Raw genomic sequence first — 1,153,433 nt, forward strand, 5'->3', positions numbered from 1 at the left:
CAAGTAAACTAGTACTTGCTGAATGACATGAGCTTTTCAGAGACATCTGTTTCTTTTTTTTTCTCACGATAGCACATATCCTCCCAAATGTCCATCACCCAGCCATTCCATCTCTTCCACCCCATACCCTCCAGCAGCCCTCAGTTTGTTTCCTGAGATTAAGAGTCTCTTATGGTTTGACACCCTTTCTGGTTTCATCTTGTTTCATTTTTCCCTCCCTTTCCCTATGATCCTCTGTCTTGTTTCTCAAATTCCTCATAGCAGTGAGATCACATGATAATTGTCTTTCTCTAATTGACTTAAAGAAATGTTTCTTTGTATAAAGGCTTCCATGTTTTGTTTTTTTTTTTTAATTATTTTTTTTTCCCAATTTATTTATTTTCAGAAAAACAGTATTCATTATTTTTTTCACCACACCCAGTGCTCCATGCAAGCTGTGCCCTCTATAATACCCACCACCTGGTACCCCAACCTCCCACCCCCCCGCCACTTCAAACCCCTCAGACTGTTTTTCAGAGTCCATAGTCTCTCATGGTTCACCTCCCCTTCCAATTTACCCAAATTCCCTACTACTCTCTAACGCCCCTTGTCCTCCATGCTATTGGTTATGCTCCACAAATGAGTGAAACCATATGGTAATTGACTCTCTCTGCTTGACTGATTTCACTCAGCATAATCTCTTCCATGTTTTTTCCTTTTCTTCTTCCACATATCTGAACCAAAATGTGATTCTTTAAGAATATAAATATCAGCACTACTATTGGGTAAAATGGATTCCAGTTTACATTCAAAGGCCGGTGTTTCTTGATTGGATGAATTCAAGAGTTTTAAATTTAAATACTAAAATAGGGATGCTAACATTCAAAGAAAATGAAACAATTTTAGAAATTCCAGATTATTCAGACAGAACAAACTTTTTTTCACTTGGAGGCCACTTAAAATAGCAAAGATAATAAGCAATTACAGTGTTTATATTACACTTGTAAATCTCAACACAATATTGTACAATCTTAGCATCACTGGGCAGAAACAATTCTCAAAGGATTCCCCAACTCATTCTTCCCAACTCATCCCTTTGCCTTGAGGCAGTATGTGGACTTTCCTATTTTTAAGGCCACATAAAGCCCACAGCTCCTGGTTATAATAATTTTACAGACTAATTCCTTTCCTTCTAAGATTTATGTTTAAAGACATGTCATTCTGTATCCCATTTTCTAGATACAGAAGTTAAGTACTTGATTTTCTAATTTAGAGACATTGTTACAGTGAAGAACCATTCTCTTCCTTCTTGTCTTCACCCTGAATCACAGAGAAGAGAATGCTAGCTGTGTCTTCTACCCTTGAGGGATGAAGTTTCAGTACTTATCTCTAGCTTGCTATGGATTGAATGTTTGTAGTTCCCCTACCCTACTTGTCCCAAAATTCATATGTTAAATCTTATCAACCAGTGTGATAGTATTTGAGGGTGAGACCTTTGGAAAGTGATTAGGTCTGAAGGTGGAGCCTTATTACTGGGATTAGTGCCCTTACAAAAGAGACTCTCTAGAGAATGTCACTGCACTCTCCAAAATGTAAAGACAGAGAATTTGAAGGAGAGAATATGAGACAGAGAACACAGCATCTATGAACCAGGAAACAGATCTTCATCAGACACCAAGTAGGTCAGCATCTTGATCTTGGACTTCCTCAGCCTCTAGTACTGGAAACAAATTTTTATTGTTTCTAAGCCACCAAGTTTATGTTATCATGTCAAACTGCTGAAGAGATTAAAACACACCTCTGAACTCTTTTTACCAAGGAGAAAGTAGCTATGAAGGCTGGATCTCCTATTAGACTTGTCCCATGAATTAGAGGTAAGGTTACTCTGTTTCAAGAGAGGTCAACAAGTTCCATTATTTTGCCCTTGCTCCACTCAGCAATTTTACTAAGACTTTAAGATAAAAAGGCCATGAAGCAAATGACCTTGCAAGACCAGCCAAATCTCTGCCCTCACTCTTGCAACATCTTTACCTGCCACTATGTTTGTGAGTCACTTGAATCCTCTGCAGAAGTGTTCGTTGTCTTCAAAGTAGTAGGATGCCTTAAAAATGTTGACCTCAAGTCTTAGACTTCTCAATTACAAATATGGAGATAATAACTCCTCAGATAAGTTGTAAAGAATAAAGGAGATAATATAAAGTGCTATGTAAACAATAAAGCACATGTCACCAAGATTAATTTCCTTCATCTATAAAATAATGGTGTTGCCCAGTGCCGCAAAATGTGATCTTATTTGGAAACAGGGTAATTGCAGATGTGATTAGGTAAGATAAGGTCATGCTAGAGTACGGTGGGTCCTTAATCCAATATGACTGGTAACTTTATAAGAGGAGAAAGATGCAGACAGGGTTGTACCAAGAAAATATAAAAACCCAAAGGGAGAAAACAGCCATGTAAAGACAGTGGCAGGGATTGGAGTTTGCTGCTACAAGCCAAGGAATTCCCTGGGACACCAGAAGGTGGTAAAGGCAAAAAATCGTACTTGTCTCCAGGTTTTAGAGGGAGCATGGCCCTGGTGACACCCTGATTTTAGACTGTAGCCTACAGAACTGTAAAATAATAAATGTCTTTTGATTTAAGCCAAAATAAATAAATAAAAATTAAAATGGGGATGGACAAAAGTATTTCTAAGGATCCATTAAATTCTAACATTATTTCCAGGCCAGATCTATCTTTTGAATCTCAGACCCTTAATCCAACTGCCTCATCATGGACACACATTAGGTAAGTATATAACAGGTAAGTATTAAACAGTCACTTGTTTATTTCATAGGTCCAAATTCAGTATATCCAAAAATAAACTCATTATCTTTCCTTTTTTTCTTTTTTTTGCCAGTTTTCCCTATTTTGGTGAAGTATCATCTAACCTACCCAACGACAAAACACAGAAACCAGGAAATTATCCTTGATTCTTATCTCGTGCTCAAAAATCCAATTAATCACAAGATTTTGATAATTCTTTCTCCTAAAGATCTTTGAAACTGATCCTCAGATCTCCCACATACATTGCCATCAGCCAGTACAAGTCGCTATCATCTCTCAGCTTGACCTCACTTCCCAATTAGATGCCATGAGTCATTGTTTCCCTTCTCTAGATCCTTCACCTCACTGAAGACAGAGTGAACACTTCAAATTACGAATCTCTTTCTGTCAATCTGCTTAAAAGCACACAATATCCTGTTACTGCTAATACACAGTTCAATTCCTCAACACACCTAAGGAAGCCTCTGTTTCATCCAACGCTTCTCTCCTTCTGCAGCCTCTCCTCCTACCCTCCCAATGCGTGATTTCTGTTCTCCCATCCTTCTGCCATCCTGATTCCTTGCATGTCCCGTGTCCACTTCCCTTGCTTACTTACCTTGATAGGTCATACTCAGTCTTACATTCTCAACTGCCATGTTACTTTCTCATAGGAGACTTCTTTTATTATCTCAACCCTCTTTTTTTATGTGGAATCCCTCATACTATGTTCTCTTAGTACTATGTAATTCTGTACAGTACATATCACATGTAATTAGTCAATTACTGGGTTATTTTCTTAATGATAAACTCAGTCTTTGCAGGCAGAAAATGGGTTTGCCTCAAAATGGCTGTATCCCAATCATCCTGTGCTTGCCTGGCATGCTTAAATGGAAGGAAGGAAATTTTGCACCTACTGCTGAATATGAACAAATACATACAATCCAGACACAACAACAACAGTGTAGATACCAGTATGTTTCTCATGGTGTTTGAGGGTTTTTTCTGTTTAGGAGTCAATGTGCATAATAAAAATAAAGACTTATGACCTTTTTTTCTATATAATTTTAAAGTCCCATTACATGTCAAGGATTTCCTGATTTTTATGGTCACCTACTAATAAAAGTCCCTACTAATAGTAACTGTTTTTGTCAATGCTATAAAGCCCTTCATAAATTCGTTTAGAGAGAGGGGAGTGGCAGTGGGAGAGGGAGAGAGTCTAGTGGGTCTCAGCCTCACAACCCTGAGCTCATGAACTGAGCCAAAATCAGGAGCTGGATGCTTGGCTGACTGAGCCACCCAGACATCTTTATTTTTTTAAGTATGATATCTTTTCCAGGCTATGTATAGTTTTGATTGGATTCAAAATAGCATTATAGGGGCACCTGGGTGGCTCAGTGGGTTAAAACCTCTGCCTTTGGCTCAGGTCATGATCTCGGGGTCCTGGGATTGAGCCCCACATCAGCTCTCTGCTCAGCGGGGAGCCTGTTTCCCCCACTCTCTCTGCCTGCCTCTCCGCCTGCCTCTCTGCCTACTTGTGATCTCTCTCTCTCTCTCTCTCTATCAAATAAATAAAATCTTTTTAAAAATAGAAATAGCATTAGAGGAAATTTTTTTTTTTCTGAGCAGCAAGGACTTTCACGTAAACAGCAATGTAGATCTGTGACTCCATAGATCCAAAATGTGGTTTATAAGGTCACTGGGCTGAGCTGTGCCAAGATGATAAAAGAAGAGATTGGAGGATTGTGTCAGAGTTCCACAGTAAAACCTGGAAATGGAGCTTGTCACTTCTACTCTCATGACAATGGATAGATCTCCAATGCTCAGGCTACACTTGAGTGTGAGGGAAACTGGGAAATGGGGATTAACTGTATAGTAAAGAAAAGGAAGTATGGTTTGGTTAATAGATCATCAGTCTCCAGCGTATTACTACCTCTCCAGTAAGAGTCCTCATTGGTCTGCTCTCTATCCATTTCCTTTAACTCATTTTTCCTCAAAGGTTAGTCTTATAAACTGACAATTCTGACCAATAATAGAAGATTTAAAGTATAATAACATAATTATTATGTTCTGCATGCTATCTCAACATTACAATACTTGTATAGTAATTTTTCCCTTAACAATAATTTCATGCAAATGAACGCACATCCTTCCCATTGTTAACTCTCTACTTATAATTCTTCCTTTCTAAAAAATAGGAAAGGGAAATAATCTTCATAGGTATATTTATAAAGAAATGTAAAAACAAAGTTAGTAAGAGAATGACTTTAGCTTAAGAACTATTCATTTTATAACAATTGTATAAAGAAACTTGAACAACACGACTTAATTTATGCACATGCTAAATCTGAATAATGAAATTAGCATTCAGTGACTGTCAGCTACACTTATCTGTATAGTAATACTCATTTGCATGAATTGAGAATCATTCTTCATTATTGATAGGAGAAAAAAGTGAAACAAAAAAGGAAGATAAAGAGATTAATAAGTCTGTCAGAGTGACTATAATGGAGGAAACACAGATATTCAAGAAAGGCTTGATGCATCCACCTTACTTTTAAGTCAGTTCTGATTGTACTGAACACTTAAACTTGCTTCAAGGAAACTATCAAAACCATTGTTTGTGACCCTCATCAATCTCCCTTTTTCACATAGCCTAAACAAAACCCAGAAACACTTCCAAAGTCCTGAAATATTTGGAGGCACCTTGAAATGTGATGTCTATGATAGGTTCATGAACAATTTGGTCCTAAGTCCTTGGCTAACATAATACTGATCCTAAGGAATGGATGTACTCTCTATGTCTAACAATAGCACATTTCTAATGCTAAAGAGCAAGTTTAAAAAAAAAAAACAAATTGTGATTCACACAAACACAGTAAATTTCATCTTAACATCATCAGGACAGCCTGTCAGTCATGTGATCCATATCATTTCTCAATTACTGGCTTTCATTTAAATTACAACAGTGTTTGGGACTTGTGAGGCAACACACAACTATAACCAATGAGCTGCGTCCCCAAACACATAAATTCAACAATAATAGAAGTATAAAATTTCTGATCTATACCTCCATTTTGATAGAGTGAGTTCAGATTAAATTTGTAATAAGGTTTATTTTCCATGTTCTCCTTGCTGCCTGTTGATTAGTCCTTCTCTCTGGTCCCATATATATGCCTATTTTTGGTGGGGCCCTGAAATAAGTCTTTCTTTACAAAATGACTTGTACAAATTTCAAAAATGGTTGTTTTGTTTGTTTATTTTAAAGGGAGAGAGAGAGATAATCACAAGAAGACTCCACATCCAGCATGGAGCTCAGTGTAAGGCTAGATTCCAGGACTCTGAGATGATGACCTGAGCTAACGTCAGAAACAAAGTCAAGAACACAGCAGGGATGTCTACTATTACTGCTGTTGTACAACATAGTCCTGGAAGTCCCAGCCACAGCAATCAGACAACAAATAGAAATAAAAGTAATCCAAATTGACAAAGAAGAAGTCAAGCTCTCACTCTTTGCAGATGATGTATTTTATGTGGAAAATCCAAAAGACTCTACTCTGAAACTGCTAGAACTCATACAGGAATTCATTAAAGTGTCAGGATAAAAATCAATGCACAGAAATCAGTTGCATTTCTATATACCAACAGCAAGACAGAACAAAGAGAAATTAAGGAGATGATCCCATTTACAATTGTACCCAAAACAAGATACTAGGAATAAATCTAACCAGAAGCAGAGTATCTGCACACAGAAAGCTATAGAATATGCATGAAAGAAATTGAGGAAGACACAAAGAAAAGGAAAAACATTCCATTCCATGCTCATGGGTTGAAAGAACAAATATTGTGAAAATGTCTATGCTACCTAGAGCACTCTACATTCAATGCAATCCCTATCAAAATACCATCAACTTTTTTCACAGAAATGAAAAAAAATTATCCGAAAATTGGTATGAAAACAGGAAAGACCCTGAAGAGCCAGAGCTATGCTGAAAGAGAAAACCAAAGCTGGTGGCATCATAATTCCGGATTTCAAGCTCTATTACAACACTGCAATCATCAAGACAGTATGGTATTGGCACAAAAACAGACACATAGATTAATGGAACAGAATAGAGAGCCCAGAAATGGACTGTCAACTCTATGGTCAATTAATCTTCAACAAAGCAGAAAAGAATATCCAATGGAAAAAACACAGTCTCTTTAACAAATGGTGTTCGGGAAACTGGACAGCCACATGCAGAAGAATGAAACTGAACCATTTCCTTACATTACACATAAAAATAGCCTCAAAACAGATGAAAGACCTCAATGTGAGACAGGAATCAATCAAAATCCTTGAGGAGAACACAAGCAGCAACCTCTTCAACTTCAACAAAAGCAACTTCTTCCTAGACACATTGCCAAAGGCAAGGGAAACAAAGGCAAAAATGAACTATTGAGACTTCATCAGGATAAAAAGCTTTCGTACAGCAAAGGAAACAGTCAACAAAACCAAAAGACAGTGGACAGAAGATATTTGCAAAAGACAGTGGACAGAATGGGAGAAGATATTTCCAAGATATTTGATATATCAGATAAAGAGCTAGTATCCAAAATCTATAAAGAACTTACCTATAAAGAACTCAATACCAAAAAAACAAATAATCCAGTCAAGAAATGGGCAGAAGACATGAACAGACATTACTCCAAAGAAGACACCCAAATGGCCAACAGACACATGAAAAAATGCTCAACAACTCTTGGCATCTGGGAAATCCAAATCAAAACCACAATAAGATAATGACCTCACCAGTCAGAATGTCTAAAACCAACAAGTCAGAAAACAACAGATGTTGGTGAAGTTACGGAGAAAGTGTAGGAGGGTTCCTCCTACACTGCTGATGGGAATGCAAGCTGGTACAGCCACTCTAGAAAACAGTATGGAGTTTCCTCAAAAAATCGAAAATAGAACTGTGATATGGCCCAGCAATTGCACTACTGGGTATTTATTTGAAAGCTGTTTTCAAAGATAAAGAATATTCAGTCCTGGGAAAAAAAATACCACCCAACCAGTCCAGTGAAATTTCTTAGGAACTGATAATCAAATAGAGAAGACAATCACATAAACACATGATTACACTACAAAAAGAGATCTGAAAAAGCACTAGGGAGCTAGCCACTAGCTATGGGACAAACATCTAGACTTGGAGTTCAAAGATAGCATCCTGGAAGAACCAATGCCTCTGATGAGTCCTGAAGTGAGATGACAATTATCTCAAAACACTCAAGCAGAAAAAAGGAAGAATGAGCTCTCTCACAACTTAACTTTCATTGGTTAGTTAACTTCATAGTATTATTAAAAGAAGTTTTTAAAAAGATTTTATTTAGGGTTCATGGGTGGTTCAATTGGTTGCTTGTCTGCTTTTGGCTAGGCCATGATCCTAGGGTCCCATTCTAAAAGAAATTTTTAAACATATCTGCTCCACAATAGTTTCTGCTAATAAGAAATGTTCAAATACATCTGTCCTTTTCATATATATACTTATTTTCTTTTCTCTTTTCACACTTCAATTGTAAGTGTTTTTGCTTTATAGAGAAGGTATCCATGATAATGCACAAGGTATATGAAAATATAACAGAAAAGTGTTAGTATCTATTGAACTTAGCAGCAGCAAATCAATGATACATTTAGGCATACTCAGGGAGACATCTGAGGCCATCTTTAGGGGTTACCTAATGAGAATATCTTCGGTAAAGATCACTGGGGAAATTCTTTCTGAATTTCTGAAAAGACCAGGAACTTCAACTTCTGTTTACCTGGTCATTCCTGACATATCTGAGCACAAAATCCATTAGTTCCCAAGGGCTACCATGATAAAGTACCACAAACTGGGTAGCTTAAAATAAGAAAAAATTACTATTTCTGGGTTATGGAGTCTAGAAGTTTAAAAGTATCAGCAAGGCTAGTCTCCCTCTGAAGACACTAGGGAAGAATCCTTCTTTGCCTCTTCCTGCTTCTGGCAGTTTCCAGGAATCCTTGGCATTCCTTTGCTTATAGATACTTCCCTACAATCTCTACCACCATCTTCACAGGACCTTCTTTTCTATGTGTATATGTGTGTCTATGTCTTCACATGGTAATTTTATGAGAATGCCAGTCACGGGACTTTGGGTCCATCCTAATTCAGTATGACCCCATCTTAGCTACTTACACATGCAATGACCAGACTCTATCTCCAAACAAGATCACATTCTGAGATTCTTGATGGACATGAATTTGGAGGAACACCATTCACCCCAACACAGGTCACCCCTGGCCGCCCCAAATTCATGTCTATCCTATAAGCAAAATACACTCACCCCATCTTGACATCCTCTAAAGTCTTAAACCATAAATCAAAACATCTCATCTAAATATCAAAACAAAGAACTCCACATCTGTTCATCTGTATCATCTGAGTTAGTTATGGGTGAGACTCTGGTAATTGACCATTCTGAAGCAAAATTTCTCTTCATTTATGAACCTGTGAAATATAAAAACCAAGCTATCCTCTTCCAAAATACAGTGGTGAAACAAGCCTAGGATAGATATTCCTATTCCAAAAAGGAGAAACTGGAAGACACAAAGTGGTCACAGCTCCCAAAGAAGTCCTCAATTCAGCAGAGAAATTTGATTCAGCTTTAAGGCCTGAGAGTAATTCTCTGTTTTGATGCTATGTCCTCTGGGCCCTCCCGGAAAACCCTGCCTTTTTCATCATTAACTTGGAAGTCATTTTTCAATCACAGATAAAGATGACCAAATAGATAAAAATTTAAAAATCTAGAAAATAGGACTTCATTTGCATAAAATAAATATCTGATTTACCTGACCAAATTCAGATCAATGCAATGTAACCTTTATCTCTATAAAATTTTTGTTATTGAACAAGAGAAGAAAATTATAAAAACACTTGGGAAGTTGAATTTTCTACCCTAATACACAGATTTCTCCTTTTTTTTTTTTTCACTAGGACTACAAAGAACTTGAAAAAGCTCAAATCTTCTTAATCTAAGCATCTGGTATCTCTTTTCTAAACACACTTAATAAATTGCAAAAATGCAACAAAATTTTGCTGTCACCTTTGAATACCCTGGGGTTAGAAATCTAATTCTGTCACATAGCACTAAAACAGGAGAACCTTAGATTGTTAAGGACACATTTAATGAATTGCAGCATTAATATAAAATAGCACCTAAAATTATGGCATCAAATGAAATGGAAAATAACTTATTTATAGTGCTGCTTGGAAAAACTTAAGTCATAAATAAATAAACATTGATACACTATATATATCCCTCTAAAGCATACCTTAATAATAATATTAGTGCACATACTTAAGATGAAAACATTAAATATAGTATTTGACTCATTGTTTAAAAGTTTTATACTGCAAAGAAATCAACCTAAGGACTGACAGCATGGCACAACTAGAGGGCTAGAAGAGGTCACATTGATGGACACAACCCAGATCCTCGCCAATGTGAGTGGGGTCCTGTCGGATCCTGTGAGAAAACTCCAGGAGATGGAGGGGGAGAGTCTTCCTGGGCCACGCCGGAGAGTCTTCCTGGGCCACGCCGGAATAAACATGGGAGGATCCCCAGAGTGCCTTCAGGTCCTCCTTTAGATGGATCTGATAAGTGTGGAGAATCCTTAACTTGTTCTTGTCATTTAAAGCTAAAAAAGATAATTGTTGTTGTTCATTTGTCCCACTTGATTGTCTGCATTTGGCCCATGTCCTGCACAGAGTTCACATTACACATCCAGTTCACATCCTGCACGTAAATGTATACCCTGTTTGAAGCCAGATCTTGTGTAAAGTATAAAAGAAGTGACTGTAAGAAACAAAGTAATCATTAGTCGGTAGTCCCACCATCATTTTGTCTCCTATCACCAGGATCCCCATCTCGCAAAAGTGACACCACATGAAAAAAGGTAGGAAGTAAAGAGATATGGTTTGGGGGACAAATGGATCAAGAATGCTGCAGAGGATTTTTCAAAGTGCTGGAACAATCCTAAAATTTGTATGGAACCAGAAAAGACCCTGAATTGCTAAGGAAATTTGAAAAAGAAAAACAAAACTGGGGGCATCACGTTGCCTAATTTTAAGCTTTACTACAAAGCTGTGATCACCAAGATAACATGGTACTAACACAAAAACAGACATAAAGACCAGTGGAACAGAGTAGAGAGCACAGATATGGAGCCACAATTCTATGGTAAAATAATCTTCGACAAAGCAGGAAAATATATCCAGTGGAAAAAAGACAGTCTCTTCAATAAATGGTCCTGGGAAAATTGGACAGATATGTATGGAAAAATGAAACTTGACCATTCTCTTACACTGTTCACAAAGGTAAACTCAAAATGGATAAAAGACCTCAATGTAAGCCAGGAATCTATCAAAATCCTTAAGAAGAACTCAGGTAGTAACCTCTTCAACATCAACCACAGCAAATTCTTTCAAGACATGTCTCCAAAGGCAGAGGAAACAAAAGCAAAAATGAACTTTTGGGACTTCATCAAAGAACTTGGGAAAGTTTGTGCAACTTCTGCACAGCAAAGGAAATTGTCAACAAAACAAAGAGGCAACCCACAGAATGGGAGAAGATATTCACAAATGACACTACAGACAAAGGGCTGATATCCAAGATCTATAAGAAACTCCTCAAACTCAACACTCAAAAAAACAGATAATCACATCAAAAAAATGGGCAGAAAACCTAAACGCACACTTTTCCAAAGAAAACATGCATAGGGCTAACAGACACATGAAAAGATGTTCATCATCCCTAGCCATTAGGGAGATTCAATCAAAACCACATTGAGAAACCACCTTACACCAGTTAGAATGGCAAAAATTAACAAGACAGTAAACAAGTGTTGAAGAGGATGTAGAGAAAGGGGAACCCTCTTACACTGTTGGTGGGGATGCAAGTTGGTATAGCCACTTTGGAAAACAGTGTGGAGTTCCCTTAAGAAATTAAAAATAGAACTACCCTATGACTCTGCAATTGCACTACAGATATTTACCCCAAAAATACAGAGGTAGTGAAAAGAAGGGCCATCTGTACCCCAATGTTCATAGCAGCAATGGCCACAATTGCCAAACTGTGGAAAGAGCCAAGTTGCCCTTCAACAAATGAATGGATAAAGATATGGTCCATATATACATTGGAATATAATGCCTCCATCAGAAAGGATGAATACCCAAATTTGTATCAACATGGAGGGGACTGGAGGAGATTATGCTGAGTGAAATAAGTCAAGCACAGAAAGTCAATTATCATATGGTTTCAGTGACTTGTGGAGCATAAGGATATCACAGAGGACATTGGGAGAAAGAGAAGAGAAGGGTGTTGGGGGAAATCAGAGGGGGAGATGAAACATGAGAGACTGCGGATGCTGAGAAACAAACTGAAGGTTCTGGAGAGGAGGCAGGAGGGGGTTGGGTGAGCCTGGTGGTGGGTATTAAGAAGGGCACATATTGCATGAAGTACTGGATGTGATACATAAACAATGAATCTTGGAACACTGAAAAAATAAAATAAAATTTTTAAAAATTCTCAATAAAATACTAACTAATCAAATCCAGTAGTACATTTTAAAAAATCATACACCAGGGGCACCTGGGTGGCTCAGTGGGTTAAGCCTCTGCTTTCGGCTCAGGTCATGATCTCAGGGTCCTGGGATCGAGCCCCACATCGGGCTCTCTGCTCAGCGGGGAGCCTGTTTCCCCCTCTCTCTGTGCCTGCCTCTCTTCCTACCTGTGATCTCTCTCTCTCTGTCAAATAAATCTTAAAAAAAAAATCATTCACCATAATCAAGTGGAATTTAACCCTGGGTTGCAAGAGTGTCTCAGTATTTGCAAATCAAACAATATGATACACCACATTAATAAAAGAAAGGATAAGAACCATCTGATCCTTTCAATAGATGCAGAAAAAGCATTTGACAAAGTATAACATCCATCCTTGATTTAAAAAAAAAAAAAAACCCTTAACAAAGTGGGAAGAGAGGGAACATACCTCAAACTAATGAAGGCAATATATGAAAAGCCCACAGATAATATCCTCCTTAATGTGGAAAAACTGAGAGCTTTTCCTCTATAGTCAGGAACAAGATGGGAATATCCATTGTCACCACTTCTATCCAACATGGTACTATAAGTTCTAGCCTCAGCAATCAGACAACAAAGAGAAATAAAAGACATCTGAATCAGCAAGAAATAAGTCAAACTTTCACTATTTGCTGAGAACATGAACTCTATATAGAAAATCCGAAACAGTCAACCAAAAAATTTCTAGAACTGATATACAAATTCAGTAGAGTTGCAGGATATAAAATCAACATACAGGAATCTGTTGCATTTCACCAAATTTCACCAAAAACAGTAAGATACCTAAGAATAAACTAACCAAAGATAAAATGTCTGTGCTGTGAAAACTATAAGACAATGATGAAAGAATTGAAGAAGACACAAAGAAATGGGAAAATATTCCATGCTCATGGATAAGAATATTGTTAAAATGTCTATACTACCCAAAGCAATCTACACATTTAATGGAATCCTTATCAAAACAGCACCAGCACTTTTCACAGAGCTGGAACAATCAATCTTGAAATTTGTATGGCAACACAAAAGACCCCAAAATAGCCAATGTGATCTTGAAAGAAAAGCAAAGTTGAAGCTACCACAATTCCAGACTTCAAGTTACATTACAAAGCTGTAGTTATCAAGACAGTATGGTTCTGGCACAAAAATGGACATACTGATCGATGGAACAAAACAGAAAACCCAAAAATGGACCCACAACTATATGACCAATTGATCTTCAACAAAGCAAGAAAGAGCATCCAATGGACACAAGACAGTGTCTTCAACAAATCGTGTTGGGAAAACTGGACAGTGACATAGAGAAGAATGAAACTGGATGACTTTCTTACCATGTACAAAAATAAATATGAAATGGATGAAACACTTAAATGTGAGACAGGAAACCATCAAAATCCTAGAGGAAAACATAGACAGCAACCTCTTTGATAATGATTATAGCAATTTCCTACTAGGTATGTCTCCCGAGGCAAGGGAAACAAAGCAAAAACAAACTATTGGGACTTCATCAACATCAAAGTCTCTTCACAGCAAAGGAAACAATCAACAAAAGTACCAGGTAATCTACGGACTAGGAGAAAATATTTTCTAATGACATACCCAAAAAAGGGTTAGTATCCAAAATATATAAGGAACCTACAAAACTTAACACCCAAAAAACCACAAATGATCCAATTAAATCGGCAAAAGACATGAACAGACATTTTCCAAAGAAGACATCCAGATGACTAACAGACACATGAAAACATGCTCAACATCACCCATCACCAAGGAACTACAAATCAAAACTACAATCAGATATCCCCTCACTGTCAGAGTAGCTAAAATTAACAACACAGGGAACAGCAGTTTTGAGGTAGGCAAGGATGCAGAGGAAGGGGAAACCTCTTACACTGTTGGTGGGAATAATACTGGTGCAGCCACTCTGGAAAGCTCTGGAAAAAGTATGGAGGTTGCTCAAAAATTAAAAATAGAATTACCCTATGACCCAACAATTGCACTACTAGGTATTTGCCCAAAGGATAGAAAAATACTGATTCAAAGGAACACATGCACCCTGATGATAACAGCATTATCAACAACAGCCAAATTATGAAAAGAGTCCAAATGTCTATTAACTGAGGAATAAATAAAGAAGAGGGGACGCCTGGGTGGCTCAGTTGGTTGGACGACTGCCTTCGGCTCAGGGCGTGATCCTGGAGTCCCTGGATCGAGTCCCGCATCAGGCTCCCAGCTCCATGGGGAGTCTGCTTCGCTCTCTGACCTTCTCCTCGCTCGTGCTCTCTCTCACTGTCTCTCTCTCTCAAATAAATAAATAAAATCTTTAAAAAAAAAAAAAAAAAAAAAAAGAGGTGGTCTTTGTTGGGATGAGCACTGGGTGTTGTATTTAAGTGATTAATCACTGAATTCTACTCCAGAAACCAATATCACATTGTATGTTAAATAAGTAAAATTTAAATTAAAAAAAAGAAATATATATATGTATATATATACATATATATACATATGTATATATGTATAACATATGTGTGTGTGCGTGTGTATATATATATATATTTCTTTGGTGGTATATGCATGCACACGCAGACACAGAGTAGAATATTACTCAGTCACAAGAAGATGAAATCTTGACATTTGCAACGATGTCGATGGAGCTAGAAGGTATTATACTAAGTGAAATAAGTCAGTCAGAGAAAGACAAATACCACTTGATTTCATTCATATGTGGAATTTAAGAAACAACACATATGGACATAGGGGAAAAACAAGAGAAGCAAGCCATAAAACAGACTTTTTAGCCCTAGAGAACACCCTGAGGGTTGCTGGAGGGGAGGTTAAGTAGGGGCATGAGTCAGGTGGGTGATGGGTATTAAGGAAGGCACTCAGTAATGAGCACTGGGTGGTGTATGTAAGTGATGAATCACTACATTCTATACCTGAAACTAATTATACTGTATGTTAACTAACTGGAATTTAAATAGAAACTTGAAAAAGTTTTATATTGCTTTTATAAGAATAGATTTACTTCATAAATTAACTTTACAGCTACAAAGGAATCATTGCAACTGAGATAGAATATTTTAATGCTTATTTTTTTCTCCAAAGCCTTGTTTTACTTCAGTAATACAATATCTGTAGCTCAGTACTTGAGATCTATTCCTATCTATGAAAGTTGACTAGCAGAAGCTTAGAATTTCCTAACACTATGCTATACAACACTACCATTTAGAGCATTCATTAACTAGTTAGTTCTAGTTATTCCTACCTAACTGGTACACTGGCTTAATAAATGTCATAACATAATGGTTAATTTTATATGTCAATCTGACCAGGCCACAAGGTACCCAGATATTTGGTCAAACATTATTCTGAGTGTTTCTATGAGGGTATTTTTGATGATATTATCTAAAATAGACTTAGTAAACTAGATTGCTCTCCCTAAAGTGCGGGGCCTCATCCAGTCAGCTGAAGGCCTGAATATAAAAAGGGATTGACTTTATTCTCTAAGTAAGACAGAGTTTTTCTTGCCTGGCTGCCTTCAAACTGTGACATGGGTTTCTTCCATCTGAAATATCATCTCTTTCTGGGTTGCAAGCCTGCTGGACTTCAGACATCATCAGCTCTCTTGGTTATTGTGCCTTTGAATTCAAAATAGAACGACACCATCAGCTCCTCTGCATCTCCATTTTGCAGAATAATCTTGCAAATCTTGGGACCTGCCAACCCCCATAATTGTGTGAGCCAATTCAACATCATATATCATTATCATATATCATAATGGTGCACAAATATATATGAAATTGGTTCATATAACACACATACACACACATCCCATTAGTTCTGCTTTTCTATTTCTGATTCTATTTCTCTGGAGAACCCTGACTAATACACATAGACTCCAGCTCACATCCTTTTCACCTAACCTCTGCATTCTGAGCTAAAGAAAAGGAAACTACTGAGAGCTTTGTTCATTTTGTGCTGCCAGTGTCTACAGTAGGTACTATGCTTTTCCCCCAGTGTCTGGATGATACAGGAACTTTCTATGGTCATGGCAACTTGAGACATGGAAGTGTGGAGAAGTTAAGAACCTTGTGAGTAATCTACACCAATGGAGGACATGTGCTAATGGATAAATGAATTCACCTCTGGTCTGGGAAACATTCTGTGTGCTTTTGTGGAGGTCCTGGTACAGCCAAGCCTCCATTGTTCATAGCAATGACATGATTAACACACCCTGATATTGGCTTGGCCTCATTCTCATTCCTTAGGCTCCTTCACTTCTGTTCCCCAGAATTACCTTCCAAATAGACTATCTGTATACAAGTCTTCATCTCATGCTGTTTCCAGCGAAACCCAAGCTAAAACAGTTTTAATACAGAACACTATAACAAAATAAACAAAAGGTGAGATGTTAAAATGATTTACCCTAAGTGTTACAGTGACATCGGTAAAAAGAACAAGTATAGACCTCTGAAAATTCCTCCATAAAAGCAATAAAAATACTGGCAACGATTGTCAGATTTAACTTTTTGGGAACTCTGAACATAACCGAAGACTTGTAGCAATCTGGGGAGCATTTATTAACAAATGAAAAGAGAAAGAAAAACAGCTGACTTAGTAAGAGCAGTGACCTTTGTGACATCTTAATTTGCTTTGTTCTCATTCCTTCCTCTGCAGGTCCACAGTATTCTTAAAAATCCAAAATCTGCATTCATGATGGTTTTATCAGCCTAGCAGCCACTGCAAAGAGCAAAACATGGCTGCAATGCTTTCAAAGTTCCATTCCTAGACAACCAAGAGTTTTAGATCTAACAAAACTATCATTCAAAAACATAGAAGAAATTAAGATATTCCCAGATAAATAAAATTTGAGAGTATTTGTTACCTGTCAACCTAACCTACAAGAAAAAGAGAGAGAGAGAGAGAGTCCTTCAAGCTGTAATTAAAGGACACAATACAGTAACTCAAATTTGCATGAAGAAATAAAGAACGATGGTAAAGCTAACCACATAAATATTTTTAATAGAGTATAGATGTATTTTTCATTTATAAGTCTAGTTTTTTCCTTTATGATTTAAAAGCACAAAGCAGTGATTATAAATCTATATTCCTGAGCATATAATTTATGAAGATAAAATATGCATGATAAAAACAATACAAAAGGAGAGAGAATGGAGCCACTAGAGTGAATGTCTCATACTATTTTAATTAAATTTGTATTAATTTGAGTTAGATTGTAAAAGTGAAGATGTTAATGGTAACCCCAGCTACTGAAAAAAAAAAGAAAGAAAACTCACAAATATGGTACAAGAAACAAGGATATTTAAATGGTACAGTAGAAAATGTCTATTTAATAAAAAATAAGGGAGTAATGGAAGAATAGAGGAACTAACAAAACCTAAGACATGTAAAACAAATAGCAAAATGGCAAATGTGACCTGATAATTACATTAAAGATGAATAGTTTAAATTCTGCAATTAAAAGGCAGAAATGGGCAGAATAAACTTTTAAAAATAATTCAATAATGCTTTCTATACACTTCAGATTTACAAACACAAAGAGGCTGAAAATGAAATAATAGAAAAAGATACACCAGAGAAACAACAACCAAAAAAGAACTAAGATGGCTACATTGATTTCAAACAAAACAGATCTTACCAGGAAAGTTGTTACTAGAGACAAAGAAGAACCTGTTATAATGATAGAATATCAATGAATCAAGAAGTACACCCATTACAAACATACATGCACCTAAAAACAGAACAGGTACATGAAGCAAAAACTGACAGATTGATACCTAACACACAGCTATACAACATGACACAAAAATAGCAGACATGACACAAAACACAAAAATAGCATATTCAAGTGTCCATGAAATATTCTACATTATAGATCATATAATGGCCATAAAACAAGCTTCAGAAAATTTAAAAGTATTAAAGACAAAAAAGTAGATTTCTCTGACAGTGTGAAATAAAATGAGAACTCAATAACAGAAGAAAATTTGGGAAATCCATAAATATGTGGAAATGTTTTTGTTGTTGTTTGGGGGGGGCAGAGGGAGAGAGAGAGAATCTTTTTTTTTTTTTTTACTGTTATGTTAGTAGCCATACAGTACACATCATTCGTTTTTGATATAGTGTTCCAAGATTCCTTGTTTACCCCACTGCTCCATGCAATATCCATCACCAGGCCAAACCATCCCCCACTCCACCCCCTCTAAAACCCTGTTTTTTTTCTCAGTGTCCACAGTCTCTCATGCTTCATCTCCCCTTCCAATGCCCCTGCCCCGGCTTTTTTCCCTTCCTTCTCCTAATGTCTACCATGATGCTCCTTATGTTCCACAAGTAAGTGAAACCATATGATAATTTACTTTCTTTGCTTGACTCATTTCACTCAGCAAAATCCCCTCCAGTCCCACCTATGCTGATGCAAAAGTTGGATATTCATCCTTTCTGATGGTTGAGTAATACTCCACTGTATATATGGACCATATCTTCTTTATCCATTTGTCTGTTGAAGGGCATCTTATCTCTTTCCACAGTTTGGCAATTGTGGCCATTGCTCCTATGAACATTGCAGTATGTATGGCCTTTCTTTTCACTACATCTATATTTTGGGGGTAAGTACCCAGTAGTGCAATTGCAGGGTCATAGGGTAACTCTATTTTTAATTACTTAAGGGATCTCCACACTGTTTTCCAAAGTGACTATACCAACTTGCATCCCCACCAACAGTGTAAGAGGGTTCCCCTTTTCCACATCCTCTCCAACACTTGTTGCTTGCTGTCTTGTTAATTTTTGCCATTCTAGCTGGTATAAGGTGGTATCTCAATGTGGTTTTAATTTGAACTTCCCTGATGGCTAATGATGGTCACTTTTTTTTTCATGTGTCTGTTAGCCATTTGTATGTCTTCATTGGAGAAGTGTCTATTCATTTCTTCTGCCCATTTCTTCACTTACCTGTTTTTTGGGTGTTGAATTTAAGACGTTCTTTATAGATCTTGGATATCAGCCCTTTGTCTGTAGTGTCATTTGTGAATATCTTCTCCCAATCTGTGGATTGCCACTTTGTTTTGTTGACGGTTTCCTTTGCTGTGTAGAAGTTTTGATTTTGATGAAGTCCCATAAGTTCATTTTCGCTTTTGTTTCCTCTGCCTTTGGAGACATGTCTTGAAAGAGTTTGTTGTGATTGATGTTGAAGAGGTTACTACCTGAGTTCTTCTCAAGGATTTTGATAGATTCCTGCCTCACATTGAGGTCTTTTATCCATTTTGAGTTTACCTTTGTGTACAGTGTAAGAGAATGGTCAAGTTTCATTCTTCCATACATATCTGTCTAATTTTCCCAGGACCATTTATTGAAGAGACTGTCTTTTTTCCACTGGATATTTTTTCCTGATTTGTCAAAGATTATTTGACCATAGAGTTGTGGATCCATATCTGTGCTCTCTACTCTATTCCATTAATCTATGTGTCATGCCATACCATGTTATCTTGGTGATCACAGCTTTGTAGTAAGGCTTGATCAGGCAACATGATGTCCCCAGTTTTGTTTTTCTTTTTCAACATTTCCTTGGTCATTTGGGGTCTTTTCTGATTCCACACAAAATTTAGGATTGTTTGTTCCAGCACTTTGAAAAATTCCAATGGTATTGTGATCATGGAGTTGAAAGTATACATTGCTCTGGACAGCACAGACATTTTAACACCATTTATTCTTCTGATATTTGAACATGGAATGCTTTTTCCATCTTTTTTTGTCTCCTTCAATTTCTTTCATGAGTGTTCTGTAGTTCCTCAAGTATAGATCATTTACCTCTTTGGTTAGGTTTATTCCAAGGTATCTTATGGGCTTTGATCCTATAACTGGAATTGATTCTCTAATTTCCCTTTCTACAGTTTCACTGTTAGTGTATAAGAAAGCAATTGATTTCTGTGCACTGATTTTTATCCTGCCACATTCCTGAATTTCTGTATGAGTTGTAGTAATTTGGGGGTGGAGTCTTTTGGGTTTTCCACATAAAGTATCATGTCAGCTGCGAAGAGAGAGAGTTTGACTTTTTCTTTGCCCATATGAATACATTTTCTTTCTTTTTATTGTCTGATTGCTCTTGCTAGGACTTCTATAAATATGTTGAACAATAGTAGTGAGAGTGGGCATCCTTGTTGTATTCCTGATCTCAGTAGGAAGGCTCTCAGCTTTCCCCATTGGAATGATATTCGCTGTGGGTTTTTCATAGATGGATTTTATGAAGTCTTACACTGTAAGACTATACTTTCAGGGATCATTTCTATAGTTTGTTATTCCTATACACTGAAGAGTTTTAATTAGAAAAGGATGCTGTATTTTGTCAAATACTTTTTCTGCATCAATTGAGAGAACCATGTGATTCTTCTCTCTTCTCTTACTAATTTGTTCTATCACATTGATTTGCAAATGAACCACCTTTGCAGCTCAGGAATAAATCCCACCTGGTCATGGTGGATAATTTTTTTAATGTACTGTTGGATCCTATTAGCTAGGATCTTGTTGAGAATCTTGGCATTCATATTCATCAGGGATATTGGTCTGAAATCCCCCCCCTTTTTTTTCAAGATTTTATTTGTTATTTGACAGGCAGAGATCACAAGTAGGCAGCGAGGCAGGCAGAGAGAGGAGAGGAAGCAGGCTCCCCGCGGAGCAGAGAGCCCCATGTGGGCTCGATCCCAGGATCCTGGGATCACGACCTGAGCTGAAGGCAGAGGCTTAACCCACGGAGCCACCCAGGTGCCCCTGAAATTCCCCTATTTGATATGGTCTTTGCCTGATTTGGGGAACAAGGTAATGCTGGCTTCAGAGAAAGAGCTGGAAGTTTTCCTTCTGTTTCTATTTTTTAAAACAGCTTAAGGAGAATAGGTATTATTTCTTCTTTGAATATTTGGTAGAATTTTCCAGAGAATCCATCAGGTCCTGGACTCTTTTTCTGGGGGAGGTTTTCAATCACTGCTTCAATATCCTTACTAGTTATTGATCTTTTCAGGTTGTCAATTTCTTCCTGTTTCAGTCTTTCAGTCTTGGAAGTTCATAGGTTTCCAGGACTATCCATTTATTCTAGGTTTCTTAACTTATTGGCATATAGCTACTGATAATTTCTGATGATTGTTTCTATTTCCTTGGTGTTAGTCATGATCTCTCCCCTTTCACTCATAATTTTATTAATTTGGGTCCTTTCTCTTTCCTTTTGGATTAGTTTGGCAAGTGGTTTATCTATTTTATTCATTCTTTCAAAGAACCAGCTTCTAGTTTTATTAATGTGTTCTACTGTATCTCTGGTTCCAACTCATTGATCTCTGCTCTAATCTTCATTATTTTCTTCCTTGTGCATGGGGTAGGCTTAATTTGTTGTTGACTCTGCAGTTCTTTAAGGTGTAAGGAAAGTTTATGTATTGGGGATTTTTCTATTTTTTTGAATGAGGTTTGGATGGCTATGTATTCCCCCTTAAGACTGCTTTGCCAAATCCTATAGGTTTTGGACCAATGTATCTTCATTTTCACTGGTTTCCATGAATTGTTTAAGTTCTTCTTTGATTTCCTACTTGATCCAAACATTCTTGAGCAGAATGGTCTTTAGCTTCTAAGTGTCTAAATTTCTTCTAAACTTTTTCTTGTGATTGAGCTCCAGTTTCAAAGCACTGAGGTCAGGGAATATGCAGGGAATAATCTCAACCCTTTGGTGTTGGTTGAGACCTGATTTGACCCAATATGTGGTCTATTCTAGAGAAAGTTCCATGTGTACTCGAGAAGAGTGAGTATCCTTTTGTTTTAGGGTGGAATATTCTGTATATATCTATGGGGTCCATCTGGTCCAGTGTGTCATCCAAAGCTCTTGTTTCTTTGTTGATATTCTGCTTAGATGATCTGTTACTGAGAGGGGCATCTTAAGATCCCCTACAATTAATGTTGGGGGCATAGATATTTACAACTGTTAGATCTTCTTATTGGATAGACCACTTAAGAATGATGTAGTGTCCTTCTGCATCTCTGACTACAGTCTTTTTTTTTTAAGATCTTATTTATTTGTTTGACATACAGAGATTACAAGTAGGCAGAGAGGCAGGCAGAGAGAGAGTGGAGGAAGCAGGCTCCCTGCTGAACAGAGAGTCTGATGTGGGGCTCGATCCCAGGACCCTGGGACTATGACCTGAGCCAAAGGCAGAGGCTTTAACCCACTGAGACACCCAGGTGCCCCTCTGACTACAGTCTTTAGCTTAAAATCTAATTTGTCTGATATGAGAATCACTACCTCAGCTCTCTTTTGAGGTCCATTGGCATGAAAAATTGTTCTCCACAGCATCACTTTCAGTCTGGATGTATCTTTAGGTTCAAAATGAGTCTCTTGTAGACAGCATATGGATGGTCCTGTATTTTTATCCAATCTGCAACCCTGTGCCATTTTATGGGAGCATTTAGGCCATTCACATAAGAGTGATTATTGAAAGATATGTATTTATTGTCATTATGTTGCTTGCAATGTCCTTGTTTCTATAGATTGTCTCTGTAAGTTTCTGTTCTATATCACTCTTGGGGTCTTTCTTCTTTTATAAAACCCCCCTCAGTATTTCTTGCAGGGTCATCTGGTGGTCACATATTCTTTCAGTCTTTGCTAGTCTTGGAAGCTCTTTATCTCTCCATCCATCCTAAATGACAGCCTTGCTGGATAAAGTATTCTTGGCTGCATGTTCTTCTCTTTTACTGCCCTGAATATGTCTTGCCATCCCCTTCTGGCTTGCCAGGTTTCTGTGGACAGGTCTGACATTATTCTGATGTTCCTCCCTCTGTGCGTAAGGAATCTCTTCCCCCTATCTGCCCCTAAGATATTTTCTCTGGATTTAAGATTCATGAGTTTCACTATCACAAGCCTGGAGTTTGCTCTACCCTCATTGATCTTGGGGGGTGTTCTCTCTGCCTCTAGGACATGAACACTTGTTTCATTCCCCAGATTAGGGAAATTCTTAGCTGGGATTTGCTCAACTTCAACTCTATCTTCTAGTTCTCCCTCTCCAACCCCTCAGGGATCCCAATAATTCTGACACTGGAACATTTCATGGCATCTTTTTTTTTTTTTCTCTAATCCTGTTTTCATGGAGTCTAAGCTGTTTGTTCCAGGCCTTCCCTGATCCTTCTTTTCTATCAGTTTGTCTTCTAGATCACTAATTCAATCTATCTCAATTACCTTAGGTGTTAGAGAACTAGATGACATTGGATCTCATTGATAGCATTTTTAAGTTCTGCCAGATCAGCTCCCACTTCTTCCCTTAGAGAATCTATGTAGCCACTAATGGTTTTCTCCAACCTAGAAGTTGTCTGCACAGCTGTAACACTGAATTCTATTTCTGACATCTTGCTTATGTCTATATCCATTAGTTCTGTGGCAAAGGTCACCGTCTCTGAATTTTTCCTCTGTTGGGGGTTCCTCCTCCTAATCATTCTGGTGATAGGTGGTTGAGAGGATGTATAGCTATCATAATCCAAGCTAGGTACACCCTGGAAAATTTTGGAGCAATTGGAAGTCACCAACAAAAAGAAAGAAAAAAAATAGCCAAAATAAGCCTGAAGAGTAAGATTTATAAAGTACCAAAACAAAGAAGAAAAAAAAGAATATCTATGAGGTCCATCACATAGAAGAAAAAGAAAAAAGAAAAAAAGAAATAAAAACACAAAATAAAAAGGAGGGGTGATTGAAAGGCGGTTATAATCCCTCAATGTGGGCAAAGAAGAGTATTTCAGTTCTTCCTGGATGTATCTTATTATCTTTGTTAGAGGACTCAACTTTCCAGTGATACAGGGAAATTAAAATGTATACATATAAAGGTAGTATTGAATAGGGGAAAGCACTACATTGAAATATATATATATATATATATATATATATATATATATATAAAAGTGTATGTATGAAAAAGTTCAAGTTAAAAAGTTACTATGGAATATGTTGTATTAAACATCTAGTTGAAATGGTAAATAGGCAAAAATAAACAAATAAATAAATAAAAGAACAAGAATCATGAAAAAGAATTTTTTAAAAAGAGAGAGAGAAAAAATTGAATCTAAGAAATATACAGGCTGTGAGGCAATACTGGAAGCTCAATATACTGTTTTCCCCTAGTGTTGGGGTTTTACAGTTATATGGGGACCCTATGGTTGTTGTTCTCTTGTTCTTTCAGTTTGTCTTCTGGGGGAGGGGCCTACTGTGTTGGTTTTTAGTTGATCCTGTTTGGGTCGAGTTGCCCTGCCCCATATCAAGGGATTGGGCTCAGTGGAAACTGGTTTTTCAGGCTTTTGTTCTCTGGCCACTTTTTGCTCCTTTTTGGAGGGTCTGAGCAAAGTAAACTGTCCACACCCAGACCTCCGCCTCAGAAAGAAGCCACAGTCTGCTTTTCTCTGAACCCTCCAAAACACACAGACTCCCCCTCTGCCAACCGCCTCGAATACCACAGCCTCCCACAGATGGTGTGCACCCCCAGCCACCATCCCAGTGATTGCCCAAGGCCCCCACTTGTCTCTGCACCCCCATGCCACCAAGACCCTGAGTGATACAGGTCCTGGTGAGCCTGGTCCCAGTGGCTGTAATTCCCAGGACCGCTGACTCAAGAACGCACCTGCTCCTCTCAGCTGCGACAGAGGTAGCAGCATCTGTGGTAGTGCTGGCAGCCACCAGCCCCAGGGACCACTGACTCCAGCCCACAACTGGTGCCCTCGGCCTCCACTGGTGGAGGAGGCAGCAGAGGCAGCTGTGGTGGCCAAGGAAGCCACCAGCCCCAGGGACTGCTAACTCGAGTCCAAGTCCACCCAGGGTCCTCTTAGGCACAGGCAGGCGGCTGCAGTGGCCATCCTGTGACCATAGGCTTAGGTCCATGCCTGCGGCCACCCAGTCCCAACACCTATCCCTTAAGTCCCTTTGTTCCGTTTGAGTGCTGTTATGAGTCCCTTCCTGTCTCACAGCCACCAGTCTCTAAGCTATTGCTCATCCCCAAGTGCAGGGCACTTTCACATTGGGGTATTACTTTCCAGTGGCTTGCTTCTGGTGGATATCTCCCCTTTTTGTTTATCCTCCGATATCTGTCCACACACTCCCTAATCCTTTGTACTTCTCTACTGATGATCCTATGCCCCCATAGAGATCCAAAAGTGTAGAATCTTACACCTCAGGCTGATTTCATGGGTGTTCACAGTACTCTGGTAAATATCTAGCTCAATTCAGGGGACCAGTTGAAATAGAGTCTCCTTCCCCTCTGCCATTTTCCTCCCCTCCAGAGAGAGAGAGAGAAAGAGAGAATCTTAAGCAGGTTCCATGCCTACAAAAGGGCTGGGTCTCACAACCCTGAGATCATGACCTAAATTGAAATCAAGAGTCAGATGCCCAAGTGACTGAGCCACCCAGGTTTCCCAGAACTTACTGTTTTGTTTTGTTTTTTTAAGAGAAAGAGAGGGAGCACTTGCGTCTCTGTTGCATCACCATGAGATTATGACCTGAGCTGAAAATCAAGGCTGAAGGTTTAACTGACTGAACCACACAGGTGCCCCTAAATATGTGGAAACTGAAGAACACATTCCTATAATAATCAAGGAGTCAAAGAAGAAATCATAGGAGAAATCAGAAAATACTTTGAGATTAATAAAAATGAAAACACATAAAAAATGAAAACACAACATGCCAAACATTATGCTCTGAATAAGATAAAGCAGTGAATATAGAAACATTTATGGCTCTATGCACTTGTATTAATAAAAAAGAAAAATCTCAAATCAGTAACCAAAGCTTCCACCATAAGAAACTCGAAAAAGAGCAACCTGAGCCCAGAACAAATAATTTAAAAGATAATAAAGATTAGACAGGGAAATAAGTAGAGAATAGAAAAAAATAAGAGAATCAATAAAACCTAAAGTTGGTTCTTTCAAAGATTGTTTTTAATTGTTAGCCCTATAGCTAGACTAACCAAGAAAAAAATTGAGGTTTTTAAGTTAATAAAATTGGAATAAAAGATACAACCACCAAAATTTTATCAAGAAGCAATGGAAAATCTGAATATACCTAAGACAAGTAAAGAGACTGAATTAATAATTAAAAAAAAACTTCCTACCAAGAAAATCTCAGGACAAAATATCTTCATTGTGATTCTACCAAACGTCTAAAGAAAAATTAACCAATAACCATTCCTTCACAAATTTTTTCCCAAAAAATAAAATTTAAAAATATAAGAGGAGAGAACACTTCTGAAGTCATTCTATCAGGCCAGAATTACTCTGATATGAAAAACAAAGACATTGTAAGAAAGAGAAAACTACAGAATATCCTTCACAAATATAAGAATCAAAATCCTCAACAAAATACTATCAAATCAAATCTGGCAACTTATAAAAGGATTAAATAATATTATCCAGTAGGATCTACTTATTTTGTATTTTTTAATTTATGAAAATTAATATACTATAACACAGTTATAGATTAAGGGACAAAAAGTGATCATTTCAGAAAAATATCACCTGTCATGATAAAAACAGTCAAGAATCCAGGACTGAAATAGAAATTCCTCTGTCATTGTCTACTAAAAAAAATTTTAAAAGTCCATAGGTAACTTAATGGTTCATGGCAAAAAAGTGAACACTTTGCTCCTAAGATCACAAAGAAGACAAGGACTTAAGTCACTTCTATGGAGTGAGACTGTACGGAGGTTCTAACCAAGGTAACCAGGCAAGAGAAATAAATAAACAACATAAGAAGAAAATAAACTATATTTGCAGATGGTATGACCCAACATATAAAAAATCATAACATATTCACTAAAAATCTACTAGAGGTAGTAACTTCAGCAATGTTTCAGGATACAAAGTCAGTACACCACAATCAACTAAATTTCTATATGCTAGCAATAAAGAATCTGAAAATTTAATTATGAAAACAATGCCATTTTACACAGGATTAAAAAAAACAGGAATAAATTTAACAAAAGTGCATGATATGCACTATAAATACTAAACACTATGAAAAAAATTAAAGATTTAAATAAATGGAAATATATATTGGGTCTGAGTCACTCCCCAAATAGATCTACAGATTTAATGAAATCTCTATCAAATTCCCATCTGGCTTTTTTACAGAAATTGGCAAGCTGATCCTAAAGTTCATATGGAAATACAAGGGATCCTGTATAGAAGGAAAAAAAGGTAAATTAGACTTCATCAAAATTTAAAACTTTTATGCATCAGAAGATATTATCTTCTTCTTTATCCATTCATCTGTTCAAGGCATTTTGGCTCTTTCCACAGCTTGGCAATTGTGGCCATTGCTGCTATGAACATTGGGGTACAGATGGCCCTTCTTTTCACTACATCTGTATCTTTGGGGTAAATACCCAGTAGTGCAATTGCAGGGTCACAGAGTAGGTCTATTTTTAATTTCTTGAGGAATCTCCACACTGTTTTCCATAGTGGCTATACCAACTCGCATTCCCACCAACAGTGTAGGAGGGTTCCCCTTTTTCCACATCCTCTCCAACACTTGTTGCTTACTGTCTTGTTAATTTTTGCCATTCTAACTGGTGTAAGGTGGTATCCAATGTGGTTTTGATTTGAATCTCCCTGATGACTAATGATGATGAATATTTTTTCATATGTGGCACTGGAGGAGATTTATGCTAAGTGAAATAAGTCAAGCAGAGAAAGTCAATTATCATATGGTTTCACTTGTGGAGCATAAGGAATAACATGGAGGACATTAGGAGAAGAAAAGGAAAAGTAAATCGGAGGGGAAGATGAAGCATGAGAAACTATGGACTCTGAGAAACAAACTGAGGGTTTTGGAAGGGAGGGGGGCCAGAGGAAGGATTAGCCTGATGGTGGGCATTAAGGAGGGCACGTATTGCATGGATCACTGGTTGTGATGCATAAATAATGAATCTTGGAACAGTGAAAAAAATAAAATAAAAATAAATAAATAAATAAAATCACTAACCCACAGAAAATTTTTTTTAAAAAAAGAAGATATTATCACGACAACCCATAGAATGGATGAAATAGTTGCAAACCACGTATATGGATTTAGTATCCAAAGTATATATAAAAACTCTTTCAAATTGGCAATAAATTGACAATGTAATTTTATTTTTTTTCAAACAGTTCTGAAAATCACTTTTTTTTTCTCCTTTTTTTTCCAATTTATTTATTTTCAGAAAAACATTATTCATTATTTTTTCACCACACCCAGTGCTCCATGCAAGCCGTGTCCTCTATGACAATGTAATTTTAAAATGGGCAAAGGACTTGAATAAAAATTTCTCCAAAAAAAAAAAATTACAAATAGCCAACATGCCCATGAAAAGATGCTCAACATCATCATTAGAGACATGCAAATAAAAACCACAATGAGATACCACTTCATACACATAAAAATGGCTATAATCAAAAAACAAGTGTTTGAGACACCTGGGTGGCTCCTTGGCTAAGTATCTCCCTTTGCCTCAGGTCATGATGACAGGGTCCTAGGATTGAGTTCCACATCAGGCCTCTTGCTCAGCAGGGAGCTTGCTTCTCCCTCTGCCTGCTGCTCCCCCTACTTGTGCTCTCGCTCTCTCTCTTTCTCTTTCCCTCTCTCTCTTACAAATAAATAAATAAAACCTTAAAAAAATAAAGTGTGGACAAAGATATGGAGAAACTCTCAAACATTGTTGGTAAGAATGTAAAATGAAGTAGCCAGGTTGGAAAACAGTTTTGACAGTTCCTCAAAAAAGCTGAACATGCAACTCCCACATGACCAAACAATTCTGCTCCTAGCTAAATACCCAAGATAATTGGAAATATATGCCCACACAAGAACTTGTATAGGTTTGTCTCTAATAGCCAATAGGTGAAAACAATCCTAATGTCTATCAATAGATGAATAGACAATATATCCATATAGTGGAATATTTTTTTTTTAAGATTTTGTTTATTTGACAGACAGAGATCACAAGTAGACAGAGAGGCAGGCAGAGAGAGAGAGAGGGAAGCAGGGCCCCCGCTGAGCAGAGAGCCCCATGTGGGACTCGATCCCAGGACCCCGGGATCACAACCCGAGCTGAAGGCAGCGGCCTAACCCACTGAGCCACCCAGGCACCCCCATATAGTGGAATATTATTCAACCATCAAAAAGAATCTAGTATTTATTCTTACTACAACATGGAAGAACACTGAAATCATTGTTATGTGAAAGAAGACAGACAAAAAAGGCCATATATTCTATGGACATTTGTATGAAATGTCCAAAATAGTCACATTCATAAAAACAGAAGACAGATTAGGAGTTGACAAGGTTGGGGTAGAGGTGTAGAAAAATGAGAATGCCCACAATGGCATGATGAAAACATTCTGGAAATAGATAACAGTGATGTTTGTAGAATTTTGTGAATAATACTGAAAAACACTTGATTTCCTACTTAAAAGGAAAAATTTTATGGTGTGTAATTTTTATCTCAATAAAAGGAATTGAAAGCAAAAATTCTGATTTATTGATGTACCCAACACTGTGCACTCTACTGGTTTGTCTAGGTTATCCAGTGAGTTCTCTGACCCAGTCCGCAATTGTCCAAATTATATACCCTTCCTCAGTATATGTTTACAGTATATATTTTTTGCCTTCAAAAGCAGAGACTTGAGTATGTTTGGAAAATTCAAGAATTGTTACCAAATATCCTTGAAATCAGTAAGTCAAGCTTCTGCGAGCCCTTCATAAACTAGTTGTCTGCGAGCTCTTGATAGTCCAATGTTCAATCAGTCTGAGTTTGCAATGCATCTCCTTCCAGGTGGTACATGCAAGATTCCTTCCTCCAAACTTCCGTCAGCTATTTTCCAAGATCTAATTGTGCTTCCAAATACCTAACTCTGAGAATCACCACCACACTCGCTCCTGCCACACATCACCTTCTCAGGGCCCCCACATGTATTACTGCCTCTGTCTAGAATGCTCTTCCCAATGATACTCCTAAGGCTAGCATCCTTACTTCAAACTTCTCAACTGTCAATCTCCAACTTCTTGACCATCCCTTTTGAAAACAGTACTCCCATTATATTCTGTCCCCTTTTGGTTTTGTTGTATTTTCCTAGCTCTTATCTAAGTGACTGAGAACACACGTATACCCACATATTTTTTTTACTTGCTTACTGTAAGTGATAGAGGGCAAAGTCCCTAGTCCTTAGTTTTATTTTTTTTTAAAGATTTTTATTTATTTACTTGATAGATCACAAGTAGGCAGAGGTAGGCAGAGAGAGAGGAGGAAGCAGGTTCCCCACTAAGCAGAGAGCCCAATGCGGGGCTCAATCCCAGGACCCTGGGATCATGACCTGAGCCGAAGGCAGAGGCCCTAACCCACTAAGCCACCCAGGTACCCCCCTAGTCCTTAGTTTAAGCATCTAGAACTGTGCCTGGCATGTAACAGATGCTCAAAAAATAGTTGTTGAGGGGCGCCTGGGTGGCTCAGTGGGTTAAGCCGCTGCCTTCGGCTCAGGTTATGATCTCAGGATCCTGGGATCGAGTCCCGCATCAGGCTCTCTGCTCAGCGGGGAGCCTGCTTCCTCCTCTCTCTCTGCCTGCCTCTCTGCCTACTTGTGATCTCTCTCTGTCAAATAAATAAATAAAATTTAAAAAAAAAATAGTTGTTGAATGAATGACTGAAAAGCTGTCTTAAAACAATATAGAAAATCATTTTTATCACCTATCCATTAATATATTAAGAATTCTTTGGATAGACTTCCTTGTCCTTCTGAAAAGACATAAGCTAGTAATTAGTTTTAGACTTCCTATCTTTCAACCCACTCTCTCCCTTCCTTTAAATGAAGAGTTTGGGAGTTTTGCCTCTCTAACAACAACTTTCCTAATCAAATTATTGGAGGAAAAAAACTTAATAAAGCAACTGCAGGATTTCTAATATAGTGTTCCCTAAATATATTTATTGAAAAAGGACCAAACATAAGCACAAAGCTTGATAAGCCAGAACAGCGTATCTTTGGAGAGAATATCTTTTCCAATAATCTTTCCAAATATGTATGTAAAAGATTAGTAAAGCAAACTACTAGTTTTGTTAACCACATGACAATGTTCCCAAAAGTGCATCTCTAAAAAATGGGAGACAGACTTTCTTAAAAGAAACATGAGCATTTTCCACTAATATTTTAAACATGGATCTCCCCATATAAGATGAATTCCCAGTTTATTAGGGAATTGGATACAAACACATACATTAAAGGAAGCAGATTAAAATGCACCACTGTATATATAGATTTCTAATCAGAAGAGAGGAGTCTCTTATCTTTCAGCAGGAAATGTGTGAGATGAATTTCTCACTTAGCCAATTAATTTACACTTTAGTCACCAGTGCTGGAAGGTAGTTTGGCCGACTCAGTGGTCTACAGCTAAAATGAGTAATAATAATTCACATTTATAAAGGGCTTCAGAATATTAATTATTTAATCCACACTATATTGCTGCATGATAATTCAGAATTATTGCTTGTGCTTTTTAGGCTAGAGAAACTGATCTAAATCAATTAAAATCCATGCTAAAAGCAGAGTTCCTGGCCTTCAAGTTGGTGCTCAGTCCATTTTGCCTTGCCACTCAGCCCTTTGGACTCTATGATGGGTTAATTAACCTCTCTTGCTTTGAATTTGTCCATAAAATGGTGATAATAAGGCTACCCTTACAGTAGTATATTGTGCAAATTAATTGATTTTTGAAAAGCACTTCCAGATCTATGGAAGGGAAAGTATTAGTTGTAAATATCTCAATTGATTTTAAATGATAAATGATCATTTTTCATATCATTTATCAACAGTGATAGTGACAGAGATATTGAATAATATATAAAATGATGAAAAATTCTTTCCTTCACTCAAAGAAAGAGAGCTTAAAACTCCCACCTCTATTCAGCCACCCATGACTCACTGGAAGAGAGGCTATGATTCATTCCTTCCACCACTACCCAGGCTAACGTGCATTTCCCAGTACAAAGAGAGTATTGTCTGTTCCTGACAATGTGGTCTCTCATTTATTGTTGTATTTTAAATATGTGTACGATATCCCAACTTGCTATGCACTTCCTTCCAAGCAGTTTGGAGTGTAAGTTGTCTAAGAAAAGGACACAATTTATTTGATTTATATTTTTAGTGCCCTGACCAGAGCTACAAAACATTTGTTTTAGCGCTCCTATCTTATTAAGTGTTACTATAAACTAGCTTACTTGTAAATAAGCATTTTACGGCTTCAATGAAAATGCTATCAACATTATAGATCTCAAAGAATTCTTTCTTTTGTTTTTACTTCCTTAAATGAGTTTTTCTACATAATACTTCTATTAAAAAGTATTGAACTTCATTTTGAAAAAAATATATAACTAAGTTCTTTCATCTTAAAACTACAAACAAATAATTTAAGTACTTTTATTTCAGACAAGAACCCAAAGTTGAAGCTCCAAAGCCACATAACCTAGAATTATACGGTGATAAAATGTTGGTGTTTAGTACAAGAAATGAAATACTAAACCTTAAAATGTGTCTAACAGATGGTTTGTAGCCATCTTCAATCAAAACTCGATACCCATTGATTTTTTTTTTCCCAAAATGGGAAGCCCAGTTCCCCTCTTAGTGGTGTCTCTAAGACAGAAGTCTATCCCCAACAGCCAGTCTACACATTTTCACCAGCCAGAAGTATAGGCTTATAACAGCACAATCCTTAATAAGACACAAATTCCATTCAAATCCTGGCTTGAAAATGAAAAAGCCATAATTAGAATGTGCCAAACAGATTCTATCTGTCTGTTAGCCTAGCCTCAAAATGCCAGTGCATCCTCAATTGAAAACAAACCCTAAAATCCAAGGTCAACTTGAGTATCCCAGGTTTTGATACCTATGATGATCCCATGTAATCTACCCATATCTCCTTTACAATAGCCTCCTGATTACAGAGGTGTGTGCATGTGGGGTGTGTGTGTGTGTGTGTCCTATTTCAACCTACTTAGCCAACACACACCATCCTACCTGAATAACAACAGAAATGCCCTGAATTATATGCCATAGTTTTTCATCTCTTACATAAATTTATAAAATTTATTACTACCCTTAATTTTGTACACTAAGATAAAACTACTTATCTGTTTAAACTGTCATAAATGGTTAAACATCATTTATCCATGCTTTTTTGGCATCACCTTGAAGTAAAGGAACTTCTCTACTCAGAGTCAAGGAGATTAACCCAATCACTGAATATAATGGAATGATTCAAGGGAAGATTATTCTAAATTATCAACTTTCTGACAGTTTGCATAAAATTAGTAAATAAAAAATTTCATTTTCATATGATTACTCAAAGTGTCTATTGAACTTAAAAATCTCAAGGTTAGCACCCATTAGAATGGTTATTATTTTTAAATGGGAGGGGGGTTGAGGGGGGAGGGAAGAAATATCATGTGTTGGCAAGGATGTGGAAAAACAGAACCCTCCTGCATTGCTAGTAGAAATATAAAATGGCACAGTCACTGTGAAAAACAATTTGCTCCTCAAAAAGTTAAACATAGAATTAATATATGATCAGCAGTTCTAATCTTAGCTAATCAAAAGATTCAAAGCAGGGTATCAGATATATGTGCACAATGTTCACAGTAGCATTGTTCCCAGTGGCCAGAAAATCTCAATGCCCATGTCAGTATCAACAGGAGAATGAATAAATAAAATGTATATTTTTGTATATAAACAAAAAGTATTATTCAGTCATAAAAGGAAATACAATTCTAATATATGGATGAAACCTAAAAATATGTTAAGTGAAAAATTACACTAAATGAAATAAACCAGACACAAAATGGCAAAAATTGTGTCATTCTACATATATGAGGTCTATAGAACAGGCAGATCCTTAGAGACAGAAAGCAGAATGGAGGTTTTATCAGGAGCTAGGCTAAGGGGGGATGGGAAATTATTATTTAATGGCTACAAGTTCTCTGCTTAGGAAGATGAAAGGATTCTAGAAATAGTGATGATGGATGCACAACACTGTCGGTGTACTTAATGTCACTGAATTGAACATTTAAAAATGACTGAAACAAATTTTACATCTATTTTACCACCCACAGGAAAAAAAAAAAAAGAAAAAACCCTCAAAGCTCATTAGGAATCATTTTGGTATATTTTTACAGAATAATTTGTTGTTGCTTGGCCAATTACATTTTTCATAGATATTAGGAGTCTTAGTTTATCCCCAGTACACGTAATAGAAATGTGTGTGTGTGTGTGTGTGTGTGTGTACGCACGTGCACCTATATAAAATAGAGTTTCAGAAAATGGTAAAAGGTATATGCAGCATTATGATTTATGAGATGAGGGAGTAAACATAAAATTTACCTTTGTAATTTTGCCAAAGTTTACTGCAAAATATCCTTCTTGAGGTTTATTAAACTCTAATCATTTTCTTGAAAGATTAGCAGCAATTACCATTAAGGTTTAAGCATTTAACTGTGACTACTGCAATAAATCTTATTAAAATAACTGAAACATACTTTTTTCGCATGTGGCAACCTGTCTCTGAATCACAACCATCTGTAAGTGGTGATTGCCTGGTGCACACAGATGGGAGTAAAACAACGATCAGGCTATACCATTCTTTCATCATCGCTTGGTACCAAACAAACTGAAATCTGAGTCAGACTATTTGCATTTGAAAGATTCTATGATCGCTGTAATTAACAAATACTCTTTGGCTTCCCGATATAAAATGTGTGATAGGTACCTGACTTAAAATAACACTTGAACTGTGCAGCCTCTCTTTCTAATCTCTGACAGCCTATAAAAAAAAAAAAAATCAGACGTTAACAATAGAGGAGCAGGTTTCAAGTTTTTATAGCACACAATTCCTTTACAGATTTAAGATGACAGAAGAAGGGAACAGCCTAATTTATTCTTCCTGGCTTGCGGCACAGAATCATGAAGGCTCTTGGTCCATAACTTTAGGTCTACGCTAAATTCCTGTCAGCCTACATCAGTTACAAAGGTGAGCATCTGCCCCACCTGGCTTTCCCTTCAAGGCAGGAAAAGACAGACCCATGTTATCACAAAACCCGAATCATTCAATCAGAAAAAAAAAAGAAGAAGAAGAAGAAGCCAAAATTCAAGAAGTTTAATATCTTTTGAGGTGTCACAACATTTTGGCTAATAACACTGGCTCCAAATGTATTGATAATAAGAAAAGGGAAAGAGATTTCAGGGTTGAGAAATGACACAAAAAGGAGTTTGGATTCCTTTGAAGAAGCCCTGCCTTCAAGCATGTGCTAATTATGAAACATTGACTTAGGCCAAGTGACTTTGATAGCCTCAGCTCCCTCATTGGTAAATTAGACAAAATAAGATACTCCCACTCTCTCTCTCTCACACACACACACACACACGCACACGCACAGAGTTCCCAGTACACACACACACACACACACGCACACACACACAGAATTCCCAGTACACATACACGCACACATGTACACGCACACAGAGTTCCCAGTACACACACACACACACACACACACACGCACACACAGAGTTCCCAGTGGCCAGAAAGATGAGTGAGGGAATCTAAAATGGTGCTTCACACATTGTCATGGGAACACTCCACACTCCTTTGTTAAATGAATAAATACTGTGTCAAGGGGTGTAAGATCTAAGTAAATAATTCTGTCAGTGAGGTCTTTTTCAAACTCAACTTCAGATTACTTCTCACTTTGCCAAGAGTCCATTTCATAATTTTTTTTAAAGAGTTTATTTATTTATTTGACAGACAGAGATCACAAGTAGGCAGAGAGGGAGAGAGAGGAGGAAGCAGGCTCCCTGCCCAGCAGAGGCAGAGAGTGAGAGGGAAGCAGGCTCCCCGCTGAGCAGAGAGCCTGATGCGGGGCTCGATTCCAGGACCCTGAGATCACGACCTGAGCCAAAGGAAGGGGCTTACCCCAGTGAGCCACCCCGGTACCCCAACCATTTCATAATTAAAACCACGGCGCTCAACTGAGTCAGACTGTCAAAGCCCAAATCCTGCTTCTTCCACTTAACTGCATAACTCAGGTGAGTAACTTGACTTCTCTGTGCTTCACCTTACTCACCTACAAAATAGGTATAATAATCCATTCGAAGTTGTGTTGGAAAGATTAAATGGGTTAACATATTTAAGTAGTTTAGAACCAGGACAGGCATCAATCACCATCAAAAAATATCGGTTAGCCTCTATTTATATGTGAGCGTGTTCTCAGGTATATAATAAAGGACAGACATAGTCCTTGACCTCATGGAACTTACAGACTACTAAAAAGAGAGGCATTAAAAAAAAATATATATATATATATATGGGTTCCTGGGTGGCACAATCAGTTAAGCCTTGGACTCTTGATTTTTGGCTTAGGTCATGATCTCAGGATCATGATATCAAGCCCCATGTCTATTCCACAGTGGGTGTGGAGCCTGCTTAAGATCCTCTTCCTCTTCTTCTGCCCCTCTCCCCTATAAGCGCTCTCTCAAAAACTCAATGCACACACATATACATACGTACATACAACAGTACATAACTGCAGGTTGAAAGAAAGAAAGAGAGGATCTGAGTATCATTAGGGCAGATCTCATAATATTTGAGCTACTTATTTCAGGACAGGTTCTTCATCTGAAAGATCTCGAACTATTAACTACATGGTAGCTATTAAGCATCATAATGTAAAGGCCTAGTAAAAGGAAAACCATGATACATGTCAGTTTCTTTCTTCCCCTTTCTCCATGATATCTGATCATTTAGATAAGTACTTGCCTTTTTCACTGTTTGTCTGAAGATTATTATTATTATTATTATTATTTCAGGGAAAAGTTTCTTAACCTCAAATGACCTCATCCTTTGAGACACCAGATGCTGAAGAATATTAAAATTATATTTAAGACAGTGTTACATTCAAATTAAGATGTATTTTCTGCTAGATTACATTTTTAAAAGACAGTCATCACATATTATATACACTTAGATATCAAATGACTGCATTTACATTTGAACCAAAATAAAAGATGAAAGTGGTTAATGAAGTTCTAATTCATTGCCTTGAATGTTTTTAGCCTACTACATCCAAATTATTTTTTTAAATAACTACCACTAGAAAGGCTAATGCAGTGCAGATGACTCCCCAAATATTTGCAATAGGTCACGTGAACGCCGCCGCGGCATCTCAACAATTGACTATAATAGATTTAAGGGAGAATGATAGGCTGCCTTGACATTTAAATAGATAATATTTTCTATTAAATCTCTTTTAAAAAACCTTGATTAACACCAGAAATATTTCTCACTTTACCAAAAGAAACCCTCATTAAGGAAATTTTCACTGAGTTACATACAATATGCTCATCTGTGCACCATGAACTTGTTTTTACTCTATATTCAAAGCTGTATGTTTATTTCTCTGTTCTAGTTCAGTTCTAAAAGCCAAAAATATGAAACAGATGTGGTGACTTTCTGTGTACTGTGAAGCACAATTATGCCTCTTTGAATTGCTTAGGCTAAACAGTTGCCCTCCCTAGAGCATATCGAAACTGCTTGAGATTCTTTACAGCCAAGAATCCAGCTTGCTACCTGTCAGGAACTAGAATTGGCAGGCCACAGCTGGTTGCCTGCCGTGGCTGCTCCCTTACTGTCCTCCCCAACCAAAGTCTGTGAAACATAAAAAATATATAGGAAAACTGCAGCTAAATGGCTATGCTGTCTTATCCTTAAGAAAAGATGGAGCTGTCTGAAAGTGCATAGCAAGGTCCACTTTATGTGGACCATTAAACAGCATTCAAAAAACAGTTTCGTTTGTCCTGCCTCTGAGTTCACAGACAGCGTGGGCAATAGCCAGGAGCAAATAAAGAAAGATCTTCCCAATTATTTGTCACAGCAATGATGCCTTTAAACCTGTATCTGCTAGATTAGCCTATGCATCAAAAGTGCAAATGTTGATTTTTCTTTTGCTGAGAATAGTTTAAAAACATGTGGAAATTGCTATAATTGAAGAGAAAGCTTGAAACAAATGGTAATTTTGTTCTTAAAAAGGAAACTTTCTTCAGGCTGTGGGAGGTGAGGAAAGGAAGTCTCCTTTTCTTCTAAAATGAGTGAATGCTGAAAATAATGGCATTCATACAATCTTGCATTGATCTTGTCAGTATACAACCTCAAAAAGGTTTTAAAACAAAAGTTAGCAACAGACATATTCATATAGGAATATTTATAGAGTGCCATGCTCATGGGGGTCATAAGTTTGATTATGAATAAGCAGATCAGCAATCTCATAAAATGTCTGCTTTTCATCAAAGGGCACCGTGCATCCCCATTCACACATTCAGCACTCCTTTATTCAATGGAGACCTGGGCTTACTCTACATGCTAAGGATACTGAAATGCAAAGACATATGTGCTACAAGATGCTCATATGGAGAAGGGGGAGAGATATTTAAAAGACATGTAACAGAGACACCTGGCTGGCTCAGCCAGTTAAGGATCCGACTTCAGCTCAGGGCTTGATATCAGGGTCCTAGAGAGAGCCCTCCTCGGGGCTCCATACTCAGCCGGCGAGTCTGCTTATCCCTCTGCCCCTTCCCCCACATGTGTACTTGTGCTGTCTTTCTCTGTAGTAAACCTTTTAAAAAATGTTTAAAAACACACACACACAAAAAAAAATATTTTTAATAATAACAAAAGACATGTAACAACTATGTCATGTTTTTGCTACTAATGAGGACTCCTTTCTCCCAATATTCAGCCCTCTGGATCTTGGGATAATAGAAATGAAAATATGGAAGGCAGAATCATTTGGCCTGCATCATCTTGGGACATTTTTATTATCTTCTATACCTCGGGATCAGGCCAGTTTCAGACTAATTAGCAAGTTCCCATGACTTCTCTTACCAGTTCCATCATTCCCTGAAAGTACTGTTCATGTAAAGCCAAGAAAAGTAAGAGGAAACATCATCAAGAGGACATGCCACCACTGCCCTTTATTCTGAGATATATCTGGTCATTTTCAGTTTTATTAACATGATTATTTTCACCATCAAGAAAAACTGAGGGGAAAAACTGGTGTTTTCCCTCCTTCAACATTTTTGCTATGATCCAGCACTGTGCAGGCTCTGGACTCTGTACCCCAGACCCACTACTGAGATTTTCTAGTGTCCTGGGTCACTTACGAGAGATAATGTCCATATTTACGTATGTCCATATTTAACTCAAGGAGGGTCAGGCACCTCTAGAGAATAACAAACAGTAAGTCACACTGCAGTGGCTGCCTCCCATAGCCAAGCATGACCTACCTCAATAAGACGGACAAGTGTCATAATTCCTCGGAACTGGTTTTACGCTGCTATTAATTCGAGCAAAGAATGGATTCATTTGAGTATTGGCTCTGTACAATCTCAGCAATTAGCTTTAGTGGGGCTGGGTACTTTGGGGTATAGCCCCAAAATACCAGTTCTGGAGCCTACCACCACGCATGCCATTTAGAGTTTCTCTGTCTTAAATCTAAACCAATGCTTTGAACTGAGATATAGGTAATTTAATGCATGTGTCCTGTGGTTCCACATCAAGGGATAAAGTAGAATAAAGTAGAATTCCTGGATGCAAAGTCCTTGAAGTATATGTAAATCAATCATTAAGTGGTCAATAGATCCAAATCAGTAAAACTATAATTGAATACTTGTCTGAGATGAGTTCTATGAAAGAGTTCTAGTTTTGGAAGTATGCTCATTGCACAAAGTATTCTATTTCCACCAGTTGTGAGCAAAGAACCTATGACTCTTAAATCAAAACCACCCCAACTGAACATTCCACAAAACAAAGCTAGACAAAGTTTGCCTCAGTTCTTAGTCCACTGTGTTAATATTACATCTCAACAAATACAAATCTTATCATTGCTGTGATAATAGTGTATAAAGAGTGCATGGGGATCGAAGAGGAAAAGATTACTTAGAGTAGTCAATAAAGTCCTTATCTAAGTCACTACACTTACATGGAGATTTGAGTTTGCCAGGGACAAAAGCAGGCAGGGAGCACTGCAGATTGAGACAACAGCCTGTGCTAAAGCCCAGCAGTCGGAAACCACATGAGAGCCTGGGACACGTGAGTGGGACTGGAATCAGGGAATGCAGGAGGTAAAGCATGTCAGCATGCAAGGGTGCGGGGACTTATCTCTCAGACATGGAGCAGCATTTCATACTTTTAAGCAGTGCTGTAATGTGATCAGACAGTGAGCAGGGGTCGGAAGCATCATTTTCATTCACAAGTGCCATCACAAATACTGCTCTGTGTGTATAAATATATAATCCTGTATGTGCATAATTTGCATCACAAGCTGTTAGGTGCATTTCTCACAGAGAAGTTTGGAAACAGTAACTCATCAATTGAACAGACAAGGTAGAGAGACCATGGAAATATGCTGAATAGTTTCTACAGAAATCTCCAATTACAATGAACTTTAATTATTCAGGAATAAAATATGTTATCTGAATTCCGGGGATCTGAATGGTAGAACTTTCAATGTCACGGCCACATAAGCTGTAAAGGGTAGTGTTTTTAAAACAGAAAGGGAACAAAGTCTTTCAAATTGTAAAAATGATAATTATTTAACATAATGTTTGCCACCCCCATAATAGTTTCTCCTAAAGTGTGTGGAATAATTTATATATAAATATGTAGATGTATACAAACTGAAATGCCAAACATTGAAAAGAAACTCAAATGAGTGGGTATTTACATATGGAATAGAGCTCATAAGAAACCGTGTTTTTGTGATAATGAGATGTTTTCCAAGCTCTCCTTCATTCTGGAAATTTACTCAGAGACAAGCCCATATATTCATAAGACAACAAAGAAATTAAAAAGGCAGACTTAGAGGTCTGAAAAGATAAGATCTGACATAAGAAATGGCCACCGTGCCATCTCAAGTTCATTGATGGGTCAAAGAGTGAAATGAAAAGTCTCAAGCCACAAAAAGGGGAAAATTGTTCAGCTAACCATCTCTGTAACTGACGGAGGGCATAAGCTGCTCCAAGGCCAGTGAAACTTTAAATGCATTTTATCACGTTTCCCCTGTTTGGGTATATTTTGTTATCAGTGTACAATCACAGGAAATCAACAGGAAAAAAAGAAGATTTTTTCCTAATATTTAGAAAATAGGTGCTGGGATCAATGACCCGAACAGAAAACAAGGTAATGAATTTGTCTTCAAATTTGTCCAAGAACTGCTTTGTGTAAAAAATTCAACATGGTGTAATCAAACACCTTGTTAGCAAGATACTATCTTCTCAGAGGAACATCACATTATGTAAGGAAAACAAGAAAAATGTCTTTAAAGCTGTATGTTATTTCCAACAAGGAAAATAAGCATATCAGTTACAAAACTATTACACTTCTCATCTAAAAGTTATATTCAAATTACTGACTTAATTACTCAAGCTTCTTTCAGTTACAGACGATAAAAACCCAATTCAAACCAGCTTAAAACAAAAAGGGACTCTATCACCTAACATGACAAAAGCTGTGCCCAATACTGTTGCTCTAGTAAATTCATCAGAGCATTGTCTCTCTGTCTTAACTCCATCTCCCCCTATGTTGGCTTTATTGTCAAATATGCTTTTCCCAGGCAGTGGGTAAGCATGACTGCTAATAGCTCCAGGAGGACTTTCTATCAGTTTAGTAACCCAAATAGAAAGGGAGTGTCTCTCTTTCAATAGTTTCCGCTAAAGTCTCAAACTAACTCGGATTGAACTTGAGTAACATGCCCACTTCTCACTTGTTTGTTCTATCCAAGTATGTGATACTGACTGGTAAGACATGGCCTTCTCTTAGAGCCATGGTGAGCTCACTCCTTCTGGGTTATACTGACCAAGACTTGAGAATGAATAATCTCCACAAAGACCTACTGAGTGGAAAAATGCATATTTTTCATTTCACAGATAAAATATCACCATGGATTTCTGAGCTGTTTTGTACATTTATTTTTAATGAAGCAACATTTCATAGTTTCAGTAAATTGCACTCTTTTTAAGGAGAGGCACTGTACCATGTTTGCGCCCTGGCCAATGCTCTAAAGCCAATGGGTAATAGGGCAAATTTCATATTGCTGGCAAAATCAGCAGTATTTCCTTTCTGATGGGGTCTTTGCCTAGTTTGGGAATCAAGGTAATAATGGTCTCATAGAATGAATTTGGAAGTTTTCCTTCCATTTCTATTTTTTTTTTTTTTGAAACAGCTTCAGAAGAACAGATATTAATTATTTCAATGTTTGGTAGAATTCCACTGGGAAGCCATCTGGTCCTGGACTCTTGTTTGTTGGGAGATTTCTTTTTTTTTTTTTTTTAAGATTTTATTTATTTATTTGACAGAGAGAAATCACAAGTAGATGGAGAGGCAGGCAGAGAGAGAGAGAGGGAAGCAGGCTCCCTGCTGAGCAGAGAGCCCGATGCGGGACTCCATCCCAGGACCCTGAGATCATGAACTGAGCCGAAGGCAGCAGCTTAACCCACTGAGCCACCCAGGCGCCCCTGTTGGGAGATTTCTGATTACTGCTTCAATTTCTTTGCTGATTATAGGTCTGTTCAGGTTCTCTATTTCTTCCTTTTTCAGTTTTGGTACTTTATATGTTTCTAGGAATGCATCCTTTTCTTCCAGATTCACTAATTTATCGGCATATAGTTGCTCATAATATGTTCTTATAATTGTATTTCTTCAGCATTGGTTTTGATCTATCCTCTTTCATTCATGATTTTATTTACTTGGGTCCTTTCTCTTTTCCTTTTGGTAAGTCAGGCTTGGGGTTTATCGATCTTACTAACTCTTTCAAAGAACCAGCTCCTAATTTCATCAATCCATTTTACTCTTCTTTTGGTTTCTATTTCACTGATTTCTGCTCTGACCTTTATTATTTATCTTCTATTACTGGATTTAGGCTATATTTGCTGTTCTTTCTCCAGCTCCTTTAGGGGTAAGACTAGGTTGTGTACTTGAGACTTCTCTTGTTTCTTGAAAAAAAAGCTTGTATTGCTATATACTACCCTCCTAAGGCTACCTTTACTGCATCCCAAAGGTTCTGTAGAATTGTATTTTCATTTGTTTCCATGAATTTTTTGTTTAGATTTTATTTATTTATTTGACAGATATCACAAGTAGGCAGAGAGGCAGGCGGTGGGGGAGAGGAAGCAGACTCCCTGCTGAGCAGAGAACCCAATGCGGGGCTTGATCCCAGAACCCTGGGATCATGACCTGAACTGAAGGCAGAGGCTTTAACCCACTGAGCCACCCAGGCACCCCTCTTTCCATGAATTGTTTATATTCTTCTTTAATTTCCTGGTTGACCCATTCATTCTTTAGACTATATCCAAAAATAAACTCAAAATGGATGCAAGACCTAATGTGAGACAAGGATTCATCAGAATCCTAAAAGAGAACACAGGCAGCAACCTCTTTGACCTTGATCACAGCAACTTCATACTAAACACGTCTCCAAAGACAAGGGAAACAAAGGCAAAAATACACTATTGAGACTTCATCAAGATAAAAAGGTTTTGCACAGCAAAGGAAACAGTCGACAAAACCAAAACATAACCAACAGAATTGGAGGAGATATTTTCAAATATCTTATCGTATAAAAGGCTAGTATCCAAAATCTATAAAGAATTTATCAAACACCCAAAAAGCAAATAATCCAGTCAAGACATGGGCAAGAGACATGAACAGACATTTCTCCAAAGAAAACACACAAATGGCCAACAGGCACGTGAAAAAAATGCTCCATCTCTCTCAGCATCAGGGAAATACAAATCAAAACCACAATGAGATATCACCTCACATCAGTCAGAATGGCTAAACTTAACAAGTCAGGAAATGACAGATGTTGGTGAGGATGTGGAGAAAGGGGAACCTTCTTACATTGCTGGTAGGAATGCAAGCTGGTGCAGCCACTCTGGAAAACTGTATGGAAGTTCCTCAAAAAGTTAAAAATGGAGCTACTCTATGAGCCAGCAATTGCCCTATTAGGTATTTACTCAAAGGATAAAACATAGTGATCCAAAGGGACACCTGCACCCCAACGTTTATAGCAGCAATGTCCACAATAGCCAGACTATGAAAAAACTCCAAATGTCCATAGACAGATGAATGGATAAAGAGAATGTGGTGTATATATATATATATATATAAAATGGAATATTACTCAGCCTTCAAAAAAATGAAATATTACCATATGCAATGACGTGGATAGAATTAGAGGGTTTTATACTAAGCAAAATAAGTCAATCAGATAAGGACAATTATCATATGATTACACTCATATGAGGAATTTAAGAAACAAAACAGAGGATCACAGGGGAAGGGAGGGAAAATAAAATAAGATAAAATCAGAGAGGGAGACAAACCACAAGAGACTCTTGACTATAGGAAACAAACTGAAGGTTGCTGGAAGGGAGGTGGTGGGTAGGGAGATGGGGTAACTGGGTGATGGGCATTAAGGAAGGCACTTGGTATAATGAGCACTGGGTGTTACACACAACTGATGAATCACTGACCTCTACTTCTGAAACTAATAATACACTATATTTTAAATAACTGAATTTAAATTTTTAAAAAATCAAGAGTGTTCTTGGACAGAGAATGATTTCAGGTACTTCCTTTCTTGCCTTTTATTTAGATCCAATTAGCTTAAAAATTATTTTCAAGACAGTCTACTGCAGATGGGTGCAGAAGGGAGTGACCTATAGGTGACTACTAGAGGTATCCTAAATTTTCAGGATACCCATAAGCATAAGAGGCCAGGGATAAAGCCCAATAAGCAAAAAACTAAATTGATAACAAAAGTCTCAGGAAGTTAATACAGTCAGGAGGGTAGGACGAGAAAAACAGGGTCTAGAATCTGGAAAATCAGAAGTTTAATAACCACAGTAAAAAGGAAAAATTGTGGTTCTAAGAAACAAGATGGTTTTTGCAGTCTTTTAAAATGGCTGCTTTAAGTTGAGTATTGAAAGACAAGTTCTCACCAACTAGAAGTGTATTTAAGTTCCAAACTAACAAAAGGGTTCCTCCTAAGTTCTCATCCTACTTCATCCAATCTGAAGAAAAGGAAGAAGGCTAGGGCTTTGTAAGCTTCAAACAGATGAGACCAATTGAACTTCAAAAGTCAGTCTTAAAAAAAAAAAAAAAAGTCAGTCTTAACTATGAACAATCATGAGATCATTGCCTCAAATTTTAAAAAATCTTTTAACATATTCCTATTTCTAGTATACAGAAAGATGTGGCTGAAAGCCACATTGATTGATACTGCTTAAATCATAGGGAATGTAGCATGGTCAGGTTACTGGCAGACCCCCAACTGGCTCAACTGTGGATCTTTTCAGTAATCATCCTCTCTAGATCATCAGGTGATTTTGGCCTGAGTCACAGTTTTACTCTTTAGCACCAAATATTGTTCATTCATATATCATAAATTAGGTGGGAGAAGTGACCAAAGCTATAGTATTAAAAACTGAGAATTCTGTTTAATTCTCTGTCTGGAAGCCTTGGGATAGCTGTGCAAGAACTACTAATGATGAGTTAATGCCAATTTAAGCTAACTGCTGAGTTCTGCAAACTTTCACTATAATGTTCCAGGCACTGTGCTAAATGTTAACAGGATACATATTAACAAATAAATTTCCGAATAAGGTGATCAGTGTTATTCACAAATTCATAAAGGTGACATGGCTCATAGGAGAACATAGGAGAAAAAGTGCTACCATCTGAACTAGATATAAGGATGTGCACTGCTGGCAGAACAACATTCATAAAGACACAAAGGCATGATATATTTGGTAAATAGAGTTCAGTGTCACTAGAGCACAAGTTGAAGTAATAGGTGAGTGGCAATCTGACCTTGATCAGCATCTACAAGGAGCAATGTATACTAAAATAATTTCATTTGAATTTTAAACTTAGCGAGTCATGAAGTCTTTCCTTTAAAAAAAGCAAAGATGATCTCTTGACATTTAATTTTGGTTTAATATAACTGTTTCACCAGGATGGAAGGAGGACCAAGGTGAACAGGAAATAGGTAGGAAGCAACTGGCCACACAAGGAATAATGAGATCGCAGTAGAATGGAAAGAAACTGAAATAAAGAGACAGAATTAGTGGAATTTTGAAACTAAAAAAAAAAGGCAAAACCATTAACTAGAGTTTTTAAAAAGTGGAGCACTGAGTCTGAGACTAGTAACTCCACCAAACCCATGCTTTCCTTCTACCTAAGCATGTGGGTGGGCTACACTTCCCAAATCTCTTTGCAGTTAGTTGGATCCTAAAACGAGCAGATCTTTTTGAAGTACCTATCATAAATTAAGGCCGTTAAATATGGACTTAAAAAACTTAGAGCTCAATCACAGACCCGTACCCCTGGGGCAAATAATACATTATATGTTAATAAAAATAATTTTTAAAAAATTTAGAGCTCAGGAGAAATGCCGTGTTTGGAGATAAGACTGAAGATCATCAATATATGACTCAAACCATGAGAATGAGTGGAGAATTCCCTTTAGACCACCACACCAGACCTAATCCTTGATAAGTCACCAGTTATTACTTATTTGATATTATTCCTATAACATTATATATAAGATTAAGAGACCTTGAAAATATAGCTGAATACCTAATATTGAAAAACAATGTCAAGGAAAATCTAATACTATTGTCTCTCTCTAGTCTGTGATCAGATGCAGGAGATACAAAGGGCTAGACAGGAAGTAGCTAATGTTATTTTATTCCACCCTACAATCATGTAATGTAGCACATATCTACAGCTGATTTTCCCCACTATCAATACCCAATAAATATAAAACTCAAGTACTGTTATACTGAGCTGTGCATGGAAGGCAGAGGCGTGCCGGCCCCCGAGGAGGAGAAGACGCGGCAGGGCTGGCAGCGGTACTACTTCAAGGGCATCAAACAGACCTTCTGCTATGGCACGCGCTTGTTTTAGGCCTGGCGACCGGGGAGAGGGAGAGGGGGGCCTGTCCGCCCCCTCAGCCCAGCCCTCTCCTGACTAGGGCGTGGGACTCCCAGGATTGCACCATCCCAACCACTAACTTGGGGCTGGGGCCCCTTCCCTGGGGGTTGTGCATGTTTTCTGCTGGGTGGGATCAGAGGGCGATTTCTCTTTAATGTGTACATACACTAAATAAACGTAATTTTAAAAACATGAAAAAAAAAAAAAACAGAAACAACTTGAGTCATCCTAAATACTACATTCTGCAACAGATAAAAAATTTACCCAACTGTTAAAGAGCTATATGTGTACCTTTGTATAAATATACATGTAAATAGTACATAATTTACTATACTTTTACATTTAAAATGTTTAGAACATATATATTAACCTACTCCTTTACTCATTTGAGACTTGTGAACAGAGTAAGGGAAAAATGGAAAAATATCAATTTCTGGAAAAAATGCCATTCTATTAACATCAAGAAATGCTTCCATTAACTTCTAGGAGGAATCATTAATTATAAGAATTAAAAATTCCTATCTTGTCAAACTATAAAGATTAAATAGTCTGTGTGTAATCAGGATTATTCTGTAGTATTACTTTGATCTAAGAACTGAAAAGCCCCACCTGAAAAACTACTACTCCCGGGAAAACAGTATTAACACTGTATCAGAAATTGCTCCATGAAAATTATAATATAGGAAGAAAAATACTGATACTTTAGCCATCCCTTGCTTCATTCTTTATTTAACTATTTTCCATTTAACTACTGACCGAGTTTGCTTTCACTTAGTTTCAGAGAGCCTGCAGGCAAAAATTATAAGGTGTCTGAATTATTTATTTTTAAAACTTTAAAGGCATCTGAGGTATCTCCTATATTTTATAGACTTGAAATGGATCAGTGTCAACTACTAGAAATGTAGGCTCAATGATCCTATAAGCCCAAATGGCCATTCTGTACCCAAATGAAAAATGTCACGTGAGCCCTTTGGCCTTGGAGAATCCAACCCAGAACTGGCTTATTTATGGGAATTATATGCTTTAGTCAGTAATAAATCTTACAGCCATAATCTATGAAGAAACAGATTTTCTTTATATTAAGTTATGGAAGTCAGTGATGGCTGTGAGGTGAGCTGCTTAGAAAGTAGTCTGTAAATCCAACTCTATTAGGTAAGCCTTTTAAGAACATTTTCCTCTTAGCAACAGAAGGAACGGTACTTTGGTTTAGATTTTATTTCCTTATGGAACATATTCTAGTGGTAAAAATGACTGAATATTTTGTGACTCTGAAATGCATTAATTAAAACATAATCTGTTCCTTAAGAACTCTAAATGTTTCTAAATTTGAGATGTACAACTGGGATATCCCAAACTAAATTGAGACAGCTTAAAGAGTAACTCCAAACCTTTCTGCAAAATTGACACATGTACCTGCAGGATCTGTAGGACATGTGAAGATAACCTGAACATAATACCTACCTGCAGGCTCAAGCCATTTATATCTTAAAATGGAGGTGCATTTAAACCCCCAAGAAAAGCATTAACTTTGTGGAAGATACAATTTGTGTGTTAACATCTTTTTAAAAGTTCGGATTTCTAGTACAAGATGGCAGAATGCATACATTCACTTCCCTACCTTCCTAATTATAATACTAGAAATGAACAAGAGGGGTGAGGCTGAGAGAAGCAACACATGTGAAGAGAAGCCAGATCTTTTGAAAGTAGAGAACTCCTTACTATTGATAGATTTTTAATTCCCAGGGAGTCTTTTTCATAGAGTTCACTATTATTTGTGCTTTGTTTAGTGTTTAGTTTATTAAAAATCATCTCTAACATAAAACACTTGGCAAGCCAATATTTCTTGAGGATTTTGACATCAGATACAAATTTAATTAATTAAATTTAAACTGCAATTACAAATGTAATATGACTAAATCTTTTAAACATTTCAAATCCCTTAAACAAAGACAAACTTGCATAAACACAGTAATTATAAAACATACACCTTTACATTAAAAACAGTTACAAAACACCAATGCCATTAGATGTAACTGCTTCCCTCTCCTTATACCTCTCTGGGTTTCATTGATTCTGTAAGATCTTGTTTATTTTATTTTTTTTTAATATTTTATTTATTTATTTGACATACAGAGAGATCACAAGTAGGCAGAGAGACAGGCAGAGAAAGAGCAAGGGAAGCAGGCTCCCAGCTGAGCAGAGAGCCCAATGCAGGGCTTGATCCCAGGACCCTGGGATCATGACCTGAACCAAAGACAGAGGCTTAACCCACTGAGCCACCCAGGTGCCCCAATCTTGCTTATTTTAATTCCTAGCCTTTTAATCATTTTTAAACCAAGAAGTATAGGGATATAATCTTATGAAAACCAAATTGTAGACCTAGGTTGTCAATAGTTGATGCTGGTGGTAGAACATAGTGTCTGATAACACAGTTCAAAAAAGCATACCCAAGTCATTGATCATGTGTTTGAACTCCTTTTCTCCACAAAGTTTTTAAGATATTTTGCCTTTCCCAGAAATAGTGTTCTTGAAGAATGAAATAACCTACTATATCTGACCAATTTTCCTACAATTATGATCTACAGATCCTGGTTATTGGTGTTTTTAAAAATGCCTGTATCTCTTATCAGTATTTTATTATAATTATCAGAGGCCATTAAAAACTAAAAGCTTTTTTTTTCCAGAGATAGAGAATAAGTTCTGCTTATTTCATCATTTCTAAGACATTCCCTTTTCTTCCCCACATTTAACACATTTGAGATTTGGGTACATCTTACAGTGAAAGGTATCATTTAGTCCCGGTCAACCAGGAGCAGGTGTGACTGTTGTCTCTGCTTGCTCTTGAACTTAACTTGGTTGTTAGCCCAGAAATATGACTAAACAAGAGCAAGGCTTTGATATTTCAGACAACAAAATGTTTAAGGAAACTTTAAGAAAGAATTATGAGGCTTGGTTATTGACTGAAAATCTTCCACTGATACCTGCTATTAAAACACGAAAACAGACATTGGGGAGGGTATGTGCTTTGGAGTAAATTGGAAGGAGAGGTGAACCATGAGAGAATATGGACTCTGAAAAACAATCTGAGGGGTTTGAAGTGGTGGGGGGGTGGGAGGTTGGGGTACCAGGTGGTGGGTATTATAGAGGGCACAGCTTGCATGGAGCACTGGGTGTGGTGAAAAAATAATGAATACTGTTTTCTGAAAATAAATAAATTGGAAAAAAAAGTTAAAAAAAATTAAGTTCTAATTAAGCATGAGAGTTCTCTACAAAAAAAAAAAAAAAAAAAAAAAAACACGAAAACATCAGTAACAAAACTTGCCAAAAGTATGTCACTGGTTTGAAAGAAAATCCCAGAGTGAGTGTAGCATGTTTCTAGAAAATTCTGTGTCACCAATGCTCTGAATATTAAACGTAGTGAATTATGTAGAAAAACACAAACACTAATAATTTTGAGCCAATAAGTGGTTCAGAAGACTCAGAAATGTAAAAAAGTTTTAGTTATACCTTAACCAATTATTTTGTTTATGTTCTCCTTTTTAGGTATGCATAGTTTAAATTTATATCTAACCAGGTCCAATTATTCTAAATATTAAGAAAGACCTTTCTTAGGATATAACTGGCAGTGGTTTTTTTTCCTTAGTGGTACAAAAAATGATGCATCTTATACTCAAATTCACCCTAGATTTGGTGACATAGAGCTGTCATTTCAAGAAAATTTGGCTATTTTAATCATTCCTAAATCACACTGTTGGGCTCTCTTTACAAATGACTAACATGTTTGACATCTATAATTAATAAACCAAGCCCCTGGTCTACACAGTTATTCTTATCTCTCCTAAAGTCTTTGTTATGCTCTGACTACAGTAACATTCTGCACCCCCCATTAATTGTGTGGCTCCCTCACCAATTTGATTCTTTCCTGATTACAGATAGAAACAACTACATATGATGTTTTATAAACAAACATATGCTTAAAAGAAAAACAAAACATCCATAATTTCCTACTTACTAAAATCAATAAAAAGTATAACTTAGTATGTTCATCCTTCTCTTATATTTTACCTGAATTACATAGCCATCTAATCTTTTATTCCTAAATATGAATGGATAATAATATACCATTTCAGAAAAACTGACACCAAAAAAGAGAGGGATCAAGTTGAACAAATAAAAATAAATAAATAAATAAGACCCATGGTTGAAGAGAGATAACTCCAGAAGAGAAGATTATAACAAAAATTATAATTGCTTTTATCAGAATATTTGAGGTAGCTACTATATCCACAAAGCAAGAATAAGCTGCTGTGGGCAAAAGGAGAAATCAAAGAGAAGAATCCTTATAAATTTAAAAATAAAAATGAAGATAAAATGAATTTAAAAAGAAGAAAATATAAATGATGAAATGAAAAAATGAATAGAAGTGTTAAGTGATAGGCAACCATGAAAAAAAGCAAATGAATGATCTGGAAGAAAAGCTCAAAGAAAATCTTTGAATATAGAAATAAAAGACAAAAATAGAAAATATGAGAGAAAAGTTGAGATAGAATAAAAGCATAAGATCTAATATCCATCATAAGAATCTGAGAGAGAGAGAAACCAAAAAATCATAAGATAAAGATATTCTCAAGAAGATATATTTGAGCTGAGGAAAGAAATGAATCTTTAGGCTGATGGACCCTGACAGGGTGAATTTAAAATTTATATATAAATAAAATTTAAAAACTTCATTCAGGCATATGTCAGGGAAATTTCAGAACTTTAAGGAAAAAAACAAAGTTTACAGTCTTTCCAAGAAAAAAGGTTACCTAAAGCAAAACCAATATTGGAGTTGCATTGTATTACTTTTTCATTGTGAAATCTAGGCTAAATGAAAAAAAAAAAGCTTCAAATCTTTTACAAAACTAATCAAACAACAATGAAAATAGGAGTCTTTTTCAGACATGCAAGGAGTCTAAAGATTAACTTCACATGTAGCCTCTTAAAGACCATGCTTAAAAGATTGGCAAATACTGTGAAATATACAGATTCACCATCCATTCTCTTCCTTATTAACAAGTATCTATTTTATTTAGGGTGTCTTAAGGAAGTCTACTTATAGGTAGAAGCGCAATGAAATGTTAACATCAGGTGACGCTAAGAAAGTTCCTTAAAGATGGAGAGGCTTAGCCATATGGAGCCTTTTTTTACCCCTCCCTCCTGTGACTTCACCCAGCCTAGTATGTGGACAGTATGGAGCTTCAGTATACAGCTTGACCGCAAAAAATGTGCCTTATGGATGGTGGAATATGAAGTTAGAATCTCTTTGTGTTCCTAATTATGATGGATATATCAGAAATAATATCAGAAATAATCATATCAGAAATAATCTACCTATATCTAATATTCATCTTTTAATTGTGAAATATATAGATAAGAAAATGTATGTAAAGTGTATATACATTTAAATGAAAAATAATGAAATGGTAATCCATGTGCTTACTCACCATCCAGTGTAAGAATTAGCAAGTTACCATTAGGAATATCTGTATGATGCTCTCTGATCACAACGTATTTTTTCCCTTCACAGAAATATTCTCCATTCTGAATTTGTCAACTATTTAGTTTTCCCTATAGCTTTATCACTTATATGTATTCTTAAAATATATTTAGTCTTTTCTTTTTTTCCCATTGTAGTGTACACTCTCTTGTGACTTACTTTCAGTTGACTGACATATTCCCTTTTTTTTTTTTTAAAGATTTTATTTATTTGACAGACAAGATCACAAGTAGGCAGAGGCAGGCAGAGAGAGAGGAAGGGAAGCAGGCCCCCAGCTGAGCAGAGAGCCTGATGCTGGGCTCGATTCCAGGACTCGGGGACCATGACCTGAGCCAAAGGCTTTAACCCACTGAGCCACTGAGGTGCCCCTGACTGACATATTCTTGAGAACATGTTGATACATGCAGGCTGTAGGTAATTTATTTTTTACTGCTTTATAGGATTCCATTGTATAAATGTTCTCCGTTTTACCCATTTTCCTATTGATATCAAGACTTGGGTCATGTCAAGTTATTTTGTTGTCATCGTTGCTGCTGCCTGTTTTGCTGTTATAAACAATAGGGCTTTGAATATTCTTGCACATTCTGTTGCTGATTTGTAAGATAGCCTCATATATACCTACAGGTGGAACTGCTGAGTCAAAGTATATGCACATACTCCTCCCTATTAATAATGCTCTTTTCCAAACTGATTGCACCCATTTATATCCACTTTAGCAGTATATGAGGGTACTTAGTGCTCCACATCCTCTTCAAAATTTGTATTCTCCAATCTTAATTTGCCTGTCTAGTGATTATAAAGTCATACCTCATTCTAGTTTCACTTTGCATTTCCTTGATTTTAATGAGATTGCTAAATATTTCATATTTTCATGATTTATTTCTCTTTTATTCTTCTACATTCTGAAAACTACTTTTGTCAGCTACATAGGTTTCAAATACCTTTTCACAATTTGTAGCTTATCTTTTGACTCCATAATGTCTTTTGATGATGAAGTAATCTTACTAATATAGCTGAATATAGCAAATCCAAGAAGTCAAGGAACCTTAAATTTAAATTTTTGTCTTGCAGGTAATTTTGGAGGGGTAATCATTTAAAGTGTGAGAATGGAATGCATTATTAGCTTAAGTAATAATTTTTAAATATTTAGAAATACTACACATGGTCCTCAGTTCAAACTCTCACCCTAAGCCCTGCACATGTTTGGAGTGTTTGCCTTCTAGGATGGACTTTGCAGCTCTTCCACACTGCCTTTAGCTTCTACTTCTTCTCCTCCTCAACCAGTTTTAGTAGGTGACAAAGCCATTAGGCACCTGGAAAATCTTAAAAAGATGAGTTTCACATAGAATAGCTCTAGTATGAACCCGAGATTGTCTACTTTTCCAAAGTTTGCATTTATACTCTGTGAGGTGCTTTCTATACCTAGATTTCTAACCATAGTATGAAAATAGACACACAGCAGCCAGACGAATTCTCTTAAACATAAGAGATGACAAAAATCTCTTGCTGAAAAACTTCGAATGGTTTCCTGTCACACCAAACAAATCAAAAGTTCTCTCCCTGACATCTAAACCCCATTTATTTTATCCCCTGATCACATTTCTGGTCTCTCACTTGAAATCCTAGTGTTTTTCCCTGGATTCACTCCACTTTAGGATTCTGGACTTTGTGAAATTCCCTCAAAAACACTATCTTTCTGCTGAAGAAACTTTAACTTCACATTTTCTCCTGCTGGAGTGCTTTTCCTCCTGAGGGCTCAGTTACTAATTTCATTTTGGTTTCTTTTCAAATGTATTTTTCTGATAAAGGCCTTCCCTGACACTCTATCCAAAATATATCCTGCTGTATATTATAGTTTTATGGAATTTATCACTATTTCACTCTTTATTATATATTTCTTCTTGTTTAATGACAATATGCCCTATTAAACTATAAGCTGTATCACACAGGTACTTTGTTTGGTTCATATTTATATGCCCTAAACCTAGAACTTGCCTTTCTAAGGCTTCATGTAACAGATGTTCAATAAATATTTGTTGAATGAACATTTTATCCACTTACTTCTTAGTCACAGATGTGCCCTCGAGCAGAAAGATCTGGGTTACCCTTTGTCATCTGCATCCCTTACCATAGGTACATCTTCAGCTGTGACTGTCAAGACCCCAGACACATTCTGTTGAAAAATCCCAGCATAAGGCTAAGGGTCAAATACCTTGACGTCATAAGGCCCTATTGTTAGAGAATAGAGAATCTCTCTTGATTTAATCAAATTCAACTTCCATAAAATAAAAAGAATTCACTTCTGGTGTTGGGGTTGAGGGAGGTTAAAACACACACACACACACACACACACACTTTAAAAAGTATCTTTTAGAGTAAGATTGATCATGATCACAGTGGCAGGTCAGAGGATAATATCATTCTGGACTATTTGAATTATTTTATCCATGTATATAAATCACTGTTGAAATTTTAAAAATAGTTTACCATAAAATAAAATGTTTTCAATAAACTCGGGGGGAAAATGCTTATTAAATTTGCTAAAACCTACTCCTGTCCCCCAAGTTCCCTCTTACATGTAAAAATAGTATCTTGTATCTTTACCAAAAGGGCTCTAACTCTCCTGAAATACCAGGGTTCGTTTTTAGTTCACTAAATCTCCCAAGGAAGTTAGAGATTTCTTGTTATGTATCCTTCTTTCTTCTCACTGCAAAATCAAATACTGTATATTTATGTACCCGCCTCTACTTTCATACTATGCCTTCACAGATAATCTAATCAGAGAGTGCAAATATATCTTCATTGTTGATTACAAAGGGAAAAGTTTGAACCAATAATATCTTCCAAGTATTTGATATTTGATACCATGGAACATAAGATTACAAGATTTACCATTAAGGAAGGACTACTACAAATTCACACTAGGTAATTAACCCAAAAGAAAACAGAATGAGTTAATAATGATTATGAAAATAAAAATCTCTTCATGTGAGAGAGTATTCATCCTATATTTCTAATAAATTTAATTTTTTAAAAGTACTTTATCCCATTTTTGCAAAAAAGATATATATATGCATGTGTATGTTTACGTGCAAATGAAAAGAAAGGATAAAAACAATGCTCACAAAATTGTTGACAGTGTTGCCCCTCAGGAGGAAAATGGAGGTGAAGAGAATAATAAAACAAAGTCTCTATATCTTCCTGACTACAAAAATAGAGATTTTAACAGTGAGATCTAAATTTTGTGTAACCCGTGTGAATGGTTGTGTGTGTCCATATGAAACCAATAACTACTATTTTTAGGTTTTAGAGTCATTAAATCTAAAATTTCCAAAAAAAGTAAAAGAAATTATTTCAAGGCATTGAGAGTCTGGTATTAAAACAAATACCATGGAAAATACATTCAATATTTGAAAATGAAACATTCCTTAAAATGAATCAATAATGAGCATGGAAGAGGGCATGTGATGCAATGAATACTGGGAATTATACACAAATGATGAATCACTGAACACTGCATCTGAAACTGATGATGTATTCTATGTTGGCTAATTGAATTTAAATTTAAAAAAGGAAAAAATGAATTAACAATCTTATAATTTTTGTCTTTACACCTGTATTTCTATATTGATATAGGCTATCCTTGAAGTGCAATACATCCCTATTTCATTGTAACAACAAACATAATAAAAACAAATCTGATTTCTATAATCTTATCATATTATAAATCTTAATCTATACTTACTCAAGGAAGTGAGTGGGTGGGTGTAAGAGGAGGTAAATAAATTTATGTACTTTTTACCTATTTTTAACATACTCATTTTTTTAGGAAAAAAGGGTATTTAATTATCTCTTTTACCTTTTTAAATGGTGGAGAACTTTAAGAAAAACTATAAAAGTTTTGTGATTGGTTGCTTCCTTCTAAATCCACGACCTACTTCCTGAAACCCCGCTGATGGGTTCTCATGTGAAACATTTCCCATCAGCAGTTTAAATTACCTTTCAGAACCTCCAACATGTCTCAGAATCTTAGGATGAATAATTAATGCAACTGCACTCACAGACCTTTGTAATGAGCACATATTTTATAAGTAAATAACTAATGTCCAATACCAAATGAATACCAATGGAAGAGAGATTTCTGGGAAGCAGGCTGGGTGTTTTGTGTGAAACCTGAAATTGACACTGATAGACCAATATTCACAAACTTCCACTTCTATTAGTTGGTTTTTAGACCCACTTACTCAGTGTGTCAGCTTAATTCTCATATTGGCAAATGAATGTTGTTTGTGGCTCATGAAAGAAAATGAAATTAGCTATATCATTTAACCACAGGAAGCCACAAATAATGTTAACTGATCAGCTAGCCATAAATTTATTCTTTTTAACTGTTGAATTATGCATTCAATTCTCTGCACCTGAAAGCAGTTTTCTTCTCCTTTCCTCTATTTGTGTCACTCTTTTCTACATTGTGAATCATCTCCACATTCATAGATTATATTATGTGAATCAAAAGCTTGCACATTATATATATACATATATATATGTAATAGTTCAGCCTCATATGCCAGCATGAATTTGAAATATTTTTCCATTTAATATTTTCTTAAAAGCCACACTTTGTAAAATCTAATTTAAATGCTCTGCATTGCATTAGCACACAGAACTAAGAGTATCTGCGGAACTGACCACTTTCTCTAATACCAAAAAACTATACTTCCTGAATTATGTTTGTTTTCACAAGTTTAGTTTTCCTGAATCTATAGACTTTTTTCAAGCAAAACTATTTCAAATGATTGTGAGGAGATTAAATTTTTTCTGGTCACTTAAGACACAGTTATGTCTCATTTTCTGTTTGCTTTGAGAGAGTCTCAAGTGAAAAGATGGAACACTGACTTGTGTGATAATATTCTATAGTATTTTTATAGAAAATATTCGTGAGGTGTATTGGCCTAAGGTGAAAGAAGGCTATTGATTAATGTGGAAATTCTACCAGAAGGCCCAAGCTATCTAAAAGTAGCATGTTGGGGCCACCCAGGTCTGAGCTCAGTGCTGCACAGTTACTGGGACAGCATAGAGAAATAACTTGACCTCTCTGTAAGGCTTTTTCATGTGTAATGGGAATAATTATTTCTCTCTCTTACAGCTATTCTCAAAACTAAATAATACATTTTGAGTACATGACAGTAAGGCTCAATAAACATCAGCTCCCTCCATACCCTTGCCCCATCCCTTGTCCAGTTAAAATTATCACATCTAAAACCCCCAGGTACCATCTATCAGAAAGGATTGGGATGAATTCTACTGTACAAAATCTGACTATGAAGGCAACCATGTTCCGGTCACCACCTTTTCATATCTGTACCTTCTGCTAAGCTGTGACTCCATGAGGACCATGACCAACTGTCTCCCATCCCTGCAACCTCAGAACCAAGCACAGGAACCAGTGTTTAAAGTGTACCAACTGGGGGCACCTGGGTGGCTCAGTGGGTTAAAGCCTCTGCCTTCGGCTCAGGACATGATCCCAGGGTTGTGGGATTGAGCCTCACATCGGGCTCTCTGCTCGGTGGGGAGCCTGCTTCTCCCTCTCTTTCTGCCTGCCTCTCTGCCTACTTGTGATCTCTGTCTATCAAGTAAATACATTAAAAATCTTTTTAAAAATAAATAAATAAATAAAGTGTACCAACTGAATGAACAAAGTCCCTAGTCTTTCTCCAAGAGCAACCGCCTTTTCACCTGAATCACGGATGGTCACTAAAGGCACATTTCATCATGGAAAACAATTAAAAAGAAAACTTCCAAGACAAAAAAATCCCATGTGAATTTTTTTCCATGTGAATTTTTACCAACACATAAAGTTGAACGTTTCCATGTATTCCAGATAGAATGTGTTCCAATGGCTTATTGTATTACACAGTATTTTTGGTCACTTCTCAAAAATATACTGATACTACTTCTATTATTCTACAGCTATGCATGCGTGTAGGTTTTGCCAAAAAGATCAATTGGCAATGATCTTTCTGTAAGAGAAACATAAACATCATTCCTTGATTTGCTGCTGGAGCAGTTGTTTGCAGAGCCCAAACCTGCTTAAGACTTTACTTTAACCTCAAGTTTTACCTGAAACCTTTACTAAGTAAGGTGGGGAGAGGGGAGATACTTGTTTTCCATTCTGTGAGTTGTCTGCCATGGTCATTACTTATATTAAACCAATTTTAATCCATTAAAAATAAATTATTTCAAAAGTGAATAAGACTTTCTAAAAAAGAAATCAGAAAACAAGTAAAACAAATTCCACAGGGCCCACAGCAATGTGCATTTTGTTTTTAATGCATTTTAAGTGAAAATTCTAAAACTGTCAAAGAAACTTGGTAGTAAGGTAGGTATGGACCAAACAGTTTGGCAGACTTCGGATACATAAAAAGGAATGACATGGAAAGATGTTTATTGGAACAGCAATGGTGAAAACTGTTCAGTAAAGGGAATTCACAGCAGCGAGGCTTGCCAGAACTAACTGAAGGATGTGAACACTCATGATTGGGTTAATCTTTACTATTCCTTAAAGTCTTTTATTTATTAGGTATTTACATTGTGTCAGACATTTTGTTAAGCACTTTTTTTTTCAATCTATAATGTATGAATAATTATGCTTATTCTGTAGGGCACGTGGGTGGCTCAATTGGTTAAGCATCTGCCTTTGGCTCAGGTCATGATCCTAAAGTCCTGGGATCAAGTCCCACATTGGGCTCCCTGCTTAGTGGAGAGTCTGCTTCTTCCTCTGCCCTTCACCCTATTTGTGCTCTCTCTTGCTCGCTCGCTCTCTCTCTCTCCCTCTCAAATAAACAAATCTTTAAAAATATATATTTATTCTGTAAATCAAGAAATGGAGACCCTGTTAACAAGTAAAATTAGGACCTTGAATGCATCTCTTTCCAAAATTTCTGGTTCTTAATCGTTATGCTATGCTGACTACACAATCCTATGGGTTAGACAACCCCAAACTGCAAATCATTTCAATGGGAAAACAGTTGCAAAAGTACAAGTTCAAAAACTTCTGCTTACAAATCAAGCAAATCTGTAATTTAAAATCTGAGCACAGGGAATCCGGCAATCTTGACAAATAGCCCTGACACATCTGCTTTCTACAGACCTACCAGGTAACTCAGTAACCCCTGTAAGCATGCTGGCAAAGACTAACAGAGGTCTCTGAAGTCCCAAGTTCTACTGGTCTCCAAGGAGACTCTGACCAAGGCTTCTTTCTCCTAGAAGCAAATGAAAGCCGAAGGGGAAAAAAATCACAAAGATAAAGAACGGTTTCTCTTCAAGGCCCAAGACACCACAAATTTTTTGGCTCTCCAAAGGGTTACAGCTAGCAAAAGTCAATTGATTATTGAACAATAAGAGAAAGTTTCTCCTGGGCACTTGCTACATGGAATCCTTTGGCCAGCAGCACAATCCCACTTACCCCAATTATCTTGGAAGATATCTAGCCACAAGAAAAAAACTAAATACTTTGCAGCCTCTGTAACAAGAGGACTGTTCTTACACCTTAAAAAAATCAGAGCAGAGGGGACATCAGTTGAGCAACCAATACTTTGTTCCAGCTCAGGTCACGATCTCAGGGTTGTGGGATGGAGTCCTGTACTGAGTTCCATGGTCTGTACAGAGTCTGTTGAGATTTTCTCTCCCTCTGCCCCTCTTGCTCATTCTCTCTCTCTCTCTCTCTCTCTCTGGCCCCAAAATAAATAAATATATTTTTTAAAAAAAATCTTAGAGCAGAGAATATTTTTTCTAGTAAATCAGAGGACTGAGAATTGGCCAACCAGTTCATTAATAACCTAGAAGAGTGGAAAGTGCTCCTACAGCCTGGTAAAAGATAAAGAGCCAACATCAAACTGGGAGAACTTAGGAAGCATATCCAAACTGTGAACAAACAAATGGTGTATGCTCTTACCAATATTCAGGGAAATTAAAATTAAAACAAATGTAAGATGCCAAATATTCCTAAAATCAGAAATCTCACTTTGAGAAATATATTAGACAGTAATAAAACTATCAGAACACAGGGATTTATGGGATATATGTACATGGACTTTTTGTAATAAAAAAATTGAAATAACTTTCAGTTTCATTTACAGGAAGATTATTAAACATACTATGCAATATATATGCATAAACATACTATGCAATATAACTAACATACTAAACACACTATGCAATATACACCAGTCAGTGAAAAGAATGTTCTCTATTAATCTGAAGGTCTATTTTAAAAAAGCAAATTCTAAAACATCATGTATAGTAATATCTTCTTATTCAAAAACCTGTTTCTGTATATATATGCTTTATATCCTTTTATGAATGTGAAGAAAGGTGCAGAATGTCTTGCCCTGTGATATAAGGGTAAGTGAAAATAGAAAGACATAGGGAATCATTCACTTTTCCTTTATAGATCTTTAGATTGTTGTATCTAACAGTAAGATACTGTTGTAGAAATTTTTTTAAAAAAACTAAAAGGAAAAAAGTATTATATAAAATTATCTTAATTATAGCAAAGATTTGACCTTATGTAAACTTAAACAATTATTCAATACTAAATACCCAAAATGACTGAATTCATAAATACCACATGCACTACTACAATGTATTTCTATCAGGATGATAAAAGACAATAATCATGCCCACAGACGTAATTTCTAGCCACAAACTTTATTAAATAAAAGCCAGTGTTTAAGCTCTATTTTCTCATTGCCATTTTTAATCATTTTAACTTTAAAAAGAAAAACTTCAGTAATTAAAAGCCAACTGAACAAACAGAAAAATAAACCTATGTTAAAACCAGAAGATGTTTGTCTCCTCTGAATTCTCTTACATTACGTTTTTCCTATCTTTAGGAGAAACTGAATTAACTATGAAAATAAAGTGTTCCTGCACTCCCTTTTTTACCAAAAGATTTTCTATTTTCTCCTGAACACTCTGTCTAAGAAAAAGCACAGGGTTTCAATTGTTGGAAGGAATTTTTGGATCAATGTTAAGCTTTTGGAGCTAATACTGTTTTGAGTTCTTTTGAGAAAGCTGAAATTGGAGAGAAATCCTGGCTATCAGACCAGACACCAGTGTGGACCCTACAGGTAGAGAACAGTAAGCTCTCTGCATTATGCAACCTCTGTGCTTCCACGTATGCAGGGTTCCTGGGTCAGAGGACCTCAGAATATGTGCAAACATACACAAGGGAATCATATCCAGTAAGTCTAGAAAAATAAGAAAATAAACATTCAGCATATCTCAGGCTTCACTCATTCCACCCTCCCACCAGCTTCAATTTACTTTGACCCACTGATCCTTTTTTTTTTTAATTTTATTAAGTTTTTTATTTTGATTCCAGTACAGTTAATATTTAGTGTTATATTAGTTTCAGGTGTACAATTTAGTGATTCAACATGTCTATCCATTATTCTGTGCTCATCATGATAATTAATCCCACCACCTATTTCACCCATTCCCCACCCACCTTCCCTTTAGTAAGCACCTATTTGTTCTTTTAGATAGGAATTGGTTTCTTCATTCATCTCTCTTATTTTTTCCCTTTGCTTCTTTGTTTCTTAAATTCCACATATTGTAGGTCTTTATCTGACTGCCTTATTTTACTTAGCATTATACTCTCTAGCTCTATCCACATCATTGAAAATAACAAGATTCCATTCTTTTTCTGGCTGAATAATATTCCATTGTATATATACACAACCTCATCTTTATTCATTAATCTATCCAAAGACACTTAGGCTGCTTCCATAATGTAACTATTGTAGATATTGTAGATATTGCAATAAATACAAGGGTGCATAAAGCCCTTCAAATTATTATTTCTAGATAAGTTCCTGGAAGATGGCAGTAGAGTAGCAGACTGAGAGGACATCAGGTCGAGGGAGTTCAGCTAGATACTTATCAAACCATTCTGAACCCCTACAAACCAAAAGGAGATCAAAGAGAAGAAGAGCAGCAATTCTAGAAACAGAAAACTGACCACCTTCTGAAAGGTAGGATGTGTGGAGAAGTGAATCCGAAGCGACAGGAAGATAGACTGTGGGGGGAGGGGCCAGCTCTCTGCAAGTGGTGGAGCAACGGAACACAAAATCTGAACTTTTAGAAGTCTGCTCCACTGAGAGACATCACTCCAGAGGCTAAGCAGGGCTGTGTGCCAGAGACAGGAACCCTTGGTCACAGGCCAGGTGAGCACAGAGTGCAGCCAGAGACTAGGGAGATGGGAGTGATTGACTACTTTTCTATGAGGGTGCACTGAGGAGTGGGGCCCCGAGCTCTTGGCTCCTCTGGGCCACAGATTGGGAGGCCACCATTTTCATTCCCATCCTCCAAAGCTTTACAGAAAGCATTCAGGAAACAAAAGCTCCAGAGAGTGAACCTGAGCAGTTTACTTAGTCCAGCCCCTGGCAAGGGAGGCACAATTACGCCTCAGGCAAAGACATTTGAGAATCATTACAACAGGCCCCTCCTGCAGAAGATCAGCAAGAATATCCAGCCAAGACCAAGCTCACTGATCAAGGAGAACAGCAGAATTCCGGAGGAGGGGAAAGCAAAGCATCAAATTCATGGCTTTCTCCCCACAATTCTTTAGTCTTGCAGTTAACTAAATTTTCTTAAATTTACTTTTTTTCTTATTCTAAGTTTTTAACTTTTCATCTTTCCTCTTTTAATGTTTTTTAACTAGTTTATCTGAACAATATTTTTCTTAAAAAACACTTTTTAAACCTTCATTATTATAGTCATATTTTATCCGTCACTGTCTCTAACTTTATTTTTTGTATAGATATATATAAGGTTTTTTCTTTTGAAAACTTTTGGGATACAATTTCTTCTAATAGATCAAAATATACCCTAAATCTAGCACAGGACTTTGTTTGAGTCTCCAGTCTGAGAAAATTCTCTCCACTTTCTTTTTCTTTCTTTTTCTAAACAACTTTAGAATTTTTTCTTAATTTTCATCTTTACAGTCATATTCCATACCTTCATCATGTTTACTCTTGTTTTTGTATATATATAAGTTTTTCTTTCTTTAAAATTTTGGGAGGTAGATTCTTCTAAGGGACCAAAATACACCCAAAATCAAGAAGTGGGTGGCTCTGTTCTATTTACCAGTCTAATATATATTTTTTAATTTATTTTAAATTTTTTAAATTTCTTTTGACCCCCTTACTTCTCCTCTCAATTTGGGGTCTCTTCTGATTTGGTTAGTGTACATTTTTCTGGGGTCTTCGCTACCCTTTTAGTATTTTATTCTGTCGTTCATATATTCTTATCTGGATAAAATGACAAGGCAGAAAAACTTACCACAAAAAAAGAACAAGACGCAGTACCAAAGGCTAGGGACCTAATCAATACAGACATTGGTAAAATGTCAGATCTAGAGTTCAGAATGACAATTCCCAGGGTACTAGCTGGGCTCAAAAAAGGCATGGAAGATATTAGAGAAACCCTTCTGGAAAAATAAAAGCCTTTCTGGAGAAATAAAAGAACTAAAATCTAATGAACCTGAAATCAAAAAAGCTATTAATGAGGTCCAATAAAAAATGGTGGCTCTTAATGCTAGGATAAATGAGGCAGAAGAGAGAATAAGTGATACAGAAGACCAAATGACAGAGAATAAAGAAGCTGAGCAAAAGAGAGACAAACAACTACTGGACCATGAGGGAAAAATTCAAGAGATAAGAGATACCATAAGACAAAACAATATTAGAATAAAATTATATATATATATATATATATATATATATATATATATATTAGAATAATTGGGATACCAGAAGAAGAAGAAAGAGAGAAAGGAGGCAGAAGGTATATTAGGGCAAATTATAGTAGAGAATTTCCCTAATATGGCAAAGGGAACAAGCATCAAAATTAGGATGTAAAAATCAATGCACAGAAATCAGTTGCATTTCTCTACACCAACATTAAGACAGAAGAAAGAGAAATTAAGGAATCGATCCTATTTACAATTGCACCCAAAACCATAAGATAACTAGGAATAAACCTAACCACAGAGGCAAAGAATTTGTACTCAGAAAACTATAAAGTACTCATGAAAGAAAATGAGGAAGACACAAAGAAACGGAAAAATGTTGCATGCTCATGGATTGGAAGAACAAATATTGTGAAAATGTCTATGCTACCTAAAGCAATATACACATTTAATGCAATCCCTATCAAAATGCCATCCATTTTTTCAAAGAAATGGAACAAATAATCCTAAAATTTATATGGAACCAGAAAAGACCTCGAATAGCCAGAGGAATGTTGAAAAAGAAAGCTGAAGTTGGGGGTATCACAATTCCAGACTTCAAGCTCTATTACAAAGCTGTCATCATCAAAACAGTATGGTCCTGGCACAAAAACAGACACATAGATCAATGGAACAAAATAGAGAGCCCAGAAATAGACCCTCAACTCTATGGTCAACTAATCTTTGACAAAGCAGGAAAGAATGTCCGGTGGAATACAGACAGTCTCTTCAACAAATGGTGTTGGGAAAACTGGACAGCCACATGCAGAAGAATGAAACTGTACCATTTCCTTACACCACACACAAAAAATAGACTCCGGATGGATGAAAGACCTCAATGTGAGACAGGAATCTATCCAAATCCTTGAGGAGAACACAGGCAGCAACCTCTTTGACCTCAGCCACAGCAACTTCTCTCTAAAAACATCGCCAAAGGCAAGGGAAGTGAGGGCAAAAATGAACTATTGGGACTTCATCAACATTGAAAGCTTTTGCACAGCAAAGGAAACAGTCAACAAAACCAAAAGACAACTGAGACTGAATGGGAGAAGATATTCGCAAATGACATATCAGATAAAGGGCTAGTATCCAAAATCTATAGTGAACTTATCAAACTCAACACCCAAAGATCATATAATCCAATCAAGAAATGGGCAGAGGACATGAACAGACATTTCTCCAAAGAAGACATCCAGATGGCCAACAGACACATGAAAAAGTGCTCCACATCACTCGGCATCAGGGAAATACAAATCAAAACCACAATAAGACACCACCTCACACCAGTCAGAATGGCTTAAATTAACAAGTCAGGAAACCACAGATGCTGGTGAGGATGTGGGGAAGGGGGAACCCTCCTACACTGTTGGTGGGAATGCAAGCTGGTGCAGCCACTCTGGAAAACAGTATGGAGGTTCCTCAAAAAGTTGAAAATAGAGCTACCCTATGACCCAGCAATCACACTACTGGGTATTTACCCTAAAAATACAAATGTAGTGATCCAAAGGGGCACATGCACCCGAGTGTTTATAGCAGCAATGTCCACAATAGCCAAACTATGGAAAGAACCCAGATGTCCATCAACAGATGAATGGATAAAGAAGAAGTGGTGTATATATATACAATGGAATACTATGCAGCCATCCAAAGAAATGAAATCTTGCCATTTGCAACAATATGGATGGAACTAGAGGGTATTATGATGAGCAAAATAAGTTGATCAGAGAAAGACAATTATATGATCTCCCTGATATAAGGAATCTAAGAAGCAGAGTGGCGGGTTTGGGGGGTAGAGAAGGAAAAAATGAAAGAAGATGGGATCGAGAGGTAGACAAACCATAAGAGACTCTTAATCTCACAAAACAAACTGAGGGTTGCTGGGGGGAGGGGGTTATGGAGAGGGTGGTAGGGTTATGGACATTGGGGAGGGTATGTGCCATGGTGAGTGATGCGAAGTGTATAAGCCTGATGATTCATAGACCTGTACCCCTGGGGCAAATAACACATTATATGTTAGACAAAACACACACACACACACACACACACACATTCGATTAAGTGCACATTCAATTAAGTACAGACTTGGTCAGTCAGAGCTTGGTGGTGGCAGTGCTAGTGAGCAAGGAGCTGAAGTGGCCATGAGGGGCAGCTAGAGAGGAGAAAAACCCAAAAATGTGCTCAAGAAACTGTTCTTACAAAAGTTACAGGAATATTCTTTATAATGCCATTGTTTTACATGATCAAAGTTAAGGGCTTTATTATTATGTGTATTTGAGGTAGTCCTATTTTTAAATAATAATAGTGATTAGAGAACCAGAGAAAATAACAATTGAAATAGTTCTGTCTTTTTGAAGTACCCATCATTACACCCAGGCTTTGGCAGGAGTTTGAGGGTGATCCTTTCAAGGCAGGGCTTTCAGATTAAAGCCTAATCAACAGATGTTCTCATTTGAATTAAAAATTATTACTATGGATAGAAGTGTTATTGGCATGTCTGTGTGTGTGTGAGGGATAGACTTGCATGATGGAGACACATATGATTAGACAGAGCTATCAGATATAGAACAGTCCCTTTGCATGGGTGACAAAGACAGGCTAGATACTGTTTCTGAAATTAATGAGCCTGACTTGTGTTCTCAGCTGAGCAGAAGGGTATTAAAATTTTTGTGAAAGTGGGCCTAAAGAGATATCTATAAAAAGAGTTAGGACTTCAAAGCAGGGAAATTATTTTGTATTATCCAGGTGGCTCCAAGTAATCATAAGGGGTCCTTTAGAATCAAAGAAAAGAGCTGTCAGAGTGATGGGATCACTGGTTGTAAAGTGGGAGGGAGAGGCCATGGGTAAAGAAAGGCCGACAGCCCAAGAAGCTGGAGAAGCCAAAGGACTGGCCCCTGGAACTTCCAGAAGAAACATATCCCACATAACTCTATTTTAGGCCCGTGAAACCTATTGGGACTTCTGATTTCCAGATTAAAGGTAATAAATTTGTCGGGCCTTTTTAACCACCAAGTTTGTGATCATTTGTTTGCAGGAGCTGCAGGAAACTAATCTAATGGAAAAATATAATGGAAAAAAATCTAATGGAAAAATATACATGAAATGTTAGTTAAATAGTGGACACATTGAAATACTCAGTCAATGTTGTTAGCCTTGTAATGGAGGACAATAATGCCTACTTTTTTCTGAGAGTAATTCCCATAAATTTTGACTATTTGTTTGAATTGTGTGAAATTGCCAATATTTGGTCATATCTGACCTATAAAAATGATTATTTCATATGGTCCAACCTAACATTTGTACTCATTGGAATTTTTAAAAAGCCTTTAAAAATATGATGCTTATCTCCTCAAAGTTCATTCCCTCTTCAATTATAGCAGCCTTGAAAGACTATTATAAGGATGAAATAATGTATGTAAAGTGGTAACAAGAGTACTAACAGTAAGCCTAAATACACAGTAGCCATTATTATGCTTTTTTTTTAAGATTTATTTATTTATTTATTTGACAGACAGAGATCACAAGTAGGCAGAGAGGCAGGCAGAGAGAGAGGAGGAAGCAGGCTCCCTGCTGAGCAGAGCGCCCGATGTGGGGCTCGATCCCAAGACCCTGGGATCATGACCTGAGCCGAAGGCAGTGGCTTAACCCACTGAGCCACCCAGGCGCCCCCATTATTATGCTTTTTAAGCTAAGTTCCAGGAGAGCAGGGACTTTGTTTTATTCACTGCTATAACATCTGCTCACACACTTTGTGTGAGCAGATGTTATAGCATTTTTATATAAACTATCTATTAAACTATTTTTATATAAACTATCTATTAAAAATTTTTATGCCATTCCTTATAGTACCTGTCCATTATGCCTTTTTATTAGCATTATCATGCTTTTAAAAATTGGGGTCTCACTTGGTCAAGTATTCTGTTCTCTTTTGTATGACCATTTTTCTCCTTCTGCATCTTACACATCATTTGTACTTTTTTTCGTAGTGCCTAACCACAGCTGCTTAAGAAAAATTGTTTTCATTGTGTGGCTGATACAAATAACAATGCATTTTAACAAAGGGGTCTTCCTTCTGCCTCCCTCCTGGATAAATGAAACAGAGTAACCCACATCTGCTTCATTCACGCCAAGCAGTGTGGAAATGAACCAGAAATTTAAAGGTACAAAAATAAGGCAGGCATATTATTATCTACAGTATACAAGTGCTCTCTCACACTTCCCTGCTCCCCTGTTATTACATAGTTACATGATCCATGGTTAGCCCATGGTCTCTGCAAGGAAATGGTATAGGCACCTGCTGGACCAAAGCATTTCCAAGTCCATTCAGGGCCCTTCAATTCTCAACCTTTGTTAAAGAAGTCCCGTGTTTCAGACAGTGCAGCTACAAGAAGCAGAGCCTCCTTTAGCCTATGATCCTTTGTGATTGTGAGGAGAAAAGCCCCCACACACACTCACACATTAGACTAGTAGTATAAGCAAGAAATAAGTTTCATGCGTGGTAAGGTCATTGAGATTTTAAAATTGTTTGCTACCATGGCTCAGCCACTCTTACCTCAATAAAAAGAAAAGAAAAATATATATTTTATATATATATATTTAATAATGGCATATAATTTAATATAATTTAATAATGGCATGATCCTGATTATAAATAAATTAGTAATTAGGCATCCTTACCCTTAGAAAGATAATTATTTTCCAAAATAACTTTAAGGAAATTTGGAGAGAAGATTGAGGACATATTGAAAGAGCAGGAAACAAACAAAGAAGCACTGGATAGAATAAGAGAAATAACATCCAATTGAAATAAAGTCAGTCAAAAATAGAAATTTATGTCACTGGCTCATAACACATATAAAAAGAAAAGCAATATTCGAGCTTTCAAATAGCAGAGAACACATACCCTTGTTCAACAGTAATGGATACTATATGCTATGCACAATTATTTTTTGGCACTATTATTGCTTGTATTAGAATTGTAGACAGATGTTCACCAGCTGACAACATAACTTTTGAGAATGCCAAATAGAGACCATCTGAGATATTAGGCTGTGAAAATGACACTCTTTATCCGTGGTTCTCAAACTTGAAGGTGAATAAGAATAACCTAGGGATCTGGTGAAAAATACAGATTCCCGACCACTGTCTCCAGCTATTTGTATACACGGTGTCTAGAGAAATTCCACCCAAATAGCAATTGTAGCAAGAATCCCAGATGATTCTGATGTAAGCGGTCCATGTACGGTAACTTGGAAAAAAGTATCCTTTACTAGAGCCCATCAGTAACTGGCTCCAACATAAATGTCAAACATACTCTCCTCACACACCCCAGAGCTTGCCTTTCCTTTAAATATTGTTTTATCAGAGTTAATTTTAATATTATAGAGGAGATTCTTCACTCTCCTTACATGTTTATATACATTTCCTTACACTTAAACTGGTACCTACATAATTCTTCCAGTAACTTGAATGTTTGATTAAAACAAAAATATTTCTCTAACAAGGATACATCTGTAAGGATGGGTTTTCATTTTTACTACTGGTGATGGCATATTTTAAAGAGTTTTATTATCTGTTCAATGAGAACAGTCTCTGAGGATTGTTAAAAGGATTAAATGAGGTATCATATTTAAAAGAATGAGAAGTCTGTTTAGAATATCCCAAGCCTGAAGCCTGAATAACACTAGATATTATCATTCGCTAGACTCTAAGTCTCATGAGAGTAGAGACTTCTATGTTTTACTCATTTCTTTACCTTCTGCTCTAAGACACAGAGGATACTTGATAAGTATCTGCTGGGTGAACAGACAGAGGGATGGATCAACAGGACTAGAAAACTGTGATTACTATCACCTCCTTGGGGGGACACCATTCAAAAGTTCAAGGGCTAAAACCTCACGACTGGTGATACTTTTAGGTTTTTTCACCATCTGTCTTTTCTTCCTGGCTCTCTCACCCTCCTCCTCACATTCTCACCACCCCAGCCTAGACACACGGTACTCTCTGTGCTCAGTTCTCACAGGATGGCATTTCAAATTGCCTCCATCTAGACTTCCCTGAAGTGGAGAGACTATTGCTTGGACCCAAGACATCGCTCAGCATTCCAGAATCCACACGCATGAGTTGAAGAACTAGGGGGTCCAATTCTGCAGCCTCAGGTGTGCAAGGAATCCATGGGGCCATCCAGCCCCTGAGTGGAATTTTAAACAGTGTCTGGTAGTAGACACACAGTTGTAAACTTGGAAGTTGGGACACACCGGCGGCTCCTGAGACCGTGAGCATACATCAGCCTGGCAGAATACGGGCCGTCACAGCCAAACCCGAGACCAGAGAGTGTCAACTTTATCTCTGTGCTGGTGAGCACAAAGAACAAAGTTGTGCAGAAGAGAAAACATTAGCTTAAATCTTTTCCAGTCTTCTACAGATGCCAGGCAGCTGGACTAAAAGAGAGTTTGATTAAAAAACATGTATAAGCCCTTCCAAAAATCCGTATCAAATGCTTATTATCAAACACCGAAACACATCGTCTAAAGAAATTTTGACTTGCAGCACAAGTTACAACACATCTGCTAGTAATTATTACAATGATTTTATTCCCTAATTTTGAATAATGGCTGTGCTCTTGCCTTTTAAACCACACAGATATACATTGTACATGACATTAATGTTACATTTGTTTCTCATTATACATGTTTCTCATTAACAACTAATTAGTCTTGATTTTTCCCCTTAAATTATGTAGTATTAAAAGAAATAGACCTTAAAAAATGTCAACAGCAGTCAGAGCTAAGTCAATATTAAAGAAACAAACAGTGCTGACCTATAGTTAACCTTGCAAGCAAGAGTAAAAATTGACCAAATTGCATGTTTAAATTAACCAAAAAAAGAGTGTGGAAAAAAAAAAAAGAAAAACATGTTTCACACTACATTTTCCTTTGTGGAGAAAAAAAAAGATTAAAAATGCTACATTTGGGATGAAACTGGATAACATTAAATTTGAACCACCAAAATGCTTTTATCCCTCTTTCCTGACTTCAAGATCTGAAAAGTGCAAGTTTCTTCAACAAAAAAGCAAAAGAATTGCTTTCAATAAATTATGCCACATTAAAAAAATTTAATACATGTTATTTTATCTTTTTAATTCAAGTACAACTACATAGTTTTATATTAGTTTCAGGTGTACAATTGATTTCATAATTCTATGCATTTATGGTATGTGTTTTAAGTGCTTTTTTAAAAGATTTTATTTATTTATTTATTTATTTGAGAGAGAGAGCGAGCACAAGCAGGGAGGGGCAGACTCCCCCACCACTGAGCTGGGAGCCCAACATGGGACTCCATCCCAGGACCCTGAGCTCCTGACCTGTGCCAAAGGCAGACACTTAACCAACTGAGCCACCTGGGTGCCCCAAAAATGTAATTTTTAAACTCTGAAACATCAAAAGCCAAACTTAAACATCCTAATCAACTTAGACAATTCTAAACGTGTAGGTATGTTAAAACTAGAGAAAAAAAATTTCTATTTTTCTGTTATAAATTCTACAATGTTATGTATTACCTGTTAAAAATATAGGTCATAATATTCATCCCATCTTTCATCCCTATGTCTGACTACACTAAATTTTAAAATATCAGGTGAGCCCAATGATGCTATGCTTAGCTCACTAATAATTTTAAATAAATTTTAAAATTGTCCTAATTATTTGACTGGAAGCAGAATAGTTCTAATCACTTACCCAGCCAACTAAACGGCATCATGGGAAGAGATGTCCGTAGTTTTACGGCTTCCTGCAGTGTGGCACAGTTCAAACTCCGCACATCCCAGATTTACCCTCTCCGTAAAGGGTTTATGATAAAACAGTCCTGACATTGATGTCTCAAAGACCCAACAGCTGAAACCACATTAACAAGGTATTAACACTGCAACATGCTCCATAAACTGTTACCAGCTGGAACAGGGGGCGAGAGCGGTGAGGTCTGGGAGCAAGAGGCTTCACAGTTGGAAGGGACAGAAAACACAATAAGAACTTAAGGAATATTAATTTAGAGGGGGGTTTTTGTATCATTGTTTATTTGGTGAACAAAGTCTTATACAGAATAATGTCCAAGTAATACAACAGCCAGTCAAACCACTTGGTGCTATTTTCTGTTTTCCCTTCAAATGAATTGCAATTTGGAATTGGGAAAAGTTCAAGTTTTTCCCTTTGTTGTTGTTGTTGTTGTCTCAAACAATTTTTGAGACTTCTTTCTTTAACCATATTCTCCCTAATGTTTTATGAAAATAAGGAAAAAGACGGAAGAAGAAGAGAAAGAAAGGGAAGGACTCCAGCATTCAAAACTTGATGCATCTGAATGAAACAGATAAAGTAATTTATCTGTTACTTTAATTCTTAATTCTAACCATGACCCACAGCAGTGTTTCTGAAACCATCATGCGCAGGAGAATCACCTGGAGGTCCTCCTAAGCAGCAACTTCTGATTTAGTAGATCTAGAATGGAGTCTGAGAGTCTTTTTCTCAAGGGACCTCACTGACTCTGATGCTGCTGTTCTGTGGGCCACACTTTGAGCAACAATGACCTAGATTTCCCCCATGTTGACAAGAGTTTCTACTAGATGGATTCATTCAAACAAAAAATTGTAATTGGTCTGTTTTGCTCTAAGGTGTCTAAAGAAGACTTAATAACTGGTTTTACTTTGTGCCTTTTTTTTTTAAAGATTTTATTTATTTATTTGAGAGAGAGAGACAGTGAGAGAGAGCACGAGCGAGGAGAAGGTCAGAGAGCGAAGCAGACTCCCCATGGAGCTGGGAGCCTGATGTGGGACTCGATCCCGGGACTCCAGGATCATGCCCTGAGCCGAAGGCAGTCGTCCAACCAACTGAGCCACCCAGGCGTCCCTACTTTGTGCCTTTTTAATTATTTCTCTTTAGTATACTATCAGTCATATCTTTCATGTTTCCTAGCTGCATTCCACAGAACCATGGAGTATTTGATTATTGCTTTCCTTGTGTTCCATATACTCTGCATACTGGTTATTTGATTATTGATAAAACATTCAAAACCTATTTCCTACTGTAGAAAGAAGCAGGCGGTTTCAGGCTGAGTAACAGATAATCAAGTAGCAGGTTCACTAACAAGCCAGCATTGGCCACCCATAAGAAAAGCAGGATGCCAGCCCAGATGAGGTCTCCAGGACTAAGAAAAACAGTGTATCCTTATGTTGCAGAAATCAGATTTGGGGTGATGATTCTTGTTCCTGCTAAATAATTCCGCAGTTTAAAAAAAAAAAAAAAAAGAACTCCACCAACTCTGTTGGCAGCCAAATGCCAACATTCATTTACTGTGTCCTTAATAAAGAGAAATGGCATAATTCATGTGTCATCTCTATAGAACTTTTGTATATAGAATATATGGAGGAAAAATTTTTAAAGTACAAGATTTTTAATGTACAAAGATTTTAATGTGCATTTTTAATGCACAAAGTGAAGTTTTCAAAAAAGAGGAAAGGAATTAACCTATATCTAAATCTCAGGCATACGGTCTTCCTCCTATGTCTGCTTGCAAAATAGAAAATGCTGTTTAATAGCAGACTTGAAAAACTACCCTGAGAGGTGGCTGGGTGGATCCATGAGTTAAGCAGCCAACTCTGGGTTTTGCCTCAAGGCAGGTCATGATCTCAAGATCCTAGGATCAAGTCCCACGAAAGGCTCCAAGCTCAGCATGCAATCTGCTTGAGATTCTCTCTCTCCCTCTAACCCTTCCCCTGCTCTCTTGCTCTCTCTAAAAAAGGAATAAAACAAATCTTTAAATTTAAAAAAAAAAAACCTTGATGAGAAACCTTGTTCTCATCATCTTGTGTCTTTGTGTAATCCCTAAAATTCAGAACCATAAGGTAGAAACTCCCCTCAAGGCAGTAGGAAATAGCTGGATGAAACAACAAGTGGGTAGTAACAGTAAAAAATTGGGAAACTGTAGGAAAAGGCTAATTCCACATGATCCAAATATGCAGTCTTTTCACCGGGAATAAGTATCAATCCAAGGAAGTGATCAGAAGTTGTAAAAACTAGCAACTGGTTATCTCACATTGTCAGCCAGTTACTTTGGTGTCACATAATCACAAATATGACATGCAAGTTAAATGGGGGAAGTCAACTATTGCAATTTTTATCAGTTCTTTATTGTCATCAAAGGTTAATGACAGATGCTATGAAAGAAAACTCGTAAGACAAGGATAAGACTACATGACAAACTAAATTTAGAAGAGTGACTAAGGAGAAGGAAGCACTCACATCAGTGAGCATGGCCAGTCTGGATACAGCAGAGAGGCCATTGTGATGGAGTTGTTCTGCCAGCCACCAGAGAGGTGGCGAGCAAAGAATCCAGGCAAAGGAAGGAGAGAAGGGATTCCTAAATCTGAGAAGGGATGAAATATAATAAAACCAGTACCATGAAGGAAATGATGGCAGAAAATATTAAGACTCTGAAATATGAAAAAGTGAAATCAGAAATCCAAAATGCTGAATATTTTATCCTTAACAAAATCTATGTGTTAATGCAAGGCCTATGACAGAGAAGGGAGGGAAATAAAGTTGCATTCCTAATGAAAAATTTTTATCATGTAATTTAGGCAATGAAATTCTGTGAAATTTAACAAAGCAAGATACCTTTGAATAAAATGGCATTCATAAAGGCAGCTGAGCTACTTTCTTTTAAACTCACTGAGACTGCAAAATCAAAAGAACATCTCACCAACACCTTATCACTCTGGAGATACAGTGTTTTCACAAATGTGGATAGCAGTAGTCACAGGACACTGTCTAATGTCTGCTTTCTTGTCATTAAAACCACAATTTAAAATACCATCTCAAACGAGCACACCAAAGTGTATGTCTAAAACTACAATCCTACTCTTGGGTGAATGAATACATTTTCAAACCAAAATTAATTTGAAATGTTAGCCCTAAATAGATACTTACCAGGAGTTACTTTTCCTGTGATATAATTTTGTTTTCCAAAAGTAATGTGGTAGAATAAAATATATATAAAAGATAAAATCATTCACTTTTTAACAGCACCCCCCCTTAAATGTATCCCTTCTTAATACTTTTTAATCCACTTATTCCCTGAAAAATAAACGGGTGGAGGGTGCCGTAGGGCAGTGCCAAGTCAAGGCATTGAATTTTAGTCTTACAGTGACATCTAGTGGTGAATACTAGCTAATATAGTTGAATTAGGGGTAAAAATAGAAATTGTGTTGAAAATGAGAGGTTATTTCAACAAATAGATCCCACTTCTGGGTAAAGGCACAAAGCCCTTACCTGACTCTGCTTCTACCACCCTGTGTGTTCTCTAAGAGACTTAATTTTGTACTGTGTTTAGCAGCTGATTACTGGCTTGTCTCTCTTACATGAGACAAAAAAATACAAGCTAAAGCCTTGTGTTTGCTGTAATCATGTTCTTTATCCATACCTTATGCTATGAATGTACAGTGAGGGTGATTCAAAATAAATATTCAATGTGTGGGCAAATTTTTTTCAAAACATGTGCACAAAACCTCTTTTTGCATTCTCCCTCCTCACGAGCAACTGAGCAAACCTAAAGACAGATTCCTTAGCCTGTCTCTACCCAGCCTTCCTATCCTTGGCTTCACCACATTGCAAAAGCTGAGAGCATGAAAACTGAAGTCAAGTAGATCTTCATGCTATTCCTGGGTATTGAATATTATCTATGTGATCAGGAAACATTGCTTAACCTCTACAAGTTTCAGCTTCTTCATTGAAGAAATGAGCTAGTCCCTACTGTGCCAGGATTCAATCAAATGATACATGAAAAGCTCCACAAAGTTTGGTTCACAAGAAGTGCTTAATGTGTTTGGTAATTTGCCTGGCTAACTTTCTTCCACTAGGTTCACAACCAGTCAAATGTCCTATCAGTTCCCAAACATTCTGTGTCTATTCCAAGCTGTGTAACTTGACTCATGCTGCTCTCTTTGCTTGGAATCCTCTTTCAAGGGCTAACGCAAGTGAATCACCCCCTCATGAAGACTCCCTCAGTACTGCCTCTTCTGCTTTAATTTCTCCTTTCTTAGGTTCAGAGCAGTGAATGAGCTCTTGACATGATTCATCTAGTTTCACAAATACCCACTCTGCACTGGATTTTAAGATACTTTGGGAGAAGATTCCATACCAGAGTTAAACACTGAATAATTTCATATAATAGGCACTTAGTAGTCACCAGCTTTTTATAACCTTGACAATAGATAGGAAGTGGATAAGTTCAGTTGTGTAGCATTTCTGGAAGCAAGAGTATAAATGCCAGCCTTCATCCAGAGTCAAGCCACAGACCCAATTTTATTTGATGAAAATCGGACTTTCAAATGTTGTAAGTAAATAAAGACTATGTGCTTTCAAGTCATTATTAGTGGAAACTTTTCTCCCTGACTCCTTCTTGTTTTCAGGCAGAGATCTCTGGTAGTATGCCTCACCCCTTGCCCCATTTTCTTTCTACAAATTAGGAGTAACTGACTTGCCTAGTGGGTGGTGGCAATTTATGAAGTTCTATAAAGAATGAAGATCAGGGATTTTCTTTCCTGATGCCCTGAACCAATGCAAACCAGGGATCCAGGCAAATGGAACTCATCTAAACACCACAACTTCCTGCCCTTGAAGTGTGCTGTCCCAAGGGTTATCATCCAATGGGAGAGGGGCAGATGTGGAAAAGTGTCAATGAATCATTTCTAAACCACTTTCCCCAAAAGCTTCATGGGGTGGGGGGAGAGCAATGACTTTAAATCTTTCAATCTGTATCTCCCTAACCATGTTGAGCTCTCAACCAAATTCAGACGGAGGAAAAGAGTATCAAATTAACATTTTTAAACCCTAACAAGTTGCATCTATGACTTTTACATCTTCTATATCCTCTTCGCCCCCAGAGACTTCTGAACAAAGGACCACAATTTTTAAAAAGACAGGATCTAACCCTGGATTTGCATGACCCTGCCTTCCTCCTAATCCTAATTGCAGCCCTTCTAAATTATAAGCCTTCTTCTCAGGGTGCTTCCGAATAATACGTAAGTGAAAGGCTCAAGAAAGCACGAGCCAAAACTACCAAACTATAGTGCCCCATCACTCTGGTAAGAGAAGGGTTTTTTATGCCAGCACTTAAGCACAGGATGTGATGAAGACCAGAGGCCTTTTTTAGAGCTGGACTGGCAGAGAGGGTTCTTACTAAGCTGGGATTGCTAAGTCTGGAAGGTAGGACTCGGGGGAAGTCACCAGGCATCTTCTCCATGATTTGAAAAGGGCTTGTATGTAGAACAAAGCCTAACAGAGACCAGAGACCTAACAGAGACCTAGCAGAGATAAAAGTTCACTAGAATAAGAGAGTCCAGAAGTACGAAGACCCTTTCCAGGATGTGAGGTTCTAGTTCTTTCAGCAGCAATTCCTTCAGGCATGTGAGCTATTGTAGCGATAAGAGCCATCACATTTCCTTTCTGCTCCAGGTAATTTGAATTGAACATTCTTCACATGTCCAAAAGAATCTTCATCAATTTTAGGATTTCATCATTAAATGTTGGGGGCGCCTGGATGGCTCAGTGAGTTAAGTGTCTGCCTTCAGCTCAGGTCATGATCCCAGGGTCCTGCAAAGAGTCTGCTTCACCCTTTCCTTCTCCCTCTGCCCCTTCCCGCACTCAAACTCTTTCTCTCTCATGTAGTTAAGTAAAATCTTTAAAAAAATAAATAAATAAAAGTTCTTTAAGGTATCACTTAAAAAAAAAAAAAAAGGCATTTTCTTTTCCTGAACTCTTTTAGCTGGTCTAATGCCTAGAACCTTCAGTTCCAAGATGGCAGATGCTCCTACAAAGAGAGTTAACTATTGTCCCATGACAAATGGAAAAATATTTAATAGCTTGACATATGTCCAGTGATCGAAGACACCTGAGGAACTACTATAAACTATTACAAGTTTCCATTTAAAAACAGCACCAAGTGAAGTTAGGAACCAGATGAAGTTCGTCATTAGTGTCCTAAAACTTCTTTCCAAATTCTTCTATGTACTTCCAATCAAACCTCATAGACTCTGTGTCTCAAAACTTTCCTTAATATGCCTGGTTTTAGGAGAAGCTATGGAATAATAAAATGACTACAGGATATGTAGAATTCTTCCCCCAAAGTGTCCAGGAAGCTTAATAAAGCTAGTAGCAGAGAAATCCTACTTTACATGAACCCTATCGAGAAAATTTGTCTCATAAAATGTCAGACACCTATTTCTTCAGGGAAGCTAGAACTCAGAGATAATGCGGTTACAGAGAAACTCTTCCTCCAAGGGTTCTTGGCTATGCCTGGGTTCTCTCAGTAAGGTGATTCTGTAGGCCTACACAGATAATGGGGCACTCAGCCTAGATGCATCACAGAAGATGAAGCCTCATTTATTTTTTAATGACCATAAAGTAAGATTGCTTATAATGACTTTTCTTTTAAAACAATAAGATTAATTTATTTCAGTAAGAGAGAGAGAGAGAGTGCACAGTAGGGAGGGGCCGAGGAAGAGGGAGAAAGAAACCCAAACAGACTCCCACAGGGGTTTGATCTCAAGACAGTGAGATCAGACCTGAGCCAAAAGCAAGAGTGGGAGGGACACTTAACTGACTATACCACCCAGGCAACCCCCAACTTTTTACCATAACAGTATTTAACATAACTTGAGAAAAATATTTTCAACATGTGTTATTCTTTCTCTAAGTAATTTTGAAGTTTGGAGAATTTTATGTCACCTAAAAAGTGTTCTAGGGGCGCCTGAGTGGCTCAGTGGGTTAAAGCCTCTGCCTTCAGCTCAGGTCATGATCCTAGGGTCCTGGCATCGAGCCCTGTATCGGGCTCTCTGCTCAGCAGGGAACCTGCTTCCCTCTCTCTCTCTGCCTACCTCTCTGCCTACTTGTGATCTCTGTCTCTCAAATAAATAAAATCTTAAAAAAAAAAAAAAAAGATGGGGCGCCTGGGTGGCTCAGTGGGTTAAAGCCTCTGCCTTTGGCTCAGGGCATGATCCCAGGGTTCTGGGATCGAGCCCCGCATCGGGCTCTCTGCTCAGCAGGGAGCCTGCTTCCTCCTCTCTCTCTCTGCTGCCTCTCTGCCTACTTGTGATCTCTGTCTTTCAAATAAATAAATAAGATCTTTTAAAAAAAAAAGATAAAAAATGTTCTAATAATTAAAAGTGTTCTAATCTCTTTGGAAATACTCCATTCCTGATTAGCCTGAAAATTTGAGACTTAAATGGATCAATTAACATTTTCATCATTCACTGAACCAATATTTATTGAGCACCTACAATACACTAGGTCCCATGCTAGTTGCTGCATGAGATTAAAGGTACATAAACTATCATCTCCCTAGCCATTTAGATAGAAAATGTTGCTTGTAATGACTTTAAGTGGTCTTAGATAGCTAGAAATCTGTAAATTTTTATTTAAAAATGCTTAAATTTTGTTTAAAGAGAGAATGTAGTTTCGCACTGCCACCCATAGATCTCAGCAGAACAGGGTGGAATTCTAGCTCATTGCTAGAGTAAGTCCTAGGGAACTTCATAAGACACAGGTCTTCCTGGTAGCTCCAACTGTGGGGCAAACAAAGGATTAGGGCTTAAAGGCTGGAATCATGGGACTCAGTCTCTAGAAACTGCAAGTGACAAAGGAGGGCTGTTGTGTAGGCTGTGCCCTGGTGAGATGGTGCTGAAATCTGTCATTTAACTTCTAACCAACCTGGGTATCCTGGCACCACTTTCTAATTATCCACCCAGTGGAGGATCCCTTTCACAACTTGTCCAGGAAAAAAACGGGATATACTAGATGCCCTAGAAAATGACAGACCCAGGGTTTGAAGTTTCTGCTCTCAAAAACACAAGCAAAGTTGAAGATGAAAGTAATTTGCTGATCAGCTGACCTTAAAATAGGGAGAGCCTCCTGGACTATCACAAAGATCCTTTCAGAAGAGACTTGGTGAAAAAGAACCCTATAGTTAAAAAGGCAAGGGAATGGGGCACCTGGGTGTCTCAGTGGTCTTCAGCTCAGGTCATGATCCCAGGGGCTGGGACCGAGGCCCGCATCCGGCTCTCTGCTCAGCAGGGAACCTGCTTCCTCCTCTCTCTCTGCCTGCCTCTCTGCCTACTTGTGATCTCTGTCTGTCAAATAAATAAATCAAATTAAAAAAAAAAAAAAGGCAAGGGGAAAAGGGGGAAATTAAGTTAGGTAAGTATAAGTAAGGTCATTAAAAACTTAAACCTAGAAAATCCCAATTATCATAATATTTTTAATAAAAAGAAATTAGAAAAGCATATGTATTTTCTAACTTGTAAAAACTTCATAGGCATGTGGCTTTTCCCTGTGATTAAAATTATATATATACACATATGTGTATATGTGTGTGTATGTATAATCACATGTATAATTAGAGTATATATAATTATATGTATAATTATATATAATATGATACATATCTCAGATCGTGCCATATGTTAGCCAATTTCTATGGTTAAGTAAAATAGTCAACTAATAAATCAGGTTTTGTTTTTACCATTTATAGAGGATTAGCGTATATTCAATGAAGTACAAAATATATGCTAAACATGAGTGGAAGAAATCTAAAGTATATGAACTAAACTTATAGAACTGTACTGATATTTTCTACTCATACAGCCACTAATGTCTTCAATAAAGCTTATTGATTTAGAGAAAACACTTGACACCATTATACTACATTATGCTTAGCCTCTTCTAACACATTTTGTGTAGGGGAGAGCTTCGTCTATAAACTGTGTCACAGTAGTGTAATGTGGACACATTCCTACCTATCCTGAAGTAATTACGGTAATGCACTGAGGGCTCTGAATTCATTCAGAACAGTTGCTTCCTCCTCCCAACCCCAGCCAAGCCCTGGCCTGCTATACTACGATGAAAATAATATTTCTATACCCACCTCAGGCTCTTGTTTCAGAGAAGGACAATGTGGTATAGGAGAACTAAGAGACTGAAATCATTAAAGATGGGAGGGGGGCGCGCCTTGGTGGCTCAGTGGGTTAAGTGTCTGACTCTTCTGCTCAGGTTATGATCTCTCTTGGGTCGTGAGACCCAAGCCCCACAGTGGGCTCCTTGCTCAATGGGAAGTCTATTTGACTTCCCTCTGCCGTTCCCCCCACTCATGCTCTCTCTTCTTTTTCTCTCTCTCAAATAAATAAATAAAACTTTTGTAGCAACATGGATGGGACTGGAAGAGATTATGCTGAGTGAAGTAAGTCAAGCAGAGAGAGTCAATTATCATATGGTTTCACTTATTTGTGGAGCATAACAAATAGCATGGTGGACATTGGGAGTTAGGAGAAGGGAGTTGGGGGAAATTGGAAGGGGAGATGAACCATGAGAGACTATGGACTCTGCAAAACAATCTGAGGGATTTTAAGTGATGGGGGGGTGGGAGGTTGGGGTACCAGGTGGTGGGTATTATAGAGGGCATGGATTGCATGGAGCACTGGGTGTGGTACAAAAACAATGAATACTGTTATGCTGAAAATAAATAAAAAATAAATTAAAAAAAAAAAAAAACTTTTTAAAAAATTGGGGCACCTGAGTGGCTCAGTGGGTTAAAGCCTCTGCCTTCAGCCGGGGTCATGATCTCAGGGTCCTGGGATCGAGCCCCGCATCGGGCTCTCTGCTCAGCGGGGAGACTGCTTCCCTTCCTCTCTCTCTGCCTACTTGTGATGTCTCTCTGTCAAATGAATAAATAAATTAAATATTAAAAAAAAAAAATTTTTTTTAAATCATTAAAGATGGGAGTGTAGGGGTGCCTGGGTGGCTCAGTGGGCTAAGGCCTCTGCTTTCAGCTCAGGTCATGGTGTCAGGGTCCTGGGATCGAGCCCCACATCGGGCTCTCTGCTCAGCAGGGAGCCTGCTTCCTCCTCTCTTTCTGCCTGCCTCTCTGCCTACTTGTGATCTCTGTCAGATAAATAAATAAAATCTTTAAAAAAAAAAAAAGATGAGAGTGTACAATGATACTTAGAAAAGTATCATTTGCTTTGACTTCGGAAAATGTTTATAAAACTAAATGTGTACCTTTGCTATGAACAGACATTCCACTCTAAATTATAAATGCAAGAGAAACAAAAACATATAGCCACACAAGGACTCGTAGTGGTTTAATTCATAATGGTCAAAACCAGGAAACAGGCATCCATCAACAAAAGATAAACAAATGAGAGTCATTACATTTGAGGTAGTACTCAACAGTGAAAATACATGAGCTACTGATATGGTATCATGCTCAAAAACATGCTCAGTGAATATCTTACAAAGAGTGTCGATATGAATGATGCCATTTGCAGGAAATTCTAGAACAGCAAAACTAATCATGAAAAAAATCAGAACAGTGGGGTGCAACTAGGGATTGACTGGGAAAGGGCCCAAAGGAAATTTCTGGGTGATGGGAACTGGTTTGGGTCACACAGCACTATGCATTTGCCAAAAAAGTTCAGAAGAGAATTTCACTACCTATAATTTTACCTCAAAAAATCATATACTGAAATCTAGTGTCTGTTTTGTTGAAGTATTCAGTAGGTAAGGAGTGTTGATTGGTATCTGTACCAGGAAATTTAATTTTAAAATGCATCAAAAAATATGGGATGGATTGATGGATGGATACAGCCTCAATTTTTAAAAGCAACAATTAATGGGTATCAAACAACTACAATGAAATAACGAATCAAAGGAGCAATTTTTAGTTAGAATCTAAGTATTCACCAATCCTATTTGCCTTTGTACTGCTGATTGTTGGAACTGCGGCCATTCTCAAATCGTAGCCCACCTGCTGAGTGGATACCAACATCCACTCAAGGAGCTTTATACCTTGAGTATCAATCAGCCCCCCAACACTCAAGAATCACCGCAGGTCAAGGAGGAAGAATTACTCAGCTAATGGAGAATGAGAATTTACCAAACTAGAAGGAACCACTCTCAAATTTCAAACTTCTTTTAAGTTAGGATAAGATAGTCCCCGAGTCCTTTAGAACTGATTCTTAAAACAAAGGCCTGGCTCATAAAAAATTATGCGATATTAAGACGATCTTATTTATCTCCTTGAGAGAGCTTAGGACTTCCCCCTTGAATGCTTGTCATCCTGAGTCCTGAGAGGACATTGTTAAGATCTCCTTTACCATATGCATCTCAACATTTGAATTTTTTTTTTTTACACAGCACATGATACAAACTTCACCTAGTTATAGAAAATTCATCTAACCTTTTTCTTTCTTTCTTTCATTTCACACAAATTAGGACTGCAAACTTCTATGACTTTGCCTCCTTTAGGATTTATTTTATTCCAGAATGTAGAGAATGACTACTTGTGTCATGCAGAATCCAAACAACCCCATTTGGGACAATGAGTAAAATAATTATATGAATGATTAGAATTTGTTCTTGCATATGCCCTTTACCTTAAGTATTTCTTGCTTCTCCGAGGTAGAGTAGGACAGAAACTGCTGGGGTTTTCTCTTTCCACAACCCAATTCCTTAATAATGTCTCATAATCATCACAATTCTCAGTAGTCCTTTCGTAGGAAATAGAGACTACAAAACCTTCTTGTCAAAAGGAACCCAATCCTCCAATATAATCCCACAATTCAGAGTTTGTCCAAAACTAAGGATCTATTTTTATAACTCCTAAAATGAACCCATGATGAAGATTAGAAATACAATTGTTTCTTTGCCTTATGCTATTTTGAAGAATTATTTTTTTTTTTGTCTCTAAGGATTTATCTCAAGGGCAAACAAAACTGAAAGTTAAAATAAAGTGGCACAATGAAATATCACCTCACGCCAGTCACAATAGCTAAAATTAACAACTTAGGAAACAACAGGTGTTGGCAAGGATGCAGAGAAAGGGGGACCCTCTCGTGCTGTTGGGGAGAACACAAGCTGGTATAGCCACTCTGGAAAACAGTACGGAGGTTCCTTAAAAAGTTGAAAATGGAGCTACCCTATGATCCAGCAATTACACTACTGGGTATCTACCCCAAGGATACAAACGTTGTGATCCAAAAGAGCACCTGCACGCCAGTGTTTATAGTAGCAATGTCCACAAGAGCCAAACTATGGAAAAAGCCCAGATGTCCATGGACAGACGAGCAGATGAAGAAGATGTCATATACCTACATGCGATGAAATATTACTCAGCTGTAAAAAGAATGAAATCCTGCCATTTGCAGCAACGTGGATGGAACTAGAGTTTGTGCTAAGCAAAATAATTAGAATTTGTTCAAAGCAAAATAAGCCAGAGAAAGACAAATCACATGATTTCATTCATATGTGGAATTTAAGAAACAAAACAGATGAACATAGGGGGAAGAGAAAAAAAAATAAAATAAGATAAAAATAGAGGGTAGCAAACCATAAAAGACTCTTTACCACAGACAACAAACTGAGGGTTGCTGGAGGGGAGGGGGGTGGGGGGATGGGCAACTGGGTGATGGCCATAAAGGAGGGCACTTGAAGTAATGAACACTGGGTATTATATGCAATTGATGAATCACTAAACTCTGCCCCAGAAACTAAAAATGCACTATATGTTAGCTAAATTGAATTTAAATTAATTTAAAAAAAAAACAGCAATAACAACAAAGTGGTAGATACAAATTTGATAGCTCTTACTGTTCTTCAGAGGTGGCTAAAATTAAAGAATCGTCCCTGAATTCAACTAGCTGTTTTCCTTCTATAAAACAGCCTGCTCAACAGATGTGTAACATTTCCCAGAAACTTCTTTTAAGATTTGATTTATTCAAAATACGCTTTAGCCTCAGATATTCAAGAAAATGACACTGATACTGAAAGCTCCATGTAAATTATCAGAGGGTCAGAGAACCTAGCTTCATGCTAACCTTCCTTATCCTTGAATCAGAAAATGTTCCAAACATAAAACCTTTTCCACTTTTAATCCATGAATCTAAGCAAATGTGCTGACTGAACTGTAAATTAGTTGGATGCTGTCAGTGCCCCATTGGCCATGCAATTTTGAACCCCAAATGCTAGCCGTGTGCAATGAATTTTCCAGAGCCAATATGATGGATACAAACCTCTTTACCAGCTTACAGGGCTAATAACTCCTTTATTTGAGGACAAGTATGAGAGTGTTATGTGTGGTGTGCAGAAGAGAAAATGTTAACAAAATAGATTACTGGGAGTTAAACACATCTTACTTCTTCTTCTTTTTTTTTTTTAACCATACCCTTTATTTTAACTGTTTAGAACTAACCAACCCTGCAAGCAAACCTAAACTCAAATGCCAGAAGACTTCACTGGCTCATTATTCAAAAAGCATTTATTGAGGTCCTATTTTGTACCAGGACCAGAAGAAACAACTACTGAAGATATATTTGCAGCCCTACAAATTAATGATCACAGTGTATGATCAGCTGGTAGAGCACAGCAAGGACTTTAATATTTATCCTCTCTTGCATTGAAATTCTTCATGGTAAAAATCAACAGAAAAACATTTTGGTAAGACATCTCTAAATTCTCTTACAAAGCTGAAATTCTGTGATCTTATATATTTATTATATTTTCTCAACTGTACTAGATTTTTTGAAATTGGAGGAAGAGTGAGAAGCCCAGTTTAATATAGCTGAAGTTCATTTGCTGTATGAATTGAAGAATAACAAGAAAATAAATCTCAACACCTTTACCGTAGCAACCCAGCCCACATGTAGTCTTCAGAAATGTCAAGTTTTAATTTCCTTTAATTTCCTAATGGCTCCACTACTTTCTATTTCAGCTTCCATAAAATCTACTGCCCCTGCTACTGCTCTGTGACTTTGCTTTCTTTCAATGGCTTTTGCATGTGGTGGTCTTGGCAACCCTATGGGGTCTACTAATTGCTTTCATTTTGTGAGTCTCTGTGCTTCTGAGTTGTTTACCATTTGTGTGTCTCACCTTTGAATGCTTTAAGGAGATCTTCCAGGTCCAGTCTCCTCTCTCTGATGCAGAACATTCTGTTTCCTGAGGTTCTCACATCATGCCAAGTCAGCCACAGATCACTGGTTGGGACAGTGCTGCCCTTCTCTGGTGCAGGTGCTAATCCATGGTCCAGTCAACTGTGCTCCCAAACAGAGTACAGGAGTACAGCCAGGATAAGAAACCACTATGCCTGTGTCCTTTGGAAACAAAACATGGAGGTAGTTGGTATTAAAACAATTATCTAATGGATCTGGACACCATAAGTTTCTCAGACTGTATCTAGACCATCATCAATGTAAATCTCATCTGGTATATATATAAGTATAAAATTCAGAAAAACTGGCTGGGCCATCTCTATAGTAATGACAAACTAAGGAAGTCTTCATCTCTAAGTTAGAACACTACCTGGAAAATGTTCCATGTAAAAGCATAAGTTAAAAGAAAAAATTTTAAGACTCACATTTTGCTTTTTCAAATTATGAACTCAAAGTTTCTAATAAAAACATAGACATAGTTTCTGATGAAAAATCTAAATGTTAAAAAAAAATCTAGCCACAAAGATCAGAAACATTTATCAGAGGGGCTTATGTTTCTGATAAATATTTAAGTGTGTAAGGCAGAACCACCGAGAACAATAAATACTTTACAGCTGGCACTTTGTCAAACCTATAAGTGGCTCTGCCTTAGAATTTTACATCATCACTGAATTTACAGTCACTTGATAAGTGGAACAGGACAAGAATTACTTCTTTCTAAATCTAAACCAGGTAATAAATCTAACATCAGGATTCTTCTTATTGTCTGTTATCATCTGATGACAATGCCTTTTACCTTCATTGTCCTGGCAGAAATATGCTATGTAAAATTATAATGTCATATCACTCATAGTGATTTAACACTATCCAGCCCATACCATTTTAATCAATCAAAATTGTCGCTTTTTAGTGTAATGATTTCGTGGTGAATTCCCTGTGTTTAATATGATATATAGTCCTATCTACCCATTGATTTACTATTCTCTTCCAAAGTCTAATAGCTCGGGAAGCTGTTCTTGCTTTTGGACATCTTTGGAATTAGCAAACAAGAATAATTTGTAGTAATAAAAATGCTAATTTCCATGGCACAATGAAAGCTGAAAAAATATCTCAAGTGATAGTAGCTGCACTACTTTTAAGTGCAAATAAAGGATGGTTTTGTGAACTAAAATCACAGAAGACCTGGTGCTTTCCTCTCTGTGTCCACATACGATCAAGGTATCTGTAATACTATAACCACATACCTCAATACCTGATTGTTCCCTTATACCATCAAGAAAACTCAGGAACACAGAAAGAATTCTCCTTTGTTAAATGCAGGCATCCATGGCACAAATTTGTTCTTCAAAAAAAAAAAAATTGCAAGATAGTTTAAAGTGATTTTATTAATATTTTTAAACCTTTTCAACTAGAGATAAGCTAATAAAAATCAACCCAAGCTCCTATTCCTCAACGATATTATGCATTTAGGATTGGCTACAAAGCAGTAACAATCAACCACCAAATCTCAGTGGCCCAAACTATAATTTCTGGCTCATGCTATGTACCCCAAACAGATCCACAGATAGTCATTTAGGGACTCCATGGCTCAGGGACCCACCCTACAGACTCCACATAGGTCACCAGAGAGTGACTGAGGGAGCCCGGTTTACGGAGGCTCTACCATCTTATGTCTGCACCATCTGGAATATGTAACCTCCTGAGACACCATAGAAAGGAAAGAGAGAGCTGCGGGTCCTGAGCCAGTGATTACATGACTGAATTACAAGTCTCTTGTGCTCGTAGCCTATTGGCCAGAACGAGTTACATGGCTCTTCCCAACTGCAAGGATGAGAGAAAACATCATCCTTCTGTGTGCCTGGAAGGACAAAATAGGATAGGGATGAGCTTAAGAAATCTCAAACTTACAGATTTTTAAAGAATGAAAAATTTCCAAGTTTATTATAGGCAACTCTCCTTGATTCTCCTCCTTGTAGAAGCTTGAATACCACATACTTCCTCTAGAATTTATAATGTTATGCATTTTCAGACAAAGTTACCTGTATGACAATAAATAAATGAACAACTGATTCCATTATTTAAGTTGTCATATATATTTAAAAGAGAAAGCAAATATTTTGCCTATAGTTTAAGCTAATGAAAGTGCTTATCTTTAAATTTTATAAACCTTACTCCAACTGCCAAAGCAACTAAAGTAATTTAAAATACAATTTTTCACTCTGATGCCAGTCATTCCAATTCTGGCTTGTTGAAGCACAAACATGGATTTTAAGCACAAAAAATATTAATAGAAATCTAAGATTCCAACATACTTCATTTAATAGCAGCAGTGAGCTGAACTTTTTCAAACTTGTTAAAGCTCCCTACTGTTATTGCTTCCCCCAGCCAGGCCAGGTGCTGTCACTGCAGTTCCCAGTGGGCAGAATCAAGAGATCCTGGGTTGAGCTGGTTTTCCAAGGCCCACCCTATGCTGATGGGGGAGAAGATTATGAGAGTTCATTTATTCATTCAACAAAAAAATTGTTAAATACCTATGATGCAACAAGCATCTGCCATACTCTGAGAATACAGTGATAATTGAAATAAACTATACCACCCCAAATAAAAAAAAATTCTTCTTGGACTTCACATGCTAGTAAGAGGGAAGCACAATCAAGATTAAAGGGAGCCATAGAACAAGCAAGCAAATAAATGAGGAGGAAAATTCCAAGTAATGGTTAATGCTATAAAAATAAATTCAAATGAAAGGATAGAGACAGGAGTAGAGTTTGGAGCTACTTTGGAGTGGATGGCCAGAAAAGATCTCTGGGGATGTGACACTTGAGCTGAGAGAAGGAGGGTATGGAGGAGCCAAGACAGAGAATTTGGGGTTGGAAAAAACCTAGAGGCAAAAGTCCTAAGGCGAGGAAAAAGCTTGACATAAGACAGAAAAACTACACCAGGGCCACAGTGGTAGGAAATGAAGAAAAGTGGTAGATGGGTGAAATCAAGACAGGATCAGAGAAAAATAAGAACACAGTCCCCAGATTTTCAAACCATTAATGTGGTATAGAACAGAAAATTTCATGTAGCGATTAATAGTTGTTACTAAGCAAGTTCAGGAGGATTGACAGGACAACAGAGAACATAAAAATTCATCCTCCAATTCCAAAAAGCATTCTATAAGAGGTTTAAGTAGTTAAAATTACTGAGTGATCAGAATAAACTGGAGGGCTGTGAAGGAAGGAATAAGAGATTGAATCTGTCTTGAGAAATCCACAACTGAATGCAAAAAGCAGAGGATAAGTTACTCGAGAATGAATCAAGGACTTATTTAAAAAATTTAACTAAGTACAAATTAACATGAGACAAATTATATTTCAAGTACAAAGGAGTCAGAAACAAGTGACATACTCAGGAAAAAGAGTTAACTTTAGAGTTTTCAAGTAGAGGCCAGATGTAAGATTTACTTCTGGAATGCTAAAAAGTATTAAAGCAAGGCATTCCATGTGGAGGGAAAGAAGAGTGCTAAGTGTGCAAAAATGATCCGTGTTTTGCTACATAACAAAGCACCATAAAGTCCAGTGGCTTAAGGCAATTTATTGTACTCTCTCACAGTTCAGTGGATTGACTGAACTCTGCTGGGTGGTGCTTACTTGGGTTCTCCAAAGCGATTAATACAATGGCTAAGGCTCAGCTGAGCAGCTTATCCAAGATGGCGAGTGATTCCAGGTCTTGGAGGGAGCTCAGCTGGAGTGTTTACCTGGAATGCCTACAAGTGCCCTTTCCACATTGCCCAGGCTTCTCATAGCAGCAGCTAATTTCTGAGACAGGACGTCTCTTAAGCAAGCATTACAATAGAACAAAGCAGAAGTCCCATATAATCTAGCCTCAGAAGTCCCATATAATCCCATATAATCATTTTCACTGCATTCTATTAGTCAAGCAAGTCACAAAGATCAACCCAAATTTAAGGGGAAGGAAACAAAACTGTATCCTTTGACAGGAGCATGTATACTTGTGTAAAGAAAAACAGAATTCAAAAGGACCATGTTTTACCGTCTATCACAGTCTAATCTTGGGCCACCAAATTCATGCCTCTCTCACTCACTCAACACTCCCAACATTTTTGTCCCACTATATCATCAGTCTCAGCCTCCAAGATCTTGTCATTTCAGTCAGGTCCAGGTGCAGATGTGCTACGTTTCCTTGAGTTTAGTTCCTCAAGTATGGTTCCTACCAATCTGAAGACTGTTAACTGACGAGACTAATTATCTGCCATATACACACCCCACATACTGATGAGAAAACTCAGAATAACTGAAGTAGATACTGCTTTTCACAAAAAGACAAAATGGGAAACAAACAGCAGATCCATAAGCAGTTCTGAAATCCATTTGGGTATATGTTGCCAGTTTCTTGATAATGGCACAGTCATGCTTCTTGGGAATGATTTACTGGAATTTTGGCTGCTCCTTCTGAGATGTTAGTTCTGCTCTCTGAGTCATCCTATCCCCATGAGAAAGAATAGACATCCCTGTAATATGTAGTTTTGTTCAGCCTGCCTCCTCCAGGTTAAGGAAACAACACCTTTTCATTTTATACTATCTCATCCTTTGCATACCAAGCTTACATAATTCCTTTAAAAGTTTTGTGTACTTCCTATGTGCCAAATCATAATCCACTATATTCAACAAAAGTTATACCTCTACTTCTTCCCAAAAAATACATGCCCTAAACACCAAGGTTCCATAGGACAATAACCTTAAGATAGGTTGAAGCCCTGGGACCCTAGGTGGCTCAGTTAGTTAAGTGTCCAACTCTGGATTTCAACTCAGGTCATTACCTCAGGGCTGTGAGAGCAAACCCCACATCAGTCTCCACGGTGGGTATGGAGCCTGGTTAAAATTTTTTCTCTCCCTTTGACCCTCCCCACCTCTAAAAAAAAAAAAATACTTTGAAGTCTTGTCTCATTGAAAATATCTAAAACTTGGGCATCTAGGTGGCTCAGTTAGTTAAGCAACTGCCTTCAGCTCAGGTCATGATCCTGGAGTCCCAGGATTGAGTTCCGCATTGGGCTCCCTGCCCAGTGGGGGGGTCTGCTTCTCCCTCTGACCCTCCCCCTCTTGTGCCTTCTCTCACTCTCTCTCTTTCTCAAATAAAATAAAATCTTAAGGAAGGAAGGGAGGAAAGGAAAGGAATGGAATAGGAAGGAAAGGAGGGAGTAAATATCTAAGTAAATATCTAAGAGTCAGGGTAAAATCCTTCAGGGTCTTTATTTTCTAGCAGAGAAAGCATACCAGGATATTCTTAGAAGCCTGCTAAGCACACTGTTAATTTTTCCTCAGGTCACAACAAAGGGTCACACAGGCATACTCTAGAAATCTGCATTTGTACCATCGTAGATTTGATCTTTGCTCAGATGTCACCACTGACTGAGAATCTTGTGTTGGGAGACTCTAAAGGTGAGAAACTTTTTTTTTTTTAATACAGAATACCATGACTGCTGTTTATTTCAACTTTCATTAAATCCATTCCTTAAGTCTTAACATTCTATTCAAAACAGTTTCTTCTTGAATTCATATCTCTCTTCTCATTTTGCTTTATCACCAGCAAACACACATACACACAAAAACCTATTTGGCAATATCTAAATATATTCAGCCAGATTCCTAAGTTCATTAGGTACATATATCAGAACATAATATCTGCTGCTTCACTGTTGTCCCCAAATCTCATTTACATTTCTCTTTTGGCAACCCTAACCCAAAACCACACAGGGAAAAGAACACTGGAAAAGCAGCCAAGCTTAGTTTACACAATACAAAAAACCATAATAGTTATAGAAGTCGCAAACATTATTTCCCCCTTTTGTTATAAGCTTATCCCTCTTTTTCTACAAACACTGTGAAAATTAAAATCTTCATATTCCATAACTAATTGTGATTTTTTAACAAGTCAGTAATTTTAAGAAAATTAGGAAAAACTATGAACATTTGCTGCAATATGTAATCACTTAGTATCTTCCTGCGCACCTGTAAGACCCTTCCATTTCCCTCTTCTCATTTCTCAGGTCTGACTGCTCGTCATTCAGAAATCCTTCAGCAGTTTTTGCTCTGCTTATGTAATTATAAATGTTCTTTGTAAATGAAATTTAATCAATATAGAAAAGCAAATGAAGCAAAAATGAAGCAAAAAGCATTAGAAATTCCACAACACTGCAACATCCACTATCAACACTTTCAGCATCAACTGCCCATAGTTCTTTTAATGCACGTGTGTGCACACGCACACACACACACACACACACACACACTCTCTTACCTCTTTCAGCGTAATTTTTATTGTAAACAACTCTTATTAACTCTTTCTTTATCTGTGTGTTTGTTTTTCTTGTCTTCTCTCTACCTATCTATAAATCATTATATCTCCATCAAGGTAATCAACATTAGAAACCTAGAATATAGTTTTCTGTGACTTTCACTGTGCATGTGTATATGTGTGCATGGTTTACTGTGATTTATCTTTACTTTTTGAAAATTCTCTCCAACTCAGTTTCTCAAAAAGTTAAAAATAGAACTACCCCAAGATCCAGCAATCGCACTACTAAGTATTTACCAAAAAAAAAAAAAAAAAAAAAAACAAAAATACTAATTCAAAGAGATACATGCACCCCAATGTTGACAGCTGCAATATCTACCATAGTCAAATTAAGGTAATAAGCTGTGTCTATCAACTGATGAATAAATAAAGATGTCTCTCATATTATTTTTTTTACTCAATCATATAAAAGAATAAAAAGAATGAAATCTTGCTATTTACAATGACACGGATGGAGCTAGAAAGTATTATGCTAAGTGAAATAAGTCAGTCAGAGAAAGACAAACACGATATGATTTCACTCATACATGGAATTTAAGAAATAAAACAAAGGAGGAAAGGTGGAAAGAAGAGAGGGTGCCAAACCAAGAAACAGAATCTTAACTACAGAGAACAAACTGATGGTTACCAGAGGGGAGGTGGGTGGGAGATAGGTGAAACAGGTGATGGGGATTAAGGAGGGCACTTGTGGTGAGCACAGGCTGATGTATGGAAGTGTTGAATTACTATATTTGTACACCTGAAACTAATATTACACTCTGTGCTAACTGGAATTTAAATAAAAACTTGAAAGAAGGAAAGGAAGAAAGGAAGGAACGAATGAACGAATGAAGGAATGTAGGAGGAGAGGAGAGGAAAGGAAAGGAAAGGAGAAGAAGAAGAAAGAAAGAAAGAAAGAAAGAAAGAAAGAAAGAAAGAAAGAAAGAAAGAAAGAAAGAAAGAAAGAAGGAAGGAAGGAAGGAAGAAAAAGAAAAAGAAAATAAGTCTCTCCAACTCGACTTGTAGAAGGTAGAGAGTCAACTTACCTCAATGAATTAATAATATATAAATCTTTACTCCTATTCAGTTTTATCTTGTATATGAAAAAAGGAATAAAGAGCCCATTTTACTTTCCCCCAAATGAATAACCAATTGTATTCACACTGATTACATAGAAAAAAGTTCTTTCCATAAAATTTCCATATATTAAATCCCTTGTATACTAACTTGAACTCTCTATTTTATTCTTCTAGTATATATATATTTTTTTAATTTATGGTAATATACTAATATGCTATTGTTTGTTAAATATAGATTAATATTTCAATACCTATCAAGACATAGTTAATCTCACTGCTCATTTTGGCCAACCTTATGTTCATTCTTTTACATTTAAATGGTATCATTTTGTCCAAAGTGTTTTAAAAATATTGAGATTGTAGTTGGAGTTATATTAAATGTATGTATGAATCTGGTATTACTGACATTCTAATATTATTGAGTCTTCCCAGCCAAAAGCATGGTATCTTCCAGACTGGTTAATGTACTTAGGTAGATTTTATAGTTTTCTTCATATAGGTATAGTTTCCTTCTTTATAAGTTTATCTCTAACATTTATAGTTTTCTTAATGTGGTAGTGAAGAGCAAACAAGCCTAAGTTATAAACTTCATTTTTTTTAGCTCTTGAATAAGCAGTATGAGCCATGACCAAGTTCTTAACCAGAATTTTATTAAAGACCTGAGCTAGTGCGATCCCTGCATTAACAAAGACAATTGTCTCAGTTGTTGACCAGTTACATCAGGCCAGCAAAAAGCATGAGTGAACCAGAGCAAATACATGGTCACTAACAGATACATACACACACAAAGAGCACAATATTTACTCCATGGATTTGATAGGAACATTTTACAAGGAGCCAATTTTTTTTTAAAAATTATATATATATATATATATATTATTTTTTTAATGATTTAAAATAAAATGCTGACTGGAGGCGAGGGCAAAAAAACCCAATCTGCAAATTTACAGATTTACATTTCACACAAACTGTCTCTTCAGCAAACTGCCTCTATCTTAATTGGAAATCACATTAATAACAATAGTAACATTAATAGTAACATTAATAATGAGTAATTAATGAGTAATTAATAGTAACATTAATAATGAGTAATGAAAGAAAATGTTGGTTCTCTACCTCAGATATCAAGTTCATAATTTTTTTAAAAATCTCATTCTGAAAAGTCAGAAATTCAATCATTTTCATTTGGAAGATTCTATAATCAAGGACTAACACTTATCTTTTGAGAGACAGTACAAACAAAAAGAACAGTGCATGAAATTTACTGCCTCTTTTTTCTGGCATTAATCTGTAGCTACAACCATTGTATCCTAATTTCAAGACACATACAAAAAAAAAAAAAACAGATCAATTGGTTAGCTGAATAGTTTCAATCACGATGTTTCTGTGTACCCCTGACTACCAACTTATTTTTTGATATTTTATTATAGTATTCTAGGGTGGGGATGAACTTAAGAGTCCTGAATCCCAGACATTTAAGCTCCACTTGATTTTATTATCTATCTTTCCAATAAAAACATGAAATCAAGCCAAAGTTGTATTAAGGGGCAGGTAGGGTGGAGAGTCAGAATGCCAGGCTGTAACGGACACCAAAAATTCTTTAAATAAATTTAAAATATAGTCTCTCATGGTTCACCTCCATGAGAGACTATATTTTAAATTTATTTAAAGAATTTTTGGAGACTATGGACTCTGAAAAACAATCTGAGGGGTTGGAAGTGGCGGGGGGGTGGGAGGTTGGGGTACCAGGTGGTGGGTATTATAGAGGGCACAGCTTGCATGGAGCACTGGGTGTGGTGAAAAAATAATGAATAATGTTTTTCTGAAAATAAATAAATTGGAATAAATAAATAAATAAATAAATAAATTTAAAATATAGCACTAGTCAACAGAAGTTTTATATATGACTCCTTATATAACTAGCTGTCATATTGTAAGTGAATCCTTCCATTTAGTTCCTGGTTTTAAACACATATTTTTTTTTTCTGGAATATATATGTTCAAAATATTGTTTCTGTATACATCTATTCAGAAAAATATATACATTATTCATAACCCCTACTGCCTTTTATGGATAATGGACCCTTTCAATTGACAGATCATTCAATAGTTCTGTTAAAAAAAAAAAAAAAGAAAGAAAGAAAGAGAGGGGAAAAAAGCTCTCTCATTATAATGGCCTCTGACACACTTGAGGAGAATCTTATGTGGCAGACAGAGGCAGTGGTGAAATTCAAAATGTTTACTAACCAGTATAGCAAAGATACAAGATAACCAAAGGGGGAAAATGTAAAGAGGACTAACACATCTATCTATGCCTTTCTCTCTCTAGACTAAACGCTCTCATGACTTCCAGAACTGACTTCATTATCATGATTTCAAATCCTCTCCCAGTGCTCGTTATTCTCTCTCTCTCCCCAAAGACAGCCCTTATTGGTGAAGATAATCATCCATACGTGTTCCCACCGACAGGAAATACGGTACCACTACCACCTCTTCTTTCTTTATACCATGATTTTTAAATAGTTAAAAATTATGCTTTCTTTGGCAGCCTCATCATCCTATGCCTTATGAGTTACCTTTCTATAAATAATCTTTTAATATTATCTTATTACGTTCAAAGTTTGTTTCAAAATACTTAATTAGAAAAACAGACACCAATAAATTGAAAAAATTAAAAAAAAAAAAAGAAATACAAATAAATAAATAAATAAATAAATAAATGAAAAACAGACACCTATTGGCTGACTCGAAGATGGAACCTGCAATGTCATTTGTCCTCTTTTTCCAAAATACATGACTCAGAATACCCTTATGTGTAATATATTTATTCTAACTCCTTAAATTAAAAATTGCTCATAACAAGTGTTTTTATACTTGCCAATTTAATTAACATTTCCATGACTGTGAGAAGCATCTTTTATACCAATGTTTAATTCACAGATCAGTAAGCACTAATGATAAGTGTATTACCACATCAACTTCTAGCAGTTAGGTATGTTAGTGATAGGCATTAAAAAATTAGATAACTAATATTCAAAAGAGACTTCAATGAAAAATATTGTGGTAATTACCAACGTCTAAAGTGAAGAGTTTTAATCAAATCATTTTCTTGGGTGACCATATTTCCATTTAAATATGAGTTTGAGGGCGCCTGGGTGGCTGCGTGGGTTAAGCCGCTGCCTTTGGCTCAGGTCATGATCTCAGGGTCCTGGGATTGAGTCCCGCATCGGGCTCTCTGCTCAGCAGGGAGCCTGCTTCCTCCTCTCTCTCTGCCTGCCTCTCTGCCTACTTGTGATCTGTCTGTCAAATAAATAAATAAAATCTTTAAAAAAAAAATTTAAAAAATAAATAAAAAATAAATATGAGTTTGAGAAATCACAGAGAAGGTTGCTGCTTTCAACACCAAACGCAAGTCTAATTAGTGCCTTTTTCCTGCAATTAATAACATTATACTCAGCATTCTTTAAATCAGCATAAATAAGTTCTCTCTGGCTTTTCTCTCTCCATCTAACCCCATTATGTTTCTCACTAATGTTTGGTAATAGAGAAGAGTGTTGATTTCGCTTGAAAAAAAGAGTTACCATTCCTACTGTCCCAGAGATTTCCATATGACTAGGCAGAGTAGATATTTGAAGAGACTTGCAATCCCTCTATTGCTGATGTAGCTTTTAACAATTTCTGAAAGATGCCATCAGTTTTATAAGATAGTGTATCCTAGTGTAAGCTCATCAAAATCTTGCTTCCCATCAGTACTCTATTTATTTGAAAATATAAATTTCCTTTTGTCCTCCTATTGAAACTGAGACTTCCAGAAACAAATAATTTTCTTTAATAGTATGTCATAAGTTTCTGTCTACATTTATATCCTCTGGTATTTGTAAGATGTGGTAATTATGAGCATTAAATCAACATGTACTAATTCATGGAATTAACCAAGATGATAAAGAACTTTATTCATCCCCTGATACCATAAAATAGTATAATAAAAAGTATAATAGTAAAATAAAAGAGCAATGGACTGGAAATCAGAAGGCTTGAACTGGAATCATGATACCCCCACTTATTTTACTATCTGTGGAACCATGTACACATTACTTAAATTCTCTAAGCCTCCTTTTCATTATTTACAAAATGGTGGTGAGTGTCAGCAAAATTGGATGTAGCATGTGAGAGAAAACAGGAGGTGAAGGATGATTAAGCAAATTAAAAGATGATTTTGCTATTTACTGGGATAAGGAAGATGGTAGGAAAATAAGGAAAAACTGGAGTTATTTTGGTGTGTTCAATTTCAAATATCTATAATATATCCAAACCAAGCTAGCAAGTAGGCAGTCAAGGAAAATATCTGACTGAAAATACAAATATTACTCAGATATTAATAATAATTACCTTCACCCACTACACACCAAACAATGCAATGGATGCTGGAGGTAAGTTATTTAGCCCTCAAGACAAATTTTTGTGTTCATAATGAGTATTATCATCATTATTATTATTTTCTAACACTTAACACAGGGTCTGGTTACATAAAGCTACCAAAATTGTTGAGTGAATCTTCACCTTACAAACAAGGAAGTCAAGACTCAGAAGCTTAACCATATCTAGTAAGAGCAGAACCAGAATTCAAAATTAAACTTGTCTTGGGCCACCTGGATCGTTCAATCCATTGAGCCTCTGTCTTCAGCTCATGTCATGAATCTCCCAGGGTCATACTATCGAGTCCCACCTCTGGCTCCCGGCAGCTTCTCCCTCTCCCTCTGCCTCTCTCCTCAGCTTGTTCTCTCTCTCAAATAAATAAATAAAATCTTTTTTTAAAAGATTTTATTTGACAGAGAGACACAGCGAGAGAGGGAACACAAGCAGTGGGAGAGTGAGGGAGAGAAGCAGGCTTCCCAAAGAGGAGGGAACCCGACGCGGGGCTCCATCCCAGGACCCTGGGATCATGACCTGAGCTGAAGTCAGACGCCTAACCAACTGAGCCACCCAGGTGCCCCAATAAATAATATCTTTTAAAAATAAATGAAGGAAGGAAGGAAGGGAGGAAGAGAGGGAGGGAGAGAGGAAGAAAGTTAGTTGTGTTGAGAGCGGAACATCAGGCTTGAGAGTGGACACTTTCATCTCAAACACAATTCACACACAATGACAGAGTGACTTTAAAATGGGCGATGTTGAGAAGGCAAGTAGATTTTTGTTCAGAAGTGTGCCCAGTGCCATACTGTGGAAAAGGGAAACAAGAAGACTGGGCCAGTTCTCCATGGTGTATTTGAGCAAAAGACAGGTCAGGCCCCTGGACTTTCTTATACCGATGCCAACAAGAAACAAAAGCATCACCTGGAGAGAGGAGACATGAATGGAGTATTTGGAGAATCCCAAGAAGTACGTTTCCTGGAACAAAAGTGGTCTTCACGGGCATTAAGGCAGGGGAAAGGGCAGACTTGATAGCTTATCCCAAAAAAGTTAAGACCACAGGGGAAGGAAGGGAAAAAGAGAATAAGGTGAAATCAGAGAGGGAGACAGACCGTAAGAGACGCTTACCTATAGGAGATAAACTGAGAGTTGCTGGAGAGGAGGTGGGTGGGAGAATGGGGTAACTAGATGACAGGCATTAAGGAGGGCATGTGATGTAATGAGCACTGGGTATTACATGAACTAATGGATCACTGAACTCTACCTCTGAAATTGATGATACACTACATCATAATTAATTTAAATAAAATTGAATTTTTTTTAAAAGCCCCCAAGGAGTTATAGTTGGCGACTGCCTTATTCATTACAAAACAAAAATGTCTCATTTTGTGTATACCATATTTAAATTGATTTCATACACTAGAATTCAGACCATGAATGGCTGACAGACTATTACTTTTAGACAGTCCTGATATAAGTAAGATCGGCTTGTGGTGAAATGAATATGATCAGCTTTTGGAACTTTGGTAGTAATTCTGGTTCAGCAAGTGCTGCCACTGTTTTCCCCTTCAAGAGACATGATTGGAATCGATTAGTAATGCTCGGCTTTTCATAGAGATGGCAAATGCCAGCTCTAAACCTGTAGGATATTGGTTTTATATTTAAATCTGTATGTAACTTGTTATATTAATACATTTAAATACTGAGGAAATCCCTTCACTGACCACAGTACAGCAAGACTTAGCTGTGCTCAAGTCATGTTCGTTAGCCTGTTAAAGGCAAGGACTGATGATAAGCTGGCAATGTCCATTTTATCTTTTTGGTCTTAACTATGCCAGCTTAACTAAAATTCCCTGCATCTAAAATATTGCCTTTTTTGCTTTATGAAAGGCATTTTAGTTTGGTTTATGTATAATATTAAGTAAATATTTAACACTTCTCACATTTTATAGATGATCTATAAGGTCAGATGCTTTTAAAATTCAGTATGACAATATATAGTAGCAAAAATGGCTTATAAATCCTTTACTAAGTCAGACAAAGTAATAATTCAGGATTGTCTTCTAATAGCTATTCAAAAACACAACTGTATAATTACCATATATGTATGATTGGTAATGGTGCTTCTGCCAGCTCATTAGAAGGATTAAAGTAGAAGAGATATATCCTCAGCACAAATTTGTAAATCATGTGATAAGGCCTAAAATAATTAAAAACAAAATCACAGATCATTAAAAAAATTGTTTTAAATTACAAATGATTATTCTTATCTTTACTGCAGAGTCCCATCAGCTACAAGGCAACTTCAACTTCATATCCATTGGTTTATTTAATCTACACAATAACCATTCCAGGTAGAAGCAGATGAGAGACTAACACTCAGAGAAGCTGAGTGGTTTAACATCATTATGCCATCTGTTCACTATGCTAGGACTCTCTATCACCCATAGCTAAAGAAGATCACATGAGCTAACCATGCAAAACCTTCTCATGGAAAGATACTTTCGTACACTACCTATAGAAAACCTTCTACTCTGGGCCTTTTTGAAGACTAGTTTTGCATCTTTCCTAAACTATTGTCAATCAGACTTCAAAACATTTTTATCACACATAATATAGCAAGATAATCTATTACAATATTGTTTGTGCTTTCTTCTTGCTTCTTTGAAGACCGAAAAGAATGAGAGAGATGTTGTTCTCTTCCACCTACTAGATAGCAAATGTATCTTGAAGTCCTAGAGGTCTGGAAACTCATTTGTCAAAGAGTAAAGTTAACAGGGCTCCATTTGGAAATGCTTCTGCTTATGGAGGCCCTAGACTTTGGTGAGGGACATAGGGTTGATGGCCCTACCTGAGAGCAAGAGGATAACTTTTCTGAGCCTTGAGAAATAAAAGGTATTCAGGATGTATGAGGGGTGGAGACTCTTCCTTTTTTGTACACAGTGCCCTGGATGAGGGGGAAGGTTTTGGAGTGGGCTTTGGGAGGTAAGTCAGGGCTCCTCACTCTGCCTAGAATGTTCTTCCCCCAAATACTCACATGGCTGGTTCCACACTTCATCCAGGACTCTGATCACATGTCATGAGCTTCTGAAATCCTTCCCAGTCACTCAAAAATAACTACTTCTGACACCCCACCATCACCTTCTCTCTTCATTCTTTGTCTTTTATTACTTTCTAATTCTGATCTCAACCTGAAATTATAAAATATATATATTGTACCTATGTATTTATATATTTATTTATGTAGAGCCTTAGTGTTCTTCTCCCCCACCAAAATTTATGCCCTTTGAAGGCAGGGATTTGGGTTTTTTCAACATTACATAACCAATATACAGTAAGAAATCAATAAATATTTGTTATGTGATAAGTTTCCTGTATCCTTTGAAAGGACATGAAACCTACAAATGGAATGTAGGGACCCCAAATTTAACTTTTTGGAATTTTCAAAATTTTTGTTAAATGTTTTGTGTATGTGTGTGTGCATGTGTGTGTGTGTGTGTGTATAATATAATATACTTATCTAGTGTTTGGCTGTATGGTGTTCAAGTTGTCCCCAATTTTTTGTTATAAGGGACAACAGGGCTATGAAACAGGTGGATATAACATATTTGTAACATGTTCAAAAGTTGCTCTAATCTATATGCCATAGAGATGAATTTGGGGGTCACAGGGAGTTTGCGTATTGAACTTGACAACACCAAGTTATCTTTCAAAGTGGGTTATGCAGAGCTATGGTTCAGCTGGTACACACAGGTATAGAGTCACTGGTTTTTAAAATATTGAAATAATTCCACATTTAAGAAATAACTACTCCCCTGAGTTGCTTGAGGATCCCTGTATATTTTCTATGTTCCTAGGATGACTAAACTATCCTGGTTTGCCTGAAGCTCAGAGAGTTTCTGGGACAAAGGATGTTCAGTTTTAAACCAGAAAAGTTCCCAGCAAAGCAGGACAAAATGGTCACCCTACCCTGCAGCCTCCCAGCCATCAAAGAACCTCTCTCAATTCAGAGGACTGTCTGACCCTGATTAAATAATGACTACTGTTTGCTCTTGTACCTGCTTGTACCCCCAGTGACAGATTATGTGTCTCATTTCACCCTCCCTTCACCACCACTTGTTATAGTCCTAATGTTTCATTTTTATTATCCAGGGGTGTAAAATGTATTTTCATTACAATATTTTCCCTTTTCTCATGTGATCGATCATGTTTTTATAGGATAATTGGCTATTTAGGTATCTTTATGAAAGTGTTTCTCCATGCCAGAGAGGGGAAGATATGATCGGGCTACATAAAATGGCTCCAGGCTGTTCAAAAATTTCATTTTCCAATAGTCTTTTAAAAACCAGAGCTTTGGAAAAATTCTCTGTTCCACCTTTACTTAGACTGAGTGGGGCTCTGCACGTCCAAACTGGCCATCAAAGTTTATACCATCAGCATCAATCCCAATGGCAAAAAAAGCAAACTGATAACCAATAGCTCTTTCCTTTTTTTTTTTTCAAATCGTGTAGGCCACCTGAGCATCCTGTACCATAGCAAAAAAGAAGAGACTAACAAGTGAATTATGACTAATATTGCATATTAGCCAAACTAAGATGGATAATTAATACATGGACTTTATTTTACTAAGAAACATGTAGCAATATGATACAGTTGCACGTTCATCTCGTGGCCCATTTATACTTCCTGTGCCAGACTCCTCAGACCACCAAACTGAACACAGTATAATCTGCTCTATATGTGTAATCCATACAAATTACTATGCGTCCAAAATCAGGACAATAGCCTTGAAATAAAAAAGCAAAATCTAAAAGTAGTCAGAGACTGAAAATGAAGTACCATAGTTGGTCCTCTTGTTTTTTTAAGTGTTTTAATTATGTCGTGGGGAAAGAGTTAGGCACAATGAAGGTAACTGACAAAAGGCTTCATATAACTGCAGCAGTCCATGTGTGATCTCTAAAAACAGTGACATTTCGTAGTGCCTGGGTGGCTCAGTCTGTTAAGCATCTGCCTTCGGCCCAGGTCATGATCCCAGGGTCCTAGGATCAAGCCCTGCATGGGGCTACCTGCCCCTTGGAAAACCTGCTTCTCCCTCTCCCACTCCCCCTGCTTGTGTTCCCTCTCTCACTGTGTCTCTCTCTGTGTCAAATAAATAAAATCTTTTTAAAAATAAAAATAAAATAAAAATAAAAACAGAGGCATTTCCTGTTTTGAAAAGTTTTTACCTAAGTTCCTTGGCTGAGAGGAATAAAGCATGATTTTAACCCTGCTAAACAATATTTCTGTAGCTTTTACATTCAAATCATACATTCATGATCTTCTACAACATTAGTGTATGATAAGAAGTTTTTTGATTGTTTCCATGATGTAATGGGTAAAAGAAAAAGAATTTCTTCAGCAATGTTTATGGTGCATTCTTCACTGTATTGGGGTATGCAGACAGGGAAGGCGATGCAGGAGGAGAGCTGCAGAAAGAGACTAAGTGTCTCACAAACTGCTGAGAATAAACTTACTCTCAAGGAACATAATTTAAGAGGTTTGGAAAAGAACCATCCAGTCCCAAAATATCTCCTAACTCCTTGTTTCAATGTCTGACATTCCATCATCCGACCCTAATTATTAGGCCTTGAAATCTCTTGACAGGAGCACCCTACGTATTTCTTTTTAAAGGCAAATACTTTCAGAACATGTGACTCGAAAATAACATAGTGGACGAGAAGGAAAGGGCAGAGAAAACTGCATCAACCAACACGAAGTAGAGTTCTTGTGATTCCTGTAAATGTTCTTCATGCCCCTCCTCAACTGACCGAAGAAGCATGAAGAAATCAAAGACAAGGCCTGTCCTCTTTATAGGCCACCGTGATCAATACCACTAATGAGTCATTTCCCCCCAAACCCCCCCGCCGTCAGCCCCTCAGCCACTTTTCATAGCCAAGTGATGATCTGTTCTTCACTCCTGCCTCTTAAGATCCCCAGGGGAGCCCAATCAGCACCTGACCATTCATTTACCAAGCCATGAGGATGGAGTATCTGGTCTGCTTCTTTTAGTTTGTAGGAAACTTACACTGCTTCACTTACTAAATACAACAAATGAGGTTTTTTTAACATTATTATTTTTAAAATATAAATAATCTATCAGCAAAAATGAAATATAAGGAAACAGTTATGAATTAGAAAACTACTTTGTGGCTAATCTGAATTACTATTCATGCTGAACATCTAAGGGATTTTAATGACTACTATGCAGATCATGTATTTTTCTGTCATTTTCACATGCCGTGTCTTTTCATTTGAAGAGCTAAATCCAAAGTCACTTAAAGCAATAAGAAAAGTGCAATAAATTTCTACAAACATGGAAACATATAAACCCATGCCTGGAAAGGAAACTCCTTTTCTCTTTAGAGGGGCCTTAGATGGGCTGATATTTGGAGGTGGGGGCCTCTGGGAGGTTTAGATGAGGTTTAGATGAGGTCATGAGGGTAGTACTCTCACAATAGAACTAATGGTCACAGAAGAGAAAGGGCTCCGTGTGTCTTTCCATGTGCACCCACGAAGGAAAAGCCACATAAGATCATAACCAGAAGACAGTCATCTACAGACTGGAAAGAGGGCTCTTACCAGATACTGCTTTGACTGGCCCCCTGATCTTGGATTTCTCAGCCTCTAGAACTGTGAGAAATAATGCTTGTCATCTCAGCCACCCAATCTATGATACCCTGTTACAGCTGCCCAAGGTGCCTAAGACATCATGTTATACAAAAGTAGGAGAAATATGCAGTTATTAATATATGTGGTTATATACACAGAGACACCTACCCACACATAGGAAAATACATGTCCCCTCTATTTAAAAGGAAGAGATAAATCAAGCATTTTATATTTTTTTTAAATTGTAAGAATCAACAAAATCATATACATGGATGAACACTGGGGGAAAACAAGGATTTGACATAAATCTAATTAGTCATATCAGCAGAGAGAGGTGAGGTTGGTTTTAGTAAACACAGGGTGGTTTTTGAGTGCAGAGTAAATAAGTGCACTGAGGTACGGTACTAATCACATTTGTTCTAACATTGACCTTATAATAATTAAAAATTGATGCTTGCAACATAATACAGCTGTGCAATCATATTTAAACCTAATCATTTCATAGAGAGAGAAAAGTTGTACAAAAAGGTCAAAAACACTTTAATTTCATGACAGCAAATTTACTCTTTATTCCCAAAGTGAAAATGTCTAATTTCTAAAAGAGCAAACCAATAATTACTTATTATAAAGCTATTTTAGTCAATACTTAATTTCTCTATATTGATTAGTGTTTAGACATTTAAAATGTACCCTACAGCAAGAATATGTGTTTACAATACTATTCTCTCCACTGATGTTTGTAAGTATTACAGGTATCGATTTAAGACATCTCAAAAATGCCAGACTTAATAGAATCATATGAAACGGGGTTTGACTCTTTTAAAACTGGAATTTAATTTTTAAATGTTTGAATAATAGTGTCCTTAAAGGTCTCTGTATCATGATCACTATTTCTGCCATTACATATTTTAATGAGTGCTCGATTAAACTGTGCATTATAAATTCCACCCCTCTCCCAAAAGTAATAGAGAAAGAAAATATAAAAATAATCAACTCTAGCACTCACAACTGGAACAAAATGTTTTCTCTTTATTTTATGCACTTCTGATTATAAAATAAGGACTGGGATATTATTCCCCCCTTAACTTGCATTCTGTGTAACTTCGAGCTCTTTGCAATAAAACGAAATGATGCTTCATCAGGATGTTACTGGGAGTACCAAGGCAATTTACAAACTTTCTATCATTAAGTCTGAGAACATCACTGTGAGGCAGGTATTAATATAACACTTCTCTCCTGAGGAATTCAATGCACTTTACATAACTTTACTTTATTAACTCTTCCTTGAGCTGGGCAAAAGGCTACACAAGATACCTTGCCAAAGCACCTCATATCCAATGATTACATAAAAATAGAAAAGACTCTATCCAGCCACAAACTTTAAGTTCACTTTTACTTCTAATCTGAAGTTATGACTAAAGGCAAGGTCGATAGACTTCACTCAATATATCTGGCTTTTGTTAATACTGATTTTTTAACAGATTTCAATTTCATAAATGTGAAGTCAGAATTAAACACCTAAAAGAGGACTGATCCTATTAATTCTTAAGCAGTATTTGATTCTGAAGATGGAAGAAATTCAAGGGTAACAATCAACTTTTCTCTCTATTAAAACACACTAGAAATGACGAAAGCATAATATGATCTTGAAGACAGGCATCACAACACCTTTAAGTAAATCTATGCCTTTCTTAGCAAAAGTGCGACAATGCAGAAATGGAGACAGCCAGAAGAGAGATACAAAGTGAAAGGCATAGAAACACTAATAACATTTAACAGTGATTACCAAGTGTCAACCGCTACTTTAAGGAACCCACGTGTATTAACTCATTGCATTCTCATAACAACTCCCTAACACAGGTCATATTACGATAGGTAATACTATGATAGATAAGGAACTGAGGCTCAGAGAGCTGTGCCTGCCCCAGGTCACAAAGCTACTAAGTAGCAGAGCTGGGCTACAACCCAGAAAATATGACTCCAGAGCCCAGGTTCTTAGCCAGTTTTCTAGAAAGGAAGAAAGCTGTTCCTAGAGGCCTCAATCCATGATACACCCTGTCCTAGAGTTCCAAGCCCATGAGCTCTTTCCATCCAGCTGCAGCATTTCCTGCCTCGCAGTCAATCTCGCAATCAACAGAGAACTACTGTTCAAGTTTGTGTATTGTGATTTCAACACATGACACTAGTATTTAGAAGAGGGTCACAAGGAGGCAGTATAGTATAATCAACAGTATGGTACTTTAACAGGCTGCCAGTAGGCAAGTTACTTCCATCCAGGCTTCATAAAATAGAGATAATGAACTTACTACCTGATGCTGTAGTCAGAATTAAACTGGTTAATATTAAGTGTTTAACACAGGTGGTCACGTGTAGTAAGCTCTCAATAAGTGGTTCCTATTATAGTAAGTTAATACAAAATTAAGTGTGCCATTCTCAAAACTCTGAAATTCAGAATTAATAGTGAATTTAGCACATCATGATACTGGTGACAAAACTAAATGTAATTGATTCCTTTACCAAATATATCTTCTGGGCATTACACATGATCTTATTTAATCCTCAGAATCAACCTAGAATTGAAGTTATGTCTACTTTTAGATAGGAAAATACGCTTAGAGATTTTACTTGCCCACTATGTTGCCAATAGCAAAATCATGTGATCGATCAATGAACTAGATGTTTCCCACAAAGCAGGATGAAAACCAGTAAGCAGGGAGATTATGTGAAAAACTCTTCTCTCTCAAAAATATAATGAATCTGAAAAAATTCCTGAACAAAAGCTCACTCTGTTTAATTTTCCTATAATTAGAGTAAAGCTGCACTCAGAGAATAGTTAAAACAGAGATGACAAAGAGGAAAATACTGCCCCAAAATATATTTCTCATGCCCAGCACATACCAGGTGCTTCTGCTCCTTCCATCAGAGCCACCAAGGTAAACAGTGGGGGCCAATGTTTAGGTAGGAGCTTTCTGGGGGGACAGTGTTAGAGGGAGGCAGGCAAGAACTCTGCACTCAGGGGCTGGAGCCCTAGCCAAAGGGAAGTAAACTGTGATACTGTGAAGCAGATTTGCCTCGAATTACCCTCACCTGCACCCAGACATCCTGTAGAGGTCTGCTTTTGGTCTATTCATAGAAATCTGCAGAAAAAGAGAAAATACTTTACATTAATCTTTCTCTGACCTCCCTGAACCTTAACCTACACTTATTCCCTAAATTGGAAATGCCTTAGTTATGCAAAACAAAAATACCTCCTGCTGAATTAGGACACTATTTCCTCTTTTTCTCTTAATGCAAATAAAAAGATTTTGTCATTTCCATAATATCTACTGTGGATAGAAAGAAAATTACTTATCATTCTCACTTAAAAAATATGATTCAGAACTGATTAAAATATATACTTTCCCTTATCCATTATCAGGCAGCATGAAACCTAACCATTTCTTCCATGTTGAGAATATATGAGCTCTCTCGATAACTCATTCAAACATTTAATAATCGTCATAGGAAAGGAAACCTTTTCTTACCTAACTCCAATCACTCATTATGACATGACTGAAACACCTAGCATGATGCTGACCACACACAGGGTACTCCATAAACCCTCGTTGATGGTATGGTGATTTCAGTCTATTTCCCTTTTCTCTGCCCCCAGTGGAGACAGGAGAAATCTTAGAAACACTGGCAAATGGTTAGATATGAGAGGAAGTTGACGAGGGACAAATGCAGAGAAGTGAGGAAAACAATATGGAATGACTCACTGTGCCCTGGTACAGTATGATCTATTTTGGGAGACACAGCCAGCCACCAACAAAATATGCGCTGCAAAACAAAACTTGCTAACGCATGCGCTCAGAAAATCAACTGCTTCACTGCTTTCCCACTTGATTCCATGGACATCTCTTTCTAACCCTGACCTCTCCCAGAATTCCTGTTCCACTGGAGTGGTAAGATGGGATACTCTTTCTCCATGATGCACTTTGTCTTTCCTCCGTGGCTTTGCTGCTAAAATGAAAGGCATCTTTAGTGAGACCTAGTGAAGAGAATCATTGTGGGTTGCCATAGTGACCCACCGACCTTTTAGTAGGAGTGGTAATAAAAATTAACAAGGAAAAATGTTTACTTGTCTTACAGATTCTTCAGTCTCTTGAATCTAACAATATATGGAAAAGACCTGACAACGCCCAGGCTAGAAGTTAGAGAATCCTGAGGGCGGAGTTAGAGGGATCAATGGAAAAAGTCAAGTAGGCGATTGGTTAACAACAGCAGGACTGTGGTAATGGAATGAACTTGCCTGTTATCTCCTGCCATAAAAGATCCGACAAAGGGATTAAATTTGGATACCCTGAAAGCACCTCAAACTTAAAATTTCTAAAATTAAACTTCCCCAAGAACCAGTTTCTGCTGACTTCCTTGTTTGTTAAGGGTACACTTGTTCTCTCAGGCTCCAAACATGAGTCATCCTGCCTCATTCCTCACCCACCCCCAACATATCTAATTAAACACCACTTGGTCTGTTTTTCTCCTCAGCACTTTTTTGCAACTTTCTGCTGTTTCTTTTCCCACTGCTTCATCTCTAATTTGGTTTTGACCTCACATCTGGCTCCCTATCTGGCTCACCTACCAGATAGATTGTTACCAGACAATCTATCTGGTAGGTGGCTTCAGCTTTGAGTTTGTGCTCTGCCTTCATCGGGTCACTATTCTTTTTTTTTTTTTTTTTAAGCTTTGACAGTTTTATTTTTTTTTCTATGCACCCCCTTGTTTATTGCAGCATTATTTTTCAATATCTTAATTTTATTTTTTTCATGTTCCAAGATTCATTGTTTATGCACCACACCCAGTGCGCCAGGCAAGACGTGCCCTCCTTAATACCCACCACCTGGCTTACCCATCCCCCCCACCTCCCTCCCCTCCATAACCCTCAGTTTGTTTCTCAGAATCCTCAGCCTCTCATCTTTCCTCTCCCCCTCCAATTTCCCCCAATTCACTTTTCCTTTCCTTCTCCTAATGTCCTCCATGTCACTATTCTTTTTATTTTTAAGATTTTATTTATTTATTTGACAGAGAGAGATCACAAGTAGGCAGAGAAGCAGGCAGAGAGAGGAGGAAGCAGGCTCCCCGCTGAGCAGAGAACCCAATGTGGGGCTTGATCCCAGGGTGCTGGGATCATGATGTGGGCTGAAGGCAGGGGCTTTAACCCACAGAGCCACCCAGGCGCCCCTCCATGTCACTATTCTTAACAGAAATATTCTGGATTCCCTCTTGTCTGCTATACACATACTCCAAGCTACTTCCAAATCCACCCCAAACTGCCTTTCTGTCTTACTCCTGGCTTCCTGGGCACCAGCCATGCTGGCTAGAATCCCGCTCTCAACTGCATTCTCCTGCACCAACGTCCCACCATTCCTTTTTCTTTAATACAGTCTCCCCAGCCCCAGTGCATTCCAACCACTTGCACGCACACACAATCTTGTTTTGGTGTCAGCTCAGATGTCCTCTACTCCTGTAAGTCTTGCTTCACCTCCTCATAGATCCTCCATCAGAAGGTTTTTCCTGCTGTTCTAGAGCCTGCAGTTACCTTCATTTTACAGCAAAACATATTGCTTCATATCATACTTACTGTTTTTATTTAAGGATCTTACTTTCCCCATGAGGTTCTCTGACCTTGCAATAAAGAACCATGTCTTACTTCTTATATCCCTTAGCACATGGCATGCTTCCCCTAGCACACTGAGTATTCAGGAGCTATTTTTTTTTAAGATTTTGTTTATTTATTTGACAGACAAAGATCACAAGTAGGCAGAGAGGCAGGCAGAGAGAGAGGAGGATGCAGGCTCCCCGCTGTACAGAGAGTCCAACGTGGGACTCGATCCCAGGACCCTGAGATCATGACCTGAGCCGAAGGCAGAGGCTTTAACCCACTGAGCCACCCAAGCACCCCTTCAGGAGCTATTTTATGTGAACAAATGCAGAAACAAAATGAATCTTCCAGATATTGTTTTCAAAGAGTGCTTTTCAAGCTTTAGAGTCCTACAGAAATACTTGTGATGTTTATTCAGATATCCTGATTCAAAAGATCTGATCTGAGAACCAAGAATATATATTTTAAGTGCTTTTTAAAATAAAATACCATTAGTTTCTATGGAAAAAAAGTGCTACCTATATAATCCATAGTCTGAGTTGTTGAGATAGATCCCACAATACCATTCTTAAAAAAAAAACAAAAAACAAAAAAACTTTTAAAAACTGCACACCTCAAATTAGCAGAAGAATTGATGTTCAATAATAATAAACACCGATATCATTTGGAGTTAATTTATTTTTATTTTAAGGATCATTTATTAGGTCCAATAAATTGAGCAGGATAATATTTCAGTTGATAGTTTCTACAGAAAAAAAATCCATTCCAAGCAAAAAACTGTTTCAAAATAGTTCCTATAATACACTATCTAAAAGTGCACAAAATTAACAATCTCTTTCCTTACAGAAAGGGTTTTGGTTTTACTATAGAAGTTTTGTTGTTTCCCCAAAAATTTTTTTTAAAAAAGTGACTTTAAGATTATACAACAGTAGGGGCTCCTGGGTGACTCAGTCATTTAAGCATTTGCCTTCAGCTCAGGTCATGATCCCAGAGTCCTGGGATGGAGCCCCATGTTGGGCTCCCTATTCAGTGGGCAGCCTGTTTCTCCCTCTCACCTTTGTTCATGCTCTCTCTCTCTCTCACTATTTCTCTCTCTCTCTCTCTCTCTCAAATAAATAAAATCTTTTTTAAAAAGATTGTACAATGGTAGATGATAGAAAAAAAATGATTTTCCCTCTCTTTATAATAGAACAAAACAGAGCCTTTACTTTTTCTATCCATAGTCTGGCCTCATCTTGCTTTTCTGCAACCATTTCCCATCTGTGTCAAGTTTACTTGCACCTTGGAACTCAAAGTCTGTGAACTCCGTGTGCTTGAGCCTAGTTTGAGTTCGTAAAGAATTCATAGGTTCTTAGGGAAGACACATGGACACTTGTCCATGCAAGGAGAGTAAGTAAAAATAGGGAAAAATGGAATTTATCCTTAAGAAGTCCATGAATCCAGAGAAAACTATATTTGCCATAGAATTTAGAGATGGACAATATGAATTATATTAAATTAAAAATTCTAACAGTTTACGTTATATTACAAAAATATTTTTACAATTAATATGAAAAAAGAATATTTACCTTTAAAGCATTAACTCTAGTTCTAAAAAGACAGCCAAGCGGTGCCTGAGTGGCTTAGTCAGTTAAGAGTCTTCCTTCCCCTCAGGTCATAACCCTGGGGCCCTGGGATAGAGCCCCATGCCTGCCTGATGCAGGCTCCCTGCTCATCAGGGAGTCTGCTTCTCCCTCTCCCTCAGCCCATCCCTCCCCCAAACTTGTGCTCTCTCTCAAATAAATAAAATCTTTGAGATATATTTATAGAGAGCCAAAGTAAATCATGCATGTAAAAAAAATTGGTGTATAAGATTTAGTTACATTATTTTTAACAGCAAGTTAACTATAAACTAAGTGTCTAACAATTTAAAATTGATTAAATCTACTATAATTTATTAATAAATTGAAATAGTATATAATCACTAAAATGCTGCTATATAAATCTGTTCAATAAAATAACACTTAAAACTTTAAGAAGTTGATTACAAAAGACTATACAAAATATTATAACATTTTACAAGACACATCCAATCATAGAAAATAAACATTAGAAAGATATTTACCAAAATGTCAGTCATGATTGTTTCTGGCTTTGGAGGTTACTGTTTTATTATTCTGTTCTTAACAGTTTCTCTATTTTATACATTATAATAAATGTAATATTTTTGTAACCAGTACACAAAGAAGGAAAAGTCTGGATTGTAGTGAGAGCTGGGTCACCTTGAACAAATTGCTTAAGCTTGTTCAGCCAGTTAGTCACTTCATCTAAAAAAGTGGGCCAGTGATTGTCCTAACTTTACAGAGCTGGGTAATAATTAAAATAAATGATATGGGGGCACCTGGATGGCTTAGTTTGTTAAGTGTTTGCCTGTGGCTCAGGTCATGATTTTGGGGTCCTGAGATCAAACCTGGCATGGGGCTCCTTGCTCAGCAAGAAGTTGCTTCTCCCTTTACCTTTGGCCCTCTCCATGCTCATGCTCTCTCCCTGTCTCACAAATAAATAAATAAAATCTTTAACAAAATTTATAAAATAAAGAATATATATAATACAAGTAAAACACTTAGCACTGGCACATGAATAAATAGGAGTTTGAAAAGACCAGCTAAAGGGGTTATATTGGTATTTCAAGTTTCCCCTCTTTTTTACTCTTAATCATTTTAACCATCAAGCCAGTCTTCCCTTGAGTCCAAACTCGTCTAAATCAAGTGTTTCACTAACGTGTGGGGGCTTGTTGATCCAAAGAACATAACTATGGCTCTGGCCCAACATGATATTTTCCACTAGCTGCATTGTACATTGGTGGTTTCAATAAATGGCCATTATAGCCAACAGGGGAAAGAAATGATTATTTTTCAAATCCATGCTCTTCGGGAATTCTACAAAAAAAACCACACATAATTGCTAGAATTTGGCTGGTGTATTGAACCTGGTGTGTTAAGAAAAGTCATGGGATTTCTAATGGTAGAAAATGGTCCAGACCTCAGGTTTGTATGTCGTCAAATAAAAATAAATCTTTAAAGTAAAGTACTCTAATGAAGCCATGTTTTACTTCTGGGTACACTTTTGTCATTTTAACTGGAAAAATATATTGTTATTTTGCATAATTATACTTTTATTTTTCTTGGTTGTATGTATCACTGTTAATCAGGTAATAATCTGACTGAAAACATTCATAAGTACAGGGATATACTCCTTCCTTCATTCATTCATTCACCCAACAACTATTTATTGGTTACTTAGTATATACCATTCACAATGTAGATACTAAAAATACAAGAAAGGTCTCTTCTAGCGGAGCAAAGCATAAGCGATACAGAACCAGGTGCAGAGTACAGGGCGTGGAATTAGAAGCATCAAGCAAGCTGATAAGATGCTGATAATTCTCTACCATGTAAAGAGGTTTTTCTCTCACCCTTCCCCTCCATCCTCACCTCTCACTCTGTGTGTGCGTGTGTGTGTGTGTGTGTGTGTGTGTGTGTGTGTTGTTTCCTGAATGTCCACCATGGACTATCTGTACCCATGCTTTTAACTTTCTAAGGTGAAAATGTTAGGGGTGCTTATTAGTTTGCTAGAGCTGTCATAGTAAAATACCACAGACTGGGTACCTCAAACAACAGATTTTTGTTTTACAGTTCCAGAATGCTGAAAGTCCAAGATCAAGGTGCCAGCAGGATTGGTTTGCTCTGAGTCCTCTCTCTTGGCTTGCAGATGGGCAATCTCTTCCTGCCTCTTCACATTGTTTTCCCTTTGTGCCTGCCACCCCTCATGTCACTGCTGCTCTTCATGAGGACACTGGTCAGGTTAGATTAGGGCCCCACCCAAACAGCCTCCTTTTAACTTGATCGCCACTTTGGAAAACTTGTTTCTCAAAAGCAAAAATGAACTTTTGAGACTTCATCAAGATAAAAAGCTTCTGCACAGCAAAGGAAACAGCCAACAAAACGGGCAATCCATGGAATCAATGAAGATATTTGCAAATGACACTACAGACAAAGGGCTGATACCCAAGATCTATAAAGAACTTCTCAAACTCAACACCCAAAAAACAGATAATCATGTCCAAAAAATGGGCAGAAGACATGAACAAACACTTATCCAAAGAAGACATACAAATGGCTAGCAGACACATGAAAAAATGTTCATCATCAGTAGCCATCAGGGAAATTCAAATCAAAACCACATTGAGATACCAACTTACACCAGTTAGAATGGCACAGATTAACAAGGCAGGAAACAACAAATGTTAGAGAGAATGTGGAGGAAGGGGAACCCTCTTAGGTTGAGCCTCTGCCTTCAGCTCAGGTCATGATCTCAGGGTCCTGGGGTCAAGTCCCACATCGGGCTCTCTGCTCAGCGGGGAGCCTGCTTCCCCCCTCTCACTCTGCCTGCTGCTCTGCCTACTTGTAATCTCTCTCTCTCTCTCTCTCTGTCAAATAAATAAATAAAATCTTAAAAAAAAAAAAAAGAGCTACTCTATGACCCAGCAATTGCACTACTGGGTATTTTACCCAAAGATGTAGATGTAGTGAAAAGAAAGACTACATGTACCCCAAAGTTCATAGCAGCAATGTCCACAATCACCAAGCCATGGGAAGAGCCGACATGCCCTTCAAGAGAGGAATGGATAAAGAAGATGTGGTCAATATATACAATGGAATATTACTCAGCCATCAGAAAGGATGAATACCCAACTTTTGCATCAATATGGATAGGACTGGAGGAGATTATGCTGAGTGAAATAAGTCAAGCAGAGAAAGTCCATTATCATATGGTTTCGCTTATTTGTGGAACAAAGGAAAACATGGAGGACATTAGGAGAAGGAAAGGAAAAGTGAATCGGGGGAAATTGGGAGGGGGAGATGAACCATGAGAGACTGTGGACTCTGAGAAACAAACTGTGGGTTTTAGAGGGGAGAGGGTGAGAGGATGGTTGAGGCTGGCAGTGGATATTAAGGAGGGCATGTATTACATGGATCACTGGGTATTATACATAAACAATGAATCTTGGAACACTGCACCAAAAACTAATGGTGTATTGCATGGTGACTAACATAACACAATAAAAAAAAAAAAAAAGAAGAAGAAGAAGAAGAAGAAACCTTGTTTCTAAACATCATTATATTCTGAGACACTACAAGTTGGGATGTCAAAATATGAATTTTGCAGGGACATGATTCAGCCCATAACAGGGTATCAGGGGACAGAGTGGCCACATACAGGAGGAACAGTTATGCTCTACACAACTCCAGGATGCATCGTCCACATCACAATTATCAATTTTTCTCATTTTTTTATGGAAAATTTTCTTGTAGAAAGGTTTTTAATTGAAAACTTCCTGGAGAAAGACTGATCTTTTTCTGGCTTTCACGAAGGACCTCTTGGGCTAGCACTGTTGCTCTGTGGCAAGAAACCCTTCCTGGACCTCATTTGTCCCTCCCTCTACTCCTTCCTTGAAGAGTGATTTGTTTTGGATAATTGATATAGGAGAAGCTCCAAGAAGGTCCCATGTCTACACTACCATAATAAGGGCAATGTGGGGCAGCATTAAATAGGCAACTTCTTAAGTAACATGACCTAGGCTTCAAGTCCAGTCCTACCACCTTGTGACCCTAGGCCTTGTTAATGCATGTGTGCTTAAGATTCCTCCTGCACAAAATAAAAGTGCTAAATGTACCTACTTTTTAGGGTTAATGTAAGAATCCAATAAGACTACACCTATTTATTAAATGCTTTTTGTTTAAGTAAATATGCAATAAAAGCTGATGATGATTTCAATGTAGTTTCAAGAGGACTATGACTACACTCCAGTATGTACCAAATACCTCATGGAACTCCTGGCATGGAGAAGATATTCCAGACTCATTATATGAATGAGATTCCTAAAGGAATCAGGTCCAGACTGCAAAGTTCCTATCTACAATGGGGAGAGGGACTCTCATCTCATGAGTCCATACATCCTCTGATAGGCCTAGTATGGGATCTTGTGTCCAGGAGGTTCCAAAATGTTTACTAGGTTGCCACCAAATTAAGAAAACATAAAATATATTAACAAAATTTTTATCATTGCTCTTTTTCTGGGTGAATTTTCCTTATGAGACAAAGAGCTCCTTGATTTAGGTGCTACATGATTACAAATGCCTGTGTTGGAGTTCTGGAGAGAGCGGCAATGGTTGCACAACAGTGTGACTGTACTTAATGCCACCAAACTGTACCCTTCAAAACCAGTCAGAATGGTAACTTTTATGTTATGTATATTTTACCACAACATTTTTTTAATGTCCACTGTGTTTGCATGATGAGAAAAAAGGGAAATTTTGCTACTGAAATATAAAGTTGTTTTGAGGATCAAGTAAGAAGACATCACAGTGCCCAGCACATGGCAGAAGCTTGATAAAAGTTAGTTTCCCTTAACTATAGGAAACAAACTGAGGGTTGTTGGAGGGGAGGAGGTGGGGGAATGAGGGAATGAGGTTATGGACATTAAGGAGAGCACGTGATGTGATAAGCACTGGATGTTATACACAACTGATGAATTACTGAACACTACATCTGAAACTAATGATGTACCATATGTTGGCTAATTGACTTTAAATTTTTAAAAAAGTCTGTTCCCGTCACCATTAGTTCTAGATCACAACTGCCCTAGATGGAGACAGTCACCCAGAATGCTCTCTGTGGTTCCTACTGCCAGATAAAAAGTTTCCTCTGAGGGGAAGGAAAAAAATCTCCAACCCTTGTAATGTTTCATATCCTGATACTGTCGATGGTGGCAACCACCCCTCTGGAAGATTGGTCTCTGTTATAGTCAACTCCAATACTATAAATTATAAAGTGTCATAGGACGTGCTTGACACTATTAAAAGAAGACGTGCCATTTACTGTCCATTTCGGATAGGCATCTGTAACATTTGTTTCAAAGTAACACCAATTTTTTTCAACTACAGTTTCAGTGAATTTATGTGCCTCTTCAGAAAGTAATTCTGTAGGAAAGGAGGGATTAGAGAGTAGAGTCATTAACTCTTTCTTCAGAGAAAACCTACAAGAACCTACAAAGAAGGAATGAAAGATATAAATGAGAATTTCCTATTTAATACAGAGACAACAGCTTGTTTTAAAAGATATATTCCTATTCACCTACTAATCATTCTCCTTGAATTTGACTATTTTTTTAAAATCAACATTCTTGATTGCCTGAGTTTAAATAAATCATGGTAGGATCCTGAGAACTTGGCAAGAACATCAATGACTTTACATCTGGTATCACACACCAGCTGCATGTCGAGGGAATGAAAAGCTTTTCTATTTCTTTACCTTGCTTCATTAGTGAGTATGTGGTGATGCATGCATTACCGCGTATGTGCAGGCTCAGCTCCCCATATGGAGAGGCAACCAGCAATGTCACAAAATTCATGCATCCTTTGCTATGATGCTGAATTTTCAAAAATAGGAAGATGATATTTTTACTGAAATCTTTTTATCTATGAATGGACATATGTTTTTATTGGTAGGGCTATATACTTAATGTATATTGAGAGGACCTGTTGCAAAGATCTCTAATGGAGAAATAACTTCAGCTGTCACAGTTGAACATACGTACAGTATGGTGCCCATCTTCAAATCATCATACAGTAAAAAACAATAATTTCCTTGCCAAATCTATGTCCAACACATTTTCTACTTAGTTCTTGACAAATGTACTTCTTACTGGAAAAATATCTGCACTGTGAGCTTTGTGGTTATCTAATTAAAGAAATCTTTATGTATCCTCATTCTCATCCCAGTTACTTGCCTTATGTTTGCATATTGTAAGTTTAACAAACACCTCTTCTTATTAGTTATCTATTGCTGAGTGAAAAATTACCCCAAATTTTAATGGCTTAAAACAACAATAAAAATTTATTGTTTTGAGCTTTCTTTGGGTCGGGAAGTTAAGAGTGGTCTGGCTGGACAGTTACGGCTCAGAATTCTTCATGAGGTTGCAACTGAGGTGCCGGAGCTGCATTTCTCTTAAGGTTTGACTGTGGCTGAAGGATCCACTTCCAAGATGGCTCACTCAGGTGACTGGCAAGTTGTTGTTGACTCTTATGGCAAGAACCTATCCATCTTTTTACTGTGGAACTCTCTAAAGGCTCCTTAAATGTCCTTATGACATGACAGCTGAATTCGTCGAGTGACTAATCCAAGAGAACAAGGCAGAAGAGGCACAGTCCTTTACAACCTGGATGTGAAAGTCAACCTGGCACAATACAGAAGGGGACTACATAAGGCCCTAAATATCAAAGGTAAAAATCGTCGAGGACCATCATGAAGGCTGGCTACCATAGTCCTAAGTAGGGTTTTTTTTTTTTTCAAATTTATAAGTTTTCATTGTACATACACTCCTATTTGGTTGAAATCAGATTTTGCACACGCTCACTTTTCTATCTTGGCAGAACATTAAAATACCAGCATGAAAGTCAAAATAGAGTTCTCAAGCATAATAATTTAATCAATCTAAAAATTATAAGCCCATATTTAAATAAAGAAAAACAATTTTCTGATCTAACAGCAAAGCTGTTTATAATCTATTGAAAGAACTTACCTAATAAAACAAATATCACTTTAAATCACTGGTTAAAATTATTTAGACCAGGAAACTAATTATTGGAAGAGATTTTGCTTTTCATCTTATTCAATATTCTGAGGTAATTCCAATTATTGGTAATTGTTAATCATTGGTAATACCAATCATTAATCTCAAATTCAAGTATTTTTTTAAATAAAATAAAACTTCTGCATATATCTGATCTTCTGAAAGCTTTTAACGAATGATACCTTAAAGGAAAAGAATTATTTTTTTTTATAGATTCTCCTGCTCTGATGACTGTGCCCTACTCTTTTTCATCCTTCAACCAGTGCAACACTGTCATTACCTTCTACTGGCTTTTTGGTTCACATTTTCTGAGTCTGGTATTCCTGACATTCCATCAGTACTATAATTCACACACTATACTTTCAATAAGTTCTATGTGCTGTAATTAACCAGAGAGGGTTTCTATAAAAGATTTAAAATTTTAGCTACTATGATACAGCTATTGTGTCAGGTTGCATTTTCCAACATTACCACAAAAATAGCCTAAACTGAGGTCTTAGCCCTACCCACCACCTGAATGCCACCAAAAGACTAATCTCTACCGAGAACTGCCTAGTTGAGCCCAGTCCACCTCAGAACCATTAAAGGTAATAATGTTTTCTTAAGCGATCATACCTTGGAGAATTTTTTTTTTTAAAGCCATCATGCCTTGGAATGGTTTGTTTCAGAACAGTAAGTACTGAGGAGAGATTCTGATACCCAGAAGTGGGCTACCACCATAACAAAATCCTATAACATGCAGCATTATCTATAGGACCAGGTTGTGAGCAGAAAGTGGGAGACTGTTAAGGAAACTGTGAGCGGAAACCTAAAGAGCCTCCATGTAAGTGTTACAGAAGCCTAGAGGGCTTCAAGGGGCCTGTCAGCGAGGGCTCAGGCAAAATAAGGGAAATGTCATTAGAGGCTATAGGAAAGGGCTCCCTTGTTATGTAGAGGGTCAAGTATGGCAGCACTATTGCCTATGGTCATGTGGGAAATAGGAAATGTACCTAATGAACTCCAAGATCTAGCTAATGGAGATTTCAGTCAGAATATTGAAATTGTCACCTTCCTTCTTCTCACTACCTAGGATAAAATACAAAAGACAGAGAAAAGCTAAAGAATGAACTGTGTTTAGCAGGAGCCAAGACTTGCTGGGCTTGAAAATAAAACTATTTCATATTCTCAGCCTCTCTAGATAGCAAATGATTCTAAAATTAAAAATACTTTCTGGGCAGAGATGAAATCCAGTACACTATCAGGAAAACAGAGTTGAAAAATAAAATTGAGGGCATGGTGGTAAGTTCTTTATTAAGATTTTAGAAAGATCTAAGGTGGTACCTCATAGAACCTTCCAATCAGACCAAAAGCTTTTCAAGGATTGTGGGAGTATTCTCTGCACATCCTCTCAGTAAAATATTGGGCCTTTAAGAACTGTAAAGGATATCATCCCACAGCAATGCCATACTGGACCCAAGGTGAAGAAGTTCCTAACTTGAAGAAATGGCATTGTAAAGGGATACATTTAAACACACACAAACACACAATGCTTTTAAGAGAATTATTCTGGTGGAACCACAGCCACGCTGGACTAGAAAGGACAAACACTAAATACTAAATAAAAAGAGGACTTTGAACCTGTACTCTTTCGCAGGCAAGAAGCAGGCTGAGAAGGCTAGCCCACTGCAAACTCAGGATATCTTATTGGGAAAAAGAAAAGGAAGGCTTTGAGGGCAGAACCAAAGGCCCAGAGGTTAGGACCAATGGCTACGACAAATACCTACCAGGCAAATGGACTGAGCCCTAATCCAAGCTCTGGAAATATGCTGAAAATCATTAACTGCTTAACCTCTCATTTTACCCTAGAGAAACTCTCCCACAGCTGTATGTGGGGTGTGGGAGGAAGATAGGTCTCTTTAGTTCTTAGGAGTTCAAATTGAGAGGAAAGGGACACAAGAAGGTATACCCCCAGCAACCACATTTAAGAAGCCTCACCTGCCCATGGGCCTGATTTTGATAACAAGATCCAGGACTTCGAGCAAATGCCATAATGGAATAAGACTCAATGGAAGGGGAAGGGATAAGTGTATTGAGCACACGGGAGGGATATAAATAGCTATGGCCAAAGGGTAGACTGTGACTCATAGTACCTTCAACATGACCACAAAACCTCCCACTCCAGATGCTCTTCTTACACTATGACTCTGAGAGATCATACCTCTCACTGAGAGAGTATATGTCTCCTCCTCCTTTAATCTGGGCTGGCCTATGGTTATGGCAGAAATGATGTGACTTCAAAAGAGAAGTTATAAGAGATAATACAGTTTCTACCAGAGCCCCTTGGGATACTTCCTCTTGGAACTAGTCACCATGTCCTAAGGAAGAGGGAAGACCTCACTGAGAACCATGCGAAGGTGTTCTAGCCAACAGCCCCAGCTGAGGTCACAGCCAAGAGCCAGCATCAACCTCAAGACTAGTGAGCAAGTGAGCCTAGGGATAATCCAGGCCCAGCCACTATCAGACTATACCACTGAATGTTGATCCTAAGTACAAACTACTTAGCTGAATCCAATTAACCCAGAATAATAAGAAAAAAGTATAAAATAAGTCCTATTGCTTTAAGCCACTAAGTTTTAGAACAATTCATTGTGTAGTAATAGGTAGTTAGAACAGTTATCTATTAAAGAAATTATTTACTTTAATCCTTAACAATGTCAAAAGAATTAATATTAGAAACTAGGTTTTGTTTCTACAAGTACTTTTTAAAGTAATGTTTTGCTCTTACATAAAAGTTTTCTTTTTCTTCTTTTATATAAAAGTATGTGAAGTCTTGGGGGTGCCTGGGTGGCTCAGTCAGTTAAGCATCTGCCTTTGGCTCAGGCACGATCCCAAAGTCCGGGGATCTAGTCCCACATTGGGCTCCCTGTTCAGCAAGGAGCTTGCTTCTCCTTCTACCCCTACCCCCTGCTCATGATCTCGCTCTCTCTCTCTCTCTCTCTCTCTTTCTCACACTCTTCCTTTCTCTCAAATAAATAAAATATTTAAAAAGAAAGAAAACAGTTAACAAAATCAAAAGACAACTGACAGAATGGGAGAAGATATTTGCAAACGACATATCAGATAAAGGGCTAGTATCCAAAATCTATAAAGAATTTAGCAAACTCAACACCCAAAGAACAAATAATCCAATCAAGAAATCAGCAGAGGACATGAACAGACATTTCTGCAAAGAAGACATCAGATGGCCAGCAGACACATGAAAAAATGCTCCACATCACTCGGCATCAGGAAAATACAAACCAAAACCACAATGAGATACCACCTCAGACCAGTCAGAATGGCTAAAATTAACAAGCCAAGAAATGACAGATGCTGGCTAGGATGTGGAGAGAGGGGAACCCTCCTACACTGTTGGTGGGAATGCAAGCTGGTGCAACTACTCTGGAAAACCGTGTGGAGTTTCCTCTAAAAACTGAAAATAGAGCTTCCCTATGACCAGCGATTGCACTACTGCGTATATATCCTAAAGATACAAACGTGGTGTTCCAAAGGGGCACGTACACCCAAATGTTTATAGCAGCAATGTCCATAATAACCAAATTATGGAAAGAACCTAGATGTCCATCAACAGATGAATGGATAAAGAAGATGTGGTATATATACACAATGGAATACTATGCAGCCATCAAAAGAAATGAAATCTTGCCATTTGCAACAACGTGGATGGAACTAGAGGGTATTATGCTTAGCGAATTAAGTCAATCGGAGAAAGACAACTATCATATGATCTCCCTGATATGAAGAAGTGGAGATGCAATGTTGGGGGGGGAAGTAGGAAAAGAAAAAATGAAAGAAGGTGGGATCAGGAGGAAGACAAACCATAAAAGACTCAATCTCAAAAAACAGACTGAGGGTTGCTGGGGGTGGGGGATGGGAGAGGGTGGTGGGGATATGGACATTGGGGAGGGTATGTGCTATGATGAGTGCTGTGAAATGTGTAAACCTGGCGATTCACAGACCTGTACCCCTGGGGATAAAAATACATTATAGGTTTATTTAAAAAATAAATAAATTTAAAAAGAAAGAAAGAAAGCCTCTTAAAAAAAAAAAAAGTATATGAAGTCTCTTGTAGTCAATGTATGTTGTTTGTTGTCTGCATACCCTACCTCCAGTTGCGGTTGTTCCATGAATGGTTCCCATTATTCAGAGAATGCCGTGTGGCCCACTATAGTAAGACAGTCTATCTATAGAATGAGCTAATGAGGTATAAGTTAAATTGCTGTAACAAAGAATCTCCAAAATATAGTTAGAGAAACTAAGAAGATTATTCACTCTCATTTAAGAGTCCAGAAGTAAGCATTTCAGGGCCAGCAAAGGGGCTCTGCTTACAAGTTTATCCAAGGAGGCAGTCTTTTCCTGCTTCTTGTCTTGCAGAAACCTCCGAGGGTTACTTATCTTCACCTGCAGGATCAATACCACTCCCTAGCACCATATTTACATTGCCATTTGCAGGAAGGGAAAGACAGAGCAGAATGGATGACAAAAAAACTTCTTTATTAAAATAGATTCCAGAACTTCCACTATCATTATTTCTGTTGTCCTTCCATTGGCCAAAACTTAGAGCCACCCAGCTACCAGGAAGGCTAGGAAGCGTAAACTGCACTTAAACAGCTAAATACTTAGTTTTGGTGCAAAGATTCTTAAAAAAAAAGTCCTATTATCCCTACTTCTTGCTATTCACACCCTTGAATAATCTCCTTACCTTGAGTGTGAGTGGGACCTGTGACTCGTTTCTAACCAGTAGAATATGGTAAAGATAATGGGATGCACGTGATTACATTACTTAAGACTACGGCGTCCATTTTGATAGGACATTCTTTCCCTGGCTGCCTTCCAAGATGCAAGCTCCCATTTTGTGGGTCACATATAGAAAGGGCCATATAGAGAAGGCCACACAACAAGGAAGTGAGGGCAGTGCCTGTCCAACAACCAACATGGAAGTGAATGCTACCAAAGACCATGAAATCCAATAGGTCAGAAGACAGAGAGTGGTTCCATCCTTCAACAAGAAAGCAATAACAACACTGGTACCAGAGGGCAAACTTAAGGAGTAAGTGAGAGGAAACAATCACAGGGAACCAACCACTTGGTGGGCTGGGCCAGCCCAAGTCATAGAGGTCAAATTACAATTAACAGGTGTGCATCCAATCAATACAAAAAATTGTAGAATGAATCAGATGCTAAAGAATGCCACAGCAACTTAGTGTAATGTGACTATTGCACAGTAGGGACAAACAAATCCACAAATCTGACTCCCCAGAACAATGACTGAATGAACAATGTTAACATTTTTTTCCAGGGACTCTCTATTGTGGAGTAAGCCGACCAACCCCTTTTGACTGACACATTGTTTTCTGTATATTCTTGCAATCTGAATGTGCCAGGTAAAACAACCATGCATTTATATAGACTGCTTGGATTATACAGTGTAGAGTGACTACATATAACCTGTCAACATTGACTTTCATGTGGATTTTACATATTTGTGTATTTATTATGAAATTTATCTGAACAGATGGAAGTCATGTGTTTTGAGGAAAGGATACCTTTTGTAGTAATTCCATAGAACTTTATAGATGGTTTGAGCAGTTGACTGAGGAGAACATTTTCTAAAACGCATTCAAAATTTACAAATAGACATACTCTATCTGACAAAAAGTGTACTTAAAACATGAAGAGAGGGGAGTGAAGAAATGCCTTTTGGGAGGTTTCCCATTTGGTCATTATCTTATTTTCTCTCAATCATATACTTTCTCATCAACCCTCACCCTCAGCTTAGGACCCCACTCTGGTCCAGAGTCTCAAATACTCTCCTGAAGATTTTCCCCCATCCCCAAATATGAGAAGTCCCATACCACTGTCCTTTTCTGTGCCTTTTGAACTTTGATGCTTCCAGTTTCAACCCGATTTTAAGGCTCGTTTTTCTTTGCTCCAGCTCTGCCTTCCCTAAAAAGAAGAATGATGAACTTTGGCCCCATGAGCACAAGGAAGAAAGTAGGTGCCATGATTCCATATCAAACTTTCTACAAATAATAGCTGCAATACATCTCCTCTTGAATTATCTAAAGGCAAACACACCACCTCTGATTCCAAGTGTATTAGTTCCCTAGGGTTTCCATAATAAATTACCACAAACTTGGAGGGCTTTAAAAAACATAACTTTATTGTCTCACATTTCTGGAGGATAAAAGAAATTAAGATGTCACCAAAACCATGCTCCCTCTGAAAGTTCTAGGGAGGGTGCTTTCTTGCCTCTTCCTAGAGCTCACTCAGATTTCTGCCTCTATCATCACATGGCATTCTTTTGAGTCTGTGTTCTAGTTCCCTACCTTTCAAATGACTTTGGTCATTTGATTAGGTCCCACTGTGAGTAGTTTGCCCCAAAGGTGTTTATTCATATAATCAATAGTACTATAGATTAAAGAGTGCATAGTGACCAGCATATAGTAATTCCTCAATAGCTGAAGCAAGGATAGAGAGAAGGTTCATCTGAGGTCTCATGAGATTCTGTAATTTTAGGTGTCCATTTAGAAGACAGTCATTGAGGGGCGCCTGGGTGGCTCAGTGGGTTAAAGCCTCTGCATTCGGCTTGGGTCGTGATCCCGGGGTCCTGGGATCGAGCCCCGCATCGGGCTCTGTGCACAGTGGGGAGCCTGCTTCCTCCTCTCTCTCTCTCTGCCTGCCTCTCTGCCTACTTGTGATCTCTCTGTCAAGTGAATAAATGAAATCTTGGAAAAAAAAAAAAAGAAGACGGTCATTGAGTAGTCCTAACATTTTAGGACTGTAGTATTTTTACAAATATTATTATTACTACCAACAATAATAGCTGCCAACAGTAGTTCTGAGGTTTTATACTAAGTGTCTTACTGTTGTCCCAAGTAAATACCTCTATGAGGTAACTATTATCATTCCCAATTTACAAGTGAGGAAACGGAAGACTCCGCCAGGTTACTTGATGTATGCAAGGTCATACAGCTAATAAAATATAAAACCAAGATTCAATCCAAACTATCTGGCTCTAAAGTTGTATTTACCACTCATTACATTATTTCAAAAAGATGATGACCCTTCAGAGACATAATGCCAAATGGATAATAATTTTCAAGCAAGGTAGAAACCCAAATGTCCTCAAAGATAGATATTTACATTTTTCACTTAATCAAGGAGATACTATTGCTTTTCCTTGATGAGGTCTCATGAAAGAAAAACACCACATGGTTAGATCAGAAGGGCATTTTACCTTTGCTGAGCTCCATCCTTGGGAACAAAACCCAAGAAAAAACTACACTAAGGCTTCCAGCCAACACTTCAAAGAGAGTTTGGAAATATGGACTAGAGATAACTCCTAGGAGAATTTGCAAACTTTGGAACTTTCTCCAGTGTATTTACCTCATTAAACTCTTTTTTTCCAAATGATTACCTGAAATTCATAAAGAGAAAAGGACTTGAGTTCTTATCTTCAGGTATAATAAAGAAAAGGAGATACTTTTTTTTTTTTAAACCAACCACACCGCATGGAGAAAATAAAAAAGACCTTTCATGACACAGTTGGCAATGGGAATGGAAAGTCTAAAAGAAAGAAACACCTAAGTTAAGTGCCTAAGCTTGTAGCAAAATAGAAAGAATTTGGGTGACCTGGAGCTGGTTCGATTCTGTCTCAACAAACAGTAGAACGTTTCACTGTCTCCCCTGAGACATAAAGATGACTGACCCCAAGGGACAGGCATTCAGAGTTGCACAACAGGAGTGGTTCTCAAAGTGTGGTTCCCAGGCCAAAATATTACCATCACCTCTGAACCCATGTGATACACAAATTGTGCAGCCCTATTCCTAACCTACCAGATCAAAACCTCTGGGGATGAGGCCCAGCCGTCTGTATTTTAACAAGCCTCCAGATGATTCTGATAGACGCTAAAGTTTGCAAACCACTGCACCAGGAGAGAAGATTTGGCTCATTATAGAATTTCACCTCAGGAGGTACTGCTCCCCGGATGCAAGGTTAAAACAAAAACAAGTTGATTAGAAAGTAGCTGTGCTGAAAAAGCTAGAGAAAATGATTCATTTCTTCAATATTCACCAACAGAAAGTATCACCAAAGAAGCAAGGCAGATAATCCATTGAATGATCATGAGTCATCACTCTCCATAGCATCTATCCTCTCTGAATACTGCTGCACAATCCACATTTGTTTGCTGACAGTTTTACTTGTTAACCAAAACCAAGAATACTTACTATAAATGATATAAAAATAGGACTTAAAATTAGTGAAACTTACCATACCAGTTAGCAATGAATTTGGCTGAAAACAACATATGCCTAAGATAAACACATATTATTCATTCCAGTCAGGCACATTAAAGAGAAAAAAATGAAAATTTAAAAAAAAAAATCCAAACTCTAGTTATCAGTGGAATATCAAGCACTGATCTCCTAAAAGGAAAGGTTCATTACTCATATATACTCATGAACTTGTTTAAAATGTGACAAATCCTACTGCTCAATACACTGGGAAATGTTTGTACATTCTAATGAGTTGGAAAAATGAAGAAAAAACAGTATACAAGATCACACCCAAGCCCATCTGAAGCCATGATGTTTTGCTTCCTAAATTTCAATACATGAATTTTTAAATTTATATTTCTCATAATAACCAATGTCCTTATTATTATATCACATAGAACCCATTTTCAACCTTTTTATTCAGAGACAGAGTACATCAAAAAAGGAAGAAATATTTTTAAATAAACCTTTTTATTGAAGAAAAAGAAATCCAAGGCCTCTTACCATGAGGATAAATCATGAGGCTGCATAAAGAAAGGTAGCTAAGCCATAGATAAAAGCAAACTCCCAGCTGCAAAACATTACACTAATGTCAATGATGCTGGACTGATGCCAAAACTCCTCAATGAGAGGGACTGAGAACAGGAGTCACAGAGGTTTACGCAGTGAGGGACGAGGAAGCCGTCCAAGAATTCTATCTGCCATAACTATAGTAGGTAACAGCAGACAGTCCTCATCTTCAAGTGCTTAAAATTTTTCTTTACTACAACAATGATAACCCAGAGAAGATACTGATGTGGATGGGGAAGGTGGGGGATGACATGAGAGCCGCAAATTGTTTCAGTTTAGTTCAGACAGTTCCTCCTTCCAACCTTACTGTATTCAGAGACACCTAATTACATCACCATATGTTTTGAAAAGAACATTTTTTCACTGCATCTAAAACAAACATATGGTGAAATATTTTTTCAGTGTTATCTTTTAAATAAAGTGAAGAACTGACATAGTATATAATACTTCGAATATATAAGAAGTTTGAAGACCTTGGAGATCTAACATCAGAATAGATGGATTAATAATTTTCTTGACATATTTTTGCATGTTTGATTAATTAATTGGTGTCTTGAGACTATGTCATTTTATATCAAGAATTTGAATGTACATGGGTTAATTTAGTAATGGATATCATTTTAATTGGATTCAAAATTGGGGTATATGTCTCTGAGGATCTTAACTGGTCAGGGTAGTCAAAAATATTAATTAATGCACTTCAGAAAATTAACTTATTTTCTGAATGCCTTATGGTCTTCCTGAGTTCATAAAGTTTTCCTCTCAGCACAAATTCATGCCCATACATTTGGGTGTTATAAAAAATTAGTCAAATGTAAAATTACAAAAGAAAAGCAAAAAAATTATCATAGGCCTTCTGTTACTGATTTTTAAATTAGTTTACTAAAAATGCACTTGCAGTATCTAGAAAAAATTCCACTGTGTGCTTTTTGGACGCCTATATCTACTTTCCATCAAACAGCAATGCATCAGCCAGTATCATCAAATCAAGATGTTGAAACAATAATTTTCATCAACCTTTTTGAAAATATATGTGTTACAATAATGGCAAGTAGTTTGGTGGTCAGAAAACAAGTAGTTGTGGCTCTTCCAATCACTATTTTTGCAACCCTGGCCAGGTTACATTTCTTTCCATATCCGGTGCCCCTATTTGTTAAATGCTGCTCACTCTCACACTGCCGTGGTTCATTGGAGTCTGGGTCTGTGAAGACTGCAGAGAAAAGGGATTGGGGCTATTTGCTAACTCTGTCATACTCACTAAGATCCCCACCAAACACTTATGGACACCAAATACAAGGTATTGCATATCTGCAGTTTGCAGATGTGAGGTTTGGAGAAATTTAGTATTAATATTCCACCCAAAAGAGCAAATTTTTTTTAGATGAAGAGAGAAAAGCTTGAAAACAGTATCTTTAATTTTGTTTCTGTCAAAATTAATATATCCCCAAATTCTTTGCATGTTCTTAGATAACTATGGTAATGATATTTTAAAAGGTCAAAAAGGATGCAAACTAAACTCTAATCATGCCTGGCCATTCAAGGGGAGAATGGGATGGAAAAAGTTAGAGGGAGGAAAATGTGAAGAGAGATGTTGACTTTTTCCTCTGTATAGTACTGTATATTGTTAAATTTTTACAATGAGCATATATTCATATACTATGTGTGTTTCAAAAGATAAGGTTTACTAGCTTTTAATACACAGAAAACTAACTTGTTGCATGTCAAAAATCTAAGAAACAACAACTCTCATACACAAAGGATTTCCTTCAGCAAATGTGTGGTCTTCCCTAAAACACACCCTCCATATCCATCCCCACCCCAAAAAAACTTCAAGAACTACGAGAATTTGTTTAAAAAAAAGAAGTCACTATAAGAAAGTAATAAAAGATACAACACAAAATAATTCCTATTTTAAATTTTACTCTTGGTTTGCTTGACTTGCTATCACCTCTGGCTGGGCCTTTCCTGGAACTAGAGTATCAAACAATAGCTATTTTGAGTGATGGATGAAGGATTATGAATTCTCCAAAAACAAAAGGGAGGCTATAGTTCACCCAAGCAGAAAATGATGTTTGTCTTCTGAACCGAGGGCATATTAGCACCAAGTGTTACATGTCTCATATATATATATATATATATTTCCCATATATAGCCATAGAGCATGCAAAAATACATATGTATGTTAATACAATTCATACAAAATGATGACCTGACACCTTAGCACCAACACAAATGTTCTTAACTAGGTAAGAATATTTAGCTACTATCAATTGAATGCTGTGCTGGCCACTTAAATACATTGTCATTTATAACTTAAAACTTACTAGGTAAGTATTATAGCCTGAACTATATTCTCCCCAAATTTTTATGTTGAAGTCCTAACCCCCAATACCTCAGAATGTGACTCTATTTGAAGCCAGGGTCTAAAGTGGAATTAAGGTAAAAATGAGTGGGTGGCCCCTAATCCAATATGACTAATGTCCTTATAAAGAGAAGAGATTAGGACACAGTCACATAGAAGCAACAGCTTGTGAAGACACTGTAGGACAATAATCTATAGGACAACCATCTAGGACAACCCAAGAAGAAAGCCTTACTTGGATTTTCAGGCTCAGAATTGTAAGGAAAACCAATTTCTGTTCTTTAAGCAACCAGTCTATGATATTTTGTTATGGTAGCTTTAGCAAACTAACACAGTAGGTTAGTTAATTTATCCTACTACCTGATTCTTTTGAGATTTATTCAAGTCCAGGCCATGTGCCCCAAAGAACTTGTAATGGATATCTGTTTTGGTCACAGTACCCTATTCTTTCTAAGGGTTTCTATCCCATGGAGTTCTGATATGTCTGTTACAACAAAGGGTGAGCACATGATCAAGACTATGATATCCAGAGATTCCTTCCCACTGCATCTGGGCCAAGGGGAGTTTCTGGCCCAAACTCTCAATCAGCTTTTCTCTCTTAGTATCTAAAACTTGAGTAGAGTCGCACAGGGTAGAAGGAATTTGTCAAGCCCTAAATAGACCCTCCATCAGTTACCATAGAGACCCTTGGGGCCACCCTGGTTGTTGATCTTCCCAAAGTCTTAGATTTTCAGCCTTTTCTCTGCTTCTGAGTCAAGTCATTTCTTTTGCCCTAAGCTCACTAGAGATAGTCTTTGTTCCTTGAAGCTAAAAACAGCTCAGTGATACACATATTATTTTGTACAATTGAGTCTCTCGTATGATAGTCTCTTAATAAATGAGTTAATTGTATATTCCCAGGTCTCTTAAGGGAAAATTTTTTGAAAATGTCTCACAAAATAGAACTCTTCATCACACCTATCCAGTGTAGGTAGGTGACAATGCCATTTCATGGATGAAAAGGGGTCAAAGAACAGATACTAACATACAAACAGACCTTTGCAACATATCAAACAGAACTTACTAAGAAAAGTAGGGGCAAGAAGAAACAGTACATGGAATTCTGCATTGAACTGCAGAAGTATCGAATTTGCTCATTGACCAGGTTGGAGTTTGTACCTGCAGCACGCTAGGACACAGCTAACCGGGAGCTGGAGAGTGAATGAGTGCCAGCGTTTTGCAATGATACTTTGCCCTACTGAACTCTCACCCACCAAAACTTGATGGTTTCCACAAAGAATCCACTTCATTACCAACGCAACTTAATGTCGTGATTTGGTAATAAAATTCTTAAAATCATTTTCAATTGTAGTGATATCCCTACACAAGTGATCGGCGAAAAAGTTCCATTTGCCAACAGTGATTTACCACAGTGAAAACTACTTATTCTGCACTTATTATTTGTATCATTTGCATTTTGTTGGCACAAAGTTGATTAAAAAAATACATAATCTCCCAATCCCCTATCATTTATAATTTTAAAATGGCCTAGATCCATATAATACAATTAAATCCCTGAATTAGCATAACCTTTTTCTGCTTAAATTTTCAAACATCAATATAGCTTTTATTTGCTTTTCCATCCCCCTTCAATATTAGAAATTAAATTTCACTAACTGGCTTTTTTTTTTTAATACCTGGGATATTTTTACTTGAGGTCTCTGATTCTCCTCACCCAAACAACTACTACAATAGTTTTCAAAATGTTTATAAGCCACAATTTAAACTGATTTGATCATTCATGAAACCGGTATCATGCACACTGCCAGCTTGCTACCTTAATTAGTAAGTATGAGGAATGGCCTTTTACACTCCACTGGGTTAAATCACCTCCTGAGATAGGTTAATGAATGGAATCAGCAGTAGTCTTACTATCATATCCTACACCTAAGGAAGTCTGCAGATGTCCCCATTATTAGCCACAGAGCTAATATTTATTTGCCCAGCTACAAATCTACACATCAGAATCTCTCCTCTCTCCTCCTTTCCTGCATCCTTCCCTCCTCTCTCCCCTCTAATAGCCTCACCCCTGCTTTATTTTCTGAATGTTTCATTTCAGTACTCTGGATCATTTCAGTATTCTGGATCAGTCAATCCCAACTCAACAATTTATCTTCCAAAGAGAGACAAACATAGGAAAAGAAAACCGTTATGACTTACAAGGTGCTAAAAGCCTCCATGGTGCTTTTTCCTTTATGTAACAGTTAACATTGTCCCCTAATTTCCACACTAATAACCACAGGAGACGTTCAAGGCCTGATCTCTCCAGATCAATGCTGTTAAAAGAGACAACTGCAGTGCTAAGTTAGCACATGAATAGCACAGTAACATGGTAGAGGGCCCTGTGCTAGGGAAGAAACCCAAACAGTAAGTAGTATAGACCCAGACATTTAAGCCCTGACATGATTTAGTCAGCAGAAGAACCACAGATTTAAAGATAGGAGTGGGGGTGCCATGTGGCTCAGTCCATTAAGCATCAGCCTTTGGATCAGGTCATGATCCCGGGATCCTGGGATGGAGCATGGGGACTCCTGATTCAGCAGAGAGTCTGCTTCTTCCTCTCCCTCAGCCCCTCCCGCCCTTCTTATGCTCTCTCTCCCTGCTTCTTGTGTGCGCGCTCTGTCTCTCTCTCAAATAAATAAAATCTTAAAATCTTAAAAAAAAAAAAAAGGCAGGAGTGAAGAAATGAGATAGTATAAGTTATGATCTATAAGGAGATAAGGAAGTCTGCACAGTATAGTAAACTGTCTCAATGAAAATGAAAGGGGCAAATTCACATTTGTGTGGTCCATGGAGTGAAAACTTTTTTTAAAATAGCACAGAAGTGAGTATTTATTTAGAATGAGAGAAGAAAAAAAATTTACTCATTTTTAAAAGCTGACAAATATGACAGACTAATAATACTGTATTTCAACATTTTTAACCTGCATACTCATTGACCACTTCTTCAAAAGACAACAATTAGGCCATATTTTTCTATAAGGAGAATAGAAAAGTAATTCAATCTTCTAGTACGGCTGGCAGATTTTTCATCTTTTTTAATTAATGATAAATTCTAAAAGTTTCTTTTAATTTCATAATACTTGCTTCTTTTCAAATTCAACAAAGCTTCTCATTAAGTCTTTTTCATATATGATTAGTTTCTGGTTCAATACATTTCAAACATTGTTTCTCACCACTGCCTACATACTTTCGGTGCCAAGAACATGTTCACATGGCAACATGCTCCCAGATCTTGCACCTTCAAATCCAGCTGCCACTGTCAGAAGCAAGTTTCTACAAGGGGACAGTGGCTTTGTTTATGAACCCACATGTTAAAAGTAGAACACACATCAACAGAATTTTTCTTGTTACAAAATTTCTCTGTAACCAAGTCATGAGATACGGAATCATTTAGAGTATCAGGCAAATCTACACCCACTTTCAATTGTATGTTAAATGGAGTAAATCACATGAATTTGCCGATAATTTCCTCCTCACCAGAACAGTTGCTTCTTGTGTGATCTGGCTTTCTTCCAACCTTTTTAGATAGCAATGCTGACCAAATTATCCTGTTATTCAGAAAACTCAATGAAACATTAGATCATATTTATTTTCAATAATTAAATTCATACCCAGCTGCCGAACAAGAAAAGCATTCTTTCTAATGCAAACCAAAATCAGTTTTAAAAAGACATTTCTCACAAAGTGTGCATGTAATGACCCAGAACATCCTACATTTACAGCTACACATAGCCGTGTAGACAACTATGGATGCATTAATTTGCAGGCAGTAAGGGGAAGTCCTAGTCACATTATTTCATTTTTATAAAATGTAATGTTCTATCATAAACTAAACAGTTAACTAAAGATTTGATAATCATTCCCAAAATGCCTAATATAAAATCTAGATTTAAAGACCACAAAATAAAAACAGTATTTCCATAGACTTAATTGAAAGCATCTAGTCACACTATTAGGATGACTGTGAAATTTCTGATTTATGTCACAATGACTTCGTAATAAAATTAAAACTATACCGGTTTTTTACTCTAAATTTAATAATTTGCTAAAATGTGGAAATCTAACAAAACTTCTTTATCACTCATTTGGTCCTCTAGGAAATTCCCACAGAAAATAAAGGTGAGAAGTTCAAGACAAAATAAGTAGATTTTAAAACTTTCTTTAATTATTAACAATAGTAAAATGTTATTTAAAGGCAGCTGTTCTCAATCATGGATGCATATTAGAATCACCTGGGGAGCTTTTAAAACTCCTACTGACCAGATCACACCCCAGATAAATTAAATAGAAATTCCTGCATATAAGACACAGATATCAGTATTTTTCAAAGTGCCAAGTGATTCTGGTATGTATATAAGAACAATTGCTTTATAGTATATTCATAATCAGCTGGCAGGCAAGAACAGACAAGAACACATTAAAGAATATTTGCTATGATTTAATTCAGAGGGAAAGCTGTACAAAGTACCAATGTCATTTGGTACCCAGCTTTTCCAGATGGCAAGCGATCCACAAAGCAGGAATAAGAAGGGGAAAGATTACTTCAATGTGGCTATAAGATTTTTTGTTAAGACTTCAGAAAAATTATCCCTCTCCACTGGACAAGCAGCCTTTTATCACTAATATGGGCTTTGTCTCAAAAACCTTAATGGTCAACCAGGCCAGAGACAGACATGTCTGGCAGAGATTTGTAGGTGTGGCTCTTACCTAATGGTGTAAACTCCAAAAAGATTTATAGAAACTTTTAGAAAAACTGTACCTAACAAAAGCCCACCAGCTTAAACAAAAGGGGACAGGCAAAAGAGGCCCTAGTGCCACCACTGTTCTACAGAGAGTAAAAAGTCAGCTTAATCTGACCACTAACACATGGGACACAGATGAGGAGGGATGACACGGAAGGCAGGACCAGCGAGCTGGTGCCCAAAAAGAGTTCAGAATTGCTATTGGTCAGAGGACTCGTCAGGAGTACCGGTCAGATGACTCGTTTCTTAGCAGTACCATAAAAAAATTACCACAAATTTGGTGAACAAACACAAATGTATCATCTTACAGTTCTCTAGATCAGAAATCTAGTATGAGCTTTACCAAAATAAAACCAAGGTTTGGGCAGGGCTTGAAGAGAGAATCTGTTTCCTGCTCATTAGAATCTAGTACCCTAAGTTTATAAGAATGAATTCCCTATTTTCTTGCTGGCTATAAATGGAAGGAAGTTTCCAACTTTTAAAGGCCATGATATTCCGTGGCTTATGACCTCATTCTTCATCTTAAAAGCTGGCAGCAGCCTCTGTCTGGCTCACTTTTCTGCCTTCCTCTTCCACTTTTAAGTGCTTGGGTAACTAGATTAGGCCCACCTGGACAATCAGAATGATCTCTCCATCTCATGCCCTTAACCTTAACACATGTGCAGAGTCCCTTTTGCCATGTAAGGTAACATGCTCACAGGTTCTGGGAATTAGGACATGATCTTTGGGGGCCTTTTTTCCATGTACATTGATCACCAAGTGCTATAAACCTTCTGTTCTCCTGCTTTTAATGGAAATGTCTACTTTGGTGATCCTATCTCTGTCCTACAAGGGTACAGTTAAGGGTGGAGACAGGGAGGGCTGACAGCAGCAAAGAGGGACAGAAAACCATTCTTTTTAATGCAAAGTCTTCAGAGCAACTGGATCTGAACTCAAGGAGCTCTACCCAAGCAACCACCCATGAGGAACCTCAGCCACATCTGGATCTGATTCAGATGAAGAGCTCTTCAATTTTGAGCTGACGCTGTAGCAGAAGGTATTTTGTAGGACCTTAGAACATTTTGCGTGAGAGAGGTATATAAATAATCTGCAACCAGAAGGCAGCCTGTGGTGGACTGAAGATGACGCGCCACTGAGGAGGAGGAGGAGGCTGCATCCCCTCCCCTTGAATCTTGTGACTACTTTGACCGACAGAGTATGGCAGAAGTAATGCAACATGACTTCCTCAGCCCATTATTGTGCCTGTCAGTAACAATGCTCAAAAAACAGGTGTCGAGTGGGTGGATAAATAAAAAGCCTACTCTTTGCAGAAGTCAGGGAAGAAAAGCCCCTTAAATATTAACCATAGTTTATGGTCACATAAGCACTTATTGGAGACTACTACATGCCAGGCAGTATTCTATGTGCTTTAATCCATGTATTATAATTGTATTATCTGTACTTTATAGATGAGCGTGGAGAGATAAAGCAATATGAAAATAATCACATGGTTAGGAAACAACTTCACAGATATTCACACCTGGGTTCCTCTAATGCCAGTAGCCTCCTTCCTTTCTTCCTTCCTTCTTTCTTTTCTTTCTAAGTTCCTCTTTCTTTTCTTTCTAAGTTCCTTTTAAGTTATTCACATAAATGGCAAAGAAAACCATAAACAGTGCAAAAGAGTGTATAGTTAAAATGGAATACTATGCAGCCATCAGAAGAACTAAAATCTTACCATTTGCAACGACGTGAATAGAACTAGAGGCTATTGTGCTGAGCGAAATAAGTCAATCAGAGAAAGACAATTATCATGAAATTACTCTGATACAAGGAATTTAAGAGGCAGGGCAGGGGACTTGGGGGATAGGGAAAGAAAAAATGAAACAAGATGGGATCAGGAGGGAGATAGAGACTCTTAATCTCATGAAATAAACTGAGGGTTGCTGGGGGGTGGGAGGGTAGGGATAGGGTGGTGAGGTTATGGACATTGGAGAGGGTATGTGCTATGGTGAGTGCTATGAAACGTGTAAGCCTGATGATTCACAGACCTGTGCCCCTGGGGCAAATAATACATTATATGCTAATAAAAATAATACAGTATTTAAAAAAGTATATAGTTGAAAGTATATCTCCTCTCGCCACAGATCCTAGACTGTTTCCCTCCACAAAGAAAAGCACCACTACTAGTGTCCTGTGTATCATCCTAAATATATCTTGGGCATTTTTTTTTACACAAATGGTAACATTTTAAACATAGTAATTCAGCTTTTTTTATATAACCATGTCTCCAAAATCCTTAAACTATATACTGCATACATACACACACATATACATATATACAATGGGAAATCTCAAAGTAATTTGAGGCGGTCTATTTGTTTAAACTATAAAATAGTTATGTGGCCCAAACAAATCAAATATTTTGTTCCTCCAGTTTTGGGGTTTTTTTTTCCAGTTAAATCTCTTAAACATCTATTCCATACTTTATAATAGTTTAGGGGCATCAACTATTATGTTCATAAAGCAAATTTTTAAAACGTGACATAATTTAAGTAGTAATATTAAAGTTTTATTCAAGATATAAAGTTTTATTCAAGTCTATAGACACCTATAGAATCTTGAACAAAGGAAAAATGGAAGAGGTTTAGGTCTGACACTACTGATTTTTACTAATCACTAGGGAAATAATATGAGACATATACAAGGAAAACACATGAGCATTTTCCACAGAGTTAAGAAATATTTATTCTTAAACATACTGAACCTATAGCTAATTATCATATGGAAAAAAATTCTCTGGGCTACTTCTTATGCTGTGTTTGTTTCCACGTATTATTGATGCAAAATACAATTTGAGTGGAAATTTTCTAAAGATATAGTAAAAAGTTTTATTAGTAAAAAAGAAAAAATATAAATTTTACAAAGGATGAAAGGAAGATTTTACAATATGAAAAATTAATTCAATACTTCAAGAATAACTCTCCTGGAATAAGAATTTATGTTCAAAAATATGAGAAAATTATCAAACTGCATGTTTCAGGATAAGTTTGGCCAATAAATGTCACATGGAATAAAACTATCAATTAATAAAAACCTGTCTTGCCTTTAGTAGTAAGAAAAAAATGGCCCAAATGTTTGTTTATAAATTTTTCATCACACCTGGGTAGCTTATACATCAAAGTGACACCCTAAATAATAATAATATATATATACACAAATAATTCACATTTGTCTTAGTATGGATGTCCCCCAGAAGCACACTCTGCAACAGGGATTCTAGTACAAGCAGCTCATTTGAGAGGTGGTCCCAGGAAAAACTGGTGGGGTGGGAAGTCAGAAAGTGGTGTTTTGTCAAGACAGTTATCTCTATGGCCAACCAGACTTGATACCCCATAAAAAAAATCTTTTGGTGCTGAACATGCTTAATCTATGGATATTTGTCTACTATCATTTGTTGAGGGCTGCTGATAAGTGGACACTTTGACCTGCAGAGAACACAGGCAAGGGTGCTCATACCTAAAGACCTAGACAGTGACAAGGCATTTGCAATACAGGGGTGGAACCTGAGGGAATATGGGCAGTCTTGGCTATAGTACTCTAAACCAGGGGTAGGCAAATGTTTTCTGGAAAGGTTCAGAAAGTAAATATTTCAGATTTTGCAAGCCATTTGCAGCTGCTTGACTGTGCACCTGTAGTACAAAAGCAGCCAAAGGTAACACACAGACAAAGGAGCATAGCTATGTCTTAATAAAACTTTATTTATAAGCACTGAAATGTTACACTGCCCATAGTTTGCCAACTCTTGTTTCAGACTGTAAAAATATTTACTAAACATTTATAAACTCCTAGGGGAGATAACATTCAATCTGCAAGAATATCATAATATTTAATAACCAACCTAATACAAAAACTGCCCTAATGTTTTGAAAATAGTTTATTTCCACTTTAGTTTGCTGATCTACAATGAAGTTACCAATGAGTTATTAAATAAAGTGAAGATATTTGTGAAAATCCAAGTGACATAAATTATCTTCTATTTGTTTAAAAGTTGATAGAGTTTAACCTCATTCTTTTAAGTCAGAATAATCTTGTATCTGATGACTACAAACATATATATATATTTATACTTATGTTTGTTTATATTTATATATAAATTATCAGATCAGAGAGATTTTCATCAGTCTTAAGTACACAATGCTAATCTGCATATTTAAATTAACTGTGAAATATATATAACATAATCTAAGTAAGCAAGTACAGAATGTCATTTTATAGAAGGAACTTGGGTGAACTGCTTGGAAGGCAGGGCTAGTCTTGGGCTATGTTTGTATACAAAGCTGTTACTTTTCTTTAGTTCACATTGGAATTGAATTATAGGATAGAGGGACAAAATAGTGTAGATTACAGAAAGGTATATTACTCAGCCATCGAAAAAATGAATACTCAGCTTCTGCATCAACATGGTTGGGACTGGAGGAGATTATGCTAAGTGAAATAAGTCAAGCAGAGAAAGTCAATTACGATATGGTTTCACTTATTTGTGGAACAAAGCAATAAGGAATAGCATGAAGGACATTAGGAGAAGGAAGAAAAAATGAAAGGTGGGGAATCAGAGGGGAAACGAACCATAAGAAACTATGGACTCCAAGAAACAAAAGTGAGGGTTTTAGAGGGGAGGAGTATGGGGGGATGGGTTAGCCAAGTGATGTGTATTGAGGAAATGTTTTACTTGGAACACTGGGTGTTATGCACGAACAATGTATCATGGAACACTACATCAAAAACTAATGATGGAAGGAGTCAAGATGGCAGAGGAATAGCAGACTGAGATGACATCAGGTCACAGAAGTTCAGCTAGATAGTTATCAAACCATTACGAACACCTACAAACCCAAAAGGAGATCGAAGAGGAGCAGCAATTCTAGAAACAAAAAATCGACCACTTTCTGAAAGGTAGGATGTGAGGAGAAGTGAATCTGAAGCGACAGGAAGATGGATGGGGGGGTGGGGCAGCTCCCGGCAAGCCTTGGAGCAGTGGAGCACAAAATCTGAACTTTCAGAAGTCTGCTCCACTGAGAGACATCGCTCCAGAGGCTAAGCAGGGGTTGAGCCCTCGTGGGACAATGTGGTCTCAATTCCTTCAGGGTCACAAAAGGATTGGGGGTGTCTGGTGTAGCAGAACTTGCGGTTATTAGAGAGGGGAAGCTGACTACAGAGACAAAGCCAAGGAGTGAGCTCTCAGCTTCAGGTTACCTTAAACTGATCCATGGCACAATCAGACCACTGCTCTTTGAGCAGGGACCCAACAAGTCGCAGATCCTGGGAGACCTTCCTGAAGAGCGGCACTGATCTGCTGGGTTTGGAGACTCTAGGCGGGGCTGTGTGCCAGAGACAGAGACACTCAGTCATAGGCTGGGTGAGCTCACACGCAGCCAGATGCCAGGGAGATGGGTATGATTGACCACCTTTCTCCAAGGGCATACTGAGAAGGTGGGGCCTCGAGCTTTTGGCTCCTCCATGCCAGAGATTGGGAGGCCGCCATTTTAATTCCCACCCTCCAGAGCTCTACAGAAAGTGTTCAGGGAACAAAAGCTCCCAAGAGCAAACCCAAGCAGATTGCTTAGCCCAGCCCCTGGTGAGGCCAGCGCAATACCACCTTGGGCAAAGGCATTTGAGAATCACTGCAACAGGCCTCTCCCCAAGAAGATCAGCAAGAAATTCCAGCCAAGACCAAGCTCACCAAGGAGAAGAGCAGAATTCCAGAGGAGGGGAAAGCAAAGCATGGAATTCATGGCTTTCTCCCCATGATTCTTTAGTCTTGCAAAGTTAATTAAATTTTTTTTTAACTTTAATTTTTTCTTATTCTAAGCTTTTTAAACTTTTCCTCTTTCCTCTTTTAGTGTTTTTAAACTAGTTTATCTTAACAATACCTTTTTTTTAAAAAAAAGTTTATTTAAACCTTCATTATTATAGTCATATTTTATCCTTCATTGTATCTAACTTTATTTTTTGTATACATATAGGGTTTTTCCTTTTTTTATTTATTTACTTGTATTTTTATTTATTTATTTATTTTTATTTATTCATTTGACAAATAGAGATCACAAGTAGGCAGAGAGAGAGGAGGAAGCAGGCTCCCAGCAGAGCAGAGAGTCTGATGCGGGGCTCAATCTCCGGACCCTGGAATCATGACCTGAGCTGAAGGCAGAGGCTTTAACCCACTGAGGCACCCAGGCGCCCCAGGGTTTTTTCTTATAAACAATTTTGGGATACAATTACTTCCAATACATCAAAATATACCCTTAATCTATCACAGGGCTTTGTTCTAGTCTCCAGCCTGAGCAAATTCTCTCAACTTTCTTTTTCTTTCTTGTTCCAACCAATTTATCAACTCCTTTTTTAGAATTTTTTTAAAGGATTTTATTTATTTATTTGACAGAGAGAGATCACAAGTAGGCAGAGAGGCAGGCAGAGAGAGAGAGGAGGAAGTAGGCTCCCCGCTAAGCAGAGAGCCAGATGCGGGACTCAATCCCAGGACCCTGCGATCATGACCTGAGCCGAAGGCAGCAGCTTAACCCACTGAGCCACCCAGGCGCCCTAGAATTTTTTTTTTATTTTCATCTTTACAGTCATAGTCCATCCCTTCATCATGTTCACTTGTATTTTGGTATATATAACTTTTCCTTTCTTTAAATTTTGGGAGGTAGTTTCTTCTCAGAGACCAAAATACACCCAAAATCGAGAAGTGGGTAGCTCTGTTTATTCACCAGTCTAATACATACATATATTTTTTTAATTTCTTTTTATCCCCTTTCTTCTCCTCCTGATTTAGGGTCTCTTCTGATTTGGTTACTGTACATTTTCCTGGGGTCTTTGCCACCCTTTCAGTACTTTATTCTCTCGTTCACCTATTCTTATCAGGATAAAATGACAAGGCAGAAAAACTTATCACAAAAAAAAAAAAAAACAGGAGGCAGTACCAAAGGCTAGGGACCTAATCAATATGGACATTGGTAAAATGTCAGATCTAGAGTTCAGAATGATGATTCTCAAGGTGCTAGCTGGGCTCGAAAAAGGCATGGAAGATATTAGATAAACCCTGTCTGGAAAAATAAAAGCCCTTTCTGGAGAAATAAAAGAACAAAAATCTAACCAACCTGAAATCAAAAAAAGCTATTAATGAGATGCAATAAAAAATGGAGGCTCTTACTGCAGGATAAATGAGGCAGAAGAGAGAATTAGTGATATAGAAGACCAAATGATGGAGAATAAAGAAGCTGAGCAAAGGAGAGACAAACAACTATTGGAACACGAGGGAAGAATTCAAGAGATAAGTGATTCTATAAGATGAATTGGGATTCCAGAAGAAGAAAGGGGGAGGGCCAGAAGGTATATTGAAGTGAATTATAGTAGAGAATTTCCCTAATATGGCAAAGGGAACAAGCATCAAAATCCAGGAGGCACAGAGAACCCCCCTCAAAATCAATAAAAATAGGCCCACACCCTGTCATCTAATAGTAAAAGTTGCAAGTCTTAGTGACAAAGAGAAAATCCTGAAAGCAACCCAGCACAAGAAGTCTGTAAAATACAATGGTAGAAATATTAGATTGACAGCAGACCTACCCACAGAGATCTGGCAGGCCAGAAAGAACTGGCATGATATATTCAGAGCACTAAATAAGAAAAACATGCAGCCAAGAATACTATATCCAGCTAAGCTATCATTGAAAATAGAGGGTGAGATAAAAATCTTCCAGGACAAACAAAAACTAAAAGAATTTGTAAACACCAAACCAGCCCTAAAGGAAATATTCAAAGAGGTCCTCTAAGCAAAGAGAAAGCCTAAAAGTAGTAGACCAGAAATGAACAGAGACAATATAGAATGACAGTCACCTTACAGGCAATACAATGGCACTAAACTCATATCTTTCAATAGTTACCCTGAATGTTAATGGGCTAAATGCCCCAATCAAAAGACACAGGGTATCAGAATGGATTTTTTTTTAAACCCATCAATATGCTGTCTACAAGAAACTCATTTTAGACCGAAGACACCTCCAGATTTAAAGGGAGGCATTGGAAAACAATTTACCATGCTAATGGACATCAAAAGAAAGCTGAGTTGGCAATCCTTCTATCAGATAAATTAGATTTTAAGCCAAAGACTATAATAAGAGATGATGAAGGACACTATATCACACTCAAAGCATCTGTCCAACAAGGAGATCTAACAATTTTAAATATCTATGCCCCTAACATGGGAGCAGCCAACTATATAAACCAATTAATAACAAAATAAAATAAACTCATCAATAATAATACAATAATAGTGGGGGACTTCCACACCCCCCTTCACTGAAATGGACAGATCATCCAAGCAAAAGATCAACAAGGAAATAAAGGCCTTAAAGGACACACTGAACCAGATGGACACCACAGATATATTCAGAACATTCTATCCCAAAGCAACAGAATACACATTCTTCTCTAGTGCACATGGAACATTAACCAGAATAGATCACATTCTGGGTCACAAATCAGGTCTCAACCAGTACCAAAAGATTGGGATCATTCCCAGCATATTTTCAGACCACAACGCTCTGAAGCTAGAACTCAATCACAAGAGGAAAGTTGGAAAGAACTCAAAAACATGGAGGCTAAAGAGTATTCTACTAAAGAATGAATGGGTTAACCAGGAAATTAAAGAAGAATTGAAAAAAATCCATGGAAACAAATGATAATGAAAACACAACCTTTCAAAATCTGTGGGACACAGCAAAGGCAGTCCTGAGAGGAAAGTATATAGCGATAAAAGCCTTTCTCAATAAACAGGAAAGGTCTCAAGTACACAACCTAACTCTACACCTAAAGGAGCTGGAGAAAGAAAAACAAAGAAAGCCTAAACCCAGCAGGAGAAGAGAAATCATGAAGACCAGAGCAGAATCAATGAAATAGAAACAAACAAAAAAACAAAACAAACAAAAAAAAAAAACGAACAAACAAAGGTAGAACAAATCAACAAACTAGGAGCTGTTTCTTTGAGAGAATTAATAAGATTGATAAACCCCTGGCCAGGTTTATCAAAAAGAAAAGAGAAAGGATCCAAATAAATAAAATCATGAGTGAAAGAGGAGAGATCACAACCAACACCAAAGAAATACAAAAAATTATAAGAACATATTATAAGTATCTATAGACCAGCAAATTTGACAATCTGGAAGAAATGGATGTATTCCTAGAGACATATAAATTACCAAAAAACTACCAATACCAAACAAGGAAGAAATAGAAAACCTGAACAGATCCATAATCAGTAAGGATATTGGAGTAGTCATCAAAAATCTCCCAACAAACAAGAGCCCAGGGCCAGACGGTTTCTCAGGGGAATTCTACCAAACATTAAAGAAGAATTAATACCTATTCTCTTGAAACTGTTCCAAAAAATAATAATGGAAAGAAAACTTCCAAACTCATTTTAGGAAGCCAGGATGACCTTGATCCCAAAACCAGACAAAGATCCCATCAAAAAAGACCAATATCCTTGATGAGCATGGATGCAAAAATTCTCACCAAAATACTAGCCAATAGGATCCAGCAGTACATTAAAAGGATTATTCACCATGACCAAGTGGGATTTATTCATTGGCTGCAAGGTTGGTTCAACATCCGCAAATCAATCGAAGTGATACAATACATTAATAAAATAAAGAACAAGAACCATATGATACTCTCAACAGATGCTAAAAAAGCATATGACAAAGTAGAGCATCCTTTCTTGATCATAACTGTACAAAGTGTAGGAATAGAGGATACATACCTCAATATCATCAAAACCATCTATGAAAAACCCACAGCAAATATAATTCTCAATGGGGAAAAACTGAGAGCTTTTCTGCTAAGGTCAGGAACACAGCAGGGCTGTCCACTATCACCAGTGCTATTCAACATAGTACTAGAAGTCCTAGCCTCAGCAATCAGAAAACAGAAAAAAATTAAATGCATCCAAATCATCAAAGAAGTCAAACTATCACTCTTTGCAGATGAAATGATACTTTATGTGGAAAACCCAAAAGATTCCATTCCAAATCTGCTAGAATTTGTACAGGAATTCAGTAAAGTGTCAGGATATAAAATCAATGCGTAGAAATCAGTTGCATTTCTATACACCAAGAACAAGAGAGAAAAAAGAGAAATTAATCAGTTGATCCCATTTACGACTGCACCAAAAAACCATAAGACATCTAGGAATAAACCTAACCAAAGAGGCAAAGAATCTGTACTCAGAAAACTATAAAGTACTCATGAAATAAATTGAGGAAGACACAAAGAAATGGAAAAATATTCCATGCTCATGGATTGGAAGATTAAATATTGTGAAAATGTCTACACTACCTAAAGCAATCTACATGTTTAATGCAATCCCTATCAAAATACCATCAATTTTGTTTCAAAGAAATGGAACAAATAATCCTAAAATTTATAAGGAACCAGAAATGACCTTGAATAGCCAGAGGGATGTTGAAAAAGAAAGCCAAAGTTGGGGGCATCACAATTCCAGACTTCAAGCTCTATTACAAAGCTGTCATCATCAAGACAGTATGGTACTGGCACAAAAGCAGACATATAGATCAATGGAACAGAATAGAGAGCCCAGAAATAGACCCTCAACCCTATGGTCAACTAACCTTTGCCAAAGCAGGAAAGAGTGTCCACTGGAATAAAGACAGTGTCTTCAACAAATGGTGTTGGGAAAATTGGACAGCCACATGCAGAAAAATGAAACTAGACCATTTCCTTACACCACACACAAAAATAGACTCCAAATGGATGAAAGACCTCAATGTGAGAAAGGAATCCATCAAAATCCTTGAGGAGAACACAGGCAGCAATCTTTTCGACTTCAGCCGCAGCAACGTCTTCCTAGAAACATCGCCAAAGGCAAGGGAAGTGAGGGCAAAAATGAACTATTAGGACTTCATCAACATCAAAAGCTTTTGCACAGCAAAGGAAACAGTCAACAAAACCAAAAGACAACTGAGACTGAATGGGAGAAGATATTTACAAGTGGCATATCAGATAAAGGGCTAGTATCCAAAATTTATAGAGAACTTATCAAATTCAAAACCCAAAGAACAAATAATCCAATCAAGAAATGGGAAGAGGACATGAACAGACATTTCTCCAAAGAAGACATTCGGATGGCCAAAAGACTCATGAAAAAGTGCTCCACATCACTTGGCATCAGGGAAATACAAATCAAAACCACAATGAGATATCACCTCACACCAGTCAGAATGGCTAAAATTAACAAGTCAGGAAACAACAGATGTTGGCAAGGATGTGGAGAAAGAGGAGGCCTCTTACATTGTTGGTGAGAATGCAAGCTAGTGCCACCACTATGAAAAACAGTATGGAAGTTCCTTAAATTGTTGAAAATAGAGTTACCCTATGACCCAGCAATCACACTACTGGATATTTACCCTAAAGATACAAATGTAATGGTCTGAAGAGGCACATGCACCCGAATGTTTATAGCAGTAATGTCCACAATAGCCAAACTATGGAAAGAACCTGGATGTCCATCAACAGATGAATGGATAAAGAAGAAGTGGTATATATATACAATGGAATACTATGCAGCCATCAAAAGAAATGTAATCTTGCCATTCACAACAACGTGGGTGGAACTAGAGGGTATTATGCTGAGCGAAATAAGTAAATCAGAGAAAGACAATTATCATATGCTCTCCCTGATATAAGAAATTGGAGAGGTAAAGTGAGGGGCTTGGGGAATAGGGAAGGAAAAAATGAAACAATGGGATCGGGAGGGAGACAAACCATAAGAGACTCTTTTCCTTTTTTTTTTTTTTTAAGAGATTTTATTTATTTATTTGACAAAGATCATGAATAGGCAGAGTGGCAGGCGGGGGGTGGGGGAAGCAGGCTCCCTGCTGAGCAGATAGCCCACTGTGGGGCTCAATCCCAGTGTCCTGGGATCATGACCAGAGCTGAAAGCAGAGGCTTTAACCCACTGAGCCACCCAGGCGCCCCCCCATAAGAGACTCTTAATCTCACAAAACAAACTGAGGGTTGCTGGGGGAGAGGGGTAGGGAGAGGGTGGTTGGGTTATGGACATTGGGGAGGGTATGTGCTATGGTGAGTGCTGTGAAGTGTGTAAGCCTGACGATTCACAGACCTGTATCCCCAGGGCAAATAATACATTATATGTTAATTTTAAAAATTAAGAAAAAAAACCTAATGATAACTGTATAGTGACTAATGTAACATAATAAAAAATAAAAATAAAGTTGACAGGGACCTCAAATCGTGTTTCATCCAATCCCCATGTTTTAGAGATGAAGAAACCCAAAAAACCAGTCCAAAATAGAGGCTGCCAGGAAGCAGAAGCGAAAACCAAGTTCCCTGAATTCCATTATATTGCTCTGTTACTTAATGAATATTTGATGAATATGGAATAAATGCAGATATATATGTAAAAAAAAAATATCCTCCTGAAAGTGCCCCTTTGTGCCAACACTGCAGCAGGCAAAAGAGTCAGAAAACCTGAAGTTCAAACCTTTCACACAAGACCTATTACCTTGAGGAACCCATCTGACCTCTCTGATCACTTATTTTGAAAATAGTCATTAAACTCCAACTACAATGCAAAAAAGCACCATCATTAATGCTGGAGTTGGTCAGCTGGAGTATGATAAGGAATCAGACTGAGAGACTATCTGGGCTAAAGTGGGCTGGACTTCACTGATTGGTTGTGGGATGAAACAGAGCAGTAGTCCATGAGGTCTCAAACTGTTAGCAGATTTGGTGAACTAGGTGAATTGTGTTGACTCTGATCTAGATATATTATACAGAAAGAAAAGAAATTTGTAGTTTAGCTTTGAAAGAAGTATTTCAGTTGCTTGCATTATACCCAGAACACTCACAGTAATCAAAGCCTAAAATTAAAGAAATGTCTGAGCTAAAAGGTTAGGTTTAGGAGTCTCTAATCCATGGCGAGCTGTAAGAGAAAAAAGAAGAGGCTGAAGACAAAATTTTGATAGACACAGAAAAAGCCCTTGTTTGCAAAATGGACATAATTATAGGCCTCAGAACAAGCATTCTGAATGCACAGGCATACTTTAAGAGGTTCTGCTGAACATTGTTTGTGGATTTAGCCAGTACCTATCGTGTTTCTTCTCAGTACCAAGCCCAGTGCTAAGTCATCACAGGTTCGCAGCAATGAACCAAAAAGACAAATTCAATGAGTCAAGGAATTTAGTCTTTGTGAAAGACACATTTAATAAGTAAACAAAGAAGTAAAATAAGTCCAGACTGTTCCAAGTAACAGGAAGAAAATGAACGAGCACTATGATATAGAGAAGAACAAGGAAACTACTTAAATTTTTTTTTTTAATTACAGTTTGTCAAGACCAAATATCTGTGAGGAAGTTTCGTTTAAGCTGAGACCTGAGAGAAACAATGGAGGAATCATTAAGATGATATCAAGTACAAAATATTTTGTAAGGAAGAATTTCATCTGTTCTCAAAACTGCCAGAATGCCTGCATGACTAGCAAATGGGAAGCAAGGCTGGTAGAGATGGAGACAGGGTATGGATCTTATAAAGCCAGGTAAAGCAAGAGGATAAGATTTGAGAGTAAAAAAAATAAAGGAGTTGGGCGCCTGGGTGGCTCAGTGGGTTAAAGCCTCTGCCTTTGGCTCAGGTCATGATCCCAGGGTCATGGGATTGAGCCCCATATCAGGTTCTCTGCTCAGCAGGGAGCCTGCTTCCTCCTCTCCCTGACTGCCTCTCTGCCTACTTGTGATCTCTGTCTGTCAAATAAATAAATAAATAAATAAATAAAAATCTTTTTTAAAAAATAAAATAAAAATTAAAAAATAAAAATAAAGGAGTTAAGGATGATTCCCAGCTTTCTGATTTTATTAGCTATATGGATAGTTGTGTAATTTTCAGATAAAATAAAGACCCAGAAAAAGACACATTTGGGGCTAAAATCTAGGATTTTATTTTTACATATTAGGTTGAAGTATGTACAGGCTGCCAAGTGGGAATGTCAAAAAGGCATGTGGGTATACATGTCTAGAGTTCAGAGGACAGGTTTTGACTAAAAAATACTTTGGTGCTACATGTGATATTGTAAGGTAAGAGAAGAAATGAGACTCTCTCAAAAGAGTGATACATCAATCAGTAAATGATTGCTAAATGAGTGAGTGAAAACCCCATTAAACATATAAGCCTTAAAAGACAGATACAGACTTAAATCTTGACTGTACCACCTGTGAGTTTTGTGACATTGGATAAGCAATGTAACTACGCTGAGCACAATTTTCTCATCTGTAAAAATGGAAACACTAATAAACATCTCACTTGATAGGTTTTAGGACTAAAGAAGTTACAGGTGTAAACTGCCTAACAATGCAAGTCATAGAGCAAATTCTGATCAATGTCAACTCTCCCCCATCCCACTTCCCCAACACTGCAATGTCATAGGTGAAAGTCACTCTATCTTTATCAAAGATTTTTATGTGACAAGCAGCAAATTATCTCATATCCATCCCTTCCCATATCCATCCCTTCTTCCCTTTTTTCCCCCTTCCTTCCCCTCTCTCTTTCTATCCCCTTTCTTTCTCTTTTCTTTCTTTCTGTTAAAACCCATTGAGTGCCTACTTGATATTTAATGTTTCATTTGGTTACTGAAAGGACAGTAATGAGAAAAAGTGTAATAGGAAACAACACAAACAACTCTGTGCCTTTCATTATCCCCAAAATAGATTTAAACAAAATACCTACATATTATAACAATGATAAAAATCAGTCACTACAAAAGAAAAAGACTGGGGAAAAAACCTGCTAACTCAGTTTTCTGTGATAGCTTAATAAATGAGCAATTGCAATCATTCTATTAAACTTGATTTTCTCCCAAAACATTCACATTTGTATCCTTAACCTCTTAGACTTAATTCTTGAACAGTAAAACTGAGTTCACACTGCATAATATGAAGGGTGATTGTAGGGCTAAGGGAGACCATCTACTTAAAAGATCCTGCACAATGCTGAGTTCAAAGCAGACACTTATTAAAGTTATTTCCAGCTCCATTCCCCTTCTTCTTCATTTAAAAAAGAATTTCTGATATTACACACACACACACACACAGACCCCTACATCAATCTTTTCTAGAAATAAGAAAAATTAATTTAAATTTTAATGAACATAGAAAAATCTGACTTTTTTGGAAACTATCTTTTATATTAAGAAAACGGTGGCAGTTTTAACTGTGCAAGGCTCTCAAAAATAATTCAAGTATAAATACAAAACACTCAGGATCGAAACTCTGTCATATAACTATTGTTTGTACTGTACATAAATATGTCTTCGTTCTTAAAAATTCTTGAAATCAGCATTTGAAATATTTTTATTTATTGACTTAACACTATTTACTAGAAAGTGTAAAGTAATTCATAGTATTTCTTGAAGAAAAGGTCACAAAAGGGAATCGGAAAAGCTAATACTTGGCCAGCAGATGGCACCATGATCCCAAATATCTTTGCGCTAGGCAAACAAAAGAGCGTTCAAAAGTTAATCTAGAGCTATAAGGTTAGTCAATTGCTTCTGTTGTGCTTTTGTGGTATACGCACAACCATCTTGAAGAATCATGGAAAATTATTTCCTACGGATCAAGAATCCTTTATGGGATCCTATCAGATCACTGCTTTAGCTGTTCATTCTTTAATCCATCCAGTTTTCAAGATACTGCCAAATCTTTACCAGATAAACTCAGTGAAAAATTTATTCATTGAATGTTAGGCCATGAATGAAGAAAGAATTAAGTAAAATCACTTACAGATGTCAAATTTTAGTTACTTTAAATCCAAAGTAACATGGTAGAAACTGAGTCAAATCAGCTTTTTCAAGATTAAGATTTGTGGTAGGAGGCAGAATTTCAGATGCATTAATGAAACTTGGAAATTCCATTCTTGAGAACTACATAGCTGCTTCTTTTCGAAGGAGTTAAATCTTCATATGTTTTAGTTTTCAACTTGCCAATTTCAGTATCAGGTGTGTTTTTCAAATCTGTCCTACATATTTCTGCATGTTGCTATGAGACTTTGAGTCTTTATTGTTGATCTCACTAAAAAGATTCAGGTTTGGATTTTAATTCCACTATAACTAACATACAATGTTATATTCACTTCAGGTGTACAATATAATAATTCAACAACTCTATATTATTCAGTGCTCATAGAGATAAGGGTACTCTTAATCTCCTTTATCTATTTCACCTGTTCCCTTCCCCTACCTCCCTTCTTTTTTTTTAAATTTATTTATTTTTAGAAAAACAGTATTCATTATTTTTTCACCACACCCAGTGCTCCATGCAAGCCGTGCCCTCTATAATACCCACCAACTGGTACCCCAACCTCCCACCCCCCCGCCACTTCCAACCCCTCAGATTGTTTTTCAGAGTCCATAGTCTCTCGTGGTTCACCTCCCCATCCAATTTACCCCAACTCCCTTCTCCTCTCTAACACCCCTTGTCCTCCATGCTATTTGTTATGCTCCACAAATAAGTGAAACCATATGACAATTGACTCTCTCTGCTTGACTTATTTCACTCAGCATAATCTCTTCCAGTCCCGTCCATGTTGCTACAAAAGTTGGGTATTCATCCTTTCTGATGGAGGCATAATACTCCATAGTGTATATGGACCACATCTTCCTTATCCATTCGTCCATTGAAGGGCATCTTGGTTCTTTCCATAGTTTGGCGACCGTGGCCATTGCTGCTATAAACATTGGGGTACAGATGGCCCTTCTTTTCACATCTGTATCTTTGGGGTAAATACCGAGGAGTGCAATGGCAGGGTCATAGGGAAGTTCTATTTTTAATTTCTTGAGGAATCTCCACACAGTTCTCCAAAGAGGCTGCACCAACTTGCATCCCCTACCTCCCTTCTAGTAACCATCTGTTCTCTATGGTTGGGAATCTGTTCTTTTGGTCTTTTTTTTTTTCCTTTGTCCATTTGTTTTGTTTCTTAAATTTCATATATGAGTGACATCATACAGTATTTGTCCTTCTCCGGCTTACCTCGCTTAGTGTTACATTCTCTAGTTCCATCTATGTTGTTGCAAATGGCAAGATTCCATTCTTTCTATGACTGCATAACATTCCATTGCTACCCACACATACACAAACACAGAACACCCCTTCTTTGTTCATTCATCTATCAATGGACACTTGGCTGCTTCCCTACTTTGGCTAATGTAAATAACGCTGCAATATACATAGGGATGCATATATACCTTTGAATTAGTGTTTTCATATTCTTTGGGTAAATACCCAGTGGAGCAATTCCTGGACCATAGGGTAGCTCTATTTTTAATTTTTTGAGGAATCTCCATACTGTTTTCCACAGTATGCACCAATCTTCATTCCCACCAACAGTGCACAAAAGTTCCTATTTCTCCATATTCTTGTCAACACTTGTTTCTTCTGTTTTTGATTTTAGACATTCTGACAGGTGTGAGGTGATATCTCATTATAGCTTTGACTTGCAATTCCCTGATGATAAGTGATGTTGAGATTGTTTTCACATGTCTTGTCAGCCATCTATATTTCTTCTTTGGAAAAAGTCTGTGTTTTCTGCCCATTTTGTGATTGGATTATTTGTTTTTTAGGTGTTGAGTTGTATAAGTTCTTTATATATTTTGGATAATAACTCTTCATCAGATTGGTCATTTGCAAATATCTTCTCCTAGTGGTTAGGTTTTTTAGTTTTTTTGATTGGTTTATCTTGATGTGCAAAAGATGTTCGTTTTGATGTAATCCCAACAGTTTATTTTTGCTTTTATTTTCCTTGACTCAGGATACATATCTAGAAAGATACTGTTATGGCTGATGTCAGAGAAATAAATACCTGTGTTCTCTTCCAGGCTTTTAATGGTTTCAGATCTATTTAGATCTTTAATCCATTTTGAGCTCATTTTTGTGTATGGTGTAAGAAAGTGGTCCAAGTTCATTCTTTTGCATGTAGCTGTCCAATTTTCACAACACTCTTTGTTGAAGAGACTGCCATTTTCCCATCACAGAGTCTTGCCTTCTTTGTTGAAGATTAACTGACCAAATAATTGTAGGTTTGTTTTGGGGGTTTCTATCAAGTTCCATTGATCTCTGTGTCTAATTCTATGCCAGTACCATACTGTTTTGATGACTATATCTTGAAATCTAGGATCGTGATACCTCCAGTTTAGTTGTTGTTCAATATTGCTTTGGCTATTCAGAGTCTTTTGTGGTTCCATACAAATTTTAAAATTGTTCTATTTCTGTAAAAAATGCTATAGGTATTTTGATAGGGATTGCTTGGGTAGTATGAACATTTTAACAATATTCATTCTTCCAAAACATGAGCAGTCCATGTCTTTCCATTTCTCTGTGTCATCTTTAATTTCTTTAATCAGTGTTTATAATTTTCAGAGTACAGATCTTTTACCACTTTGGTTAAGTTTATTCCTAGGTATTTCATTATTTTTGGTGCAATTGCAAATAGGATTGTTTTCTTAATTTTTCTTTCTGCTGCTTCATTATTAATGTATAGAAATGCAATGGACTTCTGTTTATTGATTTTGTATCCTATGACTCTACTGAATCCATTTATCAATTCTAGTAATTTTTTGGTGGAGTTTATAGGGTTTCTACATGTAGTATCAGGTAATCTACAAATACTGAAGATTTTACTTCTTACTATTTGGATGTCTTTTATTTTGTTGTTGTTGTTGTCTGATTGTTGTGTCTGAAGTCCTAACTTCCACTATTGTGTTGAATGAAAATAGGAAGAGTGGATATTCTTGTCTTGCTCCTGACCTTGGAGGAAAAGTTCTCAGTTTTCCCCATTGGGAATGTTATTAGATGTGAGGTGAAAAGATTCAGGTTTAAATCTTCTACTCCTTATTTTTATGCAAGAAATAGCATTTACTGAAAGTTGATGTATTTGAAATTTTAAATGAATTACATTATAAATTTAATAAGGAAATAAAATTAGAGATTCTATTTTTTAAAAAATTATGATTCATACACATACCAATAGATTATGTTATGCTGCTGTAATCTACAATCTTCAAAATCACAGTAGACTAAGAGTCAAAGGTTTATTTCTCACACACACTACAAGTTCATTGCTGGTTGTTTGGGGCTCTCTTTCACATTACACTCACTCTAGGACCCAAGCTCGAGATCATTCACCAACTGGAATATTCCTGGTCTCTCTGCATAGGAAGGCAGTAAATCTACATTGGCTCAAAAGGTCTGGAATTAACACATCATTTTTATTCACATTTCATTGGCCAAAACCAGTCACATGCATATACCTAACACCAGGAGATCTAGAAAGCAGAAAGCTGGAAATGTATAGTAAAGAGTCACTATAATTCATAAATATTCAATCACTCTCTCTCTATATATATACATATGTAAAATATCTTCAGGATTACTGTAACATAAAACACTATATATGAATTTTATGTCCTTACCACCAAATCCTCTATTAAGGAAATGCAAATGTTCTTTCTTTTACAGGCATTAAGACTAGCTAGAGAGAAAAAAATGTATTAGAAAACAAAATTACTATGCAACTAATACCAGAGGTTTTAACAGATATTCTCATAAGTGCAAAGGAAGATGAGTGAGGAAGTACAGGTGTCACATAAAGAAGACTGACTAGAGGAGAGGAGATTTGATCTTGGCATTATAGGAAATGTAGAATTTGTACTGAAGTAGCAGGAAGACATTAAACACAATAGGAACGACTATGAGAAAAGACAGAGAAGTGGGGGAAAAATATGATTACTGAGAATGAATTATGTAAAACAACTGAAATCATTAAGTTTTCCTGACCTGCAAAATGTTTAGAGTGTGTGTGTGTGTGTGTTTCTGCAGTAGGGAGAAGTGGAGAGGTAGGGAAGTAGGAAAAAGGCAGCCATGAAAGTTACCAACTTGTACTTTTCCCAAGAAAAATCTTTTTTTAGAGATCTATCATCAACTATCACTATTTTATAAAGAAAAGAATTTTATCAGGAGAAATATGTTAGCTAATTGAATTTAAATTAAAAAAAAAAAAAACAGGGGCACCTGGTGGCTTAGTTGTTAAGCATCTGCCTTCAGCTCAGGTCATGATCCCAGGTTCCTGTGATCAAGCCCTCTGCTCAGTGGGAAGCCTGCTTCCTCTTCTCCCACTCCCCCTGCTTCTGTTCCTTCTCTCACTGTGTCTCTCTGTGTTAAATAAATAAAATCTTTAAAAAAAAAAAACAGAAAAAGCAGGAAAAAATCTAAAAAGTTCACATTTGAATACACACAACTCTAGCCATACACAACTCTAGTCATACACAACTCTAGCCATACACAACTCTAACCACATTAGCCATATTTTTATCATTTTACTGTGGGCTGGTGAAAACTTCTGTTACAAACTAGCTTCTGTGAATATAGGCGTAAAAAAAATGGACAGCCCAAATTGAGATTAATGAGAAAATCAGCATACCTTCAAAATGAAACTGAGTAATTTCATCTGGTTGGCAAAACTAAAGACAGCTTACAGAATGGGAGGTGATATTTGTAAATTACATATCTGATAAAGGGTTAGTATCCAAATTTTATAAAGAATTTACCAAACTCAATATACAAAACATATAATTCCATTAAGAAATGGGCAGAAGACATGAATAGAAATTTTTCCAAAGAAGACATCCCGATGGCTAACAGACTTATGAAAAGATGCTCTACATCACTCATCATCAAGGAAATACAAATCAAAACCACAGTAAGATACCACCTTCCACCTGTCAGAATGGCTAAAATTAACAACACAGGAAACAACAGATGTTGGTGAGGGTGAGGAGAAAGGGCAACCCTCTTAATCTGTTGGTGGGAATGCAGACTTGTACAGCCACTCTGGTAAACAGAAGGAAGGTTCTTCAAAAAACTAGAACTACCCTATGATCCAGCAATTGGATAACTAGATATTTACCAAAAAAATAAAAAATACAGATTGGGGTGGGTATATATACCTCACTGTGTATAGCAGCATTATCGGCAATAGTCAAACTGTGGAAAGAGATCAAATGTTCATCGAATGATGAATGGATAAAGAAGAGGTGGAATATGTATACAATGGAATATTACTCAGCCATCAAAAAGAATGAAATCGTGCCCTTTGCAATGAAGTGGCTGGAACTAGAGGGTATTACGCTAAGTGAAATAAGTCAGTCAGAGAAAGAGAAATACCATATGATTTCACTCATGTGGAATTCAAAAAATAAAACCGATGAGCGCTCATCAGTGGGTGGCTCAGTTGATTAAATGACTGCCTTTGGCTCAGGTTATGATCCTGTAGTCCCAAGATCGAGTACTGTATCAGGCTCCCAGCTCCATGGGGAGACTGCTTCTCCCTCCGACCTTCTCCGCTCTCATGCTCTCACTCTCTCCCTCTCAAACAAATAAATAAAATCTTAAAAAAAAAAAGAGATGAACATAAGGGAAGAAAGAGAGAGAAGGAAGCCAACTATAAGAGACTCTTAATGATAGAGAACAAACTGAGGATTGATGGAGGGAGGTGGGTAAAGTTTGGGCTAAGTGGGTAGTGGGTATTAAGTGAGACACTTGTTATGACAAGCACTGGGTATTATATGTAAGTGATGAATCACTAAATTCTACTCCTGAAACCAATATTACAATGTATGTTAACTAAGTAGAATTTCAATAAATTTTTTTTTAATTTCATCTGGTTGGCAACCAGTAATTACTATTTTTCTTTAAGTAGAAGACTAATTAAATTGGGGAGTGGAGTTGGAAAGAGAAGCCTAGAAGACAGAACTTCACAAATGATCTATGGTAACCCATAAAGTTACAGGGACCTGGATTACGATGCAAATATGGGGAAAGAAGAGGCAACATAAATGAGAAACCAAGAAAAAAAAAAAAACCTGAAGAATAAGCTTCTTCCCCCTAACCCCCCTACCCAGAAAAGTTTCGTTTGGGGTTTTTTTTCGTGATTTCTGTAACAGAGTCAAATGTTTAATATGTCAAAATGTTCCATAGATCTTGAAAAAAATGCTATATAAACAAAACTATAACTAGCCATGAGAAGGAAGCGTATTTTAACATTCCTCCACTGGTGACACCTTTCACTGAAACCTTCCTCTAGCAAACAGCCCCAATCTTGTTTATGTAAAAGCTCTTCTCACTTTCCTTTTACTTTCATTGTGAACAATTCAACCACACAGTTACATGAAAATGGTATTACTTAAATACTAAATAATTAGTTACTTGTACCTGTCTAGCACTGAAGAAAGTATTAGATTAGACTACAAGTTTTTTTTTTTAAGATTTTATATATTTATTTGACAGACAGAGATCACAAGTAGGCAGAGAGGCAGGCAGAGAGAGAGAGGAGGAAGCAGGCTCCCCGCTGAGCAGAGAGCCGGATGCGGGACTCGATCCCGGGACCCCGAGATCATGACCTGAGCCGAAGGCAGCGGCTTAACCCACTGAGCCACCCAGGCGCCCATAGACTACAAGTTTTTATCAAAAGAAACTAAGAGCACTTTCCGTCTTTAACTAGTTTTTTTTTTTAATTTTATTTATTTATTTGACAGAGATCACATGCAGGCAGAGAGAGAGGGAGAAGCAGGCTCCCCACTGAGCAGAGAGCCCGATGTGGGGCTCCATCCCAGGACCCCGGGATCATGACCTGAGTTGAAGGCAGAGGCTTTAAATCACTGAGCCACCCAGGTGCCCCATCTTTAACTAGTTTTAACCTAACTCTAAATCAGTGTTTTTCTTTGAAGTAAAATAATACTCATTTTTTTTGAGGGGGGGCCTTTTTTGCATTAACTTCTTAAAAAATGTTTCTTTTACACAAACTTTTATTTTTTATTTTTTTTTAAGATTTTATTTATTTTTTTGACAGAGATGACAAGTAGGCAGAGAGGCAGGCCGAGTGAGAGGGAGTAAGCCCACTCGCTGCTGAACAGGGAGCCCAATGTGGGGCTTGATCCCAGGACCCTGGGATCATGACCTGAGCCGAAGGCAGAGGCTTTAACCAACTGAGCCACCCAGGGGCCCCAATCCCAACACTTATCTTTTGAGGTTGGTATTATCATGATCCCATTATATAGATGTGATAGTAAGATTCAGAGTGTTTAAAAACTTGCTTGAATTTATACAACCAATATGTAAATAGACGTGCCTAGACTCAAGCTTGGGTTTTCTCATTCTAAATTTTTTTTTCCATTAAAACTGTTTATTTCTTTTTTTTTTAGATTTATTTATTTATTTTAATTTATAATTTTTAATTTTTTATAAACATATATTTTTATCACCAGGGGTACAGGTCTGTGAATCGCCAGGTTTACACACTCCACAGCATTCACCAAAGCACATACCCTCCCTAATGTCCATAACCCCACCCCCCTTCTCCTAACACCCCTCCCCCCAGCAACCCTCAGTTTGTTTTGTGAGATTAAGAGTTACTTATGGTTTGTCTCCCTCCCAATCCCATCTTGTTTCATTTATTCTTCACCTATGCCCTTAAGCCCCCATGTTGCATCACCACTTCCTCATATCAGGGAGATCATATGATAGTTGTCTTTCTCCGCTTGACTTATTTCGCTAAGCATGATACCCTCTAGTTCCATCCACTTCATCGCAAATGGCAAGATTTCATTTTTTTTCATGGCTGCATAGTATTCCATTGTGTATATATACCACTTCTTCTTTTTCCATTCATCTGTTGATGGATATCTAGGTTCTTTCCATAGTTTGGCTATTGTGGACATTGCTGCTATAAACATTCAGGTGCACGTGCCCCTTCAGATCACTACTTTTGTATCTTTAGGGTAAATACCCAGTAGTGCAATTGCTGGGTCATAGGGCAGTTCTATTTTCAACATTTTGAGGAACCTCCATGCTGTTTTCCAGAGTGGTTGCCCCAGCTTGCATTCCCACCAACAGTGTAGGAGGGTTCCCCTTTCTCCGCATCCTTGCCAGCATCTGTCATTTCCTGACTTGTTAATTTTAGCCATTCTGACTGGTGTGAGGTGATATCTCATTGTGGTTTTGATTTGTATTTCCCTGATGCCGAGTGATATGGAGCACTTTTTCATGTGTCTATTGGCCATCTGGATGTCTTCTTTACAGAAATGTCTGTTCATGTCCTCTGCCCATTTCTTGATTGGATTATTTGTTCTTTGGGTGTTGAGTTTGCTAAGTTCTTTATAGATTTTGGACACTAGTCCTTTATCTGATATGTCGTTTGCAAAAATCTTCTCCTATGCTGTCAGTTGTCTTTTGGTTTTGTTAACTGTTTCCTTTGCTGTGCAAAAGCTTTTGATCTTGATGAAATCCCAATAGTTCATTTTTGCCCTTGCTTCCCTTGCCTTTGGCGATGTTCCTAGGAAGATGTTGCTGTGGCTGAGGTCGAAGAGATTGCTGCCTGTGTTCGCCTCAAGGATTTTGATGGATTCCTTTCTCACATTGAGGTCCTTCATCCATTTTGAGTCTATTTTTGTGTGTGGTGTAAGGAAATGGTCCAATTTCATTTTTCTGCATGTGGCTGTCCAATTTTCCCAACACCATTTATTGAAGAGGCTGTCTTTTTTCCATTGGACATTCTTTCCTGCTTGGTCAAAGATTAGTTGACCATAGAGTTGAGGGTCTATTTCTGGGCTCTCTATTCTGTTCCATTGATCTATGTGTCTGTTTTTGTGCCAGTACCATGCTGTCTTGATGATGACAGCTTTGTAATAGAGCTTGAAGTCTGGAATTGCGATGCCACCAACCTTGGCTTTCTTTTTCAATATTCCTTTGGCTATTTGAGGTCTTTTCTGGTTCCATATAAATTTTAGGATTATTTGTTCCATTTCTTTGAAAAAATGGATGGTACTTTGATAGGAATTGCATTAAATGTGTAGATTGCTTTAGGTAGCATAGACATTTTCACAATATTTATTCGTCCAATCCAGGACCATGGACCATGGATTTCTTTGTGTCTTCCTCAATTTCTTTCATGAGTTTTCTGAGTATAGATTCTGTGCCTCTTTGGTTAGGTTTATTCCTAGGTATCTTACGGTTTGGGGTGCAATTGTAAATGGGATTGACTCCTTAATTTCTCTTTCTTCTGTCTTGTTGGTGTAGAGAAATGCAACTGATTTCTGTGCATTGATTTTATATCCTGACACTTTACTGAATTCCTGTACAAGTTCTAACAGTTTTGGAGTGGAGTCTTTTGGGTTTTCCACATATAGTATATCATCTGCAAAGAGTGATAGTTTGACTTCTTCTTTGCCGATTTGGATGCCTTTAATTTCCTTTTGTTTTCTGATTGCTGAGGCTAGGATTTCTAGTACTATGTTGAATAGCAGTAGTGATAATGGACATCGCTGCCGTGTTCCTGACCTTAGCAGAAAAGCTTTCAGTTTTTCTCCATTGAGAATGATATTTGCGGTGGGTTTTTCATAAATGGCTTTGATAATATTGAGGTATGTGCCCTCTATCCCTACACTTTGAAGAGTTATGATCAGGAAGGGATGCTGTACTTTGTCAAGTGCTTTTTCAGCATCTATTGAGAGTATCATATGGTTCTTGTTCTTTCTTTTATTGATGTGTTGTATCACATTGATTGATTTGCAGATGTTGAACCAATCTTGCAGCCCTGGAATAAATTCCACTTGGTCGTGGTGAATAATGCTTTTAATGTACTGTTGAATCCTATTGGCTAGTATTTTGGTGAGAATTTTCGCATCTGTGTTCATCAAAGATATTGGTCTATAGCTCTCTTTTTTGATGGGATCCCTGTCTGGTTTTGGGATCAAGGTGATACTGGCCTCATAAAATGAGTTTGTAAGTTTTCCTTCCATTTCTATTTTTTGGAACAGTTTCACGAGAATAGGAATTAGTTCTTCCTTAAATGTTTGGTAGAATTCCCCTGGGAAGCTGTCAGGCCCTGGGCTTTTGTTTGTTTGGAGATTTTTAATGACTGTTTCAATCTCCTTACTGGTTATGGGTCTGTTCAGGCTTTCTATTTCTTCCTGGTTCAGTTGGGGTAGTTTATATGTTTCTAGGAATGCATCCATTTCTTCCAGATTGTCAAATTTGTTGGCGTAGAATTGCTCATAGTATGTTCTTATAATAGTTTGTATTTCTTTGGTGTTAGTTGTGATCTCTCCTCTTTCATTCATGATTTTATTTATTTGGGTCCTTTCTCTTTTCTTTTTGATAAGTCTGGCCAGGGGTTTATCAATCTTATTAATTAATTTTTTCAAAGAACCAGCTCCTAGTTTCATTGATTTGTTCTATTGTTTTTTTTTGGTTTCTATTTCATAGATTTCTGCTCTGATCTTTATGACTTCTCTTCTCCTGCTGGGCTTAGGGTTTCTTTCTTGTTCTTTCTCCAGCTCCTTTAGGTGTAGGGTTAGGTTGTGTACCTGAGACCTTTCTTGTTTCTTGAGAAAGGCTTGTACCACTATATATTTTCCTCTCAGGACTGCCTTTGTTGTGTCCCACAGATTTTGAACTGTTGTGTTTTCATTATCATTTGTTTCCATGAATTTTTTTCAATTCTTCTTTAATTTCCTGGTTGACCCATTCATTCTTTAGAAGGATGCTGTTTAGTCTCCATGTATTTGGTTTCTTTCCAAACTTCCTCTTGTGGTTGAGTTCTAGCTTCAGAGCATTGTGGTCTGAAAATATTCAGGGAATGATCTCATTTGGTCCTGATTTAGGACTGAGGATGTGATCTATTCTGGAGAATGTTCCATGTGCACTAGAGAAGAATGTGTATTCTGTTGCTTTGGGATGAAATGTTCTGAATATATCTGTGATGTCCATCTGGTTCAGTGTGTCCTTTAAGGCCTTTATTTCCTTGTTGATCTTTTGCTTGGATGATCTGTCCATTTCAGTGAGGGGAGTGTTAAAGTCCCCTACTATTATTGTATTATTGTTGATGTGTTTCTTTGATTTTGTTATTAATTGGTTTATATAGTTAACTGCTCCCATGTTAGAGGCATAGATATTAAAAATGTTAGATCTTCTTGTTGGACAGACCCTCTGAGTATGATATAGTGTCCTTCCTCCTCTCTTATTATAGCCTTTGGCTTAAAATCTAATTGATCTGATATAATGATTGCCACTCCTGCTTTCTTCTGATGTCCATTAGCATGGTAACTTCTTTTCCACCCCCTCACTTTAAATCTGGAGGTGTCTTCGGGTTTAAAATAAGTTTCTTGTAGGCAACATATAGATGGATTTTGTTTTTTTATCCATTCTGATACCCTGTGTCTTTTGATTGGGACATTTAGCCCATTAACTTTCAGGGTAACTATTGAGAGATATGAATTTAGTGCCATTGTATTGCCTGTAAGGTGACTGTTACTATATATGGTCTCTGTTCCTTTCTGATCTACCACTTGTAGGCTCTCTTTGCTTAGAGGACCCCTTTCAATATTCCCTGTAGAGCTGGTTTGGTGTTTGCAATTTCTTTCAGTTTTTGTTTGTCCTGGAAGCTTTTAATCTCTCCTTCTATTTTCAATGATAGCCTAGCTGGATATAGTATTCTTGGCTGCATGTTTTTCTCATTTAGTGCTCTGAATATATCATGCCAGCTCTTTCTGGCCTGCCATGTCTCTGTGGATAAGTCTGCTGCCAATCTAATATTTTTACCATTGTATGTTACAGACTTCTTTTCCCGGGCTGCTTTCAGGATTTTCTCTTTGTCACTAAGACTTGTAAATTTTACTATTAGGTGACGGGGTGTGGGCCTATTCTTATTGATTTTGAGGGGCATCCTCTGCACCTCCTAAATTTTGATGCTTGTTCCCTTTGCCATATTGGGGAAATTCTCCCCAATAATTCTTTCCAGTATACCTTCTGCTCCCGTCTCTCTTTCTTCTTCTGGAATCCCAATTATTCTAATGTTGTTTTGTCTTATGTTGTCACTTATCTCTAGAAGTCTCCCCTCATGGTCCAGTAGCTGTTTGTCCCTCTTTTGCTCAGCTTCTTTATTCTCTGTCATTTGGTCTTCTATATTGCTAATTCTTTCTTCTGCCTCATTTATCCTAGCAGTGAGAGCCTCCATTTTTTATTGCACCTCATTAATAGCTTTTTTGATTTCAACTTGGTTAGATTTTAGTTCTTTTATTTCTCCAGAAAGGGCTTTTATATCTCCAGAGAGGGTTTCTCTAATATCTTCCATGCCTTTTTCGAGCCTGGCTAGAACCTTGAGAATTGTCATTCTGAACTCTAGATCTGACATATTACCAATGTCTGTATTGATTTGGTCCCTAGCCTTCAGTACTGCCTCTTGGTTTTTTGTTTTTTTTTTTTTTTTTTTTTTTTTTTGTGGTGAATTTTTCCGCCTTGTCATTTTGTCCAGATAAGAGTATATGAAGGAGCAAGTAAAATACTAAAATGGTGGCAACAACCCCAGGAAAATATCCTTTAACCAAATCAGAAGAGATCCCAAATCGTGAGGGGGGAGAAAGCGGATTAAAAAGAGGTTCAGAAAGAAAGAAAGAAAAAACAAAACAAGACAAAAACAAAACAAAAAGAAAAGAATTAAAAAAAGAAAACAAATAAAGAAAAGTATAAAAAAGAAAAAATATATATATATTAGATAAACTAGTTAAAAAACGTTAAAAAAGAAAAGGGTAAAAGTTAAAAAAAATTTAGTGGAAGAAAAGAAAAAAAAATGAAAAAGGAAAAAAAATTTAATTAACTGCAAGAGTAAAGAATCATAGGGAGAAAGCCATGAGTTCCTTGCTTTGCTTTCTCCTCCTCTGGAATTCTGCTGCTCTCCTTGGTATTGAAATTGCACTCCTTGGTAGGTGAACTTGGTCCTGGCTGGATTTCTTGTTGATCTTCTGGGGGAGGGACCTGTTGTAGTGATTCTCAAGTGTCTTTGCCCTAGGCGGAATTGCACCGCCCTTACCAGGGGCCGGGCTGAGTAATCCGTTCCCTGAGTGCTCTCCGTAGAGTTCCGGAGGACGGGAAACAAATGGCGGACTCCTGGTCTCCGGCCTGGAGGAACCGAGAGCCCAGGGCCCCACTCCTCAGTGCGCCCACAGAGAATAGCGCCCAGTAACACCTGTCTGACTGACCTCTGTCCGTGCTCCAAGCTCACCAAGCCTGTGACCCGTTCAAGGTAACCCCAAGCTGCAAGCTTACTGCCGGCTCTGTCTCTGAAGCCGGCTTCCTCGTTCTAATACCTGTAAGCTCTGCGACACTCAGACACCCCCGATCCTTCTGTGACCCTGTGGGACCTGAGGCCACGCTTACCCCATGTGGGCTTCACCCCGGTTTAGCCTCTGGAGCAATGTCCCTCAGCAGAACAGACTTTTAAAAGTCCTGATTTTGTGCTCCATTGCTCTGCCGCTTGCCGGGAGCCAGCCCCTCCCCCAGGGGTCTATCTTCCCGTCGCTTTGGATTCACTTCTCCGCCAGTCCTACCTTTCAGAAAGTGGTTGTTTTTCTGTTTCTAGAATTGCTGTTCTTCTTCTCTTCAATCTGCCGATGGATTTGTAGGTGTTTGCTATCTTTAGATTAGCTATCTAGCTAATCTCCTGCTAGCTGAAGTAGTCTCAGCCTGCTACTTCTCCGCCATCTTGACTCCTCCCCAAAACTTTTTTTTTTTAAGATTTTTTTATTTGGAGGGGGAGGGGCAGAGGGAAAGGGAGAGAGAGAGACAGTCCTCAAGCAGACTCTCCACTGAGCCCAGAACTTGATCCCAGGACCCTGAAATCACAACCTGAGCCAAAATCAAGAGTTGGATGCCCAACCAAATAAGCCACCCCCCTGCCCCTTGCATTATATTTTAAAAACATATTTCTTTATATGGGGCTTTCTTTTCCACTCAAATATATCAAAAGATGGCTTAATTTTTTTTTTATTGGAGTACAGTTGACAATGTTACATTAGTATTAGGTGTGCAATGGTACAACATAGTGGTTAGGCATTTCTATATTACGTAATCAATAACAGATGGCTTAATTTTTTTAAGATGAATAAAAATCCAAAATCCAATCAAATTGATTATAAAGCTTAGATATTATATATATAATTTCCTAAAAATAAAATCTTTATATTAGATGAAATTTGGGTAAATGCCTAGTGCCACATGTTTTTAAAAATTAACAATAGTTGGGGTGCCGGGTGGCTTGGTTCATTGTGCATCAAAAACTCTTGATTTCAGCTGGGGCCATGATCTTGGGGTCATGGGACTGAGCACTACGTGGGGCTCCACACTTAGTGAAGAGCCTTCTTGTCCTTCTCTCTCCCCACTCCCTTGTGCTTTTTCTCTCTCTAAAACCTTTTATTTTTTTTTTATTTTATTTGACAGAAAGAAACAGAGGGAGCACAAGCAGGGGGAGTGGGAGAGAAAGCAGGCTCCCAGGTGAGCAGGGAGCCCAATGCAGGGCCCCATCCCAGGACCCTGGGATCACGACCAGAGTGGAAGACAGATGTTTAAAAACTGAGCCATCCAGGCATCCCCAAATGAAACCTTTAAAAAAAAAATTGGGGACGCCTGGGTGGCGCAGTTGGTTGGACGACTGCCTTCGGCTCAGGGCGTGATCCTGGAGTCCCAGGATCGAGTCCCACATCAGGCTCCCAGCTCCATGTGGAGTCTGCTTCGCTCTCTGACCTTCTCCTCGCTCGTGCTCTCTCTCACTGTCTCTCTCTCTCAAATAAATAAATAAAATCTTTAAAAAAAAAAAAAAAGTTTAAAAAATAAATAAATAAAAAAAAATAAAAAAAAATTGGAGGGGAGGCATCTGGGTGGTTCAGTGGGTTAAAACCTCTGCCTTTGGCTCAGATCATGATCCCAGGGTCCTGGGATCAAGCCCCACATCGGCTCTCTGCTCAGCAGGGAGCCTTCTTCCCCTCTCTCTCTGCCCGCCTCTCTGCCTACTTGTGATCTCTGTCAAATAAATAAATAAAATCGTTTTTTTTTTAAAATTTTTTTTAAATAACAATTGTGTGGGGCACCTGACTGGCTCAATCAGTGGTGCATGCACCCCCCACCTTTTTTTTAGGATTTTATTTATTTATTTATTTGACAGAAAGTGAGAACAAGTAAAGGAAGCGGCAGAGGGAGCAGGAAAGAAGGCACCCCACTGAGCAGGGAGCTTCACGGGGGGCTTGACCTGGAGCTCTATACGGGCCTCATCTCAGGAGCCGGAGACCATGACCTGAGCCACAACAGACACTTAACCGACTGAGTCACCCAGGTGCCCCTGGTATGTGCAAGTCTTGATCTTGGGGTTGTGAGTTCAAGTCCCACATTGGGTGCAGAGATCGAAAAATAAAATCTTTAAAAAAATAACAATCATAAATTTTTTTGTTTTATTTGTAGAATAATTCAGAGCTATTAAAACATACAAAAAGTGACAGTAGAAATATCTAAGTATCACCCTCCATGAGCTTAAAACATAAAACAGAATAAAATTTGCTAATCTGCTAATTTGTGCTAAATCCATCCTCTTTTTTCTCATTGCAGTAATAAACACTATCTCAATTTGATGTTTCTCATTATGATACTACACACAGTTGCTATATCTTTATTACATATGTAAGCATCTGCAAAAAATGTACAATATTGTTTAGTACATTTAAAAACTTTATTCACATGGTATTCTATGTATATAACCTTCTCCATTTTGCTACTCAGCTTCATGTTGGAATTTAGCCACAAGCTGAAACACGTATCTATAGGTCATTCATACTTTCCATCACATACTGTTTGTTTCTCCATTTTACTGTTGGACAATTAGATATATTTCCATACTTACATTATAAACATCAATCTTCTTGTCCCATTCTTCTCATATACATATGACTTTCTCTAACCTCTATATCTTGATGTACACCCTCTCACCAGTAGTATTAGTTCTTTTAGCTTCTCCGCCTCACCTAAATTTCCATGAAATTTTCTGGTTTTATGCAAATCGGATGGGTGTGAAATGGTGTTGCACTGAGGTTTTAATTTTCTTTTCCCTGATCACAAATGAGATTGAGCATCTTTTTTGTATTAATGGACATCCCATTTTTCTCAGGTGTGAAATGCCTCATCAGAACGTTGCCTATGTCTCTACGGGGTTGCTGATCTCTTTATTATTGATTGTGTAAGATTCTTTGTATATTGGAATATCAGTTGAAAGTCAGTAATAAGCATTACAAATATCTTCTTTCAATTTTCAGCTCATATTTTTATTTTTTAATTTTTTTTCTAATGAACATAAATAGTAGAAATATCTACCATGCAGTTTCATCTCTTTTGCTTTATGGTTGTGTCTTTTATATCCTATTTTGTTATATCTTTTGTTTGTTGTGTTTTTTATATATTGTTTCCTCTTTAAAATAACAATCACTGTTCTGAAGGTATAAAGGTATTTCATGTTTTCTTCTAGAAATTTTAAAGACTTTCTTTCACATTAAAGACTTTAATGCATCTAAAATATATTTTTGAATATGATGTTAGGTAAGAATCTAATTTTATTTTTCCACATGAGTAAAGAACTGTCTTGGTATTATTTATTGAATAGTGCATTCTTTTCTCCGTGATTTTTTTTTAAAATATCTCTGTCATATACTAAATTTCTACATATGTAAGGATCTGTTTCTGAGCTTTCTATTATTTTTAAGCAGCAGGAAACTTTCAAAGATCAAAGCTTTATCTAACTCTTATCACTTTCTATCTGAATTTTTTCTCCATAGGTGAATACAAATTTTAAGACACTTTACAACTATGTCTTTAAAAAGGGTGAGAAATCAACTTCATTAAAAAGTCTATACTTTATCTTCACCAACTTAGCAGCACAAATTTTAATACAAGACTTGGTCTTGTATTAAAATCAATCTAAAAAATATTTCGCATTCTTACACTCATTTCAAGTCAAAACAATCAATTCAAGATTTTCCCTTTCCCCGTTCACCTGAGATGGCAGTCAATATAAGGAACCATTGTCAGAAATGGTACAATTTACTGAGAAAGAGAGAAGGAAGGAGGGTGGGAAAGAGAGAAAATGAAAGAGAGGTTGGGGAAAAGCTCACACACACACACACACACACACACACACATCCATATACACGCACACACACACCACAGTTCAGTGCTCACCTTGTTTCTTCTCTCTCTGGTTCATCTATTGTTTATTTAGACTCTTTTCCCCACATGTCTTCTCAAATACAATATTCCACCTGAAACTCAACTGGTATCATGTTAAAGTGTGGTGGCTCTGTAGCTAGACCACTTTTGTGGAGTCCTGGCTCTGTCACTTTCTAGCTATGACACCTTGGACTTATGATTTAAACCCCATGTATCTCAGTTTCCTCACTGGTAAAAATGTAGATAAAAATGACTCCTACCTTATAGGATTGGTGTGAAGAATAAAGGCATGTAATTAATATTTCTAAGTCACTTAAGAAGTATCTTAAGTACAATTTTTCCTCCTTGTAGGGTTTTGTTCTTTTGGCCTAAACTCTTCCACCATTTTCTATTAATGATTAGAGAGAATGACCTCTGTTGGGACATTCTAACTATTTTTTTTTTCTTATCTACAAAACCTATAATTTGGCGAGATATTAGAATCTACAAGCTGATCTCTTTCTTCAGTGAAGAGAAAGTAACTTCCATATTTGTTTAAGTACTTCCTGACTTCCTTTTTTTTACTCATCTCTCCTCTGGAAACCATCAGTTTGTTCTCTATACCTAAGAGTCTGTTCCTTGATTCTCTCTCTTTTTCCTTTTGCTCATTTGTTTTGTTTCTTAAATTCCACCTATGAGTGAGATCATATGGTATTTTCTCTGACTGACTTATTTCACTTAGCATAATACCCTCTAGTTCCATCCACATCATTGTAAATGGCAAGATCCCATGCTTTTTGTGGCTGAATAACATTCTATTACATATATATATACACATTACATCTTCTTTATCCACTTATTGATGGACACTTGGGCTGTTTCCATAATTTGGCTACTGTGAGCAATGGCTCACTTTCATAATTTACCAATGAAAATTTTCTATTTCAATAGGTGAAATAATATATTGAAAAAATGTCTAACCAAAGAGATATTAACCTTTATATATCCTAACTTTGAATTTGTTCTTTTCTTTTTTTTTTTTAAGATTATTTATTTATTTATTTGACAGACAGAGATCACAAGTAGGCAGAGAAGCAGGCAGAGAGACAGAAGGAGGAGGCAGGATCCCTGTCGAGCAGAGAGCCTGATGTGGGGCTCGATCCCAGGACCCTGGGATCATGACCTGAGCCGAATGCAGAGGCTTTAACCCACTAAGCCACCTAGGTGCCCCAGAATTTGTTCTTTTCAAAAAAAAAACAAAAAAAAACAAAAAAAAAACACAACTCCAGAAGCATGATTGAAAAATTCAAATAGTACAAAAAGGTACACACTGAAAATTAGACTCCTGTCACACCCAGAAGCTCCCATCTCCCTCCCAAGTATTAACAGTTTGGAGTGTCACTTCTCAAAAATGTATATACTCATACAAGCATATATGCAATTAACTATCCTTTTTAAAAAGAGAAACATACAGTACATACTGTCCTGCACCTTGCTTTTTTTCAAGCAACAATATCTTTTGGAGATCATTCCATATTTTTAATTTTCCATACCCAGTCATTAACTGGGTTTTGCATGTTGCTGATCGTCCATAAAAATAACTTTTTAAAAAAATAATAAGAGTTAAGGGGCGCCTGGGTGGCACAGTCAGTTAAGTGTCCAACTCTTGATTTCAGCTCAGGTCATGATCTCAGGGTTGTGAGATCAAGGCTCCATCGGGCTCCATGATGGGTATGAAGCCTGCTTAAGATTCTCTTTCCCCCTCTCCCTCTACCTCCTTTCCTCTCTAAAAAAATAAATAAATAAAATAAAAAAATAACAAGAGTTAATATTTTCAAAACACTATATATCAAATACCTTTTTCTAAAAGATTTTATGTATTTATTTGACAGAGAAAGAGACACAGCAAGAGAGGGAATACAAGCAGGGGGACTGGGAGAGGAAGAAGCAGGCCTCCCACTAAGCAGGGAGCCTGATGTGGGGCTAGATCCCAGGACCCCAGGATCATGATCAGAGCTTTAGGCAGATGCCCAGTGACTGAGCCATCCAGGTGCCCCATATCAAACATCTTCTATAAAATATGAATTATCTCCATTTTATTGATTAAGAACTGGGGTCCAGGTTTCACAGGAGAGTCAGGATTCAGAAAAGATTTTATACATGAAAATATTCTATCCTAATTTCAGTTTTATACTTCAAAATGTATTTTTTAAGCTTTATTTATTTTAGAGAGAGTGCACACAAGCAGGGGGAGGGGCAGAGGGAGATGGAGAAAGGAGAGGCAAAGGGAGAGGGAGAGAAGCAGACACCCCACTGAGCATACAGCACGACCCTGACTGAGATTATGACCTGAGCCAAAATCAAGAGTCAGACACTCAACCAGGGATGCTTGGGTGGCTCAGTCACTAAGCATCTGCCTTTGGCTCAGGTCATGACCCCAGGGTCCTGGGATAGAGCCCCACACCGGGCTCCCTGCTCCTCAGGAAGTTCTCCTACTCCCCTTGCTTGTGTTTCTACTCTGTCTGTTTCTCTGTCAGATAAATAAAATTAAAAAAAAAAAAAAAGAAAAAAATATAGATGCTCAACCCAACTGAGCTACCCAGGCACCCCGCAAAATATATTTAGTCTCTATTATGCTCCTGTATAGAAAAAGATACCAAAAAATGGTTCTTATTTCAGCAACTGCTACGATTTCTGCATGATTTGGATTCCCAACACAGAATTCTCTTGCACTTGTGCATGTCCTATCTTGCCTGATCTGTAATCAGCAGGGACTGGTACTGGCCTGCAGAGGACTGAACTGTGGAAGCTGAGGCTAATAGTACCTCCATTTCCCAGCCCAGCTCCTCACATGAAATCTTGATTTCATTTTCTCCAGCTCCAGAAACTCTTCCATCTCTGTCCTTTTAACATAAGGTTAAAACACGAAGCCCTTCTTACAGAGTGGTAGGTACTAGTCTTTACCAATACAGCATTCTTGGCAGGCACTCCAAGTGACTACCAATGAGATTACACAATATCCCAGGTTTATGCTAAATCACAGATGAAGCAAATTATATTCTTCTACAGTGACATTTCTTTCTCATTATACATAAAGTGGTTCAAATATTTTGTTCTTATTCTCCTGTTTGTTTTCTGAACTTGATTATTTTTTTAAGGTTTTATTTATTTATTTGAGAGAGAGCATGAGAGTGGAGAGGTCAGAGGGAGAAGCAGACTCCCCGTGGAACTAGGAGCCCGATGCAGGACTCGATCCCAGGACACCGGGATCATGACCTGAGCCAAAGGCAGTTGCCTAACCAACTGAGCCACCCAGGCACCCTGAACTTGAGTTTTGATAAGTAAAGTATTATTATTTTATTTCATTTGGACCCCAGTCATAGGCAATTTGTCTTTTTAATAATTGGATACTTTTAAGTCTAATATTATCTATGACAACAGTTTAGTTACTCAGTTCTATAATTAATTCAAATAAATCTATTTAAGTTGTCTATGATCAGGGCTTTGCTGAAATGACTGGCTGAATTCATCCGTGATCTCACTGGTAAAATTCAGTTCAGAAATGCACATTTGCAGGAATACCAAGTGGTAGCTACACTTACTATGAAACAATATTGTGTGTTTTTATATCTAGCAAGGCTATAAACATTTTTGTTTATTATAACTATATAAAAAACCATCTAATATACCTGGATTCTGGACATTATTGGATAATGTCTGAGCCTTAAAAGGTGAATAAAAATCAGTTTATATTTCATTGTAATGGAAATGGAAACATGTCCATATGATTGAAGAATATTTATCAAGTTTTAGCAAAAGGACCATGGCTTACAGAATCCTGGCTCATAAAAGGCCCAAGTTTACCTTATAAGGGCATTGCCTCAAATAAGGCAAATAAATTTGCCTTAAATAAGAGGACAAAGTCTAACCCTGGGCAACAGCAGAAAGAGCTGGGCTTTGGAATTAATCACTGCTCAGTGTCTTACTAGCTAAGACAAGTTATTAATCCTTAAGTACTTCAGTTTCCTCATCTGTAAGATGGAACTAATATCTCAGAACTTGCAAGGATGAAGTTATATAGATTAGAAATAGGTTTTAAAAAAAACTTAAGATAAAACTTTATCAGTTACTTACAAAGTTTTCATTTCTGATGTCTTTGGTAGAAATGAAGCTGTGAAGATGGTATGACATAGGCCTGCCACTGAGAAGAGGCCCCAGAGTTAATAGCAAGAGGACCATAGAGAACGGTGGCCCACCTCTCCAGCTGGGATCCCTGACTCAAGCTCTCAGTCCCAGCAATTGGCTTGTTCCTTCCAGGGAGAGACATGACTCCCCAGATGCTGACCCTTGGAATGAATACACCAAATATTTCTTTCCATTCTATCTCTGTGTCCGTGGAGGCTGCTCAGCACCTTCAAGTGCAAATGCTGCCTCTGTACTTTATTCTCTTTGTAGCTTTTTCACTATTGAGATTACATTCTAAGCATCTAAGCTAAATTGCTCATTATTTGATCCTACCATTAAAAATACAACTTCCAGAAAGGAAGGCAATTTTTCTCTTTTTTCTTACCACTAGATCCTCAGTGCCTAGAACAGTGCCTGAACATACAGTGAACTCAGTAAATAAGTGTGAAATGAATAAATTATTTAAATAATGTATTCAATCGTATGGCTGAATAAAGAACTCAGCTCTGATTCAAGAACTACTAAATAATTAACTCACAAAAAAATATTGGGCAATGATGATTTTACTGAAGATTTTATATGGGAAATGAAGAAAGGATTTGTATCAGTGCTCTTCACTAAAATTGCTCAACCTCTTAGGAATGCAAGCTGGTGCAACCACTCTGGAAAACAGCATGGAGGTTCCTCAAAATGTTGAAAATAGAACTACCCTATGACCCAGCAATAGCACTACTGGGTACTTACCCTAAAGATACAAACGTAATGATCCGAAGGGGCACGTGCACCCAAATGTTTATAGCAGCAATGTCTACAATAGCCAAACTATGGAAAGAACCTAGATGTCCATCAACAGATGAATGGATAAAGAAGAGGTGGTATATAAACACAATGGAATACTATGCAGCCATCAAAAGAAATGAAATCTTGCCATTTGCGATGACGTGGATGGAACTAGAGGGTATCATGCTTAGCGAAATAAGTCAAGCGGAGAAAGACAACTATCATATGATCTCCCTGATATGAGGAAGTGGAGATGCAACATGGGGGCTTAAGGGGGTAGGAGAAGAATAAATGAAACAAGATGGGATTGGGAGGGAGACAAACCATAAGTGACTCTTAATCTCACAAAACAAACTGAGGGTTGCTGGGGGAAGGGGGGTTGGCAGAAGGGGGTGGGGTTATGGACATTGGGGAGGGTATGTGCTATGGTGAGTGCTGTGAAGTGTGTAAACCTGGCGGTTCACAGACCTGTACCCCTGGGGATAAAAATATATGTTTATTAAAAAAATTAAATTAAAAAAATTGCTCAACCTCCCTCATTAAAAAAAAAAATGCCAATTAAAACTTCACCAAAAAACCTGACTTGTTTGAGCCGAAGAAGAGTGAAGAGAACTTCTGCAGGAAATGGAGGGAGGGAGGCAGGGAAAGGGAAGTATCTGGCACAAAGCCCAAGAAGATTGAGGAAAGTATTAATGCAGGAGAGAAGCAGTGAAGGGAGATGTATTACATATAGGGGAAATCATTAAATAAGTAAATATTTAAGGATAATGTGAAATAAGTTTCTCACTGTCATAGAAGGGAATTTAAAAATATGGAAAGGGAGGTAACTAAAATGAATCATGCGGTATTAGAAAAGAACTGAAGTTATTAACTAAAATGAATTAGATAAGAATTGAAGTTGAAGTGGCGGGGGGGGTGGGAGGTTGGGGTACCAGGTGGTGAGTATTATAGAGGGCACGGCTTGCATGGAGCACTGGGTGTGGTGAAAAAATAATGAATACTGTTTTTCTGAAAATAAATAAATTGGAAAAAAAAGAATTGAAGTTAGAGTATCAACCTATAGTTTTTAATAGAGATGAAGAAGAAAGGAAGGAAGGGAAGGAGGGAGGGAGGGAGGGATGAAGGAAGGAAGGAAGGAAGGAAGGAAGGAAGGAAGGAAAAAGTACTTGTTTATTGAGACAGTCCAGGAAGAGAGACACCCTGATAGCAAGGAACACACCTAGCACCCATATCTTGGTGTCTGAATACCACTCTTCGCTAAAAGTTTCCTTGAAGAAATGGATGACTCCAGATCTGGGACAAGCAAAGTACAAGATGAGCCTGGAACATTTCTTTGGATCAGAAAGAAAGGAAGTGCTCACAGATGATGGAGATAAGTCAAAAGGACAAAGGAGCCAGCTTGAGGAAACTCCTTCGGACCACATCTAGGACAATTTGACCATGAAAATAATGATAGTCACAGATTATGACCTATTAAATATAATAGAAACCATGTGTCCACAGTGATATTACTAAAGGAAACAAATTGTTACACTGAAATTTTAACACTGAAGCTATATACATAATTTCAAAGTACTTTATAATAAACACTTAATTACTAAAGGAAAAGACCACATTTACAGTGGAGAATCTTGGCAGCCAACAATTTAGTGAAATGATCAATCAGTAATACAAGAAATCAAAATTGTGAGTCACCTGATAGTTGCAATGAAAAAAAAATACATCATTTCTGCCATATTCCTGCCAAATATATATAATCTGAATTGAGTCCCCCAAATATGTCAGACAAACCCAAATTAAGAAGCACTTTATAAAATATCTGGTCTATAATTTTCAAAAGTATCAAGATCATAAAAGTGAAAGAAAGTAGAAGGAACCATTTCAAATCAATTTCTATTACTAAAGAGGCCCAGCAGCTAGGCACCACACATGATCATGGACTATATACTTTTGCTGTAAAGGCCATACTTAGGATAATGGGAAAAACATGAATGGAATCTGAGAATTAGATGATATTAATATATCAAAACTAATGCTCTGATATCAATGGTTTTATTTTGGTTATGCAGAAGAATGCCCTTGCTTGTAACACATACACCCTACAGTATTAGGGACATAGGGACATGATACTGCCAACTTATTCCTAAGTAGTTCAGGGAAGAAACATTCTCTATACTTGCAACTTTTCCCTACACTTGAGATAGTCTGCATATTTTTAAAAATTGAACTTAAACAACAACAACAAAAAACAATAAAACTAGAGACCAAGATGCTATTTGTCTCCTCTCAGGTTTGGGTAAATGTAAAAGTCTGACAATACACTGTGTGGGCAAAGCTTTGAGAAAAGGGGTACTTATCTCTGTTGGGAGTATAAAATAGTACAACTACTTAGGAGGGAAATGCAGTAATGTTTATCAAAATAACAACTGCATATATCTTGTCCAACAATACCACTACTGGGAATTCATTCTGTTGGTAAGCATACACTAATGCAAAATAAAATCGGTATGAGTTTACTTGTTGCAATATTATTGTAAATGCAAACAATCAGAAACAATCTGATGTCCATGGATAGGTTAAATTAATTATTGTCCTATACTTTAATTTTTTTTCTCTGTTCCATATATTTTAGATATCTTCCTATCACTACATAGGGAGCTTTCTAATTCTTTTTCATTGTTCCACTGTATTCCACTTTATCTATGCACTGTAACTACCTTAACCTATTTATGGACACTGGGTCCCACAGAATAAGTTCTCAGTACTGGTATTGTTGGGTAAGATATGTGCAGTTGTAAGAAAAAAGAGAGAGAGAGAGAAAGAGAGAGATGTGCAGTTGTAGTTTTTTCTTTTTTCTTTCTCTTCTTTTTAAAAAATATTTTATTTATTTATTTATTTATTTATTTGAGAGAGAGCAAGCACATGAGTGGGAGCAAGGGGCAAAGTGGGAAGAGTCAGAGAAAAAAGGACAAGCAGACTCCCCCTTGGTGTGGGGCTCAATTCCAGGACCCTGAGATCATGACTTACGCTGAAGGCAGACACTTAACCAACAGACTCACCCAGGCATCCTTGTTACCTCCTTTTTTTCAAGTTTTATTTTAATTCCAGTTTGTTAACATACAGTGTTACTTTAGTTTCAGGTGTACAATATATTAATCCAATATTTTTGTATATCACCATGTGCTTATCACAACAAGTGCATTTATTAGACTCTTGCTTTTTTTTTTCTTTGCTTATTTGTTTCTCAAATTCCACATATGAGTGAAGTCAGGTGGTATTTGTTTTTCTCTGACTTATTTCGCTTAGCATTGTACTCTCTAGCTCCATCCACGTCACTGCAAATGGCAGGATTTCATACACACACACGTACACACACACACATCTTCGTTATTCATCAAGTGATAGATACTTGGGTTGCTTCCATATCTTGGCTCTTTTAAATAATGCTACTGTAAATAGAGGGATTCGTGTATCCCTATGAATTAGAGTTGTTGTATTCTTTGGGTTAATACCCAGTAAATTCATCACTGGATCATAGGGCAGTTCTATTTTTAACTTTCTGAGGAACGTCCATACTGTTTTCCCGAGTGGCTGCCCCAGTCTGCATTCCCACCAACAGCGTGAGAAGGTTCCTTTATCTCCACATCCTTGCCAAAACCTATTGTTTCTTATGTTGTTGATTTTAGCCATTCTGACAGGTGTGAGGTGATACCTCATTGTAGTTTTGATTTGCATTTCCCTGATGACAGTGATGATGAGCATCTTTTCATGTGTCTGCTGGCCATCTGGATGTCTGTTTTGGATATGCGATTGTAATTTCAATAAACATTGCTACGTTTCCCTCCTAAGGAGTTGAATCAATTTATACTCAAAACAGAAATAAGTGACAGCCCCTATTTTGTCAAAGCTTTACCAACACAGTGTATTGTCAAACTACATCCAAGTAGTTTATCAAATTGTCTTTTCTATATATATACATTCTTTGCCCAAGAGAAACTCTGATGAATGGGATTACCTCCACTTCATGAGGTACTCACTGACTTATTAGTGGCACCCCTCTTCCCATACAAGTACCATTTTTTACCCTTGTGACCTTCTCCTGCTCTTAATTTTGGTGGGTTCTGATATGCATGGGCCTCTACCCATCTTATCTAATGCTGGACAAAGCAGCATCTATCTCTAAATAGGCAAAAGGCTCTGCCCAAATTTGGAGAAACATTTAAAACTAGTCAAAACGGAGGATTTTTGGCTCAAACTCAAGATGAGAATAAACAAACCCTCCCAAATGGAATCTAGTTCTGATATATTTTCCTGCCTTTCTAATTAAAGCCAAATGTTCAAATATTTCCTAAATTACCTCTGAAATTCATTGCATTATTTTGCCTTTTAAAAGCAGACAAACTTATACATACATTGTTAATAGATGTATTTTAACACATGCTCATTTTTCAGTTTGTCATGGGGTATCATGAATCTCCACTGTGGCCAGCCTGACAAGCTCTATTATTGGATGGACTGATTGATAAATCTGCCACCTAGGCTACACATTTACCAAAGAATTATGGGAGCTACAAGTGGTCAGAATACCCTCTCACACAACTTTTTGCCACCATTTTGCCCTTTGATAATGATACAAGGGAGCCGGGGAAAGGATCCAGGATATCAGTCATCAGTTAACATCAAGAATACAAGAAGTGAAATCTTCTGAATTGACCATATTTTAAAATAATACAACCCAAACATTATAGCATTATATTTCAGAACCCACTATAGGTGTTATCCCCTTTGATTTCTACAATTTGAAGTGAATATAACTATTCCCATTCTTAAAGTCAGGAAATGAAAACTCCGAGATGATAACCGAATTTCCCCCAGATCACACCGCGAGCAAGAAACAGGCCTACAAAGTACCTGAATTAGTCTAATCTTCAATGATCTCAGAGTAAATCTCTATGATTATTAAGTTTAATAATTCTATCAGTAATGGATATTTCTAAATTCAAATGAGTTTAAAATTTTATGAGGCTATCTAATGCCTCGAGAACAGTGTCTATGGAGGCTGGGAATTCCAGAAAATAGGAGCTAAAAAGGTTAATTTATTCTGACAGAAGGATGATTAATACAAGGTAAGATTACCTATCTCTAATTAACCTAGTCCATTATTGAGTTCTTAACAAGAAGGATATGGATAGCAGAAATGTCACTCAGAAAGATTTCAGCTGAGAAAGTTTGAAGACAGTACTGCTCTGGGAATGATAATCATTATATTTGTTCGCCATTGGGAATGCTTAAAATCATCTTCATATTTAAGCCAGAACCTAAAATACTTCTTTATTCAAACCTCTGTTACGGGGACTATGAGGCATAAGATTAACAAGTACATTTCAACATCTATTTAAATTTTAAAAACTTCTTTCAAAGGTCTTAAAGGGAAATCTGTTTCTTGGGTTTTTTTGTTTTTTGGGTTTTTTTTTTTAAGATTTTATTTATTTATTTATTTGACAGGAAGAGATCACAAGCAGGCAGAGAGGCAGGCAGAAAGAGAGAGAGAGAGGGAAGCAGGCTCCCCGCTGAGCAGAGAACCCCATGCAGGACTCGATCCCAGGACCCCGAGATCATGACCTGAGCCAAAGGCAGTGGCTTAACCCACTGAGCCACTCAGGTGCCAGGGAAATCTGTTTTTTAAATAGTTTTTAAATCAATGCCAATTCTGCTTATTATATTCAAAGCCTACTAATAGAGACAGTTAAAGCTAAACATTATTACTGAGTTATATTCTTGACTAATCAATGATTTAATAATAGGCCTAACTCCTCTCCCTTATTCTGACACCCATCTTACATCTGACATATTCCAAAAGGAAATCAGACAAAACAACTATAATGTCATTCACTAATAGCACTTCTGATGACCTTGGAAAATCAGTGCTGCTCTAAACACCTAACTTAAAATCTTGGGCACTGAAAAAATTTGGTTTGTCATATCCTGTGGGTTACTTTGTGTATTTTTTTTCTTTTCATTGTGTAAGGCAAAGTCAAGTAAGAATTAAATATATCATTTACTTTAGTTTTGTGTTCTAATAACAGAATGTTGAATGGGATTTTTCTTGTTGTCTTGGAATTGGTTATTCTGACTGAAAAATGATGACAAAGTAGTATAAGGATTCCATACCTTTAAAGGCCTCTCCGGGTGCATGGGTGGCTCAGTTGGCTAAGCATCTTTTGGGTCAGGTCATGATCCCAGGGTCCTGGGATCAAGCCCTGCACTGGGCATCCTGGTCAGTAGGGAGCCTACTTCTCCCTCTCCCTCTGCCTGCAGCTCCCCCGGCTTGTGCCTGCATGTACTCTCTTTCTGTCATATAAATAAAATCTTAAAAAATAATAATAAACAAAGGTCTCTCCACCCAGGAGCCAAAAGCCTTCCTGAGGATTTAGAGGCATAGGAACCACGTCTCCTATTCCCAATCAACATGTCAGCCTTGGGGTGCCTGGGTGGTTCAGGGGGTTAAGCATCTGCCTTTAGCTCAAGTCATGATCCCAGAGTCCTGGGATTGAGCCCATGTCTGTCTCTCTGCTCTGCCTCTCCCTCTGCCTGCTGCTCCTCCTGATTATACTCTCTCTGTGTATCAAATAAATAAATAAAATCTTAAAAAAAAAAAAGCTCTAAGTGGGCAAAAAAGTACATCCCCTCAACCACCAGAAGCCAAATGAAGAGGGAGTTCCAGTGAAATACACAATGTGAGTGCTGGCAAGGCAGAAAGACTGACAGCCCACTACTTAGCTAAATATTTATAGTAGGGACCTAGAGACCAATTTGAAGCTGTCTTCAAAGTGTAGTGAGCCCTCTGAGAGAATCTGGCAGAGAACCTGACCTATGTCTTTTGGAATTTAAGAGCATATCTGAACACCAAGAACTGTGCCTCGTTTTTTTCTGGAGATTTTGAAGTAGAAGGATGTGCTGACTAAACCCAGGAGAAAGGGACAAAATAAGACCATGTCATAGGGAATTTAAGAAAAACATGGAAGAAACTTCCAACTTATTCCCAGTTTCCTGAGCTATCAGAAGGTGCAGCAGAGGACCTCCATGTTTGACTCAATACAAAGGAATACAGAGTAGAGAGAGGAAGTTACCTAGAGTTACCTGAAAGCTTTCTTCTTACGGGGGTAGAATGTGGACCAAAGGCAGGATTAAAGGAAGACATGGGTGCCTCCTCTGCCATATCTTCAGAGAGGTGCCATATCCTCCAAGGTGAAACTACACAGTGCAAAAAATTGCACAAAGTTATGAGGAGACTACAACATCCTCAGTGACCACCAACAGCAACAGAGTCATGCACTTTTTGTGGGTAGCAGTACTTCCTCATCTCCAGTAAGCAACCCCTGGCATCGCTCATATTTCTCCTCCCCAACAAAGGAGTGAGATGCTAGTAGAGGGAACTGAAAGGATTATATTTGAATCACATTTAGACTGAACTTTTATGCTGGAGTGAAATTAGTTTGGTATAGCTTTTTTTTTTTTTTTTTTTAACAACTGAAAGTGATGAGAAAGATGTGGAATATGCTAAAGAAATTGTCTTGGGAGATTTCTACAAAGCACTACTGGGGATTGTGATTGGAGAAAAATAAAAACATTATTGTGTTAATATTCACCAAGTAGAGCCGACTCAATAAAACTGTTTACATTAAAATGCTGATTTTCTAAAGCAGGCTGGGAGGGGTTTTGGGGAGGTAGAAATGAAAGGAGCCACACATTGCCTTAAAAATAGTAGACATTGAAAACAAAAATAAGGGGCGCCTAGGTGGCTCAGTGGGTTAAGCCACTGCCTTCGGCTCAGGTCATGATCTCAGGGTCCTGGGATCGAGTCCCGCATCGGGCTCTCTGCTCAGCAGAGAGCCTGCTTCCCTTCCTCTCTCTCTGCCTGCCTCTCCCATCTACTTGTGATTTCTCTCTGTCAAATAAATAAATAAATAAATCTTTAAAAAATAATAATAATTTAAAAGGTCAATTCTTTTTTTTTTTTTAAGATTTTATTTATTTGTTAGAGAGAGAGAGAGAGAGAGACAGAGCACAAGAACAGGCAGACAGAGTGGCAGGCTAGAGGCAGGGGGAGAAGCAGGCTCCCTGCCAAGCAAGGAGCCTGATGTAGGACTCGATCCCAGGACGCTGGGATCATGACCTGAGCCGAAGGCAGCCGCTTAACCAACTGAGCCACCCAGGCGTCCAAAACAAGTCAATTCTTAAATGTAGGAATTAGGAAAGGAAATTTTAAAAGAACAAAAAAATTATTCAGATTTGATTTTATTATATAAATTGAAGACACAAACTTATTTACCTATATCTTTGTTAAAAGGAGACATTTTTAGGGGTACCTGGGTGGCTCAGGCAGTTGAGCGTCTCAGTCTTGGTTTCGGCTTGGGCCGTGATCTCAGAGTCATGATCTCGGGATTGTGAGACTGAGCCCCAGGTATAGCTCTGTGCGCCACCTGAAGTCTGGTTGAGATTCTTTCCCCTTCCCTCTCCTTCTGCTCCTCCCCTGCTACCCCCAAAATAAATAAATAAATAAATAAATATCCTTTAAAAAGTGAGAGACCTTATTAGTAAAACAAACCTTGGATTTGTATTGAGACCTTGAGGTTTTCAGTGTCCTGTTTTGAATTATACCTTACAAGCAAAAGACCGAACTCTCATATCCACTGTGTACACAACAGATCTGAACCGTAGAAAATGTTCAAATCATGACTTTCAAATAATTCTGATGAAGGATAGTTGGAAGAAAGGCTGGAAGGACAATGGACCCCGCATTCCCCCTCACCCTAAGAGGAAACCACCCTTAAAAGAATTTTACACCCATCTTGGAAGGAGCCCTCCACCCTTTCCCATGTGACAGATGACAAAAACCTGACTGGATGACAGGCTCTTGGAGAGTTAATCAGATTAAAACAGCCCGCCAAAAAGCCCATAAAAATTCCTAGACTTAGAAATTCTGGTAGCAACCCTCTCAGGTCCCTTCCTTCTTTGGGAACTTTATACTATCACTTTAATGTCATTCAACAGACTTTCCTTTGCTACCCATCACTCTGTCTGGTCTACCTCTTCATTCTTCAAAGCGGCGTGACCAAGTACCGTGGCACGGAAGGAAAAAAGATCTGATAATAATTCTATCACCTTTTACCCACTTCTCCCTTTTACTCTCTTATCTTCACATTCATTGAAGATATGGGGAAGGGGAATTATTTTAATTATTTTTACAAGATACATGTATTATTTTTGTAATTAAAGAATAAAGTAAAAAATATGATTAGCTTTCTATCCATCTTTCTCTCCATATGAAATTGTGCTTTATCCTACATAAATTCAGCACCACACATGCAATCTGCCAATGCTAAACATCTCTTGTTCTTGGCACCAAAAGCATCCATCTCCTTCTTCTCTTTTGTTTTCCTTTAGAAACTACTTCTATCCCATTTCATGCCTTCTTGTTAGAACCCTTAATCTCCTGGCCAAGGAGGTGAGTACAAGTCCAAAGCCATTTAAACTAAGTTTTCTTCTTGGTATCCGAATTCTGAGCAGTAACACAAGAACAGATGATAGTAGAGTTGATTCATTTCAGTTTGATCACCTGAAGAGGTTTCGTACTACCTGCAACACCAAAGCCACATGCTTCCTTTATTTCTAAGTCATGATTGTTCAGCCAGACTTTTAATTCTCTGAGCTACCCAATATATTCATAACAAATCCTTCCCCTCCCTACCCCTATACAAATACCTTTAGGTTAAAATTGGTTTCTGATTTCTTGGGACCATGTCACACAAGGACCTTGAGATAGGCCATCGACCCATCTACTATCTCTCTTCCAGACCCCACTTCTCTTCCTTTATTTTCTTAATAACTATTCATTTCAACATTTCAATAGGCAACATTCATTTCCTTCACATCACCCTCTCTCTACCCAATATCTTCAACTTACTTGTGATAAAAACTGCCTTCTCCACTCCTAGTGCTGGCACTTGCTAGAGAAAACCCTACAACCATTCAGGTGGGTGTCTCAACTCATTTTCAGTTTTAATTCTTAGATTTTCCATAATACTCAGAAATCTGTGTTTGTGTTGTTTTTGCTCGTTTCACTTTCTCATTCTCTACAGTGATTTCAAAACTCTACTTTCCTCAAAACTCCAACTAAATCACTCCTTCTCAGCAATCTCTGCCCAGAGAAACTAAAAGCTGTAAGACAGAAAGCTGAAATTCCTCTTCCAGCTAGGAAATTCCTCAAACCAACCCGTATTGAAGTCATTCTCTACTCCCATTCTATTGAAGTGGGAACTTGGTTCTTTCTCACACCTGAAACTAATCCTGTCTCTTCTAGATCTTTAAATTTGCCCTCAGATTGGCATCTTATCAAAACCAAGTCTTTCCTGCATGAGTGCCATTTTAGCTACTGCCCTATATTTTTTCATTCACAACTAAACTGAATTAATTGCGTATCTGCCCTGCTTGTGGATGGAGTTGGGAGAAAGTGGCGAGCCCACCTTATACTGGGTAAAGATGTCTCCACACAAAGATCGGTACAGTGCAGAGAGGCCAAGCCTGAGTAGGGGAAGGATTTATTCATAAAGAATGGCAGTCTGGTATGGATGACAGAGCCTGCACAGGGGAATAGTGCACCTACGGAGGAGAGGGGATGGCAGCGGAAAGGAGAGATTGATTACACACAGAAGAACTGGGAAAATAAGTGATCCAATTAGGCCAATGGGAGCCAGGTTTTTCAGCCACAAGGAAGGGGTTACATATATGGAAAGGGACAAAATTAGAATAAACCCTGAGGTGCTAAATTAAAACTAATGCTATCAGTATACATTCATGGTTTGAAAGATAGATCACAGAAAGATGAAATGCAAATGTCTGGACATATACTCATATATACAGGCATATATACCTTAGCTCTTTCCCCTGGAAAACTTTGAAGCACCACACTCCAAAAGCATACCTAGTGCCCAGACTTTGTCTTCTAAATGTTATTCTCCATTTAATGTTATTCAGGGCTGAAACGGCAAATTCCAGGGTGAGGGTAGGCAAAGTACAAGATGACCTTTTTCATATCTTTTGCCAGAAAGAAAGAAGTCAAAAAGTAATGGAGGGGCACCTTGGTGGCTAAGTGGGTTATGAATCTGCTTGGGTCATGATCCCAGGGTCCTGGATCGGGCCCCACGCTGGGCTCTCTGCTCAGTGCAGCGGGGAGCCTGCTTCCCCTGCCTCCCCCTGCTTGTGCTGTCAATTAAATAAATAAAATCTAAAAAAAAAAAAAAAAAAAGTAATGGAAATGTGCCAAGAGAAAACATAAACCACCTGCAAGGGGCTTCCACTAGCTAAATATGGAACAATTTGAACACAAAAATAAATGACAGTGAAGAACTAAGACCCATATTAATCACTAATACTATAAATAAATGAGTAAATTGAAAGTTTAACGAGAAATGGGCTATTTGCACAGTCTTAGAGAACTTCACTACAAAATGCTTACTAGTTACTAAGTAATTAATAATAAATTTTGTTACTTAAAAAAAAAACTAAAGAAAAAAAAACACAAAATAGTTGAGAATCCTAAGAGACACATCCTTAATCAAGTGAATATTAGTAATGGGACAAATCAAAACTCCGTGTCATCTGATAGGATTCAATGAGGAGAAAAGAGCAACACTTTTGAGGTATTCCTCTCAAAATCTATTAATTCAGTCCTTTTCAAATGAATGAAAGAACACAGTGACCATTTTCACAACTCTCTCAAGAATAGTACATAATTAACACCATTCCAGGGGTACTGAAAGAAGTTAATTTTTTCATAAAACGGATGCCCTAAGATGTTAGAGTCTAACTCTCTGTAGTTGGAAAAAGCCCAGAGATACATTCTATAAAATAACTGGTCTGTAATCATCAATATGTCAAGGTCACCAAAGACTAGAAAAGATTTTATTGCTGCTCCCAAGTGAAAGAGACTAAAAAGATATTACAACTATATGCAACAGGTGACTCTTAACTATATCGTTCTGCTTTAAAGGACAGGATTTAGACAAGTGGCAAACTTAACTGGGATTTGAGATTAGACGGCAGTAAGGTATAACATCAACGACTTGATTTTTATGGTTGTATTATAGTTGTGTAGGCAAATGTCCCTATTGGTAGGAAATAGAGAGTAAAGTATTAGGGAGTAGTGAAGCATCATACTGGCAAGTTACTTTCAAATGGTTTTGTGGGGGGGGGGATGGTCTGTGTACTGTGCCTGCAAACTTTCTACACATTTTTCATTGTTTCAAAATTTTAAAAATCAATAAAATTAAAAATCATCAAATATAAAACTGAACAAGAGTAAATTCATCATTATCCTCACTGCTCCCCATATTCTTCATCTCAGTGAATGGCTCCGCTATTCACTCAAGTTGTTAATCCAGAAATCCAGTGTCACCCTTGACTTTCCTTCCCTCCACTATAATATACATCCAATTACTATGCCTCCCTCTGTACCTATAGCCAACTATACACCAAGTGCTATTGATTCTACATGCTAAATATCTCTTGAACTTAAGTCATTTCCTTTTAGTTTACTATCTAACTCTGGCCACCATCATCACTCTCCTCTGTTACTGAAACAGCCTCCCAAAATAATCTACAAGTTTCCTCCATTTTCCAGTACCAGTCTCAGTTATTCCAAAACATAAATCTGTTTCATGTTATTCCTTATAAAAGTCCATCAGTGTTCTTGATGACTTAAGGAATGAAGACCAAATTCTTTATACTGCCACACACTCTAGTTTGCCCAGGATGGTTGTTTATATCTGTTGTACAAGTATGTTTTTGGCCTCCCTTTCAGACTCAGTAGTGTCCCAACTAGGACAATGAGTCATATGTTCCATTTACTTCACTAGATTGATCCTGACTTCCCTCTCATCTCTAATGAATCTTAACTCTTCTGGGAAAGCTCTGCCTGAGCACTGGATCAGGCTTTGATACCTCTGCTAGATGCTTCCTAACACTATACTCGTCCTATTAGTAATACGTATCTATCACACACATGTCTTTATTTTAACAATTTGCTTATATTCCCCCTTAAACAGTAAATTCTGTAAAGGTAACTTTACCACATGGGGTGTGACCTTGACCAACCTATAAGACCTAAGCCTCAGTTTTCACATCTGTAAAAGAAGATAATTGCTTTATTGTTATGATTAAATGATATAAAGCAAGTAAAGGCTTAGCCCACCATATTCATCATTTTATGTTTTAAGAATTTTGTAAATAGCTGAAAGCATTTTTTTCTCCTAGACCACCTTAGAACTGTCTTCTTTTCATCGTCAATCTTTTGATTTTTTTTATATACCTTACTTATCAAGCAGAGATAAAGACTGCTTCTTCTTAACACAAATATAACAAGTCTCTTCACAATAGTTATTTTTCACTTTATTATTTATTTTCTTTAAAAAAGAAAACAAATGTTCTAACATAAAGTTATCTTCCTAGAATGAGATAATACTAGAAACTATTAGCACTGCTCAGGCATGGAATATTTCTTTCCTCTCTGTCCTAATGAGTAAACACATATCAGTCCCCACAGCAAATTCTACACATATACTGTATGGTAAATATAGTATTTTTATAAGAAAATATGCTTTTAAAATATATATAAAATATTTTAAAATATTATAAAACAATGAGGGCCAAATACATATATTTGTATAAAACAATGTCTCTATCATTTACATAGATGTTTATTAGTAACTAAACATTGTTTGGGGGGAGAAAAGCCCTATTATAAATAAGAATAACAATTCAACTAATTAATGGGCTCTACAATGACAGATTGGACATTATTTACAATGCACTTTAAGCTCTTTTGAATCCCATAACTGTGAAGAAACATTTATGGGTATTTTCCAGCTCTCTTAAATTATATTTCTTTTATAAATTTTAAACTAAAGATTCTGGCTGCCAGAAGTAAAAATCTACAATTACATGATTGTACATTTCTACTCATTGACCACACTCTTCCTCTAAATTTAACTATCTTATTTTACTTTTGTTAATTGTATCTTTTTATCACTGAGTTCCTTTATTTAGGAAAATATGTAAGATAATACATTAAATAGATCCCTAGAAGAAAAATTAATTAACCAGTTCAGAACTTAAATGTATACAAATTTAATCCACAGCAACTTAAGAAATAAACAAGCAAAGGGGAAAGAGAGAGAGAGACAGACCAAGAAACGGACTCTAAACTGTAGAAAACAAACTGATGGTTACCGAAGGGGAGGTGGGTCGTGGGGATGGTTGAAATAGGTGATGGGGACTAAGGATTTAGTGCACCTGTCCTCATGAGCACCAGGTGATATATGAAAGTGATGAATCACTTTATTGTACATCTGGAACTAATATAGCCCTGTATGTTAACTAACTGGAATTTAAATAAAAACTTTCAAAAGTTTTTCTCCTAGACCACCTTATCCACAGCTTTTGGCTTTCTTGCAAGAATCCAGAACATTTTATCACATTTTCATCCATAAATCCACAAAATTTTGTTTCTCCACAACAAATTCTATAGTATTTTCCATCTAATTATTTCACTGTTTTTAAAAATAAAAGTATGTTTGAGAATATATACAAATCATTTTAAATAATATAAACTTTTAGTGACCAGTTTTTCACATACCCAACCATCAAATTAACCAAATTTAGGAAGAAGTGTTTGTCTTCAGAAATGTTTTTAGTGATTTTAATATCTATGACAGACATCACCTGTATATAATCTCAATATATATATAGCAAATAAAATATTACAAAATCAAGATCTTTGAAATAAACCTTTCTATGACCTACCTGCAATTCTGTTCTGAATACTTCTATTAAATGTTAGCTGTGTCAGGGTGCCTAGGTGGCTCAGTCAGTTAAGTGTCTGCCTTCGGCTCAGCTCATGATCCCAGTGTCTGGGATTGAGCCCTACGTCCAGTAGGGAGCCTGCTTCTTCCTCTCCCTCTGCCATTCCCTCTGCTTGTGCTCTCTCTCTCTCTCTCTCTGTCAAATAAATAAATAAAATCTTAAAAATAAATAAAGTCAGCTGTGAAACTATGTTAAAAATATAGAAAATAATATTGCAAGTTTCATTTAACTTTCCCAAATTCTTACAGTTATGTATTTTGCTCTCTGCTGTGGCACACAACAGCATTTTTCCTAAGCAATCAAAATTTGTTCATTAGTTGTAAACAATGTACCAAGTACAAAAATGCTGAAAGATAACTATGTATTTTTTATATGATTATTACTTTAAATCCACAAAAATTTACTTTAGCAAATGCAGTAATCTCTATTTATTTCAACAAGGTTTGGACAATCATCAGGATGATGACCTTGTGGCAATCAGAACACATTTATAAAATGATGGTTTGAACTTATATTTTATCTTTAATTCATCAGCCTCATGTGCCTTCATGTTGGTATCTGGAAAAATTTCCCTTAAGAGTCTACAATCTTGGGGCACCTGGGTGGCTCAGTGGGTTAAAGCCTCTGCTTTTGGCTCGGGTCATGATCCCAGGGTCCTGGGATCGAGCCCCACATAGGGCTCTCTGTTCAGTGGGGAGCCTGCTTCCCTTTCTCTCTCTCTGCCTGCCATTCTGCCTACTTGTGATCTGTTTGTTAAATAAATAAATAATATCTTAAAAAAAAAGAAATGGATAATTGTTTAAAGATCACATTCCTCTATCAATTCATCGCATATTAGTAAACATTCACTGAGTGTGTATTATGTGCCAAGCACTATGCTAAGTCCTGGAGATATAAAAGTGATTAACACTTGAGCCCTAGATAAGACATGAAGAGTGCCCCTGAGAAGTTTGGAATATTATGGAAGAGACAGTAAAACAAACCAAATTAAATATTGTTAAGAAATAGGGTTTTCAAAAGGTGCTGTGAACAAGGAAGAGAAGCATATAATCCAAACTAGGGAAGGAAAGGATGGTTACAGAAGCTTTCTTGGAGGCTTATTGATAAATAAGCCTACTGCCTTGCTTTCAGCATGGCCTCCTGATTAAGAGCATAGGTTCAAATACCAGTATCATCTGTTACTAGGTGTATGAGTTTGGGCAAGTTATTTCATCTTTCCAAGTGTGTTTCCTTGTTTATAAGATGGATATGATTGTATTTACCTCCCAGTGCTATGAAGAGGACCAAGTAAGATAATGAGTAGAAAGCACAATAGCTGCCATAAAATATGCTAGTCTTCTGCTTGTTAAAAAGATGACTTCTCTTTCTCTCACAGACCCACCCACCCCACTTAGCATACAATCTGGTGGTTTCTGGACTTCTTGGACAATGTACGTATGACCTATATACCTGTTAAAGAAAAAACCTTCATCTTACCAAGCCTGCCCACCTTCATTTTCTGTTATCAGTCAGGCTTTCTGATCACCTGAAAAGTCTCCTTGACTAGCTTTTCATTATCAGACATGCCTATGCCATGTCCACTCTCTGAATGTGGGCCTGACCACTGAGAAATCTCCGGACTGTCTACCAGACCTCTCCTGTCACTCTTCTCTGTCCCCATATCCATCAGGAGACAAATCTCTTGCCCTTCACCCTCACACTATCTCTGATGCGTCCTTCCTACCAGTGTTTTGGTGATTTTTCCATAGTTCACTTAACTGGCTTTGTCCTCTAACAACTGGCCACCACTGTTTCTCACCCAGCAGCCAACACTTCCTTTCACTTCATTTCATTTGGCGTGAACATCACTGCAGAGACAGACTGAAGTATAGTATAATATAATATAAAAGTATAGTATAATAACTATATGTGGTTAGAACACAAAATCAGGGATGCCTGGGTGGCTCAGGGGATGAAGCCCCTGCCTTCAGCTCAGGTCATGGTCTCATGGTCCTGGGATGGAGCCCTGCATCAGGTTCTCTGCTCAGCAGGGAGCCTGCTTCCTCCTCTCTCTCTTCCTGCCTCTCTGCCTACTTGTGATCTCTCTCTGTGTGTCAAATAAATAAACAAAATCTTAAAAAAAAAAAAAAAGAACACAAAATCATTGAGGTTCCTAAAGATGAGAAAAGTTAGCACTAGAAGCAAAAAGAGTATGGTCTTTTGTTCTTTCCTCTTTAGGATCATGACTCCATTTTGCAATCATTCTTTCCCTTCAGCAATCTCCCATTGGCCACTTATCTATTAAGTGACTCTCTCTAAAAGGTTCTCTTCTTCCTCATCATTTGCAGAAAGATCTAAGAGGTGGCCACGTTCAGTTCAGTTTCTTCTTATACATTCACCTTTCTTAGGACTTCTCCCAGGTTTCACCAAAACAGATCCAAATGAGAGCAAAAGATAACAATAAATGAAAAATTAAAGTGTAAAGGCTTCTCCCTATTGACGGGGCCCTCTGGTAGAAATAGAGTGTTCCTTATTTGTAAACGTGTAAAAATTTTTATTTGAATATTAAAATTATTACACAAAATGCAATCTACTCTGTCTTCCAAATTTTGCCTTTAACCCATAACTTACAAAATTATTTTGGCTTTACCAAAGCATTACTCCTACTTTCTAAAGACCAAGGCAGATGATATTATTTCAATTTGTAAATTATTAATAACTTAATTGTTCCTCACTTCAGACAATTTGCTTTCTGCATCTTTAAAATAACATGTATACCTCATGTCTATAAAACTCATCATAGGCTTCAAAGTCCAAAATATTAAAGCAGTCAGATTCTCCACAGCAAAATAATTTCAAATTCATACATGACTACAAAAATCAATTCTCAATGGATTATATCAATTACATATCAATTTAGAGCAGAAAATTTCAGCTACCTCATATTTCCACTGAAATGTATTGATTTAAGTAGTTTATACATGAACTAAAAAAAAAAAAAATTCATGTTGCAAAAACAAAATATATAAAACCAACTGCTGATTAGCCACATGTGAATTTACTAAATCACAGATTAAATGTATGATTTCAAAGTTTAGCTATCATCTAACCTGTTTCCTGACCCTGACACAAAAAGTCATTTGAAACACTTAGAATTCTGGAGGCAGTGAGTTCCCAGCAAAATTCTAAACTTAAATTGCCCCTCCTCCTTACAGATTTTCCCAAGAAACACTTCCTTCATCATAGCTACTTCTTCAAAGCGGTAGCAAGTAAAATTCCTCAACAACAGGAAAAATAGTAACATGAAAACTGAGCTCCTTCAGATGAATGACAAGTAATAATTCTCTCTTACAGTTTTTAAGTTATGATAGCAGAAGTATAATAACAACAATAAATAAAACTAACAGTACATAGCAGACCCTTGGAATATGCTTCCATTAAACAGTATTGAAAAAATAGTGACAGTAAACAAGTTTGGGGGTTTGTTTTTTCGAGAGGTAAGGAGAGAGGAGAAGTAGGGAGGAGGGGCAGAGAGAGAGAGGGAGACAGAGTCTTTTTTTTTTTTAAAGATTTTATTTGTTTATTTGACAGAGAGCGAGAGAGACCACAAGTAGGCAGAGAGAGAGGAGGAAGCAGGCTCCCTGCTGAGCAGAGCCCCCAATGTGGGGCTCGATCCCAGGACCCTGGGATCATGACCCTGGGATCATGACCTGAGCCAAAGGCAGAGGCTTTAACCCACTGAGCCACCCAGGGGCCCTGGGAGACCGAGAATCTTAAGGAGGCACCACATCCAGCACAGAGCTGGATGCCGGGCTCAAATTCACAACACTGAACCAAAACCAAGAGTTGGACACTTAACCGACTGAGCCACCCAGGCACCCCAAGTTTTCGGTTTTAAAAATCACAATAGTGATCCTCTTCATCAAGAAGAATGTAGATAACTGGAAAAGCAACATTCTCTAAGTAAGATATCAAATATGAAATTCCAGTTAGCAAAATATGAATTTGAGGTTAAAAAAAAAAAAACTGAGAATGGGTTGCATTCATTTATAATTTTGCTACTAAAATTCAATACCTGTCAGAAAATGTTTGTTATTATAATTAGGGTTTTTTTTTTGTTGTTGTTGTTTTTACCCTCATTACATAAAGCTGTGCCTGGTCAAAAGTCATAAAGTAGTTCAGAAAAGAAACTTAGCATTGGAGCACCTGGGTGGCTCAGTCAGTTAAATGTCTGCTTTCAGCTTAGGTCATGACCCCAAAATCCTGGGATCAAGTCCCATGTCGGGCTCCCTGCTCAGCGGGGAGTCTGCTTCTCCCACTGCCCCTTCCCGCTGCTTGTGTGCTCTCTCTAATAAACAAATAAAATCTTAAGGAAAAAAAAAAAAAGGAACTTAGCATTTCTGATCCTTCCCATAGGCCCAGTGCCACTCAGGGCTAGATAAATAAACTTTACAAAATCATCTAACCTAGCAGGACCTACGTGTTATAAATTCATTCAAGAGATTTTCCCTTTAAGCCTCTAATCAAACCTGTTGTCAAAAATGTTCTAATGAGGGGCGCCTGGGTGGCTCAGTGGGTTAAGCCGCTGCCTTCGGCTCAGGTCATGATCTCGGGGTATTAGGATCAAGTCCCACATTAGGCTCTCTGCTCAGCAGGGAGCCTGCTTCCTCCTCTCTCTCCCTCTCTGCCTGCCTCTCTCTGCCTACTTGTGATCTCTGTCTGTCAAATAAATAAATAAAATCTTTAAAAAATAAAATGTTCTAATGATATGAGAATCATTGTTTTTGCTTCACAGGCAATGCTTTTCTCTACTAGTTGTAAACCTAGATGGAAATGTAACAAAATGTTAATAGTGGTATCTCTGGGTGATCAAATTATGGATGACTTTATTTTAAATCAAGAAATCAAAAATAAAAGATTAACTGCATTCACACAATACATATCACACTGTATCTTAATGTGGGAGAAGAGAAACAAAAATTTGGTACTGAATTTTATGATGAAATTCACCACACATTTAAATGTTCATTAAGTATGAAAAATATAACAAGCATACCATATAATTATCAAATATTTTAAAAACCTCACTCATTTTACTAATAATATAGCAAATCTTGCCTCCAGTCTCCACACCAAAGTCATTGTTGCATTTTGAAGACATTAGAGTTAAGCCAGAGGCACCTGAGTGGCTCAGTTGGTTAAGCATCTGCCATCGGTTCCAGGCCTAGGATCTCTGAGTCCTGGGTTCAGGCTCCATACCCAGCGGAAAGTGGGCTTCTCCCTCTTCCTTTGCCTCTCTCCCGCTCATGGTTTTTTTTGTTTGTTTGTTTTTCTGTCTCTCTCTCTCTCTCAAATAAGTAAAAAAAAAAAATCTTAAAAAAAATAATAAAGCCAGAGTTACAAAATCTTGAAATACACAATTAAGACCAAAAAAACAAAACAACAACAACAAAAACAAAAACAGAATGCCCCTAGTTCTACAGTATTTAGGCCTATCAAGTGTTAGCTGAAATAAGGATTAACCATGGATTTAAAAAAAAACTGCTGGTATGGTTTTTCTTACTACTATAATCAAACTTTCAGTTGAGATGGCTTGCCTTTTTTTTTTTTCAATAATAATATTGAGCATTTTGATATGTGAAAAATTCCAGATTTGGCAGTATTTCTACATACCACATCAATATTAAATATCTTAATAGTGATTATCATTTGTCAGTTTTAGACAAGTTCTTGAGATTGAGTTCAAACCTTTGTACAGTAAGGTGCAACAGACATTGAATTTAAAACACAAGAAACAAATACCATAAAGACAGATTTCTATTTTAGTTCTGACACAGCTATAAAAAGGGAAGGGGGTGCTAGTTACTCTACCTGAAATTTTATTCAATTGTGCCAGCTGAGTCTAGTAGAGGGGTTAGAAGATGGAAAAGGAGATAACAGCAGTGGGATGCTGTTCTGGGCACAAAAAGCAGGATGTAACTTCACATTGGCAACAGCGAGACAGCCTAACAAAGGGGACAGAAGATGTACTTGACAGGAGTATAGAAAGTTAGCAGATGAGTAGGAGGAGATGGCATATGAGACGTAGGCAGGGGTGCAATAGGAAAGAGCCTTGGTGGTAAAGATGAATAGCTTAAACTTAATGCAAAATACAATAAGAGCCTAGTGAGACAAGTCCAGAAGACCAAGATAAGAGCTACAGTACAACATTTCAACTTAACTAAAGGGCAGATTTTTAGACAAGGAGTTTTGAAAAAGGAAGGTCACAAAAATCAGGAAAGAAAACATTTAGTCCAAAATTTAGTCCAAGTGGGTTTTTTTAAATTATTATTATTTTTTCTTTTAGACCAGAAAGCATAGGGGCACCTGGCTGCTCCAGTCAGAAGGGCATGTGACTCTTGACCTCAGGATTATGAGTTTGAACCCCACGTTGAGTGTAGAGATTACTTGAATAAACTTTAAAAACAAAAACATAAACAGGAATTTAAAGGTGCCAGAGTTGTTTGTTCATTGTTTGCTGTTTCTGGTGGTTCCATAGTTGGAATGAATAGGGGATAAACAAAATGAAGCACGTAAACTCAAGTTTAGACACTTAGAAACAGTTATATGATTAAAACCAAGTGAAGAAAGGTGATAATTAGGTTAAGTGAGTAGGATCTTAAGTAAAAATGACAGGTAATAAAAATTTCCTGGCAATTTGTTGGTTACCTAAGTGTTTAGGAAAACATAGTACAAAAAAAAAAAAAAGAGAGAGAGAGAGAGAAATGGCAAAATAAATAATAAATGCAATAACTTATAATATCCTATCATAGCCAATAACTTATAATATCCTAAAAATAACATCCTAAAGTAACCTATAATATCCCAAAAGCTTCAAAGAGAAGGAACAATGCATTATAGTCACAGAAATTAATTATTTAATATGGGAAAACAACTTTCCAAACTACAAGTAAATCTCTTAGGGTTCTTTCTGGTTAAATGCAATTCTAGTTCATTTAAAACGCTGATTTTTAATTTTCAGAAATAAGTTATATCCCAACTAGAAAATTTTACTAAAAATTCTGAAGAATCCAACTGTTGTTCATTAGCCCTTAATAACTTAAAGCAAATTTATTAATGAATGCCTCATAGTTTACTGCACTTTCATATCCGTTTCTTGTCCAATGTCATTGAATGCTTAATAAATGATTCGACCTTAACGCTGAGAAGCGGAATTTTAGCAAATTCACGTTTTACCACTAGGTGGCGAAAAAACCAAAGCAGTATCTGTTAACCAAAGCTAGTACAAGATTCCAAGCACTTGAACAGCTAGAATTTCCACCAGGTGTCAACCAAGAGAAAAAAAGACTTTTTTCCCCCTTAAATACACATATTCAGGGTTTTAAACATAACCATCTAAAGTCTATTAGAGATAAATGGTCTGTCCATTAACTCTCCAGTTTGTATATTTATATACAATGCTGAATCTAATTGCCTTGTCAGCTAAAATCCAACTAAATAAAATTGTTTCTTCCCCCAAAAGCAAGGAAACGTCAAGACCAATGAGTATAGTCAAAAGATCTGTCAAAGTGTATTTGTTTATGAAAATAGTTGCAGATTCATAATTTTTCCTTCTACATTCCCCTCTTAGAAACAGTTCTGTTGATTGAAATATCTAGAAAAGTGTAAGTTGTTACACCTTGAGTTCCAGTGTGATTTTATGAAAACACTGCCATTTGTTACCAAAATGTTCACAAAAAAGAGAGAACTGTACTTGTCTTTAAGATGTATTATGAGAATTACTATGTTGAAGAGTCTTGGGCTATTGGTCTGGTAAAAATTAATATTAGAACTTTACAAAACTAAGCTCTACTTATACACGAAATCATGCTTTTTAAAAAACCATCTTACAGGTTCACTAATTTCTAACTAATTTTCTATTGTGCTGTGGATGTGATGTCATCTAAAACACTGTGTCATGCTGCTTCTTAATAAGGTGGTACTTTTTTAGGCTGAACTCTATTTTTAATCCTCTGGACACAGGAGTTGCAATCATGTCATAAACTGCACATCTAGCTGTAGGTGGTGTCTTTAAAAAGTCTCTTTTCTTCCTTCTAGGAAGTGGTCAGGCCTTTTTCCCCCTGGTGTCATCATGCAAACAATTTGGTTGCTTTTCGTTGCTCTCTGATTAAGAGATGGAAGAGAAAACAGTTGGCGGCGGGTTGGCGGGGGGGGGGGGAACCTATTGATTAAACTATAGTTGCTTCTCTCTCTTACTCCTTTATTCTCTTTGGCCTCTCTCAGATTCCTTTGGCCTCGGCTGAGTTCATTTCCACACTGCCTACAACGCACTGGTCTTTTAAAAAATCCAAACCAAGAATGCCCTTGTCTACGAACATTATTTCTTGTCTGGGTTTTATTACTTTTTTTTTTTTAATTCGCTAGATCATGCTCAGCAACCAGTCGCTCGCCCAACCGGTTCCTTTCTCCCCTTCCCCCATCTCTCTTCATACACCACTTCTTCCACCTCCCATCCAAGCAATGGCCAAAAGCCTGCAGTGCCGGTAACGCACGCTTCGGGTTGGTCACTCAGCAGTTTATCCTTACGTGGCTTTGCAAACAGCTTCCCACCCAGCCCTTGTCCCCGTGCCCCCACTCTTTGATTCTCTAGGAGAGTGTGCTCGGTAAGAAGGGGCTCCAGATAGCACGTCGAGGGTTTACGGTAGCCTGCCTACCAATAAGAGCCCAGAATGAAGAGAAGTCAGGTTCAGCCTCCCGACAGCCCCAGTGTCTTCTTCCCTTAGCTGTACACCTACTGTACCCGCGAGCGAGCGAGCGAGGGAGCGAGCCAGGCGCGGGAGGGGACGCGCAGAGAGGGCGGACAGCAGCCGCGGCGTGCGCATGCGCAGTGGGGTTGTTTTTCACAAAGCTGCTCTTAAAGTGAGCTGGCAGCCTCCAGCCGCCCGTCTTTGTAAGGAGACCACTGAGACTAGCGGGATCGCGGAGCAGCAGCCTCTCTGCTGCCCTGACTTTTTAAGAAATCTCAATGAACTATTTGTAAAGAATCACTGATCTTGCCTGCAAGCTTTTTGCACGGCAAAGACATCGATCAGTGTTAGGTGAAGATCACGTTTTATATGTGATCTCGACTTTTTTGTCTTACATTATATTTTTATAGATTTTGTTACAAACATGGTGCTGGGAAAGGTGAAGAGTTTGACAATAAGCTTTGACTGTCTTAATGACAGCAATGTCCCTGTGTATTCTAGTGGGGATACAGTCTCAGGAAGGGTGAATTTAGAAGTTACCGGGGAAATCAGAGTGAAATCTCTTAAAATTCATGCAAGAGGACATGCGAAAGTACGCTGGACCGAATCAAGAAACGCCGGCTCCAATACTGCCTATACACAGAATTACACTGAAGAAGTAGAATATTTCAACCATAAAGACATCTTAATTGGACACGAAAGAGGTAAGTTTTTATATTATTCAGAAGTCATTAGACCTTTTTTTCCTTTGGGAAAGTACCTTTTCAGTTTTTCTGAAATTAATGTAATTCAGCTCCTGGCATAACACATAGCAGTTAAAGATTAGCAAAGTTGGAAGATTTGGGTTCTCCTTGACATTCATCGTGTCTTAAACCGTAATGCATGCAGGCATCTGCAAAGTGACTGCAAACTGCACTTAATTCAACTACCTCTATATACCCGGCTTGGTTTGTTCCATACGCACTTGCAATACCTTTCTACCTTATTTGTAAATTCTACTTAAATCCAATTCAGTGATTTTATTAATAAGTTTTCAAATGAAATGCTAAAATCTGCAGTCCAGTATTCGATTTTTTTCCTTGCAGTGTGCAACCGTAGATTTTAAAAACTAAGCTTCAGTGAAGAAATGGAATAACATTTAAGTGGGTTAATAGATGCTTTTCATTTTTAATATTGACACGCAAAATACTATAAGGAATTCATCATTGTTCTTTGATAAAGGATTTCTGTGGCTTATTTTGACATATGGTATCAACACCCCACGTGTTTTTTCCCTATTCTCTCCAGATCCTTTTATAAATTTACATCAAGCATTCTCTATCTTAAAGGACAGTATCTATCATTATGATAGGTTTCAAATCAGTTTTAGAAACCATTTCGGGTCAGTAATTTTCTTTTCCGAGTATGATGCCTAACTTTGGAACGTGCATTCAATGAAACCCGTGCCAGTCAAATGGAATTGAAAAGTATTCGGCACATTGGATTTGATTTTTGGTTGGAAAAGGGAGATAAATGGTTGTCAAGGCGAGAAGAGGTCCTGAGATTTCCAATCTATTGTTTAAATGGTTACATTGTGGAAATATAGGAGACTCTAAGCTTGTTTTTCTAAGTTTCCACCCTTTGTTAGAAGCGGTTCAATCCTGTTTCGGACCAGTTCTGGGGGGTGGTGAGGAGGGGCGCTTGTTCTGCTCTCAGCAGATTGGTTACACGCGTCAGGTGGTGGCGATGACTTAATTCCTAGCCCAAGAAGAATATAATGTTAAAACTGGTTATGTAATTTTATGCTTCTCCTTTTTAATGCAGTATTTAGTTCAAATGTTAATGATTTTTCATAAAGTACAGCACGTCTTTAACCTTTTTTATATTAAAAAAAAAATACACATCCCTGAGGAAGTGCAAATGGAACTAAGACAAGTGTCGAAATGAAGGATGCTTTGAGTTACCGCATGTAATCATTTTTTTAAATATTAAGATGAAATCACTTCTTCAGTTGGGATTTCACAGTTACACAGATAATCTGCATCCTGAAATAATTTTTAGTTAGTATTTACAAGCAGTAACACTGGTAAGATGCAAATGCCGAATGACAGCCTTGGTATTTTTTGGAAAGCAGACACGAGTTTGTCTTTGAACCTTTCTGGACATTGCAGCTTTTTATAAAATGGGTAAGAAACAAAGGTTTTGAGGGAGTTGAGGCTTGCAATGGAGTAAAGGTAGAATAATGACTTACGGGGACAAACACAATTTCATTAGTTGTTCCATGATTTCTTCGTAAACAAAACTATGTACCCCCTACCCCAAGAGATGCCCTGCAACCCCTGCAAAGCGTGGACAAGCTCTTAGCTGGAATAGTTTCAATGACTTAAAAAGTGGGACCTCTCAAACTAGCCTGGTAACTGAGACCCCGCCCCGGGCGCCCGGCGATAGGCGGAGCCGCGTTTGTTAGCCTGTTGCTAAGGCGATGCCAGGCTCTGATTGGATTGGGCGCGGGCGGGTGGGGAGAGTGGGCTCGCGCCGGTTGGGGCGAGGCTTGGAACCGGCGTGCGCCGGTAAAGGTCCCTCCAGAGTGGCTGCCCCCGCCCCTAATCGCGTCCCTCCCGCAGCTTCTGGGGGCGTCGTGGCTCGTGTCACCGAATGTTGTCGCTCGTCACCTCCCTGCTTGGCGCCCCGAAAAAAAGCGATTTCGGGTTTCCGCAGAGTAGATGGGGAGAAGCTCCTGCTCGCCTCGCAGGTGCCGAATAGCCCCTGGGCGTAACTTTAACTGACAAATCTATTCAGAAGGAACTTGGGTACGCGGGGTTAGTGGGACCCCATTTCCCTGTTTTTCGGTCAGGTGGCTTCTGTAGGCGTTCACTGCCTCTTAGTTGAAAGAAAGCGTGTTTCCCGACTTGTGTAGTCACCAGACCCGCTACCTTGATTTGACCTGGGAACAGACCGTCAAGGCTGGCGCGGAGGGGGAGGAAAAGTGATACTGACACTGAAAGCTGGTGGGGAGGCCGCGGCGAGTATCCTCTGACCCCTCCCCATTGTTTCCCAGAGACTGTGCAGCCCTGGCCTTCCTCCACCCCCCTTCCCGCCCCAGTTTCCCTCGCCGCAACTGTAAAGGTGTCAGGGTGGCCCGAGCCAGATCGAACCGGTCACCGGCTGGGGCGTGTAAAGCGGAAGCGCCGCGGGGCCGTCGCCCCGCCCCCAGTCCAGCAGGCTAGGCTGCGCGAGCGCGAGCGCGAGCGCCGCGCAACGTATGCCGTATGTATAGCGGAGCGCGCGGGCGGCGGCGCGCGGGCGGGCCGGCTGGGATCTGCTCGCGCCGGTTTAGGCCGGTCCTCTCCTGCTCCGGTCTAGTTCTTGATTGACAGCCCGGCACTTGTTTACCACGGCGCGGCCGCCGCCGCCGCCGCCGCTCGCCTCAATGAGAGTGCTGAGCTGGCACAAAAAGGGAGCGAGAAGGGACGGAAAGGAGAGGGAGGCAAACTTCGGGCGCCTTCGAGGGGAGCGAATTTAAATAGCCCCCAACTCACCGGTTTTCGGTGCTGAAATTCGTTCAGAGGATTTGCACAAGGGGCGAGGAAAAACAGTATTGAGATAAAAAGGAATCATCATGGTTTCTGAATAAAAGTACCCGCAGATACACGCTTTTTTCCCCTTTTTCTCTTTTGATGTAACGGAGGCATCACGTTGTGTCCCTTCAATACTTTGGTGAGAGAAAGTTAAATGATAATACCAATTTCATCTACGCTCACGGCTACTGTTGGCTTCTACACTGAAAGACTACATCAGTAAAGACGTGTCTGTAATCACACTACTCAGCTAAACTAAAAGTCAGTTTAAGAATTCAGAATCCTCTCCCACATTTTCGTTAAATATGTATATATTTTGGAGAAATTTTAAAAATATTTGGCCTAAAGAAAATGGGTTATAAAATGAAAGGTCATTCTAGCAATTGGGAACAGCCTAATTAGAGTTCATTTTTCAACGATGTGGAACAGTGTTGTTTCCCAGTAAGCAGGAACCTTTTAAATTCTAAGATATATTTTTATGTGCAGATTTTTAGCTGTTGCTAGGACAAACTTAGTGTGAACATTTTAGGTTCAATAAAGAATTTTTATTTTTAGCTCTGAAACTGACATTTAAATATCACTTCCTTTTTTTTTTTTAACTTAAGCACTTGAAGTTTTCTAATGGTTTTAAATTGTAACATTCATGTCATCTGCATCAAAACTGACAGACTAAAGGTTTGCACAAATTTTAATTTATATATAGTCTTATGATAAATTTTTAAGTAAACCATTGGAGACAAAGATAACCTCTTTGAGACTTGAGCTCTGACTCTGGTTGAGCATCTAATCTACTATGTTAGACACAAATGCTTTACAGTTCGGGTAGTTTACCAAAAAAAAAAAACCTGCCTTTAAGGGCATAAGTATTGATTATCCCCATCTTACAGATGAGGCAACAGAAAAGTTGAAATTTGTAATAACTCTCCCAGAGGAAGTGACAGAAGTTAGAATTAAGATCACTCAAACTCCAAAGCTTGTGGCCTTAATTAATTATTATAGGAGTACCTTTAGAGTACTGCCACCAGGGAGAGTGTGTAAAGGTTTAATATCAAGTCCTTTGTTTTCTCTTTGTTTGTTTTAGATGATGATAATTCAGAAGAAGGTTTCAACACTATTCATTCAGGAAGGCATGAATATGCATTCAGCTTCGAGCTTCCACAGACGTAAGTATTATGAGTAACAGGCATTTTTCATAAACCTCCATTATTTTAAAGTTAAAATTATTCTAAATTTAAATATTTTTAGTTTTTTAAAAAAACCCTTTTCATCACTGAATATTGCTAGAGGAAAACAATACACTGAAAAAGAAGCTGCTTTTTAATATAGCCTGGCAAAATTAAAGAAAGCAAAGCTCAATTCTTAGTACTCTGTCTCAAAATCTGTGAGATCTTTAAAACTTAAATAGTATTTCATCTACCCCGAGTGAATTGGAAGGTGCTAATCAGAATGTAAGCACCTTCTATTTTATCATCAGTTGACATTAGTGGAAATTTAGAACTTATCAAAACTCTTAACTCAGTAATTTATGAAAATCCAGTGTTTTATCTTTTCTGCTAATGCTAACCCACAGCAGTAATGTAAAAAGATAAACATAATTAGGAATAATTTAACTTTATAATGATCTTTTGATAATGAAATTAATAGCTTCTGTGCAAAGACCTATTATAAAAGTCATACAACTGATTCTGTGACCTGGATTTAAAAGGAAACTCCTATCAGATAATTGAATATAAGGCATGGATTATAGTAAGGAAAAAGGAAAGTGGTTTGTTCTTGATGTAAAAATAGGTCTTCAAAGCGATTATTCCCTCCCTGCCAAATTTTCTTAGTATCTCTGTTAATTGTAGTACTTGAATTGTTACTATGCGGATAAATTCATAAATGATATTTTTCAGAGTATTCTATTTACCGTATTATTTAATGTCATTCTAAACGTAGTGCCCTAATCTGCTTTAAGAGAAATACTGTAAGTCTATGAATATATTGCTAATATTGGGTCTGACTAGTTTATCAACCAAAGTCATTTAAAACAGACTCTGGAAGACTAACATAAATACTACATTTCATTTTTCCATGCTATACACGTTAATGCAGGAGTCTAAAATGAAAAAAAGGGGGGGGGTAAAAATCCCACAACTTCATGCTAATCTAAGCTAGCACTTTACCTTGTAAATAACTGAACACTGGGCATTTTGCTAGTGAAATTATGAAAGAGACTAAACTCACTGCAGTAAAACCTTCCACAATTAATGAAATCTGGGAGAGGTGAAAACCAGTTCTGATTCCCTTGATAGAGATTATCAGAATTGTTTCTTTCTCTTATTAAGCCAGTACAGTTAAAAAACATGGCCAAAAAAGAGTTAGAACATGAGAAAACTAGGAAATGGAAACACAGCTTTTTTAGATTTTTAGTAGACTTTGTAAAAGGTGAAATTTTTGAAATTATAACAACTCTTCTAGATATTCTCTAGGTCTTCTTACTTACTATAAAAAAAGAGAATTCTTAAGCCAGTGTGTAAACTTTCTCAATAGAAATATTAAAACCGGGGCGCCTGGGTGGCTCAGTGGGTTAAGCCTCTGCCTTCGGCTCAGGTCATGATCCCAGAGTCCTGGGATCAAGCCCCACATCGGGCTCTCTGCTCGGCAGGGAGCCTGCTTCCCCCTCTCTCTGCCTACTTGTGATCTCTGTCTAATAAATAAATAAAATCTGTGCTCGCTTCAGCAGCACATATACTAAAATTGGAATAAATAAATAAAATCTTTTAAAAGAAGGAAAAAATATTAAAACCATTCTTAACTTTGTTTTTAAATTATATTTTTGATTTCAAGAATTGATTTCCAGACTTTCATAATTTTGCCACCAGCGTTAAAAGCAGCCTCTTCTTAGTTGAAAGGGATTGTATTCTTCTGGCTTTTTAAAGCAAAATTTCTATAATACTTTTGTGTTAGCTATTGTTTTTGGAAAACAGAAGATTTTTTTTCCCCAATGACTTATCCCTTTAGAAATAAAAATTGTTTTCTACCTCATTGATATAAAAGCAGTGGAATATAGTAACACTTCTATGCTGACCAACTGTGTAATTATTAAAAAGAGGTATAAAATTAATATATTGAATTTATATTCTGCACAGACCACTTGCTACCTCATTCGAAGGCCGACATGGCAGTGTGCGCTATTGGGTGAAAGCCGAATTGCACAGGCCTTGGCTTCTACCAGTAAAATTAAAGAAGGAATTTACAGTCTTTGAGCATATAGATATCAACACTCCTTCATTACTGGTAAGAACTGACTGAATTCTTCATTCTTCGTTTTTGGCATATAAATACTAAAGAATAATCACCTAAACTCTGCAGTCTCTATACTTCCACAAGAGTGATTTTAAATTCCATAAATACTATTTTTTAAAAACAGAGTCAAGAGCACACAAATTAGTGAAGAATATGCTCATATTTTCTGATATTATAATAACTTTAAGAAAACTTTAAAAGTAAAAACAGCATATAGTACAAAATAATTCTCACTCGGAAGTTAAAAGAACAACAAAAAATAGATTTGTTCCCTGGATAATTTCAGTGGAAGAGGAACAGTAGTATCAATTATTATTGTAAGACAGTATCACTTAACATTGAAAGATCATAATCTAAACCTTGGACTGCATTGCATATTCCAATATAGGGATAGTTGTCAAGTGATGGGGAGATTGTCACTTTCATGAAAAATCAATCATTTTAAAAGAAATCCTTTTTAATTGCATTTTTTCACAATATTCAAATTTGACTTTAAAAACTTTATTTGGTTTAAACAAATGATAACATCTTTAAGCAAATAAGAATCTTAAAAATGAGAGTTTTCCTTTTTTCACATAACTGATTTTATATTCTCAAAGAAAGATGTTAACATTTGGGATAGTAACCAAGTTGCTTTCCAAGCTGCCTTTTTTTTTTAAGGCAGTTGAAGTGGAATGTGGAAAGGGTTTTTTTGTTTGTTTGATTGGTTGGTTGGTTTGGTTTTAATTACTTTATTTGTAAATAGTGTGAGCTAAAACTGTGTTTATGGAATATACTGTTAAGCCCTCTACCCCTTTTTTTAATTGGATGGAGAATATACATAAGATGAAAATAATTGTATAATTCAGAAGCCATTGATTAGTTTTTTTTAAGTATATCTGAATACACCTGGAAAAAAACGACACTGTTTTTAATTTTTATTCTTCAAAAATTTAGGGTTTTATTTTAAAACATTGTGTTATACTGTCTTAATTTGTGCATTGACCTTTTTCTCTAATTTATTTCTTACAGTCACCCCAAGCAGGCACAAAAGAAAAGACTCTCTGTTGCTGGTTCTGTACCTCAGGCCCAATATCCTTAAGTGCCAAAATCGAAAGGAAGGGCTATACCCCAGGTATGTATGAGATGGACTCCCACAGAAAATGATACTTCTTCACTCAACTTTTGTGTATTAAGTATTTAGTATTTCTACTAAATGCACATATAATATGATATTCTTGGTAAGAAATAACCCAGTTTTCTTTCATAAATGTGAATGTAATGTCCATTCTTAACAGCTACTAAACATGAGTAGTTCATTTTTATAATTCTAAGATTCTTGCCACTTTGGGGACTGTTTTTCCACTGACCTTTCAGACTTTGGCTTAAGAATTTACATTTTTAGAGGTTTGGTTGTTTCTGTTTAACAGTAGATACATATTTTTTCCCTCTAGGTGAATCAATTCAGATATTTGCTGAGATTGAGAACTGCTCTTCCCGAATGGTAGTGCCAAAGGCAGCCATTTACCAAACACAGGCCTTCTATGCCAAAGGGAAAATGAAGGAAGTAAAACAGCTTGTGGCTAATTTACGTGGGGACTCCTTATCATCTGGAAAGACAGATACATGGAATGGAAAGTTGCTGAAAATTCCACCAGTTTCTCCTTCTATCCTCGACTGTAGCATAATTCGTGTGGAATATTCACTAATGGTAGGTACAGATTTAAGGGTTTGTTCGTATTAAAGTCCTGAGGATATGTCTTACTCCAGGATTTGGTTTCTGTATTCTATAGATCATATATACAAATACATGTAAACCTTTAATTTGAATTACAATTACTAATTTTACCTCACATGTAAACTACTTCATGTAGTACTACACGTAGTGATGGAACTTTTTTTTTATATTCTATGTATATGTAAGTAAATGAAGGCCCAAGATAACATTAAAGTTGGGTTATTAGTTTTTAAAGAAAGAAATAATGCTTGTAATACTAAACCTACCATCTCCTTTCAATGTTTAGGTATATGTGGATATTCCTGGAGCTATGGATTTATTTCTTAATTTGCCACTTGTCATTGGTACCATTCCTCTACATCCATTTGGTAGCAGAACCTCAAGTGTAAGCAGTCAGTGTAGCATGAATATGAACTGGCTTGGTTTATCTCTACGTGAAAGACCTGAAGGTAATTTGATAATGCATGTTTAAGCCTATTCTCTTATTATTATTTTGAAGAACATAATTTTGCCTTTAATATCTTATGATTAAACTTTTGTCTATACATGTAGAAAGTAGATGTGTCCCTAATATTAGATTTAAAACATATATCCCCCTAGTTTTAATCACAAAACAATTATTATTTTTATCTTGACATTCCTTTTTAATACCTACTATTCTGTGTATTTTGACATGCATAAGAACATGGTGTTCGAATTGCGTGTATCTTTTTCCTTCAGCACCACCCAGCTATGCAGAAGTGGTAACAGAGGAACAAAGGCGGAACAATCTTGCACCTGTGAGTGCTTGTGATGACTTTGAGAGAGCCCTTCAAGGACCACTGTTTGCATATATCCAGGAGTTTCGGTTCTTGCCTCCACCTCTTTATTCAGAGGTAAGCACTAGCTCAAGTCTGAAATGGGCTGACTCTCCTGGGAAACAGCATTACAGACTTTTTAAAAAATACAGTTAGGTTTTGATTATCATTATATTAACAGAAAAAGAAAATGTAGAACAACAGGATTAAACATTAGATTAAATTTAGTAAGTAGGATTCTTACATCATTGGGGAAGTAGGGATAATGATTTAATATCATGCTTACAAAATGCCTGTTAAAGGAATAATTCATATTTTAAAGCATCAATAGGAGTGGCTTTTACATGCATGAACTACTTAAGTAGCTAGAATTTCTCTTATTTATCATCCTTTTCCAATTTAATTCTTGCATATTTTAACATTCCCAGTCATAGGGGAAGATAACATATTTGCAAAACAGGTTATACAAACATTTCTACACTGATTATTTTATTCATCTCATGTTGATGACCACTGAGCATTACGTGAATAAAACATGGCTCTTCTTGCGAGAAGCTCACAGACTGATGCGAATAACAAATTTAGAAGAAAAATACTCCATAACGTTAGAAATGCACACAGTTCATTTGAAGAGTAGTTCATTAGGCCCTGGAAATCAGGAAAGGCTTCCCTGGGAAGGTGATTGAAGTTCTTCAGAATACATCTTAATATATGTTGTGCAGGGCTTGAAAGTTGGCATTGATACCAATATAATGCTAAGTAATTTTGTAAATAACTAGAATCAGCCTTACCCTTTTGGTTATCACAGATTAGCTATTTAACAGTGAAATATTACTCCCAAATAAGACCTAAGTGGGATTGCTTCACTCTGCAAGAAATTGTTGCTTTTCCCCCTTAAGATCATGGCTAGAAGAGTTCCTTTTCCTCTAGATGTGTTTAAATAGAAGATCACTTTAATTGTTGATTATAGGATATTAAGAATTTGTTCTTGCAAATTCTTAATTAGCCATAATTTTTCTATCCCACTGTTCTGTTTCATGGAATTTGTCCTTACGTGCTAAAAGTTCTCCCACTTAACTACAGATTTTGTTAAATTTTTATACTGATATTTCTATCTTAAGTCAGTAATTTCTGATTTGATCTGAGACTTTCTGCCTTTACAACAGGCACTTTAAAAGAACTACAATCTCCGTTATCCACTTTAAAGCAAATTTGTGGCAAAATTCTACTACCACCTTTTAAAGTGAACTAAAGATAACTAAGAGAATTAAAAATTTCTAAAATCCTAAATTGGTTCAGAATATGATTCAGTTAATAGTCACATAGAAGGGAAGAAGTTCTGGCCTGCATTAAAGTGTTTTTCTCTTAAGTCATTAAAAGTAAAGTTTCTTGCTTTTTTCCCCTTCAGAAACATGTTTTACCTAAAGTTCTGTGAGGCACTTTGGATTATGCTACATTTAAATGCAAATAAAAATGAGTCTTACCCAAAAGATGTTTCAGTAAAAGAAATGTTTTAAAGCCAACCAGTTGCCTTCCTGTGCTCATTCTCTACCTGAGAATCAACTGAAATATATTAATTTTGCTTAAATGTATGTGCATATTAAAGTCTCTCTAGTCATAGAGAAGGTGGGCAGACTCTAGAGCATTCTGGTTTAGGATTGCTATTTTTTGATACACAGTTTTCTTAGGCCTTCTCTAGTGTTTAACACTCATAGGTTATTACTTCAGATAATCACCAAGAACACTGTTCACACAACTGCCTTCTTCCCAAAGCCTAGAAAAGAGTTGACTTTTTTTGTAGAAGGATGAAAAGGGACAAAAGGAGATCATTACTATGAAATTTTTCTCCACTCTCTATTTTGAGTCTTAAGTACTACTGAATGCTGAGTAAAACACCATAAGGGCATACCTTTAAAAATTTTACTAATTTCAGAGGCACCTGGGTGGCTCAGTGGGTTAAGCCCCTCTGCCTTTGGCTCAGGTCATGATCTCAGGGTTCTGGGATTGAGCCCCATTTTGGGCCCTCTGCTCAGCAGGGAGCCCACTTCCTCCTCTCTCTCTGCCTGCCTCTCTGCCTACTTGTGATCTCTATCTGTCAAATAAATAAATAAAAATCTTTTAAAAAATTTTATTAATTTTGTAATTAAATATCAGGCACTTTATAGATAATATTTTCTCGTTTCCCCTACATGCTGTGTATGTTCTGACTCAATTCTTCAGTAGTACTTACAATGTTAGTCATTGCTGCATTTTTACTAGACTTGATCAGGTAACGTTGTAATTTTTTTTAACTCTTCTTTTTAGATTGATCCAAATCCTGATCAGTCAGCAGATGATAGACCATCCTGCCCCTCTCGTTGAAGGAATACTTGGTTAAATCAGGTTGATGTGGGTTCCGAACTGTATCTCTTCCCAGCTGAGGACAGAGAAGTATCTTGGAGACACGTTTTCAGAGGAAGTGGAATTGCTTTTGCCCAGAAAAATGGCAAACACATGAAACAACCAGTGATCATGCTTTAGAAGCCTACAGCAACATTCTGGGACTGCTCCAACATGCTTGAAGATCTAAGCTTTTCTCCTTTAAAACAGGCACATACTTAAGAGCAGTCTTCTTAGCCTATGGTCATACGTGTCAAGACACCACGTTGTAAAGAGGGATGATTTCCTTCTTTTGATTTGAAAATTTGCACATGCTCAATGCTTACATTGTGCAGTTCCGATGTCACTACAGCTTTTTTTTTTTTTTTTTTTTTTTTTCCATTTATGCCAGACTCTTGATACTGTTTTAAAAACTTGTTTGCGGTCAGCACAACAAGGAACAAAAGAAAGCTTTGAAAAAACTTTAACATGAAAAAAAAACGCACTGACTTTTTTTTTTTTTTTTTTAATTTAATATAGCCTGGACTTTACCTGCGTATGCACATGCTCAGAAATGTCCTACTAGGCTGACCATGTATCACCTCTTCAGCTTGGATCCTATTGTGGATTTATTTACAAACATCAAATGCCTTCAAGCCAATCCTTCTTGCTGTATGTTTTGCAGCCTACTGTAGTAGATACGCAACAGATAATGTGGGAAAAGAGATAAGAGGAGGAAGCTAATAAGAGACTTTGTCAAGATTGTATACCTTCTTGGTTTCTTTTAAGAATTTGTTGCCTTTCTACTATTACAGCAAAGCAGCATTTTGTTACTGACTGCCTAAAATCACTTAATCTCAGGTGAACGCATCACTTGCCAAACTGTTGGAATGCTATTTGTGTTTCGTTGCACTGTTGAGTTACTTTTTTTTTGTTTGGTTGGTTGGTTGGTTGGTTGGCTTTTTAGAGAGGGAAATTTGGAAAAGGGACATACACAAAAGTGATAACCCACCCACATTCCCTTTTTATCATTACATAAAAGAAGAAACTAGCAGAGCTAAGAATGGAGTAAAGAAAGGCAGTATGGCAGGCACCAGCAAAGAGTTAAGGGCTTGTTGCTCTTAAAAATTATTATTTTTATTATTTTAAGAGTACGGAAATTTTCCAGTCACTGGAGGGGGAGAAAGTGCATTTATTTTTATAACAGAGTTACTTAATTACCTCCAATACACATATGTTGGAAATCATTTTGCTGGTGCAGTGTTTTCTGAGCAGGAATATATATATATATATTCAGGTTGTGATTAGAGAGCTTACTTTATACATTTCCTATCCCGCTCCAACTTCTCAGAGCTCGAAAACCCAAGTTTAGTCTGAAAGTGTATAACTTCAAAATTACAAATACTAGAACGTGTGCTGGAATGAGAACTGTTTTCTATTTTTGTGGGGTTTTTTTAGTGACAGTATTTTTTCCATTATCTAAAGAACATTTTGCTAAACATGAGAAACCACTCACTTTGAGTATATATAGGTAAGAGCAACTACATCAGTAAATTATAGTTTGTATTAAAGATAATTTACAGTTGGCTCATAACAAATATACCAGCATTCATGGTGACACTTAAAAACCATTTTCCAAGGTACCAAGTGTACTAATGGTCTTATTTTAGAAGGAATTCAGATCTGATGTTTTTAATGAAAATCAGCATCTGTGATGTTGCAACATACGTGTGAAATGGATGTTACATCTATCTGCCATTTAACCCCACATTTAATAAAGTGGCTGAAAATAATAGTAACTCTGGCTTGGTGCTTGACCTGGTTAAATACTGTCTTAAAGCTTCATACAAAACAAATAGGCTTTTCCATAAGTGGCCTTTAAGAAAACATGGAAGACAATTCATGTTTGAAAAATGCTGACAGGGTGAAGAAAGCCCAGCGTAAAAATGAATCACGTTTTAAGTGATTCAGTAAAGGGTTTGGGCTCCCGTAGCAAACTAATACTAGATAATAAGGAAATGGGGGTGAAATATTTTTTTATTGTTGTTAAATCATTTTGTGAATGTCCCCCTCAAAAGAAGCTAATGGAATATTTGGCATAAAGGGCATTTGGTGGTTTTATTTTTGTTGGGGGGGAGGTTGTCTGAAAATCCCTTTTCTTTTCTCTCTTATGTCTAACTGACTAGGGAACAATTGTTGATATGCATAGCATTGGAATACTTATCACCGTATACTCTTATAAATAACACATGAAGTGAGAATGACCAATATTCTGATAATTGGCACTGGGTCACAAAATGTGATTAAATTTTAAATATATATAAAACTTTATCAAATAAAGTTTTATTTACCCCATTAAAGTATTTGTTTACTTTTCTTATTTAGAGGCATTACTTTACTCTTTTCCAAATATTGGTCAATTCCTGACCTAAGATGTGAGGTTCACAGTTGTATTCCAGTATTCAAGATAGAGTCCTGATTTTGCAATTAGGAAAAGTAAAATCCAAAACATTAGCAAAACAAAGTGCAATATTAAATGTTTGCTTTATAGATTATATTCTATGGCTGTTTGTAATTTCTCTTTTTTTCCTGTTTTATTTGGTGCTGAATATGTCCTTGTAGGCTCTGTTTTAAGAAAACAATATGTGGGAAATGATTTAATTTTTCCTATTGCTCTTCCTTGTGGAAAATAAAGTGTTTTGTTTTTTTTCTTTTTTGTAAAATTGTTTGGAGACTTAATTGAATCTTGATCGGGTTAGTAACTCATCATACATGCAAACATTGTTAGGACTACAGTTAAACTATATTTTTAAGCCAATCTGGGTAGGAATTGCTTCAAGCGACCAAAGGGAATTACTGAAGCCTTAAAGGAATTTTTAATACTAATTATCATGGCATAATAATTCATCAAATTTTAGATGCCTGCTTTTTTTTTTTTTTTTAATAAAACCTATAAGTTCATTCTATAAATGCCAGTCCTCTGTATGAACCAAACTTAACCAGGTAAAATAGTTTCACCTTCAGGTACCAGTTCCCTCTTGCAGTGATGTGTCCAAGTTTCTAGTATTTAAGAGCACATAACTTTAAAAGTTGTATTAACTAAACTTACAAAAATACTTTTTTCCAAATATTTAAACAATGTAATATTTTTTCAAAGAATGTGTGGATTTGGCATTAATTTATAACAGAATCACTAATCACATTTAGAAAATGTGGGATCACATTTAGGAAATAGCCTTATTTCAATATTTATATATCCATAGACCAGCTCTCAGGTTGTGTATGTGCCTTACTATATCATTCTCCCATATTTTCAAATGTGTATACACATACAAAGTGTGTTAGAAACACTTAGACAATGTATTTATAATCAATCTTATGGAAATTAAGAGCTAGCAATCTACACAATATCTTTATACAATAAGGAGTAAAAATGACTGGGGGAAGAATTACACCCTGAGAAAGGGAGACACAGGTTTTGGGTTCTGTAACTTTAGATGTAGCCTTAAACAAGATGTGTGAATTTGGATGCCTTCATCTACAAAGTGGAAAAGTAGGTATCCAAATTCCCCTTCGTCAGTGAAGGCAAAGGTTGTAATAATAAAGAAGTAGTTCTCTACATTGGGAATGGAACTGCTTCTAAATTTGTATTAGAATACTTTTAAACTGACTTATGTACATATTTCAAGTTACATACAACTGACAGTTACCTGGCCCTGCTTTTGTATTGTCATCTATACTTAACCAAACTCTTTATGACCAATTAGGATTTAATGAATGCCCAAGCTTACCTATATTTTTCAGGTTTATAATGTAACAGGGAGAAACTCAGAGTAGCTTAAGTAAAAAACTGTATTAACCAGTAATTCCATGGATGATGTATATAAAGTACATTCGGATCCAGAAATCCAAATATGCTCTGAGGACACACTCGTCTCTCATCTCTCTTCACTTGCCCTTTTTCATATTAGCCTTATTCTTTCATATTTGTTGGGTCGCGAAAGATGACCCCAGCCTCTATAGCTCCTGGAAGAAAGCTATTTTGACTCCAAATCACTTGTTAGGGGAGATTCTGACTGGCCAATTCTGGGTCATGTCTCATGCCACATAGAATGGGTTTCCCAATAGAAAAGAAGGGAGAAAAGAGGTTACTAGATATTCTTGCTATTTCAAGTGTTGTCCAAACCAGCAGAAATAGCATCCACTTAAGTACATTGGAAATGCAGAATATCGGGACGCCTGGGTGGCTCAGTTGGTTAAGCAGCTGCCTTTGGCTCAGGTCATGATCCCAGCGTCCTGGGATCGAGTCCCACGTTGGCCTCCTTGCCCAGCAGGGAGCCTGACTCTGCCTGCCACTCTGCCTGTGCGCGCACGCTCTCTCTCTGACAAAATCTTAAAAGAAAAAAAAAGAAAAAGAAAAAGAAATGCAAAATATCAAGATCTATCCCAGAATACTGACCCAATATCTGTTTACATGATTCCCAGTTAATTTATAACCACAGTAAAATTTAAGAAGCTCTGCAGCACACCAAAGAAAAGCAAGAGATGGAGACACAACAGGCAACTCTGTTTTCATGAGTCCCAAACTCTAACTGAGCTGAGGATTTGGGGTACTTAATAAATGAAAAATAATCATGCCATTAATTTTTTTTTAAGATTTTATTATTCATTTTAGAGAGAGAGCATGCGTACGTGGGGTGGGGGAAGGCAGAGGGAGGGAGAGAAGCAGGCTCTCCACTGAGAGCCCTACACAGGACTCAATTCCAAGACCCTGGGATCATAACCTCAGCAGAAGGCAGCTGCTTAACCTACTGAGCCCCCGAGATGCCCCGCCCCAATCATGCCATTTTAAATCCCGAAGCCGGATTACAGCTTGGTATTTCTGAGATACAACTTTGTAACTACTATAATAATAACTATTATACCTTCAGAATTCCTATATCAACAATCAGCATTTCTCAAAACAACCATGACTGAATGATGAAATATTCTGCCTTTTTATTTCTTGATTTCAAAATCAACAGGAGATACACTTTTCAATTCAGGAGAGAAATATTTATTGATATAAGAAAATTAATTTGACTCTTTGAGGAATGTAGTCTACAATTCTTTTTTAGAAAAAAAATTTAGGAAAATGTGGGAAATACACGAATATGTAAATCTGATACATGAATATGTCAAATCCAAGACAACCCGTAGTTTAAAAATCCAAATGCACAATCCTAACTGGAAATAGAACCAGTATCACTGTCTTTGTTGAACAGCACGAAGGTAAACATATAAGTAAGAAAATATATTTTTTCAAACCAGCTTCACAGACACCAACTTAGGTAAATGAAGTCCAGATATATTATAGACCCAAAAAGCAAAGTTGCTTTAGAATAGGTCTAGTATAGGGGGGAGGAGTCAAGATGGCGGAGAAGTAGCAGGCTGAGACTACTTCAGCTAGCAGGAGATCAGCTAGAGAGCTTATCTAAAGATTGCAAACACCTGCAAATCCATCGGCAGATCGAAGAGAAGAAGAACAGCAGTTCTAGAAACAGAAAAACAACCACTTTCTGAAAGGTAGGACTGGCGGAGAAGTGAATCCAAAGCGACGGGAAAATAGACCCCGGGGGGAGGGGCCGGCTCCCAGCAAGCGGCGGAGCAACGGAGCACAAAATCGGGACTTTTAAAAGTCTGTTCCACTGAGGGACATCGCTCCAGAGGCTAAACCGGGGTGAAGCCCACGCGGGGTCAGCGGGGCCTCAGGTCCCGCAGGGTCACAGAAGGATCAGGGGTGTCTGAGTGTTGCAGAGCTTGCGGATATTGGAACAGGAAAGCCGGCTGCAGACAGAGCCGACAGTAAGCTCGCAGCTCGGTGTTGCCTTGAACCGGCCGCAGGCTTGGTGAGCTCGGAGTGAGGCCGGAGGTCAGGCAGACGGGAATTACTAGGAGCTGTTCGCTGAGGGCGCACTGGGGAGCGGGGCCCCGGGCTCTCGGCTCCTCTGGGCCGGAGACCAGGAGGCCGCCATTTGTATTCCCATCCTCCGGAACTCTATGGAAAGCGCTCAGGGAACAAAAGCTCCTGAGAGCAAACCCGAGCTGATTACTCAGCCCGGCCCCTGGTAAGGGCGGTGTAAATCACTACACCAGGCCCCTCCCCCAGAAGATCAACAAGAAATCCAGCCAAGACCAAGTTCACCTACCAAGGAGGGCAGTTTCAATACCAAGGAGAGCAGCAGAATTCCAGAGGAGGAGAAAACAAACCACGGAACTCATGGCTTTCCCCCTGTGATTTTTTAGTCTTGCAGTTAATTTAATTTTTTTTTCTCTTCTTCTGCTAAAATTTTTTTTAACTTTTACCCTTTTCTTTTTTAACGTTTTTAAACTAGTTTATCTAATATATATATATATATATATATATATATATATATTCTTTTTTACACTTTTCTTTATTCGTTTTCTTTTTTTAATTCTTTTTTTTTCTTTCTTTATTTTTGAACCTCTTTTTATCCCCAAATCAGAAGAGATCCCAATCTCTTCAATCTCTTTTTAAATTCTTTTTTTAATTCTTGATTGAATTTTTAATTCAATCTCTTTTTTTAATTCTTTTTTTTTCTTTTTTTCCCTTTCTTTCTTTTTGAACCTCTTTTTATCCCCAAATCAGAAGAGATCCCAATCAGAGGAGATCCCAATCAGAGGAGATCCCTCACCCACATGAGATCCCTCACGATTTGGGATCTCTTCTGATTTGGTTACAGCATATTTTCCTGGGATTGTTGCCACCCTTTTAGTATTTTACTTGCTCCTTCATATACTCTTAGCTGGACAAAATGACAAGGCGGAAAAATTCACAACAAAAAAAAGAACAAGAGGCAGTACCGAAGGCTAGGGACCTAATCAATACAGACATTGGTAATATGTCAGATCTAGAGTTCAGAATGACAATTCTCAAGGTTCTAGCCGGGCTTGAAAAAGGCGTGGAAAATATTAGAGAAACCCTCTCCAGAGATATAAAAGCCCTTTCTGGAGAAATAAAAGAACTAAAATTTAACCAAGTTGAAATAAAAAAAGCTATTAATGAGGTGCAATCAAAAATGGAGGCTCTCACTGCTAGGATAAATGAGGGAGAAGAAAGAATTAGCGATATAGAAGACCAAATGACAGAGAATAAAGAAGCTGAGCAAAAGAGGGACAAACAGCTACTGGACCATGAGGGGAGAATTCAAGATATAAGTGACACCATAAGACGAAACAACATTAGAATAATTGGGATTCCAGAAGAAGAAGAGAGAGGGGAGCAGAAGGTATACTGGAGAGAAATATTGGGGAGAATTTCCCCAATATGGCAAAGGGAATGAGCATCAAAATTCAGGAGGTTCAATGATGTTTATGAAAGACTCACCAACCTGCAGGAAGGGATTATCCCAAAGAAAAAAGCGGCAACTGATGATGATCTACACCGAATAAATGAACTGATACAGGGAAATATGCAACGGTGTAAACTTGTGATGGACCAGATCAGTGAGGCCAGAGATTCCATGCTTAAAGTTTTAGATCATAAAGACCGTGTTCTGAAGCTTCTAAATAAGAATGGGACTGTCAAGAAGGTGTCAAAATTGAAGCGAAAGGAAAAAGTCTAGACTCGGAAGAATCAGGACTTTGGAAACAGAATTTATGAAGAATGATGGTGGGGGTGGGGGGAGGCTTTTGGTTATTTTCAAAGTGGAACATTGAAATAAAGGAAGTGTTCCTTAATTCACACAAGAAAGCAGAGGGGACCCATGGTACCCAGTGGCACCAACGGATCAGAGCTATTCTGACACAGTGAACTCCATTCTCTCTTTCAGGTGTATCCCTCTTAAACTCGCTGTGTCATAAATGACTCCTGATGCATCAGTGTCTGCCAGTTAGAATCAGTGACACGAATGAATGGCTAGCAGTTTTCAGCCTTCTGGTTTATAAACTGTATTTATCTGATGGATTCCTGCAGGACCTATACTGAGCCTGGACTGAAAGTGTCCACTTGGACCATCTGTTATCTCTCTACACTGAAAATCAAACCTCTTCCCCTCATCCTAGCCAGTTCTTACTTAGACCTTCAAATGCCTGAGCTGGCCTTTTACAGCAGTGCCATGGCACCGAGAGACTTGCCACATCTCACACTCTAAAGGGTTTGAACTATTAATTCCTGTCATTTTTTTTTTAAAGAACCATTTCAAAGTGAAATTGTATATTGTCTGTCCCACGTGTGTCAGAGTTGGGTTTTTGTGGAGGTTCAGAGCAGGCAACATCTGAAGTTGCTCTGAGATCCTTGTTCTGAAGTACGTTCTCGGTTATTTGTACTTCTGTAGCTGGTGTGATGCTGTTAATTGTATGTACCGCACATCTCCAGATGTTAATAAAGGACTCAAAGAGGTTTTTGTACATGAAAAAAAAAAAATTCAGGAGGTTCAGAGAACGCCCCTCAAAGTCAATAAGAATAGGCCCACACCCCGTCACCTAATAGTAAAATTTACAAGCCTTAGTGACAAAGAGAAAATCCTGAAAGCAGCCCGGGAAAAGAAGTCTGTAACATACAATGGTAAAAGTATTAGATTGGCAGCTGACTTATCCACAGAGACCTAGCAGGCCAAAAAAGAGCTGGCATGATATTTTCAGAGTACTAAACGAGAAAAACATGCAGCCAAGAATACTATATCCAGCTAGGCTATCATTGAAAATAGAAGGAGAGATTAAAAGCTTCCAGGACAAACAAAAACTGAAAGAATTTGCAAACACCAAACCAGCTCTACAGGAAATACTGAAAGGGGTCCTCTAAGCAAAGAGAGAGCCTACAAGTGTTAGATCAGAAAGGAACAGAGACCATATACAGTAACAGTCACCTTACAGGCAATACAATGGCACTAAATTCATATCTCTCAATAGTTACCCTGAATGTTAATGGGCTAAATGCCCCCAAAAAAAGACACAGGGTATCAGAATGGATAAAAAAACAAAACCCATCTATATGTTGCCTCCAAGAAACTCATTTTAAGCCCGAAGACACCTCCAGATTTAAAGTGAGGGGGTGGAAAAGAAGTTACCATGCTAATGGACATCAGAAAAAAGCAGGAGTGGCAATCCTTATATCAGATCAATTAGATTTTAAGCCAAAGACTATAAGAGATGAGGAAGGACACTATATCATACTCAAAGGGTCTGTCCAACAAGAAGATCTAACAATTTTAAATATCTATGCCCCCAACGTGGGAGCAGCCAACTATATAAACCAATTAATAACAAAATCAAAGAAACACATCAATAATAATACAATAATAGTAGGGGACTTTAACACTCCCCTCACTGAAATGGACAGATCATCCAAGCAAAAGATCAACAAGGAAATAAAGGCCTTAAAGGACACACTGAACCAGATGGACATCACAGATATATTCAGAATATTTCATCCCAAAGCAACAGAATACACATTCTTCTCTAGTGCACATGGAACATTCTCCAGAATAGATCACATCCTCGGTCCTAAATCAGGACTCAACCAGTATCAAAAGATTGGGATCATTCCCTGCAAATTTTCAGACCACAATGCTCTGAAGCTAGAACTCAATCACAAGAGGAAGTTTGGAAAGAACCCAAATACATGGAGACTAAACAGCATCTTTCTGAAAAATGAATGGGTCAACTGGGAAATTAAAGAAGAATTGAAAAAAATCATGGAAACAAATGATAATGAAAATACAACGGTTCAAAATCTGTGGGACACAACAAAGGCAGTCCTGAGAGGAAAATATATAGCGGTACAAGCTTTTCTCAAGAAACAAGAAAGGTCTTAGGTACACAACCTAACCCTACACCTAAAGGAGCTGGAGAAAGAACAAGAAAGAAACCCTAAGCCCAGCAGGAGAAGAGAAATCATAAAGATCAGAGCAGAAATCAATGAAATAGAAACCAAAAAAACAATAGAACAAATCAACGAAACTAGGAGCTAGTTCTTTGAAAGAATTAATAAAATTGATAAACCCCTGGCCAGACTTATCAAAAAGAAAAGAGAAAGGACCCAAATAAATAAAATCGTGAATGAAAGAGGAGAGATCACAACTAACACCAAAGAAATACAAACTATTATAAGAACATATTATGAGCAACTCTACGCCAACAAATTTGACAATCTGGAAGAAATGGATGCATTCCTAGAAACATATAAACTACCAAAATTGAACCAGGAAGAAATAGAAAGCCTGAACAGACCCATAACCAGTAAGGAGATTGAAACAGTCATTAAAAATCTCCAAACAAACAAAAGCCCAGGGCCAGACGGCTTCCCGGGGGGAATTCTACCAAACATTTAAAGAAGAACTAATTCCTATTCTCCTGAAACTGTTCGAAAAAATAGAAATGGAAGGAAAACTTCCAAACTCATTTTATGAGGCCAGCATCACCTTGATCCCAAAACCAGACAAGGATCCCATCAAAAAAGAGAACTATAGACCAATATCCTTGATGAACACAGATGCGAAAATTCTCACCAAAAGACTAGCCAATAGGATTCAACAGTACATTAAAAGGATTATTCACCACGACCAAGTGGGATTTATCCCAGGGCTGCAAGGTTGGTTCAACATCCGCAAATCAGTCAATGTGATACAACACATCAATAAAAGAAAGAACAAGAACCATATGATACTCTCAATAGATGCTGAAAAAGCATTTGACAAAGTACAGCATCCCTTCCTGATCAAAACTCTTCAAAGTGTAGGGATAGAGGGCACATACCTCAATATCATCAAAGCCATCTATGAAAAACCCACCGCAAATATCATTCTCAATGGAGAAAAAATGAAAGCTTTTCCACTAAGGTCAGGAACACGGCAGGGATGTCCATTATCACCACTGCTATTCAACATAGTACTAGAAGTCCTAGCCTCAGCAATCAGACAACAAAAGGAAATTAAAGGCATCCAAATCGGCAAAGAAGAAGTCAAATTATCACTCTTCGCAGATGATATGATACTACATGTGGAAAACCCAGAAGACTACACTCCAAAACTGCTAGAACTTGTACAGGAATTCAGTAAAGTGTCAGGATATAAAATCAATGCACAGAAATCAGTTGCATTTCTCTACACCAACAACAAGACAGAAGAAAGAGAAATTAAGGAGTCAATCCCATTTACAATTGCACCCCAAACCATAAGATACCTAGGAATAAACCTAACCAAAGAGGCTAAGAATCTATACTCAGAAAACTATAAAGTACTCATGAAAGAAATTGAGGAAGACACAAAGAAATGGAAAAATGTTCCATGCTCCTGGATTGGAAGAATAAATATTGTGAAAATGTCTATGCTACCTAAAGCAATCTACACATTTAATGCAATTCCTATCAAAGTACCATCCATCTTTTTCAAAGAAACGGAACAAATAATTTTAAAATTTATATGGAACCAGAAAAGACCTCGAATAGCCAAAGGAATATTGAAAAAGAAAGCCAAAGTTGGTGGCATCACAATTCCGGACTTCAAGCTCTATTACAAAGCTGTCATCATCAAGACAGCATGGTACTGGCACAAAAACAGACACATAGATCAATGGAACAGAATAGAGAGCCCAGAAATAGACCCTCAACTCTATGGTCAACTAATCTTTGACCAAGCAGGAAAGAATGTCCAATGGAAAAAAGACAGCCTCTTCAATAAATGGTGTTGGGAAAATTGGACAGCCACGTGCAGAAAAATGAAATTGGACCATTTCCTTACACCACACACAAAAATAGACTCAAAATGGATGAAGGACCTCAATGTGAGAAAGGAATCCATCAAAATCCTTGAGGAGAACACAGGCAGCAACCTCTTTGACCTCAGCTGCAGCAACATCTTCCTAGGAACATCGCCAAAGGCAAGGGAAGCAAAGGCAAAAATGAACTATTGGGATTTCATCAAGATCAAAAGCTTTTGCACAGCCAAGGAAACAGTTACCAAAATCAAAAGACAACTGACAGAATGGGAGAAGATATTTGTAAACGACATATCAGATAAAGGACTAGTGTCCAAAATCTATAAAGAATTTAGCAAACTCAACACCCAAAGAACAAATAATCCAATCAAGAAAGGGGCAGAGGACATGAACAGACGTTTCTGCAAAGAAGACATCTAGATGGCCAACAGACACATGAAAAAGTGCTCCATATCACTCGGCATCAGGGAAATACAAATCAAAACCACAATGAGATATCACCTCACACCAGTCAGAATGGCTAAAATCAACAAGTCAGGAAATGACAGATGCTGGCGAGGATGCGGAGAAAGGGGAACCCTCCTACACTGTTGGTGGGAATGGAAGCTGGTGCAACCACTCTGGAAAACAGCATGGAGGTTCCTCAAAATGTTGAAAATAGAACTGCCCTATGACCCAGCAATTGCACTACTGGGTATTTACCCTAAAGATACAAACGTAGTGATCCGAAGGGGCACGTGCACCTGAATGTTTATAGCAGCAATGTCCACAATAGCCAAACTATGGAAAGAACCTAGATGTCCATTAACAGATGAATGGATCAAGAAGATGTGGTATATATACACAATGGAATACTATGCAGCCATCAAAAGAAATGAAATCTTGCCATTTGCGACAATGTGGATGGAACTAGAGGGTATCATGCTTAGCGAAATAAGTCAAGCGGAGAAAGACAACTATCATATGATCTCCCTGATATGAGGAAGTGGTGATGCAACATGGGGGCTTAAGTGGGTAGGAGAAGAATCCATGAAACAAGATGGGATAGGGAGGGAGACAAACCATAAGTGACTTTTAATCTCACGAAACAAACTGTGGGTTGCTGGGGGGAGGGGGGTTGGGAGAGGCGGGTAGGGTTATGGACATTGGGGAGGGTATGTGCTTTTGGGTAAATTGGAAGGGGAGGTGAACCATGAGAGACTATGGACTCTGAAAAACAATCTGAGGGGTTTGAAGTGGCGGGGGGGTGGGAGGTTGGGGTACCAGGTGGTGGGTATTATAGGGGGCACGGCTTGCATGGGGCACTGGGTGTGGTGAAAAAAATAATGAATACTGTTTTTCTGAAAATAAATAAATTGGGAAAAAAAAAGAATAGGTCTAGTATTTATATACTATTATGTAATATTTACATGCATATAAAAGAATATATAGCCTAATGTGATCCAAGAAAATACGTGTTTATGACATTGGGAATTTCTTTTTCTTTTTTTAGATTTTATTTATTTGACACAGAGAGAGAGAGGGAACACAAGCAGGGGGAGTGGGGGAGGGAGAAGTAAGCTTCCTGCTGAGCAGGGAGCGTGATGCAGGGCTCAATCCCAGTGCCTGGGATGGTGACCCCGAGCCAAAGGCAGACACTTAACGACGGAGCCACCCAGATGCCTGACATTAGGAATTTCTGATACATTTTAGTTAATTCTAACTGGAAATGGATTTTTGCTACTTCTAACTTAAAGACTTACATAAGTTCTCAACATCAATTTCCAATCTAAACAAAAAGATTATTACCTCTGGCATTGATAGGTTACTGGGAACATTAATAAAGTTAAAATAGTGAGTTAAAACATCTTTGTATAATTTAGAGATCTATTTACTAGTTACACAAAACAGTCTTACTGTAAACAGAAGGATTTGAAAGATTATATATATTGTGCTAACGTAAGTCTGACAATGATGATACAACACATGAAAGCAAATTATTGCACTGTTATTACTTTAAATGACATGAACTTTTGCCAAAAGGGGAAGGTATCCGATACTTACTGAATACAGGAAATTTGTACTTATTAGGTAATTTTTCTCTAATGAATTAATAGAGTAAATAATGATAGAAATGCAAAAAAAAATTGCTAGAATGAGCAGCCAGTTTCTGCTTTGCTTTTTTTATTTTAAGGAAATCAACATTTCTACCTTCAAATGCAAGACACACTTCAATAACCTGCACCTCTAAACAGATATGAATCCCGAAAGGTAGTCTCAAGATGTTTAGAACAATAGGAAAATAACAGGAAACTAAGATACAGCATACATATCACACAGAAAAACAGGATGCTGGCAGCCTAGAAAGGCATACCCGGAACCCACAATAACAAAATCACACATGCATTCTCTTCCAAAAATATTGATTCCAAAATTATAAAAGCAAAGGAGAAAATACTTTCCCCTTACTATTCCTCTTTCAATTTGGAGAGTCAACTTTAGGGAACCCTTGTGAAGCAACAGCCATAGGAGTGCATGCTGTGTAAAGAAGCAGTGGACAAGTGCCTCCAGTGGTGAGATTTTATGAGTGCCTTGAGCAAACTGACCAGGAAAAGCCCAATGAATTCCCTCATTACATTGTCCTTGGTATTAGTTTCCTATTGACTGCCTCAACAAAATACTTCAAACCAGCAGACTTAAAACAACTGAAATTTATTCTCTCACAGTTTTGGGGGCTAGAAGTACAAAATCATGGCGTGTTCCTTCTGAATTCTGTAGAGGCCGACCTTTCCTTCTTGCCTCTTCTTGCTTCTGATGGCAGGTGGCAATCTTTGGCAGTCCTACTGCATCACTGGATTATCTCCCTTTTTTTTTATCTAATGGCCCTCTTCTCCCAGTATTATCTGTCTCTTCCTATGGATTTCTCCTCTGAGATTCTCATCTTATATAGACATAGACATGCAGATTAAGGGCCCACCCTACTCCAGCATGACTTTATACTAACTAATTACATCTGCAGTGACCCTGTTCCAAATAAACTAATATTCTGAGACTGGGGATTAGAGCTTCAATCTATCTTTTTGGGAGACACAATTCAACATAATAACTTCTCTTCCTCCAAAAAACAAAACATGGTAACAACACTATGTAGTGCCTATAAGGAAAAGCTACCTATTTAGAGGAAATACAATTGGCTACTCCTCACTTCAGATAAGAGATTTAGTCTTAAACTATAAAATCACTATAGATCAAAGGAAACATTCCTTCCCCACTACCCCCTTTTTTCCTGATGTGAAAACTGTGGGAGGTGAGCACTCATCTGAGAGACAAGAAACTTAAGCTCTAATCCACAGACACTAAGTGGCTGAATGAACTTGAACAAGTCCTCTGACTTTTCTGATGTTCCATTTCCTACACTCCCTTTTTTAAAAATTTAAATAAAATTCATTAACATATAATTTTTACTAGTTTCAGAGGTAGAGGTCAGTGATTCATCAGTCTCATATAATATCCAGTGCTCATTACATCACATGCCCTCCTTGATGTCCATCACGCAGTTGCCCATCCCCCACCCCTTTCCCCTCCAACAACCCTCAATTTGTTCTTATGGTTAAGAGTCTCTTATGATTTGTCTCCCTCTCTGATTTCATCTCCTTTTATTTTTTCCTTTCCTCCCCTATGATCCTCTGTTTTGTTTCTTAAATTCTACATGAGTGAGATCATACGATAATTGTCTTTCTCAAATTGACCTATTTTGCTTAGCATAATACACCTAGTTCTATCCACATCATTGCAAATGCCAAGATTTCATTTTTTTGATGGCTGAGTAGTATTCTGTTGTATATATACACCATATATACATTATCTTTATCCATTCATCTGTCAATGGACATCTGGGCTCTTTCCATAATTAGCTATCGTGGACATTGCTGCTATAAACATTGGGGTGCACTTGCCTCTCTGAATCACTTTTTATATCCTTTGGATAAATACCTAGTAGTACAATTGCTGGGTTGTAGTTCTATTTTTAACTTTTTGAGGAACGTCCATACTATTTTCCATAATAACTGCACCAGCCTGCATTCCCACCAACAGTATAAAAGAGTTCCCCTTTCTCTGAATCCTCATCAATATCTGTCATTTCCTGACTTGTTAACTTGAGCCATTTCTGACTGGTATGAGGTGGTATCTCACTGTGGTTTTGATTTGGATTTTCCTGATGCCAAGTGATATTGAGGATTTTTTTTCACGTGTCTGTTGGCCATTTGGAGAAACGTCTGTTCATGTCTTCTATTTCTTGACTGGAGTATTTGCTTTTTGGGTGTTGAGTTTGATAAATTCTTTATAGATTTTGGATACTAGCCCTTTATCTGATAAGACATTTGCCAGTATCTTCTCCCATTTTGTTGGCTGTCTTTTGGTTTTGTTGACTGTTTTTGTTTTGGTTTTCTGTGCAAAAGCTTTTTATCTTGATGAAGTCCCAATAGTTCATTTTTGCCTTTGTTTCCCTTGACTCTGGAGATGTGTATAACAAGAAGTTGCTGTGGCCAAGGTCACAGAGGTTGCTGCGTGTGTTCTCCTCAAGGATTTTGATGGATTCCTGTCTCACATTTAAGTCTTTCATCCGTTTTGAGTCCATTTTTGTGTATGGTATAAGGAAATGGTCCAGTTTCATTCTTCTGCATGTGGCTGTCCAATTCTCCTGACACCATTTGTTGAAGAGACTGTCTTTTTTCCACTGGGTATTCCTTCCTGCTTTGTCAATAATAGTTGACTGCAGAGCTGAGGGTCCATTTCTGGGTTCTCAATTCTGTTCCATTAATCTATGTGTCTGTTTTTGTGCCAGTACCATACTGTCTTGATGTTGACGGCTTTGTAATAGAGCTTGAAGTCTGGACTTGTGATGTCTCCAGCTTTGGTTTTCTTTTTCAACATTCCTTCAGGTATTTGGGGTCTTTTCTGGTTCCATACAAATTTTAGGATTATTTGTTCCAGTCCTGCGAAAACAGTTGATGGTGTTTTGATAGGGGCTGCACTGAATGTATAGATTGCTCTGGGCAACAGAGATATTTTAACAATATTTGTTCTTCCAATCCATGAGCATGGAATGTTTTTCCATTTCTTTGTGTCTTCCTCAATTTCTTTCACAAATATTCTACAGTTCTCAGAGTATAGATCCTTTGCCTCTTTGGTTAGGTTTATTCTTAGGTATCTTATGGCTTCTGGTGCACTTGTAAATGGGATGACTCCTTAATTCCTCCTCTCATTGTTAGTGTATAGAAATGCAACTGATTTCTATGCATTGATTTTATATCCTGCCACGTTGCTGGACTCCTATATATATTCTAGCAATTTAGGGTTTTCCACATAAAGTATCGTATCATCTACAAAGAATGAGAGTTTGACTTCTTCTTTGCTGATTCGGATGCCTTTTATTTCTTTTCATTGTCTCATTGCTGAAGCTAGGACTTCTGGTACTATGTTGAACAACAGTAGTGATAGTGGTCATCTGTGTTGTGTTCCTGACCTTAGGAGAACACGGGCTTTTAGCAACTCGTAATCTTTCGGCTGGTAGGGGGTCGATGGCTACTGCCTGATCAGGGTGGTGGTTGCTGAGGACTGGAGTGGTTATTGTAGTTTGTTTCTTTCTTTCTTTCTTTTCTTTTCTTTTCTTTCTTCCTTCCTTCCTTCCTTCCTTCCTTCCTTCCTTTCTTTCTTTCTTTCTTTCTTTTTTTTTAATGTAAACTATGTGTCCAAAACAGGGCTCAAACTCAGAACTCTGAGATCAAGAGTCACATGTTCTACCAACTGAGCAGCCAGGTACCCTTGGTTTTGATAATTTCTTAAAATAAGACAACAGTGAAGTTTGCCACATTATTTGATTCTTCCTTCATGATTTCTCTGTAGCATGTGAGGCTGTTTGACAGTATTTTACCTATGGCAGATCGAAATTGAAATCAATCCTCTCAAGCCCTGCTGCTATCTTATAAGCTAAGTTTACATAATATTCTAAATCTCTTATTGTCATTCCAACAGTCTTCATAGCATCTTCCTCAGGAGCAGATTCTAGCTCATGAAACTACTTTCTTTGATCATCCCTATGAAGCAACTCTTCATCTGTTCAAGTTCTTTCATGATGTTGCAGCAATTCAGTCCTATCTTCAGAATCCAATTCTAATTCTAGTTCTCTTGCTCTTCCCACCACATCTGCAGTTACTTCCTCCACTGAAGTTTAAACCCCTCAATGTCAACCATGAGGGTTGGGTAACTTCTTTAAAACTCCTATTCATGTTGGTACTTTTACCTCTTTTCATGAATCACAGATTTTCCTAATGGCATCTAAAATGACAAATTCTTTCCAGAAGGTTTTCAACTGACTTCCCAGATCCATCAGAGGAATCACTCTCTATGGCAGCTATAGTCTTACAAAATATAGTTCTTAAATAATTAACACTTAAAAGTTGAGGCAGCTGGTTGACTCAAGTCAATAAAGCATGAGACTCTTGATCTTGAGGTTGTATAAAAGTTCAGGCCCCACGCTGGGTGTAGAGATTATTCAAAAATAAAATATTTTTTAAAAGGTACATACATGCATACCCACTTGGAGGTCAAAATTACTGCTTAGTCCATGGACTGCAGAATGGATGTATAGTACTAGCAAGCATGAAAACAACACGCATCTCATTGTCCATTTCCATCAGAGCTCTTGAGTGACCAAGCACATTGTCAATGAGCAGTGAGATTTTGAAAGGAATTTTTTTTTCTGAGCAGCAGATCTCAACAGTGGGCTTAAAATATTCATCAAACCATGTTGTAAACATATGTACTGTCATCAGGCTTCATTGCTCCGTTCATAGAGCACAAGCAGAGTAGATTTAGCATAACTCTTTGGGTCCCTGGGATTTTCAGAATGGTAAATGAGCATCGGTGTCAACTTAAAGTCACCAGCTGCATTAGCTCCTAATGAGAGTCACCCTATCTTATGAAGCTTTGAAGCAAGGCCTTCACTTCTCCTCTCCATCTATGAAAGTCCTAGATGGCCTCTTCTTCCAGTGTAAAGCTGTTGCATCTATACTGAAAATCTGCAGGTTAGTGTCACCACTTTCATGAAGTATCATAGCTAAACCTTCTAGATAATTTGCTATAGCTTCTCCATCAGCACTTGCTGCTACACCTTGCACTTTTTTTGTTACTGAGACAGCTTCTTTCCTTAAACCTCATGCACCAACCTCTGCTGGCTTCCAACTTTTCTTCTGCAGTTTCCTTACCTCTCTCAGCCTTCACAGAATTAAAGGGAGTGAGGCTTTCTCTGGATTAGGCTTTGACTTAAGGGAATGTTGTGGCTAGACTGGTCTTACACTCAACCACTAAAATTTTCTCCATATCAGCAACAGGCTATTTCACTTTCTTATCATTCACATGTTCACTGGAGTGGCACTTTTAATTTCCTTCAAGAACCTTTTCTTTGCATTCATAACTTGAATAACTGTTTAGCATGAGAGGCCAATCTTTTGGCCTATCTCAGCTTTTGACATGCCCTCCTCCTCACTAAGCTTATTTATTTCTAGCTTTTGATTTAAAGTAAGAGACATGTGACTCTTCCTTTTCCCTGAACATTAAGATGTCATTGTGGGGTTGTTAACTGGCTTTACTTCAATATTGTTGTGTCTCAGGGAATAGGGAGGCCGGAGGAGAGAGAGAGAGAGAGAGATGGCTCATCAGTGAAGCAGTCAGAACACACACATTCATCACTTAAATTCATGGTCTTACAGGGGTGTGGTTGATGCTGTCCCAAAACAATTTTAATAGCAACTTCAAAAATCACTGACCAGAGATCACCATTACAAATATAGTAATAATGAAAAAGTTTGAAATACTGGGAGAATTACCAAAATGTGCAATAGGGACATAAGTGAGCAAATGCTATTGGAAAAACGGCCCCAACTGATTTGCTTGACACAAGGTTGCCATCAACCTTCAGTCTGAAGGAAGGAAGGAAGGAAGGAAGGAAGGATCCACAAAGTGCAATTAAGCACAGTGCAATAAAATGAGGTATGCCTAGGTGCAGTTTGGGATTGGTTTGGTTATTTAGGCATAAGTCTCTTTCTTCCTTAATGAATCTTCCCAATTCTAGCATGAAGATGTGTATTTTTTACTTACAGCATTTAACAGTTTTAATATATACTCCTAATGCTAAGATATAGATATAAAACATTTCAGGTCATGATTAGTAAATTAGGAATATATTTGGTTTCTTAAACTTATGACAACAAACATTAATTCATAGAGTAATTGAGTCTTGGTTGGTTTAAGAGTCAGAAGAGAGTAAAACTTCTAAAAAGGTCTGGCTGTTATTCAAGAGCAGCTGCAAAGTCACCTGCCTGCTTATTTATGGGAAAGATACCAGTGACTGGCTTACCTAAATAAAGGGAGGAAGATGATAGGCAAGTCGAAATGTTTCTTCGAAGGGAAGCTGAATATTTCTCTGTTCTCCTTAATGCTCTTTACTTCAAAGATAATTTCCAATTTAGTGTTAACACCAGATTCTCTCAAGAGTAAAAAGTGAACCTGGGACATTTCCATTTGGGACAACGCTACTAGGGTACACAACAGAAAAACCTGGAGAAAAACAAAGTATAAAGTTCAAGCTACAATCCCCTCTTATTACACAGTGAAATTTTCTTCCAAAATACCTTTGGCTCAGCTCTAATGGAATACAACATAATAGGGTTTTGTTACCTTAGGGTATTATCTACACCGTTCTATGGTTCTTTGACAGTTAGCTTTCTTGATTCAATAAAGGAGCAGAAAATTGCTCCAATTTAAGGAAAATCTATTAACTTGTTTAGTTCTCTAAGGTACTATTCTTCAGGATGCTGAAGCACTAGCTAACAAAACAACATCATAGAAATCGAAAAGCTCTGACCAGGTAGAACCTGGAGTATATATTCCTAAATTAGGGGAAAGCCTGCATGTCTGTCTGCCTTAATCTTCTTCCTCATAAGCCCATGTAGAGTGAACTGTGAAGTGCAGAAATGGCACACCTGTATCTTGCTTTGGCGTGTCATATAAAATACCATCCTATGAAGCTCCTACAATATGCCAGGTACCGTGCAAGGTCTCTTGATGTCCATTTACCTTAGTTATCCTTATAGACAATTTCAAAGATAGCTGTTACACTTATCCTTTAGTTGGGGAAACTGTTTTCAAGAAGGGTTGGGCAGCTGTCTCAAATCACACACCTGTCAACCTAAAGCCCAATGACTTACATCCAAGGTTGTGTGGATTTTAAGTCCTAGAATTCTCTTGTAACACCACATATATTATTAACTCCTTATCTGAACCAAGGCTTTGTCTTCAGAAAGCCCTAAGGTAGCATAAAATTCATTCTTCCACACCAGGACTCACAAGAACTAGACACTGGAATGGCAAATATTGCTAGTAGAAAAGAAGAGGTTCGAGGACCTAAAATATCGGGTTCAGTTGTGAGCAGCTCTGAGATCCAAAGGGAGGAGTAGGAAATTCAAAGGCAGACTACTACACATTGTCTTCACAGAGACCCAATCAGCAGCAGCACCTGCTCATACAGGGAGAAAGGTCAATGAGAGCAGAACTGCCGAGGGAAGGCTGAGGTAGGCCCAGAAGAAAGGACCTGGTTCAAGGGGAAAACTAGGTCACAACACAGTGCTCTTCCAGGATCCCCACCCACTGGGAATGCCTCAGTGAAGGCACTTGGACTAGTATGACATCAGATGACTCCTCTAAAAACTGAGCTAATTAACCCCTTCATGTGATGGGAGGAACATTTTAGCTCATCATTTCTTCAGCTTGTAAGTCATAAATAATGATCAAAACAATCAATTAAATGGAAGTGGGAAAGCTGCCTGATCTTAAAATAGCTCTGATGCACAGGAGGCATTTTGGATTTTAAACTTCTAACACTCATCCATTCAGTCATCAAACTGGCCAACAATTGTTCATTTTACATAATATTAAGTACTGTGTATACTGAGAAAATCAGAACTAAATCCGTTAAATTTGTATAGTCATACACCATTATGCCATGTGCTGTTGCTAGATCCTTCGGGGTCATGATGATGATTCAGCTCTTTTCTTTCCATACCCTCTCTACATGCTTACTCAAGATCATTCATTTCCTTAGCTTCGATGATCAACCTATGATAATGATATAAATACCTATTATCTCCAGTCCTACTTTTTCTCATCTCCTTGCCCTTATTCTCAAAGACATCACAGATATTTTACTTGATAAATTCTCCAGCTTCTAAAAACTGTTATTTCTGAAATGAAGTCCTCATTTTTCCCCAGGTACCTCACCCTCATAACTTCCTTCTGGAATTTCTGATTTCTCTTTAAAGAACCACTCACCTCACCCATTCACTCCTTGCCTCAGTTATTAAGTCCTCTCCATGCCAGTCAATTATAAATTATATATTATTATATATATAAAGTTTTCTCAGTCTTTTCTGTAAGACCTCTCTGGTACCTGGCACTTTCCCTTCATCCCTATTGGGATCCCCATCCCTAGTCTAGATTTTTACCCTGTCGCACAGTTCTTACTTCCTTTCATGGATTCCAAAATCCTGGCTTAGGCCTCAACTCCTCCATAAAGTTTTTGGGCCATTCCACTCTTCATTGATCCCTGCCACTCTGGAGTTTCTTCAGCATTTATTCTATCTCACAGCATTTGTTCTAGTTTATGACTGCCTCCTCAGTGATTATTTCATCCCATCCCACTGCACTCCCAACAATCACAATCCCTGGTCCAGCCTAAGTACAGAACAGATGCTCAAAAAATACTTGGGGATGATTAACATTTGGGGACTGATATATACTGAGTCTGTGCCCCCTCTAATTAATATGGTGAAGCCCTAACACCCAAAAGGACTATCTGAAGACAGGATCATTAGAAGTGAATTTAGGGTAAATAAAGCCAAAAGAGTGGTGCCCTAATCTGGTAGGATTAGGGCCTTAGAAGAAGAGGATGAGAGATTTCTCCCTCTGCCTCTCTCTTTCTCCCTCTCCCTCCCATTCTCTCTCCCTCTCTCTCTCTGCCATGTGAGAACACACCAAAAAGGTGGCCATCTGCAAGCCAGTAAGACTTCTCACCGGAACCCAACAACTGGCATCCTGATCTTCAACTTGCCAGCCTCTAGAACTGTGAGAAAATAATATCTATTGTTCAAGCTTCCCTGTCTACAGTATTATGCTATGGCAGCCTGCTGGTATAACCAGTACTTATACTTTTATAATTAAAGTTTCATCCTCATGAAAGAAAAGAAGGGCTACCATATAAAGAACTTTTTTCAGTATGTGAGGTAGCAACTGAGAGGATGGTCATAATTAAATGAAGCTTCCTCCTGGCTGTATAACTTCTAAAGAAGGTATCTCCATCCAGCTTTCTATCTCACCTTCACTGTAATAGCTTTCCCTACCCAACCCATTCAGCCATGAAGTATGGATGAGCTAATACAGAGTAAGCCCTGATTAGCTCTGGCTGGTTACGTTGGTACACTGAATCATTCAAAGACGGCCAAATGACCCAGTGCTGACCAGGGATGGACATAAAAAGATTTTTATGAGGATTTGTGGGAAATTTCCTTATTCTTACCAACTGCTCAGGAAAGATATTCTCTTGGCCACAGGAAGTTGTTGTATGTGGAACTATTTTAGCTGTTTATTTACTGTATAGGAAGCAAGGCTAAAAATGAAGCAGACACTGAGAGGGGCAGAGGTGACAGACTCAAAAGAGAAGCAGAACTAGAGCCTTGATCTGATTATGCCTGAAGCCTGATCTACCACTGCACTTTTTAACTCTGCGAGCCAGTAAATTTCCTTCACTGCCAGTTTGAATCTGGTCTTCAATTACACACAACCAGAAACATCTTTTGTACAGAAAGGAAAGCTAAGCTAAACCTGTTACAATGAGGAAATTATTATTCACCAGAGGGAATTCAGAACTTTTCATTCTTTGTGTCTCAGTCTGACCTAATTCATACCCCAAATGCTTTCTAAGGACATTTGTAACTACTCTCCAATACTGTATATCTATCAGTGCTGGTCCATTCCATAGCCTGAGGCACTCTGAGTACACTAAATTGACATTACATTAACTTGTCCCCTCAGAACAACAAACTAGTCTCTGATCGAATAAATAAAACAAGAGGATAACATCTGAAGAGGCATAGCAATGATATCTATTTAGGAAAACTAAAACCCCACTAGGAAGAATCGAGGACCAACCAACCACACGACAACTGAAAAAAAGCCTGAGTCCCACTTTCTTAGAAGCAGAATCAGAGTCAGCAGTATGAAAACCGTGGAACACAGTTAAGCAGCAGGTGGTCCAGAGCCATATATTTTTGCCACAGTTGAGATAATACACTTTTGCTAAATTCTGTTGCTGGTGCAGAACCTATTTTTGTTTTTTAATCATTCTCAGTAGGAAAGTCCAAAGAATATCTAATGACCACAGATTAAGATCTACGAAGAACAATTTAAAATCAGGATAATAGGGGCACCTGGGTGGCTCAGTGGGTTGAAGCCTCTGCCTTTGCCCTAGGCCATGATCCCAGGGTCCTAGGATCGAGCCCCACATTGGGCTCTCTGCTTAGCAGGGAGCCTGCTTCCTCCTCTCTCTCTGCCTGCCTCTCTGCTTGTGATCTCTGTCAGATAAATAAATAAATAAATATCTTAAAAAATTAAAAAAAAATAAAAAATAAAAAAATAAATTAAAATAAAATCAGGATAATATATACAGCACAGGGATCACAAAATCAAATGCTTTCAGTGACCAAGCGGGAACTATGTTTGAGAAGACTATGTGTGGTGGGGAGTGGAGAGGACTGAGGATCGGTGCTCTGTCCACAGGGCATAGACAGTACTCAACTCCAGCTGACTGCTGCCTTACAGAAATGTTAGACTCACATTGTCAGATTTTCCAGTTTTTTTTAAGAGAAACTGGAAATGTGTGCGTATAGAGTATGTGTAAAATCAGCTAATCAGAAAAAAAAAAAAAGAAAAAATCACCATTCAGTCCAAAAAGAGAAAAAGAAAAAAAAAAAAAACACCTCAGTGACTAGTTTCTCTGAGTTATTCCATAGGGAAGGCAACTTAAAGGAACCTGGGAGCAGATCATTTGAGCACAGCTTTCCAACTACATTCACTTCTCCTCTCCCCCTACACCCTGAGACTATGCTGTGCAGGACACGTGTAATTAGGCAGAACATAGCCAGCATCATAGCAGGGCTTCTTTACCTTCAGTGGCCACACAAGAAATACCTGGATATCTTGTTACAATGCAGATTCCCAGGCAGCAAGTCCTAGGGTGGAGTTGGAGTTGGTATTTCTAATGGGGCTCCCAGAGGTTGTGAGGCTGCTTGTTCACTCTTTGAGTAGCAAGAGTTTATGGCAGGTTTTTCTGGCTTTTTCTGACCACGACCTAAAATAAAAATACATTTTACTTGGCAACCTAGAACAAATAAGCAATATAAACATGTAACTGAAATGGAGACAAAAGTTACTCTAAGGGGTACACTTGATGCTTTTTATTTGATTCCATCACTTTATCTTATCCTATTGTATTAGATTTTGTCTTTTTAAATGCTGGTTGTGACTCAAATAGATTTTTATGACCCACTAATAGGCTATGATATAAAGTTTAGAAAACACTTCTATTCAATTTTTTTCCAAACCCCTTCTATACATTTTTAAAATGCATTTTTCTGTCTCTTCAACGAACAAGACAAGATGACAAAAATGTGCAAATGTTGCCTGAGGAAGGTTAGGTCAGCACAGATGACAGTCATAGCTCACGGCGGTTGAACACTTACCATTTAACAGGAGCACGGTTAACCCCATGTGCTCCAGACCACACAACAGGATTCTAATCCCAACACAGCCACCTACAAGCTGTGAAACCTTAGTCAAGTTACTTAACCACTCTGTGCCCAGTTTCCACATCTGTAAAAAGGAGGTAGCAATTACACAAATGCCTCATGAGGCTTTTGTGATGATTACTGTATGTTTACAGCACTACACGGATAGGACAACGTAGCGCACACAGCAAGTATCATAGAAGATTTTGCCATTGCCATCATTATTACCAAGTACTTCATAAAAGTTCTATCACTTAGATTTCCAATAATCCTAAGGAAGAGTATAACAGAACTACTTAGTGGGCCAGTGTGCAGCCATTTCCACCTACTCCTCTGTTGACAGAATCCCTCCTTATTCAGAGTATCCATCCCTCACAGGTCACTCAGGAGGGAATCCTAGTTGGAAAGTGATGACCATAAACCCTCTCCACTTGCCAGTGATGGGTTAAGAAAGATCCTGTCACTTAATTCTAGCCAATGAACCACAAGGCATTTGGGAAATAGTTCTTCTCCCTTAAAGGAGAATGGAAGGAAAAAAAACATCCTATCTTCTTCCACTGAATGTTATGTCTAGAAGTGACCCCAGAAACAGCCTCATACATCCAGCAACCATGAAGATGGCCAGGAGAGGACCAAGTGAACAGAATGCTCATGCGTACAAGCAAGCACAATTACCACCCCCATTATGGGTGGGGAAGGTGAGGGGATAAAACTGGTACAGGAAGATCTCAAAAATCACACTCTGCAAGTTGCCGCTCTTTATCCACTATGCTACAATAGCCCCATCTTAAAGAACATGATTCTTTTTTTAAACACCCTGAAGACATGACTTGGTAGATACCAAAAGTATTTCCAGAATCAGGTGTCCATCTCAAGACCTTTAAGGTCAGTTAACATTGTCATTTGCTGGGGGTAGATAGGATGGGATCCTGATAACATACATAGCATTGATATATTTCTTTTATGCCACACTCTGCTACTTTGTACGTGTTTATCACTGTGCAACTAGTCTCTTCTCATTACATATCTATAGATATAGTTTCTGTCTTATCTAGACTGTTGATTCTAAAATTATTCTGATAAACAACCTTAAGGTAAGGTGTTATTGACTAATAATAGATAACACACCTCTGCTTCTAGACTATGTTTTTAGCATGCATCTTCCCAAAACGAATTTCGGAGAATTTCAGAGACTGACAGGGATGTAAGACATAGTAAGGAGGAAAGAAGACCACTCTGACCCCTGAAAATAACACCCCTTGAGGAGCTGCCTTGCTTGGCCTCTGAGTCTGACGTTTTTCTTCTAAAACCTAGCAGACATAATACTCTTCATGGCAACCTCTCTTATTATTCCAGTGAACACAGGAATGCCAAAATTTGTAAGTCCTACATAGGCATGATTTTTAAAATGTACTAAGCCATTTTAAAAAGTCACAACAACCTCATTTGCTTTTGTGAATCAATACTTTAACTCTAAGAAACATACTTTTTTTTCACATTTTAACATCTGTGAACTGGTTAGTATCTTGCTTCCTTGCCGGCCAGGCAGGAATCATGATGCACTTGCCATTGACAGTGCACAAACTTGTAGTTATTTCTGGTGGCAACACTTAAAACTCTAAACTCATGTCATTTCAGGACCAGCTGAGTTGCAGCTCTTGTCCAGAAGCCTTCTGATGACACCTTTGGGTAAGATGAAAAAAGCCACAGCTTCAAGACTTGTAAACAGTGTTAGAAGCTTGGGGGGGGAAATGTATAATAATTATAGTAAGGCTGCTTTTTGTTTTTTGTTTTTTGTTTTTTTTAAAAGCTGCATTAACATCCAATATCCAAAGACATTAATAAGTGGGATTCGAAAGTAAATCTGAAAAGATGCACTCCAAGGAGAATTTCAGAATACCTTAATTAATTATTTGGTTTCTATTTTCCTTTTCTCTATACAAGAGTAAAGCACTGGGTCACCTGGGTGGTATAGTCAGTTAAGCATAGGACTCTTGGTTTCAGCTCAGGTTGTGCTCTCAGGGTTGTGAGACCAAGCCCTGGGTAGGGCTCCATGCTCAGTGCAGAGTCTGCTTGGGTTTCTCTCTTCCTCTCCCTCTGCCCCTTCTCACCCCTCTTTCTCTCTCCCCCTAAAATAAAAAGAGAATTTTAAAAAGAGTAAAGTATGACAAAAATTTAAAGGAAGTTGGGGGAAATTGGAAGGGGAGGTGAACCATGAGAGACTATGGACTCTGAAAAACAATCTGAGGGTTTTGAAGTGGCGGGGGGTGGGAGGTTGGGGTACCAGGTGGTGGGTATTATGGAGGGCATGGATTGCATGGAGCACTGGGTGTGGTGAAAAAATAATGAATACTGTTTTTCTGAAAATAAAAAGTAAATTAAAAAAAAATAAAAAGAACTTTTCAAATATTAAAAGTAGATTCCAGGTCATAAGTTCAAGTTTCACATTGGGCATACAGCTTACTCAAGTTAAAAAAAGCTAACTTAAAAAACACAAATATCAAACATAAGCAATAATTCTAAGCAATAAAAAGAATTATGTCATACTTTAACTGGCACTTTTTTCTTTTTCTCTTTTTCTTTTATTTTTTGAGTTAAGGGTCATGTTTATTTCTTCCATATAGAAATCCACATATTCCAGGACCATTTAAAAAAAAAAGAAAGAAAAAAAGCTATCCTGTATTGAATTACCTTCCTGGCTTTGTAAACAAATGAAATCAGTTGATGTTTTGAATGTGGGTCTATTTCTGGACTCCTGATCTTATACATTGACCTAGCTGTCTACATCTATTTTTTTTTTACATTTTTATTTTAATCACCGGGTGCTTATCACCACAAGTGCACTCCTTAATCCCCATTACCTATTTCACCCATCCCCTCACCCACCATTTTGTTTGTTTGTTTCTTAATGATGCCTAAAGTAATGGCTCATCTTCAAGTCAAAGACATCTTCAAGTGTATGAATACGATGTTATTCACAGACGAGCTATCAGGATCAGAAAGGCTAAATGACTTATACGCACATCCATGTGTACACACACACACACACACACACACACAATTTCCAGAGGACTAGAAGACAGGTCTTTTCTACGTACTGCAATATTCTGTCTCTCTTTTGATGAGTATCTGGGCATGAACCAGTTTCCTATGGCTCCCTCTAATCCAAAAATTCAATTTGGAGACCGTATTTGCCACCCATCGACTTGTTATGTATATTGTTTTTCTAAGACATAGAGTGTATGAAATAAAAAATGACACTGCAGGGGTACTGTTTGCTCTTAAGATACATCACTCTGAAGGAAGAATTTGTTGCCCAGACTGTAGGCTAGGACTGCGATCTGGGAGACACAGCTTGTGTATGTTAAAGGAAAAGCCACACTGAGCACACGTGCTCCGTCTGCTGTGACACATATGCTCCATCGGGGCCCAGCGGCCCCTGGAGAAGGTCGTGTGCTTTTGCTAGGCTGACGTGCAAAACACACAGTGCAAAATGTTCTGACGATCTGACGATGATGTTTTGGAGTTTAGCTTCAGTGATCACTTGTGTAAAGGAAAAGATCAAAATCTTCCCAGAGTTTAAAATGTGAAAGTGCCTAAAGGGAATTCTAGTGTGATCCCACAGTATTTGTTAGCTCAGACTCTTACAAGCTTCTGCTGGACTTGCAAGTAAATATTTCTCTGAAAGAAAAATATCCTGGGGGAAAAGCTGGAAACAATATTAAGAGATCCTGCACTGTGGGATGGTGCTGAAGTGCTTGGAGTTTAAGAAATGGGCCTAGCAAAGACTGTATTTTGTAGTCTACATTCAGAATGCAATGCTTTAAATTAAAAACAATAAATCTTTCTAAACTCCAGTTTTCTGCCAATAATGATTTGGAAACTGAAGCACAGATCAATCAGTTGAACAGATCTATGAAAGGGGGAGGACAAACATGATCCAAGGGAATTTTTCCTGCCATGAAGACTTTGGGAGCCGTCTGCCAAAAGGACAGTTTATGGTTACACTGACTGAGGGAAGCTGGGAGGTCCTGAGGAGGTGGAGGCAGAGACAAGTGAAAGCCTTATGGACTACAAAGAGACTAATAGATCCACTCTCAATCAGAGACCTTATTCTAATTTGATTTTACTTTCTTTGAAGCAAGTTATAAACTACTTAACAAACTAACTTAGGGCTAGTTTTTTGTCTGCCTGTGATTGCAAACAGCTAGTTAAATTCAGAAGTTTTTGGTTTTTTTTTAAAGATTTTATTTATTTATTTGACAGAGATCACAAGTAGGCAGAGGGGCGGGCAGAGAGAGAGGGGGAAGCAGGCTCCCCGCTGAGCAAAGAGCCCCATGTGATGAGGGGCTTGATCCCAGGACCCCAGAATCATGACCTGACCTGAAGGCAGAGGCTTTAACCACTGAACCACCCAGCTGCCCCCAAAGTTTTTTTTTTTAAGATTTTAAGTAATCTCTATACTCGATTGGGGGCTCGAACCCACAACCCCAAGATCAAGAGTCACACATTCCACCGAGTCAGCCAGGTACCCCAAACTTAGAGATTTTTAGATGGTAATTTACTTAACACAATTTTTTGCTAGTCCTCAATTATAAAGCATTTAGCGGAGTCTCTAAGAGCCTTAAACATGAATTATTTTTTGTGTGAATCTAAAATATCCAGGCCCTATACCAAAACATCAACTTAAGTTCTTTCATTTGTACCCTTCCTTCAAATAAAGTAATTCGGTATCTTCCCCCAAATAAATAAAATTTCAAAAATAAATAAAGTAAAATAAATTCAGGACCTATGTGCAAGAAGAGGAAAGAAATAATCATCAGCCAAAATGTTTCTAAGTTATTGTCAGTATTTGTTTGCAATCTGCCTGCTTCCTCTTAAGGAAATGTGTAAACAATCAGGAGCATATCTCACTTGTTCTGGGAGTTTGTGTCAGAGTTAAAAGAAGAAAACCTTGAGAAATATCTTTTCAAAAAGCTTAGGCAAAAAAGGTTTTAGGGGGGTGGTGCCTGGTGGCTCAGTCAGTAGAGCACACTACTCTGGACCTCGGGGTTATGGTCTGAAACCCCATGTTAGGTGTAGAGATTACTTAAACATAAAATCTCTCTTTTTTTTTTAAAGGTTTTTCATTGTATTTTCTTTCCTATAGTGATAGGCGGCTTTTAAAAAACTTAGTTTAAAATATTGAAACATAATATTGATAATGGACAAAAACCCCTTTCCCAAATCAGTGTCTTTTTTTTTTCCTTATTACCCACACAACTTGAAATTTCAATGTTCCGAAAACATTCAGTTTTGTCGTGCTTTTCATCTCAATTATTTTCAGAGAAGGCAGTCTCGACATTTTGAACATTCCTCAGATAATTTCAAACAAATGAGTATCTATGTTTCATACAGGCCAGTTTTCAACTGGGGTGATTCTGCATCTCCCCTACCCTTGCCAAATTCCAGGGGACATTTGGCAATGTCTGGACAGTATTGGTTGTCATTACCAGGGGGAGAGGGGGAGGTGCTATGGGCACCTAGTGGGTAGAGGTCAGCGAGGCTGCTAGCCATCCTATAATACACAGCACAGCCCCTCTAACAAAGAATGGTTCCATCCAAAATGTTCATAGTGCTGAAACTGAGCAACCTTGAAACAGACATATCTTTGTTTCTCTTTTTTTGAAGAAGGGGATGTGCCACAGGTCCCATGGGGTGCAATTTAGCACACACACACACACACACACAGAGCAATTTGACACACACCCTTCCTACCATGTGCACTGTTGGCCCCTTAGACTTTTCCACCATAAATTCCTGCTTGGACTTTTCCAAGAGGCTCCTCACTGGCTTCCTGTTTCTACTTCTGCTCTTTCTATTTCATTCCGTCCCGGAACAGCCAGAGTGCCTTAAGTGAGAGGTGGTTTCCCTTACTATAGACCACAATCAGGTCAATATTTTCTGAGACCTTGAGGATCCATCCACCTTCTGCCTCACTCTCTTCCCTAAAACACACTGGTCTTCTAGTTGCTCATTTTGTTCTCAGCCTTCAAGTTTTGCTTCCTTTATTCCTTCTTATCCTTCAGATCTCATCTCAGTTGCTGAAGTCTTCTTTACCCATCTGCACTAGATGAGCTCAATCTGCTAGGAACCCTCCCAGCTCCCCGTACTTTTCTGTTAACACTCTTCATAATTTGCAGTACATGCTTGTGTAAATTTCCTTTAAATATCATCTACCTACACCAGCTGACCATAAGTTTGTGTGGGCGAAGTCACTACCTAATTTGCTTGCTGTCACCTCACCTAGGCCCAGCCCAGTACCTGACATAGGAGTTCAACTAACATTACTGAATGAATAAATCCCAGGTTTTGCCTTTGAGGACAGTTGGCTGACACAACAGATGGGGTTGGAATAAATGTCTCTTATGTTTACCAACATACTATGATGCTTGCTGTGGAAGGGGAAACTCTGAAAGACATAGTTTACAAGGCAAAAGTTGACCTCAAGTTTAAACTGCTCTGCAAGATAAAAGAATTTACAAGGCTTGGAAACACAGACCACTTGGGAGAGAAGAGAACTGAGGCCTCAAAAATTTAACTAGAAGCAACATGCTGAGGAGACACAGAAAGTCTCTATGATAGGAATTAACTGCTAGACTGTAGGAGAGTGACAATAATGATTTTGAAGTTGTTTCCTGCACTGTGCAGCTCTGTAACCCTTTACTGTTAATACAGATTCCACTAAGAATAGAGCCTTTGTGCACTTGACCTTGTATCAGTGAAGTTTTGTGAAATGGGAGTAAACCAGGCTGTGTCCAATGCTGGGAACAGGATGGAAAAAACGCACCAGAGAGGGGCGGAGTCTGAGATCTCAAGAGAGAACCACAAATTGGAAAAGAATGAAAAGAAATGTAGTAAGCCCCTCAAGGGGGAACTGAAGATATTGAGGTAGACACTGAGTTTTTCCCGTATTTATAAAAAGGGCTTGAGTTGATCTTCTGTCTATATTAGAGGTTGAGTTGCTCCTGAGCAGGCGACACCTGGAAACTGTCATCTGGGTTACATAACAATGTGGACTGAAGACAGACAGGGTTAAATTAGATCATATCTAAGGTCTCTTTTTTGAACATTTCCCCTCCTTATTCTAACAGATTTAAAGGCTGAAGCATAAATCTGAGAATAATTGCTTTTAATGTTAATATTTGAATGTGTGTGTGTTTCCTCTGGCATGTCCAAGTATTACTTCTTTTGTTCCTCTAACACTCATCTGACAAACAGGCAAATGAAAATCACACTTAACCTTTATTCTGGAGTTCCCAGAAAGGTTTACAACTTCCTAACTACAAGTCACCAAGTGACTCACTATGGCCAGAAATGGGAAAAAGAGTCACAATTTCTTCACATCTAGCATAGTGATCACACACAAGCATGGGGAGCAGCAGGCAGAGGGAGAAGCAGGCTCCCTGTAAAGCAAGCCCCATGCAGGCTTTGATCGCAGGACCCCGAGATCATGACCTGAGCAAAGGTAGACACATAACCAACTGCGTCACCCAGGCGTCCCCTGATTGGTTTTGAAAGTGATACAGTGCTAGGTGAAACACAGGATGACATCTTAGTTAATGCCACCTCTGTCCTTTGTTTGCTCAATCCAGAGACACATCCTTGAAATCTTTCTCTTATATTCCGTGTCTAATTTATTGGGAAATTTCCATGGCTCTGCCTTCAGACTATATCCATACTGCACCTGCTTCTCCTCCTCTTCACTGCTACTGATTGCCCTGGTCTACCTGAACTTCGGGACCTCCTCACTGTTATACAGTGCTGAACTCCCAAACATTTTCCCTGCTTTCAGCCCTGCCTCCAGTAAGATCCTCTCAACACCAAAGCCAGAGTGCTCTTTTCACAAACAAAAGTGAGATCAAATCACTTCTCTGCTCAAAGCCAGTTAATGTTTCCCTATCTCGTTCACAGTGAAAGCCAAAGTCGTGACAGTGGTGGATGAGGCTCCGCAGTCTCTGGCCATCACGGCGACTTCCTTCTCCCGGACCAGAGCCATCTGGCCGCATTTCATCACTTACTCTTCCTCTCCATGAATATTCCACACAGCCTCTGTGCCTTAGGGCTTCTGCCCTGGCCAGTCCCTCTGCCTGGAATCCTGCATGGTCATCTGCCTCATTTTCTTCAAGTTTTTATTCAAATGACAGGCCTACTGTGAAACCCGGTGTAAAATTAAAAATGGCTACTGCCCTGGTCCTGCGGAATCCCATCTCTCTCTCTGTCTACTTTCCCATGTATGTCTTCCCGTGGGACTTAACACTTTCTGATATAATACATAATTTACTATTTATTTATTTATTGTACTTGCTGTTTGTCTGTCTTCTCTACTGGAACATAAGCTTATCAGCACAAAATGTACTTTAAATGCCATACTGAATTGTTGATGAAACAAATTTGATGATGAAATGAAAGAAAATGTGGTCCTAGTAACCCCAAGGAATGAGTGCAACTAGTTTTTAATGTCAGGAAGTTGTCCACAGAAGTATATAAAATGTACTATGGCACATTTTATTGGCACATCCATTTTTTGGCATGTAGATTTAAGTGTTTAAAATTTTAAGAAGCTTAATTTTCCTTCCCATGAATCACCAACATTAAAGCATAAATTGAAAAGCAATGAATATTATCACTTTAATTGCAGAATTCCTCATGTTAGCATAATACCCACATATCCTCTTTCCACTGGCCTTTGAGGCCCCCAAAGGAACAGGAACAGTTATAGAAACATTATAGAGAGGCAAATTTTTTCAGAACCCATCATCCTCCCTGTCTGCTCACCACCTCCTTGAAAATTTTCTTCTCCCAGAGAATCACTCCACTGAAGCCTTATATCCTTGGGATAACGCAGAGAAACGTATTCAGGTGAGTGGCAGGAAGGATTCTATGAGCCGGCACCCCAACTCCTCCACGGGGGGGTGGGGTGGGGGTTACGCATACCATCAGCACCTAAACCTTAAGCCAGGACACTATGCATCAGGATTCCTGGCACTCCAGCTATTCCAACTCAGAATCCCTGGCAGTTTTCATTTTAGCTTTTTCTAGTATATTTCTTAAATCACTCTGATTTAAGAAACGTTGTTTTAGTCTAGACTTTTCCTGATCTTTATCCCGGGTTCAGATTTGCCCTTCCCAATTCTCACTTCCTTATGTCTGATTCTCTGCAAGGCTAATCTTCTGAGAGATGTTTAGGTGATAATTATGGGTAATATTTTAATGTGTTAACTCCCAAGATCCCCTTCTCCATAACTATATCCAAAACCTTTCCACAAACTTGAAAACTCACTAACTTGGTAACCAAAGCCAGGGGCTGTCCTCTGGCAGCCTCACAGGGGAGCGGATTTTTGACAACCTCTCTCCCACTCAAGGTAATTTCTTGTTCTTTCATGTCCTGCTCTGGGTGTGTGATTAAGGGGAAGGATGCTTAAGAGAAATGGTTCTTCTTTCCAATGTTTTCTCACTTATGTCATGTATTTAGAAATAAAAGCTATGCTCCTGTATATCCTGTTTATGTTTTATTTTACCACCTACCAGTTTTGATTGAGACTGAACCGGAAAACCTTAGTGCAGCATAAATTAAATTTGACCTTGACCCTTAATTATATCAAATACTGACATAGGTAAGTACTTCTGGTATTTCTTAGAATAAAGTGATTCTGAGAATTCCAATAGTCTTGTTTATGTAGCATTCCACTAAGTAGCAGGCGTTTTTAAAGCAAGGCTCCAATACAAATACTGTTGATTTCATTATTCAGGGTAGCTATGTTCTATGAAGTTGCCATGAACACTGAATTAGTGAACAGTGAAGCACTGCTTCTAGGGAAAATACAAGGTTAGGATCCTGCAAGTCTCTGGTCACAGTATTTTTGTCAGCTGATCAATACGTAACTTTATTTACATATTTTTCTTTTAAAGACGACTTATTTAATAATGTCATGGCTGCCCACACTAGAATTCATGCCTCCTTGACAGGTAACACAGAAGGCACATGCCAGCCTTCTTGCACTTGAGACCAGCACTTCAGGACTACACTTGGGGGCTGTTTGAAACAATGAAATCGCAAAAAAAAAAAAAAGGCACAAAAATGAGAAAAACATGACACTAAATGGACCACAGAAAGGGCATTTTACACTACAAGAATTAAAATAAGGCATAGTGTCTCCTTGTTTGATTGCAGTTAGAAACATGTCCTTCAGATAACTCAATTTTTCACTATTCTGGACATACCGTGTCTGCAAACGACTGTGGAAGTGCCACAGGTATTGATTTTAGCATTATAAGTAAACTGTAGGAGTAGGCAAATTTGTAAATGTGGAATCCATGAATAATAAGAATTGACTGTATTTCAAGAATACAACGATAATAATAACAATACAGCTACCACTGACTGAGGGCTTATGTTGTGCCAAGGACACTTATTAACTTAATCAATTCTTCAAACACCCAAATTTACACCTGCAGAAACTGGAATTTAGTGAGATTATCTTTTTCAAGATCACCGCACTCTAAATATCAAAGCAGAATTCAAGATTTCATTTAAGACCGGGCACCCAACTGGCTCAGTGGATATAGCACACAACTCTTGATCTCAGACTGAATTTGAGCCCCACATTGGGTATAGAGATTACTTAAAAAAAAAAAAAAAAAAAAAAAAAAAAATATATATATATATATATATATATATATATAAATTCTATTTTTTAAATTTTTTTATGATTTTTATTTATTTGTCAGAGAGAGACAGAGTAAGCACAGTCAGGGGCAGTGGCAGGCAGAGGGAGAAGCAGGCTCCCCGATAAACAAAGAACCTGATGTGTAACTCGATCCCAGGACCCTAGGATCATGACCTGAGCCAAAGTTAGATGTTTAACCAACTCAGCCACTCAGGTGTCCCTAAATAAAAAAATTTTAAATAATAATAAAATAGAGAAATAAATAATTTTTTTAAAAAAGATTTACTTTAAGACAACTTAAATATTCTAAGACATGAAACAAAAGGAAGGGAAGGAAGGAAGGAAGGAAGGAAGGAAGGAAGGATTGATTATTCCAAGACGTACAAAGTTTTGTTTGGTATTTTTTTCATATTTAAAACCTAAATTCAAACATTATTAGTCTTTTTTTTTTTAAGATTTTATTTATTTATTCGAAAGAGAGATAGAGAGCACAAGTAGACAGAGTGGCAGACAGAAGAAGAGGGAGAAGCAGGTTTCCCTGCTGAGCAGGGAGCCCGATGTAGGGCTCGATCCCAGGACCCTGGGATCATGACCTGAGCCAAAGGCAGGCGCTTAACAAACTTGAGCCATCCAGGTGCCCCCAAACATTATTAGTCTTAAGTTAATAGAAGGAATTTTTTGATACCACTTTATATCAGTGGGAAAATCAAAGCACAAAGACACTTAATTACTAACCAGGCTCACAAATTCAATTTGTAAGAACAGGAATTTCAACATCCAGTGACAGAGCCAGGGCATAATAACAATCATACTCTGTATACACAAACAAATAGAACTTCTACTAAAATAAGTGGCAGGGCATCTGGCTAGCTCAGTCGGTTGATTTTGGTGAAGGTCATGATCTTGGGGTCCTGGGGCAGGCTCCACGCTCACTGGCGAGTTTGCTTGAGGACTCTCTCTCTCCCTCCCCTCTCTCCCCACTTGCACGTGCTCTCTCTCTCTCTCGCTATAAATAAATAAATGGCATATGAGTTAATTTGAATTTGCCAAACTATTCAAAGATCTTACTAGAGTGGTAACACTTTCCTGAGGATATCTGAAGGATCACTGTAATCATAGCAGAACATAAACTTCACGATTTAGCACTTTTACTATATCAAAGTATTACATAACAGATATTGTTAGTGTAATAGCAAATCTGAAGTTTCACTAATTCCTCTGTTACTCCCATAGCACTTTTGCACCAATCTCTATTTTACCATATACTACATGGGACCATAATTATAGTCTCACATGTCCTACTGTCCCTCAAAAGGGGTGCCTCAATGGCTAGGAGCCCATGTTACTCACTTTTGCATTGTCTAGTACAGTGCCTGACTCGTAGGAGGTGCTCAGTGAAAGTAGAATGGATTTGTAAACGGATGGCTGGATATATGGATTAATGACTGACTGAATGAGGTTTATCTACCATTATATATGCAGTCTCAAAGAGTGAGAGTGGGCTGAATGTTTCTTATTTCTACTCTGTTCGTATATTTAACACATATTTCCTGAGCACTGCTACATGCCAGCCACTGCACTGGACACAGGAGATAACAGTGCAAAAGATTTAAAAAAAAAAAAGTCCCTGTCATATGAAAATTAACATTTTTAATATCCTTAGTGGAGGAGAGGACACTAAGTAAACACATAAATGACTTCAAATAGTAAACAGTGCAATGGAGGGAAAAACCCAACAAGGTCATGTGGGCAGGGTGACTGGGCTGGGGTGAGGGGGCTCCCTGAGTCGGTGACATTTGAACCAAGACCTGAATGGTGATGGACAAATGTGTCTTGCAAAAGTCAGAGGGTCCACCAACTCAGCCCAAAACTAACAGATCTCACTTATGCTCACATCATGGCTAGTACAACACGTGGCCTCCACTGACTACAAATGTGTTGCATAGTAGTAGTCTCCTCTATGGCCAAAAACAAAGGGAAGATAGATCACGGTGAACCAGCTAGGTCTACCCAGTGGCTCAAAGGGAATGGCTAACCTATGGCTTTGCTCTCCGAAGATAATCAATATTGAGTATTTTGTATGGCTAAAGGAACACTGGTCCAGGCAGAGGGATCAACAAGCAGTTGTACATTAAAGGAATGGAAAAGACTTGCACAGCTGGGACAGGATGACTGAAATGCAGTGTGGTAGGGTATGTGGAGGACATAAAGCACAAAGCAGGCCAAGTCAGGGAGTATGGCTTTCCCTCTAAATGCAGTGTGATGCTGTTACAAGGTTTTAAGAAGGGGAGACAGGTAATCTGATTAAAATTTTTAAAGTATCTCTTTGGCTGTTATGTGCAGAATAGATTTCAAGGAGGAGAAGCATAAGGGGGGACAGTCAGGGGGTTCTGCACTAGACCAGATGACAGAGGGCGGTCACCAGGCCTGGCTCAGGAGGGCACCAAATAGGATGAAAGATTGTTAATGAAGAACAGATAGAACTTTGTGGTAAACTGGATGTGAGTGGGTAGATATAGATAATGTTCATTCACAGACAGTGCTGGCCCCCTGCTTTTCTTCCCATTCTTACTTTCATCCATAAAGATGTCAGAATATATGCAATACTATGCTCTTCATGGTTAAGTTTTATGAATTGTATGAAATAAAGTAGATGAGACATGATGAGGCAGCAGCAAACAATTTTAAGCTTCAAAGTGAAATAGCTAGCTAGTCCTGGCCAAGCCAACTGTTATCTTTAAAGAATACAGCATATTCTTGAGTTGGGATTTAAAAATATCCCTTATGATTCAGGATGCACAACTGCAGAGCATGAGTTGGTATTGAGAGTTTTCTAGAAATTACTTTATGATCGCCTGATGTAGTTCAAGTATTAGAGTAGCAATTAAATTTTACCAAACCTCTGCATTCACTGGCAATGCCAATTACATGCTACAAATGCAATTTCCTCATTCACTACAATCACTGGTGGCTTTGTAATTACATTTTAAGAGCAACATTGCTAACCTTATTTTTAGAAATGCTAACCACAGTCTTCTATCCTTTTACATTTTGTATAGAAACATTGGTTATTTTTGCATAACATTTTTTAAATGTTCAAAGCTTTTAGTGAATGGAGATGTAGGCCAAAAAAAAAAAAAATTAGATGTATGCATTGGCTCTTAAGATATACTGAGGTTTGCGTTTGTGTTACGTCCTAGGCAAGAATCAGGTGCAACAGGACTGGCTATTTGCAGTATGAGCCACAAATATATGAGGCTGAACTGAAGCAGAGCTACTGAAATATCTGTTTTGTAGTGCAATGTGACTAGAATTATTTAATATGCAAAAGAAGCTGAGTCATGTCTTCCATGAGGTCGAGCACCAGGGCTAAGCAGCTGTATGGTGTGATCACAAGACTCACAGTAAGTGGCTGCTTGTGATAGTTTGCCTGTTCTTCCCTACTTTAAACAAGGATTCCTCCAGTTCTAGATCTATCTATATACATTTTTCTGATGCATATTAAGCGCAATTTGCAGAAACCACTCCAGGAACATAGAGATGGTCCCAGACTGATCCAGAGACCCGCTAACCTTAACCTGTCTTGCTCTTTGCTTGCGAGACTGGCTAATTCTTCAAGTGAGCAGGAATCATTCCATTAAAAGAACATATTACTGCTTTAGTTGCCTGGATGGTACTGGTTAAGACTAGGCTGCTTGCAGTAACACTGCCTGTGAGAGGAAACCTTTTTCTTTTTTTTTCCTTTAAATATATAATGAGGATCTAAAGGGCTTTACCAAGATAAGAGATACAGTGGCTAGAGAAATGGAATGGCCAACAATGAAGAGGAAAAGAAAATTAGGGAAAGGGGACATTCCAAGCTTGGAGGACTTTGTTTTGGTTCTTTTAAGAAATTATTTTGCAACTTTGGGTTGGGGGGATTTTATATCTTCCTCTTTTTTAGATTTGGAATGTGTCTCTATGAGGTAAGGACTTACTGTAAATGCATACATCCATTTTCCTCTTTTTGCTAAGAAAATTCCCATTAAACGTGCTGCTGCTGCTCCCTTATTTTGCACCAAGTAAATGTTTAAATATTTTAAAATAAACATGTTTCAGCTGACTGCTGGGTGAGATTCATTACAGCCAGGAGGAACTGAGTGGAACTGTTCAAGGAGATCTGGTTAATATCCCCATGATTTATGCTTGTGGTGGAAATTGCACTAATATTTACATGAAGGGCATGGTTTGGGGGCCAATGGCAAGGCCCGATTGAAGTGGGAATTTGCACAGTCAATGCCCACTAATGAAAATAGCTACAGTTCAGTGCCTTTTCCAAAAGCATAATTAAGCCCTTCAAATGACATGTTATTTTCACATTTTTACTCTTATGCTGCAAACTTTTTCTTGCCATCCAATGTCTGCATTATTACTTTCCAAAACAAATTAAGCAAAATAATACTAAACTACTAAGCAAGTTTTAAAGAATGTGTCTTGGTTTTTCTTTCTTAAGCTTTACCAATGAGGGAAAAGTCCTATTTTCTTGATATATATATATATATATATTTTTTTAAATGGTCTATGAATTACCTGCATAGTGTCTGAGTAACATTGTAGAACTGCATTTCTTGGTATTATAACACATGAACGACTTCCATATGGGTGGAGGAGAAACGACACATTAAAAATTACACTGAAAATACAGTGGTGCTAAGGTTCTTGTGGATGTCCTCATCTAAGTGATGAGTGATCCAGTGGGAAATCTCTGACACTGAGTTTGCTAGGTTTCTACTTGTTCTTTGTTCTTGCTCTCCAAGTTCAAAAGTTCTCTCGTTTGGGAAGCAGAACATCCTGGAAGTCAAGGTACTCTTCATGCCACATGATAAAACACAGCTATATTTATTCCAATCCAAAAAACTCAATTTAGTACAAAAAGACTTCTGTATGTATCTGTATCTAGATACAGATAGCCAAATAGATACATAATTATTTGTGTTGTTTATTTTATGTATTTTTCAAGAATATTCAGTGTTAGTGTTATAAGTCATACTCCCTGGATCTTATAAATAAAACAAAGCTGCTTCCTGGTTTCCAGTTAAGACTGTTTCCATCTTTTCCTGTTAGTATTTGTTTGCTACTTGTTTGCTCACTTTTGTCCTAGCAGAGAAGATGCAAATGTTGACGTCCTAAGAAAAATTCATGAGCGAAAAATCCAAAATTTCAGATTCTATCCACTTATTTAAGATTTTTTCTGAGAGCTGAGAAAATTCCTTTTTTTTTCTGAGAAAATTCCATTCCACTTTGACTCCAACTCAGAGTCCAGCAATAACAGATCAGAGCAAAGCCTGAGAACTATTCTCCTAATCTGCAATTGAAAACCCACTACAGTATCTAAGTACTGCTCAGAAGATAGAGAGTACTATCATAGGTGACAGGTAACTGCAAGGCAGCTTCCTTTTTTAAAAAATCTTTGTGAGCTCTAACTATGTGCCAGGCATGAATTGAAGCCCTTCGCTCATACTAATATTTTTAATCCTCAAAACTCAAGAAGCAGATAATATCATTTATTTATTTATCAGTACTTTCATACTAGGCACTATGCTATTCCCTGGGGACAGAATGTGAACAAAACAAAGTCCCTGTTCTTGAGCAGAAGTACTATTTTTTTTTTTTTAAGATTGTATTCATTTATTCGTCAGAGAGAGACCATAAACTGGGGGAACAGCAGGCAGAGGGAGAAGCGGCTCCTTGCTGACAGGGGACCAATTCTATGCTTAAACCTCTGCCCATACTTTTACAAGTTCTGTGACCTTGGGTAGATTACATAACTTCTCTGTGCCTCAGCCTCTTTATCTGTAAAGTGTAGATGATAACAGTTCCCACTTTGGGAAGCTGATATGAAGTGATATGATATGAAACTACTGAGTTATTAGTTGTAAAGCTCTTAGAACAGTGCCTGGCAGATAGTAAGCATTATGTCGTACATGTTCAATGTCAGGATCATTGTCATCACAAAGTGCTTCCTCTGTGTCAGTCACTTTTTAAAACATGGAACACATCCACGTAGTGGTAATAAGTGATATGAAGAAAAACTACGTAAAAGAAATAAAGACTAAAAACAGAAGTTGGGAGGGGATTCATTTTATATAGGTAGATGGAAGAAGCCTCACGGTGACAGTGACATTTGAACAGACACCTGACAGAAATGAGAGATCAGATCATGGGGACCATGGAGGGGAGGAGTGGTCTGGCTGCAGGGAACTGCATATACAACAGACAGAAGCAGGAGCGTGTATCACACATTTAAAGAAAGCGAGGAAGGGGCACCTGGGTGGCTCAGTCAGTTAAGTGTCTGCCTTCAGCTCTGGTCATGATCCCAAAGTCCCAGGATTGTGCTGGCATCACACTGGGCTCCCTGCTCAGCAGGGGGTCTGCTTCTCCCTCCTGTCTCCCTCTGCCTCCTCCACCCTGCTCTTTGTCTCTCTCACATAAATACATAAAACATTTTTTAAAAGCCAACGAAATGGAGAAAAAGAGTGTGATGGGAGAGGAGGACAGAAAGAGCAAAGATCATGCCATCACCAGCAAGACAGAAAGATGTTAAGTCTATCAGTTTTACTTCTTAGAAACTACCTAGTAAATTTCTGGAACTGGAAAAGAAACAAACTCCTCCTGGCCCAGACAAATTAGAGCATGACCACCAGGGCATTAGAATGTTAGGGTCCCTGCCCTGGGAGAGGTGCGAGCTTCAGTAATGTGACATACAGTGCGTGTACAGGCAGGTTGTCTAAGGGCACACGTGCAAACCTCTGCTTGCCTTTTACACACAATGACAAAACTCTCTCTCTGAATATTTTCCACAAACCCCAAATAAAAGGAACCCCTTTATCCCTGCTCAGGGAACCGTGGCTTTAGAAATTACTCCCCATGATCTCCTTATTTGCCGCAAAGAAAGTCACCTTTGTGTAACAACTCCATCTAGTGTAGTCCGTATCTGAAGCTAAAGAGCGAGCACACATTAGTTTCGTCACAGTATCGGGAAGAGCCTTGTATGAGATCTTTCTGTTTTAATCAGAACTTGACTCTGAATCAAGCTATGAGCCTTGGAACAGATTCCCAGTAACTTGTACCCATCTTCCCGATGCAGGTTTTAAGTAACTGGGTGAAAAAAAAGCAAGACATTTTTATCTGTTTTCCCCCTTCTCCCTCTCTCTCATGAATCCTGAGTAGGGGAACAGTAACAGGTACAGAGCATTCTCCCAAAAAATATGTGATGAATGAATAAAGTAAGAAATTCTGTTCTAAAGTAAAGACGGAAGCCAACACACCAGCTTCATTACCTAGTGAGGCAGTTGGTAGCTGCTGCTTTGGGTTCACCTAGTGGACTTGCTAACGTTGAACCCCAGCAGCAGGCAGAAAGCAGCTGATCAGAGCATCCATCAGCAGGGCCAAGACAGCCTGAGAAAAGACTGACATGATGACAGAGCAGGAGAGAGCGCCTGCTTTCTGCCGGCTGTCACCCCCTGGGGGGTGAAGCGCCACACATGGTTTCCTGTCCCACACTTGTCAATCCGTCTTCCCAGGAGCAGAGTATATAGAGACAGAGAGAAACTTGGATCCTATTTAGGAATTACTCCCCCCATTTGGAAACTAAGAGGAGAAAAAATGTATCCCACTAATGAAGGAGACAGGCATACATTCCAGGGTCTAGAGTGGGTAGGACATTGTCTGATTTACATTTTTAAAGGATTCCTTTGATTTGCCCTCCAGATTCACTCTTTGCCCTCCTCAGGCTCAGTGCTCCGAGGTGGACAGGACTAGCGGAAAGGAGGGTATCAAAGAGCTCACGTAGTCTTATGGGGCGGGAGTCTTCTAGGGTTATAGGAGTGGAGTGAAAGGAGGAGAAGGAGAGTTTAAAACTAGACCAGTAAGGAGTTGGTTGCGAGAATTCAAGTAGATGGTGGTACACTGCACCCCGGAGCCGACAACAGAGATAGTGAGACATGGCTGGAGTCAGGATTTCATGTAAAGAAAGAGCCCATAGGATTGGCTGATGCAGTGGATCTGGGCTCTAAGAGGAAAGAAGTGTCAGAAAAGACTCCTCCTTTTGCAACTATGAAGTAGAATGGTGCTGTTTAGATGCCAGACAGAGAATTGGCTGCGGTGTTTTCAGAGGTGGGAGGATATGCTCCAAGAATCTGCAAGATTACATTAGCAAGTTTTTTCCTCTTAGTATTTTCCTCTCAGAACTGTGATTGCTAGAGCCTGTCCTGTGGCCTTCTGTGGCTTCTCCAGTGATCTCTAGCCTGTTGCAGATTTTTCTGCCATAGGGAATGAATTTTTACCCACTTTAATGAAAAAACCAAACCTGTACATATACCATGAAGCTTTTTTAAGAAAAAGAGGGAAAGGAAGTATTTTAAGCCAAACTGCCAATGGTTGTTGCAATTGCAAAACTCTTGATAACTACTGACCCACGGAATAAAACCCAGAGTTTCTGAGCACTGTATCTTCCCAGTGGACCCACTGGCCATACAAACTTCTGACTATTAGTGTCTTCATATGCTGAGCAAATATGTATATATAGTACACTCAGCAATACCTTAGTAATATACAGATGCACATGCATGCTTATGTGATTGTGTGTGATGAAACCAAAACCAAAAAGATAGGAGCCAAATTGCTAGAACTACAGGTCACTTTTTATTTTCTCCTTGTACTTGAACACATTCAGAGTTTTCTAAAACAATCAGGTATCAGTTTAAGAAACTTTTTCTATTTTGATATTAAATCTTTATATCGGGCTTTGCCTGACCATCTGCCTAAAAATAGTGATACATTTTCCCCACCCTACTCTCACACAAATGCATACACACACTGCTTTATTCTTCTTCATAGCATATATCCCAGCCTGAAATGATATTATATCTGCTTGTTCATTCAACAATAAAATTTAAGCTGAGAAGGTCTCTGCCCACCTCATCACTCTTTCAGTACCCAGAGCAGCGTGTGGCACGTAGGATGGTGATCCGTAAACATTAATTCACAGACAGACAGACACACACATGTTTATTTTAAAGGTATTTTGCAGCAGAGACTGTCATGGTGATTCTAAAAAATCTACACCCCTATAGGAGTATAAATTGATACAAATTTTCTAAGGTAAATTTTACCACATACTAAAAAAAAAAGAAATCTAAGAAAAATCATGACCTCAATTCAGAGACACTACTTGTAGGGCTTAACAAGAGATTCAGACAAACATTTATTTACGAAAGTGTATCTGGAGCATTTGTGTAATAATGAGAAGTGTAAGGAAGCTTAAATATATTATGAAAAAGCCATAAAAAAATTCATTATAGCAATTAAATTGCTGTAGAAGGAGGTACATCAACTATTATTAAATTTTATTTTATTTTTTAATTTATTTTACAGGCAGATCACAAGTAGGCAGAGAGGCAGGCAGAGAGAGAGAGAGGAGGAAGCAGGCTCCCCACTGAGCAGAGAGCCCAATGGAAGGCTTGATCCCAGGACCCTGGAATCATGACCTGAGCCAAAAGCAGAGGCCTCAACCACTGAGTCACCCAGGCACCCCACTATTATTAAATTTTTTAAAAAAGGTAACAAAGTAACATGTTCAGCAGAACTCCTTAGACATGGAAATACTCGAAAATATTAATTGTGGTCATTTTTGCGTTGGGAGACTATAGAAGTTGCAGAGTTTCTTCTGTCTGCTTACCTACACATTTTTAAACATCTATAATAAACTCATGAAATAAAGTGTTGTTTTTATTTCATTTTTCAATAATGTTAAAAATCATAAGCAATCCAAAATGGATTTCCTAAGGACTCATAACTATAGCATAGCTCAAAGTGGAAAAAGTAAAATTTGGAAGTGAATTAGAATCACAAATTTTTCTGAAAATTTTCTGTTACCCATTTATCTCAAGTGGAATGACATTTCTCTGGACTCCAAAGGGGACTTGTAGAGTTACCACCGTCTGACAACAGAAATTATTATTGTGAATAATAATTAGGGTAACAATAAAAACCCTGGAGGATAAATACAGAAACCACAATTCACCATTATTCTTGAATACAATCTACAGAGAGGATAGAAACAGGTGGTGTGGTCCTCTCTCAAATTCAAATTGAATGAACAGTAGTAAGCGCCACTACCTCTTCTGGACCCACTGAGCCAAGCTCTGAGGAAATAGAATGTGTGAGCACATTGCTCACCAGGAACTCTATAAACTGATGCAGTGGAGAGAATCCTCATTGGACAAGCTGTCTGGGGTGCGGGCAGAAGGTGGCCTCAGAGGCGAAGAGTGGCATTATGGACAGTATGGGTTACTTCCTTCATCTGAGCCGTGGGTTGCAAAAATGGGATCTGAAGGTTGGTATCAGTCCCGCAGACATGTAAGCACTTAAAAGAGCGGAAAAATAAAGTTTAAAATCTTATTTCATTCTTTTCAGGCAGAACACTTTGCAGCTGGTCCAATTCACAGATTTTCATTCATGGCCTCCTGCAATTTTTGATTCTTGTATGTGAGCTATTCTCGGATTCCTACTTGTAAGGTGATCAGCATTTGTCAAACAAAAAATCCAGAGAACACTGTTAGTTCATGACCAACATGCCATTAAATTTTAATAATGGTAACTTCCCACAGTTCTCAGGAAACAGCACTAGATGGGATTTCCTCTGAGGGCTCTTTCTTAAAGCTTAGCTTTAAACCTGCTGCCGTTTATCTGCTAGGGATGACAACAAAGAAACAAGAAGTAGCCAGCCAGCGTTAAGGAAAACAAGAAACAAAGCATAGTTAAGGTCTACGGGGCCAGGAGAGCAGGTATAGATGAGTTTCTGCAGGACTTCAGCGGCCAGGATATCAAAATTTGACTTTATTCTGACATTAATCAGACGTCCTTGATGGAGAGATAGAATAAAATTGTACAAGCAGCCTCTACATTTCAGAAATGGAGTCCATTGATAAGAGTCCATTTTAAGGAGACGTCTCCAGGCTTGGGGCATGAGATCATGCCTGTCAAATAATTTGTCAGTCTCCAGATTAGTAATGGGTGACTTGGCACCCTGGCTGATGAGCTGGCAAGAGAGGAGCTATCGTGTGTCATATCAGAGACCGCCACAGACACCCAGGGCAATGTGATTTGTCACTTGAAGGAGGAGACAGGCTGAGAGCGCCCCATCCTCCGGCTGCTGAGTCACCCCGCTCCGGTAGTTATTTAAACAGAAGCCTCCGGCGCACACACGATCAACACTCCACTGAGACAATGGCCAGACCTCCAGAAGTCATGTCTAGCTTGGACTGCCCACAAGTGCAGTTTTCAAAAATGCTTCTGGCCTCTTTTCCCCATATTCTCACACTGGGGTTCAGATATCTGGCTCTTTTCCTCAAAACTGGCCTATCCAGCCAGTCGTCCTGTGAGACTTCGGGCCCCAGAGTCCATCAACTCCTACTGGAAGTTTTCTTGTGGTCCTTCGGATCAGACTTTCTTGTATTTCTTTGATGTCAACAAATATTGGTTGAGCATCTGTTATGGGTTAGGGATGGAGCTACAGGTAAGGGCTGGTTCAAAAACGAGACACACTGCTTGTCTTTCAGGAGCTCACAGTCCAGGGGAAGGGACAGCCTGGGAATCAGGGAACCAGGCAACCACCATATATATACAAAGGGATGGCTCTAAGGTGAGTACAAAATGATCTTTTTTTTTTTTTAAATATTTTATTAATTTATTTGACAGAGAGAGATTACAAGTAGGCAGAGAGGCAGGCAGAGAGAGAGAGAGGAGGAAGCAGGCTCCCTGCTGAGCAGAGAGCCGGATGCGGGACTCCATCCCGGGACACGAGATCATGACCTGAGCTGAAGGCAGCGGCTTAACCCACTGAGCCACCCAGGTGCCCCCAAAATGATCTTTTGACCTTAACTCTGGGGGGGGGGGTACCACTCCTCTTCTCTAAAAGCCATCACCCTCTCCGTATGGCTGTGTGGGAGGAACTGAAGGGATACGAAAGGATGGCTGTTTCAGAAGGGCGTTTCAAATCCAACAGTGTATTCGCATATCCACCTGTCTGCCAGCCTTTGCCCTGTTTGACCTGGGCCTGGCGGCAGCTTTGCCTGGCCATGAGTGCCGCCCACAGTTCTTTTCCCTGCCCATCCTCTAGGTGCTCTCTTCTGTGTCAGATGAGGACTCCCTTCACATTTGGCTGTCATCTATCAGCCACAACCGTCCTGTCCCAAAGAGCTGGCTTTGGCTTTAAAGCCTGCTTCCTGGCTGGGCTTCTCCACCACTCCATTAAGGATACCGTTTGAGATCACATGTGCTACAGGTGCTGTTGATGGAAGTGCTAAAGGAGCTGGACGGGACTGACGTCTTTGGGAAGGGTAAGACCCAGCGTGCGCATGCAGCTGTCCGGTCCAAGTGCTCTTCTTCCCTCCCTATGGAAAGGTATTGTAAATAAAGAGAAAGGGCACTAGCTTATTTTAAACACCAAATATGAGCTAGGAGCTGTTCTCGGCACCATGTAAAAGCTTTATTTAGTTCTCACAGTAATGTTGTTCAGAGAGGTTAAGAGACTTCCCTAAGGTCACAGAGCTGTGCAATTTTTTTGTTGAGCTTGAATCTGAACACAGGTCTATGTGATTTTGAATCTTGTGTTCTTGAAACAACTGGAAGAGTTCACAGAAGCAGCTGCAGAATACTAACATGGCAATATCGTTTCAAGATTTTATTTTGTTTATTTTAGAGAGATAATGAGCGTGCATGCGCACATGAACTGAGTAGAGGGAGAGAGAGAATTCCAAATATACTCTGAGCAGAGCGAGGAGTGTGGAGCCCAATGCAGGGCTTGATCTCACAACCCGGAGATCACGACCTGAGCTGAAACCAAATGGGTTGCTTAACCAACTGTGCCACCCAGGTGCTCCCATGGCAGTTAGATTTTTATTCCAGTCTGATTATCAATCTTCCAAGAGTGATATAAACAGGACATATAGCATAAGTTTCTGAATCTTTGTTTTGAGACATGAAGCCAATCAGAAAGAAGCAACAAAGATACAATAATACCAAGCTTATCTGATGAAAATATGGATAATAATGTTTACATTCCCATAACTATAAATATTGAAAAATAAAAGACACACTGAGAAAATATGTCTGTTTTTATGACTTGTTGATATCCAGGGGGTTTTTCCTTAAGCCTCAAAACAATTTACAGCATTGCCAGCAGCATTCAGTACATTCAGAACAGGATCATTTCACCCACAGCTGAACGAGGGCCATGCTTGGGACAACACCAGCAGAGCCTTCCAGCAGACAGGCCAGGGAGGAAGCCAGGGTCAGCGAGTGAAGAGGAGAGCAGCGCCATTTAAAGCAACACGATTTATGTAAGTGTGATCTAATTGCTTCCACTGGAAATGGGTCAGATTCGAGTCGAGAGAACCAGGGGCCTTGATGACCCCAGTGAAATCAGATTATGGCTTTCTTTCAATCTCCTTGGAGAATATGGCCCTCTGGTCAAAGAATGATGCTTGGATTCATTTCCATCTGCTGTGTTTCCCAGTCTCTTCTTGCCTCCTTGTAGTTGATTTGCATTTTTTTTCTTTTCTGGTGAAACACGTTAAACTAAACAGGATATGTCATATGATAGACTGTGATAAATTTACTATTGGGAATAGAGAAAAAAGTATGGGATAAAGAAATAGGTCCTTTTTGTCTCTCACGGCCATGATTCAGTTCTGACTCAAAAGGAAGTGTGCCACCTACTGAATCACGGAAACCACTTCCTGTAGCTGTTTGGTTTATTCTGGAGGGGCATTAGGCCAAGTACTGCCCTGCCCTGACCCTGACGGGCTCTTCAGAGCCAAAGCGTTCAGGACTTGAGGTGGTTTGGCCTCGGACTCTGAGACCATTACATATTAAATTACAAGTGTTTCGTTTCCTAGCAAAGAGTCTTTAGCAACATGAAAACGAACATGTGGTATTTGCAAACTGAGTGTCTCATTACTCAAGCTGCATATCCTTACTTTTTCGTAAGGTATGTATTCCAGATGACCACTCTCAGGATCCAAGTTCACGCTGCTTCTGGTTTTCTTGAGGGCAGTTTGGGCAGTCTGTAGGGTGCCATTAACCAGATGACGTTTCAAGTGTACCCTTTCATTAGTGAGGCAATACTAGACTTGTATTCATTCATGCAATGTATTTTTTGAGCATGTGCTTACTGCCATGTCCTGGTCAACGTAGAGGATACATGGCAAACTAGACATACGGCTCCTGACCTCATGCTGCTTATGATCTGCACTGGATGGAAATTCAGTTCTCCTCTCCAGAGGCAAAGACTGTGCTTTCTACACAATTAAAAGGAACATCAGCTAAAGGAACACTTGTTTCCTCTTTGCCCACAGGACATTTCTGACACCAGATGTGTGGGTTTCTCCACACCAAGGAATTCTCCAATTCTCAGAAGTTACTGGCTATCCTACAATTTAACTCAATTCTGATAGTCATTGGCCAGAATTAGTCCCTGATAACCACAGTTTAAGGGATCAGTCCCACAATACTCCACTTCAGACCTCGATAGTTAAGACCCAGGTTGTCACCTGTACTTCTGATCAACTGCATATAAACTGAACTCTTCTACCATTTCCTGCTTGGGTTTGAAAATTAGACAGAAGAGCTCAAACAATTCAGAAAATTACTCCATTGACATTACCAGTTTATAATAAAGGCTAGAACTCAGCCAGACGGAAGAGATACATAAAGAAAGCTATGGGTAGACGGGGGTGTGCTGCTCCCATCCCCTCCCTGGATATACCACCCTCCCAGCACCTGGATGTGTTCATGGATGTGGACCCTCTTGGAACTCCATAACTTAAGGTTTTTAATGGAGATTCCACTGTGTAGACATGATTGACTAAATCCTTGACCCTTGGTGATTAAGTCATTGTCCAGTCTCTCTCCTCCCTGGAGGGAAGTTCCAACCCTTAAATCACCTGATTGGAGCCTGTGGCAACCAGCCTCCTCCTTCCAAGAGTCATCTCATTACCATAAACTCAAGTATGGTTGAAAGGGGCTTATTATGAATAACAAAAGATGCTCCTGTCACCAGTATTACTCAAGGAATTCCAATGTTTTTAGTTTTAGGGGCTCTGTGCCAGGAACCAGGGAAGAAGACCAAAATATGTATTTCTCATTAGACCACAATCATGCTGCCCCAGTGTCTAGCACTTGGCCTGGCATAAAGGAACCCCTCAACATTTGTTGGAGTATCAGATATGTGAAAGTAAGAACAAAAAACAAAAAGACAAAAAGAAGGGAGGAAAGATGGAAGGAGATAGGAAAGGGAGGGAATTAAAGAAGTCACCTCACAATTATTTCTTATTGTATTTTCAAGGGAAGATGAAAATAGCCAGCTATTTGTTTTCTTCCATAGTGTCAATTCCAAATGGACTAAAGGTTTGGGGCCCTCAGTGCATCAGGAAGTCAGTAGTGCTTCAGGATACATACTGGCTCTTCATCAGGGAAGTTCTAGAACCAAGGAGGCCTATTCTGATAGCAGGGCAACATCAGAAGTCCTAAGAACCCCCTCTGAGAGTAAAAGGCTCTTTGTTGTCCACCAAAGAATAGGCCAGAATCCTGTATGATAGACTGTTTTATTTCCCTGGAGTCCATACCCAAAAGGTGTGTCAAAAATGACTACAAATCTGACTAACACTGAGCAAGTAATTTACCCACCTCATAGAAGAGTCGTGAGAAATCAATGAAACAAGGGGCAACTGGGTGGTGCATCTGACTTTTGATCATGGCTCAGGTGTCGATCTCAGGGTCCTAAGTTCCAGCTCCACCTTGGACGCCATGCTGAACGTGGAACCTACTTAAAAGAAAAAAAAAAAAAAATTCAATGAGACAATGTCTAGAATGGTCCTTGGCACACAGGAGGCTCCTTATAAATAGAAGCTATCACTACTACAACTTCTCTTAATCTCATTACTGTTACTACTTCAACTACTATTACTTAGGTGATATCCCATAAGGCCAGTAGTGTTTCCAGGGTCTGACCAGAGCCTTTATGTGTAAGGCCAAAAGTGTTTCCAGGGTCTGACCAGTGGCTTTATGTTTAATGATGGAATTCTATGGTTTGGTGTCACAGCCTTTCCAAATCAATGCTCTCCTTGTACATTGTAAAAATTTTAAATTGACCTCCAGTTGAAATTCCCTGTCAAGAAGAGACTGTTTAGGTTACTTTCTTATGTCTAATTTATGAGACTAATATTTCTTCCCCAAATGTAAAATTATATTATGTTGAATGTTTTAACAAATGGTATGTAACCCAAATATAACTAGCATTATAAGATAGAGGCATATTACAAATTTTAGGAGTTTATTTGAGCAGAAATTCCATCAAATTGGCCAGGGCCAGACCAGAAGTGGTCAGGAGGACTCTACGGACAAGAGCTAAGAGAAAAACTTTTCTAGAAAAGAGGTGGAAAAGCAAGAGAACTATTTGATTGTCTATAGTTTAAGTGTTTGCCTTGTTTGGGGAAAGCCTGACTATGATTGGTTGTTCTTTGTTTCAATTTCTTAACCTTGAGGCATTAGAGGCTTAGGTTTTGGTTTGCTAATGCAGGCTGCTAAGGCATCAGAATCACCCCAACCACTCCAGAGTTTCTGGGTGGCTCAGGTGGTTAAGCAACTGCCTTTGGCTCAGGTTATGATACCAGGGTGCTGAGAATTAAGTCCCACATGGGGCTCTTCCTGCTCTGTAGGAGTCTGTTTCTCCCTCTCCTTCTATTTGCCACTCACCTTGCTTGTTTTCTCTCTCCCTCCTCTCTCTAAATCTTAAAAAAAAAAAAAAGGTACTCACACCACAAAGATAATTCATCATTCAAACCTTGACCAGTTTCCCTCCGAGTTCCCCTTTGTACAGAAATCCAACAACTCCCTTCACATAGAGTCTTCCTTACCCAGATGATACTTTCCTTCTGTTTCCTCCAAGTTACCCCAGAGTCTGCCCCTGTTTAACCTCTTCTGGGCTTCCCAAGCCCACCCCCCCATCCCACCCCTGCCATTGTTATCATTTGGCTCAACAAAGAATGGGAAGTTAGACCCTAACTGAAGTTTTCAAAAACAAGGCATTATAAAAAGCTATTTAGCCAAGAATCATGGTAACAATTTCAGCAAACAAATAAATTAGCTCACAGGACTCAGAAGCACAACAAAATTTTAAACCCTCGGGGCACCTGGGTGGCTCAGTGGGTTAAAGCCTCTGCCTTCAGCTTGGGTCATGGTCCCAGGGTCCTGGGATTGAGCCCCACATCGGGCTCTCTGCTCAGCTGGGAGGCTGCTTCCTCCTCTCTCTCTGCCTGCTTGTAATCTCTATCTGTCAAATAAATGAAATCTTAAAAAAAAAATTTAAACCCTCAACTCCATGTACAGTTTTGTTATCATTTTTGGTCTGTTCATTGATATATCCCAAGTGGTTATAATAGTACCTGGCAAAAATATTAATTGAATAAATAAATTAGCTTAAGAGTTAACATTTCAAATAAAACAAAATGCCATCAGATGATCCTTTCTGCTTTTTCCTCTTAAATATTCTATGTGAGACCAATAGTCACACATGCATCCATATGAAAGAATACTCTTTTCTGTCATTAATTTTATTATGTCACTTAAGGTCAAATGTCACAAAAAATTATACTGAACTCTTGACCAATCTGTCTATTTTTTCCATTGAAATATTGGCCCAACTAAGAAATAACATCAAGGAAAAATTATTTGTTGGCAGAAAAATATCCTCTCTAAATTCTTGTGTGTTTTGTTTTGATTTTTCCTTAGTGACTAGAGGTCAGTTTCAATCCACTGAAGCACAGATTCCAAATTTTCAATCTGGTTTTCTTGAGTACTGACAAAGTGCCAACAATGAGGCAATGACACAAAATCACACACACACACACATACCACACACGAGTCTGGGGCATGTTCTGGTGACTTGGAAGCTTCTTCCCCTCTAAAATGTACCCTCAAATTCATACTTTTTTGAAATGGATCTACTCCATCTCCCCCAAGCAAATTCTTACAATTTTGGGGGGGGGTCTAATACACTGGCAGGGTATTCCAGATCCTAGAATTATGATATAATAGAATCATCTATTGACCAAAGGTTATGTGTTCTCTACTATCCTTTCTTGCTTCCTTTTAAAACTTGAATTTTCGGCGCGCCTGAGTGGCTCAGTCCATTAAGCATCGGCCTTTGGCTCAGGTCATGATTCCAGGGCCCTGGGATGGAGTTGTACACGGGGCTCCCGGCTCTGTGGGGAGCCTGCTTTTCCCTCTCCCTCTGCTGCTCTTTCTCACTCTCTCTCAAATAAATATTTTTTTAAATGTGAATTTTAATATGCTTGGGGTGGGTCAATGACTATAAATGTAATTATTAAATAACCATAATTTTATTTTGGCCTAATAATAACGGAAACTACATGATATTTGGCAGCCCCAAAGGAATCACATGTCTGATGCAGTGGAAGGACAGTGCCCTAAAAGAAAGGGTGGCATGCTGGACAGCCAAAAGAACAAACGTCCACTACACGTAATGTGAGCACCAGGTTTGGATGTGATCCATCTCTGTACAAGACTGGCGGCAATTCACGTCGAGTAGGTTTTTTTAAGCTATGATTAGAGATAGCAATACGTATCCATCCCCTCATTTTGTCAATCTCTTTACTAAAATTAACCTGTTTTTCTGTGATTCTATAAATCTCAGAATAATCTTGTCCTGTTACAGCCAAGTTCTCTATCATGGTCAAAAATACTCACCTGGTTATTTTGGCTTCTCTAATCCTGCTGGTGAAAACACCTCCAAGGAAGCTTTTGGTCAGGAGCTGACAAGGGCATTTAAGGCCACTTGCGCTTTTGATAAAGAAGAATTTGAAAGACCAATAATATGTAATATCAATATGTATGTATTTTTTTTTTACTTGGACCTAGTCACTTCCCTGATAAGGATATTTAATTCATACCTGTTACATCCTAATTAATGCCAAGGCCTTTTTATGCATTATGTCATTTAATTCTTACAGGAGATAGGTTATCAGCTAGGGTGTTTGACTCTAAGTTACAGGGGAAAAATATATCTAACTGACTAAAACAATACAGGCACTTGCTGGCTCACATAACTGGTAGTCTAGACAGAGAGCAGCTTCTGAACTGGTTGACAAATCTAGTGGCTTCATACTGTCACCAGGTTCCTATGTCCCATAGCTGCCCTAACAACCAGTGCTGGTTTCCTAACACCAATTTTCCGCTGTAGCATGGCCATTAGCAGAAAACATGCTTCTTCTTACTGAGATCTAGCAAAGATGAAAGAGTACTCCACCAACAATGAAAAAAATGAAGGAAAAAACTGTCTTCTCCTTATGATCCACCTTTAGTCTGATGCTTATCTCTTAAACAGTAGCTATTGGGGGTAGAGCTGGGGGTGGAGGGGAGTACTATGGTATGATTAACTCATCTTGTGATCCAGAGAATTAAGATTATCTTGATTGATTTAGATGAGTTATAATTTACTCCTGGTGCTGGGGCAATTTTCTGCACCACAATGCCTACTACATAGTGAAAAAAGAACAGATTGAATATGGGAGAGTTAACTATAATGTGAACTACAGGAAAATATTGCTAATTCCCAATTTACAGATGAGAAAACTGACACACACAGAAGGAAGGGTAAATTAACTTGCTCAAGATGATAACTGAACCTGGGCGGTTTATCTCCATTCTAATAGCAATTATCTCTTGCATGCATTTCTTTTCTTTTTTTTCTTTTATAAAGTAATCTCTATAGCCAAGGTGAGGCTTGAATTCACAGCCCTGAGATGAAGAGTAGCTTGCTTCATGGTCAGGTACCCTTTCTGCAGGCATTTCTTCTGATGCATACAAGGAATTCCAAGATAAGGAGAAAATCTTTAAAAAAAAAAAAAAAAAAAAAAGGGTGTGTAAAGGAAAGACCACAGTACTAGGCATCAAGAGATGAGGCTCCAGTCTTTTCTTGCTCACTGACTGTGTGACTTCTGTGAAAATGAGAATAAAAAAAAACCTACATACTAGAGTAGCAGCAAATACTCAAATAGGAACCCAACAGAAGAGTGGCATCATTTGGGAACTTGCTTGAAATGGAAATTTTCCATCTCACCCCAGACTCACTTAATCAGAAGCGGGGCTGGCGGGGACAGCAATAAATACTTTAATAAGCACTCCAACTATTTCTGATGCTTGCTAAAATCTGAGAACCACTGGGCTCGAACATCGCCTGGTGCACAAACTTTTATTTGTTCTTATGTCTTGAAGATAATGAGCATGTTGACTTCTATCTCCAAGAGCTCACAAAGCAGGGAAACAAAAAGTCCCACATTAAATTCTTTAATACAGGACCATACTGAGCGCTAAGTGATCGAATACAAGCTGAATATGCTTTGAAAGCTTATAAGGGGTTGAATTTATTTCTAACAAGGTGAATCTCAGAAGGCTTTATAGATAAAAAATGCTAAAAAGGGTAAAATAGCTATAAACTGTAAAGTAACGCAGGTAATTAAACTTCTAGGGATTACTGAAAAGTTGTATCTACAAGGTTAACTTAAAATATACTCCTGGGTGGCTCAGTTGGTTAAGCATCTGACTCTTAATCTCAGCTCAGGCCTTGCTCTCAGGATCATGAGTTCAAGCCTTGAGTTAAAAAATAATAATTAGGGGCGCCTGGGTGGCTCAGTGGGTTAAAGCCTCTGCCTTCGGCTCAGGTCATGATCTCAGGGTCCTGGGATCAAGCCCCGCATTGGGCTCTCTGCCTGTTCCTCTGCCTACTTGTGATCTCTGTCAAATAAATAAAATCTTTAAAAAATAATAATTATATATATATATTAAACTAACAGATTAGATACCTCATATTGTTTATAAATAAAAACCCATCAGAAGTCAGAAAAGGTTGGTCTGGAACCCTGGTTCTTAATCAAGGGAAAAATAAGGTGGGCCCAAGGCATATGTAGACTCAAAGCTTCCACAGGGGAGTGTGGGCACAGCCTGGTTAAAAAGCACTGTACTAAATTATCTCTAATCTCTGACTGTAGATTATCAAATGTAAAGTTAAAGCATTAAGGAAGCATGTAAACATTATTTTAAATCTGTAAACCAATCTCTGCTTTTGTCTTCTCTTTCTCTTTTTTCTTTTTCTTTGCTTAACATCTCTGAAAGTGCTCTAGTACCTGAACACCGAATTAATCAAAGGGAAACATTTGTAATATGTAGCAACTAAAATATCACCTTCCTTGTGTGGATCACAAAGTCCTTGGCAATCACCTCCATACCAGACTAGTGAGTATTGTTGTTCTCATTTTCCAGATGGATAAACAGAGGATAAAGGCCTTGTTCAGTGTCACACACTTCTGTCACCAACTGAGACACAATGGATGTCAGTCTTCTCATTCCTTCAACAATAAAGAGCTTTCAAGCGCTTACAGTCAACAAGAACTTGGAAAGATTACACTGACTGAAAGGCATATACATGGAGGACATCCACAAATAGGAGGAAATTAACTTGAAGCTGAGTGTCTAACTTCACTGACTCTCAGTGGCAGAGATAGAAGAAAAGTAAAGTTTTAGCAAGGAAGGGCTGAAAGAAAATAAATTAAATATAGCTAACTATCGAGTACTGTTTTTATATAGTAAGACAAGTGAAAAATACTCCTTTTTAGGTGCTAATTCCTATCTCTTAACAGAATCATCCATTCATTCAATAAATACTTACTGATTGCCTTTTATGTGCCAAGTCCTCATTTCTGTAGTGGAAATGTAACAATGAGCAGAGCAGATAATAAAGTAATAACAATAATAGCTATTATGGCAGGGACCAATAATATATTAATAATTGATAACCGGTGAATAAAATGTCAAAACTCAGTGTGCACTAGCATTCTCTTTGGGGGTTCATCCACTAACTATAACACAGCTAATCTACTTTGAAATTCTCCAGCTCTCGGGCTCTCTATCGAAAAAGCTGCTGTTGCTGAACCTGCCTCTTATGGATCTATCCACCATGAGCATGGACTGATTCACTGTCCTGGGAAAGGCAACCAGAATTGAGAACACTATGACTTCTTCACTGTGATTTTTAAATTACTAGAACCAGTTCTTCTAACTCTACTTCTTTGTTTCCTACAACTCAAATACTGAAAGAGATCACAAAATAAATGCCATCTAGGGGCACCTGGGTGGCTCAGTCAGTTAAGCATCTGCCATCATGATCTCAGGGTCCTGGGATCAAGCCGAGTCAGGCTCCCTGCTCAGCCGGTCGTCTGCTTCTCCCTCTCCCGCTGCCCCTCCCCCTGGCTCGTATGCTCTATCTCAAAACGAATAAATAAAATCTTTAAAAACAAACAAACTAAAACTCTCAAATCACTTGGCTTTAAAAAAAATGCCATTTTAGTACTGTTTTAACACAAAACAGGTGTTCTTTCCAGTTGTGTTTGCAATGGAATAAAACACAAGCATATATTAAGTTAATTTCCAGTGGTCAATTCATTGCACTTAAGATTTGTAAAAGTAAATGCTTTGGAGAACTCTAAAAAAAACACCTCTTCATCTTTTTAAATGTCAGTGCCCTCACAGTGATGGTGCTCTCAGTTGTTAGGAAATCTTTTGAGACAAGTGGGAGGGGAATGTGGGGGGGGAGGGGGTAGAGTGATGCAAGATTTCTGAGTGTCATGTGATTTCACAATTTGTTTTTCAATCTGTTTGGACTTCCAAAAAGAAAGACTCTCACATATCAACAGGCACATAAACTGAAGCTTAAAACACTAAAAACAAAAACACAGAGTTTCAAATATATGACATGTATATATTCCTATTATTTGATGGGATGCTCCTGAGAAACGTGAATTTTTCTCTGACAGATTTACTAGCTTGCTTCATCTGAACATTTGAACCATAAACGATACCTAATGAGAAAACTTTCTGTCTTCTCCAAGGTCAAAGTTGGAACAAGTGTAGGGAATTCGGTTTTCCTTACTCGACAGTATTCATCATTCTTGTGCTCAGTATGCTCAAGAAAAATGCAAGCCTCTTATAGTTAGCACAAAGACACAGCAAATTTTTAGGGCTAAAATATAAACTCATGAAACCAGGAGGCTGTAAATATATAGTTAACAACCTCTTATAGTCCCAGATTTAAAGATGAAACTCTGTATTCTTCATTGTGAAGAAAAAGTCAATGTAATTGTAAGCAAGAAAACCGATCCTTGTTCTCCCCTGTTCCACTCTTTTGAGCACCTGTGAGAACTTCGGCTGTTATTTAGCCATTAACCTACTCATACTTTCCAAGTTTCTGTGTTTTTCCACTTTCTGTTGAGCATTTCTGGACAGTACAGATTGCTCAGCGATAATAGGTACGTGAGGAAGGAAAAAAAATTCAAGTTCCAAAATGGGATTTAGAATAGCAACAATAAAACATAATTGTCTGGAAAGGACAGCCTTGGAGGCAGGTGTATCAAATAAAATGCGTGCTTGGTTTGGATCTGGAGATGTTTCAAATTTGTCTCTATTAAGCATTTATTTGGTAAGTAATAAGCCAGCTAACTTTTCTGTGACTCTTGATTTTTTAAAAAGGTTAAAAGCAAATGAGGACATGAGTTTGTTTGTTTTTGTAATCTCTACATCCAACGTGGAGCTCTTAACCGCGACTACAAGATCAAGAGTCAAATTCTCTTCCAACTGAGCCAGCCCAGTGACCTGACATGAGTCTATTTTTTAAAGGAAATTTGGCAATTAAATATAAAGTGGCATTTATAAATTATATGGCAATAAAATGCAAATGTTTTGTTGCCAGATCCAGAAGCCTGAGACAAATCTTCACTATCGTAACTGTAATCTGTCACTACATATTCTTCCAATACTCTCAGATTTTTCTGTCCTTTACTAAACCACATTGTATTCATGGGTACCACACACACATTTATTTCATTCAAGTCCTAGTCAACTTTTCCGTATAGGTTAAGAATTACTCTCCCATTCAGCTGTGGCCTTCTCACAGCATTGTAAGTCCTATGCATTTAACACTTCCGTACAGAAAAAGAACACACCACATTGGAATTGTGATGATGATATGATGAATCACATGTCAGTAGCAAGTTATTATATAAAGTTTGAAGCTTGTCAGAGCAGAAATGGTACCAAAAATAAAATCCCACCCCATCCCCCAAAACTCTTCTAATGCCCAGGGCCATCATTTTTAAATAAATCTTGCATGTCTTTCTTCCGTGTCTCGCTAGTAGAAGAGTATTAACATTTGCAAAGTGTGCAGCTCATGACCAGGTAGTAACTCAAGCAAAGGAAGACGTCTGGCTGGATCAGTGATTTGTCAGCAAGGCTTGAATCACAGGAGGTTGGTCTCTGGTGTATCCTCTTTGTCCAAAAAGTAGGAGGTGGTGGTCCACTGAGCCAGGAACTGCCTGGCAGGATCAACACCCTGGCTGGAGTTCAGGGTAGGTTGCAGTTTTTGGCTTTTGCTCTTGAACTAAAAGTTCAAGTGTGAAAACTGGGACTGAAGCCTCTTCTCTGCTGGAACCAGGATACCCCCAGTTCAGCCAGAAGTTAGTTTGAGGGTGTAGTGGCCCGGCATTCCAGGAGTGGCACATGGCAGAAGGAGGAGTGCCAGGGCTGGGTCCCAGCTGCAGAGCAGGGCTGGCCACACAGCCTCCACTTCATTAATATCCTGGATTTCTGGGCGCCCAGGCAGAGACGCTATTGGGACAGAACCAAAATGTGACTTCCGTGCTGAGTCTATTATCTCTGCCGGGGTAGGCATGGATTTGAGAAGTCAGGCTGTGGCCTGTAGACTGCAGACCTCCTTCTCCACAGCGCCCCGGATCCTTTTTCCTTTATGTCTTGTTGCATCCTTCTTAAGAGTAAAGAGCTCCTGTTTCTCCCTTGTTCCTTTTGCATAACCGAACACTTCTCCAACAGTGCTTTCCAAAGCTGACTTCATCAGAAGGAAGCTGCGCGTTCCAACCTGTGCTTCTGAACCTGTCCCCTTAGAAGATTAACTTTGATGTTTACCTTCACGCAAATCGTGTTTTTAAATTTACAATGCAGACAATAATTAAGGGGAAAAAATCAGGACAGGACAGAGTTGTATAAATTGAAGGTAGAAGTCTACCTCAATGCCCTCTGCTAACCCCCGTCTCTGAAGGTAATAATCAACGGTAATAATTTGATGTGCTTTGATGGACCTTTCTCTAAATACATGCAAACATGTATATATGTGTTTCCAAGAATTTGTGCTTTTTTTTTTTTTTTTTTGTTTTGGTTTGTTTTTACAAAAATAGTTTCTCAATGTTCTCTTTCTTCATTAAAAATGAGTGTGTGGATGGCAGTAGGGGGTGTAAATGAAACATGCCCTTCTCTCCCCCACCCCCTTCACTGCATGGGCTGACTCTGTGTGATCTCATAGCAGGAGAGAGCTTTCTGGTGTGGAATCCAGGACCTAGGGCATGCTGCAGAGGTGCTGGCCACAGACACATACAACATCTGGTTTTCCGATACAAGTCATGCAGCCAAGACTCAGGTCCTTGTGTCTTGGGGGCTAACACAGTCCAGGATCAGGCTGATTTTAACCAGCTATGAGGAAATATGTGAATAAGTTTGTGATACATTATTTAGCTGAAAATGTCAGTGATTTAAATGCAACAGAATTGGTATGAAATGTGCCAGTAGCTAAAATTTTGTGGTTCAATCCTGCACTGCTATTAGCACAAAAAGCAGTTATGATGTATGTACAAAATGGTAGCCTGATCAGTTGTTCACATACACACAAAACATAGTGCTTTCCACACATCCTAATTGCTTCTCTGTTAAGGAAAGTATAACTGCAAATCCTAAAAGTATAGTATCCCCTTGTGTGATAGTTCCATTTCATTATCAGGTAATATATGAAGAATATTGTTGCGAAGTGACTAAAAGAAAGTGACTTAAAGTGACTAAAACTTTCCCTATTTATAGGGAAAGTTAAGGTTAAGACACCACTTTCACAGAAGACAACTGCAAAGACTTAGAGTTCATACTCCTGCATCTCTGTATGTAAATGAGTTACTATTTTAAGATAATGATTGTTTTTTTTTTTTTAAAGATTTTACTTATTTATTTGAGAGAGAGAATGAGAGAGAGCCTGAGGAGAGAAGGTCAGAGGGAGAAGCAGACTCCCTGTGGAGCTGAGAGCCCAATGCGGGAGTTGATCCCAGGACTCCAGGATCATGACCTGAGCCACCCAGGCGCCCCTGTTTTTCTTTCTTGCATTTCTCATTTGCCCACATCAACTTGTAGGTTAGAGGAAGGGAATGCCTCTGAGTAGGAAGGATACAGACTGAAGAAGTAAACGGTAGTAAAGAAGTACTCAATAACTTTTCAGAAGGTTAAGGTAGACAAAATTGTCTTGAAAGCAGATACTACAAGAGAAGAAAGGATGATTTAAACTTCTTAAGACTTAGAGGCTGAAGGAACCACAGCACCACAGAGTTTCTTTTTTAAGCCACAGAGTGGATAAAATGGCTACTATTTCCCCAGGTTGAAGAAGGGAGAGATTCAAAGGGAGACCTGGTTACCTGAGTGAGGGTAAGAGAAACCCCCTAAAACTTAGGAGGACTGGAGAGGAAGACTATGGGGAGTTTTGCCTCTATTCTCAGAGGATAGACAGCCTGGACTCTAAGCTTTTCACAGTTCACATCTAGCACAGCACACCAGGGAGGAGCTGGGTGTATGGACCTGAGGGGAACCTCCGCCCCCATGGAGGGAAGGAGAGTGCCCACTGTTCTCAACCCACACTTCTCGAGAGGAGCACTGACTTGCGGAGCCGAGAATAGCCAGAGGGCTCAAAGGGCCTGGGGTAGGATGAGGAGGATAAACACATGAGCATGACACCTACACATTATGAACCAGGAGCATCAGCAGCAGAGGCCAGCAGGCCCAGTGGGGGTTCTACCTCAAGGCCAACAAGGGCAGAGGATGAAAGAAGACTAAGTGTTCCGTTCCCACCTGATGTCAGGGTGATACACATTCCTCACTCTTTCTCCCTTCACTACCTCAGCACGAAAAGAGAGGAGAGGAGAAGACAGAGAAAGAGCAATTCTGCATTAAGTGAGAATTACTAAAAAATAAGACGAGATCTGAATGCGCAAAATGCAGTTTTTCATGGGCAAGGCTCATGTGCCAGGCTAAGATCAGAGAGAAACAAAGCTACATATGGGCATATCTGATCCATGTCTGGAATTTTCACACCCACTATCTAGTCACACAGACATCCAGGCACCACTAAACAAGCATTTGTGTCTGTCTTTTTTTTAATAATAACATAGACCCTGGAGGCAAAAAGACCTGGGACTGAATCCTGTCTTGTCCACTTAATAGCTAGATGACTGAACAAATTTCCTGATCCAAGATTTTGCTGCAGTAAACCAGGAAAAATAGTGTCTTGTAGGCTTGTTGTAAGGATTAAATGAGATACAAAGGTCACCCTAAGACCCGGCATATGGTAAGCCCTGAATAAATATATGAAGCCCTGAAAAAAATAAATGATCATGATAACAACAATAATTATTATGCATGTGCTCCTTTTGATCTAAGTCTGCACTTCTGCTTGGCAAGATTTAGTTACCTGTTGTATACAAAGTATAGCACACCCAGCTACTAATACTATAAATGCTTAGAGACTAAGGGGACATTCACGTACAGGTCTTTAATGACACTATTTAAGGTAAACCCCCTTTTACACGTCTATTCATGTTTATTTAATTTCCACTTTGTTCTCTGGGAGGGATATATGCTTCGAGGTTTGGGGAAATCTGAGGTAAAATCCCTTTTAAGCCAAGATAGAAGTCTAAACTTTAGATTTGGGGGAAACATCTATTCCCTAGCCCCCTATCCTTCTCCTCCTTCACTCTGGTGGGAGTATCATGGCCCAAAGGTTCATCTTTGGTTTTCTCTTTTCCAAGCTCATCGGAGACACAGCACTCCTCAGCCTCACCGCAACACCCACTAAAGAGCATTACCTTGTACATGGCAGCCAGAGTCCCTCTCAAATATTCAGCCTTGTAGTGGTTTTATTAATGCAACAGCCCTCATATTGCAACCAGGTATTTCCTGTACTTCAACACCTAGTGAGGTGGTTGGCAGTGGTACCTTCAGCATTGTCTCTGAGGCTTCCTTCTGATCTGAGAGACTGCACTAGACAAAGCAACCAAGATGCCTCACCACAGTTCTGGCCTAAGCATCCCACACCTGTCACTCAAGGGCGAGTGGACAATCCTAATTCTATCCAGTAAAGCTATTAAAGTGCAAAGCCCGAAGAAAATGCCATCCCCAGTAATAAAGCAACACCTGGGAAAAAAACAGCACAGCCACATGGGCACAAGCAGCAGTTGTGCTGTGCGGTACTCAGCAGAAGAGGCAGCAGAAGTCTTCGCCTGTTCCTTGGGTGGCCTCAAATAAAGCATCTAATTGCTTAACTCAGTTAACTTATCTTTAAGAGGAGGTTAATGATGTTGTGCCAGTTCGCCTCAAAGGGGTATTATCTAAAGCTAAAGACTGCACTATTGAAGAACCCAGTACTATGTAAATGCTGTGATTATCAGTAACCAGCACTGGTTTCACTCAGATGGTGAATCAGTTTGTTTACTGTCACCATTACCTATATTAATACACACAGTGGAGAAGAGCATTTTCACCACCAGCCTCTAGATTTTAAGGTAAGGCAGACCTCTCATTCGTTCACTTTGGTCTCTGAGTCTTTCTCCTAGATCCTGAAATGAACCTTTTCCAACAGAGAGGAGCTTCTAACCTACCAAGTGTACAGTTTAGAGACTTGGCGAGATAAAAGCAGGCAAATTTAAGTTGGCCTGATGTCAGCTTCATTACTGGGCCTCCCCCCTCCCACAGATGTTTTACTTCATCTAATTATATTGTGGAAGAGTCATACATATGTATCAAACATTTGGCAAATACTTTATTACAGAACTGTGGTTTCTTATAATTATTAAGAATAAATGTCCCTTGGCATAGGAGCACATCATCAGAGTATCTAGAAGTTCCTGTGTGACTCATTCTCCAGTCACACTAAGGAAAACATACATTGTATATACTTGTGGAATAGATACATACAAAGTTGCAAGTTGTCACTTTTAACTCTAAAGGCAACTCATTGACATTTGAAGCCACGGTAAAGATTGTTTTTTGCCAATTCCTCAAGTTTCCTCAGGGTCAATGGAACTGCTGAGGAGACTTCAAAGCAAGTCCTGGTCTCCTGGGAAAAGAGCCAGCTTTGGCTCTCATCTGGCTGTGGAAAATCCCAGAGTAGATCTAGGAATATCCTGGTTTAGGGCGGGTGTTGAGATAATCACCATCATCATCCAGCTGTGTAGATCCTGCCCTTCTGTGTTGTTCCTTTCTCACTGAGGACTCTCGGGAAGGCCTTTATTGTGTTAATGCTGGCCTCACTGACTGTAGACCTGGGAGATAAGAAGGCTGAGTGGGTTCCACATGTGGCCTCACAGTGCACCCAGCAATATCATTTCATGGGGCGTATTCAAGGGACAGAGGATAGTCAAAGCCCTAGAATTCCTCTCCTTTGTGTCCCAAAGTACCTTGCAAACTCCTTCAAGTAGAGGTCCATGGCTACTCCCATGTGTATTTTGTGGGCTATGCTTTAGAGATTCTCCCTGCCTGAAGAAAAGCAGATTGGTTCTGAGGTGATTCAAATCACAATTTGAATTAGAGCAGGGTGGCATGTTATGGAAATAGAAATGAAGTGAACTATGTCATATTTCCATGTTGTCCGTCTGGTTGAGAAGGAATATACTTTATATTCTTCTACTTTTCTCAGTAAACTGCCTACAAAGACTGGTTCATTCTAACAACTGCCACCTCTCGTACCCAGGTGTATTTCCACAATTATGTTACTGGAATTTTTATCAGGTACTTGTCCTCCCCCGCTTTTTTTGGCCATTTGATTGTGAAACTAACTGTGGTCTCCTAAACTGTAGACTACTGGTCTTAAATACTGACAAAGTTCAGGACACACTATCCCAAAACAGGACACTGAAGCATGTTGAATTTGAAAAACAGCACATGTAGGAAGGACTCTCTGACCTTCCCCTAAGGCAGGTCATAAAACCCTTCTGTGAAGGATGACCTCCTCATCCCCAGAGGAAAGATCTTTATCTTCAAGATGGTGAGAGGAATCCCAATGAACAGGTCTTGCTGTTTCCCCCAATTTACCACACAAAGCTCATGTTCCTTTTTGTCCTATCCCATTTTCCCATGACCTTCCATCCTTTGTCAAACCTAACCTAAAATCACCCAGGTCTGATGTCTTCAGGCCTGATCATTTCCTTATGAAGGCTCCCAAGTCACATGAAGCTTATAATAAATAAATGTGTATGGTTTTCTCTTCTTCGTCACTCTTTTGTTACAGGGTCCCCAGCTGAGAACTTAGAAGTGAAGTAAAAGCTATTTTTCCTCCTTACATCAACAAAGCGGTAGGCAGGTAACAAGTTGTGAACAGCAGCCAAGAATGGGGTAATTTCTGGAGGATGAGAACCGTAGGCAACACTAGGTTAAGTATTAATTGTCAAGGAGTTCAGAGCAGAGAGATGGACAGGACTACTCTCAGAAGTAAAACCTCTTCCACCTCAAAAGTCTCCCAGCAGTTGCTCTTACACATTAGAATTGGCCCCATGGTGTTTATTGTTTCTCCTATATTGTTTCTCCATAGTTTCACCAATATATGTGGAGGTACTGGCGTATTATAGCTAGAAAGTTTTTAATAATCAGTGAGTAATAAGTAAGGTTTAATGAAGCCTTGTATCATCACATTACTAATCACAATGGCAGAGGTTTCCACGTTCTTGTTAGGTTTAATCTTTCTGTATTCAACTTTTATTTATTTTTTTGAGATTTACTTTTTAACAGAGAGAGAGAGAGATAGCTAGAGAGGGAACACAGCAGGGAGTGGGAGAGAGAAGCAGGCTTCCCATCTAGCAGGGAGCCTGATGTGGAGCTCCATCCCAGGACCCTAGGATCGTGACCCGATGACCCGTTAAGGAAGATGCTTAATGACCGAGCCAACCAGGTGCCCCTGTATCCAACTTTTAAAGATGAATATTTTTTTTAAGAGGAAAAAAATTTCAAAGTCTGTTACTCTGTGGACTATCACAGATCTCTGAATCAGAGCACTATCTATTAGGAAATGTTCTCTCTATCCCCACATTCATGGGTAATCTCATGCGAACTGTTAGCTTGGTAAAATAAGGAAGCCATCTGTGGTGTGTATGTTGTTGTTGTTGTTGTTTTAGACATAGCTGACATATAGTGTTTATATTAGTTTCAGATGTACAGCATAATGATTCTGTTTGTTGGTACCTGCCTTTTCACTGATTTCTGCTTAAAGCTGATGAAGCACAGAAGGCAAGACTTTTCCAAACAAGAAGATAAACTCGTTTCTTTATTAAGCAAACACAACCGACTATATTCATTACTGAATTCTTTCCAGTACTGTACACTCATTGAAATAAGCTAGAACAACCCCATCCTGAATATTCTTTGATAAAATAGACACTTATAGCATTATCATAAGGGAAGGAGAGCTGGTATTGGAATCCAGACCTACCTCTACCAATTCCTAGATATCAAGTTCTGGGCAAAATATCTAAATAACTTTCCTCATTCATGGCCTCTCTGTACAAATGAAGGGTGTAGAAATGAGGCAGAGTAGCGATGTGATTAAGATCTCAGGCTTTGCAGGACAGGCCTGCATTCCAATCCAGTTCTATTCTGGGGCTTGTTAGTTGAGTACCCTTGGGCAAGTTACTTCAACTTCTTGTATCTTAGTTTCCTTATCTATGAAAGAGGAATAATACTACCTCACCTCATGAAGTTGTTGCTACAAAAATTAAATAAAAGGATGTCAACAGTGCTTACTTATTAATTCAGTAACTGGTTCTTAACAATACTCAGTAACTCTGGTTTTAAAAAAGAAACGGTGCAAGAACTTTTGGGATCATGAGGCATAAAGCTCTTCATTTTTTACTTGAGAAATGGAGATCCAGACATCAAGGATCTTGTCCAAGGTCACTGAACCCACATGCTTGTGATACATATTTCCAAAGCTTTTATGAGTTCTGTGCTGTAGTCAGAGTCTATCTCTTTGTGACTAATCTCCTATTTACTAAATATACGGACTATTAAACTAGGTGATCAAGTTACTGTCCGTGTAAAATCACCAGTAATTACACTGCTGTTTGTTGAGGCCCTTCTGTGTTCAGGGCATGCTGCCGGAGAGCGTGGGTGTTATAATGGGCATATGAGAATCTGTCTCTGGTCTCAAAAGCGTTTACAGTTGAGTTGGAGAGACATTTATGAGACATGTAAACTACTAGGATAGCCACAAGTGTTCTAAGAGTTGGACATGGGCCGTGAACACACATTATAAGGTCCTACAGACAGTGAGCTCCATTTTGACCTGGCTGTCAGTGGTTGGCTTCACAGAGAAAATGGCACTTTTCCTCTATGTTAAGATTAAACTGGATTGGAATACACAGAGAGGAGAGGGAAGGACATCACGTTTCTTGCAAAGCCTGTAAAGTACAGAGGTAGAAAAGGGCACCCTTAAGTGCGGGGGCATTCAGCGAAATGCCCTCACTCAATCATTTCTTATTCTGACCTTGTCTTCTCAGTGTTTTCTATTTCTACAAATGGCAGTGGGTGTTTTCACGTGTGTGTGTGTGTGTGTGTGTGTGTGTGTACACACGTTAACACATGAGTCTTGAACTCCTGACTTTAAATACTGGCCAGGAAAGCACCGAGTACTTCTGACTCCCCGAAGTTCAACAGCCAAAAAGGCAGAGATGTCATCTTTGAGCTTGCATGCTCTTGACTCTAACTCCAATCTATCAGCTCATTCTGGCTCTTCTACCTCCAGCGTATTTCTCAGATTCCTCCCCTTTCTCTTTTTTTCCACAGATAGTCACTCATCCCAATATCAGCCTTCATTACCCATTGTTGTACCTATGCTACAGGTGCCCCCATTCCATTCCTGTCCCCTGCGACACACTCTCCACACAGCAGTTTTCTAGCAATGCAAATCTTACCATGGAAGCCCCAGCTGAAAACCTGTCAGTGACCACCAATTTTACTAAGCATATAATCCAAACTGTTTGTTTCAGCCTTCAAGGCTCTGCAGGATGTGGCTTCCTTATTCTTTGGACTTCACATCATGCGACCCATCCCCTCCTTGGCTTGAAACAGCCAAGGTGCTTCCCAACTCAAGGTCTCTGTGCTTGCTCTGCCCTTTGCTTGAAACATTTGCTTGAAAACTCCCCCATTTTGTGCAACCTGCTTACCTTTCACACTTCAGCTTAAATGTTATCTAGGTAGAGAGGCTTTCTTTGATCTAACTATGTAAACAAATCCCCTCTGCTATTCTCTCAGATTGCACCTTAGGAGTTTTCTTTTCTAGCACTTACCATTTCTTTAGAAATACACAGCAAAATTTTCTCGTTGCTTAACTTTTTAAATGTTTGTTTTCCCTACCAGAACATAACCTCCATGATCAGGCTTCGTCTGCCTTGTTCATTTTTCAGCCTCCAGAAACTCCTACTGAAAATTTCAGAGATTAGTGAATGGATTTACAAAAGGAAATAAATGGAAAGCCATTATAGCAAGTAAGTCTCACAGAAGGCAGCTGCTTTAGTGATAGCATTCACCCTGGAGTCTGTAAACAGGAGACTACAGGTGTTTACAAAGCAGTTGCTGTATTTGGGGGGCAATTCTAAAAGAAATATACCATTATTGCAAGAGAATGACTATTACTACCTTTTATGAGGAGGGGACTCAGAGGTGCTTGGAAAGGCTGATGGGAGACTGGTCACTAACCGCTAAGCTCATTGGCTTCACATCTGGAAAGAAACAAATTTCTGTTTTCAGAAACTAACAAATTGGGGCACCTGGGTGGCTCAGTGGGTTAAGCCTCTGCCTTCAGCTCAGGTCCTGATCTCAGGGTCCTGGAATGGAGCCCTGCCCCGCCCCGTATCAGGCTCTCGCTCAATGGGGACTCTGCTTCCCTCTCTCTCTCTGCCTGCCTCTCTGCCTACTTGTTATCTCTCTCTGTGTGTCAAATAAATAAATAAAATCTTTTAAAAAATAACTAACATATTACTACATAGCGAGGGAATTTCTCTATATAGTAAAGGACAAATATTATATTCTCTCCATCTAGTGACTGCTATCCTCTTGTTAACTTGCTCTCTCTGATGACAGAAGAAAAGAGCTCTTGCCTAGCTACTTTACATCACTTACCATTTATCTGGCCAACTGATGATTACAGGCATTCCCTTGATTTCAACTTCTCTTATTTCTCTTCCAGCTTTCCTCTCATAATCAAAGGCCATTAAATACTTGCCCAGAAGTTTTACAATCTTACCAAACGCTCTTGCCCAAGGTCAGTGAACCAATGTGTCTGTAATACATATTCCCAAAGCTTTTATTAGTGCTGTGATCTGGACAAAATACTATATCCTTGTGACCTAATCAATCAAGTTCAATAACAAGTGACAACAGGATACAATATTTCATTTACTGAGGGATTTTTTTCAAATGTACCTGGCATTACGCTAAACCTTTTACAGGCATCATCTCTTCTAATCCTGCCTGCATGGATTTAGTAATTATAATAATTATAATCTCCTTTTCACAGAGGAGGAAACTGAGGCCTAGTGAAGCTAAGAAACTAGCCCAAGTTCACACTATTATAAAGGAACCTGGTTTTCAAACTCAACTTTGAACCTGTAAAGTGCCAAAGCAGTATCAATATGCATCAGCTAATAAAGCAAATCAGAATCAAGCATATTTTTTAACATCAAGTGATGTACACAATTAGCTAAGCTTTTAAATATTTTATACAGGAATATTCTGCCATATCCATTTCTTAAAGGGTTGCATATAAGCATGTTTCTGGTTATCAACAGTTCAAGTGTATTAGGTTCCATTTCTGCTCTATAGAACTCATTTTGCTTTTCTGGCCTCTCAGCAACTATTTTCATGTTTCCTTATTTTATTTGATTGGTTGTTTTTCCCTTCTTACAAAAAATAGGGCAGCCATGCTTCTCTGAACTTTGGTGGGTCAGTGCAACCTCTAATTCCTTCAGCCTCCTCCTCTCCAAGAAAAGCTGTCAAAATACTGGAACTCTCAAATGTCTTGCATCATCTCACACAAACACAGGGATGAAGAGGGATGTAATTCTCCTGAAGAAGCAGAACAACTGGCAACAGCTGGCACAACTCTAAAGACGCCATCTGACTCGGTCTTGAAAGTCAGCCTCAAAATCAGAATTACCCCACCTATACCAGGACCATCTCACTAACTAGCCACACTTCATGACATAACACCTGCTATCGCTGTTCAGCAAAGATAGGAGCCTTACCCTTAATATTTTGTAAGTAAGACCAACAAAGTATCCTTTGTACCTCAGGACAACTGGGTATTCGTTAAGGTACAAGGCCCACAAAGACGTGGCTCCCCTATTCTTTGGTAACCCACAACTCATGATTATAGAACATGTTTCCAGTGTTTAGAATAATTGTAAGGAAAGGTGACTGGACACAACAGCAAGAATCTGGAGGTTTGCTTTGTATTGTTAACTAACAACAGGCAAATCAGAACAGAGTTAATACAACTCCCCCACCCCCAGTTACCCAGCATTCAAAGCTACAACTAGAACCACATTATAATAATTTTAGACCCCAAAGCAGTGTGATGACTTGATGCATAATTTTCAACACATGGTTTATTAATCCATTCTTCCTGTGCTTCGTTTCAAATACTGGAAACTATAAAAAGATCTGTGTGTCACTCCCCTACCAGGGGGGTAAAAAAGGAAAGAAAGAAACGAAAAGCCTAACAAACACGGAAAAAAAATCAAAGCAACTGGAAGCTCAGTTTTGAGGAAACACATGGGATTGAAGCATCCGACGCAACTCTGTAACCAACTCTCACATGTGACACCCCCCCTCCCCCGCCCCGCACAATCCTGGTTGCCACCAGTCTGAGGAGAGGAGACCGTGCTCCCAGGCAAGTGTGCAGCGGCTGGGGCCCTGCGGGGCGGGGGAGCTGACGCCACTCACGGAGCGGGGAGGGTCTTCCAGGAAGCCGCAGGCTCGGCTGACGGCCGGGCTGCGGGTCGGGACCCGGGCCGCGCCGCCTGGGCCGGCACGTAGCGCCCAGCGTGACTCAGCGCTGACTCACCGCGCTCGCTGCCAGTGGATTTCCCCGTCAGCGGCTCCCGCTTGCCTGTCCTCGCCGCCGCCTGCTCCGCGAGCCCTTTCCTGCACGCCAGGCCAGTCCCTGCGATTTCGGCAGAGCAGCGGGGCCGACTTCACCGCCTTTGAATCCCGACCAAAGCAGGGAAGTGACTGGCTTTGTTTTTTTTGACTTTAAGAGCTCAATGGCCCACTAATCAAATTCTTTCATCAAAGGCCTGTTGGAGCATATCCCTAACATAGATCGTCCTTCCTCGGTGACTTAAAGATGACCTCTGCTCAGAGTTTGCTCCTGTCGTCCTAAGCCTGCATCTTATTTTTATCCCACATTTTCTTAGGTTATCTTTTCAATATGTTTGGTAACTAGTCTTGGCACAAACCCACAAGGGCAGTGACGCAAATCAGGTTGGAACTTGGCATGATGTGTGGGCTTGAGTGACTTACTGTAAAAACCAGGGAATGCTTCATAAAGACGTTACTATGGGCCATTTCAGCTGCTGCTTAGATGCCCTGCTCAGTTTCAGTCTGTCACTACCATCTCTGCAAGGTACCAGGACAGACTGTTAAAAATGCAGACTCTTGAGCAGTCATACTTACTCTTCCTCTCCAGGATTCCACAAGGAAAGCAGCAGTACGGCAGGATTTCTCCAACTGCAGCTCTTGGACCTCGGCATGGAGAGTGGCTGGGGGGATGTGGCCACAGTGCAGGTTCTTAGACCCCTGCTCCAAACTACAGACTGGAAACCATTTGTTTGTTTGAGGGTTATTTGGTAAGATTTTTATTCATTTATTTGTGAAAAAGTGAGAGAGAAAGTGTGAGCACAAGCAGGGGGAGTGGCAGGCAGAGGGAGAAGCAGGCTCCAAGCAGGCTTTGCACTGGGCAAGGAGCCTGATGGGAGGATGGGATCCCAGAACCCTGGGATCATGACCTGAGCCTAAGGCAGATGTTTAAGCAATTGAGCCACCCAGGTGTCCCTGGAAATCGATCTCAATGAGCAGCCCATCAGAGATGCCTATGTATGCTGAAGTTCAAAAACTACTAGCCAGAGGATGACAGTGTGAGACATTATCCTGTGAAGATGCTAGGAAACATTCTCACAGTGGAGAACACCTTGTTCTAAAGTTGATTTTGAAGTTCTGATACTAGGCAACCCAATTTCTAAAACTGGTTTTACATACAATTTTGCTTAACTGTATATTAATACAGATACATTCTTTTTCTTTTTAATTAGACATTTGGCTATGCAATGAAATGTAGTATCTACAGAGTAAATTTTATTAGAGACCTGTTATTTCCTAAACCTGACTCTGCATCAGAATTAGCTACAGAGCCCTTTAACACTAATTCCTGGACCACACCTCATGCCTAAAGAAACATCATCTCTGAAGATGAGACCTAAGAACTGGCAATTTGAAAAACTCTGAAAGTTAGGTCTCTGGACCTTAGCAAATGACCACTCTTCCCAAGTACAAGAGAAACTTCATTAATTTCATGATAATTGGCTTGTATTGTTCTTTTATGGTGCCCACTCATCTCTGCCTGCACTGTTTCCTTTTGAAATCACAACTGAAAAAATAAAATGAAAAGTGACTACATAAGATACCAACTTAGTATTATACTGCTAAATGTATGTCTTTAGAAACTGAATTTGAAACCTTTGTTTTCTATTTTTTTGTTTGTTTGTTTTTGGACAGGAGCTATTGGGAGATTGGAGAATAATCTAGGAATCTATTTTGAAACTTTCCCTATTCTTCTTCCCTGGGATATTTTACTTGTTTACCATTTTCTTTTCATCTCATTGGGTAAGTTTCCCCCACTTTATCCCTGTTAGTTTTGTGGCAGAAAACCTAAATGTGACACATATCTGACAAGAGACCTCTCCTTGCTGACTCTTCTCCAAGTATGGTCTTTGAACCAGAAACATGGACATCACCAGGAAACTTCTAAAAAATGCAGACTCTCAGGCTCCACCAGAACTACCATATTAGAATCAACAATTTAGCAAGATCTCCCAGGTGATTTTGTGTATATAAAATAATATTGGAACTACTGGTTTGTAGTAATGGTAACAATCTGAGGCTGATGGAATTTAAAAAAGAGGAAACAGGAAGTGGGTGTGAGTTAGTTTCCTGGGGCTGCCAGAGCAGAGGTCCACCAACTAGGTGACTTACAACAGAAATTTTCTTCCACAAGTTCTGGAGGCTAGTAGTCCACCAAAATCAAGATAGATAGAACCATTTGTTCTATCAATGGTACTGGTTAAGACAAAATTCTACCATGATATTACCATAAAAGTAAGCCCTAAAATTTAAAAAAAAAAAAAATTAGAGCTTAAACTATAACCACAATGAGAGACAAACTGATATCATCTTGGGATCAGGGTAAGAAAATGAAGGGAATCCTTAAAACATCAGGAAGAGATAAGAATAGGACCAGAGAGGCAGCTCCAAGCTAGTAATGTCTTTTTAAAAGCTCTTGACTGTAGCAGACATTTGTTTCTGTTAGCCCAGCATCGGTTCTCCCTCTTTCCTCTAAAGAGAACTCTCATCATACTCACTAGCATTTTAGTGCAGGACATCAACCAGTTTCCCTTCCCCCTTCCTCCCAAGGGTGAAACACATGACTCTTTAATTTCTGTCCTGCACATCTAAATCTGGGTGAGTCCCAAAAATGCAGAGAGTGGCTGAAGCAGTCATTTCAGTCGTCATGCTGGAAGACACTAACCAGATGTGTCAGTCTGTCCACTGAGAATATCACAGTAACCCTAGCTGCTGTCCTCCCCAAGTCCCACTTGTTTAACTTCTTTTGTTCTCAGAGCTACCCAGTGTCTTTCCAAATGGTTTTCATTAGTTTCAAAGTCTAACATTTTTAATGTTTATTTTTAACTTACCATTTTAGACTATTTCTTATTATTTATTATAATTTAGTGTTAGTTATTTTAATGGAGCCAAGAGTTTGCCCCAGTTGGTTTCTATTGCTTATAACAAAGGAGCCTGACTGTTACGAAATTATTGATGGGGAGAACACATACTGCCCACAGCCACCCCACTAAAACAACCTGACTATAATCTGCATCCATGACAAACAGGACTCTTGAAATATAGCAAAGGCCTTTTCAGTTTGTTTTTTCAATTGATTTTACCAGCTATCATTACTGCCCTGTACTTCAAACTGAGTCATTCTTCCCTTCTGAGCCACCCAAATTGCCAGGGGGCACATAAGAGAGAATTACTTTTGTTATGCTGCTTGTGGTCACCAATAATCATCTTTATGTTGCCTCCAATTCCTCATTGTGGTTTTCATGATATTTCCAATATTAAGGAGATTAAAGGAAAGTACTCCAAAGTTTCTCATTGGAGCTATTTTACCAGGGGGCTAATTGGCAAAAACAAAGTCCCTATGATGCCAGACTAAGTGTAATTTTTTTCTTTTCAAGCAAAGATTAGCCTAAAGCCTTCATCCTGGCCAACACGAAAATGTTGTCTTTTGAACTCCACTGATAAAATTTAATGTGATCAAGATATATCAAAATCCATACTCCCTATTCTCCTCAATCTCCCTTCACATTAATTTCCTTAATTTTATCTTCTGCCAGTGGTTGCATGGTAGATATGGTTTCATTTGGCTGGAGTAGGAAGCATATAAGGAAGAATAAACCCAAAAAAGTGGTTGTTTTGAAATTATAGTGAATCATGAATGTCATAGTGAGGACTTTCTACTTAAATTTTTTTTTTTAAAGATTTACTTATTTCAGAGAGACAGAGAGAGAAAGAGCAGGCCCACCCACATAGACTCCTGACTGAGCGTCTGAGCCAGAAGGGGAGCTCCATCCTGTAACCATCAGATCATGACCTGAGCCTAAATCAAGAGTCAAACCCTTAACCTAATGAGACACCCAGGTGCCCCTTAAATATAATTCTTTAATTTTTTTTTTAAGATTTATTTATTTGAGAGAGAGAGAGGGCTTGCCCAGGTGAGCACGGGGCGAAGGCTGCAGGGAGAGGCAGAAAAAGTCTTAAGTAGACTCCATGCTGAACATGAGCCTTACTGGGGACTCAGTCTCACAACCCTGAGATCAGAACCTGAGCCAAAACCAAGAGTCCGACACTTAACCAACTGCACTGCCCAGGTGCCCCTCTTGAATGTTTCTGATCAAGATAAAGAAGTGACACTTATCAACTGCATATTACACACCTGGAGCTATATTATCCATTGATAGGTGAAGATTTAGCCTTCTGAAATGCACCTAAGAATTTAAGTAAAATATTTAAGCCTCAGGAGATTTTTTTTTTTTAAATAGAGGACTTTTTAAAAAGATTTTATTTATTTATTTGACAGAGACACAGTGAGAGAGGGAACACAAGCAGTGGGAGTGGGAGACGGAGAAGCAGGCTTCCCACTGATCAGGGAGCCCAATGTGGGGCTCGACCCCAGGACCTCTCAACAACTGAGCCACCCAGGTGCCCCAGATATTTTTTAAATCAGTGACAGACAATATGAATATCTACTTTGTTAAAAGAGGATATATGCTCCCTGTCATTCTCCTCACTTTCTTTCTTTCTCTTTGTATCTGTCAAATTCTGTCCTCTGAGTATTACCCTTTTAAACCTTACTGGGATTGATAATATTCATATATATCTCAACTGTTCTGGAGTTTGTCTACAGGTTTAACACTGAAATAAAAAAAATAAACAACTGGTATTACTAAGACTATATGAATATTCTTCATGGCAGAATGTAGTATAGTCATGACTACATGTCTTTTTCTATACTCTGTTTTTCATAAAGTTTTTAACTGTCCTTCTCTCTCTTTTTTTTTTTTTTTCATTATCTCCCATAATTTCTTCCAAAATTCTCATACTACCTGGTCAATGAAGACTTCTTTTTCTAGGAGATCTCCAGTCCCTGCTACCCTCCAGCCTCTGAACCAACTGCACTCCAGGCCTGTGGAGCAGCTATCGCTGAGACTGCCTGCACTGCAATACTAGGTGAGAGACTGTTTCTCAATCTCTTTGTCACTAACATATTCCCTCATGCTCCAGCATCTTTTAAAGACAGAATACCTGGGAAATAAATGCACTAATTCTTATATTCCTGGAAATGTTTTTATTCTGCTTTTACATTTATTTGATATTTAAGCTGGGTATAGAATTCTTGGTTGAAAATCACTTTCTTTCAAAAGGTCTGACAGTATTCCTCCATTGTCTTCTGCCAGTAGTGAAGAAGAAAAATGAGGTAAAAGCCTGAATCTCAATCTTTTATTTCCTTTTTCACTCATCTTGAATTTCTTCTATTCTAAGCTTTCTATATTTTGACGGTGTTGTTCCTAGATATAGGCATTTTCTCATTTATTCTACTTATCACTTAGCAGAAAACTTTCTGAGAACTCAAGGCTTCCTTACGCTCTCTATTTTTTCTGTATTTCCTTTCTCCATTTTCTCTGACTTCTTCTGGAAATGTGGGTAATCAGATCTTGGATATCTAGGACAACTGTTTTTCTCATAGCTCTTCTACCTTGTTTTTTTGATTCTTTGCACTATATTTTGAGCAACTTCCTTAATTTTAACTTCTCATCCTTCTATATACATTTTCATATTGGGAAGTATGTATTTAGTTTCTGAGGATTCTTACTTAGTATCTGATTATTCTTTTATTATAACTAATCCTATCTGCTTGAATTTCTCTGACAAACTTATTAGGACTTCTCGTTTGTTTAAGAATTCTTTGTTCCAGGGCACCTGGGTGGCTCAGTGGGTTAAGCCTCTGCCTTCGGCTCAGGTCATGATCTCAGGCTCCTCGGATCGAGCCCCGCATCTGGCTCTCTGCTCAGCATGGAGCCTGCTTCCCCCTCTCTCTGCCTACTTGTGATCTCTGCCTATCAAATAAATAAATAAAATCTTAAAAAAAAATTCTTTGTTCTTTGAATTATTTGTATTTCCTTATTCCATGCTTATATCTATTTCCTGATGCATTTAAAGTGTCTAGGTTGTGTTTTTATATTTATAAAGAGGCTGCCTTCCAGGTCAGGTCATGATCCCAGACTCCTGGGATTGAGTCAAACTCCCTGCTCAGCAGGGAGTCTGCTTCTCCTTCTGCCACTTACCCACTTGTGCGTTCTTGTGCTCTCTCTCTCAAATAAATAAAATCTTTAAAAACAATTATTAAAAAAAAAAAAAAAAGCACAGATGCCTGGATTCTACCTAGGGATTATGATTGAGCACCTCTAGGATGGACCTAGATATCTCTATTTTTTTTTCTGATACCTTCCCCAGCTTTTGTACACAACCAGTACTGAGTACCACCAAGTTACTAGGGCTTAGGGAAGAGGTAACTTTACAAGATAAAGCAGAGGTAGGATCCTCATGACCTGGCAAACGCCTGGTTATGGGGAGAAGAAAAAGAATGGAATCAAAAACAACTGCCAGTTTTTAACCTTGAGTGACTTCAAAAGTGACAGTGAAATTACCATAAGTGGGGAAGTGATAAGTAGTACTTCCTTCTTGATTTCTCCTTAACAGATACTGTACTAAATGCCACCCCTATGAATATACATATATATATATATTTTTAAAGATTTTATTTATTTATTTGACAGAGAGAGAGATCACAAGTAGGCAGAGGCAGGTAGAGATGGGTAGGGGAAGCAGGCTCCCTGCTGAGCAGAGAGCCCGATGTGGGGCTCGATCCCACGACCCTGGGATCATGACCTGAGCCGAAGGCAGAGGCTTTAAACCACTGAGCCACCCAGGCAACCCCCAGCCCTGTGAATATTACCAAGGAGCTCCTTATGTGGAAAAATCACTAATAGGGATGTTAGATTACAATAAAATAATGAATAAATAGATGTGTAAATATATTCTCAGGCTGGAGAACTAGTATTTATATGTACAACATAAACAATCTATCCACTTTTGACCATTTATGAAGTTATTAAAAGATTTGCATAGAGCATTCCAAACTGAATGTGAGTTATCTACTAGTAGAGAATTCCTGGTTTTCTTTCAACCAAGTGTCTTAACTTCTCAAATGTAAAAGAGCAAAATTCAAATATATAATACCTCTTGTGCTTAATGTATCTGAACACAAAAGTGCAAAAAAACCTCAATATCTACAGCTCTTCATAGGGCTTATATTCTTATAAAATGTTGTTCACATAAGTTCACTTTCTATTAATAGTACAGCATGATGACTCATTTTGTACATTTAGAGTCTATTGAGGATTTTTAAATCTGTAATACCTGTGGTAACCAATAGCTCCTTCACATTACAACACCTATTTGGGGGACAAAGTTCTTCAAAAATACTGATTTTTTTTTCTTTTTAAAGATAAAGGTATAATTTATATGCAGTAATTTTAGTCTTTTCAATGCAAAATTCTGTAAATTTTGACAAACATATACTCATATAACCAAAATCAAATAAAAGTAATTCACCACTCCTCAAATTCCCTCTATATTCATTTGAAGTCAGATCCTAATGTCCCAAACCTCTGGCAACAACTGATCTGTTTCCTCTTTATTTTTCCCCTCTCCAGATTGCCATATAAATGTTATAGGAGTATATAGCCCTTTACATTTGGTTTCTTTCATTTAGCATAATGCATGTAAGATTCATCCATTTTCTTCCATGTACCATGAGTTTGTTACTTTCATTGCTCATAATATTCTATTATATAGATGCACCACAGTTAATTTATCCAAATAATGATATTTAACCACTGACCAATAACTTTATTTGGTTGAAGAAATGGTTTCATGACTATTAAATTATGCTATTTATCACAAAAAGGGAAAAATTAGATAAATCCCCTTTTGCCTTGAATTCTTTAGTATTTGACTGTATGTTAGGTATAGCTATTTCAACCAAATTTTTTATATAACTGAAAAAAACCCAGACATTTATTATATCTTTAATTGTGGGTATACATTTGAAGCAGGTGTTATAATTTAAGGGTTTTATCTTTTTTTATTTGATAAATAAAAATATATTTATTACTATAAACTTCCAGATATACCAGTTTGGCCACTGTTTATAAGTTTTGTTATTAGCAGAGTTTTTGTTAATTTACAAATCATTTGTATTAGCCATTTTTCTTTTTCTTCTATTTATGTTTATTAACATAATATATTATTTGCCCCAAGGGTACAGTTCTGTGAATCATCAGGCTTACACATTTCACAGCACTCACCATAGCACATACCCTCACCAATGTCCATATTGAAGGGTTTTCTTTTCCTAGAATGGAAATGACAACATATACTATTACTATTGCTGATAACACCAGAGAATGTTTTGCTTAAACTTCTGAAGGCAAATAATACATGAAGGCCCTAATCAACCCAGATCTCTGAAATGGCTCACTTCCCACTGCAACCCTGTTAATCTTTTAGCCCATGGAGGCAACAGGTGGGTTAGCAAACAGCTAATAGAAGGACAACTGCTGTCCTTCAGGATCAGTGCCAATGGAAAAAAAGTGACCTGAAATACAGATCTCAGGCCTGACATGATGAAAATCTAATGCCACAGCTGCTGTCTCTCACAACTGTCACTCATCATGGTTTTTTTTTAATGTTTTTTAATTGAAATATAATTGGCATACACCATTAGTTTCAGAGGTACAGCATAATGATTCAATATTTGTATGTATTGTAAAATGATCACTGCAGTAAGTCTAGTTACCATCTGTCACCATAGTTACACAGGTTTTGTTTTTTTCTCTATGAGAACTTTCTAGAACCATTCAGCAACTTTCAAGTATGCAATACATTAATGACTATGGTCACAATGCTGTACATTACACCCCCATGGCTTACTAACTGGAAGTTGGTACCTCATGATCCCCTTACCCATTTCACTCATACCCTTCCCAATCTGTTCTCTGTATCAGTGAAGTTTGTTTTGGTTTTTCGTTTTATGTTCCACATATAGTTAAATCATATGGTACTGGTCTTTCATTTTGTTTCACTAAGCATGATACACTCAAGGTCCATCGAGGTTGTCACAAACAGCAAAATTACATTCTTTTTTTATGACTGGGTAGTATTCCACTATATATATGTATACCACAACCTCTTTATCCATTCATCCATTGACAGACACTTGGGTTGTTTCTATATATTGGCTACTGCAAATAATGTTACCACAAACATAGGGGTGCATATATTTTATTGGATTGGTGTTTTGGGGTTTTGTTTTGTTGTTTTCTTTTGGATAAATACCCAGAAGTGGAATTACTTGATCATATGATAGCTCTATTTTAATTATTTCAAGGCACCTCCATATTGTATTCCATAGCAACTGCAACAGTTTACATTCTCATCAAGAGTGCACAAGGGTGGGATGCCTGGGTGGCTCAGTGGGTTAAGCCGCTGCCTTGGCTCAGGTCATGATCCAAGGGTCCTGGGATGAGTCCCGCATCGGGCTCCTTGCTCAGTGGGGAGCCTGCTTCTCTCTCTGCCTCTGCCTGCCTCTCTGCCTGCTTGTGTGTACTCACTTGCTCGCTCTCTCTGGCAAATAAAAGAAAAATCTTTAAAAAAAAAAGTGCACATTTGGCACATCCTTGCCAATACTTATTATTTCTTGTCTTCTCAATAACAGCCGTTCTGACAGGTATAATGTATATCTCATTATTGTTGATTTGCACTTCTCTGATGATGAGTGATGTTAAGCATCTTTTTTTTTTTTAAAGATTTTATTTATTTATTTGACAGAGACAGATCACAAGTAGGCAGAGAGGCAGGCAGAGAGAGAGAGGAGGAAGCAGGCTCCCTGCTGAGCAGAGAGCCCGATGCGGGACTCGATCCCAGGACCCTGAGATCATGACCTGAGCTGAAGGCAGCGGCTTAACCCACTGAGCCACCCAGGCGCCCTAAGCATCTTTTCATATGCTTGTCAGCCATCTGTAGGTCTTCTTCAGAAAAATGTCTACTCAGATCCTCTACCCATTTTTTAATCAGTCTGTTTTTTGGTAATATTAATCCTGTATTGGATATATAATTTGCAAGTATCTCTCACTTAGTACATAGCCTTTCATTTTGCTGATAGTTCCCCTAGCTGTGCAGAAGCTTTTTAGTTTGATGTACCGCCATTTGTTTCTTTTGCCTTTAGCGTCAGGTCCCAAAAATCATCAACAAGACCAATGTCAAGGAGATTACCCCCTATGTTTCTTCTAGGATTCTCATGGTTTCCGGTCTCACATTTAAGTCTTTGATCTATTTTGAATTATTTTTTATGTATGGTGTAAGTTAGTGATCCAGTTTTATTCTTTTGCATGTGGCTGTCCAGTTTTCCCAACACTATTTATTGAAGAAAGCATCCTTTCCCATGTCCTTTCTCATTGCCTTCTTTGTTATAAATTTACTACATATGCATGGGTTTATTTGGGGGCTCTTTATTCTGTTCCACTGATGCATGTGTCTGTTTTTATGCCAATAATACCATGCTATTTTGATTATTACAGCTTTATAACATAATCTGAAATCAGGGTCTGTGATGCCTTGTTATTTTTGTCAAGATTGCTTTGACTATTTGCAATCTTTTGTGTTTCCATACAAGTTTAGAATTTAGTATTTTTTTTTGTTCTAGCTCTGTCAAAAGTGATGTATTTTGATAGGGATTTCATTCAAACTGCAGATTGCTTTGAGTAATATGGATATTTCAGTAATATTAATTTTCCAATCCATGAGCATGAAATATGTTTGCATTTATTTGTCTTTTTTAATTTCTTTCATCAATATTTTGGTATTCAGTGTATAGGTCTTTCACCTCCTTGATTAAATTTATTCCTATGTATTTTATTCTTGCTTAATGTAATTATAAATGGGATTATTTCTTAGTTTCTCTTTCTTAAAATTTACTTATTTCTATTTAAATTCAATTAACATGATGAATTATTGATAGAGGTCAGTGATTCATCAGTCTTAAATAATTCCCACTGCTCAATATATCCTATGCCCTCCTTAATGCACATTACCCAGTTATACGATTCCCCACCCTTTTCCACTCCAGCAACCCTCAATTTGTTTCCTATGCTTAAGAGTCTCTTATGGCGGATGCCTGGGTGGCTCAGTCAGTTAAGCATCTGCCTTGCTGAGGTCATGATCCCAGGGTCCTGGTCAAGTCCCACATCTGGCTCCAGGCTCACTGGGGAACATGCTTCTCCCTCTGTCTGCCACTCCTACCGCTTGTATATACTCTCTTTCTCTCTCTGACAAATAAATAAAATCTTTTTTTAAAAAGTCTCTTATGGTTTGTCTCCCTCTCTGATTTTGTCTTGTTTTATTTTTTCCTCTCATTCCCTATGATCCTGTTTTGTTTCTTAAATCTTATCAGCAAGACTTAATTTCTCTGATAGTTTGTTAGTACATAAAAATGCAACAGGTTTTGCATATTGATTTTTTAGCCTGAACTTTACTGAACTGATTTATTGGTTTTAACCAGTTTTGGTGGAGTCTGTAAGGTTTTCAATATGTAAAATCATGTTGTTCATGACAGTGACAGTTTTACTTTTTCCTTTCCAATTTGGACGTCTTTTATTTCTTTTCCTCCTTAACTACTCTGGTTAGGACTTCCAGTATATGGTAAATAAAAGTGGTGATAGTACACAACCTTGTCTTCTTCCTGTTCTTAAAAGAAAAGCTTTTAGGGGCACCTTAGTGGCTCAGTTAAGTTTCTGACTCTTGATTTTGACTCAGGGCATGATCTTGGGGTGCTGGGATTGAGCCCCACACTGGGCTCTGCAATGAGCACAGAGCCTGCTTATCTTTCACCTTCCCCCAACTTGTGCTCTCTCTCTAAAATAAATAAATAAAATCTTGAAAGAAGGAAGAAAAAAAGAAAAAAGAAAAGAAAGCAGGCTTTTAACTTTCCACTCTTGAGCAGTGTTAGCTGTGGTCTCCTCATATATGGCCTTTACTGTGCTGAGGTATGCTTCATCTAAACAAACTCTGTGAACATTTTTTTTTAATCTAAAAGTATGCTAAATTTTGTCAACTACTTTTTCTGCATCTCTTGAGATCATTTTTATTCGTTCACATTTTTAATGTGGTATATCATAGTTATTGATTTGTGGATTGTGAAACATCCTATCATCCCAGAAATAAATCACACTCAATCATGGTGAATGCTTCTTTTAATGTATTGTTGAATTCAGTTTGCTTGTATTTTGTTGAGGGTATTTTTCATCTATGTTCATCAGGAACACCGGTCTGTGGTCTTCTTTTTTACAGTGTCTTTGACCAGTTTTGGCATGGAGTATTGCTGGCCTTTGAAAATGAGTTCAGAAGTGTGCCTTCCTCTTCAAGTTTTTGGAAGAGTCTGAGAATTGGTATTAAAATCTTCAAATGTTTGGTGAAATTCATGAGTGAAGCTCTCTCCTCCTGGACTTTTGTTTTTTGGGAGGTTTTTGTTTACTGATTCAATCTTGTGGCTGTTTTGTAATTCTTCTTTATTCCTTTCTTCCCTTGTGCCTTGATGACTTTATGTAATATTCTGCTCAGATTCCTTTCTTATCTTTTATGTATCTACTATAGGTTTTCTTTTTATGGCATCACAAGGCTCACACATAATGACCTATTTGTATAACCAACTATTTTAAGATGATAGCAAGTTATGCTCCACAAATAAGTGAAACCATATGATAACTGACTCTCTCTGCTTGACTTATTTCACTCAGCATAATCTCTTCCAGTCCTGTCCATGTTGGGTACTCATGGGGAGATGGAGCGGAGAAGGGAGTTGAGGGAAATTGGAAGGGGGAGGTGAACCATGAGAGACTATGGACTCTGAAAAACCACCTGAGGGTCTTGAAGGGGTGGGAGGTGGGAGGTTGGGGGAACAAGGTGGTGGGTATTAGGGAGGGCACGTATTGCATGGAGCACTGGGTGTGGTGCAAAAACAATGAATACTGTTATGCTGAAGAGAAATAAATTTTTTTTTAAAAAGACAACATAAATAAGACCAAAAAAATTTTTAAAAAAAGATGGTAGCAAAAAAAAAAAAAAAAAGATGGTAGCAAGTTAAGTCTGAACACATTTTTAAAAATCTGCATTTTTACAGCCCCACTCCCAATTTTATGTTTGATGTCACATTTTACATCTTTTTATTTTGTATGTCCCTTAACCAATTACTGTAGTTGTAGTTATTTTTACTATTTTCTTTTAAACTTCACACTAGCGTTATAAATGATTAACCCACTATCTTTTCTATAGATTGACATTTACCACTGAGTTTTTTACTTTTGTATGTTTTCTTGTTGCAAGTTAGTGCTCTTTTCTTTCGGCTTAAACAATTCCCTTTAGTATTTCTTGGATAAGGCTGGTTAAGTAGTGCCAAACTCCTTTAGCTTTTGCTTGTCTGGGAAACTCTCTCTCCCCTTCAGTTCTGAATGATAACCTTGCTGGGTAAAGTATTCTTGGTTGGAATTCTTTCCTTTCAGCACCTGAAAGTATCATGCTGTTCCCTTTGGGGCCTTAAAAAGTTTCTGCTGAGAAATTTGTTGGCAGCCTTGTGGAGGGAGGAAGTTCCCTTGTATATAACAAGTTGTTTTTCTTTTGCTGCTTTTAATCACTCATCATGTTTTAATTTCATAGTTTTGATTTAATCTTTTCTAAATACAGCACTGGATTAATACAGAACAAGAGAACAAGAGTCCCCAGCAAAGGAGCCAGATTGGTATTAGCACCACCCCCCTTTCACCACCTCCCCAGCCCTTTGAGTTTTATTTTTTGGGGATGATGGCATCTCTAAGACACCACTTTATGTTCATGAAGGCCAGAGCTTTGGAAGTAGCTCATAAGCCCAACAGAAATCACAGAGTTTTTATTTCATGGTGACTTCTTAACCTTTCTTACCCTGCTAATGAGGGTGCTTTTACCAGACATTCTGAGCTGTAACACATAGTGGAGTTAGGTCTACAGAAAAATGTCATATTTTTCAATGGTGTGCCCTAAGATTTCACCCTTCTCTAAGATTTTTACTTTAAAAAACTATCTTCAGCCATGGGTTACATTCTTTTACTTACGAAGCCATCTTTTAAAAAAATAAACCCTAGGCGTGCCTGGATGGCTGAGTCGGTTAAGTGTCCCTCTTGGTTGCAGCTCAGGTCATGATCTCAGGGTCATGGGATCAAACCCCTCATCAGGGTCAGCACAGAGTCTGCTTGATATTCTTTCCCCCTCCCTCTGTCCCTTCCTCCACTCATGCTCTCTAAAATAAATAAATAAAATCTTTGAAAACCCCTATATTGAATTATAGCTTTGTATATAATAAAATGTACCCATTCTAAGTGTACAGTTTTAACAAATGTATATACTTAGTGAGTATTCCAACACCCTCCCCACAACCAAAACCTCCCTAATGCCCTTTTTAGTCAGTTCTCTCTCTACACTCAGCCTTAGCCAACTGCTCTGCTTTCTATCATGATAAATTAGTTTTACTTTTTCAAGAATATTCTGTGAACAGTATGTATTCTTTTGGGGTCTGGATTTTTTACTTAGTATAAACCTTTTGAGGTTCATCAATGTTGTTGTATGCATGTATAACCAGTTCTTTTGTTCCTGAGTAGTATCCCGTTTTATGGATAGAACACCATTTGTTGATCCTTTCGCCTGCTAATTGGATGATGTCCCTATAGGGACTGTTATGAGTAAAGCTGCCATGGATATTTGTGAATAAGTTTCTGTGCAGTATTAATTTCTCCTAAAAAATATCTAAAAGCAAATGCCTGTGTTACATAATTAAGTATGTGTTTAGCTTTTAAGAAACTACAAGCTACTTTCCAGAATGGTTGTATCATTTTGAACTGCCATGAGTAATAGAGCTGACCCTGGAACAATGTGGTTGTTAAAAGCCCAAACCCCAAATGCCCAGTTGAAAATCTGAGTATAACTTTTGATCCCCCAAAACCTCACTTCTAATTGCCTATGGTTAACCAGAATCCTTACCAATAAAATAAACAGTCAACCAATACATATGTTTATATGGATTATATACTGTATTCTTATAATAAACTAAAGATTAAGAAAATATATTTATAGTACTATACTATACTTACTGAAAAAAATCCACATATGAGTGGACTAGCATAGTTCAAACCCATGTTGTTCAAGGGTCAACTGTATAATACATTCACAGAGCATTAAGTGCTACAGAGAAAAGTAAATTAAAAAAAAATACATATATATATATATGGCAAGTAGGTGTTATGTTGCTATTTATAGAAGATGGTAAGAAAAGGTTTCCTAGAGAAGAAGACATCTGAGCCAAAGCCTGAAGGAAGTAAAGGAGAATGCCATGAAAACATCTGGAGAAACAACATTCCGAAGGCAAAAAGAACAGCACAGGCAGAAAGGTATTCCTTGCTGTGTTTAAGGAATATTAAAGAGACCAAGGGATCTGCAACAGAGCAAGAGAGAAGGAAAATAGGAAAAGAGGTCAGAAAGGTAGGGAGCTCAGCTCACATAGGGCCTTATAGGCCAATGAACTTTGGAATGAATGAAATGGGAAGTCACTAGATGATTTTGAGCATTAAAGGGACACAATTTATCTTATATTTTAGAAGGATCACTTTGATGTGGGAAATAGACTACAGCAAGCAAGCATGAAAGTAGATAGACCAGCAAGAATGTTACTATAATTGCCCAGACAGAAGACTAGACTAGCAGATAGTGAACCTGGAGAAAAGTGGTGGAATCCTGGACATGTTCTAAAGATAGAGCTGGCAATATTACCAATGAATGGAAAGAGTCCTGGTGAAAGGAGTCAAACTGAATCAGGTCAATCCAATTCCAACTCCATACTTCCTTTAAGAACAGGAAAAAGAAAAAGGGAGGTAAAAAATACAGTCTGTGTTGTTAACAACTAGCAACTAAGTTGAAACTCATGGTCACTGGCAAAGCCAAACTGTTTTAATCACCCAAAATATCCTCAATCTAAATAGCTCAATGTGTCTGCCTGAAATAAGTTTAATGTTATGAAAAAAAATGTAATATACCAATTATAATACCAATTTATGAACATTGCAGAATTTGGGGCATATAAAAATACTTCTCTCAAGGTTTGGAAATAATAAAGTAAAACAAGAATCACAGCAATCCTATGAAATATGAGATGAACAACTATTAACCCTACTATTCCATAGGTTACAAATTTTAAGTCCAGATAAATATATGGGTCCTTTGGGCCAAATTCTAATGTACTGAGATGTAGGATCAGTCTGCTGACTCTAAGTCTGGCCCAGATGCACTCCTTGATCAATTTCTATGCCTAGTTAAGACTGCCAATCTTTTCTGCCTGTTTTAAAGACATCAAATACCAATACCTTTAATACCCAAGATATACATCCTGAAACACAAATAGACAACTGTAAGATATTCTACAAGGCATTAGCAGATTTCAGAGAGCCCACCAAATGATAGCTCAACAAATCATAAAGAACTTAGAATTTGATGATCTTTATCAGCCACCCTAAGTATTCTGAAACATCTCATGCGCTTTAGCCGTATGGATTTCCTTTTTGTGTATTTTTCAATAGCAAAATCTGTTCAAATACATGTGTGTATTACAGGTGGCGGGTTGAAAGGGATGGTTTCCAAATTCACAAGAAAGAATATCTGTAAACACATTTAAACAAATTATGTTTGGGAACTGTACTTTTTACTTCTCTGATGGTGACCATATGATAATTACATTCCCCCTAAAATAAAAAATAAAAACAAAAAAGAGAGGGCTATAGAATTAAATCTACCAAACATTTGGGTTGTGTGGATTCTTTTATTACACTGTAAATATTTTGCATATGTCTGGAGCAAGCACCAGTAATTAGGCCATAATGGCAACTTGTCACTCTTAAACACAACAGCTGTGTGTATTTGGAAAGATTAAGAACTAGATTGTTCAGTAATTCTGGGAGCCTTGTTTACCAAGCTAAGATGGCTAGCAAGAGTCTTACTGTTTACTTGGTATGATTTACTTGTTATTTTATTAAATATTTAAGACTGCATGGTTTAAAATTTTATACAGAAAGCTTTTTTCCTAATTTGGAAGAGAATAAAGCTATAATTTAATTTAATTCTTTACAGTGACCCCAAAACATGCCACATACAATTTGATATGTGATCATTTCTTTTTGTAATCAATTATGACCCATTACATCTACACACACACATATTTTAGTATTAAAATTTATTTTCTTGGTTATTCCTTATAATTGTTCAGGAGGTAGTATTTCTGTTTTATACACAAAGGTATAAATATTCAAGTACGATGCACAAGCTAAAAATCACATGAGAGTAGAATGAGTAGCAGAACATGATTAATTTTGTATTTACAGATCATTGAGCCCCAAACATCTTTGTTTCTAGGCTGTTTTTCTGGTGAGCTGTTTGCTGTGTTTCCTGATGGAGAGACTCCAAATGCACATTTTATACAAATATAAGTTCAGAGCAGAATAAATTGTTAGTGAGAATGAGCACCCCTTCCAAATAAAATCCAGGATTCAAAAACAAACATAGCTGAGATTAACTGAAGATTTTGGAACATCAGGATAGACAGAGTAAACTGATAAAATAATAAAGTTTGTTAGTGACTTTTCTGATTTCTGTGGTTCAAGTGTACATCATGTTCATTTTGCTAAAAAAAAAAAAAAAAAACTCTGGAAAACTTACTAACCAGCAGAAATGTAAATTATAGATCTTAGTCATTGAAGTAACATAACTTAACATTACCTAGGTAGTAAATTTTTTAAAAACCCATTTTAAATTGGAACAGAGAAGCCCATTTGGAAACTGCTGTCAGTTATTCAACTAGCAAAGGCACTGAACATCTATTCTATGTCCATCAGTGGTGTAGGCTGATGAAGAGATATGAGAGAGTACATAAAACGTTCTCTGCTTTCAAATGATTTATAATCTAGTTCTTAGTGACAATTCTGTTTCACAATGGTAGATAAAAGCTTTAGATGTTCCTTGATATTCTTAAGAGAACCAAAATCTGTCAGAATCACATGACTTTTCTGTGAAATACCGTGTACAAACTGAAAACATCTGTTGTAAACAGCTTCCTTATTATATTGTATTCAGTGAATAAAGATTCCATATACCTGTTCGAAACACCTCACTGTGGAAGAAGCCTTGACCAACTAGGTGAGAACTACTCCACCCTCAGAAAAGAAAAATATTTGTTCTGCCTCCTGGTGCTGGCAAGGAACACATGAGATAATGAATATGCAAGTGCACACTGAAGATTTCCAGTCTATTTCTAAACAGACTGCTAAGCATCAAAGAGCCAAGCATATAATTGAAGCAATTAAGCTTTAGGAAAACAACTTAAAAATAAAATTTGACTAAAAAAATTAAATTTGAGTAATTATTCAACCTTGTTGGACACTCTGCCCAATCATCTCTCCTATTTTCTACCCAGTCTAACTGCTTTCTCTTTATCTTTTTCTTTTATTAAGATTTTATTTTGGAGGCACCTGGTGGCTCAGTGGGTTAAGCCTCTGCCTTCAGCTCTGGTCATGATCTCAGGGTCCTGGGATGCAGCCTGGCATCAGGCTCTCTGCTCAGCAGGGAACCTGCTTCTCTCTCTCTCTCTCTTCCTGCCCACTTGCAATTTCTCTCTCAAATAGATAAATAAAATCTTTAAAAAAATTTTTATTTTTAAGTAATCTCTACACCCAATGAGCCGAAGGCAGACACTTAACTAAGCTTCTAACTAACCAAGCGTCTAACTAATTAAGTGTCTAACTGACTAAGCCACCCCAGGCATCTCTTAGCAGAGACAATTTCATAAAGTCTATAAAGTTGAATTTACGTTATTGTGATGTACTTGAAAGTTGCCCTTTGAACAAGTAACTGTCAAGGTAAATGAACTAATATTTTTATCATCAAAAACAGAATGTGATCTATAAGAAAAATACAGTTTTTAAAGCTTGTTCATTGTTTATATGCCATGAAAAAGCAATTTTTGAAACACAGAGAAAAAACATTTTAGTCAAAATAGATGTAAAAATAAAGTAGACTACATTAGTGAAACAATCTATTGAATTCAAAACTATGAATTCAATTTACTGAATTCAAAAACTGTGCAAAATAATAGGAGCTTTCTAGGGAGGAGAGCTTTTTCTCAGTCTGTTTAAAAATCGCATAAACTTCTATAAAAGTTAATAACAGCTGAGTAAAATTATGAGAGCCAAACAGGAGTTACTGTGGTTTGCCTAAATCTGCTCAATCTTAACCATTTTAAAAGATATCTATCTTCGATATTTCATAAAAACCCAATAACTATAGCTTTAGAGTACTTGCTGTAATAGCTAAAATAATGACAAAGATTAGACTTCTAAGTAAAAACAAAAGGTCAAGGGATGCCTGGGTGGCTCAGTCGATTAAGCATCTTCCTTCAGCTCAGGTCATGAGCCCAGATTCCTGGGATCAAGTACTGCATCTAGCTCCCTGCTCATTGGGGAGTCGGCCGCGCCCTCTGCCCCTCCCCCAACTTGTGCTACTATGTGCGCGCACACGCTTGTGCGATCTCAAAAGTTCAAAATACGGTACTCATGTTTGCTTGACATTCTATAATCTCATCAAAATGAACGAAAAGTGATTTAAAAAGAATTCATAATAACAAAGAGGGCAGAAGAGAAGTCAATACAAGAAAATTTTAAGAAAGTGAAAAGCAGACACGGGAGCATGAACTACCTATTAATACTTTAGAAAGCAACCGTTGGAAAAGTCAAGAAACTAAGTTACATTTCACATTTCCTAAAGCCTCTAAATTGTTGGCAATGGGTACTTTTTTTTTTTTTTTTAAAGATTTTATTTATTTATTTGAGAGAGAGACAGTGAGAGAGAGCATGAGCGAGGAGAAGGTCAGAGAGCGAAGCAGACTCCCCATGGAGCTGGGAGCCTGATGCGGGACTCGATCCCCGGACTCCAGGATCATGACCTGAGCCGAAGGCAGTCGTCCAACCAACTGAGCCACCCAGGTGTCCCGGCAATGGGTACTTTTGAACTGTGAGGCTACCAGCAGGAGAATGAGGAGAAAGCGTTTATAGGAAGCAATTTGACATCTCCCCACCCCAGAGCTCTTCCCCTACTCTGTATGATGGATCTACTGTGCAAGTGGATATATAATGGCAGGTTTATTCTAGAGGGGATCTGTGAAACCGAGGATACTGACAAAATCAAAGCTAGATGTGCCATGCTAAAGACTGTGGAATTCAGTGAACTTTAATATATGGAATCCTAAGTGCAGCTATCTTGTCTTCCTGCACTTGGTTCCTGTAATGCCTGCTTCCAGCCTCTACCTTCTAGGCCTAGGAATGTGAAGTCATGTCTGGGGAGTCTGATCCAAGAAAACCTAGAAATCCTGACAATCAGGGTTCCGTCAGTGAAGAAGACCACCCAAATCAACAACCAAGGGCCAAGCCCCCATCACCATACTACACCTATGCCTAGAGGTGCCTAGAGGTACCCAGAGCTTCCCAGAGCCATCTAATCCCCCAGTCTTAGAAAACCAGAAGTCATTGGGTATCTGAGGACAGCCTCTGTGTGAAAGACAAAGATGGAAATAAGCAGAGAGAGGCAATCCTGAAGAGATGAACATAGGAGAGAGGAAAAAATGGAAACACTACCTTCCATATCCCAGAGACCAGAGAGTGTGGTATCCACAGCATTAGAACAGCATGATTATCTACCACCTATCTAAAGAGAACAAAAAAGAAAAAAAAAAAAAGAGAGAACAAAAAAGAGATCCTAAAAATTCAAAATATGAGAGTAGAAATTTTTTGAAAAAAACAAAAAACAATAAAAGGGCTTTAAGATAAATAGTTAAGTTGAGGGGTGCCTGGGTAGCTCAGTTGGTTAAGCACTCGACTTTTGGTTTTGGCTGGGGCCGTGTCAGGCTCCATGTTCAGCATGGAGTCTGCTCAAGATTCTGTTTCCCACTCCCTCTGCCTCTGTCCCAACCCCCTTTTTGTGCATGCATGCTTTCTCTCTAAAATAAATAAACACATCTTTAAAAAAATACTTAAGCTGAGGAAATCTCTCTGAAAGTAGAGCAAAAAGATAATGAGAAGATAACAATACAGAAAAGATTCAGAAGTCAATGGACTAAGAGGATCAGTCCAAGAGGCCTCATATCTGAGTAATTGTAGAAAGGGAGATAAGCAGAAATGGAAAGAAGAAAATAATCAAATAAGTAAATCAAGAACATTTGCCATTAAAAGATAAGAGTTTCTACATTAAAAGGGACTGCACCAAGTGCCCAGAGCAAAGATTTCTAAATATTTCAGTGCTTTTGGGAGGGCAGGAAGGAAGGGCAATTTTGGGCCATATTTCTGGATAATACATTTATATTGCTGCTTCTTGATTTTGCAGAATTAGACATTACCTACGGACTTCCAAACATGGTAGATGTAGATTTAGTATTGCTTTGCCATTACCCCTCCGTATGTCTCTCTCTTATTATCCTCACACATCCACCTCATATAGTTATACCGCAATTTTGGTTAAATCAGTTTTCAATATTTACATTGTTATGACAATGTACAACTATTCACAGTGGAGCCATGTAATATTTAATGACTTTTTTCCCCTTCTGCACGGTCTTTTGTTTCCTTAATCTTTGTTTCTTTACTTGCGAAACTGCAAAGTTCACTCTGACCCATTTCAGATAGAGAGATTCAAACAGTCATGAAGAAACAGTCCTGAATAGTCAGGACTGAACTCACAACCCTGAGATCAAAACCTGGGGTGAGATCAAGAGTTGGATGCTTAACCTACTGAGCCACCCAGGTGCCCCACAAACATGTTTTTACTCAGTTCAGCTGATTTTGTAAATGTTATTTAATATTATGTATTATTTAGTATTATTTATTGATATTATATATTATATTAATATAAATATTAATTACTTAATATTATTTTTATGAGTCTTGTGAATCTACACAACCTATTAAGTGAGGCAACCAGTGACTATATGAATTAGTGTTTAGGTTATTCTATCACTATGTGAGACTTTATCCAAACAATTTTGGTCTCTCTCTCTTTTTTTTCCCTTTTGGGGCAGAGGGAGATGAAGAGGAAGAATCTTAAGCAGGCTCCAGGCCCAGTGCAAGGCCTGACCTGGGCTTACTCTCATGACCCTGAGAGCATGACTTGAGCCGAAATCAAGAGTCGACACTTAACCGACTGAGCTATCCAGGTGCCCCACAAACAATTTTGGTTTCTAAGGAGCCAAGACATCTTCATTTTCCCTTCTTTTTTGGTAATATACATCTTTTAGCAAATTAAAAGTTCTTAGCTGTACATCAAATTTTTTGCACTATAATAGGATCAAGAGTGTTAACTGAAGAAAAAAAAAAAGTACCAGCAGAATTTCAAAAGTAATGAACAGGTGCTTGCTTCAGCACCACAGATACTAAAATTGGAACAATACAGAGAAGATTAGCATGGCCCCTGCACAAGGATGACACAAAAATTCATGAAATGTTCTCTGTAAAAATAAAAATATATATAAATAAAATGAACAGCTCCACAGTTCAGATACCCTCTTAATAGTGTTTTCCACCAATCCTTAGTGTTACCATATTTATATTTGTTTTATGATTCTTTTATTGGTCTCTCTGCAGTGTGGCTATATTTATCTAAGCTTACAACTAAAAATGTTCATGATGCATTTATCTATCAGTCTTATGAGGACTATGATGACCACTTTTAGTTTATGAAAATACAACCTTGCCATTTGCAAATAATGATGATGACAATAGTTAACAGTAAGTCTCAAAAAGCTTTACGAGTTAGACACTATGATTATTACCAGTATACTGATGAGGACACTGAAAAAGAAGATTTAGAAACTTACTTAAGGCAATACTATTAGGTAAGAAGCCAGCTGGTCTGAACCCAAAGTCTACACAAGGTAATAAACTGTAAGACAGCATCGGTAGGGGTGTGACAGCCTGTCTACTTCTAATAATACCTGAAAAATAAGGACACCAAGATGCACTTGGTACAGCGTATAGAACAAGCCAAGAGGTCTACAATTTGACAGAAAAGGTCATGTTGTGGTGATTTGTCAGTGAAAGAGGCAACTTGAGTCCACCTGCTTAGTACTGTAAGTATGATAAACTATAAGTAAGTTGGTAGGGATCGGAGCCCCCCCACCCCATGGAGAACACTTCTTACAAATCTGGAGGAAGAGACTGTTCTATTAGTGTGCTGTCACTCATTCTCTTCTGCCCTACCACCTGCCCTCCCTACTTTTACTGTTTAAAAAAAGTTTTCTTAAAATATTTTATCATAATACGCATGAAGTATGCAAAAGATACAGAGAATAACAAAACATGCATGTACCCATTGTTCAACTCCTAAGTTCTAACATTTTGCCCTATTGGCAACTTTTTGGGGTCATTTAAATTCTGTGACAGGTTGGAGTTTAAAGAGTATATAGAACATAACTGTATGGCTGAAAGAATAATAACATGCATACTTAGATACCTTCCAGCAAACCTGAAAAATAAAGCATTACTCCTACCTTAACAGCCCCTCTTTGTTTGCCTCTCAAATGCTGACAGTTTGAGCAAATATAATTCCAAGTTGAAATAACTTTACCACAGAATTTGAAGGCACTATTCCATTCCCGTTTGGTGTCCAAGGTTGCTGTTCAGACATCTTATGCCATTCTGCTTCTCTGGCCTTTGTGTCTTAACCTGCTTTTCACCCTCTATAGAAGCTCTTCACCCTTGGTGCTTTGAAATTTTACAATGATGTATCTTGTTGTGAGTTTATTTTTATCTGTGTGTTGAGCATGCTATGAGGTTTTCAATCTGGAAATTCCTGAAATTCTGCTCTATGAAATACTATTTTATTACCTTTTTGCTGTTTGTCTACATTCCCTACTCTTACTTAAATTTTGGATATGGTGGGCTGGTGTCTTAAGTTCCTTTTATTTTCTCTTATTTTTTTATCTCTTTGCCTTTTTGCTCTACTTTCTAGAATTAGGGTTTTTATTAATTCTACCTTTAAGTCCTTCTAATTTCTGTTATGTTTATAATTTTCAGTGGCTTCTGTGAGATAATATATGGTCTCTGTCCCTGGTTCCTGGCACAGAACTGCTTAGGAAACTGATAAGGGCACCAGGAGCATCTTTTGTTCTAATGAGGTGACTCTAGGGGGGGCTGCTGGATGCCAAGCCTAGATCAGAAGTTTGAAATTTTCAGTCCTACCCCCACGTTCCAAGAGATGGGAGGAAAGCTGGAAATGGAGTTAATAACTGATCATGTCTACATGAAGAAGCCTCCATAAAATCCCAGTAATATGGGGGTACAGAACACTTACAGGTTGCTGAATATATCCATACCAGGAAAGTGATGTACCCCAAAATTACACAGGGAAAGAAGCTCTTGCTTGCAAAACCCTCCCAGAACTACTACTACGTATCTCTTTATCTATATCCTCTATCATATCCTTTAACAAACCTATAAACATGTCTCCCTGAGTTCCGGAAGCTGCTCTAGCAAAATAACCAAACCTGAGGGAAGGTCATGGGAACCACTGATTTGTAGCCAAATCTGACCAAAACTGTAGGTAAACTGGGGACCCACTACTTGTGATTAGCATCTGAAAGCAGGGTGGGGGTCAGTCCTGTGGGACTGAGCCTGTTACCTGTGGAATCTGATACTCTCTCCATGTAGATAGTATCAGAATGGAGTTAAAACTACAGGACACCCAATTGGTGTAATGGAGAATTGTTCGGTTTGGGGGGAATCAGCACACATCTAGCGACCAGAAGTCTCAAAAGTGACACAAAAGAAGTGCTCTGTGTGAGTGGTAAAGGAGAACGGCTCAGAAGGGGAAAACTGGGTTCTTTTTCTTACACAGCTCCTTTTTCCTGTCCTTTAAATAAAGGATCATATCCTTTTACGGCTGCACTTATTTATTGCTCTGATTGTATAAAATGACCTAAAAACGTATTTTTCTCCTTTTGTGTGGTCTGGTTTCTTGAGAATGCTTTTTTCTGTTTCTTTGTTTTAGGTCTGTTTCTGATATTCCTCAAAACCTCATAGTGATCCCTGGCTGCTAGCTCTCATTTAACAATGACATGTTAAAAAGACATTTGGAGTTCCACATCCATGCATGGGCTTACTGACCACAAGCTTACTTCAAGGTGTTTTCGTTAAACCATTTCATGGGGGAACTGCTAGTATCTGTGCCTACGGATGCTTGTGAGTAAATGGAAGATCCCCCAGGGAGAGAGTCTTCCTTTCTCCTTCCTTGCCAGTAAAACCTGATTGCTAACGTTTCACAGCCAGGAGGCTGATGGAGGAACCGTGGTATCTCCACAGCCAGTATGTACACATTTCATTTAACTGGTTCTGTTTTCACTGCGGTAGCTAGCTCGGCTCTCAACTATGCCCTGAGACCTCCAGCCAAGAAACACTGTGTTCCGCCCTTCTGAGGGCTACACCTCCAGTGCTCTGCTGAAGGAGAAAAATGGCAATCCCCTGGCAATATGAGTTACAGGCTTTGGGTATCTAATTCTTCAACACTGAGTCAATTCTCCTTTTTTAGGTCCAACTTTATTCCCATTTCCAAAATTCTCAGATACTGACACGGCCAAGCTTTTGGTGGGATCTGAGGTATATACTGGGTTGTTTTTTCTACTTTCTCTACTGTCGTTTTAGAGTAGGAAGCTTCTTGAGTTCTGCTAAGTCCATCTAGTTTCAGATTCCTTGTCAGACTTCTCATTCTTTTTGTTTTTGTTAACAAACCTTTGTTTTTGTTCTTGATCTACAGTTTAACTATGACAAGTTTAGGGATGGATTTCACTTATCTTGCTTATGTATCTGACTGTGAAGATTTGTATCTTTTATAGTACTAGCAAATACTTTCAGCTGTAAATATTTGTATCTACTACTAGCAGTTTTAATGTACATATCACTGTGCAGAATTCTGGAAAATTTTCTTCAATCATCCAGCCTACTCATTCATTCTTCAGCTGTGTCTATAAACTGCTTTTAAATTGTAGGTAGAGTTTCTAATTTTTAATTATTCTATATCTTATTTCTAGAATTTCTATTTAGTTCCTTAAAAATAATTTATTTATTTATAAATAAATTTAAATTTATTTAAACATATTAAACATGCTTATTATCATATACTCCATAGCCTATAATTTCAGTATCTATGGCCTTTCATTTTTGTGGTGAGGATACTCTGTTTTCTTGTTTTTGTTTCTCCTACTCATAGTGGCTTGTTTTGTACTATGTTTTGAGATTTTTCATTCTGTATTCCTATTCCTTGGAAATGTATTTGTGAGAATTCTTTGAGACTTGGATTTAAAACACCTGCATTTTTCTATCCATTCTACCAAGGAATACTGCCAATCCATTTCCACATTAATGTAAAATGTTTAGTTTGGGCATATACAGAGTATCAATTCTGACCCTAAACTATCCTGAGGTTAAATATCATCAAGACTTCCTACCCTCACCCAGAGTTAATGCAAAGGGAGCCAGGTTTCTTTACTATTTCCTTTTTTCTTAGTTATCCCATTGAGAGACTTTTGCTGTTGTTGAGGGAAGGTCTTAAGAATTTCTATACTGAATGGTCCTCAAGTTTATCTTTTACCACTTACAGTAAGCTATTAAATCTGAAACTGTTGACCCGCTAGAATTAGATCATGATCTGCCATGCACTTCCCCACAGAGGGGAGGAAATTAACTGCCTTGTTCCGTAACATGGCCCTCTTCCGTAGTTCACATTATCATGAATCCGATCACCTGAGTTGTAAGCAAATCAGAGATGATCTCTAACCTTAAAAAGCTTTATGTCAAAGACATATAAAATATTTAAAAACACACAAAAATACACAAAGAAATTACAGGAACTATGGCAGTGTACCCAGCCTGGCTGTCCTCGTTTACCCCTCAGCTGCACGCTGACGAAACATTCACTCCCTGCTTGGCAGCTGGAGCATTTTTAGCAGCCACAGAGTCCAGACATGCACACATTTAGCTCCTCAATGCTGCTCCTGATTGACAGCCCCCAAAATGGAAATCTCTGGAAATTTGGTCATTTAGAGTCTAAAGCAAAGTATATTGTTCCCTTTTCAGCCAATGTTAGTCAAGTGCATTCCTCTACCACACAGCCTGAAAATTGCATGGTGCTATAAGCATGGATTTTTCCACTGAAAGAGGAAATCCTACCTCTAATGTTAGTCTCTTTCTCAATGATCCCAAGTGCTAGGGAACAGGACTGCCATCTTTGGAAACACAGTACCATAGTGAGCTGCTACAGAAAACAACCTTACAAAGGAGCTGAACTTCTTAGAGGAAAGGGGGGCATCAATTTTTTGTTTTTCTTCCCTTTCTTGATACAACTTAGCAGAGAAACACAAATTTGTCGGTGTGGATCTCTTGGCCAATGTGGTTATATATACACCACAAAATCACCCAAACTCTCTCCCTCTTCTCTTTCCCTGGAACAATTTTGCACCTCCAATTCTAATGGGAATTCAATTCCCATTCTAATGGGAATTCAATCTTCCAGCAACAACAACATCATCCATACAACAACATCCAAGTTGTATATACAACTTGATAAGGTGAGTTTATCATTTACATGAAAATGCAAAAGGCCAACTGTAAGACACAGATGGAGAAAAGATAATAGTTCTACTAGAAATCAACTATAATGTAAGAAGTGGGAACCTTCAAAACATCAACATTCATGAAACACATAAAAAGAGAACATTCAATGGACATTTCATACTATACTCTAAATATGGGGGAAGGCTCTAGAAAACAGAATCTGAAATATATGTGGTTTTCCAGCAGATGCTTACAAACTGCTTTGAATTTATAGTATTTAAAAAAAAAAAAAATCTGCGTTTCAGTTCTAACTAGTCACATGTCCCAAGCTTGCTTTCTTTCCCTGTGTAAGATGGGGATCATTCCAATAAGCCTAGAATCACTAAACATCTTTAAAATGAAAAGTATTATTATTACTATTAAGCTCAGATCCTTTGAGATAAGACCAATAAGAGTTTTAAACTAGCGACTTTGATACAAAAAAAAAAAAAATTCTTGCTAATCTGTGAGAAAAATCATCTAAAAATCTGGGGGGTGATGGGCCAATATAATTAAATGAAGACCTTTTTCCCACTTTTCAGATAATTTTAGGGGAGATCTATAGATGGAAATAATGAAATATATTAATGCCTGTCTAAAAATCTGATGAAACACCACAGATATTCAGTTTTGGCCTACCTCTGATTCATAGTTCAAATAATTAATAGTTTAAATGAAAGTTATCTTGTAAATTTCTGTTAAAGTATGATAATGGCTTATCAAACGTTTTCTGACTAGTTTCTTCATTGCCAGCTCAGCATATGCAACATTCTGTCTGCGCTGTCTGCATGCTGCTATCAGTGATGCTTACTCAAAGGCCACAGTCAAGCATTTCTTCTCTGCCAAGCATGTACAGGGGCTACAACCTGAAAGTCACACATATCTGTGCAATGACAGAAAACTGTGTGATTTCATGTGTAATTTATAAAATGAACTTTAATGTATTATGTAATATTTTGGAAGTTTAAAATGTTGCTATTTCTGTTAACACTTGTTACTGGGGATTTTGTATTAAATTTCAAAATAGCTCAGTTCGAGTTATGTTCAAGACAAACAGACTTTGTCCTTCAACAATGAAAACAACCCAATGTCGTTATAATTAAATATTGCTATGTTTATAATACTTTTGATGTTAATCATGTGCTGGCCAGCTGACAGTCAACTGGCTATTATATCCGTGCAGGGATGCCAAGAACAAAATTTCATAAAGCCTTTACCTCTCAATGAAAAGTAATAGCTTTTTGTTGTTGTTGTTGTTTTTTAAAGATTAATTAAGAAAGGATGGGGGAGTAGAATGTAAACACCAGGAATCTGTTGTTCAAATAAACATTTCTTCTTTTCTTTGAGGTGTAAAATTATCATTAATAACCATTACTGTTGATACTAAGGAAGACTGCGTCTTGGGACTGTCTTGTTTAGAAACTAGGTCCCAGATTCATTTATCTTATGTCCAGTATTCTCAATGATAACCTAAAAAGCTGTGAAACAGTTAAACAAGAGTTTTAACAGGTCAAATTTGATGTGCCTTCCTGTGGATAGAGGTCTGTTTTGTCAGTGGATGCCAGACGCGGCACAACCTGATTCATGAGAACCAACCACAAGCATGTGTTCGTAACTCCACCGTCAATGATGTCACGGTGATAGTTCAAAATCGGCTACAGTAGGACTACTTATACCACAAAAATGGGACTACGCTGTAAGTCAGGTCTTTTTACTCTAAAAAGCCAGCTATAAAACCTTTTCCAGCATATCACTATTTAGGCCAATGGGTAAGGAAGGGGCGCGGGGTGGGGGGGGGGAGTGGGAAGGAAATATGATTTACAGAAAGGCAATGGAATTTGGAAGGGGAGTTCAGAGTTTGCTAGTCAGAGTTAGAATTGGAAAATATTCTTCAAAGTGTCATGTATGTGAAGAGTATTTTCATCTTTTGTGAGATCAATTAGTTTTGGAAAATTTGGAAGCAGCCTACTAGGAATTTTAAGTTATAGGAAGTCTGGCAACATCTAGTGCATTTATAAAAGGGATATGTAATAAAATCAAATGAGTAGCTGATCAAGTATCTTGGTTCTAGCCTGCTCCAGGTTATCCTAATTTGAAACAGAAAGAGTCTTCCCTAGAACCTCAGCCAAGCCTGGATATGAAGGGTCAAAAGACCTTCAAATGTAGGACATGAGTTGGAAAGTAAACGCATATACACAGGCAAGGACCAGGTTATTATATTCTTTACTTTGCAGAGCCAATTTAAGCCAGTTTCCAGTTAAAAGCAACAAAAACAAAGTTCTAAGATGTTATAAATTGACCCAGTTGACGTCCACAGTGGAACTTTACAAAGAAAAATTTGCTGTTATTATAGTTCATCTTCAGTATGTAATTTGATGGATGATATACAAAATATAGAAAGTTATTCTGAATATTATATGAGCCCATAGGGCATCTTACCTACTATAATTATCTACAATAAACAGATATATACTCAAATATATGAGCCCACTATGATATCCAGATGAGAAGGGGGCCTATTCTTAGAACTACCAATTTGTTATTGATCAATACGCTGTGTATCATCTTCCTTGGGTTATTTTTTTTTCCATGTACTCCATATTAACACTATGTATTTTTTTCACTGTTCTTATACTATCTATATCCATCCACTGTGATGTGTGGGCCTATGAGGGCAAGGGCCTTTTCTGTCTGTTCATGACTTTATCTCCACTGCTATGTCCTATCTCTGACCAGCACATGATAGATAATGAATATTTGCTGAATAAATGAATGAACTGATTGGCAGAGAAGGTGCAATGACTGAAAGTTTTCAGGATTCTACTTGAGATTTCACTGTAACCAAATGTGTTATTAAAAAAAAAAGTTTGGGGGTGCCTGGGTGGCTCAGTGGGTTAAGGCCTCTGCCTTCGGCTCGGGTCATGATCCCAGGGTCCTGGGATTGAGCCCCGCATCACATCGGGCTCTCTGCTCAGTAGGGAGCCTGCTTCTCTTCCTCTCTCTGCCTGCCTCTCTGCCTACTTGTGATCTCTGTCAAATAAATAAATAAAATCTTAAAAAAAAAAGTTTGTAACTCATTTAGTAAGCATTAAAAGAGTGTTTCAGATATGTTATAACTTAGTATAAATAATTAAGAAAACATCCTGCTAGCAGTTTAGCTAATAAAAAACGGTAACTTCCTTCAGAGTCAAATGAGGTTGCCATTAACCAACCTGACTTTAAGGAGTAACTCAGGCATGCCTAAAAGTCCCAGAGAAGAGACCTTTCAACAGTGCAATGAACTAAGATGGTTTTTTTCCCTGTTTTAGAAATCCACATTCTTTTTGAGAATTTGTTTTAGAATATTTAAAAGTGGTCACGGGGAATTTATCTTCCCATACAGGTATACTTTTATTTTCAACTTTTCATATTTATTTATTTCTATATTATAAATGGAATGCAAGAAATCTTTTTTTTTTTAATTTATTTTGAAGATGTATTTATTTGACAGAGAGGGAGAGTGCAAGCTGGGGCACAGAGAGAGAATCCCAAGCAGACTCCCTGCTGAGCGTGAAGCCCAATGTGGGGCTCAATCCCAGGGCCCTGAGATCATGACCTGAACCAAAATCAAAAGTTTGATACCTAACAACTGAGCCACCCAGGTGCCCCCAAGAAATCATTTTAGATCCACTGTAGAAATAAGAGAAAATCAACTACCTACACAGCAGATACAGGCTGAACAGCCAACTCAGAAGAATTCAATAATCCAAATTTACAGTATATGATTCTAAAAGCCATTAGAAAATTGTCTGGTTTTTTTCTTTGGTTTCAATTAAATAAAGCTACACTTCTTTTTCTCATATGATGTTTTAAAAATTGAATTACCTTGGAGGAGGGAGGTGGTAAGTTGCTGAATTATTAACAAAAAGTCTCTTTCTGATAGTCTGCTAGTGAGTTCCTTGGAGGGCAATGGCTTTGTTGTCCATAACATCTAACATGAATCTGAGATCATAATCAGTTCTCAATAAATATTTATGCAATGAACACTGCATAACTGATTTAATAATGAATCGCCTTTTCAACTAAGGCTATAAGCTTTAAATTCAGAGCTAGACTACTTATTTTGGTCCCTAAAATTCATTTTCTTTATTGATCACCCTTTATTCTCTGTTAACTCTGAGAGAAATTCAGTATCTGGAGCCAACAAAGGAAACAGAAATGCACAAAATAGTATTTTTAATACATGAGTCCATGTGACCTTTAAGAAGAATCCAAACTCAATTGGCTGAAAAGTTTTCTGTGGGCAAAGCATTTTCCCAAGGTCAGAAGAGTTCAAAGAACACAGCAAACTTTAAGGAACACGCCAGTGCATTTTGTGAAAGTTGTTTTTGTGTGTGTGCAAAGACAATGTTTGGCTGGTCATTCTGGTCTCCAGATGGTCACAGGATGCAGCCAGTAATGACCACGGAACATCCTGAAACAGATTGTTAGTTTAATGGAGCAACATAGTCTCTCATCTGTCTGCTAGTTAGAGAGAACTGGTTAAAAATGCTGACTGTTCTCTATCATTCCTAGTACCATCCCAGGTTAAGTGACTATTGTTTTTCAGCTGCATTACTGTAATGACTTTCTAACTAGTTGCCTCTTCAATAATCTTGCTTCCCTAAAATCTATTTATACTGCAGCCTTGGAGATCCCTTTAAATTTAGATCTTGCTACTTCCAGCCTTAGAGAAATTCTTGGCTTCCCATGGTAGTGTTTTGGCTTTTTTTGTTTTTGTTTTTGTTTTTTTTAACGTAGCCCTCAAGGTCCTGCCTGATTAAGACTTTACCTTCTTGCACTGTTTTTTTTTAATGCCACTGTCCCTGTGACTTCGTGCTCTACTACACTGAGCCCTCATGGTCCCTCAAAGGCCCCATGTTCCTTTCTTATGTTAGGGCTTTCTTCCCCTGTGTTCTTCCCTCTCCCTGAAACATGCTTCTTACCAATTCAGTACTACACATACTATTCTAGACATTTCTTTAAGTGTTAGGAGGCAGCTGTAAGTGGTTACGATTTCTAGGCCAGGCTGGTAATGCTTCACAACAGAGGCAATTCTCAAATTTGAAGATGGGTTAAGTATTCCTAGGCAGAAAGTACAACAAAAGTGTAATCTCAAAAGAGGGAAGAGAATAAAAATATAGAGGCAAGAAACCATTTGGCAAATAAGCAGCAATGACATTTATTAAGGAAAGAGAGACTGGGGATGAAGTTTTGAGAGAAGGGATCTCTGCTTAGGACACATTGAGCTTGCTTGATCTGGGGCTGCAGGATGGAGACAACAGGAAGAAGCAACTGGCTATGTAGTGAAGAAAACAGGCTACAGATGTAAAAGGCAGGGAAGGACATACATGCCTGGGGATTAGGCACACATACTCTTTTCTAGGAAAATACTGGACAGTAATAAAAAAAAAGAAATAACCAGCATTTAAACAGCAGGCACCCATAAAGAAGACTAAGAAAGAATGGTCAGGGAAATCTTCTGGCAACAAGGGACATGAGAGTGAAGACAGAGTGTCCATGGCAGAAGCACAACAGATAATTTAAGTAAGGTGAGAACTAGAAAGACCAAGGGATATGGAAATAGGAAAGTCTTTGATAAGTTCACCAGAGAAGGGTAAGAAACTGAGCTGAAAGTAAAGAAGAGAAAATGGGATATAAAGAAAAGTGAACAGATACTGAAGCCCATTCTTTTGTAGAGCTCAGCTATGAACGCGAGAGAGGGGTAGAGAAACAGGGAAGCCAGCTCGGAAGGGAGTGTGAAGCTGAGGAAAAGTATTTTAATTATATTTTTTAGAGTAGTGAGATAAAATGTATTTTAAAGGGGGAAGAAGAGTTATACTGAAACCATCAATGACACCAAATATTGTAAGAGAGATGAGGGAACCCGCTTTTGAAGCAGAAAAAAAAACAAAAAACAACTTTCAGTGAAGGGGCAAACTCTTGAGGTAGAAATGATGAACCGTGAGCTGGTTAAATACTTATTTACTGCAATTCTCTGTGAAGCAGGAGACACCGTCACTGCTAAGAGGCCAGAGGATGTGAAAAGTAGCAATTTAATCTCAGTCACTTTACCGATGTATCTGATGGTGGATACTGTAGTGGTTTTACATGACAAGGGCTCCTAGTTAGGAGGTCTTGCCCCCACATGAAACACTCAAGGCTGTGACATTTCTTCAGTTAAGTGCACAGAGTCTGGTCTAGTCTCTCCTGGACCAGAAAAAGGGCTGCAAGACTAGAAGAGGTCTGAAAGCCAAGGATGTGCAAAAAGCTGGGACAGCAGGTGACACCATCTCCGAGGTGAAAGGTGCTCATAGTGATAGGTTCTTTTTTGATGTAGACCTTGACATTGTCTTCTTTTCGCCATCAGAGTACATTTTAGGAATCACTAGAATTCTAGGCACTATCTGGTAATGCTTGACTGTACCTCACAGAACTTTTAAGCATCTTCAAATAACTGTCTGATTTCAAAAAGATGAGGACAGTTAGGGGAGGGGTGACATACAGAATTTAACATCATGAAACTGCCAAGCTGTCCCTACAGTTCTCACTGGGAAATAACAGTTAAAAGTTTTAAGAAACATATTTATCCAGGGGCGCCTGGGTGGCTCAGTGGATTAAGCATTTGCCTTCAGCTTAGGTCATGATCTCAGGGTTCTGGAATGGAGTCCCACATCAGGCTCTCTGCTCGGCAGGGAGCCTGCTTCCTCCTCTCTCTCTCTCTCTGCTTGCCTGTCTACTTGAGATCTCTCTCTGTCAAATGAATAAAAAATCTAAAAAAAAAAAAAAAGAAAAGAAACATAATTATTCAGTGTATTTAGCCTATATTTAATATACACATTTGGTTTAAATCAATAATTACAGCTACAGGCGATTCCTTACCTCACCTATCTGTAAACCTATGCTTATCTCCTACCTTTAATGGTATGCAAACTTTCTTCAATGTAATAAATCTTCTTAAATCTCACATTTTGTTACTTTTCCCTTCTTGTCCCCCTTGCCTCAAACTTTCTGCCTTTGCCTGTGTTATCCTGCTGAGTTAACAGTGTTCTGGACACAAAGTCAGCACTGGATAAATACGTGCTGATTGACTGACCCAAATCCCAAAGCAAGATGCTTCAGTCATGGAGTCAAATCAGAATGATGTTGCTTGTCTTCCTGATTGCTTGAAGCCACCCACTTGGGGCTGAACTGTGTGTGTGAGCAAAACGCCTCACAGCTTTGCTCACAGCAGCTGTGCTACAGCTCTGAGGGTTGCAGGAGGGAGAATTTACTAAAGTACAGGAATCTCTAGCTGGGGTGTGCTTTGTCTCCAGCTGCTAATCTTATTACACTGTCAACCTAAAGACATCATGGGTGCACACCATTTCTTTTCTTTACAACTGCTTCATTACAGAAACAAAAATTCCTGGGACAAGGCCAAAGGGTTAAAGCTGTAATGGCAGGATAAGCTGGTCAAGGCAACTATATTTAAACATCTGGTTTTTTAATAGTCCATTAAAGAAGAGTTTTTTAGGTGTTTCTGTCATAAATAGTAAGCTGAGGTCGTTCCCTTTCTATGTATTCCTGGCAAAGGCATGCTATATATTACTCAGCAGTGTTATTTTTAGCAAACCATTTGACTTTAAATGTTATTGATTTTTCCTAGAAAGTTATTATTTTGTTTAGTATACAGTTTTTAAACTTTGCCTACTGTTTCATGTGCAAACTTTTTTTTTTTTCAAACTGTATATGGCTTTTTTAAAAAACAACACTTCAGGGGGCACCTGGGTGGTTCAGTTGGTTAAACATCTGCCTTCCCCTCAGGTCATGATCCCAGGGTCCTGGGATTGAGTCCCGCCTCTGGATCCTTGTGCAGCAGGGGATCTGCTTCTCTCTCTCCCTCTGTCCCTCCCCGCTCTCCTGATCTCTCTCACTTACTCTCTGAAATAAATAAGTAAAATGTTTAAGGGGCGCCTGGGTGGCTCAGTGGGTTAAAGCCTCTGCCTTTGGCTCAGGTCATGGTCCCAGGGTCCTGGGATAGAGCCCCGCATCCGGCTCTCTGCTCAGTGGGGAGCCTGCTTCCTCCTCTCTCTCTCTCTGCCTGCCTCTCTGCCTACTTGTGATCTCTGTCTGTCAAATAAATAAATAAAATCTTTAAAAAAAAAAGTTTAAAAAATGTTTGGAAGACTAGAATTTTCAGTAAGAATGTGCCTAGACTGTGGCCATTGCTGCTATAAACATTGGGGTACAGATGGCCCTTCTTTTCATGACATCTGTATCTTTGGGGTAAATACCCAGGAGTGCAAACTATGGAAAGAACCAAGATGCCCTTCAACGGATGAATGGATAAGGAAGATGTGGTCCATATACACTATGGAGTATTATGCCTCCATCAGAAAGGATGAATACCCAACTTTTGTAGCAACATGGACGGGACTGGAAGAGATTATGCTGAGTGAAATAAGTCAAGCAGAGAGAGTCAATTATCATATGGTTTCACTTATTTGTGGAGCATAACAAATAGCATGGAGGACAAGGGGCGTTAGAGAGAAGTAGGGAATTTGGGTAAATTGGAAGGGGAGGTGAACCATGAGAGACTATGGACTCTGAAAAACAGTCTGAGGGGTTTGAAGTGGCGGGGGGGTGGGAGGTTGGGGTACCAGGTGGTGGGTATTATAGAGGGCACGGCTTGCATGGAGCACTGGGTGTGGTGAAAAAATAATGAATACTGTTTTTCTGAAAATAAATAAATTGGGAAAAAAAAAAAAAGAATGTGCCTAGAACACAATGATACACAAGACATATATTCTTGCCCACATGGAGTTCATCTATCAGTGGGAAAGTTTGTTTTTAATTTATATTTTTAAAATTTGTCTCCAGTGTTCCAGAACTCATTGTTTATGCACCATGTTTTGTGGGGGTTTTTTAAAGATTTTATTTACTTATTTGACACAGGGAGAGAGAGGCAGAAAGAGCAAGCACAAGACGCTTAACCAACTGAGCCACCCAGATACCCTGGGGGAAAGATACTTTAGAAAAACAAGTAAAATGACAAATACGTGATTTTAGGCAGGGATAAGCATTAGGAAGAAAGCTGTGTGAGGATAATGCGATGGGACATGAGTGAAAGGGGCTTAGAGGGTGTTAGAGATCCAAATGAAGCAAGGGGCTGAGGCGTGAGGCCTGGGGAAACTGACTCAAGCAGAGGGAAAGCAAGTGCGCAGCCCTTGAAAGGGGAAGGAACTGTGCACCGCATGTTTAGAGAACCCCAAGAGAGCCAGCGTACCTGGTGCTAAGAGCATGTGGAAGAAGCTGGGGACAGGCAAGTTAGGATAACGTTGGGCTTTTTAAGTAATAGTTAAGAATTCTGGATTCGTTCCATATGTCTGAGTGGGGAGTTGTAGGAGTCAGCTCAAGCTCCCCTAACAAAACATATAGACACTATAGACAGTGTGGCTTCAACAACAGAAACTTAGTTTCTCACAGCTGAGGGCTGGCAGTTCCAAGTCAGGGTGCCAGTGTGGCCATTTTCTGGGGAGGTCTCTCTTCCTGGCTTGCAGATAGCCACCTTCTCACTACGTGGTCACAGACCTTTTCATCTGTTTGTGCTTAACAAAGGGGAAAGAGCGAGAGAGCAAGCAAAGGAGCACATGCAAGTGCAAGCCAGTTCCGGTACGCTTTTTTTTTTTTTTTTCTCCAGCTTTGAGAATATAACTGACATATGATACTGTATGAGTTTAACGTATACAACATGATAATCCGACATACTTCCATACTGCAAAATTATTACCAAAATAGAGGTGTTAATTAACACCTCTGTTATTTCATATAATTACCACTTGTGAGTGTGTGGTGAGAACATTTAAGATCTATTCCCGTAGTAATTTTCAAATACATAATACAGTGCTGTTAACCACAGTCTCTCCGCTATATGTTAGATCCCCAGAACTTATTTGTCTTCTAACTAGTAGTCTGTACCCTTTGACTGACAGCTTCCCACTTTTTACACACCCCAGCCCCTGGCAACTACCATTCTACTCTGTTTCTATGCATTCAGCTTTTTAGATTCCACATATAAATGAGATCATATAGTATTTGTCTTTCTCTGACTTACCTCACTTAGTATAATGCCCTCAAGATCCATCCATGTTGTCACAAATGGCAGGATTTCTTTCCTTCCTGTGGCTGAATACTATTTCATAGTGCACATATATGTGTCTGTGTATGTACCTGCACACCCACACATCTTCGTCCGATCATCCAAGCACACACTTAGGTTGTTCCTAGATCTTGGCTAATGTGAATAATGCTGCAGTGAACATGAGGGTGCAGCCATCTCTTTGAGATCCTATTTTCATTTCCTCTGTATATACACTCAGAAGTGGAATTATTGGATCACATAATTCTTTTCTTTTTTTTTTTTAAAAGATTTTATTTATTTATTTGACAGAGAGAGATCACAAGTAGGCATAGAGGCAGGCAGAGAGAGAGAGAGAGGAGGAAGCAGGCTCCCTGCTGAGCAGAGTGCCCGATGCGGGACTCGATCCCAGGACCCTGAGATCATGACCTGAGGCGAAGGCAGCGGCTTAACCCACTGAGCCACCCAGGTGGCCCACATAATTCTTTTCTTAATCTCCTGAGGAACCTCCATCCTGTTTTCCAATGGCTGTACCAATTTACATTCCCACCAAGCGTGTATAAGTGTTTCTTTTTCTCTAAAACCTCACCAACATCTGTTATTTCTTGTCTTTTCAAAAACAGCCATTCTAGAGGTATGAGGCAGTATCTCATTGTGTTTTTTATTTGCACTTCCCTGATGATCAGTGATGCTGAGCACCTTTTCATGTATCTCTTGGCCATTTGTATGTCTTCCTTAGAAAAGCATCTATTCAGATCTTCTATTCGTTTTTTATTTGGATTGGTTTTTTTTGCTGTTGCATTATATGACTTCCTTACATACTTTGGATATTAATCCCTTATCAAATTATGATTTACAAATATCTTCTCTCACTCTGTAGGTAGCCTTTTCACTTCATGATACCTTTTGCTTTGTAGAAGCTTTTTATAGTTTGATGTAGTCCCACTTGTTCAGTTTTGTTTTTGTTGCTTGTGCTTCTGGTATCATATCCAAAAAATCATTGCCAAGACAAATGGAAAGAAGCTTTTTCCTGGGGTACCTCAGTCAGTTCAGCGTCTCCCTTTGGTTGATGACATAATCCCAGGATCCTGGGATCCAGCCTGGAGGTTGGCTCCCTGCTCAGTGGGTGCTTCTCCCTCTCCCTCTGCCCATTTCCCTTGCTTATGCTCTCGCTTGCTCTCTCTCTCTCTCTCAAATAAACTCTTCCAAAAAAAAAAAAAGCAGCTTTTTCATTGTTTTATGCTATGAGTTTTCAGCTTCAGGTCCTATAGTTAAGTCTTTAATGCATTTTAAGGTAATTTTTGTGACTGGTATTAACATCAGGTCAAATTTCATTCTTTCATGTGATTGTCTAGTTCATTGAAAAGACTATCAGCATTCATTGAAAAGACTATCTTCTCCCCACTGAGTATTCTTGGTTCCTTTGTAAAAACATTTGTTGACTATATATGCAAGGGTTTATTTCTGGGTCCTTGAGCCTGTTATATTGGTTTATGTATCTATTTTTATAACAGTACCATATTTTTCTGATTACTATAGCTTTCTAACATACTTTGGAATCAGAAATTATGATGCCTCCAACTTTGTTCTCACAGGATTGCTTCGGCTATTTGGGGACTTTTGTAGTTCCATATGGATTTTAGAATTTTCTATTTCTGTGAAAAAGGCCATTGGAATTTTGACAGGAATTGTATTAAATCTATAGATGGCTTTAGGCAGCATGGACATTTTAACAGCATTAATTGTTTCAATCCATGAACACAGGATCGTTTTCCATTAGTTTGTGTCCTCCTAAATTTTTCATTAAAATCTTTTTTTATATATATTTTATTTTTTTCTTTTTACAAACCCTTGTGTCGAGGGACTTTCATTAAAATCTTAAAGGGTTTTAGTGTACAGACCTTACACCCCCAGGTTAAACATTTCCTAATTATTTTATTATTTTTTATGCTATTTTATCGTCTTTTAAAAGATTATTTATTTATTAATTTGACAGAGAGAGACAGAGACAGTGAGAGAAGGAATATGAGGAGGGGAAGTGGGAGAAGGAGAAGCAGGCTTCCCACTGAAAGGCAGCCCAGTGTAGGGCTCGATCCCAGGACCCTGGGATCATGACCTGAGCTGAAGGCAGATGCTTAATGACTGAGCCACCCAGGCGCCCCTTTGATGCTATTTTTTTTTTCCTTTGATGCTATTTTAAATGGGATTGTTTTATTTCTTTTTCAGGTATTTTGTTGTTAATGGTATCTCTATAAAAATACTTATCACATCAGATCACAGCCCCATTCTTAGGACTACATTTAAACTTAATTACTCCTCAGAGAGACCCATCTTCAGATATAGCCATATGGGATTTCAAAACTTCAACATACAAATTTTGGGGTGTGTGGGGAATGGGATGTACACAAACATTCAAACCATAACAGGAAGTGATATGGTCTGACCTGAATTTTTTAAACATCACTTTGGCTGCTGTGTACTGAATAGACCATATGGGGAAAGAGTACAAACAGAGAAACTAGTTATAGGTCTAAGGCAATGGTCCAGGTAAGAGACAACGAAGGCTCTGATGAGGTGGAAATTGGGGTGATATGTCGACTCAAGTCAAATTCTGAGAGCAAAGCTGTAAGGACTTGCTAGATGTGGCTCTATAAATGATGAGAGAAGTTAAGGGAAAAAAGACTATGGTTTTGGGTCTGTTTTGGGCAACAGGGCACATGGTGGCATCCGAAAATAACAAAGATGGGACTTGGTGAGGAAATGTGGAAAAATCAAGAGTTAGATTTTGGACATGTTAAGAGTCAGATGCCTATCAGATAGCTATTTGTTGCTTTGTAGTAAACAATTAGGTGAGTATTTAATTTGTGGAATGTTGATTCATAACCACCTTGCATAAAAGCATCTATTTCAAGGCTACTTATTAGTTATAAGCACTTAAAATAATGCTGATTGAATTAGACAGTACAGCACCATATAGGGTAGATCACAGAATCATTGGGAGAGCTGAAGAACCAGAATTCACCTTAAGTACCAGGGAAATCTTCCCAAAACACCCAAACTAGAACTGACTCGGAGAAACAAAACAAAAGAAAACAAAATCACTAAATACATTTTAGTCTAATGCTTCCCCCACCCACAGGCAGGCTTGAACCAGCAATAGTTTCTATACTGTCTGAAGATCAGCCAGCCTCTTGGTGGCCTGTTGATTATACAGGACTCCTTCTGTAATAGAGAGTGCAATTATTTAGGGATAATGATAAATATTAATTATTAGATGACTATTCTGTATTTGTGTTTGCCTACCATGTTTCTGCCAGAATTACCATTTATAGATAAGATATATGAAATACATTCTCTATAGGAAGTATGACACAACATTTTTCTTTTTCTTTTTCTTTTTCTTTCTTTCTTTTTTTTTTTTTAAGATTTTTGAGGGAGAGACAGCAAGTAGGGTGGGGGAAGAGGGAGAGGGAGAGTGTCTCAAGCAGACTCTATGCTGAGCGCAGAGCCCGAGGCAAGGCTCAGTCTCACAACCCTGAGATCATGACCTGAGCCAAAACCAGGAGTCAGACACTTAACTGACTGTACAACCCAGGTGCCCCAACACAACACAACTTCTTTTTTTTTCTTTTTTAAGATTTTATTTATTTTTTGACAGAAAGAGACACAGCAAGAGAGGGAACATAAGCAGGGGGAGTGAGAGAGGGAGAAGCAGGCTTCCTGCAAAGCCGGGAGCCCGATGTGGAGCTGGATCCCAGAACCCTGTAATCATGACCTGAGTCAAAGGCAGATACTTAATGACTGAGCCACGCAGGTGCCCCCACAATACAACTTCTGATCAAGAAACTTTTTTATGATAAAAGAAGAAAATGGATTCACGTTTATGGACTCACTGGCTTTACCACACTTTCCCATTATCCAGAAGCAGCTGACCTTACAAAATTTTGGAAGGTCAGTTTGGAGACAACACTCCATGAAGCTGGGGTGCTAATCTGAGACATGGTGTGTGCTCTGAACCACCACAGCTCCATAACCATTAATGGTTCTGACAATTCCACAGCCAGAATGTGTGAATCTGGTAAGCAAGGAGCAGAAATGGGAGTGATACCTCACACAAGTTCAACCGATGTCTCACTTATCAAAATGTTGCATCCTACTCCAGTCCTTTAGGCTTCACTGGCATAGGGGCTCTTAGTAAGCAAGGGAGGGCTACTTCCACAGGGCATCAAGTAAAGACTTGTTCAAATGAACTGAAAGTTGAGATCGCCACTTCTTTATTTTCCATTCTGAAGCCACAGATCAGCAGTCAAAAACAGGATTATAGTATGACAGGAATGTTTGATGTTAGCTATGATGGGGAAATAGCGCTGCTACTGCACAATGAGATTAAAAATGTGTTAATGCAAGTCTAGTGGTCTTCTGAGGTACTCTTACTACTGCTAGTTCCAGTGTTAAAAGTTAAAGGAAATCCACAACCAATACAGGAAATATAGGCAAGGGGTCAGCTTTCTCAGGGATGAAGAGGGCAAAAGAAAGGTGAAACTGACGGAGGAGGCAAGCCAACAACACAAATAGAGCACAAAGATGAGCTGTAAAAATATGAAATGTAGCATCTATCCATATTTTCTTTCACATGTGTATTTATATATTCTATCAAGTTTTCCTATACTTTCCTCCATTACTCCAAAGATTTATGTAGAGTATTTTAGTGGTGGTTAGCTTTTAAATATTAGTGCATAGTTCACAGAATATTGAGACAAGACTATGGAACAACTCCAGGAGAATTGGACATTTTCCAGAAAGCCTGGACTGCAATCTGGAAAAGACTTCAGCTCTTCCCTTTATATGGGGACGGAAAAGTTACTTTAGGTTAAGAGCAAGCATTGTTTTTCTGGAACTTTAAGTATGAAGAGAAGCTTGTAAGTTGATGTTGATCTGCCAAAGGCTTGGCTTATAGTGGACATCTGTGATTCATTCTGGCTACATAGCAACCAAGCCCCTTTCTATATTTGGGAAATTCTCCACTTAGAAGTCTTAATGTGGGGCAGAGAGCCTATTGTTACAAAGACAGAGAACACTAGGTACTTAGCAGCTTCCCTTGAAGACAGAACTATTTCATCAGACTTAGGTTCAGTGCTAGACTTTGGACAAGGAGTCAATGACTTAAGAAACTGAGAAACGGCGTGTGTGTGTGTGTGTGTGTGAGAGAGAGAGAGAGAGAGAGAGAGAGAGACAGAGAGAGAGAGAGAGAAAGAGAGTGAGAGAAGACCAACTGCCCATGACAGTGACAATAATCAGTTCCTTGTGAAAACCAAGGCTAACACTTAGTTTGGAGCTAATCCTTTGGATTCTTAGCCTAAAATTGGGCTCTCCAGCCGCCCCAGTGTGTCTGTAAACTATCCAACACCCCTTCAATAAACTTCTTTTCTGTTTAACTCTAGCTAGGGTTGTTAGAAAATCAAGAATCCCACCTAATACAGCATCTCTCGAGCTAGTTTCCAATAATTTGCCAATGTTGTGGATTCTTTTTAAAAAATGCTTTTCAAATGATCCCTTTTTTTAAAAAATTTTATTGAGGATACGGTTCACATACTGCAGAATTTACCCATTTACAATGTTCAAGCCTGTGGTTTTCTTTTTTTTTTTCTTTTTTACACTGTGTTATGTTAATCATCATAAAATATATCATCAGTTTTTGATGCAGTGTTCCAAGATTCATTGTTTATGTACAACACCCAGTGCTCCATGCAATACATGCCCTCCTTAATAGCCATCACCAGGCTCACCCATCTCCCCACCCCCTCCTGTCTAAAACCTTTTATTTCTCGAAGTCCAAAGACTGCTGGTTCATGTCCCCCTCTAATTTCCCCCAATTCACTTTTCCTTTCCTTCTCCAGATATGGACCCTCAACTATATGGTCAAATGACCTCCACAAAGCAGGAAAAAATATCTAGTGGAAAAAAGACAATCTCTTCAATAAATGGTGCTGGGAAAATTGGACAGCTATGTATAGAAGAATGAAACTCAACCACTCTGTTATACCATACACAAAGATAAACTCAAAATGAATGAAAGACTTCAATGTGAGACAGGAATCCATCAAAATCCTAGAGGAGAACATAGGCAGTAACCTCTTCGACTTCTGCCACAGCAACTTCTTTCAAGAAATGTCTCCAAAGGCAAAGGAAACAAAAGCAAAAATGAACTTTTGGGACTTCATCAAGATAAATACCTTCTGCACAGCAAAGGAAATAGTCAACAAAACAAAGAGGAAACCCACGAATGGGAGAAGATATTTGCAAATGACACCACAAAGGGCTGATATCCAAGATCTATAAAGAACTTTTCAAACTCAACACACACAAAACAGATAATCATGTCAAAAAGTGGGCAGAAGACATGAAAAGACACTTCTCCAATGAAGACATATGAATGGCCAGCAGACACATGAGAAAATGTTCATCATCATTAGCCATCAGGGAAATTCAAATCAAAACCACACTGAGATACCACCTTACACCAGTTAGAATGGCACAGATTAACAAGGCAGGAAACAACAAATGTTAGAGAGGATGTGGAGAAAGGGGACCCCTCTTACACTGTTGGTGGGAATGCAAGATGGTGTAGCCACTTTGGAAAACAGTGTGGAGAGTCCTCAGAAAATTAAAAATAGAGCTCCCCTATGACCCAGCAATTGCACTACTGGATATTGACCCAAGATACAGATATAGTGAAAAGAAGGGCCTTATACACCCCAATGTTCATAGCAGCAATGTCCACAAAAGCCAAACTGTGAAAAGAGCCAAGATGCCCTTCAACAGACAAATGGATACAGAAGATATGGTCCATATATACAATGGAATACCACTTAGCCATCAGAAAGGATAAAGACCCAACTTTTGCATCAACATGGATGGGACTGGAGGAGATTATGCTGAGCAAATGATCCCTTTTTTAAAAAATATATTTTTAAAAGCCAGTCATGGACCTCTATTAACTATATAACTATTATATATAATATATATTAACTACATATAACTATTACATTATTTTAATATTAAGCAAAATGTAATTATTAAGTCTGTACAACTTTAGCTTGGGTAAAGTTATACTATTCATCAATTTTAAAACACTGAAAATAATATATGATTTCATCAATACTTTTATGAGCTCCAGGCTGAGGATCACCAAATTGAACTAAAGTACACAATGTGGAACAAAACCTCTGAATTCAGTAAAAAGTACAGTAAAGGGAATACAGTCAATGGTATTGTAATGGTGTTGAATGGTGACAGATGGTAGCTACACTTGTGTGAGCATGAGGTAAGGTAGAGACTCGTCAAATCACTGTGTTGTACACCTGAAACTAAGTAACATTGTATGTCAACTACATTTCAATTAAAAAAGTCTCATGAATTCAAATGAAATAGAGAAAACTGTCTAAATCAATATAAAATATAATTTTTAAAGCAATGAGTTTTCATAATTTCCAAGTATGTATAGTAACTATATCTGAACCAACAGAGCATTACTAGAAATGCTAGGAAACTACTAGAAATTACTAGAAATTTTCCAGGCTAGATTTATGGAGTACATGATCATGCACTCAAGTTTTACTGGAACAGACCCTATATCATTCAGGATTCTTTCTGTTTCAAATAATAGGAACTCAATTCAACTGGCTTAAATTTTAAAAAGGGAATGTGTTGGCACACAGAATTGAAAAATCCAGTTGGTCTGGTTTTAGGCATTACTAGATGTAGGGGTCCAAAAAGCACAAGGACCCAATTTCCCTTTCTCCATTCTTGGCTATACTTTCCCCTGCACCAGGTTCCATTCTCAGGCAAGCCCTCACCTACTGCTAGCAAGATGACTGCCACAAGTTCTGGGGCCACATCTTATCCTTCTGCAATCCTGTCAAAAAAAAGAATTGTTCCCAACAGTTTCTTAAAAAACCTATTAGGACTGAGGGCACCTGAATAGCTCAGTTGCTTAAGCATCTGACTCTCGATCTCAGTCCAGGTTTTGATCTCAGGGTCTTGAGTTCAAGTCCCTCCTTGTGCTCCATGCTGAGTGTGGAGCCTACTTTAAAAAACAAAACACAACAAAAACAAACTAAAAACCCTACTAGGACTGATTCAGATTTGCCTAGCATGACCCATGTGCCATTCTTGGCCAAGAACATGAAAGACACTGAACGTCTCTATCAGAACTACATTCTCCTGTCCAGAGCCTGAGGACCACATTAGCTCTATCAGACATCAAACCTCAGAGAAATGGAAAAGAACCAGTTCAACAAAGAATGTTGGCAGGCTATCACCAAAATGAAGGATGGGAAGCTGGCCTGGCAGAATAACAGCCACTTGACCAGAGGACCTTGCATTTAGCTCCTCTCTGACACCAGACCTATGCAACTTTGATTTGCATGCTGCTCACGTCAGTATGTTTTCTTTTTCATTTGGCAATCTGTTCTCTGCCAGTAGTGTTCAAATCCTTCCTTGAATTAATATTTGCTTCCTTGGATTTTAAAAAACATGAATCTGTCTATGCTCTCCTCTACATACAGCATATTTTCCCATTCCTACTTAAAAAGGATGCTCTTTCAAGTACTTGAGGTTGACCATCATGCAAATCATGGTTCTTATCCAGTATTCTGGTTTCCTCAGCCATTTGTCAAGAGGCATTTTCCACAATCTTCACTGTCTTGGACACTTCCTGACGACATTTTCTCACTCACCTTTGTTTTGGTTTTTGTTTTTGTTTTTTTTTTACTAGTATATCATAAAAATGTGCTTCTATAGAAGAATGTTTGGGGGGCAGTAAATAAAACAAAGAAACACGATTATACCATGTAGTATAGCCTATCATTTTGTTAACTGTGACCCATCTTTTTTTTTTTTTTTTTTTTTTAAGATTTACTTACTCATTTGAGAGAGAGACAGAGACAGAGAGAGTGTACATCAGTAGAGGTAGGGGCAGAGGGAGAGAAGCAGATTCTCCACTGGGCAGGGAGTCTGACACTGGTTTCGAACCCACGATCCCGAGATCACAACCTAAGCCAAAACCAAGAGTCAGACACTTAAGCAACTGAGTCACCCAGGTGCCCCAACTGTGGCCCTTCGTTCTGTAAGCAGTCCAATGTGGTTAGAATACCAATCTTTGGATAGGGAGGTAACTGGATGTAATAGGCCACTTTATATTTTGTCCTGAATAGAGTGACCACAGATTTCATTTCATTCAGGTCCCAAATTATATGCCTTTTGGGCTAGTGTAAGTATTAATGATGTCCTTTTTCACTTTCAAAATCTCATTTGGTCACCATTGTCTTGAACTACTACCTATGGTACAGGAATGTTAAGCTGTGAACTACTTGAGAGACTATGTTTTATCTGACTTGATATTCTGAGAACTTAACTCAGTTCCAGCTACACAGTGGATATTTAATACACACTTACTGAAAAATGGGATGCATAAATCCAATCACTGTCTAAGCTTAAACACAAAACTTTGCATTTGTCATTAGAAAGTACACTTGTTATTGGCAGATGCAAGCTTTCGAACAAGTGATGTTCAAGTGCTTAAAAGAGCTCTCTGTGGGGTGCCTGGGTGCTCAGTCTGTGATATGACCTGAGCTGAAGTCAAGACTCTGATGTTAAGCATCTGTTAAGCATCAGAGTCTTGACTTCAGCTCAGGTCATATCACAGGGTGGTGAGATCAAGCCCCACATCACGATCTGTGCTAGGCATGGAGCCTGCCCGAGATTCTCTCTCTCCCTCTCCTTCTGTCTCACCCTACCCCTGTCTCTCCAATCTCTCTCTCAATAAAAAAAATATACATTAAAATAGCTCTCTATGTATTTTCCAAAAGCCCTACAATTTCATAGATAATGCCACAGTGAAGAGCCAAATTAATGACGTGTAACTGTAAAACTTTAATAGAGCATCCACATGATACAGTTATATAGATGGTAAATATTAAATAAATATTGGCAGAATGAAGGTTAGCTTAAAAATATTTATCAAAACAGACATGAAAGCAGATATTGAATAAAGTAAATTCAACAGATTTGGTCCTAGGTATTAATAAGCTTAGCTTAATACAGACAGTGTAAGTATATAATCAGCAAAATGCTGATTAAATAAAATGCTTAGAGAAAGTAGCAATCTAAAATCATAAAACTTCATGGGGTGCTTAGGTGGCTCAATCATTAAGCATCTGCCTTTGGCTCAGGTCATGATCCCAGGATCTTGGGAATGAACCCCACATCCAGCTCCCTGCTCGGTGGGAAACCTGCTTCTCCCTCTCCCACTCTGTTTGTGTCCCTCTCTCCCTATCTCTGTCAAGTAAATAAATTAAATCTTTTTAAAAAAATAAATAACAAAATAAAATCAAATCACAGAACTGCCACTCAAAATCTGGATGACAGAGACTGCTTAGCTCAATCCACTCTTTTTTTTTTTTTTTGCAAAGGAGAAAAACCTGGATCAGGATAGACTTTGTTCAAGGCTGCAGGGTTAGGTACTGTCAGGAGCTATAAACACAGGTTTTAGAGCAGAAAACGCAATGACTTTTGTTTAATAGGATTTTCTGTGTTAATGGAGTTAATCAGAAAAACATGTTACCAATCTTTGTTATTTTGCTTTTACAGAAGAAAAAGTTGATCAACTGACTGATATCTCAATGACTATTTTCCTGAACAGCTATTCTAAATATAAAGGGATCCCCCATTCCAATCCTTAGGTTTCCCTGTAGTAGCTTATTTTTTTTCTCATAAGATTTTATTTACTTATTTGACACAGAGAGGAAGAGAGGGAATACAAGCAGGGGGAGTGGGAGAAGGAGAAGCAGGCTTCCCACAGAGCAAGGAGCCCGATGCGGGGCTTGATCCCAGGACTCTGGGATCATGACCTGAGCTGAAGGCAGACGCTTAACCAACTAAGCCACCCAGGCACCCCTCCTGTAGTAGTTTAGAGGGAGCTCTATGTAGAGTGCCCAGATTATTTCTCACCCAACCTGAAACATTTTTGAGAAAGAGGGTTCTCTTAATTATTATGCTGGAACAACAGGAGTGACCCAGGATTGTCCCAGGCAAACCTGTGGGCAAGCATCTTGATAATGGAAGTTGAGGGTAGCGGCTTTGTTGTATGTGCTGTATTCATGATGTACCTTAAATGATAAATGAGTTACAGGATTTGGGTTTAGCCCAAACAAAATGCACATCTAGAATGAACACATCCAAAAATTATACATAAGCGATAATCACTGGGGGGCATCAGGGTTAGTAACTGTAACATGAATCAGGTCTCAGAAAGGCTGGGAAAAGTACAAGTTGTTTTGAGACACCTCAAATCCTCTCCAATCCCATTACTAGTCATGAAAGCAATGCAAATGTTTTTGTTTTCTTCTTGACTTGGGTCACATTCCATTGTGGGATGATGTAAGAGTTTTAACCAAGCATAGAATAGTAATGAGCAATTTGGGAGATCCAGTTCTAAAACCTTGCCTTTGGTCATACATAACTAGCACTTAGAATCTAAGGACACGGAACCATTTGATTTGCAAAGTTAATTGTACACCTGTTTACTTTTGGCATATTTTCTAAGAGGTTAAACTGGAAAAGCTAAGAGTAGGTTATGGTCCACTTGTCCAAGAAAAAGTCTACAGGCCAAGAGTCTTCTAGTATTTTTCCTATCACAGTGCAATATGGAAGCTTGACCACCATGGCTGTCCCCTGCAAAGAGCTGACGCCTCTTGACCTTTGCTTGTAGCCAGTAGTTTTCAGCGTGGCAATATATTAGAATTACTTGGAAGGTTTTTTAGAAATTCTGATGCACAGGCCATACTTCAGATCAACTAAATTATCACTGTCTGGTGGCGGAACCCAGGCGTATTTTTAACACTATAAAGATAATTCCAACATGCAGGCAGCACTGAGAACCACTAATACAGACTCAGCTCCATTCCCGACCCTGGAATCATCTCTGGGCCAACAACAGGAGTACTAGTCCAGTGCTCAGAGGAGTCCAAACAAAGTCACAAAGCTAGAATAACTTACTAGTTCCAGTAACTGATCTTCTAGACTTGTGGACCAAAGTAAGAAAAAGAAGAATCAGTTTGGGACTTAGGTAGGCTTTAAGCCCCACATGCGGCTTGAACTCATGACCCCAAGATCAAGACCTGAGCTGAGATCAACAGTCTGCTGCTTAAATAACTGACACACTCAGGCAGCCCAGGTAGGGTTTATTTTTTTAAACCCAGATGGGGGACTTACATTAGTTATATGGCAATGGGCATTTTATTCTCACTAGGTCTCATCTTGTTCATCCCTAAGATGGACCAACAACACGTGTTGCTGAGCTGCTACTATTGCTTGCTTTGTTAATGAAACCAAACCTTCTCTCCCATGGACCCCAGTTTTGGAAGCTTCTGTTTTTAAAAATGCCTAAAGTCCAACCTTGATAACCTTATATTCTAGAGCTTAGCCTCTGCCTTGCTCGGTGGATGCCTTCTCATTGACAATAATCTTTCCCTGACACCAGCCCAATGTTGGTGATCTGCTACCCACTGAAAGACTGTCCTGATCTCATTTTTCTATGCACATATACTGTGTGCTACCCCTTCTAGATTTCTATTTTCTTGGCCGCCACCACCAGCACATTCCAGAACTGCTTCCTGCATATCACTGATAGTTGTCCCCTCTAAGGACACGTACTGGGCACCAAGTTTCAGAAACCTCTTAGTACCTCCAATTAGGCTATCACCCCAAATTCCATCTCAAGCCTAGGGAATGCACTGGGTTTATTCATTAAACCAATATTTGTGGGGCATTTACCAAATCTAACAAGCACTCTGACTCTGCACTCACAAGCTTTTTAAAGAATAGTAGGGGGAAGACTGACAACAAAAGGTATAAGGGACAATTCCAGGCCTTGACCACCCCTATATCCTCTTTTCTCATTAGAATCTAACACTTTTACATTTATTTTTGTGACAAAACAGGGTCACTGTTAAGCTTTTTTTGATTTGGGGTGAGGGGATGGTGAGGAAAACGGTTACTGGCTATATAAGTTATGTTGGATCCTCACATTTTGCTCTACATATTGGATTTGGATTATTAATTTGTTTTCCTAATTTTTCAAAGTTCATTTCCTTGGCATAGTGCAAGTGCACACTCAATTCTAGTTTGGGATCATCTCTGTGAGTCTGAGGTAAACTCCACACTTAGAAGCAATTTAGTATACTCTATGGATAAGGTATCCTCTGACTCTCTAAAAACTAATCTAGCTTCAGCTGTCAATTTCTATAAAGACCTTACCCATACGTGAGCAAACAAGTCACAAAGAGAGAATAAATTTGCTGGTCTTTCTAGCAATCTATATTATGGAGCAATCAGCGAGGATGTTATCTACAACTGCCCTTGTAGCTGCTCATCAGTCCTGATTCCCATCTGGGCCTTTCTAATGATCTTTATGCCTTCTATGGCTGCCAGCAACTTCCTATTACCTACAAGAGGAATGAACATGACTGATTCCACCGGAGGCAACTGAGAAGTTACATGTGGCCCATAAGAGTGCTTGGTGGTGGTGGTGGTGGTGATGATGATGATGATGATGAAGATGACTGTTACTGTTTTAGCACTGTACAGAATCCAGAAGTAATTTGCTGCCTCCTGAAGAGGCTACTGATGACCAGAACACTCTGAAATTGTCTGACTGGCTCTGTCACGGTCAAGGCTACCTCAGAAAAACTATAAGGGAGGAAAAGGTTAGGTTTAGTAAATCTGTCTCCACTATTACCTGTCTAGTTTCCCTGTACTGGTTTCCTAGGGTGCCCTCTGCTGGGCTCCAACCAGGTCTGCTGATTCTGGACAATAGCCCATGACACCCATGCCTCGTCTCATTAAAAACTTACCATTTTATGTCATTATGTCAACAGAATCCCAGTACTTGTTTTCCAAGCTGACAATTAATCCAGGTAAATTAACCTACATCAATGTGTAAACGCATATTATTGTATAAATGGGAGGAAATGCCCCTCCCAGATCACTTAAGTGTACATTTTCACAGTGACTTCACAAAGAAAACTGTTCTACGTAGTGTCTAATTCATGGGTGACAAATGGTGAGAATGGAGGCCAGGCATATGGGGAAGGCTATGTTCTGAGAAACCAAAGGGGAAAATATTTTCCAACAGTCAGAATCTTATGGCTTCACTCAAATTAAACTGCGTGGGCATCTGTCTCCTCCAGCTATCTATATGGTCAACCCCCACAGAGGTAATTTTCATTCTGCCAGCAGGAAAAGAATGAACAACACTGTTTACTTTTAAGTTTTTATGAAGAATGCCTTGTGCTCTTCTGAGGGTATTATCTAAATCCTGGTAACGAGTATGTGGCAGTGGATTAGCCTGTTCATAAAGATGTGTATAGGGTATACATTCATTGGCATGACCTCTATTGCCCTCTGTACTTTCTTGTCTACTGAAATCAGTTGGGCAATCCCTGTCTGTAAGCACATTTCCCAAGAACTGGTTAGAGCCAGTCTTCATAAGAGGAACCTATTATGAAACCAGCTCCAGAGGATATTTACTTTGTTCAAGTTCTACTGAAAGATACACTTACTTGAAAATGAAAATGCTTTCTTTCGGCTTCCACCTAACCCCCTGAAAACCCAGAGACCCTTGGAGCTCAGTAAGAATTAGAGAGGGGAGACTGATCTTCATCTTTTTAAGCTTTCTCATTGTTGAGGCTGATATTTTCATAGCTGTTGAATGTGTTTCAGGATCAGCTAAATTAAAATACTATCCAGGTAAATACATGCCCCAAATTGGGAAGTGGGGAACACAGCACAAATTTTTTGAAGGCTCACCTTTGTTCTTAAAATTTAATGTGTTTTCTTTTTTGTCTGTGACATATCCAGGTTTAAGACAAAATTAATATTTTAGGTTGCTTTCAAGTTATTAAATCTTCAGTTAAATAAACATTTCAGTAAGAAACACTACCTTTATCTTATAGCTCCTCATCTAAGATGTTGTATCTCCAGGGATCTACATATTCAAATTTGAAAACAGAAGCTCACAGAACAGGAAAGGAGAGGATCTAGTCTAAGAAGAATATGTATTAATGATCAGTCAGTCCACAAGGATTAGCCCAAGTTTTGTCACGAATGACTGTCACAGGGGAACAGTGGATTTGATGATTAGATCTAGTGTGTAATGAGATAGGGATGTTAGGAGTATCTGGATAGCACTGGAGCTGCAGAGAAAAAAAATCCAAATTACGGAGTCATCAAGATGGATGTGGAAGAGGCAGAGATGTGACTGAACTAATGTAGATTGCCTGGGTTCCTTAAAGACCTACCGTTACTGCAGATACACTTAGTAAACACTATGGCAAATAAAGAAGAAAATTCTGCATATTAACTTTTGCATCATAGTATCTTCCCCTTCCTTTCTGAAATTTTAAAGTGAATATCCTTTAAATGTTCAAAGTGATATATATTTTTATCAATAGTATTTTACATTTATTATTTGCAATGTATTTATTCCGGAAGTTAATGTGTCTATGTGTTAGTGAAATACATAGCATGTTTTCTAACAGAGGGTGTCTTATTAGCAGTGAGTTTTTCCTGCCCACTTCCAAAGAATATATGACACACAAGGTATCTGAAATAGGTAAGGGATAAGGGTTAAGAGTCTGCGGTTTTTTTTTTTGTTTGTTTTGGTTTTTTTTGGTGTTGCTAACACATTTGATACAAATTATCTAAACACTGTGAGAAATTCTATTACAGGAGGTTGAAGACTCTTGTGATTAGAGCAAGAGACTGAGGGACACTGGCTGAAAACTCAGAACCAGGTTGCAAGGGAATATATACGTATATTAAGCCGGCTACTTAGCCCACAGTTCTCCCTCTCTACCATCTGGCAGCTCATCACACAGCCAACAAGAATAGTTACTTTGGCAATTGTGCCCAAACTGATGGAACCATGGAAGGACACCTGACCTAAGCTAAGCCAACCAGGTATTTTAACTTGGGAGTTTGCAACTGGGGACAGAAGGGTTTATCTGAAAGGAAGAGATTTCCAGGGGTTCTGGAGAACTAGTCATGTCACGAGAATGTTTAAGCAGAGGGCCGACATGCACAGAAAAAGAATGAAGAACACAAGGAGCAGAGATGAGGAACTGTGTGCTAGGGGGAGGGATGGAGGGCCAGAAAAAGTAAAAGAGGGAGGGAGAAGTAGCAAAACAAGAAAACCAGATGAGAGAATTTTTCTTGGAGCCTGTCAGTTTGCTACTGTAAATGCCGATCCTTCCTATGATCTCAACTGTGTTTTGTATCAGATATTTTTTGTGTCCTTCCAATAAATTCCTGCTTTTCACTTATGCTAATGTGGATGTATTTCTAAGTGAGAAGACAACCAAACTTTGGGGGGGGGAATAAAAGACATGAGATTTATCTTATTCTCTCTGCAGCCTCCTGCTTCCCATCTCCATCCATTCTGCCCTTCCTCTTTCTCCAATTCCTTGATCCTTCAGATACTCTTCCTTTTCTCTTTTTAACATACTTTTGTCTTTCCTTCTAAAGAGGAAAAGGACTTCCATTTCCTTTTCCCACCCCTGTTCCTGTCCAAGTCTTGATGATTTCTGCCCTAAACAGAGATACCCGGGCAGCATGCTGAGGCAGAGAGCAGAGGGCATTCCTTGGGTACAGACACGACAGTAACTACTAATACTAAATGTAATAGGTGGAGTATGTTTATTTTAAGCACACTAAATTTTAAGCAGCAGCTTCAAGCTGGCGGGACAGTATTTACATGTAACATAAAAATGCTTATTACTGGGGTGCCTGCGTGGCTCAGTTGTTAAGCATCTGCCTTCGGCTCAGGTCGTGATCCCAGGGTCCTGGGCCGGAGCCCTTCATCACACTCCCTGCTCAGTGGGGAGCCTGCTTCTCCCTCTCCCTGCTGCTTCCCCTGCTTGTGATTTCTCTATCAAATAAATAAATAAACTCTTAAAAAAAAAAAAAGAAAAAAGAAAAAGAAATTCCTTTAAAAAGTGCTTATTACTCCTCTGAAATTTAAGCTTATGTAACGTTGATGAAACACTTCTGTGGTTCGATCAGCTTCAGTTGCACTATAACTCGGCCTTGAAAAATTAGATGCTCCTCACTGAACTGAGAAAGCACCATAAATGAGGAATAAAGGGCTAGGTTTGTTATGAATTTAATAGACAATACATAAAAGTTACAACTGTCTATCATCAAAGTCCTCACTACCCTATGAGGGTTGAACAAAAAATGCTCCAACTTAGGTTGGGGTTATTTTTATGAACCCCTGGGCTAAACTGCTGTAAGCTCACCTGAGCAAGGCAGACGTATTTGAGTTAAAAGGAAGTTGGCAGATTTCCCCTCTCTGCTATTGTATGAGAACAGGAGAGATGTAGCTTAATGTGAACTGACAGAGAAAACAACTTTGATTCGACCTCCGCTCTGCTGCTCACTAGCTAGCTAGAGGAATCAGAGTAGTCACCCTTTTCCTTTTCTCGCATTTAGAAAATGTGAAATCCCTTCTTCAAACAAAGCCACAAAAAAGAGACTTTTAAGTACATTAGTGGCCTAAGTGCTCTAAAAACAAAAACAACAACGGTAGTAAAATATAATAAATATCCTTTAGAATCCAGAGCTCATTTCACTGGAAAATAAGAGAAATTTCCAGGATTCAGAAGGAAACTGTGAGTCCATCCTCTCTTTTCTATGGCCCTTGCATGCCCCTGTCAAGCCTCCACCATCATTCACTATGGACCAGCATAAAAGGGCGTGTCTCCCCAGCAACTTGCCCTCCCAATTACCTTCTCTGTTCAAATCCCTTCTATGATCAGCCATTGCTATTAGAAGCTATTAGAATAAAGCCCAAAATCTTATCATGGACCCTGCCTACCTCTCAAAGCTCATTTCTAGCGGTACCAGTTTTATCTGGGTCTCTAAACAAAGAAATTTCTCTGCTGGACACATACCTCACTTTGCTCCCCACCCCAGCCCCACCTTTCTCTTAGCTAATTCCAACTCATCCTTCAGAGCTCTGCCCAATGGTACTTCATTGAAAGATGTTCCCTGATGCCCCCAAACCAAGACAGTCTCCCTTGATCATACTCTTACTGCTTTTTTGTGTATCTTCCTAGCATGTGGCACAATTCCAACCACACAAGGATTTAGTTGTTTCATCTAGGTCTCTCCTGCTACAATTTAAGGTCCATGAAGGGAGGGGCTATACTATCTTGTTCTCTGTGATACAAATAACATTCTATAAATATCCTGTATTAGTCAATACAACATAACAGAATCCCCATACCAAGCACAGTATCTTCCATGGGTGATTGAAAATATGATGAGCGAATGATCTATGCGTACATGAGGCTAGAACAGATATTCATTTCTCTCCACCTCAACCCTTATATTCTGCCCACTACTTTATAATTATAAGGTAAGAATCTCTTTAGAGTAAACATTTTAAGAATAACACTAGCCTGTTACAAGATTTTTTTTCTTTTTTAAGATTTTATTTTATTTATTTGACAGAGACCACAAGTAGGCAGAGAGGCAGGCAGAGAGAGAGAGAGGAGGAAGCAGGCTCCCCGCTGAGCAGAGAGCCCGATGCGGGACTCGATCCCAGCACCCTGGGATCATGACCTGCGCCGAAGGCAGAGGCTTTAACCCACTGAGCCATCCAGGCACCCCACGAGATTTTTTTTTTTTTAAGCCCTTCTTATGATACATATATAAAGAAGTTTTACACTATATTCCCTGACAAACTTTTATCACTCTTCTGCAATTTGAAGTAAATACCCACGGCAATACTTCATATACTTCTAATTGTTGCAAAGTACCTATTATTTTAAACTCTTATTGTAAAACATAATGACTGAGGATATCAGTTGAAACATGTAAGTAAATTTAATTATTTAGGTACATCCCTGGCCAGTGGTTGTGACTGATAAAACTGACTTTACCTTATACCTGAAGCATTTGGTTATAATTGAAATATTTAATTTCTGCATTATTAGCAAATCACATGTATGTGAACAGCTCCCCAGTCTAGCATAGCCTGATTTACTAAGGCTTTTCCTTGTCTATAATCTTCTTATTTTATAAATTCAGATACAAGATCTGAGATCTTTAAAATTGGAGACAATGAAAGAAACAATTGTATACTAACAGAAGAAATTTCTGAATGTATGTAAAGTTAGTTTGGGACAAAATAAGCCATTCTCATGTTTAGCAATTCTAATTAGTGTTTATAACCATGATACTTTAAGATTCAGTTTTATATTTGTTAGGATGATATTGCTTGTGCCAGGACTGGGAGCACTCAGAAGTCCTGATTCCCATCCCAACATTCTTCCCAGTATCCGTACCATGCTACTTCCAATTACACAGCTTATTCACATATATTTTACTTGTGACAGAAACTGAAGCAGGATTACTGGGCTTTAAGTTTAAAGAAGGAAATACATACGGGAAATTTCAAAAAATAATTTGAGTTAAAGCGCAAGGTCTTTCTCTTACATATTTGTCATTAACGTAATTAACATGAGGCTGATTTTTTAAAGTACTTCTTTCTAAAACCCTGACCATTATATTAAAAAAGACTTTTTCAGGGCGCCTGTGTGGCTCAGTGGCTTAAGCTTGGCTCAGGTCATGATCTCAGCGTCCTGGGATGGAGTCCTGCATTGGGCTCTCTGCTCTGCAGGGAGCCTGCTTCCTCCTCTCTCTCTCTCTCTCTCTGCCTGCCTCTCTGCCTACTTGTGATCTCTGTCTGTCAAATAAATAAATAAAATCTTTAAAAAAAAAAAAAAAAGACATTTTCTGGGACCAAAACCTCTTCTCCTCAGAATCTTAGACCAACTAAGATATCAAGCACTCTCTTCATTTTTTTTCCCCTCTAACTCTAGCCTGAGAGAGAGCTGCTAGAGAGAATCACATGGAAATTCTACCCTAGTTCATTATGCCAAACTTTTCTCATCTTTTAAGGCACACAGTAAAAGTAAAAATTAACATTATTTAGCATCAAGAGGGTAAGCTATTTCAGATTTTATTTTTTAATCTGAAAAGCTAATTTTTTTTAAGATTTTATTTATTTACTTGACAGAGACAAAGAGATCACAAGTAGTCAGAGAGGCAGGCAGAGAGAGAGGAGGAAGCAGGCTCCCCGCTGAGCAGAGAGTCCAATGCAGGGCTCGATCCCAGGACCCTGAGATCATGACCTGAGCTGAAGGCAGAGGCTTTAACCCACTGAGCCACCCAGGTACCCCTGAAAAGCAAACTTTTTCCCCACAATTCAAACAAAATAAAGATAAATATCTCCCACTGTCCCAGCATTTGCAAAGATCCACAGACAAGGTGTTTCTTAACATTTATATATCATGGGGCACCTGGATGGCACAGTTAGTTAGGCATCCAATTCTTGGTTTTGGCTTAGGTGGTGATCTAGGGTTGTGAGATCGAGCCCCACATCCTGGGCTCCAGGCCCTGAACTCAGTGCAGTCCACTTAGGACCCTTCTCTTTCTGCCCCCACCTTAAATCAATCAATCAATCTTTTTTTTTTTTCTTTTTAGGTTTTTATTTATTTATTTATTTGACAGAGATCACAGGTAGACAAAGAGGCAGCAGAGAGAGAGGAAGGGAAGCAGGCTCCCTGCTGAGCAGAAAGCCCAATGCGATGCAGGGCTCCATCCCAGGACCCTGGGATCGTGACCTGAGCCGAAGGCAGATGCTTTAACCCATTTAGCCACCCAGGCACCCCCAATCAATCAATCTTTTTAAAAAATGGATTTAAAAAATAGATTTATATATCATGAGTAAGTGATGTTACTTTAGCAGTATCATTTAGCAAATCTCATAAAATCTATAAATTTTTTAAAAATCACTATAGGCACTGTTTCTCATAAAGAACTCTAGTTATACCCCTGGAAACCCTTTACCAACCAACCAACAAAGTATAGTGGTGGAACAAACAAAATATCAGAAGTACTTTTATTACACTTTGATAACTTCTGAAAGTATGATGAATTTTTTCCTTAGGCTATTTTATTTCATGAAGAACAATCCAGAACTTTTCACTGTTCCATTGGGACCTTATTTCCAATTCCCTAAGAATCTCTTATGGTCCTTTTCTGAATCTCTCTAGATTCCCTAGTGGCTATTTTACGGATTATTGGAATAATATGCTCAGTGCTGAGAATTTTAAAATCTATTATCTTTCATTTACTCATTTATGCCACAATGACAGGTCAGGACTATGATCGGCACTGGGGATATATAAAAAGCAGTGTCCAGCTCTAGCAGAGACTAGACAACTGCTCACCAAGTCATCTGCTCTTCTTCCTAGACACTGCTCCACGACTTTTCCGAGACTCTCTATTTAGGTGTGGCCAGGCCTCTGAACTTCATACCTTATCGGCCTAAGTCCTGTGTGACAGTAGCAGGCCCCACCCACAGTACTTCCTTCCCTTTTTTCAAAGTAAACATGTATTGAAACTGGATGAGCCCCCAGATGGAACCTGAGACCCCAACTCATGCTTAAGTTACAGTCCCCTGACAGAAACCTCTCATTTGGACTTCTTTGGGGCAAGAAATAGACCTCTACTAAATCTAGCTACTTAGATGTAGGAGTTTATCTCCTACAATAACTAGTAGTGCCCTAATTAATACACTGCAGTAAAAATCAAATAGAAACTATATTTAATATTTTTTGTGGGGGTGGGTGCTGTGAGTAGAAGCAGATCCAGAAAAGGCACTCAAGATCAGTAGGAAGGGGGGACCGGAAAGCCTCAGAGTCCTAAGGATTCCCAGATGTCTCTGAGAACTCCGATGTTCCCCTAGAACAGTGTGGCCCTGGCCTTCATCCAGCTGCTGTCCAGTCCCTTCTCGTCCCTGCTGCTGCCCTGGCTCCCTGTCCCCCAAGGCTGCACTCTGCAACTCTGAAGTGCCTGCCTCTTCCCCAGCCTTGCTAACACCTCCCGCCCTGAGCCACTGGCAAAGGCGTGGTGTGGCCACCCCTGTCATCTTTGCAGCAACCAATAAGGAACTGCTTAACTCCCCGTGTTGCAACCACCCGCCCCCCACCCCCACCTGGGCCGTGCTGCCCAGAGCCTACCCAGTGTCTGTCCTGGGCCCTTCAACATGCCCTTCCCTCATCCACAGCGCCCCCTAATGCCCTAGGGGAGGTGGCTGAGGAAAGCTGCCCCTCACCCTTTCCCAGGAAGATAAGGGATGGGACAAAGGTGTCCTGTCAAGGAGGGGACTGCTGTCTGGAAGACACTGGAATTTATATCCCAAATCTGTCGAAAATCAAAAGGGTTACAAACACACACCCCCAGTCCTCTTTTCACAATCCTCTCCCCCAATATTACCTTCTACCTTCCTTTCCCCAACCCCACCTGAGAGTCCTCTCTTTTGGGGTATGTTGTTGCCAGCATTCTTTTGGAATTTTTTAAGATTTTATTTATTTATTTGACAGAGAGAAATCACAAGCAGGCAGAGAGGCAGGCCGGGGCGGGGGGGCGGCGGTGGCAAGCAGGCTCCCCGCCAAGCAGAGAGCCCAATGCGGGGCTCCACCCCAGGACCCCGAGATCATGACCTGAGCCGAAGGCAGAAGCCCAACCCACTTTGCCACCCAGGTGCCCCTCTTTTGGAATTTAGAATGGGCCACCTCACAGTGCTTTGATAGTGGTAAAATATGCTATCATCGAAGCTCAGAGGACAGCTTGGCAGTCAGGCATAGAGAAGGTGATATATGAACTTAATTCTGAAAGCTAAGTGTCAAGCAAACTAAATTCTATTCAAGGCAGAATTGCATGTACAGGGATGCCTGGGTGGCTTGATGCCTGGGTGGCTCAGTCATTAAGTGTCTCCCTTCAGCTCAGGTCATGATCCCAGAGTCCTGGGACTGAGTCAGGCATCAGGCTCCTGGCTCTGCAGGGAGCCTACTTCTTCCTCCGCCAGCCGCTCCCCCTGCTTGTGCTCACTCTAACAAATAAATTTTTTAAAAAATATTAAAAAAAAAAAAAGAATTGCATGTACAAAGGCCAATAAGCAGGGAAGAGTAATTTCAAAGGATTAGAAGTAGTTTGGGAAGGGCTCACTTTAAAGAGAATGTTAGAGACATGAGCCTAAGAGGTAGAGTGGAGCGAATTAATGAGGAATAGACACCTGACAAGAACAGAACAGGTAGGCAGAAGGCACTCTGGGCAGGAAAACAATGTGCAAAGCACAGAGTTATTAAAGAACATAGTGATCTCTGCAAGTTAAACACAAATTATCAGAAAAATAAGAAAGGTGGGAAGATGAGAAAGGAATAGAAGGTAAGGCCCTTGTTCTCCTTAACCTTGGGTCTGAAGACAATATAGCACTAAGGAGTCTTTAGCAGGGAAGTAGTGAAACATATTTTCACTTTACAAATATTCCTCTGGCCAGAAGTCATGTGGGAAACAGATGAGATTTTATGTAGTCTTTTTTTCCCCAATTTTTATTTTTTTATTTAAATTTAATTAACATATAATTTATAATTAGTTTCAGAGGTAGAAGTCAGGGATTCATCAGTTTTATACAATACCCAATGCTCATTACATCACATGTCCTCCTTAATGTCTACCATCCAGTTCCCCTTCCCCACCCCTCCCAGGTTTATGTAGTCTTTTTAACCTACTGCTGGTTTTTTTCCTACCAAAAATGTCATTGTGGTAAGTTTTCCCATTAAATTCTACCTTAACATTTGATGAGAGATAATAGTTTTGATGTTTATGGATCAATCAGGGTGTGCTGATTAGAAGGACTGGAAGGTGAGGGGCATGTCAGGAGGCTCTCAGTTATCCAGGACACTGATGGTTAAGAGTCTGAGCTAGAGCCCAGTCAGAGGAGAAAAAGAAGAGGGCAAGGATTTGAGAAACAGATTAAATAACTTAAAGGGGTTCTTAGGTAGAAGCAAACATCAGAGATGACTTCAGTTATCTTAGGTGAATAGGGTAATGGTAATGCTAGTCACCCAAGAGGGGCAGGACATAGAAGAAAATGGAAAGGAAGGAAAAATTTGGTTTTGGGAATGCTGACCCAGAGGTAACCAAGGTACATGCAAGTGGAAATGGTGAGCCTTCATTTGGAAAGAAATAGAGGCCCCGGCTGGCAAAGATCAGAAAAGTGGGGATAAACTTCGAAGTGTCATCAGTGTATAGAGATCCCAGTAGAAGCCTGAATGAAAGCAACAGAGGCTGGGACCCAGGGTGGCGCAGTCGGTTAAGCATCTGACTCTCGATGTCGATTGACTTGATGTCTGATCATGATCTCAGGTTCTCAAGGCTCGTGGGATTGAGTTCTGCAACTGGCTTCAAACTCAGCACAGAGTCTGCTTATCCCTCTCCCTCTGATCCCCGTTCCCCAGCTTGTGCACCCTCTCTCATTCTCTAATAAATAAAATATTTTTTTTTAAAAAAGCAAAGTAACAGACTGAGCAGGGAGAACAAAGAGGAGGGCCAGGTATGGAAGCTTAGGGGCCATTTACATTTCAGCACCCAAGAAACTAATAAAAGGGGCTGAAGAGGTGCCAGGGTGGCACAGTTGGTTGAATGTCCAACTCTTGGTTTCGGCTCAGGTCATGATCTCAAGGTCTCAAGAGTGAGCCCCATGTTGGGCTCCAAGATCAGCGCAGAGTCCGTTTGAGATTCTCTCTCCTTCTCCCTCTGGCCCTCCCCACCATGCTCTCACTATCTCTCTAAATCTCTCTAAATAAATAAAAACTTTTTTTTTTTAATTTCTATTCTTTTTGACAAACCCTTGTTTCGAGGGCTGACTTTCAATAGATCGCTAAATAAAAACTTTTAATGTGATGCCCAGATAGCTCAGTCGGTTAAGCATCTACCTTTGGCTCAGGACATGATCCTGGGGGCCTGGGATCAAGTCCAATGTCAAGCTCCCTGCTCAGCAGGAAGCCTCTTTTTCCCTCTGCCTGCCTCTCCCCCTGCTTGTGCTCACTTGCACTCTCTCTCTCTCTGGCAAATAAATGGATAAAACCTTCAAAAAAATAAATTAAATAAATAAAATCTTTTAAAACAAAAATAAAAATATAAAAAGGGACTGAGTGTAGGATGAAAGCACTTCTGAGCAAGACCCCAAGTCCAGGACAGTACAATCATAGCATGCAACCAATCATGTTAAATGCTGCAAAAATAAGGCCAGAGGCTTCCATACTTGCTGATACACAAGTCTTTGCAGACATCTTAAGGAAAAGGTGGAATGGAGGCAAGAATGAAAACCAAATTATGGTGAAGAAGAAGAAGACACAGATGTAAGACCATCAAATGTCTCTTTTGTTTTTAGAATTTTTGCAAAACGGCCATAAACTGAAAGAAAAGAAGGACAGAGCAAAGAGTCTCTTAGGACAAAGATCTGAAAATGTCCATAAGGACTGGCCATGGTTCCAACGAAGGGAAAGGCACTGAAGATGAAAAAGCTTAGGGAAAACAATGATAGATATGCTGGTGGTGAGCAACGCATGGCCCAGACACTCCTCAAATCACTAGGTTGTATGCTTAGAACTCATGGAACACCATGTATCAACTTACTTCAAAAGCAACTCAATCCTGGGGCAGGAGGGAGCCTAGGGATAAGGGGCAAACTCTTAGAGGAGTGATGAGGTACACGTGAGGCCTCTTTTTCCACCATTCGGAAATGTGGCAGCTTCTAGTACTTTGGCTCTGAAATGAAATCATTTCTAACTAAGGGCTCCACAAAGAAAGTCCCTTCTGCACTAACTTTTTTAATCTTTGGAACCAACAGGATCCCTAGTATAAAAAGAGGGGAAACACCAGAAAGAGGGATGTACACACAAGAGAGATATTAAGATTGATTTACTGGGTACATCTGACTCATCTGAAAACCAACACAATTTCAGACTATCTGTGATTACATGTTGTTTTGGTCCTGCATTCCAACCAGTCCTCTTAAAAATTTCACTGTAATTCAAAATTTAAATGAATTATTTTGTATCTCAATGCCAGTTTGTATCATTTCAAGTCAATAAATTTTTTCTATTTTGTCTCTACTTGTCTATGTTTAAAATAGGTTCTCTGCACTTATCTGCTTTGCTCAAGTAGACACTTAATAGCTATTAGTGCTTCCTAGAACAAAAGGTGACAAGGGATCTAGAGTTAGAATACTAGTTGAAGTCCGAGCTTTATCTTAAACTAAATGTAAAGAGATTCACTATTTGCATCACCGGAGTAATAAACTTCCTTATCCAGGTGCCTGGGTGGTTCAAATCTTTCAGCGTCTGCCTTTAGCTCAGGTCACAATCTCAGGGTCCTGGGATGGAGGCCCATATCTGGCTCCCTGCTCTGGAGGAAGCCTGCTTTTCCCTCTCTCTCTACAGCTCCCCCTGCTTGTGTTCCCTCTCTCGCTATGTCTCTCTCTGTCAAATAAATTAAAATCTTTAAAGAAATACAAAAAAATAAACTTCCTCACCGAACTACTGTGAGATATCTGTGGAAAAAGGTCTATACAAATACAGACTTCCACAGTTCTAAAGAAAAGTAATGTGATAATAACCGTAATGAACAAAGCAGCTTCACTTCTAGAGATAATATATATTTCATTTGGAAAATCACAAAAAATCAACCAGCAAAGGGAGTTTCAAAAAAACTTCCTCTGAAGTTCTCCAAATGCATTACTGATTTCTGAGAACATGTAAGGAAGGTATGATTTGGACAATTAGCCTGTATCCATCAGAGTGAAATACTGAAAATAAGGACTTAAAGCATAAAGATTAAAAAATGGGGGACGTCTGGGTGGCTCAGTTGGTTAAGCAGCTGCCTTCGGCTCGGGTTATGGTCCCAGGGTCCTGGGATCGAGTCCCACATCGGGCTCTTTGCTCAGCAGGGAGCCTGCTTCCCCCTCTGCCTCTGCCTGCCATTCTGTCTGCCTGTGCTCCGTCTCTCTCCCTCTCTCTCTCTCATAAATAAATAAAATCTTAAAAAAAAAACAAAACAAAAAAAAAAAAAACAACTCTATCTTTAAAAAAAAAAAAAAAAAAATGGACACACTGGTCCAAAGAAATTAAGCATCTTTGAGGCTTGACTTTTTTTTTTTACATGAAGAAAATTTTAACTTCCAGATTGCCTTTATTCCTTATTTTAGTGGCCATATAAACCTAACACTTGACTCTATTACATCTGTTGTCCTAGTGCTCATTTAAGTTTTGATCTTTAAACAGTGTATATGTTTATAATCTCATTTATTATCTCATCTGTTTCTTCCTTCACAGCCTGGAATCTGCAACATCTGTATCATAAGTAATTTCGTATGTATTATAGAGCCTTAATAAATACCTCTCGATCAATTTATTTACTCACTTACGTAATTCGACAGACACACAGCAAGAGAGGGAACACAAGCAGGGGGAGTGGGAGAGGGAGAAGCATGCCTCCCACTGAGCAGGGAGCCTAATGTGGGGCTCAATCCCAAGACCCCAAGATCAAGGCCCAAGCTGAAGGGAGACACCCAACAACTGAGCCACCCAGACTCCCCTGATCAATTTTATTTGCTCTGTCAGGAATGTTTACATGTAAAAAAAAAAAAAAAGAAAGAAATGTTTACAAGTATGACTCAAATAATGATTCTGATTATTATAAAATTAGAACAGTACATAGGACATCTCTCCAGGTTTCTATGTTTAAGGACAATCTTTTCTTAAACTTAAATGAGCTCATACTGACACACACTTCCAATACCAGGCTTTCCTACACTTATTCTAGGATGTATTTATTCTTTTTATTTTTATTTTCTTTAAAAATAGGTCTTTACCTATTCCAAAAATTTGCTCAAGTTTCCCAGGAAACTGTTGATCTTTACTAAAGCAATAATTAGTGTATGTCATCTTTTCTAATCCACAATACACATTATACTCCTATTCATCTCGAGTTGGCCTGTTATCTTTTCCAAAAGGGTTTCTCATATAGTTGATTTTTATTTCCCAATTTACTGTTAGTATTTTACTCTTTCTGATTTGCCCTTTTTACATGCTGTATGCTGTTTGTATATTAATATCTTTGAGAAGTTGTGGCATAAAGTAAGGGCTCTTTATAATTTTTTTAAAATAATTTCCATACCCAATGTAGGGCTCACAACCCTGAGGTCAAAAGCTGGATGCTCTTTCAACTCATCAGGTGCCTCTAAAGTAAGGATTTTTGATGAGAGGGTAGGCTCTTGATTTTTAGAATTATAATCCATTCTAAAGCCTGAGGATATATGGAGAAAACAAGCCCTATGTTTATCAGCTTTTAAGTGTTAACACCCTATATGAGCAGATCCCAAGAGAAAAATCTTTAGAATCACTTAACCATTTACTGGTTTTGTTTTCCTTAGGGCTATACCTTTGACTACACCTAAATATTCTTCATGTAAGTCCAACCCACTCTGGTCTTCCTATATTTTGTAAAAACTTTGTAAAAACTACTATTGTTTAACTGCTTCATCTATTAACCATTTTACCTTTGACTCTCAAATAGCCTCCTTTAAATGTCACTTATACCTTTTTGGTGTTTCCCACCGTTTTCAGCCCACTGCTTTGTATGTATAGTCAATAAAAAATAATGCATTTAACTGCAAGCCTTTTTTTTTTTTAAGATTTTATTTATTTGACAGAGAGAGAGATCACAAATAGGCAGAGAGGCAGGCAGAGAGGGGGAAGCAGGCTCCCTGCTGAGCAGAGAGCCAGATGTGGGGCTCCATCCCAGGACCCTGAGATCATGACTGAGCCGAAGGCAGCGGCTTAACCCACTGAGCCACCCAGGCGTCCCTAACTGCAAGCCTTTTTTAAAAAGATTTTATTCATTCATTTGACACAGAGAGAGTGCAAGCTGGAGGAGTAGCAGAAGCAGAGGGAGAAGCAGACTCCCCGTGGAGCAGGGAGCCCTAATTGGGGCTTAATCCCTGGGATCATGACTAAACTGAAGGCAGAGACTTTAAACAATGGAGCCACCCAGGGACCCCTAACAGCAAGCATTTAACTGAGTTTTCCTGTCCACTAGTCAAAGCCTGAATGTTACTAGTACTTGAATATGCTTACAATACTACTTGATCAGTTGGTCCAATACCAAGGTACAAAGCCTGAATACCATCATGAGGCAGCAAGAAGACAGTCTACAGTAGTCAGGATTACCAGTGCTGCCAGGTACATCACAGAGATTCCAAAAATCTCAGTGGTTTAATATAACAAAGATATATACTTCTCCCTTACATTCTGGTCTGATACAGACCTGGTAGTTTCTACCATCTTGCTGTTATACAATTGTATGTGCCTCCAACAAAAAGACTGGGGGAGCTGGATGGATGGAGTATCTTACGGAGTCAGGCCTGGAAGTGACCAAGTTCCTCTGCCCTCATCCTATGTGCAGAGCTAATCACATGGCCCAAATTTGTCAGGAAGGCTGGGGAATGAGCAAAGTATATAGACATATGTTAAGCACTATCACCTCTGGTCATCTAGTCTGAACCTCACCTTTTGTTTTATAACCATAATTGAGAAAAACCGTAGCACCATTCTCATTGTCATTCCTTTAAGGTTGAGCAGCATTCAGAAAGTTCCCTTGCCATCTCAGTGGGTTCCACGAGCAGACAGTGTGAGAAGTAACAGAGACAGAGTAACATGAGGGTACAATCTTGACTTCACGATAGTGTAGCCTGCAACTGGGGCCCTACATTTTAGGGCTCCTTCAGGTTTTGTGGAGACTTCACTAGGAAAGCAAAAGCTGGGACAGAATCTTGTATTTGGGGCTACATGTCAGCTTCTCAGTTCTCCTTGATCATGATCCCTAGGTTTAGTTATTTGCCAACAAATATATGTTGCAAGTGTGATAATCTCCCCTCTCCGGGTCAAAAGGGCCGCTTTGACTCAGCCCTGGGAAAGTAATTAGAAATTGGTTGTGATTCACTTAATATGGCAGGGGTAGGGTGCGTTTCTTCAGTGAGCAGGGTGAGAAATAAAACCAGATGGGTTCAAACATTCAACAAAAAATGAGGTGTTTTTTTTTTTTTTTCAGGGCTCTGCATTCCTCGGCAGGAAAAACAGACACTGAACACACTGCTGTGCAACAGGTATCCTAGGAATAATCTGGAAGCATAACCTATCTGTGTCTCACTGTAGCGTCACTGAAGCCTGTTCCCCCAAAGTACGTATGGTCAGAAAACTTAAGCAGGACAAATCTACTTGCAATTTTTTTTTTAAAGATTTTTTTTTTTTTTTTAATTTGACAGAGAGAGATCACTAGTAGACAGAGAGGCAGGCAGAGAGAGAGGTAGAGGGAAGCAGGTTCCCTGCTGAGCAAAGAGCCCGATGCAGGACTCGATCCCAGGACCCTGAGATCATGACCCGAGCCGAAGGCAGCGGCTTAACCCACTGAGCCACCCAGGCGCCCCTCTACTTGCAATTTTGCTTCATTGGGACATTTAAATAATTTAAAGTTAACGGATTTGACTTTCAGTTTGACTGAGACCCACTGTTATTCCACAGTCCAGCACAGGGACAGACAGTCGGCATCTCTCCAGAAAGTACTAACTGTCAAAGTGTCACCTCACAGCAGGTATCTCCGAGGAGCTCCAGCACCAGAATTCTATTTGACCAGTGGAAATACAACGCTTTAATGTGCTCAACGCAATGAGAACCAACTGCAACATAACCGTGATGATGGGTGAGCATTGACGACCTTGCACTATGGCTGCAATGGCATATCGTCGGCTACCAGTCATCAATCGATTTTTCTGGCTCAGAGTGCTCTTTTTAAGATTTTATTTACCAGAGAGAGAGAGAGAGAGAGAGAGCGCACGCAGGGGGAGCAGCAGGCAGAGGCGGCTTTCCACTGAGTGGGGAGCCCAATGCGGGGCTTGATTCCAGGACCCTGGGCTCACCATCTGAGCCAAAGACAGACACTTAACTGACTGAGCCACCCTCAGAGCAATCTAATCAATAGTGGCAGATGGAACTGTGAGTGTCCTTGGAGAACTGACTAATCCTACAACCTGCCGATGAGCTCTCTTTACATTGATAGCTTGGCCTTTGACAGAGACAGTAATTGAATATGATAAGGAAACTGGCAGAAGGGAAATAGGTTGCCAGAATTTAGAAGCTGTTCTCCTGTCTGCATCATTCAAGAGCTGAATCTTAGTCAAAGTCATAGTAATTCCTAGCTCTTGCCAGGCAAACTCACTACTTTTGTTCACACTGGAAATCAGAACCCTGCCCACATTAGCTAGCTCAGCAAGTGATCAGCCCTTACCAGCCCCCACAGATCATTTTTTGCTTTCTGATTCTATGAGCCTGCTCAGGTTGCCATAACAAATACCATAGACTGGTCAGCGTAAAGAGCAGGAATTTATTTTTTCACAGTGCTAGAAGCTGAAGTCTAAGATCAGACTGCCAGTATGATCAGGTTTTTGGTGACGACCCTGTTCCTGGCTTGCAGACTGCTGTGTTCAGGCTGTGTCCTCACATAACAGAGAGAGACAAACAGCAAGCTCTCTGGTGTTGATTCTTGTGAGGGCGCTAAATCCTCATTCTTTTAGGTGCCCCACCCTTATTACCTCATTTGAACCTAATTATTCCACAAACTCCCATCTCCAAAGTGCATCACATTGGGGGCTAGGACTTCAACGTAGGAATTCTGCATAGGACATAACTCAGCCCCTAGGACTAAACTATGAAGAGGAGGACTCTAGCAGTTTCCTGATGGATCTCCCTGATCCTCACCACATCCTATGATAAATTCTGAAAAGAGGTTTTTTAAAAATAGAAATCAGATAATGTCCTTCCCTGTTCAAACTCCCCTAATGACCTCCCATCACACTTGGAGAAACTATTCCATGGACTCTACAGTTCCATATGATTCAGCCTTTTAGTTCCTTCTTTGTTGACTTCACTCCTGCCACACCAAGTCTCTCAATATTCCTCAGGCACAGCACGCTCGCTTCTCCTTCAGGGACTCTGCAGTTGCTTCTCCTTGGCTGGGAGCACACTCTTCCAGATCCTTGAATGGCTTGTTCTCGGTCTTAATTTTCACCGCCTTAATTCTCACCTTCTTGAGGCACTCTACTTTCTCCAATTCTCTTGAACTATATGTACTGGTTAATGTAAGTACCATTATCTCCTTCAAAGGACTTCATTTATGAAACTTCACCTTGTTTCTATTTATAGTCTTATCACTAGAGCAATTCCTGGCATACGGTAGGCAGTAAGTAAGCATTTATCACAAAAAATAATTACGACACACAAGCCAACAACTTCCACATACACACTGTTATCCTTTTTTGATTTCCAGCCCTGTATACCTAACTGCCTCCTTGGTGTCCCACCCTGACAATTTCCTAGACATCTCAAATTAAAAGTTTTCAAAACTGATTAATCTTCCCTTGAAGCCTGTACCTTCTACCATGTTCCTCTTCACATACTGATTTCCTGCAAAAGCTGGGAGTCATCTTTAATTTTTACCTCCTCTCTTCCATATATCCAGTCAATAACCAATCCTACTATTCATCTCTAAAACACATCATAACTCCGTCCTCTTCGTCCATCTCTACCACTGCCACTCCTGTCCAAAATGCCACCGTCTCTTGCTGGGAGTACAGCATCTTCCAACGGGTCTTCCCCGTTTCATTGTTGGCATCCCTCTGACCCTGTCTATTTTCTAACCAGCAGCCAGAGTTATGCTGAGTATTTATTTTAATACCAACAGTTAGGGGCACCGGGGTGGCTCAGTCGGTTAAGCATCCAACTCTTGATTTCAGCTCAGGTCCTGATCTCTGTAGAATCCACCCCCATGTCAGACTCCAAGCTACACGTGAAACCTGCTTGGGATTCTCCCTCTCTCTCTGCCCCCACCCCACCCTCACTCAGGACTCTTTCTCAAAAAACCAAAAAGAATAGTTAATATTCTACTACATGCTACTCTATTGGTATTTGAAAACAAACCAAACCAAATACGAGTTTTGGCCCTCCTAAAGATTAAAAAATGCAAATCTGTTCACATAACTACTCTATATAAAAATTTTACAAATCTGCTCTCATTAACCTCAGAATAAAAGCCAATGTCCTCACCCTGTCTACTTCTCTGCCCTCAGCTGATGAAGCTCTTCTATTCCTCTCAATTCTGGCTGCGATGGCCTCACTGCCCTCAGACACTGTTCCCTGCTTTTCTCCCTTCACAGTTTTCACACATTATCTTCCCTGCTTGGGAAGCCATCTCACCCACTCTTGTCCTGAGTAACCTCTGCTTCTTCTAGACCTCGACTGAAATGCCCCTCAACAATGCCTCCAGTGAAACACTGAATCAAATTGGGGTCCCTCCTGTTAAATTCGCTTCACAGCTCTTACACCTGGTTTTAACACAGCTGTAATTACTGATTGATCTGTAACTGCCATTAGACTAGGAACTCCAGGAGTTGAGAAGTCATGGTCTGTTTTTTGAACTACCACATTTTCAAAAGCTGAGCTTAGGGCCAAGACAGAGTGACCATTCAGTATTTATTACTGTAGCCAAAATAAGTGGAACACTCTCCCCCACCCCTGCAAAAAGGACCCAACAACCTTTTATCTCTAGCCCCTGAGGGGCCTAAAACAAAATGCATCAACAGGTTACTACACCATACTATATGCCACGTAACAAGGAAGTAGTGCCTACCCCATGGCTTTCATTGAAATAGTTTAGTTTTCTGGTCAAGAACTAAGTTTTCTGCAAATAATATGAAACAATCATGTAATCATGTTTCTTCTGGTAAGGAACTTACACTTAGCAATTATCTGTCTTCAATTGTTTAAGGCATACCTTTAAATCTATTTTTCATGATCAAACTATCAATTTATTAATAAAAGTGTTGGGAGTTCATTATCTAAGTGAAATTCTGCTACACAAATAAGATAGAACATGTGTTCTATCCAGTGAATCAGTTATTCTTAGCTAAAATTAGCTTGCCATATTTAACGTGGAATTTGACATTGATTTTTTCTCCTCGAGTTTAATCTAAGTCATCTCTACACCCAAAATGAGGTTCTAACTCACCACCTCAAGATCGAGAGTCACATGCTCTTGTGAGCAACCCAGCCAGGGGCCTCACTAACATAGATTTTTAAAGCCCTGAATATTATTTTGTTTTCACAATAACAATTATTATTAACAACCACAAAAGGCCTCCTCTCTAAATTCAGGTGTTTTTAATGAAAATACAGAGTGAAGTAGCCACTCATAATGGGGGACTATTTAGGGATCAAGCCCAAAGCAATTGGTTATAAGTGATTAAATCAGGTTGAAGGCCAAAACTAAGACATCTCAGTCACGGTTAGCAATCCAGACAGGGCCCATGGACTAAGAACAATTTTATGTATTTAAATGTCTCAAAAGTAACCAACAAAAAATATTTCATGACAACTAAAAATTGAATTAAATACAAAGTTCACACAACCAGGCTTACTTCCTTACATCGTGTCTGTCTAGGTCTACTTTCACATGGTGATGGCAGAGTTTGGTAGCTGCAACACAGACTCACAGACTTCTCACATTTTTTTTACTGTAATCTCAGTAATCTATTTTACATTGAGAGCTGTGTGTCTATACACAGAGCCAAAAAGTTTCACAAAACAATATTCACACAATGACAATGTGTTCTACTGTGTTCTGCTCAATTCTACTTCATTTAAAAACCATATTTATAATGTTACTTCTGATTCTGACCCACTAATGACTGCTACTCACAGTTCGAAAAAATTAATTTGGATGGGTTTTCTCAATCTTGGTTACATAATAAATCACTTAGGAAGCTCTTAAAAACACTAGGATCTATTTATACCAATCAAATCGAAATCTCTGGGCACCCAGGTATTACTCTTCAAAAACAGCAAGCAAACCAATGGTCACTCCAGTTCATCTTATTGTGAAGTCTGGGCCAAGAACTAATCCCCTTGCTATTTAAAGCAGGGGTCTTTAGAGTGGCAGCATCAACATTTGTGAGTTTGTTAGAAATGTCAAATCCTAGGTCCCAACCCAGACCCACTGAATCGGATTCTGTTACTTAACAAGACCCCCAGGTAATTTACATGCCTGTTAAAGTATGAGAAGCTCAGATCTAAACCAAGAAAACAGGTCAATTCACCACTGCAGCATTGGATTATGTTCTTCTCTTTGGGAAAGGAAAATCAACATATTTGCCTCCGGTTAGTATTGAATTTGGACCTGCAAGGTTAGTATTGAATTTGGACCTGCAAGGGGAAACATGAAATGCAAAAATAAAACACATCCAAAGAGAAAAGCTGTTTTCCATGTGGGAGTTTCTACCTGCAGGAGGAACCCCACTCCAAAAAAGGGGGCTGGAGCTGGAATCCAAGAATGTAACACGAGTGACTTTGATGTACCAAACCCAACTAGACATCTAAGCAGGGTCCATGCTGATTGCAACCCTGCCCATCCCCTCTCCCACGGCCGCAGTCAGACCCATTACACAGCTTTCTCTCAACCAACCTCTGCACCTGGGCCAGAACCAGACTGGCTTCTAGGAATCGGAGTATAGGCTCTGCTACTGTCCATTTGATCAGAAACATCCGTGTTTCAGAAAGCAAAGCTCTCTGCTGCATTTCATCCCAGTGAGATCAAAAACGGAGTTTCTGAGTTTCCTCCGACTGCTGAATCTGAGGCTTCCCAGGGACACAGTGAGTCACAGAGGAGCCACGGAGGGGTGAGGTCTCCAGCAACCTACACAAACTCCGTGGCAACTGGAACCGAGGATGGAAAGTTTTCCCTCTGTAATTTCCTCAGGCCTCTTCCACAGTTTAAACTATTTGTGTTCTCACAGCATTTCCAAATGCTGGTTTTACCCTTCACTGACCTGAGCAACTCTATTTGGCACTGTTAACGTTTTAAGTGCTGGTAAGAGATCGCAACATTTAGTTTAGATTTTGCTCTGTTCTGGTTTTGGCGGAGAGGACGTAAAGTGGAGGTCCTAGATTTAGAAGCATTATCAACAGAAATTTAATCAAATAACATGAGATCTAGACATGAGTATCAGAAGCCATCTCTCTTTCTTCACAGCTCCCTTCCAAAACAAATACAAACAATAAGAAAACAAACCAAGAACAGACCTCATTTAAGTTGACCGCATGTTCACCTCTCTAGAGGAGTATTCACAACTTCTCTTAAATGTTAATGCTCTCAGTCCCCCCGGTAAGAGAGAACTCTTCTTATTGTGGTTCTCAAAGTGTGGTACCAAAAGAATCCACTTCACCCAGGAAGCTGATGGAAATGCACATTCCCGGGCCTCACCCCCAACCAAACCTAGTAACTCAAAAGCTGTGGGGTTGAGGCTCAGCCCTCCAAGTGGTTCTGAGGCATGCTAAAATTTGAGGACCTCTATTCTAGGGAATAATTAAATTCACACCAGCTATAATTTAAACTGGTCTCAAAGACATCTTGACCATGTTTCAGAAAAAAGCTAGTTCTAACTCACACTACCTTTTTAAAAAAGTTGAGTTTACGAAATAGGGCTCTGAGCATAGAAAGATTAAAATCGACTTTTTATGGCCACTACAGCACTTTCCCAGTAAGTGCTTAAAAAGCTGTATAAACATTACCAAGCCTTGTTAGTCCTCAGTTACCTATGGGTGGGTCATCTTTTGTTGACGATGTACTCCAATGGACATGAATCTGTCAGAAGGAAGAGAACACACTGTTCTCACTGTGCCATTGGATTAGAATTTCCAGTCAATAAACTAGATAAATTAATGTCTACATAGACTTAAAATGCCTCCAAACAAGGCCAAGTTGACTTAACACGATTCTCTTAGCAAGAACAAACCTCTGTTCCCCAACTAGTGCTTTAAAAGCTAAAAGGTAAGTTAACATGCATACAAATGCAAAGACACATGCAGTGCTAAGATGTTTGCCCAATGAACCATCAACTATGGTTTATCAGGGATTTCTGAACAAAGAGCAGACTGAAAGTCATTGCCCAATCCTCTGGGACAGCCCACTGGAACTCAAGTCCAACATCTACAAAGACTTGACATAGAAATATCTTGATAACACTCATGTATATTAAAGATGGCTAAATAACAACAACAAAGAGATTAAAGGCAAATGATTTTTCATTCACGATGTTAAAAAAGAAAAAGGGTAAATCTGGGGTAATATTTTAAAACAACCCACATGGTTTACTGGAAAGGCAGAAAAAGAAAATTCCAGGTGGAGAGGAATTTCTTTCTGCTTGAAATGTACATACCATACATTTATTCATTCGTTAGTCTGTTAACTTGGTCTTCCCTCTCTCTTCACACTTTGAGCTCTCCTTGCCTAAGGGATCAAGAGTCATCACTGATGATGAGTATTCTGACTTATAATTATTGATCACCAAGGAAACAGAGAAGTTTTGGTTATTTACAAGCCGTGCGATCTTGAATTATTTAAGTGCTCAAGAGCCTATTATCAAAAAAAAAAAAAAGAGCCTATTATCATTTCTGCAACAAAATTATAGTACTTTTTATATGGTTCTTGATAGGAGACATCCTATACATTCTACCAAATGGATTTCATCTTAATAAGAGGGAACATAGTGGAGAAACACAGCAAACATTAATATGAGTATTTTATTTTGCTTTGCAAACTAAATATCAACATGCCAAATTTGTTTACTTTAGATGTCCTTTCACCTCAAAATGTCCAAAGAGAAGTTATTCCCCCAGGCAACAAAGTCTCTCTTTTTTCATTAGTGTTTACCAGCCATATTATTCCTTTTAATTAAGTTGATCACATCTATTACCTTCTTTACAATCTAACAAATCCAGAGAACATCACAGAACTCCCATCTCTTCCTTTGTAACCTCTCCCTTACCCTTCCTTTCCCCTTGCCTCATTCTCTTGTGTCTGGACTATTACAATAATCTTTCATGTAGTTTTCCGGCTTGCAATGTCTTTTCCTAGTCAGTCTTCAGAGTGTAGTACATGATTAGAAAACCCTTAGAACTATACTGCACAGGGTCTGACTCCTAGCTCCACCCTTTCACAGTTATATGAACTCAGGCAACTTATTTCAACACTAGTAACTCCCATTTTTTCACCTGGAGAATGGAGATCATAAAATTACCTTACTTTTTTAAAAATTAAGCGATACAATCAGTATAAAATACAGTACTCTATTCAGAGTGAGCACTATATAAATGTTAGCTTATTCTTTTAGTCACTGACCAATTAATCTTACTAAATCAGTTCTGATCATGTCATTGCCCACTCAGAAAAAATTCCAGATAACTTCCCAATGCCAGAAAGCTAGATTCTGGGGCGCCTGGGTGGCTCAGTGGGTTAAGCCGCTGCCTTTGGCTCAGGTCATGATCTCAGGGTCCTGGGATCGAGTCCCGCATCGGGCTCTCTGCTCAGCAGGGAGCCTGCTTCCTCCTCTCTCTCTCTCTGCCTGCCTCTCTGCCTACTTGTGATCTCTCTCTGTCAAATAAATAAATAAAATCTTTAAAAAAAAAAAAAAAAAAAGAAAGAAAGCTAGATTCTAGGAGCACCTGTCAGTCAGTAGACCATGGCTTGGGGTTTTAAGTTCAAGCCCCACACTGGATGTAGACATTACTTAAAAATAAAACCTTAGGGGGAAAAAGTTAGATACTAGAGCAGAATATTCATAAGTGACTGATAATTTTATTGGAGAACAAGTATTCTACATATTCCTTAAAATAATGCCCTTACCTCAAAGAACTATGTGAAGTAACACAGAAAGGACAGCTAGTATTTGGATGCTAATACAGGGGAGAAAAATAGGTATTTCATTGGTAATGCCTCATAATTCAACCTGGAGGGCCCATGTACAAGACAGGCTCTCCACTTCTGAGAGATGCTGTGTCATCTTTTCCCCTAAACCTCTATTGCTTCAACTTCTGCCTGTCTCAATTCTAAACACCCTAGTTTCTTCCCCAATGACAACCTTATAGGTGGGTGGCTGTACTTCACCTAGTTCCAAAGAATCTGAGAACACTTCAAAAAATGTTTACAGGGGGAAAAAAAAAAAAAGTGTTTACAGTAGGAAATGAAAATACGTAATACCCTGTTAAATAGAACTGAAATTTTAAAATGTAGCCAAATGACCCCTCACAAGATTTGGAGTATTCAAACCAATCTTCCCTGTAACTGTTTGAGTTAGGCCCAATAAAATGCATCTATCTATATTTCTACATTTATTTATCTGTCCATGAGGCAAGCAACTAACACATCGGGTGGACGCTGGAGTTAAGTTGGTTTATGTAATAACAAACACTGAATTGATGACGTATTCAGGTACTCAAGTTCTTCTAAAAGGCGAATCCACTGAGCGACTAAAAATTGGGAACTGAGGGGAAAAGCTGACACTTTACCTGCAAAATAAATCTTGAGGTTATTCAAAATAAAACTAAATGTCTCTGAATAAATGCTGAAATAGTGGGAAAGAATGTAACTTATTTTAAAATAATCTCTGGGTGGGGGATGTGTGAAAAATCTACATCTCAGTTTTAAAGAAATAAAATACAGGATGAGGCTCAAAACAGATTAGCTGAAACTTAGAATGCAGGATTTTTCCAGAAAGTGGAACAAATTTACTTCTCAATGTAAGAAAGAAAGTGAACAATATCCTTGCCACACTTTGATATAATAAAAATATTATGAGGAACAGAGAAAAACTGTTTCAAATATTCACTTATGAGGGAGTTGACCACATGTCCTGTTTTGCCCTAGGCAGGCTTTTTATCTGCTGCCTGGTGTGATGGTCTGTAGTGCCCCCTTTAGTTCTTAAAAGTGTCTTGGTTTAGGTAAATTTTAGGTTCACCCTATATATGTAAAGTTGGATGAACAACATTTTACATGTTGACTGATTAAAATGCTTATTTGAAAATCTTAAAAAAAAAAAAAAAAAGTTCTAAAAAAAAAAGGGTGCCTGGGTGGCTCAGTGGGTTAAGCGTCTGCCTTCAGCTCAGGTCATGGTCTCAGAGTCCTGGGATTGAGGACCGTATCTCTCTGTTCAGCGGGGAGCCTGCTTCCCCCTCTCTCTCTGCCTCCCTCTCTGCCTACTTGTAATGTCTCTCTGTCAAATAAATAAATAAAATCTTTAAAAAAAAGTTCTAAAATGTTTATTTGCCTGATTTGCAAAAGTAGAGCTCTAACTCCAACTACCTCCTTCAGAAGGAAACAAACCAATGTAACTTTCTAAACAGGTATTGCTTCAAAGATGTGAGGGCTGCCCAACTTTGTTTTACATATTATGGCAATAATTCTGTAAATTCCAGTATCTGGTAGGAATCACCATTTAGTTCTTGCTATTTGACAAATCACATGTATAAGACCACTAGGAAGGGCATGGACTGCTTTAAGTGTGAGGCTAGACAGAAGTACCCTTGAGGTAGGGATTAAGGGAGTGTATAATCTCATACAAGTTCCCTTTACAAATCCTAGAAAGATCTATTTATTCATAGGTTACATGACAAATGTAAAGATTAGTTAAACTCTCAGGTAATTTCTCTAAACCAATTCCCCCAATTTTCCATAAAAATGTCTTTCTAAGTCCTTGTGACTTGAAGATTTTCCCATTCATGACTTGTCTAGAAAAGCACAGGATACTTCTAGGTTACAGGGAGAGGTCTTACATGGAGCCAGAAGACTCAGGTATTTCACTGGAATACTGCCGACTTACAAATACTGAAGGAATCTACCCATGGTTCTTTTTTTTTTTTTTTTTTAATTTATTATTTATTTGACAGAGAGATCACCAGTAGGCAGAGAGGCAGGCAGAGAGAGAGAGAGAGAGGGAAGCAGGCTCCCTGCCGAGCAGAGAGCCCGATGCGGAGCTCGATCCCAGAACCCTGAGATCATAATCTGAGCCAAAGGCAGAGCCTTAATGCACTGAGCCACCCGGGTGCCCCCCATGGTTCTTTAGATGGATGTCTCCAGAGGTAGCTCCGGTCTGTGCCAACTCCTTTCTGTTTCATGATATCCCATTAGAAAACTGTTAAAATGGGGGTGCCTGGGTGGTTCAGATGGTTCAGCGTCTGCCTTGGGTTCAGGTCATGATACCTGCATTGAGCTCCCTGCTCAGCGGGAGACCTGCACCCCGCCCCCACGACCCCCACTCCTGCCTGCCACTCTACCTACTTGTGATCTCTCTCCCTGTCAAATAAATAAATGAAATCTTTAAAAAAGAAGAAAACTATGAAAACGGACAACAGTGATAAGATTTTTTTTAACCACAGTCTCAAGCTAATTTAGGGAAACACCATCCTCACCTTCTCTCAAACTTCACATAGCCTTTAATGAATCATGTATCGATTACAGGAGATGACATGTGAGAACATTCTTTGTAAAGAGGCTATACAAATGGAAGGCATTATAATGGTTAAAATTTCACAGGTCTGAATCCTCCAGATTTCTTAGGGTGCTTGGCCCCATGACTGTACAGTGTGGGTAGTCGAACTGAAACTAGATCACTAGAGGTGATGTTTACCATCCTGTTCTCCTTATAAGTGGGTAGGAGGTGTGGCAGATACTGTTGCAAGGCTGGTGTGTTTACTTCTCTCTCCTCAAACTTGTTTTGGCAGTCCGGTGAGCTAGCCAACTTCTTCTGAAGAGGTACAGTGGGGGTAGGGTTTGGTTAGGAGTAAATGCTTGTCCTACTGACCCGGCTCTTTGCACAGCAATTTCACACTGACTAGGGGTGTACTTGTTTTTTCTTATTTGAGTTCAACATTTATGCTTCAAAGATTCTGTACTTCTTGCTTCTGAAGCCCAGAGAGGCAAATGAGAGGGTAATCAAAAAGAGAAAAACAAAGAGAGAGAGAGAGAAATGAAGATGGAACAGAAACCAAGCTAGAAAAGCAAGAGAACAGAGAGGAAGAGATTGAGGTGGAAATTTCTATTGGGTAAAGACCCTCTTTGTTCTGGGTTTCAGTTTCCTCTTCCATAACACAAGGATAATCAAATAAATACCTTTGAAATAAGCTGGGAGGATTTTATAAGCTAAAGTATATAAAGGACATGAAGTAGTGCCTGACATATTGCTGGCGACTAAATATTTGCACCAATCTATTTTTAGGTAAAGATGATCCTTCTTTATTATTATTTTTCTTTTTTTTCTTGAGAAACCATAATCCTTCCCTTCCTGAAATGTATGGTAGAGGTGATCTGATCCTTGCTTCTGGTAACCATTCCTGGTGCCCATGACCCATGTATGCAGGGACTATGTACAGATCTGCTTCTCTGGACCCTAATTATGAACCTATGATTCTTTTTTTTTTTTTTAAAGATTTTATTTATTTATTTGACAGAGAGAGATCACAGTAGACAGAGAGGCAGGCAGAGAGAGAGGAAGGGAAGCAGGCCCCCTACTGAGCAGAGAGCCCGTTGCGGAACTCGATCCCAGGACCCTGAGATCATGACCTGAGCCGAAGGCAGTGGCTTAACCCACTGAGCCACCCAGGCGCCCATGAACCTATGATTCTTGTGTGTGTGACCATGGTTCTTTTAACACCCTTGGTTTGCATTTCAATAAAAATGACATGATTCATCAAATAACTCAGGGCCTTTTGCAATGGAAATAATTAGAAAGTAGTCAGAGATGCCTCATGGGTTGCGCCTAAGCTCACTGAAGAGTCATACCCTGAGTCCCAAGGGTTACTTGATGCCAAGCCTGAACAGCGGCCACCTGGGTTCTGGAGCCAGCTGGTTTGACTTTGGGTGGTGTAAGAGGCAACAGAAAAAGACAGATCACAAAAGGCCTTCCAAAATCCTTTTCAATTACAGGTGTGGTGTTTTCAAAATTACCCTGTTTTCAGTGAGCTCAGCATCACCCAGAGGAGAGAAGTCTGTATGTAGCCAGCCAAAGAGAAATGACTTTGTTAAAGCTCTGCAATATAAAAATACAGACGGAAGGTGGGGAAGGAAGCTGAGGCCTCTATCTTTACCCTCCAGCGTCTTGTTTATACGAAGGAGGAAATCACGTAGTTACAAGCTCAGCCAGCAAATTCCCATTAAGGTGTATCTAAGGCAAAACAACCAGGTCCTGCTTTATGGCGAATCTCTGAGACATCTTCAGTGGTCTCTTGAATTCCTGCTACTACCTTAGTTGAGAGAAATTCTATGCCTCATTTAGTTATCATCTTAGACATAATCCAGCAACTGAAATAGATTCAAGCAGTATTCAGGGCATTCTGTCAAAGAAAATAATTAGCAATTGAGAATATAATTTTCATATAACCAAATATCTAAAAACACACTATGTGCCAGGAGGTCGAGAAACACCTATTATCTTTTTTTGTACTGTCTTTTGGAAGTCCTTGGGTACTCTACAGATCCATCCTTGCAAGGGTCTTGCATGAGGGAACAGCTGTAATGCCACAAGACTATTACAGAAGAGAATAGGGTGCCTGGGTGGCTCAGTGGGTTAAAGCCTCTGCCTTCGGCTCAGGTCATGATCCCAGGATCCTGGGATCGAGGCCCGCATCATCATCATCATTGAGCTTTCTGCTCAGCAGGGAGCCTGCTTCCCTTCCTCTCTCTCTGCCTGCCTCTCTGCCTACTTGTGATCTCTGTCTATCAAATAAATAAATAAATAATCTTAAAAAAAAAAGAATAAATCACAGAAAGTTGGAACTGAAAATGATATCCAAAATTATCTAGTTCAGTGGTTCTTGTTGCTAGCTGTATATTAGAATCACCTGAGGAATTTGCACACTACCAGTACGAAGCCCTACTCTCCAACAAATTCTGATTTAATTGTCCTGGGGTTATCAAAGAAAAGGATAAATGTATTAAGTGTTTAAAATTAACACACTGAATGAATTAATGCCTTAACAAGTAATAAACATAAACACATTTCTAAGAAAGCTGGAAACAAAAGCAACTATTCGGAGATGCGATCTCCTTTTGGTGTTCCAAGCACCCAATTTCCAACGTGTTGAGGGGCGTTGTCCGCACCACCCGTTATCTGGGTATATCAGCTGGGGGGTCTTACAATTCAACTCGGTTCTGACACTGTACCCACAAGTAGGGTCGGGGTCCACCGATCAAGGATTCAGTTCCACAGGCCCATGTCCCTCTCCCACCCCACTTCCGACACCAGTAGCAAGCCCAGACCGGACCAGCTGCAGAGCAGAGGTTCCCACAACTCTCTCCTTCCTTTCAATTCATTGGTTAGAGCGGCTCTTAGAATTCAGAGAAGTGGGGCACCTGGGTGGCTCAGCGGGTTAAAGCCTCTGCCTTCGGCTCAGGTCATGATCCCAGGGTCCTGGGATCGAGTCCCACATGGGGCTCTCTGCTCAGCAGGGACCCTGCTTCCTCCTCTCTCTCTGCCTGCCTCTCTGCCTACTTGTGATCTTTGTCTGTCAAATAAATAAAATCTTTAAAAAAAAAAAAAAAAAAAAGAATTCAGAGAAGTGTTTGACTTACCACAACAGGATATACGTCAGGAACAGCCAGACGGAAGAGACGCAGAGCATGACGGGAGGAAAGAGCTGCGAGCGGCCACGCGGCCTGAGGGGGTTACTTTCCCCGCCTCTCCACACGTTCCCCGGCCAGAAAGCTCTCTGAAATCGGACCTTTTCGGGATTTCTCCAGGGACCTCCCTACATAGATAAAACCGACTAAATCCCAGGCCTCGGGCCCGCTCACTCAACACCCGGGCGCTCTCTCTTCCGGGGAGGTCCAGGGGTGGGACTGAACGCGCCGACCCTCGCATCATGTGATTCCTTCTCCTAGCAACCAGCCCCCACCTTTAGGTGTGGTCAAAAAGTCACTTCATTAACGTAACAAGAGACATCTTCTTCGCTTTCATCACTTAGGAAATTCCAAGGGCTCTTGAGCCCTGTGCAAGAAACAGAAGGCCGAATGTATATTTCTGATTAAAAATCACGTCACTCTTCTATACCTCACTTTGGTGAATTGTACATGCAATTAAAAAAAAATAAGTAAAAATTGAGTAGTGGCTCAAAGGTAAACTCTGATGATGCCATTAAAAAAATTATAAATTAAAAATTAATGGTGGTTTTAAAAACTATATCCCCGGAGAGGCCTGGCTGGCTCAGTCAGTAGAGCTTCCAACTCTTGATATCAGGGTTGTAAATTCATGCCCTGTGTTTAGCATAGAAAGTACTTAAAAATAAAATCTTTAAAATAATAAATAAAAATTAAAATATGTTCCCCAACTTTTTAATATTCTTACCTTCAAGAAGTAGATCCCCAACTTTTTAATATTCTTACCTTCAAGAAGTAGAAATTTCTGCAGCGGCAGGATCTAAGCCAACGAGGTTTAAGCGAGACACAATTATTGCTAAAGGAGGTGGAGCCCAATTTCCCTCTCCTTTAGCGTGGGCTGGATATAGTGATTTGCTTCTAACCAATAAAACGAAGCAGAAGTTGTGTGACTTCAGAGACTTTGTCATTAAAAAGCCACTGTTGCCCTTTCTCTCTCATCGCTTGCTCTGGGGAAAACAGCTGATGTACCAGGAGGACTCTCAGTGACCCTGTGAAGCCCGCATCAAGATGAACTGAGGCCTTCTGCCACCAGCAATCTCCGCGAGCCATCTAGGAAGTAGATCCTCTCTAGCTCTGGTCAAGCAATCAGATAACTTCTCGTGAGATTGTAGCCCTGGCTGACGGCTTGACCCTAACCTCCCGAGATCCCTTCATCTAAGAGCTTGGAACCAAGCCCCTTCTAAATTTCCTGAACCTAAATTGTGTGAGGTAATGTGTGTGGTTTTAAGACGAGAAGCTTTTGTACAACACAGCAATAGCGAACTAATACAGTGATACGGGATCCTTGGCTCCCCCAAGTGTGCAGTCAGCTGAAGAAGTAGGTTATAGCTCTGAAACCATAATGCACTATGAAAGGTCTTCAAGTTTCTACCATAAGAGGAGGATTGCTGTGTAGTAGCCACATGATGGTCTTTGTGAATTGGGTGCACTGAAGCTTAACAATTCAGAGCCTGTGTGGGCAGTCTAGATTAGGTAGATAGGTATGGAGATAGGTAGTTAGACTGAGAGACAGATGGGTAGAATATTATGCTTTGGGAATCCTCCTCACAGAGTTGCGAGATGTCTGAGGAAGACAGTGATGGAACTAGTACGTCAACCTTGACCTTTAAGTAGCTTATTATTTATTTATTTTTTTAATCTTCTGGGGTTTTTAAAAAGATTTTTATTTATTTGACAGACAGCGATCACAAGTAGGCAGAGAGGCAGGCAGAGAGAGAGAGGGGAGGAAGCAGGCTCCTTGCTGAGCAGAGGGCCCTGGTGTGGGGCTTGATCCCAGGACCTTGGGATCATGACCAGAGCGGAAGGCAGAGGCTTTAACCCACTGAGCCACCCAGGTGCCCCTTAAGTAGCTTATTGAGGTTACATGGAACATGGTACTAAATCAGACATTAGTCAGTTAGATTAATAAGAAAATTTAGAGTAAGGTAGTTAGTTGACTAATTGTGCTGTCGGGGACCGCCTCCGGCCGGGAAAGTCCCCACCATTACACGATGGTGCTTGGCTCACTGCCAGCAAAATATGCTGCAAGTGAACACTGAACTTTCTGGTGAAGCCCACCTAAAGGAGGACATAGTCATTGGCTGTTTCAAATTTAATCGGCATAGTAACAGGACTCTCATTGGCTCTCCCCATTGTTTGGCCCCTTATTGGTCACCCTGACACATATAAGCTAAGAAAGTTGTCGAAATAAAGAGACGAAGCATTAACACCATGCCAGGCTGGTTGTCGTTCTTGCGGGCCGAGGGCGACATTGTGCAGGCTTACTTTTCCAGGTGTTAATACTCTGTTCTCATCATTGTTGATTATGCTATCTTGCATTTTTCTTAAACTACCAGCCTCCTGCCTTCAATCTCCGTATCTATAAAATGACTCAGCTACTGCCAAGTTGACTGGATTAGAGGTTGATAACCTGATTCAAACTAGAACTTGAGATACATTTGCAGGAATTAAGAATTGAGACTTGGTTGAGGTACTCTCTTACATGGAGGATATGTTGGTATCCACTGTCAACCCAGGAAGCACAGAAACCTAGGCTGGAGAGAGAGAGAGAGAAAGAAAGAAACAGAAATAGAGAAGAGAGTTCTCTACTATAACCTGTAATTTTGTAATAAATTATCAATTTCCACTTAGGTTACCGGTGGAGCTTTCCTGCAACCAAAAGATTCCAACTCTCACACTCTTCATATTTTACAGTTTAGACTATTAACATTAAAAATGATTTGAACTTTGTCTATTGCATATCGTAATAAGGTCCCAATGGCAAGACATCTATTCTTTTAAACTTTAAATGATTTTCTTTTTTCTAAATTGAGAAACTTCCCAGAGAAATGGTACAAGTAAAAGAATTTATAAACAACATCTGTCTTGCTCATGTTATTGGTTATTTGTGTAAAAATTTGTCTCATTACTCACACAATGTCCCCCCCCCCCAGCTTTGGAAAAGAATAATCTATGATTTCCTGTAAGTAGAAGAGCCAGGGAATTTTTTTTAAAAATTCTGGTCTAAGTTGTTTCTTCACTTTTCATTACAATACCTACTATTGCCCCATTCTGCCAAGAAAAATCTGACCTGAGATGAAGGTGTAGAATAATTTTGATTTAAAAAAAGAGTTTCAACGGCAACAGATAGGTCAATTTAAGTAAAAAGGACCCAGCATTCTCCCATAAGTCACTGAAGAGATACAATGAAGTTGGTCTGATAAACCTAAAAAATGTTTGAAAAACATAACATGCCCTTTAAAAAAAAAAGTATCATTATTATCGTAATTCAGTCAAACAGGAACACCTTTATTTTACTGTATATGATTAATTGGCTGGATAACAAAGACTAAGAAATGCAACGATCCCTCTCTCTATGTCTTTTTCCAACAGTATTTGGATGATTTTGAATTCCAGAAGAGCGGTGAGATCTATTCATCATGGGCCTTTTTTCTTTTGTTTCTGGGGAAGAAAAATATCTGGTTTAGTAGTGAGGTCTAGTGTAAGAGACTGTTTTTCAGAATATTTCAGCTCTTCTTTGGGGCATTGACCTCAGGTCTGAAAATTGCAAGACATTTCCTCATGCAGCCTGTTCTTTGGAGGACTCTTTCATAACTCTGGTATCTACCTCCAGGCTATCTGTTCTGGCACAGAGGATTTATCTTTTTATCTCAGGGAATTTTCAAGGATTGTAAACATGTATGAGAGTATCAGAATTTCTGTGTTCATTTTCTGAAAAACTGTAAGTTCTTATTTCAGCTTCTATCTTCTCCAGAATTGTCGCCATAGCCATTTTTACTGCTTCTTACACTTGGTATTGATGCTTCCTTGTGGTGGCTGGTGTTGACTCCATTCGCTCATTTCTCCCTCATTTTTTATTTCCTTATATATGTTGAAGGGACCAAAAAAATTCGAAGCAAGAATATTATCAAGAATATTAGCTTCGAAAGAACATTTGATTCCTACCTGGACCCTCAGGTAGAGTGTGGTAAGAGTTAGCATGAAGTCATTCATGTACTGGGATTGTGGTAGCCTTGTGGATAAACGGTAGCACCAGAAAGGTAAGACATAGGGCAACAGGATAGCTGAGATGGCAAGAGCAGTGTGTGCATGATATTATTGCCCAGGTAAGGGTTGGTCATCTGAGATGGTGGGACAGTGGAGCCACTCTCCATGTGGTAGAGTCTGTTGGGTCCTGTATCTGTTCCTTCATGGCACATAGCTTTACAGGTAGGGCCACCTGACTGAGTTCTGGCCAATGAACTTCCAGTTCTAATCACAGCGTGTCCCATGAAAGCTTCTGCTCTCTCTTTCCCAGGCTACCTGCTAAGAATGAAGGGTTCTGAGGGTCTAAAAGATGACGCTACCACAAGACAGAATCAGCCAGGACTCCTGAGTCATTGCTTGGAGGAGAGTTATATTGGACTTAGCCTCACAAGAAATAAAACTAGATTAAGCCACTGAAAGTTGGTATTTATTTATTACAATAGCTAGTACTAATTATCCTTGTATAATATATCTTTGGTTCTGATGTTGGGTTTGATATTGTCACAGTAAGAGAATAAAGAAAAGAATAAATAAGCAGAAAAGTATTACTCAGAGAAGGATGTTGGGTTGGGGGGTAGCAAAGGGCAGGAGAAAAGAGATGACATTGGGCATAAAGGCCTCCTGAGATAGAAAACATTTCATAGATATACTGATCTAATTTTGGAACTGAGCAGGTCACCTCTAAATGGACCTCCAATTGTGTAAAAGTAAATGGACATATTCTGACAACTTTCATTTAAAAGAATATATATATTATGCAACTATACATGAAGCATAATTAAATTTACTTGAAAATATTGAGTAGGAAAAATCAGAGATCAAATATCAAGTTCTTAAGTACATTAAAAAGGAGATTTTCGAAATGAGGTATGCTACGTGTATTTCAAAATGCCAGAGGGAGAAACAGGCCAAAAGCCCCGAGCTTGCTGCGTGGAGGGTGCTGTGAGGAAGGGCACTGTGTGTGGAGATGTTTGGACTGTCTGCAATTAAATATGAAGCCTGCTGGGCTTGGGAGTCAGAGAAAGTGGCAAGAGAGAACGAGTTTTTCCCTTTGCTTTTTAGTACTTAAATATAGTAGCTTAAAAGTCAGTTTCTATGCAACAAAAGAAATATTTAGTGGTCAGATCTGGAGCAGTTATTTGAAATTTCCAAACATCTGAAGGGAAAAAGTTTAAAACTAAAATTTCCTTTGAAATATAGCATAGTTTGGGGGCTTTTTCTGAAACATGGAATAAATCCAAAGTCTGAAATAACACCCCTAATGTTCATTCTTCAGTGAATTATTCATTTGTGACCATCAAATATATGTTATTATCTTTAAAATATGCTAACATTGTGGCACCCATTGATTGGTATAAAAGCACTCCTTTGTTCCTTCTGTAAACTTCTAGTGACAGACCTTTGCTGGGACTTGGAGCTTCCTTTCTTCCCCCTTTTCCAAGCCCAAATTAGAGATTTCCATAGGCTAGGAGGGAAGTCTAAGAGTTTATGAATAGAGATCCCAAGGACACTTGTACCCACAGCTCCACTGGTCCTGAGGCTCATGGTGGCCACAGTGAGTCAGTCATTGCTATCACCTAATATCATCTGTGAGGCACATTATAAAAGTGCATCAAAGAGTATCAGTCACTTACTTCCACCAGAAACAATACCTAAGTTTCTCAGAGTGAGAAGCTCATCAGCCAGGGGTGGGTGAAAAATAATCAGGCAAAGCACAAAGGATTTTTTCAGCAGTGAAAATACTCTGTATGATTTAATAATGATGGATTATGTCATCACAGATTTGTCCAAACCCATAGAATTTACAACAATGAGAGTGAACTATAAGGTAACTTGCAACATTGGGTTATTATGAGGTATCAATAGAGGTTCATCAGTTGTATAAACGTACTATTCTGGTGACTAATGTTGATAATAGTGGTGCTAATACTGTTGATAATAATAATAAGGCTATGTGTGTACGGAAGAAGAGGGTATGTGAGAAATCTCTACCTGATTCTGTTTTTTTGTAAACTTCAATCTTCTCTAAAAAAAATGTAAAAAAATTTTTAACAGCTATAATTGTTTCACTAGAAGTTAACACCACCTGTGCTAAACTCAGGGCTTAAATAATTTCCAGTGAAGTGTATATTTTTTTCTGATTTCAAAGATAACACATGTTCTTTGTAGAAAACTTGAAAAGTACAGAAAAGCCAAAGAAGAAATTGAGAACCTCTGAACACTATTAATGACTAGTTAAGTACATGTGTGTATGTGTATAGGTGCGTATTTATGTAAAGACAAGTGTGTATAAATATGTATTTATATAATTATAATGTATAAGCTATATATGTATATACATATGGTATACAAATACATGCTTTTTGAATTTATATTACATACGTACATATATATAAATACATGGAATTTTATTATATATATTTTTGTTAGCTATGAACTTTGGGTTTTATTATAAAAGTTGTTTGTGGGTGCCTGGGTGGCTCACTTGGTTAAGTGTCTGCCTTCAGCACAGGTGATGGTCTCTGGGTCTGGGATAGGTCTGCCTCGGGCTCCCTGCTTGGAGGGGCTTATGTCTCTCCCTCTGCCCCTCCCCCCTCCATTCTCTCTCTCTCAAATAAATAAATAAAATCCTTTTTTAAAAAAGTCTCATGTAATCATTAAAATTTTTTAAGTAGGCTCTACACAGAATGTGGGGCTTGAACTCATGACCCCAAGATCAAGAGTCACATGTTCTACTGACTGAGCCAGTAAGGCGTCCCTATTCATTAATATTTTTAACACACTCTAAAAATATTCTCTCTTAAACGACTTCACAAGAACTTTCTTCCTACATTTATTTCATTCTTCAAAAAATGTGTACTGTAGAAGAGCATGTATACTGTGTAAACTTCTAATCTTACCACTGTTACTTTTTTTTTTTTAAAGTAGGTTCTACACCCAACATAGGACTTGAACTCATAACCCCAGGATCAAGAGGTCCATGTTGTACCAGTTGAGCTGGGCAGGCACCCCACGTTTTTCTTAAAAACAAATGGACTCTCATCTTTGAAATGAAACATTAGAGTTATTAGGTGGATCTGTGAGCCATAACTCCTCAGCATCATCAAAGGGAGGCTTATTAAGTCTTTTATCGTGTATATTTTTACAGATCATGAGCACACATACTGTCATGCAGGGGTCATCGAAGAAGCCAGGTTTTAAAAAGTCTATCTATTTGGTAATGAATTAAAGAGTTTGGGCCATCGTCTACGATTCCTCTATAGTCAGGAAGGCTCAGTGACTGCCTTAGGGGAATCAGTGGTCTCTCTCTGTTTTTCCCACAATAAAAATGATAAACAATTTTAATGGTTTCCTATTTCATTGGAAACCTTGGCACCCTCAAAATCCATTTATAAAGAAGGCTCTCATAAGTCACTTGTAAGTATGTGATGACATGCTGAGCTTAATTTTTACTTTGCCTTGAAGCGGGCAGAGTGTGAGCCAGTCCTTTCTGTTCTATGTTACAGTTTATTCCTAAAACAGAAAGCAACTATTGTTTATTCCAAGAGCCATACAGAGCCTTGGGTTCTGCCAATTATCCCACATGACAACTGAAATCCAGTTGATGAAATGCATGAAATTTATTATATTTCCAATGGGCACTTTCTACTCTAAAGGTCTAAGTCCGTAGCAACCAGTCTTAGGAGAAAGTATAGATGCAAAGAGAAGTACAAAGCACTGAAGTTAAAAGGCTTGTCATTTTTACAGAGTTTCTGCTTTGTGGCCCACAATCTAAATCCTGTGAAAAATGGTTGTTCTCCAAGAACACAACTTTTCAAATAGTTCAAATTCTGGAAAGTGAAGGACTTTTAAAATTCCAAATGGACAACCTTGTATTCTAGAGATAGTATTTTTGAGCAAATACAAAATCCACTGAATTTTGCCTATAGATTTCTACTGACTAGATGAGAAAGAAGCCTGTAATCTCTAGTACCAATAAACCAAGATAAGTACATAGTTGCATGTGTTAATAGAAAATATAAGCTACTCACCTGTGGCAATGAAGCAGCATTTGAGTTTTCTTATACGGAATCATAGGATGCTAAATCTAATGGAGTTTTAGAAAATATTGGATTTTTGCAAAGGAAGTTTTCCAGAGTAATCATTTCGTGAATAATTCTATTTCTTAGTAAAATCAGCTTTAAGTAAAATGGGCTGGACTCTAGATTTTATTTTTCCAGTCTTTTAGTGAATTTTTTGTGTTCCAAATTTCTCAAGTATTTTAAAGTGCTTGTGTCCTTTACTCTTTGACTTAGATATTTGTATTACAAAAGAAATCCAATTCATCTGATTTTTTAGAGGTGGGCAGAGGGACAGAAAAAGCCTAGAATTTTAAGCTCCACACCAGCAGGGAGCCCCACATGCGGCTCCACCTTACAACCCTGAGATCATGCCTTGAGCCAAAGCTGAGTCAGATGCTAAACAGACTTGAGACACCGAGGCGCCCCCAATTCATCTGTTAAGGTGTATTCAATTCCTACTTTATTCAAAAAACTCCATCTACTTGTGACCCTTCAAAAAATAATTACTCCACCTGAATGGATTTTTTTTTTTTTTTTTTTTTTAAGGAGAGAACGAGCGAGCAGGGATGGGTAGGGGCATAGAGAAATAGAGAATTTTAAGCAGGCTCCGCTCCTGACGTGGGGCTTGTCTCACAATCCTGAAGTCATGACCTGAGCAAAAATCAAGAGTCAGATATTTAATTGACTCAGGCAACCAGTCACCCATAGATTTCATTTTATTTGCTCTTAATATTAAGTCTGTTATGAAAATCCAGTGTATATCCTATACATTTTTCTTTAGTTATAGCACCCAGAATCGGTCATATTTATTTGGATAAGTTCTTTTGTTTTATATCCAGGAAAGTAATTTCCTTTATAGGGTTTCCTAGCTATCAGCAGGCAGAGTCTACCAGTCTGAAAGTCAAAGGGAACTGATCACTGTGCAAATAAGATAAACTATCCTGGAACCTACCAGGATAGGGAGGTAAGTAGTTCAGTTTGAACTTGAAGTTGTTAACCCCTAACAACTACTTCAGTCTACTTACAGTTTTTAGGTTTTGTGTTTATTCCAAAGATGGAGAAGGAGAGGGAGTAGGGGAGCAAGAGGGAGAGGCAGAGAGAATGAAACACAAAATCCTCCTGAGTTGAGAAGAGAGGAAAAAGGTTCATTCCATCTTGCTTCCGGCCCCTATCTTATATCAAAATAAGTCACCCACATACAGAACAAACTTTTCCCTGCTTTTGCCACAAAAACAAACTGCACTGAGAAACTTGAGTGATGAGTCCCTTTCTGCCTCCTCCATGTGGAAACGTATTTACGTTGTCAGTGAAAATACTAGAAGGCAGAAAATACAACTGCTCTCTACTTCTTCTGATTTGGTATTATTCAGTGATTTATTGGTATTTATTCAATGATTTTCTGAAAATCAAGTACTGAATATTTATTTAATACCTATTTCAACACGACGGGAAAGAGGTGGGAATCACGTGAGGAAAAAATAAGTATTTTCAGCTACGAAGTGGAAGGAATGTGTGTAAAAAACACCTCTGTGAGGTGAGAAGAATATGCTGGCCATTTTGATACTTTACTGAAGTTCTGACCAGCATCAGCTCCCAGAAGTGGGGCTTCCCCTGCTCAGAAATATCTCCTAGCGCTGGATGCACTCTGGAGGGCGCAGCCCTGGGTGCGGGGCTGAAGCTGGCACAGGGCAGGTTCTCTTTCGCTGGGGATCTTACTCTCCAGGAATAACTTAGAGTGACTGAATGTTCTAACAGCACCTCCATTCCTGTGACTATTCCAATCACCGTGTCAACACCTCCGGGTTAAGGAGTAACTAAAACATTTTAGACTTGCTATCAATCTTAAACAAACTCTGGTAATAAGATAAAAACACAAAAAGGAACACATTTTTCATCGCTCCACTTGCCCCGTCTGGCTCTGTGTAGCCTCTAATCCATGCCTTTGCACATCAGCCTACACATTCATCTCCACCAGCTAAATCATTATCAGGTAATGACTTAGGCCCTGAGGAGAACTGACAAAACACCATCTTTATTTATTTATTTATTTAGATGGCACTTTTTTCCTTTTGATGAGCAGACAGATGCACTTAGTAGTTAATCTTTTATAAGCATTCCTTATTTGAAATCAGATTTTCCTGCTGAGTTTAAAAAAAATGATCTGCTTTTTTAAAACATATGATTTTAATGTGATTTTCTTTTAATTTTAAAGGTTTTATTTATTTATTTATTTGGCAGCGGGAAAGAGAGATCACAAGTAGACAGAGAGGCAGACAGAGAGAGAGGGGGAAACGGGCTCCTCCCCGAGCAGTGAGCCTGATGCGGGACTCGATCCCAGGACCCTGAGATCATGACCTGAGCTGAAGGCAGCGGCTTAACCCACTGAAGTATGACTTGTATGAAGAAAGGGGAAAGGGGAAGTAAGACAAAGGGTAAAGATTCAAAACATTCTGTGTTATATGAGCAGTCTTACATAGTAAGATGAAAAGAGATTATGTAGAATTAAGCAAATACGTTTTTTCTTTCTTTCAAAATATTCTAAACTGTTCTAGTTTATAGCATTTTAAAATACCTGGACCAAACATAAATCCAAATAAAATCTGTTCATCTTTTTGCTCATCTTCCATTCTAGCAATTTGTGATTTAGAGCAATTTATCAAAATTCTTTTTTTCCCCCTGACTTTAAAACGTTTATCCCTTAAAAAGTCTTACCTTTTCAGACTTTTTTTTTTTCCTTTACCAGAAACAAAGTCTACTTTCCACAGTCCAGCCTGTATCTTGGAAACTGGCAAAAAGCAATGACTTTTGATTCACAGTCCTTTGGGCTGTCTTGAGAAATCACATTGTGGCTGGATATGAAGTCTTGACTCTTATCAGTAATTAGTTCCTAACAGCATGGAATAGAGGCGTTGCTCTGTTATGAAGATGGTAGTGTGTTCTTTGGAATCTTGGACATTTACAATTAATCTGGTAGACACTGATTTCTTAACTTCAGAGTACAATTAGTCTTATGCTCTTGGCTCACTAAGATTAGAAATTACATGTTATCTATGTTTGAGCATTACAATGCAGACTGTTATTTCAAATGTATTTAGTACAGGCATAATGAATCAACCATGAATGACACAATACACACTTCTTTGACTTCCTACTGTGGAACCAGATAAATACAAGAGAGATTGCAGATTATAACCCCTTGGTTACAAAATATTCATGCATATCTAATTTTCCACACAAAACCCTTATGACTAACAAGTCATGGATAATAATGAGATATGAAGAGCAAATTTGCCTCTTGTCTATTTACTCTGTCTGGCCTCCCTTCTCCCCCTACCAAGGAATCAAAAAACTATCCTACTTTGAAACCTATTATATAAGATACTGCCAAATGAAATCAAGTTTTCCAAAAGACTTCAGTGGTTTTCAAGACTCCTTGAATAACTAGGCAGCAGAATGAATTAGTTACAATTCAACAAATTACAACTTTGAAAATGAAAGATGTTTGGTAACAGGATGATATGACATCTAATTCGTTCAATAATTGCTATCTATTTGGGTTTTTAAAGACAAAACATCTATAATTAAATATGTAAATGATCAAGAAAGATTATGCTCTCATCTAGTTATTAGAATAAAAATGATTTCTTTTCTTAGTTCAACATGTATTTCTTGGGCATCAATTTTGTTCCAGGCATTGTGCTAGGTGCTTAAGACACCAAAATAAATAAGGTGGATTTCCCACTCTTCATGAGCTTACAGTCTACTGTGGGTTTCTCAGTTGAGGCTCTGCAGGTGTCATCAGGGATTCTGGGAAGGGTTACTAAGAGTTCCAGAGGGATTAAATAACTTTTTAAAAATTATTTGAACTTTCTTCTCCATTCAACCCCAGTACAGTGATTAAGCAGCACTGTAAGCAAATAAAAAAACAACAAAAAAACCCTTTTATTTTATCACGATAAGAACACATAACAGATCCACCCTCTTAACAAAATTAACAAATTTTAAATGTTCTGTAAAGTATTTTGACTACAGGTACAATATTTTACAGCAGATCTCTAGGGTTTATTCACCTTGCTTAATTAAACTTTATGCCTATTGGTTAGTAACTCCCCATTTCACCCTTCCTTCAGCCCTAGGAAATTACCATCCTATTCTTTGATTCTATGAATTTGACTATCTTCGATGGTTGATATAAACTGAATCATGCAATATTTCTCTTTCTGTCACTGGCTTATTTCACTTATCAAAAGAGTGAAAAGGCAACCTACAGAATGGAAGAAAATATTTACAAACCATATATTTGAGAAGAGGTTAATCTCCAAAATATAAGGAACTCCTATAACTCAATAGCAAAAAAACTTATGATCTAATTAAGAAATGGGCAGAAATAGGCATTTCTCCAAAGAAGACATACAAATGAAACAGACATATGAAATGGCCAACAGACATATGAAAAAATGCTCAGTCACTAGTCCCCAGAAAAAATGCAAATCAGAATCACAAGATACCACCTTACACCTGTCAAGATAGTTGTTATAAAACAGCAAAAGACCAGCACTGGTGAGAATGTGAAGAAATTGCAGCCTTTGTACACTGTTGGTGGGAATTGAAAACAGCACAGCCACAATGGCAAACAGTATGGAGGTTCCTCAAAACAAAACAAAACAAAATTAAAAATAGAACTCTCATATGATCCAGCAATCTCACTTCTTGGTATTTATCCAAAAGAACTAAAGTCAGTATCTTGAAGATATTCCATGTTCACTGCAGTATTATTCACAATAGCCAAGATATGGAAACAATCTAAATGTCCATCTATAAATGAACAGCTAAAGAACGTGTGATATATCCATACAATGGAATATTATCCAGCCTTTTAAAAAAGAAGGAAATTCTGCAATATATGACCGCATGGATGAACTTGGAAGATAATCTTTTAAAAAAAAGAACAAACTATTTACTACATACTACTTGAGCATTATATGATGGAATATTCTAGAAAGGAACCATAATGCTCACGATAGCTCTTGAGCACCTTTCTAATCTGTTTTAGTGTTCTCATCTACTCTTTCCAGTATTTTATTGAATGATTACTATGTCCAGGGCACCTGGGTGGCTCAGTTGGTTAAGGGTCTGACTCTTGATTTTTGCTCAGGTCATGATCTCAGGGTGGTGAGATCGAGTCCTGGCATCCAGCTCCATGCTGAGTGTGGAGTCTGTTTAAGATTCTCTCTCTCGCTTGCTCTCTGCCCCTTTCCCCTTCCCACACCCTACCCCTGGTTGCACACACTCTCTTTAAAATAATAAATAAATAAAAGTAAAATCTACGATTACTACATTCCCCCTGTAATGTGGCAAAAGTCTCCAAAATGATTTTGATGGATGTGCAGAGTAAGAATATATGCTATGGGCCAGGATGATGGACAGTTTCGTACACTTCATTAATCAGATTTTCAAGATCTTTTAAAATCATGTCTTTTAAACTGTAATGGAAATTGTTATCCTCATGATCTCCTTGCTTTTCTTGCTCTGATTTCCCAGAATTCTTTTTCAATCTCTCTCTCACATGCACATACACATATATATCTTTAACTTTAAAATAAGTATAATCATATTCATAATCAAACCCAAAATAAGTGCTGTTGAAATGATTTGCATTGTCCCTTCATTAATGTTGTGGAACAATTGTTAGCTCATTCCTATATTTTTAAAAAGTTAAATCTGTGATTTTGCTCTATACTCTTAAAAGCAAAGAGTATGGTTTTACCTTCTTTAAGTTGGAATATTTTAATTTTATTTATTTATTTGAGAGAGAGAGAGGAAGAGAATGATAGAAAGCATGAGCTGGGAGAGGGAGGAGAAAACTCCCCACCAAGCAGGAGCCCAACACCAGCTTGATCCCAGGACCTGGGGATCATGACCTGAGCCAAAGCAGACACTTAACTGACTGGTCACCACAGGTTCCCCTGAAATCTTTTATCTATTAGAAAACAGTGATTATCTATGTTTTCTCACAAGTCTAAAATACTATTTCAGTTCTTTAAGTGCTAACAATTTCCTTGAGCTGAGTCATTTTTGGGATTTCAGTTCTAACATTTGTGCTCGTAGGACAGAGCTGCTAGACCCAGATGTTGAGTCCCCAGCAGAAGCCATGCTGGGAATTGAAGCGAAGCATCCTATAATACTCCAGAGATTCGTGGCAAAAGTGCTTGATAACTGCACCCCATTGTCATAGAGGTTGTTCTCCATTTGCTTCTTCTCCCGCAATCATGTAATCTAGTTAAGTAAATCGAGCTTATTGACCATAAATTAATGATCCTGAAGCACTAGCGAATATCTTGGTTGCTTTAAATATATTCCTTGTTAAACTCTTTTTTTTTCTTTTATGATTTTATTTATTTGAGAGAGAGAGAGAGCACGCGCACGAGAGAGCACAAGCAGTAGAGAGGGAAGAGCAGGCTGGCCATTGAGCAGGGAGCTCGATACAGGACTCAACCCCAGGACCTGGGATCATGACCTGAGCTGAAGGTGGCCGCTTAACTGAGCCACTCAGGAATCCCCTTGTTAAACTCTTTTATCTCCAGTGTGGTAAATTCTTAATTAGGAGGCTGCCATACTTGTCAAAGTGATTTGAATAGTAACAGACAGAAGTAAAAATGAATGTTTACTTTTTTCCCCTCAGGAATATTGTGCATATATTATTGTATGTGCGAGCTAGCACGTGTTACAATTTAAAAAAGCATCTGGAGTTTCCTAGAGTTTTGTAAAAGTGAGTTCAGTTTTCTAATATAGTTTGAAATTATTTTTATGAGATAAAAACGTGGGTTGCTAAAAAGAGACACCTGGCTGGCTCAGTTGGAAAAGCATGCAACCCTTGACCTTGGGGTCATGAGTTTGAGCCTCATGTTGGGTGTAGAGGTACCTTAAATAAATAAACCTAAAAAAAACTTTGGGTAGGTGAGATGTATTGGATAAGAATAACATCACCCAACTAACTATATCTTATCAGAAAGAATATCACTCATCTGTCTTACTTATTTTATTAGTCAGATTCAAGAGAATAGAAGAGTTCCTAGATTTAATCACTTGGTTCATTCTTTAAATGCCACATATGGACAGTGTGGTTCTTTCACTTACATCCTGCCAGAGAAGCACTGGGGAGACTAGGTCAATGCCATCAGCGATTAAAAGGCCATATAAAACATATGAATGCCCTGTTGTTTTCTCTGTTCCTAGCAAGATCAGGCTGTCTGAGGAAATCCACTCTGGCATCCAGCTGCTCTGAGAAGGTCAACACCACTTAACTTATCTGATTGAGACCTAAGCTCAGACAAATCTATCCAGAGGCCTTAAGGCTAAACTCAAGAAACATCTTAAGTGCTGGTAAACACAAGGTGAAACTGCTTAGGACTTGTGTTACAGAAAAGCATTTTCTTTTCCCAGTCATACCCCAATTATGTGTTTCAACTTCTCTGATCAGATTTGGGAGACATTTATATATTGATTAAACCCTAAGATATCATGGGACACCAGGCTGGCTCAGTGGGTGGAGCGTGTGACTCTTGCTCTTGGGGTAGTGAGTCTGAGCCCCATCTTGGGTGTAGAGTTTACTTAAAAAGAAGAAGAAGAAGAAGAAGAAGCAGCCTAAGACAGCTCAAGAAATGGAATACCAACTCAAAGGTAAAGTTCCAGAGTGAGGGTAGCTAGGTGGCTCAGTTGGATAGGTATCTGCCTTCAGCTCAAGTCATGATTCCAGGTTGCTGGGATGGAGTCCCACATCGGGCGCTTCACCCAATCTCTCTGCCCCGCCCTCTGCTTATGCTCTCTCGCTCTCTCTCTGTCAAATAAATAAAATCTTAAAGAAAAGGGAAAAAAACCCTAAAACAAAAAGAAAAATGAATTTAAAAATCATAAAAACACAGAAGCAGAGATATTTCCTAAGGAAATGTTAGCTGTCTGTTTAGAGAGGATAGAAAATATTACAGAGAAGAGAAATACAGAGCTTCTAAGGTGATGAAAACAGTTTTTGAAAATAGAGGGGATAGTTGCATAGCATTGTAAATGTAATTAAGGCCACTGAAGATAAAAATCACATTTTAAAATGGTTAAAATGGCAAATTTTGTGTTACATATATTTTTTTAAAGATTTTATTCATTTATTTGACAGACAGAGATCACAAGTAGGCAGAGAGGCAGGCAGAGTTGGGTTGTGGGGGGGAGCAGGCGCTGAGCAGAGATCCCGATGTGGGGCTCCATCCCAGGACCTTGAGATCATGACCTGAGCTGAAGGCAGAGGCTTAACCCACTGAGCCACCCAGGCACCCTTGTGTTACATATATTTTACAATTAAAAAACGCCAGTAATCGAATACACCAGATACTACTGAATTGCGCTTTAAGTGGGTGAGTTGAATGAAATGTGAATATCTTTTTTTTTTTTTTTTTTAAGATTTTATTTTATTTATTTGAGAGAGAGAGACAGTGAGAGAGAGCATGAGCGAGGAGAAGGTCAGAGGGAGAAGCAGACTCCCCATGGAGCTGGGAGCCTGATGTGGGACTCGATCCTAGGACTCCAGGCCGGAGGCAGTCGTTTAACCAACTGCACCACCCAGGCGTCCCGAAATGTGAATATCTTGATAAAAAAAAATGTCATGAAGAAAAAGAGAATCGAACTCCCTGAGAGAAAAAGACCACAATGTATAATAGTCCTCGCCTTCTAGTTTTCATTTTTTAGGAATTTGATTTGATTTGCTTCTTCCTACATAGTACTATACTTTCCTGGCAAGTGTCCCATTTTAATCTACATTGGGAGGAAACAGGATGGCAAAATATTGCTGCTGTTGGAATATGAAGCTTATTTATTTTAGCACTGTGGCTTCTAGAAATCTTGTTTTTTTCCTTCCAATATTTTTTTAAAAAGATTTTATTTAGTTATTTGACAGAGAGAGACACAGCAAGAGAGGGAACACAGCAGAGGAGTGGGAGAGAAAGAAGCAGGCCTCCCACTGAGCAGGGAGCCCGATGTGGGGGTTGATGCAGGGGTCCATCCCAGGACCCTGGGATCATGACGTGAGCCTAAGGCAAATGCTTAACAACTGAGCCACCCAGGCACCCCTTCCTTCCAATATTTAGAAGAATCATGTGGAACACTAGCGGGTGGTCTTTTTGTTGTCTTATCAAGATGGCGTTTTGGACAGCAATAGAAATCCAGTCACCTGAAGGAAAAAAGTTAACCCTGATTCGTTGTGCTTTGGGTCAGTTTTTCCCCAAACTCTGACAACATGAAAGTAGCTATTGGCAATTGACTTTGTAGAGAATTCCTCATTGGTAAAGTTACAGTCTTTTCAGGAGCTTTAAGGACGGTGGTCCTGAGACTGAATTTGCCCTAGGTGACAAATCAGAATCTAGCTCTCTGGGGAAAATGCCACAGTGATTATGACTCGTAGATTCTATTCAGTGACACCCCAAATTTCTATAATCCCCCAATTCATTAAAATCCATTATCAATTTTAATGTTTGTCAATTTAAAAATTTTCATCTTAAATTTTATATATCATATCCAGTTTCATCAATTGTTTCCACCCTATCATGAAACAGACTACATACAGAGCAACGCTGCCAGGTGAGAAAACAACTTATCTGTCACGTAAGGTAAATGTAATATTTTTACCACCATTTCTCAAGTTCCTAAGAAGGATTAAAACTCCACCAAGGATAGAGCTTTGTTTGTTCTACTGTTTGATTTTGCTGTGCAGCTTTTGTTTTCTATCTAGGACAATTCACCCATGAACACTCCATATGAGAGAAAGGAGGCAGGCGTAGAGGAGGATGAACAGGAAGAGAAGAGTCATTTAATAATTTATCAAGATAAATAATGCTGCTCAGGTTTTATAAAGAATAAAGCCAGGCTTAACAGTGAGTACAGGGCACTTGGATGTTTTAATTATGGTTCTAAAGGAAATTATTAGGAGAGAAAAATTTTGCCTTAGATAATTATTTCTTATTTTAATTTTTTTCTTGAGATGTTACTGATTTTCTCAAAAATACTGAGGAATTCAAAAACAGAAGGTCACAAATTCTTCTCTAGGACAAATGTATTCTGTTCCTAATGATTCTTCTGGAACCATAGTCAATGAAATCATCCTGAACACAATAGTGTTTGTTCTGGGATAGACTTTCTGATTTCTCATTCTGAGACAAAGAAAGACTGAAGAATTGAACCCAAGAAATGTTTCTCCTAAACAACTGCACTGTTTGAAAGCTTTTCTTCTTAGCTGAGCTGAAGTAGTTGATGTAGTAGTTATTTTTAACTGGGAACAGAACATTTATTTTGGAAAATGTTCAGATCCCTAATTTCATAATGAGGAGAAATACATACTTTGGATGAAAGACTATGAAACTGCAGTTTCTCCATCAACACGTAGGTCCAGGATCTTCAACAGACAATAACTATATAGTTTTTATGAATGAAAGCCCTCTAGAAGCCATGAAGTCTTAACCTGGATGACCTGTACCAATACCGGAAGAAACAAGGTGCCTGACCTCATCAAGGTATTTTGTGTTTTCCTGCTCACAGACAACATTTCCTCATAAATAATGAGCTCGCATGATGTCAAATGGATTCTATTGTGTTTATTGGTTATTACCTTTATTAAACAATGTTAGCCATGTCAGATGATTAAAAAACAACTAATATTCTTGGAATATGTGCATCCTATATAATGATATAAATGGATGCAGTCTTTCATCATAGCAGTGAATTTTCAGGTTGCACAAAGATAAGTAGCTCATATTCCAAATACGACAATCACTTCCAGGTTAATAATCATCCAGCGCAATTCATAAGGTCCCTATTATATAGTGGTGTGTATAAAACTTACAGAGTTTAGCACAAAGCCAGTACAAACAGGAAAGTATCATTCTAATTGTTACTGAAGTGCTAAAGGTGGGTGTCGGCGATGGGTATCCTCCTGAGTTCTACGATCTGGGAGTCAGTCAAGGTGCCTCCCTCCTGGCTGCCTTGACCAGATTCATTATCACTGACACTGAGACCAGCACCTGTAATAGAAAAAGATAAACACAAAACTCTCCACCATTAGTGCTGTGAATTAAGGGTCAAGTTACATCAAGCTGACATGTGTTTATTTCTATTACAGTGGTGAATAGTGAGCTATATATTTTGAAAAAAAAAAAAAATCATTATTTTTTTAAGTAGGCTCCTCACCGAAAATGGGGCTTGAACTTGCCATCCTGAGATCAGTAGTTGCATGCTCTATCGACTGAGCTAGCCAGGTGCCTCCTGACTAAGCATTATTATACCTAACAATTACAGGCCTGTAATGAAATTCTCTTTGGTAGTTTTTGTAAGTGAAAAGTAATTTCTAAAGACCCAATTTTGGGTTCTCGACCTTTTCTGTTTCCACATGGTTGACAGGTGTAACATATTTCCAAGAATTGCAGTTTTTAACTAGGAGCATATTAAAGTAAAAAAGATCAGGCAGGTTATAGGGATTTTTCAGCAGGAGGGTAGGGTTTGCTGTTAGAAAACTGAGTCTCCAACCCCACGTGACTGAACCTAGTAGGGCCTTCGGCCGAGACTCAGTGTGGGCAGTGATCTGAGAAGAAAGACACGCATTGACAACACAAGCTGTCATATCATAGCCTAGAAGACACTTGGCTCTGAACGACTCAGATCTGATCCCCAGATAAAAATAATTGCGTAACACAGTACCAGAACAGAGTCATACACAAATCCCACAAGGCTAGCTGTTAATACAGATAGTGCCCAGAATCTTTGTTTTGAGGAAGCTCCACTATTCACTACTCTTCTTTTTTTTAAAGATTTTTATTTATTTATTTGATAGAAAGAGAGAGATCACAAGTAGGCAGAGAGAGAGGGGGAAGCAGGCTCCCTGCTGAGCAGAGAGCCTGATGTGGGGCTCGATCCCAGGACTGAGATCATGACCTGAGCTGAAGGCAGAGGTTAAAACCACTGAGCCACCCAGGCGCCCCCTATTCACTACTCTTCTTAACAATTCAGAATCATTCAGAGAATTTAACGCTGTGCCCAAGTAATACCTCATCTTTTCTTCTCCAACATGCAGAGGACCACAAATTCTCATGTTCTCTTGCTCTCTCTCTCTCTCTCTCTCTCTCTCTCACACACACACACACACACACACACACACACACAAACACAGAATGGGGGTGTGGTCACAGGGTGTGCTGCTGGGTTGAATCACCAGAGATTACGGCTCCCACTCCTCCCCCTCTGCAGGGCACGAGCCTCTGCAAACAAGAAGGCAAATGAACCACCAGTGGCTGGGCGGCTGAGACTTTCCTTTCTGTTGGAGAAAGGCAGTGCTGCAGAGTCGGTAGCTGTGGGAGGATGGTGAATTAGCTCTTCTTAACCTATTTGGGGATGAAAGCAAGAGCCCACTACTGCGTCTTCCAGCCAAGCCCTCCCTCTTCTGGGTCCATCTTTCCCAACCTCTCCATGAAAGGCCGCTGCTGAAACCCATCTCCACACCCTTTGCTTCTAGGAAACTGCACTTGCCCATGTCATCCTCTGGTCTGCTGGCTTTTCCCAGAGAGTTCTTGTGCTTCCTTCCGAATCTCTTCCTCCTGGGTCACCATGGGAGGCCCTGTCTTCAGCCCTTGCTTCCAGGCCCACAGCATCTGCCTGACCCCTGCTTACTCTCTAGCCTCGTCTCACTACTATTACACCTCTGCGTGACATGCCCATCTTATCCCCCGCCACCTCAATCTGGGTGCCTCCATTCTTCCTGTCAGTATCTCCTCTGCTGTCATCTCTGCTACCCATAGAAACACGGTGATTCTCTTTTGAGATGTTTGACTCCCTCGTTGCATTATGTCCCTCATATCTTTAGACCATCTAGCTTGTAGGACAGTGCCCACCCAGCACACTGTGCGTGTTCTGTAAACGTCTGCTGAGTGTATTAATAAACTATGCTCTGCATTCTAGCTCTTACCAACGTCTCTTCCAAGCCTTATTGCCTGTTCTGTTCCTCGGATGCATTCCGCATTCCATGCCCTCTCCTTCCCAAGAATAAACAGTTCCTATCGCCTACTGCATCAAGCCTGGAGCCCTAAGCATTGGCCTTCAGACACTTCCTAATCTGGCTCTACCCTACCAAATAGACATACTTCAACCCAGGCCTGTTGGAAGTCTTCCTCAGTGTGATCAAGTCTCTTGTCTGGTCTTGCACGTTCACATTAATTCCTGCCAGAGTGTCCTCCTGCTCGTCCATTGAGGCCCATTTTCATACCCTTCCATAGATGGTTTTTGCACCTTCCTTCAAAACAGGGAGGTGGGGGATGCAGTATTTGAAAAGAAAGGTCCTAGTTTATACCTGAAAAACAGGTGAATCACATCCCTTTTATTCTCTTAAACTGCCACTGCCCCGCTTTGAATGATAAATTATATGGTATCTCCCCAGATAAGTATATATGCCATGGAGCAAAATGTGTGACAAACAATGTGGACTCTTTCCTTCGGTTAGGAATACTAACCTAAGACTGCCAATGACAATATTTTTAAAAATTTAGTTAGTTGCCAAAATTAATATATTTAGTATTTTAAAAAAATCAGGTTTTTGGTTTCTCTTGAAAAAGCAGAGGGCAACACTAGGCCTACATTTTCTAGATGGAAAAAAAAAAAAAAAAAGGCACCCCAAACATGGATCTGGCAGTACCGTCTGTTTGCATCCAGTCCACGTGAATCACTCATGGTATTTGCTTGGCCCCTGAAAGTCACATTTGAGTCTGCCACTACGTCTTAGAAGAACTAAGTGGAAGAACCTCAGTGGATTGGGAAGACACTGGCCACTCTCTAAGAAGGTAAGCTATCCCTGAGGCAGATAGCAGCTTAATCCAAGTGAGAAGGAACAAAAGGGCTACGTAACAAAGTGGCCCAATATGGGTTCAACTACGGAGAGGCAGGGAGGACAACACGATTACCATCATGGCAGAGTGGGGCTTAATGAAAGAATGGGTATCAGCTCCCACCGACTTTGTGTCTGCCTGCTGCAGATCTCATCAGGAAGACAGAAGTGACATCTTGACAAAGCCCACTAGAAAGAAGTTCTGTACTGGAAGCCTATTGAGCAGACAGCAAGGGACAGAGTGAACTGGGCTGGAAGGTTTAACATGGGGTGCAGCTTTACAAGTAATGGGTGTCTCTGGCATGTTTAATAGCCTAGAGCCCCGTGAAATGTCACGAAGTTCTAGATACAGCTTGCCCCGGAATTACCACATCTACATGGCCCAGCTCCTCCTTCTTTTCAGTTTCTGCCCAGCTGAAGTAAATCCATATTACTCAAATTTTAATCCCTCTTTGAGACTCAGAAAGGGCCCATATTATACATGTTAATAACACAGCAGACAGGGAACACAGTCCCAGGTTTTTTGCTCTTTGTTTTTTTGTTTGTTTTGGGTTTTGTTGTTGTTGTTGTTTTATTTTTAATCTTTTTACAATGATTTTGTTTATTTATTTGAGAGAGACAGAGATACTGACAGAGAGCACAGGCAGGGAGGAGAGGGAAAAGTGAGTTTCCCGCTGAAAAGGGAGCCCAGAGTGGGACTCCATCCCAGGATCCCGGGATCAGGATCTGAGCTGAAGGCAGACGCTCAATGGACTGAGCCACCCAGGCTCCTACTGTTGTTGTTTTAAAGATTTTATTTATTTATTGGAGAAAGAGTGAGAGAGCATGTGTGAGAGAGCATAAGTGGTGGCGAGGGAGAAGCAGGCTGCCTATTGAGCTGGGAGCCTGACCCATAGCTTGATAAGAGGACCCCAGGATCATGACCTGAGCCCAAGGCAGATACTTAACTCACTGAGCCACGCACTCTCCTCTTGGCTCTTTGTAACAAATAAATAGTTTGGCAGTGAGTATCATGATTTTTTTGAAAGGTATTTTTTTCTGCTTAAACTTTAAGTAAAAATTCAAGAAAAATCCAGTAACTGTGGTAATAGTTACTTTTCCATGTGATAGAAAGGTAAAAGCAAAGGAATTAGAAGTGATATTTTATATTCGTCTAGTACCTTTCCTTTCTTCAACATTTTAACACACTTAGTTAGGAAAAGGATGTTTATTAGTCTTGTTTTACAGAAGCAGGGACTGCTTGGGGATCAGATGTGTTCACTGAGTGGCTGGGTCACCCAGCAGGGAAGTTGCAGAATGCAGATATCCTGACCTATCCTGGTCTTCTGACCCCAAATGTAAGGCGTTTTCTTCTAGACCATACTGCCTCTTGTGGCAGCTGTTCTAATTGTGTTACTTCCTTGTCCCCTAGGCTTGGAGTATTCAGCTTTGTAGAATACATTGCAAACCTTCTTGGCTCATTTTCCAGTTCTTACACTCCCACCCCCATTCCTACTTCACTTTCTAGTCATGGTGCAATGAACACTGGTGTTTCAGAATACATTATGAACATGTAAAATGGTTTTTAAGTTGGGGCACCTGAGTGCCTCAGTTGTTTAAGTGTCTGCCTTCAGCTCAGGTCATGATCTCAGCGTCCTAGGTTGGAGTCCCATACCAGGCTCCCTGCTCAGTGGGGAACCTGCTTCTCCCTCTACCATAACCCTGCACCTGCTCGTGATCATTCTCTCTCTCAAATAAATAAATCTTTAAAAATAAATAGTTCTTAAGCATAACAATAAGCTGAACCCAACAAATAATACATACAATGAGATACTGAACTTCAACTCTGCCAGATACTGGTAGATTCTTAACATTAATAATCTCTAAACTCCATGAAAACTTACCAGCTAATTATAATAACTCTTTTTAAAAAGATATTATTTATTTATATATTTGAGAGAGAGTGAGTGAGAGAAAGAGAGCACAAGCTTGGGGAAAGGCAGAGGGAGAGGCAGACTCCCCACTGAGCAGGGAACCCGATGTGGGGCTCGATGCCAGGACCCTGGGAACATGACCTGAGCTGAAGGCAGAGGCTTAACCCACTGAGCCACCCAGGTGCCCCTAATTATAATAACTCTTATTTGCTAAATGAAGAAACTTAAATTTTGAGTCCCTTGCTGAAAATCACACAGATAGTAGACTCCAGAACTAGGATGCCAACACAGGGCTCTCTGATCCCAAGGCCCATTCCTATTTTCTACAGATTTTTCAAATGTGATAGTGATACAACCATCATTCTCCTTCAGTCTTTTTTGGAAGAAAAAAAAAAAAATCTTTCTATATTCCAAAGTGGGCTCTTCCACTTTGACGCCCATTTAACTTTGCTTAGCACACTGGTCTCTAGAAGTTTTTTAAGTTAAACAAGTCATTGTGGTTTTATGTGATCTATCTGAAGGAGAAATTTATTAATGAGTTCTTAGAGGAGTTTGAGTATTTAGGCCTTGATTCTGAATGTTTTCATTTCTGTCCAAGGATTTGTCCTTTATTTTCTTCTGACTGAAAAACAAATCATTTGAAGTTTCCAATAAAGAAATGTTTACCATGACATTCATGTCCTTGGCCTGAGGAAAATCCAGGAAACTAAGGGACGAGGGAAGATAGGGAATCAGATTAGTATTTCTGGGAGAAGCCTTCTGTGAAGAAAATCCTGTTTCTAAGCCCAATATACTCCAAGCTTGACATACTCTAGAATCTTGTCAGCTTTTGATCAACGTAAAAGTCTAGTCATTGACTGGGGCGCCTGGGTGGCTCAGTGGGTTAAAGCCTCTGCCTTTGGTTCAGGTCATGATCCTAAGGTCCTGGGATCGAGCTCCGCATCAGGCTCTCTGCTCCACGGGGAGCCTGCTTCCCCCTCTCTCTGCCTGCCTCTCTGCCTACTTGTGATCTCTGTCAAATAAATAAATAAAATCTTAAAAAAAAAAAAAAAAGTCTAGTCATTGAGCTGACCATTCCACTTCATAAATCTAATACTACATAATGCTCCAGATCAGTAGCTCTGAACTTCTTTATAAAGCGCCTGCAGCAATGGGATTCCTTTAACTTGTGGTACGGGAGGGTTTTTTTAAAGGGTCCACGGTGGTGTGAGGACAGCTTTAAGAAAATGTATTCCTAGATCTTTAACTTCTATGTGTCCTTTTTCTTTTTTTTAAAGTTTATTTATTTGTTTAAGTCACCTCTATATCCAGCGTGGGGGTTGAACTCATGACTTCAGGATCAAGACTCAAGTCATTCCTTCAGTTGAGCCAGACAAGCACCTGCATGTGCATTCTTTTGATGAGCTTTTGATAATTAGTCAAACATTTACATTTTATTTAATTATTTTTTAAAGATTAATTTATTTTAGAGAGAGCCTGCAAAAACGCTCATGGTGGGTGGGGGTGGAGAAACAGAGGGAAAGGGGGAATGGAGAGAGAAAGAGAGAGAGAGAGAGAATCTCAAGCAGACTCCCCACTGAGAGTGGAACCCCATGTAGGTCTTGATCTCATGGCCTGAGCAGAAATTAAGAGTCAGATGCTCAAAAAACTGAGCCACCTAAGCGCTCCTCAAAATGTTAAATATTTTAAAAACCAATGTTGATTTATTCAATTGTAGACTAATAATAATTGTAATAACAATAAAAAAAAGAAAAAATTTTCTTTTTATAAAAATTTTATTTATTTGTCAGAGAGAGAGAGAGAGGGAGAGAGAGTGAGCACAGGCAGACAGAATGGCAGGCAGAGGCAGAGGGAGAAGCAGGCTCCCTGCCGAGCAAGGAGCCCAATGTGGGACTCGATCCCAGGATGCTGGGATCATGACCTGAGCCGAAGGCAGCTGCTTAACCAACTGAGCCACCCAAGCGTCCCCAAAAAAGAAAATTTTAACACTTTATATATAGTCTTATGGTCACAGGAAAACTTTAAGTTTCCATTTATATACATGTTTTGTTTGAGAGAAGTTGTTTTGAGTGAGTGAAGAGCAAATGAATTTCAAGCATAAAATATATTACATTAGGATAAAATTCTGTGATGGAGTGGAATGGGAATATAAGTTCAAGAAGAAGCGATAATGATACAAAATTTCCAATTGTAGAAGAAAAGCCTGCTCCATATGTATTTTAAAACAAAATGAATATGGGGTGCCTGGATGGCTCAGTTGGTTGGGCATCTGACTCCTGATTTTGGCTCAGGTCATGGTCTCAAAGTCATGGGATCTAGCCCATGCTGAGATCGGAGTCTGCTTGAAATTCTCTCTTTCCCTCTCCCTCTGCCCCTTCCCCTGCTCTCTCTCTCCCCACCCCCAATAAATAAATAAATAAAATCTTTAAAAAATGAAATGAATAACAATGTGTAGCAAATTGCTATGATATTTAGACTCCTTTGAATTAGTTTAAAAGAATTATATAAAATTTTCATTTTTAAACAGTAAAATTTATGATATAGTAGAAGTTATACTATTTGATACTATTTCAACTTATGATGAAAATCTTTAGATGTTTATTAAATATATGTAAAGGGTTACATATATTACAACTTTTCAAAGTTGTTTAAGGTTTTTTTTTTTTAAGATTTTTATTTATTTGACACAGAGAGAGAGATCACAAGTACGCAGAGAGTCAGGCAGAGAGAGATGACGAAGCAGGCTCCCCGCTGAGCAGAGAGCCCAATACAGGGCTCAATCCCAGGACCCTGAGATCATGACCTGAGCCGAAGGCAGAGGCTCAACCCACCGAGCCACCCAGGCGCCCCTTGTTTAAGGGTTTAAATGAAAAGACCTGTAAGACCCACTGTTCCCAGTACCAGACTTATAGTGGCCAATGATTAAAGCAGAACTGTGATAGATCAAGGTTTGTAAACCTGACAGTCATGGAGGCCAGCTCGGTTAGCATAAACCAGCAACACAGGTCTGATGAGCACTGGACAAATCAAAGAACTCATGCTCTGTCTATTGAGGGTGTCCATTACTTAACTCTAGTCAAGGAGATTTTAAGATTGTGCTAGATTTTAGGTACTCTGTTGCTAGATTTTTTTTTTTTAAGAGATTCAGGCTTTTATGGGATATCTCTAAATTTTTTTAAGATTTTATTTTTTTTTCTTAAGTAACCTCTACATCCAATGTGGGGCTCTAACTCATGAGCCTGAGATCAAGCATCATATGCTTTACTGTTGAGACTGTGAGGTGCCCTGGGATATCTCTCAATTTTTGAAATTTGGGCTTAAAAATTGTTAAAAAGATCTGGGCCTATGTGTCGACTGTAAATTCAGCTGTACACAGAACGGCATGGGAACAGCTCCTTTGATTTGATTATATCCTATGATGAAGTGACTTGGGGGTGGTACTTGATTATTATAGTACCTTTTCTAAAAATAGAAGGAACCAATGTTAGAGACTGTTATTTTGATCTTTTTAAGTATTTATTTCCTAAAGAGTTTAGTGAGCTCCAAGGAACGCTAAACTCATCTCTAAGGAAGTCATTCCATACATTCCTGAACTGAATGCATTTAATACTTGTTATATATATAGAACCCACATCTAATTTAATTATGCTGCAAGAATTCATTGTATGTTTCCAGCGTCCTAACACCAACAACTGACTGCTTTGGAGTGCTGTGGATGTAATCTTCCCCGAGAACTGTTAGCAATCTGAAAACTCCTTTTTAGTTCTAATGTTAGTGAGCATTTGAGGAAGTTTCTCATGCCCTCCTTCATGAAACTTCTCTTTTTTTCTTTCTCACCATGCTTCAGTTTCCTCTGTGGGACCCTCTTCTATTCACTTTTTTTAAAAAAATTATTTTTTTTTCTAGAGAAAGCGAGCATGCAAGCATGGAGGGAGGGGCAGAAGAAGGGGCAGAGGGAGAGAGAGAAGAATCTCAAGCAGACCCATGCTGAGCCGGGAGCCCAATGCTGGGCTCGAACTCATAACCCTGAGATCATGACCTGAGCTGAAATCAAGAGCTGGACACTTAACCAACTGAGGCACCCAGGCCACCCTATTCACTCTTTAAAGGAGATATCTTCCAGGAGGCTCTTCGGAGGAGGAGGAAGGGCTTCTTCTGTCTCCTCTCCCTTCCTCACCTCTTTCCTTTTTTCCTTCTCTCTCTCCTTCACTCTCCTAAGATGAAACTCATCCAACCCCACAGCTTCGAATAGAGTCTCTGCACTGATGCATATCAAACCAATACCTCCAACCCTGAACCCTCAGCTAAGATCCTTCAACCATGAATATTTAAGAACCCAGGCCTAACAACCAATACTTCTAAATCTGAACTCATGAGTTTCTCCCTGAAACACACGCACGAACAAATGCTCTTTATACGATTCCTCAGCCGCTCAGGAGCTTTTGCTGACTGTCCTCTCAGTGCTCCCTCGGCTTTCCTCTTGCGTTCATCCTCTTTTCCTTATTTCTGCTCCCTGAATCTGAGGCCTGAACCTCATTCCCTTGGACAATTGTAATAATCTCCCAGCCTTTCTGGTTTTGCTTCTAAATTTATTCCTCGTACTTTTGTAAGAGTTATTTTGCCTCAGAAACCAGTGGGAACATGCCATTCCTCTCCTCAAAAACCTCCATGGCTCACTAGGTTCTATAAAAATCCCACTCCTTAGCATGGCTTCTGAATAGCATTTTAATGTTATGTAAAATACCAGCAAGTGTTCTGCTCCCACAAAATGAATCTATTACTAAATGTGTTCCGGAAACACCAGGTTAAATTAAGTGAAGTGGGTTTCTTTACTCTAGGACTTTTTAGAGCTGCTAAATGCTAATGTGAATTGTGAATCTTTGCAGTTTCCCAAATATACTCAGTCAGAGGATCCTCCCATTGAAGATGACTAGAAATATCTCAAGGAGGTTGCTCACTGAAACCCAGTTGGGGAACTACAGTAAATTATTAACAATGCAGGTAAAGTACCTTGCAGGCCCTTCTCCGGCTACCTGGCTCACACTCCCCATCTGCCCTAGCCACACTGCAGTGTGCCTTCTCCCCAGGTACCTGTAAGCCATGCATCTGTAAGCCCGGGGCTTCCGCTGATTCTTCTTCCTGAGACTGCAGTGCCTTTCCTCTACTCTTTACCTATCTAAAACTACATATTTTTCACAAATCAACTGAGAGAGTTCAAAAAAATTTTCTTGATCTCTTCAATAATTAATAACTCTTTTCACTACTTACTTACCCTTCCTTATGTCATGTTTGTTTGAATGTCCATTCCTCCAAGCAAACTCTAAGTTCAATTTTTCATTCATTCATTCATTCATTCATTCATTTTCCAACAGTATCTACCAAAGTTTTACCAAGTGCCAAGCACTATTCTTAATACTGGGATATTTAGTAAAAAGCATTTTGAATAATTATCTTAATAGGTTCATCTGAGTATGAACGTATCTTCTTGCTTGCTTGTACATCTAGAAATGAAAAGGTCACTGAATGTTTTATAACAGTGGCAGTTTGAGATGTTTCTGAAGAAAAAAATAAAAGAAAAAAACTGTAGAGTGCCTGGGCTGGCTCAAACAGCAGAACATGCATCTTTTGATCTCAGTGTTATAAGTTTGAGCCCTACATTGCAGGGTTGAATTTACTTAATAAAAAAAAATTAAGATAAAAGAAAAGGAAAAAACTCTGCATATTTGATTTGAAAACAACCAACCATCCTCTGGAGTCACAGATTGAGTGGGGTTGAACATGTAGGAGGAGCCAATAAAATATGATGTATAATGGCGCTTGGAAAATGGCAGAAGTACATGTGGTCCATTATATTGCCTTTGACATTTTTTGCTTCAGAGACACTCCAGGTCTCTTTGGCAGATCAGAGGTGAAACTCTCTGAGTGAGATCCCTACCAGATTGTCTTACAATACTGAAGCTGTCTCAGTGGTATCTTGGTGTTACATCAAGGTTCCAGGACAGAGATATTTACATTTAGAGTATGCTTTTTTCTTAAGAGCAAATTGTAAATTATTTTTAGGTTGTGTTATATTTGGTGCCAAGAGCAAAATATCCCAAAGTATGGCTGGGATTAGGCATGGGTCATGAGAATCAGGATGTGCTAAGGCGGACTAACTATCCTTCTTTTGCAACTTCATGGGAAGATGATACAAACTGCAGCATAACAAGAGTGCCTACTTCTAATGTGGATTCATACATACCAGTTTTTAATGCAAATATCAAGTCATCAAACTCCTGAGACTCTTCATCGGCTATTAATGACCCTTGGCCATATCCTCCGGAGGAAGGGAACGTGGCGCCATTCTGTGGACCTGGCTTCAAGTCGGGGCTGGCCTGACTGGCTTGTTGGAAGGATGCTCTCTCCCAGTCAGGTGGTACCTTTTTAAGGTAGGATGGGGAGAAAAGGATAGCGTAATATCAATACACACCTATTTACTCTGGTATCTACTTTATCTCCACATTGTCATTACAGAGACCATGTGAAGGGACTGGTGAATTGTTCAGAATTAAAACCTTTAATAATAATAAAAAAAAACCCTTTAATATTACCTTTGGTCCTTAGAGACAACTCAGTCTGGTGATTCTAAACAATTTCTCTTTAAGAATTACTTGTAGATTTCTATGCTGTCATGTGGGGGGAAAATATTATTATGATTTTTAAGTTTTTATTTATTTATTTGACAGAGAGAGGCACAAGCAGGAACACAAGAAGAGAAGGAACAAAAGCAGAGGGAGCGGAAGAGGGAGAAGCAGGCTTCCCACCAAGCGGGGAGCCCGATGCGGGGCAAGAAAATTATTTTTTGAACCCAAACAACACGTTTTACTTTTTTGTAGGATGTATGCAAAGAAAACTGTTAAGAATTTAAGAACCAGAGTGGAGGGAAATTGGGAGGTGGACAAAATAGGGAAGGGGGAGTAAAACTTCCAATTATAATATAAAGATCCACATAATCATTGGATTAAATGATTAAAAAATATAATTCTTTTTTTTTTTTGAGGTTTTATTTATTTGACAGAGAGAGACACAGAGAGAGAGAGGGAACACAAGCAGGGAGAGTGGGAGAGGGAGAAGCAGGCATCCCGCCCAGGGAGTGTGATGCAGGGCTCGATCCCAGGACCCTGGGATCACGACTCTAGCCGAAGGCAGCCAGGCTGACGGCTGAGCCACCCAGGCGCCCCTAAAAAAGACAGTTCTAACTTGAACGTCCCTCTCATGTCTCTCTTGGCCATTGATAACCAGTCCCTTAATCCTTCTCCTTTCCTCATGCCTTCCCTTCTCTGCAGGGCTTCCTAGAATGTCTCTGACAGTCCCTCATCTACAGACAGCTGGATCAAGGCCAATTCCAAGCCTCTGAGGAATGCAGAGCACACTTAAGGGTATGCCATTGTGCAACCCCCTCCGCCCCCCACCACGAACATTCAAGTAGTGGCTCAGGCCCAGGAATTAAACTGTCACAGCTGTTCCCTCCTAACATTAACGTTTTCTGAGAGACTGCAGTGATGCCTTATATTGAGAAAAGTGACCTGAGGACTGTAGCAATCATCTGAGAGAAGGGTAAACCTCAAAATATTTCATTAAGAAGTGGAACAGCTAGACCAGTACTGCCCAACAGAGCTTCCTGTGGTGAAATATTTTATATCCATGTTCTCCATTATGGCAGCTACCGATCACAAATAGCTACTGAGCACCTGAATGTGGCCAGGGTGAGTGATTAACCGAATTTCAGATGTTTTAAAATCTTACTTCGTTTGAATTTAAATAACCACACATAGCTAATGGCTATCATATAGCTCAGATCTAGACAGATGCTAGATTGGGTAAATAATCAAGACAAAAAAAAAAAAAAAACAACTTTTTTTTTTTTTTTTTTTTTAAGATTCACTCCTGAATTGCTAGTTCTAAAAATAACCATTTCTATTGGTATCAACTAGGATGAGACAATAATTCTGTTTTAAGAATTTAGAGGATATAGAAATGGTATTAGATTTCTAAATATTTAGGGGTCCTGAAATTCTTATAATTCTTAAATATTGTACTTGTGATCACTTTCTTACCTTAATTTTAACCTGACGTGAATAAAATTCCTTTCCACATTAACATGGAGGACAAAAAATATCACTAAGTGGGTAGATTATCTCTCTACCTACCTATTTACTTACTTACCTATCTATGAACCATTACCTTTTTAGGCAGATGCTATTTGATTTCCTGCCATTTTTCAGGAGGCAAACACAAATACTGTTGCCCTTGGTTCTCTATTTTCTTTTTTTTTTTTTTTTTAAATTTCTTATTGTTTTGGAGGGTGGGGGAAGAGGCAAAGGGAGAAATAGAAACTTAAGCAGGCTCCATGCTCAGCGGGGAGCCCTATGCAGGGCTGGATGTCACAGCCCGGAGATCACGACCTGAGTGGAAATCAAGAGTCGGAAGCTTAAGGGACTGAGCTACCCTGGCATCCCTCCCAGTGGCTCTTTAATAGAGAGGGCACTACGAACTACATAAGGAATGGTACGCAGGCACACCTCGGGCACTACAGAACTTGTCAGGGACCTGCATACCATCTATGCCTGAACAAATGTCTTTACGTAGTTTAAAAAATCTGAGCGGTGGTCCCAGTGCTATAGGTAGCATTACCGAGAGGTTGGTGGCATTGTGATTTAGACACAGGAAAGCAAAACAAGGGGGACAGATGCAGAGGACAATGGGAGGTGGATCTCACTGAGGACGTCCTAGATAGATTTTCTAGTAGTGCTGCTGAAGCCCTCTTCTGAGCTTCTGTCCTAAAATATTTTCGGGTATTTAAATCAAAAAGAGTTATAACCTATTTTCTTTTCACCGAGCTTTTGTTGGATCGAGGTAATGAGTTGGGATGTGTGAAGAAAGAGAGCTGAGGAAGTATTTTTAGGAAGAACACAGTATTTAAAAAAAAAAAAAACAAAAAACATTTCCGAAGCCAATTCAGTCACTGCATGTTAAATTCGGAAGATTCTGAAGAAAGCGGTGACAAATTTTGCACTGACTTCCTAGTACCAACCGCTGGTTAGAACAGCTCACAGGACAGGGAAGAAAAAGAATTAGATAACAGGCACGATACCACAGTCAGCCAATCAAATATCACAGATCAGAGGCTGTAAAAGTCATATAGTACCTTTTAACTTTCACTCTTCAGTGTGGCAGGCGGGGAAGGGAGGGTGGGGAGGAAGAGCGCTTGGGAGGAGGGCGGGGAGAGCGTCAGCAAGTGCAAGAGCAAGGGCAAGGGCAGGGGCAGGTACCTCCTCCATAGCACTGATAAGATTCTGGGTGGACTTGCTGATTTCCCCTCCAGCAGGAGGCATGCCACTCCCTGGTGTGAAGAAGGCTGTGCTGGGTCCTGGCTGTCCATTCATTTCCACTGTGTAGCTGGCCTTCATGGGACAACACGTCTGGTTGTGCAGAATGAAATAAACCACAAAAACATAAAGTCCCTGCAAGAGAAAATAACACTAGCTTGTTAAAGGAAGTCCGGCTACCGCAGCTGAAAAATAAACGTGGTTCTAAGCAAAGACTATTTTCTATAAGCTGTCTCCAAATTCCACCCGAAGCAGGGAATTACAGAACAAGTTACAAGTCCAGCTTGAGATCCCTGTGAATTTTTGAATGTCACAAAAAAGTTATTCAAAGTTATTTGGGAAAACGGCCCTCTGACTAAAATACCATTTTTTTCTTTTTCTTTCTTTTTTTTTTAAAGGATTTTATTTATTTATTTGACAGAGAGAGAGAGATCACAAAATAGGCAGAGAGACAGGCAGAGAGAGAAGGGGAAAGTAGGCTCCCTGCTGAGCAGAGAGCCCAAGGTGAGGGCTTAATCCCAGGACCATGAGATCATGACTTGAGCCAGAAACAGAGGCTTAACCCACTGAGCCACCCACGCGCCCCCAAAATCATTTTTTTCCTGATTAAAATCCAAATGACTTTGAAATCTAGCCCTACTAATACATGAAAACAGAACTTCAGAAGTATATCTGATTAGCTGTGTACCTTTTTAGAAAGCAAACTTCTTGCCTTCCAAAAAACTACTCTTTTCCCATTGATCTCACTTTTTTTTTTTTTTATAACAAAATGGTTGAAGTGAGGTACTAATGCTCCAACCACCTTGTAGACTTCCAGAAGGGCAGCACTATTTGAGCCTTCTGATTTTGTTGATCTAGCTCACTAACTATTTTATTTGAAAATACAATCACTGGGGAGGGACTCAGGGGGAATTCTGTGGATTGCTTAATATTTAGCGTGCCTTGCCTCTCAGTCAATGTTACAGGAGACAACAAAGCTGTCTTGTGCATTCTTAAAGATCTGCTGGCCCTTTAAATTCTTTCACAATCCCGTCAAACTCTTGACAATTGCTCTGCTTCTGTCAGAGAGCAGCTCAAATTTTGTATTTGTGTTGCAGACATTCCCTACACTGGCTGTCCTTCATGATTTCTACAAGGGTTCTACTGTCTACTTCTAATGGTGCTTCTATAAGGCTTGGTAATTTTGGCCTTTATACTCACCCAATAAATTACATTAAATTGTGGCTTTTGTATCTGTTAATCCTGGTGTTTAAGTTTTGGAAGCAAGCAAAAATCTCCTTAGTTATTAAAATTCTTTTTCTAAAAAAGATTTTATTTATTTATTTGACAGAGAGAGACACAGCAAGAGAGGGAACACAAGCAGGGGGAGTGGGAGAGGGAGAAACAGGCTTCCTGCTGAGCAGGCAGCCCAATGTTGGGCTCAATCCCCGGACCCTGGGATCATGACCTGAGTTGGAAGGCAGATGCTTAACGACTGAGCCACCCAGGCGCCCCTAGTTATTAAATTCTTAAATTAATCTACAAAAATGAAAGCAAGCATTCAGTTTATTAAAGAGGAAAAGGAGTTAATGTTAACATTTTTCATAAGACACAAATAAGTATCTTCATTTGGTGACGTTTGTATTCTCCCACGGTTCGTGACATTTCTCGGAGTACGGAAGCAATAAAGCAAATAATATGCTTGTGGACTCGAAACTTTTATCTGCTGGTATAAATAGCAAAAACCTACTAGAAAATATTCACGGCATAAGAATTACAACAAAGTTTTGTTTTGTTTAAATATTTTATTTCTTTATTTGACAGAGAGAGGGATCACAAGCAGGCAGAGAGGCAGGCAGAGAGAGAGAGGAGGAAGCAGGCTCCCTGCTGAGCAGAGAGCCCGATGCGTGACTCGATCCCAGGACCCCGAGATCACAACCCGAGCCAAAGGCAGCGGCTCAACCCACTGAGCCATCCAGGCGCCCCTACAACACAGTTTTAATGTAAAATTAAAGAACAGTCTGCAAGATAGGCATGCTAATATGTGAGCGCCGTTGCCATTTCTAGATTACTGCCATAAATTAGGTCGTTCTTCCCTTTTTGTTAGAATGACCCCTTCTTCCAGAGTTGGCATCCAATCTATACAACTAACAAATATGTTTTAAAATCAGTGGTTTACCTGCTAAAAAATATATATATATAATATATATTTTTTAAATATTTTATTTATTTATTTGCCAGGCAGAGATCACAAACAGGCAGAGAGGCAGGCCGAAAGAGAGAGAGAGGGAAGCAGGCTCCTTGCTGAGCAGAGAACCCAATGTGGGACTCAATCCCAGGACCCCGAGATCACGACCCGAGCAGAAGGCTGAGGCTTAACCCACTGAGCCACCCAGGCGCCTGATCTGCTGATCTCTTTAAAAATATAATTATTATATATAATATATATATTATATATAGAATATAAAATATAATTATTCTAACCACGATATAAAATAAGTAATAGAAACATTTGTTTCCTTTTGAATTAGGATTTTTTTTACACTCAACATTAATATTTTAGATTATGTAGGGTAAGTGAATTAGTTTCACATGCAAAGGATGATGTGAACATTAGCAGAAACAAATCTTCCTGAAAACACACATACACATCCAAAATTTTTCTTGTACGAGTAATTTTTCACATGGGTATGACCTAATTACTTTGGCCACAGCAATAGACAAAACAGGAAAAAAATTAAACTGTCAGCCTTAAAACTGTGAGAATGTCACTGATTTATTTCAGGATTTCTCTAAGTGTTACAAAGTGATACGGTAAAAGCTAGATCAGAAAACAAAAACCATGCTTTAAAATCCATCTCTAAGGACCCATTTGTTAAAACAGCACATTCTCTTGTTTGTTTTTATATCTAGCCTTTTGTGCTGCAGGAAAGGAACTGCCTGATGAAAATAACTTGCATGTGAAAACTACATGTGGTTTTTGTTTTTTTTTTCTTAAAAGAATATTTACATATACAGTAAATAACTTGGAATCTATCAGAGGTACCCCAGGAAACATAAACATTGTTAAAATGGGAAAGAAAAGAATGTTTAAATGCAGATTATGTGACATTTGCCCATGTCCAGCCCAGGCTGGGCAAATATAGAAAAGACCTTCATTATCCAAAGTACTCAGCTGTGCAGATTTCTGACCTCAGAGTAAAAACAAGTTCCTTTTCCAAACACTGCATGTTAAATCTCAGGCTTTCCCCTGTATGCTGGTCTATAAAACAATTTAAGAGAGAATCTGGAGTCTCAAGTGTTCAATCCAATAAGCTGACCACCCACTCTGAGCATGGCCAACACTGAGATGCAAAGAGAAAACATCTGATTCCTACTCTCAAGCTGTTCATGAAGACAACAATCTCTTATAAAACAATGGGTTAACTTCTAGAAGCAAGACCTATATAATCTACCTGTGGTTCCTATTCCTTCTTAGGGAAGGCTGCCTGAAGGAAATTTTTTCTGTGCACTGCTGTTTTGATTATTTTGTTGGATCTCCTACTACAAAGATAAAAAATGCTTTCAAAGTCCTTGGATAGATTATATCTGGAGTGAACCATATCCACTATGGCCAATTTTTAATTTTTTTTTTTATTCAGGAATTTAAACTTGTTAGCAAACATTCACTAACACATAAATGAGATCACAATGTCTAAAGCAGTTAATAAATGCTCTTAGCACCATCAAAAGCAAAATAAGTATAGGAGATTTTAGTTGTTTATCTCAATAATTTTTTAAAAGATTTATTTATTTATTAGAGAGAGAGAGCACGAGTGCATGTGTGCATGAGTGGGAAGAGGAGCAGAGGGAAAGAACCTCAAGCAAAGGGGCGCCTGGGTGGCTCAGTGGATTAAAGCCTCTGCCTTTGGCTCGGGTTGTGATTCCAGGGTCCTGGAATCGAGGCCCGCGTCAGGCTCTCTGCTCCGTGGGGAGCTTGCTTCCTCTTCTCTCTCTCTCTCTCTGTCTGCCTCTCTGCCTACTTATGATCTCTGTCTATCAAATAAATAAATAAAATCTTAAAAAAAAAAAAAAAAGAATCTCAAGCAAATTCCTTACTGAACTATAGTGCAGGCTGTGCTCGATCTCAGGACCCTGAGATTCTGACCTGAGCCAAAATCACTTGTCAGTTGCTTGACGGACTAAACTACCCAGGCACCCCTCAATAATTTCTATCAGTTTCATGTGAGGTGGGAAAGAATCAGCACTGTCATTTGATAGATTTGACAGAGAAGAGGTGGCAGAGGAGAACTGGGTGAAATGGGAAGCTGATTATGCTGTCTGCCCCTGGAGGAAGTGAAGTCTTGGGGTTTCACACTGATTTGGAGAACTCATCTTTGATCTGAGAGTGTCTGTCTCTCTCTGAGGACCATGATACAGCCTTCAAACAGGACCAGTTAATCTTCTCAGGACTTGTAAAAGGCTCTCAGAAGAGGGCAGAATCCAGGTATTCCAACTATAACTGCATGCAATCCTCTTTGTCTCTACCTCTCCATCCTGTGATTCTTTCGGGTTACAAAAACATGGTTCAAATATCAAATGCATTCAATGGACCCATTTAACAGCTACTTGGGCCCATTCCTTTAATTTTACATTTGTCTCTAATTAACGTGAAACGCTAGCTCACTACATATTTTTTCCATGCTCTGAATGTTATCCTGCACTCATAGCAAATGGGGGCTTGTGTGACGGACTTCACACTGCGTCCTCCAGCAGGAAGCATTAGCACACACCCCCCCAAAATGGCGCTCAGCAGTCCTGAGACTCCCTAGATTAGGAAAATTTCAGAAGTATAAATTGAATTGGGTGGTAGGATTGAGGGACAGAGAAGGGCGGAGGTGGTCATAATAGCAGAAGAGTTTTGGCCAATCATACAGGATAAAAATATGGAGGTGATAATGCCTAGCCTGGCATTAAAACACAAAAAATTAAATCAGTCTAGATACTAAAATGTAAAGTGTATGCTAGGGCCAGCACTTAAACATTTGAGGAATAAAAGGCTAGAGTCCTATAGGCAATGAGAAATTGGTCTTAACAGACACTACACACACATCTCACTTCATGCCACAAAAGTTGAACCAGTGTCCTGTCGGTAGCTGGAACTAACTATGGATGAGGCATATCATGAGTAAGAGAACTTGAAAATAAGATATCTTGATAACATAAAGTTCCAGGGAATTTAATATGAAAACCACAGAGATTAAAGGAATTAAAGCAGCTGACAGGTTAAAAAAAAATACTCAAGAATTATTTATCGCTATCCTTAAAATAAGGAATCTGATGAATGTAATTGAAGATGTATAAAAAACCCATAATGTTAATATAAGAAACGTTTCCTGAAAAAGAAAAAAACACACCTGAATCTGCAGTTTGAAAGTATAATACCATGTTACTGGGGAAATTTTGATATAGATTCCTTAATACCAAATTGTAGCCTTACTAAGTTTTAAACTTTAAAATATTCAAGTAGAAAAGAAAAGCCAATCTCTTAATAAGCAGTAAATTTTCATCTGGCTTCAGACTTTTTTACCTTGACTACTAGTGTTAATAGACAATGGAATAATATTTATTAAGTTCTGAGGAAAAAAAACAAGAATATCATACCCAGCCATTATAGCATTTCATATTATCAAACATTTAAAAAAAATGCAGGCAATGCAACATCCATGTATCTTCTTTGATAGGGAAAACCCAAAATACATGACAATAAAATATGACCAATATAGAGATAAATTGCCCATATGAGGAAAAAACAGAATTCAATACAAAGATGGCAAAAGAATCATGTAAAAAGACCGTATCTATGCATTTATGACACTGACACGCTGCCTACTGTGCTAAGGAGGCACCTATGTATCTATGCATTTAGATACAAAACCATTTTGAAAAAAATTATGAGAATTACAGAGGGTCAAATGAAATGGTTAAGTCTAGACAACCTAAAAAGCATAATACCAACTAAAAAAATTCCTAAGTTAGGGAGAGAGGAGATGGGAGATCTGAGTATTGATGATTCTACCATCTTTCATAGCATACAATCAATATTATAAAATTAACAGTGATTCTAATCTTTTAATGTATTTATCATATATTTATAGTATTTTCTTCTCTCTCTCTCTCTCTTTTTTTTTTTTTTAAGTACACTATATGCCCAATGCAGGGCTTGAACTCACAAACCCTAAATTAAGAGTCATATGCTCTTCCAACTGAGCCAGCCAGGTGCCCTCAGAATATCTTATGTGGTGTAGAATAATTTTTTGAAATTCAAAAATTATTTCTCTTCCATTTTAGTTTTTCTTGTGACAAATTCAAGTAAATTGAAATTAGGTTTTGTACATTGTAACAACTCTAATATGGTCACATATTTAATATTTATTTGGCACTAGACATCCAATATTTAGTTTGCCTAGAAAGGTGTCTAGAATACTGTTCGCTTAATATTATTTTTAGTATTTTTTTAAAGATAGACTCATTTATTTATTTGAAAGAGAGAGAGAGAGAGAGAACATGAGAGAGGTCAGCAGGAGGAGCAGACTCCCCACTGAGTAGGAAGCCTGAAGCGGGACTCGATCCCGGGACTCTAGGATCATGATCTAAAAAGATGTAATGAGGGCGCCTGGGTGGCTCAGTGGGTTAAGCCGCTGCCTTCGGCTCAGGTCATGATCTCAGGGTCCTGGGATCGAGTCCCGCATCGGGCTCTCTGCTCGGCAGGGAGCCTGCTTCCTCCTCTCTCTCTCTGCCTGCCTCTCTGCCTACTTGTGATCTCTCTCTGTCAAATAAATTAATAAAATCTTTAAAAAAAAAATAAATAAAAAGATGTAATGATACAGATATGTATATAATAGGAGTGATTTTAAAAATGACCCTTTTTATTTAATGCTTTATTTGCTCTTTCTGCTCTTTCCGGTCCTCTTGATTCCTTTCTACAGAGTGGATTTTTCTCATGTCACTCCCCTTTCCCTTCAGCCTGCAGAACTTTTTTTTTAGCATTTCTTGTAGTTCAGATTTGTTAAAAATAAATTCTTTCAACTTTCATCTGCTTGAAAATGTCTTTATTCCATCTTCATTTTAGAAAGATATTTTCACCAGATACAGAACTCTAGGTTAACAAATTTTCTGTTTGTTTGTTTGTCTGGGGACTTTAAAGATATTACATTGTCTTTTTTTTTTTTTAAGATTTTATTTTTAAGTAATCTCTACACACATGGGTTGAAACTCAAAACACCTAGATAAACAGTCACATGCTCTTCTCAGCCAGCCAGGTGCCCCCAAGATATCATTATATTGGTTTTCTGGTTTCTAGAATTTCTGATGAGAATATTATTAATTTTTTATCATTATTTTTGTGTATGCAATGTTCCTTTCACTCCCCCATGGTGAACCCATGATTTTCTACTCAGATTTTCAAGAGTCTCACTATGATATACACAGGTATAATTTTCTTTGATGAGCATTCTCTAAGCTTTTTGGATCTGTGATTTTTGCTGTTGAATTTGGAAAATTCCTGGCCTTCATTGTTTCCATTATGGTCCCCTAACATTAATGAGAATTATTTATAGGTGAAATTTGAAATGATTTTAAAAGTTTTTAACCTTGAGGTGCGTGGCTGGCTCAGTCAGTAGAACATGTGACTCTTGCACTTGGGGTCATGAGTTTGAGACCCACACTGGGTGTTGAGATTACTTTAAAAAAATTTTTTTTAATCTTTATAGGTTTATTCTTTGTTTCAATTCTTTATAATAAATATTTATCTTTTTTTCCAAGTAGTGATTTTCAATGAATTATAAGCAAATTTGTCTATATATTAAATAACTATGGATGATGGGAACATGGGAACATGGACATGTGGACCACTTATTTTCTTTTCTTTTCCATATTTTTTAAAACTTTGAAACAGAGGGGAGGAGTCAAGATGGCGGAGAAGTAGCAGGCTGAGACTACTTCAGCTAGCAGGAGATCAGCTAGATAGCATATCTAAAGATTGCAAACACCTGCAAACCCATTGGCAGATCGAAGAGAAGAAGAACAGCAATTCCAGAAACAGAAAAACAACCACTTTCCAAAAGGTGGTAGGACTGGCGGAGAAGTGAATCCAATGCGACAGGAAGATAGACCCCGGGGAGAGGGGCCAAATCCCGGCAAGCGGCAGGGCAACGGAGCACAAAATCGGGACTTTTAAAAGTCTGTTCCGCTGAGGGACATCGCTCCAGAGGCTAAACCGGGGCGAAGCCCACGCGGGGTCAGCGGGGCCTCAGGTCCCACAGGGTCACAGAAGGATCAGGGGTGTCTGAGTGTCGCAGAGCTTGCGGGTATTGGAACGGGAAAGCCGGAGGCAGAGACAGAGCCGACAATAAGCTCGCAGCTCCGGGTTACCTTGAACCAGTCGCAGGCTCGGTGAGCTCAGAGCGCGGCCGGAGGTCGGGCAGACGGGAGTTACTGGGTGCTGTTCTCTGAGGGCGCACTGAGGAGTGGGGCCCCGGGCTCTCGGCTCCTCCGGGCCAGAGACCAGGAGTCCGCCATTTGTATTCCCGTCCTCTGGAACTCTACAGAAAGCACTCAGGGAACAAAAGCTCCTGAAAGCAAACCCCAGCGGATTACTCAGCCCAGCCCCTGGTAAGGGCGGTGCAATTCTGCCTGGGGCAAAGACACTTGAGAATCACTACACCAGGCCCCTCCCCCAGAAGATCAACAAGAAATCCAGCCAAGACCAAGTTCACCTACCAAGAAGTGCGGTTTCAATACCAAGGAGAGCAGCAGAATTCCAGAGGAGGAGAAAGCAAAGCACGGAACTCATGGCTTTCTCCCTGTGATTTTTTAATCTTGTAGTTAAAGTAATTTTTTCTTTTTCATTTTTTTGCTAAATTTTTTTTTAACTTTTACCCTTTTCCTTTTTAACGTTTTTAAACTAGTTTATCTAATATATATATTTTTCTTTTTTTTACTTTTTTTTATTCGTTTTCTTTTTTTAAATTCTTTTCTTTTTCTTTCTTTCTTTTTTTTTTCCTTTCTTTCTTTTTGAACCTCTTTTTATCCCCTTTCTCCCCACTCACGATTTGGGATCTCTTCTGATTTAGTTAAAGCATATTTTCCTGGGGTTGTTGCCATCCTTTTAGTATTTTACTTGCTCCTTCATATACTCTTATCTGGACAAAATGACAAGGCGGAAAATTCACCACAAAATAAAAGAACAAGAGGCAGTACCGAAGGCTAGGGACCTAATCAATACAGACATTGGTTATTTGTCAGATCTAGAGTTCAGAATGACAATTCTCAAGGTTCTAGCCGGGCTCGAAAAAGGCATGGAAGATATTAGAGAAACCCTCTCCAGAGATATAAAAGCCCTTTCTGGAGAAATAAAAGAACTAAAATCTAACCAAGTTGAAATCAAAAAAGCTATTAATAAGGTGCAATAAAAAATGGAGGCTCTCACTGCTGGGATAAATGAGGCAGAAGACAGAATTAGCGATATAGAAGACCAAATGACAGAGAATAAAGAAGCTGAGCAAAAGAGGGACAAACAGCTACTGGACCACAAGGGGAGAATTCGAGAGATAAGTGACACCATAAGACAAAACAACATTAGAATAATTGGGATTCCAGAAGAAAAAGAAAGAGAGAGGGGAGCAGAAGGTATACTGGAGAGAATTATTGGAGAGAATTTCCCCAATATGGCAAAGGGAAGGAGCATCAAAATTCAGGAGGTTCAGAGAACACCCGTCAAAATCAATAAGAATAGGCCCACACCCCGTCACCTAATAGTAAAATTTACAAGTCTTAGTGACAAAGAGAAAATCCTGAAAGCAGCCCGGGAAAAGAAGTCTGTAACATACAATGGTAAAAATATTAGATTGGCAGCTGACTTATCCACAGAGACCTGGCAGGCCAGAAAGAGCTGGCATGATATTTTCAGAGCACTAAATGAGAAAAACATGCAGCCAAGAATACTATATCCAGCTAGGCTATCATTGAAAATAGAAGGAGAGATTAAAAGCTTCCAGGACAAACAAAAACTGAAAGAAATTGCAAACACCAAACCAGCTCTACAGGAAATATTGAAAGGGGTCCTCTAAGCAAAGAGAGAGCCTACAAGTGTTAGATCAGAAAGGAACAGAGACCATATACAGTAACAGTCACCTTACAGGCAATACAATGGCACTAAATTCATATCTCTCAATAGTTACCCTGAATGTTAATGGGCTAAATGCCCCAATCAAAAGACACAGGGTATCAGAATGGATAAAAAAACAAAACCCATCTATATGTTGCCTCCAAGAAACTCATTTTAAGCCTGAAGACAACTCCAGATTTAAAGTGAGGGGGTGGAAAAGAATTTACCATGCTAATGGACATCAGAAGAAAGCAGGAGTGGCAATCATTATATCAGATCAACTAGATTTTAAGCCAAAGGCTATAATAAGAGATGAGGAAGGACACTATGTCATACTCAAAGGATCTGTCCAACAAGAAGATCTAACAATTTTAAATATCTATGCCCCCAGCGTGGGAGCAGCCAACTATATAAACCAATTAATAACAAAATCAAAGAAACACATCAACAATAATACAATAATAGTAGGGGACTTTAACACTCCCCTCACCGAAATGGACAGATCATCCAAGCAAAAGATCAACAAGGAAATAAAGGCCTTAAAGGACACACTGGACCAGATGGACATCCCAGATATATTCAGAACATTTCATCCCAAAGCAACAGAATACACATTCTTCTCTAGTGCACATGGAACATTCTCCAGAATAGATCACATCCTTGGTCCTAAATCAGGACCAAATGATTGAGATCATTCCCTGAATATTTTCAGACCACAATGCTCTGAAGCTAGAACTCAACCACAAGAGGAAGTTTGGAAAGAACCCAAATACATGGAGACTAAAGAGCATCCTTCTAAAGAACGAATGGGTCAACCGGGAAATTAAAGAAGAATTGAAAAAAATCATGGAAACAAATGATAATGAAAATACAACGGTTCAAAATCTGTGGGACACAACAAAGTCCCTGAGAGGAAAATATATAGTGGTACAAGCCTTTATCAAGAAACAAGAAAGGTCTCAGGTACACAACCTAACCCTACACCTAAAGGAGCTGGAGAAAGAACAAGAAAGAAACCCTAAGCCCAGCAGGAGAAGAGAAATCATAAAGATCAGAGCAGAAATCAATGAAATAGAAACCAAAAAAACAATAGAACAAATCAACGAAACTAGGAGCTGGTTCTTTGAAAGAATTAATAAAATGGATAAACCCCTGGCCAGACTTATCAAAAAGAAAAGAGAAAGGACCCAAATAAATAAAATCATGAATGAAAGAGGAGAGATCACAACTAACACCAAATAAATACAAACTATTATAAGAACATACTATGAGCAACTGTACGCCAACAAATTTGACAATCTGGAAGAAATGGATGCATTCCTAGGAACATATAAACTACCACAACTGAACCAGGAAGAAATAGAAAACCTGAACAGACCCATAACCAGTAGGGAGATGGAAACAGTCATTAAAAATCTCCAAACAAACAAAAGCCCAGGGCCAGACGGCTTCCCGGGGAATTCTACCAAACATTTAAAAAAGAACTAATTCCTATTCTCCTGAAACTGTTCCAAAAAATAGAAATGGAAGGAAAACTTCCAAACTCATTTTATGAGGCCAACATCACCTTGATCCCAAAACCAGACAAGGATCCATCAAAAAAGAGAGCTATAGACCAATATCCTTGATGAACACAGATGCGAAAATTCTCACCAAAATACTAGCCAATAGGATTCAACAGTATATTAAAAGGATTATTCACCACGACCAAGTGGGATTTATTCCAGGGCTGCAAGGTTGGTTCAACATCCGCAAATCAGTCGATGTGATACAACACATCAATAAAAGAAAGAACAAGAACCGTATGATACTCTCAATAGATGCTGAAAAAGCATTTGACAAAGTACAGCATCCCTTCCTGATCAAAACTCTTCAAAGTGCAGGGATAGAGGGCACATACCTCAATACCATCAAAGCCATCTATGAAAGACCCACCGCAAATATCATTCTCAATGGAGAAAAAATGAAAGCTTTTCCACTAAGGTCAGGAACACGGCAGGGATGTCCATTATCACCACTGCTATTCAACATAGTACTAGAAGTCCTCGCCTCAGCAATCAGACAACAAAAGGAAATTAAAGGCATCCAAATCGGCAAAGAAGAAGTCAAATTATCACTCTTCGCAGATGATATGATACTCTATGTGGAAAACCCAAAAGACTCCACTCCAAAACTGCTAGAACTTGTACAGGAATTCAGTAAAGTGTCAGGATATAAAATCAATGCACAGAAATCAGTTGCATTTCTCTACACCAACAATAAGACAAAAGAAAGAGAAATTAAGAAGTCAATTCCATTTACAATTGCACCCAAAACAATAAGATACCTAGGAATAAACCTAACCAAAGAGGCACAGAATCTATACTCAGAAAGCTATAAAATACTCATGAAATAAATTGAGGAAGACACAAAGAAATGGAAAAATGTTCCATGCTCCTGGATTGGAAGAATAAATATTGTGAAAATGTCTATGCTACCTAAAGCAATCTACACATTTAATGCAATTCGTACAAAGTACCATCCATCTTTTTCAAAGAAATGGAACAAATAATTCTAAAATTTATATGGAACCAGAAAAGACCTCGAATAGCCAAAGGGATATTGAAAAAGAAAGCCAAAATTGGTGGCATCACAATTCCGGACTTCAAGCTCTATTACAAAGCTGTCATCATCAAGACAGCATGGTACTGGCACAAAAACAGACACATAGATCAATGGAACAGAATAGAGAGCCCAGAAATAGACCCTCAACTCTATGGTCAACTAATCTTCGACAAAGCAGGAAAGAATGTCCAATGGAAAAAAGACAGCCTCTTCAATAAGTGGTGTTGGGAAAATTGGACAGCCATGTGCAGAAAAATGAAATTGGACCATTTCCTTACACCACACACAAAAATAGACTCCAAATGGATGAAGGACCTCAATGTGAGAAAGGAATCCATCAAAATCCTTGAGGAGAACATAGGCAGCAACCTCTTCGACCTCAGCTGCAACAACATCTTCCTAGGAACATCGCCAAAGGCAAGGGAAGCAAAGGCAAAAATGAACTATTGGGATTTCATCAAGATCAAAAGCTTTTGCACAGCCAAGGAAACAGTTACCAAAATCAAAAGACAACTGACAGAATGGGAGAAGATATTTGCAAACGACATATCAGATAAAGGACTAGTGTCCAAAATCTATAAAGAACTTAGCAAACTCATCACCCAAAGAACAAATAACCCAATCAAGAAATGGGCAGAGGACATGAACAGATATTTCTGCAAAGAAGACATCGAGATGGCCAACAGACACATGAAAAAGTGCTCCATATCACTCGGCATCAGGGAAATACAAATCAAAACCACAATGAGATATCACCTCACACCATTCAGAATGGCTAAAATCAACAAGTCAGGAAATGACAGATGCTGGCGAGGATGTGGAGAAAGGGGAACCCTCCTACACTGTTGGTGGGAATGCCAGCTGGTGCAACCACTCTGGAAAACAGCATGGAAGTTCCTCAAAATGTTGAAAATAGAACTGCCCTATGACCCAGCAATTGCACTACTGGGTATTTACCCTAAAGATACAAACGTAGTGATCCGAAGGGGCACGTGCACCCGAATGTTTATAGCAGCAATGTCCACAATAGCCAAACTATGGGAAGAACCTAGATGTCCATCAACAGATGAATGGATAAAGAAGATGTGGTACATATACACAATGGAATACTATGCAGCCATCAAAAGAAATGAAATCTTGCCATTTGCGACAACATGGATGGAACTAGAGCGTATCATGCCCAGTGAAATAAGTCAAGCGGAGAAAGACAACTATCATATGATCTCCCTGATATGAGGAAGTGGTGATGCAACATGGGGGCTTAAGTGGGTAGGAGAAGAATAAATGAAACAAGATGGGATTGGGAGGGAGACAAACCATAAGTGACTCTTAATCTCACAAAACAAACTGACGGTTGCTGGGGGGAGGGGTGTTGGGAGAAGGGGGATGGGGTTATGGACATTGGGGAGGGTATGTGCTTTGGTGAGTGCTGTGAAGTATGTAAACCTGGCGATTCACAGACCTGTACCCCTAGGGATAAAAATATATGTTTATAAAAAATTTTAAAAAAAACAGCTTTGAAACAAAAAAGATATTAAAATAATAGGGATAGTATTTTTGGAGTCATAGGGAAAATGCACAATTTCAAAATTTCCAGATAAATGTTAATTCTGTTATAAAAAGCAGTTAATAGGCAATGGAATCATACAAACAGCCCAAACAAAACCACCTACCTTTCATATAGTCTAAGAAAGTGCACAAAAGCAGGGCACCTGGGTGGCTTAGTGTGTTAAAGCCTCTGCCTTCGTTAGACTCAGGTCATGATTTCAGGGTCCAGGGATCAGCCCTCATCCAGCTCTCTGCTCAGGAGGGAGCCTGCTTCCCCCTCTCCCTCTGTCTGCCTCTCTGCCTACTTGTGATGTCTGTCTATCAAATAAATAAGATCTTTACAAAAAAAAAAAAAAAAAGAAAGAAAGTGCACAAAACAATGGAGGATAAGTGAAATAGAGAAATGAAGTCTTCATTAAAAATTCCATTTCTTTTTCAGCTCAAAAAAATCACAAATTTGGAATGAAAAAAGGCTATCTTTTTTATGCTGTACCATTTTGCTGTACCGTCTTAGAAAGCAAGAAACCATGTCCAGTTCATTGTTATACTTTTAAATTTGTAATGTGGACCCCAGCACACAAGAGGAGCTTAAGAAGTGTTTGTGGGGGCACCTGGGTGGCTCAGTGGGTTAGGCTGCTGCCTTCGGCTCAGGTCGTGATCTCAGGGTCCTGGGATCGAGTCCCGCATCGGGCTCTCTGCTCAGCGGGGAGCCTGCTTCCCTCTCTCTCTCTACCTGCCTCTCCATCTACTTGTGATTTCTCTCTGTCAAATAAATAAATAAAATCTTTAAAAAAAAAAAAAAAGAAGTGTTTGTGAAATACGAGATTAAAGTTTTTACATTTCAACAGTGGAAGAGAGTTGGATGGGGGTTAGGGACAGATGTGGGTCTGAGGCATGTGTTGCTTTTAGCCCTCTATTTCTGTCACCATAGTTAGTTAGGTAGTCTAGTAGTTGCTCAATAAAATTTTGTTTTGGTTTGGTCTTTCCATTTCACATGTTCCACTGCCAAGACTCTCTCATGGGAGAACCAAGCATCCACTTCTGGCTCGTCTCCGTTTTTCTTGGTTGGTGCCCCTCTGGTGGTAGGCTTGTTTGGCGCTGACCCTTCAGGTGACTTCCCGGCTGTCATCTGGCTTCTCTGCTGGAGGTGGGTTTATGTACTGCTGCTTCCACTTCTTGTGGCTCCTTCTCAAAAGAGCTTCACAGGTTTCTGCTTTTACTTTTCCCTTGGCAGACAACCCTGAGAAGTCTCCATGATCTCTTGTTTCTGGCTTCGCATGCTCTTGGGCTGCTGACCTACTGCTGTTTTGTATCACCAATGACTTATCAGCAAAGAGGATGGATCTCATGCCAATGACAAAACTGAAAAGGTAAATCCAGTGTTTGTGCATTTGCACATTCTCTTCAGGTGTGAGGTAAGTAGGAATTTTATCATTCTTTGCTTCTTAACTCTTCTTAGCTTTCAGTTTTAGTTGCTTTTGTTGATGTTCTTATTTATTTATTTATTTTTAAAGATTTTATTTATTTATTTGATAGACAGAGATTACAAGGAGTCAGAGAGGCAGGCAGGGAGAGAGGAGGAAGCAGGCTCCCCTCTGAGCAGAGAGCCTGATGCGGGGCTTGATCCCAGGACCCTGAGTCTATGACCTGAGCCGAAGTCAGAGACTTTAACCCACTGAGCCACCCAGGCACCCCTGATGTTCTTATTTATAATAAGAATCCACAATCTAATGTGTGTATTAAATATACGAGAGAGAGGAAACAAGAGAGTTTATCTTGATAGCTGTTGGTTAGTCAGCACAATTGAAATAGTTAGAAATCTATTTATTGCCCGAATATGGTTTTTTTTTTTTTAACAAATTATTTGGCTAGGATAGGCAACTACATAGTGTTCACCATGGTTATGTCAAGTTCTTCTAAAAATTCTTACTATTTTAAGGGTCACTATTCAGAATTACTAGAGTCAATAGAGTTTCGTTGGCTTAGTGTGCTGACTTCACACACATCTAGGACTAAAATAATGGGCTAGGAGGCCTTTACTTTTAAGATTTGGGCTTAGAAAGATGTTTGTTCTAAATTTTGTAATCACTAGAAATGACAATTTTGTTTTTTCTCATCCATATCTGAATATAGAGAAGATTTTTTTTTTCATACAAAATTTCTATTGCAATTTAAGGGCATGTTTTCCTGCATGTCACTTATGGACACAAGAAACATTTGGTCAGTCTTCTTTGTGATAAATATTCTTGAAACAAACAACAATTATTAGGTCATGAGTCAGCAGTCTCATCTCCAGATATGACCCCTGTTTCTTTAATCTTCTCTCTTGAACATTCTGTAGAGGTCTTACAGAGAAAGGTTCATCTCTGAGACTCTCATTTTTCATCATGCTTCCAAGGATGGAACACTAATCAGTCATGATATTACTTATCAGTAGCCAGACTATTTCTGCCAAGACAGAAGGAACTGAAAATTACATTGTGTATATGTATTTTTTTAATGTTATAAGAACATAAATCCCTGACCCCACCAACCCCCTGCTTTGAGATCCCCTAGATTAGAAAAATTTCTGAAGTATAAATTGAATTGGGTGGTAGAATTGAGGGACAGAAGAGGGTGGAGGTGGTCATAATAGCAGTGAGATGGAACTAAGTAGGAGAGGTTTGGAATCTGAGAATATTTTTTTCTGGTTTTAATAAGAAATGGTGAAGGGAATCAAGTTGGAATAAGCTTCGAATGTGAAACATATTTTTTAAATTAAAATTATAAAAATACCAAACTGTATCATGATTATTAACTTAAATCTTGTTATATCTTAAGTACTTCTTAAAAACATGATTTGAAACCATGTTTGGTTTATTCCGAGAAACCTCTGCCACAGGCACTGGAAATACCCCAAATTTGTACACTGAACTAGTATTAATAATAGTAGTAACAACAACAGTAACAAAATGGTTAAATTGTCTTCATGTTCTCTGGTTGGTTTTTCCATCCAGAAAAGATTATTCGAAAGTTTGCTTTTAGTTTTGTCTAACAATAAAAAGTTTACAAGGTGTCCAGCAAACTATGGTCATGAGACAAACTGGCCCACTGCTGATATGGATACGTGTTTTTATCAAATCACCATGATACATGTTTGCAATATCTTACATTTTACCTGTCAATTATATCTCAAAAAAGCTGGAAAAAACCCCATACAACAAAAAGAACCAAACTACTGATCTACATAACATCGCTGAATCCCAAAACCAATATGCTGGATAAGAAACACCAGACACAAAAGAGCACTTACTGTATGAATCTATTGACACAAAATTCTAGAACACACAAATTCATATACAGAGACAATAAAACAGACCAGTGGTTGCCCAGTTCTGGGAGCCGAAGGAGAGATGTTCTACAGGGGAGTCTGAGAATCTTTTGGGGTGATGGAAATTATTGTGGTTTCATAGGTGTATAAACATTTTTTTTCAAAGATTTTATTTATTTACTGGAGAGACACACAGAGAAAGCATGAGCAAAGAGAGGGAGAAGCAATCTCCTTGCTGAGCAGGGAGCCCAATGCGGGGCTCGATCCCAGGACCCTGAGATCACAACTTGAGCTGAAGGCAGACACTTAACTGATTGAGCCACCCAGGTAACACAACCACCTTGTTTTTTAAAAGGTTGAGGACAAACCAGAGTTTTGAATTTGTTGTTTTAATACATTGGACACTAATCTTCTAAACCAAGGGTCAGCAAACTTTTTCTGAAAAGAGCCACATCGTAAATATTTTAGACTTAGAAGAACACAATGGTCTTTGTTGAACTATCCTGAAATTTCAATTTCATACAATTTTCACATGTCACAAAATATTATTCTCTTATTTTCCCCCAATATTTGTAAACGCAAAAACCATTCTCACCTCTGCTAGTACATTTAACCATAGTTCCTGTCAACATCCTTTAAGATGCCTTTTTGAAAACCATGCCTTAAAAATCTAGCATTCTGTGATCTGTTAATCACTCTACAGATGAAGCTCAGTTGTTTGGACAGTGGTAAGTGACCAAAGAATAGTGTTGATGCTGATCAAAAGGAGAAAACTGGATGACCACGTCTCAATAAAAATAGGAGAAGGAATCACTTTCCTGTGGAAATGAAATTAAAGATGATACATAAAGAAGTGAAAACATGTAAGGTTATTTTAAGTACTAGTCTGGAGACCAGGAGAGAAGGGAAGGTTAGAGGCTAAGTGTAGAAATGGCTATGCAGTGGTAAAAACAGAAGCCACATGCTTACATAATTATTTTAAGGAAGACACGATGAAGAGAAAAAGTCTGAGTGCTCAGGATTAAAAACAGCTGGAGGACATGAACAGGAAGAGGAACCAGTGGAATAAACAAGGAACAACTGACCGGTCAGGCAGGCAGAGAGGGGGGACCGCCACCACTACACTAACTATACCAAGGGAACCCAAAGAAGATTCCATTCCAGAAGAATGAGGTAGTCCACATGGTCAAAAACACAATGACAAAATCTGAGAGTAGTGAGAATAGACTGAAATATATAATACACAGCGCTGTTCAGAAAAAGGTACCCTGGGGTGAGGGAATCACTTGATTCATGATGCAAACTGAATCAGGCGTTCCATGTGAAGATACTGAATGCATGTTAAATACCTGACATTTTCTACAGTGATGGATTAATGTGTGTGTGACTTCCTGTCAACATCTTCATCCACAGCAAGATCCCTTCTGGTGATGCCCCATTTTTGTGTTCCTGACTTATTCCCATCCCACAAGTCGCTGAGAGCAGACAGTCAGTAACTGTCTGCTGGGCTTCTAAATCTTTTATATTATCTTTTTATTTTCATTTTTACTTTTGCTACAAAAGCCTTTTTTCTGTAACTGCATCTTTTATATTATCTTTTTATTTTTATTTTTGCTACAAAAATCTTTTTTCCATTTGTTCCGCAGCTTGGGCTAGGGTTCTGGGCATTTAAAAAGCTGCCTAGTAGCAATGTCCACAATAGCCAAACTATGGAAAGAACCTAGATATCCATCAACAGTTGAATGGATAAAGAAGATGTGGTATACATACACAATGGAATACTATGCAGCCATCAAAAGAAATGAAATCTTGCTATTTGTGACGATGTGGATGGAACTAGAGGGTATTATGCTTAGCAAAATAAGTCAATCGGAGAAAGACAACTATCATATGATCTTCCTGATATGAGGAAGTGAAGATGCAACGTGGGGAGTTTGGGGAGTAGGAAAAGAATAAATGAAACAAGATGGGATCGGGAGGGAGACAAACCATAAGAGACTCTTACTGTCACAAAACAAACTGAGGGTGACCGGGGAGGAGGGGGTTAGGGAGAGGGTGGTAGGGTTATGGACATTGGGGAGGGTATGTGCTATGGTGAGTGCTGTGAAGTGTGTAAACTTGGCGATTCACAGACCTGTACCCCTGGGGCTAATAATACATTATATGTTTATAAAAAAATTTTAAAATTTAAAAATAAATAAATAAATAAGGCTGCCTAGTGGCTGCAGGGAGAGGCTCGGGTTGAAGCCCAGGCATTGGGGGTGGTGAGTGGGGTCCTTCAAAGGTGGCTGGGCTCCAGAGGCTCTCGTTGTTACATCAGTGGGTTAAAGCCTCTGCCTTTAGCTCAGGTCATGGTCCCAGGATCTTGAGATCAAGCCCCACATCAGGTTCTCTGCTCAGCGGGGAGCCTGCTTCCTCCTGTCTCTGCCTGCCTCTCTGCCTACTTGTAATCTCTGGCAAATAAATAAATACATCTTTTTTTTTTTTTTTAAAGGAGAAAGAAACACTCTAGTAAACTTTCAAGAAATTCTTCATCACAGCGTGGTTAATCAAACATCAAAGATGATCTAAATGGCCTTGTTTTAGAAACATACTCAGGTGAGTCAATTTCAAAATAATGACATAGTTTGTGAAGACTTCTATAAAAATGTGGAACTCAAAATCCTATGTTTTGCTTTCCTGAAACACACAGGTATAAATCATGCCCTAAGGAGGTAGGAATAGGTTTCTCATTATAATTGGCAAAACTGGCAAACTCTGGGATATCTCACCAACATATAAAAATTCTTTGGGGTGTCACACTTCTGGAAATCTTTGTATTTATAGATTTAAGATTACAGAGCATCTAAGCAGAAATCAATAATAGTTCCAGATATTAAGAACCAGAATATATATTGTCAAATTTTCTCTTATTATTTTCAAATATTCTTTTCTGCTGATTAATGAGCTACTTAGTAGGGACAAATCATGTAATATCTTTTTGTTAGTCAATTGTTTTTTGTTTTAAAGTAGGCTCCATGCGAGCCCAATGTGGGGCTTCTTGAAATCACAACCCTGAGATCAAGACCGGAGGTGAGATCAAGAGTCAAAAGCTTAACTAACTGAACCACTTAGGTGCCCCTCTGTTGTAATTTATTTTCTTTCTTTCTTTCTTTCTTTCTTTCTTTCTTTCTTTCTTTCTTCCTTCCTTCCTTCCTTCCTTCCTTCCTTCCTTTCTTTTAAAGATTATTTATTTATTTATTTTGACAGAGAGAGAAATCACAAGTAGGCAGAAGTAGGCAGAGAGGCAGGCAGATAGAGAGGGAGAAGCAGGCTCCCTGCTAGGCAGAGAGCCTGATTGGGGCTCAATCCCAGGACCCTGGGATCATGACCTGAGCCGAAGGCAGAGGCTTAACCCCTGAGCCACCCAAACGCCCCTGTTGTAATTTTCTAATCAGAGAAACAAGGACACTAAAATTTCTCTGGGAATGTTCCCTGAAATACTTAATCTACTAACAAAACTCTAAAAAAAGAAATCTAAGGATATTTTAATTTTAAAAGGCAAAAATACAAAAGGAGCCCTATTCATTGTTAATATTTATTGCAGAGGAGAAAAAAAAAAGAAAGAAAAAATCACAGTAACCAAAAAACCTCCAAAATTTACACCAAATCTTAGAATTACACCAAATTTCATAAATAACCACTTTATCTTGTATATGAACCTTCTTAAAACTACAGTTTATAGAGAGGGTTTATTTTCTCCAACCCGTTAATTATGTAAGGGCACGTTTTCATATGTAAGCACTTTTTTGGAAAAAGAGCTGAACATTGGATTTGTAGTTGGGCAATTGCTAGGGTAACCTCAGATCTTGGTTTGCTGGGACAATGCCGGTTTGCTTGGGATTCTTGGTTTAGCCTGTTGTTTCAGCATTTTTATTAACATCACCCTCTTTCACTCCAGTGTCAATAACTGTGCATTACAAGGCAGTTTAGTAGGGTTCCCTAGGGCTCAGCCCAGCCCAGTATTGTGAAAGCTATCCTGTGTGACACAGAAGAGCTATTGGGTATACCCTAACAAAAACCCAGATTCCAACCAGCCTTCTTGAAATGAAGATAGTCTATGATTTAAACTCTCTGTTGAACATCTTTGGTTCATTTGCTGAGTTAATATGGAAGAAGTGAGTGGTCACCTAGCAGGGCCCTGTGGGTTTCCGTGGAGGCGGTGAACACTGGCTCAGTACTTTCTCCATGAGTACTTCATATCCACTCATATGGTTCAATGCTTGGAGCTCCCTGCATCTCAGATGACTGCCTTAGGAGAAAATAAGTCAAGTGGAAGATGGTTCCAGTGACTGGCCTTATTGAAAGCTGGGGATGCTCTTCCAAACTTTTTATCTTTCTTCAATACAATAACATTGTATAGCAAGCTTTTTCGACTGTCTAATGCATGGGGGAATTCTGTGATTCCTATAAATCATGCAAAAGATGTAGTACCTTCTTCAAAAAACTTAGACTCGAGTTTAAAATATGAGGTGTGTAAATAAAATTAAGTCCCGTGTCCTAAAATGCTTGCCACCATGAAGGTCTACACTCTCCAACTGCTTTCTCAACAGAATTTTTCAACTTCGCAATACTGGCTAAGTTTCATATCTGGGCATGTATTAACTCTCTTGTGAGGAAACTCAAAGGGAAAAAATATTTTGCTTCATATTTGTCCCATAGCCAATTCTTCAGAACACAAATTTTACACATATTATACTAGTAATGAAAGATAAATTTTCTAGTAGTGCTTCTTTTGATTACCATGACCTCAAGTCAATAAATTATTTTCCTTTTACTTTTTATTTTTTTTTATTTTTTATTTTTTTAAAGATTTTATTTATTTATTTGAGAGAGAGAGACAGTGAGAGAGAGCACGAGCGAGGAGAAGGTCAGAGAGCGAAGCAGACTCCCCATGGAGCTGGGAGCCCGATGTGGGACTCGATCCTGGGACTCCAGGTTCACGCCCTGAGCCGAAGGCAGTCGTCCAACCAACTGAGCCACCCAGGCGTCCCCCTTTTACTTTTTAGAAAAGAACATTTTAGGGGCACCTGGGTGTCTCAGTGGGTTAAAGCCTCTGCCTTTGGTTCAGGTCATGATCCCAGGGTCCTAGACGGCTCTCTGATTGGCAGGGAGCCTGCTTCCTCCTCACTCTGCCTGCTTCTCTGCCTACTTGTGATCTCTGTCAAATAAATATATAAAATCTTAAAAAAAAAATAAGAACATTTTAAATAGAGTATTTCTTTTTCTTAGACCAAAACAAACACAAAAATTAGCAAACAGGTATTATATATTCTTTTATATTTGGAGTCCCAAGGGTATTTGTTGTCTTCTACTCTTGAAGAAAGTAGAGTGGCTCAATTCTTATAATTGACAATTTAACAACAACAAAAAAAATCTAAACATGGATTTTGGTATATTCCTAAATCTAATTTTCTTTACTAAATATGAGCAGTCTCTTCTAGGGATTTAGGAGAACCTGGGTGGCTCAAGTGATTAAGCCTCTGACTCCTGATCTCTGTTCAGGTTGTAATCTCAGGGTTGTAGGATGAGGCTCCATGCTCAGCAGAGAGCAGATTCTCTCTCTCCCCCTCTCTCTACCTCTTCCCCCACACATATGCCCCTGTGAGCATGAGCACTCTCTCACTCTCAAATAAATAAATAGAATCCCCCCTTTTTAAAAAGATTTTACTTATTTACTTGAGAGAAAGACACACACAGCAAGAGAGGGAATACAAGCACGGGAGGAGTCGTAGAGGGAGAAACAGCTTTCCTGGTGAGCAGGGAGCTTGATGCAGGGCTCAGTCCCAGGACCCTGGGATCATGACCCAAGCTGAAGGCAGATGCTTAATGACTGAGCCACCCAGGGGCCCCTAAATAAATACAATCTTAGAAAAGAAAAGAAAGGAAAAGAGAAAAGAAAAGAAAAGAAAAGAATGGGGTTTAAGTCATATATCTTGGAATTGAATCTCCAATAAGTAACAATAATATAATTATATACTAATTAGTATAACACGTAGTTGCGCTACTTGTTAAGTACTGTTACATTGAGCTACACTTTATTTATATGAACCTTGGTTTTTCATCTGTAAAATGGGAATATCAATATCAGTTACCTCGAGGATTATTATGAATCTCAAATAAAATAAATATAAAAAATATATTTTTAAGCTGTAAATCTGCTTTTAAAGATAAGGTGATACTGTTTTTATTGCCAAAAGGATTTTCCCAAAGTTAGTCCCATCCTTAACCTGGTTGATTTATTTCTTTGTATAGTACATTCCTACCTTCTAAGGTGGCCCACCACAAGGTCGTATTCAGAGAAATAATGTAGCATTGTAAGGCCAGGGAGGATCTTCATGGTTGAATATCTTACATAGCTAAGAAACACTTTTTTCCCAGAACTGGTAAAGAATACAAACCAAGGTGCTGTTCTGCCTTACATGTGATTATAAACACAATTCTTAACTATCTTTCTTAAGGCATGGGTATCAATTTCTTCACTGTTATGACCTATTTCTTTATTGAATCATTTCACAAAATGGGAAGGGGGGAGGTGTTAATGCTTCAGTGGTTCCCAAAACCTTCAGGGTAGAGCATATGATTTCGTAACTCGGCTGCTAAAGCCTTCTGTTCTGAGCCTTGCCTGTCACCACTCCCTGCCTGAGACTCCACACTCCAGTTATACTGAACTTGAACTTTCAGTTCCTCCAAATGTGCTGTGCTTTCTCTCAGGTTTGCCTTCTTTTTCCCTCTGCTGCTCTTCTCGTTTGCCTGGCTAGCTCTCCTCATCAGTGAAGTACCGGCTCCCTCCAGGACACCGAGCTTCTTCTTTGATCGTCCCACCAGTCCATTGGGTCACCCAACACTATCCCTGCACTTTGCGCAACTGCTTTATGGCACTTGTTACGCTCTGTCCTGCTGGTTTTCCAGCTGGTTTCCTACGTCACACTGTAGCCTGTAAACTTTCGAAAGCAAGACAATGGGATTTCTTCACTGCCATGAGCCCGGTTCATCACCCTACAAAGGGCAAGTTCTTCCTAAATATATGTTGAGTGGATAAGGGAACATATGAAGTCCAAAAAACCCTGGGGCCTAGAAAAATAAGGATACCTTTATGAACAGCTTCTACACTTTAAGAGCTTACTCTTATCTAAGGAATGGGTAAAATTGTACCATCTATGCCATTTCCTCAACACGGAGATTCTGGGAGACTTACATTGGGGTGCTCTCTTCGGCAGCTGCTCCCTGACTCATCCCATGTAATTAAGTGTATGAGGGTATGTAATCACAAATTTTTATCACTAAGTTGGAACAACCACCACCGATAATGGAAGGGGATAAAAGACATGTTATGGGAAAGACAATAGAAGCTGAATACTATATGTGTGTTTAAAGCTTTTAGAAGTATATGAACAAGCCATGACACATTTTAATATTTTATTGGTTTAAAAATAGTTTTAATTTAAGCATATTAGTCAATACCTATATCTAAAAAGAAAATTTGCTAAAATTAAGGAACTAAACCCTAAACCTTAAATTTTGGTTTCCTTTATGTAGTTTTGCACATAGTGGTTTGTACTTTCCCTTTAAGTTTTACCACCCTTAAAAGAGAATGCATATTTTACAACATCATTCTAACCAATTATAATTTTTTCTAACTAATTATAATTTTTGTAATAAATAAAAATGTAGGATTTATAAGATAAAGAAACAACATCGTATATTTTCTGAAAAAAGATCTTAAAATATAAGGAAACATTCTAGATTTGTACAAGAGAATGTTTGTACAGTTAAGAAAAACAATCTAGTAATATTAATTGACATGTTCTTGGCGGAAAACAGTGAACCTGTATATTCTCCACATGGCAAAAGGATGATTGTGATCCTTTATATGATTTATCAATAGCTACAAAGTCTGGACCCAGAAACGGCAGGTCACTCCTTTCAGATACATTCGGTAGGCTACAGCAGTTTCTGTATGCTTGCCTACTTTTTATCCTGAATAATTATGGGCCCTTATATCTATAGTTTATATATTGAGTCCTCTTTCCTACATATTTTATGTCTATGTATGAAATTAGTAGGCTTGAGATATTGGTAGTTGGATCTTCTTCATTTTATTAAATCTTTAATATACAAAGTTGAAGTTGGTGGCACAGTGAGCATTTACCTTTCTTTTTTCATAGTTGCTACATTTTAGGAAAGGGCACCCTTTCTGTCCTACAGGCAGAATAACTGCCTGTGATATTGTGATTTATAATAAGACATACAGATTTGGTTTTCCATTTAGTTTCTGACAGTAAACTCCTAAAACCCCTGGAATTCCCTTTAGTGAAGAGAGCAAGAAAGGTGTCTTTTGTTATGTTAATGATGCAACCTTGGGAAACTACTTCAGGATGGGGACCAGCTGCCAGTGGATCCAACCATGTGATTACACAGTTGAACTTTCAGTTTCAGAATTTCCAGTCTAACCCCTGACCTCTGGGGCATGTGAGAGGCCAAAAGTTGAAGTAATCTCCAATAGCCAATGATTTAATCAATCACGTGTATGCAATGAAGCCGTCATAAAAACTCTGAAAGGATAAGGTTTGGAGAGTTTCTAAATTGCTGGACACATGGATATTTGGGGAGAGTGGAGTGCCTGGAGAGAGCACGAAGCTCTGTGTCCTCTCCCCTGCCCTTCCCAGTGCATCTGGTCTGTCTGTCTAAGCATAATAAACCAGTCATCTAGTAAGTCAATGTTTTTCTGAGTTCTGTGAGTTGCTCTAGCAAATTAACTGAATCTAAGGAAGAGGTCTCGGGAATCTGATACACAGCCAGTTGCTCACAATACAGGTCATCACCTGGGCTTAGGACTAATGTGGGCATTGGTTCTGTTGGGGGAGGGGCGCAATCTTGTAGGACTGAACCTTTAACTTGTGGAATCTGATATTATCTCCAGCAGATAGTGCTAGAATTGAGCTCAATGGCAAGGCCCCCAGCTGGTGTCCTGAGAACTGCTTGTTGGTGGTATGGGAAACCCCGCTATATATACACACGTTGGAATCTGGCCTCAGAATACCATTTACTGCTGAACTGACAGTAAGTATGTATCTTTAATAAGGTGTATGATGGGGTTAACAAAAAGCTGATGAAATAAGTACTATATTAAAAGCATAATTCATTTCGAGGTGCCTGGCTGACTCCGTTGGTGGAAGATGCAACTTTTGATCTTGGGACATGAGTTCAAACCCCTCTTGGGCATAGAGGTTGCTTAAAAAAAAAATAATAAACATACTCATTTATTGTAGTAGCAAGTCAGAAAAAGTTAGTGGGATTCATAGAAATAGAAGATGCAAAAATCAGCACAAAAAAGGGGAAAGGTAATCTTTTTACCCAAAAAATCAGTTTTTCAAAGATTTACTTATTTGTTTGTCAGAGAGCATGAACAGGAGGAATGGCAGACAGAGGGAGAAGCAGGCACTCCTCTGAGCAAGGAGCCTGACTCAGGGCTCAATCCCTGGACCCTGAGATCATAGCTTGATCCTAAGACTTTATTTTTTCAAGTAATCCCCAACATGGGGACTGAATTTGTAGCCCCAAGACCAGAAGCTGCATGCTTTATCAACTGAGCCAGTCAAGTGCCCCTGGACCAAATTTAGTTTCAATTTCTGACTACCCATCCCACTCTAAATTCAGGGAGGCAGCAGGAGTTGTGAGAAGTACACAGATCTCAGTCTGGGAGTCTAGGAGTCTAGTCTCAGCTCTGTCATTAAATAGCTGTGAAAACCCAGGGTCCCAATTTCTGGTCTGCAAAATCAAGGCTGCAGACTGGATTATACGAGTCTTTCTAGAATTAGAGTTTGATTTTTTAAATGGGTGCAGAACACAACATAGTTGCAGATTATTTTGTCTCCTCTAGGAGTTTATCACAAAGAAAGTTAAATTTATGAACTTATTGGGTTACCTGGGTGGCTCAGTCAGTTAAGTGTCTGCCTTTGGCTCAGGTCATGATCTTGGGGTCCTAGGATCGAGCCCCACATAGGGCTCCCTGTTCAGTGGGGAGTCTTCTTCTTCCTCTGCCTCTGCCCCTTTCCCCCACCTGCCCTCCCACTTAAATAAAAATATTTTTAAAAAAACTTATGAATTTACTTTCTACAGACAACTGGTCCACTTCCCCAGCCATACATAAATCTCATTGCAAATTAATACATCATAAATACTTGAGTAATGAAACAGCTTTGGAACCTTGTCAAATTCAAGTTTTTGAGTTTGCGAAGTTAAGGATCAAACTTTGATCCATGGAATCCCCAAAGATAAAGGCAGCCTCTGAAATATACTTGATAGAAAACAAACAATACCATATCCTCTGCAACATTAAAATACTGGTGAATCCAATCACAAGAAGTGATTATAGAATTCATAGGAAGGGAAAAAATTCTACCTTCTTTCCAAAATGTTTTCTAAGTTAGCCTGGATCATGGCCTGCATGACCGAGAATGGTAGTAGGGAAATTTAAAAAATAGATCTTTAATAGTGATTTTTGTTATGCTTGCTACATAGATCACGACTATATGTGGTAGGGAAGAAAGAGCGCCTCTAGTAAATGTCAACCATATTTGTTTATAAAGAAAGGAAATGAGTTTCGGAGCTAGTTCTAATCCATAAATACAACAGCAAAACATTCTACATGTATCTGTCTAAATAATTTTGATCTTAAAACACCCACAACAGTCTGCATCAATTTCTTAGTTCAGAGAAAATTAAATATTTGAAACCCAGGCTTTTCCCATTTTAAGCTGGTTACTGCTTTTTCTCATCTATACTATAGCTTTTGGTTTTAATTACAGAAGTCTTGTTTTGTTTTTCCAACATGAAAGAATCTTTGCCTCACTGTTTTTATAATAATCCTCTAGGAACTTAAGGGATCATTTATTTCCCGGTGACTCCTGTCCTTTCAGATTTGCCTAGTACTGAACGATGGTGATGATTCAGATGCTAAGTACTGGGAACCAGGGATAGAGCATTCTGGTATTAGCGTGGTCACTATCAGTTTACTGCAAATACAGAAGAATGGGACTTAATGTCTTTACTATTTTTGCCCCAGTATGTGTATGTGTGTAGGGGGATAGTGGTGGTAAAGAGTCATTCAAGTTTAAGATATGCCAGTATAGGGTGCCTAGGTGGCTCAGTTGGTTAAACATCTGCCTCCGGCTCAAGTCATGATCCCGGGGTCCTGGGATCGAGTCCCAGCATTAGGCTTCCTGCTCAGTGGGGAATCTGCTTCTTCCTTTCCCTTTCCCTGCTCATGCTCTCTCGTGAGCTCTTGCTCTCTCTCAAATAAAAAAAGTAAAAAATAAAATAAAAGATATACCAATATAAGTAAACATATTTCAGAAGCACAATAAACCTTCCATTAATCTTGGCATTCATCCAAACTATTTATCAGTCATGGATTCATTCATTCACTCAACATTTCTGAGCGTATGAATGTCATGATAAAGAAAAAAAAAATCATTTTGCTGGAGATCTGAAGAAAGACATGGAAAAATGGTTGGGACTAAGCAGAGAAGACGCCTTGCAAGACTTGACTTCCAAGTGAGTTTTACAAAGACATACAGGAAACCAGCTAGCAGGCAAGCGGAAGGAGGAAAGGGTAGCGTATGTAAGAAAGCTTTCAAGAAGACCAGACATGTCCCGGCTAGAGTAACCAATGCGGAAGAGTGGTGGAGCTTCTGATATCAGACTGTATAAAATCTTCACGTAGTATGTTATTTTCAGTGTACAACTGAAGGGAGTCACAGATGTTTACTTAAATGGGCCATATGGTTCCCAATGAGTACGTTACAAACTCAAAATGAATCCTGTTGATTGTTCAAAATTATAATCCTGAGAAGTATGATTAAATTTTAAACTATATTGTAGAGTATTGCTTGAGGGGGCATGAGGAACTCTGAAGAACTGTAAAGCCGGTATACTTCTAGTGAGTTCTAGAATCAGAGTGACTTTATTTATTTTATACGTTTTAAGATTTTTATTTATTTTCGAGACAGAGAGAAAGAGAGAACGTGCGGAGGGGCAGAGGGACAGGAGAAAGTAGACTCCCCTGCTGAGCCGGGAGCTTGATGCAGGGCTTGATTTCAGGACCCTGGGATCATGACCTGAGCCAAAGGCAGATACTTAAATGCCTGAGCCACCCAGGTTCCCCAGAGTGACTTTATTTAAAGGGTTAACAAAGTTGTTGAGGTTGTGAGTCAGTAGCATGGCAGTCTGTTGACTTCGAAAGCAACCCAGATTTGTATTACGAAAACAGAAAAGACTTAAACTGGTTCAGGCTAAGTACCGGTGTCACCTATGAAGTTGGATTCCTAATTTCTTACCCAGGATGATAGCCGTCAATGAGATCTTGCTTTTGCTTCGTCTCCTGTGTGATTACATAGACTATTTATCCAGCTGAAGAGAGATTTTTCTATGACATGAACTTTTTTTTTCTTTTCTTTAGATTTTATTTATTTATGAGAGAAAAGAGAGAGAGACTGCATGTGGGGGGAGAGGTGGGGAGGTAGAGAGAGAGGGAGAGAGAATTCCAAGCCAGCTCTGTGCTGTGTGCGGAACCCCACTTGGGGCTTGATCTCATGATGCATGAGCTCATGACCTGAGCCAAAACCAATAGTCTGATGCTTGACCAATGGAGCCACCCATGTGCCCCAACAGGAACTCTTTAGCAGTTCCTTGGTAATAACTCAAATCTCTAATCAGATTACTACCGGATGGCCTGGGTGGCTCAGTCAGTTAAGTGACTGACCCTGCTTGGGACTCTTTCTCCCTCTCCCTCTGATCCTCCCCTCCTGCTCTCTCTCTAAAATAAATCAGTAAGCCTTTTATTTTATTTACTTATTTATTTATAAAAGGTTTTATTTATTTTTTTGCCAGAGAGAGAGAGAAGAAAAGAGTACAAGCAGGGGGAGCAGTAGGCAGAGGGAGAAGCATGCAACTTCTAGCTCAGCTCCTGCTGAGCAAGGAGCCCAATGTAGGACTTGATACCAGGACTCTGGGATCGTGACCTGAGCCAAAGGCAGACACCCAATCAACTGAGCCACCCAGGTGTTCCTAAATAAATCTTAAAAAAAAAAAAAAAAAAAGATTACTGTTAGTTAACAAGCATAGACTCTCAAATGCTTTATAGGATGCCTGCAGGGTAAATTCAAGAGTTAACGACAAATAGCTCCAACTGGTGATAGGATTCCCTACCAGTAATGGCTAATTCATCTCTGACCTGAGGGAGTTTATACAAAAAGTCAAATCACAGTATCTACCAGAAAGCACAAAGGTGTTCTTTATGCAGGTTATGGGAAATTCCACTGAGGTGATCCTCTGCACTACCTGGTTACTGTAATTCTGGAAACAAGTGTCTGTGATCTACAAGACGGATACCTCCTGTTCTGCAAGGTTGGACGCCTGCCTTCGGATGTTAGAAAATCAAAAACTTTATGAGTATGTTGCTTGTTGGTATTTGAGCGCCAGGCATTTCTCCTGTGGCTTCCACACACCCACCCCCACAGAAGTGGCCCATAAATGACAGAGCCAAGTCACAGAACAAATCCTGTTTCTGGTTCAAATGCTGCAAACATAGATTAAGTCATATCTTGGAGTTCTTCCATCGAGAAAACTTACAAGAAGCAAAGCAACTTTTCAAAGCACAGCAAAATAAACATTTACTCCGTGACTTACTGAACTTGGCACATGGAAAATATGCACTTCCAGTAAAGTTAGTGAGTTAACGAAGACACCGACTTCACCTTCCTGGTTGCCTGAGGCCACCAGACTGCTCCAGGAGGCTAACCTTACTTGTATTCCTAATCCCACCACTAAATCCATTATCAGAGGCAAAGCATGTAACCTTTAGCATATCGGCAGGACAATGCTGCTGGCTCTCACCACATTTCTTAGGATAAATATTTGATCATTAAATATGTCCTTTTAATATAAGCACAGTTTTGATAGTACACACTGGAATACTAGGAAGCATGTAAATAATTTGAAAATGTCAGTTGGGGATGAGGTGTGAAAACCTGTGAGTCATTTCAAGAGATTTCCCTCAATTGAGGAGATGGGTGGGAGGGAGATGCGGGCATTGGAAATTTCAAATAAGAGATTTAATTCAACAAGAATTTACTAAGCACCGGGTGCCAGGCCTATAATTAAGCTTTCCCAGCAGTACAAAAGGAGCAGGAGAGTGGGTCTTCAGGGAAGCTGTTGGGGAACAGCCCCCGGTGACGTAGGTTGTGCCAAATAAGGAAAATACAGAATACAGTGTGGGGGCTGGCTTCAGAGGAGATTATGCTAAACTAGTGAGGCACAGAAGGTTTCCAGGAAGTGGTACATTTAAAGCTGGATCCTTAAGAAAGGTAAGATCTGGAAACATTTTAAAAAGGGGAACAGAATTACACATGAACATAACAACACAGTCTAAGGCGAGAAGATAGGAATGTAATAAAATCCTCTGTATCGTGTCTGACCATGATCACAGTACTTGTTCATGCCAGCCAATATGCCCTAGCAAGAGTACTTCCCATGCTCTGTTGATCTGGTGACCACGAAAAGCTCTAGCACAAAGAGCATTGATTCAAAATAAATTTGGAGAATTATTTAAGGCCATGCAACTTTTTCTCTGCCTATTTTCCTTTTTCATTTTTTTAACATAGTAAAACTACCCTTTACTGAGTATTTGCTTACGTGCCAAGCACTGGGGCTCAGAACTCAATGTGTCTTATTTCATTTACTGGCACTTCACCACAGCGCTTTACCTAGAATTCAAACTTCGGCTTGTCTGATTCCAAGTCCTTCACTCTGCGCTGTCATTTACCAAGACTCATGTTGCCTGAACTCTCTCTGGGCAATATCTTTGGGGTTTTCAAAGCATTCTAAAGGGTCCCCTTCTTATGGGTCTTAATGATTATGAAAGGTAATGTTTCAGAGGACAGCTTTCACTGTATCTTCTAATTGCATTCCCGATCCGTTCAGAGAAGCATCATTTGGCAAATTACATCGCATGGCCCACTCAAAGTGAAGAATTTAAAGATCGGTGTTTACATATCATGTCAGCTGCGCGTTGTTGAAAGAATTATCTCGACAAGTCGAGGGAGCATCACTGGTTTTAACGTTCCTTTACTTTCATAAATTTAGGGGAGATGAGACCTGAGGGCTGAGAACACCTGACATGGAAGGTAGAGCAAAAAGTAGTAGTATGTGACATCTCCTCTGTTCACTCTGCTGCTCTTACTCTGGATAGTTCTGTCAACTGGGACTCAGCCCAGCCTTGCTGAAGTTGGCACTGGCCCCTGACAAAGTCGCCGAGACCCCGAGTGTTGGATGGACCGCCTCTAGCTCTCCCTCCTCTGTCTCTCCCAAATGTGGACCATGTAGTTCTAGAGAAGCAGGCAGAGAGAGAGGGGGAAGCAGGCTCCCTGCAGAGCAGAGAGCCCAATGCAGGACTTGATCCCAGGACCCTGGGATCATGACCTAAGCCAAAGGTAGAGGCTTTAACCCACTGAGTCACCCAGGCACCCTTAGTTCTAGAGACTTTTAAACCTCAGTTTTAATATTAAAAAGTTAACATCAATCTTTAGAGATTAATTATAAAAACTGATACAAGTCAAACATAAGACAGAACTATAGAAAACCTTGGAGTCATATATTTTCTGAACTAAACCAATCAATCTGAACTTTTCTTCCTGACTCTAAAATATAAATGCTGAAGCCTTTTAGGAACAGCTTTTTTCTTTTTTTTCTTTTTTAAAGATTTTATTTATTTAACAGAGAAACTGAGAAGCACAAGCAGGGGGAGTAGTAGAGGGAGAGAGAGAAACAGACTGCCTGCTGAGCAGGGAACCTGTTGCAGCACTCAGTCCCAGGACCCTGAGATCATGATCCGAGCCGAAGGCAGATGATAAAAGACTGAGCCACCCAGGAGCCCATGAGCAGGTTTTTTTGTTTTTGTTTTTTTAAGGAAAACTACATTTTACTGTGATGGTTTTGCTCCACTTGTCATCTTTTCAGTCCTTCATTATGTTAACTTCAGGGTCGGCACGAGGTTGCAGGTTTTCCCCACAGTCACATTAAAGTCACTACTGCCACTCTTCAATCTCCAGATTAAGAATTTTTTGTCCTAGTTTTGCTCCCACTACACCTGCTTTGGTAAATGATTTTAAGCAAGTAAATTTTAACTTCCTTTTGATGCAGCAATACTAGGTGAGACTAAAGTGAAAATGGAACCTTACATAATGAATGTCATACTAACCACACTTAACTGAGAGAAAAACAAGACATACATTTTTAAAAACTAATTTTGAGGTGCTTCCGGGTAGATCAGTCCAAAATACACTGGAAACTAAATGCAATAGGAAGTTTTAGGATAAAAGCCAAAAAGTTTAGTCTAATAGACATTCACTTTGTGAAACCAATAATATAATGGAACTCACTGATGGCTACTCAGAAATAATACAAAGAAAGAAGTCTATCCAGGAAAAAAAATTAAAATAAATTTTAAATTTATTTAAATTTAATGTCTGTCAAATAAATAAATAAAATCTTTACCAAAAAAAAAAATAGTCTCTAGAACTACATGATCCACATTTGGAAGAAACAGAGGAGGGAGAGCTAGAGGCGGTCCGTCCAACACTTGGGGTCTCAGCGGCTTTGTCAGGGGCCAGTGCCAACCTCAGCGAGGCTGGGCTTGGTCCCAGTGAATCAGAGAAGCAACTGAAAATGAACTCTTGGACCTTCCCTTGTTGCCTTCTTCTTCTTCTTTTTATTTAGAAAAGAGAGGGTGAGAGCGAGTGGGGGTGGGGCAGACCGAGAGTCTCAAGCAGGCTCTGCACTCAGCCTGGAGCCCGGTGTAGGGCTGGATCGCACCACCCTGAGACCAACCCGAGCTGAACAAGAGTCGATGCTTAACCGACAGAGCCACCCAGGTGCCCTGATACTGGCATTTTTAAAAAGGGACTTCCATTCAGTTAGGTGGCTTCTTCATTTTCTGGTTTCCTTTGATTGCATGTTGCATAAAATTGTTGAATCCCTATGTTGTACATCTGAAATCAAAGTAACATTGCATGTCAACTAACCTTCAATAATAAAAAATTTTAAATAAAAAAAAAAAAAGGGAGGAACCCCCAGTCTCTCTCTTGTTTCTCCTACTCCTGGAGAGAAAGGAAACATGGAAAAAACCCATTGGCTTTAGTAATCCTTTCTCAGGGTCATGAGATCCAGCCGTGAGCTGGGCTCCACCAGAGTCTCTCTCTGCCCCTCCCACCCGCCCTGACTTGCTCTCACTCTCCCTCTGCTTCTCCACCCACTCCAGGGCTCTCTCTCACTCTAAAAATAAATAAATAAAATCTTTTTTGGAAAGCCAGTATTGTGGTAAGAGACGTACCTGAAACTACCAGTGTGGGACTGTCAGTGGGGAACGAATGGACATTAAGCCACACTTAGCAAAAGATCACAGATTAGAGGTGGTGGACAGGGGCCCAGAGAAGGAAAAAGGGAAGCTGAGTTTGGGAGTACAAAACACCCACTCTCACATTCACTACACTGGAATTTTTTTTTTGTGGCTCAGTGGGTTGAGCCGCTGCCTTCGGTTCAGGTCATGATCTCAGGGTCCTGGGATCGAGTCCCACATCGGGCTCTCTGCTCGGCGGGGGGCCTGCTTCCCATCCTCTCTCTCTGCCTGCCTCTCTGCCTACTTGTGATCTCTGTCTGTCAAATAAATAAATAAAATCTTAAAAAAAAAAAAAAAGATGAACTTTTGCATATTTTGGACATGTCACTAGCAGGTATTCTGTCAGTGACGCAAAAATTTCCTGACTTGCATTTTGCCAGACTACTCTCTCAGGCTTTGCAGCAGGATTAGAAGATGCAATTCAAGGTTGCCTGGGTGGCTCAGCGGATTAAGCGTCTGCCTTTGGCTCAGGTCATAACCCCAGGGTCCTAGAATGGAGCCCTGCATCGGGCTCCTTGCTCAGTGGGGAGTCTGCTCCCCACCCCCCGCCTCTGCCCCTGCTCATGTGTGCTCTTTCAGATAAATAAATGAAATCTTAAAAAAAAAAAAAAGATGCAATTCAATAAAGTTTATGGTTCTACACTGTTAAATATTGTTGTTTCATTATTTTTATTTTTTTTCCTCCCAAAAAGGGGTAAGAGATACTTGTGCCTCATGACCACATCAAATGGTAATACATAAAAATGGTTATTTGGAAATAAACTAGAACAAAGAGTGCTTTTTCTCTTTTCTAGCCCTGTGTGTGTGTGTGTGTGTTCATCACTGTTAAAAAGGAGACGACTTCCCTGAGAAACAAGTCCCTGTTTACCATTAGTAAATGTCACTTTAAAATGTATTTACCAAAAGAATTTTATTTCCCCAGCTATATTCTGTTCAAGAACATCAAAGGGCAGAAAGCATAAGGAAAAAGTTATGACACCCCATCTACGCAACAGAAGATATATTCCACATATATGTACACACAGAGTAATTATAAATAACTTCTGCCATCTAACTCATTTTCTCCTTTTTGTTTTTCCCTGAAAGGCCCAGAAAGAAGAGGAAAGTAACACAAAGTCATTAACTTCATTGCCATCTAGTCTTTCTTGTTCCAGAGCCACCACACCATTTTTAGATTTAATTTTACTGGTAAATAAAACACTTCTAAAGTTCAATAACAAGTTAATGGTCCAAGTTTGGTTTTTATCCCCTTTCTCTTTAAGCCATACTGACCTTTATAGAAGCAAAAGAACAACATTTGACATTTCGCGGAAAATAAAGAAACATAATTTAGCAATTTTTAACCAATCGCCACACGTTACAACTTTGGAGTTGCTCAACTCTTTCCAGACACAAATGTCTCACAAGTACGCTTCATATTCTTTTAAAATCACAAGTAAATAAACAAAATTTTAATTAGATGAGCCTGTATCGCATTTTTGGCTGACGTCATCCTTTCCTCTCTGGGAAAAAAAAAAACCCATTAAAACAAAGGAAAGAAACACAAGACGCAGATGACACAGGGCAAGAAAGCCTTGCTTTTGTCTCAGATTCGGTGCTGCTTTTTCTGAACCACAGCTCGAGAAAGCCCAAACTGCAGGTCCTGACTTGGTGAGACAGATTTCTGGCCCAAATCTCACACCATGAGGAAGAAACACACCCATAAGCTTGGGGGCTGACATTTCTTTTGACTTGCCCTATGTTTTCATCTGTTGACGTGGCCTATGCCTCCACTTGGAATAAAAATAGTCTGTTGCCTCCATTCCAGTCATTGGCACCACTCCTATTTTCGGTGAAGGTTTCCAATAGCCGGGTGGATGGATGGGCAAGCTCAAGGAGTGGGTTAGGAAGGAGCACTGAGCATTCCCATGGTCTGGTTCTTCAGCTTTTCTACTTGTGCTTTTGATGGCTTGCTCTTACTCACAGGTGAGGAATAGGAATACATTGCCCCACACCATCCTCCCCTTTCTGTGCTTCCTTTGTCTCTTCTGCCTCCATAACATCTCATTCCCTTCAGCACAGACATACCATAGCTTGCCAAGCACAGATGGGAGGCTCTGGCTCATCTGACGCCCACCATGGGCCTTTTCCCCACCTATCAGGAACAAGTGGATTTGTGTCAGCTCTGGGGTCACGGAGCTGAGCCCAGGAGACTGTGGGGCTTTACACTCATCCAGAACAGGCTCAGATATGGCCAGCATCTCCCTTTCCCCACCTCAGGCCAGCCACGGACTAGAAGACACTGGAAGGGATGGATCACCCTGAGGCCACCCTGGAAGTTGGGGTCTGTTCCAGATTATGTTCAGAAAAGGGGTCCAAGAACTCTTAAAACAACTCTGATATTTTTTTTTTTTTAAGATTTTATTTATTTATTTGACAGAGAGAAATCACAAGTAGATGGAGAGGCAGGCAGAGAGAGAGAGAGAGGGAAGCAGGCTCCCTGCTGAGCAGAGAGCCCGATGGGGGACCCGATCCCAGGACCCCGAGATCATGACCTGAGCCGAAGGCAGCGGCTTAACCCACTGAGCCACCCAGGCGCCCAACCCTGATATTTTTTTAAAAAGATTTTATTTATTTATTTGATGGACAGAGATCACAAGTAGGCAGAGAGGCAGGCAGAGACAAGGAAGCAGGCTCCCTGCTGAGCAGAGAGCCCGGTGCAGGGCTGGATCCCAGGACCCTGAGATCATGACCTGAGCCTAAGGCAGAGGCTTTAACCCACAGAGCCACCCAGGCGCCCCAAAACAACACTGATTTTTTAAAAATGTTCAGTAGAAAAAATCTGTAAAAGACGGAGCTGGGAAAGTGTCTTTTCCCCGACCCACATGGACAATGAGGGAGGACTCTAGCTCATGACGAAGGCTTCCGGGAGTGCCTACTAGGTGAGCCAGAGGTCCCGCACTGGCTGCCTGGATGCTGCCTGCCAACAGGTTTTGATTGGCCCACATAGTATTTAAAGGTTGTCTTTACATAGTTGCCAACATTAACAAATTAGGAGCTTTCACATAAAAAATCTGGTTTTTGGCTTCTCTAGAAAAATCAGAAGATCTGGCTGACACTGGATCTGCTTCCTGTCTAGTGAACGCTTACATGGAGCCAAGGAGCTGCTGCCCCTTTAGGCCAGGCATTCTGGCTCTGACCTTGGGGCCCGGTCTGGTCTGCAGTCAGCCTCCTGCAGACGTGGGGGTGGGCACCTTCTGGGGCAAGCACATTAAGTGCCTGCGTGAGAACCTTGTATAAGGCGGATGTTCAGCCGGGTTCGACTCACGCTCTTCTCTCACCAGTTTCCAACCCCTTTCTACTTGCCTCTGAGCTGCTCCTATGCCGCAAAGTGGGTGGGCACGGGTGGGCCGAGCAAAGGCAAAATGCTACCACTCTCTGATGTCCTTGTGTCTGGGACTTCAGTTGCTGCATTGGCTAGAAAAGCCTTGCTAGCGAGGAAGATCTATAACTTACATCATTGAGCCAACTCTACGTCAATGAAAAGATGTAGTTATGGCAAGGAAGCGCTCCAAGGGCCGAAGGAGGAGGGGGTACGACTCTATTTTATTTCTTAACCCCGGGCCCAAAATTGGGCTGCAAAGTTGATAAACAGAAGGCATGATGTCTGAAGTGAAGATAACGAGAGCTCTAAAACATTTCTTTGTTTTGACCTGAAACTACAGAGCTTACATTTCAACTCCACATTCAGGACGGTTGCCAGCTTTCTGCTTATAAAATAGCAGAGGCTAGCTCTTGGTGACCCTCAGCAGGAAAAGCGCCGCGGGGCTGGGTGCTAAGTTGGTAACACAGAGGCAAAAGACAACGCGAGGGCCGATTTTCAAAGTGCTCCAGGGCCCCCCCTGCGAGGCGCCCGTAGACTGCACAGTGGGGGCGAGGTTACAGTGCTGCCTTTCATGCGGCTCTGAAAACACAGGAATCCAGCTGCCCGTCTAGGATTCCTCCCGGCACCTGCCATTATGCACTGCTGCTGGGAATGTGCACTGGCTTTCTGAAACAGCCAGAACTGGAGGATGCATTATTTCTTTTCACCCTTTCTAAATTGGGAAATTCACCATGTCTCCTAGTACAGAGAAAAGCACCCCCCCCCCCAACCCGGAACACTATTAGGTGTTTTTGTTTTGTTTTGTTTTGTTTTCTTTGTTGTTTTCAGTGTGGAGCTGGGTCCTGGTGTGGGGAAGGATTGCTCTCTCAGGGGATAAGCCAGAGCTAAGTCATCATTAGGATTATTGACAGAGCCCCAAATCTGTGAGAATGATCAAGAAAGACAAACAATGAAGAGAACAACAGGAGACAATAGAAGACAGATGCTGAATGGGAAAGAAGGACGATAAGCCATTCAAGCTGATGAAAGAGAGATGGGGAGGGGAGGGGAAAGAAGAGAACTGCCAGAGATTTCGGAGGGGTCCAAACAGCACTGACTCAGGGCTCCCTCCAAGGTACCTCCTCTGGGCTGTAAGGATTAGAGGAGCTTCTTCTGCTTCAGCGTGCAGTGTCCTAAATCTGAGTGCCTGGAATTCAACTTAGTAGGTCGTCTGCGCTGAGAGAGAGTCTATGATGCGGGGCATGTGGAAGGGTCACGTCGGGGCCCCTGGTCTCAAGAAGACTACCTTTGGATTACAATTTTATCCGGTGCATTTATGTATTGCGTATTCATGGTCAATTCCTCCCCGGCTGTTCGGGGCTCATGGTGTCAGCCAGTGACAGCACGAGGGGCAGGAGCATTCATGATTAGGTTCTCGTTCCAGCAAAAGAAATTCCCTGGTATCTACAACAGGATGATTTTTTGAAGAAGTTTTTTTTTGTTTTTTTGTTTTGTTTTGTTTTGTTTTGTTTAGTTTTTAGTTTTTTTATTACTTTTCAGTGTACCAGAATTCATTGTTTATGCACCACACTCAGTGCTCCATGCAATACGTGCCTTCCACAATACCCACCACCAGGCTGGCCCAACTTCTCACCTCCCGCCCCTTCAAAACCCTCAGATTGTTTTTCAGAGTCCATAGTCTCTCATGGTTCACCTCCCCTTCCAATTTCCCTCAACTCCCTTCTCCTCTCCATCTCCCCATGTCCTTCATGTTATTTGTTATGCTCCACAAATAAGTGAAACCGTATGATAATTGACTCTCTCTGCTTGATTTATTTCACTCAGCATAATCTCTTCCAGTCCCGTCCATGTTGCTACAAAAGTTGGGTATTCATCGAGGCATAATACTCCATAGTGTATATGGACCACATCTTCCTTACCCATTTGTCCGTTGAAGGGCATCTTGGTTCTTTCCACAGTTTGGCGACCGTGGCAATTGCTGCTATAAACATTGGGGTACAGATGGCCCTTCTTTTCACTATATCTGTATCTTTGGGGTAAATACCCAGTAGTACAATTGAAGGGTCAAAGGGAAGCTCTATTTTAATTTCTTAAGGAATCTCCACACTGTTCTCCAAAGTGGCTGCACCAACTTGTCTTCCCACCAACAGTATAGGAGGGTTCCTCTTTCTCCACATCCCCTCCAACACATGTTGTTTCCTGTCTTGTTAATTTTGGCTATTCTAACTGGTATAAGGTGGTATCTCAATGTGGTTTTAATTTGAATCTCCCTGATGGCTAGTGATGATGAACATTTTTTCATGTGTCTGTTAGTCATTTGTATGTCTTCATTGGAGAAGTATCTGTTCATGTCTTCTGTCCATTTTTTGACATGATTATCTGTTTTGTGTGTGTTGAGTTTGAGGAGTTCTTTATAGATTCTGGATATCAGTCTTTTGTCTGTACTGTCATTTGCAAATATCTTCTCCATTTCCGTGGGTTGCCTCTTTGTTTTGTTGAGTGTTTCTTTTGCTGTGCAGAAGCTTTTGATCTTGATGAAGTCCCAAAAGTTCATTTTCACTTTTGTTTTCTTTGCCTTTGGAGACATATCTTGAAAGAAGTTGCTGTGGCTGATATCGAAGAGGTTACTGCCTATGTTCTCCTCTACGATTCTGATGGATTCCTGTCTCACATTGAGGTCTTTTATCCATTTTGAGTTTATCTTTGTGTACGGTGTAAGAGAATGGTCGAGTCTCATTCTTCTACATATAGCTGCCCAGTTTTCCCAGCACCATTTATTGAAGATACTGTCTTTTTTTTCCCACTGGATATTTTTCCTGCTTTGTCAAAGATTATTTGACCATAGAGTTGAGGGTCCATATCTGTGCTCTCTACTCTGTTCCACTGGTCTATGTGTCTGTTTTTATGCCAGTACCATGCTGTCTTGGTGATCACAGCTTTGTAGTAAAGCTTGAAAACATGCAACGTGATGCCGCCAGTTTTGTTTTTCTTTTTGAAGAGGTTTTTATAAAGTTCTTTAAATTGTTTTAATAGATCCCATAAAATATGGCACAAAGGCTTTGCTCCTGTCACTTATCCTCAACCCAATCTTACCCCAGGGACTTTTCAATGCTGTTCCTTTTATTCTCCCACATAAGCTTCATTCTAGCAAGACAAGCATAACCATGCTCTCTTTCTTCCGTCATGGGCCTCTGCCCATATTTTTATCTGAAGGACCTGAAAAGACTTCCCTTGCCTCCAAACTCATCCAAATTTGGTATATTCTGCAGCCCAACTCTACGACCACATCTTCTACAAGACCAGGCCATCTCTGGCTTTTCTAGACCTTTCTATGCACTTCTGCAATTATTATTATTTCAGATAATACTAGACAACAACCACCACCATCACCATAAGAGCAGCCAGTATTTTCTGAGCATTTTTTCAGCCCACACACCTGGCCATGTTTCACGTATATTCTATTATTCATTTTACTCAGTCCTCCCAACAGTGCTAAGGTAGGTATTACTTTCATCCACATTTTTTGGAAAGAGAGACACTGAGGCTTTAGAGAAATAAAGTAGGTTTCCCAATGATATCCAGTGAGTGATAAGGAATTCTTATTTGTATCATCAGTTTATTTATTTTTGAATGTTTTATTTATTTATTTGAGAGAGAGAATGAGAGACAGAGACAGAACAAGGTGGGGAAGGGCAGGGGGAGAGGGAGAGGAAGATTCCCCACCAAGCCCGGAGCCAGACATGGGATTAAATCCCAGGACGCTGAGATCATGACCTGAGCTGAAGGCAGAGGCTTAACCCACTGAGCACCCAGATGCCCCAGTATCATCAATATGGCATGTAATTATGAAGTAATCATTTACCTCCTTTGCTATTTACTGCGCAGCTATTCAAATATTTTAAATGTACTGATTAGGAAAGGGGTTTTACTAAAAAGAAAAGGTGGGATTTCAATTATTAAAAAAAGAATGTGTTCTTCAGTTAATCCTGTGATTACTATTCTGGGTCTGACAAACTCCGGAGATGTCTGAGACCGAACAGAGAGAAGCTTGGAGTGCACCTATGAGTGAAGAAAGAAGACTGATGTCCCAGAAGACCACTGGGATAGCACCTGGGACCAGTGGTTGTTTGTTGGAAATCCAGGTTGAGTTCAGTTCCTTTAATGGTCTCTTACTCTACAGCTCATCTCACTCTCTCAGGCCACCCTTTTCAATTCAAAACAAAAGAAGAGCAGAATAGGACACGTGTACTTGTAAAAGTTATAAAAAGAATGATAGCAAAAGCACTGTCTCTTAGAACTTTGTGGTTTCTCACACAGAGCATTGTTCAGTTTTATAAAGTTTTGTAAGAGAATCATAAAGTTCCAGAGTTAGGCAAGATGCTGTCTGATTCCATTCATTTATAGATGAAGAAACTCCATCCTCATGATTTGGTCAAAGTCACACAATTATTTAGTGACATTTCTGTGCTTCCTAATTCTTCATTCAAAGCTTTGTTTGTGGGTCACCAGGACCCCTAAATACGACTCATTTCACAGGCAAATCCATACATGTCTGTTTATATCTTGATATAGAGTCATCAGCTTCTAGTTTCTTTCTTTCTTTCTTTTTTTTTCTTTCTTTTTTTTTTTTTGTAATGGTTTTCTTCAAAGACAGTCTTACCCCAAATGAAAAGGAAAAGTAGAAAAATTAGTCACTCAGCCAGTCAACTCTTCCACTCTGGATTCCTTCTCCCATAAGATGAAGTAGTGGATTCAAGGTAGCTGAGTCAGTGAGAATGTGATAATACGATAAAAATACTTGCAGTGTCCACAAGTTACCCAAGTTGTTATTGGGAAAGGAGCAAAAGGGCAATATATGTCATGGAAGTTAGTAATCCAAGGAGCAGGAAATGAAGAAGTTTAGGCAGGGGCTGGTGACTGTTGTAAACAGAAGAAGCGAGTTACAAGGACTATAATTGGGCACCGGCAGAGAGAAATACAGGATCTCTCAGAATTCTAGAGGTAGAGAATGAGAGACCTCTAGGTCTAGGTCTTCAGAAGAAGATATGTGTAAAAGAAAGAACAGAATTGGAATGAATCCTACAGATGGGAGGTACAATAGCTACCAGGGAGGATTCTTAGAAAATTCAGAGGGATAAGCATAGCAGTAAGTATGGAGTAAGAGTGCCAGCCTCTTTCTCTCAGGTCTGCGAAGAGAGAAGGAGGTAACTTCAGTGTTAGTGAGCATTAAGATCAGGGACCTATACGTGATTTTGCTAATTCAGACTGATTAATGAAGTCACTTGGTGATTTAAAAGAGCCAGATTTCAACCAGATTTTATATTTGGTTTCTATTCACTTTTGCATTAAAATGTGTGTTCCGTGCTGGAGGAGAAGGACACAGATGAAATTAAGTATCAAAGACTAGAGAAATGTGGTTTTGTTTGGTAGAGATGACCTTTCTGTTTCTCTGACTTGACTTTTCCTAATAAAACACTTGATTTACATGGTTTAGAGGCATTAAAAAAAAGTGTGGATTCTGTCCAAAGAATAAAGTACTAAATTATAGTGTACTAACAGAAATCTACCAGTTGCAAAACACTATGGCTTTTATCATTTATATATAAATAACAACATACTGAAGAACTGAAAAAAAAATAAAATGAGGATTTTACAAGCATATCTTGTAAAATACATACAAATTTGATGATAAATACAGCAAGTCCAGAAAATTTGCAGCAAGGAGGCACCTATTCTTCAGATTACAGCCATATTATGCTCCTCCAACATTTTTCTGATTATTTATTTATTTATTTGATAATTTATTTTTGAAGTGGAGCTTGTGGGTAAAGAACGGAATGGAGAAGGGGTTCTAGTAGAGAAACCACAGTCAACTATTATAGTCCACAGGAACTTGACTATTCATCTATATTATACACACACACACACACACACTATACCATACTATAGTAAATATTCATTTACTTGTAGCATATTACTGAAGATTGCATACATATAAAATCATATTGGCACTTATGAGAGACATCTAAATTGGCACTTAGGAGAGACATCCAAACCCTTTATCTTAGGCCAGTCTGTATTTGGAAATAAAACATAATTCTCAAAAGTATCTCATAGGAATACAATATTGAAAAACTTCTATAGGGACGACTACTTATATTTGTTTCAAGCAGAAACATTTTTAAAAGATGCTAAGAAATGTAAGTGTATATTGTTACGATTACAAAGATTATTATGAATTAACTTATTACTAATGCAGTACTGTTACAACAGAATAACGAAGAAGCAGATTCCTCATGGGCTCAGAAATGCCAGACCAAATTTACATACCTGGTGTGAGCACTGAAAAGGGAGATATCCCTTTACTACCTCCCTTTTATTTTTAAAGTGATTCTTCATGAAAGTGGGTAACTTAAGAACATAGCATCTGTAATTCAGTAACATTTACAACTCTTACAAAATTTATTCAGTAAGACTCTAGCCCCACCAACTCTTTGTAACAGTTCTGGTTACCCCCAGAACTGTTCTTCTCCCCGGCTTTGAAGGTGAAAAGTATTTGAGGGCTTTTTGAGGAAAGATCATAGGTATCTTTATTCAATTTTAATCTGCCTATGAATCTTCATTTAAAAAAAAATTCCTTTGAAAAACTTCCTTTTAGCAAATGCTCAGGTCACTAATAGAGCTATAGTAATCAGATTATACAGTACTAGTAAGCTTTTCCCCTCCCTGCCCCCTGCACTGTTGCACTGGAGATTCTCTAACTCTTGCTAGTGCTAAAATGGAGGTTGATATTCAATGATAAAATAAAACTCTTCAGTACAAAATGCTGCCACCACATCAACCAGCAAGAGGCTGCATGTATACTCAAAAAGGACAGTAAGCAGTGAAGCAAAAGGGAGACAATGACTTCTCAAGCACCCATGTCTTTACTTCATTTTAGGAGACCCGGGCACATTTGGAACAATTCCTGGATTGCACATAGCCGATGAATCCAAAGTTCCTGTCCAATACCCCCCCCCTTTTTTTTTTCAATTTCATCATTTCAGATGGCCTATCCATCCCCGGTTAGTGTTAAGTTTACCATGTTTTTGTCTTCACATAGGAATAGACAATTAAGTGGAGAAAAATATAGCTAGAGACAAGATGGGATTGGGAGGGAGACAAACCATAAGTGACTCTTAATCTCACAAAACAACGTGAGGGTTGCTGGGGGGAGGGGGGCAGGGAGAGAGGGGTAGGGTTATGGACATTGGGGAGGGTATGTGCTATGGTGAGTGCTGTGAAGTGTGTAAACCTGGAGATTCACCGACCTGTACCCCTGGGGATAAAAATATATTATATGTTTATAAAAAATAAAAATTAAAAAATTAAAAAATATATATACTAGATAGAGACTTCAAGTGTTTTCCTAGAAAAATGTCAAGTGTACTGTGCATTTGCTGCCATGTTTAGGCTCGATTGATAGTCTCTGTGAGGTAATGTGTGTTATGGTCTTCAGACAACAGTGCAGTTCATGGGTGAGAGTATTTCTAAAGGTGTGGGAAACTCATTCTATTTGGCCTGGTTCAGATCACAATGCACGTGGCTCCTGGGTCTCCTGGAACAGGCATCCTCCTAGGCGCTTGGAGTCTGGACCTTGCAATCCAGTGCTTCATTTCTTCCAGCGCCCTTAGTCTCTAAGTGTGTCCTACATAAGTTTTCTTCTGCCCAAAGAGGTCTATACAATATTTAAAAAAACAGACAGCAATTGATCTGGGTGGCAGGCAGGTCAGTTGCAGCAGGAGCTGAAAGCCTGGGCTTTCCAGAGTGGAGGGGACAGTGAGTGTCCGGAAGAGAAGGCAAGGAGGATGGATTTAGGGATCCACAGACACAACACCAACTCTACCTTTCTTCTAGAGCTTTTCCTGCCTTTGAGGGTAGGAGTCACGTTTCTCTGTTTGTCTGTTTGTTTCCATTTCCGTTGTCTCAGTGCTTTCAAATGACCTTAGTAAGTAATATGAACCTAACTTGCTAACTTGACTTGACGCTCAAAGTCACTTCTGTTAAAACTGGCCTAATTAGAGAACTAGGAAAATGAAGTGTATAAGAACCTGTGGGGAGAATATTCACCGTGGAATCCATGGTCTCAATCTGGAGCCGGCTGTGTGATGCTGCTCCCCTCCAGTTCCCTTGGTAAAGATCTTCAACTAAGTCAAATAGAGACTGTTCTCTGGGAGAACGTGACTATAATGGCCCTCACGGCTAAGGTAGATGAACATTTACTGAAATACCTTAATTTTTATATGTGAAAAGTAACCAAATAAGAATTCATGTTAATTTTGCTTATTTACACATTTTCATTCATTTTGCTTTTTAAAGCATTTTAATTTAGCGACGTTTTTAATTCAATAAGCATTTGTGGAGTAGGTACTAAAAGATAGCCTTCTGGTATGGTAATCTGGGATAAGTAAACCATAAGAGGTGCTATGGTCTTGCAGCATTGCAAAGCCCAGTGGGGGAACTGATCATGGTATACAGAATCCTAGCTCATGAGTTACAAGGTGTGTGATCTTGCCTAAGTCATTTAATTTCTCTGAGCCTCTGTTTCTCCATACATAAAATGGTAAGAATAATACTCTCTACTTTGCAGGATTGTTGTAAAAATTCAATGATGTAAGTACAATTCCACATAATCAGCACTTAAAAAATACCCATTGTTATTGTTGTGGTTTTTATTATAATATATTTTGAGCACAGAAACACGGAGATGTGTGGCTTAACATATAAAAACACAAATACATTTTAGATAGATGAATGCTCTTCAGTGAATGAAGACACAATTTTCAGTGTTATCATACTGGCTCAAACAATTAAGGTAAAAAATATATATAATCTACCATATCACCACTTTATAGTAAGAGTTCCCAAGACTGACATAGAGCCTGAAGTATTGCCCCTACATGTTCCAAAATGTTATAGGACAAAGGACAGAATATAATGAATAGATTTTAAGCAAACATCATACTTATATAGTATCTACACACTGGGATCTTAGAGCCAAATAAGATCTTAAGATGGTAGTTCAGTGATGTCATCAGGGTTTTAAACAGACCGAATGGTCAGCATCAGAGAAACACTGCTAACTGATTTCAGACACACGCTAAGAAGCTCACCCTGGAGCTCAGGGTTTCTGTTCATGGGAAAATAATCTTCAGCTACATGCATATGCAATTATGGTGTCACATTAGGTACAGGAGAAAAGCAGTTAAGGTCACTAAACACCTATTACATGCTGGAAACTTAAGATATATTTTGGTTGATTTCCACAGATGCCTTATAAAGTAAGTCGTAGTATCCTCATTTCAGAGAAATTAAAGAACTTGCCTAAAATCACAAAATTAAAAATTTGTAATCCAAAGTATTTTAAACTATTTCATGTAATTTCTCAAGCTGAAGAGAACACTATTTAAAACATGTGCAGAGGAAAGCAGTGACACAGAACTGATTTATTCTGAAGGATAAAGAGAGAACTTCCTGGATCCATCTATCTAAAAAGATCTTTTTAAAAACTTCGGTTTAGATTTGAATCCATGCCATTTTTAAAACTTTTCTCATTAGGATTTTACTTGGCCTTTTTTAAATCCATATTTTTTAGAAGGTAGAAGTATTTCCTAGAGCAGTAACCTTTTGGAACATGCAACCTTTAGTTGCTCTTTGGTGTGGATTATCTGTTTTCCTCATTGGTTTATTTCAGTTTGTGAAAATAGGTATGAAGATCTTACTTGTGCGCACGTGTGTGTGTATCTGTGTGTGTGTGATATACAAGACATAAAGTGCACCTTATCAGTTGACCTCAAGAAGTTCCAGGCACAGGGGTACCTCGCTAGCTCAATTGGGAAGAGCATGCAACTCCTGAGATCAAGAAATCTAACCCCACCTTGGATATAGAGATTACTAAAATAATAATAATAATAATAATTAAGAAAAAAAGTTCCAAGCACAGACTTCCTCACCAGTGTTCCCAGGAACACCAGCATGGTGCATGTGTCTGACAAGGTTATCCACTCCAAACCTCATGACTTGCAGTAGCTCTACATATCTTCATTTATCAACATGCATTCAAACCGTGTTAAACATTTGTTAGATATTTGTTGAAATAAATTTGCTGAGACTTTTGCTCCTGGCTCTGATGGAATTTATATCAGATTAACCCTCACTGAGTGCAATTCTACAATTAAGAGACGCACATATACAATAATAAAACAACACAAGCAGTAACAAAATAGCAAATAAAAGCCATCCAACAGCCAGTACCTGAGGGGCCAAGATCCTGTACAGAAGAAACAAATCCCATGGAGCCGGGAGCCCTAGATTCATTGCCTTCCCCCACCTTTCCCCCTTTTAGGGAATTTTCCAGTTCAAAGTGAGCTGCCTCGAGGCAAAACAGAAAGACGCAACCTGGGGGTTGCAGCAATCTGACTAGGTTGGGGGACACACAAAAAATAGGGTTCAAATCTACTAAGGCATCCAGGACTTGAGGAGCCAAGATTCCAAAGCAACAGGGAACGAGAAAGGCATCTGCCAGTTCCAAAACTGCCTATGTGTGGGATGAAAGGCTAAAAAGCTGCTTGAGTACAGTGCCCCGGAGTCTAAAAAAGCCAAGCAGAGAATGCAGCAGTCTCACAGCGGCAGAGAATGAAGAAACAGAGTCCAAAGACTGCCACAGAGGAGGAGTTCCAGTTGATACAGGAGGTTTTCAGTTCAGTCCCTTGGATCCCCCAAGCAAACTTTCGCTTTGCCCCAAGAGAGGGAACAAACCATAAACAGACTGACCATCACAAAGCCTGATGAAAGCCAGGTTCTACTGTACCCAGGGAATTTCCCCTGGAAAAGCTTTTGTTTGGCCCACAGGTCTGCTCTCCTCATTTGCATGCTCTTTGGAGGGTCTGTGCTCTCCAGTCCTACCATCCCCACCAAACCCTGCAGTCTCGCAGTAAGCTTACACCACTCACGTAAGTTACCTTCTAGAACATGAAGGCATTTGCCACACACTTTTTAAAGCAGATGAGTGACTACAATGGATTCACACTGTAACATAAATGCTGTGATGGTAGACACAGGGAACTTTGGCACCTGCATGAATGGAGTACCTAGGAGTGTGTGCATGAGATCATTCATGGGCAGAATCTGTGGCTTTGGAGAGGATTTAAAGGCCAAGCTTACAAATCTCTTCTCCTTGGCCTCTCATTTGTCTTTATATAGTTCCTGAGACAATCATTACTTTTTGCCCATTTATTCTTTTATAGTATTTTGTATTTATAAAACATGTACTTTACAAAGTATATACATATACAATGTTTTTTGTTTTTCTTTACTTTTCTTTTTTTTTTTTTTTTTTTTGAGAGAGAGAGAGGGAGCATGACCAGGCAGGCAGGGGACAGAGGAAGAGAGAGAGAGAGAGAGAGAGAGAGCATGAATCTCAAGCAGGCTTCATGCTGGGCCAGATCCCAGGACCCTGAGATCTTGATCCGAGCTGAGATCTTGACCTGACTAAGCCAACCGGGCTCCCCACGAATTACATCTTCACACATAAATTTTTACATAATCCTTAGGACAAAATTTGGGACATTTTTGAATTTTACCTCCATTTGGAAAGTAGGTAACTAAAACTCAGAGATGTCAAGTCATTTGGTAGAATAGTGGTTTCATGACACTTAACTACATGCTCATTCCACTGCATCCGGAAGCTCAACATTGAATTTTACCATAAAATATGCATATAAAGTGTATTTACAAATAAATGTATTGTTCTCACCCCAATATTTGAGCATTATAAGAGATATAAGATATAGATATGAGTATTATAAGATTAAGTATTAAGTATTATAAGAGATAATAAAATTTTAGACTCTGGAAAAATTATGAATTACACTAAGGCAAAGAACTGGGGTGCCTGGGTGGCTCAGTCAGTTAAGAGTCTGCCTTCGGCTCAGGTCATGATCCCAGGATCCTGGGATCAGGTCCTGCATCAGGCTCCTTGCTCTGTGGGGAACTTTCTTCTCTCTCTTTTTCTGCCTGCCATGCCCCCTCCTGCTCATGCTGTCTCTCTGTCAAATAAATAAGTAAATAAAGTTGTAAAAAAAAAAAAATCCAAATGATGAGGTGAAAAATGGCCCCAAATGTTCCCCATTCACTTTCCTCTCCCAGAACTGTTGTAACAAAAGGAGGTATATTGTGTGTTTACTCTAATTCTTGTATGATTGCTGTTTCAAGGACGAGAGTATGCTAGATCTTTTCACTGGTGAGATAAGGGCCCACACAGTCCAGGAAAGCATGCTACATGGTTGAAATGCAAAAAAAAAAAAAAAGAAGGAAAAAAAGTGGTCACAGAGAAAACTCTGAAATGGAAGCATTAGTGCAAGAGAAATGGAGGCACCTTTTGCTTAGCAAGGATAGAGCCAGGTGTCAAAAGATAGGTTATACAATCCTCTCCTTACTAAAGCTGTATTCATGGAAGACACCCACTGGCAGGTCAGACCCTGACACTTTTATTTACAGAATCTAGTGCAAACAAAAGTAAAAATCCTGCAGTCTCTTCAAAAAGCCCTCCCTGGCCAATCACCGGTGTAACGAGGAAGCAATGTTAAGACACTGTCACTCATTGTCAAATAGAGTCAAGAAGTTTACTACAGGAAAACACAAAGATGTTTCACAAGCCCAGATGTTATGGAACATTAGACAGTGGCATGACCTAATCAAGAGAATTTAAATACACCTCCTTGTCTTAGCTTCTGTATATTCATTCGTAAACTTATAGAAATGTTCTGGGATGTTTTGAAGAGCACACCAGGCATTCATTAGTCTCTGCATGTCTTGCTACAAAATGAGTATAGCCTTTTTTTTTTTTTCCCCCTTTCTCCTCACTGAACTTAACATGGCTCTGGGACAAATCAATGAGAGTCCCAACCTCCCCTGGCTTCAACATGTTTATTCCAGGGTTTTCTGGGAAGATTGCTTTTCCACTCTTCATGAATAGTTCATGTGCTAGTCTCCAATGGAAACAAAGTGACATTTCTTATTACTGTTGGCTGTTGGAAAGCAATTGCAAAGGGAGTGCCTTGAAACAATTAGTCCTCTGTAACTGATTATTTAACAATGTGTATTTCCCAAGAGCTGTTTATCCTCAAAAGGAAGCAGCCAAGACTAAATATGTACTGTATCTAAGCAGACACCTGCACTGAACCCCTCTGGATGCTAAATAGGAATGCTCACAGAACATTAAAGGAGGATTATTAATTTTCTATTCCAATTGCAATGAACTTTGTTTTTGTGAACAAAGAAACATGTTCCAGTTCTTAGGATAACTCAGGGATTATTTTCATTTGGGGAGATTTCTGCATTAAGGAAGGCTTTAGTTTTGGGGCACCTGGGTGACTCAGTCAGTTAGGTGTCTGATTTTGGCTCAGGTCATGATCTCAGGGTCTTGAGACTGAGCCCACATGGAGCTCATCATCAGGCTCCACGCTCAGCATGGAGTCTGGAGTCTGCTTATCCCTCTCTCTTTCTGCCCCTCCCTCCACTTGTGCTCTCTCTCTCTCAGATAAATAAAATCTTTTTTAAAAAAGGCTGTAGGGGTGTCTGGGTGCCTCAGTGGGTTGGGCCTCTGCCTTCAGCTTGGGTCATGGTCTTGGGGTCCTGGGTTCAAGCCCCACATCGGGATCTCTGCTCAGTGGGGAGCCCTGCTTCCCCCTCTCTCTCTGCCTGCTTCTCTGTCTGCTTGCAATCTTTCTGTCAAATTTAAAAAAAAAAAAAAAAAAAAGGCTCGGGGCGCCTGGGTGGCTCAGTGGGTTAATGCCTCTGCCTTCAGCTCAGGTCATGATCCCAGGGTCCTGGGATCGAGCCCCGCATCGGGATCGCTGCTCAGTGGGGAGCCAGCTTCCTCCTCTTTCTCTCTGCCTGCCTCTCCACCTACTTGTAATCTGTCAAATAAATAAATAAAATCTTAAAAAAAAAAAAAAGATGTATTGTATGTTCAAAGCACTCTAGTGGCTGTCAAAAAAAAAAAAGTAATAAAAATAAAACCCAAAAAACAAACCAATAAAAATGTAGAAGAAATGATTTCCACCTTTGAGTTACTTATTTTCTGGCCACTTAGTTGTTTGAAGACATGGGGCTAGGAATAAACATGATTTTAACCAGCTGATCTTAAATTTGAACACAGGCTATATATTTTTAGTTACAGACTCCATGTTGTGACTCCCTACTCTGAAAGAACGAGTGGTTCAAATACTGCCAGGGAACATCTCAGGAACATCTCGAGACCAGATGCTTGTATAAACGAACATGTAAAAGCCAGTTACAGAGAGACAGTCAAACAGGACTCCAAACAATGTGGTCTCATAATTCACATACTGAGAAGTGTCATATCCCGATACTATGTAAAGTTCTGCTCCCTTGCCAGCTTATGCATTCCAAGAATGCACTTCAGTTTTTGGAAAGGTTCTTCCATGTGTATGAATCTTCTCCAAAAACTTGTTTTCCAGCATCTTTAAGAAGCTCATGCCTGATATTGCTGGCTACCCTTATTATTCTACATGGGATTCCCTACACATGTAAAAAAGCTGTTAGTCAGTGAGAAAGTCCTAGAAGAAAATTGCAATAAATGCTGTATTTAAGCCATTCAGGTTAAAAATAGAAAATACTTTGGAACGTAATTAAGCTGGGCATGATATGCAAAATGTTTAATGAGTGTGGCACAGACACTGACCAATCGGGATGGCCACAGGTCTAGAGCTAGAGTTAGGTTCCTGGAGGCTCCCTGTCTGGCCAAGCATTAGTCTTTCAGCTGCTGGAAGTCTGGGGATGCTCCTACGTTAAGTGGCTAGAAACCAGACACACGCATGAAGTTAAAACACTAGCTATTTCAATACTTTCACAACTGATAGGGTTGGAACAGCACCTACCAGCTTAGTATCAAGCTTGGTGATTACTCCCATTATCATCACACAGTTTGGATATACCTTCAACTAAACAGTCTAAGAAAGCTGCGATGTATAAACATTAGCACAAATCTTAGAAATAATACTTTAATAATTCACTTTTTAAAAAATAATGGCTATTGGATGAATGGATCCAGGAATTAGAAAAATATTAAACATACTAACCATGGTCTCTTAGGGATTTTTGGGGGTGGGTACAGAGACATTGGTTAGATAACAGATACCAAGGATATTCATAATAAACAGAGGCTACACAGATGAGGTATCCCAGTGGTTTGACAATGGCTGTTTTTGGCCTTGCCCAAACTTACATGAATGAACAAGAAAATTTAGAAAATACATATAGTGGCTATCTGTTAAATTAGCTTACCTACCACTGTTGCACTCCTTTCATTGATAAAAGCATCCTTTCCTCTACTGGGAATTCCACCCTATGTGGTTTTGTGAGATGGAGCAGATCAATTCAACTCCTTCTACCAATGGAGTCTGCTTATGACCCAGACCTGGCCAGAGTATCTGTCACCATGTGACCAGTTTTCTTCATTGTCTGTGATCCAAGGTGAGGGTAATTTAAGTCCTGCATAGGATTTTCCTATTAGAGAATAAGCTCCTTCAGTGCTAGGGCTAGAAATCTGGGAAGAGGTGAGTCTTGCACTGGTGTGGCCACCATGGTCAATAAGAGTATTAAGCGATAAAAATAATAGCAGACATATATAGAATGATAATTTTTCTTAACCTCACTTTGCATTTGTATCCATCAAGCATTATAAAGTACTGCATAAACATTTTCTTAAAGGCTCAAATGTATTGGATGGTTGGAAGCTCAACTTTGAATCTTCAGAAAGTGAAAAGAAATTCCTGATAATATTTCAAGTGATTAGGATTCCCTTTAAAAAAAAATAAATAAACTACTGGGACTAAATATATGTGTGTGTGTGTGTGTGTGTGTGTGTGTGTAACTTTTTTATAGCGAAGGAAGCCACCAACAAAACAAAACAAAACAAAACAAATCAAAACAACCCCAATCTACTGAATGAGAGAAGATATTGGCAAATGATCTATCAAATAAGCAGTTAATATCCAAAATACATAAAAACTTATACAACTCAACACCCTCCCCCCAAAAATACAATCTGATTTAAAAATGGGCAGATCATGATATCCTTCAACAGATGAATGGATAAAGAAGTGGTCCATATATACAAAGGAATATTACTCAGCCATCAGAAAGGATGAATACCCACCAATTACACTGACATGGACAGGATTGGAGGGGATTATGCTAAGTGAAGTAAGTCAGGCAGAGAAAGACAATTATCATATGGTTTCACTCATATTTGGAACATAAGGAATAGTGCAGAGGACCGCGGGGGAAGGGAGGGAAAACTGAAGTGGGAACAATCAGAGAGGGAGAAAAACCATGAAAGGTTCTGGACTCTGGGAAACAAACTGAGGGTTACAGAAGGGAGGGGAATGGAGGAATGGAGTAACCAGGTGATGGGTATAAAGGAAGACATGTGATGTTATGAGCCCTGGCTGTTATACACAGCTAATGAATCACTAAACACTACATCAAAAACTAATGATGTTCCATATGTTGGCTAATTGAACTTAGTAAAAAAAAAAAAAATGGGCAGAGGACTTGAATAAATTTTTTTCATAGAAGACATTGAAATGACCAATAGACATGTGAAAAGATAGATAACATCACTAATCATTAGGGAAATGCAAATCAAAACCACGGTCAGATATCACCTTATACCCATCAGAATGGCTGCGATAACAAAGGTGAGAAATAACAAGTGTTGGAGAAGATGTGTAGGAAAAGAAACCATCATAAGCTGTTGGTAGGAACAGACCTGTGGAACACAGTAAGGAGGTTCCTTGAAAAATTAAAAATAGAAATAACATATGACCCAATAAATCTACTTTGGGTATTTACCCTAAGAAAACAAAAATACTAATTTGAAAAATATATGCACCCCTATGTTTATTACAGCATTACTTACAATAGCCATGGCATGGAAGACCTACATGCCCATTGTTGGACAAATGGATAATGGTATAGTATCTACATACATGAAATTTTATGCTGCCTTAAAAAAGGATGATATTATGCCATTTGTAATAACATGGATAGACCTAGGCAGTATTATGCAAAGTGAAATAAGGCAGACTATGAAAGATAAATGCCATATGAATAAAAAAACACACAAAAAGTAGAATCAGACCTACGAATACAGAGAACGAACTGATGGTTGCCAGAGAAGATGGGAGAGGAAGGATGGGCAAAATGGGTTAAAGGGAGTGGGAAATACAGGCTTCCAGTTTCGGAATGAAGAAGTCACAGCAATGAGAGGCACAGTGTAGAGAACACAGTCAATGATACTGTAGTAGCCTTGTATGGTGACAGTAGTTACACTTGTGAGCATAGCATAATGTGGAGAGATGCTGAATCACTGTGTTGTGCACCTGACTAATGTAACATTATGTGTCAACTATACTCAAGTGAAAAAAAACAAAAACATTTAAAATATTCTCCTTTGGGAGCACCTGGCCCCAAAATTAGTAAGTCATATGACTCTTGAACTTGGGGCACGAGTTTGAGCCTCACATTGTGGGTAGAGTTTACTTCAAAAAAAAAAAAAAAAGATTCTCTTTTAAAAGCTGCATCAAAAATAAATATGTGAAAATTCAGAATATTATAAAAATATCTTTTATCTATTAGTCTTTGAGCATCTATCATACATTAATAGTCCGGATAAAAAATGAGGCAGTAATATCCTCTGGGCAAAATACAGTAGGCAAGCACAAGATATATACTTTGGTGGCTGCAGGTGTTGACAAAAGCCAGTTAAAAAACATACAAAGGCCAGTGCAAAAAAAAGAAAAAAGAAAAAATAATAACCATTAAGGCTTCATGGGATATACTTGGAAGATCTTACTACTATATAGTCACATTCCATGAAAATGCCCAAGTTGAAGACATGAAGCAGTTTACAAACCAAATGAAACCTAATAAATGCTAGTGAAATCATATTTTTAATTGTTTCTTAACAGGCATTCCTTTTAGGAATGATTCACTGAGCACTGGTACCAGGAATATACTCATTGCTCCAATAGTGCCACAAAGATGGAATAAAGCTCATTATATGTGGATTTGATGTTTTTAGTTTTTATACTTAGCTTTAAGTTCCTCTAAGAAATAGATCATAATGATTATTTTTTTACATCTTCCCATGAAATATCATTTAATGCTCAACAGTTCTCTGTTTCTTAAGGTTTTATTCATCAGAGTGAGAGCACAAGCAGGGGGAGCGGCAGGCAGAGGGAGAAGGAGGCTCCCACTGAGCAGGGAGCCTGATGTGGGACCTGATCCCAGGACTCTGGGATCATGACCTGACTGAAGCAGATCTTTAACCGACTGAGCCACCCAGACATACTGCAACAGTTCTCTTTTACTAAAGAGCTCAACAGACTTTTTTTGTGTGTAGGTGGCTAGATAATTTACACTGGCTACCATTTCTACCTTAAGGTTTACATTTCTATAATTACTGCGGAGTGGTTCAGTCACTGATTTCAGGTCTCTAACCTCCACTGAAGCCCATGGTTTCCTCTATAAGCAGTCTGTCTCATGACCATCTTCCAACCCACCATACGTTGCTATTTACTTTCTGCCTAGAAGCTGCTCCATACTTTTTACTGTTTTTAGCTCGAGCTTTCAACCCATTTTTCTCAGCAAATGTACTTGCTTCCTGACTTTCAGAGAAAAGAGATGGCATTAGATGCAAATTCCAACTTTCCACACTTACAGCTTTAAAGTGGTTTTTTTCCATGTTTACCTTTTTTTCCCTCCTTCCCTAGCCTGAGAGAGAAATACCTCCACCCTCCATCCCTTCGGTTCTTCCTGCCCTGTCTGTGATCTGGACCCAGCAGAGTCTTTCCCCCACTTGTCAGTTTCTCCTTCTTTGTTAGTTCTTTTCACAAGTGAAACAAAACAAATCTCCTTTGAATCAGTCAAACATCCTTCCTAAGTTATTCCTTTCTCTTTATTCTTCATTAAACTTCTTGAATAAAGGTAACTATTCCTTATATGTGAAGTTATCTACAATCGCTTTATATTTGTTATGCCCCTTAATTAAATCATACCATAATCCTAAGTAGTATTTATTCCCATTTCATAGATGAAGTAAGTAAAAGTAGAAAACAATTTGTATCCATGACTCAGCCGGAGTCAACCAGATAAGATGGGCTGGTGGAGTGAGGATCATGCTTTACTACAGCACTGGTTCTCAGACTGTGGTTCCTAGACCAGCTGAATCAGCATCATCTGGGAACTTGTTACAAAAGCACACTCTTGGGTCTGCCCAGACCTCCTGGATCAGGAAGTCTGTGTTTCAGCCAGCTGTCCCTGTGATTCTGATGCAAACCACAGTCGGGGAGCACTGCGCTAGACTACACTGCCCTCAGCTCTTATCCTATTTATCTTCGCTACACTGGACAGATTTTGTATTGTTTTCTTTTGAAGCTTTCTTTTCTACCAGCAGCTCCAGACTATTCTAACCTGGTTCCCTTTCATTAACAATCCCTTTCACTAGCTCTCTTCCAGTACCTAGTTAACTAAAATATTGGTAGCCCTTTTCTTTTCTAAGATTTTATTTATTTGTCAGAGAGGGCAAGAAAGAGAGAGAGAGAGAGAGCACACAAGCAGGAGGAGAGACAGGCAGAGGGAGAGGGAGAAGCAGGCTCCCCACTGAGTGGAGCGCCGGAACCGGGACTCTGATCCTAGGACCCAGGGTCATGACTGAAGCTAAAGTCAGATGTTTAACCTACTGAGACACCTAGGCACCCCTAAAATATTGGTAGCACTACTAATCTCTCCCACATCTTGCCAACTCACCAAACTTACTGCCTATTTCCTAGAACCCTGTGCTGGATCTGATCTTCATGTTGACCAAAGGTGTGGGTTCCTAGGCATTTGCCTTGAGCCAGGCATTTGTCTTTCTTTCTGATTTTATTTATTTGAGAGCGGTGGAGAGAGAATGAGTGCGGGAGGGAAGAATCTCAAGCAGACTCTGTCCTCAACATAGAGCCCCATCCCACAACCTAGAGATCCTGACCTGAGCTGTAATCAAGAGCCAACTGGGCCACCCGGGTGTCCTGAGTTGTTCTTTCATATTCTACATTCCTACATTTCATCGGTAAACCAAATTGCATTGATAGTTACCTCTACAGCCCTCAAACCTGTCACCTACTCTCTATTCCCAGGTGTGCCACTAGAGCATTATGGGCTAGAATATGATAGTAGCCCACCCAACTGGAGATGTTCCACATTTTAATACCCTCCTAACTGTTTCCAGCTACCTTTCTAAAAAGTAGTATACAGAGGTCATTCTTAGCCAAAATTTAAAAAATTTAAAAACTCACAAAACATAAAAAGCAAATCAGAACGAAACAAAAAAAACTCCAACTCTGATGGCTTCCCACTGCTGAAAAGCTGAAGTTTAACATCCCATCCCAAGCATGGTAACATGGCGTGGATTTCAACCTACCATGTCTGTGTCTGCTCCCAGGATTACCTTCCTAACTGCAAAGCTCTTCTTCTTCCCACCCCCATCCCAGCTCTTTGTTAAATCTTGGCAAGATGTATCACTTTCCCATTGCACTGCCCAGGCTGATGCTGTTTCCCTGCCTGAAATACCCATCTCTAACCCTACACTCTTCACTTAGTTAATCAGCATTAAAGGTGTCACAAACTCAAGGGCAGGTGAAATGAATGAATGTAGTCAATCACGTCTTTTAAGGTCACATGCCCCATTTCAAGGGGGGCAGCATCTACTGAGGACTGGAGAACTGCTGCCAAGCAGGTACTGCCATTAAAGAAAAGTCAGAAATTCAAGTTTTTACATGAAATTTCTCAATTTTAAAGGTCTGCCACAAATATTAAATTACTTAAAACACTGTTCAGTGTACTGTTGTGGGTCCACCAAATAATACATCTGCAGGCTGTCAGTGGGGACCTTGGTGCTGGCTCCCCTAGGTCTTAGGGATTCAAAGGTGACCAAGACAGGGCCTCTGATCTGAATGGCTCATTTCTGGGGCTCATCTCAAAGGCCAGCACAGGTGGGAATAAACAGGCCCTTCACTCAGCTCTTAACAACATTTTGTTTGCACAGCACCTGCCACAGTGTGCTCTCACTAGTGACTGTTTACTCTCTAGAATCATCACATTCTCGTGGAGCAAGCCTGTCACCTTCATCCTGGTACGGGAAGCACGAACACAGTGTGCTAGGAGCAGGCACTTGATTCTCACTATGGCTATAAAGAGATGTCTGTGTATCTGCTTGTGTCGACTTGATGCCAAACTTCCAAGTTACTTTGTATTTTTGCCCTTCCTAAGTCCATATTATGATTTGATTAGGCATCCTGCTGGAAGAGAAGGTGTCACTAACTAAATCATCACCTTAAAATTAAACCGAAATTTGCTTTGAGTCTTATTTTAGCTGTATGCTATCATCCCAATGATACACATGTTTTTTCTACACATGTGTAGAACACGTGTTTTTCTACATGTTTTTTCTACACATGTTCCTGGCAAGATGGTGGTCAAAGAGGGACTTGAGTTTAGAGATATCTTTGGTAAATTCAAGAAATTATTTTGGTCCAGGACAGACCTTTTCACTTTGGAAAGTAAGGAAAATGAGTTCACTTGTTCCATTTGTTAATCTCTGGGTACAACTTCTTTCCATTTTAACAAAAGCACTAAAAAAGTCAGTTTTAATTTTTGCTCCAGTTATATAATTTCTAGTTATGCTATCCAAGCACGCTCACAAAACTAATTTAAGCTGGGCATTGCCAGACTTAGAGAATGTCAATCATTTTTCAGTGAACCAAACCACTCTCATTTCACTTGAGAGTGGACTGCTTGAACACTGGTGTCTATTTCACTCCTCAATTGATCTAAATTCTAGATACAGCCACCATCCAAATATGTGCACAGGTCCTCCATGGCTACCACCTGAAAAGTTTATAAACATCAATCCTGCTGAAAGAGAAATATTTTTCTGTAGTTACCTAGATATTCTCTAAATAAAGGAGGGTAAATATTTTATGTCTTCTCTATCTGTATAATTAGCAAGTTAGAAGCCCAGCTGTATTTCAGTTATTAAAGATTTAGCCCCCCCCATCATTTTATTCTACAACTCTGCATGGTGTGTTTAAGAATTCATCTAAGAGTTGACACTTGATTCCTTGACATTGAAACTCCAGGTCTGGTGTTCACAAGGATACATGTGCCGTCAATAACCAGATTGTAAGCTTACCTGCAGACTGTTGAAAATGACAAAGAGGACCAACATCCAGAAGTGTCTGTAAGCCATGTGCAGGCCTCCCCAAAGCCATGTCACAGAAATCAGGCCAAAGAGATATAAAACCAGTGGAATTTCTAGAAATTTAAAAAAAAAAATTTTTTTTTTGAGCTTTGGTGTACTGCATAGTCACATACACACATACACACAGATTCATATTGGCTCTCTTCTTGTGATACTTCTTCTTGTGTATGCCGAAGTACCCATTTTGAAAGAACAACCTTGGAAATCCCATTCTTTTGCCAGAGAGGAGAAGGCACGTTGCTGAGTCTACATTCTTTCTGTTTTGCTGGTAGGCGGGGGGGATGGGGAAGAATGAGAACTGTGCCTCTCCTAGACTACCACCTGCTGGACTGTTCAGGAAGCACCATGAACAATTACAGAGATGCAATCACATTTCAACCCCAGGTAAATCCCCTTGAAGAGCTCTCCACCAGGAAAAGGCAGGCAGTGGTGTGCTCCCGAAATTAGAGTAGTTTAACTCCACTTTTTAAAAATTTATTTAAAGATTTTATTTATTTACTTGACAGAGAGACAAAGATAGAGAGCGAGCACAAGCAGGCAGAGCGGCAGACCCAGGGAGAGGGAGAAGCAGGCTCTTCGCTGAGCAGAGAGGATGAGGCAGGACTCGAAGCCAGGACCTGAGGATCATGACCTGAACCGAAGGCAGACACTTAACTGACTGAGCCACCCAGGTGCTCCTAACCCGACATTTTAAAACAGAAATGATACAAATACTAGTTTGTGTATCATGGCAAAGGATATACTCATCTCTCTCTCTCTCTGTCTCTCTCTGTCTCTCTCATTTTAACAGAAAAGACACCAAACTTTATAGCTAACATTAGAGCAAAGATGAAGTGATGGGTTTGCTATCACCAACACTGAGTTTAGTCTACCCATTGTTTCTCATGCCATTTATTTCAGTAGTTTTCTGGACAGATTTCTTCAGGGCCAAGGACTTCATTACCCTTGTCTTTTGTCATTGACATGTGCATTATAGAATAATAACCTTAAAAAGGGGATTTTAACATTGAAATCACAAGCTATATAAGATTTGGAAAGTGAATCAGATCGTAGTAGCTACAAATAAGCACATTTCAAGCTGTTGAAAGACATCAGGATGGACCACACTACTGACAACTCTTAGGACAGACCTCAAGGTCCCTATACACCCACCATTACCACTTACTGGCTGGAATCTACATGTACTCTGGAAATTAGAAGAATCAAATAACCCAACCTTAGCAATTTAAAGCTTTTATTTTGAAACATTCTCGACCTTTTAGAAGAGCCGCCAGTACAGTTTGACCACACAGGTTTGTTTTCTTACCGAACCACTTTAAAGTTGCCAACTGAATCCTGCATCACTCTCTGAATACTCCATGTTTTAATATATTTTTTAAGGTGACATTTTAAAGTTTGTTATTATGATTAGTAGTAGTAATCTCTACACCAAATATGTAGCTTGAACTCAGAATCCCCAGATCAAGAGTCAGACACTTAACTGACTGAGCCACCTGGGTGCCCTTCCTCTCTGAAAACATTAATGTATATTTTCTACAAAGACGTTCTCCTACATCAACACAATGGGACCACCAAATCAGGAAATTAATGCTGATCTATTACTGCCATCCTCCGATCCCACTCAAGATTTGTCCATTGTTTCCATCACCTCCTTTGTAGCAGAAAGGTCTGGCTGACATGCTTCTACACTCTCCTTTAATGCCAAGCACTGTACCTCTGTGTACTTGAATTTTAAGACTGATACTTTTGAAGACTACTGGTCAGTTTTTCCTGTAGAGAGTCCTTAAATTTGAGTTCATCTGATGTATTCCTGTGATTCAGATTATAAACTTTGGCAGAACTCACAGAAGGAAGGCTGGGCTCTTTTTATAGCATTTCGTTGGGTAGCACAAAAATTCGATTAGTCCCATGACTTGGGCGACTCATTCAGGTCACTTGATTAAGGTAGTGGCTGCATACGTCTCCACTGTGAAGTTAGTCTGTTTTCCTTTTTGATTATTAAGTATTCATATGGGATTACTTTGAAACTGGATAAATACCTCTTTCTTTATTGAATGTTTAATTTACTCATTTATTTATTTTTTAAAACATGGACTCATATGTACTTAATGGGTTACTGTCCATTATTTTCATGTTGATGTCCCAAATTATCCTAAATCTGACTAATGGGAGCCCCGGCAAGATGGTTTCTGAGCCTTTTGTTATGTCCTCATCATTCTGAAAGTACTTCCTTGATTTCTGGTCCAACAAGATGTTTCTTTCTTTCTTTCTTTTTTTAAAGACTTTATTTTATTTATTTATTTATTTGGCAGGTCACAAGTAGGCAGAGAAGCAGGCAGAGAGAGAGGAGGAACCAGTCTCCCCGCTGGGCAGAGAGCCCGATGTGGGGCTCAATCCCAGGACCCTGGGATCGTGACCTGAGCCAAAGGCAGAGGCTTTAACCCACTGAGCCACCCAGGTGCCCCAATGGTCCAACAAGATGTTTCAAACTCCTCTTGTACCTTCCCTGATCCAGTTCTGGCTTCTTTTGGGGGAGAATGGCATTTAGAAACCAAGACTGGGTGCTAGGTATGCTCATAATTATTGGAGTGTTTCTGCCCCTAAACCTTCCCAGCAGACAGAGCTAGAGAATATATGGAGGTTCATGTATGAACGCACACACACATCTAGATCTTTACATCTAGATCACTGGATCTATCTCTATATAATGAACATCAGCACCAGTTCACACCAATACATCTAATTTCAATCCAAAACCACAGGGTTAATCCTAATTTTCTTCCTTTTAATTTTCATAAATCTCTTATCTGTTGTTAAGAAATCTATTTCTTGGACACCTGGGTGGCTCAGTGGGTTAAGCCTCTGCCTTTGGCTCAGGTCATGATTTCAGGGTGCTGGGATCAAGGCCCACATCGGGCTCTCTGCTCAGCGGGGAGACTGGTTCCTCCTCTCTCTCAGCCTGCTTCTCTGCCTACTTGTGGCCTCTCTCTATCTGTCAAATAAATAAATAAAATCTTAAAAAAAAAAAAGAAATTTATATCTCACTATTCTTAATATATTTACCTATTCGATCAACTGCCCTATTTGATTGTGACCAGTCTCCTGGTCAGAATCACAATCCCCTCCCTTGCACACGTGGGTTCTGACACCTCATGTGGGGCTGTACCTCCCCCATAGATGTCCCCCTTGCAATGAATGAGATTCCTGCATTCCATTCTTTAACACCTTTCTGCAGATGGTAACTGTGAGGATGGTTTTAGGATGGGATTCTTTGGGGAGGGAAGGGAAAGGAAAAGCACTAGAAGAGAAAGGAGGGAAAGGGAATGGGGTAGGGAGGGTGGAATAGGGAAACTGAGCATTCTTTCTTTTTTGAGGAGAAAAAAGGGTTTAAGAGGACACTATGCTGCTATCTTCCCAAAATAGGTCCTTCATAAAGAATATAGAATTGTCTGAGTTATTATTATAACTTCACAGAGAAAATAAGAATAAGACACAATCTGGAACACCTGGGTGGCCTAGGCAGTTAAATGCCTTCATCTCAGGTCATGATCCTGGGGTCCTGGGATGGAGCCCCACGTTGGGCTCCCTGCCCTCTTTCTCTGCCTACTGCTCCCCTGCTTGTGCTCGCTCTCCCTCTCTCTGTCAAATAAATAAATAAAATATAGTTTTTAAAAAAAAGACATAGTTTATACAGATGAACAATTCCTTTGTCATTAATGCCTTGCAGCAGAACAGGAAAGAATATATTAAGATTTATTTAAATTTTAGAAAAATTTATTTTTGTTTAATGAAATCATACAATTTGATGAAAGGCCAGAGGCTCATTTTTACTTATGACAAGATACCCTAATATTTAGGAAACTTCCTATGCTATGCTCATTAAATTTTTTAAAGATTAGATATCAAGTCTGGCAGTTGCATTCTTTGTTCCCACTGTGTAAGTACAAAATTCTATTTATGGCTCTGTGCAGAGTACAAAAGGACATGCGTATTTTGCATGAACAACTAGGAACCTGATTTTCAAAATTTGGCCTGCATGTTCCTCTAATGTGCCTAGAGCCAAACAAGTGCCGTGTGCTGACAAAGCTCAGCGGGAGAGCCAAGAGAGCATACTGGGACTGACTAGAAACACCCATGGCCTAGGTTTCTCTGGAACTCCGCAGAAAAGCGTGGTAGCTTGGCACCCCAGAGCAGAAACTCTGCAAGGAAGAAAGCCAGTCATAAATAACTCAGTATACTGAACAACAGATCCCAGGCTGATTTCCCAGCAGTACAACAATGATGAGTACACGATTTCAGATAGAAGAAACATATCCAGAGACAAATGCAGATTTTGTGGGCCTGAAGTTTGTAAAACTTGCAGAGGCTACTTTAAAAAATAAGAATTGCCACAGCAAAATTAGGTATCGAATCTTAGAGGGGATTTATGCAAGGGAGAGGCCCTAAAACTTAAACTTCATCCGTTTTATGGCTAATCCGCCACTGAGCAGGTACCTTTATCCTCTTTGGGGCGTAGAGTAACTACCACATGAGAAGGGCTGTTCCGGAGTGGGGGGTGGTGATGAAGGGGGAGGGGCGTGTAGTTGTTTAACAGCTACTGTGATTTCTATTCGGCACAATGAAAATTAATGCTACGCTTAATGAAAATCATATCAGTTTCCTAGAGGTCAAGTCCCATGTTGGGCATGGAGCCTACTTAAAAATAAATAAATAAGAGGTGCCTGGGTGGCTCAGTAGGTTAAGCCTCTGCCTACAGCTCAGAACACGATCCCAGTGGGATGGAGCGCCACCTCGGGCTCTCTGCTCAGCAGGGAGCCTGCTCCCTCCCCCCACCCCTTGCCTCTCTGCCTACTTGTGATCTCCGTCTGTCAGATAAATAAATAAAATCTTTTAATAAATAAATAAAATGTATCCAAATGTTTCATATTTCACAATAAAATCTTTTTAAATTTTGTCATTCACTTTTCATATTTCATAATATCCTTTTTAACGAAGCTCCTCTTTTTTTTTTCATGACTTTGCCTTTTATGGCCAAATTGCCTTATGGCCTATTAATTATGCAGTGAAAATGTTTGCAGTGAAAATGCTTGCTCCTGTATACACACACGATGGAATATTACTCAGCTTCAAAAAAGGAATGACATTCTGACATGTGCTACAACATGGATGAATGTTGAAAACATTATCTTTTTTTTTTCCTTAAATATTTTATTTATTTATTTGACAGAAATCACAAGTAGGCAGAGAGGCAGGCAGAGAGAGAGGAGGAAGCAGGCTCCCCGTGGAACAGAGAGCCTGATGTGGGGCTTGATCCCAGGACCCCGGGATCATGACCTGAGCTGAAGGCAGAGGCTTAACCCACTGAGCCACCCAGACACCCTGAAAATATTATCTTAAAATGAGCTAGACACAAAAGGACAAATACTGTATGATTGCACTTTTATGAGGTGCCTCAAGTAGGCAAATTCATCCAGACAAAAAGTAGAAGAGAGGTCACCAGGGCGAGGAGAAATGGGGAATAGGAAGTTTGTTTATTGGGTACAGAGTTTATGTTTGAGTTGATGAAAAACTTCTCACAATGAACAGATGGACTGATGATTGCACAACATTGTGGATGTACTTTTTGCCACTGGATTATAAACTTGAAAATGGTTAAAATGGTAAATTTTGTGTTATGTATATTTTACTACAATTTTTTTTTTTTTTTAAATAAAGGCCATGTTTAAAAAGGCAGGCTTGTGTTAAGATGAAGTTCTATGACAGAGAGGAAAAAAAAATCAAATTCTCAAAGTACTTAATTTAAACACTTAAATTAGCAAAGAGTCATTAATGTAGTAGACAAAGTAGTCTGAAAAGTCTTTTAGTAAAAGAAATTACTTGGGGAAAGGAAAAAACATCAGCAAGTGGATGTGTCATTTGGTTCCGCTATCATTAAGAAAGTCTACTTACGGGATTTTGCAGATTCCATTGAGAATACATAAAATCTTTTTATTTTTTAGTGGAAAATATGATTTCAATGAATTTAATTGCCATTTTTAAAGAAAGTACGGTGCTGTATTATTTCTTCTCTTTGTAATTGCAGCCCTGACTTTATTGCTATGCCCCAGTGACAACAATAGTGGCTTTATTATGGAAATCACACCTCATTTACATGAGGCTGAAATTTATTCTGTGTTTACAATCTTCTAAAGTACTTGTTTTAATTTTACCTCACTGACCTTCTGATTCTAACAATTTGGATGTGCTACTAAAACAAATTCATCAATGTAAAACAAGGAACACAGCTGTGAAATAATGCGTAGATTCAAGATATTTATGGGGCTATTTCCAACAACAGGCATGTATTATTTTTAAACGAAGGTAATTGAAAAAAAAGGTATCAGAAGGCCTTACTTCTAAATTATGGGCCATTATTCTGAAATTAACAGATACCTGGAGGCAAACAGTTTCATGAATCTGACCCATTTCTTGGTGAGAATATATAAATTGTGTGCTTAAGCTTCCTCAACAAGGGTTAACATTAACCCCACAATGCGAGTCACACACTAGTGTTCTCAGCAAATAAACCTAAAGTGACAGAGGAACACAACAGGACATAGATTCCACAGAACTGCCAAATCAGCATGAGGATACTATAGGTGGAAGAGATAACAAATCTACGAACATTTATAAATATATCTGGAGAGAGGAGACACAGGACTCAGAATAGGTTCCCCGTTCTCCAGATGGGTTTTAAGAGCTCTCAAACGTTTGTTGCAACAGGCTAGATTTTGTACATCTCTGCTCTCTGCTATGTACCAGGTTCTTCACTTTATTTTGCCATCCTTACTAAATTTAATCTCCATAGTCACTAGCGCTCACTAAAGAGCACTTTAGGGACAACAATGTCCAAATGTGCACCTCCATCTCTCCTGAGCTCTAGAGCTCCAGGCTTGAAGATCCTCAAAGCATCTCAGACTCAGTCCATCCAAAGCTGAATTTAGTATCCCTCCTCTTAAACTCTCTTCATTCTGAGTCCTATTAGCCTACTAGTACCCCCATTCCCAGAGACTGGCCCCGTGCCTCCTTGCCCCTCATATGCCACACCACATGGGGGAATGTAGGGAGAGAGCATACACAGAAAGCAATCGGCACAGAGCCCGGCACAAAGCACATGTTCGATAAGACTTACTACTAGCATCTTCATTCCCATGACTGTCATGCCTTTAGTCAAGTTCAGGAAATAGTGCATGGCTCTACACAGTGTCTTCCTGTATATTTAAAGACCCCAAAATCACGTAACAAAAAAAGTTGAACTTTTTTTGAACCCGAATTTCTCAAACCCATTGAGCTCTAGGACCCTCCTGTTTACCTGACGGAGCCTGAAGATTACTCTTGGAGGACAGTTGCTTTCAGACGGCAGACTGTAAATTCCACCACATCCAAACCATCACTGAAAGCTTCCTGACCAGCGTATTTAAACTGGACCTCTCAGTGTCTTCTATCCGCCCCCCTCCTCCCCCGGAGCCCTTCCTCCCTCCTCTCCTCCCTTTGCTATTCTAACCCATCCCACCCCGCTTAAAAATGCTGGCAATGAGTCTCCCCAATGCATTGTGACTCACAACTGTAAATTTCTACTCTGGAAGGTAATTTAAGTAGCCCATAGGACATCTGAGACATAAAGTGGGTACAGTAAACATCACCGATAGTAGAGGCCCACCCCCACCCCTTTCTGGCATGGATATAGCCTGACCCTTACTGAGATATGAAAGAAGCAAGCCTAATTGGGAAGGATGTGCTCAGGTGAAAACTTGGATCTTCAGGCAAGAGAAGAGAGCTGATCAATACTGGCCTAGAGTTTATTTTCCAGGGGTAAAGAGAAGGGATGTGAACAAATTTTCAGAGGAGTCTCAAGGTCTGCTGAGAACCTAAACGGTGGAACTCCGTCAACAGCTGACTTAGGGCTTTCCTGGATGCTAAAGGACAGTCCAGTGTCAGGCCTACTTCGAGTGTGATTTATTGGGAATGAAAAAAATAAAAATAGTAAAAGCCTAGAATTATGGTCTCGCTTTGCAAAAGCTATATATAATTTTCAATTTGCAGACTATAATTTTGAATCTAAGGAGAATAATCAAGTTAGATGAGACATACCCACATGGACCTTGCACAAACTGTTATTAGAGTAATTCCATTTGAACCATGTACTTCAAAGTTGCTAGATAATATCCTACTGAGGGGAGTCAAATAGGTCTGTGATACTCAAGGAAAAGGTTAAATCGTTTGTTTTCTTCTTGTGAGGAAAATGTCTCGGAACTATGGGAAGAATTATCATTTGGGTTCACAGCCAACATAATAATTTTTAACATACTTCATTATTATTTTACAAAATGACATTATGACAAAAGTTTTTTAGGAGACCTTAAACAAGCATGAGGCCAGCCAGCTAACAACCAAGGATTGGCTTAACCTAGTTTTCTGACTATATTACCAGTTACTCAGCCGTTAAAGAGTTCAAAACACTCATCTCCAGGCATGCTCAGGCACCAAACAGCAATTTCCAACACACTTAGCTTTTATAATACTATGAAAATATACAATGCATCTTTCAACCTGCCTACATCTATATTTTGAATCTTACTATATGGCCTCATAATTTTTGGAAATTAGGTTACTATGTATTTGGCCATGAATAGCTAGTTATGTTTTATAGATGGTTTGATAGGACATCACATGGCAGTCATTAAGATTTAACAGGCTCAAATTCAACGCTGAAGTCTTGAGTCAATTCTGACACAATGTCTCATAAAAATAAATACTAAAGATGTGTTCAAGAAAATATTTTTACAGTGTGTTAAATATGTCGGTTCTAGAGCTATTTTCTGGTAGACCCTCAACCTGGATAAATGCCAGCTGACCTCACACTTATTTCTTTTAATTCGGTTCTCTGGTTATTATATTGTAAAACTGGAACAGAAATTTAAATTTTTATTTTCTTTTTATTTCTCTTGCCATGTCATTACTCTAAAAAGTGTACTTGAGTTAATCTTTTCATTCTTTGTCAATATGATTAATTTCATTTTTTCTCCCTATAGCTGTAAGATTATCAGGGCATTATCTGGTCTTTTAAATAATGTAATATATTTCATAAAAGCTTTGGGGATATTATTCTGTTGTTAAATAGCTATGACTGTAAACCAAGAAAACTAACACCAAACCCACCAGACAGAGCTGTTTTCGGGAATATACAATAATAACAGACCATAAAGTGGTATGATATCTATGTAATACACAGGTTTGTCAGCGTTCATTTAAGCAATGGTATAGTACCCAAAGGTGTGGCTGGGAGTTTTACCCATATGGAAGTAAACCAGTATCTTACTACTCATTCTTACCAAACAACCTTAGTCCAAGCCCTTACATAGAAAAAAAAGGGGAACTACCATGTTAAGAAAGGCAATTCCCAGAATAAATACCATGTGTATCATTTTTGCAGGAGACTGTCCAAAAAAACAGTAATACCTATACTGACAATATTTATATATTAGTGATCAAAGTAATTTGATCAAAGTGATTTTTACCCAATGATATACCATTAAAGTGTTTGTATATTTATTTGTCTGTCAATGTCATATGTAGACCTTAAAATTTGTGAGATCTTAATTCTAGCTTTTTTTCTCTTTTTATCCTCTTTTACCTGGAATTCAAATTGCTACTGGTTACAGTGGTTCACAGGTGTCAGATATTAGTGGCAACTATAAGTTAGATACTACCACTCTAATTAAAACTATGTTTCCACTTCTTTTCCTAAGAGTGAGATCATTGGATAAAGAAGATGTGAAGTGTGTATATATACATGCACACATACATACACACAATGGAATATTACATAGCCATAAAAAGGATGAGATCTTGCCATTTGCAACAATACAGATGGACCTAGAGGGTAGTATGCTAAGTGAAATAAGTCAGGCTGGGAAAGACATAGGATTTAATTTATATTTAGGAGTCTAAAAAACAAATCAATGAATAAGCATACAAATAAAAGCAAAATCAGACCTATAAATACTGAGAACTAATGGTTGCCAGAAGGGAGGGATGTGGGAGGGTGTGCAGAATGGGTGGAGGGAAATGGGAAGTACAGACTTCCACTTTATGGGATGAATAAGTCATGGGAATAAAAGGCACAGCATAATGTATACAGATGCTGAATCACTATACTGTGCACCTGGAACTAATGTAACATTGTGTGGAACATACTCAAATAAAAAATAAAAAAAAAATTAAATTTATCTTCCTTAGGGGGGAAAAAAAAGAATGAAATAAAATTGGAATCTTATTTAATTTTAGATACCACTGCTTGGCATTAGTAGATCAGACGAACGAGCAGCCATATAATTTTTTTAGGTCACTGGGCTTCCCAAGCCCTCAAAAGGAGACATTTTTATTATTTGATTTCATCTTTTTTTTTTTTTTACATTTTTTTGATTCCATATTTATAGGCTAGACAGATCTTGCTACTTTTTTATTTGTTTCTATCCATTTAAAAAAAAAAACCAGGTAGAGTTTATCCTGTTAACAGTGTTTGTGAACACATTTGTAAAAAAAAAAATATATTTTTTTCCTTGTTGGTAAAGTAGCTTTACTATAACCACAGATTGAGTGTTTATTTGCAAATACTCTGGCATTAGGGAAGAAACTGATGAAGAGAGAGAAAACACCACACTTCTTAGAGATTGTATAATTAAATGAGTGTAAGGATCAAAAATTGTTCATTTCTATTACTTGTCAATTTATAACCACACCGACTGACATTATCTTTATAGAACTGTACAACAGGGGTTTAAACTGCTTTTCAACTCCCTCAGTCTTTCCTATAATCCAATTTTGACTTCTTTCTGGAGGTTGATGCATCCTAATTATAAATCACATCATTTGCTTTCCTGAATGTTACTGATAATAAATTTTATAATTTGCTTCTGTCAAATTCAATTAAAAGAAAAAGATCTGTTTTGAATATGGGCCCTTGGAAAATTACATTTTTTTAAAAAAGCATGCACTGAGGTTGACTGAGTGTGATTTATTCATATAAAAAATGCAGAACTGCAGCTCTGAGCCTGGACTCAGGAGTCAGATTACTTGAAGGCCATTTCCTAGCCGTGTGACCTTGGTTAGTTACTTCACTGCTCTGAGACACATGTTCCTCCTCTGTAAAATGACCTCCCAAATAACTTTCTCTGTATCCAGTGAGGATTTAATGGTTGAAATGCAGAACACTTAGATATTGGCCATTGCTTGTTATTCAAGAATTATGTTTTAGCAAACATCAAAAATGTATGAGATATTCTGAAAAACAGCATGGAATTTCCTCAAAAAGTTGAAAACAGAGCTACCCTATGACCCAGCAATTGCACTACTGGGTATTTACCCTAAAGATACAAATGTAGTGATCCAAAGGAGCATGTGCACCTGAATGTTTATAGCAGCAATGTCCACAATAGCCAAACTATGGAAAGAACCTAGATGTCCATCAACAGATGAATGGATAAAGAAGATGTGGTATATATACACAATGGAATACTATGCAGCCATCAAAAGAAACAAAATCTTGCCATTTGCGACAACATGGATGGAACTAGAGCGTATCATGCTTAGTGAAATAAGTCAAGCAGAGAAAGATAATTATCATATGATCTCCCTGATATGAGGAATTTAAGAGGCAATGTGGGGGGTTTGGGGGGGTAGGGAAGGAAAAAATGAAACAAGGTGGGATCAGGAAGGAGACAAACCTTAAGAGACTCTTAATGTCTCAAAACAAACTGAGGGTGGCGGGGGGAGGGTAGGGAGAGGGTGTTGGGTTATGGACATTGGAGAGGGTATGTGCTATGGTGAGTGCTGTGAAGAGTGTAAGCATGATGATTCACAGACCTGTACCCCGAGACTAATAATATCTTACATGTTAATAAAAAATAAAAAAAAATAAAATAAAGTATGAGATAAAATGTGACAGGTAAGAGGATGAATTAGATATAGATATTCTTTCAAATACTATACACACACACACACACACACACACACAGTATAATAAAAGGTAGAAGATACATATTAGAAGAGAGAGACAAAGTTAAATAAAAACCCAGGGAAAGCTTCAGTTACCCACCTTTGATAGTTACCACCAAAGTCTTTGAAAGGGATAAGAAATTTTAGGTGGGATTTGAAGCTGAGCTCTCTTTGAACATGTAAATATTGAGATTAAGGTAGTGGATATAGCTAAAAGAGGCAAAAAAGGCAAATGCATGAATTAGGGTAAATTAGTCCTTTTGATTGGAATTAAAGGTCAGTGAAGGTGCTTAATGAAAAAAATGTTTGTAACACTGGGTCATGAGGCATCGTGTGGTCTAGGTTCAGCAAAAACAGAGTTATATTATAGGAAATGAAAGTCACTTAAAATTTCTGAGAAAGAGGTGTGGCCTTATCTACAGCAAACTTCATCTCCTAGGAAAGTAAGAGATTGGCAGAGAGAATGCTGTTCCTAAGGGCACTGGTTAGGCAACGACCGCTGTGGTCAGAAAGGGAGATAATGAGGGCCTGAGGTAAGGGAAGGGCAGATGAGAGGCCCCCACAAGGGAAAGAATGGAATGGACACAGAATATTTCAGACTTAGGATCTACAGTTATACCCCTCAATTAGAAAACAATGAGAAACTTTAAAAAAATTATACAAGTATTAGGACTTGATCACTGAAGACTCTAATTCAATAAGTCTGCAGGGAGACTCATTAAACCATAAGTTTTTTTTTTTTAAAAAAGGCTTATTTATTTGAAGAAGAGAGAGAGTGTGAGGTGGGGAGAGGGAGGGAGAGAGGGGCAGAGGGAGGGAATTTCCAGCAGATTCCCAGCTGGGTGTGGAGCCCAACGTGGGGTTTGATCTCATGACACTGAGATTATGACTTGAGCTGGGATCAGGGGTTGGACACTTAACTGATTGAGCCACGCAGGCACCCCTTATTAAGCCATAATTTTTGAAAGTCTCTCTCTCTCTCTCCTTTTTCTAAATCGCCCTATACCCAAATTGGGGCTTGAACTCACAATCCCAAATTCAAGAGTCACATGCTCTACTGACTGACTCAGTAGACTGACTCAGCCGCACCACTCTGAAAGTCTGATTTTGATGATCAGTCAGATTTGACAGCTACTGACCCAAAAGTCTATGACTGGAGTTAAAGAAATTACACTGACTTCAGGTTAGGAAAATCAGAAAAGGATTAAAAGGAAGAAAAAAAAGGAAGAAGGAGAAAGAAAATCAGAAAAGGATTAAAAGGAAGAAAAAAAAGGAAGAAGGAGAAAGAATAAGAAAAAAAAGGAAGAAGGAGAAAGAATAAGAGAGAGAGAGATCAGAGTCGTTGGGGCAGACAGAAGAGCAAAACTGAAGAAAATGTTTCTATTTCTTGAAGACAAGAAATTATTCTCAAGGAGAGGACAGGCAGGGAAGAAAATGGGAAGAAAAGTTGGGCTCAAGCTGACAGATTTGAAAATTACCACTATGATAATGAAAAAGGCAAAGGCAATCCCTGGAAAACATATACACCCCAGAGTTCTGAGACACAAGATTTACCAGGGGGGGGGAAAAAAGAGAGTATCATAAAAACCAAAGGAGATGGCACTCTTCAGGGAAGGGTAGTTTTCAGTACTGATGTATGCATAAGTGTAAGGATAAGGACATTAGAGGAGAGGTCAGCAGCTTTGTTGTCCAAGGTTACAGGTGATGAATGAAAGACAATAAGCAAGATACTGTCGAGGCTTAGCAGTGAACTGAGGGTGAAGAGTACAGGTAGTATTGTTCAAGTTGGTCAGTGGGGCACATGGATGCTCAGTCAGGTAAGCATCGGACTCTTGATTTGGCTCAAGTCATGATCTCAGGGTCATGGGATTGAGTCCTGCGTCTGCTCCACAGTGGGCATCCAGGAGCCTGCTCGAGATTCTCTGCCCCTCCCTAACTCTTAAAAAGAAGAAGAAGAAGAAGCAGCAGCAGCAGCAGCAGCAGCAGCAGCTGTTTGGTACAGGAGAGAGGCAGGAAGTAACTTGATAAGGCATTATGAGTAAGTTCTTTTAAGACAGTGGAAGTGATGCTTGTTTTTAGATGAAGAGGAAAGACCTAGAGTCGAGAGAGAGAGAGAGAGAGAGGGATTTAAGGTGTAAGGCAACTGTGGGAAAATTTAATGAAGCAAGTGCCAAGAAAAGGGAAAACAGAAGAAGGGCACAATTGGGAGGGTTGGCTTTGGTGAAAATGAGTTATTTACTGCCTTATCTAAAATGGCAGGAAAGGGGACGCCTGGGTGGCTCAGTTGGTTAAGCAGCTGCCTTCGGCTCAGTTCATGATCCCAGCGTCCTGGGATCGAGTCCCACATCGGGCTCCTTGCTCGGCAGGGAGCCTGCTTCTCCCTCTGCCTCTGCCTGCCTCTCTGTCTGCCTGTGCTCACTCTCTCTCCTTCTCTCTCTGACAAATAAATAAATAAAATCTTTAAAAAAAATAAAATAAAATGGCAGGAAAGTGGCAAAGAAGGGAGACAACAAAGATAAATGATCAGATAAAAATAAGGGCAGGTGACTGAGACAACATCATGTTGTCTATGCTTTGGAGAGAGAGTGAGACTAGACAGTAACAGGCGCAAAACTTAAGGGCTCTGTTCCAAAGATTACTTAAGGGAAATGAGTCAATCAGAGAAGGACAATTATCATATGATCTCTCTGATATGAGGAATTTGAGAGGTAGGGTGGGGGGATGTTGTGGGGGGTAGGGGGGGAAATGAAACAAGATGGGACTGGGGAGGGAGACAAACCATAAGAGACTCTTAATCTCAGGAAACAAATGGAGGGTTGCTGGGGGGTGGGAAGGGGGGAGGGATAGGGTGACTGGGTTAGGGACATTGGGGAGGGTATGTGCTATGATGAGTGCTGTGAATTGTTTAAGACTGATGATTCACAGACCTGTAGCCCTGAAGCAAAGAATACATTATATATTTTTTTAAAAAGTGTGGGGGGGATGCCTGGGTGGTTCAGGTGGTTAAGTGACTGCCTTCAGCTCAGGTCATGATTCCAGGGTCCTGGGATCAAGCCCCCTGTGGGGCTCCCTGCTCAGCGGGGAGCCTGCTTCTCCCTCTCCCTCTACCACTCCCCCTGCTTGTGCTCTCCTGCTCTCTCTGTCAAATAAATAAAATCTTAAGAAAAGGAAAAAAAAAGAATCAATGAAAGATAATCCAAAGGATTTTTGAGAAGCAGAGGTGGCTCAGTTAAGGTTACTTAGAATAAACTACTATCCATTACAGTATAGACTAATTGGTTAATAAAAGGAAGAGAACCGCGCAGCACAGACTAGACTGGTGATTGACGAAGTCACTTAAGGAGGGAGCCAAGTTGGTGAAGAAATCAAAAGAACTAGTGAAAATATTCTTAGACTGTCCCATAACAGGGTCAAAGGAAAGGAGGTCAGAGTGAGAATAAAGAACAAGGAGTAAGGAACAGAGACAGACAGACAGAGGTTGTGTTCAGAGAGTTGTGGAGAGGGAAACTGATCTAGGAAGGGAGGCTAGCCTGAGAAATGGGAACCACAGGAACATGAATAAGGAAAGGGTGGTGAAAGCAAGAAGCATAGATTTAAAAATAGGCAAAATCATTACCCAGGGACATTGTAACCTTACGGAAGGGAGCACAAATATTTTTGACATCCTATTAATTGGAAGGAGTGGCCTCTTGGAACTGGTTGTAAGGAAAGTGATCTTTTATGAGGCAGGCCATTTCACTTATGATAAGGTAACTGAAAGAGTACTTTTGTGAAAGGATCAGACCAAGTTTGTTACTGCCTTTTGGCCCAAAGAAACTCAAACTTCACTTTTGATATGGTGATGGCGTACTTTTCTTCTGAAAGGAAACAACTTATAAAGATGTCATTTTCAACTTCCCGAGTTTTATACTATGTAAACTATTAAGTGGCATTATGATCACAGTGCCAAGTATACATTTTTAAAGAAACTATGATGCAATTGCTAATTCCCCAGGTTACGCATCACCACTTCCTGTTTCCCTTAATTCTAGCAATCTTATTTTCTTTTGTTTCTGGATCTTCTCTTTACACTTGATCTTAGCCAAAAGGCCGAGAAGCGATCTGGATCTTCTCTTTAATAGAGTAGCAAGTGATTAATGTGTGATCAAGCAATTACTTTGTAACTATATATATTTTAAAGAATTGTATAGGCATTGAATCATAAATTGGAGCTCCCTCTAAATAATGAGCATGGCAATAAATGGTAAACAAAAAAGCTGCAAATTGAGATTGGAATTTATACTGAAGAAACTGGGATTTGGCTGACTAGAAAAAGTCGTGGTCTGTTACAGGATCACCACAATGACACTGAATAAGGTGGCTCATAGAGCATAACGTTTTCAATGCTGTAAATAATACAAGATAAAATAGCATTGAAAAACTGATTTTTATACTCTCTGGTAGAGTTTTATATACATTCTTTAGCAACAGTCTGAATACAAATTTGAGAGAGACACATTAAAAAAAATCAGAAATTTTATTTTCATCAGTCAACAGCTGAATGGAAGATTTCAGTCATCCATTTAAAAAAGAAATGAATGTGCTCTTAGATCAAAGCAAAACATGAATAACTGTTTTATGTAGCTTTCAAAGTGGAAGGAAGAAATGCCTCATTGGTAATTTCTCCAGGATAAATAAAGAAGGATCAGTGGGCGGGGAAGGGAAGTCCTTTAGAAGAATGGAGAATGCCAGGAAAATTAAAATTTCAACTTTTTATTACTTTACAGAAAAACTGCCAAGGAAATTCAGCCTATGCACATAAGTTACAAGCAACTGGGAAAGTTTCATTGATTCTCTGGGCCAAACTGAGGCACGGCAATGGTATGCATACTTCAGTAGTAGATGCCAACCACACTGAAGGTCAAAGAGTTCACAATACACCTAAGCAACAATGCCACTGTGATGCTCGTAGACACTGACCATATGTATACCATACTGACCATATCTTCTACTAACACCCAACTGAAACTTACTCATGATGGGCATCAAGATGGGAAGTAATTTTGATTCCATTCCCTCTCTTCCCTGACCACCATAACTGATGAAGTCAGCAAGTAAGAATGAATTCAGTTGTGTTGTCTAGGTCTGGATTTATAGAAATCATCGCACTTTTAGGCAACAACACAAGTTCATTATGGCTGCAGTACAGAGAGTTTATGTGGGGAAGTAGTGGCATTCTCTTTTCATCCTACAGTCTAGAGATTGCTACTGAATGATTTTAAGGTGATCAGTTTCACTTTTTAGGTGGTTCAGTGTAGAATGGAGACAGACAAGAATTGCGAATATCAGTCTGAAGACAATTGCAACTGTCTAGGTATAAGATGATGGGGGATGGGGCGCCTGGGTGGCTCAGTGGGTTAAAGCCTCTGCCTTCGGCTCAGGTCATGATCGCAGGGTCCTGGGATAGAGCCCCCCATCGGGCTCTCTGCTCAGCAGGGAGTCTGCTTCCTCCTCTCTCTCTGCCTGCCTCTCTGCCTACTTGTGATCTTTGTCAAATAAATAAATAAAATCTTAAAAAAAAACCGTAAAAAAAAAAAGATGATGGGGGAAATAACTGAGGCACTCTGGACTGAACTATGTCCCTCCAAAAGTCGTATGTTGAAGTCCTAACCCTCAATATAATGGTATTTGGAGATGGGGACTTAAAGGGTAATTAAGTCATGAAGGTGGAACCCTTGTGATGGGATTAGAGTGCTTATAGAGATTTTACTTTATTTATTTATTTGACAGACAGAGATCACAAGTAGGCAAAGAGGCAGGCAGAGAGAAAGGGAAGAAGGCTCCCGGCTGAGCAGAGAGCCCAGGACCCTGAGATCATGACTCGAGCTGAAGGCAGAGGCTTAACCCACTGAGCCACCCAGGTGCCCCAGGATTAGAGTGCTTATAAAAGAGACAGGAGGGAACTATCTTTCTTTCATGAGAGGACACAGCAAGAAGATGGCCATAGCAACCTATGAAGAGGGCTTTCGTTAGGAGCTAAACAGGCCAGCATCCAGCCTGTGGTACTTTTCAGACTCTCGAACTGTGCGGAATAAATTTCCATTGTTTAAACCACCCAGTCAATGGTATTTTGTTATGGCAGCCCAAACTGACTACTATACCAGGCATAATCATGAAGAAAAAAAAAAAAAAAAAAGGAAGGCATCTTTGAGAGATATTTAGGAACCATACAGGACACAGGAGTTACATATCTGACTGTATTCCATGTCAATTACATATTGGGAGAGTTGATATGGTAATAAAAATACCAACATATACTGAGTGCTTAGTATGTTTCAGAGAGTGTACTAAACGTTCTATATGAATCAACACTGAATCCTTCTAAGAGCTCTAAAAAGTTTATTATCATTATTATGTCTGCACTACATGAGAATAGTGAGGACAACTAGCTGTGTTTTAGTACCAGCTGGAGAGCGGGCGGTCTTTCTCGGAAATGAGAAATTGAAGGAATAATTTACCAGACCTGATGGCTTCAAATTCTTTCTGGGAAATGGAGTCTAATAATTACTTTTATGGAATCAGTATTTTCTAGGTTTAGTTTAATGTTTACACGTTATTTTTCTCAATGAAAGTTTTTTTTTTTTTAAAGATTTTTATTTATTTGAGAGAGAGAACATGGAAGAGTGAGTGAGTGAGCATGAGCATGGGGATTGGGGGAGGACAGGAAGAGAGGGAGAAGCAGGCTTCCCACTGAGCAGGGAGCCCAAAATGGAGCTCAATCCTAGGACCCCAGGATCATGACCTGAGCTGAAGGCAGACACTTAACCAACTGAGCCACCCAGGGGCCCCTCAGTGAAGCTTTTTAAAAAAGTAATCTCTATACCTAATTTTGGCTTGAACCCAAGACCCCAAGATTGAGAGTCATATGCTCTACCAAATGAAACTTCTGATAACAAAACGGCCAGGGTTGGGGGGGAGCCGGAATAATGATTCCTGCTTCAGAGGATTCTTGTAAAAACTGAGATAATATATACAAAATGCTTAGTTCAGTGGCTAGCATATGGTGAGCCCTAATTGTCAGTGGTGCTGAGGGTAATGACCATGACCACCACGACAGAGTTCACACCTGCCACATGTACGTAGGTCAGCCCTTTACTCTTTTTTCCAGTATCTTATCCATACTCATTGATCTCTGCTCACCTAGAAAACAAATGTAAATTGAACAGTTTCATACTGAAATAGCCTCCACAGAGAACTTCCCTTGTCCTTATCAGTATCCAAAGAGACTGGTAAGGTACAAGGAGGTTCAATGAGGTAAAGACATTCAGCAAACTTGAGTTCTAGAAAGATTCAGCTCTGTTACAAATGACCAGTCCCTTTTTTTCTTTGGTTACATGTGTAAATCAGGAGTTGAAACAGAGATTAAGCTTTCTCTCAATTCTACTATTTTATTTTTTTCTTTTCTTTCTTTCTTTTTTTCAAGATTTTATTTATTTATTTAACAAAGAGGGAAAGCAGCAGCGGGAGTAGGAGAGGGAGAAGCAGGCTTCCTGCTCAGCAGGGAGTCCAGTGTGGGATTGGATCACAGAACCCGGGGATCAGGACCTGAGCTGAAGGCAGACGCTTAAGGACTGAGCCATCCAGGAGCCCCTATTTTTTTTTTTTTTTTTTAATTTGAATGTCCTAGGCCTTAGGAAACTGACTTCTGATATTACTGTTCTTAGAGTTTTTAAATGCTGCAGAAAACAAACATTCAGGGACTATACATCATCTTTCAGGTTCAGAGTTTTCTAATTTGAATCTATAAAAAGACTGAGGTCATAGATATAAATCTAAGCCAAGGATGAGCATCTATAAAGTTTCTTTAAATGTTCTGGATTTTCCCTACCACCACTGGCAAAATGTGGGAAGACTGAATTGTACTCACAAAGCTTTTTCAAGCTCAAGAGGAAGAGACTGTTCATTGTCTAGTGAGAAGCTCTGGGGTTTTCCTTAGGTCCCTAGGCATTGTTTTTTCATTTTCTTTTTAGCAGTGGGACTGGGAGTAGACTGCAAACAAGCAGCCTGCTGCCAAGGACATGTGAAACCTGTTATATTGGTCATTCTGGATCCTATTCAAGCACATGCTGTTACTAGGTAAGATTACTTTTACTTCACTTTAGTGGAAGCATCAACTTCACTTTAGGAAACAAAAATCCTACATTTCCCCCCCCGTTTTTATTTATAAACCATGTCTGTTTCTGCAAGCAATAAAATTTGAAGTGACAATGGCATACTTAGAATTTTGATATGAGAATCATAAGGATTCCAGAACCAGAGTGTTTCAGCTATTGATTACTATGTAATAAACCACTACAAAACCTAGTGGCTTAAGATAATTTATGACTTCTCACAGTCCTACAGTCCACGTTGGGCAGTTTTTCTGCTCTGTGTGTGTCTCCTCAGGCTGGAACCTCCAAGAAGTCTTCTCTACTCACGTGTCTGGAATCAGAGCTGGGATGCCTGAAACAACTTGCCAAGCATGTCTATTCACATGGCCACTCCGCATGACTAGCTTGGGGTTCCTAACACCATGGTGGTCTCAGAGTAATTGGACTTGGTGGCGGATTTCCAAGAGAAAGGAAGCTGAAAGTGCTAGTCCTCTTAAAGGCTAGGCCCATTATGGGGCAGCCTCACTCGAATCACGTTATACGAGTCTGAGCAAGTCCAGATTTCAAGGGAGGGGAAAAAAAGACTCCACCGCTTTCTGTGGGGAGAAGCACACATGCAAAGGGAGGGGCCTTCTTTGGAGAACACAGCACAGAGTGTACCGCACTTGCCAGGACTGTTTCCTTTTCTTCTTTTTCCTTTGGATTTCACCGAGTTTGCTGAAACTCTTTTTGAAATTTTCAAAATGTCCAGGGAGAAAAAAGTCACTCAACTTTAGGGTACAAGGGATCATATGTGATATACTCATTATAGCAAGTTTTCCATAATTTCCATAATTTTGATGCAATCTTTGCTTACTTTACTGTTGTTATTCTCTCTCAATATGAGGAAATGGAGCCTCCGAAAAAAAATGGAAGCATTCACCCTCAAATACACTCCCAAGCAGAGAAGTGGTCGGGAGAGCAGTGGAGATTCCACACAACTCAGATTTGTGCTGCCCACAGGTAGCTGGATCAAGCCACCATTACCTTTTTAGATAACATACTGACACATATGTGTGGGCTTTTATAAGAAAGGGATTTGTAATCAGCTACTTCCTCTTTTTATTCAAATTAATTTTCCTTCCCTGATCCATGAATCATTCCTCACATAGGAATTGGATGATGATTCAGAAAGAACCAGTAAATTCTAATGAGCCTAAAAAGAGACACAAGCTTATCATTGCCAGAGATCAAAACCAAACCCTAAAATTATAGGCTTTGTTTAAAATGCTGTTTCAGACACTGAAATCTAGTTCAGGGAACATACCTTTGTCCTGACTCATCCTCCCTGCCCACTTGCCCCACTGAAGGGTGGAGGAGCCCAGTGAATCTCATTAGGAGCCACTGACCTTTGAAAATGTGGTTCACAGCAGTCTGACAGCTAAAGGGCCACAGAAGGCCAGATCACCGCCCCAGACCACACTCAGAAAGGAAGGGGTTGACAGTGGCCATCTTTGGGAGACTATAGCACAAAAGTGCATTTTATTCACGGGAAGCTCCTTCTGTGTCTCTCTCTTTCCCTTAGATTTCACTGAGTTTATCTGAACTCTGAAATTAAAGACTAGCAGAACCAAAACAGTCCCTCAAAATACAGAGGGTAAAGGGAATGGTACTTAGCAGTCATAACCACACACAGCAGTGTTGATAGAAGATTGCTCGTGTTGTCAGACACATCTAATCTGCATAGGAGTGATTCGTTTGGAGAATGGTTTTATAGAAATATGGAAGATTCCAGGCCTAACGAAATGATTGATGCAAGCTCTCCATTTACTCAAAGAGGCCTGATGCTGGAGTTAACTAATCACGTCTGTTTACCAAACCTAAAACTTGAAGGTTAGTAAATAATCATAATCAACCCAGTTACCTAAACACAAAATCCAGCTTGGCTATAAATGAAGCTATGAACTGACATTTCCTTCTCATAATGCACCTGACTCCTTGTTAAAAGTGATTTATAAACAAACAAAAACCCCTTGGCAATGTATGACCCCAAATACTCAAAACTTAAACATCATTTGGAAAACTAGGAAACTGTGCTTTTATAAGAAGAGGAGATTCACTTGTAGCTCCTCATTCATTACTTGAGAATCTACTTCTCATGATACCATCTACCTAAAAATGCTCATACAGTTAAAAAAAATGCAAGGCACAATATAACTAAATTATAAACCATCTAAGCTGCCTGAGAGGGGGAAAAAACACTGCCTTTGTGTATGCTTGGAACCACAGAACCAAGTGGGATCGGCCTGAGCCTAATTAGAACCACCTTCCTTCTCAGGTATTAAATGTACATGGGGTGGAAAAACGGCAGGTTTCTCAGAGGAGAGTGGAGAAGAGCTTGGGCACTGGTCTGCGTGTTGCCTCTGAAGCTGAGGGTCACGGAGAACTTGGTGGCCTGTGTTTCATTGTGGCATCTGAACTCTGGAGTGGGGGGGATGGGGGTGGCCACTTATAAACAATAGAGAATATCAGAAGTGAAGAAAAGGGATTCATTCTCCAGTTTTCCAAAAACAGAGACATGGGAATTTTCAAAAGGTACTTTGTTTTTTGCTAATATACTATACTTCTCAGCATTCTCTCAACCCCCCTTTTTATAATGTAGGTATTTACTTTATGTGTAATTGTGTTAACTTGTGTTCAGTTCTGAAAAATTCTCAACCATCACGTCTTCCAATCTTCTTTTTCTCCACTCCCTATATATTTTTCTCCTGGCCATTTCTTCTCCTACCTCCTAGCTTAGTTTTGGTATGTTCTCTTTTTTGTATGTCACCTTGGTGATTTCCTCAGTCCTAGCATCATATTCTAATTCATTCCTCGTCTCTGCTTCTCACCTGGGGTTTACCTCAAATATTAAGATATTTTAAAGTTTCAAAGAGTATATTTTTCAGTGTTGAGATTTCTGATATTTGCCTGTTTATATTTATTTTTGTTTCTTATGTTTCATTGTTTTTAGTGGATAAATATTTCTTTATATGAGGGTCAGTTGTTAAACTTTTTCTGTAAATAGCCAGATATTAAGCGTGTTAGGTTTTGCAGGCTACATGGTCCCAGGTGCAACAATACAGATTTAACTCCGCATTGTGAGAGCAGCCATAGAATACATGTAAGCAAATGGGTGTGGCTCAGTTCCAAGAAAAATTTACTTACAAAAACAGGTCATGGCAGCCACTTTGGAAAACAGTGTGGCAGTGCCTCAAAATATTAAACACAGAGCTGGCATATGACCCAGCAATTCCATTTCTAGTATATACCTAAGAGAAATGAAAACCCATGTTAATACAAAAACTTGCAAAAAAATGTCCATAGCAGCATTCTTTGTAATATCCAAAAGGTGAAAATGACCCAAATGTCCATCAACTGATGAACAGATAAGCAAAATGTACTGTACACATACAGAGGAATATTATTTGTCAGTTAAAATAACAACAACAAAGTGCTGGTACCTGCTAAAATACACAGGAACTTTGAAAACATTATGCTAAGTGAAGGAAGCCGGACACAGAAGACCACATATTCTATGATCCAATTATTGGAAATGTGTAGAATAGACATATCTATAGAGACAGGAAGTTGATTAATGGTTACTTAGGGCCTAGGGAAGTGTAGGATGGGGAGCGCCTGCTAATGGGAAAGGGGTTTCTTTCTGAGGTGATGAAAACGTTCTAAATTAGCTTATGGTGATTGTCACATGATTACATAAATATACTAAAGACCACTGACCTGCACAATTTAAACAGATGACCTTTGCCTGTAAATGACACCTCAAAGAAGCTGTTAAGGAAGAGATGACAGGGGCAAACAGGTGAGCAGCCAGGAGGGCCACAGTCTGAGGATTCCAGCTCTGTATTTTCTAGGATCCTAACATACTTCTCAAAGTTATTTATAGTTTATTGTCTATTTAAATTCTTTTCTGGCTTAAATTCAGCTTTTTTTTTTTTAAGATTTTATTTATTTATTTATTTGACAGCAAGAGATCACAAGTGGGCAGAAAGGCAGGCAGAGAGAGAGGGGGAAGCAGTCTCCCCGCTGAGCAGAGAGCCTGATGTGGAGCTCGATCCCAGGACCCTGGGATCATGACCTGAGCCGAAGGCAGAGGCTTTAACCTACTGAGCCACCCAGGTGCCCCTAAATTTAGCGTTTTGATGGCTGACTTTAAGGGCTGTTGGTTTTCCTCCAATGTTTGAAACTTCTATATGGGAGCTAATCCTGAGTAGAAAGCATTTGTCTCTGCTTGTTCTCTTTGTCTGCTTACCTTTTTCTGTCAAATGCTTCATGGGCATCTCCAGTCAGCTCTCCTGTTCCAAGAGAACTAGTTCGATGTCTTGGGCTTCCTGTCCCCATGGTGACATGTGATAGGATAGCTATTCAGTCCACAAACTCTAGAGAACTAGGCCCAAGGAACTGAGGAGATGCTTTGTCTCCATTCTCCCTGGACTTCCAAAGGCCTTTAGCCAAGTGCAGGGTATGGCGCCAGAGCTTTCTCAGGCTTCTTTCATGCAGGTGCTACTGCCCCAGTCTCCCTGTCTTGGGTGAAAGCTTTCAGGTCCCAGTTCACTCCATGGCAGTTGAGCTACTCCTGTAGCCACTGGCTTGTGGACACAAAAAAAACACTGGGCCCATCGTTTCAGTCTAGTTTTCTACTTTGTGTTCCTGCTCTGTTTCTGAGACACAGAGATGTCCACTTTAAAAAAATACTTTCCCTTGGGATGTCTGTGTGACTGAGATGATTAAGCGTCTACCTTAGGCTCAGGTCATGATCCCATCAAGTTCCACGTCAGGCTCCCTGCTCAGCAGAGAGTCTGCTTCTCCCTCTCTCTCTGCCTCTCTGCTTGTGCTCTCTCTCTCAAATGAATAAATAAAATTTTTAAGAAAAAAAATTTTTAAAAATAAATAAAAAATACCTTCTCTTGTTCTATTGTCTCTTGACTCCTATGTAAAGGCTCCTATGGGGCAGGGCAGAGGGCAATACACAGATCTACAGTGCCATCCTGACTGGACACTTCTCAAGGCAATGGAATTTTAGTAAAAAGATTCAAAAAGGGCATCAAATGCTCCTTGGTGGAGTAGACGTGTTTTTTCTTTTCTTTTTTTTCCTTCTAGCAATCTTGAATTTGAAGTAAGTGCAGTATACTCAAATGGAGGTGTATTGTATAGTAGGTTGCAAATAAAATAGAAAAGATTAGACCAGCAGTTAGAGGTGAACACATATTTTTGAGAATCTCAGAAGTCAAGAAAACAATTATAGCCCCAATGATAATAACATTCAAAGGGATATCTACAAACAGATCAACGAAATAAATACTCTAATTTTTACTTTTGATGACTCCTCTTCTTTTCCATGCTATATTTAGCTTAAGGATACAAACCTATATGATTTTATGGTACATCTGTGATTAATTCATTTATTATATGAACTATTAACAATAGTTAATTAATATTAACAAGTATTAACTATGCTCCTGCTAGCCACTGAGTACTCTAAAAGGCCATGATGATACAGTGATGAATCATAAATGGCCCTTGCTCTCCAAGAATTCCAAATTTATTAATGAAATCAACCACACACACCAAAAGAAGTCACCATTTCATTCTAAGATAAGTGCTATAATGGCTGTAGGGAAAAAGTGCCTCAAAGGCATAGATGAGGAAATAGGCAATTCTTACTTGGTGTGGTTCAGTGAAGAGGCAATTATAATTCAGAGAAGAGGTAGCACATTGGAAACTTTCAGAATTTCTATGGAAGACTGAGTAGTACTTTGTTGGAAAGGGAGGTCTAGGGGAATTAACTTGTGCTTAAACCATTTTTACTTAGATTATGGGTGTGTTTTGGACAGCTTTGGGGAGTGAATGGAGATTATGAGAGGGCAATAAAACCCCTCCACCTCTCTCTCATCCACAGTTCCCCACATTATTTACTAAACACACAGATTTTTATTAACTAAAAATGAAGAGTTTGAAGTAGAGTTCTCCTTACATGAGCAAAGAGGGTGGGATCAGGTAAATTTAGGAAAGAGTAAATACATGGCATGGTCAGAATGCAGAATAACTAGTAACTGACTTGGGGATGAAAAGACGGCCTCGGTGGGTGGACAGTAGGGGCTCCTGTATTGTAGGCCAAAGAGACTGGCTTTTTCTCAGGCAATGAGAGAGAACCTGAATGGTTGTAATGCTGGAGAGAGGGAATCCACTTTACATTGGTGAAATATAGACATCTGAGAACATGAGATGGAGAAGAAAAAGACTAGAACTAGTGACCACTCAAGGAATACTATGAGTCCAAGTGTGAAATACTATTAGACTAAATCGTCACGGGAATGGAGGAATTAGAAATATAATAATTTTATTTGAAAAGCTATGATAGAATAATACTGCTATTAATATTTCATGGCAAGAGGTTCCTTAGTTGGGAAACAAGTGCTGAAGCTTTTAGCATTATGTTTAATGCTTGAGGGCTATGTTTTTCAGATAATTGGAGTATTAATATCTACTATATCTATGATGGAGCATATCCAAAAGGTGATTTAGCCATGAAGAAAAATTAACTCATTACATTAGGCCCTTATGTTTCACTTTTAAAAACATGCAAACACTAGCATTTTCTTTAAACTCTTTTTTTTTTTTTTTTAGATTTTATTTATTTGACAGACAGAGATCACAAGTAGGCATAGAGGCAGGCAGAGAGATACAAGGAAGCAGGTTCCCCGCTGAGCAGAGAGCCAGATGAGGGGCTTGATCCCAGGGCCCCGGGATCATGACCCAAGCAGAAGGCAGAGGCTTTAACCCACTGAGCCACCCAGGTGCCCAAACACTAGCATTTTTATATTATACAGAGAAGAGAAGAAATCTTATCATTTGCGGAAAGAAACAAATCTTCTGTTCAAAAAAGGCATGTACAAGTGAATCCCAGGGGGTGCCTGGGTGGCTCAGTGGGTTAAAGCCTCTGCCTTTGGCTCAGGTCATGATCCCAGGGTCCTGGGATCAAGCCCCGAGTCAGGCTTTCTGCTCTGTGGGGAGCCTGCTTCCTCCTCTCTCTGCCCGCCTCTCTGCCCACTTGTGATCTCTGTCAAATAAATAAATAAATAAGTCTTTTAAAAAAAAATGAATCCCAGGTTGAATAAAAGCACAGCTTTTGGATAAATGCTATGTCCCATGAAAAAGTAGGATTTCTACATTGAATATTGTTTCTTTTTTTTTAAAGAATTTAAGATTAATTATAACTTTAAATAATATTTCTGCCCACATAATGACTGCATGCTTAAATGGGAAGGAAGAGAGAAGAGCTGGTAGATACAGCTGTCCTACAAACTGGCCCACAAACTAAGGTCAAAAAGTCCCTTCTCTTTACCTCGTGAGGAAAATCCTTTCCCGTGTTCCCTGACCCACTTTGGAAGCTAGAAGGCACTTCATACAGTAGAGGTGACAATATCTTATTATTGTCTTATCCTGTGACAATATCTATTGAGCTGATGATAATGTATTAAACACTATTCAAAGGACTTCATATATGGTATCCTGCTTAAGCTTTGAAAAGCTCTGAAAATGTGAAAATCCCTCTCACACATTTGGCTTTAGATCTATAAAAACTTAGAGGAGAGGAGACTTCTTCATTGGCCCGAGGGGTCCCCAGCCCCAGCTCGGGATTTTAGAGGGAATTTTCTCCATGCAGGTGTGTGGTTATTGTTCCTCGTTAAGAAAATTCCTGAGAGACTCTAATCTAACAACAACAACAAGAAAGAATCAGATCATGAAAAACCTATGTTAAGTATGATTCAAAGGGAAAAAATGAGCTGCACTGAAAGCCAATTTGAGTTGGAAAGACTTGCACTCTTAAGTAAGCAGACATGTGTAGCCAGTTATGAAGCTCTCCAATCACATATGTTTTTAAACATCTGTCAGCACAATCAGAACTCCACATGCAAACCACGGCACTCGTGAGCGTTAGGGAGGGTTGTCTGTGATGAAGTCTCAGAAGCTGAGAGAAATGAATAGATTTCAGAGGCTGAACACAAATTGTTCTTGCTTGACTTGAAAGCCTGGGGAAGTAGCTCCCAAGGCTGTGAGGCATTTACTTGAACATTAATATCTTAAGGACAAAACTGGAACTGGCAATAAAATCTATGAAGTCCTGAAGAAAGAGACACGTCAGAAAGTGCCAAGGAGTGGGGAAACTAGGGAGCCATAGCTTAACTTATGGTTTCAGAGCTGGAAGCTGAGTCTAACTTTTCTTCCTCTCTCCTTCCCTCCCTCCTTTTCTTCCATCTTTCCTTCCTTCCTCTTTCTTTCTCTCTTTCTCAATTATTCAGTGACCCTTTCCCACCATTAAAAAGTTCCCATCTCCAAAGTGCAAACTGGGTTCATTCCAAACCTGCAGCATTTGTTCTTCCTCTGAAGACATCATCATACGCTTTCCACTGTGGCTTCACCTGGTAGGCATGGATGAACACCACAAACACCACCACAAGGCACATTAAAGGAACAAGGGCTGCCGTGAACAGAGCTGCGTAGATGTTCGGGATGAAACACCTGGAAGAGAGAAGAGACGATGAGATAAATCAGACTACTTCTATATAAATGCTCTTACGTTTGGAATGTGTTATGTCATCACTTTATACTAGCTCTCTGTGTTGAAATGTCGGCAAAAGCCAATTTTTGGATGCTAGATTGAAGCTTTGTTTGAGTAGAGGCGACACGATTAAATCTAACCCACTGCTTCACAGAGTTGGTTCTAATGGAACATGCATATCCTGCCTGAGGTGCTCAGAAAACTTTAACAGAGGTTATGGCAAAATAAATTTGAGAAGTGCATGTACGCTTTTCTAGCTCTATCTTGTTGGCCTAATAGACCAAGATCTCATTGAGCACTGCATAAAAGGCAGCATTGTTTAAAGGCAAATTTGAGGAATCCTAGGGCTCATTCTGTCATTTCCATAATCTTGTTTTTTGAGTGAAAGACAGTTTTGTCATTTCTAAGTTATACATTTTTTTAAAATATTTTATTTATCTGAGAGCGAAAGAGAGAGCGAGAGAAGGAGCAGGGGAAGGGACAGAGGAGAGAGAGAGAAGCAGACTCCCTGCTGAGCAGGGAGCCCAACTCGGGATTTGATCCTAGGACTCCAGGATCATGACCAGAGCCAAAGGCAGACACCCAACTGACTGAGCCACCTAGGCGCCTGTAAGTTACACATTTTCCCAAGATCCATTAATTCTCTTGAAAATGATAACTTTCCCTTTGGAAGTTCTACTACACAACTGTATCTATGATTACTGGGAGTTTATTTAGATCAATGAGGTTCAAGGTAAACTCACATTATTTATTTTGGTAACAATGAAATTCCATGGAAAATGGTTTCAGGGATGTACCTGGAAAGTTTTACTCAGTCAGAAAATCCTCTTGTTCTTTACATAAGAAATATAAAAAATGTCTGAATGGATCAAGAAGATGTGGTATATATACACAATGGAATACTATGCAGCCATCAAAAGAAACGAAATCTTGCCATTTGCGACAACATGGATGGAACTAGAGCGTATCATGCTTAGCGAAATAAGTCAAGCGGAGAAAGACAACTATCATATGATCTCCCTGATATGAGGGAGTGGTGATGCAACATGGGGGCTTAAGTGGGTAGGAGAAGAATCCATGAAACAAGATGGGATAGGGAGGGAGACAAACCATAAGTGACTCTTAATCTCACGAAACAAACTGTGGGTTGCTGGGGGGAGGGGGGTTGGGAGAAGGGGGGTAGGGTTATGGACATTGGGGAGGGTATGTGCTTTTGGGTAAATTGGAAGGGGAGATGAACCATGAGAGACTATGGACTCTGAAAAACAATCTGAGGGGTTTGAAGTGGCGGGGGGATGGGAGGTTGGGGTACCAGGTGGTGGGTATTATAGAGGGCACAGCTTGCATGGAGCACTGGGTGTGGTGAAAAAATAATGAATACTGTTTTTCTGAAAATAAATAAATTGAAAAAAAAAAGAAATATAAAAAATGTCAAAATGAAGGACCATTAAATAGGCTCAATATCTCAAACTGTGTTGTTGAAGTATTACAAAGAGCATACCTCCTACAACTTATAATAATATAATAGTTTTAATTACAATAAATCTTTTTTTTAAATACAAGAAATCTTAATAGTAGGGAGCAACTCCTGTCAAATATCTTTTCCTCACTTTTCCATTTTTAATATCTATAAACCTAAGATAACAATAAAGCCAAAAATAATGGATTCTGAAGAAAACCCAAGGAAAAAGTATAAACTATTTAGAAGGAAACCTCAAAATTCAAACTACGGGTAATCAGGAGATTACCATTCTAGCAAATGAGAAAAGCAGTGCTTCAATTTCATATTTAAAAAGAGATACATTATAGACCTTCCTCAGGTATTATTTTTAATTAACATGACCTGGCAAATGTATTCCTCAAGTAAACAAGACACATTTCAAGAGATATTTCAATACACATTCTGCATCTGCAAAGAGATGTCAGAATGATGAATATCCTGGCTTTTAGAATTTAATTTGGACAGTACAAAGCCTGAATCATCCCTGTACTCTCATCTGTATGCCAGAAGACCTGTATCTTCCAGGTAAAAGGCGTATGATTAACTAAAACAGGCAAACATTAATGGCTTTGATCTTGAATATATTTCTGCACTAAAAATAGCAATCACGTTGGCTACTCATTTTCTGTATACTGACTTAAAACAATTGTTTTCATCTGAATTATAGATTCAGTGGCAGATCTGGCCGAAAGTGGCTTAGACCAACGTGGACACTGACAAAGGAACTCACACAGGCTTCTGTGCTTTATTTTTACCTTCAAAAATGTGATCACAATTCAACTTCAGTCTGTAAAATGGGGCTACTGAATCTATTATGACCTGCTCAGGGATTAATTAACATATCGTACCAAGTGCTTTGGTATAGGCTTGACCCTTCAACATCTACATTTCCCAGGGACTGACCACGTTTGGTTCTCATGTCACTATTTGAAGGGCTTTCCTAAAAACTTTCCTTTACTTTGGAAAACAACCTTCGAAAGCAGAACCCCAACAAATGGCACACCAACCTAGGTGGAAAAAAAAAAAAAAGAGGCAAAGTGAACCCCTAGGAAGTTAGAAGTGACCAGTGGCTCTTGGAAAGAGAAGGGAATCCTTTAAGTGCCACAGCTCTTAAAAACCTCCTTTGCGATTCTCCCTGCTTGTACGATGACTTAGTCATGTTGGCCCATTCTTTCAGAGAAGGGTAAGGAAAATTACCCAATTCTGAGGTGATCCATTTTCTCCCATTTCTTCGGAGCTGCACAAGTCATGGCATCTCACAAGTACTGGCTGCTGAGAGTGCCCGAAGTTTGTCCTTCACATGGTCAACGTGGGGCCAGATCACTGATGAAGAGGGCTTTGGCCCCACAGCATGCCTGGTCCTGGAGGCAGCCCCTCCTGCCCCTCCCCCCCACCATAGCACTGCTCTCCGCATGGTCCTGCCTGCGCCAACTCCTGCGTAGCTGTGACTCCATGCCAGTCTTTCTCCAACAAAAAAGGATGTGCCGGACGTACATACATACTACCTCTCTTAGGAACCAGGAAGCCAGACAACTCTTCTACAAATGTTACCAAATGAGGCAGTTGCAAATGAGATAGGGCTAAAAGGGTAACCGACCAGTGCAGGTAGCAATCAGGGCTTCCACACGCCCAGGACCCCATCCAAGGAAAGCAGGTGGAGAAGGCGGTGTCATTCCACATCCTCAAATTATATTTCATACAGGAACACCTTCTTCTAAATTCTCCTTATTTGATTTTTCCTTGAAAGCTAATAGATATTACTTGACTTTTCTGATAAATATTGTCTGAATGGGATTTCTACTGGTATAGACTAACACTTCTGACATAGGGCAGCTCCTGGGTGGCTCAGTTGGTTAAGCATCTATCTTCGGCTCAGGTCACGATCCCGGGGTCCTGGAATCGAACCCCGCTTCGGGCTCCCTGCTCAGCGGAGAGTCCGCTTCTCCCTCTCCCTCTGCCTGCTTGTGCTCTCTCTCTCTCTCTGTCAAATAAATAAATAAAATCTTGGGGGAAACAGGGACAAAATGATATATTAAACAAACAAACCAACAGCTTCTGACATAGATTTAAAACTGCCCAAGATAAATGAAGTATATTCTACCCTTAAAAGAAAAGACAAAGAACAACAACAATGAATACGACAACCAGAAAAGAAAAAAACACAAGCCTCACCAATTCAGTCCCATCGAATAAGATTATATAGTAGTACATCCAGGGCGTTTGAAGATGAGATCATATGAATGTGATGTGTGCAGTTAGGAAACTGTGACTATCACGTTAGAAATAGTTTCTGGAAAAAAAGTTGGGAACAAATTCTCGGAAAAAAGGAATGTAGTGTAAGAACTGAGGAGACTGAATGCTCTGGGCACACAAGAGCTGGGCAGGGTGGGCAGCTGATTAACGCCCTGGCAGCTACTGTTTCAACAAAAACAGGTCTGGCCATCCCCAGAGAAATGAGACAAAGGCCATGTGGCTCTGCTTTCTCAGAAAGGGTGAGGAGAATGTGCTTCTTGTCATTATCAGCTCACCCAGCTTCCAAGTATTCTGGTGACCCTTTTCTCTTTTGGGGTTGATTTCTGGAATTTTGTAATCACACAATGAACTTTGGCTGTTCCCTTTTAAACTTTCATGGGTAAATTTCCTTTCTTCTTCTTCTTCTGCTGCTGCTGCTGCTGCTGATGCTTCTTCTTCTTCTTCCTCCTCCTCCTCCTCCTCCTCCTTCTTCTTCTTCTTCTTTTTTTCCCCTTTCTTATTATAACCCACAGATAATCTAATTCATTTCAAAATCTCATCAGAACATCTTCCTTTTCTCTCTGTTTTTGGCCAGATGATACAAGAAGATGCTGTTTCACTATCTTCTCTGTTTCCCCTTTCAGTCTACTCTTAGAGCATTCACAACACTTTATGTCACTTTCTAATTTAGTAAGATTATTACCTCCCCTAGGTAGCACTTTGTACTTACTGAAGTGTGTTCACTTGCATTACCTAGCTTGGCATTAAAAAAAAAAAAAATCAATCATGTGGGTGGCATGGGGTATTTCAGTTTCTTTTTTCCTGTATGAAGCCAGCATAAGAAGGAACTCAGAAGCAAAGATGTCCAGGAGAGACATAAGCTCCCCTCACAACTGCTGAAAATACTGGGAAAGATGCTGGGAACTCCTTGTATGTGAGACTATGATTTGAGTCCATCTAAATTATATTTTAAAGAACAAGCTGACCCTGGGAAACTGTAGGACTTGAAATCCAGGGTAACATCTGGATGACATAGGTAATAAAAAAAGGACTAGCTAATGAAAAAATAATACAGGTGACCCTTGAAAAATGCAGGGGTGAGTGGCGCTGACCCCCTGTTCCAGTCAAAAATCCACCTCTAGGGGGACCTGGCTGGCTTAGTCAATAGTGCCTATGACTTTTTTTTTTTTTTTTTTTTGCCTATGACCTTTTATGTCAGGGTTGTGAGTTCAAGCCCCATGTTGGGCATAGAGACTACTTAATTAAACAAATTATTTAAAAATCCATGTAAAATTTTTGGCTCCCCAAAAACATAACTACTGATAGCCTACTGGTGACTGGAAGCCTTACTGATAAACATAAATAGTTGATTAAAACATACTTTGTATGTGATATGTATTCTACACTCTACAGTTGAATTAATGTAAGCTAGAAAAAAGAAAATATTACTAAGAAAATCATAAGGAAGAGAAAATACATTTATAGTATTATTGTTATTTTTTTTTTAAAGCCATATATAAGGAGACCCACGCATTTCAAACTGTGTGGCTCAAGGGTCAACTCTAAATGTTTGTTTCCAAAGTCTTCTTTGTAACTACTTTTCCTCAATAAGACGATGTAACAGTTGACTCTGAGGCCCATGTGCCAACCTCCCACAGGTAAGTCTCCTTAAGATTTCCTGAATGATGGCACTTAACATCCAACATTTGTTGTTTCAATCAACTTTTTCTTTTTGAAACTCCTGGTGATATGCTACTTTATTTGAGGTTAAAGGAGATGGTTTGTCAGTTTCACCCTAGAAATTATTTAATTTATGATGAATCAAAAATGGTTCATTTACTGCAAATTGGTTTCTACTTTGTGTGGAAAGTACAGCGGCACCTGGATGGCCCAGTCAGTTAAGTGTCTGACTCTTGACTTCCACTCAGGTCTTGATCTTAGGGTTGTGAAATTGTGAAACAGCCCGGTGTTGATATTAGGCTCTGAGCTCGGCATGGAGTCTGCTTGAGATTCTCTCTCCCCCTCTCTCTTCCTATCTCCCGGCTTGCTTTCTCTCAAATAAATAAATAAATCTTAAAAAAAATGTGTAATATATCTGTTTATTGGCCCTGGTCAAAGAATACAGATGTTATTCATTATGTAGATGCTTATCATTTATAAATGAAATCTAAGCCAATATTTGTGATTTCAATATTCCCTTCTATGTATGTCCAATTTACTTTCTTTACAGAGATGATATTATTTAACGCAGATTTCTTATTCACCTATGAATTTGTGTGTATGGGTGTGTGTATGAATTTATTTGTATATAAGTATGTATTTCCCGTCTCATCCAACATGGTTGGAGAGGTTTAGAGAAACACTTCAAACACATTCATTTTTCCTACTAAATAAATTTATGATGACATCAGAGAGAAGAGAAAATTAACAGTTTGGATTTAACTAGCTGCAAGCAGGAAAATATTTTTTTTTTCTGTCCTTCTATTGCAGTGTGTGTAGCATTTTTCGTACCAGGGGAAATCAACTGAATTCGTTCATTCATTCATTTACTCATTCAGTCATTTATTTATAAGCCTAGTGTGGAACCCAATTCAGGACTTGAACTCAAAACCGTGAGATCAAGACCTGAGCTAAGATCAAGAATCCGACACTTAACTGACAGAGCCACCCAGGTGCCCTTGACTGAATTCTTAAAATGAATGTTCCTTGAAGTTTAAACTTTATTTATTTATTTATTTTAAAGATTTTATTTATTTATTTATTTGTCAGAGAGGGAGCGAGCGAGAGCGAGCACAGGCAGACAGAGTGGCAGGCAGAGTCAGAGGGAGAAGCAGGCTCCCTGCAGAGCAAGGAGCCCGATGCGGGACTCGATCCCAGGACGCTGGGATCATGACCTGAGCTGAAGGTAGCTGCTTAACCAGCTGAGCCACCCAGATAAAGATTTCGTTTATTTATTTGACAGAGAGAGACAGCAAGAGAAGGAATACAAGCAGGGGGAGTGGAGAAGCAGGCCACCTCCTGAACAGGGAACCCGACATGGGGCTCGATCCGAGGACCCTGGGATCATGACCTGAGCTGATGGCAGGTGCTTAATGACTGAGCAACCCAGGCGCTCTGAAGTTTAAACTTTAAACAAAAACAATATTAAGATTAAATTGCAGATAAGCCCCACAAAGTGAAACTGCACATTAGGGTAATGGATGGACTTAGAGAAGAAGGAGAGGAACAAAGTATTTTCCTAGAGTGAATTAGCTAGATGATGAAAACTATCTTAAATATTACTGCTACTATTCCTAATTCTACCAGCATTACTCATAATACTGGCAGTGATCATTTATTATGTGTCAGACATTTATGATATGCATTATCAACATAAACATCTCAACAATGTCACTAGCCTCATTGTATATGTGGAAAAATGACATCTAAATAATAGAAGGTCAAAGAGCTAGCAGCACAAACAGGCTCATTTATCCTCACTGCTATCCCTGCAATTCTAAAATTATTTCCACCATTCCAGTAAAGACGTATTAGAGTTAGTGGTAAACATGCCAGTGTCCTCCTTGAGGATAGGAACTGTAATATTTTATTTTATTTTTTTAAAGACTTTATTTATTTATTTATTTAACAGACAGAGATCCCCGCTGAGCAGAGAGCCTGATGCAGGGCTCGATCCCAGGACCCCGAGATCATGATCTGAGCCGACGGCAGAGTCTTAACCCACTGAGCCACCCAGGTGCCCCATGAACTGTAATATTTTATTACATTCCTCCTGAAGAAATGTCTATTGCATAATCAGACCCTTAAGAAATGTTTATTGATGTAACTGATTTTTACCACTTTTTAAAAATCACTCAAAAAAAAAAAAAGGCAGGCAGGCACACACAAACAGACAATCCTGCATTTCATGTGTGCCTAGTTCAATAATAACCCAAGTAACTTTTGAATATCTACCACATACTAGGTACAGTGTTGGATGTGGAAGAGCACATAAGGATGCCTGGGGATGGTGATTCCCATCCAGATGATTACATTTATAAGTGCATAGCACTTCGGAATCTAGTCTTCTACTCAAAGTGTTGCTCCTTTATCAGCAGCAGCAGCAGCACGACCCTAGAACTTGTTAAAAATGCAGAATCTCACATCCCCATGACGGAGCTCCTGAAACTGCATCTTAACAAGATCCCCAGGTATTTCATGTGCACACTGGAAGTTTGAGAAGCACGGCTCTAGTGCACTCATGGGACATAAAGTAGCTTGATGTAATTAACAAATTAATCCTTACAACTCTTTGGCAGTGAAACCAAGGGATTATGTAATCCCCAGGAGAATCAGACCCTGAGAATTCATAGCACATGGTGGTCACAGTAGCCTGAAGAACCAAACAGAAAGAAAAGCGGCAGGAAGCAAAAAAGAAGCCTGGAGTTAGTAACCTAAGCTTTCTGATCATAGAACAGGAGAGAGCTAGCAAATCACATGAGAATGGACACAATAGGTCTGCAGATGGGTCGAGTGAAAGGAGAGGGGAGTGCTTGGGGCCATGGTGGGTGTGGATGGGAGGTAAATATTCAGTCTTGCTGCATTGAGAAACCCATGAAGGAACAGGTTTCTGTGAAGCATGAGTGTGACTATGCTCCACAAATGCCCACACTACTCAAGGTTTCTGGAAAAGGTGAGCCCCTGTGCCATGCACCTCTATCCCCACACCCTCGCCTCAGATGATACCTTTGAGATAGATACCTGACCCAGAGGCAGCTGTTCTTCTGGGTTGCCCCTCATTAATAACTTGGTGCTTCTGCTCTAGAAGTGGAGCTGAGCCAATCAACTTTCTGCTGTTAAGAATCTGACATGGAGGGGCACCTGGATGGCTCAGTGGGTTAAAGCTTCTGCCTTCGGCTTAGGACATGATCCCAGGGTCCTGGGATCGAGCCCCACATCGGGTTCTCTGCTCAGCAGGGAGCCTGCTTTCTCCTCTCTCTCTCTCTGCCTGCCTCTCTCCTACTTGATCTCTCTGTGTCAAATAAATAAATAAAATCTTAAAAAAAAAAAAAAAGAATCTGACATGGATAGTTGCCAGTTACTGGCGGGCATTAGAGCCAATGTGCATTCAAGGTGGACATCCATACTGCAGTATATACGCAATGGATACACAGAAGAAAGAGACAGACGGAGGAGGAGAAGGAAGGGTTGGAGGAACATCCAGGTACTCACAACCAGAAGCGAGAGGCTCTGTGGTCCCTGATAGATGAAGAGTATGGTCTTGGTTTCCAGCATTCTAATTTCAGATTCTCTGAGGACCAACTCACCTCATTATCAGCTTTTGAAATTCCATGAGAATGCTTGAGGCTGTCTACACCTCCACTCTCTTTCAGTAGCTTTAGTGGTTTTTTTACATGCAATATAATAGCCACAGTTAAAACACAGAAGTGAGGGAGTGATAGGGAAAGAGGGAGTGAGTAAACACTATAGGTTAAAGCAATGTTGTTCTTTAAAAAAAAAAAAAATGTGTATTTATTTGGCAGAGAGAGAGAGAGAGAGAGAGACACTGAGACACAAGCAGGGGCATCATGACCTGAGCCGAAGGTGGATGCTTAACCAACTGAGCCACCAGGGGCCCCAAAGCACTGTTGCTTCTGTAGATATAGCAGGAAATCACTGCCATGTCTACCGGTTTCAGAGTTCATGCTAAACCATGGTGAGTGTTGCTATCTAACTTGATATGTTGATTACTGCCTTTGAAGAAGGCAAAGGACCAACAAATAAGAATCAGTCTCACTTTTTAGTACTTAAAAGGTATCTCTCTGCTTATATTATTTGAGAAGATTGAGCAAAGAACAACATAGACCTCTAGGAGCAATACTGTTTTATGTACTTCAAAAAGAGCAGATACTTGAATTCCTCAAGTATTAAACTGTCTAAAATTTCCAGTCAGATATATACCCCCCAAAAGCCTTTTATTATACATAATTAACTCTTGCTGAATGAGGCAGTTGCCCACATCCCTAGCTCATTAAAAAGGTAAAATATATTTCCACATAGATTTCAAAGATGAAGAGTAGTCTCAAAACATTAACAAAGGTTAGAGATGGTTGATGAAAAACATTCCGAAAATCACGATTCTGCAGATAACCTTGTCTTTTTCTCTTTTGTTTTTCCAAGAAACTCAAGTCTGAGCAGTCTGTTCCCTGAACAACTTGGTGCTACTGTTGAAATCAGCCTATTGGACATTGCTTACTGACTTTGTTCAGTAGGTTCCAGTGAATCAAGCCCTTTCAGAATTTAATCAGAATAAGGTCAGGCTGACTTGTTATTTTTTGCATGTACTAATGCTCTGTTCTTATAAAACAAAATTGTTCAGTACTGGAAAACGTCATTGTCCCGGTGCATTCAGAGGTGTCCTGCTCTTACCTATTACTCACCCAGCCTCTGAATGGATGGCTAAAAAGTTTTTTCCTGCCTAATCATATCACCTTCTTGTATCTGAAGACAGTAAATTATAAGTTTTTCTACATTTATAAAAAAAAAAAGATCTGGGGCACCTGAGTGGCTCAGCGGGTTAAGCCTCTGCCTTTGGCTCAGGTCATGATCTCAGAGTCATGAGATCGAGCCCCATGTCAGTCTGCTCAGTGGGAAGCCTGCTTCCTCCTCTCCCTCTCTGCCTGCTTCTCTGCCTACTTGTGATCTCTGTCAAATAAATAAATAGAATGTTTAAAACAAAATAGATCTATAGTGGTGACCACGGGAATACAAGATTGATGTCCAAATTTTTTTGTGTTTTTGCGCCCCCAACCTCCATTTTACTTCATGCTTGCACCCGTGGGCAGAGACCCTTGGAGTGTAAACTGTAGGAGGAAAGTGGCTTCAGGTGAGGCCGATCCCTCATCATGGGCAGGAGGCAGTACTTTCCATCTTAGGTCAAAATTGCAAAAGCAGTTTTCATTTTTTTGCATTTTAAATCTGAGATTTCATAAACTCAAATCAGTTAGTAATAGTTTAGAAGAGATTAGGGGCTATGTGTCATGTTATCATAAATATTACTTCCTTTTCCTGATGAAGACTTTGTAGGCTTTCATGTGTTCCTTCCCCAAATACTCTTGCAAAACACTTGAAAATGTTTCATTAGAGCCCATGAAAAATATAAGAAAAGTAGAAATGTAGGTCTCTGCTGGCAAGAGTGTCACTGTAACTATTCTAGTGATGATACAGCTATTTTAAGGGTTAATAAATTCTGACAGCAAAGGTGATGGTTTCTCCAGAGTGCAAAAATCAGTTGGTAGAAGGCTAATCCAACGTTTATTTTATTTTATTTTTTAAAAAGATGTTATATATTTATTTTAGAGAAAGAGAGAGTGCGTGGATGCAAGAGTATGAGTGGGGGCGGAGAGCAGAGGGAGAGAGAGAAGTAGACTCTCTGCTGAGTGCAGGACCTGATTTCACACACGGAGCCCAAATCAAGAGTTCGATGCCCAACCACCAAGCCACCCATGATACCACCCCAATAATTCAATTTCTGGTCAATCATATTTTATTGATCAGTCGCCACATTACATTGTCCTGGAGATTAGGTCCACAGATTGCTCTGACTTTATGCGAAAGTCACAAATTCTCCAAGAGAAGATTTCTAGAGCATTCGCTGCCAACGTGCGTGCTCAATCCTACCTACACCTTGTATTACCTGTAGTCACATCAATATTTACAGCACACTGCAATAAGTGATGTTCCTAAATGCTGACATGGAGTCACTAAGACATTGTTAAGTGAATTCAGTCATACTGTTTAAAGTATACCATACACTTCCTTGCGCTATTAGTAAAAATTTAATCTTAAAATCCTGAAAACAACAGGGGTAAATTTTAACTATTGAGAAAACAAGGGAAATGTGACTAGTTGAGGTGATATGCCAGAGCATTTTAAGGTCATTATCTCATGTTGTGCAAAACGTAGTTATGCCTTCTCTGCAACACTTAGCTCTCTTGCTGAGCTCATTTCAATTCTGATATCCTGAATTTCTCACTCAGCAAATATTTACAGGTGTTGATCTTCAAAGTAATCGGTTAGCACATCAAAGATGTGTTTTAGATATCTAACCCTTAATACGTTCATGTGCAGTGGTTGCTAGAGCTGGTCTATAACATCACTGTTAATTAGTATTTGTCGAGTGTTTTTAAATGTTCTGCAATATGACAGTTATAGCTGGAAACATAAGAAGTATAAAAGGCATAACTCATTTCCTGAAGAATCTTGGAGCAAAAAAAGAAAATGTAACAATAAGAGATTATTATAAAATCCCATTATGCATTACCAACATGTGAGGGATACCTAATAAATGTTTAAAAGGGTAAGAAATATGGGCCACAATACCTGGGGGAGATGAGATAGAGTTCAGGGATTAGTTTCAGAAAAGGAAAGTAAAACTGGAAGTAAAAGATATGGAGGCCAAAATTTCATCCACTCTATGGGAAATCCCGGGTTTTGAAGGGGAAATGACACATTTCACTTTCCTTGAAGCTTGGATATCTGAAGGATTAGGTTATATAGCTATAGAAGCAATACTGAAAAGTCCCACGTTGTAAAGCTCTGAACTTGACACCAGATAAAGTGATCTCCTTTATGATTTATGTAAAGAAGTTTTTCCTCGGGGCGCCTGGGTGGCTCAGTGGGTTAAAGCCTCTGCTTTCGGCCCAGGTCATGATCCCAGGGTCCTGGGATCGAGCCCCACACTGGGCTCTTTGCTCAGCGGAGAGCCTGCTTCCCTTCCTCTCTCTCTGCCTGCCTCTTTGCCTACTTGTGATCTATGTCAAATAAATAAATAAAATCTTTAAAAAAAAAAAGTTTTTCCTCAAAAGACAATAAATGATGTTGCTATTGAAGGTCTAAGTGTGGGAGGATGAAGAGAGTAGGTGGAAGCCTCTTATTGGATTAGGGTAATACTGACTACAAAAAAAGAGTGTACTTTTTAAGGGGCTCTGGAAAGCCCAAAAAGTCTCTGAAATCAGACTATTTGAACCAATCCTAGTTATACCGTTTATTGTCTGTGAATTGGGCCAATATTGTGCTGCTCCATACCTCAAGTAAAATAGAATAATAGCATCTCCCTCATAGGAGTGGAGTAAGAACTCAATGATTTAATCCATGTAAAGACCTTGGATCAAAGCCTGGCATGCTGTAAGGTGCACAATAAAATATAGTTCTCATTATTATTATCATCATTTATTACTAAGCCCCAAATCCTCATGTATAAGACTTAACCTGCACTTGATGAAAAAGAAGTTTCCAAATAGTAGAAAGCAAAGTGTAATATCTATCACCTTTATGTGTCAGGGAAAAGTGCTGAATACTGTGAGTTCAATGTTAGGAAGGTCTTTTACTGGGATAGTCAGGGAAGACTTCATGGAAGAGGAGGGAATTTGATATCAGTTTTTTCCCTTTCCAAATCCTTACCAATCCGTACATTTTTAGTGATGCAGTTACACAAGTAAGATCTGCCTGTGTCCACAACGGCCCTACAAAAAGGGAAGGAGGAAAACTCCTTTGCAGCTTTTCCCCATGACTCATGTGTTTCTGCAAGACCAGTTGTTGAAACTTGGTTCTAACTTGAAAAGTCAAGGTAACTTGGGGTCATTCAACAAGAGGCAAGTAATAGAGAAGGCTGTCCCACATCATGTGATGCCACTACCAGAGGTTGACAAGCGGGCCTGGCCCAGAAGCGTCCGCAGAAGCAGACAGAGCTGCTGATTCAGGGACTTCTCCGGGATTGGAACTACTGCTCTCTTACCTGTTGTACTCCTGTCCGTTAAAAGCCTTCAGGGAGAAGGCAAAGGATGCAGGAGCGGAAAAGCCAGTTAGCTGATGGTTTTCTAGAGGAGAGAGAATTTCTAGCCTCTTGGAAGCCTGCATTCTGAATGAGGTGGCTACTGGAAGAGTCTCAGTGTTAACTGTTAGAAAGCGGGCATTGTCAATGTCCCATCAACCTGCATGACTCACCAGATGGATAACTGTCCCTCCTCCTTTCATTTAAGAAAATGCATCTTCAGGGCACCTGGGTGGCTCAGTGGGTTAAAGCCTCTGCCTTCGGCTCAGGTCATGATCCCGGGGTCCTGGGATCGAGCCCCACATCGGGCTCTCTGCTTGCTGGGGAGCCTGCTTCCCCCCTCCGCCTGCCTCTCTGCCTACTTGTGATCTCTCTCTCTGTCGAATAAATAAATTTTAAAAAAAAAGAAAGAAAAAAAAGAAAATGCGTCTTCACAGAATCCTAGAACTAGAAGGGACAGTAAAGGCCACTCACCCTCCCTCCAGCTTTATGGGTGAAGAAACCAAGAGGCAAGATACTTGAGGCTTTCCCAGCACTTGATTGAGCTCTTAAGTCAGTGTTTTACTATTATTATTTTTTTTAAGATTTACTTTATTTAGTTGAGAGAGAGAGAGAGAGAGCAAGCATATGAGAGAGTGTGCCTTCTGTGGGAGGGGCAAAGGGAGAGAATCTCAAGCAGACTCCCCAGTGAGCACAGGCCTACACGCCTGTGCACGATTTCATGACCAATGAGTTCATGACATGAGCTGAAGCCAAGAGGTGGATGTCTAACCGACTGAGCTACCCAGGCACCACCCAAGTCAGAGCTTTAAATGAGGTATAGGTGGGACTCAAGAGAAAAATAGCCTAAAATGTTCGCAAGGGTCACATTCTGCTAAAAATCTAAAAATCCTTTTCTTAGGAAGTGTCTTCAGTGTTTTATTTTACTTTGCATATGAATTCCCAGGAGTTAGGAGACTACTGAATAAGTCATAGAATAAAATGATAAGCATGCATATTTCTGAAAATAATACTCAACAGTCATGAGCTAGGCAACCTGGACAATACTCACTGCTTCCATGAAAGTTGTGTTTTTTTTCTTCCATAAAAGATTTTAATGACACCATGTATTAAAATTTTTGCAAAATGTAAAAATTCATACAAAAGAATAAATCCCACTTAGTTGGAGATATAACAACGATATGAGGGAAGGGCAATTAATCCAAAATTATATTCTGTCATTCATTAGCCCCTCTCCCACTGAGGTTCTTTCATCTTCTACAAACAAAACAAAACAAAACAAAAAATCTGGCTTCAGTTGAACCAGTATTTTATCATAAGGAATTTATTTTTGACAACAGGATGTTCCTGTTATTTTCATGCCTTGCAATTTCAACAACAGGATTTCAAGGCAGAGAAATGAAATGGGAACAGCAGAGTGACATTAATTTCTGAGCATAATCATGAATGTGTGAGAAAAATCCAAATAGCCTAAAACCTGCCTTAAAAAACGTAGGACTATCTCCTTCCTGAACTTTCTGAATTTCTTTTAATTAAAAAAAAGTCATGCTCTAAAATGCATTAAAGATTTTTGGCTGAAGTAATTAACTTTTTAACAGTAGCAAAACTTCTTAATTGTACAGCTGGGCCATAAAAACTTTCTTTTATGATGGTTTGTTTATTCTTTTCCTTATTTCTTTTTCTCTCTTCAAATAAAAGTTCCATGTTCCATGAAATGGAAACAATTTTATTACGAAGATTTTATTTATTTATTTGAGAGAGAGAGAGAGAGAGAGAGGGAGAGAGTATGGGCATGTGAGAGAGAGCCCGAGGTGGGGAAGGGAGAGGGGGAGAAAGAAAGGGAGAAGACTCCCCAGTGAGCAGGGAGACCAATGCAGGGCTTGATCCTAGGACCCTGGGATGATGACCTGAGCTGAAGGAAGATGCTTAAATGACGGAGGCACCCAGGCTCCCCTGGAAATAATTTTTAAAATATGCTTAAAATTCAAGAGTATAATATATATACCATCTGGGATGGTATCATGTACCTTTAAATAATAAAATCTTATCAAATGTCAAGTCTGTTCTTCATAACTCATTTGGAGGCTTATTATTCAGGTATGTGGAACGAAGTTAGGTGATATCACTTCCTCTAAATCACTCACTTAAAGATTCTGCTGTCTGCTATCACCAAAAACAGAGACTAACCTAACTGGTTTGATTATGGGTGAAAATGCATCAAAAACTACAACTATTTGGGCATTCTAAATTGGAACAAGAAGAATAGGATAATTTCACAAAACAGAGTCAGAGAACCAAGTGCTTATCCATGTGGACTCTGAAGAGAAAGGTCTGTTTGAACCTGGGCACTGCTATTGAATGGCTGTATGACTATGGGTAAGTGAAATTACCTCTCTGAGCCTCAGAATCTTCACTTGTAAAATAGGAATAAAATCTATTTTTTAAATAAATGTGCCATGACAGTTAATGAGATTAATTTGATTAAGGTGCTTCGCATAGTACCTAGCATATGGTAGGAACTCAGTAAAGACTGGCCCTTATTATTTACTCTAGCATGTGAACTGGTTTCATTCTTTGCTGGAACACTGTCATGCTTATTCATGTATAGAAATCATATGTGGTATTTAACTGTATTTATAATCCATTTCATACAATACCCTAGTATTTGGTTAATGTCACTGACTTTTTTGCAAAAGCAAAAAATCATCAACACCTCCGACATAACATCTGACACTACTTCTCAGAAGAGCGAGTACTCCTTTGGACACGCACGGCAATGATTGAAAACATGAGAGCCCTGGGTCAATGCTCAGTCATTCGAAAGCAAGAAAGACATACAGTCTTTAAAATATATGTGTTTAATCTCCATTGGTTCTGCCAAGATGACCCAAAATTGTGCATGCAAAATCCGAGATTTAAAAAGGTGAGGTGGGATTAAATCTTTATGTTGGGATGGAGATTACTTAACTGCTTAGGGAATCTCTACAGTTGCTGTTTGAAGGGTAAGGTCGCACACGCCGTCTCAGCGCCATCCCCTACTTTGACGAAGCTGTTATTTTCACAGCAATGTCACTATACTTGGAAGATATTTTCTTTGTCAGTTGAGGCAGCTTTGCTAGAGGTTCCAATCATGTAATTTCAAATCTGAGTAACAGCAAAGAGCATCCTCATGATGTTTATTCTGCTCCATTACCCTCTCAGCAAAGAGGTACCAAACCTTCCTTCTACTTCTTTATTATTTCTGTAAAATACTCAAATTTAGCTAAAGTTCCTAAATGGGTTTTATTATATTAAATTAAAATTTTTTTAAAATTAACATATACTGTATTATTAGCCCCAGGGGTACAGGTCTGTGAATTGCCAGGTTTACACACTTCACAGCACTCACCAGAGCACATACCCTCCCCGATGTCCATAACCCCACCACTCTCTCCCTCCCCCCCCACAACCCTCAGTTTGTTTTGTGACATTAAGAGTCTCTTACAGTTTGTCTCCCTCCCGATCCCATCTTGTTTCATTTATTCTTTTCCTACCCCCCAAGCCGCTGGGTTTTATTTTTTTAAAGATTTATCTATTGGGATGCCTGGGTGGCTCAATCGGTTAAGTTTCTGCCTTTGGCTCAGGTCATGATCCTGTAGTCCCAGGACTGAGTCCCACACTGGGCTCCTTGCTTAGTGGGGAGTCGCCTTCTCCCCCTGCCCTTCACCCTTCTCATGTTCTCTCTCCCTCCAAAATAAATAAATAAATAAAACCTTTTAAAAATATTTATTTATTTACTTTAGAGTGAGAGAAAAAGAGAGAGAGTGTGTGCACACTTGAGTGGAGGGGAGGGGCAGAGGGAGAGAATCTTCAAGCAGACTCCCTGCTGAGTGTGGAGCTCACCAGGAGGCTTGATCTCACAACCCTGAAATCATGACCTGGGCCAAAACCAAGAGACAGACGCTTAACTGATGGGAACACCCAGGTGCCCCCACTAAGGGTTTTAAGCAGCTTATAAAACATACTCTATATAAGCTAAAATAAAAACGAGAGAAATGAGGCAAATAAAAAATAAACTAAGATTAAATCAGGAATGGGATATCAAGGTGCCATTTATTATAAATGGGCTATACGTTCGCTACAGTGTGCTCTCTAGTAGGTGTTTCAGAAGTGCATGCACAGGTGTGCACACACATTACACACACACAATAGTTCCAGAGAAGACAAATGTTTCCAATATGGATGAACACGGTTATCGTGTCTTATAATGGACAATGTTGTTGATCTGAAATTCATGGAACATCCGGTACTGACTTCTACAGGACTGCTAGTCATTCATTCATTTATTAAGCAACAACTATATGCATCCTATTTGCTATGCTCTCTACATATAGTGATGACTAATACATACCTCCTGACCTGGAGAAGATAAGGGTCTAGCATGGAGGAGAGAGGCTCATGCCAAATCTTAATGCAATGTGTTTAGTGTGACAGCACAGCCACCTGGAGCACGGCAGCAGCTCAGAGGAAGGAGTGTGTTACTGTGTACAGGGGAGTTAGATGGTGAAATCATATTCGCCAAGAAAGACATGAGACTTAGGAAGGACATGTGTTACTTAAATGACCTGAGAAGAAAATCATCTGGACAGTTTTAGGAAAGCCATGCTCTCTTTTTCAGACTATGCCAAAGAAAAGGCAATGCTCAAAGATTTCTCAGCTTTGCTTCCTGTTGGTTCAGGAATCATCTGGGCTCTTAAAAAGGGAAGCATGGCTTGAGATTTTCAGGAAGATAATGTAATTATGATTAATCTTTGTTCCTCTGGGGCTATAAAACTTTCAAGACTAAGGATTTGTGTACATGCCCTGATTTTGGGGGGGGGGCAGGGACCTGAATTAAGAACCACATAAAATTAAAACACAGGTTTGACTGGTCCAAAGATACACAGGCTATGTATTTTACTAATTTTAGAAAAAAGCCCTGAAGGGAGAGGGAGAAACATCATTTCACAAACCCTCTAAGACAGTGTGTGTAAAGGATAATTATGGAGGAAGGCTCAAGAGAGCTGCTGTGTAAGAATTTCAAAAGTGCCTCAAGCAACCCAGAAATCACAGCTGCAACAGGAAGGAAGCGGTTACTGAACCAAATGCTGTCTTCTCGGGGCCCTTCAACCCAGGGAAAATGTCAAGGTATGACCTGGAAGATCAAAACTGAGTGCAGGGGCCTGGGAAGCGGAGTAGAGGTAGAATTCACCACCCTTCGAAAAATTCCACTTTCCTTTAGTGGCCTGAACCAAAAAGAACTTAACAGCTGGAGAGAGCTTTCGTACCGGATAAAAGGAGCAAACTGATGAACATTGAAGCAGCAAGAATTCTGAAGGGAGAAGAGGGCTTTTAATATTGATACTGCTTTTCTCTCTATCTCTTAAATGTAAATTTCTACTTTACTGATAAATAAGAATTCTGCCTAAACTGTAACTGGAATCTGACAAAGACATCTTTAACTAGACACAAGTTATTTAAAACACTAGGTCTAACTAGTCTCTCCTGAGAGCCCACTAGCAGGTCAGCTGTCAGCATGCTGATACCTTGCAAAGAAACACGGCAGAGCTGAGCTTCTCCTGTATTTCAATGCTATCAAGAAAACAGAATACAAAACAGTACAATCCATCCCACAGATGCCACACTATGTAGTTTTGGAAAGTTAGATCCTCAGAGGCATCTTTTTGAGGAGAAATTTTCAAGAAAAGAGAGAGGCTATCAGGCTCTCCCACATGCAAAAATCAGATGTCTTATTCTTTGTAACTCCCTTTCTTTAATCCTCATTAAAAGCTCACTGCAAGGATCCTGACGTTGAACATTTTTTGCATTTGCTTGGAGCTCCAATGGAACACTGTCTCTGGTCTTTCTTGAGATTTATTTATTTATTTTTTAAAATATTTTATTTATTTATTTGACACAGAGAGAGAGACAACAAGTAGGCAGAGAGGCAGGCGGGGTTGGGGGGGGAAAGCAGGCTCCCCGCTGAGGAGAGAGCCCGATGTGGGGCTCGATCCCAGGACCCTGAGACCATGACCTGAGCCAAAGGCAGAGACTTAACCCACAGAGCCACTCAGGAGCCCCATTTCTTGAGATTTATTTTTAAAAAAGAAAAGAAAAGCCAGAAAGTTCATTCTATGGTTTATTTACAGTTATTACCAAATAGACAGTACCAAGATACTGATCAAATAGAGTCACTAGCAGTTCTCAGGCTACGGTTAAGCAAAATTTTAAAGATTTTCTTCCATCTTTAAGGCCAACTGCCAATGAAATCATGATGAAGTTGCTCATGATTGTAAAAAAAAAAAAAAAAAAAAAAACCTCATTATGAAAGCAAGGATGCTGAATATAATTTTCAAAAGTCAAATGTATTTAAAACATGCATTTAATCAGTGTTTTCCAGGTTATGAGTTGAAGTTCATATATTTAAAAGTCAGGTTTGGCATTTCTGGGTGCCATTTGGGCCATTATAGGGTATGTGGACTCCATTGCAGGTATTAGGTGTTATGCTAGGTACTTTAACGCACAATCGTTAGTCTAATTCTCATGACAAATCTGTTAGACAAGCATTGTTATCTCCATTTTTTCATTTACTGAACACTTACTGAGCACTTATTAGATGGTGAGACCCTGTCAAGGCTCCAGGGTTAGAGCAGTGACTAATCACCACAACAAAAAGTCCTTGTCCTCCTGGAGCTTACATTCTAGTGGATACTGCTTCTTCCTTCTCTCTCTCTCTCTCTCTTTTTAAAAATATTTTATTTATTTATTTGGAGAGACAAAGAGAGAGAGAGAGAGAATCTCTGACAGGCTCTATGCTTAACGTGGAGCTCGACAAGGCATTGGATCTCACAACGATCCTGAGATCATGACCTGAACTAAAAGCAAGAGACGGACGCTTAACCAACTGAGCCAGCCAGGTGCCCTGATACTGCTTCTTCTTAATTCTTTTATATCCAAACTTGTCCTGAGCTAAGTTATGGGAAAAAAAAAATTGAAAGTAAAAACTTCCCTTTAGACCACAGCTGGATTGTGACATAGATTCCTGAGGGACAGAAAACCATAAAAAAAAAAATCACACAATAAATACACTACATCTGATGGTAATAAAGCCATGACAGAAGATGAGTAGGATAAGGTCACTAAAAAGTGACCTTCAGTGGGATGCCTGGGTGGCTCAGTCAGTTGAATGTCTGCCTTTGGCTCAGGTCATGATCCCAGGGTCTTGGGATTGAGTGTCACATCGGGCTCCTTGCTCAGCGGGGAGCCTGCTTCTCCCTCTGCCTCTGCCCCTGCTCATGCACTCTCTCATTCTTTCTCTCAAATAAATAAAATCTTTAAAAAAATTAAGTGAGCTTTATTGCTAATAATATGGCTAATATTATGTGAGAGGGTCAGAGAGACAGTCTCCCAATAAGAAACCAAACTGAGATACTAGAGTTTTCTATGGCCAAATCAGTGGACTAGATCACAGATGTCCCTATGAGAACAACAGGAAGACTAATATTCTCGTGGTATTATCAGCATCCCATTGTCCAAAATAAATTAATTCTAGTCTTAAAATGGTAGGATATCACCCAGTGACTGCTTCGCTACATTGGGAAAAAGTCCTATCACCTTATTTCTAAAACATAAAAATCCTCATTGTAACCATATGTATCCAAATAGGTTAAGTTTATTTTTCTAATTCTTTATCAGCAGGATTTGGAAGAGGACTTCGAGAATTTTATTTTTGAGCAAAAAGACTCCTAGCTAAATATGAGTAGAAATATATGGTGTTTTTTTTAAGAGTTAGATCCTATACTTGCTAATTTACTAAAACCCATGTGGCTCATATTCATTGAAAAACTTAAATTCACAGGTGTAGGGGTTCAGTTGGAGAGGGTGATGATTACATTTATAAGGTATTAATAAACTAGTGAAGTATGTTCCAGCCATTGGATGATCCTGGATTCAGACAGTTTGCTCTGGCCTTTCAGCCATGTTAATTTGCTCATTCTTATCTTTGCTCAGACTAGCCTGAAATTCATGTATGGAATGCTCTCCCCTCCTTCCAAACTACCTAGAAAAATGCTTTTCATCCTTTAACGCCTGGCTAAAATATCACCCTCTCCCCAAGTTTTCTTTGATCATATCTACCCATGATGGTCTTCCCCTCACCTGAATTTCCATATTACTAATTATTTACTGATCTGTTTCGATCTCTTACTGTTTTTGTGTCTTATTGCTCCAAACACACTATAAGCTTTTTAAAAACAGGTGATAGTTTGCTTTTTGTATCCCACTCAAGGCTGAACATAATGGCACATGATAAAGTTTCAAGAAACAAAAAATATTTATTCTTCTATGTTTATGGTACTACCAGTCCATACTTAAATAAGATTTCAAAAAGCAAAGTCAATTTATCTTTTATTTTAAAATACTGATATAACAATATCAAAGCAAGTGCAATTCTGGTGTGGGTTTGGAGGTCTTTCATTTTTCTGACATCTCCATTTTACTTAACTTGCTTAGATTAAAGAGGCTTTGGCTATTTTACCCCGAGTTTTACCCCGAGTTCCAAAGCGAAGCAGCCTTAATAACAATGCTTTGTTGACTAGTTCAAAATCGAAAATGAGAAAGTACTTTCAACAGCAAAAATGTATACTCAGGGATTATTACTTAAAAAACTTTCTTAAGAAGGGATAGAAAGCATTGTGCTCTTTTTGTGTGATGAGAGATCTTAAATCTTTAAGTTTGTACTATTTTCTTTTTCTGTTTCAAATGTATGTTAAACTTTGTATATCATGAAAACAAAACTGACTTTGAAATGTCAAATTAAAAGATTAGGCTTAGGTCGTAAATCACTACAGCACTCTTCAGTGTTGGGTTTGAGCACAGTAACACATAATTGTTATTTACCACGGTGCTAGCAACTCTACTGGGGTAGGTGGAATGAGTGGAATAACTCATTTAATCCTCACAATAAGTTAATGAGGGAATTACTAGTATTATGATCCTCATTGTACAAATAGGGGAATTGGAGCCCAAAGAAATTACATAAGTTGTTCAAGACTGAACTTAAGGAGGAAGCTGAACAATTAGTTTTTGAACTCAAGTAATCAGTCTGGCTCCAGATGCCCTTCTCTAACCACTGCGCAACACTACCTCTCTAAACGAGAGGCTCTTAGGACTGGGCACTGAGCAATGTCTCCTTACAAAACACGTAGCAAAATGGCTCAGTCAGTATAGTGGAGTCTACTGGAAAAACAAACAAACAAACAAAAAAAGCAGGAGAAAAACCATAAAACTTGTGGCAAAAACTTCTAGAGTTTCAGAGAATACTTCTATCAAGACATCTTTAAAAAAGATTTCTCAGTTTGAACCAATATATATATTTATGGTATACATAATACATATATATCATATTATATATCATCTATTATGTATATATATAAACAATATAACACTAGTAGAACTATATCTGGAGTCGACATTCCTCTGGAAAGAAAATAAACACACATGGATTTGTGTCCAGGCTATAGGAACTCTACTGCTTCATAGCCAAGAACACCCCATAGGTTTTTTTCTTTGATTACATGTGAAATAATGAAGGAGATATGGAACTTTGGTGCTTCCACTCAAGAAAAATTACATGTGTTTTCCCCACATGCTGAACAGGAGACTGCCGACACACACCGGACCGTGGGTAAAACCACCACACAAGGCTCAGGCTGTTGCTGAGCACACATTAATAAAAAAGGCTTGGTGTTACTATTGGCTCAAACCATAGCTTGTTTGTTCTCTTGGGAAGGAAAAAAAAAAAAGGCAGAAATCCGGTTTTGAGGATTTCAATAAAGAGTTGGAGCAAACAGTAAACTCTTTCAGCCCTTGGAATCACATGTGACACCATCATGGAGACTGCTTCCCAGGGTGCCTCCCATTTATGGGTTTACAAGCACATGTTTGTTAAAGCCCTGACATACATAAGTTTAGAACTGCATAAAGGAAACAGGACAGGGATTGTCTGCTAATGTGTAGAGTGTTACTCTTTAAAGACCGTTGTATTTTCTAATACTGAAATCTTATGCAGATTAAATGATCCTGATGGACTATTTAAAGATGGCTGTCTGTGATGTGATTGGCTAAAAATCAAAACGTATGATGCTGAAGCACTGCAACATTTATTTTAATATCCAAGGAGGTAACTATGTCTTCTGAGGCCCAAATGGGCAGCTCTGGCCCAAATGTGAATGAAATAAAACTGTTTGCTTTGTGGCTCTGTGTGTGTGTGTGTGTGTGTGTGTGTGTCTGTATAGCAACTGTACTATGATACTTATTATAATTCATTATCATTTATGGTGATTCCCAACAGTATGACTACTGGATTTTTTAATTATTCAAGAAATTTCTTCATAATGCATTAATTACTCAACTGAATTAATTACTCAACTCTGATTTCAGAGAAGTTGAGGCAGAGGTTGGAGAGCATCTCTGAGCTGAGTGAGCATGTCTTCCTGAGCCAGTGGTGTATGGACTAGAGTAATTAGATCTGAGGTAAATGAGTAGAACCAAACTATGAGTCTCAAGCTTCAAACTTCTGTGAAGCAGTTAAATAACTTCCAGACTTCTTTATCCTGAAACTATTTCCTGATGGGAGCTCATTTTAATTATACCACCTAAGTTCCCCTCAAATCAAAGGCGCTCCCTAAGGGGTTTCTTATATGTAAGGAGAAAGAAAACAAACATAATAAGCATGTGTTTAGCTGCATGTGTTAAATGTGTTTTCAGAGCATCATGAAAAATACTGCAAGTCAGTGATGTCTCCTGATGGTAGTAAGGTATGAAGAGATTATACTAATCAACAAATTAAAATTTATATTAAGTTATGTGTCTGAAAACTTTCCTCTGACTTCAGGAAATCTCTGCCTTTTAAATGGTTCTAGTACAGGTTCTGCCATAAAGAGGTTATTTGACATTGGGCAAGTCATTCAGCTTATCTGGGTCTCAATCTCATCATCACTTAAATAATGAGATGTCAAACAGAAGGAGAGGTGAGGTAGAAGATGGGTCTTCAGTTTCTTTACTAAACCTAAACTCTATCACTCAAATCCATTTTGACCTGGATTCAATATTGAATCTATTCATCAAGGTGTAATGACCATGTGCTTTTTATTCGGTATAACCCATGATGTTAATAAACTCCATCCTTCATAATTAGTGCTAAAATAAACTCTTAGTTGATGATAATAATAGATGGAGACAATGGACCAGGTGATCCAAAACAGCAGATAATTGGAAATTATATCAGTATGACACTGTCATTAATCTTTTACTTGGATGAATAGCAAATCTCACTTCTATTCACCGAAAACACAGTAGCTAGAAAGTTGGCAGTCTAGGAGTCTGTTCTGTGTGATGACAACACCAGTGTAACTATAATATTTGTTTGGTAGATCCACAAAACAGATTCCATATGCAGATAATTAAGAATTGAGTGTATATACAAATCAGCATCAATACACATTGACTCAGCAAATAGTTGTGAGTCTGTTATGCTCTTGCTCCTATGATGCAAATTTGCATAACATGTGATTCCTGCCCTTGTCAAGCCAATACTCGAATTCTTGCTCTGACTCTGAATAGCCTAACAGGCGAGAAGGGACCCTATTTTAAAAGATTCCAGAGAAGGTTCCTAATTCACACAAATACTTAATGACTTCCAGTTGAAAAGGTCCCTATCTCGAATCCAAATGTTTTACGTTTCTGCTGAAACTTCTTTTATTATGTTTTATCCTGAGTACAGATGCAGAGAGAAAAATAGACATTTTTAAAATGAATTGGAACAAAAAACTAAAGTATTACATTTTTCTTTTACTATGACAAAAGGCCTTATTTTGCATAGACAAAGCACTACATACCTATTCACTGGTTTTTAAATATCGTTTTCTACCTAGTACTCGTCTTTGTAGAACACGTCTTTTTTTAATTAAATTTTTTATTTTTTATAAACATATATTTTTATTGTAGAACACTTCTGAATCCTTTCCAATTTGGTTTCAGTGTTTTTTTCTGTTTTGTTCTTGTTTGTTTTTTCAGTTGAAGGGCCCCAGTTTGGAGATAAGCATCTGATTTAAGGGTGGTAAAATCATAAAACTGGATCATTCCCCTACTCAGGACATGGTTTTTAATGTATTTCTATATTCTTGCTTTCAAAACTTTGGCACCTACTGATTGACAAGCAACACAGTAAGAGTCTTTCCATCTTCTCTTTGTATTACTGCACTAATGTCTCTCCCTCATTCACTGCTATGCACCTTCTCTTCATCTTTCAGGGTGATTCTACATCTGCCCTTACTGAAATCATTCTGTGGTGATTCAGCACCTTCCCAGTTTCCCTAACTGAAATGGGCATCTGTTGTTTGTTTGTTAGTTTCTGTGCCCTTGCATCATCCCTTCCCCATGTTCTAGGATCATATCCCCCTCTTCTTACAGAGAACAGATTACATACAGTTCTGGTTAAACTAGCCAAAGCAAACAGGTGGCCCTAGTTGGACAGTCAGTGCTTCATCCTCTGATGAACCAATCATACTGACTGGTTAAGAGATGGGAAGTGATTCCAACAGTGTCTTGCCAGTTTTCATGGTAGAAAAGCATATTAATTTTCCAGAAGAATCACATAGGCTAGGAGATGCCAGTGGCCTCATGGAAAAACAAAACAAAACAAAACAAAACCCTGTCAATAATGAAAGTAACAAAGGAACCCACAGGTGAGTCATGGAGTGAGATAACTCTGCTGACATATTCTGTATTCGGAGCTGTCTGAATCCTACCCTGCTAAGAAGGTTTTTATATACATGAACTATACGTTTTCTTAGAACAGTTTGAGTTAGATTTTTGTCAAATGCATTTTTAAATACTCCAAGAAGATGCTTTTAGGACTTCCTAAATCCCAAGAAACAACCTGCACATTGTCAACATCAGGCTTAATACATATTTGATATGGTTACATATCTCCTATATATTTGGAATGTCCATGGGCAATTAGACAATATGAGAAAATGAACACACTGGGAATTCGGGGAGAGTTAATGATGGCATTATACACTAATTTAAATTGTGCTGTTTGGAAGGGATCATACTGGCAGGAAAATCTGAGGTATAATTTTTTATTTATTTTTATTTTATTTACTTATTTATTTTTAAAAAAATTTATTTATTTATTTGTCAGAGAGAGAGGAGCAAGAGGGAGCACAGGCAGACAGAGTGACAGGCAGAGGCAGAGGGAGAAGCAGGCTCCCTATCAAGCAAGGAGCCCGATATGGGACTTGATCCCAGGACGCTGGGATCATGACCTGAGCTGAAGGCAGCTGCTTAACCAACTGAGCCACCCAGGTGTCCCAATTTATTTTTATTTTTAATTTATTTTTTTATTTTTTAACCAACTGATAACATAAGGGTATTCTTCCTTCAATGGTTTCAAGCAAAATCTACACTGAGGTTGGGAGGAATATGTGACATCTCAATTCCCTACAGCTCATCCTTCATCTGTACCAAAGTTTGCTCTTAGAGCTTTAGAGAGAATCAGGTTCCTATGTGTATATATAAAATGCTGGCTGTCACTGAAAAAGAAGCGAATTTATGAGATGAATCCCCAAGAGGCTAGTTAATTCTCTCTAGGCACTCTGCCTGTACAGTTGCCCATGCCAAAATTCTGAGAAATGTCCATGACTTTTCCCTCTAAATCAAATCAATCACCCAGGACTAACAACTATATTTTATAAATATTTTTTAATCCATTCATTTCTTTTCATCTACAATGCTACTATCTATACACAGGTCACTATCACCTCTTGTCCGCCTTATGTAAATAAGCTTTCAACTCCACTGTCCATGTTCATTGATTTCCCTACAGCCTTTTCCTCCTCAATAATGTTGGGGGGAAGGCTTTTACAATGCAGATATAACATGGGTGTGTTCTGTCTCAACCTTGCAGTGATTGCACTGTTATCGGGATCAAGTCCAAAATCCAATCTGGCCTCTGTTTATTTTATTCTGACCTAATAATCCTGGCCTTTGAGTAGTTCCTCCAGTAATCCAGGCTTCCTTCCTCCAGTAGGATCTTCCTTCTACTCTTAACCTGATGATTGCTACTACTCTGATAGGCCTTGTTTTCAAATGTTATTTCTCAGGGACACCCCTTTTGACATCATCAATTAGATTAAATTCACCCCAACATACAATTTCATAAATCCATTTAATTTCCTCTATGGAATTTATCTAAATGGTAATAACTTTTTTTTTAATTCAATTAGCCAACATATAGTATCATTAGTTTTTTTTTTTGTATCATTAGTTTTTGATGTAAATGGCAATAACTTTTTTTTAAAAAAAAAAGATTTAATTTCTTTATTTGACAGAGACACAGAGACAGTGGGAAAACAAGCAGGTGGAGTGGGAGAGGAAGACGCAGGCTTCCCGCTAAGCAGGGAGCCCCATGCAGGGCTAGATTCCAGGACCCCATGATCATGTCTTGAAGCTTAACCAACCAAGTTACCCAGGCGCCCTCTACCAGAGACTTTTAAGCCATGGATTCTTAACCTGGGTATCAGCACGGGCTTACTAGTCTGTCTTCTCTTTATTCTCATTTGTACTTGTAGAATTTGGCAAGAGACAAGAAAGCAAAAACAATCTATGTTTCATGTCTGTGTTGACTATGGACAGAGAGAAGAAAACTGTAGAAGAAGCTAGATGCAGAAATTCAAAACACAAGTGTTCATGGAGAAATGGGTGAAGACATTATATTCCATACCTTTCCCATGATAGGGAATCAAGTCAGGCTCTCAAAACCATTGTATGGAAGCACGACCCTGGGAAGACAGAGTATTTGATAAACAAAAGTTCTAGAAGGATCCTTTTTCTAGAACAATACTCATTAATTTATGTTAATAATCTACTGTGTCACATAACCCTTCTTGAATCTCTTTTCAGGTAGTTAGAAACACTTGTTAAAATGCTGTCACGAGTGAGGAAGTTTCTTCCATAAGTTTTCTGTTATTCAGACTTTAACCCGTTCAAAAAGTTTACAAACCAGATCTCATTGGATTGAAATATAATGTGTTTTGTATTTAGACTGATTTTGACTGTTTTTTACAAGCTGAGAAAAATGTCTGGGTAACACCCTGGCGTGCCCTGGACTTGGTCTTCCAGATTTTTTGGGAAGATTTAGAGAAAGCAATCACTGTTTGTATGTTTGCAGGAGTACTAAGCCAAATGGTTAAGCCAAGCCAACTAAGCCAACTTAGCCAACTAGCCAAACCAACTAAGCCAACCGGTTAAGAATTTCTAAACATTAAACTTTGTGTCTCGTATATAAAGGAACTGAAATACTTGGTGATCCCAAACAAGATTTTAAATAAACAGTGTCTTCAAAGAAGGCAGCCTCAGAAATATAAGACACTATCACTAAGATTTTGAATATTAGTTTGAAATTAAAAATGTGGAAGGGTGCCTGGGTGGCTCCATGAATTAAGCATCTGCCTTTGGCTCAGGTCATAATCTCAGGGATCTGGGATCAAAGCCCTATGTCCAGCTCCCTACAGAGCTTCTCCCTCTCCCTCTGTCCCTCCCCACTGCTGTTCATGTACTCTTTCTCTCTCTAATAAATAAAATCTTAAAAAAAAAAAAGTAAAAATATGGAAAATGGACGTCCAGTCAATATGGTTGACCGTACTGACATGTAAGAACCTCCCTCCACTCCAAACAAGTAAATTGCTTAAAAAATATATAAGAGGGGCGCCTGGCTGGCTCATTTGGCAAAGCATATGAGTTTTGATCTCAATGGACACAGAACTCACTTGAAACAAACAAAAAAAGCCCCACAAGAATAATAAAAATTTAAGCATATAGTCTAATTCAACAGATAAAACCACAAATCCTCACGTGTTTAAAATAAAGCCACACATTTGTCCATGTGGAGTACAGCCCTGTGGCTTGAGAAGCAAATCAGAACCAGGGAAGCCTGGTCACAATGCCTGTGAGGAGGTGGCAGGACCCTGATTGCAATAGTGAATACAGAATTCTAGAGGTCGTGAATGGCTGCTGAGATCATGAAAGGGGAACCTGAAAAGTCTTTCTCGACTGCCACGAGGAGGTAGAAAATAGTTGTTAGCCAGAGATTTGAAGTCCAATTCCTGGCCCCATGTAGATGCTTCAAATTTACATTGCAAATTTACATTGTTCATGGATGAGGAACATCAAGCTGAGAAGATAAAACTGGTATGGAACCTGTAAACTGTGCAGGATCCCGTTAAAGGGCACATGTATTCTATATTAAACTACTCTTGTCTAGCTGGACTTTCTTTCTTTCTTTTAAATTTTATTTATTTATTTGGACAGAGAGAGAGAGAAAGAAAGAGCACAAGCAGGGGGAGTGGGAGAGGGAGAAGCAGGCTCCCAGCTGAGCAAGGAGCGCAATGTGGGGCCTCCATCCCAGGATCCAGTGTTCATGACCTGAGCCCAAGGCAGACACTGCACTGACTGAGCCACCCAGACACCCCTAGCTGGACTTTCAAGAAAAAAAATTATAAACCTCACAATGAAATACATGTCCTTGTATCATCAAGAAAAGATTAAAGACATTAACTTTAAAATTTCTGCTAAGTATATATATTTTAGTTTAAAAACCATATAAACTTGAGGATACAAAATTAATATACAGAAATGTGCTGCATTTCTATACACTAATGATGAAGTAGTAGAAAGAAATTAAAGAAACAATCCTAGGAGCACCTGGGGAGCTCAGTTGGTTAAACATCTGACTTTTGTCAGGGGGTTGTTTAATCAAACCAATGACAAAAGAAAGCTACCAAAAAGCTTGATTTATAGAAAATACAAAATGAGTTAGTAGAAATAATTCAAAGCTTCCAAAGATTGCAATAAATAAAGATCTATTAAACCCACTACCTAAAAGGGCTGTAGATCTGATTTATAGAAATCCAGGTATATGCCATAGGAGATATAAATAATGACCCACAAAATTTAAGTGTAAAAGGTTAGGAAATGCTACAGCAAGACAGAAAACTAGGATAGTAGTACTAATACGCAAACAAGTAGAAGGCGAGGCTTATAAGCATTTATAGAGACAAAAATATATATATTACTTAGTTATGAAGGACCAGTTTCCCCTGGAAGATATAATAACGTGGAACCTACATGTACTTGATAGTCTCAAAATACATTAATGCAAACCCCGATGTAAGATAAAATCAACACATTCACAATCATTTTAAAATTTCACTTCTTTCAGAAACTGATAAGTTGACCAAAAAATGAGAAAAAATAAACCATATAATGAGAAAGAATAAACCATATAATTAAGAGGTCTGGCCAAATACCACATTTAACTATAATTAATTGAACAAAACAGATAAGAAAAGATGGTTAATTCAAATAATGTAATATTGTGTGACAATTATGCTTCAGTTAAAAAAAGAGAGAAAGTAGAAGGAAGACAATAATAAAGATAGAAGCCAACACTGGTGAAATAGAAACAAACAAAAACAGCACAGACACATGATGCCAGCATCACCTCAACCTCTCCAGTCCTACCACCTTGGGCCATGTGATCAGTATCTCTTGCTGCCATTACTGCAGTAGCCTCCAACTTCTCTACCCTGCTGCCATTTATATTTGAAACTGTAACTCGGATCCTATCATTCCTCCCATAGCCCTCTCAGTGTTAAGCCCAGAGTGATTACACTTACCTATTTCCCTATATTCTCCTTTCCTTTGACTCTCATTCACTCTACGTGGGCCATACTGGCCTCTTTGCTATCCTTAGCCATCTCAGGCATGCTTCTGCCACAGGATCTTTGCACTGGCTACTTCCTTTGTCCCAAATATTCCTTCCCAGATACCCAAATGACTAACTTCCTTGCCTCCTTTAAATCTTTGCTCAAATCATCTTCAATGACAACTCTCCTGTCCTTAAAAACCACCTTTAACATTGCAGCCCACATGTCCTCTCAGCACTTCTGATCCTGTTCACTCTGCCCCATTTCCCCCATAGCATTTCTTTTCTTATAGTATCCCTTATAATTAATTATATTGTATGTTTTGTTTTTGTTTTTGTCTGTGCCTTGCAAACTCCACAAGAGCAGAGTTCTAGGATCTATTTATTTTCACTGTTTTCTCCCCCTATATCCATCACTGAGAATGGAGTATGGCATACAGCAGTTACACAATGAAGTTTATTGATCACATCAATGAAGTAATAGTTTAAAAAGCTACTACTTTGAAAAGATACTGTCATTGGCATAACTGATCATTAAAAAGAAATATGGCACAAAAATAATGTTAAGGATAAAAAGAGGTATATAACTTTAGATATAAGAAAATAATATGATGCATTTTATATTTAATATGTTTAGATATACTTAATAATATCTATAAATTTAAGTTTATATAGAAAATTAAAATTTAGATAAAATAAATTATTTTCTAAAAAAAATTCAAAAGTGTCTCAACATAAATAGAAAACATGAATAGACCAAAATTTATTAAAGAAATTAAGGTCAAAACTCACCCCATATATTTAGGTCAATAAGGTTTTACAGGTGAGTATTAAACCTTTACAAAAAAGATAACTTCATCTTACACAAGTTGTGTCCTAAAATAGATAGTTCTCAACCTTATTTTTTGATGCTTTCTTTATTTGGAAGCCAAAAGACCAGAAATGAATGAAAAGAATCATGAAAATGAAATTAAATATTAGCAATTTGAATTCAAGAGTGGACTAAAGCAAAGTATGGTTTATCTAAGTATTTAAAAAATGGCTTTATATAAGGATATTTATCAATAGAATCTCATTGTTAATAGATTAAAGGAGAAATAAAGCAATTAAATGGGTATGGTCTTAGTACAATGATAAGCAAATGGAAAAGAAGAAAAAGCCTATCCATATGTGAATGGGAATTTTAGTATATGACATACAGATAGGGGAAAAATAAATGACTTGACAGAGGGTATTGAGACAATTGGTTATCATTAAAAAAAAAAAAAAAAAGATCCCTACTTGACACTGAACTCACAAAAATACATTTCAGATGAATAAAAAGCCTAAATGGAAAAAGTAAAACTTCAAGTATTTTAGAAGACAATGCAAGAGATTATGATGCTGGGACAGATACTTTTTCCCCCTCAGGCAAGGTACAAAAATGTAAGTGTGAGAGGAAAATATTGGTTAATGTAACTACAGCAACTTGGAATGCTTCATTTGAGACACAGAATTCAAAAGAGGGGACAGACTAGATAGATATATATCTGCAACACATTTAACAAACAAATTGTTACTATCATGAAAAATGTTACATAAAACTCCTCCAAATCAATAAGAAAAAGACAATGTATCAGAACAACGAGCAATCATCTGCAAGGACAAGGAACCAAGTGGTGGAGTCAGTGAGATACATTCTTATATGTATGGTAGAGTCTAAACTGTTGCAACCACTTTCAACAGCAGTGTGTCAATATCTACTGATTAAGAAGTGCCTATGAAGTCCAGCAATTTCACTCCCAGTTATATGGAAGTATATGGAAGGAGAAATTTATGTACACATGCATATGCAAGTACATTCACTGCACCAAGAAGAATTAGGGAAAGAAGAAAAATAAGAAGAATTAGGGAAAATCTACATATCTATCTATTGGTAGCTAATAAACTGGAGAAATACATTATTTTCATACCTGCACATACAGAAGAACAGTTTATTTACTTTTTAAAAAAGATTTTATTTATTTGACAGAGATCACAAGTAGGCAGAGAAGCAGACAGAGTGAGGAGGAAGTAGGCTCCCCGCTGAGCAAAGAGCCCAAAGCAGGGCTTGATGCCAGGACCCTGAGATCATGATCTGAGCCAAAGGCAGAGGCTTTAATCTACTGAGCCACCCAGGTGCCCCCAGAAAAACAGTTTAAATAAGTGAACTAAAGGTATGTGTATCATGTTGGAATAGCCTTTAAAACATGTTGATTAAGAAGCAAATTTCAGAAAGAAAGGTATATTTACACAAATTAATACATTTACAGAAATTAATACTCTTTGTAGTATTAAGTAAGGTATAAAAACATGGGTGGAAAGGATATACACCAACCGTCATAATATGCACTATGTCTATTGTATATTTCTTTTAAAATAAAACTAAGGAAAAAAATATCTAATGTTTTCACCTGTTGGACTTTGGCTCAGTCATGTTCAGTGACATGGTTTAAGTCTGAAACAGGTTGTGCTTAAAGAGGCTAGTCCTTGATGATAGAGAGGTCTTAACACTGGGGCAAGGCAAGGCATCGCCAGATGAGTAGGATCTATCTGATGTGTTAGATAAGTCTGGGCATGTATGCACAGGCTATATTACTAGGAGGATAAGCTTAGGGTCAGACGAACAAAGTAAAAAATAAAAGGACACCAAAACAAACATTAAAGATATCAAAGTCAGCTTAAAATCTTTTGGAAATACAGCCACAAGTCAATAAACAATCAATTAAAAAGGAATGGTGAAGCCCATCTCAGTAAATATATTTTCTTCCACAACCAGGACTGTAATGTAGGCCAGCCTTGGCTCTGGTTAGAATTCTAGGTTCTATGGGGGTAAGTCCTCGATCTAAAGTTTATGTAAGTAACTAGGTATGAGGGAGAGGAGAAATAGTGGAGTTCATAGTTTCAAGGATTTGGGTAGGATGCAGATATCCTCAAAACAGATTCAGAAGCAGAAGTGTATAATTCTTTTCTTTACTCATAAATCTGTCTTTATACTTCTTTTTACAAGAAACAAAAGCAGAGAACAGTTGAAATGCATCCATTTGCTAGTTTAGAGAATTCAAAACAAAGTAAAACAGAACAAAATACTGGACCTGAGTAGCAAGTGGGTCTCTTGTGTTTTCCAGCATACATACTGTTATTTAAGAAATCCTGACTGGTGGGGCTCCTGGGTTGCTCAGTCGGTTAAGCATCTGAGTCTTGGTCTTAGATTTTGGGGTCATGAGATTCAGCCCCGTGTCAAGAATCTGCACAAGGCATGAAGCCTGCTTAAGATTCTCTCTCCCTTTCCCTCTGCCTCTCCCCACTCCTCTAAAAAGAAAAAAAAAAAAATCCTGCTTTAGAAAACAAATTCCATTAATGACAAAAGAAGTCTACTGCCCTGATTGAGCTTAGAAACCACCAGGCTCTTTAAAAAGTTCGTTGTAAGATTCAGTATTTACCATAACAACAATATTGTCAATAAATTAGAATTACTATTGTACAACAGAGGAAAAAGCAGTGTTCTTTGTTTATCTTTGGCTGCTGTTTGCTTTTAGCTCTGCTGTGGGAAAAAGAACGCAAACAATGCTAAGCTTTCCCTTAATGAGATCCTGATTAGAGGGTCTGGACGAATGCGTAAAGCACAGCATACTCGAACAGGAGAGCAAAATTAAAATCTTTGCTGCCCCTCCCCTGCAAGTCACTTCATCTGTCCTCAGCACAGAGCAGAGCCTCCTTACTTCAACAACCTCCCTCTTCTTACCCGGTGCCTGTTCCAACTCACCCAATAACTTTCCTGACCCCCTATCTCCTGCTGGTCCTGTATCTTTCCATATTCTGGGCTGGCCTTGCCTTGCTCCCAAACAAGGAAATACACCCACTGTATCTCAACTTCCCAGAATTACAAATTAACAGAATCACCAAAGAAGGCATTGTGAAGAATGTGAGATTTCATCTGTGTTTTTAACCTAGGTTCTAAGATGATTTGAGGCTCAAGAACTTACTGAATTTACGCCTGCACATTTCTCAAGAAAGTGAGCTCTGAGCTTTTACTAGATTATCAAAGAGATTAGCAACCATTACTTAGTCCATTAGTTATTTTATGGGTTGGAAAATGAAAGAGCTGAGAGATGGTTCCTTTCCTCAAGTTAGCTCATTAATGGCAAGGAGAGGCAAGTTTCTAGTCCATGGACTTTTGGTTCTACCCTTATACTAGAAGAGCTGAGGTTAACTTGTCTTTATGAAAACATTTATTCTTACCGATAGATTAGGCATTTTAACGGAGGCCTTCTGTGTTCCCACCCCCCCATCTACCAGGTGTTTTGGGCATGTTCCGAAAATCACTCACAACACAGATGGCTGTGCTGCCTCTAAGTTCAGGAATGTTCATGTTCAAAGTGCTATTAAACCTCCCTAAGAGCTTCAACACTAAACACTAAACACATTCACACTAACACACTTCAACACTAAACACACTAACACTATTAATTGAAATCCAAGGAGGCACCAATCCAAAGTGTACACTTTATAGTAAAAGTGTATAGTTGTTTCCTTCTACTACTCAATATCAAGCATAGAAGTTTAATCTTCAATCTTTCCATTTTCTTGGACTTGTGTAGGATTACAGGGAAAGGGAGTTGTGCCAAGAGAGAAAGCAAAATTATTTAATAATCAAATTACAGGATTTAAAAATAGTAGTTTGATTAATATTTACAAAGTGCCCAAGTACTCAAATGATCTCTGCTTCATTTCCTTAAAGGGGATTGTTTCATGCCTTGCTCCAGTAAAATACACGACATTTCATTTGCTGGCATCATACCTACTCTGCTGTAAAGCGTTTGCAAACATTTGATCTTATTTGTAAGGCACGGAAGTTTTCCCAACGTTAACAGAACTAGAAACCGTGGCTTAACGCATTGGCCTTGAAGCAGGTGCCCATCCCAGCTGGGCCATCTGCTCACTATGTGATTCATCCAAGTTTTATATAGGTACTTTGTGCCTGTTTTCTGATTTCTGAAATGGGGATGATAATAGTACTGTGTACTTCATAGAAACACTCTGTAGTAGGCAGGTGACAATTATTATTAGATGGCATTTCTTTCTTTTTTTTTTTTTCAAAGACGTTATTTATTTATTTGACAAAGAGACAGAGAAAGAGCCTAGGTAGGCAGAGAGGCAGGCAGAGGAAGAGAGAGAAGCAGGCTCCCTGCTGAGCAGAGAGTCCAAGGCAGGGCTTGATCCCAACACCCTGGGATCATGACCTGAGCCGAAGGCAGCCGCTTAACCAACTGAGCCACTCAGGCACCCCTAGATGGCATTTCTTTAGTTACCATCTCATTAATACACTGTGCCCTATTCTTCAAGTTCGTCACCTCTGCCTTATTGAGGATGAGGTGCTTTTGTGTTGAAGCTAGCTGTCAATTTTTTTTTTTATGTCCTATGCCTTATTTTTGAACAGTATATCCAGAGTTCCTGTACCAACTGCAGTGGAACAACCCCACTAACCCAGTTTTGTTTCAGGCCCTTCCTGGGCGATCAGTGGAGATAACTAGAATACATGCAATGGAAACCCCAAGAAATGGTAACTTGGGGTTTATGTGGTTGCTGACTGGTAGGGCCTCTGATCTGCAGGTGGCCATTTGAATGTGTAGCCAAAAGGTAGGGGAAAGAGATACTGGCTTTCTTCTGCCTATGGCAGTCTGTTGAGACATCAGCTAAAGCAAATCATCTTATTTGAGAGCCTGACTTTCCTTGATGTCACCTCCTTTTAAAAGATTTTTATTCATTTTTTGGGGTGCCTGGGCAGCTCAGTGGGTTAAAGTCACTGCCTTCGGCTCAGGTCATGATCCCAGGGTCCTGGAATCGAGCCCCGCATCGGGCTCTCTGCTCAGCGGGGAGCCTGCTTCCTCCTCTCTCTCTGCCTGCCTCTCTGCCTACTTGTGATCTCTGTCTGTCAAATAAATAAATAAAATCTTTAAAAAAAAAGATTTAATTTATTTATTAATGAGAGAGAGGGATGCAGAGGCAGTGGAAGAAGCAGGCTCCCCTTGAAGCAGGGAGCACAATGTGGGACTAGATCCCAGGATCCTGGGGTCACGACCTGAGCCGAAGGCAGTCACTTAACTGATGGAGCCACCCAGGCATCCTCCTTGATGTGTCTTGCAACAGAAGAAAAATTGTACATGTTCAAAAGTAATCATACCAGCTCCTCCAACTATATGTCCACAAAGGTTATATACTAAATCAATTATACTACATGTTTAATTCTAACTCAATCCCATGTTCTCTGGAAAGTATTTATGTATCCCTTTTGATAACTGGTATTAAAATGCTTGATTATCAACTTAGGTAAGACATGGCCTCAAAAATCTTCCTTGTGCCCCTAGGCAACTTTGTTTTTGCATTATACTGGCTCCTAATTTTGTCCCTAACTGTGTGATTTGTAAGCAAGTTAGTTAAGGTCTGCATGGGGGAAGTGATGAGGAGAAGGAGCACAGGAGAAGGAGCAAATGGAAAAATGGGACAGCAAGGGAATGCCAGAGAGGAGAGAGGGAGAATGACACAGAATGAAAGGGATATCATAACTGAATGGGTAGGAGGACTTCTACTCTGATGAATGAGGAATGGTCTCAAGTTTGCCAGGACTGGTCAGAGAAGCTTGCTAGAGACAATCACCTCTCCTCATCTCATAAGAGCTCAAAAAGCTGCAGTTTATAATTCAGAAGAAGCACTGGAAACTTTAAAGCTTTTCATCTTGGCACAGTTCCCAGGGACGTCGATGTGGAGACCCACCGGCTATGCACACCATTCTGTGCAATTTGACGCTTTTCATTTGGTAGAATTTTGTTGCCAAGGCTACTGCACCAAGTTCCTGAAATTTTAGTGGATGTAAATTGTCTCATCTGTCACTTAGCCTGGCAAGAAATTTAAAGGGCATGCTTTCTATTGAAAAGAAAGACTCAACCTCTTTAACCCGTTATCCAATAAGCAGTAATCTAAACACCACAGAAATGCTCATGCTGTAGTTTGTGTCTTTGAGAAGAAATGGGCTTTTTTTTTTTCCTTTTTTTAACCAACAAGGAAAAGTTTTAATGGAATCTAATTCCTCTCATTATGAAATATGCACACATTCAAAAGCATTTTCTGGGGATTAGGAATTTTATTTTCTTTTACTCATTTTGCACAGTTGTTCAGTTTCTAAAAAAAAAATCTGTGTGTAACTGAACATTGCTTTTTGTTAAATCTCAGGAGGGAATAAATCAGTGCCTATTTATAAAGGAGGTAAGCTAAATAATGTTCTCAAACTCTAAGTGCTGGCATAGTAAAGAGAGTAATTAATAGGGCATTAGCATAAGGCTTAATAATCTCACTAAAATAATTCAGGGAATACAGAGATTGATTCCCTTTCTGAAACAGGATATTATTAACGTGAACTTCCTTTCTTCAACTAGAATGAAAATGCTCAAACCTCCAGTTTCACTGCCATTCTTCCATCTCAAAAATCATCACACACTAGACAAGGCTAATAGTACTTGGAAGAAATGGCTAAGATCACCAAGAAACTAAGCAGCTAAGAGAAAGCAATGCTACAGGCTTAAGAGTCTAGAGAAGAGGGATTTTCTGGCTGCACAGTAGAATCAACTGTGGAGTTTTTAGAACCTACTTCTGCCTGGGCCCTCGGTCCCAAGTGCAGAAGCTGGTTTAGGATTGGGCCTGTGTATCCATACGGGAGTTCACTCTTATCCCTGGGAGATATGGTCCATGCCCCCCAGTGGGTGCCTGAAACCATGGACAGTACTGAGCCCTGCGTGGATTCTATTTGCTCCTACACACATATATCTAGGACAAAGCTGAATTTAAAATCTAGCACAATGCCAGATTAACAATAACTAAGAACAAAATGGAACAATTATAACAATACACTGTAATAAAAAAATATGTGAATGTGATCTCTCTCTTTCTCAAAATCTCTTATTGTACTCACCCTTGTTGTGATGATGGGAGATGCTGAAATGCCTCTGTGCTGACAAGGTGTGAGCTCAATGCTAGAGGCACTGTGGTCTAGGGTTAGGTTACTATTGATCTGATATGTCAGAAGGAGGACCATGTGCTTCTGGACTGGGGTGGACCATGGCAGACTGAAACTATGGAAAGGGAAACTGTGGGTGGCAGGGATGGCAACTGTACCAGTTTCAAAAAGCTTTCCATTGGTGTCTGTGCTTGCCTGAGGAGCCACTGGGGTGAGGTTACCCTCTGTGGGATTACAACTGAATGCCTCTAATTCAGAATCCTTCCCAGGCAGCAGGATACAACAGCATAGCAAAGCCCTTGGTTGGCCTCCTATAGTGGGTCCCCTACCGGCCTCACTGTTGGAACAAGGGTCCGGTGGGGAGACCCCTTCATCCCAGGAAACAGAACACAGCCGGAAAGGAGGCTGCCCCCTTGCCCACAATACAAAGCACATTTGTGGAGAACCTGGTGTTAAGCTGTTTGATGACCTGCTTCTGGGTCAGGAATGTGTACCTTAAAGAGTAGCACCCTCACTGCAATCTACTGAAAGTCAGTGCTCAAAAAAAAAGAAAAAGTCAGGGTTCAACCTATAAGGTTAAACAAAATAAACAAAAAATAAAATGAACAATAGAAAAATAAAAATAAAAAGCTTCCAGGAGATTCTAATGTGTAGTCAAGGCTGAGAAACTGGCCTATAACATCAAGGTAAAAATTTTAATTTGCAAAGCTCTATTAAGGGTAGTTACTAGCTTCTATATATTATTACATTTAGGTTCCAAAAATAAACAAAAATAATATTTTAAAGCATTTTAGAAACACCCTGTTTTTTTTTTTTTAAATCCCATTCTCATCTATATAAAAAAAACTTGCATTTTCAAAAAAAGGAAATGTAGCTCTGTAATTAGTCTTGTTCAGGGATGCAGGGGGAATCACTGCTAGGACTTTGGGTCTCCTGCCCACCAAGCCACCCTTGGATTCTTTTGGGATTATGAGATAGAAATCATGGGTAGGAATACAATTTGTATTTCTAAATCTGATGCCAGAAAGCATTTCCAAGTATCATTCACTTACTATTCTGGCAACTAAACCTGAACCAGCCCAGAAAAATGAACCCTAACTCAGAAAGATAAGGAAAGGAAATATACTTAAACACTGGCTTATTAACCGCAAAATTGTAACAGGTTGCTTATAAATAAGAGTTTCTGTTTAAGCATCAATCCAATCCCCCTCTAAAATTGCTAGATCTTAAGTTTATCTGTAGGATCTTCAATAGGGAAAAAGAAATCATTTCTATTTTGACTCACACAAAAAGGAAATAAGACTTGAAACAAAAGTTTAAAAATTATAAAAATATCCATAGATTCCCAAATTTCCTTTCAAAAGTCCAGGATTCCACACCTAGATTTAGCCATTTTTAACTCTTTTTGTCTCCTTTAAATGTAACACCTTAAAATAGCAACACAGAAACCTGCATGCTAAAACTATAGCTTGTAAACCTGATGGAGCAAATTCAGTCCTCAGATTAAGGGAAACTAAATTACTATATTCATCTGCCCCCAAAATTCTCCCTACTAGTAATCAAGCTTATCTGTGACCCCATTCTAGTTACTCATAAGTGGGGTGGGGTTCCAGAAACCCACACAGTGGAAACACTTGAAGGATTTATGAGCCTATAAATGGATGTTAGCCATTTTCAGAAAACACAGACCAAGCCAAACTCTTAGCTATCTGTATTTAGCCATGATTATAGAGGTTACACAAATAAAAACCCAAATGTGTCCAGGACTTAGAAAATTGTTAGAGGATTTCCTTTCCCTAAATGTGAAAGTACAGGGGTACACTCTACTGAGCCTTTCCTGAACCAAATCTTTCAGTCAAAATTTTTTTCCTTGTCTTGTTTTCACGGAAAAAGAGAGAGAGAAAAAGGGGTGGGGGGTGGGGAGGAAAGTTCTTAGGAGTCATAAAAATTTTCTGTAACTCAACTATTCCACTCTCCCAGATGGTAATTTTAGTAGTTCTTCTCACCTGGGCTCGGTAGACATTATACAAGCAGCTGAAAGTACCTAAGCCTAAGTCTAGTTTTATAGAAATATTATGCCTAACTTGGCTATAAGTTCTATTCATAGCAATCTGTTATTGGAGAGCCTAGACTGCATGATAGATACAGCAGATAGCATCTGCCCTGGCTGAATCAGGCAGATAAGGCTAGAAGAAAGATGATTGCCATTTTAACTAGTTCAAAATGGAATTGTTCTGAGGGCTGCGATTACTGTATGAAACATGTCATTTGGGGGCGCCTGGGTGGCTCAGTGGGTTAAAGCCTCTGCCTTCGGCTCAGGTCATGATTCCAGGGTCCTGGGATCGAGCTCCGCATCGGGCTCTCTGCTCAGCAGGGAGCCTGCTTCCTCCTCTCTCTCTCTGCCTGCTTCTCTGCCTACTTGTGATTTCTGTCTGTCAAATAAATAAATAAAATCTTTAAAAAAAAAAAAAGAAACATGTCATTTGGGGAGAGGGGGTGATTAAAAAAATTTTGAATTGCAAGCTGTACCTACTCCTTGCATGATTTCAGAATCCTTATCACTATATTCAAACCTTCAGTTGCCACCTTTGCTGACTGAGGAGTACAAGAATCAGGGTGCTGACCTGCCCCACTCTCATGAGTAGGCAATCATTTGAAAAACAACCTTCATGGAGTGCCTGGGTGGCTCAGTGGGTTAAAGCCTCTGTCTTCGGCTCAGGTCATGATCCCAGGGTTCTGGGATCGAGCCCCGCATCGGGTTCTCCGCTCCTCGGGGGAGCCTGCTTCCTCCTCTCTCTCTCTCTCTGCCTACTTCTGATCTCTGTCTGTCAAATAAATAAATAAATAAATCTTAAAAAAAAAAAAAAGAAAAGAAAAACAACCTTCACTGGCTTTTCCCCAGATATATGGCATCTCTGTTCACACAAAGCATCTAGATCTGAATTCCCAGTGTTTGAGCTGTCCCAGGTGCAGATAATAGCATGCCTTCTATCAAACACTACCCTTCTTCTAAATGTAAATTCAGAACTGCCTTGGTCTTTCACAAAATGCCAGGACAAGGGTGACCATGAATCTGTGCCACACAGATGTCATGAATAGGAGGTACAACCACACTATATTTACTCGCTGCCATCGTTTGAGAAGAGCCATGTGATTTATGCTCTCCCCTGTTGTGCACTTCCTTCATAAATACTCCTGTGAAAGCTGATGAGATAGGACTATTTCATTAGGAAATGGGGAGGATAAGCCGTCTCCGACCTGGTTCTCTTACGAGCTTAATTAGGTCTCTGATTCTTTCACGGGCACAGAAATCGTTAATCTTAGCTTTGGTTTCCCCACCTAATATAAATAAAGCGGAGTTCATTAAACCATCTGATCTGCTTCTAGCCACTCAAATTGGATTTTATGTACTTAACTTCGTAAATACAACATCCTCAGGAAATTGAGAGCAAACTAATACCACCAACGGAAAGACAATAGGCTTCACTTAGAATTCAAGTCATACCTTACGTACTGATAAATGAAACTGACAAACTTACGTCATTTTGCATTAAACGCCTTCAAAAATATCAGTTGTGACAGTGGTAACTGACATTCTTAAAATAAGACAAAAATCACACTAGATAAATATTTTCCTTTTGCAAGTCAAAGTTCCAACAATTAATGGACTTCGAATAATTACACTTAGGGATCCAAACCACTGATTTAACTCCTTCTGTAGGGACATATTTGCTTTAAATTTACATTACAACTTCGAAAATATAAAAAAAGCACTTAAATGATAAAGCAAATTCTCCTTTACATGCTAGTAAACTGAAGACAAATAAGCCTGAAAAAGTTTAAAGTATTACGTAGTCCAAATTAGGACATTTAATGGAAGGACTTATTTCATTGGAATTGTGACACAGATAGCACAACAACTAACTTGTCCCCAAAGTCAGTGGCTCATAAATGATATCTCAGAGATTTAGATCTCAAGGCAATAGCATTCGATAGGCTTAAGTGTCCTTTAAAATATCTCTGACTAATTCATTCTTCTTCCCCGTTATCTTCTCAGTGTCTCAGTTCCTGTCAAGGCCCTATGTCTTCCAACTGAAATGCCTGCACATTACTCAGCCCTGCAGCCTTCCTGAGTGACACGCACAGTGGCAATGGGTCTTTCACACATGCCTAGCTCTGTCTCACAGTCTGCAAATGCCAGGATGGGTGCCAGGCGATGGCATGATGGAAAGAACACAGACTCAGTCCACAGTCAAAGCCCCGACTCTTGTCATTTTCTAATTATGTAACTTGGCACAAGTCACTAAAGGTCTGTAAACTCTAGCCTCTACCTGAAAGCCTGGGCCACTGAGACCTCATTTATCTGAGAATCAATTGGGGTAAAGCAACATACACAAAAGTAGTTACCAAAATGGAAAGTCATACACAAATGGAAGCTATCGAGCAAGCTCTTCTTTCTATGGCCAACTGATTAGGTAATGCAGGCCAGTAAATATGTCAGTACTAAGAAAGTCGCATAGTTCAGAGGGCTGAGAATGGCGCTGGACACATGTTGGATTCCTAGTCCCACTCCTTGGGATCAAGGCCAGCTTACAAAAGCACACACCCATGGCAGCCTGACAAGAATGATTATAGGAACCTGCCCAGAAATAACATAAACCAGCTAACATTACACAGATAGTAGCATCATATGCAATCCAGGGGTAAGAACTCAGCCATCCTGCTGTAACTCCAAGCCATGAAATAATTATAGTTAGAAACATGAGCATACTTTCTCTCAAGTTGTCTTAAACGTGACCTATTTTGATCACCAAGCTTAGCCAGTCCCAATTATTTGAAGAGAATTTTTTAAAGTTCCATCTGCTCAAAGGGTAATTATACAAGGAGAAGGGCAGAGTACAGGAAATGCCTAGACAAATGAATGAGAAAATTCTGACAGAGAAGAATTAGATTTCTTTCCATACATATTTAAATAGTTATGCAAATCTGAAGGATTAAAATGTGAAGAACTAAAAAATTTACCTTTTGAAGGCCATGTGCTTGGATGATGGCATTTTCCTCAACAACCATTTTATCTGGATGACATCGATCACTGAGAATCCCAGGAGTTTTATAATTTAAAAAAAATAATAAAGCACTTTCCTAATCATCAAATTCCTATACAAAAAGTGGAAACCCAAGGGCATCACTTCTAATCTCCCTCCAGAGAAAGAGAAATAACCCAGGTGGATTAATGGCACACCAACACTCAAACTTCTACATTTGTTACCATTAGCCACCGGTACAAGAGAGCCATCTTAAATTTGGTTTCATTTTGCACTAAAGTGTGATAAATTTATCAAAGAGTTTAAGGAAAGAAGAGACAATTAAAAGTGTTCTAGCTAAGAATGGCCATCTATACCAGATCAAAGTAGATAGCAGTCATAAGGGGGGATGACAAAAAGACCTCTACTACTTCCCTTACATTTCCTAATCTTGGCTGGGGCTGCATTCATGTAGATTTTTACATACTACTTACTTATCATGATGAACCTATGTTAATAAAATAGATGCTAGTTGCCTGTTGAGCATTTCTTCTGGTATCAGCACTTCAAAATCTCTTTTGAGATCCATGTGATCTGGCCATAGCTGACCTCACTCTTCACTGCTCTGAAGGATGGGCCTATGATCCGGGAGATCCGCCCATGCTATCTGCTCCCTCCATACAGATAAGCTCAGGGCTGTCCCATTGACCCCATGAGGCCAATGAGACTCTCATTTAGGACTTTCGTGGAGTTCTTGACAAGAGAAAATTACTTTCCTCTGGATTCCTAGGCTGAAAGGATGACAGCCTGAAGCCATGAGTCCTCATGTTGTCACCCTGCAAGAAGCACCTTGCAATGGTGCAATGACCAAAAGACAATTGTTGTGACATGGGCTCCATCTCTAAATGGTGAAAGCCAGTGTGCTGTGACATCTCGAACCCCTGGATCCAACGATGCCTGAAGCTACTCATTCACAGACAATTCATTACATAATCTTTAAGGCTGATCCCATACCAGCTTGCATTGGGGTTCTATCGTTTGTAATAGCATGAATTCTGACTAATTTGACTTCATAAAACGTGGGGATTTTTACTGAACTAGTACCAATATGCTTTAGGACAGTTTTTGAAAGGAATCTCAGGGGGACTGTTCCATAAACGGATTTAAACCTCACTTCTTCATTTATGTGTATGAATGTACAGTGCATCTGTTTTTCTCAGATGATTTAAAGCAAATATAAAGAGTGTCTGCTACTTTTTAAAAGGCCAATTCACACCTACAAGCCCAAAGCAAACACTAGTTGAGGTCAAGATATTGAGTAACATGGATCTCAGCTTTTCTTTCAACACCTCTCTTGAAGAGAATCTGCCAAAAACTTCATCCTACTATGTGGCTCTGTAAATCTCCCATATCCAGTTTACTGATGGCACCTCCCACGGAATCTCTGTCCAGGGGCTGGGACAGCGAAGGGAACTGTTCGAGAAAATTCTGCGGGCTATCCCAGCTGTCTGGAGCTTCAGTTAGCAAGTATTTAAGGACAGGAAGAGCTGGCAGAGTATGAAATTGCATCCCAGGAAGCCCACCTGGGACTTTCTGCAGGACATCAGACACTTAAAACAGACAAGGTCAGAAGGCAAAGGACACAGAGTCCTGCAGAAAAGGTTTTCCTTTTCCTTCAGGACCAGGCTCTTTACTAGGCTTCTGTATGTTGCTTTCTTTTTCTAAGTAAATGTAGAAAACCCAGGATGTATTTGGTAAAAACTGGGTCAGGCTGACTATGAATACTTGAATAAAATAAATTAGTTTTACACTATCACTGTATGATATATATCTCATACTTCTGAATATGTAATCATTACAGTTTTATTTCTATTGACAATTTAGTTATATTGACTGATAGGAAGAGACTCTTTTCCTTCTAAATCCATAGCATTCACACTTCAATTTGTATTAGAATCCTCTGAGGACTTGTTCAGAGTGCTGACCTTCGTGGCCGGCCCCAGACCTGAGGAGTCAGAATCTTGGTAGGCGGAGCCTAGGAATTGGAATTTTCAGGTGAAGCAAATCATCTGAGAACCACACACTGAGAGACATTATCGTGGGGGTAAAATCACATCCAAGGGCACACACTGATTTGTACCTTGTAAATCTAATTGCCAGCAATTCACATCATTGCTGCCATGTCCATAACTTGATGCTTTTGTCATAAAATCTTACTTATCAAGAGCCACCAAGTTAAAAGGAGTATGTAATATTGCTCTGACTGGTTATTTCGTCTGCAATCACCAACTGTATCCTTGCCACAGGAGGATAAAGTGTTCCTGACTCATGGGGGCAGAGGCAGCACAATATAAACAGCTTCAGCTTTCCTGCAGGTGACAAAGCAAAGCTCACAGACCCCCCATGGAGCCACTGACACATTTTAACTTAAAAAGTTAACATAGTTTTGGTGCTTATTTTCTACTCTAATTTTTAGCACAGAATTACAGGAAGTACCTGATGTATTACACTAGAAAACATTCTTTATACTAGAAAACATTCTGCCAGTTGTGGTCTAAACTTAGTTCACTTGGTTTGGTAGCTGGTCAACATCCCATAAGGAACAACATCTCTTATGAAAAACATATATATATATATATATATATACACACACACACAAAACTGAAAGTTTGGCAACTGCATGTAGAAAAAGGCTCCTCATGAGTCACAGATACTCCTTTTGAAAGCCATGCTTACTGTAAGTCATGCTTGAAATATGTATGAATTCTTATGGACTGCTGGTAGCACTGGATGAAATGGGAAAACAGTTTCATAAATGGTTCTCCCATTGGAACTCCTCAAATTATAGCCTGGACACCCCTAGGTTTTACAATCATATGACAGACATTGAGGTGCCTGGTGGCTCAGTGGGTATAGAGCCTGTGACTCTTGATCTCAGGGGCATGAGTTCAAGCCCCACATAGAGTTTACTTAAAAAAAAAACAAAACCAAAAAACTCTTTTTTAAAAAATAAAAAAAAAAGATAAAAACATATAACTGTCTTGATTAACATCAAAGACCTCTTCTCTGTTCTTCCCTCTTTATCCTTTCCTTTTCAACTCTGTACCTTCTCTCTTTTTACTATCACTGGGAATAATGTCATGGACTATTTTATTACCATACTTCCCCAAACAGTTTAGAACATAAAAGGTGCTTAATAAATATTTATTGCATGAATGAACAAATGGATGGACAACTGAATCAAACATCTTTCTCTGCTTTGGTCACATTATCTTTCATTCCACTGAGCCTTACTCTGTCTACTCAAGCTGCAGTGGGTGAGAGAAATCTCTTATTCTCATCATTGGCCACAGGATATCTAATGGTCATCAACCTGGCCCTTTGGCATGCTTATGGGATTGATGTCTGTTTCCTCAACTGATGATCCTGGAGAACAGAGAACGGTTTTTATAAAATATTGGCCAGCATTTCCCCTCCCCATAAGTCCTGAGGTTTTCTCTTCTTTAATCAGTAATAATCTTAAAAAGGGGCACCTGGGTGGCTCAGTTAGTTAAACATCTGACTCTTGATTTTGGCTCAGGTCATACTCTCAGGGCCCTGGGATGGAGCCCCCATCAGGCTCTGCACTTAGCAGGGGGTCTGCTTATCTCCCCCTCCCTCTGCTCAAGCTCCTTCTAATAAATAAATAAATAAATCTTAAAAAAAACAGGGCACCCAGATCTGAAGACAATTCACTCCACATTTTTCCTCATCCCTTTAAAGCACTATTATGGGGCGCCTGGGTGGCTCAGTTGGTTAAGCATCTGCCCCTGGCTCAGGTCAGGATCCCAGGGTTCTGGGACTGAGCCCCATGTCAGGCTCCCTGTTTCTCTCTCTCCCTCTGCCCACGTCCTCCCCTAACCTCCCCCTCCATGCCTGGCTTGTTCTCTCTCTCTCTCTCTCTCTCTCTCACTTTGCACTGTCTCTCTCTGTCTAATAAATACATAAAATCTTAAAAATAATAATAATAGGCTTAAATTCAGATAGAAGAAGAGGCCAAGACAGAGCACTGGGTCCCAAGTCTGGATCCATGCATGGGGGAATTTGTCTCTGCATTCGTGTGTACACGTGAGTATGAAGTGTGCAGGGGTGATTCCTAGAGTGCAACAAAGTGTGCAGGTGGTGACTGTAAGAGGAAGTACCCTCCAGGGTATGGCAATTTCTTTTCTTTTTTAAGATTTTATTTTTAAGTAATCTCTACACCCAGAGTGGGCCTCAAACTTACAACCCTGAGATCAAGAGTCACATGCTCTACCAAGTCAGCTGTCCAGGCACCCCCACCTAGGATCTGTAATTTCTGAAGAACTTGCCACCACTCAGTGTCTAGAACCAAACTGAGGAGTCTCCGTTGAATGAATAAAAGATTTTCTGTTGTTGTAAAGACAAAGGGTGGGTTGAATCAGTCAATTAAAGGTGGGCTAGAATGACAAAGAGACGTATTTTTGAGCCATCTCAATTTTGAACATTGATGAATATACTTTATCACTGATTCTGTTTCAGGCCTGAAACAACTGCTTCTTGTTTTCCATTATTCCTTCACTATCTCTTCGCTACTTGACACAGGATAGGTGAGCAAAGTAATAGGGAGAGAGAAAGCTACATAAACAAGATAAGGAATTCTGTAAGTGCCATAAGCGTGTTTAGATAAATAGAAAGCTATTCATAGGGGAGCAAACCTGCCTATGTTGAAATTGAAGCAAGACTTCTAGAAGGTCGTGGCATTAAACCCCAAGGTGTGTGTAAGATTTTAACAGGCAGAGAGGTAGGAGAGGAAGACTGAAGGCAATTTACTAAAACAAATGGCATAAGCAAATGGGTAGAGAAAGGAAAGAATACGTCGTTGGAAGGGGAAAAACAGCAAACATTCCAACTAGACTGGAACAAATGAAATGTCTCACAGTTACACACCAAGCTGAAAAGGTGTCCGGGGACAGTGAAAGTTAGGCTAAGGGGAATCAAATTGTATTTAGGAATAAGTAGGAAACTGGTTGCCAGGAGAATAGTAACAGGGATCCGCAGACCAACCTGGCCCCAATTAGAGAAAAGCTGGGATACCAGTAAGGTATTGGATTTGCTTTTCAGTATTTCAGGTCACAGATTGAAGTACTGGTAGTGGGAATGGAAAGAAAAGGTCAAATGTAAGATGTACTTGAAAGACAGAACCAAAAAGAAGGAGGGATTTTATTAGCTGTGAAGAGTGGAAGGTGGGGAATAAAGTTAAGGTAAGTTCAGACACCTGGGAGAGCTCTCAGGTGAAGGAGATTATGGCTCATTTCCCAGGGAGGAACGTGTTTTCGTCTGAATGGATAGATCAGTTCACTGCTACTACTATCAACAGAATGAGCCTTGAAGCCAGTAAAGCAGCTTTGTTAAGTGCGAAACCAGGTCTGAAGCAGCACTTTTTTATTCCTGAACTCACCAAATTTTGATACAAAAAGCCTTTGTGAAAGGAGAAGCCATGTGGTAGAGGCAAACTGATGATAATGAGTGTAATGAGAAATTCAACATTCACCATCTTCTAGTTAGATGCGAAACGCTTAGTGACACAAGTCACTAATAGACCAATACATGTGAAGAGTCCACAGAAGGGTATGTTCTGACCATAACAGTGTTTTAATCTTTCTTTTTTGTTTAAGACTTTATTTATTTGACACAGAGAAAGAGATCACAAGTAGGCAGAGAGGCAGGCAGAGAGAGAGAGAGGAGGAAGCAGGCTCCCTGCTCAGCAGAGAGCCCGATGCAGGGCTCGATTCCAGGACCCTGGGATCATGACCTGAGCCGGAGGCAGAGGCTTAACCCACTGAGCCACCCAGGCGCCCCATAATAGTGCTTTAAAGGGATGAGGAAAAATGTGGAGTGAATTGTCTTCAGATCTGGGAAGCCAGTTTTTTTTTTGCCACTCATTCCGGTGCTCATGACTAACCAAGGAAACTATGGAAAAGGGGAAGTGGACACAGAACTATGAAGAGAAGTCTAATCCAATCCAAGAAATCAGAAAAAAACCAGAAATTACATGTTGTTGAACAAAAAGGTTCAAGTTAAGTTTTTCTCTCCTTGAACATGAAATAAGTGATAATGAAATTTAGTGAAGACTTCAACAGACATGTACAAGGAGTTAGCTATTTGCCAAGTTTTCCCATTTATAAAGCTTTCAGGTACCACATGTTTTTGGCATTAAACATTTTTATTATTAAAGTAGTGAAGCAAGTGGGGCACCGGGGTGGCTCAATGGATTAAACCTCTGCCTTTGGCTCAGGTCATGATATTAGGGTCTTGTTCCACATGGGGCTCTGTGCTCAGCAGGGAGCCTGCTTCCCACCCCCACCCCCAGCCTGCCTCTCTGCCTACTTGTGATCTCTCTCTCTCTGTCAAATAAATAAATAAAATCTTAAAAAAAAAAAAGTAGTGAAACAAACTTGTGATAAATACAATCAGAAGAATCCAAAGCAGAAAGTAAAGGGGTTCTGATACCCCTTTCCCATCCCATTTCCTAGAGAAATCTACTGTTAGTGGTTTGATGTATATTGTTATGGACTTGTTCTATGTATATTAACATTGGTAATATAAATTGAATTTAATAAAATACGTTGCTATCTCTTTCTAAGAAGTCATTCACTTATCAAATACTGAGGAATTTGGGTACTATGCTGAAAATCCAAAGTCAGATAATGCCTGGCTTTATTTTCAGGGAATACAGTTTAGTGGGAAAGAGAGAGAAGTATGTTATTTAACTGTTATAATACAGAACTTAGTACTATAAGAACCATTACTTTGTTTAATACTTATTAAATATTTCAAAAGTTCCAGAAAATATTTAGAAATCAAGATTAATATCCTTCAGTTGAATAAAAGGTGATTTTTAGGATGTAAATATAGACTCATTGATAGAAGATTTTTAGGTTTTTGGTTTTAATGAAAGTAGTACCAGAGTTAGCCAGGAATTTTCTGATGTCTGACAAAGTCTCTTTATATTATGGAGTGACCATCACTTAAAAGTATTCATTTCCCAGTGGTTTTAATATCTGAAAATATCTTCGACTAAAACTCTTCATTTTTGACCCATCAAAAATCTATTTAAACAGGGGCAGCTTGGCTGGATCAGTCAGTAGAGCATGTGACTCTTGATCCCGGGGTCACGAGTTCGAGCACCACATTGGGCACAGAGCTCACTAAAACAAAACTATCTGAACAAAGGTGAACACCAATTTTTCTCTTTCCAAATACTTTGTGACTCAGAGAAAAACTAAAGTGGACTTACAATCCTTAACTTTGTGTTCACTCAAGCATTTCCCCTTCTTTTAGAAGATGGACAGATGTGTGCTCATAATGAGGTGATTCTTTGGATCTGCCCCAGGAACCATGTATGAAACTACTGCGTCTCAGAAATGCCAAGTGCAATCATCTTTCAATACACATCCACATTCATTTTGCTTCTCTACTAACATCTATTTCTTAACTCAGCTAAGTTTTTGATGACTCACATTTAAAGACTATTTTGTTTGTGACCCACCACTGACACATTTTTATGAATGAGGTGTCACGATGAGGACAGTATTACTAGGGTGACCCTGATCTAATCAATCTCTTTGTTTCTAAAATGCACTAATGGAATTCAGAATACGAAACAACTTGTAGTGTTTTAGAAATACACGTAAAATATATTTATAATTCATGTAACTGCCCTTAATTTATTGAAACATATTTAAGGGTATGTCCTTAATTTCTCGATGCTTTTATTCTCTGTCCTGGAATCCAAATCCCTACTGGAGTGTGTAGAGTGTTTTGAAATCCACCCAGGTTAGTGCCATAGGCACTATCATACTACTTAATACACATAGCATATAACTTTCTTTCATGGCATGACTGACTTGCCTCTCTTTTGCCATTATAAAATGGAAACAGAGAACTTACATGGGATTCTTTTATTAAAATCATCTTTAAAAGCTACAGCTTTACCAAAAAAAAATTCTAATTATTTCCCAATTTTGGGCTCTAATTAGCCATCACAGATAGATATTTATTGTATGATTAAACAAATATCAGAGGGCTGAACACTTGAAATAAAAATAAAATTCATGGGGCGCCTGGGTGGCTCAGTGGGTTAAGGCCTCTGCCTTCGGCTCGGGTCGTGATCCCGGGACCCTGGGATCGAGCCCCGCGTCGGGCTCTCTGCTCTTTGGGGAGCCTGCTTCTTCCTCTCTCTCTGCCTGCCTCTCTGCCTACTTGTGATCTCTGTCTGTCAAATATATAAATAAAAAAATTCTTTAATAAAAAAAATAAAATTCATTCTGAAATCTACGAGGAATACCTTACTTCCTATCAAGTAAGTCAGCAGTAAGTCATTCCTGGGACATGCCAGAACTATATGATTCACCTTGTCTCATTTCAGTTCTCTCCAACGGGACCAGTAGGTACTATCTGAGGACCTGTGGCCTGATGGCAATGATGGGCTAGCAAAAACCTTATCAGAGGAAGTACTGACAGTTGTGGATATCACATTACTCTCTCCATCATCTTCTTGATAAAAGATCACTTTGCAGAGATTATAAGAGCAGAAGGTATTCTGATTCCTTTTACCTCAAACTTGTCAAAGAAAAAGTCACACTTGGAGGGAACTTAGGAAAAAAGGTCAACAGTCTTTGTATTACTCTGTGATTTGCCGCTATGGGCCAACACATTTTGAAGATTCTCATGAAATGAAGTCACCCACATATGCAATAGATTACCTGAGGATAATATCAGTATCAACTTGAGGGAAGTATTTGTGTTCCTACCCTACTACCAATACATTTCCCCCGCCTAGAATCCATTGAAAATGATTGTTGGGATTTGTTAACATTTATTGCTAAGGAGCCACAAACTGTGCTGTGCTGGGCCTGCCTTGTATAAGCTCATGAGAATTGATTGTTAAATTTTTAAGAACTTTATGAACCAGTTGTTAAATACAGTCATTATTAAAAATGAAATTATATATACCTATAATTAATTCTATTAAAAGCAAAGTTGATACTTAAAACTCACCACTTTCTTATTACCTGACTACGCTTTATTATTACCCATCCATCTATTGTACCTATGTGGTAGAAAGGTCATATAACGGTGTGCTATTATGCTTCTCTTCCCACCTCTGTGTCTGGTGATGTCCCACTGGTAGCCTGAAACCAGCCACGGCAACTAACGAAAGCTACAAATCAGTTGTCCCCTGCCCCCATAAGCCACCTGTTAAACATTTACCAGCAGGAGACTGGCATGGCAGGTTCCAGGATTACAAAGAAGAATAAGACTTTGCCTCCATAGGAATTATGACCTAATTGGGAGGTAAGTAAACACTTAACTGTGAGACATTTTATCATTGATAATAGGGGTTAAAGGTATTACAGGAAAAGAAAGATATAATTTTGTTTGAGGTGTTCTGAGAAGGTCTCATAAACAACCTTTGACTAGACTTTAAAAGTTGAGTAAAAATGCGTTTAGCAGAGAAGGTGGGATATTATCCCCCTCCCAAAAAATAGAAAAGAAAAGAAAAAAAAGAGTGAAGTATGAAATGTTTTGGCATGTTCTAAAAAGGGCTATAATTGAATATGTCTAGAACAGGGTTCCTTAGACTTTTCCACTTAGAACTATTAATGACAAAGAATGAACAGGTAATTCTGGGGATCTCAAGTTGTAGCTTGAAAAGGCCCACTGAAAATGCAGGAGGCTAGGTAGATGTGGGTTCAGGGAGTATATGGGAGGTCTCTATACCCTCCCCTTAATTTTGCTGCAAACCTAAAACTTCTCCAAACATAAGAAGTCTTAGTAAAAAATAAAGATATGGAGCATTTCTAATTTTATACATGGCATATATTTCTGACAGAAGGAAAACAGGAGTCTAATAATAATTGGAAACATTTTCCACAGACTAGCTTCTGAGTATATGCATTCTTTTTAAAAAGATTTTATTTATTTATTTGACAGACAGAGATCACAAGTAGACAGAGAGGCAGGGAGAAAGAGAAAGGAGGAAGCAGGCTCCTTGCTGAGCAGAGAGCCCGATGCAGGATTTGATCCCAGGACCCTGGGATCGTGACCCAAGCCGAAGGCAGAGGCTTTAATCCACTGAGCCACCCAGGCGGCCCTGAGTATATGCATTCTAAACCTTATTTGTCCTCCATGTTCTTCTGTGGCTAGACCCAGCCACATATTTTCACATTTCTAAGTCATCTCTGATACCAAGGGAGCTAGTACAATGGGTGATGGCTACCAATAACTTTGTGACAAATGGGTTTCACTCCTGGGGTATATTCTATCCCAAACACAAAGCAAAGCATTAGCAAAATTTGTCCTCCTCTGTTCTTCTCCTTATCCACACTGCAAATTAGCAGTCATTATGTGGCATTAGTAGTGCCACACAACACAAGACATAGTGTTGAGAGATGGAAGGTAAAACTGAAAAGACAGTGATCTTAACTAACTGCAGTTAAAATATCTCAGGTTTACATAAGAAACTCTAAATCTCACAAAACAAACTGAGGGTTACTGGGGGGTGGGGTGATAGGGATAAGGTGGCTGGGTTATGGGCATTGGGGAGGGTATGTGCTATGGTGAGTGCCGTGAAGAGTGTAAGCCTGATGATTCACAGACCTGTGCTCCTGGGGCTAATAATACACTATATATTAATTAAAAACAATTTTTTAAAGATTTTATTTATTTATTTGAGAGAGAATGAGTGAGAGAGAGCACGAGAGAGGAGAAGGTCAGAGGGAGAAGCAGACTCCCCAAGGAGCTGGGAGCCCGATGTGGGACTCAATCCTGGAAGTCCAGGATCATGACCTGAGCCAAAGGCAGTCGCTCTACCAACTGAGCCACCCAGGCGCCCCCAAAAAAATTTTTTTAAGGTACTTTATGTTTGGAAAAAAAAAAAAAGAACGAACTTCAGTGATAATATAGGGAAAGGATTAAATGGGGAATAAATAATATGATTACTGACTTCAAGGCTATTGCAACAGACTTGGTTCAAGATCACAAGGACTTGAATTAGGCCTATGAAATAGAAAAGGACAGGAGGGAACAGGTTTTAAGTGTTATCAAAAGGATCAATAGACCTGTGACTAACAGCATGTGGAAAGTGGAAATGCGGAAGATGACTCCAAAATTAATAGCTTGAGCACCTACCTGATGACAAAGTTGGAGAATGTAGCATAAGCAGCTTTTTCACAACATAAATAGTAATAGCAAACAAATTATAATTGCTGGCTTAAAATTTTTTGATCATTTAAAAATGTATTTAAAAAATACTGTTTAAAGATGGGATTGGGAGGGAGACAAACCATAAGTGACTCTTAATCTCACAAAACAAACTGAGGGTTGCTGGGGGGAGGGGGTTGGGAGAAGGGGGGTGGGGTTATGGACATTGGGGAGGGTATGTGCTTTGGTGAGTGCTGTGAAGTATGTAAACCTGGCGATTCACAGACCTGTACCCCTGGGGATAAAAATATATGTTTATAAAAAATAAAAAATAAAAAATAAATACTGTTAAATTTCTTTTCGTGAATACCTTGAAATGTCTTTTTCCCTGAGCATAAGTCAATTTTTAGGTTATTAGTTATATCCTGGGTGATATTATATTGCAACAACTAGAATCTTAGAGCAAATTGGTCGCCAAATTTATTTATTGACTATTTATTGAGCACTTACTCTAAAACGTAGATAAGCTATGAAGTTTAAAGTGAATTCTAAAAAAATATACAAAATATGCTCCTTTAGTGTAGGACTGAATGAAGTATGCTGTTTTTAAAAGCAATTTTAAAAAGTATACAACAATATTTCAGATTTATAAAAGAGAATCAAATTATAAAACTTTGAGGGAAAGGAAATTTAGAGGTCATTTAATTAACTTCTAATCAATGTTTGATTCTCTCAGTTGATTCTTCTGGTCTCTGTTTTTGTTACCAGTTCTTTACACATTTGAAGAAAGCTGTGTTCTAGAGATAAGGCCCTGCTTCTACCCATGAACTTATGGATAGGTTCCACAAACCATTAGTGATATCATATGATATCCTCCAACCATCATGGTCATTCTCTTCCTGACACGCCATTGTTTCCCAGCAATTTCTTTTTACCTTTAGAATTCAAAATGAATTAGCAAATCAGCCAATGCTTTTTAGGTATACTTATTTAAGCAAGCATAAAACAACTCAAATATATCTAGTCTGTAGTTTACCATTGTGTCATTAAGAAAGCCAGGGGGAAATATCCCACAGAATAGAATGTCTATAGCATTCTCCTGATTATACTGGTATGCCCCTTACAAAGGAAGCTGGTCCAACACTACGTGTTATCTTTTTTTTTTTTTAAAGATTTTATCTATTAATTTGGGAGAGAGAGAGAGAGAGAAGAGAATCCCCACTGAGAAGGGAGCCTGATGTAGGTCCCCATCCCAGGATCCCGAGACCACGACCTCAGCTGAAGGCAGATGTCCAACAGACTGAACCACCCAGGTCTCCTTACATGTTATCTTTTAATTTATCACACTTTCTATTTTCTAAGTGTTCTTAAGGAATCAATTTAATAAGATATTGGGAGTTTTTTTTTTCAGAACCAGGCAGATTGATAATCCAATTTATGAAATGGGACAATATTTGTTATCAAACCATCCTGCATTTCACATTCCTCAATACGGGTTCATCAAATTCTCCATATTAGAATATTATCATTCATGCAAGAAGGCAAATGTAAAATGACTTAGAACACCTAGGTATTTTCATAATTATTTGAGAGTTCATAATTCTTTGAGAGTTCAAGTTTTTTACTGATAGCCCTTTTCTCCCCCCTCTAGAGATTCTTTCTACCTGATGGAGAAAATGAAAGCAAAATCTAACTTAATCGTCTTTCCTTTGCCTAATATTAAATGTTTACCTATAGAAGTTTTCTCCACTGTTGAGGGTATCTTTATTCTGAACAAAAACTTTCAATGGTCTCTCCTTTCCTCCAGTTGTCATTTTATCATTTTTAGCAAGTCTCACTTCATTTAAGTTTCCCTTTTCCTACATTAGCCGTTCTTTTTCTCTGATATGTTCATACTTTCTTTAATTATGCCTGCCCTTGTTCATCTGAACCCCCACCAGAACAAGAATACACAAATCCATATTGATTCTGGTGGCTGTCTCCCCATTTCCACCCTCTTTAAAATTATTTTTAACCATCCCATTTCAAGTTCATTCTTAAAACTTTCATTCTTCTCCTACTTCCAGAGTCTCCAGTTACGAAAAATTCTCCAATTCTTAACTGTTTTAAAACCAATCTTCCTAAATTTCAGTGTGCACACATGTCTAATTATGTGCAGGATTTTCCTCCCTGTTTCCTGTTTATCAAGATCTCCATTTGGCAAGGGTTGTTTTCTGCTGGATATTATCATTTCTATTTCTAGAATTAAACAGAATTATGTCAAGCTGTTGGCCTTACTGCTTCCCCTACCTTCTGAAGAACTGTCAGATATTCAAATGAAATCTATCACTTACTCTGTTTCTGGCAGAACAGGATTCCCAGTATGTGTGTGTGGGAGCAGCACTGGATGTACAGCTAAGTCAGACACACTGGGTTGACCTCTGGCTGTGCTACCTATAGTTGTTCTGGATTCGCAACACTTTGCATCTGAATTTCCCACGAAGAAATAAGTTACCTAATGGTTTATGTGGGATTCATTCAGCTATAAAGGGCTAGGAGCTCTATCAACTAGGAAGCTGGGCAGCTCACAACAATTTCTTGGTGAGATAGCCAGAGTTCCTTTCCTACTGCCAACACTGCCCCCTCCGATTGGTACTAATGATCTTTATCCATTATTTCCAAGGCTGCAGTTCACAAAATTCACATGAGCAGTAGGAGTAAAGTAGACTGTGTGAGGCCAGGGCACTCTGAGAGGTATGGTTCCTAGGAAAGATATATTACAAAGGCAAAGAGACAGGAAAAACCTGGCAGCAATGTCTTTCGGGGACTCACATCTTTCATGTATTCCATTGGTTTAAAGTGTCAGACAACTAGGCTATGTGGGTAGATGAAAATGACCCTTCCATCCGATAGACCTACAACAGATGCATGCTATTAACTACTGTTAACTGTGCTGTGTACAGAGACCTTACTTTAGACATTACTATGTACATGAACTTTACGTCAACCTTGATATTTAAAGAAATTCCAACTAGGAACCACAGTGAGCCAAATCAAAAATCAAAGCATCATGTATTGAACAACACAAGTCTCCGTGGAGATACATTCTCAAATAAGTAAATGATTTAAAAAAATAATCAACATGGGATACACGAAAAGAAAAAGTGTAACTCTCAAATTTCAGGGAAAAAAAGATGATGATTTTGAAAATGATTAGGGGGACACTTTTTAGAAAGTGCCTTAGAGGGATGCCTGGGTGGCGCAGTTGGTTGGACGACTGCCTTCGGCTCAGGGCGTGATCCTGGAGTCCCGGGATCGAGTCCCACATCAGGCTCCCAGCTCCATGGAGAGTCTGCTTCGCTCTCTGACCTTCTCCTCGCTCATGCTCTCTCTCACATAAATAAATAAAAATATTTAAAAAAAAAAAAAAGAAAGTGCCTTAGAACTGTAAATAGAATACAAAAAGAAACAAAAGAAAAGGAAAGAAACAAAATAAGGTAAGGCCCAGATGAAAGTATTCTGAGAGAGGCAACAAGGGGCTGGGATGGGAAAGGGATGGGAAATACGCAGTAACAACAAAGTTGTATTGGAAACAGTGATGAACAGCATGACAATGCAGAAACCTGACTGACCAGACAGACAAATGGAACAACTGTGGCAGGATACATGGCAAAAAGCCAAAGACTTGAGAAAAAAGTGTTTTTTTATAAGTGTGATTATTATAATCATAGAAGACAAGGTATAGTGATAAGTAATCAAAATACTTTGGTATCTTTGATTTTAGAACAATGGGAAAAGAGCAAATAAAATGTCTAAAGACTGGAAAACTCAACTGAGCAGAATGCAACATGTCTGTGGATTAAGGGCCAAGTACCAGACAAATGTAAAGAAAAAATAGCTGCAACTATATGTTCTAACCAAACTTCTACACTACAGAAATAAAATTTTAAAGATCTATAAGCATTCAAGAAGATGAAGAATAAATTTACCTAAATGGAAAAATAGTTTCAAGCTACTCTCTGAATACAAAATGCCAGACCATAATAATATAACGTTCCCTGAACTCTGATCTGAAAAATAACATCAAGCACAAATAGTAAGTTATTTAAGAGCATAAGGAATAAAATAAATACTGCTAGCAACGGAATTAGCAAAATGTAGGAAATATTTGAGAGACAAAAACACAAACAGGAGAGAAATTAGGGACAATATAAAGTACATGTGAAAAATACAAAAATCCAATAAGTTAATTGGTATTCAGGAAACAAAGAACTGCCCCAAAGGAATAAAGAGGTCTTTTTTTTTTTTTTTAAGATTCTATTTATTTGAGAAGGAAAGAATGAGAGAGAGAAAGCACAAGAGAGGGAAAGTCAGAGGGAGAAGCAGACTCCCTGCAGAAACTACTTATTAAAAGATTTTATTTCTTTATTTGAGAGAGAGAGCACAAACAGTGGGCAGGGAAAGAGGGAGAGGGAGAAGCAGACTTCCTTCTGGGCAGGGAGACTGATCCAGGGCTGAATCCCATGACCCTGAGATCATGACTTGAGCCAAAGGCAGATGCTTAACCAAGTGAACCACCCAGGTGTCCCAGAATACGAACAATTTATAAGAGAGGTACAAACAGCCAATAAACATAGAAAAGTATATTCAAACTCCCTAGTCTCATTAAACAAATAGCAAAAAACCCCACAATATTTCATTGCATATGTTGGTTATTTGTCAACTTGCTTGTGCCATGGGATGCCCAGATATTTAGTCAAACATTATTCTGGATGTGTCTGTGAAGGTGCTTTTGGATGATGCTAACATTTACACCAGTAGATAACCTGAATAAAGCATATTGCTTTCCTTAATGTGGGTGGGCCTTATCCAATCAGCTGAAGGCCTGAATAGAACAAAAAACCCTGATGCTCCCCTGAAAAAAAGGGAATTCTTCCTGCCTGATGGTCTTTGCCTGGAACTACACTTTCTTGTTCTCTTCTGTCTCCAGCTTGCTGACTTTTCTTGCAGACTGTGGTAATTGCTGGCCTCCAGTCTTATTAAACCAATTCCTTATCATAAATTTATATCTATCTATTTGTATATCTACCCATCTATCTCTTATCTATCTATACCCTACTGGTTCTACTTCTCTGAAAAACCCCAATATATCACACTTACCTGTCAAAATCATGAAGCTCTCAATCAAGACTATCACTGGTGTTGGGAGACTGGTACTTTCAAGAAATATCATTAAGATTGTATTTACAACCTTTCTGTATGATGGTTTTGTAATTTCAATATTTCTAAATTTCAGTATTTCTAAAAACTTCTTCTTATCTCCAGTAATTTCATTTCAAGGAAGCTGTGATGTGGAAATGTGATATAACACATTTGATTCAGGTTTTTAAATATTAAAAATTGTGACAGAGAAGAACCAAAATGTCCAATGCTGGGGAATGGTAAACACATTATGATAAGTTCTATCATGAGAGAGATATTGTGGAAAAAAAAAAAAAAAGAAAGGTACTGTGATACCAGTTAAAAAATATTGAGGTATAGTTAATGCTATGGGAAATTCTAATGATATAACATTAAGTGAAATGGGGAGATAAAAATGTGTAATTGTGGGGCACCTGGGTGGCTCAGTGGTTAAGCCTCTGCCTTCAGCTCAGGTCATGATCTCAGGGTCCTGGGATCGAGCCCCGCATCGGGCTCTCTGCTCGATGGAAAGCCTGCTTCCCCCTCTCTCTGTCTGCCTCTCTGCCTACTTGTGATCTCTGTCGGTCAAATAAATAAATAAAATCCTTTAAAAAAATAAAATAAAAAAAAGTGTAATTGTAATTTTGTATTATAAAAGTAAAAATAAATCAGAACATAAACAGAAACTATCAACAATTAGAAGAGCTTAGAAAGATGGAGATATGTCTGATTTTTATTTTTAAAAATTATATTTCTAAGTTTTCCATACTTTCTAAAACACTGATTAATTTTGTAATAAGAAAAGAAAATTACATTAAGCAGGCAGATACCCTTTCTCTGAGAAGTTATGAAGTAAAAAATACAACCCAAAAATCAACTGTCAGAAAATCCTTTTAAGCCAGGAACAGCTTTCTTAAATTTCAGTAAGTATCCTGTTTGACACACTGTTTATGTTTGTGGGCATTTCCTTTTTCATTAGAATTATCTTCAACAGAACTTCCTCTATAAATAACTGATTTGTTTCCTGAACTAATACAAACTTGACCTTTGTGGTTGTATAAGCTTGAAATTTTCAGTTTCTCAAACGAGAATTTTTGTGACACTGCAAAATACTCTGTAATAAAGAATATCTGAAAATGAGGCTGACCAACTTTTGCATTTGATCCCTAAAGTTTTTAAAGGAAATAAGCAAGATAAAATGCAATTTCACAAGCTGTGAAACATTTTTTCAGTGAGTATTACTCCACCTCCCACAGTTTTACAATTACTTCCTTACCAATGCTTTATTTGGCTTGATATTTCAAATGCTTAAGTTCTTAGCCTTTTGCATTAAAAAGTGATCATTATTCTTCCTGATTCTGCCTCTAGTTAATAAATTAAGATGAATAGAGACTGAGGTTCTTGTGGCAACACATATTCACCATTTTGACCCTGATTAAAACTCTTCAAATATTCTCAACATGTTAACTCTATCGCTGTACTTGGAAAATTTAATTAGCACACAAAATACTTAAAATAATTCCCTGAAATGATCTGATATCACACAAAAACCTACCTCATACATTAAAATGTAAAATTTCCTTAAAAATGGAGAGGAGAATGATGTGTTAATAGAGAAATAAAAATTCAAGGGAGACAAAAGTAATAGCCCTAATATAGCCAACCTCACCTTTAAAAAGAGAAAAAGAGAAACAAATACTCTTCATATTATTAGAAAACATGAACAAACAATCAGAAAAATTAATGCGGGGAGATGAACAAGCAACTGGCAAAGGAAAAATGCTAAATAAAGCTATGGGAAGATATAGATCTAAGATCATGTACTTAGTATATTGTCTGCTACAGAATAAATGAAGCTATTAAAATATACTAATTATTAAAGAAATGAAAATTTTAAAATATTTTTTATTTTGCATTTGCAAACACTGAAAAAAAACTTATGATGCCCAGAATTGGCAAGAACATGGGGCAAAAGGTTATTACACTTTGGTAATATATTTTAAAATAAAAAATTATAAATGTATCCTTTAAATGAGCCATTCCTTTGCTTAAAATTTATCCTATGGAAAATATTAACACAAATATAACAAACATAACTTTAGCAGGATATTCATTACAACAGTGTTATTTAAAAAACAAAACAAGGGGGCGCCTGGGTGGCTCAGTGGGTTAAAGCCTCTGCCTTCGGCTCAGGTCATGATCCAAGGTCCTGGGATGGAGCCCCGCATCGCACCCTCTGCTCAGCAGGGAGCATGTTTCCTCCTCTCTTCTCTCTCTCTGACTGCCTCTCTGCCTACTTGTGATCTTTATCTGTCAAATAAATGAATAAAATCTTTAAAAAAAAAAAAAAGAAAAACTAGACATAGTCTAGAAGTCTGCCAAAGAAGGGTTGGTGAAACAAACATAATAGAACATTACAGGATAGAATGTGATTAATATATATAGATTAATATAGAAAACTGTCTCATAAATGAAAAGTAAATTGCAAAATAGTACATATAGTATCCTGCTTTTGTTGCGAATGCATGTGTATACGTATATGAGTGTATGCATATGCAGAGAAAAAAGGCAAAAAAAATAGATCAAATTATCTTTGGGATGAAGTTATAGGTGAAGTTATACATTAAAAACCATTGTTATTAGAGTAAGTATTAAGACTTGGAAAGATCTATTACTAATACTAATGAAGTCATCATAAATAAAAATATTTATATGACACAACTCTCTGAGAATAATTTTAGAATAAACCTGGTTGTTTCTGGATACAGAAGAATATAGTTCCTTAGCTTTCAACAAAAATGACACTAAAGTTCTAGTATTTTTCACAACTCGTAGCCTTACCAAAAAAGACTCCTTGGAACTAAATGGATACTTAATCACTTACTTCAGAGTATATTCACATTTAGATAAACTATAGAAAACACCTGCCGTAGAATGAATGTTCTAACTGTCATAAAATTCACACGCTAAAACCCTAACCCCCAATGTGATGTATTTGGAGATGGAGCCTTTGAGAAGGAATTATTGTAGATTAGATCATGAGGGTGGGGCCTCAAGCTAGGGTTAATGCTCTGATAAAAATAAGAAGCGCAGAATCCCTCTTTCTGCGCATGCCTGGGAAGGCTACGCGAGGGCATAACCAGTGAAAGGGCTCTCACTAAGAAGAGACCATGGCACCTTGATCTGGACTTCCAGCTTCCAGAACTACGAAAAATAAACGTTTGTTGGCAGAGTCACCCAGTGTATGGAATTTTTCTGTTACATCAGTCAAAACTAAATGAGATAGTATCATAAAAGACGGAAAGCTTTAGAGGTATTTTTTCCCTCATTTATCACAAAAACAAAAAACTTCAAAGTTAGGCTGATAAAAGCTTCTGAGTTTCGGAAATATGGAAGAGTGTATTATTGACAATCTTAATGTCAAAGAAAAGGATAGAAATAATTTAATAGTATCAGAATGCCTAGAGGTAATAAAATGAAAAGCAATCCTTTAAGAATTTATAGGGTCAATAATATTTAGGCAGGGGAGATGTAATTACTACTTCACATGAGCCATACATTCCCAGAGTAGTAAGTGAGACTTGAACTGACCCCTCCAGTGTGCCAGATACTGCACACACACATGCTGTTTTGCACATGCATCATCTCAGTCCACACCACAGTTCTATGACAAAGGTTTTATTACTTCTACTCCACAGACAGGGAACTTTAAACTCTCAGAGGGTAACTTGTGCAGGGTCACAGAGAAAGAACATGGCAGAGCCAGTATTTGACTTCTTATCTATCTACTTCCAAAGCTCCTGTTCTTTCTACTGCGCTCCAACTGAAAAAAAATCTTCCAGCCACATCTCCAGACATACTTAGTATAGTGAGTTTTCTAAACTATACTTTTTTGGGTCCCTGCATTTCTGTACATGGGTGTTCTAAAACCAAGCATATTTATTTAATAGTTGAATGCTGTGTACTAGAATTAAGACTCAAAAGCTGATTTTTAGTAGGAACAGCAAGCTTCAAGGCAATTTAACATGTTCTAGTTTCATATTCTGATCTCTAGTTTCATGTAGCCTTGAAAAATAACAGCTCACATGCCCAGCACAATCTGGTAGCCTCTAGGGAAGAAACCGGAGTGGGAAGAAGGTGCTGCTGTAGTTCTCTCAAAGCTTCATTTCTAATGAAACTCCACCTTGTAAGGATCTCTGTTTTTGACCTGTCTCAGAGTCCAGTCAGTGCAGAAATTCTGATCCTTGGTTAGGGGGTAAGAATTAGGGGGTGAAGGGATAGGATTGTTTATTAAAAACAATGTAAAGCAAGTGATTAAACTTAACAGCTGCCTGAATTAGAGGATAACAAAGACTGCGGCAAGACAATCCAAAAAGCTTATAAGAAAAGCTGGGGTTTGACTCTTGGTTTTGGCTCAGGTCATGATCTCAGCATCATGGGATTGAGTCTTATGTTGGGCTTCATACTCAGTCTGGAGTCTGGTAGGGACACATTCCCCCCCCCCCCCAATCCTCCCCCAGCACTCTCCCTGTCTTGCAAATAAATAAGTAAGTATTTTGGGGGGGAAAAAAAGAAAAATAAAGAGAACCTGGGGTATGAGATGCCCACAGAGATTTTGAAAAGCTCCAGTGTGCCTGAGAATTTAGAAATCCACATGCATGCCTAGCGCCGTGTTTATGCTCAGGAAAGACTTGAGAAGGCCCTGGGTTATCTCACCACGGTTTAAGTTTGTGTATCTACCTATGCAGAAGTGAAGGTTAAGGGGGAGTTGTCATCTGCCTGCTGGAGAGTTGAAGTCATGTTCTAACATACACACAGAGCCCCTTGGCAAAGAGTGAGAGATTAATTGTTTGATGGCATTTAAGGAAATAATCTGTCAATCATTAACTAACCACTAAATTAACAGAACACAGATTAGTGGTCACATATCACAAAGAATATTTATAGAATTTAGATTTACACATTTAGAGAATTAGTTCATAAAACTCAATAAATGAACTACTACTGTAATGAGCAAAAACAACAAACTCAGGAAAAAGGGAGACTATAATCTTTAGATTTTCCACATTATAATATTTAGAATACATAAAAGCTACAAGCCATGCAAAGAAACAACCAACAGAGATTCTAAAGTTAAAAAGTATAATAACTAAACTAAAAATTTCACTATAAGGACTCAATAGCAGTTTTGAGCAGGTGGAACAAAGAATCAGTAAATAGGAAGATAAGTCAGTTGAGATTATCAAGTTTGAGGAACAGAAAAGAAAACAATGAAGGAAGAGCAACAGAATCTCAGAGTTCTTGGGACACCATCAAGCTTATAAACAAATGCATATTAAGGGTTCCAAAAGAGTAAAGAAAGAGGCAGAAAGAATATCTGGAGAAATAATGGCCCCAAACTTCTAAAATCTGATGAAAAACATCAATCTACATATCCAAGAAGCTCAACAAACTCTAATTAGGATAAACTAGAGAGAACTGTATCTAGCCATGTCATAATTAAACTGCTGAAAGACAAAGAGAGAGTCTTGAAAGCAGCAAGTTAAATCATATGACCCAACAATTCTACTTTTAGGTGTATACCCAGGTGAACTGAAAACATGTTGACACAAAAAAAACTTGTACTTTTATATTGTGTGCCATGCTTGCAAAAAATGCCCAACTTCTGTCTAATCATTCAAAAAGATTAAATAAAACCAAATATGGAGAATTCATAAAATAACTGACCAGTATTCATCAAAAGTAAAAAAACAAGGGAAGAAAGGGGAACTACCAGATTGGAAGAGATAATGAGGCAAGGTCATTGAATGATGTGTGGAATCCTTGGATTTTGGAACAGAAAAAGCACACTGCAGAGAAAACTGCAAAAATCTGAGCATGGTCTGTCATTTAGTTAATACTTCTTTATCATAGTTACTATCCTGGTTTTTTGATCATTGCACTATGGTTATGTAAGTATGAATGTGTGTACCCAGGTTGAAGGGTATACATGAATGCTGACAATTTCTACACATTTTCTGTGTTTAAAATTCTTTAAAAAACAAAATGTAAGAAAAAAAAGATTGATATTGATAGAGCAAGTTTGGAGGAGAGCTACTAAGAGAGAAAAGATGCAAAAGCATGTCGTATCAGGATATATTTTAACAAGTAAATGTTAAGCTTGAAAAAAAAAAAAAGAACTGTGACAAACCATAGGCTTATCAAGTTGAAAATATGAGGTTACTTTTTGTTTCTTGTTTGTTTTTTGGTATGAGCTCAGCAACTAAATACAGAGCCAGAATCTACAGGATTTCTACTGTATGTGAAAAAGAACCCTGGGAGGGAATAAATTTTTTCTCACAGATGAGTTCTACCATAAAGTAAATGAACATTTGTCTGCAATGATGTAAAGATTACTCAAGGAGTGCATGGGGACTGGCTTTGATGCTTTATAAAGTTCTTATTTTATTTTGTCCAGGTTCTGCCTTGCCTGAAAAAAGAAGGTCTAGGGACTGAGAAGCCATGAAGGATGTAACTCAATGTACCCGACAGAATTTTTCTCAGAGAGATAAAGCAGGAGTCACAGGGGTGCCTGGGTGGCTCACTGGGTTAAGCCTCTAGCTTGGGCTCAGGTCATTGTCTCCGGGTCCTGGAATCAAGCCCCACATGGGGCTCTCTGCTCAGCAGGGAGCCTGCTTCCCAACTCTCTCTGCCTGCCTCTCTGCCTACTTGTGATCTCTCTCTGTCAAATAAATAAATAAAATCTTAAAAAAAAAAAAAAGGAGTAGTCACAAAAGCTAAGGTGTTGCTAGGAGAGAGAAAGCTAACATAAGATAAGAGAATGAGATAAGATAACTAAAATGAGTTGTTAATCAGTACCCACTAAAAAGTAAATAAACTGAATATCTGGAATAAGAAGTTCAAGATACCCTGAACAGGGTTTGAATTATAATGTTTTTGTTTTATTAAGGCAAGCTAGATATTTTCCAACCCTTCAATACTTGTATTCTAAGACCTTGAAGGAAAGCATACTTCCCACACCTCTTTACTTTGGAGCTCTGAATGAATGGAGATATATATATCTCCATATATATATGGAAAGAGAGAGAGAAGCTTTAGATTGGCATATATATATATATAGTGTGTGTGTGCAATAATAAACACGTGCAATAATACACCCCACACCTGTGCATATCTATGAAGAGGTCTTCACAATACTCCTCTTTCATAGATACATGTATCTATCTATGATAGATATATCAGAAAGAAAGGGATTTTCTCTAATCCTCAGACAGTAAGTAAACAGTCTCCCTATGTTTATAAACATTTTTTTTCATGATTCTCTTTTTAAGTAATTTAATAAAGATAAAGAGTCTCATATGATATCAAACTTTCCATAAAGTGCTATTACTTCTACTTAGTTCTAATTTAGAAAAATAGATTTGTTCTCTATATTAGCAACATTTCTCTTAATACAGCTAGCAAAATTAGATTGTTTTCCGAGGATTAAGTAATTTATGAAATGGGTAATTCAGTTCAGGACCAGGATAATCAGAAGAGGTTATAATTAAGATTTGTTAAAACTAACAAAAGTAAAACATGATGCTAAAATACTAAAACTGAAATACTACAAAATTTTAAAACTATAATTAATGTTAAAATTAAGTTATTCATTTTTTCATTATGAGTTAACAAATTCTTAGCTTAAATAGAAGAGAGTTCACTTAGATCTTTGCCCATTATAGTTATTCTATAAGTATAAGCCGACTTTTTTTAAGTTTGCATTCATAAGAATTAGCAAGAAAGAGAAAAAAAGCAATCTTTTTATATTACTTATTTTTTTATTAACATAAAATATATTATTGGTTTCAGAGGTACCCATCTGTGATTCATCATCCACTGTTCATTACATCACATGCCCTCCTTAATGTCCATCACCCAGTTACCCCATTCCCTCACCACCTTCCCCTCCAGAAACCCAAAGCAAGTATTTTAGAAATACAAACCAACCTATCATCATTATTATGTCAGTTTTACTGTTATTGACATTTATTAATGTGTCAGGGTTTTGCAGCTGAAAAGTAAGAATAGTGAGAGAGGGAAAGTCTTCACTGTCCTTTCTTCTCTATGACATGACTCTGACACTCATTCTCAGTCACTCTGTCCTTTCATAGCCACAGAGTTGTGGGCCCAATAATGGCTTTTCATCCCTTTAGGGACAATTTTCAGGGCTGCATTACCTTTGCTCCTACCCTAGCTCTTGACTCAGTTCTATATCCTTTTTCTTCTGCACTTTGCTTGATCAGACTAGGGATTTCTCTTCACCTTGTTTCTTTTTTTTTTTTTTTAATTTTTAAATTAACATATAATGTATTATCAGCCCCAGGGGTACAGGTCTGTGAATTGCCAGGTTTACACATTTCACAGCACTCACCAGAGCACATACCCTCCTCAATGTCCGTAACTCCACCACCCTCTCCCAACCCCCCTTCCCCCCCAGCAACCCTCAGTTTGTTTTAGATTAAGAGTTTCAGATTAAGAGTCTCTTATGGTTTGTCTCCCTCCCAATCCCATCTTGTTTCATTTATTCTTTTCCTACCCCCCAAACACCCACATTGCATCTCCATTTCCTCATATCAGGGAGATCATATGATAGTTGTCTTTCTCCGACTGACTTATTTCACTAAGCATAATACCCTCTAGTTCCATCCTTCACCTTGTTTCTTTTTCGTAAAGTAGCCAAGAAGCGAATCCAAGAAAAATAGACAAATAATCCCAAAGACACTTACAAACTATTTAAGAGAGACTACCCCTGGGTATTCTCATTAGAATTATTTCTGGCAACCAATGGAAATCAATCAAGGCCAGATTTCCTTTACTTTGACGTTATTTTAGTAAAGCACTGTTCAATTCTAAGATAAAAAAGAAAGCTGGAAGAATATCTAGAATTAATTTCAAAAAGTGATGAAAATGTCATTAAGAACACATTAAAGGTATAGGAAGCCTTTTGTTAATTCTGAGTATAGTATGGTTCCTCATAGAGTCATAAGATCATCTGGCTCAGTGATAAAGAAGGAGTAATAAGTCTATACTGGATTTTCTATTTTACAGACAAAAGAGACAAAAGTAAATTTTAAATTTTATAATCTCTGTAGGACTTTTCTCTAGATCATGTTGTGTAACTTAAATCTAGATAAAAAATCCATTAGTTGAGGTAAATTAGAATTTGATCTTTTGTATATGTATATACATATACATATGTACATATAAGAAATGTATATATATATGTATATATAAGAAAAAAATTGACAGTCCTCATGTAGTATTTTGAGTATTAAGATATTCAGTATTATTTGGTGACTTCCGAGTATTTTAGATACATTTTGATAATCATATTATCAATTTTAATATAAATATGTTACTACATAGAGAAAGCATGAAAGTTATCTCTAATCCCTTATTTGTATATACTTCCTTTGGTTGTTAAGGATTTCCTTTTTCCGGTTCTGATATTTACATCAAAGAATACATTAAGCCCTGCATCCTTCAAAAATTTAGTAACTTTTACCATCTGTTACCAGTTACTAATCACTGATCTCCACTCTGAATTTCAATTAATATAGCTGACATAATCATCAAATACTTATAATATTTGTGAATGTTTCAAAAATTCACAATATGGTATGATTGGTACAATCACAGGATTTATGAAAGGTTCTGAGTCTAATGAGGATACTCATTAATCTGAAACTAGATACTCCTCAGAGATAATATTTAAGCTGATGTTTAAAGGGGAAAAATAGGTATTTTCTAGGCAGACAAAAGGAAAGAAAACCATTTGAGATATAAAGGATATATTCAAAGGTATAGGCACAAGAAATCATGGGAAATATCAAATGATTCAGTTGCAAAGGAGAACTGGGGAGGATGGGTATGAGGGATGCTAAGGAAGCTGGTTCGACAGGTTAGTGTCAACCATGGATGACCTAAGAGTCCAGGATCTTGAAGGTAATGAAAAGCAACTGTTGGGTTTTAAGCATCAGAGTGATATGTACATTTCCATGTTTCAGAATTTAGTAGATGGATTCAAAAAGGAAGAAATCAGAGAGAGAGGAGCACAAGTTAGGAGGCAACCCGACAGAGCAGACAAAGATGACAAAAATGAACTGAAGAGACAATGATGAAATAAAAGATGAAGATGAAAGTGAGAAAGTAAATTAGGAAGACATTTAAGAATTAGGCTAGAAAATAACTTGTGATTAATAGCATGTGAATTATAAGAAAAAAGAAGTAGAAAAACTTAAGTGGGTTCCCAGGTGCATGGTGGCTCTTTCTAGAAAATGTAGATCAAAGCACACATTTAGAAGATCAATTTTTAGAAGATCAATTTAAAACAGACTAAGTATAAGAAAGCTGTGTGTCATTCTGGTAAAGATGTTTATTGGACTTCTACATCTATAAGTCCCCAAACAATCTCAGCTTTTCCAAAACACATTACAATAAAACTGTGAAAAATCAAAGACAAAGAGAATCTTAAAAGCAGAGACAGAAAACAAGCATGTAACTTACAAAGGAAGCCCACTAATGCTCTCAGTGGATTTCTCAGCTTAAACCTTACAGGACGGGAAAGAGTGGGATGATCTATTCAGAGTGCTGAAAGGAAAAAAAAAAATGTGCTAATCAAGAATACCCTATCAGGCAAAATTATTCTTCAGAAATGAAGGCGAAATAAAGATTTCCCCACAAAAATAAAAGCTGAAGGACTTTATCCCCACTAGTTCTGCCTTATGAGTAAAGGTGAAAGGAGTTCTTCAAGCTGAAATGAAAGGATGCTAATGGGTTACCTGAAAGTACAGGAAAATATACAGAATACTGGTAAAGGAAACGATATGGTCAAATTCAGAATTCTCAATAGTGTATTACCATGGTATGTTAATCATATAATTCTAGCATAAAGACTGAAGAAAAAAAAGGATTAAAAATAATGACAGCCTCATGAATTTTTAAATGAATACTCAATGTAAAAAGAAGTAAGTTGCAAAAGGAGGGATAAAGTTAAAGGGTCATGTTTGTGCATGTAATTAAAGTTAAGTTGTTAGCATAAAATAGTTACATCTAGATGTTGTTTTATGTAAGCCTCATGGTAATCACAAAACAAAAACCTACAGTAGACCCACGAAAGACAAAAAGAAGGAATCAAAGTATACCACTAAGGAAACCATCAATTAATAAAAGAAGACAGCAGAGAAAGAAGAAAGGAGTATGTGAAGTACAAAACAGAAGACAATTAATAAGATGACATTAGTTAGTTTTTACGTATCAATATGTACTCTAAATGTAAATGAACTCAGTTCTCCAATAAAAGGACAGAGTAGCTGAATGGATGGAAAGGAACAAAAAAGATCTAATTGCATGCTGCCTACAAGAGAGTCACTTCAGCTTCAGGGACACACATGGATTCAAAATTTTAAAAATGTGAAAAATAGTCCATCAAGTGGAAACCAAAAGAGTGAAAGGGGGTAGTGTTATACTTGTATCAGACAAAATAAACTTCAACTCAAAAAGGTATAACAAGTAATAAAGCAAGCCATGATATAATAATGATAAAGGGGCAATTCATCAAGTGGGTATATAACAATCATAAATACACCTGTACCTAATGTCAGATCACCAAAATATATTAAGGGAATACTAACAGAACAGACGGAGAAACAAACAACAATACAATAATAGTAGGGAGCTTTAATATTCTATTTTTAATGATGGATTTATCAAATGAAAATGTTAGACTTGAACTATAGTTAGATTAAATGGGCCTACAGATAAATACAGAACATTCAATCCAATAGTAGCAAGATACACATTCTTCTTCTTCTACTTTTTTTTTTTTTTTTGTGGCTATACAATCTTCTAATGTGCATACAGAACATTCTCCAGAATAGATCATACATTAGGCTACAAAACAAGTCTTAACAAATTAAAGAAGACTGAAATCATACCAAATATCTTTCCAACCACAATGGTATGAAACTAGAAATCAGTAACAGGAAGAAAACTAAAAAATTCACAAATATGTGGAAATTAAACAATATATCCCTAAACAACTAATGCATAAAAAGAAGAAATCAAAAGGGAAATAAAGTACTCTGAAACAAACAAAAACAGAAACACAACATACCAAAACATGGGATGCAGAAAAAACAGTTCTAAGATGATATTTATAGTGATAAGTGCTTACATTAGAAAAAAGAAAGATGTCAAATTAACAACCTAACAACCTAGCAAATTAACAACACCTCAAGGAACTAGAAAAAAAGAACAAACTCAGCCCACAGTTAGCAGAAGAAAGGAAATAATAAAGATCACAGAGTCTTGGTGGGAATGTAAACTGGCACAGCCACTAGAGTAAACAGTAAGTAAACAGTACGGAGGTTCCTCAGAATATTAAAAACAGAACTATTATATGACCCAACAATCTCATCTCTGCGTACATACCCAAAGGAAATGAAATCTGGACCTTATTTTTTTTTTAAGATTAATTTAATTATTTGAGAAAGAGAGAGGAGAGCTCCACACAAGAGCCCTGCTCCAGGGAGTTGTAAGCGACCAAGCCACCCAGGTATCCCAAGCATGCAACTTTTAATCTTAGGGTCATGAGTTCAAGCCCCATGTTGGGCACAGAGCTTACTTAAAAAAAACAAAACAAAACAAAAAAAACTAAGGAAGAAATAACACCAAACTTGAAAACTATTCCAGCTAATAGAAGAGAGATCACTCCCTGTTTTCATGAAATTATCATAATCTTGGTTCCAAAATTTGACAAAAACATCTTTTAAAAAGCAACTTGTACATATTGATACAATAGAGCTCTATTTAGAGAAAATAGAAAATAGAAATAGAAATTCAAAAGAAATTGTTTATTACTATGAAGTAACCACTGCATAACAAATGAGCTACTATTTCACACCATCACAAATCCTATCATTACTCTGAAAGAAAAGATATGTTTATGTACATGATCAAGATATACAAGATTTTTCATAAATAATATAGTAACTTGTATACTTATATTGAGATTAAAGTGATAATTAAAAATACAGAATTTAAAAAAATTTTTATAACTGTAACAAATTTACATAGGGATGATTTAGGAATTTTTTGTAGAGGACACAAGTAACTTATAATACTTACAAAACTCAGTCACTTTTGGTCTAATAATCCCTGTCATATTAAAACCAGGTAGAGGTTAATGTACTTTGCATTTCACTTATTATAACTGAGCTGATAATAAAAAACTTTTTGCAAAAGCCTCAGAAGGCAAATATTTTAACAGTTGATTTGGACATTCTTGTATAATAGTTTATTTCCCTCTTTAAAAACCCCTTTACAAGTACCAAAAGAGTTCTTTTAATTAATATCACTTTCATCAGGTCCCATTTATCAAGGCTGGGTGGGTACACATGTAATGCTAAAACTGCTGCCAAATAAGTCCTGTCTTGCCAGGAAACTCGTGAAAGGGATGGGCAGCTGGCCACCAGGGTTTGTCTCATGGTTACTTTGTATTTGACAAAGAATGATGTCAAACTTTCTGAAATTAATCCTGGCTGCCCAAGATTTAAATTAATGCCAGGGGTAACAAAGTGTCATAACATAATTTTGAAAAGACACAATAATTCCCTTCTAGAAGATCAGGCTTTAGGAATTTTAATGCACAAAATACATTATAATGTTATAAAGTAATCAATATGAGGGAATTTTAATGAATCTCAATAAAAAATTACTATATATGGCCTCTCAGTGGGTGTGTGCATATCACATAGCTAGTTTCCTTGGTTGAAGAGAGTATGGGATATGTGTGTGTGATTGCCTATTTGTGAAATACATTTGCATACATTAATTACAATTATTTATTAAGTAATAATGAACAATTATAACCGATCAGAGGCAATAATGATATTGAAATGACTTCTGCTTATATAGTACTTTTACTTTCAAAGATTTTTCACATCAATTAACTCATTTTTATCTTCACAATAACCTGTGAGATAATTAGGTAAACTGTCATCATAAAATTGGAAATAGGTTATTCTTTCTTATTTAGAAATGTTACTTTCCCCATCTAATCCTCACTACACCAAGGGAGCAGATTAAACTTTATTATAAAATTTTTTCCCCCTCCTGCATATGGAGTCAATAAAAGGGGTTGAGTAGTCCTCAAAGCTGTAAGACACCAGATTCAAGATTAAGGCATGTATATGTGTGTATAGAGATTTGTTACATTTAAAGACTATTAATGCACCTTAGTCAGAACATATAAGAAGGTCCCAGTTGACCCTGTCTCCTTCTTGTGTCCTTTTGCAGACACTCTCCATTCACTCCGATACAGCCTTTTGGTATTTAAGGATGTTGTGGATGACAGTGACTGCCATCTTTCCCTTCCCAACCTCCCCCAAAATGTCAGATTCCTTAGATAATATGCCAAACTCCATATTTTTCACTGATTCTATCCTTTATCAAAACTTTCATAGTTCCCTGCTTTTACTAGGTACTGTATTACTACGTATTGTTCTTAATCTAATAAATCTAATAAACTAAATTATGCTAAGGTACAAATTACTGAGAATTGTCTAATAGCTCAACTCACCTGAGAAAACTGTATCCGTCAGAGGAACTAGAAAGGCAACCATTTCTTACTTCAAGGGATAATTAGAGGAAGTAGAGATTTAGTCAGTCTGGTGGGAAAGCAGAGGTCTGCCTGGTATTCTTTGTTCGGCCATACTGCTTAGTCTACTGCTCCACCATCTACTAATGAAGCTATCTGAGTTTACAAAGGCCAAGAAGGCAAGGAGTTCTGCCTAGATATACTTACAGGTCACCATGGATGAGTCCATAGATCTGTGGCATGCTCTGATGATAGATTCCTCTCAAAATAATAATGAGGAGAATCACCACAAAGGCTGGAAGTCCCCAACTCAGAAGGAAAAACAGCAGATACCGTCTCTCTGTGTGTTCATCGTTCATCACCAGTACATACCAGAAATTCACAGACTAAGGAAGGAAACAGAACATAAAAGAGTAAGTTCTGGTCTAATGTCACAGGACACAAACTCACCTGGGCTGGACATAAAGTGTTATGGTCCAACAAAGGCTAGAATTACTTAATAATTATTTTTTTGTTTGTTTCTTTGTTTTTTAGATAATTCACATATTTCATACATCCAAGAAATTCAGAATACCTCGAAAATCTTGAAACACTGGAAAATATTAATTGTACTTTTTATTTTCCTTAGTTTGCTTTGATTTATTCACAGCCATAGTCCTCTGTGATTGTTCTGTGCATGTTGAAGAAACATACACTGATATTCAAATCTACTGCCCATGTGAACAGCTTCATGATGATAATAAAGTGAACAGCTCTTTGTGTCAGACTTTGACAACTTTTTAAAAGATTTTTATTTATATTTTTTCAAGAGTGAGAGACAGTAAGAGCATGTTGGGGTGGGGGAAGGAGCAGGAGAGGGAGAGAATCTCAGGCAGACTCCCCAGTGAGCACAGAGCCCGACATGGTGGTCAATCTCATGACTCCGAGATCATGACGGAGCTGAAATGAAGAGTTGGTTGCTTAACTGACTGAGCCAGTCAGACACCCCTGTTAAATTTTCTTAAGGCCTTATCATATGAGAGGGCTAGATACTTTTCCAGGGAATGGGTATATAATTGTGAAGAGAGCCCCATGTCAGTCCCCAGCAGAAGACATATATGAGTAAACAGAAAATGACTTCACAGAGATAAAAGTTCTGCGATGGGGTAGGTTTTGTACCTACTTTTCCTTCTCAGTTTATATGCTCTTTTTTTTCATTCATGGACTTGACAATTATTTATTGAGTGCCTACTAAATTTCAGGGACCAGTCCAAGCATGGGGGATATAGAAGTGAAAGAGATGAGGGAGGTATTTACTTTCCTTTATGTTAGTTTCCAAGGAAGTGGGAAAGAAGTCATCATAGAAAGTATGTATTTTATATTTATAGTGTATTTTATATCCATTATTTCTTATTAAGATAAGAAATATAAAAATGAGGGACACCTGGGTGGCTCAGTCGGTTAAGCATCTGCCTTTGGCTCAGGACATGATCCCATGGTCTTGGGATTGAGCCCCATGTCAGGCTCCCTTCTTGGAGGGGAGTCTGTTTCTCCCTTTCCCTCTGCCTGCCACTCTGCCTACTTGTGCTCTCTCTCTCTCTCAAATAAATAAATACAATTTTTAAAAAAATATAAAAAGGATAAGTATATAGAGGGGGATGAGGGGACACATTAGATAAACAGAATAGGAAAAGAAAATGTTCTTATTGGCCCCCAATCCTGCACTTCGATCCTACACCTAAGCCAAATCTAGAACTTACATTTTCTGCCTTCTAGTGTTCTTTTTCCACTAGCGCACTTACACTTAATTATCATTTAGCACACAAACAACACTGAATGTCATATATTTCACACAATGATACTTCTCCACTAGATAAATCTCCCTTCTTAGTTTCTTATGGTGGAAAAAGTGTGAGTATAGATAAATTACATATACATACATACATATATACATATATATTATTCATATATACATCAGAGGGATAATCAGTAGCAAGCAACAACAATCCTGTAGTTCAGTTTCTTCATGTATACAATGAGGTTACTCTAAAGATTAAATGAGATATTATGTATGAAATGCTGAGCACACAGTCAGCATCGGGAAATGTTGCCAGCTCCTTTAAATCTCCTATTAGGATGTCTGACAGTGTGAAAGACAAAAAATGAATAGTTTAAGAACAAAGTAAGCTGTGATATGATGGAAGCTCTTTCTCTGTGATAAATAAACATGCCTTATGTTCATGGAAAGGCTTTCAGGTGCTATTTACAGAGGCTTCTAAGTAAGGCTCTATCTGGACCAAATCAGCCTTGAGGGATTAGTATTAACTGGGCTAAACAAGGGAAAAATAAAAATGTTTGGTTACTTGGAGATTTTTGTCTCTGAATTTTATTTCCTGTCAGCACTCCATATCTTTATGTACACCTGCCTATATCTGTAATTATGAGTAATTTGAGTTGTTGCTTATGTAAATTTGTTCTAACTTCTTTTTTGGATCATTAAATCCAACAGGGTTTTCCCCGTTCTTTCCATAATTAGACAGGGACACGCACCTAAGTAAGTGTGATTGTATGAAGTATCTAACACAGAGTTGATCAAACTGCCTGTTAGAGAATGAAAATTCAGGCAAAGGAAGGATGATGAGCCCATCTCCAAAATAAAACTGCTAATTATTTATTTTAAATAGATGTTTGTGTTTGTAACCATGTAAGATGGTAACTCACGGGTGTTGTTGGTGGAAGTGTCAGAAAGCAGAGCATGGTAAATAACTCCTAAGTTGATTCATCATAATAGAGAATGGGATATTTCCAAAATGTTTGCCTTTATGAAAATGGACATTAGTTCCATCAGTTAGAATCACTCAACCTTTTAGCAATTGTTTGACCTTTACCAGAGACTCCGATAAGACTGAAACAAGTGTAACTGTTCGATTTGTACATGCACAGCTTCTGCTCCAAAGAGCTCAAGGCATAGTGTGGCTGAACAGTCAATTAAGCAAAACAAGTTCCTGTAGTCAAAGCTTTTGTTGACTTAAAAAAAAAAATCCCTTTTCTTCCCAAAAGAATCCAACCACTGAGATGTACCCTAAAGACATATTTCCCATTGTATGTGTTTTTTTTTTCTTTTTTGCTATAGAATTGAAATACTATGTAATTAAATGATGTCTAATTATTTTAGAAATACCATATGGCCCAAACATAAGATTTGTTTTGACTACCTAATTTCAAGTTTTACTTGAATTTTAAGTTATTTTAATATAATGTGGTAGGTACCTTTTGGAATATGCCTAGGTCATGAGTTCTCCTTCTTAGAATCTTATTTCATCCCACCCCAACATATGCAGAGTGGGTTCATGACCCTGCTCCTCCACCCACAGCTGATTTGATCTGGAGAAGTCTGCCCCAGGCTGGGCCAATCATGAATCACTGAATTCCATGAAATTCAGTGACAGTCTAAGCTGGTCAGCTGGAAAAAGAGGACATACAGACTTTAGTGATGGAGAAAGGCAGAAGCACAGTGGAGAGAAAGTGTGTTTATAGAGAATATGGTTTGTGGGTTCAGTAAATTATCCTATATGCCTATTATTCCTTTTATGATGTAAATGTTTGCTTAAATTATTTCAATTTAGTTTTTCTTTATGTTAAAAGAAAAAACAAAATTTACTGAGGTATATATTGCTATTCAAAACCAGTGGAATTGAAACACCAGTTACTACCATTCTCTAAACAGAGGAAACAGTGGAGCATTGACTATGTTCTTTTCCCTGTAATCAAGGTTCCTCTTTTGTAATCTAAGACTATTTAAAGACCACTATGTTTGAATAATAGTTTTATGCTGACAGACACATAGCATATGTGTGCCTTGGTGTCTGTGTGATTATTCAGTGTTGGAACTAATGAAATTTTGAAAACTCAATAGTTTAAAGGGTATCACTCTCACCCAGACATGATTCAAGTGGACTGGGCATGGCTCACTATTCACTGCACATGTGATGTTTTTCCTGCTAAACACTAACTGTGAACTGAGAATGGTAACAGTTAGGTCTCTATTTACACTTCTATCTCTAAGCTTTAACAATTTTGTTAGAACCATCTTACAGACCATCTCAAGACATCATCATTATGTAGTCATGTTACCTTTTTAACCAAAGTATTATCCCTGGGTTGCCTGGGTGGCTCAGTTAAGTATCTGACTCTTGATTTCAGCTCAGGTCATCATCTCAGGGTTGTGGGATCAAGCCCTGAATCAGGATTTGTGCTGGGCATGGAACCTGCTTAAGGTTTTCTCTTCCTCTCCCCGCCCCAACCCTCTCTCCTTCTCTAAAAACAAAACAAAGCAAAATACTCCAACTCCCCCAAAGTTGTCCCCCAATTTAATCAAGTACATTAATCCAACTTGACTATACTGTATACATGCAGCATATGCATTCCTAGCATTAATATAATGTAAGCTAAAGGCAAGCCCTAAAAGATTCAAAACTATTTTCAGTTTTAGTAACCAAATTAGACACTTCAAAAGAGAAAACTGAATAAAATGTTTTGCAGTGTCTAAAACTTGGTGATGTTAACACAGTCACATCTTTAATGTCACTTCTCAATACTGGTGCATCTGAATTCCACCTTCTTACTTCTGTCAGTGCTCACCAGTGAAGGATGATGTATTTGAATTTGCACACTTTTCGCAATTACCAGCATTTCAAGATTACCTGGGTGAAAAGAGGCAAAGGATCTGTGCTCAGAAAACTATACAACACTCATGAAAGAAATTGAGGAAGACACAATGAAATGGAAAAATGTCCCATGCTCATAGATTGGAAGAACAAATACTGTTAAAATGTAATGCTATCTAGAGCAAGCTACACATTTCATGCAATCCATATCAAAATACCATCAACATTTTTCACAGAGCTGGAACAAATAATCCTAAAATTTGTATGGAACCAGAAAAGACCCTGAATAGCCAAAGGAATGTTGAAAAAGAAAACCAAAGCTGGTGGCATCACAATTCCAGACTTCAAGCTCTATTACAAAGCTATAATCATCATGACTGTATGGTACTGACACAAAAACAGACACATAGATCAAGGGAACAGAATAAAGAAACCAGAAATTGACCCTTAACTCTATGGTCAACTAATCTTTCACAAAGCAGGAAAGAATGTCCACTGGAAAAAAGAGTGTCTTCAACAAATGGTGTTGGGAAAACTGGACAGCCACATGCAGAAGAATGAAACTGGACCATTTACTGTACACAAAAATAGACTCAAAATGGATGAAAGATCTCAATTTAAGACAGGAACCCATCAAAATCCTAGAGAAGAACACAAGCAGCAACCTCTGTGACCTTGGCCACAGCAACTGCTTGCTAGACACATCTCCAAAGGCAAGAGAAATTAAGGCAAAGATGAACTATTGGGACTTTATCAAGATAAAAAGCATTTGCACAGAAAAACAAAACAAAAAATAGTCAACAAAACTAAAAGACAACAGACAGAATGGGAGAAGATATTGGCAAATGTCTTATCAGATAAGGGGCTAGTATCCAAAATCTATAAAGATTCAACTCCCAAAGAATAAAAACTCCCAAAAAACTCCACACCAAAAGAAGAAATAATTTAATCAAGAAATGGGTAGAAGACGTGAACAGACATTTTTCCAAAGAAGACATACAAATGGCCAACAGATACATGAAAAAATGCTCAATACCCCTCAGCACCAGGAAAATCCAACTCAAAACCACAGTGAGATACCACCTCACACTGGTCAGAATGGCTAAAATTAACACGTCAGGAAACAACAGGTGTCAGCAAGGATGTGGAGAAATTATCTTATACTGTTGGTGGGAATACAAACTGGTGCAGCCACTCTGGAAAAAACTATGGAGGTTCCTCGAAAAGTTGAAAATAGAGCTACCCTATCCCAGCAATTGCACTACTGGATATTTACCCCAAAGATACAAAATGTAGTGATCTGAAGGGTCACATGCACACCAATGTTCATAGCAGTGATGTTCACAATAGCCAAACTATGGAAAGAACCTAGATGTCCATCAACAGATGAACGGATAAAGAAGATGTGATATATATATATATATATATATATATATATATATATACACACACACACAACATATATATTTACATTTATATATATATATATATATATATTTTAAATAATATAAATACTATACAGCCATCCAATAAAGGAAATCTTGCTTTTTGCAAAGACATGGGGCTTGATCCCAGGACCCAGAGATTCATGACCTGAGCCAAAACCAAGAGTCAGATGCTTAACCGATGGAGCCACCCAGAGCCCTCCATTTTAACAAATTTAAAGAAAACTACCTAATGATATTTGTGACAATTTCCTGACATAAATACAATCTAGAGAAATACAGGAAAGGAGAACTTGAAGAGGTACACACTCAATCAAAAGATAAACTTTCATGTAAATAGTGAACACTATAATAATGTTTTAAAAAACTTGAAAAGACATGATAATTAGTGACTTAAGTTTTGACATGGTTCTAAATGGATAAGCTGTATGTTTTTGGCCAATATTACTTGGTTCTTCTGGGTTTCAATTTCTTCTTCTAGTAAAGAGACAAGTTAAACTGTAAGTTAGTAACAATTTCCTGACTCCCAGTTTGTGAGTGAATCATTGTAGAAATTACAAATACTGAAATAAAAACACGAATGGTATGGATGCACAGCCTATGAATTTTGGAAGTAATACAGACCTTATAGATCATCTGACCACACAAATCCTCTTATCTAGAGATGAGGAAACAGATGTAATCAGAGGAAAGCACAGTTTTTTTTCACATGCTGCTTAGTTACAGAACTTGGGACAGAACACAAGTCCAAAGCTCTTCTGAAGACTGATTAAGATTTATTTCCATAGAGACTCACACAAATATTGAGAATATTATTTGCATGAGAGCTTTTTTTCCCTCTCTCATTAACCCCCACACACTTTATATGTCAGTGGAGATGAATTTTTTAATAAAAATGTGGACATTACCATTTCTCTTTTCCTTTCCATTTTTTTTGTTAACACTAAAGGACAATTTTAAAATATTTATCAGAATATAAATCACTCAAACATGACTGTGGACTGTGATAGATTAATTTTTGTAAACCTCATATTAAAACAAATGAAGAATTACACAACTTGAGTTAATAATTTTTGTTGAATTTAATAATAATTTCGTAATTTGGTTTAGTTACTGATTTTACTCAGTTATATACTATCTTGCCAGAAAAGATTTTTGGGAGGCTCAGTAACTCCTAGTGGAGAGGGACAAAGTTAATTGGTGCAAATTTAATTTATTTTTACATTTCAAAATATTTTATTTATTTATTTGCTAGAGAGAGAGCGCACAAGTAGGGAGAGTGGCAAGGAGAGGGAGAAGCAGGCCGAAGGCAGACACTTAACTGACTAAGCCACCCAGGCGTCCCATTTCGAGCAAATTTTAAAATGTTACATGGAATAGTTTATGAGAGGAAGAATGGAACCAATATTTACTTTTTTTCTTAAGTTAAAAATAGGCTGCTTGAACCCCATACATTTTTATGCTATGTGGAATAAGATTGGTATCCAGCTTGTTATTTAATATTTGGTTATTAACCGTGTCACCAGAAACCCTGGATTGATTTATAGTATCAAGTTTAGTCAGAGGTCATGGACGCTATTAATTTTGTCATTATCATACGTTCTTAGTCATTCATTTCAGAGAAGAGTCTAAGAAATATTATCACATGTCCTTGCTCCAGTTATCCTCTCTCTTAGCAATTTTTACACGAAATAAATTGCAAGGCTTTTTGAGGACCAGAGAATTCTGTATTTCCTGGGTATATCATTTTTATCTTGGTAATTACCAGTCTGTTGTCCTCAATACCTTTGATGTCCTGTCCCATCCCACCACCCCCAACCTCCTGCCCCACCCTCACCCCAACTGCCTGCCCGACTGAATCAGTGACAAAGGAAAAACATGGCTACTTTTAACATTCCCTTCTTTTTGCTATGCCCTGATACTAAGTAGCCTTTCTGCCAAGGAATAAAATGTGTATTTGCCTCCACATAGCCTGATCTTACAGAAAAATTAAGGCACAAGATATAAATGGTCAAATATAATTATAGAATGATTTCTACCTTTATTCCACCATTTAAAAAACATGTCCCTTAAGTAAGCTTTAGTTTCAAAATAAAACATTACACTGTTTCCATAAGCATGAAATCAACAAACTGCAGGAGCAATCTAAGGTTTGGATATTGTTCATAATTGAAGCAGATTGCTATATGATTTAGTGACAGGAAATGATAATAAAACTGGGCCAAATAAATACACAGAAAAATTAAATTTCTATTTACTTATATTATATACAGATACCTCAACTTACTGTGGTAAGTTGTAACTTACTCCTTCAGGGGTTAACTCATGGTCTGGCAGTCCGTTTCATGTAAATGCTAATAATAAAGGCATAAATTCTAGGAATTTATTCTAAGAATATTCCATAAGTAAATAAATATTCAGAATGCAAGGATGTTCAGGAAACATTGTTTATAATAGCAAAAATAACTGGAAGTAACTAGCATTTCAAAATAAACTGAAATAACCACATTATGGAATGGAAAAAAGTATATCGGTACTTGGTAAATGTATACATACACAAAAACTTAGATGAACTATATATAAATAAGTAAATATATATATATACACACATACTATACACACACAAGAACATACACATATGTGCTTTTTACATATTTATAAACATTTGTATATTTGTGGAATATTTCTGGAAAGATATACAGGAAACCATGAACACTGTTTACCTTTGGGAGTAGGGTTGAGGGTAAAGCAGAGAGTGGAGGGTGTGTGAAATAGGGAGAAACAGATGTACGTTTCACTTTATATTTCTCTTCAGTGTTTGATTATGTTTTGTACCATTAGTATATACAATTTCTAAGATGAAAGCAAATCAAAACAGAAAAGGAAATGAAAATAGAACAATAAAAACTAAGGAAATAGAGTAAACATATTATAACGAGAGTCTAAATTCTCACTGTCAAACTTTCTCTAAGTAGACAAGACTTGCTGTTTTTTAAGGAAGTGGGAAATGATTTCAGTAATTTCACAGAGTGATTTTATATGAGGAGCAAATAGAAGGATAAGTCAAGTTCCATGGCCTCAAAGGGAATTTGTGAGAAGTTTGCTTAAAAAAAAAAAAAAAAGGGAAAATAATCTGTTATTATATTCTCATAATGTGTGGTAGAATCTCCTTGTCAGAAAAACGGGGAGGCCTAAAGAAACAGTGAAGGCCACCAGTTAGAGATTCCGCGATGAGCCACGCATGTACTTCAGTAAAGAGGTTAGAGGTTATTTACACAGCTTGCTGAAGCTTCACAGCTAGTTGGTGTCTGCCTCACTCTAAGTCTCTCCCCACTATTATCAAGTAAACTATTTTTTGGGAAAAAAAAAAGAGTGTAAATTAAATTGGAAAAGCAGAGTTTTCAACATGTTTCAAAATCAATGAGATATGGGCCACACATATTTGTTTAGCCAGTAATATTCAGTACATATATATGGCATGTTGTATAGCTTGTGCCAGGCCCAATTCCAAGCTCTTTTCATGCAAAATTCATTTTATCTTTCCACAATCCTCAAAGACAGGTACTGTTATTACAGATCTGATTATTCAGATAAAAATCTAGGCTTAGAAAAGTTATGTAACTTCTTTACCAACAAAATTCTTCTTTAGCTACTATAAAAATATAATCCAATTAAAGGTATATGACAGAGAAATAAAAGTTCAAGATAAAGTCATTTAAGTGCATTTTTTTCAAAGATTGAAGATATGATGCAAATCAAAATAAACAGGAATTCTGATATACTAAACCCAATGACTAAGTTAATGGTTAATGGTTAACTTTTTGTCCTAAGTTATGCACGCACACACATCTATCAAATTCTCTCCTACATACTGTTAAAAATATGAAGTAGAGGGGTACCAGGTGGCTCAGTTGAGCATCTGCCTTCAGCCCAGGTTGAGATCAAGCCCCAGGCTGGGCTGCCTGCTCAGCAGGAGTCTGTTTCTTCCTCTCCTCTGCTCTCCCCTAACCCCCTCCCAGCTTGTGATCTCTCTCACCTGTCTCTCTGTCAAATAAATAAATAAAATCTTTAAGAAAATATGAAGTAGAGCCACCTGGATGGCTCAGTTGGTTAAGCAACTGCCTTCGGCTCAGGTCATGATCCCGGAGTCCCAGGATTAAGTCCCACATCGGGTTCCCAGCTCCATGGAGAGTCTGCTTCTCCCTTTGACCTTTTCTTCTCTCATTCTCTGTCTCTCAAATAAATAAATAAAATCTTAAAAAAGAAAAAAGGAAAATATGAAGTAGAATCACTAAAATGTTAATTTTTTTGGAAAACTTTGAACCCTAATTGACTAGAAGGATTGGATTAACAGGGGCCTAATCTTTGACATAATGTTTTAAAATGGATTCTACTTTTTGAAAGAAAAAAAAAAGATTTAGTAGACAGTATTTTATAAAAAGGAAAACACAGGTTGGTACAGGAACAACCTCTTCCCACAAAATAACTTATGAGAAGTAACCTACTAGAATCAGAAATTATTGAATTTTTCCCTTGTGGTCACACCACAAACCATTAAAAATGTGTGGTATACCATCTGAAATACATTAAACTTCAAATAGTTTTATTTACTGGTACTTTAAATAGTTTTCATAACCATCAGCCATACAGAAATCTAATTAGCTTACTAAATGTTCATCAGCCACAATTTTATTTACTGAAGACTGGAAAAAGAGATCTAGAGTACACCCGTCTCTATTAAGTTGGGTGAAATCTTATATGCGATCCCATCCAATGCTCCCCCAAAGCAGGAAAACATTTTGAAAGTTGGTCATTTCCCCCTATTTGAATACACTTCACTGACTGGATGCTTTCTGCTTGTAGCAACAGCCTCTTCAATTCTGACAGTTTTACAGGCTATCAAAGTTCTTAATTGAATCAAAATTCACTTCTTTCATTTTTGACCCATTTGTTCCATTCTTCCAAATGGACCTGCACTCCAGTCTTTCTTTCCTGTAGCATCCCTTCTAGTGTTTGTAGACAGCTATCACATCACTCTAAATTCACTGCAGGTTAGCTATCTCTAGCTGACTCAAAAGTTTCTTACAGGACTATTTTCAACTTCTCATCGGCTGGCTAATACTCCTGGTGAAACATGATTTATGAAAGTGGTTATAGGGTCCCAAGCTTGTCTTGAACCTTTGTAGATTACAGTGTAAACCATGATGCCCTCATCTGCCTCTATGCTGTTACTAATGAAACCTAGGTCTGTATTGTTTTTGTAGCTGTTGTTTTAAGCAATCTGGTCACACACTTGACCACACTAAGTTTGTGTTAAATAAAATATTTCAAGTTGTTTACCTTAACCCCTATCAAATTAAGTCTGTTTCACTCTAGGTTTCAATCTGTCACAGCACTTTCTCTGTATTGATTGTACCTGCATCCCTAACCCAGGCAGCTTGCTGTTTTAGCTGTCCTTCCACGTCCGTATCATCTGCATACCTGATAAGACAGTTTCCTGTGTCTTCATCCAAGTCATTCATCAAAAACTGAGTAGGTCAGGGACATGGACAAAGACCTTCTGCACAACACTGGGGACTCAGTCCAAGCAGATAAATAACATACATGCGGTACACACGGAAAGTTCAGCTTTGATAAACGCCTAAAAAATTTTGCAATCAGAGAATCTAACAAATATTATTTTAATTTCAGCAAATATTAAGTTTTATGTTATATCCTTGAGATTTAGTTTTACTTTTTTATTTGGGAGGGATTTTGAGAATACCATAAACTTTCCATAATTAGAGCTGTTCAAGACTTATGAAATAATAATTCTATGAGGAAGGGATTATTATTTTCATATGAAGATTTAGAAACAAAACTTGGGAAAAGTCAGTAACTTAAGTTTACAAAGATAGTGGCAAAACCAGAATTCAATCCCAGATTCAGGGCTCTAATTATTGCAACTAGCTCTATTAACTAAGTAACTCAGTGCAGTTCTCCCTACAACTATAATATCGTACCTGGGAAACTATCCCTTCCATGAGTCTGTATAGTATTCTCACATGCTTTCATTACTGCTGTACAGTGGAAACCCCACATCCTTTTATTCAACAAGAAAGAAGAATGTGCAAATGACTGAATCCATCTGTTTATATAAAATAGTTCACAAGCATACTAAAAAAAATATAAAACTATTTCTATCATATGAAAGATGTAATAATACTACTATGTAGAAAACATTACCAAAGGCAACATTTCCTTTAGTTGAGCCATTAAATTGATGACATTAATATTACTGAACTGGATCCAGCTTTCATATTTGCCTCTTTATCAAGCAAATCAGCATAGGACAATAAAGGGAATTTGGGATTTTAGTCAGAAAAGGGAGAGTTCCAGTCTCTCCCCAACACTTACTAGTTCCTCAGAAGAGTATACTAGGACTCTTTGGGTCTCACCCCATACTTTCTCCCCAGGTGATCTCTTCCAAAAATAACAGACTCATATTCCAATTGTAAGTCAACAATTTTTCTAAATTATTTATAGCACAGGCTATATAAAAATCTCTGTTCTGAGCTTTAGTTCTGTGTATCCCCCATCTCTCAAAGTCCCCATTGGAAGTCTCACACTGGAGGAACTTCATGCTCCGTTTGTCCCAAATTTCTCATCAACCTTCCTGCAATTTCCAGGTGTCATTATTTCGCTTCAAGACACTATCGTCTATCCAGCCCCTCACACCAGAAACTTGGGAAACATCTTTGGTTCCACCTTCTGCACTCTTCTTAACCAATCTCTACATTCTATTGCTATACTGAAAGAAAGAAAGAAAGAAAGAAAGAAAGAAAGAAAGAAAGAAAGAAAGAGAAAGAAAGAAAGAGAGGAAAAGAACAGAAAAATGAAATCTCAAAAGCTGTCCTATTCCCCTGGCTTCTTCTGCCAGTCCCAGGTTCACACTGCCTTGTTCTCCTGCCCGGATAAGCTAACGGTACTTAATTAACACCGATGTCAACTCTTTTGTCACCAATTCACTACAAACAGGGAGATATTTCTCAAACACAAATGTTACCGTGTTACTTGTTTAATTCTATGGCCTCCCCTAGGACAAAGTTCAAATTTTTGCTGTGGTTTACAGGCCCCACATCACAAGCCTCACCTTCCACCACTCCCTAATTTCTACCCCTTCTAGGTTTCTTCTCATTCCCCCAAATTCACTATAATTTCTAATGTTGTACAACTTATAAAGTTTTCTTTCCATTGATCTCCTGGGAATGCGGTAATGGATATATGGAATTATTTCCATCTCAGTATGAAGAACAGCAGATAGGAAGAACACTCCATGCAGATTCACTGGGAAGTAGGAGGGGGCGGGAGGAGGAAATCAGGTACCAACCTGAATGAGCATCCAGCTAAACTGGCAAAGATACAGATAATGTGTGACGGCAGCCACGGCCGAACAGCTCTCCTCTGCGAGTTGGGGACTTGCGTATGCAGACACCAGAAACACAATCTGTAAGAAACAATACCTGTATTTTTAAATCATGCTAAAATCAATCAAGAATATTAAGAAAATAAAACTTTCTCATCAGAATGTAGGATTCAATGACTCAAAGAGAAAATAAGTTGATCTGTTGCTCAAACCGAGATAACAAACAGTCATTCTAAGAATGGCACTACATAGGCTTTCATGTTTATTCCACTTATTTATCTGAATATAGTTGACATAATGTTACATTAGTTTCAGGCGTACAACTTAGTGATTTGACAAGTTTGTACACTATGTTGTGCTCACCACGAGTGCAGCTGCCGTCTATCCTGTTACATCGCTACTAAAATAGCGTTGATTACTTTCCTTATGCTGTGTCTTCTGGATTTTTACATTTCTTAGAAACAATGAACTATATGAAATTATGCTACACATTGCTCTGGTCTGTCAAGAGATGATTTTAAAAGTAAACCGTGTTCTTATTATGAATGGACAAGAGTCCCATGAAATACATTTATTTTGGCTAAGTAGAAAAAATAGACATTAAAAGTCAAAGCTAATAAGAAGGAAAAGAAAGAAAAGCAAAAACTCTGATTTTATCATCATCTGCATCTTCTTGCTGTGAAATAACAAGTAACAAAACAGACTTCAATTTAAAATTTCAAATCCTAGGATTACTTTATTCCTTGGACTTTTATTTTTATTTCAACTGCCTCAAGACTCTGGTCAAAAGAAAGCTTCACAATGAGGCCTTTCTTGACCACACTGTTTTAAGATTATACCTTCTTGGGGCGCCTGGGTGGCTCAGTGGGTTAAAGTCTCTGCCTTCAGCTCGGGTCATGATCCCAGGGTCCTGGGATAGAGCCCTGCATTGAGCTCTCTGCTCAGCAGGGAGTGTACTACGCCACCCCCCCACCCCCACCCCGCCTACTGTGATCTGTCATATAAATAAATAAAATCTTAAAAAAAAAAAAGATTATACCTTCTTTTCTTCTGTCCTTCCCACACACACATGATACCCCTACATCTAAAGAGATAACTCCTTATTTCTAATTTTTTAAACACTTATCACCTTCTAACATGCTCTGTAATTTATTTAGTATGTATTCACCTCATCTACTAGGTTATCATCCTCACGAGGGTAGGATCATTGAATGTTTTAGTCACTGATGTATCCCAATCACACAGCCCAGTGTCTGGCACATAGTCGATATTCAGTAAATACTTGTAGAATAAGTGAATAAATAAATGAAGTGAAACACTCTTGTGGGTTCTATCATTTTGTATTTTCTACAATATATGATTACTGTGTTAAATTTTATAATGATAACTGCAGATGGCAAGGGAAAATTTGGAGCAATGATCGTATACCGTAACTTCTCAAGGAATAACCTCCCTTTTTTAGGACAGCAACCAAGTCTTTTTGATTCTATATTTTAATAAGCCACCACTATGCCTGGAATATACAAATGTTTGATAAATGATTGTTTAAAGAAAGAATGATTGATTCCAAAAAGACGAAGGGTGTTCCAAGAAGAAAACTAGCTGACTTATGTCTCAAAACCCAACTTCTTTTTTATTTTATTTTTTAAAGATTTTATTTATTTATTTGACAGACAGAGATTACAGGAGGCAAGAGAGGAAGGCAGGGAGAGAGAGGAGGAAGCAGGCTCTCTGCGGAGACGAGAGCCCGATGTGGGGCTCGATCCCAGGACCCTGGGATCATGACCTGAGCCGAAGGCAGAGGCTTTAACCCACTGAGCCACCCAGGCACCCCCAAAACCCAACTTCTAAGAAGGAAACATAAGTAACTCTAAGTCTGTTTGAATTTTTAAAAATGAATAATGTGCTCAAAACCAAATTAGAACAACGGGACAAAGTACTGCTTTTATCTTCAAATGAAATATGTGCCTACCCAATCTTTTTGTTCTAAAACTTGTGTCCATTAAAGCTCCTTGAACATTGCTACCCAGTGGTAACCCTAGGGTAGCATCACTGGGGTAAATTTGTCAGAATCTGGGGTGAGGCTTTACATGCTCCGAACATCTTCACTTTGCAGGGCAAGACTCACCATAACCACCCTACTTAGTTAAAGAAGCACTGAAATGTTAATTAATAAACTTATAATAATATAAAAATCTGGGGCGCCTGGGCCAGTTACTCTCCTGGAACTAATTTTTTCATCAGTAGTAGGAAGATGGAAAAGATAAACTTTAACGTTCCTTTCTACCCCAGGATTCCAGGATTACTTTTTAAATGAGAAGCATTCCTGAATCAAACTTTTGTTTATTTAGCCCTGGATTTGGAGCATTTGTAACATGCACTATTTAAAAAAAAAAAAAAAAAGCAGAAGCTAGAAGTTTATGTCACATTTCCTAACAGTCTGAAAAAAGTTCTCTGAAAAAATGAAGTCAACAAATTTGCCTTTCCAGAATATATCATAAATAGCTTTTCAATTATTAGAGCTTATTTTGAAAACAGGCTTAGATTTTCCTAGATCTTATCTTCTAATTTCTGAATTGTAAAATGTTCTGGATCATAAGTTTCCTTTTCCTAAATACCACAAATATTCACTGAACGCTTTCACGAAAATACTAACAGTAAACACTAAGCACCAAAACTACCTTAAAAGCTGCTGGACATGCAGACTGAGAGATTCAGTGAAAGAAAGGGAGTAAGGGAGGGGGGAGGGAGGGAGAAAGAATTTTAAGATTTTATATTCTTTCTTTTTACAAAGTGGAATCTATTTCCATAAAGATTTTATAAGCATACCTAAAATAAATTTGAGCCTTTCTAATTCATTTCCTATAATACAGATTGCATTGAATTTCATTTGGTAGTTTTGTTCTAATCAACCTGAAGAGTTTGCTGTGTAAAACAATGGTGTAATCCAAATTGTAATTAATATGCTTAGTTTTAAGCATTCTATGAGACTATTTATAAATGGTATGCTAATTTGAATAAGTCTTAGTCTCTTAAAAACCTTTTCTTTGAAACAAATTAGTACAGGTTATTGTTTGAACTACATTTACTTTCAGAATACAGTTTTAACACCCAAAATTCTCTTCTTAAGGTATGACTTCTTCATATTTTATTATGTTTTAACCTCCTTTTCTAAGTCATAAAAATGGCAGTTACAAATCTACTTTTGTAAACTATGAACATTCTTCCAGAATGATCTTTAAATTACGAGAAATACTTCCATATGCATGGGAGGAGATAGGTCAGCAAGAGAAGGCTGATTTGTCGCAAGGCACATTGCTATGACAGGATGAGCTAAAAATACTTGCGAGAACCAGCTATTACATGTAACCAGGCACATCTGAAATTAAATTAAATTGAATTAAAATACAAACTAAATGATAAAAGGAAAACAAAATGCCATCTTCTAGCATATTTAGCACATGTATCTTTTAGGCAGGTAATGCAAGGAAAAAAATGAACTTTTACCATTGTTCTTTTACTCAAACACACAGAGATGACCAGGAAAAAGATTATTTTCACAGTCAGTTCTCTGGATGCATTAACACCATAAAAGAAAAAAAAATTTTTTTTCAAAGGTTCTCAGTCACTCATGTATTGCTTCATTCGGTAAGCAGGTGAGTACCTACAACCTCCATAGCATTATGCTATCCATGTGACATGGACAACGCCGTGGCATGGCAGCAAGGGGATGCATGTTTCCCTTGTTTCCTTGTGCAACCCACATACTAACAATGTGAAGTCATTACTGTTTTTATACCAACTTAATAAATAATGAAAGAGGATATCATACTGGAACTAACTTTTTAGAGGCATTAAACATATTCTAAAGTTAAAGTGGGATTCAAATCCTGTTGTTGTTGTTGTTTTTTAAGATTTTTGTTTATTTATTTGACAGAGATCACAAGTAGGCAGAGAGACAGGCAGAGAGAGAGGAGGAAGCAGGCTCCCCGCTGAGCAGAGAGCCTGATGTGGGGCTCAAATCCCAGGACCCTGGGATCATGACCTGAGCGGAAGGCAGAGGCTTTAACCCACTGAGCCACCAGGCGCCCCTCAAATCCTGGTGGTCTGATTTATATAGTATTCTCTGTAGAATAGCATGCTGTAGCCTATAGAAATAAATCAAGCACAAGTCTGCCTCAAAGTGCTGAAATTCTACTTCACTCTTTCTCAATCCTTTTGTTTTTAAAGATTTTATTTATTTATTTATTTATTTGAGAGCGAGAAAGAACATACATACATGGAGGGAGGGGCAAAGGGAGAGAGAAAGAGGGAGAGAGAGATAGAGAGAGAGAGAGATTATCTCAAGCAGCCTCCATGCTGAGCACAGAGTCTGACAAGGGCTCCATCTCACAACCCTGAGATCATGACCTGAGCCAAAATCAACAGTTGGACACTTAACAGACTGAGCCCCTCGGGTGCCCCTCTCAATCCTTTTTAACCAATGGTTCATGAACTACCAAAGGTTCATAATGACAATAGAATGCAATGCCAATAGAAAATATACTACTACTCCTAATTCTATGTTTGTATAACACATATAAATCTTAACTAAAGAGAAAAGAAAAATAAACATAGTTCTGCAGAGAGACATATATTCTGCTAGTAACTTATAAAATTCTTTGCTTCTGGTTGTTGAGAGCTCTACTGTACCCATGTAGTTTTCATAGTAAATATGGAACATGTGTCTTTGTTTGCTTGGGCTAAATAATAACCAATAACAAAAATTGGCTTTCTTGTAAACATCAATTCTCAGTACTCCTTATATACCCCTCCCCCTGTTTACTATGGACATTTTCATTCTGCTCTATGAAAGACCCTTCTGTCTACTTTCCATCTCATTCAAAACCTACTCCGTTTTTCCAAGACCAGTTCAAATTCCACCTGCCTACTGAGATTATGACAAGCTCCTAGACTTTTCTATTTTTTAAAGTGGGGAAACACCTGTTATTGAGCATTTATAATGAGCTGAATATTGTCCTTTCTAATAGGAGAGTACCTAAGGGTAAAGCCACACACAAGATGCAATAAAATGTGACAGGTGTTATCAAAGGATATGTAGTAAAATGCCAGGGAAACACAGTCAAGACTAATTAGTTCTACCTTTGGGAGTCAAAGAAATATTTAAAGAGGAAAACAGAATTGTCTTGGGATGGCCTTTAAGTCCGATCTGCCCCACCCACATGCTCTTCCTAAGCTTATCTTCCACAAGATCTTTCCAAGCGTTCTGTTCTAGCTGTACTGATAGCGGATTCCTAAAACATGTTCCACCACCTCTCAACTCTTTGCCTTTGTTCTTCTTCTTCCTCCTACCTAGAATTTCTGTCTCATCTTCCTCTGCTGAAATCATGTCTACTTTTTAAGGCATGCTGGAAATGTCAACTCTATCATGAATACATGGCTTTTTCTTTCAGCCATAAACAAACTTTTCCTCCTCTGAATATTTAAAATAGGATTCTATTAACATAAGTTTTGATTTTCCTATAAACCTCAATTCTCCCAATTCTTAGATAAAATCAACCGTAATCTCTCAGAAAACTGTCAACTCCCTAAAGGCAACAAATTGATCTTATTCTTTATTATAATTACTTTGAAGTACATTTTTTTAAAAAAGAAAACATAGCAAGTATTCATTATCCTATACAGATCCTATCATGGGTTTAAGCATATTGTTTGTTAAAACAGCTATATTGGAGTATGACTGACAGACAGCAAATGCTACATGTTTGAAGTGTGTATGATTTAACAAGTTTTGACATATATACACCCATGAAACCATCGTCACAATCAAGATAATTAACACATCCATCCTTCCCCAAAGTTTCCTCATAACCTTCACTGGATCTCCCTAGTAACATTTTAATGATGTATTCTTTCACCTTTTGATGGATATTTAGGTTTTTTTTTTCCAGTTTTTGATTTTTACAAATAAAGCAGCTATGAACATATGAGCCTCTGTACGGACTTATGCTTTCTGTTTATCTTGAATAAATATCTAAGGGTAGAATAGCTGGATCATATAGCAAGTGTGCATTTAATATTCTTAAAATTTGATACATTATTTTCCAAATTGCTTGTAACATTTCCCACTCTCATCAGCAATGTATTAGTGTCCAGCCACTCCATATTCTCACTAAAGCTTGTTCTGGTTAGTAAAAAAAAAAAAAAAAAAAAATTAGCCTTCTTACCTAATAGCTATGTGTAGTTCCTCATTGTGGTTTAAATTTGCATTTTCCTAATCAGTAATGATGATAATTTTTTCATGTGCTAACTGCAAGCCATATCTCGTTGAAGAAGAAATGCCTGTCAAGCTCTTTTCCCTACTTTTAAAATTGGGTTGTTTTCTTACTATTGAGTTTTATGAGTTATTTTTATATTCACGATACAAGTCTTTTGTCAGGTATTTGATTTGCAAATATTTCCTTCTATTGTGGCTTGTTTTCAAAAATTCTTTTTTTTAAAAAAGATTTTATTTATTTATGACAAAGAGAGAGATACAAGTAGGCAGAGAGGCTGGCAGAGAGTGGGGGCGGGGAGGGGGGGAAAGCAGGCTCCCTGCTGATCAGAGAGCTGGATTCAGAAGCGGACTCCATCCCAGGACCCTGAGATCATGACTTGAGCTGAAGGCAGAGGCTTAACCCACTGAGCCACCCAGGTACCCCACCATTAAGTATTTCTATGTGCTGAATTGTGTCCCTTCAAATTCATACATTGAAATCCTAACCTCCAGTTACACAGAATATAACTGCATATGCAAACAAAGTCATTAAAGAGGTAATTAAATTAAAATTGTGGGCCATTATCCAATATGACTAAATTTCCTTATAAGAAGAGGAAATTTTGGATACACACAAGCACATGTGCAGGAGAAAAACCACATGTTTAAGGGAGAAGACAGCCATCTATACAGCAAGGAGTGAGGACTCAGTATGAAATCCACCCTCTCACCACCTAGATCTCAGATTTCTAGCTTTTAGAACTGTGAGAACAAATGTCTTATATAAGCCATACAGTCTGTGATATTTTGTTATGGTCGCCTTAGTAATTTAATACAAGTATGAGGCCAGTTACATAATTGTTTTTTGTAGATGCCATTATCAAGTTGAGAAAACTCCTATCTATTCCTGCTTGGTTGGGAGATTTTACCAGCAATGGATTTTGAATTTTGGCAAATGATCTTTCTCCACTGAAGTTACAAAAAATTCTTATTCCAGTTTTGCTTGCTAATATGATGCAGTAATTTGATTGATATTTGAATATTAAACCAACTTTTCCATTACTGGGATTTACAAATTTGTTGTGATGTACTGTCCTTTTGATTTGCTAAAACTATATTAAGAAATATATGCATCAGGGCGCATGAGGGACACTGATTGGTAGTTTTCTTGTCTCATTTTGGTATCAGGGTAATGCTGGTTTCAGTGAGTTGGTAAATATTTTCTCCTTTTCAATTTTCTGGAAGAACTTGTAAAGAATTTACACTTTCTTCTTTCTTAAGCCCACATTAGGACTATAGTTTTCTTAGGGGCAAAATTTTTAAATACATATTCAATTTTTAAAATATATAACAGAACTATTCAGATAACCTAATTCTCCCTAAATGAGTTTTGGTAATATGTGTCTTTTCAAGGAATTTGTCTATTTAACCAAATTTGGAAAATCTGTTGGTATAAAGCTTTTTTAAAATCATATTCCCTTATTATTCTCTTGAGATCTTTAGAATCTGTAGTGATGCAATTTCTCTTTTCCAACATACTGGTGATTCAGGTCTCCTCTCTTTTTCTTCTTGATCATCTGGCTCAAGGTTGATGATATTACTGATCTTCTTATCTTGGCTTCTCTATTGTTTTACTGTTTTCTATTTCAGTGATTTTTCCTTTTTCTTAATTATCGATTTCTCCTATGTATTTTTAATTTAAGAATTGGTTTTCTTTTTATGTAGTCTGCTTTTGAAACCTTACTTCTTTTTCTACTATAGGCATTTAGTTCTATAAACTTTCTTCTAACATTGCTTTAGCAGGATGCCTCAAATTTTGATACATTATTTCATTTTCATTCATTTATGAAATTCCCCTACTGATTTCATTTCTGACCTATGGATTATTTATAAATGTGCCAGTTTGTTTCCAAGTATTTGAGGATATGCCAGTGATCCTTCTGTTGATTTCTAGCTTAATTCTATTGTGGTCAAAAGATACATTCTTTAAGACTTTAATCATTTTTTTAAAAGAGTGTATTTATTTATTTGACAGACAGAGATCACAAGTAAGCAGAGAGGCAGGCAGAGAGAGAAGAAGGGAAGAAGGCACCCCGCTGAGCAGAGAGCCTGATATGGGGCTCAATCCCAGGACCCTGAGATCATGACCCGAGCCAAAGGCAGAGGCTTTAACCCACTGAGCCACCCAGGTGCCCCTGACTTTAATCATTTTTGAATTTACCAGTCTATGTTCTGTGTATACTTGATAAAAACATGTATTCTTCTATTGTTAGTTTGAGTACTTTATAAATCTCAATAGGTCAGGTTGGATGACAATTATTTTAAAATATTCTATATTCTAAGAAAAAACAACTCCCCTAAAATCTATGTTGTTACAGCTTTTCTGTTCTTTTTTAAAAAGTTTCTATCAATTACTGAAGAGATCTTTAAATTCCCAACTACAGTTGTGGATTTGTCAAGTTTTCCTTGTGGCTCGATAAATTTTGCATGCATATATATATACATACATATATGTATGTATACACACACACACACACACATATATATATATTTATAAAAAAGTATTTTATAAGAAAGAATATTTTAAAGTAGGCATGGAGCCCCAAAGCAGGGCTCGAACTCACAACCCTGAGATCAAGACCTAAGCTGAGACCAAGCATCAGATGCTTAACTGACTGAGCCACCCAGGTGGCCCTGCACGGCATATTTGGAAGCTTGGTTATTAAGTACCTGAATATTTAGGGTAATTATATCCTCTCAATAAACTGACCCCTTTATCGTTATGGAATGATCTTCCTTTTTTCTGGTATTACCTTGCTTTAAAATCTACTTTGATATTAATATAATCAATCCAATGTTTGTCAATCTTTTAACTTTTGACCTATAGCTGTCTTTATGTTTGAAGTGTGTTTCTTGTAGGCAGTGTATAGTGTCTTGCTTTTTTATTCAATTTGAAAATCTCCTTCTAAATGGCATAGACTATTTGCATTTAATCTGATTTTATATGCTGATTTTTAAGTCCAGTATCTTGCTGTTTGATTTTTTTTTTATTAGGGAGAATATTACGTTTATTTCAGTATTTCCATTGTATTTCCTCCAATTACATGCTGAATAGAGTGCTCTAATGCAACTGAAACCCCATGACAGAGTTTTTTGCTGTTTGATTTTTGTTACTTCTGTGAGAATTATCCGATAATTTCTTTTAGCTATTGTACAATTTAAGATGTTTTATTCAACTTTTATTCCTTTCTTTTTAGAGATGTACTTATTTATTCTAGAGTGGAAGAAAGGCAGATGGACAGGAAGAGAGAATCTCAAGCAGACTCTCCTTTGAGCACAGAGCCCAGACAAGGACTCTATCTCAAGACCCTGAGATCATGACCTGAGCCAAAACCAACAGTGGGACATTCAACCGACTGACCCACCCAGGAGCCCTAGCCTTTATTCTGAAAAATATTTCAGTTGACAGGTTTTTTTCTCCTTCAGTTAAACATGTTGCTCTACTATATACTCATTTACTTTATTTCTGACAAGAAATTTGCTGTAATTCTTATATTTCTTCCTCTGCACAGAATTCTTTCATTTTTGTTGTTTTAAAGATATTTCTCTATATGTTGCTTTTGCTCAATTTGATTATGATATACTTTTTGTATGGTTTCTTCATGTTCCTTCTGTTTGGGGCTTATTAAGCTTCTTGAATATGTGTGTTTAGAGTTTTTAAGAAATTTGGGAATTTTTAATTGTTAACTTTTTTTTTTAAGATTTTTATTTATTTGACAGACAGATCACAAGTAGGCACAGAGGCAGGCAGAGAGAGAGAGGAGGAGGAGGCAGGCTCCCTGCTGAGCAGAGAGCCCGATGTGAGGCTCGATCCCAGGACCCCGGGATCATGACCTGAGCCGAAGGCAGAGGCTTTAATCACTGAACCACCTAGGCACCCCTAATCGTTAACTTTTTAACATGCTTTTTCCCAGCCACTAAAATGCTCTCTCTCCAATCTTTCTGGCACAAGTACACATGAGATGCTTAATTTTCCCCCCACAGCTCACTGGTGCCCTGTTGATTTATTCTGATTTCCTCTTTTTTCATTTTAGAGTAATTGATACTGCTGTTTTCAAATCTGCTTATTTTTTCTTCCGTTATTTCTAATCTGCTACTACTCCCAACCAGGGTGCTTTTCTTCTCACACATTGCAGTTTTCATTTCTAAAAGTTTGATTTAGTTCATTTTGAATCTCTCCCATGTCTCTGCTTAACCTTCTGAATGCACAGAGTCAGCCATAATAAACGTACTGGGTGTCCTAGTCAGCCAATTCTAACATCTGCAAGACTTCTGTTATTAGTTGATTTATTGACTTAATCTCTTAATAATGCATCATATTTTCTTGCCCTTTATCATGTCTTACAGGATTTTTTTTTTTTAACTGAATGTCAAACACTGTGATTTTACCTCTTTGGGTATTGGACATTTGTTCTATATTTTTGAGCTTTGTCCTAGGATGCACATGGAAGAAGCAGTTTGGTCTTTCCGATTCTTGCTGTTAAGATGTGTTGGACAGGGCCTAGTGCTCAGGCCAATCATTCCACAAGGCCAAGGCCAAGGGCAGACATTTCTGTGTACTCTACCCAAGGGTTTGTGGATCTTGAGGTTTTTAGTTTAGTAGGGGGAAAAGACACTACTGATGGCTCTGTGTAAGCCCCTCCCATTATTCACCTTTGGCTTTTGCAGGACTCTCTAGCCTTGGATAGTTTCTTCACACACATGGGCTGGTCAGTACTCCGTGAAAACTAAGAACTCCATGCACATAACCAGGGTTCTTTCCCCTTCAGTATTCTGGCCTGCGAACTTCAGCACCTTGGTTTTCTCAGACTCTCATCTTGTCCCTTTAGTCCTTTGACTCTGCAGACTCCTCCTGGATTCCTCCTTTTTGTGGCAAAGCCTAGAAATTTTTATAAGGCAGTATTCCAGGGCAACTACTAATCTCACCCTGTTTGTTTCTTACACTTCAGGGACCCTTATCCTTCACTGCTTGAGGTCGAGCCTATTGAAATTGTTGTTTTGTATATTGTTCCGTTTTTCCATCTGTTTCAGATCTGAGGGCAAATCTGGTTCCTATTATTTCATCTCGTTTTGAAGCAGAATCTTGCCAGTATTAACACCTTTTAGATCCTGCTATTAATTTCCCTTTTTCCTGATGAAAATATTTACTATTATTATGGTGTTTTGTCTTGAACTTAACTGAACAGCACCTGAATCTAAATTATCCACTTACTCTATTTTGTGAAAAAAAAATTTTTTTTTTAACGGTGAAGTAAAGAAAAGGGTGGAATTTAATCTTTATTTACAGGACACTGCAAGAGAGGAGAGTCCACATAGAAATAAGAAACCCACTGGCAGGAGGAGCTTCATACAGTTTTTACAGTTTGGAACTGGTCAGGTAGAGTTTTGTTGTAAAAAGTGCTACAATAACAAAACACATTTAAAAAGAGTTCTTAGTAGAGAAACAGTAAGACAAACTTCTACCAAACAAAGCACACCACAAACAACTTTCTGCGTCGGCTGTACAAGCTAAAAGTTAAAGGTCCCAGCAGTGCCATCCTGAACCTGGAACGTATAGCCTTCAGAGGTAGTTTCTGGCACAACATTCTGATCTTCCTCTTCCTCTACAGAGAAATACTTCTCAATCAAGTTTAATGAAGCTTTGTACACAGACTCATTTTCATGGTTTTGTAGAGCCTCGATTTTGTCTAAACCTCCACATTCTTCAATCATTATACTAAGTTTCTCAGTTTCACCTAGTTTCTCAGCAGCCTGAAAGATGTTGGAAATGGCATCCAAAATGACCAGAATAATTTTGGTATCCTTCGCGGTTAAGAGGTTCATCAATGGTTCTATTATGCCACAATGGACGAGGTATACAATCTGTTCAACTGTCCCACCACTTGTATAGTTGGTCACAGCCCAGACAGCTTCCTTTTGTGTCTTAAAGTCTGTCTTAGAGAGAACACAAACGAGGAACGGGACTAATCCATGATTCACAACTTGCTGTATCTGGTCCTGGCGGCCAGCTGTGATGTTTGACATCGTCCACGTGGCTTCCTTCTGAATATTAGTTTTGGGGTTCATTAGCAGGCTGGGAAAGATAGCAAGCGCTCCTGCGTCTATTACAACCTGAGTCTGTTCATCTGTCCCAGTGACAATATTTCCTATGGCTCTTAGCGCAGGAGTCACAATGGGCAATTCAGTAGCTCCTAGAAGCTTCACAAGCTGGGACACAACTCCTGTTTTCATGACCATTTCAATCCGTTCGTTTGGACCATCCATCAGGTAGGAGATGGCCCAGCAGGTATCTGCCAAGACCTCTGGATCATCGTGATGCAGGAGACGAACTAAGGTAGGAAGAATCTGCTCGACGGCATCTAGCGGGGGTGCGGGGTTCTTGTTGCCACAGTTTGAAAGTGTCCAAGTAAGGTTACGTAAGTAGCCACATGCTAACAATGACATATCAGGAACTGCGAGGAGAGCCAGAAGCAGATCAACTGCACCATACTTGATAACCAAGTCTCAAAAACCGGAACCATCCCCTGCAATGTTTCCTAGAGCCCACACAGCCTGTTTGCTGATGTGGGCGTGGGAAGATGCCAACAGGGAAATGAACGCTGGGATTGTGCCTCCATCGACCACAGCCTTGGTCTGTTCTGAGGTCCCAGAAGCAATGTTGGTGAGAGCCCAAGTGGATTCAAACTGAATGGGACTACAATCAGTTCTGCCCAAGAAGGACACAAATTTTGGAATCAAACCAGCCCGGATTATGTTGTCTATGGGGGGCTGCTTTTCCCGAGAAAGCAGTTTCCTAGCAACTTGAGTAGCCTGGAGCTGGCTTTCCAAATTGTTGCTATTTATGCCCTTGACAATGTCATCAACTGACCAATTTACAGTGCCCTGGTTGTTGCGGTTTTCCTGCAGTGGAGAGGTAGCATCATCGGGAAACGAGCTTACGTTTCTCCTTTTCAGCATCTGGTCATCCTTCTTCGCTTTCCTCAGCTCCACATTAACTTCTATTCGACGCCGCCTCATTTCTGTACTGTCTTTCCCCTTGCTCTTGAATCTGTTAAGGCGGGCATCTGGTGAATTAGCATTCTCGTTGGTGGACATGGTTATGAGACAAAGGGAGAAAGCTACACGGCCGGCTCAGGCTTCCACGGGAGGCGGTCCGGGACGCGCAGGCTGCAGGTCAGCTGCCCTCAAAATGTCCACCACGGATCACCCCAAAGACGGTGTGCTATTTTGTGAATTTTTATACCTCACATTTTCTAATCCACTTAGCATCACCTGATCAAAAAAGTTTTTTTACTCACTTCTTCCCAAGTTAATTGATGATTAAGCTATTTTAAACAATTGCTTCAATAACAAAAGTAAGATATTTTAATTAAAAAAAAAATCGGGGCACCTGGGTGGCTCAGTGGGTTAAGCCTCTCTCTCTGCCTTCCACTCAGGTCATGATCCCAGGGTCCTGGGATCGAGCTCCGCATCAGGTTTTCTGCTCAGTAGGGAGCCTGCTTCCCTTCCTCTCTCTCTGCCTGCCTCTGCCTACTTGTGATCTCTGTCTGTCAAATAAATAAATAAAAATCTTTTAAAAAATCACGAAATGCTGAGCACTAAATTATTTCTGCTACTTGTTAATCATTTATGTCTGCAAAATCCCCTTCATTAGAATGCTGTGTATAACATTAATCTGATGCTAAAGACAAAGAGACCTTTGCATGCCGCTGATGTATTGGCTATTACCAATGTGGCAATGCCAATGATAATGGAATATTCACAAAGTATAATGACATTTCTATGACTAATACATTCTGGTGAGAGCCTCTCCTTTGTTTAACTTTTAATCAACGTTATCTGTATAACTTTTAAAATTTTGAAGAAACATTTAAAAACTATTTGAAGAACTTTAACAAAGAAAACAAAGTTCATTCTATTGAACAAAGTTCAAGAGAACTTAGGGATCATAGTTAATTCCTTGTGCAATAACGTAGAAACCAGAAATGGAAAAGTAACTGTAAGGAAAAATTATCAATTTTTTTTAAATTGGTGTGCTCAATATAGATGGCCTATAGCATGTCCCTATAAACAAAACACTTGAAATAATGCCATACTTAATTTCTTTTTCATTACCTTGCATCATGTGGTATGTTTATTATTAGCCATTCCCCAGCCCACCCCACCCACCGCCCCAGCCTAGGCTAGCGTCTTTTTCATTGATATGTCTACTTCAGACTTTAAGGGAATATTTAAATATCAGAAGTATTCTGTCAATGCCAAATCTGAATTTTCACTATTATCAAAAGCATTGTACTTAACATTATAACTATTTTCACTGATTTTAGACAGCCATTCCTTTTTTTCCACATTGACTAGAACATTTTAAATATTTTTAGATGACCTTCCTATGGTCTTCAGGTCACAGAACATAAAATCTATTATGCTCACATTCACAGCTAGCTTTCTTTCTTTTTCCTTCCTCCTTCCCTTCTCATACAAATCCTGACTCTCTGTATTTTATTCTTACTTTGTTATATAAATGTATAGAATCAAAGACCCTTGAATACTAAATTAAATATGCCTCTGAATGTCTTGGGTGTGTCAGGGAGGTGTTTAATGCAATGAAATAGTTTCTGGCAACTCGTGAATGTCAGAAACTGGTCTGAACAGGTTTTTACAATTATTACTTTTTTATTGTTGTCATAGTGAAAATACAGTACCAAAATCAATCAACATTTACAGTTTTCTAATGGCACATTGTGTATATGCACTATCTTTAGTATATCCTTGTGCCTGTTACTGTAAATAACATAGGACTCGCAGATCATGACACATACTGTTTTCTTATCACATCTAATAATTAAAATATACAAACGCATGCCTTTCAGTAAATCAGAAGCTATCACTCAGTCAGAAGCAGATGGAGATTGGGAGTCTCCACTTAGATTGCCCATGCATATAGTCAGATTAAGTTATTTGTTTTACTATAAGACTTCAGTCAGTCAATCAATGGCAAGTATCACTAAGGAAAAAACAAAAAACAAAAAACCAAACCTTATACACACCACAATTTTTGTCGTACCTCATTTTTGGTAAAATAGACTACATGGGATATCTGCCCTCACAGATAAAGACTTTTTAAAAGGCCATTCTTCAAGAAACAATGGTAGAATTTGCCAAAAAACAAAACAAACAAAAAAACCAACTCAGCCCCTATTTCAGAATTTTTTAGAGGTATTTTACGTGTTTTTATTTCTTCTCTTTTCTTTAAAAGGTAATTTTCTGAGAAAGAGACCTTTATGAGTCATGCATCATTACCACCAAGACTAGTCTTCTTTATCTGGTATAGAGCCAAAAAGGCACTAACTTATTTATATCAGCAACAGTCACAATAATAATAATAATTACCATTTAATGAGTGGTTATTAAGTGCCAGGTACTACACTAAATGCCCTACAAGACATTATTTCATCTTACCCTAAATAACCCATGCAATTTAGAGAACACTGCCTCCATTTTATAGATGAGGAAACTGAAGCTTAATAAATGTTTTTTAAAAAAAAAAGGCTTAGAGAAGTTCTATATTTTTCATAGGTTTTTACACAATACATGGATATTTAATATATTCCATTAACATTAAAAATCAACTTCAGCTTAACATTTAGTTACCTCAGTATTTGTTTTAATATATGAAGGACGTTTAAATATTATTGATAATTATTTAATCAGTCCATTGACATAGCTAAAATTAAATAAACATAGCAGAAACTTGATTCACAATGAGAAAAACCAAACATTTCTAGAGGCCTTTAAAACTTTTTTTTAAGATTTTATTTATTTATTTGTGTGTGAAAGAGAGAGAGAGTACACAAATGGGGACAGATTGCATAAGCGGCAGGCAGAGGAAGAAGCAGGCTCCCCACCAAGCAGGAAACCCAATGTGGGACTCAATCCCAGGACCTTGGGATCATAACCTGAGCTGAAGGCAGATGCTCAACTGACTGAGCCACCCAGGCATCCCTCTAGATGTCTTTAAAGAAAAAAGCTTTCACTGTCATTTAGGTTTTTAAGGAATAAAAAATGAAATAAATTCCCTACAGCCATTATCCTACTCATTCTCTGTTAGTAATTCTTTGTACCATTCCTCCTTTTAAAAGTATACCACAAAATTATAAGAATTACTAGAGAAAGAGCACAAGCAGGGGGAGCAGCAGAGGGACAGGGAGAAGCAGACTCCCTACTGAGCAGGGAGCCCAATGCAGGGCTTGATCCAAGCACTGTGGGTCCATGACCTGAGCTGAAGGCAGACGCTAAATAAACTGAGCCACCCCAGGGTCCCTAAATTTTTGTTTTAATTCTAGTATAGTTAGCGTACAGTGTTATATTTGTTTCAGGTATACACTATAATGATTCAACAATTTTATACAATATTCAGTGCTCATCACGATAAGTGTACTCTTGAATCCCCATCACCTATTTCACCCATTTTCCTGCCCACTTCCCCTCTGGCAATCAGCAGCTATCCTTTGACTGTTTGTTTTCTTCCTTTGTTTGTTTTTTTGTTTCTTAAACTCTACGTATAAATGAAATCTTATGGTATTTGTCTTTCTGTGATTCACTTAGATCCATCCCTGTTGTTGCAAAGGGCAGGGCTCACATCTTGTTTATTGAGGTATGTCTAACAATACATTGGCTAGAACCTAGTGAGAGTCTAATAAGTATTTGTTGAATATCGATTGCTGAATTTAAAGAAATACCATTTATTATTTAAATTAATAATTTATTACTTATGAACAATACATTTACAAATAATATTTATTACTTAGTTTAAATAAATATTTTGAACTTATTACTTGCAGGGTACCAATTCATTTGGAAATGTTTACAGATCTGTGATTTAGAAACTAAATTTGAATTGGAGACCTTTTCATTTTATTGCTTGCACCATTAAACGTTATTTGTTTAGCTTTTTAAGTCAACTGCAATCATGATTTCTAATAAAACAAATTACATTAACATGCAAAATGCTCATTTTTATGAGTAAATAGTGGCAAAAATAAAATTTGTTACTAGGCTCTATTTGAGATAAATAATGATCAGATGGTATTAAATTTAAAACTTAAACAAGACCAATTATGATTATGTGAATTAATCAGAGATACATACTCAGGTATAACTGTTCCCTACAAGACTCTACATGGAAATTTGCTCCCCACCACTGAAAGTACTTCTAGTGTTTTCTGTTTAGTAACCTAGCCAGTTAATCAAGCCCTTGAGTTTATTGTTTTTTTTTTTTCATCCTGTGCATTTAGTTCTCAAATTCTATCAGCTATGCTTTTAAATACCTCTTGAATATGTCAATCCCTCCTCCCTTTCCATGATTCTCCCCCATCTGGACTACTACTTCTCCACAGAGAAGAGTATGGTGTAATCACCTTCATATGTAGAAATACACCACATTTTCCACTGAAGTGACTACCACACTTCAATGAATATATTCTCCAACATTCATGCAGAAACATTCAATTATTAAAATGCTGATAGGAATCATGGATCAAACATTGTACAAAGTTTGTGTTTAGCAATGTTATTCTGGAAATGGTTAACCAAACATGAATAAAAGCATCTCTTCTCAGTTCAAGAAACTTCACATCAGAGCACCATGTACTCTACAGAGTCACTTCCAAAGAGTCAATGGAATACAATCTATTTTAAAATCAGAGGATAGGGCTGATTGAAAGCTAATGTACCTTTCTATACTGCTCTAAAATCACGATTTTTTTCAGCTTCCTTCTGACTTTTCATTCAAAATCATCTCAGAACACATGTGTGAGACTCTAAACCAAGTCTACCCATTATGTGTAAGGGTACCCCATTATGAAGAGAGCCTCTAGAGTTTCCCGGTGGCAGGGAAAACCATGTCCCTTTTCTTATCTTCACCTGTGCTCATGACCAAAGTCCTCTTCTTGGTTGGGAAGATGGGAAATAAAAGGGCATGGCTGATACCTGGCTCCTCTCCTTCCAACTTCCCAGTCATTGGGGGTTTAATTTTCCTCTAATCCTACAACAGTGATTAATTTAGAACACTAAAGAAAAAAAAAAAAGAAAGAAAAATTTGTCTTTGGAATAGGAGAAAATTCAGTTCATTGGCCAGGAAGTGCCTTGTACTATTTTGCTTTTTATCTTCAGCATAGACACAGGGCCTGGATTAAAATGTATCTATTGAATTGAAGTCTTTTGATTTACTCATTTATTTATTCTAAAGATTTTATTTATTTATTTGACAGGGAGAGAGATCACAAGTAGGCAGAGAGGCAGGCAGAGAGAGAGGAAGGGAAGCAGGCTCCCTGCCGAGCAGAGAGCCCGAGGCGGGACTCGATCCCACCACCCTGAGATCATGACCTGAGCCGAAGGCAGAGGCTTTAACCCACTGAGCCACCCAGGGACCCTGATTTATTTTTTCTTAAGTTTTTATTTATTTATTTGAGAGAGAGAGAGAGAGTGCATGAGAGAGAGAACACGAGTAGGGTGGGAGAGGGATAGAGAGGGAGAAGCAGTCTCCCCGTTGAGCAGGGAGCCCAACTCGGAGCTTGATCCCAGGACCCTAGGATCATGAAGTTATCTGATTTTTTAAAAAAGTTTTAACTTGGGGCAACTGGGTGGTTCACTGGGTTAAGCCTCTGTCTTCAGCTCAGGTCATGATCTCAGAGTCCTAGGATCGAGCCCCACATCGGGCTCTCTGCTTGGCAGGGAGTCTGCTTCTCCCTCTATCTCTGCCTGCCTCTCTGCCTGCTTGTGATCTCTCTCTGTGTTAAATAAATAAATAAAATCTTTAAAAAAAAAGTTTAACTTAAGTATAGTTGACATATGATTTTTAACTGACACCAAAACTATGACTATTTTGGTGATATTTCTAGCAAAATAAAAAATGCTTGTTAATAGCTTTTTTAATCACTGATAGCAACAGCCTAAAAATATTAGTATACTCAGTTATTTACCATTTTTATCACAAAGTTATGTTACTTTTTAATTATAAGTGCTCAGGAATTTTAGAACTGCATTTTTTAGAATTGCATTTTTTTTAAAACAAACATTCTAAAATTTAATGCAAACAAAATCATGTTTTAATTTTTTTTAAAAGCCCATTTTCTCAGTAATAGAATTAAACAGACTTTCTTTCTGATGGAATTTGAAGTTCCCAAACAGTATGTTTCAGCAACACTCAAGTATTAAGTGTCAAGACTAACGACTAATTTGTAATTGTTTTCCAGTTAAATAATTTAAACCGATAAATTAACTTCCATGAGAAATAATTATCCCACTTCTTTTTAAATTAAAAAAGAAATGAATTATATTATATTCCTATGAAATAAAATTGTTTGAAGTTTAAAAAGGTCTTTACAGCATCAATCTCTCTGAAGGTAACAGTGAACAGTGCTTGAAGTACATTTAGATTTTGTGTCTAGTTTTCATAATATTCAGTGTATTTATAACGTAACCCAGAATGAATGTTCCCTACACTTAAAACACAATCAGAGTATTTAATCTGGTTGTCCCTTTTATAATTCTCTCTTTAATATTAGGCAAATGAATTGTTATTTCAGGGTCATGTGGTTTTTTTTCCCCCCTCCTTTCCCTTCAAGTAGAACCCTAAATAAAAGACAAACTGTAATTGCAATTTTTAAAAAATCTCATGGAAGCAGGGGTGCCTGGGTGGCTCAGGGGGTTGAGCCTCTGTCATGATCTCAGGTCATGATCTCAGGGTCCTGGGATCAAGCCCCACATCAGGCTCTCTGCTCAGCGGGGAGCCTGCTTCCCCCTCTCTCTCTGCTGCCTCTCTGCCTACTTGTGATGTCTCTCTCTCTCTCTGTTAAATAAATAAATAAAATCTTTAAAAAAATAAAAAATCTCATGGAAGTAAATGCATACTGCACTGATTCGCAGACTGAATTGGTGTCACCCAGCATCAAGAGAAAGGCCAGAATCACGTATTATTCGCACTGTGAAATACCTCAAGAACCAGCAGTTTCAACCCCATCTTTTTACCAATGAAGAAAATTTGCCCCCAGGGGAAAAAGGTTATTTAATTCACTGAATAAATAGTTATGATTTGCAGGGCGCCTGGGTGGCTCAATAGGTTAAGCCTCTGCCTTCGGCTCAGGTCATGATCTCAGAGTCCTGAAATCCAGCCCTACATTGGGCTCTCTGCTCGGCAGGGAGCCAGCTTCCCTCTCTCTCTGTCTCTGCCTGCCTCTCTGCCTACTTGTGATCTCTGTCTGACAAATAAATAAATAAATAAATAAATCTTTAAAAAAATAGTTATGATTTGCTTTTAGGTGTCAACCATGACCCAGGTACAGACAGCAGGTAGAAACAAATAAAACAGACTTAATGCCTGCCCTTACAGCATTTCCATGTCAAGACAATAAATCAAAAAATGAACCTATAACTACAAATATGGTCAGTACAATGGAAGAGAGAGTCAAAGAGGGGCCTTGTAATGGTTGAATAGTATCACCCCAAAATTCATGTCAACCTGAACCTCCTGCCAACCTGAATAAAGTTGACTTTATTTGGAAGCAGGGTCTTTGCAGGTGTCATCAGTTTAGATGAGATCACACCAGCTTAGGGCAGACCCTGAATCCCATGACTGGTGTTCTTATAAGAACCCCACAGATGCACACACAAGGCAGCAGGCCATGGTGATGACAGAAGCAGAGACTGGATTAATGTAGCTGCCATCCAAGGAATACCATGGACTGCTGGCACCCAACAAAAATGAGGAAAGAGCAAAGGAGGACTCTTCTCTAGAGCCTTTGGAGGGAGCATGACACCACCGATACCTTGATTTCAGACATCTAGTTTCTAGAACCACGAGAGACTAAATTTCTCTTGTTTTAAGTGGTCCAGTTTGTGGTACTTAGTTACAGCATGCTGGGCTTCCTTTAGAGGGGAAGATCACAGGAGGCTGCTCTGAAAAGGTGACATTTTAGCTGTCATCTTAAGGACAAGGAAGTGACAGTCAGCAAGTAGGAGAAAAAGAGTTTTGCAGGCCAAAGGAATATAGTATGTACCATGGCCCCAGAATGGGAATGAGTTGGCCAGGTTCAAGAAACCTAGGATTTGTCCAAGGTCCTAAGGCCAGGAAGTACAGAATAGGTCTAGGTCTTCTAACTTGAAAACCAGGGATTAAAGCTTCGATAGCACAACTAGATCTCAGGAGATCCTCACAACAACCAACCAACCAACTCACCCACCCATACATCCCTCACTGTTCTTGGTGATTAAGAGTGAAATGTGGTTATAGGTAGACAGCAAAGATACTGCTGACAAAGGACACTTTTATGAGTGACAGGAGAAGGCCAGTTTTGAAGAGTTACTCTACAGTTTTCCCTCCTACCCAAAGCACCCTATAGAAGTATGTGAGGACCAGCTCAGTCAGTCTCCAAGTCTTGGGGACCATATATAGCTCCTAGTTGGAGAAGTTACATAAAAGGCTTTTTTGACACTGTAGATACTGCCCATTCAAAATCACCTATGGGCAACAACTGTGACAATCTTCCTAAAATACTCATCAGCTCTGTGGCCTGACCAACAGGCTGCAAGGCTATTTTTCCTACACAAATTGTAGATATAGTTTCGCAGCTTCCAGATAAGTTTTGTTATGTCTACTTAGTGCCTTAAAAATGCAGATATGTCACACAATTCTTCGGGTATTTAATTTTTCTTTTTTAAAAAATATTTATTGGGTGGCTCAGTTGGTTGGACGACTGCCTTCGGCTCAGGGCGTGATCCTGGAGTCCCGGGATCGAGTCCCACATCAGGCTCCCAGCTCCATGGGGAGTCTGCTTCGCTCTCTGACCTTCTCCTCGCTCATGCTCTCTCTCACTGTCTCTCTCTCTCTCAAATAAATAAATAAAATCTTTAAAAAAAAAATTTATTTATTTGACTCAGAAAGAGAGAGAGCAGTGGGGAATGAAGAGGGAGAAGCAGGCTTCCTGCTGAGCAGGAAGCTCCTCGGGTCATGATCCCAGGACCCTAGGATCATGACCCGAGCGGAAGGCAGATGCCTAACGAGTAAACCAACCAGGCGCCCCCTTGATTTTTCTTAAAAATATGTCCTTGCCATAGGGAATGACTAGTCAGAGTTGGAAAGTAGCTTCTACTTAGAAGGGACACACATATCTTCTACTTAGAAGGGACACACATTAGAAGGGACACACCTATCTGCCAGTCCCTCAAATCTCACTTAAATAACTTGTCTGGCCTCTTTTGGGCATTTGGGTTTGTGAGTATTTATTGATAAGGAATAGCTTTACAATCTCTAACCCAAGCCCACTTAAACCTTTCACTCCTCAATCTTCTATAAATATCTCATGTTCATTTCCCCTCACCTTTCTTTTATTCACTTCTACCACTCCTCCAGGGAACAACCCATGTGACAGCCCTTCCTCCAAATACGCCTGGTCTATTGTTTTTCCAGAACCAACTCCTTATTGTGTTTGCTACTTAGATTATTCTTAATTGAATGCTGCCTCACCTTGTTATAGTTAACACTCGAGTACATATGTTTAGCCAATTACTGTACTGTCAGGAACTTCTCTGCTATCATATTACCACTTAGAGCTACAATACACAAGGTTGGCTTTCATAACATGTTTCCTAACATAGTAAGTGAATGGTGTCAATGAGTCATCACCAAAGAAAGGATGGCTAGTTCATCATTCTAATTATTTTCTTTTGAATTAGCTTAGCTAGGCCTTTTTGCTACACTCCGTTATTTCTAGAGGGTTCCTTACTCAATATCTACCAAAGATGAGGAGAATAAATAAAGGTATGGTTTTCTTCTAAATTGCTCTAATATAAGGCTTTGTGAGAAAGAAGATTAAAATCAATGGCTAAAATAAGATTATTAGATTACCCAGACTTTCTGTGATAACAGTCACCATGGAAAATCTAAAATCAACTGAATCACCAGATTTTGACTTCCAAAATCATTAAATAATATTTATGAGTTAAAACCTAGATGGTTTCCGTAAATGTAATGTCAAAATACAATATCAAGCTGTGGGCTTTATATCATATTCATTTGAATTTAGACTGTCTCTATTCTGCATAAAAGTCCGCTCAGAAGTTGAATCTTTAAATTCCTCAGGATACCTCTATGGCTGAGACTCTGGGTTAGATAGCTCTCCCAGATCTGTCTCCAACCCCTGTAATTTCAGCTGGGGGACTGGGTTGGCAGTGACTCTTAGAGTGGAAACCATCTAGCAAGTTGTAAATGATTTTGGATTGCTGCCTAGTCATAGTAAAACCCAAAATTAATGAGACAGAACTGATTTGAGAATCATGAGTTTGAAATATACCAGAAGGCTCACATCCATTCTCCTGCCCACTCAATTTAACTCATTCCTGAAAGTCATTCTTATTTTTGTATCACTATTTGCATTATAAATTTTCACAAGATTGATCATTTAATATTAACCAATTTCATTTTCTTTTACCTAAGAAAATCTTAAGTGACTTAAATCCTCACAAGGATTATAAGTGATTTCCTGCTTCTGTTGATGTAGAGCAAACATACGTACCTAATGCATATTCTACAATATTATAATTAGACATCATTTTGAAGTATAGTTTTATTTGCTTTTGATGGTGATATCTGCTTATAATATTTAAAAGAAATGTTTTTATCTGGCATGAACTTATTAGGAAACAGGTTTTGTTTAAACTTTATTTTTTTTCTTAAGAAATATTCAAAACAAAAAGTGCTATTTTACAAGAATTCACATTCTTCTCTGAAAAGGAGGGAAAAAAAGGCAAATCCCAGGAGAAAAAAATGTAGAAAGCTCTGCTATAGTACAAACAGCTATTTCTGTGTTTCACAGAAGAGTAAGAAGTTTGTGAGGCCATCACGCCCATAACCACGCATTCAAATGAGAGTCTCTAAACAGCCTTACAATGAGCCTCTGAAACGAGGAATTGGCTGAACATAATTCCCTTTCCCAGTGCTCCTCCTCTCTTCTGGTCCCACCTCTCCTCTCCCTGTCAGTTCTAACTAGCGCCGGTTCAAACTGGCTGGCTCCAGTGTGTGCAGCATCCTTCCTCTCTTTCTCTAGGCTTTTGTTCCAGTTACAACAGAGCATGGCTTTTTGCTTCCACGTAGCTTGTCCAATTAACCCACAGACTGAAAAACATCATGGCGTATCATTCAATAACCTATTAATGGTATGATTGTCCGAAGAGATCCCATTAACCTGAAGCAAATACAACTGCATGTGTACTATTTATCATCACATATATTTGTATTTTGCCTATTCTCCTGGTTCTGCTAGTTCAATAGCTTTTATCCATTGGCTAATCATAAGTCATTCTGTATAATTGTTCTGTTTGCTCTTTATAAAGTCCTACAGAAATATTTAAATAAAGCATTTGAAATGAATCCAAGGAAAGTTCATTCAAATATCCTAACTTTTTCTGCTTTCCCACTGGACAGACAGGAAGAGTAAACAGAAAGTCCTGAGTCACATAACAAAGGGAAAACCGGAAAATGTCTCTGATGCGGTGGTGTTATTTTAAACAATGCACTGCTTTTAGAATCAATTATTTTAAGTACTGAATATGTCCCTTCTGTAACAGTACCTTTGGGAAGGAAAACTATTTCAAAGCAACTTTTGTTTCCAGAATAAGTATATGTCATTACCAAAATTCAAAGGAAACAAAAGCAAATGAAAGCATAGAAATATTATATATTCTGATGAAATAAAAATTAACATTATTTAGTTATACCAAATAGCCACCACATCGCATATCAAGTACAGTTACCCTGCTTGGGTTGAGGACTAATATACCAACCTGTTCTGAGTGCAGCATTGGCCTCAGGCTTCCGTATTTCCAGGCCTATGCATGCGTGCATGTATGTATGCTGTGAGGGTGTAAGAGGAACAGAGAAAAGATGAGGCCAAGGGGATAGGGTCAATGACCCTTTGATTCTTTCACTCAAGGCTTTAGAACCCCCTCAGATGCTAACATATGCTTGAAAAATCTAATGTGATCCACCAAACGACACCGGCCAAGAGAACGGAACTTGGCCAAACAGCAGGCATCACACACTGGAAAGTGAACTTTTGTCTGCACATGTGTTTTCTTTGGCCAGTTCAGTGTTTTTGATAATTTGAATGAGAGAGCCCCTAGGCAGGGCATGTACTCCTTATGTCCCCATCTGTCACCATTCCACATTACTTTACACTTGTTTTCATTCATACATTTATGGGGTGACTGGCCCCTGAAGGCCTCTGAGTTTGTGAATTACCTCAGAAGCCAAGTCCTAAAACTTGACATCTCCACTGGCTACCTTCTGAAGCCCGTCTCCAAGCTCTTGACATGGGTTTCTCTCTCTATCTTAGGAATTCTGACTCAGAAGCCCATTCACTGTACCAACAGACTTGGCAGAGTGTACAGATCCCAGTCTTGTCTATTCCCAGAGTATATGCTTACAATTAAACAGAACATTGCACTAAAATTCAGCCAACTCACCTAGGTATCATCCCTTTGCCAGTAATGGACAAACTTGAAATAAGGAATGTCATCGAAATCATGCATGACTCGTAAATTCAGAGTAAATGCCAAATACACTGTGCCTTCTGATTTTGGATTCTTAGAACAAACTAAAAGAACAACAGAGTTGATGTATCTTCCTTTTGTGATATACCACATACAGATACACACACACACTGAGTGTGCTCCTAAAGCCACTCATATTTTGGAGACGACAGAATCACATTTATACCCAAGTCCAGTCAGTACAGTGGAAGATTCTGATCCTATTCACATTGCTTCTATGAAGTAAATGCAGTTCTTTAGCTTTTCTGCTAGTCTGCAATAAATGCTAGGAGCTAGTTACAGGAATAGTTCTTAAGGAGAAAAGAAGTCAGCAATGCCATTTTGAAGGCCTAAAGTAAATGAAAATACCAAGCTGTATGTTTGAGAAATAGGTTATATCTGATCTTCATGAAGAGATGAAGTAAGGTAAGAATGACAGGATCGGGTGCCTGGGTGGCTAAGTTGGTTAAGCAAATGCTTTCCGCTCAAGTCATGATCCCGGAGTCCCTGGATTGAGTCCCCGTATTGGGCTCCCAGCTCAGCAGGGAGTCTGCTTCTTCCTCTGACCTTCCCCCATCTCAGGCTCTCTCTCTCTCAAATAAATAAACAAAATCTTAAAAAAAAAAAAAAAAGAATGACAGGCTCTCTTGTCTCTATGGGGAACTCTAAAATAGCATCAATGTTGAAGGGTAAGGTAAATATGTCCAATCTTTCTTGAGCTCTCTGAAAAAACATAATTTTCTGCTTTTCACGAGGCCACACAGAAATGGTCTAACTTACTGGGCTTTTGTAAGGATCACATGATATTCCAGTGAGAAAGTTGTTTAAAAACCTGGAAATCATCATTCGAATGTTAGATATGATATTTTAAAACCAAGTGAAAGGAAATGCTATTCTTCTACCTGTGGAGCACAGGATCTCAATTTCCTAGGAAAAGTTGCTCATCAATTCTAAGTATTATTACAAGGTGAACTAGAGAGATTTTTTTTCCCTCTAAATTATTGTCAGTTTTCTCCACATGTACTTTCAGAATACTTTATACCTTTGTCCTTTAGAGTAATTCATTCACAATAACATTAATCCACAATATCTCCACAAGGCAGGAAGAAATTCAAATTGCATGGAAAGTAAGCAGTGAGCCTAGAATGGAATTCACATTTCCTGACCTCCTAGTTAGTGTTCCATTTATTAGGTCCTGGTATGTGAATAATGAACTCAAACTAACCTAATCATCATTGCTCAAAACTTCATTAATCACAGCAGAAAATCAGAGGAAAATGAGTAAGTCAATGAAAACTAATACCCTACAATTGCTTTTAAGTTCATTCCTCACACAGCTAGTAATCAATGAAACTCTGACCCGTATCTTGTACCTCACCAAAAACGGGCCTGTACTTTGACTACTGTGTTTTAAAACATAACTCCAAGGCTTACCCTGACAATATGTTTCTTTTATTGTCTTGATTTAACTTTGTTTTCCAAGCTGGAAGATCTGAATTTGATTTTCTAAAAATGGCACATTTGATTTAAAGAGAAATAAAGTAGATTATCAATCTTCTAGATTAATTTTACATCCATAGCTTTGGCCTTAGAGTCACTGATAATCTTCTACTAGTATAGATTTACTCTCTTACAGAAACACACACACACACACACACACAGGTATACAGAGTGTTTCTTATATCAGTGTCCTAGGTATGTGCCATAGAGAATAAAGGTGGGTTCTTCAAGACACAGATTCTGAGTTGAAGATATATTATTAAAGTGAATTTTGAATCATCTACTGTACTTCCCCTACCAGGGGTACATACCCAATCTCAGAATTGTAACTTTGCCTGGTGTTCAGTGATTAGTAAAAACCCTGCTTGATCACAGCTATTACTGACAATAAACTGGAATGTAGGCTCAAGGGAGGTAGAAGTGTTAGATGACTTGTCTCCTGTTGTATACCCACATTTTGTGCACAGAAGACTAGCCGGCATATAACAAATGCTCACTAAAATATTTGTTGAGTGAAAGGGAGTGGAGAATTAAGCAGAGGCTCTGCATGGTAGAGCAGTCAGATGCTTCAGAGTAGATTGCAGAAAGTCCTAACAGAAGCAGTCAGTGGGGAAGCTTTTCATAAAATGGTATCTCTTTTAACACTCAAACATTATCAGCCTCACTGTTATTCTTTGTCTCCAAAAAACATATTCTTCCATACTTATGGTAGAGTGTTAAATCAGGCAACAAAATGCAAGTCAAAACCAAGCAATTCTAAGACTGAGAAAATATAGATAAGAGTAGCTTCGAGTTAATCAAAATGGATTTTTCAAAGCAATAAGTACTACAACTGGAATAAAAACCAGTAAATAAAAAGCTGCTTTTGTCCTAATTGACATTAAACATTACTGAATGACAACTCCAATGAAATTATTTTTTATTTCTCCCTCTTTCTCAAACAGGCTGTTTGGGACTTCTAATTCAAGACACACAATGGCTTCATAAGAAACAAGTCCATTTTAAATATAACCAATGATTGGGTTAAAACAAAAAAAGTGGAGGGAGTAAAATTTACAGTACAGACATGGTCAAATACAATAAAATATTTTTGTGAGCCAGAAATGGAACAAAAGTAGTGACTTTGTTGTGCTATGAATTTGGAAGTATGCTGAGACATCAGATATTTTGGCTCCTGCAGGGTTAAAAAAAGAAAAAAAAAAGTTTCACAGGAAGTGAGAAACTGCAGGTGGCATATGTCATGTTTTGGTGCTTTCTTACCTAAACTTCCTGAAAAAAGACTAGAACAATTTCTGCCAGCCGTTGCCCACTAATGTGTCTTATGGAGCTGTAGGACTGGGTAAAACAACAATATAGCCTCCTGATGAGAAAAATGAACCATGTTATCATTTTGCTCCAAGACTAGATTAACCATATACCCAGTATTGTTTTGTTATTGTAAGTCTGAATTCCAGAATGGGGGCTCTAAGGTGGAAGCTACTGAAATACCATTAGATATGAAGAGGAGATGAAGAAAGGAAAAGAGAGGAGAAGAATGGAGAAAACAAAAGAAAACAAAAAAATCTGCCACTCAAAAGTGAGTCTGCCAAGGAATATTTCAGAACATATGAATAAATCTAATGCAAATAAAAGGTAATCAATAAAATCAATAAATTGGGACGCCTGGGTGGCTCAGTTGGTTAAGCAGCTGCCTTCGGCTCAGGTCATGATCCCAGCATCCTGGGATCGAGTCCCACATCGGGCTCCTTGCTCGGCAGGGTGCCTGCTTCTCCCTCCTCTGCCTCTGCCTGCCATTCTGTCTGCCTGTGCTCGCTCTCTCCCCCCTCACTCTCTGATAAATAAATAAAATCTTTAAAAAAAATAAAAATAAAATCAATAAATTGAACATAAATGCACTCCAGATGAAATTAATTTCATAAAACAATCCGACAAAACTCTTAAAAGAGTATGTTAACAATGACGAGCAATTAATGAAGACAAAGTTATCAGTAAAAATGGCAAGATGCTATAGAATATACAGTCAGAAATGAAATAAGAAGAGGTAAATTCTTATACAATCCTTGAAATTTAAAAGCAATAGTTATTGAAATTAAAAGATGTAATAAACATGATAACTTTAGACTGAGAACAAGAATGAATTAATGAAGATGTAGTGAATACTGAAGAACTCACCCAGAATACAAAGAAAAGCACAGAAAGACAAGGCTAAGCATTAAGAAAGAATATTTAAGGTATAGGAAAGCATGCTAACATATCCTCCAGAAAAAGAGAACAGAGGAAATGGTAAAGAAATAATGAGACAATTGATTAAACATCTTTCAGAATTGGGGCACCTGAGTGGCTCAGTTGGTTAAGCATCTGACTTTGCCTCAGGTCATGATCTCAGGATGCTTATACCCAGCTAAGCTATTATTTAAGACTGAGCTCAAAATAAAGATATTTAGACATGAAAAGACTAAGATACTTGGCACTAATATTTGTCAAAAGACTCATTAAAGTCTTCTGGAAAAAGAAAATTAAACATACCAGAAGGTGTAATATACAAGTAACAACAGTACACACAGCAAGTAACATATGCATGAAAACTTTCCTCTGTTTACTCAAAGAATGGTAAATGATAATAATTTTTGTTAAAAAAATCTACAAACAAAAAAATTGACAAGATTCGTGTTACAGTTAGAAAGAAGACAAAAATAACTATAAGTATTGCTACATTTTTACAATTAAATATACATGTTAAAATTTATGAGTAAACAACACAATCCACAATTTCCAAATTATCAGAGAAATATAAAAGTCCAAAGAATACATTATTGATTAAACAGAAAATAGGGAAGGAGAAAAATGAAAGCAAAAAAAAAAAGACGATAAACAGAAAATAATGTAGAATTCTACCCTGTATATCAGTAACCACAATAAACAGATATGGATTAAAATCACTTATTAAGAAAGACAGAATACCTGATTTAATTTAAAAAATCAAACTATTAACTGCTTAAAAAAAATTGTATCTAAAATAAAAACACAGAAGAGGCTGAAAATAAGGTATGAAAAAAGATATACCATACAAATATACTAACAACAGCAACAAGAAGATATCTAAGCACTAAGAAAATCAGACAAAATAGGATTTAAAAGAAAAAAGCGTTAATGGATATAAAAGGATACCTATAGTAGAAAATAAAACTGTCAGAAATATACAAAAACTATACTTTGATCTTATCATATCTGGCAGAATTAAAAGGAGATAGTGAGAAATACCCAACCAAAATAAAAGATTTAGGGGAGCCTGGCTGGCTCAGTCAGAAGGGGATGTGACTTCTGATCTCAGGGTCTTGAGTTTGAGACCCATGTCGGGTTTAGAGATTACTTAAATAAATAAATACAGTTAAAAAAATAAAAGATTCAAAACACTTCTATCAGATACTGAGAGATCACACAGATAAAAAATAGTAAGGATAAAATAAAGTTTAAGCAAACAAAATGTTGAGGTAACAAGGTAAGAGAAAATATTTACAGGAATTGACTAGGTACTAGATTCGCCCTAAAATCTCAACCAAATTTTAAAAATGGTGTCATATATACTACATTTTGACCCAATGTTATTAAATTAGAAAACAGCAATTTAAAAAAACAGTAAAATAAATATTCAATTTTTAAAAAATGTGCTCCCAAATTAATTCAATAAATTAAAATGGAGATCACAAGTGTTTAGAAATGACAACAGAAGAACCAAACTGTATTGGAAAGCAGCTATAGTAATACATAAAGGTAATTTATAGATTTAATTTTATTTACTTACAAAACAAAACTAAAATTTAATTCCAAAGCTAAGTAAAGAAAAATGTAAAGTAGGTAGAAGAAAATAAATAACAAGGGATGGGCAAACTGCTGGAAAAAACAGAGACAGTAAGTAAAACCATAAGCTAGTTCTTTGAAAATGTCAATAAAAGAGAGAAACCTTGAGAAATCAAGAAAAGAGGCACAAATAAATAACAATGGGTATGAAAAAAGGAAGCTATTTACAGGTATATCTAATAACACTTTTTTAAAAAGTCACACCAAACTTCAAGATCTATTACAAAGCTGTCATCATCAAGACAGTATGGTACTGGCACAAAAACAGACACATAGATAAATGGAACAGAATAGAGAGCCCAGAAATAGACCCTCAACTTTATGGTCAACTAACCTTGACAAAGCAGGAAAGAATGTCCGATGGAAAAAGACAGTCTCATCAACAAATGGTGTTGGGAAAATTGGACAGCTACATGCAGAAAAATGAAACTGGACCATTTCCTTATACCACAGACAAAAATAGACTCCAAGTGGATGGAAGACCTCAATGCGAGAAAGGAATCCATCAAAATACTTGAGGAGAACACAGGCAGCAACCTCTTCTACCTCAGCCACAGCAACTTCTTCCTAGAAACATCGCCAAAGGCAAGGGAAGCGAGGGCAAAAATGAACTATTGGGACCTCATCAACATCAAAAACTTTTGCACAGCAAAGGAAACAGTCAACAAAACCAAAAGACAACTGACAGAATGGGAGAAGGTATTTGCGAACGACATATCAGATAAAGGGCTAGTATCCAAAATCTATAAAGAATTTATTAAACTCAACACCTGAAGAACAAATAATCCAATCAAGAAATGGGCACAGGACATTAACAGACATTTCTGCAAAGAAGACATTCAGATGGCCAATATACACATGAAAAAGTGCTCCACATCACTCGGCATCAGGGAAATACAAATCAAAACCACAATGAGATACCACCTCATACCAGTCAGAATGGCTAAAATTAACAAGTCAGGAAACTACAGATGCTGGCAAGGATGCAGAGAAAGGGGAACCCTCCTACACTGTTGGTGGGAATGCAAGCTGGTGCAGCCATTCTGGAAAACAGCACAGAGGGTCCCTAGAAAGTTAAAAGTAGAGCTATACTATGACCCAGCAATCACACTAATGGGTATTTACCCTAAAGATACAAATGTAGTGATCCGAAGGGGCACATGCACCCAAATATTTATAGCAGCAATGTCCACGATAGACAAACTTTGGAAAGAACCTAGATGTCCATCAACAGATGAATGGATCAAGAGGTGGTATATATATACAATGGAATACTATGCAGCCATCAAAAGAAATGAAATCTTGCCATTTGCGATGACGTGGATGAAACTAGAGGGTATTATGCTGAGCAAAATAAATCAATCAGAGAAAGATAATTATCATATGGTCTCCCTGATATGAGAAAGTTGAGGGACAACATGGGGGGTTTGGGGGGTAGGGATGGAAAAAATGAAACAAGATGGGATTGGGAAGGAGACAAACCACAAGAGACTCTTAATCTCACAAAACAAACTGAGGGTTGCTGGGTGGAGGGGGTAGGGAGAGGGTGGTTGTTTTATGGACACTGGGGAGGGTATGTGCTATGATGAGTGCTGCGAAGTGTGTAAGCCTGATGATTCACAGACCTGTATCCCTGGGGCTAATAATACATTAAATGTCAATAAATAAATAAATAAAAGTCACAGGAATACAAAATATTCATAATAATAAATTTGAAAGTTATAGTAGTAGGGTTAGGTTTATATACAGATAGAATGGGTGTGTGCATCAAATTTAGTTAATTATTACACCAAGACTGTTGCTAGAATTAAACACAAAGTGAAAAATTAATAATCTAGTAATAACTAAATAAATTTGATCCATAATCTAAAATATCTAAGTCTAGAAGAAATTGAAAAGGTGGTTTCGGAGAACATTGCAGAACATGGTCATTGTCCTTTTTTCCCACTACTTAGAATGATGATTCACAAAGAATGGGGTATAAAAGAATCACCTTAGAAATTATTACAAATGCCCACTATCAAGCTTCATCATAGGAGATTCTAAAGCAAAATTTTAGAATAACTTTTATTTTTTAAAGATTTTATTTATTTATTTGAAGAGAGGGAGAGTCAGAGACTGCAAGTGGAGGGAATGGCAGAGGCAGAGGGAAAAGGAGGCTCCCACTGAGCAAGGAGACCGATGCGGGGCTCAATCCCAGAATGCTGCGATCATGACCTGAGCTGAAGATGTTTAAGCATCTGAAACACCCACACCCTCTAAAATAACTTATTTTTAACAAGCATTCCTGGTAATTCTAATAGAGTTGGTTCTCAAGCCACATTCTCAGTAAATATTGCTTCAAGACCCAAGAAATTTTAATATCTGCCTATAAAAGCCCAGTACATCTTCCTAACTGTGGTGAGCACAAACCTTATGTGTGTGTGAGAGGGGTGAAGGTACAGAGTCGATGGTACCCACAGAGTAAATACCTAAAGCCAGCAACAAGTACTATTAGAAAATCACATACCTTTTTTTCAGACTTTATTTTTTTCCTGTTGAACATATGGACTATGAATTTCTACAAGTTGCAAGAGCACAATCCATTTCTCCCCTCTATATTAGAGAGCAAAACCTGCCCAAATATGTTAGAGCTATTCTGTTCACTCCACTGTGACCAGTCAGAGTCCAAGGAGTACACACATTGAAATGAGTATTGTAGGGAGAGACAAAGCCCCAGAACCCTCAGTAAAACTACTCACTCTCAGGGAGTGAGCAGGAGTAAAGACCTCAGCCCCTACTCTGGGAGCAGGAGTGAAGACCTCAGCCCCTACTCTGGAGCAGCAGACTGGCAGAATCCTGGGGACGCCAGCTGGAGTGGAACTGCCAATGAATGATCACAGAGTAGGACTAGACTGAGGATGCCCTTGCCTTTTTCCCTCAGATGGCTTACTATTCTAGAAGTCTCCAAGAACCCAAGTAAGGCCCTAGGAAAAGGCCAAAGGAGCCCAGAATTGCAGATTAAGTTTCCACTGCCCTGCAGAATGAGGCCCAATTCAGGGAGGATCAAATGAGTTCTAGTCCTCAGGTATCTGTGTGGGTGGACTGAGATTCATCCCCCTGATATCCCAGGCAGGGAAACTTAAAGAAAACAAAAGAGGACTGGAGAGCAGGGCATTTACTGGAAATGGCGAACAGTCTGATACTGCATACTGCAGGTGAATGAAACTCAATATTGAAGGCTTTCAAACACTAAATCCGGAAGTTCTGACTTGAAGCGAAGGTTACAGGGAACCATCACAGGTCTGTGAATTGGGGGTGGGGCACAGAGTCAAAGAAACATACTTGTGTTGAAAAATACAATTAATGTGAAAAACGTATTTGACAGAGAAGACAAAAGACTGGGAGAACATGAAGTAGACTGACTCTTGAAATAAAGGTACGATTTTGATATTGTGTGTGTGTTTATAAAACTCTGAAGATGATCTTCTGAATGAATCAGCTCCACAATGCTTGGCTAAATGGACCCAAGAGGTTCTATCATTTAATCCCCCCAAAACAAGTTGATACATAGGTCTCATTATCCTCACATTAACATGAGGAAACAACCTCAACAATGATAAGGAACTTCCTCAAGTTCACGCAGACCCATCATCTCTAACTTGGACAACTGCAAAATGACTTAGTGTTCCTGCTTTTATCCCAGCCCCGTGTATAATCCAGATTCACTTCAGAAGTCAGTGACCCTCTGCAAAATTAGTCAGGTGACCCCACCCTTCTGCATAAACCCCACCAGTGGCTTCCTGTGCCCTTTGGAAGGAGACGCTCCTAGGCCCTCTCCCGTCTACCTGACCTCTTCTGTGACCACTCCCCACCACATTCCAGACTCATGCTCTTAACTGTTCCTCACAATAAACCTCAGCACAGTGCTTGCTTTTTGCTTCTTCTTTCATCTAGAATGCTTTTCCCCCAGTTACATGCATGGCTTTCATCTTCATTTCCATCACCTCTCTGCTCAAATGATACCGTCTCAGAGTGCCCCCGCCTTCCTTGACCTCTCAATACAAAGTGGCTCAGCTTTTGCTACTCTCGGTCCTTTTGTAACCGCTTTGTCTTTTTTCATTGTACTTCCTAACCTGGTGTGTGTCCTTGCCTCCTGCCACCACTACCAACAACAAGAGACACAAGTAAAGGAATTTTGTCTGTATGTTTATGGCTCTAAACAAAGGCAGGAACAGACCTGACAAGAGTATTCATTCAATACATGAATGATCAAAGGAGCCAGGTCTCTCATCCTGATATAACAAATCTGAAAAATCATGCACTTTAAGTAAACTAACTGATTTCAATAGGAAGTACGTTTTAAATGTTCACTTATAATCTCTGGTAACAGAAATTTGAAACTACTCAAGTATTTAATACCTGAATTAGTTACTACCTCTGAAATGCAATGTGTGATCATTTCTGACATGACTAAAAACTCTCGTTTAATTTTATGTAAATCATTATTCCAACTGTGTATATCAGCTGTGTGACCAGCAATGATGAGACTGACTTTCATGTGACACTATGAAAATGTTCTTTATAGTCTGGTCATTCTCATCTGTTTGTTTATATATGTATGTACACCATACACCAATCTTAGAATCTCTGATGATTTTTTTGAATCTGAAAGTTCTTCCCAACACAAACCACTACCTTTTATAACATCACATTCTATTGTGACTTCACATCCTCCAATGCTCAAAACGGAGATACATTTAGGGATCTCCGTGTTTCCACTGAAGAGAAAAAAAATTATTGATGAGAGAATCACTATTTTAAAGGTATCATTAAAAATTTTAAGAAATATTTGATATCTTAGAGATTGTGTTTTTCTAACAAAAAGCTCTGTCCACAAAATAGTACCTAGAAAAATAGGTACCAGTCAAAACGGTTGGAACTGCTTTTTTTTCCTTCCTTTCTTTAACAACCAAGAAAGCCCAGCTCCACTAGCAAATAGAGACTCAGTGCAAAAACCTTTATCTTAGAGACAAAAAGCTGAAAAGAACAAATACTCAGAGTTTATAAGGGAAAAGTCTTCTGGGCACTGAGAACAAGCGTTTGGAAAGAGTGCCTCCTAGTGGGTTGACATACTCATTGTAGGACTGATGAGACGGAAAAGTACCTTTTACGTAAAAACGAAATGGGATATTTGGGAAATCATACCGCTAACGACAAAAAATTCACAGCCTTGCAAACTCATTTCCTAGCAAGTCACCACTTCCTTGAATTCTCTCACCTGCTAAAATGATTACATACAGATTTGTTCATGAGGAAAATAAACTAAACTGGCCAGCAATGCTTAAGAAATCCTTTCCAGCAAGTGGAAAATTTATAATAATTTACATGGGAAAGGAAAAGAAAACAAAGTGAGTAAAGTAAAAACATAGAGCCGAAGTTCACGGTTCTCCTTGCTGTTCCAACTTTGTCTCTTTATTCCTATGGATCATGTATTTTATGACCGCTAAATATTCAATTAAATTTTAAGATACCAGGTGTCCAAATTTAGATCAGCAACAAACTGTCAATGATTTTTCTCTGAGTCAATGTATAATAGAAGCTTTTAAAGCATATACCTGTCCAAAAATAGTTATTTCATATCTGTCCATTAACTCGGAAACATTCTAATTGTGAATTATCAAAGAAATAGGAGTGGACAATTATTAATATATTTCCCTTTAGAAATTGTGTAGTCAATGTAATTGCATGTTTGTTGAATCATACTCTAATTTCTATATTTGAATTTATCATTTATATAAAGTTTAGCACAAAAGCATTCATAACAACAAAAAGTTATTTTTTTCTTATACTTTGGGATTTTGAAAGATTTACTAATTAGAATTTTATTACTCTTAGGAAAATAAACATTTTTGGTCTAGTGAAATTTATCCATTAGGACAGCAATACAAGACCTGAACCAAGAAAAGAAATTTATTTTGCAGAAGCCACTTAAGGGGGAGCTGGATACGTTCTTGAATGAAGAACTAATTGATCCCTTTCATATTGTTCTCTACTCTAAATCTTCACTACCTCCTCATCGAAGGTAAAATTACAAGCTTCTTTGATACCTGACCTTTGATGCTCAGCTCTGGCTTACCAGGCTAGCCTAATCTTGCACTCCTGCCCTATTTTGCTTTATATCCAATCACCCTAAACTGCTGTGTGATCCCTTCTCCATCAACACCTGACACTCGGGCAGCATTATCTGTTTTTACCAATGCTGCTAGATCTACCCGGACACATTCCAGGAAGCATCCCTTCTACCTCTCCTCCTTTGCTTCATCTATCAAAAGTCTACTAATCCTTCAGTAATCACACTGGATGTCATCTACCAAGTCACCTGGCAATGAGCAAAGTTCCCTTCTTGGAACTCTCACAGTGCACGTTCATAAGCCTTATCTTAGCACTGACACTTGTACTAAAATGATCTGTTTAAGTTTTTCCTTCTCAGGGGACCTGGGAGGCTCATTCCGTTAAGCATCTGACCTCATGATCTCAGGGTCCTGGGATCAAGCCCCACATCGGGCTGCCTCCTCAACAGGGAGCCTGCCTCTCCTCTCCTCTAGGTTTCTCTTTCTCCTCCCAGCTTGTGCTCTCTCTCTCTCTCATACACAAATAAATAAGTAAAATCTTTTTTTTTTAAGTTTCTCCTTCTCAAAGTCAGGCACCGCTCATCCCTAGTCACCAGCACCAGCATCACCCATAGTGGACACTCTACAAGGTGTTTACTGAGTGGAACAGTCGACATTAAATAGATTCTTACATTGTGAGAGATATATTCTTTGACACCCAGGAAAATTAGTAGACTTGAAATCCCAGTATTTCCTCATTTTCATTAAATGGAGTAATTTATAAAACTGAAAGACCAAGTTGATTAGGGCAATAAAAAAGTTATCATGTAAGTAAAGAATTACAGTTTCTAGTCAGAAATGTAGATTCATGTAAATCTAGAAGTAATTTTCTAATATTTAAAAAGTAACAGTTTGGCTAACACCAATTTTTGGTCACTTTTTATTTGGTTAAGAAAAACATAAACACACAACAAAACAATACCATAACATTTACACAAACTCATACATTAAGTACTGAGTTATAACAATGTATGCACAAAGCCACCAGAACAATGAAAGGATATTACCATTTGATCAGTATAAATTTGGAAGATTGTGTAGAAAGCTTCCTGGACAATGAAGTCCAAAATAAAAACAATTTTTTTAAATAAAGTTGGCCTTCTCATTCACTATATCTGTTTGTTTTTTATTCAGTTTGCCAAAGGACCCATCACCTGCCTCTAGCAACATATTCATTTTGTTAGACCAACACCGAGAGTAAATATTGGCATCGGTGTTTCTAATGAGAAAGTTGTACATCTGACCCTGCAGATCAGGAAGCTGTTGCCTCAAGAATCACACCATGATCTCTCCTTAAAATAGCCCTGATAAGAAACACGTTTCTTTGCCAAAGAGTTTTAGACAAACCGTATTAAAGAGAAAAGAAAAACAACAGAAGGATATGTAGAGATAGGATTCTAAAGCCTGTGCAGCAGCAATGTCCGATCACATGGTGGACAGTTACAAATGCAGATGCTTGGGTCAGCGGGTCAGGCTGGGCCAGGTACTCTGCATTTCTAACAAGTTTCCAAACGATACCAGTGCCCTTGGTTTGAGGATCAGATGCTGAGTCGCGAAGGTTTAAATACTTGGCAACACAGGTAAAGTAGCAATGAACTCTGCTTCCAGGGAGGGTTATCTCTAGGGAAGCCACCGAGAGAATAAAGGGACAGAGAGTTCTAGTCACAGGAAATTTCAAAAATAAAGATAAAATGGCTATGAAAATACACGATATGATTAAGTCACAGTAGGCCTGCTCAAGTGTTGAAAGTATGGAATATGTGAAAAAAGAGTGCCAAGAGACAAGGTCAGAGATGTAACCTGCGGCCGGGTTGTGACCGTTGTATACATCTGTCAAGCATCACAAAGTTTATTCATATGCACTGAAGAGGCCCTGGAGGGATACTGGAGTTTAAAACAATTGTTTTAATTGAATATATTTGGTATATATTCAATATATATATGTATTTTGATATATAACACAGTATAAATTTAAGGTGTACAGCATATTAATATGGTATATTTATATACTCTGATGTGACTGCTCTTACATTTAGCACTTTTACCATATTGTATAATTTCCCTTTCTTTTTAGTGATAGGGATAATTAAGTTTTAGTCTCTTAACAAGTTTGGTGATTGTAGTATGATATTGTTGTCTATACTCACTACGCATTAGCTTTTTTTCTTTTCCTGAACAAAACCAATAGAATGCTAATATTTTAGAAAAAGAATTTTTTTTTAAAGATTTTATTTATTTATTTGACAGAGAGAGATCACAAGCAGGCAGAGAGGCAGGCAGAGAGAGAGGAAGGGAAGCAGGCTCTCTGCAGAGCAGAGAGCCCAATGTGGGGCTCGATCCCAGGACCCTGGGATCATGACCTGAGCCGAAGGCAGAGGCTTTAACCCACTGAGCCACCCAGGCGCCCCTAGAAAAAGAATTTTGACGTTAGCAAGGGGAATGGACTAGAAGGAATAAACGTGACCAGGCAAAAGGTTATTTGAAATAGTTTAAGCAAAAGATGTTGAAGCTTTGGATTACAGCAGTGGCATTTAAATGACGCGAATAAGGAAAGCCTCTGAGAGACCGGTTATGAATCTACACGTGGCACAGATATGAGACTGCTCACCGCAATCCATTCTTCCATGGTTTCATGGTATAGTTATGGCCAAGGGTGGCTGCCTGCAAGAGAACTCTTTTTTAAAAAATTACTTTATTTTATTTTATTTTATATATATAGAGAGAGATCACAAGTAGGCAGAGCAGCAGGCAGAGAGAAGGAGAAGCAGGCTCCCCACAGAGCAGAAAGCCCAATGTGGGGCTCGAACCCAGGACCCTAAGACCATGACCTGAGCCAAAGGCAGAGGCTTAACCCACTGAGCCACCCAGGTGCCCCGCAAGAGAACTCTTGCAGCCAGCAGAATGTGAATCAAAGTGATGTGAACTTGGTCCTTGCTTAAGAGTCCATTGTTGACCCTAGTCTTCCTCTATTCCCTCTCCTACCAGCTAGAACGATAACCTTGGAGGTCCTAAGTTGATGACGGAAGAGCTGCTATAGTCGGAATCTCTGAAGGGTGACATGGATGTGAGCTGCCCATTGACTTGGGTGCTCATCTCAGACTGTTGTACAAGAAAAAAACAAAATAAGGCAAGGTTCACTGACTTAAGTCTGAGTTATAATGTATATGTATTATTATTCTGGGTCAGCAGCTTACTGTTTGCTTTTCCCTTCCAGAAGACTTAGTGGTTTAAGTAGTGTGAAGTGTAAAGAATACGAGGAGTTTCAGAATATCTGGATAGAATGGTAGAAACCACAGAGTGGATGTCTCTTTATACAAATTAAAGAAAAACAGAAGAAATTGCAGGTCTAGAGAAAAAAAAAATACAAACTCACTTTTTGAAAGATGGAAGTTAGGGTACTTGCAGGATATCCTGTTGCAGATATCCAGCAGGTTCTTAGACAAACAAGCCTGAATCTCAGGAGAATACTAGAGCTTTGAAGAAGCCAAGTAAGGCGGGGAATGCATAGGCACAGACTGCGCAGTAGAAGAGAAGGCTGTTGGTTACAGGACCTGGGAACAAAACCAATAAAGGGGTAGGGACCAACCAAAGTAGATGAGTAGGGCAAATATGGGTGAGGACAAATAGAAACAAACTAGTGTCACAGAATTTTTTTTTTAAAGGACCAATTTGAAAAAAAACATGTCAAGTGAAAAATACAAAAACAGTGTTAAAGAACACACACGCACACATACTATGTCATTTATATAAAGGTTAAAAACATACAAAAATATGACATGACATATTGTCTAAAAGCACATACATATACAGTAAAGGTATAAAAAACACGGGAGAATGCTCTATACCAAATTATGGATAACGGTTATACTTCTGCTTGGGCAGGGAGGAAATTACAAGCAGGGAGGAACACACAGGGGAATGTTGAATCATTGATAATGTTTTATTTATGACACTGGAAGGAGGCATATGAGTGCTCACATTTTTAATAGTTTATATGTCTTGTAATAAATTTCTGAAATTAATTAAAATGTTAAAAAGGGTTGCACAAAGTAGGATGTGGTATATAATATCAAAAGAAGATGAGAAATGGAAAACAACAATTGGATTTGGCAGGTGGCAGTTTGGTAATGACGTTTATTACAAGAGGGATTTTTGTAAGTACAGAGAAACTTGGGTTAGATTTTTAAAACTTAAAGAAGTAAAATTCCATGTTTACATTTTAAATATTAACTACACCCATTTCTGTTGAGTTACTCACTTTATAAGAAACTTACAACTGCTTCTAATTGTTTTATAATGAGAAAATATAAATTGTCTTCTGCAATAATTAGAGGAAAAGATACTAATGAGATTATAACTTCTCCAATTCATCTAACAAAACATAAATTTTTTGATTAGGTTAGCTCATTATAGGAATAAACTATAAAATCTTCATCATTCCTCAATAGCATATAAAAATAAGTCATATGTGATAAAATTATGTAATTTCTAGGGAGTAGGTGGATTTAGAATAATGGAAAGTAAAAATTGAAGGGAAAAAGGATTTTTTAAAAAGCTTTACTTATTTATTTTAGAGAAAGAGGAAGAGAAGCAGACTCCCTGTTGAGTACAGAGTGTCATGTGGGGCTTGATCTCACCACCCCGAGATCATGATCTGAGACGAAATCGAGAGTCTGAGGCTTACCCAACTAAGCCAAGCAGACAATCTGAAAATGATCCTTTTTTTAAAGGGTTTTATTTATTTGTTAGAGAGAGAGAGAATGTATGTGTGTGTGTGTGTGAGAGAGAGAGAGAGAGAGAGCGCACACACACAAGCAGGGGGGATGGGGAGAAGAAGAAGCAGGCTCCCCATCAAGTAGGAAGCCAGAAGTGGGACCCAATTCCAGGACCCTGGGACCATGACCTGAGCCGAAGGTAGACGCTTAACCAACTAAGCCACCGAGGTGCCCCTAAAAAGGATCTTTTTTTATTCAAGAAGCCAATAAACTATTTTCTTTTCTTTTATAACATTTTAAGAAAGATTTTTTTTTAAGATTTTATTTATTTATTTGACAGACAGAAATCACAAGCAGACAAGAGAGGCAGATAGAGAGAGAGGGAGAAGCAGGCTCCCTACTGAGCAGAGAGCCTGATGCGGGCCTCGATCCCAGGACCCCGAGATCATGACCTGAGCCGAAGGCAGAGGCTTTAAACCACTGAGCCACCCAGGCGCCCATTAAGAAAGATTTTATTTGTTTATTTGACAGAGAGAGAGAAAGCAAGAAGGCAGAGAGACAGGCAGAGGGAGAGGGCAAAGCAGGCTCTCTGCCAAGCAGAGAGCCCAATGCAGGGCTCCATCCCAGGACCCTGAGATCATGACCTGAGCCGAGGGCAGAGTCTCAACCCACTGAGCCACCCAACCGCCCCTAAACATACTGCAAAAGAATATTCCTTCAAAATAATTTTTCTATTTTTTCTATCAAGCTATAGTCTCTATCTCCTTTAAGGTAACTATATATTCAAAGCTTAAATTAAACCTCACCTGAATCATAGACAAATACATTAAGTATTTGCAGTACATTTTAGCACGGAAGAAAATTATTTTGACTAGCTTTCATTTCCCAAACTGCAATTGTTCCTCATTTAATCTTGGTAACAATACTGAAAACTTGTTACTATTACATACATTTTGAAGACCAAAATATCTAGGCCCAGGGACATTAAGTAACTTAGCTGCCGGAAGTTAGAAAAATAGTAAGTAGCGGGGCTGGATTTCCAACTAGATTTCAATGTAGATATAGCTATCTTCAAAACAGACAGGCTTAAAAACAAACAAACAAACAAACAAAAACAGACAGCTGTCCACTAATCTTTGTACCTACCTCTCAAATGAATTTAGTGACTCACGGACATGTAACATGCAAAAGATAAAATCATTAAAGTAGCCCTAAGATTAAAAACCTAGTAATGTGAATGTCAATAAAAAAGAAACTGCCTCTAGGGAAGAGATGTTTTGATTATTCTCTCTGGGTCTTCATTCAGTCCAGTAGATGTGTCCTGTTATAAAACCATCACAGGCATCCTAAAAGTCAAGAAAGCCCTCTGGAAGATCAAGAATAAAAGAATAAATGGAAGATCATTAGAACCAGAGTTGATTCAAAACTCTGAGACTATGTCCTACAAAAATTAGCACCTTCCACAACTATGGGACTAGGCTGAACCAGCACCAAACCACAGTATCTGTGAGAGCCACATAGTTTCAGAAAGCCCACTTAGATGTTTGAGCGCAAAGGTTGGAGGGATAGACACTGGGATTTGCTCTATCTCAGTCAAATTTCAGCTTCTGCTCTCCCTGGTCATACAACCTTGTTCAGCTTCCTCATTTGAAAAATGGAGCAGGAAAATACATCTGTCTAAGAGCTATGATAAAGATGAAATAAAAAAAGAAAAAGTACTACTCAACATAGTAATTCTTTACAAATGCTCCTTTTACAAAATGATGATGATGATAAAAATGATAAGAGCATGAGGAAGAGGAAGACAAGGACGAGTCCAATTCAAAAGTTCAGAGATATTTTCTGAATATCTGCATTTCTAGGTACTTGTTAGCCAAGAGCCCTGAAAGCAAACTTCCCACAGCCAAGAGGGTAATAAACAACATGAGATGAGACTCTCTGGTTGATTTATTCTTCTAACGAAAGAAGCTTGTTCTCTTAATTACAGAAATTATCAGGTTTGAAATCTGTTTCCTCGGCAGTGAGTTAGAATTGGTACGCAGTATTAAACCTTAACTACGTGGAGCAGGTTGCACCTGTTCATTGTTTTGATTCACCACCATCTTGTTTACTTATTTTGAATATTTTGACTGCTCACACATAGTTGGCCTAAGTTGTGGTAGTTAATTTTTATTCATTCTTGGTTATTGCAGGTAATTGACATTTTACAAATTTTTGTTGATAATGATTTAGAAAGTCACTTTTAAATGTGAGTAACTGATGGATATCTATTTGATTATGGACACAGCACTATTTATATCCTCCTGCTTCAAGAGAATTACACACCTGACTTTATTTATAAATGTAGCTTTCTGTGCTATTTTCCCTTCCCATTTCTGGAGCGCTGAAAACGATGGGGACTTAAAATGTGTTCAGTAAATGATAATTCCCAATTCCAGGAAAGTTGTGGTGAAATAAGCAGTCATTGCTGATAGTATTGTGATTGCCACATCCCTTATGAAAGCAATGTGGCAACAATGAATGGGAAGGTTTGTTCATTCTCTTTGATTTGGTGAGGAAACCATCTAATAAAAACTCAATGATAATGCACCATTGTCTTCTGCTGATTGACAAATACAACATTATAAGAATGATTCAAAAAATTATGATACACAAATATACATTTTAATGAAAATTTTAAAGATTATGAAGGAGGACTGGAAGTATCTGATATAACATTAAGTAAAATAGAACATATAAACAGAATGTAAAATAACATACACTGTGGCTGAAACTGTATCAAAACAATGGGTTCTTCACCTGGGGTGCATACAAGGTTGCCTGCAGAATGTCCCAATAATCCAAATGCCCAGGCTCCACCACAAAGATAACTAATCAATTTATCTATTGGTGGTGGGATGGTTGAAAATTTACATTCCCTTAAGATTTTATGGAGTATAATGATGATATCAATTTCAAAACACTTTTTAAAAAAAAATATTTATTTGAGAGAGAGAGCTTGCAAGCAGGAGGAGGAGCAGCAGGAGAGGAGAGAGACTCTCAAGCGGACTCCCAACTGAGTGCAGAGTCCCAGGTGGGGCTCAATCCCACAACCCCAAGGTCATGACCCAAGCCGAAACCAAGAGTGGGATGCTTACACAACTGCGTCACCCCGGTGCCCTGAAAACACCTTTATATTTTTAATGTTATTAAATGACAGTTATTAAAGTATCACTGCAAATGAAATGAAAAATTATTATATTAAATCCATGTTTTTAAAAAATTGTCATTGCCTTCTTAAATGTAATCATTACTTTCAATTAATTCACTGGAATGGGATTCTAGAAGAAATCCCATAAAAATATAAAGTGGCTACATTGAATATTCATTGGGAGGCCAAAGGCACAAACTGCATCCATACACCCTCCACACATCTCCAACTCTCCAAGCCCTGGTGCTGGTCCACAACCTAAGAAGATACCTTGGAAATGCTATGAAGAGGTCTAAAGTCTTTGCCCATATCCATCTAAACCACAACCTGTCACCCCAAATATAGGAGGACCAAAAATGTTTAAGGGCTTGAAAATATCAACAAATAATGCTAAGTATGGCCTACAGCCTTATCTTTACAGTCTAAATGTTTATATACATGAATTATGAAATTCTGAACTATTAGTTCTATGTATAGTTATGGTAAAATAAACCTATCTGCTCTTTTCTGGAAGTCAATTTTGGTGATTCTTCTGCAGAGGAAGCACAAGCATGCGGTTATATAAGGGCAAAGCCTGTGACCAGGAGGCTGGGATCCCAATGAACGTGGGGGAGGCTGGGATCCTCCTCCTCAAAGCATCCCAGTGAAGGCGGGGGGGTTGGGGTGTGGGGGGGGGAGGAAAAATCCTCCCAACCACAGGACAGCCAGCAGCCCCCTGTGGGCAGTGCATTGATAACAGTGGCTAATTTTAGAACTCCATGTGTATTTTTTTGCTTTGTTCCCACCCCCTTCTCTACCAATCTTACAGTCAATGTTCATTTTTGCTGAGTGCTTTTGCATTCCTAAAAGAGTTTAGCCTTCAGACACAATGGAAAAACAAACAAACAAGGTCATGGACCTCATCATGCTGAGTTCATGTGGTTCTTCCCCAGATTTCAGAGCAAAGGCCACAGAGATTAATATGTAATACTAAAGTCAGTGGAACTAAACAACCTCTGAATTCTTCAGTCAAACTCCATAGTCACTCAATACAACAAACTCCGAAGTATTTATTTTAACATCAAGGTGCTTTTAAATCAGAATACTGATCCTTTTTAATTTTTATTTGTTTTAAAATGATAACACCCTATGACAAATAACTAAAAGTTATCTTAAACTCATTTGAATATATTACCTTTTCTAAGATTACTTTAAGAGTGCTGTCTTGATAAGTTAGTATTTTCTAGGTAATAATTTCCAAAATTAATAATAATGAATATTAAAAAGAAAGTTTAATTATATTTAAATTTCTCAAAGTTAAAGAAAAAAAAATTACAAACATTACAACTTATCCAGTTTTGAGGAAATCACACAGGCACCCAGGCAGAGATCATAAAAATCTCTTTGCTAACAAATATTCCAATAGTCACTTCAAGAATTTGTCTCTTACGAGATTTTAAAGGTAATAAAAACATCGTAATCACATGACTACTGCAAATTAGAAAAGGTTTCTTGAAGAATAGGCTGTTTTTGTTTTTGTAACTGTTAATAAATAAACTTGGACTGTAGATTTGAAGGTCTGTTTAAAGATTATTAGCCATTTGACCTATAAACTTAATGAAAAGGATCCAGTATCCGTTGGTAAGTGAAACTCAATGAGAAACAGGAGAAATACTTCTTTTATTAGAAGTTAATTACTAGATAAAGCAAACATATTTACAAAATTTTTATTTACATAATTTTTAGTAATATACTTGTAATAGTAATACTTCACTGAGCATAATATCCACATTCTTTCATCCAGAATTAAGGTCAAGCAATTTATCACCCCTTAATATTTGGTGACCTTTGACAAGCTAAATAAACTTTCTGAGCCTCAGGTTTACCATTTTTAAAAACAGGGACAGTAAGAGGAGTTCACTCACAGATCTGTTGTGAGGATTAACTGAGATAGTCCTCGTGAAGGGTTTAGCACAGTGCCTGGCAACAAAGTAAAACCTCATTTAAGGTCAGTGTCATTCAGCTAAACCTGGATCATTAAAATAGTCCTATCCTCTACTGCACATTACTGAACAAAGGATTAATTTTCACTGTTAAATTAACCATGCTAAGAAGGACTTACTAAATCTTCAAAATTCATGCTACAATGACAAAACACAGTAGCATGATATTCACCAATAAAGACTTATGATTTTGAGGCATAATGAAAATATCATGTATCTGTGAACCAATGATTTTAAATACTTTGAGATAAAATGAACCCATGTATCCTCAAAGTGCCTTTTGGTTGGCTTGGTTTTTACTGTGGACACTTACATGGAACTCATTTCAGAATAAGATTTATAGAAAGGAAGCTCTCTCTTTGTGATTATATTTAGAAAACTCCTCTGCCATGGGAAGAGATGCTTGAATTGCAATAAATGTGGCTTAGAAGGCACAGAGGTGAACAACTCTGAATGGAGGGTTTCTAGATTTCCTCATCAATTTCCTGCAATCGAGGAAAAATAATTTGAGGACACTTCTTATAATTTTATTATAATCTTAGTCTTACTGAGGGCATTTTAATATTTCATTATGTATACTAATCACTATCTCTAAAATTGTCTTTCATGTTACCACTTTCCAAAGTCAAACTTCTATTAGGCCTAAGTGCTTGGATAACTTCCCCCAAGTCATAAAAATAAGAATTCTAAGAAAATGGTAAACACTGATATGACAGAATAATGTAGTAAAAAAATCTACAAATGAGGTTTATGCTTTGGGCTAGGAGTGAAAGTTTTAAGAGCACTGATGCTCTGATTACTGGTGTAACTGCTGCTTCTACAAGAGGCAACACTTCCATTCCACATCCAGAGATTATGGCTTCAGTAATAACTGCTTACTGAGAAGGCACTAGCCCTCATTTCTGCAGTCTATAATGCACATACCTTGCCTGGGGCCCAATCACCTATGTGAAAACACAAACTCCCGGTTAAGTGTGGCCCATAATGTGTGGCACACATTAATTGTCAGAAATACATGTGGAACACAAAATTAACACAGAATGGGGTTAAGAGGGTTGACAAGACACAAGTTTAGGCTCTGGAGCAGAACTAGCTAGCTACTAGGTGACTTAGTGGATGTGTGACCTCAAGAAAGTTACATTCTTGGTGCCTCAATGTCTTCCTCTGTAAAACTGCAATAACTACCTACTCAGAGGGTCCTTGTGAGGATTACATTCTTAATATGTGCTTCTAACAATGTATTTATGACTAGTCCAATTCTCTTCACCAAAAACAGGAATGGCCTTCTTCCAATGTTAGGGTTTGCTCTGAACAATTTTTCTCATTTCATTCAATATAGAAAATAGTTTCTTCAGGACTTAATATATTCGTCTAGTCTTATTTTTCATATAGTATAAACCTGAAAGGTGATGGAGAATGAAAATATGTTTCAAATGGAAACATCAAAGTCCCAAATTTCTACTGTACAAAAACAAATGTGGACAATATAGGTCTGAGAACTGGTCTTAATTAACCTTGAGCAAAAGATAATGTTGGCAGAGGGTCAGGAGAAATGCTTGGTACTGTTACTTAGAATTATAAAGGCCACTCGGGCCTCAAGTTGACTTAGATCTTCCTATTCAGCTGTCTCCCTTCTTCCTTTCCCTCCCTCTTCCTTCATTATAAAAGAGCCTGGTATCAGCACTACAAAGGACAGGCTTGTTGCTTTTTACCAATAGTCTGGAGACTCTGTATCTCTTTAAACACACCTGTTACACAAGGTTCCATAGTCATAATGACAAAATAAGTTTTTATTTATGAAGTACTTACCATGTTTTAGGCATCTCATTAGGGTGTTTGTATACTTTTTTGCATTTCATGCTCATAATAACTCCCTGAGACTAACTCATTAAGTGAACCGCTGCCATCAGGCAGCTCAGAATTGACAGAGCCAAGATGTGAAACCAGGCAGATGTGAAGCACTGTAGACTCGGCTCCCCGACCGTGATGGGGTCCATCAACATGACACTTTGAACTGTCCTTGTATGCATAGGGGTTCTCAACCTAAGCTACTAGAAGACACCTTTTGGGGGAGATGTGGAAAAGTTTCCATTTCAGTTAACTTCTTGACAAGGCAAGGGGAAAAAAATCTATGACACTGTTTCTGATTTCAAAAAATTTATACTCTTCTGGAGCCTCAGAAAGCTTAAGAAGACCAAGGCCAAAATAAATACATAAATACAGGGGGTAGGCATTATATATTCAGTGTGTTATATCAACGTCACTAATATAACATATGATGAGTTTCAAAGTCAGCTTTTGAATGATTCATTTTATATTGTTTATATTAATAAAAATTGCCATAAGCTAACATAAACTTTATTCTCCTAGGTAAACCACATGTAAAACAATATGGTTGACTAATTTTTTTTTAGTTCTATGGAAATGAATCCAAATCACACCTTTTTTTTTAAAGATTATATTCATTTATTTGACAGACAGAGATCACAAGTAGGCAGAGAGGCAGACAGAGAGAGAGGAGGAAGTAGGCTCCCTGCTGAGCAGAGAGCCCGATGTGGGGCTCGATCCCAGGACCTTGAGATCATGACCCGAGCTGAAGGCAGAGGCTTAATCCACTGAGCCACCCAGGCGCCCTGCAAATCACACCTTTTAATAGATTTTTGAGTAAACAAATGTGACTGATCATGGATTTAGCACATGAGTCCTGGATGGGAATGTTTGGATCAAGAGACAAACTGGTGCTTCCTAATATTTACAGAATACGAAAGAGTTCAAAAGTTAAATGCCTAGCTGTCACTAAAAGAGTCACACCATTGTCAATACATGAAAGAAATAATGTAGATTAAAAATACAATTCTCGTGACTGTGGACTCTGAGAAACAAAGTGAGGGTTTTGTTGGGGAAGGGGGTGGGGGGTTGGGCAAGCCTGGTGGTGGGTATTATGGAGGGCACGTATTGCATGGAGCACTGGGTGTTGTGCATAAACAAAGAATGCTGGAACACTGAAAAGAAATAAAATGGAAAAAATAGAATTCTCATTATGCTACCTATCCCTCTTTCCTGAAGAACTTCACATAAACATTGAGTCACTCCAATTTTATAGAATTTTACTTTCCTAAGTAAAGTCACTGAATGTGTTTAAGATGTTATAGTTCTCTATTACAAATCCTTTACCAGGTTTATTTGTAGAATGGACAGAAAACACATTCATTGGAACTTTATTTTGCAGTATTAAATAATATATAGCCAGCACTCAGCAACCTCTCTGACCTTGGCCACAGCAACTTCCTGTTAGACACATCTCCAAAGACAAGGGAAACAAAAGCAAAAATGAACTATCAGGACTTCATCAGGATAAAAAGCTGTTGCACAGCAAAGAAACAGTCAACAAAACTAAAAGACAACCTACAGAATGGGAGAAGATGTTAGCAAATGGCATAACAGATACAGGGTTAGTATCTAAAATCCATAAAGAACTTATCAAACTCAACATGGAAAAACCAAAACATCTGGTCAAGAAAAGGGCAAAAGACATGAACAGATATTTCTCCAAAGAAGATAAACAAATGGCCAACAGACACATGAAAAAATGCTCACTATGACTCAACATCAGGGAAACACAAATCAAAACCACAGTGATATAAAACCTCACACTTGTCAGAATGACTAAAATTAACAAGTCAGGAAAAAACAGATGTTGGTGAGGATGAGGAGAAAGGGGAAACTTCTTACATTGCTGGTAGAAATGCAGACTGGTGCAGCTTCTCTAGAAAACAGTATGGAGCTTCCTCAGAAAGTTAAAAATAGAACTACCCTACAATCCAGCAATTGCACTACTAGGTATATATACAAAAGTATACAAAAGTAGTGATTTGAAGGGGCATATGCATCCCAGTGTTTATAGCAGCAATGTCTACAATAGCCAAACTATGGAAACAGTCCAAATGTCCATCAACAAATGAATGGATAAAGAAGATGTGGTATATATATACAATGGAATTCTACTCAGCTATCATGAAGAATGAGTTTTTGCCACTTGCAACGACGCAGATGTAATTAGAGGGTATTATGCTAAGTGAAATAAGTCAGTCAGAGAAAGACAAATACTCTATGATTTCACTCACATGTGGATTTCAAGAAACAAGACAGATGAGCATGAGGGAAGAAAAGGAAAAAATAAAATAAGATAAAAACTGAGATGCAAACCGTAAGAGACTCTTAACTACAGGAAACAAACTGCAGGTTACTGGAGGGGATGGGGTAATTGGGTAATGGGTATTAAGGAGAGCACTTGTTGTAATGAATATGGGGTCTTATTTATTTATATATTTATTTGACAGAGAGAGAGAGAAAGATCACGAGTAGACAGAGAGGCAGGCAGAGATAGAGAGGGTAAACAGGCTCCCTGCTGAGCAGAGAACCCAATGTGGGTCTCGATCCCAAGACCCTGAGACCGTGGCCTGAGCTGAAGGCAGAGGCTTAACCCACTGAACCACCCAGGTGCCCCAAATACTGGGTCTTATATACAACAGATGAACTACTAAATTCTACCCCTGAGATCATTAATACACTATATGTTAACAAAATTGAATTTAAATAAAAAAAATTTTAAAGGTAACAGTACAAAAATAATCACTAGAATAAAGACAGAAATCTCCCTCAATGCCCAAAGAAACAATAATAAAGGCAATAGAACATATAATGAAAAACATGCACTGAATGTAGCATCATATACACAGTAAATATAATAAGAAAAAAGCATAAAGTCAAATTAATAAAGGACAAATTCATCTATTTAAAAAAAGTTCAAAAATGAGGAAGGGGAATAAAGACAAACCAAGAAAAGACTTTTTTTTTTTTAAGTAAGCTCCACCCCCAGGATGGAGCCCGACATGGGGCTTGAACTCATGACCTTGAGATCAGGACCAAAACTGAGATCAATAACTGGACACTTAACCGACTGAGCCACCTAGGTGTCCCAAGAAACAGACTCTTAACGACAGAAAATGAACTGATGGTTACCAGAGGGGAGGTGGGTAGGACGATGGGTGAAAAAAAATGATGGGAATTAAGGCACGCACTTGTGATAAGCACTGGGTATTATATGAAAGCTTTGAATCACTATATTGTACATCCGAAATGAATATTACACTGTATATTAACTAACTGGAATTTAAATAAAGACTTCAAAAAAAGATATGATTAGTACTTAGTTAAAACAATGACCATCTCATACTGTGTTAATGTCATCCTATTTCTTACGAGTTGCAAAGTTCAAATACCTGATGAGAATTATTATAGGAACAGAAAGGAACATTGACACGAGAACTTGCCATCATTTTGCTATCAAAAGATATATTCCCAGGGCGCTTGGGTGGCTCAGTCGGTTAAGCACTGGTTAATCAAACTCTTGATTCTGGCTCAGATCAAGATCTCAGGGTTGTGAGTGGAGCTCTGCATTGGGCTCTGGTGCTGGGCATGGAGCCTGCTTGGGATTCTCTTTCCCTCTGCCTGTCCCTTACTTTCTCCCTCTCTCTCGATATATATCTATATCTATATTCCCCATAAATACATATATATTCCCATAAAAATTAGATTTTTGGTCAAAAGTTGGTTTCTCGCTATTATATAAATATAAAAACCATGAAAAGTACATGTGTGCATGTCTCTGTGTACACACACACACACACACACACACACACACACACCCCTATACAAGCTTCACCTGCTATCTGAAAGCAGAGGATTTCTATTAAACCTTTCATAAGCAAATTGGTATAAAGCAAAGAGGCAGTTACCACTTTGTAAATCTTTAGATTTCTAAAGAAATCTTTAGATTTCTTTCAGCTAGTGCAAACAGCTACTAATGTAGGTTTTTTGGAAAAGCGAAGTGACATAAGGTAAATTTTCAGATAGCAAGGAAAACACGTATACATATATCTTTAAAAAGATTCTTGCCAAGAACTTGCAGGCTGAAAGTACCCCTCCTGATGCAATCACATGTCAAAGGTGATACTTATACTCTGAATATAAGCTTTTTCTTAACTACATTTAGAGCAAAATTCAATTATGTGTGTGTGTGTGTGTGTGTGTGTGTACATAAACATCTCCTCTTCCTCAAAAATTGATTAGTTTAGGGGCACCTGGGTGGCTCAGTCAGAGTGAAGCATCTGCCTTCGGCTCAGGTCATGATCCCAAACCCCGCATCAGGCTCCCTGCTCGGTGGGGAGCCTGCTTCTCCCACTGCCTGCTATTCTCTCTGCTTGTGCGCTCGCTCACTCTCTCTCTCTCTCTCTCTCTCTAATAAAAAAATAAAATCTTTAAAAAAATTAATTAGTTTATATATACCTATGCTGAGTATTCAGGGAAATGGTACAACTTAATTTCCCAATAGAAGTGAATTCTTTCCTAAAAATTCCTTTTGGGTTATGATTTCAAATGAGAACCTAATGATTTAATAGATTAGGTTAATAATAAATTAGTATCCCATATTCAACCTCTTTAGAATAAACTTCAGAAAGTCTAAATTCACCTAGTCACTCCCAGACTGAAACCAGCCTGCACTGGGAGTACCTGTAGTCTCCAAACATTTTCAATTAATGAGCACTGAACAACTCCAATCACCAAAAAATTTTTGATCATGTACTCCAAATATGAATATTATTTATGTATAAAATGTACACATCTAGTCCCAGAATTAAATATATGTAACTAAACATAAGCAAAAGTGGTTATTTTAAAGGTTAAGCAAAGAAGCGAAATAAACACTACTTTTAAATTGTAATACCATGCTCACTGTGCTTATTATCTCAAAGTAGAAGTATCACATTGGGTGACGTTCTTCATCAAAGATATTTGTAGGTATCTGCCTTTCAAACAGTTTTTTGGAAATATTTGTGGATGGAAATTCTGATCAAATTGATGGAATTCTGATCAAGTTGATGGAAATAACTTATCAAAATATCACTGAATTCTGCTCTTAGTGTAGTTAAGAAAGAGTCTGTATTAGGAGTATAGGCCTTGGGTTCCTAGCTCTCAGATGCGTAAGATTTGTACATGTGGTTTTATCATGAGCAGTACCTCCACAGTCTGTAGGCTCTTGGCCAGAATCTTTTTTAAGGCACTTGATTATTTTTTGAGCACTATTCTGGCTAAAGCTTAAAACACAATCTGTAAATCCAGGCACACAAAAATGCAATTCCTCAAATATGATGAAAGTGAATAAACAGGGAAGGTCCCCATTCCCAGCTCTTACAAGATGTGGAATTCAGACACCTCCTCTGAGAAACTTGTTGCTACACTTGATATGTGAGCATCTGGCATACAGAGTAACTTGGGTAAACCTGTAATTTAAATATTTGTATCATTTACTTAGTTTTATTTTAAATATTTGTATTTTCATTTCTTTGGTATTTTAAATAAGTTTCTTTTTAAAATTTAAAATAAAAACTAGTCATTATAATAATTTCTTTTCATGCCCCAGTGGATCAACCTGTGTATTTTGAAGTGCAAACCCCCCATTTCAAAAGCCACTAACATAAAGTGTGGAATAAAAAACTTCAACCTATCTAGGAAATCTCTTCACAGATTTATCTTATTATTTTTTTCAGTATTCCCATAAATGAATCACTCATGGCAAGTGAGTTGATTGTTATGATAGAACAAGATACAGGGCAGGAAACCGAGACTACAATATTTTCTGGTTGGAAATGCAGTCAATGCAAACAGAGAGTAAGCCAACTATAGTCAAAACTAGAAGTCAGAAACTAAACAGACAGTAAGCCGGCAACACTAACAAGCAAAGGATCTGAGTGAGAATAGCAAGTCAGGAACCTCAGCTGGGCAGAAATCAGAACATAGAGATCATAGGAGCTCAGAGACCAAAAGTAAAAAAAAAGAAAGAAAACCAAACAAGCAGATAGATGAGAACCCCAAGGCACAATGGCAAGGCTTCTGGAATGGTAACAAGGTCAAGAAGGCAGGAATCAGGAGATCTACTTTAACCAGCACAGAGGTTGGTGAAAGGACAAGGAAACAGATGTGAGGCCCAAGCAACAAAGCAATCTAATATTGAAGCAATTTTCTGTTATGGCCAGGAAGTTTCTTGCATGCTTCCTACTGGATCCTTTCCCAGAACTTGGCTAGTATGATCTTATGCATAGCAGCAGGCAAACTGGAGTGTCTAGAGAAAAGGCAAAGTAAGAAAGGGGGATCAAGGAAATATTCTCCACAGCTTGTACCTTTGTTATGATGCCCCCAACTTCCTGCAGCATCCTGCTCCCCATTTATCCTTATCACACCCCTACATTACCTCCTTCCTTAATTCTTCTTTATCCATCTCAACACATCACTCTGAATTTCTGTAGCAATTACTTTATCCTCTGAGCATTTTAATGCAACTGTGTACAGCTCTGCATTCTTTTTCTCATTTCGTTCTTCAGCTTCCCCAAAGAGATTCCAAATAAAAGAGCTATGGATTCATGTTATACTTTGATTTTTAGTAGGATAGTTCTAAATTTTTCTGAGAATTCCTTGAATACTGTGATATCACTCTTTACCCAAACAAATGCACAGAAGTGTAAATGCACACAGTATTTAGTATACAATTATGTGAGATCAGGTAGCTTACCTAAGATAATGATGATAAAATTCCATCACTGAATTCAAAGTAAAGGTAAGCGAATTAAAAAAATGGTTTCTGTACCAACATATGTTAGGTGTAGATTTATTCAGTTGTGTGAACTATGAAGAACCAGAATAGAAAACACTGGATACTAGTCATTAAAGCATTGATTAGTATCTACCCATGGATGGATTACTGTAGCATTCATTCATTAATTCACTGACAAACTCCATAAATACCTTCAATATCCCTGCTACCAAATACATAGCAGAGAGTGGGGCAGGAACTAGATGAAGAGAGGGATATAGAAATGAAAACACATCATCTCAGCCTTAGAAAAACCCATAGAATATAAAATATTTCAGGGCTACCTAGTCGACCCCAGAAAAACTGCCCAGCCATTTGGTGTTGGGCATGGAGAATGAATAGTAATTTACCAAGCAAAGAAAGAGAAGTTGTTCCCGGTGACAGCAGAATCCGCAGCAGTAAAGACATGAGACAACTGGGATATGGAGGAGGGGCAGGAGGGAGATTCGAGAAAGAGAAGGGACAGAAGAGAGTACTAAGCACAGCTTTGTGCTGAAGCATATACTGTGCTAAGGAGTTTAGACTTCATCTTGGAGGGACTGAGGAGCTATGGCCAATTTTTCAGCAGTAATTTGGCAGATTTTATCTGGTTTGGTGGAAAAAAAGTGATATTTATTCATTTAGATGATTATCTAATTGCAGACACTAAGATAATATGCAAATCCAACTTAAGTGATACATAACATTCAGGCTTATTCTTTTGTTTCTCACGTTAGCTAGTATATTTTTTTAAGCCAACTGATTTTTCAAACCACCTTTGAGAATAATTCCAAACCCACAGACCATTATGTTAAAAGAGAAATGTCCAGGGGCGCCTGGGTGGCTCAGTGGGTTAAAGCCTCTGCCTTTGGCTCAGGTCATATCCCAGGGTCCTGGGATTGAGCCCCGCATTGGGCTCTCTGCTCGGCAGGGAGCCTGCTTCCTCCTCTCTCTCTCTCTCTTTCTCTCTATCTGCCTGCCTCTCTGCCTACTTGTGATCTCTGCCTGCCAAATGAATAAAGTCTTAAAAAAAAAAAAAAAGAGAAATGTCCACAGTAGCCCCATTTAATATATTACATAATGACACACCTCATAACTAATTTGCTGATTAACTGAATTTACACTGTTTCCTAGTTATAGTTTCTAAATGGGTCTCACTTAACTTTGAACAACTGAAGTCCTGGCTGGACACCATGTGGGAATCAGGGACCACCCACAATAGTCACTTGCTGAGGTCTGGCAGCTCGCATGTGTATCTCTATGCTCTCTGTGAATATGAACTACCACTTTAACGAGTTATTCATGTCCCAACGCATCATTCGTCTATATCAATTCCACCATTTTTATATTAAAAACATAAAGTCAGAAAAAGAAAACAAACCCTGATCTGCTTCCCTCTCAGCTTAGGGCACATTCTAATTTCTTTGTAAAGTACATCTGACAAATGACACATAGTCCACACTGTGTTCCAAATAAAATAGCACTATTCCAAAATTATAGTACAAGTTACTCAAGTACAAGAAAATAACTGTTATTATTTAAAGTTGTAGAGAGCTAGTATGATTGTCTCATTAGATAGAGATGAATATTGCTCAATATTTAAAAAAACTAAACTTTGGTGTGTATTGTAAAACAAACATTAGAAATTTATCTTTATCTGAAATCATGCATGATATAATTTCACGGAAATATTTTGGGGGTAATGGCTTTCAAATGGATACAGGAAGAATGTTATTAAAAAGAACAAAGATTAGGAAATATACTGTAGCACATAATCCTGCAGTGGGGAAGGGAACAGTCTCTTATGATCTAATAGGATTTTTCCATTCTTAACTTGGTTAATCTTAGACACAAAGCAAATAAATCATTCTTGGTTTCTAAAAGTCCATGGTGATACTCAAAGGAAATTAATTCCCTTTGCTAAACATGGTTCATAAAAACATATTATTAAAGTCAGCTCAATGAAAATTCTAAATTTATTACCAGTAAATACGGTGTCACTTTTCCCCTAAAATAAAGTATTTTCCCATCCCTTCCCAAAGAGTTTCTAACACAAAAGTGGCTTTCCAATATTGGAAAATAGATGTCCCACATGGTATTACGGCAAAGGTATGATGTTGGCATAATGGAGAGTTTGGTAAACTCAGTGTGGTTTCCCGAGTTTACAAAGGACAGTCCTGGAAAACTGAAAGCAGAGTGCTGTCCTCAGAAAAATCCAGGAACGTCATCATTTTAAAATGCAAGGAGGAAAGAGTCTGATTACTAGTCAAAGTGTGATTAAAATTCTTACCAAACCAGCCACCAGCCACTACATTGGAAATGAAATGTTCTCAACACTTAAAAAATACTTCTTTAGAACTGAATTGTATCCCTTTAAATTTTAAAAATCTAAGACAGGCACTTACATGGATGCACATGTATCGAAACATGGAATTAAACACACAGGCAAATATATAAATAGAAAACGAGGCGTTAGTACTTCTCAGTTAAAAGAGCACTATAGCCAGGAGGCAACGTATGTACCTGGTTTGAGGACAGAACAGCTATGGAAACACTTCCTCCCAACTGAATAAACTATGTGGAAAGAGTGTGGTCTTTGGTCAATCAGAAGAGTTTGATGAAAGATCAAGGATTTCAAAATCTGTTAGAAAGTTCACAAAGCAGGTAGAATCTGTAAGTTTCCAGAGATGCGTGGTGGGAAAAGAGATAAGAAGCAACCGAAGAATGGAGTCAGGCTCAAAACGGACTTCTGAAAGGAAGAAAGGACTTGGATAACTGGTGTGTTGAAGGGAAGGAATCAATAAAAACTGAGTGACTCAAACCAGAGGTCTTTTTGGACTCCTCTTTATCTCTCGCAGACAACATCCAATCCAGTAGCAAATCCTACTGGCTTTATCTTCAAGATCAGTGCAAACCTGAAACCTCTTCCCACACTACTAATCTGCTAGTTTAAGCCATCACTATCCTTCCCCTGGACCCTTGCAAAGGCATTTTCACTGTTCTCTTTTTTCACTGTTCCCCACCATCCACTATTCACCACAGCCCACCTTCCACCCAGCAGCCAAAACTTTATAATGACTTCTTATCACATTTATAATGAAACAAAAACTGTTTATCATGGACAAGTGGACATTACATTATCTGGCCGCTACTTCACCCTCCATCCCCCCCGTTCCCCAGTCTAGCTGAACTGAACTTCCTGCTGGTTTTCAAAGCAAAACCTCAGTTACCAGCTAGTTCACGGGACACTGAAATTGGGCAGTATCCAGACAGTGTTTAATCTTGTGTCCTCTCTTAGGGGAATTTACTTTTAGATTTGAATAACAGAAATGTATATGTGGGAATAACGACAGTGATTTACCTGATTACAGACAAACAAAGGAGTCTAATACAGGCATTTTCAAATTCATCTTTAAGATAAGAACAATAAACATGTGCTACAGAAAGACAAACAGAAATGGCCTGTTGCTGTAATGAATCAGAGTGTGTTCATTCAGAAATACCGTATTGTTGACCAATATGTTACTCGTGGGAATGAAACAGAAGAGAAATGGGGAAGAAAAGGGAGAGAGAGAGAGGGAAAGAGATGGGTTGCATGTGCCAAAATGTGCCAAATACACCACCTGGAGCAGGGAAAAGTGGAGGAAAAGAGGGCTCTAGCTTGAGGTACAAGGTGTGAACAACAAGAACACCAGAGTCTGCAGGCATCTATTGGCACAAATGGCCATCACATACACCACGCTTGGGGTTGTGGTTGAGTAAGAAAGTCACATTCCAAGCATCTTTGCATCCTTTTCCAATATGTGTATGACAGAGTGTATTTTCCCACTGAAACCATGCTATGACATGTGAGGCTTCCTGAGTAGACCACCAAACTGTATCTAACCCATGATATTGCTAGGATAATGCATATTTTTAATAAGGAAGATACTTCAACTAAACACTAATTAAATACCAAAGTGTTGAGCTCTATACTTTATCTCATCAGAAAATATATTTTATATCCTTATTATACATTTATTTGTATATCACAGCCATACTACATATGAATTTAATAATTCATATTAAATTACCTCTTGGGAAAAAGCAAAAAAGTCTAAATCCTAGTTAAGAAAATTATTTGCATCCTAAACCCCTGAGCATGGTCGAACTGCTAAAATGCATAGTAACCGCAGATCAGAAGTTGATCATTATGTAAGTAGTCTGAGCAAAAGTCAAATGGGTTCTCACACTCATTCCCAAGAAGAGAGCTCTCTGGTACAAAGGTCTGAAGGCAGTGGAGGTGTGGCTAGAGATATCACACCACATGAGAAAGGTGGCTAGATTTCTCAACTTTGGTCTAGATGAATACTTGACTCTGTTCACTGATCTGAAAAAATAGACATTCCTAAACAGGTAAGGTCAGAACTAAGATGAATCTAACTGCCTTGAAATGTTCCCCATTTAAGAATACTCACAAATTAACCTTTTAAAAGTACTTAAAACTGGGCCTTTGTCCTATTTAAACTATTAGGAAATCAATTGACAACCATGTTTTCTACTTGGGCCTAGTGGTCAAAAAGAATCCTTAACCAAGAACCAGGAAAGTCCCTGATTTGGAGAAAGCCGAATGCCTTAGTCACAAAATGACTCGACTCTGCAAACCTGAAATAATTACATCTCCCGAGGAAAAAGGTAACAAAATCATTAAGAACAGAGGGAAGCTTGCTGAGGAAGAAATTAACTCCTTCGTATCTTAATAAAATTTTACAGCAGGAAATCCCTGAAAGCAAACTTCCCAAAACTCAACAGTGACTTATTCTGGGTGGTGGGTAATACAAGACTATTGCTTTATTTTTTATAATTTTTTTGTATGTTTTAACTTTCCAGAAGAAAACTTTTGTACCAGAGAGCTCTCCCCTTGGGAATGAGTGTGAGAACCCATTTGACTTTCCAGAAGGCTTTTAAGACAAGGATCACAAATGCAAATACCTATAAGGCCCAACAGCGAATAAAGTGAGTGAGGCCTGCGGGACAGGCACATACTCGTGTCAAACCAACAAGCACATACTCGTGTCCAAAGGCAGCTGTTCCTTGGAACTGGCTCATAGTGCTGTCAGATTTAAAAATTTTTGAACAAAAAAATCTAGATTTCTGCTGAGATTTCCTGATTTTTAAATCTTGGCAAATGATTTGTATTAAAAAAATTTTCGGTTGAAGGGCCAGACAAAAAGGATTTTCAAAAGTGATTCTGCCCCTAAAGTTCAAGGTATATATTTGTCTGTCTGTTTTATATACAAACCCATATTCACATTAATGTCTGAGAAGCATGGTTTTAGATCAAAGAAAAGAATGGCAGTCGTCTGCATGCAGGAGTCTGGGCATCCAAGCAAAGCCTTTTAGAGAACCCTTAAATCCTCATCTAAATGGACACATCCCTATTTAAGAGCAGATATGCCTAAAGTATTACTTTCTGCTAGTAAAATTAAACTTAATTTATTATTAAGTCTCCATCCCCATGTTAATAGACTGAACAAGATTAGTGGAGTGACATCTAAAACAGGGCCTAGGTGATACAACTTTACTCAAATAGTAAATAAAAGAAGTATGTGTGTTTTTCTTACATTTTTCTATCCAACGTGAAATTTGTGGTGGGAAAAATCAATCAAACAGAAACCAGAGGTACCAATCAGCACAAAGCCATACTCTCTTCTTCTTCTTTTTTTTTTTTTAAGTAGGCTCCACACCCAGCATGGAGCCCAACATGGGGCTCAAACTCATGATCCTGAGGTCAAGATCTGAGCTGAGATCAAGACCTGACCTACTTAACTGACCAAGCCACGCAGAAGCCCCAACCATACTCTCTTTTAAAGACCTGACAGCATCACCCCAGGCAGAGAGACAGGTTGGTGAGGTCCATTAGATGATGCGGAAGGTTAGCTGCCAAAACTCCAATAGGCTAAGATGCATGAAGCTCACTCTTGAGACAAGGTTGTTGAGTGAGGTAGATAAGATTGGGGAGGTAGCAGGGGGAGTGGAAGGAATGGTGAGTCAAAGTCTGGAAGGCACAGGAGGTGGGCACACCATGCCTGGAGAAACCTAAAAGTCCATTCAAATTAGGGAAAAACACCAAAAATGTCTGTAGATTGAAGATTTAGTAGTAGGGTGCAAAAAAAGAGCATGAAATGAGGCAGAGAGAGGAAAGTGTAAATTCTTATATTAGAGAGGTGCTGAGGTCACAGCCAACAGAGAACAGGGTCCAAAGTCAGACCCTGGGAAATAAGCAAGAACGTACTCTTGGTGTGGGAAGTGGCGAACTAATAACAGGTTTCCAGATTCAGCCAAGTTTTCTCAGCTTTGTTGCTTTTGGCCTCAGAGGGGATGTTTACCTATTGAGGGCCAGATAGAGTAGAGAATATAACTCAGCTAGGTATGAGAGCGGTCTGTACCCTAAGTAGATTCAAGGCCAGAAACAGCATCTCAGAGGTCTGGGGACTGACCTGGGACAGAGCAGCGTTATCTTCAACTGCAGGTGAAAAATACTGTGATTCATCTGACAGTAAGTCTGCTATCTGTTAAAGCCCAGCAGCCAGGAAGTTGAACTGTTTCATTCACTTTGCAAACAGGGTACAATCAGGAAACTATTTAAAGAAAGAGTTAAAAAACTTTAAAAAAAGGAGTTACTTTTTTTTTTTCCTGTGTCATGTGTGACCCTTGAACTTTATGTTTACACAAAAAAGACAGGCAGCAGCAGAGTCCGCTCTAATCTTTAACCATAACTGATTTCCAAGAATCTGTGATACCATTCCTAGTTCCTTTGGTTCAGTTGCTTTCAACCGGTTACCAGCATTTAAACTTATTCAAGCATGCTAAAAATCAGACACAATGAAAAACCTAACCTATATGAAGTTGTGAAACTTTTTATTCTGAGGAAAGTGTTTCAGCAAATCCCAAACCTCAATGATGACATCTGGTGTGAAGGTGAGAAAACAGTAATGACTCAACCCTGACTAAGGGAATTAAACTGTGGAACTTGCCTGTTTATCAGGTTTTGAAAAAAATTTTCTATGACCAACTTGCAAAGTTGGAGGTAAATTAAAATATGTGAAGCACATAAGGCAATGAAATGCCCACTGAGGACCCAAGAAAGGTGAATTGCCGAGATCCTCCACTTGTTGGTCCAAGCATAGTGGTTAACGTCATGTGTTATCCATTCTCTTTGTCTGCAAAGGATCTTCAGCTTCAAATCATCATACACAACAGACGCAAATCAACTTGAAATTCACATTGATGCTTTGAAGTGTTTTCAGGTATTGAGGCCTATAAACATACCTAGGTGACAGTGGAACTGGACACATTTGCAAAGTAATGGTACAGCCACTTACACAAGAGCGTTTCTTAGCATTCTTGCCAAGCAATTGTGTTCACCTGAAATTCTGTGTCTTACTTTTAAGATCCCGCTGGGCCTGGAGAGAGCTGGATAAAGGCAAAGGCAATCAACTCCAGAAAGTCAGATTCAGATCACAGGGGCTGGGTGGACGAGGTGTGCCACTTTCTGACCTCACCCATCACATTGTTACGGGCTTTAGTAAGTCATAGTAAGTCCCTAAAGATGTGCTTCCCTTTCCTATGGTGTTAAGCTACATGAGCACACTAGCTCTCCAAAGGCAAGGCAAGATGGAAAAAAGTTTCTTACCCTCTCACTAAGCAAACAACCCAAAGAAAGCCTCAGAAACAAAATAATAGCCTTCAAAGAAGGAATATCTGTGCATTCAGATGAATAAAGCCAGTAAATGGAGAGGCATGTAAGTTCTTGTCATCCGGGATCCCCTAAAAAAGGGAAAGAAATGTATTTCTCTCCTCACCCCCCCCCTTCTTTTTCTTTTCCTGATTGCTAACTGCACATAGGTAAAAAGTTACTTTGGAGGTAATTCAGTCCTGATATAATATTAAGATAAGAGAATGCAAAATGCCCAAGTACCCTTGAGGGGTGGGGAGGAAAAAGGGAAAACCTGGCTGTTAAGGAGAGTTAATAATATATTGAGTCCTGATGTTTTGCGAGGCACTGTGTTAAGCCTGTGGTACTCCATGGACACCTCATATAATGAATTTAATTCTAAAGTATGATGAATTATATGCACACATATGAACATCCATACTTTATTACTCTAACACCAATCTATTACTTAAATTTCTAAGCTGATGAAATAGGCACAAAATGAACAAATAACAAGTAAGGGCATAAAATCCAGACCTCCTGAATTTCGTATCAGCATTGACAGTGGATTATATTTATATGCTGTCTTTCCTTCCATAGGTTAATTTTCATTTGTCTGAACAAAATTAATTTACAAAATTAAATTTAAATGTATATTATAAATGTTCATATTTATACAAAATAGATATTAAATGTGCTAAACTTTGTGCTGGTTCAGGGGCATTCTGGATTCAATATTCTATCTCTAAAGTAAGATATTTTCCTCTTTAAAACAGATGAACAAACAACAAAACAGGAAGGAGTCTTAACGAGAAGTAGCTATTTTGGAAGGAAATACATATAAAAGAAACCATTCTGTAAAGCCAAGACTCAAATTTCATAATCTGCCCAAACTTTTTAGGTTTGGGTCGGTGCTTCTTGGGCCTTCCTAGTCTATACCCTGTGTTGGTCAGCATACCAACAAAGACGGTACCATAAAGGTCACTACATCTAGCCCTGGCAGTCCCCTCCTTGTGTATGTTAATGCTGCTTTGTGCTGGTGCAGCACAAAGTTTATGACAAGGTTTATATTTGAGTTTTTTTCCTTGAGAAATCATAGGGATTATTTTTTCACTCACTTGGGATATTTATTTTACTATGTTAGTTTCACTTCTAATACATATATATTGAAACCACAAAGACAAAAACACAGCAGTCAAGGACCAAATACACTGAGTGGTTGTCACTTGTCTCAATTCTGAAGAATAAGCCCCGGTGCTTAGACACTGAGTAGAAAGTAATTCACTGTAACATCAGATTTATTTGTTTTTAAATTTGATCACTCTGGGTGAAACTTACAAGTCCAAGAAACAGAAGGAAAGAAATTTCTTTCCTCAGACTTTGAAATATCTCAGAAAGAAATGTCAGATGTACTGCATTTAAACTAACTTATGACAAAATGTATTTCTTGTATATACTTTAAAAAGTATACAGTCCTCAGGGTGCCTGGTGACTCAGTTGGTGAAGTGTTTTCCCTTGGCTCAGGTCATTATCCCGGGGGTCCTGGGATAGCGGGGAGCCTGCTTCTCACTCTCCCTCTGTCCCTCCACCCACTCTTGTACGTGTGCACTCTCTCTCACTCTCTCAAAAATAAATAAAGTATTTTTTTAAAAAGTTATATAGGCCAACAATGTACATTTTCAGCTGCAGTAAATCCTCTTAGTTTGACTAGCTGGTAGTCAACCACTTTGGAAGCTGGGGTTCAAGGACTCATCTGCACCCTACTGGCACACCTCATTCTAGAGAAGGGCACAAATCTATAGACAAAACGACTTCCATTTGAACTATTTGCACAAAATTAATAGATAAATGCAGTATTCAATTAAGGCAAAGTGTGGATACTATCCTTCCTCTTTCTATGCTATCCCTGACTGCTTACTTACAAATGTCTTACACGATCTTGGCTGTAAGCTCCATGTGACTTATACTCCATCTCCCAAACTTGAGACGTCATCAGCAAATTAAGTAGCCAAAATAATGACATTCTCATCAGCGAGTCCTTTAACTTGAAATTTACTCTGCTACAAAAAGGCAGATGGTCTATGTATTTTAGTAAACTGAGAAAAAAAAAGAAAATAAGTTTTAAATTTTAAAGACATACTATGCTAATCTAAGGCCTTGCCCACCTCTTGACTCCCGTTTTCTAAGACTTCCTGTCTTGTGCACTAAGTGATGGCTATCCATCTGATGCTCAAGCATGTCAAGCTTTTTCTAGCCTCTGGGCCTTCCTTTGCACTTGTTATTTTCTCTGCCCCGAAAGTGCCTGCCCCAATTTTTGCCTTTCCTTTTAGTTCACATGTCATCTCCACAGTGATGCCTTCTCTGATGGCATTTCCCTCTAACTGATTTTGACCATAACACTCACCACTACCTGAAGTGTGCTTATTGACCCCCTTATGTCAGTCTCAAATGCTAAGGTATTTATGCCCAGAGTAGAAACCTTGCCCTTGTTTTGTTCACCACTGTGAACATGGTTGCTTGGCCTTTATTAGAAACTCCATAAATATTGATTAATGTAATGAATGCTTAAAATTAATCTAAGGAAAGCATTCTGATTTAAGGAGCAAATGTAGGAAACAAGACTTTGCTTCTTAACACTGACATTCCTAATTTAATTAAAATGTATCTTGAAGAAATGCAAGGTAAATAATAGTTTCCACATTCATTCTTGGGAATAGATACCTGGTGCCCTGCGCACTGTCATGTGCTGTGGCCATGCCTATGTGCTATGTCAGCTACACTCAGGGAGCCTAATGGGGTCTGAGAAGCCAAAGTGTCTTGCAGTGTCAGTGACTGGTGTACTCTTTACAAAGTCATGGAATATTGGGGAAATAGAGAGTTATCTTGGAAACGGAACAGTCTAAGCTTATTAGCCTACTCGGTTTTGTCAGCCAGCCAATATATGTGCCCCCCACTACCCTCGGTAAGTCTTCAGTTCACTAAGCAAAGGCAAGCTACTTCACCTGCTCACTTTAAATTTGCGTTTTGGGGTGCCGTTAAAATTACATTAAATTGTGCAGGTATTCCTGACGTTTTATAAAGTCATCAGCAAGAGCAGATGAGGCAGGCAGGGGTATGAAAAGAAACTGAATACAGATCTGGGAGTCTGAAGGAGGTCTGAGAATGATGAGAACCTTTGCCAAACCTTAAGCCTAAGAACGTACTGCTTCTTCCTTGGGAACAGCATGTGCTACAGGGTGGGGCCAAGTGATTTTACTGCCAGATTTTTGATGCTGTGCTCAATTTAGTTCTCATTGTTTGCACTGGGGGCTTATTTTGAGTCACATACGCTATTAGTGGTAATATAGGAGAACATCTATTAATATTTTGAGTCTTTATTAGAGTTTAAGTATAAGCTATAATTTAGCTTTACATGATCTTTTAAAAGTATGCCGAATTTCTAAGTGAGATTTATTTTTAAACTCAACTCCTCCTCTTTATGCCTTCCCATACCAGTTTCAAAGCAACACCGGTTGAAAAATTTTTAAAATGTATCTACACCTAAAATATTGGAAATCCATTGAAAAGTGTGAATAATAAAATCATAATCTTCATATGAACAACTTTTTGCTACAGTAGAATCTGTGAAAAATAAATATTGGATTAGGGAATCTGTTTTAATTTAATGCTTATTCTTTCTATTTTCTTTTTTTTAGAGAGCATGTGCATACACACGAGTTGCGGGGGGGTGGCGAGGGAAAGAGGGGGAGAGCAGAGGGAGAGAGAGAATCTTAAGCAGGTTCCATGCGCAGTTCAAAGCCCAACTGGGGCTTGATCCCTGAGATCATGACCTGAGTCGAAATCAAGCGTCAGATGCTTAAGCAACTGAGCTACCCCGGAGCCCCTCATTATTAATTCTTTTTTTTTTTTTAAGACTTTATTTATTTATTTGAGAGAGAGAGAGAGTAAGAGAGAACATGAAAGGGGAGAAGGTCAGAGAGAGAAGCCGACTCCCTGTGGAGCCGGGAGCCTGATGCAGGACTTAATACCGGGACTCCAGGATCATGACCTGAGCTGAAGGCAGTCACTTAACCAAATGAGCCACCCAGGAACCCTAATTCTTAAGAACAAAATTATATATAATAGATTCAGATTCTTAGGGCCCCTGGGGGCTCAGTAGTTTAAGCCTCTGCCTTCGGCTCGGGTTGTGGTCTCAGGGTCCTGGGATTGAGCCCCATATTGGGCTCTCTGCTCAGCAGGGAACCTGCTTCCCCCTCTCTCTCTGCCTGCTTCTCTGCTTCCTTGTGATCTCTCTCTGTCAAATAAATAAATAAAATCTTTAAAAAAAATAGATTCAGATTCTTTTCTAATATGCTGAAGGTTTTACTGATAGAGATGGTTCTCTTTTGTTCTGAAACTCTCATAAATACTTAAATATATACTAAAAAAAAAAACCCCCACAGAAGGATTTAACAAAAAGTTCTTAAAATATAAAGAGTATTTATTTATTTATTAAAGATTTTCTTTTTAAGTAATCTTAACCCCTAATGCGGAGCTTGAACCCACCATCCCAAGATCAAGAGTGGCATGCTCTACTGACTAAGCCAGCCAGGCACCCCAACACAGAGGACATTTAAAGGAAATGTAGTATTATTACCTCCAAATTCTGGTAATAAAGTATTAAGTAAATATGTGCTTTTAAAATTATTCAGTAAATTGAAAGACTGTTACATAATCATCCCATAAATTATAGGCAAACAGATATGGCTAATGTGGGTTTATGGGCTGATTACATGAATTCTAAAACTTATTGGACAGTTTGATGTGATTTTTTAATTTTATTTTTTAAAAGATTTTTTTTTATTTATTAGAGAGATGGACAGAGAGCACAAGTAGGCAGAGCACCAGGCAGAAGGAGAAGGAGAAGCAGGGTCCCTGATGAGCAGGGAGCCCGATGTGGGGCTCAATCCCAGGACCCTGGGATCATGACCTGAGCCAAAGGCAGCCGCTTAATCAACTGAGCCACCCAGGGTTCCCAAACAGTTTGATTTTATAGCCTAAATATATTGTGATAGCTAGCCTTCGAGATGGCCTCAATGACATCCAGCTCCTACAGTGAATCAGGTGCGTAGCCCTCTCCCATAGTGAACCAAGGTTGTTCTGAGTGACCAACAGCATATGGGAGAAGAGATGGTATTTGACTTCCAACATAATTCAGCTTTCATTTTGGTCATGCTCATTCTCTTTCTTGTAACATGCTCTCTGTAGGAAGCCCAACACTATGTTGAACAATCCTATAAAAAAGCCAAAATATGAGGTCTGATGTCTTCTAACAGCAGGAGTAAGCCACTGAGGAATTTGGCCTTCAGCCAACGGGCAGATGAGTAAGCTATCTTTGGAAGAGAACTTCTAGTGAAGTAAAGCATTCTGATAACCACAGCCCTCACCAACAGTGTGACCGCAACATCGTGAAACAGGCTGGACCAAAGTCATCCAACAAAGCTACTCCTGGATTTCTGACCTGAGCTGAAGGCAGACATTTAACCAGTTGAGCCACCCAGGTGCCCCTTACCTGTGCAGTATTAATGAACAGTGCTAATATGCAAAAATATGTATGTAAAAGTCTAGAAAACACAAACTCATTTTTTGTGACAGAAAGTAGATCAGTGGTTGGCTAGAAATGAGGGAGTAGAGTGAAGGATTACCGAGAGGTCAGAGGAAATTTCAGGGGTAATGGGTATGTCACAATCTTAACTGTATTGATGATGTTATAGGTGTGTGTGTGTGTGTGTGTGTGTGTGTGTGTGTATAGATATACATATATATCTCAAAACTTAACAAATTGTACACTTTAAATGTGCATAATTTGTTTTTCAAAAATGTATCAATATAGCTATTTTTACTTTTTTAATTTTTAAGATTTTTGTAAAGATTTATTTATTTTTTTAAGATGGGGGGAGACAGAGGGAGAGAATCTTCAAGCAAACTCCCCACTGAGTATGGAGCCCGACATGGGGCTCAATCTCATGACCCATGAGCCAAAACCAAGAGTTAGACACTTATCAATTGAGCCACCAAGGCACCCTAATACAGCTATTTTAAATATCTGATGACTCTATCCACAATTTACCTAATTTTCAAATTGCCAAGTCTGAGTGTTACTAGACTTTATTATTTTGGGATCTAGAAAATTAAGAGACCAATAGTTTTATTATATATTATTCTATCCTTAGATCACTGAAGTGTTTCATAAGTTATTATAATCTATATTAGAAAATCTAATTCAGAGTATTAGTATAATCAAATAAAAAATCTTCTTAAATAATAAAAATTTATTATGGGAAACATTGAGAAATACAAAGGAAAGGTTATTTCATGTTCACATGTAGTCTTAAAGAATAGTAGGAACTTCCAAGCATAGGAATTGAACAAAGCTCTAATGATTTTTTTAAATCCGCAAAAGATTACCTGATACTTTCCTCAAAAACTCATTTAGAGTTCTAGTCAACACTGTCCAGGAAAATTGACCCTTTAGCCTTTAAACCCTATTGGGTAAAATTTAAGTTGAATTTTTTGCTCTGAACCTATAACTTTTCAGCATGGATAAGAAAACTATCTAGATGATGTAATCATACATGTCATTTGCCCATGTTAAAATCAGTTTCCACATTAATTAAATTAAGTAATTATTACAAAGACAGGACTGCATACCAAATTGAATGTATATATAGAGAGATATCTATATCTATAGATAGATACAGAAAAGCAATGAAAGCAGATGGGTTTATGTCATTTGCCTCCTTACATTAGCAATAACAACACATTTAACCTATTTTAATGATATATAAAATAGAAATCATTCTGGGGTGCCCAGGTGGCTCAGCTGGTTGTGCATCTGCCTTTGGCTTAGGTCATGATCTCACGGTCCTGGGATAGGTTGTCGTTGGGCTCCTTGCTCAGCAGGGAGCTTGTTTCTCCCTGTCAAATAAATAAAATCTTAAAAAAAATAAAATAAAATAGAAATCATTCTAAGATTAAGAAAAATGGTACTTTTATACAATATTTAAATAAAATTTTACAGACATAATTAATTTTGGTAACATATTCAGAAAACATTTAAAATACAATATTCTCAAGGATATCTTAATTTTTATCATACCATAATCATCTTCTATTGTCAGGAAGCTGGAGAATTTTCTCTCCAAATATATTTTCCATATTTAAAAAAAATTATTAAGGATTTTTATTTATTTATTTGAGAGAGAGAGAGAGCACAAGCAAAAGGAGGGCCAGAAGGAAAAGGAAAAGCAGGCTCCCACTGAGCAGGGCTCGATCCAAGGACCCTAAGATCACGACTTGAGCAGAAGGCAGATGTTTAACAGGATGAACCACACAGGTGTCACTATTTCCTCTATTTTTAAAATAAATTGATTGTTCTCATTATTTTATTTTATTTTTAAGATTTTATTTATTTGACACAGCGAGAGAGAGAACACAAGCAAGGGGAGCAGCAGGCGGAGGGAGAGGGAGAGGCAGGCTCCCCACTGAGCAGAGAGCCCAACGTGAAGCTTGATCCCAGGACCCTGAGATCACGACCAGGGCCGAAGGCAGAGGCTTAACCCACTAAGACACCCAAGTGCCCCTGTTCTCATTATTTTAATTCTACTATTTATACTTTTTTCCCCCAATTTATTTATTATCAGAAAAACAGTATTCATTATTTTTTCACCACACCCAGTGCTCCATGCAAGCCGTGCCCTCTATAATACCCACCACCTGGTACCCCAACCTCCCACCCCTCCGCCACTTCAAACCCCTCAGATTGTTTACTATTTATACTTTTAAGATTAAAATGTTATTGTAAGAAATTGGTTTTCTTACAGTAACACATACAAATTTTCTTTCTTTTTTTTAAATTTATTTTCAGCATAACAGTATTCATTATTTTTGCACCACACCCAGTGCTCCATGCAATCCGTGCCCTCTCTAATACCCACCACCTGTTTTCCCCACCCACCTACCCCCCCCCCCCGCCACTTCAAACCCTCAGATTGTTTTTCAGAGTCCATAGTCTCTCATGGTTCACCTCCCCTTTCAATTTCCACTAACTCCCTTCTCTCTAACTCCCTATGTCCTCCATGCTATTTGTTATGCTCCACAAATAAGTGAAACCATATGATAATTGACTCTCTCTGCTTGACTTATTTCACTCAGCATAATCTCTTCCAGTCCCGTCCATGTTGCTACAAAAGTTGGGTATTCATCCTTTCTGATGGAGGCATAATACTCCATAGTGTATATGGACCACATCTTCCTTATCCATTCGTCCGTTGAAGGGCATCTTGGTTCTTTCCACAGTTTGGCGACCATGGCCATTGTTGCTATAAACATTGGGGTACAGATGGCCCTTCTTTTCACTACATCTGTATCTTTGGGGTAAATACCCAGTAGTGCAATGGCAGGGTCATAGGGAAGCTCTATTTTTAATTTCTTGAGGAATCTGCACACTGTTCTCCAAAGAGGCTGCACCAACTTGCATTCCCACCAACAGTGTAAGAGGGTTCCCCTTTCTCCACATCCCCTCCAACACATGTTGTTTCCTGTCTTGCTAATTTTGGCCATTCTAACTGGTGTAAGGTGATATATCAATGTGGTTTTATTTTGAATCTCCCTGATGGCTAGTGATGATGAAAATTTTTTCATGTGTCTGATAGCCATTTCATACTAATTTTCTTAATCAATATTTTGAATATTTCTATCACTTTTTAATTGCTGAATCCCAAACATGATTCCCTGGCTTGATAATGAAACCTAAATTGATTTTTTAATTTCTGGAATATTGGAAACATTATGAAAATGACAAATAATATAAAATATAACCAGCTCCTCATCACCCAGATAAATAAACATTTTCCAAGCTTTCTTCAAATTTTTGGTGTTTAAAGAAAAAATGTTACCGATCAGGGCATCTCCTGCACTTGTCATGGGTGCGAGCTCCGAGCATCTCATGATACAGCCACTTCTCAGGCTCAGGAGTGTGGAAGCCAAGTAGGAGAAACCCCCAGACCTGAGCACAGTCTCTTCCTGCCACCCGAACCACTATCACCCTCTTCAACAAGGGCCCTTATTACAGGCTCTCGGCAGAGGTCAAGAATAAGATCGCTTCCAAGTATGATCATCAGGCAGAAGAAGATCTTTGAATTTAAATAGAAGTGACCGCACACTGACATCAACGCTCTGCTGTGCTTAAAAGATGGCACCATCCCCTACGAGCTCATCAAAAAGCAACAGCCAAGCTCAGTGAAGGTTAATGAGTCCCTGTTAAACTGGCCTCAGTTGGAGAATATTGGCAACTTTATTAAAGCCATCCAGGCTTCTTATGACATGAAGCCACATGACATATCTGAAGCAAATGATATTTTTGAGAATGGAAACATGACCCAGGTTCAGACTACACTGGTGGCTCTCACAGGTCTGGCTAAAATAAAAGGATTCCATACAACCCTTGACATTGGAGTTAAGTAGGCTGAAAAACAAACAAGACGTTTTGATGAATGAAAATTAAAAGCTGGCCAAAATGTAACTGGTTTGCAGATGGGAACCAACAAATGCACCAGCCACACAGGTATGACAGTATGGGATCAGGAGGCATCTGTATGATCCCCAAATGCAAGCTGACAAACCTACTGACCAGACCACAATTAGTCTGCAGATGGGCCCCAACAAAGAAGCAAGCCTGGCGGGGATGTTAGCACCAGCTACCAGAGAAGACATCTATGATCAGAAGCTAACATTACAACCAGCAGACAACACGATGATGTCTCTACACAAGAGAACCAACAAAGTTGCTTCCTGGAAAGGAATGAGTGTGTTTGGGCTTGGGCGGCAAATATGGCACTGCTTCCACAGAACCTGTCATTCAGAGTGGAAGTCAAGGAAAAGGAACAAACAGGTCTGAAATTAGTGGTAGTGATTATCAGGCAGAATACCCAGATGAATATCATGGTGAATACCAAGATAACTACCCCCATTACCAATATGGCAACCAAGGTGCTGATTATTAGATTGATACAAGAAGCTCAGTATTTAGCCCATTGTTTTTATTCAGTGAGAACCCAGCTAGCCTTGAGTAATTTTTACCTTGTCTTCCTAAAACACTATAATGCTTATTGTACGTAAAAGAAATATTGCCTTACATACATTTCCTTTTCCTTTTCCTGCATCTTCCCTAAACAGTTGTCTTTTAGTGCTGTAACAGTTCAATCTTACAGCAGAAGCAATAACTCCCATATGAACTAAAAAGGAATACTGTGAAAAGGGAGTACTTTTGTACAGCCAATTCTCTTATCCAAGACTTATGCATTTTTATAATCTACTGAATAAACTGGGATTTTCAAAAATAGGAAGTGGGGTTTTTTATTTTGTTTTGTTTTACAGTTTAGTATCTTGTTTCAGTGTGGAGGACTAAACTCATGCTTATAGCTAAATGCATTCTTCACCAACTAAATTTAAGATGTAACATTTTAGATATTTACATATCAAAGTCTCTATAGGATTGTTCACTAAAGTTTAAATAAAATCTTGATCAGCGTAAAAAAATAAAGAAATAAAATGTTACAGATACAGCTAAATCCTATTCTTCTGCCCCTTCCTCCTCAAGATAAAAAGTGAGTTTCCTTATATTTTAATTTCATATGCTTGGATACGGTATTGTATATTTTGTTTTAAGCAAAGAATATTAATAGCAATACCCAGAAAGGCCAACTAGAAAAGATTTTCAATTTTACTCTCTGTCAGGGATTGCAAATTAAAATAACAGAGAGCTACTCTGCCACCTGTCACACTGAAAAAAACTAGAAGTCTGACAATAGACTTGAAGTGGAGGATAAAAAGGAACTTGCACACCATACGTATAAGTTGGTACACAGTGTCTTTAGAGAACGATTTAACAATATTTTAGTAAAACTGAAGATATTCCATTGCTATGGCCCATAAATCACCCCCCTAGTTATCTACCCAAGAGAAAGTGTCACATTTAAACACTTCAGGAGGCATGTAGAAGGTCTGTGTTAATAAATTTAACAGCTTACACTTGAATCATGCTTCTTACGTGCCAGGCACAGTTCCAAATCCCTTCTGTGCTTTTACTCTATTATGCTCATAACCTACCTATCCCATAGAAAATGTACTGCATTTTACAGATGAGTAAACTGAGGCACAGCAGTTTATAACTTGCCACAGTTGCATAGCTTGGTGGACATACAAACACAAGCAATCTAATTCTGAGTCTGTTAACCACTATGCTGTATGGGTCACAGAAGTACTGTATGGAAGAACAAAAGAGTGGAAATCATCCAAGAATCTACCAAGAAAGGGAGGAACAAACAGGCAACAATACATTCACTCAGTGCAGAAGGGCAGAGCCATTAAGATCCATAAGCTAGAGCACACCCAGGTGCTTGCATACATTTCCAAAACCTAATGTAGGGAGAACAGGCAAGGTGCAAGGTGATTTGTACTGTATGATACCTAAAGCCATCTTTATGATTTATTTCTTATAGTAGAAAAAGGTAAAGCAATCTTAGCCCATATTAATGAAATAAAAGAATCAAGAGCAAAAAAAAGGGAGACTTTTTTCCCCTTGGGGTTAAGAATCTTGAATAATGTGCTGGCTTCAGGAATTGCAAGATTGATAACTAGACTGGATTTTGAAGTAAGCAGCCAGAATGATGAAGGTTTTGTGGTGGTTTACAGTGTGCATGCAAAGTTTTCAAATGAGGGAACAGGTCTGCTTATGTGCGAGAAAGGACAGTGTTCTCCATCACCCCCTACTCCCCACAAGTTTCCCATCAAATGTGTGGGTATGCATATAGGACACAGCTTATCTTTTTGACTTATCTTCACACAAAACATTCATAAAAACTATAAAAACTCTGCTTAACTTTATATATGTTAGATAGGGTTTTCTTGAATACACAGAAGGATGTTAAATCCCAAGTTGTGCACATAAAATAGTCACAGAAAACTATTTACTAGTAGAAAAATATGGCTACTAGTACACACACAGAAAAGGTTAACAAATGACCCAAATTTGATTGTTTTTATTTTGTAAAGTCTTAGAAGATAGGTCTACCAAGGAGTATCCCCCTCCACAACATAGACGATCGACGACCAAAGAAGTAGTCTCTTCAAGAATGCACTTACTTAGGGGAAGATTTCAGCATGGAAAAGCAATGATCTGTACAAGGTGTGGGTATGTGGGTATTAAGCTCTTTTTCCTCACTACCCAAATGAACCTTGTCTTCATCATGAGCAATGGGGGCCTGCGAAGAGCCCACCATGCTGATATCAGTTCATTGAAACCATCAGTCTCCACAGATCAGGATTACTCTCGGTAGAAAAGCAGTCAATCTAAAACAAAGATCTCTGCTGAGAAAAGACTGTTCCAAGAAAGACAGACCTTTGAAAGATAAAGAAGTTAAAATGAGTGATGACACACATGGCTAAAATGCTAATTTTCATGGAAACGTAACGGACATTTAAGTGGGGGCATATTAAATGTTAATTACTCTTAATCTTAGCTGTTGAAAAAAATGCTTTAGGTTTGGGTGTGGCAACTCCTTTTGAAAAACTTGTTGGCACTCCAGTGTAGACCTTGTTCTGATTTCTTTCCAACATTGGACACACCTTGTTCAAAAGACAAATGACTCATAAAAGGCCACAATCCAAAATGTGATATTCAGCATTTAACTTGCTAATGGTACCCTAGAAGTAGCCACAGCTCCTGCTGTGAGAAAAATAGCAGACAGGGGATGAAAACTGATGGCTTCTCTATTTCGCTAAAATCAGTTGTGCAAGAATAGTAAAAATACAGTTTAAAGAGTGTCAGATAAGGTAATGAGGAGAAAGGCCACAGGCGGGTTGTGAAAGTGTGCCAACGTCAATACACGTTACTCAATATTTGCACTACTTAACAAAAATAAGCCAAGCATAGGTGAAAATGGCTAGATGAGAAAGGAGAAAACACACCTGAAATAAGTGTAACGTTGTGTGTCAACTACACTAAAATGAAAGAAAGAAAGAAAGAAAGAAAGAAAAGAAAGAAAACACAAAGGACCTAATGTAAGACTTGACAAAGCAAATTTGTACTACAACGATTAAAAACACCAAGTGTGACACTTGGTATCCAGTATCAAACATCTTACGCATTATCAATGAAAAAAGGCCAACTAAGACTTATTTCTTCCTCCAAAGCCTATAAGCATATTTATGCATGTTTTAACATCGTATCAATTATTTTACAGAATTTTTTATTTTAAATAATGGCACCAGCCATAAAAAGCTGCTATTATATATTTGGCTCACTTATTCATTCTTTCAATACAATTTTGTGAGTTCTATGATGTGGTGTCCTAATGATGGACTCCTTTTTGCTCTTATGAGCTCACAGTGCAGTAATGGGCAGAATCTTACATAAATATATCTGATTAACAATAAAATTATGCTATCCTAGAGTTATATGGGGATCAGTTTTATCTTAAAGTTCACTTTTATTCCAAGAATAAGAAAACTATTTTATTGCTACACAGTTCTACTAGGATAAAAGTGATTCAACAGATCTCATGTACATTGAACTTTAATAATGTAATGACCCTTTCATGTACATAAAATTTTAACAGAACCCCAAGGAGAAGACAATATTCAAAATGGTGAAATTTCAGGAACAACAATCAATCATGAATACCTTTTAGTTGTTTTTGCTTTTATAACCTGCCTCAAGTCAGAGTGTATAGGCAAATGGCCATTTTACACCTGTATCTAAGGTCAACCTTGTGTTTGGTCTTTTTTCACATAAATGAAAAAAATTACTATTTCTGGAATGCTGAATTTTTAAAGATTGTGGTACAAAATCTTACTGTGAGTTACACAAGTAAAGGAAGTTAAGTGTTGACTAGTTAATATTGTTAAATATTTATGTTAAACCATATAAAAGGATGACAGATGGAATATGGGGTAGAGTTGAATTACTACAACTCCACATTAGATTTTAGTTCATAGGTTTCCACTTTCAATATGAAATGAGTTATTATTAAAAGTCTCACCCAAATTCTATTCCCCATCTAATATTTACTGGCCTTCCATTAAGAACAAACAAAACTGGGGCACCTGGGTGGCTCAGAGGGTTAAGCCTCTGCCTTCGGCTCAGGTCATGATCTCAGGGTCCTGGGATTGAGCCCCGCATCAGGCTCTCTGCTCAGTGGGGAGCCTGCTTCCTCCCCATCTCTCTCTGCCTGCCTCTCTGCCTACTTGTGACCTCTGTCAAATAAATAAATAAAACCTTAAAAAAAAAGAACAAACAAAATCTAAACCTTAATTAATTCATTTAATAAATATGCATTGAGTGTTTTTTACTGGCTCAGCACTGTTCTAGGTGATGAGTATTCAGTAGTGATGAAAGCAGCCAAGGTTCTCTCCTCCTCCAACCACAACATATCAGGTACTGTAGAGGAGAGGAATAAGGAACAGGGAGAATATTGTGTGCTGAGGCTCAGGAAGGTCTGAATAAAGTAAATGATGAGGAATGTCTCCCTAAGTACACAATACTTAACCTGATCCCTGACACGAGTGAAGGGATCTGCGATGTGAGGAGCCAAGGACCAGGAAAAAAAGTCTTCCAGGAAGAGGCCACTGTACCCACAAAGGCTTTAAGACAGAAGACCATCAGGGAACCAAGGGAAAGTCACTATGTCTGGACCACAGTGAGTGAGGGCTTGTGGGCTGGGGGCAGAGGCCGACTGATGAGGCCTACCACGTTGGCCATGAGCTGTTATAGAAGCCACCCTAAGATGTATGAACTGAATTTAAAGAGGAGTGGGAAGTCATTAAAGGATTTCAACAGAGGACATGCATGACATTTTAAAAAGATGACGCTGGGGACACCTGGGTGGCTCAGTCGGTTAAGCGTCTACCTTCAGCGCAGGTCATGATTTCAGTGTCCTAGGATCAAAGTGAACATTGGGCTCCCTGCTCAGAGAGGAGCCGGCTTCTCCCTCTGCCTGCTGCTCCTGCTGCTTGTGCTCTCTTTCTCTCTGACAAAAAGATAAATAAAATCTTAAAAAAAAAAAAAAAGATTACACTAGTTCCTAAATACAGAGAATAAGTTGGAAGCAAGCTAAAGGTGAAACAGGGAGACAAATTAGAAGCTAATTTCAGCAGATCACAAAAGGCACAAGGTGGGCTAGAAAAAAGGCAGTGGATGGATTTGTAAAAAAAAGTATATGAAGCCATGGTGTAATCTGGAGGTAGGATCACCAGAACTTGCTGATCGGTTGGATACTGTGCATAACATGCAGGAAGGAACGAATAATGCTGAAGAAACTCTGAGAAAGATGGCCCCAATTGTTGAGATATGGAAAAAATGTGGAAGGAACAGGTTCTGAGAAAGTATTTAACATTTTGTTTGGACATATTAAGTTGGAGATACCTACGAAACGTCCAAGAGGAGAAATGAGGGGCAACAAAGTATATGAGAGTAGGGCTTCAAAGAGTGGTTTGTAGTGAAGATAGAAATTTGCAAGTAATGAAGCAAACAAATGGTACTTAAAACTATGGCTAATGATGAGATCACTGATGGAGAGTGAGGAGTAGTATGTCTACAATTTCTGCATGCAGCAAAATTTCCTGGGGCAACTTTGATTCAGTAGGTTAAGGGTGGGGACTTTGATTCTGCATTTTTATTAAAAACTCTAGGTGGGTCTTATCCTGGTACCATTCTGTTAAAGATCTGTTATAGAAACAGAAAGTAAGTGAGTCCAGCAGATAACTAAGACACTCTAGCAACTGGTATCTGGCCAGAAGAAGAGTTTGAGGAACTGAAGCCATGGACCAACTACGAGAGAGTGGCCCATGCAATCCTTACTATCTTCAAAGGGAAACTGAAAGGCATCTGTCTTTTAGGTACTACTAGCAAGACTCTGGCCAGAGTTCCCTTGAGGAAGCTCCTATAAAACAGTGCCAAGAATAGGCCTCCAGAACAATAGGTTGGCTCAAGTGCTCAATGAATTTGTGCTTTGTCATTGTAAAAAGAAAACACAGACAGTATCAGCAACCGGATTGCCAATACCGTCTAAGTATGACTACTGCGATCCTAAAATCAGGACAGGGGATCATGGGATTGGTACTGGCCATGTTGGAGTTAATGAGCCCTTGGCCAACCCATTTCAATGTTACCAAGGGCAGGGAATAAGTAACACCACCATTTCTTCTTTACTTTTCCGTAGCATGCAACTAGCCTAAAGATCCTAGTATTTATTAATTCCTGAAAACAACAGGTTAAGACAAGTAGGCCCAGACAAATTATGAGGCAGATTCATTTCTATTTCTCAATTTATATTCTGTTAGCCCAATCCCACCCTAGCAGTCCACATTTCCACATTTCTCTGTTTGGAACTGTCACAACTGCATTGTTACCTGTGTCTAACAAACCAACTTCATAACTCTTCCTTTTATCACTTCTCAAAGCTCATTGCATTTCATGTAGGGTTGTGTAATAACAAGTTGATCGTACAATTTTTATATGTTGATGAGTTTGCTATCACCCACAAATTTGCATCTTAACAGGACATTTGTGGATACAAACTTTAATTTGAAGGAACTGAGCTAGAGTTGGAATATTCCTATATCATTACAGAGAAGATATACTAAGTATGGAGATAATTTTAATAATCCTTAATCCACATCACACAGATTGCTATCTATTTCACCTGTAAAGTCTCCACGGTTCAAGAAGTCTTTGAGTTAATAGCCTTGGAGCAAGCAACCATTTAAAAGTGAAGCCAAGAGATCGTAAATTACTTCATAAAGTTGATTTCATGTTGTGGGAATAGCTGAAAGAAATTTTTTTTAATATTTGAATTAATTAATTAATTAATTAGTGGCATGCAAGTGGTGGGGGAGGAGCAAAGAGAGAGGGAGAGAGAGAATCTCCAGTAGACTCCACAGTGAGTAGAGCCCGAGATCATGACCTGAGTTGAAATCAAGAGTTAGATACTCAACTGACTGAGCCACCCAGGTGCCCCTTGAAAGAGATCTTGAACAACAAATATATCTATGAGTCTGCCTTGTAAAAAATCTATACAAAACCCAAAGATTTTCTTTACTAAAAAAATAAAGTGGGAAACAGTCAGTAAATAATGAGTTACAAATCAAAGACCATTACGTACAAGGCAATCAACACAAATGTGTAGAGGAACCAGATATAAAAGAACATGGGACCAGGAGGTCCACAATGAACATTCAAATTCAGTTTCTGGAAAACACTGTGAGACTACACATATCACATCTATGAGCCCACTACATTCCTAGGACCTCAGTATCCCTGCATTAAACTCCCCACTCCACTGTACAACAGAAATTAAAGTAGGGCTAAGATGCTCTAATTGCAAGGGAAATGAAAGAAATATCTAGTAGGATTTTGAACTATTCTGGATTTCTCATGACTGAAGGGTTTACCAGAACGTAGAACTTTCAGTGCTAATACCAGGACAGTCAAAAGGCTTGCTCTGTGCTTTGGGGCTACAGGAAGAAAATAATAATGTGGGGTCTACTTTCCACAAAAAGTTGAAACTGGTAGCTTGGTTTGAAAAAAATGGTCAGGTAGCACATCAGAAGGCAGAGTAATCACCAAGGTATTCTTCAAACAGTAGCTAGACTGATAAGGCAATCAACTATCAAAAGGCACCCAGTATATGTGTCACTGACATTATCTTTTCACTATCTCACACAAAAACAACACTGTGAACGTGTATTAGCAGCTCTGGAAGAGATCATGTTATGAAACAAAAAGAATCAGAGGCAACGAAATGCCCGGTAATGTCGAAACCAACATCCTGAAGTCAAATGAGATCATTGTTCTGTAATTTAAAAACAGGATAATTTCATAATACATGTAGAAAGGAATAATTAAAGGAATTGGACTAGTTGTCTAGGGTAGTGGCCCTCAAATGGGGGTGATTCTGACCCCCCAGAAGCACATGATTACACGTGAGGACACCTCTCGGTGTAACAACTAGGGAAATGGGTGCTACTGGCATTGAGTGAGTAAGGGCCAAGGATTGTGCGAAACATCCTACAGAGCAGTCTCTCACAACAAATTTTCTGTCCCAAAATGTCAATTGTGCTAAGATTAAGAAATCCTATGCATGGCTACAAAACTTGTAAGAAAAAAAAAAAAGTACTTAGTTAATGTCAAAAAGGTTAAAGGGCATGAGAAGTACTTTTATTTTATGAGTAATTCCTCAGTTGATGAGGGACAAAAACCAGAGAGAAGGAGAAAAGCAATGAGGAATAAGTAATGCTAAGGATGGTGAATGAAATAGGAGCCGTGCAAGGAGAAGAAGGGGTCTCATGTACCACACCACGGCCATTCAGTTCACTGTGACCTCCACCCTGCAAATCAACACCCACAGAGCCCATCAATCTTCCCCCCAAGAGTGTGCAGCGTTACTCTCACCTCTAAAACTCACCTCTTCATGTCACAGTTCTGTTAGTAAAAGCACGAAGTGCATGTGGGCACATCTGACAGTCACCAAATGCAGGGTAAGAATGACGGCCTTAAGGTGGGGAGTTAGGAAAAGTGGGTGTGAGAAGGTGAAATGCCAAAGAAGTAAAAAAAACGCAAGCATTGGCAGTTAGAAAGAGGTCTATTCTGCACATATGCAAATAAATTTCAGCTGAGGGAGAAAGGTAGCATTATACCAATATTGCTTCCAGTTAAAAATGGAAGCTGTAACCAGAAACCAGGTATCACAAGAGTGACAAGTTCTTAAAAGGATCATGATTGAAAATAAAAATGTTCCACGTACTGAGTAAGAACCTGAAGATCAGCACATCAACATGAGATTTTAGATCTATTGAAATAGTAGAAAAAGAGAAAAAAAAACAAGTAAGTGTTTAGGAATGAATCTATACTTGCTGCCTCTCCAGTACAGCATCCCCTCCAGGCCTGAAAGACCGTGTATCTGTTCTAGAAGACAGAAGCAACACATGGTCTACCCTCTGGTTCCCAAAGATGAACATGTAATTTTTAGTATAATATCTCTATCACTAAAGATCTGTTTAGAGTTCAGCTGAAAATATTTTAGAAAGAATCACAATTCTTCACAATTGTATCTTTGGACAAACAAAATCAATTCAGAGATAACTGATGCTAACAGTTTTAGGCATAGACCCACTAAGATTATGTTCAAAGCCAATCATAAGTTCAAGGTGGAGACAGATTTTTTTTTCCCCTCCTGAACTGCCATTTTGATGAAAATATGACTGTCAAAAATATCTACCTTAATTCAAAGATCTTGAGTTATTAATAGCATAATATATAATAGGGTCACAGATATTTTTTGAAGTGAGGATTTTTTTTTTAAGATTTTATTTATTTTATTTGACAGATAGAGATCACAAGTAGGCGGAGAGACAGGCAGAGAGAGGGAGGAGGAAGCAGGCCTCCTGCTGAGCAGAGAGCCCCATGCGGGGCTTGATCCCAGGACCTTGGGATCATGACCTGAGCCGAAGGCAGAGGCCTCAACCCACTGAGCCACCCAGGTGCCCCTGAAGTGAGGATTTTTAATTTAACATGATTTTGAGGATATTTATTGATGTAATTTTTAGAATTTTGGAAACACAATTTGATTCATGTTAAAAATCCTTTATAAATATTAAATTATGTACTTTTTCATGGATTAAAAACATCTGTGTACTTTTGGATATTGCTGCTCATCTTCCATAAGACATATTATCAGTGTATGCTACTGAACACTGCATGATCCAGTAACTCCTTTACTGCGTAATTACCCGAAGAAAACAAGAACACTAATTCCAAAAGATATATGCATCAGCATTATCTATAATAGGCAAGATATGGAAGCAACCCAAGGGTTGAATGGATCAAGGAGATGTGGTACACACATGTACACACGCGTGCGCGCGCACATGCGCGCGCGCACACACACACACACACACACACACAGGAATATTACTCAGCCATAAAAAAGAATGAGATCTTGCCATTTGCAACAACGTGAATAGATCTAGAGGGTAAAATGCTCAGTGAAGAAAGTTAGACAGAGAAAGACAAATACCATATGATTTCAGTCATCTGGAATTTCAGAAACAAAACAAACAAACAAAGAAAAAAGAGACCAAAAAAGACTCCTAAATACAAAGAACAAATCTAGTGGTTGCCAGAAGGGAGGTCGGAGGTTGCGGGGGGGGGGATGGATGAAACAGATAAAAAGGATTAAGAGCACATTTATCATCATGAGCACTGAGTAATGTATAGAATTGTTGAAATCTTATATAGTAAACCCAAAGCTAATATAACACTGTATGTTAATTACACTTGAATAAGAGATTTTTTTCAAAGGTGCTCATTTTCTATATGTAAAACGCCAACACAGAGAGCAATTTATCATGTCTGAGCAGGTAAGCAATGAGTGCATCCAAAGGCCTGTCTGGGCACAGGTGGAGCTTTCCCATCCAGAACAAGGCTTTCTTGAAAATTTTAAATGGAAAATAGCACAGAAAGGAGTTTTTAAAAGTTTATCATGAAAAAAATATATAGGTATATGTGTAGTAAAAAAAAAAAACAAACCCTGTAATATAAGACTTAAGATGTAAATCTAGGCGTTAGACCAGGGGTAAGTTTATTTGTCTCCATATTGTAGAATGGAGATTTAAAAAAAGGTACAATATGTGATTCTCAACAGAGTATTCAATAATGTTATTTCCTATCTAGCCCTCTAAAATGAGTGAGAATGACACACAAAAAAGCACTGGAGAGCTTTGTAAAACTGGTTTCAGAAATGAGAAAAATCTTTGTTTTAAAATAATTATACTTAATCAAAATATCAAATTAAAATTAAAAAGACTAAATTTTAAAATCTAAAAATAGCTTTCTAGTGGAGGCAGACATATTAATGGAAAAGGTCACTGCTTTAAAACCTTTGAAGAAATCTGTAATTTTCCCCCATACATGAATTTTAGAACTTCTTCCAATGGCTTAATCCTTGGTAAAGGTTAGCTTATATTCAGAAGTGAAATTTAAGTTTGCCCCACATTTTATTCTTTACACCTCTTTTTTGCAATCTCTACAATTTCCCAAATTTGTTTTCCACAATTTGCAGCAATACTATAAAAAAGCAAAGAAATATTATAAATTCTGAACATCACTCACACACCCAATCTTCATTCTTTACTGTGAACTACAGGCCAAAGTCTACCTCTCTTCAATTATCCAATGAGATGAATTTTATGGAAAAATACAAGATTAAAAAAAAAAACTTTTCTAAGACTTTTAATGAAGGTTTGTGATCAGACAAGTCTATTAAATGGTAGCACCTTTAATGAGTACTTAAATTATATTGTTAACAGCCCAATAATTAGACCCTTGGCCACACACACACACACACACACACACACACACACGTAAAAGTAACAGGGGTATAACTTCCCGCAACACTGGTTACAGGGCCTCTGGTCTTAGCTATTTTTTGTTCTTTCCCATTAACTTGATTAAGCCAGAAATAATGAGCAAATGTGAACCCTTCCTGGAGTGCATCATTTAATTTCTTTTCAAAAATTACACAGGTGGAATCCAGCAGTGCACTAAGTAGAATCCAAGAAATACAAAATATTCCATCAATTATCAACGAAGGATGGGTGCATAACAAGGTACATACATGAGATATCCATACGTATATGCATATTTATATACATTTGTGGGTAGTTTCATGGAAAAAAGATTAAGACACATACATGGGTTCAAATCTTAGTCCTGCTTCATAGTTATGGTTTCTTGGGCAGATTTAATTATGCTCTGTGAGTCTCAGACTATAGAGCTATAAAATGAAGACATTAGTAATGGCCACTGATAGCACTACTGTGAAAATAAAACGAAGGGGCATATTTAAAGTCTCTGGATCACATCAGAAGCTCAAAGAGATTTGTTTTTCCTTATTTATTTATTTATTTATTTGGGAGAGGGAGTGGGGGAGGGGCAGAGAGAGAATCTTAAACAGGCTGTACACCCAGCACAGAGCCTGATGTGGGGCTCAATCTCATGACCCTTAGATCATGACCTGAGCTGAAATCAAGAGTCAGATGTTCAACTCACTGAGCTAGCCAGGTGCCCCTCAAAGGGAATATTATTAACAATACTATTACCCCTCTAAGAATTATATAAATAAAATGAAAACAAACAAAAACTACCTAAAATATCTCTAAAAATAATTGTTTAATTGAATTAAAATTAAATATATGCCACTTCCATTTGGGAAAATGAAGGGAAAAATTCAAATCAAAGAAGCTCAATTTAAAAAAATTAAATTTCAAGAAACAAGGCTAAATCTTGTTTAGGTGTGGGAGAAAGGCCATTCTACCTTTGATGAGGGGAATCAGTGCTTCCATAATCAAAATAACTATAGGTCACACATTTTAAAAGTAAAAAAAAAATTTTTTTAAACTTTAACAAAATAACTATATTATTCTCACGTTATAACCTTACTTATTTCCCTAAAACAAAAACTGCTTTTTCTTTTCAAATCTTTCAAATTTATAGCCAATTTTTACTGATACTTTTTTGCTTTCAAAATATGCACAGATTGCTCTTCAAATGCATATGTTAAGTGGGTTCACTTATGAATATAAGGGTCTATCTTTTCTTTGGATCTCAAACAATTTTTGGAATGACAGGGTGGGAATCTTAGGTTCTACTCCTAGAAGTGAGGTTGGAGTCCTAAACTTACTTTTGCGGGTGGATGCTTCCTTCCCTTCCTTCTGCAAATCTGCTTGCACAGTGAGACAAAAGGAATTAAAATCTTGTTTCAAACATGGCTGAGTCTGTAACCTTTGTCCTACAACACCTTACCCAAGTCATTCTCTACTTAACAGCTGAAGTGGGCTTATCCTGGGGAAAGAATTACTCACATGCAGCTGGTCAATGGTTTCTTTTCCATTTGTCCCAGTTTGTCCACAGAAGGAGATCTAACAAACAAAAGTGGTTAGAGTCCTCACCCTCAAGTAAATTATAATCTGTAAGTGGGAAAAAGTATAAATGTGCAACAAAAAATGGGTGACAACTCTACCACGTTTATTAAGCTAATTCCAAACTCTTGTTTTCTCTTGTTTCATATACCTATACACCCAGCACTCCTTAGATTGTAATCTTCTGGAGGACATGACTAGAACTACTTTAGGGTTTGTTGGTCAGATTATCTGTCTCATCTCACACAGATTTTAAACGTAACTGTAAACACAAGAGGTATTTATTAAAAATATGTCTTTTGGGGGTGGCTGGGTGGCTCAGTGGGTTAAAGCCTCTGCCTTCAGCTCAGGTCATGATCCCAGGGTCCTGGGATGGAGCTCCACATTGAGTTCTCTGCTCAGCAGGGAGCCTGCTTCCCCCTCTCTCTCTGCCTGCCTCTCTGCCTACTTGTGATCTCTCTGTCAAATAAATAAATAAATCTTAAAAAAAAAAAAAGTATTTCTTTGGCTTTTCATAACTACCCCCAAAGAAGTGTCAAGAAGGTACCCTTCAGAATGAGATCCTATTTAACATTTAGGACTAGATGTTCAGTACTCTTGAAATCACTATGTCTTTAAAAGGTACACAAAACAGCATTCTAATAGTGTTCTAAACCGCTTACTTCAGACTTCCAATTCCATGTTAAACTCAAGTGGTAAACAATGTTTTCCTCAAGTTGCTTCCTCTCTCATGGCCACCACTGACGCAGACGTTAGCTGGAAGAGAGGCCTCCAAGGATTAGGCAGCCTGCATTATACGTAACTTGGCAGCCACTTGTAAACTCCAAAGAGAGTAAACCAAATATCAGTGACCGATTGTGAAGCTGAATTGCTTCCTCTTTTCTAGTTTCTCACAAAACTGTTTGAATTCAGCTTCCCCTCTCCCTAACAGCAGCCACTTCTGACGGAAGTCTATTCTCTCAGACTTGCTTCTATTTAGGAGAAATTGCTTATATTGTTGTTCTCAGGCCTATTAATAACTTTAAAAAGAGGTACACATGCTGAATTTCAACAACAACACAAATATTTTCCTTTGGCATTTTCACTGTATTTCTCTATGTTCTGAATTCTATCTTTACCTTAAAAACATGAATTCAATAGTAGATTCACAAAAGGTAATATTACGGAAAATATACACAGGATATATTTCCTACAGTTAGACATTGGAGTTACCACAACTTCACTGCTGTGTTTTTCTGAAATTAGTCCTTGGGGCTTATAAAAGGGATATAAAGTATAGTGTTGTATTAATATTTTTATACAAGTTTAAATATTGTAATATATATATAACTACATTAAATCATACTGATATGGACCTTTCACATGGCTGCAGTAGATTGCATTTGAAGTATCATTGAAAAACAAACTTTATACTGGATTAGCTTTTTCCTGTTTCTTCCCTTGAACTAATAACAAAGAGCTCATTGGAGTTGTTTTGAGGAATTATTCTGTATGAAATAGCTTTTTATCTTAATGTGTAATAAGTGCTTCACTTTTAAAGAGGCATTACCTTGTGTATTATTAAAAGATTAAAAAAAAATCTTAAACCCTACAGAACCTGACACCTTACAGAAGAGAGACTTCTGATTTTTTTTGAGCTGTAGTATTGAACTAGATACAGTGGACTTTTCAGATTAGACTACTTAATATATTTCTAAGAAAAATGCTCATGAGACATGAAAATGTATCTGTGGTACCCAAATTCATATCTGTGAAAAACCTATAGAAAATTCTCATTCCAGGGCACCTGGGTGGCTCAGTTAAGCATCTGCCTTTGGCTCAGGTCATGATCCCAGGGTCCTGTGATCGAGCCCTGAGTTGGAAGGAGGGGGCAGCCTGCTTTTCCCTTTCACTTTACCTGCTGCTCCCCTTGTTTGTGCTCTCTCTCTGTCAAATAAATACATAAAATCTTTAAAAAAGAAAAAAAAAAAGAAATTCTCATTTCCTCAAATATTAGTTCTGCTCAGGTTTGGAGACTACTGCCCATCTTTTCCAAATCTGCCCGGAAGCAATTCTCCCTTCCTCGCCAGCAGCCCTTAACCAGCTGAACCATCCCTGAAGCCTTGCAAAATAAACAGAATATAGTCCAATAGAGAGGAAACCCTTTTGTATCACTAATCCCACCAGACACGGCCCATTCTTCTGCCTCTACTAATGTCTGTATTTTAATTATATGTAGATTCCACTTGGTAAAGATTTCTTATCTTTCAAGACAGCTGAAGAATTCTCATCTCTGTAAGAGATTTTTCTGACCCCACCCCTCACCCTGGATAGAATTAATAACTCCCTTTTTTCTTTTTTTTGTTCCCACTGTATCCTGTACAGGCTGTGATCATATCCCTGTAACAGTCTACTGCATTCATTTATTTACATGTTTATTCCCTTCCTAGTAGACTATGAATAGCTTGAGGATATATCTTATTTATCTTTATGTCTGTAATTCCTAGCAAAAAACCTTATATATTACATATAACACCAAATATTTGTGGAATGGGAACAATGAATAGTAGTTATGTACGAATAGATAAATTTAAATTGTGCTTCTACAAAAACTTCAGGAAAGATTCTCTTCTTTTCGTTAGCTAGAGAATAAATAGATTTTTCTGCTTCTCAGATTAAGACTCAAACAGGAGGAGACAGACAGACTTGCTTGCCCTCATCTGACTTTTCAATAATCAACCCTAACAAACACTTTCAAAAGAGTAGTCCCAAACTTAGAGTGAAAGGTTGGTGTGGACTTTTTGTATAATATAGGTCATTTTTCATGTGGTCTCTCAAGTATGTAATGAATGAACGGTAATGATGACCATGACATGAGTTAAAACAGTGGCAATCCAACTCTTCTGACTTCCTGAGGTTAATCTCTTAGATTCCTCTGGACTTTGTACCTCTGGGGAATAAAGAAACAATGTAAGCAATACCTACAAGCCTCTATTTATATAATTTAAGATGTTTATATTGCCCTACTAAAACAAATATTTATTGAACACTTCTCTACAGACTCAAGAAAACAAGGAAAATTAACTAACACTTTCACTTTTTATCTCAAGGTTTCCAAGGTATAAAACCACATTCCTTAGTCCAAAGACTTCAATTTTTAAAAAATATGTTTTGGGGGAAGGAAAACGGTTTTATGATTACTATGTCTCATCAGCTCATTTGTTTTCAAAATACCAAGCATTATAAGAAATGTTCTCAGCTATGCATAGGTTAAAAGGCTTTGAGAGTGGCGGGGGGGTGGGAGGTTGGGGTACCAGGTGGTGGGTATTATAGAGGGCACGGCTTGCATGGAGCACTGGGTGTGGTGAAAAAATAATGAATAATGTTTTTCTGAAAATAAATAAATTGGGGGAAAAAAAAGGCTTTGAGAGTGTGATACCCAGCAGAATAAACTCAGAAATGATCAGTAGTTTCATCATAATTGTAAACATCACCGAAACATAGCAGGATTGTTCATTATGTCTAGACATATTGTAATATGTCAGAATATTTCATCTCAGCCCTAATTCCAACATACTATCAATATGACAACTTGTTACTTATATCCTCATTTTAATAGCCCACATTATCTGCCTTGGCACTATAGACATTTATGAGTTAATTATTTGTTAAAATTAGCTATTACAGTTAGTTATTATCTATACTGAGTATCTACACTGAATCTTTTATTATGTTCAGTTAGCCAACATCGTAAGTTTTTGGTGTAGTGTTCAACGATTCATTCATTGTATAACACCCAGGGCTCACTCAACCTAACACAAAATATTATTATTATGGAATACAGAGAGATCTTATTTAAGAAAACTCTTCTGTGTTCTCGAATGGTGTTCTCTCATTTTTAACTCTGTTTCTCAATAAGAAGTTTAAAAAGCTGCTTTAAGCACCAACTCCCTGTCTTCGTACTTTTGTCCACAAGATTCAGAAACCTTCACATCTGCCATCCAAGTCACTTGCTGGAACATCTCCCTGAACTCAGGAAGCAAGTTTCCAGAAGTCTGCCTCTCACTTCTAACTCCCCATCAGCTGCCCCCACACCCCTCCCAATGCTGGGCCTCTGTGGTCAGCTGTTTCAGGCTTCTGAAGAAAGAACAGGCTGTCAGAGTAGCCAGAGATTTCTTGAAGTTCCTAATCAGACATCAGAATGTGTTTTAACATGAAGAAAAATTACTAAGTACAATTAGGATCCATAATAACCAGATTAAGAGTTGAATAGAATTGGGTGGCTGGCTTGGGTTCTTAACTTCTCATTACAACTATTTTTTCTGGAAAAACTAATTCTGACTTGAGTACCCTTTAATTACAAACCAAGAGTTATAATGTACTTTTTCTGTAAGCTGTGTTGTAGACCCCACAACATTACAATTCTTTAGTGAAATGAATAATCTTTTTAAATTCTGATTTTTCTTTAAGGAATTGAGCTCATTTTCATGAGAAAATGGTGCTAACTTAGTTTTAAATGGCTGAAGATTTTTTTTTTTTTTTTTAAGGAGCAAGCCTACAATTTTCTTGTACCTGATTGTTTTTCTCATTATTTTAACCAGTTCTTATTGAAAATCTAGTATGCGCCAAAAAACTTTTTTTGGGTGCTAGAAACACTGCAATGAATAAGACAGGCAATTCCTGACCCAATGGAATTACTTTTTTTTTTTTTTAAGATTTTATATATTTATTTGACAGGCAGAGATTACAAGTAGGCAGAGAGGCCGGCAGAGAGAGAGGGGGTAGCAGGCTCCTTGCTGAGCAGAGAGCCCGATGTGGGGCTTGATCCCAGGACCCTGAGATCATGACCTGAGCTGAAGGCAGAGGCTTTAACCCACTGTGTCACCCAGGCGCCCCCCAATGGAATTTCTATTCTAAGAGGTGAGAAGTAGGAAGTGAGGAAGGGGACAGAAGATAATAAACAAACAAGAGAACCCAGATACTTATTTATGATATAAAATAAACAGTGATGTGGTATTGTGGGGCAGGGGGCTGCTCAGGGAGGCTGTTCTAAGGTGATAAAAGTATGAGCTGAGTGTGAAGGATGGATGGATGAATAAATTTATGAATAAGTAAACACTGGTGCAGAACTGTCCAGGCTTGGGGATTAACTGGAATCCAGAACCCAGGACAAGAAGGAGGTGGCATGTTTTAGGAACTGACATTTGTCCACTGTGGCTGGTGCTGGGTCAGTGGGTGGAGACTGTAGGAGGTGAGATCAGAGTAGGTAGGAATGATCCTCAAGTGTCTGCTGGACAAAGGTCCAAAGTTCCTCTTTTTATAGGAAGTCACTTAGGTGGGAGAATGACTTGGGTGGATTAAGTCCTTTGAAAGGACTACTCTGGCTCCCGAAAAAAGAACAGATTGTAAACATGAGGGCCAGAGTAAAATCATGGGGAACAGTTTCAAGGCTACTGTAGAAGAGAGATAGTTTACAGGTACATAAAAACGATTGGGATAAACTCCAGAAGCATCGAGATAAAATACACTTAATTCCCAAATATAGTTAACTCCATGCATATTTTTTAAGAGGGAAATCCACACTGAAATATTTTTTTAATATAATGGAGAATATGAACTCAGAGTTTCACACTTTCATTTAACTTTGATTTCTGTATTCCTAAAGGGGCGAGGGCATAAAACCAACTGGAGTGTGGTTCAGAGGTGAGCTCTGGGGTTGTTATGGAATTTCTCCATTTCCACACCTAACCTCATAAGATCACTTACACATGCCATCTTCTGTAGATGAAATTTGGCTATGAAATGCACTTGGCTGTTGATATGTAACATGTAAATGTTTCAATTTGGCAATAACATTCACCCTTACAACCAAAACATAGTGCCTGAAACCAAGTTCCTCCCATCCCTGGCAGAACATAGAGTTTATGTACTTGGGAGACTGGATCCAAATGGAGGTTTGCTAGAAAGGTGATTCTAGACTCTACACAACTAACAAGCCTATAGGAAAGGGTGTTTTACTTTTACAACTGTTGTTATTTTGGCCCTCTTATTTACCATTTGGTATAGCATATGATATTTAAAAAAGGAATAGTTGTTGCTCAGGACCTTAAAACTTAGCTAGGTATATGGGCAACCAAACGTAAGACACTCTTTTTCGGTAGAGCAAGCAGCTAAGGCTCCAAGATGTGACTTTCTAGGACTTCCTGATGTATTTGTAAATTTAAGAACCAATTTTGTAAGGGCCCATCATTGAAAAGATTTACAAAAGGAAGCAGGATGTCAGAGAACTAAAAATGAGACCTAAGAGAGAGGAACTAACATGATGAGTATAGTAATAAATATTAGTTATACCTCAATAAAGCTAGAAAAAATAAAATTTATGGCAGCGATGGGTGCATAACCCTGCATATATTCTGAAAGTCAGTGAGTTATACACGTTAAATGGGTGAACTCTATAGTCTATGAATTGTATCTCAACAGAGCCGTTTTAAAAAACGTCTCCAAGAGATGATGCTCTTCCATTCCATGGAATGGGAGGAAAAGGCACCACAGCGGAGTTCTCTGATATACTTGGAAGAGAGGTGGGAAGGGAGAGCAAGGCTTGGAGCCACCTGACCTAGCTGAGATGGGATGGCGTAGGAGGGCAAATAACGTAATTTTTTGGGGTCTCCTATTTCTCCAGTGCAATGCGAGGCAATAAAAACAATACTGACCACCTCACAGTGTTGTAAGGGTTACAGGGAATTTATGCATATCACTGTTCATAGCAGGAAGTACGTAGCAGTACCAAGTGTTTCATCATGTAGTACTTCCGTGTTTTTGAAATAGAAGTCTATTTCAGTTTCCAAATGTATACACACACACAGGCACAAGCTTACATGACACACCCACTGTAAATAATATATATGTATTTTATGTTTTTCATATATAAAGGCATATATATTTTTAAAAAGACATGTATATGCCTATTTAAATATATTTATGAAAAAAATAAGACATCTCTATCTATCTAAATATACAGTTCTTAAGGTTTCAACAACTCAATACAAGCAGTAAAGACCCAAGCACTTAGAAAGTACTCAAGATTTGGGGGAGGGGGAGTCTCATCTTAAAAATATAAACAAAGCAAGGGTGCCTGGGTGGCTCAGTTGGTTAAAATGTTCGACTCTCGATTTCAGCTCAGGTCATGATCTCAGGGTCATGGGACTGAGTCCTGCATGGAGCCCCAGGTCAGGCTCTGTGCTCAGCGGGGAGCCTGCTTGAGATTCTCTCTCTCCCTCTTCATTTCCCCCCCTCACATGCCCCCCGCCCCACACGCCCCTGTGCTTACTCTCCTTCTGTCTCTCTAAAATAAATAAGTAAATCTTTAAAAAGCCTTTCTGGGATGGTACAATGAGAAGGGAGGCAACCAGAAAGATCGAGCTGTTTTAAAAGGGTGGGGCTGAACAGACTTTCCCCTTCCTCACAGTTGATTTTAAAAAACCTCAGGAACAAGAAACCGGGCTAGGTGCTCCAGAAGGCATTAAGAAGTGTTCAACACAGCAGAACCCAAAGGGCCTCTTCACTGCTCTGTGACAGCAGGAATCAACCTCGCTTTCCTCCTTTGCTCCCTTGTTCTCCAAGTCCTGTGTTTCAAGTTTTTATTTTTTTATTTTTTTGTAATTTATTTGACAGAGAGAGAGAGAGATCACAAGTAGGCAGAGAAGAAGGCAGAGAGAGAGGGGGAAGCAGGCTCCCCACTGAGCAGAGAGCCCGATGCGGGCCTCGATCCCAGGACCCTGAGATCAAGACCCAAGCTGAAGGCAGAGGCTTAACCCACTGAGCCACCCAGGGGCCTGTGTTTCAAGTTTTTTAAACACCATCTATTATCCCTTTAACAACTCTGCAAGGCAGGCATTCTTATTCTTCCAAAGACTTTTCTGATATGGCTCAGGGATAGTACTCCATTTGTCCTTTTAATTCCCAAATTGGGTCTCTTTCCCCTACACTCCATATTTGTTCCTTAAAATATTCATAAAAACAATTTTTCTCAGATGCTGATTTTCCTTAGTTAGGGACATGAAAAGTAGTCTTTTAAAAGTCAAGGATAGTTTATGCTTCTTAGGCTGTAATAGAAGATTCCAAACTGGTATTTTCTGGTAAAGTCTGGATTAGTCTCACAAATTTTCCTAGTAACAAAAGCCATGTTGCAAACATGATAATGTCACTGTAGCCTCATTCAGAATATTACTCACTCTTTCTGTTGCTTTGCTACTTCAGCACTTGGGAAAGTTTGAATTTCCCAGTAGTGTGACCACGATACTATTTTTGTATCTTCAGCGTCCACTTATTGTCAACTTAGGGAGAACAGTTTATGGTTGAGCTGAATTTTGCAAGCATGCTGGAAAAAAGGTGGATTTCTTTATGAAAATATTTAAGAATATATATAAAGAAAATGTGTACTGAAGAAGAAAGCAAAAATAAAATACATTATTTCTTCTGAAATTGGAATAAAATTCAAATTTTAAGATTTTTTAAAAATTTACTTATTTGACAGACAGAGATCACAAGTAGGCAGAGAGTCAGGCAGAGAGAGAGGAAGGGAAGCAGGCTCCCTACCGAGCAGAGAGCCCAATGCGGGGCTCGATCCCAGGACCCTGGGATCATAACCTGGGCCAAAGGCAGATGTTTTAATCTACTAAGCCACCCAGGCACCCCTAAGATTCAAATTTTAGCCTATCTGAATACCAACATCACTTTAATCCCTTCAAAGCACATACTTGCAAATAACTAATATTAATATTTTTTGTTGTAAAAACAACTAATCAGTAGTTACAAATTTTCTTCATAACTGACTGCAGAGTCACATATAAAGGCATCAAAGAAATTCGGATTCAAGAAATGGGAGAGGGGGAGCTCAAACTATAGCTCTAATCTTCTAGATGTAACATAATTAGGCTAGGCACACGAGCAGAGTGTCACTCATTTCCATGCAATCAAAAAGTATAAATAAAAACAGGGACCAGAGAGAAATGCACTAAATCTTATTACCCTTTCATCAGTTTTCTATAAAAGGTTCTATTTCAAAAGAGGAAAATACCAGGATGCCTGGGTGGCTCAGTCAGTTAAGCAGCTGCCTTCAGCTCAGGTCATGATCCTAGGGTCCTGGAATTGAGTCCTGCACCGAGCTCATCACTCAGTGGGGAGCCTGCTTCTCCCTCTGCCTGCTCTGCCTGCTCTGCCTGCTGTTCCCCCTACTTGTGCGTGCTCGCTCTCTCTCTGATAAATAAATAAATAAAATATTAAGGGAAAAAAAAAAAAAGAGGAAAATACCAATGAGGAGGGTGGGGAGAAGAGGGAAATCTCCCCCTTTTGGCTGCTGGTAGCTGGTAGCCCCAGGCTCCACCTTCCTTTCAGTGAGCTTTTTATGAACAGGGGCACCTGAGTTGCTCCCCTTCCAGAGCTGACTGTCCCCTTCCTTCAGCTGACAAACTTTTCTCAGGTGCGGGCTGATTTAGCCTTTCCCACATCTTCCCTACCCCTTTATCCTCTAACCTTTGCTGTCTCATTTTCGTCATCTCTCCAAAGTTTCCGGTGACCTTGTTCTTGCCAAATTTGAGGACTAATCTCCCACTGACGCTCAATCCTTCCATTTGAAACCTTTTCCCCTTCCTTGGCTTCAGGAAATTTAACTGTGCTTTAATTATCTGCATCTAATGATCCTTCTCATTCTATATGGCAGTGTTTTAAACACATGGGTTTGAAGCCAGACTGCCTGGCTTTGAATCTTTCTTCCAGCTGCCACATTCTACCAGTGACGGTTAAGACAGGTAATGGAACTTAGTCCCATTTTTCCATTTGTAAAATAGGAATGATGGCAGGTCCTGGCTCATCTGGTCATTACCACAATAAGGCAATACATGTAAATCACTGAGTGCAGTGAGTGCCACAAATGACATTAACTATGTGTATTCTATAATCACAAGTTCTCTACACAACCTGTCTCAAAGAACCTACTTCACGGTGTCACGACCTCCATGCCCATGTAGGTAACATCAAAACCACTAGCTTATGTGTGTTATGGAAACTTCAAACCCCTCAGGATACAAACTGCACAAATTCCATCTATTAAACCTTTTTGCCTTTTATATTTGAGTCAAATGAAACCACCAGTTTCCCAGGCACCTTAAAATCATCTACCTTCTTTGGTGATAGAGTAAACCTCGTTAATTCCTGATTTATGTGGCAGGATGCATAATGGTTAAAGGCAAGGATTGGAGCCTGGTTGCTTGTGCCCAATGACTGGTTCTGTCCCTTACAACTGTGTGACCTCAGGCAAGGAACTTACATTCTTCATACCCTGACTGCCCCATCCATAAAACAGGGGTGATATCAGTCCCTATATCATAATTCTAACCTCATAAGATACTTAATATTATATTAGCACTTATTAAACAATGTAAAATGTGCAATGTGGTCTTTTTATTGGTTTAAAGAGAGAAGTGAAATTCCAAAGCTTTCGTAAAGCAAAACAGGCAGTTTGGTTTTTTTTTTAATCAGTTCTTATTTTTTCCTTTGGATTCTCATTACTCCTACCATTGTCCAAGCTCACAACTCATCCTAACCAGATAAGGGTAAAACTGCCCTGTCCAGCTTCTCTAAACTCATCTCCCTAAATTCCAGCCTCTCATCTACTTTAATCCATTTTTCATTTGATCCCTAATTGCCAGATTAATCCTTAAAAACACCCCTTTCATACTGCACCTTTTTGGGCTGACGCCCTCACTCTCTCTCCATGCTCCTCAGGCAATATGAAACTGCCTCCCCTGTGGCTGGGGGATCTATTTCTTCCTCCACAGGTGCACGCCTCAGAGAAGTGGAATTCCCAGGTCCATTATAAACTCCATGCTTGATCCTTGATGTTTTCCCTTCCCAGAACGTGCCTCGTTCTTAGTCCTCACATCTTACACTTTCTTCAAAAACAAGGTCAATTCCACTTGCTCATGAAAACCTTCCAGCGGAACCCCCCGCCCCCAACCCAGTCCACGGCTAATGGAGTACTACACAGTAGACTAGAGAAGATGAGACTTGCGTTCATACTGGGTTCTTACAATGAGGTCACTGTTTTAGACGGTTATTTACATACTTCCTGTGTGCCTAGCTTGCCTGGAATTTCCCATTGCACAATCTCAAAACTGCGCATTATGGTAGATGAGTTCAAAGTGGCTGAGTTTGTGGACGAGTGATGATCCTCACCTGGGATAAGCAGGGTTTGCTTAAATTTTTTTTTTTTTAATTTCACTACATGAATGGGCACCAGTCATGAATGTGATATTATTTGGGCCATTAAGACTCAAACAGATTGGGGCTCCTGGGTGGCTCAGTGGATTAAGCCTCTGCCTTCGGCTCGGGTCATGATCTCAGGGTCCTGGGATTGAGCCCCGCGTCGGGCTCTCTGCTCAGCGGGGGGCCTGCTTCCCCCCTCTATCTCTGCCTGCCTCTCTGCCTCTGTGATTTCTGTCAAATAAATAAAATCTTAAACAAATAAAAAAAAATAAAATTTAAAAAATTTAAAAAAAGACTCAGAGTAATCAATTCGACTTAAGTGTATATTCATATCTGTATGCAGAATGCTCCTCATCCATGTTCACCAAATTAATCTCCACATGAAGAAAAGGCACAATCAAATACAGAATTTTTTGTATGAAAAATAAAAAAATAGATGCCTTACATACTTAGTACCATTTAAGTGGGGGCACTTTTGAGCTCCTTAGAAGAAAGAAGGACTTGGGGAGGGGCTGGCTACACTTTCTTTCTAGTGGTTTATTTTATGTCCAAAAACAACACTGAGAAGCTCTGCCAAGTATGAAATTCTATGAGAAAGACCAAAATAAAAGCCTAGTCTGTACTCTGAGTTGTACATTAGTTTGCTTATCTAAGTACCTTTCCTTTTCTTAGTAACCCAGGGTTGGGGCACAGGAGGGAGAGGACGAAACAAGAAAGAAAAAAAAAACAAAAAAAAACCAGCAGCAGAAGTCTTTCCTTCAAGAAAGACAGACAAATGTTCGTTAAGTAGTTTCATATGCAGTGACACTTTAAAAGAAATTTAAAAATTTAGTTAGCATTTCTTAAATAATTTTAAATAAAAAAATTTAGTTAGCATTTGTTAAATAATTTCTCATAGTCAAGGAAGTAGGTTGACGGTGTGGCTTTAGTAATAATAACAGCAAAAGCAGGCTTGGCAGCAACACAACCAGATTTCCTTGGGTCGTAACATGGTTAACCTAACTTCCTAACAAGCCCCGTCCAAAAACCCATCCTAGACTTACTGGTTCAGTATCTGAATTTTACTAAGATGCCAACGCGAAGTATATGAAACACTTTTCTAACCTACTTATTTACGTACTAACAAATAATCTTAAATGTTCTACTGAATAATGACCCTTTGTGTTTCTCAAGTACCCAATCGTCAAAGCATGATCCAATTTTGATCCTTGCATGTAAATTCTTAAATACTTTCCTTTAGTAATGAAAGCAGAAAAAACATAGGATACCCTGGTTACCAAGTGATAAACCAAAACTTTCTGCCAATGTTCTGATTAGTCGACACTTAATAATTTCTGTCGCATTCTGCTTCAATTGATAAAAATATACTGGTTAGATATATGTTTTCAGACTCTACACACACATAATGGCTTTCGCGAGCAGGCGGTCACAACCAAATAGTGCCAAGCTGAGGGAGAGAACCTGGGCCCTGCGGGAGCCAGAAGGAGTCTGTATTTGAGAGGTTACACATGGCTTCTGGCTTCATTCACATGTAGTCAATGATTCTCAGAGTCTCAAAGATACTAGATATTCAAAGCTAAAATGAGACAGGTTAGATTAAAGCAGAACCTGCTGGCAGGAATATGTGAGCAGCATTCTACCTGGGAAACAAAATGACAGGGCAAAACGACACCCCAATTGTTGCAGAATGAGAATACTGGGCAAACAATGATAGCCCAACCTCAGCTAACTACCAGAGAACAACCCTCTGAATTTTAAGGGAATTCCCTTGCCTTTTATTGAGGAGAAGGCCTATATAGTTAATACTCCTGCACATCCAAAGGCCATGAAAAACTTAAATTTAAGCATTTAAAATTCTCAGACATTCTCAACTGTCATCTGAATTCAGATAATGTATAGACTGGCTGGCAAATTTAATCATTGTTACATATATATTTTTCTAGGCAAATTTATTCTTTAGCTCCAAATTTTGTGCTTAAGACACATAAACAAACAAACAAACAAAAAAAAAACCAGAGGGAAAAGCCCCAAATATTTCCCTCTGTTAGGTTTACCAATCAGAGTAAATGCAGTTCTATCTTATCATGTTTTCTATGAGAAAACTTCTGTTCTTTTTTTAGATTTGGAGAATTGCTTTTCCTGACAGAACCCCCAGAACCAGGAACCCTGAACTGCAAACTTGTCCTTTGTCCTAGTTGTTTACCAGCCTTATCAGGGCACACATGGGTTGGCAATGTGATTCTAAGATAAAAATTCCAAAGATATAATTAGATGTTTTTCCGAGAAATATCACCCAATGCCATGAAAATTTGTTTGCTGCTTTTCACTTCATACTTGAAGTGAATGGTCTCACAATTTCTTGCCAGTTAGTAATTTTCTTCTAGGTAAGTGAGAAATATTAACTTGGCACTGAAGAAAAATACATACTTTTTAAAATAAGCAATACTGAAAATACAGATCTTATCTCAAAAACTTCTACCTGTGGCATTTCAATGAACACATATTTCAGTATAAATAACACACTTATTAAAAGTTATTCATAGCAAAAAATACAATGATGGAAACAATCTTATGCCCCTGAATTTAACATAAGTGATAAAGGACAGAAAATACATTCTAAGCTAGTGATGTACAAAGCTTTCTTAAAGCACCCTACACATTTATTTAATTCCAAACAAAACGGATTAAAAAAACAATAGTAAGAAGCCACAAATGTATATTTACTATGTTGCAGAAGAATACTCTCTAGCCCAAAGAAGTGCTATAAAAACATCTCTCAAGTTTTCTACTGAACTCCATTTTTGCTAGACTAAAAAAACCATTAAAAGAAAAAAAATCTTCTACTGCCACCTGCTGGTTATTTATAGTCAACGATTCTCAAAGATGCTAGAAAGACAAGCTACAGATTAAAGCAGAATCTTTTGGCTTTTAAAACAGGAATAATTTTTGGATTCTTGTTTACCTTCCTCCCATTTACAGACTACATATAATACATTTTATAATAAATTATGGATGTATAGTATAAGTATACATTTTTACATATGTTTCTAGTATAGAAGTAGAGCCAGAAGCTTATTTTCTTGATTCCTGCCTTGTTCATTGATTGACACCAAGTGCTCTGAAATAAGTCAGAAATTATCACATTTCCATTCTTCCCTTTCCCACAAAGGCCATTCAACCTAGTCAAGGTAAGCAATAAAGACTTAAAACTGAATGCTTTTGGCTGAGCTGTGAGAATTTGCAACCCAAACACTCCAGGCCAGCTAGAGAAGTTTCATTCTTGGAGCCAAAGAAGGATATAAGCCAAATATCTAATTCTGAAGACTTCTCAAAAGGAAAATCACACTCTAAGGATGTCAACATAACGTTGATGGAGGATTTTAAACGAGAGATCCGAGGTTGGACCTGGAACACCCCCCTGGCAAGATTCCGTAACTGGAGATATAAACACGATTTTAAAAATTCAGAAAGGGCGGACACAAGTTCCTGTAGTCAGCTTCATTTCTTTTTTTGGAGAGTCTGAGAATTTAAAAAAGCCTTTGCTAAGAGGTTTTCAGGGAAACAACTATTCTCTTTCATTTAGAGGGTATTTAAAAAATCAAAGCAGATAGGTAAACCATTTTGAGGAAACAGTACTTTCTCCATCAATGATATACCAATATTTCCTACCAAAATAAACCATGGAAACGATGTTTTCAGTGATTTCATGTCAGAAGCCACACATTATAGAATACTTCATGCCACATGGCTTCATCTATTCTAAAAATAAACCGAAAAACATGGATTTGACTAACCCTCTTCTCTAAAATTAATGTTAAGTATAACGTGAATCAGAAGGCAATGTCCCAACATATAAATCCTGGGTCCTTCTTTCGCATCCCTAGACATGAGCAAATTTGTCTGCTAGGACACTGAAGAGTTGTCTATAATTCTACAGTGCTATAATTAAGACTTGTACAAATTCTGCTGCCAAAAAATCACCAGAGTGGGTGGTGAATGCAGCCAAGTAAACTCTAATTATGGAAGGCGGGTTTTCTAAGATCTTACATACAAGAAGCAAAGGCAAGATCAGACAGCTAAGATAGGTTACCAAGGCAATATAAATAGCTTTGTCAAATTCAATGCAAGCCCCCTTTTGGGAACAGCTGTTACCTCCCCTAGCTCATAGGTACTTTCAAAAAACTCAATCTGGAATCCTCTACTTAGAGTCTGGCTCTTAATTGTTCCCCCTAAATTAAATTTACGAAATTTACAAGTGCCAATTTTCACTCCTGGGACCAAAAAAAGTCAGCAGGAGTCCAGTATCTCAGAGAATTTTTCATTTTATATTTTAGCTGCTCCACTGGTATTATTTAAAAAACTTCTGTTCAGAGTTCAATGAAATACTTTTAGCACTCTGAAGGACAGTATGCAAATCCTAAGTGTACAGCACAATTTACATAAATTGTACATAAATACATAAATATATGTACTTACATATATTTATTACATGTATATTACATATATATTACATGTATTTATTACATAAATAAAAATACATATATTCAATTTACATAAATTGAATATATGCATATAACCAGTAGCACCCAATCAAGAAATAGTGTTTTTTGTACTCCAGAAGGGTCCCAACTACCTAGAAAAGGGGAAATTTTGCTTCATAAAATAAATACAAAGTTCTCTCAATAATAATATTATATAATGTATTATTACTATCTGGACCTGTAATTGCAGCCTTCAAGTAGAAGTGATTATGCTTTTCCCCTTTGCTTATACAAACATCTATGCCCACCTCTCTCCTTATCAACAAACTGCATGAAACTCTCATTCAAGGTCCAGGTCAGACATCACCAGCTCTATGAAGACTTCCTGGACTTCCACAGAAAAATAAATTAAGCCATCATCTACATTCACAGAGTAGTTTGCAAATAGTCTATGTTCATAGTACACACACACACATGGTCTACTGTTCTAGGCTGTGAGTACCCCATGGAGAGAAAAGGCAACTAATTTTTCATCTTTTGATCTGTCCTCTGTGTTTAAACTGGGTTTTAAATTTTGTGCTGATGAATGACCACACGTTTCTCATGCTATTATCTTATGCAATGGACACTCGAATAGTTTTTCAGAAAAGAATGTCCTACTGAACCATGTTCCTTAATATTAAACAGAACAAAATACAGGTGGCTCTTGAACGACATGGGTTTGAACTGTGTGGGTACACGTACATGTGGATTTTTTTCAATAAGTAGAGTACTATAAATGTCTTTTTGTCATGATTTTCTAAAATAATGCTTTCTCTAGCTTGCTTTAGCCTAATAATGTGGCATTTAATACACATAACATATAAATATATGCTAATCAACTGTTTATATGACCTGTAGGGCTTAACAGTACACTATCAGTAGTTAAGTTTTGGGGGAGTCAAAAGATAAATGCAGATTTTTGACTGTATGGGGAGTTAGTGCCCTAACTCCTGTGTTTAAGGGTCAACTGAATATTATCCAGATATTTTAAATATGTATCATCTTAATGCCCTCCATATAAAAGGATTTGTAACAGAGCATATTTTATTCCAACAGATTAAAAACTATGCTAATTTTAATACATATACACATTAGTTATATATTTAGCATATATAAGTTGAGAATATGATGCTTTGTGATAAGAAGCAGCTATTTTCTTATAGGGGATGATAGTACAGTACTTTTCTGGAGAAAAACATTCATAAACTTTTGAGGCTCTGAAACTCTTTTTAGGCTCTGAAACTCTCATTTCCTCTTACCGTGCTCCTTCTCCATCCTCTGCTACAAAACGAAACAAGCTTACTTCAACTAAGTTGAAATTAAATTTTACTTATCCAACTCAGTTCAAGGGTCACAGAAGAAATATGAACATCTCATGAAAGGTAGAAATTCTGGAGCTCTCCTACCTGTGTACCTAAGCTGGCTGCCATCATGTGAGTCAGAAGTTTCGCTGCAAACATGGAAAATCTGGCACAGAAGATGTGGGAGAGAACAGCCAGGCAAAACCCTGTAAGAACAAAAAAAATTCCACGTGCAGTTTTACAATCCATGAACAAACAGTCGCACAGCAAAAATCTTCGGAAGGCCTATTGTCTGCCTCTGCTGCATAGTGTGGTTATCTGGCAATGATGATACTGCAATTTTAATCTACTCCATTTTATGTGACATATAAAATCTGCACACTGATCAACTAAGGCCAAAGGACAACTTTAATTTTCAAAGAGCCACATGTTCACTTCCTTAGTCAAAAGACTGTTCAAATCAAGCAGATTAATAATTTCATTAAACTTCCGGTTTTCTATGTTTCCATTAGACAAGTTATACTGCTTGAGAAAAGGTTCAAATTCCAACCTAACTTATTAAGAAGAGGTGGCTTGGCTACATAGAGATATTTAGGAAAGTGAAGAAGATTTTTTAGGCATAAACCTGTGAATGGTACGACTAAAACTCAGGCTCAGTAATTACCCCCTTTTTACCTAGTAGGAATAGTTATGTAATTACAACAGTGGTAATTATGAGTTTTAAGAATTACTCTATGCTACTGGGGGCCAAAGCTGGGAAGAAAATGTTTTTTTCCTCTTGAGATGACTTTCAACCTAAACATCCACATTTTTAAGTGGAATAAAGAAAACTATTATTATCTTCTTGTAATCTACTTGTCAAGGCAATGATCAGAAACTCAGATTTAACAAATCTTTTATCTTGCAATTTGTATGAATTTCTTTTAATACCATGTTTTAAGAACAGGGTGTAAATATGTATATATTTAAGATTTATCTATTTATTTGAGAGAGAGACAAAGAGAGGACGAGAAGGAGAAAGAATCTCAAGCAGACTCTGCACTGAGGGCAGAACCTGACGTGGGGATCAATCCCACCACTTGAGATAATAACCTGAGCCAAAACCAAGAGTGCACCGCTTAACCGACGGTGCCACCCAGCAGCCCTGAATATTTTTTGTATCTTAAATGTGTATTTAAAACATTTTAAATATGTATTTAAAAATACATATTTTTAAAGCATTTCCTTTCTAAAATTTAAATGTGCTGCAAATAGTAACCCATTTGCTTTTTCACATAAGCCTTTTTTTTTTAAGATTTTTTTTTTTAATTTGACAGAGATCACAAGTAGGTAGAGAAGCAGGCAGAGAGAGAGAGAGAGAGAGAGAGAGAGGCGGAAGCAGGCTCCCCACTGAGCAGAGAGCCCGATGCAGGACTCGATCCCAGGACCCTGGAATCATGACCTGAGCCGAAGGCAGAGGCTTTAACACACTGAACCACCCAGGTGCCCCTCACATAAGCCTTTTAATCCCTCTCAATAATAGTGTTATTAATAGTGTCATTTTGTCTAAGAATTATCAAAACATAATAATTGGTATGTATGCTTTGCCATGCATGTTGTATGCATTACCTCACTGCATTTATTCCACATTTGCTTTCTCATTATCTTCTCTTAATCTATGGACCTAACTGCGTGTTGGTGTAGGTGGATTGGGCATCTGCCAATGCCCACATGGGGTCTATCAATATTCCTTACAGCAATGCCTGTCTTAACTCCTTTTGAGAAAGGCTTTCAGTATGTTTAGATTTTAATAAGTTAGACAAAGTTCCACACAGGAAGTGAGTCTTTGCATTAGTCAAGGCTCTGAGCCTAGGCATTTGGCCAAGAAATCTACAATAATCCATTTTCAGGACGACTGCTCTAGGTTGGTCTGGGACAGGTGTGCAGCTCTTGGGGCTGCCACAAAAATCCACCCACACAGGTACACAATATGTCCAGAAACTGCAGAGTCATGCCTGACTTTGCACCCTTACCTAGGTAGTCTATAAACTAGACTAGTCTATAAACAGAAGCTGATGCTCTGAACTCACCAAGGTACACTCTGAAGTTCCCGTGATGATCAATGCTAGTTTAAACTCAGAATTTCGGGTGTGTGTATGGTGTGTAATATACTGATTTCAAAAGCAAGGCCTTGCAAAATTTTTGTCAAAATAGGCCACATGATCATAAATATGTGCTTTACTGTACATCTATTGTAGTAGATGCAAGGCCACGGGATTAGTGCCGGACAAAGTAGAAATATACATGAGTCAACTGTTTTGTTTTGTTTTTTTCTAGTTCACGACAAGATCTTATTCACAGCCTTTTCCCTTAACTTGGTAATTCTCCATTATACTCACATACATGAAATAGATTTTGTAGTTAAACTTGACCAGCTCAATAATACCTAATTAAGTATACAAGCTTCAATTAAAATGCTAGAATGACACCTGGTGGTGGTCCTGGATTCAAAGCCAGTGGTGGGAAAATGGGCTAGATCTATTAGCCTTTAACTATAATGCAGGATAGTGATCTGGATACATTTTTTATTTATGGGAGAAGGTGCTAAAAAACCTCAAGCAGGCTGTCCCCTAGCCTTAGCTGGCCTTGGGGAAGATACTGAATACCTTAGATTTAAGAAATAAATACTTCAGTTTCCAAGTTCCTAATGCACTATATGCTAAGGACTTCCCTTTTTTTCTTATCTGATAACAAATAGCTACATTTAGCACATGTGATTTAATCTACAAGTTTTTTTAAGTTGTAATAATTTTTTGGTTTAAGTTCCTTTAATACAAATATGTAAATCACAGGGTACAAAATGCTGTAACTATAAATAGAATGCTTTTTTTAAAAAAATGAAGTATAATAATTCTAAGTATTACTTAAAGGTGTAGTCTGAAGTTTTAAAAAAATTGACTCCTTGACAATTATGTAGAAACAACAAGCAGCTGGGTGCCTGGGTGGCTCAGTCTGTGAAGCATCTGCCTTTGGCTCAGGTCATGATCCCAGGGTCCTGGGATCCAGTCCCTGCTTCTCCTTCTGCTGTTCCCCCTTGTGCTCTCTCTCTCAAATAAATAAAATCTTGAAAAAGAAAGAAAGAAAAAAACAACAAGCAGCTAACTGAATAATTTTTCTTTCCTTCCCCCCCCCCCTCTTTTGGTGGATTCCACATCTGGCATGGAGCCCAAACTCATGACCCTGAGATCAAGACCTGAGCTGAGATCAAGAGTCAGACCCTGACCCAACTGAGACACCCAGATGTCCCCCTTTATTTTTGTTCTGAGCACAGTGTAGTTTACAGACTCTGTTGGAAAAGAACAATTAATAAGTTAATTAACACAATGACTTTTCTATATCATTGGAAAGTGAGGGGAAAGATATACTATCCTTAACAAAACAACATTGATAATCTTTGATTTAGAGGGGAAAAACTCTAAAGAACTCCTAGATTCTTTTGCTATCATCAAACTGGATCAAAGACCTTATCTATCCACACAATATTTATATGTTTGTATGAGTATAAACACAGGTAATGCTTGTATATGAATATGCATACCCAGCAAAATTATCTATCAGCATCCCTTAAGAATAGGATACATTTTCCAAATTACTGGTTTATCCCTCCACCAGCCAAATATTAAGACTTTTTCCCATGAAATCTTTGAAAAATGTTCATAACTTTTGTATCTAGCTATGTATCTATCTCTGTCTTCTCTGCAGATAAATATGAATCAAACCAAATGTTCACTACACATTAAATCAGTTATTATGTTTATGTTGTTAGCTTTTTTTTTCTATTTTTTCCATCTAATGCTAGCTGTAATTGTTACTTTGTTTTGCTTTTTTGTTGTTCATCTCTATTGATTACCAGATTTCTGTACCTCTCCTCTTAGGATGGTGCCATCTGGTTACTGCTACTAATAAACTAAAGGTGGAAAAAAAAAATTGTCAAGCCGGAAAAGTTTTCTCTGTTGAACAAACGTCAATATGAATCACCTTACAGAACACAAGGTCTGGGGGAAAGGATTTCTCCCCAAGGGATGAGGTTGCCAGAGGGCTAGCCTCCAGAAAATCAAGAGTGTTAGCCCTGAGAACCACACATGGCTATCTACATTTTAATTAATTAAAATTAAATAGAATGAAAAATTCAGTCTCTCACTTGTTCCAGTCATATTTCAAATGTTCAGTAGCCAGATGTGGCTGGTGGGTACCATACTGGACAGGGCAGAACATTTCGATAATCACAGCAAGATCTATTGCTACGATAAACTGCCCTGAGTGAAGGCCAAAAAAAGAGTATGCTTTTTCATACTCTTTTCATATTTCAGGATAATTTTTATTAAAAATGCTAAAATGAGGGCACCTGGGTGGCTCAGTGGGTTAAGCCTCTGCCTTCAGCTCAGGCCATGATCTCAGGGTCCTGGGATCAAGCCCCACATCGGGCTCTCTGCTCAGCAGGGAGCCTGCTTCCTCCTCTCTCTCTGCCTTCCTCTCCATCTACTTGTGATCTCTGTCAAATAAATAAATCTTTAAAAAAAAAATGCTGAAATGATGGGGCGCCTGGATGGCTCAATGGGTTTTAAGCCTCTGCTTTCAGCTCAGGTCAAGATCTCAGGGTCCTGGGATTGAGCCCCACATCCGGGTCTCTGCTCAGCAGGGAACCTGCTTCCCCCCTTTCTCTCTGCCTGCCTCTCTGCCTACTTGTGATCTCTCTCTCTTCTGTCAAATAAATAAATAAAGTCTTTTTAAAAAAATGCTAAAATGAGATCACCCAAAGTACAACTTTGACTTACATTGTCACAAGAACATCTTATTGGAGGATGTCAGATCAACAACATATATTCATTTATTAATTTAACAAGTAGGTATTGAGAAACTACCATATACCCGTGGCTCTGTTGAGCAATGGGGACACAATGTTCAAAAAGGTAGTACTTGCTGCTCTACCCACGGCTGTGTCTATATTTCTAGCTGTATCCTCTCTCAGACACAGACTGGTTTATGAAAGTTCAGAGGACATAATTCTGGGCAAAGAGATGTGCAAGAAAACATTCTGGGTGGTTTTCAGGAAAGTTGTCATCATTCTTAAAACATGATCCAAATAAGTGCCTTTCCTTTGGCAAGCCTAGATGTTGTTGTGTGATGCTGAGAGCTTCAACCAGTTCAAGACCATGTAGGGACAAGACCGAGAAAACAAAATCTTTGAGGAAAGCAAGGCAGAAAAATGAGAAGGGGATGGGCTCCTGAGGACACCACTGAGGTACTGAATTAATCAACCTTGAACTAAATTTGTTTATTTAAGAAATGCGAGCTGTCTTCTGTTACTTGCAGCCAACTTCATCCTAAGTAATACACCCCATGTACAGAGAAGCCCAATGTTTTTATGCCATGTCAGAATTAAAACTAATCTCTCTGACCTACTATACACAGTTATCTCTTCAAATGGATTTTTTTTAAAAAAATCAAATAATACTTTTTTTTTCTATTCTTCATGTTAATAAACTACTTTCCCATTTGATAGAATAAAGCTGTTTTGATATACCTTTCCCCATAATCACAATGACTACTTTAGGACAATGATTACAGTGAATATAAACTTGATATTTTGGGAAGAATGTAACACAAAATTTTGGAAGAATCTCTTACTTTAAAAAATAATTTGAAATGAATGGGTGGCATCTGGTAAAATTTTTTTTCTTCTGGAAAAACTATCAGAATCTCAGCTTGTAAAACATAAAAGACATAACTAAAATAGTTTTGTCATGTAATAAACCTTGGACAAAAGAATAAGCATGCCTCAGAGGACTTTAGATTATCTTGATTTATTTATCCTGTAAGTCTTACTATTAGCAATTTATGGACAGTTATTTTTCTGTTACTTAACTGTGAAATTGACATTGGGTTGACATGTATACACTTAGTAATCTGTCAAGTAAATAAAGCCATTAGCCATTTAAAAGGCAAGGCTTTACTTTGACTAATGTATTAATGATCTCTTTAACATGAGAGAACAAAAAAAAGAACAGATGATATAAATGTAAGGTCTCTGGTCCATCTCTAATCTCAGCTTAAAAGTCCTCCACATGGGGCGCCTGGGTGGCTCAGTGGGTTAAGCCGCTGCCTTCGGCTCAGGTCATGATCTCGGGGTTCTGGGATTGAGTCCCGCATCCGGCTCCCTGCTTGGCGGGGAGCCTGCTTCCTCCTCTCTCTCTCTCTCTGCCTGCCTCTCTGCCTACTTGTGATCTCTGTCTGTCAAATAAATGAATAAAATCTTTAAAAAAATTAAAAAAAAAAAAGTCCTCCACACATAGGAGAGTCAGCCATAAGAGCATCACATAAGACCTAGTTCTCATATTGATATTAAAACTGAAATGGATTAAGGCCATAGGAATTGTGAAAATCAAAAGTCAAAATCACAATGATTCTGATTTAATAGCCTATATTAGTACATTAACAGTTGCAGGAAGCAAGGTAGGCTTCCTCCAGATAGTCCTGTGTACCTCAAACCACACTCAGGATCCTTAATAATTACACTATAAAATTATGGTATTATGGCATTATGATCTAAGGTTCTTTTAAGCTGTATTTCTTCCAAGCCCCCTCTGAAAGTGAGTTTCATGGTATTACACTAAGTGCACGGTTTTGATTCACTTGTCTTTTTATATCTTTTTAGCTTCAAAAGATAATCTTTGCTTAATTTCTTGGTATTTGGTAAACTGGTTGACAGTTTTAAAAGCCACAGGTATATATCCCCATCCTTCATCTTTCTAAGCTGAGAATTACTAAGCTCCTTGCCCTTGTACACCCATTTCACACACTCTCATTTCAGTGGTTCTATTCTAGTGTAGGAACCAGACCTGTAAACTAGAACCGGAGCAGATACACACTGTGATCTATCCTGACTTAAATAAAAAGGTTTACTTCCTGTCTAATTATATGTCACCACGTTTCATGAAAAGAGCTGGTCATACTGCTTCCAAATAAAGATGGGTATTTGGTGTGGTCTGACATAAATTATAAAATGTGTGTGGAAGGGGCACCTGGCTGGCTCAGTGAGTGGAGCATGCAGCTCTTTGTCTCAGAGTTGTGAGCTCAAGCCCCACACTGAAATAAATGAATGAATGAATGAATGAATGAATGAAATGTGTATGTAAGATAAATTCTCATGTCTAGTTCCTGGGGCCCATCAGAGGACTGGACAGTTACCCTCCCATGACACTGAGACACTAACACAGGCTCTCTTTGTATCTCCTACTGATCTACAGAACATGCAATAATCACTACATTATGTCATGGACAGAGAGGAATAAACCCATTAATTTCAAATATGACTGTAAGTTAATGGAAGAAAAGCAGAAACTGACATGCAGGTGTTCATTTTGCAAAAAAAGATATATTAGTTAACAATTCTTCCAGGAAATACGGAAATCAAGATAACATTCTCTCTTCAGTTTTTTAAAACTCTGATGTTCAGTATTTAGATCAAGCAAGGGATTTCTGTGGGTCATGGTAGTAGTACTTGGTTTTACGTCTCGATAGGAATATATAAAATCTCATCTAGATTTTACTGCAGCATTTTACCTTTTGGCTTTATTTTATATCTATGAAACTTCTGTAAATATATTAGCATTAAAATAAAATGGGATGTCTCCATCTCATTTGGGAACTACATGGACCTAGAAGAATCTATCAAGCAAGAAATGTTATCCTTATAAAAGATGTTAATAAGAAGAAATTATTAACTTTTGCTATTGAATCTATTAGGTTTAAAATTAAGATAAATTAAGGGAAATGTAAAATCTTATAAAATGAAATTATAGTGGAAAGATTTTAAATAACCAGGACAAAGAATAATAATTAATTATTTGTGTCTACCTCCACAAAGTTTCATAATAAAGATTATTAAAGGGATTGTTTGCACATCAAATAAAAAAGACTCAAATGCAGTATTAATTACATTTACAGACAAAACATTATTAAAGTTGGATATCGAAATGTCTGAGTTAGTATGTTTACCATCCTGTTACAGTAATACAATTTAAAATCATTTATTATGGATGGAGAAACTAAGGTATAGAGAAAATAAGTAATTTTCCCAAGCCACCAGCAGCATGAGGAGTTGAATTCAGGCAATCTAGCTTCAGAGTTACCCTGTATGCAGTTCTCTGTATAGGACATTGTTCCTAGAAGCAGCATGGGGCTGTAAAGGATGACTTAGAGCATGGAATGAGTGAGAATAGGGAACAGAAATATAGTTGAAGGAATTCTCAGAGTCCTACCTACATAATCAATACAGTAAATGAGAACAGCCCTACAGTTCTCAAAAATTAAGGTGTAGGTAAATAATTTCTCATATGTTAATACAATTGAGGCTCCTATTCTTGCCAGAAATGGGGCTTTCATGTAGAAGATGAAAGACAATTTATTTTTTAACACAGTGGTTGAGTGTATTTAGAACTCTGAGGTTGTATGTTTGGTTTTTTAAATGAAAATACAAAATGCTTTGTATATATTATCTCAGACAGTCCTGACATTCTATTGGAGTATCTGCCCTCTATGTCACCACTACCTATTATACTGTCTTACACTACCTATTATATTCCTGATGAGTTGGAATTATCTTGTTCTTTATTATACCTTATTATAGAATTACACTGTATCCCTTATTATCCTCATTATTCATTAGATCAGCACACATTTGGCCTTCTATAAACATCCATTGTATGAGGTAATGAATAAGACAATGAGAAAGTTTATTTTCTCCTAGTATGGATGAATTACAGTATGTTTGCATCTTGCAAACATGGGAAAACAGACTTTCATTTGTACAAATATTCAGAATTATTGAATCAAAAATACCACAACTAACCTGAGACACATATAAATCCAGAAGAGAAAAAAGCTTCATTGTATGAAGACAAGTTGTCGGTCTGGGCGTAGACTGCATACACGGACATGTATGAACAGGCACATTCCACATAGTCTGAAGTGTCCTCAACCACTCTGCAAAACTGACTGTCAGACAACCAGCTAGGGCAAAAACATAATGGTCACTAACGGCTCTTTTATCAACACTTAAGGTATTCGAGATGGATGGCTTTTCAAGTAAAAATAACTTTGTGAACTTAAGTGTTCTTTACTCAAGCATTAAGCAGACCAATTTTCAAGAAAAAACACTGGAGGGAACATCTTGTCCTAGACATGATACAACAAGTCCAGCAAGATGCCTTAAGAAGCAGCCTCGACACTCACTAAACCCGCAAACACATTCCTGACACCAGAGAAGCTGGTTCTCCCAACAGAGCCATGCTCCTGCCTAATCTGAAGCAATACACCCCAGGCTTTCATCACAAGGCACGCCTCCCTCACACTGGAAAACCCCAGGAGATGGACATGCGCACTCTCCACACCTCCTCATTTCACCATTCCTTGTATTTTGAACCACGTAAGTTCCTTAAAAGATTTTCCATGTTTTTTTCTTAATCTTTTTTTTTTTTCCCCTACTTTGAAGTAGTGATTACAGCAAATGTAGTGTCCCGTGCCAAGCCTCTGAGCACTCCACAGGGACCACTGCTTTGGGCCTCTTGGATCCTTGACTTTTCTAATGACATAAAACTTAATCCCAGCTGCAGATGCAGGTTTGAAACATTCATTAGGAATTATGTATTAAGGATGGCACAGTACCTGTATATTAAGTTTAAGATCTGTCACCAGGCATTTGAAATTTCAACTGAAAATTATTTTTTCACAAAGAAAAAGACTAACCAGAATTCTGCTGTTTGGAGGACAGTTGGTTACCCAACAAAGCTGTTAAATGCATTTAGAATTTCAGTCTGTGCAGCTGAAAGTCGGAAATGAACAGAACCATGTGACTGATTTGGATCCTAAACCCTCTGGGTCAGCAAAGCCTGATCCTCCCGCATTGACTAAGCTCTGGGTAATGGAACGACTCAGAAACTTGAGGACGGATTAGTCCAAGGAGATTCTACAGAAGAATTATTCTCTTCTTCCCATTCCTGCGTGTGGTTTAATTCCAAAATATACCCCAAGCCATATGTGGACTAGAATTATAAATCCCTGCTAATCCCTCTAAACACAGAGCATTGGATCCAGAACCATAAGCCTGATGGTAGGGGCAAAGAAAATTTCCTTTCCTGACCAGTAAATTAACCAATAACCACAGAAAGGTCATGTGAATTGAGCAGAAGTCACACTGGGTCCCATGGAAGTGGTAAAAATAAAGAAGTAAACAGTGTGTTAAACACATAGTTAGCTGTTGGGCTGCACTTGCTACCTGGGCAAAACTAGACCACTTCCTTCACTGTTTTGTCGTTTCTATGGCAGAGATGTTTCTCCACTCCAAAGTCTCACTTCAGGTCACCCTCCATGTTCGCTACAGAAATTGGGCTCCAGTGTAATAGAACAGGGAAGGAGCGAATTTAAAGAATTTTTAAAAGAATTATTTAGTACCTTGCAGCAGCCTGATTCCAAAGGAGACACAGAGATGTCTGGGGGATAATCCTAGGTTCGGCAGCATAAATCCTGTAGAGAACCTCATTGTGGTCCGTCAGGGGTTGTGAAGTCAGACCTTTCACACTCAAAGACAGTACCTGCCGTGCCACAAAGAACAGAGAAATGGATGATATTTTAAAATCAGCGTCATGACTGAATTCTGAACTTTGATTCATTTTCCTAGTTACTCTAGTCACTTGGTTAAGGCCACTATTTAAATAATTAGCTGACTTATGAATGCAGGGAATCTGATTGGTTTTTCATTGCAAATATTCTACTTCCTTTTCAGTTCCTGAGCGGCCTTCAGCTGACAATGCACACTTTAACTGTCCGACTTCATCATGAGTGAAGAATATAATACGATGTCCTATTAGCGAAGGCTACATTTTTCACTTTCCCCACTGTATATATTTTACTCAATAAAACATGAAGGAAATATTTCCAACTCTATTTGAGACTACACATTCTACAAAGAGTTCGTAAAGGGATATATTTCATAATTAGCTCACCATGTGTAGTCCTTACCACAAATCTGATCAAGTGAATGCATTCTGAAGAGTGTGTCTGCTAAGGAAAACTCTGATTCCAACCACATAATTTTTTAAATGATAGATTACCTTATTTTTCAGGGCATGAAGATTGTTTCCAGTTATAAACCACTGCTGGCTGCTATACTCTGTAAACTGGACTAATTCACATGTACTTTTTCCAGCCATTACTTCTGCATCGGGAACCTCCAATAACCTCTCTGGAACTCGAATATAATCACCTTCTTTTCCTTCAAACTTGTGCCCATTGATTTGCTGAGGATACCAGTGAAGAGCCAAGATGGACAAATATGGGCAACTGTCAAAGATGGTTTTGCTTCTGTAACAGAAAAGCAAAGGCTCTGCTAAAATAGCATGCGTTTATATACGCATAGCCACTTATACTTATTAAAATGCATTACACAGGGGCCCTGTTCTTTATGCATAGCTATGACATTACCAGCCCAGAGGCAGTAAGGACAAGGCCCTTTTAGTGCCTTTGTGGCTGTCATGCTTTCTTGCACAGCACTTTCTGCATCCTTTTGCCTGACTCCCCCTTGTAATCTAAAACATGGGTTTTAGAAAGCTGTTTCATGGATATCAGATACAATCTGTGGCTATAAAATGTACTTTTTTGTGTGTTAGTCACATCAGCATTGGTAGAACAGATTGAGAAAAGGGCATGCCACTAAACTGAAACCTCTGCTTTAAGAAATACCACCTTATGTACCTAGAGCATGTTTTCATCAAGAGTTTACCTCATCTCCTTCTAATCTGTCAGAGCATTTCGAATCTAATCATGTGATTGGTAAAAGAAATAGCCTAGGTCTGGGATCTTCGCCCTTTCAACAATGCTGTTTTAAACACTGTAGGTATAAGATCCTATACTCAGTGAAAGCGCTTCCAAACCTCAGTGTGTGTTGAAATCACTTAGAAGTGTGTTTAAAAATACAGATTTCTAGATCACACCCCAGACTGACTAAATCAGAATCCTTGCCTGGAGAGGAGATGAGGGGCTCTACCAAGTCTTATTTTTTAACCAGTCCCTCAGGGACCTAATAAACCTTGTCTTGGACCCATCATGTTTATGAACAACGAAGACATACAAAAATAAATCAGATCTGAAATCTGCCTGGAAACGTTTGGAAAATATTAGGATGTTAGGATGAAAATTATACATTAAATGTTAAAACTTATATGGGTCACTGTAGACAGAGAGTATTAAAATCGAATCATGGATCTAAATGATATCTTGTCAAAATCCCTAACCTGGGAAATGGAGCAGGGAATTTTAAATGAAAAACCTGAGGAAGAAAAGGAAAGGGGAAGGGCTTTTTCCTCTAGTTAAATCCTCTCTCTAAAAATAATAATAATAATAATAATCTTCCACAGGGCCCCTGGGTGGCTCAGTCAGTTGAGCTTCTAACTCTTGATTTGGGCTCAAGTCATGATTTCAGGGTCCTGAGATGGAGCACCGGGTCAGTCTCCTGCTCAGCATGGAGTCAACTTGAGATTCCTTCCTTTTCCCCACTCTTCTCCCTCTGTTCCTTCCCCCATTCACTGTCTCCTGCTCTCTCTTGCTCTAACAAATAAATAAATAAAATATTTTAAAAATATCTTCCATAACTTTACCACATTTGATTCACTGCCTTCAAATATCTATCTTTAATCCAGCCATTCACCCAGGGTCTAGACCCCTGTTGTCCAAGACTCCTCCTAAAATACCTGCCCCTTCAAAACAGCTCACCAAAAACTCTTCTCTTAATCTCCCCATCCAGCCTTCCACATCTTCGCAGGTGACTAAAGCTCCAAGCTGCCATTGTAGCACCCCCTGACCAGGTACAATGTGAGTGAGATCAGTGACCCTCAGCCACATGGCTGCATACTCTCTCCCCACGCTCCCTGGAGTCTCCTGGGATTTAGCCCATCAGTGCCATCCTGGACTCCAGTATCTTGGAATACTGAGACCAATCTAACATGCACAGTGACTCTACCCAGCCCTGACAACAGCGGGCCAAATTCCTGGCCCTCTCCCTGGCAAATGACTATACTCTCCCTGACCCTGTAACCGCCTGTGTCCAAGCCTTCTACTACACTCACTGTGTTCAGTCCACAATGTGCTTTACATCCTGGCTGAAGTGAGCGGGAGAATCCCACATGCATATGTGGACTGGACTACTACTGATCCAGTGACCAGCTACAGCTGTGCCCTCAGTGCCTCTTGACACTGTTTTTACTTGGCTTCCAAGTAATTGTTCCAGATGCCATCCTCCTCCTCAACATCCCTGCTCAATTCCCAAATCTTTCGCTCTCAGCAGCTGCTCCTGACTACTGCTTAAGGTGATATATAAATAACACATATCAGAATGGCCACCAACTTTAGTTTTCAAAGTAAAAACAAACTAGTATTGAGCACTCTCTTCTTTTCTGTTTGTCACCTCTATGATAATTCTACCACTTAACTGTTTTCAAGCTACCATCCTCCCCAAGTTCCTATCTCAGTTTCAGCCCTGTTACCTGAACAGTTATTCCTTGTGTAGTCTCCCTATCTCTTGATTTATTCTATTCTTTAAACTTTAATATTGTCCTTAACATGGTATCTCTAAAATCCCGAGTCCGATTCTCTCACACACCTACAAATGCCACCTGGCTTATTCTATGCTCAATCTTTAAAGGCTGATGGTCTCCCCAAACACACCACACTATTCTTGGCTGCTGCCAATGCATGTGCTGTTTCCTTCCTCTGGACAACTCAGAAGGAAAGGTAAGTCTATAGAGAGGAAACACATGGAAGAAACATACTGATCCATTTACTTATTCTATTCACTCATTATACCATAACCACTGAAAATCTATCACATGACAGATACAATTTCAGGTCTGGGAATTTATTAGGCAATAAGGCAGAAAAGGTAACTCTTTTTGTGCTTCTTATACTCTTTTGAATTCTCCTATGACTCGGAGGGCACAAATATGAAAACCAACATTCAGAGCAGGGTAGATGGTTCACATCTAAAACAATCTCAATATTCTAGTGATCTTATACAAATATAGAAAAAGAAAAAGAAAGGATTGAGACTATGGGGAATTATAAAACTATAAACTATTTGACTTCATTGGACAACATAACCGAGCCCCATTCAAGAGAGAAAAACAATGAAGGATATTTTTACACACACACACACACACACACACACTGTGGCCTCATTTTGCAATGAAGTAAAGAAATTATGCATTTCAGAGGTTTTAAAGACACTGGAGATACATATAAAAGGCACTGAGTAGCCAAACTGCTGGTCACTGGTCTCAGACAAATATTTAGCACCAGTTGTGAGGGATGGAGAAGGGGCCTCCTAAAAGGGCATGAAGAGCTTTGCTGATGTACCCCATTAAGAAAACATTACTACTCAGGGCTCATTCATCAGTGTTAAGAGTACAGTATAAAATGATGCTGGTTTTGTACCTTAACCTCACCTCATACCCCGGCTCTAACCTGGGATGAAAGGCTCGAGGCACTTCATAGCCACAGGGCTAGAAGTAAAGATTCTGTTACAAAGCAAGTGGTTATAGTCCCTTCTGACCACAAGGCATAATGCTCAGCAGGGGATATGGAGGCAGACAGCCCTGGGTTTGAAGTCTCACCAAAACTAATTGTGTGACCCTTGACAAGCTCTATCTGTATCTGCAGATGGGAATAGTAAAAGCTCTAGCCCTACCTTTGACCAGCTGCTTAAAATGATCTTTTATAAGAATAAAATATGTATAATTTTTAGTAAGGATTATGTTGAGCCATATGAAATTTCCAGTATAGTGTATACTATTTTACCTACAAAAAAAGTCAACTTCATATTGTTCAATCTTATATAACGTCAGGACTAGAGCAGAGGTACAGTTAATATTTGTTCTTCTTGTTTTGTTCCTTGATCTCTCTTATAAGTCTTTTATGTCTGGATTGACACTCTCTTTAAACTTCATGTATCTTATGATCTAAGAACTAAAGTTAAAAGGTTTACATGTACAATAGGTATTTTAATTAACCTGTCAAAGGTCATAAAAGGCCCTAAATAGGTGACTTAAATTATTACACCAGATTTTTATTTTTTTAATGTTTCAATTTTTTTCTCTTATGTCAGATTTCTTAAACATAGTCTTCAAAATATCCCTGAATTTCAATGTGACTTAATAAGTGCTGGTGACAGCCTTCATCAGCAAATAAATAATAAATGTTTTAAGATTTATATAAGCACTTTTAATCAGACATGTCCCATTAAATAATAATTACTTTTTTTTAAGATTTTATTTATTTATTTGACAGACAGAGATCACAAGTAGGCAGAGAGGCAGGCATGGGTGGGGGGTGGGAAACAGGCTCCCCACTGAGCAGAGAGCCCGATGTGGGGCTCGATCCCAGTATCCTGGGATCATGACCTTAGCTGAAGGCAGAGGCTTTAACCCACTGAGCCACCCAGGTGCTCTAATAGTCATTACTTTTTAAAAAAAGGTTTACTTATTTTAGAGAGAGAAATCACGTGGGTGCATGGGTGTGGAAGGGGCAGAGGGAGAGAATCTCAAGCAGACTCATTGCTGAGCCCTCGGGGGCTGAGGTAGGCAGGGCTCAATGTCAGGACCCATGAGATCATGACCTGAGTCCAAACGGAGTCACTTGCTTAACTGACTGAGTCACCCAGGTGCCCCAATAGTCACTGCTTTTTAAATAACATGTATTACTCTATGAGAATTGGAAGGAAATCTCAGTTTTTAACCAACTTCTATTATCAGCCATTTTTAAGTTAACTCAAATAGAAGTGAAAAATATTTAGGTCTTTGTACTACAGTGATTCAATTTACCTTCTGAATGCAATTTAAAACACCATGACTTCTGAAGAATACTAACAGTTACAAAATTAATTATAGAGTTGATAATGAACACAAATACATTTTTTCCTTTTCCTCTTGCTTGCTTTCTGCCATGAAACTCTAACTGTGAAAAAACTGCTCCGACGTTCAACAACACTGGGAGAGCTGCTTCCCAATGGATGAAACTGAACTATAACTCCACTGCAACAGCATATCAAAACATGCCTAAAAGTTGAAATCATCTTCCTTTTTTTTCCTATTAAGAATGTATCATCTATTATCATGAGAGTAAGCAATCCTTTTTTTTAATTCCTAAGAGGCCCTTCAAAAAAAGGGGAATGTATTGTTTACAGTATAAATTCATTTTTCTTGACAGAGTTACCATGTTTTCTTCAAAAAATTATTCCGTTTACCCCTTAGATACAATGCATTAGGGCTCCTGGGTGGCTCAGTCAGTGGCACATCTGACTCTTGGTTTGGCTCAGGTCTTGATCTCAGGGTCTTAGGATCCGGCCTCACATGGGGCTCTGAGTGCAGAGCAGTCTCTCCGTCCCTCCTGCTCTGCCCCTCCCCTCACATGAATGAATAAATAAAATCTTAAAAAAAAAAAAAAAGATACTATGCATTGACTATATAATCCTGAGTTACAACATCTAAGTGTTAATTTGCACTGCATATTACTTCACAAACTGTTACGGAATACACATAGGGTACTATTATTAAAATACACTTACTTTTCACCAGGAGAGCCACAGGTAACATCAGTCAGCAGAGAAAAGGCAAAATTCTCTGTCACTTCAGTGAAGTGACTGAATCCCCTAGTGTCTTTGCGCTTTGGGTTAATAAGAGCACAGAGAATCTCATAAAAAAGATTTCGATTTTCAATACTGAATGCTTTGCTTTTTCCTTCAATAGATATCTAGAAAAAAAAAATCAGTATAAACAAATATCTTCAAAAATAAAACTGTTTAATGGTACATATGGTACAGTACATGTTCTTTATGAACAGTTATTAAAATTACCAAAATAAGGAAGAAACCTTGATGAATTTAAGAAAAATCAGCATCAAAATTATATTTCAAGTACACTTCCACTTTAAAAAAAGCATAATCATTTATAAAGAAGAGTCATGACCAGCAAAATAATTTTTATTTAATAACTGGATAAAACCCCAGAAGGTTTCGTGGATCACTTATTTTTAACTACAATAATTAACATCATGAATTAAAAATAATCTCACTTTTATATCTACCCCAAAAATTCTTTCTCTTTTGTTCTACAACTTAGGAAGTAAATACAAGAATATTTGCCAACAATAGAAGAAAGATTATTCTTTTTTACCTGGCTTTCCAGGAGCAGAAGCCACAATCTACCACTACATGTCTAATCATCAAATGAAAAAATCCTTTCCTAACCAAGAGTAGCTGGCTGCTCCCGGTACTCTTGTCTTTATCTGGAAGTATGAGCCTTCCTACCTTAAAGAACTAGATTATTTATGGTTAGTAGGACAAGAAGAGTAAGAGGAAAATCACCTTCATGATTTATTTTGTTTTTCCTTGCTAGAATGACAGGGACCACTTCTTTATTGTCTGACTAAGCATGGGTGCAAAGCCATTGATTTGTTATCCCACTATTCTTCTATACCTGAGATGTCCCTATAAATCCTTCAAAATCCAAACTAGTCATCACTTCCTCCGTGATTTATATACTGTGCCCCACTTGCCAATATACATAATCTCTCTTTGTAACTTACACATAACTTTATTAATGAATCTTTGACAACACTGAAATGATTTGTCCGTTGTTCCTACCAGTTGAGCTCATTGAGGAAGTTGCCTATATTCTCCATATTATATTTAAAGCTTTGCAATTTACACAGCGCCAAGCTAATAGCTGAACTCAAGATCTAAAAGAATATCCTTCTATAAGATAGTAAGGAAGAATGGAGAATACTGCGTAAAGAAAAGATGGCAGGGCGCCTGGGTGGCTCAGTGGGTTAAGCCGCTGCCTTCGGCTCAGGTCATGATCTCAGGGTCCTGGGATCGAGTCCCGCATCGGGCTCTCTGCTCGGCAGGGAGCCTGCTTCCCTCTATCTCTCTTTCTCTGCCTGCCTCTCCGTCTACTTGTGATCTCTCTCTGTCAAAAAAAAAAAAAAAAAAAAAAAAAAAAAGAAAAGATGGCAAAAGATACAAAGTAAATTTATTTACTTACATGGCAATGAAACAAAGTAAAAAGTTAACAAAGTAAAAATTCAGCAAATAAAAGCTACAACAAAGAAAGGGAACAGCCCAGACTCCCAAAACAATCAAACTGAAACGTTAAATGAAAAAAAAAAAAAAAAAAAAGCTCAGGAAATGCTCCCAGAACTCAGAAAATATAACAGATAAATAAAAAAAATCTATAAAATACAATAAGCATATAACAGGGCTGGTAGAAGCAAAAAGAGAGAGAGAGGGGCCACAGTTCCTTGATAAGCTAAAGAAACAGTCATGTCTAAAAATGCAGAGCTTGCTTTATACCCAAAAAAAGAAACACCACCAGATGCATCTGGGTGATTTTTAAACATTATTTCAAGTGTTTAAAAAAAAATCCTACCAGAAACCATATAGAAAAGAAAAATTAGTAACTGAGTAACAAAAATTCATTCTGACATCAGACTTTTTTGTAAATGAGATACCAGACGTCAACAGAGCGAAACACACAGTTTTAAGAATTAAAAGCTGTCATCTAAGATTTTTAGAGCCACCCAACCTTCCATTCATATTTAAGGGAAACACAGAGTTTCCTTTAGTAAAGCACACAAAAAATAAAAACAAAAAGGCCATCTATATAACCCCTGGTTTGTATGGGTCCTGATTTCAGCATGTTATCCTAACTTCTCTGGTGTTCACAATAATCCTACCAGAGAGGTGCTACTATTCCTTTGTTTTATTTCCAGATAAGGAAACTGAGGCAAAAAGAAGATGCCTAACTTGTCTGAGGTCATGAACGTGGTGAATGGTGAAGTCCAGGAGGTACATGTGACAGCCTCCCTGCTGGGACTCAAGACACTCCCTCAACTTGCTTGTCCTAAACTAAAAACACAGACTGAGACAGTTAGTTGTCAAGTCAGTCAAAATTATTGCAAGCATGAAATACAAAACCAGAAAAGAAAAAATAGAGATAAGTGTCAATCATTATTAGTATGATTATAAAACATACCAAATATAAAAATTAATTCTTGAAAAAAACTGGTATTAAAAAGTATAGGATGAAATATTCTGACTGTAAAAGGCCATAAACAACAATAAAAAACAACCAAACTGAAATACAAATCAAAACCACAATGAGATACCACCTCACACCAGTCAGAATGGCTAAAATTAACAAGTCAGGAAATGACAGATGCTGGCGAGGATGCGGAGAAAGGGGAACCCTCCTACACTGTTGGTGGGAATGCAAGCTGGTGCAGCCACTCTGGAAAACAGCATGGAGATTCCTCAGAAAGTTGAAAATAGAGCTACCCTACAACCCAGCAATTGCACTACTGGGTATTTACCTTAAAGACACAAACATAGTGATCCAAAGGGGCACGTGCACCTGAATGTTTATAGCAGCAATGTCCACAATAGCCAAACTATGGAAAGAACCTAGATGTCCATCAACAGATGAATGGATCAAGAAGAGGCGGTACATATATATATATATATATGTATATATATATACATATATATATATAAATAATGGAATACTATGCAGCCATCAAAAGAAATGAAATCTTGCCATTTGCAATGACATGGATGGAACTAGAGGGTATTATGTTTAGTGAAATAAGTCAGTTGGAGAAAGACAACTATCATATGATCTCCCTGATACGAGGAAGTGGAGATGCAACATTGGGGGTTTAGGGGGTAGGAAAGGAATGAATGAAACAAGATGGGATCAGGAGGGAGACAAACCATAAGAGACTCTTAATCTCACAAAACAAACTTGAGGGTTGCCAGGGAGATGGGGGTAGGGAGAAGGTAGTTGGGCTATGGACATTGGGGAGGGTATGTGCTATGGTGAATGCTGTGTGTAAACCTTGTGATTCACAGACCTGTACTTCTGAGGCTAATAATACATTATATGTTCATATAAATAAATAAATAAATAAATAAATAATATTAAATACAACAACAACAAAAACCCACCCAAATTATTAACTTTTTTGATTTACAAAAAAGTAGAAAACCTGAATGAAGCATGGGGAAAGGTTTTAAAACTGCCAGGATGTTAGGGGTGGGGGATCATCAAACTTTCATAGAACAAATTATTCCTGTGCTCATTCAGTTGTTCCAGAACACAAAACTAGAGGCAATGCCGCTCTAACTCATGTTCTACAAGTTTCAATCACCTGGAAACCAAAACCCAGCGAAATCTAAAATTTGTATATCAAACCCAGCAGTCTTGAGAGACTGATACTATTGTTAAAGTGACCAACAGAATTTTAAATGATTTTCATTGTACTATGCATAGGAAAATCAAGGGATAGAATATTAGGTCATAGCAAAAATTTTCGCAAGGTCACAGCTGGATTTTATCCAGAAAATCTTTAGAGTGAATTATATAAAGCTGTTGCTCTTTTCAGCACAGTATTTGCTTCTTCTAAACATAAATAAGTAGTCCTTTCTGATGAGTATAACAATATCTAAGATTTAGTAAGTTCTTCATATTAAAACAATAGAGAGCAGATTCTATTTTTATGAAGTTAGAATCTAGGGGGGAAAAAACTTACAAATATGAAACAGTGTCACTCAAAATACAAGACCTTAGAGAATGAAGTTCAATCTACTACTTGAAGTCCTATTCTATGCTCTTGGATTTGAGGCTACCTTACAGTTTTATATGAATGAAGTACGGATGGACTATATGAATACTTGCCAGGTAAAGCACAGGTGACTCTATTTAAATATCAGATAAACAACCAATAGTTGTTTGATACATATATATCCCAAACACTACACCAGCATCACCTTGTTTTAATCACTGTAAGTTCATAATATATTGTTCATATTTAGTGTGGTTTGGTCTCTACCATTTTTCTTCTTTTTCATAAAGTTTCTGTCCATTCTCTCATGTATATTCTTCCAAGTCAATAATGGCATCATTTTGTCCAGGTTAAAAAATAAAACAAAAGGGACACCTGGGTAACTCAGTGGGTTAAAGCCTCTGCCTTTGGCTCAGGTCATGATCCCAGAGTCCTGGGATTGAGCCCCACATTGGGCTCTCTGCTCTGCAGAGAGCCTGCTTCCCCCTCTCTCTCTGACTGCCTCTGCCTACTTGTGATCTCTGTCTGTCAAATAAATAAATAAAATCTTAAAAAAAAAAAAAGACTCTCTCCCTCTGCCCCTTCCCTTCTCTCTCTTTCAAAGAAATAAATAAATCTTTTAAAAAATATAAATAATAAAAATTAAAAAATAAAACAAAGAAACAAAATAATTTACTGCTGCTTTGATAGAGATTATGTTGCATTTACAGGTTAATTTACAGAAAACTGTGTCCTTATGATATTGAATCTTCCAGTTGTGGAACAAGGCATAGATTTCTATTTACCCGAGTGTTTCATGTAATTCAGTAAAATTTTTCAGTTATCTTTATATATTATTACATAGATCATTATATAAAATATATTGTAAAATGTATTAAATTATTAAGTCAGTTACCCAAATAACGAGAATTCAGTAATGACACACACATAAAAACTGAATTTGAGAAGACAATATGCCACAACATTAAAAAAAACTTTAGTAACAATAACATGATTTGAAAATAATCATGTTTGCTAAAGGTTACTCAAAAAAGTTAATTACATTTTTCCATATGAGTTTCTTAATAATTCAGTTTCATTATTCATGACAGATACAATGAAAACCAATCAAGATATACTACTTGACAACACTTGTTAAAGAAATGTTGATTCTAGACCAATAAAATGTAGCTCTCTTATATAACTCATTGGCAGGTGGGGGGAAAGGAGCAGAATGACCTTATCTTCCCTAAATCATATGAAAAAAATGTTTTGTTTTCTAAAATGTAGCCACTGTGCATTCTTTCCATCTTCTTGGCCAAAATCAACTTGTTACTGTCCTATGCCATTTCATCATTAGGAAATTTAAGTAACAATATTTCCCATAGTGAATTCTTATCACTAGAACTTTCTCTGCATGAAACAGCAGTCATTTCTCTCTCTCTCTCTTTTTTTTTTTTTTTTACAAGCTATTTGGCAGGGCCTCCTCTCCTTGCTAGTGTGCTTTATAATTTGCTTTTCTATCCTCCAGGAGTCACATTTTAAGAGACAGCATGAGGAGTAAAATAGGCATGATAATCTAATCTCCATTGTTAGCATTTTAAGTATTTAAAGGGTCACCATGAAAAAACACAGTATTTATAGATTCACATGTATATATTCAAGGCTTTTCATACTTGCGTATAAATACGTTGATAAGAAATATCTTGATTAAAAAAAGCCTCAAATAAATACCCATAAGAATCTTTTCCTTTAATAATGATTCTTTTCAGGGGCGCCTGAATGGCTCAGTGGGTTAAAGCCTCTGCCTTCCGTTCAGGTCATAATCCCGGGGTCATGGGATTGGGCCCCACATCGGGGGTCTCTGCTCGGCGGGGAGCCTGCTTTCCCCTCTCTCTCTGCCTGCCTCTCTGCCTACTTGTGATCTCTGTCTGTCAAATAAATAAATAAAATCTTTTTAAAAAGAATGATTCTTTTCAGATCTCTTCTTTTATTGACATTTTTAGGATTTTATATCTCCATTTAATTTAATCATTTGCAGAAATATAAATAAATAAATGGGGTAAAAATAAAACCGGGTTGATCAAACTCCACACCATTTGAATGCCTGAAATCATCTGGTCATTTCTTATTTCTCCTTCTCTGAGGGAGTATACAGGGCCCAGGAGGAGCAGGGACTAAGGAAAGGGCAGGGGCACCTGTTCCATGGAAGAACTATGAAATCTTGGCCAAGTCTCCCTTTTTACAGACTCAAAAACTGAGATGCAATCTCAACAGAGATTCATCCAGTTTCTGGAGAACCAGAAAGAGCTTTTAGTTTCTGACATCTGATGCCCCTTTTCAGACACTGGGCTATCCTTATTGTTGCTGTAGATTACTGATCACTCTCCAGATTTAAAACTGGGGTTCACAGACAGACATCAGTCACATCCAAGACAAAGTACAGTGTCAGCTATGATCAATTCCACTCTTATGTTCAGAAGCTTAAGCCTATCCTAATGTCATGATGACTGACATGGTAACTATTTTAATTTTTTAATTTATGAAATTTTACTCACCCAGCTGCTACTGCTTACAAGGGCTTCTTACCTTATCTATTAAATGCATCACGGCACTGAGCTGTTCATCTGTGTTCTCCATGGCCACTTTCATGCTGATGCTGTGGAGTACTCTGTTAAGAATGTCCCCATCCAGGGGCTGCTGTAACTGATCTGCAAGTCCCCAGAAGGACTGCGAATCCACATCAGAGACGAGAGTGATATTAGCAGTCCCATACATTTGATCAATTCTGGCCCCACCTTTGGGGTCGAAAAGCACAATCTGGAAGCGTTTAGGAAATGGATTTAAAGACCCTATCTCTGGCGTTAGGATGACATCCAATATGGCATTGCTTTGGCCTGGTTCAAAGACCAGCATCCCTTCAGTTCTCACAAAATCCTTCCCGGAAAGAGCTGGAGAGATGAGAGTACGACCCACTGTTTCAGCGCTCCTCAACTCCTAGAAATTAAACAGCACCACGGAAGTGAAACTGTAACACCTCTGATTTTCTCCTGAACAAATTCTTACTTCTCAGACACATCCTATTTCTCTTAAACAAACTGATGGGCCATAGCACCATGAACACTAAAACATGGGGTTTTATATTTCTGAGATATATCAGAGAAATAAATACACATCACAGTGATGATGTTAGGAAAGACAGATGCCTTAGGACAGACTGAGGATGGGGATGAGAAAAAAAAAAATGGCATTACAGCCTCGCAGAAGTTCTGCAACTGTGAACATGCTGTAAACACTGCTCTAAACAACACGGGCTGCATAACAGCAGGCAATATAGAGGGAAAGAAGGAGTATTTATGTTTTCATTCTCACCTACAAAGTTTGGGAAGGTGGGAGTTTGGAGGAGTAAAAAGAAGGAAGAGAGGAAGCAGGAGGAAGCAAAAGAAACTGGTATCCTGGTGGTTACACATTAGTTGTGAAAATACCTTAAAGAATAAGGTTCTGGCCATATAGACTTGTGAATTTCTTCAAACCGTGGTTATTGAAATGTTTTTTTGTTTGTTTGTTTGTTGTTTGTTTTTTAAGTGAAGCATGGGAACATAGTCAAGAAAGAACAAAAGAGGGGTGCCTGGCTGGTGCAGTCGAGTGTCTGACTCTTGGTTTCAGCCCAGGTTGTAAGCTCAGGATGGTGGGATCAAGGCCTTCAAGCTCTATGCTCAGTACAGGGTCTACTTGGGACTCTCTTTCCACTCTCTCTGTCCCTCCCACTGAGCATGTGCACTTGCATTCCCTCTCTTTCTTTCAAATAAATAAATCTTTTCTTAAAAAAGAGCAAAGGCAATATACATTTATTTACTACTGAGCCAACAGATTATCTGTTGAATTGATATATCTATATTAAACTCCTAGTATGTGCCAGGGGGGAATACTGTGGCTATAGATGTGAACATCAGAATGTCTATATTCATGGAACCTCTGTATCAGAAGATACAGGTAGTGCAAAAGTTACAGAATTAATGATGTAATATTACACAAAGATGAATTTTTGAAGAAAAATAAGACTATGTAAGGCAATACAGGGTGATGGTAAGGGTACTGTTTTAATACTGCTGGTCACAGAAGCTCCTGATGTGATATTTGAGCAGAGACTTTGGTGATGGAAACAGACCATATAAGGATCTGAGGGAAAATATTCTAGGCAGAAGGAAGAGCAATTACAGAAGCCCTGAGATGGGAATCATCTTAGAATATTAGAGGAAGAACCAGAAGGTCAGCCTGATTAGAAGAAGGATGAAGGTATCAGAAGCTGACATCAGAGACGTAGGCAGGGTCAGACCATATACATTCACCATATAAAGCATGGCAGGAAGACACTGGAGAATTCCAGCAGGAGAATAACACATTTCATTTCAGATCTTCATGAGTGTTCTGGCTAGAGCAAGGAATGAGCATGGGCCCAGGGAGAAGAGATAGGACATTTTTGTATTACTTCATGCAAAACACAGTGGTAGCATGGAATAAGGTTGTATGAGTGGAAGAGTAAGAGGTGCTCTGAGTGGAAATATATAATGAACTAGAGTCGGTCAGACCATCTCGTTAATTCAATGCTGGGTGAAGAAGAGGAGAATAGGGATAACTCTTTGCCTAAGTGAATGACTGGGAAACAGGGAAACACTGTTGTGGGAGAAATCAAGAGTTCTTTATTATTCACAGTAAGCGTGGAATGCCTTTTAGACGTTCAAATAAAGATGTCAAGTATGTGCAATCAAATATAAGTTGAGATCATGGGTGGTAATGAGGTTAGCAGTAAAAACCACAGGAGTTCTCATTTTGTAGATGATATTTAAAGAAAACAGGTTTGGGTGGCCTAGCCTGGAGAAGGAGTCTAGGGGGCCCCCAATATTGGCTGGTCAGGAATACTTCAGGCCACAGAAAGGAGCTGCCAGTGAGGGAAGGGTAAAGAATAGGAAAAAGCGGTGTTCCAGACGCCCAAGAGAAGAGCATGCTTCTGGAAGGAAGTGACCATTTTTGTCAAAAAATGAAAAGTGGATGGAGATAAGCATTTTCAAGAGCATTTGCAGCACAGTGGTAGGAAAACAAAACAAAACAAAACAAAGCTTCCCTGAAGGAAACAACACAAAAGCAGACTGACTTCAGAATGGATACAGTATCCACTGGAATACCATGTAACAGAAAAAAGTGAGAGTTACACACATCAACATGGGTATTCCTTAAAATCATGCTGAACACAAGAAGCACACCATAAAACAATCCGCTGGAAGAACCTCATGTGCATAGTTTCCTAAAGAGGTAAAACTAAACAGCACATGGTAGGTGATAAAACTATAAATAAAAGCAAGGGAATAATTCAGCATGAAATTCAGGGTGGAGGTTATCTGCAAGAAGTGGAGAGGTTGGGGCGCCTGGGTGGCTCAGTGGGTTAAGCCGCTGCCTTCGGCTCAGGTCATGATCTCAGGGTCCTGGGATCGAGTCCCGCATCGGGCTCTCTGCTCAGCAGGGAGCCTGCTTCCCTCTCTCTCTCTCTCTGCCTGCCTCTCCGTCTACTTGTGATTTCTCTCTGTCAAATAAATAAAATCTTTAAAAAAAAAAAAAAAAAAAAAGAAGTGGAGAGGTTATCTTACAAGAGAAGCAGAACGGTATCAGAGAAGGGTTCACCATGGCCAGTTCTAGAATTCCGGTAAGGCCGGATTACTTAAACCAGATGGTGGTGATTTTATGACTATAAACTGCATACTGATCTATATACTGATATATACTGATCTGATATCTATATACATGTATATGTATCTATTATATGTATATATATCTATTACATGTATCTATTAAAGATATACATATATATATATATATATACACACACACACACATAGAAATCTGATAGAACTTATTTCACAATTCACTTTTAAAGGGAATGGAATAATCAAAATGTTCTTGCGTTCATAAAACACATAATTAACATAAAAAGCATTATGCAATTTAAAAGCAATGACAAAAATCAAGATAGCTATATCCTCTGAATAGCATAGGTAATGGGAGAAAAAGAAGAAAAGTCATGCTCTTTCTTGAACTTGTGTGCTTTGGGCTATAGGATAAGCATACATAAATAAAAGTACTTGGAACTGGCTTTCAAATATGGCTTATGTATAGGCCTATTTAAAGATAACTAGAGTCAGTTATATTTTTACTATCTCAAATCTTCATATCCCTTTATGTCACAAATACACAGATACAAGGGAACTTATGTTAAGACTATAGTATTTATGTACTAGGAATGGTGACCTGTCAAAGGGTATGTATGCTACAGCTCCTGTTTTAACTATATTATTATAATCTACTTAAAGTAAAGTGAAAATTGATATCTTTGTAACAGAATAGTAACTTGGTCCATAATTATTTCCTCATTCCTGGCAGCTACAAGAAAAGGGAATTTTGCATCTTTGTCTTCCAGTAATATGCCCAGCATTCGGAGGGAGAAAATGCACTGGCAATGAAGAAACAGGAAAATAAATTAATACCAAAGAGGTGAGAGTTCCATTTCTATTTTTCAATTAATTTTTTTAAAATTTTGAGATAATTATAGATTCACATGCAGTTAAAAGACATAATAGAGAGTGATCTCCTGCACCCTTTATTCAATAGCAGTCCGTGGTAATATCTTACAGAACTAAAATGTCATAACCGGGATATTGACATCGATAAAGTCAACATACAGAACACTTTCGTCACCACAGGGACCCTTCATGTTGATTTTTATAGTGTTATAAAAATGGTATGAGTTACATGCTAGTGACAGCATGTGTTTTTCAAGGAATCATTTATGACGAATCTAGAAAGACTGTAAGTGACTCTGATAGAGATACTAGCATTTAGATTCTTATTATGGCGACCTGAATCTCACTCTCATTTGAGTGCATGCACTAGTTGATAATGTGCCTCAAATCTCTTTATCACCTCTTCTTTATCTCCAGTGCCCCTTCTTCCCCTCTACAAAGTAGGGAGCATATGATGATATGTATTTCATAGGAGAAGAAGAATGAAGCACGTATTTTATCCCATTTCTCTTCCTATCTTCAAAGCTCAAAAGAAAAAAAAATACAAGAATCTCCCACTATGAATCAAAATACCTCTCTTCGGGTTCATAACACTCACTTCAAGGCTATTGAGAATGGAGTATTTTTCTAGAGTCTCATATAATAGAGAGTTTTATCTTCTTATTTGCCAAGCTGTGGACTGTCACAAAGACCAGCTTTTCTGCCTGGCAAGCTTCCAGACAGCTCACTATGCACAGCTCTGGTTCAAATCTCTATGCTGTTAATACAACAGTAATCACCTTTGAAACCTAGAGGCCTAAAGAGTCTCCAGGTTTGGAATCTTGAGAGAGGGGAAATGGCAGCATTGACCAGAATGGTGGTTTCCAAACTGTGAATTTCTCTGAGTTAGATGAGTCAAGGGAAAAAAGGTGGGGCAGAGAGCTAAAGTGGGCATGCTCTAATCCCCACAAATGTGTTTTAAGCAGAGTAGATACATACTTTTGTGTTAATATAATATTAGAGTCTGGCTGCTAAAACAAAGTTTAAAAAATAATGCTAGAAATGTTTATGGTGTTATTTGGACAAAGTCCAGGGTCCAGTCACTTAGTGTTACACAGCATTGCTCTTCTGAGTCCCTGGTTACTCACCTACCCTCTCGCTTCCCCAAGATCCCCTAACAGGAAGGATGTGAAAAGTGGCAGGGAGACCTCATGAAATCAGGGATTTAAAGAACCCTAAAGATCAACTAGTATGTAATGTTTTGGAGAAGGAGATTTTCAACCAGTTCAGATACAGAACATAACAAAGATTCTTAACTTTTTGTTTCCGGGTTTTCAAAGTTACATTCTGGAAAAATTTTAGCTCCCTAAAGATTTTATAGAACAGATTCATATAAAAACATGTTGCATTGTATTATCACCTTTTTCAAAAAAAAAAGAAATACAAGACTATCACCTTAAAACATGACCAAAGTTAAACAACTGAACTGATTCAAGAATAAAGTTTAATGTAATAAACACAGGGTGAATTATGATAGTATCATGAGAAAATAATGTTATCAAATATTCTTTCTCATTATATAAGCTACAGGTAAAGAAGAAAACCCTAATCTAGGTATTCCATGCTCACCTGGGTACTGAAGTTAACAGACATCATCAGTCCTGTCCCAGAATCTCTGGCCACCTGCAAAGTGATTAAAGTGGCCTTCCTATGAGCCACTGGCAGCCGAGAACCCACAGAAAAATACACGAGGCTTGGAGGTTCGTCACTCTGTAAGAATTTAATCGGTGCAAATCTGGCACTATTGTTTATTGCTGCTCCAGCACTGACTTCATACAGTTCCACAAAAAAAGGCCTTTCAACGTGAGGTATCTGACAAGTAGAAAATGAGAAAAGAAGGATGATTACCAATGTTCCTATTTTTATCTAACTCTGGCATTAAGAAATAATTTTATTTATATACATAATTATAAAAATAAATACACATCTGGAGATACATTCCATATAATCACAGGATTAAGTTCTTATGTTAGATTACCACAGGGCTTATTTTTTCAGATTTTCTTGAAGAAACACCTTTACTCTCTCCAGGTAAGTGCCCTACTAGAAAATCGGTGTCAGGAGACAAACTTTGTGTACTTCAATATGCAAAGAGATAAATAAAACCTACCAATACAATGAAATGTTATTTAGAAGTTAAAAGGAATGGGACACCTGGGTGGCTCTGTTGGTTAAGTGACTGCCTTCGGCTCAGGTCATGATCCTGGAGTCCCAGGATCGAGTCCCATATCGGGCTCCCTGCTCGGCAGGGAGTCTGCTTCTCCCTCTGACCCTCCCACTTCTCATGTTCATTCTCTCTCTCAAATAAATAAATACAATCTTTAAAAAAAAAAAGAAGAAGTTAAAAGGAATGCATCATTTCAGTGCTTTTCACTGTGGATGGATCTGAAAACATGCTAATGCGTAAAAAGAATCAAGATGCATAATGATGTATATAGCACAATACAATAAATGTAAAGTTTTAAATTAAAGCTTACTACATAATGTTAAAAGAGACACATTTATGTAATGATTTAAAAACAATATTGGCTCCTAGTTATGGAATGAATAACTCATGGGAATAAAAGGCACAGCACAGGGAATACAGTCAATTGTACTGTGATGGTGTTGTCTGGTAACAGATGGTAGCTACACTTGTGAGCATGGTGTAATGTATGGAAATGTTGAATGACTATGTGGTACACCTGAAATTAATGTAACATTGTGTGTCAACCATACTCAAATAAAAAAATTAAAATAAAATAACAATTGACAAAAATACTTATAAATTAAAAAAAAAAAACCCTCAAAATATCATGGACAGCAGTTGGCCTGGGTTGGCTTGGGGTTAGGGCAGGATATGGAGTTGGAGAAAGATGCTGAGAATAGGGGAGAAAAAGAGCTCCAACTTTGTAAGATTTTATTTTTATTTTTATTTTTAAAGGATTACGCAGATATGTGAACAAATAGTGATAATAGCCAATTCTGTAATTTTATGTATTTTTCAAAATTTCCCCCAATTCAGTATCAAATAAGACTAAATTTAGTCTGCTGGTTATAGTTTGTCATGTTTCATATCAGTTCTTTCTTAACAATCTCAAAAAATTTATTCTCTAAAGCCTGAATTAAATTTGTAATATACTGTTACCTGTTTTTACTTATTCACTCTTACACAGTAACATAAAAATCTTAGCTTTCTGGCATAACTCAAAGAAGCTAAGCTGATATATTTTTCAACTGTGTGTGTCATTGTCTAGTTTGATATAATGCATTATTTTTACCTATTGGGGCCTTATTCATCATTTGTTTTGTGATCATTTTAAGGAGAATCATTATGTCATGAAATAATATAATGCACTTTAATAAAATCCAAGACTAAATCAAATCTTAGCCATACAGCAAATGAACTTAACCTCATTTTATTATCTGAAGAAATATATTCAGCTTCCCCATGGCACATATCATTCTTTACCTGATCAACTGTCAGTAGTATTGAAATGTGGAGATAATAGTATTCATCTCATTTTTGAGAAACCAAATTTGGCAATTACAATAAACTAAAATACTAGGAAAGTATGGGTAACTAATTCAAGAATTATTATTCCCTAACAGCCGAGTAAGCTTGAAATCACAATAATTTCATGTAATTAAGGATGTCAGCATAGTATGCTCCAACACAGACTCCTGCCTTTTTTTTCCCTAGTGAAATATTTCTTTGCTTTTTGATGATGATTACAATGGTACTTACAACAACTTAGGGTCAAAAGAATAGGTTATAATCTAAGTAAAGTACTATCTAAAACTGAATAACCTACAGATGGGTGCCAACACATAATTAGACTAGAGACAAATGAATCTTCCAGTCTTATAACAAAATATTCAAACAAGATGCCTGAATTATATTGGGAAACCAAAACTCACAGATCATATTTACACCTCCCTAAACTTAAATGTGACTTGGAGACCTCACAAGAACCTATTTCATGTGTAACGGTCCTAAGTTCCTTTCCTAGTTAGGTCAGAAGCCTTCCAGGGTGAGCTTTTGCTCAATTAGTATAAAATTATTTTTCACGATCCCAGATCTGCTCGGAAGCAGACAAAGTAATAATAAAATAATATCTTGCTTATTTACATATTTCTTAAAATATTTGCAACAACAAATGTTTAAATAATCTGTTTACTTTAAACAGATTTTATGGGTGAAGAGATGCCTCCTAAATTAATTCACTATCATCTTTACACATTTTGCTAGTATAGAACCAATCCATAAATCAGCAGGGAAAGGGGAAATAGTCTGGAATTCAAAAGACAAGTTTTAATCTTGGCCAAGTAACTTACTTGGGAAAGTCTTTGTAACTTCAAAATGAAAATAGTGGATAACTGTAGAAATGATTATTAGAGATATGACAGAGTAGAAAAACTTCATAGGGCGCCTGGGTGGCTCAGTCGGTAGAGCAGCTGCCTTAGGCTCAGGTCCTAGTCCCACGGTCCTGGGATTGAGCCCCGCATTGTGCTCTCTGCTCAGCAGGAAGCCTGTTTCTCCCTCTCCCTCTGCCTGCTGCTCTGCATACTTGTGCTGTCTCTTTGTCAAACAAACAAAATCTTAAAACAAACAAACAAACTTCATGTTGAGGGTTGGGAGACTGGACTGAAATTAGAAGAAACCACCATTAATCAGTGATGTCATTCTATGGATGAATGTGTTTGCTGTGTTATGTTGCTGTGCTGTAATAACTCTGTAACCACTAGTGTTAATGTAGCTACTACATTACAATTACATTGTATGTAATATGTAATAGTGTTAGTGTAGCTACCATGTTACAATTATATTACTAACAATTACATTGTCTTGGGCTCCATTTCCATCCACTCTGGATAATAAAAATTATTACTTATTATAATTATATAATTATTATTGTATCTCTTATGAAGGGGCAACTCCCTCTAAGAACTGTGCAAGTCATTATCTCATTTAATCTAACAATGCTCTCATTAAGCCCATGAAACACAGGAAGCTCAGGGAGGCTAAGCAACTTGTCCCATGTCACTCAGCTCATTAACTGAAGAGCTAAGATTTGAACCAAGTCTTCTATCATCAGAGTCCAAGCTCTTACCACCATTTTCCTAAAAAAGTTCAGTATCCTTGAAGCCCTTCTTTATGTAAACATGTAGAGATGTTTCTTAGGTCTGCTGGGACCTCCAAATAATTTCTCAGAGCCTACTATGGAAAAACATGGCCACCGAACCAGTCTCATTTACATCTCTAAGTATCAGTTTATCAAACAAAGAAAGAATTTAAATTAGATAAAGTCATGTTTCCTTCTGGTCACAAAATGTGAGATGTTAAAATGCATATTAGAAGTTCACAGTATATTTTTGAAAAATATTTTTTCATTCTCCTAAGAATATAACTTTCTTCCTTCTTTTTAAATTTCCTTTTCCTGCAACTAGAATGTATATCACTCTTACTTATACTTTGCCTTTTTACAGCTGGGAAGACAATGAGAGCAAAATGCTTTGGAAATTAACTGCTTCTCAGGATGCAGAAGAAAACTCAACTCTATGATTGGAGTATTACACTGGGAAGAGAAATAGGTAAAACCAAATTCTTTCTTTTATGTAACTGAAACTATTTAGAAATGGGTTTAGCAGCATTTCCCTAGTTAGGAAAAAGGATATACACAGCATTCTATGTACTACCCACAACATTCTCTTAATCCATAATTATAATGTCTTTAGTAGCTAGGGCTTCCCTGGGTATCTCTCACCAGTAGGGCAAGCTCAGAGGAAGCAATCTCCCCTCCCACCTACCACTCTACCCAGCCTCTCTCTCTTCCTCTCAGCTTCTCCAAGACCACCCCTTAGTTTAGCTCTTTTCTTTTCCCTCTCTCTCCTGCATGTAGAGACCTCCTTCAAATAAGATCAAAGCTCAATTTCTCTATCTTTTAGGATCTTTACTACTATACCTGCTTACTGTCTCAAATAAGGTATTTCCACTCCATGAAAATCATTTTTATCTCTAAATACAAACTAGTCTCACTGTACAAGAACCAAGTCAGCGAAGGACCGATAAAGGCATTTATCTAAACAGCATTATAGGATTGAACGGACTTTGATCTCAAAAGATTTTTTCTTACGATGATAAGGTTGACATCTGTATATGAGATAGATATTTTGAGTCTCATGAGATCCATCCAAGATTCTAACTCACCAAAAATTGTATTTGAGATAAAATGCACAACAGAATTCTCGGTAACTCCTGTAGGCAGCATGTATTTACAGAGGATGAAGGGAGGAAAAGATGAATAAAACCATGTTCTAATTTTCAAGCAGGTGGGAGTCGAATAGTCAAGATAAAATATGTATAATAAGTTTTTACACTATATATTACTGGTAACTTCCATTAAAAAAGATAAGAAGTCTTTGTAAACTTAGAGAAATAAGAATTCTAACTGGAGGGGTTCCTGGGTGACTCTAAGTGTCCAACTATTGATTTTGGCTCAGGTCATGATCTTGGGGTCCTGAGATCAAGTCCTGCATCAGGCTCTATGTTGAGTGTGGAGCCTGCTTAAGATTCTTTCTCTCCCTCTGCCCCTCCCCCCACTCATGCTCTTGCATGCATGCGCGCTCACTCTCTCCCTCTCTCTCTCTGTCAGGAGGAGGAGGAGGAGGAGAGTGAATTCTGACTGCAGATATCAGGGAGGCATCTTAAAGGTAGTGGTATTTTGATTAGTCCCTAAGGGAGAGTCAGGAAACATGAACTTGTGGGGGTTGAAGTCACAAAATTACTTGAAAAATGCCTAGAAGAGGACTTAAGTAAGTGTTTTTAAGCAGAGTAACATCATCAAATGTTTTGAATATTGAAATTTCCATGCAATAGAAAGAATTAACAGCTAATGAAATTTTTCTCAAGAAAAGTAAAATATGATAAGGTGGTATATTAAATTAGAAAAAAAATCAGTGGAAATTTAATATTTCAAAATTATTTTTTTTCCTAGCTCTATCACTACACAAGGTGACCCACAGCAGCAGTACCTTTGCCAACCATCAACTCCCATGCATATCTAGATTTCTAAAACTCTTTCTGGTGATAGAAATCAATTCCTTGGACAGTAGTTGATTAGATGTCTTAGATCAGGAAAAATCAAGATGGCTATGGAACATATATTTATTGATATAAAGCAAAAATACTTCCAGAGAGTTTTAAAGTAATATGAAAAGACAAAAGATCACCATAATAAGACTTCTAGTGGCCATGCCATAGCTACTTGAATAGCAAAAGGAAAGCCATTCAGTAATTAAAATTAACTGACAGACTTAGAGTATATTACGCTAAGAGAAATAAGTCAGACAGAGAAAGACAAATACCATATGACTTCACCACTTGTATGTGGAATCTAAAAAACAAAATAAATGAACAAAAAACGAAAAAAGCAGAAACAGACCCATAACAGAGAACAACCTGGTGGTTGCCAGAGAGGAAGGGATGGGGGGATAGGCTATGTGGGTAAAAGGGAGTAGGAGAAACACACTCCGGTTATGGAATGAATAAGTCACAGGGATGAATGATACAGCATGAGGAATATAGCCAATGATATTATAATAGCATTATATGATGACTAATGGTAGCTATATTTGCAGTGAGCATAGTATAATGTATAGACTTGTTAAATCACTATGCCGTACTTGAAACTAATGTAGCATTGTGTCAATAAAAAATAAAAAAATTAATTAAAAAATTTGAGTCTATAACAGTACCTAAAGGAGAAAAGTTACTGTAGTGTACAAAAAAGTGGTTATAATAGAAAATAAGTGTGAATAAAATGGTATGTACTCAGTATTTAATTAATTTTAATTTGAAGAAGAGTGTTAACATACCTGGACATCTAGGTCTTTGATTAAGTATGTGTTCATTTATTAAAGAATGATAAATATTTTTTCTATATGTAAGTAGGAAGGAGCTTACAAAAAACTGTGAATAAAATAATCCTTCTTAGAAAAAGTAAGAATTGTACCAACAATAGCAGTAAAATATTGGGACCTATGAAACACACATAAATGAAGATGAAAGCAAGTCAGAAGTGAAAGAATGCTGGTAGTTGCATGCAAGTTGGAAGATAACACAACTCTGCATTCCATTATCATAGAAGAGGTGAACTAAAAGAGGTGTAATAAGAACACAGATTCGTTATCTCATCTTTTATGAGATGAAGCCTCTAGGGTGCCCTCCTAAATATAACAAGATACCAAAAAGGCAGGCATATATTTCTAACATCTCTAATAGACCAGCTCCACATTCAAGAGCAATAGGGAAGAGGTGCCTGGGTGGCTGAGTCGGCTAAGCATCTGCCTTTGGCTCAGGTCATGATCCCAGCGTCCTAGCTAGGATCAAGCCCTGAAAAGGGCTCCCAGCTTAGTGTGGAGTCTGCCTCTCCCTCTCCCTCTACCCCTTACCCTGGCTTGTGCGCTCTCTCTCTCAAATAAGTAAAATCTTTAAAAAAGAGAGAGAGGGAGGGAGGGAGAGAGTAATGGGCCAATAGTTAATGTAAAGCTGATCCCGCCAAGTCCAAAGAACAAATCATTCTGGAGAAAACATACAGTGTTAAGAAAAAGCAACCTGTAAGGCATATATTTAAAAAATATATACATAATGATCTAACAAGCGAAGTCCCAAAATAGATCCCAACCAGATGATCAGCAATTCTCATTTGAAACAACTTTAGACAAGAACCAGGACCCATAATCCTAACTAAGAACAAAGTGGCAATAACCATGAATATGTCATCTTCGGAAATAAGTATTATTTCTCTTTTGGAACCAGTAAAATTATTACAATTTTAATTCTTATAAAAGGTATGAAAATAGTATGTATGAAAGGTATGAAAGGGACAGTATGAAAATAAGCTTTCCTGTTAACCTCAGAGAAGATCAATCTAACTGGTATAGTAATCCTCAGAAAATGAAAAAATAAGTAGAGAAAAAAATGAAAAAAAAATCTACAATATTGCTATTTAGAATGGGTTTAAGCATAGTTACATGTTCTGAAAAAACTGTATTTGTGCATGTTTTTTCTGCAGTTTCAAAGAAACCATGGTACTTTTGAACATTCATAATATTATTCCTAGTTTTTGTATTAAATATCTGAGTTTAAGAAACTAAGCAGTAGACAGAAAAAACACTACTGAGTGCTCGTTATGCATTAAATTATCACATTAAAAAAAAGGTCACACACATTTACTAAATGACTTAAGCTCTGGTAAGTTGGCAGTGACTAATACCATATGACTAATGCAGATTCCTATGGAAAGTCAGGAACATGCTTGTTTCCTAAGTGCCTTGAGCAACATGAATGCACAGAAATTTATCCAAAAGCCCACCAAGCATAGCCTCAGTGCTTTTTTAGTAAATCAAAACTGAACTCTTAAACCAAATATGAATAGAGAATGAGAAAACTTACATTCTATGCATAAAATCTATGGATATAATGTGATTTGGCCAAAACTACAAGGATGACAAAAACATAACATTAAACATTCAGAGTAATCAAAATGTGTTTTTTTTTTTTCCCCAGAAATATTAATCTGGAGGAAAAGGGCATCAAGGGATCATTCCCTGAGCACTTGGTCCAGGAAGAATCTTGGAAATGACAAAAAATAGAAATGGAGAAAACTGATGAGGTTTTTTTTTATTATTATTGAGATATTATTGACATATAACATTGTATTAGTTCTAGGTGCACATCTAAAAAATTCATAACGTAATAATGTGTAAATCTTAAGTCTATTATCCAGAAAGGAGATTTAGATATTATGGCCAGGTGAGACACAAAGAATCTCTATATAACCAATGTGTAAATTTCAATAAAATGACTTTAAAATTACTAACTTTAAAGAAATATAATTAGAAGTTGAAAATACAGTCCCTCATCATTTCTTACCTTCCCCGATTTGAGCTCAATGGTGATCACGCACTTTGTTTGACCCACCACACAGGTTGTGGTCCCTGACACAGAGAGAAGTTCATCCATCAGGTTCACACCGTCTTTCTTGAGCACAGTCGCTGTTGTGTTAAATGTGACCCGCCAAAAGACCCTGACATCTTCAAAGGCCCTAGGAACAAAGCAAAACCCATGGAAATGTGTCTAATGCAGAATGTGTCATCACTGTGCTTAAGTGTCCTTCTTCTCCCAAAGCACAGCACTTCTGGGACCACTAATAAAGCTGAAGATAACCAGTTCTCCTCATTACTGTTAAAAAACTAATGCCGGGGGCGCCTGGGTGGTTCAGTGGGTTAGGCCGCTGCCTTCGGCTCAGGTCATGATCTCAGGGTCCTGGGATCGAGTCCTGCATTGGGCTCTCTGCTCAGCGGGGAGCCTGCTTCTCTCTCTCTCTCTCTCTCTCTCTCTCTCTCTCTCTGCCTGCCTCTCCATCTACTTGTGATTTCTCTCTGTCAAATGAATAAATAAAATCTTTAAAAAAAAAAAAAAAGAAACTAATGCCGGCCTTTATGTGGCATTCTTCCACCACACTCTATTAATACTAAGTTATTTCTTAAACTACCATGTATCAAAGGAAACAAATAATACTTTTCTGCGTACTATGCCTATTGTGTACCAGAAATATGAAAAAAAAAATTAGAGAGTACCCTTGCCTTCAAGTAAATGTTCTTTACTTGTTGAGAATTCTTCTAAAGGAAACACGCTACTGCTAAAAATGGTTGTTATTATAAAAATAAAGGGCATTGGATGACCTATGTTTCCAGAGAATTTATGTCCAAAATGGAAAAGGACATTTATCTCCATGTACATGGGTATATACCAGATGCACATCTGTGATGAGCATTTGGAAGATGGGTACTGTTAGAGTATTAAGTTGCAAGCAAAATTTTGGTACTTCCGTTTCCCTAACATTAAACAGTAGATATGCTGAAGTGAAGACTTACATAAGCTGACATCTGTATGGTACTTTATGAAGTACAAAACATTCAAGGTGGCCCTAGGTTATACTCATTAACCAAGTGTGTTAAATTCAAAGATGAAGAATGAGAGCAAACAAAACAAAACAAAACACTCCCAAAAACCCCCCAAAAATGAGAGCATCTGAACACTAACATACCAAATTCCATGCTACCTTCTATTAGCATTTCATCCTTTTACCATTTTATGAATACAAATTAGATACTGTACAGACACATAGGATGTTACATCTTCTACATGCATATCAACATACCTGTTGGGTTGCCTTGTTAAGGTAAGATGCAGTCTGTTTTTATCCGACCCTTCACCCAGCTCCAGTCCACTCTGGGACTCCTCACTGAATCCTATGATGCCATTGTGAAGATCACTCCCTGAGAAGAAAAATGGAGGGTTATTATGTACTAAGGACTTTAAAAGATCTCCAGGGCTTCACTCTTCTTTCCAGCTCAGATGGTATAAAAGTGAGAAATTACAAGTGAGGAGGGGGAGTTACAATTTTTAAAGCTCTTTACTAAAATTAGAGTAGAACTGAAATTATAATATCAAAGTGGCTAACACTTGGAGAACATTAGACTGGAAGAAAGAAAACATCAAATCCTACTCCCCACACTGACATACATGCTCCTCTCTCTCTGATGAGACTATATATGATAGTCCTTTACATTTTACATATTGGGGACTGTTTAAAGTTATTATATACTACTGGACTAGCTATGATTTTACTTACAGCTGTATCCTCAATATCAAGAGCAGTATCCAGCATATTTTAAGTGTTCAATGAATATTTACTGAGTAATGAACTCCATTTAACTGACTTACCCTCCCTATAAAAGCATTCATGTTATGCATTTGGTTATCTGCCCCAGAGAAAAACAGAACTGTTAATGAGCTTCCAAGCATCCCTGACTAAAAGAAACACCTCTGAGCAACATTTCAGGTTACATGCACTATCATACTACAAGTCGTGTTTAAACTGGAACAAGCCCAGGGCCCACACTACACTGAAATGGTCAATCCAAATTTTTGCCAGCACGTAAGCTATCTTCTCAGACTAGAGAAATGCCAGTACATAGTTCCTGCTGCTTTCCATTGCCCAATGGCCCAGTTTTGCTAAGTGATCCTAAAAGCAATGATTCCCAAAGCCACAAGCTTTAAATTTGTACCCATCACTGCAAAACCTGACTGCTAATCTTCCAAGGAGATGGAACCTCGGAAGTTAGGGATCAAAATAAGGAAATAGAAAACCACTTAATGGTCCTGTTGGGGGAGAGCCAACAGTCACCAGCCTCTATTCAGCAGGTCCAAAGTTTGAGTCAATGTGGAGCCTATTAATTAGGGACCGTATTTTCCCAGTGTCTCACGTGTGCCCTGTTTCTGCATGAGAGCCAATCGTCGTCCTCACCCAATTCATCACTACGACCACTTCTCAGCCCTGCCTCAGAACCTCATCAGAACCTGCCATCAACTTTTTTCCTCAGCAGCAGTTGTTTCCTTGTCATTTTGGTGGTCTTTTGGTCTCTCCAAATAGATTATAAATGTCTCACAAGCACAAGCATTTTCTTTTCCAGTGCAATAGCATTTAGCATGGTTCTCGTGAACAAAATACTCCCCTTACCACATTTACACGAGTAACATTGATTCATCTAGTAAGATGAATCAAGACTTCTAATGTGCTAATGATCAAGCCCAAAACTAATTAAATTGTTTTCTCCTGATGTTATTTTAGAAGTTTGTTCTAAAATATAAATGTGCAAAGACTATGAAGATTAGCTAAAGATAAGAGGAATGGGAAAAATTAATGATGTGGTCAAAAGGGAAATACTATGTTAAAAAGCAGGAGAGGAAAAGACAAATAAGGAAACACGGACTAATATGACCATGCAAATGTACTGTAGATGTTACCAGGTAAACTACATCATGTGACATTAAGAGGTAGGTAAGGAGTCAATTATTTGCTATCTGTGTGTTATCAATGTACTTTATGTAAGGAAGGTAAACATTAGAGTTCCTGCCTCATCAAGGCTCAACTGAGTGACTGCCTAGAGAGTTAGACAGGGATTTATCTAGGATAGCAAGGAGCTCTAACCAACATTTTGGCTGTGCCTCTGCCAAACTAGTTGCTAAACATTTTGACTGTCATCCCTGGTCACATTCAAATAACTATAATTAAATATCTATGTCATGGAATGAAAGAGGAGGTTGTTGAGTGTCAAAATAATTTTAATAGAAAAATATAGATGGCATTAAGCTAATGTGAATCAAAACCAGTAAACAACTTGGTGAACAGAATTAGGATTTATAAGATTCAATAAACTGGAGGAACAGGAATAAATAACAATTCTAACTGGTGGAAATTTGTTGGGTAACATAAAGGGGATGATGCTAGGTATAAAAGGAAGTTACACAATTGAAAAATTAGGACTGAATTATTACTGAATGGCTAAAATACAGTAAAAATTCTAGGAGGAGGAATCAAATCCTAAAAGTGGACCATAAAGAAGTTTATTCCAATATTTTCCTTTTATAAAAGAGAAGGATAAAGAGTAGACACTAAAAGATTTCATTGAGTCTCCCAATTGATAGTTAATCTGGGCCATAAATAGAGGCTTCATGACACTTAGTTTTCACTATATTATTTTATCATGGTGTCATCTGAAACTGTAAAGAACTATATAAAATTGATAAATGCTTATAAAAAAGAACAGAGTAGGTAAGAATCATAAGATAGACTTCTCAGTACTCTAATTAGTGTAAGGTACTGGCAAACTGAGCCAAACCATGGTAAGAAAATACAGTATGATTTCAGATGAAAACTACAAACTATAACTGAAAACTTTTTAGAAGATGCATGAGGAATTCTTTAAAAAAAATCAATATTTAAACTATAGTAACATATACACCCAATGTTAAAAAAAAAAAGTTATATAAACTGCATTGGTTCAAAAGGAGAATGACAAAAAAAGAGTTTTAATCTATTTCCCAACATAAAGGAAGAATTTCCTAGTAATGACACTTAGATTTGGGGGATGGATTATTGAAAGTGGTTTGGAAATTCAGAATGAGGTTTCAGAACAGGATAGCCAATCATGTGTTTGGATGATTAAATTAAATATTTTCCAGGGGAAGAACACAGACTTATGCATTTTTAAGATCTTCCCTATATTGTGAAAGTATAAAGGTTATAGATTGTTTAACTGGCTCAGAGCTAAGTGACATTTACAGTCCATTACATTCTAGCGTGGCGCCTCAGAACGACATCATGAGCTCACGTTATGGGTCTATGCCACAAGAAAACAATGTTTAATGAGTAACTATGAGTGATTCAAGTAATTCACCCTCTCAAATTAAATTTAAGACAGAATACTATTATTACAAATTCTGTAGCATGAGCACATTTTTATGTCCATTACTCCAGAAATATACCTGTAATAATGATCCTGGCAAAAGCTGCAAATCCACTATCATCCTTCCCCCTCACAATCTGTGCCCCTCCTTGAGGGTCTGTGAGAAACACGTAGAAGAATTCCTGCCCCTCAGGCTCATCATCATCCAAAATCTGAACCAATACTTTACGTTCTCTTTCTCCATCTACAAACGTAAGGATAAGAGTTTGTTCTTCAAAATCTTCTTCTTCAGTAGCCCACGTTAGGTTGGAAATTCCATAGCTATCATGAAAGGGCAAAGCATTTGGTTCCCTCTGAGCAGATCTTTCACCAAAAGTTTTAACAGTTATGGTGACATTGCCAGTAGACCCACCAGTTCTTCGAATGAGAATTTCTGCAGCATTAAGTGTACCATTTTTCACCTCTTCTTCAACATAAACAATAGGTGGCCCAAGACTAAAGATTCCACGGATGGAAACATTTGCAGTCACAGTGCCCACATCAGGCTTCTCAGACAAGGCAGATGTATCCAGAACGGTGACAAGTTTCTCAGGGATGGCAGATACACCAGCCGCCTCGGTAATAACGGCAATCATTTCAGTGGGCTGTGGAACAGCCGTTATCTTGGTTGTGTCAGGGTATGTGGTTGAGAAGTCAGTTGCTGCGGGTATGAGAGCTGTGTTAACTGCTACAGCCACAGTTGTCTTAGGGAAAGAAATATCCATTCCTGCCGGGTCGTCGTTATCCAATATTGTGATCAATGCCACGCTAAAATCTAGATTGAGGCGTGGTCTCCAATGGGCATCTAACTTTTGTAATCCTGTCATTTCTACTGAAGTTAGATTAATATAAAAAATTTCCTCTTCCTCGGGAAGCTGGTCATTAATAATGATTATTTCAAAATCCACCTCAGGTTGGAATTTTTGAAAAAGCAATTCCCCATTCTTAACAGGCTCAAAGTCTTCCAGAGGCTTTGCACTTCCTGCAGCTGTCTGATAGGAAACTTTAACAAGATCACCATGGAAGCCAAACAGTCTTTGGACATATAATCTGATCATCTGTTTATCCTCTGACACCATGACATTTCTAGAACTAGGGGAAAATTGAAAGACTCCCATTGGTTCAATTTCAGCAAAGGTGAAACCTGATCTGAAAAAAAAAAATTAAAGAACTGATAAAACATAGGAATATCATTGTAGAGATTCTTTTTCAAATACTTAAAGTGCTTCTCAAGAGGGCATCTTAAGGATGGTATGCCCTTTAAAAGTTCCCAAAACCCTACTTACTTACCAATGAATACACCAGAACACATGAAATGTAAGAACAGAAGCTGGGGGACAAACCTCACATGTTGGAGCACAGTGAAGAGCTTCTAGGTCTCTGGTCTGTTTCTCCAGTTTATACCAAGAAGCTCTCTCAAGAATCTGAAATATCAGGTTCTCTCTTAGGATCAGTACACAGGGAGCCAAAAATTTAATATCTGTGGATGTCAGCCAGATTTCTTATCTACTAAATAGAAACAGTTGTCCCTATTTGGTGTAAAATCCTTGCTTGTTCCAGGTGGCCAGTAATGAAACTATTATCTCACATAATTGTTGCTAAAAATCTTACATACAAATTTGAAGAAACATCCATGATTGAGAGATTTATCCTTAGCTTTTTGCTATGGAGTTTTGTTGGGAGTTAATAGCTTTGCCAGAGCTAACACAGGTGGCCCATCAACAGAATTCAGGCCACAGACATACTTTCTTTCACTGACAGATTGTTTTTTGCTTTTTAAAAAAAATGTTCTTAATGTTCTTTAATCCTTTAGGGAGGACACCCCAAAGCCATCACTCTCTATTGTCAAGAACCATCATTCAACACATAGCACAGTGGTTATGAGTTCAGACAGTAGAAGGCAACCTGGATTCAAATCATGGTCCCAACCTTATTAGCTGTGTGAGTCAATTATGTATCTGTGAGTCCTTTCTTTATCTAATGGGACTACTAATATCCCTAGTATCCATGCCATATGGCTATTGGGGAAGAGTAATAGTAAACATATATATACATACTAAATATATATAAACACATATTACACACATATACACATGTAAATTATATATGTACATATGAATATTTTATATACACATAAAACTTATTTTATATATATATATGTGTGTGTGTATGTGTGTGTGTGTATATATATATATATATATATATATAAAATTTAAAAGCAATGCCTGGTCTAGGGTAAGTACTACAAAACTGTTAACTGTTGTTGTTTAAATTTGTTACCCAGCAATACATTATGTGGCCAAACATTTTTTAATTGGCATATGTATAATCTAAAACTATATTTGATTTGTCAATCAATATCTCCTACAATTAAACATATATACAAACATACTTGAACACATTGGTGTTGCCTGCACTCTTCCCCTATTTTCCAAGTAAGTAAATGAAGAACAGGAAGATCAAGTAACTTTCCCAAAGTCACACAGCAAGTAATTAGCAGAGCCAGGACTAAATCCATGACTCTGCCTCTAAGGTCTTCTCTCTGCTGTTTTGATCAAGCCCATTCCAGGTATGAGAAAAGTGAACTGCTTTTGTCTGGGACATATTTATCTGCAAATATACTGATTTAAATTAAACTCAAAAATTAAACTCAATGGTACAAGTCACATTGTAACCCTGGTATAATGTTGATTCTTATTCTTAATCCCTTGGGAAAATTAGGTGTGTTTCAGCAGATGCTTAGAAAGACAGACTCCTTTAATAATAGGTGACTTTGCTATCACAATTGGAGATGTTATTCCAGATTTAGTGGAGACCAACACAACTGAGAGAGAGGTCAGAGAGAATGCTCTTCATAGCAAGCAGTGGGTGGTGGCTCTACGCAAGTTGGCCTCCCTCCGTGGCATCTTTGGCATACAGGCCACATATAGCTCTGACACTAAAACCGTTCTTGCTGCTGCTTCGGGGAAAGCAATCCTTGTGTCTTCTTCTGTTTCAGCTGATCAATTCCCAATTACTTCCCAGAGACGGTGTTGGTTGAGAATCAAGCCGATCTTACCGAAGTCGAGCCCCACCAGGGGCACTGCTCTGTACTCCTGAGAGATGAAGAACAAAGGCCTCTGGCTGACCAGGACTGGGAAATGTCCATAGCAAGATTCCTTTCCTTTGTTCTCCATGGGAAAATGAAAGGCTCCCTGAACAGGAATAGAAGGAAAGCAGGGTATTATTTCTGAGTTCTTACACTGGCATTCAACTCTTTTTTTTTTTTTAAAGATTTTATTTATTCATTCGACAGAGATCACAAGTAGGCAGAGAGGCAGGTAGAGAGAGAGAGAGGAGGAAGCAGGCTCCCTGTTGAGCAGAAAGCCCCATGTGGGGTTCGATCCCAGGATCCTGGGATCATGACCTGAGCTGAAGGCAGAGGCTTTAACCCACTGAGCCACCCAGGCGCCCCTGGGATTCAACTCCTAAAGATGTAGTAAAATAGAGTCTTTTCCTGAATTCTGTGACTGTCTACCAGAGGTAACACATTTAAAAAGTTGGGGAGAGAGGTATGTGAACTGAAATAAAGATCCCTACACCAAAATTTTGCCTTAACTCCCTGTGTCTTCTATGGAGTAGAGGTCATGTCATCTAACATGTACATCTCACTGACCCTCCCAGAGCTAACGGGATAATAAAAACCAAAAGGATATGAAGCCACAGCTGCCCCATTGTCAGAAATATTCAGGTGAACACATAAATGAACACAAAGACATGCCTTTTTTATTATTATTATTGTACGGGCCACATTAGGTTTTTAGAACTACTTTTAACAAACTCCTTCTATATCAACAGAGTGATTAATCAGCTTAGTGATCACTATGTCCAGGAGACATATGAGGTTTTTAATTTGACTGAATAAAGTTTCTCACTTTTAACAAGTAGACTGTGGAACTCTGATCACTAAAATATGAGAGGACTGTATTAGGAAACAAAGAGTTCATTATCCAAAGTAAGGACAAGTGAAGAAAATTAGTGGCCAATCACACATCTATCTCTGCGTTCTACAGGGAAGACCTTAGCAAAGCAACAACTCACCTAGTTTTGGGGTCATGTTGCCAACAACAATGAATTCGGGGATTTCTATCCCAGGAGCATATCCAGCCACCCAGGCAACCATGAGAGAGCCATACGTGCCTCTCCTAGAAATCACAACTTGGCTTGTTCCCGCAGTCATGTCCATGAGTGGAAAAGCAGTAGATTCAAATCCAACCTAAGGAAAAACATGCTTAGAATATTTTATTTCTCCCTAAAGTTTCCTATTTTTTGAACAGTGGGTTAAAAGTCAACTTTCTCTTTGTTTATATAACATACTTTCTTGTTTTAAAATATATTCAATTAGAGGAGCAAAATGGCAGAGGAGTAGAAGACCTAAATTTCATCTGCTCCCAGGCATTCAGCTAGTTATCAAACCATTCTGAATACCTACAAACTCAACAGGAGACTGAAGAAAAGAATAGCAGCAATTCTAGGAACAGAAAAGCAACCACTTTCTGGAAGGTAGGATGTGTGGAGAAGTGAATCCAAGGTGATATACGAGAAGGTAGACCGCAAGGGGGAGGGGCCTGCTTCCCAGCAAGTGATAGAACAGTGGAGCACAAAATCAGAACTTTTTGAAGTCAGCTCTGCTGAGGGATGTTGCTCCAGTGGCTAAGTGGGGGGGGGGGGTGTGGAACCCTTGTTGGGACAGTGTGGTCTCAGGACCCTCGGGGTCACAGAAAGACCGGGGGTACCTGAGTGTGGCAGAGCCCCCAGGTTTTGGAGCAGGGAAACTGGCCATAGAGACGTTGCTGAGGAGTGGGCTCTCAGCTTGGGTTTGCCATAAATCATGATCTGAGGCAATTTCAGGCCACTACTCTTCTAGCAGGGACTCAACAAGTGGCAGATCCAGGGAGACTCCCCTTCCTCCCCCAGGAGGAGCAGCACAGGAGAACACCACAGGAATCTGCCGTGTTTGGAAACCCCAAAAGGGATCGTATACCAGAGACAGAAATGTTCAGCCACAGTCTGAGTGAGAATGGAGTGCGGCAAGAGACCTGGGACACAGGAGTGATTGACTGCTTTTCTCTGAGGGAGTGGGGCTCTGAGCTCTCAGCTCCTCTGGGGCCAGAGATTGGGAGGCCTCCATTTTCAGTCCTCCAAAGCTGTACGAAAATCTTTCAGGAAACAAAAACTACCAAGAGCGAACCTCAGATTATTTAGCCTAGCCCCTGGTAAGGGTAGTGCAATTCTGCCTTGGGCAAAGACATTTGAGAATCACTTCAACAGGCCTCCCCGCCAAGAAGATCAGCAAGAACATCCCGCCAAGACTGAGTTCACCAATCAATGAGAACTGCAAAACTTCAGATCTATGGGAATACAGTACATAGAATTCATGGTTTTTTTCACAAGATACTTTAGTCTCGCAAAGTTAATTTTTTAAATTATTTTTATTTAAAAAAATCAATCAGCTTAGTGATTTTTTTTATTTTTTATTTTTAAAAAAAATTTTTAAATTTTTTCTTCTCTCCTTTTTCAAGCAACATCTTACCAACTCCTTTTTAAAAATCTTTTATAATTTTCATTTTTAGAGTCACATTCTATACCTTCATTGTATTTAACCTTATTTTTTGTATACATATAAATTTTTCATTCTTTAAAATTTGGGGATACAGTTTCTTCTAACAGACGAAAATATACCCTAAATCTTTTGTATGGCTTTGTTCTAGTCTCCTGCCTGATCACATTCTCTCTTTTTTTTCCTAAATTTTTTTTCTTTCCTTTTTCAACCAACTTCTTATCAATTCCTTTTTTAAAATCTTTTTTAATTTTCATCTTTAGTCATATTCCATCCCTTCATTGTATTTACCCTTATTTGTGTGTGTGTGTGTGTGTGTGTGTTTTCTTTTTTTCTCTCTTTAAAATTTTGGGAGGCAGTTTCTTATAACAGAACAAAATACACCCAAAATCTAAGTGTGTGGCGCTATTCTATTCATCAGCTTGATAATATTTTTTTTTCCCTTTCCTTCCATTCCCTCCAGTTTCAGGTGTCTTCTGTTTCTTTAGTGTATATTTTTCTGGGGTCGTTATTACCCTTTCAGCATTTCATTCTCTCATTTGTCTATTCTTACCTGTACAAAATGAGAAAATGGAAAAACTCACCTCAAAAAAAAAAAAAAAAAAGAATGAGGCAGAACCAACCACCAGGGACCCAATCAATAAGAACATTTGTAAGATGTCAGAACTAGAGTTCAGAATGATGATTATAAAGATACTACCTGGGCTTGAAAAAAGCATAGAAGACACTAGAGAATCCTTTTCTGGAGAAATAAAAAAACTTAAATCTAACCAAATCAAAATCAAAAAGGCTATTAATTGAGATGCAACCAAAAATGGAGGCTCTAACTGCTAGGATTAATGAGGCAGAAAAGTGAATTAGTGATATAGAAGACCAAATGATGGAGAATAAAGCAGCTGAGACAAAGAGAGATAAACAACTACTGGACCATGAGGGGAGAATTCGAGAGATAAGTGATACCTTAAAACAAAACAGTATTAGAATAATTGGGATCTCAGAAGAAGAGAGAGAGAGAGGGGCAGAAGTTATATAGGAACAAATTAATAGTAGAGAACTTCCCTAATCTGGGGAAGGAAACAGGCATCAAAATCGAGGAGGTATAGAGAACCCATCTCAAAATCAATAAATATAGGTCAACACCCCATCATCTAATAGTAAAACTTACAAGTCTCAGAGAAAAAGAGAAAAACCCTGAAAGCAACTCAGGACAAGAGCTCTGTAACCTACAACAGTAAGAAATGTTAGATTGGCAGCAGACCTATCCACAGAGACTTGGCAGGCCAGAAAGAACAGGAATGATATATGCAGAGCACTAAACAAGAAAAATGTGCAGCCAAGAATATTATCTCCAGCTATGTTGTCACTTAAAATATAAGGAGCAATAAAAAGCTTTCAGGACAAACAAAAACTAAAAGAATTGCAAACACTAAACCAGCCCTACAGGAAATACCGAAAAGGGTCCTCTAAGCAAAGATAGAGCCTAAAAGTAACAGACCAGAAAGGAACAGAGACAATATACAGTAACAGTCACCTTATAGGCAATACAATGGCACTAAATTCATATCTCTCGATAGTTACCCTGAATATAAATGGGCTAAACGCCCCCAAAGAAAAGGCACAGGGTATCAGAATGGATTAAAAAACAAGACCCATCAATATGCTATCTATAAGAAACTCATTTTCGACCTAAAGACACCTCCAGACTGAAAGCGAGGGGGTGAAAAACAATTCCCACACTAATGGACATCAAAAGAAAGCTGGGGTGGCAATACTTATATCAGATCAATTAGATTTTAAGCCAAAGACTATAATAAGAAGGACATTATATCATACTTAAAGGTTCTATCCACAAAGAAGGTCTAATAATTTTGAATACCTGTGTCCCTAACATGGGAGCAGCTAATTATATAAGCCAATTAAGAACAAAATCAAAGAAACACATCAACAATAATACAATAAAATAATAGTAGGGGACTTTAACAGCCCCCTCCCTGAAATGGACAGATCATCTAAGCAAAAGATCAACAAGGAAATAAAGGCTTCAAATGACACACTGGACCAGATGGACATCACAGATATATTCAGAACATTCCATCCCAAAGCAAGAGAATACACATTCTTCTCTAGTGCACATGGAACATTCTCCAGAATAGATCACATCCTGGGTCACAGATCAGGTCGCAACTGGCACCAAAAGATTGGGATCATATCCTGCATATTTTCAGACCCAATGCTCTGAAGCTAGAACTCAATCACAAGAGGAAATTTGGAAAGAACCCAAATACATGGAGGATAAAGAGCATCCTTCTAAAGAATGAATGGGTCAACAAGGAAATTAAAGAAGAATTGAAAAAAGTCATGGAAACAAATGAAAATGAAAAAACAACTGTTCAGAATCTTTAGGACACAGCAAAGATGGTCCTGAGAAAAGTATATAGCAATACAAGCCTTTCTCATGAAACAACAAAGGTTTCAAGTATAAAACCTAACCCTACACCTAAAGGAGCGGGAGAAAGAAGAACAAATGAAGCCTCAACCCAGCAGGAGAAGAGAAATAATAAAGATCAGAGCAGAAATCAATGAAACAGAAACCAAAAGAACAGTAGAACAGACCAATGAGACCAGGAGCTGGTTCTTTGAAAGAATCAATAAGATTGATAAACCCATGGCCAGACTTATCAAAAAGAAACAATAAAGGACACAAATTAATAAAATCATTAATGAACGGGGACAGTTCATAACCAACACCAAAGAAGTACAAATAATTATAAGAACATATTATGAGCAACTCTACATCAGCAAATTTGACAATCTGGAAGAAATGGGATGCATTCCTAGAAATAAAAACTGAAACAGGAAGAAATTCCTAGAAATGAAAATTGAAACAGGAAGAAATAGAAAACCTGAACAGACCCATAACCTATAAGGAAACTGAAGCAGTCATCAAAAATCTCCCAAGAAACAAGAGCCCACGGCCATTTGGCTTCCCAGGGGAATTCTACCAAACATTTAAAGAAGAATAAATTCCCTATTCTTCTGAAACGGTTCCAAAAAATAGAAACGGAAGGAAAACTTCCAATCTCATTTTATGAGGCTGGCATTACCTTGATCCCCAAACCAGACAAAGACACCATAAAAAAAAAATATTATAGACCAATATCCCTCACGAACAAGGATGTAAAAATTCTTACCAAAATACTAGCCAAAAGGCTCCAAGACTACATTTAAAAGGATTATTCACCACGACCAAATGGGATTTATTCCTGGGCTGCAAGCATTTGACAAAGTACAGCATCCTTTCTTGATTAAAACTCTTCACAGTGTAGGGATAGAGGATACATACCTCAATATCATAAAACCCATCTATGAAAAACCCACAACAAATATCACTCTCAGGGATGCCTGAGTGGCTCAGTTCATTGAGCATCTGCCTTCAGCTCAGGTCATGATCCCAGCGTCCTGGGATCGAGTCCCACATCAGGCTCCTTGCTCAGCAGGGAGCCTGCTTCTCCCTCTGCCTCTGCCTGCCATTCTGTCTGCCTGTGCTCGCTCTCTCCCCCCCTCTCTCTCTGATACATAAATAAAATCTTTAAAAAAAAAAATCACTCTCAGTGGGGAAAAAACTAAGAGTTTTTCCCCTAGGGTTAGGAACAGGGTTAGGAACACAGCAGGGATGTCACCTATCACTAATGCTATTCAACATAGTACTATAAGTCCTAATCTCAGCAATCAGACAACAACAACAACAATAATAACAAAATAAAGGGCATCTGAATCATCAAAGAAGAAATCAAACTCTCACTCTTTATATGGAAAAGCCAAAAGACTCCACCCCAAAATTGCTAGAACTCATACAGGAATTCAGTAAAGTGTCAGGATATAAAATCAATGCACAGAAATCAGTTGCATTTCTATATACCAACAACAAGATAGAAGAAAGAGAAATTAGGGAGTCAATTCCATTTACAACTGCACCCCAAACGATAAGATATCTAGAAAGAAATCTGATCAAAGAGGCAAAGAATCTGTACTCAGAAAACTACAGAATACTCATGAAAGAAATTTAGGAAGACACAAAGGAATGGAAAAACATTCTACGCTCATGGATTATCAGAACAAATATTTCTTCACATTTAACACAATCCCTATCAATCTACACATTTAACACAATCCCCATCAAATCACCATCAACTTTTTTCAAAGAAATGGAACAAATAATCCTAAATTTTGCATGGAACCAGAAAAGATTAGGAATAGCCAGAGGAATGTTGAAAAAGAAAACCAGAGCTGGTGGCATCACAATTCCAGACTTCAAGCTCAATTACAATGGTGTAATCATCAAGACAGTATGGTATTGGTTAGGGTGCCTGGTTGGTTCAGTTGGTTAAGTGTCTGCCTTTGGCTCAAGTCATGAATCTGGAGTCCAGTGATCAAGTCTCACTGTAGGCTCCTTGCTCAATGGGGAGTCTGCTTCTCCCTCTGATCCTCTCCCCTCTCATGCTTTCTCATTCTCTCTCAAATAAATAAAATCTTAAAAAAAAAAAAAAGACAGTACGGTACTGGCACAAAGGCAGACACATAAATCAATGGAACAGAATAGAGAGCCCAGAAATATCCCTCAGCTGTATGGTCAACTAATCTTTGACAAAGCAGGAAAGAATGTCCAATGGAAAAAAAGACAGTCTCCTCAACAAATGGTGTTGGGAAAATTGGACAGACACACGCAGAAGAATGAAACTGGACCATTTCCTTATAGCACACACAAAAATAGACTCAAAATGGATGAAAGACCTCAATGTGAGACAGGAATCCATCAATATCCTTGAGGAGAACACAGGCAGCAACCTCTTCGAGCTCAGCTGCAGCAACTTCTTCCTAGAAACGTTGCCAAAGGCAAGGGAAGCAAGGCAAAAATGAACTACTGAGACTTCATCAAGATCAAAAGCAAAGCAAAAGCAAAAGCAAAGGAGACAGTCAACAAAACCAAAAGACAACTGACAGAATGGGAGAAGATATTCGCAAATGACATAATCAGATAAAGGGCTAATATCCAAAATCTATAAAGAACTTATCCAACTCAACACCCAAAGAACAAAGAATCCAATCAAGAAATGGGCAGAAGACATGAATAGACATTTCTGCAAGGAAGATATCCAAATGGCCAACAGACATATGAAAAAGTGCTCCACATCACTTGGCAGCAAGGAAACACAAATCAAAACCGCAATGAGATACCACCTCACTCCAGTCAGAATGGTCAAAATTAACAGGTCAGGAAACAACAGATGTTGGTGAGGATGCAGAGAAAGGGGAACCCTCCTACACTGTTTATGGGAATGCAAGCTGGTGCAGCCACTCTGGAAAACAATATGGCGGTCCCTCAAAGAGTTGAAAATAGAGCTACCCTATGACCCAGCAATTGCACTACTGGGTATTTACCCCAAAGATACAAATGTAGTGATCTGAAGGGGCATGTCACACAATGTTCACAGCATCAATGTTCACAATAGCCAAACTATGGAAAGAGCCTAGATATCCATCAAAAGATGAATGGATAAAGAAAATGTGGTGTATATATACAAAATGGAATATTATACAGCCATCAAAAATTGAAATCCTGCCATTTGCAACCACATGGATGGAACTAGAGGGTATTATGCTACACGACAGAGGAAGACAATTATCAAATGATCTCACTGATAGGAAGAATTGAGAAGCAAGACAGAGGATCATAGAGGAAGGGAGGGGAAAAAAATGAAACAATATGAAACCAGACAGGGAGACAAACCTGTGAGACTTTTAGGAAACAAACTACAGGTTGCTGGATTGGAGGGGACTGAAGGATGGGGTGGCTGGGTAATGGACATTGGGGAGGGTATGTGCTATTGTGAGTGCTGTGAATTGTGTAAGACTGATGAATCACAGACGAATACCCCTTGAAACAAATAGTATGTTAATTTTAAAAAATTTTTTAAAAGACAAATATAAACTGTGGGGACAAGAAGCATATGTCTCTGTTCATCTTGGACCTTCAGCATTCAGCCTATTTTTTGAAACATGGTAAAAAGGAAGTAGATATTTATAAATCTGAAAATTAATTGGTAATAAATTATCAATATATGAGATGGTTCTGGTTTAACTGCCAATTCCTCCTTACTATGTCTCTTCATGTAAAATGGTTCTAGAATGAATAAGGAAATAAGGGTGCTATTCAAAAAATAAAATAATAAAATAAAATACATTCAACTGAAGAGTAATATGCTTAAGAAATGACGTCTGGGACTTTGAAATTTCTTTTACTTTATAATTCTGATTACAGTTTATAGCTTTTTTTAAATCAAAATGGAATACTGTGAATTTGTAATATCCAAAAAATGTTTAAATGTAATCATGGTTTTATGAAAGCAAAAGATTAAAAATGGCATTTTAATATGACTTGTTTGTGGGTTTTTGTAGTACCTGGTTTGTCTAGAACTGAAATCTAACATCTTCCTAAGATATAATAATAAATTCTTCATTTATGAAATGAGTACATGAAGTAGATTTTCCATTAAGGTTCTTTTCAGCTCTCCAATTCAATTTTTTTTTTTGAGAATCAGAAAACCCAAAGATTTTTTAAAAATAAGCATCTTTTTAATCTATATCAAGTAAGATTTTGTTTTAAGGGCAAACTTCTCAGGGAACCCTGGGATTTAAAAGTGACTTATAGATGAAGTAAGTTCTAGCCAGTGAGTAAAAATAAAACTAGATTCCTGACTTCACACTGTGATTTGAATAACTCAGTTTACCTCTTTTGGTCCTAAAATCTTTAAATCGGGATACTATATGACTGACAGTTCTATACTAAGACTCAGTCTCCTTATTTTTTTAAAACTCTCTCTCTCTCTTTTTTTTTTTCTTCTGAGAGGGAGAGAAGAGAAGATGGGGCGGGCAGGGAGAGAATCATAAGCAGTTCCATGCCTGGCAAAGAGCCCAGCATGGTGTCAGATCCCACAACTCTGAGATCATGACCTGAGCTGAAACCAAGAGTCAGATGCTTAACCGACTGAGTCACACAGGTGCCCCCATCCTCCCCATTTTAAACTGGAATGGGAAGTAACAGAAAAGTGTGAGAAGGAACCCCAGGATAGCTTTTAGAGGTACAGAAAATAGAAAGAAAAGAAAAACAAAAATGAAACTTGAATCTGACACCAGCCTAGATTCCCTATTACAGTGAGGCTTTTGCTTAGCAATTGTCAAAACCTTTGTCAAAAATCTAAGATTTAAAAACAAACAAACAAACAAAAAAAACCCCTAAGATAATGCTTTGCAAGTGTCCTAACCACCTATCTCACACACACACACACACACACACACACACACACACACACACACAAATACTGGTAAGGAGTACAGAGGATACACTAAGGACAGGAATATATCCTGACTGGCCCCAAACTTGCCCTTCGAGGCAACACATGTTGCGACCATGTGCATGAACAAGGAGTAGGAAATATTTTGCTATGCCAAATGAATGGTTCATGTTGAAAGGAATATTTTCTTATAACAACCTGTGAGCAAAAAGATGACAACAAAACTTCAAAGAATTATTAAGTTCTATTCCTCCATTCCTTCTTGAACAGATGAGGTGCAGGAGAAAGAAAAATCACTATTCTTCTCAGTCATTTTTAATGCTGATGGATTCCATTCAGGAGACAAAGCAAATTCATTCCCTACGGAGAAGCAGCCCATAAGGGAGTTTCTGAAGAGCATGCCCTTAGTGGTCAGAGACCCTGTTACACAAGCTTCTGGCCAGCCCCGGCTACCAATTGTGTAGAACATGTCCACATACTGGACTAGGCCTGCCTTAACCAAGCTGAAGGAGCTCCCGCCTGAAGGAACAGGATGCAATGTCATCTCCTCATGGTCTCAAAAATACACACATTGCCGTGAACCAAAGACAACAGCCCTGTCTTGCTCCTATATTGACAGAACTGGCCTACATACAAAGTAAAGCCCTCAAGTTATTCTTTGCTCTCCTGTGAACCTATGAAGTGATTCAGAAACAATCTTTCCCACATTGAACTCTAGTGGAAGATTCTAATATTTAGGGGCAACCATGTCACAGCATCTCATCACTAGCATTATTCTCCATCAACACAGACTTGTGATAAAAAGAGCCCCCAAAACGAAAGACAAATAATCACGTTAGTAAATGAAAAAGCCTGGAATATTAACTGATGTTTTATTCTAATTTTAATTATTTAGTATAAATGCTTCAATATTAAATATTCAATAAAAATAACCTAAAAAACCTGGAAATCTTGATTCTAAGTGACCGTAATTTTAAAAATTCTTACATTCAAATTCTATGGGATACAAAATTTCTAAATATCCAAAAAAGGAAAATTTCAAAACTTGGCAAGTTATTTTCATATAATGTATTCATAATGTCTACTTTAATATTGATTTTTTTTCCCAATTTATTTATTTTCAGAAAAACAGTATTCATTATTTTTTCACCACACCCAGTGCTCCATGCAAGCTGTGCCCTCTATAATACCCACCACCTGGTACCCCAACCTCCCACCCCCCCGCCACTTCAAACCCCTCAGACTGTTTTTCAGAGTCCATAGTCTCTCATGGTTCACCTCCCCTTCCAATTTACCCAAATTCCCTACTACTCTCTAACGCCCCTTGTCCTCCATGCTATTGGTTATGCTCCACAAATGAGTGAAACCATATGATAATTGACTCTCTCTGCTTGACTGATTTCACTCAGCATAATCTCTTCCAGTTACTTTAATATTGATTTAAAACAGTAACTTTGAGAAATTCCATGTGTGAGAATCTTTAGTCCTTCCTGTGGATGCTGCCCTCTAGTGGTTCCTGGATGGTTCCACACCCAGGACCAATTACCTGAGAATTGGCGGCTTTCTCAGGGACAGGAAGGATAGCCGATTTAGCTTCCTGCAGAATTTTTGGCATGCCGTAGAACCGTCCACTGACGAGCATCGCAGTCACCAGTTGCAAGGTGAAATTAGAGCCCAGGGATAGAAAGACCTATAAACAAACAAGATCAATGACTGTTTTAATAGTAAAAATTAATTTTCAGAGAAAAATACTGACATTTGACGTGAGTCATTAGCACACTGCCTTAGGATCCTTTTGTACAGTTTCATCAATATATGCCTCTCCCTGCCCCCCCCCAGGTTATAAAACAAATAACCAGTATGAAGTCTCCGGGGTGATGAGTGATAGAGTGTAAATACACAAATTTGCCAATTCTCCATGTGTGCCCAAATGGCCTCAAGAACGGTAAGAATCACAGAAGTAGTGTTAGTAGTAGAATGAATCATGTACCACAGGAATGAAAGTGCTCACTGGGGAACAGTCAGTTCCTAAAAGCAGCAAAACTCACTTTCTTCCTCTTCATTAAGGAATCACTAATATTCCAGTGAAATTTATTCAAAATGGATAATGATTTAGGTGTACCAATTACTTGAACATTTTGGATAAATAAAAATTACTAATGAAATGTATTAGATTACCAATTCTTAAAGTTTTCAAATCTAATAAGGGAAACTCTGAATTTAAAAATTAATGTTACTCTATTTTTTTTTGAAATTTATAAAACATTTTCCCAGTAGAAACATTGTTATTGATAATGGATAAGCCCCCATGTTATCCCATAACCTAGAATAATACTAAAAACTCTACACATCTTTATTGAATACAAAAATAACTACTTTTGGGGCGCCTGGGTGGCTCAGTAGGTTAAAGCCTCTGCCTTCGGCTCAGGTCATGATCCCAGGGTTCTGGGATCAAGCCCCACATCAGGCCCTCTGTTCCGTGGGGCACCTGCTTCCCCCTCTTTCTCTGCCTGCCTCTCTGCCTGCTTGTGATCTCTGTCTGTCAAATAAATAAATAAAATCTTGAAAAAAAAATAACTACTTTTGTGGAGTCTGTTCTTCTTTTAAATATAATATACTTAAACATACACCATAGCCCTCCAAACATACACAATATGTACCCTAGAAGTTTCAAATGTTTTATAACATGAGGATAACAGATGTTTCATTCATTCAATCAATCTTCACTTTTTCAAAGTGACATTCACTGAACATGACTCACAGATCAAGTGCTAAGGAAACAGAAATAAATCACTGTCCTAACTTAAAAGCACGTGCCTCCTATCTCCCCTCTAGGGGCATGCCCTTCCCCCAAACAGTTCACTGGCTGGGCTGCTAAGGTGTGACATGGGCATAAATCAAGGGTAGGATTTTTTCAGTGGTTCCCTTTTCCCCTCACGCTCTGGATATAATACATTGCTCTTTGAAGACTGGAATATTAGAAGGAGAAAATATGCATATAACTTTTGGGCCCCCAAAACTTAACTATTAACAGCCTACTGCTGACCAGAAGCCTTACTGGTAACATGAACAATTAATACAGATTTTATAAGTTCTTATATATGATTACTGTATTCTTATGATAAAGTAAGCCAGAGAAAAGAAAGTGTTATTAAGAAAGTCTTAAAGAAGGAAAATTACATCTGTAGTGCTGTACTGCATTTGCAGACACAAATCTGCATATAAGTGTACCTGCACAGTTCAACCCTTGTTGCTCAAAGGTCAACTGTATATCATTCAGTGTTTACAGGGAAATGAAAAGAGGACTAGCATTCCTCAAAATGTACCAGGTGCCACCTACTACAAGATACAGTCTAAGAGTAGGCAGATCAAGAGTGTTAGTCCACGTAATACAGATTACGTATTTTGGTTTTCCTATGTGTAGTGTGAGAATAGTTTTATCCTATCTATGGGGCTTAGTAAAATAACAGAGTAATCAGATCTTCACTAAAGCGTGTCTTACTGTCAAACAAAATCTCACTATAAAATAACAAAAAAGCTAGAGAATGTCCTCTGGTGTTCATTAACAGAGATTAAAACTTGAATGCATTTAGAAAGTAATGTTACATAGATATGGATGGGAAAATATTCAAAGGTACATAATTTAAGCATGCTGTATTTTTTTTAAAACTCTTCTAATTTGTAAATGAGACTTAACACAATTATATTCTGTTTAAGTCAATCTACCTCTCCTTTCCCCAGTTTTTCAGTCTTTATTCCAGTCTTGAAAATTTTTGGAAATAGGAAATGGAGGTTAGAAATTAATTATCAGGGCATTGAGTCAATATCCCAAAGAATACAGGGATGTGTAAGTGCCTGCTACCGTTTAGACAAAAATATGTTATCTCCAAATGGGAATATGCTTAATATACTTAATTCAATAATAATTTGCAAATGTATCATCCAATAATTATTACACATTTTTTATTACACATTTCTATGATGACATTTAAATATCTCCATAAGATTGTAGGCTGATCATGAGATAAGCAAGGGCTTTCCTGAAGGAGCGATATTGGAATGATCAGGAAATGGAAGAAATGCTACAAACCTGACTCCTCACTGGCACCATGTCCACTCTATATCGGGCCCCATCTTTGACCACCAGTTGCCTCTCCACATTTTCAGGAACAACTGGCTGCTCCTTTTGGTCAGATGAGATTCTAAATCCAACAACAACATCTCCAAATGTTCCAGCAAGCCGAGTAACATTAATTTGGATGAATCTACTAAGGTTCTGCCCAATAAAGATTGACTGGTAATCTGAATACAGAGCAAATACTCCATGCGGGTCATCATTTGCAGAAACAGAGAACCGTGTGATGCATTTTTCTGGAGCCAGTTCTGCTCCTCCCTCTACAGAAATAAGTCGGATTACATAATCTTCTTCTATCTCAGGTGTATCATCGGGGAGCAAATGAACATCAAAGCTCACTTCACTCTCTCCATCAGCAATAGTGAAAAATCCTTTTGTAGAAAGAAAGTCTCCTGTAATATCAAACTCACTGCTTATTTCCCAGTAAACCTAAAATAAAAGGGGAAAAATCCAACAAAGTTATGTAATTCAGTATATTGAATCAAAATTCCTTATGTTTTCCTCTATAATATACAAAAAATAAATTTTAATTGTGCCTCATTATATTCAAAGCCAGATGCCCCAAACAGTTTAGAAAGTAGAGACAAATGAAACTAGCGCTGTGAAAGTATATGAACTCTTTGGGCTTATGTATGCAATTTGTTGGACAAGATTACAAAATCTCATTTCACCTACTTCTCAAATAGTAACATGATTTGAAAAGATAAAGTGAAGCAAAGTTAACTCTAGAATGGCAGTTCCACAAATATATTTGAAAGGTCTGCCTATATATTTGATAGGTATCTGAACCACGGGTAATACTTGAAGGTAAAAAGTGAGTAGTCTGTTGCTTTATATTGGAATTTGTTTTTGTTTGCTTTTAATAACAAGATTTGAAGAATTTAAAAATTATTTCCCAAGAATATTTAGACTCCTAACCATAAAGTTTCCACTGAGGCAGTTATCAGTTAATCTCCAATACAGGAAAAGAGTTAAATCCATAAAGAAATTTTGTAAAGTATGTTCAGCTAGCAAACAACCTTGGTCTGTTAGATAGCTATCCCAATGATTCACAAGAGTATCTCCAGACATTCTATGTCAATATATATGCAAATGCAACCTCTTAAAAGTCAGTTTTTAAAAAAAAAAAACTATACTGAGAAATAAAGTCCTGAAGAATATATGAAGCAATTTACAAAAAAACACTGAGGGACTTAAACAGGTAGGTTAAATGTTATAGCAAACAAGAAAACAAAAACTAGTTCAGTCATACTCTTCATGATTAAGTGTGAGGAAGATCATTTCAGTCTAAGTGTAGCTGGATTTAGAAAGACAGGGAGAGAGGTTCATGTTGGCTAGAGAACCCAAAGGTGAGGAAATGAACCTTCTTAACTTGTCTGAAACTCATGTCACTTCCAAAACTTATACCAGAACACACAGTTTCTCTGTTCTTCACAGCTACATTTGTTAGGCAAACTGTTACACTACTTAAAAAATCAAATGAAAAATGATACCGTAAGTTCTCCTAAAATGCCCTTGACTCTTTTGACAAAAAAAGTAATGATCAGGGGCCCATCCAGAGCGGACGGCTCTGAATAGGTCTTCTCAGATAAAGACTCAGGAGCAAACTGAACAACCCCATTTGGATCACCAAACTTCTGTATCTAAAAATAGAAAGAGACAACAGAGTGAATACCACAATATAACAACTACAGATTGAATTACAGAATCCAACATATCACTATACAGAAAAGCTGAAAAAATGAAAGAAACACAGGAATAATTCTTAAATATAATTTCCCTAGAAACTTGATTTTTCAAAAGCATCTTTAGTACACTGTCATCTAAAACAAGTAGGTTCTTATTCTCTAACAATAGTGGGAGTAAGTGTCTAGAAAACTTAAATTTGTAGGTTCTCAAAAGGATATTACTTCAAGCCTGAATTTCACTTGATTTGCCTCATATTTGCTTTACTTAACCAGGGATAATTGTTTAGTCAAACACTAGTCTAAGTGTAGTTGTGAAGGTATTTTGTAGATGTAATTACTATTTACAATAAGTTGACTGATTTATAGTATAATCAGTTGACTGATTAACTTTAAGTCAGAGATTACCCTTGATACTGTGAGTGGGCCTCATCATATCAGTTGAAGGCCTTAAGAACAAACACTAAAGGTTTCCCAGAGAAAAAGGAATTTGGCCTCAAAACTGTAGTTCAGGAATTCTGCTTGAGTTTCCAGTCTGCCAGCCTATCCCACAAAATTCAAACTCATCATCTCAACCATAAGTCTTTTTCTGAGCTTCCTGCCTACTAGCCTATAGATTTTGGACTTGCCAACCTTCACAAACACGTGAGCCAATTTTTTTTTAAAGATTTTATTTATTTATTTAACAGAGAGAGACACACAGTGAGCAAGGGAACAGAAGCAGGAGGAGTGGGAGGGGAGAAGCAGGCTTCCCGCTAAGCAGGTAGCTCGATGCGGGGCTTCATCCCAGGAGCCTGGGATCATGACCTGAGCCTATGGCAGATGCTTAACGACTGAGCCACCTGGGCGCCCCCACATGAGCCAATTTTTAAAATAAAAATTCCTTTCTTTCTTTCTCTCTCTCTCTCTTTCTCTCTCTGTTTCTCTGGAGAAATCTGACTGACAGACCTGAGACTAGAGAATTTTCCAAACTTTAAAAAAAACAGCACCTCTCTACATTGTTTTCATATCCTGGTCCTCAGCAATTTTTACCCCTGTTAGACTGAATCATTCATTCACATCAAACATTCAGATTTGATCCAAAACATCATTGTGCTGATTAAACAAATACTATTCTACCTTCCAACAATCTAATTAGTGATTGAGTTAATAACTTTCATGTACTTTCATGGCAGAGGTATCCAACGTATGGGACAATATAACAAATAGCTTCTGTCTGAAAGTGCAAAAATATTCACAAAACACCAAATTTTCTGGGTGGAAAGTATTTATCACTATACGAGAGCCCTTTATAAACTAATTACCAATAATCAAGCTATGTAATAAACTAATATAATAACAAAGAAGTCTGGCCCATAGGAATTATTAGGACTTCATCTGGCTTTATAACTTTGAATTAATCTTAAGCTCATGGAGTTTCAACAAATGTAAAATGCATTTTCTGATAAATCCATTACTCCAAAGTTTTGTGGGGAAAATAAAGTCAGACTTACTGTTAATGTAATATCTTTAGCTCTGGAGTCTAATTTAGCTTCTCCCTTCACAAGTTCAAGTTTAATAATGAATATCTCTTCAACTTCAATGTCTTCATGAGGATAGACTGTCAGAGTGATGGTTCTCACACCACCTTCTCCATCCCCAAAATAGAAGGATCCACTCACTGGGTCCGCAATGTCTCTGTTCTGTGGTGGTAAGGCTTCCTGAGAATTGGGTCCTAAAATCACCCAGTTCACCTGCAGAGTGTTTGTGTTTTTAACAGAGATGATTAATTTTATTTCATTTGTATCTATCTATTTATTTAAGATTTTTTAAAAAGTAATCTGTACACCCAAACTGGGGCTCAAACTCACAACCCCAAGATCAAGAGTCGCATGCTCTACTGACGGAGCCAGCCGGGTGCCCCAGACAGAAACAATTTTAAACAAAGAATTACTTTGCAGGATATGTAGTGTTAGGAAAAAAATTATGTATCTTATATACATGTATATATAAATGAAAATTATTCTAGGATAGCTCCAGAGAATTCCTCGTATCTTTTTAAAAATACTAATATTTGCAAATATAAACTACATACCAACAGAATATGAGTTTTCATAGATAATAAAGAAAAATATGAATACCTGATCACTGGTCATCACCACAGAAAAGTAAGCACCCATTTTAAATGCACATATTTAGATATGTATATTTATATTGTAATATAATATATATATTAGGGAAATATAAACTTTTAAAAATGAGTACAACACTGTCTTGCTCTATGCATAGTCTCTGTTAATCAAAACCTATTTGAATAAGACAATAAAACCACAAGAAAAATCTGCTGGGTGTGCAATTTCTTCTGAATATACACAAATAAATTTCTGGTATAAAATGAACATACATTTTCATAAATCATTATAAGAAACAAAATTGTATAATAAATGCATTTTTAAGTATTTCTATAATATAAAATTATATACTTTTCATATCTACATGGAAAACACTGGGACTTTGTCTTTGCTTCTTTTATCTTTCACCAGCACTGGGCATAGCTGATCACTCCCTTTTCCTTGAAACACAGCGTCCCATCTTTCATGGCCTCCATGATACATATCTTCCCCTTTGCTTTTACATCTCAATTTTCTATGCTGGCTCTCCTTCCTCAAATCGTTCAATGCTTGAAGCCCAGGACTTCCGGCTGTTTTCCTCACATTCCTATCTACGCTCTTTCAGTCATGTGGTTTCAAATACCTCCACATGTGTCAGCAGCCTCTGACCTCCCCACAGCCCATACTCACACACCCCCCTGCCTGCTTGACCCTCTACTGGGACGGCCAATCGCAATCTCAAATGAACAAGACCAGAACAGAACTCTTGATTCCACAACGACCCCCAAGCTTCTGCCTATCTCAGTAAACAACACTACAGTTTAACCAAATGCTCATCCAAAATTTTAGCAGTTATTCTTGATTCCTCTTTGCCTCGACCTCCACTGCCCGGTGAATTTTTCCTCCAAAAGATGCTCAATATCTATTCACTTCTCAGCATCCCATCTGCACCCATCTTAGCCACTGTCAGCTCAGCCCTGGACGACAGAGGTCAAGAGCCTTCTAACTGCCCTTCCTGCTTCTGCTCTGGCTTCTTGACATTCCATTTCCCCACCAAGCAGTCACAAGTGAGCTACTTAAAATGGCAACCCCGGGGACATCAACACCATTCCCCTGCCTCACACTCTCTAATGGCATCCTATTTGCACTCAGAATACCCTTTAGCCTGACTTAGGAGGGTCTCTGTGATCACACACCTACTAACCTCTCCAACGGACCTTGTGTTGCATGGAACCCTCCAGACCTGAAACAGGCCAGGCTTGTCTACTGCTTCTGCCAAAAGGCTCAGCTCTCTAACAATTACATGACCATGTCTCAGTATCTAGCTTTCAGCTTAAATATCACAAGGTCACCATCTAGAGTAGTAGATAGCTGACTCATGATTGTGTTTCTAGATCTGATATCCCTGTAGATCGCTTAAGTGTTATCACACACACATATATTTTAAATTTATCTGTTTACTGTTCTGAAAACCCTAAGAAAACAGAGACAAGGTCTGTCTCATTCATCAGTGTATTCTCAGTGCCCAGAAGAGGGTCTGGCATTCGAAAAGCACCGAAAAAATACTTGAACCTTTTATCAGAATTCTTCATTTCATTTCATCTCCTTTCTAACTTGCTTTCAAGAGTTTCTGATGACAGCAATGTCTCATATATATTTTTATGGAATTCACAGGACTTGTCAGCTACTTTATACCCAGTGAGTAATTAATAAATATTGTTGATTATGAATAAACATATATTTGAAGAATAAGAAAATCCAACTCTATACTCAAGCCATCAAAATTATTTTTTTTTATTTTAAAGATTTCATTTATTTATTTGACAGAGATCACAAGTAAGCAGAGAGCCAGGCAGAGAGAAGGGGGAAAGCAGGCTCGCGGGACTCTATCCCAGGACCCTGGGATCATGACCTGAGCCAAAGGCAGAGGCTTTAATCCACTGAGCCACCGAGGAGCCCCCAAAATTATTTTTAAAACCATGGGAAGAATAACTCTACCTGAATTTCTCCTACGAGTCCTCCAGTCCGCTCCAGCAACAAGGATAAAATCATTGTGGAATTGGGATTAGGAAAAGAAATTTTGCTTTGATTAAGAAATCTTAGAACGCCAAAGGGAGAGTCACTCTTGGCAATTGTGATTCTGCTCACTAGGTGGCGCCCAAGGACCGCTCCGCCAGTAGCTCCAACAAGCAAAATTTCAATGGGTTCTGCAAATTCACTGCATAGCGAGAAGGAGCAATTCTGTGAGTCTAAACATATTAAAATGCTTCTAAGATCCAAATAACTAGTCATTTTCCAAATTGGTCATACATATTCAAGGCACAGCATTCATACACCAAGTGGTAAGAAGAGGGTGCTCAGCTAAAAGCATGAATGATCAACTTCAATATTATATAACCTGCAATAGTTACTAGACTTTCTTCTTTTCTTTTGAATTGCTTAATGCATTAAGGAAGTGAATTGCAAGATGTTTCTACATTCTGATTAGACTTTTCAAATATAAGAGAGCAAAAATTATTATTTCCCTGTATATGAAAAAGTGACACACAAAATCCCAATTTCTCCTAATCCCTTCTTTCCTACTCCAGCACCCCCCAAAGTTTTTCACTTGTTTCTCAATGGGCATATATATAATCTAAAATTCTATTATCAGTGCAAAGCTTAAGTAAGGATTGGAACATAGTAATCATGCTTTACATATGACTACATTATTTCTGACGTTACTAAATAGTATTACCTTTCATTGTCATCAATGATGGACACATTTATAAAACTTAAGTTCTGCCCATGCTGAAAGGTGACCGAGCTGCCATGCAGCATATAATCGACACCACCAGCAACTGCAGAGGAGCTCTGAGAGATGAAATCAGCAGTCACACGGCCGTAAGTTCCTCCCAGCCTCACCACCGGAATCGTGATCATTCCAACATCTTCCTCCACTGTAGCAGGAATGTGCAATTAATTGGTATCCCAGACAAAGCAACTAGTTTTTATAAGAGTCGGTCAAATTAAAAATAGCAATTAAATATAACAGGACAATGCAAGCTCTTATTTCTTTCCCATAATTTTTATAAATTTAAAAAAATACTGGGGGGCACTTGACTGGCTCAGTCAGTTAAATGTCTGACTCTTGATTTCTACTCAGGTCATGATCTCAGGATGGTAAGATCGATCCCTGTGTCAGGCTCTCTGCTCAGTGGGAAGTCTTCTTGATATTCCTTCTCTCTCTCTCTCTGCCCCTCTCCCTCCAAGGCCAGGTACACGCTCTCTCTCTCTCAAATAAATAAATCTTTTTAAAAATTAGTGAAAAATTCAAGAGTTATTTTTATGAGAAATATAGTTTGTTATAAACTGAAAACTATAGTGAACGGTGTAAGTTAGAATTGAAACAATCTATTTAATTATTAGCATAGGTTTTCTCCCTCTATGTGCTATGTAGAAATAAATGATCCTTGCTTACTAAAGCAAGGCAAGATGAACATGAAATATTCTTAAAATATGTGTACTCAAAGCAAAGTATTCTGAATTGTTTCTACATTTAGTGGAACACATAGTATAAACAATTAAAGTTCATGTTAATTATATGAACGCTTTTTAAAAGTACAGATAAAAATACAATTTTATTACATTTTAAGTTCCTATGAAATCTATTTGAGAATCTGAAAATGTATCCTGGATGTTTAATTTCAACTAAAAATTGTTTTCAAAAATTTATTTTGCTCTCGTTATTTAACCTCTGTAAATAAAAATATCATTTAATAGAGTTTACATTAGCTATGCTTATCTTAGCCAACAGTTCATAGTAGCCATGACTAAATAATACTGAATTTACATTGACATTATAAATATGAATTGCTCTAATTTTCCCCAAAGATAATGAATCAAACAGAAATCAGTGGACAGAAAAAAAAAAATTCTAAGTCCTTTATATATCACTTGGTATTAAAAATGCAGCATGACTTTTACTGGCTGAGGTTCACAAAACAGTGGTGTCTTCCATGACTTTACCCACAAAGTCAATATTAATCAATTCCAAAATGATTTCTTTTTTTTTTTGAAGAGTTTATTTATTTATGTATTTGAGAGGGAAAGTAAGAGAGAGAGAGAGAGAGAGAGAGAGAGCACATGAGGAGGCAGAGGAGAGGGAAAAACAGACTCCCCTCTGAGTAGGGAGCCTGATACAGAGCTCAATCCCAGGACCCTGGGATCATAACCTGAGCAAAAGACAGACGCTTAACCAACCGAGCCACCCAGGCGCCCCTCCAAAGTAATTTCTGATGAACTTTAAAAATGGCTAGATAGGGGGCGCCTGGGTGGCTCAGTGGGTTAAGCCACTGCCTTCGGCTCAGGTCATGATCTCAGGGTCCTGGGATCGAGCCCTGCATCGGGCTCTCTGCTTGGCGGGGAGCCTGCGTCCCTTCCTCTCTCTCTTCTTGCCTCTCTGCCTACTTGTGATCTCTCTCTGTCAAATAAATAAATAAAATCTTTAAAAAAAAAAATGGCTAGATAGGGGCGCCTGGGTGGCTCAGTGGGTTAAGCCTCTGCCTTCGGCTCAGGTCCTGATCTCAGGGTCCTGGGATCAAGCCCCACATCAGGTCCTCTGCTCAGCAGGGAGCCTGCTTCCCCCTCTCTCTCTCTGCCTGCCTCTCTGCCTACTTGTGATCTGTCAAATAAATAAATAAATAAAATTTTAAAATGGCTAGATAACCAATGAATTTGGTAGAGGCAATGAGGTCAATAAAGTAATCGCAGCAAGAAGATAAACATGTTTATTTTGAAAGGCATGTGCCTTTGAATAAAATCCAAAAAGCAGCCACCTCTTTTTCCCCAGGAGGGAATATGGGCATAAGTCTTGTTCCTTACCATGCAGCTTTGCCATACACGAGTGGGATTTAATACTGCTCAAAGGTAACACAAAACAGATTTAAAAAATAAACATATAAATATATAAAGGCTAATGTAAATACATAAGAAGGTGTCCATGTATGTACCTACACATGTATACACCCACACATGCGTGCACATACACAGAACGGAAATTCAAACTGACAGAGTCATGCTCAGTTACTCTGTAACTCAGAAAGTAGTGGTAAATTTATAAGACTGCTGAACTTACCTTCAAAGGCAGTATACCTTGGGTCAAATTCAATGACACCCTCTGCATTATCATTTTTCATTATTATGATTCGGACAATGGAGATGTTTCCTATTTCAGGAGGTTGATCTAACTGAAGACCATTTTCTCGGATGGTAAAATCATACCCTCTTGCAAAGTCATGAGAAAATAATAACAAAAGAAAAGAAAATGAGTACATAATTGGTGAGCATGAGCCGAAGGGTCCTCTTAGCTCCTACAACTTAGTCCTATTAAGCATTTTAATACCTTGAAAGATCCCCAACACTAAAATACTCTCTTTTTTCCTGAAATGATGTCTGAAATAGACTTCTGTGCTGCTCACAATTATTACTGCCTGTATGAAACCAAAACCAATAAAAAGTTATTAAACTTCAGCAATGGGAAGATAATACGACTATCAGGAAATTGGGGATAAGTTGTAAGATGAACCTCTGGGGTAGGAATGCACTGATAAACTCATCTGATGGTGTGGGGCTGAGGCAGGGGCTTCAGGCAGATCTGCAGTGCACTCAGGGACAGGATGAAAGGGTTACTTTAAAGAAAAAGCAGGTGTCATGCCACTACTGAAATTTCAAGCTACAAGGAAATATTTCTGTGAACCTCGATTACAATCAATGTCTCTGTCCTTAATACAGAGGATGGTTTACTCAGCTAGAAGTATTTCAGCTAAGGAAGTCACTTTTTTTGGATTGATATGATTCCCACTGAAGAAACCTTTTATCTTTCAGAGTTTCATATCACTTTAATTCCTGAAGCTAAAAAATGGCAGTAAACCATTTTAGTCTTTTCTTCAATTCTCAAATTCTCTTTACCTGGTATTTTTAGGCTACATAATTTCAAAAGGTTAAAGTCAGGTTACATATAAGGCAAAATTAGAAAACAAGGGATTAAAAATATTAAATGATAAGATAAATGTTGGATGCCTGAGTGGCTCAGTCGGTTAAGCGTCTGCCTTCTGCTCAGGTCATGATCCCACCCAGGATCCTGGGATCAAGTCCCATATCGGGCTCCTTGCTCAGTGGGGAACCTGCTTCTCCCTCTGCTTGTTGGTCCCCCTGCTTGTGCTCTCTCTCCCTCTGACAAACAAATAAGTAAAATCTTTAAAAAAGCCAAAACTGTTAATAGTTGTCTGAGATGGACTGTAGCTTAGCTGATTACCTTCATACCCAAGCAGTGAGTTTTCTAGCAACTAGGCAAAATTATACTGCTTTCCTTTTTCAAGTTAAAGGAAACTTAGAAATTTACCTAGAAGGAAAAACTTGTTTTCTCAGAATTAAGCTTATGTAGGAATTGCTTTTTTTTTCTTTTAAAAAGAAAGAGGGCAAAATCTCCAAGTCCTAATTAGTCAGTAACATGGATGTTATCTTACACTTAACAGGCTAATGAATAAATTTCACTTACTTCATTAAAATAGTCAACAACCACCTCCAATTTTAACACATTTAATATCAGTGCAAATTCATTCCTACTGCCAGTTCTCCTCTTCTCAGGTGGCTAGGAAGAAGGCAGACATTCTGATGGAGTACGCCCACCAAAACAGCCAACCATCTTTCAAAATAAGAAGAGGGTCCTGCTTGGAGAAGCTGGCAAGAAGACATTCCCACAAGACTACCAAAACATCGGTCTGAGTTTCAGGATGCCCAAGAAAAGCCACAGAGGGCACTTATATTGACAAGAAACGCCCCTTCACTGGTCATGTCTCTGTTTGAGGGTGCCTTCTGTCTGGTGTGGTGACCAAGAAGAAGATGCAAAGGGCCACCATCATCCACGGAGACAACCTCCACTACACCCAAAAGTACACCTGCTTTGAGAAACGCCACAAGAACATGTCTGTGCACCTGTTCTCCTGCTTCAGGGAGCTCCAGATCAATGACATTGTCATGGTGGGAAATGCTGACCCCTGAGCAAAACTGGAAGCTTCAACGTGCTCAAAGCCATGAAGGCCACTGGCCCCAGCAAGCAATTCCAGGAGTTCTGAGAATAGTTAGACATCTGCCACACTCCCAAAGAAAATACAGTTATTTTCCCGGTTTAAAAAGAAAAAGAAAAAATTCATGCCAATTGCCAGGAATGGAATCATTTCTAGGAAAATTAAGATTTGAAGTATACACAAACCCACAGTATTTTTTCCACATGGGATTGACATACATCTTACCAAAGTCACTCAGTGAAATATTTTAGTTAGAAAAAGCTTTTAAAACATAGCGTTCATATAACAGATGCAAAACCATTTTCATGAACCAGAAAAATTCCTTTAAGACTGATATAAATGATTCTGGTTGAGGGTTTGTGTCATCTGTCAGAGCAGAGGTGCTCCTGGGCTACTCAATTTGTGGGTATCTCAGCAGGCTTCAGGTGCTTCCCACCAGTGTGAATCAAGTCTGCTCCCACTAAGTCAGGGAACAAGACAGCCTCAATATGGTTAATTCTTATCTTCAATAAAAATGTGGTACACGGTTACAACTGACTATCTTTGACTCCTACTTTTCCCCACTTGACAACTCTACCTCATTTTCCCACAGAAGACAATAGGGATACCAAGGAAAGAAATTTCTCACTCAGCCCTCGGGTGTAGAGAAAGAGGAAAGGCGAAGTAAATTCCATCGCACCAGCTGACCTGCGACCTCCATTTCCTTACCTAATGATTATAAGCTCATACCATGTTCCATTCTCTGACTACCCAGAGTGAATTCTCAAATAAAAATAACACACTTTCAAGTTTGAGCAAAAACTGGTATTTTAGAACTTGGCACAAGTGACAGTTAATCTTGGTCATAATTTCCCTGCTATGCCCTGTCCCACTCTCACATAAACCTGAAAGACAGCAAGTTCAGCATTAATCCCTCTACAACACATTCTCTATTTTCTTTTGTCTAATTTTCTTTTTTAAAACTTTACCTTCCCAGGAGTTCCACCTTTGTAATTACTAGGGAAAATTCCTCTGGTCCTTCAGGAAGACCATCGTCAAGTATTTCAATGTGCACACTTCTCGCCATCTCCCTGGCTTCAAAGAGGAGCTCCCCCGCTGCAGGGATAAAGTCCAAGCCTGCCTCCGCTGTCCCACTCACGGTCTCATACCAGAGTCTCACGCGGCCAGATGATCCCCCTGAACGGACGACGGTGATATTCACCTAAGCCAAGAAGCAGTTTTTATCTGACTTGGGTGTCTAATCCACCAGCTCATACCTAATTTTTTATGGTTTCTAACTAAAGATTCTAGGTTTACTAGGGTTATGTTTATGTAGAATCTATAAAGGTTTATAAAATATATGTTAAAATAATGGTGTTAGTAACAAATTAATCAATTTGTGAAAATTCTGGAGTATGAACCAGGAAACACATTTTAAAGATGACGCACAATATATCTTGCTACATGAAGTCTTAATATTTAAAGGTTAAGCCAGCTTTGCAAAAAAACTTTTTTGCAGGAAAAAAAAAAAAAAAAAGATCATGCACAAAATAAAAACCAAAAGTGATGTCTAAGATTTTAAGCATTTTATACTTTACCCTTCGGGCTTCTTCCGACACTCGAAGCTGCTCCTGTGAGAAGGAGAATCGGCCATAGGGAAAGTCACTGGCCACCACGGTGATGTTAGCAGTGCTGCTGGATCCACTCAGCAACCCCCCCTCACTGATTCCAGTAAGCTGAAACTCATAGGAGCTCTTCTCCTCAGGAATGTCATCATTCAAAGCCTAGAGGACAAAAAGAGCCATCAACAGTAGGTTCTAACGTTTAAAGAAAAACACCACTCCTGTCCACAACAACAACAAACTCAGGGATACCACCACCTCCGACCACCCGACCCCTCATTCACACACACACACACACACACACACACACACACAAAACAAGGAGCATAACAGAAACCAGTCGTATTGCTACCTGTATTATTACAACTGCTGCAGACTGTCCATCTCGCATTGTCAGTTTTCCTGACATTTCAGCAAATTCTCCCACAGAAGGGGGGAATATCCTCCAGTACACGGTGACCTCCCCCCAGATCGCTGGGCCACGAACGAGGCTATGTTACATAAATGTATAATCAGTACATTTTTGTTGAAGTAATCTTTCCTAAATATTTTTTGTGTCTTTCAACAACAATTTTCATTTATTTCAAGAACAGTATGCATTATAGATCCTTATCTATCAAATCAAAAGCAAGTTTTATGATTCTAGGATAGTACCACTCAAAGTACTGAGCGTATATAAATCTGCTTGACAATACTAGCAAAACCTACACGTTAGAAGGGGAACACTTGAAGGGATTTAAAAGAAAGTATTTACAGAGTTCACTTAACACACAAGGGTACAAAAAATGAATGGCTTAATACAGGTTTCTAAAAAATAGCACTTACAAGCAACACTAAAGGAAAACTACCAGAAAGATAAAATATTAACTCAAATTCAGTTACTTCACTGACAGTTGTCCTACCAGTCATGAGAAACTTTGTATTAAACAAGATTGCCTATGATCATACTACTTTGTTATATAGTAGGCCCTAATTTTAAAATGCTTAGAATCATAAAATGTTTGATCCAGAGGATTTTCAAAGGAATGATTCTGTAACTAACACAGAAGCTTACAGAGATGAAGTAACTCTCTTATTTTACATGATTAGTGACAGAATGGGACCAAAAGCATCAGCTCTCCTGGAATTAACTCAAGGTATTTTTCTCGTCATGGGTTGTACAAATCACCCAAGAAACAGTCATGATCTAATGTCAAGAGAGGTCAATACACCACTGCTTGATCAATATATTTTTGTTGAAGGAACTTTTCCTAGACAAGAGAGGTCAATACACCACTGCGTGATCAATATATTTTTGTTGAAGGAACTTTTCCTAGACATTCTTCATAATCTAATTTCAAGACACGTCAAGAAATGGCTTCAATTTTTGCCAAAAATTTTATCTACTTTTCACAGGATGTTAGCAATACATAAAATGACGATGCTTGAGAAATATGTATGTAATGTGCTTTTGGGTAAATGTGCTTTTGGGTAAATTGGAAGGGGAGGTGAACCATGAGAGACTATGGACTCTGAAAAACAATCTGAGGGGTTTGAAGTGGCGGGGGGGTGGGAGGTTGGGGTACCAGGTGGTGGGTATTATAGAGGGCATGGATAGCATGGAGCACTGGGTGCGGTGAAAAAATAATGAATAATGTTTTTCTGAAAATAAATAAATTGGAAAAAAAATCAAAAACAACAACAAAAAAATATGTATGTAATGAGGAAAATGCACTTATGGCATAAAAATGCTAGTGATTTAAATAAAACTTCAAAATCTCCACCTGAGGTGGGGGGAAATCATGACACCTTACCTGATGACAGCAGTACCATTATACTTTCCTGAGGGTTCTCCAATGAGGACATGCCTAGATGATGCAGCTATCCCAACTTCTCCTGATGTTCCCTTTTCTCCCTGAATGATTATTGAGGCGCTACCTAAGTTGAAGTTGATACATAACACGTATGTAGCAAACACATGTATTCACTTAGTACAAGACTGGCAAAATTCTCAGCACTCCATGTATACAAATCTTATGAATTAATTGCCATGACAATCATGTAAATTAGATACTAACATTATCTTCATTTTATCAATGAAATTATTTAAGCATACTGAGGCACTCAAGACATTGAGGCAAATAACTTGCCCTAGATCATATTTTAATGAAAGGGGGCAGAAGAAAGTGGATAATAATTCCACTCTCACTCCCATGGTAAGAGAGTACTCTCCTACCATTTGCATTAATTCACTTCTGCAGTAACCATTTTGCAGGCAGTTCACTACAACTGGCTAGGTGGCAAAAGCAAGAATTCCTGGATACTTTTTAATTTTCTGATCCATTATTGCTTATAAGCATCTATAAAAACGTGTCAAATATTAATGGTAAGAAAACCATATCAAATAATGTGAGTATTCATATTATAATTTAGCAGTAACTTGAAGAAAATCATTTCCAGAAGCTCTTATTACGGTTTCATCAAACAAGGGATGAATTACCATAGTCTCACTTCTATGGCATGGATTAATAAAACCAAAAGTGGTTTGTCATGTCCAAGTATGTCACAGTCCGAAATATATTATGAAATTTTTTATTGATATATGATTCACCCTGAATCACTAGTATATTCTTATTCTTAGGTCTAGTTAGTCTGTATGTCATCAATCCTGACATTTAACAGGGTGCTAACAACTGAGCTAACGTAAGATGTGTGGAAGAATATGGTACAATCATATGATTTGTTGGAAAGTACTCTAGATAAAAATGCAAAAAAACCAACTACCTTAGGTATGTATGTGATATTCCTTTAATTTTAACAATCTTTTTGGCTACGGAATTCTGCTTTTTTGGCCACAGACTTTCACATACAATGGAGATCTTGATGGCAAAGAAAGGCATGTGACAGTCACTAAGCTATCCTATCAAAGTGGCTGGGCCATTTTTTTATGTTACTATTACACATAGCACAACGCAACTGCTTTAGAAACATTAATTCTTTCTCTCCAGCTCTAAGAAACAAATTTGCATATGGGCTATAGGCAAAGAATTACAATGTCTGTTTCTGAAATATCAAAACATTGAAGTAATCACTTTCAGATGAAAATACAAATAGTAGGCTGAAAAACACGCAATATGCTAGGTTTTAAAATAATATTTTATTGTAAAAGTAATATGTGACCATTACAAATATGTGTAGAAAATGTAGGTAATTAAAACCCACTATCAACATTTCAAGTAAATAATTCCACACACTTGTAATGAGCACATGACAAAAATGGGATGACTTCAAACATGTTATGAAGTCTGCCATAACACAGCGGTTACCCATGTAATTGTTTTTAAGTTTTAATGAATTAAGGCTTTTTCTGCTATATCCTTTTGAACACTTACATGGTATTCTCTCATATTTAACAGGTCTCCTATTGCTGGACCACTTAGGAAGCTTCCATATTTTATTTTATAAGCATCACTACAATAAACATCTTTTTAAAAAAATCACAGAGCTAAGTATTGTGAAATCTCTGACATACAACTTTATCAATATCAGGTATTAGAATTTTAGTTTTAAAAATCTTTTTGGCTACAGTACAGATGTGAAATGACATCTTCATGTTTTAGCAAACATTTTAGGAATTATAAAACTTAAGTTTGTGAGTATTGGTTACTTGGTTGTATTTTTCTGAGTATCTACTTTTTAAGACCCAAAAATGTGAATTTCTCTTACCCTTCACTGGAGATATTTCTACCTCATCAATTGATATCAACTGAATGGTGAAATGCTTGTTCTCTTCCAACACAGTATCACGAAGTGTGCGCAGTACAATGGTCTTCTGAGACTCTGTCTACATCAAATGAGAGGAATAAAACATTTTCCAGATTGAGCCAAATTTTGGGTGTCCTCATTAGTGGAAGAATGTTTATGTCTATAAGCATTTTTAAAGTGTGTCCTTTTTGTACCTTAGAATTATGAGCTGCTTCTGGAAGAATTACTATATAAAATTTAGCTCTGACCATAAATCCCATTTAAATTTTTAATAGGAAAAAAGGCGGGGGGGGGAATTAACATGACCTCTAAATTGTCTAAAATGTGACCAAACCCAGTGATCAAATATAGATAAGAGTTACAAAGGAAGTAGAAATGGGGATGACATCCAGATGTCTAGCTTGGTTGACTGGTTTTTGTCCTTAATTGGAGAGGAAATGTTGAGAGAAGAGTAGTTTTCATGGTGGGATGGAGGCAGTGTCTAAATTAAATTTGATTTCAGATTTCTAAGGGTGTGTGTGTGTGTGTGTGTGTGTGTGAATGTCCTCCAAAGTGCATATGATTTTAAAAAGATTCCAGATACATCATAAATACCATCAGATGAATTCATAAGCAATACTATGGGAAAAAAATAAACACAAGTTCGAGTAAAACTGTAGGAGTCCTGACACTGACTATACCTCATCAAAAAGAAGTGTCCCGTTCAAAGGCCTGAGATCATTTTTAGCTGTCTCATCTAGGGTCCACTGAAGCCGAACAGCCCCTTTTCCTCCTGGGGACCGGACAACCGTCAATGTCACATATGAATCAGGGTCATCAGACAAAAGAGATTCATCAACCATTACCTAAAAGAAAGACAACAAAGTTAGGTGGGGGGAAAAAAATGAAGACAGAAAAACAATCTTATTTCTATTTATAACATCTACTTTTCAGTTTAGAACTCTGTTCATGGTACGATCATGTGGCAGGAAAAAAAAAATGTTTCGCCAAACCCTATTTTCTTTTTGTCCTAGACACTCTGCTACTTGGCATTTCCTGGGCTCTCTTGTAATTAGGTGGAGCATGTGATTGAATTCTGGCCAGCAGACCATATGGGAAATGAAGTATGCTCCTCACAGTCTGGCCATCAACTTCCCACAGAACATTCCACATTCCATGTTTTCCCATTTTCTGGGTGACTAGTGAGGACTCCAGGACCCAGAGGAGGATAGAATGGGAAAAGGAAAGAGTCTGATACCTGAAATGTCAGATGGAGATGAGGTGTCCATAAGACCCCACCAGTAACACAGGTGTAGGACTCTTACACGAAGAAGAAATAAACACTTATTATGTTAAGGATGTAGGATTTAGGAGTTCTTAGTTAATGGTAGTCAGGCTCCCCACGTAATACAGACCAGAAGTGCCCTCCTAATTATCTGCAGTTGGCCAATTTTAGTAAGTCCAATTTAAAAGAGGTTTTATTAACCCGACATAAAGACATTCAATACTTTGATTTACCTGTACCATTTAGTTTCTACACAAGATCCTTATTAAGAGACTTTGTTCAACTGAATTGCATATACTGACTCTAAAGCAAAGTCCAAACTGAGCCTGTAATGTCTATCTGTTATGTAAATATAAAAATATAATGCAATGCTCTCCATTTTTAAGACAGACAAACAATTCAATATCTAATACAAAGCTGTTGTTTTTTGTTTTTTCCCCCATGAGATTTTGTGCTGATGCCAAGAGCAGAGATTTATTTTTTTATCGTTATTTTTTAAAAGATTTTATTTATTGGGGCACCTGGGTGGCTCAGTGGGTTAAAGCCTCTGCCTTTGGCTCAGGTCGTGATCTCAGGGTCCTGGGATCGAGCAGCGCATCAGGCTCTCTGCTCAGCAGGGAGCCTGCTTCCCCCTCTCTCTCTCTGCCTGCCTCTCTGCCTACTTGTGATCTCTGTCTGCCAAATGAATAAATAAAAACTTTTTTAAAAAGATTTTATTTATTTATTTGAGAGAGAAATAGCATGAGAGGGGAGAAGGTCAGAGGGAGAAACAGACTCCCCATGGAGCTGAGAGCGCAATGTGGGACTCGATTCCGAACTCCAGGATCATGACTTGAGCCGAAGGCAGTTGTTTAACCAACTGAGCCACTCAGGCGCCCAAGAGCAGAGATTTAGAACCAACTAATATTTATTGAGCTTCTATCATATGTCAGTTCTGACATATACTCTATCTCATTTAAGCCTCACGGAAACTCTAAGGATCTGGGGGCTAGCTCTATGCACATATTTGAAGAAGAGGAGCCTCCTCTTTGCTTCGAATGTTCTGACTCCACACCCAGTGTTGTTGATACCCCTCCTCAAAGAAGAGAAATAATAAATAAGAAGCAAAAAAAGTGAGATAGGAGAAATCCACTATAAACTCAGGATCCACAGATAAGTCCTTCTTTTTTTCTTCCACAGATAATGACATTTGAGTTGAGGTGTCCCAAGCAGATTTCTTGAGCCTCTGCTGGGGCCAGTGCTTTGGTATACTTACCATATTGCCCTTGGGAGCAGCTTATTCATTTGACAGGTTTACACTAACAGTCTTTCCTCAATATCCTACAGTTCTAAATCTAATATTTCATCAGATAATGCTAACTAAATGTCCACTGTATGCACAGTACTGTGTATCTCAGATACATGTTAAAAGATAAATTCTGTGTTATCAAGAGCCTTTGGCAGTAAGAAACACAGGCTATTGAAGAAGGAGCCACAAAGGGCTGAGCAACAAGGCTCTCCTGATACTACAATGATTAAAAATAGCGACGGACACCTACTGAGTGTAAAGCACAGGCTTTACAGATAGCAACTCATGTCCTCGTCACAAGGCTCATGAGAAATAACACAGGCTCCCTCTTACCACTTTGACATCGCAAGACAAACTAGAAATTTGAAGTTAATTTGAAGTTGAAGAAGATATCAGTTCCCAGACCAAGAGTGCACTAAAGTCAATGACAGCAGTTCAGAGAAAATGAATAAAGAAAACTTACTTACAAATAGCAATGTAACTTCATTTTCCCTGACACTGAGAGAAGCTTGTAAATATACAGTCTAATGCCTGAGTCCAGAAGTGTGACCAAGTTAAACGCAACAACATTATCTTAAGGTTTTCCCATTGAAGATTTGACCAAAATCCTGAGCCTTTTATCTACCTCAAAAGCTAACAGAGACATGTTATAAAAATTAAATTATATATTTATACAGATTAAAATACTTCTTTTCACATATGCAAAGAAAGAAGTATTGTTGGAAATACAACAAAATATTAATGATATCCATATCTCAGGTGAATAATATAATGGATACTTTTAACTCTCTTCTTTATACTCATAGTTTTATGTTTCCCAGACTTTCCATTTTGCTGGGCAAACATTCACAGCCACTCTCCTGTGAATCTACCAGTCCTTACAAACACTTCTGCTTATTCCTTCCCCAAGAGAGCCTCACTAGGTTATAGCAGAAATGTGTCCTCTCCCTCTTATGGTTCCCATTCTCTAATGAAACTGAAATTTCAATAATTAAGCCATTAGGCAATTTTTAGTATTTATTTAAATTCTGGAGCATCTGGGATGCCCAGTCCTAACAGGCTAGCTGTAGGCCTAGCCTTGTATCCACAGAACAATAAAGACAATGAGAATTAGAGCAAACTGTTTATTATGTAAAATGATCTATGATGAATCACTGATTACCTATCAGTGATCGAATAAAGAGAATGGTGACCTGTAGAGCCAGAAAAGTTGTATATATTTGAATTATCTACATGTATTTATGACTATTTCATCTTGGAATTTCCTTTGAAAAACAGTCTTAAAAATTATGACATAAAATCATTGTGTATAATTATGACATAGTTTTAACAATTCATTTCATATTTAAGATGTAGAGGTCATTTGTACTAGCCACCCAATCTGGCAGCATAAATGATTGGTTAAGTTTTTTTTTTTTTCTCTTCCTCTGCAGTTAAAGTGATAATAATAATCAGCTTCCCTCTTGTAAGTCTTGGAAGGAGACAGCCAGTGGGAAGGAAGAGAGAAGAAAGGAGAAATACAAACACTTGAGTTGGGGTGACTGTGGTTTTTTGTTCAATATAAGTCAAGAGAGAGTACCAGAAGGGTGTAACACTTAGATCCATGACAGAATCTTGCCTTGTGATCAGGATAGGGGTCTGGGAGCAAGGCAGGCTGAGAACAGAACGTATGGACAAAAAGCAGCTCTTGGCCTATGTCATCCAATAAAAAGAATTTGTTCCCCCTTGTAATTACCTGATGTAAGAATACTCATCACTGTCAAACACAGATGAGAGGACCAGCCATTAATTCAACAGTTAGCTCTAAGGACCCCTGAGCAGAGAATCGTAAGTGAGGGGTAACAGTTTTTTAAAAAACAAAAGACAGCTTTCTTCTAAAAATTACCAAAAAAAAAAAAAAAAAAAAATTAGCCCAAGGGAAGGCACCCTCCTACCCATATATGTAACTTACAGTCTTTTCTTCAAATCCAAATACTCCAAATGGGGAATCATTTTGTGGAATAACAACAGTTAGCACAACATCATCACCAAGCCTGCCACCTCCAGCCACCCTGACTAAGGAAATATTGAATGTCTCCATGAGTTCAAGTTCAGCATCATCGATTATGGTAATCTCTATCACTGCAGTAACCTACAAAAGAAACAAGGAAGAAGGGAAAAAGGGAGGGAGAGAAAGAAGAAGGGGGTAGGGAGGATAAGAGGCAAGGAAGAAATAATAGCAATTTTTGATCATATATAAATAAACTTATTGACCAGAAACATAGTACAAAAAAATATTCTGTACTGTTATGTTTTTAATACTATTTTAAAATTATAGAGTATTTCAAAGTCAGAAATTTATATTCTATTATTTTCAAGATAAAGGACATTACATATGTAATAAAATAGTGTTATTTATGTATTTATGTATTATGTTATTTACATAATAATTCTTGAATAAAAATATTTAAAATGCCATATAGGCTGTAATAACAATTACACAAACATAAACCCCTGCTCTCTCTCTCTCTTACATAAATAAACAAAATCTTTTTTAAAAAAGAAATAGAATAAATTAACCTAAAGTTATAGGAATATTGAAGTTCATCAGGCCCTTTTAAAAATATTCTTAGGTACTTCTAAGTCATTTATTATCCTCCTTTAACTTCTGCTTAAAATAGGATCAGGTGGGGGAGTTCAGAAATCTTGCCTCTTTGTGTTCTCTTCCAATGTCCATTAATAGATCATAACATGTTAACTAATAATAATTCTGTTTGGCTTGATATACAAAGTATAATACATTTAGCAGTCACTAATATACATTCATTTGGTGGATATCTATAAAATGCTTGAGGTATAACCAAAAATCGCTAGTATGTTTAAGATTAGCATACCTGTTTATCTGCAAATTCAAGAATCCCATGAGATGGCTTAAAGTCTTCCAGGCCAGCCGTATCCACTATTGCTTTCCAATAAACACTGACTGCCCCAAAGCTTCCAGCCAGCCGGACTACAGGAACCTGAAGAACATTCAGGGGTGGAGGCACCTCATAGGCAGTAATGACTCCATCAATATCCTTTAAGTAAAGAACACAAGTTAAAACACCAGAAAAGTGCTCGCTTCGGCAGCACATGTACTAAAACACCAGACAAAACTAACTTCTTATATGTCATCACTTTCTAAATTTATTATTTCTTCTTCTATTTCACCTTTCAAAATAGAAACCAATATCAGATAGGTGTCCACAATCCTTACATTTTTAAAAAAGTTTTTAAACTTCTTTATTCATTTAAGTAATCTCTACACTCAACATCTACAACCTTGAGATCAAGAGTCACACACTCTCTAACTGAGACAGGCACCTCTAGAACACTTTAAATTAAATGAAAATAAACTTGCTTGATCCGTTGGTCTAACAAAAAGAGAACTAAGAAGTCTATAAGACAAATTTTAAGAAATGTATTTAATAAATATCTAGAAGCAATTATATTGTGGAAAATATATGACATTGGCCAAATCAGCAGGTAGAAGCTTCTGTATTACTATAAATACATTAAAGTTTATCTCACTGTGGTAACATGAAACTTAAAAATTCCTCTGGGATCATCATTTTCTTCAATCATTATCTCAACTATTTCTATCCCAGGCCTCCGCACACTTGGCTGTCCTGCAGAGAAGTCAGAATTCACCAGGTACACATCAGTGATGTTGACAATAAATCCTTCCTCCAACTCGGGAACATTATCCTGGGGTGGGGGGTGGAGGGGAGAACAGGAGAGAGATTATGTTCTATTTTTAAAAATACACTGAATTTACCTTGGAAACCCAGTATTTTTCAGTGAGAAATAAAGGACGGCCCACTGGAATGGGTAGCTCTTTCACAGACACAAGAAAGATTCCTTTTTATATTTTAATACATTCCCACTGACAACTTCAGACTCTTAGGGGATAGTCAAAGCTTACTGGCGCAAGTTTTTAATTGAAGCCAAATACTCATTAGCAAGCAAAACAATTTTTAAAAATCCATCACACAATTACGATCATATACTATCCAATATGTTTTATGTATATAGTACCCCCCAAATTTAGAAGAAATGGTAAATTCTACATACGTCTTAAAAGTGAAAGCTCTAGACTTACAAATCTAGATACTATCCTATATTTTAATTAACTTTTTAAAAACTGTTACCTTATTTCTGGATAGGTAATAAAAAATTTCAAAAGGTAACACAAATATATAATGAACAGGAAAAGAAATTTCTGTTTTGTTCCATCTCTCATGTCTTTCCCAGAATGTCCTTTCCAGAAGCCACTATTATCCACTATCACTAACACCACTATTAGGAGCACTAATGTTACTATGCAACATTATCTTTACCAAATAATATATGATATATTTATTTTAATACAGTGATATATAGTATAGTAATATATACAATGTTTAGTTATTATGCAATACTATAAATAACACTATTAACTACTCTCATTTTCTTATGAGTCATTACATATATACACTTTTCTCCTTATAATCATGAGAGAGCACTAAAACCAGATCTAAACCCCCGAAGCATAATCTTCATTTGAGTAATTTTATCATGACATGAAAATACTGCCCTCTCAAAACAACAATAAAAATAACCAGATTAATTTGGGCATTTTATTCATTCATCATTAGTTTAAAACTAACCAACCAACAAAACAGTGGATCCCACTAAATCCTAATTCAAGGCTTCAAAGGTCATTTGAACAATATTCCAGTTAAAGTATTCACAATTTTACATTAAAAGCAACCTTTTTAAAGATTTTTATCTCTAAGAGGATCACATTTTTCTTTTTTTAATCATGTTTTTATCTTTAAGTATAGTTCCTTTATCTTACATCATATTCATTGCAGCTTAAACTTACCGACAAAATGGCAACTTTGATGTAAGTTTCTTTTATGTTTTCTTTCATCATTACCATTGTTTCTTGTAGCACATAATCTTCATTCTCAGTAGCTTGATTATCGACATGCAATAAGAAATTGGGTTTAGCTATCAAATGAATGCTAATGGCCCCAAACAGTCCTTTATTTCGAACAATTGGTAACTGAAGAATGGTGATGTTCTCTGTGAGAAAGACATGCCTCAAGTAAACAAGATTTTCTATTTGTATTGAACCATTCAAAGAATTTCAGGTGAAATATTCTGCACTATCCTAATGTATACTCCCCCAACCAAGAAGTATTTTGTGCTTTGCTCCCCTCTGTCTGCAAAGTTGTGCTGTATTTAGTACATTATATCCCAGTTCTAAATCCTCACTTCAGGTTCTCTAAAGCACCCTCCTACTTTATATATTACATGAGCTTTAACAAAAATTGCTGGAAATCTTAGGAAACTACTTATGTGCAGATTGACAGCTAAATACAAATGCTAAGAAGATTTTGAAAATAAAAATTTATGGGGCGCCTGGGCAGTTCAGTGGGTTAAGCGTCTGACTCTGGGTTTCAGCTCAGGTCATGATCTCACAGTAGTGGTGACCAAGCCCTGCATCTGGCTCTACATTCAGCACTGGAGTCTGCTTGTCCCTCTGCACTCTTTCTCTCTCAAATAAATAAATGCATAAAATCTTTTAAAAAAATGAAAACTTACACAAAGTCGCCATTTAATAACTTAATCATCAGAAGAGTAATTTTCTATTACTGAGGTCTGTCACAAGGATCAAAGGCTGTCACAGCATCAACTTTTTAATTTTATTTTTTAGATTTTTAAATTAAATTTGCTACATAAATGGCCAAAAAAATGCTTGTCAATCTTCCCCACTGGTCTGTGAGGTTCTAATAACCTAAGACTGTGTCTCTTTGTTTCCAGAAAACATAGCACAATTTGTGGCACTTACTAGCTGCTTCAAAATGTTGGTTGAATGAATAAATGAACATATTTTAAGTCTATGGCTTTTTTTCTCATATATACAGACATATAAAGGCCCAGGTACATAATTATATGCCATTTTTCCCATCAACTATTTAAGTGAACGGTCTCTGAAAGACGTCATGTTACTGTCTGAAAATTTCAGAGGCTTCACATTGCATATTTTAAATAAATACATACATGCTCAAGTATATTTGTTCAAAAAAGTCAAATGGCCTTTAATCTATTAATCCTAAAGCTGAAATGAATAGTTATTTAGGCAAAGATTTAGGCACTAAGTTTAAAGGAAATAGGGATGGGTTACTTAAACTTCACAGAAAAATTATTCAAATTATAGCTTTGGGCTTAACAATTAATACCCCGAGTACCAAATGCAACTCACTGTTGCTATTGTTGCCTATAACTGATGAAAATCTACATAGAGGAATCTGAGAAGGGAAAGAGAACAGATAAATAAACGATGACAAAGAGAAAGTAAAATAAAAACCTGCCACCCTTTACTGCAATGACTTACTAAAATATTAATATTTCTATTATGATAATAACACCTCAAAAGAATACAAGCATTTCTTACAGCACTATTCCTGGGTGATTACATGATCATAAAATTTAATAAACAAAAAGTAAAAATGATTGAGTATGATCTGTCAAACTAAAAAAAATATATAAATATACAAAAGGGATTTATATTCCTAGTAAACATTACAATTAAATTACCCAATAAAACTTACTAGAACCTGAAAAATATTTAACAACACTTACCTTTAGGCTCTGCGACTCTAAAGAAGAGAAACTCAGGGTGCCAACCCACCAAGCCATGAGGTGAGTCATTGGGCAGAATTGTTATCACAGATTTGTTTCTTTTCTGATCAATTGCAGCACCTTTTAATGGGTCCTCTACCCCTTCTGTGGTAATCCGAACGAGTGCTATGCTCACAATCGCTGATAACTCTGGGATATCATCAGCAAGAACAGTCAGAGTGATTGTACACAGTGCCTGGCCTTCAGAAAATGAAATCTAAAATTTTAAAGAAAGAAGATTTTACTTATTTTGTAATTATCACTGTGCAATAAGAACATCAAAAGAGGGGTGCCTGGATGACTCAGTGGGCTAAAGCCTCTGCCTTCAGCTCAGGTTATGATCTCAGGGTCCTGGGATCAAGCCCGGCAGGGAGCCTGCTTCTCCCGCTCTCTCTGCCTGCCTCTCTGCCTACTTGTGATATCTGTCTGTCAAATAAATAAATAAAATCTTTAAAAAATAAAAAAAAAAGAACATCAAAAGATTAAAATTTTTTTTCAATACTGACCACAACTTAAGTAATGAGAGAGAGAATGAAGCAACACAATATAACTCTACAAATCAGTTAACTGTTTTGCGTATTAAAAATGGAAGATTGTTAGGAAAAAAGAAAAAAAGTAAACCATTACAGAAACATAACCCGATAAAACACACAGCCAAATTGTCACATCCTGAAGCATACATTCTATTAAAATACAGAGTACATAGTCTCTCTGGGAGTCTAAGTCCTGGATACCATATTTTTTAAAAACTCTATAAAGATAGCAATCTATACTTTTAATGCTATTCCGATCAAAATTCCACCGGTATTCTTCAAAGAGCTGGAGCAAATAATCCTAAAATTTGTATGGAATCAGAAGAGACCCCTAATCACTAAGGAAATGTTGAAAAACAAAAATAAAACTGGGGGCATCATGTTACCTGATTTCAAGCTTTACTACAAAGCTGTGACCACCAAGACAGCATGGTACTGGCATAAAAACAGACACATAGACGAGTGGAACAGAGTAGAGAGCCAGGATATGGACCCTCAACTCTATGGTCAAATAATCTTCGACAAAACAGGAAAAAATATACAGTGGAAAAAAGACGGTATCTTCAATAAATGGTGCTGGGAAAACTGGGCAGCTATATGTAGAAGAATGAAACTCAACCATTCTCTTACACCGTACACAAAGATAAACTCAAAATGGATAAAAGACCTCAGTGTGAGACAGGAATTCATCAGAATCCTAGAGGAGAACATAGGCAGTAATCTCTTCGATATCAGCCACAGCAACTTCTTTCAAGATATGTCTCCAAAGGCAAAGGAAACGAAAGCGAAGATGAACTTTTGGGACTTCATCAAAATCAAAAGCTTCTGCACAGCAAAGGAAACAGTCAAGAAAACAAAGAGGCAACCCATGGAATGGGAGAAGATATTTGCAAATGACAGTACAGACAAAAGGTTGATATCCAGGATCTATAATGAACTCCTCAAACTCAACACACACAAAACAGACAATCATATCAAAAAATGGGCAGAAGATATGGACAGACACTTCTCCAATCAAGACATACAAATGGCTATCAGACACATGAAAAAATGTTCATCATCACTAGCCATCAGGGAGATTCAAATTAAAACTACATTGAGATATCACCTTATACCAGTTAGAATGGCCAAAATTAGCAAGACAGGAAACAACATATGTTGGAGAGGATGTGGAGAAAGATGAACCCTCTTACACTGTTGGTGGGAATGCAAGTTGGTGCAGCCTCTTTGGAGAACAGTGTAGAGATTCCTCAAGAAATTAAAAATAGAACATCCCTATGACCCTGCCATTGCACTCCTGGGTATTTACCCCAAAGATACAGATGTAGTGAAAAGAAGGGCCATCTGTACCCCAATGTTTATAGCAGCAATGGCCATGGTCGCCAAACTGTGGAAAGAACCCTTCAACAGACGAATGGATAAGGAAGATGTGGTCCATATACACTAGGGAGTATTATGCCTTCATCAGAAAGGATGGATACCCAACTTTTGTAGCAACATGGACGGGACTGGAAGAGATTATGCCGAGTGAAATAAGTCAAGCAGAGAGAGTCAATTATCATATGGTTTAACTTATTTGTGGAGCATAACAAAAAGCATGGAGGATATGGGGAGTTAGAGAGAAGGGGGTTGGGGTAAATTGGAAGGGGAGGTGAATCATGAGAGTCTATGGACTCTGAAAAACAATCTGAGGGGTTTGAAGTGGCGGGGGGGTGGGAGGTCGGAGTACCAGGTGGTGGGTATTATAGAGGGCACGGATTGCATGGAGCACTGGGTGTGGTGAAAAAATAATGATACTGTTATGCTGAAAATAAATAAATTTAAAAAAATTTATATAAAAAAATCTATAAAGATAAAAGAAGGTGGTATACTAGTTTAAACATTTTTCTCTACAAAAATTTTGCCAGGATTGTGATTTCCTTTGTATAATCTGTTCAAATTATACATTTGAACAGATGTATAATTTAAGAATGAATCAACCAAAATAGAGATAGAGAGAGAAAGATAAAAAGAGAGACGAATCAAACATCTCTCTCCTCCTGTTGTGTCTCTATTGCCTAGAGTAAAATCCACATTTGCTAAAAGGCATCTGAAATCCTTTCTCATAAGGTTTCCATCTGCTCCTTGAAGTCATTTCCTATCACCCTCTGCCTCATACTGTAATCTCTAGCAACCTGGCTACAAACTACAATCATTCAAACTAGCATTCCAGGTCCATTTTGTTGACACTCATTTCTCCACCTAAAGAAGGCACTTGAGGATATAAACTCAAGAGCTTTATTAATAAAATCAGGAGTCACAAAACTACTACTCTGTGGCCAAATCCTTTTCATGGAGTTTTACTAGAATACAGCCAAGTTCATTCAATTACATACTGTCCAACACTTTATTGTGCTACAAAGGCAAAGTTGAGTATCTAGGAAAGAGCCATGATAGCGCACAGGTCTAAAATATTCACTTACTTGGCCCTTTAGAGAAAAAGTTTGCTGACTCTTGAATAAAATAATTAATTCTCCCAAATATGATCTACACTTAAGATACTATTATGCATTTAAATAGAAACCATTTTAATCATGTTTATATAAGAAAGATTAATTGGGAAAATATAATTCAGAACAAACAGAACCCAATAGATACAACTTACATAGCTGAATATATAGTTTAGGTGACTTGTGTAAACATTTAAAGCAATAAAATTTGCCATAACATTTTTAAGACACTGAAGCTCTAATCTCCTTTCAAATGATAATGAAACCTAGAAATGGTGGACCATAACATTCATCCATCTTTTTTTGAGAGAATTTCATGAAAGGTCTTTTAAAGGAACTCTTCAGAGAAGCATTTGGGGAAAATAGGTGGATAAATCTATGAAACCCGAGACAAGTCCAGAGGACCAACCATCTTCCAATTAAAAACTAAAGGTACTTTAATCTCTCTTTGCAAGTCATTAACTTCTCTGACCCAGCCTGATTTCCGTTCTTCAACCTGTGTCCCAATTTTATACTATTTTCCAATAGTAGACAAAGTGATCCTCTGCCCAGATCCCTTCTTGGGACTGATGCACTCATCCCTAGCTGGTAATAATAACAGCTTTTGTGTTTCTCACTGGGAACTGCCTTTAGCTGCAGGAAACTCTCACTCAAGGTTATGCCCCACTTAGAAGGCAGTGTGAAGTCCAGGATGGCTAAGATGGGGATGCAAATTTCATCTTCCTTTTTCCAACTGGAAATAACTCCAAAGGACCAGCTCAGCTCCAGAACTTCCATACAGACTCAACCCCAGGCGCAACTCCCAGGGATCAACATCCCCCTCTGCACATTCCTAACTTCCTTATTTCCTTACAGATGTGTCTCCTCAGGAATCCACCCCCAATTCTCCATCTCAGAGTCCCATCTAAAGGAAACTCAACCTACATCACTCAACAATTCTGATCTGCTTTTTCATATGTATAACTATCCTACACAGATTTGTTCCCTGTTTACTACCTCCATTTTACCCAAATCTTGAAACCACATTTCCATCTCCAATTTGATTGGTTTTATCTTTCTGACAATGTAAATACAACCCTAATTTGGCAAACCGATGTACTGAACCTAAAAAGGGATTTTTTTTTTTACAGGTAAGTTTGGCATTATAGGAAAAAAGAATAATAATCACAACATTTAAACTAACCTTAAATTGATTCCCTCTCTGTGGTGATTAGTAGAAATCCAGTGATGACATGGTCAAACAAACACTTCATCCATCAGGCAGGGTTTGGTCCCATGCATCAATAATAACCATAACTTAAAAGTGACTCTCCTATAATTTTATAAATTACATACCACTCCTGAGGTAGGAAATATATCACTAATACTTCCGTCAGCTTCCCACACTATGGTTATACGACCATATGTTCCTTTTAAGCGCTCAACATTCAAGGTTACAAGGCTATCTTGTTCCATTTCTTCCACTTGCTTATATAATGAATTCTGAAAAACACACAGGAAGTCACAAGGGATTAGCTGAAATTACCTACATACATATTTCATGCTGTTGTGCACATGCAAATTTTACAGTACTAAACAGCATGATACAACATAAAAACAACACAAGTGAAAAACATAGTTTAAAAAACAGCAGTAGATGATGACCATGATTTTAATTTGAAAATACACGTTTGAATAATTTTTTTAAAGACTTTACTCACTTATTTGACACAGAGAGAGAGAGAGGGAGAGAGTACAAGGAGAAGTAGCAGAGGGGGAGGGAGAAGCAGGCGCCCCGCTGAGAAGGGAGCCCATGAAGGGCTCAATCCCATGACTCCAGGATCATGACCTGAGCAGGACAGACCCTTAACCGACTAAACCACCCAGGCACCCCATGTTTGAAAAACTAAGACTAGGTTAAAGTAAATTAAAATGTTAATCATTATGGGATTATTTTTACTTTGTTTTCTTATTTCTGTAATTTTCGAATTTCTTCAATGAACATCTTATTTTCACATTCAGAAAGCATACACTTTTTAGAAAGCATTACATATAGTATGTAAAGTTTCTAGAAATGAAAAGACATATAGTCAGGAGATGAGGGAAGTCTTCTTCCCCTGTATAACTTCTGGCAACCCCTCTAGGTTTTGTTTCCTACTTGTAGAATAAGTTTTGGTCTACAAGGCCTCTAGGGTCCCACTCAGAGGTAAAGACATCAAGAGAACCAGGGCACTCTTTCTGATTACTCACAAATGTCTTTTAACCTTAAATTCATATCCTCTAAAATGTTCTGCAGGCTGTGCAGTTTCCATGGATGGTGTTTCATCCTCGGCACCTGGTCTTTACAACTATTTCTCCTGCCAGAAATATCCACTGCCCCTCTTCTCATCTAGACTCCATGACCTCTTTCCTCTGTTCCAGACTGATTTCTACCTCTTTGTGAATGGAACTCCTCCTCTAACACTTGCAGCATCTCCTGAGAGCCGCTGAATGAAATTTTGCTCAAAATTAATGCTTCAAAGAATCCCTTCTTACAACACCCCTACTTTATCCATAAGCAATAAAGACAGAATATGGAGTATAAAGATTTTTTTTAAATTTTCCCAGTAATAGTTTTCTTTTTCTTTTCTTTTCTTTTCTTTCTTTCCTTTTTTTTTTTTTTTTAAAGATTTTTTACTTACTTATTTGAGAGAGAGAGGGAGAGAGAGCAGGAGAGGGCAGAAGATCAGAGGGAGAAGCAGACTCCCCATGGAGCTGGGAGCCTAATTTGGGACTTGATCCTGGTACTCCAGGATCATGACCTGAGGCGAAGGCCATTGCTTAACCAACTGAGCTACCCAGGCTTAGTAAGCAGTTGCTTAACCAACTGAGCCACCCAGGCACCCTGTAATTCTTTTTCTTGTCTTTTTATTATGGTAATTTGAAAAGAAATTCCTCCATGAATTTCTTACAGCTTCTAAAAGCTTCTATTTTAGAATATAGTTTGAGTAGATAGCCTATCCTATGGCAGTTCCTTACACTGCATTTTAATATATTGTTACAAATGTTACATAGTAATAAAATCTTGTGCAAAGCATTCAAACCTTCCTACAGAAAATATGTTGATTTAAAAATATGCATAGGGGGCAGCTGGCTGGCTCAGTTAGTAGAGCATGTGACTCAACCTTGGGGCTTGTGTGTCTAGTCTCAATTCTACAGCCAGAGTGGTTCTTTTAAAATGTGAGTCAGATCAAGTTGCTCTTCCACTCCAACGCTTTCCCTCCAGGGCAAACTTCATGATGGTACTCAGGGGCTCGTGCAGGTGTGAGTTCACAGAGTGGCCTCCCTGCTAGCCTTCGAAGGCCTGCTCTAAAGTTGGCCCTCGCCTGGTGTCTGGGAAATTGGGTTTCAGGAGGATTCCCGCCGTTCCTGGAACGCACACTGGCTCCCTGTGCCTGAACTGTGCACTCAGTGTGGTTTATACTCAACACCGATTTTCACTCTGGGGGTCTGGAATTTTGTCATGTGTCAGGCTGAGAGTCCACAGTTAACATCCAGGCAGTGGGGTTGCTGAGGAGCTTCCCTGGTTGGCAACACCTCTCACATGTTGTCACAATTCATCTCAATACTGGGGGAAGTAAGTGTCCTGTGTGGTTCCCATGATTTCCTCTGAATCTCTACCCCACATGCCTTTTCCCTTATGATTTTGCTTTGTATCCTCTTCGCTGTAATAAATCATAGTATGAGTATGGTGAAACCTAAGTCCTCGGAGTCTTCCTAACAAGTCATAAACCTGTGGGTGCTGCTGGGGAAGCCAGAAACAGAACGCTGGCCCTTCACCTCTTGGGCCTCATCGCTCCCTCCTACAAGGACTTCAGCCACAGTGGCCTCCTTGCTGCACCGGATGGGCGAGGCCTCATTTCAGGGCCTTTCCTTTTGTGATGACTCCCCTTCCTTGAATGTTCTTCCCCACTCTCCTCCAGGCCTTTGTCCCCAGGTCACTTCCATAGTGCTGCCCTTCCTGATAGCCTATGTTTTACTTCCTACACCCAAACTCCACCCCTTGCCCTCACAATCTCCATCCATCCTCCCTGCCACACATTTTCCCAGAACACTTATTACCATCACACCAAGTACAGATGTCTCGAACGTCTCTGACTACTGTCTGTCTCCCTTTGCCTCCTCCACAATTTAGGTCAATGAGAATAGGGATTTTTTACTGTTTTACTTCTTGATTTATCTCTAGCATCTGAAACAGTATCTGGTACACAGTAGGTGTCTGTTAAATAACTGCTACATGAATGAATAAATGAATGAACAGATGAATGAGTGCCCTTGTTAGTTCTGGCCAATGAGACCTAAGAAGAGTTTTCCAGAGTCTTTTGGGAAATCTCTTCATCACCCCAAGTGCCACATTTCCTTCTCCCCAAAGGGACATAAACAAGAAGGCAATGGCCCTAACAATAACACCAACTTTCAAACAACCAAATGAAGAGGCAACTTTATGCTGGCAAAGTGGAGAAATTGAAAGAATCTGGGTCATGGTGACACAGTAAAGTATCCATCCAACCCCGAAGCCCATCTTCTCTGTGGACATGGTTTTGGTGTTTATTTTCCTTACTTGGAGAATATTTCAGAGAACGATGCATGATAACTGCAGTTTTCTTAACTTTAGTTAGGAAATCAAGATAGAGTTGGCCAATAGGGCTAAATGATGCAATATAGAGAGTGTCCTTTTGCTTGTGGGTAAAGGAATAGGAAGTCGGAGCATGGAAGTCGACCTGGTAAGATCCACATAGTTCTCTTTCCTCAGGAGAAAGCATCTCCGTGTGTAAAATGCAGGTATAGTTAAAACATAACCCCCCACACACATTCTCTCCCCTTCTCCTTCAATACACAAAGGAAAGTAACGTATTTGTAGGGGATATACACATAACAAAACACAGTATATAATCTATTCAGAATCTGCCTCATCATTACCCCCTAGAGATGAGGCTAATAGTGGAGCCAAACTCCAGGACCAAGGTCAACTGGTAACATTTCAAATTCAGTCTTGTAAGAGGAATCAGTATAATAAAAAAAGTTTAGGACAAGTTGATTCAGAGGTTTCAGTGAGTAGTAATATAAATTATAAGACATCAGGGAAGTTCACCATAAAACGCAGAGTTGGGGGATGACATGGGGAAAGAGAAAGGAGAAAGGATGAAGATATCAAAGTAGGACTGCCTGCTGACAACAACTGGTATATAAATACAATGAACAGGGGCACCTGGATGGCTCAGTTGGTTAAAAGTCTGACTTCTGGTTTCAGCTCAGGTCATAATCTCAGGATCAAGAGATCGAACCCCACACCGGGCTCTGTGCTCAGCAAGGAGTCTGCTTGAGATTCTCTCTCCTCCTCCCTCTCTCTCTCTCTCTGCCCTTTGCCCCACTCCCATACTCTCCCTCTCTCCTAATAAATAAATAAATAAAAGCTTTAAAATAAATAAAGACATTGAAGAAGTCATTTTGATTTCTAAGTGTGGGACCTTTACCTGAGCAAATCCAACGACTCCATAGGCATCATCATTAGACAGAATAGTTATTTTTACGTAACTGTTAATACCAATCTCTGCTCCTCCTTTGGGATTTTTAAGCTGAACTCTAAAGGATTCTTCTTCCTCTGGAACTGAATCATCAAGGATGTTTACCGCTATTACAGCTTCTCTGTCACCAGGTTCAAATATCAGTTCACCTGAACTAGCATAAGAAGTATATCAAATAAGTTAGCTGCTACAAATATCAGGTATATACATATATAAAAACATAAAACTCTCAGAACACTGATTAATATTAAACATTTGGAAAAATCATATTTCATAAATAAAATTATAATATAAATTTTCATAATACTGATGAACTTCATAACATAGATATAAGAAGTATGGAACATAACCAAATTTCTAGATTATAAATTACTCATATTTTGTATATTTCCGGTCACTAAATAAACACTTAGAAATTAGGTGCCACATAAAACTATGGTGAGCATAAAGACATTTCATATAAAATGTTGAACCTACCTAGGAATAAAGTCAGACTGGCTCGAGATGTAGGCCAGCTCATACATGTGTGAGTGGACAGCTCCCACTAGAGCAATTAAACTCTTGCTTGAATTAAAGGACTTTACTGTAACAGAAGCTGCATCACGAGCAGAAGGGGCTTCCAGAATGAAAGAGAATTGATTCAGCTCTGAATTCCAGCAGTAAAGAGCAGACATAGCTTGGCCAATAAGAAGGATGTGGACTATGGAAAGAAAAGAAAAGGCAACTATAGTGAGACGTGAATATCACCGCATACACCCCACTATGGTACCAAAGCAAAACTTCTCTACACTTAAAGTTCTATTTTGATTTCTGGATTAATTAAATTTGAGCTGATTTCTGAAAACTGAAATACTATTTGAAATAACTAAATGTAAATAGCAATTTTTTAAATTCTGTGGAGTGACCCAACCAGCCTAACAGTAAACCCACAATCCACATAATAAATAAGAAACCACTGGAGAGTAAAGCTCAAATAGACTGTGGACTCTTGTTCATCTCAGTATTTAGGACTCAGTATTTAGTATTTAGCATGGGAGGATATTTTTAAAAGTGAAAAATATGCATAATCCTACAAATAAATGCTTCATTTTTATAATTTCCATTCCTGTCACCATCCATAAGAATTTATGATAAGCATAATTATAAACAGACTAAATACAAAAAAATTCTTAATTAAGAAGCTTAATCCTATATTTATATGGCACTTCTTAGGTATCACTACAAAAGCATTCAAATTTATGATTTTAATGCATAATCTATAAAGTTGATCTTCAAAATATACTTAATTTCTCTACATTGTTCATTATTTTATATTTTTCAATATTAATTAGAGAAAGCTATTAATTCTTTTCACGTGATAATTTTTTTTTAAAGATTTTATTTTATTTATTTGACAGAGAGAAATCACAAGTAGACAGAGAGGCAAGCAGAGAGAGAGAGAGGGAAGCAGGCTCCCTGCTGAGCAGAGAGCCCGACGCGGGACTCGATCCCAGGACCCTGAGACCATGACCTGAGCCGAAGGCAGCGGCTCGACCCACTGAGCCACCCAGGCGCCCCAATTTTTTTTTTTTAACTAGGCTCTATACCCAGCACGGAGCCCAGTGTGGGGCTTGAACTCACAACCCTGAGATCAAGACCTGAGCTGAGATCAAAAGTCAGATGCTCAACCAACTGAGCCACAAAGGTGCCTGCTCACTTTATAAATTCTTAAAGGTAGTAATTAGGCCAAAGGATCTGAATAAATCTTTGATCTCAGAGTATATGTTGCCAGTGCTTTTTGAAAAGTTGGTAGGAAAAGATGCTCTTAATGATTCAATGCAATGGCAAATATTAGCAAATATGGAAGGTAAAGGACCTTATACATTATATAGCAGGGGAAATCTGGAGTCAGGGAGCTTACTACATTGTATAGGCCACTAAGCAATCTTCAGACTTAAAACTAGGGAGAAGCATGAGAAACCAACCAAAAACTTGCACAAATTCCAGTACCTAAAGAAACACATCAGAATATAAAGATATGAACTAAGATGGATTTGCTTATTAAAACAGCTTATTAAAACATTAAAACAGGGCGCCTGGGTGGCTCAGTGGGTTAAGCCTCTGCCTTCGGCTCAGGTCATAATCTCAGGGTGCTGGGATCGAGCCCCGCATCGGGCTCTCTGCTTGGCAAGGAGCCTGCTTCCTCCTCTCTCTCTCTGCCTGCCCCTCTGCCTACTTGTGATCTCTGTCAAATAAATAAATAAATCTTAAAAAAAAAAAAAAAAGCACACAGAACTGAAAACCATGAAAATTTTAGCCTAAAAGGTTACAATGGAAGATCCATATTCCTACTCTAAGATATCAAATATCAAGAATTATTCATTATGTTTACTTATGGTAATTATTTAAGTACTATTGCAAGTTAGTAAATGTTGCATAAAAGGTAAAAATGAAGAAAAATGTTATTAATAAATTTTGTTTTTAAAAATGATCATATATTTTTCATAAAGCTCTGTAAAACTGAAGATACTCAGTGAAGAGCAAATTCTTCAGATGGACCTCAAGATTTCCTAAGTTTAAATGATTCTACAGTTTCAATCAATCAATCAATCGATCTACAGTCTCAACCAAAATCATAAAATGTTCTGAGCATCACTGATTATGTATCTTAATTCTTAGAGATATACCCTATTCACTTCCTCCCAACCTGAAAAGTATGAGAAGGTAGCAAATAGATAATTAGACATTCAAAGTAGGAAATGCATGGGGCTCATATCTGCATTTTTGTATGCAGAGGGTGTTTTCTCAGAAAATAGCTACTTGTACTGTTTAAGATCATAGAACAGGGCCAGGAGTTTATAAGGGAAAAAAACCCTTAGGTCTCTACTCTGGGGAACAGAATTTTAACCGTTACTGTTTATAGAATTCCCTTCCAGTTAACAAAACTATAAACAAACAAACAAAAGTATCCTAAATGGCTGAGATTATTTAAGGAGTGAGTGAACATAGAGAAGTCCCAGGACAGAATGCTAGAGGAAGCAGTACTAGCTCTTAAGAGATCTGGGAGAAGAAACCAGTAACACGGAGGACAGCCAGACAGGGCTGTGTGGGAAGCCGTGCCCTCAGGATAGGGCGGGATTCCAGTGCAATGAGATGAGGGGCATTCTGAGAAAAGTTCCAGAGTGTAACTGTTCTGGGGGATGCTGTGGAAGGGTTTGGGGAGTTGGCAGGGAGAGAATTGAGTCCGTCATCTGGAAATTAGGGCTCCTGTGGTCCAGAGCACACACAGAGCAGATGGGATGAGTCACTTTCTCCCAAGGGGGCCTGGGCTTCTTATGGTGACTACACAGGGATGAAAAGAGTGATGAGTTCCTCAAAATGATTTCCACGGATGATGATTTTCAAAGGTGACGGTTTTGATGAAGCGGAGAGTGTTGGGCAAAGAAGAAGGGGAAGGGGAAGTAGAATTATTAAATGGTTCTTCCTTACAGAAGCTTTCTGGGCCTCCCTTAGACCTGGTCAAGTTTTCTCCATTTTGTGGGAGTAGAGCACTTTCTCCTCTGAGAGCAGTTACCTGTTTATAGTTAGAAACTTACTTGTGTTATTATACATCATGTCTCCCTTCCCTACCGCATGTTAAAACTTCTTCTTCAGGGGATGTACAAGCATTTGTTTACCCTTATTTCCTCAGGACCTACCACTATGCCGGGTAGGTAAGTGGCATTTTAAAAATCTATTAAATAATGAAGGAAAGAAGGAAGAAGGGAAAGATAAGATTGTATGTCCTTGCAGCCTTTGTCACATTCATTCTTCCTTTTCCATTTAAAGAATTCGGTTTCTACCCAATAATCTCTGTCAAGTCATTAAGCAGAATAAATATGTAATCCTCACAGCCATGGCTCCAATCTAATATTTGACATATTCAAAACAAGAAAGTCCTTGAATATTATTTAATGCATAATTTCAGCTTTCAGGGGATCTATAATAAGCCATTCTAAATAATTACTCATAATCTTTTCATACTTCTACAACCTCAAGTCACAGAAACAAAAGAAATAAAAAGACCTCACAATGGGTCCCTTAACAAGCCTCTGGCAGAATTTTTTCATAAATTCTTTTAGAAAGTGTGCCTATTCTATTTCTTTAAAAATCTTTAAAGGGAATTCTATAACTTCAATTAACAGCCCATTCAGGCAGCACTTGTCATCCTTAAAAACATTCATTAGGAAACTATTTTGAATTATAATAAGTGACTCAAGTAGATACAGTTAGTCCACTTGAACGCTTGAGGTATAGGAAAAGCAAAAATAATAAAGCCTCAAAATTAAAGGACAAGTAGACACCGACTAAACAAATACATGATGAAAGATACATAATTTATGTAGTAAATCAATTGCTGAGTGAATGATAAGAAAGCCACAGAACTTTATTTCACAGGAGAACATCACAGCTTCATGGCATGTCAGAGCCTGACAAATAAAGAGAAGTTATTTATGGAGAAGACGTTCAGAACAGAGATAGACACAGGACGCAGACAGCAGAGTGGACCTGGAGTGGAGGGCAGATAATGATGCAACAGTCCAGATGCAAGGAGACCAGGGTCTAGGAGAACGTGGTGCAGAGACAGGGCTGAGGAGGGGTAGGGCATATGGGAAACAAAGCACAGTGAGATAGATAATCCACAAAAAGTGAGAGATCCATAAGATCCGATGCCTGGTCAGCAGTGGAGGCGACAGCAGAAGACAGTATCTAAGGATTATGGTGCCTGATACAGAAAACTGCAGCCAGGCACCTCGGAGAAAAACAACAAGAACAGACTCCTGCATTGGTGTGAAAGCTTCTACTCTTCACAGTAACACTTACTTTACAGATTTTGGCTTTTATCATTTACTTCATAGATTTTAGATTTTACTTTATAGATTGGAGACATGCATCGATGTTTCCAAAATCTAAACCTCTAACCGATTTCATCAGCACCACGTCTCTAACCACCTGCAGAGGCTTCTATGTGGAATCTTGCCTGGGAGGTCGCCAATTGTTTCATCCAGCATATTCTACACACCAAAGCTAGGTGGAGTTATAAAACATGCCTTCAATCATCACTTGCTTTTGAAACGCCTTCAAGGATTTCTCTACCCCAATAATGCTCAGAGTATAGTCCTCGGACCCCTAGCAGTCACTGAGACACTTTAGGAGGGTCTGTGAAGTCAAAACTATTTTTGTCCTAACACTAAGACATTATTAGTCTACATAATTCTCATTCTTTCATGAACGTTTGTGGGATTTTCTACAGGATATATGGACCAAAAATATTACAGTATGTGGAATACGAATGAAGACATGAGAATCCAGGTGTTGTCTACTAAGCCAGACATTAGAGAAATTCACAAAAACAATGATACCACCCTTCTTACAAAAGTTTCATTTGGAAAATACATTTTTTAAAAATAAAACATGCTATTTTCATTCACAGGTGATGAGTTCACTGCTATCATTCTCAATTGAATTAGTAAGTATCTTTAAAATGTCTCCTTTTTAATTTCTAATACAATAAATATCAGTATATAGAATCTACATGAAATCCTTAAATTTTTAAGAGGATGAAAAGTTTCTAAGGCAAAAATATTTGGGAACCACTGAACCATCCAAACACAGATCAAATCCTGAGCCTGACATTCCAGACTTCCTTGTATGGATGTTAGTGTCTATGTTTCCAACCTTACCACCACTACATTCTGGGTCAAACCCTCTGTCCCCACCACTCTAGTCAGCTCATTGTGCCCGCGATGTCATATATTTCAACCTTTCTCTTTTGTTCACATCTTTCCCTCTACCCACAACATTTCGTACCAGCCTACCCAGGCCAAGCTCACGTTCCCCTCTGAGACCTCTTACCCACTTCAATTCTACCATTCACAGAGCAAATGGGACTGGAATCTTGAATTATTGTCTTAATATTTTTCTTGCTTCTCCAACCAGACATTAAACCCCTGAAGGCAAGGAATTCTTCATAATTTTAAACACTGACTTACATAGAACGTCTAATCAATAAATGGTGCTGTTTAATTCATTAAAAAATCACTATGTCTCAATTTAAAAGCAGGACTTTAATCTATCCAGACTCACGGGCTGAGTCACTTGGTTTGTCTGCTAGCTTCCTTTGGGCACATCAAACAGAGATATGCTGACTCATGAGCATGCCCCTGGCTCTGGGAGGCACCCCACAGGCTCACCATACCCACTGCCATTGCCTTCTGAGCCTTATTACGATGAGCCCACCATCTGATTCTTTGCCAACTCTGAAATGGTCCTATGGCCTTCCAGACAACATTCACCCCTTGGTTTCTCACTAACAGACTTTGTTTTGAAAATCACTGTGAATAAAGCTACTGCTTATGTTTCTAAAGTGTGAGTTAAAGTACAGAAAACCAAGAAAGGACCAGACTGGAAGAAGGATGGGAGAGTGAAAAAGGACCACAGAGTTCTTATAATCATTTTCTGACTTTTTAAAAAAATACTTCAAGGCAGATACCTATTATCCTCTTATACTTTCATGTTTAAAACATATTACTATATGTAATGCCACTCTTCACTTTTCTCTAGACAAAAGAAATACATTACCTTACAATATCCTTCACTAATATTTTCTGTTATATTTCAGTTATTCTGGTTCTTCTCAAGCACAAATACCCATTTTAAAACTATTAGTCCTTTTGAATTTCTGGGATTTCGATAGATGTTTCTATTAAGATCTTGATTTTACATCCTTATTAAAATACCTAGTGTCTGGCAATGTGATAATATCTCCAAATCAATTTGATTAAAATTGCTCTAGGTTTCCACACTGCATTTCAGATTAGTTAGCAGTTTAAAATCCCTTACCTATTCCTGAAGCTGGTGTAAAGGAGTAGATCCTATTAACAGTAGCAAAATCCAGGGATTGAAAATATCTGAAAGAGGACTGTCCTGTCTCCCAGATGAAAATATCAATTGAATTCTGATTTTCTACAATAATGGAATAAAAGGCAAAAGTTACAAGGGAAAAAATGACAAAATTACACAGTAAAAAAATAACAAAGATATCAAATTAATTTAAAAAACAAATTTAGTAGGATATTCCTCCAACTTCATTTAGTTAAGCAAAAATACAACCTAGTAGGAAACACTTCAAAAGTCTTTTCACATTTACCACATGGAGTACATATATGGCCACTGATTCATCATGATCTGATATTAAAGAAAGAACAGAAACACAAGTTCTGTTTTTTAGGAATGTTGAAATTTTACCTATGCAAGGTCCACTAGGCAGAAAAAAAAAGCATATTTATATTCAGAGAATATTTTCAAATAGTCTTATCCAAAAGTTGCTGAGTGCTAATTATTATTATTATAATTTACCTAAGGGATCTCCAAGTATAGTCACAAAAAATGTCACTGTTTGCATTTTGGATATAAGATCTTCAGATTTTTTTTCAGAGATCTTTCCATTTTACATGCCCATCCCAAATTTTATTTTAATAAAACTTTAAAGCAGTAGTTCATCATCTAAAGACTATTCACATCACTTATAACATGGGTTTTTTCCCAAAATCCACTTGCAGCTGACAGCCAATATACTATCCATCAAGAAATAGACTCACAAAAAATTATTCCAAGAGCTACATGTTTTCATACAGAACATACTACATGAATGCTAGATAATTCTGACAATGATGCATACAGTAAAAACACTATTATCTTCTCACCTAGAAAGACAGTTTTGGCAAAAATTAAATAAATATCATCGCCTGAAGTCAAGGCCTCAACTTGTGTTGTCCCATTGACTGGCACCTCTTGAAAGTTAATAAACTCGCTGCCAGACCATCTGAGTAAAAGGGAATTTGGCCTGGCATTCATCTGGGAAATGGCTAAGAACACAGAGCCTCCTCTGGTGAACAAGGCTATGCTCAGTACGCCTCGGACAGGCAGCGTCTGATGTAACGTGAAGCTTCCTCCACTCCATCTGAAGACCTGTGGGAAATATTCAAATACAAACCCTTTGTGACTAGGAACTTAGCGCTCATGTGAGTTTAAACAATATCATATATTTACTCTCCTAATCCCCTTTATTTAGTTAGGATACTTTCATAAATGAGAAAATACCAAAACTGATGATCTCTCACTGCTCTCTCCTTTTTTTTTTAATCTGTGTAGGTGCACAAGCTTCACACACAGCAATAAGTGGAAAAGAAGTTACGTGAAAATAAATCAATTTCAAATATAAACATGGGTAAGGGTTGGCCATAGCAAGAGAAACGGAAAGCCAAAACCAGGAGAGAAGTCATCTGAATATGAAAAATTCAGATCTGGATAAGAAACTTTCTGATGCTAGAATATCATTCCTTACCCACTGTTTAAGCAATTGAATATAAAAAGAAACACCAAAACTCTTTAGTCCTGAAGGTGGCAATGTACACAAGCTTTTAAGGTGAGTGTTCATATATTTAAAATTAAAAGAAAATCCTGAATCCACCTGGTTTCTTATACAATCTCGTCAATTGCACAAAGAATTGTATTTATTTAGTCAACAATTGGGAATATATGGGAGCCTGACATTTTGCAGGCATTATGGATGGAGTGGCCTCACCCCTTATGGATCTTACCAACTGTTAGGAAAAGGCAAATGATAAACACATCACTGATTAAATAAATGTATGATTATTCAATTGAGACAAGTGCTGAAGATAACAACTGGGATATGAGAGAGAATTATGGGTGTTACTAGGGAAACAAAGTTACAAAGAACAACACAGCAAAGTTTCTAAGGCAGAAGATGTTTCTCATCAGCTGAATGAAGACCAGTCAACCTGAAGGAAGTTGGCCTGAGGGAATGAAGACAATAAGACTGGAGAGGTAAGGTCATGAGGTATCTTTTGTCAGGATGACCATATAATGCATCATGGGGACCCTTTATAGAGCAAAAGGCACAATACTTACAATCACATCAGGACAACAGACACAATCTGGTTCTGAGCTAGGTAGATAAAGAACTAAGGTTATGCTACTTAGAGTCCACATCAAATAACTTAGAATTATTCTATGTATAATTGGAAATCATTGAATAGTTTTAAAATGAGGAATAATATGAAATAATATTTTAGAAGGTGACTCCAGCTCCTGGATGGAGAATGGATGTGAGGAGTCAGGGCAGAAAATCAGAGACCAGCTAGGCAGAAACTCCAACAGTGTGAGAGAGAAATCATGGGAGCTGGACTTGGGAGAGAGAAGCAGAGGTGGAAAGAAATAACTATATTCAAAACATTACTGGGAGATAGCATCAGAAAGAGTAATAAATTAGATGTAAATGAATAAAAATGAATAATCAGGAAAGATATGAGCCACCATTTTGTCTTGTGCAACTGCATTTAAGAGGTTGGCATTTCCTGAGATGAAAGCCAAGCACTGCAACAAGTTTCAAAGAGAAAATCAAAATTCAGTTCAGGATATGTTAAATTTTAGATACTTTAAATATATGTATGTGGAGATGCCAAAAGGAGGTTAGATATGTTAAGTCTAGAAATTAGAGAAAAGGATACCTAGAAAAGTGAAAGACAGCCTACAGCTGATACCTTAAGACAGAGAACTGATAGAAATACCTGGAGTTAAGTGAAAAGAAATTTGAACTGAAACTAAATCTGGAAAACCCCAAAACATCTGAGTACAGGAAAGGGAAAAGAAAGTGGCAGTGGAGACCGAGAAGGGCAGCACACAGAGACAAGAGGACAATGTGTGGTGGTGTAGAAATGAAGAGAAGAGGTGGTTGAAATCTGAGGATGAAGTGACTGTTACAAGCTAACAGGAAGCAGCCTAAGACAAGGACAGAATAATAGCCAGTGAATTCAACCCAGCTGTCATCAGTGACCATGAGGTAAGATAAAGCAGGTAGAGAATTCCTTCAAGGTATCTTACCACAAAGGGGAGAAAAGGGGAAAAAAAAAAAGTAGAAGGGGATGAGATGATGAAATGATGAGAGAAATTCCTTCTGAAGCACAGAGAGCCCCATTTACGTGGACTGTAATAATCCGACAGAGATGCTAGTGATGCCAGACGCGCCAAGTAACTGAACCTTCTGATGGCCGGAGGAAGCTGGCTTTTACAGAAGGCAAGTTTCATAACAGGACACAGGAATCAAACTATGCTGCAAGAAGGTTTCTGAATTTGGTCTAGCAAGATAACCAAGCTTCCTTTCTGGAGCTTAGTCAACAGAGGCAGGTATGGGAGTACAAGGAGTGAGAAGATTATCAAATAAGCATTATTAGCATTATGAGATGCAGTTTACTTGAGAAATGTGGAATTTCTGGGACGATGTTAAGTTCTCATTTGGCAATGTTAATCATGAATTTTTAGTTACACCATCTGTCCAGTTAGGTGATTTTTCTCCATTATGTTTTCTAACACTATTAAATTCTAATTAAATGTTCATGATTATTACACACTTGCTCTGGCTCTTGAAGACAATATAATTCCATTGTTTAAAAATTACCTGTGACTAATTAACACCTACATTCTACTTTACTACTTTACCACAATCAAATTATGAGTTTTTTTAATACTAAACTTATAGACTACATCTTTGATGAGTTTCAAATACAGTATATTTTTTAAATTCACTTGAAAACAATCAAACCTGAGTTAATTCGGAATCATCTCTTTGACTTGCGACAATTAAATAATCTTGATTGTCTGAACAAAAATATTTTACTTGAGAACTTTCAGAAATAATGATTGTTTGTACCTACAAGGAAGACAAAACCATGGGAATAAATATTTAAATGAGAATTTTACTAGGAATTTTACTAAGTCTCTGAATACAATAATAGTATGAGTTAGTATTTGAAGTTCAAAACATGAAAAATCATTCTGAGCACTAAGTAGGCATACCTAGGTATCATTTCAAGATAAACAAAAATATTATTGGGTTAAGAGACTCTGCTAAAATGTGTATCAACTTTCAAAAAATCTTTTGCATATTAATATAGAACATATATTATCTTCCATTAAAATCACTCTTACAAATTTGATTTTTTCCTTTAAATAAAGCAATCTAGAAAAAAAATGAAGTTTTTTTTTTTTTTTACCAGGAATAATTTGAATCCAGATGTGAATGTATACACACTGTTAACAGAAGGCTTTTTGTCACTTGTTTCCTCATGAGTAATCACAAAGTAAGGGGAAAGACCAATATTAAAGGCCTCACAAGTTTTAGGATTTTCTATATTTAAATCCTAGGAAATAAGAAATAACAGTAATTCATGAGACATTCAAAATTCACATGTACATTTTATTTTATGTACTATAAAATGACTGATGTTTACCTCAAGTGGAATAAAAATCCCTTGCCATTGATAAACAGTAGAAGACGATTTTCTTAACATTATACCATATATTGAATCTTCCAAAGTAAAGAAACACCAACCAGAAGCTGAAGCATCAAAAAAACTCTGAACTGTGGAAAACACTGCATCCATTCCCCCTGAAATACGTAAATCATGATTTGTTAATGTATAATCTCTTTAAAACTTTATATCATTTATACAGTGAGATGAGTGAGTTTGTTATCAGAAATAAAGATCCTTCTATGGTATGTGTGTATGTCAGAGAAAATATAAGCTAGAAAAGTTAAAAAATAACTAAAACTAACAATTTTTTTAAAAAATTGTTAAACCTCTACTCCACCCATGTAGATTTTTCCAAAGTGTATTTAAAATACTAAATGTGGGATGCTTGGATGGCTCAGTCAGTTAAGCCTCTGCCTTTAAATCTGATCAGGATCCCAGGGTCCTGGGATCAAGTACTGCACTGGGCTCCTTGCTTGGCAGGGAGCCTGCTTCTCCCTCTCCCTCTCCCTGTTCACTCTCTTCTCTCTCTCTCTCTTTCTAACAAATAAATAAAATATTTTCTAAAAATAAATATTAAATAATAAAATAAAATACTAAATGTGTATTTTAAAGGGATATATGCTCAAAATGATTTTTACTAACTTTCATAAGGATGATGAAAATATAATTCAGGAATGTTTAAAATAATAAATAGCTTTATAGAAACATGCTAAATGTTGGCTTTTTAAAACCTACACTATTACTTTGAAACTAAGCCATCCAATGATTCCTCACTTTATATGTTATATATTTAAGAATGCCAAAGCAAACTCACCTGCTTTAAATGGCTGTCAAGTTTTCAATCAACACACTATCACAGGTATGTGTCCTAAAATTCTGTACTACATTTAAACAGAGAAAATTTAAAAATCCCTATCTCATGAAGAATAATTTTTTAAAAGCTCTATGTTTCATTATATCAGCTTCCCAAAGGCAGTTCTTTTAAAACTTTAGTTAATGGTGTGAACAGCAAGAACAAATGTCAAAGTTGAAATCTATGTCCTATAAAACTAAGTTATTGATTATTTTCAGATTACCAGTTCAAGGAATCATGTCAATGCCTCATATGTACTATCCATTAGTGATTTCCTTTCCTAGAAAACCAGCATTTTTCATTCCCATTTGTCATCTTTTAAAGGTACACTGCAGCTTCTGCATTGAGTCTGAATGCTTGACATCAAGGTCCTGACCAGACCATCTGGCCAAATGTTTCCCTACCATAATTTAGGAAGATGGTGAATGAAAAATAAACAATGGTGACATTTAAGAATTTCCAACACATACTCTCACAAGCACTTCCAAAAATGCATGCAGATCCCAAACAATCACGAGATAACTCTGAAGTAGAAATAATCCTTCTCTTTTGGATCCCACCTCCTCCTGCCTTTTTGACAATCATACTTGCTACAAACTACTACCCCTTCATGTTCTGAATATCCAATCTCTCTCTATTTAATAGGCCTTTTCCATCAACATGTAAATATGCTTAGGTCTCTCCAAATGAAAAAAATGAACAAAAAAACCCCTTGAATCCTACACCATGTCACCACCTTTGCTCAGTCCTACCTTCTCAGTCAAACCTCTTTAAACAGTGGAATACATTGGAGGGCTCCACTGAAAATGTTACTCAGCTCCTATCCCTCTATATAAGCAGCTCTTGCTATTTATTCCTTCTCCACTGCTAACTATAGCGGATTTTTTTTTTTGGTTCTCATCTTACTGGGCTTCTATACCAGCAACTGACACAGTTACCACTCCTTTCCTATTTCAAACACTCTTGTGCTGCTGGCTACAATCCCACATTTCCCTGGGTTTCTCACCATGTCTTCTCCCTCTCCTTTGCTACATCCTCCTCCTCTCTTTAGTAACTCAATTTGAGCCTACTCAGTTCAGTCTGGGTCCTCCTCCCTTCTCTACCTACAGTCCAGCTTTCCACGTTTTTACATCAATTTCCATGACTTTAAATACAATATACATGCTGCAGATTTCCAAATTTATCTCCCACAACAGAAACTTCCCTTTGAGTCTGGAGAAACTTTTTCTCAAAAGTAACTCGAATTCAAAATGTGTTAAATCACACACATTCTACTTCTCCTTGCCACAGTAACACCTAGTCCTCATTCAGTACTCCCTTTTTTACTGAAGTGCATGACTCTCCATCTAACCACAGAAACTAGAAATCTAGGAATCATCTCTGGTGTCTCCTTATACCCAATCGATAGATGCTACTCCTAGCTAGCACCCGGGCCGAACTTTTCTTTGTCTCCCTTCATCCTCGCTTTTTTTTCTGTGCGAACTCATTCTTTGCATGGTAACAAGAATGGTATCTTTGAAATACGAATGTGATCATACCTCCCCACAAATAAATGTGGCAGCCCTCCTGCCACCCTAAAGCACATTAAGCCTAGAATAAAGACTAACATGCATAATTAAGTCTAGAATAAAGACTAACATGCATAATATATTCTTCAAGCTCTCAAATTATCGGGTCTTACCCAGCTCTCCAAATTAACAGTCCCCCTTACTTCTAATCCCAATATCCACTCAGCAGTTCTTCACGTATACGTTCTCTCACGCCTCTAGACTTGTGTGCCTGAATAACTTCTCACTTTCCTTCCATGCCCCTCCAACTCAGATCTTTGCAGAATCAATCCCTACTCACCTTTCGGTTGTAGTTCAAACTCAGATACCCCTGGGAAGCATTCCCTGTGTTCTTGCAACACTTAGAGAACATTTTAAAACATTTAAACGTAAAACATTTATGCTGAGTGAAATAAGTGAAGCAGAGAGAGTCAATTATCATATGGCTTCACTTATTTGTGAAGCATAACAAATAGCATGGTGAACATGGGGAGTTAGGAGAAGGGATTTGGGGGAAATTGGAAGGAGAGGTGAACCATGAGAGACTATGGACTCTGAAAAACAATCTGAGGGGTTTTAAGTGGTGGGGGGTGGGAGGTCGGGGTACCAGGTGGTGGGTATTAGAGAGGGCACGGATTGCATGGAGCACTGGGTGTGGTGAAAAAATAATGAATACTGTTATGCTGAAAATAAATAAAAAATAAATTTAAAAAAACATTTAAAACATTTAAACCTTTAAAACATTTACTCTAATTTTACTTTTTTTTTAAAGATTTAATTAATTTATTTATTTGATGGGGAGAGAGAGAGCACAAGCAGTGGGGAGCAGCAGGCAAAGGGAGAGGGAGAAGTATGCTCCCCATTGAGCAGGGAACCTGATGCAGGGCTCAATCCTAGGACCCTGTGATCACGACCTGAGCCAAAGGCAGATGCTTAACTGACTGAGCCACCCAGGTGCCCCCATTTATTTCAATTTTAAACTACACACTGGTTTTAACTTATTTGATTTATTTCTGTCTCCTCCTATGTTCTAAGCACCATGAGTTCAATATCATGTCTGGCACATAATAGGCTCTCAATAAATATATGCGGCTGAAATAAAACAATTAGGTATCTGTTCTCCATTTTCAACAGATCCATAAGATATAATTCATGGGGGTGGGGAGCATGTACATCTGATACATGCAATCTTTCTTGATTACAGAACTTTGTTTTTACAAGAAACTGAACGTACTCATGCCAAAGGCTGTTTCAGATATTGTCTCCCATTCCACACTCACAGCTAAATCAATGCCATTAGTGCGTGACACGTTTAAATATACAGTGCTGTTGGCTTCTTCAATGTCTATAGACGTGGCTCTAAAAAAATGGATTGCAGAAAACAGAAAAGGAATATAATTCTACATATTAAATATAAGTATCACACTGCTAGCATATATTTAATATACTTTTAAATTTACATAAACCATGGAAAGATCCATCCACAAACTTCATACAGCAGGAAAATTAAATTCTACAGCTCAAAATATTCATTTATGAGGATTAAAAAAGCACTACAATCTGATACTATGTTCTTAAGAAAACAGTCAGTAACCTCATACTATATATTATAAAAAATAAATAAAGCTTTGTCATTCCTAAGTTCCTTCTCAGATATACTAAAAACATATCACAAAGCAAAAAGAGGTGAATCCAGAAATTCTTAGCTTACCTAAAACTAGATCTACTGGAGTATTTCTAAGAAATAAAAAGCCAAATATGTGGTCGCTTCCAGATTCCAAACTACAATCCTGCTAAACATGCTTAGAGTCATTCATTTGGTTCGAACAGCTAAATATTTTTATATTATTTCTTGCTTTTTACTATTATTGAAGACACGAAATTGTGCAAGCCTTTACCTGAAAAGTGTGAATTCTGAGGAAATAAGAATTCTAATAATACTGCTGTACAGGACATGATTAGGTTTTTGATGCTCCTTGTTACAAGAGGGCATAACACCTCTCAGATCTATCTGCCAGAGCTCATTTTAAAAGTCCCCTTTAAAACAGTCAGAGATCAATTTCCCCTCTCCATTTTCTTTATGTCAAAAGATATTTCCTACCTAGCTTCAGAAGTGACAATTTCCTTATGAATAAACTGTACCTATTTGCAACTGCAGAGATACTGAATAATCCCAGAGGGGCCTGATTTTGCAAAACTGTTATCAGGGTTTGAACATGGGCCCCCAGTCTAGCACCTCCAGTCGGATTAAACAAGGTACAGACAAAATGCTCATCCATCTCTGGTTCGGTGTCCAATACGGCAGAAATGCGTAGGGCCTGGAAACAAAATCAAAAGATGAAGTTATTAGACTACAGTATTTCTGCAACATACATACAAACAGATCTGCTAAACATTTTTGACAACAAAATAATATGTTTTGAAAAACATCACTTCTTTTCTATTTTAATACTGATCCTCATGATATGTAATAGTTACCCAACTATTTCAAGTTACCACTTTCAAGATTTTCAATGCCGTGTTATATGGCACAGAGTGTCTAAAAATAAATTTCATGACATTTAAAAACAACATTAATATTAAAAAAACAAATTTAGATCTTGATTTTTGCTAACTCTTAATCTTGCCCCAGCTACGTAACTGTATTAATCTCATTCTAGTATAGGATTCACCGTAAAAAAGCAATTAAAGCCATAGTAAGCACAAATTAGAAACAACTCACAAGTTTATCGAAAGAAAAATGGATAAAAAGATAGTGGGCTCTTTGATGCAGGGCTACTTAGCAATAAAAAAGAACCAGCTACTGATATGCGCAACCAAATAGATCTCAAAAGTTATGTTGACCAAAACAAGCCAGACACAAAAGAGTAAATACTATATGACTTTATTTATATGAAGCTCAAGATCAGCAAAATGAGTCCTCAATGACAGAAACCAGAAAGTAGTTTCCTCCCGGAAGGGCAGGAAACAAGAAGGAAACTTCTGGGAGAGGTACACTCAATATACTAATCTGAGTGGTGATCACATTGGTGTATATTTATTTTTAAGGTCACTGACCCACACATTTGAGATTTTTGGACTTCACTGTTAATCCAATTTGTTCTAACATTTAATTTACCTAATGAACAGAAAGATGTTTAAGTAACTGTAGAAAAAGTCTTTTAAGAAAAAAAGGTATGATAAAAATTAAAATATACAAAAAATTAAATAAGTAAAATTTAAAATATTTTTAAAAGAAAAGGCCTGAGAAAGTAAAGCAATGGAAAATTCATCAAATACTTTAAATTTGAATTCTTTTATATCAATATGAAGAATGTAAATATTCTTAGAGGCTCAAATTTCCTAGAACATGAAAAAATCAGACATTCAAATAAATATGAATTGAAAAACATGTTGAAGTGTTTACAAACTGATCCCAAAGAAAGTTAATTACTGGGTAGAGACTGTTTTTAGAGGAAATTGTTTAAAATATATTACTTTACAATTATTATACTTTATATGTCAGACTTGATTAAGCTTATGCAATTAGCTACCTAAACTGTGTTTTAAAAAATAAAATTCGGTTGCAGGAATGGAAAATTATTAATATACAAAAAAAGGAGTTTTAGAAGGTATACTTCTGTAAGTAAAACCACATTTATAATTAACTCTAAATCCAGCATTTTTTCTCCAGTAAGGTATCCTATTCACATAGGATACTTGCCTCTCACATAAGGAGGCTAAAGTAAAAAATTACATTTTGTTAACTGAAAATGTGGTCAAAAGAATGACGGGTTAGGGTTTGGTAACAACAGTAGATGGCTTGGAGTTTCCTTTAGTTTATGTTTTATGAATAATATGAAGTATGCTACTAAATAGGTAATATTTATGACAGCACTATGTACTTTTTCCTTATTATTTGCAGACTCCACTACCCTATTAACAAGAGTGGATTTCTCTAGCAGCACTCTATGCAGATTAGACAGCACTGTTAACATTTTCACACAGTAATCTAATCATTGTTACCTGTCATCTAAGCTGGGAGTACATTTTCTTTCCTCCTAGCATCTGGGGTGCTACTCTAAGAGAAAATTTTTCATAAACATTATTCACTCTCCTTAAAGCCTTATACTATACCTTGAAGCGAACACCTTCTTCTAAAACAATGTAGCCTTTGGAAGGGGTCAGATCTTTAGTCTCCATTGAGGAATTTATTTCTGTCACAATGAACTGAATGGTCACGGTTCCAAACAGTCCTTGTGCAGGTTCCCGAACAATGTATAATACTGCAACACTCTCCTGTACATAGAGAGCTGTTGGTTCTCTTAGGAAAAAGTGCTCACTGTTGTTAAATGATAGGACTCCAGGGCCATCATCATTAGCAAGGATAGTAATTAAGGCTGTTGAAATAAAAATATTATAGCAATAAATGGAAACAGAGTGGGTTATAAGTTAGAAGTAGATGTTTCACTATAAACTAGGCCAAATCTTCTCTAGATCACCTTAAAAACAAAGGAAATTTTAAAAGGCATTTAATAAAATATCACATTTACTCATGATGTAAAAATAGCCAGTCATCTTGGAATAATAGGCAGCTTCCTCCTCAACCTTAGAAGCCAGTAACAAATATGTAACTCAATGTTGAAACATCCAAAGGGTCACCACTAATGCAGAAACAAGACAACAGTGCCTGCCATTCCTGCTACTATTCAGCATTGTCCCGGAGCTATGAGCCAGCTAAGAAAGCAATAGGAAGAAAGAGTCGGAATTAACACCATCTTCTAAACCAAATGATGGTCTTCTTAGAAAACCAAGAGAAAAAATGATTGAACTATTGTAAGAGTTCAAAATATAAGCTCTGTACTCAACAGATGATCTTGATTACTAACATATACAAAGATTTACATATAAGAATATTTATTGAAACTTCATGAAAGTTTGGAAATAGTCTGAAGGCTGATTAATGGTACATAGTTTAAGAAATAACCCACTGTCAAAGCACTTATTGTTCTGAGAATTATTTTTATATTTATAAATAGAAAATTACAAGCATAAAGTAAACTTAACAGAGAACAACAAGAAATGACTTCCTCCTACTCATGGTGGTGGGCATGTAAGCTACATAGTTCTGACAGAATTATATTAGGACTTCTTTGCGAATGCTTGAGTTTGAGGACTCCTCTCCAAGCAGTCAGTATGATATCTAACAACCAGTAAATTAAGATGAGTTTTCTTAACAATGTCAAACTGTTCCAACCAAAGAATTATGGCTCCCATAATGTCTTACGTACCAATATACTTCAACTGCTATGTAGAAATACTAGAACAATGAGATAACATTAAAAGCTTATCATTCCCTCTACTGTTCAACAGGAAACAGAGCAGAAATAAAATTCCAAATGAAAGACATTTACAAATAAAATAAAACCTGTAGGGGCAGTTTGGGTGGCTCAGTGGGTTAAGCCTGTGCCTTTGGCTCAGGTCATGATCTCAGGGTCCTGGGAACAAGCCCTGCATCAGGCTCTCTGCTCATCAGGGAGTCTGCTTCCCCCTCCCTCTCTGCCTGCCTCTCTGCCTACTTGTGATCTCTGTATGTCAAATAAATAAAAAAAAAAATTTAAAATAAATAAATAAAACATGTAATAGCTGCAAAACTGATTTAATATTCTTTCTACCAACACTTTTTGTTTTACACACACACACACACACCCTACAACAGACTGGAAGCACTGTTATACTGACACAGGAATTCCAAAATGTCTAGCTTAAAACATTTTTAATTCTAAGCACAGAAAACCATCAAGACTCTAATCCTTTTACATCTACCTCCATATCAAGAAAACAGCATGATAAGAGTGAACTTTATAAGAAATTATCAAATACCTATTGTTTTTTCTCCCAGCTCTAGTCCAGGTGAAGGATTTGTTAAAATCAGCTGAAATGTTTCATCCCCTTCTGGAATGTCATCATCAAGAATCATAATGTCAATATTTTTATACTTTTCTCCATCAACAAAATGAAGAATCTGGTCAAGAAAGTAAAAGTAGACAGAATTATATTTAAAGACACTGATGAGTTTTTATAGAATATTTGGCAAGAAATACAATCTGGTTGGCAATGTGAAATAAGCTATTTTAATAAAAGTAAGGGACGTTTCCCTTATTTTTTTAATCTCTTTTTACTTAAATTGACAACATTAAGTTTAAAAAGTAAGATTCGTGGAGAAGAGAATAAAGTAAACATTTGACTAATGAATAAAAGCCAACAAGAGACGAAAAGCACTTTAAAACATTAACGGTGTTTCAGTAAATTAAAGCAAAGAAATAAAAGACGTAAAATTTTCAAGAAGCACAAGAAACTCTCTGAAACACTCTGATATAAATATAATGACAGAAGAAATAGAAAACAAACATACCCATAACCAGTAAGGAGATTGAAACAGTCATTAAAAATCTCCAAACAAACAAAAGCCCAGGGCCAAATGGCTTCCCGGGGGAATTCTACCAAACATTTAAAGAAGAACTAATTCCTATTCTCCTGAAATTGTTCCAAAGAATAGAAATGGAAGGAAAACTTCCAAACTCATTTTATGAGGCCAGCATCACCTTGATCCCAAAACCAGACAAGAATCCCATCAAAAAAGAAAACTACAGACCAATATCCTTGATGAACACAGATGCGAAAATTCTCACCAAAATACTAGCCAATAGGATTCAACAGTACATGAAAAGGATTATTCACCACGACCAAGTGGGATTTATTCCAGGGCTGCAAGGTTGGCTCAACATCCACAAATCAATCAATGTGATACAACACATTAATAAAAGAAAGAACAAGAACCATATGATACTCTCAATAGATGCTGAAAAAGCATTTGACAAAGTACAGCATCCCTTCAAAGTGCAGGGATAGAGAGCACATACCTCAATATTATCAAAGCCAGCTATGAAAAACCCACCGCAAATATCATTCTCAATGGAGAAAAACTGAAAGCTTTTCCGCTAAGATCAGGAACACGGCAGGGATGTCCATTGTCACCACTGCTATTCAACATAGTACTAGAAGTCCTAGCCTCAGCAATCAGACAACAAAAGGAAATTAAAGGCATCCAAATAGGTAAAGAAGAAGTCAAACTATCACTTTTCGCAGATGATATGATACTCTATGTGGAAAACCCAAAAGACTCCACTCCAAAACTGCTAGAACTTGTACAGGAATTCAGTAAAGTGTCAGGATATAAAGTCAATGCACAGAAATCAGTTGCATTTCTCTACACCAACAAGACAGAAGAAAGAGAAATTAAGGAGTCAATCCCATTTACAATTGCACCCAAAGCTATAAGATACCTAGTAATAAACCTAACCAAAGAGGCTAAGAATCTATACTCAGAAAACTATAAAGTACTCATGAAAAAAATTGAGGAAGACACAAAGAAATGGAAAAATGTTCCATGCTCCTGGATTGGAAGAATAAATATTGTGAAAATGTCTATGTTACCTAAAGCAATCTACACATTTAATGCAATTCCTATCAAAATACCATCCATTTTTTTTCAAAGAAATGGAACAAATAATCCTAAAATTTATATGGAACCAGAAAAGACCTCGAATAGCCAAAGGAATATTGAAAAAGAAAGCCAAAGTTGGTGGCATCACAATTCCAGACTTCAAGCTCTATTACAAAGCTGTCATCATCAAGACAACATGGTACTGGCACAAAAACAGACACATAGGTCAGTGGAACAGAATAGAGAGCCCAGAAACAGACCCTCAACCCTGTGGTCAACTAATCTTCGACAAAGCGGGAAAAATGTTCAATGGAAAAAAGACAGCCTCTTCAATAAATGGTGTTGGGAAAATTAGACAGCCACATGCAGAAAAATGAAATTGAAACATTTCCGTACACTACACACAAAAATAGACTTAAAATGGATGAAGGACCTCAATGTGAGAAAGAAATCCATCAAAATCCTTGAGGAGAACACAGGCAGCAACCTCTTCAACCTCAGCTGCAGCAACATCTTCCTAGGAACATTGCCAAAGGCAAGGGAAGCAAGGGCAAAAATGAACTATTAGGATTTCATCAAGATCAAAAGGTTTTGTACAGCAAAGGAAACAGTTAACAAAACCAAAAGACAACTGACAGAATGGGAGAAGATGTTTGCAAACAACATATCAGATGAAGGGCTAGTGTCCAAAATCTATAAAGAATTTAGCAAACTCAACACCCAAAGAACAAATAATCCAATCAAGAAATGGGCAGAGGACATGAACAGACATTTCTGCAAAGAAGACATCCAGATGGCCAACAGACACATGAAAAAATGCTCCACATCACTCGGCATCAGGGAAATACAAATCAAAACCACAATGAGATATCACCTCACACCTGTCAGAATGGCTAAAATTAACAAGTCAGGAAATGACAGATGCTGGCGAGGATGCGGAGAAAGGGGAACCCTCCTACACTGTTGGTGGGAATGCAAGCTGGTGCAACCACTCTGGAAAACAGCATGGAGGTTCCTCAAAATGTTGACCCAGCAATTGCACTACTGGGTATTTACCCTAAAAATACAAACGTAGTGATCCGAAGGGGCACGTGCACCCAAATGTTTATAGCAGCAATGTCTACAATAGCCAAACTATGGAAAGAACCTAGATGTCCATCAACAGATGAATGGATAAAGAAGATGTGTGGGAGATATATATATATATATATATAATATGGAATACTATGCAACCATCAAAAGAAATGAAATCTTGTTATTTGCGACGATGTGGATGAACTAGAGGGTATCATGCTTAGCGAAATAAGTCAATGGGAGAAAGACAACTATCATATGATCTCCCTGATATGAGGAAGTAGAGATGCAACATGGGGGGTTAATGGGGTAGGAGAAGAATAAATGAAACAAGATGGGATTGGGAGGGAGACAAACCATAAATGAATCTTAATCTCACAAAACAGACTGAGGATTGCTGGGGTGGGGGGTGGGAGAAGGGGGTTGGGGTTATGGACATTGGGGAGGGTATGTGCTTTGGTGAGTGCTGTGAAGTGTGTAAACCTGGCAATTCACAGACCTGTATCCCTGGGGATAAAAATATATGTTTATAACAAATTAAAAAATAAATAAATAAATAAATAAATATAATGACAGAAATTCTTTGTCACAGTAACTTGTGTTCTCCATTATCAAGTATTGCAATAAGATAGGAATACAATAGTATCAAATATTAAAACAAAATAATGAATGAATAAAATAAAATAAAGAATAACCTTTAGAACTAAAAAATCAATTTCCATATTTTCTAAAATAGTAAAGAAAACTATTCTACAATGTAGAAGTCTTCTGTCTTAATTTATGATGGAATATATAATAGCTTATTACTTTAGGATTAATTCATTTATACAAGACCCAAAACACTATAATTCCCAAGGATTTCACCATTGGGGTAAAGACGTAATCCAGCCCCAGCTGTGCCTCCAAATTCTGGGCATATACAAACAAGGAAACGTGGCCAAGAGTCCCTTTGCTCCTCTGGGCTACCAATGTTAAACTTCCTTCGGTTTCATGGACTTCAAACCTAAAATAAACAGAATACATTAATCTTTTCCTTATAAGCTTTTATTCAGTAGATAAAGAATCTGAAACTCAGAAAAGAACTCTCACACTACCTTGGTCTTACCTGGTATGTTGCCATTCAATTATGCCTCGAGCGCCATCATTGGCATCAATAATTATCTGTGCAGTCAAGCCCTCCGAATCTGAAAAAAACACAAAAGCATACTTTTAAGTAAAAGTGATTAAGGGAAGTATTTGGCATAGAGAGCACATAATTTCTAATATAAAGATATTGTCAACATTACTCAAAAGATGTTTAAGAAAGTATCAATATGTTTATGATATTTGGTTAAGGAAATTTTTACTAACAAGAGCAATGATTTACAGAAATCTAATGAGCTGAGAACAGTACAAAATAAGCACCTGAGATTATGGTTTTATTTCTATTATTCTAATAGAAAGAGAAAAGAAAAATAGAGACCACTGGAAGGAGTAGAAAGACCAAGAAAAGAGAAAGAAATGGGAAGAGACAGGCAGGGAGTGCTGCAGAGAAATAAACAGGTGCAAGAACGAGATGCAGGAGTGACATGTTGAAACAGGAGGAAAAGATGGGGAAAAAGTTGGGGGGGCAGAGACTGAGATGGAAGTAAATTTCTCTTTTCCCTTTTTATCTTGTACTCTGCCTACCAAGTAGAGTATGTTACCAGCATTCATTATTCAGTCTTGAAATATTAACCAACCCTGTTCCTGTTTAGTTTTTTAATATTTTTGTCCTTTCCCTTTAAAATTCATAGACTGTATCTTAGGAGAGTATCTTAGGATACTTATGGCAGCTGCCTAGGTGGGGAAAGGTTAGGGAGAGTGTAATTCCCTGAGTGAAGTCAGCACTGTCAAACACACACACACACACACACACACACACACAAACAACAACAACAACAACAAAAAAAAAAAAAACCCAAAAAAGAAAATCAGTATCTGGGACCACCAAACTGGAAGCTACAAAGCAGAAGCCCAGCTCCAGCATCTCACAGCTGTGCGACTCTGGGCATGTAACTAAGCTTCTCAAAGCTTCTGCTCCCTTATCTATAAAATGTTAAAGTGAGGGACGCCTGGGTGGCTCAGTTGGTTGGACGACTGCCTCCGGCTCAGGGCGTGATCCTGGAGTCCCGGGATCGAGTCCCACATCAGGCTCCCAGCTCCATGGGGAGCCTGCTTTGCTCTCTGACCTTCTCCTCGCTCATTCTCTCTCTCACTGTCTCTCTCTCTCAAATAAATAAATAAAATCTTTAAAAAAAAAATGTTAAAGTGAAAGGGATGGTGGTACTAACATATAAAGCATTTGAAACAGGGCATCAGAGAGCACTAAACAAAAGTTAAACAATTCAAATTACTTCTAATATGAGTATAAAGAAATATGAAGTATCTGTTAGCTTTCTTAGCATAAATGTCTTGTAATAGATGCCTGATTTCAAAGCCTATCCCAGGAGTCATATATTTCTTTTGCAAAAGAATTGAAGCTTTTCAAATAATAATAATAATATGTCAAAAACTGGTTATTCCCTTCCATTGTTTTCAGAGTTGTCATACTGAGCCTCAAAAGGGAATGAGAAACCCCTATTCCTTAGCTCACTCCTCTTGGCCATGCTTCCCCTCCTTAACCCCAACTGGTTTTCTGCCCTGTACAGAGCACCTTCGAACCAAGGGATGGGGAACAGGCTAGCACAGTGCTATTCATTGCCACCACCTTCTGGGCAATCACACCTACAAATTTCACATAAAATCCCCAGTATTAAATGTCTAAACCACAAACAAGAGTTTATGTTTTAAAATAAGAACATATCTTTTTAATCTACATAAATCCATACTGAGGTTCAAGTTTTACCTTTCAGTCTGTAATGAATTAACTGAGTCTTTTCTAAAGCATGAAAAGAAAGAGGTAAAAGGTCAAAAAAGAAGCAGAGAAAACGACAAACAAACAAAAGTTCTGCTTAATCTAAAGGAAAATAAAATCATCTGATAGTCTGGAGATCTAATGAAAACAACAAATTAAACTTTAAAAGGAAAAATTCCTTCTTAAGAACTAATTCTACTTTGAAGTTTACCAATTTGGTTATAAATAGTTGTTAAAAACATCACACAATAAACAATTCTTAAATGTGTTTCTGATCTCCAATATACAAAACTGACATAGATTATAGTCTCCAAGTTAAAATAAATTTAAAAGCTCACCAGATTTTCTTCTACAGCTGAGATTAACAAGTATTACAGTTATCACTTTTGATTAAAAAATGAATAACTTTACTTTGTTTGAAGTGAATAAACAAAAACAAAAAAATATCATACCTAGTCTAGGAGGAAATGAAGTTAAAGGAGCCATGATAAGGTCAACATAAGTTAAATTCACAAGGAAATATTCTTCTAGCTCTGGTATGTCATCCTGTAAAAATTATATCCATTAAATCTCCTATTGTTGTGCTCTCCCAAGTAATGACCTCTCACAGTTTTTTAAATTATCTGATAAATATGTCTGCTTAAATAGTATACAGCAAGTATAAAAATGCAAACCTGGAATATAAAGATTAAAAATTTTAAAAATAAACATGCTTTCGGTATGACTTTTCTTTGAGATCTGACACCAAAAGCAAAAGCAACAGAAGCAGAAATAAACAAGTGGGACTACGTCAAACTAAAAAGCTTCTGCACAGCAAAGGAAAACATCAACAGAATGAAAAGGCAACCAATAGAATGGAATAAAGTATTTGCAAATGACATATCTGATAAAGGGTTAATGTTCAAAATACATAAAGAACTCATACAACTCTGCAGGCAAAAAAAGAAAAGAAAAGCACAACAAATAATCTGATTTAAAAACGTACAAAGAACTGAATAGACGTTTTTCTAAGGAAGATGTACACCAGTAAACAATACATACATGAAAAGGTGCTCAGCATCATTGAGCATATTCAAATGCAAATCAAAACCAGAATGAGGGGCGCCTGGGTGGTTCAGTGGGTTAAGCCTCTGCCTTCAGCTTGGGTCATGATCTCAGGGTCCTGGGATTGAATCCCGCATCAGGCTCTCTGCTCAGCGAGGAACCTGCTTCCCCCTCTCTATCTGCCTCCCTTTCTGCTTACTTGTGATCTGTCTGTCAAATAAATAAATAAATAAATCCTTAAAAAAAAAAACCACACCAGAATAAGACATCACCTCACACCTCTTAGAATGGTTATTATCCAAAAGACATGATATAAGTATTAGTGAGGATATGGAAAAAAGGGAACTCTTGTGCACAACTGGTGGGAATGTAAACTGGTGCAGCCACTATGCAAAACAAAAAATTAAAAATAGAATTACCATATAATCTGGCAATCCCACACCAGAGTATATATTCAAAGGTGATACAAACAGAATATCAAAGAGATATTTGTAGAATATATTCACAATAGCGCTTCCCCCTCTCTCTGCCTGCCTCTCTGCCTACATGTGATTTCCTTCTGTCAATAAATAAAATCTTTAAAAAAAAATAGTGACTATATAGTTGACAACACTGTATTATATAATCGAAATTCACTAGGAGGCTAGACCTTAAATATTTTCACACACAAAAAATACACTTGTGAGGTGATGAATGTGTCAGTTAAATAGATGGGGGGAATCCCTTTCACAATGTATACATGTATCAAATCACCACAGTATACATTTTAAATATCTTACCGTTTTACGTATTTTTTAGATTCTCTATATAAGTAATACCATGCAGTATTTGTTAATTTTACTTCAACAAATCTGACACTAAAAAAATAATAAAAATATAAACTTATACCCAATTGCATGATAAGTTATTAGGTTGAACTACATTGAACTGCTAATATATCACTTTTTCCTCAACTTAACATAATATGTAAACCAACTACATAAATATATAAATCTAATATATTTTAAATAGAATGGAAGCAAAAGATTTTTTTTTTTTTAAGCAAAAGATTTTAAATTATCTTACTATCCAAAGATTGAGATGTGGAATAGAATACCATGAAAAAAACAGGGGCTTCACAGTCATGGAGACCTAACACCAAATTCTGTAATTTTAAGTGAGTTACTTCAACTTAAAGCCCTCATTTCCACCATCTTTATAATGGGGGAAATAATATCTACTTTGGGAATTATAATAATGATTAAAAATAATAAGTATGCAGTGCCTGGCGTAGAAAGAGTCCTTAAAAAGTGATAGCTATGGGCACCTGGGTGGCTCATTTGGTTGAGGGTCTGCCTTAGTCTCAGTTGTGATCCCAGGGTCGTGGGATCAAGCCCTGAGGTGGGCTCCCTTCTCGGCAACAAGTCTGCTTCTCCCTCCTCTGCTCTTCCCCTTGACTGTGCACTCTCTCGCTCTCTCTCACATTCTCTGTCTCTCTTCCTCTCAAATAAATAAAGAAAATCTTAAAAAAAAAAAAACCTAATAGCTATTTATAATAGTTAATTTTAATACACTATTACTATTAATCCCTAGTGCACCTAACAGCACTGAAAATAAGGCAAGTGTTCAAAACTTGAAGACCAGCAAAACCCATGTCAATCATGACCAATCACCCAACAATATTTACATAAACACCAATGTGTGTGTGTTTGTACATGTGTGTGTATGTATAAAGTCAGTATATACATTTTAGTAATTTTATTTAATGGAGATGTATTTCCATGTGAAAAAATGGGAAAACAGTCTCTAAACTATCTTCTATAATATATACACCAAAAAGAGTTCCAGAATCAGGAATGTAAAAGTGACGGTCCCCCATCCATCCCCACTGTTCCTCACTCTCATACAACAACCCCCTAACCCTGACCATCGCCCCCTCAAACCAGGCCTGGCTGATTTTTGTTTATATAGGCCGCAGTCTCTAAATCTAATGCTACTCCAGGAACAGAAAAGGCTACGAAGACCTAAGGAGGAGAAAAGGGAAAGTGGAAACCCTGTGTTCATAACTCTAGACTCTGCAAAGAAAAGAAGCTTTGGTTACATATATTCTGTTTTAAAAATTACCATATCTAGGAAATCCATTTATTTATATTCAGTTATATTAACAGATTATATATTTGATGATATATTTGGTTTAAAGTTTTATTTTATCAAATCGGAGGTTCTATGTCATACGCTGAATATTACCTTTTATCTTATGGCTCTAGAGTTCTCATACTATTGTATCAGGTCACCGTGCAACAGTAATCAAAAAAATAAGAGTTACTAACTTCAGATGGTGGATGGTTTTCACTACTTAAAATTTTGTAAAAGTAGGGCGCCTGGGTGGCTCAGTGGGTTAAGCCGCTGCCTTCGGCTCAGGTCATGATCTCAGGGTCCTGGGATTGAGTCCTGCATCGGGCTCTCTGCTCAGCAGGGAGCCTGCTTCCTCCTCCCTCTCTCTCTGCCTGCCTCTCTGCCTACTTGTGATCTCTCTCTGTCCAATAAATAAATAAAATCTTTTAAAAAAATTTTTTTGTTAAAGTAAAAAGCCTTGGAGAAAATAAAAGCTTTTCAAAAATAGAACCCCCAAAATACAGAGTAAATAAAATTTTTTCTAAAGCAATATTTATTCTCTTCCCTCCCACCCATCACACATACCATCCCCTATCCTCTTCATACATACTATTTTCATACACCTCTTGGAAATGTATTCAGGTAGCTGAAACACTGAGTCCCAAAACAGCATGAGGTTTCACAATATGAAAAATCATTTAAAATGCAATTTCAGCCACCAGTGATAACTTTAAGTTTGACCGTAATCACATTTTATGCCAACAGCCTCTAGTGAGTTTCTCACTATCTCTAATTTAACCAGTCCTAACAACTAAAATGCTGACCTACATGGATTTGCTGGTCCAATAAATCCTTTGGAATAATCAAAATGCTCCCCTGGAATTTCTTAGGCCAATGCCTATCTTAAAGAGGACTGCCCTAAGGAAATTCTCTTTATCACTCAATGTTTCTGTAATAAAATACACAACAGCAGACCAGCCTATTCAGACAAGAACAGAAACCCCTGTGTGGTTTTAAAAGATCACAAAAAGAAATAAGCTGATTTAAAGGCACCAGAATATCCCATCAATTTCTACTTTCTTTGTAGTTATTTAGATTAAATATAATAATAGCAAAGTAAAGAGTTTTACCTCAAGTATAGTAATGTTGATGGCTGCTGTAGTTTCTCCTTCTTCTAAAATCAGAAAGCCAACTACTGAGACAAAGTCAACATCTGGCTCAGCTAGGTTCCCTTCTGTTTCGTTCTTTAAACTCAACATTCCAGGAACTGTGCTGTATGTGACGTTAATGGCTCCTAATTGAATTGGAAGATACAAGGTTTTATAATTATTTACACTTTTAAAATATCATCATAGCGTTAGCCTTTTTACTTTCCTAACACCTGCAGTAGCTTGTATTCTTGGACCCAATTTCTTACTTCCTCCTATATCCACAGCCTTTATCATGTAATGGCCCAGTGATGTCCAACTATGCGCAAGGCATACTGCACTGTCTCTTGATTTGGGAGTGTGGCTGTGACTACTTTCGGCTGTTAGTACAAAGTAAAAGTGATCATGTGCTAGTTCTGAGCCTAGACCACAAGAGGACTGGCATGCTCTTGCTTGCTCTCTTTGGCCTCCAATGACCCCAGGAGAAGAATGAGACATCTGGAGTAGGGCCACCCTTGGCCAAACCCTACATATGGTAGTAGACCCAGAGCCAGCCCATTATTATACACTGCTGAGATTTTATGATGGTTACCCAGCATTTCTGTGGTGATAGATAATTACTTTAATCTTTCGGAAAAAAAAAAAAGAAGTTACGCGTGCCTGGCTGGCTCTGTCAGAAGAGCATGGGACTCTTGAATGCCACACTGGGTGTAGAGATTACTAACAGAAATAAATAAACTTCAAAAATAAAGAAGTTATAAAGTCCTGTTCTGAATTAACAAATATTGAGTTTTTTTCCCGTCTCTGATTTATTTCAGCAATGGTTTTCATCCACATACAAGCAGAATATTAAAAAAGAACCTGCCTAGAAACCGCATTCACTCTAGAGTCACACAAACCTAGAGATCCGAATTCTCTGTTGATGAAAAGCTGAATTGTTATGTTAGCCTCTTGCAGCAAAACAAATCTTGATGAAAGAGCAAAATTTAGAACTCCATGTGGTTCATCACTGGCTTCGACAGTCAGGACAGCTGCATATCCTTGTGCATCAAGCAGAGCAATTCCTGCTGGTGGGACTCCTAAAAACACCAGGAATCACAAGAAATCTAACAGTGATTTGGCATTAGCTTGGAAATACTTAACATACAGCCCCACTCCCTGAAACGTTGAAACACCCATACAGTGCTTTTTTTTATTCACTCCTTTAACAGAAATCTTCAGGTTGCCCAACAGAACCTACAACTGAGTTTTCTTTTTCTAGATAGTAAATTATAAAATTTCTTCACTTGACATATTATCTTTATTATTTGCTATAATGGGTCTTCTGAATTATAAATATTGAGTAGACACTGAATAAAGTACCCAGATAATTTGCTCAAAGTGATTAGATTTGAATCATCTATATAAACAGTCTAAATCCAAACTGGTCTGCTAATATAAATTTATTACAGAAAAACTCTTCCTTTGGAAATGTATATTATTCCATACAAAAATATTTAGCAAAATTTTTAGAGGTTTTTCCTGAGTGTTCCCATTTGGAGCTGATTTTTTTTTAGATCTAACAATTTTATGGGACAGACAATATTTAAAGTTATACTTTTTTTAAAAAGTAGGATTTTTAATTAGTATGCATCTAGTTGTTAAATATAGAGATGGCAAGTATTATTTTTTCCTAAAAAGAATAATATACTAGAGAAAGGTTTAAATTGAATTTTGAATTACCTTGTGTCCTGACATCATACAGAATGACTTGGTATACTTCTTTCTCCTCAGGAATGTTGTCATCCAACAAATGCACAAACACTGTTTTATTCAATGACCCCTATAAGAAACAGATAGGATTTCATCCCTCTACTGCCACGGAACACAAAATACCTCCTGCTTTTATTAGATTTATAAATTGTGCATCCAAATATATTTTAATTTAAACAAACATCCTATGGCTTAAAAAATAAAATACATAAAAACACTGACTCATGGGAAACTAGGCATAAAGTAGATAGAGGCTAATTGTGGAGGGTATTGAATGCTGAGCTACTGAATGTAGCTATTATCCAATATGCGATGTAGCACTATTGAAAATTTAAGACAAAGCAATACATCGAGGGGATTTCTATGGCAGTGGTGAACAGGGGAAATGGGAGCATAAAAAAGAAGGCCATGTTGTAGGAAAAGACAGGCACCAGGAGGCCAGTGCAGTTAGTCAAGGCAGAAAGTTATGGGGCGTGGCTGAATATTAAGGTGTGGAAATGAGGAGGATAAAGAATATAGAATGCATTATCAAACAAGAATTCATACTGAGTAAGTGTGGGAAGGAGATCAAGATGATTCATTGGTGCTGATTTCCTATCCAAGAAATCCTTTTATAAAGTTATTTCCCACCAATTGCCTTCTGGCAAATTATCCGAAAGAGCTTCTAAATGGAACCTCAAGAATATAGTGTGAGCAGGACATAAAAAGATTTGTTTTTAGAGCTATATTTGCTATCCTCTTGCATGTAAAGTTTTGAGACAGTGAAGAGTAAGGGAGGAGAAGGACAAGCACTGCCCATCATGTTTGGAATGACACAGTGGACACCAAAAGTGGGAGGCCAGGAGAGCAGCGCGAGAGCATGGCTCTAATACAGAGTTGACATCTGCTGTTTCCTTCAAAATCTGCCATTTACATAGGAAAAAACAAACCTACTTGAGTCTTCTAACTTTTCTGAGTCATGTTCTTCCTCTAGGTTTCTAAGCAAGCTCTCCCATCAATTTCTGTTAAACCTTGTTTTAAGAGTTTTCCCATTTTCTCCAACAAACACTGTCTTCTCTATGTTTATTTGTGTTAAATCTTTTTCTTTGTGGTATTACCTCAGGAAAAAAGAGCTGTCCAGTAGAGTTAGCAAAATTGAGTTCTAGATTTTGCCCAACAATTTTCCAGTTAACAGAAACATTTCCTCGACCAGGGGGTGTTCTTACCACATGGAATTGCAAGATTTCTCCTGCAAATGAAATGTACAGACTGATAAATATTTCACGGAAAATAAACAATATTTGAACTCAACAAAACCCAAATCCCAAACATGCAACTGTTATAGCACCTTTTCCAAGAATATTACAAGGCTGTTCTGTTTCAGACTTTCCAGAAGCTTTACACATGCTTATTGTTTATTAACACTGGGATCCCACTTTTGAATACTTTCATTTAGTAGAACTTCAGGAAGTTCAATAGGTAAAATTTACCAAAAACACATGCTAGAATGGGAAACACAAACTCTTATACACTGCAAAACATGCATCAGAACATAAATGTTCTGTAAATTAAAGAAAATAATAAAGTCCTTATGGTCAAAACTAGTAATAACACAAGTAAATTCTTCTTTCACTTCTCAAAAAGACACAAATTCCTTACACTGATATGCAATGTGATTTTACACAATGCATGCATAAAAATGCTTGCAAATACCTGAAAATCACATTTCTTTAAATTATAACTTACATATACCATCAATGATTTTGTTTTATAAAAAGAAATACAAAGGAAAGGTGTCAAATTTGTAGATGAGCCTCTGTAACTTCACCAAAGTTACAGTTTTGCTTCCTGGATAATGAGGTATTTTAGATACTTTATACTTTCCATTCCTGGTTTTTATCCTCAAAGAATACTTTGTAAAATTGAAGAAAATCATGACAATCATTTCTTTTAAACCGCTGAAAGTGGAAAGTAAGTTCCTAGGAGTATTGCTGATGGCCACATAGCTTGCTGAAAATACGCTCAATTCAAAAGTCTTATATGATGCCAAGTAGTGCCAACACACTAAAATTTTCATACTAAATTTAAGCACACATAATTTTAGTGGAATGAATTATTTTGGGAATGGAAACCATAACCCAAAGCATCAGAAAGACTTTTAAATAACATTTCCTCAGACACTCCAGTGTATACATTTTTAAGTGTTTCATTACCAAAAAAAAGTAATCACCATTACAGTAGTAGACTATGTCTTGGTTTTGTTTTTGTTTTTTTTTAAACCATACAGGGACCGCTAGTTAGGAATCAGATTGTCTCGGGGTCACTGAAAGCCTGTATAATCAGCCATAATTGCCAGAATTTATGTTACTTGTTTAATTCATATGAACAAACACAGTCATGACTATGAAATCTTAGAGTTCCTCTACTGTACACCTTGCAGAATTTCTCATAGAGTAGCTTTGTATTAAACAAAGAGTTTATTACTGAGAGACACAAAGAGAGCCTTAGAGTAATTAAGCACTTTCACCTATAGGGTGGTCTGGTGACACACATAAGAAGGTTTAAGGAGGGTCGCCTGTGTGGCTCAGTCATTGCTCATTAGCTCAGGTCATAATCCCAGAGTCCTGGGATCCAGTCCCACACTGGCTCCCTGCTCATCAGGAAGCCTGCTTTTTCCTATTCCCTCTTCTCACTATCTCACTTTCTGTCAAGTAAATAAACAAAATCTTTTGAAAAAAATTTTTTTAAAGCTTTAAAAAAAAGATTTAAGAAGTCATGGTTTTTCAAAATGTTTTAAGTCACAAAGCCTAGTAATATTTCAAGAAGAAAATTACAGAAGTTTGATCAAGATCTAAAAATGCATTATGCACGCATATGGTAAGAAAACAAAACATAGGTCAGTAAAGATCCATGTTGAAGGGGAACCTATAATAATAATAATAATAAATGGTTGCAAGATTGTACACAAAGATTTGGGAATAATATAAGATTAAAAGATAAAAATAAAAATGAAATATTAAAGAGAGAAAAAAAGTAAAATCTTCCTACAAACTTACTACATGTAAAATCCTCAAAATCTAATACCACTCAGTCAATATCACCTTTAAAAATTTAACAAATTACCATGCAAGTAACCTATAAGAGAGTATTGCAAGAAACACAATTTGAGGCAGGACACACACACACACTACACACAGAGAAATAAAAGGTAAAGAAAGTATTCCTTAAATACAATCTTGTAAGCCAAGCCTATTGCAATGTGAAACTATAAAAATAATATTAAGAGTGTGAAAATATTCCTAAAAAATAATCAAAATGGAGGTAGTGACTCTCCTCATTAAGGCTCCCAAGAACCAGGTCCATTTAAAATGTCTCCTTGGCAGAGGGGGCGGCGGGGGGCGCAGGGTGGTGCACCCGAGTAGCTCAGTAGGTTAGGCCTCTGCTTTTGGCTCAGGTCATGATCTCAGTGTCCTGGGATCGAGCACCGTGTTGGAGCCTGCTTCTCCCTCCCCATCTGCCTGCCTCTCTCCCTACTTGTGATCTCTCTGTCAAATAAATTAATAAAATCTTTTAAAATAAATAAATAAATAAAATATCTTCTGGAAAAATTACCAGAAAGTTACCCTCTACCTGGATGAGGAGTCAAAGAACAGTTGTAGAAAAAGGAAAACTGAGAAACAAGCGCTTAGTCTTTTAAATATAAAGGAAAGGATAGAAGGAATGTCCTAGAAAGTGTAGGTTATAATTTTCATATAAATATTTTACTAGATACTACACTGTCTTCTAGCATTTGCCCAGGATGAAAGCCTAAATAGGACCCTTACCCAGAGAAGAATCTGACAACATACCTGGAAGACCATATTGATATAAAATTCAGAGTCCATCAAAAGTTGGGCTTTTACCTCTAAAACAGATGATCTATCATATAGCGTCTAGGCCTAGCTTAATGCAGATTAAGAAATATAAACATAAAATGTAATTTAATAACCCTAAGTATTTTGTCTATTTGATCCCAAAACAAACCAAGAGTTTTTCTAAAAGACAAATATCAGGGTATTATGCTTAGCGAAATAAGTCAATCAGAGAAAGACAATTATCATATGATCTCCCTGATATGAGGAAGTTGAGAGACAATGTGAGGGGTTTGGGGAGTAGGAAAGGAATAAATGAAACAAGATGAAATCAGGAGGGAGACAAACTGTAAAAGACTCTTAACCTCACAAAACAAACTGAGGGTAGGGGTGGGTAGGGAGAGGGTAGTTGGGTTATGGACACTGGGGAAGGTCTGTGCTATGGTGAGTGCTATGAAGTGTGTAAACTTGGCGATTCACAGTCCTGTACCCCTGGGCTGATAATACATTTTATGTTAATAACAAAATAAAAAAAAATTTAAAAAGACAAATATAAACTACACTGTAATAATAATGGAAAGTTTAAACCCAGGAAATATATTTTAATAGACACATGTATACATGAAAGATACATGTATACATGCTACACATGGGCCATCTAAATTAACTGCCCTCTGCAATAGACAGAAAATCATTTAAACTAATTACAGGAATATGAATAGTGTGCAACATGAACTATCAATATAAATAATTAAGAAAAAAGTTGAGTGTTTCTAATATAGCACCTCTATATTTTTAAAAAGAAATGCATTTCTTGTTCAAGTCTTTGCCTAAAAAAGATTCAAACTGTCTCTGTAAAAAGGCAAAATTTTAAATCCATTGAATATGACACGATGATTACGATGCTGTTGAGTTGGATGACTAAGTGAAACATCTAACACGGATTTATAAAGGGCACACTTATACATAGTTTTCAATCACAGTAAAAATCTATTGTCCCATACTTTTTAAATTTTCTCATTCCATTGGAAAGAAAGTAATATTTACCACTGGGCATCTGTCCAATTGCTTTAGCACAAAAAAGAGAAATAGAATTCTACAGAATTCAGCACATTGTTAAACACTAAGACAATTTCTCCCCATGAACTGAACATGTATTCTAGAGCCAGAAGTTCAGCATGGTCCACATTTTAAATCTAACCTTATAAATGAAACTCCAACACTAGGCCAAAAGCAGTGTTAAATATTGCTTACGATCACATGGCATGAATTTTTTTACCCTGTTTCTTTAGCAGTTTTCATTGAATCCCCATGAAGTTTTCATTAAACCACTTTGGTAAACAGATACGCTTGGTACACATTTCTCTGTGCAAGTTTGTGGTAACATAAAAAACACACACACAATTCTGAATCACTGAGGTTCAACATAATGTTTTTGATAAAAGAATATTAATTTAGACTCTAGGAAAAAAAACTTGGGAATAAAGGTATAGGAAAATAAGAAAAGTAAAAATTCACCCCAATTTTTATTTAGAAAATATGAAAAAATCTAGGGAGCACACATGAAAGCAGTTCAGTGTTTTATTTCTGGAACCAAACCCATGCTCATAGAGTAATATGATAATGCACAATTTTTACCAATAACACATTTAGGCCATCTACTTTAATTACTAATCGTTTTTCCCCTTTGCAAAAAAAAAAAAAAAACAAAAAACAAAAACCATAAAGACAGATAAATCATAAGCCCATAGACAATGCTTTTGAAGATCAGCAAAATGAAAATGTTATAGAAGTTTCTAGAAAGGCGTATTTGAACCTCTAAACTTATCTTGCCACAAATCAGTAGCAAACACTGTAGATGGCCATGACTTGAAGACCCTACTTCGAGGAGAACTGCCCAAATATCTCTACGTTCTTAGAAACTTGCTTCCTATCCCAAGTTCTCCTTTAAAATCCCCTACAGTTACTCTTGTCTCCTCCCGCCCATTTGGGAATCTAATCTCACGGGCTGCCGGTGTTAGCCTGAGACACAGTGATTACTTTCTTTCTGTTTATTGATGAAAACACACTCTTATCTTGGTTTCTTCCCTTCTCTGGAAGAGAGCTTTCTTTCTCCAAAAAGGTCTTTTTTATTTCCCAGCACCTTAGTCTTGTGTTCCACAAGGCTAGATGTGGGGTCTATCTTTGACACCTTGCTTTTCTTCCTCTATCCACAAAGATCCTATTAATTTTCCTAAGCTCAACTATTATCTCTAAAAATCTAATTTCTACCTCTAACATGAGATATAGTCAGGTTGTCTCATAAGTTGGCTTCTCTCACACAAACATTGTTACTCAAAGTCATTATTCTTCCAACTCAAATCACTTGAAATATTTGCCAATTAAATAGTTCTTGAAATGCTGAATTCTGCAGCAGCTTAAGTTCAAGCAAAACATTAATTTCTTTTCATAAATTTCCTTATATATTATATAGGTTTTGGATTCAGACAGCACTAGGGTTCATTAAACTCCACTGTGAAAAACTTAATTTCTCAGAAACTCACTCTCCTTATGAGAATATGAGATGTATACCATTACACCCACTTTATAGGGCTGTTGTTCAAATTAAGTGTAATAACGGATGTGTTTTCTGTCTGGAAAACAGTCATTATTATTAACATTAACTTCTTCAGTGACTTTTTTACTTATATTACAAGTAATTTTTTGAAAGTTGCTGACCTATCTTTAGATTGGACTTAGAGCAACCTGTTAGTCATTTTTACTCACTATTGCTGTGACAACATGAGATTCTGAACCACTGATAAAAAGGAAAGAGTGTTGGAAAAGAGGTCAGACATTTGCATTGGTAAGCTAAATAAACTCACAAGTTGGGAGTACAGTGAAGTAGAGGGTAATGCACACTAAAACATATTTAGTTTCAAGCACAGCAACTAACAAGCTGGATGAACTTGTCAAGACACCTAATCTCTCTGTGTCTCAGTTTTCTCATCTGTAAAACAGAAGTCCAAATACATGATCTGGATCCTTGTTGTTTCTTCTCTTTCTGAGGTACACTTATTTATTCTTATTTCTAAACACAGACTATAGTGAAACACAGGTTACTAAACACAAGTTTTATATCGAACAGGTCTATTCAAAGACCAAAAAATACTACTAAAATGTTGGAAGCAAAAAATTAGCCTGCATTTGCAAAATCCTACATATGTAAATATTAAGATTCAAGAAAATTTTTATTTTTTAAGAAAAAAATGGACATTTTCTATTTTTTTTCTAGTTTGGCACTTCATTCATAAAAATATAACAACACACTATAAAATCCAGGGTAAAATATTCTCCAATTACAAACTACTACTTGTTTTGAACAAGGAGCCAGTGTTTCACTGTTTAATATCAAAAACTACCACTAAGTACATATATGCTTGCTAGGAACTGTGACAAACACTTTATATGCATTATCTCATATAATCCTCACTAAGAAACCTACGAAGCAATATTTCTTGTCATTTATCAAATAAGAAAGCTGAGCATCCCAAGTGTGACTAACTTCCTAAAACCACATCAGTGGGGGGAAGCAAGCTAGAATCTACAAGGTTCCTAAGTAGTTAAACAGTTCACTATAGACTCCTTTCCCAGCTAAGTTTCAGGCATACTAACATAACACAGCTCTACAAAATAATGAAAGGATTAAAAAAAAGTTGGAAACTTTAAAAGAATAAGCAAAAAATGACCTCTAAGGAAGAAAGAATGAATATGCTGAACAAAAAAAAGAACCCACCTTCGTGACCTATGACAGATCTGGAAGCTGTCTGAAAGTTAACAATTCCCGCCACGTTGTCATTGGCCAGAATGTTCACTCTAACAGTGTCGGAGCTGGGCAAAATTCTACTTCCTCCTTCAGTGTACACCAAACTAACTATGATGCTTTCATCATCCTCTGGCTCGGAATCATCCAAAATGGCTAAGATGGCTGTCTTTTTGGTTTCACCTATAAAAAAATTAATGAACTAAAAACCAAAGTAACAAAATCGTCAACATAGAGACTCCACAAAGACCCCAAATTACTTCCACTTTAAAAAGTTAAGTAAAAATATGTAAATGAATATCATAAGCAATATTAGTGTAACTAAAAGCAAATCACATATGTTAATCTATATATCCTTTTACATATAAAACACTGTAAAATTTTATTAATATGGGCAGATTGTAGAGAAGAACATTTTGAATTATGGAAAAATTTAAAGGGTAGAATTACTTCAAAGAACCAAAGAACTGTAGTTTTGTCCCTGGTCTTTAGCCTAGAACAGTGACACGGCTAGGGAAAGGGCATCTAAGGTATGTTCTGTTGAGAAACATCTCTCTCTCTTTCTCTTTCTCTCTCGGTGAATGGAGTCTCATTCTCATTCTGGCATTCCTGTGAATAATTTTCTTCAGGTGATCAAGTCTATACTTCCTAAAAGATCAGGAACACTTAGGGAATGGTGAGCCTGAATGAGATGAGTCTTTGGATAACTAGAGGACAGATCAAATACCAATTTCTAGGATACGGGCAAATGAAGGAAGGAGGCAGAAAAGGAATTCAATCTACTCAAGCAATCTACTTTTCTTTTCTTTTTTTTTTCCAATTTATTTATTTTCAGAAAAACAGTATTCATTATTTTTTCACCACACCCAGTGCTCCATGCAAGCCGTGCCCTCTATAATACCCACCACCTGGTACCCCAACTTCCCACCCCTCCGCCACTTCAAACCCCTCAGATTGTTTTTCAGAGTCCATAGTCTCTCATGGTCCAACACCCCTTCCAATTTACCTAAAAGCACATACCCTCCCCAATCTACTTTTCAATTTGGTCTAGGACCCCACTAGAACATGGAGCAGAAGTGAACACCCTAAACCCAACAGGGCTTCTGCAGTTCAGCCTATTGTCCTCTACCTAATTCTTTGCCACTTTCTGGAAAGAGGATGAAAGGGTGAGATGAGAAAAAGCAAGAAAAAGGAGAAAGGCATTAGGAATGAATGTTCTCTCATGAACTTGCTGGATTTCATCAACTCACAGTATCAAGACTGCCTCAAGAGACTATAGATTATCTAAGAATCTGTTAGCTATTAAATATAGTCCATTTTGTGTGCTGATAAGTTACAATTCAAGGTTATACTAATTTGTATAATGATATTTATATGGAAACTTTTTATAATTATTAAAACTGCTGGAAAATCTAACTTTAAATTTTCACCTCCAGTCATCCTCATTAAATTGTTTTTTGAAATTTCCCTTGAAATAAGGAGAAATGTTACCAAATACCAACTTGTACCCCAGCTCCACCAAGCATATCATATTCCATCATTAACAAAATAATATTTAGGAAATAGCCATTATAGAAATGTGATATGCTATTTTAAAAATTTACTCTAAAACATAATGCTTATTAGATATTTCAAAAAGTATACTACATATGAATCATGATCATGACCTTCAATTACTATTTCTAAAAACAGTATATGCAAAAAAGTTGAACAAGAAAAGATGCAATGAATTGCTCTAAGACATGGAATTGTGAATAACACTTATTTCCTTCTTTCTTTGGGGATATCATGAGATTCTTATAAGCATATGTTTTTTTAATCAGAAAAACACTATGCTAAAAACTATATGGAATCCTTAATTGCCCAAATGGGGATTTAAACAATGATCTTAATAAAGATAACTTTCCCCACTCGAAGGTAATTATTTTAAACAAATGAACTTTCCAAACTTCCAAATATTAGATGATTCAACCAGTCCTGAAAAAGAATCAGTGAATCTGACCCTAATTCTAATCTGTGGGCCAAGTTATATTATTCAGGAAAATTTACAGTAGTTACCCCTTCAAGCCTAAGAACATTATTATCAATCAATCTAGCCCTAGGCTTAATTTAATATGAATGAAATCATCAAAGTTCATACTATTTATACTTACAAATTATTTTCACTGAAGATTCTCATGGGTAAGAAGTATCCGAAGCTAGGAAAATGAGTATGATCTAGGAAAATTTTACATGTACTAGACAAATCAGGATAAATCATCAACGAAAATAATTTGAAAGTATATATAGTATGAACTTGGGTAACTTCCCTTTCAAAATTAGAATTTGCCTTAGAGTTGCCTCTGTTTCCTTATAGGCACTGCCAGCACTATAAAGGAATAAAGTCCATACGTTCCCTGAAAACATTATCTTTCTAATAAACTTACAAAGATGCTCATCAGTCTACGTATATCATGGGTCAACCCCATTAACAAGCTAACTAGCTTCTTTTTTAAACTACACTGCCCTTGTATATATTAGCAAGAATCTAAACAGTAAGAATTCTTATGAACATTATCATAAAAATGAACTATGATGACTTTGCCAGGGGAAACTAAAATCCATTTAGAACCATCACTTACCTTCAGCAAAAGTCAGAATATCTCCAGCACCTATAAAATCTAAACCTTCAGTAGCGGTTCCACCAACAACACGCCATTCAACTGTCACCTGACCTAAGCTGCCCCCCGTCCTGTGAATCATCAGCTCCACTGTGGTCTGGGGCTGCTCCTGAACTTCAACATATAAGCCATCTTCTGAGGAATTGGGACTAATACTGTAGATCACAAATACTCCAAAGGCATCACCATTTAATGCTATGACAACTGTAGAAGTATTTGGCTGTCCTATGGTTGGTTGGTTTTTAAAACTGGCTGTGATGTTCATGAGGTGTACTTCAAGGAGAGAAATTAGAAAACTCTCATCCATCTCTGGGAAATCATCAGGAAGAATAGAAACTGTGAGATTTGCATATTCATCACCCTCCAGCATTACGGCCCACTGCTTTGTCACAGGCTCATAGTCACTCCCAGCCACAGCCTGACCGCTAAACAGAGACGCTACCCTGGTCATGTTTTTCCTGTAGGTCCAGGAGTCCAAATTGTTAACCACTGGATTGATCCAAGATGTCATCCAGAAACACTGAGGGCCCTCAGAAGCACTGTAAAAAGAGAACGCTGAGCATGCGTGTTCTTTGAGACACAAAGTGGCACAGGTATACCGGGGTTCCTTCATGGCAGAGACATTCACCCAAGTTCTCCACAGCGGGTCAGGTACCCCTTGAATTGGCGATTCATAGTAGGACAGTAAATCTTGACCTTCCTCGACTGCAAGAGCCACTACATCAATATCAGAAGTACTGTAGAACAACAACAGCCGACCAAAGTGCCCTCCGCTAAAAAGTGGAGCGACAATTAAAAGACAGGTTAAGCACTCAAAGCAATCTGTGGATTACATAGAAAAGGAAAATACTGACTTCAGTTCTCACTTTCTTTTCAAAATATAGAAAGTAATAGTACAAACACATCCATGTTTCTTAATTATTTTGTCTTTCAACATTTTATTTTCTCATATAAGGGAATCATGCTAGTTTTCAATTAAGCAATAGTTATTTTTAACCAAGCTATAAAGATATCCTGCAAGATATGCAAATCATATCCATTTCAGAATTATCAAACAGAATTAGAAAATGAATTCTCATTACCAGATTTCACTTAAACAAGGTAATAATGGTAATAGCAGGAGTGCATATTAAGAAAATGTAATTACTTGCCACAAATTCCCAAGACCCCTTATTTTCTATTTCTGAAGGAGTTCAGTGAACTTTATACTGCCTCATAGACACATGGAGAAAAAACAACCTGAAAACCACCCACTTCATACAGCATTTAAATATTCTTTAATTTGGAAGCTAGTTGTATTTAAGTTCTAATTCAAACAAATCCTAGATTAAAGCAATAACTTTCTGTGGCTAGAAAGCCCAATGATCTATAATCTATTATCTATTTCACTAATAATAAGTATGATAAATATACTGGGCTCTTCATACACATAGTCATAATTCAATTAACAAATTACCAAACCTATAAAATAATTAACATTATGTAACAACCACCAAACCTGAATTATTTAATTGCACAAGAAGTCATTTCCCACCACCCACAACTTCCATTTCCCCATAGATGTAAGCCATTGTTCCATATACCTTCGCCTAACAGTTATGTTAGCACAGGAACTTCGCTCCAGAGGTTCTTGAACGCGATAAACCGACTGAACAAAGGCTACTGTACCGTAAGGATTATCATTGGCAGGAATAATAATATTTGCCACTCGATCTAACCCAATAGTACCTCCACCAGAGGCATCAGTTAGTTGCACTTGGATAACCTAAAAATACAGTGAAAATTTCCTTAACAGAATCCCAGTTCTGAAATTAAAATAACAATGATGCAGGTGGGGGATAATCAGACATATTATCCATACAAGAACAAGGATAAAATATAATGTAATATGAATGGACTCAAAGAAACCCCCCAATACATTTACAAATCCAACATGCAACAGAATAATACATTACTGACTTTTAATAATAAAGCACAATTATACATAACAGGTCATTTAAATTCCTTAATATTCAGGTATATAATCTTGCAAATCAACTTTAAGATCCTTATTATAGTTACCATTTCAATAAAACATTGTATGTCTGTTCTATACAGCTTTTTATTTAGATAAAATATTGCATGTATGTTTCTTAAGTAGCTAATCTATTATGCCTTATTTCCCATGTTATCTTAAATGGAAATCCTCTGACAAAATTTAAAGATGTCCTATCATAATGCTACCAAAACTTTGAGAGAAGGAAAGAGAAATGTTTTATATGTATTAACTAATACCTAATATTTTAGAACTGAAAAACACAATTAGCATTCAAATGAAATATTATGGACTTCCCTTCTATGAAATCTGATATTATTAAAGAATAAACGCTATTAAAAGTAATTTAATGATACCTATGGTTTCATAATACTTGAATTTCATAATGTAAAATTATCTTCAGTTAATATATGTTAGTAATGAATCAACTTTTTCACTCTATTTTTATTTGCCACCTAGCTTCTTCACCATGAAAAATAGGTATCAGGCAGATATGTCTAGAACGGTATTTGTCATATAGTAAATTTTTAAATTATTGAAGAACAAATAAGTGAATAAGTAGAAAATCAAAATCTAAATTTAATTAAGATCAACGGGCTCACTCAAGCTAAGAGGGAGTCTAGATACAAATTAAGAGTTTATATGGAAAATATATGTTATTTGTATTTATGTTATATTATGTTAAATATATAAAGATATATATTAATCAAATATATATAAAGATATATATTTAATCATTTAATGAAAATGTGGAAAAATACAGTGTAACTATACCAAAAAATCTACACTAGTGAACTGTGATATGTACCAGACCTTTTCCTAGAATATTCTAGTTTTTATCTATAAAAATCACTTTTACACTACCATATTTTGAAAATTCTTGCAGAAATAATTAACTTGACATTTTCTATAAATACCACAACGACAGCCATCTGTTCTAGTCACTATAAGACAAGGTATGATTTACAGTGTCATTCTATACTAGCCATTCCTCTCACCTCTTCAATCTCCGGAACGTCGTCAGCCAGGACCTCTAACAACAAGGTTTGAATGGTTTCCCCAGGGGCAAAGGTCACATTACCTGAGACAACTCGCAGGTCACCAGTAGCAAGCTGTCCATTAATGGTGGCGACCCACTGAACAGTAACATTGCCGAGTGTCCCAGAATTTCGAATTATTGGCAGGTTTACCTTCACTGAGTTAAACTCAGGTTCCTCTACAATAAGTTTAGTAATCTGAAAACCTAATGGGTAGAACAGAGTTAATTTCAAATACAAAGTGAAACTGAGGCAACACAGAATTCTTATCATCTGATAGCTGATTGTGTTTTCCCCCTCTACGCAGCCTGAATATAAATAGCTAAATCCCCCAAATCGGACTAACATGCTGTGATACTAATTGGTCCGGTCTGAAAAAATCTTCACATTATTATTCATTATGACAGAAGCAGAAATCACTAAGAATCCCACAACGGTCAGGCCTGTACCATGAGGGAAGTGGATCTAGTGAGTTCTGTGGCTAACTGCACAGCGCAAGCCTGGTCCAAAGAGGCAGCTGCTATTTTTTTCCCCACAACTGATGCTATGCAGGAAGGGAGGTTCAATGTTGCTAGATTTCCTGCTAATCGAGAAGGCCAAAAATCTAGATTTTTGTGTAAATTTACATAAATTAATTTTTGAAAGAATTGTCTACGATCCAAAAAACACATCTAGAAGCCAGATCTGACTTACAAGCCTAAAAGTTTTTCCCTTCTGTATTTATGCAAAGATGCTGATTTCTTTTTTTAATAATCACTAACCACTGCTAGGAGGGTGCATAGATATCCTACATATTGGTATCAGCCAATAAAAAAAGGGAAACATGATCAAATTGATTCTAAGTCCCTAAAAATGAAGAAATATATGGTCTATAGTGACAAGTTACAGGAAAGACACAAACTAGTTTGGTTACCAAATAATCCATAGGGGTCATCAGAGGCCTCAATAATAATGATCGCCTCTGTTAATGCCCCTAGTTTGGCTCCTCCTGTTGTTTCATTCAGCAACTGCACAAGAAAAGATTCTTCCAGTTCAGGGTAGATGTCATTAATGATATATATTGGCACAGCTTTACTGGTTTCTCCTTCTAGCAAGACCACATCCGATGAAGCTATGCTATAATCTTCACCTATGAAGATAAAAAGCAAAATGTTAAGACTTAGTCCCAAATATGATAATAAACATGCCATATACTAGTAAAATTCTAGGACCTATCAAATTCTACAGATATACTTGAAAAGCTTTTTTGAGGATATTGACTACATATATTCTAAACAAAAAGATTTTTTCTCTCTTGCCAGAAAAAACAGGTTTGAGATCATAAAATAATGAAAAAGACCTCCAAAGGGTGTTCAAGTTTATCCTTTCATTTTTAGAAAGAAGTATGCATAATTTCTTCTATTTGTCATATGCAGACATAGATGATATAGCTATGATATAGATATGGACATAAACAAAAATATAGAGAGTCATTCATTACCACAAGATTACCCCTTATCTACAAAAGAGAAAGAAAATGTGCACAATCTTTTAAAACAAAAAACAAAACTGAAATTCTGACCTCACTAGAAAGATATGTTCCACTGCAGTACAGATATAGACATATCTGACTCATCAATGTTATTACTGGAAACTATGGGCTTTCATAAAAAAAAAAAAAAAAAAACTGGTTTAAAAGCTGTTACCACATACCACTCATGTTGGCGGTAGTTTTGTTTCTGGTCAAACAGTGGGAAGAAAATGGAGAGAGCCTCCTTATGAAGCGTGAGGCTGATCTCCGAGAACACTGATTCATTCCCACTCCTGAGCTCTGTGTAGGGCCCCCTACAGTCAGGGATTCATTCCTCTAGGCTACCCACCCTGCATGCATGCCCGCCAACACCCGTCCTTAGGGACTAGGTGAGCCTTGTTTATGATCTTTTCAAGCAAATATCATTTACTTCAAAATATCAAACGTGTTATCCTATCCGTTCACATTATGTTTCTTCAAGCGCATGACAGAAAGATTCTAACTGAATAGCTCTCAGGCAGCTCTCCCTCTAGATGCTGTGATAGCACCAATAAGAAGGCAGTCTCCTAATGTTTGCATTTGGCAGTGAAATCATTTTGCTTACATAGAAGAGTTAATGCTAGCCATTGGCCTCTTCCACATTCTTCATAAATAAATAAACAAGCAAGATAAATGGGTTGAGAGGCAAGAGTGTTGCCAAGGAGGGCAACCGTGCAGCTGCACATTTTATCCGGCATTCCTCGGATCATTTCCACATGAATCCCTTTCAAATGACTAAAAAGGACACACAGAGAAAGCCTAACAATTCTTTCCCCAGTTTACTTTTCAATGGTTGGTGCACATTTGGGTCATTTTAACTTTAACATTCATATACAGTTTTGCGGACATTTTTCAAAAAAAATTCTACAAAATCGTGTCCTAAATACACGATCAAAGCTCTACATTTTTGCCTTTTAAAAGATGCAAGAGAATTACTGCTTTCTGGTTGATTTTTCTAACTACATCTGTAAGCGGCTTTTGTTAATTAGGATATAATTTCCCTCCAAAACACTTCACTGCCCCTTGGAGGTGTTCTCTCACCTGCAACTGCAGTGATTGGCACGGCTTTAAACTTCACAGAAACATCTGCGAAGGCTCCTCCTGCTCTAGTCACATTGATAATGGGTCCGACATGATTTTCTGCCACTCGAACAACGGGTGCTGAGAGCTGAAGCGTTCCAAACGCATCATCATTGGCAACGATGATTAGATGAGCAATAGTTTCTACCTTGGGCCCAAGGCGTGGAGAATTTGGAACTGAAAGACAAGAAAAGCTAATGTATCAAAATTCTACCAACGTGCCACAAGTCATCGGGAAACCTCAGCAAGATTCCGTCAGCCGAATGAGATCCTCAGGGGCGCCTGGGTGGCTCACTGGGTTAAAGCCTCTGCCTTCAGCTCAGGTCATGATCTCAGGGTCCTGGGATTGAGCCCCGCATCGGGCTCTCTGCTCCGCAGGAAGCCCGCTTCCACCTCTCTCTGCCTGCCTCTCTGCCTACTTGTGACCTCTGTCAAATAAGTAAATAAATATCTTTATTTAAAAAAAAAAAAAAAGGGATCCTCATTCGGGGCTTCTTTCTACTGTCTCTATCAAAAAAAACATGTACCGGGCGCCTGGGTGGCTCAGTGGGTTAAGCCGCTGCTTTTGGCTCAGGTCATGATCTCAGGGTCCTGGGATCGAGTCCCGCATCGGGCTCTCTGCTCAGCGGGGAGCCTGCTTCCTCCTCCTCTCTCTCTCTCTGCCTGCCTCTCTGCCTGCTTGTGATCTTTCTCTGTCAAATAAATAAATAAAATCTTTAAAAAAATAAAAAAATAAAAAAAAAAACATGTACCGACTACTACGGACCAGCACTAATCTAGATATGGGGGAAACAAAAACAAACAAAGTCCTTACTCTCTTGTAGCTTTACATTCTAGAGAGGTTTTTATTATAGACTCTTTAGCACAGGATAGTTACCCTACAGGAATATTTTAATAAGTATTGGAAATTTGTCAAGAGGCTCTTCCAATACTCCTCTAATTAGTTGCTAGGATGACATAAAAATTTTTAAAAAACATTTCACTTACAAAATTGAGTAGGAAAGTCATTAAGCTTTGTGTCCTCAAAGACCAGCTGCAAATCATCATACTGTAACTAAGTTACTCCCTCTCTGTTACCCTGTCTTTGCTGACAAACCCATTCCTTTTTCCCACCTTCATTAACAGCCTCAAAGCTACCCCAACGCAGATTCACTTAACCAACTGAGCCACCCAGGCACTCCATCCCCAGTGCTGATACAGTAAAAAGCATGCTCAATACTTTCAAGGTTCTCTTCTCACTTTCCACCGATTTTAGAGACAGCAAAATTTGTTTTGAAGGCATTTAGGACTTTCCACAAACTCTCCCTAAATTATTTTCTAGGTTCAATTCCAACCAGCACCCTTGCGAAAATAACATAAAAAGTGACATTTTAACATAAATGAAGCATCAACAAATTCTTATGAGCAGTAAACAATTTTGAGTTGATACTCAGAATATCTTTAACAACTGTTATATTTGGAAACATGTGATAATAAAATTTAACATTTTCGGACAATTTAATCTTAAAACAGTAACACCATTTAATTTCAATGATGGAGAACCACAGACTATGTTAAATTAAATCATGGTTAAAATTTAAAAATTCTATATCAATATAATAAAATTAAATTCAACTAGATTAGAAAAGAATTTGCCAGGCATTATTTTAAGCACTTTTCTTGTAGCAAGTCATTTAATCCCTACTCCATCTCTATGGGGCAGGTAACACTATCCACATTGTACCAAATAATCAGAGACACAAAGACGGTGAGGAAGTCACAATGTATCGTGCCAGTACCTGACAGACATCTCAAGAAGCATCCTGTGAGAGTTTGTCTAATCTCTTGGTCTCTACATACAACTCTTTATCAAACCAGGTATAAAACCTTCAATTATCCAAATAGTACATTCTGTGCTATGCTCTTACCCAGGTGCTGATCTCCAGTCTTCCCGTACTGCTTTCTTCAAAGTTAATGATTATACTCGGAGTACAGTAACAGAGACCTTATCAGGTCCTACACTGATTTAGCTTATTAAAAAACGTAATCACTATCACACAGATTTGCATTTAATTGTTCTTTAATTATTTCACATCATATCTTACGTCTATTGTGAACTGCCCCAAGTATGCTGCATGGTTCCAGGAACATAATAAGCATAAAATACATGTCAATTTTCTCTCCTATCCCATAGCACATTGATATTCTGCATACACCATGTTATTAACAACAATTGTTCGTATTTACTGAATGCTTATCATGTGCCAGATATTGCATTAATTTTCACATATATGATTATATTTAAGCCCCATTATATTTCTGTATAATAGATAAAGAAACTGGGGCAGAAACAGATTATGTTCAATAATTTATTACTATATATTGAAATGTAAGTTATCTTACACCAACACTCACAGCTCCTAGTCACTGCTGTATGTGATACTCTCTTCTGGCTTTATTTCTATCTCACTCAATAAACTGAGTTCCTTGAAAACTAGGCTTTATTTTATAATTCTTACTCAGTAAGACTAATTGCTGGATTTTATTATAATTCATTTGTTCTTAGAATTGATCTTAAATCTTAAGAAAAAAAAGGATGCATATCGTGTGAGAATTTTAACCTTGACTGTAATCTGAACTTAATATTTGCAGTTGTCCTTTAAATTTCTTTCTATAATCTTGAACTACAATTACTTACTTAACGTTGTGGATAAGAATATTGTTTACTATATAGTATATCCATCCAGGTATTACGGTAAGGTGAAGAAATTTATTTATGAGACACTTCAGTCTATATGGCAAAACACAGTCAACATGCAGCACTTAGAATCTTATTTTTGGAATATGCAATTCCAGTTTCCTTAAGAAGGTTTTATTTGTTATAAATATTACTCTAAAACTGATGTTAAATTGATATCAAATTAATATCATTAATCTTCCTTCCTTTACTTGTTCCCTTATTCCAGGAAATCTAGGTTCTTCTCTTTATTTGTCTTCTTAGGGAAATGTGACTAATGAACAAGCTGTAACACAATGACTGCTCTCAGTTCCAAAAGTACAAAGCATGCTCTCTACCAGGAGCCACCCTGCTCTCTCTATAAAGCCCCTAAGCCAAATTCCAGAGTGACTGCTACTTTTCAAAAGAGGTTGCCAGATTGGCTCCTCATTCTTGTCCCCAACCAGTGCCTTCTTCTCAACTCCCAGTGACCAACAAATTTATGGGATTTCTTACGGCTACACACTCCTGTCCCCCTTCCCTTGCACACTTGCTGGACCCACGTGCTCATGGCCAAAGCTCTATGGGTGAGGAAATCATCCAGAGTGGATCGGGTCAGGGAATCATCCAGAGTGGATCGAGGTGAAGGAGGCTCAGGATCTTGCCAAGAGAACTATCGCTGAAATACCCAGATTGACTCTGGAATGATTTGGAAGCCACAATACATAATACTAGTACTAATACATAGTACTTATACAATAGTGCTAGAAGTCAGTTGCACTGGATTACACCAGAGCTTTTAACAATTCAGTTTAGGAACATAAGGGTCTTTCAAAACATAATTTTGGGTTTTCAAGTGTCCCACTTCCATTTGTCATAGAGTTAAACTTATGTAAAGTGATGCTTTCAAAGTTAGAGCTTACTATTTTTATAGGATTTTCTACTATACCCAATTCTTAATTTATTTTTTTAGGATTCTTACTTCCCATAATAATAAAAACACACTAATGGTTACTTACTTGGGCGATTCTGTACTTTCTCTATTAAAGTAGAGTTGAGTAGCTCAATAAATACTGACTCCGATCTTTCCGGTTCATCATCATCCAAAATTGAAATAGTTATGGTTGCCTCACTCTGATTGGCTCCAAAAAGAACAAATCCAGAAGCTGGTATATAGTCTCTTCCTTGAGTTGCTCTGGCTATATTAGGTGGAAAATAGGGCGGTTTTTGCATATCATCCAGTGTTTCATATGTGACTAGGACTTTTCCCATGAGGCCTTTTAATCTTATCACTGACAGTGTGATATTCTGGGTTGCTTCCTCAACTTTGATAGGTCTGTTTGTCTCAGAAAAGATGAAGACCCCACAAGGATCATCGCTAGCCAAAACTATTAATGTGGCATTAGTATGAACTCCCAAGGAGCCACTGGAGACACTGAGGATTGACACAGAGAAGACCTTATCCAATTCTGGATCTTCATCTGGAAGTATTTCCACTGTGATGTTGGCACTCTTCTGCCCAGTCTCAAATGTGACATTGCCAGAGGTGAAGGCCAGATCGCCATCAGGATCAGAGCCTATGCTCCAGAGCAAAGTCACTTGAGACAGAGCTCCACGGCTTCTCATTATCTATAAAATATTTAATAGCAAAATGTATTAAGAGAGGGATTAAAACCATTGATTTAGAGGTTTGTAAATATAGAATGATAGTAGGATATTAAATTTTCATCTTATCTTCTACAAGTTCTTCACAAGAATTTTAAATTCTTGATGGCAGGGACCAACAACCACCAGTCTCTGAAGACCCTCACAGTACTTAAAAAGTGATTGTTGCATAAAGCTACACATTGATTGAACATCTTTACCTTCTAACAAAACTATAGCTATATCATTTCTACAATTATATATTAGTAATGAAGCAAATGTAATTAATAATTTCTTTTGTTTAGGCATATTCATGAAAATTTTTGCTTTTACTACAAAAATATACTTCATTGTAAGGAAGAAATGAGTGATATTTCCTGAAAAGCTAGCCATAAAACTCATTTTTGAAAACAAATTATATTTCCTTTTATCTTCAATGTAAGATGAAAAACTCACCAAAAAACATATTTCTCCCAAAGTTGGATAAAATATACTTAAGAAGCAAAGTACTTCTGCCAATAATATATTAAGAAAAATAAATAGCTTTAATTATGAATGTTAACTCAAAATAACATTCAAGACAAGAATTTTATAAAACTGGACCTTTTCCCTTAATTTTTCTTTTTTTGAATAATTCGTTATCCTTTCTAACGTTGTTCAAATTACTCCACAACAATTTACTGAAGATCTGCCATTGAGTGATCTTTCTTCATTATTTATATAAAATCTGAGGAAACTGAGCAAGCTTAAAGCTCCTCCCAGTTGTTTAACAATTGAATCAGCTTAATTCCTAACTGGAATAAAGCAGAGAAGAAAGTACAAACACACACACACACACACACACAACACACACACACACACAACACACACACACACACACACACCCTACATACAGGGTTATCATTATTATTGCTATTTACAAGTGTTTTGGATTTTCTTTCCTTTTGGGAGAGAAGTGAGATAGGATTGCATTTTTCTATCTATTATCATTAGGCATGGCCAATGTGATTTGCTTTGACCAAAAAGCCTAAGTGGAAATCAAATCACTTCCAGAAAGAAATCATAAGGGCCAGTATGCAATTCTCCAACCCACATTTACCCCTCCACGAAGACAGAAGCACCTGCCAGGATGTTGCCTCTGGGATCCTTGATCCCTTAATAACTGGTGATGGCCAAGTTCATCTGAAGACATACCATGAGTGGAAGAACAAATCTTTGTTATACTAAGCCCCTGAGCTTTAGGAGACATTTGTTTCCATAGCCTAAGTGAATTAATACAAAATCTATAAAAAATAATATTTGGAGGGCTCTACTATATTCCTTAAAGAGTCAGGATTCCTCAAAATCATAAGACAAACTTATATGCACAACTACATACAAAGACAAATGTTAAATCATTATTCAATTATCAGTTTGTATTGTGTGTACCACTAGGCTTGTTCCCCTCTACCCAAAAAGGAAAAAATAAATAAATAAATAACATAAAGGACACTTTCATAATACAATAAAACAGTTTTAAAAGAACAGAAAGTGTCTAAGAGTGGAGGGAAAACTGTACTCACATTTAATGTAACAGTGCTATACCCATCTTCTGGTTCAGTTCCGCTGACAAAGAGTGACTCAGGGCTAAATTCAAATATACCATGAGCATGGTCAGAAGCAGCAATTGTCACCAGAATTTGTGAGGCCACTCCTAGACTGGCTGCATGGGTAAGTTCCAACAAATAGCAAGAAAATGTTAATAAGTAATTTACAAACCAAAGGAAAGCCAAGGAACAACTTTTTGAAAAGAGTTGTACCATTCATTGAGTACGTTCTAATTTGTTTTAGAAAGAAAGGCAGACACAAATGGTTGCCACACATATTCATGCTTTTATGACCTTTCTCTATTTTGGCACCAATGTGATATACAAGTGCTGTATAAGCACTTGGAGATGAATAAGGAAAACTTGTTTTCTTTTTCTGTCCTATGAAAGAGAACATTCTTCCACACACAGTATATGAGGAAAGTCTCCCACGATCCTTGCTGACCTCAGAAGAACATGAGCCGAAATGCCTCTTACCTTTATGAAACAGTTTCCCAATGATTTTCAACTATCTGACTGAACAGATTCTTGGTTTTTAATGTGCATTAGTTCTAGGCCTATTTTTTCATCCCATTATATTATAGATCTACCTCTCCTGGCCCCAAACACGCCAATCTTATAACTAAAAAGGTGCCGATTTTACAGAAGCGTTGCATTTTTTCCTAAGAATTATGTCCAACTTTTATGTTGCATTAGTATATGCAGACAAGAAAATGAGCAATTCCAGAAGTAACAGAGTAATTAAATATAGTAGTTACATGAGGCATTAGTGGAAGTTAGAAATGAGAGAGGTGGGAACATGAGTTCTAACCTTAAAACATAACACCTGAAATTGTGATAAAGGAATATCTGAGGATTAGAAAAATTATCCCTTGAGAAATAATTTTCTCTCGATACAAAAAAAGTATCTGAGGTAAAAAACTGAATCATGTTTGCATAGGAATCTACTTGAAATCTCTTTTCAGTAATCCCACCCATGACTGGCAACTTATTCTCCCTATTTATTGCCTTTTTAACTTCTTTTTTCCCAACTGTTTTGATTATGCTGAGTGAAATCAGTCAAGCAGAGAGAGTCAACTATCATATGGTTTCACTTATTTGTGGAGTTAACAAATAGCATGGAGGACAAGGGGAGTTAGAGAGAAGGGAGTTGGGGGAAATTGGAAGGGGAGGTGAACCATGAGAGACTATGGACTCTGAAAAACAATCTGAGGGGTCTGAAGTAGCAGGGGGGTGGGAGGTTGGGGTACCAGGTCATGGGTATTATAGAGGGCACGGATTTCATGGAGCACTGGGTGTGGTGCAAAAATAATGAATACTGTTATGCTGAAAAAAAATAATAATAAATAAAAATAAAAAATAATGCCACATATAAAGACTGCTGGATCTTTTTGTAAATAAAATAAGCAAGATACATTTAACAGGAAAGTATAAATGTACTATTTCTCTCTTTTTAGGTATTCAAAACTATGTAAAATATTTTTCAAAAATCACTTTATGAATGATAGCAAAACTTCTATTAGTCAGAATCAGGACACTGTATTAGGTTCATACAGAGGGAAGTCTGGGCTTTGGAGGCAGGTAAGGACTTGATTCTGGCTTGATCACTTCCTAGTTGAGTAACTGACGTGGAGCAAATACTAATTTATAAAGTTGCTGCTATGGTTACCGAGATAAAATATGTAAAGAACCTGCACATAGTAGATGTAAATAATTGGTCAGTATTGTTATCTCTAAAAAGAGAACTTAAAATAAAATGAAGACTAGTAAAGGGCCTTGGAACAGCTGCTTACCATGCTTGTGAATAGCTGGAAGGAAGAATTCCATGTCCCCGTCACCACTACCACTGCCATCAACCCTAAAGAATTCAGTCACTTCACAAGGAGACACAGAGACACACCCACACAATACACATTGACACAACAAGAAAATGGAGAGCTCTTAAAACATATCCAGAAAAGAGGAAAATGTAGTAATATTCACCCAATGGCATGCATTCTTCCATAAAAGATAAATTATTTAAAGTGGTAAGAGTATAACATTTATCAAGCTACTTATTTATTAAAAATTCATCCATAGCTTTAGGAAATACTCCATGTTAAGCTGTAATTGGTATTTCCCATTTCTGTCAACTTAACCAGTTGTCTCTTTCAATCACTCACTTATAGCAATGTAAATTGCTGCTAACATTTTATTTATTTTTGTTTCTAACATTTTAAATATTTTTAAAATATCTGTGGTTGTGTACAATCATACACTTAAGCCTATATGACTATGACTATGACAGAGTCACCTTACCGCTCACCACAATCAACTCAAAATTAGGGAAATGTACCTAATATTTCCCTCCAAGCATATGTTCAAATTCCCACTTTATTCACCATTCTCAGACTTGATCACCCTTTTGCCACTGACCTGGTAGAAAGAACCCTAGACAAGCAGTCTACAACAATCTGTTTCGGGCCTAGCTGTGAAACATACCCACTGTAAAACTTTCAGCAAGCCATTCAAACTCTTGGTACTTCAGTCTTCTCACCTAAGAAATGTGTTGCCTTCTACAGAACTGCTCTAAAGACCAAATAAATAATGTAAAAAATAAAGTACTTGGCAATATATGAAGACTGTGATAAAAAAGACAGTGGTTTACCCTCACTTCCAATAGACTTAAACTCCGCCCATTAATTTACCAAAAGTTTGCAAAGAAGACAGGAAGTGTACTGATGATAGCAATGGAAAAGAAGATTAAGAGAGGCAAGTCCACATCCAGACCTATGTGCTTCTATCAGGGTCCTTGATTGACATGCAAGTTTAAGATCTGCCCTGCTCTTCTGTTCTTCCCCTCAATAGGACTGGGATCCACCAGGCATGAGAATTTATGGCACCCCAAATCTGAAATCATCTTAGAGACTTAGGAGGCAAAATGAATTTTAAGAATATCCAGTACATCCCCCATATTATCTGCAAGTCACGAGAGACGATGGTTCAACACTATGCACTCTGGCTAACATAAAACATCTATGCAGGTAGGTATCTTACATACAGTCAGTTTTATAGACAAAACGATATGGAATGACGGTTGCTCCCCTCACTCTCAAAAGAATTTAGCGCCTCACAATACTGTACTTCTTAGACAGTCCCTACCATAACTGGAGGAATAGAAGCCACTGTCTAGATTTCTTTACCTCCAATCCCAACTCACTGAGGGAAAATGAGATTCTCTACCACTATTGCTTACTCAAAGTCTGCAAGATAGGTTTTCAACTGAGTACTCATGCACAATTAATACCTAACAATGCATATTCTACAAATATGGGAAAAGTTTCTATATAAGATACCAAGTATCACATAGGGGCGCCTGGGTGGCTCAGTGGGTTAAAGCCTCTGCCTTCGGCTCAGGTCATGATCCTGGGGTACTGGAATCGAGCCCCGCATCGGGCTCTCTGCTCAGCGGGGAGCCTGCTTCTCCTTCTCTCTCTGCCTGCCTCTCTGCCTACTTGTGATCTGTGTCTGTCATATAAATAAATAAAATCTTAAAAAAAAAAAAAAAGATACCAAGTATCACTATGATCATAAATATTACTTCTGAAGAATACTTAATGTTCCTTATCAATCAATAATGATCACTACCATTTTCTCTATTCTATAAGTATTGCTAACTACAAATGATACAAAGAACAACTTTTCAAATATTCTATAGTTGCCCCTAATTACTGAAGTTGTGTCATGAAAATATGATTTGGAAATGCAAGGACTTCTCTCTGGAGGACAAACCAAGCTGGTATTTTTACATGCCATCCTCCAAACAGGCCATGCAGCATGTTTTTACTGCTTTATGCAGTCAACCAAGCTGCAGCACTGTTTAATCATTTCCCTGGTTTGCTTTCACCTGGGCTTTGGGAACACAGGGAAAGAAAATTTGGGGATATTTTCCATACTTAATCCAAAGTCTCATTACATAGTAGAAGACAATTTTAATATTTCTGTTTTACTCAATCTCTCTCTTAGGGTGGCTTATATAGTATTATAACCTTCTTCATTAACAATGAAGATAATAATAAGACAGTAATACCAGGTTTTGGAAGGAAGAGATTATCCTGCTGATACCTTACCAACTCTCAGTTTCTTACATTTATAAAGGGACTATGGTACATATCACATGCATTGCATAACACCCCCAGCAGCACCTGAAAATCATACACATTAACACTTCTGTGAAGAAACCTATATAAATAGTTCATCCAAATGGGATAAAGACTATAAGAAGCATCTCTTCAGTGCAGAAGAGTTTTGCCATGAAATGAATCCTGACTCCAAAAATCTTTGAAAATTGGAGATTCTGAATATCAGAATTGAGGATAAAGTGCTGTTGACCTGTTTTATTGATAATCACTCATAATAAATTATCTAAAATGGCTAAATTCACCTGGGCTACACCTGGAGATAGCTCTAAAGAAGCTACCATGAAAACTGAAAGACTAAGAAAGGAAAGACATGATTTTAGGAGCACCTACTACGAATGACAACTATAATTTGGTGATTCACTCAGGAGGTGCCTGGGTGGCTTAGTCAGTTGGGCTTCCAGCTCTTGATTTCAGCTCAGCTAGTGATCTCAAGAATATGGGATCAGGCCCATGTGGGGCTCTGGGCTCAGTGAGGAGTCTGCTTGGGATTCTCTCCTCCCTCTCCCTCTTATACAATCTCTCTCTCAAATAAATAAATAAATCTTAAAGTTAAAAAAAAAATAATAATTTGGTGATTCATTACAATTATACTATTTTGGGGATTCTTTTTACATATATAAGGAAATATTTTGTGCTACATAGAAACACATAATAATAAATATATTTCTAAGTTAAAAAATAAAAAAGAAAATCAAAGCACTCAACTTGGAAAAACCAATGGGTAATAAAAGGGAAAAAAAAACCAGCACAATAGGTGGTATCCTTATAATAAACATTAGAAATATTAACTCAGAGTTAACTAAACCTCACAGCAAAAGTCCATGTAAACAAAACTATGAGTTGAATATTAATTTTTAAGACTAATTTTCTAAATTTATGTAGGGAGATGGAAATATTCTTTTTACCAAGAAAAGAACGCAATTATCCATCAAAAACTGTCTGCCAAATTTATCTGAAGTAATTATTAATGTTTAGGGTGCTTTTCCCAAAGACTAGTAACTCACACATTTAAAAAAAAAAAAAAAGTAACATTGATTCAAAGGATTGTATTTCCTTAAGATAATCAACTATCCTCAAGAGAGATGAACAAGAAAATATAAATATTTGAAACATTTGAGTAAGCAGCTTACCTCCTCCCTCCAAGTTCAGTAACTCAACTTTAAAAGATTTTTCCAATTCTGGGACAGAATTATCAGTGATATTAACAGAAATATATTTGTATCTTTCTCCTGGTTGAAATTCTAAGGTACCGGCAACACTCTGAAATACAAATAAAAGATTTATATATAATATAATCCACTAGATTATAATTATTCTGTATATTAATGTGCAAGATGAGAGTGTCTTCTATGTCCCAAATTATTATAAATACTGAAACAGAAGAACATAAGTAAAATATAAACCTGAAAACATGTAAGTGGATGTGAACAGTGTTTGATATAAATTTTAAATAAATATTCTCCAACTAAGTAAAGCAGATGGATTTTTATTTCTCTTGTTTGCCTATTCATCAAAAAAGCAGTCCAGGCAAATGAGAAATTTGAAAAGGTGACATCCACAAATTCCTAAATTAATTCAATGAGATGCACGAAACTCTTGACCACATATATTTAGAACTGTTCAAATTATATCAGGGTAATGTAAATAACCAGTGTGTAATAATAGCATTTTCACATTTTCATTCTGAGAATTTCTCCAAACAATAATAAATATCAGTCTACTGGGCATTAACGTTTTCTTGATTATACTTGCAACTGCAATTCACAATATAGATCTCGCATCAGAAAAGTTCACATACTAGAGGAAAAACAAGAAGTTATTTAAGTTCAAAATCTCAAGGCCCTTTTTTCCTCCCCAACCTCATTATCTCTTATATAAACATTGTCCCCTCAAGTCGTGAGAACACATTTAAAAGTTTTACATTTTAGTAGTGTTAGCTTGTGTGGACTAACTGTACTTCATTCTCAGGAGCTATTAATGATCTCAGAGCTAAATTGAGAAACCCATGTACAATTAACCTAATCATGCATTTATTTACTTTTTTGGATATTTATCAAATGCACATCATGTACATGGTACCATTTTAGATGCTTGGGATTCAGAAACAGCCAAGACAAATCTCTAGCTAGATGGAGACCATTCTATAAAAAGTGGTAACCACATAATATAATAATTTGAACAGAAAAACAACTGCTATAAAAGGCATATAGTAAGCTCAAGAAGGAAGTAATTAACTTTGCCTAGAGGACAGTCATCAGTGGAGTAATTCCACAAGTCTTAACAACAGAAATAATATTTGACTGTCTTAGGAAACCATCTTAACTTGACCTTAGCAATATCCTACATGATGAGCCATTTCCTCTTCTAGAAATATGTTCTTCTCTGGTATTCCATGATATCACACTCTCCATTTTTCCTTATGTTTCTAGTTCATTCTTTTTAGTGTTCTCTGTTGATTTTAACAGTTGCCTTACAATCCCTAAAAACTGTTCATCAGACTCTCTTTAGAGTCTTTTTCTAAAAAAGGCTACCATGCATTTAGACTTCAAATAGTATTTATACGTTCCCAACTCCCAAATTCTTGTCTCCAACCTCTGCTATCCAAACTTCAAACTTAATGCCTATTTCAAAGTTTTCTTATCATTTCTGTCAGAATTTTTAATTCATGATTTTCCCTTTAAAAAAAAAATCTATGCCTTATTCAATCCTCTCTACAGTACTAAATTATACAGCAGCAAGTTGTTTGTGCCAGGAACTAGGGAGTCACTTTTGACACACTCTTCTGCCTTATTCCTTGCACTCAACAATTTTCAAATCCCGCCATTTTAACTCAAACACGTTTCTTGAGCCCACCTACTTCTTCACATCTACGCCATTAATCAGGTAGTGAACTCCTTACTGGCCTTTCTGCATCCAGTACTTTTATCTTCCAGTCCATTCTCCCCCATTCTGGCTACTGAGCTTTTATGAATACATAATACCTTACAATTACTTAGCTTTGTTTTTAAAATATAAGGCACAAGTGTAGCATGATCTCTAAGGCCTAGAAAGGTCCAGTCCCCATATACCTTATCTTTTACCAGGACACCTAGCTCTCCACACTCTGGAAACACTGGTCTTCTTTCTGCTCCTCATTAGGATCATTTAACCATATTAACCATGCCATTTTACGAGTCTTGAGTAGTTCTTTCCCCCTTCAGTTAGTTTATTCATTTTCTCCTTAAACTTCAGAGCTCAGCATAGGTATCCCTTCCCTAAGAAAGGCCTCCTCAACTACCCTATGTCAATACCTACTTCTCTCCCAGGGTACCAACCTTGAACATTCCTATGACTGTGATTCAATCATTAATTAGTTGTTTTATATCACAAGAGCTGGAAGTAAGCACCTGTATGGTGGGGACCACCTATACCTCAGCATTGAGAATTAAGGTTAAGAAAAATGATATCTGGGGCGCCTGGGTGGCTCAGTGGGTTAAGCCGCTGCCTTCAGCTCGGGTCATGATCTCAGGGTCCTGGGATCGAGTCCCGCATTGGGCTCTCTGCTCAGCAGGGAGCCTGCTTCCTCCTCTGTCTCTCTGCCTGCCTCTCTGCCTACTTGTAATCTCTCTTTGTCAAATAAATAAATAAAATCTTTAAAAAAAAAAAAAGAAAAATGATATCTGATATTCAATTGTCTCCTCTTCTATAGATGATCTTTCCTGGCACTTCCCCTCCATCCCCCAACACATGTATACTCACACATACAGTCTAAGAAGTCTTACTTTTGTGGTAAAGCAGATCAGAGAGAGATGACCCATCAGAGAGAAGTGAAGAAAAATTATCACATTTTCAGGGACAAGCAAATATCACAGTTCAAAGTGGAAACCAGTGACATACAGAACATCTAAGTACCAGTACCCTAAAAATCATCAGAAATGTCTTCAAGGGTAGTAGATTTCTGATAGTTGCGAAATATAGGGGCATAGGTTTTGTTTTATTTTTTTTTAGTTATTAAAGAAAATGATTATCCAACTGGAGACTGGGGATTTCCAGACTACCTAGATATTGACACTATCAATATAAGGACAAAAGTGTTTCTCTAAGAAAAATGCAGAGAATACTAAGCTAAGCTATCATGTCTTGTGCAAATTGTTACATATCAAATTAAAGATATAATATATGTCAAGGCAAGAGAAATATAACTTGCCCAAGAAAAAGAGTTTGAGAAGGAAGAAATCTGAGAAAGCTTCGCTAACTGGACTACAGCCAAAATTAATTAAATTCAATTAGCCAGGGCTTCTGGGGTTTAAGGAGAAAAGCGTGTACAAATTACTGGATACGGTACCATTGTGTGGGTTTTGTTAGGAAGAAGGAGGAAAACTAAAATTAAATTGAAAGAAGATAATTCTTTGGGAAAACAGAAATGTTGGAGGATATAAAATACTTCCTCAGAAATATAGCCAAAAAGAAATTATGAGCATTTGCCTAATACAAATAAATATTCGTGATAATAAGCAGTGATTACTGAGTGTCATGATATATGTGCTATGTTCAGGACATGACACTTAAAATGCTGCCATCCAGCCTCAGAGCAATCCTGGCCAGCAGATATTAACTCCTCTTAATGATAAAGAAACTGAGATTAGGAATTTCTGAGCTCCCAAGGCTACCCACTTAGAAGACCAATTAAAACCCAGTCTGGTCCAGTTCAAAAATCCCAATTTTCTGTTTGCCACTACCACACTGCTGCTCACTTAAACAAAAAATATAATTAAAATTGAAAAGACATGGGCATATAATTTCTTCACAAATTTGGTCCTATTTGATGGACGCAGACATGAGGATTTAAAATGTGTTAGAAACAGAACAGTAAATACACCTGATCAAAACCTGTAACATTAAAAATAAATAATACAAATGAAAACCATGACAAATATAAGGTGCAAGAGGAATCATCAGTATGATAGCTACTTAAGTGTCAGGCTTCGAAGAACTGAAGTATTTTAATTTCTAGAAATGTAAAACGCTAGAGAGCCATCAGTGCTTATTTTCTGTGTTGAATAGGATTAGTGCCAAGTCCCTTCCGGTCAGTCCTCCAAGGGAAGGGTTGAGACTATCTGACAAGTGCACATATCATTTCCAAAGGACTAAGGAATATATATACCTGGTAGTCCTCAGGACTGAATGCTGTCAGTGGCACTGTTCTAAATTCTGCCAGAACCCTCCCTAGGAGGCCTTGTGCCCGGACGACCAGTAGCCTCACTTCTCCATCTTCCTCCTGCACAGTGACGTGTGGAATACTGCTTGCAGGCAGGGTCATCGGGTCCTCGGGCTGGGGGGGCAGCCCTGTGGAGAACTGAAGCAAGCCTGCAGGACACAAAGAGAGGCAGGACATTCTGACCCCAATTATCCATGGAAGAACTTATTCATTTGAAACAATCTTGCATGATTATTTTGATTGCCAGAATAAAATTCTAAGGGCTTTCATTGGAAAAGACTTACATGAAGATTTAACATGCTTTTGACATAAACTATGTCAATAAGCTCTCAAAATGTTAAAAGTTAAAATGATAATTATTCCTTGTTTCTACCCAGAGAATCTTATATTTGAATCTCTAGAATTCATTCTTGGACTTAGAGCAGAACATGATTAATGCCACCCCAAAGGATGTGCAACACATTTAAGAAAAATTAAACTAAGAAAATCAGAGTTGAAGAGCCTCTCAGGTTTCCTACACAGAACTTTTAATATTTGTTCTTGCTTTTTTCCTACAAAAGAACTGTTATCGTTCAATGTAGAAAACCAGTCTCAATTTATTAGGATGATTAAGAAACTATAAAGAAAATTATCACTTTGCAGCACAGACCTAAAAAAATTAATATAAAAAGACAGTGATAACTCTACTTCTTGAAGGCTAATAAAAATTAGGAAGTACTTCAGTTAGTTAGGGGTAACATATCACAACAGGATAGTTTAATTTTGAGGGGTCCCTGGGTAGCTCAGTCATTAAGCATCTGCCTTTGGCTCAGGTCATGGTCCCAGGGTCCTGGGATCAAGCCCTGCATCAGGCTCCCTGCCCAGTGGAGAGCTTGCTTTTCCCTCTCCCTCTGCCACTCCTCCTGCTTGTGTCCCCTCTCTCAGTCTCTCTTTCTCTCTGTGTGTGTCAAATAAATAAATAAAAATCTTAAAAATTTTTTTGAAAGTCATGAATAGAAATACTTTTTTTCATTTTAAATTCATTTAAATAATCCTATATTATTAAACTTCAGAAATTGCTCTTTATATTTTCTTTCATAAACAATATCCTTCATAATGGCAGTTTAGAATTTCAAGAGCCTAGAAGTTAGAGGGCCTGAAGTTCTATTTCAATCATTTGCAAAAAGTCCCTTGAGAAGTTCTTAAGTAGACCAAGTACACCCAGAGAAAAGAGGATTATTTCTGCAAAAGGGCTTGGTTACCATATGGATGATCACTAGCTTTGATCGTGATATCTGTTGTTTCCTTTTCGGGATCTATGCTTGCACCACTGGTGGGGGTTGAACCTAGCTTCCCATCTCCAGGAACTGCAGAAACCAGCGTCACACGGAAATACTCATTAAGCTCAGGAATATCATCATCAAGGACATATATATTCAGGACCTATAAATGCAAAAATGCAGAAGCATGAAGCAATGAGGCACAAAGAAATTACTTAACACCTACCAGAAGAAAATAAAGTAGCCAATTAAGTTATACTTAACTGAAGTTACTACTTCACATGATACATTTCTTAAACACTAAACCAGGGAGAGAGAGAGACCAAAGAAAATAATTATTTTTAAATAATAATGGGTGCTGAGCAGTAATATTTTTGGCCTAAAAATGTCATATTCATTTGATGTACTAATCTATCAGTGTAATGTTACATTGATCTATCAATGTAATATCACATGTTGCTTGTAACAAAGACAGTGGTATTACCAACCTCAGGGTACAGAGTTCCTAAGTGAGGAAGTACATGTTATCTGATGGGATGTGGTGGGGTAGTATGAAAGGGCAACACATACATGTCTAGTGCCTGACATACTTAGTAGCATTTTAGAAAAGAGATTCACAATGGACCTTGAAAGTCTGGCACAAGCAATCCTTCTAAAAATTAGCAGTAACTCAGACATGCTCCACAAAATTTAAGTCAAAATTTGAAAAAACAATTCCCCCTTCCTTTATTAACTGAATAAGCATGATTTGACACCTATAATGTGCCAGGATTAGAGAAGGCTCCAGTTGCTAAGAGGCTCACAGTCTATTGTAGGAGAGAAATCATGAAGAAAAAATTTAAAATGCAATATAAAATGCTAGTTAGTAGGTTTGTTGTTTAATTCTGAATCACAAAATACAGCAATCATAGTGTTTATTGCACATATATAATAAATATTAAGTTAATAATTAATAAATATGTGCAATAATATTGCACATACTTAAAATGTTATAAGATTTTAAATCAATAAATAAGAAATATAACAGAGTTATGCACATAATAAACAGACCAAAAAAACCCAACCAACTCTACCTACTAAAGATTTTACAACAGAGAGCTTTTTTTTTTTTTAAGATTTTATTATTTGACAGGCAGAGATCACAAGTAGGCAGAGAGGCAGGCAGAGAGAGAGGAAGAAGCAGGCTCCCTGCTGAGCAGAGAGCCCGATGTGGGGCTCGATCCCAGGACCCTGGGATCATGACCTGAGCCGAAGGCAGCGGCTTTAACCCACTGAGTCACCCAGGCGCCCCAACAAAGAGCTTTTAAACAAGTCTTAAGGTATTAGCTGCAATTGTAAATAATAATGGGAAGGGAATGCCAAGTGAAAGAAACAATACTTATAAAGGCACACAGTGCATGAAAGAATAGGCTTACAAGGAACTGCAATTAGACCGCCATGACTGCAGCAGGAAACACGGCTAGAGAGATAATCAGGAGTCAGACCACAGGGACCTTTTATGCTATCATTTAAAAAAAAAAAAAAAAAAAAAAAAAAGAACTCTTTTGCTTAGGCCCATGGCGCCAGCAGGATGGGCAGGTGTTCAGTCTTCATACAGCCAAGAAGCTCCTTGGCCACTGACAAGACCAGGAGTGGCATGACATATAGTACAAGAAAGCCCATTTGGGCATGGTTCTGAAAGCCAACACTGTTAAAGGAGCTTCCCATGCAAAGCAAATTATGTTGGAAAAAAGGGTGGAAAGCCAAACACCCAAATTATGCCATCAGGGATTAGGTCAGGGTCCTGCTGATCAGGAATGGCAGAAAATCACAGCCTTGGAGCCCAATGATGATTGTCTGAATTTTACTACGGTAAGTGCTTTAGTCTAATGTAGTTTCTGTTCCTGGAAGAGTTTCTCCCGGGTTTTTATATCATGAACGGGTATTTTTAATGATTGCAACTGACGCCAGAAGTAAACTGCTGACTTCATTCTGGGAAATGATGGAGTTTTGACTGCTGGATTTGGTTGCAAAGGTCATGCTATTGGTGACATTCCTGAAGTTTGCTTTAAGCTTGTCAAATTAGCCAATATCTCTCTTTTGGTCTTATACAAAGGCAAGAAGGAAAAGAGAAAAGACCATGAACAAAATTTTGATGGTGAAAACATGACAGTAGTAAATTTCACATGCCAAAAAAAAATTGGACTTTATTCCATAGGCAGTGGAGTGAAACTGAAGAACCATAAGCAGGAAACTGACAAAACTGACTTAATTTTGTTTTAAAGTAAGTAACATGGCAGAATGTAAACAGAGTGGACAGGGCAAGAAAGGATACTAGGAGTTGAGCTAGGAGGTGACTGACCAGAAATAATGACATCCTGAACTAATGCAGTGATAGTAGAGATGAAGAAAAAGAGATAGATTTAAGATTGTTCTGGAGATAGAAGACCCAGACCCCGATGTCTCACTTAGTACAGCAAGTGAGAGACAGAAAGGAATGAAGGGTGACTTCCTAATTTCTCCCAGAAAGGAAGGTGACAACAGTCTGACGACAAACTAACTCCAAATGCAGTCTCCAAACTACTAGTCATTGGGCCCAAAAGCATTTGGAGAACTTTTCTTTTTTTTTTTTTTCCAATTTATTTATTTTCAGAAAAACAGTATTCATTGGAGAACTTTTCTTTTAAGTAGTTTTTCTAGAGTTTGATTTAGTACGTCTGAGGTAGAATCTGAATTTAGTTTTAATGTTCATTTTTATCTTGATTTTAAATTAGAAAATAATATACGGCACAGCCAATATGCTCTCAGAATGCATAGCATTCTGATGATATGATATGATATGCATAGCATATCATGTCAGTGTTCTTGAACAAAAGGGAACAGTATTTATTCTGAAGATTTAAAATGGCTTGCTCTCAGAAAGCAAGCTAACAAATGTTGCTCTGAAAAGTAATACCAAAACATCAAGATGTACATTAAAAATAAAGCAGTAAATATTTTTAAAGGGTTGAAGCATACCAAAGTACTCATTCATTTTAGTGAAATGAAGACCCTATCAAGGTAAAAATAAATGTATTTTACCTGGTAACTCAGTAAATAACAACAAAAAACATTTGCCTTTACTTTATGTTACTATATGTTATATATGCTCTCCTATTTTCTATTCAATTTTTAAATTCTTCATCATAACTTGCTTAATTGATTTCATAATTAACGGGCCATTTAAAAAAAAACTTATTTTAAAAAAAAACATATTTCCAGAGAAATGTCCCACCTTTTGGAAACACACACACACACACACAAAAACAGCCCCCCAGACACACTGTCCAGATTCCCTTGCAGCTAGGTTTTCAGATACGATTTAAGTATATTCAGTTAGTTGCACTCCCCAATATCTGGAAGGCAGCAGAAGAGTGGAGGCTCCCTTACACTGCTGTCTGTGCTAGAAAGTACAATCACGGAGCACTAGTGACAGCTAGGTACCCTGTCGTTGGCTTGGTAAGACAGAGAGGCTGGTATAGATCTAGCAGACATGGTGTTGTAAGACAACTGCACTGTTCAATGTTATTATTCTGTTTTCAGTGTAAATTATTTTTTAAGGAAATTAAAAATGAGGGGCACCTGGGTGGCTCAGTGGGTTAAAGCCTCTGCCTTCAGCTCAGGTCATGATCCCAGGGTCCTGGGATCAAACCCCACATCGGGCTCTCTGCTCGGCAGGGAGCCTGCTTCCCTTCCTCTCTCTCTGTCTGCCTTTCTGCCTACTTGTGGTCTCTCTGTCAAATAAATAAAATCTTTTAAAAAAGAATTAAAAATGATAGAAGGAAATATTTTCTATAAATCTTGACAAGCATACATATAACTCTTTTCCTGACTAAAATGTGATTAGTTCTTTTCCCTTCCAAAATGTGTATGAATCCACTTTATAAAACAATGGTTTCAAATTATACCTTCATTTCATAGTTGGTAAATTCCACAAGGGAAAATTGTGGAATCAGCCCTGTTTTCCAAATAGAAATATTAAAAAAGAATCACATACTACCACTTTAACTTGGCTAAAGAAAAACAACACTTTAAATCCAGGAGGGTGAAAAAGACAGCATCAGATTAAAATATGGTCCTTAAAATTGAATAATTTTAGCCTTATGAAAACTTGCTAGTTTTCCTAATTTTCCTCATTTTACCAAAGACCAGCAAAATATTTACCATGGCTCTATCTGCAGCCTGCTATTGGAGAAATTTTGTTATAAAATATTTAGTTTCTTCTTCCCCCAAATTATAGAGATTTTATCATTCTTCTTTAGTATTAACTCTTTAAAACGTCTCCTCTCAATTTTATCTTTTTCATCCAATTAACTCCTAACCCCCTTAGAAATTTTCTCATATATTATACTTGCAATCATTAAGCTATTTTACTACTTTGTCACTAATGATATATAAGTTATTTATATATTTTTTAATGAAAAATTATACTGATGTGAATATCTAACATGATAGACCAAAAGAATGTTTAAAAAAATTTCTAATAGAGGGCACAATCTCATCCTGATTTCACTTGTAAGAAGTGCCACTTATTTCTGGAGCACCTATTCAGAAATATGATGACAGTTCACAGAAAGTTTTGATAAAATTGGAGATCACTTGAAACAAAGAAATATTAGTTCATTTTCCCATATTAAAAAATAAAGTTGAGATTATAGTTACAAGAACATCTCAGTGCTTGATTAGAAAGCAGAGTACCATTAAGAATTCTGCAGTTTCATAATTGTTTGTATTTCTTTGGTGTTGGTTGTGATCTCTCCTCTTTCATTCATGGTTTTATTAATTGGGTCCTTTTCTTTCCTTTTTAATAAGTCTGGCCAGGGGTGTATCAATCTTATTAATTCTTTCAAAGAACCAGCTCCTAGATTCGTTGATCTGTTCTACATATTCCTCTGGTTTCTTTTTCATTGATTTCTGCTCTGATCTTTATTTCTCTTCTCCTGCTGGGTTTAGGCTTTATTTGCTGTTCTTTCTCTAGCTCCTTTAGGTGTAGGGTTAGGTTGTATATTGAGACCTTTCTTGTTTCTTGGTAAAGGCTTGTATTGCTATATACTTTTCTCTCAGGACTGCCTTTGCTGTGTCCCATAGATTTTGAACAGTTGTGTTTTCATTTTCATTTGTTTCCATGAATTTTTTTCATCCTTCTTTAATTTCCTGGTTGACCCACTCATTCTTTAGTACGATGTTCTTTAGCCTCCATGTATTTTTTTTTAAGAGTTTATTTATTTGACAGAGAGAGATCACAAGCAGGCAGAGAGGCAGGCAGAGAGAGGTGGGGGAAACAGGCTCCCCGCTGAGCAGAGAGCCCGACGCGGGGCTCGAACCCAGGACCCCGGGTTCATGACCCGAACCGAAGGCAGAGGCCCCAACCCACTGAGCAACCCAGGCGCCCCAGCCTCCATGTATTTGAGTTCTTTCCAACTTTCCTCTTGTGATTTAGTTCAAGTTTCAAAGCATTGTGCTCTGAAAATATGCAGGGAATCATCCCAAACTTTTGGTACCAGTTGAGGCCTGATTTGTGACCCAGGATGTGATCTATTCTGGAGAATGTTCCATGTGCCCTAGAGAAGAATGTGTATTCTGTTGCTTTGGGATGGAATGCTTTAGATTATATCTATGATGTCCATCTGGCCCAGTGTATCATTTAAAGCCTTTATTTCCGTGTTGATCTTTGCTTAGATGATCTGTCCACTTCAGGGAGGTGGGTGTTAAAATCCCCTAATATTATTGTATTACTGTCAATGTGTTTCTTTGATTTTTGTTATTAATTGGTTTATATAGTTGGCTCCTCCCATGTTAGGGGCATTGATGTTTAAAATTGTTAGATTTTCTTGTTGGAAAGACCCTTTAAGTATTATATAGTGTCCTTCCTCATCTCTTATTATAGTCTTTGGCTTAAAATCTAAATATCTGATATAAGGATTGCCACCCCAGCTTTTTTTTGATGTCTATTAGCATGGTGAATGGTTTTCGACCCCCTCACTTTCAATCTGGAGGGTCTTTGAGTCTAAAATGAGTTTCTTGCTGGCAGCATATAGATGGGTCTTGTTTTTTTTAATCCATTCTGATACCGTGTGTCTTTTCATTGGGACATTTAGCCCATTTACATTCATGATAACTATTGAGAGAGATGAATTTAGTGTCATTATATTGCCTTACAGGTGACTGTTACTGTATATTGTCTCTGTTCCTTTCTGGTCTGTTACTTTTAGGCTCTCTCTTGGCTTAGAGGACCCCTTTCAATATTTCCTGTAAGGCTGGTTTGGTGTTTGCAAATTCTTTTAGTTTTTGTTTGTCTTGGAAGCTTTTTATTTCTCCTTCTATTTCAGTGACAGCCTAGCTGGATATAGTATTCTTGGCTGCATATTTTTCTTGTTTAGTGCTCTGAATATATCATGCCAGTCTTTTCTGGCCTGCCAGGTATCTGTGGATAGGTCTGCTGCCAAGCTAATATTTCTACTGTTGTAGGTAACAGACCTGTTGTCCTGAACTGCTTTCAGGATTTTCTCTTTTTCTCTGAGATTTGTAAGTTTTCCTATTAGATGATGGGGTGTGGACCTATTTTTATTGATTTTGAGGGAGGCTCTCTGTGCCTCCTAGATTTTGATACTTGTTTCCTTCCCCAAACTAGTAAAGTTCTCTGCTATAATTTGCTCCAGTATACTTGCTGCCCCTCTTTCTCTCTTTCTTCTTCTTCTGGGATCCCAATTATTCTAACATTATTTCATCTTATGGTATCATTTATCTCTCAAATTCTTCCCTCATGATCCAGAGTTGTTTATCTCTCTTTTTCTCAGCTTCTTTATTCTTCATCATTTGGTCTTCTTTCACTAATTCTCTCTTCTGCCTCATTTATCCTAGCAGTGAGAGCCTTTATTTTTGATTGCCCCTCATTAATAGCTTTTTTAAATTTCAACTTGCGAAAATTAATCAGTCAGAAAACGACAGGTGTTGGCAAGGATGCAGAGAAAGGGAACCCTCCTACACTATTGGTGGAAATGCAAGCTGATGCAGCCACTCTGGAAAACAGTATGGAAGTGCCTCAAAAAGTTGAAAATAGAGCTACCCTATGACCCAGCAATTGCACTACTGGGTATTTACCCTGAAGATACAAATGTAGTGATCCAAAGAGGCGTGTGCACCCGAATGTTTATAGCAGCAATATCCACAATAGCCAAACTATGGAAAGAACCTAGATGTCCATCAACAGATGAATGGATAAAGAAAATGTGATATATATATAATAGGCTTTCAAGGAAACAAAGAAGGTATATATATATATATATACACACACATATATGTATATATATATATATTATGCACCCATCAAAAGAAACAAAATCTTGCCATTAACAACAACGTAGATGGAACTAGAAGGTATTATGCTGAGCAAAAAAGTCAAACAGAGAAAGACAATTATCTTATAACCTCACTGATAAGAGTAATTTGAGAAACAAGACAAAGGATCATAGGAGAAGGGAGGGAAAAAGGAAAAAGATGAAACCAGAGAGGGAGACAAAACATAAGAGACTCTTAATCTCAGGAAACAAACTGAGGGTTGCTGGAGGGGAGGAGACTAGGAGGATGGGGTAGCTGGGTGATGGACATTGGGGAGAGTATGACTGTCCTATGGTGAGAAAAAATAAAAAAATAAAAAAATAAAAAAGATTTCTGCAGTTTCCCATTGAATCAGCAATAACAAAAAAACCCAAAATGACAAACCTTCAATCCACACTATTTTTATTATATTGGTATTAAAGAACAGATAAAACTGTAACACACATCATTCAAAAATCTTGTTTTTCTTTTTACATAAATAAATACAAAAACAGGGGCACCTGGGTGGCTCAGTTTGTCAAGCATCTACCTTCAGCACAGGTAATGATATTGGGATCCTTGGATTGAGTCCCAAGTCAGGCTCCCTGATCAATGGGGAGTCTTATTCTCCCTCCCCAACCCCAACCTCTACCCCCTACCCCCAGCATGCTTTCTCTCTCTAAAATAAATAAATAAATTCTTTAAATAAATAAAATCTTTAATAAATACAAAAACATTTTAAACCATGGTATTTACCTAATGATCTAAATACTTTAAATTGCCTAAATAGCAAGATGCTGCAAATTACAGAACCAACAGATAAAGAAAAGCTTTCTAATAGGCTTTCAAGGAAACAAAGAAGGTAGCATTTACCTCAGATCTCTGCCAAGGAAGGAATGTGATAGTTCCACTGGCATTAGCAAAATCGTCAACAAGGTAATTAATGCCATCAGATTCGATCTGTGAGATGGTGTAAAACAGATGCACATAATCCAGAGCTCCTCTGGTTCGCTCCACCACACATGAAATGGTGGATCCCTCCTCTGCAATCTGAAATTGAACATAAATTATTTATAAGTACACACCAATTCAAATCAGTGATAAAATTATGATGCTTTCATGGATTCCTTTTACCATAACCTTAATTCTGTAACTTTCTAACACTCTGAGAGCTCTACATTCTTGACTCACTCTTTTATACATTTTACAAAAATACAAAATACAGAAATTATGAAAGGAATTATTATAAACAGTTCACTGTACATGTAATTCATTCATTGATTCTGTGTGTGTGTGTGTGTGTGTGTGTGTGTGCACATGCACATGCACCAGGCACTATGCTGGACACTATGGTACAAAAGATTACAAGAAAAAAAAATGTGCAGTCCATTCTGTGGATAAATCTAAAGAGGAAGAAAAACTCAAAGTTTTATGAAAGTTGAGCATAGACAAACCAAATGGGGGGAGGAAGTAAGGGGTAGAACACAACATCAGGGAGAACATTCTAGGCATGGATAAAAGGTAATATGGATTTCATGAAATAATTCTGTGAACAGCAGAAGTAACAAGTGGCAAGAGCCTTGAGAAATATCTGGTGAGGAGACAAAAGTCAGGTCAATGAGGGCATTTATGTTATACTTATTATATTTTTAAAGTTTTGTCATATATACATATACATATGTATACACATGTCTGTAGGTATTTTTCAGACTGAAAATATTTTTATCTGAACAGTTAAGATAATACTTAAAAATTATATGAAGCAAGAAGTTAGAAGAGCTTTTATTTACTTTTATTATTTTTACTTTTTGAGAGAGAGAGGACATGAGCAGGAGATGGCCAAAAGAAGAGAGAATTCCAAGCAGGCTCCACACCCAGCACAGAGTCCAACATGGAATTCAATCTCATGACCCTGAGACCATGACCTGAGCCAAAATCAAGAGTCAGATGCCTAAATGACTGCCACCTAGTCTTCATATTCTTAAATTCTTAGTTTTTTAATCCAATTTTATTTTTATGTTAGTAAGCATATATGTAATTCATAGAAAAAAGTACTGAAACTCAATGAATAGAGCTCAAAATACAAATCCCAATTTAGATAATATCCTTCTATTTTTCCTATCAATCATAAACATCTCTGTCAGCATTAGATAGGGTCATTTTGGTGCCAACATTTGTGCTGGAAAGAACAGATTTGAAATTTACCCACAAATAGGCAATAATCAAAACAGTTACCAATGAGCAGTGAAGCACCAGGATATGTTCCAATAAATCCTGAGGTTCACCAACCTTCAACAACCTTACTTCAAAGAGTAATAGCAACCTTAGGTGCCCCATAGTAAACAAGACCAAGTATTTCTGGGACAATACTGTAACTCTTTTATTTGCCTGCAGGTTCTGGAATGAAAAGCCCAAAATGACAGGTGGTTGTTTAGGGAAGTCCCCAGTGTGTCTCCTGGTAGTCACCCCCTGACCCAGACAGAATCAGAACTTCAAATCCAGTAGAACCTAAAACACAAGAGTGGGAAACACAAATTCTGGCAGTTGGTCACCAGGAGTGATGAAGTAGGGCCACTCTTACTTCTACCTCTTGCCCCCTCAGTCTAGATAGCCTAGGTACAGGGAACACTGGAGAGGTATCAGCCACTGGATACATACAGGATCATGGCTGACACCCACCCTACAAGATGCAGTCCCTGAGCTGGCACATTAGCTGAGTCTATCATAGGTCATCCCATTCCTGTCATAAGCCAGCTGCTTCAAGTGATGTGGTATAGAGTAAGGGCAGACAATCTTATGACTGTGTGCCTGTTGTTATACCTCCTTCACATAAAATAAGTCCCTTTGAGGCAGGCTTCCCCATGGACACAGCAGGTATTCTTTTAGCCTTCAGAAGATGGTCTGGCAGACGACTAAGAACATAAGCTCATTAGCTAAAGTAAGAATTAAATCCAAGAAATAATTCCAATAATAATGAGCTTTTGCTCTCTCTGGAGTAAAACCGCCCCACACTTAGTGCCCACTTCCATCCCAAATTTCATTGTCTCTAGTCTTGATGATCCCAAGCCCCTGCCAGACTACGTCATTAGCAATGCTCAAATTGTGTCTTCATAACTTCAGGCCATTTCTCCCTTCACATAAGATGAATGGCTAAGTGGGCTGGTCATTGCTCTGCCCTCATCCTTCAGAGCCACTTGTGAATGGAGAAGTAGAGTGGTGGTGGTCCACTTTTAGCAAGCTCCAATAAATCAAGCCAAGCCAGAATCAGGTGAAGCAGGCTTGATTTTTCCTCCTCCACCAGTTAGTTACAGGTTTTAGGATAAAGGTCAAAGAGTTGACTTTTAAACATGTCCAGTATGAAATATCCAAGGATGTGTCAAGTGGGCAGCTAGAGAAATGAGTTTGGAACTTTGGAGAGAGGTCATGATTGACATGACAAATTTGGAAGGAATCAATATGCAAATGGTATTTAAGGCCACATGCAAATGGTATATAAATATATCATTATATAAATGCTATTTAAAGACTGGATGAGATAAGAGAACTATAGGATGGAATGAAATGGACCAAGTATAATCAGTTATGGTGTAACATTGGTTTTGAAATCATAAAACTGTTCCAATGCAACTCCTGTATCTGAGAGAGTAACATGGATAATCCATAATCCATAATCCACAATCTGCAATGTGGATTCCACATTTGTTTATATGATTTCATCAACAAGAAACACGGTGAACACAGAAAACTGCACTGACCGGAAACAAGCCACGGGGGAACACACAAACACAACTGAAACTTCTACCAGCTACTCCATGCAACACACATGTTTCTACCCATACTTCACTAATGTCACTAATGTGACAATCTTCCCTCCGATGTCAGATAACACTCCTTCCATTATTTCACAAGAATATACAACCTGCAGTTTCCTCTGATGCATGCTTTTGCTAGCAAACTTAAGGGTTTTTTCCTAGCTATATACCATATTTCTTGCAGTATGTAAGTATTGAACATAAAACTGCTTATTAGGTCCCTTTCTCTTACATGTCACTAAGTTTTTGAGTAGTAGTCTAACCCATTTTCCCCTTACATTCTTTGTTTTCTCTATTCGATTTGGCATAGTGCAGTGATCTTTAGGAGCCCCTCAAACATACGATGGCAGAACTGAGTGCTCTGAAGGTGGTGCCCTCCAATCCTGAGGCTGCAGAGAAGGGGAAGCAGCACAGAAACCCAAGTGCTCAATAAGCATCTAATTTAATCCCCACCTTCTACCTAGGCATCTACATCAGCATTTTCATCACAGCTGCCGGTACATAAATGTGTGATGGAAAGAGTATGGCTTTAAGGTCAAAGTCCTGAGTTTCTTCACTCTATCACTTGGCACGTGATTTCTCCTTAAAATGAAGATCATAATACCTCATGGATTTGGGTGGAGATAAAACTAGTACCTTCTCTGGTACCTGTACATTAAGTACTGTAAAATTTTTGTATTTCTTCTCCTTGACAAACATACAGATACATACACAATTACAAAAAATAATGCTGCATTCTCTCATTTTATCAAGAAATATATATGATGGGGCACCTGGGTGGCTCAGTGGGTTAAGCCTCTGCCTTCAGCTCAAGTCATGATCTCAGGGTCCTGGGATGGAGCCCTGCCTCGGGCTCTCCGCTCAGCAGGGAGACTGCTTCCCCCTCTCTCTCTGCCTGCCTACTTCTGATCTCTCTCTCTGTGTCAAATAAATAAAATCTTAACAAAAAAAAAGAAATACATATGCTTACATATTGAAAAAAAATTTCCACCCATTTTGCTCCCTATCATAATGGGAACACATATGTCCTATTATTCCACCCCAAAATTTAACCAGAATGAACATTTTTAATGAGTTATATTAATAAGCCACTAATCCCAATATATGAATATTGAACTCCCCCTTTAGCTGGAGGCATGGATGAAACAGATCCAAAGATACATTCAGGAATCGTTGTATCTCCTTACAACTTCTTACTAAGTCAATGAGCAATTACCATGCAGCACCCAAGACTAAGAAAGGAGCTTCTTATTTGCAGGAATCACATGGGGAAAAGCTATTTAATCATGTTTTCATTTAGTAAAGTCCTAACTAAAATGTATCAGCTACTGTTTTTAACTTAAAAAAAAAAAAGAAAAACAGAAGCTGTCTATACCCAATACAACTGTGTACAAATATGTGCTACACATAAAAGTTTCACAGAAAATCCAATGAATTAATAATTTATTCAATAAAGGAAATTACAATTCGCCAATTGGGAAGAAGGTTCAAATGTCGAAGGTCCATAAAAATCCACTGTTCATACTTAAGAATTTGCAGAGAAATGACATAGTGTCTGAGATTTGCTTTAAAAATGAATTCAGTCAAAAAAAAAAGAGAGAGAGAGAAAACTAACAAAAAAGAGAGAGAGAGAGAAAACTAACAAAAGGCTGATAAATGTCAAAGCTTAGCTGGTGTGTCACTGGGGTTCATTATTCTATTTTCTCTTGTTTTATATATACATATATGAAATTTATTTAAATTTCATATATGTATATATGTATATGTATATATAAGATATGTATATGTATACATATTCATATATGTATATATGTAAATGTATATATATGAATTAAAAGATATTTTTTAATTCAGATATTTGATTCCCATCTCATCTCCCTGACAGAGATTCTGATTCAGAAATGGAGTCCTCAATCAGGAATGGTGTTCTGGAATATACATGAGCTATTTCTGATTAAGGTCATCACACACATACTTTGGGAAATACTGAACCAGATGATGGCATTATTAATAACAGAAGATAATTAAAACAAGAAATAAAGAGTTAAAATATTTTTCTGTACATACATCTAATGTATGTTAGATGTATGTTAGAAACAATTAGATGTTTCTATACATCTAAGTGCCTTTGGAATCATGATATAAGCAAATGTTTAGGCCCATATATGAGAAGCAAAACATCAAGAAATAATCATCAAAACCACCATCATTCAGTTTTTCAAAAGAAATAACAGTAGTCACTGCTGTTTTCTTTTGAGTCAAAAATTTCCTCAATCTTCAGATTTGCAGGAGAGTAATTATAAAGCTTAACCATCAGAAAAGTTTTTAAAACATATTTTCCCAGAAAAAATATGCACTGAGCCACAAACTGGCTTTCTGTATTGGAATGGAAGATTAAAGCTAATGCCTAAAATTACACATCCAATTAATTTTTTATTGTGTTTCACACTTAGGTAAAGATCTGTGATATCAGATTATATCAATTTCACTTATATCTAAAGGAACCTCTTCACATAACATACACCAGACACTTAAAAACAAACACAGTCCAAGTTAAATAATATTCTCATTTTTATAAAGATCCTCTCAAAATGTCTCTAAATTTATTCTTAAGCTGTGAGTTTAATAAATATAAAATGCAATCCAAGTATTAGTTATAAAAAAATAACATTATGAAAAGCAATCTCATTACTTTATATTACTGGGTATATCAGACTGTAGGGCATACAAAAATAGTGTTAAAAAAAGGTGGAGGGAAAGTAACATCAAAGATTACACAGAAAAACAAAACACGGGAGGAAAACATGAGAATGTGGTTGCTATGCAACAGACCCAACAAAACTCAGTCATCTGTTCAATACAGATACCACCTGGAATCCTACTTGGCATGGCCCCATTAGGGCGCTCAACAACATACAGGTTTATTCATTCTTCCAATTATAATTTATTAAGCACCTGCTGTTTAGAAGAATATGGTGTACCTGGGTAAGATGGAACAAATCACAAAATAATTATCTACTCTTTGAATATGGCAAGTATAGACTGTGTCGTATGCTGCATATTCTAATTATTTAAGGTGATTATGCTTTCGTTTTAACCTTCATATTATTTTATTTCATGAATCTATGAAATTGTAAAAGCATAACCTGACTTACAAGTCTTTAAATACCTTGACTGCCTTTAGCATTTTTGAAAGAATAAGAAAAAGAATTAACTTTTCACTGTCACTGCAACAACACAATGAAGACTCTATGGAAGCAATAGTGGTTTTTATTTCCAAAAATCAAGCAAATATCTACAAAATTTAAACCCTGCAGACAATTTCAAGCATAGAGTAAACCAGCAATTCCCACATTTTTAGTTTCAACACCCCTAAACACTCAAAAAAATTATTAAGAACCCCAAGGAGGTTTTTGCTAATGTTGGTGAAATCTGATGATATTTGACATTTTACTATTGAAAACGGAAAAAAACGTAAATATTGATATATTAATTCATTTTAAAATAATAATAAACTCATTACATGCTAATATAAGCAGTGTATTTTATGTGAATAACCTATATCCTAAAAAAATTAGTGACAAAGGGGCATTGAATCATATTTTTTATATCTCTTTCAATGCCTAACTTAATAGAAGACAGCTAGGTTCTCATATCTCCTTTCACAATCAATTTCTCTGCTGTTACTTGTTATTTGGTTGAAATATATGAAAAATATCCAGCCGCACAGACATATGTAACCAGAAAAGGATTTAAATAGTCTTGACAGATAGTTATAGATATTCCTCCTCCACATTATACCCATTTGACAAGTGGTAGTTTCTTAGTATTTAATTGCGATGTGAAATCAGACTCTAATACATTAAAACCCTTTGGTCTACCTCATACTTCAAGTCACAACTTGAGTAAGCAATCAATAAATATTGATGATGATAAGAGTAATATTACTCCTGTCTTCAAATCACACCAAGATAAAAATATGAATTCTATACTTACACTCTTAATATTTTCAGGAATAAAAATTCTATAATATTCCTGACAAATTCCAATTTTGGATCTGTAGACTCAGCAATGCTTTCTTATATAAACCATCTAAACTTTACTCTTTACAATATAGATATATTTTATTTCCCTCTCATTTGGGCTTGGAGAACAACGTGTCATATTTTTTCTTCCCTTCCAGAAGTTCTAATAGTATAGGTGTTGTGGCCCACATAGCAAAGTTCTCTCTTCTGCAATTAAAGACTTTGATTGGGGATGCGTGGGTAGCTCAGTTGGTTAAGCAGCTGCCTTCGGCTCAGGTCATGATCCCAGCGTCCTGGGATAGAGTCCCATATCGGGCTCCTTACTTGGCGGGGAGCCTGCTTCTCCCTCTGCCTCTGCCTGCCACTCTGTCTGCCTGTGCTTGCTCTTGCTTCTCTCTCTATGACAAATAAATAAATAAATAATCTTTAAAAAAAAAAACAAAAAAACTTTGATTGGTCCTGTTCAAATTCCAAGATTATTATAAACAGGCAAAGCTACATATCTACATGGAGGTAAACCAACACCAACACAATCTATCAGTGGAACTTGTGAGACAAGTCAGCATTAAAAACTCATTACAATGGCCCACAAAGCCAAAGAAACACACAAAACCTATTCCTCATTTTGGGCAGAGTTTTGACATTTATGTTTTGTTTGGTTTGGTTTGGTTGTTTATGCAGCTAACTGAATCTAAATGTGTTTGTTGTTTGAACTATGAGCTTTCCCCTATCTTATTATTAAAATACATTCATAAGTTCAATTAAGATTTATTGAATACCTATTATGTTCCATCCTAGGTGTTGGAGATACAATAAAGAACAATAAGACTTCATTACATTCAGAGTTCTTTTATCTCTATCATAGAAAGGGATAGCCAATAAAGAAGTAGACATCTAAATAACAAAGGGAATTTAAGAGTATAATCAATGTTACAAAAATGTAGAAGCAGGTGAAGAGATGGAGAACAACCAGTTGGGAGAAGGGAATGAGCGATTACCTTAAACAAACAAGTCTTTACTGAGGAGATGTCTTTAGAACTGCTGAATGACTGGCTCTGAAGATCTGGATTGACAGTGTTCCAATTAGAGGCAAGGAAGCCCAAGTGCCAAGACTGGAACTGAAACATGCAAGTCTGACTCAAACATACTAACCAAAGAGGAATCTGACCAGTATGCTGAACAGGAGGAAGCCAGAGCTATTGTGGCAGATGCCAGGTCATAAAGGGAATTAAAGGGAAGCCGATTTTACATGGCACCTTAATGGGTCTCACAACCCGTTGAAGCCACCTGTCTTTTTGAAAATAGAGATGATGATACTAAAAATAGGGGGAAAGACAAAACTAGAAGTCACAAGACATAGGTTCAAATACCAGTTCTTCCTACTGTATCTTAGGAGAAAAAAAAGTAAAACTAATATTTATTTAGTGCTGAGAACTGCCAAGCTTTAAATCAGGCATTGATTCTGTCTTATTTAATTCAACTTGGGTTATTTTTTCAGGTCTCTAAGCTTCAGTTTCTAACCTTATTAAGTGAAGAGAATCATAAATAATATGTGTTACGGTTGTATTATAGGTTGTCGGGTATATAAAATATCTAACATGTAAAATTCTTTAATGATTGAATAATTAAAAGTATTATCATTATAGATAAACATATTTCTTCTTTAAGTTATCATTTGTATGACATCTGCCCTCCCTAGTGTAGGGTATTCTAGTATTTCTGGTATAGAAAAAGCCCACTATTTGAAAATCACTTATGATGATCACCAAACCAAAGAGCTAAGAAGGGCATTAAGACAGTCCAGAGAGCTAGCTCCCCAATATGAGCTAAATCAGGCCTATGACCACGATACTATTTCACCCTCTATTAATTCATGGCTTTCTTAATTATTTCAATTTACAACAGTGCCCTTCTAAATCTACAAGAATCGACTTGCAAAGGAAGGACTCTTGTTTCTTGGCATCCCTTCATGGGCATGGAGCTGCTGTCACACTCAACACCTGTGAAGTGGTATCATGAGATCTCACATTACTGAACAGGAAACCAAGATGATTACGAATCTTCGAAATCTTGGAAGGAACTGATAAGGACAGTAAAACAGCCTAATGAATGAAGCTGGCCAAGAAAGGTGATAAGGAAGGCATCACACCCAACGCAGAGGAATGTTGTAACTACTCAAGTACATTTCACCAAACAAAAAACAAAAAACAAAAAACAAACAAAAAAAAACCCGCAAAAAAATCACATTTTAATAAAGTTTCAATTACTATTATTCAGAAGCTTTCGATACATATCATTTCACTTACTTATGCAGTATCCAGAGAGTAGCCAAAGTAAATGACACGTGGAATATTCTGTGCATTCTGTGAAGTATATTATCCTTAAAAATAACTGCCAAAGTTTCATTTGCTAACTCGGTATTACTTCTATCAGCTGATTAATCCTCTGATTCAAACTGTGAACTTATAAGAGCAAAGACTTCATAATTCACTTTTGCAACCTTTGACTCTAGCATGCTTATAACAGATACTTAAGCACTTTTACCAAATGAAAGAAAGCCCACTCCCAAACTTCCAAACAAATCCACCTACAAGGAATTCTTAACTCCAAAATTCCCCAAGCTCACTACTTACCTCTGGTATACAAGTTCCTGTGAAACCAAACAAGCCATTGGCATTGTCACTTTTTTGTATTATTAATCTTGCTGTAGTATTCTCTTCAGAAATGCGAGCTCCTCCATATACAGAGACTAGTTTAAGAATGAATAATTCTTCTCCCTCCTCTTCATTATCGTCTCTTGCAGAAATAATGAATGATTTGTTAGTTTCTCCCTGTCTGAACTCCAGATACCCAGAAACTGGGTGTAAATCACTCTTTGCTGGCATAGCATGAAGTTCATAAATTTCTTCCAGGGTCAGTTTCCGCTCATAAGACCTCACATCCTGCATCAAACCTGTAAATCTGTCATTGCCATTCATTCCTGCCCCGATTCTCAGTGTTCCAGGACCTGAAATTAGAAATGGGTTTAATTGCTAAAATATCCACAAGAATCCTGTCCCACATTACAAGTGTAATTCAGAAAGTGAAGCAACTGTGTTGAGAGGTTTTATTAGCTAAGTAAAACACATGACGAGTATATAGTCAAATAAAGGCTACTTTCTGTTACAATGAGACATGAATCTGTAATTGCTGGGATTTAAAATATTTTGTGCATGTGTATATATGAGTGTATATGTATACATGTTTGTATCGGTGTATATTTAGATAGACATTTCTTCCAGAAAATTTTTAAAATTTCCTTGCACACCTAAGAATGCAATGATTCAATTTAGTCACAATTTTTAAAACTTTTTTATTTTATTACTATTCTTTGAGAATGTCAAAGCTTAATATATTAGAAATACATCTTGAGTTAAATAAAGCTGTGAGAATTCAACAACAGTTTTCATGGGCCAAATATAACTCTTTATCCAAACAATTAATGCAAAGGAAGTAGAAAAAGAAGTATTCCTTCCCAGTAACGGTATCATAGGCAAGTCTTACAGACTTGTTCATGGAAATCACAACAGGCAGCCTGATTATATTACTCTATATCAATAACAATCTTTTTCAAAATTTCTTACTTCTTTACTTCTTTACTTTACTTTCTTACTTCTTTACTTATTCTCTCTCCAATAACTCAAGTAAGACATTTATATAAGATGAGAGCTTGGCAGTGTTTTGGGGGAAAAAAGTACAAGCAATTTTTTTTTTATCAAAATTATCCACCAAGGCACCTTTTCTTTTTTTTTTTCAAGGCACCTTTTTTTTACAAGTCACTACCCACGTGGTTCTCTCAGGGTGGTCAGAAGTATCCTGCATCATTATCACAGTGACCTCCATGTGTTCTCCAGTGGTTCTGGGCGGACTATTTACTAGTAAGAGTAATATATCTACAACAGGCAGAAGTATGGATAAACAGTATCAACAATACTGGGCAAAAGAAGCCAGGCCCTCAAGTATACACACTGCTCAATTCTATTTACTATTTACTATTTAAAAAATTATTAAACTATTAAAATTACTTAAAAACTATTTACTATTTAAAAACAGGAGAAGCTAATCTTATGCTCTTAGAAATGGCAATAGAAGGTGGGCAGGCTGGTGAGTTAGTGACTGGAGAAGAGCCAGGGGCTTCTGGAATGCTGTTTCATGCTCTGGGGGCTAGCTACACAGGTGCTGAAACTGATGCATTTAAAGTTTTTTTTTTTTTTAAGATTTTATTTATTTATTTGACAGAGAGAGATCACAAGTAGGCAGAGAGGCAGGCAGAGAGAGAGGAAGGGAAGCAGGCTCCCCGCTGAGCAGAGAGCCCGATGCGGGACTCGATCCTAGGACCCTGAGATCATGACCTGAGCCGAAGGCAGCGGCTTAACACACTGAGCCACCCAGGTGCCCCTGCACATAAAGTTTTAAAGACTGATCTACTTGTATAGTTGCAACATGTACACTTTTATATATTTTATACTAAACATATATTTCATCAGTAAATTTAAGTTTTATATAAACTTTAAAATTCTCCTTTCCAAGTTACAAATTACAAAAATAACCTAAGTTCCTTACAGTAAACTAAACAGGGAAAAGAAACACCCAGCTCTCACTTTCCTCAATCTTTCCCACTCATTCTAACAACATGCCATAACCAAATGAATCAACGTATTCACACAATCAAAAGGTGATTAATTTAATGCTACAAAGTGCTATAAACATAGTCCTTGCAGTTGAAATCAGTAGTGTATACATGTTGTTTCCTTTGCCTGTCTTTTTTTCTACTGGGACCAAAAAGACAACCAGATATCCAGTTCAGGAGGTTCAGAAGAAATTATTCTATTAAGCTATAACTGTACAAGCTGTGCTCTACTTTCTTACTAAGTAAAAAAAATGATCACATCCTAGGATAGGGGGCCTGGGAAGGAAATGGTGATTATAATGAAGATAACCAATGTTTGTGTTTAAATATGCACAAAGATATATTTCTCAAAGAAACAGCAATGATCCAGCTTAAAAACAACAAAGATTATTTCTTCAAAGCTCTCCATAGAATTCACCACTTTATCTACTGATACCATAAACCCCTGTAAGGGCGCCTGGGTGCCTCAGTCATTAAGCGTCTGCCTTCGGCTTAGGTCATGATCCCAGGGTCCTGGGATTGAGCCCTGCATCCGGCTCCTTGCTCAATGACAAGCCTATTTCTCCCTCTCCCACTCTCCCTGCTTGTGTTCCAGCTCTCACTGTGTCTCTCTCTGTCAAATAAATAAATAAAATCTTTGAAAAAAAAACAAAACACAAAAAACAAAACAACCCTGTAATTGATGGGCTTTTAAAAGTACTTTTTCTTTCTTGATTCCTCTTTAACCTACGCCCACCACACTCTACCTCCAACAAGACCTCCCAAGCAAGAATTCCCCAAACACATATGCTCTTTCACATTTCTACATCTCTGCTCTTTTTTCTAAATAGAATTATCATGCCCCATCCCTCCTCCTACCAGTGGAAGGATAAATATTCCTCCATCATAATCTTTTCCTTTCTTCCACAACACGCTAAAGTGATCTCTTTGCATCTCTCTCTCCCGGAACCTATTTTACGTACCTCAGGGGCAGACACTGCCTGATTCATTTCTACAACACTCAGTACAGAACTTATGGTCTTAGAAGGTGTAAGTTTTTTTTTTTTTTTAAGATTTTATTTATTTATTTGACAGAGAGAGATCACAAGTAGGCAGAGAGGCAGGCAGAGAGAGAGAGGAGGAAGCAGGCTCCCCGCTGAGCAGAGAGCCGGACGCGGGACTCGATCCCAGGACCCCGAGATCATTAAACCAATACACAAGCAGAATTTTTAATACCTGTTAGCCTTCTTAAGAAATCAAAATTTTTATTTATTTTTTTTCCAATTTATTTATTTTCAGAAAAACAGTATTCATTATTAGATCCAAAATTCAGAATCCTATTTATAAAGATGACACTCACCATCAGTAATGGCTTCTCCTTTCAGGCTCTTGATTCCTCTGGGCATTGTATTTCCATCAAGGTAGAATTCAATTATACCATCATCCAGGATAATTAGAAGATGAAGCCAAACATTTTCTTCTAAATACCTTGTGACTGTTGTCTTGGCAATATATGTAGCATTGGAACCCAAAGTTTTGTAATGAAGAGAAAGTGTCAAATGGGATTCATTTGTTTGAACTTTTACCCCATAGTAGATGTTTCCATTACCATCATCCTTTGCTATAACAAATCCATTTGTATTGGCATTGGGCATTACCCAAGCTGAAAAGGTAAAGTTGGCAATTGAGTTGTTCCTGGAAGGATGGTATTTTGGATTAACAGTTCCAAATGCACCCTCTAGTCCACTGAAGTACAAAGCATCTGTTCCACTGTGGCGACGCCGCATGTGTGGCTGTAAACGTACAGTGCTGGGGAAAATTCCAACCAGCAAAAAATCTACCATTGGAGGCAAACCATCAGTGAAGTCACCAGACAGTATTTCCCAGCCTACTCGTACGTCACCAAATACACCCTGCTGCCTCAAAATGGTAAAGTTGGTAATATAAGACATATCATCTTCTGAGAGTACATCTTCTGCAACTTCTCTCTCTAAGCACTCTGAATCCAAGATGAACACTCCAAAAGGATCATCGTTGAATGGAATCATTACTGTCACCTGGAGGTTGGTTCCTGCTAGTTGGCCCCCAGGACCTGGGGATCCACCTGTAATAAGATGATTTATAATGAATAAGAAGTCAGAATTTGAAGTACTTTATAATATAAGGGGAAGACAAAAGGAATCTGATGAGCAAACTTCTTTGGTTCAGAATAATTTCATTAATAATCAAGTGTGAAAAGAGGATATTAACTAGGGAGTTTTAATTCCTGTGCTGAAAACCAAAAGTGATGGGAAAATTGATTGTTTAAATTGTTTAAATGGTACAAAGATCAAGCTTTAAGCTTCATGAATGTATACTTCCTAACTTCCATTAATATTTTATTGGAGATACTCTACTTGGTGTGAAAAACATCTGTTTACAAGTTGGAAGATGAATGTAAGTCTCCATCCATAAAATTTAACCAAGCTAAGACCACAAAATGAATGTTAAAAATAACACTTCTGTCAAAAGGGTGTTGTTGACATTTAAAATTGAATAATCAAGATACACTTACTTCTTCATTAATTGCATTTTCTATACAGCTCTAATTATTTACTTGTGAAACATTAAATTTCAGTAGTGAAATAAAAAAAGATGGAAAAACACAACACCTGATACGTTTACAAGCTTTAAAATATAAAATTCATTGAATTCAGGAATTTTATCTGGAACAGCATGGAGAATTATAGGTTTGGCTTCTTCTCCATCCATAAAGTTAACAATCCCTGAAGTTTCATAGAACTCTTGTCCAGGCTGCAAAGCAGAATCATTCTGAAACAGCTGCCAAGCCACAGAAACATTGCCAAAGTGTCCTCGATGCCTCAAAATCCTACATAACAAAGAAAATTAATTTTTATGAAAAATGTATAAGTAGTGAATTTTACTCTAATGATACCTTTCAGTGTTATCTCAGAAATACTCTTTTTCTGTTTATTGTCTTTAATATAAACCAGTCAGCCAGTCCTTACTGAGTAACCATGATGAATCTCATGGTAAGAGAAAGAGGCAGAACTTTAAATAACAAAGAGAAGCAGTCTTAAAAGTCATAGTCTTCAAGTCCAAACTGAGGGATAAATTCCTAACCCAAATGAAAAATATTTAGATGAAAACTGGCAAAAGTTTTTCAAAAGCAAAGGAGAAGACCTCAGATAGCTGGAGTCTCTCCATCCTGACAGATGACAGAATTTGGGATGAGGAGAGTGGGTATGATAATTTCCCTTTACCCCTAAAGTCATTCTTTTTTTTTTTTTTAAGAGTTTATTTATTTGAAAGAGAGTGAGAAAGAACGCAAGCAGGGCGAAGGGAAGAGGAAGAAACAGACTGCCCCCTGAGCAGGGAACCTGATGAGGGACTTGATCCCAGGACCCTGGGATCATGATCCAAGCTGAAGGCAGATGTCCAACCAACTGAGCCACCCAGGTGCCCTTAAAGTACTTTTTTTTTTTTTTAAAACAAGTGGCAACAACATAAAGTATACCATTCATTTGCACTACCAGCTTTGAAATTACTCAATTTTTAACTAATTTCAAATTTTTGAAATAGTAACAATATTTCAAACTTGTGCATACTGAAGGTTTTATTTTATCCAATTTTGAATTTACCTTATGCAAATACACTTACCAAAATGCATTAGTCTTTCCTTCTTCTACTGCTTTGTCAATGGGCTCCAAAGAAAAAATGCCATTTGGGTCATCATTAGCTTCAATTATCACTGTAGCTATTCCATATTGATATACCACTGTGTCACCTAAATTAAGAAGTCAAAACAACAAAGGAGTAGTTAAGCTGCTGTTAAATTCATATTTTAAATTAAGAAGTTTTATAATCAAGTTCAAATTTCAGCAAGCATTTCCTCACTGAAGGTCATAAATAAGAGAGAGATGCCTAAACAAGTTTAATGTGACTTGTCTTTGGGTGAAGACGTAGTTCATTGAAAAACACACATGATACGTTCCCATGGGGCGCCTGGGTGGCTCAGTGGGTTAAAGCCTCTGCCTTTGGCTCAGGTCATGATCTCAGGGTCCTGGGATTGAGCCCCACATCAGGCTCTCTGCTCAGCAGGGAGCCTGCTTCCCCCTCTCTCTCTGCCTGCCTCTCTGCCTACTTGTGATCTCTGTCCATCAAATAAATAAATAAAATCTTTAAAAAAAAAAAAAAAGAAAAACACACATGATACTTTCCCTTGCAATAGGAATATTGCTTCAACAGTTTAATTAGAAATCAAAAACATAGTTTTATCTAATTCCAAAGTTTTGAGGTAAACTGATTTCATAAAAATAATAAAAGAATCATCCCATAACATAAAAAAAAACTCCAGTTCATATTAATTGGAATGACTGGCTCGAGCATTTCCCTTTAAATCTCTGTCTTCAGGCAGTAGTTTGATTCTGTCATACACAGAACAAAGCAATCTTAATTGTGCTGAAATTGATTCTTCCACTTGAGTTCCATCCAGAGTGTGTCAGTCCTGTTACTACCAAGATATCAGTTCTCTTCTCATCAGTTCCCCGAGGTCCAAAGCTCTTCCTCTTTGCTTCTCCTGCTCCCTATGCAAGCAAAATTCCTCCTCACTTTTTCTCAACACCTGTTAGTCCTCAGGACCAGTTCAAGCAACATATCTCTCAGGAATTCTTCCCTGAATTCCAAAGTTAAGGTAAGAACAGCTCCACTGTGTTCCTGTAGCACTTCCCACTTTGTCAGTCTATCATAACGATTATCACATTAGTTTAGTAACACACACACACAAACATGCATACACACATACACATTTTACTATAAGATCCTTGAACAAACCCTTCTTAATCAATTCTATGCCCTAGCAGAGTAGAGCTCCATAACCGGTACACAAAATTTATTTATGAATGTTAGCTGAACTGAAAGAAAGAAAACTTTCAAAATCCGAAGAAGGCAACACTAAAACTAAAATTATAAAATCAAAAATTACATGTAGCAAACGAGCACATTAAAAATAATTTATATAAATATACAACTGTACTCAAACTTACTTGATAATTAGCCGAAGGAAAGAGGGAAATAAATAAATAAATAAAATCTTTTTTTAAAAAAGAAAGATGGAAAAAACATTAAAAATAGTAAATCATTGTATAGGAAATGCTGACAATATAAAGTAGTAGAAAACTAAAAATAATCATAAAATTGAAGAAAAACAAAAATAACAAAATCTAATTTTGTCAGGGTTCTGTTATCACATGCATTTATCCTGCAACATGTCACACAGGTGGTACTAAAAACTCATTCTGTCTCTCCACAGGGAGAATGGACAATATTTAACAAGGGCTCTGAGGATGGCCACATCCTTTAATCCAATAATTCAATCTAGGATATATACCATGAATACTAACTATCAGGCACAGATACCCACTGCCAGCACGAGGTCATGCTGGAGATGCTTCCTGTCCAGCCCTCCCGCCATTGATCACCCTCGATGTTATGACATCATGAATGAGGAGAGGCAAGTGGAAGATAAAGAACACAGAAGGGATGTAAAAGCACAAATTATGTCATCCAACTCTTCATAGCTAAAGTCATTAGCTTCTCAGATGCCGCCACACATGGAAAAATACTGAAGACAAATGCAGTGGCAGTATACTTCAGTCCAGCCGTCCAATAACACCCCTCTCTCCATCCCTCTCTCTTCCAATACCAATTACATAGTTCCCCAAAGATGCATTTTTGCAAAATAAATGCCAACCCTCTCCTTGCACAGTGATTTTCCATTCTCTTTATAAGAGGTTTTGACGTTCCAATCCACTACTTTAATCATAATGACATTTTGTTCCTGATAAGAGTTTGAACCCAGTGACATTTTGACCTCAGAGATGTTTGGGACACAGTAATTTAACCCCAGAATGACACCAAAGTAATAAACGGAATCAAGAACTTATTCCTACAGCAAACGATATTAAAACAATGGCATTTCTTCATCCACTTTCTATACATAACAGCAAAATTTTCTGTTTTTCACTTTTTTTTTCTGTTTTTCACTTCTATATCACCAAAATTATTTTGACCTGTAGTAACTTCTTTCATTTAAATTTTAGGACAACGACTGAATTCATCAAAATGTGTTTTGTCTACATAAGGCCTAATTTGTGGGTTTTTCTGCAACTGCTAAATTTCTTTTGTGGACATTATGCTACAAACTTAAATTGTTTTTCATGAGATGGTAAGATAATACTTTTTAAAATTTTCTTACTAAGTCATGTGAAAAATGAGAAAGAGAGAAAGGAAATAGAGAGAGATAAAGATAGACAAAATGGTGGAGAAATGCAGCACAAACAAAAATTAAGTGACCTCTTTCTTTTCGTTTTCCTCTTTTGGAATATTTCAGTACAGAAGCTACAAGGTAAAGCATAGACAGGCATTCACTGTAAGGGTGGACAGTTGCGGCATGACAGTGACCCAGCACAAGAAGGGGTAAGGAGGGCATCTCCACAGGAGAAAACCTTACTGTTGGATGTTGGAGTCTGAGTGGAATAGGAAGGCATCCACATGCGGGTGGAGAGATCTTCGAGCAGGAAGCCAGAACCCTTGTGTGGGGTAAGAAAGGCAATCTCACTATGGCAATACTCCCAGCAATGGGAGTAGGTCCAGGGGACTCAATCAAAGAAGTAAATATATTAAAAGTAAAGAGGGCTGAATTTCACACTCTTCGAGAAGGGAGGGATAAACATGGAAAGAAAAAAAACTACAACAAACCCTGTGACAATAGGCAGAAATGGAAACACTGTTGCGAACTCATGGTTTTCAATATATAGTTGGATACAGAACTGCAGATATAAAAGTGTAGATGTATGTATATGGAAATACATACCTACATAAAAAATGTTCCCAATCTCTGTACACTAGAAGGGCCTAGAAGGAGCATAACTCAGTAACAATAAGCTTACCTAGTGCCCAGATTCTGGTTTCTAAATAACATCTTCACTAAATGGAACCAGGGCTTCTTGGAAAAATGACTAATTTCAGGGTTGTGACAGGAAAAGTATGAGTTTGGAACAGCTTGCTGTGCCAGGAAGTAAGAAAATGTTCACATAATAATAGGGACCTGTCAAAAAGACAAAAAAGTCCCCTCAAACAGGCTGCCACTAGCCAAATCTGGGAAAATTTGACCACCAGAACAAAAAATAATAGTGAAATATAACCCATTGCATTAAACAGAAATCATGAGTCCATACTGATAAAGGGTGAAAGTCTGAGGAGTTACATGGTATTTGCATAATCCATCTTCCCCACAAAATATTTATTAGTTTCAAAGAAAAAAGTACAAGAGAGAAGCCGGGCAATCACCACCTAAATTGTGGTCAAAGTAAACACTGCAGTAAAGGGACAAAACAATATCATGTGTCAACTGAAGAGATGGGAAGAACAAAGAATCAATTCTATGAAAACCTGAAACTAATAATAATGGGGAAATATCAAAGAGACCTAAAATGGAAGATGTTCTACAAAATAACTAGCCTATAATTTCTGTATTTTAAAGGTTTATATCATATTATATATTATAAAATATATTATATTATGTATTCATATATATGTATTATGTAATCATATGCATGTATGTATTATATAATCATATAAATATGTATTATAAAATTCCTGTGTTATAAAGGAAACACTGGGGAACTCCTCCAAACTGAAGAGATTAGAGACATGACGACTATATTCAATGCATGATTTTAATAGAAAGGACATTATTGGGACAGCTGGAGAAACCTGAAGGGTATCTCAAGCAATGACTATGTTAAAATTACCTTCCTGATACTAATGATTATACTGTGGTTATATAAGAGAACGTCTTTGTAGGAAAAATGTACCAATGTATTCAGAGGTGATGGGGTATTCTGTGTTCAACATATTCTCAAAGTGTTCAGAAGAAAATAGCTCTTTGTACACTTAAACGAATAAATATAAAAACAAGCTAAAACCTCTCCAAATTGCTAAAAGTCGGGCCAAAATATTCTAGGACCCAACTACTAAGGTCCAAACATCCTGCTTCACTTATAGTACAGAGAAGAAGAAAGAGCCCATCTATTCCCCCCTGCAAATTATCATTCATTATGGCTACGGCTCCAGAGAATTACCAAATAGACATCTACAGGTGGCTTCCCAGCCAGTATGACCGGTGCCACGCTAGAAGATCAAGGGCTTACAGAATCCTGATGCCCTAAGACCTAGGATTACTAAACAAGGCTCAGGGTAGCCTTAGCTAGAAGATTTCTATTCCTTACATGATATCATACTTTTCTCCGTATGCTACATTGTGGAAAAAGATTGAAAACAATGCCACAGAGTATACCAGGTACTTGAAGATTCAACACACACATTCTTCACTCTTTCCCACAAGAAAGCAATAAAATACGCAATTCTGCTCTCAAACGGTCATCTATGACAGTTAGTATATGTGCTGCCGAAGCGAGCACCATCGATGACAGTTAAACAATTAATGTCATCCTGATAAAAGCACGAAAACAAGAGGTCTGCCATAAAAATATAATTGATTTACCTGTTGAATTAAAGAGGATAATATAAAAGGGCTCATCTGTTTCTGGGATATCATCTTCATTAATGAATACAGATATCCCCTGCTTTCGACTTCCAACTGCAAAAACAAGGACTTCTCCTTTTTCAATGGGAACAAAGTCTCCATCTCTGGCGGTAGCCTTCCCATCCATGGTAGCATATTGGACGGTGCAGGCAGCATCAACAGATCCATTTCTGAGCACTGTGAAGTTAGCAATCTCACCTTCCCGAACTCTCACCACACGGGGTTCTGAAATATTGGTGAAGAAAAGAAGAAACATGTGAGCTTTTCTGATCCCATCTATATATTTTCATATCACTTCATGTTTCTCCCTGCCCACAAAACAAATACCCTCCATTGTGTCTTTGCTTAAAGATTCAGCTCTGGTGCCGACTCCTCCATGAAGGCTTCTCTGATGACTTCTAGTCAATAAGCTTCCCCTTGCCTTAATTCCTACAGAAGCCACTGTCTTCAACTTCTAAGTTGTTAGTAAATTAGTTGCTATCTGAAATCCTCGGTCTACTGTTTCATATACCTCATTTCCAAATCTAGATTGTAACTTCCTTGAGAATAAACCCTGATACCTTATATTTTAATTTTGCTACAGCAGTTAGAATGCTGATCACAGGACTAATTCATTATATACATGTTAACTGGAGGTTGAAAATATGAAGCAATAAAATTGAAGATCTTTAAAAGATTCCTGCAATTGTAAATTGAACAGCTTGCAAAAAAGAGCTTAATAAAGCATTAGACGCTAGGGCACCTGGTGGCTCAGTCAGCTGAGCATCTGCCCTCAGCTCAGGTCGTGATCCCAGGGTCCTGGAACCATGCCCTCATTGGAATCCCTGTTCAGCGGGGAGCCTGCTCTCTACTGCTTGTGTCACTCTCTCTTTCTCTCTGTGTCAAATAAATAAACAAAGTCTTCCAAAAGAAAAAAAAAAAGGGAAGGAATTAGATACCAATTAAGTTCACAAATAAAACTAAAAACTGTCACCTATAGAGAACAAACTAATGGTTAGAACAAACTAAATGTTAGAGGGAAAGTTGGGGGTGGGGATGGGTGAAATAGGTTACGGTATTAAGAAGTGCACCAGGTGATGTACGGAAGTAATGAATCACTAAATTGTACACCTGAAACTAATATAACACTATATGTTAACTATACTTGAATTAAAATAAAATAAAAACTAAGAAATGTCTTGGGTGGCAAAAGAGAGTTCTAAAGAAGAATGGGGAAGCCTTAATTTACATGTCCAGTAAAGATGAGGTTTTAAGTAAGTGAGCATCAATTAGGTATAATACCCAGACCATGAACTGGCTACATCATGAACTGGAAGAAATTTCATGGAAGAGTATCCTTTCTTACACAAACACAAAAGAAATACCCTGGAATTTGAAGGCAGAGGAAGAACAAAGCTAATAAAATAGTACTTGTTTTTTTTATTTTCTTTTTCCTTCACGAGACCTTTAAAAATGTTTCTTGGGGTGCCTGGGTGGCTCAGTGGGTTGAGCCATTGCCATCAGCTCAGGTCATGATCCCAGAGTCCTGGAAGGGGGAGCCCCACATCGGGCTCTCAGCTCAGCAGGAAGTCTGCTTGCCCCTCTCTCTGCCTGCCTCTCTACCTACTTGTGATCTCTCTCTCTGTCAAATAAATAAATAAAATCTTAAATATTATATATATATATATTTCTTAAAACATCAAATGGGTTGAATAATGATCATCCAAACAAATCATGAAATCATATTCAAATGTTTCCATTGTGCTGAATTGAAAATGTTCAATTATGAAAGTTATTGAAAACATATATATCTACTATTTAAAAAGATGTAAGCTCACTCAAAAAAGATAGCAACATCACCTGCAAAATAAATGGGGTCATCATTTCTTCTAATCCTCAGAGTTGCAGTTGTTTTATTTCCTATTTTAGCTCCTCCAGTGGCATTAAGTAGAGTAATGGTAAACTCTTCCATTTCCTCTGGAATCTTTTGGAAAATATGACACATGTTTTAAGTTAGGTGATTTGTATAAATAATTCCATTATATATTCCTAAATTATTTTTATCTTTTTAAAAAATAGCTCTATTAATGACAGGACTAAAGTCCATCACCATTTCTGATTCAAGTAGGACTCAGACCCAAAAAAACATTCTAATATGCATGTCATCCAAAAAGTCACTTCTTTCTGACTCATAAAATGTGATAAAAAAAAAAAGAGAGAGAGAGAGAGAGAGAGAGAGGGATTTTGCCTACATAAGCAAAAAATATAAATACTGCACAGGTCACATTATTTCTGTAAGAAGATGGGATATATGTTATTTACAAGAAAAAAACAGAAAAATGAATTTTTAACCCATTTAGAACAGAGCTCATAAAAGTAACAAAAGCTGAGCTAGCTCTCAAAGGCCTCTTACAAACCTCACTGAAGCTTCACCCATAAAGACCTCATTCCCATGTCCTACCAAGATGAGATACTCCACCATCTCTGAGCCTATATAAATCTCTAGTTGGACACTATTTCTCTTTCATTCCACCATGTAAACTAGTGTTCTCCATATCCTAAAATAGAAGACTGTTGCTGTTGGAATTTTATGTCTTAAGGAACAAGCCCAAGGGAAAGAAGACAGGCTTCTGGGACCATTTACACATAGCTCTGCTCGGAAAGGTCCACTCCCATTGTTCCTAAGTTCTTTCTCTTCATTACCAATAAAATGACCACTGCCCTGGGTCCATGATCCATCTGATGACTGTCCTGATTCTGAGAATGCATCAATAGAATATTTGGTAGATGGTACCCTTGGCTTCAAATGGCCAAAGTATAAGCTGAGAACTTAACCTCACCTTGAATCCCTGATATTTAACATCTATGCAGTGTCACTGGCAACTGTAAGTTCTCTAAGAGTTGAAGATGCCTTCAGGGAAACAAAAAATATTTCTCTCTTGGCTTCTACTTAGACATTATCATACCTGCATTCTTTATCACATATTTTCATAACAAAATATATTGCCAGATGTCTAATTATTAAATAAAAAATAAATATTAAGCAATGACAACAAATAAAGAGAGTTACATATGCAACACTTACCTCATCTGGAAGAGAGTAAAGGGTGATGTTTTTTGAAAATTCCTGATCTCCAAAGAAAACAGTCCCTTGGACAGGAAATACATCTTGCGTAAAGTCTGGACTAACCACCCATGATACACTAACATCACCAAAGGTGCCTCGATTTCTTATTACATCATAAACAGCTGTGAAATACAAATGTGTATAATATATATGAATATATATTTAACAATTCTAAAATGATGAGTAAAGAAACTGCTCAAAAAACAAAAGTAAAAGTAAGAACTCTTTTTAATAAAAATCAATCATTTGCTTAGATTGCCTCAAGTTATGTATCTAAATGTAGTAACCTAGTCTTCTTTCTTCAGGTATAACATTTATAAAATAAATGGCCTTGATCTTTTCTATCACAGTTTGGGGTTTTAAAAATCATTCTGCACAGGGAACAGAATGGGGATTAATTAGGTGGACCTATGACGAAGTTCTACAAGGATATGTGCTAAAAGCTTCTAGAGGAAGTTGCACACTCAAAAGTAATTTTCTCACCTGACAAACATTGCTCTAAAAATAAGATCCTTCTCATTTCAGGGCACTGTAATAGCTCCCTACCAGTAATTCTCAGTTTTAAAGTCTTTCCTATTTGACTCACTTCATTCTTCGGTATTTGACTTCTACCACATATGGTTAATTGAAATCAAAATATAACTGAAATCATCAGTTATCATCACAATACTGATGTAAGAAATAAAAATAGCAATTCTAAATATGATTTTTAAAATATTTATATCTGCACTATATATAATTTTTAAGGCAGATGGACAACTAAAAGTAACTATTCACTAAAGAAATAAACTAAAAAATGACTAACTTCCTCTTCAGTAAACAGTACTAGAATATAAGAAGCAGAATAAATTACCACTATAGGTATCGTCTCCTTTACTTTCATTTATCATAACAATTAGATCATCAGAGACAAATTCTATAATCCCATGAGGATCATCATTTTTTAGAATCGTTATGTTGACAACCGTAGCACTTCCCAACTTGCTTTCCCGTTCACCATGGCTGCTGAGGACCACCCAATAGTGTTCATCCAACTAAAATGAACATGTCAAATTAGGAAAAATATAAAGTTGAAATTTTAAAGCAAATAAAAATGTATCTATTCAAGAATATTAATAGTTTTCCAGAAACATCCCACTGACAGAAAAAAACAAAAGAGCTGCTTTATTCCTAAAAAAATTGTCTAACATTCTCCTACCAATTAAGTGAGACATCAGATATGAAAGTATACATTCTGCAAAAAGGGAAAAGATAAAATCATAATTCTATACTGACGTAGTAAGAAGACTGGACCTTATCACTGATGATCCAGCTATTTAAGTTAATAAGAGTAAATAAAGTAAAATTAACTTAAAAACTACTTATTTATTGGTGTGCAAACACAATGGGACAATATGTGATTCCATTAATATAAAACTTTATTTATTTTTAAAAGTGATTTTACAGGGACGCCTGGGTGGCTCAGTTGGTTAAGCAGTTGCCTTTAGTTCAGATTATGATCCCAGGGTCCTGGGATTGAGTCCCACATCGGGCTCCTTGCTTGGCAGGGAGCCTGCTTCTCCCTCTGCCTCTGCCTGCCACTCCGTCTGCCTGTGCTCACTCTAGCTCCTCTCTCTCTGACAAATAAATAAATAAAATCTTTAAAAAATAATAAAATAATAAAAATTTTTTAAAAAGTGATTTTACAGAAAAACTTCAGTTCAAACCCACATCATTAAAAGTTCAAACAGGTGACATAAAATAAAACAAAACATAAACAAAGCTTAAAGAAGATGAAGACTGATCACAATCATTTCATATCATTTGGTATTTCCTTATGTAGGACAAATGTACATAATTCAAAGTTGAATAAATCTCACTTTGTTTTTTAAGCTTTTTTTTTTCTTTTGCAAATGTAAGGACCTCTCAAGCCTTTCTTGTTCACTTCTCCTGTATCTTCTTATCAATGTTTAAGATTTATATTCATAATATACTAGACACTACCAGCTTTCCACAAAAGCACATGAAAAAAATAAAAACCTGTACCTCTGGTATTCCATCCAATCTTGTTAGCAACGTGATTACAATCTCCCATTCCCCAGGTTTAAATTCTAGCACCCCTGTGTTTCCATAGAACTCATTGCTATCTCTCGGCTCTACTCGGTAGTGTAGAAACTGCTTCACCAGAGCTCCCCTGGATCGGGTGATGTGGAGCTCTACAGATTCCCCTTCCTTAAAAAACAACAACAACAACAAAAATCCATGGAAGTTCAAACTCTTCAAGATTTTTCTTCTGGGGTTGTAAGTACAAAATAGACTAAAGTTTCTTTCGTACTTACTTTTATAACATAGGGTCCTCTGGATGTAGGAGAAAATTCAAAAATTCCCCCAGGATCATCATTTTCCAAAATAATTAGGTCACAGCTAGTATATCCAGATTTTAGCACTTGATTTTCCACACTGACCCTGGAGAAGTCAGAAGGAAAAAAAGGAACATGCTACCTCTAATCTTCATACTGAATTTTGCAGCCTTATTTACAATATTTATAACACTTCCAGATAATGAATATGAAGGTTATTAGGAGTTGAAATTTAAAGTGAATTTAAGCGTATTAAAATTAAATAAGATCAAAATACTTTTCATTCATAATATTTATGGAAGAACTTCTATTTCTGAATTCATTACATCTTTCATATTTGACTGAAATCAGATATTTCAAAAATATTTGTACACCAAAATTATTGTCTAAGTATACCATAAAATAAGTAATCAAAGGCTATAAATATATTTTTATAAAGAACAAAATCTACAGGTTTGTTTACAGTTTTATGAAAATTTAATTTATAAGATGTAGTTAGAAAATACATTTAAATAAAATTGCTTTATCTTTACATGCACTTGAATTTTTAAAAATTTTTAAATTTTTAAAAAATCTAATGACATAAGATTATACTAACTAAATAAAAGTTGGATAACTGCACGGGCTAAAACAAGCCACACTGATCAAACATAAACAAAGTTATGATTAGATTTTAGAAATATTTTTGACCTTTCATATAATTCTATTCACCTCACTTTTAACTTCCTTTTTTGTTATTATAAAAGAAAATATAGAACATATGCCAAAAAAAAAACATGGAATATTATGGATCTGAGATGCATGACTTGTTGAGCAATTTCTACACATCTCTCAAAAGAACATATTTAAAGAAGACTTTTTTATATTTCTGGTTTTTATGGTCGGTGTATAATTAGAATGATCAAAGAGACTGAGACGCAGGGCTCTGGGAATTTAAAGCCTGCATACTCTTTGAGAATTCTCAGACCTGCGGTATGCTCTAAACCTTCCCAAATGTCACTTTCTGTTGAACCAAAAAGTACTCAAGATCAGACCTCAAAATTACAATGAAGCCAGAATCAATACGTAGAAAAGACAGCTCACTTCCTATGTAATAGAAAATCAGAATTATCTTCCTTCCCTAGCTTTTGGAAATCTGACAACCCACACCTAGCATACTCGTGACCGCAGAAGAGACAGCCCAAATAATAGGACAGTTATTTGTTACATCGTTAATCCAGTCATGTGATTTTCACAGTGAATATACCCATATTACATACATGTTCCCCTTACCATTAGAAAATGAAACGACACACAAAGCATGCGCAGGCATCAAGCAAAACTTCTCAAGACCTGCGGTCATGCAGAACCACAGCCTTGCCTAACACAATGGCTTGAAAAGCAAAAAGGCTGAACAACCAAAACCAAGGCATTATTTTGTACACTTACCCAAAATACACGACAAACCTTTCAGTTTCTACCCTGTCAACACAGAAAGAAGGGTGGGAGGGGGAAAAGGAGACAGACACCATTTGCCAAAATCTCACTTAATACTGCTAGAAATTTGAACGATAGAGGAAAAATAAAGCTAAAGAAAGCTTTCCTTTTTTTTCCTCCACAAGCCAGTAATGTTTACTTTATGGGAATTCTGCACACTGGCTTCTCTGCTATTGACAAACGCTAGCAAGAGTTTCAGCAGTTCCCACTTAGGGAAGATGACCCCATGGACAGCCAGCATGTCAACACCCACGGAAGACATTCCTTTCCAGGCCTGCTCCAAGGCACTGGGGTCTGCCAAACACGGTGCGTGCTCACAGGCCACAGCAGCTGAGCAAATCTCATTCAGCTTGACTTATAATTACTTAGTAGCTTTAGTGAGGTTTTAAAAAAAAAAAAACAAAAATCTTCATCCTCAGACCGAAACCCAGTTATTCTTTGAAAAAATAAAAAACTCTAGAAGCAAAGAAATACATACCTTTCATCAGTTGCCTAGAAATATAATTAAGAAGCCACAAGATAGCATTTTTGTCTTTTAACTCTGACAAATATTATTTAAATAGAACTTCGTATCAGGAAATCTAAATACTTCTCCAAATCCCCAGTGTAATGCATTTTCAAACAGTCTTGAAAAATACATGTCAAGATGCACAACCCCAGGGCTTCATTTGCAAGGTCAAATGACACTATTTATATATATGGGGTTATACACAATATATACGAAAATTTTTCTGAAATACACTGGCAAAGTGAAATTTTTTTCTGATTTGGGGAAAACTAAACAGTAAAATATTTTTAACTGGCATGATACTGAAAGCATTACAAACTGTTTAACTCCAGAGCAACTTTTATCTGTACTAAATATAGAGAATTGCCATTTGAATTTGACTTTAGAGAAAGTTATATAAAGTACCACCAAAAAATCGCTTCTCAGCCTTTTGGCTAAGATCAAGTGTAAGGTACCACAATAAAGTGTTATTTCTGTTGTATTATTATATCATAACATTGTAATAACACTACCATTCATTCTTTCATTTTAGTTTTGTTAAAAATTTGTAAAATCAAGATGAGGTTTAGATAAAACATGTAATTTTTAATTGTAGATGTTATTCTCACATTTATTTAATTAAATGTATCTTAGAACACTCAAATGTTACTGGCTCATTCTTACTCATGTACAATTTAGATAATATAAGTAAACACTATTGCTAATTGAATTAAAACATTTTAATATAAAATTAAATGAATTTCCTGTATTTGAAAAGAGAATAACCATTAATTTCTGAAATACTCTAGCGAATGATTTGTATTTCCTTGTGTATTGTTTTTGCCCATAGGAGAGAGAAAAATGAACACTTAAAAATTATATTTAATTTAAAGGTTTATATGATCAAGTTAAAAAATGACTTTTTTGGAAGAATACAAAAAGTATTCATTATAAAACTTTCGAAGGTGAAAATTAAATCATTCTTTAAGCACTTAGCCAAAGCAGAAACTCAGCTAAGAGTTTTTATGAATTGCTAGATCTTGGGTTAATAAATGCTGTTCATTTTTTTTTTCTTTTTTTTGAAGACTGCTCATTGATTTAATGAGTACTCAAACCTAAAAAAAAAAAGGTAATTCTCAGTTTTCATTTACATTTCACTGATTTTTTAAAGTAATTTGAAATACCTTTCCTTAAGATTTAATGTGAAATACATATTAAAAGCATAAGTCATTAAAATCAGACATTTAGACAGTGTGTCAATTAAATTTTTTATTTTTTTTGTTTGTGTGCTTTGCTTTACTTTTTATGTAAAAAACGGAGTAAACAGAATTCACTTAGAAAACAAACAATATATACAGCAGACACTTAGTAGATTTGTTCCCTACATTCTATATTTTTCTCTGACATAAAAATAAGATGTTTACACAAAATACTTACAAAGAAAAACCTAATGGTAAAATATAGATAGGATCAGGGGTTCCATGAAATAATACACTATTTCAGTCCTGATTAATATAGTATAAGATAATGCCAATTGAATTTATATGTGATTTTTACAGTTTATAATATATGAATTTTGCAAAGCACTCCAGTCACACTAACCTTCTCAAATATGTATCAACTTTAATATAGATAAGCTTGGCTTTGATTTTTTTTTTTTTAAATTAACTGACATCAGTTAAATGCAGAACTTTTTTTCACTTTTGGAGGTTTTCTGTATTACTGAAAAAAAAAATTTCTCTGAGACTGTAGTATTTTCCTAATATAAATTATCCACTGAGAAATGTTAAGTAAATCATTATTAGTGGAAAAAAGCCTTAAATTTGTAGTTTTGATTCTCTATAATGTGTGTATTATTCAGTGTTCAAATTCTATGTTAAAAAGAGAATTTCATTATATTAAGATTAACGCTTTCTTTTTACTCATTCAAAAAAGCTCTAATCCCTCCCCTGCTGAAAATGAAGCAGACACAGCTGTTTGTTTAACCTAACATTTTTGATTTGTTGCTGCCTAGTTTTTTAATATAGCAATTTATTAGCTATGCTTATCTTATATCTGATATCCTCCAAAAATTCTCTGTGCAATGTTTATGAATAGCAAGGTAAAAAATTCACTCATAATGAATAGCAAGGTAAAAATTCACTATGTCACAATACTCAGAGTCTAACCAGAACCATCAACAACAACAAAAAAAGTCAGAATCCCAGCAAAATGTCATCTATTCAGTTTTTTCTCTTTACTTCATATGGAGGAAAGAATTAAAACAAAAGACAAAATTATTTCAGAGAACTCGAACATATATAAATGTTACTAAATAAACATAAGCTAAATGGGTTATTACCTGTCTAGAGAAAGTGTTACTGTCTCATTCATTTCCGGTGTGTCATCAGCTTTGACTGTAATGTTGATTGTTGTATCACTTTGCCCAGATAAAAACACAACAGAGCCATTAAAGGGACCTATATCATCCAGGGTCACTGCTTTTGAATTAAAGCCGGAGGGCTTCAAACTCCAATAGACAGTAGCCTGGCCATCAGTTCCATCCCGATGTAAGGGAATGTATACCTTATTTAAAAAAAAAAAAAAAAAAAAAGGAACAATTTCTTCTGAAATATATGCTAACAAATTATGTAAGCTTTTCAGTTAGTGCATGGCCATGTTATTATATGAATATATGTACTCTGCATAGAGAGGCCAACTATTAAATAACAATAAAATATAACTGAAAATATCTTCTTTTTATAAAGCATAAAAATAATTTTAGATATAACTTTTTATTAGTTTTTGCTAATCACATTTATCTGCAAAACTGCTCCCACTTAAAAATATCCCTAACCTGTATTTTGTCTTAATAAAAGGATATTTTAAAAGCCAAAGAACAGTGAAAAAACTGCAGAACATATTGGTTAAATACAAAATTTTCATCAGAGTTTCTCCCCCCCAAAAAAAGAATTAATGTAATATCACAATATAAACTGAAAGATAAAGTTTTGTAATTAAAATAGAAAATTATGAAAAATTCATCTTAAAGTTATGGAGGCAAAAATAAGAAAATAATAATATAAATAAGAACAAGAAATGTTTCTAGCCAATATGATACATGCGATAGAAATAAACTGAGATACTCAAATAGTTCTGGGTGACCTTGGGCAAGTTACTTAACCTCTCTCACCTCAATTTCCTCTAGTGAAATGAAGCTAGGACTTACCCATTTTGCAAGTTTGTGGAGAGGATTAGAATGTCTCTCCATTAAATGAGCTAAATAAATGGCAGCTTTGTAATAATTCTGAAACAAATTATTTTTGGTAGTTTTACTTAAGTACAGTACATTTCAAATATAGAAAATAGAAGGATCATTATAGATAATGATAAAGTTTTTTTCAAATAAAGAATATAAATGAAAACTTAATGGTAGATACACTATTCTTTTTAAGCCCCTAAAAAACTACCTTCTTTGTTCTTTGCTTTTTAACACAACCCATTTTGAAAAATGGAAGATATTTTCCTCACTAACCATTCTGGTAATCTGACTATCAATGGTCCAGGCTGGAGACTAGTAAGCAAAATAAGATACTTAAGAAAGACAAAAAAAATTAAGAGTCACCCTGAGGGAGTGCGTGTGGCCTGGACTATGGATGGGACAAAGAGAAAGAGAACTGAAGGAAATTTCCATACTTTCTGTTTCCCAGAGGGGAAGAATGCAGGTTTACAGAGCCTAAAATTTTCCCTCAAAACTAATTTCCCTCAAAGGAAAAATATGAAATGGTAAATTGATAGCAGATAATGAATAAAAGAAATCCACTCTCTAAATGTTTTTTAGTTTTTAAGTTTTTAGAAGAAAACAGTATATTAATAAAAAATACAAAAATCAGAACCATCTTGAACAATGAGATACTCTGCCAATTTCCAGAATCAAATGTACAAGCAAAAAAAGTCATGGATACCATATTCCGACATAAGACTTTGATAACAAAAACAATTCTCCTCTTTTCCGAGCTGAACCCAAACCCACTTTAAGTCCAATCTAAGTTAGGAGAGTCTTAGAGAAGGTTTCGGGGATAAACCGTGACTCAGATAATGGTAAAGCTGAAAGAGTCATCCCTAGATAAATGGCAGGAAAATTCAATCAGGGTAGGGGACACATAGGGGTGGTATGTTTATGAGTGTGCTTCTGTGTGTGCGTGTGTGTGTGTGTGTGTGTGTCCACAAAAATTTACCCATATATAAAAAATGTCTCAGATCTGGCATTCCACAACTTTCCCACCACCAAGTAGCATGGCGATCCAAGTGGATCCCTTCTGCCGCCAAGCACAGAACCCATGGCAGCCACCCTAGTCCTGCCCAAAGCAAGCATGAGTAACACTGATAAATACAATAGGTCAGGGATACTTGCAATACATGTGACTTGGTCAATAAAAAAAGAAAAATTATGTTTAGCTATCACTCTAGCAAATGTCATAGCACTATCTAAAAACATCTACATCAAAACACCCAATTCTGGCCATGAACAATTAATTCTAATTTTATTCTAACAAATATGACAAAAGATGATGGAAAAATCACATATTCATTAGTTACTTATATCAAATGACACATTGAAGACTTGCTGTAAATGGTGAAGCTTTTCAAGATCTGTTAAGTCTGTATGTTAACTCTACAAAAAAGGAAAACTGTCTATGACTTATCTCAGACTCATTCGGGCTCATCAATAAGAAAAAACTTACTTACCACTTCAGCAGCAGAATCTTCTGGCTCGTGTAAAATGATTGGAAGATTGCTAAGGAAGCCAATTTCTCCATTTGCAATGTCTGGAGTAACCACTAAAGAAATATTTTGGATTTTCCCAAATCTAGGACTTACAGGTGGGATTGGGGGAATTATGCTCACCAACTCCACAGTTTCCAACTATAATAAACAAACACAAAAAAATTAAAAAAGAGAAATTTTTAATTTAAAAAAACTTAATAGCATGGGACAACAAAATAAATAAGTAAAGATCACAAACTTGGCAACTTCATCTCCTCTTTCAGTCACCATCCTACTTCAATCTCCTACACTGGCTTCTTGAGTTTTTTGTTTTTTCTCTTGTTATAATTCCCCAGCATTCTTTCTAAGCCCTTTATCTTAAATATCATACCTTCTCCCTAATAATACCTCAGTCTCTCCTGTGAATTCCAAATCTTTCTAACAACTGTCCCTGGACATCACATAAATGTCACACAAACACCTTACAGTTAGAATATCCAAAACAGAAATCACTACCTCCATGTTCCCTCCTGACTAACATCACCAGCACTACCAACTGCTTTTCCTCCTTAACACCTGTACCCAACTATCTTGACCCTAAAGGCAAACTGAGAGTTGCCCTACGTCTTATTCTTCTCTTCCACTGACCCACACTTCCAATCAATCACCCCCTCCCCTTCTATGCCAGAGAAAACCACAGTATCCCCGCGCCTAATGAACATGACCATTAGAGTAACTTCCACAGTATTCTCATCTAGAATAGCCTCCCTTCATCATCTCGCAAGTCCAAAATGTGCCCACTCTTAAAGACCAGCTAAATCTCCCCCTTTCGTGAAGATTTCCTAGTATCTGCAGCCCCTTCTATTCTCTTTCTGAACTTCTACCACTGCCCTCCCTAAACTTAGGACTTTATTATAAATTTCACATGTTGCTTATCATTTTGTAAATTCCAGATTTTTACTTCCTAACATAGCCCTTGTGAGTCTGTGTTCTCTTCCTCAGCATTTCACCAGGCCATGACACAGACCCAAAACTGCAGCTGAAACACAGTAAATGCTTGTCAACTCATCCCTCTAACACAAAACGAGCTCTATAGGAATCCTGGTATATTACAAACCTTCAACATCTTAATATTCTAACTTTCCAAAATTCACCTAATCAATCCATACCGTGTTCACTTGAGGAGTACAGGAATAAATAATCCATTACAGGACTGCAAAAACAATAAAGATTTTAAGCTGAAAAGCAATTCTGAACTTAGTAACACATTATGGATCTCCCACTCTTTGGAGCCCTCTGATAGGCTTTGTAATGTGGAAACAAAGCCAATAAGCAACTACCAGAAGAGACTTGTGATTTAAATAGATTTTCCACAGACAGGAGTAGTTCTGATCCCACACGCAATGTCACATTTTATGATAAATGATATATATTTTAAAGACAAAAGCAAATGCCCTTTCAAAATGTCACACATTTTGCTTTATGAATTGATAAAGAAGATGTGGTGTGTGTGTGTATATATATATATATATATATTTAATGGAATACTATGCAGTTATCAAAAAAAAAACAAAATCTTGCCATTTGCAACAACATGGATGGAACTAGAGGGTATTATGCTAAGCAAAATAAGTCAATCAGAGAAAGACAACTATCATATGATCTCTCTGATATGAGGAATTTGAGAGGCAGGACGGAGGATCATGGGGGAAAGGGAGGGGAAAATGAAACAAGATGGGATTGGGGAGGGAGACAAACCATAAAAGACTCTTAAGTTTCAGGAAACAAACTGAGGGTTGCTGGAGGGAAGGAGCGTGGGAGGGACAGTATGGTGACTGGGTGATGGACATTGGGGAGGGTATGTGCTGTGGTGAGTGCTATGAATTGTGTAAGAGGGATGAATCACAGACCTGTACCCCTGAAACAAATAATACATTAAATGTTAATTTTTTTAAAAAAAATCACCTACAGGAGGGGTGCCTGGATGGCTCAGTTGGTTAAGAGTCTGACTCCTGATTTCATTTCAAGTCATGATCTCAGGTTTGTGAGGTTGAGACCTGTGTCGGGCTCTGTGCTGGATATGGAACCTGCCTAAGATTCTCTGTGTCTCACTCCCTTTCCCTTCCCTCCCTTTCTAAAAATATGTAAATATTTTTAGTATTTTTTTTTTAATCTAAAAGTCACATACAGGAGAAAGATACCAAAAAAAAAAAAAACCCTCCATATTTTGGTAGTCATTTGAGTAAGAGAAAAAAAGAAATTAGACTGACACATTTTGTCAAATATGGTATGTAGTAAAATAAAATGTGTAATTCTTTAGTATACTGCATTTACTTTATAAGATAAATAAAATGTAAAGATAAATAGTAAATACCACATATCGGTTGTTCTTTCTAAAGAAAAGAAATAGATATACATGTAAATTTCTACTTATCTTTAAAAATATTACAAAGAATAAACAAATAAAATGTACATAATATATGTATAGGTTATATATATTTAATTTATATCTATGCTTAATTCATATATAAAATGTATATAAATATAAGGTATACATTGTTTGGAGGCAAAGAGGTTTCTAAAATACTTGGTCATGCGTGAGTAAGCATGTATCTGTGAATGAACACTCTCATTCCCATACATTCACCAAGAGCCATACTGATAATACTATTCAAAACATCAGGATATTTTTACTCCAAAACTTTCTAAAAAGAAAGGAGGAGAATAAGTAAGTCATATCTCACATTTATCAAAAAAATTAATTCTAAGTACAGGATTTTTGAAAAATACAAAGAAAGAAGATACAGAATGCTATGAAATGAACTGATCAAAAGGAAAATGCTAATTTTCCATGGCTTATTTCCTAGTCTCTAAGCCTTTTTGTCTGGGTTCCTTAAGCATCTGCTAAATCAAACTGCCCCATTCATAGAGTCGTTCTTTGCTTTCAGACAGTTTGCAACTGGGACAGCACATTAGCAAACCCCAAGTCTGCCAAAAGTTGTATCTCAGACTAATGTATTTAGCCGAGAGGGTAAGTGAAGAACGAGGAGCTCATGTCTCACATTCTCTTTTCTTCAGTTTCATCCAACTTTCCATGCAGAATCTGATGCCTCCTATTCTTGAGTTGCTCATCCATTATGTACTATACAAACTACATAACATTCTAATTTCAACCAGCCTCCAGAACCTACAGCTGTTTTGAACCTCAAGGAATTGTGTTGGTGACTAATAGTGTCTTTTTTTTTTTCTTAACTGTTAAATTAACTGTCTGCACTCTAAGACCTTTTGTTTTTATAACTGAATACAAAGAGCTAAAAAGAATTGGGTCTGGAATTAGTGGTGCAAACAGATTTCTAAACCAGCATCACCAAAATTCAGACACTACACACTTCTTCAAGTTTTCCCTGACTTTTCAAGTAGCATCAAGAATAAATTCTGCCATGCTCATATACAGTGCTGAAAATAGCTCGGATAATATCTGATCCATAGATGGTCCTCAATAAACTTTTGTTGACAAAGAGATTCTCTGCAGCTACTTGGATAGATATTTTCAAAAGAGTAAAAGCTTGATAGAAAGGTTACTAATATTGGCACAGATATAGGGGGTCTGTATGCACAGTAAAAACTGGTCTTGAGGCAGCATGAGAAAAGAAATCACAGAGCCAAAATGGGAACAGAAAAATTCTCCAAAACTCAAAATCAACAATTAAACTCATCTCATATCACTGCAATAACTACAAGAATGCCAGGATGCCTCGGCCTCCATGAAACTACAACTGTGTAAAATCTTTGCTTTATTTCACTTGGGTTCATAATTTGGTTTTCATGTCACTTGTGCCCTATGCAAGACTGGAGACACACAGAAGGGAAAACTGAAAACGGATATACCTTAAACATATGTTATGAATTTAAATATTTGTGCTCCCCCAGAACTCACACATCCCCTGGGTAATGGCACATGGAGATAACTGGGTCATGAGGCCAGACCCGCATGATGCAATTGATGCCCTTATATGAAGAGACGCCAAAGAGCTTGTTTCCTGTCTCTCTCCACTATGGGAGGACACAGCAATAAGACGTCAGTCTGCAAACCAGGAAGATAGCTCTCAAGAGAGCTCTCACCAGACACTCCTCATGCCAGCACCCCGATCTCGGACTTCCCAGCCTCCCGCACTGTGAGAAATAAAGGGCTTCTGTTCAAGCCACCAGCCTATGGTATTCTTTTTAGCAACCTGAACTAAGACAATATATATCAATGACAGTGCTCTGAATCCAGAGGACAAGGACAGCAGAAAAGGCAAAGCACAGCGTTGATGCCAAAAATAAAAACAAAAACTCCATCAAATTCTGAAACTCCTCATAACAAGTTATTTTCTCCCAGGGACTCTTGAAAACTGCTAAGTTTGAGAAATGCTGCCCTCAATGCAAACTGGTGAAATTAGTTATGCACTTTCATGTATTATTAGGCCCAATCTTAAAATGTCGTGACCTCTTTTTTATAAGGCCAAATGTATACCTTTTTAAAAAAAATTTCTAAATGTATCTTCACATGTGTTCTGATAGCAGCATTCTAGTCCCTTTAATTTCTTGTTCAACATGGCCAGGGCCACGGACTCCACCACATGCTCAACTCCACTTCACAGATGCGGATGCCCCATCTGGCCACTCATGTCACAAAAGCATCCCACAAGCCACAGGGGAAGCAGACACCACTGTGTACAAGGCCATGTTCTCTTCACCCATCACTCCAAGAGAAATTCAGGGGGCCTCCAAGATGGGTTATCCTCGTAGACAGAAGTATGCATCACATCATACCTTCCCCATTTTGAGGTAACACAAAATACCAATAAAAAAATAACAAAGGATGAAGAGGGGGACTGCATAGCTCAGTCATTAAGTGTCTGCCTTTGGCTCAGGTCATGATCCCAGGGTCCTGGGACCGAGCCTCGCATCAAGTTCCCTGCTCAACGAGAAAGCTGTTTCTCCCTCTCCTACTCCCCCCGGCTTGTATTCCCTCTCTCACAGACTCTTGGTCAAATAAATAAAGTCTTTTAAAAAAACCAACTAACAAAAAAAGATGAAGAGCAGAATCTCCTAACATTAAGCGGCATAACCTTGGAAACAATGGCAAAATGTCTTCTTGTGGGTACACATGTTACAAAGAGGTATCCTCTACATACTGATAAATCTTAGCTCTCCATAATAGGTCACCTTCTAGACTCCTCTACTTGGAGTCCTCAAAAAATATACAAATGGTACAAGCATGAGCAATGTCCCAGGTGAAAACATACCAAAAAAGACAAGAGCTTTCAGAGTGAAAGGGCCTACCCCATCAAGCACCAAGCAAAGTAGGAAACAGTTCTGTGGAATTCAAAACACTAAGAAGATTAAAAAAAAAAAAAAACTCTCAGGGTTAATAAATAAGCAAGTTACCTAAAAAAGTAAATAATGTCTTTCCCCTAAAATTTCTCATCAGCAACTGTGCTATAGAACAATACCCTCCAAATTCTGAAGAAAAATGTATTTATTTTTATTTTGGGGGGGGGAGGGAGAGAGAGAAGGAGAGAGAGAATCTCAAGCAGGCTCCACACCCAGTGCACAGTCCAACGCAGAGCTCAATCCCACAATCCTGATATCACGGCCTAGGCCGAAATTGAGAGTCAGACGCTTAACCAACTGAACCATCCAGGCACCCTGAAAAAATCATTTTAATCTCAAAATTTCTACCAAGCCAAACTATCAATGTGAGTTTGAAGTTTTGTTTTTAGCTTTTCAAAGACTCAAAAAGTTTACTTTGCATCTTCCTTTTCTGCACATGTATTTGAGGAAGACATTACAACAAAAACCAAACACAATCCAAGAAAGAAAAAGCAAGAGATCAAGAAAATTTGGGAGCTCAGTAGAAACCATTCCAAGTAGCAGGTGTGAAGCAAGCATAGAAAGCATCAAGAAGATGTGGTATATATACACAATGGAATACTATGCAGCCATCAAAAGAAATGAAATCTTGCCATTTGCGACAACATGGATGGAACTAGAGCGTATCATGCTTAGCGAAATAAGTCAAGCGGAGAAAGACAACCATCATATGATCTCCCTGATATGAGGAAGTGGTGATGCAACATGGGGGCTTAAGTGGGTAGGAGAAGAATAAATGAAACAAGATGGGATTGGGAGGGAGACAAACCATAAGTGACTCTTAATCTCACAAAAAAAACTGAGGGTTGCTGGGGGGAGGGGGGCTGGGAGAAGGGGGGTGGGACTATGGACATTGGGGACGGTATGTGCTTTGGTGAGTGCTGTGAAGTGTGTAAACCTGGCGATTCACAGACCTGTACCTCTGGGGATAAAAATATATGTTTATAAAAAATAAAAAATTAAAAAAATATATGAGACCAATTTAAATGTGCATGATTTGAAAAAATTAATTGAATATGAGACTTCATTTGATACATATTTCGGTTAGTGAAATATGTGGAGATAAAGATTATAAACTCTTTATCAACCCATTTACACTATTTGAATTTCTATTAAATTTATTTACATAACCAAAATTTGATACGCATCCTTTATTGCTTTCTAATTTTCAGAATCAACCAATAACAAACGCATGGAAAACATAACCACACTATCATAAGTGAGTACAGATTTTTTTAAATTTTGGCAATAAAAATAATGTTTTGGTTAATAAAAGGTAAGAGATAAGAAAGACAAAGTGGAAGAATATGTTATAGGGCCCTAACTTCTTTTATTTTTTTATTTTTTTAAAGATTTTATTTATTTATTTGACAGAGATCACAAGTAGGCAGAGAGGCAGGCAGAGGGGGGGTGGGGGGAAGCAGGCTCCCTGCTGAGCAGAGATCCCAACGTGGGGCTTGATCCCAGAACCCTGGAATCATGACCTGAGCTGAAGGCAGAAGCTTTAACCCACTGAGCCACCCAGGCGCTCCCCTAACTTCTTTTTATTAAGTAGATGAGAATCCAGAGATTCTATTTATAGTTAATAGACAAAGAAACAGATTTTTTTAGTATGTTATTTTAAAAATCTACACTATTTTTCTCATATTGCTATACTTCTGAAATGCCTCCCCTGCAGCATCCATCATGAAAAACAGTATTTATCTTATAAATCCCATTCCTATATTTTCCTAAATCAACTCAAAAGAATGGTGGATCTCTTTCTCTTTCTCTCTCTCAATCTCTCCCCTACCTGCCCTCCTCCATTAACAATCTGTGTTACCCCATTTTTGTCATCTGTTATTTTCTGACCTGCATTTCAAGTCGGTATACTTTTATTAAAGTATTAACTTTAGTAGGACCCTTGTTTTATTCATCCTTATATGGCTTAGGAGCAGACACTTTCTCTCCTAGGATGCCCTAATACATCAAATTGTAGTAACTAATGGTAGCATCCAAACCATCAATGTGGCAAGATAAGGGTTAGTTAACTCTCTCACACAGACAAATACATTTGCAGTTGAACCAAAGTTGAAATTGTTCTAATCATTACAGTACCTTTACTAGAAAGTGGGCCCCATTCTGAAGGAATGCATCATTTCTTATTGGTAGTTTTGTGGTGACTTGGATTTTTTGTTCTGGAAAAATGAGGTTATTTCTCCTGGACATATTTAAGATGCCATCTTTTGCTCGCAAAGGGTCCACAGCTCCAGCAGGAATATAAAGGGCAGAATAAAGCATCTTTACATCTCCTTTAGTTCCTCCTCCTCTTCTAAAACTCAGGAATAAATATCGTTCACCTGGGCTGCTTTCAATCTTCTGGTTTTCCATAGGAAAAAATGTTATTAGGCCATAAACATCATCACTATCCTGAATGTAGAACAAAAGCTGCAGGTAAGGAAATAAAATATTAATGTGTAGAATTCTCACATCTGAGATGACCAAACTATTGATTTTCTAAGCTATTCTGATTTTTAATAGTTATTTACATATCATGTCTAAAGATGATCACATTTTACATGTAATAAAGTAAAAGATGAATCAAAAACCGATATGGCAACTTTCCTAATTTATTGTTTGTGGAATTTTTTTGAAGAGTAAATTTTTCATTTTCGGAAAAGACCATCTTGAGTAATGGAAACATACATCATTTCTAAAAACAAGTGTTCTTCCTGTTGCACCCACCTAGACATAAAAGTAATACGTGTGATCAAATTCTTTGGCTCTTCAGTAACACAGAAACATTCACACAAGTAAAGCAGAACAACTGATCTACCTCTGCTGGTTCGCTCACTTCTGCACCTCCTCGTACTGTATGAGGCAGAATCCGAAGTAGATAAGCTTCTGCTTCTTCTGGAAGATCATCATTAACAATAGTAAGAGGAATTGATGCCAACATCTGCCCTTGTTCAAAATGGAGAACTCCGGAACTTGGTCTGATATCTGCTGTTACTGGTGAGGGATCACTGCTATTCCGTGTCAGTTCCCAGTTCACAGAAATATTCCCATGGGTGCCACCATTTCTAACCACTGTAATTTCTTCAAATCTAGAATTTTATAATAAATACATATGGTTACATATTATACTTGTTTCCCTTAGCTGGGCTTTTTCTTTTTAAGATTTCATTTATTTATTTGACAGAGAGAGAGATCACAAGTAGGCAGAGAGGCAGAGAAAGAGGGGGAAGCAGGCTCAGCAGATGGGGGGCTCGATCCCAGGACCCTAAGATCATGATCTGAGCTGAAGGCAAAGGCTTAACACACTGTGCCGCCCAGATGTTCCCCCCTTAGCTAGGCTTTTTTCAATGTCAAACTGGCCATCAGATTTTGGTAAAAGCAGAATCCATATCATAGAGAACGGATGGCTGTTTTTAATATGAAGGGGTAGATATGTAGATGTGTCCTGGGAACTTACTGCAGTATGAATTCACTTGCATATTTATTTATTTATTTATTTATCTATTTTTAAAGATTTTATTTATTTATTTGACAGACAGAGATCATAGGTAGGCAGAGAGGCAGGCAGAGGCAGAGAGAGAGAGGCAGGCTCCCCACTGAGAAAGGAGCCCGATGCAGGATGCAGGACTCGATCCCAGGGACCTGGGATCATGACCTGAGCCGAAGGCAGCTGCTTAACCAACTGAGCCATCCAGGTGTCCCTCACTTGCATATTTAAATCACTCTGGAAATAAGAGAAAACAGCAAAACCACGGTGGAAGAAGTGACACAGTTCGACACTATGTCCAATGGCACAAGTACTGAATCACGGAATAATATATTAAAATAATCGTAGTAACAGGTTTAAAATAAACCATACCTTGATGTTGTATCTTCATCAATTACAACTGTCCTTTCAAACAAGATACTGTTGAATGACAGGACTCCATAAGGTTTGTCATTTGGCTTAATGGTGATTTGCACAATAGAAGGGGGTAATAGCACAGCATCTCCCTGCAAGGTATCTTTTAGTAATACAACATGAAATGATTCTGCAATCTCTGGAATGGTGTCATCAACTATCTGAAATTTCAGGTGTGATTCATGAGTAAAAGGTGGAAAAAAAATAGTTGGCATTGGCTGAAGATCAACGAAGTCTAAATTTTCCTGGGCATGTGCTGTTGAATTCCCAGTTATAATAACGTAACTGATTGAAACCTCATATTCGTCAGATCCAATCAAATGCCCATTGTCATCTTTTCCACGAACCACTGGAATTAGGAGTATGTGGTCTTCCTCAGGGACCAAATAAATATTCTGAACAAATCTCACGGGACTATCATTTTTCTTAATGATTATTTCAACTGAGCTCCTAGAGGTGTTGATCTCAGCTCCTCCTTCTACACTTTTCAGTTGAATCAAAAATATTTCATCATTTTCTGGTACCTGTCAATAAATATAAACAACAGCAAAGATATCAATAGCCAAAACATCTGCAAAGAAACCAGAGTATACAAAGTTGCTATGCTTCAGTACAAAGAAACAAAAAAATGTTAACTGAAGGGAGTAGAAAGGCTTGTTTAAAATCTACATATTAATATATCTTCCAAAGTTACATAATATATTTTAGACAGGGAAGGAAAAGTTCATAAAGCAATGGTATGGACAGGTATTAAAATATAAGCATAATGTTTTCCAACCTTGATCAATCTTTAACTAACACTAATGATTTGACAGTAAGACTAGGCATAAAATTTTACTAGTTTTATCAAACTGGTGAGTCAGAAATAGCATGATAGTAATCTAACAATAATATGTAAGAATATCTAAGAATCTGGGGTAAGATTATAGATATATAATATCTAAGAATATGGAAAACTTTAAACATCACATGCAAAGAGTTTTCAACATGTGAATTATTCTTGCTTTTCTCTAAATGATTTCTAATTCAAGAAGTAAACATATACCAATGATTTCCAAAATACACATCATGCCTCTGGAGAACAAGCTATAAGAGTCACTATCAGGGAAATGTTCACCTTGCTAGAGTGAAACTTTTTTTTTTTTTTTTTTTTTTTGCAGCTGCACAGAAATCCTAGGGATAATCTTCACTATGCTATTTAGATAAATTCTGTTTTATGAATAAAAGGGAAGAAAGAAATCTTTTTACTTCCATCAACAGCAATACAAAAGGTAAGGCTATTTATCTAAAAAAAAAATGCTGTGATTTGATTGGTGATCTTTTTATTGTCCAATTTTACTGAGGAATAATTGACAAATATAACTAACATATTTTAAATGTATACGTGATAGTTTGATATACATATACATTTTGGAATAACTGCAGAGATCCAGAGAATTAACACAATCATCACCTCACACAGTGATTCTTTTTGTGTGAGTGACTGAACACTTATGATCTACTCTCAGCAACTTTCAAGTATACAGTACTGTATTATTAACAGCAGGCACCATGCTGTACATTAGATGCTCAGAGGATGATCTTTTAAGTTTCTAAGTAAAATGCATAATTAATCATTGCCCCAAATTATAACCTTTTCAAGGATCTAAAAACAAAAGGTTTTTACTAGCTTAAAGAACCAGAAGAACTAGAGTCATCAATGCTACCTATTATTTCATTTTTTTTTTCAAGAGAAACAATTTCTAATGTCTTCTAAATCATTTTTCTTCTCTTGGGATTTTTTTGTGATTTGATTTCATGATTTTTTTTTTTTTTGTAGCAAGGTAAGGGATAAAATTCCCAGGTTTTTCATTCTCTGTTTCTGATAATATTAAGACTGTTTTATTAAAAGTTACATTTTCTCTTATTTAGCTCACAAGAGATACCCTTGCAACATTATTGTTCAAATCCCGTCCCTTCTTAGTTGAGTTAGCTGTGTCACATATCTCAATCCTTGGTAACTTCAATATGAAATGTAAAAATTAAAACTAAAGTCTTCCCATGAATGTGAACATTTAAAATATCCAAACAAAAGAATATCAATTACAGTAGAACCTTCTTTGTTTCCATAGTAAAATACTTATGCTGTGTAGTACTGTAACTGTTCAAAACTGAAATCACCAACAAAAATCAATCACCAGGGTTTACAAAATGCTTAAGTTTTTGTAATACATGTGGTATATTCAGGTTTATCAGCTTTTAGATATCAATTTTATGTGAAATAAATTAGGTAAATATTAATCAGATACACTCCAAAATGGCTCTTTGTATCTAAAGTATACACTAACTAGTTAGTACAATACACTAACCTTACATAGGACTATGCTCTTGAATAATTTCAAATAGTGAACACAGTTTAATGCTTGGCATAATGTACTCCAACATGTCTGTACTACAGGCAGAGTCCCTGTCCCATTGAAGCATTTAACAGTATCTCACCTCATCATCAAGTACTGTCAAATTATAAACGACTGTAGCTCTGCCAGGGGGAAAGGTGATATTTCCTTTAACTGGGCTCAAATCTTCCTCAGGTGAATTTGGGCCACCCTCTACCTGCAAAGAAACACACAGTGCCATTGTTAAACACAAAATATTTCACAAGAGTAAGAAAGCATTACTATGATTCAGACTGTCAAAAATCAAAAATCCACTTAAAAATGTTTTGAGAGAAGAATTATAGAAAACTGTACATAAGTCTGCCCTTCTAATTAATAGTCCAGGAGTATAATACAGTTATAGATGTTGACTACAATCACATTAAACTACATGGTTTCTAAGCACTTTTTCTTTTTTTCTCAGGCATTAAAGAAAATCTGAGAAAAAAAATAGATTTTCTTGACAGGTACATATTCAAAATTGGTAAATTCTCTTAAGTAACAGAATCAAATGGCAGTACCAGCACTGACTGTATAACGTTGAGCAAGATATTAAATAACCCCAAGGGATACCTGGGTGGTTTAGTCACTTAAGCGTCTGCCTTTGGCTCAGGTCATGATCTCAGGATCCTGGGATTCAGTCCTGCACTGGGCTCCTTGCTCAGTGAGGAATCTGCTTCTCCCTCACCCTCTGCCTGACACTGTCACCATCCCCTATCCCCGACCTGTGCGCGGGCACGCTCTCTCTCTCTCTCTCATCTTTAAAATAGGCATAATACTATCCACTTCACAGGCTAGATGTGAAGACGTAATAAGACCATTCTTTTTGAAAAGTGCTTATTAAGTACTCTGTGCCTGATCTCTGTTACACGCTAAGGATATAGCAGTGAATAGGCAAACTCCCTACCCATAAGAACCTACATTTAATGAAGGAAAAAATGATAAATAAAGGTGTATTTTTCAGATGATGGTAAGTATTATGGAGAAGAAATTAAGAAGGACACGAGGGAGACAAAGTTCTGGGAAGAGATGTGGTTTTTATATGTAGTGAGAATCAATGTAAGGTACTTAGAACAGTAAATGGCAACATTAAGTGCTCAGCAAATACTAGTTGTAATTATTTCAACAAAACAAAGGCTCAAGGCTCAAGAAAGTAACTTCAGACATCCAGAAAGCAATGTTCAAAATTTGCAATTTTGCCTTATCCTTTCTACAACCAATTCTTTTCCCAATTTTTCCCACATTTGTTATTAGATACATTTTCAAAAATGTACTATCTACGACTACTGCGTATTTAATTAGTGCTACTATGTTTTTCACACATTATTCTCTTATGGCATTTTATTTTTTGATGCAATTAACATAACCATCATACAATGCAGGTCTCCGTGAGCACAAGAAGAACTCTACTATGTTTCAGAATTAGGTTATATAAATCCAACTATCCATTTTATTGATATTGCTATTAATAGTTAAGATAGAAACTGGTAAGATAGAAATTAATGCTCTAATATTTGAAAACAGCATATGAACATGTTCTAGATATTATAAGGCACAAAAATTAGTTGAAGATTTGAATATGTATCTCATAAAATAGCAATATGGTGACGCATTGGTGTGCCTGTGGTCAGTAAGCAATCGAATGGAATGGTGACAGGTAGCACCCTAAGAAACCTGCCTCACCCTCAGCCTATCTGAGTTAAGTCAAATGCTGTAACACCTATGGACCACCACGGTGGAGTCTGACTGCTCTTAACAGCATCCATTAAAAATATTTTTTTTAATGGGGAAAACATAAAATGGGGGAAGACTAGACATCAAATAATCAAATAATTTTTACATAAGCCTAAGTAACCCATGGGCATTTTTAAAATTTACATCCTTGAAAATGTTTATCATAAAGGTTTAAGAATTTTTTAGAATTAACATTATTATTATTTTATTTTGTGGTTTATTATTACCAACCAGTATATAAAATGATACATTGTGTTTCATGGTAGCATAGTATATGCAAGCAACAAAAAGAAATCTTTTATTAACTATGAAATTTATCAGATAATAAAAGTATTTACTATTATTTAGTTTTTTAAGGGTCATGCTTATTATAGAAAGGACCTTGATTTATAACCTAATTATATATATATATATAAAACATATATACATAAAATAACTTAATTTATAACTTAAAAGTTATAGCCACCTGATGTGAACTCTGACATTTAAAGTGATTTCAGACTAAACTTACCTCAAAAGTCACAGTAACCATTCCATAAGTTCCTTTTTCTCTGATGAGAGTAAGAGGCACAGATTCATTTCTGCCCCTGGGCTCACTCACTGTGATTGAAAAAGGCTAGTGGGAACAGCAAAGACAGGCACTTATCAGCCAGAGGTAGAGGTAGTACAAACTGTTAACCTTAGAAATACTAAATTTACATAGACAAACTAATCCACATCATACCCTAAGAATGTGATATGCCCTAGCATTAATTAGCTGTAGTTAATAAAAATGCTTGAAAGGTTAAAAATAATAGTGTAAAGGGAACATAAAACCTGGTCAAGCAAAAGATGCAAGTTCTTGTCCTGATTCTACCATCAGCAAGCTATTCTGCTGAAAGATCTTAAAGGTTATTTAGTGAAAGATGAGAAACTCAAATGCTCACAGGGACCCGGGATGTCAAAAAACCATGTTGCATCTCCCCCTGAGAGTAGCTGATTGTGACCACCCAGTGGCAGCACCACCAACAGGCCTTACTCCTAGCCACTACGCCCTTCTCATTGGCCAACCTGCCAGTGAAAAGAAGAGGACTGCTAATGATTTTCAGGACATGACCACTGGGGGAAAGAAGCCAGGGCTTCAAATGTTGAAACACGCTGGCTTGGGTGCCTGAAACCGGGCCTAGAAGAGGAGGAAGAGGGAAGCAGCCAGGTGCATGCTTTCTAGAACAGTAGTGCCCATCTCTCCTGGTGACCCCAAGCCTCAGTGTCCCCATCCATAAATGGGGATCAGCATATCTGTCCCAAAGATATCAAATATCATCAGTGCTCTCTTCATCATCAACATAATCATTATCCAGGCCAGGAACTGAAGCCAGCCTATTTAGCAACTACTGTGACCTCAACAGTTTACTTCGTTTCATTTTAACCTTATGGGGCAGGTACCCAGTCAGGGGCTCCCTGGCAGCACAGCAACCACAACAGTCAGGGACCTGCCACCAATGCTAGAGACTGGGATTCATTCCCAGAGGCTAAGAGGTACTATGACAAGAAAAAAGGGTGGTGAGGAGGGAAGGAGGGAGGTAGGGAGGGAGAAAGGACGGAGGGAGAAAAGAAACCTTTAAACAAGTCAGTTTGAGGTTGGGGATGGTAAATTGGGAGTGAATATAAAAGAAAGACAGTAAGGAGAAAAATAAAGCAATTAAGAGAGCCTGCTTCATAATTAACTATCATTTAAATAGAACTGACTGATTAATTAATTTAATTAATTTTGTAAATGACAATATAATGGAGGTCACAAAATGTCTACTATATTGACATTATCCACATCTTTTTTTAATAAAGATACTGCAATTAAAAGATCATATTTATCTATAGCTTGCCTTGTTACAGAGATAATTTAAGGTAAGAAAATGACATACAATGCACCAATTGTAGCAGCAATCTAAATTGGAAAATAAATAAAAAGCTGGGGAGTATCATCATCTTTTAGTAATGATAATTAGTAACATGATTCAAAAAGCCTCAGTATCAGGAAGGTACTTGTAGTCTAAAACTTAGTGGCAAAATACAATTGTATCCAAGATAAATTTTGTTTTAAGAGGTGGAAACAGGGGCACCTGGGTGGTTCAGCTGTTAAGCATCTGCCCTCAGGTCAGATCATGATCCCAGGATCCTGGGATGGAGCCCCACATCAGGCTCCCTGCCCAACAGGAAGCCTGCTTCACCCTCTCCCACTCCCCCTGCTTGCATTCCATCTCTTGCTATCTCTATCTCTCTCTCTCTGTCAAATAAATATATAAATAAAATCTTTTTTAAAAAATGGCTGTATCATTAAAAAAAAAAAAAAAGAGCTGGAAACAATTTCTCTCAAGGGGGAAACTGTCTTGTGTACTTCTTTCTAAAGATAAAACTCTCTGAACAGAGGACACACAGGAATTCAGTGATCAAGAGAAAAGAATGAACTGCTGAGCAAAACTGAGGGAGATGATGAGGAGTTTTAACCTTTAAGAAATATGAGTAAGTGGGAAAAAAAATTTCAGGGTGGGGACTAACAATAGAATTTTTAAGAACTATCATGTCTTCATTCTATTCGATTCTGAGTTGACTATAGGTTTTTCCAGTACTCTTCCAGTAAATTTTTCTCATCTCCAACCTTCAGAGGAGGAGGACAAACAGTATTTTCTTTCAGTGGCAACTGAGAAAATCAAGCAAAAGGAACTAGATTACAACATCTGCTACAGCCTAAATGTTTGTGCTCCTCCTCCCCCCACCCCAAAGTCATGTTCAAATCCTGGGCGGTGGGGCCTTTAGTAGATGATTAGGTCACAAGGGCAAAGCTATTCTGAATGGGGCTAGCACCCTTATCAGAGAGACCTCCCACAGCTCCTCTGCCCCCTCCTGCCCTTTGAAAGCAGCACACTAAGACATCTAGGAAGCAGGCCTTCACCAGACACGGATCTCAGATGTCTCTGCCTCCAGAACCGGGAGAAATTATTCCTTTTGTTTTTAAGACACCAGTCTACAGAATTCTGTCACAGCAGACAGAACAGACTAAGACAACATCCAAGTTAGAGACCAGCAAAGGAGGCAACGAATGAATCAGATGGGAATGATCAGCAGGAGATTAGGACAAGAGATGGCCATGATCCCACAGGCCTCCTCAAGCTGAAGAAATCTTAGGTAGAACAAATGAACAGTCTACAAAATGTGGGACATGGAAGAAGTTCGAGAAAATTTTATTTAAATATCAAATGGTAGGATGCTACCAGGTATGAAAAATAACAAAAAAAATGAATAACTATTATCTAGCAACCACAAGATTAATCAAACTGCAACCATACCATATTAAATGAAATAATTCCAAATGCATTGTCATTTGATAATATTGTCACAGTCACAGTCCTTGGCCATCCAAGTTTGACATTTGCTGAAGGTTTCTAAAATAAAAGCCCAAGATTAAGTTAATAAAATTAAAAATAAGAGGAACAGTGAAACATTTTAATAGTTTCTGTCTTGGCATAATTGTTCAGAATATGAATAAAAATACACTTTTAATGCAGATTAAGAAAATATATTCAAACTAAGTCAACCTGGTAAAGAAGTCCCAAATAAACTTTTTAAAAAACCACTAATCACTGGCTATCAAAATATCAATCACTATAATGATAAGTAATCACAGGCTAGTAATGCCATATTATAATTAATGCCATACTAATGTAACAGAGAATTAAGTAAGCAGTGTGAAATTCTATTCAAATATGATTTTTTTTCTTACACTACAGAAGGTGCTGAAGCTTAACAATTATTTTTTTCTGTAAGTCACAGAGCCAGATTAAAGATGAAATATTAAAACATCTTTTCTAATCAATAAGGGAAGAGTTTCCTACAACATTTCTATTGATATTCAACAGCAACATAAAGGAATATGCAAAAAAGCAATATACAAAAGCAAAAGAGAACTATTTCAAGCATCATTTTCACAAAAATTTTACTCATACTGTCCTAATGGTTCTAAAAAAAATTCCCAATGCCCCTCAAAAAAATTAACTAGAACAGTGTTAGCAGTCATTACCTCAACCTAATAGATCAAGCCATAAAGGACAATTAAACCTTGGGCTATTCAAGCATTTTTCCCAGGGGCAGTCCAAAATAATTCTAAGGCGCAGGGACCTCCCACTTCCACGCCTGCTTTTTGTATCCTTCTCCTTTGAACTTAGAAGTTTAGGTCATTCTTTGTGCATCTGGTAGCAGGGGAGGGATAAAAGAGAAAAGGGCCAAATGGAAGACCGGTTTTCTTGAGCATCTGTCATGGCAATTCCTAAATAAGCTGAATGGATCCAAAAACTAACTGTAGAATCTTCTAAATAAGATTGTCTGAGGAATAATAACCACAATAATAAGATTGTCTGTGAAACTGCCAAAAAGGTTGTCAGTTCTGAGTTCTATGAAAACCACCTCCAGTCTCTAGATGGGCTTTACCTCTACAGAAACAGATTTTCATGCGCTGTAAGGTTTCTCTGAGTTTAAGGGGCAAAAGGACTCACCTGTAATGTTAAGTGAAAAATAAAAGTTTCATCAGGCTCTGGTAAGTCATCATCGCATACTGCTATGTATACTGTCCGATTTGTTTCTCCAACAGGTATAAATGCTGCAGCATATGTGTCAAAAAAGTCACCGGTGTCATCTCCATACAGCTATCAAATGCAAAATATAGGTATTTCTTACAACAGTGTTAGGATAGGCATAACTGATGCTAACTGGAGCATCAGTTAGCATCAGTTATGAAAAAAAACAGGAATCATCAACTCAAGCTGTCTATAGACAGGATATACCAAAAACAAAACAAATATTTAACAATTGACAAAAATCACTGTCAAAAAAACATCATTAAAAATGAGTCTAAGCATGGGGCGCCTGGGTGGTTCAGTGGATTAAAGCCTCTGCCTTCAGCTCAGGTCATGATCCCAGGGTCCTGAGATCAAGCCCCACATCAGGCTCTCTGCTCAGCCGGGAGACTGCTTCCCTTCCTCTCTCTCTGCCTGCCTCTCTGCCTACTTGTGATCTCTGTCAAATGAATAAATAAAATCTTTAAAAAAAAAAGTAATAAAATAAAAAAAAAATGAGTCTAAGCAAAAACATTTGCTTATACTCTGGAATGTAAAGGAATCATTACACAGAAAAGTAATAATTATATATGAAAGTAAGAATGTGAATATTCTTTCTATACCTCTGTATTGATCTGAAGTGGATTACAGCAAACCTGACAAGAAAACAAACTGTAGCTACAACAAGAAATAAATAGGAAATAAAAAGGAATAGGAAATAAAGCAGGAACTAGCCTGCCAAATTGTATCAGGAAAATCAGTTATTTTACCTTTTTGGTTTCAAAGAAATGCTTTTTTCCAAAACTCTCAACTGAAGTTTTATTTAAATTCTCCCCCACAACTCCAATAAAGACTTAATTCCTTTAGTCATCATAAACTTTTCCTTAACTTTTTAAGACTTTATTCTGTAACAGCAACACTGCTAATAAGATTTTCAAGGGAGCAGTAATTATGAAATTATAAATGGGCAACTTCTGGTGCAAAGCTATATGAGATTTCTTTTGCCAAAGAACTCAAAAATGAACAACTTAGCTACTGGAAAAAATACTATGATTTAGTACAAACATGTATAGGAAAATTATAGTCAATTTCTAGTTTTCTTTTATAAAAATAAAGTTTAAATACTTGAGATTAACTTGTTGAGGGTATTGAAAAACTTGTACTCCTTATAACATAAAAAGTGGCACAGCCTTTTAGAAAGCATTATCAAGAGCCATTGAAACAGAAAAACACAGCAATCCAGTCCAAAAAATCACTTAGCAACCCAAAATGTGTAAAAATTGATACATATGTAAACATTTTCATCAAAGCAGCATTTATAGAAGCAAAAATTGGAAGGAACCTCATTGAAAAACAGGTGAAAATTGATTGAGAAATGATGATGCCACCATCGAGAGAAGCTGCAAAAATGAAAGGGCAATCCCAACACATCCCTATGATACAATCGAAATTATGCATAAAATATTATCAAGTATAATGTATACTCAAGTCCAAATGAATTCAGTAAATATATTCACAGGTCATAAATTAAAAACTCAAAGCAATGCACAAAATTATAAAACTAGGTTTATTTCATAAGCAATTTTTCTTCTTTATCTCTTTTTATGATGTTTCACAATGTGGTAATTTAATCTCCTCCTTCAAAACTTATTTTAAAAAAAAAAAATTTCAGGCACTCTGGGTCTCAAATAGAGCAACATCCTTAGTGGTCATACGACATTATTTTTTTTTAATTTAATTTAATTTTTTTCAGTGTTCCAAAATTCATTGTTTTGCACCACACCCAGTGCTCCACGCAATACATGCCCTCCTTAATACCCACCACCAGGCTCACCCATCCACCCACCCCCCTCCCCTCCAAAACCCTCAGTTTGTTTCTCAGAGTCCACAGTCTCTCATGGTTTGTCTCCCCCTCCGATTTCCCCCCACTGATTAAACATAGACACAAATAGGCACACAATCCACCTAATAACTAAAGTGTGTATAAGATAACTTGATAAACAGTTTAACAAATCCTGCCTGACTTCTACTTAAGTTAATGAATTTCATTTCTCCCAAGCTCTCTGACAAAATTCATTTCTAATTTGTCATTTTTCGGCTTTTACATATTTTATGTATTTTCCATAAGCCACCTGAAATAAATATCTGAGCAGAGACAACCTGTAATCAAATTACTAAAAGTAAAATTTTCTTCTACTTAGAAATAGTTACTGATGTCTTTGGTTTTTATTTGTTTTCACATTAAATATATGAACATTTTAAAATAATCAGCCTATACCTTTACAATAGTATTATTGTCAAGTGCATATGCTACCTTGGAGCGCTGTGTAAACTCTGTAAGAAAAATGAATGGAATAGTGTAACTGCAAGTCATTTATCATAATGAAATAACTCAGAATCTCAAACAGTTAAAAAAATACTATCACTGAAACTAAGAAATTTCATATCATCTATTTCAGTAAGAATAGAACTACATCATTTCTTACCGATACAATTGCAGTGACATTTGCCGGCTCTCCTATCCTTTCGATGACAAGACGAATAACTGTTGTACTTGTTTCATTAACTACAAATTTTGTCTGTCCGGCAAACCTTATTTCTGTTTCTCCAAACACAAAAGGGATGAATAAAGCTGAGAGGAGATTTACTAGTAAAGATGCAGAGGGCATCCCTATAAGGAGGGGGAAAAAAAAAAAAAGCTTTGAATGTATTTTCATTACACTGTTCCTTACAGGTATAAACATAGGATGAAGAGCTAGACAGTCAACAACTAAGACATAAATACATCAAATATTAAGCATCCAACTTAAAAACGTGATCAATGAAACAAGTTAAAAAAATCACAATCTCTTCTGTGGTTCTTTTTTATAATTCATAACTACTTTTTGTTCTTTAACTTATATATCAAGCTAATAGTTATTAGTAGCCTTAAACTTGTTTATTAAATTAGGGTTTTTAAAATTTTTGACCCTAAAACTTATTCTAAGAAAAAACATAAAGCAGTACCTTGGAAAGAGTTAAAGCCCATATTTCCTTCCCCCAAATGAAACTGTAAAATGTAAGCTAAAACTAAAAAATTATCAAATGGATCAATAATCTTAATGCGGTTTCTTCATCTTTTTATTTGATGATCACAAATATGAGAGAACTCTTAAAAGTGATATGTAAAAGCAGTGGAAGCTAAAACTTTATTGTAAATTGATTTCTTGGTTGTTTCTACGTTTTCTTGAAATTTGTCTCATTTGAGAATGTTTTAAAAAAAAATTTTTAGTTACTGCAAGGAAACGCTAAAGTTTTAAGTTTTTTAGTTATTATAAGAAATGCTAATATTTTCAACATATATTTCCAGGACTTAAATTTCTTCCATTTAACAAGCTAAAATATTAATATCATTTCTTAGAAAATGTCTATGTTGCTTTAAAAATAAGCAGCATAGACAAACATTTGACAGTATGTATTTCCTTCTCTTCCATAAGTTCTTTTGTTTTCTTCTTACTAGACTGTGTGTGTTTATGAGTCACCAATAGAGTTCCTGCTTTCAGCACTGTGTGATTCAAGTGTTTTCAAAAGCACAACAGTGCAGTGGCCTCTTGAAAGCACTGTTGTTTTGTAATGTAGATGCACCTCTACAAAATGTGAACAACTGATCTCACGGATCATTAAGATTCCAATGGATTATGTGATCAGTCACACGAACATAACAAGTTCATGTGTTTTAAAGGAGAGTTGCATTATGCACTCTATGAGCCAAAATGCTTCCTATTAATCTTTACCTTGGTCACGAAGTAATAAAACTTTCATGCATGTGGTACTTCCACTTGGCTACCCATGGCGTTATATTTAGAAACCACCAAACACACAAGTTCTTGATATATTTTAGTTTAAATGCAATTTGCTCAGTCAAGTATATTCAAACAATGCAATCTGAGATTGCTTAAGGATGTCTCCCATATTTATGGCTGCAAAATCCACAGACAGGGATGCAGAGGTCAGACGGAGTCCAGGAAGGGCCAACAGAGACAGAGATTCTGGAGGACCAAGGTATTTTGTACACCTGTGCCTTCTAAGAATGTTTACCCGTCCTGGGGATAAGGGACTTGGGGGAAGAAATAAAACAGCTCTCTCTTCCCTGACTTCTAAGGTAGAAACCTTTACCAAAAGTAAGTTAATTTAAAAAGTGAGAGAAAGGGAAGGAAAAAGGCAAAGCCTGGGTGAGTCAGGAGATTAGGAGCAGCTCTGGGGCCACCAAAGACAACTGAAGGTCTTCTGTGGAATTCTAAAGCCAGAATGATTTCACACCTCACTTATGACAAACAGTAGGGGAAAAAATGGACTAGGAATGAGAAAGAGAATACAGAATGGAGGGGTGAGGAGGCAGTGAGCTTGGCTTTGGATGTGTAAGAAAAAGATCAACTTTGGTCTATTGTGATTTGAAAGAAAAAAATTCCTTGAACGTGAGATGTGACAGAACTTGGAGCTGAGAGGAATACGACACCTGAAGTTCTAAGTGAGAAAGAGTGAAAGTGAATTACAGCATGCCAAGAGGCTGGGGAAATAAGTTCTCAAAATTTGTTCTGCATCAGAAGCAGAAATAAGTTCTCAAAATTTGTTCTGCATCAGAATCAGCTCAAATGTTTGTTAAAAATGCTAACTCACACACTCAAAATTTTTGATCCAGGGAAATTAGGAATCTAATTTCTAAATCCTAAAACCTAAATCCAGGAATCTACATTCAACAGGCAGCCCTACTGATTCGAATTCTAAGCCCAACGGATCCTGGAGACATACTTTGACATACACTGTCTGGGAGTGTAAGGAAGAGTGTGAGGAGTGTGTTCGGGAGTGGACGTACAATAAACCACATTTGCAGCTTTGAGTTAATTACTGAATTTTTCAAGGCAATATGCTTGAACTTACTGCAGACTTCCTTATTTTTTCCTATACGTTATTATATCATATTCTAAGATTCCACATATCCCAAAGAAAAACTGCAAAGACCTATAGAAAGCAATCAGAACAGCGAATGTTTATGTACCGTTGTGGAAACTTTACTTAACCTTAACAACATCCCTCTGAAGAAGGTACTAGTAACATTAAGCTCATTTATAGCTGAGGAAACTAAGGCACAGAGAAGTTAACAAATGTGGTGCTACTTAACTAAGTAAATGACCAGGCAGGATTTGAACCCAGCAGTCCACATGCAGACTCTACCCCATAACCATACTATATTGCCTCTTACATACTATTCCTACAAATCACACCCCTCCATCTTAAAAAAGTTGGTAGATTGCTTATGCTACCTGTTTCCAAACATTCAAATATTTTAAACTCATGCACAATAAACAAAACTTCCATGAAGATGTATAATTAAAAGTCTCCTAAGTCTGCACATTACTATTCTAATAAACATTACATTTATTTAAACAGAAACTACGGTTCTCTTGACTACTTTAAATATTTAATAGCATCTTTTAATGTCAGGACCAATGAGCTCAAGTGGTGCATTCTTACAGTTTCCCAGGCAATTAGAGCTCCAAGATCTTGTGGGTAAGTCAGGAAATTCATTTTAAATTGGTGCACATCAGTGAATTTTGAGATTATGTGAAATGAACAAACAAGCATGATTGGAAATGCCTCAAATTCTGTGACATCATTGATAATTGAATCTCCCCTGCTTTCATCTTTTCAACTCGTAAGAAAAGTTGTTGAGGCAAAGTTGGCATTCAGCAGAAACTAAAAGATGAAGAAAAAGCTTTGAAAGTGAAGTTCCCATTAGAAGACAGGCATAATTACAGAAATGCTGAAGTTTCTCTTTTAGAGTAACTAGGTACATTTTCCTCTATCATACTAAAAATCTAGTCTTTGGAACCCTCTTTATTAAACTCAGAAGAATAGGCATTAGCAACTGACACAACATGTAAATCTTTTATCTATTTCAGGTCACTTTTCTCTTACTTGATTTAAGGAAAGTTTTACATGACCCATCAAACTACCTATTTTAAACTTCTCTGGGAAATGAATTCCAAACATGTGCTTAAAGATGTCCTTAATTCATAGTCGGTCACAACTGTCAAAGAATAATTTTAGCAATATTAAGGCATTCCTCTGCTCTGTAGGGGCATAATGTTCTAATATTCAAATTATCTCCTTTTCAGCTATTATCCGTGTTTTCCTCACCCCTTGCTCAATATGACTCAAAGGAAATGAAAGCTGTTCCTGTCAATAGATCTCTTATGTCTGAATACATTTCTTACCATGTTAAAACAATCTGAAATTTATGTTACTTTCTTGCTTATTTCCTGAGTTTTACTATGAAGTTTTGACAGAGTCCTGCTAACGCATAAGCAAAAAGTGTTCAGTTTTTAGATTCCAGTAATCACATTCAGCCTATTAAAAGGTCATCTGATTCTGCAAAAAAATATTTCAAAATTAAAATCAGGAACATCTTAGAATAGTTTCTACAACACATATTGGTTGCTTTCCGAAGAGCTGATTAAAACACAGTATGACATTTGTGCAGCGAGCCCCTGCTCGCTAGACATCATGCAGCACCCAGGGCTCATCACTGACGGTACAAACATCCCTAAGATACAGCTCTTGGCTCTATGATACTCTCGGCAATCGGCAAATGCTTCAGATCAGGCCGATGGGAGCCAAAAAGATAATTTTAAGATTCCTGTTTAAGCTGCAAGATAATTCTAAGATTCCTGTTTAAGATGCAGATTCCCTCTACCGCTGGATTTGGGATCACTTTGATGGGGGACAGTTTCTTCCAAAGCCTGGAAATAAAGCCAAAACAGCCAGAGACAGAGCCAAGATGTGGAGAGGTGCCAAGTTTTGATAATCAAGCTCTGCTTCCTGAATCCAGCTTTACCCTCGCCTCTTCAGTTACTGAGGCAATAAATTACATTTTTTTCAACAGTCACCTTAGGTTAGATTTTCTGTCACTTTCAACATCAATATTTATCCATTAATCTCCAACCTGTGACCCTATGAACCCATGTCGGGATATACCAAGTGGAAGATTTCTCCTCCTTCACTCCAACATTCAACAGTCTTAGATAGTCTTTCCGAAATTTTATGGAAAAATACCACACTAGCTCTTTCCTGTTCCCATGCAATATTACCATCTATAATATTTTCCCCTCCCACCTCAAAACTGACAATGACTAGTAAGGAAATTTAGGACACGCAGACAAACCAAAGTTGTCTTCACAATAAAACAAAGTGGAACAGGAGTACACCAAATTGACTCGGTGTTCTACAAAAGTTGATGCATTCTGATTCTAACAAAGAACCCCAATATTATGCTTCTTTAAGTTAGCACAGCATTAATTCCTTTCTCTTGCTTTTTTCCTGAATGCCTACCTCTTCTTTCTCTTGGGAAAACCTACTGCTATTCACCAACTTTTTTGTCCATTTGGGTTACTTAGCATACAACATATTAAACATCATTTATAAAATAATACTCTCCCACATAATATGTCATACTAACCACCAAATTCTACATCCCTCTTATCTAGGGTATTACCTTCCTCCTATCTTAGTTCTCATTACTAGGTTCCTTGGGAAAGGTAGCAAGTATAGTATATCCTGAGTAAATGGGAGTAGCCATCTATTTTAAGTTCCAATAAGTTCCAATAAGTAGGAACAGAATAAAATAAGGTTTAGAATAAAATAATAAATGAAACTAGGCACCCAAAAGATGACAATATAAAAAAAATATTAAAAAATGATTTTGCTGATTGTGCAGTAATTAGCTCTCATACAAAAACTGGTTACTTTTTTTTTTTTAAGATTTTATTTATGTATTTGACAGACAGAGATTGTAGGCAGAGAGGCAGGCAGAGAGAGAGGAAGGGAAGCAGGCTCCCCGCTGAGCAGAGAGCCCGATGCGGGGCTCAATCCCAGGACCCTGAGATCATGACCTGGGCCAAAGGCAGAGGCTTAACCCACTGAGCCACCCAGGCGGTGGTCACTTTAAAAGTTAACTTTGTCAGGGTACCTGGGTGGCTAGGTGGGTTAAGCCTCTGACTCTTGATTTAGGCCCAGGCCACGATCTCAGGGTTGTGAATGGAGCCCCACTTTGGTCTCCATGCTGAGGGTGGAGCCTGCTTAAGATCCTCTATCTTGGGGTGCCTGGGTGGCTCAGTGGGTTAAAGCTTCTGCCTTTGGCTCAGGTCATGATCCCAGGATCCTGGGATTGAGCCCTGCATCAGGCACTCTGCTTAGCAGGCAGCCTGCTTCCTCCTCTCTCTCTCTCTCTGCCTGCCTCTCTGCCTACTTGTGATCTCTGTCTATCAAATAAATAAATAAAATCTTAAAAAAAAAAAATCTTCTCTCTTTCCCTCTGCTCCTCCCTCCCTCTCCCACTTAAAACATAAATAAATAAATGGTAAAACTTAACCTTGTCTTTTTAAGTTTTAAAGTAAACAACTGTACAACCCCTAAGAGTGATGGGACACAGTGAAATGACAAATATTATTAATGCAGAATTGAATGGATGAATGGATGCATTGACCTTTTGTTTCAGTTGTTGCCTTATCAATGCCGTAGCTAGCATCTTCCCACGGTGTGACCACCAGGTAACTGATACTGAAAATATGATCCTGATGGAAAAGGTTTTCTAGTTTAGAATTACTTCAATTCTATTACATTTACTAACGGGCATTCTAAAGCTATAGAGTTACTCCCACGGAACAAGAGAAGTTTCACCACTCGTATCATAAATTATTCAGCCTCTAAGAATTCTTAACTTGTGTTATTTATATTTGGGTGAGTACTACAAAAAAATTGATGTTTTCCTTCTTCCATACCAAAACAGAATTTAAATTTGCAACTTTCAATAAAAAAGTAAGCTAATGATACAAATAGAGGAAAAGCTAGATATTTTTAGATTAAAAAAGGTATAGTCTCTTATAGTTATGTGGACCATACCTAAACTTTACTTTACACCCTTGTTTAATTAATTTTAAGTTTTTAAGGAGAATATTTTATTTTATTATATAATAAATATATATATGTGTTGGCACAATATTAAAAAGTACGTCTCCCTCACACCAGCCCCCATCAGCCATATGCTTTTCCTACCCAGAGTCAATTACAATTATCAGCTTCATCTGTCTCTCACAAGAGAGAATCTATGTATATATTGAGATGTACAACAATAGGAGAAAATTCCTGTGACAGATTTTGTTTTCTTCAGCTACAGACTTCAGGAATCTGCGCATTTTCTCAAGATGGTAGCTGATAGAGAAATAGATACAACGGTTTGATGTTGACACTCATGATGGGAACACACATAATTGTCTCAAATACACTCCATCACCATTATAAATCTCATCAATTAAATGACCGTGTCCACGGACTTTCACCACACTCATCAAGTCACCCTTTAGGGAAAGAGACAAAAATCTGGCAACTTGCACTTTCCTAGACCACATATTGTCAAGCCTACATTCATCAGGACTTCTTGACCTCTGTACATGAACGTAAGATTCATCCTGGGATTCCCTTTGACTTCTGCCCTTTGATCTGTTTGCTGATTCCATGTTTTCTTCTTTCTTGATTTACTTTGTTTATTCCCTTGTTTTGACAGAGAACATCCTCCAGTAACTTTGTAAGAAAGGGTGTGTAGAAACAAACCTTTTAAATCTTGTATGTTAGGAATTACTGCATATTAATCTTCCACTTAACAACACTTTCACTGGGTATAGAATTTTAGGTGAAAATAATTTTCATTATTCTGAAAGCCTTGTTCTACTATTTTCAAACTACCAGTGTTGCTATTAAGAAATCCAAAATCGAGGCACTTGGGTGGCTCAGTGGGTTAAAGCCTCTGCCTTTGGCTCAGGTCATGATCCCAGAGTCCTGGGATCGAGCCCCACATCGGGCTCTCTGCTCAGCAGGGAGCCTGCTTCCCTCTCTCTCTGCCTGCCTCTCTGCCTACTTGTGATCTCTGTCAAATAAATAAATAAAATCTTAAAAAAAAAAAAGAAATCCAAAATCACTTTGATTATGAAATATTTTATGTGTCTTTTTGCATTGTCCTCCCTCTGGAAGGTTCTTCTCTTTGGCATAGTGTTACACAATTTCACAGGACTTTTCTTGGAATGGGTTTATTCTTGACCATTTGTCTGAGCCCTCAGCCCTCTTCAGTCTGACACTCAATTTCAGATCTAGAAAATTTTATTTTACAAGGATTTCCCCTCTTCCATTTTCAGTTTTTTTCATCCTAAAATTCCTAAAACTCTTTTTTTTCATGTTTTATTTATTTTTTATATACATATATTTGTTATAGGGGTACAGGTCTGTGAATTGCCAGGTTTACACACTTCACAGCACTCACCAAAGCACATACCCTCCCCAATGTCCATAACCCCACCTCCTTCTCCCAATCCTCCCTCCCCCCAGCAACCCTCAGTTTGTTTTGTGAGATTAAGAGTCACTTATGGTTTGTCTCCCTCCCAATCCCATCTTGTTTCATTTACTCTTCTCCTACTCCTTAAGCCCCCATGTTGCATCACCACTTCCTCATATCGGAGATCATATGATAGTTGTCTTTCTCCCATTGACTTATTTTGCTAAGCATGACACCCTCTAGTTCCATCCACGCCGTCGCAAGTGGCAAGATTTCATTTCTTTTGATGGCTGCAAAGCATTCCATTGTGTATATATACCACCTCTTCTTTATCCGTTCGTCTGTTGATGGACATCTAGGTTCTTTCCATAGTTTGGCTATTGCAGACATTGTTGCTATAAACATTCGGGTACTCCTAAAACTCTTATTATTTGATCTTGGTATTCTGGGATTGACTCTCACTTTTTTAAAAAAGATTTTATTTATTTATTTGACAGAGAGAGAGAGAGAACAAGCAGGGGGAGCGGCAGGGAGAGGGAGAAGCCAGCTCCCGCTGAGCAGAGAGCCCAACATAGGCTCTCTGTCCTGAGCTGTCTCTGTCTCCTGAGCTGAAAGCAGACACTTAACTGAGCCACTCGGGCACCCGACCCTCTCATTTTCTTGTCCTTTATTCTAATATCCAAATCTTTGACCTTTGCCCTGAGAATTTAAATCACCATTAAATTTCAGTTGCACTAATTTTTTAATTTATGCTATTGTGTTTTCAATTTCTAAGAATTGATGGTATCCTGTTCTTTTTCTGTTAATTAAATACCTTCTTCTTTTATGTCTCAGAAAGTATTAAATTTTTAAAGTTTTCTCTTTATAGTCTCTGTTACTGCTAAGTGGCTTTGCTATTTAATCTGGGATTTATCTTCTATATAAGATTTCTCCAAACATCTGGTAATTCTTGATGATCTGCATATGCTTAAAAGTAAGAGACTAAAAGGATGATTCGATGTGCTGAATATATGGATCTGTTTATCGAATATGATTAAGGGGGTGCTTGGGTGGCTCAGTCATTAAGTGTCTGCTTTTGGGTCAGTTCATGATCCCAGGGTCCTGGGATTAGCCCCACATCAGGCTCTCTGCTGTGGGGGGAGGAGAGCCTGCTTCTCCCTATCCCACTGCTTGTGTTCCCTCTCTCACTATGTCTCTTTCTGTCAAATAAATGAATAAAATCTTTAAAAATATATATGATTAAAAATCAGAGACCATAATGAAAATTTGAAGTTTTGAGCATATATGAGAGAGTGTAGCTTGTCAACATTGGGTGAAATGAGTAAACTTTTTATTAGAAAGTCTCAATTTTAGTCCCTTTAGAAAAGATTTTACTCTCAGGTTGATCAGGTTCCCCAAAGAAAAATTTTCCATTCTACTATCTAGAAGATACAGAAATAACTATGAAGCCTTCAGGGACCAAGTGACTGGAGCCTCAGCAATCAATAATCATATATCATATAGGGATCTTCACCCATCAAATATGCTTTAGATCCCCAATCAAGAAACAATGCTTAACAGTTTCCAGAGAATAAACAGTAGAGCTGCAGGGAGGAGGGGTCAGCAATAGTACAGAAGAGATGCTAATTCTAGGAACCCAGCTACTCCTGGGACAGATTCCATCCCATCTAGTTGTCTACCCAGTCCACTCCCCATAGTTACAGAGGTACTTGGTACTCCCTGTATTTTTTTTAAGAATCCTATGCAAATTTAGCATTCCCTGGCCTACTAGCTTATAGAGTTAAGCTGCTGCTGTTGGTCTGTTAAGCCAATTATTACTCATCTGTCTGCCTTCTGGCTCAAAAACCACATTGCTATTGTCTCCTCTTCTATTGTTGTGCGGCTATACAACTTAAAAAAAAAAAAAAAAAAAAACTTAACCATAAAGTTTTAGGTGGTTTGGGAAGACCCAATCTTAAAAGTGCATACGTTCCTATGTTATCCAATTTTCTTCAATATTCAAGTATAATTTTAGATCCTGTCATGGTTCTAACAAAACATTTTGGCATCTCCCATTAACTGCTTCCAACAGATTATTTTCATCACCTTCATATTTTCAACTAGTTATTTTTTTTTCTCTTTCACGTACTTTTGTATTAATCATGCATTGGGAGCCAAAATATCTAGGATCTAGTTCCAAACTGAGTGATGGGCTCATGGAGATTTACTATACTATTTCTTCTACTTTTGTGTATGTTCAGGATTTTCCATAATAAAAAAAGGCTTTATAAGAAAAATCTCTGAAGGCTCCTAACTGCACTTAAAGTGCAGACTCTACCACGCACTACAAGACCCAGTACAAACAGACCATACCTATTCTATAAAGTCCCACTCTCCCCCTCACTCACAGCCATAGTGGTGGTGTTCCAGATCCTTGGATGAGTCAAGCCCTTTCTAACTTCTATGCCATAGCTGGTTGCTCCCCAGGCCTAGGACTCTCTTCCCTCCTACCTTTCCCAGGACCCTTTCTCGTCTTTTGTGTTTTTGCTTAAATGTCATCTTCTCAAAGGGACTTTTCTATTCTCTGTATGTAAAGACGTTTGTCCTGATATCCTCCTCTCAGTTTTTTGTTTCTTTCATTGCACTTAATCACAGTTTGCACTTATTCTGTCTCTCCCCTTAGAAGAAAAGCACCATCAGGACAATGACCTCGCCCATCTTGGATTCTCAACACCTAGCATGAGTACAGAGATGAGGCTCAACAATATTGATAATTTTTAAGAAAAAGCATCTAAAACTTGGACATTAAGCAAAAAAGTGTGTGCCGTGTAATTTCAATATCAGATAGGGCACAGACCCATCCAAGATTTAAAGAAATGCTCTTTGTTCAACTCAACCTTTTTTTACTATCAATAAAAGGTTTCAGGCTTAGTGAAGTTACATGTAAATTTGGAAATTTTCATGCAGTAAATGTGCAAATACTTTTTGACCAGTGAAACAGAGATCCAGAAGTTATAGTTTTATTACTCGGAGGACAATGCCCAGCTTTATAACTAACCTAGGAATCTTTTTTTTTTTTTAAGATTTTATTTATTTGACAGAGAGAGGTCACAAGTAGGCAGAGAGACAGGCAGAGAGAGAGGAGGAAGCAGGCTCCCTGCTGAGCAGAGAGCCCGATGCGGGACTCGATCCCAGGACCCTGAGATCATGACCTGAGCCGAAGGCAGCGGCTCAACCCACTGAGCCACCCAGGCGCCCCTAACCTAGGAATCTTATCTCAACATTCCTTTATTAATTTTCCTGTACATATTTAGTTCCTCAAACGCTCTTTGAAGCTTTTGAAGCTTTTTTATTAACATTCTCTTGGTTTTCTCATTAATGGGTTGAATATCTTCGACATGTGCTCATCTTATATTTTTATGAGAGTCATGTTTACCAACTTTTACAGAGTGTGCTTTAACACAATCTCTCTTTTTTTCTTTCTTTTTCTTTTCTTTTTTTCCAGAAGAGTAACGATGATAGAACAAATCACCCTGGCACATGCATACAACGGCTCCACAAAACCGTTTCAGTAAACAACTATACAGTTTGAACCAAAACTTCCAAGGAAAACAAAATGTTACTAAACACAAATGAAGTAAGTAAATGCTTGAGACACGAAATCTTTTAAATAACGTATGTGCGCCTCAGATTTCTATCGTATTCCAAAATATTTAAGCTTGACATTTCCCATGAGGCCATACAGTCCCAATTGCTTGAGTCATCAACTAGATCACAAAAGCCATTCAAGCTGTTCATATTTGAATTACAAATGCTCACCAAGAAAACAGGAAGAACAATGTGCAGAAGCTTCAATTCTAGACTACGTGGGGCTCTAGAAGATTATGGATTTCAAATGTGCTCTCTCTACCCCACTTTGGCAAAGCACAAAATGAAAGATTCACAACACTGAATCCTTTGAGGCAAATTTAGAAGCAATAAAGTCAATCAGGAACGTGTGCACAGAGATTCCAAATATGAGTGTGCTAAAGGTATCGCTTGTCAAGGAGAAGTAAAACGCACTTGCCCTTTTGCTCCTTTGAAATACAAGGATTGTGTGTCTCAACAAAGATTTCGTGAACCACCATTAGATGGCACCCCTCCATCTTCAAAAGCAAACATTTTCTTGAATCATGAAAAAAGGTCCTAAGAACTTAAAGATAGATTTTTGCCACCTATAACTCTGTAAAAATATAATTTGCAATTCCTCATAAAACTCAAAGACAAAAGTCACAAAAGCAATTTTATTGAAATTAAGATCTCACTGAACACTGCTATAATTAGTTCTAGTCTTTCATACTTCTGAAATTTAGTGTTATCTTAAAAAAAATTCTCTTGGCCAATTTTTCCGAGTTTCTTTCTATTATGTATCTATTTATAGAATATCATTTGTTTTCAATGACGAATCTAGGCACTATCCTTTCTAAAGGAATTATATGCATGCATGGCAGGTAAGGGAAAGAACAAAGTAAAAAGTTTCATGTTTAACGTTGAAAACAGAGGTTCACCCCAAGAGGTCTACAGACATGTTTCTTAGGCCAAACTGTGTCTACGAAATAATACTAAAAAAATTTTTTCCAAGATTTAAAGTTTGAGGACGCCACATTTTTAAAAAATTCATTTCTAGGTTATTTTGAAAAAACTGAGTCTGCATTTCTACATGACATCAGTTGGCTCCAGCTGAATAGCAACTGTGAATTATAAAGAGAACTTGAATTCCAAGTCCACACCAATGTCTCCTCTAACTGGGATCAAAGAGGAAAGTAAAATACTTCTGTTTATGCCATTCAACAGTAGAAAAACACATACCAGTGTGGGTCCACACATACACCTGCACACACATACCCCTTATAGGCTGTCCCCAGTGTAGGGGCCCAGGAATTTGATTTTACAGGGCAAAGGGAGAGCATTCCTAGCAGTACCCTCTTGGGGATCCTGCAGTAGAAGTTATGAAGAGTCTAGCTGGACACTACCAATGCCCCTGGGGATGCTGAGTCCCCAGTCACTTCTAGTCTCTGCCATCTTGCCATCTTTGCCATCGATGGACAAGTTAAGCCACTTCTCTGGACCCAAGTTCCCTCAACTGTTAAAGGGAAGAAAAAAGAACAGCTACAGCACTAGGGAATTTGTGAAGCACTCAGAAATTCATTCCAGTACACCAGGAAGTACCAGTTTCCAGGCTCTGGACCTTCAATATCCAGTGGCCAAGAGACTAAAGGAAATAAGACTGGGCATCCTAGGCTGTCCTGTGTGAGGCTCTCTTTCCACCCACCCACCCACCCATATAATATAGCAATACTAGAATGAAAGGAGGATGTCTGATATAAGATGGAAACATCCAGAACCTAGAAAAGTTTGCAAAGCACAATGAAAACCCAAGATGGCACTGCCAGGTCTGAGGGGAATGAACTGCAACACTGTATTTGAAAACAAAATGGTGAGACTCCTCCTGGAAGGCCTGCAAAACTCAAACAAGAGAATCAGCTACCTCTACAACACTATGTCTGGCATGGAAAGCACAGGTAGAAGAGCTATCCGGGAACTTTAGAAATGCCTACCTACCTGGTCGCACCTATCACTCCAGACTCCAGAGAGGGAAAACAGTACTTCTCAGAGTTAGAAAATTCTAATAGAAAAAGAAGTCTGTATTCTACGTATAATAACTTGAGGTTCCTCCTGAGGAACAGAGGAGTACAAAAACAAAACAAAAGATAGACCAAGAGGGCCTGTAGATGTTTTGAGGTAAAACTCCTGTCAAAACTGTGCTGCAGGTGAGGATAATCTTCAGACTTCAACCCCACAAACTTTCAATTTGTTTTTGCCATTGAAGTATACTTGACATATAATATTAGTTTCAGGCATACAACATAGTGATTCAACAGTTACATACATTATGAAATGCTCACCACTTATGCATAGTCACTGTCACCACAAAAAGTTATCACAATACTATTGATTATATTTCTTATGCTATACTTTCACAACCCCGTGACTTACTTATTTTATAACTTAAGTCTATACCTCTTTATCCCCTTTACTTAGTTTTCCTATCTTGCCACCCATCTCCCCTATGACAACCACTAGTTTGGCCTATATTCATGAGTCTGTTTCTCTCTGTTATTTGTTCATTTGTTTTATTCCTGCTAAGTAAAATCATATGGTATTTATCTTTCTCTGTCTGACTTATCTAACTTAGCGTAATACCCTCTAGGTCCATTCATGTTGTTGAGAATACCAAGACTTCATTTTTCTTTATAGCTAAGCAATATTCCATTGCACATATATAGCACATCTTCATTATCCATTCTTCTAATAATGGATATTTAGGTTGCTTCCATACCTTGGTTATTGTAAATAATGCTGCAATAAACATAAGGGTGTATCTTATCTTTTCAAGTGTTTTTGCTTTCCTTGGGTAAATACCCATTAACTGAATTACTGAATCACATGGTACTTTTATTTTTTAATTTTTTGAGGACCCTCTTATACTGTTTTCCATGATGGATGCACTCCAATTCCACCAACAGTATATGAGGGCTCTCTATTCTCCACATCCTCACCAACATTTGTTACTTCCTATCTTCTTTATATTAGCCATTCTAATTGGCATGAGGTAATAGCTCATGGTGGTTTTGATATGCATTTCCCTGATGAATAGTGATGTTGAGCATCTTTTCATATGTCTGTTGGCCATCTGTGTGTCCTCCTTGGAAAAAATGTCTACTCATTCTTTAATTGGATAATTTGTATTTTTTTTAAGATTTTATTTGAGAGAGAACACAAGCTGTGTGGGAGGGACAGAGGGAGAAGCAGACTCCCCACTGAGCAGAGCAATGGATGTGGGGGTCAATCCCAAGACCCCAGGATCATGACCTGAGATGAAGGCATATGCTTAACTGACTGAGCCACCCAGACACCCCAAATTTGTTTTGTTTTGTTTTGTTTTAGTGTTGAGTTGTATGGGTTCTTTATACATTTTGGATATTAAGCCCTTACCAGATGTATCATTTCTAAATATCTTCTCCCAATCAGTATGCTGCCTTTCTGTTTGTTGATGGTTTCCTTCACTATGCAAAAGCTTTTTAGCCTGATTTAGTCCTAAATGTTTATTTTTGCTTTTGTTGTCCTTGACTACAGAGACAAATCCAGAAAAATAGTGCTAAGACTGATGTCCAAGAGATTACCACCTTTATTTTCAATTAGGGGTTTCATGGTTCCACGCCTTAACATTTAGGTCTTAATCTATTTTGAATTTATTTTTGTGCATGGTATAAGCAAGTGGTCTATTTTCATTCTTTTGCATGTAGCTATCCATTTTTCCTAACACAATTTATCAAAGATACTGTCTTTTCCCCCATTGTATATTCTTGCCTTCTCTGTCACAGATTAATTGACCATATAAGCATGGATTTATTTCTGGGCTCTTTATTCCATTCAACTGATCCATGTATCTATTTCTGTGCCAGTAGCACACTGTTTTGATTACTAGAGCTTTGCTCTCTATTCCATTCAATTGATCCATGTATCTATTTCTGTGCCAGTACCATAGATTACTAGAGCTTTGCTGTATGTCTTGAAATATATATGCCTTGAAATGCATATGTCTTCAAGTTCTGTTTCTCCAACTTTGTTCTTCTTTTACTCAAGATTGCGTTGGCTAAAAGTTGGTGGAATCACAATTCCAGACTTCAAGCTCTACTACAAAGCTGTCATCATCAAGACAGTATGGTACTGGCACAACAACAGACACACAGATCAATAGAACAGAATAGAAAGCCCAAAAATAGACCCTCAACTCTATGGTCAACTAATCTTCAAAAAAGCAGGAAAGAATGTCCAATGGATAAAAGACAGTCTCTTCAACAAATGGTGTTGGAAAAATTGGACAGCCACATGTGGGAAAATGAAACTGGACCATTTCCTTACACCACTCACAAAAATAGACTCAAAATGAATGAAGGACCTCCATGCGAGAAAGGAATCCATAAAAAATCCTTGAGGAGAACACAAGCAGAGACCTCTTCCAACTCAGCCGCAGCAACTACTTCCTAGAAACATCGTCAAAGGCAAGGGAAGCACGGGCAAAAATGAACTATTGGGACTTCATCAAGATCAAAAGCTTTTGTACAGCAAAGGAAACAGTCAACAAAACCAAAAGACAACTGAAAGAACAGGAGAAGATATCTGCAAATGACATATCAGATAAAGGGCTAGTATGCAAAATCTATAAAGAACTTTTCAAACTCAACACCCAAAGAACAATCCAATCAAGAAATGGGCAGAGGACATGAACAGACATTTCTGCAAAGAAGACATCCAGATGGCCAACAGACACATGAAAAAGTGCTCCACATCACTTGGCATCAGGGAAATACAAATCAAAACCACAATGAGATACCACCTCACACCAGTCAGAATGGATAAAATTAACAAGTCCGGAAATGACAGATGCTGGCGAGGATGCAGAGAAAGGGGAACCCTCCTACACTGTTAGTGGGAATGCAAGCTGGTGCAGCCACTCTGGAAAACAGCATGGACATTCCTCAAAAAGGTGAAAATAGAACTACCCTATGACCCAGCAACTGTACTACTGAGTATTTACCCTCAAGATACAAATGTAGTGATCCGAAGGGGCACATGCACCTGAATGTTTATAGCAGCAATGTCCACGATAGGAAAAACTATGGAAAGAACCTAGATGTCCATCAAAAGATAAATGGATCAGGAAGAGGTGGTATAAATATATATATATACAATGGAATACTATGCAGCCATCAAAAGAAATGAAATCTTGCCATTTGCGATGACATGGATGGAACTAGAGGGTATCATGCTTAGCGAAATAAGTCAATTGGAGAAAGACAACTATCATATGATCTCCCTGATATGAGGAAGTGGAGATGCAATGTGGGGGGTTTGGGGGGTAGGAAAAGAATAAATGAAACAAGATGGGATCAGGAAGGAGACAAACCATAAGAGACTCTAAATCTCACAAAACAGGCTGAGGGTTGCTGGGGGGAGGGGGGAAGGGAGAGGGTGGTTGGGGAAGGTATGTGCTATGGTGAGTGCTATGAAGTGTGTAAACCTGGCAATTCACAGACCTATTCACCTGGGGCTAATAATAGATTACACGCTAATAAAAAATAATTGTTTTTAAAAAAAGATTGTGTTGGCTATTCAGGGTCTTTTGTAGTTCAATGCAAATTTCAGGATTTTCTGTTCTAGTTCTGTGAAAAATAATACTGGTATTTTGGTAGGGATTACACTAAATATGTAGATTGCTTTGGATAATATGGACACTATTTATTCTTCTAATTCACGAGCATGGTATACCGTTCCTTTTATTTGTGCCATTTTTGACTTATTTCATGAACATCTTAGAGTTTTCAGAGTTTAGGTCATTCACCTCTGTGGTTAAATTTGTGTCTAAATACTTTATTCTTTTTGATGCAATTGTAAATTGGATTTCTTAAAATTTCTCTTTCTGATATTTCATTAATAGCATATAGAAATACAACATTTCTATATATTGATTTTGAATCCTGCAATTTTGCTGAATTCATTTATTCTAATAGATTTTTTGGTGGAGTCTTTAGGGTTTTCTATCTATACTACCATGTCAACTGCAAATAATGAGTTTCACTTCTTCCTTACCAGTTTGGAGGACTTTTACATCTTTTACTTATCTGATTGCTATCACTAGAATTTCCAGTACTACATTGAACAGAAGTAGTGAAAGTGGACATCCTTGTCTTGTTCCTGATCTTAGCAGAAAAGTTTTTAGCTTCCACCATTGAATACAATGTTATCTGTGGGGTTATCATATACAGCCTTGAGTATGTTGAGATATGTTCTCTCTATAACAATTTTGTTGAGAGTTTTTAATCATGAATAAATGCTGAATTTCATCAAATGTTTTTCTACATCTATTGAGAAGATCATATAATTTTTATCTTTCATTCTGTTAATGTGATGTATCACAATGATTAATTTGTGGATATTAAAACATCCTTACATCTCTAGACTAAATCTCAGTTGATTGTGGTGAATGATCCTTTTAATGTATTGTTGAATTCAGTTTGCTAATATTTTATTGAGGACTTCTGCATCTATGTTCATCAGGAATACTGGTCTATAATGTTCTTTTTTTTGTAGTGTCTTTTCAGGCCTTGGTATCATGGTAATTCTGGTCACATAGAATGAATCTGGAAACATTCCTTTTTAAGACATTTTGGAATAGTTTGAAAAGGATAGGTATTAATTCTTCTTTAAATGTTTGGTAGAATTCACCTGTGAAGCCATCTGATCATGATCTACTGCCTACATATAATACAAAAGTAATTTTTTTCTTCTTCTTCTTAAAAGATATAGTGCTTATTTCTGTTGTTTTAAATGTAGCTCAAACTCTGTTTCACTAATATGCTGGGGGATGACAGGATTAAATTTGATTAAAATTTTCTTACAGCTGTGGTGTAATTAAAAATATTAATTCCTTGGGAGCGCCTGGGTGGCTCAGTGGGTTAAGCCGCTGCCTTTGGCTCGGGTCATGATCTCAGAGTCCTGGGATCAAGTCCCGCATCGGGCTCTCTGCTCAGCGGGGAGCCTGCTTCCCTCTCTCTCTCTCTGCCTGCCTCTCTGCCTGCCTCTCTGCCTACTTGTGATTTCTCTCTGTCAAATAAATAAATAAAACCTTTAAAAATAAATAAATAAAATAAATAAAAAAATATTAATTCCTTGGAATCATTAATATGTAACAAGTATGAACTAGTACACAACACTCATGATACAAATATGTCACCATGACATTATTTCTCCAAATTAAATTAAATCCTACTCCAAATACCAGGAATCATGCTAGAAGGAAATCCAGCTTTACCTCTTGAAGGTCCCCTACTTGCATGCTCCAAGAATTCCAGTGGCATATGCATTCCTAAAGGATGTATGGTATCCCGATCTACAGTGATCCAGCTGCCACTGAGCCTCAGGACCCACTGCCCTGTCTGAACCTGGTCTCTTCCATCTGCCTAGCCTTGCTGTTTTAGTCTGTGGCCCTCGTGCCACACTGGCTCCAGATCCTGGCATGGGTCAGCACTATCTTTCAGAGATAGTATCACACAACTGCCTGTATCACTTCTTTAGTGCTATCTTCAGTGCACAGTATTCTTAGACAGTTCCCTCCAGCTATAATTTATAGCTGTTATAGTGCAAAGTCCTTCAAGAGCTTAGTCTTTTTGTTCATGCACACTATTTTTAAAGAGCTTAAAGGAGGAGCATCTGGGTGGCTCAGTGTGTTAAGTGGCTGCTTTTGGCTTGTGTCATATTCCCAGGGTCCTGGGATCAAGCCCCTCATGAGGCTCCCTGCTCAGCAAGGAATCTGCTTCTACCCCTGCCTCTGTTGCTCTCCCCACTGCTTAGGCTCTCTCTCTTTCTCTCTCAAATAAATAAATAAATAAAATTTAAAAGAAAAAGAGTGCTTAAAGGTATGTGGACCCTACTGATGGTCTTAGCTATGGCTGTATCTAACATTCATTCACCATCTGGCAACTTCCGAAAAATATCCAGAGTCTCTACAATGTGCCAGGGATTGTCTAAGGCCTAGCTATGCAGCACGAAATATGAAAAAAATGAAGATATTAAAATAGAATTTCATCTTGAAATTTTTCCTAAGTTAAAAAAAAAAAAAGGGCAAATCATCACTAGATCAGTTTTTATCTCCCAACTCTACCCTTCACACTGATATGTGTGAACAGTTACTGGGAAATGAATTATACACCTGTATACATTAGAAATTAGAGTAATGTTTATTCTTTTTTTTTTAAGATTGTATTTATTTATTTGACAGAATGAGAAATCACAAGTAGGCAGAGAAGCAGGCAGGGTCGGGGGGGAAGCAGGCTCCCTGCTGAGCAGAGAGCCCAATGTGGGGCTCGATCCCAGAACCCTGAGATCATGACCTGAGCCGAAGGCAGAGGCCCAACCCACTGAGCCACCCAGGCACCCCTAAATTAGAGTAATGTTTATTCTTCTTTGCTTTCATTGCTCTATATGAATTTCCATCAGTATTAACTACCTACCTCTGAATATTTATATTTCAGAATTTCCCTTCTGAAGAGAAGAAGGAGGAAGGGAAGAAGGGAAGAAGGAAGAAGAAGAAGAAGAAAGAAGGGAAGAAGAAGGAATTCTCTCTTCCTCCACTTCTACAGACTGTCTCAAAAATGCAACACCCATACTCCCCTGAGAATAATCCACCATCCTTACTTCCAACCCCATTCTTTCATGTTTTAGACTTTACTCCTATTAGTCTGCCTCTTCTCTTTCTCCTCTCCCTCCCTCTCTCCAGTTCTCCCTAAATCCCAAATGCAGTCTTCCTACCTACAATCTTCCATCCTCAGTCTTGCTTTCTCTTCAAGCTTAACATCTCAACTGTATTCACCTCTTCAATAGCAAATTCAAACTTTCCCTCTGAGACATCTCAGCTTTTCTAATCTCTGAAAACTTGATATTCCAACTTTTAAACTTTCACATAAATTCTCAGAAGTGTGTTCCCCAAAATGTGTTCTATGCAATGCTATCCCCACATTTTGGCCAAATTAAAGAATTCTGTTGTGAACTACATTTAGGAAATAAATTTGTATGGATACTAAACATACCTTCTTAAATAGTCAATACTTAAAACATAAAACAAATGCCAGAAAGGCCTAAACACAGACTTAACTTTATTTAATCCATCATTTTTCAAATCTATGATGACCACAGAACAATTTTCCCCTACTGACACCTATTTACAACCTACAGAACTAGACTCATATTGTCAACTACCTAGACACTTCCATGTAGCTACCCCACAGTATCTAGCAAACTATTTTGACTAGAGTAGGCAGTTATCCTTGTTAAATAAAGACCCAATCCCACATGTTGACCTCAAGACACGTTCACCTAACTGCTGAATATTTCCATACAGATGTTCTACCAGTCCCTCAAATATATCTCAAACCAAAACAAAATGCTACAGACCTCCCAACCCACCTTCTTCCACTATTCCCTAACTCTACATACTTGTAGCTAAGATGAGTTAAGTACCTCTCTCTTATAAATGACTTATTATGTCATTTTTTGACCTAAAACTGCATCCATCATCCAGTATAATTTGGTCTCCTTAAGAAGGGATATTATACTTTATCTATCTTTACATCCTCCTCTGCTCCAAGCCTAGTCTTATCCCAAATCATTAAGACTTTTTTTTTAATTTCAAAAAAGAATCTGTATTATAGGAAATTATAAACACTTGTTTTGGGGTCGTACTGCTAGGCCAAATCTATGCCCTGTCCCTACAATCTGTGTTAGGCTGACAAGTGACTTAGTGTCTCTAAAACTCAGCTGTATCTCTAAACCTCAAATTTCTCATGAAAATGTGGGTTTAAATCATCTACCTCAAAAGGTAGTCATGAAGATTAGAAGAAGTGAGATATATGGCACTCTTAGTACACTGCCTAACATATAGCAACCACTCACAACTCACCCATTTATATTAATAAAACCAAAGTTTCCACAAGCATGTATCAAGTAAGATTCCAGGTTGAAATTATTTTTAGCAACTTGCTCCAGCAATGCTTACCCAGAAGAAGCCAACCACAGTGTAGGACATCTGACTACCTTGAGACCACCATGCTTGATGAAGTCCAAACTAGCATGGAGATCATGGACAACTTGTATCCTGGAAAGAGAGATACCTGGACAATTTCCAGTCATCCACATATGTCATGTCCAGACATGACATCGCAACCCAGACATGGGAGTGATTAATTGTCAGATGATTTCATCCTCAGTGACTCTCTGGTTGCAATTCTATGGTTCTCTGGTTGCAAGAAGAGTCCAGAGAAGCCCTCTAAACACCAGAGCTATGAGAGATCATTATAAATTAATTTCAGCCACTAAATTTTGGGGTGGTTTATTGATACAGCAAATAGATAACTTGAACATTTCTTTTCACGATTCTGCCATTTTAATATATATTAATTTCTCAAATCAAATATAATGTGTCACTTCAATTACTACATAATTATTTAAAATAATGAAGAACACATAAATTATGGATACAAGCCCTCAGAGCTTAATTAAATCCTAATTATCACAATCTTAGAATTACATGAATATATTCTCAATCCATCATCAAAAGAGGGAACTTCTGATATGTTTAGTACCCAAGTGTTTTTATAAAATGAAAATGGCAGAAATATTAATCAAAACAAGAATACAGACAAATCTCTCATCGTCTTTTACTTATCCTAAGCTGTTTTCCTCCTTATTTTCCATTCCTTAATTTCTTCTTTCAGCTGCAATTCATTCCTTGAAGAGAGAACACATTCCCCCCCCAACCACCCCCCCCACACGTAGTCACATCCTTCTAAAAATTCTCTATACCTAAAACTTACTTTTGAAGAAAACTCACAAGCGAAAAGGGAGCCTTTAATAGAATTCATTGTGTGCATCACCAATATCTTTCACCTCTTGACTTTGCCTTAGGTGATCTGGTGTCATAAATTAAAATACGGGAGCATTTTTTAATAATGCAATGACTCCCCCAGACTTGCCCCTTTCATTATTTTGCTTTTGATGAATATGTCCAGGGTACAAAACACTTTGAAGTTATACCACCCAACGTGTCCTCACCTTCTATCACAGTAATCGTCCCTTCCTTCAATCATAAAATTTAGGCTAATCAGCTGGTTTTTAAAAAAAAAGATATCCATATCATTTTTCTCTGCATTTTTTTTTTACAATTCATGAAAGACAATTTTTTAAAAAGATTTTATTTATTTATTTGACAGACAGAGATCACAAGTAGGCAGAGAGGCAGGCAGAGATAGAAAGGAGGAAGCACACTCCCTGCTGAGCAGAGAGCCCGAGGAGAGGACGTGGGGCTTGATCCCAGGACCCTGGGATCATGACCTGAGCCAAAGGCAGAGGCTTTAACCCACTGAGCCACCCAGGCGCCCCGACAATTTTTTATTTATGCTTACTCCTCCAACTTTAAATTTTAACTTGGTCCTATTTCAAATCCATAGTTCCATTTAAGTTTAGCAAAGTCAACAACAAGAGTTGAGAATATCACAAGGTAGGTCAACTAAGACTGATAATTTTACAAGAAATGGCTTACTTGAATGTCTCTTGTAAGTTGGACTTGCTGTCCCATTATCAGAGCACATTCTCTCCCACTCTAATATCTCCCATTTCCCTAACTCCAGCTATGTCTTATAACTTTAAATATTCACTCGGGGTTTAGGATATACTAGAAGGATGGTAATAAAGGGGCATCTGGGTGGCTCAGTGGGTTAAAGCCTCTGCCTTCAGCTCAGGTCATGATCCAGGGGTCCTGGGATCGAACCCCACACTGGGCTCTCTGCTCAGCGGGGAGCCTGCTTTTCCCTCTCTCTCTGCCTGCCTCTCTGCCTACTTGTGATCTCCATCTGTCAGATAAATAAATAAAATCTTTTAAAAAAAGATTTTTTAAAAGATTTTATTTATTTATTTGATATACAGACAGATATCTGACAGAGATCTCCATCTGTCAGAAAAATAAAATCTTTAAAGAAAAAGAAACTTTTTAAAAAAATATTTTATTTATTTATTTGACATACAGACAGAGATCACAATAGGCAGAGAGGCAGGCAGAGAGAGAGGGAAAAGCAGGCTCCCCACTGAGCAGAGAGCCCAATGTGGGGCTCGATCCCAGGACCCTGAGATCATAACCTGAGCTGAAGGCAGAGGCTTAACCCACTGAGCCATCCAGGTGCTCTGTGACAAGGTATATTAAGAGAATTCTCACTTCCATCAACCTAGTCCTTTCCTTCCCCTATAGATAACCATTTTTCTTAGCCCCTGAATTATGTTGCCAATGTTTCTTTGCAAAAATAACTATATATAGACAAACTGAAATAAATAAAGCAACTATCAAATGAGGATATAATTGCACAGATAAAATAATTATCTCTAGTGACTTTAGAAATAGCATTTTTGACCACAGTAGAATAAATTCTAACAAATACAGTTGCAAAGAAAGCTTATATGCTTCATTCAGTATTCTTATTGTCAGTAGTAATATCAGTTATTGTAGTGTTTAAATTATATTTTTATATTGTAGAATATATATTTTGGAACCACATTTTATATGTTGTAGAATATATATTTTGAAACTACACACGTTTATAAGATAGGACAAATAGTAAGTCATTACATAAGAGAAAACAGAAATGACAATAAAACCAAAGAAATTATATAAAGTATCTGGATGGTTAAATTTAAATTGGAAATACCAGTCTCACTCATGACATTTTTTCTTTGTAAACTACATATTTCTGACTTCATCTATCAAAAAGGCTTAGAAGTAATGACAACTCAGTAACAACAAGCACCACAGTGCTTAGATTTTTGTCTCTAAACACCATTCCCCAGTAAAACCAGGGTTTCTTATAGGAATAACTGATGTATGGGGAGGGAAATATGCAAAATGAACCTGAGCAAGGAGCCTGCTCCCCACCCCCTGCCGCCTGCCTCTCTGACTACTTGTGATCTCTCTCTCTATCTCCTTCTCTCTGTCAAATAAGTAAATAAAATCTTTAAGGAAAAAAAGGAAGAATTAAATATTCATCCTGTCTATTCTGGGTAAACTCCTTTTCAGAATAGCCAAATACCCTAGCCATTAAGGAAAAGTTCTTCCTTAAAGAATTCCAGCTAATGTGGCAAGAATGACAGAGTTAACAAAGCATGGTTGCAACTTCTAATAAAATAATTGTAAAATGATCATTTGTGGATGAAACAATCAGATAAAAAATCAATTCAAACGGACTTAAAGGCTTGAACATAAAACTTGAAACCATAAAACTCTTGGAAGAAATTATAGGGGGTAGGGTCCTTGACATCAGTCTTGGCAATTTTTTTTTTTTAATATGACACCAAAAGCAAAAGGAACAAAAGCAAAACAAGAGAAACTACATCAAAATTTTAAAAAATTAAAAAAAAAAAAAAAAACTTCTACAACACAAAGGAAACCATTAACAAAATGAAAAGGTAGCCTGGAGAATGAGAGAAACTACTTGCAAATCCTATACTGATAAAGAGTTAATATCCAAAATATATAAAGAACTCAGAACTCAATACCAAAAAACAAACAATCTGATTAAAAAATGGGTAGAGGAACTGAATACACATTTCCAGAAGAATGCATACAAAAGGCAAACAGCTGCATGAAAAGGTACTCAACATGATTAACCAGTTATCAGAAGAATGCAAATCAAAACCACGATATCACTTTATTCCTATTGGGATGACTATAATCAAAAAGAGATAACTGTGCTCACAAAGCCCTTGAGAGTTGTACATTTATGAGCAAAGTGGTTATTTTAAGTTTTAGAGTGGTTAGTTATGACTGAAGCATATATAAATTTGGGGCTCCTCTTCAAGTAAGAGTGTACAAAATTAAATACAAAATTGTTAGAGCCCGTTATCTCTCTTTGCATTCTCCTGCTTTCAACCTAAGTCCTTTTGTCTAATGTGTGTCCCTTGTAAACAACATGTAATTGATTTCTATAATGTTTGGTCTTCTCTGATAATCACTGTGCTCTTACTGAGGAGTTTGATTTATAGTCACTTATTATAATTAGTCATACATTTAGAAACTTTTCTGCCATTTGTGCTTTTTGCCCTGCTCTTATACAGTTTTACTTTTTCTTCTCTTGCTTTCTTTCACTGTGCTTGTGAATTGATGTATTTGTTCTTTGAGAGTTATCATTTTTGCCCCGTAAATTTTTTAAAGTTTCAATTTAAATATCTTCACCTTACTACTGAACCATAAAAGGATCTTACAATATTCAAAACCAATCCTCTGTCACACAAACCCCACTAACATGCTAATTTTATGATATAAGCTCTATCTTATTTTACTTAACCCTCAATGTATAACAATAGAAGTTAGAATTTAATCATTAATATTCTTTGTTTATCCAAATGTTTATTCTCAACTTTAGTCAACATTCCTTGCATTTTAGACCTTTCTTGGATCATTTCCTTCTTTCTGAAGTTCGTGAGATAATAGGCAAATGCTAGTGAAATGTTATTGGTGTCTATTACAGACAAATAAGACTTCAAGGCAAAATGCATATAAAGACAGTCACTATACAATAACAAAAACGTCAACTTACCAGGAGCTAAACTAATACAGAGTTCAAAATATATACATAAAACCCTGCTGGTGGGGCACCTAGGAGACTCAGTGGGTTAAAGCCTCTGCCTTCAGCTCAGGTCATGATTTCAGGGTCCTGGGATCGAGCCCCAAATCTGCTCAGTGGGGAGCCTGCTCCCCACCCCCACCCTGCCTGCCTCTCTACCTACTTGTGATCTCAGTCAAAAAAATAAATAAAATCTTTTCTAAAAAAAGGCCCTAGAAAGAGAGGTGCCTGGGTGTCTGACTCTTGGCTCAGATCATGATCTCAGGACTCTGAGATCAAGCCCTAAATCAGGCTCTGCCCTCAGCATGGAGTCTGCTTGTCTCTCTCTCTTTTCTCTCTCAAATAAATACAATTTTAAAAAAATAAAATAAAAGGCCCTAGAAAGACTCATGAGTCAAAGCAGCAATTATTATAGAAATCAGAACCTGTATGATGTAAACCTAAGTGGAGGTCTTTAAGGAGACTTCCTTAAGGAAGTACCTGTATTAGAAAATAAAAAGGCTACAAGATTAATTTGCTAAGGATCCAAAAGAAGTCTATAAAAGTAAGAAAGGAAAAGAAATATTAGGGGCTGGCACTTGAGCTCTAGTAGCTTCAAGATAAATTTAAATCCTCTTTAGGAATCCAGAGGAGACCAAAGAAGCAAAAGAAGAAGGTATCCTTCATGCACCCTAATCATCAAAAACTTGGGCTTCATGTGTGACAATATCAGCTAATAGCAGCTAAAAGCTAGGCTATTCTAATTCCTTTACATGTGTTAATTTCTTTGATCCTCATAGCAACCATTTAAAATATAAGTACTATTATTATGCTCATTTTCTGATGAGGAACCTGACATATAAATTAAATATATTTGTCAAGATTAGATCTCAGAAATCCAAAGCCAAGATTCAAACCTAAGCTCTCAAGGTCCAAATCCTATGTTTTTAACTAAATACTAGATTAATATTCCAGTCTTGCTAGGAAAGATCTTATAGGAAAGATAATTTTAAAAGCCACTATATTTATACATCCTCTCATATAAAAATGTCATTAAATGAAAAATGCACATCTTTATTTTCTTCTCTCTATAATCAAACCTAGCCTCTAATTGGCAGCATAGCCTACTCACTAGCACAGTCTACTGAAGAGACCAGTCCTATACCTAATGGTTAATGATGTAACAAGAATGGTTATTATGTAGAATTTCACACTCACAGTGATTTTTCCACTTGCAAGGGAATTAGTTGTTGGCATACATTTTATTCGTGAATGACATGATACTTTAATGAGAGTAGAAGCAATGAAAGAAGGCAAATAGGCATTCTAATTCTAATTCTCTCCATGCTTACATTCATCTTCTGGGGAGGGAGGGAAAAAGGAGTTAGCTGCCTAGAAGAGTAGGGTTAAGATTTCTAATCACAGTGCCAATGAAATCGTTGGGATTTTAAAATGTTAAAAAATCACTATAAAATCTGAGTTTTTGAGGTCAGTAGCTACAATTAAATGTGAAAGTAGAAATCATCCACTCAGCATGTTTTTCAAGTACATGGTAGAATGCTTCACTAAACACTGAAGGAATGAATGGCCAACCCCCAGTATAAGAGCACACATGAATATTAGTGAGAAATAAAATAAGATGAAGTAAAATCCCCTAAACTATAACAGTTTCTGGAAATTCTATTGATTTTATTATTCCAAGTTCTCAAGTAGTAGTTATAGCACTGACTTATAAAAACTACGACACTCTAATCACCTAAAAACAAAAACAATTTCCTGAATTTGCTGACTTTCTCCAAGAAAGATTTCTTAAATATTAGGTAAAACTGCCACTCAGTATCAAATTGCTTTGTAATGGTATTCAAAGATTATCTCTAATTATTTATAATTTTGGTGAAAAATGTTCAAAAGAAGTGAAGACCTGATTTGGAAATATTTTTATTGTAGTGAGATTTTCAATGTAATGCTACCTGAGGAAACAGATCTACTTATATTAGGAAATTTAAGATAAGAAATCAATTCATCTAAAAATTAATAGAAATGTTTTTATGAGACACCAAAATATAATAGATTATGATCATTACTGTGATCATTAAGGAGTGGACAACTTTTGTACATTAAATTGAAGACCTGAGTTTGCTGCTGTTTTTAATTTCGCTGACTTTTATAAATCTTTGTTTCAACTATAAAGTAAAACAGTTAATAACTTACAACCACGTGATTAAGGTTACATGAATTAATTCATGTGAACCTATGTTGCAAATCCCAAGGTACTAAGCAGAACTTTAAAATACATTTGCTTCTACCAAAATTAGACAAATTCGTTCAAATTTATTTGTTCAAACTTGTTCATTTTATAAAGTACATCAGACACTTTCAGGAAATTAGTTAAGGTTTTAGATAAACCAGTGCATAAATGTACACACACACAGACACACACCAGAATTACTGACAGCTGATAAAACTATACATTAGTGAACTGGACTTGTCTTTTACCTAAAGACCAATTCTCAAGTGATTTATTGAATTGCCCTCCCTAATGAAGCATTTTAAACCTTTTGTAATTTGCCTTAGAAACAAAAATAATTTTTTTCTCATTTTGGTAGTTTAGCTAATATCATTTAGATGAGTCCCTACTGAAAACACAGAAATCATTAGAGAATTGAATTCAATGTGCATCAAGTAATATCCAATCACATTTCTGATTTTAGCATATCCTAGATAGGTTAATTACTATGCCAGCCAGGACTATACTTCCATCTTAGGAAAAAAACACAGCCAGTGGAGGGAGAAGTCATTGGCTGCAAGTTCTTCCTTTATGTTGTTTTCTCACAATCTGGTCCTATCTTAAATGTCTTAGTTAATTGGCAAAGGTCTATGCAAGGAAAGTTCCAACTGGTGAACCCTCAAGCCATACCTGATACATCTTCCCCATAATGTGACCTTGAGCTTAAAAGAAGGTATAAAAGAAAAGGGATAAATTTCTCCTGAATGCATCCTGGCTATTTTACCCACCATCCCAAGTGACCCAGCAATTCCACTCCTAGATATATAACCAACAGAACAGAAAACATATGTTCACACAAAAACTTATATAGAAATGTCCACGATAAAACAGTCAAAAAGTAGAGACAATCCAAACGTCATCAACTGATAAATGGATAAAGGCAGTATATTTATATATTCATACAAAGAAATATTGTCCAGTCATAAAAAAGAATGAAGTAGTGATACATGCTACAGCATGATAACTTTGAAAACATTACAGTAAGTGAAAGAAGGCAGACACAAAAGGCCACATACTATATGATTCCGGCCACACACTATATGATCCCAGCCATGTGAAATGTCCACAACAGCCGTATCTTTAAAGACACAGATTGGTTGCCAGGGACTTGGGGGTGGGAGAGGATGGGAGGGAAAATTAATGGGTACTGAATTTCTTTTTGAGGTGATAAAAATGTTCTGGAATAGACAGCGGGGACTGTTGTCCAACTCTGTAAATATATTAAAAACCACTGAATTACTCACTTTAAAAGGTAGGAGTTTTTTGTTTTTTTGTTTTTATGAGTGAATTCTATCTCACCTTTATTAAAAAAATCCAACTGACCCTGCACTTCCAGCCATCTCTTTCTCTTCTTTCAACAACTACAGTCAAGTTGATCTACTGTGTATCTGGGACAAGACACCTGGATCACTCCTCCCTCTGCACCCCTGATCCATGCTATTCCTGGGGCTCTTCTCTCTACTTCTCTCCACTCCCTCTTCTTCTCTACCATTCTTCGAAGTCCATATCAGGTCCCACTTTTTCCATAACACTTTCCATCCCTAGTGGACTAGTCTGCCAAAGCACACTTCTTTAGTTCATGCCTGTTCACCAACTCTGCTGAATATAGTTGAGTAATATACAAATGACTCTAATTATAGGTGCAGATAGGGCTTTCGCTTTATATCAGAGGTCGGAAATATAAAAGATAGTGCAATTCTTTCATATACGTTCTCAAATTATATTGATCACATGTCAGACTTATATCTAAAATATTTCTCTTACATCTTTTCAGTGAAACCTTATTTGAAAAATGAGAAATGTATTATTTATTTCCAAATAATTACCTACATACAACTTTGCAAAAATAGTACTGCATAAAAAGATGAGCTAAATTGAATTACTGCCCCATGACACAGATTAAAGGATAATATCATTACAATTATCCCACCAAAAGGACTATCAAAACATACAGTTCTGTCTTAAGAAGAATAATATATGGGCATGAAGTGTATTAATATTACCTAATTACCAGAATTCATGACTAAAGAAGCTAACAAAATCTTATCTTCAATTAGCACACAAATACAAACCCTTGAATTATTTCCACAGTATACTTTAGAGCACTTGCTCACTTGTTACAACACTTAAAAGAAATTCTTTTCTCTTTTACACATATTCCCCCACAGAATTCTTTTTTGCAGAAAGAGTGCAAAGTCAATACAAATAATAAAGAATTGCTTCTTCTTTGTTAATTTTGAGTCATCTCACCTATCTCCCTCTATCTAACATATATACCTTCTGTTCACTGTGCCCACTGCATGCAGAAATAAACTAAGAATGCCACACAATGCCTTTTTTGAGGTTGTATTTTGAAGCTTTTTTATTTGAAGCTGTTCTGTATCTTTCAACCTGGGCCACAATTCGATAATGACTATTTAATAATTACAATCATCCCCTTATTAGCGTGGCATTTCATTTTCCTTGCCTTATGGCACCCTGCAATTGAAGGCAAGGAAAACTCTCTGTTGATTAGTTATTTAAGACCAGCAACAATAACTATGCTGGAGAGAAGGCTACTTGGAGAGGATTACATAAGAGCTGGAGCTCAACTGCCTCAGACAGAGAGCAGCAAATTATAAACCCAAGTACTTCATTGCATGTAACCAAATTGGCTAGTTGAAATGCTAATTGCCTTTCAGCAAAACTAAAGACAGACAGGGAACCTTGTGCTTCAGAGAATGAAATGCATTTTTACTCCACTTCTGCACTATTGTCTTGCTGAGAATCATTTGAAATCTATTCATAAAGGTAGCTCTTTCCCTAACCTTTAAAATGTGGGAAATTTATTTAGCCCCTACCAGCACCTCCAATGCACTGACGGCCAAGATGCGAACAGATGGTTGGATTTAAGCCACGTTAAGCCCCTAATAAAGTAAGGCATGAAAGAATTCTATGTTCAAATATACAGCACAAATCAAGAAAATGTGCCTAGGAAAAGGAAATTTTGAATAACAAATAAATTTATGAATGAATGTTATCAAATACTATCATCCTTAAAACATTAATATTTTCAGCATAATTATATTCAAACACATATGGCAAGAGCAATCATTGCCTATTTCAAAGAAACCCCCAACCTCCCTTTATACTTAATAATTTTCTATTAGTTCAAAACTCATTTATGGAGAATTATTCCAACAGCCAGTTTTCCCCCTTTATATGAAAAAGAGTCCATTCGGGGTTTTCAGAATCCTGAATATATGAATGAGAAATGCCCTATCAGCATCCTACCCTCATTCTGAGATATAGCCAGCCTTACGCCTGACTGCACCAGAAAGGGCCCCATGACCACCTGCCCAGCAGCTGGGGGAGGGACTTGGTCTGGTACATTTTGAAGTGTATAGTGTGTCACATTGGAATCAGAAAACACAGCCTTTGTATTACCACAGTCTCCTGCGACCCAGCTCCACCCTTCTCCTCCTCTTCCACACCTCCATTGGGGCAACAGAGCTCGGACGCTGTGGCCTCTTGTGTGGCCTGACATCCTGACACACTAGGGAACCCTCCATACATGCAAAGATGCCCCCCACCCCGTCTACCCACCCCCACCCCATCCTGCCTTGGGAAGGGAGAAAAACGGGCATGCATGCCCAGAAATCAACTTTCTGTACTACTTCATTCTGTATGAGAGTCTTTTTAATTTCATTTCTCAACAAGTATCATTATTTATAGAAAGTTTGAGCGGCCTGAGAGTGACAAAACACTTAAGTAGAGCTTTCAATCGTAAACAGTTCCAATAAAAGATTCAGCTCTCACCCCGAATCAGAAGGAGTTATGGCGAAAAAAGAAATCTTTCTGGCTAGATGTTCATCAGAATCTTTGGACGGTGGAGTTCCTGGTGATTTTTCTTTCTCCTGTACTGTCTGAATTTCCCACATGATTTTGTATAGTTATTTCCAAGTCAAAGAAGGAGATAGATGGACATTCAACCGCATGTAATACTAAGCTGTTTAACTTTTCTCACAAAATCAGGGAAATGCCCATCCAAATCTCTCCCTGATCACACTACATTTTATAATCAAATTAAGCTATCATCATCTAAGGAGCTCAATATGCTTTAAAAACATCCATAAATTATCTGGTTGCCCTCTATGTGAAGTCAAAGTAATGACAGCACAGTGTTTGCACATGGTGCAGACTTTTGGACCCAGTGTATATAATGACTTATCAGAGGTAAATACAAAGCCTATAACAAAGTCAGTATATTAACCATTTTGCTCAAATCTAGAGACACTAAAGAAAGATATAATATAGTCCCTGGCCTCAAAGATTTAGTAGCCTAATTCGGTAACACTGAAATTTTCAGTAACAGTAGGACAGAAATATTAAAATAGAGCATGAGGCAGTGTTTGGTTGATGTCAATAAATCATACATGTAATGACCAAGTTAATCAGTTACCATGCTTCTTGTTTATTAATTTATGGGAGTATCCAGTCATAATGCAAAAAGAGAATCTGTGACTTTAAGTCTCTCAACTTTTCTGTTTCAGTTTACCCAAATAGGAAATAAAGAGGTTGATGTAGTTTAGCTCCAAATTTCCTCCCAGTGCTCAAGGTGTGCAACAGTGTCTTTACAGCCTTTGACTTTCTGAACACTAAGGGATCACACACCCAATCTAAGGCAAAATATATTTTCTTTGTGGGTCCTCCCAGGTCACAGATCTTTCTGCCTCAGTTTTTTATCTGCAAATCAGGATAACAGTATTTGATGATTAAATACAGAGTTACTCTTTTTAAAGGGCCTAGAATTCCTCACACACAGTGGGCATTCAGTAAATGCAGTATACTATTATCATTCACTGTGGGGACATGAACAAAAGGGTTTAGTCACAGTTAATTCTGTTGTGAACACTTTTTCTTTGGGTACAATATGGGCAAGGGCACCTGCAAGGAAAAAGATGTATGAAATACTCTGCCTCATACTAGCTTCTGTCTTACCATATTATTTCTAATTATTACTCTTATTACCATCAAAGTATTTGTGTTCCAAATATGTCTCACATTATCCTTTCCCAACAATGAATACAGCTGGCATTCAATATTTGATATATATATATATATATACACAGCATAAAACTATAATTGCTGTTATTAAAATATAATAAATGTTGACTGATACATGATTTCTATTTCTGATATTAAGACTCAGTGTTGTTCCATAATTTACCTGCACCTCATCATGTACTTACATTTTGGTCTAAGATTATTTTTAGTTGATGTTTATACATGGTTTCAGCTTTTAATCATCACATTCAATACAGGGTAGAGCTTAGAGCACTCAGTAAAGATCCTTGATCAACTCTTACTAACTGGAGAACTTTTGCAAGGGACTTAAACTTTCCATGCCTCAATATAATTATCTGTAAATTGGGATAATACTAATCTATGGTCTTGTGGTAAGTGTTAAATAACCTATATAAAGGGTTTCTCAGAATTCATTACATAAGAGGCATTCAGTAGGGGTGGCTACTATTGTGACTCCTCATGGAAAAAACATGGAGATACAATTTGGTCATACTTATTTTTAGTGTATACATGTTGGCTACTTGTTTTTAAAAGGTATAAGGAGACTTAGCATCTCTACCTGAAATAAGTCTTTTCAGTTACCTGGTTCCATCCCTTTATTTTGTAAATAAGGAAAAATCAGGTGCAGAAGGATGGATGAATGTCCAAAGTCACAGTAAGTTAACTGCAAGCCAAGACATAACTAATTGCATATAGTTAAAAGATTCTATTATGTCACAGTTCACACTGTATTGGGCACAACCTAAGTAAATCACCCCAAAAAATGTTGGGGCGCCTGGCTCAGTGGGTTGGGCCTCTGCCTTCCAATTGGGTCACGATCTCAGGGTCCTAGGATAGAGCCCCTCTACTCAGCAGGGAGCCTGCTTCCCCCTTCTCTCTCTCTCTCTCTGCCTGCCTCTCTGCCTACTTATGATCTCTCTGTCAAATAAATAAGCAAAATCTTTAAAAAAAATTGTTGTTGTTCCTTTGTATCTTGACTAAAAGATCTTTTTTTAATGTTTTTTTTTTGTTGTTCTATCTAGCTGTTTTTATAAGTAACACACAAAGGGGAGGGAAAAGACTTTAGTAATGTAAGGTAATAACTTCAGAAAGAATTTTTAAATAATGCTGTATTAGTTAAGGTGTATTTTTTGAGCTTTATCCTAATGGTTGGTAATCATGCACTCTCAGGATTTGATAGGAGTAATTTCTAAAACAGTCCACAGCTTACATATAAACACATTACAGACATTTTTAAAGGTTGTAGGTTTCGTGAAATGTTAAAAGTCGGTTTAAAATAAAAGTTGCAACGAGTAAGTTAATATAGCACCTTAAACTGAGATTCTTCCCCCATGAACACTAGCACAGTTTCTTAGTTTTAATTTTAAAGAAAAAAATCAATTTTAAAATACCTGAAGACATTAAAAATGTCTAAGCTTTTTAAAAATGTATATATTATTCCACGGTTCCAGGCTAATTCCAAACTCCCTGAAATCAACATATTTCACTGAAAATTCTTCGACACAGCGGTTATTTTTTAACATAAGACTCCTTAAGTTCATTTCAGCGTTCTCATTAATTATTACCTGTGGCGCGCCGTTCTTGGTCGGTTATTTTCCAAGCAGACTTTTTAAAATTAAAGCTAGGGTTCGGGTTTCAAAGAGAGGAGAGGAAAGGGAAAGAGAGGAAAGGAAAGTTTTCCCTCTGCTGATTCCCACTTCTCACGTTCCTTGAGACCAAGCTGCTTTTAAAAGTGCGGCAGGCAGGAACCGAGCGCTCACTGCCCCGCCTCAGCCCCGGGTGGAGTGGACGCGCACAGCTCTGCGGGATAAGCGTAGCCTGCCGCGCGGGGCGCACGCCCTGCCTCCCGCGCCCACGCCTCCACCTCGAGCAACAGGTGCGGGAGCAGCGCCTCTGCGCGCCGCGCGTGCTGCGCCGCTCCCTTGTAGCACGGGGATGCTCGAGGCACCATCCCCCAGCCCTGGCCTACCTAGCCCTGGGGACACCGACATCCGCGCGCGCCCTTCGGTCCCCGCGGGTCCCTTTCGCACACCGTCGTTCTGCCTCTCGCTCGCGTCCCTAAGCTTCGCCGCGGCTGCTGGTCCTCTCCCCTGCTGTCGGGTCATGACTGTGGCTCCATTCTCCTCCCCCCTCTCTCCTCCCCCATCATCCTCCGTCTGCTCCAATAGGACTCGCGGCTCCCCGGGCTGCGCTCACCTGACCAGCGGAGCGGGGGTGGCTGCCCAAGGCAGCGCGCCCCCGTCTGCGCAGCGGGCAGCCAGGTCTGCGCTCTGGCGTCGAGAACACCCTGCAGTGGCCATCCCTAATGGACTGTTCCGGCCGCCGGGCGCCTAAGCTGACCTGCCTGCGCGCTGGAACCTCGGAGTCTGGGCTCTGTCTGCACCGCGCAGGCGAGATACGCGGTTCGGACTTCTTGGTGTTGTACTCTTTGACTAAACTTTGTAGTTTGTCCCCTTGGGCACCGGGACACCATATGCCACCCGAGTGGCGGGCACTCCGCCCTGGCCACTCCACTGTAAGCAATTCACGGTGTTCTTTTTGAGGAGAAAAGCCACTTACGTGGTTCTTGCTCCTTTCCGAAGGACATTCATTTAAACTTTGACTGAAGCGCCTCCCCTGAGATGTTCACAATGAGAATTTGCGCACAAATGGGTGAAGTATTAGAAAGGAGGACCCTGCCCGTACATGTACTTACAAACGAAGACTAAGGTCAACTTATAGGTAAATTATGTCTCTTTTATAAACGAGAGTTAATTCCTACCTTGTACGGTTGTTACAAGGATTTGATGAATAAGATCCTGTATGAATTGCCACGCTACATCTGACACGTGGTAAACCCCAATAGATGTTGGCAGTTTTTCCCAGGACTTAAAAAAGGAAAGCCCCCGAGGTCAGATCAAATCATCCCCATCATGCAAATACCCGTCTGCGCCAGAGAAGAGCACAGGCAGAATTCTTAAAAGTTTCAAACCCGGGAGGAGGTTAAAGATGAGCAATTGGCAGTCCAACGCCACCTCACTGCTGATCTTATGGACGAAAAAATTAAAATAAATGCTGATTGGCGCGCCTGGGTGACTCAGTGGGTTAAGCCTCTGCCTTTGGCTCAGAACATGATCTCAGGGTCCTTGGGATTGAGCCCCGCATCGGGCTCTCTGCTCAGCAGGGAGCCTACTTCCCCCCCTTCTCTGCCTGCCTCGCTACCAACTTGTGATCTCTGTCAAATGGATGCATAAAATCTTACATACATACATACATACATACTGATTGAATGGCTTAAAGTCTGAAACAAGAATCGATCTTATGTCTAATTCCAAACACAGGGCATAGGGTATCCTTATGAATCTCCATTGGAATAACTAGATAGTTACTTTGAGTTGCAACAGATAGCTGCTTTGCTCTCAAGCAGGACTAATTTAGCATTATTATGGGCTGTTGCTGAACATCTCATCTCATCTCTTCAGCTGCAACAGTCAACAAACAGCTGGGGGTACTAAAGCAAAGACGATTCAGGCAAAAGGGTTCTGGTACAGAAACTGTGTAGGAATGCAAATGCTGCACTTCGAAGCATAAGAACAGGTAGTGAGAAGAGTAACCTAAATGATAAGGACATTGACTAGCTTTCCTGTGATGCTCAACTAAAAAGCTGGACCTGGGTCTAGAAACTGTAAATCCACACAGCCTAGTGGAAGAGTAGACACAGATGTGCTTACTATAACCTACACTAAGGAAACTCAAACGTGGAGATAATTTATAGTCAAAACAGTGAATCAATTATTCATGCGGTGATAACATGAAACAGAAAAATAAAATGTTAGAAAAATATTTTCTTCACATTGTTTTAAACGTGTGTTCACTGTTAATATGCCCCATAGATTTACAGTTTCTAGATTATTCAGTATTCTAAATTCAACCCATGGTTTTATTGTATTATTCATAAAAAAGGCTTTATTTGCAGCTAAATGTTACTTTAGTTTATTAAGACCCTGACAAGGTCAGTGTCTATCAATCTGTTCTGGCTTAAGCATTGTTTTACCAAGTCCTGTGATTAAAAACATTCTCCATAACTGGACTTGCTCAGCATGCATTTTCACTCTGTGTAGGACATCACCTTAGGCACTGTGATGAACTGAAAGTAAACCTTAAACCCACTCTCCTTAAAGCTACCTCAGGGAACTAAGTAATTCATTAACAATTTCTACCGAGTGTTTAGGAAGAAGATACTGGAAGTCACTGTGGGAAAAAAACAGTGATCCCAAAAACACAACCCTAAGTGCACTGAGCTTGCCCTGTCTAGGGTGAAAGTTTAATGAACCAAAAAAGCAGAGGATGCCAAGCAAAAAATGAGCCTCCCAGAAAGTGCTAGAGATATCCCAGGAGGAAGAGGTTATGTGGAATGGTGAAAGCTTCTCCAGAGAGCTGATGATCTTTGCCTTGAAAAATAAAACACCAGAAAACAGAAAAGGTGGTACTTTGAGAACAAATATGTGACAGGGTGGTGCAGATACTATCAAATACCATAAGTATTTACCAGATGCCCAACACATTTAAATCTGAGCTCCTCACACGGACTAAATGGACCACATGATTCTGGCCCCACTTTCCTCTCTAGTCTCATCTTATACCATTCTCCCTCTTTTCACTGTATTCCTATCACACTGATCTTCTTTCTGTGGCTCCAACACATCAAAATCATTCCTGCCTCAGAACCTATGCACAAACTTTCCCCTCTGAGTGGCACTCCATCGATGGAGATCTTCATATGGCTGGCTTCTCTATCATCTCCTTCATTTAAGGGGTAGCTCGACTATCCCATCCTCACAGGCATCTGCCTTGATAACTTCCACAGGCACTCTTAGCCATTCCCTTGTTGTGTTTTCTTTATATCATTTATCCCAATAAATACTTTATGTGTTTATTTAGGTGTTTTTGTCTACCTGTAAGAATAAAAGCTCCATGATAGGTAGGCCCTATGTCTTTCTCATTTGCTACTCCATACCTGGTAGCTAGAATAAGCTCTAGGAATTGGGGGAAAAGAAGAAGAAGAAGGAGGAGGAGAAAAATAATAATAATAAGCACTAGGATATAGTAGCGGAAATTCTACACATCTGGAGGAGAAGGAAGGAGGGCAAACAGGCCTGTATAATAGAATAGGGTTTTATGAAGAATCTGGAAGGCCAACATGTGAAAATGACTCCCAAAGCTTTGTCCTGGTGCTTCACAATTCAACATTAGAAAACATGACTTGACCCCATAATAAAATACAAATACACCTGAAACCAATATTCTAAACTTCTGCCATCATTTACAGCACCAAGAAATTTTGTTCTTCAAGTCATGCTTTGGTAAGAAAAACAGAAAAGAAGTGGATTCCTGGACATGTGAACGTGGGAGGTGGCAGGTGCTGCTGAGAGAAAGGTGTTGAAAGGAAAGTTGAAATTTGAGAAGACAAAGGTGGCCAAATTCCTAATTCTGCCTCAGTGCAGCACTGATGGCCCTTTAATAATCTTCGTCAAATCACTTCTCTGTAACTCTAAATTTCCCACAGTCAAAAGTAATTCATTTGCTTGACCCCGTAAGAAAAGTACTGATGTCATACAATTTTTCTTCCTTCTTCAATTTAGTTAGCCTTACATACTAAGTAACACTTTATAAATCTTCAAAGATTTTTGTAGTTCCTTGAAAAAGCTATTTCTCATATTTGACACTCTGAGTTCAGATTTCTAAGTGTAGGCACACATAAGGGAATTTTATCCAAGGAACAAAACAAGCTTAGGCAGCCTCCATGTAGCTTAACCTCCAAAGAAGTAGAAGCAGGATATTACTTCAAGGGTGTCTAAATCTGGGGCACCAGGTGGCTCAGTCCATTGGATGTCTGCCTTTGGCGTGGGTCATAATCCCATAGTCCTGGGATCAAGCCCCACCTTGGGAATCCTTGCTCAGCGGGAAGCCTGCTTCCCCCTCTACCTCTGCCTGCCATTTCCCAGCTTGTGCTCTCTCACTCTCTCTCGCTGCCAAATAAGTAAATAAATAAATAAAATCTTAAAAACAAAACAAAAGAGCTTCCAAATCTGTCTTCCAGAGGCTTCTTCTGTTTAAACTAAACCCTAGGTCCCAGGCAGGAAACAAAATTAGACTTGTCAGGAGCTTGTCAAACTTGGACTCCCCTTTCTTTCCACACTCCCATCAGACCCATCAGGCTACTGGTCCCCCATCTCTCCTCCCTTGCACACCAATATGCAGTAAAGTTCTCAATAACATGTAGGGTTTATCATCTTAGCACTCCGTAATGGAGAAACAGAGCCTAAACCCACGTTCTCAAAGAACCTGGGCACAATAGTAGTAGCTCACTGAATATGTGTTGGATGAATCATGTCACTAGACAGATAATGAGGAAGACCCACTGTGAGACCCAGAATTAGAACTTGTGAGCCAGAGGGAATAATTTCTGCCACTAAAGGATCAAAGAATCCATTTAATAACTGAGCATACTTGAAGCTGAGACTCAGTTTCCAGATCAGAAAAAAACAAACAAAACAAAACAAAAAAAAACTAGGACCTTTTGGAAATAAAAATCCTCAAAAAATCTGAGCAATTCCTTGAACAGTCTCTCACACAGAGCTAATCCTTGGTGTTACTAGTTAGGTGAACACTACTCGGAGCTGATTCTCATATAACTGATCTCTTACTTGCTAATACATGAAAGCCTACAGCATCTGAGATGCCAGACCTTGCTTTTCCCCTTTTTCAGATGCTATCATAAGCCTGCTAACTGCAATGCATATTTTAGGTGAGTACCTATTTAACCAGAAGAATTGCTAGACACTCCAAATACGAACATGGACAAAATGCAATCTCTACCTTCCTGTAGCCCTCTTTGAGTAGAGGAAAGAAGATACAAAATTGTGATCATTCAAAGTACAATGTGACCAGTGCTGTCAGAAAGATACCAGAGATGGTTCAAAGAAGGGAGAGATGAAATTACTGGATTGCATCAAGATACCTTTGCTCTTGTCTCTCATAGATCAGTCACTCCCTCACTGCTTTGGTTCCCAGGACAAGCTGTTATCTTGCCTCACAGAACAGACAGGTGCTCCCCCCATTACCTCTGGACCTCTGAATCTGAGCCTTGTTGTGATTAAGCCACACTGAACAGGAAACATATACAAAAATAGTTTTAAACCTCTATGGCAAGAGTCAGAACTTTTTCAGTAAAGGACCAGGCAGTAAATATTTTAGACGCGCGAGCCATGCAGTCTCGGTCACAACCGTTCAAGTCTGCTGCTGTAGTATGAAAGCACCCAAGGCAATATGCAAACAGATATGCACAGCTGTGTTCCAGTAAAACTGAGTCACAAAAGCAGGCAATGGCCAGAAACAGCCGAGGGGCCATAGTCTGCTGACCCCTGCTCTATGCAGAAGCAAAAGTTACTTTAGTTATCAGATTCTGTTTTGATACTTGTATCCTAAATCAATTAATTCACTCAACAATCATTTATGGAGTGCCAGTGATATAAGATGCTTTGCACAGGTAAAGATGAATTGGCAGATGCTCCCAGACCTCAAGAAGCTTTCTTAGCTGAATTCGCTGTGCTGTTTGACAAGGACATATGATATATATTCTAGTCCTGATTCCTTGCAAGAGTCCCTGTCCTCAGTCCTCATTTTTTTGCCATCTGCTATTTTTTTTTTCCTCTGCCTAGTTTCTGATCAATATTTTTGTCTGAACTTCACAACATCTATATATTCAGGTCCTGGCTCAACTCTTGCTTGCGCTAATCTAAAATTCTTAACCCTTAACAGTTTTGCCTAGAGTTCTTCTTGCCCTCTTGGGCAAAGCATCAGCAAAAAGGAAAGAAAATAAACAAAAAGAAGCAGCTAACACCTATTATAAACATAAGTACTGATGGGGGCTTCCTGTTCACTTGTTGTGAACATTGTATAGTATTATAAGTCAAAGTCCTGAACAGGCCATTTTCCTCTCCCCTAGAACAGGGGATTTAGCCCACTCCGGAACCAAAGAAATAAGTAGACTTCTAAAGAAAGCTACCAGACACTGAGGCCAGATGCTGCCTCAAGGGCTTTTTAGGAGGTAAAATGACGATAGAGAACAATCACCTACCTCCATCCTCACCCCAGAGGATAGAAGAAACCTTGAGGGGACAGAAGGTCTGGATTTTTTTCTCTCCTCCTCTTTAAAGGAGGGAGGAAGGGCAACTTCTCCTGCTGTTGATTATCAGCTCAGGCCAATAGATTTGTTGATCTGCCCTGCCCCTGAAAGGAAAGAGAACTGAGAAAGAAAGCTGGTAGGAGAGAGAAAGAGTGCAAGTCGGCAGACTCCTCTCCTCTTTGTACAACAATGTGTAGATCTCCTATGGATTGCAACAGAAGTTGCAGTACAGCATAATCTTGCCAACACCTGACCCTAGAGGATGGACAAGCCATGCAGTGAGAGGATCCCAGGAACAAGAGGCTGTGTACTTCCAGGAACTAGCTGAAGAGGAGGGTTAAGGGAGAAACCATTTCAAGGAACCATACAAAGGGGAGGGCTCACAGAATGCACCAAACTTATCCACGTGTCTTTGAAAAAATCAACATGCCAGTCACACAGGGGTTAGCCCCTCGGCGTTTTCTGGAGAACAGCCAGAGCCATAAAAAGGGCACTGTGCCCATAAGCAGTCAAAGAGATAGTTGTCCTCCTAGTTTCCCTCTCAACTCTCAATATTAGAAGAGTTAAACCTTGCGAGAATGCTGAATCCTAACCACTAGACAATGAGGGAGTCTCAGAAGAGTTAAGCCTTGAAAGGGACTGGGTAGAAAAGAGAGATCATTCTAAAATCAGAGTCAACACACACACGCGTACGCTATACATGTTAACAACTCACCTTGCTTCCACCCCATTTTAGATAAAGAGCCGGAGGAAGCCTTGGATATGATCTGAGATTGCCATATAATGAAGTTGCGGAATTTCCCCCAAAACAGTAGAAAAGAATTACTTGACATGGAACAGATAGGGAAGAGACGAGACAATAACAGTTTTGCGTTCATGTTTGAAGTTCATGTTTGAACCCCACTGAGTTAAAACCCCCTGGTAAACTAGTTAGGTAGGCATTTCTGAAAATGTGTGCTATGGATTTCAGTTCCCCAAGCTTGCAAAGGGCAAAAAGTCTCAGTAATTAAACCACACATGTGGGAAACATCCTTAGAAAATCACGATAAAATTGTAAAAGGTCTTAGTATTATCATAAATAAACCAATTTAAAATTGTTTAACTCACTGTTTTGTTTGACCACAGAACTTTTTTTAACCCCCTCAGATAAATGCCAACTGGAAAGTTAGTGGAAAGAAACTTGTTTCTTTGGCGTATGGGATCCTTATGGTTTGGGGCCATGCCAGTCTGTGTCATTCCCTCCAGGGCTGTAGGAGTTGCGCAATTCTTGGGATGCCCCCTGGAGTTGTTCCCGCTGATGAGGACCCCATGAAAAAACAGGAACCTTATTAAGGAATTGAAAAGCAGAAGGTCGGGGAGCCTGGGTGGCTCAGTGGGTTAAAGCCCCTGCCTTCAGCCCAGGTCATGATCTCAGGGTCTTGGGATCAAGCCCCACATCAGGCTCTCTGCTCAGAGGGGAGCCTCCTTCCCTCTTTCTCTGCCTGCCTCTCTGCCTACTAGTGATCTCTGTCTGTCAAATAAATGAACAAAATCTTAAAAAAAAAAGAAAAGAAAAACAGAAGGTCTTGGAAAATTTAGAGGAGTAAGTCCTTCTAGCAGGCAGAAGTCGTATGTCAGAAATGAGCTTAAAATTAGAAATCTGGAAGAGCTGGAAGGTTTCAATCTCATGGCTCCTGAGAGGCCTTTTCTTCACATCTTGCTTATTGTATGCAAAACTTCCACAGACTAAAAATAAAACAAAACTGACACCAAAGCCCTAGAAAATGTTACATATGTACAGTTGTGTGATGGGGAGAGCCAGGACAAAGGAGAATGGCAGAAAAGTCTCCCACACAGTTCCAGCGGGAGGTGACTCCACATCTTCCCAAGGAAAGAGGAGCACTTCAACCCTGGTTGATTCTAGTGTGGCAAGTAGGGTCCCCTGACCACTGCTGTCCAGAAGACTCCACTAAGCCAACTGCAAGAGCCTGAACAGGTGACAGGAGTCATGGTCTCCATATTTTACTATCTTGACAAAGCTTTTGATTACCCTGGATCTTTTCTAGGCTACTTAGATTACCTAGAAGTGACCAACTTGTCTTGATGTATTATGATTGTTTTGAAATCTCTAACCTTCTGTATCACAGGCTTCTTTGTAAAGTATTTGGTCCTTACATAGATGGAGTGTGAAAAGAAGAGTTCCTCCTTAAGACTGAGGTTTTGACAAAGTAGCAGTCAACTCAGACCATCAGACAACAGAACTTGAATGAGCATTATAGAATTTTTAAACCAGACATTTGATGACAACGAAACAAAACAAAGCCTAATAACAACATCAAAACCTTTTTATCTCTTGCTTTTTGTGTGTGAAATTCATATTTCACACACAAAAATATTAATTTTTTGTACTTATTTAGGTTTCTCTTTTAAAAATTTCTATACTTTCAATATTTAATTTTTCTGAAATCAGTAAGTAAAAAGGGAAGGATGAATTATGACATTTTTTTCTTACAAAGTTTTTAAATCTTTATCCTCCTACATTAAAAATGTTTTTCCTTAAGAAGTTTATTTATAGAACAAACCTGAGATTTTGTAAAATCAGGAGCACAATTTCTATTTCTAAAGGCATAGAAGAGCAAAATCGTACATTTTCTTATGGTTGGGCCCAGATAACGCAAAGAGATAATATAATGTAGATAAATTGAGCAAACTTAAATAAATTTGTTATTCTTTCTCACTTCAGTTTCCTTAACTGCGAAATGAAAATTTTCATACCTACTACACAGAATTGTGTATAGGTTGAATAAGGTGAAGTCTGCTATATAGTAAGATTTTAATAACTGGCTGAAAAACACTGAAAAAAATAGAAACAATTATTTCCTTCTGCTGAATTACAGATGGAGTTGAGAAAGTTTTTATTCTAAGTTAACCAATCTAATACACCACAGTGGTAATTATATGTAAATAAATTTACAAATTCGTAATTATGTATTTTAAAGCATTTTCCCATTAAAATTTTTAAACAATTTCTCTTTATTGCTGAAATGTGATTATATCTGTCTTTAATATAATTGGATATCTTTTATACTAATAAGGAAGCAAATATACATGTAATTGTTAATAGCTCCACCAAACGAATATCAAGATCAAGTACTAGCCAAGTGTACATATTGCTTTGTTACAAATAATCTCATTTCCTTACAAATTTTAAACTTATACAGTAGTATTTGATTATAGATATGTATTTTATTTTTATTATGGCCATATGCAATACTTTATTACATTATTTAGCAAAGAATAAATTACGTATGATTTTATGTCTTGTGGGAAATATTTTAATTCTTTATCTTCCCAAGATAAAAATATCCCTTCCTCAAGAAATTTATTTATAAAACATTCACAAAAAATGCTGAGACATTTTTAGATTAATAATGGTTTCTATTTCTGAACAAGAAATGTGTCTCAGAACAGCTTTTCTCATATTTTAAAAGGAATTTCCCCATAAATCAGTTATGAATGTATATGGAATCTTTAATCCTTTAAGAACAGCTAATTAAATCTTTTTTCCCTAGTTGCCTCTGGTATAGGCCCGCTGTGTGTGGTACTTCCCATGGCTTGTCATTTTGTTTTAATGGCAGGGGGAGGAAACCAGCAAAGCTCAGTAACCACACTGCATATCAAAATGTCACCATGGCAGCATTTGTCCACTTGTCAGAGTCCTTCTGAAATGACTCAGCCATTCATTTTGTTGAATCAATATTGAAGCTTTTGAGATTTATTACTTGAGGTTTGGGAGCAGGCAAAGCAAACAAATCCGTCATTCCTAACATTGAGTTCTAGTTGGGCTGAGATTATGATTGCTGTCTGCACTTTATTTATGAGGACAGATTATAATGTTTCCACTCCTTGCATAATTACTTTGTAATAAGCTCGCATTTATATGCCTGATAGTACGGTGGAAAAGAATTTAAAGTTTCCAAAAACATTCTGTGGGCTATGGTAAATTTACTGAATTCAAATAGCTAATTCCCTGGGAGGTGTCAGGCAGGAGGGCAGGGAGGAGAGATGTGAAGCTTTTGATAGAAAATCTTTAAATCTTTGATTTAAGATTCTTCAAATTCCGTTTTTTTATATCCCACCTTTTTGTCTCTTTTTTTCTTTTTCTTTCTTTCTTTCTTTTGAGAGAGAGAGAGAGCTCGAGTAGGGGGGGAGAAGCAGATGGAGAGGAGCAGAGGGAAAGAGCAGAGGAAGAGGGAGAGGCGCAGAGAGGCCAACTCGGGGCTCCATCCCAGGATACCAGGACGAGGACCTCAGCCGGAGGCAGACACTTAACCAACTGAGCCACCCAGGTGCCTCTATATATCCCATCTTGAAGCAAAATGAACAAGAACCAGGATAAGCAAATTATCTATTAAATCCTTCTATTTAATAATGTCCATTTACTGATACTTTCCCCATTCAACAAACAGTAGATACTAAAACTATTTTAAAATACTGAGATTTCTTCAAAGACAGTTTTATAATCACGTAAGTTTCTAGTGGATTGGGTCACAAAATGGATCTGATTTGTCAATGCAAGCACTCACTGTACGTATTTTCAGTTATCACTGAACTAAATTCAGTGCAGAGGTCAGTGTCCAAAGATGAAATGATGAGAACTTTTCAGAAGTATAGATCTGTCTGACAAGATCCTGACAAGATCCTGAAGATCATTAAAGCTTCATTGACATATCAGGCCAAGTGGAAGGGAGAATGGGCAAGCTTCTCATTAGAATTCCTCCTTTAGATCTCTTCCCAGAGCTGAGGAGTCTCTCCTTTAACATCCCATGACCTACACCGGTCCTACTGGGATCAGCACAGGATGCTGCAATGCTAGTATCCTCAAAGGGGTGAGTCAAAACCAGATAACATGATGGAGTCATTTGTGTTGGTTATAGGATCTGTTCTCCCAGGACCCCCAAATTCTACCCGGGACTTGTGCAATCTGAGGTCATGTTTATTTTACCAATGGCTACAAGCAAACAAAGCCACTGCAAACAAAGCTCCCACTGTCTATTTCCCACATGGGTGAGAAAATCAAGCCCAGTGGGAAGACAGGTTTGACTGATGGTATGTTTGGGCATCATGCTGGGCCTTGCAAACTTCACATAGATAGGGATGCGTGGTCCACTTAATGCACACATCTCTGCCAGCAGCATAAGACCTAAGTTTGGAGTGTTCTACTTTTCAGATGTCCAGTAAGCTCTACTTAACTTACACAACCCCATGCAACCATAAGAATTTTAGATCATATTGAAAGACATATAAGAGTACTTTCTGTAGTTTCTGTTTACAGTAATGAAGAAGTTTTGGAAGGAGGTCATAGTTGTATAGCACTGTGAATGTAATAAGGGCTACTGAATTGTACCATTAAAATGGTTAAAATGGTAAATTTTTTTTAAAATGTTTAATTAATATATAATGTATTTTTATCCCCAGGGGTACAGGTCTGTGAATCGCCAGGTTTACACACTTCTCAGCACTCACAATAGCACATACCCTCCCCAGTGTACATAACCCCACCACCCTCTCCCTACCCCCTCCCTCCAGCAACCCTCAGTTTGTTTTGTGAGATTAAGAGTCTCTTATGGTTTGTCTCCCTCCCGATCCCATCTTGTTTCATTTTTTCCTTCCCTACCCCGCAACCCCCCCCCCACTTTGCCTCTCAACTTCCTCATATCAGGGAGATCATATGATAATTGTCTTTCTCTGATTGACTTTAAAATTTTATGTTTAATTTACCTCAATTTATTAAAAAATTCATTTTGTTAAATATAAAAAAGAAGCCCATTTCAAATAAGCAAATCGTATGCTGTGTGGATTAAGTCTCAAGAAAATAGCTGAAAAGAAAAAAAAGAGTCTTCTGCAGAACGCTTTAATGCTTTTCCTATAGCTTGTGTGCAAGTCAGTTCATATGAGAAAATGTACGTTGGAATTGTCTCACCTTTCAGAAAACCAAAATCCTTTTTGAGTTTTCTTCTTTGCAGGGTTCTGAGAAAGTAAAAAGGTTTTTAAGACTGTGCTTGAAAGAGTGCTATGCAGACAAATACAGCTTTAGCATTCCATTAGAGCAATCCTACATGGCCTACTCCCAAACAAAACGGAGTTCCCTAATACTTTTCAGTTTTTCTTTTCTGTATTCTTTTCTCTCTCTTTTTTTTTCTTCAAAAACCAAGGAAGTGAATTGTGAATATTTCCTACAAGAAATGCTGAGCTGGTTAATTTCCGATAATTATAAAATCACGGGTGGTCAGTAGTTCAAAGAAAATCTTTCCCCAACAAAACCAATTATGAGCAGAGACTTTAACTGTGTCCCTTTATCCACTGCCAAAATGCAGTATCAATAGAACAGAATGTGAAAGCTGCAGCTTTGATATGAAAGGTACTGAAAGTATTCATCTTTTGGTAGTTGTTCTGCCACCATATGGAATGGAATAAAAGGAAAAAGAATTATGCAGCATCAACTTGAATTATGCAATCGGAGAAAAGGAAAAGCAAATCATAACCAGATGCGTCTATGCATACATTTTATTACAAAAACTTTCTTTGATATCACCAGGCACCCAATGCACTCTATTGGTGGTGTGAAGTAATTGAAAATAATATTAAGAAAGGACTTGGAGTAGCATATCTTATCATTCAAATAGAAAAGCATTTACAGCAGAGAACTGGTATCAAAGATGTCTTTAAAACATCAATATTAGGCTGAAACATATGAAACTGATATCTGCTTATACGAAAATGGTCAAACAAGGGCGAAATGGTGGAATACCAGCAATTTCATGTGCTTCAGCCTAATACATAATTTTCCTCCTAATTCCAAATGACGTTTTCTCTTCATCATCACCCAATGGAATAAAAGACATTTATTTAATTTTTATTCAGTTTCAGGTAATTTGTTTAATTTAACATTGTTTAGTGTTTTTAGCCACCTCATATGGAATGAATCCATAAACACGTGAGTCGATTAATGTTCCTTTTCTCCCCTTAATCAAGAAATATTTTTAAGTTGGATATACCAACATTTTTCACTCATCAGTCTTTTGGGGCCACTGTCTATACCAGGAGGCATGTCAAAGGAAGCCCTTCCTTATTTGAGATGATGCTAAGAGGAAGACACTCTTGCCCAGACCAACTCTGCTCCTGTATCTTTTGTACATGCTAAATGCCAGGCCTCTTCCCTCTGGGTACCTTGAAATTTCAGGGACAGGTATTATGGGAATGTTGAGAGACTGAAGGATCTGAGATGGAAGTCGAGTGCTGCTGGAGTGGACCTGAGTGAAGCTTGATACTAATGAAACTCGAGGTCAGAGGCAAAGCCTACTAGTGGATGATCATCCTATCTACCATCAGAAACACAGTCTCCTAGAGGGTCTAAAGGGAAAGCTTCCTGCTGGAAATAGAAGGTAGGCCAGAAAAGATTAGAAGCTAGTTCTCCTTGCGACCACTGTTGGAAGAAGAGCAGAAGAGAGGGAGGCAGAATGGGACTGAGTTGAAAGAAAAAAAGAACTATGCCACTCAGGGATGCCTGTTAAATATATAGCACGGGAGGGGCTCCCAGGTGGCTCAGTCAGTTAAGCGTCTGCCTTCTGCTCAGGTCGTGATCACGGGGTCCTTGGACTGAGCCCCACATTGGACTCCCTGCTCAGTGGGTCATCGTCTCCCTCTCCATCTGACCCTCCCTGCCCCTACTCCTTGCTTGTGCTCTCACTCGTGCACTCTTTCAGACAGGCACTGTCTGAATGCCAGCGTTCCGCACCCAGAGCAGAATCAATATCCAAACAGACACTTAGCCAAGGCTCAGACAACTGCTGTTGACTCCCATGGCAGGGGCAGAATTTGGGTGGCATTACTGAACATTTTCATGTTGTCAGTGATAATCTGCTCCACTCAACAGAAGGGTTCTGCCTGCAGTTTACACAAAAGCAACATAACACACAATTCTGGACAATTTCACAGGAGAATAATCTTTGAACAATGTGTCCTAAATCAGAGTCAAAGGTCAGGGTCACTCTGGCACTGACTGAGAAAGTAGTTCTTTTCCAGGGCTCTGTATGTGCCAATCCTGAGGAGGAAATACTGCAAAGAGGTCCAATACCTAAGTCACCAGTTTACTGAATTAACACAATTCTGTTCTTTCTCACCACTGACTCACTGAATGTGCACTGTTTAAGGGGCGCCTGGGTGGCTCAGTGGGTTGAGTCCCCAACTCTTGATTTCCACTCAGGTCATGAACTCAGGGTTGTGAGATCAAGCCCCATATCAAACTTCGACAAGACCTATATAGGGTGGGGGGGCTCCTCCCTCAGTGGAGAGTCGTCTTCAGATTCTCTCTCCCTCTGCCCCTGCTTCCTGCTCACTCACACACTCTATTTCTCCTCTCTCTTTCTCTCTTCTTCTCTCTCAAATAAATAAATAAATAAATAACTCTTTAAAAACATAAACAAAAACAAAAACAAAAACTGCTCTGTTCAAAATTCTTTTCTGTCCCCAGAACGAAATCTTGGGTAGGCCCCATGTTTCACATTCATTTTCAATTATTAACAAATAGTCTCACTCTCAGAGAGTGCAAAGCAAAGCTTAACTTCCCATTTATGTTTGGCAAGTTCTTCTCTTGCTTGGGGCTGATCCTGGTTACAAAGCCTGCAGTGAGGAAGGAGGACACAGTCACTCATTTTCTCTATCCCTCCCAACTCCTCTACTTTTCACGATGCTCTTTAATTAATGGCTCATTCGGTGTTGAGAAGTAGAGAAGGAGATGAACAAAGGTTAGGAAAAAAAAAAAAAAAAGGTTCTTTTTTGAATGAGTTCTTTGGAGACTCATCTATGGGGATACCTGACATGGGCTATGTTTCCCTGGGCAGGCCACTTGTAATCAACTTTCCAGTCTCTACCTTGTGGTAGTCCTGAGGGATCACTACATCCCACCAGTGTGGTCTTTTTAGACAATTAAGAGCCTTTTGTTGTGTCCACAACTGACCTTCAAAACACCACATTTTCCCCCTGGCCACTACTCTTACTGCAGGGCAGTGTTAAACTCACCTTTTGACTTTTTCAGAATGAGTCAGGTACCGGTTCCTCTGTCCCTCAAATTCCAGGTCAAGCTCTCCAAGTGATTCTCTGCTTCTTTACCACTTTTGCCTAGAGGTGGTGGAGATAGAGGACATAGCACAGTGACAAGTCTCTTCAAAGAATTCTCACTACAGACCTCAAGACCAATCTCCCATCCTCACTTATCTACCCTGAAGGCAGGTGATGAATTAAGAGTCTCCAAATTGGTTATCAGTCTCTTTACAATGTAGTGAGTGGTGTGATTAATCTCACAGATTCTTGAACAACTATCTGAGTTCAGAACTCTGCTCCACTATTGCCAACTATAAGATACTTAATGTCTCAGTGTCCTTATGCACAAAGTATTGAAATCTGGAAGAAATAAAAGCAATGGAGGAGGAGAGCTTGGGAACTTTCTGGAATAAAAGAAACTAAAGAGGCATGACAACTAAATGCAATTCACAAACTTTAATTAAATTCTGGATCTCATTTTAAAATAAGTTTAAATAAACACAAAAAGAAAACCAGATAAAGAATATAATCAGAGCAATCTTGGATATTTAAATATGGACTGAATAATAGAGAATAAGATTTTATCAGTATTATACTTGAGTGATGGTTATGTTGTGGTTTTGTAAAAGAATGTCTTTGTACTTAGGAGACATATGCTGAAATATTTAGGAGTGAAGTGTCACGATATCTGTAACTTATTCTCAAATTATTCCTCAAAATATTGTCTTACAAATAAAAATAATGGTGTCATACACATAATAAATCTCTTAGAGCAATACCTGGCATATAATAAACAATTCTGTAAGTGTAAATTATGGATTAGCACAGATACCTAGACAAAAGGAAGAAAATCTCCTTTAAAATTATTATGCATTTGTCAAATTGAGCTAATGTACTGAATCATGAATTTCCTAATACCCTCTTCACCTACTACTCACCTTTCCCAATCCCCAATACTTGTCTTTCTTTAACTTCTCCACTCCTCCCTTCAAACCATGTCTCCCACTATTAAGACAGTTTCCAACCTTCTACTTCACACTGTGATAACTAATATGATCAGAAGGATATTTTTTCAAGTTATGCTTTACTCTGTAACACTTAGATTCACAATTTAACTTATATTAGAAAATCTTTGTACCTTAAAAGTCATACAGTAAATTGGCTTAAATAATTTTAAGTATTTACATTATTGACAATTAAAACTAAGGAGCACCTGGGTGGCTCCGTGGGCTGAAGCCTCTGCCTTTGGCTCAGGTCCTGGTCCCAGCATCCTGGGAAGGAGCCCTGCATCAGGCTCTCTGCTCAGCGGGGAGCCTGCTTCCCTCTCTCTCTCTCTCTGCTTGCCTCTCTGCCTACTTGTGATCTCTCTCTCTCTGTCAAATAAATAAATAAAATCTTAAAAAAAAATTAAAACTAAGAATGATTCAGAATATGTAGTTATTAATTCAATTAAAAGTAAACCCATTTCAGATTAACATCAGTAATATATTTTTATGAAAACTGTATTTCCCAAAACAAAAATATTTAGTGAGATCAGTGGCATCATTTACCATTTTACAAATTTCCTTTTTTTTAAAAAAATTTTACTTATTTATTTGAGAGAGAGAAAAAGACAAAGAGAGAGGGAGAGAGCAGGAGCAGGGGGGAGGGGCAGAGAGAGAGTGAGAGCTGAGCAGGGAGCCTGATGCCAGGCTTAATGCCAGGACCCTGGAATCCTGTCCTGAGCTGAAGGCAGACACTTAACTGACTGAGCCACCCAGGCATCCAGTGTATTTCTTTTTTTTTTTTTTTTTAAAGTTGGGGTAACTTACCTAACATAAAATCTGCCATTTTTACCATTTTAAAGTATACAATTCAGTGGTATTTATTAGATTTATAGTGTTATGCAATTCTCATCACTACCAGAACATTTTCAGGACTCCAGTAGGAAGACCTGGAGCCATTAAGCAGTGACTTCTTATTCCTCCCTTTGGCCAGTACCTGGAAACAACTAATCTGCTTTCTGTCTCTATGGATTTGTGTATTCTGGGTATTACATATAGATGGAATCATAGGGTATGTGGTCTTTCATGCCCGGTTTCTTTCACTTTGCATAATGTTTTCAAGGTTCGCCCATGTTGTAACATATAGCGGTTGTTCATTTCTTTTTGTGGCTGAGCAATATTAAATTTTATATCTATACCACATCCTGTTTGAAGTGTATGTGGACACCACATTTTTTTTGGTGTGAACTGGCATTTCTTTATGGTTTTGATTTGCATTTCCCTGGTGACTAATCCCATTGAAGATCTTTTCTTATGTTTGTTGACCATTTGTATATCTTCTTTGTACATCTTTGGAGGAATAGCTACTCAAGTCCTTGGCCAATTTTTCATCAAGTTTGTGTTTTTGTTACTGAGTCATGAGTTCTTCATATATCCTATATACTAGACAAGATGTGTGATTTATAAGTATTTTCTCCTACTTAGTGGAGGTATCTTTTCATTCTCTTGATAGTATCCTTGATGCCCCCAAATTTTTAGTTTTAGCGAAGTCCAATGTATCTAAAAACACAAAATTGTGCTTTTGTGTCATATCTTTAGAAACCATTGTCAAGTCACATATCATGAAGGTTTATTATGCCTATTCATTTTTCTAATGTTTTAGTAGTTTTATTTATTTATTTATTTATTTAACAATTTTATTTATTTACTTGAGAGACAGACAGTGAGAAAGAAAATACAAGCAGAGGGAGTGGGAGAGGGAGAAGCAGACTTCTCTCTGAACAGGGAGCCCATCACGGGGCTCGATGCCAGGACCTGGCATCATGATCTGAGCCGAAGGCAGACGCTTAACGACTAAGCCATCCCGGCACCCCAGTTTTAGCTCTTTTTATAATATATATTTATTTATTTGACACAGAGAGATAAAGCTCATACAGGGAGGGCTCCGGAGCAGGGGTCTGATGTGGAACTGAATCCCAGGACCCTGGGATCATGACCTGAGCTGAAGACAGATGCTTAACCACTGAGCTACCCAGGCACCCCAGTTTTAGCTCTTATAGTAAGTCTTTGATCCATATTGAGATTTTGTGGGTTTTTTTGGCATGTGGTGTGAGGTAGGGGTCCAACTTCATTCTTTTGTGTATGGATAGCCAGTTGTCCTATCACTGTTGAAGACATTCTTTCTCTATAGAATTATCTTGGCACTTTTGTCAAAAATCAACAGATGTATAGATTTATTTCTAAGCTCTCATTTCTATTCAATTGACATAGGTCTTTCCTCATGCCAGTTACCAGAATATTTTTTTTAAGATTTTGTTTATTTATTTGACAGAGAGAGATCACAAGTAGGCAGAGAGAGAGAGAGGGAAGCAGGCTCCCTGCCAAGCAGAGAGCCCAAGGCGGGGCTTGATCCCAGGAACCTAAGATCACAAGCTGAGCCAAAAGCAGAGGCTTAACCCACTGTACCACCCAGGTACCCCAGTTACCACAATATTTTGATTAGTGTAGTATTTGGAGTAAGTTTTGAAATAGGGAAGTGTGAACTCTCCAACTTTGCCTCTCTTTCTCAAGATTTTGACTAGTTGGAAACCTTTGTCTTTTGTTATGCATTTTAGGATCAGCTTTTTCAGGTCCACAAAGAAAGTCTTTTAGGATTTTCACAGGGATTGCATTGAAACTATAAATCTCTTTGGGGAGTACTGTCATCTCAACAGTATTAAATCTTCCAATCTATGAGCACAGGATGTCTTCCCATTTTTTGATATTTTTTCATTTCTTTCAGTGTTGTTTTGTTGGTTTTCTGTGAGCAAGTCTCCTTGGTTAACTATATTCTTCTTCTTTTTTTAAAATATTTTATTTATTTGACAGAGAGAATTCACAACTAGGCAGAGAGGCAGGCAGAGAGAGAGGAGGAAGCAGTCTCCCAGTGGAGCAGAGAGCCCGACGTGGGGCTCAATCCCAGGACCCTGGGATCATGACCTGAGCTGAAAGCAGAGGCCTCTACCCACTGAGCCACCCAGGCGCCCCGGTTAACTATATTCTTAAGAACTTATTCTTTTTTGGTGCTATTGTAAATGGAATTATTTTCTAAATTTTCTTTTCAGGTGTACATTGCTAGTATATAGAAATACCAGAGATTTGTATGTGTTGATCTTGCATCCTATAACTTTGTATCCTGCATTTATTAACTATAATGACAGGTGGATTATTATACTTGCTTTGTATTCAGTGTATTTCTGTATATCATTTTGGCTGAAGTATTTTTAAAAATCCAGATCCTTATAAATATTTTGTTAAGATAGGGAGAAGGATTTTCAGGTTTTTTTTTTAGATAATTGTGGATATTCATCCTTGATGTAATATCAAGACTCAATTAAGTGATAGTTCCTTAAAGGTTCATTGCAATGTGGCATCTGAATCATATCAAGGGTTTTTTAGTCATATTAAAATCCTTTGGCCTTACACTTCAAATGGATCTCTTATCTGTGTGTGATTTTATAACACTGTGCATTTGGAAAATATTTGGTTCTCTGAATAATGCAGATTTTCCAAGTGCTGACACTTTTCATTTGATGGTATTTGAAAAACCACTTTATTATCACCATCAGTTTTATCACACAGTTCTTTCAGTTTTAGGGAGCCTATAGAGGGAATAAAGTATTCTTAAATCTAATTTTTGCTTGAGATAGCAAATTCTGTCTTGTTTCCCTTGAAGTAACTGACTTATTCTGTTCATTTTCAAGAAAATAGCTGCCATATGTCTAAGTTTTACTGATCATAGTTTTTCTGCCAGTCATTCTTTCTATTAAAGTTGTGCCCTGTGATAAAAATGGATTGTTCAGTTCCCAAATCAAGTAAGGGCACAAGAGTTTTTCCTCCAGACAACCACTGTATTTTAACATGCAGTAAAAGAGCTTGATGCATGTTTCTCATTTCATCAGAAAGAATAATAAAAGAAATGTAGTCAAGAATTGAGATTTAATAATCAACAAACATTCTCAAGATTTTTTTTTTTTTAAATGAGAATGTAGCACTGGGCAATACAATGATTACTGATACAGTTTGGTGCTTCTGCCTTGATTTATGCTACAGATCCAGTATAAGTGCAAATGATAACACAGTGAGCAAATAACTTCTTAGAATTAGTGTAAAAATACTTTTAACCTTGAGGACCCAATGAAGGACTCTCAGGAATTGGTAAGACCACACTTGCACAACAAATGTGGCCAGTCACACTTGGACAACAGCTGGGAAAGCTATTGAAATGTCAGTTTTACAGGCTGCCTCAACTTCAGAAATGTTGAAAGAAGTAGATGTTGCTATTCTTATCATAATCTCCTTGAGGAAATTTTCCAGTCCCTTAGCAATGCATTTGGATACTCTCATTACATACAGCCAACGAGGAACAGCAGTCTCTATATTCAGCTCTTATGAAACTAGAATTTTAATGGCTAAAGGGCAGATACTTACAGAAAGGTGGATATAGTTCATGGAAGGTAGGGCGAGGCAGGAAGAAAAAAGAATTTACGAAAAACCTTTATTGTGTATTCACATCACATTCACCTCTAAAGTCTATCCCATCCAGCTGGTAAGGCCAAATACAGTAGAAGGGCTATCATGTCTATTTTACAATCTTTCAATGAAGTGAGTGAAACAATAAGATTGAGAAATCTGTACAAACCAAGTATTCATTTACATTATGTTATGCTATAGATAACCAAATCTGTAATAAAACTTTAAGGACAAGGTAATGAAAGGGAAGTTAATCGAGTTTCTGTTAATATAGATGGATTCTCCTACAAAATAACAGATTAGATTTAGAATTGAAAAGTACTCTGAAGGAAAAAAAGTCCTTCTCAAAACAACACATAAAAAAATGTTTCAATGTGTTTCTTTTTAACAGACTGCTCACCGATCAGCATATATCCCTGCCAAACACTCTATTCTGCATAGAAAGGAAGAAAGGTTTCACTCGCTCTATACCCCACCAAGTAAATCCAAGTGTGAAATACTCTTTGAAGTCAGCAGGCATTTTTTGCTTCCAATAATTCAGAAGGGATTTAGAAGCCAGATAGGATTAAAAGCTTGGGGGGGAAAAAGAGGGGGGGAGAAAACAACCTTAACTGTAAATAAAAGAAAACATAGTGAGGAGAGAGAAGGAAAATTTTACTTAGATCCAGCAATTGCTGAGGTGGTAAATCTAGCTTATTCAGAATTAATGGGGGAAAAGACACCCAAGGACAGACTCGCTAATTGAAGTATACAAGAAGAAATATATCTTTAAAGCCAAAGTTGTGCCACCTCGTAAATTGAGATCCTTTGAAAAAATATTTTTAAACCGAGTATTTTTAATCCAAATTTGTTGGACGAATTGGACATTCTCTCTGATTCAAAGCAACATCCCTCTTGCCTGAGTTACTTGCCTGAGTAGCCTACTAATCTCCCTGCTTTCAACCCTAGCCATCCTAAGTGATCCTTTTCAAAGGTAGGTAATGTTCTCCTCTGCTCAAAGCCCTCTTGTGCGTGGTTTCCCATCTTGTTCAGAGGAAAACTCTGTGTCCTGGTAAAGGCCTACACAGTCTCACCCAATTTAGCTTCTTCTAACTTCATCTCCTGCTGCTCCCCCACATCATGCAACCCACATGGGCCTTGCTGGTTTTCTTGCTATTTCTTCAATACACTAGGCACACTTCCTTCTGCCTAGCAAGTTCTCCTCCCAGGTACCAACATAGCTCATGTACTTTCTTCAGGCCTGTGTTGGTCTATCACCTTTTCAATCAGGCCTTTTCTTTATTGTTTAAAGGTTTTTGTTCATTTAGAGAGAGAGAGAGAGAGAGCACAAGCAGGCAGGGGGTCAGAGGAAGAGGGAGAAATAGACTCACTGCTGAGCAGAGAGCCTGATGCGGGACTCAATCCCAGGACCCTGGAATCACGACCTGAGCCGAAGGCAGATCCTTAACCAACTGAGCCATCCTGGTACCCCCAACCAGGCCTTTTCTTACCCACACTATCACAAATGCAAATTCCCCCCACCCCAAATACTCCAACCTCCTTCCCTACTCAATTTTTCTCCATTCATTCAACACCATCTAACACACTAATGTTTCATTTATTCATTTTAGTTTTCTCTCTCTTCCACCATAAGAATGCAAGCTTCTTGAGAGCAATGATATGGGCCTGTTTGTTTGGGCATATATGCCCAATGCTTAAAACAGAGCCTTCAACACAGTTGTATTTAACTAATTTTTCAATTGAATAGATGTAATTTCTGACTGGACTTTGTCAGAGAAGTACTTCAGTTTAGGCACATAGAGCTCAATGCTCTGTTTTTTTTTTTTTTTTTAAAAGACTGTATTTATTTATTTGACAGAGAGAGAGATCACAAGTAGGCAGAGAGGCAGGCAGAGGTAGAGCGGGAAGCAGTCTCCTTGCTGAGTAGAGAGCCGGATGTGGGGCTCAATCCCAGAATCCTGAGATCATGACCTGAGCTGTAGACAGAGGCTTAACCCACTGGGAGCCACCCAGGTGCCCCCCCTTTTCTTAAAAGACTTTACTTATTTGAGAGGGAAAGAGAGTGTGCACAAGCAGGAGGAGGGGCAGAGGGAAAAGCAGACTTCCCCCAGAGGAAGGAGTCAAACGTAGGACCCTGCGACCATGACCTGAGCTGTCAGACACTCAACTCACTAAGCCACCCAGGCGTCCCCCTGTGATTCTTTATATGGGCATAAAAGTTTCACTTTTGAATTTCTATCTTGGTATTTCAGATACTGTTTGTCAAGCCGAGGACTGTCACAAAGATGGTCTCTAACTATTCCTAGAGACACAGGCTAGAATGAAGACATTCCATTCTTTCCATTCTTCCTTTATGGTTCCCCATGCCCTAATCTTCCTGACTTCCTGAGCACACCATTGAACACCCAAAATAATCTAATGGGTGTCTACTCTCTGGACTCTATTTTTATAACTCTCCACTGTCAAATAATCACTTTCTGCTCTCATTCAATGCTATAGACTGGGCCATTCTTTTAATGTTTTCTTTTGGTGAAGTGGACTTAATTCTGTCTGACCATTCAGGTCTTCGGAGGATAAGGCACAATAACAAGCAATTTATAGGTTCTCAGGCATTCACCTGCACCAACTTACTTATGTGACCACAATGATGGCAAAGATTATGGTAAACAAAGCATTTAAGTTATAGTCTACTTAATCCTAAACATATAATTATTCATTTTTATATGTAACAACTACCTAGCTAATGAATTTAAGAATAGTATTTTTGAGACTAGTTTTCATCTAGTAACATCTATACAGACAGAGGCATCAGAATGTTTGTTTTCAACTCATATTTAATATTCCTGAATTACTAGCATTTATAAGCAATTCTGGACTTTTTTTTTTTTAAGATTTTATTTATTTATTTGACAGACAGAGATCGCAAGTAGGCAGAGAGGCAGGCAGAGAGAGAGGGGGGAAAGCAGGCTCCCTGCCAAGCAGAGAGCCCGATGCAGGGCTCAATCCCAGGACCCTGAGATCATGACCTGAGCTGAAGGCAGAGGCTTAACCCACTCACCCTGGCGCGAGCAATTCTGGACTCTTAAAGTACTCTTGGTTCTTCTTTCATCCACATTATGGAAGAGTTGTGACTACGATAATCACTGTGTTTTAAAATCACAGAGTAAATGGCAACTAGGGAAGTTATCTGGTTCATCTCCAGAACATATCTAAATCATGCAATCTTTCTTTTTTTCCTCCAAGACTTTTAGGGAAGACACAATAATTTTCTCTCTGTATAGATTCTCTCTCTATAGGTTCAATCATGAAGATGACAGAAGAGGGGAGCTTTTTTAGGTTTCACCCCATAAGACAATTTTAAATTTATTTGAGTTGAAGTATTTCCTTAGTGCACAACAGTCTTTTCCAGTTTTGCTTCTAGAAAGTAGAATTAGAAAGCAAGGTCAATAAAAGGATATAGGATGGAGCAGAGAGTAAAAGAGCAGGGATGAAAGAAATCTGGCAGAGGGAAATGAAGAAAAAAGGTAAAAGGAATTCAGTTTTGTTACCCTTTCATTTTTTTTTTTTTTTTAATGTCCAAGGGACTTGATCTGGTTCTTTTCTCTAGGTACTCACTACTTGAATATAAAAGTACAGACTCAAAAGTGATTAAGAGATGGATGGTTGACTACTGGTTAAATGTAGATAAAACAAGTCTAGTTATTTAATAATGAAATGCGTTCAGTCTTCATATTGTTTAATATAATAAAATCATGTGGTAATAAAAATCCAACCTACGTAGAGAGGACTAAGAACAAAAGGCAGAGTCTTCTGCTTATTCTCCTGATACATCTCATACTTTTCAACCACTGTTCAAAATTCCTTTAGTAATTTTCCAGAAAGAAAAATTAAATGTATCTCCCTGCATAGATACCTGAGTCTGTAGAGGTTGTGATGGGGGATATACACTTAAAATTTTATTACAAAGGAATAACATCATACTTTTTATATGTAACTTACTGTTTTTTCTTTAAAATATACTTTGGAGGGGCGCCTGTGGGGCTCAGTTGTTAGCAGCTTCGGCTCAGCTCATGATCCCAGCACCCTGGGACAGAGCCCCAGCCATGAGTCCTCAGATAGAACCCCAGCCCTGCATCAGGCTTCCTGCTCTCATGCTTGTGTTCCCTCTCATGCTGTGTTTCTCTCTGTCAAATAAATAAATAAAATCCTTTAAAAAAAAGAAAGAAAGAAAGAAAGAAAGAAAGAAAATACACTTCGGAGATTTCTTCCAGGTGCCCAAGTCGTGGAAGCTCAATGAGGAAGGGCACTCTTTTTAAGTACTGTATTCCCAACGTTTTGAATTAAGGTCTTGCATATATTTTTCCTCTAACGAAAATGTGTTAGGTAAATGAATAAATAAATCAGAAAATATAGACTAACTTCATTCTTTTGAAGTTAAACATTAAAAACATATTATTTAAATGTACAAGAAGTATCTAGTCTGCTACATTTAGAATATTTTTAGATTTTTGGCTATTACTGTAGGAATGCTTACATTATTGAACATCACAAATTTTATACATATGTAGCTCTAAGTGAATCCAAGGTAATTTCTTAACCATATAATAGTTCGACTGCATGTTTAACTTTGATAGATATTGCCAAGTAACACTCCTAGCCAGCTGCATCAATTTATCCTCTCATTACAATACCGTTTTTTATTCTGAAACAATCACAAAATCTGAATCAGTGACAGAAACGCACATTCCTTGAAACTGCGTATTCTTTCATGTAGGCGTTTTAACGAAAACTGTGTCAGATGCCATCTCAAAAAACTGAAAATCCTCTTGGCTTTGCTGAGCTCCGGGGACATCCTTTTTCTCAAAGAAAAGTACTTGTTACTACTGGCCTGCTTTTTGGAACTTGGCCAAAATTCATGGTTAGCTGATTCCTTTGTATATTTTAATAAAATATAATTCTGTTATTGTCTTTTTATAAGAATTCAATAACTGCACCTTTGTTAAACATAAATAACAATTAAAGAACATGCAGATATCATTGAAAAAAAAAATATTTATAGAACGGAACCAGGTAGCAGTCTGTAGAAGTACTTGTAATTCTACCACTCTGGCTCTCACATGGATTCCACTGCCTATTGACATTAAAATAAGAAAAGTAACCTACATGCAGAAAGAAGGTTGTATTCCCATTAACATTCATGAAGGCTGAGCAGCTGAAACCCTACATATCAAGTAGGGAATATATCTTTTGTCTCCTGATGAGAAAATGTCTCAGTGACAAATGGTTACAGACGGGTGTCACAAGGGCAACACCACACAGAACAGCGCCAACAAACAAACAAACAAAAGTCTTCTCCTGCAGTTCTTTTTGTAGCATTGTGGACGGGCGTGCCTATCTCCTTAAATAAAAGAAAAAAAAAATTGCGGTGCGGAATTCCTAACCTTTACTGAAGGCACTTCCCAGCAAACAAAAACACGGTCTTTGAAAGTAATTCAAAACAGAGCTTCGAGGTCTTCATGATGCATAAATACCCAGACATTCCGAAAAGAAGTGCTCTGCACTCTGCATCCCAGCTCTTTGGGTCAAACGTGTATCGTCGTAAGACAGCAAGCACACTCATCCAAGGGCTAAGTGTGTAAGGGGAAGTACCAGGCACATCATGGAAACGCTTTACATCATTTACGGAAATTCAAACACATTATCATACTCCTTTAGCAAATCTGAGATAGTTATCTTATAGACGCTAACAGTGACTGCCAGTGGCTTTCAGTTAATTTTCAAAACCAAGTGAGTTAATTTGTAGACAGCCTGTCTCACTGAGAATAGGGAGCCTGAGAACCAAAGCCCGTGGGCAAACATGTCCCAGGGCCCGACTCTAGGTGGCCCACTTTCCTCACCTATAAACACAAAGGCAAGCAACCGTACCCCGCCGGCCAAGGACTTCATTCCAGTATTTTGCCTCTTCTGCAAGTCTAGAAGCTTCAGCAGGAAGACTAATAAGCACAGTACAATTTGCTAAAACATGGATGTCAACACTGAGCTTCCGGGCGTCCTTCTCCACCCTACAGAAAGCTCTAGATGCAGACCAAGAAGAAATGTACAACGGCCCCCGGCAAATCCTTAAGAACCTCCCTCCTCCTGAAACCCCACCGCCGCGTATTTTCTACACAGTCTGCCAGCACTCTGTGGACGAGGGACAAAGGAGTAGCCGGCCAGGCTCTCTGGAGAGCGGAGTCAGCCCCCAGCCTTCGCCTTGGGAGCTGTTCCTCCTTGGATGAAGGGGCGGGGCAGAAGGGGAGGAGACAGGGGCGGGGCTGGAACTCGGATCCCCGCCACCCGGCCCTGACGGCATCCCTGCGCCTGCGCGCCCGGCGTGGGCCAGTGGTTGGAAAGCTCCCGGGTCTGGTCTTCACCTCGAGTCCCCGCCCTCTGCCTCCTTCCCCGCCCCTTCCCACCTCCGCTCTCCTCCTCCTCCCCCACTCCTTCCCACCTCCGCCCACTTGACGCGATGACGCACCGCAGGTTTGCGGACGTGGCGGCGGCGCACGGCCCGGAAGGCGGAGACGTTGGCGGCGGTGGCGGCAGAAGACAGGGGCAACCCAAAACGGAGGGTTGGTCATGAATTTGCCCAGGACAGGAGCCGCGGCGGCGGACCTGGCAGCCGGCTCCTTGTTGTGTCCCCGCTGCTAACAGAACAGGTAAAGATGGCGGCGAGAGATGGGAGGTGTCCTGGTCCTGACCTGTGGGATCGGGCCCCGGCTGCGCCCTCGCTGGAGATGGCGGGGAGTCCTCGGCCGCAGGTGTAGCCGGGGCGGCCGGGCAGGGCTCGGATCCCGGCCTGCATGGACGAGACCCCGAGGCAGGGGAGGCCTTCCCCACTGAAGCCCCTCGTTACACTCTTGGGGAAACTGAGGCTCAGAGGAAGGACTCCTACCTGCCAGTTGCCCAGATCAACGCATTTACAACCTAAGCACTGTATTTTCCCCACTTACTATTTTGTTGAATAAATGTTGACGGCTTCTTGTCCGCACCGTCCAAGTGTGATGGTGTAACAGAAAAATCCGAGATCATTGCAGGGAATAAACAGGGGAAAACAGGGAAATAAAAATAAAAAGAACAAGAACAAAAAAACCCTGGGTGTGTGGAATGGAGAGGGAGGGAACTTAAGTTTTAAAAACTGAATTGGCCCTGGCGGGTACAGTCGCTGTGATGCTATCGCAATGCTGAACTAGCTTGTGCCCTATGGCCCTTTTATTGCTCTCTCCTTAAGGAAAGGCAAAGCCAAACACCGAACAATAATTACTACAAAATTAAGGTGTTTGGGAAACCATTTTCAGTTACTGAGTGAGCCTTAACAACGTGTCCATTCGTAACTTTTGGGACTTTTTGTAATCTAGATAGCATGCAGAGTTTTTCCAGTTTTCTTACGAGGGGATTCCTGCTTTTTTCCTACTCTAATAATTAAGACAGGTTGAAGAAAATTGAGCCAGATGACTTGAATACAGTGTACTTTCTAAACTCTGTATAGTTGACTTAGATAATTATCTGCTTGGGCCAGAGTCTAGCTTTCCACTTGACTGGAGGCGCAACCAATTCTTGATTATTCAAAAACAGTATCTAGTTTGTGGTTTTCTGCTGCCTTCATTTCGTTACACAAGAGAGTGAAAAGATAGTGAGATGAAGTTCTAGTCTTTAACTATTATTTAGCATTGTACCATGGAGAAGGTTTGATAGAAATATGTGAAATGGCTTTGGGCATTGCTCAGTGAATTGCAGCTGTTCTAAGCCAGTTTGGGATTCTAAGAACAAATTATTAGTGGGGAAATGTCTAAATGGGTCCCTATAGGCACATGTAAATTGCTGTTAATTTTAAGTGGTTCTTTTTTTTTTTTCCTTCAAGATTTTATTTATTTATTTGGCAGAGATCACAAGTAGGTAGAGAGGCAGGCAGAGAGAGTGGTAAGCAGGCTCTCTGCTGAGCAGAGAGCTGGATGATGCAGGGCTGATCCCAGGATTCTGGGATCATGACCTGAGCCAAGGCAGAGGCTTTAACCCACTGAGCCAACCAGGCACCCCTTAAGTGGTTCTTTTTTTTTTTTTTTAAAGATTTTATTTATTTATTTGATAGACAGAGATCACAAGTAGGCAAAGAGGCAGGCAGAGAGAGAGGGAGGAAGGGAAGCAAGCTCCCCACAGAGCAGAGCGCCCAATGTGGGACTTGATTCTAGGACCCTGGGATCATGACACTAGCCGAAGGCAGAGGCTTTAACCCACTGAGCCACCCAGGCATCCCTAAGTGGTTCTTTTAAAAACATGGACCCCTTCTGAGAACAGGAAAACAAATATTCCCCCCAGAAAAATGTACGTAAGTATAAAATTTTGCCTACGACTCCACAGAATTCAAGACATTTCCTAAACTAAAAACGCAAGATAGTAAAGACGTGGTTAAGTAGAAATAAAACTATTATCTATTTTAGGTGAAGCTGAGATACTTTTTCATTTCTCTGAGAATTAAAAATAAAGCATCCTTAATTTATCATGCTATTAAAACAAGATTAATCTTTGAACTTCTTAGAGTTGTGACTTGGTTAGAACTCCAAGAAGGAATAGGTGTGACCAGGACTTCAAAACTGCTTTAGAGATGTAAACTGGATAGCTTTCTTTAATTTGGTGGCTGTGAATTTAGGAATCACAATACATGTTACTAAATAGTAGCACCCTAGGGGGTGGGGATGGGTGAAAGAGTCAGCTTAATATATAGTTACTAGTTAGGTGTGTTATCCTACTAGAAAAACTCTTGAGTTTCTAAAGCATTGCAAGTGTTGCTGTAGAGCAGGGTCAAAAACTGGTTTTCACCCCCACCCCAAAAAAACTGTTTTTCAGAGGTTATATTCAATGATATGAGATAGTTCATATATTATGTCCGTATGTACCTACACACAGAACGCAATCTCTTGTCATCCATATTACAAATTCAGACTTTGGGGAATTTATGTTTGTTTTCTCTTTTTCACTTGGTATTTGTCTGTAGTATTTACAACTGAGCTAAGTCCTTCTTTAAGGCACCTTTTGAGGGACACCTAGGTGGCTCAGTCAGTTAAGCCGAGTGCCTTCTGCTGAGGTCATGATCCCAGGGTTCTGGGATTGAGTTTTGCTTCGGGCTCCTTGTTCACTTTTCCCTCTGCCTGTTGCCCCCCCTGCTTATGTGCTTTCTCTCTCTGATAAATAAAATCTTAACAAAAAACAAAAAACCATTTAAGTTTGCTTTCTGTGACACAGTATTTTGATGGTTTCTTCCTCTTGTGAATATCCCTTTCTTGCTTCTTTGCAGGCTGATTTTCCTTCATTCAAAATACCAAATATAGCAGTTCTTCAAGGCTCAGTCTTAGCCCCTTCTTATGTATACTTTCTTTAGGTAATCTCATCTATACCCACACAATTTCAGTTTCTACTTAACACATATGAGCCATGCATTACGGTAGGGAGGTGGGGAGGTCGGGAAGTACGGAGGTAGTACAAAAGATACTCCAATCCCACATGCACTTAAAATTCAGAACAAGCCGAATATTTGGGTTCACTAAAGTGTTGTATTTGTACATATAAAATATGTACAATTCATAGTTCTGATAGAGTCAAAGTATATATTTTTAATACATGATAACAAAATTATTTCCTAATTTTATTCACATGCTCAGAATAAGTGGAGCTTCATTTTTTGACTTTAAAAAGATAGCAATTTACTTTTGCAAAAATGTTTATCACCCCCATATTTTGTAATATATGGTTTATAAAAATGGATTACCTCTTCCAGATTTGTTAATTGCACTTCAACATCTGTAAAACTTCAACCTAAATATTGAAATACCTAAAATCATTTTTTTAAAGTGTCCTGAATATAAGATTCATGTAACTTGGGTGAATGGCTCAGGTACATTCCAAAGTTTTCTTCTTTTCTCCTCAGATTTTGACATGGCAGGGAGACATCAGAATCGTAGTTTTCCTCTTCCAGGAGTTCATTCAAGTGGACAAGTACATGCATTTGGAAATTGTACAGACAGTGATGTGTTGGAGGAGGATGCTGAAGTTTATGAGCTTCGATCCAGAGGAAAAGAGAAAATCCGAAGAAGTACATCAAGAGATAGACTTGATGACATTATAGTTTTAACAAAAGATATACAGGAAGGCGATACTTTAAATGCAATAGCCCTTCAGTACTGTTGTACGGTAAGTTTTCATTTGATTTTGCATAATACTATCCAGAATAATTCGTTCATTAGCACAAATTGAAACAAGTTCTGTACTCTTTTATCTTCTTTTTCCCTTTCTTTCCATAGAAATCTGTATTTATGTTCGTAGCTGTTAACTTTTTACACTTTAAAGTGAATTTCTGTGTATTTCTAAATCAATGATTCTGTTGTCAGTATTGAAAAACACCCATATGTGTTATGTTTTCTCCTTACTCAAGTTGTAAGAAAATATAGAAATACATAAGGAAAAGTTTTTCTCTGCCTCTGCTTCCTGAAATAACACAGTTTGGTGTTTCTTCCCATATCTTTTTTGTGCTTATAAAAACACTATACATACGGGGTAATTGGGGTGATCACCCTTGTTTATTGGGCTTTTAAAAACTGGTTTAGGGGCTCCTGGGTAGCTCAGATGGTTGAACATCTGCCTTCGGCTCAGGTCATAATCTCCAGATTGGGATTGAGCTTCACTTTGGGCTCCTGCTCATAGGGAGTCTGCTTCTCCCTTTCCCTCTGTCTCTGCTTGTGTGCTCTCTGGTCTCTATCTCTCTCTCAATGCATAGATAAAATCTTAAAAAGTAAATAAAAAAAAATAAAAAAAATTTGTTTATACTATGTCTATTACTCAAGTTGCCTTTTTCATTTTCTTGTATATTATGGACATCCCTCAGTGTCTTATAGATCTAACTCATTATTTTATGTAGCTATATAGTATTGCATAGTGTAGAAGTGTCATAATTATTAAGCTGTTCTCCGATCACATAGTCACGATTTTCTCCCGTGTTTTGAATTGTGTGGTGAATATCATCACAACTATATCTTTAAATTAAATGGTGGTACCTTTATTTCTGTGAATAGATTCCCAAAAGTATGATTGATAAATAGAAGGAAAGGTATTATTTTTAATTTTAATAATATTAAACTGTTTGAACCTTTTTTTATATCTGTATCATTATGTCCATCTTGCATCCTTAGCATGTAATGTTTTCATGTAAACACATGGATCCGGAAACTGTTGGAACATTTTTTCAAACTTTTTGTCCACATACTTCCTGTAGAATTTTGTAATGTATGTATCGTGTTATCTCCTGGCACATTTTAAAGTGAGCTTAAATATTTCCTAATGACTTAAAGGATATAATTTCCAGAATGTTGTCAATGTTGATATTTAAAAATATGACTGTTAAAATACTGTTTATATGCACTAAAAGAAAAAAAGATTTATTTATTTTAGAGCTTGCGACTGGGGGGAGGGGTTGAGGGAAAGGGAGAACCTTCACACTTGCTGCTGAGTACGGATGGAGCCCGAAGCTGGACATGGGGCTCTGTCTCATGACCCATGAGATCATGACCTGAGCCAAAACCAAGAGTCAGATGTTCAGCTGACTGAGCCACCCAGGCACCCCTATATGCACTTTTTTAATAGCATGAAATTTTTATCATCCCTTTTTCTCCTTGATTAATATTTTTACCCTCCCCCCACAATCTTTCATAATGTTCTGTATTTTTATACTTGAAAGCCCTTTATTGGTTACCTATTATAATCCTCTGTAACAGAAACATACATATTATAAATTTATTTATACAAATATATGTAAATTTATATTGAATTTTAAAAAATTTCCTGTGACCATGAAGTTTTGTGTTATTTTTCTCTGAATACAGTAATTACAGAACTTCAGTTGATTAAAACAGATATGACCATTTTTTAAAATTTAATAATGTAGTTTATTAAAATGCATTTCTTGGTGAGGGAAGAAGAGCTGGATATTTTTTTTTTGCAAGTTGTTCAAGTATGGCAACACTACTTTTTATTAGGTCATAGTAGACCTGACTTCATTTTTTAGTGTATATAACCATGTGAATACATGTTTGTAGAGAAGTTGCAGAATGTGCTTTAGAAAGTTGATAGAAAACAATCAAGATTTAAAAATTAGGAGCAAAGCTAAAATATCAAGGTGGACGTCCAAGAGAGGAGTGTGGTCCGGTAGCTTCATTAGAGAAAGACTTGGGTTTTCCTTTAATGAACCTGGTAAATTGTCTTAGAAAAGGAGAAATTTGAAATGCCATATGAATGATTAAAAATAGGTCATATTTCCAATGAGGTGAAAAGGAAAAAGTATATGACTATATCAGTATATGAGGAGAAAGGTATACCATAGTGATGTGGAAGGAGCAAACAAGGGGAACAACATGAAATTTTTATAGGTGTTCCAGAGACTGATGGGAAGAAGCACATTGAGCTAATAGAGAAAAAGTTTGGTCTTTTTAGTAAGTACACTATTATAAAGTTTTAAGGAATGCTGTAGAATGGTAGGCAAACCTACTGGTGAGTTGGAGGGGACCCAACAATAAAGAGGTTAGTGGAATAATTCAAGTGAGGAAGATCAGGGCTTAGACTAAAATATGTGCAGTAAGACTGGAGAAGTTTACAGAAAATCATTTGGGTATTCTACAAGATGTATTAATGGATTCCTCATTTATTTATTTATTATTATTATTTTTAAAGATTTTATTTGTTCATTTGACAGAGATCACAAGTAGGCATTTAGGCAGGCAGAGAGAGGGAGGGAAGCAGGCTCCCCGCTGAGCAGAGAGCCCAATGGGGGGCTCGATCCCAGGACCCTGGGATCATGACCTGAGCCGAAGGCAGAGGCATTAACCCACGTAATCACCCGGGTTCCCCAAATTCCTCATTTAAAATGAAGAATGACGAAAGGGTGGTTAGCTTAACATTAGAGGAAGGCAGGCATTATCCGCAGTAGGGAAGACTAATATAATAGAATTAGGGAGTTAAGTGCTCTGTTTTACCAGGAGTTCAACCAACAAAAAAGGATGAACCTTACAAAGGATTTATCACTTAAAAAATTGAGTACTTAGTGCTGTATTCCTCTTATAAATAGTTTTTAAAATTACTAAAAATATGCTAGTCATAAAACAGTGACAAGAGGACAGAAAGTCCAAGGTTGGAATCCTAATGCTATCAAGAAAGTTAGTATAAAAGAAAATGTAGGGATATTTAGAGTGAGAACCTAGGTAGACTACTAAACCTTGGAAGCCTGGTTCAGAAAGAGTATGGAGTAGTTATTAGTCAGAATAGACAGTACTGAACAAATGAACATTTAAAGAGAATAGGGTCAGACTTGGGTTTGTCAATCAATCTTCATTTGCTTTAAGAAAAACACAGTCTTGAGGTAGTAAAATTTGAAAGCATCCTTTTTCTTTACTGTCTCATCTAGTTACTCCTTAGTCCTCTCTCTATTCTCCTCCCACACATACACTTCCAGGGAATTGATTTTTCCAGGAATTCTTATTCTTCAGTGGACTTGATTGGGAATCTGCAGTTGATCAGCTCACACTTCCTCCTAAATACCCTCTTTGTTTGACTTCCTTGATTTTGCATCTTTCTGCTAGTGATATTTCTGCTAGTGATATTTAATTATACTAAATATATTAAATATAACTATTAAATGTTATAGCTGTTATAACACACCATATATTGCTATTTTAAATGTTCATGTGTTTTAATTAATCTTTACAAAACCCTATATGGTAGGTTGTGTTAACTACTGTCATTTTACATATGTGGATATTGAATTGCAGAAAGGTTAAACAACTTGTCCCATATCAAAAAGCTAGAAAGTTGTCAGAACTGTCCTTCAGACCCAGACAGTCCATACTTTAAATCACCATCATATATTGCTTTCTTGGCCACTCTTTCTTCTTTTTCTTTTTTTTATTTTTATTTAAAAAAAATTTTTTTTAAAGATTTTATTTATTTATTTGACAGAGATCACAAGGAGGCAGAGAGGCAGGGAGAGAGAGAGGGGGAAGCAGGCTCCCACTAAGCAGAGAACCCAATGCGGAGCTCGATCCCAGGAACCCGGGATCATGACCTGAGCTGAAGGCAGAGGCTTTAACCCACTGAGCCACCCAGGTGCCCCTCTTTTTTTTTTTTTTTTTTTTTAAATTTTATTTAATAGTAATTTCCGGGGGCACCTGGGTGGCTCAGTTGTTGGGGTTCTGCCTTTGGCTCAGGTCATGATCCCAGGATCCCAGGGATTGAGCCCAACATTGGGCTCCCTGCTCAGTGGGGAGCCTACTTCTCCCTCTCCTACTCCCCCCTGCTTGTGTTCCCTCTCTTTGCTGTGTCTCTCTTTCTCTGTCAAATAAATAAATAAAATCTTCTAAAAAAAATTTAAAAAATGTAATCTCTCTACCCAACATGGGGCTTGAACTCAACCCCGAGATGAAGTCGCACGCTTTCCTGATTAAACCAGCCAGACACCCTTAGCCACTCTTTCTTAATCTCTTTTGTAGATTTCTCTTACTCAATATACCCCTCAAACGTTGTCATTTCTCAAGAGATCTTCCATGTGTCACCTTTTTCTTCCAGTCTTTTTTAGTGAATCTGTCTACTCTTGTGACTTCAGTTACCGTTTTTGCTGGTAATTCGTGAATCTATATTTTGAGTTCATTCTTCCAGATTTCAGACATATCTATTAACTCCCTGTTGGATGCCTTCCACTTAGATATTTCAGTCACCTCAAAGTCAACGTGTATAAAATCTGTGTTTATTCTCTTTCTCCCTCCAGAGTGTTCCATATCTTAGTAAATGGCATCATTAACCATAGAGTTGGCCAAGACAGAAAAGTTTTATCCTAGACTAAGTACTTTGCCTCTCTGACATCAGTCAGGTGATAAATGATCAGAGCTTAGGTTAAAGCATTGACGGAAGTCATGAATGGGACTAATTACTTAAAGGTGGTGGGAGAGCCTATCATAATTGGTAATCTGAGGAACACTCCCATGCTCTCCCTCTTGACAGTGGCAGATGGATAGGATATACAGATAAGGTGAGAACCATATAATATATGGGGAAAGCTTATAAATAATGACCAATCTTGGGGGTAATTGACAATGCATGAACACTGAGAAGTTTGGGAAAAATGTCACCAGAAGACAAAGGAAGATTAAATTATGTTATCAATTCTAAGATGCATGTTTTTTCACACATTTTAACATCTTTGAAATTAGAATGGTGGTATCCTCAATATTTGGTGTTTCCCCCCCCCCCCAATATATAAAATAATGACACATCTTAGAGTGGATGGCATCTGAGTTTTGATAAAATGTGGTAATTTTAGTTGGGTAAGTTGACATTTGCCTACACTTGAACTGCTAGACTGGAAGAAAGAACATAAATATTTGTAATTGTTCCTTCCCAAATTGTTTACAAACAATAGAAAGTGTGATATTCGTGCATGATGTACAAAGAGAAATATCAAAGGATCCCAGAATCTACTTAAATACCTAGGATTACTGTTAATAATACATGGGTGATAGTAAGAAGTAATTAGTGATTTCCCAAGACCCGTAGATCAAAAGTGATGTAGAACTGTTAACCACAAAATAAAATCTGGGTGTGATAACTTAATACTGCTAATAATTAAGCTCCACTTTCTTTTTTCCCTTCCAAAAGTAACTGGGATGAATGACTATTGTTACCTCTATTTTGATGGAGAATTCAGATGAATGTTGCTTTTTTGTTTGTTTGTTTCTTAACAGGTAGCGGATATCAAGAGGGTTAACAATCTCATCAGCGATCAAGACTTTTTTGCCCTTAGGTCTATTAAAATTCCAGTTAAAAAGTTTAGTTCATTGACTGAAACACTTTATCCTCCAAAAGGAAGACAGGCTTTACGTCCTTCATCTGTTCAGTATGTTCCAGAACAACAGGAAATTTTGCTAGCTAATGATTCTCTTTCTTCCACTGAGTCAGCTGATAACTTTTTAAAAGAAGTAGATCGAGACATAGAACAAATAGTAAAATGTACAGACACTAAAAGAGAGAACCTTAATGAGGTAGTATCTGCTTTAACAGCACAACAAATACGTTTTGAACCTGATAACAAAAACACTCAACGTAAGGATCCTTATTATGGAGCGGACTGGGGAATAGGGTGGTGGACAGCTGTAGTGATAATGTTGATAGTAGGTATAATAACGCCGGTATTTTATTTGCTGTATTATGAAATTTTAGCTAAAGTGGATGTAAGTCACCATTCAACAGTGGATTCTTCACATTTGCATTCAGGAGTGACACCCCCATCATCACAACAGAGAGAAGTAGAAAATGGAATTGGTCCAACTAAAGGAATACCCTTTGGCCAACATGATCATAAACTATATCGTCAAGATTCTCAGTCACCTGCTGCTCAACACAAAACATAGCAGTTGGCTCATAATTGCAGTGTTAATGATCATGTATATCTGGCGTGTGGTGAATCAGTTATATTCAATAACCACTTTAAAGGCAGAAGTTAGGGAGACTGAAGATGCTTTTGTTTTTCACCCTTTTTTTTGAAGCCAGTTACAAGTAGATTGAGTATAAATTCCTACACTTGCTAGTTGTTGATATTGAAAGCTGTAAATCTATATCTGTTGTATCAATGCTTAAAGCAAAAATGAATTTAAATATGGGTCTAGGAAGTTCTTAACTCAGAAAATGCATCATTTTTCTTATTCAAGCCTGGTTATGTTTAAATTTTATTTTTCAAATTATTTTTTGGTTTAAAGTTACTAATTTTAAATATATTAAGCAAAATAAAATTTATAAGCCCCCCCAGAATAATGTTTTGCAGTTAGGAAGTTGCCATTTGGTCACTAGAACACTGGATTAGGTCAAGACCTAAAAGTAATCTTTGTCTCTTAAAGTTCTCTGCCTCTGCTTCTGTGATTATAATTGCTTCTGTTATTTGAAAGCACTTTTGTAATTCTTTAAAGAAAAGTGTTATATGAGTTAGCATTATTTAGGAAATAAATCCTTACATACTGTGATAAGTTGTTGCTGTGTTATATGCAGTAACATGCCTTAATTACATTTAATGCCTTATAATATTACTTTATGTAAGCTAATACAAGTTTTAGAATTAAAATTAAGGATTATTTCTGATGGTCTAGTGGGATTCATAGGCCCTATAAATTCGTCTCCATCTTCACTATCAAGGAAAACTTCATAGGGTTAAAACAGATTTTCACTGGCTGCTTCTGGTCTGTTGGAGAAAGGGTTCATTAAGCCAAAGCAAAGGTGCAAGAGACCTTTTGCATTAACAATAACAGACAAATTATTTATTGATCTGTTAACCTACATTTTTCAAAGAGGAAATGTCCAACTTAGACCGTTTTTTCCCTCTGAACATAGCATCACATTGGGGAAACAGAAGCCACAGGTGTGTCGATCAGTTGAAAGGGCTTGATAGTGCTACTTTGTAAGATTTGTTGGGGATCAGACATAGTCTGGCTAAATAAGGATCATTTACATACTGATTTCCATCATTTAATTTCTTCAAGTATGTATTTTAAAAATGTAACCAAATGATTCATTAGAAGAAAGTTTGGTGGAGTCTGGATTGCCTGTTTTGTGTATAATAAAGTGTGTACCTTAAGTTATATAATACCACCTCATTTTCTGGGCATTATTTCCTAATTTTTAATGTTTCAGGTTTTAACTGGTCATTTTATATTTCCAACTCCAATACTGATTTTAAAAAAAGGGGTGAATAAGTACATATGGTAAATGAAGTTTCATGTACTTTCAGGAGCAAAGTATCATAAAAAAAAAAAAAAAAAAGGACAAAGAAGTCAAGCATTAAAGCCCTTGCATGTATTAGAGGGCCTTAGACAATTTTTGGAAAGTGTTAATATGGAAGTTATAGCAAAATCTTTTGTTGAATAACTTTTAGATTGGAATTTTAAAAATTGTTTTAATGTGCCTTGGCATCTTGAAGAAAAAAAGTGTATGATCTAATTTATGTTCAGTGTTAACTTGGTCAGTTTACATTGTATTTATTATGCTTGCTGAAAAATCAAGTTTTAGGGAAGAAAAATGGATTGGATTATTTTAGGGTAGAATGAAGAACTTTGTTTACATCAAATTGATGAAATTACAGAGTCAGTGATTCCTTTTTGCTAGTGCTGCTTTGAAATTGTGATAGATCTGATTTCCCAAATAAGTAACTTAAAGTAGTGAAGTGTACTATGTACTTGATTAAAAACCATTTGGTCTTGCAGCCTGTCCCTGTTTCGCGAAGGAAATATATCCTTATGACACAATCAGGCAGTTTCCTTTTTCTATATATTTGAATCCTATATAATTCTATATATGTCATATATATAGAATTTTAGATTCTAATCTTTAATGGTCATTTAAAAAAAGAATTCCTAAGCATTTAATAGATCTAGAATAATTTTACCTTTTAAAAAGTACTAATACACATCAAAATTTGTAGGAAATAATTGCTTTGTAAAACTTAATGAGTTACTTGATATTATGGATTTAAATTGTGTTGAAATCCTTATTTGAATTTACTTGGATGCTTTACATTAGAAGGCACATATGTTATATATATGCTAACAATTGTGAATCACTGCATTTGGTTCACTTAAAAACTTGGGAATTGTAAGTGAAGAAAAATCTGCTATTTTTTGGGCAGTTTTTTTTTTTTTAAGGCTGGCTACAAATGGTTAAGTTGTTTTGAACTATTGAATGCCATTAAAAATTTTTGCCATTCTACTAGAAAATTATGAGATTCACCTCTTCAAAAGATAGGTTAAAATGGATCATACAAAGTCTGATGACCATATTATAATTAGAAAGAAGACTAATGTTAAATGAGCTTTTCCGAAGGACTTTTTGTGTTTTTTAAAGCTTTTCTTTTTCTGGACTCTGCTTGCTTGTTCAGCAAGCATTCCTAAATGAACCACTACTTACTAAATTAGTTCTTAAGGTATCTACTTCTAAAATTACCTACTTGAGAATATGAAGAATGTTTCAGAAATATCATGAAGCAAGGATCCAGTCAGAGCGTTACAGGGTAAACGTGGGTTTTTAGAAGTCTGTGTTTAACAGGTGCATTATGATGGGTAGCATTCTTATTTTGAATTACAACAGCATTGCTCAGGAAATCAGTATTTTTCTTCCACGTATGTGCATATTGCACTGTTAGATCATAGAACTATCTGAATGCTTTATTTAATTCTTTTTATGTATGCAGATACTATAAATCTTTTGTATAATGTATTTTATACAAAGGCAAAATGGAATTGTAGAACATTGTTAGCATGAACATCTGTAAAACTGGTTTTTAAAACTTTTTGCCCTTATTTTTCATGTTTTAAAAGATATGCAAAATGTAATAAAGTTTCTATTTTATTATTCAGTCTAAAATGGAAGCTGGTGAATTAATTGAATAAAACAAATGTTTTCTCCTCTTCTATCAAACTCTTTGATGTAGACATACTGTGTAAGGTAGATAGAATTGCCAAAGGTTTACCAATTCATATTTCCCCCTGTTATACAGAAATAAAATCCACTGAGTTATTTATAGGACATAAATGATAACAAATGTCAGATGGGTGTCCTTTGGATGTACTTCGGTAACAGGGAAGAAGACTTTAAAAGGCACGGTCCATGGCTGCTTAGCAAGCTGTGGGTCACATGTTCAGCACCATGACCTAAATGTAAATTTTATCATGAAACAGCCTTTCCACTTCAAGGATATTTTTCAAAATTAACCAGTAGCAAAAAGAACTGAAAAAGTTGTTTGAAGTTTTTTATTTAATGGAGGAATTTGTGATGTAATTATTTTTTCCCCCTAAAATTGTATTTAAGCTTACATTTTAATAAAAAGTTTTAACTAACTCCAGAGCCTTTAAGTATATTAAGGCAAAGCCATTGACACTGTACATTTTAATGTGGTGGGGGTAGAAAGGTTAACAAAATCTTCCAAATTTCTTAATATTCTCTTGTATCCACTGTCAGTCCACGACAGCAGTGGTCTCACTAATACTACACTAACTGCCAAATCTCTTCATTTGTTAACATGACTTTATTAATCACCTAGCGTTTTCTTTTGTGGGTTTGTTTATTAAGAATACTTGGTAACTGTCATACTTGCTCAATAAATAGTTATTTCACTACATAAAATCTGTATTAACAAATCTTTTCTCATACATTTAAGTAGGTTCAAAATAAACCATGTTTATATAAAACAAAAGGACACAAAATTGTTTTGTAAGAATTTAATGTGTAAACAGGAAAATAAGCATTATAGCAACAAAACAGTGTGACCTATTAATACAGCAATTTTAAAGACATTTCACCAACAAGTACTTTTTTATATACAGGAGGCTACCTCGGCATTGAAGTTTACCTTCTTACGGAATAACTAACTTCACAGTCTCAGATTTTAAGCCAGATGGACAAGATTCATGCTGGTAAAGCAACCTGCAAATACTCCCTGTCCTCACAGTTAGTCTACTTTCAACTTATAAAAAGAGGAATACAGTGCACTTAAGGCAGATGGCTGGGGGCTTCTGAAGCAAATCCCTGCCCAAAGGGGCTGTCTTACCATCTGCGGACTAAAACTGGAGGCAAAACTGAAAGCTAGGAAAATAAATACTTGTATCTTAAGTGCATCTGACCAATTCACAGGGTCATCTGCAGAGTTAAACTGAAGCAGGTAAACAGAACCGTTGAGATCAGATTTCTATAAATTAAATGGTATTTGGCTAAAGTATTAAGGAGGTGAGAGAATAAAATATCAATGTTTTATTCAACAATCCTAAGTGACTATTTGCCCATTACAACTAGAACCTTTAAGTCTAGTAGGTTGCAGTTTTAACATGGACTTTCTTTTGTTTTCCATTTAGAATGTTTAAAATTTCCTAGAAACTTATTTCAACAAATAATTCACATTCGATGGGCACACTGAACTAACAATGGTCTTTACACTCACCTTGAATAATCTGAGGAAGTATTAAAATTGAAAGTGATGTTTTTCCTGAGAAAGTCATGTTTCAAAATGGCACAAGACATAAATTTTCTTCAGTCCTTCCCTCCAGAACATAAGATGGGAAAATCAGTAAAAATAGTTTGTGAGGACAACATGCTTGTTTTTCAAAACTGCTTGTTTTCAGTCACTTAACGAAGCTACCAGTTTTCAGAGGGTGAGAACCAAGTTTAAGAAGTGATCATTTCTGTAAGGTATGAATGAATACACACGGCAAATTTCGGTTAGTGTGTAAGCAATTTTTATAGGAAGTAGTGTACGGGTGGAGAAACTAAGGCACAGAAAACTTAACCAAGCTCATTTTCAAGGTTGAGTCTATAGTGAAGGTAGAAACAGAATCTAGGGCTTTGATTCTCAAGGTTAGAAGGTAATGGGACTATTTTCCCAAAGGGGAAAAATAATCTTCTTTGTTCTTTTTGGTAGAGAATATTAAGAAATCGTTTAAAAATATACAGTATTAATTCCCTTGAAAATCTTTGGCATTTGTGTGTGTTTGGATGCTGGGGGGTCTAGGTATTTACTCTGCCAAGATATTAAAAGTCAGAGGAGCCAGTTTTTAATCAAAACAAAAAAGATTAATCTTAACTTTAAAATGACCTGAGTTTTATTCTGCACTGTTCTATAAATCAATTGGATAACTGAGTCCTGTGAAATTTAACAATGGCCATGACAACTTACAGATTTTGTACATATGCATTCTGCAGTAAGATTTATACGACTAGAACTTTCTCTATACTTTTGTAAAGTACAAAATTAGATATCTAATTTTTCATAAGCCCAACTATTCAAAGATCAAACTTAACAACAGTGAGATGATTATATGTTAAATGGTATTGAGTTGGCTCCAAATTCGAGTATTTTTTAGTATTCATTCCAGGTTTTTGTACGGGCTGAGATGTGACCGGGAAATTCATGAAGTTCAGAGTGGCATTTTTCCCTGTATGTTTTTGATCACAAAACTTCTAATCTCATAAAATATGCAATTGTAAGAGCTCCAGTAGGGTTTTGTAGTCATGATGCAGCACAGAACAGACCATGCAAAAGAAAAAGATAAAACTATTTTCAAGTTTCTTTGTTTTTAAAGTGCTCTTTGTGCAGTATTATTACATCAACTTCCAGACTAGAGAAATTCACTATAATGATGAGTAATAGTTTTACAACAGATTGAGTTCCATAAGAGTAATTTGTTCAAGTATGAATACATAGATTAAAAAATGCAAAAACTCTGGGCACACTGAAATCCCAGTGATAGAAGAGAAATCCACTTGAATACATAAGACGGATGACAGGGGTGTTGAGAAGGAAATGTCAGAGTATCAGAGACTGATTGGTAAGGTAAGTAGTATGTAAACTCAAAGTGGTTCTGAGTATTTCGACAGCAAGTATCTGCCCAGCAAAAGAGGAACAAAAATATAATATTCCTTAATCAGAAATAGAAAACAAGTCTGTCCAAATGTTCAGAAGTGGTATCATCAAGATATTTTTGGAGAAATTTCCTAGCTAATAGGTTGCTTCATCCATGTTGTCGTCACTGTCTGCACCAAAATCATCTCCATCTTCAAAGTATGAATTAATGTAGTCATTTTCCTAAGTGAAATGATATATTCCTCAGTAAACATTAAAATAAGTGAGTAGTAAGATCATTATTAAACAATATAATGTAGGCTGTCCCTTTAAGTTTCTAAATATCAAGTAATAAGAAAACATAGCAGGCTTTTGAAAAGTCTCTGCACTTTCATCTGCTTAAAAATTACATTAGTTTTTCATTCCCATCTACCTGTGCTGCTTTCCACAAGACCATCACCTCCTATAATTTTCAGGCACCAACTAGTTAAGAGAAAATGAAGGAATGTCCATGACACTTCAGTAGAATGATACACTGAATTCATTACACCTCAGGAGGACGATTTATGGTTTAGTTACCTATACCACTAAACACTCCAAACAAATGTACAGACACTCAAGAAACAAAGCCAATTTACATTAACATTCATTAAACTACACCAGAACTGAGGTTTTCAGTCATGGTGTGTAACAGAGCATAAGTAGAGGGATTTTTGCTTCTGGCCAAAAAACAAGCTCGAAGATACAAAATGAAACCTAGAAAATGCCATATTCCATCTAGGGCCCCTCAGTTTCCTTGAGATTAAGAGTAATTAAGTTCCTGGGAACATTTCAATTATCAAGACTGGGGAAGACTCTTATTCATGTAAATGATTCCCGATATTTCTGTGCTTTCTGTCAAAAATTTAAAAATCCATTTTGGATATGGATTAAAAGATATTTAAGAGAGTTATTAACTAAGTGCAGTGTATGGGATATATTTGGATTTTGACTGGGATGAACAATAAAATTTTTTAAGACAATAAAAAATATTTGAATATTGGGGGCACCTGGGTGGCTCAGTGGGTTAAGCCTCTGTCTTCAGCAGGGAGCCTGCTTCCTTTTCTCTCTGCCTGCCTCTCTGCCTACTTGGGATCTCTGTCTGTCAAATAAATAAAATCTTTTAAAAAATTTGAATATTGGCTTAATATTTGATGATATTAAGGAAATATTTCATTATGTTAGGTATAATAATAATATTGTCATGTTGATAAAGGGCCCTTATTCTTTAGTACATACTGAAATATTTGTGGGATGAAATGATACAATGCCTGGGATTTGCTTTGTAACAATCCAAGGTGGATGGGACATGGAAGTCAGGGGATAGGAATGGATTGGATGAATGAATGAGTGGTTGAAAGAATGGCTATACATTGATGATTGTTAAAGCTGTTTGATAAGTCCATGGGTGTTTATTTTACTTATCACTAGATTTTTTTACTTCATTGAAATCTACCATCAAAAAATTAATCTCTACATCTCCACCCTCTATAGCAAGAGTTATGATAAAGTAAGAAGTAGAGACGATTCTCAGAAGAAGGTCATCTGGATGTCAGCTTTTTTAGTACCTGCATGGTGGGATTTTTTTCTTTTTACATATAAATTTATATAAATAATGCAAGATAACTTGTAATAGTCAGATACAGATTTTAATACTTTGTCTTCCCTGACACTGTAAGTTTCTGTATCCAGTAAGTTTCCATAGCATCCCCAGGAAGATGGCCTGGTTTCTCTAGTGCCAAGAAATCCAGTAACATCTGGAAGCCTGGCTGAAGCCTTGGGACTAGTGTACAGGGGAGGGGTGCATGGTCGAGAGTTCAAATGAGACCACTTTGTAAATGAGTTGGAAGGGATACTTCACTATTCCAAAGTCAAGCATATGCAACTTTTCCTTTATTTATTTATTTATTTTAAGATTTTATTTATTTATTTGACAGAGAGAAATCACGAGTAGATGGAGAGGCAGGCAGAGAGAGAGAGAGAGGGAAGCAGGCTCCCTGCTGAGCAGAGAGCCGGATGCAGGACTCGATCCCAGGACCCTGAGATCATGACCTGAGCCGAAGGCAGCGGCTTAACCCACTGAGCCACCCAGGCGCCCCCAACTTCTGCTTTAGACACGAACACTTCCAAGTACATTCAGTGATTTACCTTGGGTAATTTTGTGATGTTAATAGTCTTGAAACAGGTACAAAGTGAGAACCTGTTGAAACTGATGGCTTAAGTGGTCCTTGGCTTTCATTTGAACCCTTGCTTTTTCCTTTAATTATAATATTCAAAAGACTGAAGAAAAGGTCTGTGTTTCTTTAATTTGACAGAGGTGTTACCTAGATAATCTGCTCCATTTACTCTTCAAAAACAATGCTTATCAAACCCTCAATATGCCAAGTTAATTAACATGAATTTTTCATTAATTAATTGCTAAAAAGCACCAAGAGTAAGACTTTAAGTCTAGAAAGTCTTTAACTGAGCTCCCCTCTTCATCCCTCACCCAGACTCATATTCAAAACATGTATCCTTTCTCTACTAAAGTGGAAAGTTGTTTGGTTTTTTTTTAATGATATGTATTTATATAAACTGTGTTTAGTACTCTGCTAAGGCCCAACACAGAATTACTAGAATCTTGATGTTTGCTATTATTAGGGATGATCTTAATTTCAACAGAGTTCACCTCAAGCAGACTTTATAAAGAGAGCATTCCAAAAGCTAGTCTTGTCTAGGAAACAGAACACTACTCACTCAAAGATAATAGCACGCCACGATCTCCAAGACCAGTTGTGATACCAAAAATGTCTTCAGATATTACCAACTATACCTTGGAGGGCAAAATCACCACTGGTTCATAGCAACAAGCTTTCAAGCATGATTTAACCACAGTTCCTTTCAATCCAAGCAACTGAGCTTTCTAAAATACAAGTATGATAAAACTATCCCACTGCTTTAACCCTTCAAAGGGTACCCGGAGCACTCAGGATAAAGTCATATTGCTCAGCCTGGTATTTAATATTTGTCTTCAGCTTTGTCTCTCCATGTCCCCTACTCGAACTCTCTAGTCCCGTCATTTTGACTTACCTGGTCAATTACACGATTAGCGCTACACACTCATTACCCGCAAGCCTTCTCCACCCACTTTCCTTTATTTGCAAATCTCCTCCAGTCCATTTCTCATCTTGATCTGATTAAGTCTTCAGATTGTCTTCTTTGAGATACCTTTTTTCACATCACTAAAATGGAGTTTGGTGCCCCTCTTATGTACCCTTATGGCATCCTGTACTGTATCACACCATAGTATTATTCAGTGTATTATAACTATCTCCTCTCTTGTGTGTCTCCCCACTACACCAATATCCTTGATGAGAGAACTGTATCCTATCTTGATATTCCCCTTGCCTAGTACAATTCCAAGCATATGCATGGCATACAATTACTGCATAGTGAATGAAAAAAAAAAAAAACAAGGACTAATAGGTATTTATAGGGCAACTAAAATTTTGGATAGGGATTGTAGAGAGAAAAGGAAATCCAGGGGAAGGAGTCTGAAGAATACTGACATTTAAAGATTAGAAAGAAGAGAACTCAAAACAGACCATGAAAAGGTACCAGAAACAGGAAAAAAACAAGAAGTGTTGTGTCCCCCAAACCAAGAAAAGCAACAATGTTTGCCTATGTCTTGGCATGCAGCACAATGCCTGGCATAGAGTTGATGCCATAATTGCCTTAAATTGTTGAATTTAAATAAAGGAAATAATACTTTAACAATGAAGTTGTGAGCAGTGTTAAATTTGCAGAAAAGTGAAATCAGGACTAAAATCTATCTATTGGTGAACTTGATGGCAATAATTTCCATAGCATACAGGTGGAAATCAGATGAAAAGAACTAAAGAGAGGAGGGTGGGGGAGCGAGCAAGTGAAGCCAGCTGAGCAGCTTTCCAAAAGATAGCAGGACACTTGGAAGGGAACATGGGGAACATACTTCATAATGAGAGATGAACATGTTCTAATGCATGAATGGAAGAGATGAGTAGGAAGAGACTGAAAATATGAAAATGGAAAGGACATAAGGATGATGGACCCCCAAAAGGAAGGACAATTAACTCTAAATACAATGAAGACTATTTCTTTCACTAAAAAACAGGAGGAGGAGGAAAGACATTTAGTTTGAAGGCAGAGGACATGAAATCAAGGGAATGTCTTCTTGATAGCTTCATTCTCTGTATAAAGAAGTTATTAACTGCTAAGAGTGAAAGGAAAAGATGACAAGGAGAGGGATTAAAAAAAAAGAGAGAGAGATGACCTAAAATAATTGCTGTAGACAGATGATAAGAGAAACACAGAGAACGTGTCATTCAGCAAAAAGGGGCTAGTGAATGTTGCTTTAGGAGCATCAGTTTCTGGGATTCCTCAGAAAAGCTCAACAGGTGGTTTGGAGGGAAAAGGGGAGACAGTGGAACTGATCGAAGGTTACCTTGATCTCAAGTGTGTGCTGGGAGCATACAGGAAGACAGTAATGTCAAGAAAGCAGTTAAAGGGTAAGCAAGGATCTAGGCCCTTGAGGAAGAAAGATTTAAGACAGGGAGTGAGTAAAGGGGAAATAGAGAATCAGAGGTCTGGCAGTCTCAATCACATCAGAGTGCAGGAATAAAAAAGTGAATGATCTGCAAAGAAAGTTGGACACAATATGATATTTTTAATTTTAAAATGTTTAAAATTTATCTGAAAGAATAAAGAATACTCAGGAAAATTCTTCCCTAGAAATATCAAAAAATGAAAAGCTTCTATTAACTGGAACAGAAGAGTGATGGTTCAAAACTAGGTCTCAGATATACATCTAAGCAGAAGTGGCAATCTAATAGCTGATACAAGGGAATTGCAAATCAACGAAGAAAGCAAATTATTTAATAAATGCAGTTAGTAGCTGGCCAGCCATTTGGAAATAGATAAAAATGGATCCAAACCTCTCTCTTTACACCAATATAAATTCCAAAACAATCCAAAATTTAATGTAAATGAATTAAAGTATATAATAAAGACTTAGGAGATACAGCACTTTCAGATAAAGAAAAGATTTAGCGTCATGTGGGAAGCTGAAATGGAGTGAAGACAAAGTTCACTGCCATGGAGAAGAAACTCCCAGCCTAGGGTTACTGCATGAGGTACCTACTAAGTCCCAAAGAGGCTGTGGCCAACAAAGTTACCCTACTCAAAAGCACCCTGATAGGCTCTAGCTTATTTTGAAATGCACCATGTTTCTAGAAGTCAGAAATCCCAAATCCAAACCACTAAGTCGTAACTCAGATACTGGAGGTTAGATCATACCTATTCTCTGCCAGGGTCCACACACACTTCGAGGTTTGAAACGCGATGTATGGCAGGGGTTTCCTCTTCAGACCCTAAATGACTAAGTCCTTAATTACAGTAATGGCAGATTTAAAATTTTATGTAGATAAACCTTCAACTAAACTGATTGATTTGCTTCACTTGTGGCCTCCCACTTACAAAGTTGCCTGTCAAGTTCCTCGTACCTCCCAGATTCAGTTTGTTATCTTGATTTCAATGTTAAAGTCATTCTCTTGATACTAAGGAACTGATACCAGTGATGATGACATACCCTTCGTTCCCATCGACTTGGTTCTGGTTTGTTATTTTGACTGTATAGCACATATCTGACTCCTCAGTAGAGAACCCTTAATAAAGTTCCTAAGTTTACCTCTTCTTGCTCTTCTTCATCATACTCCTCTTGTTCTGCAGCGTCATCGTCGTCCTCCTCATCGCCTTCTTTACTCTTCTCTTTGCCGCCTTCTTTCTCTTCGTTTTCCTCATCTGATTTTTCACCATCACCTCTCTTTTCCAGCTCCTGGTATAAAGGAACCTCATTAATTTAAGTGGAACCCACTAGACTTTGACATCCCTGCTCAGCTTCAAGAAAACACAGTTACCCATCACCTTATTCTAATTCTCCAGGCCACTACCTAGGAAACTTTGAGTTCGCTCAACAAAGGAAGAACTCTCTGTCCTGTCATTATACTAGTGTTTTCACTGAGTTTCTAACTTCATAACTGGGTCTCAGGGATGGCTTGATATCAGCTCTAAGCACAATGCTTTATTCTCACGATTTCTGTCTTACCTTTTTTTTTTTTTTTTAAGATTTTATTTATTTATTTGACAGAGAGAGAGAGAGAGAGAGAGGTCACAAGTAGGCAGAGAGGGGGCAGGGGGAAGCAGGCTCCCTGCCCAGCAGAGAGCCCGATGCAAGCCTGGATCCCAGGACTCTGAGATCATGACCTGAGCCAAAAGCAGAGGCTTAATTAACCCACTGAGCCACCCAGGCGCCCTTACCTCCTTCTAACACACTGAATTGATTGAGTTCATAGAGAGAAGCTTTCAGAAGGCTATTTTGTTATCTTTCCAACATAAAAGGAGAAAAGAGAATGTAATGGCAACGTTTCAAAAATGTCTACATTGTATGTGTGTATGTATATATGTATTTATTTAAAAAGTAAGCACTATGCCCAACATGGGATTTGAACTCACCACCCTGACATCAAGAGTCGTATGCTCTACCAACTGAGCCAGCCAGGTGACCCTATGTTAATACTCAAAATTAAAGCACAGGATCACTTGAGCTAAGATAGGATTGTTCTTAAACAATAAACAGAACATGAATTTCTATAGCTGCAAATGCTCCATCCTATTATATTTGCTTTGCAGATTACACATAAAGAGAAAACACATTTTGTATTTGGAGTGACTACAATTTAGTTATTCCTTTACTGGCTCTTAAATACTTATTTTAAAAATCCTTTTAATTATATTCAAGTTTGAATTTAAGGAAATCAAAGGCAATAAAAACACTACATGAGAAAGATTCAATTTCTTTTTTTTTTTATTTAAGATTTTATTTATTTATTTGACAGACAGAGATCACAAGTAGGCAGAGAGGCAGGCAGAGAGAGAGAGAGGAGGAAGCAGGCTCCCCACCAAGGAGAGAGCCTGATTCGGGGCTCGATCCCAGGACGCTGGGATCATGACTTGAGCCGATGGCAGAGGCTTTAACCCTCTGAGCCACCCAGGCACCCCGGAAAGATTCAATTTCTAATCAAAATTTAAGTTCTGGGGCACCTGGGTGGCTCAGCTTGTTAAGTATCTGCTGTTGGCTCAGGTCATGATCCCAGAATCCTGGGATCCAGCCCTGTGTCGGGCTCCCTGCTCAGTTTCTCTCTCTCCCTCTCCCTCTGCCTGCTCTGTGTGTGTGTGTGTGTGTGTGTGTGTGTGTGTGTGTGTGTCTCTCTGTCAAATAAACAAATAAAATCTTTAAAAAAAATTCAAATTCCACTTTTTTACCTCATTCCACTGAGGCAGAACAAATAAAACAAAGGTAAAAGACATAAGATGATTTATCTTCACACTCTCCTGTTGCCTTATATGAGTTATTACTATAACACATGCAATTTTTCAAATTGACAATCCGTTTGGAAAATCGCAAGTAAACAAAATAGTGTTTATAGATACATCTTGGGAAGTGTCTACAAATACACACACCCACACCCACATATAATGATGCTATGTTGACATTAACATATGGAGTCTTTTCTATTTTAATCTAATTACAGTAAAGAGGTCTACGACCCATAAATTTTGTGTAGTTACACGGGAATTGTAGTGCTGTACTTATTAAGCTCTGTGTAAGGTATATACTCTATTTGAAAAATCCTGCTATTAGCTATTATTTCATAATTAGCAATAAGCATATTTAAACCAACTATGGAGAATGTTTTTATTTTATTTTTTATTTTAAAAAACAGACAGAGAGAGAGAGAGAGCACAAGCAGTGGGAGCAGGTAGAGGGAGAAGCAGCCTCCCCGCCAAGCAAGGGTGCTCAATGAGGGGCTTGATCCCAGGACCCCGGAACCATGACCTGAGCTGAAGGCAGATACCTAATGACTGAGCCACCCAGGTGTCCCTGGAACATGTTTTTAAAATACAAAAATCATTCACTGCTCTGTAGGTCTAGGAAGTTTTTATTTCCATTACTGTCATTTCAAATATTTTTAAAAATAACAACTTTATTTGTATTACATAGGCCTAAGTCAAATCTGTAAAATACTTAAATTGCTTAACTACAGTAGATTTATGAAACTTAAAAAAATGATCTCAGAGCCACACACATTGTCTCATTACTTTTTTCTTTGTGTGCTAAGCTACTAATTTTGGTTTGTCTACTTTTTAGTCTCCATTTAACTATTTACCCACTACTACCTTACAGATTCGTTTTAAGAATAATGTGATGAACACAATGTGAAAACACTTCTCAAACAGTTAACTTATAGAGAGGGAAGAGTTATTCCAGTTTAAATAATATGCAGCCAACCTATAGTTTCCCATGTCAAGCAGACAGAGGCTCAAATATTAGTTTACTGCTGTCTGATTATTCACACACATGAGATTTGACTGTTTGTTACTTTCTCTCCATCCACAGTTTTTTTTTTTTTTAGATTTTTATTTATTTATTTGACAGAAATCACAAGTAGGCAGAGATGCAGGCAGAGAGAGAGGAAGAGAAGAAGGCTCCCTGCTGAGCAGAGAGCCCAATGTGGGGGCTTGATCCCAGGACCCTGGGATCATGACCTGAGCCAAAGGCAGAGGCTTTAACCCACTGAGCCATCCAGGCGCCCCATCCACAGTTTTATTATATTAAAACCTGCAACTACTTTTGCTGAAGAAATGAACAATAAGAAAGTCATCCAGAAGCTAATTTTGCTCGTTAATGGAGAGATACAAAAAAAGCTAACTCATTTAATTTTCAGATTTAAAACTTCAGTTTTAACATGTACAAAATGAAAAAGGTGTTTAATGTAGAAAATCAGGAAGCACAATTTGTTCTGATGAGAAACCACATTCAGATCAATCCTCCTTATAGCACATGTCATCTTAGCAACTTCTTTCCAGGAAGCTTTAAGACGAGTCCGTTGCTAGTTCTGCAACCCTTTCCATCATTCCACCACGGTTAAACCTGACAGCTATCGCTATTTCCTCAATATCCTCCTGCCATTATTTTCAGATATGTTATCTCTGGCTCAAGCACTGGCCAAAAAATAAAATAACTGAGTTTCTGTTATCACAGAGCTGTGCCAACTTGACCAGGCAAGTAAAAGTTTCAAAGCCTTGACGTCCTTATCTGTAAGTAAGGAAGAAAAATACCCATCTCTCCTTGTTGTTATGAAGTCTTCAGGACATAAGGTATGTAAATATCTTTCACCAAAGAGCCTGGTACATAATAAGCTGCTATCATTATCATCATGATCATTACCATCAGTGCAAGGTAGTATCTGCAAGGACAGTGGGAATACATTGGCATAATCTCCATGGAGAGTGGTCTGTCAATATTTATCCATATTATTTGATATACATAACTATTGACCCAAGAAATCCACTTCAAGAAATCTACTTGAAGATGTAAAATGACATACTTAATATAAATTCACTATAGTACTGTTTATAATAGCAAAGCTGTAGATGAAACATGGCCATCAATACAATACTGGTTAAATAAATTATGGTTCATTCTTATAGTGCAGCCAAAAAAGAAAAAAAAAAATGAGGCAAACTCTACACAGACTAACGTAGAGCCGTCTCCATTGATTACAAGTGATAAAATGAGAATGCAGAAGAGTATAATACGCTAGCTTTTGTCACGAAAAAGAAAAAGAAAAAAATCTGTTATTTGTTATACATAAAATATTTCTGGAAGATCCATCTATAAGAAACTGATAATACTGGTTGTACAAGAGGGGAACTAGATGGTTAGGGACAGGGATGGGAGGGCAAATTTTCAGTTTATTAACCTTTTGGATATTTTATCTTTCTATTTTTGAAATATTAAAAACAATGAAGGTATAAAAGTAGTTCCATAAGATCTACTTTTTTCTCAATAGAATCTTCTACACTGACCGAGAGACAGAAAAAAAAAAGCACTAAAAAAGTACATGAGTAAAAATAGGAAAAAAAAAAAAACAAAAACCCTGAGACTTTTTTTAAAAAGAAATACATTTTAGGTATGTAACTCGTGTTTCTTTCCCATATGTAATTCCAGTGTAAGGGGAAAGTAGAGATACATGGGAATGGAAGTAGGTAACAGAAGGTAAGGTACGTTGACAGGTAAGTGGTAAAGAAGGACAGGATGGAGCTTTTTTTTTTTTTTTTTAAATATTTTATTTATTTATTTGACAGAGAGTGATCACAAGTAGACAGAGAGGCAGGCAGAGAGAGAGAGGTGGAAGCAGGCTCCCTGCTGAGCAGAGAGCCCAATGCGGGACTCGATCCCAGGACCCTGAGATCATGACCTGAGCCGAAGGCAGTGGCTTAACCCACTGAGCCACCCAGGAGCCCCAGAATGGAGCTTTTTTTTAATACGCCAGCCAACAATGTTCAAATCTTTCCAGTTACCCTGTGTGCTGGGCTTGGTTCTGCCAAATCCACATATTATCAAAAGTGAGAGAAGGTGGAAAGACTGAAAAAGGTGAAAGAAGGCATGACACTTTTTCAGCTTGCTCAGATTGCAAGAAGAAAACCTTACCTCGATTTTTTTCAACACATCTGCAGTATTAGTGAGTGAAACGCCTTTGCTTGTATCTTTCGCCTTTTCGGATTTGGGGCCTGCTGAAGTAAAACCACTGTTAACACATATTTCTGTAACAGTAACTCTGCATTATGTTTTTTGTTTTTTGTTTTTGCCTCTTCATATGCTGCCTAGCACAGTGATATGTCATGGCGGACAGTCACATAATTTGCAGACCAAATTAATTTTCTTAATTAAAAATAAAAATAATTTTCTTAAATAAAAATAGTATTTCTTAAATAAATAAAGAATAACTGAGTCAGCAGGCCTCACCAATTTTCCATGATGAGGAGTAAATGATAATCACTTAAAGGATGTTTTCTAACACTGTAACCAGATATATTTTTACCAGTACTGAAGATCTGTACTGGAAAGTAATGTTAAGGCCTACACTGACTACTAAAATGTTACCTAAAGTAGAAGCATGAGAGGACCAGAGAAAGACTCTCATAAATATATCATCTGCACTGGCTTCCTGTTCACTGATCAGTGTATCTTATTTTAACTAGAGCAATTCAACCAGGTTTGGAAAATAAAAAACAAGTGCAGAATAAATATGCATTTGTCAATGGTTAAAGAAATGAGGAAGGAGTTATACTCATGCAATGTAAGCCTCATCTTTGGAATAAAGATTAAAATGGTTAAACTGAACGTATCTGTTACATGAATCTGAAAACTCAAAGCAATGTAAATAAAAAGTTTTAATGGCTTTTGGATTTTGTTTTAAGCCATATAAAAAAAATCATGCTTAAAAGGCTATTCTACAACCACAGGGAATGGAGAATTATTTCACATATAGATCCAGCCAGTCAGTTACCAAAGCATTATGATATGTTACCAAACTGTCCCATTGTGATCAAAAAGTATTATAGTCCTTTCCCCAAATCAAACTAAATACCTAGATATTACTTGGCAACAGAGGAAATATGATTCAGAAAGACGTAATTTCATTAAAGATTAACATTTAACCTATAGAACAACTTTCTAAATTGTGGTGGATGACCCATAACTGACAGAATTATAATTTACTGTGTTATACCAAATTACCCCTCAGGGAGTTACTGAGCTCAGAACCCTAACATATATATTTGTGACATTTTGCTCAGAAAAAAGGTAACAGTTAGATTTAATAATGGGTAACTCTCTCTGTTCCCCTTGAGGGTAAAAACTGTTTAATTTGAACTGTAGCACATAAAATGTAGTATCATATATGAACTAAATCTCAATATATATTATAATATAGATGCTAGAAAACATTAGTGTAAGGACCTATTTTAGCTAGAGCACTTCCATCCAGGTTAAACAATAACCTTGTTGTTTAACCCTTAAACTGTCCCTGTCACTCTTCCCCAAGGGACTTACTTAAAAACATGTCCCGGAAACCAGTCCCAGGTAACAAAGCCTAAATACAAGGGTGGGTCAGGCCAGGTGGAGACATCAGATCAGTAGGGGGACGCATACTGTCTCCCTAGTTACCAAGGAGTATGGGCCCCGCCCCTTGGGGCACCTTTTGGGCGCCAATTCTGACCAAGGTGATAGGCTAATTCAAATATCTACTACGGTAAATTGTAAATAAATTGGTCATTTATGTGTGACCTAACATGACTGTGCTATGTGTTACAATTTCATTGGCCACCTGTGCATGGCCAGGCCTAACCACATGGCCTTTGCCCTTAAAAGCTAGTCTGTGAAGCAGAGAGAGGTTGCCCTCTCTGTAAGAGGTGTGGCCCCCAACGTTCGGTTTGATTCTTGATGCTTGGTGCAAAATAAAGCTTTGCTTGACCTTCACTTTGTATCAGTCTCGCTCTTTTATTCACGGACCCATTATTGGGGGCCTTAACAATTAGCTAAGAATGTAATTTACTCACATCATAAAGTCTTTTTCTCTAAGAATCTTCTGTTGAATTACTTAAGTTTCCTAACACACAAGGCTATTAACTGGGTATTATAGAACATGGTCAGGGAAATAAACTTATTAAAAACTACTGATCTCTTGGGGCACCTGGGTGGCTCAGTCGATTGAGCAGCTGACTCTTGATTTTGGCTCAGGTCGTGATCTCAGGGTCCTGGGATTGAGCCCAATGTCAGGCTCGACACTCAGCAGCAAATCTGTTTCAGGATTCTCTTTCTTCCTCTGCCCCTCCCCCTGGCTCTCTCTCTCTCTCTCTCTCAAATAAATAAATCTTAAAAATTAAAAACAACAACAACAACAACAAAAAACCACTACTGATCTCTTAACTAAGAAAGTCAGTTGCTGAAAGGCCACTAAGCGTCTTTTGGTACTTATAAATCTGGTTTTATATAATCACAAATTCTTTTATGTATAACTGGGAGAGAAGTGTCAAATTACCAAAATTTGTTGGGATGCTTGGGTGGCTCAGTTGGTTGAGTGTCTGACTCTTGGTTTTGGCTCAGGTCATGATCTGAGGGTTGTGAGACAGAGCCCCGAGTTGGGCCACGTGCTCAGTGGGGAGTTTGTTTGGAATTCTCTCCCTCTCCTTCCCCCTCTGCCCCTTTCCCAACCTACATGGTTTCTCACTCTCTTTCTAAAATAAATAAATCTTTTTAAAAAATTGCAAAAATTTGTTAAAAGACTGTTTTAACCCAGAAACATTAATATGCATTTTTTTCATCTTTGGCCAAATACATGCATATATTTGATTTTTTAGTTTGTTTGTTTGTTTTTGTTTCTTTCAATACCTGCCAATAGCTGGTTCTTCAAGAAACAAAGTTTTTCAGTCATTGTCTTTTTTGGGTACTGTTTACTTTCATGTAAATCAGTGAAGGTCATTTTAACAAAAGAGAGAGGGAGGGGGTAGGGAGAGGGTGGTGGGGTTATGGACATTGGGGAGGGTATGTGCTATGGTGAGTGCTGTTAAGTGTGTAAACCTGGCGATTCACAGACCTGTACCCCTGGGGCTAATAATACATTATATTTTTATTTTTTAAAAAACATGCAAAAAATGAAAAAAACAAAAGAGAGAGTATAAGTTTATCAGGAATAAAACAGAAATTTTACAATATGCAAAAAAAAAAAAGCTCAGAATAGAAACAGAAAGTTTTGTGGTTGTTGTCTTATTTTTTAACAAATGGAAATTCTGACACATTGGACATTTTTACTAATAATCAATTTGTATATAAAGTTCCAGGGATGAGTAATAGTGTGACGTATTTGAAAATATCAGTTTTTCCAAATCAGATACATTCTTTTTTGGCTCTTTAAAGTCTGCTATAAATCTGTGATTCATCAAGACATAACCAGTATTAATGTATGATATTATACTGTAAAAATAATATATTTGCCTAATAAAAGCCAAATGTACAAAGGACAGCAGATAAGCTATTATATCTCAACATACAGCATTTTGGTTTTTTAAAAATATATAATATTTTATATTCAAGCAAGCTAAATATTCTTATAAATTGTAGTTCTGAGGTAAAACAAAATAAAAATATTTCCACTTTAAATACATATGTTAGAACTTATTGAATTATATATTCCAAATATATGCATTTTATTACATGTCAAAGGTAATTCAATAGAGCTATTAAAAAGGGAGGGGAATCTCTTTCAAAAAACAAGAAATAAAGCAATACTTCCTATTCTAAGAGGCCAACATTACCCTAATACCAAAACCAGACAAATATTACAACAAAGGAAACAGGGGCACCTGGGTGACTCAGTGGGTTAAAGCCTCTGCTTCCAGCTCAGGTCATGATCTCAGGGTCCTGTGCTCGAGCCCTGCATTGGGCTCTCTCCTTAGCAGGGAGCCTGCTTTCCCCCCCTTCTCTCTGCCTGCCTCTCTGCCTACTTGTGATCTCCGTCAAATAAATAAATAAAATCTTAAAAAAAAAAAAAAAGGAAACAGAAAACCAGTATCTCTCATGAACATATAAGCAAAAATGGTCAAAAAATATTTCCAAATCCAATCCCACAATGTATAGAAAGAATAATACATCATGACCAAGTAAGACTCAACACAGGTATGTAAGGCTGGTTCAACCTCCCAAAATCAATTAACATAATCCACCACATTAATGGCTTAAAGAAGAAAAATCATGTGATCATATCAACAGATGCAGTAAAAGCATTTGACAAAATCAAACACCCATTCATCAAAAAAACTCTTAGTAAACAAGTAGAGGGGAACTTTGTAAACTTGATAAAGAATAGCTATAAAAAAACCCATAGCTACATCATACTTAATGGTGAAAAGCTTGACACTTTCCCACTAAGACTAGGGACAAGGCAAGAAAGTTCCTTCTTATCATTCCTTTCAACAGATTTGGAAGGAAGAAATAAAAGTGTCTTCATTCACAGATGACATGATCATCTATGCAGAAAATCTGAAGGAATGAGGCAAAAACTGTGGAAACTAGTAAGTGATTGTAGAAAGGTTGCAGGAGGGGCACTTGGGTGGCTCAGTGGGTTAAGCCTCTGCTTTCAGCTCAGGTCATGATCTCAGGGTCCTGGGATCGAGCCCCGCATTGGGCTTTCTGCTTGGCAGGGAGCCTGCTTACCCCTCTATCTCTGCCTGCCTTCCTGCCTACTTGTGATCTCTCTCTCTCTCTGTCAAATAAATAAATAAAATCTTAAAAAAAAAAACCAAAAGAAGGGTTGCAGGATACAAGGTTAATATACAAAGGTCAGTTTTCGGCTGAAAGAATGAGACAAAAACTCTGGAAACTAATAAGCGATTATAGAAGGATTGCAGGATACAAGGTTAATACACAAAAGTCAATATATATTTCCTATATACCAAAAATGAGCAAATGGAATTTGAAATTATAAATCTGATACTACTTACATTAGCACCCCCCCCACAAAATACTTAGATACAAACCTAACAAAATATGTATAGAGTCTATATGAAGAAAACCACAAAACTCTGAAGAATGAGGTCAAAGAACTAAATAAATGAAGAAATATTCCATGTTCATGGATAGTAAGACTCAGTATTGTCAAGATGATAGTTCTTCCTAACTTCATCTTTGGATTCAATGCAATTTCAGGCAATATCCTAGTAAGTTATTTTGCAGTATCAGCAAACTGTTTCTAATGTTTGTGTGGAGAGGCAAAAGATCCAGAATAGCCAACACAATATTGAAGGAAAGAACAAAGTTGGAGGACTGACAATACTGGACTTTATTTTATTTTAAATGGTATTGGAACAACTAAACTTCCACATGCATAAGATGAGTCTAGGTAGATCTTACACCCTTCACCAAAATTAACTCAAAATGGACCACAGCCTAAATGCAAAACACAGAACTACAAAACTCTTAAAAGATAACATAAGAGAAAATCTAGATGACCTTGAGCTTGGTGATGACTTCTTAGATATAATACCAAAGCCATGATTTATGAAAGCAATAACTGAGAAGTTGGACTTCATTAAAATTTAAAAACTCTGCCTTGCAAAAGATAATGTCAGGAGACAGAAAACAAACCACAGACTGAGAGAAAATATTTGCAAAAGACACATCTGATAAAGGACTGTGTGAAATATAGAAAAAATATATATTGGTCTCTGTTTCTGGTTCCTGGCACAGAACTCCTAAAACTTATAATTTCTTAAGTGATAAGAACACTAGGAGCATGTTTTGTTCTAATATTTAGTCTTTGAAACTGGTTCCTGACAGAGTTCCTAATCCTTTGGAATTTACTTGGTAATAGGAGTGTCTTTTGTTCTAAGGAGGCCATTCTTGGTGGGCTCTTGGATCGCTTCAAGAGGGAGGCTAGTCACAAAACAGGACAAACTATGATTAAAAGATTGGACTTTTCAGGGGCGCCTGGGAGGCTCAGGTCATGATCCCAGGGTCCTGGGATTGTGCCCCACATCAGGCTCCTTGCTCAGCAGGGAACCTGCTTCCCCTCTCTCCCTCTGCCTGTTTCTTTGCCTACTTGTGATCTCTATCTCTCTTTCAAATAAATAAATAAAATCTTAAAAAAAAAAAAAAAGATTGGTATTTTTCAGCTCCATCCCCCATTCCTGGGGAATGGGGAGAGGGACTGGAGATTGAATTAATGAGTGATCATACCTATATAATGAAGTCTCTATATAAATCACCAAAGTATGGGGATTTGAGGAGTTTCCAGCTTGGTAAACACATCCACATAGTGGGAAGAGGGTACACCTCAACTCCACAGAAACAGAAGTTGCTGTGCTGGGAACCCTTCTAAACCTTGCCCTATCTATCTCTTCATCTGATGTCCATCTATATTCTTTATCATATCCTTCATTAAATAATAAACTGGTAAACATAAGTGTTTCCCTGAGTTCTGTGAGCTGTTCTAGCAAATGAAATCCAAGTGGGAGGAGGGTCATGGGAACCTCTGATCTGTAGCCAAGTCAGACAGAAGTTGTGGGTAATGTGGGGAACCTACTACTTGAAACTGGTATCTGAAGTGGGGAATAGTCTTGCGGGGTTAAGTCCTCAACTTGTGGGGTCTGTGTTAATTCTAGTTGTTGTTGGAATTGAATTAAATTATAAGACATCCAGCTGCAGAGAACAGCTTGGTTTGGGGAAAAAAATTCCTCACACCTGGTGTCAGAAATGTTGTGGTGGTAGTATGAGAGTAAAGGAGAAACTCACAGCATAAACTGTGAGTTTTTCCTATAGACTGTTATCCAAAATATACAAAGAACTAAAACTCAACAGTAAGAATGTGCACACACACACACACAGACATACACAAACATTAAAAAGTGGGCCAAAGACCTTAACAGACATCTTGCCAAACAAGATACTCAAATGGCAAGTAAGCATACACAAAGATGCTTCACATTTGTCACCAGGAAATGCACATTAAAACAGCAGTGAGATACTACCACATACCTATTAGAATGGCCAATCCAGAACACTGACAATACCAAATGCTAGCCAGGATGAGTAAAAACAGGAACTCTCATTGGTTGCTAGTGGGAATGCAAAATGGCAGAGGAACTTTAGAAGACAGTTTAATGGTTTCTTGCAAAACTAAATATATTCTTACCAGATAGTGCAGCAATCATCCTCCTTGGCATTTAATCAAAGGAGCTGAAAACTTATGTCCACACACAACAATGGATGTTTATAACAATTTTATTCATAATTGCCAAACCTTGGAAGCAATCAAGATGACATTTAGTAGTTAAATAGATAAACTGTGGCACATCCAAACAATGGAATATTATTTAGTGCTAACAAAAAAATGAGCTTTCATGCCATGAAAAGTCATGGAGGAAACTTAAATGCATTTTACTAAGTAAAAGAAGCCAATCTGAAAAGGCTACATACTGTATGCCTCCAACTCTATGACATTTTGGAAAAGGCAAAGCTGTGGAGACAGTAAAAAGATCAGTGGTTGCCAGGGTTTAGGAGGAGGAAGGGATGAAAAGGCAGAGCACAGAGAATTTTTAAAGCAGTGAAAGTACTCTATGATAATACAATTGCGGACATGTGTCATTATGCATTTGCCAAAACCCACAGAATGCAAAATAACAAGAATGAATCCTAAAGTAAACTACAGGCTCTGTGTAATAGTGCTATGTCAAGGTAGGATCATTAATTGTTACAAATGTACCACTCTGGTGGGGGATGTTAATAATGGGGGAGACTATGCATGGGTGGTAGCAAGGAGCATACGGGAAATCTGTATTTATCTGTTCAATTTTCCTGTGAATCTTAAACTGCTCTAAAAATGAAATTTATTAAAAAGCAAAACATAAAATACAAGGCCTGATAAAAAGAGAGGGGTAAGAGATGGGGGATTTCTTCTCTTCTCTTAGTTTCTACTCCATTGTTGTTAACTTTTCTGGCTACTTCGTTTTTTTCTCTCTTTATTCTTTATATCCAAATTTCCCAAATACTCATTTATGCTAGCTGTCCCCTTTTCCTAAATTCTCATTTACTGTTTAACCCATTCCAATCTGAACTCTACCCTTACGAATCTTTTAAAAAGCTCTCCCCGAGGGTAGCCTGGGTGGCTCAGTCAGTTATGCATCAGACTCTTGATTTTGGCTCACGTCATGCTCTCAGGGTTATGAGATTGAGCCCCATGTCAGCTCGGAGTCTGCTTGAGATTTTTCTCTCTCCCTCTCTCCCTTCACCTCTCCCCCTCACATTCTCTCTCTAAATAAACAAACAAATGAAATCTTTAAAAAATGAGAAAAACTCTCACTAAGGTCAACAATGATCAACATGTCAGAAATTAGTTTACATTTTCCAATCTTTATCTTACTTGACCTCACAGCAACTTTGTTTAACCTCCTTTAACACTGTTGTTACCTTTTTTTTTTTTTTTTTTAATTTGACAGAGAGAGATCACAAACAGGCAGAGAAGCAGGCAGAGAGAGAGGATGAAGCAGGCTCCCCACTGAGCAGAGAGCCTGATGTGGGGCTCTATCCCAGGACCCTGAGATCATGACCTGAGCCGAAGGCAGCGGCTTAACCCACTGAGCCACCCAGGCGCCCCTGTTGTTACCTCTTGAAATAGTCTCTACTTCTTTTTTGTTTTTAAGATTTTATTTATTTAATAAATAATAAATAATTATTTATTTATTTGAGAGAAAGAAAGCACAAAGGGGGGGAAGCAGCAGGAGGAGAGGGAGAAGCAGACTACCTGCTGAGTAGGGAGCCTGATGTAGGACTCAATCCCAGGACCCTGAGATCATGACCCGAGCAGAAGGCAGATGCTTAACTAACTGAGACATCCAAGTGCCCTGAAATAGTCTCTACTTCTTGTGTACTCTTGCTTCCATAGTTCTGCTCTCTTGGGCTCGCCTCTCTTCTTCCCCTCTCTCTCTTTTTTTTTTTTCCATCTCCTCTGTCAGCCTATTAAATTTTGGCATTTTTCCAAGGTTAGGCTTAGCCCTTCATTTCCTCTAATTCTCTAATTTCACCCTAGACAATCTCATACTTTCCTCATAGTTTCAATTATAGTATCTATGCTAATCACTATCATCTCCATTTTGAGGTTCACCCCCTTGTACTCAAAAACATGCTTAACATTTCTACTGGTATATTTCAAAGGAACCTTAAAGACCACCTTTAACCTGAACTCATGACCTTCCCCTCACAAACCTGGTCTTTCTCCAATGTTCTTCCCTCAATCACATTAGTAATTTCTTATTCATCTTTCAATCTGAACTTCCTATTCTGTTTCTCAAAGAAACTCCCCTGACCTCCCAATGAGGACATTGTGTTTTTGTTTAATGTTTTTACTCCATTTGACTGTAAGCCCCATTAGGGCAAGGATTATTCCCACTTTGCTCATTGTTTTACTCCTTTTACACAGTGTGTGGCAATAGTAGATGCTCAATAACTTTTTCGTCAGTGGAATTATGAAAGAATAACACATTAGAAACTTTCACTTTGGTATTTTATGTACAATATAAAGTTCTAATCCACCAGTTCCCAAATGTTAGCAGTTTGAAATGTTTAAGCTAAAGACTTAAAATATATGCATAGCAAAGGAAACAGTTGACAAAGCCAAAAGACAGCCAACAGAATGGGAGAAGATATTTGCAAATGACATATTAGATAAAGGGCTAGTATCCAAAATCTATAAAGAACTTATCAAACTCAACACACAAAGAACAAATAATCTAATCAAGAAATGGCCAGAGGACATGAACAGACATTTCTGCAAAGAAGACCTCCAGATGGCCAACAGACACATGAAAAAGTGCTCAACATCACTTGGCAACAGGGAAATACAAATCAAAACCACAGTGAGATACCACGTCACACCAGTCAGAGTGGCTAAAATCAACAAGTCAGGAAATGACAGATATTGGCCAGGATGTGGAGAAAGGAGATCCCTCCTACTGTTGGTGGGAATGCAAGCTGGTATAGCCACTCTGGCAAACAGCATAGAGGTTCCTCAGAAAGTTAAAAATAGAACTACCTTATAACCCAGCAATCGCACTATTGGGTATTTACCCCAAAGATACAAATGTAGCAATCCAAGGTGTACTTGGACGTCAATAATTTATAGCAGCAATGTCCACAAAGGCCAAACTATGGAAAAACCAGAGATGCCCATCGACAGTTGAATGGATAAAGAAGATTTGGTATATTTGTATACACACACACACACACACAGGAATATTACTCAACCATCAAAAAAGGAAATCTTGCCATTTGTAATGATGTGGGCATTACAATAAGCAAAATAAGTCAATCAGAGAAAGACAATTATCATTTGATTTCACTCATATGTGGAATTTAAGAAACAAAACAGAGGACCATAGGGGAAGAGAGGAAAAAATAAAACAAGATGAAACCAGAGAGGGATACAAACTGTAAGAGACTCTTAATCATAGGAAACAAACCAAGGGTTGCTGGATTTAGTGGGGGGATGGGGTAATTGGATGATGGTCATTAAGGAGGGCACATGATGTAATGAGCACTGAACATTATGTTAAGACTAGTGAATCACAGACCTGTACCTTAAATGAATAATAAATTATATGTTAGTTAATTGAAAAAAAAAAACTTAAAATATAGGTTGTATAACCATTAAAAAAGTTTCAAATATGCTAAATTGCAATATATGTCTCCAAAGGCAAAGGAAACAAAAGCGAAAAGGAAATTTTGGGACTTCATCAAGACCAAAAGCTTCTGCATAGCAAAGGACACAGTCAACAAAATGAAGAGGCAACTCATAGAATGGGAGAAGATATTCGCAAATGACACTACAGACAAAGGGCTGATATCCAATATCTACAAAGAACTCCTCAAACTCAATGCACACAAATAGATAATCATGTCAAAAAATGGGCAGAAGAAATGAAAAGACACTTCTCCAAGGAAGACATACAAGTGGCTAACAGACACATGAAAAAATGTTCATCATCATTAGTCATCAGGGAGATTCAAATCAAAACCACATTGAGATACCACCTGACACCAGTTAGAATGGCCCAAATTAACAACACAGTAAACAATATGTGTTGGAGAGGATGTGGAGAAAGGAGAACCCTCTTACACTGTTGGTGGGAATGCAAGTTGGTGTAGTCACTTTGGAAACCAGTGTGGAGATTCCGTAAGAAATTAAAAATAGAGCTTCCTATGACCCTGCAATTGCACTAAGGGGTATTTACACCAAAGATACTGATGTAGTGAAAAGGGCCATCTGTACCCCAATGATCATAGCAACAATGGCCATAGTCGCCAAACTGTGTAAAGAACCAAGATGACCTTCAACGGACGAATGGATAAGGAATATATGGTCCATATGGACCATATATGGAGTATTATGCCTCCATCAGAAAGGATGAATACCCAACTTTTGTATCAACATGGATGGGACTGGAAGAGATTATGCTGAGTGGACTAAGTCAAGTGGAGAGAGTCAATTATCACATGGTTTCACTTACTTGTGGAGCATAAGGAATAACATGGAGGACATTGGGAGAAGGAGAGGAGAAATGAATTGGGGGAAATCAGAGGGGGAGACCGTGAGAGACTGTGGACTCTGAGAAACAAAATCAGGGTTTTGGAGGAGAGGGGGTTGGAGGGCTGGGTGAGCCCGGTGGTGGGTATTATGAAGGACACCTATTGCATGGAGCATTGGGTGTGGTACATAAACAATGAATTTTGGAACACTCAAAAACAAATTTAATTTAATTTAAAAAATTGTTTATATACTTGAAAAGTCTTTCTTGGCACATCAAAATTCCATAATTAAAGAAAGGAAAAACAACTAAACAAACCAAAACGAAATGAAAATCGACAACAAAAACTTTTAACAAAATAACCAAATGCCAAATATATTTTAAGGAAAAGCATTCAGAACACTGAGTGTAACTTCAGATTGATAATTCAATAAATAGAATTTGAGCAATAACTTTTTTTAACCTGGATTATTACATTAGTCAATGTACCTTTTTTGCACTTCTTCCTTGGCATCATTTCTCTTGGGAGTCTTCTCCAATCTGCATGTACAAAAGAAAAAAAGATACAAAAACTGAAATTCCCCTTAGGGATTAGCGGCACTCACTCAACATGACTATTTTAAAGGACATGAGAGGGGGCACCTGGGTGGCTCAGTGGGTTAAAGCCTCTGCCTCGGGCGCCTGGGTGGCTCAGTGGGTTAAGCCGCTGCCTTCGGCTCAGGTCATGATCTCAGGGTCCTGGGATCGAGTCCCGCATCGGGCTCTCTGCTCAGCAGGGAGCCTGCTTCCTCCTCTCTCTCTCTGCCTGCCTCTCTGCCTGTTTGTGATCTCTCTCTGTCAAATAAATAAATAAATAAATCTTTAAAAAAAAAAAAAAAAAAGCCTCTGCCTTCAGCTCCGGTCATGATCCCAGGGTCCTGGGATCAAGCTCCGCATCAGGCTCTCTGCTCAGCGGGGAGCCTGCTTCCCCCTCTCTCTCTGCCTGCCTCTCTGCCTACTTGTGATCTCTGTCTGTCAAATAAAATCTTTAAAGAAGAAAAAAATAAAGGACATGACAGGAGCACCTGGGTGGCTCATTCAGTGAATCATCTGACTTCAACTCAGGTTGTGATATCAGGGTTCTGGAATTGAGCCCCAAGCTGGGCTCAATGCTCAGCGAGGAGTCTGCTTGTGCCTCTCTCTCTGCTCCTCCCCTTGCTCATGTTCTCTCTCTCTCTTTCTCTCTCAAATAAATAAATGAAATATTTTTTAAAAAACCACCACCACAACAACAAAAAACAAAGGATATGATGGGGTCATCTGGGTGGCTCAGTAGGTTAAGCACCGAACTCTTGGTTTCAGCTCAAGTCATGATCTGAGGGTTGTGAGATTGAATCCTGGATCAGGGCCTAAGATTCTCTCTCCCTCTCTCTCTATCCAGTCCCCTCTCAAATAAAAAAAATAAATCTTTAAAAAGAATAAATGACATCACTGTTGCTTCTGCAATGAAAATAAAATTTCTTAATATCTGACTGTACAGATTTAGCTTGGGAATCAAAATATAATAGTAACATATTTTCTCCTATGAAGAAGAAAATTTCATTTAAAATATTGGGAGGTGGGGCGCCTGGGTGGCTTAGTCGGTTAAGCATCTGCCTTCCTCTTGGGTCACGATCTCAGTCAGGGTCCTGGATCAAGTCCTGCATCGGGCTGCTAGCTCAGTAGAATTTCTGGTTCTCCCTCTCCCTTGGCCTGCAGTTCCCCTGCTTGTGCTCCCTCTCTCTCTCTCTCAAACTGTATCAAATAAATAAATAAAATCTTTAAAAAATAAAAACGACTTTGGGGCATCTGGCTGGCTCAGTCAGTATAGCATGTGACTCTGATCTTAGGGTCGTGAGTTGGGCCCCACATGGAATACAGAGATCACTAAAAAAATAAACAAACTTTAAAAAAAAACCCAACTTTGTAATAGTGCTATAAAATTTCTATGACATTCCTTCAATAGCTACATAGTATTTATCTAATCAATCTTAAATACAGAAATTTTCGTAACAAGAAAAATAATGTAAGAAAATTTTTATGAAGTTATGTTTGATATGTTTGAAGTTATGTTGATAAAAAGTTTCTAAAGTAGTACGTATAGAATCCCATTAAAAAATAAACCTAACATATATTTTTATATATTTAATATTTGTGCAGGGAAACCTCTAGGTTCTGAACAAAATATGACAGTAATTCTTTGTGGGTGTTAAGATTACAGCTGCTTTTCTTACATATTATTTATTATTTGATTCTGCTATATTTTGTAAGTTTTCTATAGTGACATGTATATCTTGCAAAATAAGGAATTGTTTTTTCAAAAGTTAAAATATTTGACCACAATCCCAACATGTGCAAAATTAAATAAACAATTCTAATAATTATCCAAAAACTTTATAATTAAAAATATAAATAGCGAAGGAAAAGTAATTCTCTTTAAGAAATAATTTTGCCTGGGGGCACCTGGGAGGCTCAGTCACTTGAGCCTCAGGTTCTTGATTTCAGCTCAGGTCATGATCTCAGGGTTGTGGGTGAGACTGAGCCCTGTGGGGAGTCTGCTTGAGATTTTCTCTCTCTCTCTCTCCCTCTGCCTCATCCGCTACACTCTTTCTCTCAAATAAATAAGTAATCTTTAACAAAATTTTTTGCCTTGAATTAGCTATACAATTCCTCTAATTAGTCACTTTATTCCAATTTTTAAAAAAGAATTATTTATTCATTTTAGAGAGAAAGAGGACACATGAGCAGGAGGAATTCCTCACTGAGTATGAAGCCCTATGTGGGGCTATATCCCAAAACCAAGATTCAGATGCTCAACTGACTGGGCCACCCAGGCGTCCCAATTTCTTTACATTTTGAAGCACAGAACTAATTAGAAAAATGAAACAACATGAAAATAGATTAAAAAAAATACTGCCTGTCAAGAAAAGCTCAGTGTAGTTTGCAGAAAGCATTTGTATCTCAAGCTATTTTACCTGAACTACTAAATTTGGCTTTGAATCTATTTCTGCTTTTATAAGTGAGTCACAGATGATCATGAAAAGGTATGTAAAGAGAATCATTCAGGAAATGAATATTTATGATGTGGCAGATGTGAAAGATCTGAGACAGGAGATAGGAGAGTGTTCAAGGGGAATCCAACCTTATCAATGATCTACCCTGGAAAGATCACTATAACCCATGCAAGCAATAATGCTGGTAAATGCCATTTATGCTCTTACATAAAGACAGTTTCCACAAAACACCAAGAACAGAAGTCAAAGAGAAGTAAGTTAAAAATGAGAAGACCTGGGTTCTAGTCGTACTTAACAAGTCACCCTGATAAATCACTCCATTTCTATGGCAATGTTTCTTTATCTGCAAAATGAATGAGCTGGATGAAATCTCTCTAGCTTCTTCCATCTTGCCTGTGCTTAAGGAAAATTTGTGAACATTGAAAAACACTCTCTTAGCTATGGTTCTATTGGAAAGGTATCTTAACAAATAAAAATAGTCTCTGTGTGCTTGAAAGAAAGGAAGATCCATGAGCATGACTTAAAAATGTCCTTTAACTAGTCTTGTTTTCTCCTCAGAAGCTGTAAAATCACTCACAAACACAGAAGTATTACTGGTACTGTAGATTAAAACTGTAATTGTAGCAAATGGAAACAGAAAGCCCAAATGGGTTTGGCAAGTCCTATTTTATAAAAAAGTATCTTAAGAACTTTAAAATCGGGCATCTGGGTGGCTCAGTGGGTTAAGCCTCTGCCTTCGGCTCAGGTCATGATCTCAGGGTCCTGGCACTGAGGCCCATATCAGGATCTCTGCTCAGCGGGGAGCCTGCTTCCCTTCTCTATCTCTGCCTGCCTCTCTGCCTACTTATGACCTCTCTCTGTGTCAAATAAATAAATAAATAACTTCAAAATCACTTCAACTCTTCCTTGTTATAATACAAGGAAATATCCTAGTTTTCAAAGGATATACATTACTAATTAATTACAGTAAAGGAACCAGGCTATTTTCCTATAGCATAAATTCCTATGGTGAAAATAGAAAAATTTCCCTAAAAAAATATGGGGTAGGGAGATGAACTTTAAACATTATGTTAATACTCTCACTTTTATAATTACCTGGTATCCATTCCTCTTTGTACACCTTCATGTATCTTTTACTGTATCTTTCAATATCTAGAAAAAAGAGAAGAAAGTGTTCATTAGAGAAGTCAAGAATAAGCCTGAACTTCAGCCACTCCTAAGCCGTAACTAAAAACAGCAGATCCATCTTTTATTTCAGGGTCCCTGGGTGGCTCAGTTGGTTAAGTGTCTGCCTTTGGTTCAGATCATGATCCCAGGGTCCTGGGATAGAGCCCTAAACCACGTTCCCTGTTCAGTGGGGATCCTGCTTCTCCCTCTCCCTCTGCCGTTCCCCCTGCTTGTGCTTGTTCTCCCTCCCTCTCTCTCTCTCTCTCTCTCTGTTAAATAAATAAATAAATAAATCAAAACCAAAAGAAAACAAACTCCAAAAAACAACTTTTATTTCACACATAGGGAATTTCCTATATTTGTACATAATGTGTCCCCGAACACCTATTGAAAAGTTCAATAAATATTACAAGTTTGAGGGACCCATTGCAAGAAGCAAATGGGTACGAATGGCTGGGGGTGAGCAGAGACCTAAACTCTAACACAGTGTTCAGAATCAGACAACCTGACTTACCTCTGAGAATATTCACAAAAGCCCAAAGCCAGGTCAGGAAGCTACTTACATATACAGGCAAGAAAGTCTTCTTGTGACATTAGCCTCCAGCTCCCACTCTTAAAATCTTGTTTAACTGGGATTTATTAACTACCTACGTGGAGATGGAGAGCTGTATGCTCACCTCCAGGGCTTGATATACACATTAATACACAGTTAGGCTTCTCAATGAGCTACTCTTCACAATCCAGTGAAGAGGAGAATGGGGAAAAGGGTAGGAGTAGCTAAGTTTGGACATGAGGGGGTATGAATGAGCAAGCTTCAAGTCTTCCACGCCAACTACTGACAATTTTGCAGGGACCTTCTGCAGTTGCCCCCAATGGGACTGGCTCTTACTTCTGCTTTGTCCACTTTGCCAGAAGAAACTCCCTCAACGAGGGCCTAAACTCTTTCCTAGCAACTTAAGTTGGCAAGCAACACCACCAAGCCATAACCTGAAACCATGGTTCATCACAGAAAGTGGTTTAGGAGTATAGCCATGAAATAGGGAAGTTAATACAAATGATGCAAATGTAAAAAGCAAGGCCCAAATATGTACTGATTTCTCTTCCATGTTAAGAAAATGATTCCACATAATACTAACAGCACAGTGTTAAACAAAAATAACTAAAATAAATAGTAGATCAGGGAGACCAAGAAACCAAGCTCTTCTAGGTTTTAATTGTTTTGACTTCAGTAATTTTTTTAAAAGATTTTATTTATTTATCTGACAGAGAGAGAGGGATCACAAGTAGGCAGAGAGAGGCAAGGGGAAGCATGCTCCTTGCTAAGCAGAGAGCCTGATGCGGGGCTCGATCCCAGGACCCTGGGATCATGACCTGAGCTGATGACAGAAGTTTTAACCCACTGAGCCACCCAGGTGCCCCTTGATTTCAATCTTGCTCTTATGCTTTTTATTTGTAAAAAGAAGTCAGCACAGATGACAGATTTGCATTTTAAAATTTTCTCTACAACAGACTGCATATTTTGGAAAAATTTAACCTTTAGTAGTAAACTGTAGATAAGCAATATTGAAAACCAACTACTGAGATCCAGTTAAAAAGAAGTAAAGGATTTGAACAGACATTTCTCCTAAGAAGATATGCATGGAAAAAAGCACATAAGATATTCAATGTCATAGTTATTTTGGAGACTCAAATCAAAACCACAATGAGACACCACTTTATACCCAGTAGAATGCCTATAACCAAAAGGCAAGGGTATGGAAAAACTAGAACCCTCATATATTGTTGGTAATAAAAATGGTGCAAGCACTTTGGAAAACAGTTTGGCAGGTCCTCAAAATGTTAAATATAGAGTTAACATATGATTCTAGATAAATACCCAACAGAAATACTTCATGTCCACTCAAAAACACGTACATAAATGTTCAAAGCAGCAATAATCGTGATAGCTCCAAAGTGGAACTGACCCAAATGTCCACCAACTGGCAAATGGATAAACAAAATGTGGCACATAAAACGATGGGATATTATTTAGCCATAAAAAGGAATGAAGCATGTTGTCCCATCAGTGAATTCTGAAAACATTACGCTAAGTTAAAGAAGCCAGGCACAAAAGGACACATTTTATGATTCCTTTTTTGTAAAGATTTTATTTTTTTTTAGAAGATTGTATTTATTTATTTGACAGAGAGAAATCACAAGTAGATGGAGAGGCAGGCAGAGAGAGAGAGAGAGAGAGAGGGAAGCAGGTTCCCTGCTGAGCAGAGAGCCCGATGCGGGACTCGATCCCAAGACCCTGAGATCATGACCTGAGCCGAAGGCAGCAGCTTAACCCACTGAGCCACCCAGGCACCCTGTAAAGATTTTATTTTTAAGTAATCACTACACCCAATGTTGGGCTTGAACTTACAATGCTGAGATCAATAGCTGCATGCTCCACTGACTGAGTCATTTATATGAAATGTCTAGAACAGACAAATCACTACAGACAAAACAGATTAGTGGTTGCAAGAGAATGAGGGGTGATTCTAACAGGGATAGGGTTTCTTTCAGGATGACGAAAAAGTTCCAAAAATCAGAGAGTAGTGTTGGTTGCATAATTCTGTAACTACACTAAAAGCCACTGAATTACATATTTTATTTTATTTTATTTTTTAAAGAGTTTACTTATTTGACAGAGACAGCGAGAGAGGGAACACAAGTCAGGGGAGCAGGAGAGGTTTAGCCTGTTGTGGGGCTTAATCCCAGGAACCTGGGATCATCACCTAAGCCAAAGGCAGATGCTTAATGACTGAGCCATCCAGGTGCCCCAGGTAAATGTATAATTTCTATTAAGCTTTTGAAATTCTAAAAGTGGCTTACAGAACCATTACAACTATCACTCCTGTTGCTACCTCATTGGCCTTGAGTGGTTCAGGAGATTTATCTGGGAACCATCGGATCAGACACTCTCCATATACCCTTGCAGCTATAATCCATTAAAGTAATAATATTCATCAGTGTTTTTCTTTTATTACAAAGATAATAAATTTCATGTAAAGAAAATACCAATCATTTCTATAATTCTACCCAAGAACATTATAAACAAATTATGAAGCTATCACAACAAGAAACATTTTTATTCTATGCCCTTGGTTCTTTGTAAACTCAATACCCTGAGCCACACTAGTCACTTAATTACCAGGAAGCCTTGAAACCTCTTACCCTTATTTATTCACATGAGTCCCTAAGTCTCTCTTTCCTAAAGCATGTAGGTGGTGAGTGATAGGATAAGGCTGGTAAAGGTACAGTGGTACACCACCACCCAGAACACAGCCCTCTCTGACAGTTGCATACAGTTGCAGAATACAGCTCCCTCTGACAGTTGCATACAGCATATATATTTACAATATGTATTATATTAAGCTTTATACATGCATATGTATGTGTATGTTTTTTCTTAAAAACTTCATTTTCAACTATAGTTTTCTAAAAACACATTACAACAGAAAAGAAAAATAAACATGAAGATTTTGAAGGAGAATGTACTTGTATCAATTCAAAGAATTCTATGCAAGCATTTTCTCCAGAAAGAAAGAGAAACAAAGATTCCTTGTATTTTTAAATACTTTGTGCAATTATCAAAGATAAAGAGCCTCTTAATCCAGGTACAAGGCAACCACTCCCAGAAACCAGCAACAAAATAATGTTCCTAATGTCCCTGTTTAAAAGACTCACGGGTAGGCTTTAATAAAATGGCATACTTGTAAGTTAGACTTGTGCTTTAATAATTATCAAATTTAGTTAGGTTAATCTGTTCCATGGTCTAGAGAAAACACTAATTTTAAAAAGATTAAAGTATATACTATTATTTTTTCTAAGAATAAATGTTTATTAGTTCATTTAATCTTACTTTTTAAAATCTTTAAAATGAGAGCTTTAATTTCATTTTTTAATCAAATAGATAAAAGCATGCAACAAAATCATGAAAGCCAAAAAATTCAGTATTTTAGAGATAAAAATGTCTTATGAAACCATTATATCAATTTTAGGCCATTATGTTTGAAAAATTAAATGAACTTGTCTAAAATGCTTCTTATAATTATAAGCACATATAATATTACTATATAAGATGTTCTTTTTGACTCTTAGTTCTAAGTCTTTTATGCAGAGTTAAAATGGAATGCATTTTTAATACTAATGGAATGAGATGATACTGTATGAATTTCTCATTCTTTAATGATGTTGTTTTGGGAATTCAAGGATGATATCGATCTCTCTAATTTCATCATTCAAGGGCAGAAACTGAAAATCAATATAGATCTACTGTGCTAAATAACTACTCAGGAATGGGTTCTCTTCCTCTAAAACCACTTCCCACTCCCTGTCTGAGACTGTCAAGCCTTTTCCAGCTGTAATTTCTCCCCTTTGTCCTTGGTATAACCAATGAGTACATGCTTGATGCTTCCTATTATGTCTGATATAGAAATAATAAGCCAAAATATAGTCAAGACTTTTAAAAGTTTTAACCAAAATATTAAATAATCAGAGAATGATATAAAGGATAATAATCATTGCATTATATACATATATGAGCAAAAAACCCACTTTAAATCTAATAGCAGGCAATTATTCACAATAAATAATGTTATATACACACAATGAAATACCACAAAGTCATTAAAATTTCCAAGAATACTAAGGATGGGGCGCCTGGGGGGCTCAGTAGGTTAAAGCCTCTGCCTTTGGCTCGGGTCATAATTTCAGGGTCCTGGGATGGAGCCCTGCATTGGGCTCTCTGCTCAGCGGAGAGCCTGCTTCCTCCTCTCTCTCTCTCTACCTGCCTCTCTGCCTACTTATGATCTCTGTCTGTCAAATAAATACATAAAATCTTTAAAAAAGAAAAAAGAATACTAAGGATATGTGAAAAGGCTAATAACTTGCTATTGTGTAGAAAAGGAAGATACAAAGACCATGAATCCAATTTTATAAAAAGAATACCCATATAAAAGAAAAAAATCCAGAATATACAATAAAATATTAATAGATCCCTAGACATATGCATTATAGGTAACTTTTATTTTTTAACATTTTTGTTTCTCAAAATTTTCACCAAATGCATAAAATTTCTCTTGAAAGGTAATTTTAAAAATAAAATATCAAAAAGTTTAAAATACATTTTTTCTTAAATCAACATTAAGTATGCTTTTCCAGGTAGTGGATGATTTCTGATTAAACTAAATCCATCAACCATTAAATGCATTAATTGACCTTTGTATCTTATATAGAAACATTATTTCATCTGTATCCATTCAGCCACATAATCAAAGATTCTACTACCCACCTTGTTTTTCTTCAGGTGTTTCTATGTAATAAGGCATTCTTTTCATAGTTTCTCTCAACTCCTGTTTCAAGGCCAGCATATAATCTTCACCCTCTCCTGCTTTCAGTGGCACTGGTTTATAATCTGTATCCTTTTTAAGAGACAATTTTTTTAAATAAATTAAGTTTTTAAATATCCTTTTTGTCTATAATCTGGAAAATGTCAGTTTTATTGAAAAACTACATCTTACAGATTTTAAGTTTTATAATCAGCTCAAAAGATGTTGAACTTTTGTCATCTTTTTAACCTTTTAGCCCATTTCCTACCTTGCTCTTATTTTAGAGGTAGGAAAGAAAGATGCTTAATTTTCCTTCTGACACACCAACAGATATTTTATTACATAGTCTGTTGACCATGATTACATAGTTTAGAAGTCAAGGCACCCAAATGACAGCAACTGCTTTAGTTTCCTATTAACCTCAATTAGTAGTGGTGGTATTAGTGGAAGCAGTAGCTTAAAAAAAAAAAAAAAAAGAATAAAAGTAGCAGCTGTTATTTAGCAAGTGGTTACTCTGACCAGGATGTCCTCAATATACAACATCCATGATCCCAGTTAAGTATCATCAATATTTTCCCTTTGACAGTAAATAAATTGAGAAGTGAACAATCTCTAAGCTCATATGACATGTAAATGACAAAGCAGGAATTTGAATTTACATTTTCAATTTTTTTTTTTTTAGACAAAGAGAGAACACACGCATGTGGATATGTGGGGGTGGGGAGATACAGAGGGAGAAGGAGAAAGAATCCCAAGCAGGTTCCATATTCAGAGCAGAGCTTAACTTAGCGTTTGATCCCAAGACCCTGAGATCATAACCTGGGCTGAAGTCAAGAGTCAGATGCCCAAATGACTGAGCCACCCAGGTGCCTCTCTATGCCTTCAATTTTAAAGAATTACACACATGCACATAAATGGATATATGTATGTATATTCATAAAATACATATGTTTATTAAATTGTGGGGCCTCCGCGTATACAGTAAAGACACTTCTTAAAAAAAAAAGACATTATCAGAGCTAAGTATAGGATACATTTTCAAAATTTCACTCTGAATTTATTCATTCATTCTACAACTATTTATTGAGGGCTTACTATATAAGCCAGACATAGACAACAAGAGACACCATGATGAACTAATCAAACTTCCTGCCCTTATGGATTTTACATTCTAGGGGAGAAAAACACAAGATGTAAATAAACAATGAGGAAACACACAATTTCAGATAGAGATTAGTGACATGAAAACAAGGAAGCTGGGTAGAGGAAAGAGTGATGGACAGAGTACATGCAGGCTGGAGGTAGTTGGTCTAAACACGGTAAGCACACATGACCTCTCAGGAAGTCACGTTTGGGCAGAGCTCTGGAAAAAATTAGGAAGCCATCATGGAAAGACTTGAGAACAACAGATGGCTCCAGTCAGGGAAACCAGCACAGGCAAATGTCTGAGAGAACAAGGAGGCCATGATGGCTAGGGAGAGAGAAGGTTGGTGATGAGAAAAGTTAGAGAGACACCAGCAAGGCCATATCAAACAGAGCCAGTTTGCCAGCAGTAAGGAATTTTAATTTTATTCCAAGTATAAAACAACATGTCTAATATTCCCGGTGTTTAGAAGTATCCTCACACATGCAGAAGAGCTTGTTTTAAAAGAAATCAATGTAGGGGTGCCTGGGTGGCTCAGTGGGTTAAAGCCTCTGCTTTCAGCTCAGGTCATGATCCCAGGGTCCTGGGATGGAGCCCACCATCGGGCTCTCTGCTCAGCAGGGAGCCTTCTTCCCACCCGCCCAACCCCCATCTGTCTCTCTGCCTACTTGTGATCTCTCTGTCAAATAAATAAAATCTTAAAAAAAAAAAATCAATGTATAAAGTGACATTATGCCTCCTCATGGGATGTTTACTATTTTACTAAATATCAAAAAGGGAAAATACCAAGAACAAAAAGTAGAGACTCCCTGTGTAAGACATGTAGATCCCTAGATACATTTGTTCAGGGTACTCTACTTACATAATTCTTTTGACAAGTGACTTTTCCCTTTTGATATAGGGAAAAGATTTCTGGATTGAGAGGTATATGGTTATTTATGATTTTTCATTTTTTTAATACTGTAACACATACATACCTGGAAATGTAAGCTTAGGTTTTAAACTTAATGCAAAGTGAAAGCATTAAATATTATGCCAATTAAGTTTACAGCATACTCATTAAATTTAAAAGCAACACTAAATGTAGTAGGAACACTTAGATGTTGAGAAACAGCAACAAAATTCAAATTGACTTTCAAAAAATAGAGAAATAAGCAAAAAAAAAAGTGGAGTAGGGAATAGTAGACTGAATGGTATTCTAGGGAGTAAAATCAAATTCTATAGATATAAGATAAGATAAGATAAGATAAGAAAATCATTAAGTGAAAGTCTGGTAGAGTGAGGACCATTGGGGACCATTGTAAAATCTAACCTGGCATTCAAAAATATTATTTTGATGTTGGAATACATCAGAAACAGCAATAGAAGATGCAGGAATTGAAAAAAATTCTTTCTTCGTTCACACAGGGCTGAGTATATTTAAAGAAAGGTGAGTACAGTTTTTCCTGTGTTTTAAGAAAGCCATGTTAAAAATCAGAAAGAGGTTCAGGGAAGAACAGAAGCAGCAAAGCATACTCTTTTTGGCTTTCTTACATTTAAGATTCTATAATGGTATCCTCTATTCAGTCCTATATAGAATTTTAATTTTCTTTAAAACATGAAAGAACCATGAGAAATCCGCTTTTAATGTACTTACGGGAAACACTGGAGGTGGTTTCAATGCTACATCAGGTAACTTTTCACCTCTGCTAAACCCAACGGCCTCAATATTAAAGGTATAAGCTGCACGTCCACGTCCTTTATTCCCAGCCATCAGAATTCGTTATACCAGAGAAGTGGGTAAATTCTGAAAGACATCATGTAAAAAAGGAAACCAACATTTTAAAGCAAAATAAAAAACTCTGCCCGTTAAGTAGCACGGCCAATTTAAAATGCTTCTGGAAAGTAAAACTTGTAAAGAAAGAAACATAGGAAAGACTAATTTCTGGACCCCTCACACCTAGTCATGCCTGGCAGGTGATATGAGGATGGCCTCAACTACCTCACCTTGGCCCCACGTGAACAGCTGACCCTGGGGCTCCTTTGAGACATTGCCTGGACCACTGTACAACCAGCTGACGCAGTTCTCTCCACCCCTCTGTGACTTGGCATCAAGATCTCAGACCTTTGTGAAAAGTGTGGACAAGAAAGGTCTAGCTGATGAAGACAGACAGACTTGCTTTTACATTCAACGTGAAGACTATCCTTAGTCACATACACTATCGTTAGTCATATACATTGAGTTTTTTTTTTTTAAAGATTTTATTTATTCATTTTGACAGAGAGAAATCACAAGTAGACAGAGAGGCAGGCAGAGAGAGAGAGGGAAGCAGGCTCCCTGCTGAGCAGAGAGCCCGAAGCGGGACTCGATCCCAGGACCCTGAGATCATGACCTGAGCCGAAGGCAGCGGCTTAACCCACTGAGCCACCCAGGCGCCCTACATTGAGATTTTTAAATGATTTATTTATTCTAGAATTTGAGTGTTGGTAAGAATCCTTGAGATTTAATCTAATGTCCTTTTAGAAATGCGAACAGGCTCATTTCAAAGATTCTGAAGTGTGTCCAAGCAAAAAAAAAAAAAAAAAATTAAATTAAAGGCACAATTACTGTACTCTTTTCAGAGGACTCTGAAAAACAATCTGAGGGTTTTGAAGGGGTGGGGGGTAGGAGGTTGGGGGAACCAGGTGGTGGGTATTAGAGAGGGCACGGATTGCATGGAGCACTGGGTGTGGTGCAAAAACAATGAATACTGTTATGCTGAAAAAAATAAAAATAAATAAATTAAAATTAAACAAAACAAAACAAAAAACCTGCACTCTTTTCAACTTTGGGGATGGCAGAGATGTCACATACTCAAGTTTTGCATTGAATTTCTGAATTGTCTGAAACATGGTTATACTATAGAGAAATGAGCTGGCAGCATATTAACAGGGGTCCCTAAACCAAGGCTCTTTCATTACAAGTCTGCATTCGACTGTAGTGATGATGATAACACACATCCTCTAAATCTCTTTTCCCACTGATACATCATTCAATCCTGCAAGCCCAACAAAGCAGTCATATATCCATACCACTCAACAGTCCCTCTCTCTTTCTCCCTTGCCATTATTTGTTGAAAACATGAGGTCATTTCCTGGACAATGCTTCTCCAAATTTAAGGCACACGAGAATTACCTAGGATCTTGTTAAAATGCGGAGTCTTTCCTTTGGCCGAGAATCTGCATTTCTGACAAGCTCTCTGGGGATACCAGGGCCGCTGGTATGCAGTCCACAGTTTGAAAGTAGCAATGCTATACATTCTCCCATTTCTGAATCTGAGGAACTGAATCCATCAGATGTGGCTTAATACATTCCTCTAGCCCCTGTATTTTCTAAATTCAAATTTGAGTTAAATTTTTTGCAAGAAGACTTAAAAGAGATGCTCTGTTCTTCCGACTGCATCACATCAAGATGCACATGAACTAACTAACTCTCTCTCGGTGATGTTCTCTGGTGAGTGGGTTCAGGTACTATCAGTCTGTTTCATCTAGTACAAACTTCCCCATCAGTTTCTACCTAATGATTTTAGTAGCCATTGATGATTATAGTCTAAATTCATCATTCCATTATGGACTGTAATTCTATTCTTTCCATATCTACTAATTGGAATTCTATCAGGAATCAATTTCCCTCATTCACTATTTAGTTACAATGAAGCACAAGTTATACGGGAAAGGTGCTTATTTTAATAATCAGGCTCACTCCATCTGTTCAAAGAGAGGGAGAATATCCAAATGGCTGTGTTTCATTTGCTGAGTCACCCAAGCATACGCTGAGTCCACACAAAGCAGGTTTCCCAAGTATGAAAACTGCTGAGCAGAAAAACACACCTTTACTCTAAGAAATGAAGTGTGGGAGCCCAGGAGGCATGGTTGAGACCATGGGCTTACTTCCAATCTGGGATTTGCTACGAAATAAAGATTAAGAAGAATTCTGGGTAACATTTCCCAAAACACCTTATCATAAGAATTACCTGGGGAACTTGTTAAATAAACAGAATCTCAAGTGATCCTCAAGTATTCAACTTTACACCAGAATCTTTGGAGGTGGGCTCTAAGAATCAGTTGGGAAAATTCACCCTAAAAAAAGAGTTACCAGCTACCACTGCTTGATGAAATACCCCTTGAGAAATATGAAACCCTGCTGCCTCTACACTTCCATATTTATTAAACACTTTTGGGTATATAACTGTTATCATTAGTGAATACACTGCCCTTGACAGAAAAATCAGTCCTAGCTCTTGAGTCACCCTTAATGATTACATGGTATTCTGGCCTAGAGATTCATCTCTTTTTAGTTTGGCTATTAGGAGTCTTTCGTCCCATACCTAGAGAAACTGACACATTCATTTTCTTCTCTTGCAGAGCTGAGACGTATTTCTTGGACTCCAGTAACTGTCTCATAGGAAAAATGGCTCACAAATGAGGCTTAACTCTCAATCTTTGGAATCCTCTGAGTTGACCACTACCTTGTCCTTTTTTCACCCTCCCAAACTTCTTGATTAAAGGGCTTTTTTTTTTTTTTTAAATTTATTTGACAGACAGAGATCACAGTAGGGAGAGAGGCAGGCAGAGAGAGGAGGAAGCAGGCTTCCTGCTGAGCAGAGAGCCCAATGCGGGGCTCGATCCCAGGACCCTAGGATCATGACCTGGGCTGAAAGCAGAGGCTTTAACCCACTGAGCCACCCAGGTGCCCCCCCCTTTTTTTAACCAACTTTCCCCATTTCCTCATTATCCAAATCTTCCTCTACTTCCTATAGACCAATTTCACTGAGTCATTCATTCAACCAACATTGAGCATTCCAGACACTGTGGCAGGACCCAAAAAGCTTTGAATAAAATTGTGTCCCGCTCTCTCGGCCTTAGCGCCATCTTCTTGGAAACCTCTGCACCATGAGAGCCAAGTGGAGGAAGAAGCGAATGCGCAGGCTGAAGCGTAAAAGAAAGATGAGGCAGAGGTCCAAGTAAACTGCTAGCTTGTGCACCGGTGGAGCCACAGGAGCAGAAATAAGGAAAGCCAGAGGCCAGGGACGCTGGTACCAATTGTTGGGCTGTATGCCTACTCTCTAGAGCTTGAGTCAATGGATCTAGACCATCCATCGCCGTCTGATCGCAGCTACCACCTTTGAGAGACCCGCCTTGTTCATACCAAAACCGACTCTTTTGGCCCTTTGCCCTGGACCTGTGACTTTTCGGGACTAACTCTGTTTTCATTTGTGGCTGAATGTAACACGTGTACAATAAATCATCTCTTCTGCTGTCTTAGCTGAAGGAAAAAAATGGAAAAAAAAAAAATTGTGTCCCTGTCCTAAGAGCTTGTATTTCAGCAGCTGAAAGAACACAAATATGTAAACAAGTAAGCGTGTAACATAATGTGTGTATTCTTGTCGTGGGCTGAATTGTGTGTCCCTCCCTCTCCCAGAATATGCTGGAACTCCTAACCCCCACTACCTGTGAATGGGACCTTCCTTATTTGGAAGTAAAGTCTTTGCAGATGTAATCACATTAAGATGAGGTCACAGCAAATCAGGGTGAGCCCTCTTCCAATGATAGGTGTCCTTCTAAGAGGGAAATCTGGGCAGAGAGACATGCACAGCGGGAAAACACCATATGAAGATGAAGGCGGCTAGTGGGGTGCTGCAGTTACAAGCCAGGAACACCAGACAGTGCCAGGATGTTCTACAGGCTAGGAGAGGCAGGGAGCAAATTTTTCCTCAACGTTGTCAGAGAGAATGAACCCTGTTCACATCCTGATTTCAGACTTTGGACCTCCAGAACTGCAAGGGAATAAGTTTCTGTTGTTGTAAGCCACCCAATTTGTGGTAAAATGTGAGAGCAGCCCTAGAAAATTATCAATACAGCTCTGAAGAAAAAGTACTCATGGTAAGGGGACAGAGAACAACAAAGGAGTATGGTAGTGGCTTTTCACAGAAGGAAGGGATTTCTCTGGAGGATAAATCTGAGCAGGATGCTGGAGAAGGCCTGTGAGCCACAGGAGGGAGGAGCAAAGCAGAGATAGTTAGAGAGAGAAGGAGAGCAAGTGCAGAGGAAGAAGTTACATGCTGCGAGTGTCCGAGGAACAAGAGAGCCATGTTGTTGGTAAGGAGTGAGGAGTAAAGAGAGGTGGGTTGAGGCCAGGTTTTGTAGAACCCTGTGTGAGTTGTGGTAAGGGGTTCGACTTTTACCTCACTGGTGATGGACACTACACTCACAAAAATGCTGAAATGCAAAGGCCCCAGTGGTCCCCAGTGGTAAAATCCACTGTCCTTTTGTCATGCTCCTGGACTTCCAAAGCACATAGCTCACTGTTGCCTCCCCCTTTTGGAATTCTCTTTCCTAGGCTTTATTAAAACTCCAGGTTTTAGGGTGCCTGGGTGGCTCAGTCAGGTAAGTGTCTGACTCTTGATCTCAGCCCAGTTATTGATTTCAGGGTCATGAGTTCGAGCCTAGTAATGGGTTCCTCCACGGGTGTGGAGCTTTCTTAAAAAAACAAACAAACCTCAACAACACCACCATCCCATCCAGGTCCTTCTACCTCACTGACTTTTCTTTTCTTTTTCTGTCTACTTCTATTCTTCAAGTTCTAAGTATGGTTTCCTTAAGGTACAATCTTTGGCCTTCTGCTCTTTTTGCTCTTGGTCTTCAGAAAACACATCCACATTCAGGGTGTGATGACTGGTCACACTATTATCTCCAGCACTGACCTTTGTCTTGAGTTTCAGCCCATGTTCCCATTATCAAAGGAGTATCTGGAAAACACTTAAACTTAAAATACTGAGATCATCTTCCCTCTACACCAACTAGCTTTCCTTTCAGGTATTACAACCCTATTTCCATTCATGGTATGTTATTTTCCCAGTCACCAACATTTGATGATGTGGAGGGCATGGATATTGATTTCTCACTCTTTTTCACCACCCCCCCAATCAAATCAATCATCTAATTCTTCCTTCAAAGCATCCCTTCCTTTTCTTTCTTTTTTTTTTTTTTTAAAGATTTTATTTATTTATCAGAGAGAGAGGGGGAGAGAGCAAGCACAGGCAGACAGAATGGCAGGCAGAGGCAGAGGGAGAAACAGGCTCCCTGCTGGGCAAGGAGCCGGATGTGGGACTCGATCCCAGGACCCCAGGACGCTGGGATCATGACCTGAGCCGAAGGCAGCTGCTTAACCAACTGAGCCACCCAGGCGTCCCCATCCCTTCCTTTTCATTTCCTCTACCATAATCCCATGTAGCCCCTTTTTACCTCACTTTTTTTTATTTTTTTTAAGATTTTTTTTTTTTAAGATTTTTTATTTATTTATTTGAGAGAGAGAGACAGTGAGAGAGAGCATGAGCGAGGAGAAGGTCAGAGAGCGAAGCAGACTCCCCATGGAGCTGGGAGCCTGATGTGGGACTCGATCCCGGGACTCCAGGATCACGCCCTGAGCCGAAGGCAGTCGTCCAACCAACTGCGCCACCCAGGCGTCCCTTACCTCACTTTTGACTGGCTGCAAGTTTTGTCATATCCCTTGTTTTTACCATTTATTTGAATTTATCCTTCTACATTATTCATCCTGAGGCATAGTTCTGATTATGCTACTTTTCTCATTTCCTTCTTGGCTATGGAATTGAGTTCAAGTAATAATTACTCGACCCAAGTAATAAGGGTCCTTTAAAGATGGCTGCACCATTCTCCTGACTCCTATCATCATATCTTGTTGACCATTCTCTCCACTGCAATCCACTCCCTCTTTCTTCCTGCCTCACTGGATCCCCTTTCACCTTAAGACCCAGTTTAAGCCCCTTAAAAATCCACAACAGTCATTTCACCCCACCTTGCTCTTCAGAGAGATCCTGCTGTTAAAATAAATAAAAACTGAGGTGTTACACATCTCTTTAATTCTGGAAGAAATGGAGACAATGCCCTTTTTAGGAAATGGGTCTTTTCCAAAGGGAAGGAGTTTCACTTAGGTTTTCTGTTTGTTTATTTCTTCAGCTGTAGTAACAATAGAGATTTTATACCCCTCACTGTCTAGCACAGTGCTCTCTAGACAGTAGCAGTTCCACAATTAATGTTGAGCTCCTTCTTTCTTTCTTTCTTTCTTTCTCTCTTTCTTTCTGTCATATGATTTCATGAGCAAACCCTACCCAAATCAGTCAGCCAGTTATTAACATTGTTGTTGGTGGTGTTTTTAAACTTCCAGAATGTTAAAGTTGGAGACCTGGATGTACACTGGAATCATCAGAATTTAAAAACAAAACGAAACAAAACATACCTCAGGCTCCCACCCCCCCCCAGAACAACAAAATCACAATTTCTGGAGATGGGATTTAGGTCTTGGGACTTTTTAAAGCCTTCCCAGAGATTACAATGTGTAGTCCAGATTAAGAACCACTGATTCAGATTAAAGTTTGCATTTTGTAAAAGAGGAAAGTGAAGCCCTGAGAGGCTAGCTGACTGCCTAAAGACACGCAGTTAATTCCTAACAAAGACAGAACTGGGTTAAAGCCTCAGGAATCTTTCCATTGTCCGTTCATCTACATTATGCTATCTGAAACACAATTCTAGGTTAGCTGAAGATTTTTTAAAGATAAAGATATCTTTAATCTTTACAAAGAAGTGATTTAGTAATGGCGAAATTGACTGAATTTAAAAGTGTAAAATCAGGGCGCCTGGGTGGCTCAGTGGGTTATGCCTCTGCCTTTGGCTCAGGTCATGATCTCAGGGTTCTGGGATTGAGTCCAGCACTGGGCTCTCTGCTCAGCAGGGAGTCTGCTTCCCCTCTCTCTCTGTCTGTCTCTCTACCTACTTGTGATCTCTCTCTTTGTGTCAAATAAATAAAATCTTTAAAAATAAATTTTAAATCAGAAGCATCATCTTCCATTTTGGAATGACTTCTGAAAATTCCAATTCAGAACTGTTCTGAGATAGTTTGATGGCTGTAGTTCAAGCATCCAAGAGTTGAAATGCAAAGCCCACTCTAATCAATTATAAAGACAACCTTGCAGCAGAGCCTGAGCTAATCTCTAAAATTCCTCATAGTACGAACATTTTATGAGTTATGTTCTGGCCTAAATGCATTGTCTTCCACATCTCACACTGTCCCTTGCACATATTGGCGAGGCGAATAAATGTACAAACAGGTGTAAGCAGGCATGGAAGCTGGGGGAGGACTTGAAAGCCAGGTCACAGTACCTTTCCTGATGAGAGTGACACCTAAATTGTCCCAATCAGAATCCCATAGTCATACTGACCTCCTCCCCATCTCCCTCAATCCCCTCATCAATAGATGAACGTTAGGAAGGTCTTACATGCTGACCTTCCTTTACCTCCGCTTTTGTTCAGACCTTTACAATTTCTCACCTGGATCTCTAACACAGAACAAGTAAATTCCCATGGCCAGACAACCCTTTTCAATCCACTTTCCTGTCATCTTTCTAGAACATAAACCTCGATGTGTCACTCTCCTTAACTAACAAAGCTTTGAGTCTAACTTTCTGCCTCTTGCGCCCTGCATGCCATACTCTAGCCACTCTCAACTCTGCTACACCAACTCTAGCTTGTAGCATTCTTTCTGCCTGGGATGCATTCCTTCCACATCTACCTAAGCAAGCCCCAACATCATTTAAGATGCTGTGCAAATATACTTTTTCTCCACCCAACATGGAGGCAGGTCTCTCCCTTCTCTCTCTCCATAGGAGGAGAGAGAGAAGGGAGAGACCTGCTTTTATTACTCTTTTAAAAAAGTCATGTTGTAATTGTCAGTTCTTGTCTGTCTTTCCAGTAAGCTCTTCAATTACCCATTCATCAAGTATTTATTAAGCACCCTCTGTGTCAGACCATCTTCTCCATACTGGGCATACAGCAGTGAACAAAAACAAAGCTTCTGCTCTCCTAGAGCTCACAGCCTAGCACAGGAAATGGAAAGGCCATGTTAAGAACTAAGAAAGGACAGACATTCAGGGAAATGTGCGATGCAAGCAGAAGGATCTGTAATCATGAAGGCCTCCTTGAAGACTTATTCACATTTTCATGCTCTATCACTAATCAGAGCCTAGCAAAAGTCCAATAAACACTGGGTGAATTATTGCTGAACTTACCGCCTAGTAAAGATATCCCTCCATTTCTCCTACAGTGGTTCCCCTCTGCCTAGAGGAAAAATATCCAACTACAGAAAGCTCTGTACTTCCCAGTGGAGGGCATCCTAACAAACTGGTCTTTTAAGTCCTGCTCAAATACCACTCTTAAACAATCATTTCCATTTGTATCCTTATAGCACCTAGTTTTTACTCCCTCTGTGGTATATATCCTATACTGCTTTACATACAAGTATTTGTGCATAGGTATTATCTTCCCTCAAATTCTTGAAAACACAGATCACAACTTCTCCCCCCACACACACTCCAGTTCTATTCTCACATATCATCTAGCTCAAGACCTTGCATGTATGGATAGCCCTGAACAGAGTGACTGGATAGATTCTAACTAGATTAGGAAAATATTGAGAAAAGCTGCATCCTCACCAAAGGCTTTAGCAGTGTAGGGGAAGACAGTACATTTCTCCTATGAAGGCTTATTAGTAGCTGCCACAAAAAGGGTTTTCTTAATTATTTTTTAGAATGCTATCTCATGGGTATCTTTATAATTTTCCTGGCTGAGTAAGGAGGTTGGCCAAGTTCTCAAGGGAATTTTTGAAGCCTAACTTCATGTTTCAATTGCTGGGAAGTGTTAGGTGGGGACAGGGACCTGGGGTTAAGAGTAGGGGTAATTTCTGTGGAGGGCTGGGCCACACCCAGGCACTATCCACGTTTTCCATTCTCATAAGGTGCGACTGCCTCCACCTTTACTTGAGCCTTTCTATCAAGTTTCTTTGCTCTCTTCCCAGAGCGGACGAACTAACCAAAAAAAAACGGAGGGTAGGGGAAGGAATACAGAATTTCATTTTTCAGAAGACCAGAAAAACATTATTAACAAATCCTCTCCCCGAGATACAGGGGAGAGTGCCAAGAGTTAGGAAAACATATAGAATAGTCGGTCCTTAAGCAGCAAGTCTGCGGCAATGACTCGTGCCTGAGCCAATCACACAGTCACCAGATTTGAAAATCTACCATCATTAATCCCCTTCTAACTCACTGCAAACAGTCCCAGGAAGTGGCGACTAGGTAAAATCTGGAAAGGACGGTTTTCAAAGATTTTGAAGGGATTAGGAGAAGGAAAGGTAGAGCGATCTCCCCACGCCCCTCAATCCAGAAGCGCTTTAGTGAATCGCCACCCTGACTTCCCCCACCTTCTCCATGTGCCCATTTAACTTCTCTCTACCCTCTCCATCTCCTCCCAACCCCTCAATCACTCCCTCTGTTACCTGCTCACTAAGTCTCGAGGCTTGGGTAAAACTGTGCAGCCGAAGTACCGGCCGGCAAGGAAGGGGTGCAGACAGAAGGCGCGGGCGCTGGGATACCCGTTCCACCTCTGGAGAAGCGCGCTCCGCCCTCCACGCGGCCTCAGAGCCCTGTTCCGATCACTACCAGTAAGCCCCGCCCACTCCCTAGCTAGGCCCCGCCCGCTGGGCCAAGAGCTTTTTAGCCCTTGGCAGGCGCCGTACTCGTCCATCCGGCTTGGCCTGACTCTTTCCGCGCCGGCTGGAAATGCTCTTCGCTGCGCGCGGTGGGTGGGAGGACCTGGCACCTCCCCCGCCTAGCTTCTCGCCTCTGCAGTCAGACCCCCGGGGTGAAGAAAGTGTCCCCTTCTGGGTCTCCAGTCTGCTGCAGTGCCCTTGCGTTAACGCTCTCTAGTGCTGCAGCTGTTGAAGCCGCGACTATTCCCGCGCCTCGGTGCGGGCAGAGCAACCTCTGCTCTCTGCGGACCTGGCTGGAGGGTGCGGGCCGACTCTCCAGGCCGCGTCTCCGCGCGTCCTTCCTCCTAGTTCTCCCCCCCGCCCTCGCATCTCCCGGATCCCCCGCCCTCTCCTCGCTCTGCGCCTCCTCGCTGGCTGCGGGCTGACCGCTCCACACCGCCGCAGCGCCTAGCGTCTGGACAGCCTGCCAGAGGCACACACACCTACACCCACTCCACCCGACCGCACCCCTGCCCAGCATGTCCGCTCTCGAGTGGTACGCCCACAAGTCCCTGGGCGACGGCATCTTCTGGATTCAGGAACGCTTCTATGAGTCGGGCAACCGCGCCAACATCTGGCTGGTGCGCGGTTCCGAGCAAGATGTGGTGATCGATACGGGCCTGGGGCTGCGCAGCCTCCCGGAGTACCTGTACTCCTCTGGGCTCTTGCAGGATCACGGGGCCAAAGAGGACGCGGCGTGCCGGCCACTGCTGGCCGTGGCCACCCACGTGCACTTCGACCACTCCGGAGGCCTCTACCAGTTCGACAGGGTGGCCGTGCATCATGCCGAGGCCGAGGCGCTGGCTCGCGGGGACAACTTTGAGACCGTGACCTGGCTGTCTGACAGCGAGGTGGTGCGGGCGCCCAGCCCCGGCTGGAGGGCCAGGCAGTTCCGAGTGCAGGCGGTACAGCCCACCCTCATCCTGCAGGATGGTAATGGGCCCTCGCGGGCGCGCGCTCTGTCTTTAAGGGAGGGGATTGGGGAAAACTGTTCGAGGGATGCATGCTGCAGACGTGCGTGGCTTTAGGCTGGCCCGTTTTGTCACATCGCAGAAACACCACTACTCTTTCTCCCTTTCTTGGGTAGAAGCCTACTCGATGGGAGCCAAGGCCATCGCAGCCTTCCCTACCAGAGACCAGTTCTGGCACCGTGTGGCAACGCCAAGTACTGGAATTAAATCCGGCCCCACCCCCTAGTCATTTTCCAATGCAAGATACAGTAGTAACACTACAAAGGCTTGTGACTAGGGATTACCCATTCTTTTCCCGAACACCTGATTTCCAGACGCTTTTCTAGAGAAAAGACTTCTAAGTAATGACTCCTCACAGAGTTCATGACATGCTCTGTGCTTTTGAGGCCGGCTGACTTCATCCGGGATGTCAGTGGTCACTGCTGGGTATAAGCAATTCCCACCTGTAGGTTTAGAAAGCCATTAGAGAGCAGCTGTTCCAAATCTGCTCGTGCATCCTTATCTCCAGATAGGTTTCTGTTCTTGTTGTAGCCTCATTAGAGAAAAGCTTGATAGTGAACATAAAAAGAGTGTGTGAGTCTTACAGTATGACAATATATGGTCTGGTTTAAAGCAAGGCCTGAAAAAAATTAATAAGGAGGTATTTCCGGTGATGCTTTAGTATGTGAACTCATGCATGGATAGCCTTGGGCCTCTGGTTCTGTAAAAGATAGGATGGGGATCAGAAAGAAACTAATGGAATAAGAGCCCTCTCAACCCCAGAACGTTGAATAATTGAGCTAATTAGCCACAATAGCATGAATTTCCTTTTTTTCCTTTTAGAATACTTTTGTTGATTTCCTTTTATCTTCACAACAGGTTTGAAGTGAGATGGCTGACCCCTAATTAGATGGCTTGCCTAGAGTCCACAAAGCAAGATAGTGACAAAAGCTAGGAATGGAACCAAGAATGGAGAGATCAAATCATGTAGATCATAAATCCTACCCCTTAAATACATTTTGATAATTCTGAGTAGGATATGAAACCCCTTCTCACATTTTTATCTTGAAACCATTTTAATTGCCAATTTTATTTATTAAAACATTCCTTCAAGAGGTAGAAAAATCTGTTGCACAATAAGGTTATTTTATGACTGACCAATATGACAAATATGAAATATTTTATAATAATCAGTTTATCATACAGATGAGATCTTGAACATTTGAAATATCAAAAAATAGAAAGCAAGATTCTGTACCTCACACCCCAATGAAAAAGTCTTTTCATTAAAATTTTAAATCCAAAGATTAAAAAAAAAAGACTTGTTAGGTAGTAGTCATTATCTGATAATTTGAGATGAAAGAAAAGTAGATATACAGTATTCTTGTATTTTTTTATAAAATCGATACTTTTTAGAGGTAAGATTTCCATGCAGTTGGTGGGTATTCAGAGTTAATTAGTTGTAGCACTGAAACCAAAAAATGTTTACATTATTTAAAATATATTATTTAAAATATATTTATTTGTCTGAATGAATAATAAATTACTTCTGATTTATTTACTTTTGCTCCTGTGCCAGCAATAGGAAATGAATGGTGAAAGAATGATAAGAATTACAATTTTATAAGTTAAAGAGCCCAAGCAGGCCTGAATATCATGCCTAAGATCACATATCCAGTTTGGAAAAGAGCTAGGACTAGAATCCAGGTTTCCTAAATCCCAGTTGATGGTAATAATATTATAGCATTTTGGAACTGCAGGGGGCCTGTAAGCCTTTGAAAGTGTGAAGAAAAAAAAAAACAAAAAAAAAACCTTAATATTTACCAAACACTTAAAGCTGAGAATAGTGTGTTAAATCAAAAGGTGTTTTTCATTAGGAGCAGAATGCCTCACCTCTCAAGTAGTATCTAATTTCCTCTTTTCTCAGGAATATTAATTTCCTTTTTCTTCTGAATGGTGTGGCCTGCTGACTTGCTGTTATCATGATCCAGATGCCTGGAAGGAGATATAAAGTATTTATATGAAAAATTCATACAGTTATACACACACATGAACAGCACATACCAAATAGCATAATGTTGTTGCTTTAATTAGAGCATAAGGAGACTGAAGTCATTGGTTTATTAAATTTCACTTAGTGAATTGAAGATCACTTGTCATGAGGAAGCATAAATCTGGGCATTGTATAACTAATCCTAATGCTGACTTGTAAATGGGGGACAAGGAGATATCACCATCCAGTGTATCATCTTAGATGGAAAACAATTCCCCCTACCAACAGTGAAATAGTATCTTCCTCTAAGAAGATAAATAAACCTTAGATTAATATAGCATCTTCTTCTTGACTGGGCATATATCTTTTTGTCTCTTTTTCACAATATTCAAATGATATGAAGTGCAGGCATTTTGTCCCCTGTTATATATGTTTAAACAATTTACCCAGAGTCAGCAAAATAATCACAGTTAGGACAGGTGGACTTAAATCATTTGGGGAGGTTAAAAACAAAAAAAAATAGATTCCAGGAAGGTAGCAGGTTGAAAAACACATCTTTCTTGGCTCCATCCCAAACCTGACTAAGACTATTATAAAGGGACCATGGTTTGTCTGTTTAACTACAAATCCATATTGAACTATTTCAGATGCTGCAGAGTAAATGTGATGACTGAGTCAGCAGTTTTATCTTCTGGCAGCAATGGGAAATCAAACACCAATCCAGTTTGCACTGCAGGAACCTTAAAAGGCTCAGGAATTAGCAGTAGCTGGTACCTTTGTAGAGGCAAAGAAAAGAATAGGGAAATAAGTAGAATTGGTTGAAAGCCATTTAAGAGGCTATTAAAACTCTGGAATGCGCATCCAGTTATTGTGTCCTCTGGGGGTGGGTAAAGCAGAGGAGTTTCTTCAGTGAAAGATGCTAAATACTATTGAGCTCAGGATTCAGTATGGAAAAGAGAAGAAAAGTGTGTGTGTGTATGAGAGAGAGAGAGAGAAGGAGAGACAGAGAGATAGAGAGAGTATGTTCCTTACTAGACTTCAAGGGTACATCCAGGTCTTTATCCCCCAAGTAGCAAATTGGAAGACTTTTACCCGGGAAATTTATCTAGCCCTGGAGGAAAGACTAAGTTGCTGATCCCTAATCAATCTTTGACTTGATCTCTCTACAGTGAAGCCTTGGTCACTGGCCCCATGCATGCACTACACGCAGCCTTTTCACCCCCCATTCTTAAACAGGCAACCAAGCATTATGAAAATCCGAGAAATCTGTTTAACTTGAGATCAAATACTAAAAAAATAGCATAAAGCAATTTGAAGGTTGAAGACTATCATTAATAGCATCAGGGGATGACAGAAGCTATTGCATTCAAGATATCCAGGAGACAAGAGGATGCTTTAAACATAAGCAACAGAACAGTATACACACACACGCGCACACACACACACATGAGTGTAGGAATTAAAAACAGCAGCGGTTTCTTTTTTTTTTTTTTTTTTAAGATTTATTTATTTCAGAGAGAGAGAGCACATATATGCAACAGGGGGAGGGTGAGTGAAAGGAGAGAAGCAGATATATGCCTGCCCCATATGGGGGTCGAAGTGGGGCTCAACATGGGGCTTGACCCCGTGACCCTTAGAAGATGACCTGCCAAAATTAATAGTCAGTCGCTTAACTAACTGAGCCACCCAGGCAACCCTAAAATGGTAGAAGTTTCTTAGTAGAACTGGAAGATAAATTTGAAATACTTAAAAGAAAGAGCAGATAGGCAAAATTGAAAACTAGGAGAGATCCAGTAGAGGACCAGTTTGGAAAATTCAACATTGGAATAAAAGAAGCACAGGTAGAATCGAGAAAGTGCTGGAAAAGAAAGGATGATAGAGATAATTCATGAGATTATTCCGTAATTAAGGGATGTAAATTTTTAGGTTGAGAGAACCCGCAGAGTTCCTACCACAAATAAAACACACCCAACCAAAGACATTTTATTGTAAAATTTCAGAATACTAGAATCAAGCTTCCAGAAATTTAAGTAAAAATGTCATCTCTACAGAGGCATCTGGGTGGCTCTGTTAGTTAAGTGTCTGACTCTTGGTTTCGGCTCAGGTCATGATCTCAGGGTCCTGGGATCAGCTCTAGGTAGGGCTCCACACTCAGCAGGGAATCCCTTTCTCTCCCTGCCATCCCCTCCACACTCTCTCTCTGTCTTAAATAAATAAATCTTTTTAAAAAAGTCTTCTATACAGATCATAATGGCTTTGGAGCTAGAAAAGAAGAATTATGCCTATCTGAATACAGTTTATTTCAAATTGAGAATTCTACATCCATTTCACTAATAGTGAAGTTCTCAGAAAGATTATTTCCCGGGGCGCCTGGGTGGCTCAGTGGGTTAAGCCGCTGCCTTCGGCTCAGGTCATGATCTCAGGGTCGTGGGATCGAGTCCCACATTGGGCTCTCTGCTCAGCAGGGAGCCTGCTTCCCTCTCCCTCTCTCTGCCTGCCTCTCCGTCTACTTGTGATCTCTCTCTGTCAAATAAAAAAAAAATAAAAGATTATTTCCCACATGCTGTTACTTAGAAAGTTACTAAGATACAATTTTATTGTACTTACTCTCTTCAAAATAAGGAAGTAAAGCAAGAGGAAAACATGGCATATAGAAATCCTGAGATCTAATACAAGAAAAAGTTGAAAGGAAGCATCAGGATGATGGCAAAGATGGCATTCCAACAACGATACTACGCCAGGCTTAAAGAGCTCCATACAGGAGCAGTTAAATCATTACTCTTTTGGGAGGATGAGAGGATAAGACATATATACACGTGTAGTGCCAGTAGAATAATGAAGAGTAAAGAGAGCTAAAAATCCTTGTATTTCATCATGGAAGTCAATAAATATAATCTAAAATTTATAAACCAAGAAATTGTGATTGAAATCAGTACAGTATATCTAATTGGCAAATCAAAGAAATGAGATATAAAAATTATTTAGAGATGGGTGTATATAGTAGAGGCAGCTGCCAGAAGAAAAATTGTTAAAAAGTGGTTGATTCTTGGGCGCAGGATTGGAGATAGAGTCAGAATGGGGCAAATAACTTTTTCTTACACTTTAAGCCCTTTTGGAATATTTTATTTGAAATATATATATTTCAAATATATATATGTATGTATATACATATGTATGTGTATATATATGTATATACATATATATATATGTATTTCTTTGATTAAAAATGAAATAAAAAGATGGGGGATACCAACTTGGGAAGGGATATTTGAGAAGCCAAGAGAAGTTTAGTATGGCTGGAATCTGATGACAACTGGGTCAGGGCGAGGGCTTAAAAGGATATTTTACGTGTGTGTATGGTTGTGTGGGATTATACATTTATATATATGATATTATATATATATGGATACATTTCATAGGCAATTCTGATTCTTAGAAGTTTTGATGAAATTACTTATATGAGTGTTATAAACGTATGGGAGGTACATGTAAAGCCACAGAGTAATGGCAGATCTAATGATATTTAGCCATATGGCCTTATCAACTGCTTACAGTTGATATCTATTTTGATAGGTGGGCACTTATGACTTATCTGTTGCTAAATATTTTGAATATCACCTGGGTATAACCAGCGATCAATAAAAATTCTATCCCTACATTGGTTATTATCCACAGTTTTTTTTTTTTACTCCGTTTCTCTCACTCCCTTTCTATACACTTAACGAAAAAAATCACTCTGATAGATCCATTATTACACCAACCTAGCTAAAATTTCTTTACCTTACCTGCCAACCATACATGAATGACAGTGGTTTGTGATCCCCAGAGGCACTTTAAATCTGCAACAATTACCTTGTAAAGGAGTCTGGCCCCTTATGACTATCCTTGGTAGATACCTCGGAATGGAATCCGTGGTTCTTATGGTAAGTGGATGTTAATTTTTTAAGAAAGTGCCTGTTTTCCAAAATAGTTATACTCTTTTACACTCCCACATGCAACAGATAAGAGTTCCAGTTTCTCCACATCTTCGCCAACATGTGTTTTTGTCCATCTTTTTTTTATTTTAGTCATTCTACTGAGTATGTAGTGGTATTTCATTGTGATTTTATTTGCATCTCTCTAATAACTCATGATGGTGAGCATATTTTCAGGTACTTATTTGCTATTCAAATATCTTCTTTTTTAAAGAGTCTTTTAAAATCTCTTCTCCTTTTTAAATTTTTTTTTGTTTTCTTACTATTGAGTTTTAAGTATTCTTTATATATTCTGAATTCTAGCCCTTTATCAGACATATATTTTGCAAATATTTTCTCCCAATATATGGGTTGCCTTTTCATTTTCATAATGGTGTCTTTTTAAGCAAGAAAGCTTATAACTTGGATGAAGCCCCAATTAGTCATTTTTCCTTATGATTTATTTGTGTCATATCTAAGAGCTATGCCTATCCCAAAATCACAAAGATTTTCTCCTGTTTTTTTCCTAGAAGCTTTTCATTTAGGTTTATGATCCATTCTAAGTTACTTTTTGTTCATTTTGTCAAGTGACAGTTGAAAGGTTCTTTCATGTTTATATGCATATGGATATCCAAACTGTCTTAGTCTACTTTGTTGAAAAGATTATTCTTTTTACCCATTGAATTATCTTTGTCAAAAATTCATTGACCATATATGAATATCTCCTTTTGGACTCTATTCTCTTCCATTGATTATATCTATCCTTTAGCCAGCACCACCAGTACACTGTCTTAATTATTGTAACTTTATTATAATTCTTGAAATTAAGTAATGTAAGTCCTCCAACTTTGTACCTCTTTTTCAAAATTGTTTTGGCTATTCTAAGTCATTTGCATTTCCATGTAACTTTTAGAATGAGATTTTAAATTTCTACAAAAAGGTCAAGATTTTGATTGAGATTTTATCAGATCTATAGATGTACACTCATCATTATAGTAGCTGCTAGTCATATTTGACTAAATACAAATTTAAATTAATTAGGATTGATTAAAATTAAATTGTAGTGCATTAGCCTTTTTCAAGTACCATTAGCCACATGAGGCTAGTAGCCACATGTCCAGTACTGGACAGAGTTGATACAGAATATTTCAGTAATCTCAGGAAGTTCTATTGGGCATTGTAGCTATAGGAAAAATCATATTTAAATACCATCTTAACAATTTCAAGGCTTCCACTTAATTGATATGGTATATCTCTCCTTTTGTTTAGGTCTTTAATTTCTCTTCATAATGTTTTTATACTTTTCAGTATATAGATATAACAAAACATCTTTTATTAAATTTTTCTTCCTAAGTATTTTATTCTTTTTGTTGCTATTATGAAAGAAATGGCTATTTATTTATTTATTTATTTAGATTTTCATTTATTTATTTGGCAGAGATCACAAGAAGGCAGAGAGGCAGGCAGAGAGAGAGGAAGGGAAGCAGGCTCCCCGCCGAGCAGAGAGCCCCATGCGGGGCTCGATCCCAGGATCCTGGGATCATGACCTGAGCCGAAGGCAGAGGCTTTAACCCACTGAGCCACCCAGGTGCCCCGATATGACTTTTTTAATTAAATATTTTTGATAGTTCATTGATAATATGTAGAAATACAATTGATTTTTTAAAAAGATTTTATTTATTTGACAGAGGGAGAGAGCATGCACAAGCAGGGGGAGTTAGAGAGGGAGAGGGAGAAGCAGATTCCCCTCGGAGCAGGGAGCACAGTGCAGGACTTGATTCTAGGATCTTGGGATTGTGACCTGAGTTGAAGGCAGATGCTTGACTCACTGGGCCACCCAGGCGCCTCTACAATTGATTTTTGTATCTGATCTTGTACCCTGTAACATTGCTAAACTTGGTGTTTTTTGTTTTTTTTTTTTTTTTTATTTAATTCTCTAGCTTTTTTGTACATTTCATAGGATTTTCTACAAAAAGATCTTGTTATCTGTGAATAAAGACAGATTTACTTTTGCAACTCTGTGTGACATTACTCTTTCTCTTGGCTGACTGCACTGGCTAGAATCTTCAGTGTAATGTTAAATAGAAATGGTAAAAGTAAATATCCTTGCCTTCTTCTTATCTTAGTAGGAAAGCATTTCGTGTTTCTATTTAGTGATATGTTAGCTGTAGATTTTTCATAGGTGCCCTTTATCAAGTAGAGGGCCTTTCCTTCTCTTTCTAGTTTGCAGAAAGTTTTTACCACCAGTTAAGGTTGGATTTTGTCATATGCTTTTTCTGCATCTATTGAGATGTCCATATGGCTTTTTTCCTTTATTTTACTAATATAGTATATTTCATTACTTGATTTTCAGAGGTCAAACAAAATTTACATTTCTGGGATAGACCTCATTTGGTCATTATCCTATTTATAAATTGCTGTCTTTAATTTGCCAATATTTTGTTTTTATTATTGTTTTTTTTTTAAAGATTTTATTTATTTATTTGACAGAGAGAGATCACAAATAGGCAGAGAGGCAGGCAGAGAGAGAGAGGAGGAAGCAGGCTCCCTGCTGAGCAGAGAGCCCGATGAGGGACTCGATCCCAGGACCCTGAGATCATGACCTGAGCCGCAGCGGCTTAACCCACTGAGCCACCCAGGCGCCCAATTTGCCAATATTTTGATAATGGTTTTGAGATGACTGTCATTAGGAATATTGGTTGTTGTTTGTCTTTGTCTACAATTGAATTTGAAAGCTTTCCCTCCTCATCTATATTCTGAAAGTCGAGATTCCTTCCCTGTCCTGAGTGACTGACAGAATTGACCAATGAAGCCATCTTTGAGCCTGGGCTTTTCTTTGTGGGGAGATTTAAGTTATTTATCAACTTCTTTGCGTGATATAGGTCTATTTAGATTTTCTGTTTCTCCAGTCACTTGAGGTAATTTGTCTCTTCCTAAAAATTTGTCTTTTTCAACTAAGTTGTCAAGTTTGTTTAAAGTTATTCATAATATTCCCTTATATTCCATTTAATTTCCTTTGGGATCCCTTCTTTCATTCCTGATTTTTGCAATTTTGTGTTTTCTCTAACTTTTTTCTTTGTTTAGCCAGTGGTATATCAATTTTGTTCCTCTTGTCAATGAACCAGCTATTGGTTTCTTTGACTTTTTCTATTGATTTTGTTTCTTATTTTATTTATTCCTGTACTGGCCTTCATTATTTATTCCTTAACACTTACTTTATATTTGATTCGATCCTTTTCCTAACTTCTTAAGATCAAAATTTTTGTTAGAAACTTTGATTTTAAACAGTTAACCCTTTATAAATAAGCATTTAAAGCAATAAATTTTTTTCTAAGTATTGTGTTAGCTGCATCCCATAAATTTTGATATATTTTATTTGTATTTTCATTCAGTGCAAGACATTTTATAATCTCCTATGTGATTTCATCTTTGATCCATAAGTTATGTAGAGTTGTGATGCCTACCTTGTGTATATTTGGATATTTCCCATAATATTTTTGTTAATAATTTCTAATTATGTTGTAGACAAAAAGTTATTTTTATGATTTTATTCCTTTCATATTTACTGAGACTTGCTTTATAGCCTCACTGAATAGCCTGATGAATATCCCATGTGCAATTAAAAAGACTGTATGCTGTTTTAAGATAAAGCATTTTATATATGTCACTTAGGTCAAATCAGTTGATAGTTATTCACATCTTCTGTATTCTTACTGATTTTTTATCTACTTGTTATACAAATTATTCAGAAAGTTCTGTTTAAATCTCCAAGCATAATTGTTGAACTGTTTATTCTTTTCTAAAAAAGTATTTATTTTGGAGCACCTGGGTGGCTCAGTCATTAAGCATCTGCCTTCAGCTAAGGTCATGATCCCAGGGTCCTGGGATGGAGCCCCACGTTGGGCTCCCTGCTCAGAGGGAAGCCTGCTTCTCCCTCTCCCACTCCCCCTGCTTGTTCTGTCTCTTGCTGTCTCTCTGTCAAATAAATAAAATCTTAAAAAAAAAAAAAAAAAAACAACTTATTTGTTGGGGGGGGGAGAGCATGAATGAGTACAGGGGGAGGGAAAGAGAGAGAGTTATAAGCAGACTCCACACTGAGCATGGAGCCTGCATGGGGCTCAGTCTCATGACCCTGAGATCATGACCTGAGCCAATATTAAGAGTCCACCGCTTAACCAACTGTGCCACCCAGGTTCTCCTGAACGGTTTATTCTTATTTCAGTTCTGTCAGTTTTTACTTGATGAATTTTACTTAATGAATTTACTTCATGAATCTTTGTTAGGGATAAGCACATTTATAATTTTTTAGTGTGTTGACTTAATGTATATCCCAATAAAATATACCTCTTTTCTTTTTTTTTTAAAGGTTTTATTTATTTATTTGACAGACAGAGATCACAAGCAGGCAGAGTGGCAGGTGGGGCGGGGGGAAGCAGGCTCCCTGCTGAGCAAAGAGCTTGATGCAGGGTTTGACCCAGGACACTGGGATCATGACCTGAGCCGAAGGCAGAGGCTTTAACCCACTGAGCTACACAGGTGCCCCCAAAATGTATCTCTTTTCTTTATTAATAGTCCTATTTTGTCTAATATTAATATAGCCACTCTACTTCTCTTATTAAACATTATGTGGTATAACTTTTTCAACCTCTTTTTGTCTTTGACCTTGTAGTTCCTCTCTTACAGACTGCATATATCTTATCTTTTATTATTATTATTATTTTTAAAGAAGTAATTTATTTGAGAGAGAGAGCATGTGTGCATGAATGGGGGGAAGAAGTGGAGAGGGAGAGGGAGCAGCAGACTCCCCATTGAGCAGGGAGCCTGACTCAGAGCTAAATTCCAGGATCCTGAGATCATGACCGGAACCAAATTCAGACACTTAACCAACTAAGCCACCCTGGCACCCCTGTTCCTTTGCTTTTTAAATCTATTTTGACAATCTCTGCCTTTGATTACAATGTTTATCCCATTAACATTTAATGTAATTATTGCTATAGTTGAATTAAGGGCTGCCATTTTGTTATTTGTTTCTGTATCTACTTCTTATTTCTCCCTCTTTTCCTCTTTCATTGTCTTTTAGGCTTAACAAATTCTGATTACACGGTTTAATTCCCCTGTTAACTTTTAAATTATATGTCTTTAATTTTTTTCTGTATGTATGTTTGCACTAAAGATAACAATATGGAACTTTTAAATTATGATGAGTAACTTAAGCTAGTACTGATTTAAATCCAGTGAGACAGCAATTTTGCTCTCACACCGCAAAGAGCAGCATTCATGAATTGTGTCATCAGGAAACTTGTTCCATGGATGTACTGAAAAATAAAAGGGTTGTGGTCAAATAAGTTTGAGAAATGGTACAGTCATATCTCCCTTGTGTATATCTACAATGTAGATTAGCACATTAAAAAGCTCTCAGAAGCCTTGTTGAAAAAAATCTGCTTCATTTTCTTTGAAGGAAGGGTTTCCCAAAGTATTTGACTACAGAATCTTCCTTTTCTTTTATGTATCAGACAACCTACAGAAATAGTGTTCCACATAACTCACTTTGACAAACACTGGTCAAGCAAACAATAGAAATGAAATATAGTCAACTTATTTTTAATTCTTCATTAAGAAATACTGTGTTTCAGAAATAAAATGAAAATAAGTGTCATCCTTCTGAAACTCTTTGAAACCAACTGCTGATTCTTTTCAATCAACTGCTGGTTCTTTTATTCTTTAAGTGATTGAAGTCAAGTATACAACATGTTTATCTGTAAACTCTGTTTCTATTTGTAGGTGATGTGATAAACCTTGGTGACAGACAGCTCACTGTTATGCACATGCCTGGTCACTCCAGGGGCAGTATTTGCTTACATGACAAAGACCGGAAGATTCTTTTCAGTGGAGACGTTGTGTATGATGGATCACTGATTGACTGGCTCCCATACAGCAGGATAAGTGACTATGTTGGAACATGTGAACGTCTGATAGAATTAGTGGACAGAGGTCTGGTAGAGAAGGTGCTTCCTGGGCACTTTAATACCTTTGGTGCCGAAAGGCTTTTTCGATTGGCTTCTAACTATATTTCAAAAGCTGGGATATGTCACAAAGTTTCCACTTTTGCCATGCGATCTCTTGCAAGTTTAGCCTTACGTGTAACAAATTCTAGGACCTCACCCTAGTATCTATACCGATAACCTATTGTGATTAGTTCTATAAATTAATCCAATTCATTTTGTGCTGTTTAAAATGATTAATAGTGAGCATTTCAAGAAGTGCTTTATTAGAGAAAAAAGATTGAGAATGAGTAAGCCAAAAAAGGAGGTTCTTTGTTTAAATTATTTCCTTCTTCCAAATAGGAAATCACTTAAAGAAGCTCATAATTTGCCAAGCTGTCATCTTGTAATATTTGTCACCTTGTAATATCCAGAAATGACATAGAAATCTATGCGAAAACAAGGAGGCATTTTGCAGTAACAGAAAGAACTCTCCTTGCCTCCCATTTGTTTTATTTTATTTCCTAGATGACCTAGAAAAAGAGGCATAAACTTTTATGTTTATAATCCAAACTTGATATTTTTAGTATATTATTTAAAGGTAAAGGTTCTTGAGTTTAAAATACATTAGTACTCAATACAAACATATAAATTAACATTTAAAATTACAGCTAAAACAGTCCATTGTTATGGCACAGAATTTTTATGCTTCATTTATTTATTCTTAATGTAATTATAGTGTACATTATATGTTGTGTAATTTTACTTACAAAGAGTACAATGAATTTTGTTTATTGCAAAGCTTTAAATATAACTTGCAGAGTGCTTCAGTAAAAAGCTACTAATAGCATTGTTTGTTATGTGAGTGTAATATTTTCAATCATAAAAGTGAGATTCAAATGTCTGTAATCTAATTACAAATTGTCAGATTTCTCAAAAGGACACTGTCAGGCAAATTTGAAAATATACACATTGAAAATATTTTTTATTATATCCTATTTTAATATTAACAGCTATTATAAACAGAATTTTTCTTGTTAAATAGCAGCTTCAGTATATGTCATATTTTATAGTATCGGAATAATTATAGAGATCTACAACATCCTGATAGAAATCATTCTTTTACTTACCATAACATACATATGTACCGCAGAAGGCTTTTCAGATTAATTGCAAAATATGCATTAGATATTGACTTAGAGTGAATTGCCTTTTTTATCCTGATTCACAACACCTATTCCTGTTCAGTATTCTTTGTCTTGAATGAAAAGAAGTCTACATTTATAAAGTTATAGGAAAGGTTTGCCCACTATTTAGTAAAACATTTTGGTTTGGTGCTCTTTATAATTTATTAAAAAGCCTTTTGGAATATTTCATAAAGGTTTTTTAAACAGTTTTTTCACTGCCTTTTTATTATTGACATGTCCAAAACCAATAGCTTTGGAAACCAGATTTTTTAGTATTAAGAAGGTTTAGCAACTTTTATTTGCAAAAAGTTGTGAAATGTTCCCACCCTCCACCCATCCAGGTTCTTTAGTCTTTTATTCATTCAACACATGCACACCCACACATTCCACATGCATACACATAGTTGCATACATATATACTTGCACAGTATTGTGCTAAACACTGTGGAAGCTTAAAAAGGCAAAGAGACTACATCTTAGCTAGAAGTAGAAGGCAAACAAAACATGAATAATAATATATGCAGGTTGAAGCTAATACAAATTACACAATAGTATCAGGGACATAAGTGGAGGGATGTGGAGTTTGGTTAGGAAAAGATTCCTGAAGGAGGGGTTTTTCAGTCCCATTTGGAAAGACGATTTGGTAGGTGGTCAGGGTAGGGAACAAAAGATACAAGAATAGGGATGGAAGCATTGCTGTCTAAAGTAGGCTATTCCCTTGTGACAATTTAAATTTAATTTTCAGGAATCTTAGATCTTCCAAACACCCAGAATTTAGCATGAGAAAGGTGGGTTTGTGATTGTGTATATAAGAATCATCCTCAGTGACAGACAAGCTATACTGCCACATGCCACCAAATGGATCTTCTCATTCAAGGCAGTTGGTCTGTTTCAGTTGATAGTACAACATCAAAGATACAGATTTGGTTCAGGGCAACTAAAATCACTTAATAAGCCTTAAATATAGCCATTATTTTTATATCAGTAGCACAAAAAAACAAAAACAAAAACAAAACCAAAAGTCCTTAACCATTGACCATTTTATCATACTTTAGGACTTAAAAAAAAAAAATCAGGGTATAGTAGGCACTAAGTTTTATTGAGAAATATTTAAACGTGATGAAGGCTTTCTTTATTTCTTAAAAGTACAATTTTTCAAAACATGTTAATTTTATTTTTAAATTTCCATTTTTTTACATTATATAAAAACATAAGACTGATATTTTGCTTTTGTTTCAATGTGAATAAATTGGGGAAAGGATCTATCATTCATTTAGTGCCCATGCTATGCATTTTAAAATATGCATTATTTAGTTTAATCCTGGCCCCAGTGCCACGAAGTAATTGGCCAGCCTCATACAACATAACTTCGAACAAAGCTGGTAATGGAACACAGGTCTGTCTGCGTCCCAAACTGTGCTCTTTCTCTTTACCTGCACAAATAACATAAAATTGGCAAAATGTATTTTTACTTTCCCAGATGCCACATGTGCCAAGAATAAAACAAGTGATGTTAAGCATAATAATAGCATATTTTAAAAGAAGCTTTAAAAAATATATTTTCACCCTGACAGTGACCCGTGTTACAATTTATGGTTTTTGGAACTAAGAGTATATAAGTATAATTCAAAATTGTCAAAATGTAAGACATTTAGAAATAAATTTTATTTGTATTGTTAATAACTTAATCTTGGAAATTCATTTTCCTTATATGGTGTTTCCTTTTAACTAAGAAGTCTAAACTAACAAAAACCTTGTGTGTTATCCTGATACAGCTGAATGAATGATTATGTGTAGTTCTTATATGATAGTAATATAATTGTGACATGCACAAATTATCTTCATATTATTTTCAGATATGTGTAAGTAAACATTTGTGTGATAAATATTAAAGTGAACATTTTATTTCAATCTCTAGTTGGTTCTTTTTCTAATAGTAGTAAATTCCCACTTAATTTCTTACAAGGATATTTCTTTTTTTTTTTTTTACAAGGATATTTCTTATGTGAGGTGCAGTTTTAAAAATGTGTAGTAAGGGGACACCTGGGTGGCTCAGTTGGTTAAGCAGCTGCCTTTGGCTCAGGTCATGATCCCAGTGTCCTGGGATCGAGTCCCACATCGGGCTCCTTGCTCCGCAGGGAGCCTGCTTCTCCCTCTGACTCTGCCTGCCACTCTGTCTGCCTGAGCTCACTCTCTCTCTCTCTCTGACAAATAAATAAATAAAATCTTTAAAAAAAAAAAAAATGTGTAGTAAGTAAGATATCAAATCTGTGAGTAAGACTAGGGAATCCAGAAACTGAAAATGCCCATATAAACTTTTAGTAGTTAATAAATATGGCATTTTAAATCAATGGATGAAAGATGAACTATTCAGTATGTATCCCAATTGTTCATATGGGGGGAAAAAAGGCCCTTAACAGCATAAACATAAATTCTACATGGATTAAAGACCATAATTTGAAAAATAAAACCATATGTGTATTAAAAGAAAATTTAAATCATGTTTAAGACATTAGGATTGGGAAAATCTTTATATAGAAACAAAAAGCAAGATAATATCAAAATTTAAAATGTCCTAGAGTTTGGATGCCAGAAAGTGAAAAAGATAAATTAGAAGAAAATATTCAGAATAGCAATTTTTATAGAACAGCAATTTTTGTTTTAACAACTATAAAGAATGCCTACAAATCAGTTTTTAAAAAGGTCAACTACTATAAGGGAGGGAAGACCTTTCCTCTACCCTCAGGTTCTGTGGCTGGGCCAGAGGATTAAACTTAAAAAAGTTTAAGTTTCAGAAAATTGGGAGCAAAGCATACAACTTTTATTTGATGTTAATATTTTTGTGTGTATGGTGAGGCTTTTATATATAAGAAAAGAAAACCCAAAGAAGTGAATAGGATTGAGAGTTTACATACCATTTTAACAAAGAACAATAAATTGGGGGACTGATAAGACAGGAAAAGAGGGTTTGGACAGGGCTTGGTAAACTGTGGGAAAATGACTAAGGAATAGATGAGGGAAACGAAGGAAAGACAAGGGTTCTTCTAGAAGGACTGTTGATACAGATTAATCTTGGTGTCAACTCCCTGTCTCCAGTGATAAGAATGTTCTCTTCTTCCTGATACCAGGGAGGGCACCTTCTTTAGGGGAAATTGTATGCCCTGTTTTAGGTAGAAAGGGAAAGGTCAAAGAGCCCTTCTTGTATCTGTTTTTTCTCACTTGCTTCCAGATCAATCAATATGCCAAACTGGCATATTTTGGGGTGGCATGTTCTTTTCCCCTTTACTACCTATTACAAAAATGGATAAATTCTATGAATTTAGGTCATTCACAGAAGAGGCAACACAATGGCCAATAAACGTACAGAATTATGTCGAACTTCAGCATAATCAGGGAAATGCAAATTTAAATAATAAGACAGTTTACTCTAACCAGATGGGGAAATTTTGAGACTATGGAATATTGCCAAGAGTAAGGGTAAGTAGATATTTTCATGCCGTGCTGCTAAAAGTATAAAATTTAGGGAGGGGGCATTTGGAGTGTGATCTGGCACATTCTGATTTTGGGTTAAGCACTGTAGATTGTAGAGCATACACCTTTACCTCTGCTCCTTTCTGAAACTTGATCAAAATGACAGGAAAATCATTTCTTTACTGAACAAAACTCAAGAACATCAAGAATGGGAAAGGAGAGAACCATATCAACATGTTGACCCTGAACAGCTGATAGATGAGTGAAAATGAATTTGGTAAACCCAAGAAGGCAGCAAATAAGAATAAGGAAATCTGAGAAACGATCTTATTACACCAGTCCCCCTCCTTGACCCCGCAAAGGCTTAGATGGATACTAGGTACCTCTAGGAGTTGTGGTAAAGGTCTTTTTTATTTAAATTGTTTGCAGTTTAGAAAGACTTTTTAAAAGTTTTAAAAGTCTTTAAAAGACTTTATTTCCGATAAAGAGAGAGCACACACAAGTGGGGGAGAGGGGCAAGGGAGAAGTAGACTGCCCACTGAGCAGGGTGCCCAATGCAGGGCTTGATTGCAGGATCCCAAAATCATGACCTGAGCCAACAGCAGTTAACTGATTGAGCCACCCAGGCACTCCTCAAGTGTTCTTTTCTTAAGTTTAAATATATACACCAAAGCCAGCATCTTGTGGAAAAATCAAAAGAATAAATAAAAATAAATGCAAAAAACACTTAAAGCAGTAGGAGAATTTAACAAAATAGCAGTATATGAAATGAACACTAAAAACCTATTGTTTTCACCAAACAACGCATACAGATGGCAATTAAGCAACTAAGTTGTTCTTCGATAGGTGAATGGATAATTGTGGTACATCTAGACAATGGAATGAGCTATCAAGTCATGAAAAGATATGGAGGAAACATAAATGTCTATTATTAGAGCACCTGGATGGCTCAGTCGTTAAAGCATCTGCCTTAGGTTCAGGTCATGATCCCAGGGTCCTCAGATCAAGCCCTGCATTGGGCTTCCTGCTCCGCGGGTAGCCTGCTTCTCCCTCTTCCACTCCCCCTGCATCTGTTCCCTCTCTCACTGTGTCTCCCTCTGTCAAATAAATAAATAAAAACTTTAAAAAACAATAAATGACTATTACTAAGTTAAAGATGCCAATCTGTAAAAACTACATACTATATGATTCTGGAAAAGGCAAACATAAGAAATAGTAAAAAGATCTGTGGTGGGGGCGAGGGGCTGGGTAGTTCAGTCGGTTAAGATTCTGATTCTTGATTTTGGCTCAGGTCACCATGTCAGGGTCTTGAGATCAAGCCCTGAGTCAGCCTCCATGCTCAGCAGGGACTCAGCTTGGGATTCTCTCTCTCTCTCTCTCTCCCTCTGCCCTGCACTTGCTAGGGGCTGGGGTTAGGGGAAAAGATGAATAGGTAGAATACGTAATGATAGTTACAAGTCACTAAGTATTTGTGGAACCCGTAGAATGTACATCAAGAGTAAACCCTAAGGTAGACTGTGAACTTTGAATAATTATGTCAATGTAGACATATCAATTGTAACAAATGTTCTGTTCTGATGGGGAATGTTGATGATGAAGGAGGCTATGCATGTGGGGGCAGGGGCAGGGGAAATCCCTACCTTCTGCTCAGTTTTGTTATGAACATTAAACTGCTCTAAAAAAAAAAAAAAAAAGGCTTTAAAAAGAACTACAGTCTAGGAGCACCTGGGTGGCTCAGCTGGTTAAGCACCTTCCTTTGGCTCAGGTCATAATCTTAGGGTCCTGGGATTGAGCTCTGCATTGGGTTCCCTGCCTAAGAGGATGCTTGCTTCTCCCTTTCTGCTCATGCTTTCTCCCTGTATCCCTCAAATAAATACATAAAATCCTTAGGGGAAAAAAATCTACAGTTTTTATACAAACAAAAATGAGTTCAAAGATATAAATTGCAGTAATATTATGTATTTAGAATAATTTTTAAATAGCTAGGCATACACCTACAATACATATGGAAACATATATAAACATAAATGAGAAATATATAAAAATCTATATATTTGAATATATATGTTCAAAATATATAGAAGGAAAACTATATATATATTTTTAAATTTTTTGTTTATTTGTCAGAGAGAGCAAGCACAAGCAGGCAGAGTGGCAGGTAAAGGCAGAGAGAGAGAAGCAGGCTTCCTGCTGAGCAAGGAACCGGATGTGGGACTACATCCCAGGACCCTGGGATCTTGACCTGAGCCGAAGGCAGCAGCTTAACCCATGGAGCCACCTAGGCGTCCCAGAAAATTATATTTTAAAAAATACTATGTACTTGGATAGAAACAGTGGGAGATAATTCTCCATAAATCTCTCGTGCTTCTGCACAGCTGACAGATGCAATGACTGCCTTGGCTGCACACTATCTTTTTTAAAAAAATGTTTATTATTAAGATTAAATTTACATAACATAAAACTCACCCTATGTAAGTGTACCATATATTCACTGAAATGTGCAACCAACACCACAACCTAATTCCAGAACATTCTTATCACCCCCAAAAGAAACTTTGTACCTATTGGCAATTTCTCTGCCCTTTCTCTCCCTGCCAGGCTCAGGTAACCACTAGTCTACATTTTGTCTTTAGGGATTTGCCTATTCCAGACATTTCAGATAAATGGAATAGCACAGCATGTGTCTTTTGACTCTAACTTCTTTCATTCAGCATAATGTTTTCAGGGCTTACCCATGTTGTAGCATGTATCAGAATTTCATTTCTTTTTGTTGCCAAATAATAATTGATCATTTAATGTACACAACATTTTGATTATTCATTTCTGATATTTGGGTTGTTTCTACTTTTTGACTATTATGAAAAATGTTTCTATGAACTCAAGAAATATTTGTATGTGGCTGGGGACATGAGACACTAAATGGAACAGAGGGCAGCCAAGGCAGCAGAACTAAGCTCAGGCCCATTTGATAAGTTACTTGTGATGAGTTGCATGAGAAGAGTTGTCCAATCAGAAAAGACACTTTGTTATCCCAAACTGAAATTTTTATATACTTTACGGGATGTTCCTGGGATTTGCCAATGCCTCCTTTCCCATTACGAGTTTTAACTTTAGACACTGATCAAAATGACTAAAATAGAATTCTTTGGACTTTTTCTGTATTTGTGAGGGGCCTGGCAGTATGCTGCCTAATGAAAGAAGGCAACACTGTATTATTAGTTCATAATTTCAGTTATATTTTTAAATGCTTGCCAAAATCTTACTTTATAGTTTGAATCTAGTATCATATGGGCCAGTCGTTTCAACCTGGTATGCATATAAGACTTATCCATGGAGTTTTATGTAAATAAATAAAGATTTCCAGGACCTATACCAGACATACTGAATCCTATCACTTAATATTCTTAGTATATTTTTGATATACTATGTATAGTATTTCTCAGGATTATATGTTATAGTTAATATTTTTTTTCCTTTTCAAAACTATGATCATCTATTTTTTATGGATCAGGTGAAACATTCACTGACCCCCCCCTTTTTTTTTTAAGATTTTATTTATTTACTAGAAACAGAGAGAATGCATGATAGAGACAACAAAAGCGGGGTGGAGGGGCAAAGGGAAAGGGAGAAGCAGACTCCCCACTGAGCAGAGAGCCTGATAGGGGGCTTGATCCCAGAACCCCAGGATCATGACCTGGGCTGAAGGTAGAGGCTTAACCAACTAAGCCACCAAGGTGGCCCTCACTGACTTCTTTGAAAATAGGCTTAATCATTGTCCTTAAAGACATTTTGTCAATTTTTTTGGAAATGGTTTTATTTGGTTTACATGCCATAGAAGCAACCAATTTCTTTGTTGTTACACTAATCTTATATAAACTCTCATTAGACCTTTCAAATTTGAAAATTATTAGTAATAAATTAGTCATAGCCATTTTAAATCTCTCTTATCTATGGACAGTTTTGTTTTATTCTTTTGCTTGTCTGAAGCAATCTACAATTAGCTACAGGTCTGAGTGTGTGTATTTAACAAAGAAGAGTTGTTTCAGAGCCCAGTGGAAAAGGAATGTGCCAGCTACTTTAAACTACTGACACTTCAAAGAAGAGGTTCTTGGGTGTAGGCTTTTCATGATACCACTTAGACAACTGTCAGAGCATACTGGGGGCTGGAGTCAGGATTCTAGAACACTTTTGTTGAGAAACAGATGGCTTCAAAAGACTGCCATCTCAAGATCTAGTGAAAAAGTACTGAATAAACTGATAAGGGAAATTTTTATTGTGGTTTTTTGTTTAAAATTTTAAAATTTTTAAAATTTTATTGTGGTTATTTGTTTAAAATATTGTTGATATTGTCTCTTTTTAAAGTACTTTTTTGGGGGGCACCTGGGTGGCTCAGTGGGTTAAGCCGCTGCCTTCGGCTCAGGTCATGGTCTCAGGGTCCTGGGATCGAGTCCCACATCGGGCTCTCTGCTCAGCAGGGAGCCTGCTTCCTCCTCTCTCTCTGCCTGCCTCTCTGCCTACTTGTGATCTCTCTCTGTCAAATAAATAAATAAAATCTTTAAAAAAAAAAAAAAAGTACTTTTTTGGGGCAGTACATACAGATCCTTCCTTCCTTCCTTCCTTCCCTCCTTCCTTCCTTTCTTTTAAAATATTTTATTTATTTATTTGTCAGTGAGACAGTATGAGCAGGGGGAGGGTGAGCAGCAGGCAGAAGGAGAAGCAGGCTCCCTGCTAAACAAGGAGCCTGATATGGGACTTGATCCTAGGACCCTGGGATCATGACCTGAACCAAAGGCAGACACTTAACTGACTGAACCACCAAGCATTCAAAGGCATTCCTTTAATACTGTCTTAATGTTCTGTTTTCTAGATATATAAAGAAGCTTTGTCTTTCCTTCTTAAGCTATTTGTAGTCCACAGCAATTTAATTAGCTTTTTGTAAACTGAAAACATTTGAAAAGGATATCAACTTCTCATTGACCAGCCCTAGCCCAAGCCCCAACATTCAGACACTCTTAATGATAAATTTATTTTGCAAGGTGCTATAGTTATTTGCATGGTTTCAGTGAGAGTCTGCCCTCCTTTTTGCTAGAATATAATTGGCAAAATCACTAATAGAAGAAAGGTTTGCCTACAAAGTCATATTTAAGAATGGTACTCATTTAATCAGATATTACAGGCTACTTTTGGGAATTAAAACTGACCTTGCTTATGCACCCACTGCCTACTGAGTACTTTCTGGAAAGCTGGCCTTTACCTGCCTTTCAGAGTCTCTTCTGTAGACTGAAGTTTGTGCCCCCCAAAATTTATATGTTGAAACCTAATCCCTAACATGCTGGTATTTGGAGATGGAAACCTAGGGAGGTAATTAGGTCTTGAGGGCAGAATCTCTATTAATAGGACTAAGGCCCATACAAAAGAGGTCCCAGAGAGTTCCCTTACTACTTTTGCCATGCAAGGATGCAGTGAAAACGTTATTGTCTATGAACCAGGAAGCAGGCCTTCACCAGACATAGAATCTGTCTTGATCTTGGACTTCACAGCTTTCAGAATTGTAATATATTTCTGCTGTTTATAAACTACCTTGTCTATGATATTTTTGTAACAGTAGCCTAGAGGGACCAAGACAGTTCCAGACTTAACAAGTGGGAAGGAATTTGCTTCCTGGCAGACCAGAAATATTAGGAGATTTTGGATACTTCAAGAATGAGGGATTTTCCCAAATTTATAGGTACTGTTTATCAAGATGCTGTGCAGAGAGTTTCTTGGGTTTGGTTTCCTAGCCTTGGAAGAGTAAATAGTAATGCGTACAATTCTTGTCTATAGACATGCAAATAAATTCTTCCTGGCAGAAGGAGAATAGGGACTGCCAAAAAGCAAGTTTTATGTACCTCTACAAATTCATTTCAGTATTTTGGGGGTCTACAGAGATCTCTGTTCTTTGATTTTTCCTTTTAACCAGTTGTGACATTTTCCTGGTTCTCTCATTAAGAATAAGCTAAATAGGGGCACCTGGGTGGCTCGGTGGGTTTAGCCTCTGCCTTTGGCCCAGATCATGATCTCATGGTCCTGGGATAGAGCCCTGTATTGGGCTCTCTGCTCAGCGGGGAGCCCACTCCTCCCTCTCTCTCTCTCTGTCTGCCTCTCTGCCTACTTGCGATCTCTGTCAAATAAATAAATAAAATCTAAAATTAAAAAAAAGGCCAAATATTCTCCAGTTGGAAGAGCATGCAACTCTTGATCTCATGGTCACGAGTTCGAGCCCCACATTGGGTCTAGAAATACTTAAATAAATAAACTTAAAAAAAAAAAGAGTAAGTTAAGTAGAATCTTTGACACATGTTCATTTTATATCTATGTGAGTATCATGATTTTGACCATCTCTGAAAATCATCCTTTAATATGACTTATTCTCATATTGGCCTGTTTTACAACAAACTTCATATGCCTAACACTGTTTCTTTTCACTTACATTATTTGCTCCTCATAACAACATACTATAAAGTAGGTACTATTAATAGCTTGTCTCCCTCCATGCCTTTGTTAGTGGATTTTTATAAGAAGAGTTTATAAATAAATGAACTAGGATTAAAATCTAGGCAGTATGGTTCAAAAATCCACACTCTAAACCATTATTGTATACTCCCCATAAACAGAGAAAACTTTAACTTTGATGACTAATTTTGAATCTCAGTTACAGAGATTTCTCAAGATAAATCTATAAATTTGTTTCTAATTTTCATTTGGCTTCCCTTGGAGCCGGAAAATTAGGAAAAATGTGCTAGTTTTTCATAATACCACTATTTCCAGAGATATTGAAAAATGTGGAAGCGTCATAAACAAATTTGGAATTCTTGTACCATCTCTCCCTGTCAATAAACATCTTATAAATTTAATTCTGTGTGATCACAGCTCTGGGCCATGAGAAAAACAGGACAACAGGTTGAAAACGGAGTCACTTACGCTAAGCCTCATGTCACCAAACTGAGACTTTACCTAATTACGTTTTGGTTTTCCCAGAAATGTTATCTTAAACCAGTCAATCAGGAATCACCTGATTAGTACTAGTTAAGTAATTTCCCTGATAGACCAAGGCCATCCACTAAAGAAAAGTAATTTTGGAATAACAAATCTGTTTTTTAGCCTAGTATAACTTCTTTGTTCCCACTCCCTTCTGGTTATAGAAGTCTTTCATTTTGCACAGCTCCTCAAAGCTCCTTTCTATCTGCTGGATTGGATGCTGCTTTATTGCAATTGATTTTTGCTCAGATAAACTCTTAAAAATTTTAATATGCCTGCCTTTATCTTTCAACAGTCATGATTAGAGTAAGTTTGGGCCCTCAAGTGAGAAAGTCAAATTCTGTGAGATACTCCACATCACTGCACCATTTCCAGCTTCCACTACAATTTCTTGACTGATTACTCTATAATAGTTGGTAATGATAAAGATTCTATATTATCGATAAAAGATTAAATTATATTCAAAAAATTTCTTAGAGGGACGCCTGGGTGGCGCAGTTGGTTGGATGACTGCCTTCGGCTCAGGGCGTGATCCTGGAGTCCCGGGATCGAGTCCCACATCGGGCTCCCAGCTCCATGGGGAGTCTGCTTCACTCTCTGACCTTCTCCTCGCTCATGCTCTCTCTCACTGTCTCTCTCTCTCAAATAAATAAATAAATAAAATCTAAAAAAAAAAAAAAGAACTTCTTAAAAATAAAAAAAAAAAAAAAAAAAAAATTTCTTAGAAAAACAGCAAATATATAACACAATTTACAACTATTTACATCCCAAATGGTTAAAGTAGGTTGAAGCTTGAAGGAAAGATCATCCAGTTATCTGGAAAACCGCCCCCAGAATGCTTTTATTTTCCAAGGTGTCCAGTTAGCTGAACTTCTATTGCAGCAGTTAGCAGCTTTCCCTGCACTGCATGAAATTCCACCCAACAAAATTAAATAAAGTCTTGTTGTCTTGTTGCTATTGACCCTGGAGCATGCTATGCCACATAAGACTTCTTTAAAATCATGTGAATCAGGGGTTCCTGGGTGGCTCAGTCAGTTAAGCGGCTGCCTTTGGCTCAGGCCCTTATCTCAGTGTCCTGGGATCCAGCCCCAGACTGGGCTCCACGCTCAGCTAGGAGTTTGCTTCTCCCTCTGCCCCTCACCCCTGCCTGTGTTCTCTCTCAAACAAATAAAATCTTTAAGAAGAAAAATAAAAATAAAACCATGTGAATCAGCTCAACAGATGTTCATTTCTGTAGTTGTTCTGGAAGTAGCTGCCTATCTTTCTTAGGTAATCCCAGGACTCACCAAAAGTGAATTACAAGTCTGCCATTAGCTTTAAAGTTTAAGTCAGATGATCCCAGACCTATCCTCCAACTTCAAAACAAAACAACAAACAACAAAAAATAATCCAGAGGTGTTTGGGTGGCGGGGAAAAAAGTAGATTGATATTTTAATTTCTTTATATAGAAGAGAGGGAAATAGCAATTCTGAGCCTTGACTGAACATCTGAATCATGTAGGAGTTTTTAAAAATATGAATGCCTGGGATGCACATAACCAATTAAACAGTATATCTGGGGATCTGTAATTTTAAAAGCTTGATTACCTCAGTGCTTAGAAGTTTCATTGGTTAATGTGATGCTTGGAGGATGGGTTAAGAACTGCTGCTAGCAGTATTATTATACTTCTATTTTGAATGTTAACTTAGGTAACTTTAATATATATATATTTTTTAAGATTTTATTTATTTATTTGACAGACAGAGACCACAAGTAGGCAGAGAGGCAGGCAGAGAGAGAGGAGGAAGCAGGCTCCCTGCTTAGCAGAGAGCCCGATGCGGGGCTCAATCCCAGGACTCTGAGATCATGACCTGAGCCGAAGGCAGAGGCTTTAACCCACCAAATCACCCAGGCGCCCTTTATACATTTTTAAAACAAATTTTTGAAAAATATTTTATTTATTTATTTGTCAGAGAGAGAGCACAAGCAGGCAGAGTGGCAGGCAGAGGCATAGAGAGAAGCAGGCTCCCCACTGAGCAGGGAGCCCGAAGTTGGGCTTGATCCCAGGACCCTGGAATCATGATCTGAGCCACAGGCAGAAGCTTAACCTACTGAGCCACATAGGCATCCCAAGTAATCCATTTTTAACCCATATTATTTCCCCCACCCTTTCCAAGATAGTCAGGGTCTATAGGATTGGAGTAATCAACATATTTTTAAATAAAAAAAAATCCAGTTGCAACAAATGACAAGTTGGTCAGTCTCTCCAGTTTTTTTTTCCTTAAAGATTGATTGATTGATTTTAAAGAGAGAGAGTGAGAGCGAGAAAACGCACAAATGAGGAGCAGGGGACTTGGGGGCCAGAGGGAGACAGAGGAGAGAAGCAGATTCCCCACTGAGCACAGAGCCTGATCTCACTACCCTGAGATCCTGACCTGAGCTGAAATCAAGAGTCTAACACTTAAGTCATGGAGCCACCCAGGTGTGCCCCACTCCTCTTCTGTCTTTAGATACAGTCCAAACTGGTTCTCCAACATCGCTTCATAACTACCAGTGGCAGTCACTTTGGCTGGTTTAGAGGATGAAGAGCCACATATGTTTGATCAATGGAAGGGTAGCTGATGAATGCAACTAAAACAGCCAGTTGCATTCCTGGTGATACTATCTCTCAAGAGCCTCTTTTTTTCCTTTTTAAAATTCTTATCTGCCACCAGCCTCTTTGTCTTTCAACCAAAGTTCTTTTTTAACTTTATTTCTTGCTGTCATCCAACCAACATAGACAGAATAGTCTCAGAACTTGGAATTTCACTTAAAAGCCTTTTCTGATAGGGCACCTGGGTGGTTCGGTTGTTAAGCATCTACCTTTGGTTCAAGTCATGATCCCAGGGTCCATGGAACTCCCTGCTCAGCGGGGAGTCTGCTTCTCCCTCTTCCATTCCCCCTGCTTGTGCTTCCTCTCTCTCTCTGTCAGATAAAATCTTAAAAAAAAAAAAAAAAAAAGTGGTCCTTATCTTTGGACTAATGAAGGTTCAAGAGATCAGTGAGTCTATAAACTTGAATGGGAAAAATTATATTTATCATACCACTAATGTATAACTGAAATTATTTCCTTTGATTATTATTATAGGCAACAAACTACAATAGTGTTAGTAGTATCTGTGACTTTGTCACCAACAAAAGTCACAGATATTTTTACATTATAGTTGTTGCAGAGATCTTAAAATATCTCCAATATTTACCATTGTTTTGAGTTATAGGGACAACTATGAAGAAACATATATATTTATCACCAATATTTTATTATTTTGATAATGATATTTCAATATAATTGATTTCTTTTGTAATCTTAAGTATTTCAGTTCATGCACTTAAAACTGTTCTGAGGGGGCAGGTCATAAGTTTTGTTGGAGAGGTAAAGAGGCCCTGGCATAGAAAGGATAGAAGTCTTTCACTTCTGGTCAACCTTGACTGTTCAATTTATCTCAACTCCATGTGGCAGAGGGTGCTAGTTAGCACCAGTATCCATTCTTCCCATTTTCCTTAGCAACAGAACAGTAGGGTTTTGGGGGGGCAGTAATAATGTTCTCACCTGAAAGACTACATTTCCCATATACTCCTTGTAGGGAAATGTAGCCTTGTGACTAAATTCTAGCTAAAAAGTTGGAAGTCAAAATGTTATGTAGGATTTCTGGAAAGTTTGCTTAAAAGGTTCAGCTTAGCTGAGTAGAAGACACTTTTTGGCCTCTCCTTCTTCCTCTTTTCTCCAGTCATGAAAAAATCTATTCCTAATGAATGGGCTTTTCAGTCACCTATGCCCTTAAAAAAGAAAACTATGGTGTAACAATGATAAAGCAGAAGAAGTGAAGGAACTTGAGTTCCTAGAACTGTCAAGAGCTATCATATCATCATTGGATGGCTTACTTTGGGAATGATTTTACATTAAAAAATTAACACTTTAGGTATACTTCTGTTCTTAATCAGTGAACACAATCTCTAACAGATATATCCCACTTATGACATGTCCTATTAGTTCTGTCTTCAAAAATCTAATTCAAATTCACAATTTGAGTATTTCTCACTGTTTCCACCATTATTACCCTGGCCCCAGCTCCTATCAAATGTCACCCGAATTATTGCCATAATCAAATTCTTACTGGTCTCTCTTCACCTACTTTGGCTCCCCACAGTGTATTCTCAACAAGGGTCCCAAGTGACTTTTTAAAATTCATAAGGTGGAGGGACGCCTGGGTGGCTCAGTTGGTTAAGCAGCTGCCTTCGGCTCAGGTCATGATCCCAGAGTCCTGGGATCGAGTCCCACATCGGGCTCCTTGCTCGGCAGGGAGCCTGCTTCTCCCTCTGCCTCTGCCTGCCTCTCTGTCTGCCTGTGCTCGCTCGCTCTCTCTCCCTCTGTCTCTGACAAATAAATAAATAAAATCTTAAAAAAAAAAAATAAAAAAAAATAAAATTCATAAGGTGGATCATATTACTCCTCTATCCAAAACCTTCGACAATTTTTTCCCTCTCATCCCAAATATAAGTTAAATCCTAATGATGGCCTATAGTTTCATAAGATGTTACCAATGTACCCTCTTACTTCTCTTTTTTTTTTCCAATTTATTTGTTTTCAGAAAAACAGTGTTCATTATTTTTTTACCACACCCAGTGCTCCATGCAAGCCGTGCTTCTCTTTTACCACTCTACCCCAGTTCACTCAATTCCTGTCCCTTTGCTCCCTTGTTGCTCTTAGGATATGATAAACATGTTCAGAGTAGGTGCTCAGTAATATATCAACTGAATAACTGGGGAAGCCAACAGAAGGCTATGTCAGGCCAATCTTTGTGTAGGCTAGAATTATTCAATGTGGTAAGCTTAATTATTCCAAATTATTACATTCTTAAGTGTACTGTTGATATTAATAACTAATCCTTGGGACTACTATTAGAATAATTTCCCTAAAACACTGGTTTCAATAGTACTTTCCAACCCAATATCATTTAATAGTTATACATTTTACTGATAATTAAAACTAATGTCCAGTCACAAAAACAGATACACAGAAAGACCCTCAACTCTATGGTCAACTAATCTTCAACATAGCAGGAAAGAATGTCCAGTGGAAAAAAGACAGCCTCTTCAACAAATGGTGTTGGGAAAATTGAACAGCCACATGCAGAAGAATGAATCTGGACCATTTCCTTACATCACATAAAAAAACAGACTCAAAATGGATGAAATACCTCAATGTGTGACAGGAATCCATCAATATCCTTGAGAAGAACAGAGGTAGTATGACTTTAGCTGCAGCAACTTCTTCCCTTGCCAAAGGCAAGGGAAGCAAGGGCAAAAATGAACTGTTGGGACTTCATCAAGATCAAAAGCTTTTGCACAGCAAAGGAAACAGTCAACAAAACCAAAAGACAACTGACAGAATGGGAGAAGATATTCACAAATGACATATCAGATAAAGGGCTAGTATCCAAAATCTATAAAGAACTTAGCAAACTCAACACCCAAAGAACAAATAATCCAATCAAGAAATGGGCAGAAGACAGGAACAGACATTTTTGCAAAGAAGACATCTAAATGGCCAACAGACACATGAGAAAGTGCTCCACATCACTCATCATCAGGGAAATTCAAATCAAAACCACAATGAGATACTACCTCACACCAGTCAGAATGGCTAAAATTAACCAGTCAGGAAATGACAGATGTTGGCAAGGATGTGGAGAAAGGGGAACCCTTCTACACTGTTGTTGGGAATGCAAGCTGGTGCAACCACTCTGGAAAACAGTACAGAGATTCCTCAGAAAGTTGAAAATGCAGTTACCCTATGACCCAGCAATCACACTACTGGGTATTTACCCTAAAGATGAAATATAGTGATTCAAAGGGGCACATGCACTTGAATGTTTATAGCAGCAATGTCCACAATAGCGAAACTATGGAAAGAGCCTAGATGTCCATCAACAGATAAATGGATCAAGAAGATGTGGTATATATATATGTATATATATATAATATATATAATAGAATACTATGCAACTATCAAAAGAAATGAAATCTTGCCATTTGCAATGACACAGAGGGGACTAGAGGATATTAGGCTGAGCAAAATAAGACAATCAGAGGAAGACAATTATCATCATATGATCTCTCTGATATGAGGAATCTGAGAGGCAGGGTGGAGGGTTGTGGGGGGTAGGGAAGAAAAAAATGAAACAAAATGGGATCGGGAGGGAGACAAACCATAAGAGACTCTTAATCTCATGAAACATACGGAGGGTTGCTGGTGGATGGGTTGGTAGGGATGGGATGGATGGATTATGGACATTGGAGAGGGTATGTGCTATGGTGAGTGCTATGAAATGTGTAAGCCTGATGATTCACAGACCTGTACCCCCGGGGCAAAGAATACATTATATGTTAACTAAAAAAATAAAATAAAATAATCTGAAACAACTAAAACAACAACAACAACAACAACAACAACAACAAAACAAAGCCAAAAAAACTAATGTGCAGTGAAGCTTGTTACTAGAGGTAGAGAAGCTGAAGAGTTTATTTGTTCTTATTGGTATACTGTTAGTTCATAGCAAAATAATACAATGAAATTGAATTACATATAACATAATTGTACACACAGTTGGTATAGTTAAATATAATTAAAAAGTTACTTGCTAGTAAAAGAATTGAGAGAATGTTTATAAAAAACTTTTTTAGGGTGCCTGGGTGGCTGAATGGGTTAAGCCGCTGCCTTCGGCTCAGGTCATGATCTCGGGGTCCCGGGATCGAGTCCCACATCGGGCTCTCTGCTCAGCAGGGAGCCTGCTTCCTCCTCTCTCTCTCTGCCTGCCTCTCTGCCTACTTGTGATCTCTGTCAAATAAATAAATAAAATCTAAAAAAAAAAAAAAAAAACTCTTTTAGGGGTACCCAGCTGGCTCAGTTGGAAGAGTATATGACTCTGGATCTTGGGGTCATGAGTTCAAGCTCCACATGAAGTGTAGAGATTACTTAAATAAATAAAACTTAGGGGGGGAAACTGTTTTGTGCTTATATATGCATCCTTTATCATTTATTTTAATTCTTATTTATTTAATACTTACAAAATATGTCATACTAAACTAAATACTGTGAGAATATACAAATTAATTTGCAAGTAAAAAATATTGGAAATGTGTTCTATATTATCAAGTCAGACAGTTATTATTGTAAGCTATTGTGAAAAATGACATACAATGAGGAAAAGAAAGAAAGTAACTGAATCATTGATCAAGGAATCCAGAAGAACACATTTATATTGAGGTGATTTGTTTCTACTGAGCTATATAGGCTACTTAAAACTTTTAAAAATGCTTGACTATTAAGTAGGCAATAAAATGGACTAATTTTTAAATAGTAAAATGATATTTATTATGGCTAAAACTGCAAAAACTACAACCTTGAAATGTAGGCCCAGCAGTTAGCAAGGGTTTGATATTTTTAAAAAAGATTTTATTTATTTATTTGATGGAGAGAGAAATCACAAGTAGGCAGAGAGGCAGGCAGAGAGAGAGGGGGAAGCAGGCTCCCCACTGAGCAGAGAGCCCGATCATGACCCGAGCTGAAGGCAGAGGTTTTAACCCACTGAGCCACCCAGGCACCCCAAGAGTTTGATATTTTTAAGAAATACATGTATGTTGATAGAATTACATAGGACATGCCAAGGAAAACTCAACTTGACTCTGAGGTTCTATTTCATTTCTTTTTAGCAACATTTTAATTTAAGCTTCAGAGTTGTAGGTAAAAAGCACTGGGGAATCTGCTGTTAAGAATCACCATGGAAACCACACCATGTTCTCAGGTCACATTAACAAAGTCTTTCCAACCTACCAAGGACGAGTTTCCTGCATCTGGTTGTGCTACGATTAGCAGACAGAGATTATGAATTGTGTGGTTGCGAGTAACAAATGCACACTCAAATTAGCATCAGTAAAGAGAGCTTTACCTAAAGGAGAAAACTGGTCATTTCAAAAACCCAACTTTTCCTTTCTTCTGGCTTCTGCATCTCTCTGTGCTTCTGGGTTTACTTGTGGCATCTCTGCTCCCCCATAAGTTACCTGTGCTTAGCTTTGATTTGCTGTCCTTTGTAGGTCTTATCCTGACCTTTCATTTAAGTATTTAGCATCTTCTCACTCATTGGCTCATATCTCTAACCAAAAGTCTCAAGAAAAAGAATCTGATTGGTTCAGTTTAGGTCAGGTGTCTCCAGGTGGTGGTGGTGAGAACCTAGTAAAAGTAAAAAAGTAAAAGTAAAAGTCCTTACTAAGACCGTGGCAAGTTAAAATACACATTATTTACAGTTTTGTGACATCCTTAGGGAATAAAGGAGTAAAACAGGCTGTGGTGATAATATATCCCCAGTTCTGTTCTGGAATCTGTTAAAAATTCTTTTTTTTTTTTTTTTTAAGATTTATTTATTTATTTATTTGACAGACAGAGATCACAAGTAGGCAGAGAGGCAGGCAGAGAGAGAGAGAGAGAGAGAGAGAGAGAGGAAAGCAGGCTCTCCGCTCAGCGGAGAGCCCGATGCGGGACTCGATCCCAGGACCCTGGGATCATGACCTGAGCCAAAGGCAGCGGCTTAACCCACTGAGCCACCCAGGCGCCCCATGGAATCTGTTAAAAATTCTTTCACACCTTTATTCCCCGCTGATTTTAAGGAATTAAGACAGTGTACACACACAGTGTCTGAGTTACAAAAAAGGTTGACAAAAAAATTAATGTTGCCATACTGATCCTTCCACTTGTTATCTGAATGACAACTCAATCAGCAAATATTTATAGATTCCATTCAGTGACCTCAGCACTTCAGCACTGGGGCCAGAAAAAGTGATATAACTGATCTTTGATGCTCAAGTTTTTCCTAAGTTATGAGACGTTCAAGCCCCCAAGGAACCCATTTCCATTGTCTCACAGTTGCCTCACAGTTTACACATACTTATTATTTACCTGCTTATCAATGCAGTTCAATTCTTGCCCCTACTTCTCCAATTACACTCTTACTCCTCAGAACTTGCCTCTTCAACAGACTTCAAATGGGAGAGAGATTCGAGAAAATTTTCTTAGGGAAAGTTTTTGGGGGGAGAAAGAAAAAACACATCATGTTTATTCATGTATTTATGTACGTCTGTATTTGTTGGTTAAGTGATCAGATTCTAAAAAAATTCAGGAGAATCCATATAACAATTTGGTTTTCTTGTTTCTCTTCAGAAAGATGAAAATCTGCTTTTTGGGATCTGTATTTCCATATAGCACCAATTATTGGACCCAGTAGTAGTTTCTCTCTTTAGGTGGCATATAAGCTTCCCAATCTGCCATAGTTTCCCTACTGTTGGCTGTTTTATATCCCCCCTCTCACTTTACTCATTTTTATCTGCCTTGCCGTTATAGACATTTGTGTTTGCAAACTTTTATCTTTTTTACTTAGTTCATGAGATGTACTGTATTCCCTTACTTTTCCACATCTAATCTCTGGAGGAATTGAGACACATTTCCACATTCCTAATTATTGTGGCACCATATCACACTTAAAATAGTGAATCAAGGGGTGCCTGGGTGGCTCAGTAGGTTAAGCCGCTGCCTTCAGCTCAGGTCATGATCTCAGGGTCCTGGGATCGAGTCCCGCATTGGGCTCTCTGCTCGTAGGGAGCCTGCTTCCCTCTCTCTCTCTCTCTGCCTGCCTCTCCATCTGCTTGTGATTTCTCTCTGTCAAATAAATAAATAAAATATTTTAATTTAAAAAAAATTAAAAAAAATAAAATAGTGAGTCAAGTGGGAGATAAGTCATTTCTGTTCTCCTTTGATTTAGGAAAAATTCTTTACTCTCTTCCTCTGACATCTACTTCTAGAATTAAGGAAATCCATTGTCTGTTAATGGTAATAATTATTCCAAATCTTAATGATAGCATTCCTGACTTAATCATTGTCTTTTTAACCATTTGTGTAGGAAATCTAGTGGGGAAAAAAAAAAGCCTCCTTGTGGTTTGCCCTAATATTGCAGTACATGGAATATTATAGCTCTTTCTTTAATTATATTGCTCATCCCACAACATAATTATTTTAAAAATGGTAATGTTAGGAAAAATTTTTGATTACTTGGAAAGGAACAGAAGAGATTACAAAGTATTGCAGATCTTCTGGAAATTATCTGATTACATAAAGTTGTCTATCTTTGATCACTTTCTACTGAGGAGGTTATTTTACATTTTAATACAGTAGAAATTCACTTACACAAAACTGATAGTAATACAGATAATTCTGTAAATGGCAATGCAAATAAATTTAATTTGTCTTGCAGATATAAAATTTATTTCTTCCTGTAGAAAAGATCACCACAAATATTAAATTTTATTGCTCCATAGCTTATTAACCAGTTTCTTTCTTTCTCTAAAATAAATAAATCTTTATTTTTTTCAAAGATTTTATTTATTTGTTTGACAGACGGAGATCACAAGTAGGCAGAGAAGCAAGCAGAGAGACAGGAGGAAGCAGGCTCCCAGCCAAGCAGAGAGCCCAATTCGGGGCTCAATCCCAGGGCCTTGGGCTCATGACCCAGGCCAAAGGCAGAGGCTTTAACCCACTGAACCAGCCAGGTGCCCCTAAAATAAATAAATCTTTAAAAAAATCTTTCACATGTGTTGATTTTATATTTAAATGGAGTAAAAAGTGTCTGTTTCTTTTTCAATATTATACCTTAGCAGTTAAATACCTGACATTTTTATTATATTTCAATAGTTCCAAATAAAAAAGACACACAGATTACTAAATATGTAAACTTTAAATTACACAAAAATTAGTGGTAATAATTTTGAGGTAAAAAGGTTATTTTGCTGTAAAGTGTGTAAACCTGGCGATTCACGGACCTGTACCCCGGGGGATAAAAATATATTATAAAAAACAGAAAATTAAAAATTTATTTAAAAAAAAAGAAAAACACAGGTGTATGTATCAAAAAGTTCAGGTTAGAAGGTTATTATGGAATTTGATGTACTGGACATCTCACTGTGATGGTAAATAGGTTAAAAAATTATCTGTATAAAAAAAAATGAACCAGAATAGTGGGAACGAGTTAAAAATAAAAGTTGTCCTATGAAGTTAAAAAAAAAAAAAAAGAAAGTTATTTTGACTATAATTACTATAGTTTTTGCATGCAATCTGTAAAATTATCTGTGGTAAAGGAATCTCCCAGAAGGTTTATCTGCCCTCACACCCTTCCTTTCACCCTTTTCTGTGTTTTTTAATCCACAAAGAGGAAAAAGATTTTAGATGGTAAAACTAGTTCAGAAAAAAAAAAAGTAGTTGAAAGTAATGAAGATAGATTCAAGAGCGCTGGTTCAGCGGTGTCTTTCTGTACTTGGTCTCCTTACAAGTCTAGAATCTTGAAAGTAGGTGTGCTCCAAAGCGAAGCCAATCCTTTTCAACCAAAGGGACTCAGGGACTTCTGTGGTTATTAGGGAAGGATGTTAATTTACTACAACTCAAACACACTAAAGTACTCTTTAACTGGCCTGGGGTTTTCACCTCTACAGTTTTCTTTCTTTAAAATTTAGGAACAGGGGCGCCTGGGTGGCTCAGTGGGTTAAACTGCTGCCTTCGGCTCGGGTCATGGTCTCGGGGTCCTCGGATCGAGTCCCGCAACGGGCTCTCTGCTCAGCAAGGAGCCTGCTTCCTCCTCTCTCTCTCTCTGTCTCTCTGCCTACTTGTGATTTCTCTCTGTCAAATAAATAAATAAATAAAATCTTAAAAAAAATAAGATAAAATTTAGGAACAGAAGTTTGGTATTTGAGGTCGGAGCTTTAAAACATACTTGTAGTTTGCTTCAAGAACCGTTAGTGTAGGGCAATCACAAGGAAACAAAGATATTGCCATCTAGTGGTATAATTGAAGAAATTCAGTAAAAATTTTTCTCCTAAGGTTTCTATTAACACTTTTTTTAATGTGGCACAAGATAAAAAAGCATTCATTTTTAGAAAGCAATTATTAATACATTTTTCAAATCAAGGTTTCAGGGTTGGCAACTCTTTTTGTTCTTTTCAGGTTATATTCCCTATTTATTAATCTCAGTAGGATATGAATTAGGACAGGCAAAGATGTTGCCATAATTGGAGAAAATATATATAAAAGAATATGTTTCACTGAAGAAATTGTTAAACAGCCTAAATCAAATCATAAAAGCAAGCGGTCAAATTAATATTTCATATCAAATTTTTTAAAAGTACAATATAAAATAAATGGGTATATATTGCACATGGTCTAAAGCTAGGGTCTTATACCAAAACCTTTGCTTTTATTAAATAGTTCCTTTACAGCAAAACTAGGTTGGAAAAGCTATTCTATTAAATTAAATATTATTTTATCATTGACTTTGATTATAAAATAAGAAAGGTATTTATATAAAACTCTCCAATCCAAAAAACTTTGATATCTAAATTTATAAAAATTATACTTATAAATCCATCAGAATTTTACTTACAGTACAGATAAACAGAAAACCCAGATTTTATCATCTGTTTTCTGTATTGGTATATTTTTGTAGTCTGTAAAATGGGATTGCTCTTCTGTATTTTAGAACTATTTCATTTCTAGTAATAGCATGAGAGACTGTAGTTCAGAAAGATATTTTGAGTCCATCTGGCTGTGATAGGGATTCTCCCAGGTTCCCTTTGGATTTTCAGATCATCATGTACCCAAGTATCATCAAAAACAACATTAAAAAAGATTCTGAGTATTCTGACTCCACTTTTAAAGCATTTTTACATTCTGGGGACCATAATGGCTCATTCTGGATTTAGCAGAGTAGAGCTCCTTTCTCATTATTGATCAAGAGAGTGACATGACAAAATCCATCCCAGCCTGGGACAAATAAGATAAAAGATGTCTTTTCCTGGCACCATCTAGGGTAGATAGAAGAGTCCAGAGGGGAGACAATAAACTAGACAGAGGGACAGATTGATTCAGCTTATGATCCTTGTATAAAATGATAAATCTTTTATTCTGAAAATGGTTCCATGGCCATGATCACCATGCCACCCCTGGGCAGTGTGTGAGAGGTAAGGAGAAGGAAGATGTATTACTATGCATATTCATTCTCATCCTAAAGCACCCTCATTCAGGTTACGACAGATCCTGCTGTGGTTGTATGGAAAATAACAATAGATTCAAAGTTTTGAGTAAGATTTGATTTTGTCACCTAATAAGAAGACTGTGCACAGGAAGAGTGTGATGTGGGCACACAAGAGCCAAACTGTATGATCACACTCCGAATTCCTTGGCTATCTTTGATAAGTATGCAATCTATCTTTATATCTACTGAGAGGGAAAGATGAAAAGAAGACACTGGATTTCCTTTTAGGTACATTAAGTTACTAGACAAGCCAATGAAGTCAAAATACAGCAATGCTAAACTTCAAGAGCTATTTGTAAAGTGTGCTGGTAAATTCTTTCAAAATAGACCACAGTCTTTCTTTAGAGGAAATAAAACATAAGTGTCTACCAATTTGTAGAAATGTCAACCTTTTTTTCTAAAGAATATGTAGATTTCTTTCTTTTTTTTTTCTTTTTTTTTTTTTTAAAGATTTTTATTTATTTATTTGACAGAGAGAGATCACAAGTAGACAGAGAAGCAGGCAGAGAGAGAGAGAGGAAGGGAAGCAGGCTCCCCGCCGAGCAGAGAGCCCAATGCAGGACTCAACCCCAGGACCCCGAGATCATGACCCGAGCCGAAGGCAGAGGCTTAATCCACTGAGCCACCCAGGCGCCCCTAGATTTATTTCTTATAGGGGATCATTTTTTCTCCAAGATCTTATTAAAAATAGACACCTTTGCCTTTCTTCTCTCACATACTGAATTAGAATCTATGCAGTTGGGCTTCAGTCATCTCTATTTTTAACAAGATCTCCAGGTCTTTCTGGTATATTTAAGTTTGAGAACCATTATTCTAGACTTCATTAACAAAATCAGTAAGACTAAATACTTTTCATGGAAAAAGCTTAAAGGCCATAAAGGGTGAAAAAAAGAGACCAACAAGTCAGATTTAATAGTCACTTGGCTGGAGGACTGGCAGATCACCAAGATTTCCAATTTCCAATACCACTGCACAGGGAACAATTTTTCAATGAGTCTTATTACCCAAGGTGGCAACCTGATAAAGTCTCTGTGAAGGAGTAGACAAAACATAAACATGTGTATTAATTAATTCAAGAGTTACTTATTAAGGGATGCCTGGATGGCTAAGTTGGTTAAGTGTCTGGTTCAGCTCAGGTCTTGTGTTAGGCTCCTTGCTCAGCAGGGGAGCCTGCTTCTCCCACTGCCTGCCCCTCTCTCTGACAGATAATAAATAAAATCTTAAGAAAAAAAAAAAAAAAAAGAGTTACATGGGACGCCTGGGTGGCTCAGTTGGTTAAGCAGCTGCCTTCGGCTCAGGTCATGATCCCAGCGTCCTGGGATCGAGTCCCACATTGGGTTCCTTGCTCAGCAGGGAGCCTGCTTCTCCTTCTGCCTCTGCCTGCCATTCTGTCTGCCTGTGCTTGCTCTCTCCCCCTCTCTCTCTCTGATAAATAAATAAATAAATAAAATCTTGGAAAAAAAAAAAAGAGTTACTTATTGAATACCACCTGCATGTTAGGTACTATGTTGGGCACTAGAATTACAGAGAAAAAAATTTTTCCCCTTAGGAAGCTCTTAATATAGTAAAATGATTCTTAGAGTTCAGTGGGAACATAAATTATCTTGAGTACTTGATAAGAATGCAAATGGTCAGGATCTGATTATGAAGAATACTAGTCTATTCTGTAAGACAGAAAGTAAATTGACATTTATAATGCAAGTGGTAAGTTTTTTGTTTTCTGTTTTTTTGTGTGTTTTGTTTTGTTTTGTTTTGTTTTTTTTAGAGAGAGAGAGAGAGAGAGAGAGAACGTATGTGTGCCTTGGTGGGGGAGGGGCACAGGGAGAGAGAGAATCTTAAACAAGTTCCACACCTAGCTCAGACTCTGACACGGGGCTCAATGCAGAGATCCATCTCATGATCCTGAGATAATGACTGAGCAGAAATCAAGAGTTGGATGTGTAACCAACTGAGCCACCCAGGCACCCTGCAAGTAGTAAGTTTTGTTTTGTTTTTAAGATTTTATTATTTATTTGAGAAAGAGCGAGAGAGAGTGTGAGCGAGGTTTGAAGCAGAGGTGGGGGTAGATAATCTCCAGCAGACTCTATGCTGAGTGCAGAGCCTGAGGTGGGGCTCAATCCCACCACCCGAGATCATGAACTGAGTTGATACCAAGGACTGGATGCTTAAGTGACTGAGCCACCCAGGCCACCCACAAGTGATAAATTTTAAGAGATATACAGATATGTTATTTGATCACTGATGCAAACCAATAGTGAAAGGTAAGTATCCTTGAATTCCTGAATGAAAACTAGTAGTTTTCCAGATAATGAAAGGTAGGGAAGAGCACAGAAAATGGCACTGAACAGTGAGAAAGTGTGGTATATATGAGGCACCAAAGAAGGTTTCTTACATCTGGAATTTAGAAGTTGGGAGTGAGGCACAAGGGTTATGGAATGGAGAAGTAAACATGGCTGGCTAGATCATGAAGACTCTTTAACTTTACCCAGAAATAAATGGTGAGTCATGGAAGTATTTGAAGTAGTGCATTAAGGGATGATTACATCAGAGCTGGGTTTTAGAAAAAGCATTCTGAGAGTACATAATGAATGGGTTGAGTGGGAGTCGGGGTGAAACAAGAAATTAAGACTGGCAAGAAGGCCAGATAGGAGACTGCCAAGATAATTCAAGCAAGAAATGTGAAATGCCTGCTTTCAGGTAGTGTTGCTGGGTTGGAGAAGAGAGAAGGAAAAGATTGTTAAAGTAATTAAATTGATGAGAAAGGGAGAAAAGGTGGGGAAGGGAGGAAGAAGTAATGTGAAAGATGACTCCAGGTTTTTGGTTTGATTCTACTCATCTCATCTCATCTCCTTGGTGATACTGTTTCCTCTTGTTAATTGGGAAGACTTTTCTTTTGCTCCTATAACAAACACATTATCTCACTATAGAAGATGCTGCTAATGCTAAGCCCATACTCCCTCAGTGCCCTCCAGAAATCACCTAGAACCAGAGGTAGTCTGTCAAGTTCTTTTACACAACATTGAGACTATTATTTTCAGATTCCAATCCTTATTACTGTAAAGGCTGAGCCTGAGACTTGCCTGCCAGAACATGTTTCTTCTCCCTTACTAAGCATGGTAGTCGTGTATAATTTAGAAGTTGGGCAGATCACCCTTGAATGAGGGCAAATGTAATGACATAAGGGAAGAAAGTAGTATGATAGATAAACTCCTCTTTTTTTTTTTTTTTAAGATTTTATTGTGTGGGTACCTGGATGGCTCAGTCTGTTGAGCACCCAACATTCAGTTCAGGTCAAGATCTCAGGGTTTTGGGACTGAGCCCCAAGTCAGACTCTGTGCTTAGCAGGGAGTCTGCTTGAAATTCTCTCCCTCTGCCCCTCCCCCTGCTAGCTCTTTTTCTTTCTCTCAAACAAATACATCTTTAAAAAAAAAAATAGATTTGGGGCACCTGGGTGGCTCAGTCTGTTAAGTGTCTGACTCAGCTTAGGTCATGATCTCAGGGTGGTGGGACCAAGCTCTCAGTGAGGAGTCTCCCCTCTCCCTCTACAACATCCCCCGCCCCAGTTGCACTGTTTCTCTCTCTAAAATAAATAAATGAAGCTTAAAAATACTTTAGTTTTAAGTAATAATCTCTACACTCAGTGTGAGTCTCAACCTTACAACCTGAGACCAAGAGTCATCAGCTCCACCCACTGAGCCAGCTGGGTGCCCCTAGATCTTTACCCTCTGCTCTACTTGTCAGGTTCCCTGAGCACTTTCATGGGTTTAATTTCTGGTTGAGAATTTGAAGTGTGAGTGACGAAAGGAAAAGGGCGACTGCCATTTGAGGTCATTAAAAATACTATATCCAGAACTCAGCGGCAGCTCTTACTTTTCTCTCCTTTCCTATAATGTTAATAACCCATACTAAAGGGAAACATCAAGGAAGAGCATTAGAAATCAGAAGATCTAGACTCAATTCCTTCACTAATTAGCTATGTGCCTTTTAGCAAATCACCCAACTTCTCAAAACCTTGCTTGTTGTCAATGAGAAGAAGGGTTTCAAGTAACTTGACCTGTAAGTTCCTTTCTAGTTTTACCATTTCTGTGATTCTATCTAATCCTGAGTTAGAGTTTCTTAGATGAAGGAGCTTCATATACTAGTCTGCTTTCCCACTCCTTGCACATATTTTGTACTTTCCTCAGTTCATGCCTTTTTCCTTTTTTGTTTTTCCCATTGGAATGATTTTTCTTCTCTTACAAAATTTTGACCCAACTTCTAAAAGATCCTTTGTCTTAATGACTGAAGAAATAATTGTGCCTCTGAATTCCTGAGCATTTATTATCACACCACTCATTCATATGGCACTTAGCACTTACAGCACAAGAAAACTCTGCATGAGACATTACAATAGGCACAGAATATAGAATTAATTGCCAGAGAAGTGGTTTGGACCGTAGTTCTCAACATGTGGTGGACAAATCACATGGAGTTCTATGACTCTATGCCTTTCTCTCTCACTGATCAGACCCACACTAGTGTGTCATAACACTCCAGGTTGATATAATTAGTATATAAATGAACTCAAATACTTATATAGGCCATAATTCACAAAATGAAACAGAGCATTTGCAATAAAATACTGAGTGAAGAGGACTCTGGCAAAAATGAGAGCTCAAGTCCCACAGAAAGAGGGCAGCAATGACTTTGTTGTGAAGGGAGTGCAGCATCTGTGATGCTAAATGTTGGCTTCTTTAAGGAAGCCAGAAATCAAAAGTTTTTGTTTATCATTCACGGTTTTCAAATGTTAGTAACAAAATGAAACATTTAAGTATACCTCCTGTAGGTCTTATTTAGCTGGTAGGAGGTCTCTGGTCTCTGGTCATCTCTTTTTCAGGCCACTGTAGGCTGGCTTTTTCAGTGACATTACTCTCCCAAAAGGTTCCTGTTACCAGTTTTGTGACCCAAAACATGGAACTTAACTTGTTCCAGAGCCAGTTTTTTGCCTATAATACTCACCTCACAGAATGTATGAATAGCAAATGAGAAAACACCTATAAGAGATAGCACACAGATATAGGCACAAAGCCAGCCCTCCATGCTTGTTTGTTCCTGCTCTGCTTGAACCACACTGCAATTCAGCTTCCTCCATTGACATGGTATAACTTTATTTAAACATCTGTGTGCCATCTGCCCTCTACCAACACCCACTCTTCTCTCCTCACTTTCTGAGTTCTAACTCTTTGAATAGAGTACCCTCTCAAGTTGTGTGTTAAGTTCCTTGAGGGTAAGAACTATCCTAGTTTTCCCCCGACATTTAAAAAAAATATTGATATTCTAGAAAATTTCATTCATATACAAATAAAGAATACTGGGTACTCATTCATCCTCAATAATTTTCAACATACACCCAATTTTGTTTCATCCACACCCTCACCAAATCTCTGCCCTCATACCACTGCACAACCAGTGGATTATTTTAATCTATCGACATGACATCATCTTCTTTGTAAATAATTCAATGTTTATACAGTTTTGTAAGTAGTGCGTAGGAAACAGAATGGTCTTGTGGAAAGATTCTTTTTTTTTTTTTAAGATTATTTATTTATTTATTTGAGAGAGAGACAGTGAGAGAGAGCATGAGCGAGGAGAAGGTCAGAGAGAGAAGCAGACTCCCCGTGGAGCTGGGAGCCTGATGTGGGACTCGATCCTGGTCCTGGGATCATGACCTCAGCCGAAGGCAGTCGCCCAACCAACTGAGCCACCCAGGCGTCCCTTGTGGAAAGATTCTTAAGGATGATGGGGGAAGGGAAGGATAAGCAGGATAGGACCAACAAGAAATATATATTCCTAAAAGATAGGAATTCTTTTCAAGTAGAAAACCTGTGTGAGCCAACATTAAACAGCTGAACAAAATACATCTATGGGCAAAATCTGGTCATAAGGCCATAAATTTGCAAACTTTGCTATAAATAATAACTGTGGAGAAGGGTAAGCAGTTAGGGTTGAACTCAAAATAGAGTCAAGTTAAAGGAAGAAATCTTCTCCAATTACCAGGTAAACTTGTGAGTTTAAGGAGTTTTCTACTTTAAAGTTCTCATAATTAGAAGAAAAACTCAAAGTGCATTTTGCATAAATCTTGATTGGCAATAGAAATGCTATCTGACTATTTAAATTAATCCAATCTGGCTCTTGACATCAACAACTTATTAAATGTGCTCTTGTTGAAGTTACTAATTTTGCTAAGTCCAACTCAGTTGACCCCTTCCTCCTATCTGGTTTCCAACACAGCATTTTCTCCTGGTTTCCCTTCTACCACATTGGCAATACCATTTCACATGCCCAGGATTTGGTCTGGAACTTATTTTTGTTTACACGCACACACTGTTTCTAGCTGATTGTATCTGGTTAAATGGCTTTGACTGCCATCTAAATACTGATGACTTTTTTTTTTTTTTAAAGATTTTATTTATTTGACAGACAGAGATCATAAGTAGGCGGAGAGGCAGTCAGAGAGAGAGGAGGAAGCAGGCCCCCTGCTGAGCAGAGAGCCTGACTTGGAGATCTATCCCAGGACTCTGGGATCATGACCCAAGCCGAAGGCAGAGGCTTTAACCCTCTGAGCCATCCAGGTACCCCAAAACTGATGCCTCTTAAATTTATTCCTAGACTTTACTCTTCTTTGAGGCTCTATATACCCATACACATATTTATATATACATACATTTTAGAATAAATTTTACCAATATAAAGAATATATTGCACAGACTTATAAATAATAATGTAGACAATATTCCTTATTGTAAATTCCACATAGCATATTAGTTCTTGTAGATTCTTTCATTGATTTTTGTCAAACTCTTGAATCTGTATTGAACCTACAGTTTCAGCTGATGAGTAGGCATACTTCCATTATGTATGTCGGCTAATTCTTTTCACTATGACAATAAGTAAGATGATAGCCCCAAGTTTCCACTGATTATAGAATTCTCTCTGTTCCTGGATTATGTCAAGCTCATTCCTATTTCAGGTCTTCTGCATTTACTCTTCCTCTTCTCTCCTTCAGTTCTTCACAAGACCGGCTTCTGATTCTAGCTCATGTCAGGTTTCTCCTGACCACCCTAACCAAGTAGCTTTACTTACTTCAGCTATCCTCTATTCCTTTCTTCTCCTTTATTTTCGTCATAGGGATTTTGCAGTTATCAGTTCTGAAAGAGCAACGTATGTGTCTCTGTATGTATTTATTTCTTTGAATGGATGATTCCCGCTTATGACAAAAAAATTCCAACAGTGCAAAAATATATCCAGGGGATTTCCACTTTCAGGAAGATGGAGTAGATGGATATACTTTTCCAATTTATAGCTAAGGACATCAGGCTCCAATAAACAACATGGTGATGAGTTCTCTGGGTTTTCTTTTTGCTGAACATATACCAGAATGAGTGCTGGAGAAGCCAGCAGGCCTGCAATTACCAATGGGCACCTATAGAAAAAGTCCCAACAAAAGCTGCTTCCTTGAGCCAAAGCACCAGGAAAAGGGAAGCCTAGTAGGACAGAAAACTTTTAGAAAATAACCTATTTACCTTAGAAGAAACTATGACCCCACCCCCACCCATATCGTCAAAGACCAAGTGGATAACCTAGACTTCATGTAATTATAGCTTTATCTTCCAATAGGCTGCCCTCCCCATAAGCAAAATTTGTTAAGATTCCCAATCATATAGTTGCCCCCACTTCCTTGGAACCCTCAAAATCATACAACCAAAGCAAAGTCCTTTCTCACACTCTCTAAGAGAGTTCCCTCATGATGTATGAAGGAGGGAAAAAAACAACCCAAAATAAAAGAACTCAACTTGTTCAACTACAGGTATTTCTGGTAGCTTTTGGCTGAAGAGGATCAACATTGTGAAGTGGCTATAATCTCTCATTATTATTATTATTTTAATAATAGTATGTTAGCTATACCGGTCTGAACTTTTTTTTATCATACTTAATGAAATATTCCAAAAATATAACATATTAGTATCTATAGATCTGTCTTATTCTTTTTAACAGGTTTATAATAATTCCATGCTATGGATGTAAATCAGTATATTTTACCTGTCTTCTGTTCATGGACAGTTAATATTTTCCCAAACTTTTTCTTTTCTTTCTTTCTTTTTTTTAAAGAGATCTTTTTATTACTTTTATGTACAGAAAATTCAACAGCACACACTTAGCCCAGTTTGGTGGCCTGTTCTTTAGCCTTTTCCTCCTTCAACTTGGAAATGCAAACCATGGACTCAGGATGTTGCTTCCCTCGTGACAATGAATCTCATCATATCTGTCACTGGAATTGGTTCTGAAAACTTCGGCCACCGTAGCCAGAGCTCTTTTGTCTGTTGGGTTAAACTGTCTGAATGTGATAGTGGTGCAGGCCTAGTTGTGGACCAGATGCCCCAGGCTGGCCTTCCTGTTGATAATGGCATAGGGAATCCCTGTCTCACAATACAGGGCAGGAAGGAAGACAACTAATTCAATGGGATCCACATCATGTTCAATTACTACCCGCTGAGCTCTATTGTTTGCCACTAAGGTGGTGACAGCATTAACCCCTAGAACACACAATCAATTTGCATGAACACTCAGTTCACAAAAGCAGCTCTACTGTGGGCCAGCTATGATTCAGGGTTAAAAAGCTCAAATTTTACTCTTCACAGATTCCATGTGAACCAATCTTTTTCTTTCATAAGCTGTAATGAATAGCTTTGCACATACGTTATGTACAAATATATCTACAGAATAATTTCTAGGAAGTATATTCAATTAGCAATAATCGCGCCTCGGATAAACCTCATTGGCTACGATACTGCCACTGCGCAAAGCTCTAGGAAGTATATTCAAAGTGGTTCAAAGCGTATTTTAAATTTTGATATGTTTGATCTCCAAGCCTTGCCCTAAATGACCTAACTAGAAAGAACATTTAAGGAAGACTTCCTGCTAATTCTCCATAGTAAGTTTGTAATTCCAAACTCTGATCTTTGCAAATCCAGCAAGACTGGTATCTCACTACAGTTCATTTTAACATTTTCCTTATTTTTTAAAGAAGCTGAACAAGTCATATATTTACAAACTATGTGTACATCTTTTTATGTGAGCTGTCTTCTCATATACAGTTGATGCTCGAACAACATGGGAGTTAGGGGCACTGCCATCCCTCCCACTGCTATGCAGTTGAAAGTCAACATAGAGCTTTTGAATCCTGCAAAACTTAACTAGTAATAGTTAAGTTGGCCTTCTGTTAACAAGAGCCTTACTAACATAAACAGTCTATTAACACATATTTTATATGTTATATGTATTATATATTCGATTCTTACAATAAAGTAAGCTAGAGAAAAGAAAATGTTATTAAAAAGCCTTTAGTAAGAGAAAGTACATTTATGTTATTTATTTTTTAAAAACCCACATATAAGTGGGCCCCCACAGTTCAAACCTGGGTTATTCAAGGGTTAACTGTATTTTTACATTGTTGTAATAGACAAATATATTATGCACTATATGTTATTATAACATATAATACATTAATATTACAATATATAACATAATATACAACCTAAGTAATCTTTAACTTTCTTATTGTACATAGTATTTTATAGTCTATCAAATTTTCACTTGCAGTTTATTATGTAATTTAGGAATAAGCATATATTTCCTCACCCTATCCTATGAAAACTACTGTCTTGATTTTAGTTTCTTATATCTACATTCACAAAATCTACCTTTACTTTAATGATCAGCTATTGACTGGCTTAAGCCCTAAATATAAATTTTTCAGTGTTTCCTTTCTCTTCTAGTCAGCAGTTCCCACATTTTGCTCTTTAGTCAAAATACTTTTTCTCTTTTTGTTTAATAGCCTAATTTATTCTCCCTCCTTCCTGGTCTCCATCCTCCCCTCCTCTCTCTCTCTCTTTTTTTCCCCCTCTCTTTCTTTTCATATCTAAGCTGTTGCCACAGTAATCACGTTATATAATTAGATGCCCCAATTTTGGAAGAAATGAGAATTTTTTCAGGAACATTATGATTTATTTAACTAAAAGAACCATTATTTCCCTCTTGCTCTTGATGGTGTCTGCCTATAGTATGTAGATGGTAGCTAAAAATAACCCTGTTAATTTCTACCTCTACATCGCATTCAGGAGGATGTTTAGTGCCTCATTACTAATGAAAATTCATCAAAAAAGTACAAAATCCTTTGTTTTTTACTGTTGTGATAAGAACACCATTTGGATTCAAAGACGTCCTATAAATCTATAAATGTGAATATCTAAATACAACTTGTTTGGTTTTAAGAAATGTAAAGTCAGATAAAAGAGGTTATGAAATTTCATGTTTAACCAAAGTTCACAAAAGGGGTTAACAGACCACAGCTGGTTACTAAATATTTTGATTTGGGGAATAGATCTGAGATTAATAAATCATTTTCAGTTTTATCTTAAGCTTCATAGGAAAAATTTCAATCCATCAAAATAATTCAAAAGCTAGATGGTTTAGTTTTTAAGTGGAAAGCAGCTTCTTAATAAGGACTTGTAGATTCTACTTCACTTTCATTATATTTTTCAGCATATTTTTATCTTGAATATTGTGCTTTCCAGTCAACAGTATTGCAGTCTACCTGTATTCACTGCTGAAAGCAAGAAGTGTGCATAATCTTAGACATAAACGTGGTCACTATAAGGTCCTTAGCTCTGGGCACAAGAAGCCTTGAGAGCCCCATGCTTTGGAGCCCATTCTGGCCCTTCTGTGCTGTACTCCACATGTGGTGAAGAGTCCCAGGTACCTCAGGAGATACAGCCACCTGAAGGGTAGCAAAATATTCTACCTCAAAATATGCCTCTTTGACATAAATAAAAAGTACATACATAAAAAGTATTTTGAGCTGAAAGCAAGGCCAATGCCATTGGAGAGCACAGCCCAAGTATAATGGTGGCCAAATGGCTGCTATTTGTCAAAGGTGAGAATGGACTTTGGATTTTCAGGCTGGAGTATCCACCCATATACACTGGAGGCCCCTCCCAGTGTAGGACAGAACTGCAAGAAGAAAGAAAAGGCTGACTTGGTCTGGCTCTTCCCACATTACCAGGAATCAGTATGGAAAACCAAAGAATCAGCCTCCCTCTTCTTTTTTTTTTTTCAAGATTTTATTTATTTATTTGACAGACAGAGATCACAAGTAGACAGAGAGGCAGGCAGAGAGAGAGAGAGAGAGAGAGAGGAAGCAGGCTCCCTGCTGACAGAGAACCTGACACCAGGCTCGATCCCAGGACCCTGAAATCATGACCTAAGCCAAAGGCAGAGGCTTAACCCACTGAGCCACGCAGATACCATAGACTCAGACTTCTAATTTCAAACCTAGCCTCAGGTCATTATGAAGTTGTATTTGTCAAAGTAGGAGGACAAAACATATTTTATTTAATAGCTCATTAGCTTGATGTATAACTTTAAAATATTTATACATAAGGTATATGAGGCCTCATTTGCACTAGCCCCCACAGATGTTAAAGAAGTGCCTAGGTTCCCTACTCTCCATGGGGTCTTTTATTCTGACTCCAGATTATTCTATTTTTCAAGCTATTTGTGAAGGGTAATTTTCAGCAACTCTAGTCCTTTTCAAAGGGGAACTAGTATTCATCAATTATCTTATGTGAATACTTTATATACATTAGCTTATTTAATCTTCCTAGCCACTCTGTGAGATAAATGGAATCCGTATCACAGGGATGAGAAAACTCAAGAAGTAAAGTAAGTTGCCCAGATTTCAAAGCTAAATGAAATAGTTAATTGGCTTCATCAAGCCCTCTATTCTACCTCCTGTGGTCCTTTCCCCTCAGCTCCTAACTTTAGTGGACATCCTTACTTTATATTTTCCTAAAGAGACAGAGAAAGGGTCTGTGAAAATCCCTAAGTTATCTTCTATTTTACAGTCCTTTAGTTTTTTCACCCTCCTTCTCTTTCTTTGCTTTATCTTCCCTCTCTTTATTTAGACAATTCTCCATTTTTTTACTCCAAGATGTTTAGTCTTACCAACTTTCTCTTCTCCCTCACTCCCATCTTCAATGTGTACCTCTCCACTGGCTTCTTCTCCCCTAACGAAGCATTCCCTATTCTAATTTTTTTTTTTAAGATTTTATTTATTTATTTGAGAGAGAATGAGTAAGAGAGAGAGCACAAGAGAGGAGAAGGTCAGAGGGAGAAGCAGACTCCCCCAAGGAGCTGGGAGCCCGATGTGGGATTCGATCCTGGAAGTCTGGGATCATGACCTGAGCCCAAGGCAGTCGCTCAACCAACTGAGCCACCCAGGTGCCCTGCATTCCCTATTCTAAAAGAATTTTAAAAACAACCTTCTTTTACTTGTTGATATCTTTATTAATTCCTTAATTTTATGTTTCTCTTCACAAATTTCTTCAAAGTGAAGTTAATTCCTACTGCTTTATCATCCCTTAGCCTTTTACAGTCTAGACTATTTTCCTTAACTCTGCAAAAATTGCAATCAAAGGCCTTGTAGAAACTAATATTTTTGACAGATAACCTTAATAAGATGCATAAAGTGCATTAATTTTAAGTACACAGATGATTTTTAGGTGTCCATACACCCTTGACACCACCATGCAGATCAAGATATAGAGGATTTCTAACACTCTCTAAAGTTCTTTTATGTCCTTTTCAATATAAGCTACCACTATCCACCCCTGCTTACCCAGAGGTAACCTCTATTCTGAAAACTATGATCATTGATTAGACCTGCCAGTTGTTGAGCTTTATATAAATGGAATCATGTATAACATACTCATCATGTACTCTTTTGTATCTTACTTATTTCTCTAAAAACAACATTCATGAATATGAATCTTACTGTTATGTTCCCATTAGTTTTGTGTGTTTTTCTTTATCACTGGTAGTATTCCTTTAAATAAGTTTACCTCTAATTGTTCTTTTACATGTTAATGGAAAACTGGTGTTTCCAGTATGGGGTTAGTATGAATAAAGCTGCAACAAACATTCTTGTGAAAATTTTTTTGGGAGAACATACCACTACTCTTGGATATATACCTAGGAGTGAAATTGCTGTGTCGTAAGGTAAGTGAATGCTTTAACATTAGTAGAGACAGACAATCTTACAAAATGGATCTATTATTTTACATTCCTGTCAGCAATCTTTGAGAGTTGGTCCACATTCTTTGTCATAATTTGATATTATTAGTCTTTTAAATTTTTAAAATTTATTTTAACATTACCCATTTTAGTGTGTTTGTGATAACATTCACTGAGATTTTAACTTGTATCTTCCTGATAACTAATGATGTTGAACACCTTTTCATTTGCTTATTGGCCTTTAGATACCCACTTTTGCAAATTGCTTGTTTGAATCTTTTATCCAATGTTCTTATTGAGCTTTCAGTCTTTTTATAATTGATTTGTAATGCTTTATCAGATATATATATATTGTAAATGTTTTCTTCCACTCCATGGCTTGTCTCTTTACTTTTTGAATGGTGTCTTTGATGAGCAGAAAATTTTAATTTTGAGGATGTCAATTTATCAGGTTTTATTTTTATGATTAATGCTTTTTAAGTCCTGCTTAAGAAATTTTATCTGCCTCAAAGTCCTGGAGATATTATACTACATTTTCTTTTAAAAATATTTCAAGTTTTTCTTTCATATAGAAGTCTATTATCCAACTCAAGTTAATTTTTGTGTTGGTGAGAAATGGGAATCATGTCCATTTCTTTTTTGTGTGATTTTTGGTTGTTATAGCACCATTTATTGCAAGGTCTCTTTCCACGACTTGCACCAGTGTTTTTATAATTAATCAACTGATTGTAGGACTAGGTCTACTCTATTGATACATTTTCCTATCCTTTCTCCAATGTCATACTCTCTTAATTATTGTGATTTACGAAGTTTGAAAACCAGAAGCCTTTTCTCAAACCTTATTCCTGCTCATTTTCTGTGCAATTCATGAATTTGCCTACCATTCACATTTTTCATAGGGATAAATAGGCATAAGAATCAGGGAGACTTGTCTTTAAAATATGGCTCCATCGCTACATGATGGTAATGTGGGATCATATAAAAGTTTACAAAAAACTATAGAAAACTTGGAAATAATGCCAAAGGATAGCTATATGTTATTCTGGAATATTGCTTAATAGTTCCACACAAAGAGAATTTAATTCTCTAGGAGGTTTACCTTTGTTTGTTACTTGTTACTGATTAGAGCTAAAACTGTGTAAAATGTTAACCTGTAGATTTTGCCCTCTAGAGATACAAAACCTTTTTGTCTGGTAGAGAATGCAACTCCAAAATCTATAGTTATTTTGACTTGTAGGACATTAACTTGTATGACATTGTAATTTAGCCAACTTATTTCAGCATACCCTTTGTGACTGTCTAGGTATACTGAGTTTTTCTATTTTTTCTGTGAATTAGCTTTCTTATATTGCTGGTCTCCTCATTACAAATTTAAATAGATCTTAGAAGCGCCTGGGTGGCTGAGTCAGTTAAGTCTTGATTTTGGCTCAGGTCATGATCTCAGGATGTTAGATCAAGGCCCATGTTGGGCTATGTGCTGGACACGAAGCCTGCTTAAGATTCTTTCTCTACCTCTCCTTTTGCCCCTTCCCCTACCTGTCTTCCTCCCTGCCAAAAATGGTAGATTTTAAAAACACATTCATTCTATATTTGTATAATAGTCACATATTTAAATTTTAAAAATTATGCTTTGACAATAATGAGGAGTTTAATATTATTCCAAGGACTTATACAAACTAGATGACTGGTGATGCCATTACCCAGAATGGAGAATACATAAGTATTTTATTTTATTTATTTTTTTAAAAGATTTTATTTATTTATTTGACAGACAGAGATCACAAGTAGACAGAGAGGCAGGCAGAGAGAGAGGAGGAAGTAGGCTCCCTGCTGAGCAGAGAGACCGATGCGGGACTCGATCCCAGGACCCTGAGATCATGACCTTAGCCAAAGGCAGAGGCTTTAACCCACTGAGCCACTCAGGTGCCCCTACTTAAGTATTTTAGATGAAGATAATTATTTTTGTTTTGGTATATTCTTTTCTATTATGATGGAAATGCATGACACGAGTGGAAATCTAGGTTTAAAGACTGCGAATAGGGGATTAGCAGAAAAAATTTTGAGCAATTTTGGAGTCATCACTATGTAGGAGGTAAGAGTGCTATCCTATGGATGCCTGGGTGGCTCAGTGGGTTAAGCCGCTGCCTTCGGCGCAGGTCATGATCTCAGGGTCCTGGGATCGAGTCCCGCATCGGGCTCTTTGCTCAGCAGGGAGCCTGCTTCCTTCTCTCTCTCTCTCTCTCTCTGCCTGCCTCTCTGCCTACTTGTGATCTCTCTCTGTCAAATAAATAAATAAAAATCTTAAAAAAAAAAAAGAGTGCTATAGCATGAAACTATTAAGAACATCATTCTCAAAACAAACAAACTACTGGGCAGTGGATAAAGAAAAGCAGTCAAAGGAAATTATAAAGAAGTAGTAAAAAGCAACCATGACAGCAATTTTAAGGAGTGGTCGACATGCAGATGCAACCCAAGGAGCAACAGGAAGAGAACTGAAGAGAAGCAATTGAACTGAGCAATTAAGAAGTCTTTGGTGACCTAGTGAAAGCACTTTCAGTACAGAGGTGAATGTAAGTCATATTTGCTGTGGGTTGAGAGAAAATGAGATATGAGGAAATGGATGCTATGAATATAGATTAATGTTTCAGGAAGTTTGGCTCTAAAGCCTAAATCAGATCACAATAGTTCACTGGTTAAAACCTGCTGATGGTTTCCATTACACTTGAAATAAAATGTATCCCTCATCATGAACTACTCTACTCTATATAATTAGGACTCTACTTATCAGTCCAACTTCTTGGACCATTCCACCATTCTTATTATACTTCAAACTTAATGAATTCTTTCCTTTCCTTGATTGTGCCAACCTTGTTCCTAACTCAGGACCTTTGCCATTTCCTCTTTTGGGTATACTCTCCCTTCAGACTTTAGCAAGGCTTGTACAACAAAAGGAAGATATATTGGTCAGATCTCCCTCTGTGATGAGTATAGTTAACACATTTTGGCTGCCATATTTTCAAATCTACTCACACTGAGGCTACATTTACCCTGGGCTGAATCTAGCTGACAGCTGAGTACAGAACGGGTGCTAGAGCTTGGCTGTTCCTGCCTAACACAAGACTCCTCACAACAGGGCCTTTATCCTTCACAGATGTTTCCTAGTCTCTTTCATGACTCATCCTATCTTGTCATCCTCAATTCAGAAGACCTAAATGGATACAGTGGCAGTCATTTAATATCACAGCTCAAAAGTCACCGTATCATATACCTTCTCAATGCTATAGTACTCAACCCATGGTTAGCTGCTGTTCCATCGTCGTCTTCTGTCTTTCCTACATAGAATTTATCATTGTACCTTTTAAGTTTTTAAACTGATTTTTATATGCTGACTAAAGTAAATCACAGACATTTTGAACATTTCACCTCAAACACCTTAGTTTGTATCTCTAAAAAGGAGACCATTTTCATAAATGGAAAAATTATTATTAAAATGCCTGATGAAATTAATAGTAATTTCTTTGTAACATGTAATTCCTTGCCCATATTCAAATTTCTTCAATTTGAAAAAATGTTAATGTCTCCATAATGCCTTTTATAGCTACTTTGTCCAAACCACACCTTATTCTAAGACAGGGCAGTCTATCTAGGTGTAATGTATTTTAAGTCCCTTTTAATCCAGGTCAACCCCTTTTTTCAGGCACTGACTTGTTGAAGAATACGGCCAGTTGTCCTATAGAATGTGTTACTTTCTGGATTTGTCTGATTGTTTCCCCATAGTGTCTTTAAAAAAAATTTTTTTGAAAGTAGTTTCTTTTTTTTTTTTTTTAAATTTTAATTTTTTTTTTTTAAAGATTTTATTTATTTATTTGACAGACAGAGATCACAAGTAGGCAGAGAGGCAGGCAGAGAGAGAGGAGGAAGCAGGCTCCCTGCTGAGCAGAGAGCCCGATGCGGGACTCGATCCCAGGACCCTGAGATCATGACCTGAGCTGAAGGCAGCGGCTTAACCCACTGAGCCACCCAGGCGCCCCTGAAAGTAGTTTCATTATCTCCTATATTTCCTATATATAAGAAACTAGATTGTAAGATTTAATTAAATTCAAGTTAAACATTCTTGGTTAAAGATCTAAAAGGCAGATTGAGTACTTCATATTGAACTATGTAAGCAGACATACACCATCTGGTAATACTCCAATTGTTGATAACTTAGACCATTAGATAAGACTGGCGACACCCTGTGGCAAACTTATATTTTCTCCTTTGAGGCCAGAAAATGTGTGCTATGTGGTACTAATTTGGAAATATAAGAAGATACAGTGCTCCATCACAATCAATGATTCTACCACTTTTAATACCATTATCTTAACTCAAACTCCATGCTTTTGCTTGTGTATTTACTTTGCTTAATGTAGTCTTTTGCTATAGAGAAATAACACACAGTAGAATCTGCCAATCTTAACTTATTAGTCTTCTAAGTCTGCAGTAACAAAATACCACAGACTTGAGGGGTAAACAACAGGAATTTGTTTTCTCACAGTTTTAGAGGCTGGAAATTCAAAAACAAGGTGCCACCTAGGTTTCTCTGGAGACCTCTCCTTGGCTTGCAGATAGCTGCCCTCTTCCTCTGTCCTCATATAATCTTTATTCTGTAGGTACACATCCTTTGGGGCTTCTACTTCTTAGAAAGACACCATTCCTGTTGGATTATAGTCCCACTCTTACAATTTTATTTAACCTTAATTACTTCTTTATTTTTTGAAGATTTTATTCACTTATTTGAGAGAGAGGGAGAGAAAGAGACAGAGCATGAGTTGGGGGAAGAATGGAGGGAGAGGGATAAGCAGACTCCCCACTCATTGGCAGGGAACCTGACTCGGGACTATCCCAGGATCCTGTGCTCATGTCCTGAGCCAAAGTCAGAAGCTTAACCAACTGAGCCATCCAGGTGCCCCAAGATTGGACATTTTAATACCAGAAAATCATAATTATAGAAATGGGACTTATTCCTATAGTCAACATGAAAATGACTGAAAAGAAAGCTGTAAGATATGTCCTAAACATAAAGCAACTGGAAAGAGAAATTTGATAATATATACTTGAAAGCAGTGACTGGAGAGAAAGAGAATGAGTTTCTTTCCATTTGAAACAGGTCAAGGTCTGATTGCACAATAAACAGATTTGTTATATTATGAAAAATAAAAATCCCTCATCCTCCAAGTATATTTTTCCTACTTCATTATTTGCCGTTATTTATTTAAAAGACTTTATTTATTTGACACAGAGAGAGGGAGAGATCACAAGTAGGCAGAGAGGCAGGCAGAGAGAGAGGAGGAAGAAGGCTCCCTGCTGAGCAGAGAGCCTGATGTGGGGCTCGATTCCAGGACCCTGGGATCACGATCTGAGCCGAAGGCAGAGGCTTACCCCACTGAGCCACCCAGGCGCCCTGCCTTTATTTATTTTTTTAAAGATTTATTTATTTGAGAGGGTGGTGGACAGAGGGAGAGAATCTCAAGTCAACTCCCTGCTGAGTCCAGAGCCTGATGCAGGGTTCAATCCCAGAACCCCAAGGTCATGACCTGAGCTGGAATCAAGAGTCTGATGCTCAACTGACTGAGCAACCCAGGTGCCCCTGCCTTTATTTTTTTTAACCTTGACATTTTTGTGCTTCATTAGTTTTATTATCATATTTGCTTTCATTGTGAGGGTTTTTCTTTTTAATTGCAGTACATATATGTATATATTACACTCTTAAAATGATATAATTATATATTATGCTCTATATCATTTTATATATTTATACTTATTGATATAAAAATAAGAGTGAAATACAATATTGGAGTACCCCTGGATTATTCAATCTCAAAGACAACTCTTGAAGTATATACAATGATGAACTTTCTGAAATCCTTATTATGTTCTCACACTTGGTTTTTGTCTTGAAAAGTAATGGAATTCTAAGTTCAGAATAATGTGCCCTTATAATTTTGGAGTTATTTTATTATGTTCTGGAGTCTAATATTTCTGATGAGAAATCTGATGCTAATTCAACTATTATTCTTTTATAGGAAAGCAGATTGTCCCTGGAAGCTAACCTTACTTTTGATGTTCTGAAATGCCTTATTGACATATGGTTCCTTTTACCACTTTGATTTGCTCAGTACTAGGTGTGTCCTATCAGTCTGAGAACTTAGCTGAGATTTTTTTTTTTTTGTATGCCTGTTTTTTTTTTAATTTTTAATTTTTTAAATTAACATATAATGTATTATTAGCCTCAGGGGTAGAGGTCTGTGAATCGCCAGGTTTACACACTTCACAGCACTCACAATAGCACATACCTTCCCCAATGTTCATACCCAATCACCCTCTCCCTACCCCCCTACCCCTGGCAACCCTCAGTTTGTTCTGCGAGATTAAGAGTCTCTTATGGTTTGTCTCCCTTCTTTTTGTTTTTGTTTTTAAAGATTTTTATTTATTTATGACAGAGAAAGAGAGAAAGAGCATGAGCAGAGGAGAGGGGCAGAGGGAGAGGGAGAAGCAAACTCCCTACTGTTCAGGGAGCCAATTTGGGGCTTGATCCCAGAACCCTGAGATTATGACCTGAGCCAATTGCAGCTGCTTAAACAGCTGAGCCACCCAAGTGCCCCTATACTGATCTTTAGTTTCCTGAAATTTTTCTTCAATTATATATTTGATATTTTTCTGCCTTTCCTCCATTTGTTGCTGTTTCTGGAATTCCTGTTAGTCATATGATGGACCTATTGAATTAATCCTCCATATTTTTTTCAATTTTTCCATGTTTTTGTCTGAATGCTCTAAGTTCTGGAGTATTTCAATTAAATCATTTCATCATTCTATTAAATATTTTATCAATCAGATGTTTATTTTCAAGTCTTTCATTATTCTCAGAATGTTCCTCTTTCAGACTATGCTGTACTCTTATACATTATTTTCTCGACTACCTCTTAGGAAGCTTAATATTATTAATTTATTATGAGTTCATTTTGCTTCCTAAGCTGACTCTGAGTCTTCCTAGTTGTTTTCCTTGGCTGATAATTCATGCTGTTGATTTTCTTCTTATCTCTGACAGTTTTTGATTCTTCATCCATTTTTAAGAATGGGATTCTAAATAGATGTGAAGAGAGACAATACTGGGAGGGGAATCTGGAAGAATTCAAGTGCTTTGGTTACCTAAAGAGTTTTTAAATTTTGTGTCTAGCGCTTTTCTTATTTCTACCCTCTACTGTGCCAGACAACTCTAAGCCTAGGATCTCCCTGGGAGTATGTTTGGCAGATCAATTCTCTCTGAAGCTTTAGTCACCTGCAAATTCTAAGGAGCTGAACTTCTTTTTTTTTTTTTTTTTTTTTAAGATTTTTAAAATTTATTTATTTCAGAGAGAGAGAACATGAGCAGGGCAAGGAGCAGATTGAGAAGCAGACTCTCTGCTGAGCAGGGAGCCCGATGTGGGACTCCATCCCAGGATCCTGGCATCATGACCTGAGCAGAAGGCAGACACGTCACTGACTGAGCCACCCAGGCGCCCCAAGCTGCTGACATTTTGAGGATGTTGCATTTGTGAACAGGCTTCCATGTCTTTTTGATCTTTCAGATATTTTTTGAAATACATTCTCTGTATTTGGTAGCTTTCCAGATCACTTTAGTATTAGAAATTATTTCTCAGGCACCTGGGTGGCTCAGCGGGTTGGGCCTCTGCCTTTGGCTCAGGTCATGATTCCACGGTCCTGGGATCGAGATCCACATCAGGCTCTCTGCTCAGTGGGGAGCCTGCTTCCCTTCCTCTCTCCGCCTGCCTCTCTGCCTACTTGTGATCTTTCTCTGTCAAATAAATAAATAAAAATCTTTGAAAAAAAATTATTTCTCAACTATAGTTTTATTAAGGATTCAGGAGGAAGACTAAACAAATACTACTGCTACTATCTCCTTAAACCACAAGTTCTAACTACTTTTGGTTCTGGCTCTTGATTTACTATTCTGAGGACAATAGTAGCAAATACATTTTAATATCCAATATAGCAATTTTTGCATTACTATTGTTTTTCACCATTTTGTAACTTATTATATGCAATTATTCTTGAGATGATTGTTAGAACCATTTTTATAACATTCAAGAAAAAAATGGGGGTGCCTTGGTGCTCAGTCTGTTAAGCGTCTGCCTTTGGCTCAGGTCATTATCTCAAGACTGTTGGGATCAAGCCTCTTGCTGGGCTCCCTGCCCAGAGTCTGCTTCTCCCTTTCCCTCTGCCCGCACTCCTCCCGCTTGTATAGGCACACTTGCTCTCTCAAATAAATAAAATTTTAAAAAAAGTTTTTTTTTTTTTTTAAAGATTTTATTTATTTATTTGATAGACAGAAATCACAAGTAGGCAGAGAGGCAGGCAGAGAGAGAGAGAGAGGCGGAAGCAGGCTCTCACTGAGCAGAGAGCCCGATGCGGGGCTCGATCCCAGGACCCTGAGATCATGACCTGCGCTGAAAGCAGAGGCTTAACCCTCTGAGCCACCCAGGCGCCCCTAAAAAAAGTTTTTTAAATGAAGAATTTTCATTTTGATTATATTAAATTTATAGATAAATTTAGGTATAATCAACATTTTTACAATACTGAAACTCCCCATCTAGGAAAATAGCTTGTCAATTTATTCATATCTCCCATCCTTTAGTAAAATGTTGTGATTTTCTACCTATTGATCCTACAGATTTCCTTTTAAGTTTACTTGTAGAATTTCACATTGCTGTTATTATCTGAGCTTGTAATTCCTTGTTGATTTTGCAAATTGTTCTGAAAATCAACTACTTTACTGAATTCTTTTTCTTAAGATTTTATTTACCTGACAGAGAGAGAGAGAGAGATCACAAGTAGGCAGAGCACCAACAGAGAGAGAGGGGGAAGCAATTCTTTTTCCAGCCTTCCTGTAGCAGGGAGTGAACACTAATTTTCACCACTATGCAGAAGTGATATATAAACTTTACTGTCATTCCCTTAGCAGGATATCCTGCTGAAAAGATTTTAACATTTAAACATTTAAAAATCTATTTTCCCAGGGCACCTGGGTGGCTCAGTCGTTGGGCATTTGCCTTCAGCTAGGGTCATGATCCCAGCGTCCTGTCCTATTGGGATCCCTGCTGGATGGGAAGCCAGCTTTCCCTCTCCCACTCCCCCTGCTCATGTTCCTGCTTTCTCTGTCTCTCTCTCTCTCACTGTCAAACAAGTAAATAAAATCTTTTTCAAAAAATCTATTTTCCCAAATTATTTGCCCACAAAACCCACTCTTCACGAAATGACCATAAACATTCCACAAAATTCTAGTGTCAGAGGTACCAGGTTTAAGAAACACTAACGGTTTTTTTCTTCTTCTTTTTTTAAATTTTATTTATTTGACAGAGATGACAAGCAGGCAGTGAGAGAGGAAGGGAAGCAGTCTCCCTGCTGAGCAGAGAGCCTGATGCGGGGCTCGATGTGGGGCTCGATGCGGGGCTCGATGCGGGGCTCGATGGGGGGCTCGATGGGGGGCTCGATGGGGGGCTCGATCCGAGGACCCTGGGATCATGACCTGAGCCGAAGGCAGAGGATTTAACCCACTGAGCCACCCAGACGCCCCTTTTCCTTCTTTTTTTAAAGGGAGGTTCCTGGGCGCCTGGGTGGCTCAGTGGGTTAAGCCGCTGCCTTCGGCTCAGGTCATGATCTCAGAGTCCGGGGATCGAGCCCCACATCGGGCTCTCTGCTCAGCAGGGAGCCTGCTTCCTCCTCTCTCTCTGCCTGCCCCTGCCTGCTTGTAATCTCCATCTGTCAAATAAATAAATAAAATCTTTAAAAAATAAAAAAATAAAGGGAGGTTCCTTCCTTCCTTCCTTCAACAGAGAGAGACAGACAGACATGGAGAGAGCACAAGAGGCGGGAACAGCACAGAGGGAGAAGCAGGCTCTCTGCCAAGCGTGGAGTCTGATGCCGGGCTGGATCCCAGGATCCTGGGATCATGACCTGAGCCCAAGGCAAACTCTTAACTGACAGAGCCACCCAGGAGCCCCAACACTAGCATTTTTCAAATATGCTGTTCAAGTTAAAAATGCACCTTCTACATCTGGTTTATTAATATACCTTCTATTAGAAGTGGACTTTGAATATTTACAGCCCTTTTTCAGGTACTGAACTTATCTCCTTAACCTAGAATTATGATTAATTAATACAGATTTGTATTTCAAAATATCTTTGCATTTAAAAAATAAACTCTATTTGGTTACAGTAAAATGCTCCTTTAAGACAATACCAAATTGACTTTGCCAACATCTAAAATGTTTGCACATATGTTCACTAATGAACATCAAGTATAAGCCAGGCACATAGAATGGTGGACAACATACACTCCTCATAGAGCATACAGTGATTTTAAATGCTTTTAATGTTTTTTGTGCTAGCTTCATATTAGCTAGAATATTTAAGTTCTCCATCATGCTTTGAGTTTAAAGCATAAGAATTAGCTCATCAGGAATTTTTATGAATTCAAAGTTTTTTTCTTTTAGTAATCTCTACAGCCAACATGGGGCTTGAACCCCGGATCCCAAATTAAGAGTTGTCTGCTCCTCACAAATTTTTAACTCACCCATAACTGAGTGGGCTGGATGCCTTCTTATTTTAAGGCATGGAATTCTGGCATCACACTATCATTCAGTCCTATCTACAGCTATCAACCTAATTCAATTTTCTTTTTTCAGTCATCTGGTTTTCCTTAGAAAGTGACTATATGGGGCACCTGGGTGGCTCAGTGGGTTAAAGCCTCTGCCTTCAGCTCAGGTCATGATCCTGGGATCCTGGGATCCAGCCCCACATCTGGCTCTCCGCTCAGCAGGGAGCCTGCTCCCCTCACCCCTGCTTGTGGTCTCTGTCTGTCAAATAAATAAATAAATAAAATCTTTTAAAAAGTGACTATACCATTTTGATATTAATATTTATTTGCAGCATGAAGTTATATGAGGTATTTTAATAATTTGTAAAGCTCCCTTTTATTATTACTTTTTTGGGGGTAATTTTTAAAAAGTAAGTTTTAAAAAAGTTAAAAAGTTTTTTAAAAGTAAGTTTTAAAAAGTTCAAGACCCCGGGTGGCTCAGTGGGTTAAGCCACTGCCTTCAGCTCAGGTCATGATCTCGGGGTCCTGGGATCGAGTCCCGCGTCGGGCTCTCTGCTCAGCAGGGAGCCTGCTTCCTCCTCCTTCTCTCTCTACCTGCCTCTCTGCCTACTTGTAATCTCTCTCTGTCAAATAAAAAAAAAAAAAAATCTTAAAAAAAGTTCAAGACCCAGTGTGGGTCTTGAACTCACAACCCAGAGATCAAGAGTTGCCTGCTCTACAGACTGACCCAGCCAGGCATCCCAAACTCCCAACCTCCCTTTTAAACTACCAAAAACCTTATTAGCAGCAATATTTCCTTTTTTTTTTTGGACTCAAAGTTTATCTTAAAAAGTACTTTAAAAAGGGGGCGCCTGGGTGGCTCAGTGGGTTAAGCCACTGCCTTTGGCTCAGATCATGATCTCAGGGTCCTGGGATAGAGTCCCTCATTGGGCTCTCTGCTCAGCAGGGAGCCTGCTTCCCTCTATTTCTCTCTCTGCCTGCCTCTCTGTCTACTTGTGATCTCTCTCTGTCAAATAAGTAAAATCTTTTAAAAAAGTACTTTAAAAGGGAAGTTTTCTAATTTTGTTTTTTGGGGGGCTATCCTTGAACTTTTTTTTAGCTCATCCTTCTAGACCTAACTTATAGGCCAAATCATTTTCTTCTGTCCTATCGTGTTCTTTCACTTGGGTGTATTTGTGTGTGTGTGTGTGTGTGTGTGTGTGTGTGTATACATCTCCTTTACACATATACCATAGGGTTTCTTGATCTTCCCCCTTCCCCTGCCTGACCCCCACATTCAGGCTATTTTATTCCTTTAAAAGGTTTACGGCTTAGTTCAGTGCTTTGTGGGTTTTCACTGGCAAGATTCCATTCAACGGGCGCCTGGGTGGCTCAGTGGATTAAGCCGCTGCCTTTGGCTCAGGTCATGATCTCAGGGTCCTGGGATCGGGTCCCGCATCGGGCTCTCTGCTCTGCAGGGAGCCTGCTTCCTCCTCTCTCTCTCTCTCTGCCTGCCTCTCTGCCTACTTGTAATCTCTCTCTGTCAAATAAATAAATAAAATCTTTAAAAAAAAAAAAGATTCCATTCAATGCAACAAATACTTATTGAGCACCTATGCATCAGGAATTGTATTAGGCACTAAAAACAGCGTACCCTGCACCTCAAGAATACTGATTACCCAAATGAGCTTCAAGAACTTAGTCTGCAACTTCAGATAACATAATGTGCATAAGCAGCTTATAACACTGGAAAATAAAGACGTAAGAGAACAAACCCATTCGTAGAGGAAGAGGGGAGCTAAGGGACGGTTAAGTACCGCTTAACTGTAACAGCCTCATAATCCAACCCCCAATGATACAAATGTAATCTACAGCACCTGCTTTGGAATCACTTGGATAGTTTGTAAGGAAAAAAAGAAGCGGGAGAAAGATACGTTTTAAACAAACTCCCCATGTACTCAGACCATCCAAGATTATAGAATACAGCGAAGCCAAATTTATTAGACCTCATTCCCCAGCTATTCCCTCCTCCTAGTTGAGGAGGCTAACCCCGCGGCCATGCCTCTTCCCCTTCCTTCCTCTTGGAGCTGTTTGTTTTGTCTCCGGTCACTCGTCACAAGTTACTAGACTCCCCTAGCCTGCCGCGAGGTCCACCCACCCACTAGCCCAATGCACCACGCGAATACCAAAATCCCAGCTCCGCAAAGGATTCGGGGAAACCGCAACAGGCCAATCCGGAGGGCGGGGGGAGGGGCCGCAGGAGGCGAGGGAAGGGCCGTTTGCTTGATTGACGCGAAATATGCCTAATGAGAGCAGAGGAATCGTGACGCTTCCGCCTTAATGGGCAGGACGTCAGCAATGTCAACCAATCCGGCTCAGAAGTGTCTACCTTGTGGGAGGTCCTTGAGGCCGCTGAGGTCGTGGTTGTCTGTTGAACGGCTTGTGGAAGTTGTGCTGCCTTGGGTAGGGCGTTAAAATCGTTCTTGAGAGGAACGTCTCTGTCCGAAGAGAAAATGAGTTTAGCTCTGAGGTCGGTAATGAGGAGGCCGCAATGCTCTCCACACCCCGCAGCGGGCCCCAGGGCGGGTGTGTGTGGAAGGGAGGTAGTTGGGGCCGAGGCGAGGAAGGCGGTGCAGGTTGGGACGTGGGAGAGGAGCCTCCGCCAACCTTCCCGGGCCCGGATCCCTCACCCTGGGGCCCCTGGTGTCTCGCAGGTGATGAATCCCGTGCATTTTTGTTGAGCTAGTTAACGTCTATCAGCGCTTTGGCCTTTGCACCATCAAAAGGGTGGGTGGTTCCAGTTGAGAGGAGAGAGTGAAATATCGCGATGTTTCTTCTCGCGGTGTTTCTGCGAGAAATCAGGCCGGGGAGCCTCCGTCCTTCGGTTCAGCTCCGCCTTCTTGGTCTGCGGCCCCACCTCAGCTGCGGTGATGCCGTCCTGAAACTATAAATTTTAGCCATAACATAAAACCGTTCCTTGCTCTTATTTTGGGTCTCTGTTTGAAGGTATAACCGGAGACCCACTTAAATGACTTTAACTGGTAATCTCTCTCTTAGGGCTTTCAGTTTTTTTGAGTTTCTTTACCTTTCATTCTCTTCCAACCTCTAACCCCCTTGTCTGTTGCCCCCAGCGCCAGGTAGACGTTTTACCTTAAAAACAGGTAGTTACGCGTCTCTAAATAGGTGCCTCGTTCGTCTGAGAGATTATGGTGGTAGCCTTGCCTGGAAGCAGTTGTAGGTCTGTGGTGGACTTGGCAGTCCAGAGAAAATGACCCCGGGAATGACCACGCTTGTGTGAAGTCCGGTCTCTTGTGAAAAAAGATTTTCCTCAGCTTTATTTATTATACCTCTTCTGATCACGTTCTACTCATCACTTGCCTTTTGTTGTAGATTTTTATTTTATTTTATTTTTAAGATTTTATTTATTTATTTGACAGAGAGAGATCACAAGTAGGCAGAGAGGCAGGCAGAGAGAGAGGAGGAAGCAGGCTCCCTGTTGAGCAGAGAGCCCGATGCGGGACTCGATCCCAGGACCCCGAGATCATGACCTGAGCCGAAGGCAGCGGCTTAACCCACTGAGCCACCCAGGCGCCCCTGTTGTAGATTTTTAGAGAGCGAAACACAAGCAAATAACACGTTTTATTAAATTCAACCAAGTTTTACATTTTAAAGTTTTTTGATATTTGGTTTCAAAACGTGTTCTCATATGGATGTTGCAGCCGCCTTTGAAATTTTGAAACACTAAGATCAGTATCTCTTAAGACATTTCTGGCTTTTTATTTTTATTTTAAAAAATTTTTTAAAAAAAGATTTTATTTATTTGAGAGAGAGACAGTGAGAGAGCATGAGTGAGGAGAAGGTCAGAGAGAGAAGCGGACTCCCCGTGGAGCTGGGAGCCCGATGCGATGCGGGACTCGATCCCAGAACTCCGGGATCATGACCTGAGCCGAAGGCAGTCCTCCAACCAACTGAGCCACCCAGGCGTCCTATTTTTTTTAATTTTTAATTTTAATTTATTTTCCTAAAGATTTTATTTATTTATTTAACAGATAGAGATCACAAGTAGGCAGAGAGGTAGAGAGAGAGAGGAGGAGGAAGCAGGCTCCCTGTGGCGCAGAGAGCCCTACATGGGGCGCAATCCCAGGACTCTGGGATCAGGATCCCAGACGAAGGCAGAGGCTTTAATCCACTGAGCCACCCAGGCGCCCCGTTTCTGGCTTTTTAAATAAAATTTCCTTTAAAAAAAAATATTCCAGGGTTTATGAGAAACTAAGTCTAAATTTACAAGTGAGATTTACAAAACCATTGACTCTTCACTTTATATTATAGAAAATTAGCCCAAATATACTTTTTTTTTGGCATTTGATTCTCATGGTATATTTAGACTTAAGTATTTTGGTTGATTTGTTAGTATCAGTGGAAGAAATTGTAAATAAAGGCCATTACAAATGTGTAATCTAAATCACTTAACCTACAATGCAAAAAACTTTGTAAATTGTTAAATTATATGCCCTTTTGGTAGTAATTTTGATAACTTACAAATGCTCTCAAAAATAAACCAAATATATAGTTATCATCAATTATGAATTTTCCTTTTTTTTTTTTTTTAAACACTATGTGGTAGAGTAATGTGAATTGTAAGTATGAGTGTTTTGGTTTTTTGTTGGGATTTTTGTCATGAAAGAAATGTTTTTTATGCACAGATCTTATTTCTTCCACGTTAATAGCATTGAGAATAAGTATGAAGCCAGAAGGAGAGAAAGTTAGGTCCTCATTTCTTATAATAACCTGTAACACTTTTCAGTTTTGGAAATGCAAATTTATAGCAGCTAGACTGTGGGGTAATCAAGGCTTTGACTCATGTACGGAAAATTTCTTCATTTTTCTCCCAAATACTTCCTTTGTAGAAATTTAAAAAATTATTCATTGGTTAATTTTTTTGTTGTGTTTTGGAATCTTATTTTAATCATTTAGATGCATTGGATTAAAATAGACTGAATAGATTTTTTTCTTTTCATAGAAATGAGCTAGTAGTAGACAAAACAAAGAGGAAAAAAAGAAGAGAACTCTCTGAAGAACAGAAACAAGAAATTAAAGATGCTTTTGAACTGTTTGACACAGACAAAGATGAAGCAATAGATTATCATGAATTAAAGGTAATAGTATGTACTTCAAAATGTATATTTTTCTGTTAAAATGATTTGCATTTTGGACTAAAATATTTAAAATGGTTGTGGACATATGAAACCATTTTAGATGTCCACAGTTAAATGCTGTAATAAAATTATAATAAAATAAAAAAATTAAAATTAAAAAATAAAAATTTACTATTTAGTATAATAAAATCCTAACATCTTTTTAGACTTTTCACATTGTAAAGTAAATAGTATTTTAAATATAAAAATACACTACTATGGAGGGCCTTATTTTTCATTCACATAATAAAAATAATTCATACCATAGGATTTAAATAGTTCTAACTTTTTTTGTGTGTGTGTAACTCATTCTTTTCTCACATTGTGAGTGTTATTTGTCTTTTAATTTGAACATGTTAATAATACATTCTTTACATACTTTATCTGCTGCAAACAGTATAAGTGATGTCTGATGTTGACAAATGCTAACAAGGGAGAATGTCAACCTTAGGGCCTAGAATAATTTATAAAGATGCAAGAGTTTGTTTAGCCTAGTACAGATTTCCCACTCAGCATGAGAAAGGCAACATTTTGGTAGCTCTTTAGCTCTCTTTTTCCACATTTTTTTTTTTTTCCCCCAGTATCCCAGCTTTGATCAATTCTTCTTTTATAATGTCTCTTCCATTTGTTAGCTATTGTTAATATCTTGGTTTGGGATCTTATTTCATACCAGGATCTTCCTAAATGGTTCCTCCATTTCTCATTCACTCTGTAAACTGCCATTAGATTAATCTTTCTAAGATTATTTCCTCATATTGTTCATTGTTCGTAAACCTTTAGTGGCTCCTCATTGTACACTGCATAAAGTTCAGATACCTTTGGTTTTTATTGACTGCTCCCCTCACTTTTACTACTGTCTACTTTTCTCATTTGCTGATCGCTTATTTACACCTGAGCTCTTCCTGTTCAGGTAAGGTAAGCTGCTCTATTCACTGTCCTCAAGCCAGTGTCTGTTTTATAGCCAGTTTCTCAGTGCTCTTCTACTTTATTTCATCCATTCATCAGAGAACAGATGACCTTTCCAAGTAAGACTTCTTTAATCAGTATCATGTCTCTCCTTTCTCGTTAATAGTAACAAGATCTACTCTTTCTTTAAACTCAGGGGCCTGGACTATTTATACTGAATAACTAATCATGTAGAGTCTCAGGATAACTCTTACTTTAATTTTTTTGTCTCTTCTTGTATAAATTTTTAATACTTATGCTATGCCTTTTTTTCATTTGGGTTGTTAATCATTTGAGAATAAATAACTTGTTAAAATGATCTGTATAGTAAGTCAGTCCATTGTATAGTATATTTTATAAACATTTGGCTTGTCCTATAAAAAAAGGATATATAAATGAAAAAAATTTGTTTAGCTTCAGTAATGGAGAAAAACTATAATTTTGATTTTTTTAGAGACCTAAAACTTGCAAAAGAATTAAATGTTTTATTAATGTGCTGACATCCCTAAGTTGTAAAAATTTACTTAAGAATTGGAAGTCACTTGTTTCGAAAGAGTGCTTTATAATTTTGCTTTTCCCTTTTATTCCAAAAGGTGGCAATGAGAGCCTTGGGGTTTGATGTAAAAAAAGCTGATGTGCTGAAGATTCTTAAAGATTATGACAGAGAAGCCACAGGGAAAATCACCTTTGAAGATTTTAATGAAGTTGGTGTGTACTTTAATAGTCTTTGTAATTAGCACTTGTTAGGAAATTATCCATTAATATTAGTATTTTTTTGATTTTCTGGGTTATGGAATCTTGTTATTGAACATTGCTGTATAATATAGTTATTGTATGGGGGTTTGGGAGCACTCTTCTTACTTTAAAGAAGAAAAAATAAGATTTACAGTTTCATTATGGTAGTTATCATTTTGTCTTTTATCCTGAAGATTCTAATCAAGGAACTATTGTATAGTTTTTTGTGGAAAGAAATCTTCCTAAGTAATGTGTGTTTATATTATGTGATAAAACTAAAAGGGTGATCAAAAATTATTTTCTAAGAGTAAAACAGAAAATTCAGTATCCTTTTGTTTGGAAAATATTTCCTAAGACCATTCTGGTTTGTGATTTTTGTTGGCAGAGTGGGAGAAGAGAAAACCTTTAGCATTTGGTATCTTTGACTGTAGGTGAAGTGCATGCCATCAGGTTGACAAAGCTTACAAGGGGCTACATATACTGTATGACTTGATCTTAGTGAATAAAGTCATCTGTTTAAAGTTGAGGGCAGAGGGGTTATAGTAAAGGAGGCATTTGGCAAACTCAAGCAGGAGAAAACATTTTAGAACAACTAAGTAAGCATACTGTGCCGTGAGTTTAATATGATTGAATTTTCATATAGTTGATTTTAGTGAAATAGTTAAAGCATGTATCAGGCTTTTTTAGAATAGAAGATTCTGGAAGGCAAAGACTTTGCTATTATGATTTAAATATAGTCTTTAGAATATTATACATGGAATGTACATATATTCAGGGTTTTTAAAATTAAATTTTCTAAAGCAGTAATACAACTTTATATAGGTCATGATATAAGCATATCATAGAGTTATATTTAGATATTTTAAAAGTGTAGGAACAAATCCAGTTACACATAACAAAACTTTGTGTAAATATTCAGAAAGAAGTAATATAGAAAGCAAAAAGAAATGGCAGTTTGGAAAAGAGATTCATACCATTAAATAATCTGAAAATTCAAAATCAAGGTGAGGAAGAAGGAAGTTAAAGGATAAATCTAAAAGAGAAAGAAAGCATGACACAGAAGATCCCCACCTTGTCAACTAGGAATAACTTCAGAAAGGCAGCTAATCCCTTTGGGGAGTATATTATGTTGTTTTCTTCTAATCTGTAGATTTATTTACTTTGAGCAGAGGGAGGGAGCCATCTTTATCCCGTTAGTTTTTCAGTATTGAAACTCTTCTATAGTTTATGATCTTAGTCCAAGTTCTTACTTAGATTGTTGATTTATAGAAATGGGTATTAGGATATAGTGGCAATGATATTGTTAGGAAAGAGCTACAATTCAGGCACATTTGGTACAATGTAGTGGTTTAGCATGGACATTTTGGAAGCAGATTGCCTGGGTTCATATCTTGGTTTTGCTACTTACTAGCTGTTTAACTTGGTCATTTTAGTTGTCTGTGTCTCATTTGCAGCTATAAAATGGGGATAGTTATACTATCTGGTGGGTTCTTGGGAGGAGTAAATAAGTTAATAAGTAAAGTGCTTATTAGAAAGGGGCCTAGTTACAGAAAGTACTATTAGGTATTTGTTATTACTACTTTTAAAAATTGTCTTTGTTTCACTTTTAGTGTCTAGTAATGATTTTGTATGCATCACTGGAACATAAAAAGTATGGTACTCATGTATTTATCTTTTTCTGATTATTTTCTTTTCATAGTTGTGGGCTATGTTAGGCATTATATCATCATTAATAATTTTATTCAACACATTATTTCATCTTAAGTAAAATACAGTTTTTGAAATTGTGATTTTAGGGTGCCTGGGTGGCTTAGTTGGTTGAGCAACTGCCTTCAACTCAGCTCATGATTCTGGAGTCCTGGGATCGTATCAGGCTCTCCGCTCAGCAGGGGGTCTGCTTCTCCCTCTGACCTTCCTCCTCTCATGCTTGCTCTCTCTCATTCTCTCTTTCTCAAATAAATAATTAAATCTTAAAAAAAAGAAAAAAGAAATTGCGATTTTATTAGCAGTTGAAGTCAGAGTCCCATGCCATTTTCACCTTTTCCTGATCCTCTATCTTTTCTGTATTATAAACCGAGCACTGATAGTGGGATCTTTCCAGAATAAATGATCATGACTAAACTGTGCTCTGACTTTCAAAGATAGAACTTTTGACCAGCTTAGCACATATTTTAGCTATCCTCATACTACCTATTAAAAATCTGAGTAGTCAAATAAAAATTTATTACTGTTTAGAAATACACAGTCAAGAACTATGTACTCTCTCCATTTGTTAATTATTTTTCAATAATAACAGCACAGTTGAATGTATATTTTACCCTTTGGAATAAATAACTCCAAACCAGAGCATTTGAGTCTTAGTTTTCTGTATTGTCTGTTACTATTGAAGGATATTGTTCTACAGATGTTTCTAGATGAAGTCTAACACTGAACCAGAATTCTCCCAATGTTAGAAAAAAATATTAAAGTATGTTTCATGTAAGTTAAGAATCTAGGCTGCTTGAGGTTAGTGAGTAGTATCAAAGGTGTTTTAGGAATTGCTCCTTTAAAGTAAGACCAAGTTAAGTCAGGTGTTTGTACTCATTTTTGGGGGGACACAAACTAATTATTCCATTGCCTATTTATAATAGAATATTGCATTACTGTCTTTGCTTTGCTTATTTAACAAACATTTGCTGAATTTTTTTGGCATTAGGTACTTTACTGGGTTGAAGGAGGGGAATTAAAAGTTATTAAAAGGTTCTTTCAGCCTGGGTGGCTCAGTGGGTTAAGCCGCTGCCTTCAGCTCAGGTCATGATCTCAGGGTCCTGGGATCGAGTCCCGCATTGGGCTCTCTGCTCAGCAGGGAGCCTGCTTTCTCCTCTCTCTCTCTGCCTGCCTCTCTGCCTACTTGTGATCTGTCTCTGTCAAATAAATAAATAAAATCTTAAAAAAAAAAAAAAAAAAAAAAAAAAAGACTGCATTTAAAAGGTTCTTTCAAGGAGCTTACCATTTAAATGTAGGTAATAACAAGCTGTAGTGTTCTGTGGTAAGTTTTAATTTTGTTTAGAGCAAGAGTTGTCCAACTACAGCGCTTAGGCCAAATTCAGCTGTTGTTTCCACACTACCTCATCTTTTATGCTGCTTTTGTGCTGTCATGGCAGAGTAAGTAGTTTAGTCAGAGATCTTATACTTTCCTCAAAGCCAAAAATATTTACTATCTGGCACTTAACAAAAACAAAGAGAATTGTCAATTCCAGGTCTAGAGCAATTGAAGAAGACTTTGCAGAGGTGAGTTTTAATTTAGACCTTTGGGGATGTGAATAGAATTTCATCCTAAGGAGAAGACTGTAGGAACGAGTAGCAAAAGACATTGCAGGCAGAGAAAATAGCATCAACAAAGAGTGGAATGGTAGAAGTATAGTATGGGAAACTTCAGGTAGTCTCCTGTTGTTGAGGTTAGGGAAATGGAAGGATAGAATTGGGCCCAATAAGTAAAGTCTTGTTGCATCATGTGTAATGCTTGGACTTTAGTCAGCAGATGATCATTTTCAGTTTCTGAGGAAGAGAAGGTGAAGTGTTTTACAAAGGTAACTCTGTTAAGAGTTTTAAAGATGGGTTGGAGGGAAGAGAGACTGCAGACAGGAAAATAACATATTATGCTGAGGGTGTAAGAATGAAAAGAAACATTTAAGAGTAAAAAATGTGTCCTCATAATCACAGGTTAGGTTTATGGGATTCAAAATACTCAGACTTCAAATATGGGAGATTATCTGTGAATGGTGCTATTCTCTATTTTGAGGTGGGGCATCACCAGTTATCTTGGTGATAGTAGGAGTTTGGGTTCTTAAATGTTGAGTTTAAAGTAACTTGTATTTTTGTATAAAGACCCCCAAAAGACAATGAGAAATAAAGTTGAAAGTGTTTTTCTAGCAGTACTTTTAATGATTTTTGATAAATTTTAATGTGTTTTTTTAAAATGTGCTGTGTTCTTAATGAGTTTTTTTAAAGGTTTGTTTGTTTGTTTGTTTGTTTTGACACAGAGAGAGTACAAATAGGCAGAGAGGCAGGCAGAGGGAGAGGGAGAAGCAAGCAGGTTCTCCACTGAGCAGGGAGCCCAATGTGGGGCTCGATCCCAGAACCCTGGGATCATGATCTGAGCTGAAGGCAGCCGCTTAACCAACTGAGCCACCCAGGCGCCCCTTTACTGAGTTTTATAATGTATAAGGTCTAACTAATTTGAGGAAATATATTTCTGGTAGTATAATTTTTTGAAAGTAGATTTCTTGGACAGAAATTTGTGAATTAGATTGAACCCACCTTAATTGTTTGTTAGTTGACTTATTTTCATTGGAAAAAAAGTGTATTTCTTTCTTTTTTTTTTTTTTAAGATTTTATTTATTTGTCAGAGAGAGATCACAAATAGGCAGAGAGGCAGGCAGAGAGAGAGAGGAGGAAGCAGGCTCCCTGCTGAGCAGAGAGCCGATGCGGGACTCGATCCCAGGACCCTGAGATCATGACCTGAGCCGAAGGCAGCGGCTTAACCCACTGAGCCACCCAGGCGCCCAAAAAGTGTATTTCTTATAATTAAATTCTACTTGGTGGAATAGGAATAGAACATGAAGGCATAGAAGAGAGTTACCATAAAGTTATTATGTTTTAGTTGTCCAGAATGGTGGGTATTTATAATTCCCAAGAAAAGTTGTATTCTAAGGCAAAGTATTGATAAAAGATTATATATACACATAAGTCTGAAGTAACTAACACAATTAAAGCACTAGTGGGATAAGAATTTATACATCTTGGAGCCCCATCTGTTCCCCACATCACCCTGTTGCTTCTTTAAGTACATTAATACTTTCAGCAAGCTGCTTTTTTGGTTCACCTGTCATGTAAATTATTTAATTGGTGAAGAAAATTTCTTAACACTTTTTTTTTCCTTGTCCTGCTTTTTTGTTGGGACTAAATTCAAAATAAGTTGAGTATGAGCCATAGAGTTAAGCATGGTATTTTATTTTGGTGTTATGGCTGTATATATGCCAACTCCTTTTGATTGAATATTTATGAGCTTTGGTGATTTGCATACTTATAGTAATATAGTTCAATTAGTTACTTGAAAGACGTTTTGGGTACAATTAATGGATAATAGAAAACTACTAAATATGTAGGTGGATGATTTAACGTAGATGCTTATCCTAAAAGCTTACTCAAACCAAACATGATGACATTGCAGCAAAACAATAATAATTTTTTGTGGGCTTGAATTTTTTTTTTTTTTTTTTGGGTGCATTAAACATTCTAGTACTTCCCATCTACAAACATTTGTGCAAGTTTTTAATGATTCTGTAAACCTCACCAGGACTGAGTTATTTTTAATGGCACAGTGAAAGTCATAAATAATTTTTGTTGTAGTGGTAGACTAGCATGTGGAATTACTTCAAAGATGTTTACTTAGATAGTTTCAGAATTTGATCTAGTAACTTAAAAACATTTATACCGCAGATTTTTACTTTAATTGTATTATTGTGGCTATTGAATAAAGACTGCAAATGTTGAAAATACTGTTTACTATATTACTACATTTAGCCTATTAAAATGTATTTTTACTATTGAGGTCTGGTATTTATCACTTTTAATTTTAGTTGTCTGAGAATTATTATCTTGCTGAACAAAATAGGCATGACTTTAGAGGGATCTTTCAGACCTTTCCTTTTTCTTTTTGGGGGTGGGGTGGTATGGAAGCTTAACTATAATCATTTTCAATCCTTTTGGTAACCGCTTTTCATTTTTGGAAAACGCAGAGTTTCCTCAAATCATGAAGATATCAGTGGAACTTTCATCTGTCTGACAGTGTGTCTTTATCAATGATGGCACTGCATTTTATTAATTTGTCATGATTCTTTTGTCTTTAAATTGGATTTAATTTGAGGAACAGTAATGTTATTATTGTTTAGACATCAGACATCTTTTATCTAATTAGTCTTAATTGTTTTGTTGGTATATCATCTCTACAACTAAGTTTCAAACTCCTAGACTTCTGTGCTTGCTGTCAGTGGAGCCTACTACAATTCTTGATAATTGTAGACCTTAAAGAAATATGGTATATAATCCTTTTTATTTTGCCTCTTTGTGAGATAATTTTGCTTACTCTTATAATAGGATAAGTTGTTGATAATGTAGATTAAATTTTAAAATATGGATTTGATTTTTCTAATTTCAGGTTTATCTTTTTGGGTTTTGGGGCTCTGATTTGGCAGTTTATTACAAACTAAATGTTGAACAGTTCACAACTTTAATTCTTATCTAACACTTGGTTGATTTCACAGATGAATGCATTTGTGATTATAAAGTTTTTAAAATTTTTTAAATTTCTCTTAACTGTAGTGACAGACTGGATATTGGAAAGAGATCCACATGAAGAAATATTAAAGGCATTCAAACTATTTGATGATGATGATTCAGGTAAAATAAGCTTGAGGAATTTGCGACGTGTTGCCAGAGAATTGGGTGAAAACATGAGTGATGAAGAACTTCGGGCTATGATAGAAGAATTTGATAAAGATGGTGATGGAGAAAGTAAGTTTTAAGTAAAACACATATTCCAGGTATTATTCCTAATGTATACATATAGTAAATTTTTCTAAAAGCAAATGATTTTCAAGACCCATTACAGACTGTCTCTGTTTGATATAATTATTATTCATCCTATAATGGGCTTTTTGTGTAAACATTTCACATCATTTAATTCAGAATGATGCAGACTTTTTAAAACCAACTATACTGTTTGTAGTATGAGGTCCCATACTTCCAAGAATTTATTTTACTTTTCTTTGAGGATGAAGCATCTCCAAATTTCAGCTACTCGGTAAATTATCCGCTTTTAATGTTTTCTTCCTTAACCTACAAGTACTTCTAAACTGTAACTAAGTTCTATTGGTTCTGCCCTTTGAAAGTTTTGAATCTTTTTTTATATCTTTATTTACTGCTGCTGCCCTAGTTCAGGCCCTAATTTCTTTCTATTAATGTTATCATAGCCTATTATTTTCTTGAATGCCTACTGGATACCGTCCCTTGTGTGCTAACTGGGGCTACACAATGAAGAAGGCAGATGTGGTCTCTTTAGCTTCCTAATTGCCCTCTATGCCTATGAGCCTCCACCCTCTAACATATTGTTAACTTTCTTTTCCTAAAGTACAGGTTTGCTGATGTCATTGCCCTCTTCAAATCCCGAATGATTCCTCGGTGCCTACAGAGTAAATTTTGAAGCTTTTTAAGATACGTTCTGCCCTATCTAGTTTTATTTCCCACTATGGTCTTCCACTTTTCTGCTTTAACCTTCACTTCCCATACATACGTACCTCATGCAAATATACTCTATCCTGGAAACACTTTTTTTATGCTGTGTCTTTTTCATCATACCGTTCCTTAATCCTAGAATGTTCTAATTACTAGGTTTTGTCTACTAATATGTCTGTCTTTCTGGTACAGTTTTTTTTTTTTTCTTTTTAAAAATTTTATTTACAGACAGTGAGAGCAAGAGCAGGGAGAGGGGCAGAGGGAAATGAATTATGAGACTTCCATTTAGAGGAACAAAGTATTTTGACACTTTTATACAATGCCTTCTGTTAGCTACATACATGTGTATCTTTCCAGTATATTGTAAGTTCCTTAAGAGCAGTATGGAATCATAGTGTGAAAGCCTAAGGCTTTGTAGTCCTACAGATCTGGACTTGAATTGGATCTCTACCACTTATGTAGTTGTTCTGTAATGTTGTGCAAGTTTTCAGTGTTCACTGAGTCTTGGTTTCCCATTTATTAAAATGGGAAGGGTGATACCTTTCAGGGTGGTTTTAAGTATTAAAGGAAGATATTTGAAGGTCCCTAACATTAAATGGAAGCTTATTGTCCTTTTTTTGTATCTTTACTCATCATTATATTCCCCTTAAATTTAAAAAAAAAATTTTTAAATTTTAATTCTTTATTTATTTAAAAAGATTTTATTTATTTATTTGACAGACAGAGATCACAAGTAGGCAGAGAGGCAGGCAGAGAGAGAGAGGAGGAAGCAGGCTCCCTGCTGAGCAGAGAGCCCGATGCGGGGCTCGATCCCAGGATCCTGGGATCATGACCTGAGCCGGAGGCAGAGGCTTTAACCCACTGAGCCACCCAGGCGCCCCAAGACTTTATTTTTTAAAGACATGGGCAGAAATGGTGCAATGCCTGGGGTGTAAATTTTTTTTAATTTTAATTTAATTTTATTTTTAAAGATTTTACTCATTTGAGGGAGAGAGAGAGAGAGAGAACGAACCCAAGAAGGGGGGTAGACAGAGAGAGAAGCAGACTCCCTGCTTCATGAACCAGGAGCCTAATTCAGGATTTGATCCCAGGACCTAGAGATCATGTTTAACCACCTGAGCCACCTGGGCACCTCTCCCCTGCACATTTTCTTGAACATAATGAGTACTCTGATGTTTATTGACTTGAGCCCTAAGCGGGAGTGTGTGTTACAGTAGGTATATATTGATACAGTATCAACTACACATATATACATAAATATATACATAATACCTATATTACTGGAAATAGTGGCATGCTTTAATAAGGTGGCAAGACAGTAGCAACCAGCTATTAGTTCAGGTTTGTAGATTGTCCTTTAGAACTGTACATTATTATACTTTATACTTGTGTAAATATTATTTAAGCATTATGAAACTTTTTTTTTTTTTTTTAAAGATTTTATTTATTTATTTGAGAGAGAGAGACAGTGAGAGAGAGCATGAGCAAGGAGAAGGTCAGAGAGCGAAGCAGACTCCCCATGGAGCTGGGAGCCCGATGTGGGACTCGATCCCGGGACTCCAGGATCACGCCCTGAGCCGAAGGCAGTCGTCCAACCAACTGACCCAATACTAGGTCTTTGAAGGATATTGATAGATTTATTTATATTTTAAAATAAAGATTATTAATACTTGAGGAAATTTAAATGATTTCTTGAGCTCTCACACTAATACTTGGATTTAGTATCCACTGCCTTCATGTTTTAAAAATTTTTCTGTCTTCCCCAGCTGTCTGCTGTTACCCTAAACTAGCTTTAAAGCAACCCTGGTCTGTAAGGGTACTATCTCCAATGGCATAGAGAATCTTGGCATGTCTGTTTCATAAGTCTTTAGTAATGGTTACTGCATGTGTCAAAAGATAGTTATTTTCTTTTCCTCTACTATGCACATGCAAGCTAGATTTTGGTTATTAGCTTCATTTGACACTAGAAGAAAATAACAATTAGGAAGCTGCCTCTTAAATTCAAACTTGATGTGAAACTTTCGCCTAGAAAATGTGTCCATTTCTTGCATCCCTTTTAGTCTGCTGTGTTTGCTGCTTTTGAATCTCAGAGCTCATGCCTGTGCTCCATTGCTTGAAGATTTTAGTGCATCCTTAAAACATTTATTTGGTTCTAAGTACGTGCTTTAAGTCTCCATATAACTGTTGCTTGGGCATCCTACTGTCATTTATTCAAATGACTAATAGGCAAATAACATTTTTTCTTTTTTCCAAGTGATTGATTACAAATAAAATACAGTGATGCATAGTCTTTTTTTTTTTTTTAAAGATTTTATTTATTTGTCAGAGCGAGAGAGGGAGAGAGTGAGCACAGGCAGACAGAATGGCAGGCAGAGACAGAGGGAGAAGCAGGCTAGGAGCCCAATGTGGGACTCGATCCCAGGACGCTAGGATCATGACCTGAGCCGAAGGCAGCCGCTTAACCAACTGAGCCACCCAGGCGTCCCGATGCATAGTCTTTTATTTTTAATATTTGTCTTTTTTGTGGGAGGAAGGGGATATTCTTATATTAAATTCATCTAATCTAGTAGTTTCCAATCTGGAATGTGAGTTTCTGGGGTGGGGACCTTCTGAAGTATTGCATGCAGTCTGAGTGTATGCATCAAATATTGTCTGTAGACTATATGAATAATAGTATTGCACATGCATACATAAACTCTTATTTATATCTGTAAATGTGCTTGCGATTTATAAAAATACTTATTCAGAATTCATAGTAGCTATTTGATATTATCTATGTCTCAAACAAGGCATGCTAAATAAGTATGACTTTTATTATGGCAAGTCCAGGAAATTATTGTTGAAAGGCATTTTCATGTTCAGAAACAATGAGAACTATAATCCATTAGTTTGGCTTTGGGGACTGCCTTAACTTATATGGGTCTCTGTAGCTATATGAAAAACTGTCCGTTTTTGACAAAGTACAAATTAGATTTTATAATAACTTGTTAATTTGGATTCTTTGGGCTGTAGTTTTGTTTCGATATAACCTGTTTTCTTTGTGTTTGTTAAACTGGTAAAGATCATAGTGCTTGCTGTCTTTTTTGTGCTCTTCAGTAATTCTGCTCTCTTTTTGAATTTTTCACACTTTAGGATTTAGGAGCAATGAAAAAAAATTTTTTTAATTGTGTATAGAATAATAAATATGGTAAAGGAGGAGTTCCAGAAAAAAAAAAGATATAATGCAAAATATAACTAAAGCTGTGGTAATGATACAGAAAGAATCCCTTCCCTATTATTACTCCCAATATATATAAAGCACAGTAAATCTTTTTAGAAAAATAAAAACAACATTTAAAAACCCAAAGTGTAAATAAAATCTTTAAAAAAGGTTGGGGAGGGGCACCTGGGTGGTTCAGTCAGTTAAGCATCTGCGTTTAGCTCAGGTCATGATCCCAGGGTCCTGCGATTGAGCCCTGTGTCAGGCTCCCTGGGAGTCTGCTTTTCCCTCTCCCTCTGCACCCCACCACCTGTACATGCCCATGCATGCACGCGTAATCCCTCTCTCAAGCAAATAAAATTTCAAAAAAAATAAAAACCCTTAGGGGACCATCTTTAAATAATGAATACTAACACTTATTTAGTAGTTAATATGTTAAGATTCTGTGCTTAGCATATTATATTGTATATTACATTATTTTTCATAATAGCTTTTGTGAAGTAAGTACAGTACTATCTATTAGTGCACAGGATAGATGTATCTATGGGTGAGGAAACTAATGCTCAGTGATTAATAACCTGTTCCTGCTTTTATCCACACCACTGTATTGCCTTTTAGGCTAAAAAGTAAAATATTAATTAGCTTTCTATGTTTATGGAGTTCTGAAAGTTACATGCTGTTATAATATGAAATATTCAATACTCAGTATTCAATAAAATAGTCAACTGTCACTTCAGATGCTAAAATTTGTTTTTTCCCCCTTCAAAGCCAGATGGTCTTTAAGGTACTTAATTCTTATTTTTTCCTTAATTTTATTTATTTAAGAAAGAGTGAGCATGCACATGTGCATGAGTGGTGGGGAGGGACAGAAGAAGAGGAAGAAGCTGACTAGCCCCAACCCCTTGCACTGAGCAGGAGCCTGACTCAGACTTGATCCCAGGACCCTGAGATATATGACTTGAGCCAAAGGCAGACGCTTAACCAACTGAATACCCAGGTGCCTCATTTCTCTAAATTCTATATTTAAAAGACATGTAATAGAATTTACCCTATGAAATGATTGACTTATGAAAATTTGGTTAAAAGGCAGAGTAGAGGAAAATGAAGTGTTGTATTTGATTCAATAAATATTTTATCAGGTGCCTATTTAAAGGTAGGCATTATGCTAGATTTATTAGATATAGGAACTTGATATAAGATATTATTGATAGAGAAGGAAATGTACAGAGGCATACAGATTTTCTTAGTTTTCTGAAAGGCTCACTCGTACTAGAGGAGCTAATTTACTTTGCTTAGCCTCTTCTTTCCCTTCGGCTTTCCAGTTTTTTGGATGTAAGTATTCTGTTTTAGGCTGTGGAAATTATGGAATAGTTTAAAATATATTTAAATGGTATAATACTTTAAAGTGTTCATACATAAATATAACAAAAATTAACTCTTGTGATTTTAAAACTATATATGAAAATTAATTTTGAAATTTGTTGTAATTTTATAGGTGAGAGAAAAAAGTTCTAGGTCTTTAAGGAACAAATCATACAAATCATATTTTTCAGATTTTGAGTAATTTGATCATAGCTCTGTTATGCTATTAAAATAATTTATTGTCAGATTATTCTAAGGTGGTTTTTCTTAAGAACTTACTCTTATTTCTTATTTTGGTCTAGATACCTCAATTTAGATTGACAGAGTCACAGGTTCTTAAATGTGAAAGTGTATAATGATGAAATTATTTAAACTTTTATATGTACAGATATATTTTTTTCTTTTTTAAACTGGGAGAGAAAGGGTTCATAGCTTTCATAACATGTTGAAACATGTTTTTAAGTGAAAAAATTAAAGATCACTACTATAATTTGTGAGATCATTTTGAGTAATATAGGTTATATATTCTGTTTTACTCTGTCATAGTGTCTTGTAGATGGTTAATACTGAAATGCATGGATTCATGGTTCATTATCAGCTCTGGACATCTCATTCTTTTTAACTCCTCAGAACTTAATTTTACAATATTTTAATTTTTTTAATTTTTTTTTTTAAAGATTTTATTTATTTATTTGACACAGAGAGATCACAAGTAGGCAGAGAGGCACACAGAGAGAGGGAGAGAGGGAAGCAGGCTCCCTGCTGAGCAGAGAGCCCCATTCGGGACTCGATCCCAGGACCCTGAGATCATGACCTGAGCCAGAGGCAATGGCCCAACCCACTGAGCCACCCAGGCACCCTCTTTTTTTAAAAACTATATTGCTTTTTTTTTTTTTTTTTTTTTTAATAAAAACTATATTGCTGATGGTCTCCTACCTTAGCTTTCTTTCCACCTCTTGTTAAACCAGATCATATGTTTTTATTTCAAAGCCCAAGTCAAGATTTATTCTTACCTAAATTTTTCTCAGAAATAAAGATTTTTCCCATTAAGATGGAATGTTTTTCAACACAGAGAGCTGGGTTTTGCTTTTTTTTTTTTTAAGAGTTTAAAAAAAAATTTTTTTTTTTTTTTTAAGATTTTATTTATTTATTTGAGAGAGAATGAGTGAGAGAGAACATGAGAGAGGAGAAGGTCAGAGGGAGAAGCAGACTCCCCAAGGAGCTGGGGGCCTGATGCGGGATTCAATACTGGAAGTCCAGGATCATGACCTGGACATACTGAAGGCAGTCGCTCAACTAACTGAGCCACCCAAGCGCCCTGGGTTTTGCTTTAATAATAGATAATACTGGGGCGCCTGGGTGGCTCAGTGGGTTAAGCCGCTGCCTTCGGTTCAGGTCACGATCTCAGGGTCCTGGGATCGAGCCCCGCATCGGGCTCTCTGCTCAGCAGGGAGCCTGCTTCCCTTCCTCTCTCTGCCTGCTTCTCTGCCTACTTATGATCTCTATCTGTCGGATAAATAAATAAAATTAAAAAAAAATAATAATAGATAATACTTTGTTTTATTCTCTGTTTCACTTATGAAACATAACTTACATAATTTATTGAAACTTTTTTTGTGTGTGGTTTCTGAAACCAGTACATTTCATTCCTGATGTACATATTTTATCTCATCAGCGTTTTTTAATAGGGTAATTTTTGCCTAACTTTTCTTCATGAATCTTCTCAAACATAGAGGAAAATGTTAGTTCAGTACAATGAACACCTTTATACCTTCTACCTAGATTCAGTAATTAACATTTTACTGTATTTGCTTTGTCTATAGTATATATTTTTATTCTAGATTGTTTGAAAAATATATCATGAACTTGACCTCCCTAACATTTTAGCATGCATCTGCTAATAATAAGGATATTATCTTTCATAATTGTGATACTATTGTTACTGCTAAGAAAACTAAAAATAATTTTATAATATAATCTAATACCTTCACTTAAGTATCAAGATACTATAGAATAGGGGGCGCCTGGGTGGCTCAGTGGGTTAAAGCCTCTGCCTTCGGCTCAGGTCATGATCCCAGGGTCCTGGGATCGAGCCCCACATCGGGCTCTCTGCTCGGCAGGGAGCCTGCTTCCTCTTCTTTCTCTCTCTGCTTCTCTGCCTACTTGTGATCTCTGTCTGTCAAATAAATAAATAAAATATTTAAAAAAAAAAAAAGATACTATAGAATAGGAACCTTGATGTCTGTTTATTACCCAGTAGAAACATCTAAAAGATGGTATTGTAGTTCAGTATTTTCAGATGAAGAAACTGAGACACAGAACTGTTCTGTCCCAGAGCAATGACTGGAATCCAGGTCTCTTTTCTTTTCATTATAGTGTTCTCATTTTCATTATCAAAATGATCATTCATAACTTGTGCTTTGTTAAGGTATGCGTTAAATTTTGGAGCCCATGAAGTCACCTGTTTTACAAAGACGAAGTATTCTTTTCTGAACATTTCTGTTGAGAATTTATGTGTATGTGTATATATTGATTTTAAAAATTATATTTAATAAGATTAACCTATTTATTTCTAGGTTGCTTTCTTAAAATTGGATTTCTAAACTGGAAGATCATACTGAATTTTATTTATTGTTTTGGTGAACTAATGATTTGTCTTTATGAGTAATTCTTTCTACATTTACATATAATCGCTGTATTACCTTGCTAATTGAGATTAAATTTGTATCTTTAAAAATTATTATTTCTCTAGACATTTTTGAGGTTTGGTGACCTGGTTTCAACTTTTTGTTTTTGTTTTTTTCTTTAGTAGGCTTTTAAATATATAAAGTTAAAAAAACAACAATTTGACTTTTTAAAAAATTGTCACGTATTTTCCTTTAGAATTCTAATATACTTGCACGATAGATTTAATAAGCTTATTTATAAAGGAAGGGTTTACTAAATGAATTAGTAGGATAAAGATTACAAAGCGGATTTAACCATTTAAGAAATTAAAAATACCAAGCTTTAAAACGATTTGTGCAGTGTATATAAATATTATGGTTATGACGAACTTTTTTGTTTGTAACTTTAATTATGTTTTTTCAGTAATTAATATTATAGAATACAAATTTACATTGTTTATCACATGTTATATATTTTTGTATTCACAAGGTTCTACTTAATAAACATGATCAACTTCCTATCAAAAAAGTAAAAGACAAACATAACCAAAAAAGTATGCCTTGGTTTATTAATAATTTTGTATAATATAAAAATTAAAGTTACTTAATATAAAAATACTAGTATTGTTCTGAGAAAAAAATGTTCATTTCTGACTTACATTTTCTTTCTTATCACAGTAAATCAAGAGGAGTTCATTGCTATTATGACTGGTGACATTTAAAGAATTACAAGGATAAACACTAAGAATGTTGCTGTTATCATCTTATATTCTATTTTTGTGCCTGGAGCCATGTTAAAAAACAACAACAACAACAACAACAAAAAACTTAGTTCTTTTTTTCCAAAGGGACCAAAACTAAGTGTCTTATGTATTCATATTTTCCTATTGTTATGTTTCTTTGTATGAGCAGTAGTGTTAGCACTCTAATAGTTTAGCTTTGTATTTATAATATAGCTTTTATATATATATATAAAGTTTGAAAAATTAAATCATGTGGTACACATTGTAAGTTTTTTATGCGTCATCAGTAGTCACTTGATGCACATGTTATAGACTTTCATTAATAAAATGTTTATTTTATTTTATTTTATTTTTAAAGATTTTATTTATTTATTTGAGAGAGAGACAGTGAGAGAGAGCATGAGCGAGGAGAAGGTCAGAGAGCGAAGCAGACTCCCCATGGAGCTGGAAGCCTGATGTGGGACTCGATCCCGGGACTCCGGGATCACGACCTGAGCTGAAGGCAGTCATCCAACCAACTGAGCCACCCAGGCGTCCCTAAAATGTTTATTTTAGTAGTATTTTTAAGTATGGTAAATTTTCTGTTCTCTAATTCCAAAAATCTGTAAATACACAATTGTATCTTTCTTAGATCTTTTCTCTTTGTAGTACTAGTTTCAGAAACAAAAATTAAAATACAAATAGCAATAGAATAGCACATTTTTCCCTTACAAGTTTGACATTTTATGTTTCAGTACAAGACGATGATTCACAGGCATAATTCCTTTTTTAAGAGTCATGCCTTCCAGTTTGGAAGGAAAAAAGTGGTGTGTGTAAAGACCCATTTATTCTCATATATTATATTCTGTAGCATTTCTGGTGTCTTAACATAAGTTACAACAGTTAAATCTGGATATTTCCCTCTCAGACTAATTGAGTACAGTTTGAATCATCTGACTTCTTGAGAAAGTTAAAGATTTAAATTTTGAAATTTTGATCTGTTAAAAATAATCTCTCAATTAAACATCACAATGATGAAAATAGAAAACTAAGCCACAGAAATCATTTAAGATTGTTTTACCTGTAAAGGAACATTCTGTGATTTACCAGGAAACAGTAGAGACCGACTTTTCCAGGTATTTGGTGGGCTCTTCTGCCTTATAGATATGTATGTTAGTGGGGAGACAAGTGGTTTTGTGAGATAGATTGTAGAAAATTGGTACCTATACTGATCCTTCACCAATAATCTGGTTCCTCGTGATATGGGCTCTCTGGAAGAAAGTTGTCTATTTCAGTGATCTTTCTTAAGATTTCTTATTTTAAATTTAAAGTACAGTAATAATTTGAGGCACTTGAAATAAGCTTCTAGAGTATTACATAAAGAGTTACTAGAAATTTAACAAATCAATAGGGAATAACAGTGGTGACATTCCAAATAGTTAACTAGAAAGTAAGTTAATTGCTCATTATACTAAAATTTAATTTTGAATATGAAATCAGTGCTCACAATAGTAACAATATCCAGGGCAACATATATTCTTTGAAATTAAAAAAATTTTATCACCCTTACTGTTGAATTTGCTTCTATGTCTTAATCACAAAATACGTATTTCCAGGAAATTAAAGAATAAAGAAAGTGAAGAATAAAACATAAAAGTAAATCTAGTCTGAGGAACAAACTGAGGATTTTGAGGGGTGGGGTACTGGGGTTTTGGTGAGCCTGGTGGTGGTATTAAGGAGGGCATGTATTGCATGGTGCACTGGGTGTGGTGCATAAACAATGAATTTTGGAACACTGAAAAAAAATAAAATTAAATTAAAAAAAAATCTAGGCTTGATCGTCTTCTGCCACTTTATTGGAATAAAAATAAAAATTTTGTCACAGTGATAACTTCTTTTTATTCTTCATATAAATACTTTGGGATCCGAGCAATTTTGTTTCTTCTTACTGTGGGCCAAGGAAAGAGTGCTTAGCTCATTTCTTCATATTGTGGAAGCTTTTGCCTGCAGAAGGGTATGAATAATTTTTTTCAGTGTAAATAATCAGTATCTGTAGAGTTGAAAAGCTGGTAGAAATAGCCAGGAGGGGTGGCATTAAGAAAAGAGTGAATTTGCTTTAACAGGGAAGTGGAGGTGGGTATTAATCTTATTTATCATTATAGTCACATTTCATGCAATGGCATTTTATGATGTAAGAAAATACTTGTTTTATGCTTAACTTGCCTAGTTTATTACTGTTCTGGTGTCCTGGTAAGCTTTGATAGTTTGGGATTTGTCAGCTATGATCTTTTCCTTTGTTACAAGCCAACAAAGCCTACTCTCTAAAGAACCTATGTGCCCATTATGGAAGACTTTCAATTTTTTTTAAATTAATATATAGTGTATTATTTGCTTTAAGGGTACAGGTTTGTGAATACTGAGTCTTACACATTTCACAGCACTCAGCATAGCATATGCCTTCCCAGTGTCCATCACCCAGCCACCCTCCCTCCCCCTCCCACGGCTACCCCCCAGTAACCAACCCTCAGTTTGTTTCCTGATTCAGAGTCTCTTATGGTTTGTCTCTCTTCCCGTCCCTTCTTGATTCATAGCCCCCATGACACCCCGCCCTGCCTCTCAAATTCCTCATATTAGAGAGATCGTATGATAATTGTTGTTCTCTGATTTATTTTGCTCAGCATAATACCCTGTAGTTCCATCCACATTGTTGCAAATGGAAAGATTTCAGTTTTTTGAATGGCTGCATTGTATTCTGTGTGTGTGTGTGTGTGTGTGTGTCTATACACACACACACCGCATCTTCTTTATCCATTCATCTGTTGATGGACATCTAGGCTCTTTCCACAGTTTGGCTGTTGTGGACATTGCTGCTATAAAAATTTGGGTGCACGTCCCCTTCGCATCACATTTGTATCTTCAGGGTAAATACCCAGTAGTGTGATTGCTGGGTTGTAGGGTAGCTCTATTTTTAACTTTCTGAGGAACCTCCATACTGTTTTTCAGAGTGGCTGCACCAGCTTGCATTTCCATCAACAGTAGGGTTCCCCTTTCTTTGCATCCTTGCCAATGCCTGTCATTTCCTGAGTAGTTAATTTTAGCCATTCGGACTGGTGTGAGGTGGTATCTCACTGTGGTTTTGTATTTCTCTGATGCCAAGTGATGTGGAGCACTTTTTCATGTGTCTATTGACCATCTGGATATTTTCTTTGCAGAAGTGTCTGTTCATGTACTCTGCTCATTTCTTGATTGGATTATTTGTTCTTTGGGTGTTGAGTTGGGTAAGTTCTTTATAGATTTTGGATACTAGCCCATAATCTGATATGTCATTTGCAAATATCTTCTCCCATTCTGTCAATTGTCTTTTGGTTTTGTTGACTGTTCCTTTGCTGTCAAGAGCTTTTGCTCTTGATGAAGTCCCAGTAGTACATTTTTGCCCTTGCTTTCCTTGCCTTTGGTGATGTTTTAGAAACATCAGCAGCTGAGGTCAAAGAGGTTGCTGCCTGTGTTCTCAAGGATTTTGATGGATTCCTGTCTGGAGGAGACTAATGTTGGGATGAAAGGTGTTCAGAACTCTCCTAGGCAAAAGAGATAGGGTTACCTGATCTCTGAGAATAGTCACCATTGTTACTTTAGAGAAGATTATTTCTACCTGTTTTCCTTTGCATTTAGATGAAAGTATAGCAATATTTCTTTTCACATGAATATTATATGCTGTGTAGCTAAGTTTTATAAAGGAAATGTCTTTAAAAATTTAGTAACATTAGGGGCGCCTGGGTGGCTCAGTGGGTTAAGCTGCTGCCTTCGGCTCAGGTCATGATTGCAGGGTCCTGGGATCCAGCCCCGCATCAGGCTCTCTGCTCAGCCGGGAGCCTGCTTCCTTCTCTCTCTCTCTCTCTGCCTGCCTCTCTGCCTGCTTGTGATATCTCTCTCTGTAAAAAAAAAAAAAAAAAATTAGTAACATTAAATTGTTGCTGTTTTCTAGGTACACACATAGATATATACATATATTATAAATTTTAATCTTAAAAACCTTCTGGGGATGAATACTGTTGGATTGACTTTATTTTACACACAAGAAAACCAAAAGCTTAGGGCACCTGGGTCGCTCAGTCATTAAGCATCTACCTTCAGCTTAGGTCCTGATCCTAGGGTCCACTGAGAAGCCTCCTTCTCCCACTCCATTGCTTGTGTTCCCTCTCTCACTATCTCCCTCCCTCTCTCTGTCAAATAAATAAGTAAAATCTTAAAAAACAAAAGTTTAGAGGGTTTAGGTTACTTGTTCAGGTAACAGGAATTGGATTTAGAATTTGACTCTAAGCTTTCTGACTGCAGAGCTTACTCATAGCTACTAGATTATCCTCTCTCCTTACAGTGACTTTTATAGACTGTCTCAAGGTGTAAAGGATTGGACCTTTATTTTTTTTTTCCCCAATTTATTTATTTTCAGAAAAACAGTATTCATTATTTTTTCACCACACCCAGTGCTCCATGCAAGCTGTGCCCTCTATAATACCCACCACCTGGTACCCCAACCTCCCACCCCCCCACCACTTCAAACCCTTTAAAAGATAAAATCTGGGGATGCCTGGGTGGCTCAGTTGGTTAAGCAGCTGCCTTCGGCTCAGGTCATAATCCCAGCGTCCTGGGATCGAGTCCCACATCGGGCTTCTTGCTCGGCAGGGAGCCTGCTTCTCCCTCTGCCTCTGCCTGCCTCTCTGTCTGCGCTCGCTCTCTCTCCCTCTCTCTCTGACAAATAAATAAATAAAATCTTTAAAAAAAAAAGATAAAATCTGGAATTCAGAAGCTCAACAGCAAAAACATTTATTAAACATTTATACCTAATCTAGCATGGCATTCATGTGTAATTTCATGTGAGTTGGTGTTTGATACCAGACCTCTGGAAGCTAATAGTCTATAGTTACGGGAGCAACACATTGAAAAACTATATGTTTGGGGAAGAAATATATTAAGTGAAAATGCAATACCAAGCAAATCTGAGAAAGTACATATTGAATAGTGAAGACTCAGAAGATTGTTACTTTGGGGGTGCCTGGGTGGCTCAGTGGGTTAACCCTCTGCCTTCAGCTCAGGTCATGATCTCAGGGTCCTGGAATTGAGCCCCACATCAGGCTCTCTGCTCAGCCAGGAGCCTGCTTCCCCTTCTCTCTCTGCCTGCCTCTCTGCCTACTTGTGACCTCTCTCTCTCAAATAAATAAAATCTTAAAAAAAAAAAAAAGATTGTTCTTTTGAGAGTAAAATTTAGGAAAATATTTTTTTTCAAATTTACCCTTGTGGAGATTTTTTTTGGGGGGGGGGAATTGCTTGAATGAAGAGAAAACTTAAATTCTTAGTAGGAAATAGAAGGAAGCTTGGGTTAGTAGTGTGGTTGGTAAGAGGGTATGTGAGATAGTCTTTGAGGCATTAAGCTGGAAAGAAGGGTTTATGGAGTAGGACCTGCTATAAAGCAAAGCTCTTCCAGGTCTTAGTGGAAGTGTTTTGACTAGAGAAGGGGTCAGTAAATGTTATTTTAATAGAATGATGAAATATTGAGGACTTGGGTTGCAAGCAGAAATTCTTGGCATGAAATATGGCAGTCATCTGGATGACAGCCTAGTTACATCTTGGAGATCTTGGTTAATTAAATAGCCTAGGTTTGCCCATATTCAGTTGAAGTAGGTAATTTGTTTACATTTGCTGATTCTGTTTTCAGTCATATGCTGTCCTGTATGTAGTTAAAGCATTCATTGAAACCTTCATCCAACACTGAAATATAGAATTAATTAAATTTAGATATATAAAGCTAAATATAAAACTAGTGAAACAAAATCTTTGATTTATCTGAGATAATATATTTATGTTGGAGTTACCTCTAAGAGGTGTACTCTAAATATTAAGTGAATTATTAATAATATCTAATTGCCTACAAAATCCAAATTATCTTTTTCTTCAAAACTCTGGAAACCTAGATGTCTTGTGCTAATCTGAGAATATGTAAGATATTTTTTCATTATATGATAATTTTAGGAAGATTACTGACATTTTATAGAGTCAAGGATCAGCAGGGTTACTTCCATTTTATACTTAATTAAAAGTATTTAAAGTAGGTTTTTATTCTATAATGAAAGAAATAAGGATACTTAATGGAATCCCTGGAGTCCGACATTTCTACTTTTAATATGCTTGTAACATTTGTCCAACACACCACTGTGTTCTCTGAAAAGAGCGATCATTTTCACTGTATGGCATTACGATAGACTGTATATCCCCAAGGTCTTCCAAAAGGTCCATGTAAGCCTGACAGCTAGGAAACGTGTACTGTTGTAGAACATAAATTCTGGTGACTTACTGATGCAGGCCTACCCTTGATGGATGGCTCTTTAGAGTAAAAATCACTCAACATACTCAGCTAAATGCTAAGTAATAAAAATATTTCCAAATCTTATTCCCTATCATTGAGGACCTCCTTAAATTTAACAGCAGGTTAAAGATTTGGGGTTGGCTTACTGAGGAGCAATCTTTCATTAGGAAATATGCATTTGGTTGTCTTGAAAGTTCATGCATTTAAAGTCCCTGCCAAGCAGCTAGACTTAACCATACTTTCAGCAAGATCTACATTTTCCTTTTTCATTTTCCATTAAGATAAAATGTTAAATTAAATCTGAAATAGCTGACCCCAAACTAAACTTTCCAGGGGACCTTTTCTATACTGGTCTTGCTGAGAGATAATTGTTGTTAAATCTAAGTCCTGAGGAATGGTTGGACATTATTCAACATCAGCAATAAAAACAAAATAACTCCTTCAAAGGAAAAAAAGCAAGATTTGGGTTTTAAAATTTTTATGATTGAAAACTTCAAATCTATTTGGTTGGTTTCACTGCTATTGCAAAGATTAAATAAAAGCTAGGAAAGATTTAAAGAAATTAGAAAATTTAACATTCTGTTTACTTCATTTGGTTTTGGAAAAATAGATTATACTTGTGAAAATGTTTTTTTATTGCAAAAATTAAAATATAAATTTTTATAATCAGACTTGTTCTATACTTGGAATTATTGGTCTGTGGACCCAAGTGACCTATAACAATCTTATCCTGGAAATTCTGGTATCTGCAAGTCCTCTTAGGGACTCTTGGGTATATCCAGATCCAAGTAGCTAGGATGTGCTTGGGAGTGAATTCTAAACCCACATTAGTTTCTGGAGTATTCACAAGCAGATAAGCAAGCCAAGTGTTAGGTCTGTTTGACGGAAATACATGCTTGGAGAACCTGGGGTATCTCAAAGTAGAGAATTAGATAAGTCATAGACTGTTAACATTGGGTCAAAATAATACTTAACTATTTCCATTTGGCCAAAATACTTGAAAATCGTAATTTATATTTCTACTAAGCTATTATGGTCAAAAGATCTTTTAATTATCTTAAACTAATCTTGGTTTATCGGCTATTAGGATCTTCACTTCTAAAAAGCTAATTCATGTGAAAAAGAGAAAAAGCAAATCTTCTGAAAAGAGTTGTTTTATTATTTAAAATTTATATCTCATCTTTTTCCAAAATAGGATCTATAGCAGACTTCCTTAGACAAATACAATAAGATTATTAAGTTAGAAACTGTAGATCACAAACCAGATGGAAGGGAGAAGAGACAAATAAGAGTCAACTTCAGTTATTCGGGGTTAATTTGAGTCCTGAAATTAACTGTGGCTAATGCACAGCAGAGACCTTGGACAAGACTTATGTTTCCATCACAAATCGCAGCCTTTTTACCACTTTTGCCCTCCCCTTATACCCTTGTCTCCCTGGGATTAGAGAAGAGCTGAATTAACTGAAGTATCTCTCACTGGGGTGGGAGTCAAAACCTATGGCAGCCCCTCCTCGTTCTTCACCACCCGCCCCCAACTCTCAGCACCATAGGGAAGGGGAAATGCTAGTTTCTTGCTATGCTTTAGTGTTGTTCATCTAGTTAAACTGTTCCTATACAATCAAGAAACTTGTCTATCCCAGGAATCCAGACTGAGGTTAAAGACAAATGAAGGCTGAAAGGTAAAAGAACTTGACTTAGAATATGGCCTATGGCATTGATGTGGAAGTTTCTGAAGTGCTAATTCGCATACTCAGTATTTGTCTCATGACATGTTCCATATTCTATTTTCTTTTCTTTCTTTTTTTTTTTTTTAAGATTTTATTTATTTATTTGACAGACCCAGATCTTTAGTAGGCGGAGAGGCAGGCAGAGAGAGAGGAGGAAGCAGGCTTCCTGATGAACAGAGAGCCCAATGCGGGGCTCTATCCCAGGACGCCGGGATCATGACCTGAGCCAAAGGCAGAGGTTTTAACCCACTGAGCCACCCAGGGGCCCCATATTCTATTTTCTAAAGAAAACCTAGAAATATGAAATTAAGGAAGCTAAAATTGCTGTAATGTGTGACTTTGTATCTTAAAACATGGCTTAGGATTCTAATGAATTAAGTATCGAGTGATACACTACATCAATAGCTATTTAGTGGCTCCTAGGCCTCAAGAAAGCCAGAAATGTAGGGGTGTTGTGGGAGAACTGGTCAGAAGTTAGAATGTTGAGTGGCAGGGAGACACTGATAGCAAAGGACTGCTCAGTAGTTATTGGTTTGTGTGTTCACATGCTTTATGATCTTGGATATTTTGAGGTATCCAGGAGCTCTAGGGTGGGAAGAGCAGCTAAAGAAAGACTGTATCCTCTAAATTTCAGTTTTTGCCACGGTACTGATGCTGCTTGACCTGGGTTTACAAAAGATCACAGAATGAAATCGGAGTTCCCTACTGTTCTAAGGTGATTGTGGGTGGCATCTACCAATGGAATTGAAGGGGAATACTTCCTTCTAGTTTCATTTCAAGACCTGTTTCATTCCTGTGTCTGATTGTGCTTTAGAGCCTAAGGAGTCCTTTGCCTTGTAATAAATATAGACCAATAAGAGGAATCATTAACTAGATTTGTGTAATCTATTAGTCTAATTTTTTATAAAGATTTATTTATTTATTTATTTGAGAGAGAGAGAGAGAGAGAGAGAGAGCAAGTGGCAGGGAGAGGGAGAGTCACAAGCAGACTCCCCCTAGGGTGAACCCCTGCACTGGGCTCAATTTCACGACCCTGAGATCAAGACCTGAGCAGAAACCAGGAGACACTTAACCGACTGAGCCACCCAGGTGCTCTTCTATGAATCTAATTTTTTAAAACATTATTGTGTGGCATATTCTGTTTTGTTAATCTATTAACTAAATCTTTGTTTTGAGGGTGTCCTCTTTTGGGGAAGAGGTTTTGATTCTGGTAATTATGAATGTATTAAGAACAGATTTACATGTAGAACAGACAACAGTCAAATGGGAGGCTCTCTAACCTCCATCTTTAATCAGCCAATTCTTCTCTCAAACCTTTCCATATGCATTTTTTCCCCCCACGGAAGAATGTGCTTTATCTGTTCGAATTAGAATAGTGACTTGGAGAGAAAAATAGGACAAAATGTATTTTCAGCCTCCACCAGGGGGACCTATTGCTGCAACTAAAAAATTAAATCTGAGAAGAACATGGGTTTCACATGCCAGTTACATGACAGTAATTTTTATTTTTTTAGAAGCACACATACATTTGAAAAAAAATGCTATTTTATTCCACATAATATTATTTCACATTATAATTTTATTTTTACATTATATTTAAAAATTAAAATATAAAAATAGGGATATAAGCCATGAGGTTTTTTTGTTAACCTTTTTTAGTAGACTGACTATACAATGAAAATATAAACTCAGTCTTTATCTGAGAATAACTTATTTAAAATATCTATATGATAACCTACATAAAAGCAGAAAAAAATCTTTTCCACAAAACACATTTTTGAATTTTGCCAATTCAGTTCATTTTATTCCCTACTCTGTTGGCTTTTGTCTGGGATTTAAAGGCTTACAGTTTTTATGAAATGTTTTCATTCATATAGTATATGAATATTATAAGATTCATAATCACAAAGTGGGCAAGTTTTATAGTCACAAAATTGGGAAATCCATATTTTTGCTTCACTTCTAAGAGTGAAGGAAAGTGGACATATTTTGTGCTTTCAGATTATATATGTTTTCTTATATCAGTTACTGTCCTATTTATTCATACCAGTATTTCTTAATATCCCTTAATATTTTTTATGGTTTAAGTAATTCCATTCTATATTCTGGCAGTTTTTATCTGACTCATATTACTACCTTCTTTTTTATTTTATTGATTAGAAGTAATTTATAGTAATGATATTCAGTGATGAGTAGAATTTACAAATCCTGTGGGGCAAATAATACTATACCCATTTTTCAGATCAGGAAATTGAGGCTGAGAGTTATTGCATTACTTGAGTAATGTCTTATACTCTGCCTTGTGATTCCGAGCCCCAGTATTCTTTCCACAATACCATAGCTGATTTTAATAGTTCCAGATATGGACTAACCATTGTTCCAAGCATACTTCCTCAACCTAGACTAGTGAACTCATAATCTGAGTTAGTGTAACTTCAAATCAGACATGTTTTTCTGCCTTAGATAGCTCTTTGGATGATTTCCATTGTCCGTAGTGAATATCAACACATGGCATTTTTAGTAAGAGGTATTTTTTTGTAGATACTGTATACTACACTTGGCTTCATAATGTTGTAATGATGCCTTTGAATTTCTGCTTATGTACACACACACAAGCGCACACATCATTTTTCTTCCCAAAGAAAAGTTTTAACTCAACATTATGAAGAATGGAATGCAGCTTAAGCAAAATGAAATGAAAGTGTGCCCTAGACATATGAAAAGTTTTACTTGTTCTAAGAGAAATACATGGTAAAGTGCATTGAAATACAATTTCATCTGTTAAGATATTTTTGTAATAAACTCTGTTAAATGCTGGGATTTGGGGTTAGTAAATAGACCAGACAGTTCTCCACTATTGGGATTAAAAATTGGTTACAACCACCAACAGGGCAATTGATAACATCTATCAAAACTATAAATGCTCGACAGCACTTGGCTCAGCAACATGTTCTTTGAACTTTAGCTTATGGATATACTTGTACACACACAAAATTATGTTTAGGGTTATCGTAGGTTTATTATCACAAAAAATGGAAGCAAATGTCGCTTGATAGGAGGGTGCTTAAATAGAATACTATACAGCTGTTAAAAAGAACAAGACAGCTCTATACTGATATGCAAAGAGCTTCAAGCAACATTAAGTGAAAACCGCAAGGTACAGAATAGTCAAGTTACTTTTTGCGTAAAAGGGGAAGAATAAGAATATATTCATTTTTCCTTGTATACACATAAACTCTTGAAAGATACACAAAAGATTAATAAAAGTGATTACCTGCTTGGGGTTGAAGGCAAAAGAGGCAACTGGATAGCTGAGGAACAGGTACAAGAGACACATTTTCTTTAGAACCATGAGAATATTTTACCTATTTTTAAAATGTATGTGAGAAAGAATATATAAGCCAGAGATTAAGTAGACATAATTTTGCTCCCAAAAATGACAATAAAGGAATACTTTTTTAAAAAGGCTTAACACTAGCAAGAACAGAGAATGGAAGAGGAAGAAACAGCAAATTTGGGGAAGTTGGAAAGCAGGTGTATGAATGGTACTGACTTAGCAGACCTACAAAACCAAATTCTTTGCTGACAGTGGGAAAAGCTGAGAAGCTTTCACATTGAAGATTCTCTAAAATGTTTAGGAATTGGCTTTACCAGGTATCTCTGGAAATGAGATTGAAGGTGGGACTAAAAATAGGAGGATGGGTTGGCAGCCTCTTTAAGAAGCTGTTAAATCCCCAATTGCACAGCCAGGCAAATTCTCTTTCCCAATCTTCAGGTCTAGCCTCTGGAATGGGGGGAACAACACAACAAAAAACTAAACAAAATACTCCACAAAACTCTCTGGATTGAGATGTACTGGGAAGGGGAGGAAAGGGCAGTAACTTACTGAGAACAAAGTGATTAATTGAGCATTTGCATACTGAGTACCAAGACCCTCTCCCTTGCCTCTCTTTTCCCACTTGGTGCCCAGATTAACAATCCAGTCTAGGCTGAAGATGCTTCATTATGAAATCTGACCAGTCAAGAGAAAAGACATCTGGGGAACCCAATGAAATGACCAACCAAAACACTCTACAGTAAATCTCATAGTTGACAAGTGCTAGCTAGCATGAACTAAGAGCTTTTGAACAAATTTTTAGTGCCTCCACTTCTAAATGTGAAAAACCAAAGTTACTAAGGAATTGAGGAGAGTTTTAACAGTGAAAGATAAAGACTATAGTGGATGCTGTGTTGGATTGCTCAGCTCTTTCCTTCAAGAACTGAGGCATTCCTTCCTCCAGCTGCTTAATGCTGGCTTGAAGGCTGACAGCCGAGTGGCTGTATAGTGCCACTTTACCCCAGGCTTACATCTCTTCCCAGAGCAGACCACATCTAGTCTGCTTGAGATACAGGGTTTCAGTTGTGAACACAAAGATATGTTTCCTTTGCCTCATTTAGGACAACCTCTAAAGGGCCATCCCATCTTCAGAGCTCCCTGTGGGACTGGCAGTTGCAAGTGCATCACAATTCAGTTTCTTAGTTGCTTAAAGCTGTTGCTCTTGAAGGCACTCCCCAATTAACCATCTGGCCCTAAATCTCAGTCTCAGGAAACCCTGCTCACAGCACAATCCCAAACAAATAAATAGAAAAAAGTGGGAAGAAAAAGATTAGTAACTTTCAGTAGATAAGAGAAGATACTCTTCTGACCTGCTCCAATCTGAACTGCTCTTAGGCTTAGAGGATGACCTGTTCAGATTGGAGCAGGTCAGAAGGATTCTGGCAGAAATTATTCAAGAAGATGAATTTACTAGAATACCTAATGTGAATAAAAAATTAAGAAGAGGGGGCGCCTGGGTGGCTCAGTGGGTTAAAGCCTCTGCCTTTGGCTCAGGTCATGATCCCAGGGTCCTGGGATGGAGCCCCGCATCAGGCTCTCTGCTCAGCAGGGAGCCTGCTTCCTCCTCTCTCTGCCTGCCTCTCTGCCTACTTGTGATCTCTGTCTGTCGAATAAATAAATAAATCTTTAAAAAAAATTAAGAAGAGATTTAACAATTTTCAGAGAATTTGGGGTTAAATAAGCAAAAGTAGAAGCAAGACCATTATTAACTCCAGTGAAATGAAAATCGATGCAAGAAAAAAAGTAGTAATAATGTCCTTTATTGGTTGACTCAAAAAAAAAAAACCCACATCATAAAAGGTAGATATTGAATATTGATCTAACCAAAATTTGTGAAATCATCTTGGGATGATGAGGGAAGTGTGTGTTGTATACATGTTTGTATATGCTCATGCATGCATATTTGCTGGAGTTAGAAATAAATGCTCATCTTCTATAGATAGAACTGGTAATGTAAGCATGGAGTATACTTTAGAATTAAAAGCATAAACTGAGTCCAGACTACCTAGGTTTGAATTGTAGCTCTGCTACTTTCCAGTAGTATGATCTTGAGCAAATTACTTCTCCATGCATCAGTGCTTATATGGAAGAGGGAAATAATAATAATACAAATCACACAAGGTTATTGTGAGGATAATATAAATGTGACCTTATACTGTTATATAGTAACTATGATATAAATATTTTCAATTTATGTTATCTGTTATGGACTGAACTGTTTCCCCCACAAATTCATATCTTGAAGCCTTAACCCCCTGCTCCCAGTACCTTACAGTGTGATTGTATGTGGAGATTCACGCACATGCCTTTGAAAGAGGTAATTATGTTAAAATGAGTCTTAGGGTGGGTCTTAGTCTACTCTGCCTGGTGTCTTTATGAGAAAAAGAGATTACAACATACAGAGACAGACACAAAGGATGCATGGGGACAGAGAAAAGACCATGCATGGCACAGTATTTCCTTCTTATAGATGGCATAGGGAGAAGGTGGAGGTCTGCAAGCCAAGGGGAAATGCCTTAGGAGAAGCCAAACCAGCTGACACTTTGATTTTGGGTCTTCTAACCTCTAGAACTGTGAGAAAATAGATGTATTACTTAAGCCACCCAAGCTATGATACTTTGTTTATAGCAGTCTTAGCAAACAAATACATTATCATGTTATTGAAAGATTGGATGGAATACCATCAGATTCAGTTTAAAGAACTGAGAGTGTTTGCCTCTGAGAAGCAGGATATGACAGTGGAGACGAGGGATTGCATTGTTTTTTTAAGGGAAGACTTTATAGAACTCATCAGTTTCTTTAACTATGTATACTTACAACTTTGATAAAAGTACAGACAAAGAAATGGAGGGCAGTGTCTGAAAAAAACCAGAGTTAACCTCTTCCCTTTTTTCATCTGAGTGATTAAGAAGTCTCTGAAGTTCTCTTTCAAGCACTGTGGACATCTGGATTTCTGTCAAAGATGCCATCAAATGAGGATTAATGGCACTTTGGGCACTATTAATGCCCGCTAAATTTAGTCTAGCCTCAGTACTGTCCAAGTAGCTAATTAGGACTCATTGCTCCTGGGTAGTAACCTGACTTCACCAGTAACTCTTTTGTAGCTGAGCCCTTTCAGAGAGATTGTGAAGTTCTCACAGCACTTGATAAGAGTTGTTATATATTTGTTATGGGGATAATATTTTTTTTAAAAGATTTTATTATTTATTTGACAGAGGCCACAAGTAGGCAGAGAGGCAGAGAGTAGGGGAAGCAGGTTCCCTGCTGAGCAGAGAGCCCGATGCGGGGCTCGATCCCAGGACCCTGAGATCATGACCTGAGCCGAAGGCAGAGGCTTAACCCACTGAGCCACCCAGGCGCCCCGGGGATAATATTTTTTGTATTATATTTCCATATGGTTTCCTTTATCTGGCCTCTGTTTTCTCTCCCTTGGCCCATCTGACAAGGAAGATATAATCAGTTAGTAATAGAAAACCAACTAGAAATGTTTGACCGTAATGAAATATTCTCACATGTAAGAAGAAATCCTGAGATGGTTTGTTCGTGGGCGGGAGTCTAGTTCAATGGCTCAATAACATTTTCAAGGACCAGGGTTTCCTATCCTTATTCTGGGCTGCAACATGTAGCATGCTGGCTACTCTCTTCGTAGGTGCAAGATAACTGACAGCACCAGTTCCAGACCTCATGTCCTCAGAAACATTTTTCAAAGGCTGCATGAGAGAAGACATCCATATTCATATCCCTCTTTAGGAAAGGAACCTTTCGCTAGAAGCCCCCAGCACAGTTCTCTTTACATCTCAATGACCATAATTGCATAATTCCTGAACTAAGTAGCCAGAGTAATGGAATTAACAGGGTTCCCTTAATCCAAATAATATTCCAAAAATGGAGAGAGAGTCTCAGGCTCCCCTGAAACATACCTCTGACCCATACTTGGATAAAGTCAGGATTATTTTAGCAAGAAATAAGAGAGTTGAAGGGCAAGTGTCATGAAATAGGGAAGAAGATATATATATATATATATTTTAGCAACAGTTCTGGTGTGATGGGAAGGGGAAGTAGAAAATTCTTTCACTGTGAAGGGAAGAGAGAGAAAGGAAGGTGGTAGATCAGAGATGAATGTTCTGGCTCCCTACCTTGAGGTTTAGAGTTAGGGAGAGGTATTGTGGGCAGAAATTAAGGGTGATAGAAGCAGCCAGAGTCTTGATGAAGGGACCCTTGGTCCTAGCTTCTCAAGACAGCCCAAGAAATTCTAGGTTTTTTAGGGAATCCTAATGTAAGTAAATCAAATTTGATTTGGGCTTTTTAAAAAAGTGCATGCATTAAAATATTTTTTATTATGTAAAGATAACCATGATTCCGTACAGAAACAAGCAACCAGGTTACTTATATTTATTTTGTTCGCACTATGTTTTCTTTTTGCCACATATGTTTAACCAGGTGGAAAACAACAGAAAATTTTCATTTTTAAAAACAAATATAACCTGGTCAGGAATTGAATTTACATTCTAATTGCATTATAATAAATCAGGAATGTTTATGGTCCCATCTAGCACCCAGTTAAAACTCAACACATGTATAACAATAATAAGAAAATTTGTTGGCCAAAATGTTGTAACAGCTACTCAAAATACATGAATAAATTTTAATATTCAGAAAAGAAATAACAGACATACAGAGTGTATTTGAGGCACATGTATCATTTGAACAAGTGCCAGAGTTATGTAGCTAAAGATTAAAGTGTGATTTAGAGATATATTCACGCTGTATGCACGTGCATCGCCTCCATTAGCATTAATAGAATTTACATGCACACAGAGAACTGAAATTTGTTGAAAGGCAAAGGAGGAATGATTTTTAACTCTGCCTGTAATTCTAGAAGCATGGGACTATATTATTAAAAGCTCTGTGAAAGGCCTTAATTTAGGAACTGAGATATAGAAGCTTGATATCAAACTACTACATGTATACTTCATTTGTATTATTAGAGAAAAGTGAGCCAGGCAGGCTAAAGAATCTGTCAAAGACTGTTATGGGATCATAGTACTGTGTGGGAAACAATATATGCGTTTTGGATGTGGAATAGTTTGAGGAATATGAACAATTTCTAATCTGAGACAAAATGTAATTGTTGTCATTGTAACCATTAGCAGGAGTGTGTGTGCGCGCACACACACACACACACACACACACCAGTTACTTGTATTACTTGTATTCACCTATAAGCACCTGTTTCCTATCCAGGCTTTAGGAAAATATAAATACTTGACTATTGAGTATAGATATTTTTTTTTCTTGCTGCAAAAATAGGAAAACATTGTTGGATCGCAAGTTTCCAGGGAAATTTGGGGGTGAACTGGAGGGAAAAGTAAATTTGTATCCTCCTCCCATGTACTCCTTACCTGGAAATGAATCTCATTAAATATACCCATTCCTTTACTAAGCATTAGGAAGAAATAAATTAGTTAAATAATTAAACAGACCAAGATGGTGACAAGTGATAGGCTTCACTTTCTGTGGGAATACTTGTATTTGAAAGTACAGCTTATTTTGGAAAGCCCCTTGGCAATATAGTCATTGATTCATTTGCCACATTCTTATTTAATGTCTACTATGTGCCAGCCACTTTTCTGGCTTTGCTGACCAAATAAGGTCAATTTTCTGAGACAAATAAGGTAAATTTTCTGACCTCATGGACTTTACAAGTGAGCAATATGCATTAAGAACTTTTAAAAATTTCTGCACTTTTTGGTTGTTAACATATCTGTATTAATCCAATCTGATAAATACTTAGAGTTTTGCACAAAGATTGATGCATATAAATTCCCACTGCATAATTATTAAATGCTCAGATAGTTTTGCATGTTTTGAAATTCTCTATAATAAGAAATGGATATTTTTATCGATTAAAAAGGAGTACTTTTAATTGTCTTGATTTTTTTTTTCTGCCCTTTTTTGAAATTTCTGAGCATACATTTCTTTTTTAATTATAAATGTTTTTAAAGACGTTTTTAGTTTAAAGATGTAGAACTGATGAACTTTGGGGATAGAAGATATTTGTAAAAAGCAAATCCTCATGATTTCCCTTGCTTACATGCATTGTCTTCCCCTGATTCTTGAAAGATTGCTACTGCTTGTGCCAGAATCCTGTAGTGGATTCTTCTGTCTCATACAAAACTAGCTCAGAAATGTTTGAGGTGCTGAGCGTGATTAGAAATACTCGAGCCAGAATTGAGCTTTAAGTGAGAAGATAGTGCAGAAGGAGCCTGTGTGTTTTCCTATTTCTTACTAAGAAATGTGATTGTCAGGTGCCCAAATGCAAAATATGTCATAATGTATTCACAGCTATTCCATTTTACTTCTAGGCAATGGAAGGATTGAAAGTTCCACCCCCTGTGAAGTTAGGTAGACTATGTCACGTGATTTGGCTAATGAAATCTAGCAGAAATGCTGCATGTCAACCAGAGGTGGGAATGGGAAGAGCCTGTCTGTACTCCATGGGGTTCCCTTGCTGTTGATGATTATGAAGCCCTGTGTTAAGATGGGGCTTCTACAGCCTGGGTTTCCTAGTGACTTAGTGATAGGATTGAAATCTCCTGTGTTCCTCCTTTGATATTTAGTGTGGAAGGAATTACAGGGTTGTGTTAAGTTACTGCACTTTAGAAGTTGTTTATTATCACATCACAGTCCAGTCCCATGGAACTAATGAAAAAGGTAAACAAAAATTATGGTATTTAGATATCTTTTTTAAATTTTAATTTTTTAAATTAACATAAAATGTATTATTTTCCCCAGGGCTACAGGTCTGTGAATCATCAGGCTTACACATTTCATAGCACTCACCATAGCACATACCCTCTCAATGTCCATAACCCAGCTGCCTCCATAAACCATATCCCTCCTCCTCCACACCCCAGCAACTCTTAGTTTGTTTCATGAGATTAAGCATCTCTTATGGTTCGTCTCCCTCCCAATCCCAACTTGTTTCATTTTTTCCTTTCCTACCCGCACAACCCCCCACCCTGCCTCTCAAATTCCTCATATCAGAGATCATACGATAACTGTCTTTCTCTGATTGACTTATTTCACTTATTTTACCATGATACCCTCTAGTTCCATCCATGTTGTTGCAAATGGCAAGATTTCATCTTATGATGGCTGCATAGTATTCCATTGTGTGTGTGTGTGTGTGTGTGTGATACATATATATATATATATGTATGTATCACATCTTCTTTATCCATTCATCTGTTGATGGACATCTAGGCTCTTTCCATAGTTTGGCTATTGTAGATATTGCTGCTATAAACATTCGGGTGCACATGCCCCTTTGGATCACTACATTTGTATTTAATTAATTTATTTATTTAAAAGATTTTATTTATCTTATTTGACAGATAGAGATCACAAGTAGGCAGAGAGGCAGGCAGAGAGAGAGGGAGGAGGAAGCAGGCTCCCTGCTGAGCAGAGAGCCCGATGCGGGGCTGGATCCCAGGACCCTAGGATCATGACCTGAGCCAAAGGCAGAGGCTTTAACCCACTGAGCCACCCAGGTGCCCCACTACATTTGTATTTTTAAGTTAAATACCCAGTAGTGTGATTGCTGGGTCGTAGGGTAGCTCTATTTTCAACTTTTTGAGGACCTCCATGCTGTTTTCCAGAGTGGTTGCATCAGCTTGCATTCCCACCAACAGTAGGAGGGTTCTCCCTTCTCCACATACTCGCCAACATCTGTCATTTCCTTACTTGCTAATTTTAGCCATTCTGACAGGTGTGAGGCGGTATCTCACTGTGGTTTTGATTTGTATTTCCCTGCTGTCGAGTGACGTTGAGCACTTTTTCATGTGTCTGTTGGCCATTTGGATGTCTTCTTGCGAAAGAGACTACTTGTGATCTCTATCTGTTCATGTCTTCTTGCCCATTTCTTGATTGGATTATTTGTTCTTTGGGTGTTGAGTTGGGTAAGTTCTTTATAGATTTTGGATATGAACCCTTTATCTGATATGTCATTTGCGAATATCTTCTCCCATTCTGTCAATTGTCTTTTGGTTTTGTTGACTGTTTCCTTTGCTGTGCAAAAGCTTTTGAACTTGAAGTCCCAATAGCTCATTTTTGCCCTTGCTTCCCTTGCCTTTGGTGATGTTCTAGGAAGAATTTGCTGCAGCTGAGGTCAAAGAGGTTGCTGCCTGTGGTTCTTCTCAAGGATTTTGATGGATTCCTGTCACACATTGAGGTCTTTCATCCATTTTGAGTCTATTTTTGTGTGTGGTTTAAGGAGATGGTCCAGTTTCATTCTTCTGCATGTAGCTGTCCAATTTCCTGAACACCATTTGTTGAGGAAACTTTTTTCCATTGGACATTCTTTCCTGCTTTGTTGAAGATTAGTTGAGCATAGAGTTGAGGGTCCATTTCTGGGCTCCCTGTTTTGTTCCACTGATCTATGTGTCTGTTTTTGTGCCAGTACCATGTTGTCTTGATGATTATAGCTTTGTAATAGAGCTTGAAGTCTGGAATTGTGATGCCACCAACTTTGGTTTTCTTATTCAACATTCCTCTGGCTATTCTTTTCTTGTTCCATATAAATTTTAGGATCATTTGTTCCATTTCTTTGAAAAAAGTTGATGATACTTTGATAAAGATTACATTAAATGTGTAGATTGCTTTAGGTAGCATAGACATTTTCACAATATTTGTTCTTCCAATTCATGAGCATGGAATATTTTTCCATTTCTTTTGTCTTCCTCACTTTCTTTCATGAATAATTTATAGTTTTTTGAGTACAGATTCTTTGCCTCTTTGGTTAGGTTTATTCCTAGGTATTTTCTGGTTTTGGGTACAGTTGTAAATGGGATTGACTTTTTAATTTCTCTTTCTTCTGTCTTGCTGTTGGTATATAGAAATGCAACTAATTTCTGTGCATTGATTTTATATCCTGACACTTTACTGAATTCCTGTATGAATTCTAGCAGTTTTGGAGTGGAGTCACTTCTCCGCACATCCTACCTTCTGGAAAGTGGTCGATTCTCTGTTCCTAGAATTGTTCTTCTCCTCTTCTATCTCCTGTTGAGTTTGTAGGTGTTCAGAATGGCTAGATAACTATCTAGGACCTGATGATATCTCAGTCTCATACTCCTCTGCCATCTTGCTCCTTTTCTATTTAGATATCTTAACAGCAGAGATTTCCATCCACAGATCACTCACTGAATAGTTTATCTTTCAAATGAATAATTTGATTTTTTTTAACCCAAGTGCTTATCATACACTAATGAGTAAGGAAGAGTTGAAATCTCAGACATCAACTCATTTATACTTCCAATATCCACCCCTTCTAGTGCAAATAATGTCTCTACGTTTTAACTTTCTTTCTTTCTTTCAAGATTTAATTTATTTATTTGACAGAGAGAGAGAGAGAGATCACAAGTAGGCATAGAGGCAGACAGAGAGAGAGGGGGAAGCAGGCTCCCCACCAAGAAGAGACCTGATGTGGGCTTGATCCCAGGACCCTGAGATCATGACCTTAGCCAAAGGCAGAGGCTTAACCCGCTGAGCCACCCAGGCGCCCCTCTAGTTTTTAACTTTAACTTTCTCTGCAGGTCATACCAGTCACAGGATGGTGGGAATTGTTCTGGCATGGCTCTAAAATAATAAAATCTCTCTCTCTCGAGATATATCTCTTCCTGACACCCCCTATTCCCCGCCCCTATTCCTGGGACCCAGGTGCCCATCTAATTTTTAACTTTAACTTTCTCTGTGGGTCATATCAGTCACAGGATGGTGAGAATTGTTCTGGCATGGCTCTAGAATAATAAAATCTCTCTCTCTCTCTCTCTCTCTATATATATATATATATAAAATCTCTCTCTCTATCTCTCTCTCTATATATATAGAATAATATAGAATATTATATTATATATAGATACTATATATAAATATATATCATATATAATATATTAATATATATTATATATGATATATATCTATATATAATATATGATATATATTTATATATAGTATCTATATATAATATAGAATATTATATTATTCTATATATATATAATAAAATCTCTCTATATATAGAGAAAGATCTCTCTCTCTATATATATATATATCTTTTAGTATTTTAGAGCCATATATATATATATATATAGAGAGAGAGAGAGAGAGATATCCACCCCTACCTCTATTCCTCACATAGAGCTCTTGAAATCTTTGTAAATAGGGGCGCTAGGAGAATCTTTTTGTCCTAATATTTATCTTTGATCTCACTTTCTGACACAGAACTCTTAAGACCTTTGTAATCTCTGAGCAATAGGAGTGCCCAACACAGAGCTCCTAAATTCCTTGGAATTTTCTGGGTGATAGGAATGTCATGTTCTAATGAGTTGACTCTGGGTGGGCTTCTGGGTGGGGGTTGGTTACCAAAAAAGACCAAGTCATGATTTTAGAAGTTTTGATACAACTTTTGTATCAACATGAACGGGACTGGAAGAGATTAATGCTGAGTGAAATAAGTCAAGCATAGAGAGTCAATTATCGTATGGTTTCACTTATTTGTGGAGCATAACAAATAGCATGAAGGACATAGGGAGATGGAGAGGAGAAGGGAGTTGAGGGAAATTGGAAGGGGAGATGAACCATGAGAGACTATGGACTCTGAAAAACAATCTGAGGGGTTTGAAGGGATGGGGGGTGGGAGGTTGGGGGAACCAGGTGGTGGGTATTATGGAGGGCATGTATTGCATGGAGCACTGGGTGTGGTGCATAAACAATGAAGTCTGTTACGCTGAAAAGAAATAAATAAAAAAAGAAAAGAAAAAAAAGAAGTTTGAGACTTTCAGCATCACCCTTCATTCTCTGGAGATAAGAGAGAGGCTGGAAACAGTTAACATTCCATCATACCTATGTAAAAAGGCCTCCGTAAAAACCCCCATAGGATAAGTTTCATGGAGATTCTGGATTGGCAAACATATTCATGCTGGAAGATGGTATGTCTTCATGGAGACTGGATCTCCTGTGCTTGAGACCTTCCCAGATCCTATGTATCTCTTTATCTGATTGTTCATCTGTATCCTTTTTTCACATCCTTTATTATATAATAAACTGGTAGACCTGTATGTTTCTCTGAGTTATGTGAGCTATTCTAGCAAATGATTGAATCTGAAGAGGGGGGTCATGGCAATCTCTACTTTGTAGCTAAGTTAGAAGTTGTGGGCAACCTGGAAACCCACTACTTACAGTTGGCATCTAAAATTGGGGGCAGTATTGTAGGACTGACCCCTTAACCTAACCCCTAACCTGACTAATTCTAGTTAGTGTCAGAATTGAATTGAATTGTAGGACACCCAGCTGGTGTCACAGAATACTGCTTAGTGTGAGGAAAAAAAAAAAAAGAAACTCCACACATCTGGTGTCAGAAGTATTGTGAGTGTGGTAGCAGAGTGAGAGTAAAGGAGAAACACAGAGAAGTGAGTTTTTCCTTACAAAAGGCCCATTACCTATAATCAAATCTACCCATAGAGGGTCAGGGAACAGTGTGTGAGTTCTTTTGTGGCTCAGCCACAAAAGCCATCTACCAAAATAGAACCATTGCTTTAGATGAGGGTAAAAGATCTTTGAAACCTTGACCTTGGAGAATGGAGAATACTTAGTATTTTTGTTTACTTCTTTTTATTTATGCGAAGCTAGAAGTTTCTAAGTATGATTCTGTGATTCACAGTTTACCTACTGCTTTGTAACCATACTGTTACATTTCAAGTAAGTTGTTACAAATTGAAGGGACTTTTGTTTGTTAACTCTGCAAAGTAACCATTATAAACAAGTGGCATGCTTTTATAAAATAGATAATTATGAAGCATCTAAGATCATACACACTTTCCTTGGTGTGTATGTTTTATTGGTTTTCTCTGCAGATTAATTTTTTTCATCCAAATAGTCACCCCAAAGTTCCCAAATTTATATAAACTCAGTTTTTACCACCAGCAGAGACAAATTAGAAGGTTTCAATCCTAAATACAATTTCCTGGAAAGAGAATCTGATTGGACAAGCTTTAGTGTAGTATCCAAATCTGGCCCAATTAATTGTAGCCTATGGCCAACAGGTTACCAAGTTAACACATTGGTTCCATGACTCCTCTCTGGATGGAGTAGAATATTTGCTCTCAGAGAAGGAGGCTGACAACCCACAATGTATAGGCTGCAGTAGAAGTTGAAATACAGTACAGTTGGAAATCATTGCCCTAGTGCATTATTAGTACAATTAAATTAGTAGTATACCCTCAAAGTATTTAACCATCGCAACAACAACAATAGAATTGTTCCTTTGAGCTGTTATGCCTGTTAAAATATTTTAGATGGTTTTTATTTAAATTAATAATATAAAGAGAAAATGTGATTTGGAGCATGTCATTTTTAACAACTTTATCATTAAAAATGACTGTATACAATCATAATATCAATGAATATATAATAACATATGGAGATGAGAATGAGTTTTTGAGTAAAGTTTATAGAAAGTATATGAAATAGTGATTTGAATGATTTAAATATCACTAGAAGAGGTATTTTATAAATCAACAATATATATCAAATTCCAAACTCAAGGAAGTAAAGAAAGTATTAAAGATTTGCATTAGAGTGGTGTTTTCTAAAGTATTAGTTTACAAGCTGTGCCTCCAAAAGGTTCTGTGTTGTGTGTAGGAGAACTGCTCACTGTGTTCACCTCTTGAAAATTCACATTTCATATTTGTATATCAGAAGCTCATAGGAGTGATAGTTGTTTAACTTTGTAACCCAAAATAAAAATGTTGCAGAATTAGTGTTATGAACTCAGCCAGTTGTTTTACTTTCAGGGCTTCATATCACCCACTACCTGTTCTTTTTTTTTTTTTTAACATTTTTATTTATTTATTTGACAGAGAGAGAGAGATTCCAAGTAGGCAGAGAGGCAGGCAGAGAAAGAGGGGGAAGCAGGCTCCTCCCCGAGCAGAGAGCCCAATGTGGGGCTCAATCCCAGGACCATGAGATCATGACATGAGCTGAAGGCAGAGGCTTAACCCACTGAGCCACCCAGGTGCCCCTACCTCTTAGTTTTTATATTCTCCTATAGTCAGTTGGAATTACTGTATTCTAATAGTACATGTTTTAGAAAAGAATGAAAAGAACAAAGGTCAGGCAAGTGTTGGCATTTGTCAGTCTCCTCAAATCCTTTTTGGTATTCAAACAACCCTTAATAGAGACCATATCACTAGGAGGGCTTGTTGTTAATGATTGATAATTGATGGATTATCAGTTTGTGTTGGACAACTCCACAAACCCCTGAAATGAGCATATGTTGTGAAGTTAGGCTTAGTCATTTTAATCTATACTTTTATATACTGCAAGCAACTCATCTCCATGGATACCATAACAAACAGATGTTCTTAGCTGAAGTCACTTTGAAAGAGTTCAAGTGATGATAAATGGAAAAGAAAAAAAGGTAAGACTTCACTTTATTCTTTACCAAGCAATTTATAGCTTTAGTCATTTGTACATTTATCCAACTAATGCTTATTGAACATTTACTATGTGCGGGGCACAATGTCGAGTTAGGCAGTCCCACCCTTTCAGAATTGACATTTTGTCACGAGAAAGAAGCTTGTCTACAATCTGATGCTAAATATTACACTATATTCCAAGAATAAATACAGATTTTTTGGGAGCTGTAGGCTTTGGGGCTGGTATGAAGGAGGTTTGAGGTTGACTATTAGCCAATTACTGAAGGCTTAGCATAATGGTTCTTAAGCTTTAGTGTAAGTATGCATTAGCATCATCTAGCAGTTTGTTAAAACACAAATTCCTGCCCTCAACCCCAGAGTTCCTAATTCAATAAGTCTAGTGTGAAGACTGTGAACTTGCATTTCTAACATGTACCTAGGAAATGTTGATGCTGCTTGTCTTGGGACCACACTTTGATAATCACTAACATAGGGAGTGTATTAGTTAACTATTGCTACTATAACCAATTACCCCAAAATTAGATGACTTAAAACAGTAAGTATTTATTATCTTACGTGGTTTCTGTGGACTCAGGAAGCTGGGAGTCCTTAGCTGGATGGTTTTGTCTTGAAGTCTCTCATGGGATTGTGGACATTGGTTAGAGCAGCAGTCACCTAAAGGCTTGCCTGAGGCTGGAAGATCCACTTCCTAGGTGGCTCACGCATGTGTGACTATTGGCAGGAGGCCCCAGTTTCTCACTGGTTGTTGGCAGAAGGATTCAGTTCCTCATCACAGCTTTGCCTTCCTTATCTCTTCCTAGGGATGCTTGACTATCCTTATGTCATGATATCAAGCTTCCCCCTGAGCAAGTGATCCAAGATCAGGAACAGGAGGAAGCTGCAAAGACTTTTATGAAAATAGTACATGATTACATCAACCACATTAAAAGTGAGTCACTAAGTCCCAACCCATTTAATGGGAGGGAAATTAGCATCCACCTTTTGGAGGGAGAAGTATCAAGAGACTTGTGGATGTATTTTAAAACCAGTATAGAGATTATACTCTAGTACTTCACTAATAATTAATTTTTACTTAACTATTAGTAAGTTAATCAGTGACTAACTCTTCCAGGATGATAATATGATAGAAGCAGAAATGTTGCATGGTGGGAATTCAATAGCCAGAATTGATTATTACTATATTTTTACTTTCTGTGATTTTAAAATATTTTGAAAATGATATTAGTATAACAGTGTTACTCATATTTTGAATATTGCTTATATTTTGGCTATTCCTATTTTGTTTAAGTAAAGAGACGAGGCTGTCTCTTTATTTTAAGTGTGTATCTATGGATGGGTGAATCCATGTAGCTCTGTACATGTAAGTTTGAACTAGTGTAAGAGTGTAAGTTTGAAGTAGTAAAGGTTAAGAACATGAGGTTCAGTGTTTGAGTCCTGGCTCCATCCCTTACTAGCTGTGTCATCTTAGGTAAGTTATTTAGCCTCTCTAGAATTCAGTCAGCTTCCTCATCTGTAAAACAGATTTAATAACAGTACCACTTTAAAGAATAGTTCTGAAGATTAAATGAGACGCTAAACGTTAAAGACCTTAGAAAGTACTTGAATATTTTTGTTTCATTTTTTATGGACACACACACACACATTAAAATAGAACAATTCAAGAGGGATTAAAATAAAAAATATACATTGAATTTAGAGCATAGCAGACTCCCTAATGTTTGGAGATATAGAAAAATTTATATCTCAGTCAGACAGCTTTAAATTAAACTCTCCTCTGTTTAAAGGAAACAACAACAACAACAACAAAATTCATCTATTTCTTGTAACTTGCACTCTAGCTTTGCTATATGGTTTCCCTTTATCCTTCTCTATTCTTCCTCCACTCTTAAGGAACACCCCTTCCCCAAACTTCTTGCATTTTAATGCAGAGAAATGTAGTCCTCCCTTTCTTTTTTTCCCCCTTATGACATGATTTTTTTCCATCCAAATGGATCAGCAGGATATTTTCCTATACAAATACCATTCTTTTGGTCTGTAAGAAGAATTCTGGTGCCAGTTATTTAATATATATTTTAAATTCTGCCATTATAGATTAATTCTTAAAATATTAGCAACCATGACTACTGAATATGCACTGTTTGTGGTAACCATGAATAAGCTGAGCTTATGACCTACTCAAATAGAAAGGAGGCAAATTGTGGGTCTAGTGCATACCAGGACTTGGTAAATCCTGAGGAATTATGTATCATGACCATTGTTTTTAATAATCCCAATTGTCACTTTGTATTCCATGTCACATAACTGTGACTAATGAAAATTTTAAAACCTCAATTTACCAGAAGGCAACTAACCTCAATTTGAAGTTTTAGAATACACTTACCTTAAAAGACAGAGGTAAAATTCAGGGTTATAGGATCTTAGATTCTGGCCCAGGATTCTGTGTCTTTAACATCAGAGGTGTAGAAAAAATGATTAGTGGTCACGAAGATGGCTGAGGTGTTAAGTCTTGTCATCAAAAAAGGCTTTTTTGTGTTGTGTATCCTTTACTTAATGCTTCTCTGTTTCATCTTAAGATCAGAATCAGGATCACCCCAGATTATATATATAAATATCAAATTCAAGTGGAATCTCTTTAGGTAGAGCCCCAGGATCTGCACTGTAGCAAGTTCTCCACTAATTCTTCTGTACTATAAAATTTGGTCTGCTCAATTAAACAGTTTTAGAAAGATGTCCAATAACAAACTAGAATCTACAAAAAGGATTTTCCCATTTTCCCATTCATGATTAGTTAGCCAGAGATTATATTAAACAATCTAATTGTCCTTGCTAATTGAAATTTTATTGTAATATGGTAGGATGATCAGTTTTGTTTTAAAGATTCTGTTTGTACCTTTTAGTTAGACAGTCAGTGTAGCAGTGAATATTTAATGACTGATTTTAATGAGACAGGTAGTAGAAGAATAGAGAGGTATAGAGTGAGAAAAGGTTAAGAACTCAGGTCTCCTTACTTCTAGTCCAGTGGTATTTGTGTGGGTTTTTTCTTTCTAGGGCTTTTCACCTCTCATGTTCTGTTTTTAGTTTTTAAGGTTTTGTTTTTGTTTTTGTTTTTTTATGATTTTATTTATTTATTTGACGGAGAGATAGAGCCAGAGAGCACAAGTGGAGGGAATCGCAGAGAGAGAGGGAAAAGCAGGCTCTGCACTGAGCAGGGAGTCTGATGTGGGGCTCGATCTCAGCATCCTGGGATCATGATCTGAGCCAAAGGCAGATGCTTAACCATCTGAGCCATCCAGGCACTCCCAGTTTTAGTTTTAATAAAATTAAAACTTCCCTCATTTATTTTGATTTTTTTTTCAGGTTTCATTAGGGGTGTGTGTGTGCGCGCACGCTATGGTTAGAAAGATCATAGGCTTTGAAATCAAACTGAATTGTGAATTCCAGTTCTGCCACTTATTATTTGAGTGACTGTGAGCAAATTTAATAAGTTATATGAACCTCAGCCTGTTAGTGGAGTAATTCTTACATTATAAGATTATTGTAAGGATGAAACAAATAGATGCTTACATTTCTTTCCTTTACTTTTTCCTTAGAGAAATTCTGGCCAATATAAAAAAATATTTAGATTAGTTTAACTCGAGTAATGGTATTTATCATTTTCAAATTATCAAATTATTTGTGTTTACTTTTTCCTAATAGGCAGTTTGAAGATGAGCAAGGGTGTTTTCCTGATTAATTGGTTGTTCTTTCACTTCACAGTCGGTAATATTATCCATCTTCTTTGTAAGGAAAGCATGTATCAAAGTTGCAAGGTACCAAGCAGTGTCTTACTCAGACGGTATCTCCTTTAAGACAGTACCAGGATCCATGCTTTAGGAAGTGCAAGGGAGAGAATTTTAAGTTATATGTGCCCTCAGGTGTCTTGGATTCACTGATAGAGAGAAACAATAAACAGAAAGAAAGGTAAATAAAAATAGAAGACTTACATAACATTTAAAACAACTTTAGAAGAGCAGACTGACCTGGGCAGTGACTAATTGTCATAATGCTCATAATGCTCATTAGCATGAATATGTGCTAATGCAATTCTCTGAAGAAGAGTCAACTTTTACATAAAATAAAAGCATCCACCTGAAGCCGATATTGGCAACCAGAATTATGTTTTTCCCCCTCCTATATCCAGGACAACCCAGGGAGGACGCAAAGGAATGCTGTCCCTACTTATTTACCAATCTCTATTGTAAGTTCATGAGACACAAAACTCGACCTTACTTTTTAGTGTTAGAAATTATTCAGGAGAATAGCATTGAAGTATGTAGTATTTAATCTTTTTTTGTAATGATCAAAATAGGCAAAGAGAAGGACTAAAATGATAGAGCAGATGGAATGTTTCCTTTGTCCTGCTTACGGTATTAGAGCATATGATATAAACAATGGCTTATGCTTTGATTCTCAACACCCTTTAATAATGAGTGGGGAAGCTGAATCTGTATATCTAGACAAAGTAAAATTAAAAAGTCAAACAAAGGTTAAATTACTTAATTTTAGAACCTAATTTGAATATTTCAGGTATTTATTTTTTTCCACACTTTACCTTGCCATCAGTGATTTTTTTTAGGATTTATTTTATTTTTAAGTAATCTCTACACCACATGTGGGGCTTGAACTCACAACCCCGAGACCAAAAGTTGTGTGCGTCACTGTCTACGCCAGTCAGGTGCCCCACACCAGTAATTTTTTTTTTTTTAATTTCATGTTTTCCTCCCTTATTTCATTTAGGTTGTCTCCTAAGAGTCCTGGTTCCTTTTATTTATGTCTTTAGAAGCCAAGGTATGTTCATTTCTACTCAGGTGTCATTGCTTCTAGACCCTATTAGCGGACATAACAAGGAAACACATTCTCTCTCTCTCTCTCTCTCCATGACTTTGTATGTAAAAACTGTGATTCATACCAATATCTCCCAATTCCCGTCTAACACCACTGGATCCTTTCTAGCCTTACCCCTTTCATTATCTGTAAAACAGATACCTGGCTTTCATTGTCCACAATATTTTTATTTGCTCAATCCTAGAATATAGTTTCAGAATAATTTATTAATTAGGGGATAGTACTTCTGTACAGTTTCTTTTGTGTTTAGACTTAAAATATATATTAAAATATTTTTATCTAAAGTTACTCAGGTTAGTTCTTTTTTCCTTTGTCCCCTGAAATAGGATTGTATTATTCATGTCTGATATAGTTAGACTCATTTGTTGCTATTTATATTCCATTCTCTGAGTTTTCTCTGAGTCCTGTTTGATTTTAAACACTTATTTGTATTTTATATATATGAAAAATGTCATTGTTCTAAAAAAATCAGAACTATATATAAAGATATACTTAGAGATAATCCCACTTATGCATTCTACCTGCTCCATTTCCTCCATTTCTTCCATTCTGTTCCTACTCCTCATAGTTACCCAATTTCATTAATTTCTGGTTTATCCTTCCTATGTGTCTTTTCACTAAAAATAGAAGATACATGTGTATTTTCTTATATTTCCGTTTACTTTTTCTTACATGAATAGCAGAATACCATAGATACTCTTTTGCATTTTGGTGCTTTCTCATAACCATGTATCTTGGAAATCACTCTGTATCAGCTCGTAAAGATGTTCCTTATTCTTTTCTTTATAGCTGCATAATTCTGTTTGTGGATGTAGCTTGGTTTATTCATCACCATTCCATTTAGGGGCATTTAGGTTGTTTCTAACATTTCAGAATCATAAATAATGCTGCAATGAATAACCCCGTACATATGTGTTTTTCCATTGTTGTACATGTATCTTCAAGGTAAATTCCTAGATAGCTGGGTCAAAAGGTAAATGCATATATAGTTTTATTAGTTATTGTCAAATTCCCCTCCAAAAGGGTTTGCCAATGATATATGAGAGTGCATGCCTTTCCACAGTCTCACAACGGAATGCATTCTCATACTTCTAAATTTTTATTCATCTTGTTTGTACAAACTTTAGTTTTAATTCTCTTAAATTTTACTGTTGATTTGGAACTACCACTTTGAGAATTACTCTTCTTTTTTAAAAATCTATCTGATGATTGTTTTGAGATCCTGTAGTTTTATGATTTCTTTTTTTGGGGGGGGGTCACAGTCATAGGGTTTGGTCTATCCATTCACTGACTACCTATTGAAAAAATATCTTGAGTGGCCTCTATTTCCCAGACAATATGCTAAGACATAATACTTGCCCTTGAGTTGCTTATTGACAGTGAGGAACAGGTTAGCAAATAAATGGACAATTATGAAATACACACAGTTCTGCATGGTCAAGGCCTTCCAGTGAGAGAAGAGAGAGCCAGATATACTCTGAATTGCAAGTAATTTATTGCAACTTCCATATATAATTCCTGTATGTACTCATAGATGTGGTGAAATGAGAGAGAAATACAGTCCAGGAGGGATGCTGAGAAGTTTAGATGTCACCTAGAGGACAAAGAAGACTTACCAAAAAGTTTTAAGCAGAACAGAGATATGATCAGGATTTTTATTATGGCAATGACAATGAGGGATTTTCAAAGAACTCAAGGTTTATCCTCAAAGTGTTAAACTATATTGAATGCATAGAGGTAAGTATGCTAGGTCATGTAAAAGAAAGGAATGACCCCAAAGGCAAGAATTGACTGTGATCTTATATAATGCAATACTTCTTTAAGAAAAAATGGATCACTCATTTGAATGAGGTCAGCAATTAAACAAGCAAGGTAAAGGGAAGTGTTATCTGAGGAAGTCTTTGCCTGCTTTGGTGGTTTAGAGTGGGTTCTTTATTTCAAAAAAGAGCTGCTCTTGGTGTCTGGGGTTTTCCAGGAGAATTTGAAAAACACTAGTCATTATAGTTATCGAAAACCAAGACCATCTATACCCAGAACAGCTTATGGTGTACATTAATGTGACTTTACTATTCAGATGCTTCATTAAGGTGACTTTATTATTCCAGTCTTTTCATCAATCTGTTTTTACTGTTTCAGAAAGTTCTTGCCTGGGAAGATCAAGTTGCCAATAAGTTTATCATTTGTTTCAGAAAGTTTCTGAAAATCCACCCCCCTCCCCGCCTTTTTAAAAGATTTATTTACTTTTAGAGAGAACATGCACGCTGAGTTTGGGGGAGGTGGAGGAGGGGGTGGATGCAGAGAGAGAGAGGGAAAGAGAGAGAATCTCCAGCAGAACTTGCACTGAACTCAGAGCCCAAAGCAGGGCTCGGTATTTTGACCCTGAGGCATGACCTGAGCCAAAACCAAGAGTTGGAGGCCCAACCAACTGAACCACTCAGGCACCTCCTGAAAATTCTTTTAAACCGATATTAGACTGCTCAAACTAAAACAACATCAAACAGCTCTTTACTTTTTAAGAATTGCTTTGAAATCCTTTATTTTTGAAAACTTTCCCCCTTTGGTATCTATCAGTCCAAAACTGTTAGATCACAGATTTGCCTAATCATAACCAAGCCCTTTTTCTCACACCAAAAGATCCATCTTAAACCAAGCTCCCCAAATCTTAAACCTAGGTGATTTTTGCTTCGCCTCTTCAGAAACACCACCAAGATTCTTGTCCAAGTAGTGGCCTTACTTACTGTGGCAAGCAATAAACTCAAGTTTGCTTTAGGAACAGGTTATTTTGGTGGTGTTTTCAGGGAATAAAGTACACACAGGATTCATTTCTCATTCCATCTACAAATGATGCTTTTTGTGTAAATGGTGACCCATCGTTTGGAACCCTCAGCCTAAATTAACACTTTGAGAAGGTCTGAGTTAATTTTGTAATGTTTTGTCTTTCTTTCGACCTGGCCCATGACATTTACAGGTAGAGCAACATCAAGGAAGGGCCTTGTGCCTCATTCATAGTCATTGCTATTCAAATTCGTGCACTTGGAAATGTATAATAGGTTCAGGAAAAAGTGAGTAACCTATATATCCTAGCCAATCAGCCTACATCCACCAGGAAAGGCTTTTGAAAAAAAGAGCTGTATAGATTTTATGTAAATTTGGTATTTATGAGCACCAAACTTTTAGCACTGACATCTGCCTGAGAAGAAACTTCATTTACAGCAGCGGCAGAAATGAAGTTCACTGTGAACTAGTTTTGGATACCATATGCTTTAACATGCAGAAGAGGAGGGGAGAAGAGGCCTTTGAAAAACTGATTTTTCTGGCTCTCGCTGTGTATGATGTTGCGTGACAACATTGTGACATCATAACGTAGGCTATTTCATTTGCGGTTTGCCCCACTCCAGTGCCTGGCCTGCAACAGCACAGTCGGGTGTGTTCGGGGGCCCTTCCCTTCATGGAACTCAGGCACTTCCCAGGCGTTTTCTTTCTAAACCTCACAACATCTCTCAAAGGTATTGCCAAACTGGAGACAAATTTCACAGTTTAATCATGTGGAACACATTGGTAAATATAGATGTGCCTTTTAGAAAGTTGCTTCAAAGTGTATTTTGCAGCTCACGCGACTGTTTCTCAGGGTGTAAACCAGTGGTGTAATGTAAAGCTTTCGGCCCTCCCCCATGGGAGCTGGGATGAGATGTGTTTGGCAGCGCGCAGTGGTGCAGGAGGAAAGGAGGGTCGTGCGGAAGAGGCAGGCTGACGGTTTTGTTACACGTCCTGCCCTTTTCTTCCTATCTTCCCCACACAGGGGTGCCTCCTTTTGCTCCAGCTCGATCTCTTCTTTTGCAGCATCAAAAAAGAAAACTGAGCTCTAAAATTTAACTTGTAATTAGGAGTTTGGTTAGATTTTTAAGGCACAACACGAAAGTCCATTTAATTCACAAGGTCTATTGATTATAATCCTGGCAATCCTCTCTCCTCCCCCCTTCCTTCCTTCCTTTATCTCTTTCCTATCTCTTTCTTTTCCTTCTTCCTTCCTTCTTCCCTCCTTCCTTCCTCCCTCCCTCCATTCCTTCCTCCCTTCCTCTCTTCCTTGTATATGTGCTGCACTATAATCCCAGCAATCTAACCAGTACTTATAATGTAGTTTTATGGGAAAAAGAGTTCTTAATGAAGTGGGAATGTGGCAACATTGCAGACATGTCTGTTTCTTGCTCTAATCTCTTCAAATCCAGTATAAAGAGGAATGGACTTTTTCTCAGAATATCTCTGCCTCCCCAGCCACACCCTTTTCCTTCCATCACCCTCACACCTCCTGATCCCCTAGAAAAGATCCCTTCATGTGAAACAGAAACCTGGACATGAATTCTAGTGGTGTCCCTTAATAACTGTATAAACCCTGAGTCACTAAACCTCTAAACCTCCCTGAACCTGTTTCCCCATTTGTGATTTTTACATACGACTAACTTACAGGGATGTTGTGAAGATTAAATAAAATAATATGTTTGGAAGAGCCGAAGAGCTGAAAATAATATGTCTGGAAAAATGTGGCCAGTGGGAAAAGTCTTTGACTGTCTGGTTTTCTGGGGATGATTTGTTCCACCCTTTTTGGTATCGTCCAAGCCAGGACATTTTCAAGAGTGGAAGAGGGAGATTCAGGACAGCAACACACATAAACTGGGCCTCTCCCAAGCAAACCTGGATGTGTGATCAATCTCTATAGAGAGAATTTTCAGAGGGCAAGTGCCTGTGTCTAATTGTACACTTTATTGTGGATGGGGATGCCTGCATTCTATGAATAAAAATATCACTTATTGCCCACATACAAGCTGAACTTCTACCACTTCTCTCTTATTTTCACAGCTCTTTGTATAACTTGTACTTCCCCCAATGTGCTACATGGACAACAGGTGGCACATGCGACTATTTCAACTGGTATACAGCAAACATTATTATTTTTTTTAAACTGTCAAGTCAGATCTATAATCTTGGAAGTAAACATTTTTTAATAAGTTTGTTTAGACAAACATTTGAATTGATTTAAAGAAAACAATTAAGTTAACCAAACTCAGACGGGTTTATGATTATAGGAAGGTTGACCTGGAATAACTAACAGGTGGGAAGCCCTGTTTGATTGGATGCAGCCGATAGAATGAAGGAACAAGCTACTCAGTGTTTGGATGAACAGCTTATAATATATAACCCTTCATTCCAGGACAAGTGCTGTGTTTAAGAGTTGGAGTTCAGGTAAATACCCAGTTGTGGCCCAGATGAGGAAAACAGAAATGGAGTAACTGCAATTGAAGATTAGCCTTGGATACATTTTTCTGGTAAGTCTTGGGCTTCCCCGCCACTTTTATACATTATTAATATAAACTATGTATGAAGAATTGACAACACTTGGCAACATTTAATACATACCCTTTTTAAAACTTTGTGGGGACTTTTTGGGAGACATGATTTAGGATGGAAACTTATTTCATCTTGTTCTGAGAATTCTAAGAAAAAAGACTCCTCCAACTGTTTGAACAGCTCATTTAATTACCTGGTAATCAAAGAGTCTTTCTGATTGCTGGCCCCAAAACTTTCTGCTTTAAGTGTATGGTCCAAAGAAACAGAAACATTGGAAAGGCGTTGCCATTCTACCTCTCAATATTTGTTGCAGAGACCACTGACAGCAGCGGACTTCCTAAGCCTCACCTTTGTGTCTGTCTTCTCTGTTTTCTTTCTGCTTGTGGTTTCTCTCGTCAGTAATGAATGCTTCTTATTCTTTCTGTTTGTTTGCTTAAAATAGAGACAATTTGGATCATGTACTAAGTTACTTGAGTATGAATGATTAGAGGTCAGCCCTTAGCAATTATACTTTTGGAGAAACACATCAAAATATTTGATAGATGGTCATTCACAGATATCTGTGTGCACTTGAGCTTAGGGTTTATAAAGATTTACAAGTATTTATGTATGATTTTATGTGTATTTTCAGAGCCTTTTTTTTTTTTTTCTGGTGGAACTTTGAAAAATGAAGAGAATTAAGTTGTTTCTAAAAAGCCAAAGCAGCCTGCCATCTCTTTTTCTTTTCTGGGCTACGGTCCAATTTGCACAGCAGTTGCAAAGAAAAAGCAAACGCATCACTAGATTCAGCGAGAAATATTGTAACAGTATGTAATCTCTGTCAAGATAAAATTGCTTTGTGATTTACATTACAATAAATCCTGACCTTTAAGTGCTGCAGACTAAGCTAATCTGTGAAGTACTTTATTCCAACACTGAATCAGCGAGTGAAGCTCAACCAAATTGACTGTATTAGTCCCACCGTGGTGTGGTTAAAGAGCCTATATATATCGAAGCAGATTACAGAGCATTGTTCTATGTGTACTATAATAAGTAGAATAATTGAAATATTCAATCTGTTTCATCATTGTGAAATAATAGAATTATTTTAACCTCCTTTCTGTTTGCCTATTATGGGAATTACAAGTAGCTTCATTTAAATATCATTAGGGCCTGATTTAGATCGATGAGAACAAGGAAATTCAGAATTAAGGCTAAAATACCACATGACATTTCAACCTTAATTCACTTCTTATGTCTGTTAATTATTTTCTTTTTCTTTCTTTCTTTCTTTTTTTCTTTCTTTCTTTTTTTTTTTTTTTTGGTTAAATAGTTAAGATGTGTTGAATTTCTCAGTACTAGCTTTTTGCTTTTTGACTCTCCAAGTCAAGTAAGTGCTAAGTTTATCAATCATTGGAGGATAGAATTTTCTCAGAAATATGGATTTTAAAAATCAGTTGAATTTACCAACTTTGGGAGATTTTTAGCCATTCTTTCTTCAAGTATTTTTCTCTCCTTTGTACTTTTGGCTTTTCTCTAGATTTTAATCACACATGTAGGAGACAACTTTATATCATCCCGGAGGTCAGTGGTACCTTTTTTCCCTCCAGTTTTTCCTTTTCTCTCTATGCTTCATTTTGGATAGTTGCTGTTGCATGTCTTCAAATGCACACCCCCCCCCCGCAGATCCTAATTTGCTGTTAACTATAACATATCTTTAGCTAATTCTTTTCTCTCTCACATATGCCTTTTCTCATGTGTGGTGTCTATTGCTTGGATACTGGATATTGTGCTTTAGTTTTTTTGGTTGCTAGATTTTTTTTGGTATTTCTATAAATAGGGTATTTTGTATTTTGTCCTGGCTGAATTTTATGCTTTGTTATGCAGCAACAGCCTTTAATCTAGGGCTAATTTGACCCTGCAACAAAGGCAGTATAATCTGAAGATACCTCCTCATGCTTCCTGTATTATGAGGTATTCCCATTCTGGTTGGTAGGGACAAGCATATTTTCTGGGCCTGTAGGAGTGGAAATTGGCCTCCTGTTTCCTGTTGCTTCTTTATTTGGTCTAAGGTACTATCTTTTCTTATATGTGTCAGCTGAAGATCTGTGGGCAATCCTCCACAGAGCTCTGGAAATGTCTTGTCTGTGTAGATCCCTCCTCGCTGGTACTTTGCTCTGGAAATTCTACCTGTCTTGGCTTCCCTGAATTTCAGTTTCTGTCCCTTCAACTGAGCAAGACCACAGGGCTCAGTTTAGGTTTTCTTCTCTTCTCCAAGAACAGGAAACTGCCTTTAGGAAGTGAGTTGGAACAATAGTGGAACTCACCCTGTTTCCCTTTTCTTAGGGACCACACTCCTGTGCTGCCTATTGTTCAATGTCTGAAAACAAGTCTTTCCTGTATTTTTGTCATATTTTCTCATTGTCTAAGGTGGGAGACTCCTTGTTACTCCATCATGGCCGGAAGCAGATGTCTCACATAACTGGAGTTTACAAGGTAGTTTAAGATTTTTATTTAACTTTTCATCAGTTCCTGCCAACATACATTTCTGGAGACCTCAAAGTGACAAGAAGGTTACTGAAACAAATTCTGGACACAGTAAACTGTAGCATTGTTAATGCCCATGTCTAACCACAATGCAATATAATGATTGCAAAGGACATAGGGCACCGTAATCACTTTAACAACCTAAAATTAGAATTTTTTTTTTTTTTACTTCTTTCTGAGTTGTGTACAAGAAACCAGTGCTAGAGTCCTTCTTTCTAACAAAAGTCATCTTCCTAATAAAATGGGATTTCCTGATAAAATAGTGCTAGAGGCCTCTCCCATTGTTTTTTATGGTAACTTTATTTGCTATACTCTGTTTTAAAGTTACATTGAGTTAAGGGGAATAGTCTTCATTTTAGAAAGACAAACTTTTTTTGTTATTTTATGTTTTTTTATTTTAGATTTTTATAATAAATTTATAGGGTGCCTTGAGGGCAGCACAATTTGCATCATAGGGGGCCACCTAAGAAACTCACTTGGGACAGACCACTCTGTTCTGCCTTGGAGCACTATTGCCTAGAACCAGAATTGTTCATGAGATACCCCACATTATAAATAGAGACATCCTCGGGGCACCATATCAATGTATACTGGATGCTCTTCTCATGCATTTTTGAGAGGAAAACAGCAGTTTTGATATCAGCAAGATGAGAGCAAGTATTCTTGATGGTAAAAGGATACCTGAGCACTTACCTGACATTAGTATTTTTAAAGGTCAATTTCATAGTTCCAAACAATTTAAAAAATGAAATACAGTAATTTTCTGGAATCTTTTGCTTTAGTGCTTAAAGAGTATAAAACTAATAATTAGAAGGAAAGATTACATAAAAGTACTGATACATTGATGTAGATAACGTTATACACACATACACACACACACAGTCTTTCAGGCTGTTATTTATTTTCTTAGCAATTTTTAAAAAACTGCTAACTAAGAGACTGGTATAACCTGATGATTTACCAACATTCAGATTTCCCGTGACCTAATAACAGACTAATGTATATGAGTCTTCTGTTATATCAGTTAAATCAACATGTATGTCTAAAACAACAGTTTTATTTTTGTTAGGCTAAAGCCTTAACCTTGGCCTGTGACACTTTGCAGTGATTTGGGGGTTTTCTTGTCCTCAGGTCTATTGAGAGAGCCCTCTGCGGTCTCACACAGAAATGCCAACTTTACACTCATTGTGTAGCTGTTGTTTTGTTGCCAACTATTTAATTTGAGGATTCAATAGACTATCTTATCATCTATTTTGTTTTAGATGTTGGTCTGTGGGTTTTTGGTTTTGTTGTCCTGTTTTTATGTGTTTTTTTTTTTTGACAGAATTTGGGGTGATTTAAAACTACCCCACTGTCACCACCCACCACTATTTTCCCAGAATTTCCCTCTACCTTGACTTTATAAAAGCTTTTGTGTATTCCCCTGTTAAAGGGAATGAAATGGTCTCTTAATATCCCTTCCAACTCTGAGATCTGTGACTGTATAAGATAACCCTGTTTGGACCCAAAATGAAGTGTGGCCTCATTCTCATGTTTTGAGACCCTGCATGTCTAAGATTAAATCGCTGTGTGTTATATTCTTCACCCAAGTCAGTACTTGTCCTTACATCCATCCCTGCATCTATCCATCCATTCCTGCATCTATCCATCCATCCTAACACAAACACTGAGCCTCTACCATGTACTAGCTTTGTTTCTCCAGATCCTTATCAGGTTTGCTTGTGCTATTTGAAGCTATAAAAGCCACACTATATATGTTGTTTCTCTGATTTATGAGCACCAAAGCAGACTTGATTATTACTTGGAGGTGAAATGTGAGTGTTATGGATTTTGTTGTTGTTGTTTGGTAAGGGTAAGGGGAGAGATGAACTATTCCAGCTTTTTAATATAGAGGATTTCTTGCCTGCCACCACAGTCTGGACCACTTAGCATGATCAAATCGGGGCTTGAAGTTTCTCTAGGATTTAATAAAGAAAGGAAGAAAGCCAGCTGACCTCATCATTTGGTTAGTAGCCAACCTCTATGATCTTGGATGAATTGGAAAATCTAGGCCTATGGCAATTCATATTATTAGTTTATAGTCATGTGACAACTTGGTGTTACCAGATAGCCTTATGTAGGCAGCTGTTTGCTCTGAGGTAAGACACTCCTGCTGAATAGTTATCAAGAGAGACTCTAGCAAATGGGAGCCGAAAATGCACTCAGAGAATGTACAAGGGCAAAATTTTAGGCAATGCTTTATTCCTCCAGAATAATCCTGAGCTCAACAAATGTAGATTATTTACCTTTTACCACATTCCCTGAGGTCGTACAATTTATATAATAAATATTTATGGAATACCTACTATATACCACTCATTTTATTAGGTACTTTATTCTTTTTAGCTACGTAATTTTTATCATAATCTTTTTCTTTTTTTTTTAAAGATTTTATTTATTTATTTGACAGGCAGAGATCACAAGTAGGCAGAGAAGCAGGCAGAGAGAGAGAGGAGGAAGCAGGCTCCCTGCTGAGCAGAGAGCCCGATGCAGGGCTCGATCCCAGGACCTTGAGCTCATGACCTGAACTGAAGGCAGAGGCTTTAACCCTCTGAGCCACCCAGGAGCCCCTCTTTTTTTAATTTTAAAAAATATTTTATTTATTTATTTTAAAGAGAGCGAGAGAGAGTGTGAGCAGGAGAAGGGCAGAGGGAGAGGGAGAAAGAATCACAAGCAGATTCAAACTCAATGTAGAGCCCAACCTGGGGCTTGATCACATGACCCTGAGATCATGACCTGAGCAGAAATCAAAAGTCAGACGCTCATCTGACTGAGCCACCCAGGCGCCCCAGTGTTTTCTTTTTTAAAGTCATACTTACAGGGACACCTGGATGGCTCAGTCAGTTAAGTGTCTGCCTTCAGCTCAAGTCATGATCCCAGGGTCCTGGGATCAAGCTTCCCACTGGGCTCCCTGCTCAACAGGGGTCTGCTTCTCCCTCTCACCCGTTCCCCCTACTTGTGCTCTCTCTCTCTCTCTCCCTCTCTCTGTCAAATATATAAATAATATCTTTTTAAAAACTATGTTTTATTCAATTGTTTTTTTTTAAGTTTTTATTTATTTATTTGACAGAGAGATAGAGAGCACAAGTAGGCAGAGCGTCAGGCCAAGGGAAAGGGAGAAGCAGGCTCTCTGCTGAGCAGGGAGCCTGCTGCGGGGCTCAATCCCCAGACCCTGGGATCGTGACCTGAGCTGAAGCCAGACACTTAACCAACTAAGCCACCTGGGTGGCTTAGTTCCAGCCACTGGAATTCTAATACTTTGGGTGAACATTGTATTTACTATGTGTTAGAGATATATCTACTAGAGATCTCTGTTATGCTCAAATACATACTGGTTGCTAAATAGACCTGCCCCATAACTGTCACCCTGAGATTTTCACTTACATGACAGTTACACGTTTTTATTGTGCCCCACTTAACTCTACTGCTTCTTCTGACTTTTCTGCTCTTTCATTCTCTTTATGCTTCAGTTTGGATTGTTTTTTTTTTTTCCTAATGAATTATTTCCTAATTCATTAATCCTTTCTTTTGTTTGTCTAATCTGTTATACCCATCTACCAATTTCTTAATCTAAGTTGTTTTATCTTTTAATTCTAAATTTTCATGGATTCTTTTTAATATACTCAGTTCTGATGAAATTCTTCATCTTGCCACTTATTTTCTTGAAGGTTATTATAGCTATTTTGAAGTCCATATTGATAACTGTAATGCCTAGACTACCGGTGTGTCTCTTTCTGTTTTCTTTTTTTTTCCCCTTTGTTTTTAGTCATTTTTGTCTTCCTTGTGTGCCTGGGGATTTTTTACTTAATGCTGTACATTGAAAATTACAACTTATACAGGTTCTGGATGATTTTCATCTTTTGCCAGAGAGAATTTTCTCTTCTTTAGCAGACAGAGGAGGGATAGATCACTTTGGTACATTTGCAGATAGTCTATTTCCAGTCTGTTCTTGGTCCTAGAGGATTTCCTTTTGGAGATCTTTGTTGAGAATCTGGAAGTGTTTATCAAGACCTCCAATCCTTGTTGGGCTTTGAACTCCAATTTTCAATTTAACTGTGGTCAGTTAAAGATTTTTCTTCATTTTTTGCTGTTAACTGTAGATTTCTGCTTGGTTTCTTGGCTTCTGAGCCTGCAAAATTTAAGAATCTGCAAATACCTTGAGGAAAAAATGTTCCAAGAAATGTCAAGTTTACTTCCTCCTGTGGTCCCCTTTACTTTGGGGTATTGGATCCTCATATTTTGGAAGCCTGGGTATCCCTGATGAACCTGAATTTGAGTCTCCCCAACTGACAACAAATTCTAGACCAATGCTTTTTGTTCAGTTTCAAAACCTCACAATACAAATGAACAAATGCTCTGAGGACCATCAGTGAATATAAGAGCCACTTCAGTATATTTCCCTTTCTCTGTGATCTTGGCTCTTCAAATCTTGGTTGCTTTAGTTGTTTTCAATGCCTTAAAAGAACTGTTTTGGGCACCTGGGTGGCTCATTTGGTTAAGTGTCCAACTCTTTATTTTGGCTTTAGTCATGATCTCAGGGTAGTGGGATTGAGCCCTGCATTGGGCTCTGGACTCAGTGGAAATTATGCTTGAGATTCTCACTCTTCCTCTCCCTCTTCTCCCCTGCCCTACCCCATCCCTCCCTCCCTCTCAAATAAATAAATAAATAACATCTTTATTTAAAAAAAAAAGAACTGTTTTCACCCAGATTTTCATTTGGAAATCCTGACTTCCAGGAATTGAAAAAATTTTTACATTAATTCTGTAATAATTTATCTCTTTCCATTTCAGTTTTTTCTTTCAGCCATTCCTGATATTTTGATATTGAATCTCTTTGATGGATCCCTTAATGTTTAACTTCTTTCTCTCACATTTCTATTTCTATATCTTTTCCCTTGGGTCAATTCAGAGAAGAATCTTTAATCTTATGTCTTGGGGTATGGAGTAGGTATGGTTGCTGGTGTCTGAGAGCCAAGTATGGGATGGGGTTGTGGGAAAAGGCTGTTGCTAATGTAAACTTCCACCCAATTCCCATCTTTTCAACTTCATATCTTTCCCATTCCTTCAGCTGTAACCTGAACCTTGATTCAGAACTTCCCTAGTTTGTCCTCTCCATAGAGTAAACTTCAGTCTTCAGAACAAATGGATGAGAGAGATATGTCTATAATTTTGTTTGCAGTCCCACTATATACCCAGCTTCAGCAATGCTTGGTGCTGCTGGTTCTTGAGGCCTTCCAAGCTCTGTGGCACAATTAGATTGTAGACTTAGTTTTTGGCCTTTTCTGATATTTGAGACACTTACCTTTCATCCATTTGTTTTTCAGCTTCTAAAATCATCTTATCATCTCTTGTCTCCTGCCTTCTCTCTCATTTTTTTGTCCTTACAGATTTAGACTTAAAAGGTTTTTTTGTTTTGTTTTGTTTTGTTTTTCTTATGCACATGTGTGTGTGTTTTTTTAATCCAGAACTTTGGGGATGTTCTCTCTCTCTTTGGAGAGAACAGGTGTGTTTAATCCACCATACTCACAGGAAGTTTTAGGTGCTTTGTATATATCACAACAAACTTCCATTGCAGATATTAATATATACAAAGAAAATACTGGATGGCTCAGCCAGCTGAGTCTCAACTCTTGATTTTGGCTCAGGTCGTGATATCAGAGTCCTGGGACTGTGCCCCGTGTTGAGCTCCATTCTCAGCAGGGAGTCTGTCTGAGATGCTCTCCTCTCCCTCCTCCTCCTGCCCCACCCCATCTCTCTCTCTCTAAGAATAAATACATCTTAAAAAAGAGAGAGAAAATACTGATGGAACACAGTAAATGATAAAGTTAGAACTAAAACACTCTCATGAAAACCCTCATTTTAGAATGAGGTGGGTTTTTTTTTGTTTTGTTTTGTTTTTACTTGAAATTTTAGGTTTTACTCACAATCATGAAGAAATCCAATTATTTTCAAAACTAAATGATTTGTGAAATAGAAATTTTTGCAACACACTTTTACTGCTCTATTTAGCAAAAAAAAATCTTATATTCTTATCACCCTCTAATGAATTAAAAATTTTCAAAATCTGATGTAATGTTACTAATATATTTTCCATTATACTTGAAATTACCAATACTACATTTTGGAGAAATTATTTTCTTTTCCTTTTTTAAGGATTTTATTTATTTATTTCTCAGAGAGAGAGAGAGAGAGAGTGCAAGCAGGGGGAGCAGCAGGCAGAGGGAGAAGCGAGATCCCCACTGAGCAAGGAGCACAACATGGGACTTGACCCCAGGACCTTGGGATCATGACCTGATCTGAAGGCAGAGGCTTAACCAACTGAGCCACCCAAGTGTCCCTGGAGAAATCACTTTCTAATTGAGATTTCTCTAAGTCAAGATTATTCTCCCCAATAGATTATCTCCATTTTCTTTCATAGAGAATAAATTTTTTTATTTAACCCTCATTTTATATTTTTACCTAAAGCCCCCCAAATTTTGAGAAAATTCTTATTTTGTTTTATTTTGGGCTGTTCTAGAATTTCCTTTTACTTCCTCTCAATTATCTTTGACCCTGGTGACCCTTAGTAAAAATTTCCCTCTGTATTCAACACATAATAATTTTCTTTTTCTTTTTTTAATTGGAAACAAGTAAGATCTTTTTCAGGAGACAATTTAAACATTTTGTAGCAAATGTAACATACAATGCTTGGAGAGTTTCTGTAAGAAAAACCCCTAAAAGTCATGCCAGCTTCACTTTCATATTTCTAGTAAAGAATGGAGAAAGCCCTGCCTGTGGGGCAATTTCACATGAGGAAATGGAGATATGATGGGCTGTTATCACTTCTAAACATTTTTGTTCATGAGAGTTTTAAAGGAACATATTTCCCTTTTGAAGTTGTCACCTACTTTCAGGAAAACCTTTGTCTCCACTTCCTTCTCTATTTTTAAGAGGGAGGGCAGGTATATCTACTAAACATTTGCAGGAAAAATATCCAAATAATCAGAGAACTGAAACCAATATGAAAGCATCTGATGTTATATAATATTATTTGAATTCCAAACAAAGTTGGTCTCAAATGATTTTATTGGTCTCTGTATCTCTTGGCACGCAGAAGCCTCCACTTTATTGCCTTTTCTGAAAGAATCAAAATTACTTTCTTTTGTTAAATGCCTAACAGATTTTTTAACTTATTTTTAAAAAATTTCTACTCCCTGGGAACCCTTTTTCCCCTATGAGATCAGAAACAGTCACTTGCTTGGTATCTCCTTTGAGTGACGTGTATATTCAGTTTATCTACTTTTCCTTCAAATTTGCACTTTTTTTTTTTTTTTTTGAGGCGATCCCTGAACTGTTCCATGGTGTTTTTTCTCTCCCAACTGGATTACAAGCTCTTAGAGTTAACAAAGGAGTGCCACGCTGACACATACACTATGCTCAGTAAATGTGGTTCCCTTAAATGCAGGAAATATATGCTTGCATTTTAATTCTGGAGTGTGTGTTCTTTAGTGAAGGAACTGATGAGAGCTCTCCATTTCCACATGGGATCCTGGGTGGTCTGCTAGGGACAAAGAAACAATAGGAGGCTCTGACTTGGGAGTCTTTTTAAAAGAGCGTAGTGATATTTAGGATATTTTCCTTGGTGTCCTACTGGCATACACAGACTAGAGGAAGATAAAAATGAAATAAAGAAGAGGAAACAGTTTTAAAGGAAAGTAGTACAATTCTAGCTGAATAAATGATCAATTAGCAGTTAGAGGCAGATTGTAGAATTTTCCAAAACAAGTCAGTAAAGGGAGATCTAGAAACCACAGAAGAATATATTTCTGTGTCTATTATAAGTCATGGTGACCTCTTCTATAACAAGGGCAGCTTCCAACAGGCAACTCTGGGTAAGAATTTAAAAACTAGTGTTAGAGCCAAGTAGAGAAAAATAAAAGCATGAGCAAGAACAGCTTCAAAATGACTTTGTTTCAAAGCCTCTTAATGATAACAAAATATTAGCAAAGAGGAATAAATCCCTGAAGGAAGAAAGGTACAAGTAGGTATTAAAATTACAAATGTTAGAAAAAAGAATCACAAATTGATGCAATTTCCCCCTAAGAGTAGCAGAAAAAGAGATATAAATCATTTTGATGAACTGACTCTCTCTGATGTTGAAATTACTTCTTTTTTTCTCTCTCTTTTTTAAGATCTTATTTGTTTATTTGAGAGAGAGAGAGTGCAGCAGAGACAGAGAGAGCACAGGCAGGGTGGAGAAGAAGAAGCAGGCTTCTTGCTGAGCAGAGAGTCCCATGTGGCTTCGATCCCAGGACCCTGGGATCATGACCTGAGCTAAAGGCAGTCGCTTAACTGACTGAGCCACCCAGGTGCTCCTACTTTTCTCTTTTAATACCTAACTTGTGCAGAAATATAAATTCTTGGTTCATACTTGCATTCTCTCTGCCTTGAATTGTGTCTGTCTCCTTCTATCCTTTAATTTGGTCTTTTAGGAAGAAAATTTATATGACTCTGCGCTGACATGCATGTGAGGTCTTGCTAATATTTTAGCCCAGACTGGAAGGTGAAACATCAAAGACTATAGGGAACATAGAAAAAAATTGAGGAATAGCAGCAGTAACTCAGATGATTAGAATAAGGGATGAGAGATATGGTAGAAGCAGATGGTTACCAGTATCTCCCACATAGCAGGGTCCAATACATATTTGAAGTAAGAATGACAAAAATAAATACTGTTATTGACACTGAACAAAATTGTCCCACACCAAAGCAGATAATAAAAATAGCTACAATTTATCAAATGCTTTACACATGCCACACACTGTTCTAAGTATTTTTGTATCTTGTTTAATTTGTAAAACACCTTATTCTCCGTGTACCACTGAGGAAACCAAGGCTCAGAGATGTCAAATATCTAGCCCAAGTACTCTTACCCAGTAGCCATTGGAGCCAAGACTGGCTTCAAGTCCATTTAAATGTAGAGCTTGAACTCCCAGATATTGTGATGATTCCTCTTCTTGAACAAAACGGGTAAGGTCAGGATATCCCCAATGTTGTTTGGAAGATGAACTAGGTTCCAATATAACCTGGTATAAAGTTTTTGTTTTTGTTTGAACTGTAAAATTGCCTGGTAGACATCTTCGTCTGGATGTTCTGTAGGCCAGAGTCAATTACTGAAGGGCTTTCCTTTGATAGAACTCATTGTCTTCCATGCAAGCTTCTTCCTTCTTTTTCCCTATTATGGGTAATGACACTATGCCACCCAGAAACCTATGAAGAGTCCTGCTTTTGCAGCCTCCACAGCCAATTTAGTCACTAAGTCTTAGGTCTTCACCTTTGCAATATCCGTGCAGTCTGAACCCTCTTTCTTTTCCACTGCTGATGCCTTTGTCAGGCCCTCATTTCTTTTTCTTGAATTATGTCAGGAAAATTTTGATTTATTTTACTGTCTTCCATCATGGTCCTTTCCAGCTAAAACTCAGAAATGCAGCTGGAGTCATGGCCCTTGGTTAAAAACTGCTGCCCTAGAAAAAGAAGTCTCTTTGCTCCCATGACTGCATTCATAATCTATATGCTGATAAATCACAGATTTATACCTCTAGGCCAAATTTTACTTCCTAGCATCCATACTAATGTTTCCAGTTCAATAGACAATCCAGCCAGTGCCTTCGACTTTCTCCCTCTAATACTGAGCAGTTACAAGTTCTTACAGCTCTACTTCCGGAATAGCTTTCCTTCTTTCATTTTTCTCTAACCTAACTGGCACTGTTACAGTCCAGTCTTACACTTCTGCAATAGCCCGAGTCACTGAAGCAGCCATGATAATACCTTTCCGACTTGCTGTATATCCGTGGTTTCCCACTTTAAGTCTCTTCTCCACACATTATATTTCAAGTGCAACACACACTGTTTATCTTTTTTTTTTTTTTTACATTTGGATTTCCTTGAAATTGAGATAAGTCGTGCAATTTATTTTGTATCTGCAGTTTAATTAGAAGCATTTGTTGTTTTAAATAAGTCGTATATAAAATGATACATTGTATATTCAGTGACATCTTAGAGTTGGTGAAATATGATAATATTTCTGGATATGCTACTTTCTAGATATGCTACTACCCTGCACAGGAGCTTCTGTGATTTCCCATTTTAGAATAAAATTAAACATTTTTCTTCTTCTTCTTCTTCTTCTTCTTCTTCTTCTACTGCTGCTGCTGCTTCTGCTTCTTCTTTGTCTTTTTTTTTTTTTAAGATTTTATGTTTTTATTTGACACACACACACATACACACACACACACACACACACACAGAGCATAGGCAGGGGAGCAGTAGGTAGAGGGAGAAACAGGCTCCCCACTGAGCAGGAAGCCCAAAGCAGGGCTCCATCCCAGGGCAGTGAGATCATGACCTGAGCTAAAGGTAGATGCTTAACTGATTGAGTCATCCATGTGCCCCTTCTTCCTTTTTCTTTTTTTTTTTTTAATTTTTTTAATTTAATTTTTTAAAAAGATTTTATTTATTTATTTGACAGACAGCTATCACAAGCAGGCAGACAGGCAGGCAGAGAGAGGGAGAGGAGGAAGCAGGCTCCCTGCAGAGCAGAGAGCCTGATGCGGGACTTGATCCCAGGACCCTGAGATCATGACCTGAGCCGAAGGCAGCGGCTTAACCCACTGAGCCACCCAGGCGCCCAATTTTTTTTTTTTTTTTTTTTTTAAAGCAGGCTGCACGCTGAGTGCAGAGACAAATGTGGGGCTTGAACCCAGGACTCTGAGATCAAGACCTAAGCCAAAATCAAGAGTGAGTTGCCTAACTTACAGAGCCACCCAAGTGCCCTCAATGAAACATTCTTTTTTTTTTTTTTAAAGATTTTATTTATTTATTTGACAGAGAGAAATCACAAGCAGGCAGAGAGGCAGACAGAGAGAGAGGAGGAAGCAGGCTCCCTGCTGAGCAGAGAGCCCGATGCGGGGCTCAATCCCAGAACCCTGAGATCATGACCCGAGCCGGAGGCAGCAGCTTAACCCACTGAGCCACACAGGCGCCCCTCAATGAAACATTGTTAACATTCTGTGAGGTCCTGCATGTCTGGCCCTTATTTATCTCTAGAGAATCATTTTGTGCTGATCTTCTCTAGTTATCTATGCTTCGACCAAATATTAGTTAGTAAATATTAATTAAATGACTACTATGTACTAGACACAAGAATGATACATCAATGAACCAAGAAATCAACATGGCTACTGTCCGTATGGTGCTGATTATGCATTTGAAGACTCCTGGCTTATCCTGATTTGTCATGCTATTTCTTGCCTCAGAATCCTTAGTCCCTCTCTCAGGAAGGGCTCTTCCTCCTCCCCTTTCTCTATGTCCTTCTACTTTGCTAAGCCCTACCTCTTACTTATATTTCATGGCTTCTGTTACACAAGTCTGCCCCATGATTATCCTGTTCAATACTCTCATGACTCCTGCACTTCTTTTTATGGCTCTCACAGCACTTGCTTTCTTGGGATTTGTTTTTCTTTCTGGACTGTTAGATCCATGAAGGCAGCGACTTCATCTACTGACTCATGGCTTTCTCCTCAGCCCTTAGTCCAGTGACTGGGTCATAATAAGTCCTCTTTAAATATTTATTGAATGAATAAGTAATGGAATTGGAAACAGGAATTCAATTTTAAACCATCCTAAGATACTCTGAATTTCTACCACTTGAATATGTTATTAAAACAAAACAAAACAACAAAAATAGAATCATCTACACTTGGGCTTAGATGAGAAGTTTTAGGCTGACAGGCAAGAAAGGAAGAAAATATACTATCAGTTTAAATCTGAGATGCACAGAAGTTGATATTAAATATCATAAATATTTTCTTCCTTTAAGTGTTATAATGCTCTAGCTTCATTATTTTCATTACACATGAATGTACTTACAATATATGCATAGTAGTTTCTGTGTCTTGACAGATTAGATCATATTCTTCCTCTGCTAGTCTTAAAA

At 37.8% G+C, this 1,153,433-nt stretch overlaps 6 protein-coding genes, 2 long non-coding RNA genes, 2 other non-coding genes and 5 pseudogenes across 18 annotated transcripts; 10 read left to right on the forward strand and 5 right to left on the reverse strand.

Annotated features, from left to right (window-relative positions):
- Positions 1-197,561: 197,561 nt before the first annotated feature.
- ARRDC3 (arrestin domain containing 3) lies at positions 197,562-209,538 on the forward strand. 3 transcript variants are annotated; one of them, XM_044265635.1, is made up of 8 exons: positions 197,563-198,103; positions 202,038-202,119; positions 204,088-204,235; positions 205,256-205,358; positions 205,678-205,934; positions 206,248-206,410; positions 206,682-206,836; positions 209,063-209,538. In XM_044265635.1, the coding sequence occupies exons 1-8, from the start codon at positions 197,824-197,826 to the stop codon at positions 209,117-209,119; spliced, it is 1,245 nt and encodes a 414-aa protein (XP_044121570.1). In that variant the 5' UTR covers positions 197,563-197,823; the 3' UTR covers positions 209,120-209,538. The 3 variants fall into 3 exon arrangements, with proteins under 3 accessions (XP_044121580.1, XP_044121570.1, XP_044121586.1); XM_044265645.1 differs by lacking the exon at positions 209,063-209,538 and having other exon boundaries at positions 197,562-198,103; positions 206,644-206,798; XM_044265651.1 differs by lacking the exons at positions 197,563-198,103; positions 204,088-204,235 and having other exon boundaries at positions 202,036-202,119.
- Positions 209,539-256,706: 47,168 nt separating this feature from the next.
- On the forward strand, positions 256,707-267,339 carry LOC122917605. Its single transcript, XR_006386417.1, has 5 exons — positions 256,707-257,100; positions 257,578-257,797; positions 258,681-258,799; positions 263,905-264,065; positions 266,799-267,339. It is a non-coding gene; the product is annotated as an uncharacterized LOC122917605 (long non-coding RNA).
- Positions 267,340-281,745: 14,406 nt separating this feature from the next.
- LOC122917604 lies at positions 281,746-300,067 on the forward strand. Of its 5 annotated transcripts, none has more exons than XR_006386416.1 (5): positions 281,746-282,523; positions 283,449-283,556; positions 286,646-286,742; positions 296,973-297,103; positions 299,115-300,067. It is a non-coding gene; the product is annotated as an uncharacterized LOC122917604 (long non-coding RNA). The 5 variants fall into 5 exon arrangements; XR_006386412.1 differs by lacking the exons at positions 296,973-297,103; positions 299,115-300,067 and adding exons at positions 286,937-286,989; positions 293,982-294,399; XR_006386415.1 differs by lacking the exons at positions 296,973-297,103; positions 299,115-300,067 and adding exons at positions 286,937-286,989; positions 287,488-287,515.
- Positions 300,068-304,146: 4,079 nt separating this feature from the next.
- On the forward strand, positions 304,147-304,253 carry LOC122897612. Its single transcript, XR_006382569.1, has one exon. It is a non-coding gene; the product is annotated as a U6 spliceosomal RNA (small nuclear RNA).
- Positions 304,254-382,783: 78,530 nt separating this feature from the next.
- ADGRV1 (adhesion G protein-coupled receptor V1) lies at positions 382,784-932,764 on the reverse strand. Its single transcript, XM_044265783.1, has 90 exons — positions 932,629-932,764; positions 897,211-897,395; positions 894,665-894,814; positions 893,462-893,557; positions 890,650-890,754; positions 888,469-888,582; positions 885,949-886,514; positions 884,908-885,178; positions 884,190-884,519; positions 876,657-876,833; positions 874,270-874,493; positions 869,945-870,071; positions 869,652-869,837; positions 868,480-868,660; positions 867,585-867,748; positions 866,360-866,483; positions 864,479-864,745; positions 859,573-859,699; positions 858,564-858,781; positions 857,273-858,016; positions 853,898-854,271; positions 844,301-844,477; positions 836,075-836,255; positions 834,780-834,982; positions 830,767-830,896; positions 827,249-827,329; positions 825,432-825,571; positions 823,245-823,854; positions 819,492-819,707; positions 817,815-818,030; positions 816,863-817,107; positions 815,413-815,594; positions 813,791-814,602; positions 811,143-811,352; positions 804,635-804,765; positions 803,508-803,607; positions 802,685-802,864; positions 801,768-801,931; positions 797,952-798,045; positions 795,730-795,808; positions 795,489-795,627; positions 791,927-792,068; positions 790,181-790,443; positions 788,207-788,382; positions 787,299-787,423; positions 783,641-783,798; positions 783,404-783,550; positions 782,953-783,060; positions 780,032-780,296; positions 779,169-779,291; positions 772,785-773,007; positions 772,257-772,461; positions 768,100-768,246; positions 763,704-763,959; positions 761,938-762,140; positions 760,602-760,778; positions 759,926-760,108; positions 759,004-759,183; positions 755,181-755,345; positions 754,462-754,579; positions 752,550-752,673; positions 751,109-751,247; positions 750,733-750,918; positions 750,124-750,356; positions 747,205-747,353; positions 744,826-745,027; positions 744,087-744,306; positions 741,492-741,731; positions 739,807-739,956; positions 738,269-738,742; positions 735,725-735,868; positions 725,308-725,482; positions 724,286-724,421; positions 721,268-722,376; positions 718,098-718,215; positions 716,807-716,978; positions 708,460-708,702; positions 702,869-703,276; positions 696,246-696,430; positions 690,745-690,994; positions 690,086-690,225; positions 688,485-688,645; positions 679,700-679,800; positions 575,793-575,909; positions 562,540-562,718; positions 486,744-486,901; positions 458,106-458,227; positions 397,300-397,491; positions 394,230-394,407; positions 382,784-383,229 (listed from the first exon to the last, which is right to left on the reverse strand). The coding sequence occupies exons 1-90, from the start codon at positions 932,762-932,764 to the stop codon at positions 383,111-383,113; spliced, it is 19,044 nt and encodes a 6,347-aa protein (XP_044121718.1). The 3' UTR covers positions 382,784-383,110.
- On the reverse strand, positions 587,397-589,328 carry LOC122917608 (annotated as a pseudogene).
- Positions 638,660-649,553, forward strand: LOC122896423 (annotated as a pseudogene).
- LOC122896430 lies at positions 747,649-749,214 on the forward strand (annotated as a pseudogene).
- On the forward strand, positions 837,605-838,354 carry LOC122896438 (annotated as a pseudogene).
- Positions 932,765-947,822: 15,058 nt separating the features above from the next.
- On the reverse strand, positions 947,823-1,020,072 carry POLR3G (RNA polymerase III subunit G). 3 transcript variants are annotated; one of them, XM_044265756.1, is made up of 8 exons: positions 1,019,941-1,020,072; positions 1,010,215-1,010,364; positions 1,007,398-1,007,527; positions 1,002,006-1,002,062; positions 998,368-998,418; positions 986,453-986,535; positions 981,587-981,733; positions 947,823-947,985 (listed from the first exon to the last, which is right to left on the reverse strand). In XM_044265756.1, exons 2-8 carry the CDS (start codon positions 1,010,329-1,010,331, stop codon positions 947,944-947,946), a joined length of 627 nt encoding a protein of 208 aa, XP_044121691.1. In that variant the 5' UTR covers positions 1,010,332-1,010,364; positions 1,019,941-1,020,072; the 3' UTR covers positions 947,823-947,943. The 3 variants fall into 3 exon arrangements, with proteins under 3 accessions (XP_044121691.1, XP_044121683.1, XP_044121675.1); XM_044265748.1 differs by lacking the exon at positions 947,823-947,985 and adding an exon at positions 973,715-976,086 and having other exon boundaries at positions 986,453-986,532; XM_044265740.1 differs by lacking the exon at positions 947,823-947,985 and adding an exon at positions 973,715-976,086.
- On the forward strand, positions 959,955-973,256 carry LYSMD3 (LysM domain containing 3). Its single transcript, XM_044265711.1, has 3 exons — positions 959,955-960,100; positions 963,364-963,626; positions 969,215-973,256. The coding sequence occupies exons 2-3, from the start codon at positions 963,372-963,374 to the stop codon at positions 969,878-969,880; spliced, it is 921 nt and encodes a 306-aa protein (XP_044121646.1). The 5' UTR covers positions 959,955-960,100; positions 963,364-963,371; the 3' UTR covers positions 969,881-973,256.
- A 118-nt stretch (positions 1,020,073-1,020,190) lies between the features above and the next one.
- Positions 1,020,191-1,035,380, forward strand: MBLAC2 (metallo-beta-lactamase domain containing 2). The gene is made up of 2 exons (XM_044265725.1): positions 1,020,191-1,021,125; positions 1,032,870-1,035,380. Exons 1-2 carry the CDS (start codon positions 1,020,672-1,020,674, stop codon positions 1,033,253-1,033,255), a joined length of 840 nt encoding a protein of 279 aa, XP_044121660.1. The 5' UTR covers positions 1,020,191-1,020,671; the 3' UTR covers positions 1,033,256-1,035,380.
- A 31,146-nt stretch (positions 1,035,381-1,066,526) lies between these two features.
- On the reverse strand, positions 1,066,527-1,066,597 carry LOC122898277. The gene has a single exon (XR_006382948.1). It is a non-coding gene; the product is annotated as a small nucleolar RNA SNORD36 (small nucleolar RNA).
- A 20-nt stretch (positions 1,066,598-1,066,617) lies between these two features.
- LOC122897170 lies at positions 1,066,618-1,066,734 on the reverse strand (annotated as a pseudogene).
- A 17,296-nt stretch (positions 1,066,735-1,084,030) lies between these two features.
- On the forward strand, positions 1,084,031-1,103,982 carry CETN3 (centrin 3). Its single transcript, XM_044265769.1, has 5 exons — positions 1,084,031-1,084,144; positions 1,086,635-1,086,770; positions 1,088,348-1,088,462; positions 1,094,853-1,095,044; positions 1,103,670-1,103,982. Exons 1-5 carry the CDS (start codon positions 1,084,128-1,084,130, stop codon positions 1,103,711-1,103,713), a joined length of 504 nt encoding a protein of 167 aa, XP_044121704.1. The 5' UTR covers positions 1,084,031-1,084,127; the 3' UTR covers positions 1,103,714-1,103,982.
- Positions 1,103,983-1,153,433: the final 49,451 nt, after the last annotated feature.

Source organism: Neovison vison, chromosome 1 (assembly GCF_020171115.1).
Source record: "Neovison vison isolate M4711 chromosome 1, ASM_NN_V1, whole genome shotgun sequence".
NCBI classification, from domain to species: Eukaryota; Metazoa; Chordata; class Mammalia; order Carnivora; family Mustelidae; genus Neogale; species Neogale vison.

Coding starts and splice junctions, on each gene's coding strand:
- ADGRV1 (XM_044265783.1), bottom strand. CDS start 932,764: ATGACCCGACAGCAGGGGAGAGGACCAGCAGCCGCGGCGAAGCTTAGG. Junction 866,484..867,584: donor TTTACTCTCTTCCAGATGAG/GTAAGTGTTGCA, acceptor ATTTTCCAAAAG/ATTCCAGAGGAAATGGAAGA. Junction 858,782..859,572: donor GGAAAGACTAATGCATTTTG/GTAAGTGTATTT, acceptor TTTGTTATGTAG/GATTTTGAGGCATCGAGGAC.
- LYSMD3 (XM_044265711.1), top strand. CDS start 963,372: ATGGCAGGGAGACATCAGAATCGTAGTTTTCCTCTTCCAGGAGTTCAT. Junction 963,627..969,214: donor CCCTTCAGTACTGTTGTACG/GTAAGTTTTCAT, acceptor GTTTCTTAACAG/GTAGCGGATATCAAGAGGGT.
- ARRDC3 (XM_044265635.1), top strand. CDS start 197,824: ATGGTGCTGGGAAAGGTGAAGAGTTTGACAATAAGCTTTGACTGTCTT. Junction 202,120..204,087: donor AGCTTCGAGCTTCCACAGAC/GTAAGTATTATG, acceptor TATTCTGCACAG/ACCACTTGCTACCTCATTCG. Junction 206,837..209,062: donor CTCCACCTCTTTATTCAGAG/GTAAGCACTAGC, acceptor TCTTCTTTTTAG/ATTGATCCAAATCCTGATCA.
- CETN3 (XM_044265769.1), top strand. Junction 1,086,771..1,088,347: donor TAGATTATCATGAATTAAAG/GTAATAGTATGT, acceptor TTATTCCAAAAG/GTGGCAATGAGAGCCTTGGG. Junction 1,088,463..1,094,852: donor TGAAGATTTTAATGAAGTTG/GTGTGTACTTTA, acceptor TCTTAACTGTAG/TGACAGACTGGATATTGGAA.
- MBLAC2 (XM_044265725.1), top strand. CDS start 1,020,672: ATGTCCGCTCTCGAGTGGTACGCCCACAAGTCCCTGGGCGACGGCATC. Junction 1,021,126..1,032,869: donor CACCCTCATCCTGCAGGATG/GTAATGGGCCCT, acceptor TTCTATTTGTAG/GTGATGTGATAAACCTTGGT.
- POLR3G (XM_044265740.1), bottom strand. CDS start 1,010,331: ATGGCTGGGAATAAAGGACGTGGACGTGCAGCTTATACCTTTAATATT. Junction 998,419..1,002,005: donor CAAAGAGGAATGGATACCAG/GTAATTATAAAA, acceptor TTGTACATGCAG/ATTGGAGAAGACTCCCAAGA. Junction 976,087..981,586: donor ATGAAGAAGAGCAAGAAGAG/GTAAACTTAGGA, acceptor CATTTCACTTAG/GAAAATGACTACATTAATTC.